At 39.7% G+C, this 1153433-nt stretch overlaps 4 protein-coding genes across 8 annotated transcripts in view; 1 reads left to right on the plus strand and 3 right to left on the minus strand.

Annotated features, from left to right (window-relative positions):
- Positions 1-114717: 114717 nt before the first annotated feature.
- LOC136864206 (ras-like GTP-binding protein Rho1) lies at positions 114718-319314 on the minus strand. 4 transcript variants are annotated; one of them, XM_067140899.2, is made up of 7 exons: positions 319185-319314; positions 318986-319081; positions 228698-228840; positions 204465-204625; positions 175687-175887; positions 147446-147628; positions 114718-116693 (listed from the first exon to the last, which is right to left on the minus strand). In XM_067140899.2, the coding sequence occupies exons 3-7, from the start codon at positions 228759-228761 to the stop codon at positions 116655-116657; spliced, it is 648 nt and encodes a 215-aa protein (XP_066997000.1). In that variant the 5' UTR covers positions 228762-228840; positions 318986-319081; positions 319185-319314; the 3' UTR covers positions 114718-116654. The 4 variants fall into 4 exon arrangements, with proteins under 4 accessions (XP_066997000.1, XP_066997001.1, XP_066997002.1 ...); XM_067140900.2 differs by having other exon boundaries at positions 318986-319100; positions 319185-319282; XM_067140901.2 differs by lacking the exon at positions 228698-228840.
- A 132819-nt stretch (positions 319315-452133) lies between these two features.
- On the minus strand, positions 452134-963275 carry HisCl1 (Histamine-gated chloride channel subunit 1). Its single transcript, XM_067139191.2, has 13 exons — positions 963222-963275; positions 928939-929057; positions 898332-898410; positions 763414-763572; positions 730511-730552; positions 683209-683307; positions 661076-661286; positions 650105-650331; positions 637647-637729; positions 614977-615111; positions 555158-555334; positions 474256-474461; positions 452134-452369 (listed from the first exon to the last, which is right to left on the minus strand). The coding sequence occupies exons 3-13, from the start codon at positions 898400-898402 to the stop codon at positions 452175-452177; spliced, it is 1605 nt and encodes a 534-aa protein (XP_066995292.2). The 5' UTR covers positions 898403-898410; positions 928939-929057; positions 963222-963275; the 3' UTR covers positions 452134-452174.
- Positions 963276-1028745: 65470 nt separating this feature from the next.
- Positions 1028746-1041519, plus strand: LOC136862911 (centromere protein X). The gene is made up of 4 exons (XM_067139192.2): positions 1028746-1028833; positions 1036819-1036883; positions 1036995-1037189; positions 1041367-1041519. The coding sequence occupies exons 2-4, from the start codon at positions 1036848-1036850 to the stop codon at positions 1041382-1041384; spliced, it is 249 nt and encodes an 82-aa protein (XP_066995293.1). The 5' UTR covers positions 1028746-1028833; positions 1036819-1036847; the 3' UTR covers positions 1041385-1041519.
- Positions 1041520-1084449: 42930 nt separating this feature from the next.
- The window catches only part of LOC136862912 (FAST kinase domain-containing protein 2, mitochondrial), a 116813-nt gene continuing 47829 nt past the window's right edge, over positions 1084450-1153433 (minus strand). For both annotated transcript variants that reach the window (XM_067139193.2, XM_067139194.2), the window contains 5 exons: positions 1149362-1149550; positions 1136372-1136492; positions 1130691-1130918; positions 1112518-1112629; positions 1084450-1085831 (listed from right to left, as the gene is read on the minus strand). In XM_067139193.2, coding sequence (XP_066995294.2) covers positions 1085627-1085831; positions 1112518-1112629; positions 1130691-1130918; positions 1136372-1136492; positions 1149362-1149550 — 855 coding nt within the window. In that variant the 3' untranslated portion in view covers positions 1084450-1085626. The remainder of the gene's footprint in view (positions 1085832-1112517; positions 1112630-1130690; positions 1130919-1136371; positions 1136493-1149361; positions 1149551-1153433) is intronic.

Raw genomic sequence — 1153433 nt, forward strand, 5'->3', positions numbered from 1 at the left:
CACAGCCATGTGGTGAATACGGCGGTCTTCCCTCTCCGTAGTGGTCTGTATATTGCCGCACACCGGTCTTCTTGAAATGGTGCCTTCCCGTAATAATTCTTGCCAACACCAACGCACTGTGGATAGATCCCTGCCAAGTCTTTCTGGAATATCGTGGAAAGTCGTATTACAGGGTCTCGTTCAGAGTCAGTAAGATGCTGATAGTGCCTTTTACGTCTCCTTCAAAGCGTGTTTGACTCACACCTACCTCTGAACGTCAACACCGGACGGTGACTAACACTCACAAAGTTTATAGCGCGTATTCAAAGCAAATTCGCTTTGCAAGGTCATAGTGGTGCTACTAGCGTAGCACCACTCTTCTTCGACTAGCGCGCAAATTTGCATAGGCGTCATCTTTTAGATTTACAAATACGCCACCCGAATTTCGTTTTCCATTCCGTCTTGGCGTTGGGTTTTCATTTTCTGCCAGTCTATTATGATTAAAATAAATGAATACTCTCTTCCCAGTTGGTGCTCATCTATAAATGGGAGAGAAGAGTGTTCTCCTCATTTATTCTTGTCGATTGTTTTATCACATAGAAGAAACACGTCTTCTATTTACCTCTAAATTAATTTCTTCCAACGATTGTGGGGATGTATTTCTGACGGATCTGATTTGTTGAATGTAAATCTCCACTTCCGTGAACGTACGGATAACCAGATTACTACTACTACTACTACTACTACTACTACTACTAAAATGTCTTCATTCCTCCCCTGAAGGGGCCTCCTAGACAGTGACGCCGTCTCTCAGGCCGGGAAATTTGCTACGGTGAAGGAGATGCTCGGAGAAGGTGAGGGGGTTGGCGGCCGTAGCCTATACAAGGAACTTTCCCGGCATTCGCCATAGTGCAGGAGAATGGAAAACCATTCTCTGGCCAACAGACGGTTGAGGCCAGGCGTGAGGTCCAGCCCTCTCCCATATGCAGAGGCGTAGCTAAAGGAGGTCAGAGGCTACCTAATTAATACTAGGTGAAAGGCTTCTGTGAAAAAAAAAAGCCAAGAAGAGATGAACAAGAATACTTCAGAAAGAATAAATAAAATTATACCCCATCGTAAACCTTTACTTACTGGTAAAGTACGAAGGCCTTGATAAGTAAATTATATAGAATCCTCTGCTACGAATTTCATTTCCATCGCTACCGACGTAATAGGAGATAAACGTAGTTCCCAATTTGAGTTTCTTTCAATGTGGCAACTCTAGGTTCGCCTAAGCATCTTACCTGCGATAATTATAATCAAACAGACAATCACAATACTTGCATACAATGCCAGAATAAATCCTTCTTTCTTATATCCTATAAGTCTGTCCGCGGCAGAAACCGCTACCTTCAACATTTTCAAACAAAATTTTGCGAGGCTCAGTAACGAAAACTCATCACACATTTGACTGTAGGTACACGCCGGAATAAAGTCGTAAACAATATATATATATTGTACCGGTTACGACCTGTACATGAGTACTTTTTTAGTATAAATGACATTTAATTATCACGCGTGATGTTCTGAGCACGCGTGGTTTGTTTACCGTCAGCGGGGCAAGCAAGCGAGTGAAGGACAGCTGTGAGCTGTGACGTAGCCACAGGGGCTAGCTAGACCGCCCGTCCGTCACACCACGTGTTCCCACCCTGGACTCGTATATTCTAGATTCCACGTCACATCTTCCAGATTGTTCGACGGGGAAAATTTTGTAACTCCCGTAATAATTATGCTAGCGGCTTGAGCGATATGTCATCTTGTTTGGGATCACCTGAACGTCGCAATGCCCGAGTTTCAAGTAAATCCATCGAGAGATTCAGGAGATATTCAGTCAAGCCGTATTGTGATGTAGACGCCCCGGATCGAATAAAAGGAGGGCCCACTGTAGTCTGTTCACTCAGTTACAGCTGAGTAGTCAGCGTGGACACTCTCGCTGCTACTATCGTCGTGTTGTGACAGTCCCGACGAGGAACTCTGTAATTTTCTAAGTATTCATAAAATGAACTTGTATTTTCTTCGAGTGTGGGAGAACGAATTCTTCCAAATATTCTCAAGTGGACTTGCAATATTTCGAGTGTTAAAGAACATTTTCTAAGTCTTCATAATTGAACTTACAATATTTACGGGTGTTCGAGACTGGAATTTTTCCAATTATTCATGAAATAGACTTGTATTATTTACGTATGTTAAAGAACGAATTCTTCATAAATTGAACCTGCAATACTTGCTAGTGTTAAGAGACTCATTCCTCTAATAAACAGTGATTTACAAACTTTGATGGTGATGATCACTGAATGTGCTCAAAGTTCCCGTAAGCATAAATTTGTGATTTTGCCGGTACTGGTTCAAAGACGCCGGTGATGAGCTCTAACTTCATTCAACGTCTTTAAAACATAAATTTAGGATCTCACCTGTGTTTATTCAAAGACTTGGATACCTTGCCAGTGATAGACTGTAAATTTATTCATGTGGATGGACTTGTGTTTTTCGTACATGTTCACTCAAAGGCTTGTACATTCGCCAGTGTTGATTCAAACTTATACATTTCGCCAGTGATGAACTTTAAATCTATTCAGATTTTCATGTGGATGGACATATGTTTTTCGTCCGTGTTCATTCAAAGACTTGTACCTTCGCCAGTGATGAACTTTAAATTTGGTTATAGTTCCATGAGAAGGGACTTGTGTTTTTTTTTGCCAATATTTATTCAGAGATGAGGACTTTGCTAGTGGTGAACTTTGAAAGTATTCATAATCCTCGTATACAGAGACATATCATTTTATGAGTGTTAAATTTTGAAAGTCTTGACGAATAATAACCAGTGACTTCGCTAATAGGTTAATCACCCAAGGTTCTTATGAACTCAGATTTATCAGTACTGCGAGTGACCTTGGAGACATCGACCCTCTCAGTCACATTGGACTGAGGTAGCAAATGATTACCTGCAACATCACCAGGATCATCGGGGTTCAACCTGGGCCTCGAAAGTTCGAGGCATCTCTACCTTCTACTAACCCAGACAGTCCAGCTGCTTCTGTACGGAGTCCCTGGAATCTTCTGGAACGTGTTCCAACCTGCTCGGCTTGGTGAACTGGAGAATCCGAGCCATATCATAGGACTATGTGGAAGACAGCTTATATCTATCTGGAGGTGATGTGCAATTTCATGTCTTATATGAATAAATTCATATTCAGTCAGAGTCAAAGTTTTCTTGTAGATAGGACCCTACCTCCTGTACCGAGCCCTAGCTACTAGTCACCCAGTTTTAGCCCTGAGAACTATATTCTTACTTACTTTAAAATATAATCTGAGAGTCGGGCTCCTTTACCGGTACAATATATATATATGAATTCCTTTCATAATATTTAAATTACGTCATCTCGTACTTGCTTACTGCTAAGTTCGGAACTACCGCAACGAACATATGGTCGCCAACCGATTCACACAAATAGTACACTAGCTTCGATGATAATGCACAATTTGAGCACGTTTAATTAAATTATATAGAATCCTCTACTACGAATTTCATTTCCACCCCTACCGACGTACAAGGAGATAAACGTAGTTCTCAGTTCGAACAACAATCGCGTAACATTTTGTAGGCAGTCGGCCGAGCGTTTCATACCACGACATAACAGTTGTCCACCGCCGGCCACACCGCTATCGGCGTTTGCAATAGTTATCCGTCGATATAATTATTTCGACCGTACGCACTTAATCCGCCGTATAACGAGACTAGCGACAGTAAGAATGCCCCTCGTGAGACGATATAATCGATCTTTCTCAAATTTACACCAAACAAATTCGAATACTGGCTTGTGGACAAGAATGTTTGATGCGGTGTAGGGAAATAATTATTAAAATGTTCTTATATCGCAGTGTGTGGTGTTAACAACATGCGCGTTATTTTACGATTTATATTCACTCCCAGACGTCAGACATGTAAATGCGTAAAAGTAAAACCATCCGAATCTCTAAACATGATTAAGCGTTTTATCGCTAATTAACACCCACTAACAAGTTTAAAATTAAGATTTTTGCAAATTCACTTTAACCCTTTCATCTCACTGCCCGGCCCCATGGCTAAATGGTTAGCGTGCTGGCCTTTGGTCACTGGGGTCCCGGGTTCGATTCCCGGCAGTATCGGGAATTTTAACCATCATTGGTTAATTTCGCTGGCACGGGGGCTGGGTGTATATGTCGTCTTTATCATTTCATCCTCATGATGACGCGCAGGTCGCCTACCGGAGTCAAATCGAAGGACCTGCAACTGGCGAGCCAAACATGTCCTCGGACTTTCCCGGCATTAAAAGCCATAAGCCATTTCATATTTTCATTTCATCTCACTGGTTGAGTAACTTTATTTTCAGCCCACTCGAGTGTATTTACGGCAAAAATATTTGAAGTCCTTTATGGATTAAAACACACAAAACCATAACAAAATTGATTTATTCAATTATGCTTAAATCCAACTGAGTTTTATATTTTTTCAGTGTGGAACCTTTTGAAATAAACCCGAAGGTGCAGAGCCGGATTTGAATACGTTTAACAGAAGTAAGTGGTTTCATGTATTCCTTCGACTTTCCTATTGCTACACACGGCAGTCTTCATACCCTCTATCACAGGAAACAAGTTAACAAACCACCTACCACATACAAGGGTCGGTTCGACCATCTGCTGGTAAAGTGGCTGGCAGCTGCCCCGGAGGTGAACTACCTGGGAGTGTAAATCAGCTGGTACTTTGGCTTGCGTGCGACAACCTCCGCGCAAGCGCTAGGTAGCTACCCGGAGCTAGACACCGATATACGGCGTTGGCTGGAATGATTTTCAACGACTTCTCACTTTCGAGTGTGGTGCTATCTATCGTTAGATGTATGAAGCTCATTTCGATTGTCTTATTTTACTATGCTAGCATCTGCTGATTATCACCAAAACGCCTAATAAGGGGAGTTTTAAGAGTTATGGATAACGATTTATGTCAAGCTTTCGTGATTTTAATCCATAAGCTTCAAAACCAATACCTAATTGGGATTAAAATCTCGAGATTACATTTTCATAAGCCAGTTATAACCTATCATGTAAGGCAGTGTTTTTGGAAAGTATTCTCATAGTAGATTGGTCAAGTCGCTCGCTCCGTAATAAGAGGTACACGGGTTTTCTTCGTCTTTGTAATTTAAATTTAAAATTTATTTTCGTTCCTTGCCATTGTTTTTAACGCTCTTTTACGCACTTCCATATATGTAGATACACACACATCTTCCTTACGGACTTACTGCCTTTGAGCATTCTATCTGCAGGCTTCTGTGAACTGATTAAGTATCTCCACGATCCTCTATTTGCAACTAGCTCAGTGACCTCGTTTAGTTCAACATGCTTCCATTTATTGATAATGCATTTCATTGTAATATTTAACTTTATGAAGATAAAGTTGGAAGATACTGTAAATGTAAAGAACTAATCGGGGTAAATATCCATTCATAGGGAGAGGAATCCGGGAATGGAATAGTTTCCAATTTCTTTGAAATCATTTACGAGAAGACTATGTAAACAACTGATAGGGAATCTGCTACTTGGGCGACAGTCCTATATCCTACATTAATCATAACATCACTTTCTACAGTATAAGTTGCACACATACAAAGCAGTTTCCTAGTAGACATAATATTGTGATTAAACATTTCAATGAAATATATTATTAGCAAAAGGACGTATGAAAGGAGGCATACAGGTTAATACAACGCTAATAATGAAAATATACCGGGCGAGTTAGCTGTGCGTTTAGGGGCGCGCGACTGTGAGCTTGCATCCGGGAGATAGTGGGTTCGAATCCCACTGTCAGGAGCCATGAAGATGGTTGTCCGTGATTTCCCATTTTCACGCCAGGTAAATGCTGGGGCTGTACCTTAATTGAGGCCTCGGCCGCTTCCTTCCAACTCCTAGGCCATTCCTATACCACCGTCGCCATAACACCTATCTGTGTCGGTGCGACGTAAAGCCACTAGCAAAAAAATGAAAATAGAAAAGAAGATTAGGCATAAAAAAGATTGGAACCTACATACCTCGTACAATGAAGCGAGCGCGTTAGCAATTACGCTACGAGAACACTTGGGGTAATTAGGATACATACACTAAGTCACATTTGCTGCCTGAAAACTGAGAAAGTAGAAAATCAAAGCCCATTTGAAATGATTTCCAAATAGGTTTTGATTTTATATCCTTATAGAGTTTCTCTGCGAACCCTTGACGTATAAAATATGTTCCCTACGCTACCTATGCGAGAGGTTGGTGTGACCGTTGCAACTCAAGGGAAGCATTAATGTTCAAAATCCTGCAATACAATATCGATCACTGTTGCGGTATCATGCTTTTATCAGTCTACTAAGCTAATTTAAGTTGTATGTCACAAGGATTACAGCTAATAATGTTCAGCTCTCAAAATTTGCTCGGCAGGTAAAGTCTTATCCGGCCATCGAAGTGGCCGATAAATTACGCGCCGGGTAACTACGATTTATGCTGCCGATAGCGCTATCTGGGAGTGGTCGAACGGAAACATCCTTCTGCGCGGAAGGCCAATAACGCGCTACTTTACCAGTAGGTGGTAGAACTGGCCCTATAGCATTTTATCCTCAATGTTCCTTTCGGAATGTGAGTACTTTTGCCCTTCCGCAACTGGCACGATCTGCTTGTTGACGCCATGCTTGCTGGGCTGCTCTCCAAGGAACATCTAGTTGGATACTAAATGGTCTTAGCTCTGACGAAGACGGACCATCACGAGATACAAACTTGATTATCATTTGTATTGACTTTTAATTATTTTGAGATACATTAATTCCAATATATCCGGTTCAATACACATTTTAGTGAAAAATGGAAGGGTATGTATAGGTACTTTGAGGCAGAAACTGGTTCAGAGAAGGACATTCCAGGAATAATTAATGAACAAGGGGAGTGTGTATGCGAGGATCTACAAAAGGCAGAAGTATTCAGTCAGCAGTATGTAAAGATTGTTGGTTACAAGGATAATGTCCAGATAGGAGATGTGAGTTACACTAAAGAAGTATTAAAATTTACCTATGATAAAAATGACATTTACAGTAAGATACAAAAGTTGAAAACTAGAAAAGCATCTGGAATTGATAAGATTTCTGGGGATATACTAAAGGCAATGGGTTGGGATATAGTACCATATCTGAAATACTTATTTGATTATTGTTTGGTTGAAGGTGCTATACCAAATGAATGGAGAGTTGCTATAGTAGCCCCTGTGTATAAAGGAAAGGTTGATAGACATAAAGCTGAAAATTACAGACCAATCAGTTTGACATACATTGCATGTAAGTTTTGGGAAAGCATTCTTTCTGATTATATTAGACATGTTTGCGAAATTAATAACTGGTTTGACAGAAGGCCGTTTGGGTTTAGGAAAGGTTATTCCACTGAAGCCCAGCTTGAAGGATTTCAGCAAGATATAGCAGATATCCTGGATTGAGAAGGCCAAATGGACTGCATTGCGATTGACCTATCCAAGGCATTTAATAGTGTAGATCATGGAAGACTACTGGCAAAAATGAGTGCTATTGGACTAGAAAAAAGAGTGACTGAATAGGTGGCTATATTTCTAGAAAATGGAACTGAGAAAATTAGAGTAGGCGAAGCTTTATCTGTTCTTGTAATAATTAAGAGGGGAATTCCTTTATGTTTTCTTATATATATATATCAAGATTCAAGATTCAAGATTCAAGATACCCGTCTCCCTTAATCTCGAAAACCATAGATTAGGGAGAGGGTATTATTTATTGTAATCGTTTCATAATTTCATAATTTGTGATACATGCCGTATACAAAATTAGAAGGAGTAACTTAAATAACTATTGTTAATTGTGTTAATAATTGGTACATGCGATGAATGTTCATATAAAGCAGGTGCTTAGAGATTGAACAGAGAAAGAATAATATAAACTGAATGTTGGACTTCCATTCATATATAGCATTATAGCAGAAAAAAACCAAAACATCTATTTATAGTGATATCTTTTCAGATTATCAAAGATAATATTGCCTTTGCAGGCTGTTAAGAAAAGAGAGAAAACGGAAATTATTACTCGACAACACATGAAACTAGTAGAACTACTGTAACGAGGTAGTTCCATGCTATTCCTTAAGCCTATGTACCTAATGGCTCTAGACTTCAACGGAGTTATATTGTCTAGGTTACCTTAGGCACAATTTGGTTCCTGGCTGACATGTATCACATCCTTTCCTTCCTTCAGTTTCCTGCTCCACCTTCCCCTTATAATGTTAAATAATTTTGCAATTCTATCCGGATGCATCCATTCTGTGTTCAATAACTTTACAATTGTATACAACTGATTTTCGTTCTCAGTTTTCTTTACATCCTCATCGTCTATGAATTTTTCTCGTATTTCCTTTGTCATAGGGCAATCTTTTATAAGGTGTGCCCATCCCATCTCTTCAGAGCATATTAAACATTTATTTTCATCCCTGTTCCTTCTATATGCTTTATTTTTATGTATCCCCATTAACCACCATATTATACCCCTCATTCTCTTTTTTGTTATAAACTCTACATTTATTCTCATTCTCCCATTTATATTACAAAATTCTGCTAATGACCTTTTACTTCTACATTGTGCATCAATGCCTTGTTTTTCAATATCCTTAATTCTTAGAACTATTTTTTTTACATATTTTCCACTTCTCTATACATTATTTTTCCCAGTAACATCCCATTCCAATCGTTTCTAAAATATTCCGTACCCCACCCACCCAGTATCCTTGGTTCTGATGTTTCATTTGGTGTTGATATGCTATCTGTAAAATTTCGCCCCCTTATCGCAACTTCATTCTCAATCAATACTTTATTATCCTTTTAATAATGTCCACTCGCAGACTTATATATTTGCACATCATTCTCACTCCACAATTAGCTGTACGGCTGGGTAGACCCATAATTATTTTCCCAAATCTACTCGTAATTGTATCAAGTGAATCAACCCTTTCTTCAACTCCCCAAATTTCCGCTCCGTACAACACTCTATATTTAACTACTGCCTTAAAAACTTTTGTATACACTCTGTAGTCTGTGTTGGGCATCTTCTTCTCCAGTATGTTAATGGCTGACAGTGCACTCATGCATTTTAGCTTTGATCTTTTTATTTGCTCTGACCATTTTCCATTTCCACTTAAAATCATACCCAAGTATTCTACTTTCTTGACAACTTCTAACCTCGTCTCGCCCATCCACCATTTTTCATTCTTTGATAATTTATGTCCTTTTTTGCACACCATTACCTTGGTTTTCTGTACGTTGGTTTTTAAATTCCATCCTTGACAGTAATTTACCACCACATTTATACTACCCTGCATACTATTGGGTGTCAAAGTGAGCAGAATGATGTCGTCAGCAAAAATGAGGCCCGGAATATCCCGCTTCTCAAGACTTGGGTAAACCCCTGCCTCGAAGCCTTTCGATTGAAACATATCATTTATAAAGAGTAGAAACAGTACTGGTGACAACTTACAACCCTGTTTTAATCCTACACTAGAGAATATTTCTCCAAATACTACGCCCTCCTTAGTTTTTATTGCGCACCTTACTTCTGAATATATATTTTTAACCGCTGTTATCATCTTCTGGGACACCCCTATCCCTCTCATCTTGGCCACGACCGACCCTCTGCTCACAGAATCAAATGCGTTCTCCAAATCAATAGTAGTAATGTATACTTTTCCTCCTTTCTTTTTTACATACTTATCTATTATTGTTTTCACTACAAAAATATTATCTGTTGTCCTCATCCTTTCTCTAAAACTTGCTTGCAGCCTCTCCAGAATCAATTCCTCCTCTGCCCACTTCATTATCCTTTTAGCTAACACACCTGTATATATTTTACTTAATGTATCTAGCAACGTTATACCCCTGTAGTTGTTAGGGTTATTTTTATCTCCCCTCTTCTTATAGATTGGGCAGATCACTCCCTCTTGCCAAGATTTTGGGAACTCACCTCCTTCAAATATTTTGTTAAATAGTTTCACCGTACTTTCTAGGATATCCTTATTCTGCGCCAGCTGCTTCCAAAATTCGTTAGTGATACCCGAAATCGCTCCTGATTTGCCTTTCCTGGCATTCCCTAGTACCTCCCTTATTTCTTCTTTCGATATTTCCTTGTCTAATGCCGGCACAGTACACCCTAGCCCTACCGATATTCCGGTATCGTTTAATCTCGGTCTCCACATAGCTTCAGCCTCTAATAGTTTCTTATAGTGCTCCACCCAGATAGCCTGAATTATTACCGTCTGCCACGGCAGCTTCCGCATTCCACAAATCCCCTTAATTGTACTCCATACTTTTCTACCATCATTCTGTTTTGCATTGCTATTTAATTCGACAACTCTCTGCTCCTGCCATTTGGACTTAGTTGCATACAGTAATTCCCTATATTCTCTTCTCAAGTTACAGAATCCCATGCTATGGTTTTCTCCCCCATGCTTTCGAAACTTCTTCAATGCTTTCATCACTTCATACTTTTATGCCTGCATTCGTCATTGTACCAGCCTTTTCCTATTATATTCTGCCCCTCCTTTATCCTCATCTTCTCCCCCGCCATCTTTACAGAGTTTTCAATTATTTTAACTGCTGTACTCGTTTGGTTAATCTCGATCATTGAATCTATTCCAGCTTTCACTATCTGTCCTATTTCTCCATCATAATAATTCATAAACTCGTTTTTTAGCTCCTCTCTCCACCTATATTTAGTGACTATCGTTTCTTTGTATTTTATCATATTGCTTGTTGGTGTCTTACCCTCTCTAATTTTTATTCTGACAATAATTGGGAGATGATGTGACTCACCCCATTCCTTAACCTCCATACTTTTTATCACAGGCAACGCATTCCTGGAGCATAACGCCAAGTCTACGCTACTACCCCCTGTTTCCATTATGTAAGTCAGGTTCCCTAATTCGTCGCCATGCCACCATCCATTCAAAATATATAGTTCTATCGTACCACATAGCTCTAGCAACTTTTCTCCATTTTTATTACAACCCTTATCCTGGCTCACTCTCTTTTTTTTACTTAAACAGCTTCTGTCCCCTTGTCGTACACCGGCTTCTGGTCTGCAACCCTCGCATTGAAATCTCCCATATTTATATATCAATGATATGTGTAAATAACTGGAATCAGAGATAAGGCTGTTTGCAGATGAAGTTATTGTGTACAGAGTAATAAATAAGTTACAAGTTTGTGAGCGGCTGCAGGGTGACCTCGATAGTGTTGTAAGATGGACGGTGGGCAATGGTACGATGATAAACGGGGTTAAAAGTCAGGTTGTGAGTTTCACAAATAGGAAAAGTCCTCTCAGTTTTAATTACTGTGTTGATGGGGTGAAAGTTCCTTTTGGGGATCATTGTAAGTACCTAGGTGTTAATATAAGAAAGGACCTTCATTGGGGTAATCACATAAATATGATTGTTAATAAAGGGTACAGATTTCTGCACATGGTTATGAGGGTATTTAGGGGTTGTAGTAAGGATGTAAAGGAGAGGGCATATAAGTGTCTGGTAAGACCCCAACTAGAGTTTGGTCCCAGTGTATGGGACCTTCACCAGGATTACTTAATTCAAGAACTGGAAAAAATCCACAGAAAAGCAGCGCGATTTGTTCTGGGTGATTTCCGACAAAAGAGTAGCGTTACAAAAATGTTGCAAAGTTTGGGCTGGGAAGACTTGGGAGAAAGGAGACGAGCTGCTCGATTAAGTGGTATGTTTGAGCTGTCAGTGGAGAGATAGCGTGGGAGGACGTCAGTAGACGAATAAGTTTGAGTGGTGTCTTTAAAAGTAGGAAAGATCACAATATGAAGATAAAGTTGGAATTCAAGAGGACAAATTGGGGCAAATATTCGTTTATAGGAAGGGAAGTTAGGGATTGGAATAACTTACCAAGGGAAATGTTCAATAATTTTCCAATTTCTTTGCGATCATTTAAGAAAAGGCTAGGAAATCGACAGATAGGGAATCTGCGACCTGGGCGACTGCCCTAAATGCAGATCAGTAGTAGTGAATGATATTAAGCACATTGAATTATACTTTTTACCTGTAATATATACATGTTTCGGCCACCTTAAGTAAAACAATTGATTATAATATTGACGAATGATTATAGGGTCCTAAAGCATATGACTACTTAAGAAAATTAGAAGGATTGCTGTTTATAATAAATACTGATAATGAAAAAAGCGAGCAAAAACATTTTCCACGTTTCAAATGTATTTAAAATTATTCCTCAGTCTCTAAGATTAAGATGAATATAACATGATCAAAACCCATGAAAGCAACGACTGCACTGACATGCAAGTCCATGGCCTATATATATCGAACTGCTTCTTGATTTTTGCTAACATTATTAGTGATTTTGTGTTTAAAAACACCTTTCATGGTGACCATAAGGAACCTCAAATGAAAATAAAAGGCACCGGGAACATTCAAATGTTTCCAACGTACTGTATTATGACCTTGTAATGTGGATATAGTTGGCTGTCAACATGGATACAGAGTATCGGCTAAAACGTATGTATTGAAAGTATATGTAGACGTCTGTAATATAGAAAGAAAAACGTATTAGAAATATGCACTGGAGAAGAGAATGTGATATAACACTTACTCCCCGTTGCCCAGTCGAATGAAGAGTTCCTTACACTGAATAGGTCTATTCTAAGAACTGTTTTCTTGGTGAGGCGTGTTGCTGCCGTTAGCCGAAGGTCCTTGATTCGTTGAGGACGAGCCCGTGAGTTTTTAGGCTTGTATTTATAGATGAAGTGGTTAATGGCTTCATTTATGTTAATTTTTCATCAATTTAATTTAAATTATGTTCCGAGTTGACATATTCATCAGTGTGAATGTCTCTGTATGCGCGAAGTAAAGGATTTTTTTACTTCGGATCAAGAGAGTTGGAGCTGTTATTGAAATGTAGGCTCATATGTAGGCTCATGGCTGAAAATCGGTTGGATTTATTAGCATTTTCAGTAGAAGACCTTATAGCAAAATCTCATCGCGATGAAAATTTACTCACTATAGCGGATTGTCACTATATCAGATTTTTCTTAAGAAGGGGAAAACCCCGCTCAGATTAAAATCAGTATAAAACGGCAATCAATTTGTTCAACAATTCCGTTTTCGCGGAAGATATCCGCATTACAACTTATTTATCAGTTGTTTCGAACTCCGTTACTACGTGAATGCATATAACATTTCGCGAGTCAATATATACTGTACATATGGAACTTAAGTTAACCGTTTATGTATCATGAAAAATATTTCAAGTGCCAGTAGAAGGATGATAACCTTCTCGCTATACATTTACATGGTAATAGCCTTTCCGAAAACTAAAGAGAGGCGAGAAAATATAAACTAACCTCTGAAACCAGTGATGCACTCTGCCATATCCTGAGGTACATTGCAGTCCCGGGCGTGTAAGGACGTACCCTAAGGGTGCAACCTTACACTTTCTCCCCTGTAATATTAAGGTATTGATTTATAATTACTTTTCTTGCTGTTGGGTCTTTTTCAGTGTCGGTAACCATACAGTTTAGGGACCCCACTTGCCGATACGACGTCTTACTGTTACCGTTAATCTGGCACGTTGGCAACGTTCAGTCACTGTTCTAGCGTGAATTGCGTGTTGCCACCGCATTGCCTTTAAAGTCACTAGCGATACATTTGCGAGAATATTTAAAGCATATTTTCTTTTTCTGTGGGATTGTAAATATATTTGGCTAATACCAGGTAAGTAGAATTGTGGCATGTTCGGATAATGCATTTAATAACATAGTTTGTGTGAAATGATGAGCACATCATTTTATTAATTACGTTCCTATTTCGTCCCATATTTATACGAACAGAATTCGATTGGGATGTCTAAGAAGGAAGAAACATCTGCAAGAACTCCTCCGAAAAGGAAACCAAGGTTACGTCCTTTACAAGCATCAGGTCAAGAAATGCTTGTACATTGCTACGAGCAATTGAAACAGGAAGACGACGAAGAAGTTATCAGTCGTAGTGATACGAAGCTAATGGCAAGAGTTGCATTATTAATTGGGGTAAGTGTTCGTTTTTATCTTGTTTCTATGATAAGTTTCTGGCATAATGACAATCAGTTGAAATGGAGCAGTATTTCATTCTGAACATAACCTAACCTGATCATGTAGGCCTAGGCCTAGGCCTATACCATGTCTTGTGTCGACTTCGATACGGTTTGTAGACTTAACCTTTGTGTATTCATGTTGACTTACGGTATATATGTATGTAATATATTTCTGTGTGTGTATTCTTACAGTGTAGTTTCGGTTTAGTCCGAAAAGTAATAGGAAATTTCAAGAAGGGAGTTGAATTTTCTACACCAGGTAAACGCCGGAAGCGTGAATATCCAGTGACCGGCATAGACAGTTTTTCTAAGGAAGCGATAGCAAGGTTTATTTATGATAAATTACATAAAGGTAAGGTGACTTCATAAGGAATCTATTGCAACATTATTTATAGAAATTGGCACGCAGGTGAGATAAGCTCCCAGAAATGTTTTGTGCATGTATTGTCACACAGCTCTTTTGAGTCCCTTGTAACTCTCTTTTTTCTTCCCACAGGAGAAGTCGTAACTGTAAGAAAGGTTTTCGACCACATGAAGGCAAATTATGACACTTATTTGTACAAGGGCTCCGAAACATCATTAAGAAGAATTTTGAAGGCCATGGGGTTTGTGTGGAGTAAAGGTGATCCCTATGCGTATGTTAGAGAAAATGAAGACATTTGTTTTAAGAGATCCTGTTTTCTGAGGGAATACATGCGTAATAAGGACAGTGAGAAACCAAAATCTGTTGTTTTCTTGGATGAGACTTGGATTTTTATGAATGGTGAATATATATGTTATATATTACATTTTATATAAAAAATCTTGGAATAATTTATCTTCATCAGGTGTCTTTGGTTTCAATTGTGCATTTCTCTTTCAGGGTCACCCACATACTCCTGGAATAAACCACACAAATCTGGACATGATGTTCAAGGAGTAATTCGTCGACCTGTGTCTGAGGGAGGAAGACTGGTTATTGTTCATGCTGGAACGAAAGATGGCTTTGTACCTGGTATGTTCTTACTTTATTTTACTTCATTTTATTATAGTGAGGTGATCTCTCTTTACATAGTTATGAGGGTATTTAGGGTTTGTAGTACGGATGTAGGGGGGCACATAAGTCTCTGATAAGACCCCAACTTAAGTACAGTTCCTGTGTATGAGACCCTCACTAGGATTACTTGATTTGAGAACTGGAAAAGTTCAAAAGACAGAAGCACGATTTGTTGTGGATGATTTCTGACAAAAGAGTAGAGTTACAAAAATTTTGTCGGGTTTGGGCTGGGAAGACTTGGGTGAAAGGAGACGAGTTGCTGGACTAAGTGGTATGTTCAGAGCTGTCGGTGGATAGGTGGTGTGGAATGACATTGGTAGATGAATACGTTTCAGTGGTATTTTAAAAGTAGGTAAGATCACAGTACAGTGATAAAGTTGATGAAAAGTGGGGCAAATATTTGTTTTTTTTTTAAAGAAGGGAGTTAGGGATTGGAGTAATTTACCAAGGGAGATGTTCAATAAATTTCCAAATTCTTTTCAATTATTGAAGAAAATACTACGCCTATCCCTGAAACTACATCTTCCACCTGGGCGACTGTCCGAAGTGCAGATCAGTGGTGACTGATTGATTGAAATTGACTGGCACTAGATCGGAAGTGGCATTATAACTTACCGCTCATTGAGCTCTGTACGTGGTTTTTGATTTTGACTTCTCCACTGTCAAGGGATCTCTTGGTTATTAAAAATACTTGCAGGTATTCACTTTAGGCCAATGATTAACCTTAGAGAGGTACTTCAATCAAACCTTACTCAGTGTATTTTCATATAATATTACTGGATATTTGTATCAGTAAATTACTTGTATTGTAGGCCTATATATTATGTTTATTCTGCATTCGACAATCTCCACCTGAATCATTGCTTGATACCTGACTTTAAACACCTTCCAAGCTTCTTATTTCTTACTGCCTGATATAGGTTCAGTGTTCGCAGCAATTACATTTGTTCTAAGGTATTGAAATGGGTGTTTATACTTATATCTTTAATGCAAGTGATCGTGGACTTCTAATCCAGATATAGGCCTACTAATGGAGATACATTCATGAGAGATGTTACGATAAAGTAGTGTAAGTAGTAATTCATTGACTTCATCATCAGGTGACTTAGCTACATAGTAGTTGGTTTCACTTAAAATCAGACAGCTTTTTGTATCATTCAACAGAAATCACATTTTTATCAATTAATAGGCCTATCCTTGAAGAGGGGTGATCTCATATTTTTAGGGAATACTTTTTTTAGAAGAAATAACTTCATACTAAAACTTAAAATTCTTACAGGTGCTGATTTGATATTTGCTACAAACTTGAAGAGAAATTAGGATTACCATGGTGCTATGAACAGCGAGAAATTTCAGATGTGGGTGAAAACGCAATTAATCGTAGGATTAAGAAATATAGAACCCTGTGTTATTGTAATGGATAATGCACCATATCACTGTAAGCTTGTTGAGCATCAACCAACAACGAAATGGAGGAAGGATCAATTAGTGGTAATTATACTTCATTGAATATTTCCTTCTACTGAATGATGTTTAATGATGTTACAGAAATTAATGTTTATTTTTCCTTTAATTTACAGTCATGGTTAAGGCAGAATGGAGTTTCTCCACCAGAAAATGCTACAAAAGATGAGATGCAAAGGTTGTGTAATATGAATCGAAGTCACCTAAAGAGGTACAGAAGCACGTAAACATAAGTTTAGATAATGTTGTTTACATTCATGTATTTGACTTTCATGTATGCATAGCAATATTTCTCTGTTTCTTTAAAACCAGGTACATTGTTGACGAGATGCTGCACAGTGAAGGCCATACTGTCTTACGACTTCCTCCATACCACTCATTTTTCAATGCCATCGAATTTGTATGGTCTGTGGCAAAACAGTATTATAACAAAACAGTGGCTTCAAGACCTGGTCACGGATTGGACAGCGCTACAGCTGTGTGGAAAGAATCTCTTGATCAGGTAGGCCAAGTGGAAATGTTATTTATTGGATATAGGCAAGTGGAGTTTATAATATACTTGTCAGGTTGTGATACTTCAATAGGTGACAGCAGAGATGTGGAGAAATGAAGTGAAACACCCTGAGAAGAAGATTGTCGAGTTCTACAATAATGAGGTGAGAGGTCTTCCTGAAGTGGAGGATCTAGTCATTCATTATGGAAGCAGTGAATCAGAGGAGGAAGATGAAGAAGAAGAAGAAGAAGAAAGAAGAGAAGCCGAGGAGTTAGCTGTACCATTGTAAGAGCCATTCCATGAGATTAAGAATGTTATAACTTTGCTGGGAAATAATACATTTCTGATTGCCCCGTCCTTTCAGATATAACGAAGTTACATTTCAAAATTGTGGGAATTGTGTATCTACAAGTTACAGGGCGGTATAGATGTGCAGGTGGGGATCAGTGTCCAATCGGAGTGAAATTATCTAGAACTGCTGTGGCGCAATGTGAGGAGGAGCGGGCGAGGGGGGGGGGAGAGAGAGAGGGAGACAGTACACTGTCACCAATACACGATGTAAACATTGTACGCCTGTTAAAATACTGACATAACTCAAATTTTATACACTATCTAATGGTTTTCCACAGTTCTCTGAAAGTCACAACTCACATATACTGTATATATATATATATATATATATATATATATATAGAGAGAGAGAGAATTACATATAAAAATACCTGTGTCCACAATAAGTAGCCCACATATTAAATATAAATCAATTTGCTTTACGTCGCACCAACACAGATAGGTCTTATGGCGACAAAGAGGATAGAAAAGATAGGAAAGGGCTAGAAGTGGGAAGGAAGCGGCCGTGGTCTTAATTAAGGTACAGCACAAGCATGTGTCTGGTGTGAAAATGGGAAACCACCGAAAACCATTTTAACGGCTGCCGACGGTAGGATTTGAACCCACCATTCCCCGAATGCAAGCTCATAGCTACGCGACCCTAAACGCACGGCCAACTAACTCGGTCATCTTTGAAAATGTATTTTTCTATCAGCAGAAGCTTTTTTTTAAATCGTCATATTTTGTATAGGCTACAGGAGATGTACAGTAGCCCACTGGTTTTCTGATTAAACATCATTTATTTAAGCTATTGCATAAGTCTACTTATATACTCACTGTCCACGTACACCGGTAACCTCGTGATTCGATTATTGAAGTATTGTGCAATGTTGCGACATACAAACTAAGAGAATACCGAGTGGTTCTTCCAAATATAAAACAGACAATTTCGAGTGGTCATGAGCATGACTCATAGTCATAGGGTAGGCTAAATAATAATGATATTGGCTTTATGTCCCACTATCAACTTTTAGGGTTTTATTGAGACGTCGAGGCACTGGAATTTAGTCCTGCAGGAGCTCTTTTATGTGTCAGTAAATCTACTGACACGAGGCTGAGCACCTTCAAATACCACCGCACTGAGCTCGGCCCTGCCAAGTTGGGTTCAGAAGGCCAGCGCCTCGACCGTCTGAGCCACTCAGCCAGGCGTGGAGGCTAGAGAGCTGAGTTTAAACAAATGTCGAGCGTCAACTAGTTATAAAAATACTGATTGATTAAACTAGTACAGTAGTTAGAATAACCTAATTGCCTACCTACTTACAATCTAGGTAGTTTGGAATTGTGTTCTATCTTCTTAACACTGCAAATAAATCCATGTATTGTTTAAAACTCCCTGTAAGAAGAGGACAGTGAATGCGAGTAGGTATTATTTTCAAATGAGCTGAGCTCGAGAGTCCATTATAGCATACGATTTTTTCAGTGTACCATGACTCTGTATGTATTGCTTCAGAGGAAGTTCGGCTCCCCGCCAATGTCCAGTGTACCGATAATGAACCGTGTGTGTGTTGTGTCTCACTGATCCGTGACTGCGTACGATTCTTTCAGTGTGCCATGATTCACTGTGTCTCGCTGCAGCGAAAGCTCGGCTCCCCGCCAGTGTCCAGTGTGCCGATAAGCAGCCGTGTGTGTCGTGTGGCTCACTGAGCCGTGATTGTGCATGATTTGTGTGCCGTGAGCTTGCCGTTCCTGTGAATCTATTCACTCGGACACTTGAATGAATCGATACACTGCTTCGAATCATGCACTCAGTAGCCTACACTAGTACAGGTACGTAGTACATTACCATTAAGATAGATAGCATTGCAAAGTAATTCGTCTTTACCATAATAATAATAATAATAATAATAATAATAATAATAATAATAATAATAATAATAATAATAATAATAATAATCGTATGGCCTCAGCTACCGTGTGCAGACATTTCAAGTTGACGCCATCTGGCTGTCTGCTCGTCAATTTTGACGTTCCGTTATACTCTAGGCCCACTAGATGGCAGGCCGATAAACCGAAACTCTCTTGGGCGTCTGTGGCTGAGATTTAATTAATTTTGTCGGGTAAACACGAAATGTGTCACCAGAGATCTTTTACATGCCGACATCGTACGACATGAAGTGGCAATGGACTTTTGTTCTGCCCTTCAAAAATCCGACTACCTCTGCCGGGTTTGAACCCGCTATCTTGGGATTCGGAGGCCATCACACTACCACTGATCCACAGAGGCAGCTGTTTTACCATGAAATACATCGTCGTCGTACATGACTGAATTACTATCAATATATCTTAGAGAAACTGTAATGTACATGAAACCGAAATTGAGTTTAATTTCCACGATACATTCTTCCTATATAAAGGAGACCATGTAACTTATCCACCTTCATTTCAGCCACATAAGTATTAAGCAAAAATTGCAAAATCACATTAGAGGACAAATACATTTTTTAAGTAGAAATAGTCTGGAACATATATTAGTGAGGTTGGACATCCTGCCCGTCATCGGTCAGGAGTCGCTGTTGAACATACTGTACTTGTCAAAACTAGTAAGTTTCTATTTTACACAATAATAGTGAAATGTTGGTGAAGACGACATACACCCAGCCCTCGTGCCAAAGAAATTAACCAACGGTGGTTCAAATTCCCCACCCTGTCGGGAATCAAACCCACACCCTGTGACCAAAGGCCAGCATGCTAACCATTTAGCCATGGGGCCAGACAATAATAGTGAAAAAGCATGTTCACTGCAGCTATTGTTGACTGGATATTTCTTCTCTTTAAAGAACAGTGAGTACCACGAATTAATATCCTGTTTTGTTGATTCCTGTAAACTTTGTATGTACGGTTTTGGTTCGCCAGTTCCTAGCGTATCTACTGAATGAAAACTTTGTAGACCAATGGATTCAGTTTTATGTTTATTGCCTTCAGTCGTCACGATAGTGCTTTCAGTGACAACCGTCGCTCAATTACAAATCCTGTCGAACCTAACCTAACCCTGCGACAATCAGTGGTTTTCGATGGATCACTACCTAACCGGTCATTATAATTTGTTTTCGGTGGATCACAACCAAACCTGTCACTATCAGTGGTTTTCGGAAGAATACAGTGGTTTTGTCACAAGCCAATACAGACTCTTGAATCAATGTGTGAAAATGGGAAAGTGTAGAAAACCCTCTTCAGGAATGCCAATCTCGAAGTCCATAGTCTTTTTAGCGTTGTCACACAGCTGAAATTCACTTTAGAGGTAATTGTAAAAAGTCATATATAGGCTCTACAGATTGCTATGAGACGCACACTGCGTAGCGGTTTCGCTCTATAGATAAATCATATTATAGTGAAAAAAAATTGTTTTAAAAAAAACATCTGTCCGGCATGAAGGTCCAGAAGGAAAATACTTTCATTGGAATTCTTATTTATGTGTTCACCACCCTAGTAGGTTTAAATAAACCTTATAAATACTTTGTAAGACCCATTCTCGAATATGGATCTGCATGTTGGGATGCGTACAGGATGGGTTTAATAAATTCCCTAGAGAAAGTTCAAAGAAGAGCGATGCGTTTCGTAACTGGGAATAGAAGGAATACCATTAATTGGGAAAGTCTTGAATCTAGAAGAACTAGAGCTCGCCTGTGTGGTCTTTATAAGAGCTATACGGGAAGGGCTGCTTGGAGTTCTATTAGGAATAGGTTAGAACCTCCCTCATACTTATCGAGAAATATCATAAGCATAAAATTAGCGCCAGAAACCAGCATACGGATGTGGGCAAGTTTTCCTTCGTCAACAGGACCATAAGGGATTGGAATAAATTACCTGCGGCAGTCTTTGATAGATTCCTTTCTGGTATCAAGTCATTTAAGAAGACCATTTGTGTAAAATGAAAAGTAAAAGTTGTAAATTACGGGCACTGAATTTGTGATTTTCTGCTTGGTTTCGATTGTGTAACTGGGAGTTTTTTCTTGTGGTATTCTCTTTCCAGGGAAGTGCTTGCTGTACTCGTGTTTTTGTAATTGTTGTTCTTGGTTAATTAACAATGTTTTAAACTTTATTTTATTATCACTTGTAACGTTAAGCTAGTAGTAAGCTCAATCTATAGTTTTGTAAGCCATAGTGGTAAGTATTGGAAATAAAAAAATTGTGTATGAAACTGTACATGATGCTGGATTTAGAATGACTAGTAGTATTTCTTGTAATATTTTTTTCCATGGAATTCCTTTTTGTACTTGAGTTGTTGTAGTTGTTGGGTAGTATGATTTAACTTTATTATCACTTGTAGTGTTAAGCTAGTAGTAAGTTCAATCTATAGTATTGTAATTTGTAGTGTTAAGTACTGGAAATACTTAAGTTGTGTGTGAATATGTATATAATGACACTGGATTTAGAAAGTTAAATTAGTAGTATTTCTTGCTTGTTGTAATGTTGTTGTTGTTGTAGGGTAATTACGGTTTAACTTCACTTTATTATCACTTATAGTGTTAAGCTAGTAGTAAGGTCACCTATAATATTGTAAGCCATATTGTTAGGCACTGTAAATACTTAAGTTGTGTGTGAACTTGTATATGATGTTGCTCGATTTAGAATATTAAACTAGCAGTAATTCTTGTTATATTTTCCTTCCATATATCTGCTTCTTGTACTCTTGTTGTTTGTTTGTTTGTTGTAGTTGGGTAATTATGTTAACTTTATTATCACAGTACTGTAAATGACCGTTGCCACCGGGATATTTCCCATTTGCAATTTATTATTATTAATAATACTAATAATAATAATAATAATAATAATAATAATAATGAGTGACAGGGGTTTAACGTAATTTGGAAGGAATGTTTTGCGTATGATAAATGAGTACCAGGTTAACAATTGGGGGCAAAGGCGGTCATGCGTAGAGCTAACCACTCCACTCCACTCCACCCCCCACCCCCCCGCCCCACCAAGTGCCAACGTCATGGATAGTGGAAGCCTTCACCTTCCACCCTTCCAATGGCTTTCATGGTTTGTACGGAGATGACTTTGCTTTTTGCTTTTTAAATATTAGTATTTATGTTTATTATGCTTGTTTATTCATACCCCTGGTTTGTAATTCAGTGACCATGGAATGGCTCTAAATGTTGTAAATTATATTTATATTTACTTGTATGTATTTCCTTTTTCCTTATTGCACACGTTTGTTGTTATTATTATTACTACTACATATCGCTTAACATGTAAATAAACTAATATTTAATGCAGTAAATAATGCTTATCTCTTCGGATTCATTTCTTCGTTGCATATTCTTTTTGCTATGACAACATGACTTCTTTATGATAAAAATAAATATAAAATAAAAGTATTTCTTCCCAAACATATTTGTTATACGTGCACCAATCAGAGAACCAACTAGGGAAGTACCTCTTACTAAGGTGCATAATGTTTTTGCATACATGTATAATTGAAGAATTGAAGATCCATATACAGGTAAGTGGGTCGCCCATGTGGTAGGCCTATTACGCGTCATAGGAAACTGAGTGAACTGGCTGTGCAGTTTGATCACATTGCTGTGAGCTTGGTTTCAGGAGATGGTGATGGATTCGAACTCCACAGTCGGCAGGTCTGAAGATTTTTGCCCGTCATTTTCATTTCAGGCTAGTGCTGTGTCTGTACGCTTATTTACATTTTAAATCGTAGCCCTCTTTCCTGTCCAATTCTTGCCTCACAACCTGTCTTCATGTGGTTTAAGCCAATATATATGTAAAAATCTGGTAATGTTGTTTGACTCATAGTGCTCCTGTACATTGGTTTCCGTAATGTTGAAAGCTTGAGATACACCAACTTGTAGGCTGAAAATATGTTTAAAATGCCAAATGCCGAAAACCGTAAAAGTTCTTAGTGGGATGTAAAGCTGTTAGCATTATTATTAAAAGGAAGGACATATGTCTTATGTGGTAAATCCTTGAACTTGCAGAAATCGCAATGAATTATACAATCTATATTCCCTCCCCCCTTCCTTTAAGAATGCAGTTATAGTAATGCATACATCAGAATAAAGGCAGGAAATATTTAAAATTAATTTAAGCGAGTGAAGGATAGAATGTATGACTAGCTCAGGTTGGCGGATTCGAGTTCGGCGGTATTTGAAAGTGCTAAAATACGCCAGCCTCATGTCTAGATCTACTGGTACATAAAGAACTCTTGCGGGACGAAATACTGGCACCTCGGTGTATGTGAAAACGATAGAAGTAGATAGTAGAACTAATATTCAATTCTGCAGTGAGCTTGAAAGCTGACCTAATTAGCTTGGCACATTATTATTCCTATATGTTTCCTGATAACCGTGAAGATATAACCAGCCTGCAGGCTGAAAATATGCCCAATCTCTCTCCTTACTGGTTACCGGTATTGAAGAGAGAAGGAAATGTTCGCGCAAAAGAAAGGGAAGTCATTGGATGTCTGGAACTTTCGAAAATCACACTGCAAAGACTTATTAAACAAATTGCATCGTTTAACACGGCCCTCTTTCCAAGAATATGGTTATAGTACGCCTACTGTATATCGAAATGAAGACAGATATATGTAACAATAATTTGAGTGAGAAAGGGTGTTTATTTCCTTAATTTCTCATTGAGCGTGGACACCGACTTAATTATGAATATCTTGATTTATTTCATTTAAACTTTTATCATTTACTAGGGTAGGGAAGCATTCATTATCGGGGTTTACATTGAAGTTAGTTTGTTATGGTTATGTCTGGTGATTTTAATATGTAACCAGGCAGGTTGGCAGCAGTGATCAGCCATTAAAAAAAGAGAAAGAAGAGCATCGAGCGGCGATATTTACTTTCTGGGGTATTTCGTTACGTGGCGATGGGCAATGCTCTCACTGCAGACTGACGCCACAGATCTCGAGACACACTCCTGTGCTGCAATCTATGCGACGTCCAAGCAACTACGAGTGTAAGCTTGATAGCGCACAATAAGTAGTTACTGCGTGAAGTAACGTTCTCATATGGAAACGTGTGTGCCGATACATTTTGTCAAAAACCTAGATAAGTAGTGATGGGCAGTCTGAGACGAGGTCTCGGGATTTCTCGATTAGGGAAGGCACTATTTCTCGGGGGGATATTTCGAGAGATCTCGAGAGCGCTGTCCCCGCATTGTGTGGCGAGCAGCGTGATGTACGCCCACAGGTAGACGGAGCTGAATGTTGTTTGTGCCGAGTATGCGAACATCCGTTAATTCGTGTCAACAAGCGACTAGGGGCGTTCATTTTTACCGAGGTCTATCTTCAGGCAAAATGAAATGGCGTATGGCTTTTAGTGCCGGGAGAGTCCGAGGACAAGTTGGGCTCGCCAGATGCAGGTTTCTGATTCGACTCCCGCAGGCGACTTGCGTGTCGTGAATAGGATGAAGTGACGATCAAGACGACACCTACACCCAGCCCCAGTTTCAGCGAAATTAACCATTTATGGTTCCGGGAATCGAACCCGGGACCCCTGTGACCAAAGGCCAGCACGCTAAGCATTTAGCCATGGAGCCGGACAATATCTTGACGCAGTATAACAATTATAAAGGATACGCATCCTGGAATCGAATGCAGCGGTAAGTACACGAATGAGTAGACTAAGTACAGAAACTGACGGCTAGTGTAGGTACACCTACTTGGATGCTAGAGGCGTGCATTATTCGAACTCGAGACGTGACAAGATGCGCCTTGCTGCATATGCAACCATCATTACGCATGAGTGGAATGTGTGATCTAAAATGCCTGAGTTTGCACCAAGTCGTTCGAGAGGTAGGTGTCCATCGTTATCAGACACCACATTCAATATCATATGACCACTGCTTTTGTTTATCGGTATTTTGTTGACGAAGGAACTAATTCCTTACAATATTACAGAGTATTGGTGTCGTGATTAGGTAGTTCGGTATATGACTGTGCTACGTGTAATTGTGTCTAACTGTATGTGGCAACTTTAAGACGATGTCCGAAACGCAATGTACGTCGTGGACATTCGTTATTTTGAACAGATGCCACATAGCACAACCCGCCTGTGTTGTTTATTCAAACGGAGTAAAATAGGTCAGCAGAAATACTTCTGGGATGATCCGGCATTTAAAAACGCATAATACCAATGAATGGGGATCGTCACAGAACACCTCGGGCTCTGTCTGCATCACAAGAAGCTACGCTGCCGACAACATTTGCGAAGTATCAGGGTAGGTGTACATCCTATCCACAGTTATTCACGAAGTATACTGGTTACTCAGCTGAGATTCCCATCTCAAATAAGTCGTGAACATGATGATTTTGCATAAGAGAGCAAGCCTAACCTCACACGCGCCAACTTGGAGGAGCCTAACCTCACTTTTACGGCCAGTTGCCCTTCCCGACGCGGATTTTGCACAAGAGAGTAACCTGACGTCAGTCGCCATATTGGAGGGTCTAACCTCAGTTTTACGGGCAGATGCCCTTCCCGACGACAACAGTCGTCATCTTGGAGGGGCCTAACCTCATTTTTGTACCTAGATGCCCTTCCCGACGCCATCCTGAGTAGCAGGGCAATGGGAATTCTCGCTACGCCATCTTAAGTAGTTGGGCAATGTGGATACGCGTAGGAGAAAAGCCTTACCTCACTTTTACGAGCAGATGCCCTTCCCGACACCGTCTTGAATAGTAGCGCAAGGGGGATTCTCGCGACGCCATTTTAAGTATTAGGGCAATGTGTATTCGCGTAAGAGAGCAAACCTAACCTCATGGAAGGGCATAACCTCACCTTTACGGCCAGATGCCATTCCCGACACCGTCTTGAGTAGTAGGGCATTCAGGATTCTCGCGACGCCTTGAGTAGTAGGGCAAGGTGGATTCGCCTAAGAGAGCAAGTCTAACCTCATGGAGGGTCCTAACCTCACTTTTACGGCTAAATGCCCTTCTCGACGCCATCTTGTGTTGTAGGGAAATGCGGATTCGCGGACTTTGCCGACGGCATCTTGAGTAGTAGGGCAACAGGGATTCGCATAAGAGAGCATGCCTAACCTCATGGATGGGGCGTATCTACACGGTACCTAGTTTTATGGTCAGATGCCTTTCCTGACGCCGTTTTGGGGGCCTAACTACACAGGGCACAGTTTTATGGTCAGCTGACCTTCCCATCGCCATTTTGATCCTCCACCAGAGGGGGCACATATGGCCTAACCTAGTTTTTTGGCCATATGCCATTCAGGACGTCATCTTGGAGAGGCCTAACTGCATAGTCGCTACCTTAGGCCAAGTTTTACCGACAGATGCCCATCCAGACGCCATCTTGGAGGGGCCTAACTACACAGGGCTTAGAGGCCCAGTCTTATGGTTATATATCATTCCCGCCAGTCATTTCGGAGGGGTCTATCTACACAGTCGCCATCTTGGACCCAGTTTTACAGTCAGATGCCCCTCCGGTTGCCATTTTGGAGGGGTCTAAATACACAGTCGCCATCTGTGAGTTTAAAGAGGTCAGCTTAAAGCTTTATGTCTCCATCTGACGGACAAAATAACATGACGTTACAGCGTGAGTGATTTTTAAAGAGGTCAACTCATGGCTTCATGTCTCCACCCAACAGTAACGAGCAAGTCTAAACATGCATAACCATGACCACGTGATCTTATGCTTATCGATTTACGCCCCATCCGAGAGACTGTCGCCGACGGGACTGAGCACGTGCCATACTAATATCATTCTGTTTTATCATGCAGCGATGACGTCGACATGGTTATGCATGTTTAGACTTGTTCGATATCAAGGTTTCTCTCTAGTAAACTCAAGCCTTTATAGATGGTATTTGATTTTTTCTTTAGTCTCTGAAATACTGTGACAGAGAGTAGAGCGCTTTGTTCCATCATGACAAGAACATTAATTGTTGATGTACAAGGCTTCAAAGTAAACGGCAACAAATTTGTGTTCAAGGAGGTGGCTTTGTTGTGGGCGCCAAAACTCGTCAATTTAGTATTGAGCCCTCCTTTCCCTTATTGTTTGCAAACAGATGAAGACAAAAAGCAGTCTAAAGGATTGAAACAAATTCATGTCTGCAGTGGGAAGAAAAAGGAATACCTTCTCGCTTTCTTTAATCATGAACGTTCATTTGTCAAGAGCAGATCTTGTTTTAGTAGGGTTGTGAAAAGAAGGAATTGTTGCATGAGTATCTACCATCAACGTGTGAAATTATCAACATGCATGTATTAGGTTGTCCATCATTTAAAGCTCATTACAAGGAGCAGCCTCTTTGATCGGCGGACGGAGCTGGAGTCCACCTCCCCGTACAGCTCTGTCCGCCGATCAAACAGGATGCTCAAGGTTCCAAAATCCCCATATTGAAGCGAGAATTAATTCTTTGGGTCTAACCAAGTCCATCATATGCACGTTTATTTCCGGAACCAAACCATAGATAAAACATAGTGTTAACTTCATATGATTTTTAAACTCTGCAGCGTAATTTCAACAAGATCAAAGAACTAAAGACATACACAAGCTTGAAAAACCACCATATGTACAAAACAACGGAGTCATCGTCATTTTAAAAGGACTATGTACTGAAGTGCAATATTATCATGTACCATATTTTATTTAATATGAATATATGTAGGAGTTTCAGTGAATTTTAAAGTTGTTTCTAGTTATTGTGTTTGCCTGATTTGACTCGCTGGCAGATGATGGCACAAGTTTGTGCCGAAACTAGCAGCTCATGTGAACATGTGATTGATTCACATTAATAAATGTCTGTGTATTGCATAGGAGGACCCCTATCCATTTATTTCGATTATCGAAAGAAACACTTGTAAAGGCATCATGTAATTTCTACCTGATACTAAGTGTAACGCAGTTGAAAAGGCAATCGTAAAGTTTTATGCATGCAAAAAGAAATTAAACACTTTTGCTGAAGAGTTGAATGCATTACCAAAGGCATTTTTTGTTAAACTAGCTGTGAATGCTGTAAAGAAGATCTGGGATAAGGTGCTTCGTGAGTTGACACAAGAGCCTGTTTTGTCAGAGATTCAATCGTGTAGTTTACATCATGAGCAAGTGAGGTTAGCTAGGAGACTTTCAGTGAGAGAGTGTCGTTCATGCCAACTCAAACTGTATCACGGACCTAAAACTAACTAGTTGTCTTCGCTTATAAACACTTATCATGACTGCGAAAACGGTAAACAAGTTGTCGCAGAAAAGGTGAAGAAACGTGCTGGGAGAAAGGTGAGGAAACATGCTGGGCATGGACACACCAATAAGGTGATTGATCTTCTTCCCTTTGAGCTTCATATTCCTAGTTATCAGTACTGAGGCCCTGGAATTCGACTTGTCGTCCGCTTGGCACGTGGTGATCCTGGTATTAATACGTTAGATGCTGCCTGCAAAGAGCACGACATTGCTTACCGTCAAAACAATCCTGGACTAAGACGTGTAACTGATAAAAATATGTATCGGAAACCTATGCAGCGCGTGTCGTCATCTAATGTTTCAATTGCTGACAAGATAGTAGCACCGGTGCAATGAAAGGAAAACTGTTACCAGGTTGTGGCATTAAACAGCGAAGACAGTAATATAATCTATGTAAGAAAAGACAGAACATATTTACTTGAAAAAATGTACATATTCTAAAATAAATGCGAATTGTAAAACATATTGCAGGTGCTGTTTTAAATTGTAATAGTAATCCTACCCTACAGCATGTCCTAAATTAACTAGTAGTAATAATGTTGACTTGCATGTTTATTCTTGTCATATGGCATAGAATAAAAGAGAGGTAGAGGTTCGAGAATAAAAAAACTTAAGTTTTAAAGTACATCATCTATTTTAATCCATGAATTGAAGTTGTTATTAAAACCCAGCCATTTGACGTACAGTTTCTTTCTACAACGACGAATAACACGTTCGATTATATAGTGATTAGGATATTTTGTTTTCTTCAGTTCTTCAATGTAGAATCCTCCTTCAATAGGCTGTCCTCTGAGATCGCGGAAATAAATATGTAACTGAATTAGTAAGCTGTATACTCCCGATTTGAACAATTTCTGTGCTCCAATTAGGGGTGTATCCTTTTGCAAAGATAGACTTGTGTTTGCTAATGCGAACGAAATAACATTTTTTAAAGCGATAGCCGCGCGGATCAGCCATCTTGATTACAAGATGAATAGCATCTAAGCGTGGTGCATTCTTTGTAACAAGACGCGGCTTTGTCCCGATAGTGCGATGAGGTGTATCGTTGCAGGTAAACAAGAGTCTAGGTACCAGTCCAATCCAACGATATGAAAGTTGAGCTGTAAATTCTCGCCACATCATTGCTTTGAGTGCACGATTAAAGCGTTCTACAACACTTGCCTACAGACTGCTGTACTTATAGTGATGAATGCCAAGTAACCTGAGGTAAGAAGAAAAATCTTCATGGTAAATCTCTTTACCCTGATCAGTTTCAAGAAGCCTTGGGCGGCGTTTCGATTGTTCAACAATATGTTTAAAAGCGTCTTTGACTTGAACTGCTGTCTAGGAACGCACAGGTTATGCAAAAGCAAACTTAGAGTACACATCGATGACAATAAGTAGATACGTATAACCCTTATTGCTAGGGGTATATGGGATCATTTCTACTGAGATCATCTTTACAGTGTGTAATAATACGTCTGCGACGTGCTGGATTGTGTAACTCGTGTGCGATGCTTATCTTTAAGGGCGAGGTCATATCTTGACGAGCCATTACTGAATAATACCCGCATCACGTAATTATCTCTCTATTTCTAGAATTTCTGATTCGTGACCTGTGTGGAGTTCTTTTACGTGCCCGTAAATCTACCGACACGAAAGTTGTAATCGTTCAAAGAGTGAGATAGGGGTATTCCGGTATCTTACGTCTACATACGCCAACAAAGGCTTGAAGATAACATTAAGCCCACGTGCAGTTGGATGATGTGACGGGAATATCTTAGAATTTTTTGATATTTGCTCATGGTTCATGGTGTGGGTTACTGTAGTCACGTCCTAGATCGTGAACCAAGGGCAGCGGCTGAGTGGTCTAGTAATTGGTCCTGAGAGTCTGGATACCAGTTGCAATGGAATGGGAGTGGGCAGTTCCGACATATTCTGAGTGATGGCCATCCTTGTGCTCAGGCGGCTAGGACTATACAATCCACCGGTGGTCCATAACCCGTTAGAGGAGAGATCCTCAATTGGACTATGTGTAAGTAAGGTAGTATCCTGCTTCATGAATTTACCGAGCTCAGAACATTTTAAGCAAACCTCGGACCTATGGGAGTAACGGAGTCCCACTCCCATTTGACAGGCGAGGGATCCTTGGAAACAACTCGGCGAACGAAATGGAATTCGAAGGGGATCTACCAATATTAATGGGGCTTATGGAAGAAAGAAAGTATAACTGGCTGAGTCAGCAAAGAGGATGCATCTCGATGTGCTAGGAGTAAGTGAAATCCGGGTAAGGGGAGATAACGAGGAAGAGATAGGGGATTATAAATTGTACTTGACGGGTGTTAGAAAGAGAAGGGCAGAGTATGGGATAGGGCTGTTTATCAGGAATACCATTGCACGCAACATAGTTTCTGTTAGGCACGTAGATGAGCGAATGATGAGGATAGATTTGGCAGTTGGAGGAATTAGAACGAGAACTCTCAGTGTATTCACCATGTGAGGGTGCAGATGAGGATGAAGTTGACAAGTTTCATGAAGCATTGAGTGACATAGTTGTCAGGGTCAACAGCAAAGATAGAATAGTGCTAATGGGCAATTTCAATGCGAGAGTTGGGAATAGAACTGAAGGATACGAAAGGGTGATTGGTAAATGTGGGGAAGATATGGAAGCTAATGGAAATGGGAAGCGTTTGTTGGACTTCTGTGATAGTATGGGTTTATCATTTACGAATATATTATTCAAGCATTAGGCTATTCACCGCTACAAATGGGAGGCTACAGGTACCAGATCCATAATTGACTATATCTTAACCGACTTCGAAAACAGGAAATCTGTTACGAATGTACGAGTTATCCGGAGAATTTTCAATGATACAGACCACTATCTGATCTGTAGTGAACTAAGTATCTCTAGGCCTAGGGTAGAGAAAGTGAAATTTGTCTGCAAACGAGTGAGGGTAGAAAATCTCCAGGACGAGGAAATTAGACGGAAGCACATGAATATGATTTGTGAGTATTTTCGAACAGTAGACAGTAAGCAGGTTCAGGATATAGAAAGAGAATGTGTGGCATACAGGGATGCTGTAGTAGAAACAGCAAGGGAATGCCTAGGAACGACAGTGTGTAAAGATGGGAACAAGCGTACGTCTTGGTGGAATAATGAAGTGAGAGCAGCATGTAAACGTAACAATAAGGTTTATCAGAAATGGATCCAATCAAGGGCCGAGGCAAACAGGGATTTGTACGTAGATAAAAGAAAAAGAGCAAAACAAATAGTTGTTGAATCCAAAAAAGAAGTCGTGGGAAGATTTTGGTAGAAAACTGGAAAGGCTAGTTCAAGCAGCAGGGAAACCTTTCTGGACAGTAATAAAGAATCTTAGGAAGGGAGGGAAAAAGGAAATGAACAGTGTTTAGAGTAATTCAGGTGAACTCATAATAGATCCCAGGGAATCATTGAAGAGGTGGCGGGAATATTTTGAACATCTTCTCAACGTAAAAGGAAATCCTCCTGGTGGTGTTGCGAACAGTCCAAGTTCACAGCGAGGAGGAAAATTATGTTGGTGAAATTACGCTTGAGGAAGTGGAAAGGATGGTAAATAAACTCCATTGTCATAAAGCAGCAGAAATAGATGAAATTAGACCTAACATGGTGAAGTATAGTGGGAAGACAGGGATGAAATGGCTTAATAGAGTAGTAAGATTAGTATGGAGTATTGGTAAGGTACCTTCAGATTGGACAAAACAGTAATTGCACCTATCTATAAGCAAGGGAACAGGAAGATTTGCAACAACTATCGAGGTGTCCCATTGATTAGCATACCAGGCAAAGTATTCACTGGCATCTTGGAAGGCAGGGTGCGATCAGTCGTTGAGAGGAAATTGGATGAAAACCAGTGTGGTTTCATACCACAGAGGGGCTGTCAGGATCAGATTTGCAGTATGCGCCAGGTAGTCGAAAAATGCTACGAGAGGAATAGGCAGGAGTGATTTTGATTCGTAGATCTGGAGAAAGCTTATGATAGGGTACCGAGCGAAAAGATGTTCGCCATACTGGAGGACTATGGAATTAAAGTTAGATGATTAAAATCAATCAAAGGTATTTATGTTGACAATTGGGATTCCGTGATAATTGATGGTAGAATGAGTTCTTGGTTCAGGGTGCTTCCAGGGGTTAGGCAAGGCTGTAATCTTTCACCTTCGCTGATCGTAGTTTACATGGATCACGTGCTGAAAGGTATAAAATGGCAGGGAGTGATTCACTTAGGTGAAAATTTAGTAAGCATTCTGGCCTATGCTGACGACTTGGTCTTATTGGCAGATTGTGCCGAAAGCCCGCAGTCAAATATCTTGGAACTTGAAAATATGTGCAATGGGTATGGTATGAAAATTAACCTTTCGAAGACTAAATGTCAGTAGGTAACAAATTCAACAGAATTGAATGTCAGATTGGTGATACAAAGCAAGAACGGGTTGATAATTTCTAGTATTTAGGCTGTGTGTTCTCCCAGGATGGTAATATAGTAAGTGAGATTGAATCAAGTTGTAGTAAAGCTTAATGCAGTGAGCTCGCAGTTGCGATCAACAGTATTCTGTAAGAAGGAAGTCAGCTCACAGACGAAACTATCTTTACATCGTGTACCGGGTGGTACACCTCTACGCCACACATTTGAATTTTCCGCCTTAAAGTACTCCTATACAGGAGAAACAGTGAACTTAAAACTGGACCTACGTAAAACTTTCCTCTGAAGATGTCACTGCGTGAATTGCGACGTGTTTTTGTTTTCTAGTTATCAAGAAGTTTGGACATTCTCTCACAGATGTCACTGCCTAAAAATTATGATCTTGCACCCTGGTGCGAAGTGAAGGAACTTTCTTGAAGAAATTTTGTATCCATACGTTTTCTTACTAAATTTCGTTCTTTCTTTTGTGTGTTGGCAATATTAATCTTTTTTCCGCCGGTTTTGAACTTAGCCAATCCAGAATTTCTGTAATTAATTTTTGACCAATCGTGTCTTTCGTTTTCGATTTTGAGTGTACTTTCAAGACTGACCATTAAAGTCAGAGGGTGTGGCTTGATTATTCATGAAAGGTCTCGAACATTCCCCGAGGGTTTATATACTGCTGATTTTCTTGTCTCTCGGCCACTTCATCAACATCTAACTAAGAGTGTGGACGTGACGCAGGAGGCGGGAAGCGCCTCTTTCATCTGGGAGCAGGTCTTCAATAAGGTAATGGCCATTTAAAATATCTCTTGCTAGCTCAGCCGTTTAACCCGCGGGAAAGATCCGAAACATTCACCATGTAACCCATCTCTATAAATATATAAATTTCTACCAGCTTATGTAAAAACTTAAGTAAATTTGTGACTGTAATTCGGGGATAGAGAGTGATTACCCTCTCGAGCTCCCCTTCATTTTGGTTTGAGGTGACTACGTTTTGGTAACTGAATTTCTTTTCTTCCGTAATGTTCAGATATCTTTCTTATACGGGTCACCTCAATAGTTTGGGAATAGCCCCTCTTTCATTGGCCTAGTGCCTTTTAGGTTTTAAGAAGTTTCATGCAGGAGTGCAAATTCACGCCTCCATTCCTTTTGTATGTCGGGCCATTTACTTAACCTGTTCTTTTTCTGCTAAGGCCCAGTAGGTTGGGTACAAGATACCCCCGTTTCATTTTTTAAGTTGTGTCTTGAGGGCAATTAATGATAAAGCCTGGTATGGCCTTTAATAAGCTCGAAAAATTGAGAGCGGGTCAGCTCTTCTATATACTGTAAGCGTGCCTCTGGGAGGCCTGATATTGTAATGAGGAGCAAGGGCTCCGCGTATTAGGGTATTTCTGCTCTTGAAACAAAATTTGGGTTTTGAGCTACCACTCAAAAATTGTAAAACTAAAGGCTTGAAGCCGAAGGGTGTTAAAGATTTAAAATCAGAATTTTTTTCTCATAATCTTGTTTTTAATTTGCTATGTAATCGTTATCTCACGAAGTGAGGAATTGTTAACTTGTTGCTGTTCAAAGAATATAACCTTCCATTTCTGTTTAAATTCTTTCTTGACAAAGTAGTTGGACCCATTCACCCCAGCACCTTCTTTCACCTCTGCTGATCCACCAAGCACGGTAACAAGTGGTAGCAGAACGTGGTTGAATGGGTCTCAAGTTAGCCCCTTTTGACGGCTAAACATAACCTTCGATTTGTACTCTAACAATTTTCTTAGTCGCTGGAATTTTTTTTCAAATTTCTAAATTTGTCAAATTTTTGCCATCATGTCTGGCCCTCGCGAAGTCCTCCATCCCCGCTATTTGAGCAAGGAGGAATTAATTTATGAATTAGCTATTAGAAATGTTCAATTTGGGGGCACGGTTGAGGCCGATACCACCAAGCTTAAGGATTCCCTTGATTTGCCGATTAGTATCCCATCCTTGGGAGAGAAAGACATTGATGAGGCTCTCTCCACGATCACAGACAACACTACTGAGCTAGCATCTGTAGTTAGTTTTTTTTAAGTAAGTGATCCATCTCCTAATCAACTTAAAAGAGTGCAGGCTAGATTGTACCATTTTGATAATAGGGTGAGCGATCTATTGTCTCTTAAGTTAAATGAACTTCAGGGTAAGGAGGCTAGTACTCTTGTTGAACACCTTTCCAAAATGTCCAGTAAAGTTAGTCAGTTGTTAACTGGGACCGTTCCTCCCAAGACCGATCAAAGCACAGTTGTAAACATAGTAAGCGAGGAGGTTTCTTCCAAAGGGGAAGAAAGTAGGACATTGGCGGCTACTCAACAGACGTCTGCCCCATTAGGAAATGAGTTTGATCGTCGCACTTCAATCCCACCATTCGTTTTGAATAATGCAGCCTCTGGAACAGCTTCTCCGCCTTCTAGGCCCTTACCTACTATGTCGACTGGGTTGAGTAGTTTGCCTCATCCTTTAGCGATGTAGCTTAGGGGTATTTCTAAGTTCTCCGTTAACTCCACTAATGAGGTCATTGCATTCTTAAGGTTTTTAGTTGAATTTCAAGATCACGCTCTAGTGTTCTCCCTTTCCCCTTCTCAAATTCTTCAGATTATTTATCGTTATCCTATTCGTGTCCTCTCAGACAAAATAGTAAGAGCCATATCTGAACAATCATCTATTGAAGACTTCCATGCACACCTTCTGGCAAATTTTATTCCGGCTCGAGCAAGGTCTTCATTAATACAAAAGTATTATTACAGAGTACAACGACTGGACGAAAAGTTGGCAGACTTCATCCAAGATATTAAGTTTTATACTAGGGTGTTTGCTCTTCATTTTCCAGAAGACCAAATTGTGCAGGCCATTGTGGAAGGAATTTCACCACCCTATAGATCATATTTGTGTTTTGCGTCGCGTCCGCAAACTTTTGCCGAGTTAGAAGCTATGGCTGTCTCAGCCGAAGGAGTTAGGTATGCCGACACCCTACATGTCGCAAGGGAGCCCCTTCCGTCCTCGAGTAATTTTCGGCCTCCACCTCGCCGAACCTTCACAACCCGCAAATGTTATGCTTGTGGGTCGGCAGATCATCTCCGGAACAAGTGTCCTTTGGTTAAATCTAGCGGGTCAAAGAACGGAGCAGGGTCATCACAAGGATGTTTCAAGTGTGGCTCATTTAATTACATTGCCAAGAATTGCCCTAATACTATAAGCACCCCCTCCTCCTCAACTTCTGGTGCAACTTCCACCAACGTAAATAATCAAAAGTGACTAGTGGCATCGGCTGAGTCGGCAAATTCATCTTTCCAAGGCTCAGCCCCGGTTAAAGCCTCCGAAAGCTTGGAACAGGATTGAAGTTCTTCTAAACCGGCAGTGGAATGCCCTAAAGAATGTCTTAGGATTGCGGCGGATACCACCGCACTTGTACCATTTCTCAAAATTGAGTTGAATAACGAACCGCTTACTGCTCTATTAGATTCTAGGAGTGTGTGTTCCATTATTTCGGCTGAATGGTATTCCAAATTAAGGTATGCCTGTACATTTTCTGATTATTGTTCGTCATCGGTTCAATGCGTTTCGGCCAACTCTTCGCCAGTAGAAATTTTAGGTTTCATCTTTGCCAAAATTAAGATTGCTAAATTTACTTGGAAAGTTAAACTGTTTGTGGCTAAGCATTTGTCTTGCCCCATTATATTAGGAGCGGATTTCATTCTCACACCTGTCTTGTGCTCGACATTAAGAGCAAGTCGTGCACTTTCAAATTTGCTAGTAATTTCAAAATCCCCTTGTTAAAATGTAATTCTGTGTCGTGTTCATCTGTTTCGCCTACCCTGGATGAGATGTTGTTAAACCTTAGACATTTACCTGAGGAGCAGGCTGAGAGTATTGGTAAGCTGTGTCAGTCGTTTCGAGATGTTTTCTCCGATACTCTTTGTGTTATTGACCTTATCGAATACAACATTGAGGTTACGGATTCGATCCCAGTTAGGTTTCCACCTTATAGGTTATCTCCACCTAAAGTGAAGGCTCTGAAGGAGATCATTGATCAGATGCTGAAAGATGGTATAATTCGACCCTCTAAGTCGGCGTATTCATTGCCGATTTCCCTCGTTCCGAAACACCAAGGTGGCTTCAGACACGTGATTGACTATAGGGCATTAAATCGGAATCTGTGCCTCTTCCCGACCTTCACTCTTGTTTCTCGTGGTTTCGGAAAGCTAAGTTCTTCACCATCTTAGACCTTAATCAGGCGTATAACGAGATCCCTCTAGCTGAGGAATCCAAACATCTCACAGCTTTTGCCACGGATTGGAACTTGTATGAGTACAACCGCGTGCCTTTTGTGATTTCCACGGGAGCAGCTGTGCTTGCCAGACTGCTAGATAGGGTCTTCTCCGACATCAAGTTTGAATACTTATACCATTATCTTGATGATGTCGTCGTATTTTCTGAGACCTTTGAAGAACATCTAGATCATCTGAAAGAGGTCCTCAATTGCCTTCGTAAGGCAGGGTTAACTGTGACGTTATCTGAAGTTGCTTTCGCTAAGCCTTCCATGTCATTTCTAGGGCCTATTATGTCGCCCGATGGCGTTTTGATCGATCGTTCCAGAACACAGGCCATCCGTGATTTTAAACCTCTTAAGGACATCAAAGGTATTGCCAGGTTCATCGGCATGGTGATTTTTTTCAGGAAATTTATTCCCAACTTCGCTAACAGAGCGGCACCTTTGAACTTACTTCGTAGGAAAGGCATCAAATTCGAGTGGGGGCCTTCTCAACAAGCCGCTTTCCAAGACCTGAAACTAGCTCTTTGAAATGCCCCTCTCCTTGCTGTGCCTGATTTATCGAAGAAATACATCGTCCAAACCGACGCGTCGTCGTCGGCGGTGGCTGCAATCCTTCTTCAAGAGACTGAACTCGGAAGGCTACCCATCGCCTATGCATCGAGGTCATTATCGGCTCAAGAAGCCAAGTACTCCATCTATGAACCTGAAGGTTTGGCAGTCTTATTTGCACTAGAGAAGTTCCGCCTCTATCTGGAACACGTCAAGTTCGACTTGGAAACAGATAACCAAGCTTTAAGTTGGGTCTTGGCCAGGCCGCATCGTACGGGTCGTATAGCCCGCTGGGCCATCAGAATTTCTGCCTTCCAGTTTGATGTTAGGCATATAAGGGGATCTGAGAATGTTGCCGCTGACGGACTAGGCCGCATGTTTGCTCACGATGTGGAGACCTCCGAGCTGGAAGATAGTTCTTCTCTTCCCGAGCCCATACATCCTGGTGTAAATGCCATTCTAACTGATGCCCCCGTGTTGTTTTGGGATATTGAAATATATCAACGCGAAGATCCAGTGCTGGCTCCTATTATGGAAACCCTTTCTTCTGGGGAATATGTCGTCCCTTATGTATTGAGGAATGGTGTTTTATGTTGCCCATCGGGGCATGATAAGAAGATGAAAGTTGTGGTTCCAGCTGTTCTTGTACCAATGATCTTCAAGTACTACCATGAGACCCCATTTGGGGGGCATTTAGGAATCTTCGAAACCCGAGAAATGATACGAGAAATGTTCATTTGGAAAGGTATGGACGGTGAAATTCGTGAATTGGTAAAAGCTTGTAAAGCTTCTTTGCATAGTAATCTCACCTTGTCCACTAAGCTAGGGCTAGTATCTTCTCATCAAGCGTCGCGCCCCATGGAACGCCTCTATATCGACTACGTAGGACCCTTCCCCCAATCAAAGGGGAATGCCGACAAATTCATTCTTGTGTGTAGATGGTTTCACAAGATTTTGCTGGTTATGTCCGACTAGGCTGGCTACCGCTCAGTCCACTATTGCTTGTTTAAATACCATCTTTGCCTCTTTTGGTCCGTGTCAATATATAGTTTCTGATAATGCTAAAGCCTTTCCCTCCAATCTCTTCCGTAAATTCTGTTTTGATCTATCCATCTCACATGTAACAACATCAGCGTATAATCCTCAACCATCGCTGGCTGAGCGGGTCAATCGTAATCTGAGATCGGCTCTTATTGCCTATCATCACGATGATCATTCCGGGTGGGATACATCCCTGCATTGGTTGGCCTTCGCTTTGAATTCGGCGGTTCATGAATCTCATAAATTCACTCCAACTTCCTTGATGTTTAAGTTTGTCCCTAACACGCCGCTCTCTAACCTTTGGTCTCTTAGTGATATTCTACCAGAGACAATATATCCAGATAATATTAGAGATCTTTGGAAGAAGGCCAAGGCCAATCTTAAAGTTTCTCATGAAAAGGTTATGGAAAGATATGATCGTGGACGGAGGCCCACCAATCTAAAAGTAGGAGATCAAGTCATGGTTAAAAACTTTGTTCCCGCGGGCAAGCTTGCCCCCAGATTTCATGCTCCGTGCATCAATTTAGATTTCCTGACTCCTGCTACATTATTAGTGAGCAATCCAGCCACCGAGAGGATCTTTAGGTTTCACCTGTCTCAGGTGAAACCTGTGTAATGTCATTGTTAACTTAGCCATCTCCGTTTTGCCACAGGGTGAAGGTTATATTTTTTTAAAGAGGCCTTCTGCCCCAATTTTTTAAATAATTATAGAAATAGGTATTTGATGTACGATCTTTCCCTCTGGTTTTCCTGCTGTCAGTTCCTGTGGGGCCATTAACAAGCCCCCGCCTCCTGCAGATCCACACCGTGACATGTAAAGCCTCCCACGTCGCCCAGTCCTCAGCATCACCAATAAAGATCGTACCCTCTAATCTCAAGTTTCCAACAAAATTTGCTGTCGCCGAGATATTACTGTTTCAGTGCCCCGCAGCTGTTCGCCGCTGTACATCCACTGAGGTGGGGTACGGGCCCATTCCACTCCCGTGATGTCTACCTGTGTACGGCGTGCAGGAGTCCACCTCCCGGCAAAGGCTGAAGTGCGGCGCACCAACCGCCAACTCCTCTGGGGACTGTTAATACATTTCTGATCTGCGGCCTCCTTCACGACGACTACCCCTCTCATAGTAGCGGGAGAGGTGTATCTGAGGGTACCTGAGGGGTCTGGGTGACCTCAACTGGATATCGGCAGCGGCGGCAGGAATTGCCGGCAAAATTTGCAGCATGTATTTCGCATTCAACAGCAACAAAAACACTCTAATGCCGGAGTTCAACTATTTCTAACTATCTCCTTCAAAAAAACCTTTGAAATTTTTTTTACGTCCTTCAAAAGTCTTCTACAAATCTACGTTAAAAGACTTGAGAAATTTTTTCTTCGACTACAAATGTCTCTTCCATGTGCTTACACAAATCTATTTGCAAGAAATTAGTAATTTTCTTCAACGAATGAGAATTGTTTTTTAAAAATTCTTCTGTGTCACACCGAGGAAGGGCATTTGGTGTGGGAGAGGCCTGTACCGGGTGGTACACATCTACGCTGCACATTTGAATTTTCCGCCTTAAAGTACTCCTCTACAGAAGAAACAGTGAACTTAAAACTGGACCTACGTAAAAGTTTCCTCTGAAGATGTCACTGCGTGAATTTCGACGTGTTTTTGTTTACTAGTTATCAAGAAGTTTGGACATTTTCTCACAGATGTCACTGCCTAAAAATTATGATCATGCACCCTGGTACGAAGTGAAGGAACTTTCTTGAAGAAATTTTGTACTCATACGTTTTCTTACTAAATTTCGTTCTTTCATTTGTGGGTTGGCAATATTAATGTTTTCTTTCCCCGGTTTTGAACTTAGCCAATCCAGAATTTCTGTAATTAATTTTTGACCAATCGTGTCTTTCGTCTTCGATTTTGTGTGTACTTTCAAGACTGCCCAATAAAGTCAGAGGGTGTGGCTTGATTATTCATGAAAGGTCTCGAACATTCCCCGAGGGTTTATATACTGCTGATTTTCTTGTCCCTCGGCCACTTCATCAACATCTAACTAAGAGTGTGGACGTGACGCAGGAGGCGGGAAGCGCCTCTTTCATCTGGGAGCAGGTCTTCAATAAGGTAATGGCCATTTAAAATATTTCTTGCTAGCTCAGCCGTTTAACCCGCGGGAAAGGTCCGAAACCTTCGCCATGTAACCCATCTCTATAAATATGTAAATTTATACCAGCTTATGTAAAAACTTAAGTAAATTTGTGACTGTAATTCGGGGATAGAGAGTGATTTACCCTCTCGAGCTCCCCTTCATTTTGGTTTGAGGTGACTACGTTTTGGTAACTGAATTTCTTTTCTTCCGTAATGTTCAGATATCTTTCTTATACGGGTCACCTCCATAGTTTGGGAATAGCCCCTCTTTCATTGGCCTAGTGCCTTTTAGGTTTTAAGAAGTTTCATGCAGGAGTGCAAATTCACGCCTCCATTCCTTTTGTATGTCGGGCCATTTACTTAACCTGTTCTTTTTCTGCTAAGGCCCAGTAGGTTGGGTACAAGATACCCCCGTTTCATTTTGTAAGTTGTGTCTTGAGGGCAATTAATGGTAAAGCCTGGTATGGCCTTTAATAAGCTCGAAAAATTGAGAGCGGGTCAGCTCTTTTATGTACTGTAAGCATGCCTCTGGGAGGCCTGATATTGTAATGAGGAGCAAGGGCTCCGCGTATTAGGGTATTTCTGCTCTTGAAACAAAATTTGGGTTTTGAGCTACCACTCAAAAATTGTAAAACTAAGGGCTTGAAGCCGAAGGGTGTTAAAGATTTAAAATCAGAATTTTTTTCTCATAATCTTGTTTTTAATTTGCTATGTAATTGTTATCTCACGAAGTGAGGAATTGTTAACTTGTTGCTGTTCAAAGAATATAACCTTCCATTTCTGTTTAAATTCTTTCTTGACAAAGTAGTTGGACCCATTCACCCCAGCACCTTCTTTCACCTCTGCTGAACCACCAACCACGGTAACACATCCGTCTGTTTTTAGACCAACTTTGCTTTACGGGAGTGAAAGCTGGGCGGACACAGGATATCTTATTCATAAGATAGAAGTAACAGACATGAAAGTAGCGAGAATGATTGCTGGTACAAATAGGTGGGAACAATGGTAGGAAGGTACTCGGAATGAGGAGACTCATGCTAATTTAGGAATGAACACGCTTGATGAAGCTGTACACATAAACCGGCTTCCGTGGTGGGATCATGTGATGCGAATGTAGGATAGGTTACCGAGGAGAATAATGGACTCTGTTATGGAGGGTAAGAGAAGTAGAGGGAGACCGAGACGACGATGGTTAGACCCAGTTTCTAACGATTTAAAGATAAGAGGTGTAGAACTAAATGAGGCCACAGCACTAGTTTCAAATAGAGGATTGTGGCGACGGTTAGTAAATTCTCAGAGGTTTTTTCAGACTGAACTCTGAAGGGCATAACAGTCTATAATGAATGAATGAATTGCTTTACGTCGCACCGGCACAGACAGGTCTTTTGGCGACGATGGGAAAGGAACGGCCTAGGAATGCGAAGGAAGCGGCCGTGGCCTTCATTAAGGTACAGCCTCGGCATTTGCCTGTGTGTGAAAATGGGAAAGAACGGAAAACGATCTTCAGGGCTGCCGACAGTGGGATTCGAACCCACTATCTCCCTGATGCGGACTCACAGCTGCGCGCCCCTAATCGCACGGCCAACTCGCCCGGTCATCCTAGAAATAAACTCTCGATACTTGTGACACTTATTTGCATTTACAGCTTCTGTCCTCCTGTAATTAAATCGTGTTGCGTCGGTAGCAAATAATATTCCTTTATATTTTTTAATATCTTGTAAAATTATATCCTTGTCAGGTATTCGTGAGAAAAGAAGTTCCAAGAGACTTTTAGTAGGTTCATAGGTAGCTATTAATGTTAACATTTGCATTACCTACCCAGAAACAGTCGTCTTCATAGTGAATACCGTAGGTTGTGTCAGTTTGTCCTGTAAAACTTGTTTCTATACAAGGAGCAAAGGGAGATCCATAGTTATTTTGAATAAAATTCTTAAACTGATTACGATCCTCTGGCGTGATCATAACCTCGGAAAAAGGAGGTATATCTTGTGTTGATGTAGTAGGTGTTTCAGCAATAACATCTGTAGTTAAAAACTTAACACGCTTAGTTGGTGAAGTATCGTTAAATTCTTCTTCCTCAATCTCTTCTTCATTCCTACCCTCTTTCTAATCTTCCTCATCCTGCTTCTCTTCTTATTTATGCTTTTCTTGTTCTTGCTTCTCTTTTTATCATGAGATGTTTGCATAGAAACAGAACTTGTAGTAGACGTGGACAATGAAGTAGAATTGAAATTTTCTTTCAGTGGTGTATCTAGTTGCATTTTATAAAATAATTCAGTGTATGCTTGAATACGTTTAAGCTCTTTAAATTTACGTCGAATATTGTTTCAAGCACGGATTGTATGTTTTGAAATCTCTTTCCTGGATGTTGACATGATAGTGTTTTTTGATCAGGTGGTAACTAACTCTGTGTTAATGCATATAAAATGATCAAAACTCATGCGATACCGCAAAACCCATGCGATACCGTCCAAAATGAATATCACTTTCTTTATCAATAACTAAAAAGCCGTAACGATGTAATGACTAACATACGTTTAAGGTCATTGAATGTCATGTCAGTGTTAACATGGTCATAATACACATGACGCATCTTGCGCTCATCTTGCCGAAAAAGCACAATAATATTTGCGTTGTCGCGTATCAACTGCTTATGCACACGAGAATAGGTTTGACATGAATAGATGCTGTCTACATATTTGTCGCCACATACTAAAGTATGCACGAATAACGTTTTGCTGTTGTGTTGCAATATCGCCAAGGATCATACGAGAATTGGGAGGCACATCATCCGGTGATGGTAGTTGCTCGTGTGAATTAAATTCAAAATATTTCATTCCATCTCTAACCACATCATGCATTACAATTTGTAGAATAGTATATAGCGTTTGACAGAGTGACTTGGCGAAAGCATAAATATTCGCGAAGCGTATGCCAATTAATTACGTAATGAGTGCGTGTAAAAGATTTGTTTTCCCACATCCCAATGAGCCGGATATAATACGTCGAATAGTAAAAGGAAATAACGTTCCATGACGCCTTTTTGTAGTAGTACAAGAACTACGTAAGAGACGTGGCACTATGTCACTAACAGGTAGTGTCTCTTGCTGCTTTGTAATCTTCATGGTAACTGAATAATAAAGTAGGCAATAGTAATATATGTATATCAAACGAAACAACGTGTAACTGTCAGTTCATAATTCGCTCTTGATGAGTATATTCGTGTACAGAATGGTGAAACAACGATATCCAAACGTTATGAATAAATCTAATACTGTTGGACGGAAAGATGTTGTAAAGGCCGCACAAAATGCTATTCGTGGGGAATTCATTCCGCGTGTAGTTATTACTAAGGTACTACGCGCAGCAGGAGCGAGTATTTCTCCAAAGGGCAGAGCAATATTTTATAAACGTGCACGAATTATTCCTGTGCCAAAACGAGGTGGATTTCTCCCTGCGCTCTTTGCTGGACTAGCAGATTTAGGGTCATTGCTGGGTGGTGTTCGTGCTGTAGCAAGCTGTACAAGAAGCGAAGCAACAGTTGAAAGAGTGTGAACGTCATAACGAGACAATGGATGCAATTGCATTACGAGGCAAAAACGTACACATGAAGCTATCACCGTACAAAAAAAGGGTTTGGAAACTACATACCTCCAAAGAACGTCTACTGAACGCACTGCCACATCGAGCTCTAACCCACGAAGAACTTTTTACGTTTGCCAAACAACTGGGAATTCATTATTTTCGAGGTATGTATATGCGCGATCAACTACCAGCATGCCTACGTGAACGCGAGATTGCTGTAATTAGCTTAGACAACAGTCGCGGGACTGGAACTCATTGCGTTGCCTACGTGAAACGTAAGTCTGAAGTATGGTATTTCGATAGCTATGGAGATTTACCTCCTCCATTCAAGCTCATACGTTATTTCGAAAGCAGTGCTGCAGACATTGTTTACAATAAAAACCGTGTGCAAAAATTCAATACACGCACGTGCGGGCGATGATGTCTTTTGTTCTTATATCAAATCCAGACAGTAGATAAAGAGCAATAGTGTTCACGTGATGACTAACGGTGAAAGAACTGTTTAGAGAAGAGAGTTTTAGTAATCATAATTACAAGTTCTCAAGTACTGTAACCAGCATCAATCATAAATGTGTTATTGAGGCATCATTTAAGATTGACTTCAAATCACGACCTGATTCGATTGGACCATTGCTTCGATTTTCATCAAGAGAGCTCATTCCGAACATACGTATCGAGTCGGACCAACCTAAAACACTCTGCGATGATCATCATGTAAACATTACCTGTAATACACTGACTGACAGAGCAAATGCAACACCAAGGAGGAGTGGTTCGAAAGGGATGAAAGTTGGGGAAAAAACAGAGTCGGCACGGAAGAATAATTGATGTTTATTTCAAACCGATATGCAGGTTACACAATGCGCACGGCATCGACTCAGTAGGATGTAGGACCACCGCGAGCGGCGATGCACGCAGAAACACGTCGAGGTACAGAGTCAATAAGAGTGCGGATGGTGTCCTGAGGGATGGTTCTCCATTCTCTGTCAACCATTTGCCACAGTTGGTCGTCCGTACGAGGCTGGGGCAGAGTATGCAAACGGCGTCCAATGAGATCCCACACGTGTTCGATTGGTGTGAGATCCGGAGAGTACGCTGGCCACGGAAGCATCTGTACACCTCGTAGAGCCTGTTGGGAGATGCGAGCAATGTGTGGGCGGGCATTATCCTGCTGAAACAGAGCATTGGGCAGCCCCTGAAGGTACGGGAGTGCCACCGGCCGCAGCACATGCTGCACGTAGCGGTGGGCATTTAACGTGCCTTAAATACGCACTAGAGGTGACGTGGAATCATACGCAATAGCGCCCCAAACCATGATGCCGCGTTGTCTAGCGGTAGGGCGCTCCACAGTTACTGCCACATTTGACCTTTCTCCACGCCGACGCCACACTCGTCTGCGGTGACTATCACTGACAGAACAGAAGCGTGACTCATCGGAGAACACGACGTTCCGCCATTCCCTCATCCAAGTCGCTCTAGCCCGGCACCATGCCAGGCGTGCACGTCTATGCTGTGGAGTCAATGGTAGTCTTCTGAGCGGACGCCGGGAGTGCAGGCCTCCTTCAACCAATCGACGGGAAATTGTTCTGGTCGATATTGGAACAGCCAGGGTGTCTTGCACATGCTGAAGAATGGCGGTTGACGTGGCGTGCGGGGCTGCCACCGCTTGGCGGCGGATGCACCGATCCTCGCGTGCTGACGTCACTCGGGCTGCACCTGGACCCCTCGCACGTGCCACATGTCCCTGCGCCAACCATCTTCGCCACAGGCGCTGCACCGTGGACACATCCCTATGGGTATCGGCTGCGATTTGACGAAGCGACCAACCTGCCCTTCTCAGCCCGATCATCATACCCCTCGTAAAGTCGTCTGTCTGCTGGAAATGCCTCCGTTGACGGCGGCCTGGCATTCTTAGCTATACACGTGTCCTGTGGCACACGACAACACGTTCTACAATGACTGTCGGCTGAAAAATCACAGTACGAAGTGGGCCATTCGCCAACGCCGTGTCCCATTTATCGTTCGCTACGTGCGCAGCACAGCGGCGCATTTCACATCATGAGCATACCTCAGTGACGTCAGTCTACCCTGCAATTGGCATAAAGTTCTGACCACTCCTTCTTGGTGTTGCATTTGCTCTGTCAGTCAGTGTATTATTACAGACTTGAATAGTAATCAACCACCTTCACACGTCCTGCACGACTTTATTATTACAGAGGAAAGTGATTATACTATTCGGGAGCAACTTTCAGTAGTTCTTTATCATCCAGTGTCTGTAAAAGACATTAGTAACATCATCTTAGGCTTGTAAATAAACAAACAACTTATTAATTTAGATCGGCAGACGTACGTAGCTTACAAACTTGATCTTAAACCAGTATGAAGAAATCTATATGACACGGCGTACATTCCGAAGACGTACTATATGTTTGCGAAGACTCAACGAGTTAACAGATACCCGTAAGCAGATACTCCAACATTTAGGTTATACACTACTACAACAAAATTGAAGCCATACTAGACATTAACACAGTAGAAACTCATGAAGTTGTAGTACGAAGTGAGCTTCATTCTTATCAACCTTTTACGTTCAGACTGATTAACAATGATGAAATTCGCTTTATCATTAATCAGCAAGATGTATACATTCTACCACACGAAAGCTACCTCTATATTGAAGGACGACTAGATAAGTCAGATGGAAGTGCACCAAGCACACCTCAAACAACCATGGTCTAGCTTTCCTCTTTCCTGAAGCGCGATATGAAGTAAATAATGTGGAAATAGATACATAGACGAATTTTGGTATTACAAGTGCAATGGAACTCTACCATTATTTTAGTGTTTAAGAAAGTAATCTTTTACGGGTGGTAGGATGCTGTCCAAAAGCTACTAACAACTGAATCATTAATTAGGGCGGAACTTTAACAGGTATGTTATCATGAAAGATAGTGACTTCGCAGGAGACTTTAGACGAATTATAATCAACGCAAAACGAGAGCTAATTCTGATCCGTGATCGAAGTGATCACAATTCTCTTAAAGCGGTAGAAACACCAGTAGACTTGAAAATTACACTTCATCGTATATTGTGGAGGATTAAACATGTAACATTATCTGATCGAGAAAAACTTCGATTGCTCGAAGTTGGGAGCTGCATGAATATCCAGTGTTACCACCAACAATCAAGCATAGTTGGGCTGTTAAAACGTCCCGTTTTAATGAAAAGCCTTTGTATATTATTTTTGGGTTTCAAACCCATCGTAAATTCAACCATGAAAAAGATAGCTCAAAGTCTGATCACTGTAAATTAAGAAATATTAGACTATATCTCAATGGAATTACGTACCCCTACGATAACATGGATATTAATTTTGAGAAAAATAAATTTGGGTTACTCTATGACATGTTTTGTAAATTCCAATCATCGTATTATCAGAAAGAAGATCGTCCGCTATTTTCCCCTGAAGAATTTAAAAACAAGGAACCGATTGTCGTTATAGACTGCTCTTATCATGAAGTATCTATAAAAGAATCCCCTGTTGACATCATTAAAATTTGAAACATCTGAAAACATTCCTGCTAACACAACAGCATATTGTCTTATTCATATGAGTGATGTTACTTACCATCCGCTAACGAATATTGTTAGACTATAAATAAGGATAGCCCTTTATCATAAACATTAGTGTGTGTTTCTACATCGTACACTATGGAACAGAAAGAAGAAAAAGACTGCACGGTTACAATCGTCTTGATAACAAATAAAACTGTGAATGTGTGTGCTGTTCGCATGTTAATACGCAACATATTATTTATCTCGCACAAGTAAGCGAGGCTATCAAGATGTTCTATAAACATAGAGCCTTATATCACATGCCAAAACATCTGATTCAATGTTTACCACCAGAATTTTTATCTACGTACGCTGCTCCTTTCGTAGATGTTTTTTTGGGACATCCTTCCTCTCCACAGTAAGATGTCAATCGATGCAGCTTTATGCAGACCCTGTCGACGTCATTACAAGCATCGAGGTAAAAGTGGGTCGGATGTTTGAGATGGACATAATCCGAAGATTGAAAACTGTAAACAGCGCATGAATGAACATTCTCCCTTCATTACAGTACACGATAATGATTTTAGAAGGGAAGAAAACACATGAATAACAAGGTACCGGGCGAGTTGGCCGTGCGGTGAGGAGCGCGCAGCTGTGAGCTTGCATCCGGGAGATAGTGGGTTCGAATCGCACTGTCGGCAGCCCTGAAGATGGTTTTCCGTGGTTTCCCATTTTAACACCAGGCAAATGCTGGGGCTGTACCTTAATTAAGGCCATGGCCGTTTCCTTCCCATTCCTAGGCCTTTCCTATCCCATCGTCGCTATAAGACCTGTGTGTCGGTGTGACGTAAAGCAAATGGCAAATAAAACACGGTAAGGAATGCATTAAGTTTTTAAAGCATAACATATATAGTATTTTAAAAACTTAATTTCAAAATAATAAATGTTTGTTTAATTTGAATGTTGCAGGAGGCATTACAATTTTGGAAGCATGCTACCTCTTCGCAGTAAGATGTTAAGGGCACCCGTAAGGGGTGAAATCGGAATGTTTATATATTTTTTACATTTTTATATACTTGTGACTTTCTTCTTTCGAATACTTTTTGTTTCAGACCTTTGCGACGTTTGAAATGGTGTTAGTTTTGTATTATCTGGAGTATTGCAGATGACGGGCATGACATGTCCTTGAACTGATGTGACGTAACATTACTTTCCATTTTTCAGCGGTGACAAGGACTCTGTTGAAGGTATTCATGTTTCGGAACGTGGTCATTGTCTGCGAGAGGATATCTCTGCTGCAGGAAAGTACAACTTTGAATTGTTGGCCAACCTGGACTGCAGAACGATTGGGAACATAGCTGCGTGTGTTTATTGTTTGTTTTGGCGGCTTCTTTTAAAACAGTATTCAGCTGCTTTGTTTCCGTTCGGTTTTATACATCGAATAATATGCCTATACATAGTAATAGGATTTTCAACGTACGCAAGAATGTGGGAAAGCCGAAAATCACGGTTGTTAGTCCGAACGTTACAAGTGAGTCTGCAAACGTGTGTTCCCCAATTGACTACAAAAAAAGATGCAGAATGAATAACCACAGCACGGTTTGTGTTCAAAAGGAGAGGACACGTGGTGCAAATACCATAGAAATGAAGGAAACTGCGACCACGACCACAAGCACAGTCTCCCGTATGCAATCCTGGAATCCGTAAGGCCAGTCCTCAGAGACTTATCCCGTGAAAAACTCCTACGGAAATGCCTTCACGGTAAAACCCAAAAGAATGCTTAAATAATTTGATCTGGACTCGGATACCCAAGAGAATATTTGCGAGTATAAAAGTAGTGATGGGCTGTCTGAGGCTAGGTCTCGAGATTTCTCGAGACTAGCGTAGGCACTATTTCTCGCGAGAAATTTCGAGAGATCTCGAGAGCGTTTTCCCCTCATTGTGAGGCGAGCAGCGTGTCGTAGGCCTACAGGTAGTCGGAGCTGAAAGTTGTTTGTGCCGAGTATGTGAATAGCCAACCACAGGCCTTCTCCATTTCGTAAATTCGTATCAACAAGCGACTAGGGTGTTCATTTCTACCGAGGTCTATTTTGACGCAGTATAGCAATTATAAACGATGTGAATTCTGGCATTGTATGCATTGGTAGGTACACGAACGAGTGGTTTAAGCACAAAACCTGAGGGCTACTGTAGGTACACGTACCTGGATACTAGAGGCGTGCATTATTCGAACTCGAGACGAGGCAAGATGCACCTTGCTGCATATGCAACCACTATTACGTAAGAGTGGAATGTGTAATGTAAAATGCTTCAGTTTGCTCCAATTCTTTCGACTGGTAGGTGTACAGCGTTATCAGACCCCACACTCAATAACGTATGACCACTGCTTGTGTTCGCCGATATTTTAGTGACGAAGGAAATAATTCCTTGCAATGTATTCCCGTCATAATTATGTACTTCGGTATATGACAGTGCAATGTGTAATTGCGTCTAGTTGTAGACGATGTCCAAAATGCAACGTTAGTCGTGGTTGTCGGTTATATTGAAGAGAAGAGATGCCACATAGCTCAGCCCGCCATACTGTTTATTCAAAAGAAGTAAAATACGTCGGCATAAATACTGGGATGATCCGACACTTAAAAACACATAATATAAATGAAGAGGAATAGTCACAGAACACCTCCGTTCCGGTATGAATCACAAGAAGCTACCCTGCCGACAACGATTGTGAGGCATCCAGGTAGGTTTACATCCTAATAACAGTTATTAACCAATTAAACGGGCTATTCAGCTAATAAGTGCACCTGAAATAACTCGTGAACAGTTTAAGATACTGGCGTTATGTCTTCACGTTAATGGTATTAAGGAGCTCATAGTTCAACATGCAGTGCTTTCCTAGTCTTTTGACATAATTTTTTTTTGCTAGGGGCTTTACGTCGCACCGACACAGATAGGTCTTATGGCGACGATGGGATAGGAAAGGCCTAGGAGTTGGAAGGAAGCGGCCGTGGCCTTAATTAAGGTACAGCCCCAGCATTTGCCTGGTGTGAAAATGGGAAACCACGGAAAACCACTTTCAGGGCTGCCAATAGTGGGATTCGAACCTACTATCTCCCGGATGCAAGCTCATAGCCGCGCGCCTCTACGTGCACGGCCATCTCGTCCGGTGACATAATTTATAGTCACACACGTTTCCATATGAGAACTGCTGATGATAAATATCAAGCTTACACTCGTAGTTACTGGGACGTCGCGTCGCGCAGCTCGCAGCACACGAGAATTGGTCTCGAGAGCGTTGCCTATCACCCCTGCTGAAAGAATTGGAGCAAAGTCGGGCATTTTAGATTACACGTTCCACTAATGTGTAATGGGGGTTGCATATATAGCAAAGCACATCTTCCCCGTCTCAAGTTCGAATAATGCACGCCTCTAGTATCCAAGTAGGTGCACATTTTATCTACAGTTATTCACAAATTATGCAGTGTTATTCAGCTAAGATGTCCACCCCAAATATGTCGTGAACAGTTTAAGATACTGACATTCGATTTTCACTTTCGTTAATGGTATTAAGGGGTTCATAGTTGAACATACAGTACATTTCCAGGCTTTTGACAAAATGTATTGGCTCACACGTTTTCATATGAGAACGTTATTTCACACAATAACTGCCAATGATATACTACAGTATACTATAAAGTTTACAGTCGTAGTTACTGGTACGTCGCACAACTTGCACTACAGGAGGATCGGTCTCGAGATTCTCGCGAGTCTCGAGATCTGTGACGTCAGTCTCGAGAGTCTCGAACGAGAGCGTTGTCCATCCGTTGTCCATCACTATATAAAAGCACTCCATTTTGGTATTTACGATGCCGTGGCAACATGCAATGGAGCCAATATTTCGATGATGTTCTACAAAGACTACGTATACCTCCAGGACACAACACTGAAACAAATGTCAATTATAGGTAAGGACAGAAAAGGGAAAGCAGATGCAGCAGAAAGGGATCTGGTGAAGCTTGGAAGACAGAAGAAAAGAAGATTACATGGTGAGATGGAATATAAACCAGATGATCCTCAGTATGGAGGTGGAATGCATAAGGAACTTTGAGGCTCGTTTCCCGAAAAGTAGCTTTTTTGTATCTAAGGAACATTTATTCGGATGCCATCGACAGTACACTAACCAATCTTGTAGGCAGGGGCGTATTCTCCTTGAATGTAAGGCATTCATTGCATGCGTTATGATAACACAAAGAACTGTCTGATTTACGATTTTAGGTTGTTTCAGGTCAAATATTAACGATTTCATCTCTCAGAATTTCAAAAGGTCCGCGCAACTGTACTAGTTCCGTTGCTTGATTACGTGTGGTGCTGGTGTAGTCTCGCCGTCTACTCCACTCTCGGAAGAAAGAGACAGCAAATGGAGGAGTTAACGACGTAAGGCATTCAATCTTAAAATTGCATTCAATGGCAGACGTAGTTCTGAAACCCTCCGAACGATGTCGCTGCAATTGAAACTTGGTCAGAATTTGTCACCCCATACCCGTGCTACCCTCTGCCATTTGTTAGCAACTTGGAGAAAGTCGACATGTTTACAGCGAACGGGACACACAGATTACCCCCTAGCGAGAACCCAACGTGACGAAACTGACCAATGCCACTGGGGTGACTTACCTCCAGTGCTTGAGTTGTGGCTAACTAGTGAGTTAATTCATTGTGGGTTTTGCTGATTAGTGAGTTCATTCTGTGTGTGCTGTTCCTGTGCTATTCGTCGTTTTGCGCACATGTGGTATTAAAGATGGATGAGTCTAAAACGGATATAATTGTAAATCAGTTTGAAAAGCCATCTACTGGCCGTTCGTTTGATGAAAAGATGCAAATAGTTAAAGCCGCGAGACCTCTACCTTCCCTCGTAAATTTCTTCTCCTTCTTCTTCTTAATCTGCTTACCCTCCAGGGTTGGCTTTTCCCTCGGACTCAGCGAGGGATCCCTCCTCTACGGCCGTGGCCTGAAGTTAGGTACCATCCCGGTATTTGCCTGGAGGAGAAGTGGGAAACAACGGAAAACCACTTCGAGGATGGCTGAGGTGGGAATCGAACCCACCTCTACTCAGTTGACCTCCCGAGGCTGAGTGGATCCCGTTCCAGCCCTCGTACCACTTTACTATTTCGTGGCAGAGCCGGGAAGCGAACCCGGGCCTCCGGGGGTGGCAGCTAATTACATTAACTACTACACCACAGAGGCGAACCCTCGTAAATTTAAAAAGAGAAAACAAGCATTGTGTACGCACGTTCAATCCAGAAACTTACAGTAAAACTGTTTGGCTCGAGTTCACCTACATGTAATTAGGGTGAGTAGAATTGAAATTTACTTAATACATTGTGTTAACTGCATGGTTACTAGTTGCATGCCTCAGTGGAGATTCCAGGATACGCCACTGCTTGTAGGTGGAATGTTACTATAATCATTTTACGTATTTTAATATGAAATTTTTAAAATCAAAGGTGCAATTTCTGAATTATGGAACAAAATCTCTCATCTTAAAACATAAATTTTGATGTTCACTTAAAAATGTATATTTTCAAAAACCAGAAGATATTAAAACATGATGTCTACGTCCGAGGGTCGAGTAATATGTATACAAAATGACTTCCCTTGGTTCGTAACTTTATGAGATAATATTCCTTAAAAACGCCCATTTTTACGTGGCAGACATAACCCATTCCGAGTGCCCTTAAGGAGTACAGCAAACTTGTCAGCGGCATAACCAAGACTGTTTTATAACTGGTAATAGATTTTTAATTTTGTAAGTAATTATACAATAAATATTTCATTCAATTCAAAATACCCTGCTTATTGCATTCCCTTTGCTTGCTTACACCTATCAAAAATATTCACACTCATACTATCTATAAAGGCTTGAGTTTACTAGAGAGTAACCTTGATAACGAACAAGTCCAAACATACATAACCCTGTCGAGGTCATCGCTGCATGTTAAAACTGAATGACCTTAGTATGGCACGTGCTCAGTCCCGTCGGAGACCGTCTGTCGAATGGGGGCGAAAAGCCTTAAACATAAGATCACGTAGTCATGGTTATGCATGTTTAGTTTTGTTCGTCACTGTCGCATGGAGACATGAAGCCATGAGCTGACCTCTTTTAAAAGCACTCACGCTGTAACATCACGTTATTTGTCCGTCGGATGGAGACGTAAAGCCACAAGCAGAGTAAAATGGGCTAGACCCTCCATCAAAGTAGTGTCTGTGAGGATAGGCCCCTTGAACATTGCATATGTGTGGTTAGGCTTGCTCTCGTACGCAAGGATATGACTGTGACGCCACGTTACTTGTCCGTCGGATGGGGACGTAATGCCATAAGCAGACCACTCGATAACACAGGTGCGCAACTAAGTAGTCTGTCGCATGGGAATATAAAACCTTAAGCTGACCTCTTAAAATCATAGATGGCGACTGTCCAGTTAGACCCCTCCAAAATGGCAACGGGAAGGGCATCTGACATCTGCGTCCAAGATGGCGACTGTGTAGTTAGTCCCTTCCAAGATGGCGTCGGAAGGGGCATCTGTACGTAAAACTGGGCCTAAGATAGCGACAATATAGTTAGGCCCATACAAGATGACGTCGGAAAGAGATCTGGCCATAAAACTAGGTTAGGCCATATGTGCCCCCTCTGGTGGGATGATCAAAATGGCGACGGGAAGGTCATCTGACCTTAAAACTTGTCCTATGTAGGTAGGCCCTGTTTAGTTACGCACCATCCATGAGGTTAAGCATGCTCTTATGCGAATCCCCCATTGCCATATTACTTAAGATGGCGTCGGCAATTTCCGCGAATCCACATTTCCCTACAAAACAAGATCGCGTCGGGAAGGGCATTTAACCGTAAAAGCGAGGTTAGCACCCTCAATGAAGTTAGGCTTGCTCTCTTACGCGAATCCACCTTGCCCTACTACTTAAGATGGCGTCGCGAGAATCTCCATTGCCGGACGTACACCCGCTCTGTGCCGTTACATTAAGCGCCTTTTAGAAGGCCATCTGCGACTTAAACTTTAAAATAGGTGGTATAAGATTTAATGTTTTTTCGACAGAGGTCTCTACTGTCAACTTAGGAACTCCTCCCGATGAGAGGATGGACAATTAAAATTCAAGATAAATTTTGTAGTCATTAGTTGGTAAAACTGAATTGTTCGTAAATTGTTTTTGGTGTTCTAAAGTTATCAATACTTCTCTTCCCGCCAACTTAATATTGTAGCCAATAGGGAATTTTGTACATTTATTTAATTCACCAATGAGAAAATGTTGATATTTAATTGTGTCCAATGCACATTGGGGGTGTGTCAGGGCTTCGGCCCAGAGAAATCTGGAACCTTCCTCTCCGCTATAAAAGCTGGGGTATTTCGGGTCACGTCGCCTTGCGATCGCTCCAGTCAAGAGGTTTAGTGTAGTGCTGGGGACGGAGCGGAGCAGTTGTTGTGACGTCATCACCCGGTAGTACCGAGTGAACTACCGAGTGAATGTCCTGACGCGGGACGTTTAAACACGTTATAGGTATGGCACTGCGACGGTATTGCATCCCCCTATTAATACCCTTCTCTCACAACGTAACAACTGTAAATAACTGCATATATATTCACTATAATTGTTATATACGTAACTGCTAGGGAGTAGGAGGTAGTATGTGGAATAAATGTTAGTAACTCGTATAGTTAACTCATTCGAATAGTGAAACAAAGTATGGCGCATACCTACCGAAAGGGTTTGCATACAAGGGGATTGGAAGTTAACAGAAAAGTAATGTATTAACAATTATTTCGTAAGTTCATGTGATACGGTACACTGTTAATGAGAAGAATAACCTGAATATAAAGAATCTTATCAGAATATAATGAAAAACACTGACATAATTTCATCTACAGAATGGCAAAAGTAATTACGTAAATGAACGTTGACTGGAATGTCCTTCTTTGCAAATGTGATTACAAAACATATCTGACAACATACTACTACACGTCCCAATGCCAAACAGCTATCAGTAGAATGCTTCTATAAATACAGTTATTATATTATATTATATTATATTATATTATATTATATTATATTATATTATATTATATTATATTATATTATATTATGTTATATTTGATGTGCCACCACCCGTCGCGTATGTGCGGCCACAAATTTTGCATTTTGCGTGTTTCCTATTATCAGTGATGTCAAAAAACTGCCAGGCATCCGACGGTTTTCGTGGCATTTGTGGAACAACGTTCTGTAAAAATTTCTTTAAATTCCTTTAAATGTTCTAAAAATATAACTACGAAGTTATCTACGAATATGTTTAAATATCACACTAACACCACAAATATAATCTAACAGACTTTACATTATCTACAAAACATAACAACCGTAGGAAATATATACGTACATTCGAAACAGACAGATTGAATACAGGTACTTTCGTACGTGTGTTGTGCGCTACACTGTGCTCAGGTCCTCCGCGAGTACTCGCAGTTGTAAGCGGAGGGGATCGGTGGTGCGCTCTACCGCTACAACCGGATTACTCATCGGTATCACTCGCTCCGTCCCCACCTCTAGTTTAGTGTGTTAGTAGTGAAAGCAGGGGAAGGGCTGCCTCATCCATCGCCCTGTGCTCCTCCAGCTCAACGTAATGGCAGACTCCATGTAATCATGTAACAGCCTCTGAAAGATAGTTCGAGGGGAAGGTTTCAAATTATTTTGTATTTCTGAATGTAAATTCTCAAACAAGTCTAAAGAACTTAAAATAACTTAGGGAATAAAGAGTGGGAACCCTCTTGTATTCCCCTTCAACTTTGCATTGAGGTGACTACGGTTTTGTAACCTTTAAAATCGATCTCGTACCTAAAACTTTTCCCTTTCATCTAGTCCCCTTCGTAGTATAGGCATAGCCGCTGTGATGTCTGACCACAAACCCACAGAGAGTTTTATGTATTTTCATGTGAATTTCAAGGAGTGCCAGAGTTCACCTCCTATAATTTTGCTTTTGGGCCAGTAATCTAACCTTTTTTTAAAGATAAGTCCACGTACAATGGGTACTTGTTACTAGTGATGGGCAGGCTGAGACGAGGTCCCGAGATTTCTCGCGAGAAATTTCGAGAGATCTCGAGAGCGTTGTCCCCGCATTGTGCAGCGAGCAGCGTGTCGTAGGCCTACAGGTATTGGGAGCTGAATGTTGTTTGTGCCGATTATGCGAATAGCCAACCGCGGGCCTTCTCAATTACGTACATACGTGTCAACAAGCGATTAGGTCGTTCATTTCTACCCAGGTCTATTTTGACGCAGTATAACATAATTACAACGGATACGAATTCTGGCATTGTATGCACTAGTAGGTACACGAATGAGTGGTTTAAGTATTACCGGCACACTTTATCTTGGTACATTTGTGTACTGGGGTGAGGAGTAAGGAGGGAGCTGTCACGGTTCCGGTGGTGCTGCCAACTAAATGAAAATGAAATCTGAATTGAATCGAGAATAGAAGAATGGAGTACGCCCATCCCCTAGTTCCGGATTCCGGAATTATGGGAGAGGGTACTCTTTTATTGCAATTTGTTCAATTTGATACATGCTTAACATTTAACATTTTCCTCTTACATTTGTTTACTGTACTGAATAAAATTTGTTTTGTCCTAGACGTTAACATTGCTATCTTGTCTAGGACAACATGTATCTTACCTTAATTTATGTATACACTTAAATTAACGAAAAAAGATCATTATCAAACAATGTAACTGCTCACCTTGCGGCAAACTAACAAAGGCACACACTTCTGCTTTACAGCAGAAATAAATTAAATAAGTGTGAATACCCACTTTCCAGCGGATACTACATATTATGTGAAACCTTTTCAGGCAAGTCACAAAGCGCCTTCACAGGCATTTAAATAACCTTTACAGGTATATCAATCTGTTCCACTGCATGCTTAAATGCCACCATGTATCTTACCATTACTATATTTGACGCAAGTGCTTGTTTAACAGTAACAATACTTGTGGTTATTGCTAGTGTCTTTTCGTTTCCTTATGCTATATACTTCTTGAAATCTTATTAACTCATACATTTCTGCTATTTCCGAGATCTCTTGTTGTACAATCATCATATTATCTCTGCTGCGCTTGTAACTTTCATTGTCATCACACTTTACTCTAATCTGCACATGCAGAAGTGCTGAGTCAACACTGGGCTTGAGATAGGTAGGCCTATCTCTTCCTCTCCCTACTCTACTATACTACAGCAGCCAAAACAGACTAATTAACCATCCCACAGCAAATAAAACAGGCTAACACACAGCAAACGACCTCATTGTAAGGAACTCATTACTGTTAGCATGTTGCTGAACTAAATCTGCTACTTAGCAATATACAATATCTAATATATAAATGAACACTGAACAACTACAACTACATTTACTATCATTTACCAGTACTGTTATTACTTTCTGTTATTACTAATCTCATTTTAATTTCTTTCTTCCACATGTTTCTTAGAATACAGAAAAATTTAGCTAGTTTACCTGGGGTGATCCATTCTCTATTTAACAGTTTGGTTATTGTATAAAATTCTTTCTCTCTTTCTACTTTTAATTTATATTCATCTCCAAGGTATTTAGTTCTCAGTGCCTCCGTTCCCTTACATGTTCTCAGTAAATGAGCTTCTCCCATTATGTCGTCACAAAATAAACACTGATTTACGTTATGGTTCTCACTTATTCCCTTATTTTTGTATAAACCCAAAAGCCACCACAACACACCTCTTAGTTCCCTATTTATGATTCTATTTTTTCTTATTGACATGTATTGGATAATGCCACAAAATTCTACTAGTGTTCTTTTGGTTTCACATTCTGCCCTGATCGTCTGTTTCTCTATGTCCTTTACTCTAATCATTAATATTTTAATGAAGCTGTTTTCTTTACCGTTCATCTCCTTATCCCAATATAGCCCCATTCCTATTTTGTCTAGCATACCTTTTACTTTCGATAACCAATAATTCTCATCCAAGTGTCTCATCTGGTGCTGGTAGGCTAGGTTTAATATTTCCCTCCCCTCTCCTCTTTTTAATCTTAACCAATATTTTACTATTTTCTTACTTATATCTGCTTGGATGCTGATATCTCCACATATAGTTCTCACTCCACTATTTGCTGAACATTCTGGTAGGCCCATTATTATTTTACAGAATTTGTTACTTATGATATCTAGTTCTTTTTTATCAACTTCTATACCCCATATTTCAACCCCATACAGTGCTCTTGATACCACAAGGGCATTAAAAACATTTTTATGTACTTTGTATTGCAAATTAGGCATCTTCTTTTCTAAGGCCTTTATACGTGATAGGGCGGCCACACCTTTTATTTTTGCATGACGTATCTGTTCCTTCCACAACCCATTCTTTGTTAATATTATTCCTAAATATTCTAATTTATTTACAACTTCTAATTAAACACCATCTAACAGCCATCGCCTTTCATTTCTTTTTAATTTATTTCCTCTTTTGCAAACCATTACTTTTGTTTTTTTTGGTATTTATTTTCAAATTCCATGTATTACAGTATTCCACCATTTTTTTGAGGTTACTTTGCATACCTGCTGTTGTTAGTGAGAGCAGCAGGATGTCGTCTGCGAAGACTAGACCGGGGATCTCTTTATTGTATAAGCAAGGGCTAGTACTATTCTCTTTCGCTAGGCATTCTATTACATCATTAATAAAAAGCAAAAACAGTATTGGTGATAGTTTACATCCCTGCTTAAGTCCAATGTTCGAGTGGATCTTTCCTATCATTATATCTTCTTTGACTTTAACTGAACATATTACTTCGGCATATAATTCTTCTATGGCTTTAATCATTTTCATTGACATTCCTATTCCGGCCAGCTTCACAACGACAGCCCGTCCGCTGACTGAATCAAAAGCTTTTTGTAGGTCTGTTGCTGCGATGTATAGTCTACCACCTTTCTTTTTTGTGTACTTATCCATTAACGTTTTGATTATAAATACATTGTCGGTAGTTCTCATTCTTTTCCTAAATCCTGATTGGTATACCGAGAGAATAGAGTAATCTTCTGCCCATTTCATAATTCTTTTAGCTAAAATCCCAGTGTAGATCTTACTTAGTGAGTCCAACAATGTAATCCCCCTGTAGTTGTTCGTATTCGTTCTTTCTCCCTTTCTTTTGTAGATCGGGCAAATTACTCCTTCCTGCCAAGATCTTGGAATTTTTCTTCCCTCAAATATTTTATTGAATATTTTAGTTATTATTTCAATCATCTGACCGTTGTTACCTATCTCTTTCCAGAATTCATGCGTAATTCCATTAGCAGCACCTGATTTTCCGCCCTTCCCTTTTTTCATTACATCTAGTACCTCGTCTGTGGTTATTATATCGTCTAGTATAGGCAGCGTAAACTCCATTTGTCTCAGTATACCAATTTCGTTTCTGTTCTCTACCCATGTGTCCTTACCCCCTAATAACCCCTCAAAATACGTTAACCATTCCTCATTAGATATTTTTACTTGATCATAGCTTTTATAACCTTTACATATTGTGCTAATTTTGTTCCATACTTTCTTTGTTTCATTTTCTTTACAGTACTTAAGTAATATTTTTGATTCTTTGTCCTGCCATTTACTTTTCTTATCGCTTATTAAATCTTTGTATTCTTTCCTCTGATTACAAAAATCTACTCGTAAGGCCTGAGATCCTTCATTTCTATACCTTTTTAAAGCCTTAATCACTTGATTTTTCTTCTCTTTACACTCCTCCGTATACCATACATTTCTTTTATATTGTCTACTCTTACTCACAGCCATTTTTTTACCAGCTACTTCTATTGATCTTTCAAGCATTCTTATTGCTTCATCTAGGTTATTATCCTCTATCATATACTCCATGGCTATTCTCAGAATTTCAAAGGTTTTACCCCTATAGTAATCTCTAAATTGTTCTCTCTTTTCCTCATTCCACCTGTATCTTACTAATTTTCTCTGTTCATAGTTAAAGAATTGTTTGTCTACTTTATTATCTTCCTCTCTCAGTAGCCGAATAACAACTGGGAAATGATGAGACGCTGTCCAATTTTTTACCTGGATTTCTTTAATAAGAGTTAAAGCCTCTCTAGATGCCAGTACTAGGTCTATAACACTCCCTCCTGGCTCAACTATATATGTTAGGTTGCCTGATTCATCTCCCGGCCATCCCCAATTTTAGATGTACAATTCCTCTATCGCGCATATTTCTAATAATTTCTCTCCATTTTTATTACACTCTTTGTCTTTGCTGCTCCTTCTTTCTATTAATATTTCCCCGATTTCTTTATCGTATAATGGATTATTTAGGGCAACCCTTGCGTTAAAATCACCCATTATAATTATTCCTGCTTCTTCATTTAGTAATTTTATCTCATTTACTGCGTCGACGAGTTCTTCAAAGAAATTTTCCTTCTCAAACGGGGACCCCGATGGGTGATTGTAGCCAAAGCCAATAAACATATCTCTCCCCTTTTGATTTCCTTTTTTTGTTTTGACCCAGATCATTTCCTCACATCCTGATTCCCATATCTCCACTTGTTTGCAAATTTCGTCTTTTGCGATAACTGTTATCCCTCCTGGGTGACGCCCTTTCGTACTCCTTTTATATTTTGTTTTACTCCAGACCTTAAATCCTGGTATTATCACAGTTTTGCTAGGCGGCAACCATGTCTCTACTATCCCAATAATCTCACTCTCTCTCATTAAATCTATAAATTCATCATTTCCCAGTTTACTTAGTATACCCTCTATGTTGATTAATCCCACTACCCAGTCTAGTTACTTGTTCATAGGTATATCTGATGCTACCAGGGCCTTGCTTCTCGTTATTCGTGGTTTTTCTATTTGTATAATAGATCCACTTGGGGAACTAATTATTTCCTCCTCTGACCCTCTAGCTTCCTCTGACCTAGTCAATCCTTTCTTTGCCCATATGTCCTTTAAATTTAACGCTGGCTTACGTTTCTTTTCTTCTTTTCTCCCTGCGGTGTCTTGCTTTCTCTGGATCACATCTCCTTCTTGGGTTGATCTCCTGGGTTGGTGATGTCTGGTTTCTGTCGTCACAACATCCAGTTCGTTGTCCCTGCTTGGTAGGTTTGCACACGTACCTGTTGACTCAGGAGTGCTGGCGTCGCTCACTGTACTGCTGTTCTTCCGCTTAGCTGACGTATCAGGACAATGCCCTAGCTCACGTAGTTGACCAGCTGTCCATGCCCTGCTCCACGAATCGTCTGATATAATAAGTCTGTTTCCACGTATAAAGGCTTTTAGTCCCGAATGCCTAGCTTTTCCTTGATGAAAACGTAGTGTTCGTACATTCTCCATTTCTTCCTTGTCGAGATCTTTCTTTATCCATATCTTCGTGCCTTTCAAGTTTCTCGTGTTTTCCAAAATTTTACGGGCCTTCAAACCAGATACCATGCAGACTTTTACTGGTCTTTTTCCCACATTTCTTCCTAATCTGAAGGCGTTATCAATATCACTATCGTTGCACTCTATTTTCAAATTCTCTCTGATTAGAGAGAGTACTCTATCTATCAAGTCATTGAAGTTCTCTCTTCCTGGTTCTGCCAATCCGTAGATTATTATGTTTTTCTTCCTCTCTTCTTTCGACCGTGTTTTTTCTTTTTCCTCGAGTTTCCTTAATTTTTCTTCTATCTCCAGTGCTTTCTTCTTCAAACCATATATTTCGTTTTTATTTTGTAATACACTCTCTTTAATACCCTTCAGTTCTGTTTGTATAAATGATTTCAAGTCCTTGAATTCATTTTTTTGTTCTAGTAGCATTTCTTTGGTCTTTTCTGCATGGCATTCTTGCATGACCTCTTTAATCTTCTCAATATCGTCCCATGTCAGTCCTGGGCCAGGGTTCATCTCCACTCCGCCAATCACTAATAGTACCATCACTACAACTAATGACACTACTGTATGAGTGATGTTGATATCGTTTTTCACCGTTTGTAACGACTTCTTCCTACATCGGGCCTGCCATCTGCCTATAGCACATCTGTATTGTTCAATTGACACTCCCATGTTCGCGCACTCCTGTACTTCCCGCACGTTCAGCACTACGTCCGTTCACCTCGCTAGCTGAATTGCAACTGAATCGAGAATATGATCGATCGATATGAAGTTTCTAAAGCGTTATTATCTTAAGCCAATAACTGTTACATACACATTATATAACATTTCTCGATGCGAATCTTGTTCCTAGCATGAATTATATAGTTTGGCTTTGCTGTGTAAACAACAACAGTACTAGTACGTAAAGTGTACGCCAGATGTCGCACAACGATGCTTAAGCGATTCATAGTTTGTGTTTCAAAGGTTGCCAGTACGAATCTCGAAGATTGCAGAGGTCGACGGATTCAGCACTAGGGTGTAAATGCACCAAGATAAAGTGTGCCGATAATACAGAACCTGACGGTTGCTGTAGGTACACGTACCTGGATACTAGAGGCGAGATGCGCCTTGCTACATATGCAACCACCATTACGCATGCGTGGAATGTGTAATCTAAAATGCTCCAGTTTGCTCCAACTCTTTCGACAGGTAGGTGTACATCGTTATCAGACTCCACATTCAACAACATATGAACACTGCTTGTTTACCGATATTTTGGTGACGAAGGAAATAATTCCTTACAATGTTATAGAGTATTCGCGTCATAATTAGGTACTTGGATATATGACGGTGCACTGTGAAATTGTATCTAGTTGTACGCGAAAACTTGAAGACTACGTCCGAAACGCAACGTAGGTCGTGGATGTCTGTTATTTTGAAGAGATGCCACATAGCACAGCCCGCCGTGTTGCTTATTCAAAAGATGTAAAATACGTCGGCAGAAATACTTAAGGGATGATCCGGCACTTACAAACGCATAATATCAATGAAAAGGAATAGCCACAGAACACCGCCGGCCCGGTCTGCATCACAAGTAGCTACCCTGTCGGCTAGTGATGGGCAGTCTGAGACGAGATCTCGAGATATCCCGAGACTAGCGCAACACTATTTCTTGCGAGATATTTCGAGAGATCTCGAGAGCGTTGTCCCTGCATTGTGTGGCGAGCAGCGTGTCGTAGGCTTATAGGTGAATGTTGTTTTCGCCGAGTATGAGAATAGGAAACCACGCACCTTCTCCAAACGTGTCAACAAGCGACAAGAGCGTTCATTTCTACCCAGGTCTATTTTGACGCAGTATAATATAATTATAAAGGATACGCATTCTGGCTTTCTATGGAGTGGTAAATACACGAAAGAATAGGGTAAACACATATCTGGATACTAGAGGCGTGCATTATTCGAACTCGAGACGAGACAAGATGCGCCCGGCTGCATATGCAACAACCATTACGCATGAATGGAATGTGTACCTAATCTAAAATGCTTCAGTTTGCTCCAATTCTTTCGAAAGGTAGGTGTACATCGTTATCAGACTCCACATTCAACAACATATGAACACTGCTTGTGTTTATCGATATTTTGGTTACGAAGGAAGTAATTCCTTACAATGTTGGAGAGAATTCGCGTCATAATTAGGTACTTTGATATATGACGGTGCAATGTGAAATTATGTCTAGTTGTACGCGACAGCTTGAAGACATTGTCCAAAACGCAACGTAAGTCGTGGATGTCGGTTATTTTGAGGAGATGTCACATAGCACAGCCCGCTGTGTTACTTATTCAAAAGAAGTAAAATACGTCGGCAGAAATACCTCTGGGATGATCCGACACTTAAAAACACATAATATAAATGAAGAGGAATAGTCACAGAACACCTCCGGCCCGGTCTGAATCACAAGAAGCTTCCCTGCCAACAACGATTGTGAGGCATCCAGGTAGGTTTACATCCTAATAACAGTTATTAACAAATTATACGGGTTATTCAGCTAAGAATTCCACCCAAAATAACTCGTGAACAGTTTAAGTTACTGGCATTCTGTCTTCACTTTCGTAAATGGTATTAAGGAGCTCATAGTTAAACATGCAGAGCATTCCTAGGCTTTTGACAAAATTTATCGTCACACACGTTTCCATATGAGAACTGCTGATGATAACTACCGAGCTTACACTCTTAGTTACTGGGACGTCGCGTCGCAAAGTTCGCAGCACACGAGAATCGGTCTCGAGATCGTTGCCCATCACCCCTGCTGAATGAATTGGAGCAAAGTCGGGTATTTTAGATTACACGTTCCACTCATATGTAATGGGGGTTGCATATGTAGCAAAACACATCTTCCCCGTCTGAGGTTCGAATAATGCACGCCTCTAATATCCAAGTAGGTATACACCCCATCTACAGTTATTCGCGAATTGTGCATGGTTATTCAGTTAAGATGTCCAACAGAAATAAGTCGTGAACAGTTTAAGATACTGACATTCTGTTTTCTCTTTCGTTAATGGTATTAAGGTGTTCGTAGTTGAAAATGCAGTACTTTTCCAGGCTTTTGACAAAATATATTGGCTCACACGCTTTCATGTGAGAACGTCATTTCTCGCAATAACTGCCAATGATATACTATCAAGTTTACAATCTAGTTACTGGTACATCGCACAGCTTGCACTACAGGAGAATCGGTTTCGAGACTCGCGAGAATCAGCGACATCAGTCTCGAGAGTCTCGAGCGAGAGCGGAGCCCATCACTACTTGTTACCCCTGCTGAAGTCAACTTCTGTTATTCATTTTCTTTCAAGCTAAATCAGACTATTGAGCAGATAAGACAGTGAACACTGTTGGTTTTTGTTAAATGTATGTTGTGCCATTAATAGGTTTGGAACTTGTAAATGATGGAGAATACTCACCTAGAGAGTAGTTGTGTGGAGCAAAGACGCTCTTTTTCTACTATTGTCAATTCTGTAGTGATCGGCAACGCTCTCGCTCGAGACTGACGTCGCAGATCTCGAGACCGATCCTCCTGTAGTGCAAGCGTGCGATGTACCAGTAACTACGACTGTAAACTTATCGTTCTCATATGAAAACGTGTGAGTCAATACACTTTGTCAAAAGCCTGGAAAAGTACTGCATGTTTAAATATGAACCCCTTAATACCATTAACGAAAGTGATAACGGAATGACCGAGCTCGAATGCTGCAGTCGCTTAAGTGCGGCCAGTATCCAGTAATCGGGAGATAGTGGGTTCGAGCCCCACTGTCGGCAGCCCTGAACATGGTTTTCCGTGGTTTCCCATTTTCACACCAGGCAAATGCCGGGGCTGTACCTTAAGGCCACGGCCGCTTCCTTCCACTTCCTAGGCCTTTCCTACCCCATCGTCGCCATAAGACATATCTGTCGGTGCGACGTAAACAAATAGCAAAAAAAAAGACAACGGAATGTCAGTATCTTAAACTGTTCACGGCTCATTTGAGGTGGACATCTGAGCTGAATAACCCTGCATAATTTGTGAATAACTGTAGATAGAGTGTACACCTACTTGGATACTAGAGGCGTGCATTATTCGAACTTGAGACAGGGAAGATGTGCTTTGCTACATATGCAACCCCCATTACTTAGGAGTCGAACGTGTAATCTAAAATGCCCGACTTTGCTCCAATTATTTCAGCAGGGATGCTCCAATTATTTCAGCAGGGATGACTGGCAACGCTCTCGAGACCGATTCTCGTGTGCTGCGAGCTTTGCGACGCGACGTCCCAGTAACTACGAGTGTAAGCTTGGTAGTTATCATCAGCAGTTCTCATATGGAAATGTGTGTGACGATAAATTTTGTCAAAAGCCTAGGAAAGCTCTGCATGTTGAACTATGAGCTCCTTAATACCATTTACGAAAGTGAAGACAGAATGCCATTAACTTAAAAATGTTCACGAGTTATTTTAGGTGGAATTCTTAGCTGAATAACCCGTATAATTTGTTAATAACTGTTATTAGGATGTAAACCTGCCTGGATACCTCACAATTGTTGCTGGCAGGGAATCTTCTTGTGATTCAGACCGGGCCGGAGGTGTTCTGTGATTATTCCTCTTCATTTATATTATGTGTTTTTAAGTGTCGGAAGGGTAATAGGGAGGTACATTCAGGGAAACGGGATGGCCTAGGGAGCGGTGATAAGGGAACAGGGAACTGGAAATCAAGTAGGGATGACATAAAATTGTTAGTGTTGAACTGTAGAAGTATTGTAAAGAAAGGAATAGAATTAAGTAATTTAATAGATATATATTTACCAGATATTGTAATAGGAGTTGAATCATGGCTGAGAAATGATATAATGGATGCAGAAATTTTCTCACGGCACTGGAGTGTGTATCGTAGAGATAGGATAGGAAAGGTAGGAGGGGGAGTTTTCATTCTGGTGAAAGAAGAATTTGTAAGCTACGAAAAAGTTAAAGATGAGACACATGAAATTCTAGGTGTAAGGCACATTTCTAAAGATAATAGGCAACTTGATATATTTGGAGTGTACAGATCGGGAAAGGGTAGCACTGATGCGGATTCGGAATTATTTGATAGGATAGTCAGCTATGTGGGAAATGACATGGAAAGAAATGCGATTGTAGCGGGAGATCTGAATTTGCCAGATGTAAATTGGGAAGGAAATGCGAACGACAGGAAGCATGACCAACAAATGGCAAATAAGTTAATATGGGAAGGACAGCTGATTCAGAAAGTGATGGAACCAACCAGAGGGAAAAATATTTTGGATGTGGTGCTGATAAAACCAGATGAGCTCTATAGGGAAACTGAAGTAATAGATGGTATTAGTGATCATGAAGCTGTTTTTGTGGTAGTTAAAAATAAATGTGATAGAAAGGAAGGTCTTAAAAGTAGGACTGTTAGGCAGTACCATATGGCTGATAAAGCAGGTATGAGGCAGTTTCTAAAAAGTAACTATGATCGGTGGAAAATGGTAAATAAAAATGTAAACAGACTCTGGGATGGGTTTAAAGAAATTGTTGAGGAATGCGAAAACAGGTTTGTACCTTTAAGGGTGGTAAGGAATGGTAAAGACCCACCTTATTATAATAGAGAAATAAAGAGACTAAGAAGGAGGTGCAGACTGGAAAGAAATAGAGTTAGAAATGGCTGTGGAAGTAAGGAGAAATTGAAGGAACTTACTAGAAAATTGAATCTAGCAAAGAAGGCAGCTAAGGATAACATGATGGCAAGCATAATTGGCAGTCATACAAATTTTAGTGAAAAATGGAAGGGTATTTTAAGGCAGAAACAGGTTCCAAGAAGGACATTCCAGGAATAATTAATGAACAAGGGGAGTGTGTATGTGAGGATCTTCAAAAGGCAGAAGTATTCAGTCAGCAGTATGTAAAGATTGTTGGTTACAAGGATAATGTCGAGATAGAGGAAGAGACTAAGGCCAAAGAAGTAATAAAATTTACATATGATAACAATGACATTTACAATAAGATATAAAAGTTGAAAACTAGAAAAGCGGCTGGAATTGATCAGATTTCTGGGGATATACTAAAGACAATGGGTTGGGATATAGTACCATATCTGAAGTACTTATTTGATTATTGTTTGACCGAAGGAGCTATACCAGATGAATGGAGAGTTGCTATAGTAGCTCCTGTGTATAAAGGAAAGGGTGATAGACATGTATGTAAGCTTTTGGAAGGCATTCTTTCTGATTATATTAGACATGTTTGTGAAATTAATAACTGGTTCGTTAGAAGGCAATTCGGTTTTAGGAAAGGTTATTCCACTGAAGCTCAACTTGTAGGATTCCAGCAAGATATAGCAGATATCTTGGATTCTGGAGGTCAAATGGACTGTATCGCGATTGACATGTCTAAAGCATTTGATAGGGTGGATCATGGGAGACTACTGGCAAAAATGAGTGCAATTGGACTAGACAAAAGAGTGACTGAATGGGTTGCTATATTTCTAGAAAATAGATCTCGGAGAGTTAGAGTAGGTGAAGCTTTGTCTGACCCTGTAATAGTTGAGAGGGGAGTTCCTCAGGGCAGTGTTATCGGACCTTTATGTTTTCTTATATATATAAATGATATGAGTAAAGGAGTGGAATCGGAGGTAAGGCTTTTTGCGGATGATGTTATTCTCTATAGAGTGATAAATAAGTTACAAGATTGTCAGCAACTGCAACGTGACCTCGAAAATATTGTGAGATGGACAGCAGGCAATGGTATGTTGATAAACGGGGCTAAAAGTCAGGTTGTGAGTTTCACAAATAGGAAAAGTCCTCTCAGTTTTAATTACTGCGTTGATGGGGTGAAAGTTCCTTTTGGGGATCATTGTAAGTATCTAGGTGTTAATATAAGGAAAGATCTTCACTGGGGTAATCACATAAATGGGATTGTAAATAAAGGGTACCGATCTCTGCACATGGTTATGAGGGTGTTTAGGGGTTGTAATAAGGATGTAAAGGAGAGTGCATATAAGTCTCTGGTAAGACCCCAACTAGAGTATGGTTCCAGTGTATGGGACCCTCACCAGGATTACCTGATTCAAGAACTGGAAAAAATCCAAAGAAAAGCAGCTCGATTTGTTCTGGGTGATTTCCGACAAAAGAGTAGCGTTACAAAAATGTTGCAATGTTTGGGTTGGGAAGAATTGAGAGAAAGAAGAAGAGCTGCTAGACTAAGTGGTATGTTCCGAGCTGTCAGCGGAGAGATGGCGTGGAATGACATTAGTAGACGAATAGGTTTGAATGGCGTCTATAAAAGTAGGAAAGATCACAATATGAAGATAAAGTTGGAATTCAAGAGGACAAACTGGGGCAAATATTCATTTATAGGAAGGGGAGTTAGGGATTGGAATAACTTACCAAGGGAGATGTTCAATAAATTTCCAATTTCTTTGAAATCATTTCGGATAAGGCTAGGAAATCAACAGATAGGGAATCTGCCACCTGGGCGACTGCCCTAAATGCAGATCAGTATTGATTGATTGATTGATCCCAGAAGTACTTCTGCCGATGTAACGGTATTTTACTTCTTTTGAATAAACAACACAGCGGGCTGTTCTATGTGGCATCTCTTCAAAATAACCTACATCCACGACTTACGTTGCGTTTCGGACATCGTCTTCAATTTGTCGCGTACACCTAGTACAATTTCACATTGCACCGTCATACATCGAAGTACCTAATTATGCCGGGAATACTCTATAACATTGTAAGGAATTACATCCTTCGTCACCAAAATATCGGTAAACGCAAGCAGTGGTCATAATGAATGTGGGGTCTGATATCGATGTACACCTATCTGTCGAAAGAATTGGAACAAACTGAAGCACTTTCGATTACACATTCCACTCATGCGTAATGGTGGTTGCATACGCACCAAGGCGCACCTTGCCTCGTCTCGAGTTCGAATAATGCACGCCTCTTGTATCCAGGTACAGTAGCCGTCAGTTTCTGTACTTAGCCTATTCATTAGTGTATTTACCACTGCGCACGATGCCAGAATGCGTATCCTTTATAATTATGTTATACTGCGTCAAAATAGAACTCGGTAAAAATGAACGCCATAGTCGCTTGTTGACACGTATTTACGAAATGGAGAAGTCATACTCGGCACAAACAACATTCAACTCCGACTACCTGTACAGTAGGCCTACGACACTCTGCTCGCCGCACAATGCGGGGACAACGCTCTCGAGATCTCTCGAAATTTCTCGCGAGAAATAGTGCCTGCGCTAGTCTCGAGAAATCCCGAGAAATCTCGAGACCTAGTCTCAGATTGCCCATCACTACAATTCTGAAACTTAAAGTCTCCTAGAGGAGTTATTGAATGGAGCAGTGATTGCTCTTGTTACCTTTGCAAATTGGGAGCTTTAAGCTCAGTCTGTAAAATTGTTGTCATTTGATTATCCTATACCTTTCTAATATTGTTACTCAAGCTCTCGAGCTAAACTTTTGTACCTGATTTTTTGAAACGAAAAAAAAAACTAAAACATTTCGATTATGTTTCTTTCTGAAAGTTTTAAATTGCTATTTAATCTTTTCTCTATCCACCCATTCATGCCAGCACCTTCTTTCACCCCCGTCCACCACGTTATCACCATAACAAGTGGTAGCAGAGCGAGGTTGAATGGGTCTGGATATAGACCCTTTGGCGGCTACTCATAGGATTCGATACCGAACTAAAGAAAATTCCATTTCTGGAATTTTCTAAATTTTTCCAGTTTCTATTTCACTATGTCTGGCTCTCGAGAAGTCCTTGCACCGGGGTATCTGCGCAAGGAAGAATTAATGTATGATCTTTTAATTAGGAAGGTCCAGTTTGGTGGCATGGTTGCTATAGATACTGCGAAACTTATACAATCTTTAGTTTCCTATCTGTATTCCAGCATTTGAGAAGGATATTGGTGAGGCTCTGTCGACCATCACCGACAATACCACCGAACTACCGTCGGTTCTAAGTTTTTTTAGTACGTGAACCTTCTACTAGTGATGGGCAGTCTGAGACGAATTCTCAAGATTAGCGCGGGCACTATTTCTCGCGAGAAATTTCGAGAAATCTCGAGAGCGTTGTTCCCGCATTGTGCGGCAAGCAGCGTGTCGTGGGCCCACAGATATTCGGAGCTGAATGTTGTTTGTGCTGAGTATGCGAATAGCCAACCACGGGCCTTCTACATTTCGTAAATACGTGTCAACAAGCGACTAGGGCGTTCATTTCTACCGAGGTCTATTTTGACGCAGTATAACGGACACGCATTGTGGCACTGTATTCACTGGTAGGTACATGAATGAGTGGTTTAAGTACAGAAACTGATGGCTACTGTAGGTACACGTACCTGGATACTAGAGGCGTGCATTATTCGAACTTGAGACGAGGAAAGATGCGCCTTGCTGTATATGTAACCAGCATTGCGCGTGAGTGGAGTGTGTACCTAATCTAAAATGCTTCAGTTTGCTCCAGTTCTTTCGATAGGTACAGTAGGTCTACATCGTTTTCAGACCCCACATTCAATAACATACGACCACTGCTTGTGTTTACAGATATTTTGGTGACGAAGGAAGTAATTCCTTACAATGTTATAGAGTGTTCGCGTCATAATTGGGTACTTCGATATATGACGGTGCACTGTGAAATTGTATCTAGTTGTACGCGACAACGTGAAGACGATGTACGAAACGTAACGTAAGTCGCGCATGTGGGTTATTTTGAAGAGATGTCACATAGCACAGCCTGCTGTGTTGCTTGTTCAAAAGAAGTAAAATACGTGGGCAGAAATACGTCTGGGGTGAAACGGCACTTCCAAACGCATATCAATGAAAAGGAAATGAAATGGCGTATGGCTTTTAGTGCCGGGAGTGTCGGAGGACATGTTCGGCTCGCCCGGTGCAGGTCTTTCGATTTGACACCCTTAGGTGACCTGCGCGTCATGAGGATGAAATTATGATAAAGACGACACATACACCCAGTCCCCGCGTCAGACAAATTAACTAATGATGGTTAAAATTCCCGACCCTGCGGGGAATCGAATCCGGGACCCCTGTGACCAAAGGCCAGCACGCTAACCTTTTAGCCATGGAGCCGGACAATGAAGAGGAATCGTCACACAACACCTCCGGCCCGGTCTGAATCACAAGAAGCTGCCCTGCCGACAACGATTGTGAGGCATCCAAATAACATTTATTAACAAATTATACGGGTTATTCAGCTAAGAAGTCCACCTGAAATAACTTGTGAACAGTTTAAGATACTGGCATTCTGTCTTCACTTTCGTTAATGGTATTAAGAAGCTCATAGTTCAACATGCAGTGTTTATCTAGGCTTTTGACAAAATTTATCGTCACACACATTTCCATAAGAGAACTGCTGATAACTATAAAGCTTACACTCGTAGTTACTGGGACGTCGCACAGCTCGCAGCACACGAGAATCGGTCTCGAGAGCGTTGCCCATCACCAATACTGAAAGATTTGGATCAAAGTCGGGCATTTTGGATTACACGTTCCACTTATGTGTAATAGGGGTTGCATATGTAGCAAAATACATCTTCCCCGTCTCAAGTTCGAATAATGCACGCCTCTAGTATCCAAGTACGTGTACATCCTATCTACACTTATTCACAAATTATGCAGGGTTATTTACCTAAGATGTCCACCCCAAATATGCCGTGAACAGTTTAAGATACTGACATTCTGTTTTCACTTTCGTTAATGGTATTAAGGGGTTCATAGTTAAACATGCAATACTTTTCCAGGCTTTTGACAAAATGTATTGGCTCACACGTTTTCATATGAGAACGTTATTTGCCAATGATATACTATAAAGTTTACAGTCGTAGTTACTGGTACGTCGCACAGCTTGCACAACAGGAGGATCGGTCTCGAGATCTGCGACGTCAGTCTCGAGGGTGTTGCTGATCACTACCTTCTACCAATCAGCTCAAGTGGGTTAAAGCTAGTTCCATTTTTACAATAGGGCTAGGGACCTAGCATGCTAAGGAAGCTAGTAATCTAGTTGACCACCTTCCCGACATGCCAAGTAGGGTAAATCAATTGTCAGGGGCCGCTAGTGTTAACAACTATTTTCAAACTGCAAATTTCACAGCGGAAGAGGATCCTAGTAAAGCTGCTGAGAGTAGGGAATCTGTGGTTCCATAACAAACTTCTGCCCCACCTGAACAAGTATCTGATCATCCTAAACAAATTCCACCTTTCTTTATCAGTAACGCAGCTTTTGAACCCTCTCAACTTCCAATGCCGTCCCCTATTATTTCACCAGGTTTTAGCAGCTTGCCCCACCACTTAGCCATGTTGCTCAAGGGCATCTGAAAATTCTCTATAAATTCAACTAACGATGTGATCACTTTTCTAAGGTTTTTTGGTGGAATTTCAGGACCATGCTTTGGAATTCTCTCTTTCTCAATTTCTCCAAATCATTTACCCATATGCTGTTGGCGTCCTCTCTGACAAAACTGTAAAGGCAATGACTGATCGAAGCTCTATAGAAGACTTCCATGCCCATCTCTTAGCGAACTGCATTCCAGCAAGAGCAATGTCATCTTTGATACAAATGTACTATTTCCGAGTCCAAATGTTCGACGAGAATTTAGCCGATTTTATTCAAAACAAAGAGGGGTATTCGCTCTTCATTTCCCCCAAGATCAAATTGTACAGACCATTGTCGAAGGGATTTCTCCATCCTACAGATCATATTTATGTTTCGCTTCTAGAACTCTGACATATTCCGAACTTTAGGTTATGGCATTGTCAGCAGAACGAGTGAGGTACGCTGACACCTTACGAGTCGCCTCCTTTATCTGCCAGTTCTCGGCTACCACCTCGCCGAACCTTCCCTCCACGCGTGTTACGCGTGGGGATCGGCAGAACATCTCCGCAATAAGTGTCCCTTTATGAAATCTAGTGGAACTAGGAATGGAGCAGAGCCGTCCTAGGGATTTTTTAAGTGCGAGTAGTTCTCCCATCAGGCTAAACAATTGTATGTCAGCTAACAGCACACCTTCCTGTTCTACTTCTGGTGCTGCCTCAACTAACTTAGGTGATAGGAAGTGACTAGCACCATCGGCTGAGTCACCCAGTTCAGCTTCACGAGGCTCAGCCCACATTAAGTCGGGCATCGACCCCTTGGAGGAAGAAACCCTCTCTAATTTATCTTTTGAAGGCCCAAGTGAACGCCTTAAAATCGCTTCTGAGACCCCAGGATTTGTGCCATTTCTCAAAATTGAGATAAATAATTAACCCGTTACTGCTCTGTTAGACTCGGCAAGCGTTCTCTTATTTATGAGGAGTGGTACTCTAAATTGAAAGTTTGTTGGTAATTTCCTGGTTGTTTCTCTTCCGTCAAATTCTTCACCTTTAGAAATTTCAGGCTACATTTTCGCTAAGTTTTGCAATTCTAAATTTACTCGGAAAATTAAGTTGCTCATTGCTAAACAGTTGTCTTTCTCGGTAATATTGGGGGCAGACTATGTCGCATGTTGATCTTGTGCTTGATCTTCAGAGCAAGTCTTGCACATTCAAATTTAATAGTAACTTAAATATCCCTCTTTTAAAATGTAATTCTGCTTCATCTATTTCGCCTACCCAAAGCGAATTTCAAACCTTGGGCCTAAATTGCAATTTTCATTTCTATTTGTGCTTAATAATAATTAGGACACGTCTGAACGTAGTTTAACATCACTGTAGTGTATTATAGTAGGTATCTTATTATAAATTAGTGTGTTATTCTAGTAGAGAAATATTTGTGTAGTATCTATATTAATTCTCTTACTACAATTCTGTTGCAGTAATTAGGGTAGACTTGGCTGCAGTTAAGAATTGTGTAGACCTAATTCTGGTGAATTACTTTCGGTTTTCAGTAATTAACAGTAATTTTCATCCTGTTAGGGTGTTGTAGAAAGAAATTCGTACAACTAAGTAGTATTGTAGTAGCTTATATTAATTAACTTGTGTGATCTTTGTGAACTCTCCTAGACAATATTTATTTCCTTTCATTTTTATTTTGCACAGAATAAGTTATTTTTTTCTTCCCATTATTCCGTAAATAAGGGCTAAGGAGTGCAAGTGTAGGAACTGAGGGTGTGGCCAGGCATTAAGGAGTATGAGGGAGGAGGAGTTGGAGAGTTTGAGGGAGATAATTATGATTCTCTCAGAGGACAGGAAGGAAAGTAGGCCTCCCTCAATTAATGTACAGGATACAGTAGGTGTAAAGGAGGGATGGGAAGAAAATGGAGGAATTTTAGAAGACAGGTGATCAAACGTTTTAAGGCGAAGAAGATTACAGGCTAAGGGCTCTGTTCTGGATCAGAATTCAGGACAGGTGTCTGAGAGAAATCGGTACGGGCCACTGCAGGTAGAACCAAGGGAAGATGAGGAACAGGGAACTGTTGCTGAAATGTGTGGAAGTAGGAGGAAGGGAAAAGGTAGGAAAGGGAAATGTAGTGTAGTGGAAAGGAAAAGACTGGTGGAACAGGGTCATGTGAGGGAGGAAAAAGGAGGGGGAAGTAGCTTCTACAGCAGAGAGAAGATAGGGATGAACAGGAGGGGAGGGGATCAAATGAGGTGGGTAGGGTTGAGGCTCTGGTCGTGGGGGATTCCATCGTCAGACATGTGGGGAAAGTGTGTTGAGGAAAGGGAACCAGGGTAGAGTGTTATCCAGGAATTAGGTTGAGGTAGATGTTGAGGAAAGTAGAAGAGAAGGAAGAGGGAGAGGAGAAGGTGTTAGTGTTTCACGTTGGTACCAACAACGTAAGACAAGCAGGTATATGTACCAACATAGTTGGGGATGTGTGGGATCTGGTAAATGCAGCACGGATGAAGTTTAAGGAAGCGGAGATTGTTATCAGTGGAATACTGTGTAGGAGGGATACTGACTGGAAGGGGATTGGGGATTTAAATGAGACCATGGAGAGGGTATGTGGGAACCTGCGAGTGAGATTTCTAGATCCTAATGGGTGGGTAGGAGACAGGGATCTGCGCTCAGATGGCCTTCACTTAAACCGCAGTGGTACATATAAGTTAGGAAATTTGTTTAGAAGGGTTATAGGCAGGTATATTCAGGGAAACGGGGTGGCCTAGGGAGTGGTGTTAAGCGAATAGGGAACAGGAAATCAAGTAGGGATGACATAAAAATGTTAGTGCTCAACTGTAGAAGTATGGTAAACAAAGGAATCGAATTAAGTAATTTAATAGATATATACTTACCAGATATTGTAATAGGAGTTGAATCATGGCTGAGAAATGATGTAATGGATGCAGAAATATTCTCACAGAACTGGAGTGTGTATTGTAGAGATAGGATAGGAATGGTAGGAGGGCGAATATTCATTCTGGTGAAAGAAGAATTTGTAAACTACAAAAAAAGCTAAGGATGAAAAAACATGAAATTCTGGGTGTAAAGCTCATCTCTAAGATAATAAGCAACTTGATGTCTTTGGAGTGTACAGACCGGGAAAGGGTAGCGCTGACGCTGATTCAGAATTATTTGATAAGATAATCAGCTATGTTGGAAATGATATGGAAAGTAATGTGATAGTAGCAGGTGATCTCAATTTACCAAATGTCAATTGGGAAGGTAATGCGAACGAGAGGATGCATTAACAAAAAATGGCAAATAAGTTAATATGGGAAGGGCAGCTGATTCAGAAAGTGATGGAACCAACTAGAGGGAAGAATATTTTGGATGCGGTGCTGGTAAAACCAGATGAACTCTATATAGAAACCGAAGTAATAGATGGTATTAGTGACCACGAAGCTGTTTATGTCATAGTTAAAAATAAATTTGAAAGAAAGGAAGGTATTCAAATTAGGACTATTAGGCAGTACCATACGGCTGATAAAACAGGCATGAGGGAATTTTAAAGAAGTAAGTATGATTGCTAGAAAATGGTAAATAAAAATGTAAACAGACTTTGGGATGGTTTTAAAGCAACTGTTAAGGAATGTGAAAATAGGTTTGTACCTTTAAAGGTGGTAAGGAATGGTATAGATCCACTATATTATAACAGAGAAGTAAAGAGACTAAGAGGGAGGTGCAGGTTGGAAAGAAATAGAGTTAGAAATGGCTGTGGAAGTAAGGAGAAATTGAAGGAACTTACTAGGAAATTGAATCTAGCAAAGAAGTCATCTAAGGATAACATGACGGCAAGCATAATTGGTGGTCATACACATTTTAGTGAAAAATGGAAGTGTTTTACGGCAGAAAGAGGTTCAAAGGACATTCCAGGAATCGTTATTGAATAAGGGGAGTGTGTATGCGAGGATCTTCAAAAGGCAGAAGTATTCAGTCAGCAATATGTAAAGATTGTTGGTTACAAGGATAATGTCCAGATAGGGGAGGTGAGAAATACAAAATTTGATAACTAGAAAAGCAGCCGGAATTGGCAAGATTTCTGGGGATACACGGAAGGAAATGGGTTGGGATATAGTACCATATCTGAAATATGATTTTGATTATTGTTTAGGTGAAAGAGTTATACCAAATGAATGGAGAGTTGCTATAGTAGCCCCTGCATATAAAGGAAAGGGTGATAGACATAAAGCTGAAAATTACAGACCAGTCAGTATGACATGCATTGCATGTATGCTTTGGGAAAGCATTCTTTCTGATTATATTAGACATGTTTGCAAAATTAATAACTGGTTTGACAGAAGGCAGTTTTGTGTTTAGGAAAGGTTATTCCACTGAAGATCAGCTGGTAGGATTTCTGCAAGGTAGAGCAGATATCCTGGATTCAGCAGGCCAAATGGACTGGATTGCAATTGACCTATCTAACGCATTTGATAGGGTAATCACTGAAGACTACTGGCAAAAATGAGTGCTATTGGACTAGAAAAAAATAGTGACTGAATGGGTGGCTATATTTCTAGAAAACAGAACTCAGAAAATTAGAGTAGGCGAAGCTTTATCTGACCCTGTAATAATTATGAGGGGAATTCCTCAAGGCAGTATTATTGGACCTTTATGTTTCCATATATATATCAATGGTAAGTGTAAAGAAGTGGAATCACAGATAAGGCTGTTTGCAGTTGATGTTATTCTGTACAGAGTAATAAGTTACAAGATTGTGAGCGGCTGCAGGGTGACTTTGATAGTGTTGCGAGATGGACGGTGGGCAATAGTATGATGATAAACGGGGTTAAAAGCCAGGTTGTGAGTTTCACAAATAGGAAAAGTCCTCTCAGTTTTAATTACTGTGTTGATGGGGTGAAAACTCCTTTTGGGGATCATTGTAAGTACCTAGGTGTTAATATAAGAAAAGACCTTCATTGGGGTAATCACATAAATATGATTGTTAATAAAGGGTACAGATCTCTGCACATGGTTGAGGGTATTTAGGGGTTGTAGTAAGGATATAAAGGAGAGGGCATATAAGTTTCTGGTAAGACCCCAACTAGAGTATGGTTCCAGTGTATGGGACCCTCACCAGGATTATCTGATTCAAGAATTGGAAAAAATCCAAAGAAAAGTTGCTCGATTTGTTCTGGGTGATTTCGGACAAAAGAGTAGTGTTACAAAAATGTTGCAAAGTTTGGGCTGGGAAGACTTTGGAGAAAGGAGACGAGTTGCTCGATTAAGTGGTATGTTACATGTTATAAATCTCATTTTTGGTCCGTATTGAAAATTTATAGTTCAAAACAATAAAGGCGATCTTTAATCCACCTATTCAATACATTAATTTCCACAGAATAGGGGTTACATAAACAGGCCATCAGTTAAATGGGACATGTTTCGCTCTCAATTCAGGGCATCTTCAGCTTAAAAACAATCTTCAAGAGTACACCTTATATTAATACTGAAGCTAAAAGTTTAGCCAGTTACTAAAATTCAGTATATGAAAATGTGAGAGATGATCCATTATGCAAACATGTTGATGGAAACACTGTCAATGATTAAACCAATAAATATATTTTGTCAGAGACTAAAAATTATTTTGTTACAAAATTTCTAATTAAAACTGTTCATAACCGGGCGAGTTGGCCGTGCGCGTAGAGGCGCGCGGCTGTGAGCTTGCATCCGGGAGATCGTGGGTTCGAGCCCCACTGTCGACAGCCCTGAAGATGGTTTTCCGTGGTTTCCCATTTTCACACCAGGCAAATGCCGGGGCTGTACCTTAATTAAGGCAACGGCCGCTTCCTTCCAACTCCTAGGCTTTTCCCATCCCATCGTCGCCATAAGACCTATCTGTGTCGGTGCGACGTAAAGCAACTAACAAAAAGAAAAAAAAACCTGTTCATGAATTTTTTAATTATTTTTAGTAGAAAAACAGTGTGAGAAGCACTAAAACGAATGTCATAAAATCAACATCTTCAAGGTCGCTGATGAAATCGTGAGCATAATGTGAAACTGAAGCATCAGTTGAATTATTGCAGAAGGGGCCTTTAGCACCGGTAGGCAATAAAATTGACTGAGACCATGTCAGGAAGTGTCAGTAGATATTGGAAAATGTTCTCTGTAAGAGAAGGAAAGGAAGGATTAAGAAGTTGAACACAAGGCGAGAATTCTGTTTACGATGTTAGGAACAGATGAGGATTTACATGTTCATTGAAAGCTGTTATTAGCTGTCTACTGGTGCGTTGGTAGCTGTCCTTGTGTTGGCTCTGAGTTTCGTGTTATAACTGTGCTGCAGAGGCGGTAACGAACTCGGAGGGGAAGGAATAGGGAAGCGTGGAAGGGAGGAGAGGATGGGTGGAGTCAACTGTGATGAGGCTGACAAAGGGGCGGAGTTATCTGTTTTGCTGGAAGTAGGGCTAATATCCGTAGGTATGGGTGGAGCACTAGAGCACGTAGATGAAATATATTAGGTATCAAATTTATTTGAACCAACTGTTTTTATTAATTTCGGCGTTAATTCATGTAACATGCTCTTTCTGTCCGTGATGTCATTAAGATTCCGTTCCTTATTATATGTCTGGTCTAAATAGATATATAAACTTTATAATTCGTTCAACATTCTACCTTTTTTCTATGTTTCTAATTATCGCTAGGTCTTTCTCTATGGATTTGAACCGGTGACCAGTTTCCCTCATATGGAAGCTCATCGCTGAGTATTTTCTGTGTTTTTCCGCGTTAACATGTTCAACGACAAGATACATGGAACATGTTAACGCGGAAAAACATAGAAATTCTCAGCGATGAGCTTGCATATGAGGGAAACTGGTCACCGATTCAAATCCATAGAGAAAGACCTAGCGATAACTAGAAACATAGAAAAAGGTAGAATGTTGAACGAATTAGAAAGTTTATATATTTATTTAGACCACACATAATAAGGAACAGAATCTTAATGACATCACGGACAGAAAGAGCATGTTACATGAATTAACGCCGAAATTAATAAAAACAGTTAGCTCAAATAAATTTATGATACCTAATATATTTAATTCTACATACTCTAGTGCTCCAGCCATACCTACGGATATCAGGCCTACTTCCAGCGAAACAGAACTCCGCCCCTTTGTCAGCCTCATCACAGTTGACTCCACCCATCCTCTCCTCCTTTCCACGCTCCCGCAGCACAGTTATAACACGAGACTCAGAGCCAACAGAAGGGCGGCTACCAACGCAACAGTAGATAGCAAATAACAGCTTTCAACAAACATGTAAGTCCTCATCTGTTCCTAACATCGTAAACAGAATTCTCGCCTTGTGTTCAACTTCTTAATCTTTCCTTTCCTTCTATTACAGAGAACATTTTCCAATATATACTGACACTTCCTGACAGGGTCTGTCAATTTTATTGCCTACCGGTGCTAAAGGCCCCTTCCACAATAATTCAACTGATGCTTCAGTCTCACATTATGCTCATGATTTCATCAGCGACCTTGAAGATGATGTTTATGATATTCATTTTAGTGCTTGTTTTTCACGCCCTCATGACGTTGGCATTATATCATTCTCACACTGTTTTTCCACTAATTTTTTTTCATGAACCGTTTTAATGAGAAATTTTGTAACAGAATTAGTCTCTGACAAAATATTTTTATGGTTTAATCATTGACAGTGTTTCCATCAACATGTTTGTATAATGTATCATTTCTCACATTTTTATATACTGAATTTTAGTAACTGGCTAAACTTTTAGATTCAATATTAATATAAGGTGTACTCTTGAAGATTGCTTTTAGGCTGAAGATACCCTGAACTGAGGGCGAAACATGTCCCATTTAACTGATAGTATGTTTATGTAACCACTATTACGTGGAAATTAATGTACTGAATAGGCGGATTAAAGATCGCCTTTATTGTTTTAGAACTAAGTGGTATGTTCCGAGCTGTCAGTGGAGAGATGACGTGGAATGAAATTTAGTAGACAAATAAGTTCGAGTGGTCTTTTTAAAAGTAAGAAAGATCACAATAAGAAGATAAAGTTGGAATTCAAGAGGACAAATTGGGGCAAATATTCGTTTATAGGAAGGGGAGTTAGGGATTGGAATAACTTACCAAGGGAGATGATAGGAAGGGGAGTTAGGGATTGGAATAACTTACCAAGGGAGATGTTCAATAATTTTCCAATTTCTTTGCGATCATTTATGAAAAGGCTAGGAAAACAACAGATAGGGAATCTCCCACCTGGGCGACTGCCCTAAATGCAGATCAGTAGTGATTGATTGAGATGTCGTTAGACCTTAGGACGAGGCTGAGAGTATTCAAAGGTTGTCAGTCTTTCCCAGATGTATTTTCGGAAACCCTTGCGGTCAATTACCTAAATTAATATAAGACTGAGCTTACTGATTCAATCCCTGTAAGGTTTTCTACATATAGGCTATCTCCACCGAAGATAACGGGTCTTAAGGAGAACATCGATCAAATGTTGAAGGATGGCATTATTTGATCTTCAAAGTCGGCGTATTCATCGCCCATTTTTCTCATACCAAAACCCCGAGGTGGTTTCAGGCCTGTCACTGATTACACGGCTTTAAACCATAAGATCGTATTACAATCAGTGCCCCTTCCCGATCTTCATTAACGTTTTTCATGGTTTTGTAAGCAAGCGTATAATCAATTCCTCTGGCGGAAGAATCCAAACATCTAACAGCTTTCGCTACAGATTGGAACTTGTACGAATACAACCGTGCACCTTTTGGGCTCCCAACGAGTGCAGCCTTTCTTACTACACTGCTGGATAGGGTCTTCTCTGATATCAAGTGTTTTCTGAAACCTTTAAACAACACTTAGATCATCTTAAGGAAGTACTAAATCGCCTTCGTAAGCCCGGGTTGACAAATTGTCTAAAGTAGCTTTTGCTGACTTGCATGTCTTTCTTATATCATATTGTGTCGCCCAACTGAGTTTCAATAGACCATTGTAGAACGCAGGCTATTCGTAACTTCAAGCCTCCTAAGGACGCTAAAGGAATTGCTAGTTTCATCGGCATGGTGTTCAGGAAATTTATTCCCAACTTCGCTAATAGGGCGGCGCCCCGAAGCGTACTTCGTAGGAAAGGTGTTAAGTATGAATCGGGGCTATCGCAGCAAACTGCGTACGAAAATCTTAAGTTAGCTCTTTGTAACGCCCCAGTCTTAGCTATGCCAGATATCTGTAAGAAATTCAAAGTTCAAACTAATGCCTCTTCACCTGCTGTTGCTACTATCCTCCAAGAAACCGAACTCTGAAGGTGGCCAACTGCCTATGCGTCCAAGATCTCATCGGCTCAAGAAGCCAAGTACTCCATCTATGAATTAGAAGGACTGGCAGTCCTGTTTGCTGTTCCGCTTCTATCTGGAACATGTTAAACTTCAAGTTAGAAACGAACAATCAGGCTCTAAGTTGGGTTTTGGGTAGGCTACGTCGTACAGGCCGTATCGTCCGTTGGGCCATCCGTATTTTGGCTTTTCAATTTGAAGTGCGACACGTTAGGGGATCTGAGGATGTGGTAGCACATTTGTTAAGCCGCATGTTTTCGGGTGACGTTGAGTCCATTGAGCAGGAAGAACGTCTCCTATTTCCATACCTTCATGTGTTGGTGCGATTTTGACTGATGCCCCTATGTTATTCAAAGATATCGAAAAATATGAACGGGAGGATCCAGTGCTGGCTCCTATAACGAAAGCCCTTTCTTCTGGGGAAGATGATGTCCCCCATGTGGTGAGGAATGGGGTTCCGTGTTGCCCTTTGAGGCAGGATCATAAGATGAAAGTGGTAGTTTCAGCTGTTCTGGTGCCCATGATCTTCATGTACTACCATGAGACCCCATTAGGGGGACATTTAGGCATCTTCAATAACAGAGATGTTCATATGGAAGAGTATGGACAGTGAAATGTTTAAAGCCTGTAAATCTTGCTTGCATAGTAAGCCCACCTTGTCCACTAAACAAGGGCTGTCGTCTCATCAAGCATCACGCCCTGTAGAGCTATTGTATATAGATTATGTCGGGCCCTTCCCTCAATCGAAGGGGAACGGGAACAAATTCATCCTCGTCTGTAGATGGTTTCACCAGATTTGCATGGCTATTTCCGACTAAGACTACTCAGTCTACCATTTCTTGCATGAATATCTTTGCTTCTTTTGGTCCTTGTCAATATATAGTCTCCGATTGTCTGTCCCAAGTAAAACCAATATGACATCTCTGTTTATCAGTGTAGGCCACCAAGTCATGGCATTGAGAATATAATTTTTTCCCTTAACTGCTCAAAATCTTAAAATACAAGTTGAACGTTAAGGCCTTCTGTCCTGTTAATAAACATCTATGGTACTCCTTTTTTATGTACCTCCTTTATACAAATCTTCCCCTTTAGAAATACAGTGGACGCTGTTTATTGTAATCACGGATTGTGTTATCAACCGTATTATATAATAACTTTTATGAAGTCCCGTACGGACAAATATTAAAAATCTTCCGTTTATTGTGATCACGAATTCGGTTTATGTTAACACATTTCTCTTCAAGGATTTCGTTCTTAAACGCTCCCAACTTGTAAGAACCTGTTTCTACACTGCGCCTGTCTTGGAAGAAACGAGAAAATCTAATGTACAAACGAACGCATGGTGAGCAGGACGCCGATTGTGTCGCTGCTGACAGGTGGATAGAAGTGTGGCCTAAAATTGCTTCTAAATTCCCTCCAGTGTGTGCATAATGCTGATGAGACTGCTTTTTATTATCGCGGTTTGCCTGAGCACACTTGTTCAAAAATGAAAGTGCTAAAGGCTGTGAAACCTCTTAGGAACGAGTAACAGCCATGTTGTGTATTTCTGCAAAAAGGAAAGGCGTGTTAGTCTCACCCTCGATGCCACCCGCCTTATCTGCACCACCATCGCCAAATATAAAACAACTCTCTCCGTAGAAACCGTCACTGTCGCCCAGTAAATTACTGTTTCAGTATCCTAAATGTCATCAGAGGCCGTCGCAACAATAGGCGAGTGATGCTGGTGCGGGGTAAGGGCTCACCCCGTTCTGGTCCAGTCTCCTCCATGAGGGCAAACCTGAGCACCGTCATTAATGACAAGGGCTGAGGTGCGGTTCTACAACCACCCACTTCATCATTGGGCAGATTTTCAATAGTTGGTCTGTGGAGACCTTGGCTACCCCTCTCAAGGTAGCGGTAGAGATGTATCTGAGGGTACTTGAAGGGTCCGCGGGACCCCACCTTGTCATCGGCAGGGGCGGCCGTTCTTGCCGTCAAACTTGGACAGTACTTACCGGACTTTTACGACTTATGCTATGCAAAATAACTTTTTTTCAGACTCCAATATCTTCCAATTCCAAAATTTTCTGAAACGTAAAATTTCAAAACCGACTTAACCATGGAAGTACTTTTCGAGGTGGAGGTCTGTACCGGAGGTACGACTGCTCCATGCAGTTAAATTAAGCGCCTTTTAGAAGGCCATCTGCAACTTTGACTTTAAACTAGGTGGTAGAAGATGTTTGAACGTTTTTTGACAGAGGTCTCTACTGGCAACCTAGGTACTCCCTCTGAAGAGACGATGGAGAATTACATTTCAAGATAAATTTTGTAGTCATTAGTTGGTAAAACTGAATTGTTTCCAAATTGTTTTTGGTGTTCTAAAGTTATCAACACTTCCATCACTTCCCGTCAACTTAATATTGTAGCCAATAGGGAATTTTGTACATTTATTTCATTCACCAATGAGAAAATTTTGATATTTGATTGTGTCCAATGGAAATTGGGGGTGTCCTGGCCTCGGCCTAGAGAAATCTGGAACCTTCCTCTCCGCTATAAAAGCTGGGACATTTCGGGCCATATTGTCTTTCGGACGCTCCAGTCAAGAAATTTCGAGTGTGTAGGTAGCGGAGGCAGGGGAAGGACTGCCTCGTCCATCGCCGGGAGGTCTTCCACCTGAAGGTAATGACAGACACTGTGTAATGATGCAGTCTCTGGAAGATAGTTCGAGGGGAAGGTTTCAAATTCTTTCGTATTTCTCAATGTAAATTCTCGAACAAGTCTAAAGAACCTAAAGTAACTTAGGGAATAAAAAGTGGGAACCCCCTTGTATATCCCCCTTCAACTTGGCATTGAGGTGACTATGAATTTGTAACCTCCAAACTAAAAATTTAAAAATGTTAAAGCCAACCAGGCTAAGCAAAACAAATTCCTTAACCTCAAAATTACAATTAGCAAGTTAACAAAGGACAGTTTCCTTAAAGAATGTCTAAGATCTAACATAAAACCCAAGTTTCTGAAACCATTACAAAGAAAAGGTAGTTATACTAGTAATTTAGCCAGCACTCAAAATAAAGTGAACCGAATCGGGATAAAGAATTAAATTAAACTACGATACAAAAAGAAAGAACACCGTAACACCCAGTTATAAAAGACACATCTTTCTGTTTCTCAAAGTTTGGCTCCAATCGAATGGAACTCTTCTCTAATACATGTTAGTAATAAATTGATAGTTATTTTAATGCTAAAAAAGAATAGAAGGTAAACTCACACAGTTAAAAGCTTCTAATCATAACGAAAACTATCAGAATAATGTAAACACAAACATTTAACTAACAATACACAACTCACTATTAATTTAATTCAGAATATGTATTTGATATTCTAAACATAGGACCTAAATTCAATTGGCCTAATAGACATAAAGAGAAGGACATTACTGATACTATAGCTGGAATCGAATAAAACAAACTCCCTTCAGATCAACAGAATGACGTGAAATATGAGATAAAAAGAATTATCCACCCTAGCCAAAGAAATAAATATCAATTCTGATTACACTAAACAGAAGCTAAACCAAGAACTAAAACCAAAGAAAGAAACTAATATGATTGTTACTAAAGCAGATAAAGGGGGAGCCACAGTGTTGATGGATAAAAGAGAACACATCAGCAAAACCGAAGAATTCTTTTTGGACAAATTTTACACAATTATCAACAAAGACACTATAAATAAAACACAACATAGTCCAAAATCTTTATTAATAAATTCAACCTTCCTACTAAAAGAAATGGAACAGTCAAAACTTTACCCACAGCAAGGGCTTTGCCAAAAATTCGAAATAAAGTTCCCATACAACCTATAATAAATTACAGAAACAGCCCGACCTATAATACCTCCAGATATCTACACAGATTTCTCAGAAAATACTACAAATTTCATAATACCGAACCCATAAGAAACTCAATAGACTTTTGTAATAAGTTAAATAAGTTTACATTACAACCTAATCACGTAATGGGTTTGTATGATTTAACAAACGTGTATCCCAACATCCCAGTTTATGAAACTGTCAAAATTATTAACAGTAATTTTGAGAAATACAGCCAATTAAATAAGCTCGAAACCGAAGAATTCATTACATTACTGAACTTTGTACTAACAAATAAGTATTTCATTTTTAATGTCAAAATATATCATCAGAAAGGCCTGGCAATGGGTGACCCCATTTCAGGTATATTAACGGAGACATAAAGAAAAAAATTTTGACCGAGATAAAAGGTATCAAACTGTGGTTACGTTATGTGGACGACACATTTGTTATTATCGATAACGAAATAAACAATAGTGATACGATCTTAGAATTCCTCAATACTCTTGATAATATAAACTTTACAAAAGACTAGATTAACAGTTCGGTGAACTTCTTAGATGTAACTACAACACGTTCAAAAAATGGTTTCAATTTTCAAATCTACAGAAAACCTACTAATTCTCCCATAACAATTAAAAATTATTCACTACAACCGACATCTCAAAAATAGGCTGCATACTACAGCTTAGTCTATCGTGCATTCAAGATTCCCCAATCACCAGAAAGTCGAAAGAACGAATGAAAATACATTAGAAATTTAGCCACATTTGATGGTTATAATACAGTAATGATTAACAGGATCATTAATAAAGTGAAAGCAATGCCAGTGACAAACCTCACTCCAGATAAACCAGTTAAGTCTAATTACGCAACTTTCACATACAATAATTCACGCTTCCACTGTGTTTCAAACCCCCTTAAAAAAACAAAATATTAAAATAACATACAAAACTCAAAACAGTAATTACAGTAAATTTTTCAATCATAACGCTGTAAACCATATTAACGATCCCCTCACAAGTTTGAGAATTTACAGGCTAACATGCGCACAACGTTTTTGTTCTTATATAGGTCAAATGAGCCATAGCTTCCACACCAGATACCAGGAGCATTATAATGCGAGTGAACATAAGTTTTCTGCGATAAGCACCGGTACGAGAGATACAGGCCATCAGTTTACAACCATAAATCAAGATCTTATGATCCTCAAGAAGTTGAACAAAGGAAGGTTAATGAATGAATATGAGAAAATTTATATTTTTTTAGGATCAGTACTTTAATAGAGACCGTAATTTAAACGACGTTTCAGATACTAAGAATCCCACTTACGAAACTTGACCTAAATTACTGCAATTAATAAATATAAAGGGTTGCATGTTCAAGAATATCTCAAATACTCCTTCAGTTTCCAATAACATAACTTCCTCGCAGTCACCCCCTACCAATACGCCCCCACTGACCAATCAGATACGTAATACTCCGCCCATTCCTCCTTCCCCTACTCTCCCTCCACTTAAGACGTCGCACTGCTACAGGATGCGAAGGGCGAGAGCAGTAGTTATCAGTAGAGCGGGCGACACAAGCGATACATTAAACCCTGGGAGGTAAGTAAAAAGTCCCATAACATAGCTCTTTATGCTACCAATAACACACATTTTTCTCTAAGACATCTTTTTCAATTTTGTTACAGACATTCTAACAACTTTATTTCCTCAGTGGATATCATTCTTCCGTCTTAAAGGCTGTTTTTTCGAGAGTCTCCCATTTAACCAACATCACTACTGTGGCAGATAACATGCTTTGAGCACTTTGGAATTATTGTTGATCTAACTATCCTTGTCTCATATTCTCCAAACCATTACAGCGAGTAAATTAGGTCGCCAGACAACTATAGATCGTTTTTAATCAAGCATGAACCAAGTGCTTGGCTACAGTATAACTCTCGGTTGTTTCAATATCACAATGTGTTAAAATGCCTTTTGTAAAGACGACTTGAACTTAGAAAAAATAGGACTACGATTTCAGAAACATCAAGAGGTTTGTTATCAGATAAACATTTTAATTAACATCCAGGTGACTTTTAAATCTCTTCATCCTGTGACTGTACAGTGTGTCCTAATGTGGTGTTTATTTTGTATCAAGTGTTAATGCATCTTTATTTGTTAAACATTGATTTATAGGACGGAGGGTACCTAACCACGATATTTTAATAGGTGCCAACACCAGATATTTTAATGAATTAATTTTAAAGACTGCTTCAAGAACTCCATTAAATAATTGTTCACCTGTCAGTAATAAGACCAACATATTGTAATTTTAATTCATACTATTTTAGCTATTAAGATGGTTCAATACGAGAATATCAGGATCCCAGTAACATTTGAATTCGAGGATGCGAGTTAGGCTGAAGATGCCCACAATTAGGGCAATACATGTCCCAATTTGTGTGTCCTGTATAACTTATAACCATTTTGATGAATGTATTGTATTGAATAGGTTGACCATTTTAATAAACTTAATTGTTTTAAGATAATTAGTTAAATGTAACGTAAACTTTTCAGTCTGTCAAACACACTGCAAATACAATATAAATTATAACACTATAAACATACTTGTAAAAACACACACTATTATACAAAGAATGACATATTTCATTCTACAAGAACATCCTCAGATTCTATCAAATCACGAAAGACATGGTTATATGTGGACAGTATTGTTTATGTTGCATAAACTTGTCAATGATACAGAGTTTAGTGATAATATGAACCAGTAATGACAAAAAGTAAATTTACAAGTATTAATAAAATGAAAAACTTATGTACTTATCTAAACTGCCGATGTTAAGTCCGTTGTCACCAAACACTATTTCATGACTGTGTTCATGGAAAGTTTTGGGTAAAGCACACTGCTCGTGGAGAGGGGAGGGGAAGCATGGGAGGGGCCAATCAATCAATCAATCAATCAATCAATCAATCAATCAATCAATCAATCAATCAATACTGATCTGCATTTAGGGCAGTCGCCCAGGTGGCAGATTCCCTATCTGTTGCTTTCCTAGCCTTTTCCGAAATGATTTCAAAGAAATTGGAAGTTTATTGAACATCTCCCTTGGTAAGTTATTCCAATCCCTAACTCCCCTTCCTATAAATGAATATTTGCCCCAGTTTGTCCTCTTGAATTCCAACTTGATCTTCATATTGTGATCTTTCCTACTTTTATAAACGCCATTCAAACCTATTCGTCTACTAATGTCATTCCACGCCATCTCTCCGCTGACAGCTCGGAACATACCACTTATGTCTCAAGTGTTATTACAATATTATAAGTCCACCTGTTCAATACAATACAAATGATCCACTATTTCATATGGTCAAATGTTTTTTATACATAATACATAAAAGTCAAAGGTACATGTTTCACCCTCCTTAGGGGCATCATCAGCCTATATCAATCTTAAAAAATAATAATAATACATATACTTATAAATTATAGGTTAAAATGTTGAAAATGGTTTCGTAAAACATTATACAATAACATCTAAAACAACGATAATGCACCAAAGTATGTTAAAAGAGTGAAATTAACAGTTTGAAGATTAAAACGTGATTAAACATGAGAATTTGAGAGTCTAAAACTAAAATGGATCCATATTTTTATAATATCATTAAGACTGTGAAAGCCTTGAGTATAAAAACAATCATCAAAGGGGGGATGTTTCTTCAATTCCCAAGTTGAATCCAAGGTGGTAAAATCACTTTCAGTTATTTAAAACGGAAGTGTGAATGTAATAAACAAGTTTAAAATGTATATGATTGGGATATCTGAAAGTCAAGAAGAAAATGGAACTTCTGTAGAGGCGATGCTTGTGATAAAACGTATGTCAAAGCTAGCAGAGTTCGGAAATTATGGTAGTCGAATGGATCTAAAAGATAGTCAAGTTGATATATAATTCCGTTGAAACATGTGTTGGAAGAAATGTTCAGGATTTTTCGTACGGAGCGTATTAAGTACGTCAGGTTGTTACAGCAGCGCTAGCTGAGAATAGTCACTTGTAACATACCACTTAGTCGAGCAGCTCCTCTTCTCTCAATTCTTCCCAACCCAAACATTGCAACATTTTTGTAACGCTACTCTTTTGTCGGAAATTACCCAGAACAAATCGAGCTGCTTTGCTTTGGATTTTTTCCAGTTATTATTATTTCTATTTGCTTTACGTCGCACCGACACAGATAGGTCTTATGGCGACGGTGGGATGTGAAAGGCCTAGGAAGTGGAAGGAAGCGGCCGTGGCCTTAATTAAGGTACAGCCCCGGCATTTGCCTGGTGTGAAAATGGGAAACCACGGAAAACCATCTTCAGGGCTGCCGACAGTGGGGCTCGAACCCACGATCTCCCCATTACTGGATACTGGCCGCACTTAAGCGACTGCAGCTATCGAGCTCGGGTTTTTTTTTCTTCCAGTTCTTGAATCAGGTAATCCTGGTGAGGGTCCCATACACTTGAACCATACTCTAGTTGGGGGCTTACCAGAGACTTATATGCACTCTCCTTTACATCCTTACTACAACCCCTGAACACCCTCATAACCATGTGCAGAGATCGGTACCCTTTATTTACATTCCCATTTATGTGATTACCCCAGTGAAGATCTTTCCTTATATTAACACCTAGATACTTACAATGATCCCCAAAAGGAACTTTCACCCCATCAATGCAGTAATTAAAACTGAGAGGACTTTTCCTATTTGTGAAACTCACAACCTGACTTAGCCCCGTTTATCAACATACCATTGCCTGCTGTCCATCTCACAACATTTTCGAGGTCACGTTGCAGTTGCTCACAATCTTGTAACTTATTCATCACTCTATCGAGAATAACATCATCCGCAAAAAGCCTTACCTCTGATTCCACTCCTTTACTCATATCATTTATATATATAAGAAAACAAAGGTCCGATAACACTGCCCTGAGGAACTCCCCTCAACTATCACAGGGTCAGATAAAGCTTCACCTACTCTAATTCTCTGAGATCTATTTTCTAGAAATATAGCAACCCATTCAGTCACTCTTTTGTCTAGTCCAATTGCACTCATTTTTGCCAGCAGTCTCCCATGATCCACCCTATCAAATGCTTTAGACATGTCAATCGTGATACAGTCCATTTGACCTCCAGAATCCAAGATATCTGCTATATCTTGCTGGAATCCTACAAGTTGAGCTTCAGTGGAATAACCTTTTCTAAAACCGAATTGCCTTCTATCGAACCAGTTATTAATTTCACAAACATGTCTAATATAATCAGAAAGAATGCCTTCCGAAAGCTTACATACAATGCATGTCAAACTTTCTGGCCTGTAATTTTCAGCTTTATGTCTATCACCCTTTCCTTTATACACAGGGGCAACTATAGCAACTCTCCATTCATCTGGTATAGCTCCTTCGACCAAACAATAATCAAATAAGTACTTCAGATATGGTACTATATTCCAACCCATTGTCTTTAGTATATCCCCAGAAATCTGATCAATTCCAGCCTCTTTTCTAGTTTTCAAATTTTGTATCTTATTGTAAATGTCATTGTTATCATATGTAAATTTTATTACTTCTTTGGCCTTAGTCTCTTCCTCTATCTCGACATTATCCTTGTAACCAACAATCTTTACATACTGCTGACTGAATACTTCTGCCTTTTGAAGATCCTCACATACACACTCCCCTTGTTCATTAATTATTCCTGGAATGTCCTTCTTGGAACCTGTTTCTGCCTTAAAATACCCTTCCATTTTTCACTAAAATTTGTATGACTGCCAATTATGCTTGCCATCATGTTATCCTTAGCTGCCTTCTTTGCTAGATTCAATTTTCTAGTAAGTTCCTTCAATTTCTCCTTACTTCCACAGCCATTTCTAACTCTATTTCTTTCCAGTCTGCACCTCCTTCTTAGTCTCTTTATTTCTCTATTATAAAAAGGTGGGTCTTTACCATTCCTTACCACCCTTAAAGGTACAAACCTGTTTTCGCATTCCTCAACAATTTCTTTAAACCCATCCCAGAGTCTGTTTACATTTTTATTTACCGTTTTCCACCGATCATAGTTACTTTTTAGAAACTGCCTCATACCTGCTTTATCAGCCATATGGTACTGCCTAACAGTCCTACTTTTAAGACCTTCCTTTCTATCGCATTTATTTTTAACTACCACAAAAACAGCTTCATGATCACTAATACCATCTATTACTTCAGTTTCCCTATAGAGCTCATCTGGTTTTATCAGCACCACATCCAGGATATTTTTCCCTCTGGTTGGTTCCATCACTTTCTGAATCAGCTGTACTTCCCATATTAACTTATTTGCCATTTGTTGGTCATGCTTCCTGTCGTTCGCATTTCCTTCCCAATTTACATCTGGCAAATTCAGATCTCCCGCTACAATCACATTTCTTTCTATGTCGTTTCCCACATAGCTGACTATCCTATCAAATAATTCCGAATCCGCATCAGTGCTACCCTTTCCCGATCTGTACACTCCAAATATATCAAGTTGCCTATTATCTTTAGAAATGTGCCTTACACCTAGAATTTCATGTGTCTCATCTTTAACTTTTTCGTAGCTTACAAATTCTTCTTTCACCAGAATGAAAACTCCCCCTCCTACCTTTCCTATCTTATCTCTACGATACACACCCCACTTACAAGTCTATGCCTAACACACTCCAGTGCCGTGAGAAAATTTCTGCATCCATTATATCATTTCTCAGCCATGATTCAACTCCTATTACAATATCTGGTAAATATATATCTATTAAATTACTTAATTCTATTCCTTTCTTTACAATACTTCTACAGTTCAACACTAACAATTTTATGTCATCCCTACTTGATTTCCAGTTCCCTGTTCCCTTATCACCGCTCCCTAGGCCATCCCGTTTCCCTGAATGAACCTCCCTATTACCCTTCCAAACAAATTTCCTAACTTATACGTACCACTGCGGTTTAAATGAAGGCCATCTGAGCGCAGATCGCTATCTCCTACCCACCCATTAGGATCTAGAAATTTCACTCCCAGTTTCCCACATACCCACTCCATAGTCTCATTTAAATCCCCAATCACCCTCCAGTCAGTATCCCTCCTACACAGTATTCCACTAATAACAATCTCCGCTTTCTTAAACTTCAACCATGCTGCATTTACCAGATCCCACACATCTCCAACTATGTTGGTACTTATATCAGCTTGCCTTACGTTGTTGGTACCAACGTGAAACACTACCACCTTCTCCTTCCCCTCCTCCCTCTCTTCTACTTACCTCAACATCTGCCTCAACCTAATTCCTGGATAACATTCTACCCTGGTTCCCTTTCCTCCACGTGTCTAACGATGGAATCCCCATGACCAGAGCCTCATCCCTACCCACCTCATTTGATCCCCTCCCCTCCTGGTCAGCCCTATCTTTCCTGAAAGCTGCAGAAGCTACTTCCTCCTCCCTTTTCTCCTTCCCATGACCCTGTTCCACCTGTCTTTTCCTATCCTCTACTCTACATTTCCCTTTCCTACCTTTTCCCTTCCTCCTACTTCCATGCATCTCAGCAACAGTTCCCTGTCCCTCATCTTCCCTCTGTTGTTCTACCTGGAGTGACTCGTACCGATTTCGCACAGACACCTGTCCTGAATTCTGATCCTGAATAGAGCCCTTGGCCTGCAATCTCCTTCCCCTTAGAACATTAGACCACCTGTCTTCTACAACTCCTCCCTTTCCTTCCCCTCCCTCTTGTACACCTACTGTAACCTGTACATTGTTTGAGGGAGTCCTATCTTCCTTCCTGTCTTCTGTGAGAATCCTAATTATCTCCCTCAAACTTTCCAACTCCTCCCTCATACCCCTCAATGCCTCACCACACCCACAATAAGTACCCTCGCGCTCCTTAGCCATTCTTTACGGGGGGAAAATTTTAAATTAAAAATAAAGTAACTTATTTGCAAAAAAAATAAATGAACGGAGGGATATATTGTCTGGGATAGTACACAACAATAAGGTAATTGTGTTGTGGATCTCTCCTTTTGGATGTTAAAATCTAGTATACTGTAACCGTGGAGAGGGGAGGGAGAAGTAGGGCTGAGTGAGTGGAGCGCTGTGGAACCTTCTATCAAAACTGGAATGGGGAGAGAAGGTTATTAACCTGCTTCATGTTAAAATGTACTTTTATGTAATATGGATGAATGCAGGTTAATGATTTTAGGTGAATAAAGTAAGGAATTGAAATAGAGACTAACTACAAAAAGTTATTACAATAAAAGCTAATTTAACGAGTTTTCCAGATGTTATGTGAGTAGAGTGAAGAGGGGGGAATTTTTAAGTGTGTATGGTCATTTAGGTTGGTTACATTAGCATTTTTTGCAATGTAAATTTAGATTGCTGAAGGGGAGCGCATACACGACAGTTCACACCATTTCACGTCCAAAGATCTAAAAATTTTACACATCAAAAATAAAAGTAAATATAAAGGAAGCAATCTGAATTTACATACCAACTTATAGACCAACTTAAAGCTACGATAGATTTTAATACGAAAGTAATCGAGATGAGGGAAGCGCTCGAAGCCGGAGACAAGACAATATCAGACCTCAGGGAACAGCTCGAAACTAAGACCGATGCTCTCGAACAATATCAGTGGCGGCAATCACTGTGTGTGTTCGGGGTGCGGGAATCGAGTGGCGAGGACACGGACAAAATCGTCATCGAGCCAGCTGACAGTATTGGGAGTACATTTAACGCACGAGGACATAGAAGTCACAGCGTAGGCAAGATGAGTACAGATAAGCCGCGTCCGATAATAGTGAAGTTCGTGTTGTACCGCAAACGGAACGAATTATTCAAATCTAAAAAGAAACTGAAAGGAACGGGCAGAACAATTAGAGAAGACCTCACGTCAATCAGGATGAAACTGTTGCAAGAAGCGATCAATAGATTTTCTGTGTCCAATTGTTGGACAATAGACGGCACAATTATTGTGAAACACAATGGTGTGAAATATCGAGCCGAGCGGAATTGGACAGGATTAAATAAACCGACAGACCAAAACTAACATGGCACTACACATTTTACAGTTTTAACTAACTTAGACACTAGACCTGTAATTACTAGACTATAATTACTATTCAAACAATTACTTTTAGATTATATCTTCATTAGATTTACATATAATAACTAGGCAAGACAGCGTACAGGTTGGCCACTCAAAGTGAGAGTGCTGAAGATGCTTCTATTTTCGGCAAGGTTACTGGTGGTCAGCTGAGCGGAATCTCCGCTCACATACCTACACAGCCCCCTAATACTAATCCCCTTACAAATGCTTTTAACAACTTTCCAAATTCCTTACAGGTAGTACATGCTAACGTTCAAAGTCTAATTCCTCACTTCCACGAACTCCGTAACAATTTCTAATGTCAACCCTCACATCGTCATGAAGAGGGAAACCTGGATGAAACCTTGGTTGTCAGATTCTCTTGTCCACCTCAAAAATTATACCTTGATCCGAAATGATCGCACAGGTAAAGCCGGCGGCGGAGTAGCTATGTATATTAGGAACGACCTAAAATATAGAATCATCATCATCGGTTTGCCCTTACAGCGAGCCAGGTAGGGTGTTTGAAAACGAGCGTCTTCCAAAGTTGCCTATTCAAAAACATTTCGTTGTCCAAGACAGATTCCCAATTCCATCCTCTTCTCTCCACGTCTTCCCTCAGTTGGTCCATCCATCTTCTTCTTGGTCTTCCAGCTGGTCTTCTACCTGTTATTCTCTTTTACAAATAAGCACATGGTAACCTTGTGCTATTCATTCGTTTAACATGCCCAAACCATTTAAGTCTAGATGACCCAAGTCTTTCCTCCATCGATTCATTTAGACCTAGGTTAGATCGGATCTCATCATTTTTCACATGATCAAGTCGGGTCTTTTGGAGGGCAGTTCTAAGAAATTTCATTTCACAGGCTTGAATCCTACTATAATCCCTTGATGTTAGTGTGCAGGTTTCCAGAGAATATGTAAGGATAGGAATGAAATATGACTTGTACAGGGTCATTTTTGTTCTTTGTGGGACTTTCTGATCCCATAGTAGGTGTCTAACAATGCTGTAAAAGTTAGAGCCTTTGGTTACTCTGTTTGTTATTTCTATCTCAGCTCTGTTATTACTAGCGATTACGCTTCCTAAATAACTGAATTGGTGTACTACTTCAACTTGGTGGTCCTGTATTTTTATGTTGCATTCTGTATAATGTCTGCTGATTTTTAATGCTACTGTTTTTGATGGGTTCAATTTCATTCCATAATCATCAAACTTCTTACACCATGCATTCAGATTATTTTGCACTCCCTCCTCTGTTTCATCCCATATTGCCACATCGTCTGCAAACACCAGAGCCTGAAGATCTTTATTACCTTTTCCTTTTAGTTCCTTTAAAATGGTATCCATAACTGCAGGTAGCAGATAGGGACCCTCTGCGGAGGCAGCCCTACCCAGGGAGTGGCGCCCCTGCCTATGTGAGTCCCAGAGCACACTGACCCGGTGTGTGTCATCTGGTAAGGGTCTCAGCTCAGGGTTACGGGTGAAGACCTCAACAGCAGTGAAGGCGGAGATGAAGATCATTGGTACGGCGGAACTGGCGGAAGAGGCATCCTTGCTTTTTGGGATAGTTGGTGTCAGGTCAGAATATATTCTGCTATCGTATGCGACAGTAGACGGTACTACCTGCGACTGTCTGGCCGAGGGTCTGGCGGCCGATACCAAACCAGGCAAACTAAGGGAAAACCAATAGCTGCGAGCAGAGGAGTTTTCCCTTAGAAGACTAGATAAGATGAGACCTTTGTGTGGGAAATAACACAAATTCATCAGCTGCTGCCTTGCAGTGAGGCAGGGGACTGCCAAAGGCTAAGGGAGACCACCCTGAAAGAAAATCCTCTAGTACGTTAGGCCTAGCAAGTCAGTACAGGAGTACAATGCAGTTGCTTTCAAAATGAAAATATAGAATAATCTACAAAACAATTAGTGAATAATGCACAAGGCCTGAGTTCATGTTCATTGAAATTGAGGCTTTAGGTGTAAAGTGCTTACTGAGTGTTGTGTATTGGATACATCACCGACCTTGAAGACATCTTACTTTACCTCTTACCCACGTATGAGCATGTTTTATTACTAGGAGACCTCAATACAGACATCCTTAACGACAAAATGACAGACTAAACAACTAATCAACATATTTAAATCTTGTAACATGACGATTTTGCCACTTAACCTAACACATCACACAGCCACGTCGCATACATTACTGGACTTAACTGTGACGAATAACCCTGACAGGGTACTGACCCACGGGCAAATACCTGCTTGCGGACTATCCAATCACGACTTAATTTATTTAGCTTATTCACTTAAATGCCGTTAGTACAGACCTAAATTAATTACATTCTGAGACCTAAAAAGTATAAATAATGAAGCCCTATTAGAAGACGCTGCAAACATACCTTAGCATAATGTCCATATTTTAGATTTTTTTTTTTTGCTAGGGGCTTTACGTCGCACCGACACAGATAGGTCTTATGGCGACGATGGGATGGGAAAGGCCTAGGAGTTGGAAGGAAGCGGCCGTGGCCTTAATTAAAGTACAGCCCCAGCATTTGCCTGGTGTGAAAATTGGAAACCACGGAAAACCATCTTTAGGGCTGCCGATAGTGGGATTCGAAGCTACTATCTCCCGGATGCAAGCTCACAGCCGCGCGCCTCTAAGCGCATGGCCAACTCGCCCGGTGTCCATATTTTAGATAATATAGATGATAAAGAGGAGTTCTTAAACACACAACTGCTAGCTCTTCTTAATAAACATGCGCCAAAACGCACTGCTCGCATAACACGCCCTGCGGCTCCATGGATGACTCAGGAAATACGAGACTTAATGGCAGAGAGACAAAGCTTTCGGAAAATTTAAAACTAGCCAAATACCAAAAGATTTTGACCTGTACGAGACCCTTTGTAACAGGACCAAACAGGCTGTAAGGAATGCTAAAATAAGACACGCTCAAACATTTTGCTAACCCGAAACACGACAACAATGTGAAAAACCGTTAAAAAAATGGGCATAGGTGGAAATAAAATACATACTGCTGACATTAAACTATCACTGGATGATTTAAATCAATACTTTACTACAAGACCCGTTAACATTGACGAGACAACAAATGAACAGACTATTAACAAAATTCTACACAATGGCAATACTAACAATGGAGGAGAACAGTTATATTTTTCCCTCGTAACTCCTGCAGAAGCGAGACAAATTGCACGATCAATAAAGACAATTGCGACAGGATGTGACGAGACTGTTCCACAGTTACTGTTAAAAACACTAGACGTAATCCTACCACAACATTAATACCTCAGAGATAACCGGCATATTCCCTTCCCTTTGGAAATATGCAATTATTCGCCCACTCCCCAAGATCAACAATCCCGTGGAACCCAAAGACTTTCGATCATTTGCATTTCACCATTTCTGTCCAAAATTTTGGAGAAAATAGTTCACAGACAAATAACCTCATATTTAAATAACAATATGCTTCTTGACAAATACCAGTCTGGTTTTAGAAGCAATCATAGCACAACTACTGTACTGCTTAAAGTTACAAACGACATAGGAGTAGCTATGGATAAGGGAGAATTTACTGTTTTAACTCTTCTAGACCTTAGTAAGGCCTTCGACTGCGTGACACGGACATACTATTAGCAAAATTACAAGATTTCTCACAAAGTACACTATCCTGGATGTATTCCTATCTCTCTGATCGCCGGCAGGGTGTATCTACAGGTGAAAATTTCTCTTCATGGCAGTCTGTAGAGACTGGAATACAACAGGGTTCAGTGCTAGCACCACTCCTATTTTCGATCTTCATTTCAGGACTAACACAAGTAATTAAACATTGTCAATATCATGTGTACGCAGACGACATACAGATATATACACATGCACATCCTCTTGACTTACCGACTGCAATAAATAATGTGAATGACGACCTAGGAAGAATATGTAGGTGAACCGATGACCATGCACTAAAAATCAATGCCCAAAAATTGCAGTGTATTCTTTTAGCTACCCAAAAAAACCCACGCACGACTTACAGACGTCCATAACCACTCAGTAACATTAAGAGGCACTCAGTTACAATTCAAAGACACAGTTAAAAACTTAGGGATGATAATGGATAAAAACCTTAGAACGATCATGTAACAGGTATACTGTATGTCACCGAGTGTTTTATTCCTTACATTCCCTTAGAAAACTCAGATTTACTCCCCCAAAATGTAAGAAAACTGCTTATCCAAAGTATGGTGATGCCAATATTCGACTACTGTGACATAGTATACAGTAACCTGAACGCCTCACTTTCCATCAAGCTCCAACAGGCACGTAACACATGCGTTCGATTTATTTCAGATATACCAAGATTTAGCCATATTTCTCCCGCATTTGGTAGGCTTTCATGGCTACGCTTAAGAGAGCGACTAAATTTATACACTCTTTCCCTGTTACATCGTATACTGAACCCTAACACACCTGAATACCTTGCCACACAATTCCATTACCTGGCATCACCTTCTAGTATTCCTACCAGTTCATCATCCATCGCAGTACTAAGCATTCCCATTCACCGCTCAACTGGCTACAGTAGATCATTTATAGTCGCCGCCAGCCGAATTTGGAATTCCCTACCTGCTGAAATTAGGAGCGTGTCAAACCACCTCCGCTTTAAGAAACTCCGTCAAACCTGGTTAATAAATAATAATTTCTTATAGTAGGATTAGGTCATAGCTAAGTTATTAGGTTAATTAAAACATTAAATGATACCTTAAGATATTAAACTGTAGATAATTTAGTGTATAACTCTTCATGTAGGTGTATGTATGGTCGGACAGAATAGCAGGCTTCATAGCCCGAGTCCCGCCATATAAAACAAGACAATAAAAAATAAATAAAATAAATGACCATACACACTTGAAAAATTACCCCTCTTCGCTCTACTCATGTAACATCTGGAAAACCCTTATTAAATTAGCTTTCATCATAACATTTAATAGTCTAATTCAATTCCTTACTTTATTCACCTAAAATCATTAACTTGCATTCATATTACATAAAAGTACCTTTTAACATGAAGTAGGTTAATAACATTCTCTCCTCTCTCCAGTGTTGATAGAAGGTTCCACAGTGCTCCACTCGCTCCGCCCTACTTCCCCCTCCCTTTTTGACGGTACAGTACACTAGATGTTAACATCCAATAGGAGAGATCCACAACACAACGCTCCACATGGCCCCTCCCCTCTCCATGAGCAATGTGCTTTGCCCAAAACATTCCATGACCACAGTCGTGAAAGAGAGTTTGGTGTTAACGGACTTAACATCGGCAGTCTAGATAAGTACGTAACATTTCACTTTATTAATACTTGTAAATTCACTTTTTGTCATTACTGGTTTACGTTATCACTAAACTATCACTGACAAGTTTACGCAACATAAACAATACTGTACATACATAAGCATGTTATAAGTGATTTGATAGAATCTGAGGACGTTCTTACCGAGCTCGATACCTGCAGTCACTTAAGTGCGGCCAGAATACAGTATTCGGGAGATAGTGGGTTCGAACCCCACTGTCGGCTGCCCTGAATATGGTTTTCCGTGGTTTCCCATTTTCACATCAGGCAAATGCTGGGGCTGTACCTTAACTAAGGCCACGGACGCTTCCTTCCCATTCCTAGCCCTTTCCTGTCCCATCGTCGCCATAAGACATATCTGTATCGGTGCGACTTAAAACAAATAGCAAAAAAGGATGTTCTTGTAGAACGAAACATGTCATTCTTTGTATAATAGTGGGTAGTTTTACAGGTATGTTTATAGTGTTGTAATTTATATTGTAATTGCAGTGTGTTTGACAGACTGAAAAGTTCGTGTTACATCACGTTTAATTTTTATTTGGCCGAGGATGGCCACTAAGTGGTTGAAACTAGTCCCAAGATTGATGTAATATTTACTTGATATATTGTATTGAAAATTCTTGTCAATTTTTTCCTTACTCTACCAATGATTAGCAAAGGGCATTAACAGTAATATCAGACAGGTAATTATTAAAACATTACCTGCAAAACTGATTTTCCTATTATCAAGAACAAGACGTAAGAGAGTATTATGAACTTCTAGTGTTGTTCTGCTCGCTATCGAAGGGTCCACCTATTCATTACCATAAGTTTGTATATTGTCATATAAAAGTGGTATTGAATAGGTGGACCCTTCTCTACCCTTTGATAGTGATCAGTTGTCAATACGGACCATAATAAACCTCAACTTATGACTCTTCTGCTCGTTCATAATCACGCTAACACCGGGAGTTCCCACTCCCTTGTTGTGGAGTGCCATATGTGTTTGTGACGTCATGAGGAAATGAGTGCTCTAGTACGATTCCACGCTAGTTCAGACACCTCTCACGTATGACACTACTTGTCAAACTTGGATGTAATTGATGGAATTATGCTGACAATAATTAAGATTTATAATTTAAATAAAGTTTTACAGTATTTACATTTTAATTTGGAGTATGCAATGGCTGAAATATGTATTCATTTTATGTAACTAGCACGTATCGAGGTTATGTTAACCGGGCGGTCTGTTAAAACGGCAGGGAAGTGCGCCCATTAAAATGGTCCTAGGGAGAACACTGCATCTAAAGCAAAATTGCTTCTTCCTCACTTCCTCCATGCAGTAAAGAAAATGTATATGTAACTGGAAGCCTATGTGTGATGTATATAACTTGTATAATTTAGAATTTCAGGAATGAGGTGTGCAAGTACCTTTGAATGAGGACTGATGTGTATGCGTATGGGTGTGGTTGTGAATGAGTATGTACACATGGGTATGAGTGAGGGTATAAATGACTAGGTCTTCTTACTATAATATTGTCCCTGGAAAAGCAAAGTATCCGAAGCAACAAAATATGAATTTTACAGAAGACAATAAAAACGGTTGGGAGTCGAATATTTACGGTTTAGGCAGTTTCAGTGTTTATTATACAGTACTTCAGAAATGAATTTTTCACCTTACCGTCATATTAGGTTACATATTTCTTCAATCGTAGCAAAAAGGAACTTACAGTATTTTAAAGTTATGAATGTCACTTAAGATCGTTAGCTGGTCGCTGTCGAGTGCATTGTTTATCGAAGTTGTCCCCTTAAGATATTTTGGAGGGATTGGTTTGCAGGAATGCAAGACATGAGAATAAGAAATTTTCTTGAATGATTGTATTATGAAATGTAGATTAAAGAATAGGAAAATTGACTAGCTACACTACAATACGAGAATCAAAGTGGAAATTACACTGATTACAGTACAATATTTAGAAATGAACATTTTTATCAGCCCTCCTCATCTGATTGTAGTAATAGATCAGTGTGTTTGGTGTCGTAAGGATTCGATGCTCCTCTTGTGTCACTTCCTAATCTCCTTGTTGGATATCATCAGTCGTCAGAAGTAAACTCAGTTTCTGAAGCAACTCGCTCACAAATTTATTCACAAGATTTACTACTGTCATGTCATGGCGTGTGACCTGGTGCAGGTCTTTCGCCGTATAGGCGACTTCGGTTAAAACTCTTCTATCATTTCTGATCTTCTTCCAGTTGAAACCTTGCTCTTTTACATTACTTCTGAAACTGATACAATCTCCTCGGAAACCAATCCTCTCTCCTGACACAGGTCGTAACTTAGATATTGATGGAGTTGTTTTCTGAAGAAAGTAAAATTCATGGATTGTGTCGAAATCCTAAAAATCTGTTGCACGGCTGATCCCTTTCCCTGTTTTTCCTCGTGTACCAAATGAAACTTCAGTCTAGTGCTGTCACTGTTCTCTTGTTTTTTTGCTACTTGTTTAATGTCACAACTAACACCACATTGAAGGTTTCTGGCAAAGGAGGGATGCGGAAAGGGCTAAGACTGGGAAGGTAGCGGCTGTGGCTTAATTATGGCACAGCCCCAGCATTTGCCCGGAGTGAAAATGGGAAAACCATCGTCAGGGTTACCGATTGTGGAATTCGAACCCACTAACTCCCGAATGCATGCCCACAGCTCTGCACAACTATAACCGCACGGCCAACTTGCTTGGTTAACATTATCTTGCCCGTTCTCTACAACAATTTCTTGCACCTGCTATTTTTGTTGTACGTTCAACAATTCCCTTCTATACTGTTCTTGCGTTTTATTCTTTCTGTCCTCAGCTTACTTATTCATACAATTACGAACACTGAACAATCTCTCACGTTTGTCCTGTTGTCATAAACTTTAGTTTAGAATTTTCAGCAGGATAATTCACTTCGTGCATGAACAGTAGAAATATACTTATGCAAGCGTAATGGACTAGTGTAACTTGGAAACAATTTTCTAACCCGGGGATGAATAATGGAAATATCAAGCACGATTAGTAGGTATTATTATTATTATTATTATTATTATTATTATTATTATGACACGAGGTGTGGCTACGAAGTTGTTTACGTCTATTAGTATTATTATTATTTACCGTACGTAGTTATATACGGATTGTACAAACCGTGATCGTATTATTTTTGTGTTGTATATTAGTAAGAGTTTATTTAATGTAAGAACCCTTATGCTTTCAAGGTAACTATCAATCGGTACCCACAGTTCTTGCAAAAGCTGACATGGTAACAATCCATCGCTACCGGCCTTTGTTGTTGTTTCATTATTTACATGCCAGATAGCAGCATTTTGCACGGAATAAGAAGAGCACAGTTTTAAATCACATTATACTTCGCGGGAACTGCTGACTATCAGTATTTATCGATATTCTTAGAGTTTAATACATGTACTCTCTGGAGTTTGGTATCTTGTTTACTGCATGGTGGCAGCAAACACGCAAGCATTTCCTTCCGTTTTTGTTGACGATACCAATTATATACAGTAAAACCTCGTTAATTCGAAGTCGTTGGGACTAAAAAACCGGACTTCGAATTACGTGATTTCGAATTAACCTCCAATTTGCAATTCAGAAGTACCAACCCTTGCCGTGTTACAAAATATTCTAAAGCCCATTACTACATGCAGTTAACCTTGATTCACAGTTTATACCTTTCAAATGGCATGAAAAAAGAACTATTTCCAAAATGTATCCAAGGTGCATTTACAGTATTCAAATAATGCACTCGGATATCTCACTGGTAAACATAACCTCACGCAACAGGAGAGAAAAAAAAAAAAAAAAAAAAAAAGCACTATTCAAAGACGAGGAGAAATCTATGCTGGCTCCTATGTGCAAGTGCTTTATTAATTGGATTACTATACTGTATGCATTTTAGATGTCTTGTTTTTACACAGAAAGCAACCGATGCCCTTAAAATCAAACTTTCCTATGACTCTATCCTTGTACGATTTCCCGCCATCCATGGCACTTCTCTCGTACTTCAGAAATGTAAACACTTGCCGCGTCACAAAGTATTCTAAGACCTATTAATACATGCAATCACCTTGATTCACAGTTTAAACCTGTCAAATGCCGTGCAAAAAACTATTTCCGAAATGTATCTAACATGGTGCATTTACAATGTTCAAATAATGCACTTGGATAAATCACTGACAAACATAACCTCACGCAACGAAAGAAAAAACCCGCACAATTCAAAGACGAGGATAAATTATGCCGGTTCCCCTGTGCAAATGCATTATTTTTTGGATTTCTTTACCGTTTGCATTTTTATTATAGATGCTTTGTACTGGCATGGAAAGTGCCCGACGCTCTTAAAACATTGTGGCTTATCAAACTTTCCCTATGCCGAGGGGATAAAGTATCTCGCTTCCATGTGCATTGCAACGCACTACTATGACCCCCATCCCTTACACTTGTACGATTTCCCGGCTGGCAATTTCTCCTTTAAAACCATAAGACCATTTGGGCTCGCATTAAAATAAAGCAATGCGGTTTCATCGGCAGTGACAATATTGTTCGGTGCCTACGAATTTATTATATGAGCCACGTTTATCGTCAACTGTCGGCATCGCCAGCGTTCGCGGATTCAGTTTTCCCGCACACTGGCTGTTGCGTGATATTACGGCGATCCTTAAAAGGTTGAATACAAAAGAATTCTGGTTTCATTCAACTTAGCAATCATGAAGCGCACTGTATACCCACCGAAATGAGTGTAAGTGCGAAAAGCTACCCCTCCACGTTCCGGAACCCGTGTTGTATTATGACGCGGAGCGGATAAATTTCGAGTTGGAATTACTCTGTAACATACTATTGTTTTAAAATGTAAAGGCAGTTTCGAAATAAAAGTCTGAATTTCGGTAATGGGGCAGACACTGTACTTCGAATTACGAATTATCCGTATTTCGAATTAAACAATTGAAATAACATGCAAAACTGTATCTCACGTTTCCGGGAACGAGAGCTTCTTCGAATTAGGCGGGATTTTGAATTAACCGATTTCGAATTATCGAGGTTCTACTGTAGTGAAATTAAGCAGTATCATATGCATTATATTTAGTTTACTTGCTAGTTCATTAGTGTTAGATACAGCCTAGTTGGATATAGTTAATTTACGTTAGGCCTAGTTATTTATCACATGCAACATGGTGAAGAGAGTTCATTTAGCTGACGATATCACTGAATATCTTGACAGTTATTCAAGTGATGTTTCTTTGTCTGAATCAGAAAGTGTACATGACGATAATACTCCAGCACCTCCAGTAAGAATGTCTATTTTATACCAAATGGCCGACTTTTTTCAGTGATACATCACTTTACACAATTTCTATCCTTGGCTGCTAGTAAACAATAATATGACCTTTCTACTAACATCAATCACAAATTTGTGCATTGAACACCATTTCTCAGATTTACTTCAAAACTTTCAAAATCTGAAACTTGTAACTTTGTTTCCGCATTTGTTATTTTTAAAAATTGAATCCTTCTGGTTTAGGGACATGACTTGATATATACTCTTAAGTTTACAAACTTTCATGTTGAACTCTTTACTGGTGTGCCTTCCATGAAATTTTAGAAGTGTGTGCATAGTGGGATAAATATGGCTAACACATCCATCAGCTGAGAGCTTGAAAGCAAAAGGGTTAATAGTATAAGATTTAATATTACCTGTAAATGAAATGGCGTATGGCTTTTAGTGCCGGGAGTGTCCGAGGACAAGTTCGGCTCGCCGGATGCAGGTCTTTTGATTTGACACCCGTAGGTGACCTGCGCGTCGTAATGAGGATGAAATGATGATGAAGACGACACATACACCCAGTCCCCGTGCCAGGGAAATTAACCAATTAAGGTTAAAATTCCCGACCCTGTCGGGAATCGAACCCGGGACTCCTGGGGCCAAAGGCCAGCACGCTAACCATTTAGCCATGGAGCCGGACAATATTACCTGTGAATATGATGTATAAATCCAGTGTAATGTTGTGCAACAGACTGTAATAGTCCAGAACAAAGCATCTTGTTGCTAGAATTATACAGAAAATTCCATTCATTGTAAATAGGCTATTGGAGACTAGAAATTACAAGAAAACATGTTGTGTAATACTTTTCTAGAAGCCTAGCCAGGCAATGTATATAAAGAGGCAGCCTTGGCAGTTAATAGTGTTAAGAGTTGTTAACGAGAGTTGCTAGTTAAAGTCGTTAGTCAAGTATGTGAACTTGTGTTGCGATTTTGTTGTGTTGGTAGTTGGTTGACATGCGAATGTTGCAGTCTTCTTCATAGCAGCGTTTTGTTCAAGACGGCAGTTTATTAGTGCAAGAATCGTGTGTATAATGTGTATATACTTTGTAAATAAAAGAGTGTACACAACTGACAGCATCTCCTGTGTGCGTCTTTGTGATTACAACAATGTACTGACAATGAACCGATTATTTAGCTACTGACCGTACTTGTTCAGTCAAGTCTGTCACACTTTCACAAGAAGCAGTCCCTTCTTTCTTTCCTGCCCCTCTTCTGCACTCCACTAGTATATTAGCTGTCAATCAACATGAGATAGTTCCACCAGCAGGCTTTGATTTGAAGCAGTTATGAAACGTGTCCTACAGCAACGACCAACAGCAGTCACGAACAATGAAACCGACGCATCTCACATTTCCTACAGAATTAAAACTTGTCGCTTACGATAATCTCTATACAAATTACAAGATTCTAACTCAGGCGGTTAAGATATAAACTGGTGCTTACAATAACCTGGTGTTCTCTATATTACTGATGGTGGTTACGATAATTTATTTTTTTAAATTTACGTTTTTTACCCTCTGGATCCATTTGAAGCTTACGATGCTTTGCCAGCATGTGCAGTGGATTCCAATTGGCGTACAAACATGGTTACCTCAGTTTTGACAAAAATGTTTCTTACGATACTGTGCCTTTCCAGGGACGATATGTATAGCATAAATCAAGGTAATTATTATTCTAAGAGTACAGTGTTTGAAGTGTAAATTAAAAATTGTCCACACATGTCAATATTCAGTAGAGTTTATGCAAACACAGATGTGGGGATGGAGGCACTTCCGTTTACGTGGGGCTTGCCCTTTTATCTACCACCTCTAGATTGTACACGTACAATTTAGAAAAAAATCATAAATCTTTTATAACAGGAGAGAGATCAGCTCGCATGCAAGCTATAGGGACAAGTTGAAATGGCTCGACATTCAACTTTTGTAGAGAGATAGAATGGTATAAAGGAGATTGCACGATTCACCAAGAATTACTGATCTACAGTAGAACCTCGATTATACATTCCCGGAAACTATGTTTTCCCATATTATTCGTTCAAATTATGTGGTCCTGTGAGCATTCAAATTAAATCGCATTGTAAAAATCCCACATTATCCGTTCCTCGATGAAACGATTTTCCTGATCCACCGTCCAGAAATTTCAGCCCCATCAACGCTAAATCCTCGATCACGCGTTTTTCATAACATTGTATCTTACGAAAGGACGGCTACGGCATACTTACGGATCTTGATGTTGACGTTGCGTCATTGCGGTAATCTGAGGAAGTACTGAACTGGAAAAGCTATCGGCGGTGAACTTGCATAAGGGATAATCTTAGCATCGCATTCGGGTGGTATTGTGTAGAGAATCCTCAGACATTATGAAGCAGAGTGTGCCCACAACAATTGGAAGGAGACAGAGCGCATTTCGGCAGCTCTATTTGAAGACTGAACAAGTTTCGTCAAATATTCGTACTTGCAAAACGTCTACATTATGTCCAGGGTTAGATGTTTATTTTTTTTTCGAGTGTATTGCCGAACAGGTTTTCGGCATTTCCCTCAGGGCACTGTATAGTCACTGGGCTTTCAGGCAGGAATCAAAACTGCTCCTTCTTAAGTAACACAAAGTTAGCATTTTAATATTATCGTATACGATTATGTTATCGAGACCAGAACAGATGTTGCACCTTGCATACAAAAAGCCGTGGGAAGTTTTGGGACTGCCTATTACTGTTTTAGTCCTAATATAAGACTGGGAATTTCACGTTTTTGTGTTATAATGTTATGAAAACCGGCGCACGTTACATTTAAAAACTTTGTACCGACTTTTACAGGGAGCACTCTTTCCAGCTCTTAATGTCGCGAATAATCGTAATTTCGGAAGTGTTGATATTTTTTCTCTTTCCAATTTGATTGTAATTTAGTGACGGGAAGAACTGAGTATAATGCATTTGTAAACTGGAAGATGGATACCTACATTCGAAACCATATTCTCGAGTTCAACATAACCTTTAAAAGTCGATGTAGGCCTAATTGTCTCAAATATTATTACAGTATTATAAGTCCACCTGTTCAATACAATACAATATGATCCACTATTTCATATGGTCAAAAAAAATTTAACATAACACATAAAAGTCAATGGTACATGTTTCACCCTCCTTACGGGCATCATCAGCCTATATCAATCTTAAAAATAATACATATGGAGTCATTCTCATCTTATAAATTATAGGTTAAAATGTTGAAAATGATTTCGTAAAACATTATACAATAACATCTAAAACAACGATAATGCACCAAAGTATGTTAAAAAAGAGTAAATTAACTGTTTTTGAAGATTAAAACGTGGTTAAACATGAATTTTGAGAGTTCAAAACTAAAATGAATCCTTTTTTTATAATATCATTAAGACTGTGATGGTGTTGAATGTAAACACAATCATCAAAGGGGGATGTTACTTCAATTCCCGTAGTTTGAATCCAAGATGGTAAAATCACTGTCAGTTATTTAAAACGGAAGTGTGAACGTAATATACATGTTAAAATGTATACGGTTGGTATATCTGAAAGTAGAAAAGAAAATGGAACTTCTTGTAGAGGAGTTGCTAATGATAAAAGGTATGTCAAAGCTAGCGGATGTCAGTAATTATGTAGGTAGTCGATTGGATTTAAAAGACAGTCAAGTTGATGTTCGAATTCCGTTGAAACATAAGTTGGAAGAAATGATCAAGTATTTCTGAAACAAAAAGTAGAAGAAAGTTGGTTAAATAATACCGTACTGTACAAGAGACTTCCCGTACGTCAAAAATGCCTAAGGCGGTACTTACTCGTACGGTGCGTATTAAGTACATCGGGTTGTTTCAGCAACGCTAGCTTGACTGAGCTTTCTACTTCTAGTATTATAACGGTGTGGCTGAGGCAGTGAAGGACATGGAGGGGGGGTAATAGTGGGTGGATCCTTGCGCGCATGTGTTGTTATTGGAGGGCTGTTAGGAGCAAGATGGGCGGGCCTAACATTTGACGAGGTGGTGGAAGCTTTAGAACAAGAAGTTCTAAAAGTTTGCGGGATTGTATTATATTTTGAATTCACCATGCCTAATAACTTTGGAATTAGCTCATATAATACGCACCGTACAAGTAAGTACCGCCTTAGGCATTTTTGACGTACGGGAAGTCTCTTGTACAGTACGGTATTATTTAACCAACTTTCTTCTACTTTTTGTTTCAGAAATACTTGATCATTTCTTCCAACTTATGTTTCAACGGAATTCGAACATCAACTTGACTGTCTTTTAAATCCAATCGACTACCTACATAATTACTGACATCCGCTAGCTTTGACATACCTTTTATCATTAGCAACGCCTCTACAAGAAGTTCCATTTTCTTTTCTACTTTCAGATATACCAACCGTATACATTTTAACATGTTTATTACGTTCACACTTCCGTTTTAAATAACTGACAGTGATTTTACCATCTTGGATTCAAACTACGGGAATTGAAGTAACATCCCCCTTTGATGATTGTGTTTACATTCAACGCCATCACAGTCTTAATTATATTATAAAAAAAGGATCCATTTTAGTTTTGAACTCTCAAAATTCATGTTTAACCACGTTTTAATCTTCAAAAACAGTTAATTTACTCTTTTTTAACATACTTTGGTGCATTATCGTTGTTTTAGATGTTATTGTATAATGTTTTACGAAATCATTTTTCAACATTTTAACCTATAATTTATAAGATGAGAATGACTCCATATGTATTATTTTTAAGATTGATATAGGCTGATGATGCCCGTAAGGAGGGTGAAACATGTACCATTGACTTTTATGTGTTATGTTAAATTTTTTTTGACCATATGAAATAGTGGATCATATTGTATTGTATTGAACAGGTGGACTTATAATACTGTAATAATATTTGAGACATACGTCAACTTCAATACGGAACCAAAATGAGAATAGTTACCTGTAGGCCTAATTTACGCGGTACAAGATTTCCATAAACTGACTAGGAACAGTATACCGGTGACCAATTCACAATGGAAGATTTAAAAAAAAAAAATGAAATAGGATTTTGCCATCATGTTGGGCGCTTTTGTATCTAATGTACTTTATTTTATTAGATTAGAGAATTAAAAACTACTTGTGGTCGATTGTTGTTTGGCTTGGCGTTATAGGTATTCGATTTTTCGAAGAGTTTGGCTGATCAAAGTTGCTGAATTGAAAAAAAGTTTTCAAAGGAATTTGACGAAGTTTTCAGATTTTTAAGTTGCGTACCGGTAATTAATGTCTGAAGCCAGCCCCGCGGTCTAACTTGCCTGCCTCTCACCCGGAGGGCCAGGCATTTTTACCTGGATATGAGGGCTGGTTTCAGGTTCACTCATTCTACAGTTACCTTTAATTGAGGAGTTATTTAATGGTGAGATGGCGACCCCGGTCTAGAGGATTCCTCACACTGACCAGGCGTCAACTCTTAATCTGCAGGCCTTCGAACCGACAGCGGTCGCTTGGTAGGCGGAAGGCCAATTGGGACTGTAGTTTGGATTGGTTCAGGGGCATTTGTAAGATTATAAGTATACATACTTCATTTTTGTAATGTTTAGCCAAACTGTTGATGGTTCATTCGTTCCCACATTTTCCGTTTTCCCGTGTTGTACAGTTTTTTTCCATGGTCCCTACAAAAACGGAGAATCGAGGTGACAGTGTACTGGAAGGACTGGAGAAGCCAATTAATTGATGCAAATCACATTCCATTAGGTCAATCATAAGTGTACACTTCATTACATGAACTTTACTACACTTTTCAAAGGTAAACAATGTTTTACTTTCAACAAGTGCAATGAAGTCAGTGTAATTGTTTGCTTTTGCCACCAGGATGCAATGGATGCCAACATTCTAGGTATTCATATCAAGATATTCTGATGACAAATAATACAAATAATAACCAAGGTTAAAGTCTGTACAGAACACTTACACCTTCTGGAGACTCGCATCCGCCCCCATTTTCTCCACAAACAAAGCAGTTTTATCTACAGATATGTTCATTTCCATAAATTAATAAACTGTTATTTATCAAGTACAAACACTTCATAATTTTTTTTTTTTTTTTGGGCAACAGTAAGAGTATGACTCTCTCATACTTGTCTAAATCATAACTGTAAACAAATCTGAATTCTGAAGTTCTGCCCTAATAAATATGAGGAGTGTAATTTTTGAGCTGTTTATAGTGAATAAACTATTTCAGGCTAAACAATCAGAAATGGCCCCACCACCTGTTACTGGCATATCACCCAAGGAGGGACCTACTGGTACAGTCATAACAGCGGAGGAGGGAATCACCACACACAAACTTCAATGAACTCTAAAACTTGAGTACAAGAATCTGTAGTCAATTATATAAGAAACCCTGCAACACAGGGATGCATTAAGCAAGAAGAGGAAGACAGATAAAAGGTAAGATTAAAGGAAGTGTTCTTGCATTCAACAATCATGCATCTAATAATTATTATTTTATGTCTTGCCAACTATTTACACGGTTTTCAGACACACCGAGGTGCCAGAATTTTGTCCCGCAGGAGTTCTTTAACATGCCAGTAAATCTACAGACACTAGGCTGACTTATTTCAGCACCTTTAAATACCACAGGACTGAGTCAGGATCTAACCTGCCAAGTTTCAGAAGGTCAACACTCCACCGTCTCAGCTACTCAGCCCGGCTAATCAATCGGGCATTTGAAGATTGATATATATACAAATCAAAGAATTCTATTTAGAATTTTCTTTTAGTCAGTGGTTCCCTTAAATTGGTTGTTATACATGAATTTGTTGGACAAAGAACAAAGCATCAAAATATGCCTGACAGTTTATTAAAACCCATTAGAACATTTTTGTAAGTAACATTAAAAGACAAACTTACACTATCTAAACCATTCAATTCCCCTTCCCTGAAAGTTTCTTCCTTACTGTGCAGCACTTCAAGCTACTACCACAAATAATGAGAAGTCTACTTTGGTTTTAAAACATTCAGACCACATTGGGTTTTTAGCATTCAAAAAAATTTCTACACGAGTCAGTTCTCTAACTAGCAGATTTTGTTCTTCTTCTAACATTACTCAAGTATCTGAACATATATCTGAAAGTATTATTTTGAAGACTAATTTGTTATTGATTTCTGCACTTGTATACTTACTCTTAGAAGCTTATTACAAAACCATGTAGAATATGAACATTCACGGTTACATTCAAGAAAACACAAAGTTCAATAAAACTGAAAACATCTCTTAAATACTTATTTCACACTATTGCTATTAATAGTGCTAGAAACATCATGGGGCATAACCAATGGTATATTACATAAAATAAATCTTCTGGTATTAATTTATCACTTAGAAATGGGAAAAAACTGTCAAAATTCCCTTAATTTTGTAGAATTTTATTTTTATCTGCAAAATTTAGTTTACTGAAAAAAAAAAAAAAAAAAAGAAAAAAAACATGTGCTCTTGCAGCTTTATATATATATTACTGAGTAATATGACAATTCTTTACCTGTTCCACCAACAAGTTACTCTGCTAGCACTATGTATGATTAATGGAATTACAAATATGCAGGAGACAAATAAAACAAACGCTTAGCATATGGGCCAAAATATATTTGAAAAATATTCCATATATGAAAGCAGTGATTTGTATGTAAATAAATTGGCATCCCAGAAAATATTTTCAATTCAAAATTGAATAAGTGAACCCTACATCAAAAATTTTAAATAAAATTTCAATTAAGAATACCTCTCTGCACTCTACATAAAAATGATTAGCTTCAATTTACCAAGGTGATGATGGCTCCATGTGTGTGCAAGAAACCATAACTAAATGGTTCACTTGAAACAGCAGAAATCTCACATTAAAAAGTAAGGTCAGTTTATGATATACAAACAAGTATTACTAGGATAAAACTCTTGACTGTAACCAGAAAGACTGTTCAAAGGAAGATTACTACAGGTGGGAAACCCCATCACCTCACTCTTCCCAAACATTTAAGACAAAGAAAATCTCTGAATATCACCACCCTGTCATCAACCGCATCAGGGCGAAACATTAGTGAAACAGTGAACCGACCCGGATCCACTGCTGAGCTAATAAATACACTGACCATAGATTGTAATATATTTGAATACACAAATGCTTTGCTGGAATAGATGCCTTACGGTAACAGCATCATTGGAAGTTCTCATATTTCTTCAGACATCAATACAAACATCTTAAATCTGAAAAGCAGAAAGAAGATAAGTATCCTTCATACATTTACAAACAATGATTTTCTGAACTGGAATAATCCAAAAGCATTTCAATAAAAAATACCTCTGAACACACTACATCACAATGATCAGCTTCACAATTACAAAGGCAATGCAGACTCTCTACAAATTTGTGTAAGAGTGTATATTTTTATATACAGTATATGTGAAAAGTTATCAGATCTTAAGACTTTTCTTATACAAACTAAAGACACTTCCAAAGGTATAATTCAGGCACTTAAAGATATAATATACAACATGACAAAAATGGAGAAAGATCCACAGAGAAAATCAAGGAAATTAAAGAAGGAAGTACATAAATGAAAGCAAGAAAGAAAAATTAAACAATGCAATAATGCTTATATTCTATATTAAAGGTGATATAATTTGGAAATGAAAGTTCTAGTAAATACCCCAAGCAACAAATTAGCTTGCATCATGCTTCTTAGATCAGGTGGACGACAGTTCTGAGTGTGAGGATGATTTTAACAATTATCAGCCTCACTAGAGTACATAAAAATTCTTTATATATTTATGTGTGTAATGAACCTAATTTGCATTTGAAGTAAATCTGTCATTCATAAACAATATTATACAATTTGCTATCATACCTTGATACACTTGACTGAATTAGTAGAGCAAAGTAATCGTTGAGGCACCCTGATTTAAATTCCTCCACTCATCTGTTGTCTGGAGCTTGGCTACACACTGCACCTTTCCTCCGATGTACCCACAGAGGTACCTAAATCGTGGTAACAAGTAGCTCAACAGCTTCTGATCAAGTTCTTTCTCGCGATCATAACCACTGTTTTTTTCATAAAAGAATGAGCAATATAAAACAAAATAATAATACACGTTTCATCACAAATCAACCAATTAATCTGATTTATATTTCTTTATGTTAAACGTGATAGAAACTGAAAATGTCAGTCTCATAACAACAGTCCTGGTAATACAGAGAAACAGGATGCCCCTGAAGACCAAACACCAAGATAACGCATGCCTACATTGAACACAACTCTAGCCTGTAACTGAATGATGTTCACAAGGCTACAGCATGTCTAGGTATTAGTGTATAATATGCACACAAATTAACATAGGACTGAAGTTCATATGAATTGTCTAAGAGTTCATATTTGTTTACATGAAAATTAGCCAGAAACCTGCTCTTCACTCATTCTAGGTAAATCATGCTCAATTGGAGTGCATAATTTAAGACGATCATCAGTTTATGGACCAACAGTCAGTATCTTCGCATACTTTTGAGAACATTACAACAGTCGACACCTTCCTTTCTTCTTCTTTTTCACCTGAAATGGCAAAAAGATAATTCACAGTTACAAGAAAATTTAATTGCAATTTTTCTCAAGAAAGATATTCAATCTCAGATTCTCAATACTACAATTCTGAATGTAAAAATGTGAACAGTTTTCTTTCTAATTGTAACAAAGTAATAACCACACTAGGTAAGGGTTTATACTACCAGTTATGTATTAGATACTATGAATATGAAGACTGAGTAAAATATAGCATGTTCTGAGGGCACATATCAAGTTCAATCGGAACTGTCCAAGGAGCAAAAATGGCCACAACATATTTCTTGAATTTCTCTCTGGACCATACCATAAACACATAAACCATTACTGAGCTATTTGGGCAGAAATGTGTTGCTAGTTTGTGTGTGTGTGTGTGTGTGAGAGAGAGAGAGAGAGAGAGAGAGAGAGAGAGAGAGAGAGAGAGAAGGGCAAGTTTGAAGTTTTTTGCAACTTGATTTCACAATTATAACGTTAGAAATGCCATTTTTATGTGGAATCTGAACAACAAATATATGACTTAATTTCGAAAATATCACATGCATTGGTGAGAAGCCAGGGATGTTTTCATACCTTTCTGAATAGGGAGACGAGACAACCAGTGTGGTGGGAAGATTAGAAAAAAGAATATTAGTTGTGGAATAATGTTAAAAGTATATGCATGAATGAAGTAAATACATCACAAACAATAGAGCACCAGATGCAAATGATTATTAATTTACTGTGCAAGTACTGAAAATTATGTCCATAAAACATTGATAGAATAATTTTTTTTTTCAAAACAACAATTACAACTTTTCAAAATACTCTCCATTAGTACACATATATTTTTCCATTCTCTGAAACCACTCTGGGAAACTTTTCAGTCCAAGCTTCTTTCGGGATGTCACTTAGTGAACTCTCATACGCTGCAATGGCCTCTTCACCTAACAAACTGCTGCCCAAGCATTTTTCCTTGGTCTTTCCTTGGGAACAGAAGTCACATGAGGCCAGGTCCAGTAATTCAGGCATGAAGTACACTCACATTTTCCTTTTCTAAAAGGTACATTGTTCTTGCAGTCCTATGCGCAGATACATTATCGTGATGCAGCAGAAGGTGCCTACTCTTGGACTTCGGGTGGTGTGACTTCCATGTGACAATAATTCACATACACTGCGTAGGCTACTTGGAGCCACCGGCAGTGCCAATGCACTATGAGAGATTTTCTGATCAATTTTCGTAAAAATTGATGCCTACAAGGCCGTCAGATGATATAGATACAGGGCCTCCAAGGTATGCCCTAGCCATGCATCTTGGTAGGTGTGCTAGTTACCAACAGACAAGTGCAAATTGGCAATGCCAGTTTGTTTACCTAATTATGGTATGTGCATAGTTGTCACTATACATATATAATCACTGATTACAAAACAACAAAAATGTATGTAGGCCCAAGTAAATATGGTTGCATGGCCTGTAGTTTTATGTAGCCCATATAGCCCATACAAGTTACATTTATAGGGCTGTTACGTTCGTCGTACTAACGGAGAACATTCTAGCCTCTATTGCACTTCAATATTTCTACCACCTCATCTGAATGCACTAGCATAAATCAAAACTTTTTGTTCCTTTTAGACAGAAAAGCAGCAACATTAAAAAAAAAATTGTTTTAATGTGTGTGTTATATATATTTCAAATGTCTTTGTATCTAGTTTATTGTAACTTGTATTCTTTATGATATTTAATGTTTAATTAGTGAGAGCAATATTCTCTTCCAGCTTCTGAGCAGGTTCACTTGTGTTCAAACGAATCAGGTATCAACTAAAGGTCTGCAATTCCCGTTCGCGGTCAGTCGACCGAAGGTAGTCTTGTAGTTAAGTCCTACTTAGCTATGGCACAGGCCTAGTCCAGCCGCTTGGCGCTAGACTGTGAGCAAATGCACCACGTTCAGTCCGAATGATTCACATTCGCAGTCGTTGTGACATTTCCTGTGAACATGGAATGGGAGTCAAAAGATGTGATGAAAGCGAAACATATGAAGGAATATGGATTACAAATGAAGCAAGGGATGAAAAGTGGAGTGTCTGAAAACTTTGCAGTAGTAGCAGTAGTAGCAGTAGTAGTAGTAGTAATAGTAGTAGTAGCAGCAGCAGCAGTAGCTGCGAATGGTCAACACATAGGATGTATGCCCTGTTAACATGTTTCCTTATTGATGTTTGCATCTTATTACCTCGCATACGAAATCACATGTGTCTAAAATGTGAAGTGTGGTGTAGCACGTACTGTTGACATGTGCACAAGCTTCTTGTCAATCCACTTTATACCTAAGATACCACTGGAGGAGGCGAATGTAAGTCCACCTTTCTTCACTGTGCCCATCAAATAGGGTACCACATGATTTCAAAACATTGCACAAAAGTGCATCAATCAATCAATCAATCAATCAATCAATCAATCAATCAATCAATCAATCAATCAATCAATCAATCAATCCAATACTGATCTGCATTTAGGGCAGTTGCCCAGGTGGCAGATTCCCTATCTGTTGTTTTCCTAGCCTTTTCCTAAATGATTTCAAAGAAATTGGAAATTTATTGAACGTCTCCCTTGGTAAGTTATTCCAATCCCTAACTCCCCCTCCTATAAAAGAATATTTGCCCCAGTTTGTCCTCTTGAATTCCAACTTTATCTTCATATTGTGATCTTTCTTACTTTTATAAACGCCACTCAAACTTATTCGTCTACTAATGTCATTCCACGCCATCTCTCCGCTGACAGCTCAGAACATACCACTTATGATACAAATTCTTATAATTTTGTTAATTACCACCTATTCAATACAATAAAAACATAATACAAACTTACATATTTATTAAGATGTTTATATGGTACATGTTTCGCTCCTTTTTCGTGAGCATCATCAGCCAACTATCATTCACTTAAGGTTGTATAAGATCATGAAACAATTCTTTTGGATCAAGATTATTCCTATAAAACTAATTGACAAATCTTATAACATTTTAAAAGTCACACAACAATAAAATTATATCTTTAAGTTAAAATTTTTTGTCTAAAATCTAAGTCTAACATTTTATTGACGAAACTCATCTGGTGAACATCTTTTAAATTCTTTAAAGAACAAGTCAAATGTCCATAACATAGACAATTATCAACTGCAGAAAATTGTCAATATAGTTTACGAAGTTTTAACGACAAGCATACAAGTTAAGCAACATGAATCAACACAATTAGCCAGATCTCAAAAGTTTTTTTTTTACTTATTTTTTATTTTTTGAACAATTTAAAAGATGTTCACCAGATGAGTTTCGTCAATAAAATGTTAGACTTCGATAGATTTTAGACAAAAAGTTTTAAGTTAAAGATATAATTTTATTGTTGTGTGACTTTTAAAATGTTATAAGATTTGTCAATTAGTTTTATAGGAATAATCTTGATCCAAAAGAATTGTTTCATGATCTTATACAACCTTAAGTGAATGATAGTTGGCTGATGATGCTCACGAAAAAGGAGCGAAACATGTACCATATAAACATCTTAATAAATGTGTAAGTTTGTATTATGTTTTTAATAATGCTATTTGTTTTACGTCCCACTGACTACTTTTACGGTCTTCGGAGACGCCGAGGTGCCGGAATTTAGTCCCGCAGGAGTTCTTTTACGTGCCAGTAAATCTACCGACAAGAGGCTGTCGTTTTTGAGCACCTTCAAATACCACCGGACAGAGCCAGGATCGAACCTGCCAAGTTGGGGTTAGAAGGCCAGCGCCTTAACCGTCTGAGCCACTCAGCCTGGCGTATTATGTTTTTAATGTATTGAATAGGTGGTAATTAACAAAAGAGAATTTGTATCACAAGTAGATCTTCAATACGGACAAAGAAGATGAAATTTATAACCTACATACCACTTAGTCGAGCAGCTCCTCTTCTTTCTCTCAATTCTTCCCGACCCAAACATTGCAACATTTTTGTAACGCTACTCTTTTGTTGGAAATCACCCAGAACAAATCGAGCTGCTTTTCTTTGGATTTTTTCCAGTTCTTGAATCAGGTAATCCTGGTGAGGGTCCCATACTCTAGTTGGGGTCTTACCAGAGACTTATATGCCCTCTCCTTTACATCCTTACTACAACCCCTAAACACCCTCATAACCATGTGCAGAGATCTGTACCCTTTATTTACAATCCCATTTTTGTGATTACCCCAATGAAGATCTTTCCTTATATTAACACCTAGATACTTACAATGATCCCCAAAAGGAACTTTCACCCCAAAAACACAGTAATTAAAACTGAAGAGGACTTTTCCTATTTGTGAAACTCCCAACCTGACTTAACCCCGTTTATCAACATACCATTGCCTGCTGTCCATCTCGCAACATTTTCGAGGTTACGCTGCAGTTGCACACAATCTTGTAACTTATTTATCACTCTATAGAGAATAATATCATCCGCAAAAAGCCTTACCTCCGAATCCACTCCTTTACTCATATCATTTATATATATATAAGAAAACATGAAGGTCCGATAATACTGCCTTGAGGAATTCCCTCTTAATTATTACAGGGTCGGATAAATCTTCACCTACTCTAATTCTCTGAGATCTATTTTCTAGAAATATAGCAACCCATTCAGTCCCTCTTGTCTAGTACAATTGCACTCCTTTTTGCCAGTAGTCTCCCATGATCCACCCTATCAAATGCTTTAGACAGGTCAATTGCAATAGTCCATTTGACCTCCAGAATCCAAGATATCTGCTATATCTTGCTGGAATCCTACCACAAACATGTCTAATATAATCAGAAAGAATGCCTTCCCAAAGCTTACATACAATGCAGTCCAACTTACTGGCCTGTAATTTTCAGCTTATGTCTATCACCCTTTCCTTTATACACAGGGCTTACTATAGCAACTCTCCATTCATCTGGTATAGCTCCTCTGACCAAACAATAATCAGATAAGTACTTCAGATGTGGTACTATATCCCAACCCATTGTCTTTAGTATATCCCCAGAAATCTTATCAATTCCAGCCGCTTTTCTAGTTTTCAACTTTTGTATTTTATTGTAAATGTCATTGTCATATGTAAATTTTAATACTTCTTTGGCCTTAGTCTCCTCCTCTATCTCGACATTATCCTTGTATGATGATATAGGTGTTGATTCCCATAGGGAATCTGAAATATTTGTCCCGTATGAGTATTATCCTTGTAACCAACAATCTTTACATACTGCTGACTGAATACTTCTGGCTTTTGAAGATCCTCGCAAACACACTCCCCTTGTTCATTAATTATTCCTGGAATGTCCTTCTTGGAACCTGTTTCTGCCTTAAAATACCTATACATACCCTTCCATTTTTCACTAAAATTTGTATAACTGCCAATTATGCTTGCCATCATGTTATCCTTAGCTGCCTTCCTTGCTAGATTCAATTTTTTAGTAAGTTCCTTCAATATCTCCTTACTCCCACAGCCATTTCTAACTACAGTAAAACCTCGTTAATTCGAAGTCGTTGGGACTCAAAAATCGGACTTCGAATTACGTGATTTCGAATTAACCGCCAATTCGCAATTCAGAAGTACCAACCCTTGCCGCGTTACAAAATATTCTAAGGCCCGTTATAGCATGCAGTTAACCTTGATTCACAGTTTATACCTTTCAAATGCCATGAAAAAAGAACTATTTCCTAAATGTATCCAAGAAGGTGCAATTACAGTATTCAAATAATGCACTCGGATATCTCACTGGTAAACATAACCTCACGCATCGAAAGAAAGAAAAAAAAAAAAAAAAACGATTCAAAGACGAGGAGAAATTTATGCTGGCTCCCATGTGCAAGTGCTTTATTAATTGGATTACTATACAGTATGCATTTTAGATGCCTTGTATTTACACAGAAAGTAACCGATGCTCTTAAAATCGAACTCCCCTATGACTATCCCCGGACGATTTCCCGCCATGGCACTTATTCTCGCACTTCAGAAATGTAAACACTTTCAGCGTCACAAAGTATTCTAAGACCCATTAATACATGCAATCACCTCGATTCACAGTTTAAACCTTTCAAATGCCATGGAAAAAACTATTTCCGAAATGTATCCAACAAGGTGCATTTACAATGTTCAAATAATGCACTTGGATAAATCACTGACAAACATAACCTCACGCAACGAAAGAAAAAAATTGCACAATTCAAAGACTAGGATAAATTATGCCGGTTCCCGTGTGCAAATGCATTATTTATTGGATTTCTGTACTGTTTGCATTTTTAGGTGCTTTGTACTGGCATGGAAAGTGCCCGACGCCCTTAAAACATTGTAGCTTATCGAATTCTCCTATGGCGAGGCGATAAAGTATCTCGCATCCATGTGCACTACTATGACCCCCATCCCTCACCCTTGTACGATTTCCCGGCTGGCAATTTCTCCTTTAAAACCATAAGACCGTTTGGGCTCGCATTAAAATAAAGCAATGCAGTTTCACCGGCAATGAAAATCACCTTGCTGATGGTGATCCCATTGCATGGTGGAGAAATAAAGGCACATACAATCCAAGACTTGATCTACTAGCGAAGGAAATATTGTCTATTCTAGCCTCCAATATGACAAGTGAAAGAAATTTCAGTTTAGCAATCTAATTAGTGACAAAACGAGCTCGCTTAACCCAGACAGGGTATATGACATTCTCTCAATTCATTCTGTACTAAAACAGAACAATAACTGTGAATGTTTATCATTATGTGAAACACTAAAGGTAACATTCTATGTCTACTAATGTGACAAGTTGATCTCAAAGTGTTTATAGTAAGGTTTGTAATTACTTCTAATCAGAACTTTGATAACTTCAGATGGAAAAGCAGCAAGATTTTTAAAAGATGGTTCTAATGCATGTGTGTGTGTGTGTGTTACACATTTATTTTAACCTATTGCCATGCAATTACTTTCAATGAAAAAAAAAAAAAGTACCTTTGAATGAGATTATTTTTTTACATTTTAAGTTATGGATGCTAAAATGGTTACAAAAGCAAACTACATCAAACGGACAATATTTTGGGTTACAGTTTAAATTCCTACAATTAACTGAAGTCTTTTAAGGGGGGATGTAACCGAGAATGCATTGCTGGATTTAAAAGTTCACCGAGTCCACAATATAAGACATAAAAAGACGAAACTTTTCATAGTTAATTATAAATGATTGGGCTATTATACAACAAACAATAACTATCTATGTTATAAAAATGGCACCAGTACAGTCGGTTTAAAAAGTTTGTTACTTCCCCTTGTTTAGGTACACTTTAAAACAAAACTGCAAAATACTCTGGGTTGATTTTTTAACACTTTTATGTACATGACATTATCTCTAACTTTATGAAGAATTATGGAAATACAATCAGAAATGTATTTTTTATGGTAATTTGAATTTAGGATGTTGTAAACGATAGTAAAAAAATCAATGTAAATGCTTGCAGATTGAACAAATGATTAGATAGAAGCATAATTCTTCATAAATATGTGTACTGTCACTCAATAAACAGTGTCTAAAAATTTCAGTACTTTAGTTCTTGGGGTTTCAGAGAAAATTGTACCTTTGGGATGAAAATATTGAAGTCGAGAAAACAACACTTGAAAGTTGGTAATGTACTGTTACTCACATCTGAGGTACTTTGCCTCTCAAAAGCTACCACAATGATAACCCTGGTCTTCATCTTCATCTTCTCGTGCTCTCCTTCTGGACCTTTTCTCCATTTTGCTCTGTTTTTCCAGATGAGTTTGTGATACCTCTGCCTTGTCAATCCTTCGCTGGTCAATTTCTTGGAGGGAGTGTGTAGTGAAAACACCAGGATCCATTCCAGCCCTCTTTAGGACTTCAATTCTACCCATGTTCCCTTCATTAAAATACAGAACAGCATCATACACTGCTATATTCAACACCTTCAAACCACAAAATTTTGTTTTAGGGCATCTCAACCAAACCAGATTATTAAAACTCTCATTATTGTTCTGAGTTTTGCCATGCAAACAACGTTTCAGGAGTTCTGGATCAGCAAGAGACCTAAATATGGGCTTGATGGCTAGCATCACAGCCTCTGGAAGTGAATTATTGTGCCTATAGGTATGGATATCTCTGTTGTACTTGCACCACCCTTCCTTTGGACACAGATTGTGCACTGGATTTTTGTCAGTGGATATTTTGTGGAAAAAGGTAGCCCAAACAGCAGTTTTCATAGCATCAACACTGCTGTTGTTTTCTCTAATTGCCTTTCCATAATAAACCTGAAAAGAGTCTATTTCCTTCTGGGTAAGTCTCCCTCTCCCATCAAGTGGTTTCCCATCTTCTAATTTTTGGCCTTTACTTTCCTTCAGTAAACGACGCAGCCTGGATCCAACTCGTTTCTGGACATGGCCCACACATTCTAACTTGGTCACCTCACAGTCATATGGTTTACTGTCAACTACAGATTTAAAAGATTTAGAATCACCATCACCTAGGTAGTAAGTATATCTAACACCATACATATTTTGTGAGTGACAGAACATTTTCACTACAGAAGCTGGCTCCATACCACCACTTGATCCACTGTAATTTTTGTAACAAACATGAGAGTGTTTTTCTTGCCATTCATTCTCTAATTCAGTATTTTCTAGTTTCTTCCTAACAGAACACTCATGGCAATATTTAGACATTGTCTCAACATCTATAACTTTCCCTGAGTCAATGCTGATTATGGATGACACTCCATAGAGAGAAGTGTGCCCACGCTTCATCCATGAACCATCAACTGAAACACAGAGATCTGTTGGAACCTCAGTGTTCTCCTCCAACACCTGTAGTTCAATTTCTCTGTCTTTTACAATTTGTTTCACAGCCACTGCCATGCTTTCCTTGGCCACATCACTGACATCTTTCAAAATATGTTTGTTTATTTTATCAAACCTTGCAATGGGTGGTGGCATATTCATCACACCACAAAATATATTACAAGCTTCCCTACCTTTCCCTATACATCTCATACCATAAGTTAATCTGTAATTACAGTCATAAATACCAGAGGATGTCTTTGAAGATGTCTCAAATGATGACCTGTTACTGCACAATTCACCAAAAATTGTCAGTTCACAAGCAAAACCTACTCTCTTCTCTTCTACAACACTGAGACACATTGAATTCTTACAATTCACACACACACACATGAAGCACTAATAGCCTGTGACAACAATTGCAGATCAATCAGTCTATATCCAGAGGTAGAAAACTGTTCACCTTCAACTTGTACCTGGCCACGAAAGTCAGAGCGAAGTTTTGTAAATGAAGTTGATAGGTTATGTTCTTGAGCTGACAGTTCTGATGGCTGAATTACCTTCCTTGTATGAACATTGCCCTTGAATTTCTGTTTCTTGAAACAGGATTTGACTCTTGGCATGTTTAATAATTACTTCACAATCACAAGTGCAGAAAAAAGATCACACTTCAACAAAACCTCATGTAGGCCTAAATATCAACACATCTGTAGCATGGAAAATTCCAAAACAAAACACACTGCTACCTAGTGCCAAAACTACACATCATATTCCAAAGAGAACACATCTATGGAGATGTTCCATAGAGAAAAATAATTTTATGACCAGTGAGTAGAATATAATAAATATAAGATTATTGAATGACATAAAATGGGGTGTGGCTATATGTATGCAACATCATATATAAATTATTTAAAAAAATACTTCTAGTTGAGTTATGAGCTTGAAACTTTCACACAATATATATATATATATAAGACCATACATACGGAAAAAATATTTTTCAAAATTTCGATTTTTTGACCCCTCGTCGGGTACATCCCCCCTTAAGGTATGGTACACCTTGGAACATGCATCCACTTGTAGGGCAACTTGCCATTTTTTGCACTCTAAGCAAGGTTCCTTCCATAATCCATGCTCAAAGCAGACTTTACATCTCCTTGATTGGGCTGATTTACTTGTTGTAGGAGAGATCTCCTCAGGAAAATGACCCCGGTGCATTCCCTGTAGTCTCATTGGTGTGCTACCTTGAGATGGACGTCCTCTAGAGGTGTAATCAGGAAGGGTGACATCTTCCAGAATTTGCTCTGCAACAGCGACTCTGAATGATGACATTATCTTCTTTCTTGTGCTCAGCATGTCGTGTATGTAGCTAGAATTCTGCAATGTCACATTCAGCATGTAGAAGTACAATGTCTTGCACCCTTTTACATACCTGCGCATGAAAGGGTAAGATGCCGAGCGCTGGTCATGCAAATCCACTACAACCTTTCCTGAATTGTAGTCTACTACAATGTTTGTCTTTAGTTCCTTTTTACCTTGGCCATACTTCTTTTCAACCTCTATGAAGTGTAGTGTAGCATGTACTGTTGACATGTGCACAAGCTTCTTGTCAATCCACTTTATACCTAAGATACTACTGGAAGAGGCAAATGTTAAGTCTGCCTTCCTTCAAACTTCTGGACATAATAGTAGGTGGAATGAAATTTGTTTGGTTGCACTGTTCCAACCGCATTAATGTCCCTCTCCAAAAATAGCCTGAATAATGTATGAGAACACACCAGGCAATTCTTTGCAGAGTTCAAGCACTACATTTTCACTTGTTAGCAACTGGATTCCATCCCCTGCCCCACCCACATGCTGGTTTTCTCTTCCTGTACAAACCTTTAAGTTCCAACAACATGCAGTCTTAGGCTCACGTACTTTGTAGATTTTCAGTTCAAATCGCGCCCCTTTAGAAGGATTGTATTGGACATAATCTACCTCGCAACTTCACGAGGCTTTCAGCAATTACTACTTTTTCATCAGGAGTGTAAAAGTTCTGAAATCTGTCCAAGAGAAGGTGAACTACAGGTCTTAGTTTTCTCAATTTATCCCCTTCTGCTTCTTGTGAAATTGTGGCAAAGGGTAGATATCTTGATATTGCTGCTGATCTTCTATTGGGCATTGTTTCTCCAAATATCAGGGACACCACAACCCTTTGATTAGTACAATAACTTTGCTGTGTTGATTTCTTTGACTGTGACACCAATATACAAAGAGAAAAGTGTGCTTTTAGCTCATCTGGAGCAACTACGAACCAGCGAGCTTCATCATAAGATTTTTTTCATTGAGTTGTTTTCAAGAGAATCGCTGATTTTATTTTCAAAGGCTTTGGTTTCCTTGCAAATTACCTCCCCAAAAGTGTCAATACGGAACATACAACTTCATATACTGTAACATTATCATCCAGATGCTTCCTGCCTAGTATTCAGCTTCCCAACAACTGTAAGTACATTGCCTTTTGGAACATTACTGGCCAAATTCCAGTTCCAATTGTTCGATGTGGCATGGTTATATACAAAGTTATCTTCAACCTCACTATCGCTTTCACGGGCGGGGTCACAGTTCTCGGACGCACTATCGCTGCTAAAAACTACTATCAAATCATTCCGAGTTATATTCTTCACCGCTATCAAGAAGAAACTGCAGAAATCTCTCCTCTTCTTCCCCGTGATGAAGAGGATCTTGCTCAGTAGTATCCAATCTCACAAATAAGATGACCAACTTAGGAAGCGAAATATACATTGACAAAATGGTTTTCAGATAATAACAATGGCATATAAACAAGCTAACACTATCTACAAATGTAATTCCAAAGTACATCATCACAATCCTATACCTGTCCTGAATTCTGCCTCTAAATAGAGTCCTTCCCTATCAGTCACTACTGAGCTGCATTTAGGGCAGTTGCCCAGGTGGCAGATTTCCTATCTGTTGTTTTCCTAGCCTTTTTTAAAATGATTTCACAGAACTTGGAAATTCATTGAACATTTCCCTTGGTTAGTTACTCCAATCCCTAACTCCTCTTCCTGTAAACTAGTATTTGCCCCAATTTGTCCTCTTTAATTCCAGCTTTATTTTCATGTGATCTTTCCTACTTTTAAAGACACCACCCAAACTTATTCGTCTACTAATGTCATTCCACACCATTTCTCCACTGACAGCTCGGAACATACCACTTATTACATGTGATAAAATTCATTTTTGGGTCCGTATTGAAAGTATTTGTATTAAGTAACACTAATATATTTTTATTGTTCACCCACCTATTCAATACAATACAATCTTAAAAATGGGGACTTTGTCCTTATCAAATTTGTTAACATAAAATTAATACATGTTTTGCCTATCAATAGTAGGCATCATCAACCATATTTTTTTTACCTTAGGAATAGATCAGGTACCTGATTGGAAATGACTTATGAATACTGTTATGTCTTGTAAAATGGATTAGAGATTGTTAAACAACTATTACAATATAAAATGTAGTATACTATTAATATTTGTGTTAATATTTGGGTCTAAAAACATGACAATTATTTGAGGAGTATGACATACGTGATTGGTTCTTGATATTAAAATATATTAAAATAAAGATAAAAATCAGAAAGCACATTCCATTTGATTGTCAAATGGCGTGTTGTTGCTCTAAAACCCTCAACATAAGTTAACATCTCAACAGTTTAAGGGAATTTCACCACACTTGGCTACCCACCGATTGACAACAACGCTCCCTTTCGACTAGTACGCTCACCTCAACACGTCCAACAACAAAGAGCAACACCTATTACAAACTCTTCCCACAAATACTACATCAAAGATGGCCTAATGTCGTCTACACAAACTTCAATATAGCCTACGGCACCAGCATTCCAATTAATATTATCTCAAAAAGAACCAGGCCAGATGAAAATTCTTCAAAATTGATAAGCATATAAATGAAAATCAATACTTATTAACTTCAAGAACCTACGACCATTACCAATGCTCAACTTTCCTAAAGTTTTTAACAACACTTCCCCCCTCAAATACTCCTAGTTTCCAATAACATAACTTCCCCACAGTCACCCCCTACTAACACGCCCCCACTGACCAATCAGATACGCAACACTCCGCCCATCCCTCTTTCCCCTACTCTCCCTCCACCTAAGACGGCGCACTGCTACAACACGCGAAGTGCAAGAGCAGTAGCTAACAGTCGAGCGATACGATCTTGCCACATAAAACACAAGGAGGTAAGCAAAAATTGTGATAACTTAGCTCTTCTCTTAAGACATCTTTTTTAATTTTGTTACAGACATTCTAACAACTTTATTTCCTCAGTAGACATCATTCTTCCATCTTAAAGGCTATTTCTTGAGTGTCTCCCAATTAACCATACATCAGGATTGTGGCAGATAACATGCTTCAAGCACTTCGGAATTATCGTAGATCTATCTTTATTATCTCATATTCTCCAAACCATTACAGCATACAAACTAGGTCGCCAGACAACTATAGATCTTTTTTAAATGAGTATTGTAACCGTAAATGCTGTACTTGGGCTAAAAGAGCGTAAGATTCAACGCAGGGCATGTATGGTACAGAAATGGAGTGCTACAGAGGAAGACAGGTTTGTTGAAATAATGTCTGATTCAAAGAAAACCAAGTTTATTAACAAAAGTTCAAATTACATATCACCTCTGTACAGAAGAAGTACTGGGAAGTGTTCTTTCCTTGACCCGCGGCTGGTGATGTTCCTTGAAATCCGGCTGCTACTCACGTACTACCATGGGATGTTCCTTGAAATCCGGCTGCTACTCACGTACTACCATGGGTCTCCTCTTTGCACCATGCAACCATGATTCCTATACCTGTCCTGAATTCTGCCTCTAAATAGAGTCCTTCCCTATCAGTCACTACTGAGCTGCTACTCACGTACTACCATGGGATGTTCCTTGAAATCCGGCTGCTACTCACGTACTACCATGGGTCTCCTCTTTGGAAATTCTAGATGTTCTGGCATTTCTAGAAGATCGAGATGGTCCAGAAGTTCTAGTATAATGGGTGTCGATATTGGTCACGTATAGAATGAATATGAATACACGCACTTATGTCCTGCATGTGTTAATTTGGAAAGCGGCTTTTGCATAGATGAGAAAGAGATATAATAATTTTAAACAAAGATTATAGCACGTAGAAATCGTGTATTCAAAGAATCAATTGATAACTAGCACACGGTAGAATATCACTAGAATCTACTCCATGTTCTAACACAAATTATTTAATGCGGCCGAATGTCAAAATTGAACACACAATTCAATCTTAACACTTGAAAGATACGTAAGCAGAGTTGATTGCCAATAAAATCAAACTTGTAAAATAAATAGCCACTTAGAATTATATGACGATGTAACTTCAAATCGTCTAATGTCAATGAAATCGACCTAGTAAGTTCAAAGAATGCGACACTTAGCGTAATTTTAAGTTATCTCACCTGACAAATATTCCTAAGTTTTTACACAGTTTTGAAGGCAATCACCTTGATCGGTAGGAAACAAAATATTGTACTTGTGAAATTATTCCTGTTCACATGTGTTAATTGAAAAATAAATTGAAATTGACTTAACAGTCCTCCGTTTGATCACTCGTAAGATTGATAAATACAAGTTCAAATACACAGTTCGCAGTCTATCACCTACGAAAATGTTTTCAAGTGTTTAAGAATTATTTACACATGGGAAATTGCAAGTCTGGTGACGTAGATACTGAGTTTAAGTTCATGTTATATTCAATCATCTGTCAATGTTCGACTCTTGAGAAATTTTAAGTCTTATAGCACCATTATGTCAATGAAAACTCTCGAAATATTTCGATCACTTGACAAATTACAAGCACTGTTCAAGAATCTATCACAGTTCGGAACGTCTCTTTTACTTTGAAATACGAGCACTTGGAAAATAAACCCAAGTCTTAAAAACAGTCTTCCTAAATAATGAATCGTGTGTAAATGCTAATGACGGCAAAACACAAGTTGTATTCTATCACTCAAAAACTGAAGAAAATTTGTAACTCCTATTTTAAACACCGGAGAACTTAAACTGTAACTCAATGCTCCACCACGACTGCCACGAGCCGACCGACCAAGTTCGACCTTGGTTATTGATACACTGATCTGCCTTGGGAATTAGCCCTCCTTACATATGCAAATCGTGAAGATAGCAGTAACTGTATTTTATTTGAATATCCCCATCTTTCATCGGATTTGCACCAAACTTTGTGCAAACTGAGAAAAAAAAATTTGGCAACACCATGATGCTGTTCTCATAATTTGATTCTTATCCTAAATTATTAGATTTAGAGAATTTCAAATGTTTTCTGGCTGATGCAGTCCTCCTGTCACAAGGGGAGGCAAGCTGTGATGTCATAAGCTCCACATCGCATACGAACTTCATGCTGTAGCTAGCTGTTGAGTCAGCGCGCAGTGCATTAATTCAAGTCCGAAGTGCAGGGACTTTATCTTGGACCAGCGTTCCTGATACAGTATGAACCAAGTGCTTGGCCACTGTATGACTCGCAGTTATTTCGATTTAACAATGTGTTAAAGTGCCTTTCGTAAAGAAGACTTGAACTTAGGAAAAAAAAAAGGGACTACGATTTTAGAAAATCAAGAGGATTCGTCTAATATCCTTTTGAATACTATCGCTAACATCCAGATGACTATCTTAAATCTCTTTATCCTGTAACTGTACATAGTATCCTAATGTGGTGTTTATTTTGTATTAAGTGTTATGTATCATTATTTGTAAAACATTGATTAATAAGACGGAGGGTACCTAACCACATGATAATTTTAACAGGTGCCAACACCAGATATTTTAATTAATTAATTTTAAAGACTGCTTCAAGAACTCTATTTAATAATTGTTCACGTGTCAGTAATGAGACAGACACATTGTATTTTTAACTCATGCTATTTTAGCTATTAAGATGGTTCAATCTGAGAATATCGGGATCCCGAGGATTTGGAGAAGGAAAATAAGCTGAAGATGCCCACAACTAGGGCGAAACATGCTCCAATTTGAGTGTCATGTATAAGTTATAAACATTCTTAAGAATGTAATGTATTGAATAGGTTGACCATTTTAATAATATTGTTTTAAAATATGCAGTTTTCAATACAGACCACCATGAAGTTCATTACATGTAATAAGTGGTATGTTCCGAGCTGTCAGTGGAGAGATGGCATGGAATGACATTAGTGGACGAATAAGTTTGAGTGGTATCTTTAAAAGTAGGAAAGATCACAATATGAAGGGGAGTTAAGGATTGGAATAATTTACCAAGGAAGATGTTCAATAAATTTCCAATTTCTCTGCAATCATTTAAGAAAAGGCTAGGAAAACAATACATAGGGACTTTGCCACCTGGGCAACTGCCCTAAACAGAGATCAGTAGTGATTATGATAACAGCCCTGGTGAATCCTACCATTACACCCTGGGCACCAGTATGTAGACTTAGTCTTTTCTTCCAAGCAGACAACACACAGGCAATTGTTATGCTGTGGCAGTCTTTGCAGGAAATGAGGGGTTATCAGCATACATAACAGGACTTCCTTGATAAATTATGCAGATATGCGATAATTGAAAAGGGCTTTACACAATAAAACTTGTTTAACGTAAAAAAGGCAAAAAATATTATACCCACTGCAAATCACATGCTAGTTCGACTTTAAAGTCGAAGTCGTGGCTATTTTAGCTTCCAGCAAAAAGCCTTGAGAAAATGTTATGTCATAATAGGGACCAGAACTCCCGGTCTTCAAAACAGAAATTGACTCCAAAGATTCATTGGACATGGATGATCTGAACTCTGTTCTATTTTTCTTCACAAGGCTGAAAACACGTTCACATTCTGCACTGCTATGGGGTATGGTGAGAATAGAGAGCATTATTCTAGAAATTTGGTTATACTTAAGAAGTCCATGGGCTAATATGATAGGAAACTTTTCCAAGAAAAAACGATGGAAGAAAAACTGTGCATCTTCAATTTTGTCTAACCCAACAACTTGAGCACGCTTTAACACATCATCCTGGAGTGGAAACTTGTTGATGAAGTCACAGGCAGTACAAAAGTAGCTTCTCAATGATAAAAAGAAAAGGGATTTATCTGTATCCTGGAGCTCATTCACTATGTTTGAAGTCTGAATGCCAATAACTAACTCATCACTTTTTTGATTTTGAATCAAGTTATACTTAACTTCAAGCAATGAGGAGCTTTTGACCATTTTGGGCCAAAACAGGGTGGAGTCTGAAGGGCAACATTCAATTCGTCAAATACAGAAATAGTCACATGAAGGAAAATTGTTCAAGTTTGAGGACAGGAACATAAACAATTTTTCCCCATGTGTTGTAGCAGAAGTCTTACTTTTTTTTTTTTGGATGGGTTTGTTACATTTGGAAGAACATGATATTCTTTTAGGGTCATGTGTAGTGGCAGAATCAAGGATTCTTTTCTTCTGATACGCTTTGGATCCACTTTGTTCAACTCTAGGAATTCTGAAAGATGTCAAGTTTGTGGAAATGTTTTGAGTATATAATATTACTTTCTCCTTGAAGAAAGAAAGAAAGAAAGAAAGAAAGAAGTGGATCCCACTGGTCCAGTAGTCTGTCCAAACATCTGCCTCAAGATAACCACTTAGTACATACAGTACATGGTTCAGAATTTTCTTTACCGGGCGAGTTGGCCATGCGCGTAGAGGCGCGCGGCTGTGAGCTTGCATCCGGGAGATAGTAGGTTCGAATCCCACTATCGGCAGCCCTGAAAATGGTTTTCCGTGGTTTCCCATTTTTACACCAGGCAAATGCTGGGGCTGTACCTTAATTAAGGCCACGGCCTCTTCCTTCCAACTCCTAGGCCTTTCCTATCCCATCGTCGCCATAAGACCTATCTGTGTCGGTGCGACGTAAAGCCTCTAGCAAAAGCAGCAGAATTTTCTTTGCCTCTTCATTGTGCAAGTTCTGAAATTTCTGAAGGCGTTTCTTTCTATTTACATTCTTCTCTAAGAAATAAAATATATCAAGGAGGATCTCATCCACTAAGTGGTAATCTTCCAGCACCTTTTTCAGCTGCTAGATTAATCAGGTGGCAAATGCAACCTATGAAGGAAATACCTGGTTGAAATTCCTTCAGAACTGCTACGACCCCATTTTTGTGTCCTATCATAACAGGAGCATTGTCAGAGCAGAACGCCACCCAGTTTTCAATTGGTATGTCATGAGAATTCAGCTGTGATATCAGGTTACCTATGTTTCGCCCTGTTGAGTCCCCGTCTAACGCTGGTATGGATAGCACAGTGCTCACTACTTTTTCTCGCGGAATATCATTGAAAGTAACAACAGTACGATGCAACTTGGCATTTGTATCATTGCTTCCATCTGCTGCCAAAGAAAATGGTCCATTCAGAAGGCACTTAACTACAGATGATGTATTTTTTGCCATTTTATTTACAATGCATGTAGTTTTCGTGCGACTACAGCTATATTTCATGGCAACTTCTGATGTGTGAAACATCTTAAATAAAGCACCAGCATGATCAGCCGCACTTAAGGGCACATTGCGTTCCACCAAAAAGGAAGTAAACAGACACTCTGTGCTCATTATGTCACCGTCAACGTTTCCACACTTGGCAAAAAGGTGTTGATTTTCTTGTTATCTTCCTTCGATTTAAATAACTTACGCATTTACCACACTCCACACAATTACTTAGTTTCTTCCACCATGTGTAATATTAATATCACACCCACACACCATGCAAAAGGCAAATTTTCCTCCCTTTCTTGATTTTAGTATGCACAGAAAATCAACAGAATATGATTCTTTAAATGACTGGAAGTATGGTTTCTTGTTGGATTTATTCAAGAAACCTACAATAGGAATATAGTGTATGAACATGTCCGAGAACAAATTTCTCGATATCTACTGAATCATCAAAAGAAACCTGGATCACTGAACGTCACATTAAATTATAACAAACACTCAAGGCAGTCAAACACTTCATTAAAACATGTCAAAACACACAAAGTCTTAAACCATTAAATGAACATGTCAACCTCGTGAACAAACAATATGCACGTGGTAAAAAACACACACATGGAACAAATTTAATTAGTCCAAGGAATACAGGAAACTGCGAGCACGAAGTTATAACACAAAAACTCTAACACTTCATTAAAGTAAAGTATGCCATAACCTTACAAGGCCAAAAAATTCAAGGAACGCCAACTTCGTGAACAAAGACCACCACTCACGTAGTCAAAGAATATGAGTTAAATCACAACAGGCGAAAGGAGTGGAACAAAGAATTTGCAGAGAAGAGCCTGTGGACACCTAAGATTCACATGGAAGAAGTGTTATCCCGGCTTGAAATTAAATTAAAATAATGACGCAAACATCACACGGTTAAAAGTACCAATCATATCAAAGAATGAGTTATCGACTATCATGGACTTTCCTTTGACCCACGCAAACAATAGATTGTACGGAAGTGGGGCGATTATCGAATGTTAACGTTTCAAATTTTTGTCCGCAAAGTCCTAAAACCGTCCATCCGTAAAATGCTGTAATTTCTGTAAATTTTATGGATAAACCGTAAAAGTTGGCAGGTATGCTTATGATTTATCGTAACAACACAGGTAATATGTTCACAATCAGCTGTTCTATCTCGAATAGAAAACTACTCCTTGAACTGTGGTCAAAGAGTTTGATCGGAGAAATTTCTCCAGTCAAAGTTAATCCTAGTTCAGTGTAAATTGATCTCGTATTAAGGTTTATACAACGAAAAAAATCAGTTTAGCGTGAGCCGAGATCAATTTAGTCTCTGATCCAAGATCAAATGGATTATGCAACCGGCCATATGACATCAGGAATTAATGTGAGTTATGTGCGGGGCTTTACCCCACTGCAATTTCAAATGTTAAAAATGGGGTGCAAGATATACGCGGTGGCGAGTCATATTGAAGCAAATACGGTATATTTTTTATTATATATATGTGAATACTAAATACTGGGCATACCTGACCTTTAAGAACATGTGACTTCTCATCCTTCAACATGCTGAACACATTACAACTAACTGTTGTTCAACACACCCATAGCTGACAGCCCTCTTCAGAAACTCTGAACTAAATTTTTGCTCAAAGCACTTGCCTTGCTGAACTGATTTTAATAATAATAGAATTTAACGCAGCCAATGACCAAGAAATAAATACAATATCGTACTACAAAATGTAGTCAACGACGTTCATTCCGTACACTCTCAAAGATGGTACCGATCACATTGTTTCTTGCACAATTTGCAAGTACAGTCATTAGTAGGGTCATGATGTCTTGTAGCATATTTTGTGAAGGAATACATGCACAGCGAATCACATCATGATATGTCGCAGGTCGTAATTTGAACATTGCCAACCTCGAGTCATCATAGCACCCGTGGAGTAAAACTTGCTCCATATTTCTTTCTTCTTGTCGTGTAGTTCTTTTAACGCACTCTGATACAGAGGTGTAGAATGTAATAGCATCCATTCTCGACGATCTTCTATAAAGAACCTCCCTCTCACCATCTCATATACCAACCGTGAGGGGATAAATTTAGATACGCCGAGTACTCTTTTTAGATAAATTGCCTTGATCTTTTCCAATTCCAGAAGATTGCTCTTAGAAAGAAGGCCCCATATTAGATGTAATCTGTAACTCACAATAGGCGAGATCTTCACTCTGAATAGCTTTATCGCTGTATCTACTGAGAGGTTCCTTATATGTAAGATGTTGTGCACTGCTATTATCGCAGTTGCGACCTTGTCCTGGATGTGAAGCGTGAATGTGGTTCCTGTAGTCTGTAGAGTCATTCTGAGGTATTTAAAGGATGCAACAGTCTTTAATCTTTGATTCTTATAATAAATTGTGTCATGTGATGCAATTCTTCTCCCTTGTCTGATTTCAAGGTTTGAAGTTTATCCAAAGTTTGTTTGGACAGAAAGGATCTGAACTGTGTTTTTGTGTTTGTGACTCTGCTAAAAACCCTATCACATTCTGCATCGCTATGTGTAATTGATAAAATAGCAAGCATCACCTTACGGTGTCATTTAAGTACACCATCGGCAGATTTCATCTGATCTACCAAAACCCACTGAACATCAATTCTTCCTTTTGCCAGGTTTGTTTCTTTGAGCTAAAAGTTACAGAACCGGGAGTGCAGAATATCAGTTTCTTTATCTGAATGTTCCGTTTCACTAATCAGAATTTTCAGAAACTTATTAGTGAGAAATCTAAGGCTAGAAAACGATGCCTTACTTATAGCAGACACATTTGCAACTTCTGTATTAATTAAAACTTCATCTTAGAATGGAAATGTGCATACCATGTAGTCACATGATGAAGTGAAACACTTTCTACCAGACTTAAAGAATATGCACTTCTCCTCACATAAAGTGTTCACCAAAACGAATGCAGAGTTCCCTATCATCAGATCACACTCATCCATTTGATTTGCTGGTGTATGATAATCTACATGAAGGAGAGAGGAGGAGCTTTTAATAACGCGTGGTTTCACAAAGCTTGCCATCACATTCTTCAATAGTTCCTCCAAAACTGACTTCAATAAGTGGATGTATGGCATACTTTACTGAAGAGCTACGTTGGGATTCTGAAAGATATCCATAAAACTTGAAAGAAAAAAGGAAAACATTTATGTAAATTTGATGAAAGGAACAGAACAGTCATTCTTCACATGACAAAGCATGAAGTAGTTTCATTTTTTGGGGGGTGAAACTCATGACTGACAAGTGTGGTGAAATATGACAACCTTTTCAGACAAACAAGACATCTACACTTAGACTGTGTTTAGGAATTTTGTAAACCTTCAAAGTTCCCATCTGAGAATCCTTACTCACAATTTTGCTCCCAAATAAAGTAACCAAAGGGTCCCACTGCAGCAAAATCTTACCTAAACACATTGTTAGTGATAACCATAGATTAGGCACATGCTTCAGAATTTTCCTGATCTCCGTGTCGTGTAAATTCTGAAACTGAACTTTTCTTTCCACTCCTTTCCAGATAAAATATATCAATTATACTTTCAATTTATCAATCTACAGGCAAGGACGCCACACCCTTCTCTGCACCAAGGTTAATTAGGTGACAAAAGCTGCCTACGATGATTATGTTACTATTTTCCCGCTTCAAGCATCCTGCCACACCATTCTTTAATCCTACCATTACTGGAGCATTATCGGCACCAAGAGCAATTCCGTTTTTTAATGGAATGCAGATTTCCTGAACAGTTGAGAGTAAAAGATTGGCAATGTTAGCTCCAGTAGCATCCCCTTCTAAATTAGGCAGAGAGAGTCGACAACTCTGAATTTCATTGAGTTCAGGCCTAAAACATTTTACAACAATAGGACATACAGTAAAACCTCATTAATTTGAAGTCGTTGGGAATAAAAAATCAGACTTCGAATTAACCACCAATTCACAATTCAGAAGTACCAACACTTGCCGCGTTACAAAATATTCTAAGGCCCGTTACTGCATGCAGTTAACCTTGATTCACAGTTTATACCTTTCAAATGCCACGAAAAAAGAACTATTTCCGAAATGTATCCAACAAGGTGCATTTACAATGTTCAAATAATGCACTTGGATAAATCACTGATGATGATGATGCTTGTTGTTTAAAGGGGCCTAACATTGAGGTCATCGGCCCCTAATGGTACGAAATGAGACGAAACGGAATGACAAATTAAAAGTCCAAAATCCTCCACTGACCAGAATTCAAAACATGAGGACGAAGAATGAATGGATGGATATCAATTTAAAACAATCAGTGGATGCAACGCGCAATCCCTTACATTCACAGAAACTGACTTAAAACAATAGTATTACTGACCAAGAGACTGCTGCTATAGCATTACACTGAATCGATGAGGCTTGCAGTCTAAAGGGTGTCCAAAATCGAAGTTATCGGCCCCTCAGAATGGTACTTATCGCTAGGAAAGCAGAACCATGGTATTTGTCATGTTGCGGTACTAATCAAAAGTAGCATAGACTCGCGGTATTCCACACATTATGGTACTACTAAGAGGTTATGAAATTCGACATATAATACAGACCTATGGTGTTTCTCACATTGCAGTGCCATTTACAGGCAACGCCAACCTATGGTGTTCATCACATAAGAGTACTAACCACAGGGACCTGCACTATCCCTCGGTGTTCCTCATACAGTGAGTACTAATCATAGGCAAGGCAGAACCATGGTAGCTATCATCCCATGGTCCTGCTCATACGGTGGTACTAATCACAGATACTGCAAAAGCCTACCGCACAGTGCTACTGTGTGCTATTAATCACAAACCTATTTGATACCTAATATAGTGGTACTACGTGCAAGTAAAAGCGACCCATGGTGTTCCCAGTGTGGTGGTACTAATCACAAGTAGTTTCATGGTTCTAAGACAATCATCCCTTGGTCGCCCCTTTTAGTCGCCTCGTACGACAGGCAGGGGATACCGTGGATGTATTCTTCGTCTGCGTCCCCTACCCACAAGGGGTTTTTTTGTTTGGTCCGCGAGAGGTGTTTTATTTCCCTCAAGTCCGCCGGCAAGCCGGTTAGGATCCCCCTATCCGCCACCTGGAAGTATCACCTCTCCCCCTACTACGCCAGCGTAGTAGGTTCGTGGGGATAAATCACTGACAAACATAACCTCACGCAACGAAAGAAAAAAAATCACACAATTCAATACGATAAATTATGCTGGTTCCCCTGTGCAAATGCAGTATTTTTTTGGATTTCTGTACTGTTTGCATTTTTAGATGCTTTGTACTGGCATGGAAAGTGCCCAACATCCTTTAAACATTGTGGTTTATCAAATTTTCCAATGATGAGGGGATAAAGTTTCTCGCTTCCATGTGCATTGCAATGCACTACAATGACCCCCACCCTTGTACGATTCTCCAGCTGGCACTTTCTCCTTTAAAACCATAAGACCGTTTGGGCTCGAATTATAATAAAGCAATGCAGTTTCATCGGCAATGACAATATTGTTCGGTGTCTACGAATTTATTATGAGCCACGTTTTTTCGTCAACTGTCGGCATCGCCAGTGTTCGCAATTCTGCTTTTCCGCAAACTGCCTGTTGCGTGATCTTACAGCGTGCCTTAAGCCTAGAACTGCTGCAGGTTTATATGTCAAATGCTGCAGTTATTTTCCTCAGTATACAACATGAAAATGAAATCAAGCCTGTAAACTGTTATTAATCGCAATAAATCCATATTATACACCAACATAATGCTGAAAGAATGGTCTACATGAAGATGACAGAAATAATTTTAGAAATTGTCACCATTTCTAGCTATCGAAAAATAATTTTTTTTTGGAACAAATTGAATTGTTGAAATATTTTGCACTAAGAAAATAATTTCTGATAGATAATTTATTCCTGAAACATGTTATTATGAAACACAAAAGTGTGTTTTTACATATTTCCCCACAATTTTTCAATTTTCGTTTCAAATGCGAAGTAAAATGCAATATTTTTCTCGAAACGGATTATGAGTTCTTTTCACGAATTTCGAACCTACAGCTTATCTTAGTTTTCTTAGCTCAGTTTCATTTTTTCTTGTGTTCTGATCAATGTATTTATAACAATTTACACAAATATCAACAGTTCACACTTATCCCTACACGGGTTTCTTCAAATATTGACGTAATGCCTACAACGACTTTAACATCATTCCGGTTATCGGAATTTCCCGTTACTTCCGAGACACCTTGTATAGTACGCAAACTTTTTCTTGATCCCAAGTTCCCATTCTGCACTAGGGAGCTCAGGGATCAAGAAAAGGTTTGTGTACTATACTTCACTGTCACTTTCACTACTTTCAGGAATAATTTCCTCATCGGAATTAACAAAATAATCAGTCACCATCACCACTGTCACTATGATCTTCAAGTGTTCGTTTTCAGAATCGTCAACAAAGCGGGCTGCCGTCTTGATTCTAAGAACATAGGAAAGTACTTTCACTTCTACAGTTAAATAAACTACTTCAGATTGCAGCTTGTTTTTCAAGGAACTTAAAAAATGCACATAAAAGTATCAGTATTCAGCTAGTATCAATATTACTGTCAACTGGTGTCCAGTTATAATTCTACGGTGGAAGAACAACGCCGTCTGTCAGAAAGACTATCGCACTTGACGAAACAATGCACAGTCTTCCAGAAAGACGGTCCGCAGTTCTAGGGTTAGAAGGTTGAATAGAAAAAGAATTCTGATTTCATTCAACTTAGCAATCATGAACCGCACTGTAGACCTACCGAAGTAAGTGTGGAAAGCTACCCCTCCACGTTCCGGAACATGCGTTCTATTATGACGCGATTAAATTTCAAGTTGAAATTACTCTAACATAGCATTGTTTAAAAATGTAAGGGCAGCTTCGAATTAAAAGTCTGAATTTCGGTAATGGGGCTGACGTACTTTGAATTACGAATTATCCGTATATCCAATTGAACAATTTAAATAACATGCAAAACTGTATCTCATGTTTCCGGGAACGACAGCTTCTTCGAATTAGGCAGGATTTTGAATTATCAAGGTTCTACTGTATTTTTAAGTTGCTCTTATTGCTACCATCCATAGCAAAAGAAAATGCATTCACCTGCAAATGCAATACAATTTTCGCCCTTTCCTCCATGCACATTTCTGTAATGATAGCCGATGTTTTCATTCTAGCACACCCATATCGTTTAGCGATTTTCCAATCAGGAAACATTTTGTGAAACAAAGGCCGCGCATACTCGGCACAATTTACAGGCAGGTTATGTGCCTCGATAAATCAAATAAATGAAGCCTCGGCATTCGTCACAGGACACACATCTTTGTTTTTACATGAAAATTTCAGTTTCTAGCCTCTTTCTACATATTGGACACACTCCTTATGTTTTTTTTGTTTGCACATGTTTGAGTATATTGCACTTCCTGCCATGCACATCTGAAAAAAATCACACCTATATATAGTACAGAATGTGAGCGTTGGTTCCTTCCTGGATTCACTGAAAGATTGAAACTCTTCCCTATAAGTGCTTTTAAACACTGCATCATTTCTTTTTTGACATTTTGGCCAAAACAATTATTAAGACTTACAACCAAGAAGCTCTACTACGTGATGTAACACGAGAACTTATGCAGGTCCAGCCTCATGTAGATTTCTACTTCTGAGGTTAGGTTACTTGCTTGCGACTTCCACTTCCTATTATTAAGCTATTTGAGTATATGACGTATTATAGAGCAAAGAGGAACACATGGCTGGCCACCGTGCCCCGTACTGCCACCCGGTTGTGATCATTAAAACTACTATTATTTACAAGTTTCATATTCCGTATTGATTGGATTCAATGTAATAGATAAGAAAAATGTTCCACCGATCAATACATTTATTGTGGATGAATTATGACACTAGTACCGGTTTCGACCTATCTTGGCCATCATCAGCTAGCACACAAATTTACAGTCATGGGATAAATTACAAAGAAGTTACTTAAGAGCATCCGGATGTCTGATAAAAAATGGAAGTAAAATATATTGCAGTATGTTGTGTTAAAATAGCTCTGATTAAAAGTAGTGATGGTTAGAATAAATTAAAACCTATTGATTGAGCATGGACATGAGTACATAAACACATTAAAATATATATGGCACATCATAAGACACTAAAAATATATAGCACATTGAACACATTAAAACATGGTATATTTTAAAAACGTCTATTAAAATTTGAGTTCATGTTGCGTTGCATTCATTCTTCAATCCTCTTGTAGTTCTTGAGTTGATTAAGTTGAATATCGAGAATGTTCTATGGTTGACATACTTTGTATTGGTATGTTATAAGAACTCTTGTCAGTAAAATTTGAAAATTAAATTGATGTAGCAAGATAGGTTTTAATATCAGAGTAGTTGGTGGTGACACTTTTCTCGTCTATGCACGTTATATGGTCGTTATCTGTAAAGAAAAGCTAATATGAGTATAGCGTATGTATGAAGGAATGCCTGGATGTATTGTGTAAAATGAAAAAGTACTTACTGTTGTTGCTGTGGAGGTTGTGTACCGATATGTTTGGATATTTGTTGTGCTCTGCTGCGAGTACGTCTGGGGCTCATGTGAGCTGTGTGGATGGATGTCGGTGGAGGGGATGGAGGAGTGGCTATTGTGAAGGTAGGGGCGGGGTTAGGTTTGTGATTCGTCGGTTTGTTATGACGTGTGTTTACTAATTTGAGATAGTCGTTTTTTATTGCAGGAATGACTTTGTCAAAAATGATACTGGTTTTCTCTGTAATGTCGTTAATGTTATGATTGGGGTTAGCGTATTGATCCAAACTAATATAGAAATCTTCGGTTATGTTGAGCAGGGGGCCCTTAGAGTTTATGTTTAATATCATCATGTCATTATTGATGTCTGTGAAGTTGTGCTTAGATTCTTCTACATGTTGGCCTATTGATGAGAAATGGTTGTGCTTTACTGCATTTACATGTTCATTATAACGGACGGTGAAGTTTCTACCTGTATGTCCAATGTAGCTTGTGTCACAGTTGTTACACTTGATACGGTAGACACCTGATTGGTTGTATTTATTATTATTATTGACTGTTGTGGTGTTGTGTATAGTGTTGGTGCTGTTGTGTGTGGTTTTGAATGCTATTTTCAGGTTGTGCTTCTTAAAGATATTAGTTATAGTATATATATTGGTGTTGTTGAAGGTAAATAGAACATAATCTTTTTTCGGTTTGGCTGTTTTGATTAATTTAGTTTTAGGTTGGGATTTTATTTTGTGGATGATTTTGTTGACCATTTCTTTGCTGTATCCATTGTATTTGGCTATGTCGTGGATTAATTTTAATTCATTATTTCGATCTTCTATTGTCATTGGGATATTGAAAGCTCTATGTATCATACTATAATAGGCTGCTTTTTTATGTGTGTTAGGATGAACGGAGTCATTCTTTATGGTATTTAAAGTGTGTGTGGGTTTCCTATAGATCTTGTAAGATAAGTGAGTGTCATGTCTGGTTATTGTTAAGTTCAAGTAATTCAAGGTACGGTTATTTTCTGTTTCTTTAGTGAATTTAATTTGGGGGTCTAAATTGTTAAGTTTGTCTAGTATAGTACCTGCATCAGTGAATCTATTATCTATAATTACGAAGATATCGTCGACAAATCTACACCAAAAATATATATTATCTATTTTATTAATTGACGTGTGTTCTAGGTGATAGATATATATTTCTGCTAATATTCCGGAAGCAGGAGATCCCATTGGTAATCCTCGTTGCTGATATATGGTATCATGAAATTTGAAGTAGTTATTGTTTAAGGCGAATTTAAGCAGAATCACGAATTCTATTTCTAAGGTGCTCAAGTTACTATGGTTTTTTAGGTTAGATTCAATTATTTTGACTGTTTGTTTAATAGGAATGTTAGGGTACATGTTTGTTATATCAAATGAAGTAAGGGTATGATGTTTTTCAATCTTTAGTTCTTTGGTTCTATTGCAAAAATCTATTGAGTTTTGTATTGTTTTGTTTGCTAAAAATGAATCATGCTTTTTCAAAAATTTTTGAATGAATTGTGATAACTTATAGGTTGGACTGGCTTTATAATTTATAATCGGTCTCATGGGTACATTTTCTTTGTGTATTTTAGGGTAGGCCCTTGCGGATGGTAATTGGGGGTTCATAGTTATAAGTTTAGCAGATTCTGTTTCGGTGAGAATTAAGTGTGTGTTCTTGAGTAGATTTTTAAAATTTCTTTGTATATTGTTGGTTGGATCTCGGCGTTTAATTGAAAAAGTGTTGTCCTGGAAACATTCTTTGGTCTTAGTTATGTATTCATTCTTATCCATAATGACCGTAGTGTTACCTTTGTCGGCTTTTGATATTAGTAGATTGTTCTGTTGTATTTTGTTTTTGAGTTTGTTTAGGTTCGATTTATTGGAGGTATTCATGTTTAGGTTATTATTGTGAACATTATTGATATATTGCGGGATCTTTCTATTGATTTTGTGTCTAACTTCGTCTCGTATATCGCACGGAATTTTCTGTAAAGCGAGTTCTGTTTCAGTAACGGCATTTATTATATTCTGATAGGATGATGCATTACCCCAGTTATGTTTGGGTCCCCTGCTCAACATGGCCGTCTCTATATCGTCAAATACGGTTAGTGTGAGATTTTTTACGGGTGGATGGAATTTATGTTGGGAAGGATCTTTATTTTCAGTTATGGTTAGTGGTTTCGGTTTGCTTCGTTGTTTCAGTGTTTCCAGTTTTTTGTTTAATGTGTTTTGTTTCTTTATGGCTAAATCTTCTATTTTATTTCTAGAAATTTGTTGGAAGTAATTCCAATAGCTATGTGGGAGTTCATGGGATACTTTGAGATGTGTTGAATAAAGTTCATTATTGAGATGTTGTTTCTTACGATATTGGAATTTTATTTCTTCTTTTAACCAAATTTCATTAGTATTGTTTAGTGTTTTGCGTGTCTGAGCAGTTCGTCTATGTTTGTTATTGTATTTCTGGAGAAATTTCGGTGTTAAGTTGTTTGAAAGGCATTCCTTCAAGAAGGCAATGCTTTTAGTTGCGTTCATTAGCTTGATTTTTAGGTTTTGGTATTTGTATGCATAACCGAAGATTTCTATATTAGTTTGGATCAATACGCTAACCCCAATCATAACATTAACGACATTACAGAGAAAACCAGTATCATTTTTGACAAAGTCATTCCTGCAATAAAAAACGACTATCTCAAATTAGTAAACACACGTCATAACAAACCGACGAATCACAAACCTAACCCCGCCCCTACCTTCACAATAGCCACTCCTCCATCCCCTCCACCGACATCCATCCACACAGCTCACATGAGCCCCAGACGTACTCGCAGCAGAGCACAACAAATATCCAAACATATCGGTACACAACCTCCACAGCAACAACAGTAAGTACTTGTTCATTTTACACAATACATCCAGGCATTCCTTCATACATACGCTATACTCATATTAGCTTTTCTTTACAGATAACGACCATATAACGTGCATAGACGAGAAAAGTGTCACCACCAACTACTCTGATATTAAAACCTATCTTGCTACATCAATTTAATTTTCAAATTTTACTGACAAGAGTTCTTATAACATACCAATACAAAGTATGTCAACCATAGAACATTCTCGATATTCAACTTAATCAACTCAAGAACTACAAGAGGATTGAAGAATGAATGCAACGCAACATGAACTCAAATTTTAATAGACGTTTTTAAAATATACCATGTTTTAATGTGTTCAATGTGCTATATATTTTTAGTGTCTTATGATGTGCCATATATATTTTAATGTGTTTATGTACTCATGTCCATGCTCAATCAATAGGTTTTAATTTATTCTAACCATCACTACTTTTAATCAGAGCTATTTTAACACAACATACTGCAATATATTTCACTTCCATTTTTTATCAGACATCCGGATGCTCTTAAGTAACTTCTTTGTAATTTATCCCATGACTGTAAATTTGTGTGCTAGCTGATGATGGCCAAGATAGGTCGAAACCGGTACTAGTGTCATAATTCATCCACAATAAATGTATTGATCGGTGGAACATTTTTCTTATCTATTACATTAAAACTACTATCGATCAGTCATACTTAGCAACATATCTATAGAACAAGGAAATGTGTGAGCATTTAAAATACAAAAATTACTGAAACTGTTTTAAAAATGGGGAGGAGGGGAATTTGTCTCTGCTATGGAGATGAAAAAATCGGGAGTTTCCCGCTTAAATTGGGAGAGTTGGCACGTCTGCATAAGGTATAAGAAGAACGCACATACCTGAAGTGCAGCCCTTGTAGCAGTCTCGAAGACTTCACGAACACCTTCCTTGCTTTTAGCAGAACATTCCAAGTAAGCAAAGGCACTGATCTTCTCTGCCATAGCTCGACCTTCCTCAGGCTTCACAGGTTCCTGCTTCATCTTGCCCAACTCTTTAATTGTGTTTGGATCATTTCGTAGATCCTGGAAAATGAAGACACTTAAAATAATGCATAAATTGTATACATAACTCAAAACACACACATATTCCCTTTGAATGCTATTTATACACAACTCTCCTATTTCATGATAAGTGATAAAAATTAAGTACTTTCATCGTACTGTTAAAATTTTATGCAATCTTAATTCTTCTACCGGCCAGACTGAGTGGCTCAGATGGTTGAGACACTGGCCTTCTTACTCCTACTTTGCAGGTTCAATCCTGGCTTAGTCCGGATAGTATTTGAAGGCGCTCAAGTACGTCAGCCTCCTGTCGGTAGATTTAATGGCACATAAAAGAACTCCTGTGGGACTAAATTCCGGCACCTCAGCGTATCCGAACACCGCAAAACCAGTTAGTGGAACGTAAAGCAAGTAACATTATTAATTCTTCTACCTATAACACTTAACTACTGGAAACTGAGCTTAGCTTGCAAAAAAGCAGTATCTCTTATCTTCGTATTGAAACGGGAATGCCCTGCGAGCATTCGCGTTCATGTATTTCTTGAGAGGAACTCGCTAACACCCGGCTGTATGCATTCAAAACGAGCACCGAGCGCGCAGGCACTGTGGGAGACGGCATGAAAGCAAGCGCTGCTCCAGAGTGCCAGCCAAGGCCAAGTGACGTCACACTGAAAGTTCTCTTCTGTTCTATGGCATTTCATCATGAACGGAAGGTTAAATCATAATTTTGAGAACGTCACCTTGTAGGCCTGGACAATAAAGGCTACTAACCAAAAGTTCATTAAAATTGGCGGAAGGATGGCCGAGATATTAATTTTTTAAGATGCTCATATTTACAGTCAAGACGCCCGACCTTCGGCAATAAAAGGAAGTCGCCAGCCTTGAGTAAGTCAGTGTGTCACTGGATGTCTCAGAGTGTGTGTGTGTGTGTGTGTGTGTGTGTGCGCGCAAGCGAGCACATCGTCGTGAACCAGTCGCCTCGTTATGTGATACGGTTTGTTACTCTGTCCGGCTGAGGACCGGGGTTCGAAAGTACGTAATACTAGTGTTGAAAGCCTTCTCTGTGGACTCTAACTTCGCGTGTAAACGAAAGCTTATTCTTGTTAATATCACTCTGTCGAGCCGTGTAACTTCATTTCGTTTTGTGAATTGTGTAATTGAAGAGACTGTACATTTTGAAACTGTGCTTAAAGGACTTAGGGCATGAAGACTGTGCTTTAGTTGTTTCCTCTACAAGAGACTGTGTTAGGCTATTTCGTAAAGTTGTGCCATAGTGACAAGACAATTCTTTTATGGACAGTGTCACTTTATTTCGTAAAGACAGTGCCTACTTTTCTTTCAAAGACTATGTCAATCACTCCGTGAGAAAAACAGTGTCAACATTTCCTTTGCATAAAACTGTGCCAATCTTCATTTCTTTCAAAGACTGTGTCAATCCATTACACAGAACTGTGCTAACATTTACCTTCATAAAACTGTGCCGATATTTCCTTTCAAGGACAGTGCTGATTCGTGGAATACGGTACCTTTATTTCTTTTCGAGGGATTATGTCAATTCCCCTCAAAGACTATGTCTGAATTTACGTGTAATACTATGCCTCAGTGATAATTTTACCTTTGAGAAGTTACGAGATTTTTTTTTTTTTTTTAAGACTGAGTCGTAACAGAACTTGGTTCTCTTTCACAGGACTGTCAAACTGTTTCTTTCTGTTTTCGCAGAAGCTTTAATTTATTTCTACGTGTGTGTGCTAGGACATTGCATGTACTCAATGCAGACAGTGCAGAGACTGTGTCCAAAGGACTTAATTTAGTTTCTTTTGAGATTGAGTGAAGTGCTAAACTATCGCATCTCGGAAAGCTCCAGATTATTTTCATTGCTTATTATTTCAAGTTCGATAGTGCCTATTGCATTATTCTCACAGAACTGTGACTTTGAATTCATCTTTTTTCAAAAGTGTGTCCAATACCATTTACAGTGGAACCTATTCGACTAGTTAACAGTGTCTCGCCTTAATTCGCAGTGCAGTGCAGTAGAGAAGTGTCGTATCAGATTCCATTGACATTCTGTGCGAAAGTTCTACATTTCTCTGCTCCTTTCATAGGACTTTGTGGAATACAAAACTTAACAGGTTCGAGTCTCCGTCAACATCAAGGGCTGACAACAGCCGTGGGTCAACTCTGACAACGTGGGACGACTTCGACGACGTGCGACGCCGCAGAACGACGCCTCCTCCACATCTTCAAGGGCATTCTAACTATTCGTCTGTAAAAGGTGATATAATTTCTATGCATTTCTTTTGAATAAACTGCAAGTTCCACTTTAAATACGAACTGTTTTCACTACTCTTCTCTCATACTCTCTAAAGCATGAAACGTACACGCCTTGGCATTATCCTTGCTCTCTGCAGAACTGAAGTACGGGCGTTCCTGTTTCAGTATATTATATTCCCTTTGCAGTGCAAGTTCTCACAATACACTTGGTAAGGAACTAGAGGCATGTACTGTTGGTAAACAATGCTGCCTGTATTTCTGCGAGATACTGGGATTGTTTAACAACAGTTTATTTTCATCCGTATTAGTATTCATTATGCAGTACAACCATCTTCGCGGTAATGACACGAGTTTGAAAGTGCTTGTAGAGAGTGATTTAGATGGCAAAATTGAAGTTCTGGAAAATTAATCCGAGTTTGAGGGTAGTGATAGCGACAGTAAAAGTTACAGTGAATTGAAGAAAGTGAGAGTGAAAGTGCCACACCAGGTTTTTTTCAAACATGCATGGCCGGTGATACAAATGAACTGCAGTGATTGGAAGTTTGAGAATTAAGACAATTCTGATATATACCGAATTCGTGGATACACCAGTGTTTCAGAAATACTTACGAACAATTTAGGTTCCGCTGAACATCCAAATGTGCAATGTTTTAGTACACAGATCCGCTCTTTCTGAAATGATTTCAAATTAATCATTTGAACCACAGCCAGCAGTCATTCAAGGAATGAAGTATAGGTAAGTCAACTTTCAATGGCATGAATGCAAAATTTGAGTGAATTATCTTTAGTTAGAACTTTATGCATGTTTTTGTAAGAGAGGTATGCTAAAACTACAGGCAGGCAATCTGATTCCAGTCAACAATGTGGCCATTTATTATGACTTTAATGTGTTAACTCTTACTACCTCTCCAAGAATGGTTGGTTGTTTGTTTTAATTGGCTCTCAATTTTATTAAAACTATTTATGCCCAAATAATTTTTTAGTTCAGACTGAAGATCTGCAAACAGAGATGTAAATCTTAACTAAAATTTTCATTCCTTTAGGGCCTGCATTAATACATGGATTGTTAACGACCCGCTATGCATTTGCTCAGAAATATAGCTGTGAGTATTGTAGAATACATTGTACAAGGAGCATTTTCATGTCGGTAATGGCTATTGTTCCCTTTTAAAGAGATGATTTTGTAAACAGAACACACAAGTAGATCACATAACCAATACAAGAGTTCAGATTAGCTCATGGTAAGTTGTAAAAGAAGAGTCAGGATAAGAAACATTACACCCAGAATGTATTTTCAGTGTTTTGCATCAACACTGGGTTGTTGACCTACTCAGAAATGATTACTGTGTTTCTTCGCCTGGCACTCATTTCTAACTTCAAGCAATGGAAGCTGACCTTATCGCCGTTCCACATTTCTACAGAATTGCCTTGATAACTTTTAGGTAGAACTGTAGGCCATCTAGAGTAATTCTGTACCTGCAGATAAGAATCCAGGCCTTATTAGCACAAAAATCAAACTACCAGTACATGCATCTGGAACAGCATACAAGTAATCTACAGGATGTAATAAAATCACCTTATGAAGATCACAAAAGATATGGAGTGGTGGAGGCACTTCATTATCACCTATTTTCCAGTAGAAAGAGTATGATCTAGCTACTTCATTACCACATCTTACTGTAATATACAGTAGAACCTCGATTATACGTTCCCGGAAACTACATTTTCCGGTATTATTCGTTCAAATTACGTGGTCCAGTCAGCATTCTAATTAAATCATGTTGTAAAAATCCCGCATTATACGTTCCTCGAAGAAACGATTTCCTGGATCCACCGCCCAGAAATTTCAGTCCAATCAACGCTAAATCCTCGATCACGTGTTTTTCATGAAACTATCTTACGAAAGGATGGCTACAGCATAGTTACGGATCTTGATGTTGACGTCCCGTCATTGCGGTAATTTGAGGAAGTACTGTACTGGAAAAGCGATCGGCGGTGAAGTTTCATAAGGGATCATCTTAGCATCGCATTCGGGTGGTACTGTTTAGATAATCCTTGGAAATCACAAACTGCCCACAACAATTGGAAGTAGACAGAGCAAGTTTCGGCAGCTCTATTTGAAGACGGGACGAGTTTAGTCAAATATTCGTACTTGCAAAACGTCTACATTATGTCCAGGGTTAGATTTTTTTTTTTACTTTTTTCGAGTGTATCGCCGAACAGGTTTTCGGCATTTTCCTCGGGGCACTGTATAGTCACAGGGCTTTCAGGCAGGAATCGAAACTGCTCCTTCTTAAGTACGGTACGGTAACACAAATTTAGCATTTTAATATTATCATATACGATTATGTTACCGAGACCAGAACGGATGATGGACCTTACATACGTAAAGCCATGGGAGGTTTTGGGACTGCCTATTACTGTTTTCATCCTAGTTTAAGACTGGGAATTTCACAATTTTGTGTTGAAATGTTATAAAAATCGGTGCACGTTACATTTAAAAACATTGCATCATTTCGCACTCGTACTGACTTATTACAGTGAGCGTGCTTTCCAGCCGAGGTCAAGGTCGTAAATAATCAATTTCGGAAGTGTTAATGATATTTTTTCTCTTTCCAATTTGATTGTCTTTTTCTATTTGTTTTTTACGTCGCACCGACACGTCTTATGGCGACGATGGGATAGGAAAGGGTCGCAGCGACACATGTCTTATGGCGACGATGGGATAGGAAAGGCCTAGGAAGTGGAAGGAAGCAGCCATGGCCTTTAAGGTACAGCCCCGGCATTTGCCTGATGTGAAAATGGGAAACCACGGTAAACCATCTTCATGGCTGCCGACAGTGGCGCTCGAACCCAGTATCTCCCGATTACTGGATACTGGCCGCACTTAAGCGACTGCAGCTATCGAGCTCGGTAAATTTGACTGTAATTAGTGATAGGCAGAATTGAATATAATGCATCAGGGACTTGAGGATCGATACATCCCAAACCATATTCTGGAGTTCAACATAACCTTTAAAAGTTGATGTAGGCCTAATTTGCGCAGTAGGTACAAGATTTCCATAAACTGACTAGGAACAGTATACCGGTGACCAATTTACAATGGAAGATTAAAAAGAAAGGATTTTGCCATCATGTTGGGCGCTTTTGTACCTAATGTGCTTTATTTTATTAGATTAGAGAATTAATAACTACTTGTGGTTGATTGTTGTTTGGCTTGGCGTTACGGGTATTAGATTTTTCGAAGAGTTTGGCTGATCAAAGTTGCTGAACTGAAAGAAGTTTTCAAAGGAATTTGACTAAGTTTTCAGAGGAAACTGATGAAGTTTCCCCGGAAAACTTTTCGAGATTTTTAAGTCGCGTACCGGTAATTAATGTTTGAAGCCAGCCCCGCAGTCTATCTTTCCTGCCTCTCATCCGGAGGGCCCGGGTTCGATTACCACCCAGGCCAGGCATTTTTACCTGGATATGAGGGCTGGTTCCAGGTTCACTCATTCTACGAGTACCTTTAATTGAGGAGCTATTTAATGGTGAGATGGCGACCCCGGTCTAGAGAGCCAGGAATAACGGCCGAGAGGATTCGTCACACCGACCATGCATCACCTCGTAATCTGCAGGACTTCGGACCGAGGGCGGATCTTGGTAGGCGGAAGGCCCATTGGGGCTGTAGTTTGGTTTGGTTTAGGGGCGTTTGTAAGATTATAAGTATACATATTTCATTTTTGTAATGTTTAGCCAAATTGTTGATGGTTCAATCGTTCCCGCATTTTCCGTTTTCCCGTGTTGTATGTTTTTTTCCCCTGTGGTCCCTCCAAAAACGGAGAATTGAGGTTCCACTGTACAAGTCACTGCTGTTAGTTTGTCAACATTCCAATACCGAAAAAATGCAGTGAATGAATTCTAGAGGATCTGCCAGAATGAAGCTATTGTTTATGGTACCTATATAACTAACTCTGCTCAAACTAGAAGACAGGCACGATTTTATCTGTCAGGATCTACAGTCTTCATCAGAATATGCATCTGTTTGCCCTCAGTCACCTTGTGGCAATCAAACCAAATTCAAAGTCTGGGACATCTTTTTACACTTTCTAGAATTTCTACTACAGTTTTGTTTTACTCTGCTATGAAATACAGACCAATTAGCAAATTCTAAGCTATAAATGAATGATAGTTCTCAGGGATATGCAGAATGGGTCATTTTTGATAACACAATATACTGATGAAAATGCTGGAAATTCTGAATAATGTACACCTATTCTATTCAAGTTTTAACTACAGAATACAACAAAAGTCAGAAAAGTTAACAGGCAGTACAAATAATTTTAATAACATTATTAATCTTGCATACCGCTAACTAGGGCCTATATTTTAATGGTTTTCAGACATACTGAAGTGCCAGAATTTTGCCCTGCAGTTTTTTTTATGCCAGCAAATGTACAGACATGAGGCCGATGTATTTAAGCACCTTCAAATATCACCAGACTCAGCCAGGATTGAATCTGGCACATTGGGCTCAGATGGCCAGTGCTCCACTATCTGAGCTACTCAAGTTGGGCACAAATATAATTTTACTTACTGCAGACAACTGACAATCCATCTTTCTTGTATGAATTCCAAATCAAGAATGATAGCAACAATTAAAATCTTGCATAATTATGTTGAAAAACCAAAGCATTGAAACAATCTTAAGAGTTTACATGGCAACCGTTTAATATAAGACAAAATTTGATAGGTCGAAAACAACACACTGAAGTATACACAAGTTAGTAAGCAAGACTTTTACAGAATTTTTTACTGATACTAGAGACAAAATCATAGTATTTGAGCAAATACAGTACATTATTCTTGAAGTAATTGTAAGAGGATTAGAGAGTCCAGTCTATTCAGAGGTAATGCAGTATGCTAGAAAATGTTCTGCAAGGATTGGGCTGTTGATATAGGTGAAGAAGCTGGTAACAATTAAAAAGGTACAATCTTGGAAGAATCCTAGGCCTGGTTTCATCAAGGGGGTTTAAATATACTCTAACCCTCGGACTGTTAACTTCAGGTTAATATTCTTGTTTTCAGAATTCGAGTTCCACCTACCTATTTCAGCACAGGGTTATGGAAGCTGCGAAGAAATTAGAGGTTAGGAACACACTATTTGCATGGGTTTCCGTGTTGAGCAGTATTTTATTTTCTTCCACAGTTCCATGGTAGCCTGTATTATCTTTCCGTAATAGGCCTACAGCTAAAACTAACTCTCCTTGATGAAACAAAATTAATAGTAAAAATCACAGTTAAATATGTGTAACATGAGTTTAAGGTTGATCCCCTAAAGCCGCAGTATGCGACCTGCTGAAAGTGAGAAGAGAATTACATGCATAACCTCCAGCGAGAGTGCTAACTTGTTATGGAATGTAAGAAAATTGTGAATAAAATCAAAACCGTGGGTTCAGTGTTTAAAAAAAGAAGTTAAACAACTGACTGACCATCATCATCATTTCTTCGCCGGGTGCGGTTGTGTACGAGCCTCCTCCAGTTTGTTCTATCCATCCACAGATGCTGCTCATATACGAGACACCAGTTCACATCTCTAATTTCAAGGTCCTTCATTATCTGTTTTTCACAAACATTATAAGGTCTTCCACTTGGTCTCTTCCCAGGAACATTGTGGTCAAAGTATGTTCGAGGAGTCCTGTGAGGGTTCATTCTTTTCATGTGAACATACCCTTGCAATCTCTGCAATTCTAGAGTCTCCAGCAAGTTTCTTTCCAATCCAAGCTGTCGTCGGATATCCACATTCCTTATTTTATCCATTTTTGTTTTTGTAGACAAGAATGGAGGAATTTCATTTCTGTTGCCTGAAGACTACTCTTTGTTGGTCCAGTAAGTGTTGCTGCTTCAAGGCCATACGTCAATATGGGTACTAGATATATTTTGTACAAGATGATCATTGGGATTTTTTTTTTTTTTTTTTTGCCATTTGCTTTACGTCGCACCGACACAGATAGGTCTGATTGCGACGATTGGATAGGAAAGGCCTAGGAAGTGGAAGGAAGCGGCCGTGGCCTTAAGGTACAACCCCAGCATTTGCCTGGTGTGAAAATGGGAAACCACGGAAAACCATCTTCAGGGCTGCCGACAGTGGGGCTCGAACCCATTATCTCCCGATTACTGGATACTGTATTAAAACTATAAAATTCTTTTATTAACAACCACCTACTCAATACAGTAATTTTAATATTCCTCAATACGGTTCTATTATGAGATTAATTACATGTAACTACTGGATACTGGCCACACTTAAGCGACTGCAGCTATCGAGCTCGGTCTTTGGAAACTAACGGAAATGCTTCATCCCAAAGTATTTGATGTACAGCGTGATAGAATTTGGAAGCTTTCTGTATTCTGTTCCTAATCCCTTGCTGTATGATACTGTCTGATGAGAACACTACCTAAATACCAGAAGTTGTCTACAATATACATCTCATCTCCAATTCTTAGATGAACAGTTGGAGATTTTCTACTCATCACCAAGCCAACTGTCTTCGTTTTACTGATTTTGAGACCTAAGGTTGTAAAAGCTTCATGCCAGAGATCTAGTCTAGTTTGTACTTCCGCTTCTGTCTCACCCGTACCAATACATCAGCAAAAACCAGAGCATTAGTTGTTGGATCCTTTCTCTTAACTGCTTTTAAAACTTCATCCATTATGATTATGAAGAGAAGTGGTGAAAGACAACTTCCTTGCTGGACTCCACTCTTCGTTTCAAACCAACCTGACCTTCCATCCTGGACCTGGACACAACACTTGGTTTCATCATATAATCGTCGCACTTGTGCTATGTCATCGGGCACTTCCTTATGCCTTAAACATTCCCATATATGCCTGCGTGGTACATGGTCATATGCTTTCTCGATGTCCAGAAAAACAGTTATTAAGTGTTTTACCTTTCTCCCAATACCTCTCATAGAGCATTCTGGTGGCAAAAATGTCTATAGTTGATCTACGAGGTCTAAATCCATGTTGTTCCTCCTCAAGTGTACAGTAGGTTCAACATATTTTCTAATCCTACTCTCAAGGATGGATTCGTAGATTGAGGCCATGTGACAGCAGAGTTATACCTCTGTAGTTGGTACATTTCTTTCTATCACCTTTTTTCAACAATGGGATGATGACTCCTTGCTTCCAGTCATTGGGTATTACATTCTCTTTCGAGATTCTATTTAGTACCCTGTACGTCCATTGTTGTCCTACCTCTTGTAGTGCTTTGATCTCAACACTTAATTCATCTGATCCAGTTGATGTGTTGTTTCTCAGCTTAGATATTACGGTCTCCACTTCCAACCATGTCAGACTGGTGGTATTTGTGCTGCCAAAATCATAAGGCTCGTCGTCTAATGGAGTGACATTTTCATAACAGTTCAGCAAAGTTTCAAAGTGCCTTTGGAACTCCTGTAATATTTTGGTCTTATCCCTAGTCACCTCACCATTCGGAAGTTCTACAGATTGATTGGATAGATTCATTTTGAGTTGTTCTATTCTTAACAATACTGTATTATTTTGGTAGCCAGATCTTCCTTGCATTTCTGCTTTTCAGCTACAACCAACTGTTTGACCTGTAATTTTTTCTTTCTGTAAAGTGACAGCTTCACCTCTATTTCATGTTGATCTTCCCACGTTCATGCTTGATATAAGGATCTAAAATGACAAAAATAAAGAATCAGGATATTTGAATAGATATTTTATAAAAATTACCATGTTTTCCCCATTTTAGATATTACAGAGGTAGATCTAGTGTTTGTGTTTAACCCTCCGCTGGGAGCAACAGTACAGAATGATACACACCCACGCTTTTTCAGCGTCGTCGTCTGCCACGCTGGAAGCCATTCCTCTTCTCCTTAGTAGTCCCATCTAAAACTCAGTTGAGTGTAAACCGACATGCAGTATGTGTGTTAGTCTGTACTAGCCTTGTGTGAAAAATTGATACATTGCGCCTGACACTGATATCAACGTTCGCGTTAGTGTTCAACGCTGGTTATTTTGTTAAACAGTTCTTTATGAAACTCACTGCTTTTGTTGTGAAATGGCAAATCAACTTACGATGTTCGAACTTTAGGGATCACAATGATTTGCTATTGGTTTATAATTTACTGTTTGATGATAATGGAAATGTAGTCGACAATGAGGATTTATGATATAGATGTTGATTCCCATAGGGAATCTGAAATATTTGTCCCGAATGAGTAAATTTATAATGTCCAATAACGGACCATTTATGTTGGTATTATGTGGATTTAGGCGACAAGTACAAATGACGATGTCGAGGAACGGGAAAATTCAGAAATAGAACAAAGTGGTGAAGACTAAGAAAATGAACCAAATGCCAGCCTTTTCTATACTGAAAAAGAAAAATAGAAAAACAAATGGCTGAAAGTGCCACAAGTACACTGTCGTGTCCCTACAGTTAATCTTGTAACGTGATTACCAGGTGTTATTGGACAAGTTAGGCATAATAAAACTGGTTTGGAATGTTGGTAGAATTTCTTCTCTCATGACATGGCTGTAAAAGTAGTTTAATCCCTTAACTGGGTTTGACGCCTAAAGGTGTGAACAGCTGTCACATGAGTACTGGGTTTGACGCCTTTAGGCGTTCTTGTACTTCTAAATGTTCTTACGTAGGGTTAGCTTCTTATAGGCGCCTGACTGTTCTATATCACTTCTGCCATCTACTATCGTTATTTAAAACAAATTCCATTCATATTAGATGTGATTATTGCTGTCCTATTCATTTTTATCCGGTCTCACACCAGTCGGGTAGTTCGCGCCTAGGCGGCAGTCCAACAGCTGTTTCGTGTTGCCTCGTACAGTCCGCACCAAATTCTTCGTAAAGAATTCATTGTCGTTGTTACTATGATACACTTGTTCTGCGAACTCCACTGTCCACGTTCTGATAACTTTTTGTAAATTGGTCTGTATATGATGGTAAACTGTTCCGTGTGACGTGATAATGGCTTCGTTAGGAAAGACGTTGCATTATCTAAGAATCCGCCGACCGGATGTAGGAATCACTGAAGAAAACATTGCGTTGTGTGCCCGTCAAACCGGAGGCGACGGGAATCTATTACTGTGAGGAATGTGACGTGGCACTCTGTGCTTGTCCTTGCTTCCGTATTTACCACACTGTGATATACTAACAATTTGTTGGTTATTTTGATCAAATTGTAAAAACTGTGTTTTGGACGTCAATGTGTTTTAGAATTAAGAGTTACTCCATTTTAACATTGCAAATCATATTGTCATAATTTTTAATGCGTATATTATTCTTGTGTTTTAAATATTGCTATCACTGAAATAAGATTTACATTCATTGTAATGAAATTTGTAACAACAATCCAAATATGACAAACCTTGAGGCAATTGTATAGGCTGATGATGCTTGTGAATAAAAGCGAAACATGTCCCGGTAAATTCAAAATCAAATCAAAATCTCTTTATTTGCAAATGAGGTGTCTACCTCGGTGGCAAATGGTACACTAAAATACATTATTGTCAAGCACTAAATATTAAATTAACAAGAGAAGAAAATTTTTCCTATAATACAATATTATACAATTTACGCTAACAATGTTTTCTATTAAACACACAGCTCATCCTTAATAAATTTATATTGTTTACAAAATTCTACTTATAATATATCCTGTCCTACTTACAAATATAGTCAACTGATATACAGTATGTGGAATTACTTCAAATGATACTATACAACTGGTATAACATTAATATTTACATTGCATTTATTTATTTACTTTTTTTTTTTTTTTACCGGTTCTGGATCCTAAGTAGCATAACGACCTGCTGCGTCTTAACCAGAGCCCCTTTTGCCACCACTTTTCAGAGTTCCTGAAGGGCCTTCACAGCTACCGTAGCGGTCCCAGGGCCCTCGAAGTCCCCACTGTACTTCACCCCTACAGGCAGTCCCCTACTTTGGCTGTCCAAACTCCTTAGACCAGGGGATGGAATTAATTTATTCACACACTGGTCGAATGCCCTCTAACATTTCATTTATTTTCTCTGTTGCTGTTTATTCTCTTCTTGAATATCTGTACAGATTTTGGAAAAGGATCAAACACTACCCCTGGTAAACTGTTCCACTCCTTCACACCCTTCCCAATGAATGAAAATTTACCCCAATCGCTTCTGCTAAAATTCCTTCTAATTTTATATTTGTGGTCAGTCCTGCCGATATAATTATTTTCCAACTGAAGCCTCTCACGGATATCTCCCCATGCTTCTTCTCCTGTATAGGCTCTATATAATCCTGTAAGTCTAGTTTTCTCCCTTCTCTTACTTAAAGTTTCCCACCCAAGTTCCTTTAACATTTCTGATACACTACTCTTTCTCCTGAAATCCCCTGTTACAAATCTTGCTGCTTTCCTCTGCACACTATCTATTTCTTTTATTAGGTATTCTTGGTGAGGATCCCAAACACTGTTTGCATATTCCAATAATGGACGAACCATACTCAAGTAACTTTTTTCTTTTAATTCTTTGTTGCATCCTTTAAGTAGCCTCATTATGACATGTAATGATCTGTATGCTTTCCCAACAATATCAATATGACCCTTCCAGTGCAAATTACTTTCAAATCTCACACCTAAGTATTTGCACTTGCCATCTTTTGGGATAACTACCTCATCCAAAGTATATTCAAATTCAGTTTTAAAGCTCCTGTTTGTAAAAGTTGTAACAGTTGATTTGCCTCCATTAACCTTCATATTATTTTCTTCAACCCATTGTTGGATACTTTCAAGGTCCCTTTGTAATTCTGAACAATCCTCAATGTTGTTTATTTCTCTATAAACAATTATGTCATCTGCATACAATCTTATTTTTGATGTTATATTGTTCCCTAAATCATTTGCGTATATTAAGAAAAGTAACGGACCGATTATACTACCCTGTGCAATTCCCTTCCAAACTTTCTCTTCCTGAGATACATTATTTCCTACTTTGACTTTCTGAACCCTTGAATTTAGAAATGCTTTTATCCAACGTGTAACCCTTACGTCCAATCCTATTCCCTCCAATTTCTTTAATAATATTCCATGTTCCACTCTATCAAAGGCTTTGGAAAGATCTATGGCTATGCAATCTAACTGACCTCCTGAATCCAACTGATCTGATATGTCCTGCTGAAATCCCACCAGTTGTGCCTCACAAGAAAATTTCTTTCTAAATCCATACTGGCTCCTCATGAACCAATTTTTATCATCACATATCCCTCTGATGTACTTCGATATTAAACTCTCCAGAATTTTACAAACTATACTGGTCAGGCTGATTGGTCTGTAGTTCTCTGGTTTCCTTTTATCACCCTTTCCTTTATAAATTGGTATTATTATAGATTCCTTCCATTCCTTTGGTATTACACTATTATTTATGACATAGTCAAAGAGAAATTTTAAATAAGGCACTATGTACCACCCCATTGTCTTTAATACCTCCCCAGTAATTTGATCACTCCCTGCTGCTTTTCCTTGCTGAAGCAGTTGGATTTCTCTGAAAATATCTTCGTTTGTGAATGAGAAGCTTCTTGTTTCCCTCTGTCTCTCTCCCTCTCTATCTTCTGTTTTGGTTTCCAACTCTTGACAATCATCTACTGAATCTCTAAATTCCCTACTAAATAGGTTTGCTTTCTCAGTATCTGTTAAATAGTGTTCACCCCCTTCTCCCACCATTGTAGGAATTTGGATTCCTTTTCCTTTTTGATTCCTGATATATGAATACAGCTTTTTCCATTTCCCTTTGTGGTCATTACCCTCGTGAAGTATGCCATTCATATAATTCTCTTTTGCTTCCTTTTTCACTCTATTCAGTTCCCTCATTAGCTGTTTTCTAGTTTCTCTACTCTCCCTACCCTCTTTGATTTTCCTGTTTACTATTCTACGTTTTCTTTTTAATTTTCTTATTTCCCTTGTATAATATACAGGGTCTGAGGTCATTTTACCCTTCTTAACAGGTACAAATCTCTTCTCTCCTTCCCAAATAATTCCTTTAAATTTAGCCCAAAGTGTATCCACGTTACTCCCTTCACTTATCCAACAACTGAATTGTGAGTTAAGGTAAGTCCCAAATTCATCAACTTTAGTTTTTCTGTACAATTTCTTGTCTTGTGTAACCCTCTTATTAAGCCTTTTTGGTACGAGTCCTACATCCATTATTACAGCCTTATGGTCTCCTATTCCTTCAATTACCTCAGTTTTATCAACAATTTCCCATGGTTTAACCAAGAATACATCCAGTAAGTTATTGAGACGAGTCGGTTCTTGTACTACTTGTGTAAATCCTCCCTCCCAAATTAACTTATTTGCCAGTTTCTGCTCATGGGCTTCACTTGCAGCTCCTTTCCATTCAACTTCAGGCAAATTTAGATCTCCCCCAATTATTACCATATCATTATTATTGTTTTTACAAGTATAATCTATTATTTTTTCAAAGATTTCCATGTCTCTTTCCTCTCTTCCAGGCCTGTATGTTCCTATAATTCCCACCTCCTTCATATTATCACAAACTAATTTTATCCCTAATATTTCATCCCTTTCATCGGTAAACCATTCATGTGAACAGTAAGTTTCCTTCACCAGAATAAGCACCCCCCCTCCCTTTTTATCTCCTCGGTCTCTACGATAGACTGTGTACCCTTCTGGAAATACTTCTCTATTACCCACCCCTTCTTTCAACCAAGATTCCACTCCTATCACCACATCAGTCTCATAAGATTCCATCAATGTACCGAATTTTAATTGTTTATTTACTACACTTTGACAGTTTACCAAGAGCAATCTCAGACCCCCTTCCTCCCTAAAACTTGACTGTTGCAATTGGGTAACTTGAAATTCCTTACTATCCTGAGTTTCTTTTTCTAGTTGACTGAGCCAGCTTGAAGTATAGCTGGCTCTTTCTGCTAGTTTTCCTGGTCAGTATTATAACTCAAGGGAGTTGCCTGTTTTACAGTACATACCTTAAGATTAATAAAATCTAGAACAATATTTCCTATCTTTCGTTTACCTGAATTGTTTAGATGGAGGCCATGTTTTGTATAACAGTATCTCTCAAAACTGCTGCATTCAATAACCTGAGTATTCCGAAAATGTTTACAAATTTTAACAATATCTGTATTGACCTTGTCCACTTCAATGTTCACACACGAATCTCTACTCAAATCATGCCTGTGGGGCACGTTCACTACAAAAACGTTAGTGTGGGTCAGCTTCCCTAGTGTATGTTTAAGTTGTGATCTTACATTCTTGGCGTCGTCGCGAGCTACGTCGTTCGTCCCACCGATGATAAGCACTGCATCGCCGCTCCCGAAGTTCCTAGTTGCTGCTTCTATGTTTTCCACAACCCTGCTGATAGAAGCTCCTGGATATATTTCTCCGGTTGCTGCTATATTCTCGTCGTTAATCACTCCCGCAATTCCCCTTCCTTGGCTATCACCAAACACAGCTACCTTCGCTGATTTAGGCCTAACTGGGTCTTGAATCTGAATTCTAGGCCTAAATTAGTGTTCTAACATTACAACTTAGCAACACAATCTGTAATTTGTATTGAAAAGGTGGATCAAAATAACCAACAAATTGTTAGTATATCATAGCATAGTTCAATACGGATCTAATAATGAGATTAGTTACATGTAATTTACCACACTGCGCAATTTCTGTAGAACCTATTGATGCATATCTGAAAACTTGAAAAATGTCATAATAATAATAATAATAATAATAATAATGAAAGGAACGCTTTTTATATTCACTTTTGCATGAACACACTGTGTATATACGTATATATTTACGGGTTTATAAGAAATACGGTAATAACATAATGTTATTGAATTTCTACTGTATCACTCATAATTTAAATAAATCAAGTAAAATATATTTTTCTGTTTAGTATTTATATCTACGTCGGTAGCGGGCCTGCCTCTTACCCGGAGGCCCCGGGTTCGATTCCCGGCCAGGTCAGGGATTTTTACCTGGACCTGAGGGCTGGTTCGATGTCCAATCAGCCTACACGATTAGAATTGAGGGGCTATCTCACTGTGAGATAGCGGTCCCGGTCTCGAGAGCCAAGAATAACGTCCGAGAGGATTCGTCGTGCTGACCACACAACACCTCATAATCTGCAGGCCTTTGGGCTGAGCAGCGGTCGCTTGGTAGGCCAAGGCCCTTCAAGGGCTGTAGTGCCATGGGGTTTGTTTTTGTATTTACATCTACCGTACGCTACTGTACCAATTCCAAAATTGTGCGTTGCGCTGAATAATTACCCACTGGCTGGTTGATATTATGAAACTATTCCCCAGTTAAGGGGTTAATACACTAATGAATACACTGTTATGTGAAAGAGGTTCGCTCATAAGCATGATGCAATTTTATATTAGTATTACATTAGTATTGCAATAAAGAAATATTTTTGTGAAATATTGTAATTGTTTTGTTTGTATTCACAAAAATTATAAAAAATAAGTAAATAACAAGCCAAACCCAAACCCCACATGGCGCAGCAGATCAGAAGGTGCTTGGCCTACGATGTGACCGCTGCTCAGCATGAATGCCTGCTGGTTACGAGGAAGTAAAAACCCAAAATAACAATAACAAAAAGAAAAGGAAATAAACTTAAAATTACGTTGCAACAAAACGATACAATGCGCGGACCCCGCTACATACCTTTTCACACGATTTTGCGCCATTCTGTTCTTTAATTTTTTAATTTGCTGAAAACATCTTTTGATATGAATAGCACACAAAGAATATAAATATTCCAAAGAATTATGTTACAAACAAAAATTGCAAATAATTATTGCTGTTGAAGTAAAATGTATCAATTTGATACACTGCGCCACATTTGGCACACAGATAAATTGCACCCGAAGGAGGGTTAAAAGGGCAGCACTTGGTTGGCTGGTAACAGGAGAATAAAATTCGTAATTGTCTTTAAACAGGAACTTGTAGCTGACGTACGCCATGTACCATCCTACTTCGTGTGCACTATACATAGACTTGGTTTTTTTAAAACTTGCCTCAGTCTACACCACACGTGTTTTGACATTTAATCCTCCACCCCCTCCCATTGTTATTTGCATAGTCGCAATACTGGATGCTCATTTATTTCCTTCGCTGTCGTCATCAGTTCTGCTGTTTGTCATGCTTACACTTTATTTATTTATTTATTTATTCATGAAGCACAAGATACAGCTACACTGAGCAAATTTCACTTGCACTGTCAACAGACTATTTAACAAACGTGAACTTTCATAATAAAATATATCAAACATAACAAAATATAACAAGATCAGGTACACATCCTACTAATAACTGTCCAAATCGAAAACCATGAGAATGTCCATGTTCATAGCCAAGTCGTCGTGGGTCAACATGGCGGTATAATCCCTTCACATCAACTTATCTTTAAGATACTATTTACACACCTCTTGAATACACATTTATTTGATGCTATATCAAGCTCTCCTATTAATATTGTTAAAGAGTGTTGGGAGGCGGATTAGGAAAGATCGTTGAAGTATTGAGTGCCGAGTGTGGTGAATGTGGAGAAGGTCTTTGGTTCGGGTGGAGCGGGAAGGAACGCGGAGAGAGAAGAGCGAGACAAGATGTTCTAGAACTCTCTCTCCGCCTATATATTCTTGCCACCCTGCCTATTTTGGCAGGTGGAATTGAGACTGGAAGGAGCACAGGACCTTGTCGAGGCATGATAACTTTTCTGCCCATTACTTCGTTGATGTACCTTGGGGTGAGACATGGAGACCTTCCCGTTTCAATTTTAAGTCAACTATTCTTTTCTACGGACAACTTGGCGGGAGTTGGGGGAGTGGTCTGCACGTTGGGGACAGTCAAGATAACCTTTGCTGAAAATTTGCATTATCGATGTCAAATTGTAATTATGGAACTGAATGGCCGCCTACCATAACCTTTATACGTCTAATAATACCAATATAATTGGTCCGTTATTGGACATTATAAAGTTTCCAGCTAAGTCATTCCTGGTTGCCAGCGTTTCGCCCCAGTGTGCTAAGTTGGGCTCATCAGTTGGTAAATAGCACACCTACCAAGACGCATGGCTAGTGCATACAGTGGAGGCCACTGCGTAGGCTACTTTGAGCCACCAGCAGTGTCAATGCACTATAAGAAACTTTGTCTCATTTTTAGAAATTGATGTCTGCCTGGCCATCAGATGAAACGGAGCATATTCTAAGAATTACAACATTACATTTTAAAATCTTGTATGTAGAAATCTTAGTCCAGTAAGTTAAGAAGTTGAGGAAATGGAGCTAAGCGAGTTTGCAAAAATTTACGGGTAGAAAATAACCATATGGTTAAACTTCTAGGATCAGTGGCAGTTAATTGTGGGACTTGAAGAAGAGCTTGTTTTATTATGTGAAAGTTAAGAGAATGGTGTAAGGCTGTATTTGGAAGACTTAAAAAATATGATAGTGCATGAATGCATGCATATTTTGAGATTTGATAGTGAATGGAAATCCGGGCTCTACTAATCACAAATTGGAAAGAGAAAAATATCATTAACACTTCCGAAATTACGGTTATTCACGACCTTGAGATCAGCTGGAAAGCGCGCTCGCTGTACAAGTTTGTACGGGTGCGAAATGATACAAGGTTTTAAAATGTAACGTGCGCAAATAAAACGACTGCGGTTTTATAATATTTTAACACAAAAACGTGAAATTCCCAGTCTTATATTAGGACGATAATATTGACATACTACATTCGTGTTACTTAAGGAGCAGTTTCGATTCCTGCCTGAAAGCCCAGCGACTATAACAGTGCCCTGAGGGAAGTGCCGAAAACCTGTTCGGCGATACACTCGATAAAAGTAACAAAGTAAACATGTAACCCTGAACAATTATGTAGACGTTTTGCAAGGAGGAACATTTGACGAAACTCGTTCCGTCTTCAAGTAGAGCTGCTGAAAGCATTCTGTCTCCTTCCAATTGTTGTGGACACTTTCTGCTTTATAATTTTTGAGGATTCTCTAAACAATACCACCCGAATGTGATGCTAAGATGGTCCCTTATGCAAGTTCACTGCCGATCGCTTTTCCAGTACGGTACAGCACTTCCTCAAATTACTGCAATGACAGGACGTTAACACCAAGATCTGTAAGTAGGCTGTAGCCATCCTTTCGTGAGATACAGTTTCTTGAAAAAATACGCGATTGAGGATTTAGCGTTGATGGGACTGAAATTTATGGACGGTTGATCAGGGAAATAGTTTCTTTGAGGAACGGATAGTGCAGGATTTTTACAACGCGATTTACTTAGGATGCTTGCGGGACCAAGTAATTTGAAAGAATAGTATGGGAAAACGTTTCCGGGAACGTATAATCGAGGTTCTACTGTACTACAATTGCTTTTACGGATATATTGGCAATTACATCCATCCCAACTAATTTCTATTGTACAATTTTATGCCCTTCCTTCCGCCAATTAATTAACCCCTCTGTGCCGCATATCTCTAGTGCACATTTCTACAACATTGCCCAAGTTGATCTGGGAGCGATACGTAACTTCAAGTTGCAATATCAAAAGATGTTGGTGCAGCATGCAATCGGAAGCATGAACGTCGGAAAGAAGGACGAAATTAAAATCAACGTACTACAGGTATGGTTTCTCTCATTTCTGTTTTTGTATGTTTGTTCAGGTTTATGTGAAATATTATTTTAAATAGAGCGCTTCACACTGGGCTAGGGCTACTCTGCCTTGGGGACCGACCTTGAAGTAGTTCACTCCTACTACCGACAGCCGAGGCAGATTTCGCAACCCCAACTGGTGACAGCTGGCAAACCATCACTGTGCACTGGGGTCTTCACATTCTTCAGTTGCGTTCTGTTCAGAACTCCCTTCAGTGTCATTGTGCATTTCATGTTCCCTCACGTTACAAATTCCGTTTCAAAATACTATAAACTGTATTAAATAAAATAAATTATATTCAGTATGAATAATGTCCGGCTCCTTGGCCAGATGGTCAACCTATTGGCCTTCAGTTTAGAGGGACTCGTGTTCGATTCCCAGTGGGGCTGGAAATTTTAACTGTGTATGGTATGGTTTGAGTTTGTCCCCACACTCTCTTCATATTCATAAAAAACACCACACTACCAACCACTACAGAAACACCCAATAGTGAATGCATCCCTCCACATAGGGTTGGCGTCAGGAAGGCACAAATTCATACGGGCAACACAGTTTACACCCGCGACCCCACCGCTGTAGAAAACATGGTTGAAGAAGAAAAACATTCAGTATCTAGACTAGACAAGTGGACCGAATAAACAAGTAAGATTTCATAATACAAATTATACAACCATCTAGAACTTAAAATAGGACGAATTTAACAATAGAGTTGAGAAAAGATATGCATGGTCTCAAGTAATGACCATCTCAGTTCAACTGCCTCAAAGTTAAGGCTAAGTTTTCTTCAGCCGGTTTTACTTTTCTCAGCTCTGTATCCATTCCTGTATATCTTGTTTCACACTTTTGAAGAGTTCATCAAAAGTTTTCTCAGACATCCTGAAGTAACTAATAAACCTGGTCATCATATAAATAATAGAATAATATAGAAAGTCCCTTTTCCAATCAATCTTTCAACATAGGATATGAATGAATGAATGAATGAATGAATGAATGAATGAATCGTGGCTGAGATTTACTTGGATTTTTTGGAACATACCAAAATTGATAACTTTGAACAGAGCTCGATAGCTGCAGTCGCTTAAGTGCGGCCAGTATCCAGTATTCGGGAGATAGTAGGTTCGAACCCCACTGTCGGTAGCCCTGAAAATGGTTTTCCGTGGTTTCCCATTTTCACACCAGGCAAATGCTGGGGCTGTATCTTAATTAAGGCCACGGCTGCTTCCTTCCCACTCCTAGCCCTTCACTGTCCCATCGTCGCCGTAAGACCTATCTGTGTCGGTGCAACGTAAAACAACTAGGAAAAACAAAAACAACCTTTGACATCCTTTTCTGGGCAAGATACGTAGACGACACCATAGTAATTATGAATAAGAGCATAAGACGCTACTACCACTCTCATTGATCTAAATAACATTGATCCGCATATAAAATGCGCACTCGAACCTGAAAACGGACAAAAAATTAATTTTTTAGAATTAACTATTATCAGACACCCAGGCCCCTTAAGATATAAGATTTAGAGAAAACCTACCCAAACAGTCACTACAATCTGTCAACATTCTTTACACCCTCAAATTCATAAAGCAAGCAGCATACAACAGCAAGGTGTACTGAGCCTTCAATGTTAAAATGTCAAAAAGAGACCTCAAATAAGAGTTGAACACTATTCGTAAGCTTGCTAAATCTAACTGATACAACCACTTCTATATTGAAAGCATAATAAGTATAAATATCGCCCCTTAACCACTTTTAAAAAAGATAAAACAACAACTCTTTTTCTACCTTGACGTTCAATAAACAAATTTATAAAGTCGCCAACATCTTTAAAAACATGATGTAAATTTAAGTTTTCAAAACTAATAATAGAAATGCAGAAGTCTTACATAATGCCACATCCATAAACAAGTTCAATAGTTTTTCAAAATCAGAGGTATACAGAATTAAATGCAACAGTTTTAATTTTTCTTATGTTGGACAGACTGGAAGGAGCTTTAATATAAGATATTCAAAACACGTATTAACAATAGATTTACGGCCGTGGGACAGCATATGCAAGACTATAATAAAAAATTCACAGACATAAAACAAGATATGGAAATTCTCAAAGTCATGAACACAGGACCCCTCCTTAACATTATAGAAAGCTGCTTTATACATCTAGATCAATATTTTAACCCAAATTATTATCTTAATGTAGAGGTGCCAACCTTTGAAAAACCCGAGAAAAATTTTGAGCCAAGCCCGAAGTATGCTCCTCCCTTCTCAATAATGACATCCCCTTTGCCCTTCCCTCTATCAATCTATTCGAAAGTATATCATATTACACAATAATATTTGCACACAACCTGTTAGTTCTATGATAAAACATTGCTTGCAGCTTGTTTCTCAAGCTTTTCAGTGTAGTTTATCTTGAAGCATCCTTCCCACTGTGATGACATTTTCATCTTCTGAACCATGAACGATTCCAGTGCAGATATGCTTAATGTAGGCCTCACTTCTTTCTCAATCTTTCTGTCAACTGTCAGTTACACTTAACACAGCAAATACAACATTACTGAAGGATTTATAGTGGAGAAGAGCAGCCCCTGAGATCCTTCATTCACAGTTAATTTTACAGTGCTTATAGATAGCAAAAGGAAGTCAAGATCGAATAAGTATCGTTGCCAACTCAGAAGTATTGAAACGAGGACGATTTAGGAGAAATGTTCAATGCTTTCGAGCCTTTTTCCTCCTTTCTTTTCCGTAGAGAATTATTTTTTCTTGATCATGTCAGCTTTTCCGTAACAACTTCCCCTTTGACCGTAATTCTGTAATCGTGAGGTGAAATCCGTAATAGTTGGCACCTCTGTTAATAACATTTCTTAAAAGCCAAATATCCTGTTTGTTATTCCCATTTTTAGAAACGTCAAACCAAAAAGTCATAATTCAATTTTTCGTTCTATTCACAGCACCTTCCCTCAGCAGCCACCTGTTTTCCCCACATCCTTCGGCCCCGCCTTAAACTCCTTCCCTTTTCCTGCCCTCTCCTTGCCCCGCCCTTCCTCTTTCTGTGCCTCCTTTGAAGCTCACAATCCAATCTCAACTCCTCCCCGTTAGTCAGGCATACAGTAGGCCATGCACCACATGCCATAACGAAAGGTCTCTTAACTTATGCCATTTGAATAGCACTCCCTCTCCTTTTAGTTCATTAATTTTGACTATCATTTATTTAGGTTCTCATCAGGGACAATGCACTGAATAGCAAATTTCTACCAGCTGCATTCTATGAACTGCCAGATATTAATCATACTTTCGTGTGCCATTTTTGACAATCTACCTTAACATTGGCACTTTTAGAAGAAACTCAATTTTGACACACTTTTTTTATGTTTAATCGATGATTTGACTACGAATTAACATTTTTTAATATATGTTTTTATAACCACAGCAACCACATACGGTGCAAACTGATTAGCACGTTTCTCCTTACAATATTTTCCTGGCTAGTATGGTTCCAGTTCCTATCCTCTTAAGTACATGCCCACTATAACTGGATATTGGGTTATTTCCCTCTTGAACACGTTTGCAACTGACTGTACAGATCTAAAATTTGTAGAACTGACCATAGATTGAACATAAAATTATAACGCACATACAAAACTTGCACCCAATTTGTGACAGCCTATGTATTGCGTATCCATGATGTCCCCGTTAAAATTGGCGATATTACGAATATTTTAACAAGTGGAAAGTGAAGATTTTATTGTCTGCTTGTAACTGCAGTATATCATTTGGGGAGTAGTGACGAGTTTTTTCGTCGTTCAGAGGGGTGACACACTAGCAAGACTGTGCCAAGGTCAGAGCAGACCACGTGACTACCTTCGCACGCGCGCAACCCAGCTTGTTTCTGGAATAGTCTGCGCCAATTAAATGAGACCATCAGCCAATTACCGTTCTCGCTGAAGATCACACCTCCCTGGCTAATTAGATAAAAGGCCTTGTTTCGAGTAAATCTCTCTCTTGAAGCTCTTACTCTGAATATCCTTCGTCGTGTTGTGCTGCACAACGTTATCGGGCCACGTGGAGAAGTAATTTCAGTTCAAGTCGACGCCGTTCTGCTAGAACTTAAAGAAACCATTAGTGAATTCTATGGAATAAAGACGCCTAGGAGCCAAGTTAAGTGTGACAGTGTAGACAAGCTATTTATATTCGGCGTGTGCTTGTGCAAAATACTTAATTTTGTCATCTCAGTTACAGCTTGTGACCGGCATTCTACGGAAGTCGTCTTAGAATTGAACATCTCAAGATGGATAATTCCGCAACCACCGACAACATCATTTCATCGAGGGACACCTGTTGCAGAGCCTCCATGGAGCTGTAAAATGTGAGGCGTATCTGGTAATTGGAAGGAGACTGACCGGAGGTGTATGCTGGAATAACTGACTGTCGACGAGAATCGAACCCCATCAAAACTTGAGTACCTTTTTAATTTAATTTATCTGTCTTATCTTTTGTACAACTAGAGGTCTTTCTTCTTAAGTCGTAGATCTATTAGTTTGTTGTAGTTAGAAATATTTCATTTTTCCACTTCTTAAGGTGTCGTGGTAGACTAGGTACATGTGAATGAAATTTTGGAATCTATTAGAGTAGACATGTAGGTTGTCTTTGAATGATTTCCCATGCTTAAGGAGCTTTATATTTAATAATCACTGACCACGCGATAAATCTACTTTCCTTGTAATGTTGAAAGTTACTGGATGGAAATTTACGTGTACATTTTGAGTGAATAGGGTCGAACCTAGTGTCTTTCAAGATCACTTGTTGCATTTATGATGAAGTCATCTAATTTTACGATATTCCATGAGGATCAGTAGATGTAATAATCACTTAAATAATAATAATATTATTAACTAAAGATCGGGTAAACAGAAGTAAACGCTCGTGAGCCATAAAACTACTGTAGAGTCCTTATGTGTGAGATTGAATGTGCTCTGTTCATGAAGGGTCTGGAATATGACCAATCCTGAGGGATACTTGTTGTATAATTGTGCAGTTGATGAATTAATGATGATATTTGACTTATTCTTGTGTATTGGGAGCGCAAGATAGAATATAATTATTGGAGCACGTGTTGCGAGTGTATTTCACAGGTAGGAAATAAAAGTAATACAAGTAAGGCTCACGCTCGCGATAATTTCAACCTGTAGCCCAAATGATGGTAGTGCTTATGGATTTTACTAGAATCTTCCATTATAATTTCATGAGTTAGATGAACTTGCATTGATATGTGAAATGTGTTTCTACCAAGTGATACCCATGACTTCGATCACTAGCCACTATAAATGAAGGATAATTTCAGTACACGGATTATTTCTGCTAGACATTACGCGTCCCGACCACCAATAAAAATCATAAATAAACTTGCCACAACAGGATTCGATGTAAATATGTACATAAAACGTGTTTCCCTAGTGTGAATGTGTGTGTGTATGTAAATATGTATATTTCTCTTGTGCCATGTTGGTTTCATTTAATTTTGATCTGGTCACGCACTCGCTGTGACGCAGATTACATTCATCGTTGTGTGTTGCCTTAAGAAATAATGTTCATGCCCTTAAGGGAAAGTTTGATTAAGTTAAGTCGAGGAAGACTAGGAAGAATTTATTTTCTTAATTAGCGAGATTTAAAAGGAAAGATCATCTCGTTACTTTATGAAGGCACTCGATTTGTAAATAAAATTTATTTAACTAGCTCACACGTTGGTAATGCAAATTTCCAAAATTTGAAATATTTTAAGATTAATTTTAATAGAAATGAAATACAAAGATCAGAGGTAGAAATTTGTTAGCCGCATGATTAATTGAAGTTATGGTGAAAATAAGTCATTAATAATTAATTCAAAATAATTATTCTGAAATGCTAATGACGATCATTAGGTAAATAATGCAGTGGAAAATTAATAAGAACACGATCGTGTGACAATGAAACATGGGCTAATTAAATGATGAGAAATTAATAATAATAATAATAATAATAATAATAATAATAATAATAATAATAATAATAATAATCAGAATAATAATTAATTTTGAGAATTTTGAAATCAATTTTCATTTTCTACTGAAGTTCATGTTGGTGTCATTGACTATTATTAAATACTGTAAATGACAAATTCAGTTGAGTACATCTTAAAACCACGTGTTGAGACTACTTCGAATTGGTAAAGCTTTGAACATTTATTGTAAAACCCTCGTTAGCAAGACAGCTGTTTATGATTTTATTAAGTTCTATGTTAATTTATTTAATTCTTTCAGTCAAATATTTTGATTTGAAAAGGCAAGAGGCCTAATTTTTCTTTGGTTTCATTACAGCACAGTAAGGCTGGAGATTAAGAACACGTGTCACTCTAAATCGAGGAAGAAATGCAATATTATGAAAGTTCTCTGTTAAAAAAAAAATATCAGCAAGAATATTTTATTTGTTTGTTTGCTTATGCGAATAAATGTCAGAGTGTTGTTTTAACATTTCTTTTTATCCTGCTTGGTCATCAATCCCTAACAACCCTTAAATGCCTCTAGAAAGTGATAGCCAACGATCGAACGGTCCACCTTGGGATCTCTCGCTCGATGGCTGGGCTTAGCTCGGGAAAAATGGGGGCAATATTTACTGTCATAAAAAAAATCCACAGCCTATTTCCAGTCATTTGACTGAGTCAGGAATGGATAAAATGAAGCCCATCTAGTGACGAGGATAGGAATTGTGCCACCTGCTGAAACCTGTCGCACTCCTCTGGGGCAAAAATTAATGACCAACAGATGAAATTAAATGATTTTGGAATGAAAGATGACAGGGAACAATGGAGTACTCTGAGACAAACCCGTCCCGTCTCTGCTTTGTCCAGCACAAATCTCACATGGAGTGACCAGAATTTACACGACGGAACCCAGCGGCGAGAGGCAGGTGTGCTGCTGCCCGAGCCACGTAGGTTCACCACATTTACTGTTATACGTATTATAATTGAGGAAACATTTTTAATTATGAAGAAAGTCTACATCAATCCAGACATGTGAAGTGTTGATTTTGATTACAATTGGGAGCACACTGAAATATATTCAGGATGTTTATCTGGCAGGTGGAACAATAAAGATAATCTTGTCTGCAGTAAATTACTTCCAGAATGCCTTTGAGAATAATGGACTTGACCACGGAAGAGAACAGAAGGAGACCAATGCGATAATGTTCCGACCGTTTTTAAAGATTTGAAGGTAAGGAGTGTGGAACTAAAAGTCTCAGAGCGAGTTTCAAACAGAGCACTGTGAAGGCACTTACATTAATTTACAAATGCCTGTGGACCGAATGCTTAAAGGCACAACATCCTACGATAACGATGTACGTACTGTCGTTGAAAAAGAGAATGAGCACATGGTATTGTACATCCCTCGTATTTAATATTTTAATGGACTTAATCTTAATTATCTTGAAAATATAATTCACTTCCCATGTAGATACAAACCCTGTGGATACCCACAACAAACGTGTCCATATGTTCTATTATTTCTGAGAAAAGTGTACAAGCAGCGAACTTGTACAATACCATACTTATTCAATTTCCTTAGTGACTTTACACATAAATAATAAAACCAATTGGTACTTATTCACAATATTTTATACGGTTCACCTCGATGTAATGATTACATAGTGAGTACATTATCAGGAAACCAAAACTTGGAAAGAAAAGAGCTGAAGTCATTACCAATTCAACACTTTCTCATCCAATCGGAGTTATCAATTTTGCAAGCTGACATAATACTCCAATTAAAACACTTTCCTAGGGCAGTGCAACTCAGGGGGGAACAAAAATATATGTGATTTTCATGTGAGGTAATAAAACTATCAACTATAAAACATCAAGATCACTACAGGTAACTTGGTACAGTGAAGAAAATCCTACATACAAAGTGTTATACAAGGCTATACTTATGGGAAACCACGGAAAACCATTTTCAGGGCTGCCGATAGTGGGATTCGAACCTACTATCTCCCGGATGCAAGCATACAGCCGCGCGCCTCTACATGCACGGCCAGCTCACCCGGTCATAAGACAATTAGGAAAAATAAACGTTACCTTCTTGTTCCCAACAAGAATGATGGGAACATTTGGACAGAAGTGCTTCACTTCAGGTGTCCACTTCTCAGGAATATTTTCCAATGAATCAGGAGAATCAATGGAGAAACACATTAAGATGACGTCGGTGTCTGGATATGAGAGTGGACGAAGTCTGTCATAGTCTTCCTGACCTGCTGTGTCCCACAGTGCAAGCTCCACCTGTAAGTCACCAGTATTTAATAAAAGAATTAAATTAACATAATATATAATTAAAGACAAAGGTCACAGATACGGACTTAATATTGAGCTTAGATTATTGTCCCTCATCAAACTGCACAATGACACATTTGAACACAAGGAAATAGGCTACATTTTCAATGTTGCACAACAGTATCAAATGCATTTCATCTTGCAAGAAACAATCACAAGGTAGGTTTGGCGAACAATTTTTAACGCAGAAAGGTCTTTTGAAGTTAACCCTACATTCAATTTCAAATCAAACTTCAAAAAACTATTATGACAAGGCATGAAATCTGAAACCAGTAGGCAGTAGCCACCCTAAATACTTTGGGCACTACCTAGTTTATTCTTCATAAATATAAAATAACAGAAGTACAGAAATTAAGATCTAATGATGAAATATACAGGAACATAGAAAACTTAACAGAAACCAGAAGAAAAAGGAGATTGCAATTTATTGGACATATTTACAGAATGGATATTTCCAGATTAACAAAAAGGATTTTCAAGTGCCTTTGGGACAAAAATGCAACAACTACAGTAGCTGGATTCAAGAAGTAAAGAGATTTAGAAAGAAATAATATAAGAGAAGAAGAAACGATAGAGATTTTTAGAAAGAATGGAAGAATTCCAAGGAAAATTGAACAAGAAACCTGGTGCGAAGTGGCCTGAGGACAGAAAGAAACAGCATAGTGAAAGGATGAAAGAATATTGGAAGAAACGGAAGGGAAAACAAAGTATGAAGACTTTAATTGAAATTGGCATGTGGTCTTTAGCAAGCCTCATCAGAAAGAATAGAAAATAATATTAAATATTACTCCTTCAGTTTTCTCTGCACAGGCAAAAATAAAACAAGGACAGCAACTGTTTACAATAATCGCAAACCCAAAACTAGACATGTGGTCATAAATAATCACTCTAATGATGTCAACCATCAGAGTCAATTTCTCATCTGCATTTAGGGCTGTCATCTAGATGGAAGATTCCCTATCAATCGTTTACCTTGTCTTTTCTGAAAAGATTACAAAAAAGTTTGAAATTTGTCAAATATCTGCCTTAGTAAATTATTCCAAACCCTAACTTCTCTACCTATAAACAAATATTTGCCGCAATTTGTCATCTTGAATTCTGACTACATTTTATGATATTTCCTACTTTTATTAAAAACTCCATTCAAGCTCATTTGTCTACGAACACTGTTCCAAGTCATCTCTCCAGTAACAGCTTAATACATAGCACTTACTACACCTAGTACAAATTTGTGTCGATTATCCTCCCAGTCAATACTCAACATTACATCCTATTGAGCGGAAATTTTAAATAGACATGTTTCGACCCGGCATAGGGTCATCCTCAGTAAAAATCACACAATATGAAGAGTTTTTTAGTAAGTTCTTCCTTCAAAAACATGATGAAAGTTAAAAATGTGAAGCGGTGGTTGTTAAAACAGTTTTTGAGCTGGAGGCCTTTTTATTTCAATATTTTTGTGTCCCCTGATGTTCAACTGATATCCGTACACTGTTGAGTTAATATGTTCAGTCATCATCATCATTTCCCTTTATCCAGCTGTAGCCGGGTAGGGGCAAATATGGTTCCTCTCCACTTTCTTCGGTCTTTCCACCACTCCTCCTCCAACACTGTGTCCCAGTCCAGGTTTCTTTCTATAATGCTGCGTTGGATGGTATCCTTCCATCTCAATCGTGGTCGTCCACGGCCTCTCCTTCCTTGGATTTGCATTTCCATCATCTTTTTTGGCATTCTTTCGTCGCTCATTCGCTTTATGTGCCCAAACCATCTTAGTCGGCTCTTCTCTATTCTATCATTCATTTTTTCCACTCCAATTCCTTCCCGGATTTTCTCATTCCTTATTTTGTCTTCTACTCTTCTGTATCATACTCCTCAAGAATTTCATTTCGGCCGCCTGTATTCGACTCTCATCCTTCTTTGTCTTTGTCCAAGTTTCTGCTCCGTAAGTTGTTATGGGTACGTTATACATCTTGTACATAGTATCCTTTGCTTCCATTGGCACATCTTTGTCCCATAACATGTTTCTACACTATGATAGAAACAACTTCCAGCTTGAATCCTTTTACTAATCTCAGCATCCAGTCGAGCATTCTCCATTAATTCACTCCCCAGGTATTTAAACGTTTCCACTACTTCCAAGTGCTTGTCTGCAAGTCTAATCTGACCTTTCCCTTCTTTCTCCCCTCTAGTCATAACAAGAGTTTTACTCTTTTCTACACTTATTTTCAATCCACATTCTTCAATCTTCCCATTCATCACATTCAACTGTTCTTGAACCTTCCTGTCGTCTTCTCCCCAAATCACAATATCATCTGCAAATAACATGTTCATTTCTCTTTCTCCATATGCTGCTTTTGCTGTTCTCATGTCATCCATGACTAATGTAAACAGGATTGGTGATAGAACACTTCCCTGTCTCAGCCCACTAGTTATTTTGAACCAACTTGTCCTGCCAACTTGTGTTTGCACGCAACTACAACATTCCTTATACAATGCCATGATCATTTTTATTAATCCCTGTCCAATTCCTTTTTGCACCAGACTGTCCCAAACTTTCGTCCTAGGGACACTGTCATATGCCTTTTCAATATCAATGAATGTCATCACCATATCATTCCCGTACTCCCAATGCTTTTCCATTAGTTGTCTCAATGAAAATGGGTTCTATTGTTGACCTTCCACTTCTGAAACCAAACTGATTTTCCTGTATCTGCTTCTCAACCCTCAACCTTATTCTACTTTCCCGTATCCTTTCCATTATCTTAGCAACATGGGATATTAGAGTAATTCCCCTGTAGTTCTTCAAAACTTTCTTATCACCTTTCTTGAAAATTGGGATGATTATTCCTTTTTGCCAATCCTCAGGGACCACATTCTCCCAGACCTTCCTGAGAACCCGATATGTCCACTGCAGGCCTACAACTCCAGCTGCCTTTATCATCTCCACTGAAATTTCATCTATTCCAGCAGTTTTTCCATTCTTCATCTTTCTTACTGCCATTTCAATTTCATTCATTGTAATTTCTTTATCCATTTCTTCGTCAACTAATTGCCTTTCCTGGTCGTCCATTGAATGACTGTCATCCGTTCTTATGTTCAACAGCTTCTGAAAATATTCTCTCCATCTATTTCTTATTTCTTCTGGCTTTGTTAAAATTATGCCACCTTCATCCTTCACAAATCTGGTGTTTACTTGATCTCTCTTTTTGTTTCTTAAGATACCATACAGTAATTTCTTGCTGCCCTGCATATCATCTCTCAATGTCTGTGTAAATAAGGCCCAGCTTTTCCTCTTTTCTTCCTCCACTACTTTCTTGGCCAAATTCTTTGCCTCCACATATTTTCTTCTACTTTCTTCAGTCTTAGATGTTTTCCATACTTTCCATGCCATTTTCTTTTCCTTCACTTTAATCTTTACCCTATCATTCCACCAGTGTGTTTCTTTGTCTTTCACATTTCCTCATGTTCTACCACACACCTTTTCTGCACATCCAACCAGTGCTTCCTTAAATCTTTTCCATTCCTCTTCAACATTCCCCACCTCTGTCCTGGGTACCAAGGGTATTATTTCCCTTTGAAATTCTTCTTGTATGCTTTTCTCCTTCAACTTCCATACTTTAATTCTTTTCTCTCTTCTTAATTGGCGTTTTTCAATCTTTCCAACTTGGAATTTTCCTATCACAACTCTATGATCTCCACCAAAGGCTTCTTCAGGCATGGCTGTTACATCTACAAGGTTCTTCCGGTGTTCTTTCTCTATGATTATATAATCAATCATGGTCTTTGTTCGTCTGTCTCCCCAGCCATACCTTATAATCTTCTGACCGTTCTTCTTCCTAAACCAGGTGTTTCCAACAATCATTTGATTCCTCATGCAAAAATCCACCAACAACTCGCCTTCTGGATTTACATTTCCATATCCAAAGGGCCCTACAACATCTTCCTTTCCTTGTCTTTCCATTCCAACTTGTGCATTTAGATCTCCCATCAATAGTACTTCCTTATCTTCTATCTCTCTCTCCACTTCCTCTAAGAAGTCCTCTAGATGTTCATCTATGCAACCAGTTTGTGGGGCATACAACTGAAATAGATCTTTCACGCCATTTTCAAACTGGAGTCTCATCATCATCCTCCTCCTATCACTGACATACTTTGTATATTCCAGATATTCTTGGATTTCTCTTGTAAGTATGATGGCCACTCCATTTTTTGCTTCAGGTCCTCCGCTGTAATACAGCCTGTATCCTTCTCTCAGAGGGATCTCCCCTGTACCCCTCTTCTTGGTCTCGCACAGTCCAAGTATGGCTATATCTTTTTCTATCATTAAGTCAAGCAGTTCTTCTGTCTTTCCCATTAACTGTTGCAATTTTGATGTAGTTTGGTGCTGGTTGCCCATTTTTTCACAGTTCCCCCAGCACCTGAAGAGCTGCGCGTCGCTTTTAGCAGGGGACGCCCTAATCTTTTCCGAGGCACCATATCTGCTTTGTCCATATAGGCTATTGTTACGATGGGCTCGCCACACCCAAAGGCATTTTATACCTACTGCCAGGTTCAAAATTAGACCGCCCCTAACATGGAGACAGACGCCTTTCGTAGCCGCTCCTCTGGAGTACAGACGCTACGGGTATGCCCCTTTCGCCATCTCCGCCGTACCGAAGTCCACCTTCTCTGCCGTAGATGCCGCTGAGGTCTTCACTCGTAACCCTGAGCTGGGACCCATACCAGATGTTACACACCGAGTCAGTGTGCTCTGGGACTCACATAGGCAGGGGCGCCACTCCCTGGGTAGGGCTGCCTCCGAAGAGGGTCCCTACCTGCTTCAGTCATATGCTGACAATAAAAGTTATTGGAGTTGAACAGTCTGTTTTTAGTATGTAAAGTGGAAAATAAAATTCAAATTAAGATCATAAAATGGTGACTGACAGCAAACAATTTAAGGTAAGTTTTGATGAAAGAAATTAACATACGTTACATGGCTCACTTGTATTACTCGTGTTCTCTGACTGAGTCCAGTTCTCTACTGATGTGCTCTTGCAGTTGTAACGTACGATGTGTAGTTAGGGAGGAGGTGGAGTGGGGAAATGGGGCGAGACTTACGGGAATATGGGGATGGTAGCTGAAATTGAGTGTAATGATTGTGAAATTTTTAATTACAAATAATCGGAAAGAAAGTTTCCCCATATTTTCCTTTTTCATAATGACAACTGGGACACTTAATTCAACAGTTCCAATGGTACATTATGTCACCCTCAGCCAGCCTTTGTAAGATCTTAATAGCACTTATAGTCCACTGGATTTCAAGAGTATGACCGGTTGCTCTGCAGCTACAGTTTTGACAATGTACCATTTGACTTCAAAAACATTTAAACCATTTCCATGTCAAGAAATTGAAAGCCGGGCTGAGTGGCTCAGACGGTTAAGGCGCTGGCCTTCTAACCCCAACTTGGCAGGTTCGATCCTGGCTCAGTCCGGTGGTATTTGAAGGTGCTCAAATACGACAGCCCCGTGTCGGTAGATTTACTGGCACGTAAAAGAACTCCTGCGGGACTAAATTCCGGCACCTCGGCGTCTCCGAAGACCTTAAAAAGTAGTTAGTGGGACGTAAAGCAAATAACATTATTATTATTATTAAGAAATTGAAAGGACATTTGTTCAATGCTTTGCAACCTAACAACTACCAAAGATTAACAAACTTTTTAAAATGTCCTGTTTCATCATATTTTAGATGTACTTTTATTTCATCAGTGTTCATTTTTATTAACTTTTACAATTTTGTGTGAATGTGAATGAATGAGGATGACCTTTTTTGTAAGAGACAAAACTAATCAATATTTTTAATGAAAATATAGGTTATATTCATCATTAAATGTTGTATTCAATTGGTGGACCCAAATATACTGCTCTCATTATATAAGATTTTTCGTAAAAGGCTGGGAAAAAACCCCCACACACATTAAAATCAGTATGAAATGTTAATAAGATTGTTGAAAACTTGCATTTTCGTACACTATTTCCACACTACGGCTTAATTGTTAGCTGTTTTTCTACTTATATTACATGAATACGCATACCTGCCAACTTTTGAAAAGGGCTATCATCAGTGAAACTCACGTGCAACAAAAATCTAACAATTTTCGATATATCCCAGCTTCACATGTAACTAATCTTATTATTAGACCCGTATTGAACTATACTATGATATACTAACAATTTGTTGGTTATTTTGATCCACGTTTTCAATACAAATTACAGTTTGTGTTGCAATATCCCAGCCTGACGAAAATAATACTTCTGGGCTACAAATTACAATAATTCATGCTTTAAAGAGGATAATTCAATGAAATCATATCTACCTACATTATAGGCCGATGATTTGTAGATGAACATATCAAGAAGAAATCCATGTTAAACAACAGCAGACATGGTGAATATTAGTTTGGAGCATACATGACAGGACTTCCTTGATAAATTAAGCACATATGCGATAATTGATAACGGCTTGTTTAACGCAACACAGGCAAGAAATAATATAATACTGCGAATCACATGCTAGTTCGACTTTAAAATCACAGTTGTGACGTTTACAGCTTCCTGCAAGAAGTCTTGAGAAAATATTTTGTCAAAAAAAGAACCAGAACTCGTGGGGCCTATTCCACAAAAGTATGGTCTTGTACATTACAAGTAATTTCCCTAGTAACTAGTACAAATACCAGAGTTTCTGTTCCACAAAAGAATTTTCTACAGTGGTATTTTACTATTCCATACTTACAAATTACCAGTGAATTTTTATGGTTGTGTTCCACGAAAGTACTAGTACTTGTAACTTACTAGTGAATTGAGAAGTATTCTCTACCAGTGAAAGGACAACAATATATAAATGTACTAGTGCTATTTAAATATGCTTATTTCAGATACATTTTGATAAATATGGTGTCTAGCAGTAGTGATAGTGACGGTGATGAAAATGAAAACTACCGTCTGTACAGGGAAAGAATAAACTTCCGGTTTAACACTGTATTTGAATACAATGAACGTTTTAGGTTAAGCACAATACAAGTGGAAGAACTTTTGATAGATACTGGGCATAAGTTAAAACATCCTACGAATAGAAATCTCTCTCTGCTAAACAACAGTTACTAACAACACTACATTGGCTAGAGAACGGTGGTCGGTTCCATAGTATTGCAGATAGGCACGGGATGGCAAAATGTTCAGTCTGTAGGTCAATAAATTCTGTGGTAGCTGCAATAAATGATATAAAATTTCCTCAAATTGTTCCTTGGCCTGAAAATACTGAACAAATATGTTCCAAGAAGGACATTCCTGGAATCATTAATGAGCAGAATATCTCTTACATACGTCCAAGTTTTCCCCTCAAAAGCTCCATGAGCTTTCCCCAAGTCACATATTTCCATCCGACCATTTATTTTGTCTTTTTTTATTCAGACTCTCGCTGAATGCACCAAAACAAATATCTTTCCTTCATTCTATTTCCTTCAAAATGAGTAACTTCATCTCTCTCGACATCATTTCAACAATTCATGGGGAATTTGCCATTTCGTAACAATTAACTTTGGCGGCCAAAGTATGTCAGACTATTGTGAAACACATGCGAGGATCGCGAAAAAACAGAATGGGTGATAAACTGAAAAATAACATCATAGCATTAAGAAATTCACAGGAATATTAGTACTTTGAATCTTTGCTGAATAAGTTACCTTGAAATACATTATTACGATAAATGAGGCAAGCATAACCTAATTCATTGAATGGAATATGAAAAACAGCTGATTCATGCTATGACGTAGTATGTTTATTGATATGTCGTCACTTATAAAACTTGCAACAATTCACTGGTAATATACAAGAGAATTTCAATCTTTTGTGGAACAGAAATGTACAACTCCATACAAGAACCCACACTAGTAACTTGTAATGTACAAGACCATACTTTTGTGGAATAGGCCCCAGGTCTTCAAAACAGAAATGACTCAAGAGATTCATTGGACATGCATGATCTGAACTCTGTTCCGTTTTTCTTTACACGGCTGAAAACACGTTCACATTCTGCATTGCTATGGGGTATGCTGAGAATAGAGAGCATTACTCCAGAAATGCTGTTATACTTAACCCATTCGCCTCACATTTAAATACCATAGGAGTTCACTAAGAGATCACATTTAAATACCGCTCTACGGCCGTCGTCATCACACTATTATTTAGAAAATCATACAAAACCATAAAGTAAATAATCCTTTCTGAAAATTTGCATGCATGATAAAGAATAGTAATAAACTTACCAATGCCGCTATTTTAGTACGTCTGCTGGGTGTGGTACACCCCAAAACGTTCTTCTAAGTGAAGAGCTACGCCACACTTTTTGCACTGCCAGCAACTTTCGCTTCTTTTACCCTGGCTGTAGCACACAACACACCTTCTTGTGACTTTTGATTTCTTCTCTGTAGGGGGAATATGCATGGGAAAGTGGGCCCATGATTTAGCTTGTAATCTGGTTGGGGTGGTGCTCACTGAAGGTCGACCTTGAACCGAGTACTCCGGCAACTGAACAGTCTCTAGTAGCTGCTGCGCAATGCTAGTTCGGAAGTCCGTGTAGCTCGTCTTTCTGTTAGCAGCGATCTTATGATACACAGTGAAGGAATTGAAAATACACATATCTAGGGGGTAAAAGAATATTTTCCTATATTCTTTCACTGTGCGTCGCATGACAGGGAACAGAGCTGTAACCTGATCCTGAAGGTCAACACCACCCATCCCCTTCTGGTATTCAAGGCCACACTTGGGCTTTATCCCTTCTTCCCTCGGGGTTTGTCCTCTCTTTCGCCTGAGTTTGCCTGTCCCTGTCATGTCAGCTGATTTGTGTTTAGTGGTGAGAAAGCAAACATCCTTGTTATCTTTCCACTTCACACACAACATACTGTTGGCAGCCCACGTCTCATACTCTCCACGTTTTAGTTTCTTCTTACTGATATCGCGAGGCATGTCTTTTCGGTTCTGTCTAACAGTTCCAATTACATTCATCTGCTTGTCGTGTAGCCTTTTGAATAAATCTGGGGAAGAATACCAGTTATCTAAAAACAATGTATGTCCTCGGCCTAACAAGGGTTCACACATGTTGAGCACGACGTTTGTACTTGCTGGCAGACTTGGATCCGTTACATCATCACCTACATAAATTTTGAAAGACAGACAGTAGCCAGAACTTGATTCACAAATTTTGTAAATTTTTATTCCAAACCTAGAACGTTTAGACCTATTACACTGGACATATGAAAGGCAGCCTCTGAATTTCATTAGACTTTCATCTGGAGCAATGTCTTGTGAAGGTAAATATAATTCTGAAAATTTGGAGCAGAAATGTTGTATTATAGGCCTAATCTTTCTTAGTTTGTCACTACTATCGACTTGTTCATCGTCAATAAAATGTAAAAATCGTGAAATTATAATAAATCTTCCCCTGCTCATGGTTTCACGAAAAATAGGATTGTTTATACACCTGTTTTTACTTCAGTATAACTGTATTCTTAACTTTCGCACCTGTGACATTAGTATAACTAACGCAAAATATGCCCTGATTTCGTCGGGTGTAGTCTCAATCGTCTTTCAACTTTTTCTGTCAGGATTGCTCAACTGTTTTGCTGCATATGAATTTGTCTCGACAGATATTTTGTCAAACAAAGGGTTCATGTATTCACAAAAAACTGAAAGTTCAGATAGTAGCTGCGTATCAAACTTTTTCAATAAATTTTCAATAACCCCACTGTATTCACTAAACTTATGTAGAACAGGTTTATTGTCACTTTTTGTCCAGTTCCAGTCAGTCAAGTTAGTCTGTGCCGAGGTACGAACTCGTTTCGAAAGACTTGGCACACCGTCGTTATTTGCTTCACTTTCCGTGTCATCAGAACTATTATACGCACCGCTAGTACTCGAACTAAGGACTTCAGGGTCTATTTCGTCGTCACAAACATCACTGCCTTCAATATCACTCTCCTAAACACTATCTATTAGCTTCCGTATTCCTTCTTCATCAACACCAGCATATCTGCTTGACGCCATGATGGCAACTGACAAGAGCGAAATTATGTGAAAAAAGATTCTCTTATCTCTTGTTCCGGAAGTTTGCGAGAACCCGGTGAAAGGGAAAAAACCGAAGCCACATGTGTAAACTTCAGCTCAGAATGCATACAAGTGGCGCCTGTGGGTTAGTGACTGAACTATATGGATTGATGTACAGCTGTGCATCGCCACGAGCAGAGCTCGTCATTTGATTCATATGCCACGAGTAACTATGACGAGCTAGGGTCGTCAAATGATGCGATTGGGTTAAGAAGTCTATCGGCTCCACGAATTCTTGATATTTGTGCCCAACTGGAATCACTTGCAGCATCTTGATTTGCAGCCGAAGTGTCATCTACCCGAAGAGCTGTGGACTGCCTCTGAAGCTCATTCATCACCTCATCTGTAGTTTCATTCTCTTCCTTGCATAACATAATAGAAAAATTTTCCAAAAAAACACGAATGGAAGAAAACTGTGCATCTTCAATGTTGTCTAACCTAGCAACTCAAGCATGCTTTAACCCACCGGCTTACCTAACCGTCGAATCGATGGAATGCGCGAGCCTGTGCCCGGCTCACCTAACCGTCAAATCGATGGGGTAATGCAGCGTCCTGCTTTATCGATGGTAAAGGGAAGGTAGTAGTTAAAAACTCAACAGATAACATTCCAATCATTCTTTATATCTGAAGGAAGTCTCTTCTGATGTATGCGTGTCATGTTTAGGGGATTAACCGCATAAATTGAACATAGCATTGAACTGATGTCACAGGTGTTCAGTGAGTGAGGATGAGCACGCGCAAGGCTATTACCAAGTGAGAAGTCATGGATATTTTACTGAATAGCGATTGTGAAGAAGATTATAATATATCGGAAAGTTCTACCATGAATCTAGTGATGTGGATACATTATCTGTGCTTAGTGAAGTTAGTGATGGTCATACGAGTCAAGAAGCAGATGTAAATATTACGAACGTAAATGTTCCGACGCACTGTAAGAATTACTAGGCGAGTTTACAGTGCATAGTTCATATTTTCCACTATAATGTAGCACATTCCATTGGAATGATTATTTTTGAGTATTTCTATGAAAGTTTGACAACGTTTGAGCCAGTAGTTGCAGTGATATAATTTAAGCACAGTTTTGCATGGACCTTATAAACACCAGCATTCAAATGGTAATTTAAAAATCTGGAACTGATGTTTATAAGGTAAGCGGATGGGTTAACATAATCATCCTTGAGTGGAAACTTGATGTAGTCACAGACAGTATCCTGAGGATCATTCACTATGTTCGAAGTCTGAATACTAATAACTAACTCACCATCACTTAAATTGTTTCTTCCACCATGTGCAATATCACACCTACATACCATGCAAAAGGCAAATTTTCCTCCCTTTCTTGATTTTAGTATGCACGAAAAATCAACAGAATAGATTTTTTAAATGTCTGGAAGTACTTTTCCTCACTGGATTCATTCATGATAATCTACAATAGGAATGTAGCGTATGAAATTGTCTGAGAACAAATATCTCTACATGTACTGAAAATCGAAATGAACCTGGATCACTGAAAGTCACATAAAATTATAACAAACACTCAAGGCAGTCCAACACTTCATTGAAACATGTCAAAGCACACAAAGTCTTAAACCATTAAATGAACACGACACCAATCTTGTGAACAAAGAATGTGCACATGGTAAAACACACACACACACACACACACACACGGAACAAATGTAATTCTTCTTCTTCTACCTTATAATTTAACGGGCTTCGCTAATAGCAATATACCCAGTCACTGGAACGAATGTAATTAGTCCAATGAATACAGGAAACTGCGAAGCATGAAGTTATAACACAAAAACTAGATAGAACACTTCATTAAAATATGTCCTAACCTTAAAAGGTCAAATCTTTCAAGGAACACCAACTTCGAAACAAAGAACAACACTCATGTTGTCAAAGGATATAGGTTGTCACAACAAGCGAACGCAGCAGAACAAATAATTTTTGGAGCTGAGCCTGTTGACACGTAAGATTCACACCAAAGAGGATTCACACGAAAGAACTGTTATCCCGGCTTTAAATTCAATTCCAATAACGACACAAACATCACACTGTTAAAAATACCAATCACAGCAAAGAATGAGTTGACTATCATAGACTTGCCTTCGACCAAGACCGACCCACGCAAACAATTGTACGGAAGTGAAGCGATTATCGAATGTTAACGTTTCAAATTTTTGTCTGTGAAGTTGTAAAATGACACCGTCCATGTGTAAAACCATAAAACGTTGCAATTTCCGTAAATTTTACAGATAAACCGTAAAAGTTGGCAGGTATGAACACGTATGTTCAATTACACTCTTAAAAATTGTAATAGTATCACTCCAGAAGCGTCTGTGGCAAACGTCTCAATTTTATTATTCAAAGAGTCACCTAACGTAACTTAATCGCGCATGTATCATGAAAACATATTTCAAGCCCAAGTAGAATAATAAGAACAGTTTCATTATGAATTTACATGGGAATAGTCTTTCCAAAATTTAACCATATGCAAGAAAATTTGAATTAACCTTTGAAATCAGTGATTCACTCTGCTGTATCTTGAGGTGTATCACATTCTTACTTGAAAACAATGCATTAAAAGTAAGCAAATGCTTACTTCGGCCTTTATTTAATGACGTAAGAACTGCTTTTGGCCATGTTATTTATGCACTTATTACAAAAACATGTTCCCTCTTGTAAATTTTGTTTTCAGTACACCAGTTAACAGGTATTACTAACAGACTCATACACTGCCTTCGAATGTAGACTAGAGAGCTCGCTAGTGATACCAAAGATGATCACATGCAGTTAATATAATATTGCTGGAGTGTACAAAAATCTGTAGTGGAAAAAATTATCCATGCTTAATCACACACAATGAATGCATCAGTGATAGGGTTCTCATTGTAACCGAAGGAAGTTTAATATAGACATTTTTAAAGGACAGGGAAAAAATAAAATACATACAATGGGGTTTCACTATATGTTTTAGTCTCTATATCAGAATTCCACTGTGGTCTGATATGGGAAGAACCTTATTAGCATTAAAGGCAAGGTTATATTGAAACTATTAACCTACTTCAAGGTATTTTACTTTACCTAAAAGTGGGATGTATTTCCATGAGGGTAGAGTCAACAGAAAAAGTTGGAATTTAAAAATGTTCCAATTTACCGTATAATCCCAAATAACACACGCCACCTGAATTTATAACGCCAAAATTAGGATAAAAAATTGCGTGTTTACTTACAGTATTTTTATTTCTGCAAATGTGTTACAAAATTGGTCATATAAAACATCATAATGAGAAATAAAACTAGTTGTACATATAAATCAGTCACGATTCAACATTATCAGAACTACCACCATCGGAACTTCGATCACCAGCACCTTCTCATACATAGTTGTCCTCACTACCATCCATAGAATTTGAAATTCCACATTTCTTGAAACGTTTCCTCACCAAGTCATTAGAGATGCAATCTCATACAGTCTGTATCCATCTGCATAAAAGTTCACCTTCGGGTCGTTTCACTCACCCAGTTGGTGTCAGTGCGAGAATGCCGGTAGATGCCATCTACTCAATGTAAAGATGCTTCATTGCAGCTTTGAAAGGCCGGTTCACACAAACATCCAGTGGCTGTAGCATAGAGCTCAGCCCTCCTAGAATTATTGCCACACCTGATTTTCCTTTACTTATCAATTGTTCTAAGACATCTGTAGTATGCCCACAATAACTGTCAAGCAAGAGCAGGCTCTTCTTCTGCAATGAAGCTCCCAGGCGATGTTGCCAAACATACTTCACCTAGTCCTCATAGGATATAAACTTCATGGTTTTGATCCATATAGAACTGCGATCACAATAATAATGGTTAACGTCTTAATGGTCCACCTTTTCAATACTATAATATGCAATATTTTTGAATTACATTACTAAACTAGGGACTAGTTTCGGCCTTGGCTGGCCATCTTCAGCCTTAATGTAATACATCTAATAACTAAAATGTACAAACACACAATTGACATAAAAACAAAAGTACGAACACACAACTGACATTAAGATCTGGGATTAACTATGTGTAAAATTTGAAAAATAAATTAGGCTCTAAATTCTTATCATTTGGAGTATGCTCATCATCCAGACTCTTTCTTGCATTAATATTCATAGAATCATTAGTTCCATCACTGCTAATCATAACAATTTCAACTGCAAAACAGGAACTGGTAAATGATTCTGTAGTCAGATCATCAATCACCAAATCTACGCGAGTGGTGGTAGCAGTATGCAAGCCACTGGACGCCACTGTAAATAATTACCAGCTGACGCAGAACTGCTAGACACACAACAATAGATGTTGATTCCCACAATAACAGACCATTAAATTGGTATTAACACAATAGGCCATGCACCAAATGCCGCAACGAGAGGTTAACTTCATGGACACCGCAATGAACTGCGAATTTATAACAGACACAAATTAGCAATGTGTCAGTTTTAACCATATCTTCATGTGCCGCCCTGACAATGTCCAACAGCATTTCAGCATAATTTTAACAAACACTATGGGAACATTTCATTTTATTTACGTTGGCTGATGTGGAAACGCCTCTAGCCGTTCTGTGTCAGTTGGTGGTTATTTGCAGTGGCGTCCAATGGCTTGTATACTGCTACCAACACTCAAGTAGATTTGGTGACTGATGATCTGACTACAGAATCAACGTTTACCAGTTCCCGTTTTGCAATTGAAATTGTAATGATTAGCAATGATGGAACTAACAATTCTATGAATGCAAGAAAGAGTCTGGATGATGAGCATACTCCAGATGCTAAGAATTTAGAGCCTAATTTATTTTTCAAATTTTACACATAGTTCATCCCAGATTTTAATGTCAATTGTGTGTTTGTACATTTGTTTAGATATTAGATGTATTACATTCAGGCTGAAGATGGCCAGCCAAGGCCAAAACTAGTCCCCACTTTAGTAATTTTTTTTTTTTTGCTAGTTGCTTTACGTCACACCAACACAGGTAGGTCTTATGGCGACGATGGGACAGGAAAGGGCTAGGAGTGGGAAGGAAGCGGCCGTGGCCTTAAGGTACAGCCCCAACATTTGCCTGGTGTGAAAATGGGAAACCACGGAAAACCATTTTCAGAGCCGCCGACAGTGGGGTTCGAACCTACTATCTCCCGAATACTGGACGCACTTAAGCGACTGCAGCTATCGAGCTTGGTCTTTAGTAATTTAAAAAAAAAAATGCATACAGTAGAACCTCGATAATTCGATATCGGTTAATTCAAAATCCTGTCTAATTCGAAGCAGCTCTTGTTTCCGGAAACATGAGATACAGTTTTGCATGTTATTTACATTGTTTAATTCGAAATACGGATAATTCGTAATTCGAAGTACAATGTCTGCCCCATTACCGAAATTCAGACTTTTAATTCGAAACTGCCTTTACAGTTTAAAACAATAGTAAGTTATGTTACAGAGTAATTTCAACTCGAAATTTATTCGCATCATAATAGAACACGCGTTCCGAAACGTGGAGGGGTAGCTATCCGCACTTACACTCACTTCGGTGGGTCTACAGTGCGCTTCATGATTGCTAAGTTGAATGAAATCTGAATTCTTTTGTATTAGGAATGCCAATAATATCACGCAACAGGCAGTGTGCGGAAAAACAGAATCCGCGAACACTGGCGATGCCGACAGTTGACGGGGGGGGAAAGCAACCAACGTGCCGATGAAACTGCATTACTTTATTTTAATGCGAGCCCAAACGATCATATGGTTTTAAAGGAGAAAGTACCAGCCGGAAAATCGTACGAGGGATGGGGGTCATTGTAGTGCATTGCAATGCACATGGAAGCGAGAAGCTTTATCCCCTCGTCATAGGAAAGATCGATAAGCCACAATGTTATGGGCGTCGGGCACTTTCCATGCCAGTAGAAAGCATCTAAAAATGCAAACAGTACAGAAATCCAAAAAATAATACATTTGCACAGGGGAACCAGCATAATTTATCCTCGTCTTTGAATTGTGTGATATTTTTCTTTCGTTGCGTGAGGTTATGTTTGTAAGTGATTTACCCAAGTGCATTATTTGAACACTGTAAATGCACCTTGTTGGATACATGTTGGAAATAGTTTTTTCCCATGGCATTTGAAAGGTTTAAACCGTGAATCGAGGTGATTGCATGTATTAATGAGTCTTAGAATACTTTGTGACGCGGCAAGTGTTTACATTTCTGAAGTACAAGTGCCATGGCGGGAAATTGTGCAAGGATAGTCATAGGAAAGTTTGATTTTAAGGACATTGGGCACTTTTGGTGTAAATACAAGGCATCTAAAATAAAATGCTTACAGTATAGTAATTCAATGAATAAAGTACTTGCACATGGGAGCCAGCATAGATTTCTCGTCTTTGAATCGTGCTTTTTTTTTTTCTTTCTTTGCGTGAGGTTATGTTTGCCAGTGAGATATCCAAGTGCATTATTTGAATACTGTAAATGCACCTTCTTGGATACATTTTGGAAATAGTTCTTTTTTCATGGCATTTGAAAGGTATAAACTGTGAATCAAGGTTAACTGCATGCAGTAACGGACCTTAGAACATTTTGTAACGCGGCAAGAGCTGGTACTTCTGAATTGCGAATTGGCGGTTAATTCGAAATCACGTAATTCGAAGTCCGATTTTTGAGTCCCAACGACTTCGAATTAACGAGGTTTTACTGTATTATAGTATTGAAAAGGTGGACCATTACAACATTAATTTAATCATTATTACTGTCACCCAGTCCTGTCCACTCAGCCGGATTCTTTGGTTAGAAAGGAAATACCAGACAGCAAATTTCCTTTCGGAAGTTTCTCTTTTCAGAACCCCATACAGAGGAAGCTTGCTTTTGCCAGCTAACATGTATAACATTACCGTGCAGCATTGCTTTTCGTTCCCGCCTGTCCTGATAGTATCAATTTTAAAGCCCTTAATGTGAACCGTATGCAATTCAAAATAAACGGGGTTCTGATCAGTATTCCCAATTTGAGGAAACAAAAAGGAATTATGCTTCTGCAAACAAATAATGTTGTGATGAGGGGACATCAATTTTTTTCGTAGGCAACAGGGAGACGCTCTGAAATAGATGTACGTCTTTGCATACGTAATCCGTTTGTTCGATAAAAGTTCCTTAACCACCCACAACTTACACTACAACCCTCCTTTTTAAGTACCTTTGCGGTCTCTTATGATTTTAGTTGACACATTTTAGTCTATACACCATAACGAAGATCACCTCTTTCTATCACGTATTTACAACCTGTGACAAAGTTCGGTGAATGAAGTTAGAACGGTTGATCCGGCAACACGGACGACAACGGTGCACCTGCGTAGCAGCTTGTTTTGACCAACTGCTCCAAACGTTGAGCATCGTGTGTGTGTGCCGTGTAAGACTGCGAACAGGAACATGAACGACCAAAAGATCAATGTACAGTTTTGTTTTAAGCTTGGCAAGACACTAAAAGAAACTCCTGCGATGCTGGTACATGTTGAAGTGTGTGTACGAGTGGTTCACCCATTTTCGAGGATGCTGGGAAAGTGTTTCTGACAACCCCCGTAGCGGAAGACCGGCGACCGCTGTCAGTCACGAAAACATCGAGAAGGTGAGGACATTAATCACGAACGATCGGCGAATAACTGTGCGCATGATAGCGGATGAACTGCAGATTAGCCGTGAATCCGTGCGACAAATCGTTACCCAGAAGTTAGGGAAGAGGAAAACATGTTCTTGTCTTGTGCCACATCACTTGACTGACAATCAGAAGCAGGCACGTTTAGAGCCTTCACAGGATTTTGTCAAAACAGCAGAAGCGACACCAAATTTCTTGAACTGTATCGTCACTGAGGATGAAACCTGGTGTCTAAGGCACGACCCTGAAACGAAACAGCAAAGCATGGAATGGTGTTCTCCGGGACCCCCTCATCTCAAAAAGGTCCGAGCCGAAAAGTCACGCACCAAAACGATGCTCATCACCTTTTCGATAGTCAAGGCATTATCCGCAAGGAATTTCCACCTGAGCAAAAGACATTGATGCCGCACGGTACATTAAAATTTTGACCCGTTTCATGAAACGTCTACGCAGGGTACGACTCCAGTATGCCCAACAAGGTTCATGGTCTTTTGTCCACGATAACGCTCGCCCACACACAGCCAATATCGTCAAACTGTCCATGGCAAAAAAGGGGGTGGTGCAACGTGAACATCCCTCATACTCGCCAGATCTCAATCCACCAGACTTCTTCCTATTCCCGACTCAAACTCGCTTTGAAAGGAAAGAGATTTAACGATATTCCTGACATCCAACGAAACGCGTCGAGGCTTTCGAACACCATCCCAAAGGAAGCCTTCTTGCCAAGTTTTCAGAACATGTATCACCGATCTCAGAAGTGCATAGTTATGGGAGGAGACTATTTCTAAGGACAGTAAGGTCACTGTCGTGCATTGTTTATCTACGTTGATAGTACAGGACTATTCACCGAACTTTATCGTCACAGTTTGTATAAAGCTGTTCTTCAATTCAGGAAATTGTACATTCTGGCCTCTGAAAGTTCTACAAACACCATTACTCTTTAATAGCATTTCCTTCTTCCTCCAGTCACGAATACACGATTCATCAATATACTTTCTGCTGGTGACATGATTTCCAATAGTTTCAGTTTCCATTACAACTTAAAGTTTCTCACTGACAGTAAATGACTGGAAAACGTTTTTTTGAATTCATCACTTGTTGCCACTCATGCTTCTTCACTCAGAACACAAAGTTCTGCCAAAGTCAACTGCCACACCATGTGGTTCCGGTAATATGGAAGTGAGCGATGGAGCAAGATTTCAGTGTGACATGAAACAGCAGTTGCTGCGTTGATGAATCATCGGAACAATGTATTATGAGACCATGATATGAAAGGCTTAAATATGGCTAGCACCCAAATTTAATGAGCAATATTTCTGTAATATAAAGTGCGGGTGTTACTCATGATTATATGGCAACTACTTGAATTTTTCCCCACCATACTGTTATATTGAAGATTCATTCCACGAATTCTTATTGGGACAATTTGTCACAAAGTAATGTATGACTGTCTACTGTAGTTACAGCTTGGGCAGTAGTTCGTTAATAAATGGTTAATGTTAAAAGGAAAATTCTTAACAGCATGACTTCTTTAGTGTATTACAAGTCATCAAAAATCTTTATTGAAACATCTTAAACTGAAGTAGTGAAATTTAAGTTTTCAAACGTAAATGAATGGTTCTGTTATGGAATGGGAGTGGGCATCTCGGAGATATTCTGAGTCATGGCCCTCCTTGTGCTCAGGCGGCTAGGACTATACAATTCACCTGTGGTCCATAACCCGTTAGAGGAGAGATACTCACTTGGACTATGTGCAAGTAGGGTAGCATCCTACTTCATGAATTTACCGAGCTCAGAACATTTTAAGCAAGCCTCAGACCTATGGGAGTAATGGAGTCCCACTCCCATTTGACAGGCGAGGGACTCCTTGGAAACAACTTGGCGAACGAAATGGAATTCGATGGGGAGCTATCAATATTAATGGGGCTTATGGAAGAAAGGTAGAACTGGCTGAGTCAGCAAAGAGGATGCATCTGGATGTGCTAGGAGTAAGTGATATTCAGGTAAGGGGAGATAATGAGGAAGAGAGAGGAGATTATAAAGTGTACTTGACAGGTGTTAGAAAGGGAAGGGCAGAATCTGGGGTAGGGCTCTTTATCAGGAATACCATTGCACGCAACATAGTTTCTGTTAGGCACGCAAATGAGCGAATGATGTGGGTAGATTTGTCAGTTGGAGGAATTAGGACAAGAATTGTGTCCGTGTATTCACCATGTGAGGATGCAGATGAGGAAGAAGCTGACAAGTTTTATGAAGCATTAAGTGACATCGTGGTCAGGGTCAACAGCAAGGATAGACTAGTGCTAATGGGCGATTTCAATGCGAGAGTTGGGAATAGAACTGAAGGATACAAAAGGGTAATTGGTAAATGTGGGGAAGATATGGAAGCTAATGGGAATGGGAAGCATTAGCTGGACTTCTGTGCTAGTATGGGTTTAGCTGTTACGAATACATTCTTCAAGCATGGGAGGCTAGGGGTACCAGATCCATAATAGACTATATCTTAACAGACTTTGAATTCAGGAAATCTGTTAGGAATGTAAGAGTTTTTCACGGATTTTTTGATGATACAGACTATCTGATCTGTAGAGAACTAAGTATCTCAAGGCCTAGGGTAGAGAAAGTGAAATCTGTCTGTAAATGAATAAGGGTAGAAAATCTCCACGACGAGGAAATTAGAAATACATGGATATGATTAGTGAGAGGTATCGAACAGTAGACAGTAAGCAGGTTCAGGATATAGAATGGGAATGGGTGGCATACAGGGATGCTGTAGTAGAAACAGCAAGGGAATGCCTAGGAAAAACTGTGTGTAAAGATGGGAAAAGGCGAACATCTTGGTGGAATGATGAAGTGAGAGCAGCCTGTAAACGTAAAAAGAAGGCTCATCAGAAATGGCTCCAAACAAGGGCCGAGGCAGACAGGGATTTGTACGTAGATGAAAGAAAGAGAGCGGTCATGGGGAGATTTTGGTAATAACCTGGAAAGGCTAGGTCAAGTAGCAGGGAAACCTTTCTGGACAGTAATAAAGAATCTTAGGAAGGGAGGGAAAAAGGAAATGAGCAGTGTTTTGAGTAATTCAGGTAAACTCATAATAGATCCCAGGGAATGACTGGAGAGGTGGAAGGAATATTTTGAACATCATCTCAACGTAAAAGGAAATCATCCTGGTGGTATTGCAAACAGCCAAGCTCATGGGGAGAAGGAAAATGATGTTGGTGAAAGTATGCTTGAGGAAGTGGAAAGTATGGTAAATAAACTCCATTGTCATAAGGCAGCAGGAATAGATGAAATTAGACCTGAAATGGTGAAGTTTAGTGGGAAGGCAGGGATGAAATAGCTTCATAGAGTAGTAAAATTAGCGTGGAGTGTTGGTAAGGTACCTTCAGATTGGACAAAAGCAGTAATTGCATCTGTCTATAAGCAAGGGAACAGGAAGGATTGCAACAACTGCGTGGTATACTAATCAATGAGATACCTCGATAAAGTATTCACTGGCATCTTGGAAGGGAGGGTGCGATCAGTCGAGAGGAAGTTGGATGAAAACCAGTGTGGTTTCAGACCACAGAGAGGCTGTCAGGATCAGATTTTCAGTATGCGCCAGGTAATTAAAAAATGCTACGAGAGGAATAGGCAGTTGTGTTTATGTTTCGTAGATCTAGAGAAAGCATATCGCAGGGTACCGAGGGAAAAGATGTTCACTATACTGGGGGACTATGGAATTAAAGGTAGATTACTAAAATCAATCAAAGGCATTTATGTTGACAATTGGGCTTCAGTGAGAATTGATGGTAGAATGAGTTCTTGGTTCTATGTACTTACAGGGGTTAGACAAGACTGTAATCTTTCACCTTAGCTGTTCGTAGTTTACATGGATCATCTGCTGAAAGGTATAAAAATGGCAGGGAGGGATTCAGTTAGATGGAAATGTAGTAAGCAGTTTGGCCTATGCTGACGACTTGGTCTTAATGGCAGACTGTGCCGAAAGCCTGCAGTCTAATATCTTGGAACTTGAAAACTGGGGCAATGAATATGGTATGAGGGGGCCGTAGAGGTAGTATGTGGTCCTGTGTGTTCACTTCTTGCCGGTGGAAGTGTTCTAATAAAACACAGGAAATGCCATTTATTCCTACCAAGTCCGATACATGCATGTCCACGCCGTGGCCCCTGGGCAACGGATACACTGCGTGTACACGGCTAAGTCATGTAAAAGCGAAAAAGCGAGTTCTCGACGCTTCAAAAAGGGAGACAACCCCGAAAGAAAACATCGGCCCTCCAGGATTGCTGGGGGTTGGCGCTGGGCTGATAAACCAATCCGTAAAAAAACTCTCTTTACGAAATCTGAAGAAGAAATAGCCGGCCTGACCTTTTTACGACAACCTCGCAAATGTGTACAGGACTTGAGAATTGGTTCGTGGAATGTTTTAACTCTTTACCAAGCTGGAAACCTCAGAAAGTTGCTCGATCAGCTGGATGAGTATCGACTAGATATTACTGCTATTCAAGAAGTGAGATGGATTGGTGAAGGAGTGATAGAGGAAAAATCACATGGTATTCTATAGTTGCCACATGAAGGATCACATGTTTGGTACTGGCTTTATTGTCAATAAGCAGATAAAACACCTTATCATGGATTTTCGGGCAAAATCGCATAGATTGTGCAGACTTAGAATTAGAGGGAATTTCTTCAATTACAGCCTTATCTGTGCACATGCTCCAACTGAAGAGAAAAGCGACGAAGATAAAGATTCGTTTTACAATGAATTCGATGAAATTTATAATGAGTGCCCAAGAGCAGGCTGTAAAATAATCTTCAGTGATTTGAATGCGAAGATAGGAAAGGAAGACTAACACAGACCTTGTATTGGAAAATATAGCTTGCACGATATTTCTAATGATAATGGAATCAGGCTTATACATTTTGCATCCTCGAGGAATATGGTAGTGGGAAGTAAAACTTTTAATCACAAGGACATATATAAAATTACATGGAAGTCTCCAGATGAAAGTACTTTTAACCAAATTGACCACCACCTAATAGATGCAAGACACTTCTCTAACTTGATGGATGTTAGAAGTTATAGGGGGGCCAATATTGACTGGCCACTACCTTGTGGTAGCAGCTATTAGAAGCCGAATATCTAATGCAAGAAAGGTACATGGATCCAATGTAAGAAAGTTCAACAGTGCTCGGCTGAAGAAGCCCGAAACTGCTCTCAGATATGCTAACTTGCTTAATAAGGCCCTGACCGATATGCCTAATAGTGACAGTATTGATGAACTCTGGAAGAATCTTAAAGACGTACTATCAAAAACTGCAAATGAAGTTTTAGGAAGGGAAGAGAAAGTCTGGCACAACGATTGGTTTGATGAAAGGTGTGCACGAGCAACAACCTTAAAAAATGAAGCATACAAGAGAATGCGACAGAGGAACCACACCCGAAAAGCAGTGGAAGAGTATAGAACTTCCAGAAGAGAAGAAAAGAGATTGCACAAGAAGAAAAAGACACAGTATAAGAGAAAAGAATTAAAAGAAATGGAACAGCTGAAAGGGATGAATGATGTGAGAGCTTTCTATCAGATGTTAAATAAAAGTCTTAACGATTTCCAGCCTAGAACAAGTTTGTGTAAAGATAAAGATGGTATAATACTGGGCAGTGAGGAAGCAAAAAAGATGGACCCAATATTTTGACGAACTGATGAATGAAAGTCCAGGTGATAACCAAGTAACCTTACCTCCTGTAAATACAAGAAAACCAGATATAGAAGTACCGATACCTACTGTTGAAGTTGAGCTTGGCATTAAGAAGTTAAAGAATAACTAAGCCCTGGGAATGGATTTAATACAATCAGACCTTGTAAAAAATGCTGGAAAAGAATTTTACACATACTTTCACAAACTAGTGGCCAAGATATGGGTAGCTGAAACAATCTCTGATGAATGGAACGCAGGTATCATCTGCCCAATACATAAGAAAGGTGATATCATGATGTGGTCTAACTATAGAGGTATCTGCTTATTATCCATTGCTTATAAAATATTTTCCAATATTCTCTTTAGCAGATTGGTGCCTTACGTGGAAATTGCGGTTGGCGACTATCAATGCGGATTTCGCTACGGAAGATATCAATGCGGATTTCGCTAAGGAAGATCTACTATTGATCAGATTTTCACAATTCGCCAGATGCTTGAAAAACGTAAAGAATTTGAAATTGATACACAACATCTCTTCATTGACTTCAGATCAGCCTATGACAGCATTGATAGAAGTAACCTCTATGTAGCAACGGAGGAGTTTGAGGTCCCTAAGAAATTGATCGCCCTTGTGAAAGCTACCATGGAAAATACTCTGAATCAAATTAAGATCCAGAATATGTTTTCAAATGCTGTAACGACCAAGAATGGAGTTAGGCAAGGAGATTCATTATCATGCCTTTTGTTCAATATAGGTCTGGAGAAAGTTGTTAGAGATGCAAGTATCAACACAAGGGGAACCATCTTATAATCAGTTCAAATTTTCGCATGTGCAGATGATACTGATTTAATCGCAAGAACACCAAGAGCATTGAAAGAAGCTTTCACAAGCCTTGAAAAAGCACCAAGAAAGATAAATTTACAGATTAATGAAGGGAAAACTAAGTATATGCCCGTAACCAAGAAAGACTACTACCTGAGTGGGTCTACATTCAGAGAAATTGGCTCGTATAAGTTTGATGTTGTGCATAGCTTTACCTACTTTGGATCAGAAGTTAATTCCAAGAACAATGTTAGTTCTGAAATCCAAAAACGTATACTGTCTGCTAACAAGTGCTATCATGGCCTCAGAAAACATCTGAAGTCTAAGTTGCTGTTTAGGAAAACTGAAGTCCTGATGTATAAAGTTTTAGTAAAGCCAGTATTAACATATGGTGCTGAGACCTGGACACACTCAAAATCTGATGAAAGACAGCTTGGTATATTTGAAAGAAGGATTTTGAGGCAAATTTTTGGGCCAGTGGAAGAAAATGATATCTGGAGAAGATATAATCATGAATTGTATAATTTATATAACGAACCAAACATTGTTAACTGTATAAAATTCAGAAGGTTGGAGTGGGTAGGACATGTGTTGCGTGCTAATGACAGAATGATAAAGAAGATATTTAATGCAGTACCAGAAGGAACCAGGAAAGTTGGCAGACCAAAGTTAAGGTGGGAAGAAGGGGTGAGAGAGGATGTAAAGATACAGTTGAACCTGCTTTATACGTAACTCTTTTCTACTAATTCGTATTTGTACGAAATTTCCTTTAGGTTCCGGCAGAATATAATTTAAAAGCGTGTTAATTAAATCTTATTTATACGTAATCCGTTTATACGTAATTCGCTGTTATACGTATAAAGTGCCAGTGAAATATAAGTTTTGCGTAATTGTGCTGAGAATGTGCTTTTTAAAAAGAAACTACTGTATTTACGAAGTTTCCTCTTTGTCGGCATAGGCAGAAGTAGAGTGATCGGGTTTCAGTGCTGAAACAGAACACAGTTTCGCCGAGTGACATTGTTGACACTTACTGGCGGCTTAACAAAGGCGAGCCCCTTTGCTCCTCCTCTACCTTCATCGTTTTTGACACGCCGTCAAAGATTAAGATACATTACAAGCAAAGTGGGCTGTTTCGGTGCGGAAACAAAAGAAAATACAGTAAATTTGTTTGAATATGAGAATTTCTTTCGTGGGAACAACAGAGAAGTAAAATGTCCACGATGCCGGTATCTGGTCTTTACTATTGAACAGTAGTTTTGTCATTCAGTTGCTTTTGATTAGCCATGGAGAACAGAAAAAGGAAAAGTTATACGAGAAGTGGACGCTAATCCACACAAAACAAAAACTGAAATCACTTCAGACTTAGGGATTGCTTATATCAAGCTATGTACAGCCAGCAGTAAAAGATACGCTATTTTGGATGAGTTCTTAAAACTGGGTTCAAAATCAGCAAAGCGCAACCATCAGCAAGAAGGAAGGTATGTAGATTTGGAGAAAGCACTTTTCACACGGTTCCGGAAAAAGCAGGATGAAGCTCTACCAATTAGTGGAGACATGCTGAAGGCAAAGGCGATAAATTTAGCTAAATGATGAGTATCACTGCTGCTTTCAAGGCTTCATTAGGACGGTTGCAAGGATTTAAAGATCGTCATGAAATAACAGGGAGAACAATTTGCGGTGACTCAAAATCTGCAGACGTCACGGTGCAACACTGGAAAGAAGAGGTTCTGCTGGGTATCGTAAGCGATTATCAGCCTCCAAACATCTACAGCTGAGACTGGCCTATTCTACAATCTCCTTCCTAATAAAACATTAGCTGAAAAAGGTGACTCATACCATGGAGGGAAGAAAAGTAAAATTCGTGTAACAGTACTTCTCGTCACCAATATAGATGGATCTGACAAACTTCCTCCACTTGTGGTAGGAAAAATCGAAGAATCCGAGGTGTTTTCAGGGTGCAAAAAAAAAAAAAATCCTAAGGAATATGAATCTAATGGAATAGTGGTTGAAAAAACTGGACGTTAAAATGAAAAAGAAACAGAAGAAGATCCTCCTCCTTATAGATCGTCGTGCAGCACATCTACCTCAAATCGTCCTGGAGAATGTCCGAATGTAATTTTTCCCTCCTAACTGTACCCGCGTTCTACCACCGCTTGATTGAGCATCATTGCAAATTTCAAAGTGCATTACAGAAAAATGCTGGTTCAACATTTAATAACACTGAGTGATGCAGGAAATTAACCTCTCTCCATTAATTTTCTACAAGCCATGGACTTTATTTCGGCTGTCTGGAAGCAGGTGTCATCCTCCACAATCAGCAACTGTTTCCGCAAAGCTGGTGTCTTACTAGAAGAGGCTGCCTCTAATGATGATTATGGGGATGAAGTTTTGTCTGGCAATGAGTTAGCGCTATCGGAGGGTGTAGAATTCAATACTTTTGTGCATTTCTATGACAATCTGGCTGTATGTGGAGAACTACCGGATGAAGAGATTATTGCTGATGTATGCCAACAACGCGGCAGTAATGGACCAGCTACAAGCGTTAGCGACATTGGAAATGGAGATAACGATTTGAATCTTGACACCTGAACTGAGTGAAGTGTTAAGTGCAATCGAAGTGTGTAGGCGTTACATCAGTGCGAAAAGCTGTAGTAAAAATGCTTCGGTTTCATCACTAAGTTTGCTAAAGGAGGTTTATACTCTTATGCAAGAAAAGTGAAACAAGCCAAACTAACTCATTTCTTTAAGGTTGGGCCAAGTTCAAAATAATATTTTCTGTCTTAATGTATTTATTATTTGCAAGGATTTACACATGTAGGTCTATTTCATTGGTTTTTCAGAAAATATGTGGCGTATTGCAGAAGTCTGATTTCTAAGTAATTCTGAGTTACAGGTAGTTTTTTCTCTTCCCCTTGATATACGTATAAGTCAGGTTCAACTGTAATTGGAATTAAGAATAGGAGGAGCTCTGCACTTAACAGGAAAGAATGGGGAAAACTGCTTCAGAAGGCCAAGGCCCACAAAGGGCTGTCGTGCCAGTGATGATGATGATGATGATGATGAGTATGATATGAAAATTAGCCTCTCGAAGACTAAATTGATGTCAGTAGGTAAGAAATTCAACAGACTTGAATGTTGGATTGGTGATACAAAGCTAGAACAGGTCGATAATTTCAAGTATTTAGGTTGTGTTCTCCCAGGATGGTAATACAGTAAGTGAGATTGAATCAAGGTGTAGTAAAGCTAATGCAGTGAGCTCGCAGTTGCGAACAGCAGTATTCTGTAAGAAGGAAGCCAGCTCCCAGACAAAACTATCTTTACGTCGGTCTGTTTTCAGACCAACTTTGCTTTACGGGAGCGAAAGCTGGGTGGACTCAGGATATCTTATTCATAAGTTAGAAGTAACATACATGAAAGTAGCAAGAATGATTGCTGGTACAAACAGGTGGGAACAATGGCAGGAGGGTGCTCGGAATGAGGAGATAAAGGCTAATTTAGGAATGAACTCTATGGATGAAGCTGTACCCATAAACCAGCTTTGGTGGTGGGGTCATGTGAGGCGAATGGAGGAGGATAGGTTACCTAGGAGAATAATGGACTCTGCTATGGCGGGTAAGAGAAGTAGAGAGAGACCAAGACGATGATGGTTAGACTCTATTTCTAATGTTTTGAAGACAAGAGGCACAGAACTAAATGAGGCCACAACATTAGTTGCAAATCTAGGATTGTGGCGACGTTTAGTAAATTCTCAGAGGCTTGCAGACTGAACTCTGAAAGACATAACAGTCTATAATGATAATGTATGCATGTATGTAAAACTGAAATTTATAGAGACTGATGAAATAAGCCCACAGGCTTGATTTGGTTGTTCAGAAGGTTATAACAACCCACAAGTCGATTTTGAACTACTGACGTTTTAGAAGACTTCTTTTGACAAAATCGAAGTACAGGAAATTTTGTTCTGCAGTTCTCTTTACCAGTAATTCCAATGAGAAGGTTGTCATGTATGAGCACTTTTAAATACCACTGGACTAAGCCAGGATCAAACCCAACACCTTGTTCTCAGATAGTTAGCACTATCCTCTGTGCCATTCAGCCTATCTAAGCTTGAACTATTTTAGGAATACAAGGCAGTTCTTTACACTATTATTTGTCCAAACTAATATTTACTCCTACATTAATATTAGTGAAATATGCATACCTGTTTTCCATCTACTTCAATATCAGCAACATAGTTCTCAAATACTGTGGGAACATACACTTCTGGGAACTGGTCTTTGCTGAAGACTATAAGAAGGCATGTCTTACCACACGCTCCATCACCAACAATAACTAGTTTCTTTCGAATTGCAGCCATGAAGTCTGAAAACAAACAGAAAGGGGTTTAAAATACAAAATTTTATTCAAAGAATTACAGAACATATTTCATAATTATGGTCCAGGCAGGCATAGTAAACAAGAACTTCAAACATGTATGAAATAAGGATAAGGCACAGGATTTCATGGGTTTTGTATCTCCTTTGTATGTCTGAGCTCTAAAACAATTTTCCTCTTCACAAATAATTCTCAACAGACCGTCTCTTACTTAAAAAAAAAAAAAAAAAATAAATAAAACTTTCCAATTCTACAGCAATGTTGGGCATAAAGCATTTTCAATAGGTTGCATACTGTTGATGCAACTACACCTGGTTACTTTGACAGTTACATATGTTTTGATAATTCAGTTTCATATACAATAGAGTTTGAGGGATGTTCCACCATTCAACACATTGTAAAATATATTAAATTTATTGGGCGAAGACCGGTTTCGACTCCCTTGGAGTCATTATCAGTTCTTGTTGAATATCAAATCAAGGGGAATCTGATAATCATCATTAGGGTTGCCTACATACAACACGATTGGTTGACATAAGACATATTAAAAAATTACATACACTTATGGCGATTGCCTAAAAACACATCAATGGGTTGCAAAGTATCGCATACTATTTGTGTGTTACAATTCAAGGTGTATGTTTTGCAACCCATTGATGTGTTTTTAGGCAATCGCCATTATGTGTGTAATTTTTTATTATGATGTCTTATGTCAACCAATGAAGTTGTATGTAGGCAACCCTAATGATGATTGTTATCAGATTCCCCTTGATTTGATATTGAACAAGAACTGATGATGACTCCAAGGGAGTCGAAACCGGTTTTCGCCCAATAAATTTAATATATTTTACAATGTGTTGAATAGTGGAACATCCTTCAAACTATTATATTAGTTATACGTCAACACGGAAATGAAAATCTTAACCTACGATAATTCGGTTTCGTGGCGATTCACTGAAGTTGAACAGTGTGCTACTTTCTACACTATGTCTCACTGTATGCAAGCATCAGAGAAAACTAAATCACTCTTGAACCATTTATTTTCAACACATATTGTTGTAGGCTGTTCTAATTCTACTTCTGTTACAATAAAAACCAGGTCTAACCATCTACTAGGTCTCCTGAATCTCTTACCTTACATGGCCCAAAAGTACATTATTCTCATCTACTGGCATCATATGACCTCATTAGTGAAGCCAGCTCATAAGCAAAGATTCATCCATCGAGCTTACCCTAATTCTTCCTCTCTTCATTGTACACATCCCACCATTGTTCCCACCGACTTGTACCAGTAATCATTTTTAGTTTCTTCCATGTCAAATATCTTGAGCCTATATAAAGGAGATATGCGGAGCCCACCCAGCTTTCACTGCTATACACTGAAAACTGTCTGAAAACAGCACAGCAAAGCAACAATAGTTTTGTCTGAGAATCCATTTCCTTTTCAAAAATCACTATTGATCGCAACAGCAAACTCACTGTATTAACCTTGCAACACCATCATTCAGTATCACATCGAATGTTTATTCTTCTATGGTGATTGCATATTACGTTGGCTAACATGTGGCCCACTTTCATATTCTCTACATGGCATTCAATCCTCAGTTCTGTATGACATACTTTCAGTCTTGAAAATGCCAATTTTCATATGCTCATGTTGTTCAATGTGCAAGATATTAAACTAAACATTTCCCACAGCCATCCACATGAACAAGTACGCCAAACTGCTTAAAATATTTCCAAACCCTTGATCCAGTCATTTTGTATGTTACAGGAAACAAGCCATTTAAATGATGAACATTAAGAGTAAAATTTTACAGCCTTGTCTAACCTCTGTTAACTACTTGGAACTACGGAATCCATTCTGCCATGAATTCCCACTGCAGCGCGAGTGCAGCCAATCTTCCAAGTCAAACTTTTTGTGAAAAACGTTAAAAATGATAAAATTACATGTAACAAATTTAACAAATGCCAGTACGCATCTACATACAAGCACATCTGATTCCACAAACCCAGAAGGGTTTTCATTTTTACTCCATGCGAGTGAAGTAAAATGCCTTTGCTAACCTACTGTATAATAACCCACCTAACCTTTATCTTAATTGTTCAGAATGGCCAAAATTCTTTCCCTTGGTATTCTGTTGTAAGCCTTCTCTAGATAAAAATGTAAGCGTAACTGTCTATATCCCTCATTGCATTTTTCTTTGCCATTTGCATTTCTGTCGCACCGACACAGATAGGTCTTATGGTGACGATGGGACAGGAAAGGAATAGGAATGGGAAGGAAGCGGCCGTGGACTTAATTAAGGTACATCCCCAGCATTTGCCTGGTGTGAAAATGGGAAACCACGGAAAACCATCTTCAGGGTTGCCAAGAGTGGGATTCGAACCCACTATCTCCCGGATGCAAGCTCACAGCTGCATGCCCATAACCGCACAGCCAACTCGTCCGGTTGCATTTTGTATTTACTAGGTACACACAAAATCTGATCCTAACAATATATCTATGATTTTGAAACTGCACTGATTTTCATTCATCCTAAGTCCTATGCTAATCCTATGGCTCCATGTAGCGATTTTATATCTGCCTTGCCACAATACTTCAGTATTTCTGGTGGAATATTGACCACTCCTGTTGTCTTATAACAATGAAGTTTAGTTAGCATTCTCTCCAATTCAGGCAACATCTTTGTTACCCACCTCAATGAATCCTGCTTTCCTTGATACCTCACCTAGCCATTATAAGTCATTTCTTTTTTAATTTTCTAATTACTTGTTTCTCTTTGTACTGTTCACTTAAGACATTGGTTCTTGTTTGGAGCTATTTCAGATACATCATTTTATGTTTACAAGCAGTCCCAACTGTATCATTCCATCACAAAGACAATTCTTTCCCTTCATGTCTGTACTGATGGACAGACTTCACTGTTACTAGCAATTTTTTAAAAAAGACAATAAATAAACAAGTAGGTTGACAAGGAAATTGCTCTTCTTTACGGAAAACAATGAAGCAGAAATGTGTGAAATTGCCTGATATTCCCCATCAACACAAGGCACCACGTGTTTCCACCTACTCAAATCATTGCTATGAAGGAAACAAAAGCTGCTATTGAATAATAATTTGACCAGTTGTCACGTATGGTGCCTAAACACTGATCCTCAGCAAGGCATACAAGGTCAGGATAGGAGAGGAAGGGAAAATAATGTGCAAGATTTTGAGTGCTGTGAATAATAATTACAGTAATAAATAGAACAAATGCAGAGCTCCAGACACTTGGACGAGACCTGGGAGAAAAACTAAAAGAAGTGGACTAGAGTGCGGAGGACAACAATCCTATGATGATCAATGTAGGAAAACCTGCAAGATCAAGAAGAAAAGGGAGCCTGACTAATACTTTTTTGGATGACATGGAAGGAGAACTCCATTGCATGGCAGTACAAAGTTGAAGGAAAAGCGTAGGACAGAAGAATGAGCTGAAGTCAATTAAGAGATTAGAGTTCAAGGACTGTATGACTAGAGTGTGCTGAAGGGATCTTCCAAGTCTTCTAAACATTTTTGTGATAAAGGTTACACGTAATACAACTGTATGTAACATTCAACAAATGCCAGGACACCAGCACATATCAGTGAATCTGATACCACAAACCCAGAAGGGTTTTCAATTTTACTCCATGTGAGTGAAACGAAATACCAACACAGTGAGTATTTCTGGAGGCTTCATTTCAAGGACAATTTTGGATATGCCTGATAATGCCCCCTTTGCCACTTCTTTAAAAAAGAGAATGTGGCTCAAAGCAGTGGCTCCATATGTTGACAATTTCAAGTAAAAGCAGTAGTTGATGTTGATCCTGATGCTTCTAAATGGAAGCTCAAGATCTGCTGAGCAAAGTTAACATGCCAGAGTAGGGGAATGTCGGGAGGTATCGGATAGTTTAAATTTTCGGCTATAATTTTTTTATAAAAAAAAAAAAAAGCATTTTATAAGCATCTGTATCCTTATATTAACGTACTCACTAGAGTATGTTAAATCACAATTAAAAACACTGACAATATTAACAAATTATGAGGTCGTTACACTTTCATGGGTTTGAAAAACGGAGGGTGGTATCGGACGGTCAATATTTTTTAACAAAAGGGGAGATTTTTTCGCATTCAAAATACAAACAAATTAATGTTTAGCCATTCTGCAAATATCACACTCATTAGCGTTAAAGATTCTTGGACTAAACAAATGTGGTCATAAGGTCATTTAATTTATCAAAAAATTAGTCCACTTGCTCCTTATTGAAGCCTACTGCTCGCTGCAAGCTGGTAGACTCAGCCATCCTCAAACGGAGATCCTGGTGCCTCTTTATAATATCTTAAAAAAGAGCCTTTCCTGCCATCATTTTAGTTTTATTAAATCTATATTCAGCTCTCAATTCCTCAGCAAATTGATACAAAAATTTTTAAAAAGTCTGTTTTGTTGAGTGGCATGAGCTGGCTGTCGGGGCCTCGATATGCATGTACAGGTTATCTTCTTCATCTGAGAATGTTCTCTGATAATTCTCACTGTTAGCCGTACACGTTTTTATTGGAATCTCTTTACCATTATCAAGAGCTTAATTCTATTACCTGGGCCGATGACCTTCGATGTTAGGCTCCTTTAAACAACAAGCAAGCAATTCTATCACCAAAGGTGCTTTTGTGGAACAGAGGAACATTGACTGGCCTCTCTAATACTCATTCTATTGTCCCTAACACTATTCACGGCTAATATCATATTGCTTTCTTCCCGTTATCCTTGTATCTTCCCCATGTTTACCTAAAACAAATGATAGTACTATCAGTAACCTTGATGGAACTACAACCTATGATGTCCGATACCGCCCGAATGACTCCCTTAAGAAACAACAGGAACTGAACGAGAACGTTTGAAAAGAAACTGATTCTAAACCCACGATATTGGAGAGTAAGGAATACTGTTTCTTGTAATGTACTTGAAGTTCAATGCATCTTATCCTTGTTGCTGCTACTTCTTGGTAAAGATAAATCCGTGCCGGCCGAAAATCACACAAAGGACAAAAATACACCACTCATAAATGACCCTGCCTTTCAACTGAATAGGATGTACCCACCGTTCAAACATGTTGGCAGACCTGTGAGTAACTAAACAGGTTCTGCCACATGCTGCTAACAAAGACATATGTGACTGTCCGACAACAGCCACCGGCCAATACCCTCCCCGATCCTCCCCTAACTATTAATTCATTCTGTGCAATTTAATGTGAATATCATCAATCATTAAGAAATCAGAATAAAGAGGACCATCCTTTCATACTGGTGCTAATATTGTAGCATGATTTAACAAATTTGATCATTTTTGGTCCTATACGGTCCATATTGACTGTGACAACTAAGTAACACAATGGGTTCTTACTAGGTTCACTACCACATCCATATTTATTAAATACACAAAAACAAAATTAATCTACATTATTCGTACATGTTTCAAGGAAAATTAGACCATTCTCATCAGCGATTAAAAAATCGCTTAAAATGCCTAAGTGCTGGAATATTGCTAATAAAAAGTTTCTTTAATATCAAATCTACTGATATGGTCCCTCCAGGCTCAGCTTAATTCTTATTGTCTTGAAGGACCAAATATAGTGTAAGAGGATGACAGTATGATGCAAGGCAGGAAACTAGATGTTCAAGCCCGTGTATATTCATGTGCTTTAGTATGCTGATGATAGTCTTTAATGTAAAATTTCAGAAAGATCTGAAGATGGCAGTGACTGAGTAGACAAACACCATAAGAGAGGAGGTTAAATGGAGCGAAGGGTAAGGTGTCTGTAGTATGGAAACACGAGTCGCATAAAGAGCTAGATATCCAGTGGGGTGGAAAGAGGATTCAACAGGTAACCAGATGCGAGTACCTTCAAACAATGATCACCTCACACGGTAGACCAGATCCTAAAATGAGCCACCATGTCCAGAAAGCAAATCAAGTCTATGATCAGTTTAGTAGGACCATAGTTGGAAAAAGGAACAATTTTTTGTTTTGCTAGTGGCTTTATGTCGCATCGACACAAGAGGAAGGGACAAAGATAATATATAAATTCATCTTTTCACCAACACTATTAACAATGGTACTTGGAGAAACAAGAGCTGACTACAACTGAGTGAAAGGAAGTACTTGAAGAGAGCAGCTGGACAAACAAGGAGGGACTGCACTAGCAATAACACAAATAAAACATTAGTTCAGACAGAACCAGTTATGGAAAAGAGCAGCATTTCTCAACCCTTGAGTAACTGCAGCCCAGTAAATTCTTAACCTACGAGATGAGGGCTAAGTTACTAACGAGGGAACGGTACGAAGTCGGACGGCGAATTTCGATTTGATTTTTACATATTTGTGAAGGTCTTTTTAAGCTGAAACAGGTAGTGGAAGTCTTAATTTTTTGCTGGTCCTTTTTAAGGGGCCATTTGGGAGCTCGAAGTTGGCGGTGCGCGCAATGAATTGTACAGTACATGCCAGCAAACGTCAGCGCTCACAGCCAGCGGCTGTCTTGCCTCGCCTTCCCTCTTCTCTCCTTCGGTTCTCCTCTCTCCCCCACCACATACGGCTGCCTACAGTTGTAAACAGGGGACTGCGGGTGAAGACTGACGTTAGTTGGGACATTTTATTTACAAAGATGAATTCATTATGGAATAAATAAACAATAAAATTGTTTACAAATCACTACTTAACATACAAATAATACATAATCAAGTAACACCTGCATCATCATGACATTCCAAGTGTTCAAGAAATGATTTTATTCTAACACAGTCTGGCAGTGAACCATTGTTCATGGTATGATAGTGAAAATCTAACACAAAATGTGAATAACAAAACACAAGATAGCAATGTGCGCATCTTATAAACGAAAAATTGGTACAATCATTTCCGGCACACTTTGTATCAGTCAAATCATGAAAATTCGTTTGTGAGACAGTATAAAATTGTGGTATATAGTCAGTACTGGAATACCCACCCGCTTTCAAAGCATATTTTAGCATTGGTACAAAACAATCAGCGTGTAATTGGTTATGCGCTAGTATTTGACTAGATATAATGAAAAGTCTGTTTTGGGGTTTTAATTTTGACTGGCCGTGTAAATTCCTTACCCGGCAAATGTTTTCCATTCGACGGACTAAACATTTTAGTTGTCGGAAGAGTCCAAGATCACACGGCTGGCAAAGATCGTAATTCCTTTCTGTATGTATTCAATTTGTACAGGTTTGTTCGTCAGGGATTTGAGTTGTGCATTTTTGCTCTGGCCACTGAATGAATCTATGAGAAGAAGATTTCTTCCGTCTTCCTGTAATTGCGGATGGAAAACGTTTTGAAACCAGTCACGTACATGCCCTTTCCCCATTTTCCCGGAAGATGAACAATCAATTACGACATATTTAAAGGCATCCATGTAGGCTTTGATACTTTCTTGTACTCTAGGTCCAAACTTTCCATTAATTTCTTGGAAAACTACAAGAACAAATGTCCCATTTCTCCGGCTTTAGAAATGTGATATTGCACTGTGTGGGAGTGCGCAAAACTATTTCGGCAAACAAGCGTAGCAAGAACGTCTTTCACACCACGAAAATCATTACTTCTCTGTGTTGCCATTTCGTACTCAAATCGGGACTGGTCCGAATTCCAGATATTGGCATCCGGGATCTCTTTCTTTTCTTGCAATTCATTAATGAATGTTACAAACTTTTTAGCCACTTTGTGTCGTACTTCGTCTGTTTTATACGTTTTACTGACTAGTTTGGCTACTTTTCGGAACCGAATTTTCAAACGCCTTGTAAGGTTTGTCAAGTATGACTCGCTTTGGAGAGAGTGTTTGGGGCAAAACAACTCTCTACCCTCACCAATCCAACGCTCATTGTCCGATTTTGTGACATATAAATAACGCATCCTTGTCCGGCTCCATGGCTAAATGGTTAGCGTGCTGGCCTTTGGTCATAGGGGTCCCGGGTTCGATTCGCGGAATGGTCGGGAATTTTAACCATCATTGGTTAATTTCTCTGGCACGGAGGCTGGGTGTATGCGTCGTCGTCTTCATCATTTCGTCCTCATCACGACGCGCAGGTCGCCTACGGGAGTAAAATCAAAAGACCTGCACCTGGCGAGCCGAACATGTCTTCGGACACTCCCGGCACTAAAAGCCATACGCCATTCCAACGCATCCTTGCCTTGGTGAACTCTTCTTTCACATAAGCTCGAAGCATCGTACATTTCCTAATTTCTCCATTGTGTTCAACGTGGTTGACGGTTCCATAAATTTGTCTCCGAGTCTTCTTATACTTCCGTACGGCGTTCATAGGTCCTCGTTCCTTTATTTTTTGATACATGTCCAACAATGATTCAGAATCATAATCTTCCACTGGCTTACAGAGTCTTCCTCGGCCATCACAAGACTTGTTATCTTCGTTAAACTCATCTCTGTGTTTGCGTTTTTTCGGTGTTGTTGTCCCCTTCTCAACGCCATCTTCGTCTTCTGAATCAACGAAAACGGCCTCTTCCTCCTGAATAAATTCGCATTTTCCCTGCAAAATTGCATCAAACGTTATATTTATTTGTGTATACATGATTTGCTCTTCATTAGAAAGCCCTGTAGCTTCCTGAATATTAACACCGTAGGCATTAATAAGAGCTGCAATAATGTTGCAAGCGGCCATAACAAAGTAAAGAATCCAATGCGATCTCCTGTATGTGGAATAGCCATGAGTCTTGCAGAACTTGACCGAATAGAATAGGACTCGCCGTCTCATATACACAACTGTTGGCAGCCGTATGTGGTAAGGGACAGAGGAGAACCGAAGGAGTGGAGAGGGAAGGCGAGGCAGGGCAGCCGCTGGCCGTGAGCGCTGACGTGTGCCAGCATGTAATGTACAATTCAGGGCGCGCACCGCCAACTTTGAGCCCCCAAATTCCCCCTTAAAAAAGACCCGCGAAAAATTAGACTTCCACTACCTGTTTCAGCTTAAAAAGACCTTCACGAATATGTAAAAATCAAATCTAAATTCGCCGTCCGACTTCGTACCGTTCCCTCGTAAGAAAGAAGATTAGTTTTGGTAACAGAGGGTTCATGCCCATTTTGTAAATGTCATTTAGGCAATTTTTATAACCAGTCAGAAACAGCAGTATTCCTTTCCCAAATGTTGAAAGATTTCTATGCCTGAAAATTCCCAATCATTCAAAAATAAGTGTTGCGTGGTCACTGACATTTGCTACAAGTGGTGGTTGATTTTAGATTCAGAGATGACCTGAGACTGCACTTTTCTACACAATCACGAACATTACTCTCCTAAGAATATTTCCAATATAAAATATTTATTAGTTAAAAATTAGCAAAGCAAAAGTACTAAATCCAGGGAAATGCTTTGCAGCCCAGAATAACTGATCCCAGAGCCCAGCAATTGAGAAACATTGGGAAAGAGGCAACTGCTGGTACAGGCACATATACAAGACAGAAGAGGAAGTCCAAGGCTGGAGTGGGAGCAATATGCAGACGGGCTGGAGATGCGTCATCTCACACAGGATGTAAAGAATATTTAAAGCACCTGAAGGACTCAAGACTAAAAGCAACAAAGAAAATAGGTTCTCTCACATTTAAGAACAAAATGCATGAAGTGACTGCAATAAGGTTTGATCGTGCAGTAGTGAACAAAGAGAACAAGCATCTACCCAAGTATGTTATGCAGTTGATTAACACATTTCAGTTTCAATGAAGATACAGAGGACCGAGCTCGATAGCTGCAGTCGCTTAAGTGCGGCCAGTATCCAGTATTCGGGAGATAGTAGGTTCGAACCCCACTGTCGGCAGCCCTGAAAATTGTTTTCCGTGGTTTCCCATTTTCACACCAGGCAAATGCTGGGGCTGTACCTTAACTAAGGCTACGGCCGCTTCCTTCCCACTCCTAGCCCTTTCCTGTCCCATCGTCGCCGTAAGATCTGTGTCGGTGCGACGTAAAACTAGAAAAAAAAAAAAAAAAAAAAAAAAAAATATAGAGGCTGTCTTTCAAGAAGAATAATCCTTATTGAAGTATCATGCACTGTTCCCTACCAAGTAGCAATTTCAGATTTATTCAATTAATAATTGTTAAGCATAGCTATGATCTTTAGCAATACCACAGAATTTGCCCAACCTGGATAACAAAATGTATTTAGTATTTACTTTTGCAGACTCAGATGGTCTGAACTACCACACATCTAAAAATAAAACTTGGCCAACACAGCTACTAAAGGGGTAAAGAAACTGACCTTATTCTAAACCTAAACTGCTTCTTGGTCAATTACAGAAGTTATCAACAAATCTAAACTGCAAAGGTGGAGGGAGTCTGATTATGAATAATTACTCTATAGAAATTGTTGCTCTTTCTACAAAAAGTAACACTTACCCCAACAAATGGGACTAAGAAATTTCAACATACCTTTGGTACTGCTCAAAGATGTAGTTTGATATGGAAGTCAAACTGTTACACTAGGATGATCACTTACCCTTAAGCCGTATAAAAGTCTAGCTTTGAAGAGCAGTTCATAGATGAATTAACTAGACACTACCACCACCACTACATTTAAAGGATAAGTGAAAGCAAGCTGAAATTCTACCAGTTACAAATGCTATGCCACCACTAAAGTTAAAATAAAAAAGATAGAAAATCAATGTTCTACAAAATTACAAGTCTAACATACTACTGTCAACACTACTATCTGCCAAGGACAGACAGGTAAAGGAGGGATAAGTTCTGTCATAGAATACTGGAATAAGATTAGTAACCTAGAGAACTGCAGGAATCATCATGCAAGATTAGGGTAATCTCTTCTTATCCTCACTAGACTATCCAGTCCAAGTCACACAGCATTTGCAAATACCCTATGTGAAATGGGACCAAGATAATTATCTCTAGAATGACAGTGTTATTTGTTAACACTAGTGGTTTATGAACTCTTGGTTCATGGCACACCGTTTCCCTGAGCAGTATTCTGTGGCACGTATCTGTAGTAGGTGGCAATCCTACCTGTTTTGAGGCATCTTAATGTACGAAAACAGTCCTGATAGCTATTTGCTTTACGTTGCACCGACACAGATAGGTCTTATGGTGACGATGGGATAGGAAAGGCCTAGGAAGTGGAAGGAAACGGCCGTGGCCTTAATTAAGGTGCGCTCCCGGCATTTGCCTGGTGTGAAAATGTGAAACCATGGAAAACCATCTTCAGGGCTGCCAACAGTGGGGCTCGAACCCACTATCTCCCAATTACTGGATACTGGCCGCACTTAAGCGACTGCGGCTATCGACCTCGGTAAACAGTCCTGATAGACCATGAAGCCTACCAGAGGGAATATAAACCAACATAATTCTTCAGAAAGATCTCTATCACTCCCCAACTCAGCAAGATCAAACCAACTGACACTGGTCTCCAATTTACACCACATTAGAAATAATGAGAGGCAAGTTGTCTGCATATGTTGATTAGTTGAAATATTTTGTGTTCATGTTGCATATCTCGAGTTAGTAGTCTGCAATCAAGATCAATCTTCTGATGAAGTGTACACACATAAATATTGTTATTTAAGATATGGATTTAAGTAAAACAAATATAGACTTCCCATGTGCACTGTAGATGGCAATACTCAAGCAATAAAGGAAGGTTTCCATCAAGAAAAAAATACATTTTTGAATAAAAAAAAATAGCTAGGAAAATAAAGCAGCAGAAAATTCTATGTTACCTGCCTGTGAGAAAAAAATGTGCAAGGAGATTCTACTGAGGGAGAGATATATGAGCTGCCAAGCTGAGGGTGCTAAAAGAACAATTTGTTCACCCAGAGGCATGTAGCTTGATTCCCCATTACAGCAAAAATGAGCATCATGTTAATTCGTGAATGCAAAGGCAGTCAGGCATAGAGCTAATCATTCTACCTCCATCAGTGATGAGGTTATACAAAAAAGTAGAAATATTTACTGTGGGTGAACGCTAAGTTTCATTATTTGTTGTGTTTTAAACATTGCATTTCTTAGCACTTCAGAATTAATCATAAAATTGAACATGTGCCACACTAATAATGAAGGGATACTGAAAATGCTTTGAGGTATTAAAGAAAATTACTCTGGATGAAGAAAGCTTTCTAAACAAAAAAGAAGCAAAATACAAATGCTGTGTTGATGACAGCGATTATTCTACAGCAGAAGTAGTACAGGAAGTGATAATAGAACTGAAAGTGACTTTGAAGGCTAATCAAAAAGGGCACCATATGCAATGCAAAGGAAGAGTAGTGAAAATGGTCACACCCATCATCCAGGCAAGACGAACAACAATTATATCAGACCGTAATCCAGAAAAAACATGGCAGACACCGGTGGGCGATATGAGAGGTTGAGGGGAAGGTTATGCATGTTTATTCTGAGTCACCTAAAGCAAAGATCACGAGCCGAACATCATGAAATGCAATTCACTAACTCAAAATACGAATAATTATACACCAAAAGTAGCGTTATCACATATTGTAAGACTAATTGTAATTTCAGAGGAAAATAACGAAGGGAGAATTATTTTATCAACATCAGGTTGAAACAGACACACACTATAAAAATATTTCACATATGAAACTCTGGCTAGCAAATAAGATATATAGATGTCAACACAAAACATTAACCTTACATGAAAAACTATATACCACCACCATTAATAACAGCCTACTATGTAAAGAGACAAACACATTTCTCGAACAAACTGTCAATTCTCGAAAATCCACCTGGATTGTTTAGTAGGTACAGTGATATTTGTATGATACACTTTGACATCTAAAGAACTTGTCACCTTAAAACTCGCCATAATTGATGGCACAACTGTATTTTATAAAAAATAAAAAATCCTCATTTTCACTCACAGGAAATGGGGTTAGGTTTAGTTTATGCACATTCATTGTAAAATGCTGAAAATTAATTAATCGTTCTTGCACCACCATAAGATTATTTTAGTGTCTAAATCATAAATGTTTGTCATGATTTTCCAGATCGTTCCAGGACTGATTTAATTTTCTTTGTAGTAAGGTATGTTGGCTGATAGGGGAAAATGCTAGGATAGGCTTCATTAGCTTTAACTTTGAAAGTTTGCGTGGCACTCTAATTAGATCACCACCTTCTATGGGTATATCATCTTCCCTAACAATAAATTTGGTTTCAAAATGATTAATGTACACAACATGATTAGGCTTATCATTTGGTTCAAAGTTTTCCTTATGAATGCTCTTAACCCATTTTTACCTTAATACTGGGTCTTTTGGAAAAAGGAACACTCAAGCTTGTGCCCTACCCCTTACTTACATCCAGGCACACAGCACATTAAACTATAACCATAATGCATAGGTAACCAAAAATAAAGATTATATTTTCAGAGAAGAACACGAGAATCGACATTAATCTGTTCACACCAATATTGTTCAAATAAATAAGATCTTTAAGAACAAACACTTTCATACGGCACTGAATTAGGGTCTATAGTTTTTTTGAGACAATAGATATAAATTACGATTAGTAATATTTGAATTCCCGCAAATATCTGGTAACAACATGACTTACACAAATCAAAACAAACACAAGCTAACACTCCAGTTGCTGCCATTATGGACAGTTTCGATAGGTTGGGTAAGGTCTGAGGTATTGTAGCCGGTCTTGATCCAAGCCTGTAATCGTTGTTGGAAACATGGAACAACTATTTCCAACAATTTTCGGTGAGGCACATGTTGTATAGTTCCTCAGAAACAAAATAAGCAGATGGTATTGTATGTTCCTCCCATTTAATATTTTATCTGACATCTTTTTCTCCAGGTACTCTGGTTTTCCCTGTCATATTTCATTCCAGCAACACTTTCCCATATCATTTCATCTGTCATTCTTTAATCATTGCCCCAGAGGAGTGCAACAGGCTTTGGCAGCTGGCACAATTCCTATCCTTGCCACTAGATGGGGCTTCATTCATTCCATTCCTGACCTGGTCAAATGACTGGAAACAGGCTGTGGATTTTCATTCATTTCATCTAAATTTTTACATTTTGCATTAGATATGAATGCAGACCTAAGCACTATTAAAAACTAAAGCCAACTGACTAGCACTTTTCAAGCAAATTTTCAGACTTTTAGCCACTGAAATTTAAATTACAGAAGTTAAATATATATTACTGTGTTAGTCAGAAAAATCAAAAATTAAAATAAAATTACATAGGTTTATGTTCCAAATCTGAAGCGTCACTTATATAACGCTTTTCAAGTATAGACAACACTGTGATTTGTGCCACCTCGGTGTAATACAGTAGAACTTTGTAACAGCAATACCTCGTCTATAGAGTAAGGTATTCTATGGCACCGATGAATTCTTCATAAAGTGTTTTTCAGCCTTGCTTAATACAAAGATAAGTTTACCTCATAAATAATTGTAAATAACGTCATTTTAAACCCCAGTTTGGATTAAGATATTCTGCAGCGAGCTTCTCTCATCAGTTGGTTGGCAGGCGAGCCCAGCTTATCTGCTTCCCGTTGACTCTCCACTTCCCGTTACACAGCGCAGTGATAGCACGGGAATGCCCGAACTTTGCAGTTCAGGTCAGTGCTTAGAACAGGTATTAAGCGTTGATTTGTTGCTCCAACGGTTCTCTAGTTGTGAAGTGTTACTTCGGGGTATAATTCTCATAATGCCTTCACATGTGCACACTAGAGAAAAGGGTATTTATGTACGATAATTATGTGAAACAAGAGTCTTGCAGGGAAGTCTATAGGCGATTCGTAACAATTTCCAGGTGAATGCCCTCCATAGAGACAGCGCAAAAACTCTTAAACAAATTGAGAGGAATAAGTACTTTACTCTATAAGAAGCGTTAAAAAAAAGTGTACTTAACAAGAAAAATTAAATTAAGTCGCAGAAAGATTAAAAAATCCCTCGAATACTTGGACAAGAAGCCGGGTTTTCCAAGAGCTCAGCATGGCGGGCTACGAAAATGTAAAAATTGAAACCATACAAGGTAACTGTAGTACATGAAGTGCATCCATGTGATCATAAGCGGGTACATTTTTGTAATTGGATGTTGCAAAACATTCACGATGAAATAATTGATCCACGTTTAATATTTTTCTCCAACGAAGCACGGTCCCATTTACACAGGTATGTTTTGATGCCGAATAACAGATATCGGAGTACAGAAAACTCCCATCGCACATACAAAATTCCTCTACAAGATGAATGGATTGGAATATTGTGTGCAGTGAATGGATACAGAATTATAGGGCATATATTTTCAGGGCACAATTAATGCACAAAGATACAGGGATAATATACTCCAACCATTTTTGACAAAATGATTAACATTGACTGTCAGAATGGATATTTTCAGCAAGACTGTCATCCGCATACAGCTAATGACACATTAAACTTAACTGAGGAAATTTTTGAACACCATGTTTTCAGTACTGACTTATAGCAGCCACGGACCACAGTTTACCTGTTTGCGACTTATTTATGAGGGAGCTTAAAAAATAGTGTATGCAAGAAACCCTCCCACGTTGGACAAATTGAAAGAATATGGCCTCAATTATGGAAGACAAACTTATGGATGTGAATCGGAGTTTCCTAAAATTCCAGAAATGTGTGGATGCAGGAGAACATTTCCAGCATCTCCTGTCATAAGGAATGAGGTTATTTTCTTAATTCTCATTTTCTTAATTTTAATTGTCCTCATGTCATGCACAGATGAAGTGAGCGAAGGGCTGTTCTTGTCTTATGTCGCCAAGCGGGAAGTGCTGAATCAACGGAAGGCAGATAAGCTGGGTATGCCTGCCGGCCAATGAATGAGAGGAACTCGCTGAAAGAACCTAAGTATTTTATGATTTTTTTTCAATTTGCTCCACGTTGCACTGACACACACACACACACACACACACACACACACACACACACACACACACACACACACATAGGTCTTATGGCAACGATGGGAAAGGAAAGAGCTAGAAGAGAGAAGGAAGTAACCATGGCCTTAATTAAGGTACAGCTCCAGCATTTGCCTGGTGTGGAAATGGGAAACAACGGAAAACCTTATTCAGGGCTGCCGACAGTGGGTTTCGAACCCAGCATCCTCTGAATGCAAGCTGATAGCTTTGTGACCCAAACCATGCAGCCACTTGCTCAGTATTTTCAGATCTCAATCACCACTTGGACAGTGAAGCTGAAATCGTGTTGATGGCAGTGATTATAATCTGCCATATTCTGAATATGCCTTTGCTGGCAGGACCTAGTGTTTACAATGCACTATGTCTTCTGGTATAGGCTAGAGCAATTTTGTTACTTTCATAGATCTGTCTCTGCCTTATCCTTGGCTTTGACAATATGAAAGTGACAGGTATGAGCGATGCTAGTAATGCCAATCCTTATGCAGCCAGTCCCTGCTATGAATGGTGTGAAAGTGTTGCTCATAGGGTTAGTTGGTGTATGCATTTCAGTGGGCTTGGCAGACTGATATGTAATAGCAACTCTGGCTCGGTGAGGAAAGCAACGGGAAACTACCTCACTCCTCGTTTCCCTAGTACGCCTCTTCAGTGATGCCTAGGCCATCTATGACAGCTGATGGCAGAGCTGTTGAGGATCCCACCAGCGGCATCACTGACGGACTGAACATACATACATATTCTGAATGTCAAAATAGAATGGTAGATATTCTGAATCACTGACTATGAAATGTAGGCTACAATAGAAAATGGACTAGTTTCAGCAAAGGCACAAATAGTAAGCAAAGACATCCACAGAAGAAGAGTCTCAAATGCCTATGAGAACAGCAAATTATACTTAAGAAGCCATCAGAATTGTTCTATAGAGTGTGCAGCAAAATTGTGATGGACTATGAACATAGAACGTAATTTGAAGTAAGAGTACTGTGCTGTCAAGGCAAACAAGAATATTACTAATTATTTTTAAATTAAGGTTTGCGTGTAATGTACAATTGAGTAACGTACAGTAGTTACAAGACTAATACGAGCTAAAACTCTTATGAGATGTTATTGGTTTTATGTCCCACCAACCAGTTTTACAGTTTTCAAGGATGCTGAGGTGCCAAAATGTTGTTCAGCAAAAGTTGTGTTTTGTGCCAGTAAATCTACCAACAAGGCTGGCATATTGGAGCACATTCAAATAACTGATGAATTTTATTAATATTGTGTTCTGAGCATTTGTACTTCAATGTCAGGCTTAAAAGTAAATATGAGAATCTAAAATAACATTAATAAAATCTGGTTCTATACAATATTCCACTTCATTTGACTAATAGCATAAATCTTTGTTATAATGACACTCGCCTACCTGCCAACTTTATAAAACCAAAAATCAGGAAATTTTGATATGAAAAATCAGGAAATATCAGGATAAAATTGGTCAATTATTCTACATATCTTGCATAATCCAGGAGTACTATGGTATATATTATAACAATTATTGCCTCAAAACCCAACTTTCGCTATACGATGCTACAAGGCTAAAAATTACACACCTCTATTCCCCCACAGGAAGTACATGAGTGAAATGATTGGTTTCTAATAGGCCTTCCGAAAATAGTATGAAATCTTGCTCCACACGTGTGAATCAGTCATGCACAGAGATGGCATTACTTAGCAAGTGCAATGCTATTTTTATCATGTAATAAATTAAAATTCACCAGAATTGTCTCCAAATGGCTCCTAAAATCTCAAGAAAAGTCACTATCTTTGAAATTCTGTCACTAAATTACTAAAATAGACTCCAAATCTAGCAATAGTCTCTAGAAATTGACTAGACTGATGTGAATGAACACATAGCAAGCAAGGATGAGAGACTGACAATCTATATACTGTACGCGTCGCAGTATACAGGTTTCAATAAACTTCACACATTCGTGTGCATTTTCTGCATTAATAATCGTCAATATTTCATTTGAAAGCGGCCAATGAGCGAAGGACTTACATTCACTGCTGTACAATGCTGAAATAGTGGGGTTTGAAAATGAATGTTTGAAGTTCACAAAAAAGGTATGCACTCGTCTATATAAAAAATTTATGAAGTCCCTTGAATGCTGTCACAACGAAGTTCTAGAGTTTATAGCTTTATTTCATACCTAGTGATTGTGTAGCATGTTTTGAGTTTCATTCCACTGAGCCACATCAAGGTAAGTTTCCAACAATACAGATTTGTCAGAATCTAATCTTGATCGACTCAAGTGGGTGAAGAATTATTTTAAAGAAACAAGTTTTGAAACTGCATGAAAATTCACAGTGATTTTATCTGAAATAAAGCAGCTTCATAAGGTGCAGGAAATTACTCTTATGTATCTTCTATATATGAGGTGAAAGTGTTGTAGGGATAGGTTAAAAGTGAAGTAAACATGAGAGGATACAAAATTTGGAAAGACAGGTATAGGACTAATTTTGACACAAAGAGAGGATATTCTCCAGTGATGGCAGGAGTATTTAGCTAAACTGCATAATATCAAATTCAAACAACTGGAACATGAAGAAATGGAGAAAGAAAACCAAAACGAAGACATAACAATGTTGGAAACAGGAGCTATAAAGAAAATGAAAAATGGCAAAGCATCAGATGTGAATGAGGTGGCTACAGAGATAAATGTAGAAAGACCATTAGAGTTACTTTGGATATATATATTATATTTTGAGTGATATGGAAGGAAAAAAGAAAAGTACCCGAAGATTAGAAGAAGGGTCTTTTTTTCTTTGCTAGTTGTTTTACGTCGCACCGACACAGATAGGTCTTACGGCGACGATGGGACAGGAAAGGGCTAGGAGTGGGAAGGAAGCAGCCGTGGCCTTAATTAAGGTATAGCCCCAGCATTTGCCTGGTGTGAAAATGGGAAACCACAGAAAACCATTTTCAGGGCTGCCGACAGTGGGGTTCGAACCTACTATCTCCCGAATACTGGATACTGGCCGCACTTAAGCGACTGCAGCTATTGAGCTCGGTGAAGAAGGGTCTGATAATTCTAGTATTCAAGAAGGGTGATAAAGAAGGTAGCAACTATAGGGGAATTGGCCTCATTTCACATGTAGCAAAGATCTTTGAGAGGATATTAGATAACTCTACAAGACAAAACATCAGTCCATCACACCAAGTTCATCAAGAAATCGTTTCAGCACAAGGGTGTTAATGTAATGGAGTGGCCAGCCATTTGACCAGACCTTAACCCTATTGAAATCTTGCAGGACTGTATATGAAGGAGGGAACCAGTGTGATGTCGAAGACCTGGAGACATCAATAATTTCTGCATGGAGGAAGATTAACATTTCTGTGATACGACTGACCATATGTTTCAGACAGCAGATAGCAGTGAAAAAAGGCTCACTTACAGGACACTGATGTGATGTTATGAATCTGCAACAGTACCTCACATTGTAAGTACAAATATCTGTTAACAAAGTTTACCAATAATGTGGGAATGCTATGTTGTTTAAATACTGTGTTTTTCCAGTTTTCTGGTTTCATGCTAGGATTGTTTACTACCGAGCTCGATAGTTGCAGTCGCTTAAGTGCGGCCAGTATCCAGTATTCGGGAGATAGTAGGTTCGAACCCCACTGTCGGCAGCCCTGAAGATGGTTTCCCGTGGTTTCCCATTTTCACACCAGGCAAATGCTGGGGCTGTACCTTAATTAAGGCCACGTCCGCTTCCTTCCCACTCCTAGCCCTTTCCTGTCCCATCGTCGCCATAAGACCTATCTGTGTCGGTGCGACGCAAAAAAAAAAAAAAAAAAAAAAAAAAAGATTGTTTACTATACCAGTACACCACACTTCATACTTCACTGGCTAGGAGACTTCAGGCAAACACTTTCACTCTTATTGTAGATGATTTAAAGAAAATATTTTCCTTTTTCTTAAAACACATTTTCCATGTGCACAAAATATATTAATCAGTTCTTAGCAGCTGGTCTTACCAATATGCACCACACCTTGTAAATTAATGTACTGTATATCCTTTTAACACATTACAAGAGCAGAAGTATCAGAAAATATTAATTTACACAATGAAGTTAATATTTTCAGATGATTTAAAACAGATTTTAATATCAAGATATAATCCTTATTATTCCCACATATATATCATCTTAGCATAGTCGGTGCCTGACAATACCATGGTACCAAAGGAGTATCTCATACTGCCAGTCACAAGAGAAAATTTTAATCGGGAGATAGTGGGTTCGAACCCCACTGTCGGCAGCCCTGGTCTTCCATGGTTTCCCATTTTCACATCAGGCAAATGCTGGGGCTGTACCTTAATTAAGGTCACGGCCGCTTTCTTCCCATTCCTAAGCCTTTCCTCTCCCATCGTCGCCATAAGACCTATCTGTGTTGGTGAGACGTAAAGCAAATAGAAAAAAAAAAAAAGAAAAAAAAAAATTGAGTTACAGGAGGTCTTAAGGTGTGGTAGATACCTTGAAACTATCTGCATTCAACTCCCTGTCCTAGCAGTTGTATATTAACATATAAAATGTAATCATATGGTTTGGCTGTCTGGGGAAGAATAATGGAAAAAATTGAAATGTAGGGACAATAATTCTAATTGGAAATTTCCTCCTAGGATATATACAGATAGGTCCTCTAGACAACTGAAGGTCCCCCTGGAATAAGGGTCTATGCCACACATCTAAAAGGTTCAGGAAACAGAAAAAACTTCTGAATAATGAGAAAATGAAAAATATATATTTTGAAATAAATCAGAATGCTTAAAGACCACTTGAAAACCAAATTATCACAAATAACCTTATTAATGTAGTAAAAAAAGCATTTTCTCATTTTGAAATCGTGGAATAAGGGTCTAAACCACATTTTAACAGTTTAATGCAGTGTTACTTATTGCCAGATGAATCGCTTCAAATCACCATAGAATGCCCTGAATTCTTGAGACATATAGCCTTACCTCTTCAGTAGGTCATTCTTTTTTCCTTAATGGGCAGTGTTGAGCCATAGACTTGTGGCAATTGTTGAGGCAGGAGGAGTGGCTGATTCCGTCTGTTCTTGACACCTTTAACTAAGGTATATCTCTACCGAGGAGCAATCAAATTGTGGGATCTTCCCATAAACACAGATGTGGGAACATTTTCAGAAAACTTCAGTCACATCGCTTCAGTAACCTTGAATTTAGGGTCTTTGACCAACACTCCGCGTCTTGGAAGTCAGAACTCTGGACAGACAGATTAAACATGTCTGAAAAAGTTCTTTTACATACCTGCAGTGAACTACTGCCACTACTTTTTGCTGGAATGTGGTATTCAAAAGAATATTTCCGACGTGAAGTGGCATCTGTTCTCTGATTACACCTTTTCGGTTCAGAGATTTTTAGGCACTTATTCACAAGAAACAAAGACTGCTCATTAAGTCCATCGCATAGTATTCAATACACCACTCCTCCCTTTCACAGTCAGCGAGCTGAATACACCAATTCTTGTTACAAATCTCTGGATCATACACACAGCCCCTAAACAACGAAGCAGAAAATTATTATAATGTTATACCCTATACTATTTTAGCGTAATGATAATAAAATTAATGGTTTGTATTATGTATTAAAAAAGACCAATTTTTTTCTAAGGATCTTCCTTAGCACAACATAGCCCTTTACTATAGACCCTTATTCAACTCACCTGTTGTGGCCTCGTTTTTGTTCTTTTTATAACGCCTTTCCTTGTTGTATAAGCCTCACCCCTATTTAGTTTCCTTTTACGTTCATTATCCTTACAGTTATTCATATTCATCTTCCTCTTTCTTGTTTTATTCAAGTTTTTTAATTCGTTGGACAAAACATGCAACACACTGGCAGCCATCTTGAATGAGCAGCATAGACCCTTCTTCCAGGCAAAGAAGTTTTTTAACAAACACATGACTTATTTCTGTTAAAGATATGACTATCATAGTTTGTATGCAATAACCTGAGATGATATAGACCCTTATTCCGAAAAACACTCAACTTGATGGAAATTGTGGTTTAGACCCTTCTCCGGGGGGGGGGAGTACTACCAGCTGGTGTTTCAAGGAAAACTAAAACTAAATTAGAATTCTGTGCAAGACTGAAAATGTATTGGTGGCTTCAGATAAAACAGCTGCTAGTAGTGCAACGTATATGATCGAACACCTTAATTGTGATTTTGAAGAACAATGTTCTGTCAAACAAATATTTTCTTTTAATATGTGAAGAAATAGCTGCAATGAATTGCATAGCAACAGCATGCATGTTCGATGAAGCTTTGCAAATTTCCTTGCCAGGAAGCAAGAAAATAGGACTTATTGCTCCTTAAAGACTGCTTCCTTCTAGTTGAAAACATTTTCATTTAAATTTAAATGTTGGAAAAGCAATATTTGAAAGGAACAGATATATTAGCTACACTGAAAAACTGAATCAAATCAGAGGTTCCAAAGCAAATGTACATCAAATGGGGACATCATGGGGATAATCTTATGACGTCAATTATTAATTGATAAAAATATTACAAGTTGCAGTCCTATTACAATACTGACAACCTTATGAGGCCCAATTTAAACTCTGTGTTCCTAGTTGAATCCAACACTTCGTACTTCACTGACTAGGAGACTTCAGGCAAACACACTTTCACTCTCAGTGAAAATGATTTAAAGGAAATATTTTCTTTTTTCTGAAACACACTTTCCACTTACATAAAAAATAATAATTTCATAGCAGTTAACAACTCTAAGAATAATGACAGTTAACATCTTTAGAGATAATGTATCTTTTCTTCACAGGGCTTCTCAGATGCAGGTAAATTATATTGTTATTTGCTTTAAGTCCCACCAAGTACTTTTATAGTTTGCGGAGACTCCGAGGTCCCGCAGAAATTCTTTTACGTGCCAGTAAATCTACCAACACAAGGCTGACATATCTGAGCACCTTTAGATACCACCGGACTATCCACGATCGAACCTGCCAAGTTCGGGTCAGAAGGTCAGCGCCTTAACCGTCTGAGCCACTCAGCCCGGTGCAGGTAAATCAAGAGGCAGGACACCATCACATTTATTCTGAAAATGCCATAAACCTGCACCAGGATATAACATGACAGTTATTAGGGTAATGCATAAGGACATTCAAATAGAAGTGCAGGATAAGAAAGGCTGGTAACCAAAGCAACAGATACACATATGCAGAATACTTGGGGGTAGTCAGAATACAAAGAAATGATTAAATAGAATGTGTCAAGTTGCATGAAACCAGCCTGAACTTCTACGGAAAAGTGGTGTGCACCTAAACATGCAAATAAAGTAAGCAGATGAAATAAATATATACATGAGTAAATCTGGAAGAGAGCTATCAGTAAACAAAAAAGGTAGTAAAAATTATATATACCTATAATGTTAACACTGACAAAATGTTATGAATGAAGGGAATACAAATACACACATCGAAATTTGAGAAAAACAATGATAACCATTAACTGTAACTGCTCAATTATTCTGAATACACACAGAAGGACATTCATTTATCAATGTTCTCAATGCAATCAACAGCAACTTACTTAAAAGAAATTGAATAAATTTTAAAAAGTATGAATATTAATCAGATCTATGTATGAAGAAAACTAACTATGCACTAATTTATGAACAGTATCATGCTACAACTGAGCATGCAAGAGATAACAACAAAGAGATGTATTCCAACAGAAGAAAGATTACTGCTATACAAAAGAAAAGATTCACTGGTACTTTCAAAGCTACATAGGATAACCTGTTATACCATTCACTTAACAGGGGAATATTTCTCAAGTTATCCATTAAGGACCGGTTTAGGAGTGCTCGTGATTCTAGATCCCCAAAGGAGTTTGAATAGCAAGATCCCAGAAATTACTGGTGATATAAAAATATGGAAGTCCTATCACTGAAACAGCCAGTAAAAAAATAGGTAGCAGCAATGATGACAAAGCTCGACATGCTGGGGGCCTAGCTAAAACATAAATATTTACATTATACAATATCTTGCAGGAAGGTTAATATTCTTACCTGAAGTAGCTGCACCACTTGAAAATTGACAATTTCCAAAAATTAGCCGGGTAAACCGGTCCATAGAGAAATGCCAGGAAGTTCAAATGCAGTGGAGGACTTGTTTTCCACTTTTCAGTCAAATGAAAACATCTGTGTAGCTCCTGGAATGTATTTTCTCCCATAAATGCTACACAGCAAAGTAACATTCCCAAGCCAACAAAGGAAGATATATCTAACAAAGTAAAAACTTCATACTGACCTTCAAAATTATCTTAACAATATTAAAGGCAATTCTAGAGAGTAGACAAATGAATAAGCCTTCAACTACAGTCATGAAGTTTCTGAGAACATAATCACCCCTCCCACTACTGTTAATATTCTCAAAGCTCCCCTCCCCACATCAATATTTTTCATTCAGTTTAAGCTCACCATTAGTAAACAAAGCACTTTTAGCAATGTATTAAATGTTGCATTATATACACATCAGTAAGGAGAATTAATGTGAGTCTGTATGTAAGAAACTTAAATTCTAGTAATCCATAACAGCAAAGTTTTTAGTTACATATATTTTTCAGGTATAATCCACTGTTAGATGTTTTCTCTTTCAGGTATTTTATAACATTAATCCTGCATTGGTTTTGACAGACTAAAAAACTTCACAGTATAGACCAAGTCTAAACTGAAAAGAAACAGCTTCCACTAGAACAAAAAATTCTAATAACTCCCAGAAAATCTTACAGCTCTAATAGAATCTGCACGAGATATTTCCTATAGAATCAATTTAGAATTGTATCCAGCCCCTAGAAGTTTGTTCTATTAGCATTCTACAGTTCAGCAAGTGAATCCACATACTAAACAAACCCTGGAATGATACAATATGATTTAATATTCATTAATATGATTCATGAATACCTCTACATACTGTAATTTGTGTACATTTAGTGTGTCTGCCTCAACTGGTGCAAAAAAATGTCATTCTGGTTCAAGGGTTGGAATGGAATTTGAGAAGCTGTTCTATACAAGAGGGAGCAAATTTAGTCATGAGAGGACAAAGTGATACAGCTGAGGTGTAGTCACATTGAACATGTGGAGCTCCAATATTTGTAAACCTCTTGGTTGGGCAGCAGTCATATTGCCAGGCTCAAGGCCTCTAATAGGCCAGATAGAAGACAGGTTGGTTTGCTGTTATTTCTGAAAGGAAGTGATGTGGGGAATGGACTGCATGAGCAAAAAATCAAGTACGTCCAGATAGACTAAGATTTTTAAAAATTCTTAAGAAAGTCCACAAAGTTATGGTACCATGCTTTGAGCACGGTCTTTGTTCATTTCAGGAGGAAGAACATTGATGTATCGGTGATTATGACATCTTATTACACTGACCATCTGGTTCCTTGGCTGAATGGACAGCATAGTAGCCTCCAGTTCAGAGTTAGATTCCTGCCCAGGCTGGGTATTTTAACTGTCTGGACAATTCCTCTAGCTCAGGGACTGGTTTTTTGCATTTGCCATGATACACACCTCATTAATGCACAACACTGCCAACTCTCACAGAAACATGTAATAGTAGAATACATCCTTTCAAAAAGGGATGGCATCAAGGGTATCCAGTCGTAAAACTGGGCTGAGTCTATACGTCCAACATCACAGCCGTGACCCCATCAAGGTGCAGAGAACAAGATTTTGTAACATTTTGTAACTGTAGATCAGCCCCATTACTCCCTTCTCTTATTTCTGGCAATAGTATGTCTAGTTCTATGTTAATCACAAGAACAAAGTATTTGGAATCAAGTTTAAGTGAATCAAGTGATCTCTTGGAGCACTTGCAGACAACAAATTCGCCAATCTAAGAATAATTACACATCCTTAACGTATCTTTCAACATCACGTTGGCACAAGGTTACAGGTCAAGCTAACTTAGGAACTACCTGTAACTGGCTTCAGGGATCAATTTAGAAGTCAATTTTCCGTACACTCACAAATGTTCCGAAGTATATTTCAAGCTCTATTAATTCATTCCACAGATTTTTGTATAAATAACTAAACATTCATAATTACAGTGAACATCCGCTTGAACCTGGCAAGTTGCAACTTTCTTTCATATTGCTCATCATTAGGGCCTGGATTTTTATGCAATATCAAAGTGCGAAATATGTATATAAAAATGTAGTAAATTTTCACAAAATATCGAATCTCCGATATGCAGATGACACTGTATTGATTGCCGTGGATGAGGAAGAAATGACAGAGCTTTTAGACTGTGTCAGAACTGAGAGCATCAGTTTGGGTTTGCAGATCAACATGCAAAAGACAAAAATTGTGGTAGTTGATAGGCCTGGCAAGCTGAACGAACTCTGTGCCTTCAGCGAAATGGAAATGGTTTCAGAAATGTTGTACTTGGGTGCCATCATAACTAGCAATAACAGCTGTGAAAAAGAGATCAGGAGAAGGATTGCCAAGGCCAAGAACATGTCTCAGTTATCTCATATTTGGAAGGATCGCTCCATTTCTGTAAAGATAAAGATGAGACTAGTACAGACACTGGTATTCTCTATCTTCCCCTATGGTGCTGAAAGGTGGACTTTACGAGCTTCAGATTTGAATAAGATAAACTCATTCGAGATGTGGTGCTGGGGGAGAATGCTTCGCATTCCTTGGACAGTATTTCGAACCAATGAATCCACTGTCAAGGAGCTGAACATCAGTACCAGTTTATCGGCAAAATGTCAACAGAGGATTCTCCAATTCTTTGGTCATATTATGCATTGTGGAGAAGGAAGCCTTGAAAAGCACAATCTTGGGAAACATGCCTGGAAAGAGGGAGCATGGGCGAGCACCTATACGCTGGACAGATGGCATAAAACATGCAACAAAGACATTGTTCATACAATCTACCCGTATGGCAGAAGACAGTGGAGGATGGAAACGGGTACAAAGAAATATCGTCAGAGATCACGATCCACAGAATTGAGGGACTGATATAGACACAGACAAGTAAAGGAATATGTAATTACATCAGGCCCTTCTTACCACTTACAATAGCAGAGAGAGTTTTTAGTCAGTCTATAAGCCAAATGTGTTTTGAAATATTGTAAAATTACTGGACTGGCCCTCAATTTAAAATCAGTTGGAAGTGCCACTTTGCTATCTAAGGATCCAGTCCCGAGAAGGCCAGTTAAGAGGGTGTCAACTGAAGTAGCAAACAGACTAATTCCACTTTATTAAACCCAGAATTTTGCATTTATTTTTAATATTAATAATAGAGAAGGAAAACTTATTTACTGGACCAGATATAAGTTTACTCAATCCTTAGCAGCATATTTCAACGTATGGGTCGTCATTCCACAATTCTGAATATAGCATATTTGAGCTTGTTTCAGATGTTTTTATTTTTATATCCTGTAAGTTTAAAAAAAATCTCATGTTACAATTTTTGTTATGAACTTTTGATCTAATGTTAATATTCACACAAAATTTCAGATTTGCATATTTACAAAAAACTAAGGGAAAAATGAATGATTGTTCTGCCATAGCCTGATGACAAATTTTTTGAAATTCTAGTACCACTTTAAAATTTTGCACACTAGTTCCTTCTTGCCACCTCACGTGCTTTAATCTGCAACATTTTGTGTGTTACTCTGCAACCAATGTTTCTCAGCTCTGCAACACATTGTTGCACTTCCTCATCAATTTGCCAATACTTTCTACATTTCGGACCACAAAAAGAGCACGATGTTTTCTTAGTAGTCAACTTCTTCTGGTTTTGCCAGAATCATTAACTTCAGATTAACTGAAAATTCTCGGCCTGCAGCTCTTACTCCGTTTCTACAAAAGAAAGTACACGCAACTTAAACTCTGCGGATAACTTATGTTTTCCCATGTTTGTTAGAATAACTCACCAGAAAACTGAACTGTTTTATTGCACTAAACGTTTTCACAATCTGCTCGCAGCCGAGGTAACTGCTGTACTACCTAGAAGCTGGCTTCGCAGGATTTCCAAATGCGATAGTTGTCTGTACCTCCCGAGTTATTTTTAAAAGGAGAGCATGGGAAGGGGTGCAATCTTGCCGCCTGGAAAACAGGTGTGGTAGATCAGAACATACTTGTCAACCCTTCTGATTTATGAAGCAGCTTTCCAAATTTTCACCTCTTTTTCCGATCTTAATTACTATAATTTCTTCTGAATTTTAACCAATTTGACCTCATGATATTTGTTAAAAAGAAAGCACTGCAAATAATTTCCGTTCTCTAGGAGAATATCTTAATTGCTTTGGTGATTTGCATAATCTTAGTTTAGAGTTTAAGTTAAACCTCACGCTTTATCTTGCAAATGTAATTTTTGCAGTCACATCTCACTTGGCATTCGGCTCTACAGCTGGGAACTCAGGACAATATTCACCCCGCAAGTCCGGCAGCAACTTGAGACGCCTGGTCAGCTGATCTACCTGGTTGAGCTAAACAGGGGGTGGGGAAAAAAAACAAAATTCTGTTTTCGTTCCCGAAAAAAAAAAAAAAGTGGGGAAAATATGTGATGGGAGTTCAATATGTGAGTAAACACTGTATTTGTTTTAAGCCCGCACCATGTATCAACCACCATTACTGCCTTTCATTTTTCCATTATCTAAAGGATTCCATGATCCTGTTTTGGTTTTGAGGTAAGACAGGCACAAAAAATGTCCTGGACCTAGATGTTTAAACACTATCTACAATGTGTATCCAACCAATGCAGAAATGGATGTCATGTTTGTTAGCAGCAGTCAGATTCAATTCAACATGAGAAGCTGTGACTGTGGTTTGGATGTTGAAGTCTGCCCTCCCGATGAAGCTGGGAAGCAAAAACTAGCTCATCAGGGGTTGAGGAAAAAGGGATATAGAAAAACTCTGATGAAGAGACGCCAATCTATACTGACCAGCAAGAACAGCTGATCACTGTAAAAACTGAATGAGAAACTAATAAACAACATACAAAGAAGGTTCCCGTTTAAAGAGGTTTAGAGAGCTAATATTCGTGTTTTCAACATTTTGCGAGATGAGAGATCATAAATGCCACTCTATGAGCCGCCTTTCAACCCTAATTGGTGGGTGCTGACTTAATTGTACTCCTTGAAATAAAGCAAGATTTAAAAGCTTTTGCAGTATCAGAGGAGAAGCTGTTGATGGATTATCAATTTATAGTATAATTTCTGATATAAATAACAAAATTTCTTTACTTTATCTCTCACATTTGTTGAGTAAGGATGCCTCTTAGTCAAGAAGACTCTGCAAGAGCTATTGCGTTAATCAAGGATGGATGAAGCATTCAGTATGCTGCTAATGTGACTGCTGCATCATTTGGAAGTGTCCAGCATGCTCCAAGATGATACAGCGAACTTGGTACCTATCACAAAACGACGAGGATCAGACCATCAGATCTACAATTGCCAGGTATGGGAGATTCCTGGTCGTTTAGGTCTTGCGAGTTCGCCATACTACTGCTGTCCAGCCAAGGAGATAATCTTCAAGCAGTGGGAGGCGTCTGTTAAGTGAGAGGACTGTAAGATGAAGACTACTGGAAGCAAAATTGAGGTCAAGAAGACCCACCACTGGTGTGCAGCATACTCCCCAGCACAAAGCGCGTCAGTACTGGAAATGGACCATTCGACAACAGTGCTCTTTACCGCGATGAGTCGTGGCTTCGTCTCCTGTCTCCTTACAGCAGAGAAAGCATATGGAAGACAGGAGCGATATTCACCTTGCAATAGCTCAGAGGGTATGCTGTTTGGAGGTGGCTCTGTCATGGTTTGATGTATCAGATTTGAGGCACGACTGGAGCTCATCATTGATGGAGGTGTTTTAAATGCACACCAATACGTTTTATTAACAGAGCATGTTAGCAAAAACTTCAGACTGATGTATGTGTTGCTCGTTTGTGTCTGAATACAAACCCTGAACTGGCCAGCATGTAGCCCAGACCTCAACCCCACTGAGCACCTTTGGTATATGCTTGGGCAAGATGTTCAAGTTTTTGAAATTTGAATAACATACGGTAAAAAACTTAAACACTGACCCTTTGATGAGAATATTGCGCACAGCGCACAGACAATGCTACAAGTTGTGCAATCAATAAAATAAGATTCAGGTTAATAAACATAACATCTCTTTGAAAATTTGGCAAGATCCACTTCTTTTGCCAGCAAGTGTATTTGAGGATGGCAATACGTGAGGATTGTTCTTGACCTTTTTAATTTTCTTTCTATTTCTCCCCCTTTTCATAGTGACCTGTCTGCGTTTATCCTATTATGTTTTCCTTTCAATGATATCTTTCTACATATGACTTGACTACAAAAGTATCAGCAGCAAAATGTGAGGCCCCAAAGGAATTTGAAAAAGTCTTTTATCTGGACATCATGCTAGCGATCAATACAAAATCTCCCCAAGAAGCATTACCCTGGAAGTTAGCAAAGCAGATCAGCTTGTAACTTTCTAAGCGCTAGCTACTTTCACAAGATCAGTTATAATGGATTCTTCTCCCTATGAGCTACATATTTAGCCTCCTGCCAGATTTGGATGAATACATGTAACAAATATCTTAATCTCTCTTCATTAACCCTCTTAGAGCCGGAAGCCGATCTGGTCGGCTGCTCACCATCAGCTGGAAGAGGCCAGAGCTCTGCCTCCTCTGTACTACTATAAAGTGCCAGGCCGTTTTCAGTGGAAATAAACGCATTTTAACATTCGCGTGTATCTACCGGTGTATGGCAAATACCGACAAGAAATTTTCTACATATCGACTACGTAGAATGAACAACTAGTTTAGAGTGATATAAAGAGCCAAAAACGTTTTACTGTTGATTTATAGTTGTCGATAACGTTTATTTTTAGGAAGAGAAAGACATTCTCGCACTTTCTCACTCAATATCTACTTTGAAAAAATCATTTACAGTACAAAACATTATACGTAATTATGTATAATGTATTTATAAATAAAATGCCATAGAATAATTTGAACGAGAAAAATAAAAACATAAAAAATAAAAATTCAAACATATGTCACTAGTAAAAACAAGACAATTTTACTCACCGATAATATTCGCGTATATGTATCGATGTATGGCAAATACTTACAAGAAATTTTATACGTGCGGAAAACACAGTATAAAAATAATTCTGAATTATTAAAAAAGTAAAAAATAATAGTTGATATTATAGTTTTAGCTTTCAGAAAATAATTTTCTTGTTTTTGGCTGTAGTATCTATTTGATTAAATCATTTTACAATACAACAGAATTAAGAAATATATGGCGCTAAAGCCCTGATTTGCTTTGGCCTAATAAACAACCGCTGCTAAGTTCTTTTACCTGGAGTTTACGAGGCGAGTCATGGTCAGTGAGACGGATCCTCTCGGTAAATATTCTTGGTTTTCTAGACCGGGGTCGCCCTTTCACCCTCAGATCTCCTCAATTGCAATCACTTAGGGTCACTTAGATTGAGTGAACCTAGAACCAACCCTCAGGACCAGGCAAGAATTCTTGACCTGGGCGGGAATCGAACCCATGACCTACACTTGGCCCGCGCAGACCGGCATTTACGTAATGATAGAGGACTGTATGTAACTATAAGATTTAACAGAGATAAAGTGAAAAGTAAATTGAAGTATGATATGGGCGGAGAATCAGACGGAGGGGCATATTTAGGTCCAAGGATTTCCTTGAAGGAGACATCATCGTTCTCACTAGTTTCATCTACCACCATATTCAGAGTAGCTTTAGTGCCGTTGGAAACGAACGTCTCTTCTTTAGCTGCGGTGATTCCGCGGACGTGTCCGGTATAATTTTGTCGCTACCCTCTGAACTAAATTCCCTATCGCTATCTGATAAACATCTGCGTTAACTTCTCATTGTTCCAAATACTGCATTAATTTATCGTCATCAATACCTACTGAAAAAAAATCACGTGAACAACTTGCCATTTTGCTGTCACAAATCCACTCACTGCAAGGAGCAATCTCTTACAGACCGGTTAGCGATATTTGTAAACACAGGAAACGACTCTTGTGAAAGCTATAACACCCTCTTAGAACTGCCAAAGCAAGGTCAGGCACACAATAACGTGTAGCCCCTTTAATACAGGTTGTAACAAAAGTAGGCTCGTCACTATAGGTTGCCTCAAAATTATGTATATCACAGAATTTTAAACCGGCCGATGTAATCCGGTCTGGCAATTTCCGACTGGATTGTTAAAGGCCGACCAGATCTGCTCTGGCAATTTAAAGGGCGGGTGCCTGGCACCAAGAGAGTTAAGATGTTTCAAGATCTTGCTGAGGATATTCAGCCATAAAAAATTTCTTTAATCATGGGAGAAGGATAAACTAGAGCACAAGGGTGGCAGACTTTACTGGATGTAAAATGTGGCTGGTTGGTATGCATAATGTAAACAGAAGTAAATGCTCTATTCCTGAACAGACATTTTGTTAATCACTAGATACTGTAGGAACTAAGAATGCTGCAACAAATGAAGTGAACTGAAAATAATTAACGAAGTTAAAGATCCACAGTAATGTAGAAAATATTGGTGGTCCAATGAGGGATGCAGCTTTGAGATAGTCACCAGGAGCAGCTACTGCTGAGCAGTACCCAAGAACTCTCTATAATTTACTGTAGCAGTGGAAAGGCCCAAACAACACTGACTGGCAAGAAATGTAGAACACTTAAGTTACTTAAGTAAAATCTTAACTTAATCATTTACATTTTACAAAAGCTAGATGTTTGATCACAGAAAACACCAGAACATTCTTTACAACATTGACTCACAATTGAAAGGCTTAATGCAACAGTGGTTGAAATTAAGTTAATTGCACCATCTGTTAGTAGCCATAAACTACATTGCAGAATCAATCTATACCAAATATAATCATTTTTAGTGTGTTGGCAGCTATGTTACTTTTTGTCCTCAAAATAAAAACAACGAATATTTAGTAAAACCCTGGTCTAAGCCATTTCTGCCTATCAGAATTGGCATATGAGGTCATGTGCAAAAGAGAAAAAAGGCTTGTTGCATTTGTGTTGTATGTAATGTGATAGTTCTGATGAAATTTCAATGGAAAATGGCAGTACAAGAGGTCGAAAGAGAACAAGAAACGAATAGATGTGGGCTAGAAATATGAGGAAGAAAAGAGAAATGCTGGAAAACAATATGCCGGTTGTTCAGGAAAGGCAGTTGCCAAGAGACAAGGTCCACCATGCAACTGTGTAAATAAGTGCTATGAAGGGAACAGTGAGAAAGACACAAACTGAAATTTTTATCAACGATTTTGGAGTCTAGGAGATTTTGCTCTACAAAATGCATGCAAGTGGTTGTGTACAAGTGAGCAATATGAACAAACTTTACGGTGAAGATAAACTAAAGAGCAGACGTCAATTTTCGAGAATATTTTGGTTGTGTTCAGGGTTGTGATAGGAAAATTAGTAAAGAAGCCTTAATTTCTTTACTGGGAATAAGTAATGCTAAACAGTCATTGTGTTTCCACAAGACAAGTGAAGGGAATTCCCAAACATGATGGTAGGAAGAACAGTAGGCCTAATAAAACTGAAAACCAAGAAAAATATGTACAGGGACATACTGAAGCATCCCTAAACATGCTACTCATTATTCAGTGAACTTGATTCCTCACAAAAGGTATCTTCCAGAGGGGTTGAATGTATCTGTTATATGTTGCAAGGATGATAACTGAACATATGAATGAACCTGTTGTGACAATATACACAATGTGATCAAAAGTATCCAGACACCCCCCAAAAACATACGTTTTTCATCTTGGATGCATTGTGCTGCCACCTACTGCCAGGTACTCCATAGCAGCAACCTCAGTAGTCATTAGACATCGCGAGAGAGCAGAATGGGGCGCTCCGCAGAACTCACGGACTTCGAACGTGGTCAGGTGATTGGGTGTCACTTGTGTCAGAAGTCTGTATGCAAGATTTCCACACTCCTACTAAACATCCCTAAGTCCACTGTTTCTGATGTGATAGTGAAATGGAAACGTGAAGGGACACATACAGCATGAAAGCGTATAGGCCGACCTTGCCTGTCGACTGACAGACCGCCGACAGTTGAAGAGGGTCGTAAAGTGTAATAGGCAGGCATCTATCCAGACCATCGCACAGGAATTCCAAACTGCATCAGGATCCACTCCAAGTACTATGACAGTTTGGCGGGAGGTGAGAAAACTTGGATTTCATGGTCGAGCGGCTGCCCATAAGCCACACATCACGCAGGTCAATGCCAAACGATGCTTCGCTTGGTGTAAAGAGCATAAACATTAGGCGAATGAACAGTGGAAAAATGTGTGGAGTGACGAATCACGGTACAATGTGGCGATCTGATGACAGGGTGTGGGCAGGGCGAATGCCCGGAGAATATCATCTGCCAGCGTATGTAGTGCCAGCAGTAAAATTCGGAGGCGGTGGTGTTATGGTGTGGTCATGCTTTTCATGAAGGGGGCTTGCACCCCTTGTGTGTGGCACTATCACAGCACAGGCCTACATTGATGTTTTAAGCACTTTCTTTCTTCCCACTGTTGAAGAGCACTTCGGGGATGGCAACTGCATCCTTCAACACGATCGAGCACTTGTTCATAATGCACAGCCTGTGGTGGAGTGGTTACACGACAATAACATCCCTTACAAGTGATGAAAATCATTTTTCGTCCGTATTGAAAGTTTCATAAACTGTATATAGGATAATATTTTTTGTTTATTTCCACCTATTCAATACATTACAAGATGTTGGCATTTACTTTAAAACATTATTCAGATGAGACATGTTTCGCCTCCGTACAATCATACGACGTTCTAATCAACAAAGAACTACATGTGTTTATCATTTTATTAGATCTTTAGTTATTTCATTGAACATTTTATATGTACTACCTATGAATCCACTAGTTTTTAGTATCAATTGAATGTAATGTATATTCTCATAGAACTGATATTTTATGCCTTCCACTATGTATTAGACATCTATTAATGACTACGGCTTCAAGCCACCTTCTTTTACTATAGTACAATCAAACAAGTCCTATTCAACAAAGAACTACATATGTTTTTATCAATAAATTAGATATTTAGTTACTTCATGAACATGTTTATAACAAACGTAAATCTTACCTCTCTTATAAAATCATCAAACACATTTTTGAATATCTTTAACCAGATGCCTGGTAAAATAATAAGGTTTTTGATAATGACTGAGGATGCCTCACAGTAGGAGGCGAAACATGTCTCATCTGAATAATGTTTTAAAGTAAATGCCAACATCTTGTAATGTATTGAATAGGTGGAAATAAACAAAAAATATTATCCTATATACAGTTTAATAACATCCCTGTCATGGAAGGGCCTGCAGAGTCCCGAACTGAGTCCTATAGAACACCTTTGGGATGTTTTGGAATGCCGACTTCATGCCAGGCCTCACCGACCGACATCGCTACCTCTTCTCAGCGCTCTGTGAAGAATGGGCTGCCATTCCCCAAGCAACCTTCCAGCACCCGATTGAACGTATGCCTGCGAGAGTGGAAGCTGTCATCAAGGCTAAGGGTAGGCCAACACCATATTGAATTCCAGCATTACTAATGGAGGGCGCCACGAACTTGTACGTCAAGTTCAGCCGGGTGTCCGGGTACTTTTGATCACGTAGTGTATGTATAGACATTTTCAATACCAAATTTAATCTCTATTTCCAAAAGCCTGCCACATACACTTGTAAAACATGTGATGTGTTACATGCTAAGCTAGAGTGCAGACAAGGAAGAAGGTAGAATGACATTAAAAACAGATTTAGAACTGCACCAAAGAACAGACCCTGCAGAGTATTAAAACTTTAATATCATATTCAGACAGCTGCTTTGGTCAGAACAAGAATATTACTTTTGTTGCATTTTGGCTACATATTATTCACAAACGTTAGGTTGAAACTGTGGAACACAAATATCTTGTCTCTGGCCAAGCTATTTACCCTGCAACAGAGACTGTCTTATTGAAAAAAAAAAAAAAGTCTATAAAAATGTATTTACTCCTTCAGAATGGGTTAGTGTAATCCCACAATCAAGACAAACATACAATCAAGGTAAAAGAAATTAATCGCCATAACTGTTTCAGCACAACCACTAGTGGAAAAAATGTGTAATAGAAAGTTTTCTGAACAAGATAAAGATGTAGTTAATTTTAGTAAAATTTCATGTTTGAAATTTACTAAGGATCACCCATGGAAATACTTTTTTAAACATTCACAGTCACAACTAGAGGGTTACACTTCAGTAAATGTTACTGCGGGGAAAACACAGAGAAAAACACTTTTGATCTTGCTACAATTAAGCTCTATGTAAAGCACAAAATTCCAATGCCAATCAAAGCCATTAAACTGGAAGATGTCAAATATATCAAAAATATGTGCCACCCATACATCATGCTTTCTTGAATGGTCTCACTTTCTGATGCTGACCAGGAAGTACATGATCGTGAAGATGATGGCTTTGATTTACCTGATTATGTGCAAGTTATCACAAAGATATCTTTTTTTGAAACCTATTTCTCAAATATTCTGACATGACCATGAATATGATAGCTTTTATATATCTGATTATGAATAATCACAATGTTTTCTTTTCTAAAAATCCTATTTCTCAAATAGTCTTGACATAACCATGAAGGTGACTGCTTTGAAACACTTATGTTTCAACACAACTTTTTTTAATAATCAAATTTCTAAAATTTCCTGTTACATGTATATTATTTTAAAGTACCTGTAACACAAGATTAGTTGATAAAAGTACATTTCTGAAATGTTAAGTATTTTTAATGTTTTGTTCTGACGTAGAAAATGATTATCAGACATCGATTGTTCTGTGCAACAGTGGTGTAACCCATACCATGATGTGTCAAGTACCAACATTTAATTCATTTTAGCCTTTTATCTTAAGACATGTTTATTTAATGTATACAGATTATCAAGGTCCAGACTAAGTACTGATGGAAATTTAACAGATATACTGTAAGAGTAAAATAAAACAAAAACAACTATGTCAACTTCGCAGTACAATATATGAATTTTTAAAAAAGCAGTGGGAAGACCACTGTTGCACTCAGTCTTTCAATTTTCCTTATATTTTGTAACTGTTGAAAACTTGCAAGTTTTTTTAGTTCTCTTTTCAGTTGCATTTTGTCAGTTCTTATTAATGCCCAAACAAAGCAAAGCTGATGTTCATACTGCACTTCATGAGAATGCTGGTCACTAAAAATGGGTGTTTCCAACCCTACCAACTATGATGGCCTATAAACACTTCTGACCAATGAAAGGTGCAAAGGGCATCACACGGCCCACCAAGATATTTTCGATGCCCCTTTGACCACTGATGGTTCCACAAACTATGAATATCAACTCAGGGGGGGCCTCATTATTGATGCCAGCCCACACATCACCGGGAAAAAGCAATGGCACTGAACCCCTCTTTCGACCTCCACACTATCTCTTCTATCAGGAGACCTGAAATTACAGAAACTCACCAGTGAAGATAACAGAGGCCCACTGCTCCCAGATGCATACCATACGCTGCCTTGAAAAATGAAGATTCATATCTCAGTGCTGTCATTTTGTGTAGGGGACCATGTGCAGGTCTCCTGGATGAAAGATAAGCTTCTTGTAAACCACCTCCTTACTCTTCTTCTCACTCACTCTCACATATCTGACATTTTCCAGTTGACTTCTTGCCTGAACCGCTGCGGTATGAATCATAAAGAACTTTAATCTATCAGCTTCATTGTCCGTATTGATGAATTAAGAATGCAAGTATGAAGAATAAGGTTTCCACCTAATCAATACTTTATTACAAAATGTTTAAAGTTATCTACATTAAAACAGTACCGGTGTCAACCTGTAAAAAGGTCATCATCAGCTGTTGGTGAACCTGCTTAATAGCGATTGTACATAAAACATTACTAAAAACTAATTTAACAAGAATGCCTTATTCTAATATAATATTACTATTAAGATATATACATATGGTACAATATGGGGCTTAGACTCGGAGTTAAATTAAAAAATCTGTGCTGTTGCCAACATTACGTCAAACAAGATACATATATACATATGGTGCAATAAAGGGCTTTGGCTTGCTGGAGTCCTTTGAATGCCACACACTCCAAAAATTGTATAACAGAGGTTGAAAATACAGTTCCTATAGAATAGAGGATCACTGAGGTTTCGGTGTCAAGTTGAAACGTCTATGCAGCGTGTCGGCACTGAGACCAACCGTTGTGAATACACAATCAAGGTGCTTTGTTGGGCCGCAATTTTGCGGGGAGCGTAATCGACTGAGGTTCTGTAGCTTGTTTATTCTTAGTGTATGATGTTGCTGATAAATACTAGTTTCCAGGTTCCTTGTTGAGGCATGTCATGCTATGGATGAAATTTTGAAATTAAAGAAAGGTTGATAAAGTTCCCCTCTTCACACTTGCATTTGTGCTCAGGTAAATTCAAAAATCTGAGAAAGAAAAAGGAAGTGGAATTAGAATAACTGATAGAGAGTGCCTGCTAAATGGAAGTAGGAATTAGAAGAAATTACCGCTATACATTAACAAGATTAACAACAACAACAACTGTAGAAGCAAAACTGATAATATCCAACTCAGGAAACTCAAAGACAAAATCAAGCATAACAATCTATTAATAACAAAGGCAGACAAAGGTAATACCACAGTCAACATCGACAGAAACGAATACATCAATAAAACTAAACAGAGTTTCTCAGACGACACCTTTCAAATTAAACAAAAAGATCAAACTGCCAGTATCCAAAAAAATCTCAAAACATTACTGAAAAACACCCATTTTCTCCTTAACGAACAAGAAACCACGAAGCTGACTATAATGAACCCCAAACTGCCATCTGCGAAAGCCTACCCTAAAATCCACAAAGACCTGTCATAAATTACAGATCAAGCCCGATGTACAAATTATCATGCTTCATACAAACATTTCTTAAAAAACACTACAAATTCTTAGCCAAGAAATCAGTACGAAACTCAATAGAATTCTGCAACATCACTAAAGAACTAAATATCGAACAACACCACGCTCTAGCATCATATGATATCACTAACATGTACCCCAACATACCCATACAGAAAACGATAAGACTAATAGAATCAAATTTAAGAAATCACAGTAATCTAAGTGTCCTTGAAATAGATGAATTCATTAATTTACTTGAATTTGCCCTCAACAATAATTACTTTAGATTTCACGACACTATCTACAAACAACAAGGCCTTCCCATGGGTTCACCAGCTTCAGGAATACTAGCTGAGATCTACATAGACCACTTAGAACACTCAGAAATTAGCAAAATTGACAATATATCTTTCTGGTGCAGGTTTGTAGATTATATCTTCATTGTTAAGGACTGCAGGTTTACAAACGAAAACAACATACTCGAACAACTAAACAAAATAGATCCACACATAAAATTTACGATGGAAACAGAGAAAAATCACACTCTGAATTATCTTGATTTATCCATCACCAAAACAGAAGACCACTTGACATACAAAATCTATAGAAAACCTACACAATCCTCCAATACTATAAAAATAGATTCCACTCACCCTAATGCACACAAGAAGGCAGCATACTACAGTATGATATACAGAGCTTTCTACATTCCCCTGTCCCAGAAAGAATTAAACAAGGAACTAAAACTAATTCACGAAATAGCGGAGCATAACGGATACAGTAGAAACATGATAAACAATATCATTCACAAAATAAAACACCAACCGAAATCCAAATTACGTAGAAACAACAAACCTAAGAAAGACTACGCACTTTTTACCTTTAACAACACCCACATCCACCCCATACCTAATATTTTCAAAAGACACAATCTAAGAATAGCTTACAGAACCACACGTAATAATGCTTCCATTTTACATAACACTAAATCTGTCAATGAAAACAACAAATACAGCCACTCAGGAGTGTACCGCATGAAATGCAACGATTGTGAAGCCAGCTACATCGAACGTACCGGCAGATGCTTTTCCATTCGCTACAGCGAACACGTCAATGCCACTAAATATAACCGCTTTTCATCCATAGGGCAACATGTCGAAGAACACAAGCATAAGTTCACTAATATTGAGAACAATATGGAAATTTTAAATATGAACCCCACAGGCCCATTGCTCAACATAATGGAATATTTTTATATCAATATGGACCAATACGCTAATCCCAACCTCAACTTAAATGAAATCACAGATAAAACTAACATCCTCTTCAACACAGCCATTCCCATTCTAAAAGACACATATTTAAAAAGAATCAGCAGACACAAACCTACACAAAACCCAAAAGACACAACCCACTCCACCCCCTCCAGAAGCTCCTTCACCTCCCCACCACCTCTCAATCTGAACACTACGACAGCCACACGACGTACACGCAACAAGGTGCAGCACACTCCCGACTATACTTGAAGACATATCCAGCCCACACGTAAGTAACACATGCTCTATAGCACACAAACCATTTCGCAGGCACTATCAATTATTCTAATTCCTACTTCCATTTAGCAGGCACTCTCTATCAGTTATTCTAATTCCACTTCCGTTTTCTTTCTCAGATTTTTGAATTTACCTGAGCACAAATGCAAGTGTGAAGAGGGGAACTCTATCAACCTTTCTTTAATTTCAAAATTTCATCCATAGCATGACATGCCTCAACAAGGAACCTGGAAACTAGTATTTATCAGCAACATCATACACTAAGAATGAACAAGCTACAGAACCTCAGTCGATTACGCTCCCCGCAAAATTGCAGCCCAACAAAGCACCTTGATTGTGTATTCACAACGGTTGGTCTCAGTGCCGACACGCTGCATAGACGTTTCAACTTGACACCGAAACCTCAGTGATCCTCTATTCTATAGGAACTGTATTTTCAACCTCTGTTATACAATTTTTGGAGTGTGTGGCATTCAAGGGACTCCAGCAAGCCAAAGCCCTGTATTGCACCATATGTATATATGTACCTTGTTTGACGTAATGTTGGCAACAGCACAGATTTTTTAATTTAACTCCAACGAGTCTAAGCCACATATTGTACCATATGTATATATCTTAATAGTAATATTATATTAGAATAAGGCATTCTTGTTAAATTAGTTTTTAGTAATGTTTTATGTACAATTGCTATTAAGCAGGTTCACCAACAGCTGATGACCTTTTTACAGGTTGAAACCGGTACTGTTTTAATGTAGATAACTTTAAACATTTTGTAATAAAGTATTGATTAGGTGGAAATCTCATTCTTCATACTTGCATTCATAAAGAACTTTCACGTTGAATAATCAGTCATCCTGGGCACTTATACTCCTACAGCCTGTCCTTTGTCACTTGCTACAGTTTTCTGTAGAACTTCACTAGACAGTAAATGCTACAAAGAGATGATCTAATGACCACAGCGACACAATGGAAGCTGCATCCATCCTCCACCAATGCTACTGCCCTTGCAACATCTTTACAGATATGAGGCGTTTTACTGAGAACTGCAGGTGTACAACTGACCTAAATGTTAGCAAATGGTATCCTTAAGTCAATGATAAACAAGCCCCAAGACTAATAAATCTCAAAAGCTTTTAATGCCCAACCCTCCATAAAATTGTATGTAATACACCATCCAAAGAATAGTCACATTCTCAACTTCTTTTCACAGATACTTCAGAGTGATGTTCCAATGTGTGAAAAGATTTTAGGATGACAAATTTTATAGCAAATATTTTTTCAAGTGCTCCACTTTTTTGCGTCAGTGAATATAGGCATGTGATTTGTGAAGTATAATTTTGATCATTACTTCAGAATTATTATTTCTGTTAATTCAAGTGAAATTTTGAAAAATTCTACGGTATTCTGCACAGTTCACAGCAGTTCAAACACATTCAGGGAAGATAAACTTCCTACAACAAGCAATATATTATTGGGACAAGAAACAGGATTTTGGTGGTGAAAATATTTAGATCCTCTAAATTTAAGGGGATATGTAGGCAAAATATGACTTGAAAATACAAAATTAAAAAAACATTTTATGATAGCATAGAGTCTCATATACATATTCCCACAGTTTTATGGCAAAAAAATGTACCTAAGTACCTTGAAACAATAAAAATTCTCATATGTGCCTTTCTATCTCGCCCACCTGTCAGAGTAGTTGCCCGCTTGTAAGTTTTGCTTCCATTTCTTGCAAGTAGTTTTATGAACAGTTACGTGTTTCGCATTCTTCTTGTAGGTAGGGCCTAGAAGCCTTGTTCTCATGTGATTTTTGTTGAGACTGTTTCCATGTAAACTTCAAGTAAAATTAATACAAACTTTTGAGGTCTGTATATTGAAGTTAATCAACTATGGGAAGATCATCTAGGATTTTTTTTAAAATAAGAAGTTCCAAGTAGAGAATCTAACGTTATGAATCAAGATGTGTTTCGCAAATGAGGCCAGGAATCTTACTTCGCCAATAATGGATAATTTTACAGGAGACAATTCTGGAAACATCCCCAGTGAAAACTACACCACCAAATGCACAAATTAATGAAGAACCATTTGAGCATAAAAATAACCTTCCTGCAGCCATGATTAATGAAATTAAGCCTATGTTTAGAGTCTTAGGCCACCCTGGCATACTGTATTGTATTTGGATTTTGCGCCCTTCCATGAAGGTCTGAACAGTCTCATTTGGAAAAGGTGTTAAAAAACCACATTTGTATCAGGAAAGGTTGTACAGATTTCAACTTCTGATGCAGTAGATATTTTTAATAACGGCAGTTCTGGAAGAGTTAGCACAGTTCGCAACCTCTGTTTCTCTCCAGGTGAATTCACGTTGATTTTAAAAGAATGACAAATGTGTTGCAGATGCAAATGCACCAGTGGAAACTACATCTAGATTTGCTTCAGCAAATGAAGGCATCAAAGAGGAAGAAACCAAAACTTGAAGAAAGAGACTCAGAATGTGCATGTGGTGAATTTTAGTGAAGATATCCAAGTGTCATAGGTGTCCAACTTAAAACACATTTTTCTAGAAACATGACTTTTTCACACTCATTTACCTTTTTCTCAGAAAATATCAGAGATTTTAATTAAAAATTTTTACAGATGCACATCTAAGTTCAATAATAGTTTTAGAGGAAGGATATTTTGATAATTTAAGGAATACCATTTTACAGCCATGGAAATGTTCACAAAAGGCCAAGAAAGAAATGAAAATTTTAAATGCCTAATTTTTCGAACTACGTCACATAAAACAATTTCCTTCCACCCAGTGTTTGTACACACATTGAATACAGCTACACTAAATTTCAGCTGTCTATTGCCAGCAGTATTCAAGAAAAAGTTACAAAATTTTTTTTCAAAATTTCAAATTTAATTTATCACAATTATTTGGTAGGGTTCTTTTAAGTATACTGTTTTCAGTTGCCAAGTTTTAGTTTTCTAGGTTTGATAATAGCTGAAGAAAAAGATATAAATTTCACTAACGTAATTTAGCCTACATCTCCCCTTAATAAATTTACATTTAGTTATGTTATTTCAACCAGTCACTCCTCGGCTGAACGGTCCGCATTGAAGCCTTCGGTTTAGAGGATCCTAGGTTCAATTCCCAGCCGGGCAGGGGATTTTAATCGCATCTGATTAATTCTTCTGGCTCAGGACTTTCCTCTTCATATTCAGACAACACACGACACTACCAACCACAACAGAAACACGCAATATAGATTACATCCCTCTATATAAGCATACCTGCCAACTTTACAAAACCAAAAATCAGGAGATATAATTGATCAAAACCGCTTATTTAACATGTCTTTGGCAATACATACTTCATCTTAGCAAGCTCTATGCATCATGTCGTCAAGTCCACATTTAAATTAACACATTTCCAGGAATCTAAATCCACAAATATGTTACTCTCATATGTATTTGTATTCAGTGAGATCTAAATACACAACACCGAAAAATTTATAAGAACATGGATGGTATGGTAAGCCTACCTTTCTTTCATCTTACTGTTATACAGAAACTTTTCCATCAGTAGAAAATTGACGTTAATTAAAAGAAGAAGCATTGGCAGATTCTGCCCGTCTGTGAAACCGTCTGTCAAAGGTTTGTTGAAAGCAGTTGCCCTGTAGCCTTGATTTTACTGTCAACAACAAAAATCCATCTTCAGGGCAGCCACTCTCTCCTGAATGCAAACTGACAGCAGCACTCCCCTAACAGCATGGCACCAACTCGCTCTGCCCAATTCCTTAGCTTTGTACATATGACGGCTTCCCCATAATCACATATTAAATTCAATAACAATTCTAATAATTAAAAACACTACCACAACTACAAACAATACAGAGTATTATGGTATATTGTAATATTAAAACACTTACTGTCTCAAAACCAGACTGTTGCTATACGAGGCTACAAGGCTCTATTCCCTCAAAGGATGTATGTGAGCGAGATGATCTACTGGCCTTCCGAAAATTGTATGAACTCGTGCTTCACATGTGTAAATCAGTCATGCACTTAGATGCCATTATTTAGCAAATGCAAATATTAATATATTGCATCATGCGCCCACGCGATTATGCCAAGTGCTATGCTAGATGTCAAGTAATAAATTAAAATTTGCCAGAATTATCTCCAAATGGCTCCTAAAATCTCTAGGAAAGTCACTAGTCGCTCTGTTTGAAATTCTGTCACTAAATTACTAAAAAATACTCAAAATCTAGCAACTTGTCTCTTGAATTTACGAGACAGAATTGAACGAACATGAACATAGCATGCGAGAATGAGAGATTGGCAATCAATATAATACGCATTGTGATATACAGGTTCCAATAAACATAGCACATTTGTGCGCATTTCTCATAATAAATGCCGATATTTCATTAGAAAGCGGCCAATGAGCGAAAAACTTCTGACCACTGGCATACAATGCTGTAATGGCGGGATTTAAAAACAAATGTTTGAAGTTCACAAAAAAAATAAGCTTAAATTCGAGAGAAATCTGGAGATTCCCCGCGTAAATTGGGAAAGTTGGCAGGTATGATATATGGTTTGCATCAGGATGGGCATGCGGCTATAAAACAAATACAAATGCACGTGACACAGTTCGCTCCTACAACCCCATAAATGGGGAAAAGTGGTAAAAGGCATTATAAAATCCATAACCAATACTAATACATAAAATTTAAATCTCCACTGAAGGAATTTTAGAAGAAAAAAGGAAATTGTTTAAAGATCAAGGAAAATCTAGAATTCGAGCAATTACAGCATATCACAAAGATATGTTAAGAATTCAGACAAAGTTATTAAGAGCAACTTTGAGAGGGCAGAATTCTAGCTTTCAGACATTCATACATTCCAGCTCCTGTATGCCATGTTTCTGACCAACATTGACAAAAATTTCCCAACAAAAAGAGACGTACAGCATTACCCCTCTTTTACACTTTTCAAGGGACCCAAAGAATATAGGTGTAAACAGATGATGATGATAATACTTGTTGTTTAAAGGGGCCTAAAATCTAGGTCATTGGCCCCTAATGGTACAAAATGTAATGACAATTTGAAAGTCCAAAATCATCCACTGTCCAGAATTCAAAACGTGATGAAGAGTGAATGGGTGAACATGATTTTAAAACAATCAATGGATCCGACCCGCAATGCCCCACATTTCTCGGAACTAGCGTAAAACAATAGTATTACTGACAAAGGGACTGCTGCTAAAACACAATCCGGAATTGATGATGCTTGTTATCTACAGGGGTCCAAAATCCAGGTCATTGGCCCCTCATACTGGTACTTACTGCTAGTAAAGCAGAACAATGGTATTTGCCATGTTGCGATACTAATCGAAAGTAGTGTAGACTTGCGGTATTCCGCACATTATGGTACTACTCACAGGTAATGTAATACGCGCATGTAATGTTTCTCACATTGCGGTGCCACTTACAGGGAATGCAAACCCATGGTGTTCCTCACATAGGTGTACTAATCACAGGGACCGTACTATCCCGCAGTGTTCCTCACATTGTGGGTACTAATGACAGACAACTCAGACCCACAGTGTTGCTCATATAGTGGTACTAATCACAAGCCATGCCCAGGCCCGTGGTGTTTCTCACATAATGGTACTAATTACAGGCAATGTAAGCCCGGGGTGTTCCGCATGTAGTGGTACTAATCACGGATACTATAAATCCCATCCTGATTCACACTATTGCTACTAATCACAAACCTATTGTGTATCTAACATAGTGGTACTACTCGCAAGTAAAGGCGACCCATGGTGTTCCCCGCATGATTGTACTAATTACAATTAGTCTTATGGTTCTAATTCGATCATCCCTTGGTCGCCCCTTACAACCGTGGGTGTATTCTTCGTCTGCGTTCCCCACTCACAGGGGTTGTGTGTTTTGTCTGCGAGAGCTATTTTATTTTGCTCATGTCTGCCAGCAAGCCGGTTAGGACCCCCCTATCTGCCACCTGACACGCCACGTGGGAGTATCACCTCTCACCCCGCTACGTCAGCGTAGTAGGTTCGTGAGGTGTAAACAAGAAAATAAAATATACGTAGAAACACTCTGGAAAATGAAGTAAACCTTACACAAATGCATATTACTGTAATTTATGGAGTATTTTAATCTTAAACCTATTACAGCACGTACCTCAAATGTCCAGTGTAAATTAACTGTTGACACTAAACTGCCTCTGTAATTCTGCTCAACCACTGACGAGAAGGGTACTAGTACGTACTTAAATATTGTATAATACAGTATATTATTTTAATCTGGTTCTCTGGCTATAGGATTTTCTAACACACATTTTCTTTCTCTGGATTGAACATTTAAATTACTATTTTACCTACATGCAAAAGTAACACACACTTATTCCAGATGGAATACTACGCAATCACTGCTTCCTACCAAAATAGTCCAAAATTAATCTCCGTTTACACTTATTTCTAATGGCCTCTGTTTTTAAATTTGTTATGAAAATTATTTTTACCCACCCCTACCTCTACTGATGACATATCTATGTAAAGTGTCCACTGGTGCATTTGCCTCAGCGCTGGTAGGCATCACTTTACAGTGCTCACCTACACTGTCACTGGTGGTAGACTTTGCTGCTGTTTGTTCTGCAACCAACTCCTCCACACTTCTTTTGTCTGCAGTTATCACAGAATCATCCACCTGAGTTAAGTCCTCAGTAATGCAGTTTGACTGCAACATTCTCCATACATCAGGAAACAAGCCTCCTACAGTTTCATCACTGAGTTTGATACCTCACAAACAGTTTTATAGGTAAAGTAATGGCTTTCTCGAAATATGTCAATCCAGTCATTGGATTCGCTGACATTTTCAATGTCAAGAATATTTGCCACCTTACGAGCATATTCCATCCACCAAAATGGCGTCAACCTTCCACCCAGGTGATGTACACTGGTTGTCTGGTTATGGAGACTTTTTTGTCCATATTAAACCACCCATGCTAATTTGAGATAGACCCTCAGCCCAAAAACACATCCATGTTTAATAATATTTAAAAATGAATTTGTTGGGTAGGCAACCAGCTTGTCAGAATTGTCTTTCATTTTGCGTAAATTTGATAAGTATGCAACCCGCTTGTCAGAGTTGCCATGCGGTTTGCACAGCTTTCCCAGATATTCGTAATAGGCTAGTTTCGCCCATGTGTTATTGTAAAACGTGTGCTGTCCAGTTTGGTCATCATGCCATGGTTACTCGAAGAGTTATAGGTTAGTTGCGATGTCATTTTACTTCAATTTTTTTCCCGCCTCGAAAAGCATAAAATTTGCACTTAAATTTGAGGATTTTAATACATTATGAGCATAGGGAATCTGACCAACAAAAAAATGTGAACAAAGGGAGAACATTAAAGCAGTATAATTCTGTAGTAATGTAAAAGAGATATCTACCATTGAGCTAAAAATAGAATTGTGATATTCTTTCCATGAAATTTCAATGATGCAAAAGTGTCATAGTGCTTTCTGTTACAGTGAAATACATTACTGCACTAATAAACATTAGGAAATTATCATACTTAGTGTTGGAACTAGAGTACATACGTACATGTTTCAGAAATCATTACCAAATAACAAAAAACACTACTTTTCAGGCAGGCAGTTATAGATCACAGGACTGAATTTCTTAGAAATGAAATTAAACTGTACACATATACCATATCCTCATGACTGTAGTTAAAGACACAAAAATACTTCTTACAACATACCAACCAAGTTTCTAAAGAATAAAGACGGTTACTCTTCCAAGTTGAAAATGTGCATTACATTACCATCTGACCCATTAATAAACATGAAAATCAGATTTTCTTAAAAATCAACTCCATACTGTACGTGTAATTCAGTGCTATGACAATGAATGAAATTTCAGCATTATATTCAAAGTGAAAAAAAAAAAGGGATTAAAAATGAAACAAATCACAAAATTCAATCTTTAGACATGAATGAAGTGCAACAAAATACTTTTAATGCTACGATCATTTGGTAAACTTCACAGAAATATAACACTACTAGGCTTAAATAACCTCCAAATGAGTATGCTCATACTAGACACTTAATGAAAGCAGTACTGTGATATGCAGTTCATAGACAATTCATTGATACAGTAAAAAAAACATTAGTTAATATACACAGGAAGGGCCCCATAACATTACACCAAATATCTCATCCAAGCATGACATCACAAACAAGTGTCAATCAGCACTCCACCTTCACGAACAGAATCTAATAAACATTTGAAGGGCAGAATGACGAGAGGGTAAATACAGTAAAAAAAATAAGGTAGGAATCAGTAGATGAATACCACAGACACTGCCCAAATCACTGCAAATCAGGAATGAAACACCAAACCATCTACCTACTCCCAAGGCAAGTAATGACAATTGCATTTTGAAAGTATAATTTTTCTGTTTAAGAAAGATTAAACCATTCACATGTGCATGCATAAGCCCTTCTGTACTTTTTGCTATCAGCTGTTTATAGACAATGTAAAAAACGTAAGTTATTCAGGAATCAAAAACCCTTAACATACTCTACAATGGCCCCAAATACAAGAGAGATTGTATTTATCTGTGGTGACTACATTACTGTCAAAGAAAGCTACCAAAGATCAGCCAGTCAATACTGTTAGTGAGAATTTAACAAGGGTCACTTAATCACATAATAGTTGTCACATGTGTTACACCCTCATTAAGGGCTTCCTCAGTTAAAGACTCGTCCAGATCATCACAATGTAGTTATCTGAATAATATATTGTACAACCACAGATACAATTCGAGGTTCAGTACTCTATAGTAACTTAACAAAATGACCACAAACTTAACATTAAAAATATATAATTCAGCCTGTCAACTATCAAAGCAAAGCAATCTCCATACAGGCCATGAAGGCCCTTGGGATGGGTGGAAGGTAATGGCTTCCACTATCCGCAACCTCGGCACTTGATGGGGTAGAGTGGTTAGCTATACGCCCAGCCGCCTTTGCCCCCTAGAATTAACCTGGTACTAATTTTTGGTGTAGGCTGAGTGAACCTCAGGGCCATGTGCACCCCCGGAAGTGGAAATCTTGTTTCTTAAATTTAAAGACTTCCTGATGGGGATTCGAACCCACGCCCTTCTGGGCGAACTGAGCACTAGTGTTGGCTACTGAATGCATGATTCGAAGCAGTGTATCGATTCATTCAAGTGTCCGAGTGAATCGATTCACAGGAACGGCGAGCTCACGGCACACGATTCAGCTTACTCCCAGCGGACAGTGCTGAGTGGCGCACTCACTGGACGTTGACGGGGAGCCGAGCTTCCACTGCAGCGAGACAGTGAATCATGGCACATCGAAAGAATCGTGAACGAGCGTGGCTCAGTGAGACACATGATACACACGGCTCCTTATCGGCTCACTGGACACGCGGATAGCCGAGCTTCCGTTGCAACGAGACAGTGAATCATGGCACATCGAAAGAATCGTGAACGAGCGCGGCTCAGTGAGACACATGATACACACGGCTCCTTATCGGCCCACTGGACACGCGGAGAGCCGAGCTTCCGCTGCAGCGAGACATACAGTGAGCCATGCTACACTGAAAGAATCGTGTGCTATAATGGACTCTCGAGCTCAGCTCATTTGAAAATAATACCCATTTGCATTCACTGTCCTCTTCTTACAGGGAGGTTTAAATAATAGATGGATTTATTTGCAGTGTTAAAAAGGTAGTCACAACATAATTCTGAAGTAGCTAGTAAGTAGGTAGGCTATTAGGTTATACTATTTATTAGTTTAATGAATCTTAGTATTATAACTTAGTTGACATTTGACAATTAAACTCGACTCTAGCCTGCCCTATGACTATGAGTTATGCTCATGACCACTCAAAAGTACCTGTTTTATATTGGGAAGAACGGCTCAGTATTTTCTCAGTTCATATGTCACATCGTTGCACAAGACTTCAATCATATGTGGACAGACGCAATAACAGTATGTTGAATCAGAAAACCAGCGGGCTACTATACATCTCGGGTAGCCTATACAAAATATGACGATTAAAAAAATCCTCAGTTGATAGAAAAATACATATTTTCAAAAATGACTGAGCGAGTTGTTGTGCGGTTAATATCGCGTGGCTATGCGCTTGCATTCGGGGGATGGTGGGTTCGAATCCCACCGTCGGCAGCCGTTAAGATTGTTTTCCGTAGTTTCACACCAGGAAATGCTGGGACTGTACCTTAATTCAGGTCATGGCTGCTACCTTCCTAATCCTAACCTTTCCCACCCTGCGTCGCCGGAAACCTTCAATGTATTAGAGTAACTAGCATTTCTTCTAAGAAAGGAGTTCATAGTATGAAGACCAGATGGCAGCTGCGAGCACTGAATGCTGTTGCTGCTGTCTTACCAGCACATACTACACAAATGCAGTAGGAGTGGTGACCAATGAGCCGTGAATCGGATCACTGTATCGATTCAGTAACGTGAACGGAATCAAATGAATCGATTCAGTAAAATGAATCGAATGTCCCATCACTACTGAGCACGCCTTTACTGCCTCTGCCAGGCAGCCCCTTGTCAACTATCAAAAAGGAGCCTAATATCTAGGTCATTGGCCCCTAATGGTATGAGATGAAACTAAACGTAATAATAATTAAAATATACCCACTGACTAGATTTTAAAACAAGAAAATGATTATGAAATTAAAATAATCAGTGGATCTAATTTGAAATAAATTATTTTCATAAAAAATGATTTAAAATTCAATTAAGATATATTAAAATGGAATAAGGTATTGGCTTTGAAATGAAACCATATACAGTATTTTATTTCATTCAAATTAAAATCAATAAACAGAACTTAGAATAAAAACGTGAAAACTAAACGTGAAAATGAAAAATAGAAAACTGACTTTTAAACACGATAAAACAGGCCACTATCCCTCAAGGGATGACAAAGTCTACTGACTACTCATCTCATAGAATGAGGGAGATTATACTCAAGTTTCAGACTATGGTGCAGATCGGCCAGGTCTGTGCACTCCGTAAGGATGGGTACTATGGTCAGATGACAGTTGCAAGTACACACCGGGGAGTTCTCCCTTTAAAGGAGGAGTGCGTTGCTGTACCATGGCCGATCCGAAGATATATCACCGCTTCTCCCCGAGAAACACGAAGGGATGTCTTCGATACCTATGTAGTTCCTTCAATAGATTGTGTGTGTGTGTGTGGGGACGGGGGACGGGTGCCTGCCACCCGACCTCCCAATGGGACATCAAATGTCTCAGCTGAGAACTAATATCACTGGCTGAAACATTGTAAGGCAACGGGGACAATGCGATTATCTCCCTGGCAGCACTATCAGCTAACTAGTTTCACCTGCTACACCTGTGTTCCCTGGGAGCCACAAAAACGTGAATCTAGTGCTAGCACTCCAACACTTGGCCAGCAGGTCCTAGATCTGCTGAACCAGAGGGTGCCGAGGGAAACTTGCATCAACAGATTGTAACGGGCTCAAGGAGTCAGTACACAGCAGAAAGAGCCAGTGTTCATTGCACAGCACATACAACAGATTATCAAGGATAGCACAGAGCTCTGACATGTACACACTACAGGTTTCTGGTAGTTTAACACGGATAGCTTGGGTGAAGCGGGATCTGTTGCCAATTTGCAGCATAGGACAATAGCATTCGTTGGCACCTCCAGCATAGAGGCAGCACACGAGATTCAGCGAGCAGGCTAGGAAAAGGGCTTTTACAGAATGCTGCCGTTGCCAACCTAACTTCGCTGTGGTGGATGCCATTCAGTTTCAAGAGAACGCTTTGCTTTGCTGATCAATATGCTGCACTGCTGTAATCTAATCTGGATAAATATGTGCCCTATAAAATTGTAGGAGCACCGTGCAGTCTGCCCCCCCCCCCCCCCCCCCCCGCCACTAAGAAACATTTTAAAACATATTCAGTTTCTTAGCGCATTTCACTCTTAACTGATGCATGTGTGGCTCCTCCAATAATGTACCGTGGAAAAGGAGCCCAAGAAATCCGTATGTATGAAATACAGTACGAGCGACCCCCACTCCCCAATAAAGCTCAGGATGGGGTGAAGTACGCGTTTTCGGCAGAAGTGAAGAGAGGTCTTTGTAGTTAAAAACCGAAAGCCATGTTCTAAGGTCCAACGTTCTAGTCCCCTAATAGCTTGCTGTAATTGTCGCTCTGACTGCCATACTTTGTGATCTATAATGCAGTGAAATCGTCCAGATGTAGAGACTGTACTACTGCTGAACCAGCAGCAGCAACAATACCATTTATGGCAATCCCAAATTGAGACACACTGATAAACGATCCCACTAGCACTCCATTTTACTGAACAAATTGCAAATATACCCTCCCTACTAGGAAACAGAATAGATGGAGGGACAAAAAACTTGGAATAAACACGGCAAGTTACCTTCTCTAAATCGAAGAAAGAGCCACCAAATGCTGTTTTCGGAGAAATGTGTCCTGGATAGAACTCTCCAAGCGTACCAAGTGATGGAGCGGGCAGCTCAAAAACCACATTGGTACTTGGACAAAGCTCACTTTTCTCCAAGCACTACGGAAGTCGGCAAATCTAGATCCTCTCAAATAGTTTACAGCGAGAGTTAGTGAGACAAATAGGTCTGTTACTTATTGCATACTTCGGACCTTTGTTTTGTCAGGCTTGAGGAATTTTTATTCCCTCTTCCCACTGTGATGGAAACTCACCCTCCAACCAGATTTGGTTCAAAACCCCAAGAATATATACGAGGCTATCCTTGCTGAGGCGTTTCAACATCTGGTTATTGACATTATCTGGTCTGGGTTGCTAAGCGCCAAGGTGCTGCGGAATTCCCACTCCGTGAAGGGCACGTTATAGTCCTCTGAAGGTTGAGTGGCAACAATGAAATGATGTTTGTACTCACTTCAGAGCCAGGAAAATCAGGATGGTAATTCCCAAACCCAAACATATGCAAAACGACTAGGTAGATCGTTAGCAACTGTGGGTGGATCAGTAAATATACTGGCCGCATTGGAAATTCCCAGTACTGAGGATGGCCCTCTTACTCCCCAAGTACAAAGTTTATTCCACACTTGAGATGACTGTGTACGTGACATTTTCGACGACACATATCTTTCCCACGAAGCTTTCCTCATCAGGTAAGAACCCGCACCTCACCGCAAAGCTTTTAAATGTTACCAAGTTGACCACAGTAGGCTGCCTATGATGGCATTTATGAGAGTGACTACGTTCTTTGATCATCATAATCATCTGCAGTTTCCAGCTGTTGGCCGGGTCTGCTTGGAACATAAGCCTCTCCATCTCCTCTTGTCTTCCCACCACTTCTCTCTAGTCACTCTTGCCCAGTCCTCTCCTTTTCTCTGTACACACTCTTCCACTCCTTTTATCCATCTGTCTCTTGGTCTTCCTCTTGGCCGTTTACCTGTTATCTCCATTTCGTGCATCCTCCTCGGTATCCTTTCCTCTGTCATTCTCTTCATGTGTCCACACCATCTAAGTCTAGATGCCTCTATCCTATTCTGTAGTGGTTCCTCTTTTACTATATCTCAAACCTTCTCATTTCTCATCTTATCCCATCTTGTCACTCCTATCCCGTTTCTCAGAAATTTCATTTCACTTGCTTGTATTCTATTCACGGCACTCTGCCTCATTACCCGTCTCAGCTGCATACGTCAGAATACGTACATAATACACCCTGTATATCACCCTTTTTCTTCTCTAAGGGACATCTTTGCTCCAAACCAGGCTTCTGACACTGTTCAGGAATGCTCCTGCTTGTCTTCCACGCTCGATTATTTCCATATCATTTTTTCCACTTTCCTCTATGATACTTCCTAAGTACTTGAAACTCTCTACATTCCTAAACTGTTCCCCTCCAAGTATTATCCCTCTCGTAAGTCTCTCCTGCTTTCTAGTTGTGATCACTATTGCACTCTTTTGGGCATTAAATTTCATTCCATGATGTTCCACCTCATCTACCCAAGCATCTGTTCCTGGATATCCTCTTCCTTTTCTCCCCAGACTAACAGGTCATCTGCAAACATCACTTTCATTTTTCCTTCTCCAATTTTCCTTGCCACTTTTGTCATTATCTCATCCATTGTTACTACAAAAAGCAAAGGTGACAGAGCACTTCCTTGTTTTAATCCACTTTTTTGCTCAAACCAGCCTGTTCTCTCCTATTTTCAAACAACTTCCCGGCCGGGTCGGGGATTTTAACCTTAATTGGTTAATTCCAATGGCACAGGGGCTGGGTGTATGTGTTGTCTTCGTCACCATCTCATCACGACGCGCAGGTCGCCTACAGGAGTCAAATAAAAAGACCTGCACCTGGCGAGCCGAACCCGTCCTGGGACATCCCGGCACTAAAAGCCATATGACATTTCATTTCATTTCACTTCACACAACTGACACTCCCATTGTACATCTCCTTCACTCTTTCTACAGTCTGTTCCTTGACACCTTTTCTCGGTAAGGCATCCCATACCTTGTTTCTACACACACGGTCATAAGCTTTCTCAAGGTCCAGCTGCTGCAATTTCTTCGTTCCACCAAGGAATGAGTTTCTATCAAAGAGTCCCAGAGAAAGATGGAATGGATTAATCAACATTAGCAAGAATAGCTTGTACGATGTAAGTCATATAATCTTTTATGCCCCGGCTGTTATCATTAAAGGCACAGGCGTTTGTGGTTGAAGGCTGGTACGACCCCAACTTACAACCTTTTACTCTTTGCGGTGTTGCTCACAGGAGCAACTGCCACCTTGGGTGCAGCAATCTTCTCAGAAGGTATTGCCAGAAAGAACGACGAACCTGTTAAGCTATCTGCTATTACGCTGAAATAGTGTGTCTTGGCAGATGCATTCATGGAATTAAACTTATGGTGCGCTTCCTGATTTAAAAGACCATTCAGTGTCTTGAACTCCTGGATCAGCATCTAACAAAGATAGAATGGACAATTTCTATCTTGAGAATGAAGACCAGGTCAGTTAGGGCACCTGTTGAGAGGTATGCACTGTTCTGCGCCATGACCTTTTCCAAATGTACCACACCTAGATTGATTCGAACGAGATACGTGTCCAAACCTTTGACACTGATAAAACCGCATTGGAGGCTGGGTGTACAGCCTCGGATTGCAACAATAAGTTGTTACCTAGTCCTTCCTTGGTAACGACAGCTTGAAGGAGACTATGAAAACACCGGTGGCAACGTCTTCACCATTCACTTGGCGCGTAATACACCGGACATTTGTCGCACCATGGTTCTTCATGTCTTGTATCATTTCGTCACTGTTCAGAATCAAATCGCTGTGGAATATGATGCTGCGAACCAGGTTCAAGGTTTTATGCTCTTCTACTTTGACGGGAATTTCACGAAAGTGGTCGCACTTGAACAACCGATCTGTTTGGAATGCAGGGCTCACCTTGAGGAGAAAACTACCATCGCGCATTTTTTCAGATCCTAACGTTCATCATATACACCTTCAATGTGCCAAATGAACAGAAACTATTTAACCAGCTTGAAGTCTTGCCCATCGGTTCTGGTAGCAGCCAGGAACCTAGGGAAACTGGATCCCAAACTCCCCCACACTGTGCTTATTCCCAGGAGGTTGCCCCTCTGAGGGAATCAAATCTAAAAGACTTGGGTGGAGGACCACCACCAATTAAGATATCACCCACGAGATCATATTGCAAATACCACAGGTTGCCTGGAAATTGACCAACTGGGCAACTGCCAGTGCACTACTGTGATAGTATTTCCCTGACAGAGTTAAAAACTACCTTCATTATCATCAGACGCTACTATAGGTCTTTTTCTACTCTGATGGCGGGTGGCCTACATGCGGTGCGGGCAGTATGTCACTCCCCAATCAGGTAAAAGATTGCCTGGCGGGGGTGCTGAGAACTACTCAGTCTCCCGGAGAGTTTGCCGAACTCACTTTGCTCTCCAAACTGCTGTGTTGCCGAGTAGCCTTGCGGTGTGCGTGTGGGTATTACAAGGAGCTTGCTTGACGAGTTTGTTTCAAGATAATTCTTGTTTTATGAGCAATTCTTGCCGCGTCCTTTACTACATTATTCGATTAGCGTGCTCATGACACGTGATGTGACGTTAGTTTGTTTCTATTTCCATTGCTCAATGTTGTTGTATGTAATAACTGCACTATATATCTTAAAATTGCGAAGAGGAAGGAGATAAGAAACCAGGGTAAAAAAGTGATCAGCAATGTTCATGAATATTTTCAAAAGGAAGCAGAAAATAATGGCCCTTTAGTCAGTGTGTATAAAGTGCAGCAGAGAGTGTCGGAAGCTTGTCAAGTGAGTACGCGAACCGTTCAGTGTATAGTAAAGGAAGGTAAAGACATTACCTACCCAGTCATCTGGTTCCATCTCATTTCAATCACCACGCAAACGAATCAAAAGGAACTGTATAACAAAGGCAATCGACGGATTCCATAAAGATGTAATAAGAACTCTCCTAAGTTACGGTATTACGTAAAGGTGAATACCCGACACTGAACAAATGTGTTGTGTAACTCTGTACTTTTGAACGAATTATTCTTCAGTCTGTTGTCAATGCACTTTTTATATGCATTATCAATTAACTCTTATCGTACTGCATCGAAGATATAATAAAATGTGAAAAATAAATAAATAAAACAAAACTCATCCACAGGCCTTACTCGAACTATAACATACGAAGCTCTGTATTTCAAAGTTATGTGGATTTCAACACAACTTTAACACGCGCACGGGCGCTCCTGGCAACGTTGTATTAGTGGCCCCTGTCTCTTTCCCTAACGGCCTCTCCGTCGTGCTGGATTGGTCAGCCCCATGCTCCCCGCTTCCCCTGACAGCATGTAGACCGCCCGTCATCAGAGCAGAAAAGACCTTTAGCGTTTCTCTAATCAAAAATACCCTTTTACTAATGATATATCACAGAAATGCCTGAACATTTTGAAGTTTGTTGACCTGATAAAAATCTTTTCTGATGCGGACAAGTAATTTGGTCTTGTTCCTACATAAATAGCTAACCAATATACTTGCAGGAGATAGTTGGTTAAAAAAAAATGTATACTTGCAAGTGGAATACACAGTGAGAAAATGGCAAGGACTATTGAACAATAACTGGAATATATCAACAAGGCAGCTTCACGTATCAAAATATTTTAACACAAGAGAACTAGAATGTACTAGGTGTTGATACAAAACAGGTCAGTAGTGTATTTTGCTTTGGTGGAAACATTTGCAGCAAGTTACAATATTAACATGCTCGGATTGAATGTACCTAGACCTCAGCATGATAATACTACCTGCTGTAAAATGGGGCCTGTTCACGAGTGGCTTTTGGAAATGGACTGGTCCGGCCTACAGCTCTGACTTCAATCTTACCTAGCACATCTGGAATAAACTAGAATTGAGACTTCGATCCAGACTCCAAATTACTCTTACTACAGCAAAGTGAAAATAAGGTGCTTAAAATAATGTTATTGGTTTTAGGTCCCACTACCTGTGTAGTTTTCAGAGTTAAAGCAAAATTTTTTTTTTTCTATTTGCTTTACGTCGCACCGACACAGATATGTCTTATGGCGACGATGGGATAGGAAATGCCTAGGAAGTGGAAGGAAGCGGCCGTGGCCTTAATTAAGGTACAGCCCCGGCATTTGCCTGGTTTGAAAATGGGAAACCACGGAAAACCATCTTCAGGGCTGCCGACAGTGGGGCTCGAACCCACTATCTCCCGATTACTGGATACTGGCCGCACTTAAGCGACTGTAGCTATCAAGCTCGGTAAAGCAAAATTGTAGAGATTCTAAAGTAATGCTTTGCATAATGAAAGCATCATACAGGAACCTGCTTAAGACTGAAGACACAGGGGAATAAGTACAAGAAAGCTTTAGAAATACTGCTTGAACAGTATTCACAACATGGAAAGGTCATGGTCCTTGTAAGAGTAAAGGTAATATATACGGAAACTTTCCAGAATTTTTTTTTTTTTCACTTCTAAGACAATGCCTCTCTGAGCAACACTCCCAATTCATTAAAACTAGGCTTTTTATCTGTCTGGTAAGATTTCAGGAAAGCTGAATTATTACACAGTTTACTGGATGACAAAATAAAATACTGAGATCAAATGAGGCCATAAAGAGTAAACTAAATCTAGCAAACAGGTTATGTTTTCTACTTCGCAGCCTCTCAATGCAATACATAATTCCAGTTGTATACTTGTTCATTGTCTGGTCTACTTTGCTACCTAGCAGTGAAAGCTGGAGATCCTGGACACTTTATACCTTATTACAGATGTGGTAAAAAAAAAAAAAAAAAAAAAAAAAGCAAATGGAATGGCAAGGAGTTATTTACAATGAAGAGAAAACTTATCACCCATGAACTCCATAGTACTTCCAACTGTGCAGCTGGTAGGAGCAATAAACACAGCACAATTCAGAAGTGAAAGCCAAGCGCCGAGTTTGGCTAGTGTAAAGCACACTCACTATCCTGCTTGCAATTTCTCATTCTAAGAACATAACAAAAGTAGAAAAATACATGTACCTTTTCCTTTAATTGGTAACTAATAACCAAAAATCAAGCAATGATGTAACACACTGTTCTCCGACAGCACATCACTCGCCCCAGCTCACAAATGAAGGCAATGCGTTCCTGCTGTGGGTAAAAGGTATGACTGCAGGCAGACATATAGTTGTGTTCATTAGTATATCTTGGAAACAGTTTTACTTTTAGGCTGTTCACATACCATGGTATCAAAAAGGCATTGTGCGTGAAGGAACCATCGAAAGACATCCAGCATAATCAGCATTAAGCTGTATCCTCTAGTTGTGGAGCTGGGGTTGGGTTCAGCTAGTCACAAAATGTAGCGTCATGGTCTGAGGATCATGCTTTTAGCATGCCTTAGAGCCACTGCTTATTTTACTATCACAAAACAGTGAACACTACAGGGATCTTAAATTCAGATGGTCCTCCCCAATAAGTGCACCCTGTTTCAACAAACATACCATGCCATCAGGGTCAAATCACTAAAACGATGTTAGATGTGAAGATTGAACTCTCCACAATGCTGTGGCCTCCACATTCCCACAATTGTAGCTCTACAGAACAAGTTTGGGCAATGCTGAAATGGGCTGCAAGATTTGTTCCCACTTCTCCACAAAATGTGCACGATCTGACAGAGCTGATGCAGTGGACATAGGCCGAGTTGCCACAGGAGGATGTTAATCACCTATGAACGCCCAAATACAAACACTAACCTGTTAGCAAGTAGGTATTTCTAATCCAGCGAATGTTTGTTGTAATCAGATAGAAAACAAATGGACTATTTATACAAGAATGCTCTTACAACCTAATTGTACCATAAAACAAATTGTGATAACTGTGTATAACTCTAGAACAATTTACATATACATTCATACGAGGACTGTTTGAAAATTTCTCGGAATCATGCTAGATGTCAGTCCTAGAGCAACGAGGTTCCCGCGCAATAATCACACATCCTTTGTGAGTGAACACGTGGCGCGTCAGTGCTCTAGCTGCAGGAGTGTGGTAGTGACGACTCTTTGTTGTTGTTCCTGCGTAGTGATTTGTGACAATGGGAAAAACTGATATTCGAGCAGTGATTAAATACTTTGTAAAGAAAGGTATGAAAGCAAAGGAAATTCATGCCGACTTTCAGAACACACTGGGGGACTCTGCTCCTTTATTTTCAACTGTTGCTAAGTGGACCAGCGAGTTTAAATTTGGTCGGGAGAGCCTGGATGATGATCCGCGTAGTGGACGGCCAAAAAGGGTTACGACCCCAGAATTTATCGCAAAAGTGCATAAAGTGGTCATGGAGGATCATCGACTGAAAGTGCGGGAGATTGCTGAAGCTGTAGGGATGTCTTCTGAACGGGTATATTATATTTTAACCGAAGAATTGGGTATGAAAAAATTATCCGCAAGATGGGTGCCGCGGCTCTTGACATTGGACAATAAACGCACCAGATTGGAAATGTCCGAACAAAGTCTGGCCCGTTTTCAGTGGAACCAACAAGATTTTTTGCGCCGGTTTGTGACTACAGATGAAACTTGGGTCCACTACTATACCCCAGAGACAAAACAGCAGTCAAAGCAGTGGAAACATGCTGATTCACCACCAAAGAAAGCAAAGGCAGTGCGTTCGGCCGGAAAGGTCATGCCTCAGTTTTCTGGGATGCAAAAGGCATTCTGCTGATAGATTATCTTCCTACTGGCCAAACAATTACGGGGCAATACTATGCAAACCTCCTAGACCAACTACAGGAAAAGATACGCGAAACAAGGCCTGGTTTGGCAAGGAAAAAGGTCATCTTTCATCAGGACAATGCTCCGCCGCACACAAGTGTTATTGCCATGGCAAAACTTCATGAACTGGGGTACAAATTGTTGCCACATCCACCTTATTCACTTGATTTGGCACCATCAGACTCATCTATTCCCCAAGCTGAAAATTTTCCTCGGTGGACGGAGATTTTCTACAAGGTAAGAACTGACAGCCGAATTGGAGAGGTATTTTGCAGGCCTGGAGGAATCTCATTTTCGAGATGGGATCAAGGCATTGGAACATCACTGGACCAAATGCATTAGTCTACAGGGAGACTATGTTGAAAAATAAAAGCAGTTCCACCGAGGTAAGATTATTCTAGTACACTCCGAGAACTTTTCAAAGCACCTACGTAATCATACAAAGAGACCTGTAACCCTTATTTACAATTTCATTGATGCGATTACCTCAGTGACTATCTGCTTATATTAACAACTAGGTAGGCTACTTGCAGTGATTTCAATGAGGTACCTTCACACCACCAACACAGTAATTAAAATAAAGGGAACTACCACTTGCTAAAACTTGAATTCGAAGTTCTTGGAATATGACAAATACTGTGAAAATTTATTTTTATCTCAAAAAAATCAATTCTACTTGCAGTGAACTGAAATAATGGGTGAGCCACAGTCTCTGTGAAGATCCCCTGAAATTAAGGCTTGAAATTGTGCTCATTTATGCTACACTTTCTATAATTTTTTAGAATTTGCTTTACGTTGCACAGACAGATAGTTCTTGTGGCGACAATGGGACAGGAGAACCTAGGAGTGGGAAGAAGTGACTGTGGCCTTATGGTACAGCCCCAGTATTTGCCTGGTGTGAAAATGGGAAACCACGGAAAACCATATTCAGGGTTGCCAACAGTGGGGTTCGAACGCACTATCCCCTATGGCAAGCTGATAGCTACACGACTCAAATCGCATGGCCACTCAATCGGCCGCAAACAGGATTAAGTTTAATGATTAATAAAATGCAATTTTTTTTTTTAATTTGGAGCTTCCTACGGTGCTCAATATTCAAATATCTTACATTTAGAATTGAAGTGTGGGAATTAGACATACCAATTTAATCATCTTGGTAGGAGTTTCATTTAAAAACCTGAACAGTAAAAAAGATAGAATAACCTGCATAAAGCAGAATACAACAAACATACAGAGAATAAGAAGATAAAGAAGTGATTCAGCCTAATAGGCCTATAAGGTAAAAATGAAAAACATTGTAGACTGACAAGCATTTGAAATGTCATAGGTCAGGGTCTGGGTCAAAAACTGAGGGGAAGGATGAGAAAGACAAGAGAGGGTGGTTAGCTAATGAAAAATGTTAACTGGCCAGGACAGTCTTGAGCTAAGGAACAAAATGGTGTACATCCTAGGAGTCTTAAAAAAAAGTGGGCACAGTTAAACCTACTGACAAAGAATCACTAGTCAAAGGAAACATTATGAGAGCAAACAGATGTGGCAAACATGCTTCAATAAACATGATATAGGCTTTTGGGCTTATGTCGTGTCAAGAAAATAAGAAGCCTTTTTCGTGGACAGTCAAGATTTTCTTCTGATGACGCAGAGCAAAGATCTCTGCGAAACGTAAAGAATTTCACCTTATTTTCTTGACAGAGCATAAGCCCAAAAGCCCATGTCTATAAGTACGGGCTGTGAAAGCATCGATGGCAACATGTTTCAATAACATTCCAATGGTTATTTACCAAGTCAGAATTTTGAATTTATCACATTATTAACTCAACAGCATGGAGTGCTGCACCAGGTTGGCATACCCCAATTGTTTGTGCTTCACTAATATGCAACGAGTAGCCTCTGCGTTTTGCTGCCATCTCTCTTTTGACCGTTTCCTTTCCTCTGAGCAACTTTAATGTCACAAATTCTATTGCTGTGACAACCAATCTTAGCAAGAAGCTGTAAAATGCAGCTCTCCGAATAATGTACTTCTTTGTTTTTTAAGAGCAGTTACAATTACTCGGGTGATGATGCCCTTAACTTCGATGATAGTTCATTGATAAATTATGTTCCAGTACTGGAAAGGAAAGACACAAATGGAGGCGATAGCGAGGTGTGTGATATTTACCTGTTTGCTTGAGCATCAGGTGTTTGTGCATTCTAGTGGTATATTTTTCGTGAAGGAGAATAGGAGTGTATTATACAATTACAATATTTTGCGAGAGCCATGTGCCACAACTACAGAGTTACAGCAGTTCCCAAATCTCACACATTTTACGCTCCTAACTCATGGTGAGTAGTGGCCTCCTCCTGCACTAGCAAGTGATGCACGCTGTGACTGCTACCATGCTGAGGGGTTAAGAAGAGCACTGATGAACTGAAGTTCAAACTATATTTTATAGAGCTTTCAAAGTGTACATTGCTAGGCAATTCAAAAATAATAATTCTCGATAAAACAAATACTAATCTTATTCTGCTACTGCTGACATTTCTTCTACAGACCTCCTTTATGGCATTCTGACAAGTACGATAACTGGTGTTGCTGGCTTTTCAAAGTGGCTGTAGTTCTGAATTCCAGCTAATGCAAAAAATAATTTATGAAATACAAAGTAACATCCCAGTGGTTCGGATTCTACAAACAAGCGATACCGTGATTAATAATAATAAGATTAAGTTGCACAAAACTGCAAGTTTCTGGAAAGAGTAGAATATTCAATCTTTTCATAGAGGAATCAATGGTGCACACAAGTTTATACCATTTTAACCTCTCATGAATATGAGAAAGTGTCTCAAATTATATCTACTAGAATTTGAAACAAAACATTGTTCAATCTGAAGCACTTAATTCAAGGAAGGCCAGGAAGAAAACATCTTCCTTTACTTTAAGTCTTATTTCAAGTTCCTTGAATGCTAGATTCATCATAATACTATATACTATTTTAAAAACTGCATTTGGTAAGGCACTAAAAAGTCAAAACTTTCTTTTTCTAAAAATGAAAGGGGACATTTCTTCTACAAGCAGGAGGATGCCTAAATTTAAGAATGACTATTTATGGCAATTCAAAACAATGATGGAAATTTTCAGATTTTGAGATAATCTTACAGCTAGTAAAATATCTGCATTATATATCATTCACTCATATTCCATTCAGGTCTAATCAAGGGATCTCTCGCGTTTTATTTGTACTGCATGTGGCAGTTGCAGAAGTCAATATATATAGCAAAATTCAATTCAAAGCACTCTGGGTATTCTTCCATACTTTACATAACTGCTGTAGCCATTCTGCAATTAAAAAAAAAAAAAAAATCCCCAACAAGTATCAACCCCAATGCGCGTATATTAAATGGGCCTTTACCACAAAGTACACACAATTGCTCATGTCTCATTTACAATCCACAAATATAACTATGAAAAATGTTACTATCAGATCATTAGTAGAACAGAAGTTTGTAAGAAATACAGGCCACTTTTATAACACTACCACTGATATGAAACTTCATCCATAATCAAATTTCCGGACATTCTTTATACCCTTCTATAATGATTACAGAACATAAAACTAAGTTGTATTTATGTTTTTATACATTCACTATTCTAAAGAACTGCATGCAAAGAACGTATAAAATTATGTAAAGTTTCTTTGAGATTATGTTGTATAACAAAATTCTATTTTAATACTACAACTGCATCAAACATCCGGAAAATAAAAATAAAAAAAATTACCTGCCACTGCCATATTGTCCAACTCCATGGCTAAACGGTTAGCATGCCAGCTTTTGGCCTTGAGTTCGATTCCCAATTTTAACCCTCATTGCTTAATTCCAATGGTCTGGGGGCAGTGGAGGGAGAGGGTGATGGTTTGTGTGTGTGTGTGTTGTGTGTGTGCTGCATTCAGCACTTGGATTAAACAGCCCCATTCTCACAAACTCATAGATCGCCTATCATGAGTCAACTCAAAAGACCTGCACCAGGCATTTCTGGAGGACACATACTATTATTTGCCATATTATAGGAAGTTTCCAGTCATCTGTGACAGAGTTTTGAGGAAAAACCAGATAGAGCATCACTCCCTCACTAAGCTTTCATAAGCAACTCTTGAAGTTTTTCTGTTTAAGAAAGTCTCCGATTGTGATTAACCTTCCAGTACATGCACCAGTGTATAAAATAAACCTCTGTTACATAAAAAGTGTATACTTTATGTTTGTGTGTTTCTCGCAGCCCTTTGTTGACACCTAACTTACAGTTAAAAGTTTTCACTGTGACTCAAACAACACTTCTTATTTGGATTGTGTTTGGGGCAATGCATCTGAATTGGGTAATTCAGAAAAATCATGGAATAATTCTGATCTAATGAAGGATGGAATAATTCTGATCTAATGAAGGAAGTGGAAGTAGAGGTTAATACTTTGTACGTAAAAATAAAACTAAGTGGTGTAAAACCCCAGTTACAAGTTCAGTAAACCTTTAAAAGAAAATACTGTGAATATTTCTAGGCTAAAGCCATGTATACACAGAAGCCTCGTTTATCCAGATCTCCCGTTTATCCAAATTGAAAATAAATTTTTTTACATATACAGTATTTCTTTTACGGGGTCAACTCTTCTTGAATGTCTTTTCCGCCAAGGATAGTTAAGGGCAGGAATTGGAAGTGCACCGTGGAAAACAATTCCCAGGACAGCCGAGGTGTGATTCGAACCCACGCTCTTCTGAATACAATGCACTACTAACATGCCTCAGCACGCAGAGCTACGCCGCTCGGTAAACATTGTTTAGTCACTACATCGATCCTATGACGCTTATCCGCTACTGCAGACGTTATCTCAGGTACACATCATTGCTCAGCAATGGCCTGCTGTGTGATTGCTTAAGACGATGAAAGAAGAAGGGAATGAACCATATCCAGTCGAGTGCGAGAGACCACATCAGCAGCCGAGTTGTAGAGTTCCCGTGCAGTATTGTATTGTGCGAGTGTGAAATGGCTTCAAAACAAAAGAAAGTGGTTGTTTCCACGCACAAAAAGAAGCATTAAATAGGCTGGACAAAGGGGATCTTTTGAAAAATATTGCTGTAGACTATGGCGTAGGGACTTTAACTGTGTCTGATTGGAAGAAAAACTGAAAAGAAATTGAAGACTTCTGTTTTAAAATGATGACGAGAGAGAGTTTAGAGAATCATGCCACAGTAAAGAAAGCTAGAAATTAATCTCTAGATGACGCATTTTTCATGCGGTTTAGTGAAAAAAAGAGCATGGTGTTCCGATTTCAGGGCTGATTTTACAAGAAAAGGCACTTAGTTTAAACAGCAAGCTAGCAAATGGAGATCCTAACTTCACGGCTAGTCAGGGTTGGTTGGAAAGGTGGAAAGCTCGTCATGGCATATGTCAGCTTTCAGTTTTTCAGGGGATTAAGTTGCTGCCAACTGTTTCATGAAGGAATTTCAGGACATTATTCGCTCCGATAACTTAACGCCAGATCAGATATATAATGCCGATAAATCTGGGCTGTTTTATTGCATGCTACCAAGTAAGACACTAGTGTCTAAATTAGATGAATCAGCAAGGGGTTATGAAAGTAAAGATTGCATTACAATTATGGCATGCGCCAATGCATCTGGAGGACATAAATTTCCACTCCTGTTAATACGGAAATAAAAAAATTCCTGTGCTCTTAAAAATGTGAATCCATCTGCCTTGCCAGTTTCTTACACATCCCAAAAGAATGCATGGATGGACAGTGGAACTTTCAGAAACTGGTTCCAAGAAGACTTCGTGCCAAACATAAAAAGGTTTTTAACGAAACAAGGTTTGCCACTGAAGGCCATTTTGTTCACTGATAATGCGCCGTCACATCCGGGAGTATAAGAGCTGGTCGATGGTGATATCTGAGTGAAATTTCTGCCACCTAATGTAACAGCTCTGTTGTAACCAATGAACCAGGATGTAATGTAAAACAAGCAGTTATACAGGAGGCAGCTCTCAGCAAACCAATTGAAGAATGGTGCAATTTCAGTATGGAAATAAATATCAAAGACGTTATTTATGTGATCACATCGGCATTTGATCAAGTTACTGAAATGACAATTAAGAAGTCTTGGAAACATCTATGGACTATCTGTGCATCTACCAACGAGGTTTGTGAAGTTGTGCTCTATTCCCTTGACATTTGCACGCATTCCCGGATGCTGGGATGTAAATGACTGGTTGAAAAATGACTTAATTCAGGCTATGGCATAATGACAGATGACAAAATTATTGACTCTTATTCCTCGGCAGGTAATGAATAGAGTCAAATACAGTAGAGACAATACGTGACACTTCCGGATTTAGTCTTGTTAAAATGGGAGACAATTTGCAAGTGGCGCTTCTAGTGGCGTGACCTGGAAATTCGCACTAAATTCAAATATCAATAGTAATTTATATACGGAAATGGATAAATAAATTACGTCTAGAAACAAAGTGTTACTAAGATATTAACTTCAAAGTTGCTAAAACAATTCTGGATAAATGAATTGTTTAACAGGTTATTATTTAAAGACTGAAATTAGACATATAATCAAGATGTGAAATGGACTGCTGTGAAAGGGCTTTATCTGTCCTTTATGCATTATTTTTTAGTTTTAGCATTCCTGCCTGAACTTTCACGGCTAGATTTGTCTTTTTCTTCTCATTTAAAAGCATTGTATCATCACATTAAAACACCTGTCAATAAAAATATCGGCACGTTCTTTACACACGATTCAATGAATTTGCATTTAAGAGCTGGACAATTTTCATTTTAACTTTAAGCTACTAGCAGAAAGAAAATCTATAAATTTAACCTCAAAACCATTCAAACTTTCCCTATAAGCAATACTGGCCATCACCCATATTTTTTTCCGTGCTTGACAATGGATTATGGCATTTCAAATAGGGTAACTTGGAACGCAACGAGCCACACATACACACACACACGCACGCAGTTTCCTGAATTAAATGAAACCCACAGATCACACCTACAACACCACATCGGTATTGAAAGTTAACTGCTGGACTATACACTAAAATAAGCTTATATTTTAAGCCAGTTTGAATATGGGTCACACAGGTCAGAAGTTTAGGAAGTACTATAAAAATATCTTTATAACTGGAAGAATATATATGCAAACACAATATTTATTTACATTTTCTTGTCATGAGGGAAAGAGAAGAAAGACTGCGAATCCTTCTGCACTTCATAGTTATTGCAGCCAAACAACACACATCTTTCCATTCACATTGAGAGGAGATATAAAGGAATGACACACGCTACCATTTACTTATGTCAACTTCATAAATAATGCCAAAAACTTCACAAACAAATACACGTGCTCTTATGACAGAATCAGTAACTCCAGGTCACTCTGCTAGATAGAGCTCTAATTGCTGTCCCTCGATATCTCGCTGAGTGTTGTGTATTGTCTACTGTATTTGCTAGTGATGGCGAATTCAAAAATGAAACCGGTGCTCCATCAGAAGAAACTACGACTCACGGAGAGGCAACAATGCAGCTGGACAAACTGTTGGCCTATTTAGAATCCCAGACAGAATCCATACCGGCAGAATTGCTGTTAGTAAAACGTCTTCATGATCGTGCTGTGCGCAAACGCTATACAAATGTAAAACAGAAAAAACTCGCACACAATTTTAGTGCATGAAACGGAGTAATATTTTTTGTACAACTGAAAAAGGCATTACTGTACAACTTATGTTAATAGATTATATAACATGTACTGTATTTGTTTTTTAGTTTCTCCGGATTATCATTAATCCGAATCAGTTCGGGTCCCACTTAATCCGTATGAACGAGGTTCTTGTGTACATATATTAATGATAGGTGCATTTTTAAAAAATTACTGATAATATGACTGAAAATATTAAAAGCACAAATTTGCAGATAGTTAAAATGCAGGAAAACTATGCCTGACCTTGAGATGCAGAAAAAAAAAAAAAAGAAAACAGCACTGGTATAGGCAGGAGCTAAGAAAATGAATCACACATTTTTGTGAACTCTGGACAACTAAATGAACTAGGTGGAAAGTATTTAGAGCAAGCATGGATTGTAACCAGTATCTGTTCCTACTTGCCACTCTCAGATTTGATAAACCTAATAAACAAAGGAGGTAAACAAATGAAACTTGCTGGAATGATTTACTCTCAATAATTTTGTAGAAAATTGCAAAAACTAAAGGAAAATGTAGCTGAATTCCGTACATGCCCAACAAACCAGTTAAATATGGTTTGAAAATGTTTGCGACATCAATCTCCAAAACATTCTATTATGTTTCTACACAGCATTGCGATGAAAAGACCAAGTGATACCAAACGTAAATTGTTTGAACCACTGAAAAAAAAAAAACATGTAACATGATAATTTGAATAGAAGTTTTCTTTGGTGGATTAGCTTTTGAACAACTAAAAAAGAATGGCTGGTATGATAAAGAAATAAGACAGTCTTTTTCAAAAGCAGATAACTAAATCAAAAACATTTGAGATTTAAGATTTGTCTACACCAGAAAGGGATGAGTTCTTTTGAGAGGTTCAATCTGACATCTGGAATACACAAACATCATTGAAAATAACTCACCTTTCTGGTGTAGACAAAAAATATCTAAACCACTTTTGATGCAGTGTAACTATTTGTATAAATAGCAATAAATAAATAATAAAATAAATGATTGAATAAATAAAATTACTCAAAAACTTAATAAAATACTTGAAATAAACTAATAAAAATAGTTAATCGAAATGTCCGTAGTATGGGCGCCAGAGTTCACCAGAATGGATCCCTCAAATTTAGATAGAGCATGATAATTCTTTATATTCCTGGGCGTGTATATAAAAGCTGCGCACTGGTACATCTGCTACAGGCCTTACCTAACTTTCTGAAAATGACTAAACAGGAACTGCACCTAGGTTCATCACTAAAATATCTAACTATATTCTCAATAAAATCTGTGCATGAGCACCTCATCAACACACCAAAATACACTTATCATACACAAACAAAATATTACTGGAAGACTCCATATTTACAACAACAAAGAAGACAGTGGGAAAACGAAAGCGAGAACTAAGCCACCATTTGTAGTTAGTTCGTTGAACAATGTACATATATGTATATAAGAACCCTTCACTGTTTCTGTATTAACACGACTTGCCGATTCTCATAATCAGCACTTATAAAATCACACACATACTGTACCTCGTAATACTGTGTTCACAGACTTGAATACTTGTAAAGAGATATATATTTGAGCAACACACGCTTGTCGTTCACGAGCATAAATTATGGAAAATCTGAGATATAGCACCTCCCGGCTTTCAGCAACATGTAATATCAGGCCACCACAAAATGATACAATACTAAGTTGTATGTCAGTCACTTCTCACAAACATAAAAATACTACGTTCCACAAACATTTGAAGTCCAGTCCAGTATAGTGCAGCAGTGTCACTCCAGTACCGTATATCCAGTTTCACTCCCGTGTGTGTCTGCACTCCTTCATCCCCGTACAGTGTGTCTGCACTACTTCCTTCTCGTACAGTGTGTCTGGTTTACCGCCGTATGATTAACACTTAGACATCAGCATTCCCCTTCCTCTCACATGATACGCCTAAATTGATCCTGGCCATCCAATCATCAGTCAAGACCATGCCGTGAACTACTTCTTGGTCCCAAGAAAATAAACTCTGGGGTGTTTCACATGAGTCATAGAACTTTACGAGTACAACATCAACAAGCTCAAAGGTTGATCATACGGCGGGAAACCAGCCACACTGTTCGAGAAGGAAGTAATGCAGACACACTGTGCGAGGATGAAGGAGTGCTAACACACACGGGAGTGAAACTGGATATACGGTACTGGAGTGACACTGCTGCACTATACTGGACTGGACTTCAAATGTTTGTGGAACGTAGTATTTTTATGTTTGTGAGAAGTGACTGACATACAACTTAGTATTGTATCATTTTGTGGTGGCCTGGTATTACATGTTGCTGAAAGCTGGGAGGTGCTATATCTTAGACTTTCCATAATTTATGCTCAGGAATTATAAGCGTGTGTTGCTCAAATGTATATATCTTTACAAGTGTTAAAGTCTGAACACAGTATTACGAGGTACAGTATCTGTGTGATTTTATAAGTGCTGACTATGAGAATCGGCAAGTCGTGTTGACACAGAGACAGTGAAGGGTTCTTATATACAAATATGTCCATTGTTCAACGAACTAACTACAAATGGTGGCTTAGTTCTCCCTTTCGTTTTCCCACAGTTTTCTTTGTTGTTGTTGTAAATATGGAGTCTTCCAGTAATATTTTGTTTGTGTATGATAAGTGTATTTTGGTGTGTTGATGAGGTGCTCATGCACAGATTTTATTGAGAATATAGTTAGATATTTTAGAATCAGTGGAGTTATTGATGAACCTAGGTGTAGTTCCTACCTATTTAGTTGTTTTCAGAAGGTTAGGTAAGGCCTGTAGCAGATGTACCAGTACACATCTTTTATGTACATGCCCTGGGATATAAAGAATTATCATGCTCTATCTAAATTCGAGGGATCCATTCTGGTGAACTCTGGCGCCCGTACTACGGACATTTCGATTAACTATTTTTTTAAGTTTATTTCAAGTATTTTATCAAGTTTTTGAGTAATTTTATTTATTTATATAATTTTATTTATTTCAGTCATTTATATTATTATTATTTATCAAACAGTTACAGCAGTTATCTGCTTTTGGAAAATGCTCCTCAATTAAAAACTATGAGAATTTTAGCTGCATAAAACAAAGGAAGCTAGTTCCTCTAATTTTTGGTTCGATAAAGATTAGCTTCACATTCTCAAGAAGAGCAGTAATTTTACTTTCAACTAAACAGTGACTCCAGAACTGACCCTGATGCTAACGAGCTTATTAAACTAATGGACTGCTACATACGAGTGGATATTCTGAATAGAGTGATACCTACACAGTGTCGGGAACAACAAGGATACCATATGATATTTATCAACCATCGAGTATAGCAGGAATAGCGAGTCAAATTCTGACAAGAAAAACTGATGATTCAAGTAATAAGTACTGAAGACATCATCTGAAATCTTCGATAAGAGCCACATCTTATAGAAAGTGGGGGACGATACTGAGTTTTATAAGTCTTAATTTTCATCCGATATTCACGAAATTTTGTGAGTTTATTTATGATGCCAAAATTAAGATTATTCTAAAATCTAGAACAATTTGGTACAATAGTTTCTGATTTATAGCATATTTTAGAGAAATAGTTCACATAATTTTAAAACATCCCTTGCATGCTATTTTTTGAGTTTGTAATTTGAAACTTTTTTGTGATAGTTCTTAGGAGTATTTGAATAATCGTTGGTATTATTTGAAAAATCACATTAGTCAAGTAATTGAAGTACTTTTTCTCTCACCTGTTTGCATTTTCCTTCGAAATTCTCAAATTTTCATGTTTGACTGAAGAATCTCGGATATTTTTTAAATAGATACCAACTTTTATGCATCTCACATGGTAATATAGGCATGCCAGGTTTAAATACAATCAAGTAAAAACGGTTTCACTTAGATCATTTTGAATACTGAAAAATAAAGTTTTGAGAAAAAGCTAATTTTGAAAAAAAAAATACTAGTTTATCTTACAGTAGGTGCATCGAAACTTCCCAGCACGATACATTACTCCTTCCTTGGCCTTTTTCCTCACCTCAGCAATAGGTTTTAGCATTCTACACTTCTTTCTTGCAGTTTTTCTCTCCACTTTATCTTTGGTGGCACTTTTCCTCTTCCTTGTTCTGTCACGCTCCACACATACCCTGTACGAAGTGTCACACAGTTCTCTTTCTTCAGTTGCCGTCTCAAGTTTATTGCAGGCAAGTGCACCCATACTGAATTTCCCTACAGCATTCACAACTGCCATATCAACTATGAATTAGGAAACAAAGGTTTGCTTAAGGCACTTCTGCCAAATTATGAAGTGTAAGTTCTCATTTAGGTTCTGAGTCTTGCTCCCTTGCACACTTTTTCAAGAGTTCATCATTTGCCAGTCTCAAATACAAGGGCATTAGTTTTTCAACCAACTTGGGGTCAACTTATCATGCATTTTATCATGACTCTGTGATGTTTCGCCCTTCGCTATTGCTTTCTTCTAGAAGCACCACGAGTTGAAAAAAACAACACAAGACTGAATATAAACATCGTCACATGCTTCCTGTTAAGAGTTCCAAGATACTCACTGATAAATAAACAATATTTCAAACTAATAATACCCAAAATATCAACAGTAATTAGTCTTCAGTTTATTATAAACATGAAAGTCAGCACAGCATTTATGCGCAAAATTCTCACGTGAAAAATATTTTAATTTGACAATTTCTAATGTTTCTCTATGTATATAACTATGGAAACTGTCTACTGATGGCAGCACAGACCAGTACTCCAGGAAGAGGCAGGAATTCAACAGCGGGAATACGAAATACATGAAATTCCAAAACGTATTTGTCAAGGTAGTGGGTGTGGTCTTTCGAAGGGATGTGCTTGCATCATTTAATGCCTCAATGACATTTAAAAATGGCTGTACATACCCCCCCCCCCCAAAAAAAAAAACCACCACGTGCCCCAAGGAATGAGGTAACTTGTAGTAAAATCCTGAATTTCTGTTTTTGGACACTTTTGGCTTAAAAACTCAGTAGGGTCCCCCCTTAAGAGAGTACAAATGTTTTAAGTTTTTAGGCCCACCAACTTCTTTTACAGTTTTCAGAGACAAAGGGTGACAATTTTGTCATGCAGGAGAAGAAATTAAAACATCAATGGAACAGGCGAGGAAGAAGTAAAGTTTTACGAGACAACATTTTAATTACAAGTGTGAATGACAGGATGTTATTGATAGAAAAGAAAACTACCACAATACACAAGAACTGTCCACACACCCCAGCAAGTTATTCAGCTGTAAACTTCAGTCTAGATGTACCAGGACAGCACTTAGCAAAGTGCTATTCATAAACAATATTGTTTCAAATAAAACACAGTTTTATCACTCAAATTTATTTTGGGATGACCAAATTATTGTACGCGCATGCACACACATGCACAATTCTATTCATCGTAATCTATAATCTTCATTTCCGTATTGACGAATTACACAATTAAAAACAGGAAAGAATTTCCACCAATCAATACTTATTTATTGCTTATATTAAGCTACAGGACTGGTTTCGACCCCATATATAAGGTCATCTTCAGCTGAACCATGAATACATATATATTTATATGATGAAGCTTTGATTAAATTGCATTGTCAAAGGAATGTCATATGATGATGTGCATTTAGTCACATACAAATGGGGCATGTCTTAACGTGAATTGGCATATATGTCAGTATGTACAATATTGCAACTGTATGTCTAAAATATTATGTTGAGGTCCTAAATTTAGTGTATAAAACATATCTTCACTTTAACTTATATATATATATATATGTATAGCATAAAATACAATATATAAAAAACATTTCGTGCACATGAACATTCGTATCTTGCTTGTTGGTCAATTCATCAACTCTCGTATTTAAGTCCCATTTACAGTTGTACACTCAGCTGCTGTTCTTGGGGTTTAAAAGATTTGGTTGTAAAATTACATGAGTAAAAGATTTAGTCTTCATGTGGGATAAAACACTTTCCAATTTTTAAAAAAAGTTGCCAGATGTACGGATAAAATTCGGCTAAAATATGTTCAGCTCTGCTATGTATGTTGCCTTATGTTAGAATCAAATCTTGTTGTCCTGTGGCGTCCGTAAAATTGGGTTCAAAGTAATGGCTCCTTTCCCATTTGTAGCTGTGCAATGGTGTTATGTTTATCTGTGGAAGATAAGATTGAGCTATGAGAGATATTATGTTGGAGAAATGTCTAAAGGTTATGTGTGTAAATTTGAATATGTACTTACTATTGTTGGTATAGCCGAGTTGCGTTTGACGTGCGAGCTTGTAGTGTACTACTTCGTGTTCTTTTTGGGCTCATACTAGCTGCTGTGAGGGGAAGGGAAGGAGGGGTAGGGAGAGTTGTTGTTGTGGGGGTAGGGATGGAGCTGGGTGTGTTGTTTGATGTTTTGCTGTTACGTGTCACGTTCTGTTTGTCAATTAACTTAAGGTAAGAGTTTTTTAGAGCGGGGATAACTGTATTGAAGATGATGTTAGTTTTTTCTGTGATTTCATTTATGTTGTAATTTGGATTGGTGTACTGATCTAGAGTAATGTAAAATTCTTCTGTTATGTTGAGCAGGGGGCCTTTGGGGTTTATGTTTAGGATTTGCATATCGTTATCGATGTTTGTAAAACTGTGTTTGTAGTCTGCGACATGTTGTCCTATTGAGGAAAAATGATTGTGTTTTACCGCATTTATGTGTTCGTTATATCGGGTTAGGAAGTTTCTACCGGTGCGTCCGACATAGCTTGTCTCGCAATTATTACATTTGATACGGTATACCCCTGAGTGGTTGTATTTGTTGTTGCTATTGATTGTTCTGACGTTGTGTATGATGTTGGTACTACTGTGTGTAGTTCTGAGGTTATGTTTTTTAAAAATGTTGGTTATGGGGTATATGTGTGCATTATTGAAGGTGAATAGTGCGTAATCTTTCTTGGATTCGTCTACTTTTGTTAGTTTGGTTTTGGGTTGGGATTTTATTGTGTGAATGATTTTGTTAACTATTTCTTTCACAAAATAAAATCCCAACCCAAAACCAAACTAACAAAAGTAGACGAATCCAAGAAAGATTACGCACTATTCACCTTCAATAATGCACACATATACCCCATAACCAACATTTTTAAAAAACATAACCTAAGAATAGCTTTCAGAACTACACACAATAGTACCAACATCATACACAACGTCAGAACAATCAATAGCAACAACAAATACAACCACTCAGGGGTGTTGTTGTTTGAGTCATCAGTCCATAGACTGGTTTGATGCAGCTCTCCATGCCACTCTATCCTGCGCTAACCTTTTCATTTCTACGTAACTATTGCATCCTACATCTGCTCTAATCTGCTTGTCATATTCATACCTTGGTCTACCCCTACCGTTCTTACCACCTACACTTCCTTCAAAAACCAACTGAACAAGTCCTGGGTGTCTTAAGATGTGTCCTATCATTCTATCTCTTCTTTTCGTCAAATTTAGCCAAATCGATCTCCTCTCACCAATTCGATTCAGTATCTCTTCATTCGTGATTCGATCTATCCATCTCACCTTCAGCATTCTTCTGTAACACCACATTTCAAAAGCTTCTATTCTCTTTCTTTCTGAGCTAGTTATCGTCCATGTTTCACTTCCATACAATGCCACACTCCACACGAAAGTCTTCAAAAACATCTTTCTAATTCCGATATCAATGTTTGAAGTGAGCAAATTTCTTTTCTTAAGAAAGCTCTTCCTTGCTTGTGCTAGTCTGCATTTTATGTCCTCCTTACTTCTGCCATCGTTAGTTATTTTACTACCCAAGTAACAATATTCATCTACTTCCTTTAAGGCTTCATTTCCTAATCTAATATTTCCTACATCACCTGCCTTCGTTCGACTGCACTCCATTACTTTTGTTTTGGACTTATTTATTTTCATCTTGTACTCCTTACCCAAGACTTCATCCATACCATTCAGCAACTTCTCGAGATCTTCTGCAGTCTCAGATAAAATAACAATATCATCGGCAAATCTCAAGGTTTTGATTTCCTCTCCTTGGACTGTGATTCCCTTTCCAAATTTCTCTTTGATTTCCTTTACTGCCTGTTCTATGTAAACATTGAAAAGGAGAGGGGACAAACTGCAGCCTTGCCTCACTCCTTTCTGAATTGCTGCTTCTTTTTCAAAGCCCTCGATTCTTATCACTGCAGACTGATTTTTATACAGATTGTAGATAATTCTTCGTTCTCGGTATCTGATCCCTATCATCTTCAGAATCATAAATAGCTTGGTCCAATCAACATTATCGAATGCCTTTTCTAGATCTACGAATGCCATGTACGTGGGCTTGTCCTTCTTGATTCGATCCTCTAAGATCAGACGTAAAGTCAGTATTGCTTCACGTGTGCCTACATTTCTTCTGAACCCAAATTGATCTTCTCCCAACTCAGCTTCTACTTGTTTTTCCATTCTTCTGTAAATAATACGTGTTAAAATTTTGCAGGCATGAGATACTAAACTAATGGTGCGGTAGTTTTCACACCTGTTAGCACCGGCTTTCTTGGGAATAGGTATAACAACATTCTTCCGAAAATCGGATGGGACTTCTCCTGTCTCATACATCTTGCACACTAAATGAAATAACCTTGCCATGCTGGTTTCTCCTAAGGCAGTCAGTAATTCAGAGGGAATGTCATCAATTCCAGGTGCCTTGTTCCTATTGAGGTCACTCACAGCTCTGTCAAACTCTGACCTCAAAATTGGGTCTCCCATTTTATCAGCATCAACAGCCTCTTCATGTTCCAGAACCAAATTATTTACATCTTTACCTTGATACAACTGTTGGATATGCTCCTGCCATCTTTCTGCTTTGTCTTCTTTCCCCAGAAGTGGCTTTCCATCTGAGCTCTTAATATTCATACACCTGGATTTCCTTTCTCCAAAGGTTTCCTTGATTTTCCTGTATGCAGCATCTACCTTACCCAGGACCATACAACCTTCGACATCCTTGCACTTCTCCTTCAGCCATTCTTCCTTAGCTACCTTGCACTTTCTATCCACTTGATTCTTTAATCGCCTGTATTCTTTTCTGCCCTGTTCATTTCTAGCATTCTTGTAGTTTCGTCGTTCATCAATCAGGTCTAGTATCTCCTGAGGTATCCACTGATTCTTAGTTGATCTTTTCTTCCTTCCTAACATTTCTTCAGCAGCCCTACTGACTTCATTCTTCATGACTCTCCACTCTTCCTCTATAGTGTTTCCTTCAGCCTTTTCATTTACTCCTTGTGCAACATGTTCCTTGAAACAATCCCTCACACTCTTTTCTTTCAACTTGTCTAGATCCCATCTTTTTGCAGGGGTATACCGTATAAAATGTAATAATTGCGAGACAAGCTATGTCGGACGCACCGGTAGAAACTTCCTAACCCGATATAACGAACACATAAATGCGGTAAAACACAATCATTTTTCCTCAATAGGACAACATGTCGCAGACTATAAACACAATTTTACAAACATCGATAACAATATGCAAATCCTAAACATAAACCCCAAAGGCCCCCTGCTCAACATAACAGAAGAATTTTACATTACTCTAGATCAGTACACCAATCCAAATTACAACATAAATGAAATCACAGAAAAAACTAACATCTTCAATACAGTTATCCCCGCTCTAAAAAACTCTTACCTTAAGTTAATTGACAAACAGAACGTGACACGTAACAGCAAAACATCAAACAACACACCCAGCTCCATCCCTACCCCCACAACAACAACTCTCCCTACCCCTCCTTCCCTTCCCCTCACAGCAGCTAGTATGAGCCCAAGAAGAACACGAAGTAGTACACTACAAGCTCGCACGTCAAACGCAACTCGGCTATACCAACAATAGTAAGTACATATTCAAATTTACACACAACCTTTAGACATTTCTCCAACATAATATCTCTCATAGCTCAATCTTATCTTCCACAGATAAACATAACACCATTGCACAGCTACAAATGGGAAAGGAGCCATTACTTTGAACCTAATTTTACGGACGCCACAGGACAACAAGATTTGATTCTAACATAAGGCAACATACATAGCAGAGCTGAACATATTTTAGCCGAATTTTATCCATACATCTGGCAACTTTTTTTTAAATTGGAAAATGTTTTATCCCACATGAAGACTAAATCTTTTACTCATGCAATTTTACAACCATATCTTTTAAACCCCAAGAACAGCAGCTGAGTGTACAACTGTAAATGGGACTTAAATACGAGAGTTGATGAACTGACCAACAAGCAAGATACGAATGTTCATGTGCACGAAATGTTTTTTATATATTGTATTTTATCCTGTACATATATATATATATATATATATATATATATATATATAAGTTAGTTTAAGTGAAGATATGTTTTATACACTAATTTTAGGACCTCAACATAATATTTTAGACACACAGTTGCAATATTGTACATACTGACATATATGCCAATTCACATTAAGACATGCCCCATTTGTATGTGACTAAATGCACATCATCATATGACATTCCTTTGACAATGCAATTTAATCAAAGCTTCATCATATAAATATATATGTATTCATGGTTCAGCTGAAGATGACCTTGTATAAGGGGTCGAAACCGGTCCTGTAGCTTAATATAAGCAATAAATAAGTATTGATTGGTGGAAATTCTTTCCTATTTTCAATTCTATTCAACCATGAATAGTCACCCTCACTTATTGCTGGCTATTTACAAGTCTCGCCACGTCGTACTCACTATTTTCGCCGGTGTCTGCTCGTTGGTTGTACCGTGCCTTCAATCCGTTGCTCTCTATGCTCGAACTCTTCCAGACAGCAGCATGTAGACCCTCTTGTCTCTGACACTTGCAGGCAGCACCGGTACGTCGAACACTCAATTCACTGGAAGGCGCATTTCTCTTACACAGGGCGTCCACGCTGGTGCAGATCCAGTGACCTCATACACTGCAGAATGGAAAGCCATGGGGACCAGGAGAAGGTGACAATCCCCGTCCCTCTGCCTTTCCATCCAGGCATCACGGCTCCAGTTTCCTTCAAACTCCATGGTGGTCATTCAGCAGGGAACTTTCCGCTCGGCCTCTTCTTCTGGCCGTTCTCCATCCTATGCTGGCCAACCCCAGACTTCCAGCTTCGTCTGGCAATTTTCTGTTGTCCCCTTCTGACCATCTCCCATCACCTTTATAATCCATCTTCTGGCCTTCTACCATCTCCTTTATCAACCACTACTAGCTTTCCACTATCCTCTTCCGGCCTTTCTTATAGCCTTCTTCCAACTTCACAGTTGTCATTTTCTGGCCTTCTCCCACCTTTTTGCTTTCTTCCATCTTCTGCATCATCTCCTGCTGGCTTTCTTTCATCTCCTTCTGGTCTTGTACCATCTATTATCATCTCCAACAGCATTTAACTAAGCCTCTATTTTCGTATGGCCTCTGTGGTTTCAACAGGTATGCAGACTACCACAAGTAGAAAACTGAACGATTTAAGTGTGTGTGTGTGCTCTACATAGATGTTCTAGAATGCTCCCAACGACTGTCATTATCTGCAGTATCTAGTCCGCTGATTCCAATGATGTATCACATATGGGGTCTCTCCCAATTTCTGACAATTTTTGTTATGAATAAAACACTGTTTTATCACTAATTTACTTCAGGATGTTGCAATAAATGTGTGCACATGCAAAATTCTATACAACCATGAATGACCACACTCACTATTTGCTAGCTATTTCTAGGTATCCGTTCTCATCACACAAAAGGTGATCTGGGTCGTTGGTATGAACTAAGAGGGCTATAATCTTATTGACAGGCTCGCCTTACTTTCACTTACTGCACACAACACACTATAACTGTTCAATGGTTTGAATCAAGTGAGAGTCCTGTAATAACGGCGTGTGGCATCCGGAGATGCCTGGTGCACGTCTTTTGATTTGATGCCCATAGATGATCTGCAAGTCGTGATGAGGATGAAATTATGATTAAAACGGCACATACACCCAGTCACTGTGTCAGGGGAATTAACCAATCACAGTTACAATTACCGACCCTGCCAGGAATCGAACCCGGGACCACTGTAACCAAAGGCCAGCACACTCAGCACTTAGCCATGGAGCTGAACAGAGTATCCAGTAATTCACAGAGTCAAGCACAGTGAACAGCAACACAATATTCCTCACAACAACGACCATTAACACTGTTCCAATTACACTCACGATAGGGAAGATAGGTGCCTGTTGACCGTTTTGTTTCCCCCTGTCCATTTGTCTTGTTACAAGCTGGACCTGTTACCTGTACAGGATCCTTGAGCCGGACTAACCAAACCAGATCCATGTTCTTTTCACTAGCCTGGTCTTGTAACTAGAAGTTCGCAGCCTTGCATAGCCCGCTGGGACATCATCCGAGATGCGCTGTGTTGAATTTCAAACCTCAGAGACATCTTTTTTTCTTTTTGTTAGGAAGGAAGCCACACTTTCCAATATCAACTAAGTTACATTCTGTGACATCGTGCGAGCCATGCTGTGTCGGATTTCTAACCTATCGTCCGCATGAAGGGTCTACAGAATCATTACCAAGTTTTTCAATTATTACAAAATGTAAAGAAAAGTGAAGCAAAACTGCGTAAAAGTTACGCCTTTCTTTTTCATGGCGTATATCGTGTAGCAGAAAGATGGCAGGAGCATATCCAACAGTTGTATCAAGGTAAAGATTTAGATAATTTGGTTCTGGAACATGAAGAGGCTGTTGATGCTGATAAAATGGGAGACCCAATTTTGAGGTCAGAGTTTGACAGAGCTGTGAGTGACGTCAATAGGAACAAAGCACCTGGAATTGATGACATTCCCTCTGAATTAGTGACTGCCTTAGGAGAAATCAGCATGGCAAGGTTATTTCATTTAGTGTGCAAGATGTATGAGACAGAAGAAGTCCCATCCGATTTTCGGAAGAATGTTGTTATACCTATTCCCAAGAAAGCCGGTGCTGACAGGAGTGAAAACTACTGCACCATTAGTTTAGTATCTCATGCCTGCAAAATTTTAGCACGTATTATTTACAAAAGAATGGAAAAACAAGTTGAAACTGAGTTGGGAGAAGATCAATTTGGCTTCAGAAGAAATGTAGGAACACTTGAAGCAATCCTGACTTTACGTCTGATCTTAGAGGATCGAATCAAGAAGGACAAGCCCACGTACATGGCATTTGTAGATCTAGAAAAGGCATTCGATAATGTTGATTGGACCAAGCTATTTATGATTCAGAAGATGATAGGGATCAGATACCGAGAACAAAGAATTATCTACAATCTGTATAAAAATCAGTCTGCAGTGATAAGAATCGAGGGCTTTAAAAAAGCAGCAGCAATCCAGAAAGGAGTGAGGTAAGGCTGCAGTTTGTCCCCCATCCTTTTCAGTGTTTACATAGAACAGGCAGTAAAGGAAATCAAAGAGAAATTTGGAAAGGGAATCACAGTCCAAGGAGAGGAAATCAAAACCTTGAGATTTGCCGATGATATTGTTATTTTATCTGAGACTGCAGAAGATTGAGAAGTTGCTGAATGGTATGGATGAAGCCTTGGGTAAGGAGTACATGATGAAAATAAATAAGTCCAAAACAAAAGTAATGGAGTGCAGTCGAACGAAGGCAGGTGATGTAGGAAATATTAGATTAGGAAATGAAGTCTTAAAGGAAGTAGATGAATATTGTTACTTGGGTAGTAAAATAACTAACGATGGCAGAAGTAAGGAGGACGTAAAATGCAGACTAGCACACAAGGAAGAGCTTTCTTAAGAAAAGAAATTTGCTCACTTCAAACACTGATATCGGAATTAGAAAGATGTTTTTGAAGACTTTCGTGTGGAGCATGGCATTGTATGGAAGTGAAACATGGATGATAACTAGCTCAGAAAGAAAGAATAGAAGCTTTTGAAATGTGGTGTGACAGAAGAATGCTGAAGGAGAGATGGATAGATCGAATCACAAATGAAGAAATACTGAATCGAATTGGTGAGAGGAGATCGATTTGGCTAAATTTGACGAGAAGAAGAGACTGAATGATAGGGCACATCTTAAGACACCCAGGACTTGTTCAGTTGGTTTTTGAAGGAAGTTTAGGTGGTAAGAACGGTAGGGGTAGACCAAGGTATGAATATGACAAACAGATTAGAGCAGATATAGGATGCAATAGTTACGTAGAAATGAAAAGGTTAGTACAGGATAGGGTGGCATGGAGAGCTGCATCAAACCAGTCTATGGACTGATGACTCAAACAACACATCGTGCTCGCAATATTTTGATGCTGATATGTAAAGTATGAGCACGTCCAGTTCCATGGCTATTTGGTTAGCATGCTGGCCTTTGGTCCAAGGGGTCCTGATCAGGTTGGAGATTTTTACATTCCTTGGTTAATTCCAGCAGTTCGGAGGCTGTGTGTGTGCATGCCGTCTTCAGCATCAGGATTCATCATAGGTAGAGCCACATTTTCCTAGACGTGTAGGGCGCCTATCAGACGTCAACTAGAAAGACCTGCACCAGACCTCTCCGAAAGCCACACGCCACTGTAATTATTAGATTTACACACAGAAAAATGTCCAAATACAGTGCTCTTGCCTTATTATTTTGCTTTCCTGCTATTTTTTATGTGACCCACAACTATCATTTTCCCGTAGCCATAGTCATTTCCCCCCTCCCTGTTGAAAAATGATGCATCAAGGTTTTACTGTAGACACAGACTGCAGAAATAATTTCTGACTGACGAGAAAAACATTTGTCTTCATATCGTAGTATCTTAACCAAGTTTGAGGTTTGAATGCCAATAAATTCTTCTTCATCCTTCTGATTTTGATTGGGCAATACTGGACTTCGAGCAATGCAGATCATTTAACTACACTTGGCTTGACAAACTTGGTGAGCATCTGTTTCAATAGATACATCATTAATTCAAACAGTACATGGATATGTAGGGAAGCACTGAGGACTGTACTGATCTTTTCAAATGATGGGATAGTCACATGTAACAAAGCACAAAATGCATGGTTTACAACAGGAGAAAGAAACAAACAGCTTTTCTTCAGATGTAGCGACATTTATGTTTCCGAGAACAGGTGAGTCACATTTGGAAGAACATGCCATTCTTTTGGCATAAGATGAGGAGGAATCACAAACACACTTCATTTGTCATGAGCTCTATAATGTCCTGCTTTGCAAACAGTAGAAAAGGACAAAATGGCAGAAATGTCTGGATTGCACACTATCACCTCATCCTTAAAAATTGAAAGAAGTGAATCCCAGTGATCAAATAATCTGTCTAAACATCTGCCTAGGGATAACCTTCTTGTGCACAAATGCTTAAACAATTTGTTTCTTTTCCAGGCATATTTTGAAATTTCTGAGGATGTTCTTTTCTTGTGGCACTCTTCTCTGAGTAATAGTAAATATCAACAAGAACATCATTTCTAACAGGTAAAGTTGCAGCACTTTTTCAGCAGCTAAGTTAATTAGATGACAGCTGCAACCAAATCCAAAAATATCCTGAACTTCCTTCAACCAAAAATATCCTGAACTTCCTTCAAAACTGCTACAGCTCCCTTTTTTTCTGTCCGATCATAAGAGAAAGATTGTCTGAACAGAATAGCAAACAGTTCTTAACTGGCACTTTAATTCCAACCGCAACAACAGCAGCTTTCCTATGTTGTGCCCAGTCTAATCCCCTTCCGATAGGTACAGATAATACAGTAATTTCTCAAGCGGCATCATAAAAGGCAGCCCATTATCGGATACAACTTGGAATTGGTATCATTGCTTCCATATCTCAACAAAGGAAATAGGCTCTTCTGTAAACATGTAACAATGTCCTGTGTTACAGCAAGTGCATTTTTGATCAGGACATGTTTTTGTGTGACCACAACTATACATTTTTTGAATTTCGGAGGTAAGGAAAATCTTCTGAACAAAGCACCTCCATGATAAGCTGCATTCAATGGAATGTTGTGTTCAACAAAAAAATAAGTGGACACACTGCATTCATTACATCGTAAACACGTGCGACTCGTTGGCTGAATGGTCAGCGTATTGGCCTTCGGTTCAGAGGGTCCAGGGTTCGATTCCTGGCTGGGTTGGGGATTTTAACCTTCACTGGTCAATTCCAATGGCTTGGGGGCTGGGGTTTGTGCTGTCCCCAACATACCTCCAACTCACACACAACACTATCCTCCACCACAATAACACGCAGTTACCTACACATGGCAGATGACACCCACCCTCGTCAGAGGGTCTGCCTTACAAGGGCTGCACCCTGCTAGAAATAGCCATACAAAATTATTATTATCGTAAACATTATCTCCAGCTTAGGCAAAAAAAACCTATATTCTCCCTTAGATTTCAAATTACCAAGGTGTTTAACACACTTTACACGATTACTCAGGTCGTTTTTACTGGTATGTTAATATCACAAGAGCACATGATACAAAAATGCGTTTTTGTCTCCTTTCACAGATTTCAATATACATGAGAATCCGAACGAATAGGTTTCCCTAAACACCAGATGTTATTCCATAGATTTAATTACGATTACTGATAAACAACACGATCATAAAACAAAATAGACATCGAACACAATTTACATCACTCCACAACTACATAACCTCAACTTTGCAACACGTGGCAATAATTATGAGGCAAATTATGCGACAAACATGATTCACATTCTGTAACTACAACACGACCTACGCCTTTTAATTCGTGGTAAAGTAAAAGCTCCATCAGCAGCAATGAAATAACGCGCGCGTAGTTTCTAGTGTGTTAACTTAAAACATGCCTAAATGCAGTTGAGTATCGTAGTTTATCAGCAGCTATTTTATTAGACAGTATCTTCCCTGCTATATCCTTCTGTAATCCTTTCAATATTGAAGTATTTAACATAAAAGCAGTTTTCATTTCTATGAGAGAGTCGTCGCCATAGTAGTAGTGTAAAATATCTGTCTACATATTTAGCTTTGCTGCATAAACCTTTCGATATTTCAACATTTAACGGCAATTTTCATATCTGTTTGCATGTAGTAACAGTAGTAGTAAAAAATGTTATTTGCTTTAAGTCCCACTAACTACTTTTATGGTTTGAGATGCCGAGGTGCCGGAATTTAGTCCCGCAGGAGTTCTTTTACATGCCAGTAAATCTACTGACATGAGACTGGCGAATTTAAGCGCCTTCAAATACTACCGGACTGAGCCAGGATTGAACCCGGCAAGTTGGAGTCAGAAGGCCAGTGCCTCAATCGTCTGAGCCACTCAGCCTGGTGGTGGTAGTAGTAGTAGTAGTAGTAGTAGTAGTAGTAGTAATAATATGCCTATGTATTTAGTGTAACTACATTTCCTTAATTTCAGATAGACTTATTACCTTTATTCCTATTATCGTATTTTGTTGCATTTTAGACCCCCTTTTTCCACTTTTATAGCTGCAAAAGTAAGCGGTTGGGGCGGGCAAGGTTCCAATATGCAATAGTCTCCCGTTTTGCGCAGCGGCTTCTGGGTATAAAGAACTAAGTTGTATGTGTATGTATTCTACACTATCTTAAAAAAAAAAAGTAATTGTGTTCCGAGTGTTACCGGCTATCTTTGTTGGAAGGCAGCATTTCTACATTTAAAAAGTAAAGAAAAATGTTATTGGCTTTATGTACTAAATATATTTCGGTTTTCGGAGGTGCCGAAATTTTGTCCTGCAGGAGTTTTTACGTGTGAGTAAATCTACCGAAATGGGGCTGACGTATTCGAACACCTTCAAATACCATCGGACTGAGCCAGGATCGAACCTGCTAAGTTGGGGACAGAAGACCAGTTCCTCAACCATCAGCCACTCAGACTGGAAAGCTTTTTTTTTTTGCTTGTTGTTTAAAGGGGCCTAACATCGAGGTCATCGGCCCCTAATGGTACGAAATGAAAGAACAAAAATATCAAATTCATCCACTGACCAAAAAAATAATAATGTCGTCATGAAGAGTGAATGGATGGACATGAACCCAAAAAAAAAAAACAACCAAAATACAGTGGATCAGACTCAAAGATCATACATAATTGATTACTGACCAAGGGACCACTCATAAAGCACGATGATGCTTGATGTCGAAAGGGGTGCAAAATCCATGTCTAAGGCCCCACAGAATGGTACATGTCGCGATGAGTTTCCTCACCTAGGTGTACTAAGCACGGATGCCGGTCCCACGGGCCCCGTGGTGTTCCTCACAGAGTGGATACTAATCAAAGGCAACGCAGACCCACGGTGTCGCTCATATAGTGGTACAACTCACAGGCTACGCCCAGACCCGCAGTGGTGCTCACATGGGTACGACGCACGGGTACTGGAAACCCCCAGGCCACGCTCATGACTACTACTAAACACAAACCCATTTCGTACCGAACATAGTGGTACAACTCGCAAGTACAGGCAACCCATGGTGTTCCCCACGTGATGGTACGAATCAAAAGTAGTTTCATGGTTCTAATTCAATCATCCCTTGGTCGCCCCTTTTAGTCGCCTCTCATGACAGGCAGGGGATACCGTGGGTGTATTCGTCAGCCTCCCCCACCCACAGGGGGTGTGTGTTTGGTCCGTGAGAGGTATTTTATTTCCCTCAAGTCCGCCGGCAAGCCGGTTAGGACCCCCCCTATCCGCCACCTGGGACGCGCCACGTGGGAGTATCACCTCTCTCCCTGCTACGCCTGCGTAGCAGGTTCGTGGCAGACTGGAAAGAGAACAACAATTGGTACATGTACTGTAAATATACTCAGTTTTATTTACTCTTAAATCATGTCAACACCATAGAGAAAAGGGATACGGGTTGGACATACAGTTTTATTTATCGTATTGAGCAATATTAATACAAGAAAACTGAATTCTTTCATTTGAATTATCATCGCCATGTGCCGCCAACTTCCCGGCTACCGGCATCGTCGTCATCCCAAAATGCAGTCATCTTCACCGACATCGACAGCACTCCTGATCCCCGATTTTTCAAAACTTTTAAAAATAGTATCATTCCTAATTATAGAGCCCAAGCAATGAGAATCTATTTGCAAATGGTTTCCAGAGATAGTCTCTCTATTTTCCCCAGTTGGTGTAACAGAAACCACCCTTTTCGAATAAAGCCGTGTTGTAGAAAGCATGCGAACTCGCCAGCTGATCGCTCGGAAATGTTACGAGTTGTACTTCCAAATGTAATGACAGCTGTAATTAAGATAACAGACCACCTTGTTTATGTCAGGTATGCTATCAAGTGCCCAGATAGTGGTAGAAGTTAAAAAAAAAAAAAAAAAAAAACCTTGCTGTAGTTATGGATATCTAAGGGTGTGGAGGTAATGAGTTTTTTTACCATCAAAATGTTTAATTTTGTACATTTGTCATCTCCATGTTTTGGTTAACACACAGTATGATTTATTTGGAGTGTCCAAAAACTGCAAAGTAGTCAGTGGGACGTAAAACCAATAACATTATTTGTTAGGTATGCTGACGAGTAAAACATTTATGACGATTGTTTATCGCATTTTACACCTACTTCTCCAAAAATTACATATATTGGCCTGAGTTACAAAATATTAAACAATCACATCTTGCCTGCTATAAACAGCAACAAATCAGATGTAAGGTTTTCAGGCGTTTGCTCTATTAACCAGCGCTTCGTCTTAGGTCTGACACTAGACTCGTCGGAGTGGGATGTGTCAGACCCTACCCACTGACGCTGGATGTATGCAGGTGAGCTTTTGACATGCTCTATTGGTGAAAAATATCTAATTCCCTCCATGGGAATTTAGGATTTTCCATAAACAGCAACAATCATGAATATTTCTTAACTAAACTCTTGTCCTAATCCCGAGGCGGTGCAGCTTTTATCTTATCACGCCTCCACTGGAGGTGAGCTACATTTACCATTTTACTGCATATTAACCTTACTGCCATTCTTAAATCTCTAGCAGTACCAAGAATCGAACTCGGGGCCCCCGAGAATGGCAGCCAACTGTGCTAAATATTACACTGGTGAACATTCTTTACTTATAAAACAGACATATCGCATGACTGATCTATGCTTATATATAGAAAAGAAAGGAGTCCACCTGATCAATATAATTTATTATACTTGTTCTTACAGAACTGGCTTTGGCCTATTTGGCCAAAATCAGCTGGCTAATGTTGATGTTTTGCATAAATTACATTACAATATCCGAAGGAGGTTCCCATCTTTGATTGGCATATCCGGATATATCTAATGGGGTATATAAGTTATGATTTTATCATTTAAATTGTAGTACGTAAGTATGAATGACCTTGAGGTTTTAAGTTGTGATTGTAAAAAGCTCAACCTAAACTTAAGAGCTAATCAATTGTACAAACACATAAAACATATTAAAATGTACTAAAAACATATGTAAAGCACTGATTAATGTTAATATCTTGCACATATCTTCCTTCTTTCTTAGTAAAGTCTTGTGACTATGAAATATATCAGTTGATGCTAGTGTTCGTGAATGATAATATAATAATATAATATAATATAATATAATATAATATAATGGAGCCTAAAACTTGGCGAGTTTAATTGTGCATATCTTGCGTGTGCTTTCTTCTTGTAGTTGTCGTGCTGTTTTGCGTTGGTTGATACTATGTATACTATGATTAACAGAGCTAAGACTTCACCAAGAAACAAGAAGATATATGCAAGACCAACATTAATCAGTGCTTTACATATGTTTTTAGTACATTTTAATGTGTTTTATGTGTTTGTACAACTAATTAACTCTTAAGTTTAGGTTAAGTTTTTTTACAATCAACTGAAACCTCAAGGTCATTCATACTTACACACCACAATTTAAACGATAAATCGTAACTTATACAAGTATAATAAATTGTATTGATCAGGTGAAATCCTTTCTTTCCATATATGTGTAACCTATTAATACAGACATGAAGCTCATAAATAACGATGATCTATGCTTGCAATGTGCGGGTCAGGCATACAAGATTGTTCACATATTTGTGCGATGTCATCGAGTTGAACACTGCAGATGCGGACATTTCTTAACTACGAAACACAGACATACCGCATAACTTTGATGCATATTTTCATTGCGCGGGTCGGATGGACGAAACTATTCACAAATTTGTGTAATGTCATTGGAGCTACAATACGACATGTACCCACTTTGAAGCGGAATCATCGTTCCCTGACTGATTACATCGGGGGGGATCTTATATGCAATCTTTTTTAAAAATTTTGTCTTGAAAAGCCATATGCCATACATCCATCAACTATGTCAGCACCTATTCCAGTTTGCCCTACGTGGTTGGTACTGACGTGGAAAATTACCACCTAAACATTTAACATAACCTAATTCTTGGATTACGCTACCCCGGTTCCATTTCCTCCACATACATCAGAGTTAGTTGTCCATGACCAAAGCCAAGCAGTAGGAAAAGGAAACTTAAGAGTAGAGGATAGGAAGAGGGAGGTGGAACAGGATCGTGAGAAGCAGAGGTCTAATAAACGGGGAAATATGGTATTTAACAATTAGGGCACACCTAAGAAGAATACCAGACATTGTAGTGTAGTTTACTGATAAAAGAGACGTGGTCTCTGGTGGCTTGTTTCAGAGAAATCGTGTACTTATATATTCAGTTTGTTACCCCAATCACCCTTGTTTCTGTGAAAATACATTCACAACTGTGAAGAAGCCTGTAATATGCAATAACCAGAGTAATGCAAAACCTGTGATATGTAGTAACCAAAACACAAAACACTTATCACAGTGTGTTCAATCTGTTCTCTCAGTATACTGTACAGTACAGTATGCAACAAATGCAGAACTATTCCCTTACAGGTGTTGGTCAGTGCAATACAGATAAAAAGCTAATTGGGGCAACAAACCAAACAAAATGCAATTACTCTGCAACGAGCCTCTGGATATCACAGGCTCCTTATACCAAAATACTCTGAAGGTATTCCTGAAGAACGCCGAAAGTTTGTCGGAGTTCAGCTTCACTCTGTATATATTTAGTATGCTTCTTAATTCTGTTCGTGTTTCTTTGGCAGAAGATAAAAGAATGGCTCAGGGAGGCAGGTGCAGGAACTGTGGTTCCAAATATGAATTAAGGAATATGAGGGAAGAGATAGCAAGTCCGAGGGAGATAATTAGGCTTTTAATGCAGGATGAGAATGAAGAGAAGTTGTACAGGACAGGTAGGTAAAAGTTTTTTTTTTTGCTAGGGGCTTCACGTCGCGCTGACACAGATAGGTCTTATGGCGACGATGGGATAGGAAAGGCCTAGGAGTTGGAAGGAAGCGGCCGTGGCCTTAATTAAGGTACAGCCCCAGCATTTGCCTGGTGTGAAAATGGGAAACCACGGAAAAACATTTTCAGGGCTGCTGATAGTGGGATTCGAACCTACTATCTCCCGGATGCAAGCTCACAGCCGCGCGCCTCTACGCGCACGGCCAACTCGCCCGGTGGTAAAAGTTTTTAAGGGGAAGGTAAATTATGAATTCTCCTCAGGGAGAGAGTTAAAAATAGGTATAGGTTAAGAATCTGTATGAATCACTTGATAGAACAGCAGAAGGAAGATGGGGAACAGGGAAGTGATACAGATGAGGGGCAAAGCAAGAGGAAAGGGAGCAGCAGGCAAAGGAAACATAAGTGGAACAGAGTTGTGAGAGACAGAGAAGGGAGGAAGAAGTAAGTTTTGCAAGCATCAGGTAAGTTAAGAAAGACCAGGAGAGAGAAACTTTTTTTTTGCTATTTGCTTTACATCGCACCGGCACGGATAGGTCTTATAGCAACGATGTGACAGGAGAGGCCTAGGAATGGGAAGGAAGCGGCTGTGGCCTTAATGAAGGTATAGCCACAGCATTTGCCTGGTGTGAAAATGGGAAACCATCTTCAGGGCTGCCAACAGTGGGATTCGAACCCACCATCTCCCGGATGCGAGCTCACAGCTGCGTGCCTCTAACCGCACGGCCAACTCGCCTGGTAGGAGGGAAACTAATGAGGTGGGTGGGGTTGAGGCTTTGGTCATGGGCAACGAACTATTGTGATGCACGTGGAGGAAATGGAACCGGGATAGTGTGTTATCCAAGAATTAGGTTATGGTAAATGCTTAGGTAAGCAGAAGGGAAGGAGAAGGTAATTTTCCATGTTGGAACCAACAACGTAAGGCAAACAGGAATAGGTACTAACATAGTTGGTGGATGTATGAGATCTGGTTATGACAGCACAGGAGAAGTTTAAGAGAGTGGAGATTGGTTTCAATGGGTTACTGTGTAGGATTCTGACTGGAGGGTGATCAGGGATTTAAATTATGATGATGCTTGTTGTTTAAAGGGGCCTAACATCGAGGTCATCAGCCCCTAATGGTACGAAATGAGACAAAATGGAATGACAAATTAAAAGTCCAAAAGCCTCCACTGACCAGAATTCAAAACGTGAGGGCAAAGAAAGAATGGATGGATATGAATTTAAAACAATCCGGGATCCGACCCGCAATGTTTCGCATTCACAGAAACTAACATGAAACAATAGTATTACTGACCAAGGGACTGCGTCTATAGCATAATGCTAAATCGATAATGCTTGTAGTCCAAAGGGGTCCAAAATCCAAGTCATCGGCCTCTCATAATGGTACTTATAGTTAGGAAAGTAGAACCATGGTATTTGTCATGTTGCGGTACTAATCAAAAGCAGCTTAGACTCGCGGCATTCCATACAGCATGGCACTACTCACAGGTAATGAAATTCGCACAGGGAATAGAGACCTATTGTGTTTCGCACACTGCGGCGCTATTTACAGGCAACGCAAACCTATGCCGTTCCTCACAAAAGTGGACTTACCACAGGGACCCGCACTATCCTGGCGTGTTCCTCACAGAGTGGGTACTAAGCATAGGCAAGGCAGAACCATGGTGTTGCTCATCCCATGGTGTTGCTCATATAGGGGTATGAATCACAGGAACTGTAGAAGCTGCCAACGTACTCTTGCTACTAATCACAAAACCTATTTGGTACCTAACATAGCAGTACTACGCGCAAGTAAAAGCAACCCATGGTGCTCCCGCGTGGTGGTATTAAGCGCAAGTAGTCTCATGGTTCTAATTTGATCATCCCTTGGTCGCCTCTTACGACTGACAGGGCATACCGTGGGTGCATTCTTCGTACACGTCCCCCACCCACAGGGGGTTGTGTGTTAGGTCCGCGAGAGGTATTTTATTTCCCTCAAGTCTGCCGGCAAGCCGGTTAGGACCCCCCTGTCTGCCACCTGGGACATGCCACGTGGGAGTATCACCTCTCCCCCGGGATTTAAATGCGACTATGGAGTGGGTGTGTGGAAAATTGGGAGCAAGATTTGTAGATCCCAATGGACGGGTAAGAGACTAGGGGATCTACACACACATGGCCTTAAATCGAGCCACAATAGTACGCAAAAGTTGGTTTGTCTAGAAGAGTTAAAGCGAGATACATGAAAGGAAACTGGATGGACTAGGGAATTGTGATTAAGTATAGGGTGCTGAAAGGCAAATAAAGATGACAGTTATTTATATAAACTGTAGAAGTATTATAAAGAAAAGAATTACATAATTTAATAGATAAATATTTACAAGATATTGTAAAAGGAGTTTTTTTGGCTAATGGCTTTACATTGCACCGACACAGACAGGTCTTATGGCGACGATGGGATTGGAAAGGGCTAGGAGTGGGAAGGAAGTGGCCCTGGCCTTATTTAACGTACAGCCCCAGCATTTGCCTGGTGTGAAACTGGGAAACCATGGAAAACTATCTTCAGGGTTGTCGACAGTGGGATTCAAACCCACTATCTCCTGGATGCAAGCTCACAGCTGCGCGCTCCTAACCGCACGGCCAACTCGCCCGGTGTAAAAGGAGTTTAATCACAGCTGAGAAGTGGTATTATGGATGCAGCAATTCTCATCAAACCGTGATTATCGTATAGAGAGAAGGTAGAGTATTCATACTGGTAAAAGAAGAATTTGTAAGCTACGAGAAAGTTCAGGGTGAGAAACATTAAATTCTAGTTTATGTTTTTCGGATCTACAGACCTGCGGGGTGCAAAGATCTGCAAGTGTGGCACTAACGCTAATGGGAAACGTTTTAATAATTTAATCAGCTATGTGGGGAATGACACAGGAAGAAATGTTATTGTAGCGGGTGACCTCAACTTATCAAATGTCAATTGGGAAGGTTATATGAATGATATAAAAGCATGATCAACAAATGGTAAATTAATGTGGAAAGGACAGCTGAATCAGGAAGTGACGGAACCACCTCGAGGGAAAAATATTTCAGATGCGGTGCTGATAGAGCAAGACAGGCTCTATAGAGAAACTCAAGTGATAAGAGGGTATACGTGATCATGAAACTTTTTGTTGTAGTTAAAAATAAATGTGTTAGAAAGTTGTAAAATTAGGACTGTTAGGCAATAAACACCATATGGTGGTTAAGGCATGGGAGAGTTACTGACAAGCAATTAAAAGGATAAATAAAAATATAAACAACCTGTGGGATAGGTTTAAAACCATTGTTGAGGAGTGTGAAATCAAGTAGGCCTATGCACTTTTAAAGGGGGTAAGGAAAAGGAAGACCTACTACATTACAACAGATAGAGAGATTAAGAAGGAAATTCGGGTTAGAAAGAGAGTTAGGAAAGGCTGTAGACGTAAGGAGAGATTAATTACATCCATACATTATCATAGACTGTTATGCCTTTCAGCATTCAGTCTGCAAGCTTCTGTGAATTTACTAAACGTAGCCACAATCCTCGATTTGCAACTAGTGTTGTGGCCTCATTTAGTTCTATACCTCTTATCTTTAAATCGTTAGAAACCGAGTCTAACCATCGTCATCTTGGTCTACCTCTACTTTTCTTACCCTCCATAACAGAGTCCATTATTCCCCTAGGTAACCTATCCTCCTCCATTCGCCTCACATGACCCCAACACCAAAGCCGGTTTATGCGTACGGCTTTATCCATCGAGTTCGTTCCTAAATCATCCTTTATCTCCTCATTCCGAGTACCCTCCTGCCATTGTTCCCACCTGTTTGTACCAGCATTGTACCATTCTTGCTACTTTCATGTCTGTTACCTCTAACTTATGAATAAGACATCCTGAGTCCACCCAGCTTTCGCTCCCGTAAAGCAAAGTTGGTCTGAAAACAGACCGATGTAAAGATAGTTTCATCTGGGAGCTGACTTTCTTCTTACAGAATACTGTTGATCGCAACTGCGAGCTCACTGCGTTAGCTTTACGACACCTTGATTCAATCTCACTATATTACCATCCTGGGAGAACACACAACCTAAATACTTGAAATTATCGACCTGTTCTAGATTTGTATCACCAATCTGACATTCAATTCTGTTGAATTTCTTACCTACTGACATCAATTTAGTCTTTGAGAGGTTAATTTTCATACTATACTCATTGCACCTATTTTCAAGTTCCAAGATATTAGACTGCAGGCTTTCGGCACAGTCTGCCATTAAGACCAAGTCGTCAGCATAGGCCAGACTGGTTACTACATTTCCACCTAACTGAATCCCTCCCTGCCATTTTATAACTTTCAGCAGATGATCCATGTAAACTACGAACAGCAAAGGTGAAAGATTACAGTCTTGTCTAACCACTGTAAGTACATAGAACCAAGAACTCATTCTACCATCAATTCTCACTGAAGCCCAATTGTCAACATAAATGCCTTTGATTGATTTTAGTAATCTACCTTTAATTCCATAGTTCCCCAGTATAGCGAACATCTCTTCCTGCGGTACCCTGTCATAGGCTTTCTCTAGATCTACGAAACAAACACAACTGCCTATTGCTCTCGTAGCATTTTTTCAATTACCTGGCGCACACTGAAAATCTGATCCTGACAGCCTCTCTGTGGTCTGAAACCCCACTGGTTTTCATCCAACTTCCTCTCAACGACTGATCGCACCCTCCCTTCCAAGATGCCAGTGAATACTTTGCCTGGTATACTAATCAATGAGATACCTTGATAGTTGTTGCAATCCTTCCGGTTCCCTTACTTATAGATAGGTGCAATTACTGCTTTTGTCCAATCTGAAGGCACCTCACCAACAATCTATGCTAATTTTACTACTCTATGAAGCCATTTCATCGCTGCCTTCCCACTATACTTCACCATTTCACGTCTAATTTCACCAATTCCTGCTGCTTTATGACAATGGAGTTTATTTACCATCCTTTCTACTTCAAGCGTAATTTCTCCAACATTTTCCTCCTCCCAATGAGCTTGGCTGTTCGCAACACCACCAGGATGATTTCCTTTTACACTGAGAAGATGTTCAAAATATTTCCTCCACCTCTCCCGTGATTCCCTGGGATCTATTAGAAGTTCACCTGAATTACTAAAAACACTGTTCATTTCCTTTTTCCCCTCCCTTCCTAAGATTCTTTATTACTGTCCAGAAAGGTTTCCCTGCTGCTTGACCTAGCCTTTCCAGGTTATTGCCAAAATCTGCCCATGACTTCTTTTTGGATTCAACAACTATTTGTTTCGCTCTGTTTCTTTCATCTTTGTACAAATCCCTGTCTGCCTCGGCCCTTGTTTGGAGCCATTTCTGATAAGCCTTCTTTTTACATTTACATGCTGCTCTCACTTGATCATTCCACCAAGATGTTCACCTTTTCCCATCTTTACACACAGTTGTTCTTAGGCTGTTTCTACTACAGCATCCCTGTATGTCACCCATTCGCTTTCTATATTCTGAACCTGCTTACTGTCTACTGTTCGAAACTTCTCACTAATCATATCCGTGTACTTCTAATTTCCTCGTCCTGATTCGTTTGCAGACAGATTTCACTTTCTCTACCCTAGGCCTAGAGATACTCAGTTCACTGTATCATCAAAAAATCCTCGGAAAACTCGTACATTCCTAACAGATTTCCTGAATTCAAAGTCGGTTAAGATATAGTCTATTATGGATCTGGTACCCCTAGCCTCCCATGTGTAGAGGTGAATAGCCTTATGCTTGAAGAATGTATTCGTAACTGCTAAACCCATACCAGCACAGAAGTCCAGCAAACGCTTCCCATTCCCATGAGCTTCCATATCATCCCCACATTTACCAATTACCCTTTCGTATCCTTGAGTTCTATTCCCAACTCTCGCATTGAAATCGCTATTCTATTCTTGCTGTTGACCCTGACCACGATGTCACTCAATGCTTCATAAAACTTGTCAACTTCATCCTCATCTGCACCCGCACATGGTAAATACACGGAGACAATTCTAGTCCTAATTTCTCCAACAATTAATAAAACAAAAAGTCAGCTAAGAATAACACGATTGCAAACACTGTTGACAGTCATATGAATTTTAGTGAAAACTAGAAAGGTACATATAGGTACTTGACGGCAGAAATAGGTTTCATGAAAGACATTCCAGGAACATTAAACGAACAACAGGAGTGTATATGTGAGAATCTACAGATGGAAGAAGTATAGTCTGTAGTATGTAAAAAGATAGTTTGATATAAGGATAATGTCCAGGAAGAAGTGGTTACTAATACTGGCAAAATACTGGTTTACCTATGATAAAGATATCTGCACAAAATACTGAAGTTGAAAACTAGAAAAGCAGCTGGGATAGGTAGGAATTCTGGGGATATACTTAACGAGTTAGGATATAATATCATACCTGAAATATTTATTTGATTACAGTTTGCAAGAAGGAGCTATACCAAATGAAGAGTTGCTATAGTAGCCCTAGTGTACCAGGGAAAGGCTAATCAACGTAAAGCGAATAATTACACACCAGTCAGATTGGCGTATGTTGCTTGTAAACTCTGGAAAAGCATTGTATCTGTTTATATTAGACATGTTTGTGAAATTACTAACTGGTTTACAGAAGACAGTTTGGGTTTTAGAAGTTATTCCAGTGTCTTTATATTTATTACAACAGCCAGTACGTGTCCCCTCCATAATTTAGCTTCCCTTTTCGAACACCAACATAATTTATTAGCAGCAGTCATTGCATCCTGTGTTGCATAAGCGGTAAGCAAGTTAGAACCAATAATCTGATCAATATCTGACAAATTGTCAATTTTAGGAATTTCATCCCGAAACACACACATTTAAATGTTCAAACATGCTTCACCTTTGTCACGTAAGTTGTAACCAGGATTACTTGATATAACAACTATAGAGCGTTCCAACCTTAAAATGCAGTACAGCAGTAACAGGATAATTCCATCTCTTTCCCTCTCCCATGTTTTGCGGGTAGCGCTGTCCTACTCTAATGCAGCGTGTTTGCCAAATATCCGTAAATCAGAATGTTATCGGTAAAAATGGGTGAATATTGTGTTATGTATAGAATTTCAAGGCGCATTTGATGCCGTTAACAAAAAAAAAAAGTAAAAAAACAATTTAGTGTGAAAATGGTAATATAATGGAAAGTTACACCACATGCAAAATCTTCATTGCATAGAACTTATGTCATAACTCCTATTTTATATTCATTATTTTCCTAATTTTTTCACTGCTGGTAAAGAAACATTTCAGCTCGATGTAGATTAAGTTTATTTTTAAATTTAAAAAACAAAATGCAGTATATGCATTTATTTTCAGTCATGTTCAGGGATTTTTATGTGCAGGCACGAAAAAGTTACTGGTCAGCGTCTTTCCTACTGAATTTGCATGGGGGGAGTCAAAGTGAGGCAAATGGACTTCAGATATGGAAGTTATTTTTAAAACAATCCCGAAGTTCTTATCTTGCTTAGTTCTTAATTTGTGACAGGAAGAATGTCTTCTTGAATTTTGGTTTTGCGCGTGACTCGGCTGTCTGTCTAAAGTACCGGTAGTGATCTCCCAAACATGCGCTTTTAACATTTCCACACAGTCGCATGCAGTGATTAAATACATATCAATGACATACGTACAATTCTTGAGGGCAAGTGTATTTGGTCGGTGTGGTTTGTGAGTGGGGATCTTAGTTCGAAGAAAAAGTGCAGAAGGATGTTCAATGGATTGTCAAATTAAAAAGAAACATTCCGTAGTTCAAAGAACAAAGGCAGAAATGTGTACACGAAAAAGTCAGTCGCTGGCCACCGTCTTTGTTATTGCCTTGGCATGGCGTGGTTAAAGCGAAGCAAACGGTCTTCGGATATGGAAGTTATTTTTAAACCATACCTCAAGTCCTTATCTCTTAATTTATGACAGGCAGAACGTCTCATTTGTTTATGTTTCACAAGTGACCTGGCTGGCTGGCCAGTAGAGATCTCCCAAAGAGTGAGCATTTAAATATACAAACAGTCATGTGCAGTGGTTTCATTTAATCAGTATTATAAGACTGATTAAATAAAGATCAGTGATAAATGTATAGTTCTTGAGGACAAGTGGATTATAGTCTGTGTAGTTCCGAAAGAACAATCTATGCTATAAGGAACAAACACATGGTCCTTTGCGTACTCCTGCAAAAAAATAAAAATAAAAAAATAAAACCACGACGGCAGAAAAATGCAAGGAAAATTAAATATGATGAAACTGTGCAAAGTGGAGTGCGTCGGGTGGTTCACTCTCTTATTTGCTAACATACCGACATTGAACGTGATTTTGAGTCGGGTAAATGGAGAAGATTCTTTGCCACGATTTTCCAAAACTATACGCTGTATCGCTTCTTACATGATATAGGCTTCCGTTATTTAAGATGGGGTAATAAAGTAGTTTTCATTGAAACCGATGAAATTATTAATTGGAGGCACAGATATCTCGGGGAGATAAAACGTTTGAGGGCACAGAGTAAAGCTATAATTTACACAGATGAATCGTGAGTAAATATTGGACAGAGAGTGACAAAAGAATGGAAGGATACGACAGTGAAAAGTGCACAGCAAGCCGCCACTGTAGGAGCGAGTTCGGGCCTTAGGCCACCGAAGAGCCGAGGACCACGATTCGTCTTAGTCCTCGTGGTAATGAAAATGGTTTTGTCCCAAATGCTGAACTAACATTTGTATGCCATAAAAACACGACGGACACCGATGAGGAAATGACTAGCGAAAGTTATGAGAAGTGGTTTTCGGAACAACTGTTGCCAAACACTCCCGAAGGTGCCGTGATCGTGCTGGACAATGCCACCTATCATTCCCGTAAGTTGGAACCTTTGCCGGTGGCTTCTTGGCGAAAAGAGGACATCGTATAGTGGTTACGTAAAAAACAAATATCTTTTGAGGACGGGATACTCAAGCGAGAATTGTTACACGTTGCATCTCAGCATAGGGCCCTGTATGATAAGTAGAGAATAGATGAAATGGCAAAAGCAGCAGGTCGGCAGATTCTATGTCTCCCGCCTTATCACTGCGAGTTAGGATGATAGGAAAACTTAAAACGGTCCACCTTTTCAATACAAAAATGTTATAGTTTATTTATAACATGTATTTGTACTTGGAACTAGTTTCAACGCTGATTTGCGTCATCATCAGCCAAAATGTGGGAATAGGCAAACATGTAGGCATTTATATTACACAAGGCGTTACATTAAACAATACACATCTTACAAGGAGATAAAAACAGGGACGAGTATAGAAACAAATGAATCGTTGAGAAAACAAAAGTTATACATATTAAAAATAACCTTAACCACACATCTTGCAGTGCGAAAGTGTTCTTCTTGAATGATTCCTGAATATAAAACACACGTGCACACATTTCTGAAGAGCCAGCAGGCAGGACAAAGTAAAGTGAAACCTTAAGAGTTCTCATTTTCTATGTTCTGACTAACTAATGAAGTCTCCCTTGAGTTCCTGATAAACATACAAAACAGGAAATTCTCCTTCACTCTCAACAATAGCTATAAAGACCAACGGTAAATTTCATTTTAAATATTGTGCAGGGACGTGAAAGCATGATCTTGAATATAATATAACTCCTTCATTTAACCCAATTTTTTACACAAGGTGTTACATTAAACAATACACATCTTACGAGGAGATAAAAACAGGGACGAATGTAGAAACAAATGCATCGTTGAGAAAGCAAAAATTATACATATTAAAAATAAGTTTAACCACACAACTTGCAGTGCGAAAATATTTGCCTTCAGCGATTCCTGAATACAAGACGCACGTGCACACATTTCTAAAGAGCCAGCAGGCAGGAAAAAGTAAGGTGAAACCTTAAGAGTTCTTCTGAGAAGAGTTCATCATTCTTTCTATGTTCCGACTAACTAGTGAAGTCTCCCTTGAGTTCCTGATAAACATACACAACAGGAAAATCTCCTTAACTCTCAACAATAGCTATAAAAGACCAACGGTAAATTGTATTTTAAATACTGTGCAGAGATGTGAAAGCATGATCTTGAACATGATATAACTTCTTCATTTAACCACCTTTGAAAGTCTCTCTATATTACATAGCTTCATTAACACACCATTCTGTAGATGCACAAAATAATCTTGTAATCTTCACAGGTCCGGTATTCAGCTCGACAAGAATATAAAATAGGTATTAAGGAATACGTTGTTGAGAGTTTGGAGGATGACTGTGCCAGTATTTGTGGTGTATTGTTGCAGCGTTACGTGTAGGGTGGGGGCAGGTTACACGCTATAGAGATGGTTTGGTCTCAGGTGTAAGCTACATCCGGTATCATAACGTATCATTAAAGAAAAATGATATGGAAAATATAATAACTGCTGCGTATAAGAAGATTACGGTGGAATATTGGGCAAATTACATGAACGAAGTAAAGAAAAATGAAAGATTTGTGGAAAGCAGACGAATTACAGGACGATGGACAGTTTTTAAGAAGACTTTCTTCATTGTCCGGATCATTATCAAGTTCATCTCCCGAAACCGGTTCATCCAAAGCGGGAACATCTGGCCTTGCAGAAATGATAGAAGGTGTACGACCAATGTCTGAGAGCAACGACAGTGTTTAAGGTATGTTGTATTTATTAAACCATCTTACAAATATCAATTTATGAATGAACTTAAAATTACAAAAAAAAAATGTGGAACTGTGACGCCCTGTTTGAGTTGCACTCGAGCGTGATCTTCACAAGTCGATTTCGCAACAGCGTGCACCATCTATGCTGTACTGCAATTTTAGGTTGGAACGCTCTATAGAAAAGATCCCAAGGAAAGCAGTACAATTTGTTCTGGGTGATTTCCGACAAAATAGTAGTGTTACGAAAATATTGTTGGTAGTAAAGAGACTAACTTCTTGACTAAGCGGGATGTTCTGAGCTGTCACTGGAGAGATGGCGTGGAGTGACATTAGTAGACCAATAAACTTCAGTGGAGCTTTTAAAGGTAGGAATGATCATAATACAATGATTGAGGGAAAATTGGGACAAATTCATTTATAGGTAGAGGAATTAAGAGATAGGAAGAGATAGGAATAAATTGCCAAGTGAACTTTCCAAGTTTTTTTGAAATAATTTAAGGACTAGGTAAACAATTGATAGGGAATCTGCCACCAAGGTGAGAACCCTAAATACAAATCAGTGATGACTGACATAAGATGATCAAACAACACTCCTCCTTGCTGGATGGTGAGTTTATGACAATCTATGAAATGTCGACCCCTTTTCGAGGAAGGTGTTCCTTCATTCATCCAAGCCAGCATAGTTTGAAGTTCTTTGCCTCTTGTGATGTCAAAACCTTCCATACATCAGCAGTAAAACTATTGTGGAACACAACCAGCTGCACTTTATAATACCTCAAATAAACCAACTGATATTGTAGGCCAGGCATCGTCAATCGTGAGTGAAATGCCTTTGGAACCAGTTTGCTCCCCGCTCTCGAGGAACGAGAGCAGCTTCGCGAGCAAGTAGGGGGAAGTGCACGACGTAGTACGTATTGCAGGCCAGTGGCACAAAGGAATAGTGCTTCTTTCTGGACAGGTTTGATTGAGACATGATACGCATAAACTTATGTGAGGTGACAGTGGTGTTTTCGTCTATCCTCGCACCACACGACGTTCAAATCTAGTTGGTTAATGTTGCATTTACTATGGGAGAGTGTTCAGCGTAGGCCATCGACATCAACGAGTTTCAAACCTTCCTGGGAAGAAGGGTATTTAATAGTCCAAGAAAATAACACACCAAAATTTTTAATATGTAATAAAATATTCAGGCACATTAAAAACATTAGAAGAATATAAAGAGGCTTTAATGCCACTATATGACGATTTTGAGAGTAGGTTTCACGATATTCAGGCATTAGACAAGGATCTACAGGTGTTCGCTATGCCCTTCTCAGTGGATGTTGAAACTGTTATACCAGAACTGCAGCTAGAACTGATTGACTTACAGTGCAATACTCAGATGAAAGGTTTGCAAACACAAACAGTTTGACTGAATTTTATGTTCGTTTTCCACAGGAGAGATTTCCTAGATTGTATACATTTAATGCTCATATTGCAAGTACAGTATATTCAGATCAACTTAATTATGTAAACAGATGTTTTCATTAATGATGATTTGTAAACCTAAACACAGAAGTAGGCTCGCCGATGAAAACTTGAAATGTGCTTTACGACTTGCCAGTTCGCAAACGGCAGTACCAAACATTGATAAAATACTATCTAAACAAGCCCAAAGGTCCCGTGGAGTAGGAGTACACCAGTGATCTGTTTCAGTTGGCGTGTGTCGTAGTCATAAATGCCATACAAATATTGAAATATATGTTAATGAAAGTGTAAAGAATAGGTGTGCGTGCATATGAAAAGGGACCACATGTCGGGTATTGAGATAAAGATAGTCGTGTTCCATAATATGTAACTAATATCATATAATTGAATTGAATGCCTCCGAAAGAAATTAAGGCCTTAAATTAGCTTGTAATGTTACAACATAAGATTTCATAACTTTTCAGTAGAGCTGCTTAAAAATTTGGTTACTTTGTGACACAAATAACTACTAAACTATTTGGAAGTTATGCCGGCATTTACATTTTCATGTTCACCGGTATTCTGACAGATTTTTTTTTAAACAAAAATTACGAACAGATATTATTTATGGTCTAATTTTTTCGTGGAGATCTATATCGATGCTAAGTCTCTGAGGTTTTATGACTTGCAGAAGGTCACTGAAGACAACTAATTGCAACACTACTGCACTTTACAAAAATTATCACATACCTTAATGATCATTAATCACAGCCAGCATAAGACAGGGATATCAGTTATTCATGCTGAAGCCTGCATTTTTGGCATATTATATGCCCTTTTCACCAATTGGTCCCGATGTCCTGCCTCTTCACAGTAGCTGCAGGTGGGTCAGGATCGCTTCTTTAGGGAGAATTTTCTCGGAGTTGGTGGTTTTCTCTTCTGAGCCTTACTTCTTTTTTAGGAGTTAAGACATTTTGAAGATGATGATTGTGTAATTATTGGCAGAGGAGGAGAAACACAGAAGCAGGTTTCATAAGATTTTCACTTGAGGTGGTTGGTGGTGGCGTTGTTGGAGCAGGGAAAGATGTTACAGCAGGACATAGCACATCTTTTTCATCTTCTGATACGAAGGGTGTAATTTCTTCACGGGGATACATCTGTCTATCGATGCTAAGTCCTTGAGATCTGATGACTTGCGGAAGGTCACTGAAGTCAGGCGATGGATCTTCTGGAAGGATGGTGTAGGCTACTTCGTCAGAAACTATAGATTTCTTTGTCAACACTACACCAGGGTGCTCTTTCATATACACAAAGTGATGTATCTGGGCTATTTGTGGAATGTTTTTTATTCCAGCATGGAACTTGTTTTGCCAGTCTTAAGTAGGAATTGTTACATTTCCGGATTCTGTGCCAACAGCGACAGGAATAATAGAGCTAGAAACCTGACAACTTTTACGGGCGACATTAATTACATCTTCAATAACTTCACTTTCATTTTTCCGGAATGCTCTCTTAAAAAAAACCAAAATACAAATCCGGTTGAAATTTCGTGTGTCCCACGGGCAAAAATGAAATTTTACAACTGCTGTTCTTTCCTCTGTGTCCCATGGGCAAAAATGAAATTTTACAACTGCTGTTCTTTCCTGTCATAACTCTCCACATGAGGTATCTCATTAAGAAGACTGCATCGGTATCGGAAATGTTTGGAGCAGAGACGATGTTTATGAAACCTATTACCTTTATTAAAAGTGCCGAGCTAGGGTTTATCATAAGATATCCGAGTCATCTTATCTTACGCTCGAGCAGCTATGAGCACCAGTGAGTATGTGTGTGGACCCTCGCTTACGATGCGAAAAGTGGTCCCTTTTCTTAGTATTAAATAAACCTCATTTCAGCAGTGATTATTGTCAGAGGGATTTTAAATTCATGCAGTGAGTAGATGGCGGTCTAAGCAATACATAGGTATCAAAAATGAAAATTGACATTTTACTCCCTTCAGTGGTTTTTTAGGATTATTTTGTGAACTGTTGACCGAGAAGTTACGTACACATATGTACAAAGCACAAAAATTGTATTTTCTTTCGGTAATTGTATGTGTCCCAAAGCTTCAGTTAACCGTAAAAATGTATTTATTCAGGACATATTGCACACTGCTGTATATTTCTTTTGTCAATGAATAATTTTCATGTCCTGTTATACTCTAACCTGCGTCCTATTCTTCGCACAAGATTCATGCTCCAAATTATTATTATAGGTGTTGTTCATATGATAACACTTCCGAGCGGCAAGCACAGTACCACCACGGTATGCAACCCGCCTGTCCGCTGCTCTCTTGTTACTGTAACGGTTCAAATCCCGTTACAAGATGATAGCTGCATTTTTATCTGTATTATTATTATTATTATTATATCAGTATTATTATTTTATCTGTGATATTATTACTATTACTGTAATTATCATTCTTATTCAATTCAGCAACGCTTGTCGCTTGCATAATTGTAGTTAAATGTATGCATATATACGTATGTGTAGAATAACACTCAAGACCTGTAGAGTGAGAATTGTTATATATCAGATGTTGGATATGACATTGCTATATTGTGCAATACTGCTGACATTTCTGTCAAGTCATCGCCACGTCATCGTGAGCATTTAGCAATGCGCTCAGATACTCAGGAGCCCCAGGGCATTTCACCATTACATATAATATCTGTCGCGTTGTGGGAGGTCATTGTTATTTCTGGAGGCCATCCTAACGTCTATATAAGGTGGCTGTATCTTGTAGCGTCAGTCATTAGTTAAACGGAAGCTGAACAGTGAAGAAGTCAAATGGATAAGTGGACAGTCATTATTCTACTGGAAGCAGAGGCCACAGTTGGTCATTAAGGGAACGAGATGGAGAAGACTCAGTGAGGCATTAGTCTTTTGGTCATTGAGAGAGTGAGGCCAAAGTTGGTCGGTCACTTAGTTGAATACCATACAGATTTACCAAGAAATCATATGACATGGAGAAGAAGCAGTCACATGGATACATCACCAACTTAGGCGTAACACATCTACAGTAAACACCAGATTTAAGGAATACGTCGTAATTACACTCAAAGTGTTGAAGGTACAGTCAAGTGAAACAGCGAGGGATATATTTTGTATAAATTGTTAAATGTCCAGTCAAGAAGAATTCAAATTCATGCCTAGTTTCTTTCAGTTGCAATGTCAATTTCATATTCTCATCTGTTTTATCGCAACAAGACTCCCTATTTTTTATATATTATTTAAAGAATATATTTTGTTCTATCAAATGAATTCATAGTATTATTTCAATGACAGAATTAGATAACCTCAAATTCAATGGGGAATCCGAACGCCAATCTCCTTTTCCCAGAACTTATATGGTATGTTGTCAAAAGTAAGCTTATTACCCCACACCCTAGAGATAGTCAAGATTCTCATTCTATTATTGCTGCACTGAGTGGTAGCTGGCGCCCTTCAAATAATGTATGTGTAAGTAAGCAGGTAAGAAGTAAGTGTGAGTACAAGGTCTAATGATTGTGTATTTTATTTAATAAATATTAAAATATTAATTTTCATAATTTCCATTTTTAATGCAGATATTTCATATTTTTCAATATAAATGCAGTTTAATGTTTGTGAATTTAGTAAGAGAGTTAGGAACATCTCATTATGTGACAAACAGCCGTCCTGAGCGGAGCAAGTAAAACCGGCTCCCTAGAGCAACTACGTGATGACATCTGTTGTAGACAGCCCGATAGGACCTATCCACTGGCAATCTCCCTTTTGTAGAAACAAATCACTTGCATTGTGACAGTTACGAGAAAAACACTGGAAATCCTTCTACAATTCCTGCCAATGAAGTTAAGGAAAGCTCAGTTGTCACTGTTAGGTTATGGGAAAGAAGACACGATAGTATTATTCATACCAAAGAAAAATAAATCTATTATCTTGCCAACTGCTATGCATGGTGAAGGTACTGTTTACTCTTTAACAAAGGGACTAATACACCACACACAGTTTTGGACTGCAATATGAGAAACTGAGGGGCAACACAGGTAACCAAACAAACAGCTGGTGCACTGTTGAAGTAAGAGATGGACACTGTACATGTATGGTTTGTGTTCTAAACATAGCTGGAACCAAAGCCCAAATGTTATTTCAGTCTAATCCAGAAAACTGAAGAGGCAAGGACGACATTTTGGAAAGCAACTGATTCAACAACTTATGAAGGCTCGCTTCAATATTCAAACGCAGATTCCTACCGTGCCACTGGATATTAAAATATTTATGATTCCATGTAAATTGGAAGAACGTGAAGGTCAGAAAGAATCTCTAAACAAAAAGAAGAGCCACTGCACCCCAAGTGGGTGTAAAGAAAGTTAGGATGATTAAAACTATATCCCACGCACCTCAACTTTAGTGCCACGGGTCACAACTTGTATCGCAAAATATCTACACACAGAAAGACTGTAATTTGTTTCCTTCTCACGGCCTTCTCACAGACATGATCGGGTGGTGCACAAGGATTGAAATGTTGACCCATTTTAGAGGAAGGTGTTCCTTCATTCATCCAAGCCAGCAAATCTGATTACTTAGGATACCCCTAAATTACCTTTTTTTCTTGCCATCTGTACAGTAATGTAGATGTTTAGCCTCTCCCCAAAAGGGTCACTGTTCTCATGGGAGAGATTGGCCTGGATCGAAGACAGGTTACAGCTACTAAATTACCTTTTCTCCTGGTGTTCATACAGTATGTGCTGCAGCATTTTTTTTTTTAATGCCTCTCGAAGGTAGTGGAGTCCACAGTTCTCAGAGATTGGTATGGATGTGCAAAGGTAGGTTACAGCTACTAAGTTACCTTTTTCCTTGCCACGAGGACAGTATTGGCCAAGGTAGAAAAAAGCCTTTCGAAAGGAGTGTGGTCCCCGAGGGTCCACTGTTTTAATGACATTGCCGTGTATGTGCAAAAATAGGTTACAGCTATTAAATTACCTTTTTTCTTGCCATGCGGACAGTATGTGCCCCAGCCATAGATAAAGGCCTGTCAAAGAGTGTGGTTCCCAAGGGGCCACTGTTCTCATGACAGAAAGGCCTGGATGTACAAAAATACGTTACAGCTACCACATGACCTGTTTTTCTTGTCGTGCAGACAGTATGCTTTTTTACAGGCTCTATTTACTTGTACTTTTAATCTGACGCACGCATGCACACGCTAGTATAAACTTACAAGGGATTTTGGAAATCTAACACTCCCAACATTACATTTATGTTTTCAGACTTTGTGCCAAATTTTTAATTTCCACTTTAATATTCCTCCTTATATTTGAACTGAAAAAACCTGAAAGTATTATGAAGCATAAGAGACATTCTCCTATGAATGAGAAAAATTGGAGTTCTATGAATTTATCCTCACAGCAATACTTTTCAGTGGTTTTGAAAGATATGTGCTACACATCTACTTCACTAATGATGGTTGTATTTTCTTCTGTATGGTGGTAGAAAGTATGTGAATTGCTTGTCCCTTGTAAAGTGTATCAGTGTTCTCCCTAGGACCTTTTTAATAGGAGCACTGCCCAGCAGTTTTTACAGACCGCCCAGCTAACGTACATATGTGCTAGTTACATAATATTAATACATATTCGAGTCGTTGGGTGCTTCAAATTAAAATGTAGGCTTAAATACTGTAAAACTGATCATTTAACCCGAGACCGGGCAGTAACAGAATGTTTGACGTACCTTCGATTCCCTACCTTGTCAGACAACCAAGTGGGGTACCTCCGTGGATAACATGACGACCTGAAATAATCCTGTATTTACACACTGGCCCAAAGAAAAACACGGACCCTTTGATTTATCGGAGGCTCATTCTGTCCGTTGTTGGCCAGTATCCAGCGCTGGTTGTTTTTGTCAACTAGTGCGCTATTTTATGCCGCAATTCCTAAACTGTCAGTCTTTCACCACCTCGCAACTAATACCTTTGCTCTCACTCTTGACCTTCAGTTCAGTCGAGTTTTGACAACAGTGGAAGCGACACGTGTGATTTTGAGCGATCTCTTGGAACCCGAAGCTAGTTGACGAAGTCAACCACGCACCTGGTCATGCAAGTAAAATTTATTTCTTTAAAATTTCCTTTCCTCTGTACTTTTCGGGTAATTAGGCAAAGTCAGGTGTAATTACATGTAGTATATTTCTATTTTAGGTCTCTTTTTGTCAATGATTAAGACACACCTGACATTTTGAGCCAGTTGCTCGATAAAATAGAGGACTCTGCCTCGGATTTTTCGGATGGAAAATTATGAACGTATTGGATCATAACAGTGATACGGAGCAGGAGGCAGATTTGAACAGTGAGATTTATGAAGATAACGAAAGGGAATTTATCTTTGGGAGAAATGGAGGAACAATGTGGTCCAGGACGGACTTTTCAAAACTTACTTTGAGATTAAAAGCAAGGAATATTGAAAAATACTGCCAGGACCAGAAGGGGAGACGAGGAAGGTATCAACAGAAATTGAGTGTTTCATGCAGTTGATAAACACTGAGATGGTCAATAAACTATTATACTGGACTAATTTGTACCTTTCTAGCAAACGGGAGGAAGTGAATTACAGCCGTGAGCGCGATGCTAAATTTGCGAACCACAGTGAAATTATGGCATTGCTCAGGGGATAAGGTGTGAAAGATTTCCTGGACATGGCAACAAAGTTTATTTTTCATCCAGTAATTTTTTTTTTGCTATTATATCTGATCATTTCATTGTATAATTGTGCAAATATTAAAATATGACCATTATTTTAATTTAATTATATATCTACTGCTTAACTCATTTTAAATAGGCGCAGTATTCATGTCCCTATCAGAATTAGTTCACGTGTTCATGATTATCCATTTTAAGTACATTCAATTTAATCACTAATACAAGTTTTAAATTTTATTTGGAGAATAAGATTGAAACAAAAGATATAACGCCATTAAATGAAATATTTATGCGATTGAAGCCTGTAAACGACCGAAAACACAACTGGTCAACAAAGTCAACGGCGCGCCCGGTCTAGGGTTAAATGATAAATATTCATTATTGTCAGCCTAACTGCATCAATTACATTGGAGTTTAAATTTATATATATATATATATTTTTTGCTATTTGCTTAACGTCGCATCGACACAAATAGGTGTTATGGCGACGATGGTATAGGAAAGACCTAGGAATTGGAAGGAAGCGGCCGTGACCTTAAGGTACAGCCCCAGCATTTGCCTGGTGTGAAAAGTTTAAATATCATGTAGTGTTATGCGCGAGCGGTGTCTGGATTGGCGTGGAATCGCAAGCATGCACTATTTTGCACGACGTCACAAACCCGTAGGGCATTCCTCAGCAACAGAGTGGCGAGCCCCAGTGCTATGTGATTATGAACGAGCAATAGAACACTAGAAGTTCCAAATACTCTATCGTGTTGTTTGGAATAATAACACAAATATTTCACTTTTCCTGTTAATGTTTACTTGTCTGATATTATAATTAATGCTCTGAGGGGAATACATTAAAATGTTATGGTATTCATTTCTTACATAGTATTCCCCACCCGGTTACTCATCCCTGCCACCCAGCTGACAAAAATTTCTGGGGAGAACACTGTATGATTTGACCCAAGAGTCCGTATTCACCCATCTATGGCCTGGAGGGATTGTGGTACTGGAAATTTGATGTAAGGATCATTACAACTACTTACAGGATTCTTTAACATTTCAATTACCCATAAAAGCTTACTGTTTATCAAACTACCAATTAAAGTTTAAGTTAAGACAGCAGCACAACAGATGCAGTATTACTTTTACCTTAGTGCAGTAAATTTACAAGAGTACCACCAAGTTTCTGGAAATTCTCATCATGGGAGCGCAGTAAGTAATGTTAAAGGTGAGGAATCTCAACTATTATGCTAATGGTATAATACTGCATTAACATTGAATCAAATGGTGGAAATTAAAAGCTCACAAGAATGAGATGAAAACAGTCAGGCCAACTTCACAGTAAATATCACTAATCATACTGCAGAAGAAAGGGGAGTGATGGAGTGCCTGCCTGACAAGATCATAGGTAAAACAAAATCAGGTCGCAAGTATACTGATGACAAGGAGACGTGGTGGGACAAAGACATACTATTGGTTAAAGAGAAGGAATTGGTCTGCAAGACTTGCTGGTGCAGAACTTGACACTACGGATCATCAAAAAGAGATGCCAAGAGAACAGTGGTGGGTACCAAAACTGATCACTACCAGGACCAGCCTGACAAGCCAGGAGGTGCAACAAATATACCATCTAGCTAAATCTTCCAATCGCTCATCCCAAGACATTCAACACATCATTAAGGGCTGGTTTCATCAACATAGTAACACAGTTTTAACTCTGAATTTGACTATTCATTCTGTTTCATCAAGGAGGATTAATTTTAACTCTAGGTTAAAGACAAAGTTAACCCCTCCTTTCACCTGGGTTAAAGTGTTAACTCGAGGTTAAAAGCAAAATGGCCACCGTAAATTATGCGTTTGAAGCAGAGTTGCTTTATATAGATTTTTTAAATGTGTTCCTAACAGAAATAGGCCTATGATAAAAAGGAAAAACTGACCGAAACAGGCCTCACTCTCCTATACTGCAGGTATTGATTGCATGAAGGTTTTATACCACAGGGTCGTTTCATATAATGGTCCGAGACAAGGGTTATTTTTCTGTCGATTATAATCAGTGATTCTAACCTCCAAATTCGTGATATAGTCGCAATAGCATGGGCAATGCTGTTAAATTCCAATGTTATTTTTCTCCCCGGTGTCCTTTTCTTTTAATTTTACATCATAGGTCTTCTTGCATTCTACAATGCTTTGGTACTTGGTGCCTAATTCAATTAGTAATGTTTCTAAAGCAGAAAAATTCGTGCCTCTATTTCTCTTCCGAACTTCTTCCATTTTTTGATCACTGCAATCAATTCTATCATGATCACAAAAGAAAAATATCTACCATGGAAACGAGGAAGAAAACGAAATATGGCACAAAAAATAAACAAAAGAGCGACGCAAAAAGTGTGTTCATAATCTCTGATTTTTAGTCACTGTCTCCTTGATTAATATGGCAGTTGTTAATATGGTGTTAGTTAACCCTCTGCTGAAATAGCTTGGTGAAACACGTGACTCGTAAGAATGAGTTACAAAGTATTAACCCTAAGTTAGAGTTGACGTTGACGAAACCGGGCCTAAGGGAACTGAAAACAAGGTCATCCGAGACCCTCCATCTACTCTTCAAAGATTGTCCGACTGCTATATTAGCATCTGCAATTAAGATTTCTCACATTCGTAAGTATTAAGCCCTCAGCCCACCCAAATGCCAGTGCCAAAAATAACAGCAGAAGGAACGACAATGACCAACAAGATGACTGGAAAGACAACTGGTCCAGATGATCTTCCTGCAGACAAGGATTGGGAGGAAATGCCCATGGAATTAAGGGACAGCCCCAGTATTTGCCAGGAGTGAAAACAGAAAACCATCTTCAGGTCTGTCAAAAGGTGAGATTTGAACCCGCCATCACTCGAATGCAAACTTACAGCAAACTGTGTAGCCATCTTGCTCTGTCTAACCTTCTTCTTTGTTTCACTTTCTTTTCATATTTTATCTTGGAATAAGACAACTCAAAATTCTGTTGATCAACACCAACATTCTGATCACCTATGACTTACTGCATCTATTCCAGTTATAAATGCAGCAGGTATCCCAGCTGTATGTGAATTCACATTGGATTTTCTATCGAGATACTAGACTAATGACTGGCTCACTGAAAGGGAGCAGCAGTCTTTGAAGTTGCAAATGCAGCAGTCAGGATTGACCATGTTGATCTTGTAATATTACCCAACATAGCAATGGGAAACAGTAGTCAGTCATATCTTCTAACAACATACAGCTCACCCTGTGATGTTAGCACAGGACAGGGTGGCATGGGTATCAGCAACTAACCAGTCTATCAATAATGACCCAAACTATTCTATGAAAGTTGATACCAAATCTAATTCACTGAATATTCATATACCCAAACTTTCAGCCTTCAGTGCAACTAGCTTAAAATAAGGATGTTTTTTCTGAAAACAAAAATGAAAGATCAATGATGGCCTATATAGGCCTATACTGGAAATTAAAACGTTGAACTGGAAAGATCTGAAATTAGTTCCAATCTGATTTATCATGTACTGCATATATTCCAGCTGAACGTAAGATACATGTTCTGATGCCTTCTAAAGGCATATTATACTCGGGAAATTCCAGTAGCTTTAAGTCCAGATCTCAGTAAGCCTGTACCGTAACAGAATAAAAACATTCAACCAACTGCAACTGCCAGAGGAAAACTTGGAAGACTGAACATATTCGGTGCTATTTATATCGTAGCCATCAACAATCTCATTTAAAGAAAAGATGCTGTTGCTCCACCTTCCATGACAATAACATAGTAGTAATATTTACAGTAAATTCAGCATAATAAACACCTACCACCCATAACATTTAAGAGGATTCTAATTCTTCAGTCAATACCAGGTCTCAAAAAACTGCCACACCCACCTCAATCCTGCTAAGATTAGCAGTTCTAACTTACAGCTCAGAGATGGAAAGAGTACAGAAATCATGTACATGTAACGCTAACCAAGAACATGAACAAAATTACACAAATTGTGGACAGTATTTGAAAATATTTTACTACACCCAGCATCTTACCCTGAACAGGGTAGAATATTTTCTTATATACAGACTTTAAAGGCACATAGCAAATGCAAACTTGCCCAATACTTCTTATCCCATTCACTATCAAGTACTGTTCTCCTTTACAGGCACATGATATAAACAAACAAAACTTTAACCTGGGATAATACAATTGTCTTAAACAAAATAACTTGGAAGTTTAATGAATCAAGTTGTCAAAAACTGGCAAGGCCACCAGACCCCAAAACATATTTTCCGGAAACCAAACTTGTGGTACCAAACCAAATGACAAATGCATCCAGCCGATCAAATGGCAGTATTACTACTAGTGGTTTGAGAAAGAAAACACTGTTATGAACCTGAACATACAAAAACAAAAGTGTACGAAAACAAAGGCGCGATGTAAGCAATGACAAGCACGAGAGAGAAAAGCACACAACGTCAACTTGCACTAATGAATAACGCTAAAGTTTCCACAAACTTTACGGACAAATTTAAGCTTACCTTCAACCAAACAAATTAATAGACGAACATCAGATCAAAAAAATGGCTGCAGCAGACCACACCTCAGTTCGCCTATGGAGGGGGACTGGTTAACAGCTAACAAAAACAGAATAAACTTTATATAAACAAGCACGTATTCAACTTCTCAAGAAATCAGAAGACTAATATTCCACAAAATACAAATGCCTGCAATACCTACAACAATAAACCGCAAAACTTATCACACTACAACCATTAACTTCTGCATCGGAACTTCACACTACAGTCTACTTCACTTCTCAAACACATAGTTCCCTGAGCGTACACTGAACGTATTGTGCAAGGGAGATATTGAGTGAGTTCTTGAATCTGAAATATGTCACGATGTTCCGTACTAACTAATGGTCAAAATTTCTAAATATATTAAGGCAATTATGTTCTTACGAAAATAATGATAGAGCACAACGCACTCATACTCTATATCCCACCGTTTTACTGCCTCTCATATTGAAGAACATTTTATCTATATATATAAAATAACTTGTCCTGACTGACTGACTGACTGACTGATTCATCATCGCCGAGCCAAAACTACTGGACAAAAAGAAATGAAAATTTGGGGAACCATTCATATTAACATGTAGGTGCTCGCTAAGGGAGGATTTTTAAATATTCCGTCGCTAAGAGGGTCAAAAGAAGGGTGAATTTTAAAAATGAGGATATCAATATCTCAAAAACTTAAAATGTAAAAATTGGTATTTGGTATCTCCTTTAAAAATAAGAAACACGTAATTTTTGTTTTCGAAAAATCCCATTAAGGTGGGTGCAAAGAGGGGGAAAAGGGTTGAATACCTTTTATGAGGATACTTATATCTCAAAAATTGAAGATGTTACAGACGTGATCATTAGTATCTGGAATCCCCTTTAAAAATAAAGAAATATGCATTTGTTTTTCTTCGGAAAATCGACGTAAGGGAGGGGGAAGAGTTGAAAATAAGTACACAAGGAGTTGAAATATGTTTATGAGGATACTTTATCTTAAAAACTGAAGCTCTTACAGGAGTGAAAGTTGGTATTTTGAATTTCCTTTCAAAATATAGAAACACGTATTTTTCGTTTTTGGAACGTCCACTTAAGGTGGGAGAGGGGTGGAAAGAAGTGAAGAAGAAGTTAAATTATTTTTATGAATATATATTTGTCTCAAAAACTGAAGTTGTCACAGACGTACAGACGCTATTTGGCGACGATGGGATAGGAAATGCCTAGGAAGTGGAAGGAAGCGACCGTGGCCTAAATTAAGATCCAGCCCCGACATTTGCCTGGTGTGAAAATGGGAAACCACGGAAAACCCTCTTCAGGGCTGCCGACAGTGGGCCTCGAACCCACTATCTCCCGATTACGGGATACTGGCCGCACTTAAGCGACTGCAGCTATCGAGCTCGGTGACGTACAGACGTGAAAACTGGTATTTGGAATCTCTTTTTAAAATAATGAAAGACGTACCTATTTTTTTGTTTTCGGAAAATCCAGTTCCGGGCCTGAAAGGAATTTGAAAAGCGGGTGAATTGTTAAAATGAGTACCGGTATATCTACATTATATGTCAAAAACTTAACATGTTAGAGCCAAGAAACTTGGTATTTGGGATGTCTTTTAAAAGTACAGGAATGTGAACCTCTGTATTCGGAGGAGGCAGTTAACGGGGGGTGAATAGTTTTGAAAAATAGTGGAATTATTTCTTATGCGGATACTTATATCTAAAAATCTGAAGATGTTACAGCCGTGAAAATTGGTATTAGGAATCTCCTTTAAAAATAAAGGAACATATATGCTTTTCTCCAGAAAATACATTTAATAGGGGTGGGGGTGGGGAAGGAATAATCAAGGGATATTTATGTACATCTCAAAACCTGAAGATATTACAGATGTGGGAATAGGTATTTGGAATCTCCTTTAAAAATAAAGAAACGTGTATTATTTTCTTGCCATTTGCTTTACTTCGCACCGACACAGATAGGTCTTATGGCGACGATGGGACAGGAAGGGCCTAGGAATGGGAAGGAAGCGGCCGTGGCCTTAATAAACATGTATTTATTTTTTAGACTTGAGAGAAGGCTGTTTCTCACATGTAAAGTTCTATGTCGCTTGGTCGTCTTAGCCCCGAAAGGTAATAACACAAACATGATTTACAAAGAATTTCTGGGGAAATGAAACTCAATTTTTGGGTGAGTCATTATACTTTAGGAATTTTCAGATAATGTCTTAGTACAATGCTGAGGAACGACTACTTTGATCAAATTACGAAATCCACGCGAGCGAAGCCGCGGGTAGTTACTAGTAATATTATAAACCCTGGCACTGACATAAAGAAGTATTTTTGTGGAAGGGAAAATTTATACCTACTATCGCTTGGAGTACCCCTGTGGAGAGAATACCGTATTTACTAGTTACAAGTGATCTCAGTTTATTTTGAGACCAATCAAGCTCAAAAGAGGATTTTATATGTCGGCCGCAATTTGAGTTCCACCCTCACCTACCATTAGTAGATTTGTAGGGAGAAAATTGATGTGAATTACACTTTCAGTGGTGACGTCCAGCAAAGTTGAAAAGTGAGAAGTTCTGGATGAAAGGCACAGTTTTAAGCTCTAATTTTAAAATATTGTAAACGAAGTATACCATATCACCCATTCAAGAAAACTACGGTTAAATCCAATGATGGTGTGGTGATAATGCTCATCCATGCTTTGATGAAGCGATAAATGATAGAGAAGGAATTGGTGTCAGCAAAATATTCATATACCACCGCCCTGACCTATTCTTCTTCCTGTTTATGGGGTTTGTAGAATACATCCACGGTACACGCTGCTTATCGAAGTAGACGACTAAGAGGAAATCCGGGGACAGATTGACTACCACGCGGCCCCTATCTGATAACAACATTGTTTACAAATACTTGCGCCAGATTCTTCACTTTAATTTTTTCTATCCGATCTGTCTTGGCCTATTCTTGTTTATTTCGGACACCGACAATAGTGAGGCCCAGAAAGTCTTTCTCTTTCAAACCCTTTATGGTCCTACCCTTGGGCCGATGACCTAGATGTTAGGCCCCTTAAAACGACAAGCATCATCATCATCATCACGGTCCTGCCCTTTACTTTACCGATACCTTCATTCTTCGATTTACCAGACCTCTGTGCCATTTTCCTTGCTTGTGTCAAGAGAGGATATGTCCCAGTTGTAATTCCGCTTTAAACGATTATCACCATCACCTGACATATTCCGGCTTCACACAATATTTCCAGAAGCTAACATAAGAGAAATAAGACACAGCTATCTGACCACATAATACATTCTCTTCAAGTTGGCTGGTTTTCTCTTTCTTCTCTTCTATACCTTTCAGTGCCCTTCTACCGACAGTTTCTTTCAGAAATTAAGGATCATCATGTGTGTTGGACACTTCCTGTTCTAGCATCTTTCTGCATACAATGTCACCGTTCCTGTTGTATTACAGTCGAAATCTCGATAAAGAAGTATTATGTGCTTTAGTAAACTGTATTTCTCGAATATGCATCAGTGCTCTACAATATGCACATAGTTACACCATTGGAGCGGAACTACCTTGCGTTACTAGTATTTGCCTTTTTCCATCTGCAACAGTGCCACACATCCTTACGAGCTCCATGTGCCCACGGCAGGATCGTATAGACGTCAGTTGACGTAGTACAGTCAAGTACACTATAGACAATACTGGACACCTCCGTATTCTTCTGTACTAAACTGAGAGACGTGTATGACAGTGGCACACCTGGCGGCCCAACCCTAAACACCAGGCCGCAAAATTATAACTGCAAAAGTGGCACGTTAACATTTATAGAAACAATGAGTCTTCAAAATGGTAACAGTGAGTGTGTGATATATTAAGTGAAGTGACGAGAAAACAAATTTATGTGAGTAATATCCATAATTCTTCAGGAATATAGCGCAGATCATTAACAATAATAACTCAGGAAACCATTAAAACTAAATCTAATTAGCACTCAAACAGTTACAACTAAATAAATAAGATAAACAATATCATGGTGTTCGTGTGCTCCCCGTGTGGCAAGAAAATAAAGAACAAACAAGAGGCTGTAGGCTGTGATGGTAAATGCGAACGTTCGTTCCACGTAACATGTGTAAAAGTGAACAAAGAAACTCTCCAAAATTTCCGTAAGGAAGAACAATTCCAATGGTCGTGTAAACGTGAAGACTGCATTGCACAACCTATCATAAATGAAGTTATGGCGAACTTTTCCAAACAACTTGAAGAGTCCCTCAAAGTACTAACGGAGGAAAATAAAGAATTACGGAAATTGGCAACCTTTCTTTCCGAAAAATATGATGACCTCAAAAACGAATTAGACACTTTGAGGAAAGATAAGAAAAATGCGGAAATTGCGACAACAGCAGCCGTGAACGAGCTGGAGGACTTGAAGCAGTATCAACGCAAAAACAATTTACTGGTGTATGGATTTCCTGCTGAAAAGGACGAAAAAGTGTTCCAGAAAGTAACTGAAGTTGGCAAGGCGCTGGGAGTCTATATAAAGCCCGAAGATACTGACGCTGTACACAGACTTCCATCCACGAAACCTGGACCACAACCGATCATCGTGAAGTTTTTAATCGATGTAAGAAAGAAGAAATCCTCAGTAGCAGACGACAAAAATACACTAAAAACGAACGAAATCGGATATAGTTAGGTTAAATAACACTTATCTCAACGAGCACTTGACGCCTGGGAATTAGACCCTCACCAAAAAATGCCGCCAACTACGGCAACATGGGAAAATATTTGGCACATGGGTCAGGGACTGTAAAGTGTACATCCGTAAGTTCCAGGACGGTCCTTCGAGGTTAGTGGCTAACCCTGAATTTCTGCATGAACTTGCTCACTTCAGCTGATCTGGAAACAACGAGGTGACCTTTCCTTGTATTGTACCCACTTCAATTCCAAGCTTTCTTCTCTTAATTTCAAATTTTTGTCCTGACATAACCAAACCTGGATCCTGAAAACAAATTTCTTAAAGTAGAGGAATTTAAATGTGAAACCCTGAATAGTTATATTAAAGACAGAGTTTTAGAAAGTAAAAAAAAAGTGAATTGAAAGGCCTACACATAAATGCACAAAGCATGAAAAATACATGTTATGATATCCAAATTATCTTAGATCAGATTAAAGAAGTATATATTCTTGCAATCTCCGAAAATTTTCTAACCAACAAACTAACCCACGCTTTTGAAATAAAAACTACACTTCTCATTATGTGGTAAGAGAGCAGATAGGTGGGGACGTCTCACTTTGTGTTTCAAATAAATGGAAAAGCAATATCATAAATGAAATAAATCTCATAGCAAACTGCAAGTCATGATTACAAAAGGAAATCGAAGATATGAAATCACTACCATCTATAACCCACAGGAAAATAACTCGCCAAGTTTTATGTTCGATCTAGAAAATATCCTAAATAGTAGTTCAGGGCATACTTCAATAATACTTGGAGTTACAAATATAGACTTTCTCTCAACCTCTAGAAACAGAACTTTGTATGACAATTTAATAACATCTTACGGCTATATAACATGCAATAACAAATACCCATCTAGAGTAACAAAAACAACCTCCACATTCATTGATCACACACTTGTCACAAACAGTAGTAAAAATGTCGTGTATTCAATATAACAAATTACTTCTTAAGTGATCACTACCTACTGGTATGTGAAATTTCTGGTGAAAAATCAGTTCCAGAAGTACCAATAATCAAAGATAGTGGTAAGCAATTTGTAAATTACAATAAATTAAATCAGCATATCCTACAAAATAAGTTTGACTGTGAGGAAATGGACATAAACACTTATTACTATAAATTTTTGAGTATATTAACATGGGAATTGAAACCAGCTCAATTTCAATAAAAAGAAGGAACCCCAAAGACATTCCCCTAAAACCTTGGGTTACCCAAGAATTACTAATACTTATTCACATCAAAGACTCACTGTTTTCAAAAACTAAAGTAAAAAACCCCTCTGCAGAAGTACTTGAAGAATACAAAATTATCAGTAATAAAATAACCAAATTAAAAAGAGAGTTACAAAAAAAGGTATTATGAACACAGATTACAGAATTGCAAAAACCAAAAAGAAACATGTATGTAGTCAATGAAGTGTTAAATAGGAAGCTTGGACATAAACATGAAATCAGCCATCTGGTGGTAAATTATGTCAGCACTACAAACACAGAGGACATATGCAATAACCTAAATGAACTATACGTTAACGTAGCTGAAAATATAAGAAAAGGTCTTCCTGAAGATGAGCGAGTTCATGGCAGCGGGAGAGCTGAAAGTCAAACTAATATTATTTTCATGTCTCCAACTGATGAATGTGAAGTGTTCAAAATTACCACTTATCTAAAAAATATAAATAATTTAACAGAAGATAAAATAACCAATGTCATGTTAAAAACCTGTGTTGAAAGTTTAGTGCCATATATTTTGGAAATTATTAACCGTTGAATTCTCAGTGGAGAAATACTACAATTACTCAAATGTGCCAGAATTGTACCTGTCTTTAAATCAGGAGATAATGCAGATCCATCCAACTACAGGCCAATTAGTATATTATCTGTAATTGGAAAACTCATAGAAATGATAGTAAAAATTAGATTGGTAAATTTTCTGTGTAAAACTAATTACTTTTCCAATAATCAATATGGGTTTCTCCCAAATAGAGGAACTGATAATGCCGTATTTGATACAGAAATAGATGTTCAGAAGACCTTAGATGAAAATAAATTAGCAGCAGGGTACTCATAGATCTCAAAAAGCATTTTACCTGTTTGATCACAAAATACTTCTGAACAAGGTAAAAATAGCAGGAATTAGGGGTTTAGCACACAAATGGTTCCAAAATTATTTATCAAACCGAACACAATATGCGACGATTAATAATACTAACAGTTCTAAGCAGCAAAATAAACAAGAATACCGCAGGGCTCAGTACTAGGCCCTATTCTATTTTTGATTTATATTAATGACATACTATCTTTAACACTAAAGGGAACATGTAAATTATTTGCCGATGATATCTTAATAACTTATAAAGGACTAAGTGAAACGCAAATTATGGAAGATATAAATTGTAACTTGAACAAGTTATCGGACTGGCTTTATCTCAAAAAATGATCATAATTGTGACTAAAACAAAATACTTAATCTTCCATAAAACAGCCCATAAGATCACAGCGGCTAACACTGTTACCCTAAAGGACCAAGTAATAGAGCGAATCAACTCAGCTAAGTACCTTGGTATGATATTAGACTCAACACTTTCCTGGAAAAGCCATATTGATTATGTAATCAGCAAAATTAAACCTTTGACGGGAATAATGCACAGATTAAGATACAGTAATTTCTCTCACCAACAATTGAGGTGTACATATTATGCAATGATCCACCCACATCTAACTAACACAAGCTTTATTTGGGGAAGATGTAGGAAATATTATATTAATAATTTGGAAATCCTAAAAAAAGAACCATCAAACTCATGTATGGATTCCCCTTCCTCAAACCGTCACATGAAAGATTCTTCCATTCCATAAACAAATTGCATTTTCATCAGCAGTCTTTATGTATAAGCTAGACAGGCAATTAACCCACTCTACTGTTAACTTATCCCATTTTAGTGAAATTCATAGATATGAAACTAGAGGATCATTAAGGATATATCCCTCTCACTCTAATTCAATGAAGTATGGAGTGAAAGGCATAGAATCGTCAATGTTTAGGGAATATAATGTGTTGTTTCCTGTTACAAAGAACTCTAAATCGGTTATAATGTGACCGTTCACAACGTAACCTATAGTATGTCATGATACCCAGGAGATAAATATGCCGTTTTCCGCGTCATTCTGCGATAAAAATTGTCCAAGTTAGGATTTTTCCACCCATTTCGGGACACGAATGACAGTACGCTGACTCGCGCGACCCAACTCTAGTTGTTTGTAATTAGCAGCGAGGAATTGCGAAAGCGCTTGTACTTGACGTTTCCTCACTCCAACCACAAGCGAGATGAAAAGAGACGCGTTATCACGTGACTGATAATCTAGGTAACTAGCAGAGCTCATGGAGGACATACAACGTGAGAACTAACATTATACCGTATTTCCCTCATCCATCCACCACTGCCAACTCGCAGAGTTCAATTGTTTTTCACAGACAATTAATACAAATCGCACAGTACTCAACGGATAGTCACGTGCAAACATTTATTTGAATCAGAAAATTCTACACATAATTATGAAGCCGAGAGGTGCTCTACATAATTGAAAGAACGGTAATTACTCCGTAACAAAGGTGCACCTTAATGGTTACCAGATTTTTGGTCTTAACCGCGGCAACGAATTCAAGGATTCCCCTAGCAAGCGTCACCATCCATCGACAGAGACCAAAGGACGCTTTTAAGATTGCTCGAGAATCCACGAAGATATTTTAATAAGATTCACACAGTGAAAATGGGAGTACAGGAGCTAGAATTTGATACCCCGCTCGTTACTGTACGTCTCGTATTACCGGAGCACATTTTGAGAAAGAGGCGTGTTTCCCCCTTCTGCCAGCTTGGTGGTATCTTGCCTATATATTACGGAGCTGCGAAACAGACATCACCAGTTCATTTTCAGTTCGTCATCAGTTCGTTACCAGTTCGTCGTGAATTGTGGGTAAGTTCTTGTGAAGGAATCTTTCTGAAGTGTGAACAGTACACTACAGTGATGTATTAAATTCTGCGATTTTATGTGGAAGTAACCGCAATATGATTAAGCTATTTACGTGTACAGTGTAAGGTACAGTGCGCTGTTAACAAATTTAGTAGAAACGGTACGAAACTGTGATGGTCGTTGTCCGTGTGACAAGGAGGTCGTGCATCGAGCCTCATATTTGGATAAACTAGTACTGCTCAATTAACATAAATAGGCAAGTATTTAGCTAAGTGCGTGGAGCGAGTGTATCAGAATCGGACGTGAAATATTCTGGAAAGTGAATGAACGGCCCATTGTCGGCTATGTATGACAGTGTCTAGTCAGATAAATCCCTAACGCTGGTAAGGGCTCGACCTACGTTTGGCTAAGTGCAGTGGAGAATGCCTGAATTATTGTTATGTAGTACGATAGTGTTAACACATTAGTAGCGTATCCAGTGACATTTCTAAGTGAACCAGTGAAACTCCAGGGCCTAGAGTAACTATCAATAAGAAGGATAGGTAGTTGAGGAGGAAATAATGTCGGGCTTCAGAGACATAATCGTCATTAGGCTGGGGTGCTCGTGTCATTGAGCAGATCCAACCATATATTTAATCTGTGATGTGTAATATAAACCAACCCATTCACATAAAACAACTTCCCCTCATTTACATAAGGTGTCTACAAGAACGTCGGAGTGAACGAGATATTTAGCTGTCTGCCGGAATTTCGCCCTGTATAGCAGAGAGAACGAAACATCTAGCTGTCAGCCGGAATTTCGCCTTGTATAGCAGAGATCGTCCGGTACTTCTCACGAGATCGAGCCGTCATGTTCGTAACTCACCAGTTGGTCATCAAAGGATCTCACATCGCTGACGGCATCATGAAGACCGACTAAATATATGGGTGTGCCCTCCTGTAAAGCTGTGTTCGTGGTCGCTGAAGGCTGAGTACGTTTTCAATTATTATTATTATTATTATTATTATTATTATTATTATTATTATTATTATTATTATTATTATTATTATTATTATTTGAATATCGTATCATAATGTAAATATAAAAGCCAGATTTGTATGTAGATATTACATAGGTCGCTAGTATGCTATTTCAGCGGGATAACAGCTTTTTATTTGATGGGTTTTTATAGGAAATATTTCTTCATGGTTGAGACAACCATATTTCCTTTCTGCTTATTTATAAGGGTTTATATTGCATGACGTAGATTTAAGAACCTTAGATTAACTAAGTGAGAAGTGTCATAAAATAGGAGGGCGTAAATATTCTGTATAAATGACTCAGATCGTATCCGATTCACTAGCTAACATGAGACATCACAAGCTTTTCAATTTGTTGATTGGACACTCCACATAATGAGATAGAAAGACCCCCGTTAAAATTTAAGACGTCAGAGACAACGAACGAGACATGAAATTGGAATATACATTGCATGCCTATTTAGCTCGGGAGTGATTGGAATACCTTGACCCGTGCAGTAGATTCATCTTCAAGGTGGCTTGTTTTCGGCGTATTGAGGGGGACGGAGACAGCTTATTGTCCAGGCTGTGGTTCGGACGTGGTATTGTGAAATGTAGATGAAGCTCCTTTCGAGTTAAATTGATTAGCGCGAAGTGCATGCCGCGCCATAGATAAAATAATTAAGGCCGGAGGAAGATACAAGTTATAATGAGTCGGGATAAGCCGCCAGGAAAGGAACGATGTATTTCGCTGTGAAGAGACCGATTTAAAAAGACCCGTAAGGGCGACCCGTTGTGTTTTGGAAGTGAACCAGGTCAATGTGGTGTGATTTATGATACCCGGCAAAAGGACGAAGACGGGCCGAGCGCTCGCTCTGTTTGTGAAGGGTAGAGGAGTATTATCTGTCGTATTTCCCTCGAAACAATGATTCCAAGCTACCATTAAATTGTTAACACCGTTGATTAAGCTCCAGTGTTCTGACATGAGCGATCCCAACGGTTTCTTACTTTATAACAATTTAAAACGTATATGGTTACAGGTTAACATATTCCATGTCTCAGGAGACCCAGGTTCATACCTTGGATACAGTAAACGTTGGTGCTCACTGTTACTACCGACAGATGGATTGAACTTCCTGCAACTACATCTAGTGTATTTAAAGTGCATATGTTTTGTCTATTTATTTCAGGAAGTGCAAATTGTATATTCATGAGGTATTGGATGTTAGAAGTCGTTCTATTGTTCGTACACAGAATTGCAACGTTTTATATAATGTCATGTTGGGGTATTTGCTGGAATCCTTATGAAACAGTCGTTTGTATTATATTGCATATTCAGCAATGATTATTTTAGGGAAATGACGTGATACGACCTTCAAATATTCGGAAATGTATTCATAGAATCATACAATTCACTTCAGTTCATCCAATGTTAGGGTATCGTAACTTGGTATAATTTGAATATATTCATTCTCGACAGATAAACTGAATTATAGTAGGGCCCATTCTAATATCGTGTTTATGAGCCACGGTATTTTGTTTATATACTGAAGCCTTGGGCAGGTACAATATGTTTTAAGAAAAACTGAAGGAATATTACACTTATACAGATATCTTAATATAATAAATATACAACTTGCTTTAATTAATACAATAATATATTGTCCATATTTAACCCTTTCCGGCCCTTAGCGCCCGAAAGCGCCCGACTGTTCATTTAGCCTTCCGGTCCTTAGCGCCCGAAAGCGCCCGGCTGCATTATCTGCATTCGTCTGCAATCTGTGTGATAGTTTTTTATTTTTCTCATCAGTGAAGTGTTTATAAGGCATTTATGAACACGCAGTGCAATTTACAAGTCTTAGGAAATAAAGGAGGAGAGATAATCTGTCTGGGCGTTGCCTAGGCAACGGTCTTGAACTTCCGCGAGCGCGGGTCAGCTGTTTCGTTCGTAAACATGGCGGGATTGATTATCGCGTATATTGAAACTGAGCTGAATATGGGCGAAAAAAGTGACACAGAATCCTTGAGTAGGGGTGCAGGTGAATTTTTAATGAGTGGATAATATATCAACGAATATAATTTTAGTGATAACAGTGATATGAATGAAAACGAATATCGATAAATCGGACCTGATGGCGATGCCACGGCAATTCAGGTAACACAAATATTACGTTTCGTTACTCCGAATGATTAAATGGATGGTGTTGAACCTGCGCATAATTCGGAAAGAGTATTAGGGGAAAGAGTTTGTTTTTACGTATGTTAGGATGAGAAAAAATATTCAGTGACATAGCCTATTGCGCATATAACAATGCAGCCTTCAAACAGTCGCATTCCGGTAAGATAAAAACAGAATGGGAAGACACTTGCCCAGATGAAATAAAATCTTATATACATGGGCATCATTCCACTTCCAAAATCACGTGATTATTGTTTTTGAGGGATTCAGACAACATGGGAATGTGACAAATGCAGACCGTCTCTGTGTCGAGTATCACGAGGATGGGGGGGGGGGTGTAAAACTCATTATGGCTCAATAAACAGAGAAATGGATGTGATGGTATATTTTCTAATGTTATTGAAAATTTGAATTCATTGTGAACATTAGTTTTTACTGTATTTAACTTTTTTTGAAACAATACGGTCTGTTTCAGTTTTTGCTAAATAATAGGTTGAAACCTGGGGATAAGCGGAGTGAAAATGCGGGCGGGGAAGGGTTAATATATTACAGCCATGCAATATCTGAATATACTTCTGAAAAACTATGATGCTAACATGTTAAAAAAAGCAATGTCTTAATTATCCAAAAAATGTACTTGTCACTTTACTGAAAAAGCTATTGTAGATTAAATGTAATTATTGTGTTGCCTTAAGAACAGTATGTACTGTATTGTCCCTATCACGGGCCAGAGGCTCATGGGACATTTGTCACGAATAAATAAATAAATAAATAAATAAATAAATAAATAAATAAATAAATAAATAAATAAATAAATAAATAAATAAATAAATAAATAAATAAATAAATAAATAAATAAATAAATAAATAAATAAATAAAATAATGATTTTTTGCTTTGTTCTACTGCGAATATGAAGGTTAATACTGATAGAAATAATGAAACAACAATGATTTCCTTTTGTCCGAATCCTTGACTGAATGGTCAGCGTTTAGGCCTTCGGTTCAGAAGGCCCCGCATTCGATTCCCGACAGGATCGGGGATTGAAATCGTGTCTAATTAATTCTTCTGGCTCGGGGTTGGGAGTTAGTGTTTGTTCCAACACTTCTCTCTTGATAATAAGACAACACACTACACATCCAACCACCACAAAATGATGCAATAGTGATTTCTAGACCTCGGTTTTTAGGGGCGTAATGTTATTTTAGCTGTCTAAAATAGACTCTCAAATAGGTTCTAAAATATTGCTATGCAGCGTCAATATTACATATTTTAATAGGCACCAATGAAAATACCATGCTTAATTTGCTAAATTGATAATAATTCGTTAGGAGGAAATATAAAACAAGTTTTACTCACCTCTTTGCTGCAAACGTTACAGAACATAATTTTACCATTCGAGGTGAAATTTTAAATTAAAAACGACTTGGAACCTGACGCTTTCGCAAAAATTCGTAGTGTATAGTGTACTGTTACACTCAGTTTCAAGGTCGTCCTGCTAGGTGCACTGGCAATCAATGTCTTGTGATATCTCGCTAAGTGGCACGTATTCTCTATAGCGTATTTGGTAGAGTCTTAACAGTAGAAGATAACTCATTTAATCCCTCTTTAGAGTATATGAACTCCGTATGCCAACAGCTCATGATCAAAATAAAGAGTGTGCCTTGTCCGCTTGACTAGTGATTCATCACCAAAGGACAACCCACAGCTAGCGAATGAAGAGCATTTAAGACATTGCATATTCCAGAGAAATGATGCTGATGATTATCAGATGCCCTCTAGTCTTAGTCGCCTCCCGGCGACTGCATGGATTGCCTGCCCCCAGATATTTCGGCCTTCAACAATATACTACAGATCCTTCAGTGACATGTTGATGTTGAATTTGATGGAGTCTATCTATCTGATTGAATCGTTTATTTAGCATAACATATATCAAGTGCAATGACCTATGCAGTAATCTATTAATATATACGGATACAGACATTCTTCATATGTCCGAGTTACTGGCGGAATGGTCAGCAGTTCAGAGGATCGCGTGTTCAAATCACGGCTAGGTCGGGGATTTTAATCGCGACTGTTTAATTCTTCTGGTTCGGGGACTGGATGTGTGTGTTTGTCCAAACACTTTCCTCTTCATATTCAGACAACGCACAACTCTACCAACCGCCGCAGAAACACGCAATAGTGATTACAACCCTTCAAATAGGGTTGGAGTCAGGTAGGGCATCCTGCCGTAAGGCAGGGCCAAATCCACCTGTGAGGCACAGATCGCACCCGCGACCTCACAGATGTGGGAACAGCGGTAGAAGAAGAAGACTGCAGATTATTCTACATATATTAAACGAGCTTACTCCAATAATAAAGCTTCACAGATCACAAAAAGTAGGGTAACATGTTTTGTAGCGCCTGGTATGTGAACGTTAATTTGGTAGTAGATGGGGTTCCGATGGTGGTATGTCAAATTGAAGTTATACTCCATCTGAAGGCGTAGCCATGCATTAAACTGTCAGGTGACCCATCAAAACAAAGTGAATAGCGGTTCGTCCGTGTGTCGTTGTGAGGTACACAGTCTACTGCCGTCATTTGAGCACGTTGTACGTCAATCAGCACATTCCATGAGACATCTTAACGAGGTTCATTTCGCAAGGGCCGTCACTTTGATCCAGAAAGGATGAACTTTTCGTCATGTTGCCGTGGATCTCAATATCTCTCCTTCAGTTATTCACCGCTTGTGGAATCGCTACAGTGAGACAGGCCAGTTCACAAGGAGGTTTGGAAAAGTTCGTGGACGTATGAAAACCCCACATTATGACCGATACCTGAACAACTGTGCGTTGCGGCGTCGTTCAGCAACTGCCAGAGAATATCAACAAGACCTCAGGAGGGTCACTGGAGTCACGGTGTCTGACCAGACACTAAGGAACAGGTTAAGAGGAGTGTCCTTACGACCCAGACGTCCTGTTCGAGTGTCCCGTTTAACGCAGCAACATCGCGCAACGCGCCTTCTGTTTGTCTGTACCCACGTCAACTGGCAACTTTGCCAACGGAGACCTGTGTTGTTCACAGATTAGTCCAGATTTCCCTTGACACAGAATGATGTAAGTCAACGTATAGGGAGACGCCGTGGTGAGCGCTACATGCCAAATGTTGTCCAGGATGGCGACCGATTTGGACAAGGTTCTGTGATGATGTGCGGTGGCATCAGTATTGATGGCCGTACGGATCTTGTCGTCGTCCGTGGTAATCTTACCGCTGCGGGGTACATCGAACAGATACTGCTACAGCATGTGTTGTTCGTTGCACACGGCGTTGGACCTGAATTCGTAATCATGCACGACAATGCCAGGGCTCGTGTAGCGCGCATTATTAGAGCTGTCTTGTGAGAACTGGACATTCAAGAGGTGGAATGGCCAGCAGTGAGTCCCGAACTTAATCCCATCGAGCATGTGTGGGGTAGGCATGACAGAAGTGTTCATGGGCGTCCCTGTTCCACGACAGACACTCCAAGACCTCAAACAGGCTTTCATTGAAGAATGGGACCTGAAACCTCAACGTGACCTCCGTCTACTTGTATGGAGCATGCCACGTAGGTGCCAAGCAGTGATAAATGCTCGTGGAGAACTTGGAGAGATTGGGACAGCTAGGAAGACGTCTGGTAGGGCATGCGCACTTTGGACGATCCAGCGTAGTGCGTCCCCTCGTAACAGAGCTCCTGCTACAAGGACAGTTCAGCACATAAATTTACACTCAGCTTTGGCTCACTGCTTTGTAATTTCTCGTTGTGTAGTAACTGTGGTTTGTGATGGGGTACGTTAGGCCTATCTGTGACAGTATATAAAGCGTTAAAGTAACCTGTATCCTAAGGTGCTAAAGAGTTAGACTCGTGCAGCAATCTCGAACGTTTTATAATTTATGAAAAGGCAGCATTTAAAAGGCGTTTAGAAGAAGAGGGGAATTCGGGTAGAGAAATAGGCAAGTAGGCAAGTAGGCAAGTTATATGGAGGAAGTGGTTTGGAAGTTGAAATTCAAATATTGGATGAGGAGATACCAAGGCCAAAGGTGATGAGAGTAGTAAAAATGCAAGACCAAAGGCAGCAGGAGGTGTGAACGGTATTTCTAATAATGTGTGGAAGGAGGTTGGGGAAAATGAACCCATGCTGAGGAGGATTGTTTATTTTTTTGATAGGTTGCTGGAAACGGGGAAATTTCCGAGGGAATGAAGGAAGGATGCATTATGTACAATTTATAAAAGTATAGGGTCTAGTAGCGATCCAGAAAACTATAGAGGAATTGCACCTTAATGACAAAGTATGTGAGGATAGCAGGGCGTAAATTATATGTAGCAGCGATTGATTTAGAAAAAGCCTTCGACACGGTTAGTAGGGAGGCGCTATTTATGGGGTTAAGGGGGGTTGGAATGTCGAAGAAAATGAGGGGGCAATAGAATCAATAAATGAGGAAGTGCTTGTGATGATTAAATTGCAGGGGGGAAGGATGAGTTAGTGGTTTGAATCGAAGAGCGGGGTGAGACAAGGGTGTAAACTATCCCCGATATTATTTATATTATTTATAAATAATATTTTAGAGGGCCATGGAGGAGAGAGTTGACAATGTCCTTGGATGGGGAAAATTGAGGTTCCGGGGTTGTTATTCACGCATGACCTATTGATTTTAGCATTGACGGCAAGTGGATTGCAAAAATGGTTGGACAAGGTAGTTGAGTATACTAGGAAGTGGTCTCTCAGAGTAAATGTACGAAAGACTCAAATAATGGTTTGTATTGTATTGTATTTATTCTTGAACATAACAGGCGTTCAGCCCCAAATACATGTTCTCAATAAAAAACAACTTATAAAAAGAGGGAAAAGAGACAAAGAAAAACAACACGAGACTCTTAGAGCATGACATGAGGTCCATCAGATACTCCGGAAACGTGACACGCCCTAGTGAGGATCACCACAGCAGCCATCCTCAGCCCCTACATGCCAGTCCATCGACCCCGCTGGATACAAAGTGAATGAAATAAATAAACATAACCAAAAATTATAATAAACTATCTTCCTACTACTACTGCTGTCCGGCAATGTCATCATCCCTGGTGAGAAAAAGACCGCCCTCCCATTGATGACACGACCGGCCCTATCCGGGCGGCCCGTAACACGCCCCCAACCATCCCTACCAGATGACAGCACAGCTTTCTCACCATTCCATTAGCGGCCGACCTTGTGAGGCTGTAACCGCTCTCCTACTGTACCTAGCCTCTCTCCTCCTCGTTCAGCATATATCTCTCTTTTATTTCTAAGGGGTAGGCTCGTACTACCCCCTGCTCTTCCCGGAATGTCTTGCTCTCCCTTACCGACTACTCCTTACTATCACTTACTGTACATAAATCGTGGGAAAATAATGGTTTGTAGGAAAAGGGGTGGGAGAAAGAATAAGGAAGTCTGGAGGCTAGATCGGGAAGAAATTAGACCAGAGGGAAAATTGAGTATCTAGGTGTAATAATTAGTAAGAATGGTTTCTGGAAAGAACAGTGTAGGAGGGCTAAATTAAAGGGAAGAGGAGCGCTTGCGGTAGTGGGGTTACTAGAAAAGAAATTTCCAGATGTTAAATACAAAATTCAGAAAACGGTGTTTAAGTCACTGGTAATGGGCAAAATGCTATTTGGAGTGGAAATTTGGGGGATGGAGGATGGTAGGGGTGAACTAAACCAGGTAGTGGCGAAACATAGTAAGACCTTGTTGGGCGTCCCAAACTGTTCTGCCAATGCCGGTGCTAGATTAGTGTGTAAAGAATCGATGGAGGTTGAAATAGGAAAGAGGATGTTTTAGTATTGGATTAGATTAGAGGAAGGGAAGGGCGGGTTATTATTGCAAGAAACGTTTAATTTTCAGAAAGGTATGACGAATGAAGGTTTTAGTATTGGATTAGATTAGAGGAAGGGAAGGGCGGGTTATTGTAGCAAAAACCGTTTAATTTTCAGAAAGGTATGACGGATGAAGGTTATTGGGCGAATAAATGCAAACATGGTTACAACAGATTGGAGTGGGTGTATATGGAGATGGTTGGGGGGTGGTAGGAATAAATGGGTGTGGGTATGGGATAGGATAAAGGGAAGTCTACTTGATATAGAAAGACAGCGTTTGATTAGGGAATGTAGAGAGAGAGAGAGAGAGAGAGAGAGAGAGAGAGAGAGAGAGAGAGAGAGAGAGAGAGTCGCTTTATCAGTATTTAAATTGGTGGAAGTAATAAACCCGAAAACTGAGTTGGAGGGTAGAAGGGATAAGATAGGTTTGTATTGGTGCGTACTGGGAGTTCCGAGAAACAGGGGATGTGCAGGAAGTGAGAATAAGGATAGATGTGCGTTATGTGGAGAAGATGGACGAGTCTGCATATTTTCAATGAGTGTCGAGCCTTGGAGGAGATAAAGATTAAACTACTAAGTAAGAAGGAGGAGGATAGGGTAGGGAAAAGCTACACGATGACATCTTGGTTATGCAGAGAGTGGGAGAAAGGAACGAATATAGCGAAACTCTTGAATGTGGCTAGAGCGAGATTTCTAAAGAATTTGAGTGAATAATAGGGGTTGTTCAGATAAAGTGGTTCATGCTGAGGGGGGAATGGGGAAGGCATTCTGTTCAGAGGAATGGATATCCGCGATGATCAGTTTCGGGAAGGGTATCATGGTGACCATCATATGAGACGGGGGGCTGTAGTGTTAGGCAAAGGGGTGATCCGCCAGGGGCAAGTTGTTGGGAAGTAGTTCAGCGAGTAGTAGTATGGGAGGGTGTAATATATTTAAGACATGAGGAATAAGAGAGTAGATATATTTATGAAAATGTTTGCAACAAAGAAAAGTCTGAGTAAATTAGGCAGGAGTGGAGATAAGAGGAGGCTGAGTAGGCTCTGTGGGTAGTGTAATTTTTAATTTGGTATATAGTTCGAAGTTTATCATTGATGACTGGAATGATGCTTAATTAGAAGCTAGAAAGAAAAAAAGAAGTTGTGAGAAGACTGAGTGAACAAATGGACTTGGATGGGAAAACTGTTTGTTTGTGTGTAAGTGAGGTGGAAAAAGTGGATTGTTCGAGGGTATATGTGAGAGGGGAAGGATAAAGAAGGTTTATGTAATAGTAATTAAGATATATTAAGTGGGACTGTAGTTAAGGAGAAAACGTAGGCAGTTTGGAAACTGTGAAAGTAGGTAATTCTGTTAAAAAAGTTAAATTGCTTTAGACGTGTTATGAGGGATGTAAAATGATGGACAGTTGATGTTTAAGTCTTAAGTGTAATAAGCTGGACCCGGATTTTGTTCCTAAAATGCTAAAATGTGGCCTTTAAAATGACCTTAAAATTATCAACAATGTCCTAAAAACGAACAAAAATGACTTAAATATCCCATGTGTTTATTGTTTGAAACTATAAAATATATATTGTGACCGTTCGTGGATGTAGGTGGTTCGCAATGATATTATTTCTTCAATTAAACCTCGGCTAGTATCAACGGTTCGCAAGAAACTCCACTCGCGGGCATGGCCATTCGGCGAGTACCGGTCAAACCTCTCCAGCATCAGTTCAAATAGGGTAATTTCCACGTCCTACCTATGTAAAGGCTCTTAAATTGTAATTTTGAAATGAAGGATCGCAATAAAATTTTGGAAGGATATTCCATTTAATTAAGTAATCATGAAGAAAATATCTAGTTAGACAACATGACGAAGAATTACAAGTAACACACATCTTATCAATCTTTGTTGGTTCCTCAAACACATTAAGAAAAAAACATTATCTGACGTTAATTTTGAAACTCTTAAATAATTCACCACAATATCTGAAATTATTAATAGTTCATTTTTTTCAATTTCAATTTCAATTCAATCAATACTGATCTGCATTTAGGGCAGTCGCCCAGGTGGCAGATTCCCTATCTGTTGCTTTCCTAGCCTTTCCCGAAATGATTTCAAAGAAATTGGAAATTTATTGAACATCTCCCTTGGTAAGTTATTCCAATCCCTAACTCCCCTTCCTATAAATGAATATTTGCCCCAGTTTGTCCTCTTGAATTCCAACTTTATCTTCATATTGTGATCTTTCCTACTTTTGTAGACGCCATTCAAACCTATTCGTCTACTAATGTCATTCCACGCCATCTCTCCGCTGACAGCTCGGAACATACCACTTAGTCGAGCAGCTCTTCTTCTTTCTCTCAATTCTTCCCAACCCAAACATTGCAACATTTTTGTAACGCTACTCTTTTGTCGGAAATCACACAGAACAAATCGAGCTGCTTTTCTTTGGATTTTTCCAGTTCTTGAATCAGGTAATCCTGGTGAGGGTCCCATACACTGGAACCATACTCTAGTTGGGGTCTTACCAGAGACTTATATGCACTCTCCTTTACATCCTTACTACAACCCCTAAACACCCTCATAACCATGTGCAGAGATCGGTACCCTTTATTTACAATCCCATTTATGTGATTACCCCAGTGAAGATCTTTCCTTATATTAACAGCTAGATACTTACAATGATCCCCGAAAGGAACTTTCACCCCATCAACGCAGTAATTAAAACTGAGAGGACTTTTCCTATTTGTAAAACTCACAACCTGACTTTTAGCCCCATTTATCAACATACCATTGCCTGCTGTCCATCTCACAATATTTTCGAGGTCACGTTGCAGTTGCTCACAATCTTGTAACTTTTTTATCACTCTATAGAGAATAACATCATCCGCAAAAAGCCTTAGCTCCGATTCCACTCCTTTACTCATATCACCTATATATATAAAAGAACTTGTCCTGACTGACTGACTGACTGACTGACTGACTGACTGATTCATCATCGCCGAGCCAAAACTACTGGACGTAAAGAAATGAAATTTTGGGGATACGTTCATATTAAGATGTAGGTGCTCGCTAAGAGAGGATTTTTGGATATTCCTTCGCTAAGGGAGTGAAAAGGGGGGTTAAATTTTAAAATGAGTGTCTCTATACCTCAAAACTTTAAAAGTGTACAGATGTAAAAATTGGTATTTAGAATCTTCCTTAAAAATAAGGAAACACGTATTTTTTTGTTTTCAGAAAATCCCAATAGGAGGGGTGAAAAGGGTGAAAATGGGGAAAAATTGGTTGAATGCCTTGAATCAGGATACCGGTACTTATATCTCAGAAACTGAAGATATTACAGACCTGAAAATTGGTACTTTTGATCTCTTTTAAAAATTAAGAAACACGTATTTTTTGTTTTTGGAAAATCAAATTAATGGGAGGGTGAAAAGGGGATGAATTTTTAAAATGAGTGAATCTATATCTCCAAACTTTTTAAGTTTGCAGATGTAAAAATTGGCATTTAAAATCTTCATTTAAAATAAAGAAACACGTATTTTTTCGTTTTCGGAAAATCGTAATAGGAGGAGTGAAAAGGGGTGAAAAAGGGTTAAATGCCTTTAATGAGGCTACTTATATCTCAGAAACTGAAGATATTACAGACCTGAAAATTGGTGTTTGGGATCTCCTTTAAAAAAGAAGGAACACGTATTATTTTGTTTCTGGAAAATCCAGTTAAGGGGAGGTAAAAAGGGGATAATATTTTAAAATGAGTGTATCTATATCTCAATACTTTTAAAGGTTATAGATGTGAAAACTGATATTTAGAATCTCCTTTAAAAATAAAGAAACATGTGTATTTTGTTTTCGGAAAATCCTAATAGGAAGGGTGGAAAAGTTTGAAAATTTGTCCAATGCCTTTCATGAGTCTACTTATATTTCAGAACCTGAAGATATTACAGACCTGAAAATTGGTGTTTGGGATCTCCTTTAAAATAAAGAAACACGTATTTTTTGTTTTTGGAAAATCCAATTAATGGGGGGGGGGGAGTGAAAAGGGGGTGATTTTTTAAAATGAGTGTATCTATATCTCAAAGCTTTTAAAGTTTATAGATGTAAAAATAGGTATTTAGAATCTCTTTTAAAAATAAAGAAACGCGTATTCTTTTGTTTTCGGAAAATCCCAATAGGAAGGGTGTAAAAGGGTGAATAATGGGTTGAATGCCTTAAATGAGGCTACTTATATTTCAGAACCTGAAGATATTACAGACCTGATAATTGGTATTTGGGATCTACTTTAAAAGTAAAGAAACATGTATTTTTTCGTTTTTGAAAATTCCAAATATTGGAGGGTGAAAAGGGGGGGTGATTTTTTTAAAATGAGTGTGTCTACATCTTAGAACTTTAAAATTTATAGATGTAAAAGTTGGTAGTTAGAATCTCCTCTAAAAATAAAGGAACACGTATTTTTTTGTTTGCTGTAAATCGCAATAGGTGGGGTGTAAAAGGGTGAAAAATGGGTTGAATGCCTTTAATGAGGATACATATATCTCAGAAACGAAAGATATTACAGAAATGAAAATTTGTATATGAAATCTCCTTTATAAATAAAGAAACACGCATTGTTTAGTTTTTGGAAATTCCAATTAATGGCGGTTAAACAGGGGTGACAAATTAATTTTTTTAAAGACTATACAGAATCTCTTGGGAACGTAAAATGTTGCAGACGTAAAAAGTGGGTGTTTGGAATCTCCTGTAAATGTAAAGAAACATAGGTGATTTGTTTTTGGAAACTCCACTTAAGGGGAACTCAAAAGTGGAGAAATTTTAAAATGAGAATTTTTACAGTATATCTAAAAAAACTTAGCATGTTACAGAAGTTAAAAATGGTATTTTTATCTCTATTAAACATAAAGAAACGTGTATTTTTAGTTTTCGGAAATGCCACTTGGGTGGAGGGGGGTAAATGTGACTGAAAATGGTGTTGAATTCTTTTAATTAGGCTACTGATATCTCAAAAATGAAGATGTTACAGACGTGAAATTTGATATTTGCAATCTGCTTTAAAAGTAAAGGAACACGTATTCTCGGAAAATCCAATGAAGGAGGGGAGGGGGTGAAATAATTGAAAATTTAGTTGACTTAATTGTATGAGAATACATATATCTAATAAAAACTAAAGCTTTTACAGAGGTGAAAATTCGTATTTGGATCTCCTTTAAAAACAAAGAAAAACGCGTTTTTGGGAGGAAACCATCTTGGAGGGCGGGAGTGTAAAAGGGTTGAATTCCTTTTATGAGGACACATAAATCAAAAACTGAAGAAGTTAGAGTCGTGATAATTGGTATTTAGAAGATCCTTTTCTATTAAAGAAACAAGTAATTTTTGCGGGAATATTCACTTAGTGAGGGAGGGGGAGTAGTGTGAAATGAAGTGAAAAAATCAATTATTCTTATGGGGATACTTATATCTCAAAACTGAAGGTAATAGACGTGAACATTGGTGTTTGGAATCTCCTTTAAAAATAAAGAAACAAGCCTTCTTTTAATTTTTTTGGGGGGTGGAGTGGGTGGCGGTAAATAAACTTAACGGTGGTGGGGTGTAGAAGGAGGTGAGACCAATTGATTTTACTGTTCTTAATGTACTTATAAGGATCCTCCGTTGCTCAGGCGGCAGCGCGCCGGCCTCTCACAGCTGGGTTCCGTGGTTCAAATCCCGGTCACTACATGTGTCATTCGTGCTGGACAAAACGGAGGCGGGACAGGTTTTTCTCCGGATACTCCGGTTTTCCCTGTCATCAGCCATTACAGCAACACATAATAATAATAATAATAATAATAATAATAATAATAATAATAATAATAATAATAATGTTCCGGACTGTCGTCAGTTGTGCGGACTGTGCTGGAAACTGCTCCTGGACTGGTAATGGCTAAGAATGCAGTCCGGCCGCGGGTTTAGTGCCGCCAAGGCACCCAATATGATACCACGCATGATTATAGGAAAATATGGCAAAGATTTAGGGACCCAACTGACCGGGAGGAATACCTGATCCTAGCCCGGGAAGTACGAAATCGATTGCTGGAAAGGAAGATTGAAAATGGGAGGAAGCATGCCGTAATCTAATAGAAAACGAGTCAGATCGGGAATTTTGGTGGATTCTCGCCGAAAACGAGTCAGATCGCGAATTTCGGCGGATTATATATCTAAAACAATAAGCATTCAATTATAAATTTCAGTATAATACCGTAGCGAAGCACGGGTATCTTGCTAGTTTATATATATAAGAAAACATAAAGGTCCGATAACACTGCCCTGAGGAACTCCCCTCTCAACTATTACAGGGTCAGACAAAGCTTCACCTACTCTAACTCTCTGAGATCTATTTTCTAGAAATATAGCAACCCATTCAGTCACTCTTTTGTCTAGTCCAATTGCACTCATTTTTGCCAGTAGTCTCCCATGATCCACCCTATCAAATGCTTTAGACATGTCAATCGCGATACAGTCCATTTGACCTCCAGAATCCAAGATATCTGCTATATCTTGCTGGAATCCTACAAGTTGAGCTTCAGTGCAATAACCTTTCCTAAAACCGAATTGCCTTCTATCGAACCAGTTATTAATTTCACAAACATGTCTAATATAATCAGAAAGAATGCCTTCCCAAAGCTTACATACAATGCATGTCAAACTTACTGGCCTATAATTTTCAGCTTTATGTCTATCACCCTTTCCTTTATACACAGGGGCTACTATAGCAACTCTCCATTCATCTGGTATAGCTCCTTCGGCCAAACAATAATCAAATAAGTACTTCAGATATGGTACTATATCCCAACCCATTGTCTTTAGTATATCCCCAGAAATCTGATCAATTCCAGCCGCTTTTCTAGTTTTCAACTTTCGTATCTTATTGTAAATGTCATTGTTATCATACGTAAATTTTATTACTTCTTTGGCCTTAGTCTCTTCCTCTATCTCGACATTATCCTTGTAACCAACAATCTTTACATACTGCTGACTGAATACTTCTGCCTTTTGAAGATCCTCACATACACACTCCCCTTGTTCATTAATTATTCCTGGAATGTGCTTCTTGGAACCTCTTTCTGCCTTAAAATACCTATACATACCCTTCCATTTTTCACTAAAATTTGTATGACTGCCAATTATGCTTGCCATCATGTTATCCTTAGCTGCCTTCTTTGCTAGATTCAATTTTCTAGTAAGTTCCTTCAATTTCTCCTTACTTCCACAGCCATTTCTAACTCTATTTCTTTCCAGTCTGCACCTCCTTCTTAGTCTCTTTATTTCTCTATTATAATAAGGTGGGTCTTTACCATTCCTTACCACCCTTAAAGGTACAAACCTGTTTTCGCATTCCTCAACAATTTCTTTAAACCCATCCCAGAGTCTGTTTACATTTTTATTTACCGTTTTCCACCGATCATAGTTACTTTTTAGAAACTGCCTCATACCTGCTTTATCAGCCATATGGTACTGCCTAACAGTCCTACTTTTAAGACCTTCCTTTCTATCACATTTATTTTTAACTACCACAAAAACAGCTTCATGATCACTAATACCATCTATTACTTCAGTTTCCCTATAGAGCTCATCTGGTTTTATCCGCACCACATCCAAAATATTTTTCCCTCTGGTTGGTTCCATCACTTTCTGAATCAGCTGTCCTTCCCATATTAACTTATTTGCCATTTGTTGGTCATGCTTCCTGTCGTTCGCATTTCCTTCCCAATTGACATCTGGCAAATTCAGATCTCCCGCTACAATCACATTTCTTTCCATGTCGTTTCCCACATAGCTGACTATCCTATCAAATAATTCCGAATCCGCATCAGTGCTACCCTTTCCCGATCTGTACACTCCAAATATATCAAGTTGCCTATTATCTTTAGAAATGAGCCTTACACCTAGAATTTCATGTGTCTCATCTTTAAGTTTTTCGTAGCTTACAAATTCTTCTTTCACCAGAATGAAAACTCCCCCTCCCACCTTTCCTATCCTATCTCTACGATACACACTCCAGTGCCGTGAGAAAATTTCTGCATCCATTATATCATTTCTCAGCCATGATTCAACTCCTATTACAATATCTGGTAAATATATATCTATTAAATTACTTAATTCTATTCCTTTCTTTACAATACTTCTACAGTTCAACACTAACAATTTTATGTCATCCCTACTTGATTTCCAGTTCCCTGTTCCCTTATCACCGCTCCCTAGGCCATCCCGTTTCCCTGAATGTACCTCCCTATTACCCTTCCAAACAAATTTCCTAACTTATACGTACCACTGCGGTTTAAATGAAGGCCATACTACTTGATTGTTAAATTTAGAGCAGACGTCTTCGACTTAATGGATGAAGTAATTATTAGGCAAACTGGGGTCACTTATAGCTACAGGTTTTGCTTTAGAAGATGTGAGACCCTTAATAAATACAGTCCAATCTGCTTTACATGAATTCGTATAATTTTGTATAAAATTAATATTTGCAGAAATTTTAGCTTGCATAAATACCACTTTATATTTATCCACTTGTAAGCATATGCGTTTCTGGATTTTATGTAGTGTATAGAAATGCATAACCTTTCTTCTTAACACTTCATGCTCAGCAGTGTGCCATTTTACCTGATGTTTAGTTTTCTGATGACAAGTAGATTTCTGTGTTCATTTAAGGGGCAATGTATACTTAAACGCTTCAATAATGGCGCTGAAAAGAACAGTCTAGACCTGAATATTGTCTTTTAGCCCAGTTTTCTCAAAACACATGCACAAAATGACTCTTAAGGACCTCGATATTCTGTTGTGTACTTTTTCTAATATTGATTAAAACCAGTGAGTTCGGATTTCCCTTTGTTTTACCAGCTTGATGTAAATTATTATTATTGCTAATTGCTTTACGTCGCACCGGCACGGATAGGTCTTATGGCGACGATGGGACAGGAAAGGGCTAGGAGAGGGAAGGAAGCGGCCGTAGCATTAATTAAGGTACAGCCCCAGCATTTGCCTGGTGTGAAAATGGTTAACCACCGAAAACCATTTTCAGGGCTGCCGGCAGTGGGGTTCGAACCTACTCTCTCCCGAACACTGGACACTTAAGCGACTGCAGCTATCGAGCTCGGTGATATAAATTAAATGTTACCCCAGCATTATCAGATGACAACTATTAACAACACTTAGTAGAAAAATCGTGATCTAAAATCAGTGAAGTTAATGTCAAAGCAGCACTGGCTACGTATTGGTTCACTGACAGTGTGATATAATCCGTAATATTAAAAAAATACAAACCACGTGACTTTCTCTATAAGAAAATCTAACATCTACATTAAGGTCCTCACGTTTAGGCCTAGACTTTAATATGTTATCAAGTAATGTTTACATATTTTTATGAAAGGTATTTATAGTGCCGGGAGGAGAACGGTAAAAGGTTACCAGGACTAGATTAAGTTCAGCAAGCAAAATCGCTACTTGTGTTCGGTCTCGTTTTAGAGTTGCTTACTCGTGTTGAACGAGGCCTAGCTCTTCCCACAGTCCACGAAATGTACTTCATTACGTGCAAAGGGAAGGCCAACGTAATGTACATTACATACTTCATTTATTCACAAAACTATTTACACTGTACAAAATATACATTAGGACGCTGTGGTCCATGTTGTAGCGCACAAACACAATACTGTTACCCACGCTCGTCCAAGTCTCTGAACTCACTGACGCCGGTGAGGCGCGTGACTCTGTCCCCCTTCCACCGGGGCTGAAGCAGTCTGATTGTGCTGACTTCTGACGAAAGAAAACACATGGCGTTCAACATACCGCCCACCTAATTTATATATAAATTACAAACATAAATATTAAGAACAATAAAAATTAGCACTCACACTGAAAAAGTCAAATGAAAAAACCAAAGTTTTAGCACATCAAAGATTACACCTTTTCACTAATTACACTTTTTCACTATATACAGTTTCAACCTCTTCTGGGAAGACACAAAGTTTTGCAATTGGCCGTTTGAAGGTCCCCTTGGGCGTGCGAATAGTGGCAACTCGCACCAAGCCGTCAGCACCTGCGTGCGTATCTACCACAATCCCTGTCTGCCACACGAGAGGTGGCAAGTTGTCTTCCTTGAGAAGAAGCAGAGTTCCGGGTTGAAGGTTGACCCTTCCTGCTGACCACTTAGTCCGCTGCTGGAGTTGACATAGATAGTCCCTTGACCATCGCTTCCAGAAGTACTGTCTGCAACGCTGATGTAGTTGCCACCTGGACAGACGAGAACCTGAAACTGTAAGTAAATCTGGCTCTGGGATGGTTGTGAGAGGTTCTCCAATCAGGAAGTGACCGGGAGTCAGGAATGAATAGTCATCAGGATTATCAGACAATTTGGTTATTGGTCTCGAATTCAGGCATGCCTCAAACACATGGCGTTCAACATACCGCCCACCTAATTTATATATAAATTACAAACATAAATATTAAGAACAATAAAAATTAGCACTCACACTGAAAAAGTCAAATGAAAAAACCAAAGTTTTAGCACATCAAAGATTACACCTTTTCACTAATTACACTTTTTCACTATATACAGTTTCAACCTCTTCTGGGAAGACACAAAGTTTTGCAATTGGCCGTTTGAAGGCCTTCTTCAAATGGGACTTAGTAGACTTTATGCCAGCCTCCCACAGCCCACCAAAATGAGGGGCATGGGGTGGAATAAAATGCCACTGGATTCCACATTGAGATGCGAAGTCATACACCTTCCTCTGATGTACTTGAGATCTGAAAATGGTGTGAAGCTCCCGTAGCTCGTTTCTTGCTCCCACGAAGGTACTTCCATTGTCGCTGTAGATATTCTGGCAGATACCCCGACGCGATGTAAATCTACGCAGAGCAGCTAGGAACGCATCAGTAGACAGGTCAGAGACAAGTTCAAGATGGATCGCCTTGGTAGCCATGCAGATGAATAGAGCAATATAACATTTTAGCTTTGTTTTGCTCTTACGAGTCCCTTGCGTAATGTGAAGTGGACCCCCATAGTCAACTCCGCAGTTCAAAAATGGTCTGTTGGGTTCTACCCTGTGGTGTGGGAGCTGGCCCATGAGTTGAGTTGATGTACTTGCCTTCAACTTGTAGCAAGGGAGACACTTGTGTGTTATGTGCCTAATGACAGACTTACCATTAGGTATCCAATATCGTTGTCTAATGGTTGCAAGCAAAAGTTGGGGTCCAGCATGCAGAAGTCGCATGTGCTCACACATTACTAACAACCTAGTCACATGATGATTAGGTGGTAGGATGATGGGATGTTTCTGGCTGTACGGAGCTTGCGATTGTTCCAATCTGCCGCCCACCCTAAGCATCTGGTTTGCATCTACAAAGGGATGAAGAGACTTCAACTTGCTGTCCTTTGCGATCGGTCTGCCAAGTCGCAGATCTTGAAGCTCCTTACCATATTCTCGTTCTTGGGCAGTACGAATGATCCTGTGCGATGCCTCTTGAAGTTCTATTACAGTCAGACTTCCCACCTGTCTCCTTGAAGCAGCAAGACTGAGGTTGTTTATGTATCTCAGTATGAAGGCCATGACTCTCACCAGCCGTGACCAAGAAGAAAAGCGTTGGACTAAGTCTTCAAGGAAATGACTGACAACAAGTAAGCAAACAGCTGGTTTCCGTTGCTTTGGTACATCAATGAGTTCGGAAGTTTTCTTCATGTCGCTGACAGGCCAGGTTGACGGTGGCTGGTAGAGCCAGGATGGTCCCGCCCACCATAACAGATTGTCTTGAAGACGATGTGGTTCAATCCCTCTCGAAATGATGTCAGCTGGATTGTCCTGTGACGTCACATGGTTCCACTGTTCTACAGATGAAAGTTGTTGTATCTCAGACACTCGGTTACCAACAAACGTTTTCCAAGATGCGGGCTCTCCTGCAAGCCAAGCTAGTACTATGGTAGAATCAGTCCAATAGTAGTTTTGTTCAATTTTGAGGTTAAGTGCAGTTTTAACCTTATCCATTAATTTTACAAGGAGTAATGCACCACATAGTTCAAGTCTAGGGAGGGAAATCTGTTTCAGTGGTGCTACTCTGGATTTGGAGCTTAACAGCACTACTGTTACATTATCCTTGACATCTATACTCCGTAGGTAAACAGATGCTCCAAAGGCCCTTTCTGAAGCATCAGAGAATCCGTGTAACTCATATTGTTTAATCTCTCCGTCTCCCGTCACTCTTCGAGGGATGCGAATGTCGTTGAGTGATGGCAAATATGCATGAAACTGTTCCCAAGTAGTTAATAGCTCAGGAGGCAAACTCTGATCCCAGTCCACTTTCGCCTGCCATAAATGTTGCAAGAAAATTTTACATTTTATTATTACTGGTCCTAAGAGGCCCAAAAGGATCAAAAATGGATGAAATGCAGGATAACACACTACGTTTTGTCCAGGTTGTGGTCTTCTGGGTGTGACTGGTAGCTACAAACTGGAAGATGTCCTTTAGAGGATGCCAGAGTAGTCCCAAGGCCTTAATGGTACCCTCTTCCTTGTCATCCAGACTCCAGGGCTGTTGTGATTCTTGGTGCTCAAGAGGTATGTGCTCTAAAAGAGTAGGATGGTTAGCACACCATTTACGAAGAGGAAAGCCTGCGCTACTGAGTAGTTCGATCAGCTCTTGTTGCAGACTGAGTGCATCTTCAGTGGTATCTGCTCCACTCAGAACATCATCAACATAGAAGTCTCTTCGTAATGTCTCCGACGCCCTTGGGTATTGCAGTGCACCATCGTTGGCAAGTTGTACCGGGCATCTCGTGGCTAAAAAGGGTGCCGCTGAGGTACCATAAGTTACAGTGGAAAGTCGATAAATCTGGATAGGTTCTTTCGGAGATGAACGCCATACAATGCGTTGCAGATCTTGGTCATCAGGATGAACTAGAATTTGCCTGTACATTTTTGTAACATCTGCAGTGAAGGCATACTTATGTGTTCTAAATCTCAAGATGATAGAATACAAGTCTTCTTGCACCGTAGGTCCAACCATCAAAATATCGTTCAGTGAGTAGTTACTAGTGGTTTTAGCAGAGGCGTTGAAGACGACTCTGACCTTAGTGGTAGTGCTGGACTGCTTAATTATAGCATGATGCGGCAGGTAATATGTTGGCTTATTGGTTTGCGTTGTCACAAGTTCCATGTGATGAAGATCAGCATATTGTGTCATGAACTCAACATAGTCCTTCTTCAAGTCTGGTTGGCGATGTAACCGCTGTTCAATTTGACTGAGGCAACGAGTGGCGTATTTAAATGAATCCCCAAGTTCCTCATGGTGTGGTTTAATAGGTAGTCTTACAACATATCTTCCGGTGCTGTCCCTAGTAGTGTTGTTCACAAAGTGTTCTTCGCACTGACTTTTTTCCTTAGAACGCGGGGGAGACATATTTACTTCCTCTTGTTGCCAAAATCGTTCGACCTGTACGTGCAGTTCATTGCCGCGCACAAGACAAGACATTACTTTCTTGCTGGTAGACTTGAGAGAGTGTGGTGGTATCTTGCCTGATAAGATCCAACCAAATTCAGTGTCCTGTAGTACAGGATGATTTTCTCTCGTGAGTTGACCACGACGCAGTATGTCAAAAAACATAGAAGCCCCCAGTAGTAAATCAACTTCACCTGGTGTACTAAATTGAGGATCCGCCAAGGAAATGTCCTGTGGTAGCTGCCAGTCAGACGTGTCAAGCTGTACTGTAGGGAGCTGACCAGTTATGCGAGGAAGTACAGCACAAACAATAGGGGTAGTGTAGTCTGTGACCCTAGATGTAACTTGGATTTGACAAATATGTGATGATTCAGTTGCCTTAGTATCACTAATTCCCCTTATAGGCATTGAGTGCCGACTCAGTTCAATCCCTAAGCGATCTGCCAAACGCCTGGACATGAAATGCATTTTAGACGCACTATCAAGTAGAGCTCGGCACTGATGTGCATTCCCACGTTTGTCTGTGACCACTACGAGAGCTGTTGACAATAGAACTTCTACATGAGTATAGTTGCTCTTCACAGCACAGTAGGTTTGCTGCTGAGTCTGGTTGGTTTCTGATGTAGTAGAAGCATTGTAAGATGTACTCTGCTCCTTGTGCAACAGAGTATGATGTCTATTATTGCAGATTCAACAATTTCCTGAACTACACTCCTTTAAAGTATGATTAGCACCCAGACAGTTAAAGCAAAGTTTACACTTCTTGGTGAAATCTATTCTATTTCCAACGCTGGCTTCACGAAACTTAGGGCATTTTGTTAGGGTGTGAGAAGCCTTACAAAACTCACAATGAGTTGCTGTTGTGACAAAGGACTTCTTACTGCTCTTATCACCACCATGTTTGGATACGACCTGTTGCTGGTCGCTTTGGTGTTTTTCGGGGTTGATTAGCTCCAGAGTTTGACAACTATTCTCCAAGAAAGCTACTAAATCCTTCAAGCGAGGGAACTTCTTATCTGAAGATTTAACTTCCCACTGTTTTCTTAGACGAAGGCTGATTCGATCTAGCACTAAGCGAGATAACAAAATTTCATGCAGAGGCACATCTATTTCCATTACTTCAATAGCACTCAGGTTGCTCAGCAGTTGATTTAGCAACACTCTTAAGTCCTTAGCTGACTCTGTTTTAACTGACGGAAGATCTAGCAGTTGCTTAACGTGTAGGTCTACAATCAATTTGGGGTTATTATATCTCTGAAAGATTAATTCCCCAGCTACCTTGAAATTGCTTTCAGTGACAGGCAAGCTTCAATTAATTTATGAGGTTCTCCCGATAAGCATGATAGTAGGTAATAGTACCTCTGTATGTCTGTTAAGGCATGATTATTAATTACTAGGCTCTGGAAGGTATCTCGAAAATGAATAAATTCAGAAATAATTCCTGTAAATTTTGGCAGTGAAATTGTAGGGTGTCTTATTTCGTGTATGCTACTGGTATTTGAAGAACTAGATGTTGCGGGGGAAGTTGCATTCGAATTTGCATTCAACAGAGTTTCCATCTTAGATTCTATTTCTAGGATGAGTTCTTCAGTGGATTCCCTATCTGCATCATAAACTTCTTCGGTATCGCTAATTTCTAACTGGGTTTGAACATCGTTGTATTCCTCCTTATTTGAACATAGCAGCCTTTGCCTAACTCGAATATCATTCAGATTTGAGCCTTCATTAAATGTACTGACAAAACTAGCTATACGTTTTATACGAGACTTAATAACTGCTCTCTTTTTTATGAGACCTTTTCGCTGGACAGGATCCATGGTGAAGGATAACAAGAAATAATGGATATATTATAAAGGACTGGGAATGCCAGATTACTTACAGATCAGGAGAATGTATCCTTCCACAGCAGGGCTAAAAACCAAAGAGCACTGCGCGGCAGGGTTACACTCTGGTGGTCACTTCTCGAACTACTGCTACGGATCTGGATTACTACTCCTTGGACTTTCCATCAATTGGGTTGGCAAGACTGTATTCGTCCGCGCAAGATGGCGGCAACACACGCTCCAATCTCGAAGTTTAAAATGAATGAGAACTGTATTAGAACTCAGTTAATCACATCACAAGTCATAGTGTTTCATGTAGAAAGTGGTTGTGAATCACATACACGGCACGTTAGTTGAAGTCACTCATTTGTACCTTACTGCGCAGTAATTAGCACGTGGGTGGTTGTAAGTTTGGCGGTAAAACGAACGTATTCGTACTTCACAAATGTAAACACTTGTAAATAAACTGTTATCACTAATAGACCTAAATGCGCAGATTATGAGATGTAATATCGTCACTGAATCACATCGGGCACTGGAGGACCAAAATGTTCGGTCTCGTTTTAGAGTTGCTTACTCGTGTTGAACGAGGCCTAGCTCTTCCCACAGTCCACGAAATGTACTTCATTAAGTGCAAAGGTAAGGCCAACATAATGTACATTACATACTTCATTTATTCACAAAACTATTTACACTGTACAAAATATATATTAGGACGCTGTGGTCCATGTTGTAGCGCACAAACACAATACTGTTACCCACGCTCGTCCAAGTCTCTGAACTCACTGACGCCGGTGAGGCGCGTGACTCTGTCCCCCTTCCACTGGGGCTGAAGCTGTCTGATTGTGCTGACCTCTGACGAAAGAAAACAGATGGCGTTCAACAACTTGCTCAACCGAAATTCAAGAGGAATCTGAGACACATCAATAACTACAAATACTAAGACAAAGGATAGAAATACGGCACACTCTCCTGCCCGAATGCTTCGGCAGAATGTGTCAACTAGAATAAAAACATTAATTTGTATAAATACCACATCTATCTTATCCATGGGCCGATTACCTAGATGTAAAACCCTTTAAAACATCAATCATCATCATCATCATCATCATCATCATCATCATCATCATCATCATCATCATCATAATCATTATCATCATCACCATCATAATCATCGCGCCCACCCTCATCGGAGGGTCTGCCTTACAAGGGCTGCACTTGGCTAGAAATAGCCATACGAAATTTAAATTTAAATCATAATCATCACTACCATCGTCATCATTATCATCATCATCATAATCTCTTATCCAACCAATGTTTATCAATACACAGTATATCAAAATTATAATCCCTTTAGAATGCATTTAGTTCTAGAGTTTTATTTCTTAAGCTACAGAAATTTAGATGAAAAATGCCTAAACTTTCACTGTGATTAAATTTGTTTTTCGTACCTCTACTGGATTCCTCACATTTAATTTTGTTTGGATTATTATTACAATTTGTAGTAATACCAGGCTCCTTATCACCACAATCGCCATTAACTTAATTATTACTCAGGCTACAGTAATAATAATAATAATAATAATAATAATAATAATAATAATAATAATAATAATAATAATAATAATAATAATAATAATAATAATAACCAGAGGCACTTTATGCATCTGAAACACTGACCATTGGCGGCAGGTCACAAATGAAAAGCATTGAGAAACAAGAGAGGAAAATTCTCAGAAAAATCCTAGGACCAAAGTTCGAAAATGGAATTTGGATGAAAAAGAAACCACACGAAATTTTTCAATTCACAGAAAAAATCACAGATACCATCAGAAAGAGACGACTAAAATTCTACGGACACCTACACAGAATGGATAACAACAGGCTGACAAAGAAAATTCTAAATCTAGCTCTAACCCTGAAAATCCGCAACAATTGGTTAGCAGAAATTCATGAAGATCTACAAGAAATGGGTATTGAGGACGAAACCATTCAAGATAGAATGAAATTTAGAAGCTTAGTAAACAAACATAAATTTGCAGAGAAACCAACAAGAAAAAATACAGGCTGGACAGAAACACGCAGAAAGGAACACAGTGAAAAAATGAAGAAATATTGGGAAGAAAAGAAGAAGAAACATTGTGCAAAATAAGTTCAAACGCGCTCCACAGCTGGGCACAACGAATCAAAAAAAATAATATCTGTACCAGGGGTACACCATCCCCGGCTACTTAAATTTGCGCGCCTTCACTACGGTTATATATGCCAGCGGACAGGACTTTTAAAATAAATTACAAAAGCTTTCTTCTTCGACGGTTTGATGCTCTACCATCTATTTGTTAGTGACATCTTGTGTCTAGACACAAACAAATAGATTAATATATATATTTTTTGTTTTTGGGAAGGCTTTTTCTGAGGACTGTTTTTAATGTACCAAAGTTATCAACACTTTTGCTGGATCCTCCTCTATTGTAATCTACCTATCACATGCTTGTAACTAAATTCTCTAGCCAGTAAAACACGGGGGTGTGTATGGAAATTCAGCCTATCAGCATATTGTATTTTAATTTAGTCTGGAACTTTCCACTATGGAACTATGTAACTATGTAACGAGGGCACTCTAGGGCCGTCTTGTCTGAATTGCTCCAGTTCTTGAGAGTGCTACTTGACAGAGGCCAGAGAGGGCTAGAAAGGCAGGGGCGCTTGCGGGCATGAAGAAGATCCAGCGCTACAAGGAAATGGCAAATTTACCTGAACATGTGATCGTGCCTGTAGATAGTTCGAGGGGAAATTTCGGCCGATTTCTTAATATCTATCATGCAATTTTGTCCTTCTGGTGGTTGAAATGTAGGACCTTATGCCCAGTCTTCGGACTCTATTTCTATTCCCTACTGGGAAATATTTAATGTAAGTGAGCACGAGTGGTGACGCTCAATTTTCGTGTTGGTTGACTAAAGTCTTCAACATTTACATTTTGAAAATCTTGTCTTGTCTTTTAAATTTTCCACCATTAATCACTCTATTTAGTATGGGACTAGCCTCTGTGTCATTGGGCTTTAAGCCCACTTAGGGTTTCGTCTTTCCAGAAATTTCTTTAAGGAGTCCTGGAGTTTCGCCTTCTTGCCTTTTGTTAATGGCCTGTTATGTGTAACCTTTCCTGTTTATTCTTAACTCCTTGTAGTGAGCCGTACCATGCCGGCCTAAAAGAGATATTCAGATTATTATTTGGCATAATATATAAATTTTATTCATATAAATATCAGTCATATATGTTAGAGTAATGAATCCCAAGATAGCTGAGACCGGAAATCTATGGAGCCATCAAGTCACTGGATATTGCCCAACATTTCTTCGGGACCGTGAGAATAGCTTAGCGTCACCAAGCATTGGCACAAGTCGGTACGTGTACAAGGTGCTGACCAAGCTAAATATTCAGCCAATGAGAACGTGAGGATATGGCAAACATGGAGTCTACATCGCGGGAAGTTATAATCCCAAGTTGACCAACGTGTACAGTTGCTTGAGTTAAATTCTGTCATTTGTCGGATTTCCACAGGTCTATAAGTGAAATATAATAAGGAATACGATATAAAAATTATAGGAAGAGATTTGATATGATTTGAACTGTGTTTTATTAACGTGTTATGATTAATATGGTATCATTATGAATGGCAAGCATTATGATTGTTGGTTTGTTTAGACAAGCGGGAATCCCATAGTTGAAACGGCGTTACCTAAGCATCTTGAGCACCCCAAGCTCTGGAGAGCATCATTCTGATCGCGGTAGCCGAGGTGATGTGAAGTTGTTCGGTGTGCTCTGAAAATTATACTTAAAAGTTGCCACGAGTATATTTCAGTAACAGTATATGGTTTTAAACAGTGTTTCAGTCGTGCAGTTGGATGAAGTAACTGATGCAGAGTTAATTGCAGATCATATTATCGCAAAGTTCACTACCAATATATAGACGGTGAAAATTAGCCGCGGTGTAGTAAGTACAGGAGAGAAGTGCCATTGTCTCATATTTTCGTGTCGGTCGCGTTTCGCGAGGAACTCTCGATCCGTACCGCGTGCCGCTCTCAATAACTGTGTACATAAACCCTTAAGTGTAAAGTTTGTAGTGTATTTATTTTATGTCAGTGTGTTGGCTGAGTGTGTAGCCAAGCAAGGGTTGTTCGGCACGTGCAGAATTGAGCGGTGAAGAGATATTCATCCAAAGCCTTCTGTGTTGCAGTGTTAAATAACTTTCAGCAAGAAGATGACTTCGCCTATGGAATAAGGAAGTGTATTTCTACGTGTTGAAGCAGTGATCGACATGGAGTAGAAACCCAATAAGGCAGAGATGTGAGCTGCTGCCATGTATCCAGAGAGTCGTCCAAGTTAAGATAAGACGCATGTGTTAATTATGTTAAAATACTAGTGCAGTTTTTTTTTTGCTAGGGGCTTTACGTCGCACCGACACAGATAGGTCTTATGGCGACGATGGTAGTGCAGTTTAGAATAGGGATTTTATTTAACGTAAAGTAAGCAAAACGGCATGTGTTTATTTCACTTTGATCTTGTTGTATATACGGATAGGAGAGAAATGCATGTTCTGTATATTTTTATTTTGATTTATGACTAGATAATTGGGATAATGAGGGATTTGTTAGGATTAATTGTTGTTCATTTATGCATGATAATTTAGTGTAGATTATTCCGATTTTTTCTTGTATATTAGTGCTAGGAGGATTAGATTGACAAGTTTATCCAATTTTAAAGTTAAATACTTGCTACGTTATTTTATTTTGGTCATTTAGAGAGACAGTAATAGTTAATTGCACGAGGCATGGTATTTCAGAAGCTGTACGTAAGGAGCTGCATAACATCGTTGAAAGAATAGGATCTTCAAATTTAGGTTGGAATATGTTTTTGCCCAATGATTTGCACAGGAAGCGAACCGGGTCTCCTAATGTAAAAGGCTGATGTGATTTGTGAGAGATATGAGAAGTTATGATGCATGCGGAGTTATAAAGTGATTCTGCAGGCCGATTGCATGCCTTATATGTGAAAGAATAATGTGCAGTGGATATGTACATGCTATTGTCTTCTGAGAGAATATTATTATCAGAATTGACGGAATTGATTCCAGACCAATGAGTCTGATGTGTGTTAAATTGTAAAAGCATGCTAGGAAGGAATAGATTACACGTGAGTTTCCGTGTCGCTGACGAGAGATGATATCTCATTGCAAGCTGATATATGGGCCGTGTTTTTCTTAGACGGCGCGAATGAGGTGGTATTTCCGTGTTACAATCTTGGGAGCCAGAATCCAAGCCTTAGTACAGTGTTGAGTTCCAACATTTCCTTTTAGCTCACAGCCCACCAGGATATACAAGACGGATGATCGCGCTGTTGAGTGCGCAAATGCAGCAGAAGAAGGCAATGTTGCCCATTGCTTTCTACGTGATATTGATGGAGAATTATATGTTTTCCCCTTACAGGTTGATGTTTTATGATGTTTCTTGTTGTTTGAATATCTTGTCTCGTTGTTAATGGGGAACAGCCCGAGTGCTGAGTTATATTGATGGTCAATCTAGTTCTTACTAGATCCTTTGTGGTGAACCGCGATTCACGGGGAATCTGTGTAGTATGTAAGACACTTTCTCTTTATCCGATGTAAATAGATGTGTCATTTTGCTCATTTTGTTCATTTTAAATATAGCGTAGGTGAATGCCACTAGTATTTTTTATAATTCATATCATGTCCTATTGCGTCTTAGTTTTTCTTTTCATCGTAACTTTTCTTTATATTGTAATTTTCCCTTTTAACGTTTAATTTTGTGACGGCTCTCACTGTAAATTAAATTCGTATCCCGTATCGTTGTGATGATTTCAAGGGTGACTCCATTCGAAATAACTATGTATCAGTGTATGCGTACATATGTTACCATATATCATGAACAATGGACAAACAGAAGAAGATTATTTCTGAAAGTATGCAAGTATTCAATGTTGTGCTTGATACTTCATTTTACTTTGTTTCTTTGAATAATTAACGTTGTTAAAGTCCAGTTATTTCTTTAATTTTGAGATTTTTGTAATTACATTTTATTATTTGATTCATTTGATTTTCGAGGGGTAGTATGATTCGGGGATATTTATGAATAAACTCATCCTACCCCATATTATTGTTTCTCATTCGAGTTATACCTCCATTTTCCTGTCATTTACTTATATTTAAGTGTAGAACTTCGACTTTTAGCCTGACCCAATTGATGACCAACCCACTCTCTGCCGAACCCTGAGTTAGTCGGATGCTCATACAGGAATGGAGGCATCGTCCTAGAGGGTATTTACCCCTGGGTACGGTACAATAGTGTGAGTGATTATGCCCCTGCGTATTTTTAATAATTATTAGTGTAACTGTGTTTTCGTTTTGGTTCCCTTTGGGAACAGTAATTAATCATATTGTGGAACCTTACTCTAGATAAGCCCAATATGGGGCAAGTGCGTATGAACACTTTGAAGTGGGGTCAACCTATGCGTTGCCTAGTGTAATTAAGAAAGTCAGAAACAACTTATTGCCTCTTCGAGGCTATACTCTTGTATGTTGGAGCTGAGAATTCTATAAAGTGTACCTGTTCGGAGCAACTCTCGGGGTCCACTCAGCCTACGTGATTAGAATTGAAGAGCTATTTGACTGTGAGATAGCGGCCCCGGTCTAAATGGCCAAGGATAAAGACCGAGAAGATTTGTCATGCTGACCACACTACACCTCGTAATCTGCAGGCCTTCGGGCTGAGGAGCGGTTGCTTTGTATTGCATGGCCCTTCAGAGCTGCAGTGTCATGGAGTTCGGTTTTGTTTGTTAGTTCGGAGAAACTATGCTCCTTCATAATATTGTACCTGTCAGGAGCAATTACGTAATTTAACGACTGGGAGTTTTCTCGCAAGTTATTTTGTACCTGATTTAGGACTTCTAAGTCCAAGGCGTTGTTAGAGGCGAACTAGTGGTTTATATTTTAACTGTTCTTTGTTATACTATTAAATATCTATCTCTCAATTTTAAGAAAGGAAAGAAATAAAATTTCCAAATTTGTTTCACTTAAAGTTGCTCGAAGCAATCTCCTCACCAGCCGTCAACCCAGGCGCTCCCTATTCATCTGTGAGCCACGGAATTTCCGTATGAATAATAATAATAATAATAATAATAATAATAATAATAATAATAATAATAATAATAATAATAATAATAATTTTTTTGCTACTTGCTGTACGTCGCACCGACACAGATAGGTCTTGTGGCGACGATGGGACAGGACGGGGCTAGGAGTGGGAAGGAAGCGTCCGTGGCCTTAATTAACGTACAGCCCCAGCATTTGCCTGGTGTGAAAATGGGAAACCATGGAAAACCATCTTCAGGGCTGCCGACAGTGGGGTTCGAACCTACTGTCTCCCGAATACTGGATACTGGCCGCACTTAAGCGACTGCAGCTATCGAGCTCGGTAATAATAATAATAATAATAATAATAATAATAATAATAATAATAATAATAATAATAATAATAATAATACCGTGGGTACACCTTCCCCGGTCAGTTATACTGTGCTCCTTCTATAAGGCCATAGTAGGTACCATTTGCCGGTTCTGGACCAACATCAACTTTTGACCATTCACACATAATTTTGCGTATTTTTCTCAGAATTTCGTATTTTTCCCCTAAAACATCTATTTTAGCGAAAAATATCAAAATTTAATATTTCCATAAAATTATAAAATAAAATAAATCATCGACATTTAAAAAAACGTCTAAAAATCAATCATTTTACGAAAATCTGAAAACCACCCTGAACGAGCAAATAAAAATGTCAAATCATAAATAGTATCTCATGAGTTAATTAGAACACCACTGATTCATTCATTAGATAAACGTAATAGTAATTTAATATAACATCTTTATTCTTTAATATAATGCGCTTATTAATATACAGTTCAATAAACTTTGTTTCATTAAAATGTTCCCATAAATAGCTGAGTTATAGGCAATAAAATTTTTATTTCTTTTTAGAATTGAACTAGTGTTGGAATACACATAAGTGAGAGTAAAATTAATTTTTGTTAATTTAACTTCCGCATTTATAATTAACTGGTGAGCGAGCACAGCACGTATGTTGCCGGCCGGAAGAGTTAAGAGATAGCGCGGCTGCCTGTTTCTCTTTTGACGGAAGCGGACCTATGATGTTTCTCCGCGCTACAGATGAATATTAATATTATTGTTATTATTAAAATAAAGTTAATAAAAATATTATTATATTTATTACTGCTATAAGGAAAAACTAGCAAAACTCCGAATTTACGTAGAAACCCTCTGAGGTCTTTTTCGAAGCCGGCGCCGATTTTGTAATTTATCCTCGTCGAACCCTAGAGGGTTTTTACTTCAGATTTCTCTTTTCTCTCTCCTTCTTCCTCTCTCTCCTTTTTCCGAAGTAGCTACTTATCCGAGGGAATTCCGCCAAGGAATCTGTACGTTTCCAAGGACACTCGGCCTATGCCTATCTCCTAACGACTAACAGGACGCAGTGGCAGAATTAACATGTCTCTGCCCGTGTTTGGCTTAAATTTTTATTGCTAAGGGTAAGAATCCTAAACACTTACCAATACTTAACCGCTTGAGCCACCGCGGAAGGCGAAGATCAACGGTTAATTTAAGACTATATATACTTAGTTAATTTTGAATATATTTCAAAAATGTCTGGAAAAAGGGAGATGCGAACTACGAGTATACAGAATACTAAGTTAAGTTATAACCACTCGGCTGCTAGTGACTGTCAGGAAGACTGCTTTAATATGATATATGAATTGAAATAACTGTGGAATATCAAGTACAGTAGTTCCTATATAAACCGACAGGTGGCTTGTTTCTTTTAGTTTCTACTTAAATTAATAGATGGCGTATTTCCGTAGTTTATTATATTTACTCACAGACCGCGCCACAGATTATAACATTCGCTTCCCAGAGTTATCTAAACTGGAAGCTTCAGCCAAGCAGTGGTTACCAATGTAAGATATTACTTTGCCGACAGAAGGAGTTAGTCTTTCAACGGAAGCCGACCTAGTGCCGCTCCATGCTACAGCTGAATATTATTATTATTAAAATAAAACTAATGAAAATATTATTATTAAAATAAAGTTAATAAAATTATTATAAGTTGCCAGTTAAATTAATGTAAAAATAAATAAGGAGAAAATAATAATCAAAATTCGTTTTTCTGATATCTAAAAAATATTTAAGAAATGAAAACAAACAGTAATTAACTCAAGAAGTTCTTTCAATATTTTCTTCATTTATTATTAAAATTTTCAATTACTATTCCATGCTTAACGTCATAGGTTAAATTATTTTCACCCCAGATAATTACATAAGCAAGTGCGTTACCAGGAATATTAGCATTAAATGTCGCACAGAGCTTCATAGTAGTTTTCTGAGCCGTTATCACATTTCTTCGTCTAACCAGATTGATAATATAAATAGGGTAATTAATGAACTCCCGAGGATTAACAGAAGGAACCGACTTTAAAGCAGTTACGCGCTTAAATGCTAAAAATTCATTATAGACTTTGAGATAAGTATTAGGAGGATTTAAATTCCACATTTCTTTTGGAAATATGTCGTTTCTTCAATTTACACGTAAATATTTTGTAGTTGAACATGGTCAAACTTAGAAGAATCTTCCTCTTGATCACCTTTTCTGTTAGTTTGAAACACAATAAAAATAAAGTACGGCATATCAAACTGCATTGAATTGTAGTAGTTGGTAATATCTATTTCGAAATTCCTTTTTTCGCTAAGGCCAGATATTTCTTGAGTTTGTAGGTCGTAGTATGATATAGGTATTCTTGATTCATTTAAGATATTCTTCCTTTTTCTTGGTCATAAGCTGGTTCGTATTTAGCGATTGGTATTCTTATTTCCATAGAAGTTACAGTAGCTTTTCCTTCTTTAGGCCGAGTTCTCGCGACATCCTTTCCTGCTGCCTTTTTACTAAACCACGTATATAAAACATCTTTTGCATTTTGATTCCAAGTAAAAGTAACTGTTGAATCGCCTTCCCACTTCTTTATAATCCTTTAAAATTCCACCTAAGGGTCTTAATTTGTATAAGACCTCTTTTTTCTGAAGTTTATTATTATTAATAAAATAAACTCCAGACATTATATTATCATTTTGAGTGAAAGTTAGACGATAAAGAATTGTTGAAGAAATATTTGGATGATCAGTTTGACAGATAGTATATCCTCTCCTTTTTGTAGTTACTGTTTGCCGTAATTGAGTGGGAAAATTGTCAATTAGTTTTACATTGGATTTTCCTTCATAATCAGAGTAATCAGTTCCATCAGCATTAGTTGCATCGAAAGTAAGATACAGAGAGGCATTGTTATAAATCCAAACATTTCCAAATTTAATATCTACTTCTACGTCCTTGTTAGGCAAATTAAGAAAATTATCTTTAGTTTTTCATTGATAGGAAATGATTGCCACTGGCAACTTTCTACTTTATCCATTTATTACAAAGAAAATAATAAGCAAATTGAAGAATTAATTATTTGTGCAAACAAGAGAAATTTTTACTTATAAACCAGAAATTTCGCCGTTTTTGTACATAATTGGGTACATGCAGAATAGGGAGATAAAAATTTTCAAATTTTTGCAATATTCCTATTTCATATCCAAAGTCACTGTTCTTTTTGCACTATTGCAATCTATTAATTCATCATGTTCATTGGTTATAGTTATTTTTAAGTTTTGAATTACATCGAAATCTAAACAAAATATTGGGTATTTTGGTTCATGTGTACCAAATATTAAATCAGGCTTAAAAGAAGCAATAATATTTGTTTCACGGTGAAAACGTTCGGAATCTTTCATAAACATACCATCAGCATAGTTAAATAGATTTGAATCATTTCGGAAGGAATTATTTTTGGTATGGTGAGAGCAAGTGTTTTGATTTTTGGTTCTACAATTTGGTTATTAAAACCCAAAACTGAACCAATACTTTTTATTTATTAAAATATATTTCATAATCACCAATTATTTCCAATCTGTTTAGAATTTTATTTTGTTCAATACTTATATTAGGTTCTTTAATTTGAATAGTTTTCTGTAAATTTTCTACATTATATTGACCTGGTGGAATAAGCATTTCAGCTATCGTACCTGATACTTTTTCATAGTGAAGTATATTATTTTGTTGTAATATTTGGAATTTGGAAAGTTGAATAAAATTCTATTAATCCAACTTTTTAAAGTTCTTCTCGCGATGAAACATTTAATCTTTTTTCTAAAACTGGTGATGTACCACTTAATTCAAAAATTCTATTATTTTATAAATAAATAAATGGATATAAAGAGTAAAAACAAAAAGTAGATTGAGATCAAGCAGTAACACTTCCTGAGAAAAAATCATAGACACGGAGAACGTTTGCCAAATTATATTCGTTGCGAAATCATTGGCTCTCGTGGCTGAGGCAAAACAAATCTAATGATTGATAATTATATTTTAAAACATGGGTTGTTAAACTGGAGTAAAATAAATAAACTTTATATTTATTCTAACAGTTTAGATTAACCAAAGTAACAACAGTTTATAAAAGTATATAAAACAAATGAGGAAAAATTGGGGAAATCAATTGTTCAACTTTTTATTGATGACGAAAGCATAATTTCCTTCGATGAATGTGAAGAAAATTCAGTTGTTATTTTTGATGATTTTATGTTGGAAAACCAAGATATTGTTCGAAAATATTTTACTCGTTCAAGATACATAGCCAATGATTATTTTTATTTAGTTCAAACATATTCGAAAATACCAAAACAGTTGGTTAGAGGTAACCTGAACTTTTTAAACATATCAGACAAAATGATACCAATTTAAATCATATTTATAAACTATTTGTGGGTGGGGATATGAAGTTTTAAGGTTGTAAGGCTATTTGTAGCATATGTTGGAATGAAGTATTTGGTTTTATTACTATTGATATGAATCGCAAAAGTAATGATGACATATACAGAGATAAAATTAAAACATTTCTACAAATATAAAAACCTTAACATAAATATAAACGTTAGCATAAACATAATAAATACGTAGGTGGATAAAAAGGTTAGTTGCACTAACGCGCCGCAGCAGCGCGCTGTGTGTTGCAAACGTGGGCACAGCGGAGAAAGGGACAGACACTGCCCACACGTCTGTTATGCAGGTCGCTGTGGTGTCTCGTCTAGTATTGTGTGAATAGCGGCCAAATGCAATGGCGCTTCAACTGGTCGGTCACTCCAAATATGATGTGCTTGCGACAATCCGATTCCTATGGAAAAAAGGAAGAATTGCACGGATATTCATCGTGAAATTAGTGCTGTGTATGGGGAGCGGGCCATTTCCCGGCAAGGTATCGTAAAGTAGTGTCAGCAATTCGAAGCCGGAGGCACGGATATCGCGGACAACCTGGCCCGAAGGCAGTCCCGCAACGTCCAGGACCCTTGCAAAGGTCAACAGTGTGAATGTGATCATTAGACAGAACCGGCGCATTAAATTGAGAGAAATCGCGACGCAGCTGAACATGTCGTATGGCAGTGTGTTCGCCATTGTTCACGAGGACCTTGGATATCGTAAGCTGTGTCAAAGATGGGCCCCACGTCTTCTCACCGAGGAGCACAAGGGAGAACGTTTCCAATCCTCCCTGGCATTTTTGCAACGCTATGCAGCAGACGGCAACGGGTTTCTGCGGCGAATCGTCACAGGCGACGAAACGTGGGTCCACCACTTCACCCCCGAAAAGAAGCAAACATCAATGGAATGGGTGTGCCCCTCATGACCACAACGAAAGAAGGCCAAGGTTCAACCTTCAGCTGGTAAGGTTATGGCGACAGTGTTCTTTTACATGCAGGGTTTGCTTCACGTGGAATTCATGCCGAAAGGAACGACGATCAACGCGGCGTCGTATTGTCAAACGTTGCACCGGTTGCGTAAAGCGATTAAAGAGAATCGCCGGGGGAAATTGAGCGTCGGTGTGATTTTGTTGGACGACAACGCAACACCTCACAAGGCCCGCCAAACGAGAGAACTGCTGCAGCGTTTCAAGTGGGAGGTCTGGCAACATCCACCCTACAGTCCCGACCTAGCGCCATGTGACTTTCATCTGTTCGGTAAGCTCAAAACGGAGCTCGGTGGTCGACGTTTCCAGACCGATGAGGAGGTGAAGGCCGCTGTCTCCGAGTGGTTGCAGAACGCTGGAGGAAATGTATATGCATCCGGCATGGACAAGTTGGTTGTGCGTTCGCAGAAATGTTTGGAGTCTCTTGGAAGCTATGTGGAAAAGTGACGTTACAGTGTATGTCGTTATAGTCGTGTTGCTGTTGTATAGGTGGTGTAATAAATGGCCATAACTGGGAAGTACAACTTATTTTCTGATCTGCCCTCGTAACATAATCTTTTCTTAATAAATAATGTTTCCTCATTATGATGCTGAGGCTCTTAAGGAAGGGAGACAATATAGGAACAAATTTTTAGAAATGGAAGAAGAATGTCGAAGATGGAAGTAGCAACCTATAACAGAATATGAGAAATATGAAAAAGAAGATCAACCTGTTATTGATGCTGTTAATGTTTTAGGAAATAAGTTGGATAATAATGGTGAAAATGTTATTATAGCTATAGAAGAAAATAGAGAGGTTGAAAAACAATTAATTCCTTATAAAAATGAGTATAAAGACTATTTTACTTCTAGCTCTATAGATTCCGTTGTTATAAATGAACTGGATGTTAGTGAAGAGAAAAAGCTTTAAAATCAGAAAGAACAGTAAAAAAAAATTTAGAATCAGAACTTCAAAAAGAAGTAACTGATGATTCTACTACACACTTAGGACCAATAATTTCAAAATACTTACGTTTAATGAAGGATCCAAAATTCGGTTTAAGATATGATGAGGATTTCCATAATTAATTTATAGATGATTCAAAAGTTGAATTTCATAATGATACAATTAGAGGTAATACTTTTAAAACCACAAAAGACTTAATGTTATTTTTAACATCAAATGATATACCAAGCGATTACGATTATACTGATGAAGACAAAACTACTTATGAAACAATTATAAAAATGGCAAACGCAATGCATCGAAATAATGATCCGAATAATTCAAAACCTAAAATGAATGTAGGTAAAAAGTAAAATTACTCGAAAACAAATAGAACACGAAGATCTGCATCTGTATCTACTTCTCGAAAATCTAGATTGGTTTTTTAAAAATATTCAGAAGCACCATTTAAACATGTCTGGATGAATGATGTTAAAGATTTAATAGATAGATTAATGGATATTTACGGTGAAGTAAATGCTGGAAATAAGTCTTATTACAATGAAAACGTTGGAATAACAAAGATGCTTAGGAATAAATTTAATGATTTTTAAATTGATAATACTGAAGGAATTCCATACATAATTATAATTTATATACCATTCCTCATACTTCCTGGAATTCAGAAAAAACATGGAAAATTGTTAGTTAATTGGGCTTTAAATAATTTACCTATGCCTGAAATGCATTTACCAGGATATTCGTACTGAGGTCCATTTACTAAACTTGATGAAGGATCAGCTAGCGGTGATAAAGGAATGAATCAATTAGATGAAGCCTGTATACAACATGATACTGCTTATGGAGATTATAAAGGTTTAGAACATAGACAGGAAGCTGATAAGAAATTACAAGAAGCTGCAAAAGAAAGAATATTTTGTAAAGGTGCAGATTTTTAGGAAAGATTAGCAGCAACAGCCGTTACTGGAGTTATGTTTGGAAGAATAAAATGACAATGTTTGGTGTCTTTCAATATTCATACTTTTCTTTAATAAATGAAACGATTCAGTTTAGATTATAGTATTTCTCCAAAAGGGAAATCAACATCTAAAGCTGTCAAAATAAAACTCTCAAAGGAAGATTTTAAAGTAAATAACTTTTTAGATACATACTTAACAGATACACAAAAGTATCAGAAATCAACAAAAATTAAAAATGTGGATGTTTGTTATTAACATTGGCTGTTACAATTATACAAAAATATATTAATATCTAAAAAGAAAAAAGTTCTGGATTAACAAAACACGAAGGAGAATTTTTAACAATTTTAACTACGGCATTAGGTACTCTTGGAGCATTAGCTGGTGGAGCAGCAGGAATTGCAACTTCTGTTCATAGCAAACAAAAAATGATGCTGAACTAGCTCAACAAAAATGAAATAATTTGGAAATGGAAAAGAAAGTTTAGAAGACAAACTTGTAAAAATAATTTGGAAAGATAATTGAAAGATATAATAAACCACTGAGTAATTTTGATTTAGAAAATTTAATTAGAGAATTAAACATAAAATATTTCAGAAATATTCTTATGATTGATGAATTACCACATAAACCAAAGAGATTTGAATCGGGAATTGTTAATTTAGATACTCACTGGATTTGTTATTTTAAAATAAGTAATGAAAAATTTGATTTTGGTTCATTTGGGGGTAATATAAATACAATTAGTTATTTATCTAGGTTCAAATAATTTGTTTTATAATACACCTTGAATTCAACATTTTGATGAATATATATATGGTCAATTGTGTATTTTTGTTTTAAAATTTGTTTTCAGAACATTATAACTTTAATGACGTTTTAAATAAGATAAATGTATATATTCGGAAATAAAATTAAAGATGATGATAATATTATAACAGGAGATATAGATGATAAAATTAAGCCTTTGTTATCAAAAGAAAACTTTGACAAATAATAAAAAATATTAGAATTAATAATGATTACTAATAATAATGTTTATAAAAAGACATATAGATAACATAATTAAAGATTTGTTATCTAAAAAAATTGATAATGAATGCAAAAAATTATCAAAATCAATAAATATGAATGGTGATAATGTTTATAAAAAGAAAGATGTAGATGATAAAATTAAAGATTTGTTACCTAAAAGTAAATTTTATGATGAATCCAAAAAATTATCAGATTACATAAAAACTATAGATAATAATGTCTATAAAAAGAAAGATGTAGATGATAAAATTAAAACTTTTGTATCTGAAGATAAATTTAATGAAGAATCAAGGAAATTATCAGATTTAATAAAAACTATAGATGATAATGTTTATAAAATGACTGATATAGATGATAAAATTAATGATTTGTTACCTGAAGGAAATTTTGACGACGAATTCAAATGTAAAATATAGTTTACTGGTGACTTTTGGATTTAGGAATACGATATTAAGAAATATTGGTGATGGTATTAAAGATAATGGTGCAATTAATTTCAAACAATTTAATACAGCATTAGAAGAAGTCATAAGGTCACGAGATATACATGTGATACATATAGATGATTTTAAAACATATTATACAAAATAAGAAATTGAATATTTGTTTAAAGAATATTTAACAGTTTTCAAACCAAAACAGATTAATTAAATGAAAAGGTAAAGTAGAAAGAAAAGTGTTTGTTAAAATTGAAATAGAAAAGAGATTTACAACAAAAGAAAATACTGAAATAAGCTACTTCTTTTGCTACAAGCTGTATATTAGAAAAGTAATTGTTGCTGTTGTTGAGAAAATATATCCCATTCCAGAGTTATATTATGGAAGAGGTATCAATAAATGTTGTTCTATGTATCTCCTGGATAACATGGCGGAGGAGCCTATTACTTATTTAAACTTGGGCAAGCTAGTTAAAGTTAATCCTTACAACAAAATAGTATTTAAAATTGGTGATAGTCTTAAGATTTTACCTTTAGATGTTAAAATAATTATGTTTGGTGAAATAATACTTGATGCAATTGAACCTGATCCTGATAAAGGTGTTCTTTAAATAATAATATTATTTTATCCTTCTAATAAATGCATGATCATATTTGGTGCTTGAAATATAAGAAAAATACCGAAACAGTTCATCCTAATAGAATTACGACTAAAATGGACAAACTAGAATTGAAGGTCTGTGTTCAGAATGTAAAAGTAAGAAAAGCAAATTTAAAAAAAATAGAGAATTTAAATATTAGAGAAGAAAAATAAACGAAATTCATAAATGATGTGAAAAATGTTCTACGGCAAAAAGTTATAACTTTTGATATCGACGACCTTTGGCAAGCCGATTTATTAGAAATGGATTCTGGAAACTTAAAAGGTATATCTAAAATGAATAAAGGATATAAATACCTATTAACAGTTATAGATACTTTTCAAAAAATTCTTGGGCTTTTCCTGTTGAGAATAAAACTGGTAAAATATTTTAAGGAGAGAAGTCCAAAAAATATGCAAACTGATAATGGTAAAGGATTGTTTAATAATGTATTTTTGGAATGTATTTTTGGAATTAATGGAAAATTACAATATTAATCATTATTCAACTTATTCAGAATTAAAGGCTTCTGTTGTTGAAAGATTCAATAGAACATTAAAGGAGAAGATGTGGAAACAGTTTCATATTCAATGTAATTATAAATAGGTTGATATCTTATCTAAATGAGTAGATGGTTATAATAATGCAAAACATAGTATAATATAAATGAAACCAAAAGATGTTAATAAAAAAGAAACAAATTTTAGAAAATATTTTAAATAAAGATATAATTTTGAAAAATAAGACAACGTATAAAATTGGTGATAAACTTCGAATAAGGAAAATGAAAAAATATTTGAAAAAGGTTATACAGCAAATTGGTCTACAGAATTATTTGAAATAAAAGACGTTTTACTAACTAATCCAATTACATATAAACTAAAAATTATAAATAATGAAGACATTGAAGGAAAATCTTGTGAGTTAGAGTTACAGGAAACATGTTATTCAGGGGCCTATTCCACGAACGAACTTTGCACTTTGCACTTTTCAGTTCAGATTTTGTTCCACTATCGCTTTTCAGATTTAGCTTGCAAAGTAAAAAGTGAAAAGTTAGAAATCTTTTCACTTTTCATGCCTGTTATGTTCCTCTATTGGTACAGAAATGCAAAGTGCAAAGAAATGAAGTGAAACGTTTTCATAAATCTTGCAAAGAGATGATTCCCTTTTCATATGTTAATTAACAAGTATGTACATTAGTTTCTCGGCGTAGAATTTGGTTTAGTAATATAAACACGTCACGACGTGAGCTTTTGTTAGTATCAAGTGAGGGCAGTGATGAAGAATCCAATAATGGAACTACAAAGACAGGATTAATTTTCATAAGCTCACTTCGACGTAATAACGCGAGTGATTTCATATTATCCCAAGAGGCTGACTATATTCTTGAAATGATCGGTAATTTATTGAAAGATAAAGAAGTAAATTCCTTTCCAAAAAAGAACAAATTCTTATGTTTTACATTTTTTAGTAAATGGTACCCAGCTGTACTGTGTAACAGCAATGCATGGGACATCAAAATCAATTATTTGCAGAACTGTTACCAAAGTCGTAGATGTTATTGTAAATGTAATATTTGCTAACAGTACGTTGGCCTGATAATCCACTTAATATAGCGACGGGATTTCTAATGAAGGGTGAATGTCCTTCTGTGTGTGGATGTGTTGACGGTACTCTCGTTAACATTGATGTGTGTCATCATTTGAGAGGTTATCTTTAAAGTTGTCATAAAAGGATGTCACGTTTCTCCTTGACAACTTCCAGCACAGACAGCTTCTTGTAATAACCTTTCTTTCCCACGATAAAAACTTAAACGGTACGACAATTATACCGCCAAGTTCGCCGCGAAAAGTAAAGCATTAAAATCATAGAGTATTAGGCCTATAGAGTTTGCTCATAGAATAAACTCGATCGGATCACTCATTCGCAAAGACTTTTCACTTTGCGAAGAAATTGAAAAGTACAGCCTAGTTCATGGTGGAACAGAAAGACTTTGCACTTTGCAAGAATTGAAAAGTGAAAAGTTCAAAGTTGAAAAGTTGCAAAGCTCGTTCGTGGAACAGGCCCCAGATATATATCTTGTTGAAAAAGTTTTTAGGAAAATAGATATTAACATTTACGTTAAATGGTTAAGATTTGATGTCATATAATAGTTGGGTTGATAAAATTAAAGTAATTATTTAATGCTCTATTTTAATATTCTTTACTTCTCTTATAAGGATACCTTCGTTTAAACTTGTTTCAAAATGATTTTTGTGAGAAATTATTGGTAGTCTCTCCCTCATTAAATTATGTAGATTTTATCAGTTTGGTTTTCTGATTTTTAAAATATTTCCATTTCTGGATAATCTTCTTGTAATTCAGTTAATTTAGAATTCACAGTATTATTTTGAGTTATTGTATCTTAGTATGGATATTCCCACATATTTTTCTTGATGGAAATAAATTCATTATGTTTGTTTTGTTTATTTGTTGGTGGAGTAGCATGCTTTTCAATAATTTAATTTTTCTCTTGAATTATATTCCGTTGTAAGTGGATACGATCCAGAGCAGCATCGCTGAATCTGTCTAAACTCGTAATTGTGATAACTTTAGTTTCTAGTTGATCTTCTAGGTATTTCATTCGTTTACTCTGCATTTCTATTTCTTTTAATTTTATACTCACCATATTTTCTAATTGATGGTAAAACCTCTTTAGTAACCCAATCCGTATATTTTTCAGCTATTGGCATTTATGATCTAAATATAAGTTTATAAAGAGCCGATACATTAGTAAAAATAGTGTTTAGCTGAATATTATGAGGCGTGGGTCGTTGACTCACGTCTAATTCTCTATACATTTTTTTGTCATTCTTGTCTAAATACTCGAAAATTCTAGCAATATCTGTTCTTTGAAACCAATAATTACCTTCTTTATCAATTAACATAAATACTTGCTTTCCATTATAATCAAATTTGTTATTAATTAGATCTACAATTCCTACCATTTATTAGGATCGAAAATTTTAATATCCTGCAATTATTTACATTTTAATGATTTAAAAAATCGTAAACCGATGGTACTTAATATTTTTTAATTTAATTTTTTCTATATAAATGGCAAGAATAATCCTTGTATCTGTTTTTATAACAGTAGCATATAGTAATCCACTATCAAAAAATCAAACTCTTTGTTCCATAAATTATTTACATGAATTTGTTTATCTATCTGCTGTAGATGTTCAACAAATTTCAGAAATAGTTGTAACCTCTTATCAACAGGCTTTAATATTATTTCAAGGATATTATAATATGGATATAACTCGAGCATTAGATAAAGCAACATTAGAATTAATAAATAAACCGAGATGTGGTGTTATAGATGATGGACTAAATTTTAGAACAAGCAGATACAAATCGAATAATAAAAATATAATATGGCATTATGCTTTAGCTAATCAGCAAGTATTAGGATTAGCCAAAGCCGCTATTGAAGCGTGGTAACAACATGCTGATCTATTGTTTGAAAATGATGTACGGAATCCAGATATCGTTATTTCTAACAAGCGAGGATATCCATATTGAAATAAAAAATTGGTGGACAATGTTCTGATAAATTTGATAGTAAAGGAGTTATACTAACTTACGCACATTACCCAAATAGGGTTAATTCACCTATTGCTATTCATATTTGTCAAGATGAAAACTGGTACTTAAATATTGATGAAAATACACCTGGAGGCCAAGCAAATCTCTATACTGTCTTATTACATGAAATAGGACATGCTCTATGAATATCACGTTCAAATAATGCAGATGCCATTATGTACGCGTACAATAACATTCAAATAGAACTTCATCAAGACGATATTCTCGGTATTCAGAGTTTATATGGAAAACATTCAGAAGATAAAAATACTAATATACCACTACCTGAAAGAACACTATCAAATGACCCTATTTTATATGAAATAAATGTATATAAATTTTTAATTGTTAATAAGTTAATGTATATATTTTATGAGAAATGGTTTTGGATTATAAACCTCGATAATTCGCCATCTATAAAAATAATCAACCTCAATTTATTATCAATTGGTTAACATTCTTGCCTCAATATTTAAAAAATCACGGTTGTTTATCAAAAACCATCAGGTGAGATAGTTATGATTATCAATAATAACATTTATTTAATTGAATATCCTAGTTTAATGCTTGTAAATGATTAGCCAAGATATTTTACAATTTGGAACTTGTGATCTGATAAAAACATTCATACGGTAGTAAATACTAATTCAGGTCATTTTTTAATTTTCTACAATGATGCATTCTAACAGAAATAGATGAATGCACATTTAAACCAAAACGACATGGATTAATATCAAGAAGCTCCCTCTTTAACGGCCAATAATGGATTCATCCTTTAAATATATGAATGGGTTACTTTATTTCTTTAAGAATAAGGTAGTATGTGAATATAATGAATTTCTAGGATCTTGAGTTAAAGGAGAAACATTTGATTTATCATTGTTTGGAATATATTGCCCGAAAAATTAATCTTCCTTTATAGATATCATAAATAATTTAAAGAATATCGTGTATCAGTTAGAGCACCATTAAATACAGTAATGAAATATTCGCCTATGTAGTTACATATATTATTATCTATATGATGATGATTATCAATTATCTGTTTTAGAGTACTCTGACACACTGGGCAAGAATCATGGGCTTTTAACCATTCGTCAAGGCATTCTTTATGAAAAACATTATCACATTTTGTTTTACAAACATATGATACTGTTCGATTAAACATACACAACAATCTAGTTCTGAAGTGGCATCAGGTGATAAAATGTTAAAAGTAGATTTTATCTCTTTTATAACCTCGTGGGATAATTTTTTGTCTTGTCAAAATCAACTTCCAATTAACTTTATCTTCAAATTCACGAATAAAATTTTTAGTTAAACGATTCCAATTAACTTTATCCATAAATCCTCTTATAAAATCATTCGCTAATTTTTGATATTCATAAGTATCACGCCAATTAAGTTTATCGTTAAATTCTCTTATAAAATCTTCTGACAACTGTTGATGTACAGAAATATAACCCCAAATACTCTTGTCTTTTAACTCACGCATAAATTATCCGGATAATTTATGTTATTCTGAAACAACCACATCTAATCTTGTCTTTGAACTCACGCATAAAATATTCGGATAATTTCTGATATTCTGAAATGTGACGTCAACCAATTTAATCTAGAAATTCTCTGATAAAATCTTCCGACATTTTATTTTTGCCAGAAATATATTTGCGATTGCATCTTTTTATTTCATTTCTGACAACCTCTCAAATCTACAGGTCATCGTATACATTTATCAGATTTATTAATGGTATATTTCTAACTAAATTTGTTATGGACTCTTCCATTTATTAGAGGAACTTTTAAAAATCCTACAATTTTTTCATTACCTTTATGAATATAAATTTCAATTTTTGTTGATAAAAAATTTCATATATAAATGGAAGCTGAACTGAACCAAAAGAAAGTCTCAGAATTACAAAACATTTGTAAACAAAATAAATACAAATGTTATTCTAAGTTAAGAAAGGATGAATTAATTAATATTGTATTATAAAAACCTAATCAAACAGAAGAAATATTAAGTGATAGAAAAGAAGAGAATTAAGACTTTTAGGAAGTCAGCATAAGGTTAAAATTACAATAATAAGAAAAAATCGTTAAATCAATAGGAGAAAAATATAAGAAAACCTCCACAAGTAGAACAAGAAGAAGAGAAAGAAGGAGTTTCAGAATTATGTAATGTCTGTGAAAAAATACAAAATTAAATAATGGATCTTACACCTGCGAACCGGATATAATGAATAGTAAGTATAATACAATATCGTATAGTCTAAAACGATTTCGTAAAAATTTACTTAATTTAATCGAAGATACTAATAATAGAGATATAACTGATCGAGTATTTTCTACTTTTATGAATAAATATAAAGGAAAATCTGTACTTATAAATTTTTTATTAAAAAGATAGCTGACCGTTTAAAAATAATAGTTAATATTCAAATCAAGGAAACTAAAGTATGGAATGACTTTATAGGTAAAATTGAAATGGAAAGACGATTTCATGAAAGCGTTCTAAGGCAGATTGAACAGATGTAAAAAACTGCAGGCCTTTAAAGAGTTCATGCTTAATAAATGGATAACGCTTTTGAATATTGTCAGATCTGTGGAAGCTCGAGTATATTAGATAATCGATGTTATATTTGTTGCCCACCAGAAGTAAATCCTCATAACAAATGTAACTACAGACAGAAACGTTGTCATAAATACTTGTTATAGTTGATACATAGTACTTATGATAGACGTTAAATTGAAGAAGTAATTCAAATTTTCAACGATGCTTATAGAAAAAAGCTTTACCTTATGTGTTTTTTATTGCAAAGATCGCTGATTTATTAGATGTTGAGCATAATATTAATGTTATTAACTTTCAAAAAGTATTGATTTACGGAATTAATGTTTAGAGATGAAATCTCTAGAGATAACTGAAAAGTAAAAACTAAATAAAGAATGTATTTTGAATCAGTTAAGGATGCTGTAAGGTAGTCCTAAAATGGGACTGTTGAATTCTTGATAAAAATTAACATTTCTCATCATCCCGTGTCTGAAAATGTCGACACTCATTTTAAGATAATGTGAAAATTAACATTTCACAGACGTAGTGCGGAGAGACTTCCATAATACTGATGTAAAAACTGAACTTCATAGAAATTTTTAAAGATTTAAAAAAATGTTATAATGCAAAAACTTTCAGGATTTTAAAATTTCGTTCCTAATAAATGGAAGCTAAACTTAAGAAATTTGATTTGTTTAAAATCATAATAGAAAAATTCGATTTCGAAAAATTGATAAACAACTTCATGATAAATATATAAAAGGCTATCTTAAATTTACAAAAGCTGATTTTATCGAATGCATTTTATATAATATTGAAACAAAACCTTCATTTTTGAAATTTAATAATGAACAGTATAATTGAAAAGCAATAAAGTATAAGATACATTTTTTAAACATTCAAGACTAGCAAGATACCCGTGCTTCGCTACGGTATTATACTGAAATTTAGAATTGAATGCTTATTGTTTTATATATAATCCGCCGAAATTCGCAATCTGACTCGTTTTCTGAGAGAATCCGCCAAAATTCGTGGTCTGACTCGTTTTCTAATAGATTATAGCAAGTTTCCTCCCATTTTTCAATCTTTCTTTCCAGCAATTGATTTCGTACTTCCCGAGCAAAGTCCAGGTATTCCACCCGGTCAGTTGGGTCCCTAAATCTTTGCCATCTTTTCCTATAAGCATTTTTAATATGGATCAAATCCTTCAGGGGATCCAGCGTGGTGTCTTCTTGGGTGAATTGGCGATACTGAACCCGCGGCCGGACTGCAATCGTAGTCATTACCGGTTCAGCAACCGTTTCCAGCGCGGTCCGCACATTTGACGACGGTCCAGAACATTATTATTATTATTATTATTATTATTATTATTATTATTATTATTATTATTATTATTATTATTATTATATAGATGTTCTGGACCCCACAGCAAGATGCAAGACCGCTACTTGCCGGTAAATTACATCTGCTGCCATTGTCATTGTTGAGAATGTGACCAGCACCATTGTCGCGCGTAGGCAAGTGTGCGGGATTTCTCGCCATACGAATGACATACTTCCGTGCATTATTGACCTTATTATGGAGGCGAAAAATTGGACGGTCAATCTCATTCCTATCTTTTATTTTATTTCAAATGGCTCTTGAAAACGAACCCAGGAAAAATTAGAAAAATCGGTTTAAGATCAGAATAAGTACATCGAAAATCTACAGCCTGTTTCCAGTCATTCGACAGGATCAGGAATGGAATGAATAAACCCCCCATCTAGCGGCGAAAATAGGAATTGTGCCGGCAGCCGAAACCTGTCGCACTCCACTGCGGCAATGATTAGTGGATGACAAATGAAATGAAATGATATTGGACAGTGTTGCTGGAATGAATGATGACAGGGAAAACCGGAGTATCCGGAGAAAAACCTGTCCCGCCTCTCTTTTGTCCAGCACGAATGTCACATGGAGAGACCGGGATTTGAACCACGGAACCCAGCTGTGAGAGGCCGGCGGGCTGCCGCCTGAGCAACGGAGGCTCCTTATAAACATATTATGAACAGTAAAATCAATTCGTCTCACCTCCTTTTACACCCCACCGCCGTAAAGTTTAGTTACCTCCCCCACCCGCAAAAAAATTAAAAGAAGGCGTGTTTCTTTATGTTTAAAGGAGATTCCAAACACCATTGTTTACGTCTATTACCTTCAGTTTTGAGATTAAAATAATTCACTTTTTTTCACTTTCACCCTCCTCCCTCACTCCCCCTTCCCCCCCCGCGCGCAAGTGAATTTTCCGGCAAAAAAATACTTGTTCCTTTAATAGTAAAGGATCTTCTAAATACCAATCATCACGACTGTAACACTGTAACTTCTTCAGTTTTTGATTTATGTGTCCTCATGAAAGGAATTCAACTCCTTTTCACTCCCGCCCCCCCAAGACGATTTGCCCCCAAAACACGATTTTCTTTGTTTTGAAAGGAGATACAAATAAACATTTTCACGTCTGTAGGCCCTAACAACTTAATTTTTAATAGATGTAAGTATTCTCATACAATTAAGTCAATTAATTTTTCAATTCTTTCACCTCTTCCCCCCTCCTTCATTGGATTTTCCGAGAATACGTGTTTCTTTACTTTTAAAGCAGATTCCAAATATAAAATTTCACGTCTGTAACATCTTCATTTTTGAGATAACTGTAGCCTAATTAAAAGAATTCAACACCATTTTCAGTCACTTTTACCCCCACCTCCACACAAGTGGTATTTCCGAAAACTAAAAAAACACGTTTCTTTATTTTTAATAGAGATAAAAATACCATTTTTCACTTTTGTAACATGTTCAGTTTTTTGAGATATCATCGTCATCATCATCTGTTTACCCTCCTGGTTCGGCTTTTCCCTCGGACTCAGCGAGGGATCCCACCTCTACCGCCTCAAGGGCAGTGTCCTGGAGCTTCAGATTCTTGGTTGTGGGATACAACTGGGAAGAATGACCAGTACCTCGCCCAGGCGGCCTCACCTGCTATGCTGAACAGGAGCCTTGTGGAGGGATGGGAAGATCGGATGGGATAGGCAAGGAAGAGGGAAGGAAGCGGCCGTGGCCTTAAGTTAGGTACCATCCCGGCATTCGCCTGGAGGAGAAGTGGGAACCACGGAAAACCACTTCGAGGATGGCTGAGGTTGGAATCGAACCCATCTCTACTCAGTTGACCTCCCGAGGCTGAGTGGACCCCGTTCCAGCCCTCGTACCACTTTTCAAATTTCGTGGCAGAGCCGGGAATCGAACCCGGACCTCCGGGGGTGGTAGCTAATCACGCTAACCACTACACCACAGAGGCGGACCTTTTTGAGATATACTGTATAAATTCTCATTTCAAAATTTCACCCACTTTTTAGTTCCCCTTAAGAGGAGTTTCCAAAAACAAATCACCTATGTTTCTTTACTTTTACAGGAGATTCCAAATACCAGTTTTTACGTCTGTAACATTACACGTTTCTGTGATATTCTGTAGATATAGGCTTTCAAACAATTCACCCCAATATGTCACTCCTGTTTAACCGCCATTAATTGGAATTTCCAAAAAAAATACGCGTTTCTTTATTTTTAAAGGAGATCCCATATACAAATTTTCAGTTCTGTAATATCTTCAGTTTATGAGACTTATGTATCCTCATTAAAGGCATTCTACCCATTATTCACCCTTTCACACCCCTCCTATTCGGATTTCCAGAAAACAAAAAAAATACGTGTTCCTTTATTTTTAAAGGAGATTCTAAATATCAATTTTTACATGTGCAAACTTTTAAAGTTTTGAGATATAGATACACTCATTTTAAAAATTCACCCCCCCTTTTCCCCCCTCCCATTAATTTGATTTTCCAAAAACATACAAATACGTGTTTTTTATTTTTAAAAGAGATCAAAAGTACCAATTTTCAGGTCTGTAATATGTTCAGTTTCTGAGATATAAGTACCGGTATCCTGATTAAAGGTATTTAACCCCTTTCTTCACCCTTTTTCACCCGTCCTATTGGGATTTTCTGAAAACAAAAAAAGTGTTCGTTTATTTTTAATGATGATTCTAAATACCAAAATTTGCATCTGTAAACTTTCAAAGTTTGGAAATATAGATACACTTATTTTAAAAATTGACCCCCTTTTCACCCCCCGATTAATTGGATTTTCCGAAAACAAAAAATACATGTTTCTATATTTTAAAAGGAGATCCAAAACACCAATTTTCAGGTCTGTAATATCTTCAGTTTCTGAGATATAAGTATCCTCATTAAATTCGTTCAACACTTTTCACCCCTTTCACCCCTCCTATTGGGATTTTCCGAAAACAAAAAATACGTGTTTCTTAATTTTTAATGAAGATTCTAAATACCATTTTTTACATCTGTAAACTTTCAAAGTTTTGGGATATAGATACACTATTTTAAAAATTCACCCCCCTTTTCCCCTCCCATTAATTGGATTTTCCAAAAACAAAAACATACGTGTGTGTTAATTTTTAAAAGGGATCAAAAGTACCAATTTTCAGGTCTGTAATATCTTCAATTTCTGAGATATAAGTGCCGGTGTCCTGATTAAAGGCATTCAACCCTCTTTTCACCCTTTTTCACCCGTCCTATTGGGATTTTCTGAAAACAAAGAATACCTGTTTCCTTATTTTCAAGGAAGATTCTAAACACTAATTTTTATATTTGTAAACTTTCAAAGTTTTGAGATATAGGTGCACTCATTTTAAAATTTCATCCCCCTTTTCACCCCCTTAACAACGGATTTCCAAAAATCCTCTCTTAGCGAGCACCTACATCTTAATATGAATGTATCCCCAAAATTTCATTTCATTATGTCTAGTAGTTTTGGCTCGGCGATGATGAATCAGTCAGTCAGTCAGTCAGTCAGTCAGTCAGTCAGTCAGTCAGTCAGTCAGTCAGTCAGTCAGTCAGTCAGGACAAGCTATTTTATATATATAGATTATGTTTTCAGTAATAGAAACACAAGAATTAATAGAAAAGCAACAGCATTCGAATCAACAACACAAACATTTGAAATTAATAACGTTGATAATATTGTGGAACCAGGATCATTTTTAAATCAAATTAAAGATATTGCTATTAATAAAATTAAAATCCTGGTATAACCAGAAAGATATTTAAAAGTTAATATTAGATTTTATTGTAGTTTTATAAGGCATGAAGGTATACAAATTTGAATTTTGAAACAAAAGCGAAGTTATATTACGGTCAACTGATTTAGAAGAATTTTATCAAAGATCTGCAAATTAATTATCAATGGAAATGCAAGAATTTCAAGGAAGAAAATCTGGATGGGCTTTATAATCTTAAAAAAAAATTAAAATTATGTATTAATAAACATAATCCAATTTATGATTCTTCATATAATGATTTATCTAAAAAATTAAGTTTAAAAAGCTATTATTAATGTTAAAAATAATTATCAAAATGTTTTCTATATGCAATAAAATCAGCGTTATATCAACCAAAACATAACATAGACTTAGAAATCATATAAATAAATTTCCAGAAGTAGATGCAATTTTTGAAAAAGAAAAACCGATTTTCCCGTAGAAATAACAAAATTAGAAAACTTTCAGGAGAAATCAAATATATAAATCAACGTTTATGCTTATGATGAAAAATTTGTTGTATATCCACTTTATCGTACTAAAAATAAACATGAAAAGCGTGTTAATTTACTTTTGATTTAAAACGAAAAAATAACCATTGTTGTTAGATTAATGATTTATCTACTTTAATTTCAAGTCAAACAAATAAGCTTGAACATAAGATGATTATTTGTGATAGATGTTTAACGTTTTATAATTCTCATGAAAAATTAGATGAACATGAAATTAATTGCTAAGAACAAAAAGAAGTAAAATAGATATACCTAAGAAAGATTAAAAAATAAGATTTAAAAATTTTAATCATTCCGTTAGAGTAGCATTTGTAATTAGTGCCAATTTTGAGTGTTTATTAAAAGATATTAGTACTTGTCCGCCAAATCCTGAAAAATCGTATACTAATAAACATAACATCATAAACCATTTCTTTTAGTTATTATATAAAGTATGCTAATGATGATTATAAACCTCCAATTGAATATGTTGTTAAAGATGCTCCTACAAATTTTGTAGGAATGCTTATAAAAGAATCACAAGACATTTATAAATTATATACAAAAATAAACCAATAATAATGACAAAAGAGAATGAACTGAATTTTAAAATTTCAAAAAAATGTTTTATCTATGAGGAAAAATTCGAAGTTAGATAAAATAAAGTATGAGGCCATGATCATTTAGGAGGATAATTTAGAGGCGAGGCGCATGAAAATTGTAATATTAATTATAAAAAACCCATCTGTTCTACCTGTTTATTTACATAATTTAGCCAATTATGATGATCATTTATTCATAAAAGAAGTAGGAATTGATAAAAGTAATATTGTGATGCAATACCAAATAATGAAGAAAAATATATATATCATTTAGTAAAAAAGTAGAAAATGGATTAACATTAAAATTCTTAGATACATTTACATTTATGGCTTCTAGTCTAGATGAATTATCATCTAATCTAACAAAGGAACAATTAAGAGAAACAGGAAAATATTTTAGAGGTGAACAATTAGATTTAATGATTAACGAAGGTGTTTATCCTTATGATTATATGAACTGTGAAGAAAAATTAAAAAAGAGAATTACCTAACAAGGAATGATTTTATTCCAAACTTCATAAATCTCACATAACTACTGGAGAATATCTTCATGCGAAATTACGTTGGAAGAAATTTAATGTTAGAAACATGGAAGAATATACGAGATTATATCATAAATCTGACGTTTTAATCCGATGAGTGCTACGCCCGCCTATATACGGGCTGACGAGGCCGGTCAAGCAGCGCTACGCCCGCCTATATACGGTGCACGAGAACTTTAATTTCCGAGAGTTTTCCAGTTCACTCTCGAGTGCCTATTCGATTTCTGGCATGTTCTGCCATCTGTTGGGTATTATGTAGAACGAATTGATCACGACTTATAACTTCGGGAAGTAATTTACAGAGCTTTTTTTAGACACCTGCGGAATTCATCTATGATGGAAACAAACATGGCAGAACAACAAGCTAGTTGCTCTTGTAGCAATGTCATTTCGGATCAAATAATCTTTGAGTTATTAACCACAGCGGAAAGTGATGATGAAGATCATTTTAATCTATTGTTAAACGATTTTTAAAGTGAGGATAATACAGAGAGTACTGAAAATATTTCAAGTGAGAAAGAAACAGAGCCTCCTTCTAAACGAAAGAAGAAAAACACGGTGAGTTCAAAAGCTATTTCATCACTCTTTTCGTGGCGGTCGGATGACTTTTCTCCACCAGACTTTCAAGTAACTGTGACAGACTCTAGGAGCCAAGTAGTGTTTTATGACAACCACGAAACCATTGATTTTTCTAAAACTTCTGTGCCAGTGGAGTTGGTGCAGCTGGTTAAACAAAATGGAATCACAAACAACTGGTGGAAAACATGAACTCTTACCACATTCCAGGATTGGACAGTATTTTACAATATCAACTTATGTACTTGTACGGCTTTACAAGTATTAGTTGTCTACAGATTTTAGGAAATAATTTCATTTTGGGCTCGTTACTGTGTATAAATGTAATGTACTCATGGGCACAAAAAGTGTAATTTTGTTTTCTCTCAAAATTATATTGAACATAAGGGTAGGATTTTCCATTTGAATTTAGATTTATAAAGTACCAACATTTATAAAAGTAAAAAAAAAGGCTTCTACAATGTTTTTACATAGGATGGAAAAACTCAGCACTGAGTTACGGTACCAAACAGTCAACTGGTAACTTAAGACTTAACGGGTTAATATTAGCATATATATTTCTGAAAACGTTAGATATACTTGTATTAAAGCATATAAATTAGATCCTGCTTGGTATTTTACTGCTCCTGGTTTAACTTGGGATGCTATCTTAAAAATGACTAAAGTAGAACTATATTTATTAAACGATTATATTATGGTATTAATGGTCGAAAAAGGAATTAGAGTCGATATATCACAAAGTATAAAATGATCACACATCAATCAATCAATCATTACTGATCTGCATTTAGGGCAGTCGCCCAGGTGGCAGATTCCCTATTTGTTGTTTTCCTAGCCTTTTCTTAAATGATCGCAAAGAAATTGGAAAATTATTGAACATCTCCCTTGGTAAGTTATTCCAATCCCTAACTCCCCTTCCTATAAATGAATATTTGCCCCAATTTGTCCTCTTGAATTGCAACTTTATCTTCATATTGTGATCTTTCCTACTTTTGAAGACATTACTCAAACTTATTCGTCTACTGATGTCCTCCCACGCCATCTCTGCACTGACAGCTCGTAACATACCAATTAATCTAGCAGCTCGTCTCCTTTCTCCCAAGTTTTCCCAGTCCCACCTTTGCAACATTTTTGTAATGCTACTCTTTTGTCGGAAATCACACAGAACACATCGAGCTGTTTTTCTTTGGATTTTTCCCCTTCTTGAATCAAGTAATCCTGGTGAGGGTCTCATACACTGGAACCATACTCTACTTGGGGCCTTACCAGAGACTTATATGCCCTCTCCTTTACATCCTTACTACAACCCTTAAATACCCTCATAACCATGTACAGAGGTCTGTACCCTTTATTAACAATTATATTTATGTGATTACCCCAATGAAGGTATTTTCTTACATTAAAACCTAGGTACTTACAATGATCCCCAAAAGGAACTTTCACCCCATCAACGCAGTAATTAAAACTGAGAGGACTTTTTCTATTTGTAAAACTCATAACCTGACTTTTAACCCATTTATCATCATACCATACGGTATGAAAAAGCTCATGGTAAATATTTAGAAAATTATGATCCTAAAGAAGAATCAAATTATTTAGCCTATTTAGATGATAATAATTTATATCCTTGACCTATGTCACAATATTGACCCTATTGTGGTTTTTATGGAAAGAATCGATTTATTTTATTAGTAGAAAAATATGTGGAATGCCTGATAATTATGGATATTGTTTTATATTTGAAGTTGATTTAGAATATATATATCCAGAAAAATTACATAAAGATTCACATTTAGGACCAGAAGAAGGAAACAAACTATAAAACTTTAAATAATAAAGGATAACATATTTTACATTACAGAAATTTGAAACAGTATCTAAATCTCGGATTGAAAGTAACAAAAATTCGTAGAGGTTTAGCATTTAAACAATCAAATCGGTTACAAAAATATATAGACTTGAATACAGAGGTGAGAACGAAGACAGCTAATCATTTTGAAAAGATTTATATAAATATATGAATAATTGCGTCTTCGGTAAATCAATGGAAAACATTAGAAATAGACAAAATATTAGAATAATAACTGATCCAGAAAAATATATACAAATACAAAATACACTGACTGACAGAGCAAATGCAACACCAAGAAGGAGTGGTCAGAACTTTATGCCAATTGCAGGGTAGACTGACGTCACTGAGGTATGCTCATGATGTGAAATGCGCCGCTGTGCTGCGCACGTAGCGAACGATAAATGGGACACGGCGTTGGCGAATGGCCCACTTCGTACCGTGATTTCTCAGCCGACAGTCATTGTAGAACGTGTTGTCGTGTGCCACAGGACACGTGTATAGCTAAGAATGCCAGGCCGCCGTCAACGGAGGCATTTCCAGCAGACAGACGACTTTACGAGGGGTATGGTGATCGGGCTGAGAAGGGCAGGTTGGTCGCTTCGTCAAATCGCAGCCGATACCCATAGGGATGTGTCCACGGTGCAGCGCCTGTGGCGAAGTTGGTTGGCGCAGGGACATGTGGCACGTGCGAGGGTTCCAGGCGCATCCCGAGTGACGTCAGCACGCGAGGATCGGCGCATCCGCCGCCAAGCGGTGGCAGCCCCGCACGCCACGTCAACCGCCATTCTTCAGCATGTGCACCCTGGCTGTTCCAATATCGACCAGAACAATTTCTCGTCGATTGGTTGAAGGAGGCCTGCACTCCCGGCGTCCGCTCAGAAGACTACCATTGACTCCACAGCATAGACGTGCACGCCTGGCATGGTGTCGGGCTAGAGCGACTTGGATGAGGGAATGGCGGAACGTCGTGTTATCCGATGAGTCACGCTTCTGTTCTGTCAGTGATAGTCACCGCAGACGAGTGTGGCGTCGGCGTGGAGAAAGGTCAAATCCGGCAGTAACTGTGGAGCGCCCTACCGCTAGACAACGCGGCATCATGGTTTGGGGCGCTATTGCGTATGATTCCACGTCACCTCTAGTGCGTATTCAAGGCACGTTAAATGCCCACCGCTACGTGCAGCATGTGCTGCGGCCGGTGGCACTCCCGTACCTTCAGGGGCTGCCCAATGCTCTGTTTCAGCAGGATAATGCCCGCCCACACACTGCTCGCATCTCGCAACAGGCTCTACGAGGTGTACAGATGCTTCAGATGCTTCCGTGGCCAGCGTACTCTCCGGATCTCTCACCAATCGAACACGTGTGGGATCTCATTGGACGCCGTTTGCAAACTCTGCCCCAGCCTCGTACGGACGACCAACTGTGGCAAATGGTTGACAGAGAATGGAGAACCATCCCTCAGGACACCATCCGCACTCTTATTGACTCGGTATCTCGACGTGTTTCTGCGTGCATCGCCGCTCGCGGTGGTCCTACATCCTACTGAGTCGATGCCGTGCGCATTGTGTAACCTGCATATCGGTTTGAAATAAACATCAATTATTCTTCCGTGCCGACTCTGCTTTTTCCCCAACTTTCATCCCTTTCGAACCACTCCTCCTTGGTGTTGCATTTGCTCTGTCAGTCAGTGTATGTTTCAAAACCAAATTATAATCACATAACAATATTTTCTGAAAATTTTTTTGGTGTTCACATGAAAAATGAAAATAAAATTTATAAACCAATGTATATTGGAATGAGTATTTTAGATATTTTAAAGATAAAAATATGTTATTTTCACTTTAATGTCATGAAACCAAATTGTGGAAAAAATATTGATTTGTGTTATATGGATACCTATTCATTTATATATGAAATAAGAACTGATGATTTTATAGCGATAAAAAGACAATGTTAAATGAATTTCATACAAGCAAATATGGAAAAAATAATAAATTTGGAATACCACAAGTAAACAAAAATGTATATAAAGATGAAAATTATGGGAAAGTATTGACAAAACATGTTAGTTTAAAATCGAAAATGAACGCTTACAGAGTCGATGACAAAGAATATAAAAATCAGAAGGAGTTAAAAATCAGTAGTTAAAATGATATTACTTTTGATGATTATAAAAATGTTTAAACGAAATAATAATAGAACGATGAATTTAATTAGATCTTATAAACACGAATTATAATATGTTGAATGTAATAAAATGGTTTTAATTCCTGATTATGATAATATATATATGAAAATGGAACTGATACGTTACCTCGGGGCCATAATGAAATTAAAGGAATTGGATAGAATGTTTATGTACTTAAATGAGTCTTATCGGTAAGAAGAGCTCCTTGCTTTGCTTTCGGCTACCATGTTTCGGCTACCTCATATAGGTACGAAAAGCACTGCACTATGCTATCAAATACCAAGGTTTTATCTACCTCAGATAGGTGAGAAAAACACTGCACTATACTATCAAATACCAACATTTCAACTACATCATATAGGTACGAACAGCACCTCCCTCTTTCCGGATTTCTTGAAAAGTAGATGATAGACTTAGGTCGGATTTTTAAAAGAAAAAATATCATTTTTATTTTATGTATTACAGGATACTTTGGTTTTCATCTGCTGAAGTCTCTATCATCGGTTTAAGTGCCCCCTCTAGCTGGATCAAATATAATTAATTCGTAAAGGAAATTTTATTTTTACAGATGGCAAACTTTAGGTTTTGAAGATTCTTTTGTTCATGTATCAAAGTTGTCAACACTTCTGCTGGTTCCTTCTTCAATAGTCATCAACCTATCAGGATTTTGTAAATATTTTCCCTAGCCAATTAAAATAGGTGTTCTGTACAGGAATCCAGCCAATGAGTAAAGAGTTCTGGAGACTTCCCCTCAAGAATACTATAAAAGTTGGGCGATTTAGGCAGGCGGGGTCCACGGGCGGCGTTCGGAACGCGCAGAAACTCAAGGTAATGGCAGAATTTTCAAAAACATGTGATAGCTCCCGCGAATAGGTCGAGGGAAAGGTTTCAACCTCTTTTCATATAAATTTCTAAGTTGGTGGGTTAAATGTAGAATTTTTGGCAGGTCTGAGGAATCTGTGATATTCCCTACTGGGAATTATGAAGTGTAAGGTAACAAAGAGTGATTACCCTCGGTTGATTCCTATTCAACTTGGCATAGGGTGACTAAAGTGGCTAAACCTTCTAAATTCTTAACACTTATTTGGTATTTAATGTTTCCTATTTAGTCACCTCGGTGTAGATTAGTCTTAGCCTCTATAACATTGGGCCATAAGCCCATTTAGGTTTTTATGTATTTCTGTAAGGAGGGAAAGAGTTTTGCCTCCTAGCCTTTTGTTTATGGCCAGTCATATTCAACTATTTTCTTTTAAACTAAGGTCAAGTAGTATGGCAATTATGACCCTGTAAATTTATTGATGTGTGAAAAGTTTTTCTGTTGTCAGTTTTCTTTAGGAACATTGTGTTATAAACTGTTGAGCAAAGATAAGCCCATACCAGGGCAGCGTTGTGTAAGTACTTTAATGACAACCGATAGATTGTAAGTGCACCATAAGAAAATCGATGCCTCTATGAGGCTGGATTATGATATAATTGCAGCACAGACTCCCCTGTAGTGTAAAGGATTGGAGCAAATCGTGCTTTCGTAAATTGTTTACCTGCCAAGGGCAATCAAGCTCATATCAGTATAAATTAGCATTTGTAATTCTCTCAAGTATTGTGCGTGATATTTGAACTTTTAAGTCCGTTTACTGCTAGAGCTGACGTGCTCATTAATATTGCTTTTATTGATTCATGTTTTCTACTTAACAATTTTAAAAGTTAAAATTGAAAGTGATAAAATTTCAAAATTTGTTGTGTCAAGTTACGCTTTAATTAATTCCTTGTCCATCCATTCAACCCTCACGCTTCTTACACGTCTGTGACCCAAGGCACTTAGTTAACACGTGGTAGCAGAGTGCGGCTGAATGGGCCTGGACAAAGCCCCTATTGACGGCTTTCTCTAAACTTCGGATTTGAACACTAGAATTTTTTCCTTTTTTCCGATTTTTCGAAAATTTATCATAATTTCTTGCATTATGTCTGGCCCTCGGTAGGTTCTTGCTCCTTCATATTTGCGCAAGGAAGAGATTATTTATGAATTAGCTAGTATAAAGGTTCAGTCTGGTGGCACGGTTGCGACAGATGCGTCTAGACTCAAAGATTCTTTAGTGTTACCTATTTGTATTTCTGTTTATGGAGAGAAGAAAGTTGTTGAGTCTTTATTCACGATCACCCCAATATTACTAACCACGCATCTGTTGTGAGTTTTTCGAAGGTGGTGAACTTTTCCGTAACCAACTTAAACGTGTTAAGGCTAGAATCTTTCATTTTTATAATAGAGTGGGCGTCTGTTGTCTCTTAAGCTTAGTGAAGAACATTCTAGTATGATTAACTCGTTGTGCCAACATATTTCCGAGCTGTCCAGCAAAGTAAACCAATTGTTGTCTGGGTTTCTTAGTAGCAAGTGTGACCATGTTGCCCCTTTAACTATGAATACGGAAGAGGACGCGAATAAGTCTTCTGATAGCGGGGAATCAGTCGAGGAACAACAAGCTTCTCGCCCATCTGAACAAATTGCTAACCCCGTTGGCAATCCACAACATGTCCCACCATTTTTCATAAATAATACCGCTTTCGAACTTCCTAAACCTCCGCCATCCTCTGCGGTAATATCCCCGGCCTTATGCAGGTTACCCCATCCTTTAGCCATGTTGCTTAAGGGGACCCGGTATAGTCAAATTTGGCAAAAAAATTTATATTTACTTTTTCATTCCAAAAATTCCAGGGACTCATTTATTTAATTTGAGCTATCATTCAGGGTCACATCTTTATTATCAGTGCTTTAAATTGCTTTTCCAAGACAACACTGCACCTTCCGGGAGATTTCCTTGTTGACAACGACAATAGATGTTTCCATGACTCCCTCCTCATATTCCAGGCCAATGGTGGTAAATGTGTGTAGATGTAACACAATGGGTATTTATGACATTGGCTAGCATGTTCAGAGATAAGTGATGGATGAAGAAGAGGAAATTAATATTCCGTGAAGTAAGAGAGCTTATTTTTCCAAGTGATTGTTCGCTGCATTTCCTGTAGTTATATACGTTGTTTGAAGACAATTGGTTGTGTTGAAATGCCGCGATTGATCAATAGGGTTTTAAGAAAAGGAAGAATGTTGGAAAACCTAGTGGAAAAGTTATAGTTGTCAGTAACAGAAATGTTGCCAGTAGTAGTGTTGGCCTATGTGACGTAAATATTGTGGACTCCACTGAGGAAATTTCACATACCCCAACTTGTTCAACAGCTAAAAAATTGTATAATTCTGAAGATAATTTTCAGTCATTATTATAGAACTCTGATGAATGAAATGGCGTATGGCTTTTAGTGCCGGGAGATCCCAGGACGGGTTCGGGTCACCAGGTGCAGGTTTGTATTTGACTCCCGTAGCGACCTGCGCGTCGTGATGAGGATGAAATGATGATGAAGACAACACTTACACCCAGTCCCCATGCCAGGGAAATTAACTAATGATGGTTAAAATTTCCGACCCTGCCGGGAACCGAACCCGGGACCCCTGCGACCAAAGGCCAGCACGATAACCATTTAGCCATGGAGCCGGACAGAGAACTCTGATGAAGACGATGTAAATGAAATTATAAATGTTCGTTTATTGCTTGACATACTGGTAAGCAGTGTTTTATGTAAACAATGTGAACGTACGGGTATTTATATCAGAGCGAAACAGCACTATGGCCTGGCATGTGAACTACAATTATTCTGTATGTACTGCAGTTATCGGGTGAACTTTTGGAACTCACAGTATGTAACTATTCAAGAAGATTGGAAGTCAAAACTTGATGATGTCAATATTAGGTTAGTGTACAGTCTCCGTTCTATAGGCCGGGGTTTAACTGCAGGGAGTATGTTGTGTGGTGTACTGAACTTGCCCAGTGCTTCAACTACGTTTGGAAAATATAACTTTCATATAGGATCATGTGTAGATGATGTTGCTCAAGCAACTATGAAACATGCAGTTGAAGAAGCTGAGGAAGAAAGTGAAAATAGTGAACGAAGGGAACTGACAGTGGCTCTTGATGGCTCCTGGCAAAATAGGAGGCATATGTCCCTGAATGGTGTGGTGACAGCCACTAGTGCTGATGCTAGCAAGGTAATTGATGTGTGTATTCTCTCTAAGCATTGCAGATGTCTTAGGAGAAGCAAGAGTGAACATACACACATCTGTGAAGCTAATTATAGTGGACCGATTGGGGGAATGGGGGTAGAAGGAGTAGCAAATATTTTTGGAAAGTCAGTGGCATGGTACAAGGTAAAATATTTATATTATTTGGATGATGGTGATTCAATGGGATTCAAAAGAGTGAAAGATCTAAAACCGTATGGAGATGATGTGACTATTCGGAAATTAGAGTGTATTGGACACATCGAAAACGAATGGGTGTACGACTACGCCGGTTGAAACAGACTCTGAGCGGAAAGCAGCTAAGTGATGAGAAACCCATAGGTGGCAAAGGGAGGCTTAATGATGAGGCTGTCGACAGGCTTCAGAGATATTATGCCTGCGCTATTAGGCAAAGCACAAGCAGTGTAGAGAAAATGAAGAAAGTTGTGTGGGCAGTATTTTTACACACTGCCTCGACTAACGACAGTCCCAGTCCCACCCACTTGCCCAAAGGGACTAGAATCTTGTGTAAATTTAATGGAGGTAAACCATGCGGTCACAAGCATAGTCTTCTTTATGCTTTAATGGAAGCAATAAAACCAGTGTCCAGAGATCTAGCAGAGCCACAATTTCTTGAAAAGTGTCTTCACGGACGAACCCAAAACCCCAACGAGATTGTTAATATTTTGATTTTGACCCGAATTCCCAAGAGAGTTTTTGTAGAGATCAAAACCTTGCATTTTGGAATGTACGATGCTGTGTCTACTTATAATGAAGATAACACCATAAACTGTAAAACCTTAGAACAATTTGGGAATCTCTCCTGGGTATCACATGATAACAAGTATGAAGAAAATCGATTGTGAACGGAAAAGGAAGGCTGAAAGTGCAGAAAAGTACTTAAAAAAGTGGCAAGACAAACTAAGAGAGCTTCGAGAAGACGACTAGGGGATGAAATGCAAGACAACCCAGATGATCTACATATGGTGCAGGATTACACTGAAAAACTTTGAAGGCCTGTTTCTGCAAGTTCAATTTTTCTGAACAAAAGGAATATTTTCTCAAAAACTATTTAGTATACAATTTTGAAACTTTCATACGTTACATAAACTCATAATATACAAACCTTAACGCGATGCTTTTGGGGAGAAGTGTTAAGTACAGAAATAAGGGGTAATAAATGAGCGATTTTTTCCAAAAAGTTGGATGAATATCTCTAATGAATAAACTCCTGTATTAAAACATGCAAGAAGGTATAAAGAATGATGAGGAAAAATGAAGCATTTGGTATGAACCCTTTCCTAGATAAATGTACCTAAAGTCAGTAAATTTAACGTTATAGATATGGACCCTACCGGGCACCCTTAAATGGATTTCTAGGTTTTCTGTTAACTACACGAACTATGTTATTGCCTTCTTGAAATTCCTTGTAGAATTCCAGGATCATGTTGCGGTGTTTGCCCTGTCGCACTCACAAATTTTACAAATAATTTATCCGTACAAAGTTGGTGTTCTATCACATAAGATTGTTAAGGTTGTATCGGAAAGGAGGCCCATTAAAACTTTCCATGCTCACTTGTTGGCTGACTTTATCCATGGGAGAACCCTGTCATCTCTAATTCAAAAATATCACTTCCGGGTCGAAAGGCTAGATTAAAATCTAGCTGATTTTATTCAGGTAGTTAAGTTTTACACTAGAGTTTTTGCTTTGCACTATTGTGAAGGTCAAATTGTAGAAACGATCATTGTAGGGATTTCGTCCTCTTGTAGATCGTATTTGTGTTTTGCTTCCCGTCCTCAAACGTTTAGGGAACTTGAGGCCATGTCCGTGTCTACAGAAGGAGTAAAATACTCCGACACTCTGCGTGTCACTCGGGACCCACCACCTTTTTCTAAAATTTCTCGGTCACCCCTCGCCGAACTTTCAATTCCCGCAAATGTTGCGCATGCGGATCGGTGGACCATTTAAGAAATATGTGTCCTCTATTGAAAATCAGTGGATCTAAGAATGGGCCTTCGTCTTCTTCAGGCTGTTTCAAATGTGGACCATTTACACACCTGGCTAAGAATTGTAAATTTAAGAATAGTACTCCTTCTTGTTCTACCTCTAGTAACAACAGCAACTCAATTTGACTAGAGTGAAGGCCTTTAGCTTTTCATAATATGACACCAAGTGACTAAGTTGCGGAATTAATTATATTTCTTTCCTTAGGATGTTTATAAGTTTAAGTATTGTTTATTGTTTTGTTTATTAAAACTTTTTGTTTATTAAAACTTATTATGTAAAGTTATTCTTGCTCGAGTGATTAAGTTGTACCTTGAAGATAAAATTTTGTTTTGTTGGTAAAATTCCTTTGTAACACCTTCCCTTCTATAAATTCTAAGCCATTCTTCCATTAAAGTCCCTGCCTAAAAACCTGAGTCAGAAACTCCTTGTGCTCCTTCTTCAAAGTCGCCAAAATTAGCTAGACCACCTGTAGCACCGTTTGAAAAACAGTTACTGTCGCCACAAAATTGAATGTTTCAGTGCCCCACTTTCATCTAAAGCCATGTAATATCAACCTGGGAGAGATGCCGGCGCGGGCTATAGGCCCGCCTCGTTCCGGCCTAGAATCCATATAAATTGCCTCCCGTGGGACTGTCATCATTGGGAGATGCTGGGAGGCTGGACTCAATCTCCCACTCCATTCTTGGACTGGACCGTGTTACTTGGTCCTGGGCTGTAATCACCTTGGCTTCAGCCCTCAGTATATCGGGAGGACGGTATCTCAGGGTAAATAGGGGGTCTGATCGAACCCTTCCTAACATCGGTAGCAGCAGCCTCTCTTGCCGTCAACACTAGGCGCCATAGCCCGGACTTGGACTACATCGGAAATACTATCAATACTATTTTATATCAACAAACAAACATGAATGGACTCGATCAAAATATACTCCACCTAATGTATGTTTTTCTCAAAATTTATGTATCACAGGATTCAAGATTTCTACCTGTATATACCGTTGTAAAACCTTAGGGGGTGTAGATCTGTACCGGGGGTACACCTTCCTCGATATGATAAACTGCGAGCCTCCTAGAAGACCATCTATGAAATCTAACGGGAACTAATGTATTACAAGATACTTTGCTTTTCAACTGTTAGATGTCTCTATCATCGGTTTAAATGCCCCCTCTAGCGGGATCAACTACAATTAATTCTTAAAGGAAAGTTTATTTTTACAGATGGCAAACTTTAGGTTTTGAAGATTGTTTTGTTCATGTATCAAAGTTGTCAACACTTCTGATGGTTTCTTCTTCAATAGTAATCAACCTATTTAGAATTTTGTAAATATTTTCTCTAGCTACAGGAATCCAGTCTATGAGTAAAGAGTTCTGGAGACTACCCCTCAAAAATACTATAAAAGTTGGGCGATTTAGGGCCGTATTGTTCATTGTTACAGTTATTTGAGTGCGGCGTGTCGTAAGGCAGGTGGGGTCCGCATGAGGCGTTCGGAAGGCTCAGCAACTCAAGGTAGTGGCAGAATTTTCGAAAACATGTGATAGCTCCCGCGGATAGCTTGAGGGAAAAGTTTCAACCTCTTTTATTTCATGTTAATTTCTAAAGTTGGTGGTTTAAATGTAGAATTTTCGGCAAGTTTGAGGAATCTGTGCTATTCCCTACTGGGAATTATGAAATGTAAGGTAACAAAGAGTGATTACCCTCGGTTGATTCCTATTAATGAACAAGGGGAGTGTGTATGTGAGGATCTTCAAAAGGCAGAAGTATTCAGTCAGCAGTATGTAAAGATTGTTGGTTACAAGGATAATGTCGAGATAGAGGAAGAGACTAAGGCCAAAGAAGTAATAAAATTTACGTATGATAACAATGACATTTACAATAAGATACGAAAGTTGAAAACCAGAAAAGCGGCTGGAATTGATCAGATTTCTGGGGATATACTAAAGACAATGGGTTGGGATATAGTACCATATCTGAAGTACTTATTTGATTATTGTTTGGCCGAAGGAGCTATACCAGATGAATGGAGAGTTGCTATAGTAGCCCCTGTGTATAAAGGAAAGGGTGATAGACATAAAGCTGAAAATTACAGGCCAGTAAGTTTGACATGCATTGTATGTAAGCTTTGGGAAGGCATTCTTTCTGATTATATTAGACATGTTTGTGAAATTAATAACTGGTTCGATAGAAGGCAATTCGGTTTTAGGAAAGGTTATTCCACTGAAGCTCAACTTGTAGGATTCCAGCAAGATATAGCAGATATCTTGGATTCTGGAGGTCAAATGGACTGTATCGCGATTGACATGTCTAAAGCATTTGATAGGGTGGATCATGGGAGACTACTGGCAAAAATGAGTGCAATTGGACTAGACAAAAGAGTGACTGAATGGGTTGCTATATTTCTAGAAAATAGATCTCAGAGAGTTAGAGTAGGTGAAGCTTTGTCTGACCCTGTAATAGTTGAGAGGGGAGTTCCTCAGGGCAGTGTTATCGGACCTTTATGTTTTCTTATATATATAAATGATATGAGTAAAGGAGTGGAATCGGAGGTAAGGCTTTTTGCGGATGATGTTATTCTCTATAGAGTGATAAATAAGTTACAAGATTGCGAGCAACTGCAACGTGACCTCGAAAATATTATGAGATGGACAGCAGGCAATGGTATGTTGATAAACGGGGTTAAAAGTCAGGTTGTGAGTTTCACAAATAGGAAAAGTCCTCTCAGTTTTAATTACTGCATTGATGGGGTGAAAGTTCCTTTTGGGGATCATTGTAAGTATCTAGGTGTTAATATAAGGAAAGATCTTCATTGGGGTAATCACATAAATGGGATTGTAAATAAAGGGTACCGATCTCTGCACATGGTTATGAGGGTGTTTAGGGGTTGTAGTAAGGATGTAAAGGAGAGTGCATATAAGTCTCTGGTAAGACCCCAACTAGGGACCCTCACCAGGATTACCTGATTCAAGAACTGGAAAAAATCCAAAGAAAAGCAGCTCGATTTGTTCTGGGTGATTTCCGACAAAAGAGTAGCGTTACAAAAATGTTGCAATGTTTGGGTTGGGAAGAATTGAGAGAAAGAAGAAGAGCTGCTCGACTAAGTGGTATGTTCCGAGCTGTCAGCGGAGAGATGGCGTGGAATGACATTAGTAGACGAATAGGTTTGAATGGCGTCTATAAAAGTAGGAAAGATCACAATATGAAGATAAAGTTGGAATTCAAGAGGACAAACTGGGGCAAATATTCATTTATAGGAAGGGGAGTTAGGGATTGGAATAACTTACCAAGGGAGATGTTCAATAAATTTCCAATTTCTTTGAAATCATTTCGGAAAAGGCTAGGAAAGCAACAGATAGGGAATCTGCCACCTGGGCGACTGCCCTAAATGCAGATCAGTATTGATTGAGTATTCAACTTGGCATAGGGTGACTAAAGTTTCTAAACCTCTAAAATTATTAACACTTATTTGGTATTTAATGTTTCCTATTTAGTCACCTCGGTGTAGATTAGTCTTAGCCTCTATAACATTGGACCATAAGCCCACTTAGGCTTTTATCTGTTTTCGTAGAGAGGGCAAGAGTTTCGCCTCCTAGCCTTTTGTTTATGGCCAGTCATATTCAACTTTTTGCTTTTACACTAAGGTCAAGGAGGATGGGTAATAATGCTCCTGTAAATATATTGATGTGTGTAAAACCTTCCTGGAGTTAGTTCTCTTTAGGAACATTGTGTTACAAACTGTTGAATAATAGATAAGCCCACACCAGGGCAACACTGCGTAAATACTTAAATTAATGACAACCGATAGATTGTAAGTGCACCATAAGAAAACTGATGCCTCTACGAGGCTGGACTATAATGTAATTGGAGCGCAGACTCCCCTGTAGTGTAAAGGATTGGAGAAAATCGTGCTTTCGTAAAAATTTTGTACCTGCCAAGAGCAATCCAGCTCTTTCATGTGTAAATTAGCATTTGTAATTCTCTCAAGTTTTGTACCCGATATTCGGACTTTCAGTCCTTGTTACTGCTAGAGCTGACGCGCTCATTGTTATTGTTGTTATTGATTCTATTTTTCTATTTATCAATTTCAAAGTAGAAAAAGGGAAAGAAAAATATTCGAAATTTCTTGTATCAAGTTATGCCGTCCACCCATTCAAACCTCACGTTTCTTACACCTCTGTGACCCACGACATTCTCTTAATAATAATAATAATAATAATAATAATACTAATAATAATAATAATAATAATAATAATAATAATAATAACAATCATAATAATAATAATAATAATAATAATAATAATAATAATAATAATAATAATAATAATAATAATAATAACAATCTCTATACACATTTAGCTCTGCTGTGTAATCCTTGAGTAGTTCTTGCGAATTTAAAATTGCAATTACAAATTTCATTTCTGTTTGGGCGTAGTAATAATCTATTGTAATTAGGATACGTCTGAATGCCGTTTAAAATTATTGTAGTGTAGTTAATTTATTAGAAATTAGTGTGCTTATTGTATTATTGCGAAATGCCTGTATAGTAGGGGAAATATGTCTCTTACTAGAATTCTATTGTTGTAATTACGATAGGCTAAACTGCAGTTTAGAATTGTGTAATTTTTGTGTACTCGTTTCGACATTCACTAATTAAAGGCAGTTTTCATTCTCTTATCGCGTTGTAGGATAATAATATAATACGGCTAATTTGTATTGTAGTTTAGTTAGTATATTAGTTACCTCATTGTCGTGTGATCACGCGTACTGTGATGGACAATATTTTTTCCTTTGATCTTAGAATAAGTTATTTTATCTTTGCTTTTACCATTATTCAGTGAGGAAGTGTAAAGAATGTTTAAAGAATGCAGGTGTAGGAACTGTGGGTGTGGCAATGCATTAAGGAGCAAGGGCGCCCATACCCGGGGGCAAGGTGGGGCCGCGGCCCCCCTCTAGCTCTCAGGGAAGGCAAAAATCTAGTGTAGTCACGTGTTTTCCTTTCAAGTAAATGATTTAAAAGTCAGTATTACTTAAAAGCGGTAGTACCGTCCCCCACCAACAGGCAGGGGATACCGTGGGTTATTCTACCGCAGAATACAAATCGCCATTTATCTTCCAAAATATTAAAATTACTACGTACCCCCAGGTCTGGGTCCCCCTCTAGAATCTGTCATATAGGCGCCCATGTTAAGGAGTATCAAGGAGGAGATGGAGAGTTTTGAGGAAGATACTTAAGGTTTGTTTCAACAAGAACGGGAACAGTTTGCAAATTGGCTGACGCATGCGCAGTACGGAAAGAGCGTTCCAACAAACTTCAAACTCAAACGCGGACTCGGAGTCGATTGTTCCAACAGACCATGGACCGTTCCTGAACCAGTTTGCGGACTGGCAAAGCAGTTCGTGCTCGAGAACAAGTACTGTTCGTCAGAGACATGCGCAGTACACCAAAATAAGTGTGAGCTGTGCGTTGTGGTCCATAGCTGTCACTTGGTGAAGCGTGAACAGCTGATCGGTATCATCTGGCGCGAACAGACGACACGTTACACGTACAATTAGATAGAAGTACGGCGTTGTTATACAATTATACATTACAAGTTAAAAGAATTATAGAGTTAGAAAGTCATATTTGATTAAACACTAATAAAGTAAGAGGCACGAGATAAAAACGAGAATGATGCATGACGATATTGAAGGCGGTTCCTTTAGTCACTAGCTCACTGGGACATTCTATAACCAATAAATAATTAAATAAATAAATAAATAAATAAATAAATAAATAAATAAATAAATAAATAAATAAATAAATAAATAAATAAATAAATAAATAAATAAATAAATTCTGATGATGATCTTATGAACTCGGACTCCAGTGAAGATGATCTAGGGATATATTACAATATCCCAAAAGCGAAAAATGAAGATTATTTCGGCAAGTTATTATAATTTTTTTACTTGTTTGCAATTATGTTTAAATGACATTTATTTTCACTACATAATTTAGTAACCAAAGTTCTCTTTCTCTCTCGCTCTCCGCCTCTAGAAGAAACAGTACCTCGCTATGACAATGAAACGTTCAAGGAGAATATGGAAAATTTTCTGCACTGAGTCAGGTTTGTATACAGCTGCTGCAATAATAATAATAATAATAATAATAATAATAATAATAATAATAATAATAATAATAATAGCCCGGAAGTTAGGCAAAATGCCTTTTTTATCTGACTGGATATATTGAAGAATCAGATGGAGATAAATATGTTTTCGTGCATTTAGGAAGTGTAGAGACGATTTTTATTTTGCCTTTTTTGCCTATTTTGGCTTCCATTGCCTATTTTAATATTTAAAGCCTTTTTGTTGCCTTTTTGATCGTTATGCATTTTTTTCTGCGATTTACACATTTTAAAAAGCACGTAATGAATTTCCGTACATCGAAGATAAAAAAGGTTGCACAAATTAAATTACATATTGCCGTCACAATTATCTATTTAGAATATTGCTCCCTGTAAATCGTTTATTTGTTTTCAGGCATTTCACCTCTGTAAATAGCAGAACTTTCATTAGTGAAAGGAATCCACAAGCATAATGAAATACCAGGAAAGAGAGAGGATGAGGGAGGTACATCTCTTCTCCTTCCTCACATCCCTTTTGCTGTGACAATGCGTAATTACCTGGTATTCCCGATTTCAAAATGATAAGATAATGCAGAGGAAGGGAGGAAATCACTTCTGTCTAACAGGTCGAACATAAAAGAAGCTGTTAGTCTACTGTTGAACTTGTTAAAGGCAACTCGCGTGCCCGCGCTGACTTATTTATCATGCCGAAATTTTCATCGTTGCGTGGTCAATTACATGGCTATGTTCGCGAATTCGGTTCGGATACACTTTCTACTGATGGAGCTATACTCTTTTGCAAAATCTGTGAAAAATCTATTAATCACGAAAAAAGTACTTCATAACTCAACATTTCGCAACAACGAAACATAAGTCTAGGTTAAATATTCTTGGCCCTAAGATCAATTTAATATCAACAGCAGTTACAACATCCAGCAGGCAATCTCATTTTCCCCTGGATCTATGTTAAGCTTTCTTGGACTCCGGAATTCCGTTCTGGAAACTGGAAAATCAATCCTTCAGGACGTTTCTGCAGAAGTACACTAAAGAAGAAGTTCCGTCAGAATCCACATTAAGAAAAACGTATTTGAATATCTCCTTTGAAGAGACCCTGCAGAGGATTCGAAGCAGAGTTGCAGAAAAGAAGATGTGGATCTCCATTGATGAAACTACGAATGCATGGGACGTTACATGGCCAACGTCATCATTAGAACTACGGAAGCAAAGCAAACTGACCTATCATCAGTATTTTTTTTGACGACAGAAGAGATGGAGAGAGCAAATTGTTCCACAGTGGCACATTTGTTCACAAATTCATTAATGTTACTCTGGCCGGATGGAACACGGCATGATGATGTCCTACTTTTTTGTCACAGATGCGGCACCTTACATGAAAAAAGCAGCTACAGCCTTCAAAGTTCTCTTTCCTAAAACGCTCCACCTCACATGTCTAGCATGACTGCACAGAACTGTTGAAGATATAAGAAGTTTGTATCCTCACGTGGATAAGTTAGTTTCGAATACCAAGAAAATCTTCCTAAAATCACCCTCCCGAATCCGGGTTTTCAAGGACGTGGCACCAGAGATCCCTTTACCACCACAGCCAGTTCTCACCAGATGGGGAACCTGGATCTCAGCAGTCATATATTACAGCAACAATTTGGACAACGTACGTGAGGTACTTCATGCCGTATCAGTAGACGAAGTTGCTTCAGTTCGCGAGGTGAAAAAGTTGTTGGACCATGAAGAGCTCAGCAATGATCTGGCATTTATAACAGCACATTATAGTGTGATACCGGAAGCAATCTTGAAGTTGGTGAAAAGAGATGATTCGCTGGTATCTTCTATGGCGATCTTCGAAGATGCAGTAAATCAACTGCTACAATCACCAGGAGAAAAAAAGGAAGCAGTGTTAGTGAAAAAAACCGTTTTCTGAGTGGTAATGTGGACATTGAAAAAATGAAGAACATTCTTGATGTTCTGAAAGGTGAAAATTCTGTTTTAACTGGCATGTGTCCTTCCGAAATAGCTTGTTTCAAATTTGCGCTAAGCACTTCAGTGGAAGTAGAACGTTCCTTTTCCATGATGAAAAACATTCTTTCTGACAAGCGTCTCTCTGACAGTTGATACTTTGAAAAAGCACATTGTTGTTGCTTCTAACCAAGGAAAGTAAGAGTAAGTACGCTAATTATGTGATAAATTGATAATAAAGAAATGAATGAGTATTTAAAATACATATTTTTATTAATAATGAGTGAGATTCCTCTTTGCTTTCACTCCTCATAAATGCCTATTTTAATTACAGTACTGCCTCTTTTCAGTATTTCATGTGCCTTTTTGCCTGCCTATTTTAGCCAAAAATAAATGCCCAACTTCCGGGCTCTAATAATAATAATAATAATAATAATAATAATAATAATAATAATTTTAATTATCGTTAAGTGTTTCTTTCCCAATAAAGGTTCGAATTTTCATGTGGTTTATTGGGCATCAGACTGCAAGTTTCCGGGATGTTGCAGATCGGTTTGACATGTCTTTGAACTCTCTACATAGAATTGTCAAACGATTGACTGTATTCATTAGCAACTTATCTCCACAAGTGATCACTTGGCCTACAGTAGATGAGAAAATAAATATTGAGCAACATTTCAGGGAAAGTGGATTTCCAGGTGTCATTGGTGCCATAGGTGGCTGTCATATTGAAATTGATGATCCCGACTCTTACATACAGGTATATTATATTTATCATCATATGTCTTCATAGTAAACCACTGTTATTATTAATGGATGCAAGCTGTTTGTAACCACAGGCGAAAATTTTTGGATGTATTTCTGAGTATTTTTTAAATGCTATTTGTTCGGGGAGTCGACCCATGTGGATCTTTTGCCCCTAGTGGCACCATATTGTATGAACCTGCGTGTAATTGGAATGGCGGCAGTGTGGAATGTTGTGTGTGAGGAAAGGAAGATTAAGGACGCCACAAAGGATGCCATTACAATTAAAAACACTGACCTGGCGGACGCGTTGCCCCCTACACCGTGGGGCCGAAATAGCAGACTATTTAGAAGTTCAACTCTTGGCAATAATTTAGAAGAAAAAATGGGATCAGTGTTTTCTTTTAGGTGACAGTGGTTATCCTCTCAAGAGAACCGTCTACATCATCGGTTTCTGCGCTGCCAGTACTCGTGGTAGAATTATAAATTCACGTTAATTCTGGAATAAAGTAATTCTTATTTTAGAAACAGGTCCATTAGTCTATAATTTTATTTGTTGAGTCATTTTATTGCCAATTATCTTCCACTGAGTAGGCCTAATAAGTTGTTTAGCAGAGATGAACAAGAACAGCTGTTTGTTTATCCTCAAACAGGAATCTCCCGCGTAATTGTGAACGCATGCGCATTGTAGTTTTTCTTGACCGTTCACGAACCGTTCCAACAGACTGTTCTTTAACGACGGTTCCCAATACATAGCTCGCGCATGCGCTTACATCAGTTCATGAATCAATACCAAACCGTACGCAAACTGGTTGTTGGAACAAACCTTTTGTATTCTCTCGGAGGACAGCGAGGAAGGTAGGCCTCTCTCAAACAATGAATGGGATACGATAAGTGTACAAGTGGAATGGGAAGGAAAGTTTTGCAGCTGTAGAACACAGGTGGTCTAATGCTTTAAAGGAAAGGAAATTGAAGCCTAAAGGCTCTATTCAGGAAAAGAATAAAGGACAGGTGTCGGTGAGAAATTGATATGTGTCACTGCAGGTAGGACAGAGAGGGAAGATCAGGAACGGGTAACTGTTGCTGAGGAGTGAGGAAGTAGAAGAAAATATAATGTAGGAAAGAAAATGTAGAGTAAAGGATGGGAAAAAATGTGGAACAAGATCTTGTGGGAGAAAATTGGGGATGGGAAGTAGCTTCTAGAGCCGTCAGGAATGATAGGGGGAAACCAGGGGGGGTGGGGATCAAATGAGGTGTGTAGAGATGAGGCTCTGGTCATGGGGCAGTCCTTTGTTAGACATCTGGGGAAAGTGTGTGGAGGAAAGGGAAAGGGAAACAGGGTAGAGTGTTATCCAGGAATTACATTAAGGCAGGTGTTGAGGAAAATATAAGAGAAGGAGGAAGGAAAAGATAATACGGTAATTTTTCACGCTGGTACCAACAACGTAAGGCAAGCAGGTATGCCAACATACAACCTGTGACAATAAAGTTCGGTGAATGAAGTCAGAACGGTCGATCCGGCAACTATGGCGACACACAACGCTGCACCTGCGTAGCAGAAGATTTTGACCACCTGCTCCCAACGTTATTCAGTTGAACATCGTGTGTGTGCCGTGTAAGACCTGTTTGACACAGTGCGTTGGTTCTGAACTGCGAACAGGAACACGAACGACCAAAAGATCAATGTACAGTTTTGTTTTAAGCTTGTCAAGACACCGAAAGAAACGCATGCAATGCTGGTACGTGTTTATGAAGATCAAGCACTATCCTTGAAGTGTGTGTACGAGTGGTTCGCCCAGTTTTGAGGAGGCCGGGAAAGTGTTTTCGATAACCTCCGTAGCGGAAGACCGGCGACCGCCGTCAGTAACAAAAACATTGAGAAGGTGAGGACATTAATCAAGAACGATCGGCGATTAACTGTGCGTTTGATAGCGGATGAACTACAGATTAACCGTGAATCCGTGCGACAAATCTTTACCCAGAGTTTCGGGAAGAGGAAAACGTGTTCTTGTCTTGTGCCACATCACTTAACTGACGATCAGAACAGGCACGTTTAGAGGCTTCACAGGATTTTGTCGCAACGGCGAATGCGGCACCAAATTTCTTGAACTGTATTGTCACTGAGTATGAAACCTGGTGTCTCAGGTACGACCCTGAAACTAAACGGCAAAGCATGGAATGGCGTTCTCTGGGATCCCCTCGTCGGAAAAGGGTCATAGCCGAAAAGTCACGCATCATACTCGCTTTGAAAGGAAAGAGATTTCACGATATTCCTGACATCCACTGAAACGTGACGAGGCTTTTGAACACCATCCCAAAAGAAGCCTTCTTGCAAAGTTTCCAGGACATGTATCGCCGATCTCACCAGTGTATAGTTATGGAAGGGGACTATTTCGAAGGACAGTGAGGTAACTGTCATGCACTGTTCATCTATGTTGATAGTACAGGACTATTCACCGAACTTTATTGTCGCATGTTGTGGTTGGGGATGTGTGGGTTATGAGAAATGCAGCACGGTTGAAGTTTAGGGAAACGGAGATTTTTATCAGTGGAATACTGTGTAGGAGGGATACTGACTGGAGGGTGATCGGGGTGTAGTGGCATTCAGAGAAATGAACACAACCCACGTACAGAACGCACCCTTGTGCACGATGTAATACTTCATCATGTTTTACATAGTCTCTTGAACTGGCGTCGTTGAGTGTGTCAGTGCTGCACGTTCCCTTTCGGTCTGAGTAACCGATGTATCCTGCATGGGGCTGTACTGATATTGTGCTTGATGAATCTGTGTTGTAATTAAATCTATTACCCATGGGAACAGATTTATTTATGGTGACGATGTAGAGCTGCCTGCTTAAACCTACAGGCCAAGAATCCATAACTGGTGACCCCGTGTATAGAGCACACGTGCATAACCTAACTTCGTCCACGTGCTTCAACACAGTCTACGGTATACTATCGTACTTTTATTTCGAAGAGACTGTTTGCCTACATCTTGACTTGCACATGTAAATAGCGTAAGAAACTAAATCCTCAAACAAACAAAACCGTCGCCCGATTCATAGCGATTGCCAATGATACTCCAGTTACAACGCTTCAGACCACACTCGGCAACTGCAAACTGCATCTGTTACTTATTGAGAACGCCACATTTCATTCGGAAACCTTTGATTCATTGAATTATCGAATCATTCATTTGGTACTAAACGCAAGTGCAATAGCTTTTGTCATCATACATTAATATATACAGATACAGATATTCTCCATACAAGCTAAACGAGCTTACTCCAATATAATCTATATATATAAAATAGCTTGTCCTGACTGACTGACTGACTGACTGACTGACTGACTGATTCATCATCGCCGAGCCAAAACTACTGGACATAAAGAAATGAAATTTTGGGGATATATTCATATTATGATGTAGGTGCTCGCCAAGAGAGGATTTTTGGATATTCCTTCGGTAAGGGGGTGAAAATGGGGGTGAAATTTTAAAATGAGTGTATCTATATCTCAAAACTTTAAAAGTTTACAGATGTAAAAATTGGTATCTAGAATCTTCTTTAAAAATAAGGAAACACGTATTTTTTTGTTTTCAGAAAATCCCAATATGAGGGATGAAAAAGGGTGAAAATGGGGGGGAATGGGTTGAATGCCTTTAATCACGATACCGGTACTTATATCTCAGAAACTGAAGATATTACAGACCTGAAAATTGGTACTTTTGATCTCTTTTAAAAATAAAGAAACACGTATTTTTTTGTTTTTGTAAAATCCAATTAATGGGAGGGTGAAAAGGGAGTGAATTTTTAAAATGAGTGAATCTATATCTCCAAACTTTTAAAGTTTGCGGATGTAAAAATTGGTATTTAGAATCTTCATTAAAAATAAAGAAACACGTATTTCTTTGTTTTCGGAAAATCGCAATAGAAGGAGTGAAAAGGGGTGAAAAATGGGTTGAATGCCTTTAATGAGGCTACTTATATCTCAGAAACTGAAGATATTATAGACCTGAAAATTGGTGTTTGGGATCTCCTTTAAAAATAAAGAAACACGTATTTTTCTTTTTGTGGAAAATCCAATTAATGGGGGGGGGGGTGAAAAGGGGTGATTTTTTAAAATGAGTGTATCTATATCTCAAAACTTTTAAAGTTTGCAGATGTAAAAATTGGTATCTGGAATTTCTTTAAAAATAAGGAAACACGTATTTTTTTGTTTTCAGAAAATCCCAATATGAGGGATGAAAAAGGGTGAAAATGGGGGAAAATGGGTTGAATGCCTTTAATCACGATACCGGTACTTATATCTCAGAAACTGAAGATATTACAGACCTGAAAATTGGTACTTTTGTTTTCTTTTAAAAATAAAGAAGCACGTATTTTTTGTTTTTGTAAAATCCATTTAATGGGAGGGTGAAAAGGGGGTGAATTTTTAAAATGAGTGAATCTATATCTCCAAACTTTTAAAGTTTGCGGATGTAAAAATTGGTATTTAGAATCTTCATTAAAAATAAAGAAACACGTATTTCTTTGTTTTCGGAAAATCGCAATAGGAGGAGTGAAAAGGGGTGAAAAATGGGTTGAATGCCTTTCATGAGGCTACTTATATTTCAGAACCTGAAGATATTACAGACCTGAAAATTGGTATTTTGGATCTACTTTAAAAGTAAAGAAACACGTATTTTTTCGTTTTTGGAAAATCCAAATATTGAGGGGTGAAAAGGGGGGGTGAATTTTTTAAAATGAGTGTGTCTACATCATAAAAATTTAAAATTTACAGATATAAAAATTGGTAGTTAGAATCTCCTCTAAAAATAAAGGAACACGTTTTTTTGTTTTCTGTAAATCCTAATAGGAGGGGTGTAAAAGGGTGAAGAATGGGTTGAATGCCTTAATTGAGGATATACATATCTCAGAAACTAAAGATATTACAGAACTGATAATTTGCATATGGGATCTCCTTTAAAAATTAAGAAACACGTATTTTTTAGTTTTTGGAAAAGCCAATTAATGGCGGTTAAACAGGAGTGACAAATTGGGGTGAATTTTTTGAAAGACTATATCTACAGAATATCTTGGAAACGTAAAATGTTACAGACGTAAGGAGTGGGTGTAAATCTCCTGTAAATGTAAAGAAATATAAGTGATTTGTTTTTGGAAACTCCACTTAAGGGGAACTTAAAAGGGGTGAAATTTTAAAATGAGAATATTTACAGTATATCTAAAAAAACTTAACATGTTACAGAAGTGAAAAATGGTATTTTTTATCTCTAGTAAACATAAAGAAACGTGTACTTTTAGTTTTCGAAAATACCACTTGGGTGGAAGGGGGGGGGGGGGCGGGTAAAAGTGACTGAAAATGGTGATGAATTCTTTTAATTAGGCTACTGATATCTCAAAAATGAAGATGTTACAGACGTGAAATTTGATATTTGCAATCTGCTTTAAAAGTAAAGAAACACGTATTCTCGGAAAATCCAATGAAGGGGGGGGGGGGGGTATGTGTGTGTGAAAGAATTGAAAAATTAATTGCCTGAATTGTATGAGAATACATACATCTAATAAAAACTAAAGTTGTTACAGACGTGAAAATTCTTATTTGGACCTCCTTTAAAAACAAAGAAGAACGCGTTTTGGTGGGGAAGCCATCTTGGAGGGCGGGAGTGTAAAGGAGTTGAATTCCTTTCATGAGGACACATAAATCGAAAACTGAAGAAGTTAGAGTCGTGATAATTGGTATTTAGAAGATCCTTTACTATTAAAGAAACAAGTATTATTTGCGGGAAATTCACTTAAGGGGGGGGGGGGATTATTGTGAAATGAAGTGAAAAAAGTGAATTATTTTTATGGGGATACTTATATCTCAAAACTGAAGGTAATAGACGTGAACATTGGTGTTTGGAATCTCCCTTAAACATAAGGAAACAAGCATTCTTTTAATTTTTTATGGTTTGGGGGGGGGGTTTGGCGGTAAATAAACTTAACTTCGGTGGGGTGTAGAAGGAGGTGAGACCAATTGATTTTACTGTTATTAATGTACTTATAAGGATCCTCCGTTGCTCAGGCGGCAGTGCGCTGGCCTCTCACAGCTGGGTTCCGTGGTTCAAATCCCGGTCACTCCATGTGGCATTCATGCTGGACAAAACGGAGGCGGGGCAGGTTTTTCTCCGGATACTCCGGTTTTCCCTGTCATCAGCCATTCCAGCAACACATAATAATAATAATAATAATAATAATAATAATAATAATAATAATAATAATAATAATAATATTAATAAAATTCCGGACCGTCGTCAAATATGCGGACCGCGCTGGAAACGGCTTCTGTACGGGTAATGACTAAGAATGCAGTCCGGCCGCGGGTTCAGTGCCGCTAAGGCACCCAATATGACACCATGCCGGATCTCCTGAAGGATTTTATCCATATTAAAAATATTATAGGAAAAGATGGCAAGGATTTACGGACCCAACTCACCGGCAGGAATACCTGAGCCTAGCCCGGGAAGTACGAAATCGATTGCTGGAAAGGAAGATTTAAAAGTGGGAGGAAACGTGCCGTAAAATCATAGAAAACCAGTCAGATCGGGAATTTTGGTGGATTCTCGCAGCAAACGAGTCAGATCGCGAATTTCGGCGGATTATATATCTAATACAATAAGCATTCAATTATACATTTCAGTATAATACCGTAGCGAAGCACGGGTATCTTGCTAGTAAAACTATATAAACCAATCCCCATGGTGCAACAGCCACGAAGGTCCATGGCCTACCAAGCGACCGCTCCTCAGCCCGAAGGCCTGCAGATCACGAGGTGCGTGTGGTCTTCACGACGGATCCTCTCGGCCGTTATTCTTGATTTTCTAGACCGGCACCCCCATCTCACCGTCAGATAGGTCCAAAATTGTAATCAAGTAGGCTGAGTGGAGCTCGAACCAGCCCTCAGATACAGGTAAAAATCCATGACCTGGCCGGAAATCGAACCCCGGGCTTCCGGGTAAGAGGCAGGAAATAAAACTGTACACACATCATAATATCTTATATGCCAATGTATACACTTCTGTATTTATATAAATTTCTGCTTTGTAAAACTACACTAGTATACTGAAGTACATTTACGGGTATGCGAGTAACAACAAATGAATAATAACATTGTAAAAAAATCCATCGGCTGTGCAGTGATGCTGTTGTCCATCCATGTTCTCTGTCAGTCCACCTCAGCTTTGAATCCTGGTAACATCTGGCAACGGACTCATCCAGTTCAATGTGTAGTGGCCATTCAAGTGCAACCAGAGCAAAATAAAGTTAAATATAACGTCGATGAATCCAGTCACACATAGCGCATTTGAATAACCGAACTTCTGGAAAAAAGTACAACATCCTCAAGGCCTGTGCTCAGTGCCACCAGGGTATAATGTGTGTATACTGGGGAATTGTTGTGTTAGTGATTCGTTTGTCATGGACATCGGCGATCAGATGGCGCTCAGTCCGTGCGCACTCTGTTTTGACTCTGCAGGCAGTAACTCTGCTGAGGTTAGAGGTGAACAGTGTTTGCAATATTCATTCTAGGATACATCAAGAAAATGCTGCGACTGTATCTTCTGTCGATATTCGTTTAGAATTTAAAACATCTCAAAATATTCCAGCAAGCACAACAGCCTATTGTCTTATTATTTATTTGTGTAATGATACTTACCATCTTCTAAAGAATATTGTTACAAGACTGGGAATCGAACATGTGAATAGTATCTTACCACAACGCTGTAATCTTTGACAGCAGGGCTCCTCCCTGCCAGAAATCATAACTACAATTTTCCTACTGCAGATCCTCACGAACTTGCCCATAGTAAATACCAAGCAGCTGCTATGACTGTATGTTGCAGCACCCCGAAAATATTGTTTTGTCTTATCGCGCTGAACAGCGATAGCTTGGTAGGTTAAGGCTTCTGAAGATATAAACGGAAAAATCCACACAAACATTTTCGGCTACACATCACTAACCGCGTGGCCAATTCGCTCGGTATAGGTGTGTTGCAATGGCATTTTCACATAATGCTATTAGAACTTACCAGTATAAAGATATGTTTATTATTAATCTAATTGCAAAGCTTACAGCTACACATCCCTAACCGCGTGGCCAATTCGCTCGGTTTTGCATTGGCATTATTACATAATGATACTAGAACTTAACCTGTTGTTAACTTACCTTGAACATAAAAATAACTTTATACCATTGTTTAGTAACTTCTTAAGCCAGACAGCAGATACCGTAAAAACATCTCTGACCTGGCTACAGAATCACATAGCCTCTGACTAAGAGAAAAGGATTGTATACTGTTATTCATAACTGATTAATAAGGTTGGCTTTCCGTGGTTTGTCATTTTCACACCAGGTAAATGCTAACTACCGAAAACCGCGTGACCAATTCGCTCCGTATAGGTGTGTTGCGTTGGCATTATCACATAATGCTACTAGAACTTTACCTGTTGTTAACTTGCCTTGATCATAAAAATGATTTTTTTACCCTTTTTTTAGTATCTACTTACGACAGACAGCGGATACCGTAAAAAGATTTCTGACCTGGCTACAGAATCACACAGCCTCTGACTATGAGAAAAGGATTGTATACTGTTATTCATAACTAATTATTAAAGTTGGTTTTTCGTGGTTTGTTGTTTTTCACACCAGGCAAATGCTAGCTACCGAAAAATTTCTATCACAGAACAAAAAAGCATGTTTACTTACGTAGCATGCCTCCGGAGTAGAAAAAACAGAATCACATAGCCTCTGACTAAGATAAAAGAATTGTATACTGTTATTTATAACTAATTAATAAAGTTGGGTTCCTGTGGTTTTACATTTTCATACCAGGCGAATCGAACACCGGGACCTGCAACGCATTGGACTACGTAGATTTGTTTCTATTTACGATGCGAATGATGAAACATGGATATATTAAAACACAACACATTGCACCCGCATTACGCAACACTATCTTCTAATGCAGTAAAGACATAGGCTACACTTAAATCGCATTTTTTAAAATTATACAATTGATTGCATTTTTGATACGTACCATATACTTACATCTAGAAAAATGTTCATTAAAAATGATAAATGTAATCTCTAATGCGTTAGGTGCTGGCTGTTTGCTAGTTGCTTTACGTCGCACCGACACAGATAGGTCTTATGGCGACGATGGGACAGGAAAGGGCTAGGAGTGGGAAGGAAGCGGCCGTGGCCTTAATTAAGGTACAGCCCCAGCATTCGCCTGGTGTGAAAATGGGAAACCACGGAAAACGATCTTCAGGGCTGTCGATAGTGCGGTTCGAACCTACTATCTCCCGAATACTGGACGCACTTAAGGGAGGCTGGGACTGAGTTTTTGGTGAAAAAAGTAAAAATGATCGATGTTTCAATTTGTGCATATTATTGTACACTCCTGCGGATCATTTGGCGGTGGTATTTTTCGGGTTCCGCCATTTTTAAAGTACCAGCGTGACATTTAGATGTCCGGTTGAGTCGCCATCCACTAGCTTTTACTTACGAAAATGTGTTTTTTTTCATATATACATTTTCAGGTATTTAAAATGTTCCAGCTGAACCAATTTGGATTTAAATTCCATGAGAATTTCTTGGGTTGTTAACACCTATATTGTCTTGATATTAACAGAAGGAATCTTTTATAATGTTGAAACTTTAAAAAGTAGTAGTCATCAAAGGGGTATTTTTAGCATAATTTCAGAAAAACATAAACACATAAAACACTTTTTTTTCCTCACATTCATGGACTACATATGCAGACTTTCTCTCTGTTAAAATTCTTTCCATACCTTGAACTGCCTGTACACAAGTTTTCAATGTGATATTTGAAGTAACTGTTCAGCTGGAGCATTTTTTATGCTTATCGATTTTTAAAATTTTGAAATTGTAAGTGTTAATTTCTCAGAAAGTTCTGTTGCTATCTTCATGAAAATTGGCATGTGGTCTTCTTTCACCATTAGGAGACGACAAACCAAATTTCATTCAATTCTATCAATAATTACTATTTTTTATAAATTCAGTCCTAATTTCCCTTAAGCGACTGCAGCTATCGAGCTCGGTGCGAAGTCTTCTTCTGCAGCGGAAACTGGAAGTCGGGTCAGCGTTTATATGCATGCATAATGTCCTTGAATTATCTCTGCTACTTGTGTTAGCGAATGGCAATGTTATAATGTCTCTTGAATGCACATGCAGATTTTTTTTTCATACTGGTTTAAGATAAAGTTTGTGAGGTACATACGCGTGTCGTTAATCTTAACATTTGCATTACCTATCGTGAAACAGTCGTGTTCATAGCGAATACCGAACTACAGTCTGTTTTTCAGTTATTTCAGGGATAGATTGTATATGTTCTAAAGCAGGCGTCTCGGCTGTGCTTTACGGCTTCCTGTGGTGTGACATGTTCACTCCAGGCAAGTGCTAGGGGTTACACAATCACATGTAGGCTACGCCTTTCAGTGTTGACTACACTATAAAACGTAATTAAATGAATAAGACAGGGGTCTAGAAACTCAGAACTTTGGAACACATTCATAATCATATTTTTTCTACTTTGCCGGCCTAGGGAATAATGCGCAAGATGGCAGCCGTGTGCAACTTCCTATTCTCCGGACCACCTTTTGAGCAGACTAAAGCGGAAGTGAGTGTATAGACCAGGGGATGGCGCGGGTGACAGGGGCAGCGCCCTCGGTGTTGTCACACGATAGATGAGGGGGCAAGCGGGGTGCGCTACTCAGAGCGAGTTTTGGCAATGGTGCAGTCAATGCGGAGCTGCCATACTTACTCACTCAGTGGATGTCCTGAACACGTGAGCGCAGTTTCAGTCACAGTCTGTTTAAAAAATCATTGAGAGAATTTTATCAGTGTGCTTCGCTTTTACAAAAACAGTGTATGTGCGTATTGTGTGCTAATTCATAATTCTTGTAGTCTCTTGTACGTTTGTAGGTTTCTTCTTACTCGTTATTGGATATTATTGTGCAATGGATCCGAACAAAAATGCACCAGACTGTTATCAGTTGAAGAAGAAACGCAAGATTTTTTACTTCCGGCGAGAGAAATATGATTCTGTGTGTTTATAAGCATTTCCGAGCGAATAGTATTGACGGCGGGATTAGTTTACCTCGTGTGCTGACCCCGGTTCTGATTTTGACTTGGGTTTGCAGCCACTCGATAGTGACACAGATTAATTACTGCGGCACAAGGTAAGCTGACGCTGAAACCTCCTGCATGATAATAATAATAATAATAATAATAATAATAATAATAATAATAATAATAATAATAATAATAATAATATGTAATAAATTTTTATAAAAATATATTTGTAATAACTAATTTATTGAAATTGTACTGGACAAAGCGGAGGTGGGACAGGTTTTTGCCTGGATCCCCAATTTCATCTGTCAGTTCCAAGTTAATTCCAGTATGAGTAGGCCCATATATAACCCTCACTTCTCTCCCTTTTTCATAAATCGCTCGTGAGTAGAAACTCATTTCAATCAGAAATCAGGCCATATATTTAGATAATAATAGTGAATAATAAATAATAAATAATAAATATATAATATTTATACTGTATATTGATGATAATAATAATAATAATATTTTTATAGTCCGCCTCTGTGGTGTAGTGGTTAGCGTGATTAGCTGCCACCCCGGAGGTCCGGGTTCGATTCCCGGCTCTGCCACGAAATTTGAAAATGGTACGAGGGCTGGAACGGGGTCCACTCAGCCTCGGGAGGTCAAATGAGTAAGAGGTGGATTCGATTCCCACCTCAGCCATCCTCGAAGTGGTTTTCCGTGGTTTCCCACTTCTCCTCCAGGCAAATGCCAGGATGGTACCTCACTTAAGGTCACGGCCGCTTCCTTCCCTCTTCCTTGTCTGTCCCATCCAATCTTCCCATCTCTCCACAAGGCCCCTGTTCAGCATAGCAGGAGAGGCCGCCTGGGCGAGGTACTGGCCATTCTCCCCAGTTGTATCCCCCGACCCAAAGCCTGAAACTCCAGAACACTGCCCTTGAGGCGGTAGAGGTGAGATCCCTCGCAGAGTCCGAGGGAAAAGCCAACCTTGGAGGGTAAACAGATTAAGAAGAAGAATAATATTTTTATAAAAATATATTTGTAATAACTAATTTATTGAAATTGCACTGTGAAATTGTAGTTAGTACATTAAAATTGTGAAAGCCTCCGTGGCTCAGGTGGCAGCGCGTCGGCCTCTCAACGCTGGGTTCCGTGGCTCAAATCCCGGTCACTCCATGTGAGACTTTTGCTGGACAAAACGGAGGCGGGACAGGTTTTTCTCCGGGTACTCCGGTTTTCCCTGTCATCTTTCATTCCAGCATCACTCTCCAGTATAATTTAATTTCATCTGTCAGTCATTAATCATTGCCCCAGAGGAGTGAAACAGGCTTCGGCAGCCGGCTCAAGTCCTGTCATCGCCGCAAGATGGAGCTTCATTTATTCCATCCCTGACCCGGTCATTGACTGGAAAACAGACTGTAGGTTTTCACATTTAAAATGTAATTCAGTAAATTAATTGTTTGAAGATGTAAGCCCTTAAAAAACTGTATGGGATTCTAACACGCATACGTTAATGTTTTATTTTAAATTCATTCGAGTTTCAATCCGTGAACTGTGCTGTATTATAGTGGTGGAGTACAACTTTGAATCGCGCGCCGGCTCATTTGGCAACCACGGCGAGTGTGACGAGCCAATGACGTCACTTCCGCTTTAGTCTGCTCAAAAGGTGGTCCGGAGAATAGTGCTAGGGCCCTGGGGACGAAGAGGAGATATGATGTGTTCTAAAGCAACCATCCCTGCTGTGCTTTACGGCTTTCTGTGGTGTGACATGTTCACTCCAGGCAAATGCTAGGGGTTACAAAATCACATGTACAGGTACGCCTTTTCTGTGTTGACGACACTATAAAACGTAATTAAATAAATGAAGCAGGGTTCTAGAAACTCTGAACTTTGGAACACATTCATAATAATAATAATTTTTCAACTTTGCCGGCCTAGGGAGTAATGTGCAAGATGGCGGCCATGTGTAACTTCCTAGTGCTAGGGTCCCGGGGACAAGATAGCGGCTATCCCTAACCACACGGGATACAACTAGAGAGAATGTCCAGTACCTCGCTCCCTAGGTGGTTCTCACCTGCTATGCAGAATAGAGGGTATGTAGGAGGATAGGAAACGTAAACAACATTAATGAACTCTGTTATAGATTTTAACCCACTATCTCTCGGTGTAGGAATTTAATCTGTAGTTGAGTAGACACCGTTTTTGTTCTGTTAAGAGCCGTGAATTAAACGTGCACTTCTGATGTGTGAGCATTGCACAAAGAAATTACCATGTTCATCAAGTATTTTTGATCGTAAAACTGGACAAGAGAACCCACCATCTCCCGGATGCAAGCTCACAGCTGCGCGGTCGTAACCGCACGGCCAACCTGCCCGGTACAACATTATCTTATGTGTAATATCGTTGACAGACATATTAAACGTTGAGGGAGCCTCCATGGTTCAGGCGGCAGCGCACCGGCCTCTTACCGCTGGGTTTCGTGGTTCAAATCCCGGTTACTCTAAGTGAGATTTGTAGTGAACAAAGCGAAGAATTGACAGGTTTTTCTCCGGGTACTCTGGAAACAATTATCACCACCACCACCCCCACCACCACCACCACCACCACCACCACCACCACCATTTGATGAGTTAGCACGATGTGGGTTGTGTAGACCTCGAACCAGCCTACTGATCAAGGTAAAATCCCTAGGCCTAGGTGGGAATCGAACCCAGAGGTGTGGGATTCGAACCTACGGTTTTCAGTGTATTTCAAATATTTTAGATTGAAATAACACATGATTTGCATCATATAACTAGGCAACTATCCTCTATATAACAATAATCAGAGAGAAAAACGCAAGGCTTGCATCCGGGAGATAGTAAGTTTGTATCTTACTGTCGGCAACCCAAAAGAGTAATTTTCTGTAGTTTCCTTCATGAAAATGCTGGGGGCTATACCTTAATTAAGAACACGGTCGCTTGTTTTTATCTCCTATCCGATCGTCGCTAGAACGGGAGCTGGCACGATTCTTATCTTTGCTGTTATATGGGGCTTTATTCTATTTCTCGTTCGCCGTGTCTCTAAGATACGTACATTAGAAAGAGGAATTATAAAAATTAATCAGATAAAAAAATGTTCCACCGGGGTGGAGATTATTACCTAGAGGCCCTGCGGGATAAAATTCCATTACCTCGACGTTATCTGTCTACAACTTAGCAGATTCGATCCTGGCTTATTCAAAAGGTATTTTTCTACTTTGGCGGCCTAGGGAGTAATGCGCAGGATGGCGGCCGTGTGCAACTTCCTAGTGCTAGGGCCCCCGGGACAAGAAAGCGGCTATAAGACTGTATACCCAGGGCTGCAGGGCTAACGTTACGCTGATCACGGGTTAACCTCCTAAGACTTGGAGTTGAACTTGGAACAAGATAGTGCCTATAAGGTATTATACGTATGCTTTTAAACATGATGTTCGGTACCCGGCCTGCAGGGGTTAACGTTACGCTGACCACGTGGTAACCTATTAAGACTTGGTGTTAAACTTAGAAAAAGATAGACCGGTATTTCGTACACACTATCTCTCGGATGCAACCTTACAGCCGCACGCCCCCTAATCGCACGGAATACAACTAGAGAGAATGTCCAGTACCTCGCACCCTAAGTGGTTCTCACCTGCTATGGAGAACAGAGGGTATGTAGGAGGATAGGAAAACGTAAACAACATTAATGAACTCTATTATAGATTAGCCTACAGTAAATCCGTTGTTAAACCCACTATCTTTCGATGTAGGAAAACGTAAACAACATTAATGAACTCTGTTATAGATTAGCCTACAGTAAATCCGTTTTTTAACCCACTATCTCTCGGTGTAGGAATTTAATCTGTAGTTAAGTAGACACCGTTCTTGTTCTGTTAAGTGCCATAAATTAAACGCGCGCCTCTTGTGTGTGTGAGCAATATACAAAAAATTCACTGATTACGTTTATCAACGTAAAACTGAATAAGATTAGGAGGTCGAGGAAGGAAGGGGATATATCCGTAAAACTGGGCCAGACGATGAGTAGGAGAGCATCTCTCCGTAAAACTAGACTAGGCGATGATGAGGACATCTATCTGTAAAATTATGCCGGACGATAAGGAGGAGGAGGAGGGAGGGAGGGAGGGAGGGAGGGAAGGGACATCTGGACCAGACGATGAGGAAGAGGGGGGCCCTTATAGACTTTGTAGTTCTTTGTGTGTTATCAATTATATTCACATAAAAATCAGTTCAACTTATAGATGGACTTATAGATAGAGAGTTGTTATTGCCGGTTGCAGTGTAAAACTATACATCATATCTAACTAAGTGTACACATTAATAGTAAAACATATATTATGTTTATGTGTGCTCTTTGTAGTGTAATATTTCCAAGACTTGACAATCTTCAACGATATAAAGCAGAAAAGCATAACTTGAGAATATTTTCATGCAAACATCTATTAATGTGCCTCCCCCTCCTTATCTTGTTTTTATCGTCAGATACGACTTCATTCATCCTCCTTATTAGTCACAGTTTTACAGATAGTAGACAGACAGTTATTGCCGGTTGCAGTGTCTAAGTCTACCTAAGTGTGCACATTAATAGTAAAACATCTGTTATGTTTATGTGTGATCTTTGTAGTGTGATTTTTTGAAGACTTGACAATCTTCAACCACATAAAGCTGTAAAGCATAACTTCGGAATATTTTCATGCAAACAGTGTACTGCTACATTTAACAGGCGTGATAATCTCACACGACATGTAAATTCTAAACACATTTGTGTAAGTAATCTACCAGTAGAACGCATAGAAACTATGATTAAATGTCGAAAGCGCAATATAAAAAAGCGTGATCCAAAAGATTCAACATCGTCTCAGCTTACTAATACAAGTTCTGTTACTAACCTCACACCACCAGATAAAGAGGAGATACACAAGGAAGAAGAATAATAAGAAGAAGAACTCAACGTTTCTTTTCCATCGAAGCTTTTTCATTCTACTTTATTTTCTATGCCGACTACATGTTCTGTAGCTGTGCAAACATCTCATGAAGAGAAGCAAGATGTAAGATACTGTAAAGACATTAACTTACTCGTTGAACGATTACGATTACAACGAGATGTTCGGGAAATAGAAGAAGAATTACGTCGTAGGCGTATTATTGTGTAATAGCTCTTCAAAGTGAAGACGCTTATCAGTTACAACAACGAACTCATTGTAACATCACATGTAGAAATAGGATAAAACCAGTAGTAATTTGTTTAATTTTGTAAATAAATATATTATTAAATTTAAAATGTTCTAATTATTGCATTCCTTTTACACCAATCGTAAAGGCTTGAGTTTACTAGAGAGTAACCTTCATAACGAACATGACTAAACATGCATATCCATAATGATGTGATCGCTGCGGAGGAGAAGGAGGAGCGATTGTGCTGACCTCCGTGACGTCACGCTGTTGAATACAGAACTGTGAGGAGGAGGAGGAGGAGGATTTGAGCTGACCTATGTAACTGTGAGTAGGAGGATGGATTGAGCTGACCTCCGTAACTGTGAGGAGGAGGGATTGAGATGACCAACGTAACGTCACGAGGAGGAGGAGGGGGAGGAGGAGGAGGAGGAAGATGGTGTCGGGGAAGGGGCATGTCGAGAAGGGCAGCTATTCTTGAAACTATAATCCTCTGAGGTTAGACTCCCTCTAAAATGGTGTCATGTCGAGAAGGACAGATAGCCTTAATCCTCTGAGTTAGGCCCCCTGGCTATGTCCCGTCAAGATAACAGCAGTAAGATTAGGATTGTTCCCTTTTTGAAAAATGCCGCGGCATACAAAACATGTGCCTAAGTCCCCGTCAAGATACGAGTGCACGTGGTTAGGACCTGTCAAGATAGCAGCTGTTACTTATTCAAATTCCGCGCCCACGTGGTTATAATGGCAGCAGTGAGGTTAGGACCTGTCAAGATGGCAGCAGTGAGGTTAGCCACGTACACTTGTTCAAAATACGCGTCAAAACAAGTGTACACGGATAGGACCTGTTAAGATGGCAACTGTTACTTATTTCAAAGTCCGCGCCACCTATGTGGTTAAGATGGCAATAGTGAGGTTAGGACCTCACAAGACGCCAGCAGTGTAACGTTCGCTTGTTCAAATTCCTCGCCCACGTGATTAGGACTCGTCAAGATGACAGCTGTCAAAAGCACGTGTATTTTAAATTCTGCGCCCGCTACGTGGTTAAGATGGTAGCAGTGAAGTTAGGCCCTGCCAAGGTGCTAGCTGTGAGGTTAGTGACGTTCACTTGTTCATCTTAAGAGGTGACTAAAGCACGTGGATTTTAAATTTCGCGCCCCCTACGTGGTTAAGATGGCAGCAATGAGGTTAGGTCCTGTCAATATGCTAGCAGTTAGGTTAGTGACGTTCACTTGTTCAAATTCCGCGCCCACCACGTGGTTAGAACCCGTAAATATGGCAACTGTCATCTTGATAGCTGTCAAAAGCACGTGGATTTCAAATTCCGCACCCCACGTGGTTAAGATGGCAGCAGTTAGGTTAGGCCCTGTCAAGATTGCAGCAGTGAGGTTGGCGATGTTCTCTTGTCCAAAAAGTGAGGTTAACGTCCGTCAAGATGACAGCTGTCAAAAGCACGTGCTGTTGTTAGAAACAAGGCCACGTGCGCGTGACGTCACGGGCACGTAGTCATGACGTCATGGGTCAGTGACCTTCGCCAGGGTCAATGACCTCGGGTGCTGACTCAGCAGAAAAATGCTGACGCCAGTGATTTAGATACAGCCTAGCTCTACTACTATAATGTTTAGCCTCACCTGCAGTGGCGTGCCGGCGCTGGACTAGAAAGACTAGGCTAGTCCTCTGAGTGTGTTTTATTCTCTCGATTGTATCAATACATACAATTACATCAGCCAGAAATGTTAAACATGACGACTGTGTATCTCCTTGTGACTACCCTATTCGCACCCCTTACCACACGTGTAGATTTGGACACTTCCACTCTGCCGCCCGCTTGTGTGAAGTGGAAGGGACCAGGTTTAGTTTTCTGGTCCTCTCTGCTAGATACAAGTTCCGTATGCACCGGCGTTCTGTCGTAATAATTTTTAGTAGCTCCGTGCTCATTAACAGTAATTCTTTATTGATAAATATTTGTGGTGGATTATTTGGTTAATCCAGTTAGTATTTTAGTGCAGTGTAACAACGATTTCAAGCAATATTATGTGTTTCACGCTGTACGATGTACACGGAAAGAGAATCACTCCATTGCCTCCTACGTCATCGGAAACAGGGAGTGGAGGCTGCTGTACCCCGGACACAAACATCAGTCATGCTTGCCAACTGTCAAAATGTTGTATTTTGGATAGTCCCTTAAATAATTCCTTCGGGGCGTTGAATTTTTAAAATAAGCAAGAAATCATAGTACAAGGTAGCCCCACTCCAAACGTTAGCATAATTACGCAAATGAAGACGTACCGTATGTTCGTCATTTCAAGACTGAATATTATTATTCTTCAAAATGGCTAACTGCATGCCAATCTAAAAATAAATTCTTTTTGCCGGCCTTGTGTTCTTTTCGAAACAGATAGAGGAGTATGGAATAGTATAGATTTTTCAGCCAACAGTCATTTTTATAAAGCAAAGATCCATCATGAACAAACTCAATCGCATTTGTCTGCAGTAACGAGATGGAAAACTTCCGGTAAATCAAGAATAGACTTTCAGTTAAATGAAAAACACAGGGCGGTTCTTTCAAATCATAATGCCGAAGTTTACTTCAACAGAGAAATAATTAAACGGTTAGTAGATGTAACATGCCTGTTAGCGAAACAAGAGCTGCCTTTCTGTGAGTTCAGGAGGAGCATAAGGAATCTCTTAATCGGGGAAACTATGTTGAGTTCTTGCAATTACTAACGAAGTATGATAGCCTACGAATTTGGACAAACGTTTACAAAACAAGGTATTTAAAGGCACGCCAAATCGAATCCAAAACGATATTATTGAAAATGTCAGTGACGTAATTCAAGACACAATAAAACAAGAAATAAAAGATGCACCTTTCGTTGCAATACTGCTTGATGAAACTACAGATGTTACAAAATTATCGCAACGGTCCAGTGTAATTCATTATACGAAAGAGGGCGAAATTCAGGAAAGATTTTTAGGTTTCACTGACATCAGAAAAGATCGCTCTGCTGCTGCTGCTGCCTAAGTAAACAAGTCTTCAATATCCTTTAGCAATTTCAATGCGAAGACAAGCTCGCAGCTCAAGGTGATGACGGGGTGTCAACATTTTTTTGGCCACATAAATGGTCTGTAGGCACTAGTGAAGAAAATATGTCCCTTATCACATTTCTTACATTGTTATGCACATCGGCTTAACTTCATCTTGTTTAAGATAATTTCGTAAATGATTGCAAGATATTTTTAAGACTTTGAATGGATTCCATAATTTTTTCTCATTCCGTAAAGTGGATGCATGCATGTCATCTAGTACCCTGTTAAAAATGGCACCGCACGCCACTTTATATCGCTATGCTAAAATAAACCACACAAAATGAATACCACCTTTACCTTGCAAACTTTTGTATTGTTACAGTCCTATGCGAAAAAGTATCAGTGATTTCCTTGCCTAGTAGTGCCGGCGTTGTAGTATACCATGTGGCGTATTTGTAGCAGCGTTCTTGTGTTTGCATGTAAGACTTTTCAGTGAAACAGAATTGCTTCTGTGTTTCAGCTATCGTAATGTTCGCAATACGTTCGTCATTTTCAAACTTCACAGTGCAGTAAAGCAGAATGGATTGCATGAAGGTCAAAAACTTAATAAAATGTTTTGCTGGCCATATTTACTGTTCGCAAGAGAACGAACTGTATAGTCCGACTATGGTTAAGATACTGTGAGTAAATTGCACAATGCCATTCGAAAGCACGAGGAATCAGAGTCAGCCATTTCTGCACTGCTATAGTTGAGAATATTCGGAAAATCTAGAATTGATATTCAGCTTGATGCTCAATTGTATGCAAGGAATATACAACATAATGAGACCGTTAGGAAAACAGAGAGGCACTCGAACGATTTATTGATATGGTGTGATTTTAAGCTACTTGCGAATTACCATTCGAGGACAATCTAAGGCTGAAGATTCTTTGAACAGGGGTGCTTCTTTGGGTGCATTAAAGATACTCGCCACTTATAACGCGACATTAAGTACACACCTAAAATATCGACCGTGTTTCGCATAACATCAAACAGGATAAGAAACGACTTAATAAGGGATGTCAGTGACGTCGTTTTAGAAAAAAGTGAAGTTATAAATAAAACATACTACATTTGTCGCCTTCCTTCTTGACGAGACTTCGGACATTATGAATTTGTTTCAAATATCAACCACTCTGAGGTACGTTGATTATGAAACTAGTAATGCTCACAAAATATTAATTTCTTTCACAGAAGTCAGTGCAAATAAAACAGCCTGTGTTTTGCTTGAACATGTGAAGAAAATGTTACCGAATTTGACCAAAGTACCAAAGTACAAGAACTTTTTCCTACGGCCATCTTTATAAATTGCTTTAGTCACAACCTTAATCTGATTTTGGCGCTGTCAGTTTCCGGTATCAAGGAATGTAGAATTTCTTTTTAGACTTTAACAGCATTTGGATAATTTTTTCACAAGTCCTCTAAATGATCTCATGAACAGAAATAATTTACAGCAAAGAAGATGCCTAGAAATGCTCCAACAGGGTGGAATTTTTCGTCTCGTCTTCTTCACAGAGTGAATTCTTTCGGAGTGTATTAGATGAAAGCTCAAACTGGGACAGTAAAAGAAGTAAACTCGTGCCCTCCTTCCGAGGTGGTGCAGCTCTTTTCAGACATACCCCCAATGGAGGTAAGCTGATGTACGATTTCAACCAATATACCAGCCCCCTGCCATTCTTAAATTTCTGGCAGTACCGTGAATCGAGCCCGGGCCCCCAAAGAGTGCAGCTAATAACACTAACCGTTAGGCTACAGGGCGGACAAATGGGGCAGTGAAACAGAAGTAGCGGCACAAGTTTTCATAAAATTTCTAACTATCATTGAAATTTCCTTCTTGTTACTGATTTTGGCATCATATTTACCTACACTTATATCCTTTCCAACATCCTTCAATCCAAGCATATTTTAGATATCATATATTTCTCCCAGAAAGTTCAGGAAATTAGAAGGGAAATGCTAAACCTCACAAATAAGTGCGATGTCACTTGGGCCGAGACTCTGGCCTGTCATGATGTCGAAGAGTGTCCACCAAATAAACGACAATGTCGGAAAGAAGATCCAATTATTTCAAGGAAATGCCTTTATCACTCTAAATTTGACAACATTATTGTACAATTACACGAATGGTATGGGACATTAAGCCAATTACAGTTTACATCCTTATTGGATACTCTGAAAATCTTAAACTCTCGTACAAACCTTGTTTGATTTTATCTGATTGAATAATGAACTTACTGTGCTGTATTCCTTTGAAGAATTTTATGGTCAACACCCTCGTCAACTTTTAGGTTTTCTCTGAAAAGTAAGTAATTGAATACACCCCTGCCTGAAGTGTACACGTTGAGTTTTCTTATAATAGCTGTTCCAGACACAACAGGGTCAGTTCATTGATCGTTTCTAGCTCTCAGGAGAATTAAGACACCGTTAACAGGTAGGGACCCTCTTAGAGGCAGCCCCGCCCAGAGAGTGGCACCCCTGCCTATGTGAGTGCAGGCGCGGCTCCATAATACGATCTGCAGAGCTGCAAAACCACCATAACGAAAGATATACAGTAATGTAATATACAGCGATTAGCGATCCCATCCTTCATATTGAGTGTTTATGTCGAGCCAAGGATCGATACCCATACAGCTGCTGGTGATCTGGCAACCCTGTTTAGATCTGTGAACGACAGGACATTAGGAGAGCACACTTAACTACAGCTTTCTTCCGATAGGTGGCTAAGTGTCGCCCACAAGGTTCTGTATGAACTGCACGCCTTGCAGTACGTCTGACCTAATCCCGTGACCATACAGTTAGTAAATAATATACTAGACAGCGCCACCATCCGTGAGAGAATCGCTGCAGCGAGCGAGCATGTTGAAATCTCAGCTGTTTGAGAATAGCTCCCTCCATTGTACTCATCAATGTAAATAGAGAACTTATAAAACTGTGTGGATATTGATATGGTTTTAAAATTCGTACATGTCAATATTCTCACATACTACAGTATAGTTGTGATGCTTCTGTTCAGTAGAAAGAAAGTACAAATAACTTAAATACAGGATAAATGCGTGATAAAAGAGGATGGTTGTGATTAAGTAACACAAAATCAATTTACTGTCCATGTTATCTTCAAACAACGTACCTTATGATTGGGGTTATGTATATTTTTCTATCTTTGGTGTAAATGACCAGGACTTCAGCAAAATTCTATCCAACGACCGAAAACATTCTCTCTCGTACGAAGCGAATGAGCGTAATGTACGTAATCATGACTATGTTTCTCCGTAATAGTAGTGAATTCTTCCGAGTTAGGTAGTTATGAAAATGAAAACAGAAACGCTAGTACCATCAGATGATGTTCCCCTTCCATTAAGAAAGCCGGCTGCCAAAGATGTATGCAGGTCTCGGAACCTTTGTAAATCTGAATGTGTCGATAGGTCAACATTTTGTTTCGATGAGCGGAAGAGGGGCTTTATTTCTTGTAACGTTTTAATTGTTATTTTCTGCACAAGTCAGTTATTTATACTGTCGAAGTCCCTCGAAATCGGGGTCTTACAAATTGAGATGAACGTCTACCTGTATTATTTCGGTACATTTTCGAGAACTTCACACTGATAGGACATGGAGTAAAGCGTTTCCGCGGGGTTGGAGGGTTGGAAGACGGATTTACACGACCTCAGCTGACACTTTCCGTATGCAATACGAATTTAGATTTGTCTATTACACTTACTGCAATGGATTGGGTGTCACAGAACAGAACCACCAACATTATTCAGTACGAGCCGCCACTGCAATGGATCTAATTTTTAGCACCCGCATGCTGATGGAAAAGTATTGGGAGAAAGGCAAGAACCTGGTCATTGTGTTCCTGGATATAGAAATACTATAATAGTGTTATAAGAGATAAGATCTGGGAGTGTCTGAGGAAATGAAATGTGCCTGAAGGACTGGTAAGGAAAATTCAGATATTGTACAGAGACTGTACTAGCTGTGTACAAATTGGAGAAGGTCGATCATCATTGTTTGAGACCAAGAGTGGAGTTCAGGAAGGAAGTGCACTGTCCCCACTACTGTTCATCACTGTTATGGACAATGTAATGAAGAACGTCAAGGAAAATGTAGGTGAACTGAATGCAGTGGCCTTTGCTGATGATATCACGATTTGGGATGACACAGAAGAGGAAGTACAGACCAGACTCAACGTATGGGAATCTCAGTTCCAGGAATATAACCTCAACATCAGCGAGACCAAGACAGTGGTGATGGCAGTCAACAGAGAAGGGCGTCCAGCAAGTGTAAAACTAGGAGACCATCAGCTAGATTGTCTGGGTAGCTTTCCTTACCTTGAAAATGTAATCTCCAGTGATAATTTGGTCATAAAGGAAATTACAAACAGAGTGCAAAAGGGATCAGAATTCTACCAACAAGTAAGAACACTTTTATGGGATGACATGTTTCCAGAACCGGCCAAACTGATGACGTTTAACAGGTATTTCATTCCAATATTGACCTATGGTATTGAAGCGTGCACCCTCACAAAAAGAGATTCATCAAGACTGCAAGCATCAGAGATGATATTTCTTAGATCCACCATCCAGAAGACCAAGATGGACAAGTTAAGAAATGAAGAGGTGAGGAAGGAAGCCGGAATAAAGACATCCCTATTAGACCGAATCGGCACATCCAGCCAACGGTGGTACGGATATGTGATGGGGATGGAGCCTAGAAGAACAGCCAGCATGAATTTGGAAAGACAGGTGGAGGGGAAAAGAGCTGCAGGAAGACCTAAAACCCGATGGATGGACATGGTCAAGGTTGATCTAGTTACCAGAGGACGGACAGTGGATGATGTTCTCCATGACAAGTTGTATATGGACAGGAAGAATTGGAATAGGCTCATTAACAGTACCCGGGAAACTGGAACTATGATGATGAAGATGAGGAGAATTACGATGTATCAGAGGTATAAGAGGTGAACGTAGAGTCAGGAGTGTCTTTCAGCTTTGGCAGTTCTGTCCATAGAAAAGGACTTTCTTGCACCAACTTATAAGCAGAGACACATTTTATGATCACGTCATAACAACATCTACAAAAGAAGAAAGACGATGTGAATAGATTTCACCTTCAGGTAGACTCAAAGCAACGTGGAGGAACTGAGTGCATAGATGTTTAGGTAGTGGAGTGCACAGTGAACAACAGAAGATCTTCAGGAAACAACGCAACAAATTATCAGTTTTGAGATGAGCGCACATTGCATTATGGATAACGCCGTTGCATCAGGGCCAGAGGTATTTCAAATGGGTTTCTAGTCTGAAGGGTGAAAAGTGTAACAGGACAGAAAGTTTTCTGATTCAAACATAGCAGATCAAGGAGTTTTCTAGCGGAATTCAGACCCACAGTCTCAGCCAGCCACCAAAATCGTATATAGGAGCCAAGTATACCCCATATAATGGTAAAATTTCCAAATGTAAACTGGAGTAACATCTGGAAGCAATTTAGGACACTGTACATACCCGCGGAATGGAGAGTAAGTGCCTATGAAGCAGTGAACGAAATTATTTCAATAGAACAAAGTAAATCTTCATGACATTGTACAACCGCCTGTTTGCAGGATATGTGGAAGAGTGGACACGCAACGCAACGGATATACAACCTGCACGAACGTACGTGAAATCTGGACATAGATCTGCAGCACTATGGAGCGTGTAAACTGATACAACTCAAACTACATCCACAGATTCATCCTCTCCCCGGACATAAAAAAAGAAGCAATAGTATTGTGTACAGACATGGCTGTCAATGGGTTCTCTCCACTATATACAGACGGATGAGAAACTGTGATTAATGAGTTTCCTAAAAACGTTAAAAGATGTAAAATACCATCTGGAATCGTTTGTTCTCCACAAGCTCTACTATGTATGAAACAAGTGAAGTTCAAGCTATCGTAGATGGATGAAACCTAGTTTTAACCAACAGAGAGAGGCCCCTCTAACTCAAGGCTACTTTTAGGCAGCGTAGTTAAAGAATTAGGAACTACTCCCATACTTTCTTTTCTCTTTAATATATTAAAAACATTTCACCACAATTATGCATGTTCAGTTTACACTCCCTACAACTTTAACTGTGCGACACTTGGATATGAACATCAGTTTTCAGGTACCTCAAGTGATGACTGTAAAGTCAAGGGAAGGACTGCTAATGTACAGTGTACCTAGATGTGAATAAGTGTTTGATGCATGGAATATCTACAATATTTGTGATTTTTCTCTTTTTTGTGCCAAGGTAGGCTTTAATATTAGACAAAGTATATATTTATGTGCAAATTATTTTTATAGTTGTATATAGTTTATCCTGTGTATAACTGAATATGTTTTAAAACGAGTATAATTAATATTATTCGTTTCCTTTAATGAAAGAGACTTGAAAAACCATACGATAATCGACTGACTCAGGGAAGGGTTTTACAAATGCAGTTATTGAAAGGAAAATTCAAAATGATAAAATAATTCGTTTTATCGACCACCACGAATTATTCAAAAGTAAACATTAGCGTGGCAGCTATTTTCCGGACGAAGACTAATAGAACACTGAAAAATTGGAAACTACAAACTGCATCTGTTGTTTAAAAAGCAAATCGGTTGTTTAAATCCGTTATTATAAACTGTGGAAAATGCCTCTAATTTCCTTTTCTTCAGACTCTGAAGTATATCTGACATATGAACCGCATGAACCTTATAACAGATCTGTCAAAAAAAGAAAACAGAAACTGTCACTGCTTGGAATATGATATGTTGGCAGCACTAATTTACAACCACACAAGAACTCTTTGGCATTTTAAAGTTTGCAGTTGGCTATACATTCCTGCTGAATCTTGGAAGATTCAACATGGCTCTACGTATGAGAAGACGTGCTTTCTCACGCTACTAAATCTTGTTGTACGTTATGTGTAAATGATGTATTTAATACGTTTAGTGCAAGTGCTATTAAAGTGTAGAAGTATCAGTGATTCTTTGCTTTATGTCTGCTGATGTAGGGCAGTCTGGTCCTCCAAACATTTGATTTTTGTGCATATTGAGCCTATGCAAATATTTTGCTTGTACGGGCTCCCGTATGTTTGTTTCATCGATAGCTACGTGATATTTCTTGGTCCGACCGTGCCGTATGACAATCATTTTGAACTGGGAAATATGAAACTTGAACTCTGTGCATTTTGAGTTCTGTGTTAAGTACTGTTAAAAATCTTATTGTATTGCTGCTTCAGCCACCATTCAAACTAGAAATAGTCTCGGCGCGAAGGGTATTGTATTCTACTCAACAGTTGTTTTATAGAATCACTGACACATATTTGGTCTTGGTGCCTAAACTAATTGCTACGAACATTGGAGACGTAACGTTTGAGATATAAACGAAATCTACAATGCTATATAACAGTTTTGAGTTTGCAAAAGCAACCTGTGGAATACCGTTATTTCACGCGTGTTGACGCATCAACCTTTGTGAACTGTTTACGCTAATGTGTACCTGCCACTCTGATGTTTGAAATGTTGAATGCTGCTTGGTGCCAGTAATGATACAGCACAACTACTGTAAGTTTGACTAGGGTGGACTTCCTGCCTAATTTCCTAACTAGATCGAAAAATAATCCAGATTGGCTTTGATTTCTCATGGGCATTATAAGCAAAGAAGTAACATGTTATTGTTATGTTGAGTGGGATTTGCATATTTGGAAGTTATTCGACTTAGATAAATTATTGCCATGCTTGTATGTATTTATTTACATTGTTGGGTCGTTACAAACATTGTAACTCATTTCAAAAATGTAAAATTAAGGGGGTTTACTTGGTATAGAGCTTATTGTTGGCACATTGGACATAGTTGCAATATTGTTTTTTTCTTATTGTCTTGTCAATAATTAATTATCAGAACTATTCATTATGACATTGGAATCCGAATCAAAGGCTGTTCTGAATCGTGGCATGCTTAAAAGGTCATTAATATATCTTGAAAATTACTGGAAGCAGGGCATTATCTCTCGTCACGAACTGATTTCCAGTGATGAGTACTCTTTTGTATAAAATTGAGTCTGTATTGAACTCAATACCTCTCTGTTCAACGACTGACGACCCTCATGATCATTATTATTTGACACCTGGATATTTTCTTGCAGGGAGATGATTGACTTATGATCCCTCCGTAGACAAATCCAACAGCCTCTCTTCCTATCTGTCAAAATGGAAATTGGTGCAACAGCTTTATCAAGTTTTCTTCTGAGGTGGTCAAAGGAATACATGCAATCACTCCAGCAGAGACACATATGATCATCAACTGGAAATGGGAGTCCGGTAATGGGAAACGTGGTTCTTCTAAGGGGTGGGAACCTCCCTCCGTTAGTGTGGAAAACTGGTGTAATCCAGGAGCTCCATCGTGGCTGCGATAACGTTACTCGTGTGGTGACTGTGAAAACTAAAACTGGTTCTTTCCGCCATGCCATAGTTAAATTGTGTCCATTGCCCAAGGATTGTAATTAATGTTCGTACAGTGTATAGTGTATTTGCATATGTTTGAACATTTGTTGACAGTATTTGTTTATGCTTGAACATTTATTGATGTTGTAAATTCACATCTTATTTTGTAATTTGTGTGCTGCGATCCCTCAATCGGCGGGAGGAGCGTATGTTTGGAACATGATCTTTTGGTAGCACTAATTTATAGCAAAACAAGACCTCTTTAACTTTTTAAAGTGCCGGGCTGAGTGGCTCAGACGGTTAAGGCGCTGGCCTTCTAATCCCAACTTGGCAGGTTCGATCCTGGCTCAGTCCGGTGGTATTTGAAGGTGCTCAAATACGACAGCCCCGTGTCGGTAGATTTACTGGCACGTAAAAAGAACTCCTGCGGGACTAAATTCCGGCACCTCGGCGTCTCCGAAGACCTTAAAAAGTAGTTAGTGGGACGTAAAACAAATAACATTATTATTATTATTATTATTATTATTATTATTATTATTATTGATGATGATGATGCTTGTTGTTTAAAGGGGCCTAACATCGAAGGTCATCGGCCCATTTTTATTATTATTATTATTATTATTAATTAATTTTTAAAGTTTGCAGTTGGCAATACACTCCCATTGCATCTTGATGGATTCAGTATGACTCCTTGCATGAGCAGACGTGCTTTCCCACGCTGCTAAATCTTGTGCAGTATGTTGTACATTATATGTACTTAATACGTTTAGTACAAGTACTATGTAAATGTAAAAATTCCAGTGATTGTGTGTTTTCTGTCTGTTCATGCAGGGCAGTCTGGTCCTCCAAATATTTAATTTTTGTGCATATTGTGCCTATGGAAATATTTTGCTTGTACAGGCTCCGGTATGTTTGTTTCATAGGTAGCTACGTAACAGCCAGAAATTTTTAGTTCTATTTTTTTCCCGACCAAAAGGGTCATGTCTGCAGTAAATCGATCGAGAAATAAAGTGAAATTTGTTAGTCTAAAATCGTATTCGGTCATCGCAAGAATCACTATCGCATCGTTTCGACCCCACGTAACTGCTAAATTATTTACGAGTGTTAATAGTGATAGATCGTGATCTCACAAGCTACTTACTCTAACATTACAATAGACCTACACGTTTTATGAAAACGTATTATAAAATATAAAAATAACGTTAATAAATGTTATTGTAATATAAGCTACCGGACAAAACTTAGTCACCCTAGTGCGCACGCCCAGATGGATCGTTAAGTCTTTACAGATGGTGCAGCGAACGAGTCCCTTCCTCAACCGCACTCGCAATTCCTCTACGTGAGTATAAGGCAGTAGCGATCAGTGAGGCATTGACGTGTCAAGCAGACAGTGTACGTCAACACGGGTAGATGTAAGGATGTGACTGAATGGCAAAAAGGGCGATCGGGTTTGGCCGTGTCCATGGCCATACGGTGCTTGAAGTTACTAGATTTTGTTGATGTTTCACTGCGGACTGTTCAGCGTGTGTACAAGGAGTGGTGTACTATACGTGGCCACGAAACACGATGCCAGAACTGTGGTTGGAAAAAGGATCTTGACAGAGAGGGACCGGAGACGCGTTTCACAGCTTTTGTATCAAAATAGCTTCCATACCCGACAGGAATTTCTGCAGTCATTGAATGAAGGTGCGTCCCAAAATGTTAGTGAGAGAACATTGCCTCGGGAACTGCATGCAGCAAAAATTTGGAGTTGGTCACCTCGCAAGAGGCCATTGCTCACACAGGCACATAAAGCTGGGCGTTTTCAATGGGCTAGAAATCATCGGACGTGGACAGTAGGTGACTGGCGGAGCATAATGTGGTCTGACGAATCACATTTCTGCCTGAACAGTCCGCTGTGACGAGTGCACCGAAGGCCAAATGAAGCATTTCTTCCAGGATGTGTGCAAGGTCAGGTTCATGCCAGAGGTGGGTCTGTGATGTTTTGGGGTGTTTTTCGTATTGTGGATAGGACTCGCTTACTGAGGTGACCACTAACATGAACTAGCGTGTTTGTTTAAATGTTCTGGATGACCAGATGTTGTCTTTCAGTCTGCATGATGAGTATGCTATTGCTACCCCGATTTTTCAAGATGACAACAGCAAAGTTCCTCGGGCTGGATGCATATGCGACTGTTTCTATGAACACTACTCCACCCTATTACATCTCGATTGGCCTGTAAAATCACCTGACTTGAACCCCATTGAAAAATATGTGGGATATTTTGGAACAGCGGGTAAAACGCCGACATGAGCATCCCCGCAATTGGGTGGAATTGCGTGATCGTATTGCTTAAGCTGGATGCGACGTACCTACACAATATTGTGGACTCATTTTCTAACCAAATCTAGGCGGTTATCAAGTCCAGAGGCGGTGTTACACGGTATTAAGTGATGCTTGTAATGCTTTCTCCAGGGGTGACTAATTTTTTGTCCGATGAGCTTAAATTTATTTTTGAGTGATGTGTTATGCTTTGTTGGTGTGTGGGGAGGAATACATTTTAAACATATTTTATGCAGTAATATACTTATGCATACTCATAATTTAAGATTTACTGACGACACTACTCTCCTGGCCAGTAGCTAAGATGAATTTGCTGACTTACTAGCAAGAGTGAAAAATGTGTGCGCATTGCATGGACTGAACATGGACAATAGTATGTCCAAACTAATGTTAATTCATCGAGGAGCACATATCCAGATCTCAGGTAAATTTAGGGCACCGGAGGTAGTACACGATTTTGTCTAGCTAGGATCAACTATCATCGAAGCGAAAAGTTATGAGGCAGAAATTACTGTAGTGGACTGTTCAACCTAGGAAGAGTTGCTATGAAGAAACTCTACAGGATCTGGAAATAACAAACAACACCAAGGTCCAACTTGTTGTTGTTCTTGTTTTCTCCATATTTCTATGTGGTTGTGGAACATGAACACCAAACGACAGAGAAAAAAAACGCATCAATGCGTTCCAAATGTGGTGTTGGCGCAGAATACTGCGTGTAGAGTGGACTGAAAGAAAAACGAATATATCCATCATTGAACAACTCAGCAACTCCATCTGTCTTTCTTCCCGTGTCAATCAGAAGATCCTTCAGTTCTTCGGGCACATCACGAGAAAAGATGGAGAAAATATTGAGAAATGCATCATGCAAAGGAAGGTGGAAGATATATGACCAAGAGGAAGGACAGCGTGGATGGAGGTAGAACAGCCAAATTAAGAAGCTCACTGATTTACCTCTTCAGCAAATCATAAAACTGTGCGGGATAGAGAAGCATAGTCAATGGGGTCATGACGAGCAGTAAAGAGTAAAACGACTTGTGATGATGACACGTATGTAAGTAGACGTACTATTATAAATACATATTCTGAATAATAACACCTATTCATTTATTGTGTACATAATTTACACACATCTAAAAAGATTTGCATCTCCCTGTGTGTCATTATATATGTTGCTATCTTGGCTAGTCATGCAGACCGGAAAGAAGTCTCTTAAGATGTTTGTAAACATATTCCTAACTACACGCACCCCAACTCACAGACAGAACGCATCGCTCAAATGGGAGGCAGTATTTCAGTTGAAGTTGTAGCACTAGTGAGCAGCCGTAGAGGTGTTTCCTAAGCAGAGTAGTGAGCGTCTAGGATGGCATTGCATGCTAGGTCGACATCGAAATGTTTAGTTATAATCACATTATGCCAAGAAGGATAGTCAACAAGGGCACTTGCTCGACGTGTGGGCCGTAATCAAAGTGATGTGGTTCGAACATGGACGCGGTACAGGGAGACAAGAACTTGTTGATGACAGGTCGTCGAAGAGCTGCGACTTCAGTCGGTGACCATTATCTTGGAATTTCAGCTCGCCGTGTTTCAACTGTGAGAAACCGGTTGCACGAGGCACAACTTCACTTTCGACGTCCATGGAGAGACCCAGCTCTCAAGCCTAAACTTGATGCGGTGCGGTACGAATGGACCAAACATTATGCTGAATGGTCTCTTAAGAATGGGCGTATAGCCCTTTTCACCGACGAGTGTCGCACAAGCCTTCTTTCAAACGATCGTGGATAACGTGTTTGGAGGTAATCCGGTCAGGCTCCACGTCTCAGACACACTGTCCAGCACATGAAGCAAGGTGGTTGTTCCCAGATGTTTTGGGGTGGCATTATGTGGGAGCCACCGTACGCCACTCCCAGTCATGCAGGGCAATGTCTCGGCTGTACGATACAGGGACGGTATCATTTGACCAATACGGCGGTATGGCCAGCATTTTGGAGTAAAATTTGTCTTACTTGAAGATAATGCGCGCATTCACCGTGTGGCTCTCGGTAACGACTTTCTTCGTGATCATGAGATCACTCGACTAGAGTGGCCCCACGTTCCCGGACATGAACCCTATCGAACATGCTTGGGATAAATTAGAGAATGCTGTTTATGGACTTCCCGTTCCCCCAACCATTCTGCGAGATCTACGCCGAATCGACATTAAGAAGTGGGACAGTTTGGACCAACATTACGTTGATGAACTAGCGGACAGAATGCGAAGACGAATTCAGGCGTCCATCAATGCAAGGGGACGTGTTACTTGGTATTAAATATACTGTTTTGTGCTGCATTCAGTAACTCAAATTGAAAAAAGCAAGCCTGTGTTGTTGTAGAAGATCTCATTTGCTGTTTTGTTGGGCAATATATTATGCAGATATAGTACGGTACCTCTGTATGTCTCTCTTTGATTTTTTATAAAGAATTCGGAACTGTTTGGTCCTTTCTCGAGGAAAACATTCTTAATATGTGTATTAAATACTGACCCTTCTTACCGAAGGTTTTTCTGTGGGAGTATAATTCTTTCGCAATTAAATAGTACTTTTTAGTGAATACAGGGTCATCGAAAAATAATGCTTTGATAAAAAAATAATCGAAACCGTGTATGTTAAATGAGTGATTCTTTTACTGTGTGGTAACTGGTCAAGGCAAGTTTTGTTTAAAGCATTAGCGTGACTTTGGTATACGCGCACTAGTTGCGCAGTCGTCTAAGTCTGCCAAGTGAAGTCCAGCCAGCGACCGCCGCCGCAGTTCGATGTTGACCGTTCAACAGAACATGGAGTCAAAGTCCATTATCAGTGTACGGCGGCTCTTCCTGAGAACTTATCCAGGCGAAACTGCACCTCATAACAAAGCTATTACTCGATGGTTTAATCAGTTTAGAGAAACAGGAAACGTGACGAAAAAAAGTCGGACAGGCCGACCATAAACATCAGAGGAAAATGTCGAGCGTATCCGCCAATCGTGTGTTCGGAGCCCAAAGAAATCAATTGATCGACGAAGTCTCGCGCTGAAAATTCCTAAAACAACAATTTTAAATGTACTGCACAAATGGCTACGACTTCATGCCTATAAACTTCAGTTAAGACAGGCAATAAAACCTAACGATCGCCCTCAGCGTACTGAATTTTTATGTTAAATGAAATTGATGAAAATACAACTTATCTAAAGAGAGTGTTTTTACTGACGAAGCAACGTTTCACATAAATGGTTGTGTGAATCGTAACAATTGTCGGATATGGGAACGGCAACAGCCGAATGAAATCCATGAGTATGTTCTTGATTCTCCCAAACTCAGTGTGTGGTGCGGGTTACTTCATGACCAAGTTATTGACCTTTCATTTTCGCTGAAAAGAAAAACAATCACAGGCATAGTTTACCTCGACATGCTTGAACAGTTTGTGTTCCCTCATATTGAAGATATCGAACAACAGACTGGACAGCGTGTCCTTTTTATGCAAGATGGGGCACCGCCTCACTACCTTCACGAGGTACGCGATACACTCGACGCACGTTTTCCAAATTTCCTGGCCTCCCTGAAGTTCAGACCTAACTCCTTTGGATTTTTTCTGGGGGTACATAAAAACATTGTTTACACAGAAGAGATCTTTGGTGCATCTTCGGGAGAGAATTGCTACCGCCATCCCTACTGTTACTCCAGATATGATTCAACGCACGTGGCACGAAGTGGACTACAGATTACACGTCTGCAGAGCAACAGAGCTCACATAAAACTTACTAAGGTAGAACTTTAATCTTTTCCGCGCATTTTAAGGCTAAAACCATTACTTTAACTTTAATAGTTTTTATAGAAATTATTTAAAATCTAGGCATTATTTTTCGATGACTCTGTATAATTGTACTAAAATTTCAAAAAAATTACGAACATGTCAGAAGGCAACATTTGGTACGTAGGTAAAAATAATTTTAAATTGCTCATCTACACATTTAAAATAATATTTCGTGACGGACAGACTTGAAGAATGAAGGGACAATGATAATATAAATATAAATGAGTTAAAATAGGTGAATTACCTCCTATTTCACTAACATTACAAAAGAAAAAGCAGATCTACGCAATGAAATATACTTTGGCTTAACTTTGCAAAAGACAGAATATTGTAAAAGTGATAAACAAATGGATTTTTGTGGGGTGTTTTTAATACACAACTTTATAAATGCAAGTTGTAAATTAATGAAATTCACATAGGACCCTAATGAGTAAAAAGGAAAGAAATATTATATTAAAATTATGATACTGGGATGGCATTTTAAATTTAAATAATCAATTTTCAGTAAAAATTTAGAAATACTTTCATGTTATCGAGTCACTGGAATATGTTTTTAAAAAATGTATCAAACCTTTAAACATTTTTTAATAATTATAGTGAATAAGTATTTTGTTATCGTGTTTAAACAAAAGACAGAGCTCTTGTTCCGCATTGCATGCACGTGGTATAGCGCCCATTATATAGCTGTGAATAATTCACTTTTCCGCTTAAACCATTGTATTCTAAAAGGTATTGTACTGCTCAAAAATGTTTTAAAATTTGATAAAACGTATTTTATAACTTAAAATATGATGTTTTTATTTGCTCGTATACATTTTTTGTTTTGGAAGCCCCACAAAGAATCCTAATACGCACACCCCTGAAGGGTAATCCTGGGTACGGCCTTGGTCTAGGTGGTCTAGAATGAATCCTGCATCTCGGTAAGCATGGGAATGTCAAGAACGACGTACAGTAATATGCAATTGATATTATTTTGTCAACATGTTCTGCATACTTCAACAACGTAGAACTGACAATCAAGGAAGTGACGGTCCTTTGTGTACACAGAAGATAGACACTAATCGTTGAATGTTGCTTACAATCACTTTTCGAACTGCTATTATGCAGAAAGTTAAACGTAAATGTGTACTAAATGCCGAATTGCAGTTTCTCTGCCCTTGGTACCAGATAAACCGAAAAGCGACGTTCACTGCACCAAATATTCAGCGTTGTTTTCAATATCAAATGGTGGGTAAAGCGAGACTGTACGACAATTGGAAATTAGGAAGCACAGACTCGCTGACAATGCTGCTGCATAAATTCACCAAATGCCTCCCCCTTCTTGTTCGATACTTTATTTACAACAAGGGGTACAGGTAAACTTTTCAGATTTTGAAGAACAGGTAGGGGAAACTTCTGACATTATTTCCTCATTTGTGCTGAAAGTGCTACATGATGTTCTCTTGAAACTAAAGTAGTTCGAATTTGTGCAGACTACACTAATACTAATTTCAGTCGTTCATCTCGGAACGGTTCTAAAAATGTTCATTACATCGTGCAGAAGTCTCTTGAGAAATCGGTTGTTGGTGTTGGTTGCAGTGCTCACATTGTCAACAGTACTATACAAACTGCTGTGGACTGCCTTCCAGTTTGTGTTGAAAGTCTAGTGCAGAAAATCTACTCATATCTTCACATTTACATTGTATGTGAGAAATCCTTGATTGAGTTTTGTGATTTCGTCGAGACTGAGTATTCCAAAGTTCTTGGTTTCAGTAGAACAAGGTGACTATCCTTGCTTCCTTCTATTGAACGAGTACTGAAGTTGTATACAGTCCTGAAATCATATTTTGAATCACAAAGCAGGTGCCCATTTGTAATCAAACAGTTCTTTGATGATCCCTTGTCTGAGGCGTGGTTAAATTTTGCGCGTACTCAAGCAGCAGTGTTTCACAGTGTTATTAAGTTAATAGAGGGGTAACATTGTCTCGTTTGGTGCTTGTAAAGTAGTTGAGGATCTCAGTAAAAGGCTTTCAAATAGATCAGACAGTGTGTTTGCACCCTCAGCTGTTCAATCTAAACAAAAGAACCTTGAAAATGATGGCTTAGCTAATATTTTACATTTAAAGAAAAATGTTGAAACATTGTGCTCTACTTGCTTGTAATATCTAGACCAGTGGACTTTCCATTTTTATGAACTCAGTGTGTTAATTTGGGCAGATGTTAATTCTGTGTTCGAATGTAGGGATGTACAAAAGTCATTAGATTTTATACTTAGTACACTGGTAAAGGCATACAGGGTTATTCACCTAACATGTTACACAGAAATAACTTCTAAACCATGAAAGATATCGGCATTCTGTTTTCATATTCATGAATGTTACCCAGGGCCTTGTAAAATAACGTGCTACTTAGTCTCATGGGGTGATTAATAACCGAGATATTGATACCAACTCCATATTTTTAAATGGAACGGCACAAATTCATACAGCTGGCCTAAAAGATCAACTGCGTACAAGTTCAAATATTCAAAATCGGACAATTACTTTTTGAGATATAAATAAGAACAGCATGCACGGTTTTGCTGCCGCATCAAACGGCGTGAAGTCGGGCAAGGACATATTGAGGCGTGAGCTGTTTCCTGGCCTTGATTCCAGCCACAGAACAGATACCAGGCATGTACTGTAAACATAATACCCTGGTGTGCAACGTTTGTATGACTGGCGAATACACAACGGGGAAAGGAGATTAAAGTTGTATTGTTTTGTTTTGACATGTAATAGGTTGCGCTCAGTTTAGCGTTTGTTCTCACGGATGGGAATGGGAAGGATTCGGAAAGGAAGTCGGCCGTGGCCTATCACAAAGGTACCTATCCGGTATTTGCCTGGTGTTGAACATGGGATACCATGAAAATCACTTTCAGGTTGGGCGAGGCAGGACTCGAACCTACGCTCTCCCGAATGCACGCTACTACAGTCGCGCCGGAGCTCTGCAGACATTAATGCGTGTAAAATAAAACATCAATAATAATTTTGCTGCCATCTCACCACGATAAGCTCTGAACATTTGCTTTTCTGGAAGGAGGTCTTCCGATGTTTTGTGTTATGTTTATTTCTCAACTCATAGAGTAGTATGAACTGTACACTAAAACCAGTGACAATTATAGCTTTCGTTATGTTCCTTTCGAGGCAAAGTACTTATTTTATTCCTTTTAAACACATCAACCCTTTCTGTCCTGTCATGTGTTCGTCTGTCACACACACTTTGCAAACCCATCACATGTGTACGAGGTGCTTACATGCCTGGTATCCATTCTGTGGCTGAACTCACTCCCAGGAAACTGCTTGCGCCTCAATATGTCCTTGCCCGACTTCACGCCGTTTGATGCGGCATGCAAAACAGCGCATGCTGTTCTTACTTATATCTCAAAAAGTAATTATCCGATTTTGAAAATACTTGCATATTTGAACTTGTACACAGATGAACTTTTAAATCTGCTGTATGAATTTGTGCTGTTTTATTAAAAAATATGGAGTTAGTATCAATATCTCGGTTGTTAATCACCCCATGACACTAAGTAGCACGTTATTTTACAAGACCCTGCGTACCATTTACGAATATGAAAACAGAATGCTGATATCTTTAATGGTTTAGAAGTTATTTCCGTGTAACATGTTAGGTGAATAACCCTATATATACAGTATATGATACGTGTTTTTTGATTAAATTGTTAATGTCACGGAATATGTCACAGTTACTAAGGTAAAGGAATGGAATTCGGCTCGTACACCAACTCACTGGAGGTGGGTGGAAAAACTCACTAATTTTGAAGATAGGAATGTTGGCTTCAGGAATATGGGTGATATTGTAAAATTTGAGTTAAGCTTGCCTCCTACAAATGCCCCAACAGAATGGATATTTCATTAATGAGCAATCTCTGGGCAAATGAAAAATCCAGCCTAAAGCTTGAAGATGAAAAACATATGCTAATGACAAGGTGTAATTTGGATTATAGCTGTCTAGAGTTTTATGACATACTGCGTGGAAATTGAAAGTTGTTGTAGGCTATTCATTGAAGAGAAAAGTACGAGAGCCTGTCACAGTGACTTACCACTGAATGTTGTAATGTAAACAAGCGAGCGAGTGACTGCATGGTTTGGGTCACGTAGCTGTCAGCTTGCATTCGGGAAGTACTGGGTTCGAGCTCCACTGTCGGCAGCCCTGAAGATAGCTTTCCGTGATTTCCTACTTTCACACCAGGCAAATGCTGGGGTTGTACCTTAATTAAGGCCACGGACGCTTCTCTCTCGCGGCTACCTCTTTCCTATCTCATCGTCGTCGTAAGAGCTGTCTGTGTCGGTGCGATGTAAAGAAAAACCACATTGTACGGTAGGCCCTGCATTTGGCTTTTAGAATGATCTATGAAACTTGGCATATAGTTTAAGAGAGGAGCAATATTGCCCGTGCATTCGGATTACTTTGCTCCATTCTCTAATCTAATTCAATTCAATCACAAATGAAAGGTAGAGCAACGTAATACCTTTCCCATTTAACATACAAATGATCATGAGTATGGAGGATTTTAATGATTTGAACATGGAAGATTTGAAGAAATGTGGAAGTGTTCCAGTTTTCCATTTTAAAAATAAAATTGCATACTTCAAGAAGCCATTCTCGAAATTTTTCTTTTCATTTGGTTTCGTGATTCCAAGAGGTTTTTTCAAAAGCGTAGGTAACAGTTGGTTAGGAAGAACAGCACTCTGGAGTCCTTTCACTCAGTTAACTTCTCTCACCAGATATTTTGTCGGATGCAAGAACACATTTTCCTGTGGTTGTGTCAACTGGATACTGTTTAGTGGAAGACACACAAAATAAATATCTTCCTGTCGGCATATTTGGAAGACTGAGACGTGTGTAGAAAAGTTATCAGCCATAACAACATTCTTCGCTTCAAGTTTCCAAAACCTAGGTAACAGTGTTCGTTACCGAGCAAGTTGGTCGTGCGGTTAGGGGTGAGCAACTGTGAGCTTGCATTCGGGAGATAGTAGGTTCGAATCCCACTGTCGGCAGCCCTGAATGTGGTTTTCCGTGTTTTCCCATTTTCACACTAGGCCAATGCTTGGCTGTACCTAATTAAGACCACAGCTGCTTCTTTCACTCTCCTTGCCCTTTAACGACCCATCGTCGCCGTCTTATTACACATCTTCATTGACACACAACACACCTTAATGCAACTCGCAACAGCGAATAACCCACATCCCTCAACACTGAGTGTGTCACTGTCGGTGCGACGTTAAGCCACTTATAAAAAGAAACAAAAAAAGTTGTCTCTAACCAGTCATTGAAGCAGGAAGCAAGAAACCATACCGAAGTAGAGTGACGATATCTACAATCTGGCCTCTCTGTGTCCACTTTCAGAATGGCGCAAAGGAGCCCCATTACTTGTGAAATTTCCTATATGTTCAAATGTTCAATTGTGAATAGTTAATGCAATTACTGAAGTATTATTTATGGATTTATAACAGAATTAATCTTCTTCTTCGATGCCAGTCATTTGAATTCAGCATGAGGTATGAATTAAGCGTACTTCTACGACCGGATATATTTCCTGACGCCAACCCAATGTGGAGGGATGTACACTGACTGAGCAAATGTCATGGGATAGCGGAGCACTGATGCGCAGGTGTGTTGTCTGCGCACCACACGCCCCTTGTGCCAGCGGCAGTTGTATAGGAGACCTTGTAAGCAGTGGCTGTGCATGTGACAGGTGGAACATGGAACATCGTCGTGAGCTGAAACCGTTCGAATGCGATATGGTGATCGGTGCCCGACGGATGGGAAGTGCGATTTCGGAAGTGGTGCGGGAATTCGGCTTCACACGATCAACCGTATACAGGGTGTATCGTGAATGGTTGAATGCGGCTGTCACCGTCCACAACAGACGAACGACCGGCCGTCCAGCCATCCTCGATGACCGTGACCGGCGACATCTGAGACGGATTGTCAATAGTGACAGACGGGCAACCATGCAACAAATCACGGCTCAATTCAACACAGGCCGTGCTAGACACGTCCCCCAGTGGACAATCCGTAGGAACATGGGTTGTATGGGGTATGGGAGCCGGCGCCGCACACGGGTGCCACTGTTAACCCAACGTCATCGGGCACAACGACGCGCATCTGTCGCCAGTCACCAGGGATGGACACTGGAACAATGGCGCAACGTGATATGGTCGGACGAATCACGATTTCAACTGCACCATGCAGATGGGAGGTACCGTGTATGGCGCAGACCACATGAAGCGATGGATCCCACCTGCCTCGAAGGTGTGGTCCAGGGCGCTGGTGTCTCTGTTATGGTCTGCGGTGCATTTTCCTGGTATGGAAAGGGCCCCCTAGTTGTTCTGGAAGAGAATTTGAATGGTACGCGGTATGCTGAGCTACTCGGAGACCATCTCCACCCATTTTTGGCCTTCCAGCGCCCAGACGGTTCTGCGGTGTTTCAAGATGATAACGCGCCGCTACATCGCTCCCACGTCGCCCGGGAATGGTTCCAGGAACATGCAGCGGAGGTCCAACGACTGCCATGGCCACCCAGGAGTCCCGATATGAACCCTATCGAGCATATCTGGGATGTCCTGGAACGCAGGCTCCGTGCCATGGATCCTGCACCCACGAACAGACCAGCATTGGCGGCCGCTCAGCAAACGATTTGGTGTCAGCTGCGTCCAGAGGACTACCAGGGACTTGTCGACTCACTTCCACGGCGTCTCACTGCAGTTCGCAGGGTCAGAGTAGGCCCCACACGCTATTAGGTGACTATCCCATTACATTTGCTAAGTCAGTGTAGGTTATTCGCTGTTGCGTGTTGCTGTAGTGTTGTGTATTATGACGAACACAAACATCCAGTGCCCGAGCTTGAGCAGTTAACCAAGCGTGGTTGAAATCTCCGGCCCGTCCATGAATAGAGCCCCTGGTCTTCTGAACCAAAGACCACAGCGCTGACCTTTCAGACAAGGACCCGGCCTGTAATTAATATACTAGCAACTTGTCTGTCTTGAATTACGTGTGATGAAATGACGTATTACTTTTAGTGCCGGCAGTATCCGAGGACATGTTCGGCTCGCCAGGTGCAGGTCTTTTGATTTGATGTCCGTAGGCGACATGCGCGTCGTGATGAGGATGAAATGATGATGACCAGACCCAGTCCCCGAACCAGCGAAATTAACAAATGATGGTTAAAATTCCCAACCCTGCCGGGAATCGAACCGGGACCCCTGTGACCAAAGGTCAGCATGCTAACCATTTAGCCATGGAGCCGGACATTACGCGTGTTGGTCACTATTGATAACATTTCTTGTAATAAGAAAATCGTGAACATTTGTGTTTAAACAAAACTGTTTCCAATATCATAATGACAGAACTCTGGCGCCAACGTACACACGAAACAATGACATGTGCTGTCAACTTATCAAAAAAAGAAGAAAATAATCTCCTTGTGCTTGAACTTGGCTACAAGACAGTCTCCAACACTTTAAAAAATTGAAGCCAAGTTATCCCGTAAGGAGCAAAGTAGCCACATTAAACGACATTATTTAACGGCATGAGTGGGCTCTTCACTACAGAACGTCCGCCTCCGTAGCGTAAGGGTTAGCGTTATTAGATGCCGTCGTCGGAAGCCCGGGGTCGATTCCAGGTACTGTCAGAGATTTATGAATGGCAAGAGGGCCATGGTCCAAATGGCACATGCAGCTCACCTTCATTGGGGGTGTGCCCGAAAAGAGCTGCACCGCCTCGGGACGAGGACACAAATTTACTTACTTTACTGTAGAATAAAAATAAATTTATGAATATCAGTTCCATAAGAATGGGGACGACACGAAGGCAATACGACTTTCAATATTGTCTTGGATCAGACGCTTTTCTGGAGAGTTGCTCACGTATATACTGCATGTAAAAGTCCACCTAAAAGGATCTAAAATGGGACACTCATGTAGAAGTGTAATCACCAAACCGAACAAGTTTTTGTATTTCGTGATGGGAGTGTGAAAAAGACTGCAGTTCACAGGCGAAGGCGCTGGTCTATCTATCGCTCGTGATTCAAACATGAAATATGGAGTAGTCGTAGGCCTATGTGTTCCTCGCTGAACCCAACTTGGCAGGTTCGATCCTAACTGAGACCGGCTGTATTTTCTGGTGCTCAAATACGTCAACTTTGTGTCGGTAAATTTACTGGCACATGAAAGACCTCCTACGAGACAAAGTTTTGGCACCTGGGCGTCTCCAGAAACAGTAAAAAAGTTGTTAGAGGGATGTAAAGCCAAAACATAATTATTTTAAACATGTAAGGTTCATGCAAAGATTGAAATCTCAGCAGTAGTGTGACAAAAAATACAGAGTAAATTGAGTGGTAATCGCTGAAGGCTAGAAGGAAGACAGTACGATTATGTGCCATATATAATGCCTATATAAAGAATTCAGCTTGGGGGAAAGTTGGGCAATCAGTCAGAACAGTCCTGCTACATAACTCACGTACAGTAAGAAGAAGAAAAAAAGTACATTTTGGTGAATTGGTCATTGGAATGTATTGGAGCATTTCTTCAGAAAATGCAGAATGCTAAAATAAATGTCAAGAAATGACTTCAATGTCGTGTAAACTTTGTGTACATTTCTATGAGATGGCGTTGGAAAAATGATGGAAAGCTGGTAGTTGGTCCCTGTACCGCTCAATCTACATTAGGCCTAAATCGTAGTTTTCAGGCATTATAAATGTTTTAAATTACCTGTAATTCCTCTGCGGCTGCGCAGATATTGTTATTTTACATTACTTGCAATCAATCAATCAATCAATCAATCAATCAATCAATCAATCAATCAATCAATCAATCAATCAATCAATCAATCAATCAATCAATCAATCAATCAATCAATCAATCAATCAATCAATCAATCAATACTGATATGCATTTAGGGCAGTCGCCAGGTGGCAGATTCCCTATATGTCGTTTTCCTAGCTTTTTCTTAAATGATTGCAAAGAAATTGGAAATTTATTGAACATCTCAATTTCAATTTTTTCAATCAATACTGATCTGCATTTAGGGCAAGTTGGTAAGTTATTCCAGTCTCTAACTCCTCTTCCTATAAATGAATATTTGCCCCAGTTTGTCCTCTTGAATTCCAACTTTATCTTCATATTGTGATCTTTCCTACTTTTATAAACGCCACTCAAACTTATTCGTCTAATAATGTCATTCCACGCCATCTCTCCGCTGACATCTCGGAACATACCACTTAATCGAGCAGCTCGTCTTTGCAACTTTTTTGTAACGCTACTCTTTTGCCGGAAATCACCCAGAACAAATCGAGCTGCTTTTCTTTGGATTTTTCCCAGTTCTTGAATCAAGTAATCCCGGTCACTGTCTCATACACTGGAACCATACTCTCTTTGGGGTCTTACCAGAGACTTATCTGCTTTACATCGTTACTACAGCCCGTAAATACCCTCATAACCATGCGCAGAGGTCTGTACCCTTTATTTAAAATCCCATTTATGTGATTACCCCAATGAATATCTTTCCTTATACTAGCACCTAGTTACTTACAATGATCCCCAAAAGGAACTCTCACACCATCAACGCGGTAATTAAAACTGAGAGGACTTTTCCTCTTCGTGAAACTCACAACCTGACTTTTAACCGGCCTTTATCATCATACCATTGCCTAAAGTTCATCTCACAACATTATCGAGGTCATTTTGCAGTTTCTCACAATGTGTAACCTATTTATTACTCTACAAAGAATACCATCATCCGCAAAAGCCTTATCTCTGGCTCCATTTCTTTACTTATATCATTTATATATAGGAAGACATAAAGGTCTAATAATACTGCCTTGAGGAATTCCCCTCTTATTATTATTACAGGGTCATATAAAGCTTCGCCTACTCTATTTTTCTGAGATCTATTTTCTAGAAATGTAGCCACCCATTTAGTCACTATTTTGTCTAGTCCAATTACATTCATTTTTGTCAGTAGTCTCCCATGATCTACACTATCAATGTCTTAGATAAGTCAATTGCCATACAGTCCATTTGACTTCCTGAATCACCGAGCTCGATAGCTGCAGTCGCATAAGTGCGGCCAGTATCCAGTATTCGGGAGATAGTGGGTTCGAACCCCACTGTCGGCAGCCCTGAGGATGGTTTTCCGTTGTTTCCCATTTTCACAACAGGCTGTATCTTGATTAAGGCCACGGCCGATTTCCTACCACTCCTAGCCCTTTCCTGTCCTATCGTCGCCATAAGACCTATTTGTGTCGGAGCGACGTAAAGCCAATTGTAAACAAAGGGCTTCCTGAATCCAAGATATCTGCTATATCTTGCTGGAATCCTTCAAGATGAGCTTCAGTGGAATAACCTTTCCTAAACCCGAACTGCCTTCTATCGAACCAGTTACTAATTTCGCAAGCATGTCTAATATAATCAGAAAGAATGCTTTCCCAAAGCTTACATGCGATGCATGTCAAACTGACTGGCCTGTAATTTTCAGCTTTATGTCTTTATGTCTATCACCATTTCCTTTATACACAGGGGTGCTATAGCAATTCGCCATTCATGTGGTATAGTTCGTTCGTGCAAAAAATACTCAAATAAGTACTTCAGATATGGTACTATATCCCAACAAATTGTCATTAGTATATCCCCCGAAATCTTATAAATTCTAGCTGCTTTTCTAGTTTTTGACTTTAGTATCTTATTGTAAATGTCGTTGTTATCACACGTAAATTTAATACTTCTTTAGTATTAGTCACCTCCTCTATCTGGACATTATCCTTTTAACCAACAATCTTAACATTCGGTACTGCTGACTGAATACCTGTGCCTTTTGAAGATCCTCGGATACCCACTCCCCTTTTTCATTAATGATTTCTAGAATGTCCTTCTTGGAACCTGTTTCTGCCTTAGAGTACCTATATATACACGTCAATTTTTCACTAAAATTTGGATGAGTGCCAATTATGCTTGCCATCATGTTATCCTTAGCTGACTTCTTTGCTAGATTCAATTTGCTAGTGAGCGCCTTCAATTTATCCTTACATCCAAAGCCATTTCTCTTATTTCTCTCCAATCTGCACCTCCTTCTTAGTCACTTTACTTCTTTGTGATAATTTAGTGGGCCTTTATCATTCTTTACAACCTTTAAAGGTGCAAACCTGTTCTCACATTCCTCAAAAATTGCTTTAAACCCATCGCAGAGCATCTTTACATTTTTATTTACCGTCTTGCACCGATCATAGTTACTTTCTAAAATCTTGGAAAAACACGTGAGAAATAAGTGTGTTCGGCAGGGACTTCGCGTAGCTCCAACTGTTAAGAGAGCAAGGGAGGCTAAACTTCGGTGGTGCGGCCATGTTGTCAGGAGCAACAACAACTCGGTTTAAAAATGGCCCTTCAGATCGACTCAGGAGGACACCGGCCACGTGAAAAGCCTGTGTAGCGGTGGATAGGTAACATAGAGGAGGATGTGAAGAGTCTAGTTTCCAGACCGAACATGCCCATCTTTCCAGTTTTTGAGAAAATGTTGTATAGACATATGCGATAAAATATTTTATAAATATTATATGTGTTATGAAATTAGGTGATATTGGAAAATAATTTGAACTAGTCCGTTTTTGAAGCCGGACCTGGCAAGTATGAATCATGTGTCGGACGTGTCCGGTTTTGAAGCTAGACGCCTAATTTGTAAATTGTCGGTCTGAATCAAGGCTCCAGCAGCAGGGAGAAATGGAGAAGGTCTAGCATAAGAACGAACCCTGTACGACGGAAAATTGCCAGGAGAGAGAGCGGAGAGTGAGAGATACTTAACTTATTGTCCTACTACTTTTCTCACATTAAGACGGGGTCGCGGAAGCAAACTCTTTCGCACATGTAGACTTGCCCCAGTTATACGGACGGATGCCCTTCCTAAAACCAACCCTGTCGAAAGATGTGTTCATGTTTGCATTTTTCTGTGGTAGTTGGTAGTATGGGGTGTTGTATATATATTATAACCTTCCAATGAATGTTGGATTGGAGTCGGTGAAGACATTAGAAGCTTATGGTGAAACTAAAAATCAATGAAATCATATGTCCGATCACTATTCGTCCAGGTGTATCAGAAACCCAAATAACTCGCTCGATTAAATGAACAACAGGCAACGGATTGAAGGAATCGGCAAAATGATAAGCTATGAACCCCGTGGTATCTCGTTAAGTTACGGTGGGTAATAATAATGTCGTGGCACGTAATACAGAATTAAGTAAATACCACAGTTTCCTCAAGTGAAAGTTTAATAAATGTAAATACATGGCGAAAATATCAGTGATAGATAAGTATTAAATGGGCTAAGTTCAATCTTTATATGATGGCCATATCTTGCCTATCTAGTCCGATACGATTTGATAATCGAGATTGGTGATGAAATTGTCGATTGATAACCGAAATATTATTTAACAGCTTATTGAATGAATTCCTTTGCCGACGTAAACGATTATGTAATAGTACTCCATATTAAGAAGTCAGGTGTTTAATTGTCAAATCAGATGGAAAACTAGGAAATATGGAGAAGTCTTTTAAAAGCAAACCGTTCGTTGTTATTGTAACCCGGTATTAGATTTTGTTTTCAAAATAAGAGAAGTGTACAGTTCTGTTGGAACATAGAGGGTATCAGAAGTGTTGCACACGTATCGGAAAGATATTAGACGAGAAGCTAGATTGTAATACAAAATTGTCAATTGTAATAAGAAATAACTTTTGTAAAAGAAACAAGATACGTATCTAGGTCTCTTGACTAATAAGGCAAGTGTTGTACAAGAATATTGTGAATGATATTAATGCATGTAACTCTATTCTGATAGTTTATTACTAGTTTCAGGTATCATGAGACCAAGGAATATTGGAGATGATTATGAAATGGTTATGAATCCCAGCATGTTGCGCTAAAATTATGTAACAGTCTCAAAATACCCGATGAGAACTGGGATGGACACCAATGGTTAAAGTCTCAATACTGGAAGATGAGAGGTGTCTTCATCACGAAGCCAACGAATGAATGTTTCATTATCCCTCTATGTAGCTGCTTTTAATTAGAGTAGTATGTTGTTTTAAATGTCAGAATTGAGACATGCTAAATTACGCAACTTGAAGGCAACCGTTTTATTCATCGATCATTGCCTTACTATGGATAGGAATATTGCCAGTTGTAACATGAATGATCCTGAATTATGATATATCGTACGCTATGTCGTGTGAATCTAAGCGGTCGCAGGCAAATGTTTTGCAGATAGATTTAGGCATGGATTATACCCGTGTTAATATAGTGTCATTATGAAGAAATTTCAGTTTAATTCATGGTTTCGAATATACTGTATGTTATAAGGAGTCGGTAATAACAGGTGCGTGATTTAGAATCATCTACGATCGTATTATTATGTTAAACGTAGTGTTCGCGAATGAAACTGCGATGTTGTTGTGATGATATTGTGTTAATAATGATGTCAAGATGTATAGTCTTCGTAATGTGAAGTGGCTGAGTATACTTTTTTAATGAAATGAGAATTCGTGAGCATGACTTGTGAGGAATATGATGAAAGGTTTATTGTGATAGGGTCGTCGAAATATGTAAATGATTATTGCTATATGGATCGTAGTGAATGTGTCATTGGGATTCTGCATTTTATAGAATGATGCGATGTAGAGGTACTGATGAGATTTATTGTAATGGATATTGAATTAGTCGTGCGTATGGATTTGATTTTACTGAAATGAATGGTAATCACTTAGGCATAAGGCGATAGTTGCAATGATATTTCGAGGCATTTCGAGGACACTGGTAGTATGATCATCTAAAATGTATTAATTAAATACAGTGTAAGTGACTGCGCATAATATTTGAATGACACAAGATCTTCACGAATTAATGATACTATATAGTTGAGAACCATGTCACAAAATGGAACATGTGATCTTAATTTATAAATAGTGAGTAGATTAATTTTTCTTGCTAGCTGAATTTCGTCTTATAAATTATTGAGTTGCCGCTTCACGGAGGACACCAGAGCTGCAGAGTCATCGTAGTTTTGAAACCATTGTGGTTGATGATTATGTTTTCAAATGTCCATTATTTAGGTGCAGATGCCGATGGAGCTCAGAATAGATCAATTTCATTTCCTATTTGTACAGTGTTATTATTTGAAGAATTACGATGTTGTCTTATGTTATTCGATCATTTTCTTGACCTAAGCGATAACGATGAGCAGAGGTTACCGGTGCGTTCAAGTTGTTAGATAGATTTTTGACAAAATAAGCGATGATTTAAACATAATAACGATATGTTGAGACATTTATTTGAGTCAGTGAATAGATGTGCCAAGCCAACAAGTATCAATGATTGTTAACCATCAGTTTGAAGATGAATATGGTGAATGATGGACTTTTTTAAAATTTTAAGCCTTCAGCATTGTGATATTGAGTTTACTTTGATTTTTGTGATTAATTTGAAGTTGTCATTGATGTTGTGAACGAAATAATGACAAGAGTCAGAAGTTAAGATTGTTTCTTTTTAGTTAACGTAACGTTCAATCATTTCCAACATCCATTTGTGTTGCCTTTTATTTTCCTTAGCATTGTAACTGATATTTTAAACATTTTTTTAAATCATTGAACGGAAGATCCTTCCATGGAAAGTTGTATTTTCGGTGTTCTCATTTGATAGTGTAAGGTACGTCAAGATGATAGCCTAGATTAAGATATTAATTAGCAATCGTCTTCTCACTTCAGTCGAATCAACTTAAATCCAACCATACGATTCTGTGACCCAACTCAATGAACCTTCACGTCCCTTGAGTGGAATCCCTTGTATCTCCACGTGACACCGGCCGAGGCGTAAGTTTAACATTAAGAGCCCTGAACTTAGAGATGTGTGAAAGGTCACAATATGAAGAGGAGTGTATTGAGATAAGCACAAATACCCAGTGCCCGAATCGGAGGAATTAACCAGACGCGATTAAAAATCCCAGACCCGGCCAGGAATCGAACCCGGGACCTCTGAACTAAAAGCCACAACGTTGACCATCCAACCAAGGAGCCGGACAAGCGGAGACATTTAACACAAATCTCTTACATTCATCAGTAATGGTTTTGCTTCTTGGTGCACCAAATTCCATTTTTTATGGCACCCAGTACTTCGGCGTCATAAACAACTTAACTTTCATTTATATCTTATTAACTCTATCGCCAACGCCGGAAACCATGGGCACTACCGTTGGAGAATAATTGGTAAACTTCAACAAGTTCGAGAATATCACCAAGGAAGGTCAATAATAATAAATAAATAAATGAATAATATTAAAACTGACATAAATCGAATCAAGTGTACCACCCGATTCTTTCTTTTTAGTGTATTCTGCCCGAAGTGAATTAAATGACTAGACCTGCGACCACTGAATTAGGCGGGTGAGGAAAATCGCGCTTTTGTCGGATATGGAAAGGGCGAAGCGACAGATGGTCGAGAGTCACTTACCTCTAAGCATGGATTGGCAACGCTGACTGGGCAGTACTGTCTAGTCGAGGCCAGTCCGCTATAGGCCCATGTATAGCACGAGAACCTTTTCTTGATACCAAGTTCCGATACAGCACTAGGGAGCTCAGGTGTCAAGAAAAGGTTCGCGTACTTCTTTTCTATATTACCAATACATAGTATTCAAGCATTTAAAGTTATATTGTAAACCATAAAGAAACAAAAATATTTAAAAAATTTGAAATCGATGAAATTAAATTATGGGTTCCTTCTGGTAATTTCAGTTTTGAAATCAAAATATACCGGGCGAGTTGGCCGTGCGGTTAGCAGCACGCAGCTGTGAGCTCGTATCCGGTAGATAGTGGTTCGAACCCCACTGTCGGCAGCCCTAAAGATGGTTTTCCGTGGTTTCCCATTTTTTACATCAGGCAAATGCTGGGACTGTAACTTAATTAAGGCCACGGCCGCTTCCTTCCCATTCCGAGGCCTTTCCTGTCCCATCGTCGCCATCAGACCTATCTGTGTCGGTGCGACGTAAAAGCATCTAGCAAAAAAATCAATCAATTTTAATAAAGCTTATAGAGATCAATGTGTAATCCGAAAGTACTTACTGTGTCCTGCGCGACCCGAACGGCCTCAGCTAGCAACATTTATTTGGCCACTTCCCGGGCCATTTTCCAGGAATGCTGAAAGACCCATGAAAACATGTTTCAGATATAAGTTTGACGATTTTCTACATTTTTCCTCCTGACAACTTGTTATTGTGTGAAGAATCAAAAACTTGGCCGCTTACCGAAAATTTCAGTGCATGATCTTAACGGATTTAAATTTACTTGTTCAGGTTTTTATTCTCAATAATTTTTTGTTAGTGGCTTTACGTTGCACCGACACAGATAGGTCTTATGGCGACGAATTAATTATTTTAATTGCTTTATGTGAAAAATAGTTGTCCCGCTGAAATCAGCAATCTGTTCTGAACCGTGTGGTATAATTAGTTTTGCAACATTATAGGAGGTAACATCGGAAGCTAGGGAGAGAAAACACTGCCTCGCGCTCTGAAATGATGTGTTCAGTTATAACCATGGCAACAGCGTAATTTCTCTGACCAGCCTAATTTGGTGGCCGCGACTTTAGTGGGTTAACAATGGGGAAGATACTAATCTTTCTATTCCACTTTATTTCAATTTATTCTAGAAAGAGAATGAGACACTGGTATTTAGAGAAATGTGGACCAGTATACAACATTGAGAATGAAGAATGAAAAAGGAAAGAAGAAACGGGACACTTTGTCAATGTAGAGCGCAGTTTCTCGTCCGTGGCAGAATGTCGCGTACTGTGGTATAGTGGCTGTAGGAAGTGGACGAATTGGTCGCATGGACTGCATCGGACTGCGGTTGCATGGCTCCAATTCCTATGACAAACACAAACATAATTAGCACAAAAGAGAAAATTGAACATTATGAACTAGATGTGTATAATAATATAAACTAACGTAACAAACTCGCCTGTTAAGAGGCGAAGAAATCCATGTTATGTTTCTTTGGTTATTTTAGTTCCTTAGATTTAAATTGGGCCTAATTAAAGTTACAGTCCACTTACTAGTTTGATAATATAGAAACTGTAGCATGTTACTATTTAGAAGAACAACATACGACCCTCGCATCATCGAGTAGGGACCTTTTGTCCCAGCGCCAGAAGGGGTTACACCGCATACGGATTCTCTGAGAACCTCCATGATTCTGTCATGTAGACCCATTAGACCTAATATTAGAGTTGGCAAACCAGTATCTATTTCACGTTTCCTTTTTCCTTAAGAATGTTTTTAATAAAGTTTACATACCTTATAAAGGGCATTTCAGTTTCTCTTTCCTGTAGTGCATGTACAGGGTTATTCACTTAAGATGGTACACCAAAATAAATTTTAACCCATTGAAAACACGGACATTCTTTTTTTTTTTCGTATTTCTTAAATAGTGTTAAAGGGCTCGTATAAAATTGTGCTACATTTTTCCATGGATTTACTAGTAATGGAGATATTGACACCAACTTTGTTTATTTTTCAAACGAAGTTATAGTCACTTCTGCCACTAAGAGAAAACTTCGAAGTGTTCCAAATTCAGACATGCACTTAATGTATACACTGGACAATTACTTTTCGAAATATCAATAATACTTCAATTTTGGATTGTAGTCGCTGAGAGCGAGTGCAGGTCGTGCCGCATCAGGCAGCATTCGCTGGGGCAAGGTCGTATTGACGTGTTTCTATGTTGTGACACCAGCCGCACAACTGGTACTGTACTTACACAAGCATGTCTCGTTAATACATATGATGTATCCCTTTTGTTTACAATGTTTCTACGACAGGTGAACTATAGTCTGAAGAGGGAGGTTTATATTTTAAAAGGATAAAATAATAGTGTTGGTTACAAACTAACGTTACTACAGTTTTATTGTCTCTGTTTTGAGAATACAGTGCATGATTCTTCTTCTTTTTCTCCTTTTTAGCCTATTTCCAATTACCTGGGGTCTGCATTTTGTATGGAATTAGCCTAGAAGAGAAAATTCAGAAGTAATTGTGAGGAGTTGATTACATAATGATTGATTAGTATGTTAGACATATGCGATTTCATTATAAAGTTTGGGAGATATGATTCTTCAGAATTTGGATTCAGTGTTTCAAGGCAGTCACTGCGACTTTTCTTATTCTTATGGCATATACCTGACCGATGTTACATGATTTGCAGAAATTTACATAAAAGAGAGGGATGGCTCCTTTAGCGCCAACCATTAATCTAATGACTTCGAGGCCATCGAACTGGTACTCTTGTTGATAAAATGGGATGGTTGGTTCACGTGTTGTTTTCTTTTCGCCGTGAACCTCTTTGAGTTGTGTTTCAGGCCTTTGAAATTTATCGGTGGATCTATTATAAAGCCCTTTTGATGGTCTTCGAAGCCTATCATGTTAATTCGACGGGTGCTGCCTGTAGCAGATCATGAACCTCCTCAAAAACAGTAAAGCCCGAGTTCTTTAACGTTTAAGCAATGGCAGATCATATTTTATGATGCCATGTATTTCGTAGAGCTTCGCCATGAGAGCAGTAATCATGGACGTGATAAAGTGTTTCTACTGTACCTCGTTGTGGCAGCGCCGACATTGGCTATTGTCTATAGTCCTGCCTGAAATTGCTCGTACGGCCACTGCATTGTCTGCCATTTCCAAGGCATCACGCCATTCGCTACAGAATAATTCTTAAGGCGATTAAACCACTGATTGGACGGAGGGTGTTGACGAAAAGGATTACTCCTTTCCCTTTCTGTGAGAGGTCACACCACTTATGATTTTTAAAAATGGCGTATGGCTTTTAGTGCCGGGAGTGTCCGAGGACATGTTCGGCTCGCCAGATGCAGGTCTTTTGATCTGACACCCGTAGGTGACCTGCGCGTCGTGATGAGGATGAAATGATGATGAAGACGACACATACACCCAGCCCCCGTGCCAGCGAAATTAACCAATTAAGGTTAAAATTCCCGACCCTGCCGGGAATCGAACCCGGGACCCCTGTGACCAAAGGCCAGCACGCTAACCATTTAGCCATGGAGCCGGACACCACTTATGATGATGCTTGTTGTTTAAAGAGGCCTAACATCTAGGTCATCGGCCCCACACCACTTATTAATTTCAACTTTTCTCAACATGGCTGCTATGTTCCGGGGGGTCTAGAAGACCATCCCTTTTGCTCAACACGCTGCCATCTGGTGTTAACTGAAGCTTATTTAAACAGTTAAGGCTTCTTTATTTTGTATACCTTGTTTTTCCTTTTACAATTTGCTTTACGTCGCACCGACGCAGATAGGTCTTATGACGATGATGGGATAGGAAGGGCTAGGAGTGGCAAGGAAGCGGCCGTGGCCTTAATTAAGGTACAGCCCCAGCATTTGACTGGTGTGAAAATTGGAAACCACGGAAAACCACCTCCAGGGCTGCCGACAGTAGGGTTCGAATCTACTATTTTCCGAACGCTAGCTCACGGCTGTATACCTTGTATTTAGTATATAAGGATATCTGGAATTAAAGAATATTCTAAGGGCATTAATGCGTTGAACTTATGCCTCCCAACACGAACGGGATAGTCCTAGTCCATTGAATTTCCTAGGACCTAGTAGTATGGTGTCTGACATATCAGCGGAAACTTATTAAGATTACTTTCTATGTGCATCAGGTAGTTTTATCTGAATATTCTAGGAATTTTACAGGAATTTGCTCGTAGGGAATTATTTGGAACTGGTATATAAGAGTTTTGACAAATTGAGGTATCGATAATACGGAGTTTCTGTGATTAGTTTGCAAAAGAGCTGAGGATGACGGAGGTGCTAACTTGTACATTAGATCAATCATTGAAGCCGAGGGTTGAATGTGATAATATTAAAATCCACTCCCAGATATTTGATTGATTCTCCTAGAGAGATGCTCTTGACATCTCCTCCATAAGTTGAAATATTTTCATCAATGAGTTTACCTTGAACAGTATTAATACATACTGACTTGGACAGATTTCTGCTCAAACCAATCTCATTGAATCCTTGAACTGCTATTTGTGCAAGTTCGAGGGTGGATTAATTTATATTTGCCGATGATGACGGTATCATCCGCGAAGTCTACTACTGTTATTGGCTTAAAATCGAGAGTTAAGGGAAATCTATATGCTGTTGCAACAGGCTCCTCATTGAGTTCTTCCAGAATATGATCGGTTGAAAGATTGTTAATGCTGGATATAAAGGAGATCCTTGCCAGCTACCTCTTCTAAGGGGTATTTGTTTGGATTTTAAGTGGTTACTTTCAATTTGTGTTCGATTCACTTCTTATAAACGAAAACCAGAGAAGAAAGTTTTGAGGGAGCAGTGGAATTTTCCAAGCGCGGCCTAAGAGTTGTCGAAGGATTTGCGAATATCAAGAACAATTATAGTAGGCGGGCTGAATGGCTCAGACGTTTGAGGCGCTGGTCTTCTGACCGCGACGTAGCAGGTTCGATCCTGGCTAAGTCCGGTGGTATTTGAGCGTGCTCAAATACGTCAGCCTCCTGTCGATAGATTTACTGGCACGTAAAAGAATTCCTACGGGACTAAATTTCGGCACCGCAGCGTCTCCGAAATTCGTAAAAGTAGTTTGTGGGATATATAGCAATTATTATTATTATTATTATTATTATTAGTATTATTATTAACTATTATGGTAGCATTGTTTCTATTCTTCTTCACATATTTTAATATCGACTGTAATAAGGATGTGTTCATTATTGTGCTAGGTGAATTTGTGAACCCCTTTGGTGCTCATTACGCACTAAAAATTCCCTTAACCTCCGGTTCAGGACTCTGCTCGATCACTCTCTGATAACAGAAACTAATGTGATTGGCCACCATTTCGACCTCACATCTCTTCTCCGGATTTTAATACTTAAACTGTTCTTGCTTTCATCCCTCTTCTGACAACAGAAACGAATGTAGTTGGCCGCCAATTTCAACTTGAAATCTCTTCTCCGGATCTAAATATTAATACTGTTCTTGCTTTCATCACTCTCCTGACAACAGAAACAAATGTAGTTGGCCGCTAATTTCAAGTTGACATCTCTTCTCCGGATCTAAATATTAATACTGTTCTTGCTTTCGTCAGTCTTCTGAGAACAGAAACTAATGTGATTGGCCGCCAATTTCAAGTTGACATCTCTTCTCCGGATCTAAATATTAATACTGTTCTTGCTTTCGTCAGTCTTCTGAGAACAGAAACTAATGTGATTGGCCGCCAATTTCAACTCCGGATTTAAATATGAATACTGTTTTTGCTTTCCTGAAGCATGGTGGTACATGTAATGTCGTTACCATACTTGTAGTTGTAAGAGAAATTTTATCAGCAACCATGCCCTCTCTGACAACTCTCATTAACACGTGATCAGGGCAGGGTGAAGTATCGATTGTTTTTATAAATCACTAATATAATTTTCTCTTTCGAAATGATGTATATGTACGTATCATTTAAAATAATTATCTGAGGCTCAGGTAATTGTTTAGGATAGGGACTTCCAATACAGTCATTACTAACCGATAATATCTGCCGAAATTTATTTTTACATCCTGAATGGGAATTCTGCACTGGGGTCCATTATTACCAAGAACATGGCGACTTGTTTTTCTCAGCTAATTGTAATACTGTGGTGGCGTCCGCCATTTGATTGTACGGCTTTGGGAGGAGCAAGTAAGTCTGGCTTCAGCCGCAAGTGACGTCACCGTCCCCTCTGCTAACAATCAGAGACGAGCCAAGTGTACAAGGTCAGTCTCCTCTGTCAAACTCCGTGATCTCGTTTCAGGCTCCCCTGACGGCGCCAGAAAGGACTAGAAAGGTGAACCCGGAGCTTTCTGGGTCCAAAGAATTCCAGTGTTTTCTTCTCGTCCCAAGTATTTGGTAGGGACAATCTCCCTATATAAGACAGGTCGGGCGAACTTCAATGTTTCAGTACTGGCAACGATCGAGATGGTTCAGTTCTGTGAGTGACAGCGATGTGAAGTGAGTGCTGTGCAGTACTGGAAATGCTGTTGTGTGTGAGCCGATGGGGAATGCAGAACAGTGCAACCGAGTGACGAGACCAGTGAACGAAGACCTCCACGAATGTACGGACTGCATACCACGTTCAGAGTTGCGAAACTGCGTTGCGCGAACGCAAACTGTGAACTGTGCAGTCGCGATGGTTGCACAGTGAATTTAATTCTGAACTATCCTAGCGTCCCAGTGACAGTTACATAAGTGTGTGTAGTCTACATTAATTATTTTAGCTTGTAAATGTCAGAGTAAATAACTAGTGTGACTTAACAGGGAAAACAGAGAGACAGAGAGAAAAAGAAAGGGAGCGAAGTAGTGTGATTGTGTGCCTGTGTAGTTGAGCAAGTAATTATTAGAGTTAGTGTAAACGTTGTAAGTTGTGTGGTTATTTACCATCCTGCCCTCACGTTCGGGATCGACTGATGGCGTACTTCGTAGTCAAAGAAATATTTAGTGAGTAGAAAAATGGATACCGTACAGTTCCAAGAACTCAAGAAGTTCAGTGACCAACTTTAAAGTAAGATCAAGATTAAACTCAAATTCAGTCAGGACAACTTAAAACTGAACTCACTTCTAATCAGCACCAACTAATTAAGCAGCGCCAACTAAAAATCAGTTTTAAGTGAAGTGAAAAATGTGTAGTCTATGTTAGAACATGGACAGCTAAAATTAGAATAGGAAGAGCGCTCTCTCAGGAGAAAGTTAAAGAGTGCTATTATGCAGGACGTTAACGAACTGGTCGAAAAGCAGTTTAAAGTAATGCCCTAGGTTCTGGAATCCGAATTTCGAGACCTGAGGGAGGAAATGAGTGCACTGCGTGGAAGAATGACGACTACGGGGACTCGTACCGAGCCCACCAGTAGCCACGGCGGCTCCAGGTAAGGTAAAACGCCCACGTTACTTTGGGACCACTTCCTGGAGAACGTTCCGTACCCAGTTCAAGACCGTCTGCTTACACAACGGTTAGAAGTCGGAGGAGAAGGCTGTGTTACTGATCGTTGGGTCACATGGTCAAGCAGCGGAGGTATTACACAGCCTTCAACCGAGTGCCACCTATTAGGGGGTTATGGGAGTGCTCGACGGGCGCTACTGTGACCACTAGACGATAGCCACCTACCCAGTTCAGCTAAGGTAGCGGATCCAACGTGCCAACGAGATGCTACAAGAATTCGCCAATGAGGTCGAGCAGCTAGCCCACGAGCCTTTGGGGACGGGTTGTCTCATGTTTACATCCAGCGCGACGCAGCCTATACTTTCATCCATGGGGTCCACGACTCTAAGGTCGGTCAAAGGCTGGTGTTTAGCGCGAACATAACTTCAAGGGGGTTCAAACGATAGCCCTGAGGATGGAGGCAGATAGGGGAACCACGGCACCGTCAACGAGGATAAGAGCCGCGAAGAGCGAAGAGCGAAGATGCACCGGAGGCTCACCAATTAACAGACAGACGCACACCATCGCTGAGACGCCGAGGCGAGATCACCTGGTGTAACTGTGGTGAGCGTGGCCATCTGTAGAGGAACTGAGCTGTGGGTGCAGCCCCTGATCAGGGAAATTAGTGAGGGCCGACAAGTAGTGGGGCTCGTCGGCACCGTCACTACCATACACTAGCTTCACATTAAATGTTGTCACCGAGCGAAGTTTGCTAGTTGCTTTAAGTCGCACCGACACGAATAGGTCTTAGGGCGACGATGGGACAGGGAAAAGCTAGGAGTTGGAAGGAAGCGGCCGTGGCCTTACTTAAGGTACAGCCCCAGCATTTGCCTGGTGTGAAAATGGGAAACCACGGATAACCATCTTCAGGGCTGCCGACAGTGGGGTTCAAACCTACTATCTCCCGAATACTGGAAACTGGCCTCACTTAAGCGACTGCAACTATCGAGCTTGGTGCCGAGTGAAGCGACGACAGCTTGATCACCGACAGATGGCTAGGGGCAGGCTGAGCCTGGTCACGATAGACACGGGGGTGGCATTAACCAGAGACAGGCCAAACATCGTCGAGGGCAGCCGAAGAGGAAGCCATACCGCCTCTACGTATTACCAACAACTTCGGGAGACACCATTCCTGTCCTGAAGGAGATGTTATTTAACCTGATGCTGGGGCAACGACGCCTACGAGTCTGGTGGGCCTTCGTTACTGCGATCACGGACGAGGTCATCTTGGGCCGATACGCGTTATGGGGGTACGAAGTGACCATCATCGTGGAACAATGTGTGCTGTGGCTCGGTAGACACCCGACACCCCGAAAAACAACTCCGAGCAGCGAGACTAACGCTTCCCAGCGAAATGATGAAACTCACCAACAGTGAAGTAATGGTGACCGCACAGTTGGAGGGACCTGCAGCAGGAGACAGCGTGCTCGTCAAACCCAGCTCGACGGCCACTGAGCAGGACATTTGTTCACGTACGAAGTTCCGTGCCCAAACGAATACTGAATTTGAAGTTGCGGTATCAAGGGATACCCAGCAGAACCGAACTTGGGACTTGTGAGCCAGTCATGTGTGTCATACCAGTGGACGACGAAGACGCACAGGGCTTGGAAGCAGATGAATGTTCGGACACGCTCCGGAAGATTACCTGCAAATTCCTACTGGAGGAGAGTGGCAATGTATTTGCAAGATTAACCAACTTGGAGATAAGACAAAAGAGTAAGGTATATGGTTACCTTCATTGACTCGAAATCACCAGCAACATCACGGAAAAGGATCCAGAATCCAGACAAAGAGAAATGCCGAATGGTTACTCATTTGTTTCATTTTCATTTCGTTTCTCTGTTTGCAGAGAATGTTTCATGAATACCCTTCATGAGTCCCAGAAGTTCATTACACGAGGACTTACCAATCGACAGGCTAATGTGCCTGGAACTTTAAGTGATGACAACAAAGGAAAAACACCACCTAGTAACAAACACCCTCCTGAGAAACTAAAAGAAGTAAGAGAACGAATTTCATCATTTACTCCTTATAATCACACTACACACGTAGAGAAAGTAGTAGAGTGTATCTACCACCATATTTGAATTTGCAAACTATGAACAACTTTACTATGATGGAAAAGAGAGGCCAGTTTCCAGAGGAATATACGAGAGAGAGTTCCATAAGATGATCCCTACATTGAAAGGGCCTAAAGTGGATACGTGTCACAAATGTGATGTTCTACATGCCAGAAAGAAATTTACAGCAGTAAAAGACGGTTCTATGGAAGAAATTGACGCCGATTTAGCTGCTCGTCACAATGAGACAGACAATGCGCACCTCCAAAGAACAAATACAAGAAACATTCCAGCTCAGGTAATTCGATGCTACATTACAAGTTAGACTTAAAACAGTGTCTGCCGACACAGTTTTTGAATACGTCAATTGCTTTTCCTAAACGGCCACCGCGGACATACAATTTGTCTGTGCATGAAACTAGTACGGGTGGCGTAACTTGCTACACGTGGCATGAAGCAGAGGGTAATCGTGGTGGGAATCAGATTGCAACGTGTGTTTTCAAGGAACTGATGCATATACCTTCAGAAGTGAAACAAGTGACACTATACTCGAACACGTGAGGAGGGCAGAATAAAAACTCTCAAGTGATTGAAAGGTTCTTGTTTGCCATGCAGGAAAAACCAAACCTGAATATAGTTGATCATAAACTCATGGTTAGTGACCACAGTCACTTAGAATGTGGCGTAGACCATGGCCTGATCGAAAAAGAAAAGAAGAAGTTGCAAGTACCAATGGCTCATCCACATGACTGGTATCGACTGGTACGCTCAGTTGACAAGAAAAGGAAATTTGTAGTTGTAGAATTGTCACATACCGGTACTGACTTCTTGGATTTTGCTAGTGTTCTTAAAAACACCTTACAACTTCAAAACAAAAATACACAGGCAAATCATTTTAAGTGGCAGGATGTTAAATGGTTTCGCTAGTGGCTTTACATCGCACCGACACAGATACGTCTTATGACGACGATGGGATAGGGAAGGCCTAGTGGTTGCAAGGAAGCAGCCGTGGACTTTATTAAGGTACAGCCCCAGCATTTGCCTGGTGTGAAAATGGTAAACCAGGGAAAACCATCTTCAGGGCTGCCGACGGTGGGATTCGAACCCACTATCTCCCGGATGCAAGCTCACAGCCTCGCACCCTAACCGCACGGCCAACTCGCTGAGTTTAAATGGTTTCGTTTTACGAAATAGTATGATGCAGTCTTTTTCAAAACGAGTCTTAGTGAGGATGAGCCGTTTCAATCAATAAGTTTCATTCATAGAGGGAAGGTAGGTGCTCGACTGCAGCCTGAAAAATGTTATTGTGCCATACTACCAATTAAATAAACATTTTGGATCTCCTTCCGCTTATCCCACCTACATTCCATACCTTTTCTTACAAAGATTTCAAAAGAATGAAGATGATGACAACTATCCTGACACAGAAGAATTCCACGGGAAATTAATTGAAGCAAATATCCTGTAAATCATTCAGCTATAGATTCTGTGCAGACTTCGTTGTAAGTTATGATATTATTTTGTTCTTTTTATTTTCATCACATAACATTATGTACGTGTCATTGTATTCAACGGTCACGATAGTACAAGTGTACTTCTTAGTACGGGAAAAATAGTCTAAGTCACATTAATCCTTAAGTACTTTACTTTTAATATACAGCTCTTCCAGGTAATTATATGAGTCCAAATCAATGTTATTAACAACGTGGGTAAAGTTATTCTAATTGTTTGTTTAAAGAAAATCTGTAAAATGTATCTCCTGGAAAATGTAATTTTTGAGTCATACACATTTTTTCCTGGCAGCCTAGAAATAATCAGTTAAAACACTTTCCATTAATACAGGCAAATACATTATGAGCAAATATTATATCTGAAATACAGACAAGGAATTCAATTTATAAATATTCACTAGTTTTAAAATCATATCTTTCTAAAAGTAGTTCTCTTCCAATACATTTTTCTCTGAATCATCTTCAATATTTTTACAATGTTCTGTAAATAGAAGTAAGATTTATAAGCTAATTTTTTCCAAATATGAATATTCATAATGCTACATTTCTTTTCTTCGTATGTAACCTTTTCTAAGCACATATATTTAGTAATATTCTTTGTTCATACTAGTCTATAAGTTTCAAAGTAACGTATTATTGGAGTGTGTAGCGTAAAATATGAGGAGAAAATCATTTTTTGAAAACTAAAATGGCTGAATTAACAGCTTGAATGAAGATGAGTATGGAACTTGGAAGTTTATACTGGAATCTCTGTGATTTACTTTCCGTGAATTAGAATCCTCCTGATCCACATGTGGAATCATTCTGATATTGTTTCTGATCTTTCTTCTAGTTTTCATTTTCTTTTACGAACCTTCTTCTTTGTCGACGTCGTGTCAGTGTGCTCTGTTTCTGGGTCTGCTAAGTCGTGATGCATCTTCCGTAGCTGTGCCAGTTTGGTCATGTATTTACAGATAGATGCTCATCATTTGAAGTTCTCGTAAACGTTATTCAAGGTTTAAAATGCAAACCTTCATACAAAGGTTTCAATTCATCCACCTGTAGAATACTGCAAATTTTGGACTTTAGGAGCAGATGAACGCAAATTCTTACTGGAGGAGAGTATTAGCAAGATTAACCAACTTACGCACCAAGCATCCCATTCATATTTCCGTTGACATGCGACTGGTGCTTTATCTAGATGGATATCTCATAAATCAGCATCACTCTCTGAAATTATTCCAATGAGATTCTTTAATAAGAGTGGGCTGATGATGCTCATAAGAATTTTGACAAATAATGCAGCAAATGTATTGTATGCATATGATACATAGGTTCAGTGACGACAGGTTTTGTCCCGGAGAGCATACACTACCTGATCAAATGTATTTAGACAACACTGTGTAATGAGGAATTGGACCCTACATGTCAGGAGATGCGGACTCGTCGGTATAAAAGGAGGCGGGGAGTATTTTGTAGTATTTTGTAGTCAGTAGAAAAGCAGTAACATCAAAATGGGTCGGTCAGGAGAGCTCGGTGACTTCGAACGTGGACTAGTAAATTGGATGTCACCTGAGTAATAAATATATTAGGAACATTTCAACCCTTGTAAAACTGCCCAAGTCGACTGTTGGTGATGTGACTGTAAAGTGGAAACACGAAGGAACAATCACAGCTAAATAAAGGCCAGTCAGACCTCACTTAATGACGACAAGGACCGTCAACCATTGCGGAGGGTGGTTATAATAAACCGCAAGAAATCAGCGAAAGGAATCACTCGCGAGTTCCAAAGTGCTACCAGCAGTCCACCCAGCACGATGACCGTGCGTCGGGAGTTAAGCAGGTATGGGGAACAATGGTCGAGCTGCTGCTCGTAAGCCAAACATTTCTGTAGTCAATGATAAGCGACGCTTGAAATGGTGTAAAGAGCAGTTCTACCGGACTGTGGATGACTGGAAACGAGTTATTTGGAGTGATGAATCACGTTATGCCCTGTGGCAATCCAATGGAAGGGCTTGGGTTTGGCGAATACCTTGAGAACGTTACCTGCAATCATGTGTAATGCCTACAGTGAAATACGAAGGAGGTGGTGTTATGGTATGGGAGTGTATTTTGTAGTTAGAGTGTAGTCTCCTTATTGTGCTTATGAAAACTCTAAATGAGGAAGGATATGAACACATTTAAACCATTGTGTTCTGTATACAGTAGAGGACCAGTTCGGAGACGATGATTCTTTGTACCAGCATGGCAATGCACCCTGTCATAAAGCTGCATCTATGAGGCGATGGTTTATGGACAATAGAATTCCTGAAGTGGACTGGCCTGCTCAGAGTTCCAAAGTGAACCGAATGAAACACCTTAGGGATGAGTTAGAACGTCGACTTCGCTCAAGATCCCAGCGTCCAACATCTTTCTCTGGTTTCGGCTCTTGCGGAAGAATGGTCTGTCATTCCTTCACAGACATTTACATACCTCATTGATAGTGTGCCCAATAGAGTTAAAGCCCTCATAAAGGTGAAGTGTGGACTCACCCGATATTAATGCCCAATAATAAGGAACGTGATAGGATAAAGTGTACGTGCAATATCTGAAAGGTGTCCGGATACTTTTGATCAGGTAGTGTATGTATATTTCAGTCAAACTTGAAAATAAGCCTCTATTCATCATGAGGAAAAAGGGTAACGAAAACTGATAACTGATTTTAGACAACATTTCACACACACATTGAATGGTTACAACAAAAGTGTATAGAAATGTAGGCAACCGAAGTAATACTGAACTCTTACAATGCGCATTGCCCTTCAAGAGGCAAGCTAAAATATACGAACACGATCAACTCACAAACAGTCAAATGAAGTCGTTTTTAATAAACAACCCACTGACATTGTTATAAGCTGTTGGTAGAACATGAGTGCAACTATCTCACGTGTTTCGATTAGATATTGTTCTACATCGCCTTATTTACCCTCCAATATTTTTCTATCTCTTTCCCCTATCCGGAATTTTTCTCAGTTTATCGGTGTTGGCACTTCATGAGGATTTGGCCCAGATTTACGGCCGGATACCTTTCCTGATGCTAACCCGATATGGAGAGAGGTGTTCACTATTGCGTGCCCCTGTGGGGGTTGGTGGTGTGGGGAGTTGTATGTAAATAAAAAAAAAAATGAAATGGCGTATGGCTTTTAGTGCCGGGTGTGTGCGATGACAAGTTCGGCTTGCCAGGTACAGCTCTTTTGAATTGACTCCCGTAGTCGTCCTGCGTGTTATGATGAGGATGAAATGATGATGAAGACGACACATACACCCAGCCCCCGTGCCAGCGAAATTAACCCATTATGGTTAAAATTCCAAAACCTGCCAGGAATTGAACCCGGGACCCCAGTGACCAAAGGACAGCACGCTAACCATTTAGCCATGGAGAAGGACTTTGTAAATGCAGATAATTGTATTAAGACAAACACAAATACCCAGTTCTCGAGCCAGAGGAATTATTAACCATACGGAATTAAGATTTCCGGCAGAGAACCGAACCCAGACACTTGGACCTAAATCATTCCCGTTAACCATTCAGCCAAGGATCGGGCCTTCAACAATTTTCCATATTACTCTGTTGTTCACAACCCTTGAAGCTAAACGAAAAAATCAGACAACTGAGAATGTTGCAGTGAGTAAACTATTAATCAGTGAACAGGGGCATCGAACTTTCTTTTATTATGAGAAAATGCCTCCCCTGCTAACCATGTGACCTTGCCGCGGTGGGGAGGCTTGCGCGTCCCAATGATGCAGATAGCCGAGCCGCAGGTGCAACCATATCGGATGGGTATCTGTTGAGAGACCAGACTAAGGAATGCTTCATCGAAAGGGGAGTAGCAGCCTTTCGGAAGTTGCAAGGACGGCAGTCTAGATGATTGACTGCTATGGCCTTGTAATAATACTCAACATGGCTTAGCTCTGTTGATACTGCTACACAGCTGAAAGCAACGGGAAACTACAGCCATAACTAACTCCCGAGGACATGCAGTTCTCTCTGTATGAATGATGTGCTGATGATGGCTCCCTCCCGGGTAAAATATTCCGGATGTAAAATAGTTCCCAAATTCGGATCTCCGGGTGGGGACTACACGAGAGTGGGCGATCACAAGGAAGATGAATACTGACATTCTTCGAGTCGGAGCGTGGAATGTAAGAAGTTTGAATCGTTCTGGTAGGCTAGAGAATCTGAAAAGGGAGATGGATAGACTAACGTTAAGATGTAGTTGGTAGAGGTGAAGAACGTTGTCAGGAAGAACAGGACTTTTGGTTAGACGACTACAGAATTATAAACAAAAGATCAAACAGGGGAAATGCAGGAGTTGGTTTAATAATGAATAAGAAAATAGGGCAGCGGGTAAGCTACTACGACCAGCATAGTGTAAACATTATTGTTTTCCAGACAGACACCAAACCAATGCCCACCACAGTAGTGCAGTTCTATATGCCTACTACTTCAGCGGATGATGAGGAAATCGAAAGAATATATGAAGAGATGGAAGATTTAATACAATATATAAAAGGTGAAGAGAATCAAATTGTGATGGGAGGCTGGAATGCAGTGGTAGGCCAAGGAAGAGAGGGTAATGCAGTAGGAGAATTCGGATTGGGACAAAGGAATGAAATAGGAAGTCGGCTGGTTGAATTCTGCACTGATCATAATTTAGTTCTTACTAATACTTGGTTCAAACACCACAAACGGCGGCTGTGTACGTGGATGAGACTTGGAGATACTGGATGGTATCAAATAGACTTCATTTTGATAAGGCAGAGATTCATAAACCAGGTGTTGGATTGCAAAACATTCTCAGGGGCAGGTGTGGACTCTGACCACAACCTTTTGGTCACGAAATGCCATTTGAAGTTGAAGGAATTGAAGAAAGGAAGGAATACAAGGAGATGGAATCTAGACAAGTTGTATAACGTGCTCCTATTTTTTCTACTATTCTACATGATTGTACGTCTGCTACGGCTCGACATGCTGCTACTAACCTCTGTGTGTGTGCTCTCTTCGCCCGTCCAGCTGGTACTGTTCGCACTGCTGCCCTCCCTCCTCTCCTCCCCTATCACCTCGCTGCGCAATGTGTACCTTCTGCTCTCGTCTTTTCTGGACGTTTCCATCGTAATATAAATAAGGCCTGCTCTGGGCTCTATCGGCGAGTTGGATGAAGAAGACGACTTGTGTGGAAGGAGGACTTTCCTTTATTTGCGCTAGCGGCTGGTCCGTGTGCAATGTTTTTAAAATGGTGTTTGTTGTTCATGATTGAAGCTCAAGGACTGCTGGACGGGTGAGCGAACTTTAAATCTATATTCTCTTCCCATACTTAATTTTCTCTTTAAAGCTGTATTCCCCTATTTCATCATGCCGAACTGGCTGCTAAAGACTGTTCACGCTACCAAATATCACTAGTCTGAGCTGTTGACATTGGTGTTTGTCTTGGAACTACACTACGATTTTTTCCTAATTTCGCTTTCTACTACGTGTAAATTACAGTGATATGAACCATTGGATACTAAAAGACTTGGTGAACAAACGCAAAAATAGGACTAACTGTATTCATATTAACGCCTAGCTTCTGTTCGAATTTCAGGATTGTATTAATACTTGTAGGTTCTATCTTTCCTAATTCCTGTTGCCAGCCTTAGGTACTGTTCTTTTCCTCGTCCTTCCCTTTTCCCCACGTTCCTGTCCCGGGGTTCTCTTTTCTTTTCCTTTTGCGATTGTACAGTGGCCTATATGCCTTTTCAAATTCTTTTAAAATTTTGTATTTATGGGTAATATCTGTTTAGCATTTGTAGGATACTCCTTATGAAAACTATTGTAAAATTCATCTCTTATTTTGATTCTAGCTGTTTTGGATAGAAAATTGTATTATTTAATGGTCGTCCCATTTATTTTAAAAATCCGAAGACCGGGCGAGTTGGCCGTGCGTGTAGAGGCGCGCGGCTGTGAGCTTGCATCCGGGAGATAGTAAGTTCGAATCCCACTATCGGCAGCCCTGAAAATGGTTTTCCGTGGTTTCCCATTTTCACACCAGGCAAATGCTGGGGCTGTACCTTAATTAAGGCCACGGCCGCTTCCTTCCAACTCCTAGGCCTTTCCTATCCCATCGTCGCCATAAGACCTATCTGTGTCGGTGCGACGTAAAGCCCCTAGCAAAAAAAAATCCGAAGTATCTATTTCTGAAAATATTGTTGCTCTCTTTTATCATCTGTTCACTTTTTTGGCATGTAAATGTCGTTTTTGGTATTTGCGGTAATACATTATTATTATGAACAAACAGTTCCTTCTCTTTCCCTGATTTCTATCACACGTATTTCCATGCCCTTTATTATCTGTACTTACCTCGGGTCCCTCTGGAATATGGACACAGTAAAATGCTTCCTTGTGCGCTCTGCAAAAAACGGTTCACTTTGAAACTGAAATCTGAGTACTTGTATACGCATGGATTTTGTGGAGAGCTGTAATTATTTTCGTGGCATGCCATACTTTGATGGACTGCTGTTTGTTTACGTTACCACGTTAGTCGGACTAGTGTCCAAGTTCATGACTTAGTTATATTCTTCAATGATCCATGATTATTTGTGAGTATACTACAATTATGGCTGTGTTTACTTTGTTGGTTTATTGATTTGCCATTTCCATACTGCTGCAGTTCGATTATTCTGAGTGTAGTTGGTTACCCAGATACGACACCACACCCAAAGTATAGCGTTCCAAATGGTAGCAGAATTTTCTCCCATTATTACATTTATTTTAGTAATTTTTCTACTATGGCATGCTTTTCAGATAATTTCCCTTTGGGTGAAGATAATTCTTCTCCACCTCCTATTTATCATAATCTTTCTTTGCCTAACCCTCCCGTGAGTGACTTAATTTCTTTTTCTACCTCTACTCCTCCGAGTTCCTTTTCTTATCCTTCTACTCCTATATCCTATAACCAGTTTTCTGATCGCAAATCTTCCCCATTTTTTCACCACCACAGCATGGCTCCGGATCTAGCCCCCCATTCTTCTCCATCCATAGCCCAACTTAATGCTGTTGACAGTTCTCTGAATGTTCATATTGTGAAACAATCTTTACTTCAGGTTCCGCAGTTACTAGCTACTGATCCCAGTAACCTTACTATATGGCTTTTCTCTGTTCGTAAATTTCTGAATCTCAATTTAGCCTCCTTTCCTCAAATGCTTGGTTTGTTACCCGCTAAGACTACGGTTTTTTTTCTAAATTTTGGTTAGATAACATGTCTCATTTTTCCACCTGGTATGAGTTACGTAATGCTATTCATAATTATTTTTTGCCTTACGAGATACGTTTTGAACTCAGTACCGAGTTCATTCGTCGTCACCAACTTCCGACTGAATCCGCACATGACTATTTAGATTCTATCACTACTTATAGTGATGCACTAAATATTGCTCACAATGTTGCTGAGTTAATTTCGATTGTTCAGTTTTATGCTACTCCCTCTTTTCGACAACTTTTCAATGCAATGAACCCTCCAACCTCTATGCTTCAATTATATAATCTGGCTCATTTTTCTCTTTTGAAAAAGTTTTCCGCTTAACCCTTTGGCTTGGCGTAGGGATGGAAAAAAATTCATTTCCCCTTTTCTTTCTTAGTATACTCTAGCTATTTCTTTACTTGCGTTTGTTCACACATGTTCCCCCCCCCCTTTTTCTGCGATTCATATTTTTGCCTTTTTTTCGCTCACCCAGTCATGCTCCCTCCACACACTTCGTCACTTCGTCTGGCTCCCCCATCAATCATTTTCCCCTTATGGGTTTGTTTTTCTTTATGGGACACCATGTTTATACTTAGATCTCTTGTCATTGTAAATTCATTTATTTATTTTAATTCCCTGGTTATATTTAATCTTTTTTAAGACCACTTAGATTTTATAATCATTGTAATTTATATTGTAAATTTTTGGTATTCCCTCCCCTCTTTTTCTTCCTCTTATACCCTTTTTGATCCGGATCGTTCTACCTACTCTACCCCCCTTCTGTGTTTTTTTCTCCTCTTTCTTGTAACTTATGCCTGTTCTTGCTTTTTGTTTTAGCCTTCTCGACGACGACTCTCTCCATGTTCCGGAGTTTGGCGCCCCTCTGGAGCATCGATGGACTTTCGTCGCCTCAACACCCCATCCTTCGGATTTCTCCGGCTGCTAGGAGTATATAACGTGCTCCTATTTTTTCTACTATTCTATGTGATTCTACGTCTGCTACGGCTCGACATGCTGCTACTAACCTCTGTGTGTGTGCTCTCTTCGCCCGTCCAGCTGGTACTGTTCGCACTGCTGCCCTCCCTCCTCTCCTCCCCTATCACCTCGCTGCGCAATGTGAACCTTCTGCTCTCGTCTTTTCTGGACGTTTCCATCGTAATATAAATAAGGCCTGCTCTGGGCTCTATCGGCGAGTTGGGTGAAGAAGACGACTTGTGTGGAGGGAGGACTTTCCTTTATTTGCGCTAGCGGCTGGTCCGTGTGCAATGTTTTTAAAATGGTGTTTGTTGTTCATGATTGAAGATCAAGGACTGCTGGACGGGTGAGCGAACTTTAAATCTATATTCTCTTCCCATACTTAATTTTCTCTTTAAAGCTGTATTCCCCTATTTCATCATGCCGAACTGGCTGCTAAAGACTGTTCACGCTACCAAATATCACTAGTCTGAGCTGTTGACGTTGGTGTTTGTCTTGGAACTACACTACGATTTTTTCCTAATTTCGCTTTCTACTACGTGTAAATTACAGTGATATGAACCATTGGATACTAAAAGACTTGGTGAACAAACGCAAAAATAGGACTAACTGTATTCATATTAACGCCTAGCTTCTGTTCGAATTTCAGGTTTGTATTGATACTTGTAGGTTCTATCTTTCCTAATTCCTGTTGCCAGCCTTAGGTACTGATCTCTTCCTCGTCCTTCCCTTTTCCCCACGTTCCTGTCCCGGGGTTCTCTTTTCTTTTTCTTTTGCGATTGTACAGTGGCCTATATGCCTTTTCAAATTCTTTTAAAATTTTGTATTTATGGGTAATATCTGTTTAGCATTTGTAGGATACTCCTAATGAAAACTATTGTAAAATTCATCTCTTATTTTGATTCTAGCTGTTTTGGATAGAAAATTGTATTATTTAATGGTCGTCCCATTTATTTTAAAAATCCGAAGTATCTATTTTTGAAAATATTGTTGCTCTCTTTAATCATCTGTTCACTTTCTTTGGCATGTAAATGTCGTTTTTTGGTATTTGTAGTAATACATTATTATTATGAAAAAACAGTTCCTTCTCTTTCCCTGATTTCTATCACACGTATTTCCATGCCCTTTATTATCTGTACTTACCTCGGGTCCCTCTGGAATATGGACACAGTAAAATGCTTCCTTGTGCGTTCTGCAAAAAACGGTTCACTTTGAAACTGTAATCTGAGTACTTGTATACGCATGGATTGTGTGGAGAGCTGTAATCCTTTTCGTGGCATGCCATACTTTGATGGACTGCTGTTTGTTTACGTTACCGCGTTAGTCGGACTAGTGTCCAAGTTCATGACTTAGTTATATTCTTCAATGATCCCTGATTATTTGTGAGTATACTACAATTATGGCTGTGTTTATTTTGTTGGTTTATTGATTTGCCATTTCCATACTGCTGCATTTCGATTATTCTGAGTGTAGTTGGTTACCCAGATACGACACCACCCCTAAAATATAACGTTTCAGTTGAAGGAAAAAGTGTGGGGGATTGTTTCAAGGAACATGTTGTACAAGGACTAAACGAAAAGGCTGAAGGAAACACGATAGGGGAAGAACGGATAATCATGAATAATGCTGTCAGTGGTGCTGCTGAAGAAATGTTAGGAAGGAAGAAAAGATCAACTAAGAATCAGTGGATATCTCAGGACTTACTAGACCTGGTTGATGAACGACGAAAATACAAGAATGCAAGAAATGAAGAGGGCAGAAAATAATACAGGCTCTTAAAGAATGAAGTGGATAGAAAGTACAAGATAGCAAAGGAAGAGGGCTGAAGGAGGAGTGCAAGGATGTTGAAGGTTGTATGGTCCTAGGAAAGGTAGATGATGCATACAGGAAAATCAAGGGAACCTTTGGAGAGAGGAAATCTAGGTGTATGAATATTAGGAGCTCAGATGGAAAGCCACTTCTCGGGAAAGAAGAAAAAGCAGAAAGATGGCAGGAACACATCCAGCAGCTATATCAAGGTGAAGCCGTAGATGATTTGGTTCTGAAACTAGAAGAGGCTATTGATGCTGATGAAATGGGAGACCGAGTTTTAAGATCAAAGTTTGACAGAGCTGTGAGAGATCTAAATGAACAAGGCACCAGTAATTGATGAAATACCCTCTGAATTACAGACTGCCTTAGGAGAAACCAGCATGACAAGGCTATTTCATCTAGTGTGTAAGATGTATGAGACAGGAGAAGTGCCATCCGATTTTCAGCAGAATGTTGTTATACCTATTCCCAACAAAGCCGGTGCTGACAAGTGTGAAAAATACCGCACTATTAGTTTAGTATCCCTTGCCTGGAAAATTTTAACACGTATTATTTACAGAAGAATGCTAAGAGAAGTTGAAACTGAGTTGGGAGAAGATCAATTTGGCTTCAGAAGAAATGTAGGAACACGTGAAGCAATCCTGACTTTACGTCTGACCTTAGACGATGGAATTAAGAAGGACAAGCTCACGTACATGGCGTTCGTAGATCTAGAAGAGGCATTCGATAATGTTGATTGGACCAAGCCTTTTGAGATTCTGAAAGTGATTGGGATCAGACACTGAGAACAATCCAATCTGTATAAAATCAATCTGCAGTGATAAGAATCGAGGGCTTTGAAAAGGAACCAGCAATCCAGAAAGGAGTGAGTCAAGGCTGCAGTTTGTCCCCCTCCTTTTCAATGTTTAAAAGAGCAGGCAGTTAAGGAAATCAAAGAGAAATTTGGAAAGGGAATCACAATCGAAGGAAAGGAAATCAAAACCTTTAGATTTGCTGATGATATTGTTATTTTATCTGTGACTGCAGAAGATCTCGAGAATTTGCTGAATGGTATTGACTAACGATGGAAGAAGTAAGTAAGACATAATATGCAGACTAGCACAAGCAAAGAAGACCTTTCTAAAGAAAAGAAATTTGCTCACTTCGAACGTTGATATTCTATACGAATTAGAAAAATATTTTTGAAGACTTTGGTCTGGTTGGTCTGGAGCGTAGCATTGTATGGAAGTGAATCATGGACGATAACTATCAGGACTTGTTCAGTTGGTTTTTGAAGGAAGTGGTGGCGGTATGAACGGTAGGGGTAGTCCAAGGTATGAATATAACTAGCAGATTAGAGCAGATGTAGGATGCGATAGTTACGTAGAAGTGAAAAATTTAGCACAGGATATGGTGGCATGGAGTGCAGTCGAACGGAGGCAGGTGATGCAGGTAATATTAGATTAGGAAATGGAGTCTTAAAGGAAGTAGATGAATATTGTTACTTGGGTAGTAAAATAACTAACGATGGAAGAAGTAAGTAAGACATAATGTGCAGACTAGCTCAAGCAAGGAAAGCCTTTCTGGAGAAAAGAAATTTGCTCACTTCGAACATAGATATTCTATAAGAATTAGAGAAATGTTTTTGAAGGCTTTGGTCTGGAGCGTAGCATCATATGGAAATGAATCATGGACGATAAATATCTCAGAAGGAAGGATAATAGAAGCGTTTGAAATGTGGTGTTACAGAAGAATGCTGAAGGTGAGATGGGTAGATCGAATCACGAATGAAGAGATACTGAATCGATTTGGTGAGAGGGGATCGATTTGGCTAAATTTGATGAGAAGAAGAGATAGAATGATAGGACACATCTTAAGACACCCAGGACTTGTTCAGTTGGTTTTTGAAGGAAGTGTAGGCGGTATGAACGTTAGGGGTAGACCAATGTAAGAATATAACAAGCAGATTAGAGCAGATGTAGGATGCGATAGTTACGTAGAAGTGCAAAGGTTAGCACAGGATATGGTGGCATGGGGAGCTGCATCAAACCGGTCTATGGACTGATGACTCAAACAACAAACAACAACACGTGGAAATCAACATTTGCTTAATATAACGGAATTCCGTTACAATATCACTAATAGTAAAAGAATTTCTCATTAGCACGTTTCACGTGGAAAGTATGATTGCCAGCAAATACTTACCTTAAAATCATCCAGAGCAGAACGAATGTCCTCTTCCGAATAGCCTTTCATAGCTTTAGTTGCTATTGGACCCATGTAATTGTTTACAACTGCGAATTCCATGAGGGAGAGGAAGACGAAGACAGAACATGAAGACATCCATACGTCTATCGCTTTCACGTAGGAAACCGGTGGTAAACTCTTCTGTGACTGGGTATTCTGCGTAGCTGACAATAGAACATAACAAGGTTTAATATTTCATGCGAAATTAAGATTAATTCCGATATAACTACGTTTTTCACTGTGCTTTGCACTTAAAATTAAGATATCTCCTTCACCGAGCATATTTATTGGTTGAAGATTAATATATTTTCTGAATCTAGGCAGAGAAAAAGTTTATTGTTATAAAACTAACAATTCATCTAGTCAATCAGGGTTGACCACTAGAATATGTAAACTAATGCTGATTTAATTTCTTCCATGAAACTACTATAAAACATTATTTTAAATGAAAATAGCGCATCAGTGGAACATATTTGGATTACACTGAAGACTACTCAGTTGGCAAACGATCATTACTAACTGAGACTTTCTGATTACCCTCGGTTATTGTTTATATTTTTATTTATTTATTTATTTATTTTATGTCTTAGTATGTGGCGAAGTTAGTGCTCACGGCCTTCTCTTACACTTAACTAAAACATACAGTGCATAGTCACATAACACTGTTAACAGTCTCTAGTAACTACCTAAATTAATGGAGTAATATTAGCCTATAACTTATTATATGTAATTGTTATTTTTAATGATTAATATTATCTATCTACATCACCTAGCTTTAAATCATACTTGCACTCATACACACTAACATTCATACAAGATGATCACATATTTAAGAGGAAATCTCGACAAGATTGTTTAAATGAGACTATTGAAGTGGCAGGGAGAGTGTTCCATAGCCTTGCCCCAGACACTTGGAAAGAGTGGCAGTATACAGATGAACGATTAACCGGTATCATAAGGGTAGAAGTCGATCTGGTATTATGTCCATGGATAGATGAGAGGAAGTTAAAATGTGAGGATAGGTATTCAGGTGTAGATTCGTTCAGAACTGGAAAAATTAATGTTGCAGTATGTAGATTTCTTAGTCGATCAATTTTCAGCCAGGATAGCTTCTCATAATAAGGAGAAATATGTGTCCTATAGTTCAAAGAAAATATAAATCGTATGCAAGAGTTCATTGCCCTTCGAAGTTTTTGTTCTACAATTGCATCGGTTAATATTTGTGCGACATCACAGTAATAAATTATTGGAAAAATGAGAGTGTGAATAAGTTTTATTTTCAAGCTATGTGGAAGAATGGATTGTTTCACTTTTAGGGAATGGAGAGATGCATATACCTTTTTGCATTGTATATATCTGTTTGTAAAATAAAACCTTTGTATAGGCCATGATGGCTCTCTTGGAAGAATGGAAGGTAAACGTTTATACGATCCTTAACCGTGGAATTAAGTCGGACAGAATGATTAGCCGTATGCTCCGCCGCTTTTGCCCCCCGGAAGTAAACTGGCACTCATTTATGGTGTAGACTGTGCGAACCTCGGGGCCATGTGTCTCTAGACGTGGAAATATCGTTTCTGTATATTTCGACTTCATGACGAGCAGTCGACCCCATGTCCTTCCGTGTGGACAGAGCAAGCCTTAGCCGCTGCAGCTAGTCAGCCCATTGTATCTGTTTGTAACAATAACCATTCTCGCTACTTCTTTTCCTGTTACTTGTAACTTAAGCTGAACATATCTGGAGTCCACAAAGTTTTCACTCGAGTACAGTATATTCGATCTACGAACTGAGAAATAAAAGGCTATTTCTGTCTGTGACCTCACTTCCTTCTTACAAAACACTGTTGATCATCACTGTTCCTTTCCACATCTGTTTAGAACAACTTATAATTTCCTACTTTTTGGTCCTTATCTTCCCATACTTTAATATCGATCATTCTTAACACATTCAGTCGCTCTGATTTTGCTGACCCAACTTATTCCAATCAATCAATCAATCAATCAATCAATCAATCAATCAATCAATCAATCAATCAATCAATCAATCAATCAATCAATCAATCAATCAATCAATCAATCAATCAATCAATCAATCAATCAATCAATCAATCAATCAATCAATCAATCAATCAATCAATCAATCAATCAATCAATCAATCAATCAATCAATCAATCAATCAATCAATCAATCAATCAATCAGTATTCTAAAGGCTAATACCTTGTCGATGCAACCACTCTTTTCTTTCATTGGCTGTTCGTTTTAGTTCCATGTAATTGACACAACCTAACCTCTTCTTGATGTCGTCCACTACTTCATCCTAGGTCTTCCTTTGCCCTTCTTTCCCAGCACTTTCCATTCAAGTATGTTAGTGATGAAAGTATTGTGTCTGATGACTTGTCCGAAAAATTTTAATTTTCTGTTTTCCATTTCGTTTGAAAATCTTCTCTCTCTTATTATATCCTTCTTTAATAAATCCCATTTACATAATATCGCCCGGAGAAATTACATTTCGTTCACTAAGTTGCTTGCAAGGATTCCTTTGCCTGTCAGATTCAGGGCGTACTAAAAATATTTTGGGAGTGTTCAGATGATAAAAGAGACCAAAACAAATATGTTTAACTAAATAAAAGTCAGAAATTTATAACACTATACAACAACAAAAAATTTGAATGTTTCCTTCACTTCGTGAGTAAATTCTTACTAATTTAGGGTTGAGAAAAATGAATATCACAAATAAAAAAATTATTAACTCTAGTTTCTGTGATATGCAATACCTGGAAATATTTTATTTGAACGGATCGAGAGAAAACGATACGTTTCAATTAATATGCCCACAACATTGAAAGACTATTTGAAACTTTTAAAATGGCAGTAACATTCTAAGAGTTGTAAACTGATGGAAGAATACCTAGTAGGTGGTTGGGTCTGAAGAGAAGCATGTGGTGGCTTCGTTAGATCGTTGTCGTTTTGCTTTCCTCTTATAAGCGAGTTCCGGAGCATCCCTACACAGAAACCAGCAGTAATCCGCAAGCATTGCTTCATTCCAGCGGCCTTGATATCTTTGTTCCATTACAAAAATATCCTGATGGAACTTTTCTCCGTGTTCATCACTGACAGCTCCACAATTAAGAGGGAAAAAGTCTAGGTGGGAGTGGAGAAAATGGATTTTAAGGGATATGTTGCGTCTAAGTTGATGGTATTTTTGCAGAAGCACTGTCACCAAGTGAGTGTAATAATCATCTCTTGTGTGGCCTAAAAGTCCATGAATAACTCCCTTGAAGGGTTTCCAAGAATCCTTTTCTTTCCCCTCCAAAACTCGTTCAAACCCAGGATCCTTTATTAGTCAAAGAATTTGTGGGCCAAAAAAAGATACCTTCCTTAACTTTTGCATCACTTAATGTAGGAAATTTGTCTCTTAAGTACTTAAAGGGCTGTCCTTCTTGGTTCATACCTTTGACAAAATTTTTCATTAAACCGAGCTTTATATGTGGGGGTGGAAGAAGAACATCTTTTGGGTCCACAAGAGGCTCAGCAAAAACATTTTTCTCGCTAGAGTTCAGATTTCTTGTAGGCCAGTCTGCTTTCGTATAATGTGATTTTCTATCCCTACTGTCCCACATACATAAAAATCAGCAGTATTTAGTGTACCCCAGTTGAATTCCTAAGAGTACAGCTATAACTTTTAGATCACAACAGATTTTCCACTTGTGTTCAGTGTACTTGATTCCGCCGAGGATGGCTGTCATGTTTGCATAAGTCTCCTTCATGCAAACTGCATGACCAACAGGAATATATGGAAGGTGGTTGCCGTTGTGAAGTAATACAGCTCTCAAACTGCGCTTGGAGGCATCTATGAATAGCCTTCATTCAGTTGCATCATGGTTCAATTCAAACGTTTCATCAAACCATTAACGTCGCAGCAGAAAACAAGATTGTTTTTATTATAGAAAAAGAAAGCAGTTCCCTCTGACGCTGTCTGTACTGTGAGGCTCTGATATCACGTTGGAGAATATTCCACTGCTGTAGTCTTGACCCTAGAATTTATGGCTTATCCTGTTAAGTGAAGGTCTCGGATGAGATCACTCAATTCCGCTAGACTCAGTCTTTGCGGTTTATCATCCTTTTCCTAAAAAATCAGGGCCATAGGATAAGTAAGGCTTGTTGGGTTCTTCTACTTCTACACTGTCTTCATTTTCTATTTCCATTTGATAATTTTGAGGTGAAGTAGGAACTGGTGAACTATTTGAATTTGGAATAGGTCGAATAGCAGATCGAAGATTTGGATATTCAACGGTTCCTCTTTCCTTCATTGACAATCCTTATTTAATTGGTGGAGTCAAGCAGAAATAGCAGTCATCTGTATGGTTTGTAGGTTCCCACCAAACTATAGGCACAGCAAAACCCATAGATCGTTTTTAATTTTTCATCCATTGTCGCAGTATAACTGAACACGAGTTGCAACATACATGTGGAGCCCATGACCTATCCTGGTCCCCTACATTGATACCAAAATAATGATGATAGGCAGTCTTCACAAGAGGCGTCAGATTGCGTTTCTGTGACGAAAATGTTATTTCACCACAAATGTAACAAAAATTATTCATGGAATTTACACATTTCCGTGGCATGTTGATTTAACAAATTTTACATGTAAAAACCACTCGAAAACCAGAAATTCTGCACTAATTAAAACAGAAACTCACAGTCACAGCAACAGTACTTATGTTTATAACCTACAAACAGCTTTAGAACGTTGTGTTTTGTCAGTTGACATGTGCGCCAATTTCGAAAACAAATTTTCCCCGCAACTGAAAATGTAGACTCTAAGAACGTATATGTCACTGTATCTCCGAAGCAAGAGCTAATCGGCCATTTTCATGGTGACTTTTGAATTATTCAGGTGGAAATACGTACGAATAGGCTATTTTTCGGCCCGAAACATTTTCATTGTTGTACAGTGTAATTGAGACACGTTTTTGATACGTGATTGAGGTCGAAACAATTACACTCAATTTTATCTGTAATCCTTTACAAAAGAACTGTTCAATTGTGAGGCCTACTACTGCAAGGCCTTATCATTCTTCCGACCTCATCTCGCTTGTTGTTGTGTGTGGTAGCGCAATTGAAGAACCTGGTGTATGCGACTCCAATTTATTCGGAGGAAGGGCTCGTCACCGTGGTGGTTTCAGCTGCTTAATCTCTGCAACATTTGCCTTGAGTCTTTGAAAGTGTTCGATGGACAACGACACGCCAATGCAGACATTGTACTGCAACAGGTGGGCCGCACTTTTGAACAAGTTTTGTAAAGGATTACGTCTGACAATACATATATCAGAGTGCCGCACAATATTTATTATTACATCTATTCCGTATTAAATTATTCATTTCATCGCTCACCGTCATAAGCATATGAAGAGATCTGTAACCTTCATTTACAACCTCGTTAATGCGAATCTCCCAAAGAAAATATTTCTTCATATTAACACCTACGTACTTACAGTGATTTCCGTGAGGTACTTTTATCCCACCAACACAGTAATTAACACTGAGAGGACTTTTCGTCTTAGTGAAACCAAATACACTCTAGAGTCTGTAGTGCGTTTGGTGAAACCAACTAAGCAACTGTCCTTCCCGTTTGCCATCATACCATCATCAGCTGTCCATCTCAAAATATTGCCGTGATTTTTTGCAGTCCATCACAATGCTGTGAATTATTTACTACTCCATACAGCATAGCATCATCTGCAAAATCCCTTATCCATGATTCCAGTACTTTGCTCGTATCATTTATATACTTACGAAATTATAAAGTTTCAGTAATACTGCCTTGCCGGACTAAACTCTTAATCGTTACAGGATCAAGTAATGCTTGAGACCAAACCAAACCTCATGGCGCAACAGCCTCGAAAAGCCCTGGTCTCCCAAACAACTGGTGCTCAGCCGGCAGGCCTGCAGTTTACGAACTGACGTGTGGTCAGCACGACGAATCCTTTCGGTCGTTATTCTTGGATTTCTACACCAGGGCTGCTATCTTAGCATCAGATATCTCCTCACTTGTAATCAAGTAGTCTGAGTGGACCTCGAACCATCCTCAGATCAGGTAAATATTCCTGACCTAGCCGAGAATCGAACCCGGGACTCCCCATGTAAGAGGCAGGCATGCTACCCCCACACCGCGGGGCCAGTCAGATAATGCTTCCTCTACTCTAATTCTCTGAGTTCAGTTTTCTTCAAATTTAGCCACCCATTCAACTACGCTTTTGTCTAGTCCAATAACCTCATTTTTACAGCAGTCTCCCATGATCTGCCATATCAAAAGCCTTTGATAGATCAATAGCGAAACAGTCCATTTGACATCCTGAGTCTAAAATATCTGCTTTATCTTGCCGGAATCCTATAAGATGAGCTTCACTGGAGTAACCTTTTCGAAACCTGGCCTGCCTTCTATCAAACTAGTTTGTGATTTTGCAAACGCGTCTAACATACTGTTATCGGAAATAATGCTTTCACAGAGCTTACATCCAATCTGATTGGCCTGAATTATCAGCCTATATTTATAATCCTTTATCCCCTCTATCTGTTTATTAACCGCATATCCAACCATCTTTATATACTGCTGACTTAAAACGTCTGCTTTCTGTACGTCATCACAAGCACACCTGCCTTGTTCATTGATGATCCCTGGAATGTCCTCCCTGGAGCCTGCTTCTTCCTTGAAGCACCCATTCATGCTCACTCATTTCCCCTAAAATTCATTTGACTGTCAATTATGTTTGCCATCATATTAACCGAATTTTTTGTTAAATTGAATTTCTTATTATGTTCCTTCAGTCTCCCCTTTCACAATCATTCCTAACTCTGTTCCTTTCTAACCTGCGCCTCCTTAATATATTTATCTATTACAATCTAGTGGGTTATTTAACATTCCTTACTATTTATAACGGTACATACCACTTTTCATACTCCTCAGCCGTTGCTGTTTGCAATTTTTCACCTTTTTTCAAGTGGCCATTATTAGTTTTTGAAAATTCCCCCATGCCTCCCTTTTCAATTAATGGCGCTGCCTAATAGTTCTACTGTTCCACTTTTACAACCTTCCTTTCTATCGCATTTATTTTAACTACTACCAAAGCAGCTTCGCTATCACTTATACTGTCTATCACATCAGTTTCTCTATAGAGCTCATCTGAATTTAACCGCACAACGTCTAGATATATTTCCGTTTGCTTGGTTCCATTACATTGTCCTTCCCAGATTAAATTATTTACCATTGTTTGGTAATGCTTTCTGTCATTTTAATTACCTTTCCAGTTAACGTGCGGTAAACTGAGATCACTCGTTACAAGAACGTCCCTTTATGTGTCGTTTTCCACACAGCTGATTAACTTATCAAATAATCTCGCGTCAGCATCTGTGCCATCCTTTTCTTGTTTGTACACCCCCAAAATATCAAGTTACCTATTACCTTTAGAGATGAGCCTCACAACTTGAATTTTCTGTTTCTCATCCTTAACTGTTTCGTAATGTATAAGTTCTTCTTTCACCAGTATAAATACTCACCCTAGTTTCGATTCCGTCCTGTCTGCGATAAACACTCCAGTTTCGGATTAAAATTTCCGCATATAATATTACTTCTCAGAAATTATTCAACTCCTATTATAATATCGGGTAAATATAAAACTATTACATTATTTAATTCTATCTCTTTCTTTGTAACACTATAATCTCATCACCGCTCCCTAGTCCAGTCCGTTTCCTTGAATGTGTCTCCCTGTAACTCTTCTAAACAAACCTGCTAACTTAACGGAACATCGCGGTTGAAGGGAAGGCCATCTTAGCGTAGGTCTTATCTCCTACCCGACCGTTGGAATCTGCAAACTTTACTCCCAATTTTCCATTTAATCACTCCATTTAAATCGGCGATTACACTCCAGTCAGTATCCATCTTACACAGTATCCCACTAATAACAATCTCCGCTCCCTTAAACTTCTTCCACGCTATAATAACCAGATTCCATATGTTGTATGTCCGTCGCTCCCTTCTCGATCCGCCAGCCAGCTACACGCGTGCCAGTGTGTTATTCTTCGAGCCTCGACGCGCAGCCCTCAGTGCGCGTGCCTGGAACGACGTGTGTGCTATATAAAGGAGCTCCTAGCCTGTCCAGACGCCCACTGACCCCGGTGTCCAGCTCCAGAATACACCCTACGTCGAGCACGGAGGCTACTCCTCTTGAAAATGTGCTTCGGCCAGGTGGACTGAATTTCTGGCAGTAAGAGGTCTCACCTCGGGTCACTGCTCCTCTTGCCTATTCCGCTGTCCATACCAGTCTTACCATTATATGCCACTATCATTCCCTAGCTAATGCTAGCTCCCATTATCGACTTAGTTTCGCTAAGTACGAACTCTTCAGTCATTGAACTTACGTTAATGAACTCAGACACTTCAACAAGGAAGGACTCTCTGAGATATTTACGTCAGTGCTTCTGATAGTTTTCGACTATCAAGAACTTTTCATGTCACAAAGACTATCTTTCCGAAATAGTAGTGAACGTGAATACTCCAACGTGTATATAGTGTACAAAGACAGACTCTTTCTCCAAATTCATAGTTCAATTTGCTTCGAGATAACTTTCAGTTTTGTTAGTGTAAATATTGTAATTTTACATGTGAAGCAAATAAAGAAGTTGTGCTTTTTGTAAACCCAACCTTGTTTACAACACAACTCTGTGGCGACGAGGTAAAAAAAAATCTACACTTCATCGGCCCCAGTCGCCAACTCTGGGCGACGGGATAACAAACTTGCAATTCATCTGCGCCAATCGACACTCAGTGGTGACGAGACACAGCACGAACTTTATAGGCCCCGTCATCCACTCATTCACACCGAGATACAGCAAACTCTGTGCCCTCAGACACTTATACATTGGCGACGAAGTCAATCAGTGCTCAGTGTGTCGCCCACTCGGTCGAAACAAAGTGCAAGCCTGTGTCCATTCGGTTATCAACTCATTTGCAACAGACCAACAAACTCTTGCGGGATATTGTCCACTCATGGGCACAGTGACCTTATACTACGTAACTATCATCATTCCACATTGGCGCCCGTACGACCTATCACAGCAGTTCGCTTTTCTCAAGTGAAGCTATTACACTTCTTCACACTCCGGAACGCCAGCCGACATTCCACAGCTCTCTGTCGTGCGCTCCACCTGTGTGGCACGCTCCAGCGTGTTTGCTTGCTCTCTCTCACTCCCCGCTATACCGGTCAAGGTCTCGCATACAACCAGTTCTGACACACAGCTATACTTGCTCTTTATTGCACGCATCTCGCAATGGCTACAGCTGAGCAACTCGCTACAGTATTCCAGGCCTTACAGCAGCAACAACAACAGTTTGTGCAACAACAACAGACAGCCTTAATTCGGGCTATGCAAGCTATTTCTGTCTCTACACAGCCATCAGCTATTCCTCCGTTCTCTGCTTTTGATCCGGCTAAGGAAAAATGGTCAGTTTATTTAGCCCGCTTACAACAGCATTTCATATGCCATTCTGTCACAGATGATCAACGCCGCCGAGCACTATTTCTTAGTTCGGTTGGCAATGCTACGTGTGAATTACTACGTAAATTAAGTCCAGAAGAAAACCTCTCTGAGGTACCATTCGCACAGCTCTTGGCCGTCTCACTGAACACTCTGCCAAAGCTCCTCACATAGTGGCTGCTCGCTATAAATTTTTTCAGAGCAGAAAGCAACCCCATCAGACACATACTGAATGGATAACTGAATTGCGTGGTCTAGCTAAACCCTGCCAGTTCATATGCTCCAAGGACGGTTGTGGTTCACCCTACACTGATTCTCTCATTCGGGACATGGTAATTTTACATACTCCCGAGGACAAAATACGTTTTGACGCTGTCAAGAAGAGTAACCCTTCTTTAGAAGACGTCCAGCGTATTGCTACGGTTTATGAGCTTACTACCAAGACTGCCGCAGCCATAGCTTCTCCACACGAAGTTGCTCAAGTCTCGCCTCAGGCCCACAAGTCCTCTGCTACAGTGAACCGCGCAGACAAGGCGCTCCCTACCAAGCATTCTCGCACGGGTCCCTCTCGTCATTTTACCAGGAAGCCCAATTCTAAACGCAACTCGAAACTCCTGCCTTCCTGCCGAGGCTGTTTCAAGCATCATGAACGTCGTGACTGTCGTTTTTTCAAAGCCACTTGTGAACGATGTAATAAACTTGGACACATTCAGACTGTATGTCAGAGTTCGCTCCGCCCTGCTAAGACTCCTGCAGCACGCCGGAAGCATATACAGCCCCGCCAAGACATGGAAGTTGAACAGATCAATCTTATTCTTCCTACCAAGAATTCTCACAAGATCATCGTTCCTCTCTCATTCTCTGATCGATCTGTCGATTTTCAATTAGACACTGGATCACCTGTCTCTATTATTAACCTGGCTACATACCATGACTTAGGTTCACCTGCATGCTCTCCAGCTGACATCCAGCTCGTGACATTTAACAAAAGGAAAATTGACATTAAAAGTCAAATCAAGCTTCAGGCTAGTTATAAAGGAATTCAGAAGGCCAATCCTCTTCTCGTAGTTAACAACTACCCTGCCTCCAACATTATGGGCATGGATCTAGTTAACTTATTTGGTTTCCGGATACATGACAACATTAACATCGTATCTACATTGCATCCTACTTCTGACGTTACCGCTCTCCTAGAGCAGTTTCCTGAAGTCTTCGACTCTCAGCTCGGAACAGCAAAAGACTATACAGCTCACATACAGCTGAAGTCCGGAGCTAAGCCTCGCTTCCTCAAAGCACGTCCAGTACCCCTCGCACTTCAAGACCAGGTCACGAAAGAATTAGACAGATGGATACAAACTGGAATTGTGGTACCAGTTACTTCTAGTCAATGGGCTACTCCGCTAGTGGTCATCAAGAAACCTGATGGTAATGTTCGACTTTGTGGAGATTTTCGATCTACTGTCAACGCACACATCGACACAGATATCTTTCCTATTCCACGTCCAGAAGACTTATTCCGTCGTCTCTCTGGTGGACAATTCTTCTCTCGAGTTGATCTTAAAGAAGCATATCTCCAGCTACTTTTAGACGAAGAATCTAAGAACTTTCTAACACTCAACACTCCTCTCGGACTGCTCCAGCTCCAGCGGCTCCCATTCGGTGTTTCATCCTCAGCGGCTAATTTTCAGCGCTATTTACCTCAACTCACCGCCTCCATTCCCGGTTGTGCTAACTACCTGGATGATATTATTGTTACTGGAAAAGATCATCAGGAACATCTAACCAATCTACGCCTCCTTCTCCAGAAATTGAAAGACAATGGCCTACGAGCGAATCTCGCTAAATGTACATTCTTTCAGCCTCAAGTTCACTACCTAGGACATATACTTGATAAGACTGGAATTCGCCCTAGTGCACAGAATGTCTCAGCTATCGTAAACATGCCGGCACCTCAGAACCTCAAGCAGCTCCAGTCCTTCATAGGCAAAGCGAACTACTATAATAAGTTCATTCCCCGCTTCGCTACAGTGGCAGCTCCATTAAACGCTCTACGTAAAAAAGGTGTTAAATTTCAGTGGACTCCGCAATGCCAACTGGCATGGAAAACCATCAACAACGCCTTAATTCAAGCTATACAACTCACTCATTTTCAGCCCGACAAGCTCATCACGCTAGCTACTGACGCTTCAGACTACGGTGTTGGTGCCGTTCTCTCCCAGAAGGATCGTCATGGACAGGAACGCCCCATCGTATTCGCTTCGAAAACACTTAATGACCATCAACGTCGATACTCACAGATAGAGAAAGAAGCTTTAGCCATCATCTTTGGTATTCGCCGTTTCAATGAATATCTCTATGGCAACCATTTCCTGATCATTACTGATCATAAGCCTCTCGTACACTTATTCCACCCTGGTAATAAGATCCCTGAGAATTCCCTCCGCAAGCTTCAAAGATGGTCCATGTTCCTTTCTGATTATTCCTATCAGATTGTCTATCGAGCCACATCCCAGCATTGTAATGCTGATGCCCTCTCACGCTTACCAGTTGGTCCTGATACTGCCTTCGATTCTCAGAAATCTGAATGTCTTCAGTTGGACATAGAACTTGAAGATCCTGTATCCAGTTTTCCTATTGATGCTACCTGCATAGCTAAAGCTACGGATAGGGACAGTACACTTGCTACTGTGCGTACTTACATCCGCAACGGTTGGCCTCTTCAGAGCAAGCTTCCTGCCCACCTTGCACCTTATCATCGTCTGCAGCATCGTCTCACGACTCGTGCTGGAGTCGTACTCCTAGAAACAGGCACCATCTTCCGAGTGGTTATCCCACTTCGCCTACAGAAACAAGTTCTCGAATTATTACACCAAAGCCATTGGGGTATATCCAGAACAAAGCAACTAGCACGTCAACACTGCTACTGGCCCGGTATTGATGCCGCCATCGAAAAACTCATCCGTCATTGTGAACAATGTCAAATGAATCAGAACGCCCCGTCTTCTGATCTAGCTTCATGGCCTCCTGCTACTACTCCATGGGAACGAGTTCACATCGATTTCGCAGGTCCTTTCCTCAGTTCCATGTGGTTAATAGTCATCGATTCACTATCGCACTTTCCATATGTAGTGGATATGCATTCAACTACTACGACCGAAGCTACCATTCGTGCTCTTCAGAAAATATTTACTACAGAAGGTTTACCTCAAGTACTCATTTCGGGCAACGGACCTCAATTTACAGCTACTGCTTTTAAGAACTTTTGTACATATAATGGCATTCGTAATATCCTAGCACCGCTTTTCACCCTCAATCTAATGGTGAAGCTGAACGCATTGTACAAACATTTAAGAGAAGTATGAAAAAAGCTGTCTCTTCAAGCTTAACTAAAGACCAAGCCTTGCTCCAATTCTTAAGCAACTACAGAACTCTGCCCGGCGCTGATAATATCACTCCTGCACAGAAGCTCCATGGACGACCTCACAGAACTTTACTTTCTCTGTTGCAGCCTCTTCCGGCCCAGCCTCAGACCTCACCACCGAAGTTCTCAGTCAACGATAAGGTCTACACCAGGACATTCAAGTCCAACCCACTCTGGATACCTGGAGTCATCTGCAGATCGTTGGGTCATCGTCTCTACGAGATACAGACTACGGAGAAACGTATCTGCCGCCATCAAGACCAGATACGTCTGCGCTACCGCCCATGTCCAGCTATTGATGCTATTGCTAAGCCAGATAAATCTATTGCTGAACGAGCTTTAGACCATTTAATAACCATGGGTTCCTTTCAGGACGAGGCAGCGCCACTCCGCCCAGTCCCAGCTCCGGACAATACAACAGAGACATCAGCAGCTCCGGCCCAGCATCGCAGCCGCCGCCAGCGCCGCCGCCGTTTCACGCCGTACCGGCGTATTTAGGAGGGGAGGGTGTTGTATGTCCGTCGCTCCCTTCTCGATCCGCCAGCCAGCTACACGCGTGCCAGTGTGTTATTCTTCGAGCCTCGACGCGCAGCCCTCAGTGCGCGTGCCTGGAACGTCGTGTGTGCTATATAAAGGAGCTCCTAGCCTGTCCAGACGCCCACTGACCCCGGTGTCCAGCTCCAGAATACACCCTACGTCGAGCACGGAGGCTACTCCTCTTGAAAATGTGCTTCGGCCAGGTGGACTGAATTTCTGGTAGTAAGAGGTCTCACCTCGGGTCACCGCTCCTCTTGCCTATTCCGCTGTCCATACCAGTCTTACCATTATATGCCACTATCATTCCCTAGCTAATGCTAGCTCCCATTATCGACTTAGTTTCGCTAAGTACGAACTCTTCAGTCATTGAACTTACGTTAATGAACTCAGACACTTCAACAAGGAAGGACTCTCTGAGATATTTACGTCAGTGCTTCTGATAGTTTTCGACTATCAAGAACTTTTCATGTCACAAAGACTATCTTTCCGAAATAGTAGTGAACGTGAATACTCCAACGTGTATATAGTGTACAAAGACAGACTCTTTCTCCAAATTCATAGTTCAATTTGCTTCGAGATAACTTTCAGTTTTGTTAGTGTAAATATTGTAATTTTACATGTGAAGCAAATAAAGAAGTTGTGCTTTTTGTAAACCCAACCTTGTTTACAACACCATACACCCCTAACATTGTCAGTGCCTATTCCTACCTGTGTTACGTTGTTAGCACCAACGCGGAAAATAACCACCTTCCACTTACCCTCCTCCTTCTCTTCTACTTTACTCATCATCTGCCTTAATCTAATTCCTGGATAACACTCCTACACTGGTTGCCTTTCCACTACATACTTTCTCCATATGGTTAACAACAGAGTAGCCTATGATCATAGCCTCAACCCCACCCAACTCATTTTAGATCCCATTATCACCTGGTTTCCCTTAACTTACCTGACGACTGCAGAATGTATTTCCTCATTCTTTTTCTGTCTGTCACGGCCCTGTTCCACCTTCCTCTTCCTATATTCTCTTCTACGGTTCCCTTTCCTGCCGTTACTGGTATTCTTTCTCTCGCCCCTCCTTTTCTAACACTTCCCTGTTCCCCATCTTCCCTCTGCTCTTCTTCTCGCATTGACTCATGTCGATACCTCACCGATACTTCTCCTAAACTCACCCCCTGATAAGAACTCTTAGCCCTCATTTTCCTTCCCCTTGAAACGTTAACCCACCTGTCTTCTGCAAGTGCTCCCTTCCTTTCCCAACCTCTTTCCTACTTACCCTATCCTGTACGTTGATTGAGGGGGCCTACCTTCATTTCTGCCCTCTGTTAAAAGCCTAATTACCTCCCTTAAACTCTCTGTCTACCACCTCATACTCCTTAATGCCCACTCAAATCACAGCCCCTACACCTGCCTCCCTCAGCCATCTTTCATCTTCTTCACAGAAATATATATGAAAATATCAACAGAAATGTTTGGCTTAATTGTGTAATTACATCTTTTGTAACTGGTATATTTATTTCAACATTCGTATTTGTACCCGTTCTTTGAACGGGAATTTGCAGTCGATTACATGTTACCTACAGGAATTTTTGCGAAGTAACATGGCTCTATTCACACGTTTAATGAGACATATTAAAATGATATTTTCGTACGAAAGCACGTGGCAGTAACGTGAAATATGATGAGGCTGAACAAAGTCGAGAGAGAATGATGACGATTTCCGAATTTATTGTATAGGACAATTCCTGGTCCGAATTTGTGCGAAATTCTCCATGGTTCTCAGGATGCATATTGTATCCCTGACCACTGGCGTGGCGCTCCGACATTGATGATACCTCCCTTAATATCTGTCCTATCGGAAAGAGTAAAATGGCTCTTAAGTTTTCCCTTTACCCACCTTGAAGTGACATGCACGGGGACTTCCACTAATAATCCAAATTTCGTAATCATCTGCGTGATTATCCGTCGTACGATAAGTAAGTACATGGAACAAAGGAACGGAAATAACATATTCTTAAACGTTTGTTAGTTGGTATAAAAGGTATAGCGAGTGGCGGCTATACACGGGCTCTTATGGGACTAACATCCGGAAGCTGGCGCTGGGGTTACTGTGCAAGATGGCCGCCACGTGCAATGCATTTCTTTTCTTCTCCTTCTACCCTTATTTATTTGTTTACTATTTAGGGTCTTTAGTTTTACGGCAAGATGCCCTTCCCTATGCCAATTGCACAAGATGGCAGCTATACACAGGCTTATATGGAGAAAGCTAGCTTAGAGGCTACTGCACAAGATGGCGGCTGCTCTTACGAGACGGCTTAAGGGCGGTTGCGCAAGATGGCTGCTGTACATAGGCTCTTATGAGACACCCTAGAGACGCTTGCGCAAGATGGCGGCTATTTAATTGCACAAGATGGCGGCTATACATAGGCTCTTATGAGACGACCTAGGGCGCTTGCGCAAGATGGCCACTATACATACGCTCTTATGAGACACCCTAGGGACGCTTGCGCAAGATGATGGCTATACACAGGCTTATATGGAGAAAGCTAGCTTAGAGGCTACTGCGCAAGATGGTCGCCAAGTGCAATCCACCTCTAGCCACACGCTACGTTCTCGGACACCTTCAGACAATAGGATGTCGTTATGTTATGGATAGGGCCCGGACTTTTTAAAAATGCATATGCGCATATGCAAATGCATATTTTGAACGTTAGTGCATATTTTGAACATTAGTGCATATACAGACATATTTCTCTCTTATGTGTGATATATTATCTAAGATTTCTAAACGAAATGAAAAATTTAATGAAATCTGTATGTTGCACATCACTTGGTAACATGAGAAACCTTCCCTGATCAAGGAAAGTGCTTTCAGTGTCGCAATACAAGTAGGTAGATGGAAAATGACGTTTTTCACAACTGCAGTTTCCTTCTTTCTGACATTCCTTCCTCCTTCTCCTTACAGTTGCCTGCCAAAGTTTGCTTAAACAAGTGCGTTCTTCTGTTAACTTGCTCTTCGTCCATTGCAATGTTTTACCAGATTAAACTGCAAAAATGCCTAAAGTCTTTGCCAGAAGGATGTTCCGAGCAGTCAGAGCCGGTGTACAAGTATTGCCCAGTTACGTCCGTCGACGTACAACGATAATTTTCAGCGCATAAATTACTTATGTCCGACAACAGAATGTCATCGACTCCTGAAAACATTGAAACACTGTTGAAGCCTACTGCCATGTATCATTTTATAAGGAGTGAAACTTGTTTATCAATTTAACACTGAGTTAAAATTAAATGATTTGTTTGGTAATTGCAATATGTTTTATATTTAGTGCATATTTTCGTGCATATTTTCAACATTTTTAGTGCATATGTGCATGCATATTTTCGGAATTTTTAGTGCATATGAATCCGAGCCCTAGTTATGGAATACTGTTGTAAGACGCTACTGAAAGAGGCACCTGACTCGAGAGAGCATTGGTTAGCGAACTCGAGGTCTTTAGCTGAGTCTAGGCATGATGTATTCTAAGCTGTCGTCTATTTAACCTCCTTGGCCAACCCTTGTGGGACACTTTATTCCGGGGTGGTTTGGGGTCGATCAGAGTAAAGCTCTTTTAGTGGGGGCACTATTGCCTTAGGTAGGAGTCGAGCAACCTGTGCTGTTGTTGTGTCTGCATTGGTGAACTCGAGGAATCTTTAGCTGAGTCTAGGCATACCGTCTATCTAACCTCGTTGGCCACCTCTTGTAGGAGGGCACTTCAGCCCTAGGGGAGCAGAGTAAATGTTACTCCTAAGGATTTGAACGTGGAGTTGACATGAACTCAAAACTAAAGTGCTTATGTGCAATTCAAATATCCTTACTTGGATTGAAATGTGCGCGTGATGAATGTATACTGACTGCAGTAAATGTGGAGACATGCACATCTTAGCAGAAAGTAAAAAAAAATGACTTTGCGAGCTAAGCTGTGTTTTCCCCCATCTGATGTAGTAAAGGAATGCTGACAAAGTGTTATGATACAAGACACCTAACTTGAGAGAACTGGGAGTCCTCAGCTACAGGTCAAAGCTTGTTAGCGATGACGTCACTACAGCTCTTGCTACTATGATGACGTTACTCTACTCAGATCCTCATGCTCAAGACAGCAAGCCTAAGCTCTTGGAAGGGCCTAACCTGATTTTTACGGCCGGATGCCCTTTCCGACTCCATCTTGAGTAGTAAGGCAATGGGTATTCTCGAGACTTTATTTTGAGTTGTTGGGCAATGAAGATTAGCATAAGAGAGCACACCTAGCCGCATGGAGAAGCCTAACAGCAGTTTTACGACCGGATGCCCTTCCCGACACCAATTGCACAAGATGGCGGCTATACACGGCTCCTTAGAGAGGGCTTAAGGGCGCTTGCGCAAGATGGCGGCTATCTAATTGCACAAGATGGCAGCGATACATAGGCTCTTATGAGACTCCCTAGGGATGCTTGCGCAAGATGGCGGCTTTCTACAAGATGGCGAGTATACATAGCTTCTTATGAGACGGCATAGGGGGTGCTTGCGCAAGATGGCTGCTATATATAGGCTCTTATGAGACGCCCTAGGGACGCTCGCGCAAGATGGCGGCTATCTAATTCTACAAGAAGGGGCTATACACAGCTCCATATGAGACGGCTTACGGGCGCTTGCGAGAGATGGCGGCTATCTCATTGCACAAGATGGCTGCTATACGTAGGCTCTTATGAGACTCCCTAGAGATGCTTGCGCAAGATAGCGGCTATCTAATTCTACAAGATGACGACTATACATAGCTTCTTATGAGACGGCCTAGGCTGCTATACACAGGCTCTTATGAGACTCCCTAGGGACGCTTGAGCTAGATGGCGGTTACACACAGGCTTATATGGAGAAAGCTAGCTTAGAGGCTACTGCACAAGACGGCGGCTGCTCTTATGAGACGGCTTAAGGTAACTTGCGCAAGATGAGTGCTATACACAGACCTTTGACACGTGGTGGCGGGCAATTTCAAAAATTCCACGTGCTTTTTTGACAGATGTCATAGGCCATCTTGCATCGCTAACCTCAGTGCCGCTATCCTAACGGCACTAAACTTCATGGATGCTACCATTGACATGTGGGGGAGGGCAATTTATAAAATTCCACGTGCTCTTTAAAGCCACGTGCTTTTTTGACAGCGGCTATCTTTAATCAACAGAGCATCGTGCTGCCATCTTTAGCTACCATATTTGAAATGTGGTGACAGGCTCGAGCTCTTGTTTATAAACAAAGCCACGTGCTTTTTTGACAGCAGCCATCTTTAATCAACAGAGCATCGTGCTGCTAACTTTACAACACTAAACTTCATCCTTATGCATGTGGTGTAGACCAATTTCCACGTGCTTTTTTGACAGCTCCCATCTTTAATCAACAGAGCATCGTGCTGCTATCTTTACGTCACTAAAACTCATACCTTTGAAATGTGGTGGCGGGCAATTTGAAAAATTCCACGTCCTTTTTTGACAACGGCCATCTTTAAACAAGACAGCATCGTGCTGCTATCTTTACGGCACTAAACCTCACACCTTTGAATCGTGGTGGTGGGCAATTTGAAAAATTCCACGTGATTTCTTGACAACGGCCATCTTTAAACAAGACAGCATCGTGCTGCTATCTTTACGGCACTAAACCTTATATCTACTTAGTAGCGAGCAATTTGAAAAATTCCACGTGCTTTTTTGACAGTTGTCAAGCTGACAGCTGCCATCTTTAAACAATTTAAACAATCGTAAGCTTCAGTGCTGGCATCTTGACTGGGCTAAATCCACATGCCTGCAACCTTAGGCATGTAGTAGCGGGCAATTTGGAAAATTCCAAGTGCTTTTTGACAGCTGTCGGCCGCCATCTTTAACTACATGCCCATGGCTTACTGCTATCTTAACGGAATTAAAATTTATAGCGCATGACTTAGCCACGCTGCAAGCAAGCAAGCTGCCCTTCCTAGATCATAGTTATTAAGCAAGCTGCTCTTCTCAACGCACTTCCCGAGCTGCCCTTCTCAACATACTATTAACTTAGTTTTAAACTAAGATGCTGTTAGAGATGCCGGCCATGGGACTCTTATGACACGACATAGGGGGCGATTGAGCAAGATGGCGGCTATACACAGGCTCTTGTGGGGAAAGCTAGCTTAGAGGCTACCACACAAGATGGCGGCTGTACAATAGGCTTGTGAGCAAGATTGCATGAAATTGCATAGCTCTTAACATTACCCTAGAAAGCGACGGGGAAGTCACCAAACATCTTTTCTCATATGAGGACTGATTTAGGGAATTTTCACTGTAATGGTAGACCCGCTTGCATACCATCAGTCTCAATCAGGTTGGGGAGCTTTCATTATAATGGTAAACACTCACTCTCCACCTGTTTTTTACATCCTCAGAAAGACTGTCTTATTGGTCTTCCCAACTGAAATGAACATATATTACAATGAGGTCAGCAGGAATGGCGCGATTAAAAGCAATGCTTTCATATGAAATACTCGATCAAATGAAAACCACATATTTTCTCACTTTTAACGAACAGGACTAAGCTCCCGATCTATCAGTCCAAAGTACCAGAGGTGGAATGACCAAGCCGCAGACAGGGAGGGGGTGGAATTGTGGCAACTCCCAGGGCAAAACTATGCTCTTTTACTAATCCGTTTCCTAGGAGTGCCCGATGAGTCGGAAAGTATAATTTCACTACACTAATTTGGAGGCAAAATTTTCCTCCAAGCCAGAGGAGAAACCCCCTCTTCACTGCTAATTTGGAATAAAATGAATGTAGAATTTAATAAAAAATGAAGAGGAAGAAGCTTTTCTTAAGAAACGGCTCTTTTCAGGGTTGAATTTTGAGTTATTTGGTGAATTGTGGTGCTATAATTTGGAATAGGCCTAAATTGTTATTCTAGAACAGGCCATACTACTACTCTACTAAATGAGCCTAAGTATGCCCACTGCTCATTCAAAACAGCGCGTCAGGGTAGAGATCGAATAGCTGGAATACTATGATGATGAACCAGTGTGTTTCGTACCAGCTATATCAGAAAATGTATGAACCGGAGGAATGGCATGCTAAAGAAGAAAGTTTTCTAACACCCCGGGTATTTCCTGCCATATTCAGTCAGGCTATTATACTCTGTACGCAACAGTAACCCCATCTATCGGAATTGAGAGGCAGCATAAGAGACAAAGAACATCACAACAAACAATGGTCAATGTAATGTTATTGTTGATCAATGTTATGCGCTTTCGATATTGTAGGCTTTCACATTTAGTTTTCTTCCGACTCTGAAATACCACTCTTATCATAGTCGGTACGGTAAAACTGAATAAAACATGAATTACCGGAAATTGTATTCTCTATAACTTTTATGTAGTTCTTTTCGATAGGACGGATAACATATGTATTTAAAAATTGCATTTTAGGCACCTTCCCTTAAACTAAAATTTCATCCAGGGTGAATAAAATTGTTTATAGCCTGGACTGTAGCTTCTTATTCCCCGACTCTATCTACCGATTTTCATTAAATTCTGTTAACCCATTTCCTCGTGGCTCGGCGTTGATATGGACTTAGTAGCAAAGGTACAAATTCACGAATATCCGTGTTATCATAGCGGTACGGTAAAAATGCATAAGATATAAATGGGCGTAAATTTAATTCTATATAACTTTGGTTATGTAGTATTTATCGATACGACCACTAATAATATAATTACTTGAGAATTAAATTTCAGGCCTTCTACTAAACTACCACTTCACTCAGCGTGAATTAAATTATTCATAGCCTACATTGTAGTGGCTTCTTTTCCGACTTTGCATACCAATTTTCAATGAGATAGGACCACTAATGTAAATATTTAAGAATTAAATTTTGCGCTTTCCCCTAAACTACCATTTCGCTCAGCGTGAATTAAATTATTTGTAGCCTAGATTGTAGCGATTTATTCCTCGACTTTGCATACCAATTTTAATTAAGATACTGCTTCTAATGTAAATATTTGAAAATTAAATTTTAGGCTTTCCCTAAACTACCATTTCAATCAGCGTGAATAAAATTATTTATGGCCTAGATTGTAGCGACTTGTTCCCCGACTTTGAATACCTATTTTCATTAAATTCTCTTCAGCCGTTTTCTAGTGATGCGTGTACAGACAGACAGACAGACAGACAGACAGACAGACAGACAGACAGACAGACAGACAGACAGACAGACAGACAGACAGACAGACAGACAGACAGACAGACAGACAGACAGACAGACAGACAGACAGACAGACAGACAGACATTACGGAAAAATAAAAAGTGCATTTCCTTGTTACAGTGGACATAACCGATACGGAAATGCCATTTTTTAAAATTCCGAGCAATGTACAGACAAAACTCTTATTTTATATATATGTATATATAGACTAGCAAGATACCCGTGCTTAGCTACGGTATTATACTGAAATTTATGATTAAATGCTTAACGTTTTATATATAATCCGCCGAAATTCCGATCTGACTCGTTTTCTGAGAGATTACAGCAAAGTTCCTCCCATTTTTCAATCTTTCTTTCCAGCAATCGATTTCGTACTTCCCTGGCTAGGTCCAGGTATTCCACCCGGTCATTTGGGTCCGTAAATCTCTACCATCTTTTCCTGTAAGCATTTTTAATATGGATCAAATCCTTGAGGAGATCCGGAGTGGTGCCGTTTTGCGTGCCTTGGCGGTACTGAACCCGTGGCCGGACTGCATTCGTAGTCATTACCCGGCCAGGACCCGTTTCCAGCGCGGTTCGCACATTTTGACGACGGTCCAGAACATTATTATTATTATTAGGGTGAGTGATATTAGTTGAATTTAGGTTATTATTATTATTATTATTATTATTATTATTATTATTATTATTATTATTATTATTATTATTATTATTATTATTATTGATGTTCTGGACCCCACAGGAAGATGCAAGGCCGCTACTTGGTGGTAAATTACCTCTGCTGCCATTGTCATTACAGATAATGTGACCAGGATCATTGTCGCGCGTAGGCAAGTGTGCGGGATTTCCGGCGATACGAATGACATACTTCCGTGCATTATTGACCTAATTATAGATGTGAACAATTGGACGGTCAATATCATTCCTATCGTTTATTTCAAATGTGTTTAAATTATTATTTTTATGCTAGGAGGATCTACTGTAATCTAGCTTTATGTTCTCCAAGGGAAAAGATGGCTCTTGAAAACGAACCCAGGAAAGATTTAAAATGATCCGTTTATGATCAGAATAGGTACATTATGAACAGTAAAATCAATTGATCTCAACTACTTTTTCACCCCACCGACACCGACGTTAAGTTGATTCCCTCCCAGAATAAAGAAAGTGTGTTTCTTTATGTTTCAATGAGATTCCAAATACCAATCTTCATGACTGATACCTTCAGTTCTGAGATATGAGTATCCCCATAAAAATAATTAACTTTTTTTCACATCCTTTCACACTCCCCCGCCGCCCCTCGAAATGAATTTTCCGGCAAAAATACTTGTTTCTTTAATAATAAAGGATCTTCTAAATACCAATTATCACGACTCTAACATCTTCAGATTTGAGATATGTGTCCTCATAAAAGAAATTCAACTCCTTTTCACTCCCGCCTCCCAAGATGATTTCCCCGCCAAAACGCGTTTTTCTTTGTTTTTAAAGGAGATACAAATACCAATTTTCACGTCTGTAACAACGTTATTTTTATTAGATGTATGTATCCACATAGCCTACAATTAATTTTTCAATTCTTTCACCTCCGACCCCTTCATTGGATTTTCCGAGAATATGTGTTTCTTTACTTTTAAAGCAGATTCCAAATACCAATGTTCACGTCTGCAAAATCTTTCGTTTTCGAGATAATAGTATCTTCATACAAATATTTCAACTGATTTTTCAATTTCGCTCCCCCACTTTAAGTGGATTTCCGAAAACAAAACTACGTATTTGTTTATTTTAAAGGGGATTTCAAATATCAAATTTCACGTCTGTAACATATTCACTTTTTGAGACATCAGCATTCTAATTAAAAGAATTCAACCCCTTTTTCATTCACTCTTACCCCCCCCACCACCACACCCAAGTGTTTTTTCCGAAAACAAAAAATTCACGTTTCTTTACTTATAGTAGAGATAAAAAATACATTTTTTCACCTCGGTAACATGTTAAGTTTTTGAGATATACTGTAGAAATGCTCATTTTAAAATTTCACCCCTTTTTTAGTTCCCCTTAAGCGTAGTTTTCAAAAACAAATCACCTATGTTTCTTTACTTTCACAGGAGATTCCAAATAACACTTTTTACGTCTGTAACATTTTACGTTTCTGAGATACACTGAAGTTATAATCTTTCTAAAAAATCACCCCGATTTGTCACTCTCGTTTAACCTTCATTAATTGGATTTTCCAAAAACAAACAAATACGTGTTTCTTTGTTTCTAAATGAGATCCCAAATACCAATTTTAAGGTGTGTAATATCTTCAGTTTCTGAGATATAAGTATCCTCATTAAAGGCATTCAACGTTTCTTCACCCTTTTTCACCCCTCCTTTTGGGATTTTCAGAAAACAAATAATACTTGTTTCTTTATTTTTAAAGGAGATTCTAAATACCAATTTTTACATCTGTAAACTATTAGAGTTTTGAGATATAGATAAACTCATTTTTAAAAATACCCCCCTTCACCCCCATTAATTGGATTTTCCAAAAACAAAAAATACGCGTTCCTTTATTTTTATAGGAGATCCCAAATACAAATTTTCAGGCCTGTAATATCTACAGTTTCTGAGATGTAAGTATCCTGATTAAAGGCATTCAACTCCTTTTTCACCCTTTCCACCCCTCCTACTGGTTTTCCGAAAACAATAAATACGTGTTTCTAAATACCAATATTTACATCTGTAAACATTAACGTTTTGAGACATAGATACAATCATTTTAAAAATTCACTCCCCTTTTCACTCCCATTAATTGGATTTTCCAAAAACAAAAAAAAGTGCGTGTTTCTTTATTTTTAATGGAGATCCCAAATACAAATTTTCAGGCCTGTAATGTCTTCAGTTTCTGAGATATAAGTATCCTCATTAAAGGCATTCAACCCGTTTTTCACCCTTTTTCACCCTTTTTCACCCCTCCTATTGTATTGGGATTTTCCGAGAACAAAAAATACGTGTTTCTTTATTTTTTAGATGAGTTTATAAATACCAATTTTTAGATCTGTAAACTTTTAAAGTTTTGAGATATAGATACTGTGATAGTACATATATCACACCCCCGAATTATATGTAGAAGTTAGAGATATTATTGTCAGTATTTGATTTATTATTATTATTATTATTATTATTATTATTATTATTATTATTATTATTATTATTATTATCAGTATTTCATTTGTATATTTTGCCGTTTATATTGGTAAGCTGGAAGATATCCACATATGTAGGTATGAGTAATATGTTTTGCATGAGTGGGAAAACATTGCTTTAATAACTCTGGTAATTTGAATGAGTCATATGGCTGCCCCAGTGTCTGTTGTGATGTACTTGTGTCAGGAAATTCCATTACTCATGTATATATCCCAGCCTGATGAGATAAGCTTGTTGTTGTACCAGGGAAAATTTGGTGATTTATGTAAAACTCCCGAGTGTTTGTTTATCTCTTGGGAGAAAGGAGAAGTTCAGGGCATGTCTTGACAAGAGGTTCACTCATGATTGGCTGGCAAGCACCAATCCAGACGTATCATCTGACAGGAGGGGGATGTTGATGTCTATAAAGGTTGATGATACGGCGGCAACCAGGACATTATAAGTGACATGGTATGAGACATTGTAAGAGATTGTAAGGGTGATTGTAGAGGTGATTGTAAAGGAACGAGAAGGAAGATAACTACAACTACAACTGAGGCACTGTACGGGAAGGAAGTGGTGCTGATACACGGTACTGGAGTGACATGGCTGCAATGGACTGGACTTCAAACGTTCGTGGAGCGTAGTCTAGTTATGTTTGTGGAAAGTGGCTGATTGTGGAGAGTGCTTGCGCATTAAGTATTGTAACACTTGTGGCGGCCTAGCATTATATGTTGGTGAAAGCTATCTCAGACTTTCCATAAATTTATATGTTGAGGATCGACAGACGTGTGTATATATCTTTACAACAAGTGTTAAAATATGTGAACACAGTAGTACAAGGTACGGTATCTGTGTGATGTGATAACTGCCGATTATGAGAATCGGTAAGTCGAATCGATATAGAGACAGTGAAGGGTATTTATCTTCATACATGTACATTGTTCATCGGACTATCTACAAATAGTAGCTTAGTTCTCGCTTTCGTTTTCCCACTGTTTTCATTATTATTATTGTTGTTGTTGTAAATATGGAGTCTTCCAGCAATATTTTATGTGTGTATTATATGTATAATGTTGTATGTTGATGAGGTGCTCATGCACGGAATTTGTTAAGAATATAGTTAGCTATTTTAGAATCAGTGTTATTGATGAACCTAGGTGCAGTTCCTACCTAATTAGTCGTTTTCAGGAGGTTAGGTAAGGCCTGCAGCAGATGTACCAGTACGCAGCATTATGTACACGCCCTGGGATATAAAGTTTATCATGCTCTTATCTAAATTCGAGGGATCCATTCTGGTGAACTCTGGCGCCCATACTACGGACATTTCGGTTAATTATGCTTATTAATTTTATTAAGTCTTTGAGTAATTTTATTTATATATTTTATTCATTATAATTATCAGTAGTCATCAAAATATTACAATACACTCATTTCAAAATTTCACACCCTTTTCACCCCTTCCGCGACGGAATATCCAAAAATCCTCCCTTAGCGAGCACATGCATTGTAATATAAATGTATCCTCAAAATGTCATTTCTTTATGTCCAGTAGTTTTGGCTCGGCGATGATGAATCAGTCAGTCAGTCAGTCAGTCAGTCAGTCAGTCAGTCAGTCAGTCAGTCAGTCAGTCAGGACAAGTTACTTTATATATATAGATGATATGAAAAAGGAGTCTCCTTAATTCCACAGCCATTTCTAACTCTATTTCTTTCCAGTCTGCACCTCCTTCTTAGTCTCCTTATTTCTCTATTATAATAAGGTGGGTCTTTACCTTACCTTACCACCTGTTTCCACTGTTTTCACATTCCTCAACAATTGCTTTAAACCCATCCCAGAGTCTGTTTACATTTTTATTTGCCGTTTTCCACCGATCATAGTTACGTGTTAGAAACTGCCTCATGCCTGCTTTATCAGCCATATGGTACTGCCTAATATTACTACTTTTAAGACCTTCCTTTTTATCACACTTATTTTTAACTACGGCAAGGCTTTTTGGAGATTATGTTATTCTATGTAGAGTAATAAATAAGTTACAAGATTGTGGGCAACTGCAACGTGACCTCGATAATGTTGTGAGATGGACATCAGGAAATGATATGTTGATAAACGGGGTTAAAAGTCAGGTTGTGAGTTTCACAAATAGGAAAAGTCCTCTCAGTTTTAATTACTGCGTTGATGGGGTGAAAGTTCCTTTTGGGGATCATTGTAAGTATCTAGGTGTTAATATAAGGAAAGATCTTCATTGGGGTAATTACATAAATGGGATTGTAAATAAAAGGTACAGATCTCTGCACATGGATATGAGGGTGTTTAGGGGTTGTAGTAAGGTGTAAAAGAGAGGGCATATAAGTCTCTGGTAAGACCCCAACTAGAGTATGGTTCCAGTGTATGGGACCCTCACCAGGAATACTTGATTCAAGAACTGGAAAAAATCCAAAGAAAAGCAGCTCGCTTTGTTCTGGGTGATTTCCGACAAAAGAGTAGCGTTACAAAAATGTTGCAAAGTTTGGGCTGGGAAGAATTGGGAGAAAGAAGACTAGCTGCTCGACTAAGTGGTATGTTCCGAGCTGTCAGCGGAGAGGTGGCGTGGAATGACATTATTAGACGAATAAGTTTGAGTGGCGTTTTTAAAAGTAGGAAAGATCACAGCATGAAGATAAAGTTGGAATTCAAAAGGACAAACTGGGGCAAATATTCATTCATTGGAAGGGGAGTTAGGGATTGGAATAACTTACCAAGGGAGATGTTCAATAAATTTCCAATTTCTCTGAAATTATTTGAGAATAGGCTAGGAAAACAACAGATAGGATATCTGCCACCTGGGCGACTGCCCTAAATGCAGATCAGTATTGATTGATTGATTGATTGATTGATTGATTGATTGATTGATTGATTGATTGATTGATTGATTGATTGATTGATTGATTGATTGATTGATTGATTGATTGATTGAAGAAATTGGGCGACATTCTGAGAAGGCTAGACCCAGCCCACACCCAGACTTCGCTAAAACGGCTAAGTCAGAAGATGTCACAGCTAACCCTGTTGAAGTTTAGGCTCCAGTTAGACGAGATCCCAAGCCATAAGAAGAAAGGGACGTCCAACATAATGCACCTTACCGATGCAGAAGGTACAAAGGACGACCGTATCGGGAAGAAACTCCCTATCATCTTACGCCGAAGTGGAGAAACTCAATGAATTCATCGAAAAATGACAGACTTCCAGAAGGCGGAACTCGAGAAGGGGTGGAAAGAGACACGTGAATACGCGCAAGAGCAGAATAGAGACGATGACTCACCAGCAGCTGCATTTTTGGAGTACCAAGAATACTCTGCAAGTAGGAAAGAATGTACCTGAACCGAACCCTGATTCTAAGGGTGCAAGAAATCTGTGATGTCATTATAAAGAGATTGCCTGGAAACCCGATTAGAGGTGAGCTACTTTGTATAACCACGACCAGCTACTGGTATTTGTATGACACCGAATTGCTGTACTAAGAATCCACACCATCCAGGTCCAATATCCAGCGTAGGCTACCAGTTATCAATGTCAAGATTGGGAACATTACATTTGCTTCTCTTATAGAATCGGGGGCTCAAGCTTGTTTAATTTATGACAAGTTACTAGAAACTATTAAGGGAAAGGATAATGCACGTATTATACCTGTTGCTCAGATGGCAAGAGCATTAAATGTAAATTTCAAGCATTTGTGGTATTCGAAATCGATAGTGTCCATTTTTAACACGTTTCCCTGGGGCTGGCACAAATGAAATTCAACTTAATACTAGGTTCTGATTTCCTTGCCAAGTGTGGAGGAATTGTAGATTACCCTGCCAACGTGATGCAGTTATTTAATGTTAGCTATCTAGAGTTGCAGCTGGTAGATATTGAAGACGTAAAAGTTCAGGGATTCGATACCCCGTTAGAGAAATCCGATGGTGAGATAAGCGATGCTCCACCAGTCAGAAAATAACTCAAAATGAAGAAGGTGATCCCAGTAAAATGGGACCCGTCGAGGGAGAAGAAATGCCCATCATCGATGATGAATATGACCGGTGTCAAGACTATTTGACACTTCTCACCAGTGCAACTGAAGGCCTAGTGTATGACTCATACGTGTCAGTGGAAACCGAGGAATTATTTGCCAGCTAATCAGATGTCTTTAATGACAAGCCAGGATAAATTAGGGCTTTTAGATATGGTCTAAATGTCAAGGACACTTCGCTGTAAAAAACGGCCGTACCCAATACCTGTGAAGTACCTACATGAGGCAAGGACACTTATGCAAATTGAAAAAGACGGAATCATTTCAAGGGCGTTACTCCTTCTATCAACCCTTGGCCATTGTCAGGAGGCAAAACGGCAGTTTACGCTTGTGCTTAGATGCGAGTGTCTTAAATGAGAGCCTGGTGTTGGTATATTACCACCCTCCTTTACTCCGGGACGTCATTAGGGAGGTATTACGGAAAGAAACTCTTCTCGGGAATGGCATGACTTCCTCCTACTTTCATATTTTGTTGGATAAAGACAGTCGAAAATTCTGAAGATGTATCTCAAATTTTGTATCTTTTCGTGGGACCTTACAGGATTGCTGAGATACTAATGGATCGTACTAAGTGAACAAATTGAAGGGCTACACAGAGGGAGTGTTTCAGGAGCCTAATCTCAGGAAGTACTTCAAGAGAGAAGATTAATAAAATAATATTTTGATCAAACTTTCTTTTTTCCTGAGCAGGGGTGAAATATACCAGGAACGCTAGTCCAGCCTTGCTACTCGAAGTATTTCAAGTTTAAAATACACACTGAGCTCGAGAAAGCCAGCTGGTGGTGACGAACTTGGAGCGAGCAAGCTGCTTGCTGCTTAATGTATACCTACGTCAAGCATCGAACATTCGATTCTTTCCCTCAGCAATTACTTGCGTGATAATAATAATAATACGACTATGAGAATAACATCATCATATGCCGTATATTACAGCCTACAAGACTGCCAAGTTTAACGAAAATCCTTCGTGGATTAAAAAGTTATTGTAGGTAGAAGAAATGACCGAATTCTGTGACGCATCTGGCAGAATGATTATAAAGGAAGGCCGGGAGACTGGCAAAGGTACAGTCTTGTCCCACAGCCCAAGCACGACGGTTGGCTTCTGAAATTTGGTACTACGAGGTAATACTGAGGTGTTAAAGTCTACAGTTCGACTTTAAAAATCAGGGTGAGAATAACTTTGAAACTTTCCACCACGAACTCATTCGTTGAATAGAGAAGTGCGATACTTTCAAAATTTCAAAGTGATTAAAATATTTCTGCTAGTATGAAACGTTAAATTGTAATTTTAAGCAATGCATTAGGACTCGTATTTTATTCGAGTAGAGCTCTAATGTTATGAAACATAAAAACTTCACGTGTGAACAAATTTGCGATTGCACATTACAGTGAACGGAACAACCAGCTCTTACCAATAATATTATTCATCCTTGAGCCTAATGAGTGAACCGGTCTAATTTCAATCCTGTGTAAATAATTTAGATTGTGTTATCTACGTGTCATAAGTCTAAGGCGTGTGAAGGGAACTAAATTCACACGTATACCATTTAACTTCTTCTACCAAAGTGCACAAGCGAACTATTTACGAGTGACGTACTATATTTTTTACACGTCTTTTCTTGTACGTCCGTGTATGGTTCAAATTTTACTTTTAAAGGTGGTGACGTGTAACTAGTGTCATGTTCCACCCCTTTGGTAGCAGCACACGCACAGCTGCCAACGAATGCACTCGTCATAGCCATTTCACAACCACATTGTCATCGTAGGAGCAGACAGCATGGAAAGCATCCATCAGGGACAGCGCCATACGACTTGGTTTCTATAGAAAGAAGGCGTGACCACTGCAGAAATTCATCGGCGCTTGGTGGCAGTCTGTGGAAAACATGCGCCGTCACGGATAACAGTTTACAACTCGGTGGAAGGTTGGAAAACGGCGCACGTCCGGGGACAAGTGAACCAGTTCTGGAACAGCCATGATTGCCCGGGTCGAACAGGCCATCCAAGGGAACAAATGAATCACATTTACGGAAATGGAAGCAGCCACGGGAATTAGCCGAAACACCCTGCAGCGGATCGTGCACTTACAGTTGGGGAAAGTGTAATCCACGTGGGTTCCTAGACTCTTGTCTGCAGACGAAAAGCAGAGACGTGTGGACGTGTGCAGATAACTTTTGCAACACCCTGATCAAGATCCAGTCGACTTCATGGCTAGACTTGTGACTGGTGATGAGACATGGCTCCATTACCATGAGCCACAAACGAAACAACAATCGATGCAATGGAAGCATAGGGGCAGTCCACCCACAAAGAAATGTGATTATCACCTGTTCGGGAACATGAAGAAACCTCTGCGTGGTCACCGTTTTGCGGGCTTTGCAGAACTGGACACAGCTGTCAAGGCATGGGTACGCAGCACTCCGAAAGAATGGTTTCAAAGAAGGTCTGGAGAGACCTACACATCGATGGCAAAAGTGCATACAGTTACAAGGAGATTACGTTGAGAAGGTGGACGTAACAACTGATGTGTAATTTACTTCATTTGGGTAGAAAAGAATAAAGTGTAAAACAATATAGTACGCCCTTCGTATGTTGGGTGAACAACGCTGTAAACTGTGTCAAGTGTAAGCTACGTTAAGACGAGTGCGAGTTTGATTCTATTGACATTCGACGCGGTATCTTTACATTTCTTTAATCCCTTCATGGGAACGGTAAAAACCAGTTCAAAATTTCACTTCAAAATCATCCGTCAAATAAGTCAAGGGGACTTACATGTGTGATCGCACTATCTTACTAGGCGAGTGAACCCCGGTACTCAGACTCTCAGACCTTCAAGATCTTGAAGAACTTCTGGAACGTGAAGAAAGTCCAGAGTTGCCTTCTTTGGAATGGTTCGTGGTTCGAAGGTGCTGAGGGATGTTTCATGGTGAGGATGGGAGGAGCATCAGAGAAACGTGGGACATCGCCAGTCACAGGACAGAGGAACATCACGTCCAATCCATCTTCGACTGTATTTGATGTGATATGAGCTTGACTTTGTTCGATAAGCATATAGTTCAAAATCATAACTGCATTTAAGAAGCAAATCCTCTCACGCTCTGTACACATTCCAATCCAATGTGCCGTACATGCCCTGCGTACTATCTCATGTTCATCAAGCAATAAGTACAGACATTGCCTGGTACAGTATGTATTAATAGTATTCTTTATTCACAACTTTATAGTGGATAATATAGCTCGCATTTCGATATTTATTATTATTATTATTATTATTATTATTATTATTATTATTATTATTATTATTATTATTATTATTATTATTATTATTATTATTATTATTATTATTATATATAATTCGCTGGGGCCATTAAGGACCACGTTAAGTCTTGTTGCATTTGACACTGAACTTGGCCTTCTTTAGAGCCCAAATTTCCCTCATTCTTTGTGAGTGGGCCTGCTTACGCTCCTCTGTCCAAGGGGCACCGTGTCTTCTCTTCGGTTGCTCGTCTCGGTTTAGCCCGTTCGTCAATATTTTCTTGCGGAAGAGATCTCTGTTAAGGGCGTCTTCAGCTGAGATATGTAGCATTTGCAGGTCTTCTTTGGTATTTGTAAACCAGGGAATTGTGGTTTTGGGGTTTGAATCAAAGAAGTGAAATATTTCTTTAGTTAACTTTCTTCCGTCCATTCTTTTCAGATGACCGTAAAATCGTGCCCGTCTTTTTCTGATTGTGTCGGTAATTTTCTCTATTTTGCTGTAGACTTCCTTGTTGGATCTCTTTTGATGGATTCCATTTCTGTACTTTGATCCCAAGATTCCTCTCACAATTTTGCGTTCTCTTTTCTCCAGTTCTTCAAGGAGTCCTTTGTTGGCATTTAGAGACAGGGTTTCGGCTGCATATAGAACTACTGGCTTCAGAACTGTTTCATAGTGACGAATCTTGGTGTTTTGGGAAAGGCATTTTTTGTTGTAGATTGTGCGGGATGTTTGGTAGGCTATTTCCAGTTTGCGTACTCGCTCCTGAAGTGCTTCTTTGTCCAGTCCATTTTTCATGATGATCTCACCCAGGTATTTGAATTTGTCTACTCGGGTGATGTCACCGTATTTTGTATGGAGTTTTGGTGGAGCCTCTTTGATGTTAGTCATTACTTCTGTTTTCTCAAACGATATCTGCAAACCAGTTTGTTCGGCAATTTCCTTTAAAATTTCAACTTGAACTCTAGCGGTTTCTATGTCGTTTGAGAGAACAGCAATATCATCGGCAAATGCTAAGCAGTCTGTTGCGATCCCCTTGGATTTGGTTCCTATTCTCAATGGACTGTAGTTGGTTTCCTGTAATCTCACCCGCCAGGTTCTGATGATCTTTTCAAGAACACAGTTGAAGAGTATCGGGGATAGCCCATCACCTTGTCGGACTCCTGTTTTGATGTCAAAGGAATGCGAGAGACATCCGTGGAATTTCACCTTGGATTTTGTATCGGTCAGGGTGGCTCTAATTAATGCCAGCAGTTTCAAATCAACTCCAAATTCATTTAAGATGTTTAGCAGGACTTCCCGGTCAATGGAGTCGTATGCTTTCTTAAAGTCCACAAAGACGGACACATACTGCTTGGACCTTAGTGTACAATATCTGATGATCGTCTTGAGATTTTGGATCTGTTCAGCTGTTGAGCGACCTTTTCTGAACCCTCCTTGGTATTCACCTATTTCATGTTCGACTTGTGCTTCCAAACGCTCCAGGATGGCAAGTGATAGAATTTTGTAAGTCACGGGTAGCAAAGATGTTCCTCTGTAGTTGTTGATGTTCTTCATGCTGCCTTTTTTTGTGTAGTGGATGGATCAAAGCTATTTTCCAATCTTCGGGTAGGGTCTCCTTGTTCCAAATTTCTTCTATTTGCTTTTGCAAGATATCAAGTGATTATTATTATTATTATTATTATTATTATTATTATTATTATTATTATTATTATTACCTACAGATAATGACCATAATAGTCCTGAATTCTAAATTTACACAAGTTAGGGTCCAAGTATGTAAGAAAGACACAGAATGATATTTGATTCATCTTCCGTGGTGAAGGTTCTGACGCAGTTATAGACATCGGTATTGTTATTAGTACAGGAGTTTTATCTGCTCTGTCGGTACCGTTTGAAAATGGTCACTATCCTCACGCAGCCACGGCTTACAGTGACGTAGGAAGGTTTGCAATGCGCACTGCAGTTGATTGTTAGTTATAGTATTACGTTACGTAGTTGTGATTTTATGGTCTGTGGCTGGAATAGAACTTGCGTAGTTCCTATATGTCTTCTGTATGAGGTAATCCCAAATATAACAGCATCAAGCATTTTTTTTGCTATTTGTTTTACGTCGCACCGACACAGATAGGTCTTACGGCGACGATGGGACAGGAAAGGGCTAGGAGTGGGAAGGAATCGGCCGTGGCCTTAATTAAGGTACAGCCCCAGCATTTGCCTGGTGCGAAAATGGGAAACCACGGAAAACCATTTTCAGGGCTGCCGAATACTGGATACTGGCCGTACTTAAGCGACTGCAGCTATCGAGCTCAGTCCTCAAGCAGTTAACCCCTTCAGTCACTAATTAATTTGTGCCAATTTCTAAAATAATCTCGTACAGGATTATTGAAAATAGATCAGAGGGAAGCGTACCTGAGGCTATTTTTAAGAAATCCGATGAGTCATTTCTGAGTAACGTTGGGTAATAACGTGATATCCGTGATCATGGACAACGTGACTGAAAGTGTTAAAATCTAGAGAAAGAAAGGGCCAAGGTGTGAGGTAAATATTTCCCAATGTCTCACGTTTATGTGTTGTCCACGAATCACTCAGGCTCAATTTCGATCTTTGACCAGGGATTGATGGGCGTATACCTTCCGTGTCGGCGGGCGTTAGTCCAATTGAAGTCCTGTAGCCACCTGTATTCGATCCTGAGATATTCGAGTTGAGAAGCAAGCGGCTAGGGCAACCTCCAAATCCGAGACTAAGTAGCTGTTTATGAAGAGCTTGCTCACAGACTCAATTGAATATGTGAACGTGTTCAGTTGTTGCACTATTATTTTTTTCCTGTATGAGCATTTAAGAAGAATGTTGTCGCGACGCATTCTAAATTGACAGTGCAATGGAAATTAGCCGACCTCATAATCCGTCTCACATTGGCGTGAACCATAACCCAAAAATTTGGTCGTGCAATGGGGCTTTATGATTTACGTGAATATTATTCTTATAGGCCTAAGAGTGCCTCATTATAAGACGTATAAATCCGTAGATACAAACAGCAAAATCGACCTAAAATATAACCAGCACTGGACGAGTGATGTTTAATTTCGAGCTGTTGACGTTTTAAACGGACGGATAATGTGTGTTTTAATGCCTCTCAGAAAGAACGCTGGATGAGAGAATATTACTTCTTGAATGATCCACTGAATCGTTTTTCTCTTATCTATTTATTATTATTTCTTTGATTTTCACAAGTTGCTTTACGTCGCAACGACACAGAAAGGTCTTATGGAGACGATAGGACAGGAAAGGAGTAGGCGTGGGAAGGAATTGACCGTGGCTGTAATTAAGGTACAGCCCCAGCATTTGCCCGGTGTGAAAATGTGAAACCACGGAAAACCATCTTCAGAGCTGTCGACGGTCGAACTTGAACCCTCCACCTCCCGAATGGAAGCTCACAGCTACGCGACTCTAACCGTCGCTCGGTTTGCTTCTAACGTAGACTTACGTTTCTCGACAACGTGTACAAGGAAGGAAAACAATTTAAGACGCTTTTATTGTTTGGGTAGAACGCGTATATCACCTAGAGTATTTAACTTACAGTTGTACTGTAATGCCTCAACTGACAGATAAACGAGGGGTCTAACTGTAGCAAGAAAAAAAAAATCTGAAACGCAGTTTTCATGAAATAGCGCTTTAAATGAGGCCAAGTTTGTGCTAAATGTGTGACGACCGAGCTCGATAGCTGCAGTCGCTTAAGTGCGGCCAGTATCCAGTATTCGGGAGATAGTGGGTTCGAACCCCACTGTCGGCAGCCCTGAAAATGGTTTTCCGTGGTTTCCCATTTTCACACCAGGCAAATGCTGGGGCTGTACCTTAATTAAGGCCACGGCTGCTTCCTTCCCACTCCTATCCTTTCCCTGTCCCATCGTCGCCATAAGACCTATCTGTGTCGGTGCGACGTAAAGAAACTAGCAAAAAAAAAATGTGTGACGTCACACGCATAAGATGGCGCTGTGTTGACTCGCGCGCCCAGTTGGAGGTTAGCTGAAACAGCGAAAACAATTTAATAAGTAAGTCTACTAGAGATGGGGAATCTGATTCTTTTAGAAGAACCGATTCATTTGAACCGATTCACCAAAATGATTCGTTCATTTGATTCGTTCATTTAATTCGTTCATTCCAATACCACGTGATGGAGAGCCGAAAACGAAACCATGGACTCAGATGAACCATTCCGTTATGTTCTTTATAACTGCTACTGCTTTACGTGTTTACAGGTTACAAGAAGTGAAATGTTCAAGGTATAATAATAATAATAACTGATAGCATTGTAACAAGAGTAATATCCTTTTTAGAGGTTACAGTAGAAAAATGCTACACAATTGTCTGACTAATCCTTTTCAAACTTAAGTAGCTACCATTCGAAACTATACGAGAATCGAATTTGAAATTTATAGTAGATATGAACATTTTTGTGGCCATGTTTCACGCGTTAGTTCACGAGAACAAGAACGTGAACGGGAACCTTGAAGTAAACTTAACCTAACATTTCACAACGAGCTGGAAGTTGAGTGTATATTAAAGTTCCGAGCAGTGTGTGACTTGAAACTACGTGATAATTTCTTATTTTAAAAAAAATATTTTTTCCTGTAAGGTTAGGTTAGGAGTATTTGACTTGTGGACCGACTTAGTTCAGGTTAAATAAAAAATAACAGAGTCGTTCTTCACAAGTAGTAATTGATTCAAAAATGGTGGATACCCGATTTGGCGATATGAATCAGAACGAACGAGGAACCAAGGAAAGAGTTGCCGCGTTCGGCTGCCATCTCTCGATTCAGATTTCGATTCACAAACGAGTCGATTCATTTCGTTCACTGAATCATGATTCAATCGTTCAGTGCAATGATTCGTTCATTTTGAATCACTCGTTCAGAATCTCCCCATCTCTAAAGTCTACGAAACCGTCAAAACCCTACGGCCGTTACAATAGTGGCAGCCTTTTGTCATCGGACGCGGACCGTGTTACTTGCCTCGTCTTCACACAGCGGTTACTTACAACAGGAAAGTGATCTATTGATAGCATCGATTGTATTTCTATGGTATTTTCATACGGCTTTTTCTTTAAACCATGTCTCAAATTATAATATTCGTAACAGCTCTGTGTATCGAATGTCTGCTCTTACACGCCTTATCTCTTCAGCTACAAGTCTCCGACTGGCTGATTCAGAGTGGAAAGGTTATCTCCAGTAACAAACCCCTGCGTGGGAACGGGCACCACTTGTAGTCACACGATACTATTGGCGACATTCCACCCGGCGTGTTACGTAAACCTTACCCATGTTAGGAACAATGGCAATTATTATTTCACAAGTCACTGTTTTAAGACGCTACATAATGATCCCTTTGAGTCCTGGGCCAGTATTGTTCTCGCCTTTCCTGACCTTGGCCTGGCTATTAAACTGATTAAAATGAACTAGGTCCGCCTCTGTGGTGTAGTGGTTAGTGTGATTAGCTGCCACCCCCGGAGGCCCGGGTTCGATTCCCGGCTCTGCCACGAAATTTGAAAAGTGGTACGAGGGCTGGAACGGGGTCCACTCAGCCTCGGGAGGTCAACTGAGTAGAGGTGGGTTAGATTCCCACCTCAGCCATCCTGGAAGTGGTTTTCCGTGGTTTCCCACTTCTCCTCCAGGCAAATGCTGGGATGGTACCTAACTTAAGGCCACGGCCGCTTCCTTCCCTCTTCCTTGTCTATCCCTTCCAATCTTCCCATCCCCCACCAAGGCCCCTGTTCAGTATAGCAGGTGAGGCCGCCTGGGCGAGGTACTGATCATTCTCCCCAGTTGTATTCCCCGATCCGATGTCTGAAGCTCCAGGACACTGCCCTTGAGGCGGTAGAGGTGGGATCCCTCGCTAAGTCCGAGGGAAAAGCCAACCCTGGACAATAAACAGATTAAGAAGGAAAGAAAATGAACTAGTCTTTTATCCAGGGGCTGCCTAGCCGAGGCGGTAAAGGCAAGCTTGATTCACTGGTAAGGACGTGGGTTCAATTCCCCATCAGGAAGCTGAAAACTTCATCAATAAGATTTCTTCTTCTGGGGAGGCACTTGGTCCTGAGGTTCACTCAGCCAACACCAAATGTGAGTACCATATTAATAATAATGAATGTTGTTGGTTTTACCTCCCACTAACTAAGTTTACTTTTTTGGAGACGCCGAGGTGCCGAAATTTTGTCCCATAGGAATTTTTACATGCCGCTAAATCTATCGAAATAAGGCTGCCGTATTTGAGCACCGTCAAAATTACTGGACTGAGCCAGGTTCGAACTTGCCAACCTGGAGTCAGAAGGCCAGCATTCTACCGTATTGACCTACTAACCCTACTAGTACTTACCAGAAAATTCCTGGATATAAAGGCGACTGGACACAGACATAACCAGTTAATGCTGATGTTATGGATAGTGGAACCTAAACCTTCCACTTCTCCAGTGCCTTTATGTGCCTGTATAGGGATGGCTAAAGAAAAGTTGTTGATCTAGAGTCTAGACCAGGACGTTGGTGGCCTCTAGGCGAGGGAAAACTGATCAGGCACTCTCAGCCGCAGTTTACTTGCGGCGTGGTAGGGTAGTCTGTTGCTTTCCCCTTCTCTTCTTTTTTTTTTTTTTTTTTTTTTGCTAGGGGCTTTACGTCGCACCGACACAGATAGGTCTTATGGCGACGATGGGATGGGAAAGGCCTAGGAGTTGGAAGGAAGCGGCCGTGGCCTTAATTAAGGTACAGCCCCAGCATTTGCCTGGTGTGAAAATGGGAAACCACGGAAAACCATCTTCAGGGCTGCCGATAGTGGGATTCGAACCTACTATCTCCCGGATGCAAGCTCACAGCCGCGCGCCTCTACGCGCACGGCCAACTCGCCCGGTCCTTCTCTTCTAGACAATAGCAGTTGGTCTGTCCATCCAAGTGGTTACGCCTACTACTCTCAATGATGCTTAATTCCGGATGCGGATTCGGTGTTTCAACATGATTTCATCGCTGGTATATTATTGATTAGATAATTGGAAAACCAAGAGAGTTGTTTGTGCGATTTGGGCCGTGTAGCTGTTGACTTACATTCGGGAGATGGTGGGTTCGCACTCCATTGTCGGTAGCCATGAAGATGGTTATTTGCGGTTTCCCATTTTCACACCAGGAAAACGTTGAGGCTGTACCTTGATTAAGGCCACGGTCGCTTTCTTCCAACTCCTAACCCTGTCCTTTCCCATCGTCGCCATAACAACTGTCTGAGTTGGTGCAATGTAAAAGCAACAGGAAAAGAAATATAGAAAGCTGTTTTTAATATCCCAGAATATGGAAAACAGGAATTCAGCACGTTTCGAAAATCTAGCCAAACAAATGCCATAGATAACATAGATAACAATTGTAAGTTTGTTCAAATAATGACTACTTAATTACTCTGTTGGTGTTCGTAACTCATTGCACATAAGAGTAAAAAGTAAAAATAAACAGTGCGTCGTTCATGGAACTTTTTTTGCTAGTGGCTTTACGTCGCACAGACACAGACAGGTCTTATGGCGACGATGGGATAGGAAAGAGCTAGGAGTTGGAAGGAAGCGGCCGTGGCCTTAATTAAGGTACAGCCCCAGCATTTGCCTGGTGCGAAAATGGGAAACAACGGAAAACCATCTTCAGGGCTGCCGACAGTGGGATTCGAACCCACTATATCCCGGATACAAGCTCACAGCCGCGTGCCCCTAACCGCACGGCCAACTCGCCCGGTCGTTCATGGAACAACCTAACATTCTTCGGTATCGTTGTATCGACAAAATTAATGATTATTTACTTCTGAATAGGTGAAATAACGTGTCTTGATATGAAATTGCCCGGATACATTCGTGAATGTTCATTTTTAGGACTAACATTACTTGTTAATTTTATGTCAAGTTAATTTTTGTAGATTTCTTTATTGTGACGTCGATTTATATTTTATGAACTATTTTGTCGTTTTACAGTTATTACTGTTTATTTAATTAAAAGTTTAAGTTATAGATTATTTTGTTTCGCGTGGAAGTTTGTCCTTGTTGAAGCCCATATTGTCCGGGAAGTAGCTGGTCCTTTCAAACAATTAATAAAAATAAGCGATAATTGTATGTGTCCGCCTCTGTGGTGTAGTGGTTAGCATGATTAGCTGCCACCCCCGGAGGCCCGGGTTCGATTCCCGGCTCTGCCACGAAATTTGAAAAGTGGTACGAGGGCTGGAACGGGGTCCACTCAGCCTCGGGTGGTCAACTGAGTAGAGGTGGGTTCGATTCCCACCTCAGCCATCCTGGAAGTGGTTTTCCGTGGTTTCCCACTTCTCCTCCAGGCGAATGCCGGGATGGTACCTAACTTAAGGCCGCGGCCGCTTCCTTCCCTCTTCCTTGCCTATCCCTTCCAATCTTCCCATCCCTCCACAAGGCCCCTGTTCAGCATAGCAGGTGAGGCCGCCTGGGCGAGGTACTGGTCATACTCCCCAGTTGTATCCCCCGACCAAGAGTCTGAAGCTCCAGGACACTGCCCTTGAGGCGGTAGAGGTGGGATCCCTCGCTAAGTCCGAGGGAAAAACCGAACCTGGAGGGTAAACAGATGATGATGATGATGATGATAATAGTATGTATTTACGCGTCGCGCTATATATATGATGTGCACAATTCCAATTGTCATTGGGACTGTCACTAATTAGCCTAACGAACCCGAGAACCGTGGGTTCAACACTAATCATGGTCACTTTGGAAATTTTCTTTTTCAACCCTTCTGAATCCCTGCCGATTGAGGCTGAACTTTGACTTAAACGGAATCCAGTGTATCACAATTCATCCCAGCAATAACGAAAACTATGTATCCGACACTAATATCTTTCGATGATTTTTACATGTCACTCCTTCCCAACGCCCAACCATTGGGGTGCTGGGGTATCTAACCCCCACAGTATTTTTCTCTAGATAGTAAGTCATATTTGTACCAAGTTTGGTTGAAATTGCAGATTTGCCTACAGACTCCTGTCATTTTTAATCGTTTAGCTTCGCTGATATATTTACATAAAGACGTTACACCTTAGCTCTGTGAAACCCGCTAAGTTCAGAATGTATTGCAGGCTAAGGCAAACCTTCGCCACCAATTAGTGGAGTGATCATTTTGTGATTTAATTTTAGGATTGCTCAACGTCGACTGAAATTAAAGATCTATCACAATCCGTGATGATTCACCGCCGGGAAATTTCGGGGAGAATTCTGGTTCAGTATAACGGCCGGACGGACTGGACAAAGCTGTTTTCAGTAAACTTTAAAAAATATGTATATATTGCTAAAATGTTTGGACAAATTTTCTAACCCCATGTGGAGGCATGTATTCACATTTGCGCTCCTTTGGTGGTTAATAGTGTGATGAGTTGTGTATAATAATAATAATAATAATAATAATAATAATAATAATAATAATAATAATAATAATAATAATAGTAATATTCAGCGTGTTCACCATCTAGGGACATGAGACTTTCCTACTGACGTTAGTTTCTGAGGAGAAGGTGATAAGACTGATCGCCAATAATAAAATCCTTATACTTGTCCCAGTCAGCAACAATTTTTGCAACAGTGTGCAAACGCAGCTCACGATGACGTTCTTCGTGTTGATATAAACAGTACGAAACTACTCTAAATAAGCAATTTCCATCCCCTGGTATAGGTACAATCCCTCCGGTTTTTATGACAGTAAATTAGGTGGACAATGTTTGTGACATACAAGTGAGAGGGAAAGGACTAGTAGGAAGGGCAACATGTGGAATTGGAAGATGTAGAGGAACAGCAACTGTACTCTAACAGAAATAAATGGCGAGCACTTGTACATCACACATGGGAAACTGGAAAATGATGATGATGAATGTTTGTGTAGTCAACGAGAAATACTTTCCGCAAAACCACGAGAACATGACCGGCAGCTCAGTTATGTCGACTACAGCGAGGAGACGTCATACCAGACGGCGCATGCGTGTGCACCCATTAGAATTCCCGTCTCGCACATGGCCGGCATTGGACCAGCAGATGGCCTTGAAGTACTGGCGAGCGCTTTGACCAATCAGAATGTTACAGTTTTTAATAACTTAAATATATACAACCATAAATGTTGATGCTTTTAAGGGCACTCTGCAAATCTACAGGCCAGCTTTCGTCAGAGTGCTTTACGATGTCAATAGGTTCATCCGTTCTCTCAAACTCGCGGTCACAAAAGTCAGCCTATTGTTTTAAATGTATCGATTTCTGAATTTCGTAATTAAGTAGACAACGTCCTTCCGTAACGATATTCATCACCGAGATATGGTCACCGACTTAAATTTATAAATGGAAGTATGGTCATTTCTACATAAAATGTACCTTATGCTTGTTTGCGTCCAGTGTTGTGATTATTTTTGTTTTTGAAATCGGGCAATTACTTTCACAGAATACAAGAGTTTTAAAAATGGCATCAGTTCAAACGTACCCGAAATACAGTAGCGTCAGTCAGTGACTTAATAGCCAAGAAGCCAACATCGTGGGGTCGAGATACGAGTAGACTCCTTTACTCCTTGATTTTACAAAAACATGATTTCTTAGTGTTTTATATATGCACATATATACAACGTTACGGTTGGTACGTTTGGGTAAAATTTATCCTCCTATGATAGTGAATGCAGTAACACGAGACCTAAAATATTTAAGACAAATTGACACTTCATCTCTTGGTATATTATAACAGCCTACCACTAGTATTCGATCATTATTACATGCAATGGTAAATGTAATTATCGCTCTTGGAACAAACTAACATCCTTCGGCATCGTTGTATTAACGAAAGACACATTGAGTAGTTGTGTAACTATGCTGCAGAACTCACTGAATTGTTAGTATTTCCTTCTTGTGAAAGGGCTTGCAAATAAGTAAACTGTTTGCGAGAGAATAAAATGCTGAATTTGTCGCTCCTCGCCACACATCTTGAGAAACCACCCTTGGGGTGGGTTTAAAACGGTTGTTGGGAAGTGTGAAAACAGTTATGTGTCTTTAAAAGTGACAAGGTGTGGTAAGAACCCGCTATATTATAATAGAGAAATAAATAGATTTAGGGAGATGCAGGTTGGGGAAGAAATAGAGTTAGGAATGGTTGTGGAAATAAAGAGAAATTAAAAGAACTTACCAGAAATTGAATTTAGAGAAGAAGTCTGCTAAATATAACATGAAAGCAAGCATAATTGGTAGTCATTTGAATTTTAGTGAAAAATGGAATGGTAGGTACAGGTATGTACTTTAAGGCAGAATTAGGTTCAAGGAAAGATATCCCGGGAATCATTAATGGACAAAGGGAGTGTATGTGTGAGGATTTACAGAATGCAGAACTATTTAATCAACAGTGTGTAAAGATTATTGGGTATAAGGATAACGTCCAGGTAGAGGATGTGACTAACACTATCGAAGTACCGGTAATGAAGTTTTTTTTTTTGCTAGTGGCTTTACGTCGCGCCGACACAGATAGGTCTTATGGCGACGATGGGATAGGAAAGGACTAGGAGTGAGAAGGAAGCGGCCGTGGCCTTTAAGGTACAGCCCCAGCATTTGCCTGGTGTGAAAATGGAAAACCACGGAAAACCATCTTCAGGGCTGCCGACAGTGGGATTCGTACCCACTATCGCCCGGATGCAAGCTCACAGCCGCGCGCCTCTAACCGCACGACCAACTCGCCCGGTTATGTGAAGTTTACCTATGATAAAAATATATTTACAAAAAAAGACACAAAAGTTGAAAAGTAGAAAATCACATGGAATCGATAAGATTTCGGTGGATGTACTATAAGGAGTGGATAAAATAGATTCTGTAGCTCAAATTGACAGCATTGCTATTGATGTGTCCTAGGCGTTCGATACGGTAGATTATGGAAGACTGGTGATGAAAATGAGGGCCACTGGACAAGACAGAAGAGTGACTGAATTGTTGGCTAAATTTCTAGAGAATAGATCTCAGAGAGACTGAATAGGTGAATCATTATCTGATCCCGAAAAGGCCGTGTTCCGCGAGGCAGTTTCCTTTCTACAATTTACTTTGCACCGACACAGAGCGGTGTTATGGCGACGATGGGATAGGAAATGGCTAGGAGTGGGAAAGAAGCGACTGTGGCCCTAATTAAGGTACACCCTCGGTATTTATCTGGTGTGAAAATGGGAAGCCAGGGGAAGCCATATTCAGGGCTTCTGACCATGGTGTTCGAACCCACTATCTCCCGAACGCAAGCTCACAGCTGCGCGGCCAACTCGCTCGGTGTGTGTTTTTATGCAGGGTGAATTGCCTAAAATTGTACCCCGAATATTTCTGAAACGGGAAGTGCAATTGATGTGCTGTTTCCGCATAAATGAATTGTAACCAAGGGATCATTGTTGTAGCCCATACGCAGATTTTAATAATTATTAGAATGTGTACTTATTTGTAGGAAGTTACATTTTTCAAATGCACAATGACTATTGACCTTAACAAAGTAAAACTAGAGTAAATCAGAATGTCAGTGGTGTTTTGTAAAGGATTCTAGTACAAGTAGTTTACGCGCTATAGTAGTTTGAAAACTGTGAGTTGTCTACTCGATGTGTCAAAACTAACTTAAGGAAAAATGTAAATAAACACATTCATTGGATTCTGAAGAAGAAAGAGAATTGGCCCCGTCTTCAGTACAGGTTTCCAGGCTGCTCTGTGCCGGGTTGAGCAGTTCAAACGGTAGAGCGCTGGCCTTTTTAGCTCAACTTGGCAGATTTGAGCCTGGTTCAATCCCGTGGCATTTGAAGGTGAACGTCAACCTCGTGTCAGTAGAACTCCCGAGGGACAAAAGTGTGGCCCCCCGGCGTCTCGGAAAACCGTAAAAGTAGTTAGTGGGACGTAAAATCAATATTATTATTATTTTCTTTTCTTTCTTTCTCCGTTAGGGTCTTCTAGGGCTCCACGAGACAATTCCAATGCTTCATGCTTTGTTGTTCTGCCTTATTCCTCCAATATTCCTTCATCTGCTCACTACGTCTCCTTTTCCTCTACTCGGACTATTTTGAGCCGGTTTTCTTTCGCTCCCGACCTTGGAATCCTTCGGTTTTTAACATTTTCTTTCTAAAAATCTCTCCCTCCCTCTATGTTGCTTCTTCTTCCCTTATGTTGTTTCTTTCCAAATCTTTCTTGACTTTATCAATCCAGGTTGTTGTTGACTTCTTGTTCCAAAGATATTTGAAGATATGTTTGGTTAATCTGTTGTCATCCATTCTGTATAATTGTCCAAAAATATCAGTCGTCTCTTCCGCATTATATATGTTATGTTTTCTATGTTCCGGTAATAATAATAATAATAATAATAATAATAATAATAATAATAATAATAATAATAATAATAATAATAATAATAATAATAATAATATGCTATGTAAGGGTTAATGCACACGTTTTAGAATTTCATCAAGAATTTCAACACAAGCATCAGTAATACGTCGTTTCATATTATATGGTGTAGTCGGCATGTCGTTGTAAAGAGTGTCTTAGCATCCCCCAGAAAGAAAATCTAATGGGGTCAAATCTGGTGAACGGGCTGCCGAGGTACACGGCCCCTTCATCCAGTCCAACGATTTGGTAACAATCGGTGAAGACAAGCTGTACTACGTCATCCACTGTGCTCTATACAGCCATCATACTGATACCACTATTTCCTCCAAGTCTGCAGTGAATCGTCTTCTAACATTTGTGGAACTTGGTCTGCTAGTGAGTTGAGATACTTTTGAGAATATAGTGTTCTCTTCTATGAAGAAAGGGCCTATGAGCTGATGGTTTAAGGTAACCCATGAGTGAATTTTCGTGAAAATCGATGAAAAAATTGAAATTTTGATTTTGACGTTATAAGATACCCCAGGCCTTCTTCTATCGAAATATTGCATCGCCGAACCGCAACCGCCATTTTTAATGTCCTGCAGCGATTTAAATGTCTCGCGGAGCCCACTTCTTCAGTCCATGCATCACTTAGTTTTCATTTACATTTTCGTTGCATAGTGTTTGAATGCAAGAAGCGAGGTTCTACCAGTGGAAAGGACCAGAGAAAGAAGAAGAAGATTGCTAAAGCATCAGGAGAGCAAGAGAAAAATAAATTTGAGGGCCCCACATATGTACCAGGAGGATTTTAGGGTGAGTAGTGCATGCAGATCTTTAATTGCTGTTTTCTCATACTTCAAGTTTTCAGTACCTTCCTGCATATAAAAATGTCCCTTGAGTTACAGTTTTTGAGATAGGCAGTTCATACTTGCTACATTAGTTCACAGATGTATGATGAATTAAAATTGCGAACAGTTTTCTTCTGGGAAAAAAATTACTATAATTCTTTTTCAAATTACTATTTTTTTGCTGATATTCAAGGAAAAATTTATGAATGCTAAATTTAAAAAAATCTAGTGGTTTATCTATCATTAGCATATTAAAACCAAAAGCAATTTTAAAAAGTGCATGTTTGATGAACATGTTGACAAAATATGGAATTGAAAAAATCAAATTTGCAATACGAGGAACTTTTTCTATGGCATCCCATAAAAATGAAGTAATTTGACCATATCTTCTGAACCATTAAAGCTACAGAATTGAAAACTTATAAACATTCCTCTGATATCATATTACATCTTTGGTATAAATTTGAAAAATCTTGCTTTGATAGTTTAGGACTTTTGAATTTCACTCATAGGTTACCTTAATATCCCACACTACATATTTAATCACCATGGATGCTGAGGTTCCATATGACGAAGCCAGCGGGGATTGTTCCTCGGATCAATTGTGCATTATTCGGAGGTTTACTTGGCCTCGATTTGTGCATGTCGCTTCATCACTAAACAAGATACATTGTAAATCTGATTTATCTTGTCTTAATGCCCATGCATGAAAGTTAACACGATTCTCAAAATCTTTTCCATGCAGCTCTTGATGGAAGAGACATGACGTGGGTGGCGCTAGGACGGTCGAGAACGCGTGGTACACTTGCCTCACTCACGCCATTTCCTAGTGCGAACGTGTGTATCTACGGCAGCAGCAGCTAGAACGTTTATTTCACTCTCTTCTCCAGTCAATCGTTTGTTTCTGCTACATTTTATGGGTGTTATATTTCCATTTTGTCGTAACTGGTTGAAGAGGTTTACAAATAATTGTCGAGGTGTGTGAGGTCTATTGGAATATCATTCCGCGTACAGAGCACAAGAAAGGACAGCATGGCTTTTTTTAGCATTGGTAAATACCCTCTTCCACCACGTCCTTCTTCTTGAAATATCACGAAGTAACTGACGAGAAAGTCGCAATGCAATCAGTGTAGTGTAAAGGAAACAAACGTAAGAACATCATAGCCTCGTAACAAAGCACTTCAATCGAGCAGACAACTGCCAGTATTACAATTTTCAAACTACGATAGCTTTTATAGACACTTTTCACAACAAGCCACACAAATCCTTCTTATTTAAAAATGTATCTCTTAGTTCTCTATCACACTGTAAATCTAATAACTCTAACTGTAGGTCCAGATCAACGTTATCTGCAACACCTGAAAATGGCGTGGTTAAAAGTTGAATATAAGTTTCCAGACATTCCAAATTGTTAAATCTAGGATCAAATTCCGAAAAAAGGTTTTTTATGATTTTGACATACCTATCAGTATCCTCAGCCTTATAGTGTTAGTGGTACAGTACATAAGTATGGATGAACCGGGCACATCGCGGTGCGAGAAGCTATCTACGCCTCCGATATTTTTATCTTTATGGGAAAATCTATATTTATTTGTTGAAAATGATAGGATTGCTACAGCTAAATGTTTAGTTTGTAGAAAAGAGCTACAGTATGTAAAAATATATAATTTACAACGCCACTACAGTTTGTATCATGCTGCAGATTATGATCAGTATCAAGGCGAGGAAAGGATACGTGTAATTACAGAACTAAAAGGTAAATTAAATAACCATGTCGAGCATTCGATCAGTGAGTCTGAGTCAGCAGTTCGACTGAGTTATAAAATTTCATATCTAATTGCAAAGAAACTTAAAAACCGTTCAGTGGTGGTGAGTTCGTAAAGGAATGTTTAATTCTGGCAGGTGAGGAGTTTTGTCTAAATATCATTCAAGAGTTCGAAGCTACCAGCTTGTCCGCGCACACAGCGTCGACAAAAATTCAAGACATATCTGATGATGTCCACCTAAAATTATTAGAACTGACAAAAAGCTTCCGGGCATACTCCTTAGCAATTGACGAGGGCGCAGATATTTCTGACATGGCCCAGCTAGCCGTTTTCATACGAGGGGTTGACAAAAACTTTACAATTTGGGAGGAAATACTGGATTTAGTGCCTATGAAGAATACCACGAAAGGCATCGACATTGTCAAGTGCATTGTAAGTGTTGTTGAAAATGCTTCTTTGCCATGGAAAAAACTAATTTCAATAGCAACAGATGGTGCACCTTCTATGTTAGGGCGCAATTCTGGAGTAGGCTCATAATATTTAAAAAAGGTTTCCCCGATTGCACAGGTTTGCAGCGAGAATGTTGAGTATTTTCGGTTCCACATATGCCTGTGAACGAAACTTTTCTATTTAAAATCAACAAAACCAAAACATTGAAGCCAGTTCTCAGATCACGATTTGAAGTGTGCTCTTAAACATAGTGTTTCCTCAAACATTAACTCCAAATATTGCAAAACTAGTAAACGAAACAAGACTACAAAAATCAAGGAAACCCACGAGTGGCAACTGAGTATCGATACCATGAGATAAAACGTATGTTTTGAGTTTACAGATTACTCTCTGTACTATTTTTGTTGTAAAACTGTGCTGTTTGTCACTATTAGCACTATTTTTTACAGTGCGTGATATTGTAAAACACAGCAATCTTGTGTTCAATATCAGTTCCGAAGATTCACCGGAAAAAGCTAGTTTAGTTTGTATATGTCGAAATATAGTAGATTTATAAATTTTATGTTAATTCATAACAAAGTTACGTTACAATAAATTATGTGGAGAGAAATATGTACTACACATTACCGCATTTTACTACCTGCAGCCCTTGGGCCTCCCCCTAGGAATGACGTTGTGATTCCCCTCGCCCCTCTAGCCTTCACTTCTCAGTTACAGTACTAAGTACCTCGTATCGCTGCCCGAGCAGAGTGTGTGACGTGTTACCTGACATCACACGTACACGCAGTTGGCTGACCCTGTCTTAGATAATAATTTTCGATACATTTTAAGCTAAAGTAAGTTTTCTGAGACTATTGGTTGAGAAGATCATGACTTTATATGTTAAATTATGTTTTCACCCCAACATATTTATTACTGTAAAATTCATTTAAAGTACCATTCGGGACGTTTTTAATGTTCGAATATTTACACCAAAACTTTGAAAAGAAACAGTTGGGGGTGACTTGATATACATAGTCTGTTAGGGGATAATTTCTGATAAATTGCAAGTTAAAAATCAGTTTTCTAAGACTACCTGTTGAGAAGATAATGAATATTTTAATTTAAAGGATGTTTCCCCCAACCCTTTCTTTACTCCAATAGTAATTTAATGTATCATCCGATTCCTTTTAAAGTTAGAAGCAATTTTTACTCCAAATCTTTGAAAAGAAACAGTCGGGCTGAGTTGATACACATCAGTGGTTAGGGGATAGTTTCTGATACATTTTAAGCTAAATATCAATTTTCTAAGACTATCAGTTGAAGAAATAATACATTTTTAAGTTTAGGGATGTCTTCTCAACCAAATTAACACGAGTACATTTTAACGCACTACTAGAGTTACTACAGTAAGACAGGTTACCAGACAAATTCTACATACATACAGTATAAGTACGCGCAGCAGATGACCTCGATATTATAAAGCTCCTAGTGAATCAACAACAACCTAAAATAACTGTTCGTTAATGAGAGAGCATGACACAAATAGTTCGCAAACACACACTTCTACAGTTACTACAGTAACACAGGTTTACAAATAAATTCGACATACATATAAGTACAGGGGCTGATGACCTCGATGTTACAAAGCTTCTTTAAAACAACTTTAAAGAACAGTTCGTTAATGAGAGTGTATGAAGGAAATAGTTAACAAAAACGAGTTTAGTTACTCCGTAGCCAAAAGCCTACGAGCTGGCGAAAGGCAGGGCAGACCGGTGAAGAGGAGAATGCTCTAGTAAACCTGGGGACGAACCCGAGTCTGTACAGGCCTACACACATAGCCAGCCGCCCTACTTTTAAATAATTCGCGCCCACTTTTCAAATTCCCCGCGCTTGTGAGTTCAGTCAGGTGACCAGCAACGGACAATCAGTGCTTGGACTGGTATCGGTGTAAGGTGGCCTTGAAGTACTGGCGAACGCTTTGGCCAATCAGAATGCTACATTTTGCCTAATAAATTCAAAATATACGGCAAGAAATTTTTATGCTTTGAAAGACACACTGCAAATCTACAAGCTGAGCGTTTATGTCAGAGTTCTTTACGATATCAATAGGTTCAGCCGTTCTCTCAAACTCGCGATAATAAAGATCATCCTAGTGTTTTAATTATGTAGATTATTAAATGTAATTTTTATTATTATTTATTATTATTTATGATTATTTATTCAATTCATGTAAGTAAATGCAATATATCATCTGGAAATTATATTATAGCAGTAAATACGTTGGAAAAATTATGTTGAAGATAATCACATTCATATTTTCCCCATGTACATTATGTTTTATTGCGCTTTTCTCTTCTTTTTGAGACTGTATCCCACTGCTAGTCCAAGAGCCATAACTGCTGCTAGGCTTTCTTACATTTTAAAACAAATTGCTATCAGACTTTACCAAATCTTTTAAAATATTGTCAAACCTTCAGAAGTGTTCAATAATCCTTGACAATACCCATTTGATAATTTTTCGTGTGAAATATTGAACTGAAAGAAAAATGTGATTGAGTACAATAGGATTAGCTTAGCACGTCAACATTTTATCGTGGATAGTCCGTAACCCACTATCATTCTGATACTGGGATTGTATTACGCATACATTGCGATTCAGTAGCCCCTTCCAATATCGTTTGCTGCAGCCCAACTAACGTGCACATGGTTATAGGGGATCTATTCCCCTGCAGGCATACTGTGTGGCACTAATGTCCAGTGAACACATTGTGCACACGATTCAGAACCCTAGCGAAATGTTATATCATCCGTTCGCAAAACATGACGCCTTGAAATCACGTAGCAACTATGTTAATGTGTGGTGCCTCATGACCGGGTGTAACGAAGAGGGAATCAATGCACAAAACTAGGTAACAGTGCAGTAATTAATGCTTTAGACACCGAACACGATGGCATATGTACCCTGCTCTCCTCGTACTATCAGAATGTTGGAAACAGTGTAGCGTAGCGCATGTCGTTAGCCGTTCGCGCAGCATTCGACGGAATGTGCCAGAGGCGGTTCGAATCCTGCATCGTTCAAATATATTTTCATCGGTATGATGTTTGAATACGTGAACACAGGCCAACATTTGCCACATTCAAACAGTAGAATGACACTGTTATTCATATTGTGGCCTGCGCATACTCCGCTGGTTAGGGCCTGAATGTAGTGTAATCTCTGCTGTCATTCGGCATGTTTTCCACAGAGGAATACTTTGACATGCTTCTCATTTATGAGGAAGGAAGACAAAACGCGTGCGAGGCACTACGTCTGTACCAGGAACGGTATCCCGACAGCCGACACCCGGCTGCTATGACATTGCGTCGTGTTGAGAGACGCCTAAGAACAACAGGCGTGATTTCCAACCAGCCACCAGTCCGCGATAGGCCCGTTACATCGGGCGAAACAGAAGAGACCGTCCTGGAGGCAGCTCTTAATAATCCACATATCAGTACAAGGGCGATTGCACGACAGGTGAACAACAGCCAGCTGTCCGTCTGGTGAATACTGCATGAACATAAATTTCACCCATACCATCTTGAGCTACACCAAGAGCTCCATGGGCGGAATTTTGAAGCTCGAATGGAGTTCTGTCGGTGGCTATTAGGCAGGCTGGACAATGATGCAGCATTCGTATGGCATATCTTTTTTACGGAAGAATCGCGCATCCACAATAATGGGAACCTCATTCGCCACAACATGCACTATTGGAGTCAGGACAATTCTCACTGGGTGAGACAAGCGGCCCATCAAGTACGATGGGGAGTGAATATTTAGTTAGGAAACTTGGGGGATCGCCTGCTTGGATCTTATTTCTTTGAGGGCCATTGGACGACCCTACGCTCCCTGCACTTTCTGCGTCAGGAACTCCCACTGCTGCTGGAAGATGTGCCTTTGCACGATCGTTTGACGATGTGGTTGCAACAAGATGGAGCTCCACTACATTCGACTTTGCCCGTTCGTAACCATATGAACGAGGAACTGCCAGGGGAATGGATAGGACGAGGAGACCCTGTTTCTTGGCCCACCAGATCACCGGATTTATCGCCGATAGACTTCTTCTTGTGGGGTCATTTGAAGAACGTCATTTACAGTCAACCACCGGAAAACCCCGACCAGCTCCGGCAACTCATCACGGACGCCTACTGAGCAATTACACCTGGAATGCTTCAGCGCGCAAGACGATCTATTGGACACAGGGCCCGAATGTGCATAAACCAAAACGGTCATCACATCGAGGATTTGCTGCGATAAAACTTTGTCAGAGCAGTTGTGTTCCTATTATTTCCGGTCTGTATGTGCCCGGCCTCCTAACTAATCGGCCCTTCTTAGGGCCACAAACACATTCATTCGCAAACAATTTGCATGAACGCGGGTATTGAAATCACATTGCGTGCGGTACGTATTAAACAAATATTTCAAAAATGTGTAAACTTCGCCCCGGACTCGAACCTCCCCCCTAACATGCCAGCCCGCTCCGCCACGCCTTCACCAACTACACTACGGTTCCGTACGGCACAGTGGGCAGCTTATAGCAAGTAATAGGTTTAGTGCGGTCGCATTATCAATTTAGTGTTTCGCCGGTGTGTCAGGTTCGTATGATCATTTTTTTTGCTAGGGGCTTTACGTCGCACCGACACAGATAGGTCTTATGGCGACGATGGGATAGGAAAGGCCTAGGAGTTGGAAGGAAGCGGCCGTGGCCTTAATTAAGGTGCAGCCCCAGCATTTGCCTGGTGTGAAAATGGGAAACCACGGAAAACCATTTTCAGGGCTGCCGATAGTGGGATTCGAACCTACTATCTCCCGGATGCAAGCTCACAGCCGCGCGCCTCTACGCACACGGCCAACTCGCCCGGTCATATATGATCTAGAAGCACACGCATGTATGCCAGTGTTTAATACGAGTATAACATTAGGGCGTCCTATCATGGTGAGGCGGTAAATACCAAGATATCCGGTTGTGTTGTCTGAGCATCCCGGCAGGGCAGATGTTTTCAGGTCGGAATGAATATTGTGGGTTGCATAAAAATACATTGGAAGGGGTGGCTGAATCACGCTCTATACTGGCTTCATTTCTCGTGTTGTACTCGACGTTTTACAGGAAAATTAACGCTTTACGACTTTTTTGGCGATTGCGAGATTGCGCAATAAGGATATTAAACTGTTCACATTAAAATCTCCATCTGGCAATTTTGTGTTTACGTGCTGTTGAATGCTCACCTTCGATATGTAGTTGACAAAATATCGGCGCGATACACTTTAACTCTCTGTCAGTTGTGAATAGTAAATAGAATTTTGATTGTGCCTTCTTTATGTATGGTATTTATAACATTGTCCGCCTCTGTGGTGTAGTGGTGAGTGTGATTAGCTGCCATCCCTGGAGGCCGGGGTTCGATTCCCGGCTCTGTCACGAAATTTGAAAAGCGGTACGAGGGCTGGAACCGGGTCCACTCAGCCTCTGGAGGTCAACTGAGTAGAGGGGGTTCGATTCCCTCCTGAGCCATTCCGGAAGTGGTTTACCGTGGTTTCCCAATTCTCCTCCAGGCAAATGCCGGGATGGTACCTAACTTAAGACCACGGCCGCTTCCTTCCCTCTTCATTGTCTATCCCTTCCCAACTTCCCATCCCCTCACCAGGCCCCTGTTCAGCATAGCAGGTGAGGCCGCCTGGGCGAAGTACTGGTCATCCTTCCCAGTTGTATCCCCGACCCAATTACTCACGCTCCAGGACACTGCCCTTGAGGCGGTAGAGGTGGGATCCCTCGCTGAGTCCGAGGGAAAAACCGACCCTGGAGGGTAAACAGATTAAGAAGAAGATTTACAACATTAAAACTCATTTCATGTTCAGTTTTTCATGAGATACCGTATTTAATCAACATTTTAAAATATTATTCAGCATGACATGTTCCAAAACGCCTTATATTGAATTACTCATTACAATGAGTGTGTTGAAGGAGAGGAAACTTTTCTGATAGTGTAGAAGGTAGTATTTCAGGTGTACCCAAAAGTAATATTATTTGAAGACCTCAGTTGGAGAGAGAGAGAGAGGGAGAGAGAGAGAAGTGTAGCCTAGTATATTAAGTCACGAACTCCTAATGCCGTACTATTACATGTAATATTCAAAAATCAAGGACCGTGGTTTTTGAAAGAGTAGACTCAACACAGGTAGCTGGTTAAGATAGCAGATAGTTCCTCATTCGTGGATGCATTTGATATAAGGGATTTTTGATAGATGAGTGACATCGTCACTGCTATTTCACGAAGGTGGTCATGGTTCGGTTTGCGGTAAAGCGCATGGGACTTTTAAAGTGATAATAAACGTCCCTGTGGTTTGGATTCTACGTAAACCTAATTTCTCTCGGCTGTGATCATAATAACAAAAGTCATGTGAAACTACAAGCTTGCTTGCTTGTTTTATATTGACGCAATCATAGGACCATTAAATTTCAATTCACCAACTGTGAGATTATCTAATTCTGCCTTTCTTCCACAGTGTTTAACCATCGCTGACTGCTACGCTTATAACACCTTTCCATTCGCCTCAACAGCTCGCAGTTGACGTTTTTCTCACAGGATTGTTAGTAAAATGTCCATCTTGACAGACTTCCTAGCTCCATTACGCAAGCATTTCTCTTATTATTACACGTGTTTTGAAGTGTTTGTGATTGTGAATGAGTTTCGTATTCATTAGCTACGGCTGAATAAGTATTACGCTTTGGGAAAATAAATATGAATGTCAATTGCACGGGTTTTCAAATTTCAATGAATTAACTGTGTTTCATTATTCTGATTATTCTACGCGTACGTACGTATGTATATATTAAGGAGAAGTAATGATGTTTAACTGTCGTGGTGGAGGGATAGCGCCGATTATATACGGTTGTGTGCCTACTGCCGAAAAAAGCGGGAAAGTGAAGGGCATTTTATTTCATGAATTTCCAGCCATTCAGATCTCAGACAAGAATGCCGCCGTGCTGCTTCTAGGGATGCATTCGCATCTAGTGTTGAGTGAAGACATTTTTTCGTATGTGGGCGGCATTTTCCTCCATCTGATTTTCGCCCAGGGTTGAGAATAAAGAAATTTAACGATAATGATTCACCAGCTGTTTGAAGATTATCCTGTATAAAAAACACCTAAAATGACCCCAGGAAGAAGAACTGTAAAACATGTCAACCATGAAAAAAGAGGAAGTTAGACGATGACTACAAACAGTATATGGTCAAGGCAACAATTACGTTATTACTACGGCAGACAGAGGTATATGTGATAAAGACAAGAGTAACGTGCACTAAACCAATTCGGCAGATCATAATAACAAGTCTCTTGAAGTTCAGACCGAAAATAACGTTCACAATAAATATTTAATAGCACCAAAGCGTTTACCGTCATGAATAAAACTGTGGCGTGCAAATAACAATTACGTTACTACTACGGCAGACAGAGGTATATATGATAAGGGGTGCGAGTGTAGGAACTGTGGGTGTCGCCAGGTATTAAGGTGTATGAGGGTGGAGTTGGAGAGCTTGAGGGAGATAATTAAGATTCTCTCAGAGGACAGGAACGAAAGTAGGCCTCCCTCAAAGAATGTACAGGATACAGTAGGTGTAATAGAGGGATGGGAAGAAAAGGGGGTAATTGTAGAAGACAGGTAGTCTAATGATTTAAGGGGAAGGGGATGGCAGGCTAAGGGCTCCATTCAGGATCAGAATTCAGGACAGGTGTCGGTGAGAAATCGGTACGAGTCACTGCAGGTAGAACAACCGAGGGAAGATGAAGAACAGGGAACTGTTGTCGAGAAGTGTGGAAGTAGGAGAAAGGGAAGAGGTAGGAAAGGGAAATGTGAAGTATTGGATAGGAAAAGACAGGTAGAAAAGGGTCATGGGATGGAGAAAAGGGAGGAGGAAGTAGCTTCTGCAGCTGTCAGGGAAGATAGGACTGACCAGGAGGGGAGGGGATCAAATGAGGTGGGTAGGGTTGAGGCTCTGGTCATGGGGGATTCCATCGTTAGACATGTCGGGAAAGTGTGTGGAGGAAAGGGTACCAGGGTAGAGTGTTATCCAGGAATTAGGTTAAGGCAGATGTTGAGGAAAGTAGAAGAGAAGAAGGAGGGAAAGGGGAAGGTGGTAGTATTTCACGTTGGTACTAACAACATAGTTGGGGATGCGTGGGACCTGGTAAAGGCAGCACGGGTAAAGTTTGAGGAAGCGGAGATTGTTATCAGTGGAATACTGTGTAGGAGGGATACTGACTGGAAGGTGATTGGGGATTTAAATGAGACTATGGAGTGGGTATGTGGGAAACTGGGAGTGAGATTTCTAGATCCTAATGGGTGGGTAGGAGATAGGGATCTGCGCTCAGATGGCCTTCACTCAAACCGCAGTGGTACGTATAAGTTAGGAAATTTGTTTTAGGAAATTTGTTTTGAAGGGTTATAGGGAGATACATTCAGGGAAACAGGGTGGCCTAGGGAACGGTGTTAAGGGAATGGGATACTGGAAATCAAGTAGGGATGACTTAAAAATGTTAGTACTCAACTGTAGAAGTATTGTAAAGAAAGGAATAGAATTAAGTATTTTAATAGATATATACTTACCAGATTTTGTAATAGGAGTTGAATCATGGCTGAGAAATGATATAATGGAAGCAAAAATTTTCTCACGGAACTGGAGGGTGTATCATAGAGATAGGATAGCAATGTTAGGAGGGAAAGTATTCATTCTGGTGAAAGAAGAATTTGTAAGCTACGAAAAAGTTAAAGATGACAAACACGAAATTCTAGGGATAAGGCTGATCTCTAAAGATAATAGGCAACTTGATGTCTTTGGAGTGTACAGACCAGGAAAGGGTATTGCAGATGCTGATTCAGAATTATCAAAAATCAAAATCAAAATCCCTTTTTTTGCAAATGAGGTGTCTACCACGGTTGCAAATGGTACACTAAAATACATTATTGTCAAGCACTAAATTTTAAATTGACAAGAGAAGAAAATTTTCCTAGAATACAATATAATACAATTTATGCAAATAATTTTTTCTACTAAACACACAGCTCATCCTTAATAAATTTATATTGCTTACAAAACTCTACTTAGTATAATATATCCTGTATTTACAAATATAATCAACTCATATACAGTACGTGGAATTACTTCAAATAATACTATACAACTGGTATAAGATTAAAATTTACATTGCATTTATTTATTTATTTATTTATTTACGCATTTTGGAACCTAAGTAGCATAACGACCTGCTGCGTCTTAACCAGAGTCCCTTTGGCCACCACATTTCAGAGTTCCTGAAGGGCCTTCACAACTACCATAGCGGTCCCAGGCCCCTTGAAGTCCCCACTGTTCTTCACCCCTACAGGCAGTACCCTACTTTGGCTGTCCAAGCTCCTTAGACTAGGGGATGGAATTAATTTATTCACACTCATTTTTTATTACAATAACATGCACTGGTCGAATGCCCTCTAACATTTCATTTATTTTTTCTGTTGCTGTTTATTCTCTTCTTGAATATCTGTACAGATTTTGGAGAAGGATCAAACACTACCCCTGGTAAACTGTTCCACTCCTTCACGCCCTTCCCGATGAATGAAAATTTATCCCAATCACTTCTGCTAAAACTCCTTCTAATTTTATACTTATGGTCAGTCCTGCCGATATAATTATTTTCCAACTGAAGCGTCCCACGGATATCTCCCCATGCTTCTTCTCCTGTATAGGCTCTATATAATCTGGATAATATATATAATCCTATAAGTCTTACTTAAAGTTTCCCACCCAAGTTCCTTTAACTGTTCTGATACACTACTCTTTCTCCTGAAATCCCCTGTTACAAACCTTGCTGGTTTCTTCTGCACACTATCTATTTCTTTTATTAGGTATTCTTGGTGAGGATCCCAAACACTGTGTGCATATTCCAATAATGGACGAATCATACTTAAGTAACTCTTCTCCTTTAATTCTTTGTTGCATCCTTTAAGTAGCCTCATTATGACATGTAACAATCTGTATGCTTTCCCAACAATGTCATCCACATGACCCTTCCAGTGCAAATTACTTTCAAATCTCACACCTAAGTATTTGCACTTGCCATCTTTTGGGATAACTACCTACCTCATCAAAAGTACATTCAAATTCAGGTTTAAAACTCCTGTTTGTTAATGTTGTAAAAGTTGATTTGCCTCCATTAACCTTCATATTATTTTCTTCAACCCATTGTTGGATACTCTCAAGGTCCCTTTGTAATTCTGAACAATCCTCAATGTTATTTACTTCCCTATAAACAATTATATCATCTGCATACAATCTATTTTTGATGTTATATTATTCCCTAAACCATTTGCGTATATTAAGAAAAGTAACGGACCGATTATACTACCCTGTGCAATTCCCTTACAAACTTTCTCTTCCTGTGATATATTATTTCCTACTTTGACTTTCTGAACCCTTGAATTTAGAAATGTTTTTATCCAACATGTAACCCTTATGTCCAATCCTATTCCCTCCAATTTCTTTAATAATATTCCATGTTCCACTCTATCAAAGGCTTTGGAAAGATCTATGGCTATGCAATCTAACTGGACTCCTGAATACAACCGATCTGATATGTCCTGCTGAAATCCCACCAGTTGTGCCTCACAAGAATTTTTTTTTCTAAATCCATACTGGCTCCTCATGAACCAGTTTTTATCATCACATATTCCTCTTATGTACTTTGATATTAAACTCTCCAGTACCGTATTTTACAAACTATACTGGTCAGGCTAATTGGTCTGTAGTTCTCTGGTTTCCTTTTATCACCCTTTCTTTTGTATGTATGTTGGGTAGTCAGCCCGAAGGCTGGTTCGATCCTCTGCAGTTCTACCAACAGCTGTCATAAATAGCCTAGGTGTCACTGAAGAGGCGTACTAGGGAAATGAGGAGTGAGGTAGTTTCCCGTTGCTTTCCTCACCGAGCCAGCCATTGCTATTACATATCAGTCTGCCAAGCCCACTGAAATGCATGCACCAACTGACCCTATGAGCGATATCTTCACACCATTCACAACAGGGACTGGCTGCATAAGGAATGGTATTACTAGCATCACTCATACCTCAGTCACTTTCATATTGTCAAAGCCAAGGATGAGACTGAGACAGGTCAATGAAAGTAACAAATTTGATATAGCCCATACCAGAAGACATAGTGCACTGTAAACACTACATCTCGCACCCTTTCTTTTATAAATTGGTATTATATATTCCTTTCATTCCTTGGTATTACACTATTATTTATGACATAGTCCAAGAGAAATTTTAAATAAGGCACTATGTACCACCCCATTGTCTTTAATACTTCCCCAGTAATCTGATCACTTCCTGCGGCTTTTCCTTGCTGAAGCAGTTGGATTTCTCCGAAAATATCTTCATTTGTGAATGAGAAGCTTCTTGTTTCCATACGTGTCTGTCCTTCTCTATCTTCTGTTATGGTTTCCTACTCCTGACAATCTTCTACTGAATCTCTGAATTCCCTACTAAATAGGTTTGCTTTCTCAGTATCAGTAAAATAGTGTTCAACTCCTTCTCCCACCATTGAAGGAATTTGGATTCCTTTTCATTTTTGATTCCTGATATATGAATACAGCTTTTTCCATTTCCCTTTGTGGTCATTACCTCCTTGAAGTATGCCATTCATATAATTCTCTTTTGATTTCTTTTTCACTCTATTCAGTTCCCTCATTAGCTGTTTTCTAGTTTCTCTATTCTCCTTACCCTCTTTGATTTTCCTGTTTACTATTCTATATTTTCTTTTTAATTTTCTTATTTCCCTTGTATAATAAACAGGGTCTGAGGTCATTTTACCCTTCTTAACAGGTACAAATCTCTTCTCTCTTTCCCAAATGATTCCTTTAAATTTAGCCCAAAGTGTATCCACATTACTCCCTTCACTTATCCAACAACTGAATTGTGATTTAAGGTAAGTCCCAAATTCATCAACTTTAGTTTTTCTGTACAATTTCTTGTCTTGTGTGACCCTCTTATTAAGCCTTTTTGGTACCAGTCCTACATCCATTATTACAGCAAGAAGAATACATCTAGTAAGTTATTGAGACGAGTCGGTTCATGTACTACTTGTGTATGTCCTCCCTCCCAAATTAACTTATTTGCCAATTTCTGTTCATGGGCTTCACTTGCAGCTCCATTCCATTCAACTCCAGGCAAGTTTAGATCTCCCCCAATTATTACCATATCATTATTATTTTTTATGTGTATAATCTATTCTTTTCTCAAATATTTCCATGTCTCTTTCCTTTCTTCCAGGCCTGTACGTTCCTATAATTCCCACCTCCTTCATATTATCACAAACTAATTTTATCCATAATATTTCATCCCTTTTATCGGTAAACCATTCATGTGAACTATAAGTTTCCTTCACCAGAATAAACACCCCCCCTCCCATTTTATCTCCTCGGTCTCTACGATAGACCACGATTCTACTCCTATCACCACATCAGTCTCATAAGATTCCATCAATGTACTGAATTTTAGCCATTTATTTACTACACTCTGGCAGTTTGCCAAGAGCAGTCTCAGACCCCCTCCTCCTTAAAATTTGGCTGTTGCACTTGGGTAACTTGAAATTCCTTACTTTCCTGAGTTTCATTTTCTAGTTGACTGAGCCAGCTTGCTACTAGTTTTCCTGGTCAGTATTATAACTCAAGGGAGTTGACTTTTTTACAGTACATATCTTAAGATTAATAAAATCTAGAACAATATTTGCTATCCTTCGTTTATATGAATTGTTTAGATGAAGGCCATGCTTTGTGTAACAGTATCTCTCGAAACTGCTGAATTCAATTACCTGAGTATTACGGAAATGTTTACAAATTTTAACCATATCTGTATTATTAACTTTGTCCACTTCAATGTTCACACACGAGTCTCTAATCAAATCATGCCTGTGGGGCACGTTCACTACAAAGATGTTAGTGTGAGTCAGTTTACCTAGTGTACCGGTACATTTAAGTTCAGAAATGACATTCTAAGCGTCGTTGTGAGCTTCCGAACGTCGTTCGTCCCGCCGATGATCACTACTGCATCACGACTTCCGAGATTTCTTGCTGCCTGCTCCGTGTTTTCCAATATCTTCTTGATTGGGGCCCCAATATAGATGACGGCCGATGCTGAAATATCTTAATTGTTCATTTTCTTCGCAATTCCCCTCGCCTGGCTATCACCAAATATAAGAATATTCGACACTTTCGCCGGTGCACTGTGTGGGATTTTAGGCCTAACTTTGCCGCTTCTCGTAACGGAGTTTGCGCTATACGTTTGACTGCTTCCCATACGGATAAGTCCTTGCGTATCTCTTACTTCCCTCAGGGCTGAAAATCTCTTTTTGGTATCAATAACGAAGTTGTCCTTATTTAACTGTACAGTTTTCCTCCTAGAATCTGAAGCAACTTGACACCACGCGCTAGAATTCACGGAGCCACCTGTGTTCTGAGTGTTTACTGGTACCGGTACTTTCGATTCCAGTAAATGTACCTTCTCCTTTAAAATCTCATTCTCCGCCTTTAACGCTTGTAAATCCTGTTGCAATAAAGAGAGAATTACAAGTACATTATCATTACATCCATCCTCCAAGGAATGAGACGCCAGCAATTCGTTGACCGTTGTAGGCCTAGGTTTGTTACCGCTGTTGAATTGTATTCGCCACAGCTCACACAGTTCCAAGTATCTTCATTTTTAGCAAAACCAGTACTACATATACACTCAAAATGGTACCAAATTAAGTAAGGACAACTTTGTAATTGTTTGATAAGGTATTCAGCAATGTGGGAAACGATAAGGAAAGGAACGTGTTTGTAGCGGTTTATCTTAATTTACCAAATGTCAATTGGGAAGGTAATGCGAACGACAGGAAGCATGACCAACAAATGGAAAATAAGTTAATATGCGAAAGCACCTGATTCAGAAAGTGATGGAACCAACTAGAGGGAAGAATACTGTGGAGGTGGTGCTGGTAAAACCAGATGAACTCTATAGAGAAACCGAAGTAATAGATGGTATTAGTGATCACGAAGCTGTTTTTGTGGTAATTAAAAATAAATGTGAAAGAGAGGAAGGTCTTGAAATTAGGACTATTAGGCAGTATCATATGGCTGATAAAACAGGCATGAGGGAGTTTTAATAAGTAGCCTAACTATGATCGGTGGAAAACGGTAATAAAAATATAAACAGGCTCTGGGATGGGTTTAAAGCAATTGTTGAGGAATGTGAAAATAGGTTTGTACCTTTAAAGGTGGTAAGGAATGGTAAAGATCCACTGTATTATAACAGAGTATTAAAGAGACTAAGAAGGAGGTGCAGGCTGGAAAAAAATAGAGTTAGAAATGGCTGTGGAAGTAAGGAGAAATAGAAGGAACTTACTAGGAAATTCAATCTAGCAAAGAAGTCAGCTAAAGGCAAGCATAATTGGCGGCCATACAAATTTTAGTGAAAAATGGAAGGGTATGTATAGGTGCTTTAAGGCAGAAACAGGTTCCAAGAAGGACGTTCCAGGAATCATTAATGAGCAAGGGGAGTGTGTATGCGAGTATCTTCAAAAGGGAGAAGTATTCAGTCAGCAGTATGTAAAGATTTTTGGTCACAAGGATAATGTCCAGATAGAGGAGGTGACTAATACTAAAGAAATATTAAAATTTACCTATGATAACAACGACATTTACAATTAGATACGAAAGTTAAAAACTAGAAAAGTAGCTAGAATTTATAACATTTCGGGGGATATACTAAAGACAATTTGTTGGGATATAGTACCATTTCTGAAGTATTTGTTTGATTATTGTTTGCATGAAGGAACTTTACCTAATGAATGGAGAGTTGCTATAGTAGCCCCCGTATATAAAGGAAAGGGTGATAGACATAAAGCTGAAAATTACAGGCCAGTCAGTTTGACATGCATTATATGTAAGCTTTGGGAAAGCATTTTTTCTGATTATATAAGACATGTTTGCGAAATTAATAACTGGTTTGATAGAAGGCAGTTTGGGTTTAGGAAAGGTTATTCCACTGAAGCTGAGCTTGTAGGATTCCAGCAAGATATAGCAGATATCTTAGATTTAGGAGGTCAATTGGACTGTATCACGATTGACCTGTCTAAGGCATTTGGTAGGGTAGATCATGAGAGACTACTGGCAAAAATGAGTGCAATTGGACTTGACAAAAGAGTGACTGAATGGGTGGCTCTGTTTCTAGAAAATAGAACTCAGAGAATTAGAGTAGGTGAAGCTACTAATTAAGAGGGGAATTCCTCAAGGCAGTATTATTGGACCTTTATGTTTTCTTATATATATCAATGATATGTGTAAGAAAGTGGAATCAGAGATAAGGCTATTTACAGATGATGTTTTTCTGTACAGTGTAATAAATAAGTTACAAGATTGTGAGCAACTGCAAAATGACCTCGATAATGGTATGAGATGGACAGTACGCGATGGTATGATGATGAACGGGGATAGAAATCAGGTTGTGAGTTTCACAAATAGGAAAAGTCCTCTTAGTTTTAATTACTGCGTTGATGGGGTGAAAGTTCCCTTTGGGGATCATTGTAAATACCTGGGTATTAATATAAGGAAAGGTCTTCATTGGGCTAATCACATAAATATGATTGTAAATAAAGGCTACAGATCTCTGCACATGATTATGAGTGTATTTGGGGGTTGTAGTAAGGATGTAAAGAGAGGGCATATTTGTCTCTGGTGAGACCTCAGCTAGGGTATGGGTCCAGTGTATGGGACAATAACCAGGATTACTTGATTCGGGAACTGGAAATAATCCAAAGAAATGCAGCTCGATTTGTTCTGGGCGATTTCCGACAAAAGAGTAGCGTTACAAAAATGTTGCGAAGTTTGTGTTGGGAAGACTTGGGAGAAAGGAGACAATCTGCTCGACTAAGTGGTATGTTCCGAGCTGTCAGTGGGGAGATGTCGTGGGAGGACATCAGACATCAGTAGACGAATAAGTTTGAATGGTGTCTTTAAAAGTAGGAAAGTTCGCAATATGAAAATAAAGTTAGAACTCAAGAGGACAAATTGGGGCAGATATTCGTTTATAGGAAGGTCAGTTAGGGATTGGAATAACTTACCAAGGGAGATGTTCAATTAATTTCCTATTTCTTTACAATCATTTAAGAAAAGGCTAGGAAAACAACAGACAGGGAATCTGCCACCTGGGCGACTGCCCTAAATACAGATCAGTAGTGATTGATTGATTGATTGATCGATTGATTGATTGATTGACTGACTGATTGATTGATTGATTGATTGATTGATTGATTGATTGATTGATTGATTGATTGAACAAAGGTTAACAAACTAGAAACGAGGCTACAATCCGAGACGAGGCAGTTGTGTCAATATACAAACCAGCACTGCACGTGTTTAAATTAGTGTTAGAATTATTTTTTTGCTTGTAGATTAAAGGGGCCTAATATCGAGGTGTTAGAAATTAACGAATGTAACCCTTCCAACATAAAATGTTCTTTCGCTTCAGATCAAATTGTCAACTTCAGTAAAAAACAGACACAGATGGCCAACAATTCTTTAAAACAATGTGTAATCTGGGAAATTAGTTCACCAATAATAATAATAATAATAATAATAATAATAATAATAATAATAATAATAATAATAATAATAATAATAATATGTGGCCTCCTGAGGCGTATTATTATTATTACGAATATCCAATACAAATGAACCCTATTTTACAAAGTATTTTATGGTTATAGTTGAAACATGCAATTATAAATTAAACATAATGATGGTGATTTACAAAACCAGTTTACGAAAGATGCGATGAATGAAAAATAGGAAATGTTTGTAACAGCATTTCTGTATGAAAATATGGTATAGTGGTTGTGAAAGCTGAATGTTACAGTGGTTCAAATGAGAATCCAAATCAAATCTTGCTCTTGTAAGCACAGGGCAATAAAATATTAAATGATCAACTGTTTGACTAGACCCACAAAAGCAAGAATAGTCACCTGTGAAAATAATTTTCAAACGTTCAAAATATGATTTGAAATTTCCATGGCCCCACATAAATTGTGTTAACTCAAAATTTGGCAGCAAAAGTTTGCACTGAAGTCGATTGTAAACTGCGGGAAACTATAATCTTCCAGTAACGGATCCTTTTGAAGCAGAGGTCCAAAGGAGGTACCATTGATTCAAGATAAATTCTTTGATTTGTCTTCTTGCATAGCATAAGGGAGAACTGTCATACATGACTTCCTGATTTGATTGAGCAGCAGCTTTTGCTAATTGATCATCTCTCTCATTTCCGATGGATCCAGTATGTCCGCGAATCCAAGAAATGCAGATACGACGATTTTATTGAACTATAGTTCTCATAGCAATTGCTAAGGGGTTCATATTATATTGGTTATCTATAGACTTCAACGCAGCTTGCGAGTCACTGAGTATTTGGACCCCTTTTTGTTGTCATGACATCACTGTATTTCACATTTAATGGCTAGTAGTTCTGCCCGAAGAACCCAACAGCAGGAGGATAGTTCATGCTGAGCTGTAAAAACTTCACTTTCGTTTTTGTGTACTGCAAAAGCACGCCCAACAAGGTCCTTGCCGTCGTTGCTTGATGTACGAGAGCCATTAGTAACTTATAAGTGATGCAGTCATTTGTGTCTATGCATTTGTTACGGAGAATCTTCTTGAACAATCTTGGATGACTGTACTGTCAAAAGTGGCATTGTTTTTCTATAACAGTAATGATGATAGGCTGAGGTGATTCTTAAGTAATGTCAGTTCGGGTAGTCCAACTGCAGTCAAAAAGAGCGGCTCAATTCCAGAAGTAATAAGTGCTGCATTGGTAGAAGTTATCCGGTAAGCTCAAGAGATCCGGAGCACAAAGCCTCTTTCAATTTGCAATAATTTATTCCGGGCCCATTTCTTTCCCAGTGTGTTTCGGAAAGAAGAGACACAGTATAGAATTAGTGGCACACATGCCGTATAATAAATTAGTTTAAGTACTTCTGAATTCAGACCCCACGACGGTCTGCATGCAACAGTTAGTCCCTGTAAAATTTACCAGCTTTAATTTTTAAGTTGTTGAAGTGAGTTCTGAGTGTGAGTTGTTTGTCTAGGGTAATGCCCAAAAATGATAATTGAACCTCAATTTTTATCTAATGTCCATTCATAATTATTCTTGGTTTCTTCTGTTTTCTTCTCCTCGTGAGAGACATCGCTTTGGTCTTCATTGTATTAAATTGCAGTTTGTTAGTTTACCCCCGTTAAAACACTACACAAGGCAGAATTTGTTCGAACGGTGAGATCTCTAACATTTTCAGCTTCAATTAGAAGAAGAGCATCATCGGCGTATGCAATGACCCGACATCCCGTTGTTAGAATTAGCTGTACGAGGTCGTTATAAAGGATATTCCAGAAACCAGGGCTACCTGTTGATCCTTGAGGACAGCCTTTGGAAACATATTTTGTGGAGACTGCTGTTCCAATCTGAAGCTTCACTCTTCGTTTACAAAAGGAAGATTGAATTAGTTTATAGAGATTTTTTGGGCATCGTTCCTCCTTTAACTGCGACAAAATTTTGGGCCACCGAGCATTGTCAAAAGCACAACTTATGTCCAGAGAAATTAATACAGAAAATTTCTTCATTAAAAATATGCCTTGGATCCATTCTACGACGTCAGGAACAACACCTTCGGTTGATTTCTGAGGTGTAAAACCATACTGATTCCAACTAAGGAAACTATGGAAATACATGTGATATATAACTCGATCAATGTATAATTTCTCCAAGATCTTTCCAATCACAGGCAGAAGACAAATTGGTCTAAATGATTTGGGAGTAAAATTATCTAGAGAACTTCCATTTGGGATTATTTTAACAATTGCCATTTTCCAAGAAAATTGTTTAGAGACAGGCACTTATTGAACAGAATGACAAATAAGGAAGGAAAGTAGTAAGTAGTGAATATTTTTTATTATATTAGCAGACAATCCGTCCCAGCCGGGAGCTTTCTTGTCATTCTGCGAAAGGATAATACGTTGAACTTCCTTTGAGAAAATGGTGCATCATATTGAGTATCAGGAGGAATTTATGAAAACTTTTTATTTAGTGCTTGTTGTTCGGAGTCATATTTTTCGTATGAGAAGAATGTATTTATCAGAACGTTGGCGGTATCAGCGAAATTGTTTGTGTAGTTTCGACTGAGATGAGGTTGGTATTTAAATTTTCTGGTTTCCTAAATAATTTATAAATATACCCCCAAGGGTTGTTTTACGTTGGAGCAGAGCAAAATTCCTTCCAAGGTACTGATTTCCGTTTTAGTATTAATTTTATGTAGTCTTCCTTAGTTTTCAGGTGTACTTCTTTATACCTCTGACATAAAAGAGGGCAGCGACTTCTCTTATATCGTCTGTGACAAGCCAGTACTCGCTTTTGAAGTATAGAAAGTTCTTCATTCCACCAGAATTGTTTACATGGCTTTTGAGAGATCTTAGGTAAGTTAACCTCTGAAAGCTTTGTTGTGGTTTCATTTAAGCAGTTTACGATTTCATCCAACTCGTCGGCGGATTTGCAGGCCTCTATCTCAGTTGCCATTTTCCCAAGATTTATTCTGGCTACTAAATGAAAGTGGTCCCATTTCACATTTTTTGTTCTATATAATCTTCTCAGATAATTCGAAGCATTAGTAGTAGGCCTGCTTGGCGTAGATTGTATAGTCACAGTGATTAGAGCATGGTCTGAAAGTTTAGGAAGATCACTTACGTTCCAGTCTAAAATGAAACGAAAAAGTGAAGATTACTTCGGAAGTATGGTATAGTGCAGGTCTTAACGAGTTGACGCCTCACAAGCGACTTGCCCTTCTGTGAGGATGGGACGCTATATAGACTATTAGAAATCTAAGGGTGAAGACTGCTCACACCCAGCCCCCGTGCCGTCAGAATTAACCACTGAAGGTTAAAATCCCCGACTAGGCCGAGATTCGAATACGAGACCCCTTGGACCAAACTCTAGCACACAAGCCATTTAACCATGGAGCCTGATACCTAAACGGCTCAAGTAGGACTGCGCTAGGGACATTTAAGTAAAATACCATCAAGGAGCATACTGAAACGCTATATAGGGGATACGCCACGTGGAACAGGCGTAACAGAGCTGGTTAAAGCTAGGCTTGAATTATAACGGGAAAGACTGAATGAAGTCGAATTTTTTCTCTAATTACTAACGAGTTGTCTGTCAAACAGTAGGTACAGTACGATAAGAGGCTAGATACTTTTATTGTCCTCAGGACACATTAGCACATAAAAAGACTGTTAGATGAGGAAATAGATCCGATCACTTGCCTCTTCTTCAAGATACAAGAGAAGATAGGACAATACTTGTGAATAAATGTGGCGCCTAATAAATTACTTATCAAACAATTACCGAAGTTTTCCCGTTTGAAAGTTTTTGCTAGTTACTTTAGGTCGCACCGACACAGATAGGTCTTATGGCGACAACGGGACAGGAAATGGCTAGGAGTGGGAAGAAAGCGGCCGTGGCCTTAATTAAGGTACAGCCCCAGCATTTGCCTGGTGTGAAAATGGGAAACCACGTAAAACCATTTTCAGGGCTGCTTATAGTAGGGTTCGAACCTACTATCTCTCGAATACTGGATACTGGCCGCACTTAAGCAACTGCAGCTGTCGAGCTCGGTCCCGTTTGAAAGCACCAGATTTCCAGAATTAAGGTGCAACCATTGGTTCATTGAAATTCATGCGGAAATGGTTCGATATTCAGGACGTAAACAGCACTAATGCACGTCACCATAAAGAGAAAACGTATTTTTGTGACATAAGCGAGAACTGTCTTGGGTGGAAAATGAATTTCTGGGGCATCTGGTGGGAATTAAGAAGTACAGTGAACAAATTTTACTAGGTTTATGAGTAAAGAAATGTATTCTACTAACTACTCCCACAACCGTTAAATGTATGAAGTACCTCCCGTCTTCTAGATTTCATTTTGTAGTAACTTAGAACGTTTAAGAGCGACTGAATAGACAATTTTTTCAGTAAATTAAGACATATTTCAAGAATGGATATACTGGATTGTAGGGCGGTCATAGTCTACATGAACAGGAAACCAAAAGAGGCTTATTTTCGTTATCATCCCACTCACAGAAATAAAGGACTAATGGAAATAAAGATCACATCAGGTAAGAATGTGCATCGGAAAGTGGCTATACAGAGTTATATTCCAAGATCAGTGACGAATACATTAAACAGTTTTCCTGAACGTCACGTAAAGTTGAATTTTCTCACAGTCTTTATTCATATATTATTATGTTTATTACAATTTTCAGGAAAGCAATAGGAAACTACCTAACTCCTCTTTTCCCTAGTATGCTTCTTCAGTGACGCCTAGGTTATCTATGACAGCTGTTGGCAGAACTGTGGAGGATCAAACCAGCTTTCGGGCTGAATACCCAGCAAACATATTATCGGCACACTTTATCTTGGTGTATTTGTGTACGGAGGGTGAGGAGTAAGGATGAAGCTGTCCCGATTCAGGTAGTGCTGCCAACTGAATGAAAATGAAATCTGGGATTGAATCGAGAATATGATCCATCGATATGAAGTTTCTAAACCGTTATCATCTTAAGCCAACAACTGTGTCACATACACGTTATATAACATTATATAACTATTCTCGATGCGAATCTTGTTCCTAGCATGAATTCTATAGTTTGGCTTTGCTGTGTAAACAACAACAGTACTAGTACGTAAAGTGCACGCTAGATGTCGCACAACGATGCTTAAGCGATTCATAGTTTTTGTTTCAAATGTTGCCAGTACGAATCTCGAAGATTGCCGAGGTCGACCGATTCAGCACTAGGGTGTAAATGCACCAAGATAAAGTGTGCCGATAATACATTATAATTTTCATGCACACTCCGTGCACCTAATTTTCAGGTTTTAGTTTCTTTACTTTGGAGCAAGCGTCGATTGGGTACATTGAACGTTTTATAGTACACCAAGCGCGAAAGGAAGTCCGGTGTAAACTGAGTTATCGACTGACAGGCAAGAATGAAATTGGTTCCCCAATGACTGATATAATTTACACCAGAGACGCTTCAGATAAGCTGCACTATCTAGCTGAAGAATTAGTGTGGGTAATGACCACAATTTCCTGATTCAGGTGTGAAACTGCGACATTTGTGTCTACTAGAGTGTGTGAAAGAGTGACTACATGCTTTCTGTTTGTGCTGAACAAATCTCCTTTATTAATGGGCACCTTTCTTGACAAAATTGCTTGCGAAATAACGGAATTTTTTTAACGTGTTAGGTGCTTCATCGGAAAACGTTTAAGGCGGAAGATATTACGAGTCTAAGCATTTCGCAGCAAATGCGAAGACGGAGAAGAATATCCTTGCAGCGTTCCGAGCTGCCTAGCGGAAGATTGTAGCACTACTAAGTGTACGCGGTTCTGGCTGATGTCGCGAGGCGTTATAGCATTTTCATCATGTGTTCAAATCATTTTAGCTTTGCTATATCAATCTCTTCTTGAAGTTTACACACTCCCACGCTTCTCCTTATTTCCTCATTTCACATTCTATCTCGTCTTATCTTTCCCTGTATGTTCTTCAAGAACCTCATTTGAGCTGCTTGCATCTTAATTTGGTTCCGCTTAGTCAACGTCCAGGCTTCTGAAGCATAGGTCAGTATAAGTTTATAGTAGGACGAGTATAAAACCTACTTGCACTTCATTGGCACATCTTTGTTCCATACAATGTCAATTACACACTGGTAGGAACTTGCAGACTGCTATATTCTTAAATCCATTTCTCCATCCAAATTTACACCTTGTCACATCACGCTGCCCAAATATTAAAAAAATTTCACTACTTCAAGAGGTTCATTTCCTATTTTTATCACTCCCCTGGATTTTCTGTTACCTCTCGTCATGATCAACGTCTTGCTTATCGCAGTACTAATCTTCATTACAAAATTTCTTATCTCCTCATTCCATAAATCAACTTGTGTGTGTGTGCTTCCTCTTCATTATCTCCCCAAACTACAATGTCATCAGCAAAGAGAATAGACTTTACTTGCTTGCCCACCATCTCTCCTTTTCACAAGACACACACAACACAGGAGGGCAAGAGGCGAGGAGACACTCAACACAGCACGCATCGCTTCTTCGTCTCATCCTTTACTTTTGATCGGCCGAGGGGACGCCACATCTATACTTCGTCCTTCGCCGAGTCAATTAGCATATCGGCTGTCTCCAAGTTGGGTTGACGGCCATCCCCAGCCATGTATACTCTCCTAGTCAGTGATGTTGACCCAGCTCTATCGGTTGAAGACATTGCTAACGAACTTCGCTCGCTCGGTGTCTTCAGTGTCACTCGTCTTTATTACGGCTCTGTTCCCGCACCGGAGATACTTCTTCACTTCCACTCTGCCAGTACATGCAACTCTGTCCAAACTACCGGCGTGGTTATCCAGCGCAGACGTCATCGAGTATCACCTACCCCAGCAAACGTCAGCGCTCAAGCACCTGCTCCGCCCGCCGCTCGCCTGCCTCCTCCATATAATCCACCCCCACTTCCATCGCCTTCTTGTTGCCCCACTACCATCGCAACCACTACCATTTCTCCCAACATTTCGCCTACCGTACCCGTCCCTACCACGACAACTCCCACTATCACTATTACTTCTACGCAACTTTATCCCATCATTTCTATTACTACTACTACCTCGTCCCATCCATCTCCTCTCTTGACCTCTCTTCCTCTCCTTCCCAACTCTGAGCAGACAAGTCGCCAGGAAACGTCTCAACCACCATCTACCGAGGGAACTTCTACCGATCCTTCTGAAAATGCGGCACATCCATCTTCGCCACTACCGCAATCTGATCGTACCTCAACTTACAGCTGTGTTCTGCGCGCCTGCTGCCATCACACGTGACCTTCGCCAGGCAGGAGTACCTGTCAAGCAAGCATCCTGTATTTATAACTCCGACGGTCCCACATTTCTGGTGAGACTCCAGCTGCCGACGCACGCCGACGTTCAGCGCCTCATCGATCAAGGCATCCACATCTATGGCCGCTATCATAGGGTTGAACCCTCCCATTCTTCTCCACTCCCGTCGCACCGTATGCCCACACCACGCAGCCGTCCCTGGCCCGTTCCATCACCCCAATCTCCTCGTCCTCATCTCACTGCTCCACCACCTCCCAACTACTTTACGCCTCCCTTACCCAACCCGGACTTTTTCAACCTTATCCTCACTTCCCTTCTTAACTTCTCCTCATTTTACCATCTCCTAGCCGTCCATCTTTTCCGTTATACCGTCATGTAAAGCTCTGTATCTAATATATTGTATTGTATCTCAGCTCATTAAAAACTCATCTCTCTTTTCCCGAAAAAAAAAGAAGGCCCCTTTGCTCAACACTCCTTAATATTACACATCTCCTTTCCCATCTCCTTCTTCTCTCAAACCTCCTCAACCGCGCCCAAGTTCCCGGCCAGAGGGAGGGCGTTACCCTCCAGGTGGCCCGCCCCACCCCTTCAGGGTAGGGAATGAAAGCATTCTTAGTTAGTTTAGTCTCTCCTTCATATTATGTAGAATTCTATCCATGATGACAACGAAGAGTAAGGGAGACAATACACTTCCCCGTCTTAAGCCTGTCTCAACTCTGAACCATTTGGTTTGACCCACTTTGGTTCTAACACAGCATTCGCAATTTTGATACAATGCTATTACCATCTGCATTGTTTCATTCCCAATCTGTGCCTCTGTCAATGTTTTCCATTCCAAATTCCTTGGGAGACTGTCATATGCCTTTTCAATATCTAGAAATGTTACTAGCATGCCCTTTCCATATTACCAGTACCTTTCCACCATTTGACGCAATGTAAATATTGGGTCCAATGTGGACCTGCCTCTTCTGAATCCATACGAATTATTCGTTTAGCCAAGATTCCTTCAAGGATCTTAGCTGTATGAGGTATCAGTGTCACACCTCTGTAATTTTCACATTGCTTCCTGTCTCCTTTCTTGAAAATTGGTGTAATGATTCCTTTCGTCCACTCTTTTGGAACAGTCTTTTCTCTCCTTATATGTCTGAAGAGTCTATACAACCACTGTAGACCAACTGCTCCTGCTGCTATTATCATTTCTATGGTGATCTCGTCAATTCCAGGTGCCTTGCCTCGTTTCATTCTTTTAGTGGCCTACTCAATCTCTGCCATGGACATTTCGTTTTCCTTACCTTCCATCTGCACTAAGCCTGGTTCTTCGATTTCTCCTTATACCGGGGTATTTTGCACGTTGTAATGCTATTCAAAGTATTTTCCTAACCTCTGCAAAATATATTGCTTCTGTGTCATCACTTCCTCCTGTTCATTTTTAATGAAGTTAGCACCTTCACCAGGGTTTTTCTTCTTTTTAACCCACTGGAATAAGATATTTTTGCTTCCGGTTGGATCTTCTTGCAGAGATTCAGTGAATTTTTGCCAGCATTTCTCTTTCTCTTCTTGAACCACGTTGGAGCACTCCTTCTTGCAGTGCCTGTATTCTGTTTTGCATTCAGTTGTTCTGTTTCACATCCATCGTTTCTAAGCGTGTTTCTTCCTTTTAACCATATCTTTTACGCTGTCATTCCACCAGGGCTTTTCTTGATCTTTCTTCCTTCCTGATACTCTTCCACAGGTCTTTTCTGCAGACTCCACCATGACTGTTTTAAAGTATGCCCATTCTTCTTCGACCCTTCCGATATCTTCCTTAGGTATATTTGTTTTACTGTGAGTCTGGAACTCTTCATTTATTCCCTTCTCCTGCAATTTCCACACCCTTATATTTCTATGCCTAATCTCAGTCATCTTTGGATCTTTCCCATCTTTAACTTGGCTATCCCAACTCTGTGATCTCCTTCGAAAGCTTCACCTGGGAGGGCTGTTACATCTACCAACATTTTCCTGTTACATTTCTCGACCAAAATGTTGTCTATCAGAGTTTTGATTTTGTTATTCCAACTATATCTTGTTATCTTCTGACTGTTTTTCTTTCGAAACCATGTGTTACCAATGATCAGCTCATTTCTTCTACAAAAGTCTACCAAAATATCTCCAGCCTTGTTTCTCTTCCCATATCCAAGTGGACCTATAATCTCTTCATCTCCTTTTTATTCCTGACCTACTTGGACATTCATGTCTCCTATGATCACAACTTGTTTGTCCTGTATATGGCATTCCAGATATTCAAGACATTCCTCTAGATCCGTATCTGTATTTCCTGTTTGTGGAGCATACCCTTGAATTATATCTGTAACACCAGTTTCAAGTCTCAATCTGACCTTAATCAACCTGTCATTTATGTTTTCCACCAATTCTAGATATTCCTTTAGGTCTCTTCTAATTATGAGACCTACTCCATTTTTTTTGCTTCTCTCCCTCCGAGTGTTGGGCGCCGATAAAAAGCCTGACCCACTACAAGGACCAACGGCTAAGGGCGGAGGAGTCCTTATAGAAGGGAAATGGGCCCTCAGTGGAGGAGATGCCACTGAAACCCCATATCAAATATAGCGTCTGAACTCCAGAGGAGCGGCAACAAAAGGCGTCTGTTCTCCATGTTAGGGGCGGCCTACAAGTTTCGGCTGGCAGTAGTTCTAAAATGCCTTTGGGTGCTGGTAACCCATCGTAAAAAAAGCCTGTATGATGATAAGTGTACTGAAGCCTCGGAAAGAATGACACGATTTTGAGAGTAAGTATTTATTTTTGTTCTTTTTCATTTTATAGCATGCCATGTGTTATTTCCAAGTATTTTTACTTTATCAGTTAAGCTGGAAGTGAATTACAATTTCTAATAACCTTAATGAATAGTGAAATAGCTACGATATCTGAAGACTTATCTTTCTTCCGGAGCTATGTACCAAAATTTAATTTGTGGCATGTTGTTGTTGTTGTTTGTGTCATCATGTCATAGAATTGTTTGATGCAGCCCTCCGTGCCAGCTTATTCTGTGGTAACCTTTTCATTTCTATGTAATTACTGCATCCTGCATCTGCTCTAATCTGCTTGTTATATTCATACCTTGGTCTATCCCAAACGTTCTTACCGCCTACACTTTCTTCAAAAACCAACTAAACAAGTTCTGGGTGTCTTAAGGTGTTTCCTATCATTCTATCAGTTCTTCTCGCCAAAATTAGCCAATGTGATCTCCTCCCACCAATTCGATTCAGTATATCTTCATACTTGATTCGATCTATCCATCACACCTTAAGCGTTCTTCTGTAACACCACATTTCAGACGCTTCCATTCTCTTTCCTTCTGAGATAGTTATCGTCCATGCTTCACTTTCATAAGTAGTAGGGTTCGGCGGGTTCTAAGCCACCTCGTCAGCATTTTTTGTGCTGAATCTGCACCCGAAGTCATTGACCCCTAGTAGTGTACCTATGCGTGTTCATATCCGAGGTCATAGACCCCTAGAATAGTAGTAGTGCAATGCCGATTAGCAGCTTTTGCATAAGAGAGCGAGCATAACCTCAAAGTCGCTATCTTGGAGGGGCCTAACCTCACTTTTACGGGAAAATTCCCTTCCCGACGGCAACAGTCTCCATCTTGGAGGAGCCTAACCTCACTTTAACGGCTAGATGCCCTTCCCGACGCCATTTTGAGTAGTATGGCAAGGTGGCTTCTCGCGAAGCCATCTTGAGTAGTAGGGCAATGTGGATTCGCGTAAGAGAGCAAGCCTAACCTCATGGAGGGGCATGGACAGATGCCACTCCCGACGCCCTCTTGGAGGGGCCTAACTACACAGTCGCTTTCTTGGGTCCAGTTTTACGGACAGATGCCCCTCCCGTTGCTGATTTGGAGGGGTCTAACTACATAGTCGCTATCTGTGATTTTAAAAGAGGTCAGCTTAAGGCTTTATGTCTCCATCCGACAGATTACTTAGTTGTGCACCTGTGTTATCGAGTAGTCTGATTATGGCTTTGCTTCTCCATCCGACAGGCAAGTAACGTGAAGTCACAGTCATATCCTTGCGTACGAGAGCAAGCCTAACCATGCACACAAAAACGCCATTTTCGAAGGGGCCTATCCCCACGGACACTATTTTGGCTGGGTCTTGCCCAGTTTTACTCTGCTCATGGCTTTACGACTCCATCCAACCGAAAAATAACGTGACGTTACATACATACATACATTATCATTATAGACTGTTATGCCTTTCAGCGTTTAGCCTGCAAGCCTCTGTGAATTTACTAAACGTCGCCACAATCCTCGATTTGCAACTAGTGTTGTGACCTCATTTAGTTACGTGACGTTACAGCGTGAGTGATTTTAAAACAGGTTAGCTCATGGGATTATGTCTCCATCCGACAGTGACGAACAAGTCTAAACATGCATAACTATGACGACGTGATCTTATGCTTAAGGCTTGACGTCTCCATCCGACAGAACACGCAGCGATGACGTCGAACCTGGAGGAGCTTAAGGACCCTAGTTTTAAGGCTTGCTTCCCTTCTCGTCATACTCCTTCCCGACACCATCTTAGAGGGGGCCTAACCTCAGAGGATTATAGTTTTAAGGCTAGCTGCCCTTCTCGACATGCCACCATCTTAGAGGGGACTAAGTACTCTAGCTTTAAGGCTAGCTGCCGTTCTCGTCATAAACCTTCCCGACGCCGGGGTCTAACCTTATAGCGCATAGTTTTATAAAGAGATGCCCTTCCCGACGGCATCTTGCAAGGTGTCCTTTCCGAACGTCGTCTTATTTGACTGATATGAAAATGGAACGCTCTGTATCCGACAGCGTGACGTCACGGAAGTCAGCTCAACCCCTCCTCCTCACAGTTTTACGGACAGATGCCCTCCTGCGCTAGTTCCCCCTCCCTCTACTATTTGTGGAGGAAGCCTAACTACATTGACGCTAAGGCTTAACGTCTCTATCCGACGCGTGACCTCCCCCTCCTAAACAAGATCAAACATGTTGTTAATCAATATTGTCACAGAGGACCGGAAATGGTGTGCCCTCTACCAAGAGCACCAATTTTTTTGTGTGTATTTAGAACATATATAGTCTGTTGTTATCTTACAGTAAAGATTTGAATAGTCAGCATACATTCCCTCGTGTTCTGAACAGAAAAAGGACTTTCCTTGATTGTAAATATATGTTAGGAGGAGGGCGCGGTATCTTGTTTATAAAAAACAAGATAAATTAACACGTAGGCAGATGATGATGGCATGGAATAAAACTACCTCTCTCTCTTCTTATATAACGAATATAACATCAATTTTATGACGCAAACAGAATAAGAAATCATAGATTCGATATCTGATATCTCTGTTCAGTGCTAGAATAAAACATCTCTAATACACGCATCACATGGATTTTGAACCCTGATCTCTCTGATTAATGCAAGAATAAAGACTACCTCACTCCTTATTTCGTGTGCTGTCTACACCTAATTCAATATAACATTAACTTTATAACACAAACACATAACCACTGTAAACAATATCTCTCTATTACTGTGATGGATTCGATCACTGATCTCTCTGTTGAATGTCAGATTAAAAAAAGAAAATCTCTATCACATGCAACAGAAAAACCTGTATTACAGTCATAGATTCGAACTCTGATTTAGTCACCGTGACAGAATAAAAAAATCATGGATTCAAACCCTTTTCTCTTAGTTCATCGTCAGAATTTAAAAAATCTCAAATACATGCGACACATGAAATCGAACCCTGTTCTTACTGATTAATGCTAGAATAAAAATACCTTACTCCTTATTTCGTATGCTGTCTACACGTGATTCATAACACAGTTACCGTAAAAAATTACATGCATGGAGTCGAACACTGATACTACCTGATGTTTAAGATAAGAACAGACTAGACATGATAACAATCATACTACTTCTCATTTTCGTTTGTACACTTTTTTGATGCTATATGCACACAACACTCTCTATAGTAAAACCGAACACACGAAAAATACGGAATTGATTGTAGGACATGCAAATGCTGTAGGTAGCTCCTACACGCGTATATTTTATCACTACGCGTAACCACACATGAGTTTTAATTCACTGCATACTTCATTCACAGATAAGCAATTACGTTTTTTAGTATTTAATTTGGATTACCTGAGATACTTACATGTACAAAAGGGGGGAACGATTAAATCATATATTAAAATTTTGTATGTGGGTATGTGTGCTTTCTACATGAAGCCATAGAAAAATGAACGAAGCACACACTGCGAGATCCTGCTAGTACACCGCTCGCTGGCATGACTGGAAGAAACAGCTCACCATACACGGGTAGTATCTGACCTTCTCAGGACACTAGTAAGGCAGACCCTCTATTCCATTACTTTATTATTATTATTATTATTATTATTATTATTATTATTATTATTATTATTATTTAGAAATTGCTCTTATCGGTTGCGATATCTTCAGCGGCTCGCGACAGTGGGATTCGAACTAGGGTGGCCAGATTTCCGGATGGCAAATAAGGAACACTTCCATTTCCTTGCCATATAGCGCTAAATTAAGGTACCATAGCGATGATTAAGAGAAAATACCAGGATGATCGTCAGCATGAAATATGTAGGTACTTTATTACAAACTAATAATGCGTTAGTCTTTACATTGAAATGAATATTTTACAAGTACTTTTCATTTGAAGACGCAATTTGTAACAGTTTCTTATTCAACAAAACTTTCTTGAGAAATTCCTTACAATTCTCACCATAGTTGGAGTACACAAGAAGTTCATTTTTTATTAAATCTACTGAGCATCTGTTTCTGTCATCTCTCCATTTTATTGCCATTACTGAAAATGCTCTTTCAGTATATGCATTCGATGGAAATATACTTAAGACAAACTTAAGAACCATCAAAATGTCCATCAGTTTTTCTGGGCCAATTAAACCGCTGATATATAAAATGGAGGAGACTCATGCTCTACATGCCCGATAGCACCACTAGAAAACTGCCAGAGGCGCTGTTCTTAACTGTGATGGCTTATCATTGGTCAGGGCAGATTACAGAATATTTTGATCATAACCGTGCACTTTTTTGATACTATACTATTGTCTAAACCATGATATTTTAAAAACTGAACATTGGGCGTACGGTTTAAATGGTGCACCGTACGCGGAACAAAATGTGAAAAAACCGTATTGAACCGGGCAAAACCGTACATCTGGCAACCCTAATTTGAACCCACTATCTCGCGGATGTGCATAACTTTCTGCATACAAGTATTAGTGAGCAATTATCTCCGCTGTTCGTATTAATACAGTACAGTAAGAACATTAACAATTTAAAATATTAGACTGCGGTTTTTGAGGGTTGCGTTCCTATTACTTACTCGGGGGCCACGGATTCGATACCCTGACTAGATTACATGCGATTACAGGTTGATATCTACAGAGCACACTGCTAGATTCCTTGGTTCCAATCCCCCTCTAGTTACTTTTACGTGAGATTTGTGCGGAGGCGTAGACAGATCGAACACTGATCTATCTGTTGAATCATAGATTAAAGAAAAGAAAATCTCTATCACATGCAACAGAAAAAATATCTGTATTAAACACATAGATTCGAACTCTGATCTAGTCCCCGTAAGAGAATAAACAATCATGGCTTTAATCCCTGTTCTTTTAGTTTATCGCCAGAAAAAATCTCGAATACATCGAACGCTATCTATTCATAGTTGCGATATCTTCAGCGGCTGGTCTCTTATCCTGAGATCCCGGGTTCGATTCCCGGTGAGGTTAGGGATTTTTACCTAAGGGCTGGTTCGAGGTTTACTTAGTCTACGTGTTTACAACTGAGTAACTATCTGACTGTAAGATATCGACAGCGGTCTAGAAAAACTAAGAACATCACTATAAGACCTATCTGTGTCGGTGCGCACTACGGCCATGTCATTAATTAAGGTACAGCCCCTGGCATTTGCCTGGAGGGAACTACGGAAAACTATCTTTTTGCTCTGTTAACGGGAGGATTCAAACCTACTATCTTCCGAGTGCAAGCTTACAGCTTATTTACAATTACGTGAATCGGTGCCCTTGAAGGTTCCACTTCACCAGGAAATTGCTGAACAATACCCCGCGTACCCGTTGAGCCGACTTGTACTTAAAATAACTTTTACATACGAAAATACGGTGTTGCGCGTTTGTACTCACCTAGCGTAAGAAGGGACGTAACACCCAATGTCACTCGCGCAGGAATGGCTTCAGGTTTAATCCAAAAGGAAATCCAAGACATCACGACAATAAGTGCAGATGGGATGTACGTGTGGAACAAATGGTACCCAAGACGTCTTCGCAGGTTGAATACCACCACCAAACACGTGAAATTCCCTGCATCACAAGAACTTTAATGTAGTTTTTTTGGTGGGATGTTAGTAAGAAAGACACATACGTACATACAGTATATATACTGACATACACTATACAGAAGACATTTTATTAAATATTTGATCAAAACATTTCCGAAATGAAGACGATTTTTCTGACGTTCTGGAAGGAGAGTGTCAAGAAATAGTAGATCTTATAAGCTCTGTTCCTCACAGTGAAAGATGTCAGAGATATTTTTTTCACATTGTAGTACCAAACACAATTGTGACGTATTCAACTTGAAGTATCAAGCCCAAATAAATCAAGTAAAGATCTTTCATAATAATCACCTTAACCACAATATTATTAGTTTCTGTATTTATACTATCCTTGTGTCTCTAAAACTTTTGAGATAAATTTTCAGAACGATAAATTTCACTTGGAAATTGGGAAATGAAGTACACTGCCGGAAAAGAATTAGTACACCTGGAAAGACGACACCGATTTTGATCTGATGACGGCAGATGCCACCTGAGGGATAGTGAATGTACTGATAATGGTGTCAATGTCGTCCGCCAACAGATAGCGTAGTGACGTAGCTCCCAGAGCGCCAACTGCGTGTAACATTTAATAGGGAATGTTTACAGTCATAAGGATGAGTGTGATGTAAATGTGTGAAACAAACAGGTGCATGCTACGGAGACGCACTCATGCTTCCTACAGCCAACTGAGCGAGATTGACAGGGGTCAAATTGTGGTCTTCCGAGTGGCGGCATGGCTTTTTCGGGGAATTGCCACACAAGTCGGACTTATTGCGTCACTTGTACAACGATGCTGGTTGCAATGGCCACGAGAACATTCTCATACCCGTAGATGAGGTTCTGGACGTCCACGCAGCACAGACGTCCGCCAGGGTCGTCGTATTGTAAGGGCAGCAGTGGCAGATCGTATAGCTACCACAGCACAGATAAAAGGGTTTGTGGGCCCAGAAGTGTCAACACGAACTGTTGCCATCCGATTACTAGCAGTGGGACTACGGGCACGCACACCTCTAGCCCGTCTTCCACTCACGCCTCAGCATCGATATGCACGACTCGACTGGTGCCGTCAGAGGATCACTTGAAAGATGGAAGGGCGGGCCGTGGTCTTCAGCGATGAAAGTAGATTCTGCCTGCACGCAAGTAATGGTTGTTTGTGCGTACGACGTAGACCTGGCGAGTGCTGTCTCGTAGAGTGCATATCGTCTTAAGACACACTGGCCCCACCCCAGGCCTTATGGTCTGGGGTGCGATAAGCTACAACTCTCGTTCACCTCTGGTGGTTGTGGAGGGAATGCTGACCAGCGGTCGGTACGTGCAGAATGTTGTAAGGCCCGTTCCTTTGCCATTATTGTAACAGGAAGGTGATGGGTTGTTCCAACAGGATAATGCTCTCCCAAATACTGCGCGTGAAACTCAACGTACTCCGCAAGACGTGCAGCAACTTCCCTGGCCAGCATGACCTCCGGACTTGTCTCCCATCGAGCACGTGTGCGATATGATGGGACAACTGACACGTTCGACTCGTCAACACACATGTCTTACAGAACTACGTGAACAGGTCAAACAGACGTCGAATAATGTATCCCAAGACAGTATTCACCATCTATATGATCGAATGGATGCCAGAATCAGCACCTGCATTGCCGCCCATAGAGGATACACCACGTACTAATATGGGTGTTTCAGCATAGATCGACACCTGGTACTTCAGTACCGCTTGAGATATTGATCTGTAAATGTAATAATTTCATGTACTCCATATGCACTGTTTTAACAATACATCTTGAGTGAATTGGAAAACTCTATTTTTTTGCCGTCAGCGAAACGAAATAGATGGTACATAGAATTACTGGGTCTGTTTATAATAACAAGTACAGGGTCATGGTCGCGCCGTGGCTCATGCAAATACCTATGAGTCTGCAAAAATACGTAGTTCTAAAATGGGACACACACGTAGGAAATGTTTTACTAAAACGTACAAGTCTTTACATTTCATGATGGGGGTGCTAAGGGATAAACAGTTCTAAGGCAAAGGCGCTGCACTGGGCTGTTTGTCGCTCGTAAGGCCTATTCTGGAATATGGAGCACATGTGTGGGATCCGTACCAAATAGCATTGGTCAATAAACAAGAGATGGCACAGTGAAAAGCTTAAAGGTTCATAATTATTTTATTCCTAGAAGTACTGTAACGAGAATTGCTAGGAGACGCTGGAGGCTGGAAGGAGAAATACACAATTATGTGCCGTCTACAATGCCTATAGGAATAAGACAGTTAGGGGGAGAAATGAACAGTCGACTAGAAAAGCGCTCGTACACAGCCATGGCTGATAATCCACGTAATGTAAAAAAATTAAGACCACAGAAAACAAATTATGATAAATATTCGCTTGTAAATCGGGGAACTGATAATTGAAACACATTACCCGCAACAGTCTTTCCCAAAAACCTTTGATACTTCAAGGGAAGACTAATATTCTGATATTTTTATGAATTTCTATATGACTGTTGTAAATTAATACAGTGTTAAGTTATTAGGGAGTCAATGTACATCTCAATTTTCTTTTTACAATTGGCTTAACGTCGCACCGACACAGACAGGTCTTATGGCGACGATGGGACAGTAAAGGGCTAGGAGTGGGAAGGAAGCGGCCGTGGCCGGGTGCAAGCTCACAGCTGCACGCCCCTAACCGCACGGCCAACTGGCCCGCACCTCTCAATTTACACTAACACGTAGTGTTAGGTATTGGAATGATTTACGTACGAATTACTATGCGGAGTAATTATTATTATTTTCTAATGAAATACTCGTATTTTAATTATAATCTGTAAAGCTTGTGTGTATTACTGTAAGCACGTAGCAATTAATGTCACGCTACTCGTAATCGAGTTTTGTTTTGTAAATCTTGTGTGACTTCCTCTGCGATTCATAGTAATTATGTTACACTACTCGTAAGAAACATTTAATTGCCATTTTTGTATTCACGGTTTTTAGGCCTCTTCCAAAAAAACAGAAAACTACCCACGTGGTGGCTATGATCGTTAAGTCTCTCCGATGCAACACCATTGTTACCCGTGCGAGTCCCGTTGGGGGAAAAAATATTCGCCATCGGAATGTGAGGAGATGCGGTGGTGTACAATTTCTAATCATTAGAATGCGTGACAAAAACCTTGATTCAGATCCAAACTTCTCCGCATTGTTCGCTTGTTTCGTTGGCTGATTTTGATTCGTCTGTCGGATGGAGACATAAAGCCTTGAGCTGACCTCTTAATGTTATTCGACAGGAGTGGGCCGTGTGCCGACACCGGGTTTCCCCTCTTCCTACCTCCTTATCACCATCATCTCATGTCCTGGAGCGCAGGTCGCCCATGGGAACCGAATAGAAAGACCTGCACCAGGCGAACCGAACATGTCCTAACATGGCACTAAAAGCCATACGATAAATAAATAAATAAATAAATAAATAAATAAATAAATAAATAAATAAATAAATAAATAAATAAATAAATAAATAAATCTTCCTCTTTCATTATCACTTAACTTCTGGTTTTGGTGTAGTTCCTTGTCATATCTAAAGAGCTAACGTTAGAATTTTTGGGGTACAGGAAAGTGTAAGTGAAAATACGGACGAACTTGCGATAAATGTTTTTAGGGAGATGGTGTGAATGTGAATTTGCAAGACATTGATAGGAGTCACCGAGTCGGACCTAAATCTCCAGGGAAACCTCGGCCCATCATTGTTAAATTCACATCATATCGAACAAGGCAGGAAGTGTTTCGCAATAAGCAAAAATTGAAAGGTACCCCAGTAACTATTCGCGAGGATCTAACCTCCACCAGGTTGTCAATTCTTAAAGCAGCTATTCTCCGCTTTAATCAGAGCAATTGTTGTACCTTGAGTGGAGACATCATTATTAAGAAACCAGATGGCAGTAAAATTAGAATTAACCGGCTGAGTGTCATTCCTAAGGACAGTGACAGCAGTTAAATGTAACAATTCACTGAAGTGAGTGCACCGAACTGAGTGTTTATATTCCTAGATCAGTCCATATTTATGTTTCTCAAGATCGTTAAATTTTATCTTAGAATAGTTTAGTGAATTATCATTTATTTTCGTTTAGCTTAGTTAAAATTTCTTTTTTGCAACTATTTATCTACATATTTTACTAAATAATTGCATTTACTTTCTTATTTCCTTATGATTAATTTAATAACTTTCAATTTTAAATATTTTAAATTTTTATTTTACTAATTTAGACACAGCACCCTTAATTTAGTCGCGCTTTACAATAATAGGTAATTCTAGGCACAGTTGATTACATTCCTATGCCTCACTACTTCAATTAACGTTAAATTCCTCCTAGCCCTTTGTGTTTATCTGTACATTTTGTTAACTTTCATTGTTCCAAGTTGGCAAGAGTTACAAGTGACAAAACAAATTCCTCTGACGTTACTAGTCGATTTCAACAGCCACCGTTGGTGCCTCACACCAGCTACCCTCTCCCGTCCTTCCACCGTCCCCACTCCCCTCACCCTCTGGCGCAAACCTTGACCAAAGTACCACTAGTATCCTCGCAACATCCCAGAGCCCTACACGTCTGTCATATAAACGCGCAAAGTATATTAGCAGCCAACCGAATGGACGAGATTGTAGAAATATTCACTCCACCTGTTTTCCATGTCCTACTAGTATTAACAGATAATAGCCAGTCTTCTCTGCGTCATCTTGAAGGCTACTCGCTTCTGAGAAGTGACCGCACTCACAAACGGGGTGGAGGGGTATGTGGCTCTTTCCTAACCAGCCTCAAACCTAAGCTGGTCAGTCATTCACCAGGCAGGTATGAGAGAAAACCAGAATACATGCTCGTAGAAATAACAACGAACGGGATTAAAGCGCTTGTAGGAGTAGTTTACAAACCTCCTAATACAGGTCACTTAGAGGATTTTGAAGCTGACTTACCTATGGGAAATTTCAATACGGACTTAACTGATGCAACTTCTTCCGAATCCACACGACTCAAAACATTGTTTCAAGCCTATAATATGGAAAACTTACCTCTCTCTCCGACTCACCATACATCTCATTCGTACACACTATTAGATTTTATAGTTACCAGCAACTCAGACAGAGTTCTCAATGTTGGTCGAACCCCCGTACCTGGTATACAGTATCTGTACATGACGCAATATACATCTCGTATAACCTCCGGCCACCTAAACCCTCCCAGAAAATTATCACCTATCGACCATTGAAAAATATAAATAAAGATAGACTCTTAGAGAACGTAGGCAAAATACCCTGGCATGACATAACGAACTGTAACAACCTAGATGACGAAGTTGACTTCTTTAATAGCAAACGGAACTATTTGACAAGCATGCCCCAAAGCGGCGAGTGAGAATATCGAAAGAACCCTCCCCGTGGTTAAATGACGAAATTAGGCAACTTATGAAACAAAGAGACTGCGCTCACAGGCAGTACAAAAATGACCCTACCGTACAAAACTTTGACGAATATAGGAAGTTACGAAATAAGACAACACAACAAATACGAAATGCTAAACTGCGACACGCTTACAGTTTAATTGCGCCTGACGGTAGAACAGCGACGACATTTTGAAAATCTATTAACAAACTTGGACTTACGAAGAACAAGACCAGAGAAGAAATTACAGTACCTCTCGAGACTCTTAACGAGTACTTTACTGCTAACTGCTCCGCAGTACGACATGACGACAAATAGAAACTTATGAATTATTATGGTACACACCCTACTCCTGACAGAGAGAAATTCTATTTCAGTCACGTGACGCCCCTCCAAGTTAGAAAAGCAGTCCTCAGAATAAGTACGAAAGCAAAAGGAATTGATGACATTGGGACTGACATGGTCAAACAAATTCTTGATTGTATATTACCAACCTTAACTCATATAATCAATTTCTCTCTTCTATACTCCACATATCCAACTCCCTCGAAGAAGGGTATTGTGCTACCTCTTCCGAAAAGTCAAACGCCTTCGAACGAGGGAGACTATCGTCCAATCTATATTTTATCAGCTTTATCAAAAATCTTAGAATATGTAGTCCATACACAAATGTTTGAGTACCTTCGAACGCACAATCTCCTTAATCCTCTCCAGTCCGGTTTCCGACAAGGACATAGTACAACTACAGCCTTACTTAAAGTGACTGAGGATGTTAGACAAGCAATAGACAGAGGACGATTCACAGTTCTGGTACTACTAGATTACAGTAGAGCTTTCGATAGCGTAGACATTGACATTTTACTTGTAAAACTGAGTCTCTACATTTTTCTCAGAGTACGATTGCTTGGATGCATTCTTATCTTGACGGACGTCAACAATGTGTGAAAGGTAATAATGGAATCGTTTCCTCATGGTGCCACGTGAACAGAGGAGTCCCTCAAGGCTCTGTACTTGGTCCTCTTCTTTTCGCACTCTTTGTGAATGACATATCATCCAATTTAAGACACTGCAAATACCATATGTACGCTGACGATCTTCAAATCTACACGACTCTACAGCACGAGACCTCCAGGAAAATATCGAATTACTAAATATGGACTTACAGTCTGTTAGTGATTGGTCTGCTGCGCACGGCCTGAAATTGAACCCTACAAAGTCGCAAGTAATCCTTCTTGGCCATCAAAGTCAAATAACGAGTATAACTAAACGTCCGTTGCCAAGAGTAATCCTGCAGGATGTTCCAATTCCTTTTGTATCACAAGTGAAGAATCTCGGTGTTATCATGGACGAACGCATGACTTAGTGTGCACATGTCTTACATATCTGTCAAAAAGTTTACTCAGTTCTACATTCTTTAATTAAGGCAAGGCCGCTTCCTTCCCACTCCTAGCCCTTTCCTGTCCCATCGTCGCCGTAAGATCTATCTGTGTCGGTGCGACGTAGAACAACTAGCAAAAAAAAATTACATTCTTTATTTAAATATAAACATATATTTCCAATAAAGCTTAAAAATAAATTAATTGAAGCCCTTGTAATGCCACATTTTGACTACTGTAAAGTTGTTTTCAATGACGTGAGGCCGCAATTTTACCTAAGGATACAGCGCGTTCAAAATGCATGTGTGAGATATATATGCAATTTAAGAAAATATGACCACGTGTCACCATCTTTCCTAAAATTAGAGTGGTCGCGACTCCATGTTCGTCGTAACCATCATACTTTGTCTCTCCTCCATCGAGTTCTTACTACATCTTCCCCATCTTACCTTTCTTCTCGTTTCCATTACTTCTCAAATGTCCATGACAGACATTCAAGGGCTCAAACATCCAACCTGCTCATCAGCCCTCACCGTCGAACTGCCGCATATAACAGCTCATTCTCGGTGTCTGCCGCACGAGAATGGAATCGTTTACCGGACGACGTCAGAGGAATACCAACTACAGTGTCATTTAAAAGAGCGTTAAGAGGTATAACAGGATGCGAGTGATCTGTGAATTTCTGGCCTTTCAGTGATCGTGCTACTACAATATCATTACTAGCTATTATTATTATTATTATTATTATTATTATTATTATTATTATTATTATTATTATTATTATTATTATTATTATTATTATTATTATTATTATTATCATTATTGCTGTTGTATGTATGTCCTACTGTGGTGGAATTTTATTTCAGTTGTATTTTGATTGTGTTTTCTAGGATTAATTACGGTAGTATTACTTATGACTTTAATGTATACTAATTGGTTTAGTGTAAGAGAAGGCCCAATGGCCTTAACTACGCCAATAAAGACATTTATCTATCTATCTATCTATCTATCTATCTATCTATCTATCTATCTATCTATCTATCTATCTATCTATCTATCTATCTATCTATCTATCTATCTATCTATCTATCTATCTATCTATCTATAACTTGTTTGCATAGAACCCCTTTGTTATATTTTGTTGTGGTTATGCAATATATGCTTTAGAGTAATTTTATTTTGTTTCTGTGCTATTGTATGTAAGCATTACCACCGGGATAATTCCCAAGTGCAATGTATTTGTTATTGATGAGAACATTGTACGAACCGAGCACGTGACCGCGCGATTTGGGACAACTAGCTCTCAGCTTGCCTTCGGGGGTTAGTAGGTTCGCATCCCACTGTCGGAAGCCCTGAAGATAGTTTCCGTGGTTTTCCATTTTCACGCCATTGAAATGATGGGGGCTGTACCATAATTAAGGCCACGGTTGCTTCCTCCCCACTCCTTGCCCTTTCCTATCCCATCGTCGCCATAAAGCCTATTCATGTCGGTGTAACGTAAAGCAAAATTCTGAAGAAAAGAAAGGAAAAACAAAGCATGACTTCAACAAGTACCAGATCGGGAGTACGAAGTTCTGAATGACTGATTATGACATTACATTTATGTTCGAGTTGCTGCAGATGATTACAAGTAGCAGACAGAAAGAAAACGAAGGTATACTCGATAATTTGGGTAAACGTAACATTTAGGTATTTACAATAGAATCAGGCTCTTAAAACTAAAGTATAATATTACAGGCAAATAAATTATATTGTTCTAGAGCAGCACAAATGGATGAAATGGGAAAATATTCTGGGAAGGCAGGAATGATATGGCTTCATAAAAAAAAAGAAAAAAGGATTAGGGAGCAGTATATCTTGTGATTAGACGAAATAAGTATTTGCTTATTATTCCTAGTGGTTGAATTTTGCGCTTATACATAGAAAGTTCTCGACGAAGCAAGGATGGGAAAGGGCTACGATTGGGGAAGGTAACGGACGTTATCTTATTTCAGGTACAGCCCCAGCATTTTCCTGGTGTGAAAGTGGGAAACCACGGAAAACCATCTTCAAGGATGCCGGCGGTTGGTTCGAACTTCGAATCCAACATCTCCCGAACCCAAGGTCACAGTTACTTGATCAACCGCGTAGCCAATTCGCTCTTAAAAGCAGTAATTGCACCCATCTATAAGCAAGGGAACAAGAAAAATGGAAATAACTACCGAGATACTTCGTTGATCAGTAAAGCGGACAAAGTGTTTACAGAATTCTTGTAAAGGAGGGTGAGGTCAATGCTCAGAGTAAACTGGACTAAATCTAGTGCGATTTCAGACTACGGGGGGATCTTTGAGGGCCAGATTTTCAGTAAGCGTTAAGGATTTGAAAAATGCCAAATAAGGAACAGGCAGTTACATTCATATTTCGTAAATCTAGTGAAGGCATATCTCAGAGTACCAAGAGATAAGATGTTAGCCGTACCGTACTGAGCGTTTATGGTATTAGGGATAAGTGATTACAGATAATCAAAAGTATTTATTTTCACAATCGGAACACAGCGAGAACTGATGGACGAAAGAGTTTTGGGTTCAAAGTATGGAATTTGTACAATACTTCACCATTGTTGTTCATGGTATACTTTCATCATAATATCTAAAGGCAATGCCAGAGAGCGATTCAGTTGGTTTGAAATGTGGCAAGCAATTTATCCTAAGCCAACGATTTTGTCTTAATGGCAGAATGCGCTGAAATCCTGCAATATATTATCTTGAAACATGAAAAGTGGAGCTCTGAGCATCCGTCTATTTACAGACCTACTTCGCTATACGAAAGTGAAAGCTGGGTAAACTCAGATTACCTAATTCGTAAGTTTGAGGCAACAGACGTCAAATTGGCGAGAATAACTGTTGGTTAAAAAAAGGTGGGGAAAAGGGCAGGAACATATATACTTGGAATGAGGAGATACAGGCTAAGTAAGGAATAAACTTGATGGATGAAGTTATACGCGGAAACCAGCTTCGGTGGTGAGGTCATGTAAGTCCAATGGAGGAGGATAGGTTGCCTTGGAGAATAATAGGCTCGGCCAAGGAGAGTAAGGAAAGCAGAGGGAGATTAAAGCGTCGGCTAGACTCGGTTTTTAATTATTTACGGGTATGAGGGGTGTAACTAAATAAAGCTACGGAGCTAGTTAAACACAGAGGATTTTTAATTAATTCACAGAGACATGCATCCTGAATGTTGAAAGGCTTAACAGTCCATTATGCAGATGTATGTATTTTTCACAATCTGCTTTTACGACGCACCGACACAGATAGGTCTTATGGAGAAGATGAGATAGGAATGGACTAGGAGTGGGAAGGAAGCAACCGCAGACTTTAATAAAGAACATCTCCAGCATTTTCTAGGAGTGAAAATGGGAAACCACGGAACACCATCTTAAGGGCCACCGACAGTGTTGTGTTTCTTTTCCTTCCTTACAGAAAGTTAAGGCGATAAGCGCATGCTCGTCGCTTTATTGTTAACTTTTCTCGAATAAAACCACGTGCCTATTTAAACATTTTCACTTAATTATTCAAAGTTAACCTGGAAGTGAATTATTAAATGTATTTAATTAAAGTTTATTTGAGATAACCCACTATCTCCCGAATGGAAACTGATAGCTACGTGACCCAAACCGCACAGCATCTTGCTCGGTAAGATATATGTATGTTTGTATTTATATATGTATGTATTGCACCGCTCAATTGAAGGTTTTCACTTGGCACTGCTGCAGCGGATGCAAATTTAGTACTTTCAGACCCTATGTTCCTCAGGGCGTTTCTTCTGTTCTTCTAGGTACTTCATCGAATGATCGACGGGGTCCGAAGGAAGATATATTTGAAATAAAATATTAGAATTAAATAAAATACGGAAAGAAAATAAATTAATGGAGTTTATGAAATGTAAAAACAAAAAGAGAAATTTATTTTATGTCTGGAAATGAATAAGTAAATACATTTGATTCCTTATAAATTGCTCCCATTGCCTTCTAAGGTTATCATTCCTTAAAACCACTGTTGCAGAAACCCGGGAAACTAAAATATGGTTTCAAGTGAAATTGTAGCTTCATTTGTTTTACACATGAAAATTTAGTTTCTCGTAACAGAGCTCCGAACTTTCTTTTAATATTAAGTTGTTCACCATTTGAATACCAACGCAAGGTACCATACAAGCACCGAAAGGACCCGTAATTTGAACCAAATAACCTCCAGTGGACCAGTCGTAGGCTATCAGCCAACATTTGATGAAGTCAAATATGCTCATTGACAAAGCATGGAGTTCAAAATTCAGTTTAAATAACTGAGCAAAATAAAAGAGTGATTTAAACACTCAAATAAAAATGACATACCGGTAGTCAATAAGTTAAAATGATAATGCTCAAATAAGCACAAAATTATGTTCAAGTGAACAAGTACACGATTAAGAAAAAAATTATCTAAAATAAAGTTTAATTAAATACATTTAATAATTAACTTCCAGGTTAACTTTGAATAATTAAGTGAAAATGATTAAATAGGCACGTGGTTTTATTCGAGAAAAGTTAACAATGAAGCGACAAGCATGTGCTTATCGCCTTAACTTTCTGTAAGGGAGGAAAAGAAACACAACTCAAAATAAATTATATCACACATAGACTCCTATTAAATACATCAACTTCACTGTCAGTGAGATCAACCGGCACTCAAGGACTTACGGAATTCGAAACAATAGAAATTTACACGACACTATCCGACAATAAATATGAAATACACGACAGTGAAATCCTTCTATGACCTGCGAATACAAGGAAAAATGAAATACAATGACCAACTATATGAACGTAGATGAGTGGTTAGAGTCACTGAATGTTAAATGGAGTTTCATGTGGTGAAGCTATTTACTTATAGCTTGTTTACGCAACTCTAATCGGAATGAGTATTACAGCTAGATCTGCTAACACACTTACAATGACCCATGACTGACTCCACTAAGGTCCTACCTCGAAATAAACCAAACTATTAAAATGTAAAACACACTCACTATAAGAATATCTAATTTCCGTCAGTGAAACTTCAATAACGAAACCCATATGACCTATCTGTGTTAGTGGGACGTAAAGCCACTAGCAAAAAAAAAAAAAAATTAAAAAAACACTATATTTACAGCACTTGAATAATCACGAAGTCATCCTATGTCCAAATAATTTAGTAAAATCTAATTGGCTTTACGTAAATTATCCAATTGCGGTGGGTTTTTATTCTGGGATAGTCGTTTCGAACCCCTGCCTGCCCTGGAGATGTTTTTCCGCTGTTTCCCATTTTCACACGAGGAAAATGCTGGGGCTGTACCTTAAATAAGGCCACGGCCGCTTCCTTCCCACTCCTAGCACTTTTCTATCCCATCGTCGCCGTAAGACCTATCTGTGTCGGTGCGAAGTAAAGCAGGTTGCATAAAAAATCTAATAATGATTGGTTTCAACACTTTCACTGCAGATTTTCATTAATGAAGATTTACAGAACCTGCACTACGGATGTCCACTGTTGAGGATTCATACAACCTGCACTATGGATGGTCACTGGTGAAAATTGAAACAGTCTGCACAATGGATGATCAATGGTGAAAATTCGAACAATCTGTACTGCGTCGAAAACATTCTAATAAATCTATCATAAAAGGAAACTCTACTGGATGCAGTATAAAAATGTCTCTACTTTTATGAAATTTATCTTTCCATCTCACACAGACACAATGTTCTTAAAAGCAAACGGTAAATCGACATGATGTTATTAACAAGAAACTATCTTGACATGATGTTCTAGAGACAATCTTTCCCATCTCATCTCTTAAATTTAAACCTTCGGTGCCTAAAGAATTCCTGACATTCAGCAAGCTTCATTTGGACACTGTGGGAACTTAACCACAAAACCTCTGGGCTATACAGTATCATCATAAATACGAAATGTGGGATCACAAAAACATCACATCAGTTTATAATAATTTCCTCAGGGGCACTCAGGCTTCTCCTTGGACACAACAGTGTCTCAGGGGCTCACAGACTACACCCTAACCTTATGCACAAACATAATAGTATTACATAGGTTCATGGGCTAAACCATGGAAAAAATATCCACTCAAATGGAACAATGCAAATCGCCCGAAAAATCTCCCATAATCATAAAGAGTACTTCTCAAAATTGATTACTGTAACTGCAATATTTACGTCGGACCTCAAATTTATCCTGAATTATGTCAAATCCAACCCGTTACTATGCTACTTTCTCCAGAATTATTCATTCTTTTCGGGAAAAAAACGCGGTTGAATTATTACTGTAGTTATTCATTTCGAATTAACACTGGACATAGCTGAGTTCAATTGCCAACCGCACTACAAATACATATTATTGCTAACTGTCAACATGCAATATTCTTATCTCACAAAAGAGGTCTTACATAATAACCTTCAACGTGGGATATCTTCACGTCATCTAGACAGCTCACTGGCTACCTCAGACGTATACTCAGCCACCACCACAATCATGACAACAATCATGATAACCATTCTTGCCGAACACGTCATACAACTATTGGTTACATTAATTACACAACTTACATTTTAAACACGAAAACAGCACTAAACATGTGTTTCGTACACTTCTTACAAACCCCAAATCTTGCTTTTTACAACACGCACACCTCACCGTTATTGATAGATAGATAGATAGATAGATATTTATTGAACATAACAGGCGAATTTGCCGCGATACATATTCACATGGACAACTCACATCAAAAGAAAAGAAAAGAAATACCGGATTCCCTGGGCATGCCATGAGGTTCATTGGATACTCCGGTAACGTGACACTCCCAAGGTAGAATCACCACGGCAGTCATCCTCAGTCCTCATGCCACGCCCTTCATCTCCACATAATATTAAGACACAAAATAAAATGAACAATAAAGAATAATAAAATAAAGCAAGAAATAATATTGGTGACTACATCCGGCCGTGTCATCACCTCCGGTGAGAAGAAGGCCGCCCTCCCGATGATGACACGACCGGCCCTATCCGTGGGGTCCTAAGGAAAACCCCAACAATCCTACCAGATGACAATGCGTTTTTCTCACCATTCCATTGCGGCCGACCACATGGAACTGGAGCCGCTCTCCTCCATATGACGCCTCTCAAATTTCTCTCTTCTTTTACTTATTTGGAGTGGGCCCGTCCCACCCCGTCTTCTTACGGGTATATCCTGCTCTCCTTTGCCCATCATTCCTTACCAGCTCCTACTATGCTTAAATAGTGATAAAAAAGCTCATGCCCTAATGTATACAACCAAGTACCCATAATAATAATAATATTAATAATAATAATAATAATGATAATAATAATAATAATAATAATAATAATAATAAACAAAAATCTACCTACAAAACAACTAATCTGGCCCTACCCTGTCCTTGCAATCGCCACATGACTGTCACAACATATAGTTCTGCAAAAGAAGAAAACCGCTGACATTACATTACCACAGATTCAGCTCAAGCCCTTGTATACACAGTTGCTGACTTCTTAATCCTTGTTACTTAACTGGCTTACCCTGGATTAAAAGTATACCAAATGACAACAATCGCATACTTTCATGCAATCTCGCAAACGGTACTTCGCAATCTGAATGCACATCGCTGTCACTCGGTCTTACTTCACCTCCAGGCACGAATTCTACATGCTTCACTATGTCACTATGTCACTGCTGAACTCGCCTAACAAACTCAACCACTGAATACTGTTAAACAAGACCCACATAAACATTGTAAACACCCGTCCCCATTCCGAAACACATACCTCCTTATTTCCTCCAAGCTATACTCACCACCATTGCCCTATGAATCTCTTTCTTCCATTTTTCTTATACATGCCTTTTTAACCGCACATAAATACCTGTTCAATTCTCCTCCGTCTTCTCATTCCTTAATAATCCACCTTATAATACTCCGCTCGTCCCCTATTCCTAACATTTCCCGACGTTTGGCACTCAATAGACTATTTCTTATCTTACTTATTTCTTCACAATTACCTAATAAGTGAAAATCGCTGTTCTCTGTCCCACAAAGTATACATACTGAATTCTCTCCACCTTTTAACCATCCCTTATTTTTATGAAGTCCCAACAGCCACCAAACCAACCCTCTCCTGTTTAACCGCTCAACGTTTCTAATATTTATCCCCGTTACTTCTACTTTATTAAAAACACTAAGAGAACTTCTTACTCTACTTTCAGACAATAATTTATGCCTATACAAATCTTTAATCGTCATTGTCAGTACCTTAATCCCTCTAACTTCTGTCTACGTCCACACCTTTTTCCACATGTACCTCAAACCTATCATCTCCAAATATCCCTTAATTTTTTCTAGCCAGCCGCCCTTATGCATGCTCTTTCGTTGTTGTTCATACGCGGCCTGTAATACCCTCCCCCTTCCTGTATTTTTAAGTTCATCCAATATTTAACTATTCTTTTCACACAGTCAGATTCCAAATCCTCCCCACACATTAGTTCTGCCCCTGCATTAGCTGTGCACAGCGGCAGCCCCATCACCATCTTACCGAAGTTACTTATAATTCTTCTTAACTCATCTCTTTTCTCCTCCAACCCCCATAATTCCGCGCCATACAATACCCTACCGAAAATCACCGATCTTTACACTAACCTCAATGTTTTATAACTGATACCCGGATATTTAACTAAGAAGTTTTTGACTGAGGCTAGGGCTGCCAAACCTCTGCTTTTTGCCCTACTAATCTGATCATTCCAAGTTCCTTTACTGTTAATAATGACTCCTGAATATTCCAACTTACTTACTTGTTCCAACCTTTCTCCTTGCAGAACTCATTTCCCGTCCTCCCCTCTTCCATTGTTTACCTGGGCTACTAGCATTTTAGATTTATTCCCATAAATTCTCAGGTCCCATTTCTTCGCGAAAACCGACACTGAATTTAAAGCTTTCTGCATCCCTCCTGCAGTTAGGGTCATTAATATTACATCGTCCGCAAAAATCAATCCCGGAATCTCCACCCCATTAATTACCGGCACGGCCCAATTTCTATCCCCATGCCCATCCAAGATATCGTTTATAAATAAAATAAAAAATATTGGCGAAAATGTGCATCCTTGCTTGAAACCCACCTTGGACTCTAAGGGCCTGCTCAATCTATCGTCTCCCAATTTTACACAAAACCTGACCACCCTATATATTCCCTCCACTGCCCTACTCATCTTTTCCGAAACTCCCAACCTACCCAATTTCTCCAATAGAGCCTCTCTATTCACCTTATAAAAGGCTTTTTCAAAATCAATTGCTGCCGCATACACCTTACTTCTATACAGGCTCTTATACTTCCCTAAGACTGTTCTTACTATCATTATATTATCCACTGTTCTTTTATTTTTTCTAAATCCTCCTTGGTAATCTGTCAATATTTCATTTCTTTCAGCCCATTCACTTAACCTGTTCGCCAACAATCCCGTGTAAATTTTACTTAAGGAGTCTAACAGAGATATTCCTCTATAATTGTTCAAACTATTCTTACTACCCTTTCCCTTATATATTGGACATGCAATTCCTATTTCCATTCCTTAGGGTACTTCCCCATCACAGATCTTATTGAATGGTTTAACTATGCCCTCCATCATTATCATATTTTTGCTAATTTCCTTCCAATACTTGTTATTGATCCCATAACATCCCCTGGCCGATTTGCTACTGATCCTTCTTACCACTCTCAAGATTTCTTCCCTTGTAATTTCCTTGTCCAATTCATAATTTGCCACTCTTCTATTCCTCCAAATTACTTCTTCCCCGTCTCCCTCCACCATTCTTCCCCCTTACCCCCAAGTACGTATAATTCGCCAAAATACCTCACCCACTGAACTTCCTCAATGCTCGTTCTCCCTATACTCCTTCCACCCTTAATTATTCTATTAATCCTTTCCCAAACTTTTTCAATGCTGTTAGTCTTACAATCTTTATTTATGGCTTCAGTTTGTTCCTCTAACCATGCCTTTTTTACCTCACAAATTTTCTTTTTACACTCCTTCCTCAACCTACAGAAAACCTCCCTTTCTGCACTCCCACCTTTCTATATTCTAAAGCACCCAGCACCCTGTTCCGCATTACTTCACACTCTCTATTAAACCATTCTTCACCCTCTTTCTTTTTCTTCCTTCTACATTCTACCTTCTGTGCTATCATCTTTATTGGATGTAGCATCAATTCCAAGGCTTTATCAATATTATTCTTCTCTAACGCACCTTCCCAACCATATATCAGAAATTGTAATTCCTCTTTTGCTACCCTATTTCAATTCCGTCCCACTTTCTCTGACCATTTATACTTGTTATATCCACTCCCTAATTTATCCTTCATCTCAACTTCCTTCCTTACATTCGTCTCTTCCCCCCTTTTCAACATAACCCACACTGGGAAATGGCGTGCTTCAATCCAGTCGCCTACTTCCATCCTTACAATATCCTCCAACACTCCTTCCGAGCTTAAAACAATATCTATCACACTACCTCACTTCCCGGTAACATAGGTCAATTTCCCCGTACTGTCACCCTCCATCCATCCATTCAGAATATACAAATTTCCCGCAGCGAACATCTCTAGGAGTTTCTCCCCATAGCTGTTGATAATTTTATCCTCACTACTTCCACTTTTCAACATACACCTTCCATCCTCCCTACTATATATTGGGCTCTGTTCCCCTATTCTAGCGTTCCAGTCTCCGAATAGCAGCATGTCCTCTTCTCCTGCAAACTTCTCTCTTATCATACTAACATCCATAAATAAATCTTCAAAAAGATACTTATTTTCATATGGTGAACTACTAGGATGGCAATATACGAACGCTAGATTTATTTTCTTCCCCCTTCCCTCTACCCCTTCCATATTCAATCTCAACCATATGGTTTCTTTCATATCTGTCTCTATATCCTCCACCAGTTCACTGATTTCTTCCCTAATTAGTACTATCATCCCTCCTGGTTCGTGTCCCTTAGTCCTCTCCTTTCTTCTATATTTATATTTAATCACAAACCCCTTCCATGAGATCTCCCTCCCTGTTTCTAGCCAGGTCTCCAAGAGTGCCACAACATCGAAACTTTCTATTACTTCCCGAACTTTCTTATTTCCTAATTTGTTCATTAGTGCCTCAATATTCACACATCCTATTTTCCAATATAGTTATAACTTTCCCTTCCTGTCTTCTAAGTTTCCTCCTCTAATCTGACTCCTTGTAGTTCTCGCCCCCTCATCCCCTGTCTCCATTCCTCCTTTTTTACCAACCTATTCCGTTCCATGCCCTCCGTATCCTCCATCTATTTTACATACTTTACCCCAGAGGTCTTTTAAACTTCTACTTCTTCCTTTACTCATAAGTGCTTTACCTTCCTGTCGATCAGTCTTCTCATGTCCTTTCTTGCTCACTAAACCACTGCACTCTGCTCTCACCATTTCTTGCTGCTCACCCTCACTCACCCCTTCACTGATCTGATCTTCTGTATCCACACTGCACTGTCCGTTCTCACGTGGGTTGATCTCCTCTCCTTCCACGTCTCCACTCCTCGTTGTTACTTCTTCCTTCTTTCCATCTTGCCTTGTCATCTCTCCTACCTCGTAACTAACGCATTCGACCATCTCCTTTAGCTTCGCCAGTGAGTGCTCCCTAACCCATCTTCCGTTTGTCACCACCAACCACTGACCCTTTATTCGGGCCTTAAGCCCCTGATTTCTCGCTCTCCATAGGTGTCTGTTCAAAATCTTCATATTTTCACTTCCTTCCTTTCCCATGTCTCTTTTCACCCCTACTTTATGGCCCTGTACATTATTACTGTTTCTTATCATAATTTCTGCCATTAGGGTTGAGAAACATTTTACCCTAATTGGCCTCCGTCCTTTAGTTTTTCCCACTCTCTCCAAAGATGGCAAGTGCAAATACTTAGGTGTGAGATTTGAAAGTAATTTGCACTGGAAGGGTCATGTTGATGACGTTGTTGGGAAAGCATACAGATCGTTACATGTCATAATGAGGCTACTTAAAGGATGCAACAAAGAATTAAAAGAAAAATGTTACTTAAGTATGGTTCGTCCATTATTGGAATATGCAAACAGTGTTTGGGATCCTCACCAAGAATACCTAATAAAAGAACTAGATGGTGTGCAGAGGAAAGCAGCAAGGTTTGTAACAGGGGATTTCAGGAGAAAGAGTAGTGTATCAGAACAGTTAAAGGAACTTGGGTGGGAAACTTTAAGTAAGAGAAGGGAGAAAAGTAGACTTATAGGATTATATAGAGCCTATACAGGAGAAGAAGCATGGGGAGATATCCGTGAGAGGCTTCGGTTGGAAAATAATTATATTGGTAGAACTGACCACAAGTACAAAATTAGAAGGAATTTTAGCAGAAGCGATTGGGGTAAATTTTCTTTCATTGGGAAGGGCGTGAAGGAGTGGAACAGTTTACCAGGGGTAGTGTTACATGTCATAATGAGGCTACTTAAAGGATGCAACAAAGAATTAGAAGAAAAATGTTACTTAAGTATGGTTCGTCCATTATTGGAATATGCAAACAGTGTTTGGGATCCTCACCAAGAATACCTAATAAAAGAACTAGATGGTGTGCAGAGGAAAGCAGCAAGGTTTGTAACAGGGGATTTCAGGAGAAAGAGTAGTGTATCAGAACAGTTAAATCAGTACAGATATTCAAGAAGAGAATAAACAACAACAGAGATAATAAATTAAATGTTAGAGGGCATTCGACCAGTGCAGGATATTGTAAATAATAAATGTGTGTGATTAAATTAATTCCATCCCTTGGTCTAAGGAGTTTGGACAGCCCAAGTAGGGTACTGCGTGTAGGGGTGAAGTACAGTGGGACTTCGAGGGCCCTGGGACCACTACGGTAGCTGTGAAGGCCCTTCAGGAACTCTGAAAAGTAGTGGCAAAAGGGGCTCTGGTTAAGACGCAGCAGGTCGTTATGCTACTTAGGTTCCAAAATGGGTAAAATATAAATATGTAAATAAATGCTATGTAAATTTTAATCTTATACCAGTTGTATAGTATTATTAGAAGTAATTTCACATACCGTACTGTATATGAGTTGACTATGTTTGTAAGATATTATAAGTAGAATTTTGTAAACAATATAAATTTATTAAGGATGATGTGTGTGTTTAATAGAAAAAATTATTAGCGTAAATTGTATAATATTGTATTCTAGGAAAATTTTCTTCGTCTCCTGTTAATTTAAAATTTAGTGCTTGACAATAATGTATTTTAGTGTACCATTTGCCACCGAGGTAGACACCTCATTTGCAAATAAAGAGATTTTGATATTTTGATATTTGACATCGTCTATGTCCACTTCACTGAAGTTTATCTTCATCCTATCCTGTATGACCTCTACCACCTTTGATATCAGGTCAGTCTTGCCTTCCCTCTCACCTTCCTCCACACCTTATATAAATATGGATTTCTTCATTCTCTCCTGCCTGTACCCCTCCGCATCTCTCTTCATCATCATCACCTCCTCTTCCGGATGTTTCACTTCCCTCTTAATAACTCTATTTCCTTCTCATTGTTTTCCACTCTCCTGTTCGATTCCTCAGTCTTCGTTTCTAGTCATTTCTTCATGTTCCCTATCTCCTTTCTCTGCTACTCCATCATGTCCTTTAATTCCTGTACCTTATCCCAATGACACTTTTCCTGTATTACCTCACTCACTACCACCTTGAGTGCTGCCAAGTCCTCCATGCTGAATTTTCCGCTGGTATTTGGGCCTCGGTTTAATTCCAACCCCCCCCCCTCCAATAACCAGTAGCACTGCTATCACTGTCACTACCAGCACCGCTTCACCCATTTTTACTCCTTCTTTTCTTAACACCCGTCCATTCTTGGTCTCCTTCCTCTGCTTCACCTGCCATTTCTCAATCGCGGCCCAGTACTGCTCAATACCGACCATGTTCTCGGCACGCACTGCACCACGCGACTTCACTCCACGGTTGATCAAGCCAGACTCTTCACCGTTAGTGACTGTAACACAGCTGGCTAATGGTCTAGACGTGCCCGGCCGATTAAAATCTCCCCACAGATAAAACTTTTTAACCGAGCCATCTGGCTGACATGTTGTTTCTGATGGCAAGACATCAGACACTTTACTTTCACATAATACTGCCGCTATCTCGAAATATCAGTGTAAATCAAGCCAAGTTCCTCCTCTTAGCTTTAGGGAAAATATCAAAACCCAAACCACCGCACTGGTGAAATTATTACAAGCGTTTTGGAATGTCAGCATTAATTTGACCAAGTACCATCTCGCTTGTTCAAGAAAAGTATCAGAATCCACACCACAGCACTGGGGATATTATTACAATTGTTTCAAATCTCACTGCGAATCAGACAAAGTCCCATCTCGCTTATTCAGAAAATATCAGAGTTCGTACCACCGCACTGGTGAGATTATTACACGTACTTCTGAGTTCCCAAACAAACACTCCGATGCAGAGTAGCGCCGAGTCAGTCTCCACAACCCGTAATTAATGACAAGGCGCCAATTGCGCTCCATCCTTTTATAGAAAGTACGGATGACACCAAAATTTTAACTGGACTTTATTCCTGACAAAGAATTTTCCTCAACCGCAGGGTTTCACAACTTAGATTATGTCCACTGGGCCCCTAAAATTCAAGCCATTACACACACACACTCACACAAACACACACACACACACACACACACGAAACACCTCATATTCACTGCACTGTTAGAACGTATTGCTCAAAGCGTCATTTGCACTATTCTTGATCATTTGTTCACAGACTCTTAAGTGAAGTTTCCATTTTAACGACATCTCTATCCACCTGGCCTAGTGGATGGATCTGAAAGTGCTTCAGTCAGACTTTGCAACCTAGGCCCTCTTGTGGGTGGGGCGGTAGAGGAACATCCGCGGTATCCCTTGCCTGTCTTAAGAAGCGCCTAAAAGGTACCCTTAGCCAACTCTTCTTCTTTTCCGACCCCGACGGTATTAGGTATCTAGGCCTAAGGAGTTTCATTTTCACGCCCTTAGTGGCCCTTGTCTTCATTTTTCGAAGTGTCGGATCCCTTCAAATTTTTCTCTCTGATTAGTGTTAATAGAGGATGGTTGCCTAGTTGTACGTCCTCTTAAAACAATAACCACCAGCACCACTTGTAACCTAGGTGATATTTTATACTGGACATTTCTCTTAGCCTCATTTCCCTTAAAAAGAGCTCCCCCCCAGCGTAAAACCACGAAGCATCCACAGTTCTCATTGGTCGTATCTATAACTTGGAGACTGATATCTCGGAGCAAATGTTCCCATAGAAGGAGATCACAATCCTGCTTTCTCTCCTACACGGAATACTGTAGTAGATACATTACGACTGGAAAAGTATTGGACACTAACTGCTATGGCAAGGAAAAAATCACTCTGAGAAAGTTGTAATATCCACAGAGACTACAATTACAACGCGCCGACTTCAGCGACTTTATATAATGGGTTCTACATATAAAGTAAATATATGTATGTGTGTATTGAACAGTATCACTCTATTACGATCCAAATATCATCATTTTACGTTACAGGAATATTTCAATATAGCGCCAAGCAGAGCACGAAATCCGTGTCTTAGGGGGGGTGAACCTCGGAGCGCAAGCTGTAGTCCTTACGGATACTCATGTAAGCTCCGATGAGAAGGAAGCTTTATTTTGAATCTACTCGTGGAGACCCCTGAGATCGCTTTCCCAAGCGAGACAAAGAAAAAGAAGGGAGATTGCGACAAAGAGACAAAGATGTTTTAATCCGTCACGTGAAGCCAGTAGTGCCAACAACACGTAGCCAAATCCGAGCAGAACAGGTCTGGTAGAATGCAAATTCGAGATGTTATTTCCACACGAGTGAAAGTTTCTGCAAACGTAAAACCATGAATAAGAATGGTTATAATTATGATGTACTATTCATTCCGTGGCTGTGACAGGTAAGCACGTATAATGTTTTTCTTTGGTTAAATTCCAATAGCCGTTGAAAGGACGCGATCGGCCTACAAAGGCGAGGTATTGTGAGCTCGGGGATGTACCGGAGCCAACGGAAACCCATCAATGCTATAAAAGGAATGTTGCCCAAGCAGCTTGGTGCTATTGCTGACAGATCAGTGCTAAGTGCGTGTCGCTCGTATCAAACCTCTAGACAAAGTGAATTAAACAAAGTAATTAGAAAGTCTTATTTAGGGATTAGACTAGCTCGCCTGAGCATTTATAGTAAGTGAATGATAATGTAACGAGAACGATTTCTCAAATTCAGTGCGGTACGTGCCGGTTAACTGCCAGAAGGACTTGTTGTGACCCGTTATCATACTAATAATAGGCGCTACTCATGGTCGGACTTATACCATTAGTAGCAGATATAGCAAATAGTATCTTGCCTAGATCGCGGCAGTGTACACGAGTACAACGTAGGCGGTGAAGAGAAGTGACATAATTCATCATCAAGGTTGCAGGAGTTGCCGAGGACCAAGGAAGAAGTCGTCTATCATGGTGTTCCCAGGAGTAGAGTACCGGACTTCAGGATCCAGAAGTACACAGCGGTAACATGTGTTGATTCCACAACAAGCCACCCCTGATGGCGCATTGAGGCAAAGATGGGAGGTTTCAGGTAAGTTGAACTGCATATAAGCATGATTTTTAGCTATAGATTCGACTCAGGGCCCTTTCGGTAATGTAAGTATTAAATATGTAACTTTCAATGCCATAGGCATCTATATTCAATTATTGTTTAAGTAAATACGCTTGGGGCTGATCGCCTGCGCCAGCCATGTGTTTTTAGCTTTCCTTTAGATGGGATGAGGGTAATGAAATAGTTTAGTGTTTATTTTGTGTTTTATGAATGTAGATTTCTTCTGCGCCATGTAGAGACGCGAGATTTATTTTGATGTCAAAGTTTTCAGAATAAGTTGGAGGTCAACTTACCTCTAGAAGTTCGAACGGGCAACCCGGTATCGAAGACGACTTAGATAAAATATCAGGATGTCATGATTACGTACGGGGATGTATTTCAGGTCGTAGTGAGAGCGGAGGGACCATTACACCGAATTTTTTAATAATTAATTACACGGCGTAAGCCCAACAATATACCTCATGAATAGTTACACGGGCCGTGAAACTCTAAATGATAATATTAGGTATTATAGTATTTACTTACAAACCATACTGAGGGCTATTGTAGCTTGGATTGTACTTTGGCGTCTATGGTTCCGCGTACCGTTTGAAAAACTACAGCCGGGCTGAGTGGCTCAGACGGTTAAGGCTCTGGCCTTCTAACCCCAACTTGGCAGGTTCGATCCTGGCTCAGTCCGGTGGTATTTGAAGGTGCTCAAATACGACAGCCTCGTGTCGGTAGATTTGCTGGCACGTAAAAGAACTCCTGCGGGACTAAATTCCGGCACCTCGGCGTCTCCGAAGACCGTAAAAGTAGTTAGTGGGACGTAAAGCAAATAACATTATTATTATTATTATTATTATTATTATTATTATTATTATTATTATTATTATTATTATTATTATTATTATTATTATTGAAAAACCACATTCATCTGTTCAAAACTTGGAGAGGGGAGGTTTATCCCGACTTAGAAATTTGTCTGGGTGAGTAATTCATAGCGATAGAGAAGGCTACATTTAGAAAAGTTGCCTCCATTTAAGAACGAATGGTATACCCGATTCACAGGTACTAAATCTATTCTTGGAGTAAAACACTTTCTACTTGAAGCTGAGTCCGTCTGCATTTCTTCATGGACAATATTTTTGTCTGGCTTCCGTAGATTCAATCCCGTTCCATTGAACAAACCAGCTTTATTAACTTCATTAACATCATCGCACACTATGGAGTCAATGCAGATATACGTTAGTTGGTCACCTATCAAACTATTTAGATCATTTTGGTTGATGATGTTAACTTCGTTTCTTGGGGAAAAATGCTACTTTGGAAAACATTATACTCACTTGGATGAAAAGAAGAACCAAGTGAATCTCGTACAATATTTATTTAAATCCGGTTTTATTGAATCTCGATAGTGCCAGTTGGCCTAGCTCTCCGCATATCTTAATGGACGCTATGTTCTCACGAAGGATTTCTGATGAAGTGGCGGATATAGCAAAAGCGATGGCGTAAAATCCATAATCGATCGTGTAAAGCAAATGTTCTACACGGTGATAAACGTTGGGACAGGAGCCAGGAGTAGCCTGGATATAAAATCCATATGTCGTGTCAACAAATTATTAGTGTTAAAACTGTCGTAAATATTAATGTTACCGCGTGAGGTGGTCGTGCGGTTCGGGGCGCGCAGCTGTGAGGTTGAATTCAGGAGATAGTGGGTTCGCACCACACTGTTGGCAGCCCCGAAGATAGTTTTTCGTGGTTTCCCATTTTCACACTAGGAAATGCTGGGGCTGTACCTTCATTAAGGCCAAGGCCACTTCCTTCCCACTCCTAGTCCTTTCCTATCCTACCGTCAACATAAGACATATCTCTGTCAGTGTGACGTTAAGGAGCTTGTGTGTGTGCATATATATATATATATATATATATATATATATATATATATATATTGTACCAGGAAAAGTTGTGGGCAAAGGGCATGAGTAGGACCTCAGGGAGTGGAACTGGGTTTTGGAGCCGATACAGAGAAGGATAGTCTCGCAGAGCGAATGATAGATGGTAAATAATTTTTTTTAAACAATTTATTAATTTTTCACCCTGCGGTATGATTATTAACTCAAACTTTGCATAGAAATTAAATGTCGAAAATAATCTCCTTAAAAAAATGGCATAAATATCATTGGTTTCAAAGTCTTTCATATGTGGGAATTTCCACCTAAAGTCTTTTTAAACCTAAGCACACTTTTCTAATTGTAAATGGATATGAGAAATTATCAAAGTTTTCAGTTCTCAGTTCGTCAATCTCGATATATAGCACACTTGAAAGCCTACAGTCTTTCTACGAGAAATGAAACTGAAATTAAATTTATCACTTTTGAGAAATTATGAAAATTGTTCACACGCGACACTGAAGTTTCACTGTTCAAAATAAATGAAAAAGTTTAGTCAGTTTGTTACTCACTTATGACAAGAACTGTTGCTACCAAATGTCGAAAGATGGACGTCTGGAATGTTCCATGTAGAATCAGGATTGGCGATGTTGACGTTCCCAATGAGGTGATGACAGCTGAAACTGGATCACGTTGAGTTGTAGCTTGTTCGGGTGATTTTCGCACACGAAAATTTACTTAGTGTGAGTAGTTTATCACTGACACTGTTGAACACTATTTATGGCGTATGAAGAATCACAGTCCTTTCTGTACGAAATGCTATTTACAGTCGTTATTGAAACGTTTATAATCACACAGTTCACATAAAAAAAGAAAGTAAGTTGATAAGCACAGTCTTTGAACACAGTCTGAAGTTGCTAGGGATTATTTTCTGCTAATCCTGTTACTATAATGTTATATTAACACAGAAAAGTTCTCACTTTTTCACTCAAATTACTACTGTGAGTCTTATGTTGATGTGACGTGAATATGAGTTCTGGTAATTCTAAGTATTAGGCTCAGTAGAAGTTCAATGTTACTTGAAGTTACCTAAGTCCACACGTAATGAAATAGTTAATATTTGTACTCCAATAAGTTCACTCGCGTTACAGTCTTAAATTATATTGTAATCGCGACGCGGTATACTAACTGCAGTGCGACGTCTTTTAATAATTCTATCGGTGATAGAATTTCGCGTTCCGGAGATACGACGGAAAGTACTTCTACCGTGACTGCGCGAACATACTGTACGCGGGCCGGTCTCTTCGCTATCTCACTCACACAGCTGTTTGCTTGTCCTTGTACTAGTTTGCGGGCTGTCTGGCCTTGACATATATAGATACCAGCGCAGGGAGGGGTGGCGGCTCTCTCGGCCATGTGACCGTGATTACGTAATTTCGTTGAGACTTTAAATTATTATAACTCAACAACCGTTTAATGAATTAATTTGAAATTTACAGGGATTAACTTTTATGATGTTTGCTATAATTCAGCGTTTGTCCCGTTGAAATTGGTTAAGGCGTTAAAAAGCTGTTAAAAGAAAATTTCTTTCGAGAAATATCTCTAGGGGAGGTGAGCTTCAAGCGACAGGTGACGTCACTTGACTCCGCCTAGCGCACTCGTAGGGTCTGGCACATACTGGAACATTCTTTACATGGATGTTCGTACGTCGGTCGGATCTTTAATGCTGGAAATAACATTTCTTTCAATTAACATGGACCAGGACCTAGGCCTTCCTGGTACATCATATATATATATATATATATATATATATATATATATAAATTTGAAGTAAGATGCTTCAGGATCAGGCGAGATGCGCGAACTGCCAAAGCAATCACTCAGTCTCGTTTCTTGGCTGCCCGAACACCAAACGGGCAAGTAAAGCCAAACACCGCCGAAATATCCACACACACCCACACATACGAACAAACACCCTTCTTAATTCCCCCACCCGAATCCCCACCACCCAACAAAGACGTCAGCAACATACTACTATTACTCATCAACCTGCTTAATAGCCAATGCCGACCTCATTCAGGGCCACCTCGGTGGAATGAGTAGCAGAGACCATGAATAAACCAGAAAAATCCCCCCCACCCCCCAACAACCAAGCATCCCAGCACCAAATTCCCGACAAGTAAGTTTCACTTCTTCTACAATCAAGCTTGAACCTGCCACCATCTACCAATCACCGAAAAATGATTTCCATACAACAAAATAACCTAAACTAACCACTACCCAATTGTCACCACTAACGGCCTTTCTCACAGCAAAATACGAAACCCATCTATATACCCGATGAAGCACTGGACACCAGGAAGCCGATTCGCGGTGCACCACTACCATTTCGATAATATTATGCTGCATATCTCCAAATTATGACACCCACAATCAAGTACCGTATATATTTAAATATAAGGCACCCAAAAATATACGGTATAGTCCCATTGCAAACCCAAGAGTAACAATGGGCGTGGTCAGTACCTGGATGAAGGACCACTCAGGTCTGCCACATACCGTATTCCGTGATAAATTCTGTGTCAGTCACTCTAACGTGTACCAAGATCCACTACCCGGCAACCTAACACAAAAACTAAACACACCCAACAAAACCATATCTACAACTATTAAATTACGCAAACCTTCAAATTTCCTAAAACTAACCTAAACCACACAAACCTACGCATATACATACAGACCGACAGAGAAGCGCTAAGAGCGCACCGGTAACGGAACCTCACACACCACCTACCTCTTTTAGATTTAGGTGGCTCACACGGATGACCAGGGTGCGCTATCATGATAAATCATACACAATGCATGATATAATCAAGAATCTTTATTTGCCATTGACCATATACAATGAAATAGGCTTCGGCAACTGATAATAATTTAGTACTTAATATTACTAAGGCTAAGTGAACATACACCTTTTATTAAAACTTAATACTAATATTAAGCATTTATAAGAATTCAGAGGTATTATAAAATTGATTTTCTATTAACCAATCATACATTTTCCTTTTAAAATTACTTAAAGGAGTGGATCGTGCAGAATGTGGTAATTTATTAAATAATCTTACACAACTGATTTTATGTGAGTGAGAAGTTTTTGATAGACTGTGGATTGGGATGTCAATGTCTGCTTTTCCCCGAGTATCATGAAGATGAATGTTTACCCTAGTACTGAATTGATTTATGTCGTTTTTATAATTGTCAGTATTTTAAGCTTAATGAAGAGAGGTCGACAATGGTCAATTGCACCACCCCTACACATTGTGCGGACAACCTTTTTCTGTATTAGAAAAATATTATATACGTAAGAAGAATGCCCCCATAATAACAGTCCATAAGTAATGTGTGACTGGAAGAGACCAATATATACCATCCTTAGGTAATCACTGTTAACGAAATCCCTCAGTTTCCATATCAAATACGCCACTAGTTGTATTTTTTACAAACATGATCAATGTGTGTTTCCCAGTTCAATTAGCCATCAATATGAAAACCCAAAATTTCGACTGACAGACTTTAAATATCTTTGGATAAACCTAGTGTGAGAAATTGAGTTTTATCCTGATTGCACAACAGCCTATTGGATGAAAATCTATGCATTGCAGTTGCAAGAGCTTCCTGCGACATGTAATGCAAATCTCAGATGCACTGATGTCTTGTAATTAACGTTGTATCATCCGCATAGGATATAAAAGCATGAGCTGTGACATTTTGCGGTAAATCATCGATTGCCAGAATGAATAAGAGTGGACCAAACGCAGAGCCCTGTGGCACACCAGTTGTAACTTTCTTCAAAGTAGAATACCTATCTTTAATCGAGACAAACTGATATCTGTTATTTAAGTATGGCTTAATTATGTGCAGTGGATGATACTCGACACCATACATCTCAAGCTTTGGGAGTAAAATTTCATGATTAATACATTCAAAAGCTTTCCTTAGATCACATAACACTAAAGAGATGGTCTGCTTGTTTTCAAAAGCTGTAAATATCTGATTAACAATTTTAAGAACAGCAGTAGTAGTACATTTACCTTGTCGAAACCCAAACTGACCGTCGGATAGGAGATTATAAGTTTCAAAATAGTTGCTAATTTGATTGTACAAAAGTGATTCAAATATTTTAAAAATTACTGGAACAATTCAGACGGCACGATAGTTCTGAAGAAATTGTTTGTCCCCACTTTTAAATACTGGAATAACTTTAGTAGAAATTTTAAGTAAATCGGGAAAAACTCCAAACTCTAAATACTTATTAAAAATAAAAGCTAGAGGTTCAGAAATCAAATGTATTATTATCTCGATGGTGTAATTAGATAAGCAATAACAATCCATACTCTTAGAGTTTGATAGTTTCAAGCTAAATTTAATTACTTCATCAGGTGTGATTTCAACCCAATGGAAAGTGTTTCGGCAGGGTGGTTGATTATGACGAAAGTCACTCGCTGATGTACCTGTTGCCTTAATTTGAGCTCCAATTTCTTATACAGAGTTTAATAAATAATTCCTTGAGGATCGAGGAATGTGTCTTGAGTAGGAGCAGGGATGTTTTCCCTTCTATAACATCCCATGCCACCTTGCATTTGTTGGGTGCATTATGAATATATTTTCCACAAGCTAAAATTTTGGCACTGATAAGTTTTCTTTCACATTACCTTTTACAATTAAGATAAGCTTTATACACACCATTCTGCTCGGTTCCTCCTTGACAAGAGTTTTTATAAATTCTATACAGCAAAAGCATTCTTTCTCTATACTGAGTCAATTCATCAGTATACCAGTTCAACTTCTTGCTTTTAAGTTTACCATTACAACTAATTTTTACCAGTGGTGAACATAAATGCCACAATTCAACCAATTTATCTAAAAAGTTTCTAAATACAGTTTCAATATCATTTTCTCCCATTTGAAATTCAAATACAAAGCCCCACTTAATTTATTTCAGATTTTCAATAAATATGTTAATATAATCATCACCCCGACTTTTTACCCAAATCAGAACAGGTTCGTCATTGTAAATTATGTCAGGCTGGTTAAGATATAATGACATAAGCAAGGGGTCATTATCTGCGAAACCCCCACCAACAAGTCTAAGTTTATACAAATCTCTTGTAAAATGTACAATATTATCCAAGCATGCATTATTACGTGTAGGTTGCTTGTTTGTGCATGTTCAATTTAGAGTTCTTAGTAAATTCAGAAAATTTCTAGAAATCTGCTCATCTGAATATGCCAACTCTATGTTAAAATCCCCACAAACAGCAACTTTTGCCTTAACGTTTAATTTCATTCCATTACTAATTAAAAATTCTTAAGAAATACATATGAATCGGCATTTGGAGTTCTATACAAACTAACAATTATCAAATTCTGATCAACCAGCTTTCCAGAACTAAATTCTCCCTCTAATTGCACACAATATTGACTTAAATCGATCTTTACAAATTTAAAACACTCTCTAACTACAATGCCAGCTCCCCCGTTTTTACTTTTACTACTAGAAATTTATTTACAACAGTATATCCACGGGCACAAAATATTCTACTTGATTATCAGAAAGGCAATGCTCCGATACAAAAATCACATCATTTTTCTCGGTTTGGCAAAAGTGTTCTAATTCTAAGAACTCATATCTAATGCATTGGATACTCACTTGCGATAAATTGAGAGATTTACCCTTGTTCTCCTCCTTTTGGATGCCATTTACCTCTCGGCAACTACCTTTTGTATCACTCATTACTGGTGGAGATTTCTGACCTGATGATTCATGCACTGGTATTTTATGAATAGGAGAATACCATACCTGAGTATGGCTATTTACTAAACTATCTTTGATAATGATTTGATTTGGTGACCGATCTGATTCGGTCACAGATACTAGTTTTGGTTTACATGGCCTATTAAAATTGATAGCACTGTCTAGTTGACTGAGCCAGCTTGAAGAACACCTGGCTCTTTCTACTAGTTTACCTGGTGGGTATTATAACCTGAGGGAGTTGCATTTTCAAAGTACATATCTCATGATTAATAAAATCGAGAACAATATTAACCATCAATTGTTTAATTGAATTGTTTAGATGAAGGCGTAACAGTGTCTCTCGAAACTGCAGCATTCAGTTACCTGAGAATTACGAAGATGTTTACAAATTTTAACAACATCTGTTTTAACATTGTCCACTTCATTGTTCACACACAATTCTCTACTCAAATCATGCCTGTGAGGCACGTTCACTACAAAGATGTTAGTGTGAGTCAGATGTCCTAGTGTATATTTAAGTTGAGAACGTACATTCTTGGCGTCGTTCGTACCACCGATGATAAGCACTGCATCGCCGATCCGGAAGTTCCTACTTGCTTCTTCTATGTTTTCCAGGACATTGCTGATAGAAGCTCCTGGATATACTTCTCTAGTTGCTGCTATATTCTCGTCGTTTATCACTCCCGCAATTCCCCTTCCTTGGCTATCACCAAACACAGCTACCTTTGCTGATTTAGGACTAGCTGGGTCTTGATTCTGAAATCTAGGCCTAAATTTTAAACTTGGGGCGGCAACGGCAGCGGTTCGCGATGTTTTGGTTTCACGCGCGCGATCACTTTCTTCCTGAATTAAATTATTTAGGGCAGAAAATCTATTTCTGATGTTTATTTCCGGTATTCGGCTGTAGATTTCTTCTTAGCCTGCCAACCATGAACTACATGACACCACGTGCTCGAATTTATTACTTGTACCGGGATATCACTCGAAGAATGGTCAGTCCCGAATTCTAGCGCTCACAGACTTTCTTTTAATTCTTGATTTTCTACTTTATGGGGCTCATTGTCCTTTTGTAGAATGTGTATAATTTATAAAGCAATTTTGTATTCCTCATCATTTATTTTCGATGCATCATCGTCAACGCCGTCACCAACTACAACATTCCGAACACACTGCTCATAAATCCAGTCAACATTTCATTAGTTTTTACGCCTGTAGGGCAATTTCCTCATTTATAATGCCACAATCGGTCACATAAATCACACAATATTCCATTTCTCACTAATATTCGACATTTTACGCACTTTTCGTCAAATTTTACGATGAATTAACTCGGAGGCTAAAACACTACGTCGTCATTACCCGGTGCCAACAGATCAATGTTCTGGCATTTCCTCTGTATGTGTGAACGAATAACCGGTTAAGCTAAGTTCAAAGCTCGTAGCTCCAATGAAAAGAAAAAGCATTTTGTGGCCTAGAATATGTTTCCCTGGAAACAATATCGCGAAACAAATAATTTTCACAATTTTACTATAAATAATCACCAGATTCTGATTAACTCATTGAATCTTATATTAGAGTGCAGTCTAATGGAGACTATGTCTACTACGGACGAATCACCTTCAACAGAGTCATATGCCCTCACTCAATACAAGCATTTCTTAAAGGTTTGGAATTTAATCCAGGTTTTTGACATGGAATCTAGCGATTAGAAATTGTATACTACCATCTCCCCTATCCTGAAGGCCAGAATTCTCATGGAAAATGTCAGGTGACGGGACTCGAACCGGCTAACCAATGCGTCAGACCATATAGACTTATCGCCTCAACGATCATGGTCACGAGGTTGATTGCTTTGTCTTGTGCTTATCGATGAGATAATATGTTTTCATACCAAAAACAAAAGAATAATTCATTTGACTGAAATATAGTACATTTTAATAAACAGTTCGAGTATGATGGTCATCATTGCATTGTTCTTGTAACCTATATCTGGTACCAGTTTAAGTCTCTCAAACTTTTCCGTTTTCTCAATTTATACAATACATGGAAGACAACAAAAGTAGTTCGAATTCCTGCCGATAGATATAGCTGTGTTCGTACGCTATCATTGCAAATATCGAGACAACTTCGCTGATAGAAACGTATATTTCATTAAAAATATACAAAATTCATGGTAATGAGATGTTCATTGTATTTTTCTTGTAAAGAAGACATACCATTCTATAACTGTTATCAATTTCAGTTCTTAAAACCTTCTCGTTTTCTCAATATCTAGACAGAATTAGGAATTTTATTCTCTATATATATACAGGGTGTTAGGGGTATACGTGCAGATATTAAGCTAGTCGGCAAAGAAAAAGACATCTCACAATATATGCTATGTACTTTTTACCTTGTCCTATTAGTTTGCCCATAACTGAACCAAATATTTCAGGACCCAATGTGTTTTGAACGGCCGTAGCTGGATACGCCGGTGATGTCATTCTGTCCACGCGTAGTCCAAGTACAGTAGCAGAGTATAGAGTTTGTTGAACCTGTTTCTTATCGCAGGCCAACACATGTTGTGCACTTCCCCTAAAGGCTTGGCAAGTAGGAGAGGTTGACTCACCTGCCAGGCCACTTGCTGTACTCGAAAACCGGTCTAGGGTAGCCTGTGTGAAAAGTACACAGAATCCTTACGTTGACGTCGAAGATCCGTACCAGCACATGCATGCAAATCAAGTGTTGTGTAGTTGTGTGTGATTTATAAGACGTCAGTGGCATTAATCAGTGACCCAAGCTGAGTAAATGAAAAATGGGCTCAACATTTCTGTGCTGTTATTGCGACAGTCTGCGATGAATTTCTGACGATAGACCATGCGGGTTGTCTATGCTTATTCATAAATATTTTATGTCAATGAAAGGACGATGGACACTGAAAGAAAAGGTTATACATATTCAGTGAAATTATTATTAAAGAGACACATTTCAAAAACCGTAGTTTCATCCATCGTGAACATTGCTCGAAGGAAAAAGAGCTACCGGTACTGTGGAATTGCCGCCGGGCATTTGTAATATAAGGCTTATTCTTCCTTTTCCTAATATTTTTACCCTCCAGGGTTGGTTTTCGCTGGGACTCAGCAAGGGATCCCACTTCTACCGCCTCAAGAGCAGTGTCCTCGAGCGTGAGACACTGGGTCGGGGATACAACTGGGGAGAATGACCAGTACATCGCCCAAGCGGCCCCACCTGCTAGGATGAACAGGGGCCTTGCGGGGGGATGGGAAGGGATAGAAAAGGAAGAGGGAAGGAAGCGGCCGTGGCCTTAAGCTAGGTACCATCGCAGCATTTGCCTGGAGAAGTGGAAAACTACGGGAAACCACTTTCAGGATGGCTGAGGTGCGAATCGAACCACCTCTACTCATTTGACCTCCCGAGGCATAATGGGCCCCGTTCCAACTTTCGTACCCCTTTTCAAATTTCGTGTCAGAGCTCGAAATCGAATCCGGGCCTTCGGGGGGTGGCAGCTAATCACACTAACCACTATACCACAGAGGCGGACAGAAGGCTTATTACTGGACAGTAAGTGCCGATAGGTAAAGTGATGACTGTAATGGACCCGCTTAATTAGAACTTCCGTAATCATAATAATATTACTACTACTACTAATAATAATAATAATAATGTCTTTACGTTCCACTAACTAATTTTCACGGTTTTCGGAGACGCTGAAATGCCAGAATTTTTTACCACAGTGTTTTTTAATGCAAGTAAATCTACAGACACGAGACTGGCTTATTTGAGCACCTTCAAATACCACCGAACTGAGCCGCCATCGAACCTGCCAAGGTGGGATCAGAAGACCAGCGCTCTATCGTCCGAGCTACTCAGTCCGGCATTAGAGGTTGGAATAAGTTGGTCGTGTGGTTAGGGGCGCGCAGCTGTGAGCTTGCATTTTGGTGATAGTGGATTCGAACTCCGCTGTCGGCAGCCGGGAAGAGGTTTTCCGTAATTTCCCATTTTCACATCAGGGAAATACTGGGACTGTACCTTTATTAAGGCCTCGAACGCTTCCTTCCCACTTGTATCCCTTTTCTCTCCCATCGTCGCCGTAAGATCTACTTGTGTCGGTGCGACGTAAAACAATTTGTAAGTACATGTTTCGGTAATTCCGGAGACATGTCCGCAATTATAAGATTAATAATAATTCGGACTTGTTAAAAGTTCACTATTTTCTTTAGTGTTTTCTGACAGATTACCAGCTACGAAGTTTGAGTGGGGCGTTTAACTTTTATTTTCGTAATAGTTAGTAATAATGGACTAACACAGTTTTTATTATAATATTGGTAGGTGGCTTTACGACGAATGCAAGCTGACAACCGCGCGCTCCTAATCACACGGCCAACTCACTCAGTAATAATAATAATAATAATAATAATAATAATAATAATAATAATAATAATAATAATTATAATAAATGTTTACGTGCCAATGGAGACGCACGGTTTCGGAATTTTGCCCACAGGTATTCTTTAACGTGCCTGTAATTCTACCGATCAGAAGCGGACGTATTTGAGCACCTTCAAATACCAGCGGACTGAGCCAGGATCGAGCCTGCTAAGTTCATGAAACCAGAGCTTGAACCGTCTGAGCCACTCAACCTGGCAACGTTTATTTTGATACGTTTAATATGCACTGCAAAAGCGGAATGCTTTAATTTACCATTAAACAAGTTCTTTTCGTTTGGAAGCACGAAAAGGAAGTACGTTTAATTTATTTATTTTTATAACATGTCCCTTAACGATATGAAGCAAAACGTTCGATGTGCTTTGACAATTCAGTTCTGATACTACTCACTTGGAAATCCTATCCCACGCATTCTTTCGTTGACGTAAGAAACTTTATTTACGTACACGTCAACACGGGGGTGTTTCTGCATACGGCGAGTTGGTCTCCCAAGAATCCATGGTATTGAAATCACCCTGTGGGAGAATATTTCACGTAAGCAGTTTGACAAATTCACTAGACCTGTTACGGGCCGGTCGGTCGTCTGCTGTTTCTAGCGACGGGGGTGTGGTGGGACGGGTTCCCGCCCCTACATGAAACCACCGGACTAGAGGTATGAGCTGTCTGTCTGACCTTGACCTGAATAACAGCTGTCAGATAGGCGAATGATCGTCCTAACTAGTACGCGAGTTACTTCGTAGTAGTAGTATTTGAATAATGCCAGTGTATGAATACCACGAATACCATGATATGCTGCTAGTGGATCGTGTGGCAGAACAGAACACGGGTCGCCCTCAATGAATCTATCGGAAAATCGGAAAAGGCTTTCCAACAGACGGGTGCCGAATCCAGCAACGATACTTGCTGTACTGCAGCGTATTCGCGATGCAGGTTGTGTTACATCACGCTTTCAGAAGCGATGGCCTAAACGGCCACGTGTAATTCTAAACGCGGAAGAAGACATCCTGACAATGGAAATGAAATGGCGTATGGATATTAGTGCCGGGAGATCCCAGGACGGGTTCGGCTCGCTAGGTGCATGTCTTTTGGTTTGACTCCCGTAGGTGACCTGCGCATCTTGATGATAATCAAATGAGGATGAAGACAAAACATACACCCAGCCCCATGCCAGGGAAAATAACCATGATGGTTCAAATACCGACCCTGCCGGGAATCGAACCCGGGACCCCTGTAACCAAAGGCCAATACGCTAACCGTTTTGCCATGGAGCCGGGCATCCTAACAATAGTAAACGATGATCCCGGGCGCCGTACGCGTAGTATAACACGTGCCGTTGGTGTACCAACTTGGACCATACGTAGGGCACTGCATGAAGAACGAGTGCATCCTGACAATATTCAACGGGTGCAGTGTCTTTGACAGCTGATTACCATTTTCTTACGAGTTGATGTACGTCGCCACGACACAGATAGATATTAGGGCGACGACGGGACAGGAAAGGGCTAGGATCGTGAAGAAGCAACCGTGGCCTTAATTAAGGAACAGCACCAGCATTTGCCTGGTGTGAACATGGCAAACCACGGAAAACCGTCTTTAGGGCTGCCGGCAGAGGAGTTCGAACCCACTATATCCCACTCATGGGCTGTGGAACGTCCCCATTCAGTAGGAGAAGGCAATTTCCAGCACCGGTTATGAATTAATACCTGGATGGGTGTAGTAGGAAGTCGGTTACGTGGACTAATCATCTTTTTATTAATGTTACCTTGCTCCTGTAGATACAGTACGTTACTGGAGCTTTCAGAGGACGTGTCGCTTCGACTACGCAGAACCACGTGGATTTTACACGATGGTGCAGACATTTCCTCAACGGTGGACAGGACGATGTGGAACTATCAATTGGCCAGCCAGATCTCCAGACGTTATTCCAATGGACTTGAATGTCTGGGGGAACATGAAACACAAAGTATATCGAACTGAAGTAACCACTTCGGACGACTTCCGTGAACGTATTGTTTAAGCAGCAGAGGATATTCTGAACAACCCTGGTGAAATGAAATGAAATGAAATGAAATGTCGTATGGCTTTTAGTGCCGGGATATTCCAGGACGAGTTCGGCTCGCCAGGTGCAGGTCTTTCCATTTGACTCTCGTAGGCGACCTGCGCGTCGTGATGAGGATGAAATGATGATGAAGACAACACATAGACTCAGCCCCCGTGCCGTTGGAATTAACCAGTTAAGGTTAAAATCCCCGACCCGGCCGGGAATCGAACCCGGGACCCTCTGAACGGAAGGCCAGTACGCTGACCGTTCAGCCAAGGAGTCGGACACAACCCTGGTGTCTTGGCTCGAATGGGTCGCAACTGGATTCGGAGAAGTGAAGCCTGCAGGGAAGCCCAGGGTGATCACTTTGAACAATTGCTACGAGTTTTACTTTGGTATGTCAGATTTTACGCCATTTCTGCAACGTAATGGCTTGGGAGTACAGTACAGTATCGCCTTAGTATTTTGAGTCTCGATAGGTCGATATTCTCATAAATCCGAGCAGGGAAATTGATGTACCGGTAACAAAAATTATAAATCGAGAGTTTCAGTGCGCGAGTGCGGAAGACGTGCTTGTTAAAACGCTAGACATTGACTTTGAACGCATTTCGGAAGTTGCTCAATCCTACACTGCATGTGTTTTTTTTTTTTTTGCTACTTGCTTTACGTCGCACCGACACAGATACGTCTTATGGCGACGATGGGACAGGAAATGGCTAGGTGTGGGAAGGAAGCGGCCATGCCTTAATTAAGGTACAGCCCCACCATTTGCCTGGTGTGAAAATGGGAATCCACGGAAAACCATATTCAGGGCTGCCGACAGTGGGGTTCGAACCTACTATCTCCCGAATACTGGATACTGGCCGCACTTAAGTGACTGCAGCTATCGAGCTCGGTTTTTTGATTCTTTACGTGTGTTCGAGAAATTTATATTTTGTTTCTTATTCACTACGAGTTAAAACAGAAGACACTTTGCGTTTTTAAGGGCCGATACCCTTAAAACAGCAATCATCATCATTAACACGTATAAAAATTCAAAAAATGCTTGTTTTATATTCATCACTACTGAAATATGAAAACAATTCAATCAAATTGGTTATTTCATTCCCACACTCGTAGAGGGGTGGGTGGGCCGTCAGCTATACGTGTAGCTCTTGGGCCATGGTGTAAGGAAGTAGAGTTGTGAGGATGAAATAATTCAAGTTGGACGTATGTCTTGTACATACAATAAATTGAATTGAACATGTTAGTAAATACCTGAACGCGCAGAGAGATAACCGCAGCAACAACACGGACCCCAGAGGAGGCCCGCAGAACACACTACCCAGGACAGAGACCCCCCAAACACCCCGTTTATTGAGTACGTTTTCATGGTACGATGTTGACATAGTACAATGTTGACATACATACCTGGGTAAATAAATAAACAAACAAACAGATAGAAGTGGTTGGCCTTGAACTTGCTGTGCCGAGTGAGACGAGTTCTTAGTCCAGATATGTGAACAAAACAAGCACTGAGGTCATTGACCATGCTACACGTTTAAAGGCTGCAGAGCAGATTAAAGGCGATGTATCACAAGGCCAAACTTAAACATGTAACAGAACGTAAGATGTAACTCTGTCACATGAGAAACGAAACACACCCGGGCTGGGGAAACAAACACAGATCTTGAAGCACAGAACAGAAGTACACCGGGACACGACACAAAAGGTGAATTAAAGACGGAAAAAGTATTGTGTCACATGAAGCTAAACTAAATAATAAAAATAATAATATAAAAATAACAATAATATTAATAACAAAACATCAAATATGAATAACAAGTATACGACTTAAAAGGAGAGTAAAAAGAGGAATAAGACGAAAGTATGAACAGGTGAATAATAATAATAATAATAATAATAATAATACCGGTAATGTTATTTGCTTTACGTCCCACTAACTACTCATTCTGTTTCTGGAGGCGCTGTAATTTAGTCCCGCAGGAGTTATTTTTACGTGCCAGTAAATCTACCGACACGAGGCTGACGAGCACCTTCGAATGCCACCGGACGGACCCAAGATCGAGCCTGCTAAGTTGGAAACAAGAAACCAGTGCTTTAAACGTCTGAGCAACTCAGACTGACCACTTTTATTTTGCTTTATTTTACCATTACACATATGCTTTTCGTTTGCAAGCACGAAATAATAATGTAATTTTTTACGTCCCAATAACTACGTTGGCGGGTTTTGGAGACGCCGAGGTGCTGGAATGTTGTACCGCAGGACTTTTTTTAATGCAAGTAAATCTACAGACACGAAACTGGCGTATTTCAGCACCTTCAAATACCCCCCGAATTGAGCCTCCATCGAACCTGCCAAGATGGGATCAGAATACCAGCGCTCTATCGTCCGAGGTACTCAACCCGGCATTAGAGCTTGGAATACGTTGGTCGTGCGGTTAGGGGCGCGAAATTGTGAACTTTCAGTGGGGAGATACTGGGTTCGAACTCCACTGTCGACAGCCCTGAAGATGGTTCTCCGTGCTTTCCCATTTTCACATCAGGAAAATGCTGGAGTTGAACCTCATTTAGGTCACGAACGCTTCCTTCTCACTTCTACACCATTTCTGTCCCATCGTCGCCATAAGACATATCTGTGTAGGTGCGACTTAAAGCCAATTTTGAAAATCATCATAATTAGGACATTATACAACTGTCGAGATCCATAGTTATAAACGATGAGAAGTATTTTCTAGGCAGACATTATTGGGGAGTAGTCAATAATAATAATAATAATAATAATAATAATAATAATAATAATAATAATAATAATAATAATAATAATAATAATAATAATAATAATGGTATTTGCGTTACGTTTACGGTTTTCGGAGAGGATGAGGTGACGGAATTTAGTCCCGCAGGGGTTCTATTTACGTGCCACTAAATCTACCGGCACGAGTGTGACGTATTTGAGCACATTCAAAAACTACCGGACTGGGCCAAGTTCGAACCTGCGAGGTTGGAGTCAAAGGACCAGCACCTCAACCTTCTGAGCCACACAGCCCGGCAGGAGGCACGAAATGTAGGTACGTTTAATTTATTTATTTGTATAACATGTCCATTATTCGTTTGAAGTAAAACGTTGGCTGTGCTTGCCTAATTCAATTCAATCCCATGCTTGCTTTCGTTGGCGTAAAGACATAGGTTTTCAGGTCATTTCCATACTCACTAAACCATGGGGCTGACGACCACAGATATCCCAATCCCCTAAATGACGTAACAGCAAATGAACCAGTATTAACGCTGACAATTCGATACAGCTCCAGGGTCCGAAACCGATAACTAGGGTTGTCTGACGGAAACTAAATACTAACAACAAAACCAGTCTGGCGAGAATGTAACGTAACATGGTGAACACCGGTAGCAGCCTTCAGCTGTTATCGTAGTTCAGTTGCTCGTAAACATAAAACTAGTTTGGCAAGTATATTACGTAACATCTCGTGGCATTGCATTACCGTTCAGCTCTGAAACATAAACAGAAACCGGTTTGGCACGGATGGCGCGTGACTTGCCTGTTATCAACGGAAAGCTATTCATTCACAGAACAAGGCATACTACCTATTCTAAAAACATCGTATCCCTTTGCTCTCGAAAATAACTTCCGCGGATTACTAAAAGTTTGATATATAGTGGTTCGTCACATCGTTCTCTATTGCTACAAGAAATATCTGCACGTATACACCTAACACCCTGTATATGTGGGCTGATTGGATGGTGTTATGCATTAACCGGCTATGCGTCAATTAAAAACAAATTGAGAATTTAATGTCTTGCATTGCATACGATGGTAAATTTAGTGTACGGAAGTCTTCGGCACAATTCCTTTAGTGACGGCTTTTATACTAAAGAAAAGCACATGTATCATTGTTTGAATCGAAGATTGTTATTTAGCAACATATGTCTATACATGTAAATCTCTTTAATCCCAATCTAAATTCTGCATCAGTCGACTAAGTGACCGATTTCCACTCTTACTTTTGATTGAGAAGCTGAAAAAAGTGTTTCAATAAACAGTAGAGTTATCGGAATCCTTTCTTGATTAGATACAGTGTTTACAGTATACTGTATCTTCTAGCATGGACTGTATCAAGTTTGTTATTTCCACTGACCTGTCACAGCCTAATCCTTCACTTTGAGAATGTGAAGGTGACTTAGGTACGATTAACGATAGTAACACCATTCCTTACGTGGTCAATCCCTGTAATGAATTGTTTGAATATGTTGATCATAGGATCGGGTGGTGTGTACATTTCAGTGAGCTAGGCGTTCTGATATGAAACTGTTGTGGTGCCTGGTTTGAACTCCGCGCACCTCGCGAGAATCCCAGAATGTCCCTTGCTGAGACGGCGAGTGAGGGTACTTCCAGCGAGCGAGTAACTTGCCGGTCTACGTCAGAGCCCAGGCTGTGTATATAAGAGCAGCAGCCCAAGCCAACCTACTGATACCGTTCGCGACATCGTAAGGAGTGCGTCATAATATTCTAATATTCTAATAATAACAACAACAACGAAAATTCATAACTACGTGATGGATATTTATGAGTAAGGAGTCATACGAATCAGGGGATTTTATACTGATTGTGTCCTACACAATTAATGTATCACTAATGACGCATTGTATGATGGTGCAGAAAATTGCAAACAGATGTCTGGGTCCTGACCTTAAGACAGAAGTCCAGGAATCCTCACGGCATGGCGACTACAGCTAAAAATTATCAAGTAACGCTTTGGAGATTGCGATTCCGGACCACCCTACGATGCGATCAGGATGAAATTTGATCAGAAGAAGATTTGAGCTTTCATTTGATACCTCATTCGACGTTGAGAAGCAAGTATTAGCGGACCGATGTTTGGAGAGGAGGCGTGGCTTTCCCATTCTACTAGCGCCAGCCCGGTTCCTGTATAAAAGAAAGAGCCACTTGAAGTCATTTACTCAATACATTTTACATCTTGTGCGGATACGCAGTGACCGATGTGTGTAGTGTATTCATCATTTTGTGAGGTTTGCATATAGTTTGTTACCCAGTGATTTATAAACCCGGTATCAATTACTGGCATGAACAATTAATTGCTGGAGTTGTGAATGTATTCATTCAATGTGAAACTTTACTCTCACGAGTCAGACAACTTAGATATAGTGAAGCGAGTGCTACTCAACTACGTTGAACCGTGTTGTAATTCGGAGATATTTGTTATGTACAAATTGATACGGATGCAATTTAATTAAGTACATGGGTCAGACAAAGAAAGGGAAGTGCCAAAGAATACGCATAACTTCACGATGGCATATTCGGAAAGTAAATTTTGTGAGTAGAAATAGCGGCTTTTGTGCGATACTGATAGAACATGCAGCGTCTCCTGAATACCATAAAACACAGTGAGTAATATGTCCCACGTATAGTAAGTGCCGTGAATCAGGCGAATATAGTATCAGTAATACGCAAGGTGTTAAACTAACCAGAAACGTTGTGTATTCAGAGACAGTGTTCGAGTGAACGTGATGCTTCAGTATTTAGCTGATTTTCATTAACTGGGTAGGCAAATGAGGGGAAATAGGTAACGAGCTACAGGACAATATCGTTACTGGGCTAGTACATTTGAGTCTATGAGTGATATTAGTCGCAGATAGTTACAGTATGTTGCATAACAATTAACATTACCGTAACAAATAATTTCCTCATTTGCATATATGAACGAGCGAGGTATCAGATCTAGGAGGAGTCTACGAACCGTTTGTCTTGTGTCCCATCCCAGCGCATCAGAGAACTTCTAGACCATCCTACGGCAGTTGAAATTCCAGACAGCATGGACGAGACTCAGAAGCAGACGAACCCAGGATTCATCATCAGTGAAACCGCTGTGATGGCAGCTTAAGCACTACGGATGTACGAAGTACCTGCCCGATGACAACTAACCACAGAGCTGAAGCGATAAGTACATTTCCAAAATTGTATTGTTTGATCTTCATATCACACCCCCATAAATGTAAATAGATAACCTTTATGCATGTTAATAAGTTAGAGGTTAGGTAACTGTCCTTCGCTGTATCGAAGGGATGGGAGTTTTTCTCATTTTTATTAACTTTATAAGGAATTTTGTCTTCAATGGTTGGATAACCATGTTTATTGTGACCCTGGGAAAGTTAATGCATGAAATATTTATAAGGTCCTGGAGTTGATTAAATGTGAAGCAATATAATAAGGGAATTATTGTTCATTAGATTATTTTCACTCATCATCAAGTCACAGATTGCTTTAAGTCGTCAAAAGGTCTTATAGTTATTTCTTAAATGATTCACATGTAAATTAGATGACCTCCCATTTGTAGTTTTAAGATCGGCGAACAGATGACGTAGACACGACGGCGGGTGCAAACCATGAGTGATTTAGTACGCTAGTGTTATTATTAATATAAATACCCAATCGATAGAGTCTTCCAAATAAATATGAATGTGTTTCGGATGTTAGTGTGATGTAGGAAGTCCTCTCGCATGACAATGTTCGTAAGGCTGGACCGAATCTAGAAATGTGAATCTCCAAATGATTACAAGTTTGTCCGAAGTAACATACCGCACCGTGATTAATGATATCGAGGCTGATATAATAATAATAACAATAATAATAATAATAATAATAATAATAATAATAATAATAATAATAATAATAATAATAATAGAAAGCGGCGCGCACAGAGTGCGGGACATGAAAAGTGAAGGTGGTCTACAGCTGAGAGCTACTTGACGTATTTATGGCGTTTTTGTCTGAGACAGGGAGAAGGTTCTAACGGAGGCTTGCCTGGCCAGTGTTTGGAACAGTAGGTGAGATGTTAATTTCTCTTACCGCGATATAACATTCACATGCAGAATCATAGATTACTATCGTCGTTGTAGATTCAATATTCTACGAGATGAAAGAATTCCTCCCATTTTCTTTTTCCTAATAAATAAAATAGATGTAGGGAATTTCACGGAAATGCATCCTGGATGTCTGGAGAGCATGGGTTTGACTCCATCTCACAACGCTGACCATGATTATTGTCAGTAACCCTGGAAGAATTGTGCCTTCTACCTGCATTCTTGTATATAAAATGTTATAATTCTTGTGTCTCTTTTAGAGGTAATTAGTATTGTTCATATTGTGTGCTGGTATTATTCGTTGATTGTATTGTATTGTAGGAAAACAACGTTGTTTAGAATCTACTTTTTAAAATAGTATGTAAGAATATCCTGGAGAAACTAGCGTTAGGCGACAGCATAATCATTTATCAGAATATTTAGATGGGATTTAATATGCTATTGCTGTGATATGATTTTCACCTGTCTAGGCATTGTGCTTAATATAGCTTTATTAAATGCCTCAACCACCATGAAACTAAAACAGGAATAGTGAATAATTATATTCCTTCTACGAGACGTGCCTTTCATTATGTGTGTGTGTTTAAATCATTCAGAGTGAAGTAATATAATGAGTGTTAGCGAGTGTTTATTAGTTAGAAGGGGGACGTCTCTTCGACAATGTTGTAAGTCAGGTGCCTAGTATCAAACACGGACAAAAGCCATTTTGTTAATTTTTCAGTAGAGTCACATTTTTGTTTCTCTATGTTAAACCCCCGTTATATGTGTGAAAATTTGTGTGTGTCATATTTCCTGCCCTATGAACAAGAAAATCATGGTCGACACTTAGGAATTTCAGTCTAAGTCAATGTAAAACACGTTCAAATATGATGCTGTCCATTTCTGAAACCGAGAATGGCTTTTGTCCATTTTTGATACAAACATCCATGCAATTGTCCACTTTTGAAACGAACTATCCCAATATTTGGAAAAAAGTTGCAGGATGACACGGAAGTATACTGCCATTTTAAAGGAAATATAAATAAAATATGAAAGAAATAAGGCTATTCTTATACTTTGTTAACATTTTTAACATTCATTTCAGTTCTTGCTTCACTGTATTTCTGGGCAAATAACCTCTGGTTCATCACAAGGGCCTTCAAAACAATCACATTCATAAATAATCATTAACAGCTTGTTCATTTTCACTACAAATGTTCTTATTGATGACTTCGACATACCACTTAAGAGAGGCATTAATTTCCAATCTTTTCTGAAGTGCTTTCCTAGTAGTTTGTCAACATCTTTAAGTGTCTATGGGTTTACATTCATGCCAATATCAGAAGTAAAGGATTCATTAACATTAGACTGTCATGCTTTCGTGATCTTACGCTCAATACCTGTTTCCACCTCACCTTTAACTACAACATTGCCTCTTTTCGTGCTCCTGAGTACAATTCGTTTACACTGTGAAATATTGAAATGAAGTTGACTAGCATATTTCAGATAAATCTGTACTTGTTCTTTCCAATTCAGTGGTTCCAAGGTTTGTCCAATCACTTTCACTGTGCCGTACATTTTGAACACCTCAAGACGTCCATCAGGACTTACTATGGCCGTCACCTTCTTAAGGTCTTTCTCAATGAGTCCAAAAATCCTATCTGGAGGCAAATATGAATGTCCAGTAACTAGAAATTCCAGTTTAAATTTGTCAACAGAAGTTGGTGCATACGTTGTAAGCCACTTTGCACACATCGCCAACATATTACTGTTTTTATTTTGGCCGGCGCAGCCATCAGCAATCAACTTGACTGAAGTGAAGCCTTGTAAATCATTAGATCATAACTCATTGACAACCGCTCATGCTATTTCGTTTGATGATTTCTTTCCCTAATTCTCCAGCCACGTATAAACAGACACATTATCATGGCGCAGTTTGCTTTGAGATGTGCCTATTACAACAGACAGATTGTAACAGCAGAGTTGTCTGGAATAATAAGCCGACTGATCACTTAATTTAGGCAAAACGAGGTTGTTTTGGCAATTATAGGACATTAAAAAACGGTCCTCCTCTTTCTTCCTTAAGATGTCGATAAAAATTCTCTGGTCGCCGTGACAGTCTGATGTCACTTGTAGCAATATGATTGGCTGAAACGTTCATGTCCGTTCTTGATACAAACTTCGTCTGGAGGTGTCCGATTATGAAAGAAACTGCATTTCTATGTTAAAAATTACTTACAAATATTCGTTTATGAAAGACACACCACTAATTAAGAGAGAGCATTAAAAATGCTATAAGGATCAATCCTTAACTCAGTTTTGATATAGGTGGCGCATGTCCATGTTTGATATTAGGCACCTCAAGTAGGAAGTGCAAAGATTCAATTCAGGTAGAGACTGGAGAGACATTTAAGTCACGGTTCAGAAAATTAATGTATATTTCCTTGATGTAATATGGCGGATTTCTCGTATATAATTTCGTATGTGTTTTTCTCAGTTTTATTAAAGTTTATGTTTTAAAATATGGAACACCATTCTTCTTATTTAGCAGTGAAGGTCATATTCCTCTCATATTAGATTCCCGTACTTTCTAGATAATTAATTTAGTGCCCATTTATAGCGAACAGACCGTCGACCCGTTTGCTCTCGACCTCAGCCGCGGTAAATGAGAAAGTAGGGAGGATGGACTTCGATGCCAGGGGAAACAAATCGACCTTAATCTACTCTATTAAATAATCAAATTTATGGTGAGTGCTTGATCTAATTATATACATATTAATTTGTCCCTTTGTCTATCTAACTCTGAATTTACGTGAGCCGGCGGCGGCTCGTTTCACAATCAATTTACCATATTGAGAGAATATGATTTCCTCCCGTTAACGTTAGCAATCTACAAATTTACATTCATAGGTACTCATCTCAGCCTTGTAGTTTGCTAAACTGGACGAGGAGCATCGCGCCCATCCAGTTTTTAGCACTGCATCCTACTGGTATTCATGCCAGCTTGAGGAGGTAATGCTTGACACTTTTCAACGTTATACATTTTAAATCTTATAAAAACAAATAACTTTTTGCACATGGAATATTTTCCACTCTAAATTTAACACATACATTTTTCACTCTTGGCTTTTTATCTAGCCTACTTAATGTAAATGTACATTCTTCGTTCCTTCCCCTGACACTAGGAAAATGGGATACCTCGGTATCACCTTCAACGGCCCGGCGCGCACTCGATTCTCCTGTCTCACGTTCGCGTGGCTGACCAGGTATCAGTAATTGACTGTTCACTTGGAAAAATTACATTGAACACCCGCGACCGTTCTCACGTAGGTTTTGATTTAATGAGTTCTGTGAATATTTGAACTCCTGCTAGTAGACTGTTCAAGACTGTAATATGAACTAATGCACGTCCTGGATCACTGTGCTACGTAACTTAATAACATCTCAAACAATACTCCACGAGTTAGTGCGCACCCTGGCGTAGTAACGGCTCGAACAAATCTTCAGAAGTAAGTTACTTCCGTCTCCTCGACCATGTATTTATATTCATCTCACCCCTCCTCCGAGTTCACGAGAGATCATCTCAAGGCGCGTAGTTCCAATATTCTCGTACGGCTATTTGCGGCCCTGCCAGTGGCTTAAACTGGGGATCTACCGATGTAATTATGTTATTATAGCCTCTATGCCAATTCTCAAATAATATCGTTCGCTGGTAATTAATATAATCGTGAATTTAGCTCCTGAATTTCGGGCGGGAGATTTCGCGCCGTTTGTAGCGACTCTTGCCTGCAGCCAATCAACGGATAGCGTCCATGAATTCTCAGAATTATGCCAGTCAATCTCCCTCAATTAATAATTTTTATTATATGGTTAGGCTTCTGAATTTCACCTTATCTTGAATTTATAATCAATTTCCTTCTATAAATTTAATCCGTGGAGTTAACGTTGATAGTGCTTACAATACGAAGTTGTCGTGACTGCTTCTGCTCGGCGAATTTTACGATTGGTCCAAGCTTACGCGGGACTGAGAAGTTTCATATTTTTTCTTTAAGTACCAACCTTGCGCCCAGCCCTCGTTTGGTTCACTGGAGTTACCCTGACGTCATTTCTAGGAATTCTGCTCTCGGCCCATCCCTTGTTCCAACTATAACAACGCCCGAGGCTATGAAACTTTCCACTGACTCTCCTTTTCCCCTCGTCACAATTTCTGAGGAAACTAATTCTGCTGGCCATTGTATTTCTTAATCTTAGAGGAGACATCAGTCTGTGATACGTTTCACCATACCATTCGAACTGGCCCATACTTACAATATATAAAGTAAAATATTCTTGCTTCGGTATATGAAATATACCGGGTGGTACAGCTGCCCCTATTTTTTCCCGAATATATGCAACCAGTCCGCCTCTGTGGTGTAGTGGTTAGCGTGATTAGCTGCCACCCCCGGAGGCCCGGGTTCGATTCCCGGCTCTGCCACGAAATTTGAAAAGTGGTACGAGGGCTGGAACGGGGTCCACTCAGCCTCGGGCGGTCAACTGAGTAGAGGTGGGTTCGATTCCCACCTCAGCCATCCTGGAAGTGGTTTTCCGTGGTTTCCCACTTCTCCTCCAGGCAAATGCCGGGATGGTACCTAACTTAAGGCCACGGCAGCTTCCTTCCCTCTTCCTTGCCTATCCCTTCCAATCTTCCCATCCCTCCACAAGGCCCCTGTTCAGCATAGCAGGTGAGGCCGCCTGGGCGAGGTACTGGTCATACTCCCCAGTTGTATCCCCCGACCAAGAGTCTGAAGCTCCAGGACACTGCCCTTGAGGCGGTAGAGGTGGGATCCCTCGCTAAGTCCGAGGGAAAAACCGAACCTGGAGGGTAAACAGATGATGATGATGATGATATATGCAACCAGCTAGGACGTAAATGCCTCTTAGTTCCATCTTGCGCAACACCTTACAGCAATGTTATGTGCAGGTAACCCGATGTAGACTTCTCCGCACAATGGAAAAATGGTACAAAAGGCAGTAAGTGAGGTCCATCTCAAAAACACTGTACCATTTTATGAAATGTTACTATACTGTACAAACCATAAACACGCCTATAGCTGTCGGTAGAGAATTGCGCACCTGATTGGTCCAAAAGGCCATTTTCTTTTGATAGAAAGGGCGGTCGTGGTATCATAGAAAACGTGATAGGGTAAGACCAATTACAGACATGTCAATGCACCACCATTTTGTACAGTCTCATCACATCGAAATTGATATAAACGTGTTTTGCACTGTAGTTTATAATCTGTGGCACGCAAATGCTGTACAGCAGATGTGATAGCTTACGCCATGTAATTACTACTGTTAGAGCGATCAAAAAAGGCATAAAACGGGACCATAAGGCTGTAACTCATCAGTAACTTGTCGAAGCGGGAACTTCCGCTCTCCTTGTGAATACAGAGTTACAAGGATGGCGCTTGTACGTTGCAAATAGCTGCGCGGAATTACGTATGGAAGACGTACCTCGATAGGTTACTTGAAGCAGGAAGGGTTCCAACCGTTCTTGAGTCATGCATTTTTTAATGTCATTTCGTATTCGCCTAGGCATCGTTTACGAAGACCTTTCTGAAGTCTCCGATATTCTTCTACGGAAGTTATAATAAACAGGTATCATAAATATCGCCACATACGCACCGATTGTGAATACCGCCTGAAACATAACGCTGGACTCATTCAACCAAGTAACGCGTAGAAAATGGTTGCAACTATCTGGGCGTAAGAGAGACGCGATTCTTTAGTTCACTGTGGTGTTTGCACATTCGAGTTCAGAAATTTAACATCAACGATCAGTATCGAAGCGATAGCCTAGGTAATTCCATTAGTACAGAGCTACGAGACCAATTCTTTGTCGCCTGCAGTAGCTACATGGCACCAATCGCAGCGAGCATACGATATGTTAGCAGGCATTTAGAGTTCGAATCTAGTTACGAGCTTTTCAATTTTATTTTTATATTATACTTGTAAGGCCATTCGTAATAAATATTTAACGTTCTTAAGTCTCAAAAGTAATTTGCCACCTTTACAAAGAAAGCATACATCATCATCATCATCATCATCATCATCTGTTTACCCTCCAGGTTCGGTTTTTCCCTCGGACTTAGCGAGGGATCCAACCTCTACCGCCTCAAGGGCAGTGTCCTGGAGCTTCAGACTCTTGGTCGGGGATACAACTGGGGAGTATGACCAGTACCTCGCCCAGGCGGCCTCACCTGCTATGCTGAACAGGGGCCTTGTGGAGGGATGGGAAGATTGGAACGGATAGGCAAGGAAGAGGGAAGGAAGCGGCCGTGGCCTTAAGGTATGTTTTAACGTTTCGAAGGAAAATCCACAATTCTGAACCGATTTTTTTTGAGTTTCGTACCATAAAACAAAAAATATTAGACTAACAGTTTCGTATAATGCAATCAAAATTTTGTGCCTTATCTTCACCCAAAAAATTAGTTTAATGAAAAAAACACATAAATTTTCAAAATGTCATCAAATTTCCAAAAATGTTATAATCTTGAAATTGTTTTCACCAAGTTGAAGTATTTCATTCATAGAATGTTGTGAACTAGGATCTTCTAATTATCAAAAACAGAAAGGGAGCTAGACATAATTTTTGACAACAGTTTAAAAATAATTCATCACCCTTGTTACAATGGCTATAAAAATAATAATAACGATAACAATATTCACAATATTAAGAAAGTACTAGTTTACAACATTTCCACATTCATTAGCTTTAATTTAATCTATCATTGATTTTTCTATCTCAATTTTAAGGATATTTAAATGTATTTGAAATGTGGGAAGGTGTGCAAAAATTACATTCAAGAAAAACAGCACTGAAGTTTTAGGACTAAGTTATGAACATAACCCACTTATTTGGGCACCTAGAAACTTGCCTGTTCCATAGGCTCTACCCTCTTTTAGAAGTTTCTTGTCTTCTTTTAGTTTCCTTCTGCCTCTCAAGTACTGCCTCCTCAGCTTTTGTTCTGCAGGACTTTGATTTGCACCTTTGTGCAACCGTATTGCATCAGCTTCAAGTACACCAGATAATGTGTACTTACTTGCCAGGAGCAATTCCCATCCTCTTTAGTATTTCTATTTCCACTCCGTTCTCCCAGTTGAAATGGCAAACTGCATCCATCACTCCTAATTTTTTAGGTATCAAGCCCCACATTTATGTCTCCTTAGGACACCTTCTCCATACCATGGCATTGAATGACTCATTATTTTGAGTCAATCCATGCAAGGACTTAGCATTTCTGGGTCGGTGAGTAGCTCATATATAGGCTTCAGTTTGAAGAATGCCAAAGGACAGGCCTGGTTTGAATTAAAATTGTTCTATCTCATTATTTGCTTTAGCTCACTGATATGAGCACCAGCTGTCAGTTCCTACAGGACACCAATGGTGGGTGGGACGGTCCTCTGTTGCTATCAAATGGTACAATGTGGCCCATATGCCATTTGACATGGCGTGAATACTGCTTGTATTGGAACGTAAAGCAATTCCAAATAATTTTGCATCTTATCGATGAGTGCTCCTGTCAGTTGCGGAATTCATAATCACAGTTGCTGCAAAACAATGCAAGGGACATTCCCCAACCAAATCTCAGAATTTCTAGGTTTTCTACAAAAACTGTATTACAGCTGAAGCAACTAGGGCAAGCTAATGCAGACAATATACGTGTAAAGCAGTATGTCAATAATAATACTGTAAATGTCACTAGCACTATCAGATTCAATATTTACAGATGAAAGTTTGGACTGAGAATCACTAGCAAATGATTCCCTTACATTAGGCCTACCTCCCGTCTCACTATTTATATTGATAGCACAAGCAACACTGACATTCACCTTACTATGTCTGTTTCCATGAAATTTTCTCTTTTTCTTTGCTCTACATTGGCTTTTAGAACCCATTTTATACACACTCACAGAGAAACAAGCTCTTTGGTCGCAATGTGAAAAACCACTTGGCCACAAGGAAGGTTTGTTTATATCCGTTGCCTATCAATGGAATAAAAGTCTTTGGAATATACAAGTATTGACATCTGTTAATCAGAACTATGAACTATGTACTCAGGAGGCATGTCACACCAAAGAGGTAAATTAGAATAAGAAAATCTGACGAGATGTTTACATGTAGGCAGGACACTGCAGTCACGCCCCTTATCACGCACGCACGTGGCTAGTTAAATCTTATTTTCGGATACTTACAGTTGGAATATATGTATGAATTATATCTCATTTTGAAGTAGAGATTTCAAGCTTTCATTTCCAGTGAAAAAATTAAAATGGCATTTTTGGGCGAAAAAGGCGATTTCGAACGTTAATACATACCTTAAGTTAGGTACCATCCCGGCATTCGCCTGGAGGAGAAGTGGGAAACCACGGAAAACCACTTCCAGGATGGCTGAGGTGGGAATCGAACCCACCTCTACTCAGTTGACCTCCCGAGGCTGAGTGGACCCCGTTCCAGCCCTCGTACCACTTTTCAAATTTCGTGGCAGAGCCGGGAATCGAACCCGGACCTCCGGGGGTGGCAGCTAATCACGCTAACCACTACACCACAGAGGCGGACGAAAGCGTACATACGAAAGGAATAATAACATGCGACTTCCATATGGCAAACGACTACAGGGAATGAAGCGCAGTGCACGTGTTGTCAACATTCTGACCCACCCATTCAACCAAGCAACTGCGCACGTTCGACTCGAAGACCAACTAACAGCGGTCTACACTTCATACGTAGGGCACATGAAACAGCATATCGTAATCCTAGCAGCAACGTGTGAGCACGTACTGTACGGTAAGCACGAAAGCAAACATTATGTATTCACGGGATGATTATGTGAATATGGTACTACTTTATGGAGAAGCAAGGCAAAATGCACGGGAAGCCAGACGCTTGTATCAAGAACGATTTCCTGGACGAAGGCTGCCAACTGCAGATACATTTCGACGTGTTGAAAGACGGTTGCGTGCAACGGGGTCATTTCATACATTACCCCCCGTTCGGGATGCTCCAGTAACGTCTGGAAATAACGACGAAGCTGTTCAAAATGCAATTGCATACAACCCGCACACAAGCTCACGGGCCATAGGAAATGAACTGAACATCAGTCATGTATCTGTACTGCGAATATTGCACCGCCATAAATTCTACCCTTTCCATCAACAGCTGCACCGGGAACTTCACGGAGATGACTTTCCAAAACGGATAGAATTTTCGCAATGGATATTACAAAGAGTTGAAGCTGATGCGAATTTCTTAATGGACATTCTCTTTAGTGATGAATCCAGATTTCACAACAACGGAACTGTTAATCGTCACAACTTCCATTACTGGAGCGTTGAAAATCCTCACTGGATCAGGGGAGCTCGATTTCAGGTACAATGGGGCGTCAACGGGATACTACGTGACAAGATAATTGGACCATATTTCTTCGAAGGAAACCTCACGGGACGACGCTATCTAGAGTTTCTTCGTGAGTACCTCCCACTCTTATTGGAGGATGTGCCCCTTATGACACGGTTACGGATGTGGTTCCAGCAGGATGGAGCTCCCCCATACTGGTCGTTGGCAGTACGGAACCACTTGCATAGGACATATCCTGGACGATGGATTGGACGAGGGGGTCCGGTCACATGGCCGGCTAGATCACCTGACCTTACTCCACTCGACTTTTTCCTCTGGGGTTATTTAAAGGAAAGAGTCTATGAGCAGGAGCCTGAGAACCCGAATCATTTACGGCGGCTCATCACGGAAGCCTGCAGGCAGATTCCACCACATATGTTGCAGCAAGCAAGAATGTCTCTCCTCCACCGTGCTCAGATGTGCATTAACGAAGCAGGTGGTCATTTTGAACATTTGCTTCATTAATTGAGTGGCCATGCATAAGCCCATCGCACCGCTGTCGGTACAATCTCACTTTATTGCAAATAGCTCTTTTAAGAGCTCCTTAAAAAACAAACATAGCTGAGTACCTGCAATATGAGAACTGATCATCATCATCACCATCTGTTTACCCTCCAGGTTCGGTTTTTCCCTCGGACTTAGCGAGGGATCCAACCTCTACCGCCTCAAGGGCAGTGTCCTGGAGCTTCAGACTCTTGGTCGGGGGATACAACTGGGGAGTATGACCAGTGCCTCGCCCAGGCGGCCTCACCTGCTATGCTGAACAGGGGCCTTGTGGAGGGATGGAAAGATTGGAAGGGATAGGCAAGGAAGAGGGAAGGAAGCGGCCGTGGCCTTAAGTTAGGTACCATCCCGGCATTCGCCTGGAGGAGAAGTAGGAAACCACGGAAAACCACTTCCAGGATGGCTGAGGTGGGAATCGAACCCACCTCTACTCAGTTGACCTCCCGAGGCTGAGTGGACCCCGTTCCAGCCCTCGTACCACTTTTCAAAATTCGTGGCAGAGCCGGGAATCGCACCCGGGCCTCCGGGGGTGGTAGTTAATCACGCTAACCACTACACCACAGAGGCGGACAGAACTGATCATGATTTAGATTTGTCGCCAACAACACGACTCTCACGAACATCAACAACGCAATAAAAATATTCGTCGTACACAGGACTCGAACCGCCTACTAACGAACACCGGTACTCTCCTCTAACTTTTAGCAAGCTCGGCTATCACGGGTTGCTGTTTAGCCCTGTTGTGTTGCTGCTACTTCTAGTCATTTACCAATAGTATTCTCTGTACAGGACGTTTCTGCGACACATAATTTTCACGATTTACCATCAATCGGTATTTTATCATTAATGCTGATTTGGTTGACACGAATAAACGAATTATGGAAAGCGTTGTAAGAGCAGACATTGTAGTGAGTAGTCAAGGTCAATATTTTTAGGTTCGACTATAATCTGCGGGTTGCATAAAACTGCGTGAATAGGGGCAGCTGTACCACCCGGTATATTCCTCAATTATTAATTACAATTGAATGACGCCTATCACACCCCCACCAGGGCGCAGTATCTCATTAACAAGCAAAGGGCAGAACATTCTCAGCATGGTAATTAAGAAGCCTGTATTAAGTGAGGTTTTAACCGAAGAGAAAACTTCTCACTCATAGCAAGTATATCTTCTTCTCCTTTAATTCCTTAAACTCCTGTTGAGGAGCATAGGGCCTAGGCAAGGTCTCGCCATCTGAGACTGTGATGTGCCATGTGTTTCTGCTTTCCCCATGGGTACCCAAGATGCTCACTCTCTGTATCCACTAATCTCCTCAATGTCATCTTATGTCTTCCTCTCCTTCTCTGGCCTTGTGGATTCCACTCGAGACCATGTTTTGCTATGCTGTCAACAGGTCTACGCAGTGTATGGACAAACCACTGCCACTTTCTTTTCTTGATTTGCTGTTCAGTCTTTAATTGCTGCGTTCTCTTTCACACTTCCAATTTGACACCACTTATGGCCAGTATATCCGTAAGATGTTCGTAAGGTCTGAATTTTTCATGTCAAAGACCTGGTCGCTTTCCAGGTTTCACACGAGTAAAGCAGAAGTACAGTACTATTGAAGATCCGCAGTTTAGTTCACATACTATTGAATTTTCCATGTCAAAGACCTGGTCGCTTCCCAGGTTTCACACGAGTAAAGCAGAAGTACAGTACTATTGAAGATCCGCAGTTTAGTTCACATACGGAGTTCTTTAGACCTCGACGTAGGACGGAGTGCTGCGAACGCACCCTTAGCTTTGTTCAAACGGTTGGTAACATCTTCATCTTCCCATCCGTTCACCGTGACAGTGTTTACTAGGTATCAGAGACTATCCACCCTCTCTAGATCCTGCCCACCCAGTTGCAACGGTGTATTATTTCGGTTTCTCAATCGCATTTCCTTTGTCATCTTAATGTTAATCCGAAGTCTATCTTCCTGCGCTTCATATTCCTGATCTTTAAGTTTAATTTCCATATCTCTACAACTATGAGCAAGTAAGAATTAGTCATCGGCAAAGTCTAAATCTTCCAGTACAGGGCGAGTTGGCTGTGTGGTTATGGGAGCGCATCTGTGAGCTTACATCCGGGAGATAGTGGGTTCGAACCCCACTGTCGGCAGTCCTGAAAACGGTTTTCGGTGGTTTCCCATTTTCACATCAGGCAAATGCTGTGACTGTACCTTAAATTAGGCCACGATCGCTTCCTTCCCACTCCTAGGTCTTTCCTATCCCATTGTCGCCGTAAGACATTGTGACCTAAAGCAAAATTGTAATGACAATAAGTCTTCCAGACGTTGAGTAAGATTCCACTGGATTCCCAAATCGGCGATTTATTGCGCTTCTCGTAACACGAAGAGTCATAAGGACAGACCTAGTTCTGATGGCGCTTAGATGGTCCGTAACTGAATGATGCGTAAATCCTGCCACATATTTCAGGTTCCTGAAATCTTGTACTCAGATTAATATAATTATATTAACTTCATATTGTAAATCTTTATTACTACCTTCACTATATTACATTGTTACAAAAGCAAAGCAAAGAGCAAAGTCTTCTCCGTACAGGCCATGAAGGCCCTTGGAGCGGTGGAAGGTAAAGGCTTCCACTATCCGTAACCTCGGCACTTGATGGGGTACAGTGGTTAGCCCTACGTCCGGCCGCCTTTGCCCCCAAGAATTAACCTGGTACTCATTTTTGGTGTAGGATGAGTGAACATCAGGGCCGTATGCACCTCCGGAAGTGGAAATCTCATTTCTTAAATTTTACGACTTACTGACGGGGATTCGAACCCACGTTCTTCCGGGCGAAACGAGCACGCGTTTACCGCCTCGGCAAGCCAGCCCCTTATTACATTGTTACAGGAGAAATCATTTGCAGTATCTTTACACAGCGTGGCATTATCGTCTCGTTGATGCTACAGTTTGGCATGTATTCATGAGTTTAAGGACGAAATGTTGAACTGCCACTCTACAAACAGTAAGGAATGAAAGTGGTTGTCATGTATCATCCATTATAGAAATACACACTGACTGACAGAGCAAACGCAACACCAAGAAGGAGTGATCAGAACTTTATGCCAATTGCAGGGTAGACTGACGTCACTGAGGTATGCTCATGATGTGAAATGCGCCGCTGTGCTGCGCACGTAGCGAACGATGAATGGGACACGGCGTTGGCGAATGGCCCACTTCGTACCGTGATTTATCAGCCGACAGTCATTGTAGAACGTGTTGTCGTGTGCCACAGGACACGTGTATAGCTAAGAATGCCAGGCCGCCGTCAACGGAGGCATTTCCAGCAGACAGACGACTTTACGAGGGGTATGGTGATCGGGCTGAGAAGGGCAGGTTGGTCGCTTCGTCAAATCGCAGCCGATACCCATAGGGATGTGTCCACGGTGCAGCGCCTGTGGCGAAGATGGTTGGCGCAGGGACATGTGGCACGTGCGAGGGGTCCAGGCGCAGCCCGAGTGACGTCAGCACGCGAGGATCGGCGCATCCGCCGCCAAGCGGTGGCAGCCCCGCACGCCACGTCAACCGCCATTCTTCAGCATGTGCAAGACACCCTGGCTGTTCCAATATCGACCAGAACAATTTCCCGTCGATTGGTTGAAGGAGGCCTGCACTCCCGGCGTCCGCTCAGAAGACTACCATTGACTCCACAGCATAGACGTGCACGCCTGGCATGGTGCCGGGCTAGAGCGACTTGGATGAGGGAATGGCGGAACGTCGTGTTCTCCGATGAGTCACGCTTCTGTTCTGTCAGTGATAGTCACCGCAGACGAGTGTGGCGTCGGCGTGGAGAAAGGTCAAATCCGGCAGTAACTGTGGAGCGCCCTGCCGCTAGACAACGCGGCATCATGGTTTGGGGCGCTATTGCGTATGATTCCACGTCACCTCTAGTGCGTATTCAAGGCACGTTAAATGCCCACCGCTACGTGCAGCATGTGCTGCGGCCGGTGGCACTCCCGTACCTTCAGGGGCTGCCCAATGCTCTGTTTCAGCAGGATAATGCGCGCCCACACACTGCTCGCATCTCCCAACAGACTCTACGAGGTGTACAGATGCTTCCGTGGCCAGCGTACTCTCCGGATCTCTCACCAATCGAACACGTGTGGGATCTCATTGGACGCCGTTTGCAAACTCTGCCCCAGCCTCGTACGGACGACCAACTGTGGCAAATGGTTGACAGAGAATGGAGAACCATCCCTCAGGACACCATCCGCACTCTTATTGACTCTGTACCTCGACGTGTTTCTGCGTGCATCGCCGCTCGCGGTGGTCCTACATCCTACTGAGTCGATGCCGTGCGCATTGTGTAACCTGCATATCGGTTTGAAATAAACATCAATTATTCGTCCGTGCCGTCTCTGTTTTTTCCCCAACTTTCATCCCTTTCGAACCACTCCTTCTTGGTGTTGCATTTGCTCTGTCAGTCAGTGTATGTCCATTATTCAACCAGGTCTATGTTTTACAATCTGCTTTACGTCGCACCGACACAGGTAGGTTTATGGCGACGATGGGTTAGGAAAGGGCTAGGAGTGGGAAGGAAGTGACCGTGGCCTTAATTAAGATACAGCCCCAGCATTTGTCTGGTGTGAAAATGGGAAAAAAAGAAAAATCAACTTCAGGGCTGCCGACAGTGAGATTTGAACCCACTATCTCGCGAATGCAAGCTGATAGCTACATGACTCGAACAGCGCGGCTAATTGCTCGGTGGATTAGTTCGATAAATCATTCGTAATAATAATTATACCAAATTCACATTATGAACCACAACATTAAATTCTATTTTTATTATTATACTATCAAGCCCATCAGAATAAAATAACTGTTGCTAGAATCAATAATGTTCCCAAAACTTCTAACGCGTGTTATTCCAAACTTAAGAATTGGCGCATAGTCGGCTGATACATGACACCATCCAATTACCTTACATAATTTAAATATAATACTATATCAGAATATATAAATAATTCATTTATTTTTAAATATCCTATTTAATTTAAATATAAGACTCTATTAGGATATATAATTAACTTATTTAAATATAAGACAATACTAACGATAATATTCACCTGTGGAGTACTCGATGGTGCAATCGGCAGTGTAGTTATTGGAAATGTCCAGCTGTGGCAACTCTATTTCAGGGTTCACCACCAGAGGATCAGTCATATTCCACAGGAACACTAGGTCGTGTACCGTGTGTGACACTGGAAATACAATAAACATAAATCACTGACAAATTAAGATGGCACCGACAGACTTAAAGTGATGCGTTAAATACCACAGGTCTAGAGTTCGACATTAAATTTTAAACATATTGTATAAAGTATATGTGCGGTATTGCTTGGGAGAGGGAGGGTGATTAAGTGATTCGGAAAACCTTGCTTCTCCTTTATTGGTGTAGTTACATACAAAGTACGATAGTGATGAGATCCGTTTCCTTAAAAGTTAAGTTTATGTTTCATGCAGATGGAGATGACTAGAAAAGTTTTCTTTCAAGTTAATTATAAAATATGGTGGTATCCGCCGTCCGAATGTTAACATACATCAGACACCCATGAAAGATAAGGTTGTTATATTCAGGTTACCAACAACGGGTAACGTCTGTCTGTCATTGTCTGTTAGACGGTGACGTCAAAGTGAGACCTGCTCTCTGCAAGTTGTCCGCTTCCGATCGCAGGAGAGCTTCCAAGTGGAGTTCAGGGATTGCGATATATTTTAACCAAAAAATTATAAGCTCGTATGTCTCACATACCTGCTCAACTGTGGAAATATAGGATAAATAACATAATAATGTACAATACTAATGTCGTCACAAGACCGTCGTTATTGCCAATAGGATTTTAGTGGGCACACTGTGCTACTGAAACTCAGTAAAGCATCTGAATAAAACAAAACTGAGTATCAAATATCATCAATAAACAAACAAGTGAACGAAAGAACGAACAAGGAAAGCGAAGTTTACTTTAACTGGTAAGTTTCTTTACCTTTTTTTTACTCTATCCTGCATAACGTTTGCTTCCACATTTTCCTAACGTTTAAAAACCGTTATACGAGCATATGTGCTTGTTTTCACACATGCGGCTACCAGAACACTACTTAAATTAGAATCACTTGCACATATTGTGTTACTCCCGAACCTCTTCTCGGACTGTCCAGGGTAAGAACAGGAAAACGTTTCTCTATATCTCGTACTGTTTGTGACCACTGAGGGGCCTCGGCTCTGTAAGACCACCGTATGACAGACTTCGAACACAGAATCCCGAACAATACGTACTGTGATCTCTTCCTTCTATGTCTGTTTGGATATTTAAGTGTGTATGAGTGCTTTTGTGTTTCAGTCACGCAACCCGCAATGCAATTCAAATATTCGACCTACATTTCAGTGTCAGTTTCACCGGCAAATGTTGGAACAGTGACATAAAACGCTCAGCAGAAGAATTTTCCAACTCACAACACGTTACTCCGCAATTCCGTAGCATTTGTGATTTCTGTTCGCGTGTTCTTGTCTTTCAGACTTTTACCGGCATTATTACCGAAAATAACCATCCGAAGACGATAAAGAGAATTCAGCGCTGTAGTGTGGTCATATAATCCTCCTCGAGGACAGATCGGGAAAAACGAATTCTCGAGTGAATCCTGGTTCATTCGGTTGGTTAAAATGTACTCCATTCATAGATTCCGAAATTCCGGGAGCAGATATTTCCAGGAGGAGATAGCCAAAGGATATCTTTTTCCAGCGTTGCAAGTCAAGACAGAGAGTAATTCAGTTTTATCTCATATAAATGTAACTTTTCTTCCCTAGATATCTTAAAGTGAAAGCCACCGATTCGTCCTCATCAGTCCAATTCATAAATTTTATTGATTGTTTTAGTATCTTTCTTTGATTTTTAGTAAAAATTTCTTCCATATCGTTTACCAGTTTTGCGTGAATGATCTGAACAGAATGTTTTATCCTCCTACGTTTAATTAAGTCCTTACACAAGTTCTTAGAGACACGCAGTTTTGATGTCATTTGCTTTCCGCTTCTTGTAATTTCATCATCATTAGTTTTCTTTCGTCACCTAATTATTTTTTCAACTTTGAAATGTTTTCAGCGAGGGCCATAGTATTATCACAGACATGGGAAGGTTGAGTGGCTGGAGGAAGTGGTGACTCGCAATAGTCGTGTTATATTCTGAATCTTGTAACAATACTTCGGGCAATTTTTATCGTAACTCTTTCCTTTCCTTCTTACTCTATCATATGACACTTGGTCTATGCTATAAAAAAAACTCCCCAAACTATAGAGGGAGCATAGTCTTTGTTAAGCATACGTTTGGAAGAGAACCCTAAAAAATTACTCTTTAGATCCCATTTAAAACTGCCATCAAATACATTTTCGGAACGCAGACGGCACGAATCGGCGTTCAACTTTCCATCACGCCTGCACCTTTGGATTAATTGTTTTCTTAGCTCCTCATTGTTTTGGGGAAAATGTAGTATGAATTTCATATGATTTTTGAAGGGATGATTCCTTGTTTTCGCCCTGCTGTTATTGTACACAGCAAATGTATACCTCATAGCAGGCATGTTTATATGCAGGGCCCGGATTTTGATGACAGGTCATACTTTTGCAACATACGCATTGCTAACATATATATATAAATCCTGATTATGCCCCCTAATTACAGAAATGTGTATTTATAAATTTGTTGTCATCTTTCGTCACTTTTTATCTTCAGATCTTTTATGTTCTTTGTTACCGGGCGAGTTGGCCGTGCGTTAGGAGCGCGCAGCTGTGAGCTCGCATCCGGGAGATAGTGGGTTGTAATCCCACTGTCCGCAGTCCGGGTTTTCTGTGGTTTCCCATTTTCATAACAGGCAAATGCTGGTGCTGTACCTTAAGGCCACGGCCGCTTTCTTCCCATCCCTAGGCCTTTCCTGTCCCATCGTCGCCATAAGACCTATCTGTGTCTGTGCGACGTAAAGCAACTAGCAAAAAAAACGTTTTCTCATTACTTTCTCATTTTCATCAATTCGTTACGTTAATTTCTTGTTTTAAGACATTTTTCTTCGTTCTGCATTAATATCACTAGCTTGCAATGATTTTCCGGTTTTGGTGAAAATAGGTGGTTCATATGGAAAACGATGTGCTGATTTCGAAGACCCCAACTGTTTCGCCGAAAAGGTCCGTCCACACCAAGATGTCTTCGTTAAGTTTGTTAATAAACACTGTTAATCATCAATGTTCATGAACATTTTTGACTGTTAATAAACAAAATAGCGTGTTCGTTAACTTCTCGAGCATGTTAGTAAACAAAATATCTTTAACTTTTGTGAATGAAACTTTTCATTCACTTTTCGTATTTTCCTTAACATTTTGGTTCGCACATGCGAAAGGACGCAAGTAGAGCACGCAAATTCGTAGCACGGAATACGATGCTTTCTTATTTCTTCTAAAAAATTGACTATCAAATAACAAGCGAAAGTTCTAATATGCAGTATATTTAATTCTCTATGATATTCTTTTAGCTGTGTTCTAATGTAGTTTCACATCCAGCTTAGATACTCGCTGAATAACCTAACCTTCCATAATAACTTGTATAACATCAAAATACTACTATTTTAACTAGGTTAAATGAAGGTTTTATTTCGGTCGTACCTTTACCAATTCCTTCAGATTGTTGTGTAAAGCTTCAAACACCTCGGATACAATAACTGAAACTACATGTTTTGATACTCTAGACAAATATATATCTGAAATGTTTGAGTCACCAGTTGCTAGGAATCTTGAAGTTACACCCATAAAAATAGACTGTCATTACTGGAGCCGGCTTACAGATAATCTGTATAATTTCTTAAAGTTTTAGGCCCAATTACTGTCAACAAGAACTGGAAGTACTGTGGGGGCATTGTCAAGAAAATTTTGAAAGCCTGCTGTATCATGAATTAAAAGTTCTGACATAAGTGTTCTCTCCAAACTTAATTCTAAATGTCCTTCCAATATTTTTCTTTAATACACTTTGCGTCTCTTCTTCCTGACCCTATGCATCGTAACCTTACAAACAGTTTTTCTGTTGTGGACATAATGTTGAAGAAGTTTGTTAACATAAATGTATTAACTGTGTTAAGAAATGTTTTCATTATCATTGTTTATTAACTTTGTTTTGTTAACTTTGATGCAGATTAGCCATAACTCGTACAGATTTTATGTAATTATGTATATCAATGTTCGAGATTTAATGTAAATTTAAGGAAATTTGAATTCATTTCATCATGTTTCGAACTTTTTTTTACCAGGCATGAAATATATCGTCGGCTTACTTCTAAAACCTCGTATGTTACGATGTTTTTCCTACCCATTATATTCCTTAACACTGGTCACGCCTCCCAGCCACATATTTATATGCAATCCATCAGAACCTTTTTCGTAGTGTTCATTTTCCTGTGCAGACGTGTAAAGGAAAATGGACCTTATCATACAGTATTGTAGGGATGTTGTTTTCATGGAGAATTTAAGCACTCCTACAGCTTAACATATTTAAGGTTCATTTTCCTTTACACATGGCCATAGGAAAATGAACACAACGAAAATTGTTCTGATGGACTGTACATCCATATGTGGCTGGGAGGCGGGACCAGTCTTAAGGAAGAAAATGGATAGAAAGTGCATTGGGAGATACGAGGTTTTAGAAGTAAGCCATCGATATGAACAACGCTAATATTAGTGTGTAGAATTCAGTGAATAAACGGAAGTGCTTTATCATGTAGTGTTTACAAGATATCCTAAAATTCTTATATTATGAAAATTTACAGAACATATGTAAGGAAATATGTAAATAACTTTATTACATACAAAAAATTGCCAGTCAACAATTTGGTGGAATACATAGTATTATGGCTTACTACCTGGAAAAAATACTAGGGGGTTAGGGGTAAGACACCTCTAGCACCCTTAGGTGAAAATAAAGTACAGCCTCAATGTTATAATCACCAATAACATATCAGACCTCAGAAAAAATATTTTGCTAGCAAGTTATTTACGGTCACCAATAAAATAATTTTTTTGCAGATCCCTAGGGAGCAAAAGTATATCGCTTCTTCGACAGATGGTTAGATATTTTTCTGAGGAATATGCGAAGTTAAAGAGAGAGCATATACAAGATTTATCATTCAGCAACGTGGGTCACGACAAACACGTCGTAACCAGTATATCAGTGGATGGCAGGAATTGCATAATATCCTAATAATTACGACATACAGATTTGTATAAGAACTGCACTTTATAAAATAATTTAAATATTATTCTGTAATGTGTTCCTGTATTATTATTTTTTTTTTGATGACACTTATTAACTGTATTTACTCCATTGGGAGTTGAAGGTAATGTGGAAAGTGCACATATTTATTATTTTGGGTAAACATGTATTTTCCTTCATATTTCTGGGTCGTTTGCTCGTTCATTTTAAGTTATTTTTGAGGACTTTTAGACCTTTTTTGACGTTTATTAGGTCATCAAAATCCGGGCCCCGTCATATGCAACCCGAGAATTAAATCAAGTCAAGTCGAACTCAGAATAACACTGGAATAAGAAAGCAGCTATTCACTTCAGGACTAATCGCTAGCTCATATAAAGCACCATGGAACTATGAAAGTAAAATTACAACTCACTTGCACATATTAAACTCACACACTACTCACATTTTACTGCACTGACTTAAAAAGAATGGCGTCGAATGTCATCCTACAGGGAGGCAGGTCTCTCGGTGACGTCATAACTGGAGCGTAGACAAGGCCTTCCGAACACAGAAACCCCTGTTGTGGGCAACCTCTCATATACTAACCTTGCATACAAGAGTACATAATTCTTTGAAACACCGCGTGATTTAAGGGAACGGAATGTTTTTATGACATCAGATAAAGTTATGTTCTCCTTACTATATTAACTTATATCTAAGTAATTGGTATTAGTTTCAGAGAGTGCCATTTTTAAACAATATCTGTTAAAATTTGTGAACAGTGTTTTTTCACTACCTACATATTTATTGCACATTCTATGGGAATTAAATTGGAGGATAGGTTTTACGATAATTATTAGAATTTTGAATTTATTTCGGCATAAAACCCGGAACTTTTAAATAAATATATAGAACAATGACACAATAAACACAAAGTACTTGCTCATTAGGTCTCACACGATATTGGAATGCTTAGTTTGTTTGCACTTAACAGATGCCTTAAATCCTTACAACTGTAAGTCCGCAGGCAATATTTATAGGACATAACTACAAAAATTAAATGACGATCTCCTCCTTCAAACTGAAAACCTCCACTAGTGATGGTAATGTATTATTCTTTACGGGTGAGTGAGAAAACATATCTCGGATTTTCCTTTGAAAGTGTCAATAAAGAAGAATTTCTGTATCCCCAAAACTTTCGACTGAATAACCAGTATCAGCGACTTGAACAGAAATTCAGCGGAAATCTCTTTACCATCGATTGGCTTGTTACGCGTATGCCGAAAGTCGTGTGAACGTTTCCACCGCAAGGTAACTAATTCAATCAGCACTTAACGCTAATAAGAATTGTCAGCCATTACCTTGGGTATAGAGAGATGGAAGGCAGAACATGATAACAGGAAATGAACCTCACAGGAAGAAACCATAAAGGAACTAAGGAGCATGAAGCAGTACGATAGAAAAGAACAGAAATCTTGGGCGAAGCTAACAAGTTGTAAAAAATGGTCATGGGCGAAAATACATTAAGAAGTTAATAAGATACTCAAACTACAACTCTCCAGGATTAAATAAGACACACAAAAACTGCGTTTGGTACAGTCAGTGAATAATGAAGGAGGCTCTATGGGAATGTGTTAAGCGAGCGAGGTGTTCTGAAAGAGAAAACGAAGGAAGTTCTTTAATGTATTTTAGATAACGTTGTCATATTGCTTGTCATTTATTTGGCCAAAACATGTCGCCATAATATATCATGTTATTTGTTAAGAAACCAGAAATAAAAATCAAATCCTATTGTAGAGTATGACAGATTATTTTTGACCGATGGCTTACCGTCTCAACTAACACATAGAAGGTTTAAGGCAAAGGGATAGCGCTAGCGTTAGTTAAGTTACAGCCCCATCATTTGCCTGGTGCAAAATGGAAAACCATGTGAAACTCTTTTGAGAGACTGCTGATGGTTGGATTCAAACACACCATATCGCGGATGTAGTATCACAGCTACGTGACCTGTGAAGTAATTTCTGAACTATACGCCAGTTTCAATAATAATCCCCTATTTTGTGGATCTATCGTCCTAGTTGTTTGAAAAATTTTCCTCTCTGCCACATCACGTGAATAATAGCTATATTTGAATTTAATTACAGTTAATTATAGTTACTGGTGATGACGGCATGACACAGAATTGCGCAGTTATCTATTACGTGTGTCTAAACACAAGTCGCTAAGCTGGCCACGTTTTATGATCCTTGGTCACTAAATCTTTAATTTCTTTGAAAATATTTGCGGTATTTTTGACATGTGCTATAGGGTAGCACCTAACATATGAATAATGTTATAATATAGATATTTTGAGATATAAATTGATATACACTGACTGACAGAGCAAATGCAACACCAAGAAGGAGTGGTCAGAACTTTATGCCAATTGCAGGGTAGACTGACGTCACTGAGGTATGCTCATGATGTGAAATGCGCCGCTGTGCTGCGCACGTAGCGAACGATAAATGGGACACGGCGTTGGCGAATGGCCCACTTCGTACCGTGATTTCTCAGCCGACAGTCATTGTAGAACGTGTTGTCGTGTGCCACAGGACACGTGTATAGCTAAGAATGCCAGGCCGCCGTCAACGGAGGCATTTCCAGCAGACAGACGACTTTACGAGGGGTATAGTGATCGGGCTGAGAAGGGCAGGTTGGTCGCTTCGTCAAATCGCAGCCGATACCCATAGGGATGTGTCCACGGTGCAGCGCCTGTGGCGAAGATGGTTGGCGCAGGGACATGTGGCACGTGCGAGGGGTCCAGGCGCAGCCCGAGTGACGTCAGCACGCGAGGATCGGCGCATCCGCCGCCAAGCGGTGGCAGCCCCGCACGCCACGTCAACCGCCATTCTTCAGCATTTGCAAGACACCCTGGCTGTTCCAATATGGACCAGAACAATTTCCCGTCGATTGGTTGAAGGAGGCCTGCACTCCCGGCGTCCGCTCAGAAGACTACCATTGACTCCACAGCGTAGACGTGCACGCCTGGCATGGTGCCGGGCTAGAGAGACTTGGATGAGGGAATGGCGGAACGTCGTGTTCTCCGATGAGTCACGCTTCTGTTCTGTCAGTGATAGTCACCGCAGACGAGTGTGGCGTCGGCGTGGAGAAAGGTCAAATCCGGCAGTAACTGTGGAGCGCCCTACCGCTAGACAACGCGGCATCATGGTTTGGGGCGCTATTGCGTATGATTCCACGTCACCTCTAGTGCGTATTCAAGGCACGTTAAATGCCCACCGCTACGTGCAGCATGTGCTGCGGCCGGTGGCACTCCCGTACCTTCAGGGGCTGCCCAATGCTCTGTTTCAGCAGGATAATGCCCACCCACACACTGCTCGCATCTCCCAACAGGCTCTACGAGGTGTACAGATGCTTCCGTGGCCAGCGTACTCTCCGGATCTCTCACCAATCGAACACGTGTGGGATCTCATTGGACGCCGTTCGCAAACTCTGCCCCAGCCTCGTACGGACGACCAACTGTGGCAAATGGTTGACAGAGAATGGAGAACCATCCCTCAGGACACCATCCGCACTCTTATTGACTCTGTACCTCGACGTGTTTCTGCGTGCATCGCCGCTCGCGGTGGTCCTACATCCTACTGAGTCGATGCCGTGTGCATTGTGTAACCTGCATATCGGTTTGAAATAAACATCAATTATTCGTCCGTGCCGTCTCTGTTTTTTCCCCAACTTTCATCCCTTTCGAACCACTCCTCCTTGGTGTTGCATTTGCTCTGTCAGTCAGTGTATAATAACGGACGCGATTTCAAACTAATAGTTTAGTTGAATACAGGAAAATAGTGACATTGATGTTCTTTAGGAGAAACAAATACAGAGAATTTCAAACGATGCAGCGATGCATTGTGTAATGACTACACAGGACATCATTAATTTTGTTGAATGAATAGCTCTACTGTCAATAAACATTTCTTAGTGTACTGAATCGGAGTGGAAGTCAGAATTTTTCTGTAGAATTCCATTTTCTGTAACTTTTTGTCTAGTTTTGATTGACTGATTGATTGATTGATTGATTGATTGATTGATTGATTGATTGATTGATTGATTGATTGATTGATTGATTGATTGATTGATTGATTGATTTTGCTTTTCCGTTGGACCTTTATCTCTGCATCAGTACATTTAAAACCGTTATTGCATAGAGATATTATCTTCATTGTCTGTCTCTGCCGGCATTCTCGTCAGCAATGATTTTATGTAATATTTATTCCCATAGGAATAACAGTGGTTTATGTCAGTTAAAACATAGTTACTTTACGTTCATGACATCAAAATTGGACACAATTTTAGCAATTTCTTTCCAGATTTTAAAACAATATCTGTGTAGTTTCTTTTAATTATAGTCTGTGTGTATGTATGTTAACCACATAAATGAATACTGTTATATATGCAATGAGTTAACTTTCAAAACTCGAAAACGAGCCTTAACTCCATTTATTAGAATATGATATGAACTTTACTTTATCTGCAAGGTAAGTGACCAAGGTAAACCTTGGTCATCTTCCGTTATATGCAGTGCTTCATGTTCTAACATACCAGCAACCGCTGCACCACTGTTGGAGTGCTCTACTTAAATACTTGCCACACGGTTGGGCGTTAACTGTAATTAACATTTTTAAAAAATGTACGGTATTCGTTCCGTCATTAAGCATCAATTTTGTCATAGATAATTAGGCCTATATTAATAATATTAATTATCGTACCATAACTGAATATAATTATAACTTGGCGACTTCCAATGGAATAAAATTTGAAATAAGTGAATACTACATAATAATAGGGGCGGGCAGCTGTGAGCTTGCATCCGGAATAGCGGGTTCGAATCCCACTGTCGGCAGCTCTGAAGATGGTTTTCCGTGGTTTCCCATTTTCACACCAGCCAAATGCTGGGGCTGTACCTTAATTGAGGCCACGGCCGCATCGTTCCAACTCCTAGTCCTTTCCTATCCCATCGTCGCCATAAGACCTATCTGTGTCGGTGCGACGTAAAGCCACTATTCCCTCAAATAATAATAATAATAATAATAATAATAATAATAATAATAATAATAATAATGTATAATTTGAGGGAAGTGCAGGTAAATGGTCAACAGAAGTCACCGTAGGATGCCTTAATTTAGAATATTAATAACAAGAACAATACTAAAAGTAATCAATGGTAGAGCATAAAAATCGTGTTCATAGAGATGCAAAACTAGTACTCCGCTGAGTGAGCCTTACCTACTGCCTCCTGCAAACGTTAGAAAGTTGTAGGAGTATGCTTACAAGATGCCATAAATAAATTTAATTAACTGTTTGACTCGAATATATCTATATATTAAAAAACAAGATCATATAATGTTACAAATAAATATTTACAATTTTCTGTGAAAATCAGAACAGCCCTAATCCAACATATTCTTCTCAATTTTCTTACCACGTTTAAAACAGATGTTACTCACTTCCATAGCTTCCTGCTTACGTGCCTGGATTTGAAGCCTCATGTTCTGGAACTCCAGAGCCGTCTTTAATTTGATCTCCCTGCGCCGTATTGTAGCGAGTACATGTCTCTCCTGCCTCGTGCATGATACATCTAGTCACCGTTGACATGAAATGCAATCCAACTTGATACACTTGGTAATATTTATCGAGCTATTCCCACATTGCCCGGAAAACTGACGATAGTTCGTGTGCGACCGAACTGAGACAGTCTACAGTCTATCCCTCACGTTACAACACTGATACAATAAATATACTCAATCAATCTTGATAAATATCAGGCTGGCAGCACGATACACAGACAACAGTCGTAGTCCACAATCAATGAGTAAAGACTGAGAGTCACCAAAAAATAAGTTTCTAATGAACGTAATGAGTAACGTTATGCGTCCTCTGAATCATAATCAACAATCCCCTCTCAGACTAACACTTCCTACGTATTTATGCCCTCTTTATTCGCCTTTTCTCTTCACTCGAAACAAAATTTGTTCCGTTCCACCTTTTCATAATCAGGTGCTGGGATAAACACAGCCTGGCAAGTTTTCCGTTCTGTATTCATCACATGCATTTGGGTGTTCCTCCCTGCATATTCATGTCCATGGTTTTACCCAAGTAGGCTAAGTTGAAATGTTCCAGAAAAGTCTGTCTGATTCTTACCACTAATATATATCATTTTAACAAATATGTACTCGAAATGCTAGCCCCGCGGTGTAAGGGTAGCGTGTCTGCCTCTTACCCGGAGGACCCGGTTCGATTCCCGGCCAGGCCATGGATTTTACCTTGATCTGAGGGCTGGTTCGAGGCCAACTCAGCCTACGTGATTACAATTGAGGGGCTATCTGACGGTGAGATGACGACCCCGGCCTAGAAAGCCAAGAATAACGGCCGAGAAGATTCGTCATGCTGACCACGCCACACCTCTAATCTGCAGGCCTTCAGGCTAAGCAGCGGTCGCTTGGTAAGCTAAGGCCCTTCAGGGCTGTAGTGCCATGGAATTAGTTAGGTTATAATAATAACATGATTGATTCAATATTTATTTACATAATAAGCTGTTGTACATTAATAATATAAAACAACCTAGACAACCGTGCGTGTAACATGGTACATGTTACAGTGTGTGACGCTGTTAAGTGGAAAGCTAAAAAGGTCTCGTCCATGACAGATTCGATAGGTAGTTCCGGCCTTTTACACTTAAAAATTACATAGGGATGACGTCACAGTTATGATGCATCGACATGGAAGCGTAAGTCTTGCTTATGCGATAGTTTGATAACACGCTGTTTTATTTCAACAGTATTGAATGTGATCGTCGGTGTTTTTAAGTGATAATATTATCAAAAATCATCAGCAAACGTGTGTTTACTACTATAGTGTTATAGTTCGAACAGTCCAATATTAACAAAGCAAGCATTTCTAGGTTATGTGCTAGGTTACGTGTACACACTGTATTATCACGAATTGACCAAAGTGTTTAAATTTAGTATTTCATTTTTCTTCTTCTGCTTATTATTATTATTATTATTATTATTATTATTATTATTATTATTATTATTATTATTATCATTATTATTATTATTATTATTATTATTATGTGTTAGTTTAGGCTAGTCTTTACAACATGGAACGAAATTGTAGTGTGTCTGGTTGTACGTCTAACTACCGTTCAAGTAAGGAAGCGGCCATTTTAACATTTACGTTTCCTAGTCTCAAAGAGAAGCGAGATAAATGGGTTCGTACCGGTAAATATGCCTGTGTCTGTTTTAGACATTTTTCCGAAAATCATATAATTCGGATAGACGCCGCAAAAAGAGTAGATGGTTCCGTTTTAACGGTGCCCGAGGGTAAACTGATGCTTTGCAAACTACCGGGTGAGTCAGCCGCGCCTGACGTTTTATGCTGTTAGGCATCCCACTGAACGACACCGGTGTCGGTATGGTCTATTTTCCTTTGCCGAAAACCAAGCAACAATAGCCTTGAATCACTCACTGCACCATTACCCTTGTAAAAACATGTACAATATGCGACAGAGATTTACACAATGCATCAAACTGTCATACGGTTATGTCAAAAGTACGTGCCAATTGAAGACATGGATGGAAGAAGGGCGTAACTCAAAAAACACTCTTTTGAGATAAATGAGTTTAAAGAATTACAACATCAAACACTTTTCTCAGAAATACAAAATTGTGGTATATTATACTTAACTACATTCTTGATTATTTCATAATATGTACATCAAAAATATTTATACAATTTTTGGTTTGTTGTCAATTTTGTATTTTGGAGTTACGCCCTTATTCCATTTTCAAGAAACATTTTCATTGCAAATTAATGTTTTTTACATTGTTGGAAGCATGTAGACAAGTTTTACAGGTTAGAACATTTGATAGGGCACAACATATTATTAGGGGAGTCACTATATCGAGAATTTCCTACTCCCACAGGTTCAGCTCCCCGGAAAATATTTTCAAACCATGCACGTGCATCTGCGCATAGAAAGCTTACTAAATCTTTAACAACTTTTAATTTTCTGGATTCAATACCTACACGAGGGACTGGAAAGCTATCCAAATTATCTTACAGACCATATATCCATCAATAACTGAAACTTGTCATGAAACGTAATATTATAATTCTGGCTTCCTGATACAGTTCCTTCAGGAGAGTGACATAATATGACATACTTTGTTTGTGGTGTTGCAAATGACAGTGGGCTGAGAACGGCAGATCATTCTGATAGTAAGGATTTAGTATCCGAATCATCTGAGGTTTCATTTGGTAAATATTCACTGTCATCTGCTGAAATATCAGATGTTTCTCCTCCTGACATTACTCCTGCGTCAGCTGTTTCGAGTCTGATGACTGATGATTGCTGGCTCGCCCTAAGTCAGCCTTGGAGCGTATTTTAAGTCGGACATGAGTAATATTTGGAAGAACGGCGCAACTCAATATAGCACATCACACGCCATCTATTGACACTACCGATAAGCCATTTAGGTAGTATCTAGAAGAGCCTCCAAGGAACGTATATATACAATTTACCGAATAACGCCACAACCTGACTTAAGCCCTTCTTCCATCCATGTCTTCAATTACGAGCCTTAAGTAGGGTATGAAATGAATGCTAAAAGCGATGGCATACTGATAGAAAACGTGTGTGCATTTGTGAAGCGGAAGTAGTAGTCCATCTAGTAGGCTTTCTGGAATCCTGTTCACTGGAGTCGCCGTGGTGACATAGGTTAAGTGCGGTGTTGTTAATACAGCAGCGTTTGGTAGGAGGGTTCGAATCCTACTTGAGCCTGTACACTTTATTCGCATATTGTATTTAGAGAATCCTCCACAGAGCCAATATATCCTAATGCTCTCACGACGTGAGTTATTTAATTTATTTATTTATTCTGGCACTGTTCTAGGCCATTAGGGCTGCTTATGAGGATGTTTCGTAGGCAGGGATGAAGGAGGATAGAATGGTTGGGGGTTTGAATCCGCTTGACTGAGCAACAGCCTGTTAGTGCAGTAAGTGTTCGAACAGATCACCTTTTGCAGTAATGCACGTTTCAGCACGCCACCGAACTGCCATTCGGGCTTTGTGTAGCATTGTAGGTGTTATGGATTCACAGCCTTCCGTAATAAGATTTCGAAGGCTTTCAGGATTTTCCGGCTGCTGAGCGTACACTACATCCTTCATTTAGCCCCTTAGGAAGAAGTCCAGAGGCGTCAAATCGGGTGATCTAGCAGGAAAGGTGACAGGTCCTCCCCTTCCTGTCCATCGACTGGGATGTGTAATATTCAGGTAGTTGCGAACATCTGCTGACATGTGAGGGCGAGCTCCGTCGTTTTGATACCACATGGTTACACGCTCACCCAGGGGCACATCCTCTAGCAGCAATGGTAGTTGGTCTTGAAGGAACTGTAGGTACCGGGCTCCTGTCAAATGATCCTCAAAGAAATATGGTCCAATTAGGTGATCACACTGTATACCATACCAGACATTTATTCCTCATCGTGCCTGAAATGCTGCCTGCCTTACCCAGTAGGGATTTTCAACACTCCAGTAGTGCATATTATGACGATTCACAGATCCATTATTATGAAATCGTGCCTCGTCCGAATATAAAATGTGAGATACAAACGCTGGACATTTGCCACTTGTGTCAGTATCCACGCACAGAAATCTACAAGTTTCGAAACCTCGTCCGTGGAGTTCTTGATATAGTTGCAGGCGATACGGACGAAAAGAACTGGAATGCAATATCCTTACAACCGACGACTGGCTGATGTTGGCCTGCTGTGCTACTGCCCGGGTACTCGTGTGAGGATTCTCCCGGAAATTGTCCAAAACTATCTCAGCAGTTTCACCGGACGTAACCGGTGCCTCTCTCACAGGACCTATTCGGGAAAGTGACGAAGCTATACGCAAACATCGCTCCACCCTCCTAAACGTATTTGCGTTTGGTTGTTGTCTCTGTGCCGCCTCTGTGGTGTAGTGGTTAGCGTGATTAGCTGCCACCCCCGGAGGCCCGGGTTCGATTCCTGGCTCTGCCACGAAATTTGAAAAGTGGTTCGAGGGCTGGAACGGGGTCCACTCAGCCTCGGGAGGTCAACTGAGTAGAGGTGGGTTCGATTCCCACCTCAGCCATCCTGGAAGTGGTTTTCCGTGGTTTCCCACTTCTCCTCCAGGCGAATGCCGGGATGGTACCTAACTTAAGGCCACGGCCGCTTCCTTCCCTCTTCCTTGCCTATCCCTTCCAATCTTCCCACCCCTCCACAAGGCCCCTGTTCAGCATAGCAGGTGAGGCCGCCTGGGCGAGGTACTGGTCATACTCCCCAGTTGTATCCCCCGACCAAGAGTCTGAAGGTCCAGGACACTGCCCTTGAGGCGGTAGAGGTGGGATCCCTCGCTAAGTCCGAGGGAAAAACCGAACCTGGAGGGTAAACAGATGATGATGATGATGATGATATTGTCTCTGTGGAAAGCTTTCCTGATACAGGCGCTGTACTTCCTGCGCGTTTTTTCTTGCTTCACCGAAGATAAGGATCATGTCAACATACTCATCTGTTAATAATTTCGTGTGGCTATTTCTAGCCGAGTGCAGCCCTTGTATGGCAGACCCTCCTATGAGGGTCGGCGGCATCTGCCATGTGTAGGTAGCTGCGTGTTATTGTGGTGGAGGTAGTGTTATGTGTGATTTGCAGGGATGTTGGGGACAGCACAAACACCCAGTCCCCGGGCCACTGGAATTAATCAATGAAGGTTAAAATCCCCGACCCGGCCAGGAATCGAACCCGGGATCCTCTGAACCGAAGACCAGTACGCTGACCATTCAGCCAACGAGTCGGGCACTCATCTGTTGAATACATAGCAAGAAATGACCAGGATTGCTAGTCTACACCAAGTGTCAGGCCACTACACATTCAACATGCATCTATTAGTCGAATGTGGCACGAATGGCCACTTATTTGATCCTCGAAGTTTAAAATGTGAATAAAAACATTCATCGCTCGTGGAATTCGAACCCACCTACCCACGCAACATGCGTCAACACGTCTGTGGTTAGTCTATCACACCACAGTGCCTGTTGCCTCCATTTTATCAGAAAGCTTACTTGGTGTAAAACTATGTCCCGCTTCACAAAACATACAAGTTTTCTATCAGTATGCCTTCGCTTTTACCGATAATTTCTTCTTCTTCTTCTTCTTCTTCTTCTTAATATGTTTACCCTCCAGGGTTGGATTTTCCCTCGGATTCGGCGAAGGATCCCACCTCTACCACATCAAGGGCAGTTTCCTTGAGCGTCAGACATTGGGTCGGGGGATAAAACTGGGGAGGAGGACCAGTACCTCGCCCAGGCGGTCTAACCTGCTATGCTGAACAGGGGCCTTGTGGGGGGATGGGAAGATTGTAAGGGATAGACAAAGAGGAAGGAAGCGGCCGTGGCCTTAATTTAGGTACCATCCCGGCATTTTGCCTGGAGGAGAAGTGGGAAACCACGGAAAACCACTTCCAGGATGGCTGAGGTGGGAATCGAACCCACCTCTACTTAGTTGACCTCCCGAGGTTAAGTGGACCCCTTTCCAGCCCTCGTACTACTTTTTAAAATTTCGCGGCAGAGCCGGGAATCGAACCCGGGCCTCCGGGAGTGGCAGCTAATCACGCTGACCACTATACCACAGAGGCGGACGATAATTTCATAATGAATCCAAACCTTACAACACAAATGGCACGTACATTTCACATAACCGTATGGCAGTTTGATGTCTTCTTCTTCTTCTTAATCTGTTCACAGTCCAGGGTTGGCTTTTCCCTCGGACTCAGCGAGGGATCTCACCTCTACCGCCTCAAGCGCAGTGTCATGGAGCGTGAGACATTGGGTCTGGGGATACAACTGGGGAGAATGACCAGTAGCTCGCCCAGGTGGCCTCACCTGCTATGCTGAACAGGGGCCTTGTCGGGGGATGGGAAGATTGGAAAGGATAGGCAAGGAAGAGGGAAGGAATCGGCCGTGGCCTTATGTTAGGTACCATCCCAGCATTTGCCTGGAGAAGAAGTGAGAAACCACGGAAAACCACTTCTAGGATGGCTGAGGTGGGAATCAAACCCACATCTACTCTGTTAACCTCCCGAGGCTGAGGCAGTTTGATGTATTGTGTAAATACCTGTCGCATACATGTTTTTGCAAAAGTCGTGCAGTGATGACGCAGTAAGTGTTTTAAAGGCGACTGTAGCTTGGTATACGGCGAAGGAAAATCGACCATCACCCCACTGACGTTCGGTCGGATGCCTAACAGCATAAAACATCAAGCGTAGCTGACTCACACGGTATAATTCCTGGGAATCCCTCATACATGTTAAAACCAACCCGTGCTAAACGAAAATAATAATAATAATAATAATAATAATAATAATAATAATAATAATAATAATAATAATAATAATAATAATAATAATAATAATAATAATAATAATAATAATAATAATATCCGCCTCTGTGGTGTAGTGGTGAGTGTGATTAGCTGCCACCCCCGGAGGCTCGGGTTCGATTCCCGGCTCTGCCACGAAATTTGAAAAGTGGTACGGGGGCCGGAACGGGGTCCACTCAGCCTCGGGAGGTCAACTGAGTAGAGGTGGGTTCGATTCCCACCTGAGCCGTCCTGGAAGTGGTTTTCTGTGTTTTTCCACTTCTCCTGCAGACAAATGCCGGAATGGTACCTAACTTAAGACCACGGCCGCTTCCTTCCCTCTTACTTGTCTATCCCTTCCAATCTTCTAATCCCTCACCAAGGCCCCTGTTCAGCATAGCAGGTGAGGCCACCTGGGCGCGGTACTAGTCGTCCTCCCCAGTTGTATCCCTCGACCCAATGTCTCACGCTCCAGGACACTGCCCTTGAGGCAGTATAGGTGGGATCCCTCGCTGAGTCCGAGGGAAAAACCGATCCTGGAGGGTAAGCAGATTAAGAAGAAGAAGGTATCTGTTTTCCAAGTACAACATCGCTAGTTTGAAACATCTAATTTAAAATTAGACTCATTTGTGTGTTTTACCATGTATAATTTGTCTGTGGTATGTTCTGTCATTGTTATTAGCCTCGCATTGTCTTTTATTTCTACAGTAAGCAGTATTGCTTGAACTGTATTTAAACTTAGTCCTCTAGTTAGGTCTGTTTCAGTTTTACTTTCCTGTTCCGAAGTTTACATACCTTTTAGCACGACAAGGACATGCTTCTGACGACTGCAGGCCTATGCGCATTCCTTTACCTCCATTCTCTTACCCATCCCCCCCTGTTCTGTTAACTACTCCCTTCACACACACATAGATGGTAGAGCAAACCCAGGTCCTCTTTCAGCCGCTACTATATTGAAGGAAAATGTGAAGCAATTTCCAAGAGCTCTTAACGTTAGTCACTGTAATGTGCAGCCTTTGCTGTCCCAAACGCGCATGGATGAAATGCATGACCTGTCTTCTTCGCGTCGGTTCCATGTAATTCTTATGTCTGAAACGTGGTTGACCAACACATACCCCAGCTCAGCTGTTGGCAGGGACGGTTACGTCCTTCTACGAAGTGACCCGCGAGGGTAAGGGTGGTGGCGGGTGGATGTGGCTGCTTATGTTGCCAGGGACCTCAACCCTCAAATAATTAGCCATTCACCTTCACAGTATGAACGTAAACCGGAGATTTTCTTGTAGAGATAACACTGTTTAGAGCGAAATGCTGGTTTACAAGCCTCCGAAAGTAGGGTATTTGACCGACCTTGAGACTGAAATACTAAGCCTTCTGCCAGACTATCAACACGTTGTTTAAATGGGAGACTTCAACACAAATTTGTTAGTCATTACCGCAGATTCAACTCGACAGTTTTGTAATATTTTCGAAGCAAGTAACTTGACAATTTTGCCCCTCGGACCTACCCACCATACTAACTGCAGTCACACACTTCTCGATTTAATAATAACAAACAGTTTAGCGAAAGTTTTGCAACATAGAGAAACATCAGCCTCGGAACTATCTGGACATGCCACAATCTACCTGTCCTACCAATTACAAATTCCGAAACCAAGGACGAAAATATCATTCAGGGACCTCAGACGAATTGACGCAGACAAATTAGAAGAAGATGCTCTTTCCGTGCCGTGGATGGAGATACATCGCGCCATTAATGTAGAGGGAATTGTTTCAACATTGAATGACATAGTAACGTAACACGCCCCGGTGCGTACGGGAAAGTGTTCCAGAGCTCCTAAACCGTGGATAGATGACGAAATTCGCCACTTAATGGCTAAGCGAGACACTGCCCATAGACGAGACACACACTACCCAACGGAAGTGAACCACCAGACATAACACTGCGTAATAAAACGACCTCCAAAATTCGAAGCGCTAGACTACGTTACGCCCATAACTCGATTAGACCTGACGTACGTCCTGCGACGATGTAGAAATCTATGAAATATTTTGGCATCAATAACCAGAAATCTAACGAAGAACTAAATGTTAGCGTAGATGAATTAAACGACCATTTCATCTCGCCAGCGATAATTAATCCGGTTGTGAAAGAGAAAACTATTAATACATGTGATAATACTCCATCTCCACAGAAGAAAGGAGGGATGGCATGTTGGATAATGATGAACTGAAGTTCAAGACGTGTCGTGAAGTGGACAAGATATCTAAATATGACCACTTATTGGATAAGTTAACCAATGTGAAGTTACTGTAATATTCACACAAAACCGATGTAGATAAGGTTTTGTTTAATAAACTTCAAACGAAAGATATTCCAAATGTCAAGGTACCTGTAACAATTTTCAAATATTTAAATGTGCAAGTGTGTCTAAATTGTCGCAACATACCGTCTAAAAGTTATAGCTGCAGATTACATTATAGTCTTCTATGTACCATATGTACAGTACTCGAGTGTTTACTAAGTCATTTCAGTCATTTCAGTGCTTTCAGTAACTCTTCTACATCACTAGACAGTTAATGACTGTATTAATGAGTTACTAAATCTAGATTGTGATGACATTTTGCCATTCATTCAAAAACTCAAGTTTTTAAAAGAACTACTTGAGCTCGGCGTGTGTACAGAAATAATTTACCAGATATATTTCTGTCGGCTTCGATGATATTTTTTTATTTCCTGGTTCATGCAATCAGTTGATAAATTAAAGTGTCTTGACACTATCTCACCCTTCTTACTTAAGATAATTAGGTGCTGATATGAAGACTGAATTAGTTTTTAAGGACTGACAGTTTATCTAAAAAGCGTTTGTGTGGTATAGAGTCAAGGATTATTGTGGCTAAGGTCTGTCTTATTTTCGGAAATATTCGTTGTAACAATTATTAAAACATCATTAACAACACCGTGCGCTCAAACTTGTGTAAAATAACGACATTTAAGAGACAAGAATAAGCCCAGTGACCGTTATATTATTCTTCAAATTATTGTGGAGATCTACACGTTATTTCAGACCTTGAAATCTAATTATGAGATGCCTGTTTAAACGGTAGAATCGTACGGACGTTTTTATAAATCTTTTCAAAACGAAAGTTGAAGAAACTGGAAATTTCACTGACAGGTGTGTGGTGTAGATGTAATGACCGTACTGTCCAAGATCTGTAATATTTTGGAAAACATATTTGGTAACAATTTTTCGAAAATAATTAACACCACCACCATGGGCTCCAACAAGCGTAAAATAACGACATTTGAGAGACAATTATTCGCCTATAGACCGGCATACAGTCGAGATTAGTAACCTTCATTGCAAAATTTTACAATATGTAATTTTTGTATTTGTAAGTAATTTCGTACTAAATTTTTGGACTTGAAAATCCCTACTACTTGAAAAAATTCTGCAATAAAAAATTCCATACACTGGTTTCTTAATATAGCTGTGATACATATACCATAAAATTTTGTTACATTTGGCAGAATATTATGGGATAAAAATGGGATTTAAATGTAAAATTACAATTGGTAAACAAAGCATTATCAAAGATAAAATGTTTGAATTCAGCAGAATAACTTCGTGACAAGAAAAAAACTCAATTCACCAAAATGAACAAAATATAGATTTTTACCTCCGGAGTGACACTTTAAGTAATTGGGAAGGGTTTTCATTTCCTCAACGTGGAGTTCAATGAAATAAATGAGACGAAGATAAAAAGAAGCATATTTTTTGGTTGGCCCACAAATTCGGGAACTTATCGATGGTCCTGCATTTAACAGCTTCTCCAGCCCTGCAGAAAACTGGAATGCATTACGTCAGTGGCTCATGTAGGGCAAATGTTTCCAATTCTACAGCACTGAAGTATTACCTTACTATTATATGCCCAGAGAGGACTATAGTCCATGCATTTAGTTTCAACACTATTCTCTGTTACACAGATTAGATCCCTCCCTTTTTGATCGCAAACAGCCGACATTGATGTCACTAAAAATCCATTTCTTTTGCTCACGTTTTTATTTGTGCCCTCAAAACTTGCCACAACATGTTTCGAGCACAGAGATCACTTTCTCCATGAAATACCTAGCATAGAATATATTTATTAAAGGAAATGCAGTCCAATAATGTTAGTTAACTACAGTTGGACTCTCAAGAGAGACATCCGTGAAGCCAACTCTACCAGAAAATCCTCAAGTGAATGATTTTAATCAGCTGTACAGTGCAGATTATACACAGTATTACTAATAGAAAGTTATTTCTTTACAACAGAAGTGTATGCAGTAGAATAACTGTCTTACAGGGGAAATGTATAGACATAGAATCTAAAGTACAAATAGCAGAAGAACGATGTATTCTATGTACAGCCAAAAGTTAAAAATTCGTTGTCCAGTGTTGTTTACATTTCAAGAGCAGTCTCAGAATCTTAAGACCATTCGCAGTTATAGGCAAATTAAAGGGAGGAATTCCAGAAGGATTTAAACAGTTTTGTCTTCTTTCATGTCTTAATGCAATATGGTACATTTCTATGAAATAACCATTTTAAAGAATAATAACTTTTAAACTCTATAAACAGTTTTCCCTCAATTTTGAATAATTTTTCTGCCGAGAATGTTAGCACAAAGGGAGGACGTGAAGCTTTCGAGAATACGTAACACATTTGTAATTTAAACATGTCTACATTTTAACGGTCAATATTCTCTGCAATTATCGACACCAAAAACGAAAATACACGACTGGATCTCCTAAATCGGAGTACATGCGTAACTTGCGAAGGAGAGTACGAAACGTGAGGATGGTGACAATAGTAAATCCAACCCGGTGATCGAAAACAAGTATTAGTCTGGATACTGCCAATGTCTAGATGCAAGCTCAAGGTGAGAAGTAAGGTAACTAATCAGGTAAGATATTCGTATCACAAAACTAGTATATACGGTAATTTTCATTAAGTTAATATTGGCCAAATGTGTAGACACCACACAGATGATTGCATCCTATCTCCGTGTAAATACACTAAAACCAAGATTAATAAGAGAAGTAACTTACAGCTTTCAATCATCATGGAGCAAATTTGAGTATCGTGTGGGTAAGACTCGAACTTCATTGCGCAGGACAGAACCAGGGTCAGCCTGCAAGGAAGAAGACAGAAATACAGTGAATTGGCTGTCCGTACTCGCAATAGTTTGAGTGGCTGAACGAATATAGAATGACATACGAATTAAATAAAAAATGAGTCCATCTTAAGGTAATGAAATGAAATGGCGTATGGCTTTTAGTGCCGGGAGTTGTCGAGGACAAGTTCGGCTCGCCAGATGCAGGTCTTTCTATTTGACGCCCGTAGGTGACCTGCACGTCATGATGAGGACGAAATGATGATGAAAACGACACATACACCCAGCCCCCAAGCAAGCGGAATTAACCAATTATGGTTAAAATTCCCGACCCTGCCGGGAATCGAACCCGGGACACCTGTGATCAAAGGCCAGCATGCTAAGCATTTAGCCATGGAGCCGGACCCATCTTAAGGTGTGTATCGGTTATACCACTTTAGATATGACTTCAGGTTCACTTATTTAAATTTAGGTATAAGATATTTTTTGGAACCTTAGAGAAATGTTGGAAGCTATGATATTGAGTTTCGTTGAGTTTTCGTTCTGGGAACAAAGGATCTTCCCATATATTCCAAACATTCACTTCTTGCCCAGTTTCTTTGAGTGTAAAACACCAGTACAATATAACGTTCTACCTCATTTGTCGAAGGCCGTGTAAATTTTCAGTGTGGCTGAACGAACTTAGCTTACGCTAAGCGACAAAATATGAAGTATGACTCTCTACATCTTAATTACTATTGAGATTGTGTGACTGAACTTTCATTTGTTAAGAATGAAGATATTTTCTTTCATTGTCGACTTACTTGCATACTATATTACTTTAGCTCTTAATTTATTTCATTAGAGTTTTTACTCTGACGCAAAGTATGTCTGGAATGTGGGTTAGATTATGCCTATCAGTACTAAATTCTTTGAATTAAGTCAGCAGCCTGCAAAACATGAGGGTATTGTACGCTATTATTTAATCATTAAATATAATGTAACACGAAGTACTCTTTAATTCGTTACTGCACATTATTTTTTCAAAATCATTAGCATGCATTCATTTCTTATACATGTAAAGACAAATAGGCTATAGCCATGTATCACCTCTCTCCACTGAACAGATTTCCCCTCCTCCGCCTTCCTCAAACTTCCCTACGGACTGGTTTGTATAAGCAAGCCATGACCGAAGCCAATGATCTGAAATCAATCCAACCTAAGACACTGGTAAGAACAGACGTGTGGAACCAGAGCGTTATTTACATTAAGTTCAGAAAATTTTCTTAAATCTATTAGTGTCAACATTCAAATAATTAATGTAACTTTAAAGCTTTTCAATCTGTCAAAGTTACGAATTATGACACACATAACAGCCCTGTAAAATACACACAGTTAAACAAAGAATGACATAATCGCATTAAACCATGCGTAGATATTTACAATATTATTTACGTTGGGCAAATATGTCTATGGTCGTGAATTTTGGATGTAATGAACAGGTAAGAGCAAATAATGATTGTAGTAAAAATGTTTCTGCACTTATCCAAGTCGCTAATCGTCCGTCACCCACAGCAACCGCGTTTGGACTGAAGCCAGTCTCCCTGCTCCGGTCATGGCATCTAAGAGTAAGTGGGATGAGGGGAAATTCTACAGGCAAAACTCTGTTCCGTGGAGAGGACAGGGGAAGTGCTGCATCTTCATATTATAATGTATTTTTGTGTATTATGGAGTAAATTTAAGTAAATAATGTGATGAAATAAAAGTATGGAATTGAATTAAAAAGTATCGCGTAGGACATTATTTTTAGTGATAAATAATAACTTACTAAAACGTTTTGATTGGTGAAGACTCTGCGTAAATTCATAGAATTTACCACACATAAGAATATCTTAACTCGAATTCCAGACATTTAAGTCAGAGTAGCCTCCTGTGGAAATCATTAAGCGCTAATCGAATAAATATGGAAATGTTGTACGAAAATTAAGTAGAGCGAAGTGTCCGGAAATTTTGAACGATTGTCATCATTGAGGCTGATTATGTTAGCTCTATTGAGAGGAAAAATTTCGATAGCTTCTTTCAGATTCAAAGATATGCTTTTTTTAGATGTATGCAAGTTTTAGATCCTCTTCGTGTCAGCAAAATTGTGTGTTGAACCCTTGAACTTACCATTCCATCGTTGGTCGCCTGCCTCGGCAGCTTCGGTAAAGCAACATCGTACTCTTGGATCTTGGGCCCGTTGCGATTTTTTCCTATCACTTCTTCGACTAAACGGTAGGATTCAGAGGAGAACATAAGTACTTTAAATGAGGAGCAAAAATATGTGCTTACTAAAATATTTATTCAGTTTAAGTCACGATAATTCATTTATTAAATTGGTAAGAAAGTCACTTAAAATTTTCACAATATTTTTTAACGTAGTCACAATGGATAACGTGAGTGGTAAAGATTTACTGAAATATTTTTTATTGTCTTTCAGAGAATGAAAACATAGTGAACATTTCGTGGACAGCAAAAAACAGACAACAAGAATAAATCACAAATATTTATAAAACCACCTATTCAATATTATTATAATATAATAATATAATATAATATTATATTGTACTTACATACATATATACATACATACATACATACATACATTATCATTATAGACTGTTATGCCTTTCAACGTTCAGTCTGCAAGCCTCTGTGAACTTACTAAACGTCGCCACAATCCTCGATTTGCAACTAGTGTTGTGGCCTCATTTAGTTCTATACCTCTTATCTTTAAATCGTTAGAAAACGAGTCTAACCATCGGCGTCTTGGTCTACCTCTACTTCTCTTACCCTCCATAGCAGAGTCCATTATTCTCCTAGGTAACCTATCCTCCTCCATTCGCCTCACATGACCCCACCACCGAAGCCGGTTTATGCGTACAGCTTCATCCATCGAGTTCATTCCTAAATTAGCCTTTATCTCCTCATTCCGAGTACCCTCCTGCCATTGTTCCCACCTGTTTGTACCAGCAATCATTCTTGCTACTTTCATGTCTGTTACTTCTAACTTACGAATAAGATATCCTGAGTCCACCCAGCTTTCGCTCCCGTAAAGCAAAGTTGGTCTGAAAACAGACAGATGTAAAGATAGTTTCGTCTGGGAGCTGACTTCCTTCTTACAGAATACTGTTGATCGCAGCTGCGAGCTCACTGCATTAGCTTTACGACACCTTGATTCAATCTCACTTACTATATTACCATCCTGGGAGAACACACAACCTAAATACTTGAAATTATCGACCTGTTCTAGCTTTGTATCACCCACCTGACATTCAATTCTGTTGAATTTCTTACCTACTGACATCAATTTAGTCTTCGAGAGGCTAATTTTCATACCATACTCATTGCACCTATTTTCTGGTTCCCAGATATTAGACTGTAGGCTTTCGGCACAATCTGCCATTAGGACCAAGTCGTCAGCATAGGCCAGACTGCTTACTACATTTCCACCTAATTGAATCCCTCCCTGCCATTTTATACCTTTCAGCAGATGATCCATGTAAACTACGAACAGCAAAGGTGAAAGATTACAGCCTTGTCTAACTCCTGTAAATACCCTGAACCAAGAACTCATTCTACCATCAATTCTCACTGAAGCCCAATTGTCAACATAAATGCCTTCGATTGCTTTTAATAATCAACATTTAATTCCATAGTCCCCCAGTATGGCGAACATCTTTTCCCTCGGTACCCTGTCATAAGCTTTCTCTAGATCTACAAAACATAAACACAACCGCCCATTCCTCTCGTAGCATTTTTCAATTACCTGGTGCATACTGAAAATCTGATCCTGACAGCCTCTCTGTGGTCTGAAACCACACTGGTTTTCATCCAGCTTCCTCTCAACGATTGATCACACCCTCCCTTCCAAGATGCCGGTGAATACTTTGCCTGGTATACTAATCAATGAGATACCTCGATAGTTGTTGCAATCCTTCCTGTTCCCTTGCTTATAGATAGGTGCAATCACTGCTTTTGCCTAATCTGAAGGTACCTTACCAACACTCCATGCTAATTTTACTACTCTATGAAGCCATTTCATCCCTGCCTTCCCACTATACTTCACCATTTCAGGTCTAATTTCATCTATTCCTGCTGCCTTATGACAATGGAGTTTATTTACCATCCTTTCCACTTCCTCAAGCATAATTTGTATTGTAATATTATTATAATATTTGTGATATACGTCATCTTCAATACGGAACAAAAATGAGAATAGTTACTTGTAACGAGAATAACACTTGAAAATCGGGCACTATTGATCCAAACGATAACTGAGAGTTAATCCACACGATCCGTGGAAAATCTGACCTTTGACTATTAGAATTCCAGATTTACATTTAATTAAGCTTATCCATCAGTCGACTATCCTATCGGATATTGGAAAACCCCGTAATGGGTCCTTAATCGAACCAAATCGAATATGAGTTGCTTTCGCCAGGTTGCGAAATAATACTTGAAAGCATGGTGTTCATTACAAGTTAACAGCAATTGTCACAATCAAAAAATAAAATTCCATCATGTATCGTCATCACGTGAATCCCGATGCTGAAACATGCATCACCCCAAACAGATGTTCATAAGGAACCACCAACACTTAATCCGATGGGATCTTACGTTACATCGTTCTGAAGGAACAAAACTGCAAAATGCGGGAAAGCATTAATTCATTATGCATTTAGAAGAAATTCCAAACACTAAAGTTAATAAAAGTGATAGATCACTTGAAAATGTTCTTACTAAATCAACTTCCAGGTTATGAAACAATTACGTCCATAAATTTGTTAAAATACAAGTCCACAATATAACACAAACAAAAGGAAATATTTCCAGTTTTCTATAACCACGACTACCATTACAAATCTGTCTACCTACACTTGTCCCATTTCGTTACAGTAACTTTGCTGTACGAATTATATGTACATTCTGAAGTAGTACAGTACAGAGTACTGCAATGTATTGTGTAGGTAAATAAAACATGCAAGAGAGAAACCGTTGTTTACATATCCTTTTGCTGTGGCAGGAAACCCTTCTCTTATTTTCATCTCTCTTGATAACAGTGCAAATAGCATTAAGTACAGTGCCTGTCGCATCGTAGTACGGCAATCATATCGTGAGTAAGAGGACCGTGAGGTTCGCGCTTGACTCTCGGGATGTTAAACTGCTGCGCGTTTCGTTTATCTCAAGCGTCAACTTCACGCTGCAATATCTCGGGATGTAATTGACCTACTGCGATGAAACAAACGCCATTACTCATGTGATTTTTCATGTTAACGATTGCACACGAAATAATACAGGGTGTCCATTTAAAAAACGTAAGTTGATGTTGAAAATACTATTTTCCTACGTTTTTGACTGGCTCATAGTATTTACTTTAATTAGCCCCTTCCCTGCCTTCATGCCTGTGAAAGTCATTTTTCAATATCTTTAGTTGTTCCAGATATATCTGCGGTGAATGGTTTAAGTGGGCCACCCAGTATATTAATCTCGTAAAGATACAGAATAAAATTCAATTTACATTAATCAAGTATTATCTTGATCGTGTGTCAGAATGTACTTTATTCGTGAGGTCGGCTAACACAAAATGCACTTCGCTGGTATCAAATAGAACCATAACTTAGACTTAATTGCCGTTACCTACGGTCTTACATAAAATAGTAATCATGGGAGAAAATCAACTAGTACTTAAAATAAGCGTTACAACACGCTCACTTGGATTTGCCAACCTTTAAATTCATCAGCCATTCTGGGTTGCTACAGGACATCGTTCATCTTATACAGCCTATCTCAGAAATATCACACCTTAACTTATACACCATGTAACAAAAATTCCTCTCCGTCGAAATACAGGGCCTCTTATCCTCAGCATCCTGCTTATTGTACATCACTCATAAAATACAGGCTTACTCTGCCTTTAACATCTTCCTAACTATTCTCATAACATTTCATTTCCATTACAATCAATTTCCTTTATACTTGAAACTTTTTTAAGTTCAGCGATCCCATGATCAAACAACTTCATAATGATCTCACCATTAGATTCTCAAAATTTTCCTGACCTCAGGAGAAAAATATCATACCGTGATTTTCTGTATCACAAATACACGGTGTCACAAAATTTAAGTTTTCCGAAAATGCTGACTTATGTTTCCTTCACTGGATTTCGATATGAACCGCAAATCTCGCTTATAACTGCTGAACGTATAATTATCATCATCTCAAACTTTATCCTGACGTGAATATTATTATTTTCAGCATTATTATTTATGTTTGGGTACATCGTTATTTGACTTTAACGCACTCATAATGGTGATTTTATCGTTATCATTATTGTAACTTTTACCGGCCCGAACACTATTTCATTGATTTTCATTGCAAGATTTAACTTCACTTAGAAATTTTAAAGAACTTTATACATATTTAAAAGTCCCGCGCGCTGACAAATTATAGACAATTCGCCTCCACACTAGAATGACAACAAGACACTTCCTCGTCATCTCAATATACTTGATTACACACGCCCTATACACAACGCGATGTTATGATTTATTAATGAATTAATTTAAAGGGACAAAAATTTATATCTCTAACTATAAAACATAATATTTAAATTAGACAGACCTGTAACAGTAGTCGTTTGGCATGGCATTATCTCGACTTCATCTTGTGCCAGCCACCTCCAATTTTACCCTTCATAATTGCAGGATACATTCTTCACTTAAATATTACCTTATACATACACAGATTTTACACTTGGCTTGAAGCAACACACATTAAACGAAATTTATTCTGTACACACATAACAGTTAAACCGCCCCGCTTCTTGTCGAGAACTCAACGAATGCAGTTTGCAGAATCTTCCCAACTCCTTTCTATCCAAATGTTTCACAGGTGTGATTGACAGTGAGACACAAAGCTTACCTCCGCCAGACTATCGTCCTCCCTTACCGATTACAAAAATATAACATTGTCCGCAATAAGTGACAAAAGCCGACTGGCTTTAGAGATTCTACAAGTCTATTTCGCCCACTTTAAGTCTTCTTTTTAATGTTGCCTTACTTAGTAAGCGGTCCTGAGAGCCTGGATTCCAATTGCTATGGAACGGGATTGGGCATCTCGGACTTATTCTGATTCATGGGCCTCGTTGTCCTCAGGTGGCTAGGATTATACAATCCACAGGTGGTCCCTTGCCTATTAGAGGAGAGATCCTAACTTGGACTATGTGTAAGTGTAGCATCCTGCTTCACAGAATTTTCACCGAGCACGCTCAATACAGACGAGGGACTCCTTGGAAACTACTTGGCCAACAAAATGGAACGCGATGGGGGAGCTTTTAATATTAATGGGGCTTATGTAAGACAGAAAGTAGAACTGGCTGAGTAAGCAAAGAGGATGCATCTGGATGTGTTAGGAGTTAATGATATTCGGTTAAGGGAAGATGACGAGGAAGAAATAGAAGATTATAAAGTGTACTTGATGGGTCTTAGAAAGAGAAGGGCAGTATGTGGCGTAGGACTGTTCATCAAGAATACTATTGCACGAAACATAGTTTCTGTCAGGCACGAAAGTGAGCGAATGATGTGGGTAGATTTGGCAACTGGAGAAATTAGGATGAGAATTGTCTCAGTGTACTCACCATGTGAGGTTGCAGATGAGGATGAAGTTGAAAGTATTATGAAACATTGAGTGGCAACGTATTCAGGGTCAAGAGCAAGGATAGGATAGTTCTAATGGACGATATCAATGCGAGAGTTTGAAATCGAACTGCGGGATACGAAAGGGTGATTAGTGAATGTGGGCAGATATGGCAGCGATGGGAAGTGTTTGCTTGCCTACTGTGCAGGTATGGGATTAGAAGTTACGAATGCATTCTTCAAGCATTAGGCTATTCACTGCTACACATGGGAGGGTAGAGGACCAGATACATAATATACTATATCATAACTGACTTTGAATTCAGGACTTCTGTTAGGATTGTGCGGGTATTCCGGATATGTTTTGATGATAGAGACCTCCATCGGATCTGTAGTGAACTAAGTATGGATATGTTTTATGAAAATTTCCAAATAATGGATAGTAAAGAAGTTCAATATATAGAACGAAAATGGTTGGCATGCAGGGATGCTGTAGTAAGAACACCAAGGGAATGTCTAGGAATAACTGTGTGTAAGGATGGGAAAATGCGACCATCTTTGTGGACTGATATAGAAAAAGGAGGCGTATCAGAAATGGCTCCAAACAGGTACTGATGAAGACAAGGATTTGTACTTAAATGAAAGAAACGGTGTAAAAAATAGTTGTTGAATCCAAGAAGTCGTGGGAAGTTTTTGTAATAACCCTGAAAGGCTAGGTCAAGCGACTGGGAAACCTTTCTGGACAGTAATAAAGAATCTTAGGAAGGGAGAGAGAAAGGAAATGAATAGTATTTAGGGTAAATCAGGTGGACTCATAGTAGATACCAGGGAATCACTGGAGAGGTGGAAGGAACATTTTGAAAATCTTCTCAACATAAAAGGAAATCTTCCTGGTGATGTCGCGAACAACCCAGCTGATGGGGAGGAGGACAACGATGTTGGTGAAATTGCTCTTGAGGAAGTAGAAAGGATGGCAAATAAACTCCATTTTCATAAAGCAGTTGGATTAGATGAAATAAGACCTGAAATGGTGAAGTACGTGTGTACGTATAGTGTGAAGGATGGGATAAAATGGCTTCATAGAGTAATAAGACTACCATGGAGTGTTAGTAAGGTACCTTCTGATTTGACAAAAGCAGTAACTGCACCTATGTATAAGCAAGAGAACAGAAAGGATTGCGACAACTATCAAGATATCTAATTGATTAGTATATCAAGCAAGATGTTCATTGGCATCTTGGAAGGGAGGGTGCAAATTATGATTGAGAGGAAGTTGGACGAAAACCTGTATGGTTTCAGACCACAGAGGGACTATCAGGATCAGATTTTCAGTATGTGACAGGTAAATGAAGCCGGCCCCGTGGTGTAGGGGTAGCGTGTTGGCAGCTGTTCTCAGTAGGTGTTGTTTGTAACTGAGCGTTCTATCAAGCTTGACCCCTAGAAATTACGGGTTTGTGTTATGTCTGAGCAGCCTTCCTTCAAAGTAGACCGTGTGCTCTTTGTTGGCCAACTTGTTGTTTAGGTGAAACGTTGAGACGCTGACTTAGCGAGACTTGGCTGAAACCTCCACTTCCGCAGGTTTAATCTTCTAATTACCCTGCACGTGTCCCCCGGGTGGTGCTAAGCGAGCAACAAAATAGTGGTAACCAGAAAATATCTTCTAGGCTTACAAACTTGTTGTCCGTATAATGAAGTTTGTTCCTTAAGGGAGGTCAAATGTACAAATTAGTAATGCAGATATTACAGGGGCACGCAGCTGTGAGCTCGCATCCGGGAGATAGTGGGTTCGAACCCCACTGACGGCAGCCCTGAAAATCTTTTTCCCATTTTCACACCAATCAAATGCTGGGGCTGTACCTTAATTAAGGCCACGGCCGCTTCCTTCCCATTCCTAGGCCTTTCCTGTCCCATCGTCGCCATAAGACCTATCTGTGTCGGTGCGACGTAAAACAAATAGCAAAAAAAGCAGATATTACAGTTCTAGCTGGGACAATTATTATCGGAGAAAGACTTTTTTTTCAAAACCAGACGACGAAAATATGAAAGAAATTTCATTATCAACAAAGTTATTGTGTTGCGAACCTTGGTACCGTCACTTGGGTTTCGCATCGTGAAATACTGAAAGTTGGTTGTCGAGTCACATGTTACTTAATTAAGGACTCACAATCTACCAAACAGAATGACCGACAGTTCTTCAGACATGAGAATGGAAGCTACCCGTTCACTTTGCACCATACTTCCTTACAACACTCCTGAAACATGAAATCACACCTGAATTTTTAATTCATTTGTAGCCTTATGTCTAAATAATAATAATAATAATAATAATAATAATAATAATAATAATAATAATAATAATAATAATAATAATAATAATAATAATAATAATAGTGGCCCAGAAAATTTTGTACACAAAAACCGAGATAAAGGCTTGCTTCTGATTTTAAGAAATTAGCACCTTGTCAAGCAGCCCTTTGACTTGAATACTGTAGCTTAAACTCACTCAAGTCAATGGCATAGAGGTAACGAGCTTGTCTAAACGCTCCTGTGAAATCCTTCTCTTTGCTTGGACAATTCTCTAGAGAAGTCCTACCATTGATACAGGCCGTTTTCCGAACCCGTCCATCCAATTCCTCCCAAGGATGTTCTATTAGGTTCCTATCCGGACTCATTCCTGGCTTTTTCAGTACCCAGAACATTCTTAGCATTGCCAAGGTGTGTTTCGGTCATTACTATCTTGAAATATTCGCATACATGAGGTGCTGGTGGTGGTGATTATTGTTTTAAGAGGAAGTACAACTAGGCAACCATTCTACGTACATGAGGAATCACATGTTCTGTTAGCATGTCACTGTATTTGATTGGCCAATTTTTTCCATCAGTCTCGACTAGACGACCAACACCATTTCTGGAGAAACAATCCCACACCATGATGCTTCCACCTCCATGTTACATAGTGGGTACTCACCGGGAGAGTTGGCCGTGCGGTTAGGGGCGCGCGGCTGTAAGCTTGCATCCGGGAGATAGTGCGTTCGAATCCCACTGTCGGCAGCCCTGAAGATAGTTTTCTGTGGTTTCCAATTTCACACCAGGCAAATGCTGGGGCTGTACCTTAATCAATGCCACGGCCGCTTCCTTCTAACTTCTAGGCCTTGCCTATCCCATCGTCGCCATAAGACTTATCTGTGTAGGTGCGACGTAAAGCCACTAGCAAAAAAAGAAAATTGTGGGTACTCGGTATAATTCGTCGTTCTTGTGTTAGTAAGCCATCGAATAGACACAATTCCATGTGTTTAGAACGGATTGAACTTGCTCTCATCACTTCAAAGGACTCTGAACCAGTCATTAACGATCCATGTTGCATAATTTTTCGCAAGCTGTAGCCTTGGCCTTTGCATTCCTGTCACTAATGAACGATGTTCAAGGAAGCCATCTACCTTTAACATCTCCAGCAGTCAACCTTCGTTTAACCGTAGAAATATGGACTTTTAGCTTATGTTTTTCCTTCACATCATCTCTTATTACTGTCGGAGCAGACCGTTGAGAATCGGCCAGCGACAGCGAATGGATGATTCTGTTTCCCTCCGGTGTTATTTTCCCAGACTGACCACTTCTTCGGATTGTTTTGCACAGTCCGTCGTTTCTTTTGAAGGCAGTACCACAAACTCACAGGATGCTGGGAGGTCCAAGACTGTTTATAAAACGAAGGACTATTGTTGGCCCTTAAAAAGAGCATTTAAGACAGCTTGTCTTAACGGTACAGAATATTCTTTAGTTTTGGCATTGTTGTAAATAAATACAATATGAGACACTCCAAAACTCTGAATACGGGTATTTTAATTTCTAAACTACCACAACACACTTTTTAACCAACATTATAAATGGAAGTTCATTGATAATGGAAATGTTTACCTCAACTGAAGTACACGAAACCACAAAAATGTGAAGCAGACTGCTGTCTGAACCACTGGTCTACAGTACTTTGTTCTTACTCTACTTGTAGATACACGGTCCTGCCAATAATATATTTGTCATACAAACTACTTCTCAGCGCTAGTGTATATTTAGTCTCTGTTATCAAGCCATGTGGCGTCACTAATAATTAAACGTAAGGGAGTCTGAACATATTGAATATTCGCAGCATCAGTTACAATTTTTCATGAAAGCGAACTTTTTTCACCAATCGTAGTAATTTGGGTAGTCAAAGGTTAAAATTCCGAGAAGCTTTATGACTGTCTGTGACAACCTTGGCTGAATGAACGTGGTTATGGGAATAGTCAAAGCAGCATTGTGCAATATATGATTAATGGTTCTCGACATATATGTGTCTGGAGTCGATTAGAGGCTCACAGAATCTTAGATAAGGCCAGGTAGCTAAAAGTGCCTAAAATAAGGATTGGGATAGAAATTAGTACAGAACATCTGAAAAAATGAGAATGCTAATCTTTCACTTTGGTGGTAAACAGGGCTTAAAGCATTAATTCGTTGAGCATATTTAATTGAAAGGAAATTCCTTGACTCGAGTTTGGTCAATCGAGCAGTTGTAGGATATAGAAGGAAGTCCTGATGTTTCAGCATTGGAAGGTTAGATGTTAAGCCACGCCAGACAGACTAGTGAGTACTGGCTGATAGAAGTGACTTACAGTGAACAATGGAAACTGAAAAACAAGTATACGGGAAACAATAACTTGTCCAGTTTTGTATTTGCAACTTAACGTTGTTTAAATCATTTACTTACTTGGACATATAGAGAAGAGTCTTGTCGTGGTAGAGCCATAAATAGTGATTCGGAATGCTCATTTCGTGGAATGTAACTTTCTTGGCATTCTTGAAGAAGCAGTCGGGTCTCCAGATATCCCGAAGCCATTCCACATCCAGAATGCGATATTCTTCACTCATGTATTCGGGGAGTCGTAGACGAGGGTCGCGCCAACTCTGTGCTAGGAAGATATCCGCCACATACGTCTGTACCAACAAATAGACAACAACTTATTACATATTTACTTGTTTAGAGTATGATGATATAATTGCATGTACATGTTATGAACTTGATAGAAGAAAGATAGAGTGAAATCTATTAACACAAAATAAAACATGGGAAAAGCAGGAGTTGGGTTAATAATGAATACGAAAATAGGGTAGACAATAAGCTACTACGATCAGCATATTGAACGAATTCTTGTTGTCAGCATCGACATCAAGCCTATGCCCTCCATAATTATGCACGTCTATATTACTACTAGTTCAACAGATGATGAAGAAATCGAAAGAATATATGAAGATATCGATTTAATGCAATATGTAAAAGCAGACGAGAATCTGGGAGAATGGAATGCAATGGTAGACCAAAGAACAGAAGGTATACACTACCGCTCATTAATTTCAATACACCCAATAATTGACAACTACTTCTCTATAGATGAGGTCTAATACCGTGGGTACGGTTGAGGAAGCAAAGGAATATTACAACAGTTGTACACAGGTCATGATTTTTGTTTGTGGTCATCAAGATACAATAGTATCTAACAAACAATGTTGAGTACATAAACGTTATGTACCTATCGGGTATGTTTGTTTACCTATTTGCCGACGGACCCCGCATTTGGTGCACCTGCGTTGTTCCCTGTAGTGATGTGATATCTGCAGCGAACGGCAAGCATTGCCACGATACATAACATGTGGTTCCTGCATGTCGGTTCCTTCGTGACAGTTGAAGTGTGCACATCGCAAGTATGGCTCCACGAGTGGAGATATCAATAGAAAAACGTGCTGCAATTGTAGCACTTAGCCAAGCAGGTTTATCACTTCGCCAAATTGCGAAACAGTGTAGTGTGTCTTTAGCGGGAGTGCAATACACCCTTCACCGCCAGAAGACAACAGGCAGCAATAAGGACATTCCACGACCAGGACGACCTCGTAAAACAACTAAAAGCGATGATAAATGTATCAGAATTACCAGTAAGAGAAATAGATTCAAACAGCGCCACAAATTCGTGCAGAATTGGTAGAAATGAACACGACAACAATATCTGTTGCAACAGTAAAAAGGAGACTGATTGAAGCCGGCTTGAAATGATGCGTCACAGCAAGAAAACCCCATCTAAGGCCCATAAATAAACAGAAGAGACTTGAATGGGCTAGAAAACATCGTAATTGGACATCGGAAGAGTGGACGAAGGTGTTATTCACCTATGAATCGAAGTTCGAGATTTTTGGAACCAAAAGGAGAACATTTGTTCGCCGATTTGTAGGGGAAAGGGTAGCCTAGCAGTGTGTTCTACCTACAGTTAAACACGGTGGAGGTTCTATTATGGTTTGTGGATGTTTTGGCGGAGATAGAGTTGGCGACATAGTGAGAATAGAAGGATGTATGGATCAGAAGCAGTACCACCGCATACTCCAGTATCATGCAATACCAAGTGGATTGCGCTTAATATGGAAAGGGTTCACCTTACAACAGGGTAATGACCCAAAACATCGGTTGGCATACTGTACGAACTACATTGCATCAAAGGAAAAACAGAAAGTACTGAAATATATGGTATGGCCGTCCCAACGCCCCGATTGTAATCCCATTGAAATTGTCTGGGATGAAGTGGACAGACGTATCAGGGAAGTTAATATATCCAGCAAGGAACATCTCTGGTATATTGTTAAGGATGTGTGGAATCATATAGATTCACGATACCTACAAAAACTGATTGAGAGCATGCCTTGAATTTGTGAGGCAGTCATTAAATCCTAAGGAGGATACTTTGATGAAAGTAAAATATAATGTTTGTGATTGTATTATATATGTCTAAGTTAATATAATTATCTTTTGTGAAAAATAACGTTTGATTTGTGTTGTAAATCTTAAATATCAGGGTGTATTGAAATTAATGAGCGGTAGTGTAGGAGTATTCGGACTAGGACGAAGGAATGAAAGAGGAAGTCGGTTAGTTGAGTTCTGCACTAATCATAATTTAGTCCTTGCTAATACTTGGTTCAAGCACCACAAACTAGGGCTGTATACGTGGACGAGACCTGGAGATACATGAATGTATTAAATAGGCTTCATTACGATCAGGCAGAGATTCAGAAATCAGGTGTTGGATTACAAAATGTTCCCAGCAGAAGCTGTGGACTCTGATCATAACTTCGTGGTCATGAAATGCCATCTGAAAGTGAAGAAATTGAAGAAAGGAATGCATGGAATGGGATATAGATAATTTGAAAGGAAAGAGTGTAAGGGATTTTTTCTAGGAATATGTCGAACAAGGACTAAATGAAACTGCTGAAGGAAACACAATAGATGAAGAGTAGACAGTCTTAAGAATGAGATCAGCAGGGCTGCTGAAGACAAGTTAGAAGGAAAGGTTAAGATCAAGTAAGAATCAGTGGATAACTCGAGAGATATTATACCCTGGCTAATGAACGGCGAAAATACAAGAACGCAAAAAATGTGGAGGGCAGAAAAGAATACAGGCAATTAAAGAATGAAGTATGTAGGAAGTGCAGGACAGCTAAGGAAGAATGGCTGAAACAGAAGTACAAGGATATTGAAGGCTGTATGGTTGTAGGAAAGAAAGATGCTATATACAGGAAAATGAAGGAAACCCTTGGAGAAAGAAAAACTAGGTGTATAAATATTAAGAGCTCAGATGTAAGACCACGTGTAAGGAAGGAAGACAACGCAGAAAGTATGCAGGAACATATTATATAATTGTATCAAGGGAAAGAAGTAGATGAGAATATTCTTGATCAAGAAGAGTCTATTGATGCTAATGAAATGGGTGACCCAATACTGAGATCAAAATTCGATCGAGGTTTGAGAAACCTACATAGCCACCAGGCACCGCAAATTTATGACATATCCTCAGAATTACTGACTGCCTTAGGATAACAACAACTATCGAGGTATCTCATTGATTAGTGTACCAGGCAAAGTATTCACTGGCACCTTGGAAGGGAGGGTGTGATCAGTGGTTGAGAGGAAGTTGGATGAAAACCAGTGCGGTTTCAGACCAAAAATGGGCTGTCAGGATCAGATTTTCAGTATGCACCAGGTAACTGAAAAATGCTACGAGAGGAATAGGCAGTTGTGTTTATGTTTCGTAGATCTAGAGAAAGCGTATGACAGGGTACCGAGGGAAAAAATGTTCGCAATACTGGGGGACTATGGAATTAAATGTTGATTATTGAAATCAATCAAAGGCATTTTTGTTGACAATTGGTCTTCAGTGAGAATCGATGGTAGAATGAGTTCTTGATTCAGGATACTTACAGGGGTTAGACAAGGCTGTAATCTTTCAACTTTGCTGTTCGTAGTTTACATGGATCATCTGCTGAAAGGTATAAAATGGCAGAGAGGGATTCAGTTAGGTGGATATGCAGTAAGCAGTCTAGCCTATGATGACGACTTGGTCTTAATGGCAGATTTTGCCGAAAGCCTGCAGCCTAATATCTTGGAACTTGAAAATAGGTGCAATGAGTATGGTATGCAAATTAGAATTTCGAAGACTAGATTGATATCAGTAGGTAAGAAATTCAACAGAAATGAATGTCAGATTGGTGATACAAAGCTAGAACAGGTCGATAATTTCAAGTATTTAGGTTGTGTGTTATCCCAGAATGGACATATAGTAAGTGGGATTGAATCAAGGAGTAGTAAAGGTAATGCAGTGAGCTCGCAGTTGCGATCAACAGTATTCTCCAAGAAGGAAGTCAGCTCCCAGACGAAACTATCTTTACAACGGTCTGTTTTCAGACCAACTTTGCTTTACGGGAGCGAAAGCTGGATGGACTCAGGATATCTTATTCATAAGTTAGAAGTAACAGACATGAAAATAGCGAGAATGATTTCTGGTACAAACAGGTGGGAACAATGGCAGAAGGGTACTCGGAATGAGAAGATAAAGGCTAATTTAGGGATGAACTCGATGGATGAAGCTGTAAGCATAAACCGGCTTCGGTGGTGGGGTCATGTGAGGCGAATGGAGGAGGATAGGTTACCTAGAAGAATAATGGACTCTTTATGGAGGGTAAGAGAAGTAGAGGGAGACCAAGACGCCGATGGTTAGACTCAGTTTCTAACGAAATAAAGATAAGAGATATAGAACTAAATGAGGCCACAGCACTAGTTGCAAATATAGGATTGTGGCGACGTTTAGTAAATTCACAGATGCTTGCAGACTGAACATTGAAAGGCATAACAGTCTATAATGATAATGTACGTACGTGCGTATGTATGTATGTGTGTATGTATGTATGTATGTATGTATGTATGTATGTATGTATGTATGTATGTATGTATGTATGTATGTATGTATGTATGTATGTAATTTAAATACTTCGTCACCGAGCTCGATAGCTGCGGTCGCTTATGTGCGGCCAGTATCCAGTAATCGGGAGATAGTGGGTTTGATCGCCACTGTCGGCAGCCCTGAAGATTTTTCCGTGGTTTCCCATTTTCACACCAGGCAAATGCTGGGGCTGTACCTTAATTAAGGGCACGGCCACTTCCTTATTATTCATAGGCCTTTCCTATCCCATCGTCGCCATAAGACATATCTGTGTCAGTGCGACGTAAAGCAAATAGCAAAAAATACTTCGTGAGTTTCAAATTGCAATGCTCTGAACATTGCTTGTGAACTCTGTAACAGGGACGAGTGATTTCTTCATTCAATGTCTTTGCTTGTGAATTCCACTTCAATAGACAAGTACAATTCATCTTCGACACGGACCTTCCGGCGAGGGATTGCGATCTCATTCATTTTATGACTTGTCACTTGGAACTTCATGGTGCTCAAGGTGATTGGTGATGCTGTTAGAACTGCATGGTGCCTATGGTGGATGTTATCTGAACTTCATTGATCCCATGGCAAATGGTGATTCTGACATGATTTCTTGGTGCCTCGGTAAATGGTGATGCTTACAAAATTTCGCGGTGGGTGACTAGAAATGCTGTTACAACTTCCTTGTGCCTTTGGTCGGTGGGAATCATAGATGGAACTTCATGGTGTCCATGGTAAATGGTAACGAAGACGTGATGAGTTTGTCCTGGAATGTACGTGTCCATTCGTAGTGGAAGTAAACAGGAATAGCAAGTGCAAAAGTGGTATACTACTGACTTCACTGAACATAAACAATAATTAAATGAAACTCTTGCTCACTGCGAAAATCTCTGTGCCTGCTCCAATTAGTGCACCGCACACGTTCCTACATACAGTATTCTTCGTGCTCCTAAAGCTAGTCATTGGAGTGGGCTATTTTCTGGTAAAATATGCATGCTTAAAAGTGATTTTATAATATCTAAGGATTTTCTTGTAGAATGAGACATGCCATTCTATTATTAATAGCTGTTATAGGTATATTGTAGAGCTGTAAGTGTTATCTTCATGTTTCGACAGATTGAAGGACTCAAAGCTTATATTTAAGTGAGTCTAAACTGAACAAGAACAAATACTTTCTTCATGACAAGGTGAAATGAAATGGCATATTGCTTTTAGTGCCGGGAGTGTCCTAGGACATGTTCGGCTCGCCAAGTGCGGGTCTTTTGATTTGACTCCCGTAGGCGACCTGCACGTCGTCATGAGGATGAAATGATGATGAAGACGACACATACATCCAGCCCCGTGCCAGCGAAATCAACCAATTATGAATAAAATTTCCGACCCTGGCGGGAATCGAACCCGTAACCCCTGTGACCAAAGGCCAGCACGCTAACAGTTTAGCCATGGAGCCGGACCACGACAAGGTTACTGCATATTAGTTCCTTCCAGCCTGAGAGCCAAACATGCAACTTCTGTGCTTAGTAACTTATTGACCGGACCTAACAATCCGCGAATTTTAGGATGAAGAAATTATCTGAATTGACATCATTTTGTGTCACCAAATGAGGAAAGGGGAGCATTGCTAAAGACCTTACAGGAAGTTGCAGAAGATGGCTGCCAGCAGTTCTTCCAGGGACTTTATTCACACTGGCGGAAGTGCATCGTAATACACTTAAGAAAATGGAAATTGCAACACCATGAACGCATTGGTCGTTTTTTATTTATTTTCATGATATAGAACGATGCCATGTGAGTTTGTAAACGATCAAAGTTTCAGACCCATTGGATTGTTGCTACAGGTCTCCCCACGTGATTGGTCGCGGAGGAATCAACTCCAGTATACGGACTCTGGTGTAGCGTTGTTGACTTGCAGTCTGTGCAGTGAAGTGTTCCCCGTCAAACATGCCTCGATGACGGAGAAGAGCACGCTATCAGCAACTGTCATCTTTTGAGAGGGCTCGGATTATTGGGCTGTATGAGGCTGGATTATCGCTAAAGACTGTCGCTGCACGTGTTGGTCGACAGGCATCTACAGTACTACGTGTATGGCACCAATGGTCAAATGAAGGTACCCACACTCGTAGACCTGGCACAGGACCAGCGCGACAGACAACTGTGAGAGAGGATTGCCTCATCATTCGGATGGCCCGGATGGAACCCAATGCAACAGCAGCGCAAATTCGAGCAGCTGTGGCACCCCACGTTACACAATAAACAGTTGGTAATCGCCTGCGTGCATCTGGCTTACGAGCCCGTGTCCCTGCAGAAGGTGTTCCATTGACCCCACAACAGCGACGTGTAAGGCTGGCCTGGTGTCGAAAAAGATCGACGTGGGTCGATGAATGGCATAGGGTCGTCTTTAGTGCTGAATCGCGCTTCTGTCTTGCCCTCAGTGATCGCCGGAATCGTGTGCGCCGACGTACCGGGGAGAGGGACCGCCCAGATCTTATTGTCGAGAAGCACACAGGGCCAACACCAAGCATTATGGTCTGGGGAGCTACTGGGTTTAACATGAAATCAAAATTAGTGCTTGTTGAGGGCACTATGACTGCTCGAAAGTACGTTGATAGGGTACTCAATCCAGTGGTTGTCCCCATGATGGCGAACATTGCTAATGGGATGTTTCAGCAGGACAATGCCCGGGTTCACAATGCACACATCTCCAGAGAAACTCTCGGTTGTGATTCGATTATTACACTTTCAGGTCCCGCTGACCGCAAGTTTGGACAACAATCAATTCAGGATGTGCCCACCACGAGCTGGAGTACATTGATGAATTCGTCGAGGCATGGATGGCCCGCCAGATCCCTGGACCTCAGTCCTATTGAGCATGTGTGGGACATGATGGGTCGACAACTGGCCAACCGTCCTCAGCCACCCACAACTCTGGAACAACTGACCCGTGCAGTGCAGCAAGCATGGGCCACAATTCCTCAGGAAGCGATCCAGGGCCTTATTGACTCCGTGCCTCGACGAATTCATCAATGTACTGCAGCTCGTGGTGGGCACATCCTGAATTGATTGTTGTCCAAACTTGGGTTCAGCGGGACCTGAAAGTGTAATAATCGAATCACAACCGAGCACTCGCCCTGCATGTTCAATCGCAGCAATGTAGCACCACTCCTTCTGGGTGTTGCGATTTCCATTTTCTTCAGTGTAATATTGAAGTTGATTATACGTAAGTGTCGTAAAATATTCAGGGTAAAGAAATATAAGCCAAGTAACTTTTGGATCCAGCCTTGCTTTATGGAAGGAAGGCACATAAATACTATCAATTTCTTTACAATCCAATGCGAGTTACTGACAAAAGCAATGGGGCATGAATGCAAAGTATACATATTCGGAATAGTTCAAATATGATCTAGTTATTGTAGTTTTCTTCCTTTCAGTACCGTAGTTTCCCTATTTTCCCAGAAAATTATCACTCTTCTAGATCATTACATGTCAGAAAGCCTGATTTTAAAAGGTTGTATATGAAATCATAGCTGGTACGTGAAAAAATTCTATAGCTCAATATCAAAATTTAGCACTTCAGATTTGCTTCAGCTAAACACTAAGATGAACATTGTTAAATTACAGCAAATTTTCACATCAAATATTTGCATTCAATTATTTTCTTATAAATCCTTTCTTTATACTTAAAACCATTTTACACCAAGGTAGAGTTTAAAACAAATCACGATTTAATTGACAAATTTTCATGATAGTATATATTATTTTGTACTCAAAATATCTTCTGTTTTGTAATGAACTGTAGAGTAACACTTGACGGAAATTACACTGACTGACAGAGCAAATGCAACACCAAGAAGGAGTGGTCAGAACTTTATGCCAATTGCAGGGTAGACTGACGTCACTGAGGTATGCTCATGATGTGAAATGCGCCGCTGTGCTGTGCACGTAGCGAACGATAAATGGGACACGGCGTTGGCGAATGGCCCACTTCGTACCGTGATTTCTCAGCCAACAGTCATTGTAGAACGTGTTGTCGTGTGCCACAGGACACGTGTATAGCTAAGAATGCCAGGCCGCCGTCAACGGAGGCATTTCCAGCAGACAGACGACTTTACGAGGGGTATGGTGATCGGGCTGAGAAGGGCATGTTGGTCGCTTCGTCAAATCGCAGCCGATACCCATAGGGATGTGTCCACGGTGCAGCGCCTGTGGCGAAGATGGTTGGCGCAGGGACATGTGGCACGTGCGAGGGGTCCAGGCGCAGCCCGAGTGACGTCAGCACGCGAGGATCGGCGCATCCGCCGCCAAGCGGTGGCAGCCCCGCACGTCACGTCAACCGCCATTCTTCAGCATGTGCAAGACACCCTGGCTGTTCCAATATCGACCAGAACAATTTCCCGTCGATTGGTTGAAGGAGGCCTGCACTCCCGGCGTCCGCTCAGAAGACTACCATTGACTCCACAGCATAGACGTGCACGCCTGGCATGGTGCCGGGCTAGAGCGACTTGGATGAGGGAATGGCGGAACGTCGTGTTCTCCGATGAGTCACGCTTCTGTTCTATCAGTGATAGTCACCGCAGACGAGTGTGGCGTCGGCGTGGAGAAAGGTCAAATCCGGCAGTAACTGTGGAGCGCCCTACCGCTAGACAACGCGGCATCATGGTTTGGGGCGCTATTGCGTATGATTCCACGTCACCTCTAGTGCGTATTCAAGGCACGTTAAATGCCCACCGCTACGTGCAGCATGTGCTGCGTCCGGTGGCACTCCCGTACCTTCAGGGGCTGCCCAATGCTCTGTTTCAGCAGGATAATGCCCGCCCACACACTGCTCGCATCTCCCAACAGGCTCTACGAGGTGTACAGATGCTTCCGTGGCCAGCGTACTCTCCGGATCTCTCACCAATCGAACACGTGTGGGATCTCATTGGACGCCGTTTGCAAACTCTGCCCCAGCCTCGTACGGACGACCAACTGTGGCAAATGGTTGACAGAGAATGGAGAACCATCCCTCAGGACACCATCCGCACTCTTATTGACTCTGTATCTCGACGTGTTTCTGCGTGCATCGCCGCTCGCGGTGGTCCTACATCCTACTGAGTCGATGCCGTGCGCATTGTGTAACCTGCATATCGGTTTGAAATAAACATCAATTATTCGTCCGTGCCGTCTCTGTTTTTTCCCCAACTTTCATCCCTTTCGAACCACTCCTCCTTGGTGTTGCATTTGCTCTGTCAGTCAGTGTATATATTTACTATAATTACACGATATTTCATACTAGTAATTAATATGTATTGCATTTATGAAAGCATCAAAGGAGCAGGCTAGCACAGTCTACCCTTCTAACACTGGTTCGAATTCTGGATGCCCCGGTGCTTCGCCATCCTCCATAAAAGTGGGAAGATGGTGAAGAAATGTTTACACCTATATATCGTACTGCAGTGTGGTGCGTAACATAGCAATGATCCCTACGCCAATATTTCACAAAGGACAAGTGTAGGAAGCGATTAGCTAAAAGTGAACATTTTTGTCATAGTCGGGTAGAGTTAGGAATAACTCAAGAAGAAGGGATTGTTTGAAGACCTTGTAGAGCGTTATAGTAGGAATCAGGTTTATTGAACCAATCGAGTTGGATACTCAAATTGGGTTGCGTAGCTGTTAGCTTGAATTCGAGAAACGGTACGGTCGAACCCCAATGTCGGTAGCAATGAATTTAGTTTTCCGTAGTTCCCCATTTTCATTCAGGCAAATGCTGACGACATACGACCGTTTTTTCCTAATCCTAGCCTTGCCGTTTCCCATCACCTCCATAAAGCCTCTCAGGGTCGATGCGACGTGAAACAAAGAGCAAAAAAGAGAATCTTGGTTTTAGGTCTCTATTCCACGCCCCATCCCCATCACGTAGCCCCCATTCGAACGATACACTTAGGTTTTGCTCCCATAAGTTCGCACTAAGGGTTTAAAGAAAGCTACGTTCTTAGTTCCATATTGACGAGGAAATTAAGTTGGCATTTTTCTATTCTAGTTATAACAAAGAAATGTTCTCCTTTTCTCTGTAGCTCAGTTAAAATCTTAGGGTCACTTACTATTGTATATTTCTTGACGCCTGCAGCAAGTATCAAACCTCTAGAAATATATAAAAAACACTAGGTGCTCCCTTTCTAGCTTTATTTAAGATAGATTTCCTTTTCTCAACTGCTTACCATGTATTTTCTTAAATGATCTCAAATAAGTAGGAAATTTGTGGAATATAAAGTATTTTATCACCAATTAAAAACCCACAATCAATCAATCAATCAATCAATCAATCAATCAATCAATCAATCAATCAATCAATCAATCAATCAATCAATCAATCAATCAATCAATCAATCAATCAATCAATCAATCAATCACCACTGATCTGCATTTAGGGCTGTCGTCTCTCGGCTGTGATATACTACTGTATTTCTTTGGTTTATACTTTCCATGGACTCTTCATTGATGGAGTCGAGGGAGAGAACGGTGACGTGGAAGTAGACGATGGTCGGCTGACCTTGCACCTTGGGCGCTCTGTTCTTGTCATAATGCTTTGGATTGAGGGGAAGAATATCCCTTAGTGAGAGACTCGTCTCTCTTGGCATTTCTATTTCCGGCTCCATCACACGATTGGCCCTGAACAAAAGAGAGAAATAATCACATTGAAAATTTGTACTTTTTAAATAATATAAATTCATTACAATTACTAGACTGAGAAAATTATAAAAATGAAATGAGAAATTCACCTCAGCTACATGACACATTTACATTTTTAGCAAAGTGGTTATGGATATAATGTGGATGCAGATTATAAGGTTTAGGAATCTGGTGAGAGAATGACATGCACCTTAGCGATGAATGTAGCTTATTTAAGTATTACATATGAGTGAGTTGAGTAAGTAAGTGTAAGTGGGAGAGAGTAAGGTAGACAGACATGATTAATTTTTTTCGCTAGACCAACTGCACGGCTTCGAACATAGCCGAAGAGGAACGGAATGGCTATTTTACGTTAGAAGACATGTCACAAGACTGTGGAAGTGAGTGTTCGCAGATACCAGTCATATACAGTGTGCCCTACAATAAGCTGCGTTTTTTCCCATGACATATTTCATTGACTGATGTTATGAAATGTCTGTTGTACACGATTACAAAAAAAAAGATTATCTATATCTCGCACGTCTAATGACGCACTGCACTGAACTTGCTCTAAAATGTCAATAAATAAGGAAAGCTAACCACGTTCTTTACTTTCGTGGGAGAGCGAATGTGCTGATCGAAAGTACGAGAAGGATAATACTTCAATATTTAAGTGAACGAGAATGATTGAGAGAGAGTGGTAGGAGTTTCGCGGTTTTACAGTATGGTATTACGCGTTCACACTGTTGAGAAGTAGCCCTGATTGTCGTAGAAATGAAACGAACAGCGTAAGTTGATTGTTAGTCTGAAGAGGAACATATCCAACTATTTTTTTTTTTGCTATTTGCTTTACGTCGCACCGACACAGATAGGTCTTATGGCGACGTTGGGATAGGAAAGGCCTAGGAATGGGAAGGAATTGGCCGTGGCCTTAATTAAGGTACAGCCCCAGCATTTGCCTTGTGTGAAAATGGGAACCCACGGAAAACCATCTTCAGGGCTGCCGACAGTGGGATTCGAACCCACTATCTCCCGATTACTGGATACTGGCCGCACTTAAGCGACTGCAGCTATCGAGCTCGGTCCCACTATTTTGTTGACATAATTAAAAACCTCCTATGATTTTATATGGTTCTGCTCTACGATTAGATATGCTACAACTGCGCAAGAGTGCATATTGAATCACCACGCTTTACAAATGTGATCGCATTGAATGGTTTACCACACCGAAGGTGTTTGCTTTTGATTCTGATGGAGTGAACGCCGAAGCTGGATAGGTTCCCTTAAACACTCTGGTATAGCATGGGGCTGTACTCAACTAATTAGTGTACTCGTTGCATGAGAATGAGAACATTTTACATCCTGCACGTATCATTACAAGTATTTTTGAGGGTAGAGTACACCGATATATAACTAATATATAAGTTAAACTTACTGAGGAAAATGCAGGAGAGGTGTTGTTCAGAAAATGTTTCCATACAGGAAGTTGCCTAACACACGCACGTTTTACAAAACAAGCAGCCGAATTAAATATAATGGAATCTACCTTCGCCGTATGGGTCGAGATGTCCACTGTTAAGTGGAAGAAAATATTCTTGGGACGGTGACAAAAATTCTCGAAAGTAAATTACTGCCCATGGGTCGAGGTGTCCACTCTTAAGTGGAAGAAAATATTCTTGGGACGGTGACAAAAATTCTCGAAAGTAAATTACTGCCGCTGTGATGATTTCTCACTCCAAATGTGTGACGCTTACATCTTGGCAACCCATTTCATTGGTATAATGTACAAGGAGGGCACCCGTTTGCACCATGTGAATGTATCTGGTAACAGCAATTATATAAGTGGACATATTAGACCCTCACTCGTCACCGTTTGTTCTTCAGCAGATTGTTATTTCAAATCAAATCAAATCAAATCAAATCAAATCAAATCAAATCAAATCAAAATCTCTTTATTTGCTAATGAGGTGTTTACCTCGGTGGCAAATGGTACACTAAAATACATTATTGTCAAGCACTAAATATTAAATTAACAAGAGAATAAAATTTTCCTATAATACAATATTATATAATTTACGCTAACATTTTTTTCTATTAAACACACAGCTCATCCTTAATAAATTTACATTGTTTACAAAATTCTACTTACAATATCTCCTGTACTACTTACAAATATAATCATCTGATATACAGTATGTGGAATTACTTCAAATGATACTGTACAACTGCTATAAGATTAAAATTTACATTGCATTTATTTACTTTTTCTTTTCTTTACCCATTCTGGAATCTAAGTAGCATAACGACCTGCTGCGTCTTAACCAGAGCCACTTTTACCACCACTTTTCAGAGTTCCTGAAGGGCCTTCACAGCTACCGTAGCGATCCCAGGGCCCTCGAAGTCCCCACTGTACTTCACCCCTACAGGCAGTCCCCTACTTTGGCTGTCCAAACTCCTTAGACCAGGGGATGGAATTAATTTATTCACACACATTTTTTATTTACAATAACCTGCACTGGTCGAATGCCCTCTAACACTTCATTTATTTTCTCTGTTGCTGTTTATTCTCTTTTTGAATATCTGTACAGATTTTGGAAAAGGATCAAACACTACCCCTGGTAAACTGTTCCACTCCTTCACACCCTTTCCAATGAATGAAAATTTACCCCAATCGCTTCTGCTAAAATTCCTTCTAATTTTATATTTGTGGTCAGTCCTGCCGATATAATTATTTTCCAACTGAAGCCTCTCACGGATATCTCCCCATGCTGCTTCTCCTGTATAGGCTCTATATAAACCCATAAGTCTTGTTTTCTCCCTTCTCTTACTTAAAGTTTCCCACCCTAGTTTCTTTAACATTTCTGATACACTACTCTTTCTCCTGAAATCCCCTGTTAAAAATCTTGCTGCTTTCCTCTGCACACTATCTATTTCTTTTATTAGTTATTCTTGGTGAGGATCCCAAACACTGTTTGCATATTCCAATAATGGACGAACCATACTTAAGTAACTTTTCTCTTTTAATTCTTTGTTGCATCCTTTATGTAGCCTCATTATGACATGTAACGATCTGTATGCTTTCCCAACAATGTCATCCACATGAGCCTTCCAATGCAAATTACTTTCAAATCTTACACCTAAGTATTTGCACTTGCCATCTTTTGGGATAACTACCCCATCCAAAGTATATTCAAATTCAGTTTTAAAACTCCTGTTTGTAAATGTTGTAACAGTTGATTTGCCTCCATTAACCTTCATGTTATTCTTTTCAACCCATTGTTGGATACTCTCAAGGTCCCTTTGTAATTCTGAACAATCCTCAATGGTATTTATTTCCCTGTAAACAATTATGTCATCTGCATACAATCTTATTTTTGATGTTATATTGTTCCCTAAATCATTTACGTATATTAAGAAATTCCCTTCCAAACTTTCTCTTCCTGCGATACGTTAATTCCTACTTTGACTTTCTGAACCCTTGAATTTAGAAATGTTTTACCCCACGTGTAACCCTTACGTCCAATCCTATTCCCTCCAATTTCTTTAATAATATTCCATGTTCCACTCTATTTACTGACAAAGCCTATTTATCTTCTGATAGGTTCATAGATGTCTTCAATAGAACGTTGACGTGTGGGCGTACGAGACCTCAGGTGAGTTTACAGAAAGAAATCCGCAGATAAAGTTTTCAGTTATTCTTTGTTGTGTTATTACGGTTGATAGTTTAGTTTATCCTCATGTATCCTCAGCGTGATTTACCGATCCTTATTTTTCCGCAACAATGCTTGCCAGTTCAGTTTAAAAATGCTCCTATTACGATGGCGTGACCATTGTGGTTTATGCATGATGGTGTTTTCCCCCACTTCAGCCGAAGAGTGTGAACCTGTCTTGACCTAGTGTGCAATTATGCTTTGTTAGAGAACGCACAAGAGATCTACACGATCCAGCTAATCATGCAGGATTGATAAACAAAAAAACTTCTAAACAGTTAAGAACATAGAAAAATCTCTTTTCATTTTCAGTAATAGTAATAACTGGCTCACCACATACGTTCAGTTACTTCCCAGGATGTCAATAACCGCGTATATACTTACACTAACATTATAATTTTTAAATGGAATTGTTCTCAGTTCTGCTCCGAGCATTTTAATTGTTTGCGCTGCAAATTTATTTGCAACCAAGCTAATGCAATGAGATCACAATTGCGCTTAAGGATATTTTGTAAGAAAGAACTTAGCCACCGGACGAAAATATCTTTACATCGGTCTGTGTTCAGACCAACTTTACTGTACGAGAGTGAAATCTGGGTGGACAAAGGATACCTTATTCATAAGTTCGAAGTGGCGGACGTGAATGTAGCGGGAAAGATTGCAGGTACAAACAGGTAGGAACGTTTGCAGGAGTTTGTTCGGAACGAGGAGATAAAGGACAACTTAGGAATAATCTCCATGAATGAAGTTTTACGTATAAACCTGCTTCGTGATGGAGTTAAGTGGAGCGAATGGAGGAGGATAGATTACCAAGGAGAATAATGGGCTCGCCCATGGCTGGTAAGAGGAGTAGAGGGAAATAAATGCGATGATGATTAAATTCAATATTTAATGACTTAATTGTTACAGAACTGTTAAGAAATAGAGGACTCTGAAAACTCATAGTTAATTCAGATAGGGTCGCAGACTGAACGCTTAAAGTCATAACGGTCTATAATGAAATGAAGTGAAATGTCGTATGGCTTTTAGTGCCGGGATATTCCAGGACGATATCCCAGGACGGGTTCGGCTCGCCAGGTGCAGGTCTTTCTATTTGACTCCCGTAGGCGATCTGCGCGTCGTGATGAGGATGAAATGATGATGAAGACAACACATATATCCAGCCCCCGTGCCGTTGGAATTAACCAATGAAGGTTAAAATCCCCGACCCGGCCGGGAATCGAACCCGGAACCCTCTGAACCGAAGGCCAGTACGCTGACCGTTCAACCAACGAGTCGGACACGGTCTATAATGAAGTTGTACAGTATTTACTATAAGTATTGTTTCTATAATCGGTCCAGTACTTTCCGAGAGTGGAATTAATTCGAATGTACTTATCCATTCGTGGGTTGTCGAGTAAAATGAATCACCAGGCATATTGCTACAGGGTGGGCGAAAAGTCCCTTTACACGATATACAGTATGTACAGTTAGATGCAGACAAACCTCTCTTATGGAGATCCGTGTGTGCATCTCTCCATCTTCGACGCAAAAGTTTATGTGTCGGCATGTTCTATTGTGCATCCGCTGCAGAATAACAAGGGTGATCCTTTGAACTTATGTTCGAACTCCGTTCTTCAGCTGATCTTTATTTACATATTGCCGTTTACGCATCTCTTCTTTAAAAAGACCCCAGCGTGCATTGTCTGGTGTGGTGAAGTCGCTATGGGACAGGGAAGTCTTATGATCCATGTCCGATCTAGCGGTTCCGAAGCAGTTCGTTCAGCCGTCTGCTGGCACTCAGAGCTAAATAACACTGTGCACCATCCTGTTGGAATATAATGATGTCAGCAATTCCTATGGCCGTTAATTCCAGAAGCAACCACTCGTTAATCATTTGCAGGTACGTGTGCTGATTGACATGGCCATAAGGAAAAATATAGACCAAGCAGACGGTCGGCTGTCAGCCTTGCCTAAACCATAATATGCGGCGGATTGCTTTCAATGTCATTTTGAAACAGCAGATTGTACTTTTACCAGGAACAAACAAACAAACAAACAAACATACAAACAAACAAAACTTTCCCTCAGAGAACAGAACGTTTATTTTAATCGTCCACACAAGTATTATTTCTCACGCTTGCACAGGTTGCCCCATGTCACGATCTCTCAACTCAGTTACTGCATCATAGTCGATCGCGGAGCGTCTAACTCCACAGAACGTTTGCGAGTTGACTTTATCGGCTATGGTTGAATTGATTCTGCTACTGCAGCGCAAGTCTCCGCGCGAGTGCTACGTGGTGTATCACGAACACTTCCCGTTATAAAGGCTTTTCCTTTGTACACCAGTAACGTTTGTCGCGATGGCGATGCTTCCACAGAACGCACAGCAAAGTCGATTATAACGTCTTCCATTGTGTTACACGCTGTTGAACGTTCGTGAACCCACACGCAAGCCATCAAACTTTCTTCAACCCTGAAATCACTTGAATCCGCCATTGTATTGCTCTCCCGACTAAACCGAACGGGAATAATGAAATAATGAATAACAATGAAAGCCGACTTCGACTTAAGAATTCTATTGTCAGTTACGGTGTTGAGCGACTGTTTATAAAATTGATATTTTAAGAAATATCTACACATTACTTTTTATTATGGGCTAGTGTAACTGGACGTTTAACTCACCCTGTATGAATGAAAATTGTAGGTATACAAAATTCCTGCATTTTCTTTCTTGCTCTTAGTGTAACGTCTCACCAAGTCAGACAGACTTTTTAGCGACGATGGGATAGAATTGACAAAGAAGTGACCGTGTTCTTAATTTAGGTACGACCCTAGCTTGGCTTTATAGATAACTAACTAACGAAGAAAAGAAAAGTTGACGGGTTCGAAGGAATTAGGTCTTCACTTCAAATTGAATTATTGTTGCTTTAAGGGCACTAACATCTAGGGCATCGGCCCACTTGAACTGTAAGTAAAACTTCAAAAACACTGTTATCCTGTATGCAAGTGTCCGGCTCCATGGCTAAATGGTTAGCGTGCTGGCATTTGGTCATAGGGATCCCGGGTTCGATTCCCGGCAGGGTAGGGAATTTTAACCATAATGGGTTAATTCCGCTCCCTAGGGGGCTGGGTATATGTGTCGTCTTCATTATCACTTCATCCTCATCACGACGCGCAGGTCGCTTACGGGAGTCAAATGGAAAGACCTGCATCTGGTGTAAGTACAAGAAAAATGAAAAACTGGGATGTGAATTGGCCGTGATTCATATGTAGCCTTGGTCACCTACGTAATAATTAATTTTAACAGGACATCCCGCGGCTGATAAATTACGTACGCAAGAATATTTTCCATTCTCTCTGATTTTGAAAATACGTTCACCCATGAATTTTACGTACGAGCAATATTGTAGGCCTAATGCTTGGTACAGGTGGGGATATCTCCACTTCAACGAACCAATTTTAGTATCGTTAAAGCATCAGTTATTGACACACTGGAAAACTACTGCATGTTATGTTATGAAACCCTTACTACCATTAATGAAAATGAAATAAGATTTTCTATGTCTTTAACGGCTTAGATGTTTTACCGTATATCGTACAGTCCGTCAGCGATGCCGCTGGTGGGATCCTCAACAGCTCTGCCATCAGCTGTCATAGATGGCCTAGGCATCACTGAAGAGGCGTACTAGGGAAATGAGGAGTGAGGTAGTTTCCCGTTGCTATCCTCACCGAGCCAGAGTTGCTATTACATATCAGTCTGCCAAGCCCACTGAAATGCATACACCAACTGACCCTATGAGCAACACTTTCACACTATTCATAGCAGGGAGTGGCTGCATAAGGATTGGCATTACTAGCATCGCTCATACCTCAGTCACTTGCATATTGTCAAAGCCAAGAATAAGACAGAAACAGATCTATGAAAGTAACAAAATTGCTTTAGCCTATACCAGAAGACATAGTGCAGTGTGAACACTAGGTCCTGCCAGCAAAGGCATATATCGTACAATGCCAGTGAGTAATTAAAGCTAGCGATCTTGATTTCAAGAATCTATGGAGTCTTGGTTGTAGACAGCTCCACATCGTTCATAAATAAACCAGTCCTCATGGATAATAAGATTTATTTACACCACACACAGTTTTAGTACACCTTTGCATGTGAGATAGGTTACACTGATTACACCAACAAGACACAAACAGGCGTGATGCTCATGCTCACTCCACGCAGCCGAATGACGCTAGTCTAGCAAGCTATACCCTGATGCAATGTTGCATCGTGCACAAGGGTGTGTTCTGTATGTGGGGCGAGTTCATTCTTCCTGATGCCGCCACATCACCCCCCCCCCCTCACGGAGAAGGAAAGTTCACAAATCGAATGGACGGGCAAAGCGAACTCTGCGTCCTGATCGTGTTGTGTACTTTCTGGGTGGTGATGACGCATCAGGTAAGTCAGGTGTAAAAGAAGTGCTAGGTTGACTGGGTGAAATGGGGGTAGCAGATGTGTCAGGTGTGTTGGTGCGGGTAGGAACAGCAAGGTTTGTTTCTATGTATGCTGGTTTCACACGGTCTGTACTCACTACTACTTCCTTGTTTCCGATCATTAGCGTCAAAGTCTTCTCATTACGGCTGACTACAGGGTAAGGACCAGAGTATGGGGGTTGCAAGGGAGGCTTCACATGATCAACTCTCAGGAAAACATGGGAGGCAGTTGCCAAGTCTTTGAAGACGAATATTTTCTCTTGACTATGGCGGGAGGCAGGAACAGGTCTTAGTTCGGCCATTACCTTCCTTAGGTGATTTACAAAATCCGCAGGGTCAAGTGGAGTAGGGGGACTGGGCGAAGAAGTAACCATTTCCCCAGGGAGGCGTAGAGGCTCCCGAAAAACTAGTTCGGCGGGGGAAGCTTTCAGATCTTCCTTAAGAACCGCACGCATGCCAAGTAATACTAGGGGTAAGGCTTTTATCCACGTTGCACTATGACACATCAGAGAAGCTTTCAGCTGTCTATGAAGACGCTCCACCATGCCGTTAGCGGATGGGTGGTAGCTGGTTGTACGGATTTTTGTTGTACCAAATTGTGTCATAAGTCTGCGAAAGAGTGTAGACTCGAATTGTCTTCCTTGGTCAGTAGTTATACGAGATTGGAGACCAAATCGGGAGATCCAACCACTTATTAGCGTATCTGCTGTTTCTTCAGCAGTGATGCTGCGCATCGGCCATGCCTCTGGCCAGCGAGTAAATCTGTCAACAGCAGTGAGGATATAATTATAGCCTTCGCAGACAGGCAGTGGACCAACAATATCCAAGTGAATGTGGCTGAAGCGGCCTGTGGGTGCTCCGAAATTCCCCAAAGGAGATATACACTGACTGACAGAGCAAATGCAACACCAAGAAGGAGTGGTCAGAACTTTATGCCAATTGCAGGGTAGACTGACGTCACTGAGGTATGCTCATGATGTGAAATGCGCCGCTGTGCTGCGCACGTAGCGAACGATAAATGGGACACGGCGTTGGCGAATAGCCCACTTCGTACCGTGATTTCTCAGCCGACAGTCATTGTAGAACGTGTTGTCATGTGCCACAGGACACGTGTATAGCTAAGAATGCCAGGCCGCCGTCAACGGAGGCATTTCCAGCAGACAGACGACTTTACGAGGGGTATGGTGATCGGGCTGAGAAGGGCAGGTTGGTCGCTTCGTCAAATCGCAGCCGATACCCATAGGGATGTGTCCACGGTGCAGCGCCTGTGGCGAAGATGGTTGGCGCAGGGACATGTGGCACATGCGAGGGGTCCAGGCGCAGCCCGAGTGACGTCAGCACGCGAGGATCGGCGCATCCGCCGCCAAGCGGTGGCAGCCCCGCACGCCACGTCAACCGCCATTCTTCAGCATGTGCAAGACAACCTGGCTGTTCCAATATCGACCAGAACAATTTCCCGTCGATTGGTTGAAGGAGGCCTGCACTCCCGGCGTCCGCTCAGAAGACTACCATTGACTCCACAGCATAGACGTGCACGCCTGGCATGGTGCCGGGCTAGAGCGACTTGGATGAGGGAATGGCGGAACGTCGTGTTCTCCGATGAGTCACGCTTCTGTTCTGTCAGTGATAGTCACCGCAGACGAGTGTGGCGTCGGCGTGGAGAAAGGTCAAATTCGGCAGTAAATGTGGAGCGCCCTACCGCTAGACAACGCGGCATCATGGTTTGGGGCGCTATTGCGTATGATTCCACGTCACCTCTAGTGCGTATTCAAGGCACGTTAAATGCCCACCGCTACGTGCAGCATGTGCTGCGGCCGGTGGCACTCCCGTAACTTCAGGGGCTGCCCAATGCTCTGGTTCAGCAGGATAATGCCCGCCCACACACTGCTCGCATCTCCCAACAGGCTCTACGAGGTGTACAGATGCTTCCGTGGCCAGCGTACTCTCCGGATCTCTCACCAATCGAACACGTGTGGGATCTCATTGGACGCCGTTTGCAAACTCTGCCCCAGCCTCGTACGGACGACCAACTGTGGCAAATGGTTGACAGAGAATGGAGAACCATCCCTCAGGACACCATCCGCACTCTTATTGACTCTGTACCTCGACGAGTTTCTGCGTGCATCGCCGCTCGCGGTGGTCCTACATCCTACTGAGTCGATGCCGTGCGCATTGTGTAACCTGCATATCGGTTTGATATAAACATCAATTATTCATCCGTGCCGTCTCTGTTTTTTCCCCAACTTTCATCCCTTTCGAACCACTCCTCCTTGGTGTTGCATTGTCACTGTCATTCAGTGTATTATGCCTCGTCACTTTATTGCGTTGACAGGACAAACAAGCACGAGTCCAGGCACGAGTGTCTTTCTGAATAGATGGCCAAACAAATCTATCTGAGACTAGACGAGAGGTGGCTCGAATACCTGGGTGGCTTAAGTTATGGAGCTTGTCAAAGAACTTGCGTCGAAAAGGAAGTGTCAGGAACGGACGTGGTTTTCCTGTTGATGTATCGCATACAATGGTAGTCGTGGTGCCCGGAAGGGTTACTTTTTCTAATGTCAGCGACGTACCACCATGCAATAAGGCTTTTTGAGTTCGTCATCGTCCGCTTGGGATCGAGCCAGCGCAGCGTAGTCATCTTCTAGTGAGATGGCTTCAACACGAGACATTGTATCGGCGACAACGTTATCTGCTCCCTTTATATGCTGAATATCAGTTGTGAACTGGGATATGAAGGACAGCTGATTTAGTTGGGCTGGGGGTAGTTTTTCTCTGCGTTGAGAAAATGCATAAAGCAGAGGCTTGTGGTCCGTATATATGGTGCATTGTTGTGCTTCCAGTATATAGCGGAAATGCTGGACAGCCTCGTACACAGCTAACAGTTCCCTGTAATAGGCCGGCCACGTTGTTTGACGCGCTGAAAGCTTCTTAGTGAAAAATGCTAGGGGCTGCCAATGGTGTCCAACTTTCTGTTGCAAACACGCTCCAACTTGAGTATTTGATGCATCGGTAAAGAGACCTAGAGGCGCATCTGGCAATGGATGAGCGAGTTGAGTGGTTTGCGCTAGGCTTTCTTTGCATTCGTGGAAAGCACGTTGCAATTCTGGAGTCCAGGGGACAGGTTTAGAACCCTTAAGCTTAGAATTGGCTAGGACGTTCACCAACGGCGCCTGCAATTCAGCCGCATGTGGTAGGAAACGTCTGTAGAAGTTGACCATGCCCAGGAACCGGCGGAGGCCCTGGACAGTCTTCGGTAGAGGGTATTCCAAGAGAGACTGAATTCTCTCTGGTGGAGGTTTTGTACCGTCCTTTGAGAGCCGATAGCCCAAGAAGGTTACCTCACTTGCACCTAATACGCACTTGGATGGATTTATGACTACACCGTAATCAGCTTATCTCTGGAAAAGTATGCGGAGATGGTGCATATGCTCTTCAGCATCCCGTGAGAACACCAGGATATCGTCGATATACGGGAAACAGAAGTTTAAATCTCTAGTGACCTCATCCATAAAAAGGTGGAAAGTTTGTCCAGCATTTCGTAACCCAAACGACATATAGGGAAATTCAAACAGCCCAAAAGGGGTTGTTATGGCTGTTTTGCAAATGTCACTGGGGTGAATTGGAATCTGTTGGTAGGCCTTGATAAGGTGAAATGTACTGAAAATGGTTGACCCAGCAATGTTATGGCAAAAATCTCCTATGTGTCGTACCGGGTAGCGGTCGGGTATTGTTCTTGCATTCAATGCCCGGTAATCGCCACATGGACGCCATGACTTGTCCCGCTTAGGTGCAAGGTGCAAGGGTGAGGACCAGGGACTATTAGAAGGTCTCGCTGTACCACACCTTACCATGTCCTCGAATTCATTCTTCGCTATCTGCAATTTTTGGGGTCCTAGACGACGAGGTCGACAAGAGACTGGTGGGCCTTCGGTTGTCCTAATGTGATGTACAGTATTGTGTTTAATATCACGTTGGATCCCAGGTGGGCGAGTAATGGACTGAAACTCAGCGAGCAACATGCTGAAAGGTGAGTCGGTGGATACTGCAGCAGTCTTTACGCTGGCCTGTTCGATAGAGGCTACAGATGCCTTAACATGTAGGCCGGTGGTGCCGTCGAGGAGGCATCTGTTACGGCAGTCAGGGAGTAAGTTATAGTAAGCCAGAAAATCAGAACCAATGATGGCTGTGCTAACATCAGCAATGACAAATTGCCAGCGAAAGTCACGACGTAAACCAAGGTTGAGGTTCATGGAAAGGCTACCATATGTCCTGATTGTACTACCGTTTGCAGCGCTCAGCTCATACCCAGAAGCTTTGCAAGTGCTTCCCAGAAGCTTACGCGGGAAACAGCAAAGGTCAGATCCGGTGTCAATCAGAAATTTTGCTTTGGTATTCTGATCAAAAATAAATAGACGGCGGCCCGATGTAGAACAGACAGTTGCCGTCTTCACTGGCTGTTCGTTCCGTTTTCCGCCTGCCAGGAACAGGGACTAGTACATTTTACAGCTTTATCTTGGAACTTTTTGTGGTACTCTGTGGAGTAAGGGAACGGTCACGGCTTTTAGATCTCCTTTTACTGTGACTCCAGCCTCGGGGCTGGTTACGGGCCAGGGCATCGACTTTACGTGTCAATTCCTCCATCTGGGCAGCTAAAGTGTTCGGCGCAGCTGTAGCATGTACGGCCAAGTGGCTATATGGTGGTGTGACAGTAGGTGAAAGTTCCAAGATCTTGTCTGCAAGCTCTGCTATATCAGCTAGAGGCATTAACTGGGCCGCTTATATAGCCTGCAAGTGCTGGGGTAGTCGACGCATTAAAAGTTGTTTTAATATACTTTCGTCATGAAGTGAGCTACCGGCTAATGACTTTAAGTGACGTAAAATTGTGATGGTTTCCTATCGCTGAGTTCTTCGTCACCAAGAAGTTGGCGAACTCGTTGCTCTTCGGATACGGAAAGACGACGGACTAGTTCAGATTTTAGTTTTTCGTAACGTCCTGTGGTAGGAGGGTTAATGACAATGTCTTCTACCTCGGCTATGACCTTGGTGTCAAGCTGTGAAATTACATTATCAAATTTAGTCTGGTCGGCCGTGATGCCTGCGAGCCTGAATTGAGTCTCAACCTGGGCGAACCAAACAGTTGGTCTGTCATACCAAAACGGTGGTAGCTTTGCAGAGATTTTGGCAACTTGGCCAACATTGCTAGATGTAGCATCGGTACCAGTAGACTCATGCTCCTGGAGCCGGGCTAGTAATGCTTCGTTCTGCTCTTGCAAAGGCTTCGTCAAAGCAATAAGTTGTTGGAGTTGGTTCTGCAAGTTGTTATTTTGTTCCTCCAAAGCTTTTAATCGATCCTCCGCCATAATCAAGATGGGTACACAACACAAGGGCAAGGAGAAAAAGAATTCTGAAAATACCGGACAAGGTGACAAAGAAGTAGTCAGAGGTACGATGTGTAGTTGTGTGTGTAAGTGAATGAAGATGTGAGGATGAGCAACACAAGCACAAATTTACAAATGGTTTGAAACAATCTTATAGGTTAGCTGGAAACGAAATATTATGCAGGTAGGCCTAGCATATGATATGAGATTCACAAACATATAAACTATAAGTTAACAAAATAATCTTGCAGATGTTACACACTGATTTTGGTTATAAATGAAAATATTAAGCATAAACCGTGGGTTCCAATGTCCATTTTAAGTCTTGAGGAATGTCCATATAATGCAACTGTATGTTATACCTGTAATGTAACAACTTAGAAACCACTAAAAGGCACGATTACGATTTTTATATATATAGTACAACAATTCAAGCAGTTGTAATGCATGAGAAGTAGGTTATTTTAAAGTAATTTTACTTGTTTGAACAGCAAATAGGGTAGGCCTATGTTGTGGAGTAGTCTGTATCTTAGGCCTTAATTAGCAAAAATAGAAAGAAAATTGCACAGAAGACTGCTGGATTACGTACATCAATTTAACACCAAGATTGTAACTATGGTTAGAAAACTAGGTACTGTCCATTGTAGGCCTATACATTTCTTTGTGATGTTCGTACAACTTCACAACGAATTTATGTTGTGAATAATTTGCAATATTCCGGAACAAGTAAAACGTGGGTTATATACATACAAGTTTTTAAATGATATGTTGCGTTCTTGAAGAGTAGCAGATGCGGCGTAACAAAGAGAAGTGGCGTAAAGTTGCCGCGTGCGGACTGAAGCGATGCGTATCACCGACGGCCGTTAGGATTCTGGCGACTGTTTTTGTCGTTTGTCGAATTGGTTTCATACTCGGAAGAGGTGGTAGTTCCAATGAAGTAAACAGTCTAATGCCTCTTTGAAATAAAGTGTGGTAACATACCGTGATCTGTGGTGAAGCACGTGGTCCAAGATAGGTTATGGTATGAGCGTGTTCTCCATACTCGGGGTCACCATTTATGGAGTCTTGGTTGTAGACAGCTCCACATCGTTCATAAATAAACCAGTCCTCATGGATAATAAGATTTATTTACACCACACACAGTTTTAGTACACCTTTGCATGTGAGATAGGTTACAGTGATTACACCAACAAGACACAAACAGGCGTGATGCTCATGCTCACTCCACGCAGCCGAATGACGCTAGTCTAGCAAGCTATACCCTGATGCAATGTTGCATCGTGCACAAGGGTGTGTTCTGTATGTGGGGCGAGTTCATTCTTCCTGATGCCGCCACAAATCCACCTTCCTACCAAAGGCCAGGTCCGTAATAGATCTTCGAAATTAGAGTTTAGAGGTTTGATTCCAGACCACGGTAAATTTCGGTGGCAGTATTCAGAGAGCTTTTCTCTAAGTTTTTACACTCCTTACGTTCCAGAGCGTACATCTTAACAAAACAGACGAAAAGGAAACCCGTGGCACAACAGCCCTTAAGGGCCTTGGCCTGCCGCAACGACTGATGTCCAGCCAGATGGCCTAAAGATACTGGAGTGCCAGTGGCGACTTTCTCAAACGTATTGCTTGGTTTTCGTGACCGGGTCGACTGCCTCTCATATAAGGCAGTTCCTCAATTGTTCTCAGTCCAGAACTGAAATCACTGGACTGGCGTGGAATCGAAATCAGAGACTCCGGAAATAGTTAGGCACACTATCTGTACACCTCAAGGCTGGCATTTCAACCCAAGGTTCAATAATTATAGCAACACAACTATACAGAAGTTACAACAATAAGACGCATTATTAAAACACCCACTACTATACAGCCCACCATAACACCGGTTATCACTCAGTTTGCATACATATAATTACACGAGGCTGATGACTAAAGACATCAATATAATCCACGACAACAATGACAACATATTTAATTAGATATTCCAAGATTTGTTTAAATGTATTCGGACGTGACAGCTCAGAGTTTCTCACCAAGGCAAGCACGGTTAGAATATACCTAGTGCACGAAATGTCTTACACCGAAAATGGTTTATAAAATATGTAAATCTGGGTTCATAACCATGTCCTTATGTGGACAGAATGTTTATTTCACGTCTGAATCGACAGACAGCAGCACATGTCACGCATACGTACTGGCTTCCAGTTTTACAGCATGGTGGACAAAGGGTGGTTGACGCTTGAGCAGAGGGTGAACATTGTGTTGTTTTAAGCGGAAACGCAGCTAACGGACAATTAGCAGCTTAGAAAATACAGAAAACGTTCTTAAAGTTACTAAAGTGACACTGGAGGACTAGTACATCTTATGTATAAAATTCTAGGGGGTCCGTTGTCTGTAATGTCATTTACTTCGCCAAATTTTGACATATTTATCCGTTTCAGGTGAATTCAAGATCCCATCAGTAGTTTTTAGCTTTCGTGTCTGTTTGTTTGCTTGTCTGTTTGTTCCACAATCACGGGTAAACGACTGAATAAATCTCCACCAAACGTCATATTTAGAGTCTGCTCATCCAGAAGCAGGTTTCGAAATGCATATCATTTAAGAACCACTGAATAAACTGGGGATTTATACGAAGACCATATGATATTCTTTCATTTTCTTACACTATTGATTATATCTCGATCAAACTTCATATTTAGAGTATACTCTCCAGGAGCAGGTTTCAGTATGGATATCATTTAAAAATCTCTAGATGGACTGAGGCTTCGAAGAAGACCAGAATAGTGTTTTCAATTTTCTCTTACACTATTTGTTATATCTCAGCCAAACTTCATATCTATAGTTTACTCATCTAGGAGCAGGTTTGGATATGCATATAATTTACAAATCACTGAATAGACTGAGAGTTTATAGGAAGACCAGAATTTTTTTTCAATTTTCTCTTACACTATTCATTATAACTTATGTAAAATCTGTAGGCTACATGTGAAACGCCCCTTTCTTTAAACTAATTTTTGTTATGTACATAATTTCGCTTACTCTTCAAATGACGGAGAAAATTACTCTTCCCTGTAGGCTTCATGCTCTGCAGCCAGTGCCGCTTACGTGCGGCCGGTATCCAGTATTCGGGAGATAGTTGGTTCAAATCCCACTGTTAGCAGCCCGAAAATCGTTTTCCGTGGCTTCCCATTTTTACACCAGGATAAATGCTGGGTCTGAACCTTAATTAAGGCCACGGCCACTTCCTTCCCACTCCTAGCCCCTTCCTGTTCCATCGTCGCTACAAGACCTATCCGTGTCGGTGCAACGGAAAGCAACTTGCAAAAATCTGCAGCCAGTGACGGACACCCTCGCAGAAGTACAGTTATTTGAAGGATCCACAACAGAAGAAAATCAGAGGATGCATCATATTTCTCTCGGCTTTAAAATTATCCCCACCTAATGTATCTGAACACCAAGGTAACATGAGGAAGATCTTTTCCTTTTGGTGCCAGTGTGTATGTCTGTATGACTGTCTGTCTGGTTATCTATCTGTTAGTATATTTCTAAAAGTGGAAATATGCTGGACTTATATCAACCAAACCACGTATTTTGATTCTACTCACTCAGGATTGGCAATCACATGGAGTTGGTATTTATAGGAAGATATTTTCAAATATTTTCGCTAGCATTAGGTCTGTCAAAAGACTGTATGCAACAAACGTTTAAGAATATATCTTTTCCATTCCTTTATGCCATGCACGTATTTATCGTACGACGGATAATAACGCAGATGATTACGAAAATTTGGATCTTTAATCCGAGTCCTGTAGCACATGTCACTTAAAGGTGGGGATCGAAAAATACTAAAAAGCCAATTTACTCTTTCCGATAGAACATATACAGTATTAAAGGAGATATTATCTACTGTATGTCAGAGTGCCACGCCAGTAGTCAGACATACAATTTGCAACCTGAGAACCATGGAGAATTTCCCACAACTTCGGACCAGGAACTGTACCGTACAATAAATTCGGAAATCGTCATCATTCTCTCTCGACTTTGTTCAGCTTCACCATATTGCACGTTACTGCCACGCGCTTTCGTACGAAAATATCATTTTGACATGTCGCATTAAAGGTGTGAATAGCGCCATGTTACTTCGCATAAATTCCTGAAAGTAACATGTAATCTACTGCAAATTTCCGTGCGAAGAACGGGTACAAATGCTAGTTCATAATATATCTTACTTGATATAGCTGTTGATTCCCATAGCGAATCTGAAATATTTGTTCCGAATGAGTAAATTTATAATACCAATATAAATGGTCCGTTATTGGACATTATACATTTTCCAGCTAACTCATTTCTGGTTGCCAGCGTTTCTCCCCCGTGTGCTAGACTGGGCTCATCAGTTGGTACCTAGCACACCTACCAAGACGCTGGCTAGTGCATACCGTGGAGGCCACTGCATAGGCTAATTGTAGTCACCGGCAGTGCCAATGCACTATTTATATTGGTATTATAAATTTACTCATTCGGAACAAATATTTCAGATTCCCTATGAGAATCAACATCTATATCATCTGATGGCCAAGCAGGCATCAATTTTTAATAAGGAGACAAATTCTCTCATAGTGCATTGGCACTGTCGGTGGCTACATTTAGCCTACGCAGTGGCCTCCACGGTATGTACTAGTCAGCGTCTTGGTAGGTGTGCTAGCTACGAACTGATGAGCCCAGCCTAGCACACGGGGGCGAAACGCTGGCAAACAGGAATGAGTTAACTGGAAAATTTATAATGTCCAATAACGGACCATTCATATTGGTATTATATCTTACTTGATCATAAAATCACCAATTTATAATAATTGACATGTTTATGCAACGCAAACGATATTGAACATATATGCACATGATTTAAGGTGATTTGATAGAATCTAAGGATGTTCTTGTAAACCGAAACATATCATTCCTTGTTTAATAGTGTGTATTTCTGCAGGTATGTTATAGTGTTATTTGTATTATAATTAGTGTTTTCGACAGACTGAAAACTTTTAAAGTTACATTAACTTAGTTGATACTCGAAAGTATGGCTTCCTTCTTAACAAAATATCCATTGTTATAAGTCATAAACCTTCTCTTATTAATCAATCTATGATCTTCAGTTTTATTTCGTCATGGCATAAATACACTCATGTTCATAAAAACCGGAATAGCTTGAATCACTAGAGAGGGGAAGTTCATATTCACAAAACATGTGCACTCGTATGTTCTGAAGAAATGTTTAGAATTTGAACCATGTCGGCCCTCAGGTTCAAGGTCCACATCGATATCTCGGTGCACCTCCACTGACTGGTAAAATGTGCCTGAGACTCCCGTTGTCGATATAAACCGAAGGTAATTGATCAGTGTGACTTGAGCAGACGTGCAGGATGCCTCGCAGACGTATGCGAGAACCGTACCGTGAAAGGGGGCGCATTATTGGCTTGAGAGAACGTGATGTATACATTAGGGAAATTGCTGCTTGCGTGGGACGAATTGCGTCGGCAGTACAATGGGTGTGTACAGAATGGTTCACAGAAGGCCGTAGAATGCGACGAGATGGTTCTGGTCACACCACCCAGACTACCTCCCCTCCCCCGCGAAAAGATCGACACCTCATTCGGATGGCATTGCAGGCCAGATCTGAGCCCTCCTCGGCTCTGGCGCAACAGTAAACAGTGTAACACTTCGTACACTATCAGGAGTGACAGTCCATCGCCGTTTATTACGGTCTGGATTAGTGTTGGCTACTGAATGTATGATTCAAAGCAGTGTATCGATTCATTCAAGTGTCCGAGTGAATCGATTCACAGGAACGGCGAGCTCACGGCACACGATTCAGCTTACTCCCAGCGGACAGTGCTGAGGGGCGCACTCACTGGACCTTGACGGGGAGCCGAGCTTCCGCTGCAGCGAGACAGTGAATCATGCCACATCGAAAGAATCGTGAACGAGCGCGGCTCAGTGAGACACATGATACACACGGCTCCTTATCTGCTCACTGGACACGCGGAGAGCCGAGCTTCCGCTGCAGCGAGACATACAGTGAGCCATGGCACATCGAAAGAATCGTGAACGAGCGCGGCTACACTGAAAAAATCGTATGCTATAATGGACTCTCGAGCTCAGCTCCTTTCAAAATAATACCCATTTGCATTCACTGTCCTCATCTTACAGGGAGGTTTAAATAATAGATGGATTTATTTGCAGTGTTAAATAGGTAGTCACAACATAATTCTGAAGTAGCTAGTAAGTAGGTAGGCTATTAGGTTATACTATTTATTAGTTTAATGAATCTTAGTATTATAACTTAGTTGACATTTGACAATTAAACTCGACTCCAGCCTGCCCTATGACTATGAGCCATGCTCATGACCACTCAAAAGTACCTGTTTTATATTGGGAAGAACGGCTCAGTATTCTCTCAGTTCGTATGTCACATCGTTGCACAAGACTTCAATCATATGTGGACAGACGCAGTAACAGTATGTTGAATCAGAAAACCAGCGGGCTACTGTACATCTCGGGTAGCCTATACAAAATATGACTATTTAAAAAAATCCTCAGCTGATAGAAAAATACTTTTTTTTTAAATGACTGAGCGAGTTGTCGTGCGGTTATTACCGCGTGGCTATGCGCTTGCATTCGGGGGATGGCGGGTTCGAATCCCACCGTCGGCAGCCGTTAAGATGGTTTTTCCGTAGTTTCCCCATTTTCACACCAGGAAATGCTGGGACTGTACCTTAATTCAGGTCATGGCTGCTACCTTCCTAATCCTAACCTTTCCCACCCTGCGTCGCCGGAAACCTTCGATGTATTAGAGCAACTAGCATTCTTTCTAAGAAAGGAGTTCATAGTATGAAGACCAGATGGCAGCTGCGAGCACTGAATGCTGTTGCTGCTGTCTTACCAGCACATACTACACAGATGCAGTAGGAGCGGTGACCAATGAGCCGTGAATCGGATCACTGTATCGATTCAGTAACGTGAACGGAATCAAATGAATCGATTCAGTAAAATGAATCGAATGTCCCATCACTAGTCTGGATTACCAGCGCGTCGTCCACTTCTCCGCCTACCTTTGACTAATGTGCATAAACATGCTAGACTGCAATTGTGTATGGAACGACGTCACTGGGGACAGGAATGGCAGCAGATAGTGTTTTCCGATGAATCCAGGTTCTGTTTTTATGAAAATGATGGCCGCATTTTGGTTCGCCGCAGAGAGGGCATTAAAGGCATTACATTGACTGCATTCGCACAAGACATACAGCGCCACCTCAAGGCCTTATGGTGTGGGGTGCTACTGGGTACAACCACATATACCAGTTGTGCGTGTCCAGGGCACTGTGCCCAGTTTGACCTACGTGAATTACATCCTGCGACCCGTAGCCGTACCCTTTCTGCACAACACTCCAGACGCTATATTTCAGCAAGACTATTCGCGACCACATGTTGCTGCACGAACACGTGCCTTCTTATTGTCACAGGATGTCAGACTGTTGCCCTGGCCCACCCGATCACCGAACTTTTTGCCAATCGAAAATGTGTGGGATGTGGTGAAACGACGGGTGCGGCGCTGTGACCCATTGCCAACCACCAAAGATGAGCTGTGAAACCAGGCGAATGCAGCATGGATAGCTATATCCAGGATCCCATTCGCGCCTTATTCGCATCGATGCCATTACGCATGGAACAAGTTATCAGTGACCATGTAAGAGCCAGTGCCTACTAGGCAACAGGACACATGCTGAACCTAGGTGACTGAAATGCTAATCATTTCTGCAGAATATACTAATGAACATGTCCTGTGAATATGAACTTCCTATCTCTAGACTTTCAAGGTGTTTTTTTATTTTATGAACATGAGTGTACGTGAAAAACCTTTTAACAATACAATACTTGATAATTATAAAAACAAAAGAGAGAAAGTTTTTGAGAAGGTAAAGCAGGCTGCTAAAATTATGAAATAGGAGTACAAACTGACCTCACTTTTAAGAAAAGAGAAGCTGGAAAATTTTGTGTGGAGCATTGATAGCGGCGGATCTCAAAAACTTAATAATTTTCATATGATCCATGTTTTTCCGTGCATGTTCTACCCGTCATTAACCTGGATAACCGGGCGTTTACCATAACTTGCTCAATTTATTTTCATATGACGAGCTGTTACATAACTCCACTCCGCATGGATTCCATTCTAAGTGTTATTTTATTGGCTTATGTGTTCAGTACGATTATTTCCTCTTACGGCTAATATTCAAAAGGGAGCACTAATAGTATCAAACAGGGTATTGCATGCAAAACGAAAAATGTCATTTCATTTATTGATAAATGGTACTATTTTATAATTAATCATACCTGGTAAGAGGTGTGGAAGATGGAGAAGTCACAGTATTAGCTGCGAATAGTTCACCGTGGAGATGCCTAGTACGTTCACAGAGGCTTGCAGGCTGAACGCTGGAAGGAATAACAGACTAGAATGAGGAAAGTATGTTACAAAGTTTTCACTTAAGTAAATGGATTTTATTTATTTCTTTAAATACTTTGTGTGTAAGTTGATATGGTGATGATTTGTTTGGTATTTAGTGTTAAGGTGCGTCAGTAAGGATACATCGCAGCACATCGAAATTGGTGAGTAAAGATAAATCAATGGTTTTATACGAATGCTATTTGAAAATCAAGTTTTATTGTTTATTTTTATGAGTATGGCAACACAAGAAAAATATCAAAGCACATTCTGCTTTTTGGACAACATTCATTTATTTTTTCGACGTATCACCAAAATTTGATCAACATTCATCCCAGTAAGACTGACTTTGTCCCTACTGATAACAAGTCACGTTACGCTATGAAACTATTTCTGAACCATGAGGCGAAAATCACTCAATTAAGTTCTAAGTAACAAAATAAAATTAAGTAAAGTTCATCTTCTAAAGTAGGTGCAAGATGGTAAACATCAAAGATATTTGACCCAGTGAGAATGCGTTCCCATCGCTAAGTATCTAATAGGGCACCGACGATTCTCCCACGATTTTCTATTGGAGAATTACTCTCATTAAAGAAAGCTGGGCCTGTACCAGATTAGGTTGTGTTGAGGTGGAACCGATTTTATATTATTGAATGGGAGACTCAGAATGGTAAATGCAACAAAAACTAATTATTCTGGATAAATTTGGACTTGGGGGTGAAAATAAAAGCACTCAATATGTGACAATCCGAAGAAATTATGGAACTTCCTCAGTTAGAACATTACAAACTAAAGACTTTTTCAATGTACTCCCATGCATGAATCAATAACGTGTTGGTCTTGCACGAACCCTGAGGCACTCTGATTGTGACAGGGCATGCTTAGTACCAAATCATTGACCATTTCTTGAGGCAAATAATCCCATTCCAAGAAGACAGCATCTTTAAGGTCATGCATCGTTAGTAGTGGATGTAGATGGCTGGAAATTTCTATTTTAAGGAAGGTCCAAGCATGCTCTGTGCATTTCATGTCCGGGGAAGAATGTGAATAGTCCATTCTGTGGATCCCAGATCTGTCCAGGTATCAATTCACAGCGCTATCGTCCTGTGGAGTGAACCTATCTCCTATAGTATGTGCAAAACCACTTACTATGGGTCGGACAGTGTTGTGTTTGTACACTGTGGCCATCATATTTCCTTCAGTATGAACCATTGGTGTACGGTGGTCGAATAAGATGCCTGCCCCGAACCTCCAAGCTTCTGGTGAAGTTCTACTTGTGTAAACCAATTCGCACTTTGTCAGTAAACAATGGTCTGGACCATTGTTCTCGCGTCCAAGTCCGTTGTGCTCTAGCCCATCGAACTGGAGCCACTCTGTGATGATGTCGAAGTGGAGGAGTCATGAGGGGTCTTCTTAAATACAGTCTCCCATCTATGGAGTCTACTGCGCCGCACAGTTTGGGTACTTAGAATAACTCCGTTGGCCGCTGGCGCTTCGAAGTTCGTGGCGCAGAATATTAGTTGTGCGTGTAAGGTGTCTACGTGCAGATATGTGTATAAACCGGTCTTGACCTGCTGTTATTTTGCGTGGGCGTCCCGCGCGATGTCGATCTTCTACTGAATGGGTTTTCAGGAATTTTTTAACGACCTGGAAACAACACTTTGATTCACGTGAACAATGTTGTCAACGTGAAATTTGCTTATGTTCTGTTGCATCAAACTGATAATTTTGATACGATCTGCCATAGGCAGCGTAAGGAGAGGCATTTTAATGCACAGTACTTGGAAGTGAGGCTCACTGACAACCTTCCTTGGACGTCACCTCAGCTCTGGTGTACTGGATTTATTTACTATTCGTGAGTCGAATGCCCCTAGCTGTGGAAAAGGTAGGGTTACAATAATTTGAACAATGTACTTGGTATCTAACCATAAATGAAACATAAATATTAGTCATAGGTGGGTAAACTGCAAACTGAAAATGTGCTTAACATTGTTTGATGAGTGTATTTGATTCGTAATCTCCTCTATCTGCAATATTTATTGTTTGAAACCATTTCTGTTAAATTTCCTTCACTTTCATACTTTGATATTTAGCTTCACGATATAATTTTAACAGGAAGTAAATGTTTAAAATTAACGATCCAAAGGAAGAAATTAAAATTCAGTGAACATCTGGTAGTGGCATGAATTATAAAATAATCCCTAAATACCCTCAAATTCCTCACAAATTTTCCTGTTTTGTGTTCATTAAAATTATTGCCTATTACTAACTGGTACACATGTCCTGGGGTGTAGCGATGTTTGGTGAATTCAAGTACGACTTAATCTACACTGTCATATAATAGGACTCCCTCTATAGATCAGTGGTTAGAATGTCAATATCCGGATTCGAAGGTTGCAGTTTCAAAAGTAGTCGGATTTTTGAACGGAAAAGTAAAATCCGTTCGGCGCTTCTTGTAATAGGATGTCGACATGTAAAATTTCTCTGGTGACACATTTGAAGTTTACCCGACAAAAATCAATCAAGTACTCAGTCATAGGTCGCCCAGCAGAGCTTCGGATTCGCTGAAATCTGGCAGAATTACGCGAATGTCAGAACTGACACTTAATTGCTCAAAGTATGATATCTTTTATCACAGAGAGTTCGGGAAACAATGTGGATGGTATAAGCCTAGCCTCCTGAATAACAGCGAGGATAGTCTGAAAATACAGCATATCTGAGCTAGAAACTACTTCTCTATGGTGACAGGTTCACCAACTTTTGGGGACCTCGTACTAATCTGCTCAGCCATTGATTATGGTTTTCCAGATAAGGATGTACCTACAGCAATTCAAAACACAATAATGTATATGTAGTATAGCACGACCCTCGCCATTAACAAATCAGTGTAAATTGAAAGTGATGTTAGAAATCACGTTTTAAAGTATATGGATATTTTTAGTTTCAGGCCAGTCGATGGAGAAGTGCGTATATATAGATATACAGTGGGAAAATGTGGCTAAATAATTTAATGATACTGTATACTGTGACAGTATCCTTCTTATGAGAAGACAATTTATTGATTTATTTTAGTGTGTATCACCTGGTCTCTGTCTTTTGTCGGCATGACAAATGTGCTTTGAAAATGACATGCAAGGTTTTACTTGTTTTACTTGTGCAGCTATTTTTATCGCTTGCGAGGTTACAGAGCCGCCCGGTACAAAAGAAAATAATAAAACCATGCACCCTAACAACTGACTCTCGCCTGATAAATGTAACTAAGGATAGTGTAATATTTTATCATCGGAAGAAGTTAACAGCGCTATCTGCAGTAAATACGAGTGCATGTGTCAATGTGAAGTTAGGTCATGTATGTGGTAATGAAGTCATGTCTCAGTTACAACATTTAGAAGATAATTTGTGCCTATTTTTACGTCAATTTACGAGTGTATTTAGTGTTTAACGATAACATAAGAATTCAGTACCTGAACTGAACACGTACTTCCGGTAATCGCTGGAATGCGCCGTACTTAACTAAAGGTAGTGCAAGCACTCACTTTCATTCTGATTCATACCGTCGCAATTAACTCTCACTCTAATTTTAGCCGCCGCAGTGGACAGTGGAGCGACATATTTCGCGCCCGAATGGAGTTACATACTCACATTTAGTCAAACAGTTGCTTATGGAATTGTGCTCGTTTACATGATTCAAATATAAAGTTACTAACCTAACAGACGTTGAATGTTATTAGTATCTTGTGAGAAAGTACGTACCATTTCATGATATTGAAAAAAGAGGACCTCTACACTCATCGGAATACGAGGATGGATTTCATTTCAGTATTCAATATTCATTCCACTATGAGATGCTAGATCATGAGACCGTCGCCAGTGGATGAGAATTGCAAGGTCGTGCGCCTTAAACATATCAATAAAGGACGACTTTTCATCGTTCAACATGAAGTCTGCAGTCTAAGTTAAGTCGATTACGGTACATCTTATACTAGATATCTGTTCTATGTAGTTGTATATTTTTCCTTACTTTTTTTGGTGTGGTCTTGTAGTTAATTACTTGTATTTCCTTTATGTTTCTTCTATTAATTACTTAACCGTATGAATTGTATCGAAATGTGGATTTTCAAGATTGGATATTTTAGTTATGCAGAATAGCAGGTTTTCCTTATAACAATGTTGAATAATTGATAATGTATCCGTGTGTTATCTGGGTCATGTCCGACTCGTTGGCTGAACGGTCAGCGTACTGGCCTTCGGTTCAGAGGGTCCCGGGTTCGATTCCCGGCCGGGTCGGGGATTTTAACCTTAATTGGTTAATTCCAATGGCACGGGGGCTGGGTGTATGTGCTGTCTTCATCATCATTTCATCCTCATCACGACGCGCAGGTCACCTACGGGTGTCGAATAGAAAGACCTGCACCTGGCGAGCCGAACATGTCTTCGGACACTCCCGGCACTAAAAGCCATACGCCATTTCATTTCATCTGGGTCATCGTTAAACATTTGAGGAATGTTATGCTATTTGAGAACTGACATGTGTAATTTGATCTAATATGGTAATATTTTTCATTTTCGAGTAATATTTCGGTAATATTTGGAGCTTACATTCACGCCTCGTGGCAATCGAACTCAGTGTCATCCAGATGTTAATTCAGATATCAGGTAATCATTCAATTTTGGTGTACTTTAGTAAAAGTGTATGGCGATGAATGTTAGATTGGATCTTCTATATCGATTTCAACAAATTAAGGTTTATTTCACGAGTGTGGTACTTTGCGTTATTTCTGACCACGTGTTTTATGGGAGATACTGTAATAGATTACATTAATTGATATTATGAGTCTTTTTGAGTGAACTTCTTCGATTAATTGATTATATAATATGAGAGTTATAATTAGTCTTCAGATAATTGAATTCTGACGTGTGTTTAGCGATGTTGTGACATATTAGATGAATATTTGACATTTGAATGTCAGAGGTGATAAATAGCAGTGTCTTCATGTATACGTGATCGTGGTCACATTAACAGAGTCTAGAATTTGTCACTGTGAGAATGAAATTATCCTGATGTAAAGTTACTGACAGTTGTCAAGTCTACGAGTGTATTTGTTGGCTATTTACCGAGAATTTTTTGCATTATGGCATAGATTATTCCATACTACTGTAATCAATCAAAATATATGTTAGTTCAATTTAAACCGAGCTCGATAGCTGTAGTCGCTTAAGTGCGGCCAGTATCCAGTATTCGGGAGATAGTAGGTTCGAACCCCACTGTCGGCAGCCCTGAAAATGGTTTTCCGTGGTTTCCCATTTTCACACCAGGCAAATGCTGGGGCTGTACCTTAATTAAGGCCACGGCTGCTTCCTTCCCACTCCTAGCCCTTCCCTGTCCCATCGTCGCCATAAGACCTATCTGTGTCGGAGCGACGTAAAGCAACTAGCAAAAAAAAGTTCAATTTAAACTGAACTCAATTCATAATCGCTCGAACGCAGGACCACTTGCTAAGTTTCATGTTCATCATTTGTACTGCCACTTACGTAATAAATTGATTGGAGAGTGTGAGTAGTGATTTTATGACTTGTAGATATTGTATTATATTTCTTCTGTACATTATTCTTACTAGGTGAATTGTAGAATTGTGGTACATTTGTAGTTGTTGTAGATGTAATTGGGAAAGTGATTTATTTCAGACATACAGTATGTGTGTGTCATTTGGGCAGATTTATTTGTGTTCTAATGTGTAGGGATTATGATCAACGTTGTTTTCCATGTTCCAGCGTTGATGACTAATTTTGGTCATTAGAAGAATTTTTTTTTCAGTTTACTTGAAGTGACCACTTAATGTTAAATGATTAATGAATTAATTGATAATCTATTCTGAACAGATATATAGTGGACGCCTCGATCCAATGCTGACTAGTTTGAAAGTATATTCAAATAAAATTAAATTGTTTATCCAAATTAATTTGTAAATTTCCACGATGTAATTTCAAATCAAATTTCCATTGCAAGAAAATTAAGCGCTTTGAATGTTTACATTTTTCTGTAACATCTTTTTTAATATTTCAATTATCTTACGATTATTCGATGTATTTTTCAGATGTGTTCGAGAATTTTACCTCGACAGCCTGTTTTATCAAGAAACAATGAAATAATTTTATTACATATAATCTACAAACACGAAATTATTGTCACGAATCAATTCAGTTAGAATGGTGAGGATGAAATTTGCCTGTACCATCCCATTTGTCTGAACTATTTTTATGTTACCCCAAGAGTTTAATAAAAACTCAAATTAACGTAGTGATCATCTTCATCATAGTTACCCACGATGGCAAATCTTCACTTTTATTGTAAATATATCATGTGTAAATTTTCCACTTATATTGCCGTTTTTATTACCGAACCTAACGTTATTTTTTTCCTGTCACTTGCGCCTACTATAGTTATTTCATGCCAGTGCTTACTGAGCAACCCTGGGGTGTCTCTTGCTTTCTGCTGAGATGTACAGTTACAATACATTACTCATGAAAAACTATTTCGATTCTATTGATCCCAAAATGTCAATAATTACATAACATTAGAGTGATGCAGACTAACATGCCTCCAAAACACTGTCCATTTCTTGTATAGAGCTGTCCACCACTCATTAAGTAGCCTAGTGCAGAAGATTATATTGAAAATAGCAATTTCGTTACTTGTATACCAACTATCAATGCTTATCGGCAGCAAAACGTTTGCACGTGAGCCTTTATTAATACAAACACTAAAAGCTAAAATATTAAGTTTGGGTTTCGGCGTGATAAATTTGACCACTCCCTTGTGAGGCGTGGGACCAACGTACTTGCTGTAGCTGTTCGAAAGGGTTTTCCTCAGTGCACAGAGGCATACTGTCAAGTGGATTGAGCTGAGCAATTTATCAGTACAGAGTTATATATAATAATTTTTAATCATTTGGAATACCATTAGAAAGGTTTAAGCGGGAATGAACTTATGTATTAACAACTTATTCTGTCACAGCCCACAATTCGTAATCTATATAGTTTGTCTCGTATTACCGCGAATGCCACGTTACTTGTACCCCATGTTCGGACTTCCTCCCATGATACAGTATATCTTTACAAATTTTTCACGTCCAACCGACACAGATTGTCCTTTGGCGTCGATGGAATAGGGAAGGGCTAGGAGCAGGATGGAAGCGCCCATGAGCTTGATTAAGGTACAGCCCACGCATTTGCCTGGTGTAAAAGTGGAAAACCACAGAGAACCATCCTCAGGGCTGTCGACAGTGCGAATTGAACCCACTATCTCCCGAATGCAAACTTACAGATACGTGACCAAAATTACGCAGCAATTCGCTCGATCTGGGATAATTTAATAACGTGATATGAGAAATGGGGAGGTGCACTGCCATGCTGACACTGCACACAGATGCGTACATTAAGTGATATAGTTTCTAACATAGGCTAATCGGAAAATTAGCTTCGACGACCTTTCCAGTACGGACAAGATGATTCCCAGCTTTTACGTTTCAGAAATTAATTCTAAATCGATCCTGGAAGAAGATAATACAACTTCAGGTATCTCTAGAGAAATCTATTTAGCAATTCAAGTTGTGTGTTTGTAAGCTTGATTTCGAGGAGGCGGGTGTCTGTCTGTGAGGGTCTTCCTCCCGTGATATACCTTTAAAACTTGTTTACGTCCCACCGACACAGATTGGTCTCATGGCGTCGATGGGATAGGAAAGTGCTAGGAGCAGGAAGGAAGCGCCCATGGCCTTGATTAAGGTACAGCCCCCGCATTTGCCTGGTCGACTGCCTTGAAGATGATATTCTTTGGTTCTCAATTTCACAACAGGGCTGTGGGGTATGATCGCCACAATTCCTATCCCACTCCCGCGAAGTCCTGTGCATAGTAGAATATATTTCCTAGAAACATTATGCACCTTGCATATCCACATTACCTGGGTAAAAATGTAAGCCTTATCCACAAGATGATACAAGTCTTCGACAAATGGAAACCTTTTGGCTTCATCTTCTGATTGATGAGCATGCACCTTTGCCGAATGAAGTGGGTACGGTATATTCTTTTGAAAAGTAAACTTCGCCGTGTGTACTTTAAGTTCACAGCTGTGGCTTGAGGATTAGCACAGTCGCTTGCTGCCTGACCCCGTCACGATTTCAGACTAGTCTAAAGGATTGTATCAAGGTGTACACAGCCTCAGAAAAACAACTGAATAGAGAAGTGAGTTACAAACTTACTTTTTGCTATCCTAGAAGAGGTTTTCTGAGGGTTTCCATTTAAAATCCAGGCGAATACTGAAATGGTACTATGATATACACAATAAACTGCTTCCTTTCCAACCTTAGCCCCGGAGAGTTACAAATATGCACATCAGAACAGACATTGTGTACATACAGGTTAGATAAACTTCACTTTTGCCAAGCACACGAGGCCGATTACCATGATGTTACAAACTTGTTTCATGAAATAGCATGGAAAACAACAGTGCTTTAAAATATGTCACTGCAAGCATTAGTACTGGTAGGGAAATAACTTTTAAAAGTGAATTGTTATATTTCTTCTTCATTTTCTACCGCTTTTCCCACATCTGCGGGGTCTCGGGTGCGAACTGTGTTGCACATGTGGACTTGGCCCTGTTTTATGGCCGGATGCCCTTCCTGACGCCAACCTTATATGGAGGAATGTAATCACTATTGCGTGTTTCTGTGGTGGTTGGTAGTGTAGTGTGTTGTGTGAATATGAAGAGGAAAGTGTTGGGACAAACACAAACACCCAGTCCCCGAGCAGGAAGAATTAATCAGAGGCGATTAAAGTCCCCGACCCGGCCGGGAATCGAACCCGGGACCCTTTGAACCGAAGGCCTCAATGGTGACAATTCAACCAATGAGTCGGACATCTTATAATAGGAAATGTAGAACATTAAGTACGAGTATATGGAAGTTTTAGCTGCGGAAATTTCCTCGAACTAGGTCCTTACACGATAATCTGTTATTCATTCTGGTGACTTTATCAGTGATATATATACTAACTTCTGTATTTTTTACAAATGACCACCCTAATCATCTCCCTCAGAACTGCTATATAACAATTAATTATCCAGTATAATTTAACCCATTGATGCCCAAATTATTGTTTAGTTCACATACCGAAAATTTGCACATAGGTATGTTCAATATGGACTACTACTCACAAAAATACCAACTGAAATTGTTTCATTCATTTAGGTCCTGTACAAACACATGAGGTTTTGAGATTTGCCGAAACTTTTACCAGGCAACATTTTATTTTTTACTAACATACGTTGTACGTAGTAGAACACTTTCACTTCAGTGAAGCATATCCTTCTTTTATGACTTCTTCGCGCTCTGTAGATTACTTGGATGGAAATATTGTTTATTGGATTCCTGCACTAATAATGCCTGGATCCCCACCACAGCTATGGTATTTCTCTAGATGGCCTGTAAGAAGAATATTTTTTCGTAGAACACGTAACTGGATCACATAGATAACACTAGATTCAGGTTTCCTTCCACAAGAAAAATATTTTCTTCCCAGACCACGTAACTAGATCATATAGCAAACACTATAGTTCATATTCATTCACGGTAAATTACAGAACAAGTATTAGAAAGAGGAAAGTTACACCTAGGACATGCTTTGAATGTTCCATTACCACAAATTTTAACCAGCCTGGTTTGGTCGCGTTTTACGAAACGCCTGTGGTGTTCTTTGTTCTGGCGCTCGTTCGTAACTTCAATAGAAGTTGATCTTATTCCTTTGGGTCAGTTATTCATTTATACGAAATTATCTTCGTACCTTTCCGATATATTACAGGCCATCTAGAGAAATATCATAGCTGTGGTGGGGATCCAGGCATTATTAGTGCAGGAATCCGATAAACAATATTTCCATTCAAGTAATCTACAGAGTGCGAAGAAGTCATAAAGGAAACTTTTATAAGGACCGCGAAAGGTAAAGGGGTACATAGCAGGGAATTTCCAAAGCCAAACCAAACCCCTATGGTGCAAGAGCCCCGAAAGGCCTCGGCCAATTGTCCCCGTCAAAATGTGCTTTCCGTGTATATAATTATGTGTTTTCTAATAGCCCGTGTTATTCCTACGTTATGTTTTGTTTTGGCGATATTAGTGGCGACAAATAGCCAGGTGTTGTGGCGAGCAAAAGTCGTCATTATGCTTCATTTTTCTTCCAAACCTTCAGTAAAGCGTGTGCGAGATCACATGATATTATTGTCACCGCTCAAAGCTAAATGTGTGTCTACCGACGAGTGTGTGCGATGATAGAAAATTCTCTGAAGCAAATGTGCAGTAAAAACGCCAATCGTAATGTTTCTAAGAGCCGCAGCTCCAAAATTCAATGATATTTAACCCTAGTGAAACCGTCCAAACTTTCAGTTTATTCCAGATATTCTTGAACTATTCATCGTGGAGGGAGCCAAGTAAAGTTTCGCTTGAGACGTGAAATATTTATTCCGGTCTGGCACGAACTTGTCGTAATTCTCCTTTGTCAGTTTCAGTTTACACTAAAATTATATAGAAGATGATTGCACGACTGTACCAGCCTCAAGGATGTCATCTTTAATCCCAAGAGGTGCACTTCAATCAGAGTGGGATTCACTGACAACTACAAACATGTTGCACTAAACATGTAAGCACCACCCGCATCAAAAGGAAGAAATGACGGGGTGAGGAACTTAGCAGACCACAGACGGGAATCGAGTAACTTAGCAGACCACAGACGGGAATTGAGTTCCGTTATTAAATATGAGTACACTTTTATGAATATTATCCGTCCATCCGTTTAAAAAAATTAACGATCTTCTTCAGTAGAATTGTTGTTCCATTAGTTACAGTATTTTTGAAATACTTTCTTACTTCATTCTTACCCAGGTTCAGGTAGATTTGAAAGTGAAGCTCACTGCTCGAAAAACAGAATCGGATTGAGAAACGATTTAGTGGAGAGCCTAAAACTTCAACACCTCTGATATTATAGGACCAAACTGTAGCTAATCAACCCAGCGTTTCATTAGTTTGCACCGTATCCTGTCACAGAATTTGGCCTAGCTCAGGGTAAAAGCACGTGGTACGTTCAGAATTAAAGCAAAGCAAAGCAAAGTCACCTCCGTACAGGCCATAAAGGCCTTTGGAGGAGTGGAAGGTAAAGGCTTCCACCATTGTTAACCTCGGCACGTGATGGGGTAGAGTGGTTAGCTCTACGCCCGGCCGCCTTTGCCCTCAAGAATGAACCTGGTACTCATTTTTGGTGTAGGCTGAGTGAACCTCAGGGCCATATGCACCTCCGGAAGTGGAAATATAGTTTCTTAAATTTTACGACTTACTGGCGGGGATTCGAATCCACGTCCATCTGGGCGAACCAAGCACGCCTTTACCACCTCAGATAGGCAGCACCTACGTTCAGAATTGGGCAACAAAAATCTCTAATTACTAAATTATACTAAATGTATATGGACAGGAACTGAATGAGAACGCAGGTATTACGGGTGAGATGGATTTATTAATCTAAAACATGAATAAAGCTCACACTAATCAATAAAGCAAATTAAATAAACGTCAAATCGACCGGGAAGGTAGTCGGAAAAAGTGATATACACATTTACATATTTTTGACATGTTAGCAATGGTTTATACAAAGAACACGGGTAACGACCCGAAAATTTACGATTACAAAATTTTTACATGAAATTTGGAACGTATTACATTATTTGGATGGTATGACTGCTTCGTTAAATCCGTAAGTCTTTTGCCCGTAGGCTCGATCTAAAACCGTCTATTAGATGAGCACGTAATACTCGATACACTAGTAATTGGTCTGACTGTCATGTGCACATTCCGAATACTCGGACACAAACATATAAAAAGCACTTGTTCAGGACTGAGCCTAATTTACAGACTCTAATCATATGGGTCCGTACCCATTGTGCAAAGGATCAGGGTGAAAACTGTCTTCCCACAAATTAGCCAGCGGGCTAATGTATGGCCTTACACAACACAGGACAACATCACAAGACAAAACAAATCAATATACACAACAAATTAAAAACAACAGAAGGCACACGCACAAAATCGCCTGTAAAATAAACTAACACAAATATACAATGACGTTGATAGAGGCGTCAGGAGTCGATTCCGACAAATTCAGTCTCCGTAGATTATATGTCAACAAGACGCAGCACCGCCGTCATTTCTCCACACGGCCTGGTCGATCAGCTGTAGAGCGACAAGCATTTAAATTACTGGAGCAGATAGACGGTAGTTCGTGGAAGTAACGGGCTCGCTCGTGCAAATCACATTCACTCATAGAGGGCTCTAAGGTACGGCTAACTTGGGGAATTCTACATTGGAGTTTTAACAAATTGTCGGACCCTAGCCGACTCGTTATCTCTGCACACTGGAATAGAATTATCTCTAACAACATTTAACGCACTACCAATACATAATCACAGGCTGGCTTATTACACATATAAATCAGAGCTCCCAGTAATCACAACGCTTGATCGCCGTTCTTTCATTATTTCAGCCCCGTCAACATCTCATGTCATTCCTAGCCTCCCACATAATACATCCTTGGACTGAGACCCTTTTACATTCCTGAACATACCTAACCCAAAGGTTGAAGACACTGCTCTGTATTCAACGGTGAATATAACTCTACGGTGCACTCCCCGCAGCTGAAATATTTATGCTACATGCATAGAAAAACATCCTGATCTAATGCTGTCTCTAATCTACTCTGTAAATCTCGCGACGTTGATGTCGCATAGCTCAGTTTGACACAGTGACGATTCTACCCAACATCTCTACCAAAATCAACAAAATAGGGAATAAAACACTTCATAAAACAAAAGAAACACACAGTTTTAACTAAAATATTTTCCCTTCGTACCCATCTAATTAAAATATAAACAGGTCGGGGCTTGAAAATGCATTGCAGCCCTGAAGTACTTAATCTTATAAAAAACTGAGCGAAACAAGTGCCGTACTGGCTTACATTTAACTAATAATTACTTGAGAATCCCTATACTAGTGTATCAAACCATCACCCTTGCATGCATATAGATATAAGGATTTAACTTTGCAGTCATCTCTCCATCAGCGACGAATCACATGACCGCTATATCATGGACGCTTAGCCCATCGTAACAGCAGTCATCACGGGCTTGAAGGTCTTCGCTTCGAGTACTAGTGACGCCATCGTTGTCAATTTCTTGATCCTGGAATCGTCTGGAATGATGATATATTTCAGTACATCTGCTTCACCACTAGGCGTGATCGTACACAAGATCTCGACCTTACTATAGCCTACGCACAAATTTTAGTCCAGATTTATGCGTCACTAATGTATGGGAACTAGCCCGGTAGAAATCAGTCTTTCTCAGCGGTAATATCTGTAAGATACGCACACGTTATCATCGTGATCCGCGAACGCATTTAAAATGCTTATGCTACTGGATTGCGTTATTAGGTTTCACAACGACTCACAACGATCAACTAATAGCGTCACAAAGCTCATAATGAAAGTATCTAGTGAGATTGTTAATTGCCAAGCCGCACTTGGCGCTTCATAATAATGAATAAAAATCAATTTAGAACCAAGTGTCACTTATTACTGAGGTTCACAAAACGCTGAAAATTAATACGTTTCTGTAACACATAAAGAGTATAAATGAGAAAACTGCCACTGCGAATCGGAATCAATACGACGAAGTGAGTGAACACTGAGCGAAAGCGAACGCGAATGCGAATGAGAATGCGAATGAAAGCGCTTCCCCCTCCAAGCAAGATTTTATGGCCTTTAATGACGCCGCTTTCGAGGTAAAGTGCCGGCTATCAGAGCCGCCTCCTTTGTAACGGCCTCGCCTGTAAATGCGCACTTCTCTCAGTTGGACACAAATACATACTATTATCGACTCCTGGCATGTGATAATTCTGTTCTTAATTATGTGTCGAGTCAGATCTGTGGAAAGTAGCTTAGTGGCGGAAATATCGACTCAAATTCAAATGATTCCAGCCCTGCGAAAGCGAGGTTTGTCAACCTGAAACAACTGTTCTATGGGTCCCCATGTTTAAATTACCTCCCCTCCAGGTTACATCCGTTGGGCTTGACGCTATAGTAGGGGTCTGAATGACTGAAATCACGGCTTGCGGCGCAGTATAAACTCTAGGAATCCGTTCCTTTCGGATCAATACGGGGTTCCCATGGCCTATGGCACGGCCAACCAGGGTTTCTACCTTCATTCCCTGCGGCTCTATGACGCGTTAAATAAAATTATGCCTCAGTGTTCTCATGAATAAATTGAGGTATATATTAAGATATGGCTCAAGGTGGCAATAATGGCACCCGAGAACTGAATTCGATAGTTCAACCACAGATTGTGAATATTATAAGACTACAGGAAGACCAACCGAAGAAGTTTAACAAGGTGAGGAGAATTACACCTAAGGGGTTTATTAATGACCTTCAGGATTATTTCCGCAATACAATGATACATCCCGAATGGCAAATCCGTGTTACAGAGCGATATTTAGAGAATTCTGTTCATACGTGGCTTGTCGCTTTAAGATTTTCGTTCGATGACTTTGAAGACTAAAAAGGCGTTCTTAGAGAAATATTGGAGCAGTGATGTTCAACCTTACCTCAAGTCAGGTCTTTATGTAAGAAAGTATGCGTGATCATTGCCAACCAAGTATTCGGAGTATTTATCAGTCAATTAAGGAAGATCCGGGAACTTGATTCACCTCCAGCCTAACAGGAACTCTTCAAAGTCACCATTCGTCAACTGCCGACCGCTATTCACAGGATTATGATAGCTTCTAATGACCAATCCTCAATTCAGACCGAGTCACTGTTGCGACAGTTAGACATGACATTTAAGGAGCCTGTACGTAATATTTGAAATCAGGAGCGTCGAATTCATCAGGTCACAATAACTCACAGAGAAGAAGAGAATATAGTTCATAACCCGGATTAACAGGAAAACCGGAATGATGAAAAATGGGTGGATTTATAGGAGAAGTGATGATGAACATAAACCAGGTAATCGATCGCCATTCTCCAGGTAAAGAAATTCCAGAGAATGGGAATATTCTGGAAGAAACAACCGGAGAAGACCATACGTGAACTACAGACAAAATTGGAGGAGAAATCAGGACTTCCACCAATCAAGGGAGAAAGGAGACCAGAATGGAGAAGAGACGGAAAGATATCTGAACGATCTTCAACACTCAGCCCAGGAGAAGGAAAGGTGGAAGCAGGCAATACAAGGCCAGAACACCAATCCCAATATCGTAGATGCTGGGAGTCTTCAATATCAGGAAGAGAGAAGGAGAGAGCGGAACCAAGGTCAAAATAGTAATGGCCCAGGATACGACAAAGAGGAGATTAAAGAACTGTCATGAACTAGGGGATATATTATCAATTCCCGCAATTCTAGCCTTAATATATGTCAAGAGTGGATTGTAGTTCAAACTGACTCTAGGATGACCAAGTTAGATGACCTGTTAGAGGAAAATGTGCAATTAAATTCTAGAACACGAACTATATTTCCTATAATTCTGGCCCGTATTTGTGATGTAAATGTAAAATGCTTACTGGATACTGGATCGACCATTAGTGTGACTGCGACATTGTTCCTGGATAATCTTAAAGATAGAAATGTGATTCCGATAATTGAGGTATCGCATGTCAAGTTCCGATGCATTATCCCTGACAAAGCGATCATGCGAAAGCAGCTAACGTTTTTGGATGTTGAAATTGAGAACACAAAATTTTCACACTCATTTTATGTCCCATATTAAATAGAACATTATGCTTGAAGCCGACGTTTTGCTGTCTTATCGGACTACAATTGATATGAATGCCAACCAAATTCACTTTAAGAAAGATGTTTTTTCTGAGATTGCTTCTTTCAATTCGTATGGGATAAATGATCAATGCACTTTCCACATTGGAAATAACGCCTTGCCTCCGAGGGAACAAGAATGTCAAGAGGTCATAGAAGAGATTTATACAGCCATAGACAAGATTTTAAAAGTAGGCGAAAGGAATGTACATCAATTTTATTTCATCTACATCAAAGCTCAGGAAGCTATAAGATCAGACCAAGAACGAGCTCAAATTCTAGACTTATTGTTGAAATAGAAACATCTATTTGATTCCAGGCCAGGCATAATTTCGTATTTCAAATATTCAATATTAATAACAGATTGGATCCCATTCAAAAAGAAGGCTTAACCGATCCCTGAAAAATTTCACTCTAGGGTAGGAAAGATCACAGAAGAGATGGAAAAAATGGGATTGTCATGAAAGCCAGAACACTATTTATTAATCCTCTCGTAGTCATTCCAAAACCCGAGTTTCACTCCGAGTTTGCTAGGATGATCGCGCAGTGATTGAGAAACTAATACCCGAGAATGACTAGGTTCCAACCATCAAGGATATTGTCAGTAAGCTTCAGGGCATGAAATATTTCTCATCTGCCGATTTTACATCTTCTTATTACCATATTCTCTTGGAAGAGAAATCGAGATTGTTTACTGGGTTCATGTATGTCCAACAGAGCTATGTTTGATGCAGATTCCCTTTTAGTTAGCGTAATGCCAGCGCGGCACTCATTAGAGTCCTTAACCGTGTCTTACGGAAGAGGTTGAAAGCTTTACTACGAGATACATTGATGATCTACTTTTAGCAACAGAAACTCTGGAAGAACACATGGTTAAACTGGAGAATATACTGCTTAATCTTTCAAGAGCAGGTTTCCACATTAATCTAGCTAAGTAGCACTTCTGCAAGTCCGACATCTTGGTTTTAGGACATATCACTGATTGTAATGGCGTAAAATCAAATCCAGTGAAAACTGAAGCAATCAATAAATTTCCTAAACCAATCAGAGTGTAACACTTACTAGGCATGTACCAGTTCTTTGAGAATCACTGTCCACAATATGCTCAAACGCTTCCACCTCTTGAGGAATTACTCAAAAAAGGGAACAGATGGCATTGGAATTGAGAATGCGACGAAGCTTTTTATAAGCCCAAGGATATGCTCATGAACAACATAAAATTGGGGTATCCAGATACTAATAGGCCATTTATTCTTCAGGCGGGTGCCTCAAACATCGGAATCGGCACCATACTATACCAGGAAGAAAATGACGACCCTGAACAGAAAACCTACTTACCTTTTGTTAGTAGAAAGCTAAGAAAGCATGAGAGACATTCCTTTGCGGCTGAGCTAGAAGTGTTATCGATCGTGTATGCGTTGAAGTATTGGCAGAAATTAATCTGTGGTTTTCTCATCGTTATTAGGACGGGATACCAATTGCTAAGGAATGGTAGAGGGAATCTTGGGCATATTCCGAGTCATGGCCTGCCTCGTGCTCAGGCGGCTAGAACAATACAATCCACCAGTTGTCCTTAACCGGTTAGAGAAGCGATCTTTACTGGGACTATGTGTATGTTAGGGTACCATCCTGCTTCACAGATTTCCACCGAACACGCTCAGAACGTGTTAATCAAGCCTCGTACGAATGGGAGTAACGGAGTCCTACTCCCATTTTGCAGGAGAGGGACTCTTTGGAAACAACTTGTCGAACGAAAAGGAAGTCGATGTGGAGCTATCAAAATTAATGGGGCTTATGGAAGAAAGAAAGTAGAACTGGCTGAGTCAGCAACGAGGATGCATCTGGATGTGTTACGTGTTAATGATATTCGGGTAAGGGGAGATAACGAGGGCAAGTTTACAAAATGTACTTGACGCGTGTTAAAAAGGGAAAGGTGGAGTCTGGGGCAGAACTGCTCAACAGGAATACAGTACTATTGTACGCAACATAGTTTCTGGTAGGCACGTAAATGAACGAATAATTTGGGTAGATTTGGCGATTGGTGGAAATAGGACGAAAATTGTCTGTCGATTCATCATATGAGTGTGCGGATGAGGATGAAGTTGACAATTTTTGTGGAGTATTGAGTGGCATTATAATGAGGGTCAACAGCAAGGAAAAGGCAGTGCTAATGGGTAATTTGAATGCCAGAGCAGGAAATAGAACTGAAGGATACGAAAGGGTGATTGCTAAAAGTGGGGAAGATATGGAAGCTAATAGGAATGAGAAGCGATTGCTGGACTTCTGTGCTATTATGTGATTAGCAGTTAAAAATACATTCTTCAAGCATAAGGCTATTCACCCATACACATGGGAGGGTAGGGGCACCAGACCCATAATATACTATATCATAACCGACATTGATCTGTTAGGAACGTGCGCGTTTTTCGGGGATATTTCTATGTTACAGACCACTATCTGATCTATAGTGAACTATGTATCTTTAGGCTTAGGACAGAGAAAATGATACCTGTCTGCAGACGAATAAGAGTAGAAATATCGAGGTCGAGGAAATGACACAGAAGTTCATGGATATGATTATTGAAAAGTTCTAAACAATGGACTGTAACCAGGATATAGAAATAGAATGGGTGGCATCAAAAATGCTGTAGTAGAAACAGCTGGGGAATATCCAGGAACAACTTTGTGTAAGGATAGAAATAAACGAACATCTTGGAGGAATGATGAAATGAGAGCAGCTTGGAAACTAAAGGAGAAGGCATATCAGAAATGGCTCCAAACAAGGACTGATGCAGACGAGGAATTGTACGTAGATGGAAGCAACAAAGCTGAACAAGTAGTTGTTGAATCCAAGAATAATTCGTGGTAAGATGTTGGTAATAACTTGGAAAAGCTATGTCAAGAAGCAGGGAAAGATTTCTGGACAGTGATAGAGAATCTTAGAAAGGGAGCGAAAAGGAAATGAAATACTTCAGAGAATCACTCGACATGACTGGACACTTCATTTCTATTTGTGTTTATTAGCAACATATTATAATTAGGATACGTCTGACGTAGTTTAATATTATTTTAGTATATTGTAGTATCTTATAAGAAATTAGCGTGCTTATTCTGTTGTAAAATATTTGTGTAGCATAGTAGAAGTCTATGTAGAAACTGTCTTACTAGAATTCTGTTCTTGTAATTAGGATAGTTTCAACTGCAGTTTAGAATTCTTGTGTATTCCTTTCGGTATCCAGTAATTAACGGCAGTTTTTATCCTGTTGGCGTGTTATAGGATAAAAATATAGTACGACTAAGTAGTATTGTAGTGTAGTAGTATATTAATTACCTTATTGTCGTGTGATCTTCGTGTACTATCCTAGGCAATATTTCTTTACTTTACTTTCTTTACACGCAAGTTATTTAGTTTTCCTTTTACTTTTAATTTTTCCGTAAAATATGACTAAGCAGCAAGTGTGGGTGTGGCCAGGCATTTAAAGTATGAGGGAGGAGTTGGAGAGTTTGAGAGAGATAATTAGGATTCTTTCAGAAGACAAGAAGGAAGGTAGTCCTCCCTCAAACAATGTACAGGATACAGAAAGTATAAAAGTGGGATGGGAAAGAAAGAGCGGAATTGTAGAAGACAGGTGGTCGAATGTTCTAATGGAAAGGAGAGTGCAGGCTAAGGGCTCTATTCAGGATCGGAATTCAAGACAGGTGTCTGTGAGAAATCAGTATGAGTCGCTGCAAATAGAACAACAGAAGGAAGATACAGGGAACTGTTGTTCAGAAGTGTGGAAGTAGGAGGAAGGATAAAGGCAGGACAGAGTAGAGGATAGGAAAAGACCGATGGAAAAGGGTCTTGGGGGAGGGGAGAAAAGGGGGGAGGAAGTAGCTTCTGCAGCATGCAGGAAAGGTAAGGCTGACAAAGAGTGGAGGAGATCAAATGAGGTGGGTAGGGTTGAGGCTCTGGTCCTGGGGCATTCCATTGTTGGACATGTGGGGAAACTGTGTGGAGTAAAACGGGGTAGAGTGTTATCCAGAAATTAGGTTAAGGAAGATACTGAGGAAAGTAGAAGAGCAGGAGGAGAGAAAGGAGACGGTGGTAGTGTTTCATGTGGGTACGAACAACGTAAGGCAAGCAGGTAAAAGTACCAACATAGTTGGAGATATGTGGCATCAGGTAAAAGCAGCATGGGCGAAGTTTAAGGAAGCGGAGATTGTTATCAGTGGAATATTATGTAGGATGGATACTAACTGGAAGGTGATGGGGATTTAAATAAGTCTATGGAGTGGGTATGTGGGAAACTGGGAGTGAGATTTCTATATCCTAATGGATGGGTAGGAGACAAGGATCTGCACTCAGATGGCCTTCACCTAAACCGCAGTGGTACGTATAAGTTAGGAAATTTGTTTAGAAGGGTTATAGGGAAGTACATTCAGGGAAATGGGGTGATCTAGGGAGCGGTGATAAGGGTACAGGGATCTGGAAGTGAAGTAGGGATGACATAAAAATGTTTGTGTTGAACTGTAAAAGTATTGTAAACAAAGGAAGAGAATTAAGAAATTTAATAGATATATACTTACTAGGTATTGTCTGACTCATTGGCTGAATGGTCAGCCTACTGGCCTTCGGTTCAGAGGGTCCCGGGTTCGATTCCCGGCTGGGTAGGGAATTTTAATCGCTTCTGATTAATTCTTCTGGCTCGCGGACTGGATGTATGTGCCCGTCAAAACACTCTCCTCTTCATATTCACAAAACACACTACACTACCAACCACCACATAAACACGCAATAGTGCGACACAGAGCGCACCCGCGACCGCACAGGTGTGGGAAGAGCGGTAGGATAAGAATAAGAAGAAGAGAAAGAAGAAGATACCTACCAGATATTGTAATAGAAGTTGAATCGTGGCTATGAAATGATATCATGGAAGCAGAAATATTCTCACGGAACTGCAGTGTGTATAGTAGAGATAAGATAGGAATGGTAGGAGGGGGCGTATTCATTCTGGTGAAAGAAGAATTTTAAGCTACGAAAAAGGTAAAGATGACAAATATGAAATTTTAGGTGTAAGCCTCATTTCTAAAGTTAATAGGCAACAGACCGGGAAAGTGTAGCATACTGACGCTGATTCAGAATTATTTGATAAGGTATACAGCTATGTGGGAAATGACATGGAAAGGACTGTGATTGTAGTGGATGATCTCAATTTACCAAATGTCAATTGGGAAGGTAATGCGAACGTCAGGAAGCTAGACCAACAAATGGTAAATTAATATGGGAAGGACAGCTGATTAAGAATGTGATTGAACCAACTGGGGGAAGAATATACTGGACGTGTTGCTGGTAAAACCAGATGAGCTCTATAGAGAAGCCGAAGTAAAATATGGTATTAGTGATCACGAAGCTGTTTTTGTCGAAGTTAAAAATAAATGTGATAGAAAGGAATGTCTTAAAAGTAGGACCATTAGGCAGTACCATATGGTGGATAAGGCAGGCATGAGGGAGTTTAAAAAAAGTAACTTTGACCGGTGGAAAACGATAAACAAAAATGTAAACAGACTCTGGGATGGGTTTAGAGGAATTGTTGAGGAATGTGAAAACAGGATTGTACCTTTAAAGGTGGTAAGGAATGGTAAAGACACACTGTTTTACAATAGAGAATTAAAGAGACTAAGAAGGAGGTGCTGCCTGGAAAGAAATAGATTTAGAAATGGCTGTGGAAGTAAGGAGAAATTGAAGGAACTCACTAGGAAATTGAATCTAGCAAAGAAGTCAGCCAAGGGCAACATGATGGCAAGCATAATTATCAGTCATACAAATGTTAGTGAAAAATGGAAGGGTATGTATAGGTACTTTAAGGCAGAAAGTGGTTCCAGAAAGACATTCCACGAATCATTAATGAACAAGGGGAGTGTGTATGTGAGGACCATCAAAAAGCAGAAATATTCAGTCAGCAGTGTGTAAAGATTGTTGGTTATAAGGACAATGTCCAGAGAGACGAGGTGACTATTGTTAAAGAGGTATTGAAGTTTACCTATGATAACAATGAGACTTAAAAATAAGATACAAATTTGTAAACCAGAAAAGCGGCTGGAATTGATGTGACTTCTGGGGACGTACAAAAGACAATGGGTTGGGATATAATACCGTATCTAAAGTACGTATTTGATTATTGTTTGCATGAAGGAGTTAAAAAATGAATGGAGAGTTGTTATAGTAGCCCCTGTGTGCAAAGGAAAGGTTGATAGGCATCAAGCTGAAAATTACAGGCCAGTCAGTTTGACATGCATTGCATGTAAGCTTTGGGAATTTTTTTCTGATTATATTAGACATGTTTCTGCTTCTTCTTCTTCTTCGTTTCTTCATGGGGCCTCTAATTAGCGTCGCCTTCTAAGATCTTCTGCTACAATGTTTTACCTTCATTCCCACCTAGATATACCTGCTCCTTTCACCAAGCTGCAGGTGGTTCTTATTGGGTCTTCTTGGATTTTCTCTCTCTTCACCTGGTAGTCCTAGAGTGGAGAGTTTCTACCCAGCGCCTCACATTCGAAAAGTCTGTGTTCAGCTGATTCCTCTGCTCCATTGCATTTCCTACATACATTGTCTTATTACTCCAATTCTATGCAGGTTTTTTTAGATGGCAGTGTCCTGTCAACAGTCCTACTACCCTTCTTATATTTTCTCTGCTGAGTTTCAACAGTCCTTTAGTATGCTTCTTGTTTGGTCCTTTTATCAGTTCCTTTGCAAGCCTGCAACCTGGAGTATTTTTCCAGATCTCCATTTCTTTCTTCTGTACCCATTTTCCTATGTAGCATCGGGCTTGTCCATAGGAAATCCCGCATACAGATTCTGGGCCTACAAAATGTGTTTCTGCCCCTTTCCTGGCCAGTTTATCTGTCTTTTCATTTCCTTCTATACCTGCATGCCCTGGTACCCATAATATTTTGACAATGTTGTACTCTGCGAGCTTCAGTAGAAGTCAATGGCAATACCAGACAATTCTGGATATTATCCAGATTCTTCTAGTGCCTTAAAGGCCACTTGGCTGTTCGTAAAAATGAAAACGTTCCTATTCCTACATTTCATTTCCAGATTTTCTTCAAGACATGTTGTGATAACTATCACTTCCGCTTGAAAGATTAGATATATTTGCAAAATAAATAACTGGAACTGGGAAATGTTATTCCACTGAAGCTCAACCGGTAGGATTCCAGCAAGATATAGCAGATAAGGCATTTGATAGGGTGGACCATGGGAACTACTGGCATGAATGTGTTCAATTGGGCTAGATAAAAGAGTTATTGAATGGATTGCTAAATTTCTAGAAAGTAGATCTCAGAAAATTACAGTTGGCGAAGCTTTATCTGACCCTGTAATAATTAAGAGGGGAATTCCTCAAGGCAGTGTTACTGGACCTTTATGTTTTCTTATACAATGTAAATGATATGAGTAAAAAAGTGAATCAAAGATAAGGCTTTTTGTGGATGATGTCGTTCTGTATAGTGTAATAAATAAACCAGATTATCAGCAACAGAAAATGACCTGGATAGTCAATGGTACGGTGATAAACAGGGTTAAAAGTAAGGTTGTGAGTTTCACTAATAGGAAAAGTCCTCTCAGTTTTAATTACTGCGTTGATGGGGTGGAAGTACCTTATGGGGATCAATAAAAGGAAATATATTCATTGGGGTAATCCCATAAATGGGATTGTAAATGAAGGGTACAGATCTCTGCACATTGTTATGAGGGTGTTTAGCTGTTGTAGTAAGGATGGAAAGGAGAGGGCTTACACGTCCCTGGTAAAACCCCAAATAGAGTATGGTTCGGTGTATGGGACCCTCACCAGGATTACTTTATTCAAGAACTGGAAAATATCCCAAGAAAAGCAGCTCGATTTGTTCTGGGTGATTTCCGACAAAAGAGTAGCGTTACGAAAATGTCGCAATGTTTGGGCTGAGAAGACTTGGGAGAAAAAAGACGAGCTGCTCGACTAAGTGGTATGTTCCGAACTGTAGGTGGAGAGATGGCGTTGAATGACATTAGTAGATGAATAACTTTTAGTGGTGTCTTTAAAAGTAGGAAGGATCACAATACGAAGGTATAGTTGGAATTCAAGATGGCAAATTGAGTCAAATATTCGTTTATAGGAAGGGGAGTTAGGGATTGGAATAACTTACCAAGGAATATGTTCAATAAATTTCCAATTTCTATGAAATTATTCAAGAAAGGGCTGGGAAAACAACGGATAGGGAATCTGACACCTGTCCAACTGCCCTAAATGCAGATCTTAGTGATTGATTGTTGAGGTGGAAGGATTATTTTCAAAATTTTCTCAGCGTAAAAGGGAATCTTCCTGATGACGTCGCGAACAACAGAGCTCATGGGGAGGAAGACAAAGATGTTCGGGAAATTACGCTTGACGAATTGGAAAGGACCGTAAACAAACTCCGTTGCCATATAGCAGAAGAAATATATTAAATTAAACCTGAAATGGTGAAATATAGTGAGAAGGCAGGGATGAAATGGCTGTCTGTCTGTGTGTTTGTCTGTCTGTCTATCTGTCTGTCTGTCAATCTGTCTGTATGCATGTACACGCATCACTAGAAAATGGCTAAAGAAAATGTAATGAAAATTGGTATGCAAAGTCCGGGAATAAGTCGCTACAATCTAAGCCATAAATAATTCTATTCACGCTGATTGTAATGGTAGCTTAGGGGAAGGCCTAAAATTTAATTTTCAAATATTTATGTTATTAGTGGTCCTATCTCAATAAAATTGGTATGAAAAGTAGGGGAATAAGTCGCTACAATCTAGGCTATAAATAATTGTATTCACGCGGAATGAAATGGCAGTTTAGGGGAAGGCCTAAAATTAAATTCTCAAATATTTATATTATTAGTGGTCGTATTAATGAATACCTCATAACCAAAGTTATATAGAATTAAATTTCCGACCATTTATGTCTCATACATTTTTACCGTACCGGCTATGATAACACAGATATTCATGAATTTGTATTTTTGTTGCTAAGTCCATATCGACGCCGAGCCACGAGAAAATGGGTTAACAGAATTTGATGAAAATCGGTATATAGAGTCGGGGAATAAGAAACTACAGTCTAAGCTATAAACAATTTTATTCACCTTAATTTTTAAATACCTATGTTATTGGTCCTACCGAAAAAGACTACATAAAAAGTAGAATGCAATTTTCGGTCATTTATGTTTTATTCAGTTTTACCGTACGATGATGAGTTGTACTTCAGAGTCGGAGGAAAACTAAATGTGAAGGCCTACAATATCGAAAGCGCATAACATTGATCAACAATAACATTACATTGACCATTGTTTGTTGTGAAGTTCTTTGTCTCTCATGCTGCCTCTCAACTCCAATAAATGGGATTTCTGCTACGTACCGAATATAACAGTCTGACTGAATACTGGCGGGAATAAGCTGGGGAGTTAGAAAACTGCCATTCCTCTGGTTCATACATTTTCTGATACAGCTGGTACGTATCACACTGGTTCTTGATAGTATTCCAGTTATTCGATCCCTACTCTGACGCGCTGTTTTGAATGAGCAGTGTGCATACTTACGGCAGAGGCTGACCTTGTAGTAGTAGTAATAGTAGTAGTATGGCCTGGTCTATAAAAACAATTTAGGCCTATTCTAAATTATAGCACAACAATTCACTAAATAACTCACGAAACAACCCTGAAATGAGACGTTTCTTAAGAAAAGCTTCTTCCTCTCCACTTTTATTAAATTCTACATTCATTTTATTTCAAATTATCAGTGAAGAGGACGTTTCTCCTCTGGCTTGGAGGAAACATTTGTCTCCAGGTCAGATAGATATTTCCGCCGCCGCCAGTGTAGTGAATTGATATTTTCCGAATCATCGGGTACTCCTAGGAAACAGATTAGTAAAAGGGCATAGATTTGCCCTGGGAGTCTCCACTATTCGACCCTCTCCCCGCCGAAGAAAGACGAAGAATGTTGACGAATCACGACTGTTTGCGGCTCGGTCATTCAAGCTCTGGAACTTTGGACTGTTAGATCGGCAGTGTAGTCCTGTTCGTTAAAAGTGAGAAAATGTGTGATGTTTCATTTGGTCGAGTATTTCGTATGAAAGCATTGCTTTTAATCGCACTATTCCTACTGACGTCATTGTAATGTATGTTCATTTCAGTTGGGAAAACCACTAAGACAGTCTTTCTGAAGATGTAAAAAGGCAGGTGGAGAGTGAGCGTCTGCCATTATAATGAAAACTCCCCAACCTGATTGTGACTGATGGTATGCAAGTGGGTCTACTGTTACGGTGAAAATTCCCTAACTCAGTCTTCATATGAGAAAAGATATTTGGTGAGCTCCCCGTCACGTTTTTAGGGTAACGTTAAGAGCTATGTAATTTAATACAATCTTGCTCACAACGTGTACACTAGAATTCCGTAGCGAAGCACGGATACATCAGCTAGTATCTATGTATGTATGTATGTATGTATGTATGTATGTTTCACAAGGCTATAAGTTGAGAAATCCAGAAGAGCGAGCAGTGTCAGCTTACTAGACACGCGCGTGCGCTGCAGTCGTACTGTTGAAAGAATGAGTCAAGCTTTGTGACTCTCTATATTAGACTGTTGTTAGGTAGTTCTAGCAATATCCTGGTTACGGACAGGCGACTCAAATTTTATGCACTAACAACTGCCGGCAATACGCAGATATACGTTAATCTGGATTCGGCTCGACTCTTCTCCAATAGTACGTCTGCCTTTTCAGTGAGAGACTCCACGTGAAGTCGAATGTGGACTACAAAATGGTGCCAGTTCTTAACGATAACTATACAGCATTTTTGGCGTGTTGTTCTAGTCTCTCCGATACGTGTGTAGCGGGTCTGCCTAGCTAACAAGTTAAACATGTGCGTGGCGGGTTTGCTTTAAGCAGTAGCTCATTCTCACTTCATCATTCCACCAAGATGTTCACCTTTTCCCATCTTTACACACAGTTGTTCCTAGCCATTCCCTTGCTGTTTCTACTACAGCATCCCTGTATGCCACCCATTCACTTTCTATATCCTGAACCTTCTTACTGTCTACTGTTCGAAACTTCTCACCAATCATATCCATGTACATCTGTCTAATGTCCTCGTCCTGGATATTTTATAGCCTTATTCGTTTGCAGACAGATTTCACTTTCTCTACCCTAGGCCTAGAGATACTTAGTTCACTACAGATCAGATAATGGTCTGTATCATCGAAAAATCCGCGGAAAACTCGTACATTCCTAAAAGATTTCCTGAATTCGAAGTCTATTATGGATCTGGTACCCCTAGCCTCCCATGTGTAGCGGTGAATAGCCTTATGCTTGAAGAATGTATTCGTAACATCTAAACCCATACTAGCACAGTAGTTCAGCAAACGCTTCCCACTCCCATTAGCTTCCATATCTTCCCCCCATTTACGAATCACCCTTTCGTATACTTCAGTTCTATTCCCAACTCTCGCATTGAAATCGCCCATTAGCACTATTCTATCCTTGCTGTTGACCCTGCCCACAACGTCACTCAATGCTTCATAAAACTTGTCAACTTCATCCTCATCTGCACCCTCACATGGTGAATACACGGACACAATTCTAGTCCTAATTCCTCCAGCTGACAAATCTACCCACATCATTCGCCCATTTACGTGCCTAACAGAAACTATGTTGCGTGGAATGGTATTCCTGATAAAGAACCGTACCCCAGACTCTGCCCTTCCCTTTCTAACACCCGTCAAGTACACTTTATAATCTCCTATATCTTCCTCGTTATCACCCCTTACCCGAATATCACTTACTCTTAGCACATCCAGATGCATCCTCTTTGCTGACTCAGCCAGTTCTACTTTCTTTCTTCCATAAGCCCCATTAATATTGATAGCTCCCCATCGAATTCCATTTCGTTCGCTATGTTTGTTTCCCAGAAGTCTCTCGCCTGTCAAATGGGAGTGGGACTCCGTTACTCCCATAGGTCCGAGGCTTGCTTAAAATGTTCTGAGCTCGGTAAATTCATGAAGCAGGATGCTACCCTACTTGCACATAGTCCAAGTGAGGATCTCTCCTCTATCGGGTTATGGACCACCGGTGAAGTGTATAGTCCTAGCCGCCTGAGCACAAGGAGGGCCAGGACTCAGAATATGTCCGAGATGCCCACTCCCATTCCATAGCAACTGGTATCCCGACCACTTACTAGGCCACTCAGCCGTTTCCCATGGTTCACGAACTAGGACGTGACTACAGTAACCACAACCATGAACCATTAAATAAATAAATAAATAAATAAATAAATATATAAATAAATAAATAAATAAATAAATAAATAAATAAATAAATAAATAAATAAATAAATAAATAAATAAATATTCCAAACGTACACCGTTATTGTATGCCAACAATGGAATAGATAAAATATTGAATTGGGCATTTCAGACGGTCTGCATGCAAAATTCAAAGCATTTGGGGTGAATGATTAATTGAAATAATAAAAAAAATCCGTAGAACGGAGAGAAACTCTCTTAAGAGTGTTTTAAATCTACAGGGCACTGATTGAGTTTCCTACACTATTCTGTGGGGTTTTTACGAGTTACTTTATATTTTACATCAGAATTAATGGGAGCCTCCGTGGCTCAGACGGAAACGCGTCGGCCTCTCACCGCTGGATACCGTGGTTCAAATCCCGGTGACTCCATTTGAGATTTGTGCTGGACAAAGCGGAGGCGGGACAGGTTTTTCTCCGGGTACTCCGGTTTTCCCTGTCATATTTCATTCCAGCAACACTCTCCATTAACATTTCATAGCATTTATCACTCATTAATAAATCACCGTCCGCCTCTGTGGTGTAGTGGTTAGCGTGATTAGCTGCCACCCCCGGAGGCCCGGGTTCGATTCCCGGCTCTGCCACGAAATTTGAAAAGTGGTACGAGGGCTGGAACGGGGTCCACTCAGCCTCGGGAGGTCAACTGAGTAGAGGTGTGTTCGATTCCCAACTCAGCCATCCTGGAAGTGGTTTTCCGTGGTTTCCCACTTCTCCTCCAGGCGAATGCCGGGATGGTACCTAACTTAAGGCCACGGCCGCTTCCTTCCCTCTTCCTTGCCCATCCCTTCCAATCTTCCCATCCCTCCACAAGGCCCCTGTTCAGTATAGCAGGTGAGGCCGCCTGGGCGAGGTACTGGTCATACTCCCCAGTTGTATCCCCCGACCAAGAGTCTGAAGCTCCAGGACACTGCCCTTGAGGCGGTAGAGGTGGGATCCCTCGCTAAGTCCGAGGGAAAAACCGAACCTGGAGGGTAAACAGATGATGATGATGATGATGAATAAATCACCTTGGGAGTGGCGACCTCATTGTAATAACAGCCTATATATGTTTCATTCATTATATCCCTGACCCGGTCAATGACTGGAAAACAGGTTGTAGGTTTTCATCAGAATTAATATCCCTGGGTCTGCATATATTTGCTTGTGACAAACTTAATGAAACTTTGTTGCGTATACATATGTCTTTCTCTTCCAATAGCTTATTATTTTATCTATTACACCCATCTGTGTTTCTCATTTTGGTTTCTTAACATTTGCTCACACAACTTCTTCATGATACCTTGATGTATTACTGTCTAACGAACGTTTCACATTGTTTAATAACACCTATCCGAATTAATTTCTTACTTTACCGCGTTTTCACCTAAGTCCAAGTTATTATGTTAATCTTAACAACACAACACACCACTGAATATATGACTTCTAAGCAAAACAATCGAACAACTGAAAATATTTATGACAGCCATCATGAATCACTGTTACTAAACTACATGACACGGTCTATTGTCATCAAGCGATGACTATGAAATTTCGATGATGTGACATCTGCAATAGACAACGTTGTCATATTATCATTTAGACTTTCACGGCCCGTGTAACTATTCATGATGTATATTTTGTGTTTATGCCGTGTAATGAACTGCATAAACACTCTCGACCTGTTTCAAAAGGAACCTTGCCTTTCTTCATCAGGCGAAAACAGAGAAATGAAACATGACGCATCAAAGGTTGCTTAGAGAAAGCAACAAAGAACTTAAAACGGTGCCCTAAGACGTAATAGGAACGCCATTTTACCCCATGCCAAGGACAACGAATGGCAACAGCAATGCATAATTTTCTCATGATTCTGATAATAAGTAGCAATGATTCACTGAGGTTGCAGCCTGTACCTCGGTTGAAATTATCTGGGTGTTTACGTATTTCAACCACCTCCATGATGATTCTGGGGCGATGTTGTTTTATACCGTCAAGAACATCCACACCTTGGAACATGACGTCATGGTCAGGTGTTAAGGCATGATCAGCAACAGCTTATTTCTTGCACTTCCAGACATCACACTCCGGCCTCAAGACCCATTTCATCTTCACGCCCCTTGAGATATTAGTTTGATTATGGCCCTAGACTCTACCAGAAACCGGCCTCCTACGCCCATCTCACTCATCTTCCTAAACATCCAATCCTTTCGTTCCAAGCGTCTCCATCTCGAAGCTCTCACGACCCAGTATCCCCCCCACGTCCTTCTCCTAAACGAAACCATGCTCCACCCTCAACAATTCTCCCATCTCCCTGGTTTTACCTTTCACCGTGCTGACCACCCCCATAACTTAGGCCACGGGGGTTCAGCCATTGCCACCCGCTCATTCCTTCCTACCTGCAACCACACTCCTTACCACGCCTCTCCTTTCCTGAATCCGTTACTATCACCGTTTACTTTCGGTCCCGTGTCCTCTGACTCGTCACCATTTACCAGCGTTCACACATTCCACTTCCCTTGGACTACCTCACGTATCTCTTCGACACTTTTCCCAATATCCTACTCCTAGCCAATCCCAAACTTACCTAGCTATCCAGCCGAGAATTGAATGACCTCCAATCTCTACTCAGCGATATAAATTGCTCCTCATCCCCATTCCTGGCCTCATCCGCCCCGCCTCCAACACCACCCCCCGGATGCCGTCATGGCTCACAACTTCCTCATCCATCTCATCAATATCCAACTCTTTCTCAGTATCGGAAGCGACCACCTTCCTGTCCTCCTCCAGATTCCTTCTACCAACCTCTGCCCACGTCCCCACCAAAATTCCCAACCGCCAACTTTTCCAAAGCAGATTGGTCTTCCTACTTCCTACTGTACCCATTTATCCCAAACACTAGAAGACCCTCCACTCTCTCTCTCTCTCTCTCTAACCAGTACTCCGTCGACCACCTTAACACTTTCATCCTTTCAGATATTTTCCTCTTCCTCCACATCCAGTATACCAATCACTTTATGCTCCCCTTTCCCCGCCCAGACTCACACCTAACTTCAACAGCCTACATAAGTTCTCTCAGTGCTGTCTTCGAGAATTCACGTCCTCGCGTGATCCTTATTTCCTACGTCTACAGCGCCAGACATTCCGCACCATCCGCAACTTCCTAGCAACCCACACCCGTCCCTCCTGATTCCAAACCTGCACCACCCTTAATTCCTTACATGTCCATCCCCTCAAATTCTGGCGAAAACTTAACAGCCTCCTTGGCACTGAAACCGTACAGTATCCTGTACAGCTCATTGACAGCATCCGCATACTTCCATCCTATTACGGCGACACTCCGGAGTTAAAAATCGATATTTTGCTCGTTTTGATGAATTTGTTATGACTGAAATTGAAAGGATTGAGTTTTTTTCTTGTCACGAAGTTATTCCGCTGAATTCAAACAGTTTATCACCGTAATAATGCTTTGATTGCTAATTGTTATTTTACACTTAAATCCCATTTTTCTCCCAAAATATTCTGCCAAATGTAACAAAATGTGTATGGTGTATCACAGCTATATGAAGAAATCTGCGTATGGAATTTTTGATTGCAGAATTTTTTCGAGTAGTAGGGATTTGTAAGTCCAAAATTTTAGAACGTAAAAAATTACGCAAACTTTAGTACTTTATACCTCCTTATATAAATTATATACAGAAAAATCGATATGTAGTGCCTTTAAAAGAAATATTATCTACATAATTATAATTTACATTACATTGTTAATTAATTTCATGAAAAAGTGGAATAATAAATTTCAACCTTTTTTGGTAAAACTATTAATTGTATGTGAAAGAAATGTTCGTGATATCTCTACTTTTATGTAGGTGATATTCCCACGAAGTTTCTTGAAAATCCATGCATTAGGTAAAAATATATTTTTATCTCTGGAGTTTCGCATTAAAATCCCTTCAGAAATCCCGCTATTCGTTTCATGGTGGGCAAAAGGAACATCCCCGGGACTCGATCGGGGTGTGGTCGAAACCGAACCAGCGAAAGCTAGCCCGAAAACAATGGAAAGGCGTGCTTAAGCCAAGCCCGCGAGAAAATGCGCTCTCAAGAGTGAGACAGATTTGGAGATAAGATGCGACGCCACGACAGTCTAATACGCCCAGAGGTGCGGCCTATTTTACAGGGTTCCACAGCAACAGAAGAAACTTCCTGTTTCTTTTTTGCATGTTTCACGGGTGCCGACGTCGAATTTTGGAGCGTAAAATTATGTAATATTTTGATCCAGATGAAGGGAAAATATGTGAAACACACCAGTGAATAAAGCTGAATTTTCTGTGTATCCCAGGCTGAAAATATGGAATAATTTATTCACGGGGAGAACTGAGATCACGGGGCGAATTGCTGACACGTGTGAATGGAGTGCGTTTCCCAAGCCAAGAATTTCGTCCAAACTTAGCCCCTCCCTCGAAGAGACGAGAGTGAGCTAATTAATGGCGGGAGCTTGATTACTTAAGAACACCCGATCGGATTGCGATCACATTTGGCTGGAGTGAAAGAGTTAATCATGGTCTACAATACGCACCGTTTAAAAGTCTTGAACGCCAGTTATTAACGGAGCCGATTTGCTTAATTAAGCGTGAAAGAGATTCCCCCCAACAACCAGGGAGTTGACAATATAAGGCCGACCCTGGCCCTCGCTGAGAACAGTCTATTGACCACTTACAAAGACGAAGTGAGTGCTGTAACGGACTCCTCACTTTACCGGCACCTGCAATTATGAACTTCGCCATGCACATAACCTTCTTTTCTACTATTAATATGGACTTACTCTCATTTTGATATAAACCGTACTTTCTCTGCAACTGGGACTTACATACTTCAGTGAATTGGGACACATCATACTTTGCATGAACTCTGCTCTATCCATCTCTACGATCTACGATAAACTGACTTCCTTCTCGCCAGCTGACGTCATACGACATCGCCTGGTTTCTCGCGCAAGCTCCAATAACCTCTGGAATCTTCCAGACATATTTTTTCTCATTATTTCCCCTCTACTCCACTGTATAAATACCTGGCCTCTCTCTGGATATTTTGAGATGGACTTTGGCCTGTGTGGAGGGAGGAACAGCTAACGTCGTCTCCGTCCTTAGGGACATGTGCCCAGGAGTCTCCATTTTCGGACAGTACTACCAGTTTCATGATGAGGTATGACAAACGCTTAATTTCTTTTCTGTAAATACTTCTGTTGCATCGGGAACTACTTTCCTTTGAATTTCTGACAGGGAGCATGGCATTTCCTGGCCGAAATTTCACTCGTCTTTACAGTATTTAAAGCCTCTATTGACGAACCTAGTGTCAACTTTGTTTCTAACTATGCGTGTGGTATATTTGCAACTCTGCGACTTCTACACACACTCGTATCTAATCTGTGCTTCGCCATTTGTGTTTCTGAATGTCTTAAAACTGTTTCATTTGAACTATATGGTGATTTCTGCCTGCATGACAACGTTACTTAGTGTCAATTCGGGTGGTAACTGAAGTGTTATGACTTGCATATTACTTCTGGACTTTATTTCGAAGATTTCCTGCTGGTATACTCTGATGTTGTAACTGTGAACATCTTTTTTATTCTTGTTGTTATTCTGGGTTTCTCTTCTTATAGCCGTATTTATCCTATCCTTGTTTGTCCCTTTCCATTCCTGCTTTATTCCCTCTCATTTGCTTTCTTTCTCGTGGATATCGTATTTTTGTGTAATAGATTCGTATTTTGTATATGTGGTTGGGAAAATTCCATATTTGTATATTCTTCTTTTCATGTAAATTTCTAGAGTTTCGATTTAATTATTTCAATATATCTGTTTCCAAATTTTATCATGGTTTCTCATCTATTTTTACCCGTCATGTCTCTTATTTCTCCTCACACTCTCCTTTAATTTTCTAATGTTATTAAGCACTGTTTCCACTGCGCTATGTGTTGTTACTCTGGAATGCTTGTTGGAGATTTTGATTACCACGGCCTCTATTCTCAATTCGGCATTTACTTCACGGCGGGAATATTAAAACCTACTGATTTGAAACTATTCGGTGTCATCGATACATTGAAATCTTCCCTTGGCACTATTATATATCATATATGCATATAACCCCCATGACGGGTTACAGTGCCCGTCGCGACCGTAAGCTTTATAACCTTGTGAACTGTGTGTTAGGAACTCGAACAATAGCCAATCGAGCCTAGGCAAGTATCTCAGTGCTGTGCATAAATTAGGTAGGCCGCTAGAAACATTTGTATAAATGAATAGCGGGAGTCGGCTATGAACTATGCCGGCATAAATTAGTACGCGCTATCAGTAAATTAGTGGTATCTAATTTGGAGCAGTAACTTTGGGCGGTAGAATATCGTCGACAGCGACAATCCGCTATTCAGAGTCCGGGTTCCTCAAGCTTTATGAGCCACCCGAATCTCAGTGTTAATGCGTGCCGCCCTTGATTAAAGTGACCTCCTTACATAAGGGAGCTTCTTGCGTGAATTCTATGTGTGTGTCGTTGTAGACAAAGTGAACGCATGACGAGTTCTGGAGCTGATACAAATTGGATTACTTCAAAATTTGTAGCAGTTGAACAAGCCAACCAGGATGAAGGACTGTCGCAGACCAAGTTAGAAGGCTGATACTCTCGTCTACAGCGCCGAGAGGATGGACGAGTAAAACTCTACCATGGATTTCCCGTGGAAGGAAAAGAAAGACCACCATACAGATGAGTTGATATCATTATACTTCGTAGCGCTATAAAGCATAACCGGAGTGATAGAATGTAGGGTTTTCTTTTGTTAATACATAAATATTGTAGATAATGCATGTCCTAATAAGGAAGTTTAAATTTATTTTTTCATCTTAACGTAAAATTAAGAGAGCTACCTCTCCGGCGGACGATTTCTTTCTTTTGGTAAGTCTTTCGTGAGGAGTAGCTTTTTGTCAATAATTAATAATAACCTAGCAAGTATGAGAAAGAAGGATAGAATAGTATGTGAGTTCTCCTAAGGTGGGTAAAATAAAATCGTGTGGCTATTTCTAGCCGGGTGCAGCCCTTGTAAGGCAGGCCCTCCGATGACGGTGGGCGGCATCTGCCATGTGTAGGTAACTGCGTGTTATTGTGGTGGAGTATAGTGTTATGTGTGGTGTGTGAGTTGCAGGGATGTTGGGGAGTGCACAAACATTCAGTCCCCAAACCAAGAGAATTAACTATTTAAGGTTAAAATCTCCGACTCGGCCGGGAATCGAACCTGGGGCCCTCTGGACCAAAGTCCAGCAAGCTAACCATTTAGCCATGGACCTGGACCCTAAGGTGGTTTGGAAACAATAGTGAGTGATGAATGAGGGATACTATGTCCAAGGAGTTGCTATTAATGTTCAATATAGTTGTAGAGAATAGGTGGGGAGCTCACGGGCCATTTAGACAACGCATGCTTAGCTGATACGTACTATCAAGGCATGAACGTCAAGAGAGAAGAGTCCTGACTGAGAGAGATACAAAGCTGTGTTATTTAGCTAAATTATATTAGGTACAATATGCAAATTTCCCTTGATTGTTGAGTATTTTACCAGAATCTGTCTGGAGTGTTCGTTTTGTTCGTAACCAGTGTGAAGTGTGGTGGTAACGGATGCTTGAATGAGTGGTCAGAATGTTTAAGGTGAGCGAAGAGAAATATGAAGGGTTGAGAAAGGAATAATGATAGCGCTATGCCCAAGGAACTAGGATACGCGCTATGAGAAGTAATGAGAGGGCCGAATGTCCAATATAGACTACGATGAGATGTGAAATGAGGAACTCGAATGTTATATTACCCAAGATAATCGACGCGAAGGATGAGAGAATAGAGAATAAATTAATAATATTTCTTGGGAAGTCTGTGGTAATATGAAATAAATGGAATAAACAAATGAATTGGGTGATAATAAGTGTATCATATGAAGTGAAACAGCGGTTGTAATTAGAAGGTTACGGTCCGCCTTGGATCATGAATGGACAGCGACGGGTGACCTTTCTTCCGGCGTGATAAAGGAACATGCTTTTTTGTTCCGGTCCCCCTTCGTGTAGACTGCTATGTATTGAAGTTGAAAGCTATGGACCCTTGGATTTCACATTTTGTCTTTTTCTCAATGGTTCGGTTTAAGAACACCTGCGTTAAATGATAATATCACGATAACTTAGACGGTAGTTAATAAATAATTGTATATCCCCCGGTACGAACCCAGGTCAGAATGAGTCGGCCTGCGCATGCTTGCATTAAGCTTTCACTGCGGGCAGAAGAAAGTGATATCCATGTTTTCCTAACAGGAATGTCCCCATCTATACATAAAGTGTGCATATTATTGTGTTCAGTGTATTGTGTTATTGCTTGAAGTTCAAACAGAACCGATGAGCATCGTTGTGTGTCTTGGTGTCAGTTCTACGGATAGTCCGGGGAGTTTTGCTCAGTGTATCTTTTTCAATGTAAATATTTTTCTCGTGTATTAACTATGTAGCGTAAGGACCGTTTAATTACGTGCTAAGAATAGAATATATTCTGTAGGGGACATCTTCTCAAATTACACGGTGGTGATCGACCGAAGCAATTAAATTAAAGATGTAAAGATAGATGATGTTAATCGCCAGACTTCGATTATACCTCATTGCTAAATGAAGTTTGTGCTGAGTGAGATCAGTGAACGCCCTTCAGGCGAGTCAGTGTAATTTGCTTATTTCTTTTCTTCTTTCCTCCGTGTGCGGAGAGGTTATTATAATAGTGTTCCTTTTTTCTTATGTCACAATTCAGGAATAAATTGATATTCGGGACCCCATTACATGATTCTTGTTATTCCATGCAGTGCTAAGCAGTATCTAGTAGATAGTTGAACCCAGAAATCCTGCTTTCACATTAGAGAAGATTTTTCCTTATTTGTTTTTTCGAACATAACCATCACCCAAGTGCTCCAGTTGCCGAGGCTAGCCCAGAAAGTAGGAGGAGTGCGGTTCGAAGCCCGTGTTGGCAGTTCGGGCTGCTTTTCGATATAGTCTCAGCCGTGATTGTTTGTCAGGTTACGCTGATGCATTATTACACCTGGGTCTCCCAACCGAGGCCCGGCAGGGTGTTGTACCAAGTCCACAACACGCTACCCGATCACCCACTGTGGCATCGCTCCAGCCACAACCGCGGAAACACTGGAGATATTTGCCCAACACTTCCGTACCCGCTTTAACACCCACGGCGGTCCTGACTTTGACAACGACACCCAACGCTACTTGTTCTTAGCCTCCTCCCCAACACTCACTCCCTCCGCTTCCCATACTCTCTCTAACCACTCCCTAGACACACCCATCACACCGTCCGAGATTTAATCCGTTGTCTCCAAAACCCGTAACACCGCCCGAGGACCCGAAAAAATCCACTACTTACATATCCGTCAAGCCGCGCTACCTCTTCTAAGCATCCTGGCCACCCTCCACACCTTCATCCTCAGAACCGGGTTTTATCCCACAACTTGGAGACACATCACCATGCTCCTCTTACAAAATCCGGCAAACTATTATTCGAACTTGACTACTATCGTCCTATCATCCTCATTACCGTCCTGACCAAAATCTTAAATAAGATCTTTGTCCGTTGTCTTCACCCACACCTCCAAAATATTCACCTCCTACCCCCTCCCAATTCGGCTTCCATCCCGGTCTATCCACAATAGACCAACCCTTACGCCTTGTCCAGATCATTTCCAACAATTTCAACCGCGCCCGTCCTACTTTCCTCATTACTTTTGACTTCCACTTCGCATTAGATTCCGTCTGGCATCCGGCACTCCTCTTCAAACTGCGCTTCTTTGCCATATCCATTTCCTATATCCGACTCATCTCATCGTACCTTTCCAATCGATTCACCCAGATTTCCACCAACCACCAGCTCTCCTTTTCCTTTCCTATTACCTTAGGTTTTCCCCAAGGTTCCCCACTCTCTCCTATCCTATTCATCCTTTTTGTTGCCTATATTCCTCAAACTCCCCAAAGCACTGCAACTATTCCAATTCGCTGATGACACCGCTATCTTTGCTCCCCTCACCTCCATTCAATTCATCAATCGGGCAGTTTAACCCTACATTGATTCCTTCATATCCTGGTGTGATCAATGGCGCCTCAAACTCAACCCCTCCAAGACCCAATCCATTCTTTTCCGCTGCCGACGTCGTAGCTTCAGCCGTACCCGCGACCTCAACTATCTCCAGATCAGTATCCGCGATTCCCCAATTCACCCCAAACCACGCCGAAATACCTCAGAATCCACTTCGTTCAACACTTGACCTTCCACACCCACTTTTTCCACCTCAAATCCAAGACCGCCCGCCACCCGTGCCCATATGGTCCGTCGCCTGGCCGGAACCCGGTGGTGTCTAACCTCCTCTCTCCTTCTCTTCACCTATAAGTCCTTTTCTCGACCCCCCAAAAACTTACGGTTTGACCGCTTGGGCAGCCGTAGCCCATTCTAACCCACACCTATACAGTCCTCTCCTCTCCATCGAACGTCGAACAGTTCGCCAGGCCCTCCGCCTCCCTTTCACCTATCCCACTTCCGATTTTTATGACACCTTCCAATTCCCCGAAATCGATTCCTATGTCCTCATTCATTTTCAACACGCTATCCAACGCACATTCACCCGCGACCATGCCTCTCTGTACCACCTCCTCCATTGTCAACCCCCTCCCACCCCGCACTTTACCCAGACCCCTCTTCACCTGTTCCGCTCCCTTCCATCACCCTACGGTGGTGGCTTGTCTGAGTCAGTGACGGGAGTCCTCAAACCAACTCCCCTCTTACCCTCACCAGCAGCAACTTACAGCCCGCTCTGTGGAGTCCGTGGGAGGGCGTCGGCGTCCTGCCCACCCATAGCATATTTCAGCACCAATATATCTCACACATCTTGTAATCACTCTAATTATTCACATATTATTATACACAATGAACTTGCCTAGTCTCCAGCCAATGGCAATATATATGTATAGGAATATTTTATATAATGTATATTCGCTTAGTTTCATTGACTGAAAAATGTAGTTTGTAGACTGCACTTTAAAAACCATGCATTATCAATATGCTAACAAAAATTCTATTTAGATTCAATTAGGTATTAATGTAGATTTAGAGTCCTGTATCGGTATATTAGCCATATGTTCTTAATCAGACAATTTATAAAGTAAATACTTAACATTAGATGTATAAATGTAGGCCATCGAGGTTTGTTCTGGAACATATATTACCATTATGCCTTTTATACATTTTGAAAAATCATTGTAGAGATATACTTAGAATCAATGTATTAAAACTAGTTTGTATTAATCTACATTTTTCAGAATCCTGTAATAATACATTATCTATAGGTACCTAACCAGTAATTTATTTACCAGGTGCATACGTAAGTTTTTGACGGCTTTTATGATGAAGAAAACATTTAATTTTCAAGGGAAATTTATTTTTTGTTGATTCAATATATTGGCCATCGGCTTGTACACACTTCGCCCATCATTCTGGTAAGTTATGAATACCATGCCAGAAAAACAGCTTGTCTTTTGCGGCAAAACATTCGTCGAGTCATTTTTCAAATTCCTCGAATTTACTGAAGTGCTGCTCTGCGAGCGTGTGCCCCATTGATTCGAAGGGGTGATAGTCAGATGGCGCCTTGTCGGGGAAGTACGACGGGTGTGGATGGATGTCCCATACAAAAGATTTCAAGGTATCTCTTACTGGTTTTGCTGTGTGAGACGGCGCATTGTCGTGTAACAAAATCACTTTGCCATGTCTTCTGGCCCATTTCTGCCCTCTTTCGATTTAGTGCGTGATTTAAAAGAATAATCTGATGGCGATAGCATTGTGCATTAATGGTTTCATCGGGCTTCAAGTTTTTATAATACACAGTACCGCTCTGGTCACACCAGACACAAAGCATGATCTTCTTGCCTAAGTTTTTTGGCCTTGGTGTTGAAGGACCGGCTGCGCCAGGTGACAGCCAAGACTTTCTCCGCTTCGTGATTTCAAAATAAATCCATTTTCGTCACCCGTCATAGATGGGTAGGGCCTACAGAAATTACTTTATTCCGTGGCGTTGAAGCAACATTTCGCAAGTGACTTAGCGATTTTCCATTTGCCGTTTATTCAGATCGTGTGCGACCCACTTACCGAGTTTATTGATCTTCTCCATTACTCGCAAACTTCTACTGATTGTTTCTTGTGACACATTAAATACTTGTGCCAATTGCTGTTGAGTTTGATTTGGGTCATCATCCAGTAACACCTGCAATTGCTCGTCTTCGCACTTCTTATTTATTTATTTATTTATTTATTTATTTATTTATTTATTTATTTATTTATTTATTTATTTATTTATTTATTTATTTATTTATTTATTTATTTATTTATTTATTTATTTATTTATTTATTTATTTATTTATTTATTTTATGCCTTTGTATGTGGCGAAGTTAGGACTCACGGTCCACTCTTACACTTAACCACTCCGTACAGTACATAATCACATACTTTGGTAAAATAACATTAGCAGACCCTAGGAGCTACCTAAATTTATGGAGTAATATTATAACAGATTATAATTGTTATTTTTTGATTAATATTATCTAGCCTATCTACATCTACATCACCTAACAATAGTTCTAAATCACGCTTGCAGTCATACACACTAACATTCATACAAGCTGGTCACGTATTTAAGAGGAAATCTCGACAAGACCGTTTAAATGAGACTGTTGAAGTGCTATTACGTATACTGACAGGGAGTGTGTTCCATAGCCTTGCCCCAGACGCTTGGAAAGAGTGGCTGTATACAGATGAATGATTAACCGGTATCATAAGGGTAGAAGTCGATCTGGTATTATGTCCATGGGAAGATGAAAAAAGTTAAAATGTGAGGATAGGTATTCAGGTGTAGATTCGTTCAGAAGTCGAAAAATTAGTGTCGCAGTATGTAAATTCCTTAGTTGATCAATTTTCAGCCAGGATAGCTTCTCATAATAAGGGGAAATATGTGTCCTAAAGTTCAAAGAAAATATAAATCGTATGCAAGAGTTCATTGCCGTTTGAAGTTTCATAGTTTGTCCTGCAGTTGCGTCGGTTAATACGACATCTCAGTAATAAATTATTTGGAAAATGAGGGTTTGAATAAGTTTTATTTTCATGCTGTGTGGAAGAATGGATTGTTTCATTTTTAGGGGGTGAAGAGATGCATATACTTTTCTGCAGACACTTGTTATATGGTCATTCCAGTTTAATGTGTCATTCATGACAACGCCTAGATTTTTTACAGACTTCTGAAAAGGTATAGCTTCACCACAGAGCATGAGGCTAGGCTGTTGTATGATGTTTTGTGGTTTACCAGAGCGCGCACTGTCTTTCACATTGAAATCACCATGTTTAAATTGTCGAAACCATGCCTCACATGTTCTAATCGATGGAGCACGTTCACCATATATTTTCACCAGCGAACGATGACTTTCCACAGACCTTTCCTTGTGATTAAATAAGAAAAGCAGTGCGTGCCGCAAATGTTCATTTTCAGGCACAAACGTCGACATGATCACTGAACGATACAACACAGACGCCAGTGTTTGGCGGACCCAACTTGTCTGTTTTGGTAGGTTAATGTCAGAAGAACAAACTGACCTATGTGTCAAATTCATACGCTACGTACTGTTCGCTGGCGTCATCTCTTTGTGAAACCGGAAGAGACTTATGCATACAACTGGTACATAAAATCATATGTACAAATGTGAGCCATAGAAACAATGTATTATCATTAAGCTCTTGTATGTATTGAAATAAAAAAGAGAAAGAGAAAATATCGTGCAACGTTGCAAATAAATAATAAAATGCCTTCCCACTTCCTTCTCCCCTTCTTTCACTTCACTTTTACCCCCTCCTAACTGCATCGCTCCTCCCCCAACCCACTGAATCTCCTGGCCAGAGAGTAGGCGTAACCTGCTAGGTGGGGCCCGTACCCTTCATGGAGGGGAATAAAAACTGTTAATAATGATGCTGACAGCTGACTTGCTGATTTATTAGGTTGGTTGAGTTTGATACACCTACTCGCATAAAAGAAGACAGCAGGTGTATAAGACTTAACCAATCTGATATATCAGCCGTTGCCTTAACACCTGGTCATGATGTCATGTTCCAAGGAGTGGATGTTCTTGCCCGTATAAAACAATATCGCCTCAGAATCTTTTTTTTTTGCTATTGGCTTTACGTCGCACCGACACAGATATGTCTTATGGCGACGATGCGACAGGAAAGGGATAGGACTGGGAAGGAAGCGGCCGTGGCTCCAGCATTTGCCTGGTGTGAAAATGGGAAAGCACGGAAAACACTCTTCAGGGCTGCCGACAGTGGGGTTCGAACCTACTATCTTCCGAATACTGGATACTGACCGCACTCAAGCGACTGCAGCTATCGAGCTCGGTCCTCAGAATCATCAGGGAGGCGGTTGAAAAACAGATAATTTCAACCGCTATACAGGATACAACCTCATTGAATCATGACTACCTATTATCAAAACCGTAAGAAAATTATGCTTTGCTGTTTCCATTCGTTGTCCCAGTATGGGGTAAAATGACGTCCCTATTACATCTTAGGGCACCATTTTACTTTCTTTGTTGCTTTCTCCTAGCAACCTTTGATGCGTCATATTTCATTTCACTGTTTTCGCCTGATGAAGAAAAGCCAGGTTCCTTTTGAAACGCGTTGAGACTGTTTATATAGTTCATTACACAGCATAAACCCAAAATATACATGATGAATAACATTGTCATAGTTGAATAACTTTTAGTATGAATAACCATGAACTGTAAAGTGCCTCATTTAAGTATCAAAATATGATGAAAATATGCACACGCTGTAAAATAAAGCTAGAAGTTTGTGATATTTTGCGTTAGGCAGCCCTGAATATCTTATTCACAACCACCTTCCATCTTTACACTACTTTGTTGTAGGGTATGTGTGTAACGGAAAACATCGAGAGTATGTGATGGAGAGCGTGATGACCTCACATCTCCATTATTAAATTGAAAACCTTCAGTGATGTATTTGTAAGTTCAAAAATGGCCTCCTAAACATTATTATAAAATCTGGTTTTCCCTTCACGGAAGGGTAATTCCCGTGTAAGCCCTTCACGACGAAACTTATATCAGACACAGTGTTACAATATCAGTTCAGCATGGTCGAATATTGAGGTGTGTGATGTGATCTGATTTCTGTGCCTAAAGGCACATTGACCCTTGAAAATGTTCGTGAAATCCGACCTGAGTTACTGTGTACAGCCATCGAATTGCTGTACTGTATACCACGCTACACTCACCCAACTGTATACGTGGGTTTTAGTGGTGTTGCCATTGAGACATACTGAATGATCCGCTCCTGACCATACACCTACTGATATCCATCGCTCTGAACCAGAATCAACTTGGTTGGATTGAATAAGGAACGACTGTGAAGTAGAGCAAGCCGTCATATCCAGACGTCAGGTTGTTGAAATTGATCTTTCCATGCTGAGATGGATTCCTTGGTATACCATTAAAAAGATGTGTGTGGACTGCGTGTAAAATATTATGCAAGTCTATGTTGTTGTTGCTGTTTGAGTCATCAGCCCATAGACTGGGTTGATGCAGCCCTCCATGCCACCCTATCCTGTGTTAACCTTTTCATTTTTACGTAACTATTACATCCTACGTCTGCTCTAATCTGCTTGTCATATTCACACCTTGGTATACCCCTACCATTCTTACCACCTACACTTCCTTCAAAAACCAACTGAACAAGTCCTGGGTGTCTTAAGATGTGTCCTATCATTCTATCTCTTCTTCTCGTCAAATTTAGCCAAATCGATCTCCTCTCACCAATTCGATTCAGTATCTCTTCATTCGTGATTCGATCTATCCATCTCACCTTCAGCATTCTTCTGTAACACCACATTTCAAAAGCTTCTATTCTCTTTCTTTCTGAGCTAGTTATCGTCCATGTTTCACTTCCATACATTGAAACGCTCCACACGAAAGTCTTCAAAAACATCTTTCTAATTTCGATATCAATGTTTGAAGTGAGCAAATTTCTTTTCTTAAGAAAGCTCTTCCTTGCTTGTGCTAGTCTGCATTTTATGTCCTCCTTACTTCTGCCATCGTTCGTTATTTTACTACCCAAGTAACAATATTCATCTACTTCCTTTAAGACTGAATTTCCTAATCTAATATTTCCTGCATCACCTGCCTTCGTTCGACTGCACTCCATTACTTTTGTTTTGGACTTGTACTCCTTACCCAAGACTTCATCCATACCATTCAGCAACTTCTCGAGATCTTCTGCAGTCTCAGATAAAATAACAATATCATCGGCAAATCTCAAGGTTTTGATTTCCTCTCCTTGGACTGTGATTCCCTTTCCAAATTTCTCTTTGATTTCCTTTACTGCCTGTTCTATGTAAACATTGAAAAGTAGAGGGGACAAATTGCAGCCTTGCCTCACTCCTTTCTGGATTGCTGCTTCTTTTTCAAAGCCCTCGATTCTTATCACTGCAGACTGATTTTTATACAGATTGTAGATAATTGTTCGTTCTCGGTATCTGATCCCTATCATCTTCAGAATCATAAATAGCTTGGTCCAATCAACCTTATCGAATGCCTTTTCTAGATCTACGAATGCCATGTACGTGGGCTTGTCCTTCTTGATTCGATCCTCTAAGATCAGACGTAAAGTCAGGATTGGTTCACGTGTTCCTACATTTCTTCTGAAGCCAAATTGATCTTCTCCCAACTCAGCTTCAACTTGTTTTTCCATTCTTCTGTAAATAATACGTGTTAAAATTTTGCAGGCATGAGATACTAAACTAATGGTGCGGTAGTTTTCACACCTGTCAGCACCGGCTTTCTTGGGAAAAGGTATAACAACATTCTTCCGAAAATCGGATGGTACTTCTGTCTCATACATCTTGCAAACTAAATGAAATAACCTTGCCATGCTGGTTTCTCCTAAGGCAATCAGTAATTCAGAGGGAATGTCATCAATTCCAGGTGCCTTGTTCCTATTGAGGTCACTCACAGCTCTGTCAAACTCTGACCTCAAAATTGGGTCTCCCATTTCATCAGCATCAACAGCCTCTTCATGTTCCAGAACCAAATTATCTACATCTTTACCTTGATACAACTGTTGGATATGCTCCTGCCATCTTTCTGCTTTGTCTTCTTTCCCTAGAAGTGGCTTTCCATCTGAGCTCTTAATATTCATACACCCAGATTTCCTTTCTCCAAAGGTTTCCTTGATTTTCCTGTATGCAGCATCTACCTTTCCCAGGACCATACAACCTTCGACATCCTTGCACTTCTCCTTCAGCCATTCTTACTTAGCTACTTTGCACTTTCTATCCACTTCATTCTTTAATCGCCTGTATTCTTTTCTGCCCTCTTCATTTCTAGCATTCTTGTATTTTCGTCATTCATCAATCAGGTGTAGTATCTCCTGAGTTATCCACTGATTCTTAGTTGATCTTTTCTTCCTTCCTAACATTTCTTCAGCAGCCCTACTGACTTCATTTTTCATGACTCTCCACTCTTCCTCTATAGTGTTTCCTTCAGACTTTCCATTTAGTCCTTGTGCAACATGTTCCTTGAAACAATCCCTCACACTCTTTTCTTTCAACTTGTCTAGATCCCATCTTTTTGCATTCTTTCCTTTCTTCAATTTCTTCAACTTCAGATGGCATTTCATGACCAACAAGTTGTGGTCAGAGTCCACGACTGCTCCTGGGAAAGTTTTGCAATCCAACACCTGGTTTCTGAATCTCTGCCTAATCATAATGAAGTCTATTTGATACCTTCCAGTGTCCCCAGGTCTCGTCCACGTATACAGCCGTGGTTTGTGGTGTTTGAACCAAGTATTGGCAAGGACTAATTTATGATCAGTGCAGAATTCAACCAGCCGACTTCCTCTTTCGTTCCTTTGTCCCAATCCAAATTCTCCTACTGTACTACCTTCTCTGCCTTGGCCTACCACTGCATTCCAGTCTCCCATCACAATTAGATTCTCTTCACCTTTTACGTATTGTATTAAATCTTCTATCTCCTCATATATTCTTTCGATTACTTCATCATCCGCTGAACTAGTAGGCATATAGACCTGCACTATTGTGGTGGGCATTGGTTTGGTGTCTATCTTGACGACAATAATTCTTTCACTATGCTGGTCGTAGTAGCTTACCCGCTGCCCTGTTTTCTTATTCATTATTAAACCAACTCCTGCATTTCCCCCGTTTGATTTTGTGTTGATAATTCGGTAGTATGCAAGTCTATATTATCTATTGTATGTTTATATAGAAATTGTGTAAATTGATGGGATATCTTCTTACCTTGTTTATAGAATCCCTCTTGGATATTTAAGGTCTCTTTATACACCTAGTCAACCGAACTTGGAAAAGTATTTAAGATGGATTATCTTGGTGACGGGTACGAGTATTCCGTTATAATTTACGTCTAATTTAAAGATACTACTATATAGCATGTTTACAATGCTTGTCTGAATTTCAAATATTACATGTTGCCCAAGTGTAAAGCTAAGGAGTCACTAAAAGTGAGGAATCTTTTTTATTTAAGAAAATTGGTCGTTTTAGGTGTGATAGAAATTCAACACGATGAATGTCATAAATACACAATATCAATGACATGGGTAAATTCGTTAGTTTTTCGCAGGTTGGAATGATTGTTTCTAAGGTAGTTTAATTTCAAAGCAGTAGTCTTGGTATATCATCACCACTGTTATTCTCTACTTTAAATTTTAAAATAATGTGTGAGAAAGCTGAAAACGTATAACGTGGATCTTAAAGGAAAATCGTAGGAATATCCTCACAGTGAAGAACAGAAAGGTAGGTGATCATACGCATGATGTAGTAGTGTTTCAGTCTGGTATATTTACCGTAAACAGTAGAGATATTGATCTGGAACGTGAGGTTGCTTTCTGGGAAAGAAAGAAAGGGAAAAACATTTAGATACAGCATTGGACTCCACTTGTTATATAATTTTTTATTTAAAATTGAGTTTAAATTGACAATTAATTTTAAATATCAAACACTTTAAAATGTTACTGCCTTATTACCTCTCTTCTGTTAAACGTTAAAATATGATGTAAATACTATTGAACATAAAATGTAATGACTTGCAGCATTTCACATGAACTGCCAAAATTGAGATATGGGTGAAATTACCTTCATTTTATCTGCAGCGTTTTAAGTTTCACGTACCTCAATCCTTCTGAATATGATAATACACTTACACTGTTGCCGTAATCTTTAAAATCATGTTCAAACTTTAATTCTTTTTAAAATATCTATAATATTCGCAAAATTAGGCAATAGATTTTTGTAACACAGTGAATCCTTTTCAGTACAATATAGATATCTATTGACGTTAGTTGTTTGATTGAAGTCTGCAAAATATTATATACAGTGCACATTCCAAAAAATGGTATTGTAGCTGTTGTTCCTGCTTCCTGTAGAGAGATTAGGACATTGCAATTAGCAGTCCCATGCATTTAGTGTGTGTGAGAGATCTCGCTGGTTAACATGATTGCTATGGAATTGAAGCAGCAAACTAAGGAACACCCTTTCTAGAATGAGTGAAAGCGAGATTTTAACTTACTTACCTTCTCAATCGAGTAACCTGAAATTGAATGCACCCGATTCCAGTCACTCACTTTAATCATTAATTCGTGACAGCACTGAAAATCGAAGCTGGCCTATCTGGCCTTGTAGCTACTATTCACAGACTACTAAAGATGCACCGCACTGTGCACTGTGGGAAATGATCAAGCTTTATCACCACCGCATTTTATAACATTACCTCTGTGTCTTCCCCATCGAATTCTAATCGAATAATTGAGTCGTTTATGAGCAGTCTCAGCCTGTGAATTTAAAGTGAAGCTAAAATTCTTATACACTGACTGACAGAGCAAATGCAACACCAAGAAGGAGTCGTCAGAACTTTATGCCAATTGCAGGGTAGACTGACGTCACTCAGGTATGCTCATGATGTGAAATGCGCCGCTGTGCTGCGCACGTAGCGAACGATAAATGGGACACGGCGTTGGCGAATGGCCCACTTCGTACCGTGATTTATCAGCCGACAGTCATTGTAGAACGTGTTGTCGTGTGCCACAGGACACGTGCATAGCTAAGAATGCCAGGCCGCCGTCAACGGAGGCATTTCCAGCAGACAGACGACTTTACGAGGGGTATGGTGATCGGGCTGAGAAGGGCATGTTGGTCGCTTCGTCAAATCGCAGCCGATACCCATAGGGATGTGTCCACGGTGCAACGCCTGTGGCGAAGATGGTTGGCGCAGGGACATGTGGCACGTGCGAGGGGTCCAGGCGCAGCCCGAGTGACGTCAGCACGCGAGGATCGGCGCATCCGCCGCCAAGCGGTGGCAGCCCCGCACGCCACGTCAACTGCCATTCTTCAGCATGTGCAAGACACCCTGGCTGTTCCAATATCGACCAGAACAATTTCCCGTCGATTGGCTGAAGGAGGCCTGCACTCCCGGCGTCCGCTCAGAAGACTACCATTGACTCCACAGCATAGACGTGCACGCCTGGCATGGTGCCGGGCTAGAGCGACTTGGATGAGGGAATGGCGGAACGTCGTGTTCTCCGATGAGTCACGCTTCTGTTTTGTCAGTGATAGTCACCGCAGACGAGTGTGGCGTCGGCGTGGAGAAAGGTCAAATCCGGCAGTAACTGTGGAGCGCCCTACCTCTAGACAACGCGGCATCATGGTTTGGGGCGCTATTGCGTATGATTCCACGTCACCTCTAGTGCGTATTCAAGGCACATTAAATGTCCACCGCTACGTGCAGCATGTGCTGCGGCCGGTGGCACTCCCGTACCTTCAGGGGCTGCCCAATGCTCTGTTTCAGCAGGATAATGCCCGCCCACACACTGCTCGCATCTCCCAACAGGCTGTACGAGGTGTACAGATGCTTCCGTGGCCAGCGTACTCTCCGGATCTCTCACCAATCGAACACGTGTGGGATCTCATTGGACGCCGTTTGCAAACTCTGCCCCAGCCTCGTACGGACGACCAACTGTGGCAAATGGTTGACAGAGAATGGAGAACCATCCCTCAGGACACCATCCGCACTCTTATTGACTCTGTACCTCGACGTGTTTCTGCGTGCATCGCCGCTCGCGGTGGTCCTACATCCTACTGAGTCGATGCCGTGCGCATTGTGTAACCTGCATATCGGTTTGAAATAAACATCAATTATTCGTCCGTGCTGTCTCTGTTTTTTCCCCAACTTTCATCCCTTTCGAACCACTCCTTCTTGGTGTTGTATTTGCTCTGTCAGTCAGTGTAAGTCTGAGGCTATCTAGTAGCATCATGAGCGTGATTGGCAAGTGTCTGTGGAGTAGTTTGATGGCCTTCTTTACACACAGATCTAAATATTCCCTCTGACAGTTTAGAGACCTGCTGTGGATTGGGCATTTCTTGCTGTCTGCGCAAAAAGGACAAAACTTTGACTATATCCGAGATGCCCACTTTTATTCTACGATAAATGGTTTTCGAGACTCCTAGGACTCAGCCGTTTTCAGCGATTCACGATTTAGAATGTGACGGCATTAAGCAAGTCCACAACTTAGGAGAACTTAAAAAGTAGCCTAGCCTAGCCTAGGTGAGGAATGTTTCTCTTAAGGAGAGGAATTTGATCATTAGAAACATATGTGCACTGGATATGGAAATGGATTAGACGAAGGTTGAGATAGAAAAATAGAATAAAATCCAGTGAAGTGTTACTAAAGGTTATCGAAGGAGTCATGTATAAATTGAATCATATTAAAAGGAATGTGAGGCAATATGATGGAAGAAGAGGAGAAATTTCGACAGAAGAAAAAAGCATAAAAATTCAGAATTTAGTAAGGCTTTATCAAGGTAACAGATGCTTTGAGAATACACTTACAGCGAATATCCATGGACAGTTGGTTGCCTTACATACATACATACATACATACATACATACATACATACATACAAACATACATACATACATACATACATACATACATACATACATACATACAACGTCTGGCACTTTTATATAGTGTAGGTGCTTGAGTCTTACAATGACCTCATGAGCGATATCGATGTGCTAGCACGACCAGTCAAGTCAGGTAAATTCGTGGGCGAGGCACAAGGAGATATGATACCGATTACACATTTGTAGAGTTGCTCGTTAGTCATATGTAAAAAATAGCTCGAGAGGATGAATTAAGGTGCAAAAACTACGCCATATAGTAGGACAGCATTGATATCAACATTGCCGATAAGATTAACTCTGGCTTTGGTCAAAGCATTTCGGAGAAAAAAATGTGAGGAACTGTTGGAATGCTATGAAGGACTAGTTAGCAGTGCTTAAGCTGACAGCTTCGGCTGAAGCGTGGGAAATTGTGGGCTAATATCTGTCCACACTCTTCGAAATCTACGAAAGAGAATGTTACCCTGACTCTTTGCTTGAAGGAAACGGGGATAGGATATCAGAGAGTGGAATCGACCAAGGGCTCGTTGGTAAAGGTTGAAGAGTGATCTGGAACTTTACCGTTGGGAGAAGGAGACATTTCAATTGAAATAAGTAACTTTGCCAGAGGCAGGGGAAACTGGAAGCCTTTGTGATTACCCTCACCTCCACACGGAGCGAGATTAAATAATTGGTAAATAAGAGACCATCAATGAACAATTAAAATGCTCGGAAATTATCCGTCATTCCGGTTACAATTAACACACTACAGTATTACATGTTTTAAACATTTTTAGGACATACTTCCCGCTTTCTAAGTCCATAAATGCATCGTATATCGTCAGAAACATGTATATTTCGTATATCCTGTTTACTCTTCGTATGCTCCGGCAGACAGTTTTCAAATATCAGTAATTTCTTCTCGCGTATGTTACCTCCAGCCAATTTCTAGGAAAAAATGCCTTCAATAAAATGTAGGCAACTTATGCTCCACATTCTCGGCACTATTTAGTCATGTGAAACACTGCATTTTTTCAACCTTAAAACTAAGAGACTGGTAAGATTCAAGTTACCATCGAAGCAGTTACTGTGAAATAATGTAAGATCTCGTGTACTCAATTTAAAAGTGCTATTTTGCTAATATTTAATCGTTTTGCACTGAATATCACTAGAACAAATATCATGTGGAAATGCAACATCATTTAACATGTTAGCAAAACATGTTTAAGCTGAAGGAACACGAATAACGTTACGACTGCCTTCTTAGCGTCTTTGTGAGATAAGATTCAAGGTAATTTATACTGGGCAAGATTGATACTGTGAGTAGGTAGGGTCAAACAAATCACAACGGAACAATGAATTGATCGCAGAGTGAAATTAAACGGAAAAGGAGCACTTCGACAAAACCGCAACATAGCTGTCTTCAGCTGCAAGATTGAACGTAAGTCGTGAACGTATGGGCAAGGATGTATAAGTAGAAACTGATTCAGTGAAGACAACAAAATGACAATGCGAATGTTAAATCACATGCCCCACTGTTACGTAGGGAGCACGCATATTGTTTTATTAGGTTACATTTCATACTTTGAACAAACTATAATAAAGTTGCGTGAGACCATTTCATTTGTCCTCAGTGATATTTTCTGGAATGCCAGACTAATTCGCTTATAGTGACACTTGCATGATGAAAATGTAGCTTAAGGATATCCGACAATTTCATTTATAAGTTGTCATTGACGTCAACCGAAAACAACTTAATTATTGGAGATCTAAGGTTGCCCCAGTTCTAATCAAACAAGGTATAGTGGAATTACTCCCATTACCTTATAGTTGTGTATGCTATAGTGATATCAGAGTTGCTAACCGTAAATAATACAGATTGAAAATCGTTTGCCAGGTGCTAGTAATATTTTAATCGATGGCGTATTTTAACTGCATTCTCATATATTTCGGCCATGACAGGCATGACTCTGACGTAAAATATGAACTACACAGTCTGAAATACAAATCATTTCAGTAGTTACTACAAATTTTTATAAAACGGTAGAATTACAACCATTACAAACCACAAATCGTACACTAAAGGAATTTCACTTCCAATACTAAATAACTTATAAATGGTCAATCATTGTGTTGGTATGAGTCTCTTATTAGCATTCAAATATACTTTACTGGATAATATCAAATATACCAACCACAAAATCAGTCAGATCATTCTAAATAAATAAATGAAGAAATGTTTTGGTATCAATATTTCTCTGTCATTCCAGAATTTAAATTTTCACCACGAAGCTAATGTTTCAGTTAAATATTTAAAAATATGTTCTCTTCTTTATGAAGCAAGGGGTTAGAAAATGAAATAGGCAGAACACAGTAAAACGTCTGCTTATGCACAGTGGCTATAATAAGCAGAAAGAGAGTTAAGCTGTATGATAATAAAAAAATATCATACCGCAGCAGGTATGCAGGAATAAAAACGGTATATATCAGGACACATTATGCTTCTACAGTGGTATCCACGGTCACTGCATACCATGAGTAGATATTTAATGAATTTTATTGGCACGAGTTGTATAATGTGTACACCATTAGAAAAGGTCGACAGAATTTGAAAGACAATACAGAAACTCTACTCTACTTCCTACGGATACCCATTGCTCATTCCGATCATATTAGAGCTCCCTCCCCATGAACATAAGTGACTGACGAAATTGTAGTTTGACTTTGTTACACAAGTTTCATGCTAAAATGTATATGGGGGGGAAATTTTACTGATCCCAACATAAGTTTAGAGTGGCTATTCCGTATTCGGTCAAATCTCGCATAATTGAATTACTGTACTTAATAAACGCACTCATTCTGTCATTCCTTGATCATCTTCGTGCTGTATCAAATAATAATTATGACTGAAATTATATGTATAACTTTTATTGGTTGAAGGAATTTCAATAAATATCGAACTTACAAGGTATCATGTGGTCAGCATGACGAATCCTCTCGGCCGTTATTCTTGGTTTTGTAGATTGGGGCTGCCCGGCCCCGCGGTGTGGGAGGCAATGCGTCCGCCTGTCATCCGGCGGCCCCGGGATCGATTCCCGGCCGGGTCAGGGGTTTTTAATTGTAAATGATTAATATCCATGGCCTGGGGACTGGGAATTTGTGTCATCCTTTGTGTTCCTTTCCTCACATTCAACACTTTACAGTTTCCCAATTTCCATATACATGCAGGTTCATAACATATGGTGCAAAGATCTTTCTAGGTCGACGCTCCGAATAAATAGCATTTTATATTAAAAAAGAGAAATAATATTGGGGCTGCCATCTCTCCGTCAGATGTAGGCTGAATGGACCTCGAACCAGCCCTCAGATCCAGATAAAACTCCCTAACCTGACCGGGAATCGAGCACGAGAATGGAGCAGAATACTTTATGTTGTCAGTGAGGCCGACTGCAAATTTTAACGGAAATAATTGTTACTATCTTCAACGAAAGACTTTTGAATGGCTGATATTGGCTAAATGGTGAAGTGTGAAATTATTACTTACAGGCAGCTGACCTATCCTCTCTGTATGATGCCAGTGCTGTGAATGACATAGCGCACGAGAGAAAAATGCGACGACAAATAACATGCCATTTTGAACACCCATTCCAGTTGTTATTATCGTTGTATGTTAGCAGAAATTCTTACAAACTTACTCTTGTTTTCTGTACTATCCACTATGTCAGTGTTGTTACCTTGTACTGGTACACTTTCTGTTAACAGTCCCGGCTTCACAAAGGAGCAGCTACGAATTAAGTCAGTAGGCTACTTTTATCCGAAGACATAAGATTTCCTTGTATACGACATTATTGGTTTCCCTCCAGTAATAGATTTCCTTTTGGTGTAACATGAGAAAGGGACGCGTAAAGTTGGCCATGAGGAAAACATTCTCCGACGAGATCAATTCCAGCCATGCTAAGCGTTTGATCCTGTACTTTGTTTATTGTCATGCCAAAGCAGACTCTCACTTGGAATTGGATTCGTTTGAAACCAAAACACAATTCTGCAGGAAGCATGGGTTCTCGCTATTAACACAATGCTGTCCGCTCACGTATCAATACGTGTTTCCAAGCACGGTGCTCTGCAGCCGATCACGTATGAATACGTGTTGGTGCAAGTCTGTCTTCTGATGCCATCTAACGGTTATTGACGAACTATTTGGAGATTATCGTTGATGTACCTAAATGGTAGAAAATCTCCACTTCTTTTAGTACTGATTATGCCCGTTTTAGTCAGTCAGTAGCATTTGTTTTTGCCTTCCAATATCTTCCGTGTATCTATCAATGCTAGAAAACAGAAATGGCAGCGCCGGGAAACAAAAACAGTGGACTGACTTCTGGTGATATTATACATGAATTATACCCTGATAATTAGTCATATGTTTCCCGTGATTGTGAGAAGAGTGAATATAAATTGTCTAATGATAATTCTAGTGCCAGAGAAAGTGATGCGGTGAATGACACGTTTAATGCACCATGTGAACAATGACCTGTTCCTTCAGATTGCAAAGAGGGTCTAGATATAAGTACTGTTGATAATATTCTCCCTATTTCTGACAGTGAGTGGCCTAACGGGATATTATAATGTTTTTGTAGTCTTTCTCGTGGACGCCTGGCATTAAAATTTTCGTCGAGTGAACCTGAAAATATAGGTTATGATGTCAAGTTGTTCATTTGTAATGATTTGTTGGCGTATATGGTGGAGGAATCAAACAGATATCATTACCAGAATGAACCGAAATATAAAATCTCACCAAAAACATTAAAGTAGACAGATATAACTGTAAATGAACCCAGAATTATTAAATTATGATACCCTGCAATAACTCCATGTCTCTGCCAAAACCTTCCGGCCACAGGGGCCAGTTATACTTCAGATGGGCCGGACAGCAATGTGTTAAGATCGTTTCTACTATGGCCACAGCCAGTTAAAACAGTAGCATCAATCAAACAATTTTTCAAAGGTTTTACTACCAATCGCGTCCCATTACATAACTTTGGAGGGTGTAGATTACGTATTTCGAATGCAATGTACTACGACCTGTATTCGTTTTCCGTCTCGGCATGATGGGTTATCATAATAAAAAATTACTGGAAAACTACTATTGTATCGTAACATGAGTGACGAAATGTTCACAGACGAAATTTTTTAAAAAACAAGGTGCATAATATTAACAGCAAAACTTCAAACAAATCCCCCCCGCCGAAATCTCAACTCGACTGTGTAGCCTGCGGAACGAAATGTTCACAGGCTGAATGAAGAAAAGCCCAGGTGCATCAAATTACCGCGGAAATTCCAAACAGATTGTGGTACTAAATTTTCATAGACGGAATGTAGAAAAGGCGAGGTGAATCGAATTACGGCCGATGACCTAGCTTTTATGCCCCTTTAAACAACAAACATCATCATTCGAATTAATAGCAAAACTCGCAACACATCCACTCTTCCCTCCGTTAGCTGCTGGCTGAAGCTGTTCATAGCTCGGTGAGAGGTTACCGCGTTCGCTTGCAATCTACTCACTCGCTCCAAAACTGGTCGTTCACATTTCCATCTTTCAGAGTGTAGATTGCGCTATAAGATGTAAACGACGATATCACGAAAGTATATAGGAAAATTTCATACTGTAAATGACCTTTTAATCTACATTAGTTACTTGAGGTGAATAAATAATTTATTTTGAAAAGGATTAGCTAATTAACTTTTAAAAATGTTTTGAAATTTGACGGTGTTTTACTACGAACTGTAAAATAAGAACCATTATACTGGTATATAGACTAAGGACAGATATATGCCGTTGCGGACTTCTTTCGTAGAATTTAATATACTGAACAATTCTTACCATCATAGTATAGATGTATTTTTAACGTTTTAGCCAGCGAAACATAAAGAGACGCACGGATGACAGATTTTTCTTCAATTGCTTCACTTAAATCGTTAGCATTTCATATTTCGGAATGGAGATCGCGCAGAAGAACGAAAACGATGACATCCCCTGAAGTATAAATGAAAATGACATACTGTAAATTAGTCGAGGTGAACAAACAACATATTTTGATAAGGTTTAAATTATTACTTCAAAAATTTGTTTATAAATTTGACATTGGTTTTTCGTTAACTGGAACATAAAAACCCTTATAGTGGGTTATGTATTAAACATAGACATGTGCTGTGGCGGACTTCTTTATAGAGAGTTTTATGCCGAACAATTCTTATTCTCATGGTATAGATATATATTTAATGGCTTACTCAGTTTAAGTTAAAAAGGCGCTCGGACGATAGTATTTCCTTCGACTTGCTTCAGTGAAATCGTTACTCCTCGCTTTACCTTGGTCATAGATGAACGTTCCCATACAGAAACCATCTCAAGAAATTATACATAGAATAGTGAAAACCGCATCAAAATCTACCCAGTTGTTCTCGAGATCAGCCGTCAGAGATAGACAGACAGAACGAGGACTTTATTTTATACTATGTAGAGATCAGTATCTTTTTAAAAAGCTAATCCGTTTTTCATTAATTCTTATACAATGGAAGGATTGTTCATATTTACTGCGATTGCTCAGATGGAGTTGTGACAAACATTTGACACTTTTAGTGATGCTTTTGCTGCCTGCTATATTAAAACTTTGATTGATCTGCCTTCCAAATTTTAGAATGGCATGTAATATTATTTTTCTATTTCACAAACCGGGGAAAGGCTGCAAGGGACGTTCAAATATATGTGGGTTCTATACATAGAAAATTACACTGAAAACTCAACAAGCCAAATGTCCTTCCCGAAATTCGACGTAAATTATTCTAGTTTAGTGGGGGTGGGGGAAATTAGCAGAGTCTCTGTAAATTTCAAAAAATTATATCGTGCACATTTAGTGAAATTTAGGTTCAATACTTGTATAGATGTTCTTGTCTCACATAACCTGCTGAAGAAAACTCCATGGATCCACAGTGGAGAAGGATAGTGACTGAATTTTGTATTAAAGAAATGGTTTGTACTGAAACGGGGATACCTTGTCAGCATTCGCCGTCCAAGTATTTTTTGTGAAAAACGCGCTAACACCCATCTGCGAAGATTTGAAACGAGCGCTGTGTGCGGAGACATCATGTGTGAGAGCGCAGGCAGGTGATCGCTCGCTGCAGGATACCCGCTAAGGCCAAGTTACGTCACGATCGAATGTTCCATTCCTTCGATGTCATAATAGCCCGAACGGGATGTCCGATCGTAATTTGAAGCACGTCATCTTGTAGGCCGAAATTATACAGGTAATTGTACGAAATTTCAAGTAAATCGGCGGAAGGATGGCCGAGATAGGGAAAATTAAATAACCCCATATTTTAGTCTTGCCAGCCGACCTGTGGGGGATAAAAGGAGCTCGCCAGCCCTGTGAAAAGCAGAGGACGAGCTTGACTGTGCTAACGAGAACACGTATGTGCCTCTCGCTTAGCCGTCCCTCTCCTCTCACCGACACCTTCTGAGAACTTCGAGTGGATACACTACCTGCCCCAAGTGGTTACCGCTTCTCGGTACCTAGGGTTAGGTAGGAAATCTGTGGCCCAGGGACCCGCTTAACAACGGATCATCCCGCGTCCACTAGTTCTAACTAGAATGTCCCCACATCAAAACACACGGAACCAGGCTCGTGGTGGCCAAAAGAGCAATAATGAGCTTAGGAACGAGCAAATTGTCAGCGAGCCTGGGACCATTACAGGCAAAGGCGACGAACCTCAAGAAATGACGGAGAGTGAGGAGCAGCTGTTCACATGGCACTCTGCCCACTATACGGCCGTCAACCCATCAGCAGAGGGTACAGCGCAACCCCCTGCCAACCACTCCCAGTAGGGTGGGGCTGACCAGCCCCATATCACCAGTCAAGGACATCTTTAAGGGCTATGTCCTTAATATGCCCCCAGGGAATCCCACACAAGCTACCAACAGCCACGCCATGTTGAGTACACCGGTGCTTGTCCCATCACCGCAGTTGGGCAACATTGGGCGTGGTCAATGCTTGGATGGGTGCCCTCAAGCGCGCAGCCCATCGCTAACGGCCCCCGCTACGGCCAATGACCCGGCCGAGCGGGGATCGGTGGCGACTCACCACAGCGTGCCCCCCGTGAGCAGTGAGCGAAATGTGTTACAGGAGCATAGAACAGACTGCACCTCTGATTCTGTGCAAGTAAACCTGACGCAGGCCGCTGGCGCAACGGGGTACGGCACACAGCACTTTGCGCTCACCACTACCACAACCAGGACAACTCCAATAACCACCCCGTCAACAGCCACTGGTAAGCACATACCGATGCAGCCGCTGCCCATTCGACAGGCCGGCTCTCGAGCCGAGCCCCTAGAGAGGAGCACGCAGCGCCGGGAAAGCGAAACAGGGAGCATGACGCTATGTGCGAGTGAACGGGAACCGGGGCTAGGCCCTGAAGTGCCGGAACTCGCACTTGGGAAGGAACAGTCACATGACTCTACTGAGCCAGTGACTGGGGAGAAACGCAACCAGGAGACTACCTCTTCCCCCAATACAAACCTTACCCCCAAACCCAACCTAGTGGCAAGCCAGCCGGACGCCGGGAAAGCGGGACCCAGTTCCACCAACCCGAGCGAAGAGGCGGCGCACAAGGGAAGGAAATAGGGCAAGAAAAGACGGACTCGGCGGATGGCGCCACGTAAAGTCCTACACCCCTCCCCAAGCAAGCCGGCAAATCGGACTCTGACTCGGACGAGGCAAAAGTGGTGATTGATGTATCAGGTACATCCCAGGATGCCGACTCTGAAGGTACGGAGGGAGAGGAGCTGTGCAAGCACGGGGTGACCGAAACCTCGGACCCAGCCACCCAGCCGGGAAACCAGGACGACGATTTCAGGGAAGCCAAGAGGGGAGGAGGAAAAAGGGGAGGGGAAAGGGAAAGACCCCAAGCCTCTGAACCTCAAGGCCCAGCAAGGCGGGGGTCGAAAACCGAGTACCCGAGCCGAAAGCTCCACAGACACGACAATAAACACGATCATGCCACCACCAACAACACAAATCACAAACACGAGGCAGACACTCAGAAAGTACCTCAGCCACCCCAAACAACGAAACCAATCACCCTAGTTGCCGTGGCGGACACCCCAGGAGGGGAAATCTGCGGAAAATACGGATACTTGCGAACATGCTGGTGTCGACCGAACCGTACCGCCTCCCAGCCATTGGCCCCCAATGTGGAGTGTGTCAGAGGCATGGCCATCCAGGGGCAGCGTGCAGACTGGAGCCCAGATGTCGCAGATGCGCCGCCTCCCACTTGGCCCGCGACTGTCCCCACAGCAGCGACCCCGCGTACATAAGTGCGCTATCTACGGGGGGAAACACGCGGCTAATTTCAAGGACTGTCCCAGCCGCAGGGACTTCGAGCCGCCCATCAAGGCAAAGGGCTAAAGGGCAACAAGCATGGTAACCTTAGAGCCCAAGTAGGCCCTCAAGGCACAGGCGCTTCACGCAACAAGAAATCAGACCCGTCAGGCAAAAAGGACCCTTCAGGTCTTGCAGGCCCTCCAGGTACAAAGGGCCAAAAAGAAAGCCCTTCAGACAACCAGCGTCCATCAGGCAGAAGTCTCTTAAACTTCAAACCTACACGGGCGGAGGGTGTACACAACCCCGGCCCTCAGCTCAACCAGCCCCCACCACCGTCCAAGCCAAGACTTCCGGCAACAACAACAAGAAGGCCCAGCCCCATGTAAGGAAACAAAGGCAGGTTAAGCCCACGCGAGCTCCGCCGAGCTGCCACAGGGCCCGCCCGAGGCCAGCTCCACCCCGCAGGATACCTGCCGACAGCAAACTGACATCCGCACTACCGCCCCCTAAGTCCGCCCCTCACACAACACCAGCCCCACCACCTACACAGAAGTAGGCACAGCAACCAGAGCGGAACATGGCAGTAATAGCGTTCAAGAAAAGGATAGAAACAATCCTGAAAACCGTCTTTCCGAACTTGAACCTCACGGAAATCATAACCACTGGGGTTTTGATGGCCAACATGCTCCCATTCCCCTGGCTAAGGGATCTGGCTAATGCGATCTCTGATCTCCTGACCCGAGATGTCTGGACAACACGACGACGACGACGACAACAATAATAATAACAATAACACGCAGGAGCTTCGAGTTCTAATATGGAACTGCCAGGGCGTCAGGTCTAGAAAATTTGAACTCGAAACCTTCCTAGCCGCGAACACTATACACGTAGCTCTCCTAACAAAAACCTTCCTCCCACCGGGGAAGAACTTCACCGTAAGAGGCTACAAATTACACAGAAGTGACAAGGCTAATAGAGTCGGAGGGGTGGCAGTTCTGGTAAGGAAGGACATTAAACATATGGAACTAGACTTACCAGAACTGGTCGAGCTGGAGGCATGCGGAATTTCCATGCCAGTGCGAGGAACACTCATCTTTGTCATATCGTCATACGACAGGCCTAAAAGCCTTAACACACACGACATTGAAATGGAACTAAGGCTAAATGGAAACACGATCCTAGGAGGGGACCTAAATTCGGAACACGCTAGCTGGGGCTGCCTGAAACGTAACGCAGACAGCACAAGGCTGTACAACCACATACTATCCCAGGACTGTGTGGTAACAGCCCCCAGTGAACCCACGTTCCTAGCGCCAAACGATCGGGTCGACGATATACTAGACATAGCCCTACTGCGACACATTCCTCAAAGACACAGCATAAAAATCATAAACGACCTAGGGTCGAGGCATCAACCAGTGATGTTTACACTGGAAGCGAACCCAGAGGAATATGAGAATAACCCCAAGCGCCGACTCAACTATAAAGCAGCCAAATGGGGTAAATTCGAAAGAAAACTCGATTCACTCCTACAGGGGACTGAGGACATACAAATAGTAAACCCAGCCCAAACGGATGAATCCTTAAAAACACTCATAAATGCAATCGAGGCAGCCACAACTGCGACCATCCCGGTACACAAACCTAAATAACACACTAACATCGAAATGCCGGCCCACATTAAAGATCTAATACGTAAGCGCAACCAACACAAGCGCAACTGGGCCCGATACCACCGCGATGAAGACCGGATACGTAAAAATGGAGTACAGGTCGCGGATCTGGAATAACAAACTGAGTACGTCTGACACAAATACCAGACCGGTGTGGAACTTAGCGAGATATTTCAGGCGAGAACCACACGTGATCCCAACAATCAAGGGACCTAACGGACCAGTATACGAAAACCATGATAAAGCCGAGATGATAGCTGACTCACTGGAAGCGGCCTTTACGCCCAATGACGAACCGTCAGATCCCGCCTTCATTAGACAAGCAGAGGCCAAGGTAGCGGAATTCCTAGCAAATGCACATAAGCCCGAGGTTAAGAAGACTAATACCCACGAAATTAAGTGGATAATAGATCACCTTAACCCGAAGAAGGCACCCGGTCCAAATGAGATTCAGAACATAATACTCAAAAAACTAACCCAGAAAGCCCTCGCACTACTCACTAAAATATACAATGCAATGTTTTAATTGCAGTATTATCCGGAACGGTGGAAAAAGGCGAGAATCCTTGTATTTGGCCAACAAGGCAAGGACAAATAATATAACCCTAATAATTACAGGTCCATCAGCCTCCTGGACGCCCTCAGCAAGGTATTCGAGAAAATACTGCTGAAAAGGCTAATAACACATATTAGGGAAAAAGGAATCATTCGAAATGAACAATTCGGTTTTAGGAACGGCCACTCCGCCCCGCAACTACTTACTCGGGTCATAGAACAAGCGACCATCGGACTAAAACAAGCGGAGGGACACAGGCACGGTATTCCTTGATATCCAGAAGGCATTAGATAAAATCTGGCACGAAGGCCTACTAGCGAAATAAATAGACCTCGAATTCCACCTAGGGTACATAAGATTAATTAAATCATACCTGGAAGGCCGAGAGTTCCAAGTAGATGTTCACAACACACTGTCAAGCACGCGACCGATCAGGGCGGGCGTAGCCCAGGGATCACTAATAGGCCCAATCCTGTTCATCCTATTTACGAATGACATGCCGAGAGAGGAACTCACTACCACGCACCTCTACGCGGATGACACTGCTATCACAGTACAACACCCTAAGCTAGCATGCACCCGAAAGAGACTACAAGTAGCACTGCGAGCCCTTGAGCCCTGGCTAACCAAATGGCGTATCAAGGTCAACGTTGACAAATGCCAAGCTGTGATGTTCACTAAGAAGAACAGACGCACACATAGGCCAGCCAATATAAAACCGCTCAAACTATTTAGTCGAGACATAGCATGGCACGACAAGGTCAAATATCTAGGAGTAGTCCTGGATAGAAAACTAACCATGCTATATCACATTAAAGACATCCAGCGGAAAACACACGCATGACTGTCACAGCTCTATACTATACTGAATAAAAGATCCAGTATTAACAAGAGAGTAGCAATCAACATGTACAAGGCCCTAATTAGACCAATAATAACGTACGCAGACCCCGCCTGGGGGTACACTGCTATGGCGAACCTGGATAAGCTGGAACTATTACAAAACGAATGCATTCGAGCAGCAGCTAGACTCCCGTATGACACACCAATACGCCACCTACGCGCAATTGCGAAAGTCAGCTCGATAAGGCAACACATACGAAAACAAACACTCCGAATGTACACGAAGTCATGGGGTAATAAGATCAACCCACTAGTCAGTGGAATAGGACGCTACGACGTCTATCTATACACCAAATACCCCACGCCGAAGCACATTCTGTTCAGCCACAGGGTAAGGAGGCCGGGAGTCCAAAAACACCCCCTCTCCTAAGCTGACACTAACTCACTACACCGCTCCACTCAATTCTACGCACACACACCACACTGCAAACACCTGTATATATGTACATGTCTATCTATGTCTCTTACCTTATGTTACAGGGAACCAAGCGAGGGAGAATTGAGAGAAGAAACACAACGACGAAGGCAACACAGCCATAATAAGAGATGACCCAATCCACCCCCGCCTTCCGCCAGCGACAAAGGAGTGGACAGAAAACCACCCTGCAGCTATTACTTAATGATTTAATTTACTAATTTTACAGGACATGAGAGCGGAAGAGCGGCCCGCACTCTACCGAAAAGTATAAATGTATATATGATAACGATGTATGTATGTATGTATGTATGTATGTATGTATGTATGTATGTATGTATGTATGTATGTATGTATGTATGTATGTATGTATGTATGTATGTATGTATGTATGGTTGCAGAGACAAGTGTGTGCCACCAACACCGCAAAGAAGGGAAGTCATCAGGTGAAAAGAAGAATCCCCTTACCCCAAGTAAGGCTTGGCTATACTCCCCATCTCCTTAAAGGAGACTTGGCACTAGGGACCGCTGGCTGATGGACCAAGGGACTAACCTGTGGCCCAAAGCCCAGACGCCAGCGGACCCGAGCCGCACCAGGCAGTGACAAGAAGAACTGATTCCCCATAATAACTGACAAAAGCTAGGAAAATGGTTATGATTGCATGACACATACTCCTAACTAACACAACCTCTGTACTTTTCCAGCCCACATCCTTGCATGCGCTATCAAAAGATGTCAGGTTTTACATGTAGGCTCTTTCTCTCTTTCTGCCTACGTGGTTTTTCCCTGACTCTTCAGTACCACACCTTAACACCATCCAACCAATACAAACTCGCCTGGTAACGTGTCGAACATGGAAACAGGCAGATACTCCTTGTATCATTTCCCACTCTTCCCAGCTATCTCTTTCTACTTAGAACTAATAGCACGTCGGAGGCAATGTAAATTGAGTCGATTGCCACGACGGGGGAGCGGGCTACGGGGCCCCCCCGGAAAAAAACTGTAGAAAGCAGTGTGTGTTTCATTGTATCCCAGCTGCCACGCCGTGCGGGCCAGCTGTGGAATTATAGACTGTCATTCTGTCCGGCTAAGGGCCGATGGTGGATGATACGCGATACGGTTCGAATGTCTAAGTGTCGAACGTGTAATCGTAGGACTTTAACTTCGTGTGAAGGAAATAAGTTACCTCAGAAGACTTGTTCAATAATAACGCAAGTGATAGAATGGGTTCAACTGATCAACATTATTTTGACTCGGTAATTTCTTTTCGAGAGACTGTGTTAGTTCTCTTCGTGAAAGACTGTGCGTTAGTGAAAATCAATTTCTTTTCGAAAGACTGTGTTAATTCACTTCGCAAAAGACTGTGTCTATATTTCTTTTCGAAAGACGGTGTTAATTCACTTCGTAAAAGACTGTGCCTTAGTGAAAATTAATTTCTCTTCGAGAGACTGTGTTAATTTATTTCATGAAAGACTGGGTCTACCTTTCTTCTCGAAAGACTGTGTTAATTCTCTTCGTGAAAGACTGTGCCTACATTTATTTTCGAGAGACTGTGATAAGTTACTTGTAAAAACTGTGCATCAGTGGAGAATTAATTTCTGTGTTTATTGACTTCGTAAAAGACTGTGCCTGCATTTCTTTTCATTCACTACGAACAGTGCAAAAGACTGTGTCCGAGGGACTCAATTTATTTGTTTTCTTTGAACTGAGATTAAGTGAAGTTGCATACGGTTGAACCTCAGAAGGTTCCAGATTTTGTGTTGCTTATCATTTCAAGTTCGTCAGTGACTATTTTCATTTACTGAACAGTGTTAACTTTCATTATCATCACGGAGCTGTGATTCTGAATTTATTTCTTCAGGGTAGTTTGCGTTTGGCAGTGGAACTTGTGCAGTTTCGTGCCACAACCTTCAGTGCAATGCGGTAGAGGAGTTTGACATTCTATGCGAAGCCCATGCATTTCTGTACTCCTTTCATGGGACTTAAGTGGAATCCAGTGCTAATCAAGTGTTCCACGCTGCACTATCACCAGACGTCAAACTTCAGGTTCGAGTCTCTTTTAAACATCGAGGGTCAACAACCGCTGTGGGATGACGTGGTGCCATGGTGAGGGGAAGGAGTTAAGCGCCGTGGGACGACGCCGACGCTGAGGGAAGATGAACTCCGAGGGACGACGCCTTCTCTACATCTTTCTGGACATTCAAACTCCAACCATTCGTCTGTAAAGGTGATATGATTTATCTGTTTTTCTTGAATAAACTGCAAGTTCCACTTAAAAAGGACTTATTGCACTACCCTTCTCTTTCCAACTCTCTGAGCATGGACCGTACACGCCCTGGCGTCAATCCATGTTCTCCACTAAGCTAAAGTACGGGCATTGCTGTAACAGTACTGAACCATACCATAATATGCTTCAATTTATTTATAATAACACTGTGGCATAATTTTATTTAGCACGCCATATAGTCGTGGGGAGCGAAGGAAGAAACCCTGGATGGCCGTGCCATAATGTGAGCACCCCGCATCGCTCCGGTAGGTACGAATTCCTCGAGTTGGAATTGAGCCGCACGCCGTAATTTCAATCATGTACACCCCTACTATCTCGGCGTACCCAAGCGCACCAACCTGGAGGGGGTGAGATTTAAACGAGGGGATGTACAGAACAACTGTCACAGGTTAATAAACTCCTCTTCTCCAGGGCTGGAATAATCTGAATTTCAATCAATTAATCCGACACTATGCTAAATTCCACAGATCTGACACCATACATAATTAAGGTTGGAACTATAAAGTAACAAGATTCGATAATATTATTTACTTTTGCTAAATTGAGAGATGTGCGTGTTTACAGGGCGGCCGTTGAGTGCTGGCCAGCTCTTACAAAGGAAAAAGGTTTGTTACACGAGGGTTAACCTCGAAGATAGCGTCCTCTAGAGGCTATGAATTCTGCAGAAAGAAAGGAAGTGCTATTATTGATTCTCAGTTACTCATTGACTCTCATTCAGGCTCAGTCGCTCGGTACCTCATTGGGTCTCAGTCAGTCACGCATTAACTCATTGTCTCATTCACCTGCTGCTTTGAAACGCCAAGTGCGGCGTGTCGTAATTCGCAAGCCAACAGGACATATTTATTTGTGAATTGTTTGTTAGACTGAAGTACAATCGCCGTGAGTTAGCACACAAGAGCTTGTGACGATATAAAATTTATGAGTATTATTTAACGCGTACCCGAATTGTGTTATTGACGTGTGCGAGTCGCTTAAAATATAACAGCTGCCAAGGAATGATTACAACCTGGCCAGTTTCCTCAAATTAATGCAGCACAGATTGAACTCACATCTGCGCGGAAGCTATAGTCAATAGTATCCATCCCTAGGGTTGTAACCGTGTGTACGAGCACGCTGAGCGGCTTAGTAGATGTTTCTGACGTAACTCAACAGTTCCAGATACGACCGCCATCTAGCAGACGACAATCATGAAGTATTCTGGAGTCGAGCAGAGGACCTTAATCCCTGTGCTCTGTCGCGTCATCATGGGCTAAGCACGCATGACATAGCGGTCATGTGATTCCTCGCTGATTTTGAAGTTGCTGCCAAGTCTTCTTGTTCTATAAACACGTGAAGTAATATCTTGATGCACTAGTTTGGTTATACTTAAATAAGTAAATTAATCTTTAAAGGTAAGTTAGAATGGAATTTGTTTTGTTCATTTTAAGTAAAATTAAATACGTTCAGGGATGTATGCATGGTAAGGCCCCGAGCTTAGTGTTGTGTATACATTAGATGGGAACAGGGGTCAGAATAGGTTAAATATAGGTGTGTGTATTAGTTAATAGTATTTTATTCTTGTGTGTGTTCATTTTAGATAGAGTTGTTTGGGCAGATTCTTCATAATATCCAATGGGCTGTACGCCATGAGAATCGTAATATTATAGAGGATTATACTAGATACAGCATATGTTAGGATGTTTCTGTGCATGACGCATTAATTTCAGCTGCAAGGAGACGCAACGGGAGATCCTACAACGTCGAGTGTAGAATACGGTCTTTGAGTATGGTGGCAGAGAAATTCATGAATGTAGAGGTCGATGAACCGAGGATCTTCCATATGTGAGGCTAGAGAATTGCCGATAGATATCTAAGGGGTCTGCGATGACAAGAGACAGACGAGGAAAGTCATGGTGATATGTTTGTAGTTATGATTTATATGAATTGGTAAGCCAGCTTGTTTAATGCGAGAATATGTATAAGGCTGTGAGCTATATTTTGTTAGCGAGATTTGCATGTCATTATGAAGCACTGAGTATGTCGGCCAGGCCCCGACGGGATAGTTGTTCTCGCAGGTAGAAAGGTTCCCTTGAGAAAGCTGTAGGCTGAAGGCAGAGTCTCAAGTGAAAGTATTTACAAATGATACGGTTACCTGCGTGAAATGCCGGACCGCAAAGCCCAATTGTTTAGATATCGGTTGCTAAGCAGATGATCTCCCCTGTCGTGTCAAATTATGCTGAAATGTTGCGTCTATGTGAGACATGCAATCTTCCGAACATGGATATGTTGGGATCGAGACCAGACGCCTCTATCAACTTTAGTGTATATTGTGCGTGTGTTTCATTTGCAGGTGTGATTTATATATGCATTTATCCTGTGCTTCTTATTGTTCTGTCCAGTGTATTTATTTCTGTGTTGTGAGACTTAGTCCGATGGCTAAGGCTCATGGGTACGGATCCATATGATTAGAATCTGTGTTATTTTGGATGGGTAATTTAGACGCAGTCCTGAACAAGTGTTTCATATATTTGTGTCCGAGTGATCGGAGTATATATATGTAAATTAGGCCAATTACTAGTGTATCGTATATTACCATCGCATCTCATGAACGGTTATAGTACCAAGACTGGAAACGACTGTACTGTTAGTCAACATTGCAAGCAAAAACACTTGAACGAAATATTCATGTTACTGAAACTATGTCCTACACCTAGAAATTTCTCGGAAATATTCTTCAGTATGAGCAACTCCCACAGAATATGATGATTATTTCGGACGTTCACTGCAGTCACTTGGAGAAATTACACCAAAATGATGAACAGAAGAGTAATAAGAGCCATAGACATTGCCTCTGTGATCAGTTGTGATATAGACTGGGATCTGCTGAACTAGCTAACAATCACCAGATATAACTAAGAATTTTAGCAACTTTAAGGAATATTCAGAAAGTAGGAAAAAAAGAACACACCAGGTTCCAGCGAGATTTTTAAGATATACTAAGAAGTACACTAGATAGGTAGATGTACTTAGACCAGAGAACGTATAGGGTTTGTTAATTTTATACTGCGTAGTGCACGTCGGAATGCGTGTGTGTCGGCGATTACGTGGGTTCTGTAACATTTTATTTCTTCGTAACTGAAGAAGGGAAACATTAATGACGTCAATAAATGAGAACGAAATGAAATGGTTCATAACCGGAAGCAGCCATAAAATGTCCAAAGAGAAACTTATGAGTTTCTTGGACTAAAACATGTTATTTATTGTTATTGTTATAATTATTCTTACTGTCGTCGTTGACGACGACGTTGATGAAGAAGATATCAACGATAACGATTTATGTAGGGCTATGGTATATCTTGAAAATTAACCCTCTTTATACAGGGTGAAAGGTAACTGATGGACGGAAACGCGACTGTTAAAAGATCTAGGCGAGAGGATTGAAATGCCACATATTACGTCTCTGTACCTGGTACCAATTACGCAGGAAAATAAATTAGTTTTTCAAGTTTTGGCAGTGATGGTCCACATTAATGGCTCGGATCACGAGGCGGGTGAATGCACAAATGAGCTTTTTGGGTCCTTCTCCTGTACCTCCAAGCATTGAGCTGTAAATAAGTACTGAAACGTTACGTCAATACATCACTTTATGTTGTATCTCACAGTTCGAAATCAACAAAACTGAACCTTAATAATCGTCGACAACGCTCACAGGTATTTTTCTCTTATTACCTGCAGTCAAAATCATCCATTCCTTGGTAATCGCCTTTGAGCTTTTCTTGACGCTCAATCCCATCCTTGAGGTTTACACATCATAACCGTTTCATATATTATACCTTTCCTGGTATTACCTTCATCCTGCACCAAAGGTAACAACACCACACTTTTCCATGTCATTACCTAAGATTCATGAGCCAAAATCATCCATTTCTTTTCGTAATAAAATATATTTGATCTATCTTTGACTGTGAATCTGATCCTCTAAGCTTACACTTCACAAATGTTTCATGTACTATACCATTCCTGGTGTTATCTTCATCCTGTAGTATATCTTTGTTGTCATTGCTACCAAAGGTTAGAATACCATGCACTTTTTCCATGTCAATTACATAGAGTCTACAATCCAGATAGGTATCTGTGTATAGTCAGTTTCTATTTCTAGTCAACTGAGTATTTGCTGATTTACTAGTGAGCGCATATACAGCCTTATAACCCATTTCCATATTTTGCAATGGCGTAAATCACAATTCTAGAGTTGTAATCGAGCAAGCGAAGCAAGAGGACTTGTTGTGTGTGAGTGCTGAGTGAGGAATATGGGTATTACAACTCAGCAGTATAGGTCAACCATTGATCATTGGCACGGACATGTGAAGTATATGAGCGTGCGGCATATGCGAAGAGTAACTGGCAACCATACAGGTTGCAGGTGTCGTTGATGGCAGCAGCGATGGAAGCAATACTGCTTGTGATTGGGGGTGTCGAGATGAATCCTGGGCCCGGACCAGTGGGATCAATTGGCTGGGAGGAGATGGAGAAGATCAAGGAAATTGTCCGAGAGGCGTGCCAGGCAGAACAAACTAGGGACTTCATTCGCGAACAGCATAACTAAATGAAGGAATTCAAAGAATATGTAAAAGGGGAAGTGAGAATAATAACAGAGAAGGTTGTGCAGAATGCTGGTGAGATAGAAATACTGAAGATCAAAGTGAAGTATATTTAGAGAAAATAGAACTCAGAGAATTAGAGTAGGCGAATCTTTATCTGACCCTGTAATAATTAAGAGCAGAATTCCTCAAGGCAGTATTATTGGACCTTTATGTTTCCTTATATATATCAATGATATGAGTAAAGAAGTGGAATCAGAGATAATGCTTTTTGCAGATGATGTCATTCCGAACAGAGTAATAAATAAGTTACAAGATTGTGAGGAACTGCAGAATGACTTCGAAAATATTGTGGGATGGACAGAAAGCAATGGTATGACGATGTACGGGGTTAAAAGTCAGGTTGTGGGTTTCAGAAACAGGAAAAGTCCTCTCAGTTTTAATTAATGCGTTGATGGCGTGTAAGTTCCTTTTGGGGGTCATTGTAAGTACCTAGATCTCAATATAAGGAAAGATCTTCATTGGGGTAATCACATAAATATGATTGTAAATAAAAGGTACAGATCTCTGCACATGGTTATGAGGGCATTTAGGGGTTGTAGTAGAGATGTAAAGAAGAGGGCATATAAGTCTCTGGTAAGATCCTAACTAGAGTATGGTTCCAGTGTATGAAGCCCTCACCAGGATTAATCGATTCAAGAACTGGAAAACACCCAAAGAAAAGCAGCTCGATTTGTTCTGGGTGATTTCCGATGAGGGATTAGCGTTACAAAAGTGTTGCGAAGTTTGGGCTGGGCAGACTTGAGAGAAAGGAGACGAGCTGCTCGACTAAGTGGTATATTCCGAGCTGTCAGAAGAGAGATGGCGTGGAATGACATCAGTAGACGAATAAGTTTTAGTGGTGTCTTTAAAAATAGGAAAGATCACAAAACGAAGATAAAGTTGGAATTCAAGGGGACAATTGGGGCAAATATTCGTTTATAGGAAAGGGAGTTAGGGATTGGAATAACTTACCAAGGGAGATGTTCAATAAATTCCAATTTTTTGGCCATCATTTAAGAAAAGGCTAGGAAATCAACAGATAGGGAATATGCCACCTGGACGACTGTCCTAAATGCAGATCGGTGATTGATTGATTGATTGATTGATTGATTGATTGATTGATTGATTGATTGATTGATTGATTGATTGATTGATTGATTGATTGATTGATTGATTGATTGATTGATTGATTGATTGATTGATTGATTGATTGATTGATTGATTGATTGATTGATTGATTGATTGATTGATTGATTGATTGATAAAGGGTTTAGAGGAGGAACTGAGACATGTAAAGCGGCAGGAAAATATGGTCTAGCAGGAAAAGAGGACGAAAAGTATTTTTGTTTACGGCGTGCAAGAGAGTGAAGCTAAAAATATAAACGATACAGTGCATAAGGTGTTGGATGTCGTACAAAATCGTACGAAGGTAAATTGCAGTAAAGCAGACAGAGATAACGTTCACAGAGTTGGGAGAGCGAAGGGAAGAAAGGACAATTAACGTCAAGTTATTATCGGCTCTGATGGTAAATAAAATGTTGATGAACTCTAGGAACTTAAATGGAGAAAACATTTGGATGAAAAGGGACATGGACAGCGATACCATCGTGGAGCAGAGAATTTTATGCATTTATATGTAGGAAGAGCAACGAACTCAGGACTCAGGGCGTACATACGAAGACAGCGCCTGGTATTAAGTGTTTGTAATTGGTGACGAGCTTGGACACCAACAGCCAGAGGTTAAACATAAAAAATAACTAGAATGGAGACTGGGATGTGTGAATATAGGATTTTTGAACAAGGTAGGAAATGAAGAGGTGAAACAATCGATGGCCAAAATGGACATGATTACCTTTGTTGAAAGTTGGATTGCACCAGGATACATAGCAAGACAAGAGACAGAAGTGTTCGAATGGGAGGTATCCTGGTGGAATTCTAGCCCTGATAAGGGATGTTATACAGGAGAAATTTGAACTTGTGGAAACAGAAATGGAAGAAGTTCTTTCGATGAAAGTAAAGACAAATGAGAAGGGTGAAATAGGCTTATGTCTTGGTTTTGTCTACAGCCCTCCGGAAGGTTTCCCACTTGCAAACGAAGATTTCTTCCGTGAGTTGGGAACGGAAATAAACAGCTTAAGGAACATGTATGAAGATATAGGTATGTTGCTTATGGGGGAGTTCAGTGCGAGGATTGCAGATCGAAAAACAGTGTGTGGTAAAGAGGTAGAGGTAAATGTAGTTAATAATATAACAAGTCAAGATGAAGTGTGCAATGGGTACGGCGAAGAATTTCCAGAACTATGTGGTGCAGAAGAACTCTATATACTGAACGGGTGATGGCCAGGAGATGAAGTTGGTAACTTGACATATAAAGTGTGATTCAGCAGCCCCTTCCAATATCGTTTGCTGCAGTCCAACTAACGTGCACATGGTTATAGGGGTGCTATTCCCCTACAGGCATATTGTATGGTACTAATGATCAGTGAGCGTATTTTGCACACGATTCTGAACCCTAGTGAAATGTTATATCATCCGCTCGCAAAACATGACGCCTTGAAATCATGTAGCAACGTCCTTTTACCATGCAACTATGTTAATGTGTTGTGCCTCGTGACCAGGTGTAACGAAGAGGGGAATCAATGCATATAACAAGGTAACAGTGCAGTAATAAAGGTCTTAAATACCGAAACGGATGGCGTGTTCTCTGTTCTCGTCATACTACCAGCATGTTTTTAGCAGTGTAGTGTAGCGGATGTGGTTAGGCGTTCGCCTAGCAATGGACGGAATGTGCCAGTGGCGGTTTCAATCCTGCATCGTTCAAATATTTTTGCGTCGGTATGATGTTTGAATACGTAAACACAGGGCCTCGTTTGCCACATTCAAACAGTAGAATGACGCTGTTATTCATATTGTGCATACTCCGCTGGTTAGGGCTTGTATGTATTGTAATTTCTGCGTTCATTCGGCATGTTTTCCACAGAGGAATACGTTGATATGCTCCTCATTTATGAGGAAGCAAGACAAAACGCGTGCAAGGCACTACGTCTGTACCGGGAACGGTATCCCGACAGGTGACACCCGGCTACTACGACATTTCGCCGTGTTGAAAGACAGCTAAGGACAACAGGCGTGATTTCCAATCAGCCACCAGTTAGCTATAGGCCCCTTACATCAAGTGAAAACGAAGAGGCCGTTCTGAAGGCAGCTCGTAATAATCCACACATCAGTACAAGGGTGATTGCACGACAGGTGAACACCAGCCACCCTCCTTTAATGAATATTCTTCTTCGATGATAATACTGTCACATATAAAGGTAAATCATCTTTATAATAGTATAGTCCACTTCGATGCCTTTGCTAGCAGGATATAGTGTTTACAGTGCACTATGTCTACTGGTATGGGCTAGAATAAATTTGTTACTTCCATTGATCTGTCTCAGTCTCATCTTTGGCTTTGAAGATATGAACGTGATCGAGGTATGAGCGATTCTGGTAATACCGCTCCTTATGCAGCCAGTCCCTTTTATGAATTGTGTGAAAATATCGCTCATAGAGTCAGTTGGTGCATGCATTTCAGCGGGCTTTGCAGACTGATATGTAATAGCAAATTCTGTCTCAGTGTGGAAAGCAACAAGAAACTAACTCACTCCTCATTTCTCTAGTATGCCCCTTCAGTGACATCTAGGCTATCTATGACAGCTGTTGATGGAGCTGTAGAGGATCTACCAGCCTTCGGGCTGAATACCAAACATACATACAGTCCACTTCGAATTGTGATTTGAATGAATGGATGAATAGAATACTCTTCCTTCCCAGTCACGGATGACCACCAACTGGGAAGAGAGTATTCATTTATTGAATTCATGATATAATACATGCAGTTAGCTTTTTTTTTACTATGTACAATATTTAAAAAACTTGCAGCATTGTAACAACCATTTTTACATTTCTACCACACATGAATGGACGAAGACAATGAACAGATACCCACCTCTCCAGTCACGGATGGCAACCAACTAGGGGAGACCACCCGACAACCGCCCTGAACTGGTTGCCCCTGTCCAAACCATCGATGCCCCAACTCACCCCTCCCAACCCCCCCGATTTCTACCTCCCTCCTCAACATTCATCCCTGCCACCGCCCCCAAGTCCTATCCCAAATGCAGGTTGCCGCCAACCAAACACTTAACGTCCATTTCCAGCCCTCCCACTCCGGCCTAAACACACACTTCCACTTCACCCGGCTGGAGGCCCTCGTTTAACCATGGACCCTATCCGTACAAGAAGAAGCCGGCCTCGAGAACTCATCTCCATCATATTCCTTAATGTCCAGTCCTTCCAGTCCAAACGCCTGCACCTCAAAGCCCTCACCACCCAATACCCCTCCCACGTAATCCTCCGCCCCTACCAATCCGCCCACCTTCCCGGCTGTGGCACAGGAAGCCAAATTCTCCTAATCCCATCCTCAAACCCCCCGCGAAACGCCCCTACCCCAATCCCCATTTCTAATTTCTCCAAAGCCGACTGGTCTTCCTACCAAACTGATCTGAACAAAGCCCTAGAGAACCCTCCTCTCCCTCTCTCCAATCAAACTTCCGTCGATACCCTCAACACGTTCATCCTTTCCGCCATAACCTCCACCTCAGAATCCAACATCCCCACCACCCTACATTAACTGTCACCGCCCCGACTGCCCCCACCCCCCGCTTCTTCCACCTACAGAAACTCTTCCAATCCTACCGTCGAAAATTCATTACTATCCAAGACCGCTACTTCCTTCGCCTACACCGGAAAACCTGTAGAACCATCAGAAACTACCTTACAGCCCACTCCCGCCGCACCCGGGACCAAACCTGCTCTTACCTGAACTCCCTCCAAGCCCATCCCCCTAAATTATGGCCAAAGCTCAGTAACCTCCTCGGAACTAAATCCACCCCCAATACCCCATAATCCTTTGCGGCGTAGTTCCATCCAACACCCAGGAGAAACTGGAAATCGTCGCCCACCATTTCTCCCACCACTTTAATACTCACCTCGACTCCGACTTCGACATCACCGATACCCCACTATATCGTTCCTTAGCCTCCTCCCCACTATACACACCCTCAAACACCCACACCCTCTCCCACCCCCCCCCCCCTAGACATCCCCATCACACCAAATGAAATCCAATCAGTCCTGTCGAAATCCCGTAACACAACCCCCTGACCGGACAAAACCTGCTACCTCCACATCCGACATGCCCCGCCATCCCTTCTTACCCTACTTGCCGACCTCTACACCTTCATCCTTCGAACAGGATTCTATCCTACCTCCTGGAAACATACCACAATGCTCCTGTTCCTTAAATCTGGTAAACCCCTTTCCGAACTCGACTCCTACCGTCACATAACCCTGATTTCAGTCCTTGCCAAAATACTGGATAAAATCCTGGTCCGCCGTACCCACCCCCACCAGCAGTATAACCACCTCCTACCCCCTCCCAATTTGGCTTTCGATCCAAGGCAAATTTAATGTTTTCCTGTTTATCAAAAACATGTCCTTTTGGGACTAACTCCTCCGCCTTATCCAATCCGCATTCAATAACGTTAACCGCGCTCGTCTCACGCTCCTAATTACCTTCGACTTCCAGCTAGCCTCTGACTCCGTCTGACATCCCGAGCTCCTCTTTAAACTCAGATTCTTTGCCTTCTCCATCTCATACATCCGCCTCATACCCTCATACCTCACCAATCGCTCTACCCAGATATCCATAAACAACCAACTATCTCCCCCGTTCGTCCTCACGCACGGAGTTCCCCAGGGTTCACCCCCTCCCCCGCTACTCTTTATCCTCTTTGTAGCTGATATCCCACAGCCCTATGCCCTCATCCAACTCCTACAGTTTGCATATGATACAGCCATCCTGCCACTCCTATACTCAGTAAAAACCATCAACAGAACCATCTAACATTACTTCGACACCTTCCTCTCCTGGTACGACAGGTGGCACCTGAAACTAAACCCCGATAAAACCCAAGCCATCCTCTTCCGCCGCAAACGCAGCAAATCCAGCACCACTCGCAATCCTGCCCACCTCAACCTCAAAATCTGGGACACCTGCATCCGCACCCAACCCACCTTAAAATACCTCGGCATCCTCTTTGACCAGCTTCTAACTTGTCGCCCCACTTCCAACACCTCAAGTCCAAAACGGCCAACCGTGCCCGACTGGTGCGCCGCCTGGCCCGCACACAGTGGGGTCTCCAATCCTCCCTTCTCCTCCGCACATACAAGTCATTTTCCCGACCTCCCATAACCTACGGACTCACCACCAGGGTAGCCATAGTTAAATCCAACCCTAACCTCTATCACCCCTCCCGCTTTCCATAGAACGACGCACGTACGCTACGCCCTCCGGTTCCCATTCCGCTATCCCACCTCGGATCTCCATGACATCTTTCCATTCCCCAAACTTGATTCCTAAGTCCTCATCCAATTCCAGCGCCCCTCCGACGAGCCCTCAACCGTAATCACCCCTCCCTGAACCACCTCCTCAATGACCCACCTCCCCCTCCCCACATTTCATCCTAACACCTTTCCACATCTACCTTTCCCTTCCCCTACCTTGAGGTGATGCCACCCTGAGGACTGTGACTTCACCACCTCCCACTCTATAGCCCCACCCCAAACACAATAGTTCCCATCCCGCAATAGCAATACTATAATACACGACACACCTGGGAGCACTCCCACGCGTACTCACCACTCCTCCTTCAATAGTAATGGTCCCCCACTCTGCATCTAATGTCCTCCTGCCCTGGGTGTTCATTAGCAAGTAGAAATTAACAATCCACACATTGCAGCCAAATATCTGTTATTTACTTATTTTATTTATTTTATTTACTACATTGTAACCAAATTTCATTACAATAAAATATGTATAATTCATTTACTTTCTTTATCTATTACATTGTATCCAACAATCCTGTATATAACTTCATTGCAACCAAATATGTATTTTATTTAATTTTGATGTAATTATTTTATTTCTCTACCTTATAACCAAATAAGTATTAATTTTGTATTAATTTGAAGTACAAACAAGTAACATCTGTATATATTGTAATATATAATATAATGAACCCTGTATGACTACATTATAACTAAATATGTATTATTTTTGTAGAAACTAATTGTAACATAGAATGAAATGAGCTCTAGCTCTAGCCCAACCTGTATACAACAACAAGGTAAACTAATAACTCTTGTATATATCGTATTGTAGAATATTGTAATGAACTCCTTATAGCGCATTGTTAACCAGTTAAGGTACCTCTCATCCGACAAAAACAATATCAACTGTGTATTATAAATTGTAACCAACTAAAGGCAATAAATCAATGAGAGGTAAAAATCTCCTCATCTCCCTCATCTACCAAGTCAAACCACACCACTCATCACTCTACTCCCACAAACCACGAAACCCGCTGAATCTCCTGGCCAGGGAGAATGCGTCACATTCTAAGTGGCCCGCCCCTCCCCCATCGAGGAGGGGAAGGAAAACCTCTCAATTGGAATTGGCAGGGAATGTTGTCGGTAGATGCAGAGTGGGTCTCGACCGATAAGTGGCCACGGCTTGTCCGTGGTCCAGCAGCTATGCACTCTGACCGACCAACCGAGCAGAGGAGGGGTGGCCACGGCTCTACCGTGGTCCTACGCCTCTGCATTCGGGATACAGGACAGGGCTGGGCCTCACGGCTGGCCCCAACTGTCAGCTGTCCTGAGAATGGTTTTCCGTAATGATGGGATGCGAATGGACTCGAGAAGAATGGAGTCTGGGACCGTAAAACTCGAAGTTCTCGATTGCGGAATCGAGGCTGAGGACACTATCAGCGTTATCTGCGAGCCATGTATGGAAAAAACACGACGCATTTTATCGTCGGTAGGCCAAGGACAAGTATTGTTTCCGTTTCCCAATAATGCACAGTGATAAAATGTACAAAATAATGTTGCGATGCGGTAATGAACAATACATTAAAGTAGTGTGTACACGTCATCCTTTGAATCAGACTTTAATCCTGAAGAATACATACGATACCTTACCGAACAATTAAGTACGATATTATACGGCAGGACAAAATACCGGAGGTGGAAAGAATATATTATGTTACTCTATTGGATACCTCACCAAATGCCCAGAACATCCATGAAATCAATTGGACGTTGTGGACGTTGAACTAGAGCATTCGTTGTACTACTGAACAACAGGATCAGCCGAAAATATACATTTATGTCATGTTTACATGAATGTACAGGCCTACACAACAAAACCTTATTGTGACGTGTGGACACAGATACTCATGTATAGTACAACAGTATCACCGGCGGTCTGCACTACGTGTCCTTCCAATTTGTTTTTTTTTTTTTTTGCTAGGGGCTTTACGTCGCACCGACACAGAGAGGTCTTATGGCGACGATGGGATAGGAAAGGCCTAGGAGTTGGAAGGAAGCGGCCGTGGCCTTAATTAAGGTACAGTCCCAGCATTTGCCTGGTGCGAAAATGGGAAACCACGGAAAACCATTTTCAGGGCTGCCGATAGTGGGATTCGAACCTACTATCTCCCGGATGCAAGCTCACAGCCGCGCGCCTCTACGCGCTCGGCCAACTCGCCCGGTCCTTCCAATTTGTGTTTAGAAATATAATCATATTCATCATATCCCCATTCAAACGATTTCGCTTGTGAGTCACTAGTATTCCAGCCTTGGAGAAAAGTCGTTCACAAGGAACGGGCACTGCGGGTGAACATAAATATTTCTTCGCAAGTTTAGCGAGGGTTAGGAATTTTGCCGCATTGTGTCTCCAATAATCCAGTGGATTTACCGAGCGTGGTTCGTAAGCTCTTTCACGTACCTTTGTACCTCGACCGTAGCGTCCGGCTCCATGGCTAAATGGTTAACGTGCTGGCCTTTGGTCACAGGGGACCGTCATTGGTTAATTTCGCTGGCAAGGGGGCTGGTTGTATGTGTCGTCTTCATCATCATTTCATCCTCATCACGACGCGCAGGTCGCCTACGGGAGTCAAACAAAAAGACCTGCACCTGGCGAGTCGAACATGTCCTCGGACACTCCCGGCACTAAAAGCCATACGCGATTTCATTTCATTTCGACCGTAGCATCTGCTCTGACGTTGTGGCGTAGGATTTTGTCTGCGACGCGGGCATCAAATGATCCCCAAAAGGAGGTGTCGTGTTCAATTGTGTTCGATGACGCAATGACCTATAGAAAATTTTTGACATTTTACATTTTTTCACAACAGAAAGACTTAGAATTTCTTGATTTAATAAGCGTTTATTTAACTTTTCATGCGTTACATTATCCACGAATAGGGAATGATTTTTCCATTTTGTCATACTTGAAGCCTACCCCTTTCCAAAACTAACTCACTTAGTATACTGTTATTTCAAACAATTTATCGAATAATTGCATTCATTCCTTACGTCAGCAGTATTGTCATAAAATGTACGGCTGTCTGGAATGCAGAACTCGGTTCATAATTCTGTGGTAGGTTGCATGTTTTCATATCGAGTTAATACTTTGATTTCAATTTCCAGCATTTGACATTTTCAATGTAATATATCTGCGTCTTAAAAATTATTGAACTGCTAATATTCAAATTTTCGGAAAAGCTGCAATGGAATTTTATAATTTTATATCGGATTTTTAAGGTCTACGAAATTTTGAATGCCTACTTATGCTTTAGTATAAATTCGATTGGACATGTTTTTTTAACTTTAGTCAAATATGTGTTATAAGATGATAAGATACACAAAAAATGCGAAATGGAGATTTTGCGTTGCGTTATATGCTGAGATGGCAACTTGAGCTCCTACCTGCTTATAAAATATATTCTCTCCCTTACTGAACAAATCTGGAGCAGTCTTTGTATGATAAGATAGAGAACATACTTGTTAATAGTAGATAATGAGGAGGTTGTACTCACCTCATATGATGCGTGTGTGAGGTGCGAAATGCGAACTCCCTGTAGCTGCGAGAGGCCCGAGGGCCCTTACCTCCATCAGAACCGTGTCTGAGGTGAATGTTCCGTGCCTGCCCTGACGGCCCCCCTGAAATTAGTTTCTGGTTACGCCATTCTTCATGCCTACGGTTAAGAAACACACGATATTATTGAAAATGCCAAACATCAAGTTATATGCACCAGAGGAACGTTGTAGACGGTATATTAGGCAGGGGCCGGCATTATGCTCCAGCACGCGCAATCAGTGTGATTCTTCCTGACTTTCTTTGAACTCATTCCTGACAAAAACAGGAATGAGAGAAAACGGTTTGAGGAAGACTTCTTACTATTTATTATCAAGAATTGAACTTCTGCACAGCCATATATTGTCTGTAATATAGGACAGAAGGAGTGTGCAACTCCCTTGTAAAAAAGCTCCATTTTTAGACGTCTTTAGCTCATCGTTCTCTTTAGCTGACAGGAACGACCAAAGATAAACAAACCCATGCCCAAGGAATAGTTCAGAAGCTCTTCGGAAACGAACTAACAAAAACAAACTGGCACAACATATGACGTAATCAATCAATCTGTCAAACAAGTAAGAAAGCAAGGAAGGAAATTTGGAGTTCAACTTAACTATTAACCTTGTGATTCTTCTTTTTTTCCTACCGCCTTTCCCACACGTGTGGTATCGCGGGTGCGAACTGCGTCGCAAATGTGAATTTGGCAGTGTTTTACGGCCGGATGCCCTTCCTGCCGCCAACCCTATATGGAGGGATGTAATCAGTATCGCGTGTTTCTGTGGTGGTTGGTAATGTAGTGTGTTGTGTGAATATGAAGGGGAGAGTGTTGGGACGGGCACAAAAATCAAAGTCCCCGAGTCAGAAGAATTAATCAGAAGCGATTAAAATCCCCAATCCGGCCGGGAGTCGAAACCGGGGCCATCTGAACCGAAGGCCAGTACGCTGACCATTCAGCCAACGAGTGGGACTAACTATTAACCTTGTGATTTATAAAGCAAAAAACCTACAGTTTTGAGTGCAGTATTAGCCACAGCAATGTTACATGTTATTTAGAAAATCTCACTTGTATTGATTGGGATTTAAACCATAGCCACCTTCGTGATTGATATATAGAAGAAATATATTTCCTGGTAATGTTTGAGACACTACCCCCTCTCTTACAATGAATCAGTAAATATGAAAAAAAAACACAATCCGAATTTAACTCATAGCCTCTCGTACTAACTAGTCTACCATATAGACTAATGCGGTAATAATGTAACACAAGGTCGAATTAAGGACACGCCCACGTGCATGGTGTTCGTAGATCTAGAAAAGGTATTTGATAATATTGACTGGATCAAGCTATTTGAGATTCTGAAAGTGTTCGGGATCAGAAACCGAGGAGGAAGAGTTATCTACAGTCTGGAAAAGGAAAGTCTGAAGTGATAAAAATCAAGGAGTTTTAAAAGGAAACAGCAGTGAGGCAAGGCTGCACTTTGTCGCCCCTCTCTTTCCGTGTTTATGCAGAACAGGAAGTAAAGTAAATCAAAGAGGAATTTGGAAAGGGAATCATAATCCAAGGAGAGGAAATCAAATGTCTGAGATTTGACGATAATATTGTTATTTTCTCTGAGTCTGCAGAAGATATGGGGAAATTGGAGAATGGTATGGACAGTGTCTTGGAGAAAGAGTACAGGATGAAAAATAATAAAGTTTTTGGGAAGTGTATGAGGTAAAAACGGTAGGGGTATTGGAGTGGAGTCGTACGAAGTCAGGTGATGCAGAAAATATTAGATTATAGGAAGCAGATGAATATTGTTACTTGAGTAGTAAAGTAACTAACGATGGCGGAAATAAGGAGGACATAGAATTCAGACTAGCACAAGAAAGGAAGGGCTTTCTTAAGAAAATAAATTTGCTCAATTCGAACATTGATGTAGGAATTGGAAAGATGTTTCTGAAGACTTTCGTCTGGAGCGTGACATTGTATTGATGTGAAACATGGACGATAACAAGGTCCGAAAGAATGAGAATAGAAGTTTTTGAAATGTGGTGATACAGAAGAATGATGAAGGTGAGATGGGTTGATCGATTTACGAATGAAGAAATACTGAATCGAACTGGTGAAAGGAGATTGATTTGGTTAAACGTGACCAGAAGAAGAGATGGAATTATAGGACACATCTTAAGACACTCAGGACTCGTTCAGTTAGATTTAGAGGGAAGTGAATGAGGAAAACACGGTAGGGGGTAGACGAGGGTATGAACATGACAAGCAGATTAGGGCATATGTAGGAAGTAGCAGTAACGTAGAAGTAATAAGTTTAGCACAGGATAGATTGGCATGGAGAGCTGCATCAAACAAGTCTATGGACTGATGACTCTAACAACAACAAGAACACGAGATATGTGGACACTTTTCTTCCTAAATAAAACAATGCAGTAATGTCTACGTATACATCAATAATAATAATCACGAAAATAATAACAATATCTTAAATAACATGCATATCATTTAATGTTAATTATTTTGAATTTTTCATATTAAAGAGGACTTCAGTGCACATATTTTATTTCCGTCAATAATTATGTTAATAATTAAAGAAAATAAACGAAGGAATTAGCAGATAAGATAACAAGGTTTGTACAAACAGCTTTTAAAAAGTAATTCCTAGTTCCAGCTGGCTAAAGTGGAATAAAAATGTAATGTTTACTCCACAAAGTGGGGGGGGGTCGACTGTCCCTTCTCTCCACACCCCCTAATCGCCGCTACTGTTTGTAAACACGCCAAAGATGCAGAAAAGGAAATCTAATAACTTATTAATTTATACAGGTGTAGACATTCCACTCTATGGAAGAGTTACTTGTATGAAACATAAACTAATACTGTTCGGTGAAGTACGTGTGTAGAAGGCATACGTCTGTTTGGAGCTTTTGGTGCATTCCGACCAGATTGTCCATATTAAAATAATGTCTGTGTATTCGTCGCTGCTGATCACACTAACCATTGCCGATATGCAGACAGCAAATATAGTGCGGCTGTACCATACACCAGCCTAGAACTATGCGGTCGAAAACGATGTTTACTAATGCAAGGAGTGCATTAGACCGGTAACACTGAGTAACATGCTGCGAGCGACACTCGGTTTCTTATCTCTTCATATTATGACGTAACCTGCCCGCTGGCAGTAGTGCCCCTATGAAAAACATTTGGTAGACATCCCATTCACCATTTGTGCATGCGGGACATTTATAAGTAGAAAGTACGGCGTTCGAGAGCCACCTGGTATATTATGGCTGGTAATAGCGTAGAATCTTCTTAAAATGAAACGATGAAAAAATCGTCTTGCCGGGCTGAGTGGCTCAGACGGTTGAGGCGCTGGACTTCTGACCCCAACTTGGCAGGTTCGATCCTGGCTCAGTCCGGTGCTATTTGAAGGTGCTCAAATACGTCAGCCTCGTGTCGGTAGATTTACTGGCACGAAAAAGGACTCCTGCGGGACTAAATTCCTGCACCTCGGCGTCTCCAAAATCCGTAAAAAGTAGTTGGTGGGACGTTAAGCAAACAGCATTATTATTAAATCGTCGAAGGGGTAGAAATAATGCGATACTGCATAGGATCTTCGTGTATAGTAAGAATTCTAATAGTATTTTAACTACGATTAAATACGCGTATTACTGTTATAAATGAATAGTATTTCAATCTTCGAAATGAGTCTTATGCAGTAATGAAATGGCGTATGGCTTTTAGTGCCGGGAGTGTTCGAGGACAAGTTCGGCTCGCCAGATGCAGGTCTTTTGATTTGACACCCGCAGGTGACCTGCGCGTCGTGATGAGGATGAAATGATGATGAAGACGACATATACACCCAGTCCCAGTGCCAGGGAAATTAACCAATTAAGGTTAAAATTCCCGATCCTGCCGGAAATCGAACCCGGGACCCCTGTGGCCAAAGGCCAGCACGCTAACCATTTAGCCATGGAGCCGGACGTCATATGTAGTGATACTGTATTTATGCCGCGTAGAGGAATCCGCGGTGCGTGTGTGTTTATTATCTTAGAAAGAAACGTACGAATGTTACAACATCGTCACAAGGCCTATGTTTTAAAATTGTGTCTGTCTTTGTTATTGTTGCGGCCACAATCATGACGTCGTTTGTTCACTTTCGTTCGAAATCTATTTCATATTCTGGAAGCTAATCAGACCTTATTTTCATGAATTATTTCGTTTATTATTAAGTTATCAGTGCAAGGAGGAATTAAACAAAGATGAAATAATGGACCTTACGCGGAATGTTGGTGTATTACCATGGACGGATATACACTGACTGACAGAGCAAATGCAACACCAAGAAGGAGTGGTTCGAAAGGGATGAAAGTTGGGGAAAAAACAGAGACGGCACGGACGAATAATTGATGTTTATTTCAAACCGATATGCAGGTTACACAATGCGCACGGCATCGACTCAGTAGGATGTAGGACCACCGCGAGCGGCGATGCACGCAGAAACACGTCGAGGTACAGAGTCAATAAGAGTGCGGATGGTGTCCTGAGGGATGGTTCTCCATTCTCTGTCAACCATTTGCCACAGTTGGTCGTCCGTACGAGGCTGGGGCAGAGTTTGCAAACGGCGTCCAATGAGATCCCACACGTGTTCGATTGGTGAGAGATCCGGAGAGTACGCTGGCCACGGAAGCATCTGTACACCTCGTACAGCCTGTTGGGAGATGCGAGCAGTGTGTGGGCGGGCATTATCCTGCTGAAACAGAGCATTGGGCAGCCCCTGAAGGTACGGGAGTGCCACTGGCCGCAGCACATGCTGCACGTAGCGGTGGGCATTTAACGTGCCTTGAATACGCACTAGAGGTGACGTGGAATCATACGCAATAGCGCCCCAAACCATGAGGCCGCGTTGTCTAGCACTAGGGCGCTCCACAGTTACTGCCGGATTTGACATTTCTCCACGCCGACGCCACACTCGTCTGCGGTGACTATCACTGACAGAACAGAAGCGTGACTCATCGGAGAACACGACGTTCCGCCATTCCCTCATCCAAGTCGCTCTAGCCCGGCACCATGCCAGGCGTGCACGTCTATGCTGTGGAGTCAATGGTAGTCTTCTGAGCGGACGCCGGGAGTGCAGGCCTCCTTCAACCATCGACGGGAAATTGTTCTGGTCGATATTGGAACAGCCAGGGTGTCTTGCAAATGCTGAAGAATGGCGGTTGACGTGGCGTGCGGGGCTGCCACCGCTTGGCGGCGGATGCGCCGATCCTCGCGTGCTGACGTCACTCGGGCTGCGCCTGGACCCCTCGCACGTGCCACATGTCCCTGCGCCAACCATCTTCGCCACAGGCGCTGCACCGTGGACACATCCCTATGGGTATCGGCTGCGATTTGACGAAGCGACCAACCTGCCCTTCTCAGCCCGATCACTATACCCCTCGTAAAGTCGCCAGTCTGCTGGAAATGCCTCCGTTGACGGCGGCCTGGCATTCTTAGCTATACACGTGTCCTGTGGCACACGACAACACGTTCTACAATGACTGTCGGCTGAGAAATCACGGTACGAAGTGGGCCATTCGCCAACGCCGTGTCCCATTTATCGTTCGCTACGTGCGCAGCACAGCGGCGCATTTCACATCATGAGCATACCTCAGTGACGTCAGTCTACCCTGCAATTGGCAAAAAGTTCTGACCACTCCTTCTTGGTGTTGCATTTGCTCTGTCAGTCAGTGTATAAATGAGCGTAACCGGATATCACATAAAAATAATTATAGGATATTAAATTGCCCAAATTAGGTTATTTAGAGCAAATTTTATATTACGATGAAATGAAATGAAATGAAATGAAATGAAATGAAATGGCGTATGGCTTTCTAGTGCTGGAATGTGTCCGAGGACTTCGGCTCGCCATGTACAGGTCTCTCGATTTGACTCCCTAAGCGACCTGCGCATCGTGACGGGGATCAAATAATGATGAAGACGACACATACACCCAGCCCCCGTGCAAGCAGAATTAACCAATGATGGTTAAAATTCCAGACCCTGCCGGGAATCAAACCCGGGACCCTTGTAACCAAAGGCCAGTACACTAACCATTTAGCCATGGAGTCGGACTACATTACGATGATATCCTTGTATTGTTTTGTTCTGTATAATTAGAACTCGTACGACTTGAATTTGTTAGTCGAGTGTGGAATTTGAATGTCGTAATGCTAGACTGCATTGTTTATATTCAACCGTCTCAATTGTTGGTATGACAGTGAATTAATCTTGATAAAGACAGATGCAATCCCTTTGTTATTGTGATGTTTGTTCATTACCCACCGACTATTTTCATTTTAAATTTAATAAACATGAGCCATAGTTATTTTAAATTCATCTGATTTCTTATTGTCAAACCATCCTACTGCTTGTCCTCCCGTTTATTAATACGTTTTAGCTATCATTTTGTATTCGAGAGGTAGTGGGTTGAAGGCCCACTGTCGGCAGCCCTGAAGATAGTTTTTTCGTGGTTTCCCATTTTCACAGCAGGCAAATGCTGGAGCTGTGCCTTAATTAAGGCTACGGCAGTTTCCTTCCCATTCCTGACCCTTGCCTATCTCACCACCACAAGACCTATCTGTGTCGATTCGACGTAAAACAAATTTTAAATAAAATTATAAGTTTTATGCCATTGCATGAGAATCCTGTTTGTCTAAGGCCATCACACCCTATTACATTTAAATCTCCGCTGGAACCTGTCAGTCCCTGCACACTAGAGCGGTGAATCCTGAAAAGAACCCGAGGTATATTGTCTCATTTTCCGGGTCGCTCAGCCGGTTGCACGAGAGTTCCACGTGTGGAACGTTCGCAGAGCCGAAGTCACTATATCGGGACATTATCTTTTAATAATTTATATTCGCAGGGCACTGGTGATAGGATAGGTGACAGCTAGTACAAAAAAATACGCAACAAAACAACAATGAGCATTTATTAACAACACAAAACTTCTGGACAAAATTTTTCAACAAAACCTTAGAGTTCAATTCTTTGAATGTAAAGAAAAAAATATTATTACAAGTAGATGCTTCTTGAACTTTGCTCGTATTTTACATTTTAAATCAATATTATATTTTATTATGATCGTTACTCCACTTCAGGTACCGATGGTGAATCGAAAAAACGGTAAAATCAAAATTTCAACATTAGAAAGTTCGTGATACTCAGTTAACAATATTGCATTCAAATTAAATCAGTTTGTTTCCAATGACACATTACTCCTGTGAAAATGAGCACCCTACCTTCAGAGTAGTTCATTTAAGCATATTGAGTTCCATTTCAATCTCCTTCTTCTTCTCGTTATTATTATTAGGGCTAGGATCCTGATGATTTAGCATTTTCTTGTCGCAAGACTGACACGTTGCTGAAATCTCTATATATATGTTTCATGAAAAAATTAGTTCAATTAAGTCTATTTGTTAGGTCATTTATTTTTGCATTGTTTGACATATTGAGGGATAGGGCATTTTTGAGGAAAAATAAGGTCATTTGGGTCATTTTCTACTATTTTCAAGAAAGAAGGATATTTTGTATGTTTATTTTAATTCTGTATTTTACTAAATTTTCGTGTTGAATATTTTGTTGATTTAATACAAGCATAACATATATTTTCCCTATTCCCAAAAGTATGCAATTAATGGACTCGCCCATTCAAGGAAATACATTTGCCCCTCGCGTAGATCCACCCCTGCGAACCATGAGACCTTGCCGTGGGGAGGCTTGCGTGTCCCAATGAAGCAGATAGCCGAGCCGCAGGTGCAACCATATCGGATGGGTATCTGTTGAGAGACCAGACTAACGACTGGTTCATCGAAAGGGGGTAGCAGCCTTTCGGAAGGTGCAAGGGCGGCAGTCTAGACGATTTACTGATATGGCCTTGTAATAATACTCAACATGGCTTAGCTGTGTTGATACTGCTACACGGCTGGAAGCAACAGGAAACTACAGCCGTAACTAACTCCGGGGGACATGCAGCTCTCTCTCTCTCTGTATGAATGATGTACTGATGATGGCTTCCTCCGGGGTAAAATATTCCGGAGGTAAACTAGCCCCCAATTCGGATCTCCGAGTGGGGACTACATGAGAGGGGGCGACCATCAGGAAGATGGATACTGACATTCTGCGAGTCGGAGAGTGGAATGTTAGAAGTTTAAATCATTGTGGTAGGTTAGAGAATCTAAAAAGGGAGATGGATAGACTAAAGTTAGAAGTAGTTGGTGTAAGTGAAGTACGTTGGTAAAAAGAACAGGATTTTTGGTCAGGCGACTACCGAATTATCAACACAAAATCAAACAGGGGAAATGCAAGAGTTGGTTTAATAATGAATAAGAAAATAGGGCAGTGGGTAAGCTACTACCACCAGCATAGTGAAAGAATTACTGTCATCAAGATAGACAACAAACCAATGCCGACCACAATAGTGCAGGTCTCTATGCGGATGATGAGGAAATCGAAAGAATATATGAAGAGATACAAGATTTCAAACAATATGTAAAAGGTGACGAGAAACTAATTGTGATGGGAGACTGGAATGCAGTGGTAGGCCAAGGAAGAGAAGGTAATACAGTAGGAGAATTCGGATTGGGACAAAGGAACGAAAGAGGAAGTCGGCTGGTTGAATTCTGCACTGATCATAAATTAGTCCTTTCCAATACTTGGTTCAAACATCACAAACGACGGCTGTATACGTGAACAAGACCTGGAGATACTGGAAGGTATCAAACAGACTTCATTATGATTAGGCAGAGATTCAGAAACCAGGTTTTGGATTGCAAAGCTTTTCTAGGAGCTGACGTGGACTCTGACCACAACTTGTTGGTCATGAAATGCCATCTGAAGTTGAAGAAATTGAAGAAATGAAAGAATGCAAAAAGGTGGGATCTAGACAAATTGAAAGAAAATGGTGTGAGGGATTGTTTAAAGGAACATGTTGAACAAGGGCTAAATGAAAAGGCTGAAGGAAACACAATAGACGAAGAGTGGATAGTCATGAAAAATGAAGTCAGTAGGGCTGTTGAAATGTTAGGGAGGAAGAATAGATTAACTAAGAATCAGTGGATAACTCAGGTGATACTAGACCTGATTGATGAAGGACGAAAATATGAGAATGCTAGAAATGAAGAGGGCAGGAAAGAATACAGACGATTAAAGAATCAAGTCGATAGAAATTGCAAGGTAGCTAAGGAAGAATGGCTGAAGGAGAAGTGCAAGGATGTCGAAGGTTGTATGGTCCTCGGAAAGGTAGATGCTGCATAAAGAAAAATCAAGGAAACCTTTGGAGAAAGGAAATCTAGGTGTATGAATATTAAGATTTGAGATGGAAAGCCACTTCTAGGGAAAGAAGACAAAGCAGAAAGATGGCAGGAACATATCCAACAGTTGTATCAGTGTAAAGATGTAGATAATTTGGTTCTGGAACAAGAAGAGGATGTTGATGCTGATGAAATGGGAGACCCAATTTTGAGGTCAGAGTTTGACAGAGCTGTGAGTGACCTAAATAGGAACAAGGCACCTGGAATTGATGACATTTCCTCTGAATTACTGACTGCCTTAGAAGAAATCAGCATGGCAAAGTTATTTCATTTAGTGTGTAAGATGTATGAGACAGGAGAAGTCCCATCCCATTTTCGGCAGAATGCTGTTATACCTAATCCCAAGAAAGCCGGTGCTGACAGATGTGAAAACTACCGCATCATTAGTTTAGTATCTCGTACCTGCAAATTTTTAACACGTATTATTTACAGAAGAATGGAAAAACAATTTGAAGCTGAGTTGGGAGTAGATAGATAGATAGATAGATAGATAGATAGATAGATAGATAGATAGATAAATGTCTTTATTGGCGAAGTTAAGGCTATTGGGCCTTCTCTTACACTAAACAAATTAGTATACAATAATTAAAGTCATAAGTAATACTACCGTAATTAATACTAGAAGACACAATTATAACAATCAAAATATAACTGAAATAAAATCCCACCACAGTGAGACATACATACAACAGTAATAATAATAATAATAATAATAATAATAATAATAATAATAATAATAATAATAATAATAATAATAATAATAATAATAATAATAATAATAATAATAATAATAGCTAGTAATGATATTGTTGTAGCACGATCACTGAAGGGACAGAAATGCACAGGTCAGTCGCATCCTGCTGTACCTCTTAACGCTCTTTTAAATGACACTGTAGTTGCTATTTCTCTGACGTCGTCCGGTAAACGATTCCATTCTCGTGCGGCAAACACCTAGAATGAGCTGTTATATGCGGCAGTTCGATGGTGAGGGATGATGAGCTGGTTGGATGTTTGAGCCCTTGTATGTCTGTCATGAACATTTGAAAAGTAATGGAAACGCGAAGACAGGTAAGATGGGGAAGATGTAGAAAGAACTCGATGGAGGAGAGACAAAGTATGATGGTTACGACGAACATGGAGTCGCGACCATTCTAATTTTAGGAGAGATAGTGACACGTGGTCATATTTTCTTAAACTGCAAATATATCTCACACAGGTATTTTGAGCGCGCTGTGGCCTTAGGGAAATTGCGGCCTCACGTCATTGAAAACAACATCACAATAGTCAAAATGTGGCATTACAAGAGCTTCAATTAATTTCCTTTTAAGCTTTATTGCAAATATATGTTTATATTTATATAAAGAATGTAAAGCTGAGTAAACTTTTTGACAGATATGTAAGACATGTGCACACCAAGTCATGCGTTCGTCCATGAAAACACTGAGATTCTTCACTTGTGATACAAAAGGAATTGGAAAATCCTGAAGGATTACTCTTGGCGACGGTCGTTATTTATACTTCTTATTTGACTTTGATGGCCAAGCATAATTACTTGCTAATTTGTAGGGTTCAATTTCAGGCCGTGCGCAGCAGACCAATCACTAACAGCCTGTAAGTCAATGTTTAGTAAGTCGATATTTTCCTGGAGGTCTCGTGCTGTAGAGTCTGTGTAGAGTTGAAGATAGTCAGCGTACATATGCTAGTTGCAGTGTTTTAAATTCCATGATATGTCATTCACAAAGAGTGCGAAAGGAAGATGACCAAGTACAGAGCCTTGAGGGACTCCTCTGTTCACGTGGCGCCAAGAGGAAACGATTCTATTATTATCTTTCACACATTGTTGACGTCCGTGAAGATAAGAATGCATACAAACAATCGTACTCTGAGAAAAATTTTGAGCCTTCAGTTTTTCAAGTAAAATGTCAATGCCTACGCTGTCGAAAGCTTTACTGTAGTACCAGAACTGTGAATCTTCCTCTGTCTATTGCTTGTTTAATATCCTCAATCACTTTAAGTAAGGCTGTAGTTGTGCTATGACCTTGTCGGAAACCGGACTGGAGAGGATCAAGGAGATTGTGCGTTCGAAGGTACTCAGACATTTGTGTATTGCACCCATTATTGAATGGACATATTAGATGCATAAATTAAATGATTGGAATTCGCATATGTGAAGACTACAGAAGGCAAGGAAAAGCTTGCAATTTTACAAAGGAGACGTACTGGCTGGAAATATATCCGTAGAGTACGCTTTAAGTCACGTACAGGCAGTAGCGGGCTAACTGATCTCTCAAATAAAGTTTTATTACACCGAAGAATGCAGACTTTCTATCTGGATTTCTCACGGGAACCGTCACGTTGGAATGTGCCCAACCCTAGTGTGGGACGGAGAAAGCAATAATACCTATCACCCCTCAATAGCCAAGTGGTTGTGCCCAAGCCGTGAGGCGCGGGAAGATCTCAACCAATCAGAAAATTACAAAATTTGCCGCCTTATCCTAGCGGGAATCAGTATTCAGTATTTCGCGATTTGGTGACGGAAATAGCAGTGAAATACGGTGTCCAGATCGGAGAATAATATTTGAGGAATTATTCAGGCAAATGCGTGGTTAATTATCTCTTAAATATTAAGTTTCAATTTGTGTAGAAGAGTGGTTTCGTCCAGGAAGCAAACAGTCATGGCGGGAAAGCGCCGTACGCCAACAGTAAATAGATCGGATGACGTACTTCATTTTATTAAATAACCTACGATCGTTTATGACAGCACAGTTCAACACGTCAATCGGACCATAAGTTGGAATATTTAGAATACATCTCCTGAACGTTTGACCTACGGACAAGTGGTAAACGATCCAAGGTGGCGTAGTAATCCGCCACATCCCTTCCAGTGGAACTATTTTTGAGGTGGGGGTGTGAGTGTTTACAAAACCGATAGCAGGAGGGTGATGAGTGTTCAGTTTCACTTGAAATTTCAGTGTACAGAGGTGACTCTTCAGATGGCGCTAAGAGACGGCTCTGGCAGTCGAGTGAGTAAAGTCTTTAGTTAAGTGAGTAAAGTCTTTAGTCAGAAGATGAACATTTAGGCAGAACGTTTATTCAACATCGGAGTATAGGAAGATAATCAGACAATCATTTCAGTTAAAATGACAATGATAGTTATTTTTTTAACAATTTCATAAAGGAACTCATAACGTCGTGTGACCGGCGCGAAGCGGAGACGAACATTGGAGATTTTAATGACATGTAGCTCTAGAACATTCCTTTCGTCACATATAACTTGTATGCTAATTCTCTAGTGGAGAAGTTATAGTTTTGGAGGACAGTATTTTTTATAAGATTTCTCCATATTTCACTGGGAACGTTGTATTTAATTTCCACATTCTCATAGAACTGCCATTTAAATTGAGACCTTGGGAGCAGAATATTAGTTGAGCTAATTACGCGAGGGTGACCTTGTTTACTAGTGGAATGCAACGGTACAAGGACTGGGGTCCAGTGTTATTGTCAGAGTAGGGTGAACGACCAGTAATCCCTTATACAAACTGTGAGGGCGGAGCAGACAGCAGAGACCGCAGAGGTGGCCAGGCCAGGTAACTTGTTCCAAACATTCAACGTCTACACGTCAGGTGCTAAACGCTGTAATTTGTATTTTCTTCACATGAGTGTATAAAATGCGTGTGTTAGTATAAAATTTATCGTGTGCAACGCAAGCATGAAAATGGATCCATTGCGTGTGCATAAAGTGTTGGATATCCTCATCGAGATGGAGAAGGAGCAGTAAATCCATGTAACGGAGACCGGCAGATGATCCAGCCTGCCTCCCAGTACAAAAAGGTAAAGCAATGAGCATTATTTGAAAATGTAAAATAATTGAGGACTATGAACAATCAGTGATCAAATGTAGGTTAGCAATTTAGGTAGGCTTGTAAATAATAATGTCACGTACCGGATGATACAATTAGATTTTGATATCATTTGCATTTAGAGTTAGGAGTGAGGCTAAGACAGTTATATCTAACGATTCGGGATATAAATGCCATGGTGTCACAGTAATATAATAATATATAATAATAATATAATAAATATGATAATCAGATAAATTTTCGTACTTTTCTCAGGGGTTTTGTAATATATTTTTGAATCATTTTCTAGCGTGTGCTATTGTTTTGACATATGGGAATCCTAATATTTATTATATAATTCATGTCTAATGCAATTACAGATTTTAACGTAATAATAATAATAATAATAATAATAATAATAATAATAATAATAATAATAATAATAATAATAATAATAATAATAACTGGGAATGTTATTTGATGGCATTTGATTTTATGGATGCTGCCGTGTTATTTTGATGTTTAATTAGCGGTAATTATTGCGCATCCAATTTGGTATTTGTGTTTGCGTGATCACGTGTTAGAGGACCATTTGCGGTGGGTCTCATACTTTTTATTTCTGTGATGTAACGTTTAACACGAAACTTGCTTTTCTTTATGAGTACATTGGATTCATATTATTGATAGCTGTGTATTTGGCAGGCAATCTTGTTATTACAGTCGATAAACAAAGACAGGGAAACCACTGACTGCCAGCTCTGATAATGCATGACATGTGTGAGTGAAATAAGATCATGAAAATTAATAAAGAGATAGTAATGTCCCTAATGACGATAATTGTGAACTGATAAATGTGAGATTTGAAGAACATGTCGTATAATAGTGTCGTAATAACGAAGTTATTCCGCCCGCGTGATATGAGCGAGGCTATGTTGACAAGCGCTACGATAAGAATAATGTGATGAATAAATAGAATTGAGAGATAAACAATGTAACTGCCAAAGTTAAATTTCGACGACATGTGTGATAGTTGTAGGCGGAAAGCCTGCGTATTTCAAATATTTTCCAGGGACAAAATGGTGCTCGGAAACAGACAAAATGAGAGTCCGAGTAAAGTCATGAACTGAGCGACCGAACAATGGGTAGTTTCGATAGTCATTGACGGTCATTGATGACATAATATTCAGAGTATTACTATCCGTACAAGGTTGAGTGATGTCATGCCTAGTTACGTCTGATATTAAGAGGTTGCCGTCAAATTCACGTAGTTGTTATTTGATTCATTTGGGAGTTATTTCCACATCACGATTTGCGTGTTGTATTTCAAACTTGATAGGCAGTGATCACGTGTATTTTAAGATTTTTTGTTATATTTTCTTTTCCTTGATGGATATTTTTGTCACCGTATTTTTATAGCGTCTGATGGTACGTGAATATTGTGATGGTTAAATGATGTAAATAGGTAGAGTAGTCAGGTTATTTTGGAATTTATTTATTTTCTTCTCGAGCAGTTGTTTCTCCATTTGTCATGTTTATTTTGTACATAAATATTTCATGTGTTAGGCTAATAGATCACTGATGGTTCATAGTCAAAAATCAATGTAGTAGGTATGCTCAAGCAGTAAGACAATTGTAACTAACAAGCTTTTGAAATCCACTACAAGTTTAGTTAGGTAAATGAATCGACCTTTAATGATAAGTTCTGTCGTAAGTGCCGCAAATTTATTAATTAAACAAGATGGAATCCGCCTCCATTAAAGTTGAGATCATAATTTATTCATTCTCAATGGAAATACAGGTAGCGGCAGACTAGATAAAAAATTAATTTGTGAAAGGGTCGAACTCATTTATTAAGATAAATATTTTGGCACTTAGCCTAATTTATTTTATTTATTTAAGTGCCCAGACTATCACAGCTAATAAGATATAAATCAACTAAATAAGTGATTGTACCAGAGTTTAAATGTGTGGCAAAGTTGTATAAAATGGTAAGGGATACCGTGCTCATGGAATTGCCTTTATTTACACATGGTTACTGTACACCAGAATTACTTGATATTTAGGTGGTTGCCAATTTGATATGACCTTGGATTTAACAAACTTAGGAAGTCCATAAATTAAAAGGTATGTGTGATTAATTAGTTGATCAATTAATAATTTATACAAATTCAGTTGATTGAAAGAACGATTCAAGTGTGTTTTAAGAGGTGTTATTCAAATGAGGCTGTATATTTGTTAGACCAGCAGTCTGTTGTGGTCGTGTCATGTACATGAGAGACTTTAGTTCGATGGTGATCATCATTATTAAATTTAATCGACCTTCAGTCGAAATCATTAAGGCGGATGATTAATTGTTGTAAAGAAGGTTTTTAATTCTTTTCATTTCAATAATTCTATTTTATTTTATTTGATTTCACTCCATTTAAATTTCATTTTTTTTTACATTTTGCCAATTTTTGTTAATAAACCATTTTATAATTTACGCTCAAATTCAATCTATGGGTACCGTCATTTACCAGTTAGCTGACCCTCCATCTTTCTTTTCCTCACCCCCGATGTTGTGTGGCCTGTCAACCCCGAGGAGAGCTGAAGGACGTTATCACCCCTGAGGAGAGAAGAGTCTACGCGAGCGGTAGGTATTATTTCGATGTCATTCTTTACAGGAGCAGTCGGTGCATTAAACAAGCAAGAAGAATACCGCATCGGGTGCCTTAAAAGGGCACAGTATGGACTACATATTTTACGATTTTAGATAAAGCTCATAAAATACAGATTGGACGATAGTCTCCCTCGTTCGAAGGCGTTTGACTTTTCGGAAGAGGTAGCACAATAGCCTTCTTCCAGAGAGTTGGATATGTGGAGCATTGAAGAGAGAAATTGATTATATGTGTTAACGTTGGTAATATACAATCAAGAATTAGTTTGACCATGTCAGTCTCAATATCATCAATTCCTTTTGCTTTCGTGCTTATTCTGAGGACTATTTTTCTGACTTGGAAGGGCGTCACGTGATTGAAATAGAATTTCTCTCTGTCAGGGGTAGGGTGTGTACCGTAATAATTCATAAGTCTCTGTCTGTCGTCAAATCGTACTGCGGAGCAATTAGCAGTAAAGTACTCGTTAAGAGTCTCGAGAGGTACTGTAATTTCTTCTCTGTTCTTGTTCTTCGTAAGCCCAAGCTTATTAATAGATTTCCAAAATTTCGTCGATGTTCTACCGTCAGGCGTAATTAAACTGTAAGCGTGTCGCAGTTTAGCATTTCGTATTTGTTGTGTTGTCTTATTTCGTAACTTCCTATATTCGTCAAAGTTTTGTACGGTAGGGTCATTTTTGTACTGTCTGTGAGCGCAGTCTCTTTGTTTCATTAGTTGTCTAATTTCGTCATTTAACCATGAGGAGGGTGCTTTCGATATTCTCGCTCGCCACTTTGGGGCATGCTTGTCAAATTGTTCCGTTACTTTGCTATTAAAGAAGTAAACTTTGTCGTCTAGATTGTTATAGTTAGTAATGCCATGCCAGGGTATTTTGCCTGCGTCCTCTATGAGTCTGTCTTTATTTATATTTTTCAGTGGTCGATAGGTGATAAATTTCTGAGAGGGTTTCGATTGCCGGAGGTTATACGAGATATATATTGCGTCGTGTGCAGATATACCAGGTACAGAGGTTTGACCAACATAGAGAACTCTGTCTGAGTTGCTAGTAACTATAAGATCTAATAGTGTGTGCGAATGAGATGTATGGTGAGTCGGAGAGAGAGGTAAGGTTTCCATATTATAGACTTGAAACAATGTTTTGAGTCGTGTGGAATCGGAAGAAGTTGCGTCAGTTAAGTCCGTATTGAAGTCTCACATAATTATTGTGTGAGGGTAGTCTGGCAGTAGTTTAGTTAAGTCAGCTTCAAAATCTTCTAAATGACCTGTATTCGGAGGTTTGTAAACTACTCCTACAAGGGCTGTTGAAATCGACTAGTGGCATCAGAGGAATTTGTTTTGTCACTTGTAACTCTTGCCAACTTGGAACGATTTGAGTTAACAAAATGTACAGTTAAACACAAAGGGCTAGGAGGAATTTAACGTTAATTGAAGTAGTGAGGAGCAGGAATATAACCAACTGTGCCTAGAATTCTCTATTATTTTCAAGTGCGACTAAATTAAGGGTGTTGCGTCTAAATTAATGAAATAAAAATTAAAAGTTTTTAAAAATGAAAGTTGTTAAATGAATAATTAATCATAAAGAAATAAGAAAGCAAATGAAATTAGTTAGTAAAATGTATAGATAAATAGTTGCAAAAAGAAATTTTAACTAAGCTAAACGAAAATAAATGATAATTCACTAAACTATTCTAAGATAAAATTTAACGATCTTGAGAGAAATAAATATGGACTAATCTAGGAATATAAACACTTAGTTCGATGCGCTCAGTTCAGTGAATTGTTACATTTAGCTGCTGTCACTGTCCTTAGGAATGTCACTCAGCCGGTTAATTCTAATTTTACTGCCATCTGGTTTCTTAATAATGTCTCGACTCGAGGTCCAACAATTGCTCTGATTAAAACGGAGAATAGCAGCCTTAAGAATTGACGATCTGGTGGAGCTTAGACCCTCGCGAATAGTTACTGGAGTACCTTTCAATTTTCGTTTATTGCGAAACACTTCCTGCCTTGTTCAATATTCAATATGATGTGAATTTGACAATGATTAGCCGAAGTATGCCTGGAGATTTAGATCCGAATCGGTGGCTCCTATCAATGTCTTGCAAATTCACATTCACACCTATCTCCCTAAAAACCTTTACTGCAAGTTCGTCCGTATCTTCACTTACGCTTTCCTGCACCCCAAAAATTCTAACGTTAGCTCTTCTACTGTATTGTTGCAGTGAGTCACATCTTGCAGCAAAGTCTTCCCTCATCTCGCGGATTTCTTTATCCATGCTCTCGAGTTTTACGTTCAATTCTGCCACAATTTCAGAATTGAACTGGAGAGATTTTTCTAATTCCTTTATGACGAGTTCTGTTATTTTGGCTTCAGAAGAAATGTAGGAACACGTGAACCAATCCTGACTTTACGCCTGATGTTAGAGGATCGAATCAAGAAGGACAAGCCCACGTACATGGCATTTGTAGATCTAGAAAAGGCATTCGATAATGTTGATTGGACCAAGCTATTTATGATTCTGAAGGTGATTGGGTTCAGATACCGAGAACGAAGAATTATCTTCAATCTGTATAAAAATCAGTCTGCAGTGATAAGAATCGAGGGCCTTGAAAAAGAAGCAGCAATCCAGAAAGGAGTGATTAAAGGCTGCAGTTTGTCCCCCTACTTTTGAATGATTAAATAGAACAGGCAGTAAAGGAAATCAAAGAAGAATTTGGAGAGGGAATCAAAATCCAAGGAGAGGAAATCAAAACCTTGAGATTTGCCGATGATATTGTTATTTTATCTGAGACTGCAGAAGATCTCGAGAAGCTGCTGAATGGTATGGATGAAGTCTTGGGTATGGAGTACAAGATTAAAATAAATAAGTCTAAAACAAAAGTAATGGAGTGCAGTCGAACGAAGGCAGGTGATGCAGGAAATATTAGATTAGGAAATGAAGTCTTAAAGGAAGTAGATGAATATTGTCACTTGGGTAGTAAAATTACTAACGATGGCAGAAGTAAGGAGGACATAAAATGCAGACTAGCACAAGCAAGTAGGAGCTTTCATAACAAAATACATTTGCTCACTTCAAACATTGATATAGGAATTAGAAAGATGTTTTTGAAGACTTTCGTGTGGAGCGTGGTATTGTATGGAAGTGAAATATGGACGATAACTAGCTCAGAAAGAAAGAGAATAGAAGCTTTTGAAATGTGGTGTTACAGAAGAATGCTGAAGGTGAGATGGATAGATCGAATCACGAATGAAGAGATACTGAATCGAATTGGTGAGAGAAGATCGATTTGGCTAAATTTGACGAGAAGAAGAGATAGAATGACAGGATACATCTTAAGACACACAGGGCTCGTTCAGTTGGTTTTTGAAGGAAGTGTAGGTGGTAAGGAAAGTAGGGGTAGACCAAGGTATGAATATGACAAGCAGATTAGAGCAGATGTAGGATGCAATAGTTACGTAGGAATGAAAGGAAACGTTCGCACATAACAGGGTGGTATGGCGGGCTGCATCAAATCAGCCTATGGACTGATGATTCAAACAACTCGCGTAGGTAGAAGGCTGCAGCTAGCAATGACTCATTGAGTTCGTGGTGTTTCTTTGAGCAGGAAGTGCTGTTCTCTTAGACGCAAAGTTACGATATGCATAAAATGAAGCAAAGTGTGTCTGTTAAACTAAAACAATTTGTTTCTCAATATGGAGAAAGGGTCTTCACCACTGACGGGACAATACTGCAAACTTTGTGACGTGAAAGTGGCCGCTGTAAAAAGGTTTACCGTTGAACAACATGTATAGCGTGAGAAACACAAACGTGGTCTGCAACGACTTCAGGATGAAGGAACATTACTGCAACAGAAGCTACTTGGAGAAACCCATTCATCCGTTTCACCATTCTTTGAAGAACTGTGTAGTGTGATTCTTTGTGCCGATCTCCCATTGAGTAACTTAAACCACCCCAAACTGCACAGTGTCTTAGAGAAGCACACTGTCAAATTCAAACCGAATTCTTCTACGTTAAGGAAAATCTATGTTAGACGATGCTATGAAAAAAAAACTTTGGAAGAAATCAGGAAAAGAGTTGGAAATAAATAAAAATATGGATATCGATGGACGAGACGATAGACCCTTGAGGACGATAAATATGTAGCTAACGTGGTGGTAGGAACACTGGACGAGGATGTTCCTGGGGAACACTTTCTACTCTATCGTGAGCATTTACAAAAAGTGAACTACTCAACAGTCAGCAATGTTATTGATAAATCGTTCACATTATTGTGGCCTGATGGCATTCGGCATGACAATGTGTTGCGCTTAGTAACGGATGCAGCCCCCTATATTGTCAAGGCTGCTAATTCGCTTCGTGCTCTCTACTCTAACATGGTGCATTGTTTGGCCCACGCGTTACACCGAGTCACGGAGGAGGTTCGCGGTCATTTTCCAGAAGTTGACCAATTGATAGGATGTGTGAAAAAGGTATTCTTAAAGGCACCCTCTCGAGTTTCAACTTTCGAGACAGATGCTCCAGACATTTCACTTTCTCCTCCTCCCGTTTTGACAAGATCAGGAACCTGGATTGAAACCTGCACGTATTATAGCGAGAACTTACAAGTGGCGAAACAAATCGTGGATTCATTCGACAGCACTGAAGCAGTATCAGTCAAAGCAGCGCAAAAACTTGTGGCAGATAGTGAAATTGCAGGAAAACTTGCTTACATAAAAGCATATTTTGTATTTCTTCCTACTACCATAACCGCTCTGGAAAAGACGGAAGTGCCGCTAGTTCAGCAGTTACAACTTGTGCTGAAAGTGGTGAATGATTTGGATCGCGCGTGTGGCAAAGTGGGACAAGCTGTGTCTGAGAAGATGAAGGTTTTGGAGAAAAATAAAGGATATCAGACAATGTGTTCAATTGGTAAAAGTTTGTCAGGTGAAACATTTTCTCCTTATGACGTTGACGACAGTGAATTAAATTCAAGTGAAGTTGTTTGCTTTTTAATATGCTTCAGTTGTGTCGGTGGGGGTAGAAAAGAGCTTTTCTATGTTTAAAGCTTTGCTTTGATAACAGACAATCATTTTATATTGAAAATAGACACCATGTATTTGTTGTTCATTGCAGCTCACACATTTTGGAATGAACAGTTGGGACCTTTATGACTGAGAAATGTCTGTTTTGTAAACATGTAGGTATTATTTTCAAATTCATAACTCGAAAATGTATTACAAAATGTCTGTTTTGCCAATATTAATAGCTTGAATTCATTTTGTTACCACACAAGAATAAAACATCACAGAAATCCTAGAAAATCAAAGGTAATTTTTTTACACTTTTAGGCCATTTTCTGCATTTTTAGGTCATAAGTGCATTTTTTATTTTTATTTTTGCCAGTTTTTAGGTCATCATAATCCTAGCCGGAATCATTATTTATTTTATTTATGTGTGTATGTTCAGTCTTCAGCCCTAAGGCTGGTTGGATCCTCAACAGCTCTGCCATCAGCTGTCATAGATGGCCTAGGCATCACTGAAGAGGCGTACTAGGGAAATGAGGAGTGAGGTAGTTTCCCGTTGCTTTCCTCAACGAGCCAGAAGTTGCTATTACATATCAGTCTGCCAAGCCAACTGAAATGCATGCACCAACCGACCCTATGAGCAACATTTTCACACCATTCATATCAGGGACTGTCTGCAGAAGGAATGGCATTACTAGCATCGCTCATACCTCAGTTACTTTCATATTGTCAAAGCCAAGGATAAGACAGAGACAGATCAATGAAAGTAACAAAATTGCTCTTGCCCATACCAGAAGACATAGTGCATTGTAAACACTAGGTCCTGCCAGCAAAGGCATATTTTATTTATATCCTTTAGAAATTAGAATATTATTTAATTCATGTCCTAAATCGTGCCTATATTACTGTACATTTACACAAAGTCTTGATTTAAAATCTACAATGATTTAAATGCCTTAGTCTTTATAAGTCTCTTAATTACGTTTCTTTTAAGTCATAAGTTACCATCTGTAGTTCATAACTAATTATGGGCAACGTTTATTCCTATTCTCAATTTATGTTACAATTTCACTTTACTCTTATTGTATTATTCAATTTTAATTTCGAGATTTTTTATCCTACTCACATTAATAACTCAACTGGGATTGTGATTATTATATCCATATAGCTCAATTTCTTTACAACACTTTACACTTGAATCACTTATAAATTATTCATCAGATTTCTTAACAGATTCTCTCTCAGATTCTTACATTTCGGATTCTTACATTTCTCAGATTCTTTATTTTCAGATTCCTATTTGTTTTGCTTCAGTTTTTCTAATTCTTTGGTTTATTCCCTCTTTCCTGATAGCTCACTCGATTGTATTCAATTAGTTAATCATCAATAAATTCTACATTTACAATATTAAACCCTTAGTTGGAAACACAGAGCATAACTACCACGAACAAAGGTCCTGAGTTCGACAATGATCAGAATCTCTCGCTACGTGAATATGCACAGAGATCTGAAAATCCACATGAGTAACTACAAGATTAATGTACACAGATTCATATACACATCACGACCACACAATCACCTCAAAATTACGGAATTAATTTATTGCCGTATGTGTTCTATTATTATTATTATTATTATTATTATTATTAATTTTATTATTTTAATTTTCTTATTATATCACGATCCCTCAGAATTTGTTGATGACCCTACAATGACGACAAACGCGACTCACAGCAATGAATAAATACAGAATGAGACGACAAATGATTACGATCAGACAAATATGATCAACCACAGCCACGCACAATCAAGGATCAGTTCATATAACAAATGCTCGAAACGCATGAAACCAAATCCTAAATTATAGCAAGTACAATTTTAATTTGTTGTTCAGTTTATTTAATCATATTATTATATTCACTAATGACCAACGTGTACCCTAGTAGTCGCCACGTGGTTATAATTCACTCCTCATTTCAATTAGCCCATCATGCACCACCTTCGCCGTATGGATTCAATTCCACATCATTACAGTCGAATTGGGCATTTTTGGCATTTCAACAATCAGTTCAACAAAATTTATATCTCAACAACATGTTTGATTACCTCGCTCTAAATCTTTACTTTTATCTCCATGAGTATTATTCTCGATCTCATGAAATATTCCGAAGACATACCTATCACGTGGCTGCCAAGATCTCGATCTCATGAAATATTCCGAAGACATACCTAACACGTGGCTGCCAAGAAATTAAATAAATCTTACGATCAGATTTAATTAATCAGAATACGTCTCAATTTCTATAAATATTCTAATTTATCATCACTTCTATACCGACTACTGAACGTATTATTATTATCTCATTTTTAATAGAATACTTCGTCATTATTATTATTATTATTATTATTATTATTATTATTATTATTATTATTATTATTATTATTATTATTATTATTATTATGGCCTCATTATACCAGTGATAACCTTTGAAGATCATAAGTAACACACATACAGTATACCACTAATGAACTAGCAACACACATGCTAACTAAGTCAGTTAGATTTGAATTTTCTTTCACTTTGGTGTTGGTTAAATAGAGCATGTGTTTCAATCAGTCTAGAAAACAATCTCACGAAATATACAGAAAAGAAAAAATATGGTTTAGTGGGTACTCATGTTTTCTGATGTAGACAGATTCAGCTGGGATCTGTAGACATGAGCACAGGTCTCCTTCCGATTACGTTGGGTCGTACAATTTCATTGTGCTGGCTCGCACAATTATAACTTAGAACTGCATGGTGTCCACGCAGTCAGGCTATATGAAGTTGTGGCGATAATTCCTTGAAATTCTTATGGAGATCCTCCCTCGCTGATCCATAACTGAAGATCTTGCTCTCGTAGTCAGGCTGAAAATGAGATTCAAATTAGAGGTTTTATCCACTTGTATTACATCACTTTTTTTGCTAGGGGCTTTACGTCGCACCGACACAGATTACATCACTAAGTTGTGCACTATTATACTTAACTTGTCTAACACTTGATGCAAAGATGTACCAAGAGTTGATGCCCCATTTCCTCTGGCACCATAGAATAATGTCTAATACGTCTATCTCCTCGTCGATCTCTTGATTAGGTGTCCTACAGTTGCGTACCACACGCCGTAAACTGCTTAAAATTGTCTCTCGACTCACGCCTTGTAGTAATTTACGTTGTACGTTTACACAAGTTCACTCGTTAAATAATAACCTCTTCTCGACGACTTGAAATGTTCCAAGTGTAATTCGGAACGAAGTAATCCATACAAAATCGTGGAATGAAATTCGAATTCAAAGTCAAAACACGAACTCATTAGGACATTTACAGACCAAGTCCATGAGATTAGGCAAACGTATACGAAGTTTCCAGACGTTTCCTTCCAGACGAAGTTGTATCATTAGACTCCTTCAAAAGGAAAGTTCATCCCTTGACATCTTCTCTCTTCTTCCGAAAATACCAGAAAAAGAATATGACTGTTCATGACTAAATAAGAAGAAGACTGTATTTGTTCGCTCTCTTACAGCGTACTACTATTTCGCCTCTTTCACACCGTACTAATGTATCTGTTCGCTCCTTCACACCGTACTGACATTCACATCTTTACCAACGAACAAGTAAAGCGACGTAGTCTCCCGATTGGAATTTCTATTGGTCGAGATTTTAGCTTAAATATGATTTGTCCAATCTTGAGCGAGTATGGATCATTCCAAAAGTGTCGCTCCTTCTCCAAACTTCTCTTGCATGACGAGTACACCGCCGTGACGTAGCTCATGTGTCCATGACCGCTCGACCCAGTTCCGGCTGACATTACTCTCAACGGGACGGCCTGGCTATCAGCCGATAACTGATCCGTACGTGTGCATGAAATTTACGGAAATTAAAGCAAATCTCCATTTGTTCCCATAAGGTACCATTTGGATGGGTACAATATGGATATTAAGAACCACATATATCAGTCTCCAACCTAAACCACCCGAAATAGCACATTATTTATCGCCCATATCTGGGGCTTATAATAGTTCAAAAATGGTGCAATACTAAATAGCACTTGGGAGAAGGATTATAGGAAAGGAGAACCACAGCTGCGTAACATCCACTACTTACTTTTACAACTACTACTAATATTATTACTACTACTAGGAAGAAGAAGAGGAAGTAGACGAAGCTGAAGCAGAAGAAGAAGAGCCCGTCTCACAGGCGGGTTTTAAGCACACTCGTTTACAACACGTTTGGTATAACCACCGAGCACAGAATAACATAGAGTAGGCAATGTGCGTCTGAGTTGAAGTCAGTAGACACAAGCGGCCGCCATGTTGCTTGTACCATAATATTGGAGACCAGTTAGTGTAAGTAAGTGAACAGTGCACCACGTGTGAAGTAAATAAAGGAAGTTTGAGTTATTATTTAAAATGCCGACTTGTGTAGTGTATGGATGTGCAAACAGAGCTTCAAAGAAAATACCAGGGATAACTTTTCACAGGTAAGCACTATGGTTTTTTTTCGAATAATCAGTGCCGAACTGCTTTCCCCTTGCACATGCAGTATAGGTTAAGACGCCCCTTTATGATTTACAGTTTTCCTAAAGATAATGAACGACGGAAGAAATGGGTAAGAGCTATACGAAAGAAAAATGGTCCCCCACACCTTTCAGCACCATATGTTCAGCTCACTTTACTGAACGTGATTTGATCGTACTTCATTGTGTGTCGTAAGGCTGAGGGAATGGGCTGTGCCATCTGTGTTTGCTGCTTTCCCAAAGTACCTACAAATAAAATAAAAGGTTAGTTTATCTTCGTTTTAGCCGTTTGGTGTGAGAAATGTGTCTAAATACATATTTATAGAGTAAGCCTACTTTTAAAAATTTATTTTTCAGGAGAGGAGGGTCCTTAAAATCACAAAGACTGTGGCAATGCCTTCATTAGACTCCTCTACAGCAGTCCAGGAAGTACCTGTTGTGGAAAAATCCATATGTAATAAAAGTGCAGAAACGTGTTTTAGTTCCCGAATAGATCACATGAAAACCAAAGAAATTGCGTACAGAAAGAAAATAAAATTATTACACCTATAATAATTTGGATGCCTTTGCTGGCGGGATGTAGTGTTTACAGTGCACTATCCCATGTCTTCTGGTATGTGCTAGAGTAAATTTGTTACTTTCATTGGCCTGTCTGTCTCTTCCTTGGCTTTGACTATATGAAAGTGACCGAGGTATGAGCGATTCTAGTAATACCGTTCCTTCTGTAGTCAGTCCCTGTTATGAATGGTGTGAAAATAATAGCTCATAGGGTCGGTTGGTGCATGCATTTGAGTGGGTTTGGCAGAGTGATATGTAATAGCAACTTCTGGCTCGGTGAGGAAAGCAACGGGAAACTACCTCACTCCTAATTTCCTTAGTATGCCTCTTCAGTGACACCTAGGCTGTCTATGACAGCTGTTGGTGGAGCTATAGAGGATCAAACCAGCTTTCGTGCTGAATACCCAACACACATAATAATTAGGCCTATTTACCTCATACTTACTGCTCTTCCAGGATATCTTTATTATTGACCTGTATTATTTTATTTATAGGCCTACAGGCTGTGTATATTTTTGTGTGTGGATGTGTACTGTATATGGTATCTATATGAATATTCTTGGTCCATAACCTGTCTTATTCTTTCTCTAAAATAGGTCTTCATGAATATGTTTCATTATTTTTAGCTGCACCTTGCAAATCGGCAATTCGTTTGAGCTAAATACAATCTGATATAATAACAGGCTATTTGAGCTTATTTTTCCGAATTTTGAACTACCGTTACTACGATTAAAACAGTGTTCTGGACTGCCCCGTGCTTATCGTTATGACTAAGGCACTTTTCTACTGCGTTAGATACGTTAACCAATGAAATAATGTTATATAAGTCTTTTAAAATGACAGACTCTGATAGGAATTAACTAGCACTGCTGGTAATACCAACATGGCGATGCGCGCAAAGCTCGGCTTCAGCGAGCCAATGCATTGCAGTAGGCATTGCCATCTCTATGGTATTCTGTGCTCGGTGGTATATACCTCTGTCCTCTCGGGAAAAATTCCTTTCACGGCTGGCCATATCAGTAGTGGGTTGCCGTACGTTGAGAATTTGTGTTCAGTGATAGCAGGCAGTGTCGTGTTCAGTACTCTGGTACTGTTCTTATGGTGTTTTGAAAGGCAGTGAATTTGTTCATATAGGTAGTTGGGGAATGTAGGTTGAGGGTACAGTGTAGTCTAGTCAAGGAATATAGAGTGTGTCTGTGTTTGAGACGGAGCCATCCAAGTTCAATGTAAGATTGGGTAACGTGAGATACTAGCGACATTATTAAATGTGCCATCATGCCCATTAAGTAATATCAGTTGTGGCTACTGATGGAAATGCCTCAAGCTGGCTGACTCAATAAGCAGGATGGGATTAGACGCGTATGCTTTGGCGGTGTTAGGGTAAGAGGAGAAACTGAGGATCAAGTTTAGTGAAAGAGCACAAACTATTTATAATAGGCGTAAAAGAATGAAATACAAAGTAAGATGTAGGGTTGTATATCAAAAGAACCACGAAGTTGTTTCTGTCATGTATTTTGTGCCTTAATTTCACTTCGTTTTCGTACTAATGTAAGTAATCTATGCCACCAGGATATTTCCCAATTCCAATGTATTTGCCAATAATAATAATAATAATAATAATAATAATAATAATAATAATAATAATAATAATAATAATAATAATAATAATAATAATAATCATAATCATAATCATAATAATACGTAATACAAAGAGAGTTCGATCCAGACATCTTCATTACTATGTAGATAAACATGGCGATTTCAAGAAATAATGATCAGAGTCGTTTCGCTGACAATCGTGTGAAGGTAGATGAGAATGAAGTCGAGAAACTTTATGAGGCACTAAGCGTATAGTGGTAGGCTAGTTCACTTTCTTACAGTTACCAAGGAAAGAATTTGTGATGGAGTAATGTTTGAAAAGCATACCTTAGGAACATGGAAATCATTAAGGCACTTGACCTGCCAAGACGATTGCTGCCCACTGTGATGGCCTGCAGATATTGGACTATAACCCGGTTAGCCTGAATACATCCTCTGACAAATTGCTTGGCTTCCACAACTCGGTAGGCTACATCTCGAATCATACAGCTACTAAGTTGGCCTCACGAGGCTGAGTGAACCCGGCTCAACCACACAGACTAGAATTAAATTGCCTGAATTGGCTACGAAATCAATTTGTGGCTTCCGGTAAGAGACAGGCATGTTAGCCTTACATCGCGGGGCTGAAGATACAGTTTCAGCGAGCTTACAATACCTGCGTACACTTTATACCTAACCTTTGCTCCTACAAGCATGTTTCATTTTTTCACTCGTTTAATTATATTTTAATATACCGGTACGAGAAGCTAAAGAATATTGTTTTTCCTTTTCCAAATGTTCTCAAAATCATTTCTGTAGGCTCTAGTCGTATGAGTGACCACCACAACAGAACGAAGCAGCAACATTTCATCAAACAGCTGGTCACGCACAGTTACAGTTGGTGAAAGCGACGGCATTATGAAACAGTTTACCTGAAACTGTGATTATCTACTGATAAATATAACTCAACATGTTTAAGTGTTAACTTTTTTAGCCTTTACTTATAGAATGAGAACCTGCGGTCACCCTTGAAATGATATGTTAAGTTTCTCTTCTTCAAATATAAGAAAATTCTAGGACAGTGCCTTCGTCAAGGCTACGGTCACTATCTCCTCAATTATAATCAATTTATGAGAAGTGTACACATCAGTTCAGACATGACAGGCATGACGGTAACACAGGTATTCAGAAGAAAATAAAACTCAGTAAGTACAAAGGCGATTCAAAAAATGAGGTAACATGAGCTCCTACTAATCACATCCAGTCCGCGAACCTTTTTAAGGGGGTGAGGAGTAAGGAGGGAGCTACGCCGGTTCCGATAATACTGCCAACTGAATGGAAATGAAATCTGAATTGAATCGATAGTATGATCGATCGATATGAATTTTCTAAACCTTTATTATCTTAAGCCAACAACTGTCTCACACACACACATTATATAACATTATTTATCATTTCTCGTTGCGAATCTTGTTCCTAGCATGAATTCTCAGAAATATCACTTCCACAATCACTTTCACAATCGTCACTGCTATCTGCAGTACTAGTACGTAAAGTGTACTCCAGATGTCTCACGGCGATGCATAATCGATTCATAGTTTGTGTCAAAGGTTGCCAATACGAATCTCGAAGATAACCGATGTCTACAGATTCAGCACTAGGGAGCCGAAGTATCGCTAAAAGTTCCGCATACTGTAGTCACCTATTCTCACTCGTGTTCGAATATTCCGCCAAGACCGAAGCAGGAGATCACAGCTTCATCATGCAGCTGTTATATGGGTGCATATGTTGCGCCAGACCCTCACAATATCCGTTGAAAGATGGCTGCGCGCACAGGGTATGGTCAAACGTGGAAATGCGTAGTGTTGAGACATGTACCATGTACATACGGTTGTCTAGGTTGTTGTTGTATATTATTAATGTGTAATAACTTATTATTTAAGTAAATATGAAGGTGAAATGAAATGGCGTATGACTTTTAGTGCCGGGATGTGTCCGAGGACTTCGGCTCACCAGGTGCAGGTATTTCTGATTTGACTCCCGTAGGCGACCTGCTCGTCGTGATGAGGATGAAATGATGATGAAGACGACACATACACCCAGTCCCCGTGCCAGGGTAATTAACCAATTATGGTTCAAAGTCCCGACCCTGCTGGGAATCGTACCCGGGACCCCTGTGACCAAAGGCCAGCACGCTAACCATTTAGCCATGGAGCCGGACAATATGAAGGTAATTATGTTATTATTATGCCAAAATTAATTGCTTATGTTGTAGTGTCTATATCTGGATTTTTATAACTAAGTTAGGAATTTCAAGTAATTTATATGTTAACATATTTATTAGTGGTAAGAATCAGGCAGCCTTTTCAGGGACATTTTAACTTAGCCTACGTGTGTAATCTTGGGTAAAAACCATGGACATGGTAAACACAGTTACGTGTACATGATGCATAAAGAACGGAAAACTTGGTAGGCTGGGTTTATCCAGTGGAAAGGTGGAGTGCTGGAACGGAACAATTTCGTTTTGAGTGAAATAGAAAAAGCGAATAAGGAGGACAAGTACGTAGGAAGTGTTAGTCTGAGAGGAGGATTGTTGATTATGGTTCAGAGGACGTATGACGTTATTCATATTGTTCGGTGAATACTTGTGCTATGGTGACTCTCAGTCCGGACTCAGTACTTTGCGGATCGTTACTGCCGTCAGTGTATCGTGCTGCCAGTCCGATATTTATGAAGTTTTAGAGAGTGTACTTGTGTGCCAGTGTTGCAAAGTGAGGGATAGACTGTGGACTACCTCGATTCGGTCACACACGAACTATCGTCAGTCTGTCGGGCAATGTGGGAGTGGCTTGGTATTTTTTACCAAGTGCATTAAGTTGGGTGGCACTTTATATCAGCGGTGACTAGGAGTATCCTGGACGATAGAGGATAATACGGTGCGAGTTTGGAGACTGATCTTCGCAGGAAGAACAAACTTAGGACGGTTCTGGAGTTCCGGAACATGAGGCTTCAAATCCAGGCACGGAAGCAGGAAGCTATGGGAGTGACTAACCACATATTCAAAAGTTGGTAAGAAAGAGGAGAATAATATGTCGGATTAAAGTTGTTCTGATTTTACTGAAAATTGTAAATATTAATTTGTAAAATTTTACATGATCTTGTTTATTTTGTGTATACAGATACATTAGAAACAAACAGTTAATTAAATTTATTTATGGTAACCTTATACGCATGTTCCTTACGATTTCTAAGGTTTGCAGGAGGTAGTAGGTAAGGCCCAGTCAGCAGAGCACCAGTTTTGCAGTTTTGTAGCTCTATATACACGACCTGAGTAGAATCTTAATATTTCATGTTCTACCATATAAATAATAATAATAATAATAATAATAATAATAATAATAATAATAATAATAATAATAATAATAATAATAATAATAATAATAATAATAATAATAATAATAATATTCTCAATTGAGGAATCCTATGGTGGCCTCTGGCGCCCTTTTACCTGCATTTTCGGCAAATTATAATATATTATTATTTTCATTAATATTATTACCGTCATTTATTTACTAAATTTTATTTCAATGGAAGTCGCCAAGTGATAATGACATTCAATTATGGTACGAAAATGAATATTTTTATTAAATTATTTTTTAATGTCACAGCACCCAGTCGGACTCATTGGCTGAATGGTCAACGTTGAGGCTTTCGGTTCAGAGGGTCCTGGGTTCCATTCCCGGCTGGGTTGGGGATTTTAATCGACTTTGATTAATTCTTCTGGTTCGGGGACTGGGGGTTTGTCTTTGTCCCAACACTTTCCTCTTCATATTCAGACAACACACTGCACTACCTACCACCAAAGAAATAGGCAATAGTGATTACATCCCTTCATATAGGGTTGGCGTCAGGAAGAGTATTCGGGAGTAAAACAGGGCCAAATCCACATGTACGACGTAGTTCGCACCCGCGACCCCACAGCTGTGTGAAAAGTGGTAGAACAAGAAGAAGAAGAAGAAGAAGAAGAAGAAGAAGAAGTTACAGTTAACACCCAACAGTATGGAATATTTTATTGATATTACAATTAATGCCCAAGCGTGAGGTAAAGTATTTAAGTAGATTACAATGTTTAAGCAACCATGGTACGAGTACAATGGCTAGTGGTATATTGCTTCTTTTCTTGCTAGCTGCTTTACGTCGCACCGACACAGATAGGTCTTATGGCGACGATGGGCTAGGAAAGGCCTAGGAGTGGGAAGGAAGCGGCCGTGACCTTAATTACGGTACAGCCCCAGCTTTTGCCTGGTGTGAAAATGGGAAACCACGGAAAATCATCTTCAGGGCTGCCGACAGTGGTGGTATATTGCAATTGACGCCCAACAGTAGGGATATTTATATTACAATTAGCGTCCAACAGTGGTACAGTGGCAACTGGTGTATTACAGTGTGATCCGGTTTTTTGCGTCTGAAGGACACCTAACCAGCGGAAATGCAATGACACCTTCTCGAGGTTTAAAATGTCTTGCCTTAGTGATACTTTAATTTTAATAGTTTTTAATAATGTACAGATTAGATACGTAATTAAACGAGGTAACAGATCTAGTCGCATATAGCGAATTGTAGAGGCACCTAGTTAATTCACGGAGGCTTGCAGACTAAACGCTAAAAGGCACAACAGTCTATAATGAAGATGTAAGTGCATACAGTTCACACGTATGTATGTATAATATTGTTCAACTGAACCATACGGATGTCAAGAAAATTACACCGTGTGTATTGGTAGTATAACCTGTATAAAATCAACAATGTACCCATGACAGTTCAAGAGCGTCTGTGAATAATCCCCTCCACCGCTCAGGTACCTGACCCAATGCTGAAAACGTTTCTCCATACCCTCCAAAGAATCTGGTATCTGATCGAAACTCTTTCATGCCATGATGAGCCGCTTGATCGTTGAAGAAACATTTATTCTCTAGCGCATTCTTCAACGGACCAAGGATGTGATAGTATGATCTTGGATCTATGGAGGGAGATCCGTAAGATTCCAGTAAATGCGGCTCGGAGTGGCCGATATTGTGTTGGCAGCGTGTGGACGTGTGTTATTGTGCAGCACAGGCACACTTCGTGACACTTTTCCCGGCCGAAGCACGTTCTTTGCACAAATATTGAATTATGCCATGTTGTATTTTTTCGGACTTAACATGAATGCAGCTTCAATTGTTTCTTCTTAGTGGACTCGTGTCTCAGATTGATACACTCTGAACTGCCAACCATCCAATGCTGCCAACTCTTGGCCGTCCAGTCAGTAATTTACAGTGTTGTCAGCCCTGTCTATGATTCAATGAAACAACCCTCTTACGTACGTACGCCTTAGGTGATTGAGGCTCTCGTCTTCTGTGCACAATGTTGTCGAACCGATTTCCAACATAGTCGGTTGGCATTTAAGAGTACTTAAATGTGAGAGACCTGTGTCCTTACTGCAGCGTTAAATAATCGTTCAAAGAATGCATAATGAAATGAAACGTCGTATGGCTTTTACGCCGGCAGTGTCCGAGGTCATGTTCGGCTCGCCAGGTGCAGGTCTTTGGATTTGACTCCCGTAGGCGACCTACGCGTCATGATGAGGATGAAATGATCATGAAGATGACACATACATCCAGCCCCCGTGCCAGAGAAATTAACCAATGGTTGTTAAAATCCCCGACCCTGCCGAGAATGGATCCATGAGACCAAAGGCCAGCACACTAACCAATTAGCCATGGAGCCGGACAAGAATGAATAGAACTCACAGAACTCATACTGGAATGATGAAGTGAGGGCAGCTTGTAATAATAAAAAGTAGGCGTATCACGAATGGTTCCAAACAACGACTGATGCCGACGCAGAACGCTGTCAAATTGTAACATATCTGGAAACGTAAGGACATTATTTTTAACTAAGCATCATTAGGCCTAGGATAGAGAAAGTGAAATCCGTCTGCAGACGAATGAGAGAAGATGAACTCTAAGAACGAGAAAATCAGACAGAACTACATGAATATGATTAGTGAAAAGTTTCAAAGAGTAGACATTAAATAGGTTCAGGATATAGAAAGAGAATGTATTCTTGACTTGCGTTTATAAAGTTTAACAGTTGTGATATTGCTCTGGTTAAATGCTTCTTTCTAAGGATCCTTAGGAGGAGTTTTTTGCTAGTTGCTTTACGTCGCACCGACACAGATAGGTCTTATGGCGACGATGGGACAGGAAAGGCCTAGGAATGGGAAGGAAGCGGCCGTAGCCTTAATTAAAGTACAGCCCCAGCATTTGCCTGGTGTGAACATGGGAAACCACGGAAAACCATTTTCAGGGCTGCCGACAGTGGGGTTCGAACCCACTATCTCCCGGATGCGAGCTCACAGCTGCGCGCTCCTAACCGCAGCGCCAACTCGCCCAGTCCTTAGGAGGATTAGATAAAGAGGCAGATAAGAGGGATGTATCCCCCCACGAGGAGATTGTACTCATTATTATAAATATATACCGGTACATTTATTATTGTAATAAAAATATCCATTTGCAAAAACATTCGTTTAAATGTCTTCCTTATGATTATTATTATTATTAATAATAATAATAATAATAATATCCTCCTCTAAGTAAAAGTCGTATCTACGCCACTGTTACGGGTTCTTAAGAAATCACTTCTCTATGATGAACAGAAGCCATTTTCTAATCAAATGAGGTACACGGGGCTAATTTTTAAACAAGGCTTGACTTGGAAAAGTCATGCAGATACTGCATAATCAACGCATACTGGGCTTGGTACTATGCTTGGTAAGACATTGGAACTAGATCATATTGTGATGCACTGGATATACACTGACTGACAGAGCAAATGCAACACCAAGAAGGAGAGGTCAGAACTTTATGCCAATTCCAGGGTAGACTGACGTCACTGAGGTATGCTCATGATGTGAAATGCGCCGCTGTGCTGCGCACGTAGCGAACGATAAATGGGACACGGCGTTGGCGAATGGCCCACTTCGTACCGTGATTTCTCAGCCGACAGTCATTGTAGAACGTGTTGTAATGTGCCACAGGACACGTGTATAGTTAAGAATGCCAGGCCGCCGTCAACGGAGGCATTTCCAGCAGACAGACGACTTTACGAGGGGTATGGTGATCGGGCTGAGAAGGGCAGGTTGGTCGCTTCGTCAAATCGCAGCCGATACCCATAGGGATGTGTCCACGGTGCAGCGCCTGTGGCGAAGATGGTTGGTGCAGGGACATGTGGCACGTGCGAGGGGTCCAGGCGCAGCCCGAGTGACGTCAGCACGCGAGGATCGGCGCATCCGCCGCCAAGCGGTGGCAGCCCCGCACGCCACGTCAACCGCCATTCTTCAGCATGTGCAAGACACCCTGGCTGTTCCAATATCGACCAGAACAATTTCCCGTCGATTGGTTGAAGGAGGCCTGCACTCCCGGCGCCCGCTCAGAAGACTACCATTGACTCCACAGCATAGACGTGCACGCCTGGCATGGTGCCGGGCTAGAGCGACTTGGATCAGGGAATGGCGGAACGTCGTGTTCTCCGATGAGTCACGCTTCTGTTCTGTCAGTGATAGTCACCGCAGACGAGTGTGGCGTCGGCGTGGAGAAAGGTCAAATCCGGCAGTAACTGTGGAGCGCCCTACCGCTAGACAACGCGGCATCATGGTTTGGGGCGCTATTGCGTATGATTCCACGTCACCTCTAGTGCGTATTCAAGGCACGTTAAATGCCCACCGCTACGTGCAGCATGTGCTGCGGCCGGTGGCACTCCCGTACCCAATGCTCTGTTTCAGCAGGATAATGCCCACCCACACACTGCTCGCATCTCCCAACAGGCTCTACGAGGTGTACAGATGCTTCCGTGGCCAGCGTACTCTCCGGATCTCTCACCAATCGAACACGTGTGGGATCTCATTGGACGCCGTTTGCAAACTCTGCCCCAGCCTCGTACGGACGACCAACTGTGGCAAATGGTTGACAGAGAATGGAGAACCATCCCTCAGGACACCATCCGCACTCTTATTGACTCTGTACCTCGACGTGTTTCTGCGTGCATCGCCGCTCGCGGTGGTCCTACATCCTACTGAGTCGATGCCGTGCGCATTGTGTAACCTGCATATCGGTTTGAAATAAACATCAATTATTCGTCCGTGCCGTCTCTGTTTTTCCCCAACCTTCATCCCTTTCGAACCACTCCTTCTTGGTGTTGCATTTGCTCTGTCAGTCAGTGTAAATCACTATAACTTTACCTATAATCTCTTCTTCTGCCTCCGTTTAGTTACCAAGGGTGAAGGTAAAACCACGCAGGGCAAATCTGACCAAGCTACAAATATTTTTCTGCGTTATTATAGTACAACGAGAGCCTTTCGTATGACTCCTTCAGAGGCACTGGAGACGATGTTGAGTCTTCCACCTCTTAAAGACTGGTTAGAGGTGAAATCTAGATTGGACCATTATAGAAGCCATTTTTTGATTGATGAACCAAGTTTGGAGAATCCAGAACATCTAAAAACTTACTGGAGATAAAGGGTTAGATCCTGTGCTCAACATGAGTACTGTCAAAATGATGGCATAATATTCATTTGGAAAGAATTGCGCAGTATCCTATCCAGATTGATATCTGCATTTAGGGCAGTCGCCCAGGTGGCAGATTCCCTATCTGTTGTTTTCCTATCCTTTCCTTAAATGATTGCAAAGAAATTGGTAAGTTATTTCAATCCCTAACTCCCCTTTCTACAAATGAATATTTGCGTCAATTTGTCCTCTTGAATTTCAACTTTATCTCCATATTGTGATCTTTTCTACTTTTAAAAATACCCCTCAAACTTATTCGTCTACTAATGTCATTCCACGCCATCTCTCCACTGACAGCTCAGAACATACCACTTAGCCGAGCAGCTCTCCTCCTTTCTCCCAAATCTTCCCAGCCCAAATTTTGCAACATTTTTGCAATGCTACTCTTTTGTCGGAAATCACCCAGTCCTTGAATCAAGTAATCCTGGTGAGGGTCCCTTACACTGGAACCATACTCTAGTTTGGGTCTTACCAGAGACTTATACTCCCTCTCCTTTACAGCCTTACTACAACCTCTAAATATCCTCTTAACAATGTGAAGAGATCTGTACCCTTAATTTACAATCCCATTTATATGATTACCTCAATGAAGACCTTTCCTTATATTAACACCTAAGTACTTACAATGATCCCCATAAGGAACTTTCACCCCATCAACGCAGTAATTAAAACTAAGAGGACTTTTCCTATTTGTGAATCTCACAACCTGACTTTTAACCCCGTTTACCATCATACCATTGCCTACTGTCAATCTCACAGCATTATCGAAGTCATTTTGCAGTTTCTCACAATCTTGTAACTTATTTATTACTCTATACAGGATAGCATCGTCCGCAAAAACCTTTATCTCAGATTCCACTTCTTTACTCATATCATTTATATATATGACCGGAAGTTCGTCATATAAAGTACTGGAGATCAACTGAAGGATGCAAATGTGTAAAAGTTCATAAGAGAGCCAAATGAAAGTAGGGTTGCTAAACTACCTCGAGCAGAAGACATTTGAAATGGGCAACTGATCTGCTCACAGGCCATTGTCAACTAAAGAGACTTCTATACAACACTGGAATCGCTGTGAATCCCTCTTGTATAAGAAGTCATATAGCAGATGAAACTGCTAAACACATACCTACTTTGTGAATGTGAAGCCTTAAGCATATTAACACTCTTGACAGTCACTTTATTGATTTAAATGGACTCTCTAACGTCCCCGTTGGTAGTTTACCAGAATTTATCACTAAATTCGGAGTTATAGTGAGAGACTAACAGCCGGTTTCATCAAACACCATTACGGATTTAATGTCAGGTTAAACTACTTTAAGTGTTAAAGGAATGGTTGTATCATCAACCTTTGTTAACGCTAATGCGCCGTTAAACACTCGTTAATTTAACGTAGCACTCTCATCCCGTTAAGCTGCTTAACATCGTGTTAAAATAAAAATGGTTGGAAGAGATTTTGTGTTTCGTGCTCAGTTGTTTTATTTGTTAGGCTATTTTCACAATGCTGAGAGACAAGAATTTTTACGCAGAAGTAATGATGTGTTTTATCTCGCAGGAAAGCAGTTTTCGGGGTGATAGGCGTATAGTTATTCGAAGTCTGTCGTGAGAAAAATACTTGAAGGTATAAAAGAGAGGTTAGAGTACCCTACAGGAAGAAATTCGCCACTGTCTCCAGTGCAGCAATTACTGATTTTACTGAGGTATTATGTAATGGGGACATTCCGGCGTTACGGTACTTACAACTTTTAGTAAGTTGAACCTCTTTGAGGAACGTTTAAATATTGAAGAAGGTGATCCTAAGACTTATATAACTAACATTTACGTGTGTGCTAGAAGCCATACTAGTGAATTTTTCCAAGTGAACTCGACTTAAACTTAACATTACGATGTGAATAACGGAATATTGTTTTTCTTCGAAGAGACCTTTAATAATAATAATAATAATAATAATAATAATAATAATAATAATATTAATTGTTGTTGTTGTTGTTATAACGTTATTTCCTTTTTCCTTTGTGGAAAGCCACCACAAGTTTCCCAAGTGCAACTTATTTTTCTAATTTTACGTTTGGGTTCTAAGTTAGATCCGAGTCAACAGTTACCATTCAGAATGTGCTGTGTTTTATGTGAATCATTCCGATACTCGGCGGACAGTTAAATATGGACACTCGCTTAATATAATGTGAGCGGTTACCCCGTAATTATCCGAAAGTTTCGCAGGAAGTGTCGTATGGATTCAGGAGGAGCATTCTGCGTTAAACTTACAAACACTTGAAGGAACCATAGCGGCTCCACCGATCCCAGAAATATCTGGAAAAAGCAGAAGAAAATTGTTATTACCATTGTTAAAATCATCCGAAACTCTAACTCTATATGACGTTCTTGTTCTTTCAATGCTATCCATTAGATTATGTATTCTCAACGTTTGTATAACTTACTGTATGTATATATCATGTATACAGTGTTTAGCGTTCTGTCTATCTGTTAAATGTTGTTTCGTATTGCGTAGTATTTCTGTCTACCTATTGCCATCTCTTACTGGATACAGTATCATTATATGTACCTCTTGACATTTGCTATAGTACAATTTACGAACTTCATTGTATTGATCCGTACTGATACAGTTAAAACTAAGAAATAATGTTAGGTTTGATCCACCCAATCAATCACATTGGCTATAGTGGAATGTAACCTTCACTGATATCCCAGTCCCGTTTATGGCTTGTTTAAGAAGGAAGAAAAAAGATTGAATTCACCAGCAACACCGGAAATCAAAAGTTACTACGCGACCCAACAAAGACATTTCCAAACTAGATAAAGCAAGCGATCAAGAAACATATTTTATTCTCATAAAGAAACCAGAAAGCCTTAACATAAAACATCTCAAACACCCCACACTAAGAGCCCTTCCCAAAATACACAAAAAACTCATTCCCATCAGACCAATAGTAAATTTCAAAGCTGTGCCATGTTACAATGTAAGCAAAACACTCAACCAAACTTCATAAGAAAAAACTCACTTAAAGAAGCCAGGTGGATTAAAAACAATGTAGAACTAATCAAAGAACTAAATAAACTAAAATTAACAGAGAGCACAATAATGATATCGTTTGACATTACCAATATGTATAGTATTGTACAAATAGAAGAATCCATTAAAATTATTGAAAACCATCCCAAAGAACCCAATTCATTACAAGAAATAAAAGAAATAATTAATTTTCATAGAACAACCTTAAATCAAAATTGTTCTTACATTCAACGACAAAACATATTGTCTAAAGGAAGGGTTAAATATGGCTCACGATTATCAGATGTAATAGCGAACATTTTCCTAAATAATATCGAAATAATTTCTTAACCAACCAGCATTCTAAAGGGATCTTACACTGAAGCAGACATATAGAAGACATATTAGGCATATATGATAATGACATCACAAACGCACACCATGTTATTAAACACATTGAATTCATTACACAAGTCAATTAAATTTACAGTGGAACCAAAAATTAACAAGAAAATCAACTTTTTAGACATCACGATCAGTAGGAATAATGACAATCTATCACACAAACTATGCAGAAAACACCCTCAGACATCACAAATATTTGACAACGAATCCAACCACTAATGCACACACACTTTAGCAGGATTGAATACAATGATACACAGAGCAATTTGCATACCAATGAACACAACCGATTTCAATGAAGAAATGGAAATAATAAAACAAATCGAGAAAGAAAACAACCAACCTTCCGACACAGTAGATAAACTATGAAATAAACAAAGGAAAAACACGAGAAAAAGAGAGAAATACATTGTCCTCAACTACGTAAACAAGAGCACATACACGATAGCCTTTAGAACGAACACCACACTGCAAAGACGCATCAACCAATGCAACCTAAACGAAAAAACGACCATTTCTCCAAGTCAGGAGAACTCAGGAACTCAAATATCAAGAACCAAACTGAAACACTATATATATACCGGTAGGCCAACCGAAACGTAATTTCCACACCAGATACAAAGAACACAAAAAACAATTAGATAAAATTGGCATTAACAATTTCACAGACATCGGCACAGATCTAAAAATCTTGCACTTCGAACCTATATATAAGTAAATCTTTGAACATTAAAGAAGCTACCGAAATTTACATCGGAAAATAAGCTAATCAAACCAACCTAAATGACCACACGCATTTAAAAACTTCACCCTACTACAACCAGGCATTCTAAACTTCTGACGATCTATCAGAAACCTATCCCTCTGATTTGAAAATAATTCACTTAAATGCACAGTCATTAGTTGATAAGGCACATTTCGATGAGTTTTTTGACTGTTTTGTTGATTCAAATATTAACGTTATTGCTGTGAGAAATTTTTCAAGGGGTCCATTCCGGACTCAGAGATTAACATTCCTGGCTTTAATCTGTATAGAAACGATAGATTGGGCAAGAGAGGAGGAGGGGTGGCCGTGTACGTGAGGAGCAATATAAAATGTAAAATAGTTCACACCTCCCCTGCAGTATATTGTCGTAAGCCAGAGTATATTTTCCTAGAACTTGAATTACCTATAGGTAAAGTATTATTTTCATGCATCTACCTTCCTCCCAAAATTGGTTTCATGGATTCGTTTGTAGAGGCGATGTATAATTACGTTTTTCATTATAAATATGTTATACTTGTAGGTGATATGAATGGGCATTTTGGATCAGGGTCCTCGGAAACTGTAGTAATCGATGATGCACTTGACTCATGCAATTTAACTAGAATACCATTTGATGACACATACCATACTGCATATTGTCATTCTAATCTCGATACCATAGCTTCAAATTGTAATGATACCCTTCTTAAATTTGGGCAGACCCCAGCGAGTGGATTTTCTGGACATGATATGCTATATGCTGTCTTCTCTATATCGACACCCAAATATGAAAGAAAATGGATCACATTTAGGGATTTCTGCAGTTTTAATCCTGAAGATTTTCGAAAAGACGTAATTTCCGCTCCCTGATATGAAGTATTTTCTCAGCGTAATATCGATGATAAAGTCATCAAATTTAATAGTTTAATTTCCGCGTTGTACGACAAGCATGCCCCATTAAAACTAATTCGAGCCAAACACCCACCTAACCCGCGGATAACGTCTACAATAAAGACATTAATCTCTGCGCGGGACAAGGCAAAAAGAAAGCACATCAAAACCAGGAAACCTGAAGACTTTGAAACCTTTCGCATCTTGCGTAATAAAACCAAACTCGCGATCCGTGATGCTAAAGTCAAACACATGCATTATTTGTTCAGTAAGAGATCAACTCCGTCTGCTCTCTGGGGAACTATAAAATCACTAGGTATTGCTAAGAAAAATTCGCAACATACTTCCTCATTCATATCTGCAGAATTGCAAAATGATTATTTCTTAATGATCTCACCAGTGAACAATTCTCACAGAATATCCGAAATTATTCATAGTTACATGAACACAAATGAACCTCAACATGATCTCTTTCACTTTTCGTACATTTACCCAGAGGATGTAGTCAAGGTATTTAAGAGCATGAATACCAAGGCTGTTGGACCAGATGGTATCTCACATCCCCTCCTAATGAACTGTTTGGATATAATCACTCCGGTTATAGCTCACCTGTATAATTTCTGTTTATAATCAGGAGTATTTCCAGCTGTATGGAAAATGGCCAATATAAGACCTATTCCTAAAGTTCCTTCTCCTCAAAAATTTGATGATTTCAGGCCAATCAGTATTTTGTCAATATTAGGTAAAGGATTAGAAAGGATTGTTTACCAACAACTCACTTCGTATTTAAATACTCATTCTATTCTTAACACATTTCAGTCTGGTTTTCGAACAGGTCATAGCACTACGACGGCACTTCTCAAAGTAACCGATGATATCAAGTTTGCAATGGACAGAAAGGAACTAACGCTTCTGGTATTATTCGATTTAAGCAAGGCATTTGATAGAGTTAATCATGACCTCCTTCTGACTAAATTACGTACTATGGGCATATCTCTATCAGCTCTCTCTTGGTTTGAATCGTTCTTGAAAGGGAGATCTCAGCGTGTAGTATTGGACAAACAAAATTATTCTAAGTGGTCTAGTGTGCATTCTGGCGTCCCTCAGGGTTCCGTGTTGGGTCCCGTTTTGTTTTCGCTGTATATAAACGATCTGGCTGGAGTTTTACGCCACACGAGACATCATATGTATGCCGATGATTTACAGAACTATTCCAATTTTCCTGTGAATCGTGTTGTCGAAAGTATTAGTAAAATAAATCTAGATATAGAAAGACTACATCAATATACACTAAGTCATAATTTACTATTAAATGAAAACAAAACTTTAGCTATTTTTCTAGGATATCGAAGAAACTTATCAAATCTTTTCAACAGGGACATTCCTCCAGTAATTGTAAACGGTTCTGTAGTCAAGTATCAGGAATGTGTGAAGAATTTAGGTATTCTAATAGATAACACTCTGTCCTGGACCTTTCATGCCAAGCACTTGGTCAAGAAAGTGTCTGGCATATTGCATCAGTTTCGACGAAACTTGCCGTATCTTCCTTTCTCGGTGAGAAAGATGTTGATCCAAACTGTGGTATTTCCTATTTTAGATTACGGCGCTATAATTTATAGCGATATCTCTGAGAAATATAATAGCAAACTCCAACGTATTCAGAATGCCTGTGTTCGATTCGTCTTCAATATTCGTAAAGACTGTCACGTAACATCTTACTACAAAGCCGCAGAGTGGTTGAAACTCAGGGATAGACGATCCTACTCAGCTGCTTGTTTACTTCTGAGAATTTTAAAATCTAATGCTCCCTCATATTTGACCAAGTCCTTTGTTCAGATGAGTCAAGTGCACGACCGGGACAATAGGTTTACAGCTAACACCCTTCAGGTTCCACAGCATCGTACGGTAAAGTGCAGTAAGTCGTTCACTGTCACTGCCTCTCAATTATACAACGATCTTAAACTGTATGAAATTCAGCAAAGTAGTGTTGGAACTCAGAAAAAATCTCTTAAATACCGCTACCTTTCCACTTATTAAGCCATGTAAATGAATTTTCACCAAATTAATTAAATAGTACGAAATATCATAATCCCCTAGATACATTTTAGATGCTCAGTTTTACTCTTAATTCATCCTCGGCTTTAAAATTCTTAGGTTTCTCTTTCGTCTTCTGTTCCTTGTTAGTATAGTGTATGTTTATGAAATGTTAAAAGTATTGTTGTAATCTCCTAGATGTTTAGTTTTTAATCTTATTCTTATATCCTCAGTAGGAAAATGTACCTTACGCTTTTTATGTATTCTTTTATTAGATTTTGTATGTTAGGTGATACATTTAAGTTAAAGTGGCAGTTAGTTACAGCCAAAGGGACCTCTGGTCCTACTTGTAATTAACTTTAAATAAATACACTGACTGACAGAGCAAATGCAACACCAAGAAGGAGTGGTTCGAAAGGGATGAAAGTTGGCGAACAAACAGAGACGGCACGGACGAATAATTGATGTTTATTTCAAACCGATATGCAGGTTACACAATGCGCACGGCATCGATTCAGTAGGATGTAGGACCACCGCGAGCGGCGATGCACGCAGAAACACGTCGAGGTACAGAGTCAATAAGAGTGCGGATGGTGTCCTGAGGGATGGTTCTCCATTCTCTGTCAACCATTTGCCACAGTTGGTCGTCCGTACGAGGCTGGGGCAGAGTTTGCAAACGGCGTCCAATGAGATCCCACACGTGTTCGATTGGTGAGAGATCCGGAGAGTACGCTGGCCACGGAAGCATCTGTACACCTCGTAGAGCCTGTTGGGAGATGCGAGCAGTGTGTGGGCGGGCATTATCCTGCTGAAACAGAGCATTGGGTACGGGAGTGCCACCGGCCGCAGCACATGCTGCACGTAGCGGTGGGCATTTAACGTGCCTTGAATACGCACTAGAGGTGACGTGGAATCATACGCAATAGCGCCCCAAACCATGATGCCGCGTTGTCTAGCGGTAGGGCGCTCCACAGTTACTGCCGGATTTGAACTTTCTCCACGCCGACGCCACACTCGTCTGCGGTGACTATCACTGACAGAACAGAAGCGTGACTCATCGGAGAACACGACGTTCCGCCATTCCCTCATCCAAGTCGCTCTAGCCCGGCACCATGCCAGGCGTGCACGTCTATGCTGTGGAGTCAATGGTAGTCTTCTGAGCGGGCGCCGGGAGTGCAGGCCTCCTTCAACCAATCGACGGGAAATTGTTCTGGTCGATATTGGAACAGCCAGGGTGTCTTGCACATGCTGAAGAATGGCGGTTGACGTGGCGTGCGGGGCTGCCACCGCTTGGCGGCGGATGCGCCGATCCTCGCGTGCTGACGTCACTCGGGCTGCGCCTGGACCCCTCGCACGTGCCACATGTCCCTGCACCAACCATCTTCGCCACAGGCGCTGCACCGTGGACACATCCCTATGGGTATCGGCTGCGATTTGACGAAGCGACCAACCTGCCCTTCTCAGCCCGATCACCATACCCCTCGTAAAGTCGTCTGTCTGCTGGAAATGCTTCCGTTGACGGCGGCCTGGCATTCTTAGCTATACACGTGTCCTGTGGCACACGACAACACGTTCTACAATGAGTGTCGGCTGAGAAATCACGGTACGAAGTGGGCCATTCGCCAACGCCGTGTCCCATTTATCGTTCGCTACGTGCGCAGCACAGCGGCGCATTTCACATCATGAGCATACCTCAGTGACGTCAGTCTACCCTGGAATTGGCATAAAGTTCTGACCACTCCTTCTTGGTGTTGCATTTGCTCTGTCAGTCAGCGTATATTTCTATTTCTATTAAATGTCTGGAATGTGGCTTAGGATATTCTTATCTATTGTAAATTCTCCGAATTTACGCAGCGTCGTCGCCAATCGAGACGTTTCAGCAGGTCTTACAAAATACTATTTAATTAAATTCCTCATTTCTATTTCATCAAAATCATGAACTTATATTTACTCTCTTATACCCAAAAATGCAATAATAAGATGAAGAATAAGCACCCCGTCCACTCTCCATTATACAGAATTAATGCTCACGCATTCGCATCGCCCCACCTACATCTCCTCCCCTCTCCACGAAATATAGTTATTGCCTACATAATTTCTTAAACAAGACGGGAAATAATCAAGTGACGTTAATGCAGACAAAACTGCTAAAGGTAACAGAATAATGTCCATAATTTACTAAAGTGACAGTAGAGAACTAAAACATTTACTATTTCTACATATTTGTTCATCGCGTCACCAATTCATAATCAATGACTAGTTTACGCAACGTAAACAATAATGCACATATATGCGCATGATTTAGAGCAGGGCCATCCAGCCATTGCGCTCCGAGAGCGCGCCCCCGCTCGGGGAGCACTGGGCAGTCAAATTAGCGCTCCTTCCCCTACCACCACTACAGTGTGCCAGCGAGGAGACCTGAGAGAGACAGACGATGTTCGGACCGCGCTGACCAAATACGTACGAACAGTCTTGCGTCCGACGGCTTTTGTGGGTTTGTTGACCTCATATTGATAGGGCTATTTTGCAGTAAAAATATACCCCATCTACAAATCGAAAGGTACTCCAATGTATGGAGTATGCAGGAAACGAAATCAAGTGCTAAGTAAAGAATGCAGTAATGTGATTTATTCAAAACTGAAATTTGAACATATCTGAGAGGAAAATTCAACAACGTTTTACCGACATGAACAGATAGTACAGACATTGAGTGACTTTTGGTCAGTCTTTTCACGAGCTTTTACTTTTGGAGCAAACAATCATCTCCAAATTGAGTAGGCCTACAATATATCTGGACACAGCTATTCTTAAACAATTGCGCAAGTTTCTATCGCTTATCGTTGCACGATGTTTACTTTTGGTAAACTTAAGAACCGAAAGGAACACTCAAAAATGCACGTTGAGTCGAACATTGACAGAACTTTACATGCATGTTTATACAAAAGGGGGTATTCTTCTTGCGGAAAGCCGCTGCAAAATTCTTCTAAACTTCGTGACATTACAAAGCGGTCTTTAAGACGAACATTGCATTGCAGTTTAAGCAACTCTAATTGAAATAGCTGTGGAGCACTGTCTGCACTAAGGGAAAATGGTCGAACAAATACATCTAACACCGCTTGGAGTTCTGTATTCTGAAAATCTCTTTTCAAACTCTTTTTGTAATTGGCGAATTACCTGCAAATACTCATCAAAGTCGACACTGTATTTCACTATTTCAAGCAATGGAAAATGTCCTGTGTTCCTTGCACACAACTGGTTTTCCCACAAAATCAATTTTCTTTCGAACGCTTGAATTTTTTCCAAATCGGAGATAATGTGCCTGTCGCCCTGAAGCGAAGTGTTCAAAGTATTCAGATGGGCAGTAAAGTCACTTAAAGGGGCCAAGTCCGCCACCCACTTAGGATCACGCAAAAGAACTTCGGGCCACCGTTTCATGTCATAAAAGGTATCTATAGCATTCCGCAAGCAAAAAGCTCGATGAAGTACTTCGCGTGGCTCAGCCATCTTACTTCTGCATGGTACGGGATATCCGGATACTCCGCTTCGATGTCATCCAAGAACTCTGATTTTTTTCTTTTGTTACTTGCTTTACGTCGCACCGACACAGATAGGTCTTATGGCGACGATGGGACAAGAAAGGCCCAGGAATGGGATGGAAGTTAAGGTACAACCCCAGCATTTGCCTGGTATGAAAACGGGAAACCACAAAAAACCATCTTCAGGGCTGCCGACAGTGGGGCTCGAACCCTTTGTCTCGCGATTGCGAGCTCACAGCTGCGCGCCCCTAACCGCATGGCCAACTCGCCCAGTACACTTTGAATTGACGGTGCGTGAGTTCATGCGAGCGAAGAAAATTTACCACTCGCACAACTGTTCCCATTATGTCTTTAAGCTTGGCGACTTTTGCACAGATTGTCTCCTGGTGTATAAAGCACTGGATCGCCGCCATTAGGGTACTACTGTTCTCAGCCATGTTTAATTTTACATAACTGAGGAACCCCGTGCGTAGACTACGTAAAGCAGGAGCTCCATCCGTCGTTACACTCGTCAACCGCTCCCATTTTAATCCCATTGACTGCTTGGAAAATATCGAAACCGGTAGTGGTGTCTTTGAGAGCTACCAAGTCTAGGAAATCCTCGGTAACCCGAAGATCGTCATCCACCCCTCAAATAAAAATAACGAGCTGAGCTGTATCCGCAATGTCGGTTGTTCGTCGAGGGCGATGGAAAATGATACAAAATTTCCTGCCTTCTCCATTAATTGCTGTTCTATATCAACGGCTATATCGTCTATTCTGCGATCCACAGTTTGTGGAGAAAGAGAGATTTTATCAAATTTCTCAACTAGCTCCATAGGACAAAAACATGCCGCCGCATTCATTAGGCACTCCTTGATTACATTCCCTTCCGTGAAGGGTTTCCCAGCTTTGGCAATTCGCGGTGAACATTTGTAGCTTGTTCGTAAAATGGGTCCACCAGCCTCGCTCTCCTCAATCATCTGTCAGACAAAAATACGGCAAGTCACAATTTTAGTATTTTTCAGATAATTCAATCATTTCTTCATTCCCGGTTGTAAACAAGCATTTAAAAATTAAAACAATAATATTTACAGAACAGTGCTGCTTGAAATTTTCTTTCAATTCTTCCAACTTCGATTGGCGACTGGCGTCTGTCAAATCACCGTAATCATCCCTGTGGTTGGCACTGTAGTGCCGTTCCAAATTGTGCTTCTTTAAAACACATTAAATCTCGGTGGCACACTAAAAATTTGGCATGCCCTTTATAAGCTCTACAGAAAAATGAAATTTCCCATTCTGCTTTGAAGGCTGCTGCTTCACCACTCCTTTTTTTGTGTATGATGTTCAGCCATGACAACTGCGAAACTGATTTAGTTATTTAGTTACATGCTGTTAACAAAGCGCATTCTACTAGACTACAGTGACACTACACTATATGTATAGAGTCACTGTAGACTGGACTACGACTGATAGATCGACTGCTCTCTTCGGCGCGGCGGGCAGACCGCTCGCTCAGCCAGCCAAGCTTCTCCCACCACTACCTTCCCCAAAGCGCTCGGAGCACTGGCTTCGAGCGCGGCCAGAGCGCTAGCGCTCGGGGAGCGCTGTTTGGATGGCCCTGATTTAGAGTGATTTGATGTAATCTGAGAATGTTCTTGTAGAACGAAACATGCCATTCTTTGTTTAATAGAGTGTATTTTTTACAAGTTTATAGTGTTATAGGTTATGATTTTTTAACTACTGTGTTTGACAGGCTACTGAAAAGCTTTGAACTTCCATAGTGAAATAGTGAATGTTTTAGTCCTCTACTGTCACTTTAGTAAATTATGGACATTATTCTGTTACCTGCAGCAATTTTTTCTTCATTAGTAAGGCGGCTGGTGCGGTTAGGGGCGCGCGGCCGTGAGCTTGCATCCGGGAGATAGTGGGTTCGAATCCCATTGTCAGCTGTCCTGAAGATGATTATCCGTCGTTTCAAATTTTCACACCAGGCAAATGCTGAGGCTGTACCTCAATTAAGGCCACGACCGCTTCCTTCCAAATCCTAGGCCTTTCCTACCCCATCGTCGCCGTGTCGGTGCGACGACGTAAAGCCACTAGCAAAAGGTAAGGCGCTGCTCAAGTGGAGATAGTGCTTATTAATGGAGTTGAAGGCACATTCTATGCCTGTGGGTGCTGCTGTAAAATATGTTACACATAGGACCAGTTATCCTGGAGTAGTACTATCTGACTCAATGAGGGAAGCAGTTTGTGAACTACCTGACTCCTCATCTTGCTTCGTATAACCTCATTATAGTGCTGTCATGAGTTCGTTTTTCATTTAGGAGAAGGCAGGAGACTCTCTACCTCATGAACTTGGATGGTGAAGTATGAAGATGAAACAAGCCTCTAGAAAACAAGGATTTTGGACGTTGTTTGTATTACGGACCCCTTTGAAATCTGGTGAAACGTATGGAATCCCTTACTATATAAATAAACATAATATAGATATATTTAGGCAATGAATATACTTTATTTCTAGAAAATTGATTGCCTCATACAGTGTATGATAGACACAAAGTATTAAAAAATGTGAACAAGCGTAACCAAAAATGATATTTTTGAGTCTTGATAATGCATAAATGAATGGCCTTTCCGTACAAAAATGAAATACAAACATATGCTAATGGAACGAAACAGGCATGTAATTCTCTTTATACGAACTGCTAAACATAGAATTTCTCAGATACCCTTCTAATATTCACTTAAAAATGACAGTGAATTTAAATGTTAAACTTTTATTTGACTTTCAGGGATCCTCTGAAGCTCATCCACGGTCCCTAGGTTAAAAAGAAGAATAAAAAAAGAAGAAATATACTCTAAATGAATACCCACTAAAAGCAATAGTCAACCTGCAAAGGTTAAAAATATTTGTCCCTTATTTCAATACTTTTATTTCGAGTTTATTTCTGAAATAGAAAGGGCATGGTGCTCTATTCTACTCCACAGGGCAAGCTATGGAGAAGAGCACGGTAAACACACCTGAAGCCTTACTGACTCACTAAGCTTGTTAGAGCGCATGGCTTACGTTTCCTGTGACACCCGGTAACTGTAGGTGGATTGGATAGTAGTCCACTTGATAGCCATGATTGCTGAGAGGTCAAGTTATACGACCTGCTTTGACGTTTAATAGTTCACGTAGTCTTCGCGACAAAAATCATCTAACATTATACCGTATTGTCAAACTGAATGTTACACTTTCCAAACGCATATCATGTATCAGTGTTAACTGAGGTCTGTTTCATTGCACATTAGATTTGAATATTCTTAATTATATTAAAATTACCTGGCAGATTAATTTTTCCTGATATCTTCTATGATCTTACAAGCGGTATATTGTTGTATATTACACCCAGGCACATTATTGAGATCTTTTGTGTAAGGGCAATAAAGGTACGCCCTACTCTACCACCAACAGTCTTCTTTACAAAATTTGTCTTATAACTGATATGCAGGACACAAAATTTGAAATATTCCAGCTTTCCTGAGCAGGAAGGGTCTTATACTTCTACGTGACAAGGATAATAATAATAATAATAATAATAATAATAATAATAATAATAATAATAATAATAATAATAATAATAATAATTTTATATATTTAACGTCTCGTAAACCACTGCAGATGTAATGAAGCGCCTGAGTGCTGGAAGTTTTACCCCAAATAAGGACTAACATGGTTCTACCACATTTTAAAAGTGCATTATCCAATCCTGGACGTTGGAGAACTGGTCAGTGCCCCTGGCAAAGTCAAGGAATTGCTGATGGAGCACCGTGAGCTGAGAAGAGTAGCCAGCTTTTGTTTTCGTTCCTCGATAAGCCAATAATACGTAGTCTCTTATTCAGGTATTAATTACAACTAAAATTGCTTAATTTTGGAGACCTTATAGGATTGAATGTTTCAGCATGATTACTCCATTGGCGTCCGACTCGTTGCCTGAATGCTCAGCGTACTGGCCTTCGGTTCAGAAGGTCCTGGGTTCGGTTCCCGGCCGGGTCGGGGATTTTAACCTTCATTGGTTAATCCCAATGGCTCGGGAGTTGGGTGTTTGTGCTGTCCCCAACTTCCCAGCAACTCGAACACCACACATAACACTATCCTCCACCACAACAACACGCAGTTACCTACACATGGCAGATGCCGCCCACCCTCATCGGTGGATCTGCCTTACAAGGGCTGCACCCGGCTAGAAATAGCCACCACGAAATTAAAAGTATCCATTGGCTCTCTTGGATTTAATGATTTTCTAATGTCAGTCGACAGTGCCAGTATTCAATTCCGCAGCCTTCAAAACACAAGACGAATATCAAAATATATAAGCCTTATCTTCAGAAGCACATAGGATGCAAGAATTGTATTCCTGTGGAACATTCTGTTGTAATCCCACCGATGATATAACAATGAGTTCACATAGATAACGACTGCTAGACTATGGATAATTTTCCGAATAAAATTTATGGTAACTTTAATAGACGCTGTGCGAATCCACAAAATACCTTTTATTTAGGCTACGGTCTTAAATAGTTTATTGATATGTTGCCGATTAGAATTCGTTAAATAGAGGTATTTCTTTTTTCAAAATTTAAGCGGAAATGGTAAAATATAGAATACACAGACGGTTAAAATTTAACAAAAATCTCCTCTGTAAATCGTGAAGGGAAGATCTCAATCTGAGAGTCGAGAATTATACTGAGTCTTTCAGAATCTGCAGCACATGGGATAAGATAATCGTATTGTGTGTCGTACGTTTAGTAACGTTATAGAAATGGAGTTGCAGATAGTTTCAAGACAGACCCACAAAATTAAGAATATAAATGGTTCACCAGCCTTAAACATTCGTTTCTTTGCGATCCGCAGTTTAAAACATAACCTAAAATTATCGGTCTCTGTTTCGACACAGGATTAGTACAACGATATGTTTGGATTTAAGCTCGACAATACAGACAGAATCGTTAGCGCAGTAATAAATACATGAAACGATCATAGCTGCGAATAACACTAACATTAAAACAGGAACAGATACCAGAATGACTGAGAACTACCTATTAATATCTAAGCCTCACTCTAGCAAAGGCGGCAGAAGCACGCACCTGTGTGATTAAGAAACCAGGCCGTGCGGAGGCTGGTTCAAATTCCAGACAGTGCGTATTATTTTTCTGTTTATTCCTGTGGACATAGTATGGGCACGTACCTACACATTTCAAAGGAATTAATTTCATTTGGCCCTGGAATGGTCCGTTTATAGTTGGATGTTACGTAATGTGATACATCCGAAAAGAAGACCTTATTTAAAACGGCTGCATCATTGCCCATTTCGTGTGATATCCACTGACATATCATGAAGCTTGTAACGGTGTGCATGAAATTTATTGTCAGGTAATCTCGTATAACAAATGATCGGCCGCTGTTGGTCTGTTGTAAAAGTGCCTGTATACCGATAAATATGAGAGACATTCCGGTCAGCGTTTAAACCTCTTCACTTCATTATGACCAGACGTTGTAGGAGTATCTCTAATAGGAGGTTCCCTTCCAATTGCCCAATTGAACACAAACGCTGTTCTAGACTTCGGAATGTATTCGCTGCCGGTTTCCTTCTCTCACAAAATCGCCTGTGACACAGACCTTACGATTGTAATGACTTTTCCACAGATGTGTAACAGATCGACGTATTCGTAAATGCAATACGTCGCGAGTGTAGATTAGCAAAATAATACGTTCGCTGCCGCTGTATGAGTAAATGCATAGGCTGTGTGTTGTGAACTTTTCTCATAGCGGTGGAGTTCAGGAAACATGTATGCTTTACATAACCCTGCCATACCCAGGTACAATGAAGCTCTGAATAACTTCAAAAAGTATCTGCACAGAGCACGATCCGAACCGTGGATCCGTTTTGAGATCACAGAGATATTACCGGTACATTAACGATTCATCTCCAATGACGACTCTCGCCTTGCTTGCAGGAAACGCCCTAATTATGCATACACTTTTTCACCTTGACATTTATTTTCCGTGTAGTACCACTGATTCATGTTTTACAGCGTTCATTTAGGTTCTATAGCGACAGATCACTTAACACAACCTACTAACTTGATCGTATATGCGTTACTTGTATTTAATTATATTATTTGTAGAGCGATCCTTTTATCTTGCAGTGAAGATTTCACACAGTTGTTTTTTCTGTGTAAGGTTAGTGCGTTTTACGTAGTTTCCACGTTGTCATCAAGCAAAGCAATTTAGACCTTTCGGACTAGCAATGTTAGATGGGTTGCGTATATTCATGAAATGTATGGTGTTGGTGGACAACTCCGGAGATGCGTTCTCTTCACGTGAGAAGAGTGCATATGCTTAATCAATACTGTAGTAAAACTTTATGTGTTGTTCTTACAAAAGGGCGATCCTTTCGTCGTTATCTAATTGCAAACTTTCAGAGTGCGAAGGTGAATTCAAGAATAAAGATGTCAACTATACAGTACAGGTCTGGTATAAAAATGAAGACTCATCATGCAATGTGTAAAGTAGAGTTTGACGTCACACAGTGAAGCTGGTAAGTTCCTGTTCTCTAATATATCAAGATAGAGTTCACTCAAAATCTGGAGAGAGGGAGAGGATGAAAGCCGAGCGGCATATTAACTGACTTCTCTACAAGGTGACCGTGGTTCAAATCCCGGCCAATGTATTTGGGATTTTTGGAAATGAAAATTATGTGCCTGTAGTCGGATTCTACGTAAAACTGGAGGGCCTGTTGGTTAAGAACACTATATCAACAGTCGTGTAAAACTGTAAGCTTACGAGCTCATGGTTTGAAAAGGTGTCTTATTACTCCTTCACCCAGCCCATTACTTTTCTCCTTCCATACAAGATTATATTTCTAGTTACATTGGTACAATAAGCTTGGTAGGTAATTTAAATAAAATGACGCTAGTGTACACTGATAGTTGTCCATGGCTGACTTGCTGGAATTAACGTACACTAAAAGTTATGATGGATCACCTCTCAACTTTAATTCTACAACGTTACTGATCTGTCAGGGTGTTTGGCTCAGACGGTAGAGTTCTGACCTTCTGAGCTCAAGTTGGCGGTCTTGATCCTGATTCAGTTCGCTGGTAATTAAAAGTGATTATATATGCCAACTTCGTGTCGGTAGACTTAATTACATATGCGGAACAAAATTCCGTCACTTCGCTGCCTCCAAAAATGTCGCAGAAAGAGTTGGTGAGATGAATAACCAATAACATCATTAACTTTACTAAACTAACTCCATGTGTTGAAGTACAAGCTGTGATCCTCGTTGATCACTCTACAGCTTCCTAGTCATCTAAGTACTAACCTAACAGTGGTTTTCGGCACTCATAATACTGCTAATGACACACAGCGTTGCCCTATCTTCAGCACACTATAATGCTATTTAACAAGAGCAATACTGAACTCCTCTTCCATGTTCCAAGAACAATACATCTTGTTAAACTTGTTGCTCAGGGGTGTGGCAGCCGAACGGCATCGCCACCGATTTTTCAATTCGACTGTGGCTCGAATAGTGGACGATGGAAGTGAGATTTCGAAGTGAAAGGTCACATCCTAGTCGAACGGATTCCATGTGAAACTGGAGGTCCCGTGGTTATGATCATGAAATCAACAGTCACGTAACACTACAAGCTCGTTTTAAATGTATAATTCGATTCCCTTTATCAAACCAGAATCTCAATTAACTCTTGTTTCAGCGTGTTTATTGTGACAGAAAGCACCGCTGTTCATAATCTTAGAGGAAAAACTAGTGGGGAAGAAAGAGAGTAATTGACGTGTCTACGTTCGGAAAGCAATACATTAGACTGTGAATATTTACGGTACGTCTTCTTTCTTCAGTAAATTCAGAAAGGGAGATCGTGAAATCCGCATAACGTGAACTGTTTTTTGCTAGTTGCTTTACGTCGCACCGACACAGATAGGTCTTATGGCGACGATGGGACAGGGAAAGGCTAGGAGTGGGAAGGAATCGGCCGTGGCCTTAATGAAGATACAGCCCCAGCATTTGCCTGGTGTGAAAATGGGAAACTACGGAAAACCATTTTCAGGGCTGCCGACAACATGAACTGTAAGAATTTTCTTCCCTTTTAGATATGTATTGGGACCTCAATGGCGCAGTTGCTTAGTTGTTGACTGTCTGTTCCCAAGATAGCGGTTTCAATCCCGACTGTGGATGGTGGCATTTAAGGGTGTTCAATTACGGCAACTCCATATTGTTTGTTTCCAGCATATTCAGAAACTCCCGAAGGACTACATTTTGACAGCTTGGTGTGTCCTAAAATTTATAGAAATTGAAGGGACGTTAATCAAAATACGTTATTTTATTATTTTGAAGATATACTTATGAAAAACTACAGGCAAAAATTTCATAAGCAATATTTCATCAGATACGGTTTATACCGAAAACATCGTGAGCAACGCAGTTGCGAGAGAAATTATTTGACCTGGAGCTCAACTTCTATTTATTGAGCCTATGCAGGGAATAACTACAATTTTAAATAAGTAATGATAATAAAAATTTCATAAATATAAAATAAATCAAATTCCTAGGTATTCGCAACCTATGTAGAGGAAAACTTTCAGCACGGACATGTACTGTTCTATATTTACATTTAAACTCTTTGAGTGCAAATCTACCAGCATGTCGGCTTTATCAGAATAAAGCAGTTAAGTAGAGGTATTATTTAAGACAACTGAAGCAAGATATAGCATCAAATAAGGTAACATGTTTGAGTGTGCATTTGCGATGAATTTATATAACAAGTACACGTAGGTGCGATAATTTAAAAATAAGGGATCATAGGTGCGAAATTTTAAATTGGTAATTTCCCCGTGAAAGAAATCTGTTAATTGGTTGAAGTTCGTGATAATCATATACCTGATTAGTCAGTTGGACCATGAGATAAATAGTCATCAACAAAAAGCTCTCAGCAATTATACAATATTTGTAAGAACGATTTGAATGTAGCTTCTATCTGATTCAAGTGAGGAATTTTCCAACAAGCTATGTCATGTTGGTCCAAACTGTTTAACGGAGCTGGTCCAAAAGTTAAATATCCAGCACCAATTACTGGTATACATTCTTGCACATATGTGAGCATTGTGTCTAGATGCTTGTTATTTAATTGAAGATACAAATCATTCTCGTATCGGACTTCGCACTTACTCATAGATATAACATGACATTCATAGATTCAAGGAAGTCGGGGTATGATGACTAACAACGATGAATACGAGGTTAATACGAGGTTCATTTTAGCAAAGGCTTGTGGTCGGAGTGTTATTCATAATTTAACTAGACTGCCGTATGGTAAGAACTATATCTGTCCGTATACGTGTGTAGGGTGAGAGGAGAGAGAGACAAATAAAGAAAGAAAGGAAAAGAGAGAAGGAAGCAAGCAAACAATGAAACAAAGAAGTAAAGAATTTGAATAAGAGTCACAATTCGTCACTGAATTTAATAATCCACTTTCTACAGCGTCAACGCTGAATGCAATAACTGATTTAAGATCAGACTGAAAAAGAAACAGAAACACATTTATTAACCCAGTCATATTACGCCTTATGAGAATACTTGTAGTAGAGCAAGGTGCGTTGATGCGCTCTCTTGGAACTTCCCTGTGAGAGTAGGAGTCCATTAGGGATCAGACCTGTCACCGCTGCCCTTCATACTTGTCATGGATACCAACTCACGCGACTTGCATTAGAGTGTTCCTTGGACTCTACTGACCGTACTGTATAACGACGACATCCTTCTTGCTGATACAACCAAAGAGAAACTCCAGGGCTGTGTTTAAACATGGAGTGAACGCCTGAACCAGTATCAATGGCCTGCATCTAAATGTTGAGGTCGTCGAGTATCTGGAAACTCACCCGAGTACATCCACCGTCACAATCAATGGTCAAAACCTAGTGAAAGCCAACCGCATCCATTGTTTAGGATCCCGCCCGCAAAGCGACGGTAGCATTGTTCAGGAAGTGTGGGCCAGACTAAATGCAACATGGTTTAGCTGTATGGGAGTCACAGGAGTGCTGTGTGATAAGTGTGTGCCCGTCCGCGTCAAATCAAAGGTGTACCACCATGGAGTTCGTCCAGCAGCGTTGTATTGGGTCGGGAGCTGGCCAGTCACTAAAAGCGCCAAGCGCCCTCTGCACGCCATGGAGATGCGCATGTTTTGTTGGTCTCTTGGAGTGTCACTCCTTGTTCACGTAACCTACGACACGATCCGGCAGAGGATGGGAGTTGTTCCCATTCAAGAAAAAAATGCTAGAAGGGCGTCTGTGAAGGTACAGCCACTTCCTGAGAGCGTCAAATAGTACCGTCACTCGCGATGCCCACAACGCCCACGTAGAAGGCCGAGACAACTTTATCAAGACACCCTAGCTGCAGACATGAAGATTGCTCAGGAGACACCGAACGTTGCGTCTGATCGCTTAAAATGGCATTCGTCGATCCGAAGAGCGGACCCCACACCAGCGAGAAAACGTGAAGTAGAAGAAGATATCTAAATACTGTTCAAATGTAAAACTATTTTAGCTGAACAAAATGCACCGAATGTCCGAAATAGTAAGAACCACATATCTCGTATCTTGCTGCACCTGTTTTAGATATCATAACGGACAGGATTCATCGTGATAAATATTTCACGAGTCCTCAATAGCGTTCTTCGGGTTACTACACCACAAAAGTAGGGAAGCGCCATTCACTTCTCGCATTTTGGTTGGTGGAGGCGATCGTTCGTTCTGCCTCATCCTATAAATTATCACTGAATCAATTTGAACTAACATACTTCTGGAACTACTTCAATATGATGCCAGTTCTGCTGAAGTCCACATTATCCTGCTGGAAGCGTCAATTACATGAACGAGTGTACTCGGTCATCATTAGCATTATGATGTCTACCGACGTCCTTACGTTTCTCTACGGGTCGCAAATTATGCCAATAGGACAATCCTCCGACCATTACTACCACTGTCATAATGTGCTTTCAATACATAGTGCTGGAGAGTCCTTGACTAGTATTGTTTTCGGCACATTCGGAGACTCCGGATACATATTACAATGTATAAACCCGGATTAGTCAAATCGTACGACCATCCTCCACTGACCAATGGACAAGCTGTGGCGGTACTTGGCACGCAGATGAATTTCTTGTTAGCATAGCCTTTAACAGGATGTTTTTTGTAGGGCGTTTTCTGGCGTGGCTCATGTTAGACAAATGGTGTGTATGACTCGGGGAACGACATTGTGATGAGCTGTCACTTTTGAAGTTATCTTCCTGTTTGCCTATACAATCCTACTGAAGCATATCTGGTTCCTTTGATCAACATTCATTAAAATATCGGACAGCGAGTTGCTGCTCGATATTTAGTGCTGATTCATTCATTCACGGTGCACTCCAGGGTCTAGTGATACCGGCAATCCAATGAATGTTGAAGTACGAGAATAGCTAGCAACTGCCAGTCGGGTACGTGAGTCATCCGTCTGTCCCTATGAAATGCATGTGTCGTTCAATAGATGATTCTAATTCTTTTGGACTTTCAGTGTTTAAGGACTATATACGGACAGTTAATATCAAGAATAATTATTAAAATGAGCTTGTAGAATAATAAGGGCTGCCTTATTTACATTAAGCAACTATGACCCTTAATGATATTGTACCAGTAACGCCTGTGCAGTAATTTTTAATAAGCTAAAACGCGAAGTATTTCCAGCAAATCAAAGTAGAACAGTCAGACAAGCTCCAACGTGGAAGAGCTAACGTGTATCACACCTCTTCCGAAATACGTCAGACTCTACGTCACTCAGAGCTAACTTACATATTGATTATTTGAATATATCCTTAAAACATCGCAATGTAATAAGAAAATGCAATTGTAACAAGTAAATTAATACAATATACGATGAAGTAACCACATAGAAATTCAATTATAAAGGTTTTAAGGTTTTTAATCGATTAGAAACAAAGGCTGGTGCAATACGAACGCAAGATAGTGTAAGACACAAGCTGCTTCGCTATTTAAGGTGAGCGAAAAGCAGGATATACACTTTCAACTTCCATCTCTCATCCAGGTTGCTAATGTGAGGCTCTCCACGAAACAGCTGTTAGCATGACAATTTAGCGAGCGAGAAGCAAAGTGTACGATCAGCGGAGAGAGTATTTGAAGTCTGCGAACTTAGAATATCGTCGATCATACAACACTCATAAGCATTTGAACGATTTATAAGAGAGTGTTTAAAGATTTGTGTTCTTTTCATCTGCGCCAAGTGATGCAACTTTACCAGCGATCGTATTTGAAAATAGAATAATTGAGGGTTTACCGGCAAGAACCCCACCAGTCAGAAAATCACAATTATGGTAAAAAGAGAAAAACCGCATATCTTCGTCCCATAAATACCTATTTTTTGTTTTGTCTAAATACTCTGTAGGCATCAGGGATGTTATCAGAACTCATTGAGTGATACCAAATTATATTCTCTGGGCGTCAGGAAGTAAAATGGATTGGACTACTTGGGTTTTAGCAGAATTCAATACACCACGAAGATAATGCATAATAATATTATATTTATATACCATATAAATATAAATGATTATTTATTAAAGAAAGAGGAGGAAAATGTGATATACAGCATACAATGACAGCTCAAACATTAATCTTCACATCCACATCACTATTGTCATCATTATCTAGTTCATAGTCACAACTGGTTGTAGGTACATCTACTGATGCAGCCGTGCCAAAGAGGTTTGAGTAGTACTATTTGCTTGCAGGATTTGCGAGGTATTCGGCACGTTTTAATATGTCCTTAGCCTCCGCAGATTTCACTTCAGGAGGGGATGTGAAAGCCCCTGGTAAGTTGATTGTGTCAGGAGTTTTGAGCTTCGGATCTGTGATGATGTGACGACTCCAAGGACCACGGTACGTTTGTCACAAATATACAGCTTTATGTTTGAAGTCACACCACATGGATCAAACACACTGAAGCCTGAATGCTGGCTTTGTTTTTTACAAAACAAACTGTCAGTTGCTTTTTTTTAATCTTTAAAATCATGGTGGGTGAATATCTCCAAACCAAATGGAGATGGACGCGTTCGGGCCTTCAGAATCCTTTCATCCCAGTCTTCAGGAAGTTCGGCGATGGTAACCTTCCTGCATTGTGCAGAAACAAGTGAAAAGTCCTGGTCGTTTGGTAGGTAGCTATGATCACGAACGGGAAAAACGTATGTAACCCTTTTAAAAAGTTTGAAAATGTGCACTACACAGAAGAGGATGTAAACCATTGTTTTATTTTTGTTTTGCCCAGGACAGCTGCCACTTATTAAAACCAGCTCATCCGTTAACTCGGAGTGTGGGATGCTATTTATGAAATGTAGCAGCATTGAGATAACCTCATTGGGACGCTTCTTTCCCTCATTTTCCAAATATCTGTATATTTTGACGTTTCCTGTTCCCAAATCGTGTATCTCAAAGACATAATACCACAAGTGACGCATATAGCATACAACACTCCTTGGTATATGAGGAAGAGGTAAATTCTGCACAAAATCAAACGAGATGCAGTTACCTTTTCCCCGTCTGGCTTTCCGAATGAACGCTCTTTTGTCAGCCAAGAAAGCCTCCACTTTCCTGAGGTGAACGACTTTCTCAACCTCAGAAGCTTGTCTCTCCCATCATCTTTAGCTGCGTTTGTTTTCTGCTGAAGCGAATCGCATTCTTTGCAAGTGTCAGATATGGGATATCCAAAATGGATGTTGAAAGTTTTGAAAATCTGCCAGTAAAGTTTGTTGGGCACATTTATTTGGTAGGCGTTAAGGAACTCTCCATGCAAATCCTTGGCAGTGAGATCTTCTGGCAAATAGCGCTTGTTGAGATTATCCCTAAATGGGACAGGGAAGGACAATATATGGGCCTCAATAACCTGTACAAGCTGTTCTGGCGCTTGGCGTGGCCAATTAGAATGTTTGGCACGATTGTCTCTAGGAGAGCTCCCACGGTGAACTAAGTTATTTTGCAGTTTTCTCGCAAGTAACTCCATGCAAACTTACAAACGCATTTTTGCAAACAACATCTTCTCCTGTCACCCGCACTTTGTAGGTGAATGTCGCGGCCCGAGGTTTAATATTGCCTTCATTATCCGTTCTCGGTCTGCAGTTCACGATAACACGCATGCCTATCAAACCACTGAGATGACTATCTTGGGCGTCTTTCGACATCATTTTGTTAAAGTCTTCAATGATCTTGCGCCGGGCTTCTTCCCCTACTTTCTCAAAACAGCGCAGCCTCGAACACCTAGCCAAAAACCGACAGAAAAGAAACGATTATTTTTAGAGGTATACTGATTAATGACTGGATATTCCTCAGATAGGACAGGTATACCGCAATCAAAGAAATAATAGGAAGTAACAATAACAATGATGACATTTTTTAGATTTCTACTATTTGTAGATTTTGAAACATATTTGCGAGCTGCTACCAATTTTCCGACGTGATTGACGTGTTCTTCACCACGAACTTTGTCATCACGAATGTTATCTTCCTTTTTCGCCTTTCTTGCTCTCTTTCGCTGCCACTCTGGACCATTTGTGTTCATATTAACGTAAAAGCTTGGAGAACAGGAGTACAACCTAGAGGAACGCGGGCAGTTGTAAACAAAAGCGTAGCTTATCAGTGGTTTATCGGGAGTTGAGCAGAGCACTCTCGCTGCACCCGCCTGAAGCACCACTGACTAGTGGTGTTCTCGCTAGCAACAGTCCAGACTTGTGGTTTTTTTTGCCGAATCGCCGTATGTTTAGAGGCTAATACAGTACGACTTGAGGTGTTTCCGACATAATCGGTTGTGTAATCACGTGCATAATGCTGAACACTACAAGATGGCGCCTATAACTGGTTTTTTATTTTTTTACTGGTAGGGTTCTTGCCCGCAACCCCTCAATTCCGGATTTAAACTTTAAAGATTTGTGTTTATCTTCTACACAAAGTGACGAAAATAATTTCGGCGTTAACATTTAAAGACTTGTATTTTTTTTAGAATTGTGTCGAGTGTTTAAACAATTTAGTAGACCCCTACTGAAATCCCTACATACTTGTAATTTGAACTGTGTAAATTGCGAAGCACTAAATAAATTTCACCAAGTGTTAGAGATCAATGCGACGTGTGCAAACTTGCAAATATTTTGTGAAACCATCGTAAGGCGATTAAATTTTCAACTAACCACGTAGTTTCACATGTGGACTCTTCCAAGCGAGACTAGTAAAATAGAAGTGTAAATAGCTTGTGACACTATATTAAGGAATATCAATTTACTCGTGGAATCAACAAGTGAGACAAGTAATTAGTTGTCCACGTGTAAATTTCGTGGCAAACCACAGACTGCTCATAGTAGCTTGGTGCTAAGTTCAAACAGAGTTAGTGCAAGTTGATTTTTATTTTCTGACCTTTCATTGAGGGCCACGGCGTCTGTAACCTCGTGACTTTTCCTAGGATATATGGACTGGATATTCTGGAACTAATGATGATGCTTATTGTTTAAAGGGGCCCAATCTATGTCATTGACCCCATCTCCTCGAACATCAATGGTGCCCACAGTCTAAAGAGATTTGTGAATGGAAATTTATGGTACCCATGGTGTATGAAGTTTGGTGACTGGAACTTCATGGTGTATGAATGTTGGTGAATCGAACTTCACGTTGCCCATCGTGAATGGAGAACTGTAACTTGGTGAACAATTAGAAGAATAGAATAGGATACTCCCTTCCCCTAGTTTTGGATTGCCAGGAACTGGGGAGAGAGCATTCTTTAATTGAAATTCATTAAATTATTTAAGTTAGATACATGCATTACATTTTCCTCTTTAATTTATTTGACTATTACTACACTAAATAGAATTTATTTTGTCCTAGGCCTCAACAATGTTATATTGTCTAGGACAAAATGTATCTTCCCCTTCCTTAGATTATTTAGTGTTTACATTTGTGTCACGAGCCTTATGGAGTTATCGTACCATTACAACATACATTATGAGGTATGACTGAATTGTATGAGGGGATGATTGCATGTATTGGTAAATTGATGATTTCATGGTTGAATTTGGTCGTTTTGAATGAATAAATAACACTCTCCTCACCCGGTCACGGATAACCACTAACTGAGGAGAGAACGTTCGTTGATGAATGAATAATTGATTGTTGAGTGAATGACTTGATGGACTGAATTGAACATTCCACTATGAATTACAAACTGACTTCCTAAATGGGTGAATGAATGGATGAACCACTGAGTGCATGCATGAACGGACTGGATTCCAAGTCCCCTCTCCCAGTCTCCAACTGTGGAGAGAGTTTCAAGAATTATGAATTGATGAATGGATGGTTCCAAGATTGAATTGTGTTCATGCCTGAATGAATAAACCCTCTTCTCTCACAGTCACGGATAGCTACCAAATGGGGAGAGAGCATTCAGTAAACGATGAGTGCTTGACTGTGTATTGATGGAATAACTTGAACATTCCACTGTGGAGGAATGAAATGCTGACTGCCTAAATAAATGAATGAATTGATGGTGGGCTGAGTGCATGAATGAATAGACTGGATTCCAAGTCCCTTCTCCCAGTCACAGATAACCACCAACTAGGGAAAGAGTTTCATGAATGCATGGATGAAGGGGTGTTCTCGTTCAATGGTTAACGAGTACTGGAGAAGTCGTGTCCCGTTGCAGCAGACCCATATGGAGATTCACTGTCTTAGGTGTTATGCAATTCGTCTTGAATTTGTTTTGAAAATAAAGAGCTACTTAAACTGAGTCCTCCTATGTTCTTTAAGAAAACCCTCTCTATGTGCCTGATTCCAAGTAGTGTGCCGTTCACGGCCCTACGGAAGGGGATTGCGGAATTAATTGTTGCTACGTGAGAGTATCTAGAGTGTTGGAATGACCTTTCACCAAACCGTGTAGACTCTATACACACGCGCACGACTTCATGCTAATGATCTTGTATGGTATACTTCCTACATTGTGAGTGAATAAAATATACATCACCTTGGACAAGGACTTATGGGTATGCTATTTTCGTTAGATACGAAAAATGTGATGGAATATTTGTGTAGATTAGCCGAGCGAATGTTTCAAACTTGTTTCAAAGAATCATTCACATTTCACTGTCGTATAATATTATAAACCGTATGACTTATCCCCTCATCATTTCGGGGAAAAAGTGCGAAGTTGAAACTGTAAGCAGACTTTCATTGGAATGAGTGAAGCAGCGTCTCGCTGCAGTATGTATATGTTGAGAAATTAAGGGAGGTAGTTTGTAAGACAGAGAAAGCGAAACGTCTGGGAGTAAGTTCCTACTGAACGGGCGAGTTGGCCGTGCAGTTAAGGGCGCGCAGCTGTGCGCCTGCATTCGGGAGGAAGTGAATTCGAACCCTACTGTCGGCAGCCATGAATATGGTTTTCAGCGGTTTCCCATTTTTACACCAGGCAAAGGCTGGGGACTGTAACTTAATTAAGGCTACGGTCACTTCCATTCAACTCCTAGCCCTTTCCTGTCCCATCATCGCCATATGACATATTCGTTCCGGTGCGACCTTCAGCAAATTGTAAAAAAAACTTCCTATTAAAGTACACATGACACTTCTTGCAGTGTCGTCATGCTTGAAACAAATTGAATACAAAATGTGCCAGTCTACCTAGAGGTCACGAGTTGCAACTGGAAATGAGGAATCATTTTCAGATTTGAAATAATTCAGTCGGATATTAGACGTGCATATATTCGTAATAGACATGAGGTTGTTGCTCATGAAATATATTTCCTGATGAACTAATCTTCGCATTGAATTATTTTTGTATAACGTGCTAATTTATGTATTGTCCAACTCCTTGGATGAATGGTCAGATTAGTGCCCTTCGGTTCAGAATGCCCCGGGTACGATTGGCGGTTGGATCAGGGATTTTGATCTTAAACATTTAGTTCCCTTGGCTGTCCCCAGCATTAGCGTTGGGCACTATGTCCCTGTTCTGGCTGTTCTGTGCTGGTGCACAGTTATGTTACGTTGTTCCTGAGAGTCAGTTGTTTCGAAACATTCCCAAGCGAGACAGAGAGAGTGACTCGCTGTCCCGTCAAAAGCGCCAGTATGCACTGCTCTTCGCCAACTAGCTTACTGTGTGCCACCACGTGCTGGAGAGTTCTGTCATAACCTCTTTGTTCTTTGAGTCCCGCTGCACCGGTCACTGGCTTTCGGTACAAGGGAATCACTGGATGTGTTCTGTTTTGTTTTCAGCTGTCCTGTAAGAGTGTTTTCATCGAAGCCTAGTAACATATTGTATACCGTATAAAAGACGGTAAACATTGCAGAATGTCACTTCGGAGTTCTGTTTGTGATATTTGTAAACCCATCTAATGACGGAGTAATTGTGACAGATGTATTTCAGAATGAATGCAAACATTCTTATCCTAAAAGCAACACTTCAATATCACTTTCTGGGGACATATTTCCCCGTTCCGACTGATTTTTCATGTGCCATGAAGATTTTTTCTGGCCCTAATTGCTCAAAATACAGGTTGATATATTTCATTTGGTGAAAATATCCTTGGAATAGTTACTTTTAAACACCTGTACTGTCGCTGTAACTGAAGCGTGTGTAATTCGTATTGACTGTAGAATCTTCAAACCTTCAAACGTGATTGTTTGGCGCGAATTTCAGTGTTACTACTTCTCCTTCACGTTCCGTGCAGCTTTACGCTGGACGTAAGTATACACAACATGTCCAATACAGGCACTTTTCCGCTGACTTGGTGCATGCCATGTTGTCTCGTGGAGTAAATTCTTCCACCCGTTCACAGTCCCGTGTGCCGTGTGCCGTGTTCCGGCACAGTATACCAAAGCACCCCACCTCAAGCTCCTAATATTTCGGAACAGCTGACTGTTCCGGTTTGTCCAACCCTACCCAGCATCCCTGCAACTCATTTACCACAAAATGTACCCTCCAACACAATAACACGCAGTTTCCTATACACGTCAATTCAGGGTCTGCTTTACAGCGGCTGCTCCAGAGTAGCAATCTCCACACGAAATTATTACTATTATTATTATTATTATTATTATTATTATTATTATTATTATTATTATTATTATTATTTCCACCTGTTGCCATTCCGATATTTATGCAGTGCTTTAGCATCTGTCTTTTGACACAGGCCAGAATAAAATGTAGTTTCCACCAAAGCCCCAGTTTCATCAAAGGCTGTGGCAGTAGGGAATGTGTTGCGATATGGGTGGTGCTGAGTAATGGCATTTGCAGCATGAGTAGTGTTTTATGAAACATTTCCTCATGGTATCAGTCGTGCTGCAACAGTAATTTTTGGCCCAGTAAGGAAAACAGTGCGAAACTACCTCACCCCTCATCTTGCCTAGTACGCCTCATTTTGGCCCCACCTTCGATTTTTGCAGTTTCCCTATGGTAGCATAACCTTTGGTACGCTATTTGAAGATCTAACCAGTCTCCGGCACAGTATACCAAAACACCCCACCTCAAGCTCCTAATATTTCGGAACAGCTGACTGTTTCGGTCTGTTCAACCCTACCCAGCATCCCTGCAATTCATTTACCACAAAAAACTACCCTCCAACACAATAACACGCAATTTCCTATACACGTCAGGTCAGGGTCTGATTACTATTATTTTGACTAATTTCTTCATAAGAATTAGGTTTTAGTGATTTAAAATAGATGAAGGGACCAGCACATTTCAGTAATCTGATGATGAATTTAAAGCATTATTAATTCACTGAACGATAAACAAATTATTTTCAATACTTGACGTTTCTTCGACAATTGTAAAGTGGTTAAAGAATATTTATTAGTCAATTTACATTACTTATCCTTTATTAACTCATCTCATCATGTATTTATATTGAACGATGCTAATTATTAAAACCCTCCAATGTGTTATTCGATGTCGTAGTAAGAATCTGTATGTAAAATGGCTTGGTTTTAATAACGGTTTAAATTCATGGATTAACAAAGAGGATGTACTTTGAATCCTTTGGCACATTTTATTCTTACAGAGAAACAAGAAACTATTCCTCTACCGCTCTTCTCTACCATTACCTAAAACAAAATTTATACTTCTCACTAAAAAAGATTACACCTAGTTGAGTTAGGGCTTGGAGTGGAGAGGGATTAACGTAACAAGTTAAAAATTAAGCAACAACTTCATTAAGTTACACAAATCATATTTATTTCCACATATATACAATTTATTTTTCCGTCATGCGTATCTATTTTGTCTCATACATATACTTCTTTTTTGCTGTCTCTGATTTAAATACCTCCACCTACCAACAGTTTACCTCTCATTGTATTAGCGATATCAAACGCAACCGTATTCTCTGCAACTGTAGCATTAGGTAACGTCACACGCTGCGTAGCCTTACGTAACCGATTTTCATCGGTTACACGCCTCAGTTCAGGTATGTTTTGGCGATAGGTTACTTCATGCTCGTTGCAAACAACATTCAAAATATTAATACCGGATCACCACACGCCAACTGAACATCGAGACGAGTTCCAGGTCCACAGTCCTAATAGCCAGGAAGATGAAGATCAAAAGGTAGAAGATTAATCGCTTTATTGATAAGCCCATGCCCAGCATGCTTCCTCAATTTTTTTGCGGAACGTCTCCCCATATCTACCTGCGTCCCCGTGTCTCCTTTCTTCGCAGCAATGATAAGCGTGTATAAACGCTATTTGCTTTATGTCGCATTGACACAGACAGGTCTTATGGCGACAATGGGAAAGGAAAGGCCTAGAAATGAGAAAAAGTGGCCGTGGCCTTGATTAAGGTACAGGCCCAGCATTTGCCTTGTGTGAAAATGGGAAATCACAGAAAACAAACTTCAGGGCTGCCGACAGTGGGGTTCGAACCCACTATCTCCCGGATGCGAGTTCACAGCTGCGCGCTCCTAACCGCACGGCCAACTCTCCCGGTCGTGTATAAACGAACATAACTCCTTTTTTTAGATCCGTGATACAGTTCAATGAGTTGGCATGTACGACGTTGTCTTACTGAAGGTCTCTGAGCTACCCACTAGATGATGATGTAGAAAATACATTTGAATCTATGATCGAATGGGATCTTGTGTCCATTCATGAGGCACCTTCACCCAGGTCATTTTACAGCATTCCCAACTACATTAATCAGAAATACCTTTGGTAATGCATTCAAATCCTATTCAGTAAGTCTGTTTTTCTTTTTTGCAAGCCTTTCAATGGCGTTACACTTAGTATCAGATAGAAATAACATGCTGTCTTTACTCTACAAATGTTTCTTTCTCACTGACATAAAGAGATTTGAACATTGCAATGTTTGTACACTGCGCGTCTCCCGGCATGCATTGTTACAGAACCAACCGAAGAGCGTAAACAAAGGGTGAAAACATTTTTTATTTGTTTCCTGACTATGCTCTTTGAAAATGTTTTTAACTATTGAGATCCTAATTCATGTAGATCGGTAAGTTCAAATGTTGACGGTAGATACAAACAACAGATGTGCTCTTCACAAATAAGCGTTCATGATCAAAGCTAGGAAGGGTATCTTTCGAGTTTCGTTTCCTCCCCGCCAAGCTGGAGTTACTGTGATCAATTATCTTGTTGTACAATAACGATTTTCTGCACTACACATAAGATGCAATCTTAGCATTTATCTGTTGCGCAAGTGCTAACCTACGTAATACCAATTGAAGTAGTTATTTGCTCTGTTTTACTGTAGATATGTACTCTTCTTAAGCACTTTCTGCCTCGGTGTCTATTCTTGGCTCACTGTCTCCAGGAAAGCAACACGGTATGAGTTATGTAACAACCTTCAGTAGATATTTGTGTTCAATCCTCTACCGTAGAAGAATTTTAATTGCATACCTGTTCACAACTTACGCAAGCCAGGGATCGAACCCACACGAAAAGTCAATGCTTTAAAACGTCAGTGTGTCAGAATGTTATCCTGCAGGTTTTCTCTTCTGCTCACTTCCGCGAAGTGAAGCGAGCTAGCAACACTGTACGTTATGTGACAAACGTCGGTAGATTTCTGTGTTCAAATCTCTACAGCATTTGTAGCTGGGCAGCTGATGTAAGAAAGGCCTCGGGATATGCTGAAATCTGCGTCAGTAAGAATGCCAAACTTCAGCTTCTGCGAAGTGTATATGCATGCACACGCGTTAATTTCTTCCTGAAATTTCTTGCAGACAGCATACAATGCTTTATCTATATTATACAAAATAGCATGTCGTGACTGACTGATTCATCATCGCCGAGCCAAAACTACTGAACACAAAGAAATAAAATCTTGAGGATACATTTATTACAATGTAGGTGCTCACTAAGGGAGGATTTTTGGATATTCCGTCTCTAAGGGGGTGAAAAGGAGGGGATTTTTAAAATTAGTGTATCTATATCTCAAAAAATTCCACAGTTTAAAGATGTTAAAATTGGTATTTGGAATCTTCTCTAAAAATAAGGAAACACGTATTTTTGTTTTCGGAAAATCCTCTTAAGGGGTGGGAGAAAAGGTGAAAAAAAGGTTGAGTACCTTTTATGAGGATACCTATGTCTCAAAAACTGAACATGTTACAGTCTTGAAAATCGAAATATTCTTTTAAAATAAAGAAACACGTATTTTTATTGTTTTTGAAGATCTTCTTAAGAGGGGGTAAGCAGGAGTCAAAAATGGGGTGAATTTTTAAAATGAATATATCCGCAATATACCTCAAAAAACGTAACAAGTTACAGACGTGAAAAATGATATTTGTAATCTCCTGTAAAAAAAAAAGGAACACTCATGCTTTGTTTTCTGAAAATCCGCTTAAGGGGAAGTGTTAAGGGAGTGAAGTTTTAAAATGAGCAATCTGTAATATATCTCAAAAACTTAACATATTACAGACGTTAAAATAGGTATTTTTAATCTCTTTTAAAAATAAAGTAACACGTATTTTTTGTTTTCGGAAAAACACTTAAGGAGAGGTGAAATTACTGGAAAAAGTAGAATTATTTTTATTAGGATGCTGGTATCTCCAAAACTGAAGGTATTACAAACGTGAAAATAGGTATTTGGAATCTCCTTTAAAAATAATGAAACATGTATTTCTGTTCTCAGAAAATTCACTTAAGGGGGTTGTAAAAAGGACTGAAAAGTGAGTTGAAATCGTTTTATGAGGATACTTATATCTCAAAAACTGAAGGTGTTATAGACATGAAAGTTTGTATTTGGAATCTTCTTTAAAAGTAAAGAAACACGTATTATTTTTTTAATCCACTTAAGGGGGTGGTGTGGGTGAAAAGAACTGAAGAATGTGTTGAATTATTTTTATGAGTATACTTATATATCAAATACTGAAGATGCTACAGGCGTGAAAATTGGTATTTGGATCTCCTGTAAAAGTAAAGGAACACGCATTATTTGTTTTTTGAAAATCCACTTAAGGGGAAGTGTTAAAGGGGGTGAATATTTAAAAGGATCATATCTACAGTATATAAAAAGAACTTACCACATATTACAGACATGAAAATTGATATCTTTATTCTCTTTTAAAAATAAAGTAGCACGCACTTTTTGTCTTCGGGAAAAACAATTAGTGGGGGGGGGTAAAATGACTGAAATTGGGTTGAATTATTGTAATTAGGATGATTGTATCTCCAAAACTGAAGATATTACAGACATGAAAAATCGGTATTCGGAATCTCCTTTAAAAACAAAGAAACACATATTTTTTGTTTTCGGAAAATCCAATTAAGGGGGAGATAAATGAAGTGAAAAATGGATTGAATTCTTTGTTTCAGGGTACTTATATCTCGAAAACGAAGGATGTTACGGACGAGAAAATTGGTGTTTGGAATCTCCTATAAAAGTAAAGAGAAGTATTTTGTGGCGGGGGAGGGTTTTGGAATCAACTTAAGGCGGTGTAAAATGAGTTGAATTATTTTTATGGGGATACAAATAAGAAGTGGTCTTAAAAACAATACACCCCTAACGGGTATTGTCTGGGGGGGGTGAGGAATGATGACAAAAATATGTATTTATATGAAACCGTTTGCATTATGAAAGTAAAATTTTAAATGATATCCTAGGCGTTAAATAACAGAAGGTTGGGAACAAATTTAACCGCTCAGAGAGTTAAATGGGGGTTAAAATCCGAGAACAAATTTTGGGGATACATTCATATTACAATGTAGGTGCTCACTAAGGGAGTATTTTGGATAATCCACCGCTAAGGGGCTGAAAAATGGGATGAATTTTTAAAATCAATATTATATAAAATAAGAGTTTTGTCTGTACATTGCTCAGAATTTGAAAATAATGGTATTTCTGTATCGGTCGTGTCCACAGTAACAAGGAAATACACTTTTTACTTTCCCGTAATTTCTGTCTGTCTGTCTGTCTGTCTGTCTGTATGTCTGTCTGTCTGTCTGTCTGTCTGTCTGTCTGTCTGTCTGTCTGTCTGTCTGTCTGTCTATCTGTCTGTCTGTCTGTCTGTCCGTCCCTCTGTCTGTATGTATGTATACGAATCACGAGAAAACGGCTGAAGAAAATTTAATGAAAATCGATATGTAAAGTCGGAGGATGAGCCTCTACAATCTAGGCTATAAATAATATTATTCACACTGAGTGAAATGGTAGTTTAGGGGAAGGCCTAAAATTTCATTCTCAAATATTTATATTATTAGTGGTCCTATCAATAAATACTAGATAACTAAAGTTGTATAGAATTAAATTTCCGATCATTTATGTCTTATACATTTTTACCGTATCAGCTATGATAACACAGATATTCATGAATTTGTACTTTTGTTGCTAAATCCACACCAACACCGAACCACGAGAAAATGGGTTAACAGAATTTAAAGAAAATCGGTATGTAGAGTCGGGGATTAAGAAACTATAGTCTAAGCTGTAAACAATTTTATTCACCCTGGATGAAATTGTAGTTTAGGGGAAGGCGCCTAAAATTTAATTTTTAAATACCTATTTTATGGTCCTATCGAAAAGTACTACATAACAAAAGTTATAGGGAATTAAATTTCCGATCATTTATGTTTTATTCAGTTTTACCGTATCGGCTATGATAAGAGTGGTATTTCAGAGTCGGAAGTAAACAAACTGTGAAGGCCTACAATATCGAAAGCGCATAACATTGATCAACAATAACATTATATTGACCATTGTTTGTTGTGATGTTCTTTGTTTGTTATGCTGACACTCAACTCCGATAGATTGGATTACTGCTGCGTACCAAGTAAAACAACCTGACTGAATATTGGCGGGAAATAGAGTTGAGTTACAAAACTTTCTTTTTTAGCATGCCATTCCTCTGCTTCATACATTTTCTGATACTGTTGGTACGTAACACATCGGTTCATCATAGTGTTCCAGATATTCGATCCCTACTCTGACGCGCTGTTTTGAATGAGCAGTGTGCAAACTTAAGGCAGAGGCTCGTAGTAGTAGTAGTAGTACCCAGTCTAGAATTACAAGTTAAGCCTATTCCGAATTATAGCAACACAATTCACTAAATAACTCAACATTCAACCCTGAAAAGAGCCGTTTCTTAAGGAAAGTTAAAGTTTCTTCCCCTTCACTTTTATTAAATTCTACATTAATTTTATTTCTCTGACTTGGAGGAAAAATTTGCCTTCAAGTCAAATTTTTCCTCCGCCAGTGTAGTGAAATGAGTTTTTTCGACTCATCGGGTACTCCTAGGAAACAGATTAGTATAAGGGCATAGTTTCTGCCCTGGAACTCTCCACTATTCGACGCAACTACCCCCTCCCCCCACCGAAAAAAGACGAAGGGTGTTCACGTGTCACGACTGTCTGCGGCTTGGTCATTCCAGCTCTGGAACTTTGGACTATTCGATCGGCAGCGTAGTACTGTTCGTTCAAAGTGAGAAAGTAGGTGGTTTCTCATTTGATCGAGTATTTCATATGGAAGCATTGCTTTTAATCGCGCCATTCCTACTGACGTCATTGTAATGACCTATGTTAATTTCAGTTGGGAAAACCACTAAGACAGCCTATCTGAGGATGTAAAAGAGCAGGTGTAGAGTGAGTGTCTGCCATTATAATGAAAAAATGCTCAACTCAATTCTGACTGGCAGTAGACAAGTGGGCCTACCATCATGATGAAAACTCCCCAACTTCACTGTGACTAATAGAAGGGAACAGTCTTCACATGAGAAAAGACTTAGAGAGAAGCCCAGTCGCGTTTCTGGGGTAACGTTAAGAGCTATGAATTTAATGCAATCTCGCTCACAACGTGTACACTACTTTCGATAATTCTGTATACAGGGTAGAATTCCGTAGCGAAGCACGGGTACATCAGCTAGTGAGTATATATATCTTGAAAACTGAACAGTTTAAAGAAATGAAAATTGGTATTTGGAACCCGCTTTAAAAACAAAGAAACACGTATATTCTTGTTTTTGGCAAATCCTGTCAACTAGGATGAAAAATGGTACAAAAACGGGTTGAAACCTTTTATGTGGATACTTATATCCCAAAAACTGAAGATGTTGCAGTCATGACAAGATTTATTTGGAATCTTCTTTAAAAATAAAGCAAAAACTTGTTTCGTTTTAGGAGAACCTACTTGGGGTGGGGGTGAACAGGACTGACAAAGGGGCGGAATTTTTAAAATTAGTATATTACAAAAAATAACATGTTACAGATGTGAACAATTGGTATTTTAATCCCTTTTAAATAAAAAGTAACTCATACTTTTTGTTTTCAGAAAAAATAGTAAAAAGGACCGAAAGAGGTGTGAATTATTTTATTAGGATACTGGTATATCCTGCCTGCTGTCATTTCTTGATGGATACAGTACTTTTGCATCCATCTCTTGGCACAGACCAGAGTAAAGTGTAGCTTCCACCGAAGTCCCAGTCAACATCCATGGCTGTGACAATATGGAAGTTGCTGGGGTATGGGTAGTGCTGAGTAATGACATTCAGAGCATGACTAGTGCATCTGAGTGTTATGAAAGGTGCTGCTCATAGGGTCAGTCGTGCTGCAACAGTACTTTCTGACCCGGTGAGGAAAGCAATGGCAAACTACCTCACTCCTCATCTTGCCTAGTACGCCTCATTTTGGTGCTGCCATTGGTTTTTGGGGTTTCCTTATAACCGCATAAACTTTGGTGGTGCTATTTGAGGATCCAACCAGCCTCTGGGCTGATGACCTAACAGACAGACAGACTGGTATCTCAAAGTCCGAAGATATTACAGACTTGAAAATTGGCATTTTGAATCCCTGTAAAAAATAAAGAAACACGCATTTTTGTTGAGGAGGTGGGATCAACTTAAGGGGGTGTAAAAGGATTTGAATTATTTTTATGAGGATACAAATAAGAAGTGGACTTAAAACAATACACCGCTAAGGGTATTTTGCCTGGGGGACGAGGAATGATGACAAAAAATAATATACGTTTATATGAAACTGTTTGAATTACGAAGTTTAATGCGGGTTAAGATCCGAAAACAAGTATATTATTTTTGTTCTCCAAAACGGTTTAACGTATGAACACAAAATTCCAAATAGCGGTATATATTTTAAATCCTAAGTGTAAAATCTATATATATATATAAAACATGTCCTGACTGACTGACTGACTGACTGACTGACTGACTGACTGACTGACTGACTGACTGACTGACTGACTGACTGACTGACTGACTGACTGACTGACTGACTGACTGACTGAAGGAGTCATCATCGCCGAACCAAAACTACTGAACATAAAGAAATGAAATTTTGGGGAAACATTTATATTAGGGTGTAGGTGCTCAGTAAGGGAGGATTTTTTGATATTCCGTCGCTAAGGGGATGAAAAGGGAGGTGAATTTTTATGTGAGGATATCTATATCTCAAAAATAAAAAAGTTTATAGGCGAAAAATTGGTATTTGGAATCTCCTTTGAAAATAAAGAAACACGTATTTTTGTGTTTTTGGATAATCCGATGAATAGGGGGTGAACAGGAGTGACAAACGGGGTGAATTTTTAAAAAGAATATATCTGCAAATTATCTCTGACACGTACCATTTTACAGATTTGGAATTTCCTATAAAAAATAAATAAACATAATTTGTTTTCGAAAAATCCACTAAAGGGGAACTGAAAAAGGGGGTGAATTTTTAAAATTAGCATACTACAGTATATCTCAAAAACGTAACATGTTGCAGAGGTGAAAATTGGTATTTGGAATCTCCATTAAAATAAGGAAACACGTATTCTTTGGTTTTCGGAAAAAACCCTTAACGGTAACGGGGGGTGAAAGAATTGAAAAATTAGTTGAATTATTTGTATGATAATATATGTATATATACCAAAAATCTATAGATGTCACAAACGTGAAAACTGCATTTGAAATCTCCTTTAAAAGTAAAGAACCCGCATTTTGGAGGGTGGGGATACTCAACTTGGTAGGGGGAGATGAAAACGGAGATGAATTCATTTTACGAGGGTACATATATCTCAAAAACTGAAGATGTTACAGTCGTGATAATTGGTATTTGGAAGCTCTTTTAAATAAATGGGTAGTGTTTGTTTTTAGAAAATGCACTTGAGTGGGGAGTGTGAAAGGAAGTAAAAATTAATTATTTTTCTGGAGAAACTTATATCTCAAGACTGAATTTTACAGACTTGGAAATTTTTATTTGGAATCTCCTTTAAAAATAAAGAAATACGCATTTCTTGGGTGGGGGGGAACCAACTTAACGGACGGGGGTGGAGCGAAAAAGGAGTTGAATTTTTTCCATAAGGATACTTATATCTCAAATCTGGATATGTTAGAGGCATGAACATTTGTGTTTGGAATCTTCTTTCAAAGTAAAGAAACACGTGTTCTTTTGTTTTCGGAAAATCCACTTAAGGTGGGTGAATGAATTGAAAAATTATTTGAATTCTTTGTATGAGGATACTTATATCTCAGAAGCTAAAGATGTTAAAGGCGTGAAAATTGGTATTTGGAATCTCCTTTAAAAATTAAGAAACACGCACTTTTAGGGAGGGGGGAATCAACTTAACGGGTACGAAAGGTGGGGGTTGAAGACGGAGTTGAATTACTTTTATGAGGATACTTACTGTATATCTCAAAAGCTGAGTATGTTACAGACGTGAAAATTAGTATTTGGGATCTCCTTTAAAAATAAAGGAACACGCATTTCTTTTTTCGGAAAATCGACGTAAGGTGTGGGAGATGAAAATAAGTAAATAAGGAGTTGAAATATGTTTATGAGGATACTTTATCTAAAAAACTAAAGCTGTTACAAACGTGATAGTTGGTATTTTGAATTTCCTTTCAAAATAAGGAAACACGTATTTTTTGTTTCCAGAAAGTCCATTTAAGGCGGGAGAGGGGTGGAAAGAAGTCAAGAAGAAGAATTTGAATGATACTAATGAGTATACATTGATCTCAAAAACTGAAGGTGTTACAGACATACAGACATGAAAACTTTTATTTAATTTCCTTTAAAAATAATGATGCACGTATTTTTGTTTTCGGAAAATCCAGTTAAGGGGCTGAAAAGAATTGGAAAAGCGAGTGTCTTTTTTAAATGAGTACCGGTATATTTACATTATATGCCAAAAACTTAACATGTTAGAAACAAGGAACTTGGTATTTGGAAAGTCCTTTAAAAATTCAGGAACGTGTACCTTTTTGTTTTCGGAGAACCCACTTAGCGGGGAGTGAAAAGAAGTGAAAAATAGTTGAATTATACTTATACTTATATCTTAAAAACTGAAGATGTTACTGACGTAAAAATTGGTATTTGGAATCTTCTTTAAAAATAAAGAAACACGCATTTTTGTTTTAGGAAAATACACTTAGATGGGGTGGAGGTGGGGGGAAGGACTGACCAAGGGGTTAAATTATTTTTAAGGTAATATGTATATCTCAAAAACTGAAGATGTTACAGATGTGGGAATAGGTATTTGTAATCTACTTTAAAAATTAAAAACATCGATAAACATTGCTCTGTTACTCCTCCCGTCCTCCTAGATACTGTGACTATATGGACAGTGTTGCCAACGAGTGCTTCATTCTCAATGGCACCGCCATATTTTAGCCAAATGTTTCGTCAGTTAATTTAAACGGAAGGACTAAATATCCCCATCTACAGCTCCTGTGTCTTTTCCACTGAAAGACGTGGGGCTACCGACAGGGTGACTGTGGGCTCCAGGTACGCTGCAACTGCTGTTCTCGGGATCACCATCATACAGCCTGCGCTGTACCCAGGGTGCCACTTGTGCACCAACTGCACGGGGGCTATTCGGCCTCTCATCGCATTTGCCCGGTTTACAGAGCCATGGCTCGGACAGAGAGGAAAGAGGCCCATCGCTATGTACCCTCCCCGCCCCCCCCCCCCAGCAATAGGCCACCACATCGGTGGGTGTGGCCGCGTTCTCCGGGAATGAAACCCTATACCGGGGACTCCAAGGATATCAAGCGATGCAGCAGGTCTTAGGATTTCTTTCAGCGTGGCTTGGTAATCGGCAAGGCCCACGTTAGTCACAGCACTGCCTAGAAGAACTGATCTCCCGAATGATTGGACGGCCTGGAATGAGATATAAACTTGCGCACGATACCTTTTCTAAGTAACAATATTACCTGGACTTTTCCACCCCATATCCTTGCATGTGCTATCTGCAATTTGTCAGGGTTTACATGTAGACATTTTTCTACTTCTGCCTGTGTGGTTTTGTCCTGACCCTTACTACCTCATCACCGCATCTGGCCTGGTAGCATGGGGACAGGCAGATACTTCCTTCAGTATCACTTCTTCCCAATCCTGCCTGCTGTCCCTTTCTCTTCTTAGAATTTACAGCATGTCAGAGGTGATGTAGACTGTAATGATCACCACGCTGTCAAAGCGGTCTTTGTACCGCACCCCACCCCCGGTAAAAGAAGAAAAGCTACAAACCGTCATTTCTCTGGCGAACGCCGGAGGGTGACCACTGGATGGGCTCTGCCACTAGACCACCGCCCTCCACGGGCCAAAAGCCCTAGGAAGAAGAGAACAGCTAATGAGGCTGAAAATTTGTTGGTAGGCCGAGGGAAGGTCCAAGGGGGAAGAGAGCGCTCTTCCCCCAATTTTTTGGGTGGACTGGGGGATGGTCTAGTGGGGTGGAGAACCCTTTCTCCATAAACTCGGTTCCTAACCTTACTGATAAGGCTCCTCCATGGGAAGCTTGTGAATTTAGAGCTCGTAGCTTAGGTAAAGACGTCATGATGACTGAGTGAAATTGCCTGCACCAGGCAAAAATGCATTCTCAGCATAAAACGAGCAGTGGCGTACGTGCAATTTGGCGGAGAACATACTTTGCCCCACTACTTGCACTATTAGTATTTTCCTTCGTCACCAGTCTCATAGAACTCTCGTCACCAGAATACTTTTTTTTTGAACGTATGCATTTTTCCGACGGGGAAACGGTTCAACAATGAAACAATAGTCAAGCAACCATCGAGGAAATTCTTACATCCAGTCAAACAGTCATTTACTGAACTGGCAGGATGGTACTCATATCTCGTTGCGAGAAGTGTATTGCACCTAATGGAGCTTACTTTTATTAATAAGGTTTATATCACAGACTTCCCGTTGTATGAAGTTACACTGCCAAATCAGACGTTACATGTGCATTTACCTCAAAATAACTCCATTTTATCTGATGTGATTTATGGATCGATAAACATTGCTCTGTTACTCCTCCCGTCCTCCTAGATACTGTGACTATATGGACAGTGTTGCCAACGAGTGCTTCATTCTCAATGGCACCGCCATATTTTAGCCAAATGTTCCGTCAGTTAATTTAAATGGAAGAATTCCGCACATGTTAAGGTCTCCCTTTGTGCAATTCAGTGATGTCTATGCTACCTACTTTAACTCTAATAGTACCGAAAATACTTTTCTAAAGCACGGGGGATTATTATCTTATTAATTTTGAAATATATGCGCATTTACATATTTCTGTAATCTGAGTGTTGAAAGAAGAAACATGCCAGGCTGTTGTGCTTTTGGATGCACAAGCAGATCCAGAAAGAGGAATGAAATGATATTAGATAATTGCATGTATTCAGCTGCCAAAGTAGCATGTTAAAAGACACACCTGGTAACGAGTATAGTTTTTTCATACGTTATAATGGTAACGATAAACACTAAATGAGTTAATAATTTTAAGGAGGCCAAAACAGTAAATATCACATTTCTCTGTTAATATTAGACATTCCGAAAACCTGCACATAGCGAAAGTTGTCTGGAATACAATTTAATTCCTTTATGTTTTGTACGATTTTACCGTGCGAGGAAAAATGACGCAGATTTTTACTATTATCATGAACGGGGTATCTAAATTATACGGACAAATTTCAGGGTTGCCCTTCAATTTATATAAAGAACCATGGCGCGATCGGATTGGCGGAGACAAATTTTCTTTTCAAGAAAATGAGTTTACTTCGTTACTTTCAGGCAAGCGATTCAAATTGACGAACTTCGCCGTATTTGCTGTGCCAGAGCGCAAATCGCCGCACAAGTTTCTTCGCTCGACTCGTACAGAAGTGTCCTAGTCTCTTACAGGTAATATCACAGTTTGTTTATTAAGTAGCCGTAACTGCTCACACAGTACAAGAACACACAGTAATTAAGACACACTTGTCAGTCAAGCAATGCACACGATTATTTCTCCCCTCGTATGTTGGTCTCAGTAATGTTCTTTATTATTTAACATGCGCGAAGATGCATCGCTGCCGCCACAGGATAGTGCATTCCTTCCTTTACTCACAACATTGTAAAAGGTATGAAATACTGAACGAAAGAAACGATACGCCCAATGGTTTCATTACAATAAATCTTCCATATTTAGCGTTTAATATTTAATATTCAATATCCTCCTTCTACTTCGATCTTCAAGTAGAAATGAAAGTCCATGGGAGTTAAATCGGCCGAATACGGAGGCCACGTAACTGGCCCACCACAACCAACCCATCTCCCTGGACACTGATAATTTAAGTCCTGCGTGACACGGCGAGTGAAATACGGTGGAAGGTAGTTAGGATAGAGCCACATTCGCTACCGAATACCCAGAGTAACATCTTCCATTAATCCAGGCAGTGTTTCTACCGAGAAACGGTAGCATCCTCACCGTTCTGGCGAGGAGGAGGAACGCACGGTCCAAGTAAATAGTTGCCTACAATGCCGGTCCAAATATTGACACTAAACCGATGCTGAAATATGCGCACTACTATCATATGAGGGGTTTCTTCCACCCTCCTTCACGCAGTCGCCTGCCCATGGTTACGAAGGTTAAATGATGGGGATGGCAGCGATTAGGTTGCCGATACAATGGGTGCTGCGTCAGCATTTTCCAAAGCTTTTCTTGAGTATTAAAGCTATGTGGATTCTGGGTTATTGACCTAGTAGTGTGCCTATGTTGGTATCTGGCCAGGTTCAATGAAATCTCGGTGAGGTTAAGACGCGGAATAACATCATAACCTTACGTATGAGAGCAATCCCAACCTCACAGTCTTCATTCGAGGGGCCCAATAGGTCAGGGAATGACCTGGGGTATTTTTACCACGTAGGTGAGATTATGACATCATACCCGTACGTACGAGGGAAATGCTAACGTCACTGGTCGACCTGGGTTGTTTTTGAACCCTAGGTGAGGTTATGACAGCATGCCCTTATGTACGAGGGCTGTGCTAACCTCATTTGGAGGAGCCGAATCGGGCAGGTGACCTGCAGATGAGGTTAAGACGTCATTATGACGTGTCAACATAACCTCTCGCACGAACTCTGACCTTACATCACACAGGCTCTTTATCGGATCCCCTTGGAGGAGTTCAATCGGTTAGGTGTCTTGTAGTTGAGGTTACGTCGCCATGATGACGTGTTAACCTAACCTCGCTGCGAGGGACGCTAACCTAACCTCACACAGGCTCTTTACGGGCTCCCCTCCGAGGAGCCGAACTGGTGAGGTGACTTGTAGGTGTGTTAACCTAACCTTGGCCACGAACGGTAAACTCACCTCGCACAGTCTCTTTGCCGTCTCCCCTTCGAGGAGTGACGGAGCTGTGACGTCACAGTGCGGGCGATGTAAAATGCAGACTGTTTTCTAAGGGTGCATGTTTCTCTTCACATAACGCCATAACTTTACGCGCAGGCCTTTTCCTGACAGAGCTGTGACGTCACTGCACGGACGATTTGAAATGCGGACTGCTGACTAAGAGTGCATGACGTTATAACCTAATGTATGCAGGTATTACATTACGGGCCCTGGGTTCGATCCATTTCCCAGCCTTAAACTTACAAGGGCGTTAACCTAACAGACCTCAGGTGTGATATCCAAGTGTAGAAGCTTATCATAAGAGCTTAACCTAATCAGACAAGATGACGACTATATAGGAGGTGCTTCAATGTCTCGGATCGGAGCGACTGTGGAGTTAAATAGACTAGCGTTTGAGCTGATGCAAAACGCTCGGCCGTTTAGTGTCTGGAACACTCAATTTTAGATTTTAACTTTAGAGCTTATAGATTTGAACCCTAGAGACTTATACCGGCCTACAATATCCTTTACACCACTCTGAGGCTAAACCCTTGTATTCGGAACACACTAGAAAATTTTATTTACTAGGACAGCTATGTCTGACGCGTGGAACAAGATAGTGGGATTGATCACATGTCATACTAAGGTCACGCTGTTTTGACATGCAGTGATCACGTAGACATGGTTATGCATGTTTAGATTTGTTCACTAACAGGCGCTCCCTCTGTTAGCTCTCTAGACTATCTTGTGCAAGTTTTTTACTGTGATTGAAATAAATCAAATAATCGCTTCCTGGGTTCGGGATGCGAATCTTGGTAACTAATTAGTGCGTCGTATCCTCTTGAGCCCTGGAGACGAACAAGGGATGGGCAATGAAGAGAGGACTAGAAGTTCTGCAGCCTACATGTTCTTAAAAATAAAATGTCGACCTCTGAGAAAACATGTAATACGTGAGAGGAGGCGACGGGAATTAAAGAAGTACAACATTTTAAATTTAACACAATATTTATTGTGTAATTATTTACAAAATTATATAAACTATTACCGGTTTTACTGCAATGCTTATACTGTTTTCGACAACGTTGCTACACTCCTCAACATATTACTGTGAAGATGGAGCACGATCGAGCAATTGTGAAGCCCCTGCAACATTCAAATTAAACAAGATATCTATTGTATACGAAATTAAGCTTTCAAAATATATTATACAATGCAAGTTATGCTTTTCAAAGGAGTTGTTGCTGTTCTTTCCCCGTTGCCATCCTTGTGTTTGGTTCCTTTTGCAAATAATCATCAGCTACTGTAAAGAAATATAAATAAAAATCAGCAGATTCTTGTATTCCGGTCATTTGTAGTTCTGAGGAGGTAGTTAAAGTATCCGTAATTTATATTTCGCACCTTCGATCTTTCAGTAATTATGAGCGGTTGGCCAATAATAATCATGTTCCTATATGCCTATAATTGAAATCCAAGTCCTTGGCGTAGTTTTTACAGAAGAATGTATGAGAAATTATTGTAGAAAACCTCGTATTTTTTCAACATTTAAAAGGACACTTCTATTCTCCGACCCGCGCCATAGGGAAAATAATAGTAATCCACCAGCTGTAATAATAACATAACCACATTTCAGTTTAGAATTGTAGCATAGATACGGTATATTAGATAGTAACTTGCCTGTTATATTCGTGTGAATCTTTGTATTCGGTAACACTTTCGATACTTTAGCATTTAACCAAACGGCAGGTTTCATTTCTATTAGAGCATGGTAGGATAAAGTGGTACTAATAAAAATCTGTCTACGCGTTTAACTTTGTTGGTAATCCTTAAGTAGTTCTTGCGAATAGCAAACTTTAGGCCTAATTGCGATTTTCATTTCTATTTGTGCTTAGTAATAATCTATTGTAATTAGCCTATATCAAATACTTTATTGTCATGTGATCATGCTTGTAACTCCTGAATGTAGAATTTAGTGCAAATAAATTTGGTCTTTTCGAATGAGATTTGTAGTCCAGTTATCTCAGCTCATTCCTTGAAGACTTCAATCTGTTTGATCGCTGAAATATCACTGTCTGAACGTAGTTTAAAAATTGTTGTAGTGTATTGTAGTAACTTATTAGAAAATGGAGTGCTTACCCTATTAATTTGAATAGTCTTGCGAATTTCAAACTTTGATTGTAATTTCCATTTCTGTATGTGCTTAGTAAGAACCTGTTGTAATTAGGATACGTCTGAACGTAGTTTAAAATTGTTGTAGTATATTGTAGTATCTGAACGTAATTTAAAATTATTGTACTATATTATAGTATCTTACTATAAATTAGTGTGTTTATTCTATTACTGTGAAATATTTGTGTAGTATAGTATCTGCAGTATATGTAGTAAGTCTCTTACTAGAATTCTGTAATAGTAATTGGGTTAGTCTTAACTGCAGTTTAGAATTGTGTAACTCTTGTGTATTACTTTCGGTTTTCAGTAATTAAAAGCAATTTTCATTCTGTTAGGGTGTTGAAGGAAAAAATTGTACAAATAAGTAGTATTGTAGTGTGGTGTAATAGTAGCCTATATTAATTACCTTATTGTCGTGTGATCTTTGTGAAATAACCTAGACAACATTTATTTCTCTTCATTTTTATTTTGCACACAATAAGTTATTTTCGTTTTCTTTTTCTTTTCATTAGTCCGTAAAGAATGGATAAGGATTGCAAATGTAGGAACTGTGGGTGTGGCCAGGCTTTAAGGAGTATGAGGGAGGAATTGGAGATTTGAGGGAGATAAATAGGATTCTCTGAGAGAACAGGAAGGAAAGTAGGCTTCCCTAAATAAATGTACAGGATACAACAGATGTAAAAGAGGGATGTGAAGGAAAGGGGGGAAATGTAGAAGACAGGTGGTCTAATATTTTAAGGGGGAGTAGAGTGCAGGCTAAGGGCTCTACTCAAGATCAGAAATCAAGACAGGTGTCTGTGAGAACTCGGTACGAGTCACTTCAGGTAGAACAACCCGAGAAAGATGAGAAACAGGAAATTGTTGCTGGCAAGTGTGGTAGTAGGGGGAAACCAATGTTTCTTGCTCGTGGCTTTACGTCGCACCGACACAGATAGGCCTTATGGCAACGATGGGATAGGAAAGGCCTAGGAGTGGGAAGGAAGCGGCCGAGGCCTTAATTAAGGTACAGCCCCAGCATTTGCCTGGTGTGAAAAAGGGAAACCACGGAAAACCATCTTCAGCGATGCCGACAGTGGGATTCGAACCCACTATCTCCCGGATGCAAGCTCACAGCCACGCGCTCCTAAACGTATGGCCAACTCGCCCGGTGTAGGGGGAGGGGAAAAGGTAAGAAAGGGAAATATGGAGTAGTAGATAGGAAAAGACAGGTCGAACAAGGTCATGGGGTGGATAAAAGAGAGGAGGAAGTAGCTTCTGCAGCTGCCTGGAAAGATAGGGCTGGCCAGGAGGTGAGAGGATGAAATTATGTGGGTAGGGTTGAGGCCCTGGTCACGGGGGATTCCATTGTTAGGCATGTGGGGAAAGTGTGTGGAGGAAAGGGAAACAGGGAAGAGTGTTTAGGCAGATGTTAAGGAATCTAGAAGAGAAGGAGGAGGGAAAGGAGAAGGTGGTAGTGTTTCACGTTGGTACAAACAACGTAAGACAAACAGGTATAAGTACCAACATAGTTGGGGATGTGTGGGATCTGATAAATGCAGCACGGGTGAAGTTTAAGGAAGTGGAGATTGTTATCAGCGGAATACTGTGTAGGAGGGATACTAACTGGAAGGTGATTGAGGTTTTAAATGAGAGTATGGAGTGGGTATGTGGGAAACTAGGAGTGAGATTTCTAGATCATAATGGGTGGATAACAGATAGGGCTATGCACTCAGATGGCCTTCACTTAAACCGGGCTGGGAAGACTTGGGAGAAAGGAGACGAGCTGCTCGATTAAGTGGTATGTTAAGAGCTGTCAGTGGAGAGATGACGTGGAAGGACATCAGTAGACGAATAAGTTTGAGTGTTGTCTTAAAAAGTAGGAAAGATCACAATATGAGGATAAAGTTGGAATTCAAGAGGAAAAATTGGGGCAAATATTCGTTTATAGGAAGGGGAGTTAGGGATTGGAATAACTTACCAATGGAAATGTTCAATAAATTTCCAATTTCTTTGCGATCATTTAAGAAAAGGCCAGGAAAACAACAGATAGGGAATCTGTCACATGGGCGACTACCCTAAATGCAGATCAGTTGTGATTGAACCGCAGTGGTACATATAAGTGAACAAATTAGTATAGAAGGGTAATAGGAAGGCATATTCCGGGTAACAGGGTGGCCTAGGGAGCGGCGATAAGGGTACAGCGAACTGGAAATCAAGTAGGGATGACATAATATAGTTAGTGGTTAATAATATGTAGAAGTATTGTAAACAAAGGGATATAAGTAAGTAATTGAATAGATATATACAGACAAGATATTGTAATAGGAGTTGAATCATGGCTGAGAAATGATATAATTGATGTAGAAATATTCTCACGGAACTGGAGTATGTATCGTAGAGATAGGATAAGAGTGGTAGGAGGGGGAGTATTCATTCTGGTGAAAGAAGAATTTGTAAGCTCCGAAAAAGTTAATGATGACAAGTATGAAATTTTACGTGTAAGGCTCGTCTCTAAAGATAATAGGCAACTTGATGTCTTTAGAGTGTACTGACTGGGAAAGGGTTCCGCTGACGTTGATTCAGAATTATTTGATAAGATAATCATCTATGTGGGAAACGATATGGAAGGCAACGTGATAGCAGTGGGTGATCTCAATTTACCAAATGTAATGCTATGCGAACGACAGGAAGCATCACCAACAAATGGGAAATGAGTTAATATGGGAGAGGGCAGCTATTTCAGAAAGTGATGGAACCAACCAACAAGAGGGAAGAATATTTTGGATGTGGTGCTGTTAAAACCAGATGAACTCTATAGAGAAACCGAACTAATAGGTGGTATTAATGAACACGGATCAGTTTTTGCCATAGCTAAAATAAATGTGAAAGAAAAGGAGGTATTAAAGTTAGGACAATTAGGCAATACCATATGGCTGATAAATCAAGCATGAGAGTTTTTAACAAGTAAGCATGATCGGTGCAAAACGGTAAATAAAAATGTAAACAGCCTCTGGGATGGGTATAAAGCAATTGCTAAGGAATGTGAAAATAGGTTTGTACCTTTAAAGTGGTAAGGAATGGTAAAGATCCACTATATTTTAAGAGAGAATTTAAGAGGCTAAGAAGGAGGTGCAGGTTTGAAAGAAATAGAGTTTAAAATGGCTGTGGAAGTAAGGAAAAATTGAAGAAACTTACTAGGAAATAGAATCTAGCAAAGAAGTCAGATAAGGATAACATGATGGCAAGCACAATTGGCGGTCATAGAAATTTTAGTGAAAAATGGAAGAGTATGACGTATAGGTACTTTAAAGCAGAAACAGGCTCCAAGGAGGACATTCCAGGAATCATTAATGAACAAGGGCAGTGTGTATGCGAGGATATTCACAAGGCAGAAGTATTCAGTCAGCAGTATGTAAAGATTGTTGGTTACAAGGATAATGTCCAGATAGAGGGTGTGACTAACACTAAAGAAGTATTAAAGTTTACCTATGACAAAACTGACATTTATAGTAAGATACAAAAGTTGAAAACTAGAAAATCAGCTGGAATTGATAAGGTTTCGGGGGATATAATCAAGACAATGGGTTGGGATATAGTACCATATCTGAAGTACTTATTTGGTTATTGTTTGCATGGAGGAACTATACCAAATGAAGAGTTGCTATAGTATCCACTGTGTATAAAGGAAAGGCTGATAAACAAAAAGCTGAAAATTACAGGCCAGTCAGTTTGACATGCATTGCATGTAAGTTTTGGGAAAACATTATTTCTGATTAGATTAGACATGTTTGCAAAATTAACAACTGGCTTGATAGAAGTCAGTTTGGATTTAGCAACGATTATTCCACAGAAGCTCAACTTGTAGGATTTTAGCAATATATAGCTGATAACCTGGGTCAGGAGTTCAAATGGACTGTATGCAATTGACCTATCTAAGGCATTTGATAGGTAGATCATGGGGGACTACTGGCAAAAACGGGTGCAATAACAACAAACAACAACAACAATTAGATAAAAGAGTTGCTGAATGGGTATCTATATCTCTAGAAAACAGAACTCAGAGAATTTGAGTAGACGAAGCATTATCTGTCCTTGTAATACTTAAGAGGGGAATTCCTCAAGGCAGTATGATTGGACCTTTATATTTTCTTATATATATAAATGATAATTGTAAAGAAGTAGAATCAGAGATAAAGCTTTTGCAGATGATGTTATTCTGTACTTTAAAAATTTGTGAGCAACTGCAAAATGACCTCCATAATGTTGTGAGATGGACAGTATGCAATGGTATGATGATAAACGGGGTTAAAAGTCAGTTTCTGAGTTTCAGAAACAGGAAAAGTCCTGTCAGTTTTAATTACTGCGTTGATGGCGTGACAGTTCCTTTTGCGTTTTAATACAAGGCAAGATCTTCATTGAGGTAACCACATAAATATGATTGTAAATAAAGGGAACATACCTCTGCACATGGCAATGAAGGTATTTAGGGGTTATAGTAAGAATGTAAAGGAGAGGGCATATAATTCTCTGGTAAAACCCCCAACGAGAGTATGGTTCCAGCGTATGGGTCCCTCACCAGGATTACTTGATTCAAGAACTGGAAAAAACAAAGAAAAGCAGCTCCAATTGTTCTGGGTGATTTCTGACAAAAGAGTAGCGCTAAAAAGTGTTGTAAAATTTGGGCTGGGATGACTTGGGAGAAAGGAGACGAGCTGCTCGACTAAGTTGTATGTCCCGAGCTGTCAGTGGAGAGATCGCGTGGAATGACATTAGTAGACGAATAAGTTTGAGTGGTGTTTGTTAAAGTAGGAAAGATCAAAATATGAAGATAAAGCTGGAATTTAAGAGGACAAATTGGGGCAAATATTCGTTTATAGGAAGGGAAGTTAGGGATTGGTATAACTTACCAAGAGAGATGTTCAATAAATTTCCATTTCCTTTGCAATCATTTAAGAAAAGTCTAGGAATACAACAGATACGGAATCTGCCACCTGGGCGACTGTATGAATTCAGATCAGTAGCGATTGATTGATTGATTGATTGATTGATTGATTGATTGATTGATTGATTGATTGATTGATTGATTGATTGATTGATTGATTGATTGATTGATTGATTGATTGATTGATTGACTGATTGATTGATTGATTGATTGACTGACTGACTGACTGATTGATTGATTGATTGATTGATTGATTGATTGATTGATTGATTGATTGATTGATTGATTGATTGATTGATTAATTAATTAATTAATTGATTGATTGATTGATTGATTGATTGATTGATTGATTGATTGATTGATTGATTGATTGATTGATTGTTTGATTGATTGATTGATTGATTGATTGATTGATTGATTGATTGATTGATTGATTGATTGATTGATTGATTGATTGATTGATTGATTGATTGATTGATTGATTGATTGATTGATTGATTGATTGATTGATTGATTGATTGATTGATTGATTGATTGATTGATTGATTGAAGGGTGAAATTTCACGCATATACTGCCCATAGTTTACAGTCTTCGGATTAAGTCCATCCCAATCAAACTGATTTTCACTTCGGTGTTTGCAATGTCATCGGCAGCGTCTGCATGAAGCTACATCGATTGACATCTTATTGTGGAGAGGTAGGATGTCCAAAAGGCATCCACGAAAGGAGCAGCTTGCGTACATAAAAAGCCTAGTGGTAAAAACGGTAAGAACTGCATTCGATGCTTTATTTTTAAATTCTTTAGAAGATAGGAGTGGGCGAACTTATTTCTGGAAATACGATTCATGGATTTTACAAAACGTGTCATAGAGCAACCCATGTTTATTTTTCTCAAAATTAATGTCCATGTTTTCGTAGGAATAAGTAATTCCGTTGAGATATAGCCTAATATATCCTAATTTGCAGTGATCAGGCTGTGAATTATCTTTTGGATGGTTGAATTTACGATGGGTTTGAAATCCACAAATAATGTACAAAGGCTTTTTGGTAAAACGTGACATTTTTACATCCTAGCTATGCTTGTTTGTAGGCGGTAACACAGGATACTAATGCAGCTCCCAACTTCGGAAACGTATAGGTAACGGTGTATGATTTTCTACAATCTTGAGCAATCGAAGTTTTTCTTGCTCAGATAATGTTACACGGGAATCCCCACAATATTCGTTGAAGAGTAATTTTCTTGTCTATTGGTGATTCTGCTTTTTTAAGAGAATTGTAATCACTTCGATCGCGGATCAGAATTAGCTCTTGCTTGGCGTTGATTATAATAGTCTAAAGTCATCGGCAAAGCCGGTAATATGTTTATTATAACATACCTGAAAAAGTACCGTCCTAATTAATCATCCAGTTGCTCGTAGCTTTCGGTCGCCATCCTGCCATCCGTAAAAATTGCTTTTTTCATAACTATGAGAAGGGTAAGTCTCATTGCGCTTGTAATACCATCATTCTTCGATCTTTCTATTTCTACATTATTTACTTCATAACGCGCTTCAGAAAAGAGAATAGCTAGCCCATGGTTGTTTAGCCGAGATGTCCTTGGTCCACTTCCATCTGCCTTATCTATGCGTCCTTCAAGACGGAGGTAGCTTTAGTGTATTAGGGTTTATACATCTTGCTGACTGATGATAAAGCGAATTTCCAAAGGTAAAATGTTGATAAGAATGAAGCTCACTTCGTCCTACATCTTCTTGAGCTTCCACTGTGCTCATGACGTCTAGCATTTCTTCCATTTTGTTGTACTAGCTTATAACCTAAATCCTAGAGAATCTGATTATGGACATCTGTTAACTCGATGACTCTTCGCAAACATGTAGTACGTCTCCTCAACGTACACTGTGTTCCATAGATTTGTTTCATAATGGTTCAATATGATGTTTGTAAGATACGTACATTGACGATCTAAATTAATAACCTGATTTTGTTTGTGTATTTTTCAGTCACAGGATGGTAAAGAACTACTGACGGTTTCTGACCAATGCTATAACCACATTCATCTGTAGTGATAAAGTCGTTCAGGAAGTGCGAAGGTTGTGATAATATTACAAGTGATGCTTAATGATGATCATCGAAGAGTGTTATAGGTTGATCAGTCTCATGACGTACGTTCGTATGAGCTCTCTTGGTGAAAATCCAAGCAATGGTCCAATCAAATCAGATCGTGATTTAAAGTCAATCTTGAATGAAGACTCAATAACACATTTATGTGTGATGTTGCTCACAGTAATTGAGAACTTTTAATTATTATTACTAATACTCTCACCACTAAACTGTTCAATGAATGTAGTCTCAATGCAGTCATGAATATCTTTTACTGCCTGACGGTAGCGTTAACACATTCTCATCGTAATAGAACTTGTTTATGCCATCACGCACGTTATAGAATTTATTGTAGCTTTCAAGGGATACATCCAAGGCTATGCGGCTGATGACCGAGTTCTATCGGTGGATTAAAGTAGACGGTTGTTTCATGTCCTCCGCGTACGGCGCACATTATTGCACCGTTGGTCATCACGTGCACACTGATGCTCTTTGTCAACTGTCTGGGTTTGATATAGAATATTAGTTTTGGGGTATAAGTATCCTCATACAAAGAATTCAAGTATTATTTTATTAATTCACCCCACTTAAGTGGATTTTCCAAAGACAATAGATTACGTGTTTCTTTACTTTGATAAAAAATTCCAAATACAAATTTTCATGTCTGTAGTATTTGAGATGTAAGTATCCTCATGAAAATAATTCAACTCCTTTTTAACTCCACCCCCGCCCGTTAGGTTGGTTTCACCCCACTCAAAGAAATGTGTGTTTCCTAATTTTTAAAGGAGATTCCAAATACCAGTTTTCACGTTTGTAACATCGTTAGATTTTTGGTATATGTATTCATACAAACAATTCAACTAATTTTTCCATTCATACCCCCCCCCTACGTTAAGGGTTTTTCAGAAAACAAAATAATACTTTTTTCCTTATTTTTAAAGGAGATTCCAAATACCAATTTTTCACGTCTGCGACATGTTAAGTTTTTAGTTATACTGTAGATTTGCTAATTTTAAATATTGACCCCCCTTTAAGATCCCCTTAAGTGGAATTTCAGAAAAAATATTTGTTTCTTTACTTTTACAGGAAATTCCAAAAACCAGTTTCCAAATCTGTAATATGTTACCTGTCTGAGATAATTTGCAGATATAGTCTTATTAAAAATTCACCCCGTTTCACTCCTGTTCTCCCCTATTCATCGGATTATCCAAAAACGCAAAAAATACGTATTTCTTTATTTTCAAAGGAGATTCTAAATACCAATTTTCATACCTGTAACATCTTTACTTTTTGAGATATAAGACTCCTCATAAAACGTGTTCTACCCATTTTCCTCCATTTTCACCCCGCTTAATGGAATTTTCCGAAAACAAAAATACGTGTTTATTTATAAAGGATACACCAAATACAAATTTTTACGTCTGTAAGCGTTTAAGATTTTGAGAGATAGTTATCCTCATTTTTGAAATTCACCCCCCCCCTTATAACCTCCTTAGCAACGCGACATCCAAAAATCCTCCCTCAGTGAGCACCTACACCCTAATATAAATTCATCCCCATAATTTCATTTCTTTATGTCCTGTAGTTTTCGCTCGGCGATGATGAATCAGTCAGTCAGTCAGTCAGTCAGGACATGTTATTTTATATATATAGATATCTTGGACTAATCACTACGGAAGTAGCGTTTACTAAAGAAGACAACACTACAGAAGTAAATTACTACGGGAGTTACTTACTCCGGAAATAACGTCGGAGATTTGAAGTACAATTTACTCTTTTAGTTACTACTATGCAAGAAGCGCTCGTTACTCGCGGAGTAGTGTTGTGTTTGTGTGTCTTCTGTAAAGGAATCTAAATGGATAAGGTTATGTGCGATAGGAAACGGGGAGAAAAGGTAAGCGAAAAAGATAAATGCTTGTTAGCAGACATAATGACAATCTATGCAAAGGATATAGGATGTAAGAAACACAACATAAAGATGCTGGATAAGAGCAGAAATCAATTTAACGCTGTGGCAGAAGAATTCAATGCTTCGAGTGACGGAAAACGCAGTGAAGAGCAAGTTAAAATTCTTTGGAAGGACTTAAAAGCGGAGGCTAAAGAAAAGAAGAAAGTCATGGACACGCGGGAAAAATTAAAACTGATGGTGGTTTCCTCATACAGATCGCCTACATCCACAGCGAAATTTTCCCATTTTCACACCAGGCAAATGCTGGTTCTGTACCTTAAGGCCACTGCCGCTTCCCAATTCTAGACCTTTCCTACCCTATCGTCGCCATAAGACCTATCTGTGTCGGTGCGACGTTAAGCAAATAAAAAAATGATAAATACCTCCTCCGATTTATGAGAAGTTCACAGTTGTCACCGGGAGGGCAAAAAATGGGAATATGCGTGTAGTCACAGTCAATTGCACCCACGAAGTGTGGAAACCTGCCACAGTGAAGAATATCCTTTCATTTTCCGAACATTCATCATCATTTGCAGGCGTAACTCCCTCGTAGCCTCACTAGTGCTTTTATCACGCGGTGAAAGATACGGCCAGCAGTGGTGCGGTAAACGTTAATTAGATCACCGGCAACTATACTGAAATGTTCCGGTACGAAACACTCGTAGGGCACACAACAACTGTAATTTGAGAGATGCAACAAAATTAAGACAGGAATTCAGCTGTAAGTGATCTCCAAGTAGATTTAGAAGGAAAGTAAAGAATTCCTTCCTAAGACCAGAAACGTTCCTGAAACTCTCTCCGTGTGCACATTATACGGCTCTCGCCTTTATCGTACTGTACGCACTATTACATTTCCCGCCGTTTTCTGCGTCGAGATCGTCAATATAATCTAAGTAATCCGTAAACACGTTTGAAACGTCTTCCTCTCATATACGGCACGATATCACCATTAATCATCAAGTCTAAACCTAGCTTACTCTATGCACGACGTGAGAGTAAATTCTAATCTAGATTCGTGAGTTATTTACTTCTTTAGTAATATAATACAAGATGGTGCCCTTCAACATTTTACTCTTGTAGTAATTTAGTCTAGGAAATATCTGAAAGGGCTAAAATACTTTGGAAGTAATTTACTCTCGTATAGAAGTCGCCGATTGCTAACTTCAAGAGTACTTTACTACGGAAAAAGAACTTACTCTTGGTTGATGCACGCCACTCTAAATGGCACAAGTCCCCATGCTAGCTTCTCCAAAACAATCAGTAATTCTGAGGATATGTCCTCAATTCCAGATGTCTGGTTCCTATGTAGGCTTCTCAAAGCTCTACAGATTTCTGATCTCAAAACTGCGTCGCCCATTTCATCAGCAGCAACAGACTCTTCTTGTTCAAGGAAGTTATCATCTACTTATTTCCCTTGATACAATTATGCAATATGTTCCTGCCATCTTTCTGCCTTGCCTTCCTTCCCTACAAGTAGTCCTTCATCTGCGCTCTTGGGCGCCTACGGGCGTCAAATCAAAAGACCTGGACCAGGCCTCTCCGGAGGCCACACGGCATTTCATTTCATCTGAGCTCTTAATATTTATAGACCTAGTTTTTGAATCGTGTTTACCGACTCGGCTAGGCAAACCTCCGAGTTCAAAAAGATTTGAAGACATTCTGAAATGACCTCAGTTGTGAACCACTCAGTATCACGTCCTGAGTTCTGTCACATTTCGTTATTAAGCGGGCAAGGCTACGGAATAATAATAATAATAATAATAATAATAATAATAATAATAATAATAATAATAATAATAATAATAATAATAATAGACAAATTTGATAGGTTATAAGCCTTGGGATTCCCCTTCTATTCTATGTATAATTTTCATTCGATTTCACCGGAAATGTTTAGCCCAAGAACGAGAAATTGTGAGTACCTGGTTTGAAATAAACAATGCAATATTGAAGATATTAAAGGAATACGTACTACTGTGATAGAATCTATTGTGAAGTAAGGGATAAATGTGTATTATAACCGTTCAATGGCATGTGAGTCAGCTGTTGAGTCATTGAAGGTTACACCAAGGAAAAGAGCAACGGGAATTACTCGTGAAATACGTCCAGCAGCCACAGATCAAGTTGTCATACGTCTAATTGTGTATAATAATCGGGATAACTCGCTCATTCAAACAAGAAATTGGATGGAGGTAAATAAAGACGTAGATTCATAAGCTCAGAACCCCTTGGTCATTGGATGTTTACAATCATGTATGTCATTTAAGATAATAGCAGAGGCTAGCAAGTAAAGTTTGCATTTTCAAGAGCAAGAAGAAGCAAGTCTACCATATGATATTCAGGTCCAGCAATAATGCGGCGGAGGTCATGACTTAACGTTATAGGTTAAATGATCAAGAAGGCGTTGAAGAATAAATTGATTGTATACGTCATGAAGATAAATAAACGGTGAAGTGTTCCTTTGTACATCTTCCTAATCAGAAGAAATGGCGTTATCTCGGAGCTTATTTCCTCAAATGTCAAAAACATATGGAAGAGAAAATACAAAGCAGTGAACCTAGTAGAAGATATGAAACGCGGACCAGTATTATTGATGTAACAATTTCAATGAACTTTTGTTTTTATGAACAATTGTACTGTATGAAAAACTGAGATTACCGAGCTCAATAGCTGCAGTCGCTTATGTGCGGCTAGTATCCAGTATTCGGGAGACAGTGGGTTCGAACTCCACTGTCGGCAGCCCTGAAGATGGTTTTCCATGGTTTCCCATTTTCACACCAATCAAATGCTGGGGCTGTACCTCAATTAAGGCCACGGCCGCTTCCTTCCCTTTCCTAGCCCTTTTCCTGTCCCATCGTCGCCGTAAGACGTATCTGTGTCAGTGCGACGTAAAGCAACGAGCAAAAAAGAAACTGAGATTGAAGGTTGATATAACAGCGATTCACACGTCTTAAGAAGGAGCATTTGGAGCAGCAGAAGTTAAAGGAAATATTGAAAGACGTATTAGGAGAATAATAATATTGTATTGAATAGCGATCCAATATTTGATATTTAAATAAGGCGAGTCTTCTGGAATAATATTGGAATAATTGTATAACGCCTATATCACTGTATTAATTATATTTTTATAAGTTTCAGGTCCTTGGACTCACAATGAATGAAGACTATTCCCTTGATGTAATGATGAGAGCCGACATGCAGAGTTAAAAGATTAGTGTCATAACAGCCCCGGGATTGTGCTAGGATGAATGCCAAACCGAGACCGATGGAATGGAGATGAGAGCAGTGTTACGAGATCTGCACTGATAAGTACCAAGATTTCATCTTCTTTATTCTATCTGTAGACGCATTGTGGTAGAGTAGATTTCATTTCATTTCATAATGAAGTAATATTAATTGAACAGCTTGAGTGACCTAATGCGATAATCGCAAGTGCCCAGTGATACTCGTGATTACAATTAAGTTCGATATGAAGGTATTGAGATATTTTGAATATTTTGAATATTTTGAATATTTTGAATGAAGGAACATTGACAAGAGATCTTCAACATTAAATAATCACAATATGGATGATGGATGTAGTAGAGTGTCATATTAGTCAAATTATTATCACCTGGTGTAGTGTAAGTTGTGTTCTTTGTGTAGTTGCTTGTAGCATGAATCTTTGTAGATAGTAGACCTTCATGATTTTCTTTCAGGAGGACAGTTCTGCAGAGATTAGATGCCGTTAATCATTTCTAGATCTTGTTGATTACGTTAGTATCAGCTAGGTAATGTGTATTCCTATGCGAGATTCAGTTCGTAGAATACGCATTTTTGTCGTGAGTTACCCGGAATTCTTTATGATTACTGTGAATGTAATGAGGCGTTGTCTTAATAATTTGAATCATACTAGCACTGCATAAATATTTTCGTGAGGTGATGTGATTTAATGTTTATCTTAAGTAGGTCATCTTGTGTGATAATATCATGTGCGACATTGTACAGTTGCGAATATTTCATGAAATTAGTGCCGTGATGATTGTGATATGTCTTATAATGATGGTAATATTCTTCAGATAGATGCTTGTGTATTTCCTGGGGTAAGTAATTGTGAATAAGTATGATGCGCTTGAAGTATGGTGAATAACATAAGGATAGGGTCGTCGATAAAGTGTTTAAATGGTGAATGAAGTTATTATAGTAAATGGTTCGTTGAGAATAGGTATTATGGAAGCATCATAAGTAATTTTTATGGTTTTCAATGAATTTAGGATTGAGATGTGGATTTAAGCGTTCATCGTACAAATTAAGAGAATCCGAGATAGGCAAGCAGTAAGGTTACCATTAATTTTGTTGTGTAACATGTCCGAAGGTTATGAGTGGAGATTGGCATACGATCATCGAGACATTATTTTGCGACATGATGTGGTACGGATACCGAACATTTTGAACGAAGGATCATTGACAAGAGGTCTTCAACATTAAATAATCACAATATGGATGATGGATGTAGTAGAGTGTCATATTAATCAAATTATTATCACCTGGTGTAGTGTAAGTTGTGTTCTTTGTGTAGTTGCTTGTAGCATGAATCTTTGTAGATAGTAGACCTTCATGATTTTCTTTCAGGAGGACAGTTCCGCAGAGATTAGATGCCGTTAATCATTTCTAGATCTTGTTGATTACGTTAGTATCAGCTAGGTAATGTGTATTATTTTTCAGATGGCGAACGTGAATTCCTGGGTTACGCTGTTCTCATTTGATTGAGTTATTGCTAAATCCAATTATAATGTCTTTTAATATTGTACGATCGCTCATTTAAGGATGGTCATGCCGATTGACAGGTCATTATTAGGAAACTCAAGTTGATTAACACTTAGGCAATTTATAAGAAGAATGATAGAATGATAGGGCACTGAAAGATGAAATCTTGGATAAATGAACGATAAACATAAATGAGATATTGGAGATTTTCACTAATTTTTTTATAACGGGCGGACACTTAATAACAAGAAAATATTTTTATGAATGACACTATGCCTTCAGCAAGTCCCATGTTGATTTCATCAAGATAGAGTTTTCAATTTAAAATTTAATTTTTAATTATGGTGAATGATAATAATATCAGCCAACAAAGAGTTTGATTTCATTTTATATAATTATTCTCCAACCACGCTGCGATGTAAATATTATTGTATTAGTTTAGTTATTATGATTTCATTAAATCGGAAGATCCTTCCAAGAAACTAACATTTTGATATTTTGTTTTATTCAAATGAGATATATTTTAGCCTTGTATAGTCAATTGAACAATTATTCTTTGCGATAACAAGGGCCTTGCGTTAAAAGCACGTAGAACTGCATCGATACTCATCGAATATCCATGCCCTGGGTGCAATCTTATGTATCACCGCTGACTCTAACCGAAGCTTATTTACAAAACCTACGAACCCTCAACACCCACGGAAGGACGGTTGTAGTATCAACCTCACGTAATACCGAGCTCGATAGCTGCAGTCGCTTAAGTGCGGCCAGTGTTCAGTATTCGGGAGATAGTAGGTTGGAAACCCACTGTCGGCAGCGCTGAAAATGGTTTTCCGTGGTTTCCCATTTCACACCAGACAAATGCTGGGGCTGTACCTTAATTAAGGTCACGGCCGCTTCATTCCCATTCCTATCCCTTTCCTGTCCCATCGTCGCCGTAAGACCTATCTGTGTCGGTGCGACGTAAAACAACTAGCAAAAAAAACCTCACGTAAATGCAGAATGATAACCATTCACTAGTACGTAGTTTTCTAATTGTCCAAGGAATTATACGTTAAGTTGTAATAGATATTCGGATTTTGCTATTTAAGTGCAAGTAAACTGCAACCAAAGTTTAAGAATGTTTAAAATTAACATATTCTATTTCATTCTTTCTTATTTTACTTTTTCTTCGCAGAGGTTTCCTTTTCTGGAATTAAATGTGTGATGATTTAAGCTTTCGTAAAGTGACTATAATATTTGAATCTTATCAAATAATATTCTGAATAAAACTTCATGAAAGATTCTTAAGGTCTGTGTTTCTCAAATGTGAGGGGTGATAACTATCAGTAAGAGAAGCCTTTATAACGTAGGTAAATTTAGATTTATTTTACATTAGTAGTTAAGTCCTCGCATTAATAAACCGGGAGGCAGTAACTGGAGCCTTGAATATCTCTGTTCCTAGGTTCCGTGTATATCTGAGTGAGAAAACTGTCATTATTCTTGACAGATTTCTTGTAATCTGTAATCATTGTAATTAATGTTGATATAGTTCTAAAAAATGCTTGAAACAGTTACTACTCCCCAATAATTTCCAGGAGTAATTGTGGAAAACCAGAATAGAAGGGATCAGCACCGTTATCGAAACCCCACATCTCTGTGCTGTATACATTCCTAGTTCTCCTTAATGACTCCGCAAGTAAACAAGAAAACATACTGTTTTACATGACGTTTATCTTATGATCATTTGTCCCAGGAACTCTAGATTTATTTAGGAACACGACTTTTCATTTTGGAAGCACCAGATGCCTTGGTCGAGATTCGAACAGTGGCTGCCTAGGTGAGAAATTTAGCTATCACACTCCCATTTTACCACCTGGCTTCTAAGGTAGACCCCGTGGTACGTCTGTGGTAATTCTTGCAGGAATGCGGCTATATAAAAATGTATATTTTGTTGTATTTCTTCTCGGCACTCAAAATATGACATAAGAGCCCTTCAACCTTCGTTTTATACCAAGTAATAAACACCCAGTGAAGGAGATTCATACATTATTTTGTAAGGAGTGAATTTTCATTTCGTCCGAAAAATATTCTAATAATTGCTCGAAGATATAGGCGTGTGTCTGATAGTGTGTTTGACTTCAGTAGAGTGAGCAAATATTAAGAAACTGGGGATCTATACAAAGTATTTAATATATTTCATCCATGATTATACAGTTCATTACGTTTATCGTCTTCTTGAGCACCTCTCCCTCTTCAATAAACATGAGGTACAGAGAGTTATGAATGTTAAATATCAGAACGAAGAGATCCCATGGGGTTCGTAAGCAAAACATTTTTCTAGTGAATTGTGATTTTCACATTCGAGATTCTTACTTGTAATTCTTCGTTGACTGTGCTCTGTACTCTGAACAACTTGTTTCTATTGTTGTGTTGTTATATGTGTTTCATATGAGGAATTTGAGATATCGTGGTCAACAGACCCGAGTTCCTGGTGTGTGTGAAATCTCTCTAACAACCTGCTTAGCTGTGGTGCTTGTTGCACCCAAATTGCCTTAGGCGATATGGTGGAATATATTAATTCATTAGATTCTGTGCATTAATGTATCATTCTACAATTTTAGCGAGGACTACAGATTGGTCTAAGCCCACCAACGTAGAAGATTTAAGCCACCATAGAAGAGATAAGGCACGTTCTGTTGGGGGTTTTCAAACAATTATGTCATAAATGCACTTAGTCAGCTATTGCCTGGGAACTTCCGCCCGCAGTACCTTGAGAACATTATGTTGGAAATTTTCTGTGCATCTGTGTTAGACAGAGGAACTTAAGATATACGAAAAGGACAGAGGATAGATGAAATCTTTGGACCCGTAGAAAAATGGCGCAACTAATCAAATTGCTCCATTCTTAACCGCCGAAATTCCCCCTAGGAATATTTTAGTCTATCTCGTGAGTTTGTGAAAGATTGCACATCAATTGGGCTTCTAATAACTGTATTAGAATTAAGGTAATTTTTGGTGGACCCAGTTTAATTAATTACAACGTAGGTGGAATAATAATCATTGTGCGCAACTGATCACGTGTGGATAGCGGAAGTAACAATAGTAGCGCCATCAAGTAAATGGCCGACGTTGGTGTAATTGAACCAACGCCAAGTGAATTATACAGAAACGTACGATCGTACTCATACTTTCAACTCCGTATCGTGATACAATAAAAATTAGGAACCACAGACACCGATTAATAACTTAGTGAAGCCATTTGTGACGCTCCGTAATATCACCGGAAGTTGAGTTAGAATCACGTAGTCGGACCGAAGGCTTATAACAGACGTGAAACGAACCAGGAGCACACTTTTTATCGGCACTTTTTCATCGACACTGCTTTGTCATCAGCACTCTCGTGAGTACACTTCAACCATCTTCCATCCGTCGAGCAGTTGAGTTCAGTCCCTAATTGAAGTCCATCGTGCAGTACAGTACGTGTGCGTGTTCGACCGAACTCGAGGGAACACCAAGTGATCGACTATTGAGATCTCGCAAGAAGATCATTGAATAATGTAAGTGAATATTCATAAAATATATTAATTTATTAACTCGCCGTGGAAAACGAGCCCCTAAGTAGAGGACTTTCTTAAAGTAATAACTTGCTATTTCCTAGGACAGTGTTGATATCATGAGAATGACAGAATAACATTCCGCAAAGGCTAACGCAACATTTGAGCAGTTTGGTAAATCCATTGTCTGGTCACCTGTATTTCAGGTATTTCAGGTGCGGGAGCATGTCCTCAAGATCATTACGGACATTCCTTTCACCAAACAACAGAGGACAATGAGCGCTAACAGAAAGAGTGAGAATAATTCCTAGCCAGCCGTCAGGAAAGGTAGCAGATTTGACCGAGATTTTAAAAGGGCCAGTTTGCCGCATATCAGACCAGCTGATAGGAAGTTAGGTGAACATAGGACAGTGTCACAAATTACGCTGATAAAGCGATGTCATTTCTAGGAGTATTTTAGAATAAATAATAATGTAATGGTTATAGCGTCCGCCATGCCACCTCGCTACGCGCCGGGGGCGTCATCGTATCGGCTCCACCCCCCTTACGCTCGAGCGCGCCAATCACGAGCAACACTTGGTGCAAGGCCGGCCCTCTCGCCTCCGTCCGCGGTCCCACAGCAGAGGACGACGGAAATGACTCGACTACTAATCTGGAGTCTTCTATCTCGCGAGGTTCCTGGATACATCTAGCATCCGGACTGTTCTGTAAGGCCCAGAGCAGGTATATAAGGAGAGGAGTAACTTGGAGTGAGAGTTAGTTAGTGAGTGAGTGAGAGAGAAATTGAGTTCGCTGGTGTGAGTTAGCGAAAAGCGCAGTCAGTGATAGCCTGGGCTGAGGTGTCAGCCCGATGGAGTATCTGCCTGTTGGAGCCGAGGAATCGTTCCTATTTCGTTGACGTTGTGCGTGTGTATCTCTTGGGGCCGGCTGCTGGAGAAGAACCTTGGGTGTTTTGGAGTAGTGCTAAGGGAACACTGGGTGCCGACGTATGAAGACTGCGGAGTTCGACGGATTGAGTGAACAGCGGATACTATCCCGACCTGCGAGACTGACGTGTAGGCTGTGGACCGTGACAGCGCTAACGAGTGGCTGAGAGAGTGTACTGTAAATACTCGATGACTCTGTGTGTGTGAGTCATTGTTGATGGAACATAAGAGAAACTAAGAGAGAGAGAGCGCGTGAACCGTGTAAGTGTGTAACCGTGTGCTTGTGTAAGTTGTGGCTCGGCTATCGTCTGTGTGTGTGTAAATCTGTAATTGTAGTGCTTAGTTAATAAATCTTAGAAATAGGACGCTACGAGGTTTTGTACTCATTTATTTACTAATTTACCCCGCCAACACGTTACAATAATATTAGAGCTGAGAATTAAGTTCAAGAAGAGTGTTTCGTGTGTGTCAATAAAGTGTTTGTCAAAAGTGTAAATGTGCCAAGTTGGATATACACCAGTATTCACCATGATAACGTTAATCTTTAGTATGGATTAGACTCAAGGAAGGTGCCATGAATCGCATGGGATAGCCTGACTGATGCAGCTTGGAAAATGTAAGTACCAAATCATTGAAATTTTATTTTAATTAATGTGTAAATAATTAACTATAGCCGTGACCACGCCGTCATCCGTTAGAGATCATTATGCTTATTTTGCTTTATTTTACGGTTTCGTAAAGGGCAGCTAATATTGATTTAAACGTAAAATTGTAGGTCACGTACCATAAATTGCGAACATGGCGTGAATTAATGTTGAGGGCCCAAAATTAAATCATCTATTTGCTGAACGCGTATTGACTTCATTGTGTGCAAGGTGTTGGAATGTCCACTGCATCGTTTAATGATTTAAATTTATATCCGTGTCCAGAATTTCTAAATTGTATTGAGAATAATAATAAGAGGTCAAATAATAACAATAATAATATGTTGCGTTGCGAATGATAATTTTATAGTGATGAATCGCAACAATAATACTGATAATTGTCAAGATGTTTGTCGACGACGTGATTAACAATAACTATTTACGAAAATTTGTAAAAATCAAATAATTTTTATAATAGTAATAATGCCGTTGCGATTTTCATGGGTGATTCAACTGACTCTCAGTTACGAATTTTAAGAGGTTTCCAACATAACGTCAGAATAGGTAGATATTGATATCCCTGGGAGGATCCGTCATTTATTTTACATTACAGTAATAAAATAATTGATAACTTGTAAGAAATAAATTAGAAATATATTGGATTGTTTAAGTAACATTGAGTAGAACTAATATGGTGCCAATCGGATGTGTAGAAATGAGTTGAGGTCTGATATAAATGATATATCAAGCAACAAACAAGAAAAGTGAGAGAGAAAGAAAGAAATCCCCGCAAGTGGAGGAAATAATACGTTGAGGTACCAGTAGAAATGACCCTGGTTAACAAGCGACAAGCTAGTGAGTAAATGTCTACGAATAAGGAAACAATATTAATGAAGCTTCGGTGAAATAATAAAAGAAAATAAGAATGTGCGTGGAAATTAAAAATGAAATAAAAAGGAACTAGCCGCTGAGTAACAGAGATAGGCAGATGTCTGTTTAAAAAATGATCGACCGGGCGAGTTGGCCGAGCGGATAGGGGCGCGCAGCTGTGAGCTTGCATCCGGGAGATAGTGGGTTCCGACCCCACTGTCGGCAGCCCTAAAGATGGTTTTCCGTGGTTTCCCCTTTTCACACCAGGCAAATGCTGGGACTGTTCCCTAATTAAGGCCATGACCGCTTCCTTCCCATTCCTAGGCCTTTTCCTATTTCATCGTCGCCATAGGACCTGTCTGTGTCGGTGCGACGTAAAACAAATAGCAAATGTAACGTTCGAATACACGAGATAAGACCGCCGTACTCACATCCAGACACACTGGGAATATTTAATCGACATTAAATGGTTTCCAAATTGTGTACTCTGATATGAAGCAGAGTTAAATTGATACCCAATTATATATACTCTAAAAATTACACCTGTGAATTACAGTAATAATAATGTATGACACAGTAACATTTTGCTACAGAGGTTAAAATATGTTTATTTATTTCTGTCCAGGAATTTTGATTGGCTTCTCATTCGTAATTTTGTCATGGAAAGATAATATTGGATAAGTTAGGAGGATCTTTCAGCCGGACGTATTTTTATGCCTATTTGTTCTTGAAACTGATCTTCTTTGATGTTAAAGTTAAGCAACGTTTCAGGCTTGTTTAAATTATTACAGTGACCATGTTATGAGGGAACTGGACTTGGTCAAGCCCACCGTCCACGGTGAGATATTGCCATAGTCACTGTGAGGAAGGAAATCAGTAGATCATTTGGAGACATTCAGTCATTTGAATGACAGATGCCTTCAGCATCTGAGATAGAAGTTACATTCAATTTTGTACGTGATCTTGCTGCTTGTTGTAAATATTATAGGTTAGATATGATAGGATGTCTTCTCTTTTGGGAGTGTATTTAGATCGTAGAATTAGGATAATTGAAGTTTAGCTGTCTCTGTCATTTTTTCACTTAGTTTGTTTTATTTAGTCAACGTGAGAGGATTCACCCCCGCTCTAATTTAAACATGAGGTCATCAACCTTAGGGGAGGGAGACAGCTTGGTTACATCCTTAAAAAACATTTCGTTTACAGTACCCAAGCAAATTGCAACTTAATATTTAAGTCACTGAACAGGCCTCTGTAGAATTGTAAATAAGTAGGACTGTAATTGTAAAGAAATAGATTTGATAATGATGATGCTTGTTGTTTTAAGGGGCCTAACATCGAAGGTCATCGGCCCCAGAAATAGGTTTAAGACATTTGCTTATAATTGAGGAAAAATTTATGCGAATCATGCAAGCCCGGTAGGCTAAACGTTTAAATGTGTAATGATAATATGTAATTGTTAGGCAGGTCTGTCCAGTTGACAGACAGTTGCATTTCTAACTTAGGGAATCAATGGTGACAACACAGCGATCATGAAATGCTCATGGATAAAATTTTTGTTCGAGTATCCTTCCGATACCAGATCATGAAAGGTTAGTTGAGACCACATTTACTGTTATGCTAATTATAAGAAGGTGACAGGGAGCTGTAAACTCCCAAACTAAGGTGTGTTCTCAGGAAACTCCTAATTATTTATCAGAGCAGTGCCAAGTAATATAAGTCAATGTAATTATTTTTATAATTTTAAGATTTGATATCTGTCAATTAAAATAAATATAACTTTAACACGGCTCAGAGTTCTCTTAGGTAATAATTATGTATTTGGCGTTGTAGATCAATGTAACTAGGTTACATCTGTGGTGTCCATAATTAATTTCAATTTAATTAATCGGTTATGGAGAATTCTTACTTATGGCGTAACCGAGCTATTGATGGCTATTTTACAGTCCGAGTCCATTTTATGATTTTATTTGCCTACTACATTATTTTGATGTTTAATTAATTTCGATTTGAATAAATTAACCTGGTCCATTATCATTTAGTAGGCACAGTATCCGTAGCATTTGGTATCCTCATGTACCAGAAGAAGAAGAAGAAGAAGAAGAAGAAGAAGAAGACTACCGAACCGATCGAGCCCCAAGCAGATGAGACTGTCAAAGCGGTAAGTATATTTTATTACAGAACGCCGTGGCAGAAGAATGATAGAGACGATTACCGCTGAATGTAACATTCCCAAGGGTATTTGTAGTAAACGAGGTCTAAGGTTGGGAACGAAATGGTTATGGTCTATATGTTAGGTAAGGTCAAAGTGTTCGCATGGTATTGAAGTGGGGAAACAAAGAACAGTCAATTGTAGGTTAGTTGAGAGTGAGATTTTAACCCAGTTCTCGTTCCCGAGACTGAGGTGGCATCATCATCATCATCATCATCAGAAAACATGATGAAACCTAGTCGATAAGATTTGTAAGATGAAGTGAAGTTTATGAGATATCGTATTTCATTTTCAAAGGTCCTTGAGAATGGTGGAAGTAAATACGCTAAGTCCAAGTCTTGGGCAATGGTCGTTTGAAGTTAAATAGCTGCCGGAGATGTCTTTGTCTGTTTCCTTAAAGTGAACCCTAAGAATACCAAGAATTCAATCTTGATTCTGGTTTATAGAAACGTTTGGAGATTTTATTGAATGTTCCCGTTTCTCGGTTTCTTCAACACTGGGTCCATACAAAGACTGAAATGGTATCTAAGTCCAAGATGAAAGCAATCACAGTAACACACAAGATTGAAAATACAACAAAATGCCGGTTTTGAGAAAATCTTCCTTTATAAATAAACTAAAAGGAATCACCGATATCTTCCTAGCCCCTTAGCAGTCACTACAAGCAATAAAATTGACTCTTGTACCACTATATATCAGCTAGTACAGATACTTGAGTGTAGGTTCGGATACGAAAAGTTCTAACTTGAGAAGAGATCACCTCATTCTCATGTGCAGGGTAACAGCTCGCTGAAATGCGGTGCCCTAGTGGTAGCCGCGAGCCAGTGCAGCATTACAATAATCCCCAGCACATCAGTGTTAATACGGCTTCCGCAAGCGCTCAATAGTCGCCATTGTACTCCTAGGTCACATTGTATTTACTCTTGATCTTGATAACCTCATTAACAGCCACAGTTTACTGCATTGTTTTAATTTCCTGAACAAGAAATAACCAGAATTTGAAATCAGTGCGAAATGCTAAAATATCCAAGTCAAATGGGGACCCAGAAGGCATATGTGGATAATGTGAGAAGGAAATGTCCAATTGAAGTACTTCTATCTTGTTCAGCCTGAATGTTTCTTAGTGGTTTTATGATTATATATATGATTTAATAATAATAATAATAATAATAATAATAATAATAATAATAATGTGTTACCTACTTCAGTTTTAGTGTAGTTTACAGGGAACTTTTTCTAACGTATTATTATTATTATTATTATTATTATTATTATTATTATTATTATTATTATTATTATTATTTATTAATATTAATGGGCTGCTATTAGTAGTAGTGTTGAAAAGAAGGGTGTGCTGCCCCATTGGTATAGAAATTCGACTCCCAACCCGGGTGCTCTCGGGTTCGAATTCCGCCGCCTTCGGATTGTATTTTCACTACGACCGGAGCGTGGTGGCTGAAAGGGCGTTCGGTCGTAAACACCTGATCAAGTCCTAAACTGAGTCTGGATGCTTCACTGACCTTATATAAATGTGGAAAGGTGATGTTGATCAAATATATTATTACTGAAACTTGCTTATGACGACGCGACTGAAGTCTAGGTGCTAGCATGGTATGTTTCGGTCTAGGTTGAATACCCTACTCTGTCTCGAATTAAGGACTAGTTTATGAGCCTGTAACGTGGTGCAGTACGCCTAGGAACATAACTTACGAAAAGAGTGGGTGCAATTTCCATTCTAGACAATCGTAGACATGATTTTCTTTGAATTCCGATTCAGTTCGCGGAGAATGCTGTTATAATTTCTAATATACCGTGTAATTTCAAACTATGACGACAAACATCGGGTGAAGGAAGAGGAATAAAGAGTGCTATGAAAATGTACCGTGAAATGCATTGTGAGAACATAAAACCAAATGTATTACATGTATTACAGTTCGGCGTACCTGTACCTATTTACAGTTCAGAAGATGATTCCAGTGTCCCATTCTAAATCTCATGCACACGTCGTTTCATGGACCGAGGCAACACTTCCAATGTTCTGGCTGTATCTTCAAACCACGCTATGGATGGCATTCACAAACAGCTCTAGAGTTCGCACATCAGGAATGACGTCTGCATAAATGACGACATTCACGTACCTCCCACAGGTAACAATCCAGAGGATTTAAGTCTGGCGAATAGGGGGGCCACGCGACAGTACTTTCTCAACAATCCACCTGCCAGAGAGAGCATTACCTACGTTCTGGAGAAAGGTAACACTACACACGTGCACGGAGATGTTCTGCAAACACACAGCTCGCTGTGGATATACCTCTTCATTATCGCAATTCTTCATAAGGAGGTCCGATGTCGTAAAGTGCTGTCATCTATCTAAGAACACCCGAATTTTCGGACATGCTTAAGGGAAATTTTTATTTATTGTTCTGAAAGATATCACTACATGAGTTCGTCCCCTAAGTTTCCGGGCCAATTTGAGAAGGTATCCGTCAGCGTCGATCAGAGAGGTGCTTCCGTAGCTCATTGATTAAGACATAAATTTGAACTTCCTTATTTTTTTTCAAGTTCCTTCATGTAATCAAGGAACATACCTCTCAAATCTCAAAATTCTATAATCGGTGCCATTCGCACTTTTTGTACGGGAGTTCAAATGTGAAAATCCTCTATCAGGAGATTTACTGGCACGTTGATCCACAGTCTAGTGACTACCTGTACATCAACATTGAAAGGGGGCTAGAACTTAATAACTATTTTTAATGTTATCACCTTTACGTCTAATTAACCACATTTATAGCATTCCGAGGCACTTTTTTTTTGCTAGGGGCTTTACGTCGCACCGACACAGATAGGTCTTATGGCGACGACCGAGGCACATTATACATTCGTTTAGCCCCTTAAGGAGCACGTGGAACCATTAAATAGCACTGATATTCTTCAACTTCTTGTTCTCCTCATCTCCCCAAAACTTCCTCATCCTTTCACTATTGGCCTGCCGTCTTTCTTGTGTCCGTGAGTTTCTGAGTTTCAAGCTTTTCTCTGATAGATTATTGGGTGCAAATTTATGGGTGTTGATCTTTTGTCTGTATGTATTCCTTGTGGTTGCCATTGGATCAACGTCGACTTCTGCGAGGTCCACTTGTGTATCCACTAGCCAGCGAACTTTAGTTTGTCGGTTTCCACTGATTATTATTATTATTTTTTTTATTATTATTATTATTATTATTATTATTATTATTATTATTATTATATATAATTCGCTGGGGCCATCAAGGACCACGTTAAGTCTTGTTGCATTTGACACTGAACTTGGCCTTCTTTAGAGCCCAAATTCCCCTCATTCTTTGTGAGTGGGCCTGCTTACGCTCCTCTGTCCAAGGGGCACCGTGTCTTCTCTTCGGTTGCTCGTCTCGGTTTAACCCGTTCGTCAATATTTTCTTGCGGAAGAGATCTCTGTTAAGGGCGTCTTCAGCTGAGATATGTAGCATTTGCAGGTCTTCTTTTGTATTTCTAAACCAGGGAATTGTGGTTTTGGGGTTTGAATCAAAAAAGGGAAATATTTCTTTAGTTAACTTTCTTCCGTCCATTCTTTTCAGATGACCGTAAAATCGTGCCCGTCTTTTTCTGATTGTGTCGGTAATTTTCTCTATTTTGCTGTAGACTTCCTTGTTGGATCTCTTTTGATGGATTCCATTTCTGTACGTTGATCCCAAGATTCCTCTCACAATTTTGCGTTCTCTTTTCTCCAGTTCTTCAAGGAGTCCTTTGTTGGCATTTAGAGACAGGGTTTCGGCTGCATATAGAACTACTGGCTTCAGAACTGTTCCATAGTGACGTATTTTGGTGTTTCGGGAAAGGCATTTTTTGTTGTAGATTGTGCGGGATGTTTGGTAGGGTATTTCCATTTTGCGTACTCGCTCCTGAAGTGCTTCTTTGTCCAGTCCATTTTTCATGATGATCTCACCCAGGTATTTGAATTTGTCTACTCGGGTGATGTCCCCGTATTTTGTATGGAGTTTTGGTGGAGCCTCTTTGATGTTAGTCATTACTTCTGTTTTCTCAAACGATATCTGCAAACCAGTTTGTTCGGCAATTTCCTTTAAAATTTCAACTTGAGCTCTAGCGGTTTCTATGTCGTTTGAGAGAACAGCAATATCATCGGCAAATGCTAAGCAGTCTGTTGCGATCCCCTTGGATTTGGTTCCTATTCTCAATGGACTGTAGTTGGTTTCCTGTAATCTCACCCGCCAGGTCCTGATGATCTTTTCAAGAACACAGTTGAAGAGTATCGGGGATAGCCCATCACCTTGTCGGACTCCTGTTTTGATGTCAAAGGAATGCGAGAGACATCCGTGGAACTTCACCTTAGATTTTGTATCGGTCAGGGTGGCTCTAATTAATGCCAGCAGTTTCAAATCAACTCCAAATTCATTTAAGATGATTAGCAGGACTTCCCGGTCAATGGAGTCGTACGCTTTCTTAAAGTCCACAAAGACAGACACATACTGCTTGGACCTTAGTGTACAATATCTGATGATCGTTTTCAGATTTTGGATCTGTTCAGCTGTTGAGCGACCTTTTCTGCACCCTCCTCGGTATTCACCTATTTGATGTTCGACTTGTGCTTCCAAACGCTCCAGGATGGCAAGTGATAGAATTTTGTAAGTCACGGGTAGCAAAGATATTCCTCTGTAGTTGTTGATGTTCTTCATGCTGCCTTTTTTGTGTAGTGGATGGATCAAAGCTATTTTCCAATCTTCGGGTAGGGTCTCCTTGTTCCAAATTTCTTCTATTTGCTTTTGCAAGATATCAAGTGATTCCTCTGGGGCATATTTCCATAGTTGTGCTACTACTGAGTCTTCACCCGGCGCTTTGTTATTTTTGAGACGGGCAATGTGGCGCTTGATTTCATCTCTGTCGGGTGGTCTGGAATCTGGGTACCTGAGTAAGGGTTCCTTGGTCTCAATGGCGCTTTGCGGTTTAGAGCAATTAAGTAAATTCTTGAAGTAATCTGCCAGAATGCTGCAATTTTCTTCATTTGACGTCGCCAGTGTGCCGTCCTTTCGCTCAAAGCATAGAGATGGTGGTTTATAGCCAGTGAGTTTGCGTTTGAAGGCTCTGTAGTATTCTCTGCTTTCATTCTTCCTAAAGTTTTGTTCTATCTTTTCAATGAGAGATTTTTCGTATTTACGTTTCTCAGTTCTGAAAACCCTAGCTGCTTGGGCACGTTGGGTTTTGTAGGTTTCCCAATCATTTTCCGATTTCGTAGAGTAGTACTGTTTCCATGCATTGAGTCTTTCTTGGAGGACTGATTCGCAGGTACCATTCCACCAGGCATGCTTTTTGCTTCTCTTGATTTCTGCAACGTCTTTGGCAGCCTCAACAAGGAGACTTTTGGCGTTGTTAAAGTCACAGTCATTTGGTCTAGCCTTCTCCTGGAACTCCTCGACCCTTTGCCGAAGTTTATCGTTGTCGAAGAGTGTGATATGTTTGGTTGTCTTCCTTGTGTTTGCGGGAATTGATTTGAATTTGATAAGAGACATATAATGATCTGAGGCCACATTGATGCCTTTCTTTACCTTCACATTCATAATCTCAGGGCTGTTTCTCCTGGAGATTGCAACGTGATCAATTTGGAACTCTCCGAGAGCTTGGACGGGAGAACGCCAAGTCATTTGCTTTCTGGGTAGATGGCGAAAGTGGGTCGACATGACCTGCAGGTTGTGATTTTCGCAAATGGACACCAGTCTTTTGCCGTTGGGATTGGTTCTTTTGTGAGCAGGGTAATTTCCTATAACTTTCTTGTATTTCTGTTCACGACCTAGTTGGGCATTGAAGTCACCCAAAAGAAGCTTGATATGGTGTTTGGGGATTTTGTTTAATTTTTCATCCAGTAGGTCCCAGAAATTATCAACTTCGTCTGGATCAGACTTGTTCTTATCGTTTGTAGGAGCATGTGCGTTAACTAGGGCGTAGGTTTTGTTCGCGCATTTAATTGTGAGTATAGACAATCTGTCATTCACAGGTTCGAAATTTGCAACCGATTTAAGGATCTTGGTTCTAACAGCAAACGCGGTTCCAAGCATCACAGCTCCATTGAGGATTCCTCTTTGCGCTTTGCTCTTGAAAAATCGGTAGCCTTCGGATTCAAAAATCTCTTCATCTGGGTACCTTGTTTCCTGTAGGGCCATTATGGATATATGATTTTCGTGAAGAGCTTTGGTGAGGGTTTTCAGCTTGCCAGTTTGTGTATTATTATTATTATTATTATTATTATTATTATTATTATTATTATTATTATTGCTGTCGTTGTTGTGGTTTTTGTTTTTGTACAAGGAGTCATTTCATGAAGATACCAACAATTTCCTTTTGTGTAATTATGTATTGAGGCGATCGTACTTCGAAACGCTGGATGGCCTTGTAAAAGAGATGGTGCGCATATTGAACGTGATGCGTCGGTGGTGTTTTAATGTTGATAGCAGTGGTCAAATGAATATTTTCACTATATTATTATTATTATTATTTTTATTATTATTATTATTATTATTATTATTATTATTATTATTATTATTATTATTATTATTATCTGGTTGTGTCGGGAATTCATATTATTCGTACCGGTACCGAGCTCGATAGCTGCAGTCGCTTAAGTGCAGCCAGTATCCAGTAATCGGGATATACGCAGTGAGTTCGAACCCCACTGTCGGCAGCCCTGAAGATGGTTTTCCATGGTTTCCCATTTTCACACCAGCCAAATTCTGGGGCTGTACCTTAATTAAGGCCACGGCCGCTTCCTTTCCATTCCTAAGCCTTTCCTATCCCGTCGTCGCCATAAGACCTATCTGTGTCGGTGCGTCGTAAAGCAAATAGCATATTATTCGTGTAAGGGGAGGTAACGAGGAAGAGGTAGGAGATTATAAACTGTCATTAACAGGTGTTACAAAGGGAATGGCAGAGTGTGGGGTAACACTGTTCATCAGGAATACTATTGCACAGAACAAAGTTTCTGTTGTAGAAGTAAATGAGCGACTTGTGTGGGTGTTAGCACTCGGAGAAATTAGGATAAGAACTACCTCAGTTTATTCACCTTGTGAGAATGCAGATGAGGATGTAGTTGAAAAGTTTCATGAAACACTCTGTTAAGTCATAGAGTCAACAGCAAGGATAGGATTGTGCTAATGTGCGATTACAATACGAGAGTTGGAAATAGAACCAAACGATATGAGAACATGATGGGTAACGTGGGGAAGATATGTAAGCTAATAGTGATGGGAAGCGTTTATTGGAGTCCTGTGCTAGTGTGGGATTAGCACTTACAAATGCATTCTCAAAGCATGAGGCTATTCACCGCTACACATGGGACGGTAGGGGCACCCGATCCATAACAGACTACATCAAAACCGATTTGGAATTCAGGGCATTTGCTGGTATCCCGGTTTTTATTTCTTCGGTGATACAGACTACTATTTGGTCAGTAGTATCTTTAAGTAAGTATCTCTAGGCCTAGTATAGAGAAAGCAAAATCTATCTGCAGATGAATGACAGTAGAGGATATCTCAGACGAGGAAATTAGACAGAAGTACATGGATATTATTAGTGAAAAGTTCCAAACAGTATACATTAATCAGGCTCAGGATATAGAAAGAGAATGGGTGGCATACAGGAATGCTGTAGTAGAAACAGCAAGGGAATGTCTAGGAATAACAGTGCGTAAAGATGGGAAAAGCGAACGTCTCGGTGGAATGGTGCAGTGAGGGCAGCTTGTAAACCTAAAAGGAAGGAGTATCAGAAATGGCTCAAAACAAGGACTGATGTAGACAGAGTACGTAGATGAAAAAAATCGAAACAAATAAATGTTGGGTCCAAAAAGATGTAATGGGAAAATTCCGGTAATAACCTGTAAAGGCACAGTCAAGTGAGAGGGAACCAGTTCAGACCGTTAAAAAATCATAGGAAGGGAGGAGAAAATGAAATGAATAGTGTTTTGGGTAAATCAGGTGAACTCATAGTGGACCCCGGGGAATCACTGGACAAGTGGAAGGAATAACTTGAAAGTCTTCTCAACGTAAAAGGAAATATTTCTGGCCGGGCTGAGTGGCTCAGACGGTTGAGGCGCTGGCCTTCTGGCCTCAACTTGGCAGGTTCAATCCTGGCTCAGTCCGATGGTATTTAAAGGTGCTCAAAAACGTCAGCCTCGTGTCAGTAGATTTACTAGCAAGTAAAAGAACTCCCGCGGAACAAAATTCCGGCACATCGGCGTCTCCAACAACCGTAAAAGTAGTTAGACGTAAAAACAACATTTTAAAAAATTCTGTTGACGTGGCGAAGAAATGATACGTCTGAGGAAGTGGAAAGGATGGCAAATAAACTCCATTTACATAAAGCAACGGGAATAGAAGGAATTAGATCCGAAGTGGTGATATAAAGAGGAAAGGCTGGAATGAAATGGCTTTGCAGAGTGATAAGATTTGCATAGCATGTTAGTAATGTACCTTGTGATTGGACGAATGCTGTAATTGCACGTAACTATAAGAAAGGAAGAGGAAGGTGTGAAATAACTACTGAGGTATTTCAATGATCACTTTACCAGGCAAGGTGTTCACTGGCATTTTGGAAGGGGGGATACAATCGATGGTTGAGAGTAAGTTGCATGAAAACCAGTGTTTTTTCAGATCACGAAGGGACTGTCAGGATCACATTTTCAGTATGCACAAGGTAAGTGAAAAATGTCCGGCTCCATGGCTAAATGGTTAGCGTGCTGGTCTTTGGTCGCTGGGGTCCCGGGTTCGATTCCCAGCAGAGTCTGGAATTTTAACTATAATTGGTTAATTCCCCTACCACGGGGGCTGGGTGTATGTGTTGTCTTCATCATCATTTCATCCTCATCATGACGCGCAGGTCGCCTACGGGAATTAAATGAAAACACCTGAATCTGGCGAGCCGAAGTTGTCCTCGGACACTCCCGGCATTAAAATCTATACGCCATTTCATTTACTGAAAAACGCTACGAGAGGAATAGACAGTTACGTTTAGGTTTCGTAGGTCCAGAGAAAGCATATGCTAGGTTACGGAAGGAAGAGATGTTAGTGTACTGAGAGATTATGGAACTGAGGGTAGATTAATAAAAGCAATTAAGGGCATTTATTTTGACGACTGGGTTACTGAGAGAATTGATGGTAGACCGAGTTCTTTGTTCAAGGTACTTACAGGGTTTAATTGGATGCCGTTATGCATCAGTAGACTAAGCGCCATTTGACGAAAATTGAGATTTTAGTACCATCTTGTAGAGGAAGGCTTGAACTATTTATAAAAAATTCCCCAATGCATTACAGGAGGCCGTTAGTCGTTAGTAAACAGAAAACCTAAGCGACAAGGCGGGAATCAGTAAAAATGTATATTGCATCAGTAGACTATGCGACGTTCCAGTTTGCATCATTGGACCAAGCGCCACATTCCTCACATTGCGCGCGGATGACAGCGAGGGAGCCCGCGTTTTCGATAGTGCTGACGTTTTTACGTGGTGATTCATTGAGTGGGTTATCAAGTGACGAACTTCAGCGATGTATCGAGTATATACCGGTACTTCCAAAAGTAAGGAAAAGGACAACGCTACTAATGCAGCTTCCTAAGAAGGTTGCGTCTGAGAATCATTCTCTAGAATTTGATGGTGAATCTCAGGAAGTAAATCTAAATAAGTCAAGACAGGGACGAACACGGGAAAGTAGAGTTCCCCTTCACCAGGCATTAATACCTTTTTGGCCAAAAGGAAAACGTATTATCTCTGAAGCCAAACTAAGAGACTTTGGTTCGCTGATGCACCTAATACCTACAGATGCCAAACAATGTTACCAGAATCTTCAAGCAGATTCTGACATCGTGGATGACGTAGACAGGTTTAATGGAGATCCTGATTTTGAGACTGAATGAACTGAGAGCAACAATCGTATTACCTGGCCAGTGATTTGTGCGTATTTATGGCAGAAAATATCTTTAATCACATTTTCTGTCTCAAGCAAAACAAACCAAGGCTTAAAAATATCACGTCAATACTGTACTCTCAGAATAGAATAGGCCTATCATGAAGGAAAATCCATTCAAAATTGTACAGACTACAATGGCTCATGTCTTACCAAAGTATTTGACTCAGATAAGTTGAAATTCCTCAAATCAGTAAGTCGTTATAGCAACGACTTTAGAGAATAGCTTCCCTTCTAGAATTTCTCCATCTAAAACTTGAATAATGTACCGGAGTTGTGGCGCGGCTCGTGGTGGATCAAGCACTTAGCGGGCCTTTTCAGACATTAGGAGATTCAGTTTTTAAACATGGCTGCCGCCACGTTCTATTTTTTGAAGTTTTACTCAGTAGATACTCAACAGTTGGGGGTTATTGTTGTAGCATGGTGATACATTATTCGCACTTGAGAAAAACCTTAAATTGCATCAGTAGACTAAGCGCCATTTCTTCAAGAAAATCTATGTAGTGCGAATATAAAAATGTTGAAATTTGGTGAGAAAGTACAATCTATTATCCTGCAACACCAGTAATACCATATTTAGCAAAATTATGTTCGCTCGAATTTACACATAGAACCAAATTTAAACGCGATTATCTCGCAACCAACTTTTGGCGCTTGGTCTAGTGATGCATAACGGCATCCAATTAAGGCTGTAATATCTCACCCCTTCTTGTTCATTGTTTACATGGATCATCTAATAAAAGGCATAAAGTGATAGGAAGAGTTTAAGTTAGGCGGAAATGTAGTAAGCAGTTTGGCCTATTCTAATAATTTCGTCTTAAAAGCAGACTGTGTTGAAAGCCTGCAATCTTATATATTCGGACAAGAAATAGTGCAGTGAGTGAAAATGAAAAAATGAAAATTTGCATTTCAAGGCTAGAGTAATGTTAGAAGGGAAGAAAGCTAAGAAATCTGAATGTCAGGTTGGAATATAAAACCGGAACAGATAGATCATTTCAAAGATTTTAAGATGTGTATTATCTCAGGACAATAGTATATTAAATGACTTTGAATCAAGTGCAGCGTAGTAAATGCAGTGAGCTCGCAGTTGCAATCAGCAGTATTCTGCAAGAAAGAGGGCAGCTGTCGGATGAAACTATCTGTACACTGGCCTGCTTTCAGACCAACTTTTCTGTAAGGAGTGAAATCTGGGTGGAATCAGGACATGTTATTCATAAATTAGAAGTAACAAATAAGAAGGTAAGGTGAATGATCGCTGGTACAAACAGGTGGGCACAATTGCAGGAGTGCACTCGGTATTAAGAGATAAGCGCTAAGTTAGGAATAAAATCGATAGATGGAGAGGTGCGCATTTACTACCTTTGATTATGGGTCGTGTGAGATGAATGGAGGTGGGTAGTTTACCTAGGAGAATAATGGACTTGGTTATGGGGGATAAGAGAAGTAGAGGGAGACCAAGACGACGATGGACCAATTATTTGAAATTAAGATGCATGGAAATAAACGACGCCACAGAGATAATTTGAAATAAAGTATTGTGGAGGCGTTTAGTGAATTCTAAGAGGCGTGCAGGCTGAACCCTGCAAAGCATAACAGCCTATTATTATTATTATTATTATTATTATTATTATTATTATTATTATTATTATTATTATTATTATTATTATTATTATTATTATTATTATTATTATTATTTTCATTCTTTCATGGATTAAGCCGGTACAGTTTCTGGACTAACTCGGCCGTAGCATGGAGTCATCAGAGGCTAAATTAACAGATAATTACACAGGTATAATACATTTATAGATTGGTCTAGGGTTTCACTGTCTTCTTCACTATTGTCTTTCGCTAATCATTGGATCCCCATGTTGCGAAGACGTCAACTGAAGAGGACTCTTTCCTAGGAAATTTCTCACAAAGTGACAGGTACTCAGGAGCGTTTTAAATCCCTATAGAGATGGATAGAAGTACAATAACTGTGCCTTATGAGATGTGGGGAGTCTTGGGAATGACACTAGTACATGGTAAAACTATTGGATGGCTGGTTACATATAGAAATTTCCACTTCGGTGTTGTTGTTGTTACTGTTATTGCTGTCTACAGACTGTAAGTGTTTGGGCAGGGTGTCTCTGTTTAAAATGCAGTCTTCCTAGCCTTATCAAAAAATATATCTGCTCTGCTGTTACTGATGGTGAAATCTGTTATAACATCTCCGTTCCAAGGGAGTTTGTTGCCTGAGTTTTCAAGCTCTGCTTGTGGTACGTATCTCCAATCGCTAGAGGATGTTGGAAGAATTTTACACTGAAGAGTAAGTTTCTGTTGGACGATATTTTCTATTTGGTCATGTTGATGTTTGTAGTCTGAATTCACTAGATGTGGACAGCCTGATATAATGTGTTTTACTTTACGTTAACCAGGAGCAGCGGCGGCCGTTACCTGATGAAAATAAATTTCTGGTAATTGTGAGTGGCTATAAGCTTGCCTTGAGTTGCTAAGGAAAAGCTTTCTGTTTCTAGCAAACGCTTAGAGCAGGTCGGCCATAAGTGCGGCGCATCCTCGTCCAGCTCATAAGGTACTTCCCATGAAGAGCTTTCTTTCAGCGATGCTGCCTTCATTTGTAGCTGGGTTAGGCACAGGTGATTGTGGTGGTGACAAGTTACACGGTTTATAATTCAGATGAGCCTCAGTGACTGTTTCATGGAGGTTGGAATTCCTCTTTTGGGGCGTGAAAGTACTCACGCAGACTTGCGATGGAGATTTACTCTGAATATAAAGCCCATTCTACTTCTGATCTAGGAAGTTTAAGATGTTCCACTGCATTTACTGTCGAATGAGAAGGAATTCTGTTTTTGTTTGCGATTGCCGGAGATCAGTTTGAGTCATTTAATTACTCCAAATGCACATATGAACAGGGACACGGCGCAGATGTTGACTGCCTTGACAACATGTTTAGCTATAACGTTTGAGGACAGTATTTTCTTCACGTGGGCTGTTTACTGTTCAGTGAAGTTTCTCTTGATATTAGGGTGGTTAATATGGCTGTTCCGTATAAATAACCTAGGTACTTGTACATCTCTTCCTCCCCCATAAGTTCAGTGGCATCTTAACTTTCTTTCTGCTGAGTTTGTTCCTTTGTTTATGGTTTATATTTTGTAATTATTCAAGCCAACTTGCATGCAGATGTCAGATGAAAAGCTACGAATAATTGAGATTAGATACTGAATTTGAGCCTTGGTGGATGTATATAGCATGATATCATCCAGGGGAGTGATTTTGTGTAGTTCTCGTGAGTTAATCTTAACACTAAGCCCATACCCACTTGTATTCAGCAGGTTGGAGAGGGGTTTCAGTGCTATGAAAAACCATAGTGGACTAAGAGCATCCCCCTGGAAAATTTATCAACGAATTATTATTGATTTGATGGTGAGGTTCTTAGCCAACTGAAAGATGAAGTGCATTGTTCCAGCTGCCCATTACTTCTTTCAGAAAGTTGGTAATTGTAGGGCCCATTTTGTGTAGCTGTAAGACATATACAGTATTTGCCCAAGTATGGGGGACAGAGTCAAAGGCGTTTTGATATTCTTTTTTTTTTCATTTTTTTTTTTTTTTTTTTTTTTGCTAGTTGCTTTACGTCGCACCGACACAGATAGGTCTTGTGGCGATGATGGGACAGGAAAGGGCTAGGAGTGGAAAGGAAGCGGCCGTGGCCTTAATTAAGGTACAGCCCCAGCATTTGCCTGGTGTGAAAATGCGAAACCACGGAAAATCATTTTCAGGGCTGCCGACAGTCGGGTTCGAACCTAGTATCTCCCGAATACTGGATACTGGCCGCACTAAAGCGACTGCAGCTATCGAGCTCGGTTTTTGATATTCTATGAAATATGCACATATGTTTCTAGACTCCTGTCGTGCCTATTTAAGAACTACCGCATCAACACTCAATTGCTCCTTACATTCTATGGAGTTGTTTTTACAGCCTTTCTGTTCTTCACCAATGATCTCATTCTGATAGCAATGTTCATCCCTTCTATTGGCGATTACAAATATGAATATATTATAAAGTGTTGGCAGGCATGTTATTGGCTGATACTTGACTGGGTTGTTGAGATTACCATCCTTCGGTCTAAGATACGTAAGGCTCATACAGAGAAATGCAGAGAATGGAGCAGGGTGTTCTGAGAAGTTTTGGAGGTGTAGGGCCAGAAGTTGATGAGACCTGGTGTCTGCCAATTATGAAGTCTCTTCATGATTTGTTTTACTTCAAAGGTGCCATTTGTTTTATATCAGTCATCTTTACCTCCAGTTCTTTGATCTGCGGGGCAATGATATTCAAGGTTTCTGGCTTTGATCTTATAGATGACTACTAGTCATGAACACTTCCTTTGCTGGGCGTGGTCTCAGTTAAATACCTGTTGTGGAACTGATTTTCATTTCTTTGGAATACAGAATTTTGAGTTTTCCTCTCTATGGTTCTTTAATACATCTTGAGGCGTTTCGACAATGCAGCAAATTATTTTTCCCAGTTTCAAGAGCATTCTTTAAAACAGTATTCCCAGGCTTATCGAACTCTTGCCTTGATGGGAGCTTTAGAGTGCGAGAAATTATAGTGTTCAGGCGTTTAACCTCTTAACCCATGTTTGAACTGCTGCAGTAGATTGACGTTTTGACTGATTTAAAACATATTTTTTGGACGTCTTGTGAAGATTGGACTTACTTCCTGTTAGTAAAACAGCAACAAGAGCAGCACAGTTCAAGGCAGTATGGAACTCCATGTAAGACTTATGGTCCTTTAGGTGAATTGTTAGTATAGTCTTGTTGAGCTGTTCGATTATCCTTACAAATTTTCGATATATTTATAGCCTGGGGAAAATGGCTCACTGAATGGGGTCAGAACCAGAACATTCAATTAGGACTTTGCTGAACTCTTCGAATGTTGCAAATTAGTGAGAGCATTTTCTGGAGTATTATCTTCTTGTGTTTCATTAAGTGAAATAGTCACTTTATCAATGGTATCTACCTCTGTAACTAGGTCATTATCGCTGATTAGAGAATATGTATCGAGTCCTTGCAATAATTCTTGCTTTATTCTGTCAAGGAAAGGACCAAGGATCAGATTATTTCTTATTATTGTTCTTTCGCAATTCTACTGTGGGTTTTAGGTTTATATTTATAGTAGAATACTTATAAAGGCCTTGAATAATTGCTGTCTCTAGCCTGCAATTTCTATGTCAAGACGAGTCATTTAAAGATGTCCCAACATCATGAATTCATTCATATGATTTTGCCATTTAATACATTATGTGGGCTTTCCAACACGAATGGTTGTATTCAGCACAAACGCACTCGTATTTGGAGCAGTATTTTCAGTATGGCATTGTGTACCGCTTTCAACTTATCTTGTGCCACTATGAGATTATCGGGTAACCCGGTAGAGTGCAATAGCTTAACATCCGACCATCCTCGGTTCGCATGTTGTCATTTCCAGCGGATGCTTCAGAGATGCCTGGTGTACCCCATACAACGGCATTTTCCAAGGTTTATCTTTAGACTATAAATTTTCTTCAAAATATGTTGTTTTTCATGCCTACAACCAGATAAATCGTTCATTCAGCCGCTCCTCTGGGAACGAAGGCCGTTTGAACACACCTCTAACATGGGGAGACAGTTACTGCAATGCAATTTTGGTCCGCATTATTATTATTATTATTATTATTATTATTATTATCATCATCATCATCATCATCATCGTCCGTTCCTTCGTTCGTTCGTTCGTTCGTTCGTTCGTTCGTTCGTTCGTTCGTTCGTTCGTTCGTTCGTTCGTTCGTAATCTGTTTACCCTCTAGGGTCGGTTTTTCCCTCGGACTCAGCGAGGGATCCCACCTCTACCGCCAAAAGGGCAGTGTCCTGGAGATTCAGACTTTGGGTCGGGGATGAAACTGGGGAGAATGGCCAGTACCTCGCCCAGGCGGCTTCACCTGCTATGCTGAACAGGGGCCTTGTGGAGGGATGGGAGGATTGGATGGGACAGGCAAGGAGGGAAGGAAGCGGCCGTGGCCTTAAGTTAGGTACCATCCCGGCATTTGCCTGGAGGAGAAGTGGGAAACCACGGAAAAACCACTTCCAGGATGGCTGAGGTGGGAATCGAACCCACCTCTACTCAGTTGACCTCCCGAAGCTGAGTGGACCCCTTTCCAGCCCTCGTACCACTTTTTCAAATTTCGTGGCAGAGCCGGGAATCGAACCCGGACCTCCGGGGTGGCAGCTAATCACGCTAACCACTACACCACAGAGGCGGACTTATTATTATTATTATTATTATTATTGTTGTTGTTGTTGTTGTTGTTGTATTCGCGTGGTTTTCTTAGCCTGGATGCGGCTTTTGTTAAGCAGACCCTGCATGGAGGGAGGGTGGCGTTTTCAGTGTGACGTACTACGTTTAAGTGTAGTGGAGGAACGTGTTATGTGTAAGTTGTTGTGAAAAACGAATAACTAGCCCCAAACAATTCGAGTTAATCCGCGGATAAAATTCCACTGCCCGACCAGAAATCGAACTCAAGGTTCCTCAGACCGAAGATCAGCTCACCGACACGCAGGATTGAAGCTCTATATTCTCATTATGATGAGCTCGTATGGCTTCTCCTACGAAAGAAAAATCTGAGTTGACGTCGCCTGGGTTGGCGCGAGCATAAATTTCGACGTTTCACCCTCGCCAGCCTGTAGCACCACCTTAGTGTAATCCGCGAGCCGGTGGTTGGCATACCTCTTACCAATCGGTGTATATTACGCATTTAAAGTATTTGCTCATCACATTGACACACTTACGTTCAGAATTCACTGAAATTTTAATCAATATAAACCAAACCAAACCAAACCACATGGCGCAACAGCCCCAAAGGGTCTTGGCCTACCAAGCGACCACTGCTCAGCCCGGAGGCCTGCAGATTTTGAGGTGTCGTGTGGTCAGCGCAGCGAATCCTCTCGGCCGTTATTCTTGACTTTCTTGACCGGGGCCGCCGTTTCACAGTCAGGTAGCTCCTCAATTCTAATCACGCAGGCTGAGTAGACCAAAACCAACCCTCAGATCCAGGTAAAAATCCCTGACCTGGCCGGGAATCGAACCCGGGGCCTCCGAGTAAAAAAGCAGGCACACTACCCGTACACCGCGGGGACGGGTGCTTTAATCAATATACTTTTCCAAAATATTTCCTTTTACAACTCCATCCCTTTATAATAACCGTATATTCATCCTGAGTCAGATTGCGCCACACATAAAATGAAGATGAAAAATCTATCCCATTCAAACTTCAGAAAATATGCATATTGAAGAAAATTTAATGTTTATGTTATCCAGGGAAATTTTGAGTGGTCCGCCTCTGTGGTGTAGTGGTTAGTGTGATTATCTGCCACCCCCGGAGGCCCGGGTTCGATTCCCGGCTCTACCACGAAATTTGAAAAGTGGTACGACGGCTGGGACGGGGTCCACTCAGCCTCGGGAGGTCAACTGAGTAGAGGTGGGTTCGATTCCCACCTCAGCCATCCTGGAAGTGGTTTTCCGTGGTTTCCCACTTCTCCTCCAGGCAAATGCCGGGATGTACCTAACTTAAGGCTACGACCGCTTCCTTCCCTCTTCCTTGTCTGTCCCTTCCAATCTTCCCATCCTCCCGCAAGGCCCCTGTTGAGTATAGCAGGTGAGGCCTCCTGGGCGAGGTACTGGTCAAACTCCCCAGTTGTATCCCCTTATCCAGAGCCTGAAGCTCCAGGACACTGCCCTTGAGGCGGTAGAGGTGGGATCCCTCGCTGAGTCCGAGGAAAAAACCGACCCTGGAGGGTAAGCAGATTAAGAAACAAAGAGAAATTTTGAGTGGATACGGCAAATGCATTCCGCAAAACTGCAGTACGCAGGTAATTTCAAGTAAATAGCCTTATACGATTCAATGAAACTTTTAACAGAATAATGAAAAAGTTAAAAGGTGCATGGATTTTAGTGCCGGAAGGGTCCGAGGACACCTTCGGCTGGCCAGGTGCAGGTCTTCTGGATGTAACGCCCGTAGGCAACTTGCGCATGGTGATGAGGATGAGACGGTGATGAAGACAACACACACACAGCTCCCGTACCAGCGGAGTTAATCAATGATGGTTAAAATTCCTAACCTTGCCGGGAATCGAACCCGGGGCCCCTGCGACCTAAATCTAGAATGCTAACCATTTAGCCATGGACCGGCCAACAGAATTATGACAGTATATTATATGTTGTCTCAAAATTTAACACAAAATACCTTGGTAAATAAATAATGATAGTTTTATGTCTAGATTTAGGTTTGTGTCAGCTGGCCCTAGTTCATAACGTCCATCACTCCATGCGAGCTTCATTTATTCCCAAGATAGCACATGTAAACAATTGTATTTACTACCAAAATGCAAACAATCCAGGAAGAAAATCTCCCCAAGGGTGCTGTCATCTAACAGAAAAATTAGCAGAAAATGTGTTCTAGCAGTTATTGCCGGTAAAGTAGACCTTTAGCGACTCTCACTCGAGTATATTATCTAACTGAAGCTCTATGCAGGGTGAGTTTCCCCTCTACGGCAAAACGCAATGTGATGGCTACGATGAAAAGGAGAATAGCAAGCCAGGATGTATGGACCAATACACAATTAAAAGCCAAGCAAATCCCAGGGCACAACAGTCCTGATGGGCCTTGGCCTGCCAAGCAACCACTGCTCAGCCCAAAGACCAGAAAATAACGTTGTGTCACGTAGTCAGTACGAAGAATCATCCCGCACGTTATAGTTTGCTTTCTCAACCTGTGTCGCCACCTCACCATCAGATAGCTCTTCAGTTGTAATCACGTTGGCTGATTGGACCTCGAGTGGACGGAAAGGTCACGTACATACTCACTCATCACACTTACGATTAAATAGCGTATGTTATGAGTGTTATTAAGGACTGTCAGTTGCTTTAGTGTCATCAGGTAGGCCTGGGTGCGAACTAGCAGTGTGCAGTTGTAGTAAGAAAACGGTAGTGAACTGAGCTATTCATGTTGGCATAGTTATATTCCTTATCACCACCCGAATCAACTCCTTACTTTTTGCCATAAGGAAGAACTCACAGAGTATAAATAGATTACAATGCCCGGAAATATTATATTGCCAGTCAGACACCCAATGTGAGTGCCAGGTGATGCTCCTTCAACCCATGCATCTCGGGCGGATCGAATCAACGATTTTAGGCAAAAACAACTGAGCCATCAACTATTCTATAGATCTATCCTTATTAATTTATAATACTATTTTATGCAGATCCGGGATAGTATCTGACAAGATGAATCTGTTGAACGAATTTTGGAATTTCAGAACCAAGAATGAAATCGCTCTATGAAGTTTCTTAAGGAAACAGCAGGAAGCTAAGAAATGTACGCATATTTATACCAAAGCACATGGATATTAAATTACCTTTTTTCTACTTGCATGACCATTCATTACTCCCAGTCGGAAAAATTATCAAATGAATTAGCAATTCGAAAATTATTATTAACTAATTCATTATTGTTGCTTGTGTCTTTACGTCGCACCGACACAGATAGGTCTTATGGAGACGATGGGATAGGAAACGCCTGGGAGTTGGAAGGAAGCGGCCGTGGCCTTAATTGGATGCAGTTATGCATCATTAGACCAAGCGCCACATTCCTCACATTGCGCGCGGATGACAGCGAGGGAGCTCGCGTTTTCGATAGTGCTGACATTTTTACGTGGTGATACATTGAGTGGTTTATCAAGTGACGGAGTTCAGCGATCTCTCAAGTACTTCCAAAAGTAAGGAGAAGGACAACGCTACTAATGCAGCTTGCTAAGAAGGTTGCGTCTGAGAATCATTCTCTAGAATTTGATGGTGAATCTCAGGAGGTAAATCTAAATAAGTCAAGACAGGGACGACCACGGGAAAGTAGAGTTCCCTTTCACCAGTCATTAATAGCTTTGTGGCCAAAAGGAAAACCTATCTCTGAAGCCAAACTAAGAAACTTTGGTTCGCTGTTGCTCCTAATACCTGCAGATGCCAAACAATTTTACCAGAATCTTCAAGCAGATTCTGACATCGTGGATGACGTAGATGGATTTAATGGAGATCCTGATTTTGAGACTGAATGAACTGAGAGCAACAATCTTATTACCTGTCCAGATATTTGAGTGTATTTATGGGAGAAAATATCTTTAATCACATTTTCTGTCTCAAGCAGAACAAAACTTACCCATAGGCTTAAAAATATCACGTCAATACTGTACTCTCAGAATATCGTGAAGGAAAATCCATTTAAAAATTGTATAGACTACAATGGCTCATGTCTTACCATTTGTATTTGACTCAGATAAGTTGACATTCCTCAAATCAGTAAGTCGTTATAGCAAAGACTTTAGAGAATAACTTCCCATCTAGAATTTCTCCAGCCGGGCTGAGTGGCTCAGACGGTTGAGGCGCTGGCTTTCTGACCCCAACTTGTCAGGTTCGCTCCTGGCTCAGTCCGGTGGTATTTGAAGGTGCTCAAATACGTCAGCCTCGTGTCGGTAGATTTACTGGCACGTAAAAGAACTCCTGCGGGACTAAATTCCGGCACTTCGGCGTCTCCGAAAACCGTAAAAGTAGTTAGTGGGTCGTAAAGCAAATAACATTATTAGAACTTCTCTATCTAAAACTTGAATAATGTACCGGAGTTGTGGCGCGGCTCGTGGTGGATCAAGCACTTAGCAGGCCTTTTCAGACAGTAGGAGATTCGGTTTTTAATCATGGCTGCCGCCAAATACCATATTTAGCAAAATTATGTTCGCTCGAATTTACACATAGAACCAAATTTAAACGCGATTATCTCGCAACCAACTTTTGGCGCTTGGTCTAGTGATGCATAACGGCATCCAATTAAGGAACAGCCCCAAAATTTTGCTGGTGTGAAAATCGGAAACCACCGAAAACCATCTTCAGGGCTTCCGACAGTGGCATTCGAACCCACTATCTCCCGGATGCAAGCTCACAGCCGCGCGTCCCTAACCTCACGGCCAACTCGCCCAGTGACTAATTAGCCAGTTTGTAGCTGAAGACTCCTCACATTCCATTCGAATCAAGAAGAAATTCTAAATTTATTAAGTTTTTAAAACTTTTAGCTGTAGCATAAATCAAACTTAACGAATACATTTAATGTTGAGTGGGCCTAGATATTAATTGAATGATTTCAAAAACTTGTAGTAACTCCGTAAGTAGTATCGACTGGAGTTCACCGATATGCTCACCCTATGAATTCATCTGTCAATCCACCTCAGTTTAGCATTAAATTACATTTCCTACCATATACCGGATTTGGTTCACTAGTCCCTTATTTGTTCGGAGATAGGCAACCCAAATAACGCATATAACCTAAAGATCCTTATTTTATTTTATTTTTTTTGCTAGGGGATTTACGTCGCACCGACACAGGTAGGTCTTATGGCGACGACCTTATAATTTAGTTTTATGAAAACAAAGTAGGGATCCCTCGCTGAGTCCGAGTGAAAAACCGACGCTGGAGGGTAAACAGATAAAGAAGAAGAAGAAGAACACAAAGTAACTTGCAATTTCTCCTTATGGTCAATAAGACTCTCCCCTATCTGTGTGTAATCACTGTAAACTGATCCATATACCCAGCAAAGGAGAAACTACTATGCACAATTCCGCGCCAAATATTAAGGACCATTCTGCAAACATGTAATTTATTGCGCCTTGAAATAACACAGGTACCCGTAATAGGATGGAATTAATAGGTTATGCCACGTGCTCTGTAATTTAGGGAAGTTAAATGAACACTAAACATTCAATGAAGACTTTGACACGTATGTTAAATTTCGAGGTGGAACGGCCGTACTTAAGGAATAAACTCTAGCATTCTTCACGGTTTTTGACTTCGTTGCTGAATCTGTTTAGGGCTGGAGCACAAGGTGTGTGAGTATCGGTAGCGTAGTGGTTCGAATCCAGCATAAAGCAAATTTTGTGGACGACATAGGTGCTCCATGTTAGCGGGGATGCAATAATAATCAATACTTTTTGCTATTGGTTTAAATGAGTGCGCTCTGATTTGGCGTCTTTCGCCTAACGGTGGGTGGGTGGGAGAAGGAATGGGAAGAAAATCAGCCTTGGTCTTTTATTAAGGTACCGCCCGGCATTCGCCTGGTGGTGACAATGGGAAACCGAGGATAACCATTTTCAGGACGGCCAAGCATGGTATTCGAATCCACAACCTATCGAATCCAACGCACACAAATAATAACCTACACCTACTAGGTCACATCACAACATATTAATTCCTCACTATGTGTTCCTATTGAGAGTACATTGAATAATTGCTAATTTGTGAAGAAATTAGGCCGAGTCCTCTGTGGTGTAGTGGTTAGTATGATTAGCTGTCACCCCAGCAGGCCCGGGCTAGATTCCTGTCTCTGCCATGAAATTTGAAAAGTTGTATGAGAGCTGGTACGGAGCCCACTAAGCCTCGGGAGGTCAACTGAGTAGAGGTGTTTCGATTCCCACCTCAGCCATCCTCAAAGCGGCTTTCCGCGCTTTCCCACTTCTCCTCCAGCCAAATGCCAGGATGATAAGGCAACGGTCGCTTCCTTCCCTCTTCCTTGCCTACCCCTTCTAATCTTCCCATTCCCCCACAAGGCCCCTGTTCAGCATAGCAGGTGAGGCCGCCTCCCCAGTTTTATCCCCGACCCAAAGTCTCATGCTCAAGGAAACCGACCTTGATGCGGTAGAGGTGGGATCCTTCGCTGAGTCCGAGGGAAAAACTAACTCTGAAGGGTAAACGGATTAAGAAAGAAAGAGTCCGCCTCTGTGATGTAGTGGTTAGTGTGATTTTCTGCCATCCCCGGAGGCCCGGGTTCGATTCCCGGCTCTGCCACGAAATTTGAAAAGTGGTACGAGGGCTGGAAAGGGGTCCACTCGGCCTCGGGAGGTCAAATGAGTAGAGGTGGGTTCGATTCCCACCTCAGCCATCCTGGATGTGGTTTTCCGTGGTTTTCCACTTATCCTCCAGGCAAATGCCGGGATGGTACCTTACTTAAGGCCACGGCCGCTTCCTTCCCTCTTCCTTGTCTATCCCTTCCAATCTTCCTATTCCCCCACAAGGCCCCTGTTTAACATAGCAGGTGCGGCTGCCTGAGCGAGGTATTGGTCATTCTCCCCAGTTGTATCCCAGTCCAATGTTTCACGCTCCAGGACACTGCCCTTGAGGCGGTAGAGGTGGGATCCCTCGCTGAGTCCGAGGGAAAAACCAACCCTGGAGGGTAAACAGATTATGAAGAAGAAAAAGAAGAAAGAAAGAATGAAACAAACAAACAAACAAACAAAGACGTAAGGTCGAATTAAAATGTATGCAACATGCTCTGTAATGGTTAAAAGTTAAAATGAACACTGTAAAGTGGTCGATATTTCGACCACTTGTTACTCTGAATGCGCAGGGTACTACATCCTACCTACAGACCATCACGTCGTAGTCCAACCAGGTTACGTACAATCGCATTAAAACGGCCCTTTTCAGGACCAAATAAAAACTCATTCTTTGAAACAGGATGATATGCGGCCATATTACAGTCGCTGTAAACGGCGTTAATCGAAAAAAAAAAACGTACCAGCCTCTGATGCTAATTTACTACCACACAGCTTGTCTAATGCAACAGCAGTGACGCGTGGTTTAGCAACCATAGCTACCGTGAACCTCAATACAAGGGCAGAACGCTGTAGTCCTTATAGACACTTCCTGTCCAAACGTAAGATCGTGTTATTCGCAGTTGTGATCGTTTTCCATATTCATTATAGTTTAAATAATAGAAATAACACTGTTGTTAATTATTTCTATCATATTCGCGAGCATTATATAAACGGTACGGTTGTGCTAAGGCCATAAAGAAGCAGCCACAAATGTTTTTCGGATGACTATGATATGCGCGTTAGTTGGGTTACCTACCTCCGAAAAAATAAGGGGCTGGTGAACTACCTAGTATATACCATGTGGTTCACCATCCCCGTATTTGTTCGGAGCCAGGAAACCCAAATAACGCGTATAACCTAAAGAACCTTATAATTAATTTGATGAACACCAAATAACTTGAAATTTCTCCCAATGGTCAATAAGGCCCTCCCCTACCTGTGTGTCATCATTGTAAATTGATCCATGGACCTAGCAGAGGAAAAAATATTATGAACAATCCAGCGCCAAATACTAGGGACCATTCTGCAAACATGCGATTTATTGCGCCTCGAAATAACACAGGTACGATTGAATTAATATCTTATGCCACGTGTTCTGTAACGTAAGAAAGTTAAATGAGCACTGTACACCTTCATTGAAGACTGACCAAACCAAAAAAAAAAACCAAACCAAACTCCATGGCACTACAGACCTTGAAGGGCCTTTTCCTACCAAGTGACCGCTGCTCAGCCCGAAGGCCTGCAGATTACGAAGTGCCGTGTGGTCAGCACGACGAATCCTCTCGGCCGTTATTCTTGGCTTTCTATACCGGGGCCGCTATCTCACCGTCAGATAGCTCCTCAATTCTAATCACGTAGGCTGAGTGGACCTCGAACCAGCCCTCAGGTGCAGGTAAAAATCCCTGACCTGGCCGGAAATCGAACCCGGGGCCTCCGGGTAAGAGGCAGGCACGCTACCCCTACACCACGGAGCCGGCGTTGAAGACTGACACGTATGTTAAATTTCTAGGTGGAACGGCCGTTAAGTACTATACCTTTAGCAGGCATCGTGTGTGCTGACTTCGTGGCTGAATCGGTTAAGGGCAGGAGAATAAGATGTGTGAGTATCGGCAGCGAATTTGTTGGAATACAGTATGAGGCGAATATTCTGAACAAAAGAGGTGCTCTATTTTAGCGGCGATACAATGTTAATCAGTATTTCTTTGCTATTGGTTTTAAGGTGTACGCTCTGATTTGGCGCCTTTCCTCTAAGGATAGGTGCGGGAAGGATTGAGAAGGAAATCGGCCTCAGTCTTCTATTAAGGCACCGTCCCGGAATTCGCCTGGTGGTGAAAAAGGGAAATCGAGGAAAACCGTTGAAACCCGCTTTCAGGATGGTCAGCATGGTATTCGAATCCACAAACAGCCGAATCCAGCGCGCACAAATAATAACCCACACCTGCAATGTCACATCACATCACTTATTCTTTTCCTCGCGATGGATTGCTATAAAGAGTACGTTGAAATGTTGCTAATTGTGGAGAAAGTACCGTCGAATTAAAATGTATGCCACGTGCTCCGTAATGGTAAAAAGTTGAATGAATACTGTGAAGTCCGGCTCTGTGGTGTAGTGGTTAGCTTGATTAGCTGCCACCCCCGGGCCCGGGTTCGATTCCCGGCTCCGCCATGAAATCTGAAAAGTGGTACGAGAGCTGCAACTGGGTCCACTGAGCCTCGGGTGGTCAACTGAGTAGAGGTGGGTTCGATTCCCACCTCAGCGATCCTGGAAGTGGTTTTCCGTGGTTTCCCATTTGTCCTCCAGGCAAATGCCGGGATGGTACCTATTTTAAGGACACGGCCTCTTCCTTCCCTCTTCCTTGTCTATCCTTTCCAGGCCTCCCATTCCCCTACAAGGCCCTTGTTCAGCATAGCAGGTGAGGCCAACCTGGCGAGGTACTGCTCCTACTCCCCAGTTGTATCCCCGACCAAATATCTCACGCTCCAGGACACTGCCCTTGAGGCGGTATATGTGGGATCCCTCGCTGAGTCCAAGGGAAAAACCAACCCTGGAGGGTAAACACATTAAGAAAGAAAGAAAGAAAGAAAGAAAGAAAGATAGATAGATAGATAGATAGATAGATAGATAGAACACTGTAAAGTGGTCAACATTTCAAACACTTGTTACTCTGAATGTCAGCCTTTGTGGTCTAGTGGTTAATATGTTTAGCTGCCACCCCCGGAGTTCCGGGTTCGATTCCCGGCTCTACCACGAAATTTGAAAAGTGATACGAGGGCTGGAACGGGGTCCACTCAGCCTTGGGAGGTTAACTGAGTAGAGGTGGGTTCGATTCCCACCTCAGCCAACCTGGAAGTGGTTTTCCGTTGTTTCCCACTTCTCCTCCAGGCAAATGTCGGGATGGTACCTAACTTAAGGCCGCGGCCGCTTCCTTCCCTCTTCCTTGTCTGTCCCTTCCAATCTTCCCATCCCCCCGCAAGGCCCCTGTTCAGCATAGCAGGTGAGACCGCCTGTGTGAGGTACTGGTCATCCTCCGCAGTTGTATCCCCGACTCAGAATCTGAAACTGCTGCACATTGCCCTTGAAGCGGTAGAGGTGGGATCCCTCGCTGAGTCCGAGTGAAAAACCGAACCTGGAGGGTAAACTGATAAAGAAAAAGAAGAACAGGATGATATATGGCCATATTACAGTCACTGTAAACGGCGTTGGTAAAAAAATGTACCAGCCTGTTCTTCGAATCTACTACCACACACTTTGGGTTATCCATTTGCGTCGATGCCCGGCTTAGCGACCCTCGCTACCGCGAGCCTCGGTGGACTGTTAGCACGTTGTGGTACCTATAGACTCTTCCTGTCCAAACATATGATAGTGTTTTTCGCAGCTGTGATCGTTTTACACATTCATTATAGTTTAAATAATAGAAATAACACTGCCGTTAATGATTTATACTAGGGATGGGCTTAAGCGCAGCTCGAGCAGCTCGAGGTGATGACGTCACAGCTCGATGTAGGCCGAGCAGTACCAACGCCACCTAGATCTAGGCGGCGTTCTCAGTACTCGAGCAGGAGTATGGCCCGCCATCTATGAGTGATTTCCTCGCTCTAAATCAGTTGCATGACAATCTTCTTTGCTCTTTGATGTAAAATACCGCATGTTCGTGGAAATAAAATCAGTTTATATCGAAATATATTGAATTATTAATGACTAATCCACTAGAATTACAAGAATATAATACCAGCCCTATGTGTCCATTGATGCATTTTCGCAACATGCAATATCTACGGATTGTGAGATGTAATTTAGAAAATCCTGAAAGTTCAGTTATATCCGATCGGACTCAGGACTTCCGTTCTGTTAAAATTTCCTTATTATTATCATTATTATTATTATTAGCATATACGGCAGCAAAACAATAATTATAAATTGAATGGATACAAATTAAATGTCGATGGCGCCGTAACACCAATGGTGTATTGTATATAAACACGTCTTCGTGCGTTAGAAATAGTATCTTAGCAGTATAATAAAACTGAAAAATATGTTATTCCAATGATACATCCAATAATCAGAAGAACTAGAAATGGAAGTAGCGACCAAATAACGACAGGAGAAAATCACAGAAATATTATCACTATGCGGAGCTCATCTTCATGTCGAGCAGTCAGTTAAATTTGATAACATCGTCGCCGTAAGACCTATCTGTGTCAGTGCGACGTAAAGCAACTAGCAAAAATAAATTTGATAACAAAAATTTATTCTGGGCATATATGGGTTTAATAAACTGATGCGTCCACTACGACTTGTGGTACGTCTGTTATTCTGCAGAATGATTGCTACTTACTCTACTACAAGTAATGCCGGAATGTGAAGACCAAAGAGAATGAGTGAAGACGGAAATGTGCTCGAGTCACACACACACGTCCTGCTTAGAGCGCATGCAAGCCTACGTCACGAGGGAATTCTGTGCTATTCGATCTTGCTCGACCAAGCTCGACACACCAGTTCGTGACGTCAGCACTCAAGCCTGTTCGAGCAGGCGATCGAGTGGCACGTCCCTAATTTATACCATATTCACGAGCATTATATAAACGGTATGGCTGTACTAAGGCCATGAAGAAGCACGTTCTATTGTTTTTCGGATGATTATGATATACGCGTCCGCCTCTGTGGTGTAGTGGTTAGCGTGATTAGCTGCCAACCCCGGAGGCCCGGGTTCGATTCCCGGCTCTGCCACGGAATTTGAAAAGTGGTATGAGGGCTGGAACGGGGTCCACTCAGCCTCGGGAGGTCAACTGAGTAGAGGTGGGTTCGATTCCCACCTCAGCCATCCTGGAAGTGGTTTTCCGTGGTTTCCCACTTCTCCTCCAGGCGAATGCCGGGATGGTACCTACCATAAGGCCACGGCCGCTTCCTTCCCTCTTCCTTGCCTATCCCTTCCAATCTTCCCATCCCTCCACAAGGCCCCTGTTCAGCACAGCAGGTGAGGCCGCCTGGGCGATGTACTGGTCATTCTCCCCAGTTGTATCCCCGACCAAGAGTCTGAAGCTCCGGGACACTGCCCTTGAGGCGGTAGAGGTGGGATCCCTCGCTGTGTCCGAGGGAAAAGCCGACCCTGGAGGGTAAACAGATGATGATGATATACGCGTTAATTGGGTTACCTTGTTCCTGAAAAATAAGGAGCTGGTGGACGACCCGGTATATACAGTGTCATTCTGCAAATCAAATATCGTTTGCTGCAGCCCAACTAACGTGCACATTGTTATAGGGGTGCTATTCCCCTGCTGCCGTACTGTATGCTACTAATGTTCAGTGAGCACATTTTGCACACGATTCTCCACACTAGCGAAATGTTATATCATCCGTTCACAAAGCATGACGCCTTGAAATCATATAGCAACGTCCTTTTGCCATGTAACTATGATAATGTGTCGTGCCGCGTGACCGGGTGTAACGAAGAGGGGAATCAATGCATAAAGCTAGGTAACAGTGCAGTAATTAATGTCCTAAACGCCGAACCAGACTGCGTATGTACGCTGCTCTCGTCGTACTACCAGCATGTATTCAGAAGTGTAGCGTAGCGGATGTGGTTAGGCGTTCGCATAGTAGTCGACGGAATGTGCTAGCGGTGGTTCGAAACGTACATACTTCCATTATTTTTGCATCGGTAAGATGTTTGAATATGTAAACACAGGCCCACGTTTGCCACACACAAACAGTAGAGTGACGCTGTTATTCATATTGTGGCCTGCGCATACTCCGCTGGTTAGGGCCTGAATGTAGTGTAATCTCTGCTGTCATTCGGCGTGTTCTCCACAGAGGAATACGTTGACATGCTCCTCATTTATGGGGAAGCAGGACAAAACGCGTGCGAGGCACTACGTCTGTACCAGGAACGGTATCCCGACAGGCGACACTCGGCTGCTATTAAGTTCCGCCGTGTTGAAATACGCCCAAAGACAACAGGTGTGATTACCAACCAGCCAAGAGTCCGCGATAGGCCCGTTACATCGGGTGAAACAGAAGAGGCCGTTCTGGAAGCAGCTCACAATAATCCACACATCAATACAAGGGCGAATGCACGACGGCCTATCATAATCTACCCTCAGTATATGGAGAAAAATAGCGTTACGTACGCAAACAAATTTGGCGATAATTTGACAAATTAGAAGAAGTATGTAAGAAAAAGTAATTCAGTCTATCTGAAGAGTTTCATTGAACTTAGAAATGGATAGTGGTACCTGCTATTGAACATGTTCTCGTAATTTCACGTTTTTCTTTATAAAACTGTTTAACTAGGCTCTATAGGACTGAGCTAAATATGGCAAATTATAGCGGTAAATATCTGAATCTCTCACAAAGAAAACGCTAGACGGATCTAAAACAATGAATATGAACGTGCGCCTCTCTTTCAAATGTCTAAGTATTATAAATGCACAAATTATAATTAGGAATCTACAAAACTGAATGAACTATCTGGACAATGTGAAGAACTCACCATACGGCTAAAAGATGAAAAGGTGAAAACATGAACTGTTTGGAAAGCCCTATTAATAATCAATTATAACAAACTATAATGTACAAATTGCAAGATAAATGAAATACATTATATCTCACTGAATACGAAAACGTATTCACATTAATCTTGTTACTACCATCTAACCAGTTCATAGGACATGAGTCCAAAGTTCGATCATTGTCATACTTACAAACCATTTGAGTAGACATTCATTGCTTTATGAACATCAAGACTTACTGTGCGTGAATTCTCGTGGTCCATATCATTGCAATAACGTAGAACCCCAACAGCAGCTTCCTGTCCTTCATATCAGGATCTGAATGGAAGCAAAAAGAAAGTAGTCTAAGTAAAGGATACAAGATTTCAAGAAACGACTGGAATAAATTGTCACAAATTGTAAACATGCACGATAGCAAAAAATAGAATGCTGCATGTCATCAGCCAACAGCGCTACTATGAAAATAGTAGATCTTTTAAGGTTCTGCAATAGTCTGTGAGAATTTAAGCTCACTCTTCAGTGGCACTTTAAACTAATAAGATTCTACAGTATCGTAATACGAGGGCTATAAATACAGGAGTGGCAACGTAGTCCTGACACTCGCAGGAGATCGGGCGTGCGCAAATAGGATATGGGAGCTGTCAGGTGGCGCTGTTTTCGATGTGTAGTGTCAAGGTCAGTCTAGGAATGTCTGAATATGCTACCACAATCCTTTGCGGTGACGGCCATATTTTGAGTCTTAAGAATCGTTATGATGTGGGCCAGCCCCATGTAAAAATGTGAACAATATTTGCTTTTTTTAAGGAAAACGGGATACTGCTCTACACCAAACTGTCAGAATAAGTCAACTGGCGGGATTAGTGTTTCACTTTCCAGTAATATGCAATGGTGAGCTCAGTGGGTACGGTACAAAATTCCAGGCGTGATAAATGGCAACCTACATTCAGTCCCGTTCGAGGTTAGTTGAAATTATTCCTGAAGAATCATGTGTTAATATGATCGATTTTTTTTAAATTATGGGTTCCGTCATGTATTTCCTTCTGATATCATTTTAGCGAATCGCGGTGTGAACAGAAGAGGGTAGATGAACCGTGACGCTCAAGTGGAATTCCATCCCAAAAATGTTCCATGCGCACCTAACAAAATGTTCTAGGAAACATTCAAAAACAAAGAATTGTTAAAAAGAAGAAGCTGAGGTAATAGAAACTGAATAGGTCTAATAATATTATTCGTGTTTACTTTTTCGAATTAACTACGCAAGGGAGGTCGTTTAGGAAAAATTAAAGTAAGCAGTCTGGCACAATTAAGTGGAAAATTACCAGGACTCAGCTAAGGACCACGTGGTCGCCAACCATCACTTCCTAGTTAAGAGACCCTTTTCAGACAGGCAGGGGATACCCTGGGTATTATTCTACTACCCGCTCCGCACGGGATAAAGATTATGAAAGCCTATTACAAACTGGTTCGCAGTTATCTATCAAAAGTGTTATATCACTCGTATAAAAGTGAGACATATGATTAGAATGATAAGTACAGCCCAATATTCACATAATGCCTAGCTAATTTTCTTCTTCCTTAATTGCAATCTGCTGTACGTCGCAACGACATATATAGGTCTTATGGAGAAGATGGGATAGGAAAAGACTAGAAGTGGGAAGGAAGCGACCGTGGCCTTAAATAAGGAACATCCCCAGCATTTGCCAGGTGTGAAAATGGGAAACCAACGAAAACCATCTTAAGGACTGCCGACAGTGCGGTTCGAACCCAGTATCTCCCGAATGCGTTGATAGCTACGTAACCCAAACCGCACAGCTACTTCCTCGGTCTTCTTTTTGTTGTTCTTCTTCTGATGACGATGACGAGTATTACCTTGAATTGTTTTCTTTCGAAAAGAGAACTGAAAACCGTAGCCCTACAAATTATGATTACCATTTTGTGGGATTAGTAGAATACATCCACGGTATCTCCTGCCTGTTGTAAGAGACGATTAAAAGGGGCCCCAGGGATTCAACTTGGGAGCGTGGGTTGTCGACCACGTGGCCCTTAGCTGAGTCCTGGCATTGCTTTCACTTATTTGTGCTAGGCTCCTCACTTTTTCTATTCCATCCCACCTCCCTTGGTCAACACTTGTTATTTTCAGACCCCGACGGTATTAGAGCATTCAAGGCCTAGGGACTTTTACATTTTCACGAACTTCAGGGCCTTTGTTTTTCTTTGGCCGATAACTTCATTTCTCTAAGTGTTGGATCCCTTCCAGTTTTCCCTCTGATTATTGTTAATAGCGGATGGTTGTGCAGTTGTACTCCCTCTTAAAGCAACAATCACGACCACCACCACCATTTTGTACTATTTAGCTGCATGGGTTACCCATAAGCTAGTAAGAGTAGCCACTCTGGTTGTATATGTGAAGAATATTTTTGCCTCTGAACCCAAAGAAATTACCGCGTGAATGGATAACAACAGCTGACAAACATAATTTAATGCAATCGCCTCAAGGTGCATTCAGTGTTTGTCAACATGCTGGGGTAACCTTTCAGAAACGTAGTACCGGTAACTACTTCCTTAAGAAAGTAAATGCTGAAGGTAATTTACTACAACTGTCTTTATGTACTTTAAGTTCAATATTTCATGTAATCATAATATAACAGAGGGACCGTCCAGATTTCTATGTTTCACTCAATGAGATTGCGTATTTTGACAAATGATATTAATAAGAAGTACACTAAGACCAAGTTGTATGGAAGTAAAAGGGTATACATGAGCACTTCTGCTGATTCTTGTTTCTCAAAAAATTAAATTCAGGTTCTGTTAATTATCTTCTTATTCAAATAACTTTGGATGCATTCATGTCATTTAAGTGTTATACAGTTATATATACATGAACTATAGATGTCCAGATAAATTCTACATGTAAAATAGTTGTTTGTTTGTTTTTATGTCAATGTTTGTTACTTAAATCCTTCAAATTCGAATACACTTGCCTTTGGTTACACTCACTTAAAGGCTCACCATGGCGACTCCATAAATAACATTCGTGTCTTGACCTCCCTAGACTGATCTCGTATAGTGTGCATTTGACGCACCTCCAGTTGGGAGTGTTGTTTCTGTGTGGTGTTGAATTGAAGAGTGTCAATTTCACCAACCTAAAGCATGTTTTCAAAAGGTGATCAGCGTTCGTGGATTACAATGGAGGTCGCCCTTGCGTCAGAATATTATCGAGGATTACGTGAAGCCTGTGGCAAGAATGCATTACCATACAGGACGTTTGCACGATGGGTCATGGCGTTTCGTGCAGGTCGGAAAGAGAGTGCGGATTTGCACCGTACAAGTCAGCCCTCCATTCCTCAAGGTCAGATTGTCATCATGAGTAGTCTCGTTTCCGTAGACCATCGATGGACTGTCCGGGAATTATCCGTAGAGGTTGTTTCAGTCATCCAACAGTGTGTCACATACTGACGAATTATCTTAAAATGAGGAAAATTACGTCCCGTTGGGTTCCACATCAACTGACCGACGTAGAGAAATGGCACCGGTATGCACTGGCTGGCATCCACCAGGACAGATACCGCAGCGAAGGAGACGTATTTCTGCAGCGTATTGTCGCCATTGATGAGACGTGGTCACGAGTCTGAATTAAAGCGGCAATCGAATGAATGGCGTCACCAGGTTCGCCACGTCCACAGAACTGTCGACAGGAAGCCAGTCTCGTGAAGCTTATGCTGATTGTGACATACGACTACGACGGTGCTGTCTCGAGGGTGGCTACTATTGCCGATTGCTGGAGCGTCATCAGTGTCCAGCTATACGGTGCAAACGTCCGCGTTTATAGTGAGATGATCGCCCTACAACGCACGTTGTCATATGGCAAAAAATGTCAAGCACTTATTGCAACGATGGCATTGGGAGGTCTTAGAACACCCTCCGTACTCACCAGATATGAGTCCTTGTGACTTCGACAGGTTTCCGAAGTTGAAGGAAACCCTTCGAGACCACCAATTTCCTAACGTAGCATCTGCACTACCGAGCTCGATAGCTGCAGTCGCTTAAGTGCGGCCAAGTCCAGTATTCGGGAGATAGTAGGTTCGAACCCCACTGTCGGCAGCCCTGAAAATGGTTTTCCGTGGTTTCCCATTTTCACACCAGGCAAATGCTGGGGCTGTACCTTAATTAAGGCCACGGCCGCTTCCTTCCCACTCCTAGCCCTTTCCTGTCCCAACGTCGCCGTAAGACCTATCTGTGTCGGAGCGACGTAAAACAACTAGCAAAAATAAAAAGCATCTGTACTCCGCACAGTAGCGAGATCCGTCACTGTCGTCAACAGAGAACACCTTGTAAACGGTCCTCTACGGCTTGCCGACATTTGGCAAAATGTAATAGACTTTGTGGGTGATAATACTGAAGGAATGTAATGCAATTGTACTTGTTAGTTAATTAAATATTGCGTTCTATCAATATGGCCACTACTTTATTTCCAGCCCTCGTATTTATGAGAAGTATAAGATATGATTGCATACATACATACATAAATACAGTCTTAATATTGTAATTTTTGCGTTTCAAGAAAAAAACCATAACAAATTCTATTTTTGAAGTTAGCGTCCGTTCATTATTTCGCTTGGAAAAGTTGCATTCCAAATCTAACTAGAATCCCTTAGGTTTAATAGTAATGTTTAATAATGTTAATGTTAATGTTAATGTAATGTTAATAATAATAATGTTTTAATGTTTAATGTTTTATAATATTGTGAGATGGACAGTAGACAATGGTATGATAATAAACAGGGTTAAAAGTCAGGTTGTGAGTTTCACAAATAGGAAAAGTCCTCTCCGTTTTAATTACTGCGTTGAAGGGGTGAAAGTTCCCTTTGGGGATCATTGTTAAGTATCTAGGTATTAATATAAGGAAAGATCTCCATTGGGGTAATCACATAAATATGATTGTAAATAAAGGTACAGATCTCTGCACATGGTTATGTGGGTATTTAGGGGTTGTAGTAAGAATATAAAGGAGAGAGCATATTTGTCTCTGGTGAGGCTCCAACTAGAGTATGGTTTCAGTGTATGGGACCCTCACCAGGATTACTTGATTCAGGAACTGGGAAAAATCCAAAGAAAAGCAGCTCGATTTGTTCTGGACGATTTCCGACAAAAGAGTAGCGTTACAAAAATGTTGCAAAGTTTGGGCTGGGAAGACTTGAGAGAAAGGAGACGAGCTGCTCGACTAAGTGGTATGTTCCGAGCTGTCAGTGGAGAGATGGCGTGGGAGGACATCAGTAGACGAATAACTTTGGATAGTGTCTTTAAAAGGAGGAAAGATCACAATATGAAGATAAAGTTGGAATTCAAGAGGACAAATTGGGGCAAATATTCTTTTATAGGAAGGGGAGTTAGGGTTTGGAATAACTTACCAAGGGAGATGTTGTATAAATTTCCAATTTCTTTGCAATCATTTAGGAAAAGGCTAAGAAAACAACACATAGGGAATCTGCCACCTGGGCGACTGCCCTAAATGCAGATCAGTAGTGATTGATTGATTGATTGATTGATTGATTGATTGATTGATTGATTGATTGATTGATTGATTGATTGATTGATTGATTGATTGATTGATTGATTGATTGATTGATTGATTGATTGATTGATTGATTGATTGATTGATTGATTGATTGATTGATTGATTGATTGATTGATTGATTGATTGATTTTGCTTTTCTCTACGATGTCAACTATGCGCCTTTTCATCACTTCAGAAGGACACATAATAAATACACTCCTTATGTTGGTAAATTTTTCATGTGCTCTGTAAAATACACTATATTCAGAAAGTACATTTCAGTCATGAAATAAAACAATGAAAAGCAGAACTGTGGCTTTCCAAACTCAGCTTCTACTATACTGGTACAGTTTATAGTAAATCTATGTACTGAATTAGAAAAGAATAGAATACTCCCATCCTCTAGTTCCAGTTCGCCTGAACCTGGGGAGAGAGCATTCGTTTATTGCAATTCATTTGATACATGCATTAAGTTAATCTTATTACAATTATTTGACTATTGCTACATTAGATGTTGTACTTAAAGCTAATAATATTTATATTCATTCCACAAATTATCATCCCTTTTTCTTTTCTTTTAGCTTTATTTTTGTCCTAGATGTTGTGCAGTACTACAAATTTGGGGACAAACATGTATCCTACCCTTCATTATTTTAGTTAGTGCTTTACTTTTTCAATTACTTTTGCCACGTATTTTTAAAATACAAGGATATTTGCTATTGCCATTCCTTCTTTAATAATTTAACAATTTTATAGAATTACTAGCTGATGTACCCGTGCTTCGCTACGGAATTCTACATTGTATACAGAATTGTAGGTTAGGTAGTGTACACGTTGTGAGCAAGACTGTATTAATTAAATTGCATAGCTCTTAACGTTACCCTAGAACCGCGACGGAAAAATCACCAAACGTCTTTTCTCATATGATGGCTGTATTAGGGAATTTTCATTGTAATGGTAGGCCCGCTTGACTACCATCAGTCACAATCAGGTTGGGGAATTGCATTATAGTGGCAGACACTCACTCTCCACCTGCTTTTTTACATCCTCAGAAAGACTGTTTTAGTGGTTTTCCCAACTGAAATGAACATAGGCCATTACCATGACGTCAGTAGGAATGGCGCGAGTAAAAACAAGTATTTCACATGAAATACTCGATCAAATGAAAAACAACACATTTCTCACTTTTAACGAAATGTATTACGCCGCCGATCTAACAGTCCAAAGTTCCAGAGCTGGAATGACCAGGCCGCAGACAGCCGTGATCCGTGAAGACTCTTCGTCTCTTTTCGGTGGAGGTGGGGTCGAACAGTGGAAAGTTTCAGGTCAAAAACTATGCCCTTTAACTAATCTGTTTCCTAGGAGTACCCGATGAGTCGGAAAATCTCAATTCACTACACTGGCGGCGGAAAAATCTATCTGACTTGGAGCCAAACTTTTCTTCAAGGCCAGGGGAGAAACCCCCTCTTCACTGCTAATTTTGAATAAAATTAATGTAGAATTTAATAAAAGTGAAAAGGAAGAAGCTCTTTTTAAGAAACGGCTCTTTTCAGGGTTGAATTTTGAGTTATTTAGTGAATTGTGGTGCTATAATTTGGAATATGCCTAAATTGTAATTCTAAAGCAGGTCATACTACTACTACTACTACTACTACTACGTGAAGCTCTACCTTAAGTGTGCACACTGCTCATTAAAAACGGTGCGTCAGAGTAGGGATCGAATAGCTGAATACTATGATGAACCAGAGGAATGACATGCTAAAGAAGAAACTTTTCTAACTCCTCAGCTATCTCCCGCCAATATTCAGTCAGGCTGTTATAATTGGTACGCAGCAGTAATCCCATCTATCGGAATTGAGTGGCAGCGTAAGAGACAAAGAATATCACAACAAACAATGGCCAATGTAATGTTATTGTTGATCAATGTGTAACGGTTCAAATCCCGTTACAAGATGATATCTGTATTTTTATTATTTTATGATGTTATCTGTTTTATTATTATTATTATTATTATTATTATTATTATTATTATTATGTCAGTATTATTATTATTTTACCTGTGATATTATTACTATTATTGTAATTATCATTCTCATTCAATTCAATTCTGCAACGCTTGTCGCTTGCATAATTGTAGTTAAATGTATGCATATACAGTATACGTAAGTGTAGAATAACACTCAAGACATGTACAGTGAGAATTGTTGTATATATCAGATGTTGAGTGTGACATCGTTACATTGTGCAATACTGCTGGAGTAAATGCAAAGTCATCGCTACGTCATGGCTACGTCATCGTGAGCATTTAGCAATGAGCTCAGATACTCAGGCCGCCCCAGGGAATTTCACCATTGTATGTAATATCTGTCGCGTAGGTGGGAGCAGGTCATTGTCATTTCTGGAGGTTACGTAGCTGCGTCATCCAACGTCTATATAAGGTGGCTGCATATTGTAGCGTCAGTCATTAGTTAAACGGAAGCAGTACAGTGAAGAAGCCAAAATGGATAAGTGAACAGTCATTATTCTACTGGAAGGAGAGGCACAGTTGGCCATTAAGTGAACGAAGATGGAGTGGCCTCAGTCATTCAACGGGAGTCAATAGTTAAACGGAAGGTGAAGAGAGAAGAAGTGGATGGTGAACTGATGGAGTCGTAGAGGGACACACTTGCAAAGAAGTGATACCATACAGACTTACAAAGAGGTCATATGATATGGAGAAGAAGCAGTCACATGGATATATCACCAAATTAGGCGTGAGACATCTACAGTAAACACCAGATTTAAGGAATACGTCGTAATTACACTCAAAGTGTTGAAGGTACAGTCAAGTGAAACAGTGAGGGATATATTTTGTATAAATTGTTAAATGTCCGATTAAATGTTCTTTCAGTTGCAATGTCATAATTTCATATTCTCATCTGTTTTATCGCAACAAGACTCCCTATTTTTTATATATTATTTAAAGAATATATTTCGTTCTATCAAATGAATTCATAGTATTATTTCAATGACAGAATTAGATAACCTCAAATTTAATGGGGAAACCGAACGCCAATCTCCTTTTTCCAGAACCTATATGGTATGTTGTCAAAAGTAAGCTTATTACCCCACACCCTAGAGATAGTCAAGATTCTCATTCTATTATTGCCGCACTGAGTGGTAGCTGGCGCCCTTCAAATAATGTATGTGTAAGTAAGCAGGTAAGAAGTAAGTGTGAGTACAAGGTTCGACGATTGTGTATTTTATTTAATGAATATTAATTTTCATTAATTTCCACTTTAAATGGAGATATTTCATATTCTTCAAGTTAAATGCAGTTTTATATCTTCGTAAAAGTAGTCAGCGAGTTAGGAAAATCTCAAATGTTATGGGCTTTCAGTACTGTAGGCCTTCATATTTAGTTTTCTTCCGACTCTGAAATACCACTCTTATCATAGTCGGAACAGTAAAACTGAATAAAAACATAAATGATCGGAAATAATTCTCTATAACTTTCGTTATGTAGTACTTTTCGATAGGACCAATAACATAGGTATTTAAAATTTAAATTTTGGGCACATTCCCCTAAACTACAATTTCATCCAGGGTGAAGACAATTTTTTTAACTTAGACTGTAGTTTCTTATTCCCCGACTCTATATACCGACTTTCATTAAATTCTGTTAACCCATTTTCTCGTGGCTCGGCATCAAAAATACAAATCATGAATATCTGCGTTATCAAAGCCAGTACCGTAACAATGTATGACATAAATGATCGGAAATTTAATTCTATATAACTTTAGTTATGTAGCATTTATCGATAGGACCATTAATAATATAAATATTCGAGAATTAAATTGTAGAGATTCCCTTAAACTACCATTTCGTTCAGCGTGAGTAAAATGATTTATAGCCTAGATTGTAGCGGCTCATCCCCCGACTTCACATACCGATTTCGTTAAATTCTCTTCAGCCGTTTTCTTGATGCGTGTACAGACAGACAGACAGACAGACAGACAGACAGACAGACAGACAGACAGACAGACAGACAGACAGACAGACAGACAGACAGACAGACAGACAGGTAGGCAGACAGACATTACGGAAAAGTAAAAAGTGCATTTCCTTGTTACTATGGACATGACCGATACAGAAATACCATTCTTTTCAAATTCTGAGCAATGTACAGACAAAACTCTTATTTTATATACATAGATGTAGAATAATCGACACGTAGTGCTTTTAAAAGAAGTATTATCTAATAATAATGTTATTTGTTTTACGTCCCACTAACTACTTTTACGGTTTTCGGAGACGCAGAGGTGCCGGAATTTAGTCCCTCAGGAGTTATTTTTACGTGCCAGTAAATCTACCGACGCGATGCTGACGTATTTGAGCATCTTCAAATACCACCTGACTGAGCCAGGATCGAACCTTCCAAGTTGGGGTCAGAAGAGAAGTATTATCTACTTAATTACGAATTTACATTAACATGTTGATTAAATTTCAAGAAAACAATGGAATTTTGGAAAAACGATTAATTGTATATGAAAGAAATGTTCGTGATATATCTACTTTTATGTAGGTGACATTCCCACAATTTTTCGTGAAAATGCATGCATTAGGTAAAAATATATTTTTATCTCCGGAGTGTCGCCTTAAGGGCTACCGACAGTGGAGTTTCAACCCGCAATCTCGTAGCTACGTGACCCAAACCACGAAGCCAACTCACTTGGTATTATTATTATTATTATTATTATTATTATTATTATTATTATTATTATTATTATTATTATTATAAACTGATTGATGGCATTTGTAGTGGTGTACTCTAATATATAATGGGCCCCAATGCCACTTTCTGCGTTCTAAAATCATTTCGAACGGTACCATATTTATGGCAATATTCAGAATTTTCGTTGCATAATGTTCATAGAATATATATCACTAAAAATAAAACAGCAGGAAAAGTAATTTCAAATTCATTACCACCTGAATGCTATACATTTTAACAAAAACTTAACGTATATTATAATATATAACTCTAAAACTTTGCATGTGAACGTATCTCTTGGACTTATATTATCTAACAGGACTATCTTTAAAGAGAAATGTATTTATCGCTGTTATGATTTCCAGAAAAATGTTATAAAACAGTTCGTCAGTTGATATCAGCTGGGAATACCTTTACTTCATTCCGTACGTTTCTGGGCGTGGTGAATCGATTGATACAAATGTCGAGCACAAACATTACTATTCTGGTTCTCTCTTGTTTGAGAATATTCGTGGTTCTACAGTGCGATGTTTGAAAATAGGCTGTAAGGACCCTTAACTTTAAGGCAGTCATTTCCGGTGTTTTCGGAGTAAACAAAAAGCATCCGTGAAATTTAATCAGACCGTTAATCTTAAGTCGTGAGCCATGAGACGTACATGCTTTTCGCGAAAATCACACCATTGGAACGTGATTCTCCATTTTGAAAATCTCACGTACTGTACATTGGCCAGGATTCCCTCAGTAAGAAGTTGGAGACTAAGTCGCTACTTTTTATGGGTAGTGCCCATGCAATGTTTTAGCGATACAATCAAATTCAATTGCACTTATTGGCGACTTATTGGGTCTCATTCACTTGACTGAACTTATGGAAATATTTTTATTGGCATTCGAGCAACAAAACGACTGTTGCGTGTCATACGAAACTACTGATTATATTGGCCTCGATGAGAGAGCCGTTTCGCATATTTGTTTAAATACAGACCTTCTGTTCAGAAAACAATTACCAGTATTTCTTATACAGTAGAACTTTATTAATTCGAACTATTTCGCGGTCCCTTGAAATTGCCATACAGCACAATGTTAAAAATTATTCGTGTTTAATTCAAATCTTCCTCTTCGACGGTTCTTCTCTCCATCTAAGCACTATGTGTACAATCGATTTTGATGAGTTTGATATTCCAGAAATGATTATGAAGGCATTGTTACCTGCATAGAAATGTATTAAGAATTCACCCACCCACCCCTATTCCGAATTCCCAAATTACATTTCCCAACAACTTTGCGCAAATGATCATCTGCATTATTGTCCCCAATGTTCACATTTAAATCTCCAGCTATTACTGTTATTTCTCGTGCTGACATCTTCGTCATTGAACTGTAGATTTTGTTGCATTCTTGTAGGCATTATCCTACTCCAGATGCCATCGGTTGCGGATAATCCTCTGTTTTTTGTGTTTTCCGCAAATTTCTCCCTTAATTCGAATATTGCGCTATTTAATTGGAAGTAAAAATACCACATTAGAACTGTCATATTAGTTCTCAAAAAATGATATGTGAGGAGGATGGAACATTGTCTGCGTTGAGGAGGAAAGTAGCGTAGAATCATGCTGGTGCTGTTAACCGAATTGTAGTTTTTGCGAAGGTAAGAAAAAGTTCAAGATAATAGCTACCTAACGATATGTCCTTTATTACAACTCGAGGGACCACTGTAAAAGTATGGATCATTTGGAATTCGAGATTCGTGTATGGTATGTGACATTGTTTAATTCGAATTATTTTTTCTTGGGCCATAAAGGTTCGAATTAACCGAGTTCTACTGTGTAGTATTCATTTATTTGGAAGTTGGAATGCTTACTAATTACTATTATTGTTCCTTCACTTTAACATCAAGATCAGCAGCCCTGATAACTTGAGCGCGTCTGAGGTCTGTATAACAACTTATTTGAGGATATTTTCCAAAATTTCCTTTCGTTCCTGACACTGTTAAGCATCCGGAGTAAAGTTAAAAATTCCGTTTTAAGTCAAATTATGATGAATAGAAGGCATTTCAGTCCTCCTAATTGCCTGTTTTGATCGTTAGCACCTATTTTGGAAAAAAGCTAATTTACGCACCTAACACATTTTTATTTTCTAAATTGCATTTCAATTTTTGTTTCAATACATCTCGTTGGCCTATTGTGATTATGACTTGACCACATCCTTTGACATCTCTCGATTTAAAAATAAACTGATAAACTGACTATAACGAGGAATAAACTTACACCATAAATCCTTGAAAAATACACAGTAGTGTGAAGTAGATGCAACGATTTAGCATTTAGAAACCACTACTATCGATGACGAGTTATATTTCACTGAACGCACACAGTGTAATAATACGTATAAATATGTAGCCTACACAGTAATTCTGCAATGGTCCGCCTCTGCGGTGTAGTGGTTAGTGTGATTAGCTGCTATCCCCAGAGGCCCGGCTTCGATTCCCGGCTCTGCCACGAAATTTGAAAAGTGGTACGAGGGCTGGAACGGGGTCAACTCAGCCTCGGGAGGTCAAATGGGAAGAGATGGGTTCGATTCCCAACTCAGCCATCCTGGAAGTGGTTTTCCGTGGTTTCCGCCTTCTCCTCCAGGCAAATGCCGGGATGGTACCTAACCTAAGCCGTCCCCGTGGTGTAGGGGTAGCGTACCTGCCTCTTACCCGGAGGCCCCGGGTTCGATTCCCGGCAAGGTCAGAGATTTTTACCTGGACCTGAGGTCTGGTTCGAGGTCCACTCAGCGTACATGATTAGAATTGAGGAGCTATCTGACGGTGAGATAGTGGTCCCGGTCTAGAAAGCCAAGAATAACGGCCGAGAGGATTCGTCGTGCTGACCACACGACACCTCGTAATCTGCAGGCCTTCGGGATGAGCAGCGGTCACTTGGTAGGCCAAGGCCCCTCAAGGGCTACAGTGCCATGGGGTTTGGTTTGGTTTGGTTTGGTTTGATTTGGTACGTAACTTAAGGCCACGACCGTTTCGTTCTCTCTTCCTTGTCCATCCCTTCCAATCTTCCCATCCCCCACCAAGGCCCCTGTTAAGCATAGCGAGTGAGGCCACCAGGGCGAGGTATTCGTCATCCTCCCCAGTTGTATCCCCCGACCCAGTTTCTCACGCTCCAGGACACTGCCCTTGAGGCGGTAGAGGTGGGATCCCTCGCTGAGTCCGAGGGAAAAACCAACCCTGGAGGGTAAACAGGTTATGAAAGAAAGAAAGGAGGAATTCTGCATTGACAATATTGATCCGTCGAGCGTTATCGATATAAAACTCGCGTAATTCAACTCCGTTGCACTCACAATACAAATATCACAACGCTACTATAACTCACTACATAACTCATACAAAATAAACAGTAGATCACGATTGATCCACAGGGAGGCACTGATACAAATGATCTATGACAACTCGCTAAATGATATGACATCAACTGAACTCACTCTATTCCCTAAACTTTATATACATAATGTCTATGATTCTGGATATCCGGATCTATGGCTAAATGGTTAGCGTGCTGGCCTTTGGTGACAGGGGTCCCGGGTTCGATTCCCGCCAGGGTCAGGAACTTTAACCATCTTTGGTCAATTTCGCTGGCACGGGGACTGGGTGTATGTGTCGTCTTCATCATCATTTCATTCTCATCACGCGCGCAGGCCGCCTACAGGCGTCAAATCAAATGACCTGCACCTGGCGAGCCGAACATGCCCTCGGACACTCCCAGCACTAAAAGCCTTATGCCATTTCATTTATGATTCTGGATAATTTTGGTTTCCCACAATATAATATTAATACAAGAAACCTGGAATGCTTTACAATTAACATCCAGAAGTCCTCGGTAAATTCTGGTTCTAAAAATATCTTGAAACAGGTGTATTACGTCACAATATCGAGAAATACCTATACAGTAGTTAGCCTTTAATATAAACGTCCTTGGTACATCAATGTTCCCTTGTTCACTTACGTCAACATAAATACAACTGGAAGTTTTCTGAGCAACTTGAAACAGACGAAAAATGACTTACGAGTTATAAGCATAACGTTGCCTTATCCAGAATTCTCTTGAGTCAGTACTGTACCGGGAACGCCGCTACGAGAGAAGTCCGAAGTATGTTTGTTGAACTTCGCGCGAGGAGGAAGGTAGGCAGCCCGCCGAACGCAGTGACGTACCCAGCGAGTGACGTGGCCACCGTAAGCCAGCTATTCGTGCCATATATGGTAATGTTCCAGCTCACCCTCAAAAGTACATTTTGAGCTACTTTATCGCCATTTTGACACTGCCATCTTAAAAACCTTTACAATGGACGTCATCTGTCAATATTTCAAGAAAATCCACCGAGTATTATAGAAGTTATAAGGGTAGATAGTACCCGAGTTCTAGACACTTCCATGCGAACGTGTATAAAAGGAGGACCGCCCGACCTACGAATTCAGTGTCTGTCACTCCGCCGTCTCTGTGACACGGGTAACAGGAGAAGTATTCTGTGTGTCGAACTTCTGGTTGACAGTCTGCGAAATCCAAGTATTGGAACTTCGGTATTTTCTCTAAGTGTTGTATCGGGACTTTATCATATTCTTGAAGTGCCTCAATGGGACTTTGTTATTTTCTGCGAGCATCGTATTGGAACTTTGTCATATTGACACATTGGAACTTTGTTATTTTTCGTGTGTCGTGATTGGACTTTGATATTTTCTTAAAGTGTCATATAGGAACTTCGTTATTTTTCGGAAGCGTTTCATTGGAACTTTGTTATTTTCGCCAAGTGTCGCGATAAGACTTTATTATTTTCTTAAGGTGGCATATAGGAACATTGTCATCGGAACTTTATTTTCTTCGAGTGTCGTGTTGGGACTTTAATATCTTGACACATCGGAACTTTGTTATTTCTACACATTGGAACTTTGTTATTGTTTGAAGTGCCACATAGGGACTTACTTATTCGACGACGATCGAAAGGACTTTGAATTTTCACGAGTGTTGTGTACCGCATTGAACTTACGTTTCGAACTTATTCGAACTTGTATTTTTTGAATCAATTTCTGGAACATTGAAATTTTCCGAGCGTGTAGGATGAACTTGTGCCCTACCAACATAAACTTTCGTGTGAACGATATGACTTATTTTCTCAAGTGCCTCATTGAATTTACGCCTTGTAAAGACTATGAAACTTAGGGGACGTTCAACATTACGTATAATTGTGAAATATGCAATACTTTCCAAGTGCTGCACAGGGACTTATGTTTTGATTCTTAAAGACTGTGACAATTCAGAATACGCATATCGCGTTCCCAGAAAGCCTAGAACTTTCCAGTACTTTGAGTGATCCATAATTTATGAAGTCGGACTTTTTCTTTCAAATATTATTTTCTTTAATGGCTATTCATTTCGCCTATTGACGAAACAGGACAGTTTCCGAGTGCTACTTATTCAGTTCATTGCCAATATGTTTTAAATCTTCAGAACTATGCGTTTAGGACTGCAGTGACAGTAATCCTCTAGAACATTCTGACTTACAGTGAGCTTGCATTATAAACTTGCATTTCTACCAGTACTTGTTCTTCGAGTGATTATTCCAGAACGTTTTGATTTAATATCTAGAGTGCAGTAACCATAATTGAAAGGTCATATCTGTTCAGACAGTGCCATGAATGTGTGGAGTGCCGTGTAGGAAATTCAAGTGTGAATTACGTCTCGAATCGAACCCAGGAACGTGTGCCAACCTTCGAGACATTCCAGAACGTCGGGACATTCCAGAACGTCGAGACTTCCATAACGTCGAGACATTTCCAGAACCTCGAGACATTCCAGAACTCCTCATCCGAGCAGGTGTGGTCCCTGCCCAGTCGATGTCCAGCACCATCCCAGGACTTGGAGGTACCAACCAGCCACGACACTTCCACGCTGCTGTACGAAGGTGATATGAACTTGCTTTTCATGATCAATAAACTCAATTTATCAAAAGAATCTCTAAAATCGATAACTATACCTCTCTCTGTACCAGCTCCAATGATAAAGCCACTCCCTAGGTTAAGAATCATGCTCGTTAACTTGATATCAAGCGCCTTAAAGATATGAACACATTTTTACGGGTACAGTACACATTCAACTAAAAGTTTCCTGAATAACTTGGAACACATGAAAAATTATTTATAAGTGATAAACATAACCTCAGCTAAATACATGAGCTATGCACACATGATTAAGTCTAAATACGTAACGTACCTATAACGCATGAAAATTTGTTTTCAGCTATACACAAACAACCTAGCTTGCGTCAAGTAAACCGTAATGTAGCCGGATTGTAAGTTAATAAAAAAAAATTATTACAGTACCGCACTTTCAAATATAATTATTTCCTGGAATTTTTCCAATTATTTGGAGTCAGTACGAATATGAATTAAGCCCTGCTGCACGGCCGACTGCCATCCTTAACGTCAACTCTATATGGAGGGATGTATTCCCTATTGTGCGTTTCTGTGGTAGTTTTTAATGTGACGTGTTGTGTGTAGATGAAGCTTTTTGAATCAAGACAATCACAAGCATCCATCCCCCGAGATAGAGAAACTAACCAAATATGGCTAAAATTACCAGACCAACCAGGAATCAATCCTGGGACACTCTGTCCCGATTACCACTACGCTGACGGTTGAGCCAACGAACTGGACCACTCCCAAACCTAGTAAAACCCCATTTAATATAATAAAATATAATATATTTATTAAGATAGATTTGAATTATATACGTGTAATGCAAATATTAGATAGGACGCAGTACATTAATTAATATCATTTAATTTGTTAGTACAATTATCAGGCCCAAGTGTTGCTGACTTTATTATTATTATTATTACTATTATTATTATTATTTTCTGTATGAATAATATTATTCTTGTTAATGTTATTACCGCCCATTAAAGGTGGCCTATATAAATTTGTAAAATGTGTCATGTATCTGTGGAGGTTTACTATAATTGGGGACGTTTGTGCCATTTTGCATGTGAGATTTATTAGATATTTAACATAATATAAACTTTAAATAGTTAAGTAGTTGATAAAAATTCTAGCTTCTTGGCCGAATGGTCAGCATCGAGCCCTTTGGTTCAGAAGATCCCAAGTTCGATTCCCTGCTGGAAATGTTTTGAATGTTTTGGAATGGACTAATTGATTTCCCTGACTCGGGGACTCGGTATCTGAGTTTTCCCAACACGCTTTCCTCCATACACAAACACAGCAAAATATCAGCCACCACAGAAACACCGAATACATCTCTCCGCTTGAGGTTGGCGTCATGACGGACAAAGTGCCAAGCCCACATATGCATCACAGTTCGCACCCGCGACTCCGCCAGCTTGGAAGAAGAAGAAGTGAATATGCCGGAGGAGATATGCAGAGAGTGCCAGGATTTGCAAACCACCGTCTTGGGACAACTCCGCTTATTAGGTGCTGCTCTGGAAGCTGACATTTGAGGATACGTGCTGGAATAGTTCACCAACAACAACGGGAAACAGTGTAACTTCGTGAATGTAAGATGCTAAATTTTAGGGTACATTCTGACATTATATTTCTGCATCCTAATGATTTACTTTGCCAACCAAATCATTTCCAACCAAGGGAGATGATGTCCCCGTCAAATTTGGCCTATAATGAACGTTTTGTAGTGCAGTCAACTAACAGGCTATTATTTTTTTCGTACGGGCGAGATATTTCCAGCCCGGGTTACAGAGATGTGTTCACATGTTGGGAACCGGTTTTAGCCAGCCAGGAGCGAAGTATTGATTTTCCAATCGAGCGATCAGCTGTGCCACGTGACCCAGCGAGGGCTCTCAAGGCCACTGCGAGGTGAATACGCATGACAAGTGTCTTCAAATGAGAGCACTTTCCAGCTTTATAATAACCTATCAGGAAGAAGACGGCAGTCAATTACGTATATAAGAAGACGTGGAGCCACACCTACCTCAGGAAGTTAATAAATACCTTAGTTTTGCGAAGAAATACTCCCTTGCTATCTTGCTCTCTTGCTATCTTGCGCTATTGTTATCTTGCGCTCTTGTTCTCCTGCTGAATGACTGAATCGGCGCTCTCAATTATTCTACAGAAAATATTGAACACGGGCATTCTGTAGTTGAAATGTCATCCTTTTTACGTACAATAACCTACGACTCTGACGAACCTTCACAGGCTAAGTTAAGTGTCGTTCATCATCTAAACTTGGCGTATTTGTGTGTGAATATTTCCTAAAGACTTGTGTTAGTTTCAGCTTATACCGCATAAAAGAAGGAAGAGGATTACCACGTGGCTACTGCAGTACCTCAAGATGTTTCCACAAATTGAAGAGGAACCCTACAGAGTTCCTGCATTGAACTTCGCTGCTGACCTGGTGTGCTAAATGAAGGCGAAATCTAACATGGAGAGATAACGACAGAAGCAGCCATCCAACACCATGTGATCCAGAAATTCCAGATCACCGGCAGATATTCAGTTCCATCATGCATTTAAGTACCTTTCTTTAATATTTCTCTGTTCATCTTTGTAGAAGTAATGCTTGCTTATTCAATAGCGTTGATATTTCTTCTACATTTGCAGTAGTAATTGATAATTCCATTCTTCGTTCACTGGGAGATGGTAGTGTTGCCAGGCTGAGTGTGAATGACTAGTAAAACCTATTAGTGTAGCTAGGATATGTGTGTGTCTTTTGTGATTAATCTAAAGGCCCCATTTAATAGTCTCGCATTAATTAAAAATCATTGTCCTCGACGATAACTAATAATTTGAATTTGGAATATTTTTAATAAGGAAACAATGTGGGACATATTTCCGGCATTCTTTTGCATGCCGAATTTCTACGTAAATTCCTTCTTGTTGGATTTATCAAGTGTTAGAGTCATCTGGCTTATTGTCAAGCTTTGGTTCACGTAATATCCCGCGCATATAATAATAATAATAATAATAATAATAATAATAATAATAATAATAATAATAATAATAATAATAATAATAATTTCACTTCGGTTAAATGAATGGATAAAGGGTCATGAGTGTAAATATTGCTCGATTTTGTGTCAATGTTTATGGGTGCTCAGTTGTAGTGGAGATGGGCCTGGAATATTGCAGAATCCTGAATAATCAAGTAATGTAGTTGTTGAATGGTTGGAATCCATTTATTGAATTTTTATTGAGAAATATATGCGTGGTAAACTTATTTTTTCAGTTGCTGAGCACGTGTTAATTTGAGAATATAGAATGGAGTAATAATAAAGTCGTGACTCATGAGCCATAAACGTAAATGCTATATTTGACCTGTATTATGTGCGTGTCTGTAGCCGACCAATTTTCCAGATATTTACTGCTAATGCTGTTGTAACCAACGTTGTGGAATCTACATCATCCTTGATCAAGTGACTACTGAAGTTTCGTCACATATCCGAGAGTCGAAAATGAAATCTTTCTTTAGCCGATATCGTCATCACGAGAACTCGCATGTCCAGGGTTAAAAATCAAAATCATAAAATCAAGAACTAGAGTTCGTTGTAAATATTGTAGATAATTCGCGTGTGTCTTTGTGTGAATGTGGTATGAGTGTGTTGTATTAATTTCTGTGACTGGCGATATATTTTCTTTTTTGAAATGTGGTTTTGACCTGGCCTTGTGTTTTTGTCAGGTTGGGCCCAGGTTGTTAACACCGTTGTTCGAGATGATGTATTTTATTTGGAGTTTAACCTTTAGTAAATTTTATTTAAAAATTAAGTTGAGACAAGATTACAGTTTCAAACGCTAATGAATAAGGAGGGGTTATTTTAATCGTTTGGACAAAGGCTCATTGTGTTGTAAAGCTTAAAATGTTAAATTTCATCAAGGCGCCAAAGGTTTAAGGTTAACTTTACGTGTTGTCCAGTTGAATATTAGAGGAAATGTTTGTAGGAATAATTATTGTCTGAATACAATTCAGTAGAAATGAGTCCGATAAAGGTATTCTGAAATGATGATATTCTGAATAAGATTTGTTGACTTAATTTGAATAATTTCATGTTTATGAACGAGATAATGTGACATAATATTACCCATGAGTAGAACAACGCGATTAAGTATTTGTTTCTAGTGGACTTAGACGCCGTAATTTATTCAATTATTTGATAATTTAAATTTTATTTTGAAGTAATAAATGTCGTCAGGGAGAGATCTGACAATTCAAAGATTTGAAATCATTTGCGGAGCAAATAGCCTATTGAGATCTGCTCGTTCATATCTTGTAAATAATTCAAGTATGGCCAAAAGGAAATTTATCCCAATGTAGAATTTTATTTTTGTATTTTGTCAAGCCAGGTGTGGGCTAACATTAATTTGTATATTTACAGAATTATTTAACGTCGAAATGGGATCAAAATTTTAAGAGCTGTATCTAGAGAGAGACCGGCTGAGAAGATTTTTTTTGCCATCAAGATTTATAACAAGACGTTATTTTGTTATTTCCATTTAGTGCTAGTTGATAATAAATGTCAAAACCTGTTGTTTGATTCTTTTTGTATTATTATCGTCAGTCCTTGTTTTCTTTCCCTGTCCTCAAAATTAAGCAAAGCTTGACAGCGAACGGTCTACCCTTGAGACCCTCGCTCTCCGGCTGAGCATGCCCGGTAAAAAGGGGAAAATACAGGAAATAAGTAGCTGTATTTGGCTGATATGCCTGCCTAAATATGGTCGCCTTGTTTGTTCAAGCAGGTGTCCCAGTGATCCACTTGCTGATGGATACCCCGAGCTGTGGTTTAAGCGAAACCATTCTTCAACGGTGTCTCAGACTCAGCATTGCTTGCGAACAGGCATGCCTTGATTTTTTAATTTTTCTCCGGGCTGCACACTGTGCCTTGTCCTGTTTTGACACATCCTTACTCGCCCATGATTAAATATCTAGTACCATCTGAACACCATACAGTGTAATACAAACCTGTTCCTATGTACAGTACAACTCTAATACTACGGTAAATGTCAGCTGCGCTAACACCATCCACCCCCATAAACTGAATATCTTACTCTGGGCAATTCTGGACGAATTCTTGACAAAACTGTATCTAGTCTCTTTATTTCCGCATGAACAAACAGCACACCAACTCCCTCCTGCGATACCTGACATCTTCGTGACATACGTGGCCATCCACCGATGCATAAGGAATGACGGCGCTCGTGTCAAAGTCTCAGTTTCATTTGCGCAACCATTATAGTCAAAACTCGTGCAAACTACGTTTCCCTTGAATAACTATAAACGTCCTAGAAGCTTCTCGATCAGTTTAGTGGCCTTCCGAGTTCAATTCCCTGTCGGGCTGGGATTTTAATTGCTTATGGTTAATTCGTCTGGTTCGGGGACTAGTGGTTTGTGTTCGTGTTAATAGCACCTCTTCATCTACATACAACACGCCACACTACCAACCAAACGAGAAACACGCAATAGTGAATGCATCCCTGCAAAATGTGCTGGCGTCAGGAAACGCATTCGACCGCGCAAATGGGCCAAATACACGTGAAGTGCCGATCACAAGAAGTTGGGAAAGGCCAGAAAGTAGCAAAAGAAGAATTCTAAAAGGGCATGCAATTCTACTAATGTGAGAATTGCATAATCGTGTACAGTAATTGCCAGATATGTACGATATTCAGATGTAGCAGTGACCCGATGTTGGAATCAATGGGGACGTATGAACATCCATACACCGCGAGAGGATCACTGTATATTGCACCAAGCCTCACACAACCACATGACATCTGCACTTGCCATTCGGACATACTGTAGATGTTGGACACTCAGCAACACCATGTGTCACCGAGCCATACAGAGCGAGACAGCTGCAGTAACTGATGTTAAGTGGCAAAACATCGCGTTTAAAGAAGAATCTCAATTCAGCATTATCACGGTCGATTATCGTGCGTAGGTATTTCAACGGTGAGGGGAGAGGCCACATTCTGCTAATGTTGTGGAGAGACCCACCGGCATTACTCCTAGTGTGGAGAACCATACGAAATGGCTTCAGATTACCTGTGGTAGTTATTCGGGGAAAGCTGGTTGCAAAATGGTACTTGAGAGATATCCTTCATCCTCATTTGTTACTCATCAAGAGAATGACTCCTAATACAGTCTTTCAACAAAACAGCTCTCGTCCAAAAATTCACTTGTGTGCACGGACTGTCTGTGCCATATTGAGGTATTTCCGTGGCCAGCAAGGTTCCTCGGTCTTCCCCCGATAGATCACCAGTACGGTAAGTTCAGAAGTCTACTCCGACCCTGCGCCTATCTGATGGATATGGAGGGACAGTTGCATCATGTCCCAGGAGAGATTACAACTGCTTTTCAACTTTCCTCCGAACCGAATCAGCGCATGTATGAAAATCTGAGAGGATGCTAAATCCTACTGCCATGAGACAAGCAGTACGCTCGTATTGTCAGTCCTGTTGTGTATTTTATCCGACATTCTAAATCCTTGCAATTCAGTCACATGAACTTTCAAAACGTGAAATTTAATTTCACTTCCATTAATCCTTCTAGTCTCTTAAATTCGTTGTGTCAGTGAGTAGGGAATTCACGGCAACTTTAATGCTGATCAATCAACGTCAGCTTTTAGATGGTGTACGTGCGACATCTCGTAATCCCGAAAATGAAATTCTGCAGTAGACGCAAACATACTGTATCTCTCAGGCGTTTACTTTGAAAGCTTATTTTGTCTCTTTTGTTTCGCATTCTATTTATTAACACTCTCAAACAATCAATTTACCACTTTTGGAATTTGTGTCGTGCGATTAAGAATGATGTGGTTTATAATTAAATGCAATGCCAAATAGTTGCCTGACTCGTGGGTCGAGCGATTATGCATTGTTAATTACAGTACTGGAAAGGCGCCTTTCCATTATTAGATAACCTTCCTGAACAATAACAATGAACCGAATAAGAACGATATATTGAAGATGAATGAAACTGTTTACCTTTTTCACTACAAGCAAAGATAAATCACGTGTTAAATTGTATTCAGGTCAAAATACGCTCAGGACAAAATTTAGGGGAACAGGTTTTTAATGCTGTGTAGAATTTCGACATATGGATTTGTGAAAAGAAACACATGTTGGCGAAGGAACTGCATGCTTTATTCAATTAACAACAATAAAACCATCACCGTTGCATTTAGCCATTCACCACAATTCGCAACACAACAGATGAACTACCACGATCACAGTGTAAAGTTCTTGCTGAACACACTGCATACCCGAGTGACAGTTGTCTAATCCCGTGTTGCACTTCCCATTGCTTTAGTTAGAGCTGCACACCCACGTGGCATGCTGCATACGTAACGTCGGATGACTGTAGATTGGCGTCCCACTCCTCAACCAGTGCTTTGCTGAGGTTGTGTAAAGTTTGTGGAGCATTTTCGCGCTGCCGAATCCGTCTCTGCAATACATCCCATAAGTGCTCCAGTGGATTTAGTTCGGGGCTCCTTGCGGCCACTCCATCAAATAAATGTGTATTAGTTGGAGATGTTCTCTGGTGTCATGCAGTATGGGCTGTCGCATTATCATGCATCAGCAAGAAATCAGCAAGAATTGAGATCAGAGAAATTGACAGGCCAATCCAAATGGATGATATTTTTTGGTTTCTTGATTGCCATCTACATGTTGAGCGGCGTCTTTAAAAGTGGGAAAGTTCACAATATGAAGATAAAGTTGGAATTCAAGAGGACAAAATTGGGGCAAATATTCATTTATAGGAAGGGGATTTAGGGATGGAATAACTTGCCAAGGGAGATGTTCAATAAATTTCCAATTTCTTTGAAATCATTTAAGAAAAGGCTAGGAAAGCAACAGATAGGGAATCCGCCACCTGGGCAACTGCCCTAAATGCAGATCAGGATTGATTGATTGATTGATTGATTGATTGATTGATTGATTGATTGATTGATTGATTGATTGATTGATTGATTGATTGATTGATTGATTGATTGATTGATTGATTGATTGATTGATTGATTGATTGATTGATTGATTGATTGATTGATTGATTGATTGATTGATTGATTGATTGATTGATTGATTGATTGATTGATTGATTGATTGATTGATTGATGAGTACGTGAGTTATCGTGCTTATACAATACTTGTGCATCCACTGAAACCATGAAAATTATGGCACTCTGTTGACAACAGGCTTCCCAGTACACCTGACCTGATACACAGCTACGATAAAAAACGTATCTCGCCCGTTTGAGCCATCACATATACAACTTAGAAAGGTTAAGTTAGATGAGAGGTATACCGTTATGGATTGTAATTTAATGAATATTAGACAAGGTAGAGAAAGGGGTATCAGTACCATTATGTGAAAGTCAAATAATCTTGTTATAAATGGCAAAGGAATCGCTGGACAGTTGGGAGAAAACATTTAAATTAATAACTTACCGCATGATGGAGAACAGATGATAGAAATAGAATGACAATCGATAAAGTGGACAGAGTGATAATCTCACTGTTCTATTCTAACAATAAGACAAGAACGGCGACAATGGCGTGATATTTTAGCCCTAATGGGAATAACAGGTGATTCGGTCAATATACATTCACCATGGATGACAACACTAATAGAATATGCACTAGACATAAAAACGGGTCAATCACTGCTGTTAACGTGGAGAAATGGAGTACAGGCTGACGTGGCCATTTCTGGTGGGAGAACCTGGCAACTTGGCACCAACCGAAACGTTAATACATTTCCTACGGAATAAAGCCAACTACTTAACAAAATAGTAAAATCTTCACATTCAAGCTGCATTCGCTGTCAAAATGTCCCACATTATCATTGAGGAGACAAATGAAAGCACAAACTTTCAATATTAACAAAATCCAGCTGTTAAAATGCAATACTTTTTAACATTGGTATGTCTTGCTGGACGCCTTTAGTTCTTCCCTCCGGTTTCATCATTTGGATAACACTGAATATGCACATTCAAAATTTACCAACAAGGAAATTGGCGTACTCCTTGCAGACAAAGTTAGTATAATCAATATTTATATTTAGTGCTAATGAGGCTTAGACTTGACATACCAATCATTTTAGAAAATATCATTATAACTGAATGCCGTCTTAGTGTAAAACAAATTTCCCACTTACTGAGCGAGTTGGATGCATGATTCAGGCCACGTAGCTGTAAGCTTGCATTCCGGAGATGGTGGGTTCGACACACCTTCGGCGGCCCTGAAGATGATTTTCTTTGGTTTCACATTTTCCCACCAGGAAAATGCACCTCTATTAAAACCACGGCCACTCCTCCCTCTCCTCCCCCGGTCCTAGTCGTTTCCTATCCCATCGTCGAAAAACCTGTGTGAGTTAGCGTGACGTTAAACCCTAGCAAGCAAAGTAAACTCTTTTTCCTGCTTCCTTTGGATCAAATCAGAGATTGGGAAATGACCGAAACATACAATAGTTTGCATGTCTTTCGAAAACGCTGCGGTGGGCCTTCCCTCTTACAAAGCTTATCCAGACGAACTCCTCCTGCTTTTTAATAGCCACTGCTCACATTTTCAAGTGGTTGTTAATATTATGTTTAACTTGAATAATCAACATGTTGCATGTTAAACTACAAGTCAGCAAAAATGCATTATTCATTAACGAACTCTTCATAATAACATAGACACTTACCGACTCCTACAACTTGGAAATATGAAGAAAGAACGCGACTTCTTTTGAATATCCTAATTATAGGAGCATTGAAATGCACCAATCCCCCCCCCTTAATTAGTTGAATTCTTCATCAAGGCGAATCAGTAAATTGGGGGACTAAATCTCTTCGTAACTCAGGAAAGATACGAATGATTTAATTTCTACAAACTAAGCTAAGAATTTTGCGAAGTTTTCACACTAGGCGGTCAGCATGCCGTAGGTTCGCGATACAGCGCAAGCTGTCCCGTTTTTATCTGTAGTGTTTTGCTTCTTATTATCATTGCAATTGAGAGACATCCCGGTGGCAACGCTCTCTTGCAGCAGTACAACACCAAATTCAAATTAAAAGATAAATTACATAACAATAACAAAAATAAAACAAACTACTCCATGAAAACTAAATTATTACAAGAAATTATATCGGAACAAGGAATTTGACGATAACGAAAGAAGAATAACAAGAAAGTACATTAAAACAAGGAACAAAAGAATACCTGACAGAAATGGCACACGAGTAGTGTACCATAATGAAAAGCAGTTGCAAAGAAATTATTACGAAATTTGCGGAAAAATGTAAAATATTCCCTTACATGTAGCGTAACATAATTGAAAGGCAGACGCTTAGGAATTCACCCAAAATTTGCAAAATATTCAATTACAGGTAGTGCACCACAGTAACAGTTACAAGGCGATCTCATATAAATTCACACATGACTGAAATATTTCCGGTGCTTACAGTAGATTGAGCGGTACAATTAGTTTTTACTAGCCTAACATTGTAAATACAACACCATCACATAGAAATGCATATATAACTTAAATTTTCCCAGTTCCTTAACACTACGGCTTACAGTAGATTGACAGGTGCAGTACAATGACGTGTAACTCTTTGAGTACAATACCAACACAGGAACATTCACACAGAGTATTAGAAAGTTACTTTCGATTAAATGAAATGGCGTATGGCTTTTAGTGCCGGGAGTGTCCGAGGACAAGTTCGGCTTGCCAGATGCAGGTCTTTTGATTTGACACCCGTAGGCGACCTGCGTGTCGTGATGAGGATGAAATGATGGTGAAGACGAAACATACACACAGCCCACGTGCCAGCGAAATTAACCAATGATAGTTAAAATTTCCGACCCTGCAGGCAATCGAATCCGGGGCCCCTGTGACCAAAGGCCAGCAGGCTAACCATTTAGCCATGGAGCCGGACAGTTTCGATAAAAATAGGCAGTTGATAAATAGCTGATAAGAAGCATTACAAGGGATATCATGGTATTCCTTTGATCATCATGCCATGCATAGTTTTTAGAATAATTGTGGAAAAGAGTACACTCGTTGGTGGATAGGGCGGACAAGATGGTAATCTCCCTACCAAAGTTTAGACCACGATGTGGTCGTCAGGGCCATATTAAATGTTACCACGCGCACGGTACAGAAAGGTTACGATATGAATGTACAGCTCTGTCACCACAGGATTACAGGATTATATAAACACTGCCTTGCTGACTCAGCATCCAAAGCAATAAAAATATTCATTTACGAGAGCTAACGGCACCGAAATATGAGTATATTTGTATTGGGAACACATGGAGAGCAGCAACATACCGTGTAAGCAGACGTGGATAGAACTCACGCAAAAGAAACACATGAATCCAAAATTTATTCTATCTTCCACTGACGAAGGCTGCAGCCAAAAATGTTGGATCCATGTATTTCTTTTATGTGTATTCTATCCACACGGTAACTTGCGCTCTCTGTATGTTCTTTAATGAAAATGTATCTGATTATGATTACTACTATTAAAGCTTTTGTTGTTTTAAGGGGACGAACATTAGAATCATCGGCCCATCAACGTATTTATATGTATATATTGTACCAGGAAAGCCTAGGTCCTGGTCCATAGTTATCAAAAGAAATGTTGTTCCAGCATATAAGATCCGTCCGACGTATGAACATCTAAGTAAAAGAATGTTCCAGTATGTACCAGACTCCACGAGTGAGCTAGGCGGAGTCAAGTGACGTCACCTATCGTTCAAAGCTCACCTCCCCTAGAGATATTTCTCGAAAATATCTTTCTTTTCGCAAGTTTTCAACGCCTGTACCAATTTTAATGGAACAAACGCTAAATTGTAGCGGACGTCATAAAAATTAATCCCTGTGAATTTCAAATTAATCCATCCCATGGTTGCTGAGTTATAATGATTTAAAATTTAACAGAAATTACGCACTCACGGTCATATGGCCGAGAGAAACTACCCCTCCCAGAGCCAGCTATATATGCCACTGGATCAAGGCTAACAGGTGGTTGTGTTGAGTTGAGTTCAGTTCATTGCAAGCAGTCCAGTCTAGCAGTGTAGTATGTGTATGAGTAAGAGAGAGGGGAGACTGGCCCTCACATAGTATGTTCGTGCAGTCTCGAAGACAGTACTTTCCGTCGTGTTTCGCGGAGACGAAATTACGGGATAGTAAATCGCCATCGTACTTGAAAAAGGACGTCGCACCGTAAGTAGTCTATTGTGCCGCGACTACGATATAATTTACAGACATTTCGAAGTATAACACGTACGAAATCAGTGAAGTTCGAAGTTATATATTGGACATTCGCAAACTAGAACATGACGTGTGGACTTAATTAATTTCACACAATATTAAATTACCAACAGAAACTGTCGTGTACAGTAACTCTAACTACTCTAGAACTTATTTTCTAACATAGCACATCCTTGGACTGTGTCCCTTTATTTATGTGCCATATTAGGACATGACGTGTTACAGTGATAAACTTAATGAAAGTTAAGAACTTTTTCTAAAATAATATAGTTCTATCAACATTAGAGAATCAGTGTTATCTGTCAGGATAACGATTCAAAGACTGTGGTCAGAGACGGTAATGAGAAATATTACGTATTTGCACTGTGTGGGACGTTCTCAGTGACGATTTAAAATAGTGGTTTTTTTTTTTGCAACAAGGACTGTGATCATTCAGTTCACGTCCTAAAATTAACATACGAATTGGACTGTGTTTAACAGTGAACGATAGCATCTGTCAATACTACTTGCATGTTCCGTGTGTTAAAATCATGTCCACGAGCAGCAGAAATCTTGAGAAAATTCTACAAGATCCAGCTACCTTCAACATCATTTCATCTATGACGTCAACGTGGTTTCTTCGTGGAACTTCAAGTTCGAGTCATCATCCGCACTCGCGGAATATTCCAGATTCTCATCAGTATTTGTAAGCCAAATTTTCTTTAATAAGTGAATAGTCACAAACTGACTGACTTTTTTCTTATCAATCTTGAACAGTGGTTTACCCAGTGCTGCGTGTGACGATACTTCGTAGTTTTCCATCATTACTCAAAATTCATCTTTTAATGATAAATCTATTTTCAAAATCTATTTCACATAAGAAAGACTTTAGGAGTTTCAAGTGTTCTATGTTTCAAGGCTAACAAACTGAGAAACTCTCAACAGAAGTTCAAATTCTTATTTTCAATTATAAGTGCGTTCATGTCATGTCATAATACTTAGAAAGAATTTAGGTGAAAACTGACACTTTGTGTTTACGCAAAAGACTATAGGATCTGTGAGATTTATTTATTTTCACAAATTGCACTCAAGAAGATTTACGTTAACCCTTTTGATTTCGACATATTATTTGAATCCTATATCAACATTGCAGGGTGGTGAATTAATTAACATTATTAATAAATTGTTTGAAAAAGGTATAACCATCTATTATTCGCCCTGCGAATCCATCCTGCTCTGTACCGGCTCCAAAAAAAAGAACCAACTTCCACTACCTGAGATCCTTCTCATGCCTTACGCCCCGAACTTTTACTGGTACAATATGAATGTTCAAATGAAATATTACGACGTAACTTAAACAAAAAATTGTATTTCCTTCACAATTGCTGAAAACGCGTGCGTTGAGTGACTGTATTTCCATGGTGCTCAAAACATTGTAACGTCTTCAATGAAACTAATAGGCATCCTATTACCTTTCCCTCCAGATTGCATTGCAATCAATGACTCATGTAATTATACATATTTCATTAAAAGTTCACTGAAAAATTTAAGATGTTACTTTGATTCAGTTTTTACAACTGTAACGTAACAGGAAGATGTAAAGACAATCAAAGCTCATGTTTAAAAATAATTTCTTAAACTTAAATTATACAAAGTATCTTGTACAATCTATCGTGCTTGTATCCTTTTGTGATAGGCAGGTACCAGTCATGTTTGACAATGACTTATTAGCACTTAGTTGTTTATTAACATCAGTCACGTTGAAGCTACGTACCGTATTTAAATATAACTGCTTGATTTTTTTAAGTTATTCAAAACCTGTACATCCAGTCATTCGAACAGGAGTATCCCACTGCTCTCTCAGTTCTGTTTGTCTCGGCCGCAGTCATCTACTTATTTGTTTACTTCATGGGTTGCACTATGCCAGCCTTAAATTACCATTTTAAGAAATGGAAATTTATAGGCTACTTGCCATTAACTACCTATTTTACGGATGGGATTGAACTTGTCACTATTTATCTATTTACCCATCTGTCTCTATAATGGATAGAAATTAACATGCCACCATCTTAGCAAATGTATGAAATACCCCCTGAAGAACGTGACATCTTGTATCAAATTAGTTTATACTCCCGTAACACAGAGTGAATGCAAATGTTAAACAGTGGAGAGAGAATTTTAGCCGTACACATAAAAACAATACCTAGAGTTCAGTGCGTTATGGGGTAAGCCAAAACACATTTACATTTTATAAATATTCTAAGTATTTGTCACTGAGTGTGTCTGAAGTTACTGTTACCTCAACGGATGAGAGAAATGCTTCTCGCCGACATTAATGGCAGCCTGTTGTGTTTCACTCCCTGCGATGTACCTTCAAGTTGCGTAGTAGCCAGCTTCGATCCTCGCTCCCACCAGGGACTGCAAGGAAATTAAATTCATCAGTATGGAACAGAACACTGCTTATCATCCCTCGATTACCTAAACAAATGTCTCTAAGAAATATATTCTGTACGAAGTAACGGGATAAAGTGGTTTTTGAGTTCTGGCACAAAGATGATTAACTTACAAACAGATTAATCAGACACATGCATTTTATAGAAAGACGATAAACATACAAGCCTTTGGACACGTTTTTTTAATAAGTTACACACATAGTAATTGTAGTTCCATGTAAAAAGAAGAAAGGAGTGTGGAGTTGGAGGTCAGGCTAAACGACATTCAAGACTATCCCCGACAACATCTGAGGTAGCCAGTAACACGACGAAATCCCGTTACAACGTGCTGGTGAACTCTACGGGTTTTTAGAAATTCAACCGGGTCTGGAAGTACCGTCCTGTGCAGATGAAAGGGAAGTCACCGAAGATTCAGTCGCCATGTGAGGGCCAATACACTGTCGTCACTAGAATAAACGAAGTTGTCTACAGCAAAGGTGGCCAGGAATGTCACACCTGTGTAGCACACTGATATGCTGTGCGATGAGCTGGCCTCATGCTTGCACTCCGGAACTGCTCCTCCCAGTGTTACCGACTCGACTAGCCATTTCGGAAGGAGAATACTGCGCTCCCTCCCCACCGATTGCCGGTGCACCATTCGTCGTAAGCGATACCAGTAATTTATTCCAATCCAAACTGACAGCAACCATGACGTCTTCTACCGCTCTAAGGATGTTTGTACCTGTGGTGGTGTTAATGGACACCATATCTAAAAGGTCCTCTGTAACGCGGAGGTTACTGTTCACTCATCGGAAAAACTAACTAATTGTGCAGTATCCGATATATCTGTAGACTTATCCAAGGCGATTCAAAAGGCGACGAAATCCGTCACCACATTAATTAATTACCGACGTACATCACTAGCCATGGCACAGGTGCGACGTGTCACTGTTTGGTGGGGAAGACGGGCATTTTCAAATTTGCTGGCTTCTGTGGGGGCAGGGAAGATTTGCTGTGTCAACCAAGCATTCCTTCACCATTTCATCATACGCAAATGGTTTTCCCAATCTCGCTATATTTAGCACTATGATGTAATTATCTCTTAATGCCGGCGTGTCGAAATCATCTTCCAGAAAGTAGGAGAGAATGGCACTATTGAACATACTACGGTTGTAAGCCACAGAAGATTGGACCTTAAAATATGTGTTCAAATGATTAACTTACGTCGGAATCAGTCTGCTGACTGCCATCACGTGTTTTCAAATCCGTAAGCCTTGCTTCGCGTTCTTCGCCTACTAACATGTCATATTCTTATTTTCGGACAGCGTTAGAGGGACGCTCCACAGTAAATTTTCGGTGTCCGCTGATAGTCCGATGACATAACAATTATTTAGAATTGTTTCCGTCGGGCGAGAAAAAAGAACTGCAAGTCCCAGTCCGTTTTAAAGGATTGTAATTTTTCGCCACTTATTCTCCTTTTTATGTGCTTTCCGTAATGCAGTGCGTCTGCAACAGCATTTCCAACAAACCGCCGTCCTGAACCGTGTATGCTATGTACCCTGGCCAACTCTACGTCAGTACTCCCCACCACACATTACGTCTCTCTCTCCCGAGAGCAGACACGCCTACCAAGCTCTTCACGCGTGCGAAGCTAGTGTGCGGTAACTGTACACACTGTGAACTGTGCAGGATATGGGCACCGCTGGTCTACAGGATCGGCGGCCTCCCCGTGGGAAGATGATGTTTGTCCATCTGGATCGCATGGCGCCATATCGTGGAGTAAGTCGGGACGAGCAGCCTTAAGGAGGGAATAATGCGACGGTGATTTCATTCTAAGATCTTGGGAGGGGAAAGTTACCCGGACCCGAGCCATGAGTGACGTCACCGAACTGCAGACCAGCAAACTCGTCCTGCCGCAACCAGTCAGGACCGAAGCAAGCGCGGAAGACCAGCCCCTCTGCCACCTCTCTGTGATCTCACCGCACGGCTCCCTGACGGTGCGAGAAAGGACCATGAGAGGAACGCACAGCTATCTGATTCCAGAGGACTCTAGGGCATCTATTCTTGCGAAGTATCTGGAAGGTCTGACTAATTATGATAAGTGATAATTTTTAAATGTCTTGTCGAGTTGTTCTGTTGGTTTTCGGCGGAACACGTTCTGTAGGTTACGTAGTTTAGGTTTACACTTTTTCTTATCTGGATTAAGAGAAATAGGAAATAACATTCCTTTTTAAATATCTATAGTTTTGGTGGTAGGATACCTATTATATGTAGTTTTCTAGGTAAGATTTATAGCCTATAATTACAGGTAATATTACCTTCCGCACGTTCTACATTTACATTGCTGTAAGTACTAGACACGATATTTTGTGCAGCATTTCAAGATTTGTTGGATCTATCATGAAGGAAACAATTTCCTTAACCCTGGAACCGGCAAGCAGTTCACCTTCAAGCGAGTTTTGCAAGCAACTTTTAAAAAATTCATAAAAATGTTGTTTTTCGATTTATTTTTATGTATAACATGTCATTTTATTCAGAAAAGGACGGAGAATTCTATAGTAGGAAATTAAACTTACCAATTTTGTATCCTGAAGCAGTATGGACGAAGTATCCAACACATACTAAGTATTCCAAAATAATCCGAAAGTTATGGGCAACGTGTGCGTAAAAAGTAATATTATATGACAATTTTACTATATACAAAATTTGCACTATTTTATGCTGATTAATAATATGTGCAAAAGGTTTCACTACATTGAAGTATTGTAAAGTAAAATAGAACTGAAGTAACACAGGCACATCGCACCAAGACGTGAGTCTACTTAGTCAGATTCATCCTCGCTACATTCGAAGTGGCTCATCTTTCTTCCTGCTTTCATAGGCCTCCAAAAATGTTCTAATTTATGAAAGTACTGTTGATGGACATTACAATTACATCCTGGGCACAAGAAGTGGGTGCGTGACTGTTTTTCTGCAGTCGAACAGACAGGGCACAACCGCAGTTTCTTTCCTGGGAGGCGTACCAGCTGATGTCCCTTTTCTCCTGAAGGTCCAGGTGGAATGTTTTGAAGAGTTTCTTCATCTACAAGACCTTCGACAATACTAACCATAAATTACTCCTGTTCAAGGGGTTGGTCGGTGTTCAAACTACAGAGTATATAGGCATCACAAATTACCATTACCAACAGGTTAGAATATTTCTTTCGAAACGTTTGAGTGACAAGACTTTAGAAAAAATAGAAATAAGTTATTTGCGATTTTGAAGTGTACCACTATTTTTCAATGTTGTTATTGGGGTTCAGACCCATATTTATAAGTAGAGAAATGATTTTTTTTCATTTCCTATACTGTATCGTCAACCCATCTTTGCAGACGTGAATACGGACCCATATTTCCGGAATTAGTTTAATTTCGTATAATTTCCTGTGCGTATGTATTTATTAGTTTCAGTTACTAAAGGATTCCGGATAGCATTGGAGAAAAACAAATAGAAATATGTTAGAGGAGGAATGCTCCTGGGAGGGCAATTTCATATACTTGCGTTTCTAAACTTGAACTTCTCTTCCACTTTTATTTCTGGCTCTGGAGGATAAACTCTTGTCCACTTCGGTTCTGTTTTGTCAACTGCATCACCGTCATTATCATTATTATCATCAGTGGCTGGTTCATTATGTTCCACATCATCGTCAATAACAGTGTCGAAATCACTTAGCCCAGGCTCATATAACTTGCCACTACCTGACGAATTATTGTCAACATCATCGTCAATTCCTTCTAAAAGTATGTCACTATCACCTTCGCCGTCAGATCAAACAAACAATTACGAATTTCACTACTTCCCTGACAATTCATTCATTTTGCGCCACGAAAGCTAATGCACATCGGACAATTACAGCAAGCACAACAGAATGACCGTCTGCAAAGCGTTCTCGTTTTTTCACGTGTATACCGCACACTCTGTTACAATATAAACTACTTTAGAATTGTGGTGTATTTATAGAGTAGAGTTTCCTCTTCAATATGATGCAAGATATGTCATAAAGATGCTGAGTTTCAAGGCGCTATCTCAAAATTAGTCAGTGCTGGCGTAATGCATCTCGATAGCGACTCTGCCGGTTGAGTAACAGGGAAATGAGTCGCGATCGCGACGATTGCCGGTTCCAGGGTTAAATTAACAATACAATACCGATAGCATTGTAAATTAGTTAAAGAAAATACAGTAGAAATACTTCATGAGAATAGAAATAATTTCGCTTACAAGATAGTTAATAGTCTTTGCATTGTTAGTGATTATTGCAGGTCTTCGAATTCAAATATTTCGCTGTTGGTATACGGTCGAGTAAATCACCTGATTCGTATATCTCGACATGTGTAGTTCAAAGCACCGGCATTGTTTCGAGAAAAGTTTTTAAGTCACTGTTTTAGACGTCTTTCTTTGTACATTCGATATTTCAGCATAAATGGAAGTTTTAATTTCGGCCATCGCGTAGGTAGAAAACAATATTATTCTGTCTATCAGGTATTTAGTTTTAACTTCAGTTCTATTGTACATACCACAGAAGTAAACTACTACGGGAGATATTTGCACCGGAAGTAACGTCGGAGGGCTGAAGTACAATTTACTCTTTTAGTTACTACTATACAAGTAGCATTCGTTATTCGCGGAGTGCATTTGTGTTTGCGTGTTTTCCTTAAATAAATCTAAACGAATAAGGTTATGTGTGATAGGAAAATGCGGGGGTGGGGTCGTAAGAGGAATAGATAAATGTTTGGTAGTAGAGATAATGAAGATCCATGCGAAGGATATAGAGTGAACGAAACGAAACACGACATAAAGATGCTGGATTTAAATCAATCACTACTCATAAGTAGTCGCCCAGGTGGCAGATACCCTATGTGTTGGTTTCCTAGCCTTTTCTTAATGATTGCAAATAAATATAAAAGACGAATAAACAAATATTTGCCCCAATTTTTCCTCTTGAATTCCAGCTTTATCTTCATATTGTGATTGTTCCTACTTTTAAAGACACAACTAAAACGTGTTCGTCTACCGATATCATTCCATGCCATCCCTCCACTGACAGCTCGGAAAATACCACTTACTCGAGCAGCTCGTCTCCTTTCTCCCAAGTCTTCCCAGCCCAAACTTTGCAATATTTTTAACGGTACTCTTTTGTCGGAAATCACCCAGAACAAATGGAGCTGCTTTTCTTTGGATTTTCCAATTCTTGAATCAAGTAATCCTGGTGAGGGCCCCATACACTGGAACCATACTCCAGTTGGGATCTTACCAGAGACCTATATGCCCTCTCCTTTACATCATTACTACAACCTCTAAACACTCTCATAACTATGTGCAGAGATATGTATCCTTCATTTACAATAATATTTATGTGGTTACTCCAATGAAGATCTTTCCTTAGCTACTTACAATGTTCTCCAAAAGGAAATTTCACCCCATCAACGCAGTAATTAAAACTGAGACAACTTTTCTTATTTGTTAAACTCATAACCTGACATTTAATCCCGTTTATCACCATACCATTGATTACTGTCCATCTCACAATATTATCGAAGTCATTTTGCAGTTGCTCACAATCTTGTAACTTATTTATTACTCTGTACAGAATAACATCATCCCCAAAAGGACTTATTCCCGATTCCACGTCTTTACTCATATCATTGCTAAATGTATAAGAAAATATAAAGGTCCAATAATACTGCCTTGAGGAATTCCCTTCTTAATTATTATAACGTGAGATAAAGATTCGCCTACTCTAATTCTCTGAATACTATTTTCTAAAAACATAGCCACCCATTCAGTCACTCTTTTGTCTAATCCAATTGCACTCATTTTTTCCAGTAGTCTCCCATGATCTATCTTATCAAACGCCTTAGATCAGGCCTTTCCAACTCGAGCACAAAGTGCTGGGGCGCATCAGCGCTGCACTCAGCAGCACAGTTCCCCTCCTTCCCCACCTACTCCAAGCAGTACATTGTATTTTACATCAAGAACAATTATGTGCAAAAAACTTTCGCTACTTTAAATCTGTTATGGATACTGGGTCAAAATGTGTAAATTTCTGCAGAAATCAAGTTTTGAACCATCGGCAATTCCAACAATTTTTAAAAGATCTCTAGGCAGAATGTAGCGACATTCCCTTTTATTGTATTGTATTGCGTGAAAATGCTAGCAACCTTCTTTACAATAATTGAAGAAATTGCTCTGTTCATGGAGATGAAAGGTTCTTCACAACCAACTTTGCGGAATAAACAATGGGTAGCTGACCTCTCTTTCTTGGCGGACATAACGTCTTCTTTGAATGATTTAAATATTTAATTGCAAGGGAGAAACACATTGATTAGCACCAATGTGAAGGAATTAAGGCTTTCAAAATGCAGTGTTTGTTACTGAAAAATCAGCTTGAAGCCGGAAATTTTGACACTTTTACTTCATTAAAATTATTACATTTGTCTTCTTACGAAAATCTTAGAGAGTAACAGACGTCGTTACAGATTTTGAACTATGGCACCTCAACTTGAAATATTTATGACCTCATTTTCAGCGCGTCCTGAAAATCACCATCATATTTCCAAACAGGGCTGATAAAACTACAGTGCAACGCAATCCTAAAGGACAGGTACTACCACTACAAGGGTGATTTAATTTCCTTTTACGAAGGTGTTCATCCACAAGAATTTCCAAGACTTCATGCACTTGCCTTAAAATTTACGTCAATGTTTGGTACAACTTATGCATGCGAACGGATGACTTCAATTCTGAATTTAAATAAATGTAGAACTAGGAATTCTCCGTCTGATGTTGCCTTAGAGGCTGTGCTTAGAATTTCTACTGCCAAATCGATTGTACCCAATATTGGTAAATTAGTTGCCGCAAAACGATGTTAACAATCGACTTTAACGCTAAATGTACATTAAGGCAAACGCAAATTATGTACAGAATACATTGTTTGTTTATGTGTTCACAGAATTGTCAAAAATAATATTGTTTTCGTAAGCTGTGCGCTGACTTGACGACCTGTGGTTGTGCCTCTGCCACTTCCCCTCCTTCCCCCACCACCTCAACGGGCCTAAAGCACAGCACCGGGGCTGCTGCCGGGGCCATGAGAGCACCTCAGTTGGAATCGCATGCCTTAGATAGATAAATCCCTATACAGTCCATTCGATCTCCTGAATCCAGAATATCTGCTATAACTTCTTGGAATCCTAAAAGTTGAGTTCCAGTGGAATAACCTTTCCTTTACCGCGAAATGCCTTCTATCGAACCACTTTTTAATTTCGCAAACATGTCTAACATAATCACAAAGAATGCTTTCCCAAAGCTTACATGCAGTGCATCTCAAACTGACTAGCCTGTAAGTTTCAGCTTTATGTCTATCACCCTTTCCTTTATACACAGGGGCTACTATAGCAACTCTACATTCATTTGGTATTGCTCCTCCATTCAAACAATATAATCAAATAGGTACTTCGGATAAGGTACAATATCCCGACCCATTGTCTTTAGTATATCTCCCGAAATCTTATCAATTCCAGCCGCTTTTCTAGTTTTCAACGGTTGTATCTTACTGCAAATGTCTTTGTTATCATAGGTACATTTTCATACTTTTTAGCATTAGTCACCTCCTCTATCTGGAGATTAACCTTGTAACCAACAATCTTTTACATACTGCTGACTGAATACTTCTGCCTTTTTAAGATCCTCGCATCCACATTCCCCTTGTTCATTAACGATTCCTGGAATGTCCTTCTTGGATCTTGTTTTTGTCTTAAAGTATCAATACATACCCTTCCATTTTTCACTAAAATTTGTATGACTGCAAATTATGCTTGCCCTCATGTTATCTTTAGCTGACTTCTTTGCTAGATTCGATTTCCTAGTAAGTTCCCTCAATTTTTCCTTACTTACACAGCCATTTCTAACTCTTCTTTCCAACCTGCACCTCCTTCTTAGCCTCTTTATTGTTCTCTTATAATATAGTGGATCTTTACTATTCCTTACCACCCTTAAAAGTACAAATATTTTTTCACATTCCTCAACAATTGCTTTAAACCCATCCCAGAGTCTGTTTACATTTTTATTTACCGTTTTCCACCGATCATACTTACTTTTTTAAACTCCTTCATGCCTGTTTTATCAGCCATGTGGTACTGCCTAATAGTCCTAAACTTAATAACTTCTTTTCTATCACATTTATCCTTACCGACGACAAAAACACCTTAGTGATCACTAATACCATATATTACTTCGGTTTCTCTATAGAACTCATCTGGTTTTACCAGCACCACATCCAGAATATTCTTCCCTCTCGTTGGTTCCATCTCTTTCTGAGTCAGCTGCCCTTCCCATATTAACTTATTTGCCATTTGTTGGCCATGCTTCCTGTCGTTCGCATTACCTTCCAATTGACATTTGGTAAATTGAGATCATCCGCTACAGTCACGTTCCTTGCCATATCGTTTCCCACATAGATGATTATCTTATCAAATAATTCTGAATCTGCGTCAGCGCTACCCTTTCCCGGTCTGTACACTCCAAAGACATCAAGTTGTCTATTATCCTTAGAGGTGAACCATACAGCTGGAATTCCATGTTAGTCATCTTTCACTTTTTCGTACCTTACAAATTCTTCTTTCACCAGAATGAATACTCACCCTCCTACCATTTTTATCCATCTCTACGATACACACTGCAGTTCCGTGAGAATATTTCTGCATCCATTATATAATTTCTCAGCCATGATACAACTCATATTGCAATATCTGGTAAGTATAGATCTGTTAAATTACTTTTTTCTATTCCTTTCTTTACAATACTTCTACAGTTCAACGCTAACATTTTTATGTCATCCCTACTTGACTTTAAAATCCCTGTACCCTTATCACCGCTCCCTAGACCACCATATTTCCCTGAATGTACCTCTCTATAACTCTTCTAAACGAATTTCCTATCTTATATGTACCACAGCGGCTTAAGTGAAGGCCATCTGAGCGCAGATCCCTATCTCTTACCCACCCATTAGGATATAGAATTCCCACTGCCAGTTTCCCACATACCCACTGCATAGTCCCATTTAAATCCTCAATCACTTTCCAGTCAGTATCCCTCCTACACTGTATTCCACTGATAACAATCTCCACTTCCTTAAACTTCATCCGTGCTGCATTTACCAGATCCCATACATCCCCAGATATGTTCGTACTTATACCTGCTTGTCTTACGTTTTTAGTACCAGCGTGAAACTCTACCACCTTCTCCATTATCTCTTCCTTCTCTTCTACTTTCCTCAACATCTGCCTTAACCTAATTACTGGATAACACTGTACCCTGGTTCCCTTTCCTTCACACACTTTCCCCTCATGTCTAACAATGGAATCCCCCATGACCAGAGCCTCAACACCACCCACCACATTTGAACCCTCCCCTCCTTATCATCCCTATCTTTCCTCACTGCTACAGAAGCTACTTCCTCCTCCCTTTTCCCCTCCCATGATCCTGTTCCACAAGTCATTTCTTATCCTCTGTTCTACATTTCCCTTTCCTACCTTTTGCCTTCCTCCTACTTCCACACTTCTGAGCAACAGTTCCCTGTTCCTCATTTTCCCTCTGTTGTTCTACCTGCAGTGACTCGTACCGATTTCTCACAACAGACACCTGTCCTGAATTCTGATCCTGAATAGAGCCCTCAGCCTGCAATCTCCTTCCCCTTAAAACGTTAGACCATCTTTCTGCTACAATTCCTCCTCTTTCCTTCCCATCCCTCTTTTATACCTACTGTATCCTGTACATTGTTTGAGGAAGGCCTACTTTCCTTCCTCTCCTCTGAGAGAATCTTAATTATCTCCCTCAAACTTTCCAACCCCTCCTTTATACTTCTTAATGCCTGGCTACATCCACAGTTCCTACATTTACACTCCTTAGATATTCTTTACGAAATACTGGAGAGAAAAGTTAAAATAACTTAATCTGTGCAAAATAAGAATGAAAGGAAAGAAATATTGTCTAGGATAGTATACAAAGATCACACGACAATAAGGTAATTAATATAGGCTACTACTACGCTACAATACTACTAGTTGTAAAAAATGCTTATCCTACAGCACCGTAACAGGACAAAAACTGCTGTTAATTACTGAAAACCGAAAGGAATACACAAGAATTACACAATTCTAAACAGTAGTTAAGTCTACCCGAATTACTACAGCATAATTCTAGTAAGAGAGTTACTACAGATACTTCTACTATACTACACAAATATTTCACAGTATTAGAATAAGTACACTAATTTCTAATAAGATACTACAATACACTACAATAATTTTAAAATACGTTCAGACGTATCCTAATTACAACAGGTTATTACTAAGCACAAACAGAAATGGAAATTACAATTAAATTTTGAAATTCGCAAGAACTACTCAAAGGTTACCAACAAATCTAAATGAGTAGACAGATTATTAGTACTATTTTATCCTATTATGCTCTAGTAGAAACGAAAACTGCCGTTTGGTTAAATGCTGAAGGAGCGAGAGGGATACCGTACACAAAGATACACACGAATATCTCAGACAAGATAATATATAATATACCGTACCTACACTACAGATCTTAACTGAAATGCGGTTATGTAATTTTTACAGCTGGTGGATTATTGTTTTTCCCTACTACGCGGGACGGAGAATGAAATTGTCCTTAAATGGTGAAAAATAAGAATTTGACTACAATAATTTATCTAAAAAAACTTCTGTCGAATCTACGCCGGGGACGTGAATTGCTATTATTTGGATATAGGAATTTGATTATTAATGTTTACTCGATGAATAATCGAAGGTGCAAAGTACGAAGTATGCTGGCGACTTAGAACTACAAATTATCGGAATATAGTAATCAGCTGATTCTTGTATTAAGAAATGAAATGCATGTGGAGCCGTGACAGAAGAATTCAATGTCTCTAGTGATGGAGAACGCAGTAAAGAAAACCTTTGAATTCTGTGGAAGGGCTTAAAAGCGAAGGCTAAAAAGCAGACAGCCGTGGAAACGCTGGAAAAAATTTAAACTGGTGGCAGTTTCTTCATATAGATCGCCTACATCCAGAGCGAATTTGTGGACTGCCGTATTACTATTACGTTGCTGCATGCTGTAGGCGTGAAGCGCATTTCCTTTTCAAGGATTTGTAATCTTATTTTCCACACTCCAAAAGTGCGTTCCACAACATTGTGGGTTTTTGCTTGAGCAGTGTTGTACAGGTGTTCATCAGGTGAATTTAGTGCTAGGAGTAATATCATGAGAAATTTTGTTCAGGCATAACCCTTATCGCCTACTAAAAAAAAAGTAAACTCGTGTCCTCATCCCGAGGTGGTGCAGCTCTTTTCAAGCACACCCCCATTGGAGGTGAGTTGCATGTACCATTTGAACCACATACCAGCCCTCCCGCCATTCTTAAATTTCTGGCAGTAACGGGAATCGAACTCGGACCCCCGTGGACGGCAGCTAATAACACTAACCCAAATTCGTGCATCGGCAAACGATATTCATGATCTTCATACTTGCATCGCCAATAACTTGTGTTTTAATAGAAAAATAGCCCTTCCGATTTATGAAAAGTTCACCGTTGTCACCGGGAGGTCACAAAATGGGAATATGCATGCAGTCAATTGCACTTACGATGTGTGGGGAAACCTCCCAACGTGAAGAATTGTCTTTTATTTTCCGAACATTCATTATCATTTGCAGACATATTTAGGTACTTCCCTCTTACCTCACTAGGGCTCTAACCACGTGATGGAAGATACGGCCAGCAGTCATGCGGTGAACGTTAATTAGATCACCGCCAGCTAACTGAAGTGTTCCAGTACGAAACACTCGCAGGGCACACAAGAACTGTAATTTGGGAGATACAGCTGAAGTCCCGTCTGTATTTTGTTGTAAGTGATCTCCAAGTCGATTTCGAAGGAATGTAAAGTATTCCTTCGTAATAGGGGAAGGTGGGGCAAGACGGGGCAGCGAGGCAGAACGGGGTATAGCTCTTATCTCCGCGGTAAGTTGTGCAATCTGTCGGAATCGTTTAGAATATTGACATTACGTGGCTACCTGCTACCACACGGCAGTTCACCGACATTCCTTGCGTGTGTCTGTGTTATTTTGGCCACTGTCTAGTATTCTGCCATTGCTTTGCAAATGGTCAGCATTCTTTTATCTCGAGTAAGTAGAAATTATATACATTCAGATAACATGTTATATTATTATTTGGAAATGTGCCTTATGAGCTTCTTATTCCATTATATTACTTAAAATATTTGAGTTACTTTTGCTGTCTAGATCTCATACCTGTAAAAAAATGTGCTTGTGGGGCAAAACAGGGTGGGGCATAATGGGGTAGTACCCCGTTCTGCCCCACTTCGTCTTTGATCACATTTTATTTAGTCTTATGGATACCTCTTTCGGTTCTATGCTTCAGAATGGTAAGAATATATAAAAGGAAGACGGAAAGGCAACAGTGGTGCAGTATATCCATGGAAGAAGCCGTTCAGGCTGTTGTTAATGGATTAGATGCGTATCATGCAAGAAATGGGCCCATAATTCATGTGCAGGTGTTGATACAGACGACGAGGATGCCACACATATTTGTGCATTATGTGAATATAACTGTGTATTCATGTTACACTTTCTTGTAAGGTATATTTGATATTGAACTCATAAAAGATAAACATTCCACATTTTTCCCACGTAAGGGCAGAACGGGGCAAAAGACACTTTTTCTGATAATGTATTTATTTTAAGAGTTGGAAGGGCTAGATGTTCGTTCTAGACATGTTTTGTACTTCATGACAGTGGAATAAATGCATATATGCAGTATATAATTTTAGATTATTTGATGACAAATAACTAGGTTCAAAAATTAAATACCCTGTTTTTCCCTACCTTCCCTACTTAAACTCTCTCTCCGTGTACACATCATACAGATCATGGCTTTCACGCACTGTATGCACTATAATATTCCCCTCGTTTTCTTCGTCGACATCGTCAACATAATCTAAGTAATCCATAAACACGTTTGAAACGTCTTCCTCTCATATACTGTGCCATTCTGTTAATTATAAGAGTGGATATTTAACGCTGATAAAATAATGCGCAGCAGGACGCTAACTGCAAAGGCGTGATGCTATACTAAGCGCGGGAACTGAAGGGGATTCCCCAGGCAAGGCGTGGTCATGTGTGACGAAGAAAGAATATGTGAGGAAGAAAGAAAGAGAGATGGGATTTTGTCTGGGGGAGAGACCTGCCATCTTAACAGAGATTTTCAGCGGGAACAGACAGGCTCACCACATTACGGAAATTGAGTCGTAATTCATATATTTGAAGGTTTCCCAGGAAAGTAAAAGGATAGAAATCAGTGCCAGGATTTTACGAAGCCATAGGTACATCAAAGTCTATTAATATATAATCGAATAAATAACTACGTGGGAGGCCGACTACCGTGAGAAAATATTTCGAGGCCACATGCCAATCTCAAGTTGTTTCCCGGGACTTCCCAGCGCGTCGCGTGGGTTCCTGCATTCTATAAGAGCTGAGAATGGTGAGAGGAGGTATTCAGTCCATGATAAGATCGCTGTCCGTGCGCGTCCCGTCTCTGCTGATATTCGCGCCAGAAACCTTTGTCTGAGACAAAGATTGTGACTAATAAGTTTTGTGGCGATAATTTGATTCAGTAGCTTCAAGATTTGTAAAATTCCCGGTAGCAATTTAAGTAAATGACAATATGTAGACGTGTGCAGTGAGACCGCGAGTGTTTAAGTATTTGACGCAAAGAGTGCTACCTGTGTAGACTTTCATTATGAGGCGATGAGAGAGGACTGGCGACGGGCGAAGGGACTCCAATAACAATAAGCTAGGATAGTTGGTATTATTCCGGTCAGATGTAGAAGACTAGATTAGTGGAGCAGGAATAGTAAAGTCAGTTTCGAGATTCCAGATATCCAGGACTGATTCCCATGTCAAAGGGAATAAATAGATCGGGAGGTGGTGTGGTGTGAATAAACTGAGTATTTCATTTTAGTGAAGAGCGGTGAGGTGCAGGAGACTGGTGTTACGAACTGCCGTCCACTACCCTAAGAAGACGACCAACGGGCCACCCAGACGGAAGAAATCATGAACGTGATACACTGGAAGACTGGACCTAAGGGATCGATCTGGGACAACGCTGCCGCCATGACTGCTTAAGCATTCGCAGTCAACCCGGACGGTGAGGAAGAGGTCTCCAAGATGACAGATAAGTGAACTATAATAAATATATATGTGTAGGGTCGGGGGGTTGTTATGCAGAAATACGGTGATTAATTTGTAAATATAGTAGGGAATATGATTACGGCCCATTAGGCCATTTATTGAGGTATTTTCTTTATATATTTTAGGGTAAGGCATATACATTTTTATTTTATTTTTATAGAAAGCTAGGATTAAGATAGCTTAAATGATAGTGGTGCTGTACACATAGTCGTAGGGAAGCTTAATTACGAGCTTAGATCAATGTTTCTTAGTGCCCGGCATCAGACGATATCTGCTTGTAATTATGGGTTATTAATGATAGTGTACCATTATATTGGGAAGGGAATCTGTCTGCATAATGTAGAGCACGCATGCGGCCTGGATTTAATTGTTTACTTCGTGCTTGTATTGAGTTTGATTTAACTGTGAGTCTAATGAAACTACACCGTAGGCTATGTCACGAATATTTGCGACCCCTCGTATTCTGCCAAGTAAGGGACTGAACCCTAGACTTGAGAGTAGCTGGAACTCGTCGCATGGGTTGACGGCGAGGTTGATATGAATAACGAAATGTTATACTTCATATGTTATAATCGAGACCCAGGACGGTCTGTCACGGGTGTTGGACAGTTAGAAAAATGTAGATGATTCCTCACTCATTTATATGGCTATTTTCGTCATGTGTAGAAGAGGGTAAGAGCAGGGGCAAAGGTCTTTGCATGCTTGGAAACTAGGCTATGTTTTTATCTTCTTTTTGTTGTGAGGGTGTTTCACGGTCGACTCTTGGATGTCATTTCCCCCAGCCTGCACGGCAGGGAGGCGCGACGCCATTTTTAAATGGACCGCTGGTGCGAGGAATTCTCTTGCAGGCGAGACAAGCTGCCACGGCAGTTTCATTCATTCATTCATTCATTCATTCATTCATTCATTCATTCATTCATTCTTTCTTTCTTTCCTTTTCTTTCTTTCTTTCTTTCTTTCTTTCTTCATTTTTTTAATTGAGATAGGTAGGAACTGGGCACTAAGGAAACTAGCTTAATCAGTACATTTTGTAAATATAACGTTTGTTTAATGGACCTTGGTTCACATCCATAAAATATTATTTCATGCGAGACGGAATAGATATGCCTGTAGTTGTAGGTTCAAACTTACTATTTTGTTGTGTGTATGTCCAAAAATTATGTATGGGGACCTTTTGTGGCTTTATTTCTGCAGGACAATTTCTCACCCTGGCATCATATACTCTATTTGTAGGTACAGCGATGCTGTTCCGTGTAAGGACACATTTGTTTCTTTGGTTCACTTATCGTCTCCCGCACGACATCAGCCAGCTATTGTATATTTTTCGATGTTTATCTTTGGATTTATGATGTGGGCCTTTGGGGCATCCATTTTAGCACTATTAGTGCAATCAATTGTAAAATAAAAGAAAAGTAAATATTGGTTTAAGAATACACAACTTTGGCTCAAAATGTTAGTAAATGCGTTTGTGTTCCTCATTTCGTAAGCATACGTATAGAACATTTTCTTTTTTATCTCCCTACTCTCGTTCACAAGAACCCAGTAAACGACCTTTTCCTCCCGACTGCAGTTGGGCTGGCGCATTCATCAAATAACAGGTAAGAAGGTAAGATCGACTATGCAGTGTTGTTTATGCCCTATAGGGTACAATACGACACCGTATTCTAATTAGTCATCAAGTCTAATTCTAGCTCACTCCATGCACGACGTGAGAGTAAATACTAACCTATATTTATACTTTATTTACTTTTTTAGTAATATACTACAAAATGGTGCTCTTCAACATTTTACTCTTGTAGTAACTTAGTCCGGGAGTATCTGAAAGGACTAAAATACTTCGGAAGTAATTTACTCTCGTATGGAAGACTGACTTCATGAGCATTTTACTGCGGAAATAGAACTTAATTCTAGGTTGGTGCAAGCCATTCCTAGCGTAGTTAATTTATTAGGTAGTATCTTGCTTGTTGTATTGATGTGCCATCCTTGTGCAATCCTTTCGATATTTCAGATTTACCTTAAGGGAAGTTTAATTTATGTTAGAGCGTAGTAGGTTAAAATAATAATAATAATAATAATAATAATAATAATAATAATAATAATAATAATAATAATAATAATAATAATAATAATAATAACCCGCCTGTGTGATGTAGTGGTTAGTGTGATCAGCTGCCACCTTCGGATGCCCGGGTTCGATTCCTGGCTCTGCCACGAAATTTGAAAAGTGGTACGAGGGATGGAATGGGGTTCACTCAGCCTCGTGAGATCAAGTGAGTAGAGGAGCGTTCGATTCACACCTCAGCCATCCTCGAAGTGTATTTCCGTAGTTTCCCCACTTCTCCTCCAGGCAAATGCTGGGATGGTACCTAACTTAAGGCCACGGCCGCTTCCTTCCCCGTTCTTTGCCCATCCCATCCAATCTCCCCATCCCCCACACGGCCACTGTTCAGCATAGCAGGTGAGGCTGCCTGGGTGAGGTACTGTTCTTCCTCCCCAGTTGTATAACCCCGACCAAATGTCTCACGCTCCAGGACACTGCCCTTGAGGCGGTAGAGGTGGGATCCCTCGCTGAGACCGAGGGGAAAACCAACTCTGGAGGCAAAGAGATTAAGAAAGAAAGAAAGAAATAATAATAATAATAATAATAATAATAATAATAATAATAATAATAATAATAATAATAATAATAATCTGTCTACGTATTTCGTTTTGTGTTTACTGCCTATCTTCGACTGGATCTGTAAGACGAGCAGACATCGTTGCGATTCATAGTCAAGCGCATCGAGTCATGGGGGAAGATCGAACTGTCCGTTTTGAGAGAAATGTTAAACAAGCCAGTGAGATCGACTCTGAAACGAGGAACGTCTACGAACCGTATATCCCCTACCTCAGTAAAAAGTGCAACATCCGTCCAGACAGGTTCTTCGGTTGCAGAGGCAGTGCAATCAAATGCACGCGGAGCCCATGAAGGGGTTGGGTATTCATCACCCTACGTTAAAGAACATCAGCCAGCATCGTAAATCATCATATCTGTTATGCATAGGTCACGGCATTTTACAGACTCTGATTTGTCCTATACACAATATTGTTTCGGGTCACTTTATTCTATAGAGTATTATGCACCTTTCTAATATTTTGGCTTCCATTCCCAATTCAGGATACGAGTAGTCACTCACAGTTTGTGAAATTATGTCATCTTGGAATGTATATATACACGTTTACATTTGTGTAGTACTTTCGATTTCTCAATATTTAATGACAGTTTTCCTGTCTTTTTTTGTGAGTAGTACGCTAATAATAATCTGTCAATGTATTTAACCCTGTAATGGCAACGTGGGGTGCTGCTAGACCCTCACGGTCAGTTCTCGAACTATTGCGTTTATGTTTAGTTGGCTGAACTGCTAATACTTTGTCTACCTTCCTTCACATTTTCGCTTTACATGTTACTGCATGTGTCTCGAGTGTTCTCCATCTTGGAAGAAGTAAACAGCTAGTTAAAGTGACTGGGGGGCTCGTGGACCCCCACGTTACTCTTTGTGGAACATTTTTGTGTACATAATTTTGCATTGCTGTGCATTGTTGTGCATTTGTTTGTGGGTAAGTAATATTCCCATTACTAAAAAATGAGGTTGTATGCGCATTGAATGTGTACTTTTGATATTATACCTATTGTATTCTTACTATGTGTAGCTTTGTCATTCCTTAGAAGAGAAGTGCCGAAGGAATTTGTTGCGCAGAAAATAACAACTAATTCCTCACTACTTGGGTTGCGGCAAAATATGACACTTGTGTATTATGCCCCAAAGATAAATAAGGCTGTCAACAATGCACTTGGAAGATGATAGCATAGATTTGTCTACAGGTGGCCACAACAAACCGAATATAACTACCTTTTACAACCTCACCTAGTGTGGTGTGGATGTCGTTGATGAGTTAAGCACCTCCTACACCACGTCTAGAAAGTGTAAACGCTGGCCATTGGTGATCTTCTTCAGAGTTCTGGATAGTGCGGAAATAAAATAGCAATGCAATTTACAACTGTAACATGCCAGATAAGAAGACGAAGCGCAGTAAATTTCTGGTAGAAATTGGTATCAAACTTGTTGAAGATCAACTCAGAAAAAGAGCCTGAAACCCGAAATACCTAGGCATATCCACCAGAAAGCAGCCAAGTGAGTGAAGATTGAACTAAGTGATAGTTCATATGCAGATCCACCAAGATGCGCTATTTGTTCCGGAAGTAAGGACATAAAGACTAGGTCATTCTCCAGTAAGTGTTTACGATATATGTGTATAAAGCACATGAAAAATGTTTGTGAAACTCGCATTGATGTTGCTGAACACACGACTAGTAAATCTGAATGAGACTTACAATGAAAGGAATTGCAAAAGAAATTAATACGATTGCAAACCGATTTAACGTTGCATCAGAGATTTGTATCTGTTTGTTGATGTGCCAATAACATACCTTACACTATATTGTAGTCTTATTCTCTGTTAAAACCTCTCTTACTATGTATTTATCAAAATATAACTTTGCGTTATTTCCAGTAACACAGACGACTGGAAACTGCTGGGGGTCCGAGGACACCCCACGTTACCATTAACGTTACAAAAATCCCCGTTTCCACTCCCGGGTTAAATACTTAGTGTAACTATTTTTCTATAGCTTTAGATAGACTGTTATTTCTCTTATTTTACAATTAGGATACGCCTAAGTGTAATTTCAGTGTAGTTATTTTATCCGGTATCTTGCTTGCTTTATGGTCGTGAAATCCTTGTATAGTGTAGAGTATTTCTTTCCTCTGACGCATACAGGATAGTCGTAAATAACGTGAATCAAGTATGTGATCATTAGTGGGGTGCACATACTCGTAAATAATTTGAAAATAATAATTCGATATCTCGTGATATTGCCATTTTATCAGTTGCTGAACTTAGCCAATCAGATTGTTTCGCGGGCGAATTCAAATGGACTTTGTAAGGTGGTGTTGCTGAATCTGGGGGGTGGGATTGAAATAAGGACCACTGAGTTCACAGGATCGCGCCATAGCTCAAACCCACGGTGTGTTTGTGTTTGATGCTGATTTCTCGGGATGGCTCTCAATCCAGTCTTAAGCCACGTGCATATTTAGCAACATCGCCTCGTAAAGCCCATTTGAATTCGCCCGCGAAGCGATCAGATTGGCTAAGTTCATAAGCCAATAAAATAAGAACGGGGCGAGGTATCGGATTATTTTTTTCAAATTATTTATTAGTATGACCAATCGTCTAAGGCACATATACCCGGTTCACGTTATTTCCGATCAACCTGTATATTACACAGAATACGCTATCTCATTTCTGTTGATATTTTCACATTATTTCATATTATTGTGAAGAAGATACAAGAATAGCTGAGCGAGGCAGGCGTAGAGACTGCGGGTGTAAGAGGGCATTAAGTTATATGAGGGAAGAGACAGCGAGTTTGAAGTAGATAATTAGACTTGTAACGGAAGGTAGGAATGAAGACAGGTCTCCATCAATCAATGTACGGGGCAATAGCTATGGAAAGGAATGGGAGAAGTTGTAGAATACAGGTGGGCAAATGTTTTAAGGTGAAGGAAAATGAGGGCTAATGGTTTATATCATGGAGTGAATTAAGGAGAGGCATCGGTGAGGAATTTGTATGAGTGACTGAATGTAGAACTGCAGAGGGAAGATGACGAACAGGGAAGTGTTACTGAGAAAGGGCAAGGCATGAGGAAACGGAATAGTAGGAAAGGGAAACGTAGGGCAAAGAATAGGAAGAGGGAAGTGGAACAGGGTCTGAAAGGGTCAGAAAGAAGGAAATAGGGTTTGCAACCGCCATGGAAGTTAAGAGAGACCAGGAGAGGAAGGGATCTAATGAGCAGGGTAGTGTTGAGCATCTGATCATGGGCGACTCTAATGTTAAACATGTGAGGAAAGTGTGTGGAGGAAAGGGAACTATGGTAGAATGTTATCCAGGAATTAGGTTAAGGCAGATGTTGAGGAAAGTAGAATGGAAGGAGAAGGAAAAGGAAAGGTTGTAATTTTCCATGCTGGTGCCAATAACGTAAGGCATGCCGGAATATGTACTAACATACTGGGGATAAATAGGATCTAGTTATGACAGCTTTAAGGGAGCGGATGTGGGACACTGACCGGAGGGTGATCAGAGATATTAATGTGTCTATGGAGTGGGTATGCGGAAAGTCGACAGTGATATTTGTAGATAGTAACGGGTGGGTAGGAGGTAAGAATCTACGATCAGATAGCCTTCACTTGAACCGCAATGTGACGTATAAGATAGGGGTTTGCTTACAAGATTTACAGGGAGATATATTCAGGGAAACGGGGTGGACTACGGAGTGGTGAGGAGAGTATAGGGAGGTGAAAATCAAGTAAGGGTGACATAAAGCTGTAAGCAAAAACTGTAGAAGTATTGTAAAGAAAGAAATAGAATTAAGACATTTAGTAGACATATATTGGGCAGATAATGTCATTTTGCAAAAATCTTCTCACAGAATTGGAGTGTTTATCGTAGAGACGACATAGGATCGGTAGGAGGGCGGGAGGGGGGTATTCGTACTGCTAAAAGAAGAATCTGTATGCTACAAAAACGTTAAGGATGAGAAACATGAAATTCTAGCCTTAAGGCTCGGCTCTACGGATAAAAGGTAACTTGATATTCTTGAGATGTACAGACCTGGCAAGGCCTGCGCTGACGCTGATAAGATAATCAGCTATGTCGGAAAAGACAGTGAAAATAACTTTATTGTAGCGGGTGATCTCATTTACCAAATGTTAACTCTGAAGGTAACGTACATGACAGAAAGCATGGCCAACAAATGGTAATAAGTTAATCTGGGAAGGGCAACTGAATCAGAAAGTTATGGATCAAACTAAGAGGAATAATTATTTTAGACTTGGGACTGATAAAACCAGATGATCTCTATAGAGAAACTGATGTGATAGATGGTACAAGTGATCACGAAACTGTTTTTGTCGTATTTAGGAATAAATGCGATAGAAAGGAAGGCTGTAAAACTAGGACTATTGGACAATACCATTTGGTTAATATGTGAGGCATCCCTTATGGAATGGGTTTAAAGCAATTGATGACGAATGTGAAAACAGGTACGTACCTTTAACGATGGTAAGGAATGTGGAAGACTCACTATATTATAACATAGATATAGAGAGATTAAGAAGGAGGTGCAGTTTAGAAATAAGTAGATTTAGGAATGGTTGTGGAAGTAAGGAGAGACTGAAGGAACCGTTATTCCTTTCAGCGTTCAGTCTGCAAGCCTCTGTCAATATACTAAATGTCGCCACAATCCTCTATTTGCAACTGGGGCTGTGGCCTCATTTAGTTCTATACCTCTTATCTTCAAATCGTTAGAAACTAAGTCTAACCATCCTCGAGACAGTTGTAAATTTTGTTTAAAGAAAAGATTTCAACAGAATATACAGTATTTCACTGGCGAAATAGTTAACAGTCGTTGTATTGTTATTAATTATTGTCGCTCTTCTTATTCAAATATTGGCATTGTTGGCTACAGTCGTGAAAAATGGGGTAGTATATCAAGAAAATAAAAATCAGCTGATTCTTGTATTCCGATCATTTGTAGTTCTGAGTAGACAGTTGAAGTGTCCATAATTTATATTTCACTCCCTCGATCTTTCAGTATTTATGAGCGGTTAGCTAATAATAATTAAGTACCTATGTCTCAATAATTGCAATTCAAATCCCTAGCGTAGTTTTGACTGAAATATTTTTGAGAAATTATTGTAAACAACCTCATATTTTTCAGCATTTAAGGACACTTTTATTCTCCGTCCCGCGAGGTAGGGAAAATAATAGTAATTCACCATATGTAATAATCACATAACCACATTTCAGTTGAGAATTTAGTGTAGATACGGTATATTAGATAGTATCTTGCCTGTTATATTCGTATGTATCTTTGTGCAAACGGCAGGTTTCATTTCTATTACAGCATAGTAGGACAAAGTAGTACTAATATTAATCTGTCTACGCGTTTAACTTTGTTGGTAATCCTTGAGTAGTACTTGCGAATTTCTAACTTTATGCCTAATTGGAATTTTCATTTCTATTTGTGCTTATTAATAACCTATTGCAATTAGGATACGTATTAACGTAGTTTAAAAGTTATTGTAGTGTATTTTAGTTACTTATTAGAAATTAGAGTGATTATTCTATTATTTTGAGTAGTCTTGCGAATTTCATCTTTAATTGTAATTTCCTTCTCTGTCTGTGCTTTGTAATAACCTGCTGTGATTAGAATACGTCTCAACGTTGTTTAAAATTGTTGTAATGTATTGTAGTATCTGAACGTAGTCAGAATGTAGTTTAAAATTATTGTAGTGTATTATAGTATCTTATAAGAAATTAGTGTGTTTATTCTATTACGCAGAAATATTTGTGTAGTATAGTATCTGTAGTAACTCTCTTACTAGAATTCTCTTGTAGTAATTAGGGTAGCCTTAAATGCAGTTTAGAATTGTGTAATTGCTATGTATTATTTTCTGTTTTCTGTAATTAACAGCAATTTTCATCCTGTTAGGATGTTGTAGGAAAAAAATCGTAGAACTAAGTAGTACTGTAGTGCAGTAGTAGCCTATATTTCTTTCCTTTCATTTTTATTTTGCATAGAATAAGTTACCTTATTTTTCCTTTACTTTTCATTATTCAGTAAAGAATGGTTAAGGAGTGCAAGTGTAGGAACTGTGGGTGTGACCAGGCATTAAGGTGTATGAGGGAGGAGTTGGAGAGTTTGAAGGAGACAATTAGGATTCTCTCAGACGACAGGAAGGAAAGTAGGCCTCACTCAACCAATGCACAGGATACAGTAGGTGCAAAAGAGGGATGGGAAGCAAAGGGGGAACTGTAGAAGACAGGTGCTGTAATGTTTTAAGGGGAAGGAGATTGCAGGCTAAGGGCTCCATTCAGGATCAGAATTCAGGACAGGTGTCTGTGAGAAATCTGTACGAGTCACTGCAGGTAAAACAACCGAGGGAAGATGAGGAACAGGGAACTGTTGCAGAGAAGCGTGGAAGTAGGAGGAAGGGATAAGGTAGGAAAGGGAAATGTGGAGTAGTGGGTAGGAAAAGACAAGTGGAACAGGGTCATGGGATGGAGAAAAGGGAGGAAGAAGTACCTCTGCAGATGTCAGGAAAGATAGGACTGACCAGGAGGCGAGGGGCTCAAATGAGGTGGGTAGGGTTCAGGCTCTGATAATGGGGGATTCCATTGCTAGACATGTTGGGAAAGTGTTTGGAGGAAAGGAAACCAGGGTAGAATGTTATCCATGAATTAGGTTAAGGCAGATGTTGAGGAAAGTAGAAGAGAAGGAGGAGGGAAAGGAGGAGGCGGTTGTGTTTCACGTTGTTACTATAATAATTTCGTGTGGCTATTTCTAGCCGAGTGTAGCCCTTGTAAGGCAGACCCGCCGATGAGGGTGTGGGGCATCTGCAATGTGTAGGTAACTGCGTGTTATTGTGGTGGAGGATTGTGTTATGTGTGGTGTGTGAGTTGCAGGAATGCTGGGGACAGCACAAACAACCAGCCCCGGGCCATTGGAATTAACCAATGAAGGTTAAAATCCCCGACCTGGCCGGGAATCGAAACCGGAACCCTCTGAACCGAAGGCCCGTACACTGGCCATTCAGCCAACGAGTCGGACACGTTGGTACTAACAACGTAAGACAAGCAGGTGTAAGTACCAACATAGTTGGGGATGTGTGCGATCTGGTAAATGCAGCACGGGTGAAGTTTAGGGAAGCGGAGATTGTTATCAGTGGAATACTGTGTAGGAGGGACACTGAATGTAAGGTGATTGGGGATTTAAATGAGACTATGGAGTGGGTACGTGGAAAAATTGGAGTGAGATTTCTAGATCCTAATGGGTGAGTAGGATATAGGGATTTGCGCTCAAATGGCCTTCACTTAAACAGCAGTGGGACAAATTATTATTATTATTATTATTATTATTATTATTATTATTATTATTATCCTTCTTCTTCTTCTCCTTCTTGTTCTTCGTCTTCTTTATCTGTTTACCCTCCAGGGTCGCTTTTTCCCTCGGACTCAGCTAGGGATCCCACCTCTACCGCCTCAAGAGCAGTGTCCTGGAGCTTCAGACTCTGGGTCGGGGGATACAACAGGGGAGGAATACCAGTACCTCGCCCAGGCGGCCTCACCTGCTATGCTTATCAGGGGCCTTGAGGGGCAATGGGAAGATTGGAAGAGATAGACTAGGAAGAGGGAAGGAAGCGGCCGTGGCCTCAAGTTAGGTACCTACCATTACGGCATTTGCCTGGAGGAGAATTGGGAAACCACGAAAAACCAATTCCAAGATGACTGAGGTGGGAATCGAACCCATCTATACTCAGTTAACCTCCAGAGGATGAGTGGACCCCGTTCCAGCCCTCGTACCACTTTCCAAATTTCGTGGCAGAGCCGGGAATCGAACCCGGGCCTCTGGGGGGTGGCAACTAATCACTACACCTTCGAGGTGGACCGTGGTAAAAATAAGTTAGGAAATTTGCTCAGAAGGGTTATAGGGAGGTACAGTTAGGGAAAGGTACACACCTGTTTTCACATTCCTCAACAATTGCTTTAAACCCATCCCAGAGTCAATTTACATTTTTATTTATCGTTTTCCACCGATCATACTTACTTTTTTTAAACTACATCATGCCTGCTTTATCAGCCATATGGTACTGCCTAATAGTCCTACTTTTACGACCTTCCTTTCTATCACATTTATTTTTAACTACGACAAAAACAGCTTCATTATCACTAATACCATCTATTACTTCGGTTTCTCTCTAGAGCTCATCAGGTTTTACCAGCACTACATCTAGGATATTCTGTCCTCTTGTTGGTTCCATCACTTTCTGTATCAGTTGTCCTTCCCATATTAACATATTTGTCATTTGTTGGTCATGCTTCCTGTCGTTTGCATTACCTTCTCAATTGGCATTGGTAAATTCAGATCTCCCGCTACAATCACATTCCTTTCCATGTCGTTTCCCACATAGCTGATTATCTTATCAAATAATTCTGAATCAGCGTCAGAGCTACCCTTTTCTGGTCTGTATACCCCAAAGACATCAAGTTGCCAATTATCTTTAGAAATGAGCCTTACACCTAGAATTTCATGTTTGTCATCTTTAACTTTTTCGTAGCTTCTTCTTTCACCAGAATGAATACTATCCCTCCTACCATTCCTATCCTATCTCTACGATACACACTCTACTTCCGTGAGAAAATTTCTGCATCCATTATATCATTTCTCAGTCATGATTCAACTCCTATTACAATATCTGATAAGTATATATCTATTAAATTACTTTTTACTATTCCTTTCTTTACAACACTTCTACAGTTCAACAGTAACTTTTTTTTTATATCACCCCTACTTGACTTCCAGTTCCCTGTTCCCTTATCACCGCTACCTAGGCCACCCTGTTTCCCTGAATGTACCTCCCTCTAACCCTTCTAAACAAATTTCCTAACTTATATGTACCACTGCGGTGTAAGTGAAGGCTATCTGAGCGCAGATCCCTATCTCCTACCCCCCGATTAGGATCTAGAAATCTCACTCCCAGTTTCACACATACCCACTCAATAATCTCAATTAAATCCCCAATCACCCTCCAGCTTGACGTATGTTGCATGTAAGCTCATGGAAAACAACAATTCTTATTATGTTAGACGCGTTTGTGAAATTATTAATGGTTTTATGGAAAGCAGTTCGGATTTAGTAAAATGTATTCCAGTGAAGCTCAACTTGTAGGATTCTAGAATGATAGAGCAGATATTTCAGATTCAGGAGGTCAAATTGACTGTATTGCTATTGACTTTTCTAATGCTTTTGACGTGGTAGATCATGGTAGGCTACTGACGAAAATGAGGGCTATTGGGCTACATAAAAGAGTGGTTCGATGGGTGGCGGAATTTCTAGAAAATAGATCTCAGAAAGTTAGAGCAAGTGAAGTATTATCTGATCCTGCAACTATAAAGCGCGGATCCTGAAAGACAGTATTATTTGACCTTTATATTTTCTTATGAGTTCTCCTGTGTGGTGTAGTGGTTAGCATGATTAGCTGGCACCCTCGAAGGCCCTGGTTTGATTCCGGGCCCTGCCACGACATTTGAAAAGTGGTACGAGTGCTGGATTCGGGTTCACTCAGCTTCGGGAGGTCACCTGAGTAGAGGTGGGTTTAATTCCCACCTCAGCCATCCTGGAAGTGGTTTTGCGGGTTTCCCCACTTCTTCTCCAGGCAAATGCTAGGATGGTACCTAACTTAAGGCCACGGCCGCTTCCTTCCCTCTTCCTTGTCTATCCCTTCCAATCTACCCATCCCCCGCCAAGGCCCCTGTTCAGCATAGCCGGTAGGCCGCCTGGGCGAGGTACTGGTCATCCACCCCACTTGTACCCCACGACCCAATGTCTGACGCTCCAGGACACTGCCCTTGAGGCGGTAGAGGTGGCATCCCTCGCTGAGTCCGAGGGAAAATTCAACCCTGATGGGTAAGCTGATTAAGAAAGAATAAAAATGATGCCTGCCTCTTACCCGGAGGCCCCGGGTTCGATTCCCGGTCAGATCAGGGATTTTTACCTGGACCTGACGGCTTTTTCGAGGTCCACTCATCCTCTTGATTAGAACTGAGGAGCTGTCTGACGGTGAGATAGCGGCCCTGAGCTGACCACACGACACCTCGTAATCTGCAGGCCTTCAGGCTGAGCAGCGGTCGCTTGGTAGGCCAAGGCCCTTTAAGGGCTGTAGTGCCATGGGCTTTTTATAAAAATGATACGAGTAAATGCCTGGAATCAGAGACAAGTCCATTTGCAGATGATTTTATGCTGTATACGGTAGTAAAAAAGATACATAATTGTGAGCGCATCGGTAATATTGTGAGATGGACAGGAGACAATGGTATGTTTTTAAACGGGACCAAAGTCAGGTTGTATGTTTCGTCAAGTCCTCTCAGTTTTAAACTTCTTCCTTACCGCCGTAACCAGGTCACTCCCACACATCCCCCAACTATGTTAGTACCTGTTCCTACTTGCCTTACATTGTTGGCACCAACGTGGAAAATTACAACCTTCTCCTTATCTTCCTACTTCCCTTCTACTTTCCTAAACATCTGCCTTAACCTAATTTCCGGATAACACTCTACCCTGACTCCCTTTTTTCCCACACATTACATGGAAGTGTGATAAAAACCAACCCTTTTTAAATTCCATTCTCAACTCACAAACTGGGCAAGCACTGATCATAGTATTATTAAAAGTCATGAGGCAATGTTATAGGTTTAACCATAATAATTACTGTTATTAATCTGGACTGAGTGGTTCAAATGACACAGCACTGGCTTCGGACCCCAAATTGGCGATTTGCGCGTTTTATTTGACGGTAAGTCAACTTCTTGTCGGTGGATTTACAGGCATGTATAGAACTCAATTGGGACAAAATTTCGGCAAACCCGCATAACCTAAAGCAGCAGAACTAATTAGTGGGAGACGATGATGATGATGATGATGATTATGATGACATATCTGTTGTTTGAAGGGCTTAACATGCCGGTCATCGGCCCCGATTAGTGGAATGTAAGAATTATTATTTCTTTTAATAATAATAATGATAATAATAATAATGCTATTTGCTTTACGTCCAAATAACTAATTTTGTGGTTTTCGGAGACGCCGAGGTGCCGGAATTTAGTCCCGCAGGAATTCTTTTACGTGCCAGTAAATCTACCGACACGAGGCTGACATATTTGAACATATTTGAATACCACCGGACTGAGCCAGCATCGAACCTGCCAAGTTGGAATCAGAAGGCCAGCGCCTCAACCGTCTGAGCCACTCAGCCCGGCATTATTTATTTTCTTTCTTAATCTGTTTAGCCTCCAGGGTTGGCTTTTTCCTTGGACTCAGTGAGGGATCTCAACTCTACCACCCCAAGGGCAGTGTCCTGGAGAGTGATACTTTGGATCGGGGGATACAACTGGAGAATAGGACCAGTACCTCGCCCAGGCGGCTCACCTGCTATGCTGAACAGGGGCCTTGTCGGGGGGGGGGGCGAGATCGAAAGCAATAGACAAGTAAGAGGGAAGGAAGCTGCGGTGGCCTTAAGTTAGGTACTATCCCGGCATTTGCCTGGAGGAGAAGTAGGAAACCACGGAAAACCACTTCCAGGGTGACTGAGGTGGGAATTGAGCCCACCTCTACTCACTTGACCTCCCGAGGCTCAGTGGACCCTGTTCCAGCCCTCGTACCACCTTTTCAAATTTCGTGGCCGAACTGGGAATCGAACCCGGGCCTGCTGGGGTGGCAGTTAATCACGCTAACCACTACACCACAGAGGCGGATTATTATTATTATTATTATTATTATTATTATTATTATTATTATTATTATTATTATTATTATTATTATTATTATTATTATTGCCCATGGTAGTGCGGATTCTCAATTACACAATCAGTCAATATTCACACGCAATAACGGCATCTGTTAGTAACTAAGATAAACCACCAACTACCACTACCTCACCGAACATTAACAAAACAACATGTAAATTTGAACCATTCAGTCCAGCTTGATAACAGTCATGATCATGCTTAAACCTAGAACTTTACCTTATGACTTGTAGTAATACTATGACCAGGACTTGCCCAGACTGAGAGTTGATAATGAAATAAAATAGGGATGGGTTGGTTTTTATCACAAATAATAATGTTATTTGTTTTTACGTCCCATTACACTTTTACGAAGTGCCGGTATTTAGTCCCACAGCAGTTCTTTTATGTGCCACTAAATCTATCGACACGACGCTGACTTATTTGAGTACCTACAAGTACCACAGGACTGAGCCAGGATCGAACCTGCTAAATTGGGATCAGAAAGCCAGCACCTCAACCATCTATACCACACAGCCCGTTGTTTATATCACACTTCTTTGTAATGTGTGGAGGAAAGGGAACCAGGGTAGACTGTTATCCCGAAATTAGGTTAATACAGATGATTAAGAAAATAGAAGGGAATGAGGATGATAAGGAGAATGTGGTAATTTCCTCGGCACCAACAACGTAAGACATGCCGGAATAGGTACTAACATAGTTGGGAATGCGTGGGAGGGACATGGTTACGGCGGGACGGAAGAAGTTTAAGGAAGCATAGATTGTTATCAGTGAGATGCTGTGCAAGAGGGATACTAACATTAGGGTGATTGGGGATTTAAATGAGACTATGGAAGAGGTATGTGGGACATTGGGAGTGAGATCTGTAGGTCCTAATCGGTGGTAGAAGGTAGGGAACTACGTTCATATGGCCTTTACTTGAACCGCAATGGTATATATAAGTTAGTGGTTTATTCATAAGTGTTATAGGGAGGTACATTCAGGGAAACAGGGTGGACTAGGGAGCGGTGATGACGGTATAGGAAGTAGGAAGTCAAGTAAGGATGAAATAAATTGTTAGTGATAAACTGCATGTTCTCGCAGAACTGGAGTGTATATCGTAAAGACAGGTTAGGAACGGAAGGAGGGGGAGTATTCATACTTTTGAAAGAAGAATTTGTAAGCTTCGAAAAAGTTATTAATGAGAAACATTAAATTCTAGGTATAAGACTTTTTAACTCTAAAGATGATAGTCAACTTGATGTTTTTGAAGTGCATAGACCTGGCATTGGCTCTGATTCTTATGAGGAATTATTTTATAAGATGATCAGCTATGTGGGGAACTACACAGAAACCAACGTCGTTGTAGCGTGAGTTCTGAACTTAACAAATGTGCACTAGGAAGGGAATGCGAACAACAGATTGCATGACCAACAAATTGTGAACAAGTTAATATGAGAAGGATAGCTGAATCAGAAAGTGACGGAACAAACTAGAGGGAAAAATACTCTAGACATGGTGCTGTTAAAATCAGATGAGCTCTCTAGAGAAAATGAAGTGATAGATGGTATGAGTGATCATGAAGCTGCCGTCGCTTAGTTAAAAATTAATGTGACAGAAGCGAAGGTTGTAGAAGAAGGTCTAATAGGCATTACCATACGGTTGAAAAGAGAGGCTTGGGAAAATATTTAAAAAGCATTTATGATCAATTTAAAATGGTAAATAAAAATGTCAACAGCCTATGGGATGCGTATAAAGCAATTGTTGAGGGAAGTGAAAACAGGTAAGTGCCTTTAAAACTGGTAAGGAATGATAAGTAAGCATTAAAATAGGGAAATAAAGATATTAAGAATGAGGTGCAGAGTAGAAAGAAATAGAGTTTTAAATGGTTTCAGGAATATGGAGCGAATGAAAGAACTTATCAGGAAATTTAATATAGGAAAAAGTACGCTAATTGGCAGCCATATGAATTTTAGGGAGTAATGGAAGAATATGTACAGATACTTCAATGCAGCAACAGTTTCTGGGATGGATTTTCCAGGGATTATTTATGAACAAGGGGAGTGTATACGTGAGGACTTACAGAAGGCAGAAATATATGTATATTTACAAATTGCTTAACGTCGCACCGACACAGACAGGTTTTATGGCGACGATGGGATAGGAAAGGGCTAGGAGTGGGAAGGAATCGGACGTGGTCTTAATTAAGGTACAGCCCCAGCATTTGCTTTGTGTGAAAATGGGAAGCCACGGAAAACCATCAACAGAGCTGTGGACAGTGGGGTTCGAACCCACTATCTCCCGAATGCAAGCTCACAGCTGCGTACCCCTAACCTCACGGTCAACTCGCCCGAGAGATAAAAAATTGAGAGCTGGAAAAGCAGCTGGTATTGATAATATTTCTGAGGATTTATTAAAGGCAATGGGTTGAAAGTGCTATATCTGAAATATGTCATTACTGTTCGCATGAAGGGTTGATATCAAATGAATGCAGAGTTGCAATAGTAGCCCCGGTGTACAAGGGAAAGGATGATAAACATAAAGCGAATAATTACAGGCCAGTCAGCTTGACATGTGTTGTTCGTAAGCTCTGGGAAAGAATTATTTCTAATTATATTAGAGATGTTTGCGAAATTACTGACTGGTTTGATAGAAGGCAGCTCAGGTTTAGGAAAAGTTACTCCATTGAGGCTCAACTTGTAGGATTTCAGCAAAATATAGCAGATATTTTAGATTCAGGAGGTCAAATCCAATGTATCGCTATTGACCTATGCAAGGATTTTGATAGGGTAGATCATGGAAGATTACTGACGAGAATGATGGGTATTGGACTTGATAAAAGATTGATTGATACCGGGCGAGTTGGCCCTGCGGTTAGGGGCGCGCAGCAGGTCATTGATAACTGATGGATTGACCAAATATAAATCACTTCTGGTCTGCATTTAAGTATGCTTCCTAGGTCTCAGATTCCCTATAGTTTGTTTATTTAGTACTATCGTATATTATTTCAAAGAAACTGGAAATTTATCGAACACTTTCCTTGGTAAATTATTCCAATCCCTAATTTATTTTCCATACTAGAATATTTGCTCCATCCTTGACTGTCTGTATCAGGACCTGAAATATAGATTTTCTGAAGGACAGGAGGGGGAAATTCAACCTGACTAGCCTGCACACTAAGCAAGTGACATACGTGATCCAAGAAGACAATTCTTATTTCATGTTCATGTTGTTGATTTATCAGACATTGCATTATTAATATTCTAATATATTTTGTTAATTTATATTTCTTCTTCTTCTTGCACCGATTTTCCCACACCCATGGGGTCGCGGGTGTGAATTGTGTGGAACATGTGGATTTGACCCTGTTTTACCGCCGGTTGCCCTTCCACACGCTAACCCTTTATGTATGGATTTAATCACTATTACGTGTTTCTGTGGTGGCTGGTAGTGTGGTGTGTTATCTGAATTAGAAGAGAAAAGTGTTGGAACAAGCACAAACACCCAGTCCCCGAGCCATAAGAATTAACCGGACGCGATTAAAATCCCAACCCAGTCGGGAATCGAACCCGGGGCACTCCGAACCGCGGGCCGCAACGCTGACCATTCACCCGAGGAGTCAGATTGTTAGTATATAGTTCACTAGGAATATAATTGAATTAATATGTTCAAAAAGTGTTTCAATAGTCAACTTGTGAGTGAGCCTTTCGATAATAGCTATTGCCTGTTACAACTGGCAGTTCTATTATTTTCTTTGCCACATTAACGGTGTAGCATTAATTTATGTTAAAACATGCGCCTGTAGATGCAAATTGTCCCACAAAGAACTTCACAACCTGCATTTTACGTCTGCAATAAAATTAACGCGCCAATGGTAAAGAATGAGATACCTGCTTTAATAGTTGAGAGGAAGAAATGTGAATAGTATATGTTTGCGTTTAACAGCACTGTAATACAAGAAAACTGTAAAATATAATAAATAGAACGGGGTAAGTGGCATGCCATTTTTGGTTGAAACTGGAGTAGCCACTGAGAGACGAGGGAGGAGTGTACTAAAAATGCTCATCAGTAGGCATTTGTACGGTCTAAATCGAAAGGCATTGTTGTTTTGAAGGTAAATCGACCAGATTATCAGCCAAATAGAATAGTGAAAAATGTGAGTATGCACTAGCATTGCCTCAATCACATAAAATGTCGTTGAAATTGGAACATTCCTTGAATGTTGCCGGAACGTCAAAATTCGAATCCTTTACGTTTGACGATGTTCAGCACTTACTTTAAATATAAATTGCACGGAATGGTGCTCATGAATGGCACCAACATTGTGCCTTATTCATTCAGGATAACTAAAGGAAGGGTTGGTGAAAAATTCTATTTCCTTTTTTTACAAGTTGCTTTACGTCGCACCAACACAGATAGGTCTTATGGCGACGATTGGACAGGAAGGCGCTAGGAGTGGTCAGGAAGCGGCCGTGGCCTTAATTAAGGTACAGCCCCAGCATTTTCCTGCTGTGAAAATAGGAAACCACGAAAAACCATCTTCAGAACTGCCGACAGGGGGGTTCGAACCCACTATCTCCCGAATACTGGATACTCGCCACATTTAAACGACTGCAGCTATCGAGCTCGATTCGCTTTCCTTTTGGATGCAGTTGACGATATGAAAAATCTCAAAAATGAAAAATTCACACATGCGGTAGGATACTTTCATGATAGCAGGTTTCGCAAATTCAATTAAATATAAATTTGTGTCATCCCCGGGCGGTGCAGTTTTTTTAAGCCACTCCCCAAAAGGAGGTTATCTGCATGTACCTTTTAACCACATACCAGACCTACTGCCAATCTAAATTTCTGGCAGTACCGAGAATCGAACCCGGGCTCCCGAGGACAGTAGGTAATAACGTTACACTATGGAAGTGGAATCAGTATCAGTTAAACACACACAAATATATGCATACAGGCTGATAATGAATCTACTTCCCACTTTTGGAAAGTAGACTAAAAATATGTTTGTAAATATACGTTTTCTATCAAGGTATCCTGGGGAAAAGTGATTTTTTTCAAAACAAGACTGACGTAAAAGGGCAAATATACTTACTTCCTTTCTCTCATAAAACCATTCTTCACTTATAATTAGTACATTCGCACTTTCAACGTCTTGTCGACCCAGTAACTAGCCAATTAATTCAGAATTTCGGAAAATCATTATAAGAAGCGAACTCTTACGATCAAGTCCAATATTTGAGAATTCAATGTTGTCTGCGCTCATGCACTGAAATTACCTTGACGAAGAAACGTTTGCCCTATATATCCAACAAAGGGGCATCGCTAATGGTACGGTTACCGTGTTAAATAATGAGAGCCCGAAATACATGTATATGCTACATCAAACCGCAACTTACCTTTCGATGTTTCTCACAGCTTTAGGTGCACGAGTTCACATGTTTCTGTTGGCTGTGCGACGCGTAAACTGAACTCCCTGGACAGGCCACGCCAACAGCTAATGGCATCATTGCCTAATCGGATCTGTACTTCGACACGGTGTTCGTAATCTCTTTAGTTCAGGCAGATGGCCGTTCCCTGGCCATTTTCACATTGGAGGAACCACAGTAACATGTTCCCTCTATTGTTTATTTTAAATGTTTGAATTTTTTTAAATTCAGCGTCCACTTGTAGTCTTTTTGTAACTATTTTCTTTGCGTCACGCCGGCACAGACAGATCTTATAGCAATGATGGAATAGGTAAAGGCTAGGACTGGAGAGGAAGAGACCGTGGCCTAATTAAAGGTACATTACCTGGTGCGAAATTTGGAAACCTCGCAATACCATCTTCAGGGCTGCTGACAATGGGGCTTGAACCCATTATCTCTCGAATTCATGCTGACATCTACGTGACGCAAACTGCGTACCCAACTCGCTCAGTGACCCTATTAGTAGTAGTAGTAGTAGTAGTAGTAGTAGTAGTAGTAATGGTGGTGGTGGTAGTATTTGTTGTTGTTGTTGTTGTTGTAGAGGCCTAGGACACCATGGAGTGTGAGGCATTACAACCCATATGGATGTGGTGTCCCTATTACAGTGTGTATAGGACCAAAGATAGGGCAAGAAACAACTATGGGCTGTTTATTAGGTACCATCTCGTTATTTACTAGTTGAGTGGGAAAGACCCAGAAAACATAGCTAGGATGATCATAGGTGATAAATTTCATATTATTCCATATTGAAGAGTAATATAAAGTAAAACAAAAGCTGAAGGTCTCCACCTATTCAATACTATTTATTATAACCTTAAAAAAGTTACATATATTTGATGAAATTAGTTTCGGTCTTGCTAGAGACAAGTTAAGAAAATACATGAATTATAGATAAAATTTATGATTCAAGCGTGTCTTGTACTGAATTTCAACAACATACGCTTGCTTCATAAATTTTATCTATAATTCATGCCTTGCCTTAACTTTTATTGATTTTGACTCATGATGGTCTCTACAAGACCAAAACTAGTTTCATCAAATATATGTAACTTTTTCTTTGCAAGCTACTTTATGTGACGATGACGATGGTGACGATGGGATAGGAAAGGGCTAGGAGTGGGAAGGAAGCGTCCTTGGCCTTAATTAAGGTACAGCCCTAGCACTTTCCTGGTGTGAAAATGGGAAACCACAGAAAACCATCTTCAGGGGTGCCGACAGTGGGGTTAGAACCTACTATCTCCCGAATACTGGATACTGGCCGCACTTAAGCGACTGCAGCTTTCGAGCTCGGTGTGTAACTTTTTAAAGGTTACAATAAATAGTATTGAATAGGTGGAAAACTTTAGCTTTTGTTTCACATTATAGCTAGCTAGGATGGTCAAGAAAAGTGTTTAACCTAATCTTATTATTATTATTATTATTATTATTATTATTATTATTATTATTATTATTATTATTATTATTATTAACTGTGTTGCCTGAGACTCAGAACACCTTGTTGCAGTCCCTCAAAACTGTCCTAAAATTCTTAACACAGTCCGGAATCGAACTGAATACAGCAAGTAGAAAGCTGCCGAGTTATTATTAGTCCCTATAGGGCCTACTAAGAAAGGACACAAATCTGTTGGCGCCTCCACGCGCCCGATGACAATTCTAGTATGCAACCCGCGGGACAATTCAGAGTGGAGGAAAACGGGCGAGAGAGACGTTAGGCTGTTATTGGCTGCATTTGCAGAAGTTTAGTGCAAATAAAGAGGAAGAGGCTTACCTGTTTATCGACCTATATAACGGACATTGTTAACGGCAACGACGACAGCATAATATGATTTTTATTATTATTATTATTATTATTATTATTATTATTATTAATATTATTATTATTATTATTATTATATACGGGACATAGAAGAATTTAACTCATCAGCTTTCAACACAAAGTTAAGTGACTGATTGAGACGTTAGCTGTGCATGTCTTACTTACGGAGACAGACAGGTCCGAATCTCAATGCTGCCGGTACCTGGAAAGTACGTTACTTTAATTTAAACTCAATATAGAGGCTCCAACGATATCGTCATTAAAGTCAAGGCCACTGCCCACCCCCCATGATAATAGACATACTGCGCCTGGCTGAGAAGCTCAGATGGTAGAGTGCTAGTCTTCTGAGCCCAACTTGGCAGATTCAATCCTTGCTCAGTCCAGTCCGGTGGTATTCGAACGTGTTCAAATACGTCAGCGTTATGTACGTAAGTTTACTGACACCCTTCACTCTTTCCGGTCTAACTGCGAGCCCGTAATTACGTTCAGGCCGCGCTGCGGGCATAGCCCGTAGTAAGGTTTGACAATTCACTAAAAATCGAGAACGAGCTATGCACGCATTCTGGTGGTTACATCGTGTTTCTTCATGTATTAATTACAAGATTATTTAAGCAGATGGCAGTTTTATATGTCTAAGTCAGAGAATTTACGATATTTTCGATCAACATGCATCAGTAAATGTCACTCAGTGAGCTTTCTCTTTGGTGAGCTCCAAGACATGGCTTCTCGCGGCAAACATGTGCTTGACGAAAGTGATATTCTCGATATTTTATGATAAATTATATGTTTATGCGCAACTAAACATATTATTGACATATGAACCCGAAATACCTTCTTACATCTCATTATGATTGGAGTTCGTTTTACGGCCTAGCGCATGTTCCCGCGTATTTCAAATTTGCGTGAATACGTAAGATTTCTACATATTAGTACAGTTGTCTGTTTAGATGACTGTATTTTCTCTTTCTAGATGTCTTTGGTGGTAAATGGAACAATATTTTTACATTTGAGTAACTTTTGACAAAATTTATCAATTAAAATAAAATTTATGAGATCTCCCATTTTCATTATTGTAATTATTATTATTGAAATGAATATTATTTTTATATCGTACACATTATTGTCGTTGTTTTGTAATTGCAATGCACATTTTTATTAGCAAAATAGGGTAAATATAACAGTATTTCAGAAAACTGTACTTGCTTAGTTATCCGTCAGAACTTTTTTCCATTATGGTATAATATATAAACAATTTTAAAATCTCAGGTGATAGTTGACATACTAAAAACAGCGTTTTTCAAAACTAGATGTTCAAACAAGCATAAAGAAAAACGATTCATGCAAATATCTCCTACAGGTACAGAGATATAATGTTTTAAATATCCTTAAAAATGTCCAGTCCAGAACGTTAGTTAGGGATAACCAGACTGGAATGGGTTAAATAACTCCTGCGGGACATAATTCCGGTACCTCGGCATCTCCGAATACCGTAAAAGTGGGATGTAAAATTATTATTATTATTATTATTATTATTATTATTATTATTATTATTATTATTATTATTATTATTATTATTATTATTATTATTATTATTATTATAGACCTATCTTCAAGACCTGTAATTGAGCAGAATTCACAGATGTAAACACAGTGTCCTAAGCTGCTGGTCACAATGTTCCAAGAGCCCAAAATAAACAATAAGACATTTTTTACTTAGTATATCTTAACGAGGTACATTAAATACTGGGCTTACTCAATGATCAGTATGGGAGACAAGAAATAGATCGTTTCTTCACATAAGAGCGAGATGCAGTATCTTAGGAAAACTGGATAGTCTATCTAACTGCGTTATGCGTACCACTCTTGGAACCGGTGGGTTAATGGGTTCGAATCACTCCACTGGCTGTTCTTGAAACAATATTGTGTAGAAAATATTAGGATGGTCCTTGAGTTCAAGACAATGACAATTTCTATCATATTTTTCCTCTAGTTAATTGTACATACATGTCAGTAGGACAGTTTATAGGACAGAATTCTCGCACTTAGTAAGTACAAGAGACTGTACACCATGATATTTAGGATATCGTGACGTACAGTCACAAAAATTATTGAAACAGCAAAAGTAAAAGTACATGTCTTGGAATTCTATTCACTTTTCATCAGCGACCCTTCTATGGTCTGTTTGAGAGAGGGAATTCAATCTGTGGTGTAACCATTTTGATGAATACTAATAAATAAAATCATGAATAATATATAAATAAAAATATGTAAATAAATGACATTACTCAAAACTTCATAACATACTTGAAATAAATTAAATTAATAAAAATAGTTAATCGAAATGTCCGTAGTATGGGCGCCAGAGTTCACCAGAATGGATCCCTCGAATTTTGATAGAGCATGATAAACTTTATATCCCAGGGCGTGTACATAATGCTGCGTACTGGTACATCTGCTGCAGGCCTTACCTAACCACCTGAAAACGACTAAATAGGTAGGAACTGCACCTAGGTTCAGCAATAACTTCACTTATTCTAAAATAGCCAACTATATTCTTAACAAAATCCGTGCATGAGCACCTCATCAACACACAAAATTATACGTATAATCCACACACAAAAGATTGCTGGAAGACTCCATATTTACAACAACAATAATGAAAACAGTGGGAATACGAAAGCGAGAACTAAACTACCATTTGTAGATAGTCCCATGAACAATGTACATATATGTAGATAAATACTTTTCACTGTCTCTGTATCAATACTACTTGCCGATTCTCATAATCGGCAGTTATCACATCACTCAGATACTGTACCTTGTAATCCTGCGTTCACATATTTTAACACTTGTTGTAAAGATATATACATTTGAGCAACACACGCCTGTCGATCCTCAACATAAATTATGGAAAGTCTAAGATAGCTTTCACCAACATATAATGCCAGACCTCCACAAGTACTACAACACTTAATGCGTACGCCCTCCGCAATTTGTTGATCAGCCACTTTCCACGAACATAACAAAACTACGTTCCACGAACGTTTGAAGTCCAGTCCATTGTAGCCGTGTCACTCGAATACCGTATATCAGCACTACTTCCTTCTAGTACAGTCTGTGCGCACTACTTCCTTCTCGTACAGTGTGTCAGTACTCTTTCTTGTCCGTACCGAATATGGTTCCCGCTATTTTTTACGGGGGCTCCACGTAGCCCGCTCCCCCGCCGTGACCATCGACTCAATCTACATGGCCTCCGACATGCTATTAATTTCTAAGAAGAAAAGAGATAGCTGGGTAGAGTGGGAAGTGATACAAGGAGTATCTGCCTGTTTCCATGTCAGACACGTTACCAGGCGAGATTGTGTTAGGTATATGGTGTTGAAGTATGGTATTGAAGGGTCAGGGAAAAACCACATAGGCAGAAAGAAGAAAGAGCCTACATGTAAAACCTGACATCTTTTGGATAGCACATGCAAGGATGTGGGCTGGAAAAAGACCAGAGGTTGTGTTAGTTAGGAACAGGTACCATGCACAAAACATAAACCCATTCCTCGCCATTCCATCGCCTGGGGATCAGTCCGTCTGGGCACTGCTGTGACTAGCGCGGTCCTTGCCGGCTGCGGAGCCATGCGTAGAGTACCACTAGGGCCTGTCGCACGGCTCCACCTCCTTGGGGTACCTCGTACCCAGTCTCCGATCCCGGATAATGAGGCCAAGCCCGCCGAGGCGGGGGCCTCCTGGAAGGGGGTGGGTCATGGCGCCGGGCCTCCTTCCTCTCTGCCCGCGCCATGGCCCGGTAGACAGGGCAACTGCGATGGGAGGCCGGGTGGCCCCCCGAGCAGTTGGCGCACACCGGCGCCTCCCTAAGTGCTGCGCAGGCCGTGTAGTGGTGATCACCACCACAGCGGTTGCACCTCACCTCGAGCCCACAGCTGACCTGACGGTGGCCCCACCTCAGACAGCGGAAACACTGCAAGAGCTGCTGAGGGGGACGTTTTACTCTCACCTGACTGCCTCTACCCGCTGAGGTCCTCTCCTGATTGGCTCCTCGGTTGACTGCTGTCATGGGAGCAGTCTTGGGTTGCGGCTGGGCGGCCCTCTCCTGGTGGGCCGGCGTCGCCTTCTGCTTCCTGGTCCGGCGTCGTCTTCTTCTTCCCGGGGGTTTCTTCTCGGCAGGGGAAGAGGCCTCGTCCTGGTGGCCCTCCTCCCGGCCTTGTGACCCCGGGGTAGCTGGTGGCTCCGCTGCGTCGCCGTCTTCTTCCTTCTCCTGGCTGGTGGCGGCGGCGTCGGTCGGTGCTAAGACTTGACTGCGTTCCCTGTCCTGTGGGGCGCACATCGAGGTCTGCAGCTCGACAGACATGCAGGCTGCGTCACCGTCTTCTTCCTTCTCCTGGCTGGCGGCGGCGGCGTCAGTCGATGCTAGCACTCGGCTGCGTTCCCGGTCCTGTAGGGTGCACATCGAGGTCTGCAGCTCGACAGACGTGCTGGCAGGCAGCGCCTGGACAGCGGACTCAGAACGCCAGGGGGCGTCCCTCTCCACTGCCGTGCTGCTCTCCACCATCACAGGCGCTTTCCTGGTTTGCGCCCGGGTAACAGGCCCTTCCTGGTAGGCCTGCGTCTGCGACCACTTCGCCTTGGTAGGCGGTCGACGATCCTGGTTGGCTGCCTTATTGGTCTGCGTGTACTTTGTAGGGTACAGCTTTCCAACAGGGGTTGCGGCGTCGAGGCGCTCGGGAGCGCCGCCGTTGTCCTCGGTCTCCAGCTCCGTCTGCGTGGCTGCCTCCTGGTAGCCTGAGACGTCCGGGTGCTCCCTGGGTCCTGGTAGCCAAGTGACCTGGAAATGCTGGGTCATCATCTTCTCGTAGTGTCGGAGGCGGCTTGCGTCCTTGGCATAGATCACGACTGCAAAGCCGGGGATCGCCGCGCCGATGAGATGTCGATTGGTTCCTCTCCGTCGAGCTCCACAATCGCTGTTAGGAGATCGACTATAAAAATCGTCTCCCGGTACACGTCCTTCCCCCACCGGTTGTACACCATCAGCGACGGGAGCCTGGAGTCGGGAGCGGGCGCCAAGCTCAGCCTAGCTTGAAGTTCTCGGTAGGCCTCCCTGCAGTCGAAGTCGGCCGGTCTCATGTTGACGGTTATCGTCGCCATCCTGGTCCTCCTGAAAGAGTAGAAAAGAAAGAGCGAGCACTGAAAAGTGCTACAGCTCAGACAATGCTCCTTCGAAGATGTACTAATAAGTACGAGTGCCTGGCTGATACTTTAAAAGTACAAAGCGCCTGGCAAGGAGAGAGAGAGCGCAGCGAGAGGCACGTACGTCCTGTCACTACGACTGTCAGCTCGTCCTTTTTGTGGTTTCCGCCGTTTGATCAACCTTTATAGGCATCAGCATTCCCCTTCATCTCACATAATACGTCTGGATTGGTCCCTGCCAGCCAATCATGAGTGATCCACCGTTCAGGGTTTCCCTGAACTTCTTCATGCTCCCAAGACATAAACAAACGCTGGGGTATATCACATGACTCATAGAACTTTCCTAGTACAACAACATCAACAAACACATCTAATCAGACAATGGGATGTCCGCATGAGTCATACAAATTACCAGAGTCCAATATAGCAATGTTTTCCCACTCGTGCAAAACAAATTACTCATACTACATATATGGATACCTAACAGCTTACAAAGATTAATGAAAAAATATACCAATGAAATACTGATAATAATAATAATAATAATAATAATAATAATAATAATAATAATAATAATAATAATAATAATAATAATAATAAAATTATCGAATACTGACAATAATATCTCTCACTTCTACAAATAATTCGATGGTGTGATATATGTACTATCACAGTGGTAACATTACCCATCATACATCTCTAAAGTGGAATCGAGTTCGCTACGTTGTACGTGTCGTGTAATTGTGAGCTTGTAATCGGGGTATGGTAGGTGCGAAGATGGCTTTTCATGGTTTTCTATTTTCACGCCATGTAAAGGAATAGGACTGTATCTTAATAAAGTCTATGGCCACTACCTTTCTAGTCCTAACTCTTTCCTCTCCTTGCCAAAACCCTGCCTATGCCACAGTGACATTAAACAGATAATAGATACAGTACATGTTACTATCTGAAGACCAAGCAAGTTGACTGTGCGATTCAGGCTGTGTAGCTGTCAGCTTGCATTCGGGATGTGGTGGAATCCCACTATCAGCAGCAATGAAGATGATTTTCTGAGGTTTCCCATCTTCGCAGCAGGCAAACGCTGTGCTTTAATTACGGCCACGGTCGCTTCTTCCCCAGTCTTAACCCTTTCCTATAGCATTGTCGCCAAATCCTCTTTGAGCTCGTGCGACGTTAAGCCACTAACAAAAATAAATCTCGAAGTGGTGAGAAATTAAGCATATCACCCAAAATTTTTAGGCTGCAACTCGTATTTTGAGAATGTAAACTAATCACAATCAAGTTTCCTTGGAGCTGACGAGTGATGCGATTGAATAAGAGAAGAGAGAAAAATTGCTTTAATTCGCTATGGCATTCTTCCCAGTGTTGCTGGGGAAGCCATTGTGAAGATGTCGGTGGAACTAAAGAGATGAATTTCAACTGTTGCATAGGTTGCGACTGTCGTCGTTGCCATAAGGAACTTAACTGCATGGTTATCAGCTTTAAGGATATGATATTGAGATTCATTAACAGTAGGGAATATCGCTTTTCGTGAAAACTAAGTTGAAGACTTTATGTGCCAGTCAGTCTACTCCTATATACTTCATTATCAAGAAAGGATTAATAATAATGATAATAATAATAATAATAATATTAATAATAGTAATAATAATTGTTGATTGTTTAACATGCATTCTAACTGTTTACACTCTCAACATGCTGGGGTGTCAGAATTTTGCCTTTAACAAGAAGCCTACGGCACGAAATTGTTCCATTTGAACAGCATCATATGCCACCAAACACATTTGGATTTGAACCCATATCTTTAGAACTGGGGATCAATGACATGTATCACATAAACCTTCCTTCAACTTTATCCCAAGAAATAACAACTTGTTTTCTCTTTGTCGAATGCACAGATGATTATGGAAGTCATTATATTCTTATATAGCTACTTTTCAGAACGCCGCGCCGGGCTGAGTGGTTTAGACGGTTGAGGCGTTGGCCTTCTGACCCCAACTGGGCAGGTTCGATCCTGGTTCAGTCCAGTGGTATTTGAAGGTGCTCAAATACGTCAGTCTCGTGTCGGTAGATTTACTGGCATGTAAAAGATCTCCTGCGGGACTGAAGTCTGGCACATGGGTGTCTCCGAAAACCTTACAAGTAGTTAGTGGGACGTAAAGCAAATAGCATTATTATAATTATTTTTTAGAACGTCCCTGTGTCGTAACTTATGAATACACTTCGTGTATAACTCTTTTGTTCCAATTAGAGCTACAAAATAATTTCTTAATGTAAATAAGTCCCTTCAACGAAATACTGTATAATTTTCGTACTTTCTTTCGTTTCTTCGTAATGGCATGGGTCTCTCGCCAACCATTTGTACCGAGATTCGAGCCCACATCACCAAGCACAGAAGATGAACATCAAACCAAATATAATATTTCGCACTTCGAAACCAATCACCAGAACTGTAAAGATATTTTACCTCACTGGGTGATGAGAGTGGTCAATCCCATTCTCGGAAAAGCTGGCGGGCTGTCGACAGAATTACATCTGTACCCAGTCACATACATTGAGATCCGATGCAAACCGATGTGCACCCGCATACGAACACTTGGTGACCTTATATAACTTTCGGCCACAATAACAGTACAGACCCGTAGAGGATCTCCAGTTGTTGCACCGTGCTATATACTGCCTCGTTCTCAGATTAATACAGATTATTTCGTCTCGATATTAAGAATCAGAGAAGCGAAAATGAAAATAAGGAAATACAAATATGGAAATTAACGGATATAGAAGTAAAAGAAAAATTCCAAAATAAATTGAAACAACACATAGCCAGAACTGAGGTGAAGAGTGTGGAAGTGGCATGGGACATGTTCAAGAAGGCATTTCTAAGCTGTGGCGAGAGTGCTTGCGGCAGAATAGCTGAAAGAGTGAAAGATAAATAGACCCCATGGAGTCATTAGATGGGAAAGGAAACAATGAAAAATAAGAAAGCATGGCAAGTACTGAATAGGTATAAAACGGAAGAAAGTATCAGGAAATGAAAGGAAGGTGCAAGAAGAAAGAAAGTGAAGAAAAATAGAAAAGCTTGGAAGGGTTTAAACGAGAGTTGGAAGGGCATGCGTATAGTGGTAAAAGGATGCTATATGAACTTGTAAGAATGAATAGAAAAGAAAAAGACTACATAAAGCAGGTGAAAGGGTAAAAAAGGAGAGATAACGCAACCAGAGGAGATAAGGAAATACAGAAGGATTTCTTCGATGAATTCCTGAATACCGGGCGAGTTGGCCGTGCGCGTAGAGGCGCGCGGCTGTGAGCTTGCATCCGGGAGATAGTAGGTTCGAATCCCACTATCGGCAGCCCTGGTTTTCCGTGGTTTCCCATTTTCACACCAGGCAAACGCTTGGGCTGTACCTTAATTAAGGCCACGGTCGCTTCCTTCCAACTCCTAGGCCTTTCCTATCCCATCGTCGCCATAAGACCTATCTGTGTCGGTGCGACGTAAAGCCCCTAGCAAAAAAAGAATTCCTGAATGTGAGTAAAGATGTAGAGGATATGATAGAGAAAGTGTGTTAAGAAACATACGAGAGCGAAATCGCAATGGAAGAGGTAGAAACTGCTGCCAAACGAATGAAGGTGAGAAAAGCAGTGGGATTGGAAGAATTTTGTTTGGAAAACACAGCAGCAGGACCCGTTGGTCTACATTTGCTAAATAGGCTATTGAGATGTATTTAGGAAGAAGAAACGGTACCAAATGAATGTAGTAAATGAGTAACAATACCTATATTTAACAATGGGTACAAGAAAATATGGGATAATTATCAGGGAATCCCACTCAAATCTCAGGTAGCAAAAATATTCGAAATGGTACGAGAATAGCGAATGAGAAGAAAGATGGAAGGACAGTTACAAGAAAAGCAATATAACTTTTGAAATGGAAGATCAACACTAGACGCAATCTTCAGTACGAGACAATTAACGGAAGAAATATTGGGAATACTGAATATATATGGTGATGACATTCCTTGATTTAGAAAAGGCTACTGCAGTGTACCCAGAGTAAAGGTATTCAATGTAATGCAACAAAAAGGATTTGTAGGACAAATTATACTCGTAGAATATATGCAAGCAGTGTACAAACATCTTTGCAACAGTGGAATTGTTATGAAACTGGTCTACGACAAGAAAGTGTGCTGTCACCGCTATCAGTCTTATTAGTTACGGACGAAATTCTGAAGGAGAAAAAGTTCAGGTATGGAAACAAGGACCTGTTTGCAAATGACATCGTGGTGTGGTGAACAAACAGAGAGGAAGTAGAAGGGCATCTCGACATGTTGAGTGAGATTATTGAAAATTATGAAATGAAAATCAGTACCGGTATGAAAAAGAGTAATGCAATTGTCCTGGCAAGAGGGGAAAGGGAAGGGAGAGCAATTATAAAAAATACTGGTAATAACCCTTGAAATTGTAGAGAGCTTCGAGTAATCGGCTGTACATGGAGATCAGTAAAAGGATTCAGCAGGAAAATGCATTCTACCAGAGGGTGAGAATCCTGGTGTGGAGGAAGCAAATACCAATGAAGTGTAAAGAGGTGGTCTCCCATAAGTCCAACCCCTCGTCCACGTCATGGGAGATGGGCAACGTTAGAAGTAAGGGAATGCCTGTAAGGGTGAGGTACAGTGGGGATATTGTGTGCCCCGAGAGAGCTACGGTAGCTCCTTACAGGAACCCTGAAAATAGCGAATAACGGGGCTCTGGTGAAGCTACTGCCTTGTGGCATAGGGAGTTGATTCTCCGAAGGATAAGGGGAGAAACCCTGACAGAAAATCAGCACACCTAGATGCTATAGGAGGCAGCCCCTCCACTGGGGTTTAGGTGCTGTGGGCTAATATCTTGCACACCCGAGAATCAAGTATTACAGAAACACATACAGAAGTAAACCGGACGGATATCTCGATGACAACTTTTGGAATGAAAACTCGGACTCGAATTGGTCTCTGGAATGTGCGAACAATGTACGAAGCAGTAAAGTTGGAACAGATTTTAAAGGAAATGGATCGCTATATGATGATGGTGCTTGGACTGAGTGGAACTCTATGGAATGGACTTGGAGAACATCAGTTAAGAGATGGAAAAACATTGTTATATTCAGGAAAGGAAGAAGATTATGACCACTAAAGCGGAGTGGGACTGTTGCTGACAAGAGAAGCACGAAAATGCCTCCTTGATTGAAACCCTGTTTCTAACCGCATCATTACATTATGGTTCAAGACAAGAGTTAGAAATATTTATCTGGTACAGTGCTATGCACCAACAGAAACAGCAAAGCCGGAAGAGAAGGACCATTTTTATGGACAGTTTGAAAGTGTCCTGACAAAGATAAAGAAAAAAAGAAGGAAGAGATCAAAATGCTAATGGGTGATTTGAATGCCAAGATTGGGAATAAAAATGACAGGGTGGAAAGTGTTCTAGGGAAACACGGAGTGGGAGTCCAGAATGACAATAGAGAGCGCTTTGTTGAATTCTGTCTAAATAACCATTTGGTGATTGGCGAATCAATTTTTCCTCACAGGCCATGTCACAAAGTAACATGGGATTCACCAGATGGGAGAACACAAAATCAAACTGATCACATTGCAATCAGCCAGACGTGGAGGCGATCACTTACAGACACTCGAAACAAAAGAGGCGCAATTGTGGAAGCGACTACCACCTGGTAATAGCTGAAGTTAAACTGAAGATTGTTGCAGTAAACCGAAGAAATATACTGTACCGGTAACGGCGGTACAAACTAAGTCCCCGTCATGGAAATTTTAAAAACTTACGTGTTACGCTCCGGGCCGCCTACGAAAGACTGACTGGACGGCGAGCAACAGCTGTGTGCGTGTGACGTAGAGAGCGGGTGACGTCACAGCATGCCTCGCCGAAATACAGAGCCTAGACTGATGTGGAATGTTCTTCGAGTTTCTATGGGTAATAACTTTCCCCACAATAATAATTAAACAAATTTAACAACATCACCATATAACTCGATCCCTTATCTATGTTCCTGCCGAGTTTCGCGTAAATCTGACAGGAGGCGATAAAGTTTTGGAACGAGATGTGAAGGCCCGAATCAGATATAAATACGTACTGCTTCGCTCAGCAGACCAGTTTGTTACCAGTGTGTTGCCAGTGTGTGGCCTGAGTATGTATGTGCACGCTAGGCAGTGGAGTTCACACAGTCGGTTCGCGAGCACCGTGATCGAGCGTGAAGCAGCTATTAATCTTCGAGTCCGTGGACTTTAACCTAATCGCGTCGAATATGGACTTGTACGGATTTCTTTATACTGTGAGTGACAACTTTTTACTCCGACGGGACGTGATATGAATTGTGCTTCGTCTGAACATTATCAAGTGACTGTCATTCTACGCAAGTGTCTAAGACTTGCGAATGTTTTCGAGTGCTCGTAATTTGAAGTTTCATGTTATGGACAGGACTTTGAACAGTTTGCTCCTTATAGAGTACTAAATACTTCGAGTTTATGAGACTGTGTTTGAATCCAAATTTAATTTACCATTTCATGAACTGTGTAAATATTTTAGGTCATGAACTGTGAACTGTGCATGTGTGAACTGTGCATTTCAATTCTACTAAACAGCACATTTCAATTCTACGAACATTCAGTTTACGAACAGTCGAACCGAGGACTGTCAGTACTCGATTTATTTCGTCTTTTGATTGCATGTTATTATCAATACGTGAATGAGTTCTAATTCACGAGTGGAACATCTTTATTTTCAATTAAATTATGTCGAACAGTGCTTCAAAGAACTAAGTCGTGCGGCATTACTTTACATTGTACCAAGTGCCACAAACTTTAAGTGACTCTGTTAAATTCGACGATAAGTTTCGAGTGGACTTTTACTTTCGTGAGTATTAAACTTACATGCTCATTCGAGTCTAGTGGCCTTCTTTCATTTAACACGGGACAAAATTTAGTGACATTTCACCGTGTGATAAACTCTCAAGGATACATTTTGTGTTTGAACCTTGTTAAAACATTAATAAACTTTCCTCTCATCTGTGCAGAAGCAGTCTTTGCATTAACTCGCCCCAAGGCTTAACGATGTTCATTCACGTTCATCATTCACAAGGACTACCTCAACGCATCGTATGGATCTTCAAGACGTCGAATGGATTTTCTAGAACTTCCATCGGGGGATGAATGGTGGTTCACTGGTATGGGAAAAGGAGCTGCCGGAATCCAAGGACATCGCCAGCCCTAGGACGAGGAACGTTTTCTACTGTATCTGCTGTACAGAGGTGATATGACTTTGAATTTATTAATAAACTCAGAGGAAAAAAATTTAAGATTTATTTCTAAACAAACCCTCTCCCTCTGTATGCACTTCAACGAATGGTACACGCTCTGCGTCTCATGTCTGCCGAAGTACCACATTTACTGTTACAATACTAAGTGGAAAGAGAAAATTCAACGTGGAAAAATTGAAAGATGCTGACGTTAAAAAGGATTTTGTAATAAAGCTGAAGAGTAGGTACAGTACACTTGATCTAGATAGCGAAGGAGGAGTCCCAAATGAAACAAGAGTGAATGGAAAATGGGAAAGGATAAAATCAGCCTTCCTGAATACAAATGAGGAGATATTGGGATACAAGCAAAACAGGAGAAAGGAATGGATATCAGACAATACCTGGAATAAGATAGAAGAGAGAAAAGATATCAAAACAAAGCTAAATCATTGCAAAGATGAAACAAGGAACAGAAGCTTGATAGAACAGTTCAGTGAACTGAACCGACAAATAAAGAAAGCAGCAAGAAATGATAGAAGGAATCAGGTAAATAGCCTAGCAGAGCTGGCGCAGGAGGCAGCACTTAAAGGAGACTCAAAACAGCTCTACAACATTACAAAGAAACTGTCTCAAAAGAAATTTAATCAGCGCAAGCCAATAAAATCAAGGAAGGTAAGAAGTTTACGATTTGTGAAGAACAAATGAGAAGATGGAAAGCACACTTCAGAGAAATGCTAAGCAAACTCATGGCACAGGAGAATCAAGGAGAGGAAGACTATCGGGAGGTTCCCGAAATGAGAGTGAATATCAACCTGCCGAAGAAGAGCGAGATCATAAAGTCACTGAAAAGCTGCAAGGCAAGCAAAGCACCTGGAGTGGGTAATATTGTGACGGAGGCGTTGAATGAAGACTACGAGTTGACAGCTGAGATGCTTTTGCCATTGTTCGAAGACATATAGGAGACGGAGACAATTCCAGGGGAATGGAAGGAGGGCATTTTGATGAAAATCCAAAGAAGGGGAATGTGACTTGTTGCACCAACTGTCGAGGAATTACACTCTTGTCTATACCAAGTATAGTTTTTCGAGAATCATACTGAACCGATTGAGAGAACTATTGGAGGCTAAGATCCGGAAAGAGCAGGCAGGTTTTAGAGAACATCGATCCTGTACAGATCAAATAAATAGCTTACGAATTATAGTATAACAGTCCGTGGAATATGATTCTTCACTGTACTTAGCATTCGTTGATTTTGAAAGAGCTTTTGATAGTGTAGAGCGCCAAGCAATATGGAGAGCGATGCAGGGGTATGGGGTTCCAACGAAAATCATCAACATGGTAAAAATGTTATACAGGGGTTACACCTGCCAAGTGGAACATGATTGAGACCTTTCAGAGCCCTTTCGAATAGAGTCGGGAGTGAGACAAGGGTGCCTGCTCTCACCTTTGCTGTTCTTGTTGATATCAGATCAGGTCATGAGATAAGTGGTTGAAGGGAAGCAGAGGGGAATACAATGGCGGATGATGGATCGTCTGGAAGATTTGGACTTTGCGGGTGATATATGTCCATTATCTCACTCATTTAGACAAATGACTAAGAAAATGAAAGTCTTCGAAACGGAAGCACAAAAGGTGGCATTAAAAGTAAACATTACCAAGGCAAAGGAGCTGAGGATCAATGCCAGAAACACGAACCCACTGTTATTAGAGAACGTGATAGAGCGAGTTGACAACTTCTGTTACGTAGGAAGTATTATTTCTAGAAGTGGAAGGGCAAATGAAGATGTCCAAAGTAGGGTAAACAAGGCCAAATAGATCTTTGTCCACCTCTGGCCGGTGTCGAAGTCCATAGAATTGAGAACAAAGACTAAACTGAGGATCTTCTATGGATATGAGACGTGGAAGATTACTGGAAAGATAACACGCAAGATCTAGACTTTCGTTAACAGATGTTTAAGAATCATCCCAGGAGTGCGATGGCCAGATATTGTATCAAATCACGGATTGTGGGAACGTACCCAACATCGCAATACTGAAATCCAGATAAAATAACGTGAATGGAAATGGATAGGTCACACACTGCGTAAATGTCCTGACATCATTCCAAAACAGGCTCTTGAATGGAATCCACAAGGGGCTAGAAGAAGAGGGAGACCAAGGATAATGTGGCGTCGAACAGTGGAATCGGAGGCGGCGTCGGTTTGGAAGTCCTGAAAGAATATCAAAACTGTGGCAGCAAATCGAGTCAGATGGAGAGCTCTTGTATGTGCCCTATGCTCCACCCAGGAGCAATAGGAATTAAGTCAAAGCAAGTCAGTAAAGAGGTGATGTATAAGATATACTACTGTACAATACTGACATATGCGGCGGAGACCTGGACACTTAGGCTACAAAAGACAGAAGAATAACATCCAGGCCTGTTAAACTACACGTTTAAGAAGTATGATAGGGAAGGCACGAAAGAGCGCAGTAGGAAATGGGGACATGAGCAATGAAATCGGAGTGAGAAGCTTTACGACAGAATGGAGAGGGATGCACTTAGATGGTTTGGACACGTTAAGAAGATGGAAGAGTGAAGGATACCGAAGCGGATGATGAAAACCTAGATAGAAGGAGGGAGTGAAAGAGGGAGACCCAGACTAATGTAGCTGAAAACGATTAAGAATAGTATAATTAGAAGAAACCGGGATAGGATTTCAGTTAAGGAGGAACAAATGTGGTTGGATAGAGGAAAATGCAAAGGTACCATAAACATCCCAACCTGCCGGAAGTTGACGAGGGAAATGGATGATGACTAACATCAGTCCAATAATAATTCTCACGGAAGAACTAAACTGCAAGAATACCTGGTGGAAAAGCCGCCTAACCACCAGACAAAAGCGATCGTCCTAGCGGACCCCACCGACAAGCCTACACATTTTTCATAAAAATCTTAACGTCCTGCCAGCCCCTGGTGTAAGGATACCTTACCTGCCTCATATTCGAAGGCCCCAGGTTCGATTCTGGGACAGAAGGCGATTTTACCCGGATCTGAGGGCTGTTTCGAGTTCCACTCGTCCTACGTGATTACAACCGAGGAGCTATCTGACGTTTAGATAGCGGCCCCGGTCTAGGAAGGCAAGAATAACGGTCGAGAGGATTCGTCGTGCCAATTACACGACGCCTCATAATCTGCAGGCATTCGGGCTGAGCAGCGATCGCTTTGTACGCCAAGGCCACTCGGGTCTATTGCACCGTGAGGTCTTTATCTTTGTTTGGTAGTTACACTTCTGGTTCTGATTTTGTAATTGTCCATTGTCCAATTATTTTAACTGTAGAACAGAGCGATCACAAATATTGAATTAGAACGAAGGTGTGTGCAATATCGTGTCCTGTAAAAGAAAACAAGTGTATTTCAGATTCTTCCCGTAAGAAACAAACTATTTAAACGGATATGACTAAACAAGGAGAAAAAACGAAGTAGCTGAACACAATTGTCTCTGTCGGTGAAAGAAATTCACAGGTGAAGATGTATGTAATGGAAACACTTCCTATTGGTGAAAATGCAATCGATCGTAATGTTAACACGAGTATATATGAAAGTGATAAATCAGAGAAAAGAAAAAAGTGAATGTGAAGTACAGTAAGGACTGGGACACAAAATATGAGCACTTTTGCAATGATGACAATTGAGCCAGCGCATTCTGTATGTACTGCACAGTGTTTTTAAAAAAACGATGGCAATGCCCTGCAATAGGCAAGTGGTAAATTATCACTGTGCCTTTTACATATTACAGAAAAGGAAGGGTTGAAACGGGCAAATTGGATAAGCATTCTAAATGTCATGTACAGGGCGTTTCCAGGGAATCACTACATTTATAAGATATCGAAAAACCTATTAATACAATGAAAGCAAGAAACAAATATAAGAATACACAGTCATTTTCATTGTTGATTAGTAGTAGGGCAACAGGGATTCTAAAACAATGGATGCTGAATCATCATTTTCCCACGAGGTCATTGACCCCTGGCAAGGTTATTGACCCCTAGTAATACGTGCTATTTTTCACAAACAAGACCACATGCTCTTCTTTACCAACATAAGCACGTGTTGGGCGAGGAATTTGAATAAGGGTGAAAGGCTAATCTCACAGACGTCATCTTGGAGGGGCCTTACCTCACTCCACGTACTTTTGTTTACAAAACAAGACCACGTGCTCTTGTTTGACAGGTGTGAGGGGAGAAATTTGAATAAGAGTGCAAGGATAACCTCACAGACGCCATCTTGCAGGGGCCTAACTACACAGGGCCTAGCTTTACGGCCAGATGCCCTTCCCGACGCCATCGTGCAGTATGCCCTTTCCAATGTCATCTTATTTGCCTGGTGTGAAGGTGGGAAACCATGAAACGCCATATAGCAAGATGCCCTTCCCGACACTATCTTGGAGGCTTTTTGTCTTCACCCGACGGACAAATAACTACGAACACACCTCCTCCTCCTTCTCGAGAAACGCATTTCTATACTTAGTTGTGCATCTGTGTTATCGTGAGGTCTGCTTAAGGCTTTACGTCTCCATCCGACAAAACAGATGCACTCCCTCCTCCTCCTCACCGTCTGACCCTAATTTTACGGATAGATAAAATGAATGACATGTTATACGATAGTAGGAATGGAGAGGGTAGTAACACATGTCCCCTCTTCTGTCGAATAGCATCGTGAGGTCTGCACAAGGTTCTACGTTGCCATCCGACTTACAAATAACTATGAACAGCGTCCCCTCGCAGCGGAGACGATTTTTGAAATTTAATAACACACACACAATTGTACATACTTACACTGTTATGCTGGGCTCGGACGGCGCTGGCCTTCTCGTCGCTAAGAAACTGGTTCATTCCTGTTTTCAGCTGTGTGGATAGAGGGAAGGAAGGGAGAGGGACCGGAAATGTATTCATATATTGTCTGTTATTAACTTACCTTGTTTTTAAAATAAAATGATTTTACACTTTTAGTCACTACGTACGACAGACAGGTTATACCGTGAAAGAAAATCCCTGGCCTGGCTATCAATCGAACATAGTCATAAAAATTATTGAATAAAACGGAAATAATAAATGTAGTAATTACAATTGCGCTAACTGATAGTATTTTGTTGGCACACAATCTAGATTGAGTCAAATAAGTGTACTCGAGACAACATTTATTATTTTTAATATTATAATTTTCGCCACTGGAGTTAAAAATAAAATAATTTTACCCTTTTAGTCACTACTTACGACAGGCAGGGGGATACCGTGAAAAACTCTCTGACCTGGCTATGAATGGAACATAGTCACAAAAAAATTATGTTACGCTGAATGGCTCGGACGGCGCTGGCCTTCTCGTCGCAAAAAGTTTTCAGCTGTGTGTGTTGAGGGAGGGAGGGGAGAGGGACCGGAAATGTATTCATATATTGTCTGTTATTAACTTACCTTTTTATATTAAATAAAATGATTTTACCCTTGTAATCACTTCTTACGACAGGCAGGGGATACCGTGAAAAAATCTTTGATCTGGCTATGAATCGAACGTAGTCATAAAAAATTGTTGAATAAAACGGAAATCATAAATTTGGTAATTACAATTGATGCGCTAGCTGATAGTATGTTGTGGGCAGATTTGAACACTAGAGACTTTTAATTGTCTACTGTAACGTTCACATCACTTAGAGATTAAACTGTGTTCGGAACCGAAAAACCTCATCGCCATAATCATTAAGGCGTTAACTCTGTATAGTCTTACGTTGATAGAAAAAACCTACAGAGTGTATATCATAGATAAAATAAAATCTCAGATCTGAATGACAGACAGGCAGGGAATACCGTGAAAAAATGTCACGTCGGGGAAGGCCTGGTTCAATTCGCATTGACATGTGCCTCTATAGCTCAGGCGGCACCCTTTTAGTCCCCTCTAACGACAGGTTGTTGATGATTAGAACACTGAATTTTTGATTGTAACATTTCGAGCTTATAGATTTGAACTCTAAGAGACTTTTAATTGTCTACTGTAATGTTCACATCAGTTAGAGATTAAACAGGGCCTCTCAGGGTGCACGCGCCTGGTGCATGCACTGCGCACGGTGCAAAAGACGACTTCGCTTGGTTGACCAGAATGCAGACCACCGCTCCTCGATTTGGAGCAATAGCGCAGTCTCCCTCTCTTTCCCCACGCCTGTCTCACTCGCTCCCCCTGTCTCCCTTTTCCTCACTTGCTCCGTAGCGCTCCAAATCCGAGCTGATTTGAGCCGAGTTGAGCCGAGCTTAGCTGAGTAGCCCACAGACGAAGCGTTGGTCCGAGCCGAGCAAGACCGATGCACTGTGCGCAGGAACTCTGCGCCGCTGTTTGTACGCGTGAGATTTTGGGCGTTTGAGAGGCCCTGGATTAAAACTATGTGTTTAGATCCGAAAACTTCACTGCTATAATCGTTAAGGCGTTAAGTCTGTGTAGCCTTTCGTTGATAGAAAACCTACAGATGGTATGTCGTAGATAAAATAAACATCCCAGACCTGAATGACAGACAGGCAGGGGATACCGTAAAATGTTTTGTCACGTCCGGGTGTCATGTGTCGCTATAGCTCAGACGGCGCCCTTTTATTCGTCTTACGAAATATTTGATGATTAGTGTAGGTGAACAAACTATCGGGCTATGCGAGGAGTAACATAACCACGATACCACATGTTAATTAAAGAATGGTTTATTGAACATCCAACATCTCTGTACACCTACACTGTTCTCGAACACGTACTCCACAATGATACACTTCCTACTACTTGTTACATACAGGCCAACATGTTGCGCTCAGTCAGCTCCTCCAACTACACACATATTATATAGCCACACAACTGATCCATGGAGTCTACATTTTCTCATGGAATAAATGCGTCACACAAAGAGTACACAACCACAGAGTAAACACTATGAGGGAACATTGACCCTCCACATTCCCCCCTCAATGTTAGACTCCTATGAAAAATTCAACATAACCTTTAACATTTTACCAAACCAATACCTTTCATACACTTGTCCAGAATTACAAAGTTCACAGTCTTAGTCATTATGTCAGCTAATTGTTTGCTGGTCTCAATATACTCTACATTTACAAGTTTCTTCTCAACTTGATCATTTACAAAGTTATACTTAAAGTCGATGTGCTTCATACGCTTTAGGTCTGGATTGCTTATGACCTTCTTGGCACTCTGATTGTCTTCAAAAGTTGTTACACACCCTGCATCAATGGCTAATTCTACCAATATCTTTTCCAGGAACATCGCCTATTCAGTAGCTTGACTTTCACTGATTGAACACTAACATCTGAGTTTGAGATGGGATTGATACATTTACTATATTCATGTTACTTAATCTATTTTTAAAGAATCACATTGCTACCTGGAATCAACTATCTCTTTTAAGCATCTCATAATCTCCAACTTCTTGCTAGAGCATAGCCTTCCATAACTAATTTTTCACTTTTAGGGTCTAGTTTTCTTCTTAACTGTCTAGGCACATGTTTAAAAGCAATACTATCAAAGACTCTTAGATTACACAGATTGGGATTTCTTCCTTCCCAGAACTCACTAGATGTTTCGTCACAAGATACAGTTGGACTCCTATTGGTCAACTAAGTTACACAATAGATTGCTTCGCCCCATATTTCCTTAAGTAACTCAGATTCAATCAACTAAGTTCTAGCCTTTTCTACTATAGTTCTATTCATCCTTTCTGACAATGGATGCATTTCTGGATTGTATAGTACAGTGTACCCTAATTTTATACCTTTAATTTTGCAAAACCTTATCATGTTATTACTAACATATTCACCACCCTTGTCTGCTCTAAGTTTGAACAAATTTCTAGAGAAATGAGTAGTTGCATAGTTATAATATTTAACAAATTTGTCATACACTTCACTCTTATTTCTCATTAGATATACTGCAGTAAAATGTGTGAAATCAGCAGTAAATGTTACAAAATATTCATAACCATCCCAGATTAACGTTTTAATAGGACCACAGACATCAGTATGAACAAGTTCTAATATGCTTACTAGCTTTTTCTCTCCTACTAGTACATGGTTGTCTAGTCATTTTACCATAGATACAATTTTCACAACTATAATTCTCAAATTTAGCACTTTGTATGTCACTCAATCCGTTAACTAGCTCTTTCTTTACCAACGTACCAATACTTTTGTAGTTCAGATGGCCTAACCTCAAATGCCACAGTTCTAATTCATCATTGGGTTTACACCCCTTAAAAGTATTACTGTAATTAGCATCATCTTTATCAATTTTCATCCTAACAGTATACAAGGAACCATTTCCTTTTCCTGACATTATTAACCTTTTGTTCAAAAAAGCCTTAACACTATTTCTATGGAATACTACTTTACATCCAGCTTGTTCCATTTTAGACACTGACAAAAAATTTCCTAAGTTCAGGCACATGATATACATTCTTGATATTACAAGGAACAATTGTTCCATTTGCATACATTTTAGCCTTAATATTCCCTATACCAGTTGCGTCAATGTCAATAACATTTTTAGCAACACATATCTTCTTTGGAAATCTTAATTTCTCATAAGTACCAAAAACATTGAATTCAGACACAAAAAGATCAGAACAATCAGAATCCACATACCAAACAAGATCACTTTCAGTATTACCTTGCTTATTTTATTTTACATTACGCACAATATTATTAGAGTTACATGAATTTCAACTTTGCTCTTACTCACTTTCACTTTGAACTTCATGTTCATCTTCTGCATAAAATGACTTCTGCCATCTGCTTCATTGTTGAAATTATTTCCCCTGCTGTCCATTTTCCATTGAGTATTTCCACGAGCCGAGGAAACTGGAGTACAAGAATGTGTTCGACCATCTTCTCTTGACCTTGTAGATCCTCTTCCTCTGTAGAAGCTTCTAAATGAAGAACTGGAATGTTCTTTACATTGATATTGTATGTGAACTGGTTTACCACATCGAAAGCAGAGAAAAATGTGATCACTTCTGATAACAGAATTTTGAAGTTTCTTCAGTTTTCTTCCTCACCTAACAGATGATTTTTCACACAGTCGAATGTTAAATTTGGTTGTGTTTCAAGAGCTGTCACCACTGAATCATAGTACAAGGTATTGACACCAACAAGTAATTAATTTTGTCATCCTCAGATAACTCACTATCAGCATCCTTCAATTGAGAGAAATAGTCCTCCAATTTCATAATATGTTCTTCTAATGAACTACAACCATCATATTTAGCTTCATTCAAAAGTCTCCTCAAATATAAACGACTTCTAGCACCTTTACCTTTAAAATTATCTTCTAAACTCCTGAACATTGCATAAGCTGAATTATGCTGTTTCAGAAAAATAAGATGACTATCACTCACACCAGCAATGAGTAAAGCCTGAGCTCGTGTTTCCTTACCGGCATTTTCGGATTTAGTAGCAAAATCAGCAAACTCAATAGCCTCTACCACTTGAGCTTGACGTAATACACTTTTCATTCTAAACGACCAGTTCCCAAAATCTGCACCCGAAAACTGCTGTATGTGATACATTTCATTAATCGCCATTGTCACTGGATAGCCTTCACAATTTATGCAAGCACACGGAAAAAACAACTCACTGGAACTTTCTGGAACCTTGTAGTTCTATAGCTCTGTCGACCTTCTGGAACATTCTGGAACACACTGAGCAGACTGTCGATCTGGATCTCTGAATTTCTTTTGATCTGGCCCTATAACCTTGTAGGTGAACTAACTATCGGGCAAAGCGATCAGTAACATAACCACGATGCCTCATGTTAGTTAAAGAATGGTTTATTGAACATCCAACATCTCTGTACACGAACACTGTTTTCGAACACATACTCCACTACTACATACTACTACTTATTACATACAGGCTAACATGTTGAGGTCAGTCAGCTCCTCCAACTACACACACATTATATAGCCACACAGCTGATCCATGGAGTCTGTATTCTCTCATGGAATAAATGCGTCATACAAAGATTACACAACCACAGAGTAAACACTATGAGGGAACATTGACCCTCTACAATTAGAACATTGATTGTAACTTTTCGAGCTTATAGATTTTAACTCTAGAGACTTTTAATTGTCTACTGTAATGTTCACATCACTTAGAGATTAAAACTATGTGTTCAGAACCGAAGAAATCTCAGCACTATATCGTTAAGGCCTTAAGTCTGTATAGTCTTTCGTTGATAGATATAAATGTACAGATTGCATTACATAGATAAAATAAAAAATCTTAGAGCTGAATGACACACAGGCAAGGGATACCGTGAAAAGAAAATTATGTTACGTCCGGGAGGGCCTGGTTCAATTCGCATTGACATGCGCTTCTACAGCTCAGGCGGCATCCTTTTAGTCGCCCCCTTACGACAAGGTTTTGAGGATTAAAACACTGAATTTTTAATTGTAACATTTCGAGCTTATAGGTTTGAACTCTGGAGATTTTTAATTGTCTACTGTAATGATCACATCACTTAGAGATTAAAACTATGTTTTCAGAACCGAAAACCCTCAGAGCTATAATCGTTAAGGCGTTAAGTCTGTAGAGTCTTTCGTTGGTAGAAAAACCTACAGATTGTATGTCATAGATAAAATAAAATTTCTCAGACCTGAATGACAGACAGGCAGGGGATACCGCGAAAAAAGTTGTTACGTCCGGGAGGGCCTGATTTAATTCACATTTACATGTGCCTCTATAGCTCAGGCGGTAGCACACTTGCCTCTCATGTCCGACACACCGCGTACTGTCAACCTGCGCACACAAGCTGTAAGCCCGTGGGTGCCCCAACACACAGTGCACGCAAGTAGCTAAGACAATACGATTATTATTATTATTATTATTATTATTAGTATTATTATTATTATTATTATTATTATTATTATTATTATTATTATTATTATTTCTGTGACTGTTGTGTAGTAGATAATGTTACTAGCTAGAACTCAGCTGTGCGCAATGTGGTCCTCAACCAGCGCACACAAGCAGCTGAGACAATACGATTATTATAATTTCTGTTACTGTTGTATAGTAGATAATGTGATTAGCTAGGACTCACCTAAGTGTACCATGGTCGTTAAAGGTTACACCGCGCACACGACGTATTTACCGAAGCATTAACGTGTTTAATTCTCCACACATGCACACACCTATTAGTTTTACCAGTCGAACTTTCAGGAACTGGGGCAAGGGCTACTATGCAAGATGGCTGTTATACTCTAGTCTCATGGACTGAACTATACAGAGCTGCCTCAGAGGCTTAAAACTTGTAACTTATGACCTATTAGTTTGGTCAGCCTGACATTCGAGAACTGGTGCAAGGGCTACTATGCAAGATGACTAATATACTGTATTCGTATAGAACCTTAAATAGATGGCTGCCTCAAGGGCTCAAAACTTGTAACTTATGACCTATTAGAATTTTCAGACTAACATTCGAGAAGTGAGGCAAGGGCTGCTATGCAAGATAGCTCCTATAGTCTATTCCTATAGACCTAAATAGAGGGTTGCCTCAGGGGCTCAAAACTTGTAACTTTTGACCTATTAGATTTTTCAGACTAACATTCGAGAAGTGAGGCAAGGGCTGCTATGCAAAATAGCTGCTATAGTCTATCCCTATAGACCTAACTAGAGGATTGCCTCAGGGGCTCACAACTTGTAACTTATGAGCTATAAGTTTTATCAGCCTGACACTCGAGAACTGAGACAAGGGCTACTATGAAGATAGCTGCTATGTTCTATTCGTACAGATCTTATCTAGAGGGCTGCCTCATGGGCTTGTAACTTATGACCTATTAGTTTTACCAGTCGAACTTTCAGGAAATGGGGCAAGAGCTATTATGCAAAATGGCTGTTATACTGTAATCTCATGGACTAAACTATACAGAGCTGCCTCACGGGCTTACAACCTGTGACTTATGACCTATTAGTTTTATCAGCCTGACATTCAAGAATTGAGGCAAATGCTGCCATGCAAGATAGCTGATATACACTGACTGACAGAGCAAATGCAACACCAAGAAGGAGTGGTCAGAACTTTATGCCAATTGCAGGGTAGACTGACGTCACTGAGGTATGCTCATGATGTGAAATGCGCCGCTGTGCAGCGCACGTAGCGAACGTTAAATGGGACACGGCGTTGGCGAATGGCCCACTTCGTACCGTGATTTCTCAGCCGACAGTCATTGTAGAACGTGTTGTCGTGTGCCACAGGACACGTGTATAGCTAAGAATGCCAGGCCGCCGTCAACGGAGGCATTTCCAGCAGACAGACGACTTTACGAGGGGTATGGTGATCGGGCTGAGAAGGGCAGGTTGGTCGCTTCGTCAAATCGCAGCCGATACCCATATGGATCTGTCCACGGTGCAGCGACTGTGGCGAAGATGGTTGGCGCAGGGACATGTGGCACGTGCGAGGGGTCCAGGCGCAGCCCGAGTGACGTCAGCACGCGAGGATCGGCGCATCCGCCGCCAAGCGGTGGCAGCCCCACACGCCACGTCAACCGCCATTCTTCAGCATGTGCAAGACACCCTGGCTGTTCCAATATCGACCAGAACAATTTCCCGTCGATTGGTTGAAGGAGGCCTGCACTCCCGGCGTTCGCTCAGAAGACTACCATTGACTCCACAGCATAGACGTGCACGCCTGGCATAGTGCCGGGCTACAGCGACTTGGATGAGGGAATGGCGGAACGTCGTGTTCTCCGATGAGTCACGCTTCTGTTCTGTCAGTGATAGTCACCGCAGACGAGTGTGGCGTCGGCGTGGAGAAAGGTCAAATCCGGCAGTAACTGTGGAGCGCCCTACCGCTAGACAACGCGGCATCATGGTTTGGGGCGCTATTGCGTATGATTCCACGTCACCTCTAGTGCGTATTCAAGGCACGTTAAATGCCCACCGCTACGTGCAGCATGTGCTGCGGCCGGTGGCACTCCCGTACCTTCAGGGGCTGCCCAATGCTCTGTTTCAGCAGGATAATGCCCGCCCACACACTGCTCGCATCTCCCAACAGGCTCTACGAGGTGTACAGATGCTTCAGATGCTTCCGTGGCCAGCGTACTCTCCGGATCTCTCACCAATCGAACACGTGTGGGATCTCATTGGACGCCGCTTGCAAACTCTGCCCCAGCCTCGTACGGACGACCAACTGTGGCAAATGGTTGACAGAGAATGGAGAACCATCCCTCAGGACACCATCCGCACTCTTATTGACTCTGTACCTCGACGTGTTTCTGCGTGCATCGCCGCTCGCGGTGGTCCTACATCCTACTGAGTCGATGCCGTGCGCATTGTGTAACCTGCATATCGGTTTGAAATAAACATCAATTATTCGTCCGTGCCGTCTCTGTTTTTTCCCCAACTTTCATCCCTTTCGAACCACTCCTTCTTGGTGTTGCATTTGCTCTGTCAGTCAGTGTATTCTATTCGTATAGACCGAAATAGAGAGCTGCCTCAGGGGGCTTACAACTTGTAACTTATGACCTATTATCCCAGGGCCCACGAGAGTTGAAACCTGACGTTTAGCGCCACCAGCGAGAAAAAGTTGACAAACGCTGCTCGAAAATGGTCTGTTGCTATGGCAACGATAACAGCGATGCCACATTTAAGAACGCTATCGCCACGTGGGTCGGCTTGTTCTCAGTCGCTTTTGTGATAGGCTATTATTCGGAGTAGTGCTGTGTTAGCTGTCTTAGTTGTTGCTAGTTTATGTAATTATTGACATGTTTGTTTCCTGAATATTATTATTCGTTGTTATTTTATTTTTTAATAAGTTAATCAGTGGGTAGTTGTACAGTTCTATTCTCTATTTGATACGTACATTTGTTGAGGTTATTGTCAGGTTAGTGAATATGAAATCTTGTATTTATCGGCAATGACGTGTTCTGTCATAAATGCCGGAATTATTAACACGATCTTACGAACGGGTCAAAGTTTATTGATTTGCATCAGGCCAATATAGTTGATTAAATATTCAGCCTGTATGAAAGAGTGATATGCCGCAGATTGAGGTAACTATGACAACGCAGCGTACTTCATAGTTACTGCTTTCACCGCTCAAATGTCAGACTTCAACTCTCGTGGGCCCAACTATAGTTTTATCAGCCCGACATTCGAGATGTCGTGGACACAACGGTTACCGTCTAGAACACGATAAGTTAAGAAAACTGTTAAGAGTCAAAAATCATAATTGGGGCTTAAATGCAAAATGTCAAATATCTCAGAAACGGTATGTCGTAGAACAAAACGGACAACATTTTAGCCCCCTGGTACTACGGAACCGTCCGTCTGGCGCATGATTACATAAGAAAAATCTCCTAATGATGGTATCAACGGTTTGGTTCCTACTTAGGCCCTCTGACATTTGGTCTGCTTTAGCCTGTTATGTTGTGTCTTGGAACAACTTTCGCAACTTGATCTCTTCTTGCCATGGCATAGATCATAACGTGCTAGGCACAACGGTTCGATTCATCACATTTGGAGCTTAAATGAAAAATGTCAAATATCTCGAAAACGGTACGTCGTAGAGCAAAACGGACAACATTTTAGCCCTCTAATACTGCAGTACTGATGGCATAACAGAAAGTGAACTAATGATTTGATCAACGGTGCGCAAGATGGCCACTATACAGAGGCTCTTATGGGATTAACTCCTGGGACCTGAGCCAGGGGCAAATGCGCAAGATGGCTGCTATATATAGGCTCTTATGGAGAAAGCTGGCCCAGGGTAGGATAGGCCGTATACATATGACATAAGGAGAGGGCCTAGGGACTAATACGCAAAATGGCGGCCGCGTGCAACTTCCTAGTGCTGATACCCCCGAGGTAAGATGGCCCCTATACATTGGTTATACGAGGCTAACTTTAAGGAGATGGACCAAGAGCTAATGGTGATACATTGTTCGTGTAGACTTAAGTATATAGAGCTATCTCAGGGAATCACAACTTGTAACTTATCACCTATTAGTTTCACTAACCTAACTTTCGGGAACTGAAGCAAAGGCTACTATGCAAGATGGATGTTATACTCTATTCGTACACACCTAAGTAGAGAGCTACTACAGGGGCTCAAAACATGTAACTTATAGCCTATTTGTCTCATTGGCTTAACCTTGAGGGGCTGATGCAAGGGCTGCTATGCAAGATGACTGTTATACTCTATTCGTATAGACATAAATAGAGAGCTGCCTCAGAGGCTCACAACTTATATCTTTCGTACGACGATTGTCCCTCCCTACACCAGCTAGGAATAAGCATTACATCCTAGCTAACTGTGCAGGCTTAACCGCACGCTGATCAAGAGTTAACCTAACCGCTTGCCCTTCCCACACCACGAGTTTAGCAGCTACACTTTGTAGTATTAGAACTAGGGATGTGGAACTAGATGTAAGACTTAGTACATGTGCTTTATTCGTAGGATCGTAACGTAGGAAGGTGACCTTAGGTCTTGGAGCTGAACTTGGAACAAGATGAGAAGCTACACAGGGGACTAGGGAAATGGTGTAAGGCGTAATATATTATTATTCATAGGCATGTAATATTGGGAGGCAACTTTGAGGCTCGAATCTAAGAGACTCATAGTAGCTTACACCATTGTTGACATGACTTAGAGATTAAAACATTGTGTTCAGAACCGAAAAAAATGTTCACGCTATACATGACGGGGTATCAAACTCAGCACTCTTTCCTATGGACTCATGAGTATCATGAATGATTGTGAGTTAAATTCAAAAACACCTAACGTTCGAGCTATAAGAAAATCACCGATCTGTCTAGGAATCGAATCCGTGTAGATGGTGGCTACACATGGTACTAGGCAGATGGTGTAAGACTTAATACATATGCTTTATTCATCAGGCGTAACGCTGAAAGGCGACCTTAGGTCTTCGAGCTAAGCAACCGCATAAAGTCAAAGTGGCTAAAGGGCAAAAGGGCAAAAAAGGCTAAGTGGAAAAAGGGCAAACTGGCTAAAGGCTAAAAGGGTAAAAGGGCTACTCCTTCCCCTCATCCGTATAGCAAAAAGGGCTGAGGGCAGTCTGACATTCAGCCCTTTGGTTCCTTAGCCCTTCAGCACTTCTTGTCATACGGATGAGGAGGAACAGTAGCCCTCTTACCCTGTTAGCCTTTAGCCCCTTTGCCCTTTTACCACTTTGTCCTTTTGTCCTTTAGTATTTTGCCTTGTTACAATTCTGAGGTATATGGAACTAATGGAAAAGCATTGGGAGTACGGGAATGATATGGTGATGACATTCATTGATATTGAAAAGGCATATGACAGTGTCCCTAGGACGAAAGTTTGGGACAGTCTGGTGCAAAAAGGAATTGGACAGGGATTAATAAAAATGATCATGGCATTGTATAAGGAATGTTGTAGTTGCGTGCAAACACAAGTTGGCAGGACAAGTTGGTTCAAAATAACTATTGGGCTGAGACAGGGAAGTGTTCTATCACCAATCCTGTTTACAATAGTAATGGATGACATCATGAGAACAGCAAAAGCAGCAGCAGAGAAAGAAGGGAAAGGTCAGATTAGACTTGCAGACAAGCCCCTGGAAGTAGTGGAAACGTTTAAATACCTGGGGAGTGAATTAATGGAGAATGCTCGACTGGATGCTGAGATTAGTAAAAGGATTCAAGCTGGAAGTTGTTTCTATCATAGTGTAAGAAATATGTTATTGGACAAAGATGTGCCAATGGAAGCAAAGGATACCATGTACAAGATGTATTACGAACCCACAACAACTTACGGAGCAGAAACTTGGACAATGACAAAGAAGGATGAGAATCGAATACAGGCAGCGGAAATGAAATTCTTGAGGTGTATGATACAGAAGAGTAGACGAGACAAAATAAGGAATGAGAAAATCCGGGAAGAAATTGGAGTGGAAAAAATGAATGATAGAATAGGGAAGAGCCGACTAAGATGGTTTGGGCACATAAAGCGAATGACCGACGAAAGAATGCCAAAAAAGGTGATGGAAATGCAAATCCAAGGAAGGAGAGGCCGTGGACGACCACGATTGAGATGGAAAGATACCATCCAACGCAGCATTATAGAAAGAAACCTGGACTGGGACACAGTGTTGGAGGAGGATTGGTGGAAAGACCGAAGAAAGTGGAGATGAACCATATTTGCCCCTACCCGGCTACAGCTGGATAAAGGGAAATGATGATGATGATAATGATGATGATGATGATGATGATGATGATGATGATGATGATGATGATGATGGAACCAATCATCAATCATTGTGCAGCAATTCGTAGAAGGTAGTAATCCATAAGACCTAAGAATTATTTAAAGATACATTGGCAGGCTATTCAATCATAAACAGGCTGGGATTGATGAGAGGTCCGCGGAGGGAACACGAAAAATAAAAGTAAAGTTTAACCACGATTATATATATTCTTTCCACTCGAAAGATAACGAGAATAAACATTTCACAATATCGTAAAGTACAAGAACAATGTTTGAATAGAAATAACGTATTTATAAGAAAGCCCTAGACCATTTATAATTTTTTAGATGAGGCAATTCAAAATGATGTAGTGAACTTCAAGCCTCAGCCGAACGAGATATGTGAAGGCAGTTTTAAAATTGAGAGAAGGGAAAGGAGGCAACAGGAAGGGAGCAGGACGGGATGACAACAGTGGGAGTCGCCCAACCACGTAAAGATGTAGAGTGCAAAGTTAGTTCATAGTGTGCTTGCTCAGTCCAGGCCCATATTCAATCATTCAAACCTCTCCAGTCTATGTATTGTCTTGTTGCCATTATTTTGTTGAAACACTAATGTAAACTCAAACTGGCTATGCAGATAAAGTTCAAATTAGACCCTGATTGCCAAATTCCACTGGGCAAATAATAATAATAAATAATAAGACACTCTGTTGCCCACCCAATCTGGAAGAATTTAAAAAGAGAGTTTTCCAGCAAAATACTGGGAACTCGTTGGACGATCCTCCAACCTCACTCGGTATCAGCGCTGGACTGAAAACCGAAGGATCGGGGGACGAATTTATAAGGCGGCAGAAAGTTCTAGAAGCGCACATGGCTTCGAGAAACAGCAGATAGTGATGTAGTGAGTGACGTAACCCAGTGGTAGTGCAGTACGCAGTGAGATGACCAGCAGGTCGGGCGATATACGAGGCAGCAGCGAGAGTACAAGGCAAAATAGACGAGTGTTTGTAGCGGCGCGTTGAGTAAGTCAAGCGGTGTACAAGAGAACAGCGGCCGTTCGGAATCAAGTAGGTGAGTGGCCGTTACATATTTCCCCGACGGCTAGGAATCCGAAGGTTTTGGGGAGCGAAGAGTCAATGCAGATTCGACGAATGGCGATGGACGGAGAGGGGCATCAAAGAAGAAGGGCTGGAACAAAAGCATACTCGGCAAAAACAGAGCATAGATAAACAAATAGTAAAGGGGGAGGATGGATAATTCAGGAAAATTAATGACCACAATAAACAAACCTGAATATGGTCTAAGGAAAAGAAAATAATATCCCATTCACATGTTTTCATAAAAGAAAGTGGGAAACATTCCCTATTTTTATCTTGGATGGGAGAGTCCAGTTGACCCGGGTGGGTTGTAGTGTCAAACTGGGTAGAGCATTAGAGAGAAAAAAATGTTTATTGAAAATACTGCTTCAACTGAGAGACATGGGCCTTTCTAATAATAATAGAATGATCATTCGAATCCTGTAACAAAACACCAACAGGGGTCGAGAATTGAATGATCGAAAAAGGGCCTGTCCAACGGGGACAAAGTTTAGCGGATATGTGATCAATAGCGGAACTTAGAGGATAGTTTTTTAACAATACTTTATCTAAAAGTTTAAATTTTGTGGGACGATGCCCACGGTTGTGAACCCGTCGGTGAACCCACTGTGCCTGATGCAATTTGGTTAATGCCCTTTTCCACTCGGCCTGAGAGACTTGATTAGGCAAAGAAAGGTCCAATAAAGGTAAATGCCATGTTAAATCTAAAGGACTTTTGCAAATCTCTACCCAAAAATAATTTCGCCTTGGAAAAAGATGTTGAGTTATTTATGGTAGCATTAAGTGCTAGTGCAAAAGCGGATAATTCAGAGTTCCAATAGCGTTGATGTGAGGCTATTGGTATCAAAAGGAGCAATCTCTACTTTTCGTTGGAAATGAGTTACTGATACTGTTATATTGTATTAATAGCTGTCCATAAAACTATGTTGCTTGTCTTTTTCAAAAAGAACAAAATCCCATCGTTTCAGAGCACGAAAGTACAGTGTGACTTTCAAACAGAACAATTTCCGCCATCTGTTGGTATCAAAAGGGACAATCTCCAGAACTACCAATCAGCTCTTTCTGCTCACGCCATGTGAGTGCTGCCATATTGGTTCAATTGGGTTTATAAATTGAGACTGTCTTGCTTATGCATGCCTATTTTTCGGTTTTAGAGTTATACTGGAGGTATTTTCGGTGTTTTGAAAGTATATGAACGTGCACGAACATATTATATTACCAAAACAAACTGTAGCTTTCTTCAGTGTGTTCTGTGATGGACATGCTACCGCAAAACGTGACACCTGTGTCAGCCACAAAGGCGAGGAAATAGACACACGTTCATAGGAAATGGAAATCAGTTGTTGAAAAAAGTGGCAATAACATTCAGTCAGTAAATATTTTTTACCAGGTAGAAATTCAATTGGGAAATTGACTTATATACTCTTGTATAGTCAATATTAATAAGAACTGATCATAACCTCAGGGCACTTTATTATAACAGCTATCCTTAGTTTACAGACCTCTCTTCCTCCTTTTTACTGACTATCTGAAGGATAATGTTAATTTTTAAATTATATTGTATCCTATATTGAATGTATTGGTAATAAGATTGTTCGCAAATCTAAACTGATGTGTTTCGTGCTGTGGTCTTCTGTTTTTCAGTCTAGGTAATATTATTCATCACTTTTGTAACTCTTAAATAAATGTACAGTACATTATATGTCATTCTTGACCTTTCAATCTAGTGTAAAGAAAAATAGTGTAGTGTCCCCTTCAAAAGTGGTAAAAATTATTTACTGGAGAATATTTTATTTCTACTGTAAATTGGAACATTATTTCGTGAACCAGGAAGGGAGTTTTAGCACGTCGAGTCGACTAGAACCAGTCACCAGGTGTACGGAAATCCCAGCCAAGGGGGAGCAAGAGGGAGCGAGCAGATACCGCTAGCCAAGTAACCTTCAAATCAGCCGTGAATACCACGTGATCAGGCGAAATGTGTGTCAAGTGCTCGATCGATATTAGTAAAGGTATATGACGTCTGACTATGGCAGCCAATCAAGTGATCAATTTGGTGTGAAGTTAATGAAGTGACCAATCGTGTATAATGAAAAGACGCACCCCTGTCTTAAGACGGTGAATTATGGATTTTCCTAAGGAAACTTTACTCTAAAATTTCTACCTCTGAACGCGGCGAGTGGAGAATTATTCTGACTTCAACTACAGACGTGAGAAGACGCACTTTGCTTACTGGGGAACTTCGTCTTATTTAGAGCTTCCAACTTGTTGCAGATAGCAGTTCAGACATTCACGAATTCTATTACAATTAACTGGAGATATTAAAAGATAAGTTGCTTTTCCATCTCATCAAACAGCGGTGTGTGTTTTGGACTTGTCTCAGACTTAATTTTCAGTTTCAGCTTTCGCAAGGACTTCTACAGAGGAGATCATTGGTTCGAGTGCAAGTCAGGATGTCTGTCTCCCTACGAGATGAATGGTATGGTTTCCAGCGCGCCAGCACGTCCTCAATGAACGAGTAGAATGTAAAGCAGCTCAGACGGGCGAGACCAGGATCGATGGTGCGTAACGTGGTAATGCACTAGGTCATCAGCCCGAGTTCTACGATCGACAGTCACCACCAAGTAATATTTAAACATTGTTATTCTTTCTTCCTATTTGTAAATGTAAAGTGTAATGATATAGCCTCTACTTATTTGCTTAGAAGAATTTCTATTAGTTAGAATTTTTTCCGCCTCTTCTTTCTTGGTGAAGGTAGTTTGGGAATGAGTGTGTGTATTTTGAACCTATTAGCTTGTTTTGAGTGAATGTCATCGAGAAATGTTTCAACTGTCCCGAGTTCATTGTGCCAGGAGAGATAAAAGTAATACGACCTCAACGTTAAACTAGGACTATTTGAATAATTTTTATACTTGAATTGAGATCAGATGGGACAGTAATTTCGTGGATTCCATTATATCAGAGTTCATTCCTCGATTATACGACGTATGGTTGGATTCCGAGTGCGATAGAGTCATCTGAGATATTGTTGTGCAGTAGCTTCCGCATGTATGATCTTGCGCGGCCAGGGATAATAATAATAATAATAATAAAAATAAATTAACCTAATTATCGCGTAAAGGAACACCTAAGGTCATGAGCATAATAATTATTATTATTGAATAAGGTTGATGTGCGCTCATTTATATTAATTTAGGCCTGGGAAATGGCAGTATCTGACCGATACATTTATATATCTTTGCTTTGCTATTATAATTATTTGACTGGTAGATGGATATTATTGAATTTAGCAGATAAGTTGTGCATCCATTATTGAGTCAATTTAAGAAGAAAATATGTTACCTGACGTAATTTCTTCGTCGTGAGCGCAGATTAATTGAGAGCCACAATTATGGTGGAGAGGTAAAAATAAATATCGCAGCTCATGAACCGCGTGCGCGGAATGTTAATTCTGACCTGTGTTTAGGCAATTTTGTCGATGATTTTCGGATGATTTTTGCTCGTAAATTTTCCCTGAACATCGTTGTATGACTGAGTTCTTCAATAAAGTGATAATCATTGCTCTATTACATCTCAAGTTGATGAGAGGAAGCCCCCACGATATTGTCATCATGAGAATATTTTCCCTGACTTTGACTAAACATGAAAATAATAATCAAGGGCTAGCATTCGTGTAAATATGTGTATAATATTTCCGTGTATCTTTGTGTGAATGTAGTGTGTGTGATTTGTCTGTATTTTGCTTATTGTAATTTTTCAGTCCATATTTGTGATGATGCTCTTCGCTGTTTCGTGGATTTTTTGGCCTATTTTATGCCAAATTTAGTGGTTCACTATTTGACAGAATTTAAACCTTTAGTGAATTTTATTCGTTTTTAAGGAAGAATAGGGTCTTAACTAGCGAATATGTATAAATAAGTATAGGCCATGTCAGTGGATTGAACTCACAAAATCAAAGTTGTAAGCGTAATATAACTAATTATTTTCAATCAATGGGTAAATGTAGGTTGACATGATGTCAAATTCCAAATTATTGTGTGAAGATCAACTACTTAATAATTATGAAAGGGAATTTATTAATTAATTTAAAGGTCAAGGAAGACGATTCAACCATAATTTCATGGGGGAAATTTTTTTATTTAATTTTCAGAAAGGAGTGAAAATGATAATTTTCAAACTCGATTTAAGTTAAGTCCATTGAGGAAGGAAATTTTATTTCAAGTCATTTAATTATTAATGGAAGAGATAATCTCAAATTAATTATTATTAATCATTTAATTATTTTTCAACTAAAAATCTAAATATTATATTTACAGACTCAGGCATTTGCTGTTCCGTTTATCGATGGAGTGTCCATGTTGGTAACGACATAAAAGAAGACGAGTTACATGAAAATTCCTAGATTTTGTAAATTATTGTAGAATTTGAGAAGAGCAGTAGTTGTAATAAATGTGTGAAACCTATTTAGCTTTCTCTCATTTGCCACTAGTTCATCATCTATCCCTGCACTTAAAATTTTCGCACAGCCGATAAGCGAACGATCTACCCCTGGAGATCCTCGCTCACCGGCCGAGCTGAGCCCGGCATGACGGGTGCAGGTATAGATTTGGCGGCCAACGTGGGGCCCGATTTATTGGCTGTACCAATAAAAGAACTCGATCTTGTAGTCCAGAATTTGGATGAAAACAAGATGCAGTGGCAAATTAAAATTTCTCAGGTTTACTTGGTGACATTTATTACCCCAAATTTTTGTGGCGAACTACGCTCGTGTTAAAGGTTAGGAAGGGCCTTGGTGATATATTATAAACAAAATCTGGATGATATTTTCAAAATTTATCTTTCTGCGGCAGATTCCCGCATAGTTTGGGCTTAAAGTATAAAATATTATTGTATGCGATAATAATCTTCTTTTATGACTGTGGCTTCAATCCACACGTGACTGTCGATCTGAATTCGGGTATTAGACCATCGAACCTTGTCCGTCCAATGTCTGAACTGCCATTTGTCTCAAATAAGAATGAGTACTGTTACTATGGAGGACCTTCGCAGGCTCCTAGATGTAGTGACTGTAGACTTGAAAGATAGTTTAAAACAGGAATTAAATGAAAACAGTAATTTATTGAAACAGGAATTAAAAGTCGAGTTAAGTGAAAACAGTAATTTATTAGAACAAAAGTTAAGTGAAAACAGTAATTTATTGGAACAAAAGTTAAGTGAGAACAGTGAATTGTTAAAGCGTGAGATTAGTGAAAATGTGAATGCTCAATTAGAACTCAAATTGACTGAAAATAATGCTCAATTAGGACTCAAATTGATTGAAAATAATGCTCATTTAGAACTTACATTAACGGAAAAACTGAATGCAGGACAGGACAAACTAAAACAGGATCTTATAATGCCCTGGAGGAAATTCAAACTAGGACAGACGAAAACTTAGGGAAATTGCACACGGACGTTAAATTATTTAACGGAAAATTAGCGTCGGTCCAAAGTGAGTTGGTGTCCGTCAAGCAAAAGTTTTCCAATCTAAAAGAGGAAATCCAGGTCGGAATCGATAACTCCATGTCAGCTATGTCAAATGAGTTTAGCGAGAGGCTAGCCAAAGTACAGACAGGAATACTGCACGGACTAGACCAATACAAGGACGAAGTGAAGGGAAATTTTCGGACCATTAAGGAGAAAATTAGTGACAATGCCGAGGACTTGTCTGCAACTAAAACCGCATGGGGCAGGAAGTTCACCGAAATCTATGAAACGGTAAAACAAGTGGAGAAGGGCGTAATAGCCGAAATTAAGGTAGCCCAGGTCACTAATTCGGAGCGACTCGAATACTTTTATGAGACGATCGAGGAGACCCAGCAGAGTCTTAAAACAATGAAAACAACCGTGGACAAGGAAATAAGTGAAGTTAGAGCCAGCTCGGAAGCCTACAAACAGGAATTACAGGGAGGAATACAGGAGCTTGCCAAGGAACTAAAACTACTCAAGTTACAAGGCGAGAGTAATAACATTGTGGCTAATACTATATTAGAACGGCAGGGGCAACTGGAGAAACGTGTGTCCGGGGAAGTCCAATTCTCAACTCCCAAGAGCGATGAAAGAGTAATTCTAAACGTTCCTGTAAATACTACTAACCCATTTTTAGAACCTGTTAGAGGGGAAACGAGTCAACTTAACACCTCTGGTCAAACCCAAATCGTGAATATAATACGATTACATGAGGATCACCCAAAGAAATTTAATAATGTAAAAGGAATAACCCCCAAGAGTTTCATTAACGAATTGCAGGAGTTTTTCCGGGACAATAAGATTCCTGTAGAGCGCCAACTACGAGTGACCGAAAGATACCTAGAAAACTCAGTGTTGACGTGGTTCACAGCCTTCCGATATTCGTTTGACGATTTTGAAGGTTTTAAAAGAGCATTTTTAGAGAAGTACTGGAATTCAGATATTCAGGACCAGCTTAAGACAGAACTGTACGCCAAGAAATATGCTCAATCCACGCCCACGCGCTTTTCAGAATTTTTTTCAAGCCAATTACGCAAATTGCGTGAGCTAGATACACCACCAACAGAAACTGAACTAATAAAACTCATTGTAAGAGAGCTACCTGCGGATATACAAAGGATTATGATAGCCTCGAACGTTCAGACGGTGATTCAAGCTGAGGCCATTCTCAGGCAGCTAGATATGACATCCAGGGAACCATCTAGGCGAAGTACGAATCCAGAACAACAGGTATTCCATGCAACTGTCAATCGACCAGACGACAGGAACCTTACCGGCCAAGGGAGAAACTGGAATCGTGAAAATGAGGAAAGACCGTCCAGGGATCGTTCTCCAAGACCAGGCTATAGAAACGAAGGAGAATGGAATTACTACCGGCGGAACAATCGAAGAAGGCCGTATGAAAATAACAGAGATCGCTGGAGAAGAGAACCAAACGACCGCAGACTTGAAAACCGGAAGAGGAACTGGAGGCAAGAAGAGCGTGAAAAATATCTCCGCGAACTCCAGCAGTCCAGCCAAGAACGACGGAAATGGCACCGTGCTATCCACGACCAAGACGTCAATCTTGATATGGTCGGCGCAGAGAGCTTAGAATACCAGAGAGCCAAACAAAAGGAAGAAAGGGAGCGTCCTGAAAGGGAAGAGCAGAGTCAAGGTGCTATTAAAAGAAACAACCCCTGAACTAACGGGAGATAGCCTGAATTCTAGCCCTTGTACTGACAAGACAACGGAGAGTAAGGGATGAAAGGTTTCATCGACCCCTTAGACTGAATGAATATGTTCTCTTAAAGAAACCAGCCATTTCGGAACCTACCAGCAAATTCTACGCGAAATTCGCACCTCTTTTCGTCGGTCCTTACAAAATTATCCGAGTATATGGGAACAATGCCTATAAAATTCAAAGTCTTGATAAGAGCTATGAGGGAATTCATAATGCCTCAAATTTACGAAGCTACAACTGCCCTAAACCAGTAAATGATGCCGAAATCAACACTATGACGGAAGAGGAAACGTCATGGGATGCAAATGAGGATGCAATGTACCACCATGCATCGACCCAGGTCAACCTGCAAGGAGAAATCTGTGAGGAATGTCAAGTAATGCAGAACAAGATAATGGATCAACTTCGACTACTGGGCGCAGCACTAGAAGCGGACAACAGGAGGCTACGTGCCGGAACAAGAGCTGAAAATGTGGCTTAGAAGTGTGACACATGTTTACCACTAAAATTTTTCAGGGAACATGTTAAGGGTCTATTTCCAGCATTAATGATTTCATCTTCCGACAAAATCATTAACCAGCCAAGGGAGAAAATGTCCCCTTCAAAAGTGGTAAAAATCATTTACTGGAGAATATTTTATTTCTACTGTAAATTGGAACATTATTTCGTGAACCAGGAAGGGAGTTTTAGCACGTCGAGTCGACTAGAACCAGTCACCAGGTGTACGGAAATCCCAGCCAAGGGGGAGCAAGAGGGAGCGAGCAGATACCGCTAGCCAAGTAACCTTCAAATCAGCCGTGAATACCACGTGATCAGGCGAAATGTGTGTCAAGTGCTCGATCGATATTAGTAAAGGTATATGACGTCTGACTATGGCAGCCAATCAAGTGATCAATTTGGTGTGAAGTTAATGAAGTGACCAATCGTGTATAATGAAAAGACGCACCCCTGTCTTAAGACGGTGAATTATGGATTTTCCTAAGGAAACTTTACTCTAAAATTTCTACCTCTGAACGCGGCGAGTGGAGAATTATTCTGACTTCAACTACAGACGTGAGAAGACGCACTTTGCTTACTGGGGAACTTCGTCTTATTTAGAGCTTCCAACTTGTTGCAGATAGCAGTTCAGACATTCACGAATTCTATTACAATTAACTGGAGATATTAAAAGATAAGTTGCTTTTCCATCTCATCAAACAGCGGTGTGTGTTTTGGACTTGTCTCAGACTTAATTTTCAGTTTCAGCTTTCGCAAGGACTTCTACAGAGGAGATCATTGGTTCGAGTGCAAGTCAGGATGTCTGTCTCCCTACGAGATGAATGGTATGGTTTCCAGCGCGCCAGCACGTCCTCAATGAACGAGTAGAATGTAAAGCAGCTCAGACGGGCGAGACCAGGATCGATGGTGCGTAACGTGGTAATGCACTAGGTCATCAGCCCGAGTTCTACGATCGACAGTCACCACCAAGTAATATTTAAACATTGTTATTCTTTCTTCCTATTTGTAAATGTAAAGTGTAATGATATAGCCTCTACTTATTTGCTTAGAAGAATTTCTATTAGTTAGAATTTTTTCCGCCTCTTCTTTCTTGGTGAAGGTAGTTTGGGAATGAGTGTGTGTATTTTGAACCTATTAGCTTGTTTTGAGTGAATGTCATCGAGAAATGTTTCAACTGTCCCGAGTTCATTGTGCCAGGAGAGATAAAAGTAATACGACCTCAACGTTAAACTAGGACTATTTGAATAATTTTTATACTTGAATTGAGATCAGATGGGACAGTAATTTCGTGGATTCCATTATATCAGAGTTCATTCCTCGATTATACGACGTATGGTTGGATTCCGAGTGCGATAGAGTCATCTGAGATATTGTTGTGCAGTAGCTTCCGCATGTATGATCTTGCGCGGCCAGGGATAATAATAATAATAATAATAATAAAAATAAATTAACCTAATTATCGCGTAAAGGAACACCTAAGGTCATGAGCATAATAATTATTATTATTGAATAAGGTTGATGTGCGCTCATTTATATTAATTTAGGCCTGGGAAATGGCAGTATCTGACCGATACATTTATATATCTTTGCTTTGCTATTATAATTATTTGACTGGTAGATGGATATTATTGAATTTAGCAGATAAGTTGTGCATCCATTATTGAGTCAATTTAAGAAGAAAATATGTTACCTGACGTAATTTCTTCGTCGTGAGCGCAGATTAATTGAGAGCCACAATTATGGTGGAGAGGTAAAAATAAATATCGCAGCTCATGAACCGCGTGCGCGGAATGTTAATTCTGACCTGTGTTTAGGCAATTTTGTCGATGATTTTCGGATGATTTTTGCTCGTAAATTTTCCCTGAACTTCGTCGTATGACTGAGTTCTTCAATAAAGTGATAATCATTGCTCTATTACATCTCAAGTTGATGAGAGGAAGTCCCCACGATATTGTCATCATGAGAATATTTTCCCTGACTTTGACTAAACATGAAAATAATAATCAAGGGCTAGCATTCGTGTAAATATGTGTATAATATTTCCGTGTATCTTTGTGTGAATGTAGTGTGTGTGATTTGTCTGTATTTTGCTTATTGTAATTTTTCAGTCCATATTTGTGATGATGCTCTTCGCTGTTTCGTGGATTTTTTGGCCTATTTTATGCCAAATTTAGTGGTTCACTATTTGACAGAATTTAAACCTTTAGTGAATTTTATTCGTTTTTAAGGAAGAATAGGGTCTTAACTAGCGAATACGTATAAATAAGTATAGGCCATGTCAGTGGATTGAACTCACAAAATCAAAGTTGTAAGCGTAATATAACTAATTATTTTCAATCAGTGGGTAAATGTAGGTTGACATGATGTCAAATTCCAAATTATTGTGTGAAGATCAACTACTTAATAATTATGAAAGGGAATTTATTAATTAATTTAAAGGTCAAGGAAGACGATTCAACCATAATTTCATGGGGGAAATTTTTTTATTTAATTTTCAGAAAGGAGTGAAAATGATAATTTTCAAACTCGATTTAAGTTAAGTCCATTGAGGAAGGAAATTTTATTTCAAGTCATTTAATTATTAATGGAAGAGATAATCTCAAATTAATTATTATTAATCATTTAATTATTTTTCAACTAAAAATCTAAATATTATATTTACAGACTCAGGCATTTGCTGTTCCGTTTATCGATGGAGTGTCCATGTTGGTAACGACATAAAAGAAGACGAGTTACATGAAAATTCCTAGATTTTGTAAATTATTGTAGAATTTGAGAAGAGCAGTAGTTGTAATAAATGTGTGAAACCTATTTAGCTTTCTCTCATTTGCCACTAGTTCATCATCTATCCCTGCACTTAAATTTTCGCACAGCCGATAAGCGAACGATCTACCCCCTGGAGTTCCTCGCTCACCGGCCGAGCTGAGCCCGGCATGACGGGTGCAGTAGGTATCACAATTCTGTAAGTTATCAGCAAAAAGAGCAATCTCCTTACATGTTGGTATCATAAAGAACAATATCCACGAAAATCTGAAAGTTAGTATCAAAAGGGACAATCTCCGAAATACAATTTAAAATACCTAATTAACTATTAATTATATGGTAAGTTTCCTTTGATTACTCGCTCCCAGCTTGGCTGTTGTGTATATAAGACAAAAATCACCCAGATAGAGTGAATAGAAATGCATTAGATAAAAAATCACTCCCACTATAAAGTGCAGGAAGGTGGAGATTGCTCCTTTTGATACCAATAGCCTCATGTTCAGAATGGGAGATGGACAACAGGACCTTCAAATTCTTATGATATCGTTCAACGAGATTGGCTTGGGGGTGGTAGGGTGAGGTGAAGACCATTGGCAAAGCAAATGTTATAAAAAGATCGTGAAGTAAAAACAGTAGCATTATCAGAAACTAGGTACTTAGGTAAACCAATAACAGGGAAAATTTCGTCCTTCAAAAGCGAGATGATAGTCTGAGCAGAAAGTTTACGAAACGGCGCAAAATTAAAAACTTAGATAAACCATCATGAAGGGTAAGGATGTACGCATTGCCTTGGGAGGACTTAGTAATTGAGCCGACAACATCAATGTAATATCTATCTGCAGGATAAGTACAAGGTGTGGCAGAATGAGAACCAAAAGATAATGTGTTTGGGGGATTTGTATTTCTGGCATAATGCACTAGATTTGACCCAATCAAAGATATCCCTGCCCATATTGCGCCAAAAGAATTGAGATGCTAGCCGAGAATAAGTTTTGGCGCACCCAACGTACCCCCCAGTAGGAGACCCATGATAATACTGAAATAGCATAGACCGTAAAAGGGAAGGAACTGCAACTCTATGAGTAGATTTAGGACTAGGCTTGAAAACCAGTAAATCATAATGGATAAGAAAAGGTCCATCATAGTTAGAGGTAGAAAGAGAAGTCTTAATGTCTTTACAATAAGAATCAGTAGATTGATGTTGATAACAGGAATCAAAAGATAATGGAAAATCAATGAGAGAGGAAATAGTGTTAACTTCATAAGAGGGAAGTTGATCCAAGAGCAACTGAGTTTTGATAGCCAGAGACAAATTTAATAGAGAACTTAAAACGAGAGAGGCGAAGCAACCATCGACCGGTTCTGCCTATTTTATGAGCATTATTCAGTAACCAGGATAGCGCCTTTTTGTCAGTTTTTTATTCCGAAAAATGCTCAGTAGTAAGAATGAATGTTAACGCTTCCCTTTCATAAATAGAATAACTACGTTCAGTAGGCGTAGCAAGCGGCTAAAATAAGCAATGGGAAGGAGCTTACCGTCTCGGTTTTTGATTTAAGACTCCTCAAACAGCAACGTCAGAGGCGTCCGTAGAAACTTCAAAAGGTAAATCAAAATCAGGTATTAAAAATAGGAGCTTTGGATAAAGCTGATTTGAGAGAAAGAAATCCAATTTGTTGCTGCTCTCCCCAGTGAAATTTAATATGTTTTCGTTTAAGTTAGTAGAGTGGCACAGTTATGCGTGAAAAGTGGGGAATAAATTTACTATAAAAACCAACCATACCAAAGAATGTTCGTAATTATTTCAGATTTTTAGGTGGTATAATACGATCAATTGCAGAACCACGATCAGGGTCAACAGAAATGCCGTTACCCGAAAGAATATGTCCAAAATACTTAACAGAAGTCTGAGCTAAATCAATTTTGGAAGGATTGACGGTAAGATTAACAGAACGTAGACGAGAAAGTACTTCACGAAGATGTTTAATATGAATATCAAAAGCAGGGTTATAAATTAAAAGGTCATCCACGTACGGAAATAGATATTGATATTTTATATCGGTAAACAGGCGGTCAACAAATCTTTGCATAATTTGTGAACCAAGATTCAATCCGAAAAGTATTTTTATAAACTGATACCGACTCGTGGGTGTAATAAAAGCAGTATACTTGGAGCTGTTGTCGTCTAAGTGTATTTGGTTATATGCAGAATTGGGATCTAAGAGGGAAAAATATTGTGCATTGGTAAAATGCTGAAAGGCAGTTTGAATTGTAGGCATTGGGTAAGCATCTTAAAGAATCTTAGAATTGATCTTCCTATAGTCAACTGTAAGTCGAAAATACCCGTCAGGTGTGTCGACGATAAACTTGGGAGAGGCATAATCAGAAGTGAATGGTACAATAGTTTTATCGGCAAGCATTTTGTCGATAAGTTGATTAAGGATTTTCAATCTAGGCGGGCGCAAGTGGTAAGGGGAGAATGAATAGGAGTGGTGTCGATGAGATCAATATGAGCGTTAAAATTAGTAACAGCTCCTAGTTCAGGGGTTATAACATCAGAAAACTCAATTAACAAATTATCAGGTTGATCAGACTGAGAACGATTACAATACACACAATCCTGGCAAACGGGAGAAAGATGTGAAAGATGAAAATCTGGATTATTCAATAATGGAATCCTAATGTCCGAAAAATTAAAACGAAGAGAGGAATTGAAAGAATCAAGTATCAATCCAGTGTGACGAAAAAATTCATCTCCCAGAATTAGTGGATATGATAAATTTTCTACAACATTAAAAAAGTAGTGCCAAGAAAGAAGTTGAATGTTTAAGTTAGGCGTGACTTGGCCATGCATCTGAAGTACATTATTTGATGCAGAAGTACAAAAGAAGTGAAGATGGAGAAAGTTGAATATGAGAAAAAATGTTCTGAAGAGATTGGAAAAGTTCTGGGCTAATTAAAGAAGTTGTCGAAGCAGAATCTAAAAGTGCAATAGTATGAATACTGTGAAGCAATACCACAATATGAGAAATCCTGGGTCATCATCATCATATTCTAAAGGCTAAGCCTTGTCGCTGCAGCCACAGTTGTCTAAATTGAGCCAGTCTTTTCAACTCAGCGTAGGTCTTGCACTTCATCCTCAGAAGCAGGTTCTTGAAGTAAGACACTCTGGTACGTCCTCTTCCTCTTTTTTCCAGCAATTCTACCTTCAATGATATTACAAAGGAACTCCTCATGCCGCAGAATGTGACCAATAAATTTTATTTTCCGTTTTTCAATTTCAGTTATTAGATTCCGTTCTTCTCTTATCTCTCTAAGGACTTCGGCATTGCTCTTAATTTCAGTCCAACTTATCCTCTGCATTCTTCTCCAGATCCACATTTCAACTGCCTCTAGTTTTTTTCTTTTCTTGCATTCCTAATGTCCAGCTTTCGCAACCATACAGAAGCAAGCTCCATACAACGGTTTTTGCAAAGGCCTTCCGAGTTTGAATATCTATATGTTTGTTGGCCAGCAGATGCTTTTTATCTTGGAAGGCTCTCTTTGCCATGGCTATCATCTTCGTGACTTCTGATATGCTCCGATTATCACTCGTGATCAGGGTTCCTAGGAAGCAAAACTGTTTCACTTGTTCTATTTTATCAGGGCCAATTTTTAAGTGTGTTGCAGGTGTTTTCTTGTCTTTACAAATTGTCATGGTTTTTGTTTTCCTTGTATTCATTTTGAGGTTCCATTTGCCTAAAGTTTCTGCTAATGTGTTGATCATTCTCTGCATACTTTTACCTGTTTTTGCTAGTATGGCAATATCATCAGCACATCTTATAGTGTCCTTGTTTGCCATTAATTTTGATCCCCGTTGTTTTCTCCTTCATGACTGCGATGGCTACTTCGATGAACATATTGAAGAGATAAGGAGACAGTGGACATCCTTGCCTAACTCCCCTTCTTATTTTGGCATTTTTCTTTGTCCCACTGATTTCTAAATCAGTGTTCTGCAGTCTGTATAAATTTAGTATGAGGCGTCTATCCTTCCAATCAATTCCTGATTTTTTCATGGTAAGGAAAAGTTGTTCCCAGTCTACTCGATTAAAAGCTTTCTCTAAGTCGACAAAGGTCACGTATACTTTCCTATTCTTCTCAATTCTTCTCTCCAGAATTAAACGTAATGCCAGAATTGCTTCCCTAGTACCCCTCCCTGATCGAAATCCAAACTGGTCATTATCGGTATAGTGTTCTAACTTCCCTTTAATTCTATTCTTGACGATGTTGAGCAGTATTTTTGAAGCATGAGACAGGAGAGTGACAGTTCGATAATCTGAACAGTCCGTGGCATTCCTCCTTTTTGGTATTGCAACAGTTCTGGTTTTACTAAAGTCAGGTGGAACTATGCCATTCTCATAGCAATCTGACACCAGCTGAAAAAGGTAACGTTTCATATCGTCACTCAAGTGTTTCAGAAGTTCTCCTGGAATGTTATCTGGACCGGGTGCTTTCTTTTCCTGGAGTCTGTGTAGTGCTGCATTAAACTCCGAAAATGTGATTGACGGACCCTTTCTGCATTCGTCTACCTCGTGTTCTTTTTCAATGTAGCTGGTTGTATTATCTACATCGTTTCCTTGGTACAGGTCTTCAATGTATTCTTTCCAACGTTCACAGATTTTTTCAGTGTTGAACAGGAGATTCCCCATTTTATCTCTGACTATGGAGCTTCTGGTTTTTGGTTTGTGTTGTAGGGTTCTGATACTGAAATATGCCTTTTCCACCTGTCCTCTGGTTCAAAAAATATGAGAACCATATTCTACGCTCGTTGAAGTACGAGGGCTAGTGGAACATCGAGAAGGTAGCCGAGTAGAAGAGTGATTATGGTGAAAAGAATGCACCTGATTAGGCAGATTTGTCCCTTGAGATCATCCACTGCCTACGGACGGGGATTGCAGGCGTTTCCCGGAATGGGAGAAGCACAATTTTTAACTATATGCCCCGTACCTTTAGAGCGGTAACAAATAATAGAAGGTTTGCTGACTGTAGGAGGACTAGGCGTTGGTAGTGATATCGTCGTAGGAGGAGGGGTAGCTGAGGGAGGTAATACGGGTGGTGGTACGTGAGCATAGTAGGAGATATTGGCATAGGAGTAAGTCGTATGAGCTTGTGCTGCAGTGTACAATTGTAGCAAAGAAGTTAGAGGGGAATGTACATTAAGGAGCTGTCCAAAAGAAGGCACAGCACAAAATGTAACAACTGATATTAATTCTGATGGGTCATTAGCGATGTTAAGTACATCACTAAAGGTAAGAATGGAATCTAAAATGTCGCGTATAGGCTCGTCAGGGCGTTGACGACAGCGAACAATTCCAAACTTAATTTGTGGCGTACTTCATAGGGTAAGAAGTAATTATGAAGACAAGTTCGAAATTGAGCCCAGTCCTGAAAGTATGTCATATTTTCAAGCCAAAAGTTAGATAAATACCCAGTAGTTTTAGAGGTTAATAAGCTTATGGGCTGAGAAAACGGCTCTAGTTGAGCCTTTAAGAATTTACGAACGAAAAACAACCAAATAGTTAAATTTCAAGGATTTGTATCCGTTAACGTAGGTAGTTCTGTTAAAGATTGCTTAATAATTTAGAAATTAAATGAGTTAGTAAGTGGATTCGGTGGAGAAATAGGTGGTGAGGTAACTGGCCGAGAAACCATAGGATGTAGATGATGAGTGGTGGTCGAAGGTTTGGTTTCAAGTCTTGGTCGAGTAAATTTGAAGTGTTAGAATGAGGAGAAGAAAAAGTAGCGAGTGAAGGGTCTAAGGATGAATTATTATCAAAAGAAATTAAGTCCGCACAAGGTGGGTTAGGTAGAGACGTAAAAGCCGGGGGTGAAGATGAACAGTCATCATAATGATATAACGGAAAATTGTCAGAAAAATTTGCCATATTAAGAAAGGAAGAATGACGTTATAGTAAGAAGAACCAAAAAAGATAAAGTCACTGATTAGGTACCGGGGCAATCGAAAAACGATAGGTAGAGTAAGAATAATAGAGACTCAACACTAAATAAATAGGAACAGTTATTCTGCTACCATTTTCTGTGGGGTATATGGAACCAAACATGTATCTATATGCGGCAATTCGTAGAAGGTAGTAATCCATATGACGTAAGAATTATTTAAAGATACATTGGCAGGCTATCCAATCAAAAACAGACTGGGATTGAGGAGAGGTCCGTGGAGGGAACAAGAAAAATTAAAATAAAGTTTAACCAAGATTATATATATTCTTTCCACTCGAAAGATAACCAGAATAAACATTTCACAATATCGTAAAGTACAAGAACAATGTTTGAATAGAAATAACGTATTTACAAGAAAGCCCTAGATCATTTACAATGTTTTTAGTTGAGGCAACTCAAAATGATGTAGTGAACTTCAAGCCTCAGCCGAACGAGATATGTGAAAGCAGTTTTAAAATTGAGAGAAGGAAAAGGAGGGCAACGGGGAGGGAGCAGGACGGGATGACAACAGTGGGAGTCGCCCAAGCACGTAAAGATGTAGAGTGCAAAGTTAGTTCATAGTGTGCTTGCTAAGTCCAGGCCCATATTCAATCATTCAAACCTCTCCAGTCTATGTATTGTCTTGTTGCCATTATTTTGTTGAAACACTAATGTAAACTCAAACTGGCTATGCAGATAAAGTTCAAATTAGACCCTGATTGCCAAATTCCACTGATAAAATAATAACAATAAGTAATAAGACACTCTGTTGCTCACCCAATCTGGAAGAAAATAAAAATAGAGTTTCCCAGCAAAATAATGGAAACTCGTTGGTCGACCCTCCAACCTCACTCAGTATCAGCGCTAGACTGAAGACCGAGGGATCAGGGGACGAATTTATAGGGCGGCAGAAAGTTCTAGAAGCGTACATGGCTTCGAGAAACAGCAGATAGTGACGTAGTGAGTGACGTAACCCAGTGGTAGTTCAGTTCGCAGTGAGGTGTCCAGCAGGTCGGGCGATATGCGAGGCAGCAGCGAGAGTACAAGGCAAAATAGATGAGTGCTTGTAGCAGCGTGTTGAGTAAGTAAAGTGGTGTACGAGAGAACAGCGGCCGTACGGAGTCCAGTAGGTGAGTGGCCGTTACAGCCTTTGTGCGGTTGCGCAGCTCCAAGACAAAAGGTCGCCTTTCAGTGTAACGCCGGATGAATAAAGCATATATATTAAGTCTTACACCATCTGCCTAGTACCATGTGTAGCCACAATCTACACGGGTTCGATTCCTAGTCAGGTCAGTGATTTACTTATAGCTCGAACTTTAGGTTTTTGAATTAAACTCACAATCATTAATCAGAGTGCCGTACCTTTTTGCGAATCTTGGAAGTATTCCTTCATTTTTCATTCATCAGCCAAAAGAACTTCGTCGCTGATTCTGTAATTGCGAAGCGAATACCATCTGGTGTGGATACACGTTGGTCGTCACATGGGAAACATTTGAACGTGGTTCTAGACGAGTGGGAGAGATTGAAAGACATTTTTGAGTGACTTATGTACGATCCCCAGTCAGAGGAAAAAAACTATTCGTCAATCAGATGGGTTGTTTGATAATTTCAATAGCTTCCAGTTCACATTTTTATTAACAGTATTTATTAGTAGTATTTCTTAGCGTGCTAATATATTATTTAACGTGCTCTAAAAGATGTCTCTGGACGTTTACTTCTGCCTCCCAAAAATAAGCACCACACGGCAACTGATACTAGGTAAAAGGAATGAAGAAACATTTAAAACCTACTTTCATAGGCTGAGAAGAAAACCAAAATTGAACTAAAAAGGCATTCTAGGTTAACAACAGAAAGTGAAATTTTTCTAAAGTATCGAGTGTTTTATTTTCAGAAACTGGATTTAGTCTCCGTAGAAACTGATACAATATTTCATGATATGCAGAAGCTCCAATTTCTTTGCTTAGGAGATAGCTCTAAGTTTGAGGAATTTTATAAAATTACCTCTCTTGATGCTCTAGAGAACTTAAAAATCTCTTATCCCACTATATTTAACTTCAGTACATCTATTCCGATTCTACCTACAAAGATCCCAGTTTGGATGAAATAATTCTGTCGCCCAAAAAAAATGAACTCAAGGACGTGTTCAAGGAAGCGTATCAATTATTTTGTTTAATACGTACCATACCGTCTACCAGCTACTCTGTAGGAAAAAGCTTTTCGTTTCTTAAGCGTATAAAACCTACTGAAGGAATTCAACATCCCAGAAGAGGCTGAATGCGTTGGCAACCATATCCCTGGTGAAGTCACTGCTGAACGAGTTGATGGTTACAGTGCCCTTTTACGATGATATTATTGTCAAATTCGCTGCTTCATAGGACCAAAGAACAGGTTTATCGTACGAGCAATAGACGTTACCGAATGTGAGTATTATTTGTTTATAGTTAATTTTATATTTATATTGTGCTTTATAAAGTAAGTGCATGAAAATTATACAGCGCATATTTGGTGCCCAATATCTTCCCAAAACATCACCCGATACCTTATTTCCTCCTAGCTAGATTTTATCCAACACGGTATTCAAAATGTTTACTGCACACGCGCGAGTTGGGCTGCACCACACTTAAACCCCACGTGTCGCCACTGAACTTTACAGTCCTTTCTTGCCCCAGTAGAATATAGATTCGGCCTTCTCATGTCCTCACAACAATTTCCCTCCCTACCACGGTCTACTTCTCAAGTTCCACCATCTCCTACGCCAAGGTAAACAAAATTTAGGCGGCTGTACAATCGTCACCGTCTAAACATGACCCTTTACCATGATTCAATGTACGGGGATACCGTGATGTTCTCCATATGTCTTCTTCCTCCAGGAGTGAACCTCCCATGTCTTCCGTATCTAGGAATCGCACACCGGTTCTTCCTAGTACTGTTGATAATGATGATAACACTTTAAGAAAGCGCTTTCCGTTATCTCCTCCTTTCAATGCCACAATTAACGCTATTTCCGATAAACTATCTGCCTATATTCGAGCAGCGGAACATGATTCGAAATGGTCTAAGATGCTTCTAACAATGCAGGAGGAAGTCATGTCACTTCTCCACTTTTAGCACTGTTTGTTCCAAAATCGTTATTATTCTACAGTGAATGCACATAGTGCTTTAAGTAAAAGACACGAACTTTTTACTTATTGATTCCTATAAACCACAGCAAAACTTGGCTGGCTTCAGCCAAACAATTTCATATTCCAAACTATATTTGTATTTGACCTGATATCTATGTTTATGATGGAGTTTGGTATCCAACCAACTACAGTTCCATTCTATACCTTTGCCATACAGAATTCCTGGTACACAAGTGGTTGCAATTTCTGTTGAAAATATTAACGTTATTTCTCTCTACTGTCCACAGAATATTCAAGGCTCATATGCTAATTGGGCATATTTTTAACGCAACTTCCTTTTATCCTCGGGGGGTGACTTCAATTGTCACCATCATAGCTGGGGATGCGAGATATCTTGTCCTACAGGGAATAAAATAGCTAAATTAGCAGCAATATATAATTTACGCATCTTAAATGGCGGTTCGCGTACTCGGGCGACGTCACCTTTTCGAAAGAAAAGTACTGTTGATTTAACAATGTGTAATAGTGAAGTGGCACACAGAGTTGAATGGGAGGTAGTAAGGGACACTCATTCAAGTGATCATTTCCCCACCCTTACTTTACTTGCTGCCTGTCATCAAGCCGATATACACCCGGTCAAGGTGGGTAGGAGAATGCTGCACTTTAATACAAGCCAATTTCAAAAGTTTTTGTTGAATAATTTATCTGGTAATGACGGTCAGCAGATGTCCTATAATACTTTTACTTCCATAATTACTCAGTATTTAGATCTACACCATCCTAAACGGCCAATTATTAGACCCAAAACTATCCAATACGCAAGCTCGTGGGACAATGAGTGTGCTACTTTAATTTCACAAAGGAAAACATCACCTCGCTCCTTTCGACGTTCGGGAACTTTTCAAGCATATTTACATTATAAAGTACTTGTCACCAAAATTAAAAAGAAATTTAACGACAAACGCCGCCTGGCTTTGAAATCCTTTATTTCCTCCCGTAATAGACAATCGCCATCAAAACACATATGGAGAGCGATTGCACACCTATCAAACTATTTTCTTCGCACACCATCAACTGTACATCCATGAATTAAATCTGGCCATCCAGACGTCACGTACCTCAGCCCCCGGCCGGGATGATACATCGTATTCGGTATTAAACCAACTTCCTACATTAGCGAAACCGACCTTACTTCAGATTTCCAATCGTTGCCCCGAGTCTGCTCAGATTCCTACCACATGGAACGAATTTTATTTAGTACCCATCTTAAAACCAGGTAAAAACCTTCTACTTCCAGAGAGTTACAGGAGCATTTACCTTGGACAATGCCTACGGATTTTCCAAAAAATAATTCTTGAGCGCCTAAAATGGTCCATAGAATATTATAATTTACTTCCCAAATACCAATTCGCATTCCCCCGAGTCGTTCCGCCACCGACGCTATTAACTTGTTGTTAACCGATATTACTCTCGCACGCTGTCGGAAAGAACCCTTGCTGGCTATTTTTTTACTTGCTTGGGGCTTACCGCAACGTTGACCTCCGCGTGTTACTAAAAAAATTGCTCCTTTATAACTTCCCACCCCCATTTGTTAATCTTCTCTTGAACATATTTTCGAACAGAACGCTTCAATTAAAATATTTTCCAGGCACGAATGACGTCTCAGGGTCTGCATCAAGGTGATATTCTCAGTCCTATTTTATTTATCCTATATTCGATGTCCCTAGAGAAAAATATAACACGCAGAGCTCGTATGTTGTAATTTGCCGCTGACCTCATTATATATCTTAGTCTCCCGTCTCCTGGATTTGGCTACTGGGCTTCAAGACCATCGATCAGAAGTGGCCTACGAAAAATGTAAAGCGGTATTTTTCTCTTGGTCACATCGTACTGATCACCCGCTTGCCCTCCTTCAAGGTTTTCCTATCCCGATCCCGTCGACTAAATACTTTGGTATTTATCTTGATAGGAAATTATTATAGCACTCCCACATTGAATACCTTTCAGGGAGATCTCTGCCGAAAAAACATTATATTCTGCCTTAATGAAGAGGTCTTGGGGGATCCGATCCGTGTACAATGCTACTGTTTTATCAAAACATCATTCGTTCGACTTTTGATTATGGCACGGGTTTCACTGATACGGCGGCTAATAAGAAGCTTGCTAAATTGGTCTCGATTCCAGTACAATTTATTAAACTCTATATCGGGGCTCTGCAATATTTCCCCAACAACGCGACTTTTGTTGAGGTTGCGGTATATTTGAGGAGAAAATTGCTTGCCTTCAAATTTAATCTCAGGACTCTCTCGATTACCTCCCACCCCCTCCTTCCAAAATTATCCTCACTAGTACGTTACTATCAGGAAGGAAGTACTTCCCTACGCCGTTTCACAGCTCTTGCTTGGGCATATAATTCCCTTTTTCCCTTCGAAATTCTATCATACGTACCCCGTGTACACTAATTATCTCCTTACCTTTCAAAAAATTACTACGTCCCTCTCATTATTTTTCACTCATTCGGTGGTTCTCAACCCCTAGGTCAATTATTTGGAACTCGATCTAATAAATACGTAGGAGTAGCACTGTCACATAATGTTTCCCTAATGTTGTATACCGATGGGTTCAAACATAATAACCCTCCAGGTGTAGGGGCTGCTGTTTTTTCACAAGATCTACACATTTCAAAACACTATATACTCCCGTCGGAGACATCTATTTTTACGGCGGAGGCTTTTGCAGTCCGCCAAGCCTTACTACGCATAAAGTATTCTCAACTCACCAGTGCCTATTGTATCTGATTCCCTGAGGGTCCTCCAAGCTTTAAACAATCCAAATTTCCGGAAAAATTGCTAGATTCAAAATCTTCGAAAATTTTGTTTTCAAATCAAATCAAAATCTCTTTATTTGCAAATGAGGTGTCTACCTCGGTGGCAAATGGTACACTAAAATACATTAATGTCAAGCACTAAATTTTAAATTAACAAGAGAAGAAGAAAATTTTCCTAGAATACAATATTATACAATTTACGCTAACAATTTTTTCTATTATACACACAGCTCAACCTTAATAAATTTATATTATTTACAAAATTCTACTTATAATATCTGCTGTACTTCTAAACATAGTCAACTCATATACAGTATCTGGAATTACTTCAAATAATACTATACGACTGGTATAAGCTTAATATTTACATTGCATTTATTTATTTATTTTTTACCCATTTTGGAACCTAAGTAGCATAACGACCTGCTGCGTCTTAACCAGAGCCCCTTTTGCCACCAATTTTCAGAGTTCCTGAAGGGCCTTCACAGCTACCGTAGCGGTCCCAGGGCCCTCGAATACCGCACTGTACTTCACCCCTACAGGCAGTCCCCTACTTCGGCTGTCGAAACTCCATAGACCAGGCGATGGAAAAAATTTATTTCCACACATATTTTATTTACAATAACCTGCACTGGTCGAATGCCCTCTAACATTTCATTTACTTTCTCTGTTGCTGTTTATTCTCTTCTTGAGTATCTGTACAGATTTTGGAAAAGGATCAAATACTACCCCTGGTAAACTGTTCCACTCCTTCACACCCTTCCCAATGAATGAAAAATTACCACAATCACTTCTGCTAAAAGTCCTTCTAATTTTATACTTGTGGTCAGTTCTGCCGATATAATTATTTTCCAACTGAAGCCTCTCACGGATTTCTCCCCATGCGTCTTCTCCTGTATAGGCTCTATATAATCCTATAAGTCTAGTTTTCTCCCTTCTCTTACTTAAAGTTTCCCACCCAAGTTCCTCTAACATTTCTGATACACTACTTTTTCTCCTGAAATCCTCTGTTACAAATCTTGCTACTTTCCTCTGCACACTATCTATTTCTTTTATTAGGTATTCTTGGTGAGGATCCCAAACACTGTTCGCATATTCCAATAATGGACGAACCATACTTAAGTAATTTTTTTCGTTTAATTCTTTGTTGCATCCTTTATGTAGCCCCACTATGACATGTAACGATCTGTATGCTTTGCCAACAATGTCATCAACATGACCCTTCCAGTGCAAATTACTTTCAAATCTCACACCTAAGTATTTGCACTTGCCATCTTTTGGGATAACTACCGGTACCTCATACAAAGTATATTCAAATTCAGTTTTAAAGCTGCTATTTGTAAATGTTGTAACAGTTGATTTGCCTCCGTTAACCTTCATATTATTTTCTTCAACCCATTGTTGGATACGGTCAAGGTCCCTTTGTAATTTGATCACTTCCTGCTGCTTTTCCTTGCTGAAGCAGTTAGATTTCTCTGAAAATATCTTAATTTGTGAATGAGAAGCTTCTTGTTTCCCTATGTGTCTCTCCTTCTCTATCTTCTGCTAGGGTTTCCAAATCCTGACAATCTTCTACTGAATCTCTGAATTCCCTACTTAATAGATTTGCTTTCTCAGTATCTGTTGAATAGTGTTCACGCCCTTCTCCCACCATTGTAGGAATTTGGATTTCCTTTCCTTTTTGATTCCTAACATATGAGTACAGCTTTTTCCATTTCCCCTTGTGTTCATTACCCTCTTGAAGTATGCCATTCATATAATTCTATTTTGCTTCCTTTTTCACTGTATTCAGTGTCCTCATTAGCTGTTTTCTAGTTTCTTTATTCTCCCTACCCTCTTTGATTTTCCAGTTTACTATTCTACGTTTTCTTCTTAATTTTCTTATTGCCCTTGTATAATAAACAGGGTCTGAGGTCATTTTACCATTCCTAACAGGTACAAATCTCTTCTCTCCTTCCCAAATGATTCCTTTAAATTTAGCGCAAAGTGTATCCACATTACTCCCTTCACTTATCCAACAACTGAGTTGTGACTTAAGGTAAGTCCCAAATTCGTCAACTTTAGTTTTTTTCTATAATTTCTTGTCTTGTGTGACCCTCTTATTAAGCGTTTTTGGTACAAGTCCTACATCCATTATTACATCAATTGCCTCAGTTTTATCAACAGTTTCCCATGGTTTAATCAAGAATACATCTAGCAAGTTTTTGAGACGTGTCGGTTCTTGTACTACTTATATTAGACATGTTTGTGAAATTAATAACTGGTTCGATAGAAGGCAGTTCGGTTGTAGGAAGGGTTATTCCACTGCAGCTCAACTTGTAGGATTCCAGCAAGATATAGCAGATATCTTGGATTCTGGAGGTCAAATGGTCTATATCGCGATTGACCTGCTTAAAGCATTTGATAGGGTGGACCATGGGAGACTACTGGCAAAAATGAGTGCAATTGGACTAGGCAAAAGAGTGACTGAATGGGTTGCTATATTTCTAGAAAATAGATTTCAGAGAATTAGAGTAGGTGAAGCTTTATCTGACCCTGTAATAATTAAGAGGGGAATTCCTCAAGGCAGTATTATCGGACCTTTATGTTTTCTTATATATATAAATGATATGAGTAAAGGAGTGGAATCGGAGGTAAGGCCTTTTGCGGATTATGTTATTCTGTATAGAGTAAGAAATAATTTACAAGATTGTGAGCAACTGCAACGTGACCTCGAAAATGTTGTGAGATTGACAGCAGGCAATGGTATGTTGATAAACGGGGTTAAAAGTCAGGTTGTGAGTTTCACAAATAGAAAAAGTCCTTTCAGTTTTAATTACTGCGTTGATGGGGTGAAAGTTCCTGTTGGGGATCATTGTAAGTATCTAGGTGTTAATATAAGGAAAGATCTTCATTGGGGTAATCACATAAATGGAATTGTAAATAAAGGGTACAGATCTCTGCACATGGTTATGAGGGTGTTTAGGGGTTGTAATAAGGATGTAAAGGAGAGGGCATGTAAGTCTCTGGTAAGACCCCAACTAGAGTATGGTTCCAGTGTATGGGACCCTCACCAGGATTACCTGATTCAAGAATTGGAAAAAATCCAAAGAAAAGCAGCTCGATTTGTTCTGGGTGATTTCCGACAAAGGAGTAGCGTTACAAAAATGTTGCAAAGTTTGAGCTGGGAAGAATTGGGAGAAAGAAAGGGAGCTGCTCGACTAAGTGGTATGTTCCGAGCTGTCAGCGGAGAGATGGCGTGGAATGACGTTAATAGACGAATAAGTTTGAGTGGCGTCTTTAAAAAGTAGGAAAGATCACAATATGAAGATAAAGTTGGAATTCAAAAGGACAAATTGGGGCAAATATTCATTTATAGGAAGGGGAGTTAGGTATTGGAATAATTTACCAAGGGAGACGTTTAATAAATTTCCAATTCCTTTGAAATCATTTAGGGAAAGGCTAGGAAAACAACAGATAGGGAATCTGCCACCTGGGCAACTGCCCTAAATGCAGATCAGTATTGATTGATTGATTGATTGATTGATTGATTGATTGATTGATTGATTGATTGATTGTTTGATTGATTAATGTGTAAATCCTCCCTCCCAAATTAACTTATTTGCCAGTTTCTGTTCATGGGCTTCACTTGCAGCTCCATTCCACTCAACTTCAGGCAAGTTTAGATCTCCCCCAGTTATTACCATATTATTATTATTATTATTATTATTATTATTATTATTATTATTATTATTATTATTATTATTATTATTATTATTATTATTTTTATGAGTATAATCTATTATTTTCTCAAATATTTCCATGTCTCTTTCCTCTCTTCCAGGCCTATATGTTCCTATAATTCCCACCTCCTTCATATTATCACAAACTAATTTTATCCCTAATATTTCATCCCTTTCATCTGTAAACCATTCATGTGAACAATAAATTTGCTTCACCAGAATAAGCCGTACATCAATTATTAAAAAATAGGAATAATGGTTACATTACTTTGGATTCCTGGTCATTCTAATGTTAAAGGGAATGAACAGGCTGATGTATTGGACAGGGCGTAGCATACCATTTGGCATTACCCTTTTCTGATTTTTTTAACAGTTGTAGAGACAATTATGGCAACATGATTGGAGTCACCCTTCGAGCAGAACGGGTGAAGTTTGTTTACGCTCCCTCCGATTATACCTAAATCTCGGTGGTTTAAACAACATTATTATTGCAGACGTCATATCACCAATATTATTCTTTTGCGTCTCAATCACATGTACACTCCTGATCAGTTATATCGTATGAAATTGGTCGAGTCTAACCTCTACAAATGTTATATTTTGGTCGGTACAATTAACCATATTTTGTTTGAACGTCCGCTGCACGAAGTTAGCAGAATAAAATGGTTGTAGCAGCATTTTAGGCAAAAATTTGCCTTACCTACTCAACTATCATGTTGGATAATAAATGCCACGCCCAGTACGGTGGTGGCTCTATTAAATTTCCTTTCCGAAATCAACACTTTAATCATTATCCCCTTGTATGTTGATCCGGTCATGTTCGTGTGTTAGAAAGTCGCCGGGAAATAGTTTCTGCGTGAAGCTTTGTACCCTGTGCCCTTGTGCAATATATATTCGTAATATATTTTTTATCCTCTATTCTTAACTTTATCCCTTATATTTTCGTCTCCTCCATAATTTGGTGTTCATTATAGGGCCAGTGACTGGCCAGCGAAGCCCATTAAATTATAAAGGTGAAGAAGAAGGAGATTACTGAACTCATCCTGGTAATTCGTTGTCGTTTACACTTGTTGAAAGTTGGCAATACGATATATAACAAATAATTCCAGTTCCCTCTTAGCAGTGATAGTGTGCAGTTGAGAGGACAGTCGCTGTGACGAGGTAGCGTGGACGGTATTGAGTAGTGATTCTACGAGTGTAATTCGTACGTTATGGGGGAGCAAAGTGGTGGTGAGGAGTCTCCTGATCCTTCAACCCTCACAGTTGCTCGGGAAGAGACAGTTCAAATGGATCAGGATGAGGATGATTGTTCAAGTGAGAATAGTGGTACAGTGAGTAAATCGAATACAGCAAATGCGGCTGTGAATAAAGAGACTGGTGCTTCGATTTCGAAGACTGAGTCGCAGGAACTTTACCCTAGTACTCATTATGGACCCTTCATTATTTTTGTGGAGTCCACACCAACAGGCAATGTCGGTAACATGCATCCTATGACCTTGGGTAGAATTTTCTATGAAAAAAATATTCCAGGAATAAAATCAGTGGCCCGCAAGGGACGGAATAGGGTACAAATAGAATTTGTATATGCCGTACAGGCAAATTCATTTTTGAAACACCCTTTATTAGTTGAGCTTAAGCTACGGGCATACATACCGAGCTCTAATGTATTGCGAGTAGGAGTTATCAGGGGAGTAGAGAAGACCTTGAACGAGGATACTATATTAAAGCACTTAAAGTCTACTGCTGCTATAAAATCTGTAAAGCGTTTGAACCGTAGAATTGTTAACGAGGAAGGAACTCAGTATGTCCCTACTGGATCTATAAAAGTGGTTTTTTCGTGCGCAGAAACTTCCACAGTATGTGTCATTATATCAGGTGCATTTAGAGGTGGAGCCATATGTTTTTGCTCCCATCCTCTGTAAAAAATGCCAACGGTACGGTCACGTTGATAAGCATTGCAGAGCGACAAGTCCAAGGTGTGGGAAATGTGCATTGCAACATACTACGGCGAACTGTACGGAAACTTTCCTGCAATGCGTGCATTGTCGCGGCACCCATTCAACTGGAGATGTTGACTGTCCAGCTCACCAACAGCAAGTCCACATTAAAAAGATCATGAGCAATCAGAACTTATCGTTCAAGGACGCTGTACAGAAAGTTCAACCTAGTGAATATAATGTAGTAGACAATTCCCAAAATTTTCCCCCTTTAACTGGGGAGGAACAGACTCCTACACAGACGAATCCCCGTAAGAGAAAATTTACACAAGTAATTTTAAAATCACCGAGACCAGTACCAGCCCCAGGATATGATAAGGATGGTTATCATAATTTGGTTCGAGAGATTCCCCGCATGGAGATGGTAGCTTCAAGAGTTACACCTGTTTCCAATGGAGCAAGCCGGCGGATGGAGGCATCTTTGGACGAACCTGTTGCCACGAGTAGCGCCTCAATGGCGCAACCGCTTTCGTCATTTCATAGGCAAAGAGAATATCTTCAAAGTGGTCTTTATCAATCTATTCAGCAATTGGTGCAATTATTGGGTGATCACCCCACGTTAGCTCATAATGTATTCCAGTTAAGGGACAAGGTTTGCAGTTTCATTCAATTCTATGATCAGAATCACTCAATGGAACGCTAGAAGTCTCATGAACAAACGTCATGAGCTATTTAAATTAATTCAGGAAACAGTACCTCACTTTTTAGCCATACAAGAAACTTGGTTTAATCTTGAGACTCGCATTGCGTATCCTAATTACAAAGTTTTACGTAATGATGGACCCGGTTACGGTGGGGTTGCCTTTTTGGTCCACTCGTCCGTGACATATAGCATTCATTCGAATATTCAGGCCATACCCCATACATATGTTATAGGATTATATTATATGCATATTTTACTTGTGAATATCTACTGTCCTGAAGTTTCCATTAATGAGAGACAATGGAACCAATTCTTTCAACAATTTACTACCGAACCATATGTTTTTATTTTTGGAGATTTTAATCTTCATCACACACTGTGGGGAGGAAATTTGGATACACTTCAAGGTACACAGTTCCTTAATGCAGTAAATAACCATGCTCTTGCTATTTTGAATGATGGCTCTCCTACGCGTTTGACTGCGCCTTCTGCCCCTCCTAGCGCAGTAGATTTTACATTGTGTAAGCGAAATATGGTGTCTATCACTACATGGCATACGTTGAGTGATACTTATTCCAGTGATCATTTCCCTATTGTTATTTCTTATGGTGTAGGCAGACCCATTTCTCCACCGCAGCACACATTTCAAAATAACATGATTCGATCTTTGAGGAGATTTAAACCGCAAATATACACCGCTTACATTGAGGATGCGTTACAAAAAATACCGGAAAATAATTTTTCATATCAAACTTTACTGCAGATTTTAACAGATTATATTAATCTTCACCACCCCATCATCGTTTCACCCCCTTTATCTTCTAGGAAACCTGCGCATGTTAAGTGGTGGGATGAGGAATGTCATTTGCTGATTCAAACCCGCAAAGTACTTTTTCGACAATATAGGCAGCACGCAACACCTGAAAATTACTTCCTGCTCAAACGACACATAGCACAAACTCGCAGAATTTTCCATCAAAAACGTCGTGTCGCTTGGAGGGAGTTTATATCGTCCTTCACGCGTCAGGTTCCAATTGCAGACTTGTGGAATGCCATCAGGGCAATCACAAGAGTTACGCAGCACTCCCCTGCCAAGACCATCCCAGGTCAGGTATTATCTGATTTTCTTGTTAGAGAGACGCCAGATTTTGTTGTACCACAGTATGTTCATTCCCAAGACCCACAAGACGCACGTTTTTCCGTATTGCTACAACCCTGCGATTATCAGGAATTAGAGGTAGTACTACAATCGTGCTCAAATTCATCCCCAGGTCCAGATAATGTATCATATCAAATGTTCAAATTATTACCTATTAGAGCAAAGAAGGCATTATTAAACAGGTATAATGATATTTTTCGCAATTATAGTACACCGGTTAGTTGGAATGAATTTTTTCTGATTCCCATTCTTAAAAATAAGCAGTTACCCACTGAGGTTAGTAATTATCGCGGTATATTACTCGGTTCGTGCCTCCGTAAAGTCTTTCTAAAGATCTTACTTCGAAGAATCATATGGGTATTAGAATACTATAACTTGACGCCTCGATATCAATATGCCTTTTTTAAGGGACGCAGTACATCTGATGCATTTAATAGTTTTGTTATCGATTTGCTATTAGCTCGTCATAGAAAGCATAGTACCATAGCGGTTTTCCTTGATATCCAACGGGCTTATGATTCCGTACCTTTGAACATATTATGGGAAAAACTTGCAACTCTTCAGATTCCTGAGGGATTTATTATCATTCTCAGTCAACTTCTGACTTATCGAAACACTCAGATTTAAATCGACACATTATACAATCCAGCCCCGGCAGGTAAGTAATGGGTTGCCACAGGGCGATATTCTGAGTGGTATTCTTTTCGCTCTTTTTATGAAAGATTTCGAAACGGTCATTCTCCGTCATGCTCGACTACAGGCGTATGCTGACAATGTTTTGCTTTATTGTACACATGAGAATTTACAGCTCTGTAGACAACATATTAGTTGCACGCTTCATGAAGCTAGAACATGGTTAGAGGCCCATGGGTTAAATCTTTCCATAGCGAAATGTCGAGCGATGATATTTACACATCACCGAACCTATGACCGTTCACCACTTTCCTTTGATCAGTATGAAATCCCTGTGGTTAGTTAACATAAATATCTTGGGTTATTTATTGATCAGAAACTTACATGGAAACATCATTTTTTATATTTGCGTTCGAAAAGCGAATGGTATATTCAGGTAATACAAGCTGTAACCCGTAGGCAATGGGGGGCAGATCCAGTTGTGGTGCTATCCTTGTACAAAACCACTATTAGATCGAAATTGGACTACGGATCACATATTTTTGACTTGGCATCGTATACTAACTTGAATACTCTTAACATTTGTCAATATAAAGCAATACGCTCCTGTATTGGAGCTTTAAAGTCCACACCTACCAATGCACTTTTAGTCGAATCCTGCGAAGCTCCTTTACATGTGCATAGAAAAATACTTGCTACGCAATATTTACTTAAAAATTTTTCTTTAACAAGTCATCCTTTAATTCCGAAGTTACAGTTACTCTCGGAGTATTATTCCTTACGGCGTAAGGGTTTACGAAGATTGCCAGTTCTGTTTCATGCTTTTACTACATTGAAGTCGAAACAGTATACATTAATGCACAGTGTTAACTTAATGCCCTATACCTTACCCTATCCGGTTTCTTATTATAAGCCTCAAATAATATGGCCTATACGTAATGGCTCTACTAACGTTACTTGTCTGCAGGTGACCGAGATTTGTCCTGTTAAAAGAGTGAAACTTTCCAATATTCTACGAAGCATAAACATTTTTACAGATGGAGCAAAGAACATTAATGGAGTTGGGTCCGCTTATTATATACCTTCTCTAAATGTTGAAGAACAATATGGTTTGCCTAGTGATTGTTCGATTTTTACGGCGGAGTTATTCGCTATACAGCAAGCTTTACTTTTTGTACAGCGTCAGGGATAGGCCTATACGTGATTTACAATCTATACGGATTCGCTGAGTGCATTACAATCTTTGGTCTCGTATGAGTTATCCTATAATTGGTATGTATACAATGTCAAGAGTCTCCTTTATGTGCTTGACAACGTCGGTATTTACATAACTTTAGTATGGGTACCAGGACATGTGGGTATCGAAGGCAATGAAAAAGTAGATTGTCTTGCAAAACAAGATTCTCGTCTTCCTGTTCCGAATACTAAGAATATTGTTCCTGCTTCTGATTACAGTATGTAGTTGTTATCCGACAAGATGGACGTCAGGAATGGCAGAATTACTGGCGACAGACTGCACAAGTCAAAGATAACTTCTATTATCATTTACAACCAACACTTTCGGTTAAACCATGGTTTATACGAGGATCATATTCTGGACGCCATATTATTAACATCATTCGGTTACGGTTTAATCATGCCCTTACTCCACAATATAGATCTCGTTTCCATTTAACGCAGGATACAAACTGTTCGTGTGGTACAAATATTATTAATGGCGACTCCAACCACATTTTATTTGTATGTTCTTTATATGCCAACCCCCGTAAAATACTTATGACTAATCTCAAGCGACTCAAGCAGGTCTTTCCAACCAGTGTTTCTTGTCTGCTCTGTAATCCTACAGTCGAGATTATTAGAGTGCTAAATTTGTTTCTAGATGAAGCCAATATCGTGTTATAATTCTGTCCGCAATATATGGTGAGATTTTCTCATGCTTTTGATGGTTCCATTTGAGTGATTCCTCATATCATTAGTGTATTACTTGAGGGTGCTATTTTGGATTATCAGAGTGTGTGAAACTTTAGAAGTGTGATTGCAAGATTGGAAGTTTCCCATATGAGAACAGTCTGCTCTAGCAAACTAGGGTTATTATGTGATATAGTGAAGAATAGTGTTTTGTGTTTTCTACATGCAAGATCAAGCATCAATTATTGAACTGAAGTTTCATTTATACTAGTGTTTTTACATGAGTAAGGGAGTATTGACTGGGTGAAATGTCGTAGACACAGCCCATAAGCATCAGCAAGCAAGCAAGCAAGTAAAGTTGGCAATACCGAAAGCTTAAGTGGCGGCATTTTGGTTTAATGTGACTAATTTTGACAAGAAGAAATACTCCCCTTTGGTAAGTAGTTTTTGGTTATTGTCATCATTACTTATCATATTTTGTAACATTACGAAACAGATATTTCTGATTTACACTTTCATGGCCTTGAATACTAGACGTGATTGGTTTTTTTTTTTCTCCTTTTGGGTCCTGTGATATACTAGTGAAGAAATGTTCCTCGGCAAACGCCAGTTTCTTTTTAGCATTAAGGATCTCAGTTACAGATTAGGCCTATGCCAACCCCTGAAAAAGTTGTTTTAGAGATTATAAACCTCGCGTATTTCATATATTTCTTTGCCTACGATTATTTGAACGTAAGGTACTAACCGGAATTCATTTCGCAAATCAGTAGGTTTTTCTTTCATAACGAACAAGTGACTTAAACGCACTTGCATTATATTATTTTCTTTTATTTACACAGAAAAGCGCACAATGTGCAGGGGTATAAACTTAATCACTACAAAGTTTTGTCAGAGAACACGGTCTCTTCGGGCACTCCAGTGCGTGGTAACGACCACAGAACTTCTCACACCATCGACATACAGAGTCATGGTTCGGATCGTGAAATTTAGGTACAACACATGCCTTGTGATGGAAGCCATGGACAGCTGCACGGGTCACTGTATGTCTGAGGTCGAAGCAACTCTGACACCAATTGACTGTTGTCATTGCATCCGTTATATAGAAATCACTCCAAATTTTTGTCTTTAATTTTAATTCATGTAAGAGCTCTTGATATGCCTTTGTTGATTGTAGAGTCATTGTGTGTCGCAAGTCCTCAATGAAGAAAGGTTCTCGGGTCAGTTCATACACAAGTCTAGAGGGTGTGTATTTAGAAACACATAGGGCTCTTTTAAGGAAGATTACTTTCACCCTTTCTATCTCTTTTAGATCTTTCTTTTTCAGGAAGGTCCAAATTGTTTCAATGCCGTAAGTGACAGTTGGAGTAACTTTGAGGCGGAAGAGTTTCAAGGCTGTTTTGATTGACAGTTGACTAAGGTGATCTATGTCATTTATTGCTATGATTGCAGCCAGAGTCCTTTCCTTTATGTGAACTGTAAATGTGGTTCCAGTTGTCTGAAAAGTCATTCCGAGGTACTTGAATGTATTGACAATCCTTAAAGGTGAACCTTCGTAGCGTATTATGTCTGATGCTGCCCTTCTTCCTCCCCTTCTAAAAACCATGACTACTGTCTTCTGATCATTAATTTCTAAATTGTTTTCTTTTGACCAATTTTTCAGATTGGTGACTGCTTTTTGAAGTTCATCTCGATATGGCGATACAATTACCATGTCATCAGCGTATAGGTACATTTTTGCACGAATCGTAACAATTGCTTCAGTAACATCACGTGTTATTACATTAAAAAGAAGTGGACTTAGAGGATCCCCTTGAAGGACCCCTACCGTCTGAAGGATTGGTTTTGACTGTGCTAAATCATCGCATATTCTCACATAGTTTTTTGATAATATTTTTTTAATAAGCTTTGTGTAACAGTTTTTCCCTGTTATCTCTTCCAGTTTCAGAAGGATCAGGCTCCTGCTTGTGGAGTCAAAGGCTTTGCAGAAATCTATAAACACTGCATAGAGCTTTCCTTTCTGCAACCTGAGTGCTTCTTGTATATCTTCAAGCAAGCAATTGATTGCCTGGATTGTTGATCTGCCTCTTCTAAATCCGAACTGTTCTTCCAGTATTTTATTATCTACCGTACTATATCCCTCAATTAAAAATAGGAGAGGATTTCCACCAATCAATACTTATTTATTGTATATATTAAACTACAGGACCGGTTTCGACCTCATATTCAAGGTCATCTTCAGCTGAACCATATATACATATTAATATAATGAAGCTTTGATTAAGATTGTGGTGTTGAAGGAATGCCATATGATGATGATGTACATTTAGTTACATACAAATGGGGCACGCCTTAGCGTGAGCTGGCGTATATGTCATTCTGTGCAATATTGCAACTGTATGTCTAAAATGTTGAAGGTCTTAAAACTAGTATATAAAACACGTCTTTTCCTAAACTAACTTATATATATGTACAAGATAAAAACAATACATAAAAACACTTCATGTACATGAACATTCGTTCTTGCTTGGTGGTCAATACATCGACTAACTTCCGTATTTAAGTCTTATTCACAGTTGTACACTTCAGCTGCTATTCTTAGAGTTTGTAAAATTGCATGGATAAAAGTTTTGTCTTCCTGTGCGTATGTGAGATAAAACATTTTCAATTTAAAAAGGGTGCCAAATGTATGGATGAAATTCAAGTAAAATATGTTCAGCTCTGCTCTGCTGTGTGTGTGTTGCCCTTTTATAAGAACCAATTCATGTTTTCTTATTGGCGTCCGTAAATTTGGGTGACATTGGTTTCAAAGTAGTGGCTCCTTTCCCATTTGTAGCTGTGCAATGATGTTATGTTTATTGTTGTTGGTGTAGCTGAGTTGTGTTTGACATGCGAGCTTGTAATATTGCACAGAATGACATATACGCCAGCTCACGCTAAGACGTGCCCCATTTGTATGTAACTAAATGTACATCATCATCATATGGCATTCCTTCAACACCACAATCTTAATCAAAGCTTCATTATATTAATATGTATATATGGTTCAGCTGAAGATGACCTTGAATATGAGGTCGAAACCGGTCCTGTAGTTTAATATATACAATAAATAAGTATTGATTGGTGGAAATCCTCTCCTATTTTTAATTGTGCAATTGTCAATACGGAAATGAAGATTATAGATTACTATATCCCTCAGTCGATTTGTCAGTGTTTTTGTAAGAACCTTCAGTAATGTGCACTCTAGAGCGATTCCACGGTAGGTGTTTGAATCACTCACATCTCCTTTACCCTTGTACGTCACTTTTAAAGTTGATTCCCGCCATTTGTCTGGTATTCTTCCTTGTTTGAGACATTGATTCATAAGTTCCGTGACAGGTTCTTTTAGGGTTGCCCAAATGTCTTTCATATGTTCGTAGAGTATGTTATCTGGACCTCCTGCTCTCCTAGTCTTACTCTCACGCACGACTTCTTCTAATTCGTCAACCGTGAATAATTCAATTGGTGCTATATCCCAGTCACTATCTTCAGTCAAGTCTCGGGTTTCCTTTGCTTGTGGTAGTTTAGTGAAATGATCTTCCCAGATTCCTAGTGGGATCTGCCTCGTATATGTTGGTTGTCTCTGCTTCAGGATTGAAAATAGTTCCTCTTCTGCTTTCTTGATCATATTTTCTTTCGACGTTTTCTGGAATTTTTCCTTTGCGTCTTTAATTTTCTGTGTAAATTAACTATTATTTTCGCCTCATAGTTACTGTACTCTGATTCATTATCACCACCTTGTTTTGATTATGTTTTTTTTTTTTCAAACTTCTGTCGTCGTCTTTTGAAATGAACTTAGAGTTCTTTAGGATACAACTCTCAAAAGGCCACTGGGTTTCTGAGCTCTGGTTCGAGCTCATGACGAGTGGTTAATTTTAAATGGGTACGAACATATATAAAGTCAATAATCTGACATTACACGTAAGTTTATCGTTTTAGTTTTGATGACTGCATTATCCAGCATCAATCACTACATTCAGTGAACACCCACATTCTTAGAGTTTTACCCATATTTTACTGTATGGTATGTCTTTATTTTGTTCTGTGAAATATTTATTTATTTATTTATTTATTTATTTATTTATTTCCTCGGATCTTACAGTACTTAAACCAAGCGATCCTTCAAGGATCACATTAACTCTAACCTAAGCTATATATTGGTAAAACTAACAAAAAACTAAATTATATTAAATTAGATAAGCAAACTAACAAAATAAAATAAATTAGGGTAATTAATCATCACAACGGCAAGGTGGCCCCTGGCCAGTTCCTATTGGAGATCTGATCGCCATGGCAATACGTTACTAACCAACATACCAAAACAAAATTTAAAAGTATATTACAAAATTACAAGACAACTAAAATAAAAACAGTAATTAAGCAATGGCAAAGCAAACAAAATTGAGCTCTGATTTAACGGTAACTGGCAACTCGGCATAAGTATAAAATACCTTCAGGCAGAAACAGAACAAAACAAATAAAATAAGAATCGTACACCGGCATGGAAGGCTAATGGTCTTCCTCATCCTGTGATGTCAGCAAAACCTGGCTGACTGCTTCCTCACTAACCCAGGCTAGCTGACACCAACTTACCTCTTGCTCAAACTGCTGAGCCGTGCCTACCTATGCAACAACATATGCACTGTTCTACTTTAAGTTACCTCTCATTATTCCTTATGACCTCAACCTTCAATGCCTTACCAATTAACTAAATTTTTTACTCTTAGCAAACCGGAAACATTTCCAGGCCGTAATGACCCATACTCCATCTTAAATTACATACTAGATAACTTACTCACTTTTACTCAAATACAATTAACAAACACACTCCACTACCTACCTACAGTAATTTAACTTCTTAACATTACCTCTAACCACTCACAAACCAAATTCCAACCACCTTGTAGCTGCCCCCAAATTCCAACCACCTTGTAGCTGTCCTTCATTCTAACACCAAACTTCATAAGTAATCACATTCATAAACCACTAAATCAACCCTTTACGAATAACAATACAATTCCACCATTAACTTGCTCTCTCTTGTACAATTCACAAACACAACTCTAATCACTCTTAACCCAAACTCCTCTTATCATTTAAATACATCTATCACTCTTAGCAAACCGGAAACACTACCAATCTGCAATGACCCAAACTCCACATGAAATTACACATTAAATCACTTAATCATCGTCACTGTTACTCACTATGTCCTCATTATCAAACACTCTACCACTTACCCTATTCACTCTCACATATCACCAAATCAACCCCTTTAAATAACAATCCAATTATACCAATCCAAACTCCACATATTACCTAGCTTACTTACTAATACTACTTAACTTTTTACTTCTCGTTACAGTGCCTTCATCACTTTTTCCTTTCTTATCCCATAGTTCCTTCAAACTCATGCTTCTCCCTTTATTCATATTTCCTCTTACTTCTGCTTCTTCCCTCAAACCATTATTTTCACTATGCGTTTCTCCACTTGCCATTTCTTGTGCTTTACTCTTCCTCAGCACTTCATAGGTTCCTTTTGCAATCGACTCTCTGATCTCTCAATTTTAAGATTATTAAAATTTTATTTGTCAACCTATTCAATACAAATGATATTATCAAAGTTAGGACTTACATCCTATTAAAATAAGGTCTAAAGGGACATGTTTCGCCCTTTAAAAGGGCATCATCAGCCTTTTTACACTCATGTTAAAGATAAAAATCAGGATCCTGATTGTCGATATAAGAAAAAAAATATATATATATATAAAATGAGAATAAACATTGGAATGAATATTATACAATATGTGCAATCATGAGTTGACAATTAAATATCATTTAAAATATTTGCGAAGAAATGGGAGTTGGTACGATAATTATATCACCAATCTTAAGATGATCTTATAAAACTGAACAAACTAGGCCTTAACCAAATAAATAATAAGAAAGTCCAAGGCTAAAGTTGCCGTATCAAGGTTCGTGAAATTCGGCTGGAAGCAACCTGATTTTAAATGTAGAGCAGATGGTTAATAGAATCCAATAGCCACTCAAGACAACATAAAACCTCTCTCGTTGAAAAGTCGTAATGAAACTGTAGTAAAATATGAGATTAATGGATTGATTGGACACAACTTTATAATCTACATGTGCCATACTACAGTTTCATTACGACTTTTCAACGAGAGAGGTTTTATGTTGTCTTGAGTGGCTATTGGATTCTATTAACCATTTGCTCTACATTTAAAATCAGGTTGCTTCCAGCCGAATTTCACGAACCTTGATACGGCAACTTTAGCCTTGGACTTTCTTATTATTTATTTGGTTAAGGCCTAGTTTGTTCAGTTTTATAAGATCATTTTAAGATTGTTGATATAATTATCGTACCAACTCCCATTTCTTCGCAAATATTTTAAATGATATTTTAATTGTCAATTGTCATTAAGAACTCATGATTGCACCTATTGTATAATATTAATTCCAATTTTTATTCTCATTTTATATATATATATTTTTTTCTTATATCGACAATCAGGATCCTGATTTTTATCTTTAACATGAGTGTAAAAAGGCTGATGATGCCCTTTTATAGGGCGAAACATGTCCCTTTAGACCTTAGTTTAATAGGATGTAAGTCCTAACTTTGAAAATATCATTTGTATTGAATAGGTTGACTAATAAAATTTTAATAATCTTAAAACTGATGTACATTTTCAATACGGACCAAATATGAAGTTTATAACATGTAATCTCTGATCTCTTCCGATTTCGATGCCATACTAAGATCACACAGCTCATTGCTTCCATTTAATCTTTCCTTTTCACCATGTCCGTCTTCTCCAGCGCTGCTTTCCATTGCCTGTCTTTCCTCCACTCACTGATTCCTGCCTCAGTCCATCCTCTAATGCCCGCAGTTACGTCACATTCCAAAATCTGACCCGTGTGCCATTAGTTACCACTAATTGCTGCCCCCTAATGTGCGCTCTTAATCCTTGAAGTTTGGCCCTTACTAAATGTTTTTTTTAGGATTTTCAGATTCTTGTTCCCTTCTCTACCCATGTCTCTCTCTTAATTTTAATTTTGTTCTGGATGACGTCCATAACTTTATAAATTGTCGCCACTTTGTCCTCTCCCTTTTCTTCCGGTACCCCATATATAAATAAGCATTTCTTCCTCTGTTCCTGACTACTGCGTTCTATTTCTGTCTTCAGCTTCAACATTTCCTCTTCCATATTTCTTATTTTCTTTCTGAGTAACATAGTTTATCCCTCGTTCTCCACTTTGGTCATTGTTTCGTCTGCTCTTTTCTGGATCCATTGTCTCATATTTTCGAACTCCTTCACTTGCTCCTGTATCATAGTTTTAATCTGTTCAAATGGGCAAACTTCTTCCACAACTTCCCTTACCACTCTCTTTATGACTTCCACATCTTCCCAGCTCATGTTGCCACTGGAAATTGGCCCGGGATTAATTTCCACGCCTTCTATGACTAACAGAACTATAACCACCGCTGCCACCAACATCCAGTCACCCTTCGTTCCAAGTTCCGCTTTACCTTCATCTCTTTTAGCTGTATTCTTCTTCCATCTTCCCTGCCATCTTCCAATAATTACTCGATACTGCTCCACACCAATCATCTTCCTCTTCACTTTCCACTTCCCTCTTGCACTCACCGCTCACACTCCACTCCCGTTCTACCGGCACACTCGACTCAGCACATCCGCACACTGTCTTGCATAGGTTAGACTGTTCTGTGAAATATTGAATTACTCTCTTTCTTTGCAACAAGATACTTTGAAGTACAGAACTTGTTCAGTGATATTTTTAGTCTCTTACCATTATTCAGTTTGTGTGTAACATCAAACTTTTCTTGGAACGGACATACCCACTTATTGGATAGCCTGTTGTAACTTGTTCTGTGGAGTGTTTTATTTTTGAATGTTGAATAAGTCTGCGTCACAGGGAAGGAAACTGATACCAAACCAGGAAACTGTGTTTCAAGCTGTGATATATCTCAGTCTTAACTACCGTACAGTAGAGAGGAACTGGCACATAGTCGTTTCCTGGTTTGACGTGTTTTAAGTATTACCAGGAACATTGCTGCATGCTGCCCACTCTTAGTTTTTATCTGCCTTATACCATTGCAAAATTCCCAGGAGCTGGATTGTTTTCTGTGGTGCAGTATGATGTCAAACCTAAATTTGTGCTTACTTCAATTTTCATTGTTTCAGGAGTTGGCATATTTTAGAATTCAGATCCTAAATTTGTCTCATTCTACATGATGTAAATCCAAAAGACATTCATGTCTAGATTTTCCATTTTGTTTTTAGCACTATTTCAACTTAGGGTTGCTTTATCCTTGACAATTGTTTTTCTTTGTGTGTTTAGGGATCAGATCTGTGAAGAACATTGAAACAATGGAAGAAATTGTAAATTCACAAACATTCAAAATGGTAAGTATAATTGCCATATTAGATGTAAATCTTTGGTTAGGTTGTTGACATTTAACTGTTTCACTCTGTAATGTAACTCTTGTAGCTCCCTGACGTGTTACCTTCTTGCAGGAAAACTTGAAGTTGGCTTTGAAGCAATATTTCAAGGATCCCAAAGTTCGTATTTCCAATAAAATTGTGCCATTGATTGAAATTGTTTTAAGAACATATCTAGTAGAAATGATGCTCAGAGCTGGAAAGGAAGCCAAAGAAGAAAATTTAAACACAATTTACATGGAGCATATTGAGAAGATTCTACCTTTGTTGGTAAGTTTATACTTGTTATTGTTGATGTGTGGGTCATCAGTCAATAGACTAGTTTGATGAATCCCTCTGTGCCACCCTATCTTGTGCCAACTTCTTCAGTAGCAATTTACCAGCAGGGGTGCATGTTTAAGAAAAAAAAAAAAAAAAGATGTGAAACGATTCTTCAAATAGCAGAGATAAGAGATCCTTCCTTCAAGCTTGCCAAGGACCCACCAGCCCGCCCTTAGAAGTACTTTTACTTATACGGTATAGCAAAATTTAAATGGGCATTATGTCAGTCTGGGAAGTCTGTCTTCCAGCTGGCCAGAGCAATTTACTATAATCTCCAATAGAGCTCTTGTCATGTGTGGCGGCAGGGCTGTCACATTCGGTGAAAATAACAAAACCACAAAGTTTGAAAGTGTCATGGTGCATGTCAGTTGTACTTGCATCATGAATATATCAAGTTCTGGAGTGAAATTTGCAGATTTTTGTAGCCAGACCTATGCTCTTGTCATTAGCCAATAATGTCACAGAGGATACAGAGGAACTTTAGTAATCGTGTCTCAGATGAAAAGAATTCTTTCTTTAATAATCTCTTTAAATTCCCCTCTCAGCAGCAGTCTTTCTTTCCGCATCCTTCAGCCCCACCTTAGACTCCCCTTCTCTCCTCCCCTACCCCTTTCCTTCCTCTCCCTTCCTCTCCCTTCTTTACCCCCTTCCCTCTTCTCCCTATCTTCTCCTTTGTTTACATTGCCTGCTTCCTACAACAAGTCGGTGCATGTTCCCTATCCACTCCTTTGTTTACTTGCCCTGCCTGCTTCCTCCAGCAAGTCAGTGCTTGTTCTACATCAGACATTAGAGCTAAGTCTCATAAATAATTTTTCTCCTTTTTAATTTCTTTCTTATATGTTTATTCATTCCTAAGTCAACTTAAAAGACATCATATTATGACAAGATGATCATAACAATAATTTTCAATCAATCAGTCACTGCTGATCTGCATTTAGGGCAGTCGCCCAGGTGGCAGATTCCCTATCTTTTGTTTTCTTAGCGTTTTTCTTAAATGATTGAAAAGAAATTGGAAATTTATCGAACATCTCCCTTGGTAAGTTATTCCAATCCCTAACTCCCCTTCCTATAAACGAGTATTTGCCCCAATTTGTCCTCTTGAATCCCAACTTTATCTTCATAATGTGATCTTTCCTACTTTTAAAGACACCACTCAAACTTATTCGTCTACTGATGTCATTCCACGCCATCTCTCCACTGACAGCTCGGAACATACTACTTACAAGGATGTTCTTTTCATTTGCTCCTTCCAAGGTGAATGTTGTTTGTTTTAATTTTATAAAAGTGTCTTTGTTGTTCACTTTTGTTGGAAGCGCACTCTTCACTCCTATCCTGAGCTTTATTTTGTAGGGGTGTGCCGCTCTTCCCGTAGTTGACACTGATTTCTTGGACTTCTTTTTGATAGTAAATTATCATGGGAGCTACATGTGCATCAGTTAAAAACCAAATGTGCAATGAAACAATTCTTTGATGTTTCTTAGTGGCACTACTTTGAGGGCAGGCCACATGGTGCTCCTACAATTTTATAGGGCACATATTTTATCCAGGTTAGACTATGGCAGTGCAGCATATGGATCAGCAAGGCAAAGCGTCCTTGCAAAATTGAGTAACATCCACAACAGCAGAGTTAGGTTGGCAACGGGAGCTTTTTTTACAAGCTCCATTGCTAGCTTGCTCATTGAATCAGGTGTGCCACCTTTACACTTAAGGCACCAACAGATATTATTGTCCTATGCTGCATATTTGTGACAGATGACCCAAGCTATCCCAGCGTATTCCACAATGGAAACCATTGGCTGTATGCTGCTTATCCACAAGCAATGCAGCCAGTTTGTATACACTTGGATAGCAGTCACAGATGTTTGATGTACCTTCAGTTCCTTGTCTTGTGATACGACTCACTAAGGTATCTCCATGGTTAATACAGGTGACCTGAAATAATCGTAGATCTGCATACCGGCCCAAAAGAGAACACGGATCCCTCCATATATCGGAGGCTCTTCTTGCCTGTTGTTGGCTGGTATCCAGATTCAGTAATTGTTTACACAAATGGTTCGATGGCAGAAGCGAAAGTACGCTGTGCGTTCGTTGACGATAATAACAGGTTTCTTTTTCCTCTACAGGAAACCTGCAATGTGTACACAGCAGAGATCTATGCTGCCCTTGAAGCTCTGCGGTACATGCTGTCCAATGAACGTTGTTGCTTTCTGCTGTGTACTGACTCCTTGAGCTCGCTACAACCTATTGATGTACATTCCCCTCTGCACCTTTTCGTGCAGTGGATCCAGCAGCTGCTGGCTGGCTTTTGGGGTGCTAGCACCAGAATCATTTTCTTGTGGCTCCCAACCCACATTGGTGTAGCGGGAAACGAATTATCTGATAGGGGTGCCAAGGCGGCGGTCACTTTGCCCCCGTTACCTTACAAGGTTCCAGCCAGTGATATTAGTTCTCAGCGGCGACACGGTTAATGTCACATTGGGAGATGGAATGGCTCCCCACCCGTCTTCCATATAAGATGAGAACGATAAAAGGAGCTACGAAGGTATGGAAGACTTCCCTTCATGTTTCTCGGAGAGAAGCAGTGGTATTTTGTCGTCTTGGGATCGGCCATGGTATACTAGTGCAGTCCTACTTACTAAAAGGAAAAGCCCCCACCAGACTTATGGTGGTACACATCCTTATGGAGTGCATGGACCCCTCTGATCTGCACCGTATTCAAAAACTTCCAAGTACCCTCTCCCTAATCCTACGACATGATGAGCAGTCAGCAGACCTCATCATCCATTTTATGAGGGATAGTAGTCTGTTTTATTGTGTATAAAAGTGTATTATGTATTTATTTTTATTTTATTTTTAACTATATTTTATTCTATTGATTTGTTTTAGTCAGTCTATGTGTATTTTAAAGGTATACATGATATTAATTCAAAGGCAGTGCCTTAACCTGTTTCAATCTAATTTTATATTGATTTCATAATGAAATGAGGCATTGTGAATTAGATCACCTGATTATTTTTAATTCATTCTCATTCTTCATTATGTTTTAAATTCTAGTCAATGTATAAATTTTAATTGTCATTATATTTTGTTTCATGTCATACCATTAGAGGCCGATGACCTAGATGTTAGACCCCTTATAAACAATCATAATCATCATCATAAAATTACGAAGCAGTTCATTGCAACATATCTTTGGCTGAATGGTCAGTGCAAAGGCATTCGTTTAGAGGGACCCAGGTTTGATTTCCTGCCATGTCGGGTATTTTAATCGCATATGGTTCAGGGACTGGGTGTTAGTGTTTGACCCAAGGCAGTCATCTTCATACCCAACACACCACATAAGTAACCACCACTGAAACATGCAATAGTGAATACAGCCTTCCACATAGGGTTGGTGTCAGGAAGGGTATCCAGCCACCAAACAGGGACAAATTCACATATGCAACATTGTTCGCAAGCGTGATTCTACATGAATGTGGTAAAAGTGGTAGAAGAAGAAGAAATTCCGTGCATCAGAAGTTTCATTCGCAGCTGGATTTCAAAATATAGACTGCTGGCGTTTGATCTGCATCACCAATTTGCGAGAGTGCATGCAAATATTTTTGGTGCAAAACCACAACAAATCTGTAGGTATTCGCCAATGTTTTGTCATAATCAGTGGGAGTCTTTGGGCTCGATGGCTGCAGTCGCTTAAGTGCGGCCAGTATCCAGTATTCGGGAGATAGTGGGTTTGAGCCCCACTGTCGGCAGCCCTGAAGATGGTTTTCCATAGTTTCCCATTTTCACTCCAGGCAAATACTGGGGCTGTACCTTAATTAAGGCCACGGCTGCTTCCTTCCCACTCCTAGTCCCTTCCTGTCCCATCGTTGCCATAAAACGGTGCCATGTGTCAGTGCGACGTAAAGCATTTGTAAAAAAAAAGTTATTTAGTTCAAAAACATGCGTGAGAATCTATGCGTAGCCTTATACCCTGTAATTTAGCTTACAACCGACACTTCACGTTAGGAGCTGATCATTCTTTGTATTGTGCTGGTTATCTGCAAAAAGTATGTGATGATTTTGTTTTGCCATTCATTTGACTCAAAGTAAATCATAATGGTTAGTCTTACTTTTCATCTTGTTGCAGATGCTGGACTTCAGTTGATCCTATCTTCGTACGATGAAATGCTGGTGTGAGTCGTGAGAACACCTCAGTGGATCAGAGAGTTCTCGAGAACTAAGTTCCTATGTATTTTGTTGTATTTTGACAAACAAAGAATAAAGATTTTCTTGCATTAATTATTTCTCTTTGAATAAAATGACCTTAACCCGTAGTTTGTCATTCAGCTTGCTGTAACAGATTTAGTTGTGCACGGCCTTAAAGATCAGGTACAAAATAAACACTTCCTTCTCGAAAAATCTTTATCAAACAATAAAAAATCAGCTTACATTATATATATATCATATGGCGTTACAAGTACACAAAAAAATCTAATATCAAATGGAAACGTCCAAATTTGACAACCAGTCCAGAGCACTCGGAGTCACTTGGTGTAGAAGCCTCAGATCATCATTAAATGCTCGAAGTGGGCACTCCTTAACAATGTGTTCCATTGTCTGTTCCTCCACTTCACAGTTTCAGTCAGCAGATGAACGGAAACCCCATTTCTTCAACATGTAGCCACACCTCCCTTGACCCGTCCTAATTTGGTTCAGCTTCGACCAGGTTTGACGCGGCAGTTGGAATCCTTTAACCTTCTTTGTTGGATCTTGAACCAAGTGAGCGTTGTTGGGTGGATGTTCATGCCAATGCTGTCGCCACTCAGAGGTCATGTCGAAAGAACTGATACTTTTAAAATCAGTCCAGGGTGGTTTGCGTGATTTCACACGAGTTGTTGGTGGGTGGTGTAGGGCAATCGTACAAGGGAGAGTTCTTATGAGAAGAGATCTTCTTGAGCAAGTTTACTTTAGCTGCTTTCCTCCTTAGATCTGGCGGGGCAATATTAGCTAAGACAGGTAACCACTGAATGGGAGTAGATCTGACAGTACCAGTGATAACTCTCATGGCTTCATTAAGCTGGACATCAATCTTTGTTGTGTGAATGCTGTTTTGCCATACAGGAGCACAGTATTCACCAGCACAATACACAAGAGCGAGTGCAGCAGTGCGAAGGGTATTGGCGTCCGCACCCCAGCTACTTCTGGCAATCTTGCGGAGTAGATTCACTCTGGAGCCAAGTTTCTTAGATAACGTGATGCACTGTTGTTTGAATGTCAAGGACCGATCCAGAGTGATTCCTAGATATTTGGGATTGTAGTTATGCGGTACTTCGGTTCCGTCGAAAGTCACATGTAGCTTCCTATGGGCTTCCTTATTATTTAGATGGAATGCAGTAACCTCAGTTTTATTTGGGTTAGGTTGAAGTCTCCATTTATGGAAGTAGTCATTCAATTTCGTCAGATCACTTGTCAGTACATTCACACGGTGCATAAGACCTTTACTCTGGAAGACTAACGCTAGGTCATCTGCGTACTGGATTTTCAATGAGTCAGTGTCTGGCATATCATGCATATACAAGTTAAACAGAATGGGGGCCAGAACTGATCCCTGAGGTAGGCCATTGTTTAGAGTCCTCCATCTGCTAGATTGTCCGTTCAGAAACACCTCAAAGCGTCTGTCAGAGAGCATGTTGTTCACTAGAAACGCCAGCTTTTGACATGGGATGATTTCAATAAACTTCGAGATCAAGCCATCCCTCCACACAGTGTCATAAGCTGCTAAAGGAGACCTCGTTGAAATCCAGCTTCAACTAGAGTTGTCAATGTTAAAACCTGGTTGCAGCAGCTCCGATGTTTCCTAAAGCCACCTTGTTCAACAGGGATGGTTTGATCAATGGCCTCTTGAATACGATTTAGAATAAGCCTTTCTAGTAGTGATACTGGCCGGTAGTGAGAAACATTGGTTCCGTCTTTGCCTGGTTTCAGGATGGCAATTATCTTAGCCTGCTTGAAAAGCTTTGGTAATCTTCCAGTTCGTAGAATTTGATTGAAGATTTCAATGAGCCACAATTTTGTTTTAGGTCCTATGGCTTTAAGAAACTGGATGTACGCCATCAAAGCCAACAGCTTTATTTACCTTTAGCATATTCAAAGCTATATCAAGTTCCTCAATGCTGAAGTCACCTGAGTAGTCAGGATGTGGTGTTAGATTGGATCTCTTTATGTACAATTCATTTCTCACGATTTGTGTATGTGCCTTGTCAATTTTAGCTTTCGAATTCTTCATTAGTCTGGATGCAACAGCATTGGCATTCACATGTGGGACTGTGCTTGACAGCCTTGGATCTGTACCAAGTTTTCTTATAAGGTTCCAGGCTCTGTGACTAGAATGTGTCAGGTTAAGTTCTGCCACTGTTTTATGCCATTTTTCTCTTCTGTTCTTATTGAGAGCTCTCAAAAGGTCATCAGCTGTTGTATCATCATGAGATTCTTGATATTTAACATACAAATCATTGCATTCTTGAGACCATCCGGGGATTGTGGTTAATGCAATCGGACGTTCCCTGGACAACGGTTTAACCGGCTGATTCTTCCACAAAGGTGCAGCTACACAGCAAAACAAGTATGCAAGGCAATGAATATAATCAATGGAAATAACTAAACTCATGACTTTTGTGTTCGTGTACTCGTCCATTGCTTGTATATGTTCATGCACGTTTTCCTTGACCTAGGTTATATATTCCATTGTCCTCATATTTGGTTCCCTTTTTTGGATTCTATATTCATGTAAGTATTATACTCCATAATACTGAGTTTTACTGAGCGAGTTGGCCATGCGGTTATGGTCGTGTAGCTGTGATCTTACACTCAGGAGATGGTGGATTTGAATTGCAATGTTGTCAGCCCTGAAGATGATTTTCCATGTTTTCCTGTTTTCACACCAGGCAAATACTGGGGCTGCTGTACCTTAAGGCCATGACTGCTACCTTCCAAATCGTAGCTCTTTCCCAAACTTGTTTAGCCAAAAGCCTTCAGTGTACTAGTGTGACATTAAACTACTAGCAAACAAGAAAGAGTACTGAGTTTTTGAAATATAAATGGCATACGATCCACTCTTCATAGAGTTATGATTCTTTATTCGCTGTTGTACTCATCTGTTACGTTGTCATTGTGAGAAGCATGCACTTTACAGCACGTTGCTGTATGCTCCTTGCAAATGTACTTCTGACAGATCATGCATGTAGCACATCTTCCTATTCTGCTGCCAGATACAGGAACTGCATCTTCCAGATGCACCTGTGGCTTTGATGATTCTTGCCTGTCAGGAATGCCAGCGGCATCTACAGAAGAGAAGGTGGATTTCAGTTTGGTGGAGATGGCAGAAGAGACAGCCCTGGACTCGGGGTAAATATGAGTACAATCTAAAGAGGCCACTAGCTTTGGGCAGATGAGGCTCTTTAAGAACGTTGAACATCCCTTGGTGGAGGTTATACCACAAAAGTCCATCTGGCAGCGTTTGCACTCCATGTTAGGGGTTGTTGCAAAAGGCGTTTGTATCTCCATGTTAGGGGTGGCCTCAGTAAATACTGGCAGTGGGTATAAAATGCCTTTGGGTGTAGCAAGCCAATTGTACTAATAGCCCATAAAATGATTGAGAGCGAGTCAAGGCGAGTTAGGGCATCTCTCAAAGTGAGGCCAAAGCTTAACTTCCATCTCGTTCAGTACACTGAAGCTATGTCAAACCTCAAGCAGCATCAATTAGAAGATAATGCTATGAATCAATTTTTAATGTAAAAGATTTATCTAAGAAAGAGGTGGACAGTATTATAGAAAAACAGAGTGCATTGATTTTAGTCTGTTTTTTAAACATTTTAGAAAGGACATGGGTTCATCAATTTTAAATTATTGGACAGTAATAATTCTGTATTTTAATTACATAAAATCATTTTTGAGACACACTGGCTGAAGAAGTCTTAAATAAAAGACTAAACATGTACCAACACGTGCATAAAATATTTTAAGATTAAGTGTGTTCTCACTTGTAAAGTGAAGTGTATTGCTTGTGTGGATCATTAAATGAAATATTAGTTCTTAATTAAGTGGCATCTTCCGAGCTGTCAGTGGAGAGATGGCGTGGAATGACATTAATAGACAAATTTGAGTGGTGTTTTTAAAAGTAGGAAAGTTCACCATATGAAGATAAAGTTGCAATTCAAGAGGACAAATTGGGGCAAATATTTGTTTATTGGAAGGTGAGATAGGGATTAGAATAATTTACCAAGGGAGAAGTTCAATAAATTTGCAAGTTCTTTGCAATTATTTAAGAAAAGACTAGGTAAACAACAGATAGGAAATCTGACACCTCGGCAACTGCCCTAAATGCAAATCAGTGGCGATTGATTGACTGTACGGATGTTGCAGACATTGCGCTGTTGGCTGTCTTCATTTGTGATGTAGAACCCTCTTTGAAATTAACGGGGGAATTATTAGACTTGATTCCTCTACGAAACACAACTGGTGAAGACATATGCAATGCTGTTGGGCATTCTTTCAAGGAGCTTGGCTTATTGTGGCATAAACATATATCAGTAGCGACAGGATCCTGCCATGGTAGGGGCAAGGTCTGGTTTCGTTGGCAGACTTAACTGCAAAATGCAATCAATGCATTCGCTCTGTCATTGCCATTTATTGCTTAATCCACCAAGAGGCTCTTTGAACAAAATTGGTGGAAATGAATCGTGATGCACATAGTAATAAAGGATGTAAATTGCATTAGGAGTCATGGACTGTCCCATTGGCAGTTTATTGAACTTCTAGATATGTATGAATGTGAACATGAAGATATCCCGGTGTTTAAATAGGGGAAAAAGTCTTCAAAGATATTTTGAACTGCAAGACCATATTGCTGATTTCATAGATCAAAAGGGCAAGGAATTTCCTCAACTCCATAATGTTAAGTGGTTTAATTTACTGGGCATTTTTAGTGGATATTACCAAACATCTTAATGACTTCAGTCGGCGATTGCAGGGGAGAAAATCATTTGATAACTGACATAAGAGAGGCCATAGAAGCTTTAAAATGAAATTAGCGTTGTGGAAGAAATAAATCACACAGCACAATTTATACCATTTCCAAAGTATGGTATTGTTGAAACAAATCACACAGCACAATTTCTACCATTACCCAAGTATGGGATTCTTGAATACCGGTACTAAATGTAAAGTGCAAAGATCTACTGAGATTTTTAGTAGTGATGGGCAACACTCTTGAGACTGTCATCACAGATCTCGAGACTCTTGAGATAGATTATCCTGTGCTGCAATCTATGCGACGTTCTAATCACTACGACTGTAAGCTTGATAGTACCGTATATCAGCAGTTATCGCGTGAAATGACTTCCTCATATGGAAACGTGTGTGGCGATAAATTTTGTCTAAAGCACAGAAAAGTACTGTATGTTTAACTATGAGCCCCCTTAATACCATTAACAAACGTGAAAGCACAATGTCAGTACCTTGAACAGTTCATGAGTTATTTGAGGTGGACATCTTAATCGAATAACCCTGCATAATTTGTGAATAAATGCAGGGTCTTTATTTATGCTTGGCAGGGACTTTCTCGCTCGACCTTGGCCGCCAGTGACGGTTCAGTTGCCGGCTACCGCGCGTGTGTATGTACGGCAGAATACAGTGCTCAAAATCTTTATCATGCATTTTACTCACCATGTTTACAGTTTATGCTCAGAAATCATTATCATGCATTTTACTCACCATTTTTACAGTTTATGCTGAAAATGTTCCCCATGCGCTGCCAAAATAATCGGCATCTCATAATGAAGTTTTCGGTTACTCTACCAAGTTCTTCAGCACTGATGGATGCAACTGCAACTCGTATATTATCTTTAAGTTCATCTAGTGTGTGAGGGTTGTTCCCATAAACTATGTTTTTTAACGTTCCCCACAAATAAAAATCACATGCCGTTAAATCTGGGCTACTAGGGGGCCACAGATTTTTACTTATGATTGTCGTACCAAACACGCTTCAGTAAGGAGATAACGACCTTTACGTCTATATTTATTGTTTACTGAACCTGTAGGTTTGAACAAACACAGTAGAGATAATACGCGACACTTACGGATTTCGCCTTGCTAAAATGGGAGACAATTCGACGGTGGCGCTCCTAGTGACTTGACCTGAACAAATCGCGCTAAATTCAAATATCAATGGAAATGTATATACGGAAATGTATATATGGAAATGGATAAATAAATTACTTCTAGAAAGAAAGTGTTATTGAGATATTAACTTTGAAGTTGCTAAAGCAATTCTGGATAAATGAATGAAGAATTATTTAAAAGGTTATTATTCAAAGACTGAAATTAGACATATAAACAAGAAGTGAAGTGTACTGGTGGGAAATGGCTTGATCTTTCATTTATGCATTACATTTTTAGCTTTAGCATTCCTGCCTGAACTCTTACGGTTGGATTTGTCTTTTTTTTTTTTTCATTTAAAAACATTGTATCATCACATTAAGACACTTGTCAATAAAAATATCGGCACATTCCTTACACATATGATGCAATGAATCAACATTTAATAGCTGGACAATTTTCCTCCTAACATGAAGCCTACTAACAGAAAGGTAATCTATAATCTATAAAATCCCGGCTTTAATCTGAGAAGAGGGATAAAGAAAGAAAAGTATGAAAATGTTGTCGATAGTGATGCTTTAAGGAATATTTACGTACAATTAGAGCAAAAATGTAACATACCCTTGGCTGTATTGTCGAGGATTTCTAAAGTCGCTGGCCTGGAAATGATCTGAACAGATCTTATAATTCTTATATAAGCGTAACTTCCCGTTTTTCTTGTACACCTTGTCCAAATCGCTTCTGTGACATTTCAAAACCCACAGATCACACCTACAACAACACATCGGTATTGAAGGTTAACTGCTGCACTATAGAATAAAATATGCGTATTACATTTTATGCCAGTTAAAATATGGGTCGAGCAGGTCAGAAGATTATGAAGTACTATAAAAATCTCTGTCACTGGAAGAATATATATGCAAACACAATATTACTTACATGTTCTTGTCACGAGGGAACCTGAAGAACGACCGCGCATTTTTCTCTACTTCGTAATTACTGCAGCCAAACACAGCACATACCTTTCCCCTCATGTTGAGAGGAGATATCAAGGAATGACACACACTACTATTTATTTATGTCAACTCACTGAAAACGCATAAATAACACCAAAAACTTCACACAAAAGTACACATGCTCTTATGAGAGAATCTGTACTGTTCAGGTCTATCCGCTAGAGTGAGCTCCAGTAGCTGTCCCTTGATATCTCGCTCAGTGTCGCGTATTATCTCTACTGTGTTTGGTTTGAATCTCTTGGCCAGTTGTTTTATTGTCCGAATGATAGGAGTGGGTCTCCCTGGAAATTTCATTTGAAACTTTTGTCTTGTCCTAGCGCACGATTTTCTGCACTTAATGTAAGTATTGTGCAGATATACACGTTCACGTAACGAATATTTCACATACATTACAGCACTATACACAATCACAATAAAACACTATACAATATGATGTACCGTATGCAGTAGCTTCATTGAACACCCTACTATCTCGGAGCTCAGTTCTCAGCAACTGCAGAAGTGCCGGAAACCGCGCGCGCCAGCGGCCGGTAGCGGCCTGTCATTTCGGCCAATTTTGAGTGATAAAGTCCCTGCTAAGCATAAATAAAGACCCTGTAGATAGGATGTACACCTACCTTGTTGTTGACAGGATAGCTTCTTGTAATGCTGGCCGGGCCAGAGGTGTACTCAGGAGGGCTCAGGAAATCAGTGAACATAAATGGGTCACTTTTAGGCAAATTATTGTTTTTATTTTTCAGAGAAAGCTGAAGAACGATGCCCAGCTCACTGGAATTCTTTTACGTTATTTCATCACACCATTGTTTTATTAACAAGAATACTCTTAATTTATTAATTTGTGTATCTTGAACATGCCTGAATTTGATTCTTCATTTAATATTTGGATAATGTGTTTAGTGTTTATGTGGCCTACAATATTCTATTGTCCTTGTGTACATTAATAATGAGTTTATTATTATTTCTTATAAATTAACAACTTACAGTGCCTTATTAATGATATTGGTAGTGCACTTCATTTGCAATGAAGGAAGGAAGGAAGGAATACTGTGCACCCCTTTGAATTTCTCCACGCGAGTCAGCATGTACCAGCCGAGACCACACAGGAGTAAAGACACCCTGCACGCAGCTCACCTGACCTGCGCTTGACCTTGACATGCCTGATATACATAATCAGATAATGCTTCACCTACTCTAATTCTTTTAGCCAACCATTCAACCACACTTTTTTCAAGTCCAATAGCCCTCATTTTTGTCACTAGTCTCCCATAACCTCCCTTATCAAAAGCCTTGGATAGGTTAATAGCAACACAGTCCATCTGACTTCCTGAATCTAAAATATCTGCTATATCTTGCTGGAATCATACAAGTTGAGCTTCATGGGATTAACATTTCTGAAATGTTAATGGCCTTCTGTCAAACCATTTGGTAATTTCAAAGTCTTGTTTAATGTAGCAGAAAGAATGCTTTCCCAAATCCCAAACCTTCCATGCAACATGTGTCAAGCTGACTGGCCTCTAATTATCTGCTTTATGTTTATCACCCTTTTCTTTGTACACTGGGGCTACTATAGCAACGTTCTGTTCATTTGGTATAGCTCCTTCTTCGTGCAAACAGTAATCAAATAAATACTTTGTATCTTTTTGTAATAATGTCATTGGCTTTACATCCCATTTACTACTGTTATGGTTTTTGGGAGACACCAAGGTGCTGGAATTTAGTCCTGCAGGAGTTCTTTTATGTGCCAGGAAGTCGACCGGCATGAGGCTGATGTATATTTTTGTAAATATCTTTATCATCATAGGAAAATTTCAGTACTGCACCAGTATTATTCACCTCCTATACCTAGACATTATTCTGATATCCAACTATATTTACATCAGCCTAATAGTCTAACTTTTACAACCTTCCTGTCTACCTCATTTATTTTCAACTACAACAAAAACTGGTTCCTGTTCACTTACACCATCTATCACTTCAGTTTCTCCATAGAACTTATTTACCTGGTTTTATCAGTGCCAGGTCTAGAATATTTTTCCATCAAGTCGGTTCCATCACTTTCTGATTCAGCTGTCCCTCCCAGATTAACGTATTTAACATTGTTGTTCATGATTTCTGTCATTTGCATTATCTTTCCTGTTAACAGTTATAAATTGTGATCACCCACTACAATAACATTCCTTTCTGTGTCATTCCCCACATAGCTGATTATCTTACCAAATAATTCTGCACCAGCGTCTGCACCACACTTTCCATGTCTTTACACTCCAAAAACATCAAGTTGCATATTACCTTTGCTATTTGTTTTACGTTGCACTGACACAGATAGGTCTTATGGTGATGAGCCTATTACCTTTAGGGATGAGCCTTACACCTAGAATTTCATCTTTCCCATCTAATTTTTTGGTTGCTTACAATTTCTTCCTTCACCAGTATGAATACTCTCCTTCCTACCATTCTTATCCTGATAAACACTCCAGTGGTAATTTTTCACGTTGGTAACAACTCAAGGCCCGCAGGAACAGGTACTAACATAGTTGGGAATGTATGGGATCTGATTATGACAGCAAGGGGAAAAGTTTAAGGGAGTGGAGTTTTTATCAGTGGAATGCTGTGTAGAACTGGAAAGTGATCAAGGATTTAAACAAGATTATGGAATGGGTATGTGGAAAACTGGGAATGAGATTTGTAGATCCTAATGGGTGGGTAGGAGTTAGGGATCTATGCTCAGAAGGCCTTCACTTGAACCACGATGGTATGTATAAGTTACGAGCTATGTTTACAAGAGTTATAGAGAGGTACATTCAGGGAAACCAAGTGGACAAGGGAGCAGTGATGAGAGTATATGGAACTGAAAGTCAGTCAGCTATGATCAAAATTGGAAATGCATGCATATGTATGACCACCACCTTCTCCATACCCTCCTCCTCCTTTTCTACTTTTCTCAAAGTCTGCCCTAATCTGATTCCTGAATAACATGCTACTCTGGTTCCCTTTCCTTCACATATTTTCCCTACATGCCTAACAGTACAGTTGCCCATGATCTGAGCCACAAGCTTACCAGCAAAGGCATAAATACACATGTTTACTAGATATTGTAATAGGAATTGAATCATGGCTGTAAAGTGGTATTATGGATGCAGAAATTTTATCATGGAACCACCAATAAAATATTACAAATTGATATGTCTTGAATAAAGTCTTAATCTAAAACAGTGATGAAATGTCTGACTATACGTTTAAAAATTGAATTAAAAGAACACATTAGGACTATTGTGAATGGTGTTGTTGGACTGTGCCAAGGTCCTTATAATAAACAAGTATTCTCGAGTCTTGAATCGATCTTGGAGCTGATATTCATCGTTTGTATGTATTGTGGACCCATTCGATCTACAAATTATGCCTTATTGAATAGAATATACAAGTAAGAGTTTATATACTGTAGCTTTGAAGGGACGTTCACAACTTGTATAAGTGGCCTTTCCAACAGATGTAATGATCTTTGTCACCTAGGTTATAAATTTGATACAGAATAATTATCCAAATTCAGTAAACTGAGCACCGGTGAAATAGACGAGTTCATTGAGAGAATGATTTTCATTACTTGTAATAATAGGTTACCTGTAGCGAAATCATTATAAAAAATTCATAAGGCTAACACCCCTATACAACCAATCGTCAATTTTAGGGGTAGCCCGACGTATAAATTATAAAAATTTATTCAAGATTTCCTTAGTACACATTATAACTATCAAGCGAATATTACGATAAGGAACTCTATAGAACTTTGCCAGAGAATAAAACATATGAAGGTACCAGAACATTACAAAATCCTTTCATTTGATGTCCTCAATATGTATGCTAATATCCCCGTTAAAGCCATTATAAATTTAATACGGAATAATTATCCAAATTCAGTAAACTGAGCACCGGTGAAATAGATGAGTTCATTGACTTACTTGACTTAATTCCTATTACTCCTGGGTGGAGCATAGGGCACATACAAGAACACTCCATCTGACTCGATTTGCTGCCACAGTTTTGATATTCTTCCAGGACTTCCCAACTGACTCTGCCTCAGCTTCCACTGTTCGACGCCATAATATCCTTGGTCTCCCTATTCTTCTAGCCCCTTTTGGATTCCATTCAAGAGCCTGTTTTGGAATGCTGTCAGGATGTTTACGCAGTGTGTGACCTATCCACTTCCATTCTTTTATCTAGATTTCAGCCTTGTGTTGTTGGGTACGCTCCCACAATTCCTGATTTAATATAATATCTGGCCATCACACTCCTGGGATGGTTCTTAAACATCTACGTCGGTGGATCAAAAGGTTAGTTGCACTAACGCATCGCAGCAGCGCGCTGTGTGTTGCAAACATGTGCACAGCGGAGAAAGGGACAGACACTGCCCACACGTCTGTTAGGCAGGTCGCTGTGGTGTCTCGTCTAGTATTGTGTGAATAGCGGCCAAATGCAATGGCGCGTCAACTGGACGTTCACTCCAAATATGAGGTGCGTGCGACAATCCGATTCCTATGGGCCAAAAGCAAGAATTGCACGGACATTCATCGTGAAATTAGTGCTGTGTATGAGGAGCGGGCCATTTCTCGGCAAGGTATCGTAGAGTGGTGTCAGCAATTCGAAGCTGGACGCACGGATATCATGGACAACCATCACAAAGGCAGGCCCGCAACGTCCAGGACCTGTGCAAAGGTCAGCAGTGTGAATGCGACGCCATTGTTGACGAGGACTTTGGATATCGTAAGCTGTGTCAAAGATGGGTCCCACGTCTTCTCACCGATGAGCACAAGGGACGTTTCCAATCCTCCCTGCCATTTCTGCAACGCTATGCCTCAGACGGCAACGGGTTTCTGCGGCGAATTGTTACAGGCGACGAAACGTGGGTCCACCACTTCACCGCCGAAACAAAGCGAACATCAATGGAATGGGTGCACCCCTCATCACCACAACGAAAGAAGGCCAAGGTTCAACCTTCAGCCGGTAAGGTTATGGCGACAGTGTTCCTTGACATGGAGGGTTTGCTGCATGTGGAATTCATGCCGGAAGGAACGACGATCAACATGGCGTCGTATTGTCAAATGTTGTGCCGGTTGCGTAAAGCGATTAAAGAGAAGCGCCGGGGGAAATTGAGCGCCGTTATGATTTTGTTGCACAATAATGCAACACCTCACAAGGCCCTCCAAACGAGAGAACTACTGCAGCGTTTTAAGTGGGAGGTCTGGCAACATCCACCCTACAGTCCCGACCTAGTGCCATGTGACTTTCATCTGTTTGGTAAACTCAAAACGGAGCTCGGTGGTCGACGTTTCCAGACCGATGAGGAGGTGAAGGCTGCTGTCTTCGAGTGGTTGCAGAACGCTGGAGGAAATTTCTATGCATCCGGCATCGGCAGGTTGGTTGTGCGTTCGCAGAAATGTTTGGAGTCTCTTGGAAACTATGTGGAAAAGTGACGTTACAGTGTATGTCATTATAGTCATGTTGCTGTTGTATAGGTGGTGTAATAAATGGCCATAACTGGGAAGTGCAACTTATTTTCTGATCTGCCCTCGTATTAATGAAGTCTGGACCTTGCGTATTATCTCTCCAGCCATCTTCCACGTCTCACACCCGTAGAAGAGCACTGATTTAATATTTGTCTCAAAGATCCTAAATTTAGTCTTTGTTCTCAATTCTCTGGACTTCCATACTAGCCAGAGCTGGGCAAAGGCCACTTTGGCCTTGTTTACCCTATTTTGGACATCTTCATTTGCCCCTCCACTTCTAGAAATAGTACTTCCTAGGTAACAGAAGTTGTCAACTCGCTCTATCTCGTTCTCTAGTACCAGTGGGTTCATGTTTCTGGCATTGACACTTAGCTCCTTTGTTTTGGCAATGTTTATTTTGAGTCCCACCTTTGTGCTTCTGTTTTGAGGTCTTTCATTTTCTCAGTCATACGTCAAAATGAGTGAGATAATAGACATAGATCATCCGCAAAGTCCAAATCTTCCAGATGATACGTCATCCCCCACTGTATTCCCCTCTGCTTCCCTTAAACCACTTTTCTCATGACCTGATCTAATGTCAACAAGAACAGCAAAGGTGAGAGCAGGCACCCTTGTCTCACTCCTGACTCTATTTGAAAGAGCTCTCAACACTATGCGCCCGCCGGTAGTAATATTACTACCACGCGGCGTGCGCCTGAGTGCCGCTGTTAGTAATACTACTACCACAATCTTTGAAATTCAGCCACTCGAAAGCTATTCACGTTATCGAATTAATTTTTGCTTTGACGTGTTGTCGATTTCCTTTACTATTGTTAGGTGGTGTTGTCGATCGATAGTGATTGGTGATGCAACTTAGGGACGATGTTTCGTAGCCACGTGCGCTCAGTTAGATCTTACGTAATTGCTGACATACGTACTTCTTGCACGCTTTGGTTAGATAAGCTCAAATTTATGTGCGTGTGTTCTAATGATAGATTATATGACTTCACAGATTTAGAATGAAAGTGTAGTGAGGCAACAGTCTGCAATCATCTCTCAAGTAGTCGATTTATACTGTATAATTATTGAGATATGGATCCCAGACCTTGTACAATTAAAGGAAATCCTATGCATGCATACAGCCCACGGATAAGTGAACAGATTATTACAGAACTTGTGAATGATTCAGATTCTGATCTGTACGAAAGTGAACGTGAAAAAGAAAATGAAAATATACAAGTCCCTCAGGATGCTGAATCATCAGATTCATCACCAGAAGAACCAGTCGCAAAAAGATGAAGGCAGGTGAGAAGCATGGGAACACAATGGAAACAAGATATTACTCCTGTGAACAGGCCCGTTTTTTCTGGCGCACCAGGACTGAATGCTAATAACCTTGGTATTTCTGCAGAATCTTCACCTCTAGAGTTCTTTAGTTTATTTTTTGACAGTAATGTACTGAATGTTATCCGAGTGGAAAGTAACAGATATGCCCTACAGCAAATACATCTAAAGAAGCAAGAAGGCCCTTTGAAACCTAAATCAGTGCATGCGCAGTGGAAACCAGTGACTCTGAAAGTTATTTTTTGCAGTAGTGATTCAAATGTGTTTGATTCGTAAACCTTTTCTCTGGGACTACTGGAGCACAACACCAATTCTAAAAACTGATTAAGCAAAGTCTATTGGAATGTCGAGAGACCGATTTCTCGCTATTCTGACAATGTTGCATCTGAACGACAATGATAAGCAAAAACAAAGGGGCCATCCAGGCTACGATCCTCTGTTCACAATCCGACCAATACTAGACTGCCTGAAAACAAGTTTTCAGAATTGTTACTCTCCTGATGAATCATTGACAATCGATGAAGCAATATGTCCATTTCGGGGACGTATATTTTTTCGTGTGTTCATGAGAGGAAAGCCACAGAAGTATGGAATCAAGATCTTTCAACTCTGTGAAGTGAGGAGCGGTTACGTGTGCAACATGGAAGTGTATTCTGGGGCCCATGTCACAGTGGAGGATTACAATTCTTCCTTCAATGTTGTTGACAGACTGTGCAAACCAGTAAAAAAATAGGGGGCACACAGTGTATATGGACAGATTGTTTTCAAGCCCCACCATTTATGACCATCTGTGGGACTGTCAGGCTAAAGCAGCTGGCACCGTGATGCCAAATCAGAAAGGAATGCCAAAATCAGAGTTAGCGAAAAAACTAAAAAAGGGTGAAAAAATGTCATTGCAGAAAGAACATCTTCTAGCATTAAAGTGGCGAGATGTTCGAGACATGTATATGCTGAGCACTGCACATGATGATGACATGATTGAAGTAATGGAAAATTCTAAATTCCCATGGAGGGAATTAGATATTTTTCACTAATAGAGCATGTCAAAAATGTCAAAAACATATCAGATGTAAGGCTTTTCAGGCATTTGCTCTATTAACTAGCGAATTTAGAATTTTCCATTCGGAATTGCTAGGCGGGCAATAATTCCATTGTGGAGATTTATCTCCCGTATGCAGTTATCAGACTGTGCCTCTTATAAGGGCTTCTGATAAGTTCACCTGCATACACCCCAACGTCAGTGGGTAGGGTCTGACACATCCCACTCTGATGAGTCTAGTGTCAGATCTAAGACAAAACGCTGGTTAATAGAGCAAACGCCTGAAAAGCCTTACATCTGATATGTTTTTGACATGATTAAAGTACCCGCAACAAGAGGGAGCCACGAGAAATCCAAACCATCAGCAGTAGTAGACTATAACAAATTCAAAATTGTTGTTGATAAGTCCGACCAATTGTTTGCATAGTATGCATTCACAAGGAAATCGATCAAGTAGTGGAAAAAATTATTCTTCCATCTGTTTGATCTTGCCATAGTGAATGCCTATATAGTGTACCGTAACGCTTCTTTAAAAAAACTTCCTCTTTTGAAATTTTGTGAACATTTAGCGGATGATTTGGTGAGTAGTGTTGAGGCCGAAATTACTGAAGAATCACGAGCATCAACTGCGGGAAGGCTAGTAGGTAAAGATCATTTTCCACAAAAAATACCTGCAGTAGGCGCAAAGAAGGAAGGACACGCGCAGCGTACGTGCAAGGATTGCTACAAGTCCAAACATAACACTGGTTGTGCTGTGAAGAAAATGACAACCATCTATTGTCGTAAATGTGACGTAGGTCCTTGCATAGGAGAATGTTTTGAGTGTTACCATACCAAAGCTAAGTATTGGGAATAACAATGTGTAATTCTGTTATTCAATGACTAAAGACTATCGAACTTTTCTAGTGAATTAGAAATTCAAGTGTGTGAACAAAGATATCAGAATGGACCAATATTGTAGCCTAAGTTTCTTTCCAATGCTGAAGGTAAGCATTTTTTATTTGATTTCATGGGATAGCCCACTCTTTGTACAATATGTATATAAATTTGTTATTTATGGTGCGAAAACTGACAGAACTCTGATTTTTTTTTCTGAGAGTCTAAATTATGCCGGCACAGAGTAGGGACGCCATCTTGAAACGTCCGGGCTCATAGTGTTAAAGGTCTCCATCATGTTCCACTTGGCAGGTGTAACCTCTGTATAACATTTTTACCATGTTGATGATTTTCGTTGGAACCTCATACCCCTGCATCGCTCTCCAGATTGCTTGGCACTGTACATGATCAAAAGCTCTTTGAAAGTCAACAAATACCAAGTGCAGTGAAGACTGATATTCCATGGACTGTTCTACTATAATTTGTAAGCTATTCATTTAGTCTATACAGGATTGGTGTTCTCTTAAACCTGCCTGCTCTTTCCGGATCTTAGCCTCCAATGGTTCTCTCAATCAAGTTCAGAATGATTCTCGAAAAGAGATTACTTGGTATAGACAAGAGTGTAATTCCTCGCCAGTTGATGCAACAAGTCAGATCTCCCATCTTTGGTAGTTTATCAAAATGACCTCCTTCCAATCCTCTGGGAGTGTGTCTGTCTTCCATATGTTTTCGATCAATGGCAAAAGCATCTTGGCTGCCAACTCGTAGTCTACATTCAACACCTCCGTCACAATATTATCCATGCCAGGTGCTTTGCCTGCCTGCCTTGCAGCTTTTCAGTGACTTATGATCTCACTCTTCGTCGGCAGGTTGATGTTCACTCTCTATTCCGGAACCTCTCGATAGTCTTCCGCTCCTTGATCCTCCTGTACCATGACTTTGTTTAGCATTTCTCTGAAATGCTCTTTCCATTTTCTCATTTGTTTTTCACTATTTGTAAACTTCTTACCTTCCTTGGATTTTATTGGTCTGCTCTGACTGAATTTCTTTTGAGACAGTTTTTTTTGTAATGTTGTAGAGCTGTTTTGAGCCTCCTTTAAATGCTGCATCCTGCGCCAACTCTGCTAGGCTATTTATCTGATTTCTTGCTTCTTTCTTTATTTGTCGGTTCTGTTCACTGAACAGTTCTATCAAGCTTCTTTTCTTTGTTTATCTTTGCAATGATTTAGCTTTGTTTTGATATCTCTTCTCTCTTCCTCCAGGTATTGTCTGATATCCGTACCTTTCTCCTGTTTTGCTTGAATCCCAATATCTCCTCAGTTGTATTCAGGAAGGTTGATTTTATCCTTTCCCATTTTCCATTCACTCTTGTTTCATTTGGGACTCCTCCTTCACTATCTAGATCAAGTGAACTGTACCTGTTCTTCAGCTTTATTACAAAATCCCTTTTAACATCAGCATCTTTCAATTTTTCGATGTTGAATTTTCTCTTTCCACTTCGTTTATTTCTTCAGTTTACTGCAACAATCTTCAGTTTAACTTCAGCTATTACCAGGTGGTGGTCGCTTCTACAATCTGCGCCTCTTTTGTTCCGAGTGTCTAAGAGGGATCGTCTCCACATCTGTCTGATTGCAAAGTGATCAATTTGATTTTGTGTTCTCCCATCTGGTGAAACCCATGTTACTTTGTGACATGGTCTGTGAGGAAAAATTAATCCACCAATCACCAAATATTATTTAGGCAGAATTCAACAAAGCGTTCTCCATTGTCATTCTGGACTCCCACTCCGTGTTTCCCTAGAATTCTTTCCACACCATCATTTTTATTCCCAATCGTGGCATTCAAATCACCCATTAGCATTTTGATCTCTTCCTTCTTAATCTTCGTCAGCACACTTTCAAGCTGTCCATGAAAATGGTCCTCCTTTTGCGGGTGTGCTGTTTCTGTTGGTGCATAGCACTGTACCAGATAAATATTTCTAACTCTTGTCTTGAACCATAATGTAATGATGCGGTCTGAAACAGGGTTTCAGTCAAGGAGGCATTTTCGTGCTTCTCTTGTCAGCAACAGTCCCACTCCACTTTGGTGTTTGTCATCTTCTTCCTTTCTTGAATATAACAATGTTTCGCCATCTCTTAACTGATGCTCTCCAAATCCACTCCATCGTTTTTCACTCAGTCCAAGCACCATCATCTTATAGCAATCCATTTCCTTTGAAATCTGTTCCAACTTTTCTTATTCGTACATTGTTCGCACATTCATCATCATCATCATCAGTGTCCCACTCCAGTCGCCCGTGTGTGGTTTAAAAGCCTCCTCCACTCCTTTCTGTCCTTCCACATTTCCTGCTCCATTATTTCTGCCACATCCAATCCAGCTTCTCTAATGTCCTTCAAAATCTGGTCCATCCACCTTCTTCTCGGTCTTCCAATTGATCTCCTTCCCTTAATTGCTCTTTCCAATTCCCTTCTTGCTACCCGTTCCTTTCCCAGTCTTTTTACATGTCCGAACCATCTCAGTCTTGTTTTCTGTATCTTCTGTACTAATGGTTCTATACAGGGTGCGCACAAATGTTTGGAGCGGTTTTCAAAAATTCCTGTTTGTTTATTATTTGTTTTAACATTACAAAATTATACAGACAGAAAAACTCACAAATTTTTATTTTGAGCCTACAAGTGCTCGATATGTGCTCCATGAGTGACTACACGCATCAACTCTATAGTCAAGTTCGTCCCACACACCCGACGTAGCATGTCGCTGTCAATTTAACGAAAGGCATTGATGATGCGGGCCGGCAGTTCTGTTAGATCAGCTGGTAATGGTGACGCAAAAACTGCGTGTTTCACATAACCTCATACGAAGAAGTTGCAAGGGGTGAGGTCAGGAGAGCGTGGAGGTTGTGACATTAGGGCGTGATCTACATTCCCGATACAACCAATCCATCTTTCTGGAAGTCTGCTGTTCAGAAAGTCACAAACATCAACATGGAAATGAGGTGGAGCACCATCCTGTTGGTAGATGAAGTTCATGCTATCGGTCTCCAACTGAGGCATGAGCTACATCTCCAGCATATCCAGGTAGATGTGCCCTGTAATGGATTTTTCAGCGAAGAAGAAGGGACTGTAAACTTTAAATTTAGAGATGGCACAGAAAACATTGAGCTTGGGAGAGTCATGAACATGCTGCACACAGGTACGGGGATTTTCATTCCTCCGAATTCATACATTGTGCCTGTTAACTTTACCACTCTTACTAGAGTTTATTATTGGAACTGAGTTGATGATACCAAACTCAGGAAACAAGCCTACATTTATAAATAAAAATCGTAGAGAGGTAATAGGCATATTGCAAACTTTATTAAAGACTGGAAGGTGCTGGAGGAACCATCAATGGCAGACCACCAGCATATTCAATTTGTAATAGATGCGAGATTATGTGGGATTGAGATGTACAGAGACCCAAAAAGAACTAACTGAGACAGATACAGAGAAGTTCTAGGGAAGGCTGTACAAAAAATTCCAACTAACATGAGAGGACAGAAAGAATTGGATGAGGCAGTGGAACTATTAGAAGAGGCCATTATAGACTCATTCCACGAAAACTGTCCTCACAAAGAAAAGAAAAACACCAAAAAAAGTAAGGTGGTGGAACAACAAACTGGCCAAAATGAAAAAAAGAGGTTAGGATGTTGTATAGAATATAATCTAGAAATGGTACGTGGGATGTATATCATAGGAAACTCACTGAGTATAACCTAGAGATACAGAAAGCCATAAAAAATCATGCAGACTGTTCTGTGAGAAAGTGGAATCACACACTGAAACAGCAAGGCTCCAGAAGGTTCTGAAAGCAACCCACATAAATCAAGTGGGGACACTGGAGGAAGCAGATGGGTCAGTTACTCAGGCGGGGAGGAACATGCTGGAGATACTAATGGCGTGTCACTTTCCTGAGGCTGAGGAGATGACAGAAAAAGAAACATTTGGAACAGACCGGAGCTTGAAGAGCAGACTGGAACTGTGCCAACAGAATAACAAAACATAATGTAAAATGGGCGATTGACACGTTTCATCCTATAAAGGCTCCGGGACCAGATGAGATACCTCCGATACTCCTACAGGAAGGATGGGAGATACTCGTCAATGCCTTGACGATTCTTTTCAGAGGTAGTCTAGCTTTAGTGTACGTGCCAAAATCATGGTTTGAAGCGAAAGCAGTATTCATAAATAAGCCTGGAAGGGCAAATTATGCCCAAGCCAAAGCATGCAGACTATTATGTTTAACCTCCTTCATGCTGAAAGCAATGGAGAAAATTGTGGATAAATGTATCACAAGAACGGTGCAACTGAACTCAACGTTACATGAAAAACAGTTTGCGTATAGACCTGGCAGATCCACTGAAGTAGCACTCCATCAGTTAGTTTGTAAACTAGAGGAAAGCCTAGAATATAAAGAAATTGCACTGGTGGCATTTCTAGATGTAGAAGGAGCCTTCAGCAGTACAACCTATGACTATGATCAAAGCATTGGAAAAGAGCAAGGTGAGTAAAACCATCGTCAAATGGATTAAATCCATGTTAGATGGAAGGAAGATAAAAGCAACCCTGTTTGAAGAAATGCTGATGGTTAGGGTCATCCGAGGCTGTGCTCAGGGAGGAGTTCTTTCTCCTCTCCTGTGGAACCTCGTGGTGAACAAAATCATAGCAAAGCTCAACGAACAAGGTTTTTATACACAAAGATAAGCAGATGACCTAGTGATTGTAGTACCAGGTAAGGTGATGAGTGTTATCCAGGACCTCGTGCAAAGATCACTTAACCTTGTGGAGAACTGGTGTCAGGAAGAACAACTATCAGTCAACCCGAACAAGATAACTCTGGTCCCTTTTACAAGAAGGAGGAAATTAGAGGGAAAGAGAGCACTGAAGCTCTTTGGGCAAAATATATGTATGGAAGAACAGGCACTGCACCTAGGTGTAGTGTTAGATAAAAATCTAACCTGGAATCCACATATAGAAAGGAACATAACCCAGGCCAAGAACTTGCTGTATGCGTGTAAAAGAGCCGTCGGGAAGACATGGGGCCTAAGACCATCAATGGTAATGTGAATATATACAATGATCATTAGCCTACAGAGAATGGCATGCATAGCCATAACTGGGGCTATAAGAACTACTCCGACAGAAGCCTTGAATACTTTACTAGACCTCCCTTCACAATGCAATTTCATAAAAGGGCAGGCTAGAATGAGTTCATATAGATTGGCACAATCAGAGTGCTGGAATGTGCAAAGACCCAATCTAGGACACTGTAAAATTAACAGAGGAAGTTCTACACATGCCTTCAGATCATATGATACCAAAGTACAACTTTGAAAAACCATTTGAGACCCAGATAACAAAAAAAAGAAGACTGGGATATCAACAAATGGAATACTGGAAAAGAAGATATAGTATGGTGGACTGATGGCTCAAAGACTAGGGATAGCAGAGGAGGAGGGATCAACGGGGGAAGACCTGAGAGATCAATCCAGATGAGCCTGGGCAAACACACTACAGTCTTTCAAGCAGAAGTGATAGCTATCAGAACATGTCTTCAAGAAAATTTGAAAATGAACTACCGTATAGGAATAAGAACATTTTCATTTTTATGGACAGCCAAGTGGCCATTAAGGCACTAAAAGCGGTCCGGATATTCATTCATTCAGCTTCCATAGACTGAACAATAACATATTTTGAAATATGCCAACAGTAGGTACAGGAGTTGTCGAGTGATTTCCTAATACTAACAATAATATATGCACAATACTGAACATTTTGAAAAAGAAAAATACAGAAACACCAAATACCTCAATATTCGGACAGCACGTCTTAATTATTTAAAATAATAAATAATATTAATAACCAATATTTACAGGACAAAATAAAAAATTATTGGTGTGGTTTTTAAGGCTATATACTAGAAATTAAGAACGTTCACAAGTTAATATGTCATAGCATCATTACCAGCACTTCATCATGTATTCTTCTGAACTATAGAAGCAGCTACTCAGCAGATTTTATAAAGCTGTGGTAAATGAACTGACGGGACTAATATCTTTAATGTTATTTGGAAGCTTATCCAGAATTGTCTGGTATTGCCACTCACTTCTCCTGAAGCTCTCAAAGTACAACATTGGCAAAATAATATGGGTACCAGGGCATGCAGGTATAGAAGGAAATGAAAAGGCAGATAAAATGGCCAGGAAAGGGGCAGAAACACATTTTGTAGGCCCAGAAACTATGCGGGATTCCCTACGGACAAGCCTGATACTACATAGGAAAATGGGTACAAAAGAAACAAATGGAGAACTGGAAAAATACTCCAGGATGCAGGTTTACAAAGGAACTGATAAAAGGACCAAACAAAAAGCATACCAAAGAACAGTTGAAACTCAGCAGAGAAAATATAAGATGGGTAGTAGGACTGTTGACAAGACATTGCCATCTGAAAAAACACTTACACAGAATTTGAGTAATAAGAGACAATATACTGTATGTAGGAAATGCAATGAAGAAGAGGAATCAGCTGAACACATACTTTTCGAATGTGAGGCGCTGGGTAGAATCAGACTTTCCACTCTAGGACTACCACGTGAAGAGAGAGAAAAAATCCAAGAAGACCCAATAAAAACAACCTGCAGCTTTGTGAAGGGAGCAGTGTATCTACGTGGGAATAAAGGAAAAACATGGTAGCAAAATATCTTAGAGGTCGATGCTAATTAGGAACTAATAATTAGAGGCCCCATGAAGAAAAGAAGAACTTTACCAAAACGCTCCTGAAAACTTGTACAAAACTCAAAACGGTTCACTTTGTCAGCCGGCGACAATGCTTGGAGCATGGTAAGGGCGCATCTGCAATCATTTCCTTACGACCTTCCAAACGGTCGAACGAGGCATGTTCATTTCCCTGCTCGCTAGATTTTCGCGGGCTACGTTCAAAACTGCGTCGCACTCGCTCAACCGTTTCTTCAGGCACACTAGGCCGGCCTGTTGATTTTCCCTTGCACAGATATCCGGCAGTTTTGAACTGTTCATACAATCGGCAAATGGAGTTGGCACTGGGTGGATCTTTCCGATACTTTGTTCTAAAGTTTCGTCGCACGGTTTTCACAGATTGGCTGGAATGAAATTGCAGAACAGCATATGCTTTTTCACTGTTAGTTGCCATGTTTGCAACTGTTGGAGTAGAGGATGCATCATGTCTGCTGGATTTTGCAACTGTTGCGCTCTCGCGGGCGTTGGGGGGAGCACAATGTATGAAGGGCTATTCAAACAAAACGAAACTTTGAGGGATACTTGCCTTACAACATCAAACACCATCACCATATCTATAATAATATGGCTAGAAATAGTTGACCAAACTGCTCAAATCATTTGTGCGCACCCTGTATTTAGCTCTTCTCTGATTTTAATATTTTGAATTCTATCTCTTCTTGTCTTTTTAATCAATGTTCTTAAAAATTTCATTTCTACTGCTTCGATCTTACTATCTCGTCCAGGCTGATGACCTTCGATGTTAGGTCTCTTAAAACAACAAGCATCATGATCATCATCACTATCTTGTCCCTTGTTAGTTACCAGCGTTCTAGTCCGTATGTTACAATTGGTATGAAATCAGTGTTGCCAACTTAGCAGATTTTCTGGCAGAATTCTAGATTTATTATAGCGGAATTTAGTGTTTTATCCATTTTACGTTTTAAAAAAAATGTGTACTCCAGTCTGTCTCCGAGCTGTTCCGTATTTCTTGTCAGGAGTTAGCAGTACGTGAGGAAAACATGCTATTTGGATCTGATGTTATGAGATCATGGTATCATAAAATTGTAATGCGTGGGGAAAGGTTACTTATCTCTTAGTTGACGAATGACGACAGATAATGAAACTGTGAGAGAGTAGCATTTATTTTATGCTATGAAGGAAAATTGTTTAATGAATGGCCTGTTCTGTGTGTGGCCCTTGAGGTAGGGGATTCACCTAGATTGCACCCGGCACTAAAACGCCTACAAATTTTAGATCGCCAGCTTCGAGGCAGGGGGTTAATCCCAGTGAAACTCGCAGATCAGGTAGTGCAGACATTTTATTATTATTATTATTATTATTATTATTATTTATTGTTATTATTTATTATTATTGCTCGTTTTTATTGCTCATGTCCGCCTCCATGGCTAAATGGTTAGCGTGCTGGCCTTTGGTCACAGGGGTCCCGGGTTCGATTCCCGGCAGGGTCTGGAATTTTAACCATAATTGCTTAATTCTCCTGACACTGGGGCTGGGTGTATGTGCCGTCTTCATCATCATTTCATCCTCATCACGATGCACAGGTCGCCTACGGGTGTCAAATCAAAAGACCTGCACCTGGCGAGCCGAACTTGTCCTCGGACACTCCCGGCACTAAAAGCCATACGCTAATTCATTTCATTTTTCAATGCTCATTATTTGAGATCGGATTTCTTGGCGGAGTTTTAGCAGATCTTGAAAATATAAGTTGGCAACACTGTATGAAATACTGTTTATATAAAGTTAATTTCGTTCTCTTGGGTCCTTTGTCATCCCATAAAAGCTCTCTGACTTGATGATAAAATGCTGTACCTTTACTTAGTCCGTTATCAATTACAGGGTTGATTTCATTACTTCCATTAATAATGCTACCCAGATATGTAAACTGTTCTACATTCTCCAACCGTTCTCCGTCTATGTTCACTTGGCTCTCTTTTTCTCTTTTCCACAGTGCATGACTGCAGTTTTCTTTTTACTAATTACCATTCCAAACTCCTTCAGATTTTCATTCCAAATGTCGAGTCTCCTTTGTACTTCCTTTACTCCCTTTCCCCAAGTCACCACATCTGCATTCCAGAAACCAATTTGAGTCAGAGTTTTCATTCCAAAAGTTATCATCGATCCGTCCGGTTTACTTTTGTATGTGTTCCTGTAATACTTGATTCTCGAGTGTGCAAGTTATTAGCCCACAGCACCCAAAGCCCAGTGGTGGCACTGCCTCCTATAGCATCTAGGCATGCTGATCTTCTGTCAGGGTTTCTTCCCTTAGCCTTTGGCAAACCAACTCCTTATACCACAAGGCAGTAGCTTCACCAGAGCCCCGTTAGCTGCCATTTTCAGGGTGCCTGTAAGGCCTTCACAGCTACTGTAGTGGTCCCAGGGCACACGAGATCCCCACTGTACTTCACCCTTACAGGCATTCCCCTAATTTGACGTTGCCTGTCTCCCATGACGTGGACGACGGGTTGGACTTATGGGAGACAGATGAGTTCATAAGCTTATTAAAATTAAGATTAAGTAATAATTATTTCATTTCTGAAAATAAAATCTACAAGCAATCAGAGTTACCTATGGGAACACTGTCCTCGAGTATCTAGGCGAATATATATATGGACCACTCAGCATAAACAAACATCATAGACAAGATCAGAGCCATAAAATACTGGACACATTATTACGTCAACGATATTCTAGCTATCAAAGATAGTAATGTTAATGAAGGAAAGGAAATTTTGGATCTACTGAATAGTTTAGATCAGAATATTAAATTCACAATGGAAATGGAGAACAACAACTCGCTTAATTATTTAGACATAAAATTATCATGCCATAAGAACAATCACCTGGCATTTAACATTAAACCGAAAACTAACTTACACTGCCAACAAAATTAAACAAAGTTCAATACATCCTGAAGCTCTTAAAAAAGCTGCCTACAACAGCATGTTAGAAAGAGCTTTAAAAATCCCACTTTCAAAGAAAAATTTGAAAAAAGAAATCAAGACCATCCACGAAATAGCCTTCAGCAACTGATTTAGCACAAAGTTTTTTTACAATTTTTTTACGTCATGCCAACACACAGTCTTATGGCAACAAAAATGGAAATGGCGTATGGTAGTGGTGGGGACGGAATGGTTCAGAGCAAGTACTATGGTGCCATTACTCGATTAAACCGAGTACAACTTTATAGTGGTAAATTTAAACTTTATATTGACCTTCTAAACTACAGTTTACACTTACAAAGAAGATTATCGATTATTATCAGTGGTGCTATGCTCCGTACTTTCTATTATTGGTTATATGCACAATTTTTATAATGTAATATAAATTTAACACATAACATAACAAAGAGTGTAATTACAAATCTGTGCTTAATATGAGGCATGTCAAGTAGACATAAATAAGGAAATAAACATACAATGTACAAATGAATAAATAAATATGTACAAAGGTACCGTATTCCATAATGTGATAATTGACGAAACAAAATCTAGTTCTTTGAAATTTGCCTAAACTAAATGTCAAACATTTCATTGTTAAGTATGTGTAAGGAGTTAAATGACAAATCTGCTAAGATAACACCAGTAATGGAAATAATAAAGTATACAAATGAACTCAATTCTTAATCTTGTGACAAGCATTAAAATCATGACACAACACATTGTACACAACAGTATGGAAAGTACTGTTAAGTGTTCTGTATTGCATGGAACAGGTGGTTTATAAGAGGAATTTCTATTCAGTAATATCAGAGTTTCAGCTCGTTTTGCAGAAAGTGACGACCTTTGGTCTGAAGGAATTTGTCCAGCACATGAAAACACCTCCTATGCGGGCTCAGATGTAGCAGGTACGCTAAGGTAAGCAAGAGCAAGTTCACTTAAAAGTCAATGAATACTGAATTTTCACGACCACATTGTAATTGAAATCGACTTTCAATCTATTAGGTCGTGTTACGTACATTTAGTACATGTTGAAGAGATGTTAAGTACAGAACAAAAATGGCCAACCAGACACCAGTGGGATCCCAACCCACAACCTCCCGATTTCGCGTTGGTAGCTCTACCAATTTTTTAGACTATTTTAACTTAAAATTTTTATTTTTCCAATTCTTTCTTTGTTTTCCTTGTATTTTCTGTTTTTAAAGACGACACACATACCCAGTCCCCGGACCAGTGGAAATAACCAATTAAGGTTAAAATCCCCGACCCAGCCGGGAATGGAATCCAGGGCCCCTTGAACCAAAGGACAGCATACTAACCATATAGCCATGGAGCCATACAACCAAGTGAGCTATGGTGGCCTAGCTCATCTTTGTTCTGTTGGAAAGGATCTAAGCTACAGATCTGGCTCTATCCTCTGTCCTCTACAACCCTCAGTGACTGCATGTCTTCGCATGCAAAAGTATCTAAACTCCTATGCAACTTATTTTTTCCTGCACTGTCTCTTCTATATGTAGGAATGGAATTACTTTCACAATGTGCGACTGTATCTTATACCATGTCCTTATGATGTGTCCGTTTTATGTGATTCCATAAATTTGTTGTTTCTCCACCTGTACAACAGATTTCATTGCAAATTTTACAAGTAGCGGATTTTCTACGTGGACTGCTAGTAAAATACTGCCATGCTAGGGAGGACTTCCGTGGCATTATTGCTTCTTTCTTACTACAAATATCGATAGAAAATATAGCACAACAACTTTAAACAAAGATATATGTATAAGGAAACATACAAATACAGCAGACGTCTGTCTGGAGTCTGAACAACAGCACAGTGGTGTTGCAAGTGTAGCCTGGCTAGAAGGTGTACTGAAGCACCTGCAATGCTATACGGAGTATTCGAGTTGAATTGGTGCTCTGCTGTGACGTCACGTAACCTCAAGAACCGAGTTATTCTACAGTTCTACTTGCTCCGTCCCCACCACTAGCGTATGGCTTTTAGTGCTGGGATGTGTCCGAGGACTTCAGCTCACCAGGTACAGGTGTTTTGATTTGACGTCCGTAGGCGACCTGCGCACAGTGATGAGGATGAAATGATGATGAAGATGACACATACACCCAGTCCCCATGCCAGGGGAATTAACCAATTATGGTTAAAATTCTTGACCCTGCCAGGAATCGAACGAGACTCCTGTGACCAAAGGCAGCAAGCTAACCATTTAGCCATGGAGCCGGACCTTATGGCGATGATGGGATAGGAAAGGCCTAGGAATGGGAAAAAAGCGGCTGTGGCTGGTGTGAAAATGGGAAACCACGGAATACCATCTTCAGGGCTGCCGACGGTGGGGCTCAAACCCACTATTTCCCGGATGCAAGCACAAAGTTTTTAAATAAGCTAATTAGTAAACATTGAAATAAGCCCACAACCACTTTGACGAAGGTGTCAAAAACTAAAGAAACATTCACATTTAGTAATAATAATATACATATCACTAATATCCTAAAAAAACAGAACCTAAAAATTGTTTATAAAACCAGCAACAATAATGAAAAAATAGTATTTAACTCTCACACAGTAAATAGTAGCAGAGATGCCAACTATTACGATTCAATCATAATAATTATGAATTACCCATCATATCCCATGGCCAACATGAAGATAGAGACAGATAAAAAAGAAGGATGCGCCATTGGCATGCAAGGTACGTAGTAATCAACTGTAGTTGACATCATGGCAAATGTGAGCTACTACGCCTTTACAAATCAGACAACACAAATTACAATTTTTTGTTGATGGAAATCCACAGCCTGTTTCCAGTCATTCGACCGGGTCAGGAATGGAATGAATGAAGCCCACAGCTAGCGGCGAGGATAGGAATTGTGCCGGCTGCCGAAGCCTGTCACACTCCTCTGGGGCAATGATTAACGAATGACAGATGAAATGAAATGATATTGGAGTGTTGCTGGAATGAATTATGACAGGGAAAACTGGAGTACCCAGAGAAAAACCTGTCCCGCCTCCACTTTGTCCAGCACAAATCTCACATGGAGTGACCGGGATTTGAACCACGGAACCCAGCGTGAGAGGCCGGCGCGCTGCCGCCTGAGCCACGGGGCTTCCAATTTTTTGTTGATATTTAAATGTAACTGTATGAAGTGTTCAAAAGGATACACAAGGAATGTCATTACAGCTTGAATTCTCAGAATATTATTTTTGGATTTCTCAGTAATCATTAATACCCCTTTCCTGTCCCTCGTTTAAGAATATTTTGTATTTTCATGCGCCGAACGCATTATGTGTTTCCAGTACTGGAAAAATAGGCACCTGTGAAGTGGTATATCTTATGGAGTTGTCTTTGTTATGGCGGCAAAGTGGTGACAAACTCTGTTTCATTGTGAATACTGTGTGTGTGACTGTTGAAGTATTTATTGCAATTTTGGTTGCCAAATTTACATATATTGCTCTTCTAGGATATATGCTAATCGTGTGTTATGAAATGCGAAAGGTTTGAAATAATAAAGCAATTTCTTTTGCAGGAAAATACGTGTGGTGATTAGTGATGCTAGTAATGAACCAAAAATGTTTCAAAAATTTAGGAAGGAATACTCGAAAGAACGGCCCTGTTTACTGTGTTCCTCAAAATCTCATTCACACATGTTTTGTAGTGTGTGTAGCCGCGATTTTTCAGTTGCGCGTGGTGAGGAAGAACAAGACTGAATTCTGTGCTAATATGAACACTGAACTGTTAAGTGCTATGTTAGCGCAGAGGATGCACATATGAAAAGAAAAGGCATGTGACCAGTGTACATTTACCAAACAGGAACTATAAGCTGCTAAGGGAGCAACTACAGTACTCAACAAAGAAATGATCCTTCAACCTCCACTCAGATATGTATTGCAGATCACCTGTTACTTTAGCAGGTAAGAATCATAGACTCTTTATATTCCAGTCTTTGAATATGTTACATCTGGTTGAACTGTATGTTCTTCATTAATTTTTCAATAATATGTAAGTAAGATTTTGAAAAAAAAAAAAAAATTGTTCCTCGGCATTGTACTAAGACATTATCTGAAAATTCATAAAGTACGAAAACTCACCCAAAAATTTAGTGTCATTTACCCCAGAAATTCTTTGTAAACCATGTTTGTGGTATTACCTTTTGGAGCTAAGATGACCATGTGACATAGAACTGTACTTGTGAGAAACAGTCATCTCTCAAGTCGAAAAAATAAATACATGTTTCTTCATATTTAAAGGAGATTCCAAATACCTATTCCCACATCTGTAACACCTTCAGTTTTTGAGATATACATAAGTATTCCCATAAAAATAATTCAACCCCTTGATCAGTCCTACCCCACCCCCGTTTAAGTGTATTTTTCGAAAACAAAAATATATGTTTCTTTATTTTAAAGGAGATTCCAAATACGAATTTTCACGCCTGTAACATTTTCAGTTTCTAAGATATAAGTATCATCACAAAAAATAATTCTACTATTTTTCACTTCTTTTCACCCCCCCCCCCCCCCCCCCCCCCCCCCCCGTTAAGTGCCTTCTCCGATAACTGTACATGTTCCTGTATTTTTAAAGGACTTTCCAAATACCAAGTTTCTTGTCTCAAACATGTTAAGTTTTTGACATATGTAGATATACTGGTACTCATTTTAAATAATTCACCTGCTTTTCCAATTCCTTCCAGCCCCTTAACTGGATTTTCTGAAAACAAAAAATATGTGTTTCATTACCTTTAAGGAGATTTCAAATACCAGTTTTCATGTCTGTACGTCTGTAACACCTTCAGTTTTTGAGATAAATGTATACTCATATAAATAATTCAACTTCTCCTTCTTCACTTCTTTCCACCCCTCTCCCGCTGTAAGTGGACTTTACGAAAACAAAAAAGACGTGTTTCTTTATTTTGAAACAAAATTCAAAATACAAACTTTCATGAGTGTAAAGGCTTTTAACATAAAGTATCCTGATAAACATATTTCAACTCCTTATTTACTTATCTTTAACCCCACACCACTTATGGCGATTTTTCAAAAAAAAAAAAAGAGTTTCTTTATTTTTAAAGGAGATTCCAAATACTAATTTTCATGTCTGTAACATCTTCAGTTTTGAGATATAAGTATCCTCATAAAAGTGATTCAACTCCTCCTTCACCATCACCCTTCCCACCCGTTAAGTTGATTCTCCTCCCCAAAAGTGTGTGTTTCTTTATTTTTAAAGGAGATTCCAAATACCAATTTTCACATCTCTAAAATCTTTATTTTTTGAGATACAAGTATCCTCATACAAACAATTCAACTAATTTTTCAATTCATTCACCCCCTTAAGTGGATTTTCTAAGGACAAAAGAACACGTGTTTCTTTACTTTGAAAGAAGATTCCAAATACAAATGTTCATGCCTCTAACATCTTCAGTTTCTGAGATATAAATATCCTCATAAAAAGAATTCAACTCCTTTTTTCACCCCAGCCCGTTAAGTTGACTACTCCCACTCCCCCCCCCCCAATCTCCGAAAAATGCCTGTTTCTTTATTTTAAAGGAGATACCAAATACAAATTTTCACGTGTGTAACCTCAAGTTTTTGGGATATAAGTTTCTCCATAAAAAGAGTTAAATTTTTCACTTCCTTTCACCCTCCCCGCTGAAGTGAATTTTCCGAAAACCAAAAAAAAACATGTTTCTTTATTTATAAAAGAGCTTCCAAATGCCAATTTTCATGCCTGTAACATCTTTAGTTTTTGAGATATAAGTATCCTTATAGCCTACAAAGAATTCAACTAATTCACCCCCTTTCAGTGGATTTTCCAAACACATAAGATTACGTATTTCTTTACTTTGACGGAAAATTCCAAATGCAAATTTTCATGTCTGTAACATCTTCAGTTTTTGAGATATAAGTATCCTCATGAATAGAATTCAACTCCTTTTTCACTCTACCTCTGCCCGTCAAGTTGGTTTCCCCCACCCGAGAAATGCTTATTTCTTTATTTTAAAGGAGATTCCAAATACCAATTTCCATGTCTGTAACCTTCAGTTTTGAGATAAAAGTTTCTCCAGAAAAAGAATTCAATTTTTTTCACTTCCTTTCACACTCCCCACTCAAGTGAATTTTCTAAAAACAAACAGTACCCGTTTCTTTAAAAGAGCTTCCAAATACCAATTATCATGACTGTAACATCTTCAGTTTTTAAGATATATGTATTATCGTAACAGGAATTCATCTCTGTTTTCATCCCCTCTACCAAGTTGATTCCCTCCCCCCCAAATGCGTGTTTCTTTATTTTTAAAGGAAACTCCAAATACCAGTTTTCACGTTTGTAACATCTTTAGATTTTTTGGTGTATATACATACATTATCATACAAATAATTCAACTAATTTTTCAATACTTCCACCCTCCGCCTCCTGTTAAGGGATTTTTTCGAAAACCAAAGAATACGTGTTTCCTTATTTTTAATGGAGATACCAAATAACATGATTCATGTCTGCAATATGTTGAGTTTTTGAGATATACTGTAGATAGGCTAATTTTAAAAATTCACCCACTTTTTCATTCCCCTTAAGTGGATTTTCCAAAAAAAAAAAAAAAAAAAAAAAACATTTATGTTTCTTTACTTTTACAGGATTTTCCAAATACATTTTTCAAATCTGTAATATGGTACATGTCTGAGATGATTTTCAGATATAGTCTTTTTAAAAATTCACCCCGTTTGTCACTCCTGTTCACCTCCTATTCATCGGATTATCCAAAAATACGCGTTTCTTTATTTTCAAGGGAGATTCCAAATACCAATATTCATGTCTATAACATCTTCAGTTTTTGAGATATACGTCTCCTCATAATAGGGGTTCAACCCCTTTTCCCCCTTTTTTCATCCCCCCCCCCCAATGGGATTTTTGGAAAACTAATAAGTACGTTTTCCTTCATTTTTAAAGGAGATTCCAAATACCAATTTTTACGTCTGTAAACTTATGTTTTTGAGATATAGATATCCTCCTTTTAAAAATTCACCCTCCTTTTCATCCCCCTAGCGATGAAATATCCAAAAATCCTCCCTTAGTGAGCACCTACACCCTAATACAAATGTATCCCCAAAATTTCATTTCTCTATGTCCAGTAGGTTTGGCTCGGCGATGATGAGTCAGTCAGTCAGTCAGTTAGGACATGTTATTTTATATACATGCTAGCAAGATACCCGTGCTTTGCTACGGTATTATACTGAAATTTATAATTGAATGCTTATTGTTTTATATAGAATCCGCCAAAATTTGTGATCTCACTTGTTTTCTGAGAGAATCCGCCAAAATTCGCGATCTGACTCATTTTCTAATAGATTATGGCAAGTTTCCCCCCCATTTTTCAATCTTTCTTACCAGAAATCGATTCTGTACTTCCCGGGCTAGGTCCAGGTATTCCACCCGGTCAGTTGGGTCCCTAAATCTTTGCCATCTTTTCCTATAAGCATTTTTAATATGGATCAAATCCTTCACGAGGTCCGGCGTGGTGTCGTCTTGGGTGCCTTGGCGGTACTGAACCCGAGACCGGATTGCATTCTTAGTCATTACCCGTCCAGGAACCGTTTCCAGCGCGGTCCGCACATTTGACGATGGTCCAGAACATTATTATTATTATTATTATTATTAGATGTTCTGGACCCCACAGCAAGATGCAAGACCGCTACTTGGCGGTAAATTACATCCTCTGCCACTGTAATTGTTCACAATGTGACCAGCACCATTGTCGCGCATAGGCAAGTGTGCGGAATTTCTGGCGATACGAATGACATACTTCCGTGCATTATTGACCTTATTATAGAGGTGAACAATTTGACGGTCAATCTCATTCCTATCGTTTATTTCAAATGTGTTTACATTTTTATTTATATGCCAGAAGAATCTACTGTAATCTAAGAACGTTCTCTGAAGGAAAAATGGCTCTTGAAAACGAACCCAGGAAAGATTAAAAATGATCGGTTTATGATCAGAATAAGTACATGGAAAATCTATAGCCTGTTTCCAGTCATTCGATAGGGTCAGGACTTGAAAATAAAGCCCCATCTAGCGGCGACAATAGGAATTGTGCCGGCTGTCGAAGCACACCTCTGGGCCAATGATCGATGAATGACAAATGAAATGAAATATTGGACAGTGTTGCTGGAATGAATGATTACAGGGAAAACTGGAGCATCCGGAGAAAAACCTGTCCCGCTTCCGTTTTGTCCAGCACGAATGTCAATGGAGTGACTGGGATTTGAACCACGGCCAGCTGTGAGAGGCCGGCGCGCTGCCGCCTGAGCAACGGAGGCTCCTTATAAGTACATTATGAACAGTAAAATCAATTGGTCTTACCTCCTTTTACACCCCACCGCCGTTAAGTTTATTCACCCTCCCCCCAAAAAAAAATAATTAAAAGAAAGCGTGTTTCTTTATGTTTAAAGGAGATTCCAAACACCAATGTTCACGTCTACTACCTTCAGTTATGAGATATAAGTATCCCCATAAAAATAATTCACTTTTTTCACTTCCTTTCACACTCCCCACCCCCCTCTCTGCCACAAGTGAATTTTCCAGCAAAAATACTTGTTTCTTTAATACTAAAGGATCTTCTAAATACCAATTATCACGACTCTAAATTCTTCAGTTTTTTATTTGTGTCCTCATGAAAGGAATTCAACTCCTTTTCACTTCTGCCCCCCAAGATGGTTGCCCCCCAAACGCGCTTTTCTTTGTTTTTAAAGGATATCAAAATACCAATTTTCACGTCTGTAACAACTTTAGTTTTTATTACATGTATGTATTCTCATACAATTAAGTCAATTAATTATTCAATTATTTCACCCCCCCCCCCCTTCATGGATTTTCAGAGAATACGTACTTCTTTACTTTTAAAGCAGATTCCAAATATCAAATTTCACGTCTGTAACATCTTCATTTTTGAGATTTCAGTAGCCTAATTGAAAGAATTCAACACCATTTTCAGTCACTTCCCCCATCCCCTCCACCCAAGTGTATTTCCGAAAACTAAAAATACACGTTTCTTTATTGTTAATAGAGATAAAAAATACCATTTTTCACTTCTGTAACATGTTAAGTTTTTTTTAGATATACTGTAGAAATTCTCATTTTAAAATTTCACCCCTTTTTAGTTCCCCTTAAGTGGAGTTTCCGAAAACAAATCACCTATGTTTCTTTACATATACAGGAGATTCCAAATACCCACTTTTTACGCCTTTAACATTTTATGTTTCTCAGATATTCTGTAGATATAGTCTTTAAAAAAGTTCACCCCAACTTGTCACTCTTGTTTAACCTCCATTAATTGGATATTCTAAAAACAAAAAAAGACATATTTCTTTATTTTTAAAGGAGATCCCATATGTAAATCTTCAGTTCTGTAATATCTTCAGTTTCTGAGGTATATGTATCCTCATTAAAGGCATTCAACCCATTATTCACCCTTTTACACCCCTCCTATTGGGATTTACAGAAAACTAAGAAATACGTGTTCCTTTATTTTTTAGGGAGGTCCTAAATACCAATTTTTACATCTGTAAACTTTTAAAGTTTTAAGATGTAGACACACTCATTTTAAAAATTCACTCCCCTCTTCACCCCCATTATTTGGATTTTCCAAAAAACGAAAAAAAACCCCTGTTTCTTTATTTTTAAAGGAGATTCTAAATACCATTTTTTACATCTATAAACTTTAAATGTTTTGAGATATAGATACACTCATTTTAAAAATTCATCCCTTTTTCACCCCCCCCCCCATTAACTGGATTTTCCAAAAAGAAATACGCGTTTCTTTATTTTTAAAGGAGATCCCAAACACCAATTTTCAGGTTCTGAAATATAAGTAGCCTCATTAAAGTCATTCAACCCATTTTCACCCTTTTCCACCCTTCCTATTGGAATTTTCCGAAAACAAAAAATATGTGTTTCTTTATCTTTTAAGGAGATTCTAAATACCAATTTTTACATCTATAAACTTTAAAAGTTTTGAGATATAGTTACACTCATGTTTAAAATTCCCCCATTTTTCACCCCGCCATTAATTGGATTAACCAAAAACAAAAAGTATGTGATTCTTTATTTTTAAAGAGATCCCAAACACCAATTTTCAGGTCTGTAATATCTTCAGTTTTTAAGATATAAGTATCCTCATTAAAGACATTCAACCCCTTTTTCACCCCTTCTCACCCCTCCTATTGGAATTTTCCGAAAACACAAAAATACACGATTCTTTATTTTTAATGAAGATTCTAAGTACCAATTTTTACATCTGTAAACTTTAAAAGTTTTGAGATATAGATGCATTCATTTTAAAATTTCACCCCCTTTTCACCCTCCCATTAATTGGATTTTCCAAAAACAAAAAATACATGCTTCTTTATTTTTAAAGGAGATTCTAAAGACCAGTTTTTACATCTATAAACTATAAATGTTTTGAGATATAGATACACTCATTTTCAAAATTCGCCCCCTTTTCACCCCCCATTAATTGGATTTTCTAAAAACAAAAAAATACGTTTTTCTTTATTTCTAAGGGAGATCCCAAACACCAATTTTCAGGTCTGTAATATCTTCAGGTTCTGAAAAATAAGTAGCCTCATTACAGGCATTCAACCACTTTTTCACCCTTTTCCACCATTCCTATTGGGATTTTCCAAAAACAAAAAAATTCATGTTTCTTTATTTTAAAGAAGATTCTAAATACCAATTTTTAGATCAATAAACTTTAAAAGTTTTGAGATATAGATACACTCATTTTTAAAATTCCCCCCCTTTTCACCCCGCCCCCATTAATTGGATTAACCAAAAACAAAAAAGTATGTTTCTTTATTTTTAAAGGAGATCCCAAACACTGATTTTCAGGTCTGTAATATCTTCAGTTTCTGAGATATAAGTATTCTCTTTAAAGGCATTCAATCCCTTTTTCACCCCTCCTATTGGGATTTTCTGAAAACAAAAAAACACGTGTTTCTTTATTTTTAATGAAGATTCTAAGTACCAATTTTTACATCTGTAAACTTTAAAAGTTTTGAGATATAGATGCACTCATTTTAAAATTTCACCCCCTTTTCATCCTCCCATTAATTGGATTTTCCAAAAACAAAAAAATACATGTTTCTTTATTTTTAAAGGCGATCAAATGTACCAATTTTTAGGTCTGTAATATCATCAGTTTCTGAGATATAAGTAACGGTATCCTGATTAAAGGCATTCAACCCCTTTTTCACCCATATTCACCCCTCCTATTGGGATTTTCTGAAAACAAAAAAATACATGTTTCCTTATTTTTAAAGAAGATTCTAAATACCAATTTTCGCATCTGTAAACTTTTAAAGTTTTGAGATATAGATACACTCATTTTAAAATTTCACCCCCCTTTTCACCCCCTTAGCGAAGGAATACCCAGAAATCCTCTCTTAGCGAGCACCTACATCTAAGAATGAATATATCCTCAAAATTTCATTTCTTTATGTCCAGTAGTTTTGGCTCGGCGATGATGAATCAGTCAGTCAGTCAGTCAGGACAAGTTATTTTATATATATAGATAGACTAGCAAGATACCCGTGCTTCGCTACGGTATTATACTGAAATTTATAATTGAATGCTTATTGTTTTAGATATATAATCCGCCAAAATTCGCGATCTGACTCGTTTTCTGCGAGAATCCACCGAAATTCCCGATCTGACTGGTTTTCTATTATTTTACGGCAAGTTTCCTCCCATTTTTCAATCTTCCTTTCCAGCAATCGATTTCGTACTTCCCGGGCTAGGCTCAGGTATTCCTCCCGGTCAGTTGGGTCCGTAAATCTTTGCCATCTTTTCCTATAATCATTTTTAATATGGATAAAATCCTTCAGGAGGTCCGGCGTGGTGTCATATTGGGTGCCTTGGCGGCACTGAACCCTCGGCAGGACTGCATTCTTAGTCATTACCCGTCCAGGAGCCGTTTCCGGCGCGGTCCGCATATTTGACGACGGTCCGGAATATTATTATTATTATTATTATTATTATTATTATTATTATTATTATTATTATTATTATTATTATTATGTGTTGCTGGAATGGCTGATGACAGGGAAAACCGGAGTATCAGGAGAAAGACCTGTCCCGCCTCCGTTTTATCCAGCACGAATTTCACATGGAGTGAATGGGATTTGAACCACGGAACCCAGCTGTGAGAGGCCGGCGCGCTGCCGCCTGAGCAACAGAGGATCCTAATAAGTACATTAATAACAGTAAAATGAATTGGTTTCACCTCCTTCTACACCTCACCGCCGTTAAGTTTATTTACCGCCACCGCTCCACCCCCCCCAAAAAATTAAAAGAATGCTTGTTTCTTTATATTTAAGGGAGATTCCAAACACCAATCTTCATGTCTATTACCTTCAGTTTTGAGATATAAGTATCCCCATAAAAATAATTTACTTTTTTCACTTCATTTAACAATACCCCCCCCCCCAAGTGAATTTTCCCGCAAAACATACTTGTTTCTTTAATAGTACAGGATCTTCTAAATACCAATTATCACGACTCTAACTTCTTCAGTTTTTGATTTATGTGTCCTCATGAAAGGAATTCAACTCCTTTACACTCCCGCCCTCCAAGATGGTTTCCAAAACGCGTTTTTCTTTATTTTTAAAGGAGATCCAAATACGAATTTTCACGTCTATAACAACCTTAGTTTTTATTAGATGTATGTATTTTCATACAATTAAGCCAATTAATTTTTCAATTCTTTCACCCCCATCCTCCGCTTCATTGGATTTTAAGAGAATATGTGTTTCTTTACTTTTAAAGCAGATTGAAAATATCAAATTTCATGTCTGTAACATCTTCATTTTTGATATATCAGTAGCCTAATTAAAAGAATTCAACACCATTTTCAGTCACTTTTACGCTCCCCCTCCACCCAAGTGATATTTCCGAAAACTAAAAATACACGTTTCTTTATGTTTAATAGAGATAAAAAATACCAATTTTCACTTCTGTAACATGTTAAGTTTTTTAGATATACTGTAAAAATTCTCATTTTAAAATTTCACCCCTTTGGAGTTCCCCTTAAGTGGAGTTTCCAAAAACAAATCACCTATGTTTCTTTACATTTACAGGAGATTCCAAACACCCACTTTTTACGTCTGTAACATTTTACGTTTCCAAGATATTCTGTAGATATAGTCTTTCAAAAAATTCACCCCAATTTGTCACTCCTGTTTAACCGCCATTAATTGGATTTTCCAAAAACTAAAAAATACGTGTTTCTTTATTTTTAAAGGAGATCCCATATACAAATTTTCAGTTCTGTAATATCTTTCGTTTCTGACATATATGTATCCTCATTAAAGGCATTCAACCCATTTTTCACCCTTTTACACCCCTCCTATTGGGATTTTCCGAAAACAAAATAATACGTGTTTCTTTATTTTTAAAGGAGATTCTAAATACCAATTTTTACATCTATAAAGTTTAAAAGTTTTGAGATATAGATACACTAATTTTAAAAAATCACCCCCTTTTCACCCCCCCCCATTAATTGGCTTTTCCAAAAACAAAAAAATACGTGTTTCTTTTTTAAAGGAGATCCCAAACACCAATTTTCAGGTCTGTAATATCTTCAGGTTCTGAAATATAAGTAGACTCATGAAAGGCATTCGACCCCTCCTTCAACCTTTTCCACCCTTCCTATTAGGATTTTCCGAAAACAAAATGTACGTGTTTCTTTATTTTTAAAGGAGATTCTAAATACCAATTTTCACATCTATAACCTTTAAGAGTTTTGAGATATAGATACACTCATTTTAAAATATTACCCCCTTTTCACCCCCTTCCTTAATTGGATCTTCCAGATACAAAAAGAGACGTGTTTCTTTATTTTTAAAGGAGATCCCAAACACCGATTTTCAGGTCTGTAATATCTTCAGTTTCTGAGATATAAGTAGCCTCATTAAAGGCATTCAACACTTTTTCCGCCCCTTTTCACTCCTCTATTGCGATTTTCCGAAAACAAAAAAATACGTGTTTCTTTATTTTTAATGAAGATTCTAAATACCAGTTTTTACATCTGCAAACTTTAAAAGTTTGGAGATAATAGATTCACTCATTTTAAAAATTTACCCCCTTTTCACCCTCCCATTCATTGAGTTTTCCAAAAACAAAAAAATACGCGTTTCTTTATTTTTAAAAGAGATCAAATGTACCAATTTTCAGGTCTGTAATATCTTCAGTTTCTGAGATATAAGTACCGGTATCCTGATTGAAGGCATTCAACCCATTTTTCCCCATTTTCACCCTTTTTCACCCCTCCTATTGGGGTTTTCAGAAAACAAAAAAATACGTGTATCCTTATTTTAAAAGAAGATTCTAAATACCAATTTTTACATCTGTAAACTTTTAAAGTTTTGAGATATAGATACACTCTTTTTAAAATTTCACCCCCCCCCCCCCGTTTCACCCCCTTAGCGATGGAATATCCAAAAATCCTCTCTTAGCGAGCACCTACATCTTAATATGAATATATCCCCAAAATTTCATTTCTTTATGTCCAGTAGTTTTGCCTCGGCGATGATGAATCAGTCAGTCAGTCAGTCAGTCAGGACAAGTTATTTTATATATATAGATTTTACAGAGTAGAAAAAAGACGGTTTAACTTCAATAACAAATTATGTATATCAGCCTATGACTGAACATAATAATTAAGCCAACAGAGTACAAATATCGTTGAACTACATCAGGGGACATGAAAATATTGAAACAAAAAGACCTCCAGCTCAAAATCTGTTTTAACGATCACCACCTCATATTTTAAATTTTCATCGTGTTTTTTAAGAAAAAACCTTTCAACAAGCACTTCATATTGTGTGTCTAATATTTTAAATTTTTTAAGTATATTTTACTGAGGATGACCTTATGCTGGGTCGAAACATCTCTATGTAAAATGATACTGTGATACTGTATGTAGTCATCAAATTCATTATGTAAAATACGATTCAAATTCCTAAGCTTTATTTGTGCTTCAGTTGTGATAAGTCATGTCGAAAACCATCCTAATAAAAGCATAAATGCACCCTCTCGGTTTATTTAGAATCTTTTCAGTTAAGTTACTTGCATTTACCATTTCTTTTGATTCATACTTATTTTTATTTGTATTTACATGTTCCTTCATTTATGTTAGGCATCTTTAGGCATAATAGTTAAGACTGAAGTGATGCCTAATCATGAATGACCAATAAATTTGCTAATTTTACAAGACTACTACTTTATGAATGGCAGCAAAGAGTCACTGACGCTCCCAAAACGACCTACAGTGTTGAATGTCCGCAACTCAAACAGCACACTTTCCCGTTTTCCTTCCACTGTGCTCCTCCATGTGAGGAGTCCTGTCATTGCCAGGCGAGCAATTCGAACACTAAATATTTAACATGCTGTAAAAGGAATTTCGGAAAAATTTATTTCACAACAGGACTTCTGATGAACGTGACCATGCTCATATCAAGTCTCCTCAAAATCTGAGTCACACTTTGGACCCTTCATTTATAGGTGCTAACATGAACAACATTTTGAAGCAGTGAGAATAATTAATCAATGGTCCATTGCTAAGTTTAGTAAACAACAATGGTTATGAAATTAAGTCATATATCTTGATGTGTTACTTGTTTATTCCTTTCTATTAGTTATGAAATTAGTAGTTTATTACTGAAATCGACAAAAGATTGTTTATTTTTACATAAATCAGAAGAAAACACCATTATTCTCATCAAATTACAAGTTATAAATCTTGATTTGACAATAGCATGATGAGAATTTTTGTATGTGTGTGTGCATGCGTGCAAAACCAATTGAGAACTCTGAACACTAATCCATCTAGATTGAGTTTTGGAGATTAGTGACTAAGTATTTTGCATAAGCTGTTTGTTGTATAGAATCTCAAGTCATTTCAATTCCAAAAATAAATTTGCTAATTGAGGGAATTTTCAGATACAATGATGAAGTTAAATTCTTTTGCTTACATACATGGCGAATCTTCATCTATATCTGGACCCTTTCTTAATGTTCCTTTTTGTTATGCAATGTATGTTAATATTTAGACGACTTGAATTAAGCTTACTTACCTCGTACCAGGGCATCCTTCCATTTTAAATCACTTTCCTTTTGTTTTCCTCTCTTAATATCTAATAGTATACAACTGTCATTTCATACAACCTGTGTCTGAAAAGTTTGGTGAATGGTCTCATGAAATAAAGACAACGTAAGTTACACATGAAACTCCTTTACTGGCCTTCAAAGTAATTTCCGTTAGCTACAACACACTTTTGACATTGACTGTAAAGCTGCTGGAAGCTGGCAGCAAATGCTTCTTTTGGAATTTCCTGGAGAACCCTTGTCATGCATTGTTGGATACCTACTACACTGTCAAACCGGTGGCCTTTCAGGGCTAATTTAAGACGGGGGAGCAAAAAAAATCTGCCGGCGCCAAATCCGGAGAATACGGAGGGTGTGGAAGAACAGTCACCCTGCGTTCAGCAAGAAACTGGGTCACGTGGATTGTGGTGTGTGGACGGGCATTGTTGTGGAGGAGCTTCCATTGTCTACTCCGGTACAGTTCAGGCCGAACCCGTCTGATGCGTTGCAGTAGCCATTTCAAAACTCCCTCATAGAATTCCGCATTGACAGGTGTATCCTGGGGTACAAATTCATGATGAATGACACTATTGCTGTCGAAAAAGGCGATGAGCATTGTCTTAATCTTGGACTTTGTGCGCCGACTTTTGTTGGGAGTCGGAGAAGATGCTGAACACAACACCATTGACTGTCTCTTGGTCTTCGGATCATACTGGTAGCACCACGACTCATCTCCTGTAATGATGGTTCTCAACACCTCCAGATTTTGGTCACAAATGTCAATGAAATCTCCCGACGTTTCCATCTGAGTTTGCTTCTGCTCGTCTGTTAGGTTGTGCAGTACAAACCGGGCACAAATCTTCCGCTTTTTCAAATGTTCGTGAGCAATGGTCCTTACACTGTCCTTGCCTACACCCACTTCATCTGCTATCATTCGTACGGACAGTCGCCGATCATTCGCAAGCATCTGTCGCACTCGTTCGATGTTGTCTGGAGATGTGCTTGTGGTTGGTCGACCTGAATGCGCCTTGTCCTCCACACCTTCCTTTCCACCTTGAAAGCGTTTAAACCAGTCAAAAATGCACTTTTTAATCACTGCTTGTGCGTGGTAAACTTGCACTAACATTGCGTGTGTTTCCATTGCCGTTTTGCCTAGGCGGAAGCAAACTCCATTGTGCAATGACACGAGTCCTCACACTGACTCCGTGCAATGTGTTGCAGCATTCAACTCTGTTTAACTGTGTTGAGTTGACCGATAGGGGGCACTTGGTGTCATGTCTCGCAATGCGTATGCGCAAGCGCATTGTCCGAACTAGCACGGTGTACAAACTAGGCATCCATTCACCAAACTTTTCAGACACAGGTTGTATATTATAAGGAAGATGATCACGTACACATGAATGATGTGTTCAATTAAAAGGCACTAGTCGTCTTTAAAAAAGTATGTATATTTTCATAAACAGAAAGTTTGTCTTACATTGTGTTTCTGAGAGTATTTTCTCCTCTCTTCCTTCTTCCTTCCAGACAAAAATTCAGTCATTTTTGTAAACTATAATATTCATGAAGTGAAGCCATCAAAGGCACTGTGGAGTTATAATTCACACCTCAAGTAGAGGAGTAGTTCTTCCCTTCGTAAGTAGAATACAAAGTGAACAAATATCAGTCAATCATCAATGATCTGCATTTAGGACAGTTGCCCAGGTTGCTACTCTGATAGTCCATGAAAGATGCTACATTAATGAATGCAATGAAAAATGTACCTGGTCAGATATCAAAATGCATTCACAGAAGATTATGAACATTTAAAGAAATGTTCAAGAATTCCATCATGATGCGAGATAGGAAAGCAACTTTGTTACTTTATGCCACAATCTTACCTGCCTGGTTCAAAACATAGTAGAGCTAACCGTGCAGGCTGTATAGGCAGGGGCTGAAAAATTTTGCTGCTGTAAAAAAAAAAAAAAGAAAAAAAGAAAAAGAGAGAGAGCAAACTGTGATAAAATGAGTTGTTCCAAGTTTAAATCAATTATGATTTGAAAATAAACTTGTGAAAAATTGTTAATTTCATATGAAGTAGTGCAATGTTGCTGTGAAGCAATCATGCAAATTTTTAAATTCACAAAAGTTTTTGCTGATATGGACACAGAAAGAACTTAACGTTATCCGAGAAGCATTGGCTGAGTCTGCAGGACTTTACAAAGAAATGTAAAGAAACTGAAATTTTGTTCCAATCTGAATGAGAATGCAGTTATCATATCTATGAAAGGATTGCAAAGTATAAGGAAAATAAAATTGAACTGAGGGGACATTATTTCGATGTTAACCAGGATCACACTGAATTCCTTCAATTGTTAAGGATGCTATGTGGAAATGGTGTCCGTGAAATTCTTTCTCTAATTCTGAAAATACCGAATGTTTGTTTAAAACCACTGGTTTTTATATTTTAAAATACCACTTTTTGGGTTCTCAGGTCACTGAAAAACTCCAACCTCTAAAGTATTATGGAGTTTGCTGGAGAACCTACCACCACAGGAAGCGGTAGTGTGACATATAGTAGGTAGGATGTTCATACTTCTTCCCTATTTTACCAAGGAGAATCTGCAGTTATTCTGCATCATATGTTGAGTTAATAACTCTCATGATATATGGAATCTTCTCATGACTAGGGAGCTGATTCCAAGCCTCCAGTGAAATTAGAGCAACACTGTAGCCCATTGCCTGCAGACTTCTCTCCAGCAGACAATGCAGACCCTTTAGGCGATTACAGTTGACAGCATAGCAGTTCTCATGCATGCAAAGAATCAGGATGCTGAAATTAAAAAACAGAATAAGTAAACTTACAAAACTTACTTTGTTCTATAGCAGCAGCTAGAAATGGGACATAGTGAGGGAATTACATCAACAAGTAGATAAATAATCTTCTAAATGTATGATAATTTGTAGATAGGAATAAGGTTGATTCTATTTATATGTTATCAACCCTACAGATGTCTTGTACCAAACATAAGCCTGGAATTTATTCAATCATAATTCATATCAAAGAATGCTTTTAGGAGCAAAAATGGAAAAACAACCAGTAATTAACAGGACAGTCATTAATGTATGTTAGTACTACCAGCATAATGGTTTTCTGGAGTATATTCTACTTTCACTACCTTAATCAAGTTTTTCTTGCTTAATATCTTCTGTAAGTAATAATATTCCTGAAGACATGAAGCCATTTGCAATGGTACTGTGGAGCTGCAATTTATCCCTCAAGTAGAGCAGTAGTTATTCCCTTTGTAAACAGAATATAAAGTGAGCAAATGTTCTGACATTTCTGAATAAAATGAAAAATGTACCTGGCCAGGTTATCAAAATGCATTCAATGAAGGTTATAAATCTTCAAAGGAATGTTGAAAAATACCATCATGGTGAGGGGTGGGAAAGCAGCTTTATTAATTTAGGCCACAGTCTTACCTGCCTACTGCAAAATATAATACAGCCAACTATGAAGGCCTTACAGGGAATGCTGTACTATGTGTCATAGGAAAAGGTTTTGTAAAATGTATAAAGTTGACACGATGGTAAAACAACAAGGACAACAGTAGTGTACATGTGGAAGGAACTGCAGGCACCGCCCGCTGCAGAAAAAGCAGATAAGAAGCATGGGACTACCTCGAAAATAAAAACACCCCATAAACTTAAACTAATTTCATGAGTAATTAAAAGAGGTATAAATAATTCAAACTTACAAGAAATAAAATTTGAAATAAGATATTTTAAAACTAAATAAACACTATTAAAATAAGTTAATTGGTAATTTGTTAATTAGGTTGACCTAAGAAAATTAATAATAATACAAAGAATTTTGAAAATATTTGACACTTGATAAGTTTAACCTTGAACTCCATTACACACCTAATTCTATTAAAATGATACATATAGGACAAAGTTAGTCTTTACTTGAGTTGCATTTGACCTTGGGTTTCCCATCTCATAATTTCTGTACACTGATGACCTATCAATGTCATACAAGGATAAAAGTTCCCCTTAAGAGAGACACACTTGGCTATATTATGAACTATGACTATATTGACTATGCTATATTATTTAACATGTTACCCAATTCGCGGATGTCAAGGCACACCACCATAAATAAATAATAAATGTCACAAATACAGCTCAAACACAGCTAAATGATAATAAATAAGTTACACAGATAAATCATTAAGGCGATGGAATAAAATCTACATCCCATCAAAATCATAAGCCAGCACAAACAGCCACACACGCAACGTCAACACATCTTATCACGTCAAAGACCAAAACAATAATCCACAAGATAAGGACGACCCTTGCCAAAGCTGCCTTGAACCGAGGAAATAGGCCAACAACAATAGCAAATAAGAACAAGGGGATGTCGCGAAATATCACCATGCACTGAAACGGACGTAAGATAACAAGGCCGCAACAATTATCAATAACCCATCTTACCAATCATAATATAAATGTGAGAGGAAATAAATTGGACATTGAAATAAATATACAATTGAACATAACATAAAATCAAAATCAGGCATTAACGTAAAATAAAGACAACAAAATTCCGTGAGAAGCTTAAGATACACTTAAAATGTACCTTTCAATAATAATAATCAAATCGAACCTGGGACACCTGTTACCAAAGGCCAGCACGCTAACCATTTAGCCACGGAGCCAGGCAATAAAATCTTTGAAATTATATGAAAAACATATCATATTTTTTTTCCCTATTGCTTTTACATCGCATCAACACAGATAGGTCTTATTACAACAATTTGATAGGAAAGGGCTAGGAATGGGAAGGAAGCGGCCATGGCCTTAATTAAGGTACAGCCCCAGCATTTGCCTGGTGTGAAAATGGGAAACAACGGAAAACCATCTTCAGGGCTGCCGACAGTGGGGCTCGAACCCACTATCTCCCGGATGCAAGCTCACAGCTGCACACCCCTAACCGCACGGCCAACTTGCCCGGTAACATCTCTTCTTCTTAAAATATTTTGAATACTCTACATATAATGTATCTAAAAAAAAAGCATGTGTGCATAGAAAACTTAAAATTTATATTACAGCTCTTTCTGTACTCCTTGTCTGTTGAAATACCTCCCAAAATGGTTAACAACATTCGAGTTGGATTGTAATTAAGCTTTCCATTACATGTTGTGGCTGCTTGTTTACAAATCAAACCCAAATACTGTACCCGATACAGACATGAACCAAGGACTAGTGATCAAGTGGATGCGCATTTCTTTGTCTGGTAGTGAGCTCGCAAGAACTCGAAGCTTAGAACAAAGCAGGTGTGGCTAGAAAGCATTTCTCCAAGCAGAGCTAGGGAATCACTGACTGAAAATAAGGGAGGTCATCCCCACCACATGTTGTTGGCGAGTGGGAGAGGTACACTTTTCAGCATCGTAATATGGGAACTATCTTTAAAACACCATGACCAACTTCACCTTCTATATTAAAGGAATTAATGATTTTAATAATAATGCGCTGTACAATGATTCAAAGAGCTGTTCGTGATTTGAGAATTTATTTAGAGTGTCTGACGTCCTTTATGGTGATAATCTTCTGTCAAAAGAAGGAACAGATGATTACATAATAGTGGAAAGTTACAGAGGCCATGTGTTAAATGTCTTCACATCCACTTGACAAGGGGAATCCTGTGAGCGAGGGGAAATATGAAGACAGTTATTTATTTATTATAAGAGATTCTGCAAACGGATTTCACACGGGTGTGTTTTAACTATATTATAAGAATACTGGTCACCTGGTTATCGCACTATTGCGCCTCAAATACACCGAGAACAGGGTGTATAGGAAATTTGAGAGGGGGAAACTTCTCAGCTAATATAAGGCTTTAGAAGCATCACCCCATGGCAGTCAGTGTTTCCTTCTCGTGAAGGACAGATGTGTGTTGGTATCGGACTCTAGGTTCCTTTGTGTGAGTACTGTTAAAGCAGAGAATAGGCAAAACGGTTTATTTCGAGTGGTACATGAAGTGACCTAAGGAGAGGGATATAATTAAGTGTGGAGTTAAAGATTTTAGATGATTTTTTAACAATAAATTGAACTTATAGAATTATTATTATTATTTCTATCGCCCGAGACAAAGAAGGGAGACGTGTAATATTATAAGCATCACTATGAGCAGTGATACAGGGGTTAATTCGGAGTCGTGCTATCAATAAGCTGTATGATATGAGTAGAAATACCCTGTATTAATCTATTTGATTGCGGGACACTGAATCAAAGATCGGGTCGATTAGTGCGCAGTGACGCAGACGAACGGAACGAGTATTAATGGTGTGTGTGTGCCTAAGATACTGAAGATGTCCAGTGCCCAGGACTGTGGAGATTAGCAGTTGCAGCCAGCAGATGGAATCAACAGCTATCAACGTGGACATGAGTCAACACTAAACCTGAGAATGGACGTCCTGTAGCTGAGGTGGCATCGAGGGACAGTAAGGCTGAGTAATACCTTTTTTTATGCATGACGTGAGGGGTACGGAGAATTCATTTTATAATGCTGTAGCTATTAATTGATAGGGATTTTTAGTTTGTTAAATTGTAAATGTGCAAAGGCATGGCACAAAGTTTATTTTAGTAACAAGTGTGAGTGACTTAACTTGTAGATATGGGAACATTTGTTTGTGGGATGGTTTTTGTTTTTCCATTTTATTTGGGGAATACCGGCTGACCTATCATGAATGCCCAGCAATATTTGTGTATATTATACTGTGTGAAAGAAGAAATGTTGCTGTGAAATCACCCAGAGAGCCAAAGCGACAACCTCCAATGAAAATATGTAGCTAAGTACGTACCATTTTTAAAATTGTGAATGTCTATAACGTGTGTTTTTGATAACTGTAGGACCCTAATTACACTGTGAATTGTGTGAAGTTACAATTGTGCTTGTTTATAATTAACGTGTGAGTTTCTAGCATCATGATGAAAGTGTAAAGAATTAGTGACCATTTATGTCACGTAGGTCCATTTTAAAAGATTTATAATAATAACAATAATAATGGTAATAATAACAGAAGCCGGAGTTTGTTATTTAGATTTGTGTGTTTGCTGGGTTACTATCGGACCAGCTATGTGAAAGATTATGTGCGTAGATAACGAAATAGTCTGCCGAAAGGATGTCAGGCGACGATGTTAGAATGGATTTGAAGTCAGAACTCATGGTGTGAATTTTTGAAGTCAGATTGTAGTTGTACAAATGTGAAGGTTTATGAATTGAGAAATGAATTATGAATCAACTCACTGTAATGAGTGTGTTTATTCTATGCAGCGAATTGATGTGTTTATAGTTAAAGGGATGATATTGTTCTTCCCTGACAGTGATAAGTTATGTCCCGCTGCCACGCCTAAGGCCGAGAGGGTGGGCAGACCTGGGGACTGGTATTTACGAGTGCGCCTCTTGTATTTTTTTGTGCCTTCAACCCCGCACCGTGAAATCGTGGTCCGTCTTAAAAGGTTTCTAGTATTTTGTTCCTGTGCGGAGTGCTTATTGATTTATTTTCTCAGCCAACTTAGGTAGATGTCAGAAATCAATGACCCGTTTTTCTTTTTCTCAATTGTTTTTCATGCATATAAAATCATTAGTAGGGATTTCAGGTTCCTTCCAGACGTCGAGAACCTTGGGTTTGGCTCTGGGTGTATGACTGGCAGTCTCACAATGTAGGGACTAGTGATTAGTGTTTCACCTGTGTTGTGTGCATAATTTCTGTAATTCTCTTGAGTGGTTTTGTGTTTAAAAGTGTTGTGATGTCATTCAGCATCAACAACGGTGTCTATCATTGGTGCGACGAGTTCATGTATATACGGGTGGGGGCTCGATTTGAACCGAAGGCATTTGGAGTTTGTGTTTGTTAATGTTATATTATCTAAGTTTATTCCGGTGGGAAACCGATTTATGTTAGATTAGGTGTCGCTCAGATTTGTTAGATTTGAGTATTATGATTTTGTTTGCCCAGTAAAACTGGGAGTAGCTTCATGATTAATACTTAATATTCCATACACGTGAAGTCATGAAATAGATTCTTCTTGAATGATTATCCCTAAAATTTGAACAATGCTCAACAATCCAAATAAAGATGTGAAATTCGATTTATGTATTTTCCTTGTATATTTGTGTCATTTTCATCATCAGGATCATAATAAACCCCTTTGATTTTTAAAATTTAAAAGATTGTTCTCATTCAATCGTAGTTATGACACCCGTATTCTCCTAACCTTTATGCTGCTAAGTTATTTATATATTTTAACAGGAAATGCCTGTACTTTATGCTTGAAGAGCATGAGATGGTATACACAGGGTGTGTATGGCACATTAATTGGAGTGGTACAGAGAGTGAGAGGATTTGCTTTGAATGAAGTTCTAAAAACTTTTTAAAACTTAAGTTCATATCACCTCAGTACAGCAGACGATGGATTGGGCATGACCTTTCTCCATCGTGGATGGCGATGTCCCGCATTGCTCTGCTACTTCTCTCGGCACCATGGAACCACGTCCATTTCAATGAGAAAAGCCCTAGAAGTTTTTGAAGATCTTGGGGGTCTGGAGGATTGGTTCGCCAAGATAACTCACTTCGAAGGATAGTGCGAACATACGCATTTAAGCCCTTATACATATTGAACGTATTGGTCTGAGGTGTAATTTCTGAACTCAATCATTCCCGTGAAAGGACAAGGAAATGCAGAGATGCCATATCAAATGTCAATGAAATTGACACAAATGTTTTAAGGCAAATAAACTGGGTCATGTGAGAAAATAAAGAAATTAACTTTCATGCGGCCGAATGTCAACGGACACGATCATAAGAACGGGACCATTAACTTTGAGAAGGCCAGGCCGTTTTGAGAGGACAACCACCTATTAAGTACCACTGAAACTTCATTGATGGTTTCCACTATGGTCACAGACAGTTTACCATACACCTGTTATCTTCTCTAATACAAGTTCTCAATTTTGTCACTGCCCTCCCGACCATTTAAAATAATGATAAAGATGTTGATTCCCATAGGGAACCTGAAATATTTGTTCCGAATGAGTAAATTTATAATACCAATATAGTTGGTCCATTATTGGACATCCTAAATTTTCCAGCTAACTCATTCCTGGTTGCCTGTGTTTCGCCCCAGTGTGCCAAGCTGGGCTCATCAGTTGGTAAATGGCACACCCACCAAGATGCATGGCTAGTGCATACCATGGAGGCCACTGTATAACTGCCGGTGGCTCCAAATAGCCTATAGAAGGAGGAGGGAAAGGAGAGGATGGTAGAGTTTCACGTTGGTACCAACAACGTAAGGCAAGCAGTACGAACATAGCTGCGGATGTGCGGGATCTGGTAAAAGCAACACGGGTGAAGTTTAAGGAAGCAGAGATTATTATTAGTGGAATACTGTGTAGGAGGGATACTGACTGGAGATTTAAATGAGACTATGGCGTGGGTATGTGGGAAACGGGGAGTGAGATTTCTTGATCTAATAGGTGGGTAGGAGATAGGGATCTGTGCTCAGATGGCCTTCACTTAAACTGCAGTGGTACATATAAGTTAGAAAATTTGTTTAGAAGGGTTATAGGGAGGTACATTCAGGGAAACAGGGTGGTCTAGGGAGCGGTGATAAGTGTACAGGGATCTGGAAGTCAAGTAGCGATGACATAAAAATGTCAGTGTTGAAGTGTAGAAGTATTGTACAGAAAAGAATAGAATTAAATAATTTGATAGATATATACTTACCAGATATTGTAATAGGAGTTGAATCATGGCTGAGATATGATATAATGGATGAAGAAATATTCTCACGAAACTGGAGTGTGTATCATAGAGATAGGATAGGAATGGTAAGAGGGGGAGTATTCATTCTGGTAAAAGAAGAATTTGCAAGCTACGAATAAGTTAAAGCTGACAAACACTAAATTCTAGGAGTAAGGCTCATCTCTAAAGATTATAGGCACTTGATGTCTTTGGAGTGTAAAGACCAGGAAAGGGCAGCACTGAAGCTGATTCAGAACTATTTGATAAGATAATCAGCTATGTGGGAAACGATATGGAGAGGAACGTGACTGTAGCGGGCGATCTCAATTTACCAAATGTCAATTGGGCAGGTAATACGAACGACAGGAAGCAAGACCAACAAATGGCAAATCAGTTAATATGGGAAGGGCATCTGATTCAGAAAGTGATGGAACCAACTAGAGGGAGGAATATTTTGGACAGGGTGCTGGTAAAACCAGATGAGGTCTATAGAGAAACCGAAGTAGTAGATGGTATTAGTGATCACGAAGCTGTTTTTGTCATAGTTAAAAATAAATGTGATAGAAAGGAAGGTCTTAAAATTAGGACTATTAGACAATACCATATGGCTGATAAAACAGGCATGAGGGAGTTTTTAAAAAGTAACTAGGATTGGTGGAAAAAGGTAAATACAAATATAAACAGAATCAGGGATGGGTTTAAAGCAATTGTTGAGGAATGTGAAAACAGGTTTGTACCTTTAAAGGTGGTAAGGAATGGGAAAGATCCACTATATTATAACAGAGAGGTAAAGAGACTAAGATGGAAGTGCAGGTTGGAAAGAAATAGAGTTAGAAATGGCTGTGGAATTAAGGAGAAATTGAAGGAACTTACTAGGAAATTGAATCTAGCAAGGAAGTCAGCTAAGGATAACATGATGATAAGCATAATTGGCAATCATACAAATTTTAGTGAAAAATGGAAAGGTACGTTGTAACGGTTCAAATCGCGCTACAAACATTCATTTGTATTATTATTATTATTATTATTGTTATTGTTGTAATTATTATTATTGTTTGATTGAATTCTGTAACTTGATTTTGCTATGTATTAATTAATTATTGCTTGCTTCATTGTAGTTAATTTATTGTGTACATACATATGTGTATGTATATTAGCATCTAAATAATGTAAAGTGAGACTAATTGCCTAATACCAGATATGGATGTGTTTTGTGACACCTTTTGACATTGCAACATATGGTGTAATACTGCTACCGTAACTATCGAGTCATCGCTCTGTCATATGCATTTAGCGATAAGATCATTTTTACAGAGTCCCTTGTTCGCCTGAGGCTATTTCAACATAATATGTAACATTTGTAGCTGGGTAGGAGCGACATCATATCTATTCTGAGCTCTGACGTGGGTGTTATACCATGTGTCAACTAATGGCTATATATGTGAGCTGTATCTTTTAGCGGCAGTCATTTGGTTGGTGAGGCCTCAGTCGGTCAGATGAGTTAAATGGAGAGACTTGCTATGAAGTCAATTGTAGTCAATTGGAAGGAGATGAATGGGGAACAGTGATATGGATATGTAATCGTCAGTGACCAAATGGATTATATGTTCGGAGTGTGTTTCGTGCATCTGTTCAGTCGAGTTTTAGTGTCAGTTTGATGACAGCCGAATAATGAGTTGTCGTAATGCAGACTAACACTTATCAGTGAATTACTTGTAAAGTTGATTGTGAAGTGTAAATATAATTTCAAGCCATACTATATTTCGTTTGTGAAACTGAAAGGATACATCACCAAATTAGACTTGAGATACCTACTGCCAATACCAACTCAAAGGAATACGTCGTAATAACACTCAAAGTGTTCGAGGTACAGTCGTCAAGTGAACAGTGAGGGATAAATTTCTTGTATGACTCTTAAATGTCCGGTCAAGATGATTTCAAATTTAATGCCTACAGTTTCCTTCAGTTGTAATGTCACAGTTTTATATTATCTTTGGAATTATCACAGTAAATCTCACTCTTTAAAGTAAATTTTTAAAGAATATATTTTCTTTAGTATCAAATAAATTAATTGTTTCATTTCAATAAGTACATCAGATAACCTCACATTTTAATGAGGAAACCAAACGCCAATCTCCTTTTCCCAGAACCTGTATGTTATGCTGTCAAAGTAAGCTTATTACCTTACACCCTAGAGATATTCACGACTCTCATTCTATTATCGTTACATCTAGCTGTAGCTGGCGCCCATCAACTATTGTATGTGTAAGTAATCAGGGAAGTACTAAGTGTGAGTACATAGTCCGACGATTTAACATTTTATTTCATGAATATTTTAAAATTGTGTTTTAATTTTAATTCAGTTTTATATCTTTAAATAAGTGAGTTATAGTCACAATGTATAGGTACTTTAAGGCAGAAACAGTTTCCGAGAAGGACATTAAAAGAATCATTAATGAACAAGGGGAGTGTGTATGCGAGGATCTTCAAAAGGCAGAAGTATTCAGTCAGCAGTATGTAAAGATTGTTGGTTACAAGGATTATGTCCAGATAGAGGAGGTGACCAATACTAAAAAAGTACTAAAATTTACCTAAAATTCCAATGACATTTACAGTAAGATACAAAAGCTGATAACTAGAAAAGCAGCTGGAATTGACAAGATTTCAGCAGAAATACTAAAGACAATGGGTTGGGATATAGTACCATATCTGAAGTACTTATCTAATTATTGTTTGCATGATGGAGCTATACCAAATGAAAGGAAAGCTGCTATAGTAGCCCCTGTGTATAAAGGAAAGGGTGATAGACATAAAGCTGAAAATTACAGGCCAGTCAATTTGACATGCATTGCATGTAAGCTCTGGGAAGGCATTATTTTTGATTATATTAAACATGTTTGCAAACTTAGTAACTGGTTCGATAGAAGGCAGTTCAGGTTTAGGAAAGGTTATTCCACTGAAACTCAACTTGTAGGATTCCAGCAAGGTATAGTAGATATCCTGCATTCAGGAGGTCAATTGGACTGTATCGCGATTGACCTATCTAAAGCATTTGATAGGGAAGATCATGGGAGACTACTGGCAAAAATGAGTGCAATTGGCCTAGACAAAAGAGTGACTGAATGGGTGGCTAAATTTCTAGAAACCTCCTCTATGAACCATGTGACCTTGCCATGGTGGAGAGCCTCGCGTGTCCCAACGAAGCAGATAGCCGAGCCCCAAGTGCAACCATACTGGATGGGTATCTGTTGAGAGACCAGACTAACGAATGGTTCTTCGAAAGAGGGGTAGCAGCCTTTCGGAAGTTGCAAGGGTGGCATTCTAGATGATTGACTGATATGGCTTTGTAATAATACTCAACATGGCTTAGCTGTGTTGATACTGCTACACGGCTGAAAGCAACGGGAAACTACAACCATAACAATTCCCGAGGACATGCAGCTCTCTCTGTAAGAATGATGTACTGATGATGGCTTCCTCCTGGGTAAAATATTCCAGAGGTAAACGAGTCCCCCATTCGGATCTCCGGGTGGGGACTACATGAGAGGGGGCGATCATCAGGAAGATGGATAGTGACATTCTGCGAGTCAGAGTGTAGAATGTTAGAAGTTTGAATCGTTGTGGTGGGTTAGAGAATCTGAAAAGGGATATGGATAGACTAAAGTTAGATGTAGTTGGTATAAGTGAAGTACGTTGCCAGGAAGAACAGGATTTTTGGTCAGGCAACTACCGAATTATCAACACAAAATCAAACCAGGGAAATGCAGGAGTTGGTTTAATAATGAATAAGAAAATAGGGCAGCGGGTAAGCTACTACAACCAGCATAGTGAAAGAATTATTGTTGTCAAGATAGACACCAATCCTATGCCCACCACAATAGTGCAGGTCTATATGCCTACTAGTTCAGCAGATGATGAGGAAAAGCAAAAGAATATATGAAGAGATAGAAGATTTAATACAATATGTAAAAGATGACGAGAATCTAATTGTGCTGGGAGACTGGAATGCAGTGGTAGGCCAAGGAAGAGAAGGTAATACAGTAGGAGAATTCGGATTGGGACAAAGGAACGAAAGAGGAAGTCGGCTGGTTGAATTCTGCACTGATCATAATTTAGTCCTTGCTAATACTTGGTTCAAACACCACAAACGACGGCTGTATATGTGGAAGAGACCTTGAGACACTGGAAGGTATCAAATAGACTTCATTATGATAAGGCAGAGATTCAGAAACCAGGTGCTGGATTGCAAAACTTTCCCAGGAGCAGACGTGGACGCTGACCACAACTTGCAGGTCATGAAATGCCATGTGAAGTTAAAGAAATTGAAGAAAGGAAGGAATGTAAGGAGATGGGATCTAGACAAGTTGAAAGAAAAAAGTGTGAGGGATTGTTTCAAGGAACATGTTGCACAAGGACTAAATGAAAAGGCTGAAGGAAACACAACAGAGGAAGAGTGGATAGTAATGAAAAATGAAGTCAATAGGGCTGCTGAAGAAATGTTAGGAGGGAAGAAAAGATCAACTAAGAATCAATGGATAACTCAGGAGATACTAGACCTGATTGATGAGCAACGAAAATACAAGAATGCTACAAATGAAGAGGGCAGAAAAGAACACAGGCGATTAAAGAATGAAGTGGATAGAAAGTCCTAGGTAACTAAGGAAGAATGGCTGAGGAGAAGTGCAAGGATGTCAAAAGTTGTATGGTCCTGGGAAAGGTAGATGCTGTATACAGGAAAATCAAGGAAACCTTTGGAGAAAGGAAATATAGATGTATGAATATTAAGAGCTCAGATGGAAAGCCACTTCTACGGAAAGAAGACAAAGCAGAAAGATGATAGGAACATATATCCAACAGTTGTATCAAGGTAAAGATGTAGGTGATTTGGTTCTGGAACAAGAAGAAGTTGTTGATGCTGATGAAATGGGAGACCAAATTTTGAGGTCAGAGTTTGACAGAGCTGTGAGAGACCTAAATAAGAACAAGGCACCTGGAATAGATGACATTCCCTCTGAATTACTGACTGCCTTAGGAGAAACTAGCATGGCAAGGTTATTCCATTTATTGTGTAAGATGTATGGATGTATGAGACAGGAGAAGTGCCATCCGATTTTCAGCAGAATGCTGTTATACCTATTCCCAAGAAAGCTGGTGCTGACAAGTGTGAAAACTACCGCACCATTGCTTTAGTATCTCATGCCTGCAAAATTCTAACACGTATTATTTATAGAAGAATGGAAAGACAAGTTGAAGCTGAGTTGGGAGAAGATCAATTTGGCTTCAGAAGAAATGCGGGAACACGTGAAGCAATCCTGACTTTACGTCTGATCCTAGAGGATTGAATTAAGAAGGACAAGCCCACGTACATGGCGTTCATAGATCTAGAAAAGGCATTCGATAATGCTGATTGGACCAAGCTATTTAAGATTCTGAAGGTGATTGGGATCAGATACCGAGAACGAAGAATTATCTACAATCTGTACAAAAACCAGTCTGCAGTTTGTCTCCCCCTCCTTTTCAATGTTTACATAGAACAGGCTCTAAAGGAAATCAAAGAGGAATTTGGAAAGGGAATCACAATCTAAGGAGAGGAAGTCATACCTTAAGATTTGCCACTGACATTTCTATTTTATCTGAGACTGCAGAAGATCACGAGAAGCTGCTGAATGGTATGGACAAAGTCTTGAGTAAGGAGTACAAAATGAAAATAAATAAGTCCAAAAGTAATGGAGTGCAGTCGAACGAAGGCAGGTAATACAGGAAATATTAGATTAGGAAATTAAGTCTTATAGGAAGTAGATGAATATTGTTATTTGGGTAGTAAAATAACTAACGATGGCAGAAGTAAGGAGGACATAAAATGCAGACTAGCACAAGCAAGGAAGAGCTTTCTTAAGAAAATAAATTTGCTCACTTCAAACACTGATATAGGAATTAGAAAGATGTTTCTGAAGACTTTTATCTGGAGCGTGGCATTGTATGAAAGTGAAACGTGGACGATAACTAGCTCGGAAAGAAAGAGAATAGGAGCTTATGAAATGTGTTACAGAAGAATGCTGAAGGTGAGATGGATAGATCGAATAACGAATGAAGAGATACTGAATCGAATCGGTGAGAGGAGATTGATTTGGCTAAATTTGACGAGAAGACGAGCAGACGAGAAAGAATGATAGGATACATCTTAAGACACCCAGGACTTGTTCAGTTGTTTTTTGAAGGAAGTGTAGGTGGTAAGAATGGTAGGGGTAGACCAAGGTATGAATATGAGAAGTAGATTAGAGCAGATGTAGGATGCAACAGTTATGTCCAAATGAAAAGTTTGGCACATGATACGGTGGCATGGAAGGCTGCATCAAACCAGTCTATGGTCTGGTGACTCAAAACAATGAGAAAAAGTCAGAGAATTAGAGTAGGCAAATCTTTATCTGTCCCTGTAATAATTAAGAGGGGAATTCCTCAAGGCAGTATTATTGGACCTTTATGTTTTCTTATATATAAAACTGATATGAGTAAAGTGGAATCAGAGATACAGTTATTTGCAGATGATGTTATTCTGTACAGAGTAATAAATAAGTTACAAGATTGTGAGCAACTGCAAAATGACCTCGATAATGTTGTGAGATGGACAATAGGCAATGGTATGATGATAAACTGGGTTAAAAGTCCGGTTGTGAGTTTCACAAATAGGAAAAGTCCTCTCAGTTTTAATTACTGTGTTGATAGGGGAAGTTCCTTTTGGGGAACTAGGTGTTAATGGAAGGAAAGATTTTCATTGGGGAAATCACATAATTATGATTGTAAATACAGGGTTCAGATCTCTATACATGGTTACGAGGGTATTTAGGCATTGCAGTAAGGATGTAAAGGAGAGGGCATATAAGTCTCCTTTTTTTTTTACAAGTTGTTTTACGTTGCATCGACACAGATAGGTCTTATGGCGATGATTGGACAGGAAACGGCTAGGAGAGAGACGGAAGCGTCCGTGGCCTTAATTAAGGTACAGCATTTGCCTGGTGTGAAAATATAATAATAATTTCGTGTGGCTATTTCTAGCCGAGTGCAGCCCTTGTAAGGCAGACCCTCCGATGAGGGTGGGCGGCATCTGCCATTTGTAGGTAACTGCGTGTTATTGTGGTGGAGGATAGTGTTATGTGTGGTGTGTGTGTTGCAGGGATGTTGAGGACAGCACAAACACCCAGCCCCCGGGCCAATGGAATTAACCAATGAAGGTTAAAATCCCTGACCCAGCCGGGAATTGAACCCGGGACCCTCTGAACCGAAGGCCAGTACGCTGACCATTCAGCCAACGAGTCAGATGGTGTGAAAATGGGAAACCAAGGAAAACCATCTTCAGGGCTGCTGACAGTGGGGTTCGAACCCACTATCTCCCAAATACTAGATACTGGCTGCACTTAAGGGACTGCAGCTATCGAGCTCGGTGTATAAGTCTCTGGTAAGACCCCAACTAGAGAGTATGTTTCCAGTGTACGCGACCCTCACTAGGATTATTTTTTTCAAGAACTGGAAGAAATCCAAAGAAAGAAGCTTGATTTGTTCCAGGTGATTTCCGACAAAAAAGTAACGTTACAAAAAATTGCAAAGTTTGGGCTGGGAAGACTTGGGAGAAAGGGGACGAGCTGCTCGACTAAGTAGTATATGATATAGATGTTGATTTCCAGAGGGAATCTGAAATATTTGTCCCGAATGAGTAAATTTATAATACCAATAAAAATGGTCCGTTATTGGACATTATAAATTTTCCAGCTAATTCATTCCTGGCTGCCAGCATTTTGCCCCCGTGTGCTAAGGTGGGCTCATCAGTTGGTACTTAGCACACCCACCAAGAAGCATGACTAGTGCATACCGTGAAGGCCACTGCGTAGGCTACTTGAAGCCACCGGCAGTGCCAATGCACTATGAGAGACTTTGTCATATTACCAAAAATTGATGCCTGCTTGGTCATCATCTGTTTTGCACATTGTGGCGTCATTTACAAACAACGCAAACCTATGGTGTACTAACCATAGGGACTCGCGCTATCCTGTGGTGTTCCTCATATAGTGGGTACTAATCATAGGCAAGCCAGAACCATAGTGTTGCTCATATAGTGGTACTAATCACAGGTACTGTAAAAGCTGGCACCATACTCTTTTGCTACTAATCACAAACCTATTTGGTACCTAACATAGTGGTACTACGTGCAAGTAAAAGTGACCCATGGTGTTCCCCGTGTGGGGGTACTAATCACAAGTAGTTTCATGGTTCTAATTCAATCATCTTTTGGTCGCCCCTTTTAGTCACCTCCTACGACAGGCAGGGGATACCATGGGTGTACTCTTTGTCTGCGCCCCCCCACCCACAGGGGGTTGTGTGTTTGGTCCACGAGAGGTATTTTATTTCCCTCAAGTCCACCGGCAAGCCGGTTAGGACCTGCCTAACCGCCACCTGGGACGCGCCACGTGGGAGTATCACCTCTCCCCCTGCTACGCCAGCGTACTAGGTGCTGGGGACAAATTGGGGCAAATATTTGCTTATAGGAAGGGGAGTTAGGGATTGGAATAACTTACCAAGGGAGATGTTCAATAAATTTCCAATTTCTTTGCAATCATTTAAGAAAAGGCTAGGAAAACAACAGACAGGGAATCTGCGACCTGGGCAACTGCCCTAAATGCAGATCAGTAGTGATTGATTACTAGATAAAAGTCAATACGGAATAAAATAAACAATAATGATTAAAATAATACAGTAAGAGTTAGCGAAAGACTGAAAAAGGGTGAAAACATTTCATAGCGGAGAGAACACCTTCTAGCTATACAAAACATGTACTGTATACGCTGAGTACTGAATATGATGACATGACAAATACCTGCAGCAAGAGGGAGCCATGAGAAATCCAAACCATCAGCAGTAGTGCACTATACAAATTCAAAGTGGGTGTTGGTAAGTCTGACCAATTGCCAGCGTATTATGCATTCATGAGGAAGTTGATCAGTGGTGGAAATTTTTTTCCTTCATCTGTTTGATCTTGCCATACTGAATGCCTATCTACTGTACCATAAGACAGAAATTTTCCCTTTTGAAATTTTGTGAACATTTAGCGGATGATTTAGCAAGTTATGTTGGGGCTGAAATCACTGACGAATCATGAGCATCAACTGTGGGAAGATTTGTAGATAGAGATAATTTTTCACACAGAATACCTGCAGTGGGCACCAAGAAAAAAGGGCATGCACAGCTACGAAAAGTCCAAGCACAACACTGGATGCACAGTGAAGAGAATGACAATCGCATATTGCAGTAAATGAGATGCAGGTCTCTGCATAAGAGAATGTTTTGAGTGTTACCATATCACAGCGAGGTATTGAGAATAAGAATGGTAATTTTATTGTTCTGTGACTGGAAACTACCCAACTTCATGAGGGAATTAAAAATTCAGTGTGTGAACAAGGATATAAAAATATACCAAAATTGTAGCCTTCCCTTAAAGTGTTCCCTTAAATATTCTCCATCTCCATAAAATCAATCACTTCTTCTGACTTTCCAGTCAGTGATATGAGGTTGATTACTGCGAACTCCATAATGTTCCATGTAATGAACGTCACAGTTGCTTCAGTATTGACTTGTAACTTCAGACAACTCTTTTGAGAAATGTATTGGTCCACTGTTTCAATAGTAATTAATTATTATATATATATGTTATAATATTATAAACACAAAAAAATTAACTCTTAAAACTGAAACCCAACATGCCACTGTAATTTGGTGTTTTGTCACTTATTGTCCTTCTTGATTTGAAGAATCTATTGATAAAATAACATCATTTTGGCAAAAATCCTTACTGTTGTCATGAAATAAACACTTATACAAGGAATAAACTTGTGAGTGACACTACATGGCGTCTTAAGAATGTTTCTAATATGGAAAACCCAAAAAATAATATTGATAATTGGAGTTAACAGTCCTGTTTGTTGTTTATGGTTAATATGGTACTGTATACTAATGGATCAGGGAACACCTATTAAAATTAAAATATGAATTGATGGATCTTATAAACAAATTATTTCTTACTGTGAGTGCAGAACATTTGTATATCAATTTTGAATACTGAAGTTAAAACATAATGTAGTCTGTATGAATGTGTTTTTTTTTTCCTCCTGAACTTGACAGAGGAGCCTAAAACAAAGAGAAAAAGGAACTGTAAGTATACTAAAACTATGAAAAAATAAACAAAAGAATGATATCAAGTTGGGCATGTAAAAATACTGTTACTCACTCCCCGGCGGCCCTGTTGTCTTGGCTCCGCTCAGTGAACAAATTTAAACTGGAATAACTGCTGTTCAGCGGCCGCTAAGAGCTGCGTTTATTGAGGGGAGGTGGTCCCGCTCCCTTCACTCTCACAACAGGGAGTAAATAGGTGTATTTTTATGCACCCAACTTGTTAACATTCTTTTGTTTATTCTTTCATGGTTTTTAGCAAACTCATAGTTCCTTTTTCTCTTTCTTTTGGACTCCCCTATCAAGTCCAGGAGATAAAAACACATTCATAGAGACTACATTATGTTTTAATTTCAGTGTTCCGAAATGACTACAAACAAATATCCTATACTTGCAGTAAGAAATAATTTGTTTATTAGATCCGTCAATTCATTTTTGCAATTTAGGACGTGTTTTGCTGGTCCATCAGTATTTAGTCAAATGAACCATTTTTACTATTATCAACAAACAGGACTGAAGACAAAAACTATCAATATTACCATTTGATTTTTCCAAAGAAGAAACAAATGTCACAAATATCACTCAAAATTTTAATGTGTTGTTTTTTATTGCTTTTCTTTTTTTACAATTTGCTCACAGTGTACGTTACTGTACTCACGTCCTAGTTCGTGAACCATGGGCAACGGCTGATTGGCCTAGTAAGTGGTCCTGAGAGTCGGGATACCAGTTGCTACGAAATGGGAGTAGGCAACTCAGACATATTCTGAGTCATGGCCCCCCTTCTGCTCAGGCAGCTAACCCATTCAGAGGAGAGATCCTCACTTGGACTATGTGTAAGAAAGGGTAGCATCCTGCTTCACAAAATTTACTGAGCTCAGAACATTTTAAGCAAGCCTCGGACCTATGGGAGTAATGGAGTCCCACTCCCATTTGACAGGCAAGGGACTCCCAGAAAACAACTTCGTGAATGAAATGGAATTTGACGGGAAGCTATCAATATTAATGGGGCTTATGGAAGAAAGAATGTAGAACAGGCTGAGTCAGCAAAGAGGATGCATCTGGATGTGCTAGGAGTAAATGATATTCGGGTAAGGGGAGATAACAAGGAAGAGATACGAGGTTATAAGGCGTACTTGACAGGTGTTAAAAAGGGAAGGGCAGAGCGTGTGGTAGGGCTGTTCATCAGTAATACTATTGCACACAACATAGTTTGTGTTAGGCATGTAAAAGAGCGAATGATGTGGGTAAATTTGGCAGTTGGAGGAATTAGGACAAGAACTGTCTCAGTGTATTCACCTTGTGAGGGTGCAGATGAGGATGAAGTTGACAAGTTTTATGAAGCATTGAGTGACATTGTAATCAAAGTCTACAGCAAGGATAGGATAGTGCTAATGGGCGATTTTAATGCAAGAGTTGAAAACAGAACTGAAGGATACGAAAGGGTGATTGGTAAATGACGGGGAGATGGAAGCTAATAGGAATGGGAAGAGTTTGCAGGACTTCTGTGCTAGTATGGGTTTAGCAGTTACGATTACATCCTTCAAGCATAAGGCTATTCACCACTACAAATGGGAGGTAGGCGTACCAGATCCATAACAGACTATATCTTAACTGACTTTGAATTTGGGAAATCTGTAGTGAAGTTAAGTATCTGTAGGCCTAGGGCAGAGAAAGTTAAACCTGTCTGCAAACGTATAAGGTTAGAAAAGCTCCAGGACGAGAAAACTAGACAGAAGTACATGGATATGATCAGTGAGAATTTCCAAACAGTGTAGTAGTAGAAACAGCAAGGGAATACCTAGGAACAACTGCGTGCAAATATAAGAAAAAGTGAACATCTTGGTGGAATGATGAAATGAGAGCAGCTTGTAAACGTAAAAAGAAGGAGTGCCAGAAATGGCTCCAAATAAGGGATGATGCAGACAGGGAATTGTACATAGGTGAAAGAAACAAAGCGAAACAAACAGATGAATTCAAAAGGAAGTCTTGGGAAGATTTTGGTAACAACCTTGAAAGGCTAGATCAAGCAGCAGGGAAACCTTTCTTTACAGTAATAAAGAATCTTACGAAGGGAGGGAAAAATGGAAATGAACAGTGTTTTGGGTAATTCAGGTGAACTCATAATAGATCCCAGGGCATCACTGGATAGATAGAAGGAATACTTTGAAAATATTCTCAACGTAAAAGGAAATATTCTTGGTGACATCGCGAACAACCAAGCTCACAGGGAGGAGAAAAATTATGTTGGTGAAATTACACTTCATAGGCCTAAACTCCATTGTCATAAAGCAGCAGGAATAGATGAAATTAGACCTGAAATGATGAAGTATAGTGGGAAGGCAGGAATGAAATAGCTTCATAGAGGAATAAGATTAGCATGAAGTGTTGGTAAGGTACCTTCAGATTGGACAAAAGCAGTAATTGCACCTACCTATAAGAAAGGGAACAGGAAGGATTGCAACAATAAATTATTGAAGTATCTCATTGATTAGTATACCAGGCAAAGTATCACTGGCATTTTGGAAAGGAGGGTGTAATCAGGGGTTGAGAGGAATTTCGATGAAAACCAGTGTGGTTTCAGACCACAGATGGGCTGGCAGCATCAGATTTTCAGTATGTGCCAGGTAAGTGAAAAATGCTACGAGAGGAATGGACAGTTATGTCTACGTTTTGTAGATCTAGGAAAAGCATATGACAGTTTACCAAGGGAAAGGATGTTGGCCATACTGGGGGACTATGGGATTAAGGGTAGGTTATTTTTTTTTTTTTTTTATTTTTTTTGCTAATTGCTTTACGTCGCACCGACACAGATAGGTCTTATGACGACGATGGGACAGGGAAGGGCTAGGAGTTGGAAGGAAGCGGCCGTGGCCTTAATTAAGGTACAGCCCCAGCATTTGCCTGGTGTGAAAATGGGAAACCACGGAAAACCATTTCAGGGCTGCCGACAGTGGGGTTCGAACCTACTATCTCCCGAATACTGGACACTGGCCGCACTTAAGCGACTGCAGCTATCGAGCTCGGTAGGGTAGGTTATTAAAATCAATCAAAGGCTTTTATGTTGACAATTGGACTGCAGTGAGAATTGATGGTAGAATGAGTTCTTGGTTCAGGGTACATGCAGGGGTTAGACAAGGCTGTAATCTTTCACCTTTGGTGTTCGTAGTTTACATGGATCATCTGCTGAAAGGTATAAGGTAACAGGGAGGGATTCAGTTAGGTGGAAATGAAATAAGCAGTGTGGCCTATGCTGACGACGAGCAGGATGCTTCGCAGACGTATGTGAGAACCGTACCGTCAAATGAGTGAGTTTGAAGGAGGGCGCATTATTGGCATGAGAGAATGCAATGCATCCATCCGGGAAATTGCTGGTCATGTGGAACAAAGTGTGTCGGCAGTGCAACGGGTATGTACAGAATGGTTCACAGAAGGCCGCAGAACACAACAAGATGGGTCTGGTCGCATCATACAGACCCCCCCTCCCCCAAGAAGATCGTCACTTCATCCGAATGACATTACAGGACACATCTGTATCTCCCTCGGCTCTGGCACAACAGTGGAACAGTGTAACAAATCGTACACTATCATGAGTGACAGTCTATCGCCGTTTATTACGCTCTGGGTTACCGGTGTGTCGTCTACTTCTCCGCCTACCTTTGACTAATGTGCATAAACCTGCTAGACTGCAACGGTGTATAGAACAATGTCACTGGGGACAGGAATGGCAGCAGATAGTATTTTCGGACGAATCCAGGTTCAGTTTGTTTGAAAATTATGGCCACATTTCGGTTCGTCGCAGACAGGTGGGGAGGCATCACAATGACTGCATTCGCACATGACATACAGCACCAATTCAAGGCCTTATGGTGTGGGGTGCTACTGGGTACAACCACAAATCACAGTTGGTGCATGTCCAGGGCACTGTGACCAGTTTGACCTACATGAATGACATCCTGCGCAGCCATACCCTTTCTGCACGACGCGCTAGACGCCATATTTCAGCAGGACAATGCGCGACCACATGTTGCTGCACGAACACGTGCCTTCTTGTTGTTAGAAGATGTCAAACCGTTGCCCTGAACCGCCCGATAACTGGACTTGTCGCCAATCAAAAATGTGTGGGATATGGTGAAACGATGGGTGCGGCGCTGTGACCCAATGCTAACCACCAACGATGAACTGTGGAGCCAGGTGAATGCAGCATGGATGGCTATACACCAGGATGCCATTTGCGCCTTATACACGTCGATGCCATCACGCATGGAACAAGTTATCAGTGCCCATGGAGGACCCAGTGCCTACTAGGCAACAGGACATGTGCTGAACCTAGGTGACTGAAATGCTAATTGTTTCTGCAGAACATACTAATGAACATCTCCTGTGAATATGAATTTTCTATCTCTAGTCTTTCAAGGTGTTCTGTTTTTTATGAACATGAGTGTAGGTGCAATGAGTATGGTATGAAAATTAGCCTTTCGAAGACTAAAATGATGTCAGTAGGTAAGGAATCCAAGAGAATTAAATATCAGATTGGTGATATAAAGCTGGAACAGGTAGGTAATTTCAAATATTTAGGATGTGTGTTCTCCTAAGATGGTAATATAGTAGGTGAGATTGAATCAGGGTGCAGTAAAGCTAATGCAGTGAGTTCGCAGTTGCAATCAACAGTATTCTGTAAGAAGGAAGTCAGCTCCCGGATGAAACTATCTTTACATCGGTCTGCTTTCAGACCAACTATGCTCTACGGGAGTGAAAGCTGGGTGGATTCAGTATATCTTATTCATAAGTTAGAAGTAACAGACATGAAAGGAGCAAGAATGATTGCGGGTACAAACAGGTGGAAACAATGGCAGGTGGGTACTCAGAATGAGGAGATAAAGGCTAAATTAAGAATGAACTTGATGGATGAAGCTGTATGCATAAACTGGCTTAAGTGGTGGGGACATGTGAGGTGAATGGAGGAGGATAGGTTACCTAGGGGACTAATGGACTCTGTTAATGAGGGTAAGAGAAGTAAAGGGAGACCAAGATGATGATGGTTAGACTGATTTTCTAAGGATTTAAAGATAAGAGGTATAGAACTAAATGAGGCCACAGCACTAGTTGTGAACAGAGGATTATGGCAACGTTTAGTAAATTCACAGAGGTGGGATTCAACACCACCATCTCCTGAATGCAAGCTCACAGCTATCTGACTGTACCCTGACAGACAATATACGATGATTACAAAACAAAAACAAATAAAAATACAGTCACTCCTCGTTATATGCGTTCTCACATTACGCAATTTTGCTATAATGCGATTTAAAAAATGTACGTAGTTTATAAAATATTTTAATATACAAGTTAGGTTGCGGATACACAATCAGCCTGTGTATGATTTTATGACTGAGTGTGTGGTGCTGCAAGGCGGTGTGTAGTCGGTTTCAAAATGAGCACTGAGTAGCTGTGTTGTGTTGTCTCAGTGCTGACTGGCAGCATGTGGTCAGTATTAAGAAAGCATTGAGTTAGTAAGCTGTGCTTTATTGTTCCTAAAAAACATTATGGAGAAAAGAAAAGGTGATCAAAATGCTTCCAAAATCAAAAATCAAATGAAATCAGTAACAGTTGAAGAAAAGCTGGAAGTTATAAAGCAATATGAACACAATAAATGCACTGTGGACTTTGTCAAAACTACAGGAATCTCAGAATCAATCCTGAGAACCATACGAAGTCAAGCCGAAAAAATCGAAGAAAGCTGCAAAATTGTGACCGTAATGATGTAATTTAAGATAACACAAATAAGGGTGCCAATTATGGAGAAAATGGAATGAATGTTGGCCTTATGGATTGATCATACTATACGTTCTATCCCGATATCCACCATGGTTATTCAGGCAAAAGTAAAAGCTCTGTTCAAAGAACTGAAAGCATCCTATCCATACCCTGAAGTGCAATGTTTTGCAGCAAGTGGTGGTTGGTTCGAACATTTCGAAGGACGGCATGGATTCCATAACCTTAAGCTAACAAGGGAGACTGCAGGAGTGGGTGCTGTTGCAGCTGAATATTTTCCTACACAATTACAAGTAGTAATTAAGAAGCATAAATATTTGCTACAAGTGTTCAACCTGGATGAAACAGGCTTGTTCTGGAAACGTATGGCAAGCAGAACATTTCTGTCAATACGAGAAAAGAGGATGCCCGGTTTGAAAGCCTCCAAAGATCGTCTCACTTTGTTGTCAGGAGGAAATGCGTCTGGAGACCGTAAAGCACACACCTGTTGGTTTATCACTCTGAGAACCTACGAGCACTCATGGGCTACTCTAAGCAAGAACTGCCAGTTGTTTGTGCTCAAACAAGAAAGCCTGGATAACAGGCGCTATGTTTGAGTCCTACTTCTCCAATGAAATCTGTCGTAAGCTGTAAGCTTATTGTAAGAAAATAAATGTGCCCTTTAAAATCCTGTTACTTTTGGATAACGTGCCAAGGTATCCTCCGAATATCGCAGATGCTGATTTGTTTCTGCCACCGGAAACATCATCTCTCATTCAACCCATGGATCAGAGTGATAATGCAACCTTCAACAGCTGCAAAACATTCATGCAACTAGTTGAAGATAAGGAAAACGACGTGTCCATGGCAGAGATTGAGCGGGCCACTAAAAGAATGAAATGAGGCAAGGCAGGTGGAATTGACGGGGTCACCATAGAAATGATAATAGCAGCAGGAGCAGTTGTTCTACAGTGGTTGTATAGACTCTTCAGAGTGATATGGAGAGAAAAGGATGTTCCAAAAGAGTTGGCGAAAGGGGTCATTATACCAATTTTCAAGAAAGGAGACAGGAAGCAATGTAAATATTGCAGAGGAATGACACTGATACCTAATACAGCTAAGATCCTTGAAAGAATCTTGGATAAACGAACAGGAGACAGAGTAGAGGGAAAATTGGCAGAACACCAGTTTGGATTCAGAAGAGGCAGGTCCACATTTGACCCAATATTTAAATTGTGTCAAATGATGGAAAGGTATTGTTGGGAATATGGAAAGGACATGGTAGTAATGTTTCTAGATATTGAAAAGACATATGTCAGTGTCCCAAGGAATTTGGTATGGAAAACATTGACAGAGGCACAGACTGGGAATGAAACAATGCAGATGGTAATAGCATTGTATCAAAATTGCGAAAGCTGTGTTAGAACCAAAGTGGGTCAAACCAAATGCTTCAGAGTTGAGACAGGCTTAAGACAGGAAAATCTATTGTCTCCCTTACTCTTCATTATCATCATGGATAGAATTTTACATAATATCAAGGAGAAGATGATGGGTGAGCAAGTAAAGTCTATGCTCTTTGCTGATGACATCGAGGTTTGGGGAGATAATGAAGAGGAAGTACACACACAAGTTGATTTATGGAATAAGGAGATAAGAAATTTTGGAATGAAGATTAGTACTGCAAAAAGCAAGACTTTGGTCATGATTAGAGGTAACAGAAAGTCCAGGGGAGTGATAAAAATAGGAAATGAAGAACCTCTTGAAGTAGTGAAAACATTTTAATACTTGGGCAGTGTGATGTCACAAGATGGAAATTTGGATGGAGACACTGATTTAAGAATACAGCAGTCTGCAAGTCTCTACCAGTGTGTGAGAGACATTGTATGGAATAAAGATGTGCCAATGAAGTGCAAGGAGGTTTTATACTCATCCTATTATAAACCTATACTGACCTATGCTTCAGCAGCTTGGACGTTGACTAAGCAGAACCAAAGATACAAGCAGCTGAAATGAGGTTCTTGAGGAACATGCAGGGAAAGACGAGACGAGATAGAATACGAAATGAGGAAATAAGAAGCAGTGTGGGAGTGTGTAACGTCAAGAAGAGATTGATATAGCAAAGCTAAAATGGTTTGGACACATGATGAGAATGCCAGGAGAGAGAATTCCAAAGAGAACATTCATGGATACAGAGATGGGAAAGAGGCCTAGGGGATGGCCTAGAATGAGATGGAGGAGCTCTGTTGTGGACTGTATTGCAAATAGAGGAGTCGATAGCAATAAAGTACTAGAAGAGGAATCTTTTTTTTTTTTTTCTAGGGGCTTTACGTCGCACCGACACAGATAGGTCTTATGGCGATGATGGGATAGGAAAGGCCTAGGAGTTGGAAGGAAGCGGCCGTGGCCTTAATTAAGGTACAGCCCCAGCATTTGCCTGGTGTGAAAATGGGAAACCACGGAAAACCATTTTCAGGGCTGCCGATAGTGGGATTCGAACCTACTATCTCCCGGATGCAAGCTCACAGCCGCGCGCCTCTACGCGCACGGCCAACTCGCCCGGTAGAAGAGGAATCGTGGAAAGGTCAAGTAAGATGGAGGGCTTTGGTACACTACCCTACGCAGAGAGAATCTGGAAACGGGAATGGATGAAGAAGAAGAGTTGAGGAAACAGATGGAGACATAACTAGTGTCACACAATTTTGGAAGAACTTCACCATAAAGAACGCAGTTAAAAACATTGGACATGCATGGGTAGAAGTTAAAGAATCTTATATGAAGGGAGTTTGGAAGAAGATTTGGTCTCGTAGTGCTAATTCTTTTGATTTTGATCCTGAACCCGAACTTACCAGTTTAACACATGCAAACGTTAACATGGCTAAATCTACTGGATCTGAGGACGTAGACAAGGCAAATGTGGATGAACTCCTCCAGTCCCACTATGCAGAACTCACTACTGAAGACCTTGAATTGGAGAAAGAAACGTGAAGAGGAAGAAGCTCAAATTTGAGAACCTATTGAACAGCTTATAACAAGAAGAAATGGCTGACTTTTAAAATCACATTCATAATGCAATCAATATTATTGAAGAGAATGACCCTAATGAGGACAGAAGTGCTAAACTTGCCAGAGATTTTCAGAATTCCGTATCTTGCTACAAAGAACTCTACAGGGAGAAGAAGAATACTAACTGCCAGCTGAGTCTCGACCACTTCATTAAAAAAAGTAACAATCCTCAATTTGCTGACCCAGGACATTCAAGAGGGAACCAGAGATGGATAATCCAGACTCACCAGACCAAGTCATTTCATCATCAGACTGAAGATTCTCAAAGTTATGTACATACGCAGAGTTTCAGACTGTAGTAACAGCAAAAATAAACAACATGCACTTGTTTAAAACTCATAGGATTTTTTCCTTGAAATAGTCCCTATCTCCTACGTAACCGATAGTATAATACAATCACTTTAGAAGTTTTCATATCCGATGATTACTTCAAATTCATCGTGTTAAGCGAGGGATACCTGTACCGTAAATAATTAGCCTTGATGATGTTCATACAAGTTAACAATAATTCATCACACTTGTCATTGTGGTCATACAATATTTGTTATCAGGAACAATCACTAAAGTAGGACACATCAGCTTCTGCTCTATGCTTTCTGCCATATCACAATTTTGTCTAGCAAATTATTAAAAAAAGAATCAGATTTCATTCTAGCACAGTATGTAGTTTTAACTCACACTTTGCAATCACTGGGAACATTAAAATCTTCAACTAACAGTCTAGATGTAGTAGTTCTGTTCTGGTTAATAGCAACTGGAAAACCACCTGTTCTGATTGCCACTGCATGATCTATAAAGAAAGAAAATACAGCAATAACTTGAACTGAATTACACAAGCAATATGCATACTATTATAATTTTTTTACAATTTGCTTTAAGTTGCACTGACACAGATAGGTCTTATGGCGACGATTGAATAGGAAAGGGCTGGGAGTGGGAAGGAAGGAACCGTGGCCTTAATTAAGGTACAGCCCGAGCATTTGCCTGGTGTGAAAATGGGAAACCACAGAAAACTATCTTCAGCGCTGCCAACAGTGGGGTTCGCACCCAGTATCTCCCAAATACAAGCTGATAGCTACGTGACCTTAACCGCGTGGCCAGTTCTTACTTGTTATACTATTGTGAGAATGCTTTCAGGAAGTGTATGTTACAATATACTGCACATACGGAACTCCATCAGGTGAACATTCCAGTTAAAGATAAGTAAAACAATGAGGAAATAAGGCAAATAACTGTTCAGTAAGAGAAAATGTTCGTATTTTTTCATTAATACATTCCTTGGATAAATAATTCATGATGTACTTTGGCAGAAGAGGAGAATGGCGATATTTGGTATCATCACCCATGGCCAGTAGCGTAGCCAGGATTTCAGTTTGTGGGGGGGGGGGGGCATTCATCCAGAATTTTATTTTGATAGGTGTCCAAACTTCCAAACTTTAGGTGGTGTAGAATACCTAAAAAGGAAATGAGTGTCCTTGGATCCACGTAAGAGTGGCGCATTTGTGCAAATTCCGGAAGCTAATAGTAATCTTCTTCTTCTTCTTCCCCCGTTTTTCCCACATCTGTTGGGTCGCGGGTGTGAACTGTGTCGCACATGTCAATCTGGCCCTGTTTTACGGCCGGATGTCCCTCTCGACGCCAACCCTATATGGAGGGATGTAATCATTGTTGTGTCTTTCTTTGATGGTTGGTAGTATAGTATGTTGTCTGAATATGAAGAGGAAAGTGTTGGGACAATCACCCAGTCCCAGAGCCAGAATAATTAATCAGACGCGATTAAAATCCCCGACCCAGCCGGGAATTGAACCCAAGACTCTCTGAACCGAAGGACTCAACACTGATCATTCACCCAATGAGTCGGACTCCGGAAGCTAATATTAATATACATTATAAACTGACTGAGCAAATGTCATGGGATAGCGGAGCACTGATGTGCAGGTGTGTTGTCTGTGCACCACACGCCCCCTGTGCCAGCGGCAGTTGTATAGGAGACCTTGTGAGCAGTGGCTGTGCATATGACAGGTGTAACATGGAAAGTCGTCGTGAGCTGACACCGTTCGAATGGGGTATAGTGGTCGGTGCCCGACGGATGGGAAGTGCGATTTCGGAAGTGGTGCGGGAATTCGGCTTCACACGATCAACCGTTTCTAGGGTGTATCGTGAATGGTTGAATGCGGGTGTCACCGTCCACAACAGACGAACGACCGGCCGTCCAGCCACCCTCGATGACCGTGACCGGCGACATCTGAGACGGATTGTCAATAGTGACAGACGTGCAACAAGTCATGGCTCAATTCAACACAGGCTGTGCTAGACACGTATCCCAGTGGACAATCCGTAGGAACATGGGTTCTATGGGGTATGGGAGCTGGCGCCACACACGGGTGCCACTGTTAACCCAACGTCATCGGGCACGACGACGCGCATTTGTCGCCAGTCACCAGGGATGGACACTGGAACAATGGCGTAACATGATATGGTCGGACGAATCACGATTTTAATGACACCATGCCAATGGGAGGCACTGTGTATGGCGTAGACCACATGAAGCGTTGGATCCCGCCTGCCTCGAAGATGTGGTCCAGGGCGCTGATGTCTCTATTATGGTCTGGGGTGCATTTTCCTGGTATGGAATGGGCCCCCTAGTTGTTCTGGAAGAGATTTTGCATGATATGCGGTATGTTGAGCCGCTCGGTGACCATCTCCACCCATTTTTGGCCTTCCAGCGCCCAGACGGTTCTGTGGTGTTTCAAGATGATAATACGCCGCCACATCTCTCCCACGTCGCCCGGGAATGGTTCCCGGAACATGCAGCAGAGTTCCAATGACTGCCATGGCCACCCAGGAGCCCCGATATGAACCCTATCGAGCATATCTCGGATGTCCTGGAACGCAATCTCCGTGCCATGGATCCTGCACCCACGAACAGATCAGCATTGGCGGCCGCTCTGCAAATGATTTGGTGTCAGCTGCGTCCAGAGAACTACCAGGGACTTGTCGACTGACTTCCACGGCGTCTCACTGCAGTGTGCAGGGCCAGAGGAGGCCCCACACGCTATTAGGTGACTATCCCATGACATTTGCTAAGTCAGTGTATATAAAATGCTTAATAAAAGTACATTTGTTAAAACTCCTGGGGGGTCTGGATTCCTTGAACGAACCCCCCCCTCCCCAGCTACCTCTGTTACTCCCATCCCAACATAACTGCAGCATTTCATATATTCAGAGTAACAGTGAAATGAATGCAAGAATAAACAGTTTGAGTAAAGATGCAATATTACAATTTATTAAAATTCGTATCCACCTTATTCAATACATTAAAATGTTGTTAAGATGAAATTACAACATATATTTTATGAGAACTAGTTTCTTTTTTTTTTTTTGCTATTTGCTTTACGTCGCACCGACACAGATAGGTCTTATGGCGACGACAGGACAGGAAAGGGCTAGGAGTGGGAAGGAAGCGGCCGTGGCCGTAATTAAGGTACAGCCCCAGCATTTGCCTGGTGTGAAAATGGGAAACCACAGAAAACCATTTCAGGGCTGCCGACAGTGGGGTTCGAACCTACTATCTCCCGAATACTGGACACTGGCCGCACTTAAGCGACTGCAGCTATCGAGCTCGGTAGGGTAGGTTATTAAAATCAATCAAAGGCTTTTATGTTGACAATTGGACTGCAGTGAGAATTGATGGTAGAATGAGTTCTTGGTTCAGGGTACATGCAGGGGTTAGACAAGGCTGTAATCTTTCACCTTTGGTGTTCGTAGTTTACATGGATCATACTACTACTATCCTACTACTATCTCCCGAATACTGGATACTGGCCACACTTAAGAGACTGCAGCTATCGAGCTCGGTGGGAACTAGTTTCAACACCTTATTTTGCGTCATGTATTTCAGCTGATGATGATGCAAAATAAGGCGTTGAAACTAGTTCTGATAAAATATATGTTGTAATTTCATCTTAACAACATTTTAATGTATTTAATAAGGTGGATACGAATTTTACTAAATTGTAATCTTGGTTCAATACGGACGAATTATGAAATTTATCTACTTAACTAAAGATGCAATATTCTGGTTTAGGATAAATATGGTAATGTTATTATAATAATGGTCATCTGATAAGCAATAAAGAAGTGACATTTTATAAAAATAATGCGGCAAAGAAATACACACACTCACACACACGTCGAATACTGGTTTCTCGCACTTCTTGTCCAATGGCTGGATGATGAAGCTAAGTGAATGATGGCCCGACTCGTTATTTCGACATTATAAACAAACCCTAGATGACACAGACTTCGAATCCTACAGCATCTTAAGAAATCGCACAAAGCAGTTAATCAGAAATAAAAAATGTATTATTTCCAGAATTTAGCCAGCAACTTAAATTCTAATCAACTTAGACCTCTGGGAATAGGAAAACAACAACAGAGACAGACAACTCCTGACATTCCACTTTACGAACTGAACGATTACTTAAGTAGAATAAATATTCAACCTACCCCAATTAACTGCACCGACTCACCGCTGTCCCCTCCAGCCAATCCAGCAAAGAGTCACAGTACCACGACAGCGCTTTTGATGGTTACTGAAGACAATAGAAATGCTATGGACAAATGACTGCTCACTATAGTTATCCTTCTTGACTTCAGTAGCGCCTTTGACACTATAGTATTTCCGACTATGATAAAGAAAATGGAACGGCTAAATTTCGACCTGGCTGCGCTTAAGGTTTTCAGTTCTTATCTGAGTAACCATCAACAGCGTGTAACAGTAAACGACAAGGCCTCTAAATGGAAAATGAAACTTAATGTTGCCCCACAGGGCAGTATTCCAGGGCCTCTAATTTTCTGTATTTACATCAATGACAGACATACCATCTGTGACAGGAAATAACACACACCACCTCTATGCTGACGATCTTCAAACATATCGACACTGCAAGACAAGATATTAACAATGACCTCCGACGACTCAGTGTATATGCACAACGAAACTCTCTTATAATAAACTCCACAAAATCTCAGGCAATCATAATTGGATCACGAAAATTGCTGAGCTACTCAAACAACGTTGCAATCCCACTTATCCTACTGAATGGTAACATTATTCCCTACAGTAAAATGGTTAAAAATCTCGGCGTAATGATGAATGAAACAGTTGATTGGTCTGATCACATGAAAGAAATACGTAAAAAGATTTTTGGAGTTCTTCACCCTCTTAAATGGCAGAGGGATGTATTTCCATTTGAGCTACAGGCCAAACTAATACAGACACTAATTCTCCCTATTCTTGATTATTGTGATGTTGTTTCAGTTGACATGACGAGAGAAGAAATATGTAAACTTCAACGAGCACTGAATTCCTGCCTGTGATTTATTTATAATATCGGGTATGATGTTCATATCTCCCCATACTATCAGGCTGTCTCATGGTTGATGTCTGATAAACGTTGGCAGCTACACACTTCAACGATGGAGTTTAGAGTGGTAGCTGAAAGTCAGCCACTGTATATTTATTCTAAATTCATCTTTTTATCATCATTTCACAACTTAAATACACGTTCTAGATTCATTCTTTCTATTCTACTGTACCACACATATAAAATTAATAGATCATTTGTGGTGACTGTCGCCAGATTATGGAATACCCTGCCAGCTCAGGTCAGAGAAATGAGCTTTTTTAAAATCATGATTTATGGTCACCTGCCGAGAATACCTGCTGAGGACAGCTGACTGAATGGTTGAAGTATGAATGTGTGCGTGCTTGAGGATTAGTCATTTTTAAGAGTTTTTAATATTAATTAGTTTTTAAAACATGAATTTAATTAGTAATTTATTTAAATTTATTTTCAATTCTATTAGTTTATGTAGCTTTAACTATTTTAAGTATCTCAGTATTTTATTTAAGATTCTGATTAGTATGTGGTTAAGTGTACGAGGGGGCCTGCAGCCCTAACTTCGCCACTGTACAGAAGGCACTAATAAATAAACAAATACCGAGCTCGATAGCTGCAGTTGCTTAAGTGCGGCCAGTATCCAGTAATTGGGAGATTGTGGGTTCGAGCCCCACTGTCGGCAGCCCTGAAGATGGTTTTCCGTGGTTTCCCATTTTTCACACCAGGCAAATGCCGGGGCTGTACCTTACTTAAGGCCACGGCCGCTTCCTTCCAATTCCTAGGCCTTTCCTATCCCATCGTTGCCGAAAGACATATCTGTGTCAGTGCGACGTAAAGCAAATAGCAAAAAAAACAAATAAATAAATAAATAAATAAATAAATACATAAATATACTGTAGAATGTAAAGCATATGGGTATATATATTTTGTTATTTGGTAAAGAAAATACATATCACAACATATGCTAGGTAGGGTTTACCTTGTCCTATTAGTTTCCCTTGCGGTTAGGGCCACGCAGCTGTGATCTTGATTCCGGGAGATAGTGGATTCGAACCCCACTGTCGGCAGCCCTGAAAATGGTTTCCCGTTATTTCACATTTTCACGCCAAGCAAATGCTGGGGCTGTACCTTAATTATTAAGGCCATGGCCGCTTCCTTCCCACTTCTAGGCCTTTCCTATCCCACCATCATCATAAGACCTATCTGTGTCAGTGCGACGTAAAGCAAATTGTTAATTACTTTCCCTCGCAAGCCTGGGATACAGAATATAGTACCGTTGTATAAAGTTACAGTTTTGTGATGCTAATATTCGTATGTATGATTTTTATTAACATGCCAGAAACCAATGACACGGAGCTGTTGCCATTTCAACACCGTTTTAAGGGCTACCGACCCCAGACGGGATTTGAACCTGCAAACTCGGACTCAGAAGGACAGCGACTCAACCAACTGAGCCACATAAAAAGGAGGCGTTTGTGATTATTGTTATAAATAGATGCAGTTAGTATTTTTACAAAGGTTTTATGAGGAGCATTTATTAAGGCGTACGTTTTTCAACTGTCCTAAATGCACGAGGCCGGACAGAAGAACTAACTGGAAGCTAAAGAGCCTTGCAGGGGTGTCGCTTCCTTCTCTGTTCACTTTTCCAAACCAAACTCCATGGCGTAACAGCCCCAAAGGGCCATCGCCTACCAAGCGGCCACTGTTCAGCCCGGAGGTCTGCAGATTACGAGGTGTAGTGTGCTCAGCACGACGAATCCTCTCTGCTGTTATTCTCGGCTTTCTAGACAGGGGCCGCCATCTCACCATCAGATAGCTCCTCAATTATAAACATGTGGGCTGAGTGTATCTCGAACCAGCCCTCAGATTCAGGTAAAAATCCCTGACCTGGCCGGGAATCGAACCCGGGGCCTCCGGTAAGAGGCAGGCACGCTACCCCCTACACCGCGGGGCCGCCTGGTTACTTTTAGGTCTTCTTATTTTAGAATGTGGCTTAAGGCATCCTGCATTCAATAGGCATGGGATGGGGAAGATACAGCCTTGTTTTGGGTGCAGTAGAGTTGGCCTTTCTAATCTCCCGCAATCGAAATATCTATGACCTGGAAGGTAATCACCTTCATGGGGTGTAGTACCAAAGTGGTTCCTTTTTATAAGAAGACAAATTAAATGAAGATTCTACTTCCTCACAAACGAAGAACAATATTACCAATTTTACAAACAGTTTCAATAATGCAGCCGGTTTATGTTAAGAGTACAGAAGCTATGATTGTACATGGTAACAATCAAAACCATCAATATGTACTGAAGATCCGTCACAGCACTCGGTAGGACTGGCTTTCTTTTCATATCCACCGGGTGAGTTGGTTGTGGAGTTTTATCTCCCGTATGCAGATATCAGACTGTGCCTCTTAAATAGGCTTCTGATAAGTTCACCTGCATGCACCCCAGCGTCAGTGGGTAGGGTCTGACACATCCCACTCTGACGAGTCTAGTGTCAGACCTAAAACGAAACGCTGGTTAATACAGCAAACGCCGGAAAAATCCTATATCTAATTTTTGATCTGATTTTTGCAGTTAGGGGCGCACAGCTGTGTGCTTGCATCTGGGAGATAGTGGGTTCAAACCCCACTGTCGGAAGACCTAAAGATGGTTTTCCATGGTTTCCCATTTTCACACCAGGCAAATGCTGGGGCTGTACCTTAATTAAGGCCACGGCCGCTTCCTTCCCACTCTTAACCCTTTCCTTTTGCATCGTCGCCATAAGACCAACGGTGCGATGTAAAGCAATTTCTAAATAAAAATTAAAAATCTTTTCACAACCCCTTCCAAGGAAAAGTTGTATCCATGCTACTGGCCTGGACATACACCGCCATTTCACCGTCAGATAGCTCATCAATTATAAACACGTGGGCAGAGTGTATCTCAAAACTTTAAAAAAAAATTACTTATATGGCACAAAATGAGGAACTAAGTGCAGCTCACAATCCTGTCACAGTCTTAACAACGCTGCAACTTAAACACAGCACATCTCTCAACCATGGTACAACCCGAGGATTCCTAGGATGTTGTTTCCGGGAACTGATGTGCAAAATCTGACACGATGTTGTAAGCTTGCAACTGCTTCTGGCCGTGGCCCCCGTTATCTCCGTGATCACGTTCCGGCCCCCTCCTGAGTAATCCCTTGCCTAATTGCTCCTTTCCTCATGTCTTGACATTTGTCACACAATCCTACGTGTTTTCCTTTCATTCAAGCAGCACAAATATGTAGAATTGTGTATGGTCCTATTGACCCTTGCTAGTAAATTCTTTGTTGCTACGTTAATTTAACATTTCGGCGTAAGTTTTTAAGTCGTTCATACCGTACGTAAAACAACGGCTGAGCCTCGCTCTAGTTTCAGGAAAAATTTTGGGGGGGCCCAGGGGGGCTACGCCAGTACCCATGGCACATGTAATCTGTGGTGGGATGGAGAACTGGAACTAAGCATTGTGTGTTGTGAAAGTAATTATTGAGTTTGGAAATGTAAATTACTATTTACCCATTATTTGAAAATAATGTATTATAGAGTTTCTTGTTATGTGTACCATTTTATTTTTGGACAGTATCAACATTGCAAGATGCAAGAAGTATTTTGCAGTGAGTTTTGGTATTCAAATTTATGTAACTAGAAAAAAATGTTATTTAGGAAAACCTCAAGAATGGAACTTATGAACTTTATTGTTAACATTGCAAGAGTGATTAAGTGATCTGCATATCAAGACGTAATTTATTAACATTTGAAAAATGTAAGGTGCTTTAGTTTTGAGACATCCTATACCACACGTGCAGTTACAGCTGTTGTAATAGGTGTCGCAATAGGAATAATCAAGAAATTGCTAACTATCTCAATATAACCATATATAGTCATGTAATTTGATTGGCCAAAATAAAAGGGTTTCCTATTGGCAAAATGAACGGCAATCTAGTGGAAATTACATCCTATTGGCTGTTTGTGATCTGGCCATTTCCGGTCTTCTGCCGGCTTCGGGAGTATATGATTCAAGTTCTTGGCGTCATATTCCATCCGACCGGCCTAGCGAGTGCTCGCGCTCGAGGGTTTCCCCTCCGGGGACCTTTCCTCCTTCTTGGTGATATTTCTATTGCCATTTCAATGTTTTCTGATTTCGTTTGATTTAATATAATTCCTTTTGCGTTTTGGTATGTTCTCATTAAAAGTAATTTTCTATGTTTTAATTCAACGTGTCTGAGTTTGCCCTAGATTCCCGTTGTTTGTAATTTTAATTCTTTCAGCTGCATTTTTAATCAACCACCATTGTAATTCTGCGCCTTGAGTATCCTGATTATGTTTTCATTTTGTTTAGTCGATCTGTATCTGTCATTAAGGTCTAGTTAAATATCCTTGGTCTGTGAGTTAAGTATCAGTTGCTATGTTATTTAACTTGTTTCTTGTAAACCTTAATTTGTTTTTTAAATATAGTAGTGCTAGAGGGTGATTTATCGTAAACCTTTTCTCCCCCATAACGTCATACCTTCCCATGGACCTCAATAGGGATCCTGCACCTTCCACAATCCCTTCTTTAGTTGTCATTATTAGGCCTGTAAGTTTTCCTTCGCATCTGCTTTGATTTTGCGTATTTATTATCTACCATCGTATCTCCAAGTTTTTCATGTATAGCCGACGCTTCTGTGTCATTTTACGATTTCCCTTTTCATATTAAGTGTCAGTTTTATTATTATTATTATTATTATTATTATTATTATTATGTGTAGGCATAATTTTCTAAATTACGGTGACAGTGTTATCAGAGCGTGTGTTATGGAAGGAGAAAGGGTTGACGATAATCATTCTCGGCTAACTTTTGTAAAATTATTTTTAAATCCTAATTTTGAATATGTATTCCTAACATGATTCTTTTATAGGTTGTAATTGTTACGTGTGTATTCTTAGTTCCTGTTTTTATTTTTCATGTTTCTTGCTCGAGTTCTACACACCACGTGTTTTTTGTGCCATGATGTGCAGTTTGTGTTGCTGTGTTTCACCTTGTAATTAACAGGTGGAGGAAATGGTGGGTCACTATTTGTAACGAGTTTTTTTGGTTTCGTAGTTAATTTTAATAAGTTCTTGTGCAGCAAGGTTTCGTTTGACCACGTGTTTTCTAAAGTTATATCTTCACATTGCGTTTGCCATGTCTAAATTAAGTCTTCGATGATAAATTTCAATATGTGGTGGTTAACTTACGGTAGTTTCTTCGATACATGTTCCGATTGTAACATCTGTGTAATTCCAGGTTGCTTTAAACTACGTCGTGAAATCGTTCTAAGTACTGTAATTCCGTGTCTGAATTCATGTTTATCTCTCGAACAGCTGAAACTTTGCTTGTTGCTGCTTGTTGTTTTAAGGGGCCTAACATCGAAGGTCATCGGCCCGTGTGTTGAAAACAGCTGAGCGCTTGACCCACTGCGAAGTGTACACACCCTACATCCTAAAGTTACAGCATGTCGTGTTCTGCTTGTTCTTCCCAACTACGTAAATTGTAGTGTGAATTGTTCGAGTGATCATTGTGTTCTGGTTAAATGTTAGCACGGAGTCTTGTTAGTTTTTCTGAAATTCATGTTTCCGTAAATTTTTGGCAATCATTTTGAGGTTAATGTTCGTAAATTTTTGTCTATTTCTTCCAGTGTTTTCTGTTTGCAAATATCGTGTTACAGCAAATTATTATCAAAATTTTTTTGTTTTTTTTGTTTTTTGTTGCCTGTTGTGTTTTATTTGGCAGTATTCCACGTGTGCAATCTTCTAAAATTATTTTTGGTGACGAATTTTAGCTCGGTATGTATTTAAATTTCTGATCACATGGTGTTGTGTTTTGTCTTTTGCTGTATCTGGGTTCGTTTCCGAGTAGGTATGGGACTATTTGGACCGATTCCCAGCCAGTTGCTAAATTTGCCAATCAGATTAGAGGCTACGGGATCTCTGAATCTGAGTGAAAGTTTCCTAGTTTAAGGGTTATGAACTTCATATTGTTGGTGTGTATTGAACTGAAAAGCTCAATAACACAAACTAGGAAACTTATAAATAATGCACAGTAGAGTTTTCCACCTATTCAATACTAAGTTGTATTTACAATATTGTATACAACTTATTTACAATATTGTAAATACAACTTGTATACTTGTACATATTGTAAGTACAACTTATATACTTTTATACAACTTATTTACAATATTGTAAATACAACTTAGTATCGAATAGGTGGAAAACTCTACTGTGCATTATTTGGAAATAGTTTGTGTTATTGAGCTTTTCAATCGTGTAAGTGTCTGTTCCCTTGTCACATATATTTATTTACCTGTGTGCTCCTATACTTGCTAGGAAGGGTCTACGTTGACTGTGATAGTCTTGTAGGGTGAAACGTGCTCACCATATTTATAGACCAGCGTCGCTGAGGCCATTTTGGCAAATTTGATGGGTTACAGATCTGCACTTGTGCTCGTGACATGTTTGAAATTTGGTGTATCTGATATGAGATTCTTGTGTGATCTTTGGCTCAGTATTAGATGGCTCTAGATGGAAAATAATGTCCCTTGTTATTGTAAAAATGATTACTAGGAAGCTCTTCTGCAAATGTTCATTTCGGTATCATCATGCTGAGCTGTTAATTTTGGTTAAATTTGTAATTGGTTTGCAGGTCATCAAGATTTTTTGTTTCTGTTACTTTAAATTAGTCACTAGTGAAATTTTGAAGGTGTCACGATTTGGCTAAGCCCAGTCAGTTAATTTTTTTTTATTGATTTTTTTTTCAATTTTCTTGATGTTAAAATTTCTTTCATTGTTCATGCTGTGTCTTCTAAATTTATTTACTCAGTTTGTCAGAGTATGGGATCTTTTTGGCTGAGTAAGTTTTCAAAATTGGGTCCTACCACTTTTGTACATAATTTTGTGTTTGTCTTGGGTGCCTTGGGTAGTCATATGTGTGTGTGTGTGTGTGCTGAGACTTAGGGATTAAGGTGCTGAGAGGCCATTCCTCTCCTGGGAGTACAGTATAGGCCCTAAGAGTGTGATATATTCAAGGGTACTAGAAGACATGTTTGGTCCTTTTACTTTCTGGGTACTACTTTATGTGTCATTGCATGGGTGTTTGTGTGTGTGTGTATTGTGTTCTTGTGATGTGTGATGGAGTCAGTATGGAGGTCGTTTATGCCTTTTACCATTGGTTGGTTTTGCTAAATAATATGCTGAAAAAAAGTTGTTCTGACTTTACAACAGTAACAGTTTGGAGTTCACTGTGTTCTTTCCTAATAAACTCCTACCCACTAACACATGACAATTCAAAGTGCAGGTCAGCAATAGATAAAATGTGCTATATTTCTAATGAAATAACTATGGCTATTCTAATACCCTGCATGAAGTAAGCACTCTGTAAAGAGAGCCCAACAAATGGGCTCACAATGACTTCTGGACTGTAGACATTAAATTGACATTTACCACTGAGGTGCAGTCATAAGGTGTACCTTGTATCCAAGATGTGATTTGCCAATTCAGGTGGGCACTACAGTAAGGAAGAAACTAGTTTTTTTTTTAATGTCACCCCCCCAACACAAACAGATCTTGGATGTACTTAAAAGCTTAATAATGTAGTGGTAGTTCAACAGATATTACCTGATTTATTGTACTCTCAACTCAAATACAACAAAAACACACTTAATGGTTACATTACTGGGCGAGTTGGCCGTGCGGTTAGGAGCGTGCAGCTGTGAGCTCGCAGCTGGGAGATAGTGGGTTCGAACCCCACTGTTGGCAGCCCTGAAGATGGTTTTCCGTGGTTTCCCATTTTCACACCAGGCAAATGCTGGGGCTGTACCTTAATTAAGGCCACGGCTGCTTCCTTCCCATTCCTAGGCCTTTCCTGTCCCATCTGTGTCGGTGCAACGTACAGCAAAAAAAAAAAAAGTTACATTAGTTCAAAAAGAAGCAGAATGTGCCATAATGGCTTGTGTCTATATATAGGATACTGCCAAACTTAACATCAGAAATACCTAAAACAGACATAAACTTCCTATATCTTGTCCATCCTGCCCCCCTTCATCTGTCAAGATCAACTATCGTCTGTGGAAGTGGAACTAATTTTACTCAGGAAGTGTTTAATAATTCCCCTTGAAGTTTTAACATCCACTGCCCTCACAAGTCCATCACTGCTGGGAAAAGGTTTGGGTCAGGGATTTTAAATTTTAATTCCTATGGCACACAGTGGTCTAAACACCGATTCTAGCTGGCAAAAAATCAATAAAACCGAAGTCAAGAAATCGCTGAAAAAAGTTTGTGAACTCATCCTAGACACCTCAGGTACCTAATATCTGCCCTACATAATGTGCTTGGAGTGTGTAAATGGCGGGGAATGAAGCACAAACATGACAATTTTAAAACTTGGAAAATATTAGCCATTTATATTTTGTTGGGACTAACCAGGTTGTTGAAGAACCCCTTCTTGGAGGTATTTGTTGAGTAAATTCACAAGGATAAGTCCTTCTGCAAGTGCTAAAACGACCGTATCAACCAGTTAACTTCTCCATATTTCAGACTTCACAGTACTCCAATTTTACAGCGTTTTCAGGGCCGGAAACCGAAGTTATAGGTAGTTATGAGTTACTGATTGATTTAATCGATATTATACATTATACTAAAGATTTTACATCAAAAATCAACTGCCACTTCTTGCTCTTTTTTTTGCTGGCGGTATTTGCTTATAAGCAACCCGAAAAAATTTCACCGAACTACCTTTTTCTTATCAGTGTCATTCCACCCTCCCACCCTCTACCCGCAGCACAACACCCACTGTCTGTAACTCATGGCCTACCGCTCTCCAGGCCTTTCTGTACCATGGATCTGACTGTATTTCTTTACATTGAAATTTGTTGTTTAAAGGTAGTTTACGAATCACCACGGATGAACAAAAGTAAGAGGTCAAAGATCGAAAATCCACTATTCAGGAGGCTTTATGGAAAGAGCTGGGCCTGAAAGTTGACAGGGTTGTTCAAGGGACTGGGACCTCGAACACTTGCAATATCTCAAGAAGGTTCGATCGCAATCCAAAAAAGGCAGCGGAAGCAACCGGAGTCAGTGGAGAATTATTCATCAGATTTAATGTTATATTGCAGGTACAACAACAAAACCCAATTAAACTATATTTGGACTTAGTTCCTTCGCTTCATGATATTTATACTCTTCTCTGGGTTTTAGGTTTTGTCCAGTGGTCATCACGTGAACGATGAGGCTTTCAGCGCGTACCCTTTGGACACTGCAAAATTGTACGTGTCCTTATATAATTGGTATCCTATGCCTCCGACCATCCACAAAGTCTTAGGCTAATTCATGGTGCTCAGGCGATCAGATACGCCCTACTGCCAATCGGAAAGCTGTCCGAAGAGGCCCAAGAATCCCTAAACATGGATTACAGGTTCCTCCGGGAGCACCAAACCCAGAAGATCTCCAGAAAGGACACAACAACTGATCTAATACAAAGTCTCCTGTTTTCGTCGGACGTAGTAGTTACAAGGCACCTCATCAAAGCCAAAATGCACTGGAATGAGCTGGCCCCTGAAGTACACGCTTTGCTCGTGTTCGATTAGGACACAGGTGAAGAGGAGGCTTCGGATGAAGAGACTTCCGCAGAAGAGACTTCCAAAGGAGAAGAAGAGGACGTTGAAATGTCAAATACAGATAGTGAACCCAAGGCATGACTCTTAAGTAGTCTTACTAATAAGTAACATAGGGCCAAAGGATCAACATGTGTCCACGCCCCGAACAAATAGCATATTAAAAAAATAAGTAACATGGCGCTAAAAAATCGAAACATTTCAAATATAACATAATATATTCTTATTCCTTTTCAGGTCACCTTCCTCGCCAAACTGGTCTAATTTTTACAATTGTTGATATGTTTTACGTCATGGATTTACATGACCGATTCTTATGAAAATAAAATCATGACATTTGTCAAGGATTCCATACGTTTTTCTTTCTAAATCCTGTTCATAATTTCATTACAGAGTTAACGAGAGCGTAGCGCGCCATTTACCATGAATCCATTCGCGGAATACTAAATTTTGTCTGGCTACCTTAAGTTTTGCGAGTTAGCGGACGCATAGTGGATCAGCTACTCCGTTAATCGAAAATCCTTTAACGGATTCGTAATCAGCGATCTTGAAATCCCCCAAGTGTGAATTTTCATCGGCTTTTGTGAACCCGGAAAGATGGTACGATTTATTGCCGGCTAGAATCAGTGTTTAGACCACTGTGTGGCATGGGGTTTAGGTGTTCGAATCACACCCAAGTTCTCAGCACAGTTAGGATGCTAGATTTAATCCAATAAAATACCAGGTTCGATTCTCGGTCGGGTTGGGGATTTTAATTTTTAATTACTATAGCACAGGGATTGGGAGTCCGAATTGCACACAAGCTCTTAGCACACAGTAAAGAAGTTAGCATGCCAGTCTTCAGTCCAAGGGAGGAGGCTGGGGTTCGATTCCAGGTCAGGTCTGGGATTTTAACTTTCATTCACGTTAAACACCACACATTTACTACTCTGCTATTAAAAAAGATCCCTCAACCAGTCCTCATAAATTAACCTAGTACTCATCTCTGTTCTTTTCCAACCTCTTTTCCAATGATTTATCAGACAAATTAGTATATATTGCTTCAAATTATAGAGATCTGTCAAAAACTATTTCACACCTAGAAACTGCTGATTTAGAAGGTTGAGGAAGATAAAGCTCTTTGTGAGGAGGAGGAGGATAGAGCCCCTTGTGAGGAGGAGAAGGAAAGAGCCCCTTGTGAGGAAGAGGAAGATAGAGCCCCTTCCAGTAGAAGAATTAACTGTAGCCTACGAGAATCAAAACCTTCAACTTGAGCTCAGAAAGCGCATGCTACTTCAGCTGGTGGGTTAAACTTGAGCTTGTAAGGGTAGAGTTAGCCAAGGTGTTGAACTGTATGTTACAAGTTTTAAGCCCCTGAGCTAGCTCTCCAGTGTTAGTTCAATAAACGCAAAGCATTGACATTAGCACCTGAGCCAGCTCCCTAGATTTAGCCCCTTACGAACAATGTATGTCGACTAACTTCTTCTTCAGTAGACATAACAGAGTTCCAAGACCTCAAGGTAGCTCTCCAGACTTAGCCCCCATCAGAGTAACGTATCACCATTAGCCCCCGTACTAATATATTCTAAGTTACAAGCCATGAGACCCCTGAGGAAATTTCAGTTGATGACAATGATGATGTTTGTTTAAACGGGCCTAACATCGAGGTCATCGGCCCAGGCAAATTTCAGTTATGCTGTCTTCTCCATTCGTCCTCCAATACACCAGCCCTCGAGTCAGAAGAGTTAAATTCCTCTACCTAGGCGGGTACCAATCCAGAGATGGTTCGACAGGATAAATAAAAGAGAAGAGCTCTGCAAAAAAAAAGTAAGAGACTAGCTAGTAAGACTAGACTCAGCTAGAGACCCCTTTGTGCAACTGATGCTTTAGTCTTACAAAGCAGCGTTGTGTTCCAAGTCCATAATGCATAGAGTCAAAGCCTGGTCATGTCGGAAATTTCACTCGTTAATTGTAACAGCATGCAAAGTACAGTAATAATAACCTTCCTCACCAGGCTTTTATTACTGGCAGCTGTATTCCAATATATTGCTGACATCGCATTACGAAGTAGCTTCTCTGTATACATCAGCAAATCCCTGAAGCCGTGTGGTGGTCAGTATCCCATATCATAATGTTCTTGGAAGCAAGCAAATATCTTCTTCATATGTTATGATCTCCTAATACTACTTGTCTTAGCAATTCACCTCCAAAACTTCAGGTGGGCCAGCACCCCTGTCACCATACCACACTATACTTGAGAGAAGTGCCTAGTCCGTAAATATGTTGTCTCCATGATGGTAGGCAGCATCTGCTGTGTACAGGAAACTGTGTGTTATCGCAGCAGAAGATTGTTCTCGAGCCAGAAGAGTTAAAATCTCCCACCCAGCCGAACCCTCGTTTCCCTATTCAGAGAAGGTTAAACCCAAAATAATGCCAGACTCAGCTAGAGGTCCTATGGTCGTCAACCCACACTCCCAAGAGGAAAGTGTCTGCGTTCCCAATCTAGTCGCCTATTATGGCAGTGTTCCAACACTCTCCCATCTGCAGAGAGAGAAAATGCCACAGTTATTACATCACTCCACCAAGGACAGGTTGGGAAGGCCAGCCAGTTAGGAGGATGAGGCCGCCGAATTAGCCTAATAGAGCAATGTATACGTATTAGCCATTGGCCCAGCTCTTTAGATGTACTCTCATAAAACGAATGTATAGCTGCCATCTTGTTCAGAATTCCTAGCCCAGTTGCGAGGTAGCCCCCCAGAGTTAGTCCTATATAAGGAATGCACATGTATTAGCTCTTACAGCACCTCCCTAGTCCCATAAGAACAATTTATATTCACTATCTTACCTCAGGAGCCTTAGTGCAGCTCTGCCGAGTTAGTCCCATAAGAGGTGATGCATACACATTATCTCCTGTGACAGCTTGCCCTTTGTAACTACTTTCTGCCAAGATCATCCTATTAAATTTCCTATTAAACCTTCACTGGCAAATATTACTTGCCTTCCCACCCTACAGGTATTGTGATATCCACAGCGTGAGTATCTTTCATTTCCACCTTTGCACTTAATGACACTTAATCCCATTTTTTGAGGGTCAGGACTCTTCTATTTCCTCTCTTGAAGCTGATGACTTAGATGTTAATGCTTCTAAGTTCTGTTTTAGATTTGTTAGTATATTGAGTAATTCAATAGCACAATCTTTTCACAATTTGCTAACTTCAGTAAATACATGCAACAGAATGTGCCATTAAACATTCATCCCTAACAATAAAATTTTCTCCTTGGTCGCAGTAATATTGTAAAACTGGTGGGTCTTTCTTCAATCAGTCATCATTGATCTGCATTTGGGACTGTCACCAATATGCTTAGGATTGGTATTGACATCCCAAGATTTGAAATAAACTACTGTCACAGTGTATGAGTGAACGTAGGAACATCTGGCTTTAAAATACACTCATAATAGTAGCTGCCAGCATCAAGATTCAAAATATTTACTACCGTGCAGTATAGGACTCCAGGACTATGTAGGACATGTCTTAATGCTCTTGGCTACGAAGGTGCATCAGTGAATTCTACAAGTGCATGGTGCAGGAATCATATTGCAAACGTATCAAATCTTAGGTGAAGGATAGAGGCAGAAAAAGAATAAAAATTTAACTGAAATATCTATTTGTAGTGGTTACAAAAAATTTGAGAAGGTATAAATGGGGGCGGTAGCCACAGCAAAAGTAGAAACCAAAATAATTATCTCGCTTAACCAATGAAGGAGGTATTCTTTATCTCTCTAAAATTTGTCTATTTAGTACACATACAATACTTACCAATAAAATGACCCAATTTGGTGAAGACCCTTGTACAAACATATGCATTCCCACCAAGGCCATGCTCCAATGCACCACGCAATGGGAAATCAGTTATATTTGATCCATTCAGTGCTGATGCTTTCTGAATTATGTCATCTGGAGGCCATGGACCTGCATAGCTTGGCATGAGTGTAACAACAGCTTGGTGTAAGAGAAGTAGCTGCATGAGGTCCAAGAAATTATTTTCTGAAACAAATAAAACAAATATATACGGTAAAATCATACAAATTACAAGAGAAACAGAAGCTCATTAACAGTACCCAGGAAACGGGTATAAATTGATGATGACGATGATGATGATGATGATAAAGTAATCTGGCCAATTTCTTTGGAAACCTATCCTATATTAGAGCTATTTTGTGTTTGCCATGAGTTACAACTCAATTATCCGGATGTAAACAGTCTTCCTTTTCTTTGTAATTTAATGCTGACAAAAAATATGAAGATTATGTGTTATAATATTGGTACTGGAATTTTATTTCCAAGGTCAATATAATTGTCCAAGATTGAATAAAGTTTAGACACCCAGCACTCTCCACCCCCACCAACTTCCACTTTAAAATATTTTGGCTGGAAAACATTCTCTGAACACAGGCAAGGGAGCAAGCTGTGAGCAAGTTGAGTTACAGAGGCAGGGAGAAAGAAGTGTGCGAAGCCTATTTTCTTGCTAAATTTAAAATCAGCAAAAAGCCAATTCTTTCTTATCCTTCCTAATGCTGGTCAGCTGTGTCACACCTGGACCACAAGCAGATCAAGTGAAGGGAAGATTCACAGTCACAATTCACGTATGAGAGTGCATCATACCGTCATGTTAATGATTTTTTATCAGTTGAATGAATATAATTGTACTAAAATATTTTAAAGTGCACTCCTGCATTTTGTGTTTCTGATAAAAGAGTTACTAACTGTTTTTAAAACAAAATGAACAGTGTGAAGTTTCTACTGGAGACTGATTTAACTCAACTTTTGCTGAAGGTTTGGTACAAAATAAAACAGTTAGGCCGGCCAAAACCCTCACTGTCCCTAACACAGAGGCAGTCTGTTAGCAGAAAAGAGTACAGTAGACTACCGATAAATCGAGGCTCCGGTTTAACCGGAGGACTTGTTGAAAATAAGCATACATATTTGCAGTGGTATGCCAAGGAAGAGAAGGTAATGTCAAAGGAGAATTTGGACTGGGTGGGAGGAAGGAATGAAAGAGAAAGTCTGCTAGTTGAATTCTGCATCGATCATAATTTAGTCCTTGCGAAAACTTTGATCAAACACCGCAAACAACGGTTGTACACGTGGACAAGACCTAGAGACACAGGAAGATATCAAATAGACTTTATTATGATGAGAAAGAGATTCATAACCATGTGTTGGACTGCAAGACGTTCCCAAGAGCGGACGTGAACTCTGACCACAATGTGGTGGTCATAAAATGTCATCTGAAGTTGAAAGAAATGACTGTGAGGGATTGTTTCAAGGAACATGTTGCACAAGGACTAAATGAAAAGGCTGAAGGAAACACAATACAGGAAGACAATGAGATCAGTTGGGCTGCTGAAGAAAAGTTAGGAAGAAAGATAAGATCAAGTAAGAATCAGTGGATTAACTTGGGAGATATTAGACCGGATTGACTAACGGTGAAAATACAAGAATGAAAAAAATGATGGCAGAAAAGAATACAGACAATTACAGAATGAAGTAGATAGAAAGTGCAGGTTAGCTAAGGAAGAATGGCTGAAAGAGAAGTGCAATGATGTTGAAGGTTGTATGGTTGTGGGAAAGGTAGATGCTGCATACAGGAAAATCAAGGAAACCTTCGGAGAAAGGAAAACTAGATGTATGAATATTAAGAGCTCAGATGGAAAACCACTTTCAGGGAAAGAAGACAAGGCATAAAGATGGCAGGAACATATTCAACAATTGTATCAAGGAAAAGCATTGATTGTTGTCCTCTTGTTGTTGTTAGGTAATTATGTTTTAACTTGTAATGCTTGTAATGTTAAGCTTGTAGTAAGCTCAACCTAAAGTACTGTAAGCCGTAGTGTTAAGTACTGGAAATACATAAGTTGTGTATGAATTTGTACATGATGACACCGGATTTAGAATGTTAAACTAGTAATATTTCTAGTAATATTTTCTTTCCACGGAACTGCTTGTTGTACTCTTGGTGTAGTTGCTCTTGTTGTTGTTGCGTAATTTATGTTTTAAATTTACTTTATTATCACACTACTGTAGGTGATCATTGCCACCAAGATATTTCCCAATTGTGATGTATTTGTTAATAATAATAATAATAATAATAATAATAATAATAATAATAATAATAATAATAATAATAATAATAATAATAATAATAAGTAGGTGATAAGGTTAGGGAACAAGAAGAAACTGTTGATGATGAAATGGGAGACCCAATTTTGAGGTCAGAATTCGACAGAGTCTTGAGAGACCTAAATAGGAACAAGGCACCTGGAATTGATGTTATATCCTCAGAATTACAGACCACCTTAGGAGAAACCAAAAAGGTGAGGTTATTCCATTTAGTGTGTACGATGTATGATACACAAGAAATGTCATCCAATTTTAGATGGAATGTTGTTATACCAATTCCCAAGAAATCATGTGCTGACAAGGGTGAAAACTACTGCAACCATTAGTTTAGTATCTCATGCATGTAAACTTTTAACACGCATTATTTACAGAAGAATGGAAAGACAAGTTGAAGCTGAGTTGGGAGAAGATCAGTTTGGTTTCAGAAGAAATTTAGGAACACGTGAATGCATCCTGAATTTACGTCTGATCTTAGACGATCGAATTAAAAAAGCCAAGACTACATACGTGGCATTTGTAGATCTAGAAAAGGGATTCGATAATACTGATTGGACAAAGCTATTTGAGATTCTCAAGGTGATGGGGATTAGATACTGAGAAAGAAGAATTATCTACAATCTATACAAAAAACAGTCTGCAGTGATAAGAATCGAAGGCTATATAAAAGCAGCAGAAATCCAAAAAGGAGTGAGGCAAGGCTGCAGTTTGTCCCCTCCCCTTTTCAATGCTTACATAGAACAGGCGATAATGAAAATCAAGGAGGAATTTCCAAAAGGAATCACAATCCAAGGAGAGGAAATCAAAAGTCTGAAATTTGCCAAAGATATTGTTATTCAACTACAAGTTTTATGATGCATTGAGTGACATCATAGCCTAGTTTGCAGTGACTTTTTCCTTGATCTTAAATACCAAGTTTTACTGAATTCTGTTCACCTGGTTTCTTGTGTTGTGTGCATGCACGTATAAACAAAAGTGGAAATTTAAAAATTGCATTTTCTACTTATTCCAGACACGACTGACACACAAATATCAATTTTTAAATTTTCTGAGCAAAGAATAGACAAAACTCTTATACTTTTTATATACAGTACATTTACTGGAGTGAAACTTAAAGGTGTATCTTTCTTAACTCAGTGTACAGAGTGAAAAAATATTATCATCATATTACCATTTCCTCTGCAGTGAGCCTAGTTATGGCCTGTTGTTAGGGAAAGCATTAAGCTGGCAGTAGAAGCCAGGCTGGGTCAATGTCACAACCTTGAATGGCAAAGGCAAAGTGTATGATAGTCTAGAGAAGGTTAGTGAACAGTGCAGTGAGAGTGTGTTAGACAAAAGCAGATGACAGTGCAACAGAATAATTATGATTATGATGTTCACTATTGGAGAGAGTACTTTTGGTGGAACAAATTGTTGGCAAAGGTGATCAGCTCACGAAGAATGTGGAACGAAAATTTTGTATGTGGTTGTTTGATTACAAGTCAAAACCTTACAATTTTATACATAAATTCTGTGTCAATGGTTCAGTTATGAGGTACACGGAAGTGGCAGGCCTAAGGATTTTAATGGACGAGAAATTGGATCAAATCTCAAATATAATGTTGCACAGTGCTACAATATTAACATTCAAGTTAGCAAGACACCAAAATCTCTTTCTTTTTACAACTTGCTTTACATCGCACCAACACAGATAGGTCTTATGGCAATGATGGGATAGGAAAGTGCTAGGAGTGGGACGGAAGCGGTCATGGCCTCAATTAAGGTATAGCCCCAGCACATGCCTCGTGTGAAAATGGGAAACCAGGGAAAATCACCTTCAGGGCTGCCGGAATTGGGGTTTGATACCACTATCTCCCAAATGCAAGCTCACAGCTGTGCAACCGTAACTGGACAGCCACTTGCTCGGTCTCCAGAATCTCTATGAGGACAGCAAATAAAGCTGTAAGGAAATAATTCGTTTTTACCCCTATAAAATTACAGTGGTTCAAGAACAAAACAAACTAATCATGCAAAGAGATTGCTGTATAGTGAATGGTTCCAGAGATTGATAAATCAACATGGACTTGCAGTTTTAAATAAAATGTTCTTTATGGATGAGGCATGTTTTCACGTGTCCAGCTATGGGAACCCTCAAAATTAATGTATTTGGTCTTCAGACAATCCCAATGCAATAAGAGAAACACCATTACATTTACAGGAGATCAGTGTGTGGATTGCTCCATCATAAATGTGAATAATGGAAGCTGATCCTCTGACAGTTCCGTGAATTCAGTTGTCTACTTTTCTGAGATAATTTTTCCATTTAATGATCAGCGAATGCAAATGAGACTGAGTCCTGTTTCTTTTCAGCAGGACAATGCTACCAATTGCTTGGACTTTTAAGTGAGTTTTTTGGGGAGGGTGTAATTACAAAAGGATTTTTTAATTTTTTTTTTACAAGTTTCTTTACATCGCACCGACACAGGTCTTATGGCGACGATGGGACAGGAGAGGGATAGGAGTGGGAAGGAAGCATCCGTGGCCTTAATTAAGGTACAGCCCCAGTATTTGCCTGGTGTGAGAATGGGAAACCGTGGAAAACCATCTTCAGGGCTGCCGACAGTGGGGTTCTTGGCTATTTGCTTTACGTCGCACCGACACAGATATGTCTTATGGTGACGATGGGATAGGAAAGGGCTAGGAATGGGAAGGAAGCAGCCGTGGCCTTAATTAAGGTACAGCCCCGGCATTTGCCTGGTGTGCAAATGGGAAACCACGGAAAACCATCTTCAGGGCTGCCGACAGTGGGACTCAAACCCACTATCTCCCGAATACTGGATACTGGCCGCACTTAAGCGACTGCAGCTATCGAGCTCGATGAGAAAAAGAAAAAAAAAAGATTCTAGCCAGCATGGTTCCCTGATTTGACTCCACCAGGTTACTTCTTTTGGGGCGTAACAAAATCTGCAGTATATGAAAATAATTCAAATACAACTTATGAACTCAGACTGAATATTATTAATTATGTACAGTCAATTATACAAGAAACATTAGTGAAAATCTTTCACAATATGTGTAAACGGATTGAACTATACCTTGAACAGCAAGGACAAGATTCCCAGTGTCAGTTATGATTGTGATGAGTACAGAAATTAAGTTTTGTTTTGTTACAAGTGCAAATTCGCACTACCATCATAACTGCTGTTACAAGCACTCCCTCCAGCACAGAGCCGCTACAGAGAATCTTCCCTGGCCCACTGATATTTCAATAAAATGACCCTAAAAACATGATTATAGACAATAAGTAAATATGCTTTATTTGTAATATGAACTATAATTACCTCTAGCAAGGAACTTTTTCAGAAATGACTCCCCAAAAATATATTCTATTAGATGAGATGGAAAACAGTTCAGAGAAGCCAACTCAACAGCTAACTTGATCCAAGGCAGTGCCACATTATCCTAGGAAGAAAGGAAAGTAAGTGATAATGGCATGTATTAGAATACAGTGAGCACTATTTGAACAGTAAGGACCTTCTATAAACATTTCATGATATCCAATACCACTACAGGGTTCTGCACTTCTAGCTCCCTTTATGCATCAGTGGCAGAGTGTAATCTTAAATGATCAAGAACAAAAAGGATATTTTAAGTAAATATAAAACTGGTCCATTGCTCTTCAAACATCAAGTACAACTCAATTCAGACATTGTAGAACAAGTGGTGAGAACATGTTTTTTCATAATAGTAACAACAAAAAATTGTGGAAGGGATATATTAGATAAAAGCAAACCATGTAAGGCTTTTCTCTTGGACCAAAGCTATGTTAAATAATTTTCTTATGTATATGTTTAAATACGTAATCAAACCTAAACTCTTTCCAAATACAGAAAGAAGTAGGTGTACACAAAACTACATGACTTTGACTGTTTCACACTTTATTCTTCGCCCACCCGCCCAGTAAATTGTCCATTTCTACATTTAAAAATAGTACTGTAACGAGTTGTTTCTGGAAGTTTGAAGCAATTATTTGAAGCAAGTATTGAATGCAAAAGAGTTTTACTGATTGAAAATAATAATATTGTTCTAAGCTCCTGGTCAGTACCTGAAACATCCTATACTTGTGGAAATCCCCTATTTATCTGCTAGCTGCGAAGAGGTCATGCGCACACGAGTGTACAACTTTGATTCAGTTTAATGCAATGGCTATGTAGCTGCACAGAGTGGCTCCAGCTATAGTAAAATATAAGAGAGGGAAACCTCTGAAAAGTGGACAGAAGACTATTGTGTTAAATGTATTTAATAAGTATATAGAAATGTATCCTGACCATGCTGCTGACGTGGGGTGTGATGAATTTGCAATTAATTGAGGATAATAATAATAATAATGTTATTATCTTTATGTCCCACTAACTACTTTTATGGTTTTTTTTAAGGATGCCAAGGTGCCAAAATTTAGTCAAACAGGAGTTCTTTTATGTGCCAGTAAATCTACCAATACAAGGTTCACGTATTTGAGCACCTTCAAATACCACTAGACTGAGCCAGGATTGAACCTGCCAAGTTGGGGTCAGAAGGCTAGCGCCTCTATCGTCTGAGCCACTCAGCATGGCAATTAATTTAGGAGGGGTTTCTAGTGATGGAAGTAACAGCAAATCATCCGATCTACAAGAAATCGAACCACTTGCAAGGTTGGATGAATGAAATATCAGTCACGTAACTAAGCCTACTTGTTAATTTTGTTGGCAAATATGTCTTGTAGCAGTGATAATGTATTTTCGTTATCTCAAATATAATCGGACAAAACGGCTACATCCATCAATTTTCATTTATGTTCATATTTATGTAAAAAGCATGTAGACCTCCAGAGTGATATGAAGTGTTTGTTTATCCCTACTTTACTCTTTTGTTAGAAGGAGTTTAGTGATGCTGGCTAACCACCTGAGTATTTTTTTCTCTATGACACTTAGTCCAAGACCAGTCTCTTTCATAGTCAGCCAACATACTGTACTGCACAGGTTGACAGAATGGATGATAGGCTCATTTTCTACAGGTAGCATTAAGTCAGTGTAGGGAAGAGTCCAGAATATTTGTTACAGTATCCATCACAACAATAAACACAAGTGGTGACAGGACCCATGCAACCCAAACTACAAGGCATAATGGGCCCAGTGGACATCTCTTGAGGGCCAGCAATGGGGTGCTGACTAGTGTATGGGAGCTGAGTGATCGCAGGAAGTGGGTTGCCCAGCTGATAATCCCACGAGTATGAGAAAAGACGTGGTGACCGAGTTATATGCAGGCACTACTGCTGGCCATCTGAGAGTCGACAACACTCTGGACTGTGTCCGAAAGCATTACCAACGGGTTCACCTAAGGAACGAGATTCAGAGGACGTGCCAGATGTGCGACACCTGTGCTGTGAGCCAATGCCCATGTACTAGAAGTAGCAGTCAGATGAAGCAAAGCAACACTGGAGCACCTACTGAGAGGATAACCTTCGACACTGCTGGGCCATTTCCCGAACCAAACACAGGAAATCACTATCCCTGACCGTGGACTACTTCACCAAATGGCCAGGGTTCTATGCAATCCCCAACCAAGAGGCATCGGCATTAGCCGATGTCTTGGTGAAGAACCTCTTCTGCCGCTTAGGTGTACTGAGGGAACTGCACAGCAACCAGGGCAGGAATTTCAAGACAAGGCTGATGCAAGAGGTTCTACTACGTCTGGGATTTTGGAAGACCCATACGACACCTCTCCATGCACAGTCAGACAGCAAGGTAAAGCATTTTGTAAAGACCATTGAGGAGCAACTAAGCAAGGTGATTTCAGCTTACTAAAGGGACTAGGATGAGAGGGTCCTATTCTTCTTTATGGCCTATCGAGCTTCCACCCACGAGACGACTGGCATGACATTGCCAACAGGGTCTTCAGGAGGGATTTATGTCTGTCATGTGACCCAATGAAAGGAACAGCCACAAATGGACTACATGTGCGAGTTGCTGGACTAGTTCAGCGATATCCACGACTATTCCCGACAACATCTAAGTGCAGCCAGAGACAGGATGAAGGCCTGCTATGACCTGTAGGCAAACTCTGCAGGCTTCCAGGAAGGGAACTAGGTTTGGTTGTGCCGAACTGTGCCGACAAGAGGAAAATCACAGAGGTTACAGTTACCATGGGAAGATTAACAATGTTGTTCACAGGACCCAGCTGCCCTCCTAAGGGAAGATGATGATTGTCCATTTGGATCATCTGGCCCCGTATTGTGGAGCAGCTTGGGACAGGCAACCTTAATGGGGGCGATGTCATGGGATGTTCACCATTTTCATTTAGAAGTGGAATGGGACAGTTAGTTTAGCCCTATTTGCGAGCCAAACTATTGACTGCTGCTTGCACTGTCCATCACTCAGGAAGGATGAGCCAGAAGTGGTAATTCTGGCTCTCTCTCTCTGATGTCATCCTAGAAGCCACCAGAGGACTGAACCGTGAGTGTTCCAGATGTATCCACCTTCAGGAATAATCTTGAGCCGCTAAGTTCACCTATATAAGACAGACAGGCGGTAAGGTAGCAGTCTGTTGGAGTGTAAGACTGGCGAACAAGTGCCAGTGGCTTGTGTTGATAGACAGTACATGATGTCCATAATTGTGAAACAATGCAACTGGGATGACTGTGTACTGTAAGTGTGTACGTAGCAGTACTAGAATAAATCAGCCTTATAGAGCTAACACTACCAGTGGTGTTTTTATTTATCACCCTGTTGGCTCGGCATGTTACAGTATTATGTATACAAATTTTGGCTTCTTCAAGGGCTTCCTCAGTACAATTCTTTAGATATTTTTAAAACTGGCTTTACATTGGACCGACACAGATAGGTCTTATGCCAACATTAGGATATTCAAGTTTAAAAACTTCACTTTTAAATCTGTATTGAACTGAGAATATAAGAGGGACAAAATAGTAGGGTCCAACTATTCAATACAAAACAATGCTATAAGATTAATTATAACATTTAATTATTAATGGGACCGGTTTCGATGTGTGTTCTGCGTCATCTTCAGCCATGAACTTTAAAAGCAGACAATAACATATTTAAACTTACAAAACAATGCACAATACATATGATTGTGCAATAATCTTATGAATGATTGGTTGAAATTGATATGATTAAAACATGATCTGGAAACATTCCTTATAACACTAGCTTAAATTTTCCTAAAAATATAGCAACATTTCCTTTTAAAATATGTATAGCCTTATATGTTACTGAGTGAAAGCCCTCTTGATGAAATTTCACCGAGTCTTGAATTGTGAAAATAAAGGTTACGAAGAATATTACGAACTTCAGTCAAAATCCATTTTCAAAGCACTGAGTGAAATATGCTACGAGAGGAACAGACAGTTATGTTTATGTTTTGTAAATCTAGAGAAGGCCTATGACAGAGTACCAATGGACAAGATGTTCTTACATGTGATAAATTTCATCTTCAGTTCCATATTGTCTTAAATATAGTTAAAATTCTCAGCGAAGAATTTACATATATTTGTCCACCTATTCACTGGAGTAAAATATACACCAATTAAATTAAATTGCTTGTACAAACATGATGTGTAAAGGACATGTTTCAACCTGTGTTAAGGTCATCTTCAGCTTATGATACAGAAGATAAGACATACACATAAAAAACTGTACGTACATATGAATAAAACTAATGTGAAAGAATTTTTTCAGTATACACTGAAGAAAGTTTAAAACATTTAAAATAGTTTTACAATCTTGATGTGATTAATATTGGCGATGATTTGACAAGAAATAACCCTCCCAAGTTGAAAAAAAAAAAGTGGTTGGGTGGAGGAGTATCATGGTATCAGTAGACTATTTACAATAGAAATGTCTCATGTGATCAATTATCAATGTTGGAACAGAGTGTAAATTTTTTTTTTGCTAGTGGCTTTACGTCGCACCGACACAGATAGGTCTTATGGCGACGTTGAGATAGGAAAGGCCTAGGAGTTGGAAGGCCGTAATTAAGGTACAGCCCCAGCATTTGCCTGGTGTGAAAATGGGAATCTATGGAAAACCATCTTCAGGGATGTCGACAGTGGGATTCGAACCCACTATCTCCCGGATGCAAGCTCACAGCCGTGCGCCTCTAACCGCACGACCAACTCGCCCAGTAGTGTAAAATTTAAATTCTGTTTTTCTTCAATGAGGATTAAATATGATGAGCATGTATCTGAAGAGAAAACAAAAATACCAAATGTGAGAACGAGAAAACTTGAAGAAAATGAGCGAATAAATAAAATGCTGTAACATGTACCCTCTCCCCACGCCCTGTCGGGTAAGGTATTCAGGTCGGGTTGAAGGTGACCTTAGCACTGACTGGAGACTTTGTGACCACCACTTAATGCCCAATTTCTGGAAATCTATATTAATGGAGATGCCCACTCGTGATGAATGTCTCTGAACCACCTTCAAACGGTAACAATTAGCAAACCAACGACACCACTTGGCATCATTGTTAGTAATGATAAGTAAATTTCACAGCCTTTTATTTGAAATATTAAAACAGAGGAAGAAATAGCAGGTATCGATTGGTATCGATTATTATCGAAATGTAAATTGAGTGTCACGGAAATAACGAGATAATTGCAGCATTGTTTTCCTGTTCAAAATTGAAACTAGTGAAGAGTAGAAAGCCGAGCGATCGTTTAGGTTATGGGGCGCATGTCAAAAACTGCGCACGAAAGGGCTCAGCAATATGCAAAGGATGGTTTATATGCCACAGATTCAGCGACAGTGGTTTGCAAGTATTGTAACTGCCAAGTTGGGTGGGAAAAAAAAGATAGCATTGTGAAACATGTTAAATCTGAAAAACACGTGGGTACGCGAAGCGATAACAAAAGTTCAACCCTTGCTGCTAGTATGTCCCAAAGAAGGCAATCTTCTGTGCCTACACAGTTAATTGTAAATGACAAAAAATTTCCAGAGATAACTTCTCAAAACGCACAGTTGAAATATTTGTCAAAGCAAATATACCTCTAGAAAAGCTGGAAAGCAAAGAGCTAAGAGCCTGGATTACTGAGTTTTCAAATGAAGAACTGCCATGTGTGAGAACTCTACGTGAAGTATATTTACCGGGTAAGTTTCAATTTCATTGATCGGGTACAGTTTAGGTATTACAAAATCAAAACAACGCGCAAAATTGAAGGATACCGAATTTGAGTGCGATTTTCATATCGAACTATCTTACCTGTACCCAATTGATCCAGTAATTTTAAATTATTTTGTTATAATTTGAGGTCTTTCTTCCTTTCTAGAAGTTGCATCTGACCACCAGAAAAGAACAGCAGAGGCTCTAGTGGGGAAGAACATCAACATACTCTGTGATGAAACTACAGACAGAATGGGCCATTGTGCTTTTATCATCATATTCCAAGTCCCAGCTGGATCGAAGAGAGAGCTGCACGTTATTTCTATGAACTATCTTGATGCAGGAAATGCTACAAACTGCTCTTGTGCTGTTTTAGAAGCTCTGCGCACTTATAGTGTACCATATAATGCAGGTAAAGTGTTTGTTAGTGACAGTGCCCCATACATTACCCGGTGTTATGAAACATTAAGTGTGGTCATAGGGGATCATTTAATACATGTACAGTGCTGGGCACATAAGATCAGTTTGGTTGACAATAGTTGGGTCGCAGTAATGACAGATTTAAATCATGTGGTTGTGATGGTAAAGTCTGCATTTTTGAACACAAGAAAGCAAAAATATAATTATTTACAATTCTTAACATCAAAGTATGATGCTTCAAAGGAAGCAAAGCTTTTTCCTGCACCTGTCATAACCTGATGGTTTCAGACTGTCTTCTATTTGAGTGCTTACTTTACTGATGTTGTTACATTTTTCAAGATGTCTGACATGAAAGACATCAACAACTGTGGTATTAAGTACCTGACTGATCTGAGTGACCGAGAAGTGAATAGGCTTCACTCCCACATGGTTTTTGTCACAGAACATGCAGCTAGATTGGTTGACCTTACTGACCTTGAAGGGTCTCTGTATCCTACATCTCATCTCCTTTACCCCAAACTGCATAACATTGATGCCAGTTTTACCTTCGTTTGTGAGGGGAATTTTCCTGTGGCAACTAATGATGCTTTGATTAAGCTCACTCCTCTACAGCAGGCTGCATGTAGAGACACATTTGTCAAAGCTGCTCATTCTTCACAGTGCAAGCTAGCCACACTGAAAGATAAAGACCCCAACTATAAGCATTCTGTGTCAATTTCTCAAGCTTTGTATCCAAAAAATATAATTTTGAATAGCACTGATAAATTAGATGAACTTGAGAAATTGTTTGGAGTAACAGATCTCTCATGAAATGATATCTGGTCTGGTTACTGTTCTCTGAAACATGCAATTCAAACTCAGATGAAAGAAAGTGAAAATGTGATGTCATGCTTGCATTAACTGCAGTTCAGACAGAGTTCAGCATATTTGCTATATACTGTCTTGAGTTGTTGTGGACCCCAACGAACAATATAGATAGCGAGCGTGTGTTGTCTCATTACAACACAGTGGTTACAGACAGACAGTGCAGTTTGAAAAAAAGCAATGCCGAATTACTGACAATGCTTTTGTTTAAACAATGAATTTGTATTGTGTGTGAACCAAGGACAATAATTGCACTTCACAAACTTGGAATCTTTAAAATTAATAATACCATGCGATTATTTTAACTTTGTAAATAGATGCTAGTTTTGGAAAAAATAGATGCTAATTTTGAAACAAATAGATGCTAATTTTTCAGGTCCCTACTTATATCTCAAAAACTGAAGATGTTACAGGCATGAAAATTTGTATTTGGAATTTTCTTTCAAAGTAAAGAAACACATAATCTTTCGTCTTTGGAAAATCCAGTTAAGGGGGGTGAATTAATTGAAAAATTAGTTGAATTCTTTGTATGAGGATACTTATATCTCAAAAGCTAAAGATGTTACACGTGTGAAAAAAAGTATTTAGAATCTCCTTTAAAAATAAAGAAACACGCATTTTTTTGGAGGGGGGAATCAATTTAACGGGGTGGGGTGAAAAAGGATTTGAATTCTTTTTATGAGGATACTTATATCTCAAAAACTAAAGATGTTAAAGACATGAAAACTGGTATTTGGAATCTCCTTTAAAAATAAAGAAACACACACTTTTGGGGAGGGGAATCAAATTAATGGGTAGGAAGGGGGCAGTATAAAAGGAGTTGAATTATGTTTATGAGGATACTTATGTCTCAAAAACTGAAGATGTTACAGATGTGAAAATTAGTATTTGGAATCTCCTTTAAAAATAAAGAAACATGCATTTGTTTTCTTCAGTAAAATCTACGTAAGGGGTGAGGGGTTGAAAATAAGTAAACAAGGAGTTGAAATATGTTCATCAGGGTACTTTATCTTAAAAACTGAAGCCTTTACAGATGTGAAAGTTGGTATTTTGAATTTCCTTTCATATTAAAGAAACACATATTTATTTTGTTTTTGGAAAGTCCACTTAAGGTGGGAGAGGGGTGGAAAGAAGTGAAGAAGAAGAAGTTGAATTATTCCTATGAGTACTGTATATATTTATCTCAAAAACCGAAGGTGTTACAGACATACAGACATGAAAACTAGTATTTGGAATGTCCTTTAAAAATGAAGAAACACGTATTTTGTTGTTTACGGAAAATCCAGTTAAGGGGCTGAAAGGAATTAGAAAAGCAGTTGAATTTTTAAAATGAGTACTGGTATACCTACATTATATGTCAAAAACTTAACATGTTAGAGACAAGAAACTTGGTATTTGGAAAGTCCTTTAAAAATGCAGGAACATGTACCTTTTTGTTTTCGGAGAAGGCACTTAACGTGGGTGTGTGTGTGTGTGTGCGCGTGTGTGAAAAGAAGTGAAAAATAGTTGAATTATTTTTTATGAGGATACTTATATCTTAAAAACTGAATATGTTACAGACGTGAAAATTGGTATTTGGTATCTCCTTTAAAAATGAAGGAACATGTATTTTTTGTTTTTGGAAATACACTTAAATGGAGGTTGGGGTGGGGGAAGGACTGATCAAGGGGTTGAATTGTTTTTAATGGCGATACTTATGTATATCTCAAAAACTGAAGATGTTACAGATGTGGGAATAGAGGGGTGTATTTATGTATTTATTTTTTCGACTTGGGAGAAGACTGTTTCTCACATGTACAGTCCTATGTCGGTCGCATGGTCGCCTTAGCCCCAAAAGGTAATACCGCAAACATGGTTTACAAAGAATTTCTAGGATAAATTAAACTCAATTTTTGGGCGAGTTTTTATACTTAACGAATTTTCAGATGTCTTAGTACAATGCCGAGGAACGATTACCTTGATCACATTATGAAATCCACGCGAGCGAAGCCGTGGGCAATTGCTAGTTTATATATATAAAATAACACGTCCTGACTGACTGAATGATTCATCATCGGCGAGCCAAAACCACTGGACATAAAGAAATGAAATTTTGGGGATACATTTATACTAGGGTGTAGGTGCTCACTAAGGGAGGATTTTTGGATATTCCGGCACTAAGGGGATGAAAAGGGGGGTGAATATTTAAAATGAGGATATCTATATCTCAAAAACTGAAAGTTTACAGACAAAAAAATTGGTATTTGGATTCTCCTTTAAAAATAAAGAAACATATTTTTTTGTTTTCAGAAAATCCCATTAACGTGGGTAAAAAATGGGGGAAAAGGGGTTGAACACCTTTTATGAGGAGACTTATATCTCAAAAACTGAAGATGTTACAGACATGAAAATTGGCATTTGGAATCTCCTTTGAAAATAAAGAAACACGTATTTTTGTGTTTTGGGATAATCCGACGAAGAGGGAGTTAACAGGAGTGACAAACGGGGTGAATTTTTAAAAAGACTATATCTGCAAATTATCTCAGACACGTAACATATTACTGATTTGAAAACTGGTATTTGTATTTTCCTGTAAAAGTAAAGAAACATAAATAATTTTTTTTTGGAAAATCCACTTAAGGGGGACTTAAAAAGAGGGTGAATTTTTAAAATCAGCCTATCTACAGTATATCTAAAAAACTAAACATGTTGCAGATGTGAAAACTTGTACGGTATTTGGAATCTCCTTTAAAAAAGGAAACACGTATTCTTGTTTTCGGAAATCCCTTAACGGGGAGGGGGGGCATGAAAGAACTAAAAATTAGTTTAATTATTTGTATGAATATATACAATATATACCCAAAAATCTAAAGATGTTACAAACGTGAAAACTGGTATTTGGAATCTCCTTTGAAAATAAAGAAACACACATTTAGGGGGGAATCAGCTTGGTAGGAGGGGGGATGAAAATACTAAAACGCATACGTTATTTCACTTGAAGGAGAGGAAACACAAGGGTAACGAGTGCAACAAGATGTTTAGTAAGTCTAGACCTGAAAGATGCCTGTTAACCCACTCGAGTGAAAGGCCATACTAAGGCAATCAACACAAAGAGCTTTGAACTACTTATTACTGGTAGTCCTCAAGGATTGCTGCCAGTGTGTTTATGCTGATCAAATTCTTGTAGATATTGCTATCCTGTACACAGACGAAGAATACACCCATGGTACCAGTTCACTGCATTTAATATTTAGCAATTCTGAGAAGTATTCTTCCCATCTTTTCACTATGTCATCCCTTTGCGTCAATATCTGCCCTGCCCTGCTCCAGTTTTTACAAATTTTGTATCTTCCCTATTTCATAAGCTGTTCTTCACCAAACCATACAAAACCCTTTTACTTCCCACCAAGGAGTCTGCTTTTCCTTTTTCCTCTCTGATAGTCTTCCACAGATGTTTATTGCACACTTTACAAAACCATTTCTGAAACATGTCCATTCCTCTTCCACACTGTTCACGTCATCTTTTTGGGAATTTCTTTCTTCAAATCCTCTTGAAACTTTTCCCTTATTTCTTTCTCTTTTAACTTCCATCCCTTTATTTTTCTTCCCTTTTTTTTTTTTTAATAGCCAATGGCCGTAGCCATGTTGAAACACCGGATCCCGTGAGATCTCCGAAGTTAAGCAACATTGGGCGTGGTCAGGAGTTGGATGGGTTGCCACGCGCTGTTGGTGGGTGGTAAGGGAATGGAGGAGCGGAAAGGAACTGGCCACCCCACCGCACGTAAACTCCGGCTCAGGAACACCTCTACGGAGGTTCGGACCTGCCTTCGGGCAGAATAACCCTTACCTACCTACCTTTTTTATATTAACTTCATTATTTTACCAAGTCTTAATTTGGCTACCACCACTTTATGGTCTCCTTCGAAATCTGCTTTGGCATTGCTGTCACATTTACGTTTCTCCTTATCCACCAGAATAAGATCAATCATTGTCTTTGTCTTTCTATTTCTCCAACCATATCTAGTTATTTTTTGTGAGTTCTTTTTTCTAAGCCATATATTGCTAGAGTCCTGCACGGATGCAGATACCCGCAAAGTTAGTGTCTTGGGGGATACAAACTGTATAACAGTGTGGATAATTTTGCTGATAATTTTGAAATAATGACGTTTATTGGTTTTCACTCAGATATACTCTTGTTTTTGCTTGTGGTTAGGCGACCCTTGACATTGGTATGGGAGAATAGTGATATATAAAGAGCCTTGACATTATGAAGCCGTAAATCTCACCTAAGCCTAACTGCCTCCTGCCTACAATTAATGGAAGAAAAAAAGGTCAATACGTCGGTAGCTGTCACAAAAGAAAATCCCTCATAAACCTGTGACTGGAGTACTGGTGCCAGGTGTCAGGCCTATTGTATTATGTTGACACCACTATCCGTTTCAATACCTTGGGTGTAATATACTGTAGTTAAATATTTATATTATCTGCAGATAACCATTTTGCAGATGTTGATAACCATTCGCGAATGCAGATGAAGGAAGAGCGGATGTGGAGTGGATATTATTTTGTATATCTGCGCTGGGCTCTACGTATTGCCAACAATTATTCCATTCCTTAAAAAAAAATCTACTACTTATTCTCCTTCTTCATCTTGGTTTCCATAACTATAGGGGCCAATTATCTCTTCTTTTCCCTGTCTGTTCCAACACATGCATTCATGTCTCCCATTATTATAACCTCTTTGTCTTCAATACAACTTCCAGTTCTTCTAGAAACTCTTTTAAACATTCACCTGCATTCCCTGATTGGGGTGCATAAACCTGTATAAAATACTTGATTCCACTCTCAAGTCCAAGTCTAACTTTAAATATCCTGTCATTGATCTGATCAATTTTGTCCACATATTGCGCTAGGTCTTCTCTCAATATAACACAATTTGTTGCCATCTTTCCTCCACTCCAATATAATCTATACCCTTTCTTCAATTCTTTTTTGACCTTTCCCCTTCCATTTTGTCTCACTCATTCCCATCATTGCTATGTCTTTCTTCTCCATATACTCTATCAGTTCTTCTACCTTGTCATTCAAACTCATGACATTGATGATACCAATTCCTGTGATGTCTGGTAGCCCACTTCTCACAGTTCCCCCCAGAGCATCGGGAACTGCGCGTCACTTCAAGGTGACGCCCTAGCTTTCTCCGAGGCCTCGATTCACTCACACTAATTTCTTAGGCTGTTTGTACGATGGGTTCGCCACTTCCAAAGGCATTTTATTACCTTCTGCCAGGTTCAAATCAGACCGCCCCTAACATGGAGTCAGATGCCTTTTGTAGCCGCTCCCCTTGAGTACAGACGCTACGGGTTTGCCCCTTCCGCCATCTCCATTGTACAAAAGGTTAAACAAGAAGGAGTCCACCTTTTCAATACAATTGATATTCAAAAAGAATATATTATAAAATCTTTTAACATTTCAGTATATGTTTTGACCCAGTGAAGCAAGGTGCAATAAAGGTAATGCACGTTGCAGTTGCTATCAACAGTATTCTGTAGAAGGAAGTCAGCCCCAGGGACAAAACTATCTATATATCGATCTGCTTTCAGGCCAACTTTGCTTTACAGGAGTTAGGTAGGATAAGCCTATCTTATTCATGTAATGAAAAAAGTTCAATTTGTTGAGTAGTGTAAATGGTGGTACTTAACACGTGTTTGTCATTTACTATAATTAACAATCAACCATAATCTTGCGTGTCACCATTTCTTAAATATTTTTGACAAATGCATCAATTTTGCAGTCAGCATAAAAATATGCAAACAAGGGTTTGTCTGTATTATTCTGATGAGTTTCTCTAGTAGTGAACAAAACAATCCTAACTCTCATACACCAACAGACAGAGAATAATCACTTACCTGTTGGATCAGCAATTTGTGCTTAAGAATTATGTATTTGATGGAAGTCCAGTCCACAGGTTCATAGTTTGCTTTTGAATATCCTGTCACCACACTGAATAAAACTGAGGGCCGGCTATTTATAAAAGCTTCTGGGTTCTGCATAATTTTCTCTCCAATGTAATCAAGTAGATCTGTATCTACATGGCCCTAGTGAAAAACAACAGTTTTGTATTAAAAAAGCAAATTCCTTTCAAAATGTCATTTGTAAATAACAATAATAAAAATATAAAACCAAGAATATCAGAATGAACAATTTAACCCACTGGGTTCTAACGACCCGTACAAACTTCTCTTTTTTAAATATTTTTATATATATTTTTTATGGTGTCATCAGCCCTTGGACCAGTCTGATGCAATTCTCCAATCCATCTCACCTAACTCTATCCCATCCCACTCTTCCAATTAATCTACAAATTAACTTTCCTACGACAGAACTCCCAGTTCTGCAGATTCGTCTTGCCTGCCTCTTGAGCAAACCAGCTCTCCGTTCTCATCTATCATCATGCAAACATCCAAGCATGTCACTGCCGACCGACCGACCGACCGACCGACCGACCAAATCTCTCCTTTCAGTCAAATATTGCCAAACCTTTCTCTTCTCATCTACTTGGTTCAATATCTTTTCACTTAATCCATCAAATTTTGAAAAGGTCTAATATATAGTTTCACAGTATGATATGTTTATTTCTTTTGCTGTTAACTTGGCATATATTGTTCTTATCTCTTTCGGTTACATGCACAGAACTAACTATGCATTCCATGGCCTAAAAATGGCAAGATCCTTAAAGGAAGGAGGTATTGATGTATTTAATTGCTCATTGTCTAATTTGAGATATCTCCATATCTTATGTGCTAATGTACTGTAGTATGTGCTTTTTTAAAACTTTTCTTATGCTCATTTGATTCTTTCTTTATTTTTGCCTTGTGTTCGGTCTTGTAAATGCAGAAAATTGGTGATTCTTTCTTTATTTTTGCCTTGTGTTCGGTCTTGTAAATGCAGAAAAATGGTATTCATCTCCATCATGAAAATGAAAACCAACAACCTGTTTTCCAGTCATTGACCGGGTCAGGGATGTAATGAATGAAACATATATAGGCTGTTATTACAATGGGGTCGCCACTCCCAAGGTGATTTATTAATGAGTGATAAACGCTATGAAATGATAATGGAGGGTGTTGCTGGAATGAAAGATGACAGGGAAAACCGGAGTACCCGGAGAAAAACCTGTCCCGCCTCCGCTTTGTCCAGCACAAATCTCACATGGAGCGTCCAGGATTTGAACCACGGTATCCAGCGGTGAGAGGCCGACGCGCTGCCGTCTGAGCCATGGAGGCTCCAGCATCTCATCATCAACATCAATAATTTCCTTCGTCCAGCTCCAGCTGGGTTGGGATGTTTATAGCACCTCACCATCTTCCTCTAACCAACACCACCATTGTTCCTCTTTAACTGCGTTCAAATCCAGGTTTCCTCTAATTACAGTGTTCTTAATCATTTTCAATGACCTTAGTCAGGGTCTCCCTCCTCCTACCTGGGTCTCCAGTAATGCTTCGGCACCCTTCCCTCTTCCACCCTCATGACATGTCAAAACCATACAAGTCTATCCCTCACCATTCTGTTGAAAAGCTTTCCCACTCTGATTTACTTCCTGATATCCTCATTTCTTACTCTGTGCTTTGTCTTTCCTATCTACTTCTTAAAAATTTCATTACACTGGCTTGGATTTTATTCTCCTATCTATTTGTCAGTGTCCAGGTCTCTGCTGCATATATCACGCATTAGGCAGTAGTGCATCTTATACAACACCTCTTTGCACTTCATCGTACTTCCTTCTTACACACAAGGTTTCTCACACTCTGAGAGAATGCATTTCCCTGTTGAATCCTTTTACTAATTTCCATGTCAAGCCCTGCCATCCAGCATCAGTTCACTTATCACGTACTTGAAGCTCTCCACAATTTCAAGGTTTTGTCCCTTTATTTCCGTAATTTATTTCCCTTCCCTTTCTCCTCTCATCTACACCACTGTCTTACTCATCTCCACACTGATTTTCATTCCATACATTTCAATAATCTCACTCAGCATGTTGAGTTGCCCTTGTACTTCCTCTCTGTTTGCTCCCCATGCCACGCTTGCAAACAGCATTACCATAAGCTATCTGTCCCCACATTTTAACTTTGTCTCCACGATTTCATCCATAACAATTATGAATACCAGTGGTGACAGCACACTTCCTTGTCTTAGTCCAGTTTCATTCCAAAACCACTCTCTCCTCTCTGCATGTGCCTGGACAGTGCTATAACAACTATTGTACATTGCTTGCACACATCCCATTGTTTGTTTTCCAAATACTGTATTTTCTGTTGCATCACATTCCATACCTTTGCACTACTGTATTATCAATATTTTTCCATTAATTGTGTCTCATACTAAAAATGGGGTCTAGTGTTGATCATCCATTTCAAAAGCCATATTGTTCTTCTTGTAACTCCTTTCCTCTCATTCTCTTTTCTGGTACCCCTTTCAAATATTTTTGCTACATGAGATATGAGTGTGATACCTCGATAATTATCACATATCTTCTTGTCCCCCCCCCCCCCCACTTCTCAAACTCCTTTACTCCAGTAATTTGGTACCAATTTTTCTTTTCAAATATACAGCTGCTGTTGTTTCCACGCACAATTCATCATCCAATCCTACCGCTTATCCCACTTTCATTCGTTTGTGATTTCACTCCCAGATTCTGTCTACTCCCACTCTACCCCTAGGGTCTCATCTACACTCATTCTCACATGAATTAGTTCATCAAGTCTTACCTAGACAGTCAGCAGATATAGACGTGCTGAGTCGGGTGTGCCGGTAAAGCGGGAGTGGAGTGCGAGCGGTGTGTGGAAGGAGGATGATTGGTGTAGATCAATATCGGGCAGTTATCGGAAGTTGGCAGGGGCGAGGAAAGAAGGAAACAGCCAGGAATGAAGGAGGTGAAGTGGAATCAAGATTGAAGGGCGAGATGATAATGGTGGCAACAGTGATTATGCTATTGCTAGTCATAGGGGTGTGGAAGTAAACCCCGGACCGACTCCCAATGGCAACAGGAGCTGGGAAGATGTGGTTTTACCACCATCACATTCCAGAATATTTGTCCCAATAACTGGTACTATCACTTTCTGATTCAGCTGTCCTTCCTTTCTTCCTGTTATGGGTGAAAAAGGGTTGTGCAATGTTATGTAACAAGATATAAACTTTTATGATAGCCTGTACGTCCCACATGCAGATTTTGGGTGTGTCAATTCATCTTATTGGTACAAAAATGAATGAACTAATTTGTCGTTATGCTCATTGGCTATCTACCAAATTTTGCAGTGCACGTTAGCTACAGTCATGCTGGACACAAGCTAATTGTATCACTACCATTACCTTGATAGCTTGCCTGGGAGTCAAGATTCTCTTGGCAATGGTCTGCTCTGCTGGGACTTTCCTAATCATTCATGTGGAGGAAAGTTAAATTCTTTGAGTTTCATTTTCCGGTGTGTTTCAATTTTTAATCATAATGCAAATTTTCAGTTCATTCTTTTGTTCCATTTTTGATCATTTCAATATAAGTAGACATTGTGTGACGAGCTTACATACATTTAGTTTGAAGGCAAACTTTTAGCTTTTATTGCAACTTTAACTGCCTGACCTTCAGTAGCTTGGGGATTAGCCTCCTGTTAAACTTCTGTATTCTGGTTTCTTCATTTTAATGTTTCATAGGCCTGTTGCCCAAAACTTTGATTATTCTTTTGAACATGATTCACAATCATGTTTCAGTGAGTTTCAAACTCTTGCTTTGTTTCATGTTCATTCAAGGCAGTACTGAAAAGTGTTTCTATATAGGCTACTGGTTTTAGTATTTAAATTAATGTGTGCATTATAATTTTCCATACTTTTAGTTATAATAATTGATCTCAATCTTGAAATTTATTGTTTTCTGAAAGTGTTAAATTCAGGCAATGATTTGATGATGATGATGCTTGTTGTTTAAAGGGG

Source organism: Anabrus simplex, chromosome 2, assembly GCF_040414725.1.
Source record: "Anabrus simplex isolate iqAnaSimp1 chromosome 2, ASM4041472v1, whole genome shotgun sequence".
In the NCBI taxonomy this organism is placed as follows: Eukaryota; Metazoa; Arthropoda; class Insecta; order Orthoptera; family Tettigoniidae; genus Anabrus; species Anabrus simplex.

What these genes read in the sequence shown, in the direction of transcription:
- LOC136862911 (XM_067139192.2), top strand. Translation starts at nt 1,036,848, where the DNA reads ATGGAAGAAATTGTAAATTCACAAACATTCAAAATG. An exon ending in ATTCACAAACATTCAAAATG is followed by an intron (nt 1,036,884 to 1,036,994) that starts GTAAGTATAATT and finishes ACCTTCTTGCAG; the next exon opens with GAAAACTTGAAGTTGGCTTT.
- HisCl1 (XM_067139191.2), bottom strand. Translation starts at nt 898,402, where the DNA reads ATGAAGGACAGGAAGCTGCTGTTGGGGTTCTACGTTATTGCAATGATA. An exon ending in ACTCTTCTCTATATGTCCAA is followed by an intron (nt 637,730 to 650,104) that starts GTAAGTAAATGA and finishes TCTTCCTTGCAG; the next exon opens with GCTGACCCTGGTTCTGTCCT. An exon ending in TACGTCCCTTCTTACGCTAG is followed by an intron (nt 474,462 to 555,157) that starts GTGAGTACAAAC and finishes TTCTATTGTCAG; the next exon opens with CTACGCAGAATACCCAGTCA.
- LOC136864206 (XM_067140899.2), bottom strand. Translation starts at nt 228,761, where the DNA reads ATGGACCGGTTTACCCGGCTAATTTTTGGAAATTGTCAATTTTCAAGT. An exon ending in AAGTGGTGCAGCTACTTCAG is followed by an intron (nt 204,626 to 228,697) that starts GTAAGAATATTA and finishes GTTTGTTTTCAG; the next exon opens with ACTTCATGGCTGCAATTCGA. An exon ending in TTCTTGTTGGGAACAAGAAG is followed by an intron (nt 147,629 to 175,686) that starts GTAACGTTTATT and finishes TTCATTTTCCAG; the next exon opens with GATCTACGAAATGATCCAAA.